This window comes from Hypanus sabinus, chromosome 27 (genome assembly GCF_030144855.1).
Source record: "Hypanus sabinus isolate sHypSab1 chromosome 27, sHypSab1.hap1, whole genome shotgun sequence".
Classification (NCBI taxonomy): Eukaryota; Metazoa; Chordata; class Chondrichthyes; order Myliobatiformes; family Dasyatidae; genus Hypanus; species Hypanus sabinus.
This window is the reverse complement of record NC_082732.1, coordinates 2,714,235-3,761,351: the sequence shown is the minus strand read 5'-3', so window position 1 is coordinate 3,761,351 and position 1,047,117 is coordinate 2,714,235. Positions and strand designations below refer to the sequence as shown.

At 42.2% G+C, this 1,047,117-nt stretch overlaps 4 protein-coding genes across 17 annotated transcripts; 1 reads left to right on the top strand and 3 right to left on the bottom strand.

Moving 5' to 3' along the window:
* Positions 1-31,984: 31,984 nt before the first annotated feature.
* On the bottom strand, positions 31,985-123,087 carry si:ch73-206d17.1 (tyrosine-protein kinase STYK1). Of its 2 annotated transcripts, none has more exons than XM_059951635.1 (10): positions 122,817-123,087; positions 97,786-97,851; positions 95,751-95,891; positions 92,386-92,619; positions 76,232-76,413; positions 70,080-70,163; positions 57,150-57,367; positions 55,880-55,920; positions 55,311-55,407; positions 31,985-34,086 (listed from the first exon to the last, which is right to left on the bottom strand). In XM_059951635.1, the coding sequence occupies exons 2-10, from the start codon at positions 97,823-97,825 to the stop codon at positions 33,915-33,917; spliced, it is 1,209 nt and encodes a 402-aa protein (XP_059807618.1). In that variant the 5' UTR covers positions 97,826-97,851; positions 122,817-123,087; the 3' UTR covers positions 31,985-33,914. The 2 variants fall into 2 exon arrangements, with proteins under 2 accessions (XP_059807618.1, XP_059807617.1); XM_059951634.1 differs by having other exon boundaries at positions 122,914-123,087.
* Positions 123,088-132,358: 9,271 nt separating this feature from the next.
* usp48 (ubiquitin specific peptidase 48) lies at positions 132,359-375,351 on the bottom strand. 11 transcript variants are annotated; one of them, XM_059951676.1, is made up of 27 exons: positions 373,362-374,316; positions 340,771-340,891; positions 339,718-339,874; positions 312,093-312,220; positions 297,818-297,942; positions 274,215-274,323; positions 271,234-271,367; positions 258,429-258,511; positions 241,176-241,355; positions 238,525-238,659; positions 224,865-225,014; positions 224,246-224,446; positions 210,616-210,730; positions 201,299-201,441; positions 197,357-197,431; positions 193,951-194,075; positions 190,419-190,541; positions 184,012-184,073; positions 170,087-170,197; positions 157,199-157,332; positions 153,602-153,708; positions 149,150-149,254; positions 147,978-148,139; positions 146,029-146,154; positions 139,757-139,805; positions 139,428-139,454; positions 132,359-133,352 (listed from the first exon to the last, which is right to left on the bottom strand). In XM_059951676.1, the coding sequence occupies exons 1-27, from the start codon at positions 373,493-373,495 to the stop codon at positions 133,330-133,332; spliced, it is 3,144 nt and encodes a 1,047-aa protein (XP_059807659.1). In that variant the 5' UTR covers positions 373,496-374,316; the 3' UTR covers positions 132,359-133,329. The 11 variants fall into 11 exon arrangements, 4 of the variants coding, with proteins under 4 accessions (XP_059807659.1, XP_059807660.1, XP_059807661.1 ...); XR_009508155.1 differs by lacking the exons at positions 132,359-133,352; positions 139,428-139,454; positions 139,757-139,805; ... (1 more) ...; positions 147,978-148,139; positions 149,150-149,254 and having other exon boundaries at positions 157,199-157,327; positions 373,362-375,351; XM_059951677.1 differs by lacking the exons at positions 132,359-133,352; positions 139,428-139,454; positions 139,757-139,805; ... (2 more) ...; positions 149,150-149,254; positions 153,602-153,708 and adding an exon at positions 164,897-165,035 and having other exon boundaries at positions 157,206-157,327; positions 373,362-375,351.
* Positions 375,352-407,975: 32,624 nt separating this feature from the next.
* Positions 407,976-438,405, top strand: ldlrad2 (low density lipoprotein receptor class A domain containing 2). Its single transcript, XM_059951681.1, has 5 exons — positions 407,976-408,031; positions 408,483-408,855; positions 414,418-414,936; positions 436,483-436,641; positions 438,042-438,405. Exons 2-5 carry the CDS (start codon positions 408,501-408,503, stop codon positions 438,281-438,283), a joined length of 1,275 nt encoding a protein of 424 aa, XP_059807664.1. The 5' UTR covers positions 407,976-408,031; positions 408,483-408,500; the 3' UTR covers positions 438,284-438,405.
* Positions 438,406-466,182: 27,777 nt separating this feature from the next.
* On the bottom strand, positions 466,183-987,836 carry hspg2 (heparan sulfate proteoglycan 2). Of its 3 annotated transcripts, none has more exons than XM_059951673.1 (93): positions 987,627-987,836; positions 872,213-872,342; positions 871,140-871,208; positions 808,612-808,721; positions 802,954-803,012; positions 780,331-780,491; positions 771,747-771,875; positions 767,588-767,851; positions 761,622-761,741; positions 759,944-760,075; positions 756,512-756,656; positions 754,932-755,083; positions 751,479-751,622; positions 751,131-751,294; positions 747,618-747,797; positions 745,934-746,130; positions 744,781-744,928; positions 743,833-743,960; positions 743,017-743,103; positions 742,871-742,929; positions 742,566-742,639; positions 740,542-740,682; positions 739,159-739,341; positions 737,354-737,530; positions 732,802-732,920; positions 732,237-732,348; positions 731,851-731,961; positions 730,817-730,944; positions 727,199-727,285; positions 704,286-704,335; positions 702,925-703,001; positions 691,981-692,121; positions 690,533-690,727; positions 670,591-670,683; positions 666,599-666,682; positions 666,140-666,370; positions 663,348-663,461; positions 659,445-659,572; positions 658,790-658,876; positions 653,763-653,821; positions 651,250-651,414; positions 648,019-648,129; positions 643,820-643,920; positions 643,553-643,733; positions 638,299-638,349; positions 628,803-628,916; positions 625,372-625,524; positions 620,253-620,398; positions 610,018-610,153; positions 600,662-600,813; positions 600,115-600,235; positions 598,678-598,829; positions 597,423-597,549; positions 594,074-594,225; positions 593,855-593,978; positions 592,268-592,419; positions 592,049-592,172; positions 590,224-590,375; positions 590,005-590,128; positions 585,727-585,878; positions 585,508-585,631; positions 583,646-583,794; positions 582,038-582,167; positions 580,981-581,132; positions 579,277-579,406; positions 574,675-574,815; positions 568,902-569,036; positions 567,000-567,181; positions 564,162-564,357; positions 560,490-560,669; positions 558,818-559,078; positions 553,673-553,835; positions 547,354-547,451; positions 539,279-539,545; positions 534,846-534,958; positions 532,686-532,833; positions 531,765-531,875; positions 527,557-527,641; positions 521,843-521,987; positions 519,045-519,147; positions 517,938-518,047; positions 516,545-516,653; positions 514,622-514,720; positions 511,633-511,854; positions 510,156-510,400; positions 509,289-509,460; positions 507,388-507,510; positions 494,015-494,090; positions 492,794-492,872; positions 488,534-488,604; positions 475,492-475,575; positions 474,063-474,166; positions 466,183-472,259 (listed from the first exon to the last, which is right to left on the bottom strand). In XM_059951673.1, the coding sequence occupies exons 1-93, from the start codon at positions 987,693-987,695 to the stop codon at positions 472,087-472,089; spliced, it is 12,408 nt and encodes a 4,135-aa protein (XP_059807656.1). In that variant the 5' UTR covers positions 987,696-987,836; the 3' UTR covers positions 466,183-472,086. The 3 variants fall into 3 exon arrangements, with proteins under 3 accessions (XP_059807656.1, XP_059807657.1, XP_059807658.1); XM_059951674.1 differs by having other exon boundaries at positions 871,140-871,205; XM_059951675.1 differs by lacking the exon at positions 638,299-638,349.
* Between the last annotated feature and the right edge of the window lie 59,281 nt (positions 987,837-1,047,117).

The window sequence follows — 1,047,117 nt, the reverse complement described above, 5'->3', positions numbered from 1 at the left end:
TGTAACTATGCTTTTTTGGGCTTCCAAAAGATTGGTAAACTCTGGGAGAAAAAAAAATGAATGGTATTGGAAAGCATATACTGAAATTATAATACACAACTAACTTAAATCATTTTGGCTTATTGCACCTAGAAATCCTACCACTATAATTGGAGTATTTCAGCCAATGATGATTACCACATTATTACCCAACAACTCAGCTGGGGAAAGGAATGACCACAACTGTTTTTAAGCATGCCCATAAATATCCTAGTGGAGATGAATCTAGATAGATAGATAGATATTTTATTCATGCCCAAGGGTAAATTCAACATTTTTCCAGTGTCCCATACACTTATTGTAGCAAAACTAATTACTTAAGTATTTAACTCAATATAAATATGATATTTGGAATATTGTGTGCAGTTCTGGTCACCGAATTATAGGAAAGATAGCAATAAATTAGAGAGAGTGCAGAGACGATTTACTAGGATGTTACCTGGGTTTCAGCAATTAAGTTACAGAGAAAGGTTGAACAAGTTAGGTCTCTATTCATTGGAGCGTAGAAGGTTGAGGGGGGATTTGATCGAGGTATTTAAAATTTTGAGAGGGATAGATAGAGTTGACATGAACAGGCTGTTTCCATTGAGAGTAGGGGAGATTCAAACTAGAGGACATGATTTGAGAGTTAGGGGGCAGAAGTTTAAGGGAAACACGAGGGGGTATTTCTTTACTCAAAGAGTGATAGCTGTGTGGAATGAGCTTCCTGTAGAAGTAGTAGAGGCCAGTTCAGTTGTGTCATTTAAGGTAAAATTGGATAGGTATATGGACAGGAAAGGAGCGGAGGGTTATGGGCTGAGTGCGGGTAGGTGGGACTAGGTGAGATTAAGGGTTCGGCACGGACTAGGTGCTGTGATTGTTATATGTTATATGGTTATATGCATCTAAAATCACCCTCCCAAAAAGCTTTAATAAATAGCTTTTAAAAAGTTCTTAAATAGTTACTAAAGTGCATTGAGTGGTAACTTAAGCTCAGACCTAACCCCGGCACTTTAACATGTCTTGCCCCTGGTGGTTGAATTGTAGAGCCGAATGGCGTTGGGGAGTAATGATCTCTTCATCCTGTCTGAGGAGCATTGCATTGACAGCAACCTGCCGCTGAAGCTGCTTCTCTGTCTCTGGATGGTGCTGTGCAGAGGATGTTCAGGGTTTTCCATGATTGACCGTAGCCTACTCAGCGCCAACTCAAGAGGTCAGAAAACTTCTATATCTATGATTTAATGTTTTAGACATTCACAACCACCAACTCAAATACTAGCATTTTGCAGGGAATAGTTTAATTATGGTACTCATCTGCATGAGGTACTGATACAAGTAATCTTTAGCCAGGGCAAAGTCATACAGGAGCTCCGTTGCAGCATAAGCAGATGATAGTTAAGACAAGGTCTAATACCCAGCCTGTCCAACCTTCCTTCATAAGGCAACCCACTTTCTCCACATATTAGTTGAGTAATGCTCTGTGCTTGCAATGCATTTAAATCCTTCCCAAAATTTGTAAATTAATGTTATATACAGTATTCCATGTACTTAGCAAGGCACTTGACAAGGTCCCATATTGGAGGCTAGTCAAGAAGGTTCAGTCACTTGGCATTCAAATTGAGGTAGTAAATTAGATTGGACATTGGCTTTGTGGGAGAAACCAGAGGTTGGTAGCCGCTAATTGCCTCTCTAACTGGACGCCTGTGACTAGTGGTGTGTCACAGGGATCAGTGCTGGATCCATTATTGTTTTTATATGTATACATACACACACACATACAGAGAAGTCAGCCATTCAGCCCATCAACTCTACTCCGCCATTTCATCATGAGCTGATCCAATCTCCCCTTTAGTCCCATTCCCCCGCCTTCTCACCATAACCTTTGATGCCCTGACTACTCAGATACCCATCAATCTGTGCCTTAAATACACCCATGACTTAACCTGTACTGCCACCTGTGGCAGCAAATTCCATAGATTCACCACCCTCAGGCAAAAAAAATTTTTTTGCATCTCTGAATGGGCACCCTGCAATCCTCAAGTCATTTCCTCTCGTACTAGACTCCCCCACCATGGGAAACAACTTTGGTGCATCCACTCTGTCCGTGCCTTTCAACATTCGAAATGATTCCATGAGGTCCCCTCTCATTCTTCTAAACTCCAAGAGGGGTCAAACGTTCCTCATATGTTAACCCTCTCATTCCTGGAATCATTTTAGTGAATCTTCTCTGAACCCTCTCCAATACCAGCACATCCTTTCTTAAATAAGGAGCCCAAAACTGCACACAGTATTCCAAGTGAGGTCTTACCTGGGCCTTATAGAGCCTCAACATCACATCCCTGCTCCTATACTCTATTCCTATAGAAATGAATGCCAACATTGCATTCGCCTTCTTCACCAACGACTCAACCTAGAGGTTAACCTTAAGGGTATCCTGCACGAGGGCTCCCAAGTCCTGTTGCATCTCAGAACTTCAAATTCTCTCTCCATTTAAATAATAGTTTATTTCTTCCACCAAAGTGCATGACCGTACACTTTCCGACATTGTAATCCATTTGCCACTTTATTGCCCATTCCCCCAATCTATCCAAGTCTCTCTGCAGACTCTTTCTTTTCTCAGCACTACCGGCCCCTCCACCTATCTGTGTATCATCAGCAAAGGGTAGCGTTCTCAGGATTGCTGCCAGTGCTACGTGATAGTGATGGTCAGAATTGGAGGAGATGGCAGTTGAATGCGTGGCTGAGGAGTTGGTGCAGGGGGCAGGGTTTTAGATTTTTGGATCATTGGGATCTCTTCTGGGGAAGGTGGGATCTGTACAGATTGGATGGGTTGCACCTGAACTCAAGGGGGAGCAATATCCTTGCTGCTAGGTTTGCTAGCATGGTTCGGGAGGGTTTAAACTAATTTTCAAGGGGGATGGGACCCAGAGTGATAGAGCAGTGAAAGAAGTGCATGGAGTAAAGCCAGATTTAACATATAGAGGGGCTTTGATGAAAAAGAAGCAGAATAAAGGGTGTTAAGGTAGAAGGGCTAAAGTGTATGTACTTCAATGCAAGAAGCATCAGGAACAAAGGTGATGAACTGAGAGCTTGGATACATACATGGAATTATGACGTAGTGGCCATTACAGAGACTTGGCTGGCACCAGGGCAGGAATGGATTCTGAATATTCCTGGATTTCAGTGCTTTAAAAGGGATAGAGAGGTGGGGAAAGGGGAAGGAGGGGTGGCATTACTGGTCAGGGATACTATTACAGCTGCAAAAAGGGTGGATAATGTAGCAGGATCCTCTTTTGAGTCAGTATGGATAGAATTCAGGAACAAGAAAGGAGCAGTTACTCTACTGGGGGTATCCTATAGGCCCCCTGGTAGCAGCAGAGATACCGAGGAGCAGATTGGGAGGCAGATTTTAGAAAAGTGCAAAAATAACAGAGTTGTTACCATGGGTGACTTTAACTGCCCTAATATTGATTGGCACCTGATTAGTTCCAAGGGTTTAGATGGGGCAGAGTTTGTTAAGTGTGTCCAGGATGGATTCCTGTCACAGTGTGTTGACAGGCCAACTGGGGAGAATGCCATACTAGATCTAGTATTAGGTAACGAACTGGGTCAGGTCACAGATCTCTCAGTGGGTGAGCATCTGGAGGACAGTGATCACCGATCCCTGGCCTTTAGCATTATCATGGAAAAGGATAGAATCAGAGAGGATAGGAACATTTTTAATTGGGGAAGGGCAAATTATGAGGCTATAAGGCAGGAACTTGCGGGTGTGAATTGGGATGATGTTTTTGCAGGGAAATGTACTGTGGACTTTTGCAGGATGTTGGGGATAAATTTGGCCCAGTGAAGAAGATAAAGAATGGTAGAATGAAGGAACCATGGGTGACAAGTGAAGTGGAAAATCTAGTCAGGTGGAAGAAGGCAGCATACATGAGGTTTAGAAAGCAAGGATCAGATGAGTCTATTGAGGAATATAAGGTAGCAAGAAAGGAACTTAAGAAGGGGCTGAGAAGAGCAAGAAGGGGGCATGAGGCCTTGGCGAGTAGGGTAAAGGAAAATCCCAAGGCTTTCTTCAATTATGTGAAGAACAAAAGGATGACAGGAGTGAAGGTAGGACCGATTAGAGATAAAAGTGGGAAGATGTGCCTGGAGGCTGTGCAAGTGAGCCAGTTCCTCAATGAATATTTCTCTTCAGTATTCACCAAAGAGAAGGAACTTGATGACGGTGAGGACAATATGAGTGAGGTTGATGTTCTGGAGCATGTTCATATTAAGGGAGAGGAGGTTTTGGAGTTGTTAAAATACATTAGGACAGATAGGTCCCCGGGGCCTGATGGAATATTCCCCAGGCTGCTCCACGAGGCGAGGGAAGAGATTGCTGAGCTTCTGGCTAGGATCGTTATGTCCTCGTTGTCCACAGGAATGGTACCGGAGGATTGGAGGGAGGCAAATGTTGTCCCCTTGTTCAAAAAAGATAGTAGGGATAGTTCGGGTAATTATAGACCAGTGAGCCTTATGTCTGTGGTGGGAAAGCTGTTGGAAAAGATTCTTAGAGGTAGGATCTATGGACATTTAGAGAATCATGGTCTGATCAGGGACAGTCAGCATGGCTTTGTGATGGGCAGATCATGCCTAACAAGCCTGATAGAGTTCTTTGAGGAGGTGACCAGGCATATAGATGAGGGTAGTGCAGTGAATGTGATCTACATGGATTTTAGTAAGGCATTTGACAAGGTTCCACATGGTAGGCTTATTCAGAAAGCCAGAAGGCATGGGATCCAGGGAAGTTTGGCCAGGTGGATTCAGAATTGGCTTGCCTGCAGAAAGCAGGGTTGTGGTGGAGGGAGTACATTCAGATTGGAGGGTTGTGACTAGTGGTGGCCCACAAGGATCTGTTCTGGGACCTCTACTTTTCGTGATTTTTATTAACAACTTGGATGTTGGGGTAGAAGGGTTGGCAAGTTTGCAGACAACACAAAGGTTGGTGGTGGTGTAGATAGTGTAGAGGATTGTCGAAGATTGCAGAGAGACATTGATAGGATGCAGAAGTGGGCTGAGCAGTGGCAGATGGAGTTCAACCTGGAGAAGTGTGAGGTGGTACACTTTGGAAGGACAAACTCCAAGGCAGAGTATAAAGTAAATGGCAGGATACTTGGTAGTGTGGAGGAGCAGAGTGATCTGGGGGTACATGTCCACAGATCCCTGAAAGTTGCCTCACAAGTAGAAAGGGTAGTTAAAAAAGCTTATGGGGTGTTAGCTTTCATAAGTCGAGGGATAGAGTTTAAGAGACGCGATGTAATGATGTAGCTCTATAAAACTCTAGTTAGGCCACACTTGGAGTACTGTGTTCAGTTCTGGTTGCCTCACTATAGGAAGGATGTGGAAACATTGGAAAAGATACAGAGGAGATTTGCTGGAATACTGCCTGGTTTAGAGAGTATGGATTATGATCAGAGATTAAGGGAGCTGGAGCTTTACTCTTTTTGGAGAGGAGACATGAGAGATATTAAGAGGAATAGACAGAGTGGACAGCCAGCGCCTCTTCCCCAGGGCACCACTGTTCAGTACAAGAGGACATGGCTTTAAGGTAAGGGGAGGAAAGTTCAAGGGGGATATTAGAGGAAGGTTTTTTACTCAGAGAGTGGTTGGTGCGTGGAATGCACTGCTTGAGTCAGTGGTAGAGGCAGACACACTAGTGAAGTTTAAGAGACTACTAGACAGGTATATGGAAGAATTTTAAGGTGGGGGGTTATATGTGAGGCAGGGTTTGAGGGTCAGCACAACATTGTAGGCTGAAGGGCCTGTAATGTGCTGTACTATTCTATGTTCAAACTTAGCCACAAAGCCATCTAATTCATAATCCAAATCGTTGATATACAACTGTCGTAAACTATGTATACCTGTCTGGACACACCCCTCTGCTGACTGCTCCTGTGGCTTCTCCCACAGACCCCTGTATAAAGGCGATTGGAGGCACTGCTCCTCCCTCAGTCTCCAGGATGTCGTGGTCTCTTTTGCTGCTAATAAAAGCCTATCGTTCACCTCCCATCTCCGAGAGTTATTGATGGTGCATTAACAACATAAAAAGAAGCAGCACCAACACGGACCCCTATGGAACACCACTGGTAACCAGCAGCCTACCAGAATGGCATCCCTTTATTCCCACTCTGTTTCCTGCCAATCAACCAATGCTCTATCCACATATGTAACTTTTCCGTAATTCCATGGACTCTTGTTTAGCAGCCTCATGTGCATCACCTTGTCAAAGGCCTTCGGAAAATCCAAATACACATCCACTGCATCTCCCTTGTAATTTCCTCAAAGAATTGCACTAGGTTTGTCAGGCAGGATCTTTCAGGAATCCATGCTGAGTTCTGTCTATCCTGTCATATGCCTCCAGGTACTCCGTAACCTCATCTTTGACAATCGACTCCAACAACTTCCCAACCACCGATGTCAAGCCAACAGGTCTATAATTATCTGTTTGCTTCCTTGCCCCCTTCTTAAATAGCGGAGTGACATTTGCAATCTTCCAGGCCAGAATCTATTGACTTTTGAAAGATCATTACTAATGCCTCTGCAATCTCCACTGCTACTTCCTTCAGAACACGAGGGTGGATTCCATCTGGTCCAGGAGATTTATCTACCCTTAGACTATTCAGTTTCCTGAGTACTTTCTCTGTCATAATTGTGATTGCGCATATTTCTCTTCCCTGACACCCTTGAATGTCTGGTATATTGCTGATGTCTTCCTCAGTGAAGACTGATGCAAATTACTGACGAAGAGGCTCAGCCCGAAGAGTCTCCTTATAGATGCTGTCTGGCCTGCTGTGCTCCACCAGCATTTTGTGCGTGTTGTTTGAATTTCCAGCATCTGCAGATCTCCTCATGGATGCAAAATACTTGTTCAGTTCCTCCGCCATCTCCTTATCTCCCATTACAATTTCTCCAGCATCATTTTCTATCGGTCCTCTATCTGCTCTCACCTGTCTTTTATTCTTTATATACTTGAAAACCTTTTAGTATCCTCTTTGGTATTATTTGCTAGCTTCCTTTCATAGTTCATCTTTTCCCTCTTAATGACCTTCTTAGTTTACTTTCATAAGCTTTTAAAAACATCCCAATCCTCTGTCTTCCCACTAATTTTTGCTTCCTTGTATGCCCTCTGCTTTGCTTTTACTTTGGCTTTGACTTCTCATCAGCCACTTTTGCATCCTTTTTCCATTTGAAAATTTCTTCTTTGGAATATATCTCTCTTGCACCTTCCGCACTTCTTGCATAAACTCCAGCCACTGCTGCTCTGCCATCCTTCCCGTTAGTATCCCTTTCCAGTCAACCTTGGCCAGTTACTCTCTCAATCCACTGCAATTTCCTTTACTCCACTGAAATACCGACACATCGGATTTCGGGTTCGCTTTCTCAAATTTCACAGTGAACTCAATCATGTTGTGATCACTGCCTCCTTAGGGTTCCTTCACTTCCATCTCTCTAATCACCTCTGGTTCGTTACACAATACCCAATACAGTAAAGCCTATACCCTAGTGGGCTCAACAACAAGCTGTTCTAAAAAGCCATCTCGTAGACATTCTACGAATTCTCTCTCTTGAGATCCAGTGCCGACCTGATTTTCCCAATCCACTCGCATGTTAGAATCCCCTACAATTATCATAACACTGCCCTTCTGGCAAGCCTTTTCGATTTCCTGTTGTAATTTGAAGTCCACATCACTGCAGCTGTTTGGAGGCCATCAGGGTCCTTTTACCCCTGCGATTTCTTAGCTCAACCCATAAAGATTCTGTACCTTCCGATGTCAACTCTTTCTAATGATTTAATATCATTTCTTACCATTAAGCCACACCACCCCCTCTACCTGCCTATCCTTCTGATACACCGTGTATCCTTGGGCATTCAGCTCCCAGAGACATGCATCCTTTAGCCATGTCTCAGTGATGGCCACAATATCATACCTGCCAATCTGTAACTGTATAACAAGATCATCCACCTTATTCCTTATGCTGCATGCATTTAAGTATAATACCTTAAGTCTAGTATTTGGTACTTATTGCATTGATTGCACTGCAACTCATCCTAATGACTGCAAATTTGCTCCATCACCTGCCTGTCCTTCCTGTCATCCTTACTGCTCACTACCTTAGATCTATTTCTGCTTTCCCTCTCCTCTGCTCCATCATTCCAGTTCCCATCCCCCTTCCAAATTAGTTTAAACCCTCCCTAACAGCTCTATTAAACCTTCCTACCAGGATATTGGTCCCCCTAGGATTCAAGTGTAACCTGTCCTTTTTATACAAGTCACACCTGCCCCAAAAAAGGTCCCAATGATCCAGATACTTAAATCCTTGCCCCCTGCTCCAATCCCTCAGCCATGCTTTTATCCTCCACCTCATTCCATTCCTACCTTTGCGGTTCTTCTTTTCATCTGCCTTCCTAACTCCCTATATTCTCCTTTCAGGACCTCTTCCCTTTTCCTACCTATATCATTGGTACCTATATGTACCACAACCTCTGGCTCCTCACCGTCTCACTTCAGGATATCTTGGACATGATCATAAACATCCCAGACCCTGGCACTAGGGAGGTAAACTACCATCGGGGTCTCCTGATTGCATCCACAGAATCGCCTAACTATCGAGTCCCCTATCACTACTGCCTTCCTCTTCCTTTCCCTACCCTTCTGAGCTACAAGGCCGGACTCTGTGCCAGAGGCACGGCCACTGTTGCTTCCCCCGGGTAGGCTGTCTCCCCCCACCCCCCAACAGTACTCAAACAGGAGTACTTATTGTCAAGGGGTACGATCACTGGGGTACTCTCTAGTACTTGACTCTTCCCCTTCCCCCTCCTAACCGTGACCCACCTGTCTGCCTCCCATGGCCCTGGTGTGACCACCTGCCAGTCACTCCTCTCTATCAACTCCTCACCCTCCCTGACCAGACAAAGGTCATCGAGCTGCAGCTCCAGATCCCTAACACGGTCCCCTAGGAGCTGTAGCTCGGTGCACCTGGCGCAGATGTGGACATCCAGGAGGCTAGGAAACTCAAGGACCTCCCACATCTGACACCAAGAACAACAAGCTGCCCTCACACTCATACTTCCCCTTTCCTCAAATAACAGGAAAAACTGAAACCTAAACCTATCTTGCCTCACCCATTTCCACCTAAGGCCATTGAGCCCAAGCCCTTAAGCCTACATTCTGCTCCCAGCTCACTGCCTGACGTCACACGCCTGCGCAGTCCCACCTCTCTTAACTCCGATGAGAATAAGAAAAAGTCAAAATGGCTCCTGCCACACTCCCGTTCTGATCTTCCGACTTCCTTCTACAAATGAAACCCAATTTAGAATTTCTGCCCTTTTTAAATCTTCCCTGCTTCACTGCCCGACATCACAGAGCCATCAAACACTCTTCATAGATAAGTCATTCAATCCTGGAATCACTTTTGTGAACCTCCTTTGAACCCTGTGTCATAAGTCAGGTATTGAATCAAGACCCAACTGCAGGACATAGACATGAAACAGGACAGTACACAAACATAGAACCAGGACTTATCCACCAACAAGCCAGGACTCATCTACAACTCCATGCGAAGGTGGGGCAGGACCATCCATCGGGTAACAGCAGAACAGCCTGACCTACCTGATGGAGGCAAAGACAAGACAGATTCCCCCCACAGGGCAACAGCAGAATGGTCTGACTTACCCCACAGAGGCAAGGACAGGAAGACACAAACACCAAGGAACGAGACAGTTCCACCTCTGCATCAGGGTAGCTCCAAGTAGCCATTACAGCCAGCAGCCTTGGCTGGCTACAGAAACAACCAGATCCCCACCTAGCTCGGAGTGGCTGACAGCCACCCAGCTGGCCCAGGAAACAGCTGAATGCATACCACAATGACCACTCCAACTACTACCAGCAAGGCTCCCAGAAGCCATGGTTCTCCAACACAGCCCCAAGGATGGCAAGAGTCCATTCTCACCTTCCACCAGCCATCTGTGACACAACACCCCTATCTACACGCAATACCAGGGCCACTTATATTCCCAGTTTCAATATGAGCCTCAACTGTTTCTAGTTAAGGTGTTTCTGGGGATACGAATTGACAATAAACTGGACTGGTCAAAGAACCCTGAGGCTGTCTACAAGAAGAGTCAGAGCCATCTATTTCCTGAGGAGCCTGAGGTCCTTTAACATCTGCCAGAAGATGCATAGGATATTATATGAGGCTGTGGTGGCCAGTGCTATCATGTTTGCTGTTGTGTGCTGGGGCAGCAGGCTGAGGGTGTTGCGGGGGTGGAACTGGACTCTCTGACGGTGGTGTCTGAAAAGAGGATGCTGTCCAAGTTGCATGCCATCTTGGACAATGTCTCCCATCCACTCCATAATGTACTGGTTAGGCACAGGAGTACATTCAGCCAGAGAATCATTCTACCGAGATGTAACACTGAGCGTCATAGGAAGTCATTCCTGCCTGTGGCCATCAAACTTTACAACTCCTCCCTCAGAGTGTCAGACACCCTGAGCCAATAGGCTGGTCCTGGACTTATTTCCACTTGGCATGATTAACTTATTATTATTTAATTATTTATGGTTTTATATTGCTATATTTCTTCACTATTCTTGGTTGGTGTGGCTGTAATGAAACCCAATTACACTTTAGGATCAATAAAGTATGTCTGTCTGTCCGTACAACTGCAGCAAGGGGCCACCAGAAAACCCGGAGTCTGCGGACCGGACCACAGACTTCGGACTGAACCATCACAACCTGTCCAGTTTCAGCAAATCCTGCTTCTCCAGTGCTTTATAAAGTCTCAACATCACGGTCTTGTTTTTAAATTCAAGTCCTCCTGAAATGAATGCTAACATTGCATTTGCCTTCCTCACCACAGACTCAACCTACAAATTAACTTTTAGGGAATCCTGCACAAGGACTCCCAAGTCACTTTGTGCCTCTCCATTTAGAAAATAGTCAACCCTTTAATTTTGTTCTACCAAAGTGCATGACCGTATGCCTCCCAACACTGTCCATCTGCCATTTTCTTGCCTATTCTCTGAACCTAAGTCCTTCTGTGGTCTCCCTACTTCCTCAAATCCAACTGCTCCTTCATGTATTTTCATATCATCTGCAAGTTTTGCAGCAAAGCCATCAATTCCATCATCCAAATTATTGACATGTATTATAAAAAGAATTGGTTCCAATACACGTGAATACCACTTGTGGACCTGAGGAGGGTAAAGGCACCGGTGACCCCTGTTTCCATCCAAGGGGTCAGTGTGGACATGGGCGAGGATTACAAATACCTGGGGATATGAATTGACAATAAACTGGACTGGTCAAAGAACATTGAGGCTGTCTACAAGAAGGGTCAGAGCCGTCTCTATTTCCTGAGCAGACTGAGGTCCTTTAACATCTGCTGGACGATGCTGGGGATGTTCTATGAGTCTGTGGTGGCCAGTGCTATCATGTTTTCTACTGTGCGCTGGGGCAGCAGGCTGAGGGTAGCAGACACCAACAGAATCAACAAACTCATTTGTAAGGCCAGTGATGTTGTTGGGTGGAACTGGACTCTCTGACGGTGGTGTCTGAAAAGAGGATGCTGTCCAAGTTGCATGGCATTTTGGACAATGACTCCTATCCACTCCATAATGTACTGGTTAGGCACAGGAGTACATTCAGCCAGAGACTCATTTCACCAAGATGTAACACTGAGCGACATTGGAGGTCATCCCTGCCTGTGGCCATCAAACTTTACAACTCCTCCCTTGGAGTGTCAGACACCCTGAGCCAATAAGCTGGTCCTGGACTTATTTCCACTTGGCATGATTAACTAATTATTTATGGTTTTATATTGCTATATTTCTTCACTATTCTTGGTTGGTGTGGCTGTAATGAAACCCAATTTCCCTCGGGATCAGTAAAGTATGCCTGTCTGTCTGTCACTAGTCACCAGCAGGTAACCAGAAAAAGCTCCCTTTATTCCTACTCTTTGCCTGCTCCCAATATGCCACTGCTTCATCCATGATAAAATCTTACCTGTAATACCATGGACATGTAGTTTGTTTTGCAGCATCAAGTATGGCACCTTGTCAAAGACCTTCTGAAAATCCAAGTACACAATATCAACTGGTTCTCCTTTGTATATCCTGCTTGTTATTTCTTCAAAGAATTCCAACAGATTTGTAAAGCAATATTTTCCCTTGAGGAAACCATGCTGTCTCCATATGCCTCTAAGTACCCGGAGACTTCATCCTTAATAATTCACTCTAACATTTTCCAGACTAGCTGGCCTATAGTTTCCTTTCTTCTGCCTCCCTTCTTGAAGAGTGGAGTCACATTTGCAATTTTCCAGTCTTCCGGAACCATTCCAGAGTCCAGTGATAATTGAAAAATCCTTACTACTGCCTCCAGAATCTCTTCAGCCACCTCCTTCAGAACCCTGGGGTGTACACTATCTGGTTCAGGTAACTTATCTACCTTCAGACCTTTCAGTTCCCAATAACCTTCACTCTAGTAATGGTAGCTTCACACACTTTATGACCTCTGACACCTGGAATTTCCACTCTTCACTGTTAGTACCTTCCACAATGAAGACTGACACAAAATACTAATTCAGTTTGTTTGCCATTTCCTTGACACCACATTACTACCTCTCCAGCATAATTTTCCACTCTTGCCTCTGTTTTACATTTACATATCTGAAGAAACTTTTGGTATCATCTTTAATATTACTAGCTAGCTTACTTTCCTATTCCATCATTACCTTCTGAATGACACTTCTTAGTTTCCTGTTTGTTTTTAAAAGCTTCCCAATCCTCTGTGTATTTGACTTCATGGCTGTGTCATCTTGCCTTTAGAATACTTTTTCCTCTTTGGGATGTATATAACCTGTGCCTTCCAAATTGCTTCCAGAAATTCCAGCCATTGCTGCTCTGCCATCATCCCTCCCAGTTTTTTTTTCAATCAATTTTAGCCAACTCTTCTCTCATACCTCTGTAATTCCTTTACTCCACTGTAATACTAATATGTCTGACTTCAACTTCTCCTCACATTTCAGGGTAAATTAGATCATATTATGATCACTCACCCTTAAGTTCCTTACCTTACCTTAAGTTCCGTAATCAATTCTGGTTCATTGCACAACACCTGATGCAGAATAGGTAATCCCCCAGTGGGCTCAACCACAAGCTGCTCTAAAAAGCCATCTTGTAGGCACTCTAGAAATCCCCCCTCTGGAATCCAGCTCACCCTGATTTTCACAATCTACCTGCATATTGAAATCCCCTATGACTATCGTAGAATTGCCCTTTTGACATGCATTGTCTATCTCCCATTATAATTTGTGAAACTCATCTTTACTACTGTTTGATGGGGTCAGTATACAACTCCCATCAGAATCTTTTTACCCTTGCAGTTCCTTAGCTCTATCCACAATGATTCAGCACCTCCTAACCCTATGCCACCTCTTTCTAATGAATTGATTTCATTTTTTTTTTACCAACATCACCCCCTTTGCCTTCCTGCCTGTCATTTCAATATAATTACTATCCTTGGACATTAAGCTCCCAGCTATAATCTTCTTTCAGACTTAATTCAGTGATGCCTACAATATTAGGCATGTAACTGCTGCAGGTTGATAGGATGCAAAACTGGGCTGAGAAGTGACAGATGGAGCTCAACCCAGATAACTGTGAGTTGGCTCATTTTGGTAGGTCAAATATAGGATGCAGAATATAGCATTAATGGCAAGACTCTTGGCAGTGTGGAGGATCAGAGGGATCTTGGGGTCCAAGTCCATAAGACACTCAAAGCTGCTATGCAGGTTGACTCTGTGGTTAATAAGGCATATGGTGCATTGGCCTTCATCAATCGTGGGATCGAGTTTAAGAGATGTTGCAGCTATAAAGGACTCTGGTCAGACCCCACTTGGAGTACTGTGCTCAGTTCTAGTTGCCTCACTACAGGAAAGATGTGGAAACCATAGAAAGGGTGCAGAGGAGATTTACAAGGACATTCCCTGGATTGGGGAGCATGCCTTAAGAGAGAATAGGTTGAGTGAACTGGGCCTTTTCTCCTTGGAATGACAGAGGATGAGAGGTGACCTGACAGAGGTGTATAAGTTGATTAGAAGCATTGATTATGTGGATAGTCAGAGGCTTTTTCCTAGAGTTGAAATGGCTAGCATGAGTGGGCATAGTTTTAGGGTGCTTGGAAGTAGGTATAGAGGAGATATCAGGGGTAAGTTTTTTATGCAGAGAGTGGTGAGTGTGGAATGTGCTGCTGGCAGCGGTGGTGGAGGTGGAAAAGACAGGGTCTTTTAAGAGACTCCTGGATAGATACATGGAGCTTAGAAAAATAGAAGGCTGTGGGTAAGCCTAGGTAGTTCTAGGGTAAGGGCATGGTCAACACAACTTTGTAGGCCAAAGGGCCTGTATTGTGCTGTAGGTTTTCTATGTTTCTATGAGAAGCAAGATTGAGTTCAGAAGTGTTGACCTGGGTACAGACCATGCTGCTGCTTGCTACTTGGAGACACAGAAGTTGGTGCCTTCAAATTGGTGTGAAGTTGGTGTGTAGTGAAACCGTGAGTGACTGTTTTGGACAATTCTTATGACTTTGTTGGATGTTGCTGCAGACCTGCTTCCCTTGTTTGGTGGTGAGACAAGCCACAAGGCAGCAATATCACCTCAGTAGTCACAAGGACTAGGCCTCAGTCCTCAGGCTTACATTGTAGTTGGCATCTGGGCTTGGTTGCAGGTGGCCTCTCCCGTTCTGCCGTCCAATGTTGGATTGGTGGAATTACAGGCTGGTCTGCTGGGAACCATCATTTTGCAGAACTTTTTGCTCAGGGTATTGGAGTGAAAATGTATTTTCTCACATCACTTTTTTTCCTTGTTATTTTGAATGCATGTGTATGTTTTTGCACCTTGGCCCCAGAGGAACACTGTCTCATTCAGCTGTATCCAAGTATGGTTTGAATGACAATTAAACTTCATTTGATTTGACAAGATAATTGCTTCATTTCTAGAATTAATCTAATGAATTTTTGCTGCACTGCCTAGAAGGCAAGCATGATTTTCCTTTAATAAAGATAATATGCTAATTTCCAGGTGTGATCTTACCAAAGGTGTCTATTAATGTAGCAAGACTTATTTACTTTAGTAGTTATTCCCATTTGTAGTAAAGGCCAACAGCTGTTTCTAGACTCTCTGTTTCTTGAACTAGCATCCCTAGATCTCATTGTTTAATGGCCTGACACAATTTAAATATGTAAAGCATAAGACATAGGAGCAGAATTAGGCCACTCAGTCCATCAAATCTTCTCTGCCATTCCATCATGGCTGATTCTGAATCCCACTTAACCCCATACAACTACCTTCTTGCCATATCCTTTGCTGCCCTGACCGATCAAGAAACTATCAACGTCTGCTTCAAATATATTTACAGACTTGGCCTCCACTGCAGAGCATTTCACAGATTTACTACTCTCTGGCTACAAAAAAATTCTTCCTTACCTCTGTTTTAAGGGATGCCCCTCAATTTTGAAATTGTGCCCTTTAGTTCTGAATTCCCCAACCATCTTCTCCACATCCGCCCTACCTAGTCCTTACAACATTCAGTAGTGTTTAATGAGATCCCCCTATGTTCTTCTAAATTCCAGTGTACAGGCACAAAGCTGCTAAATGCTCCTCATATGTTAACTGTTCATTCTCGGAATCAACATTGTGAACCTCCTCGGACTCTCTCCAATGACAATACAGCCTTTCTGAGATATAGGGCCAAAACTATTGACAATCCTCCAAGTGAGGCCTCACTAGTATTGGCTTAGCATTATCTCCTTGCTTTTATATTCTATTCCCCTTGAAATAGATACCAAAATTGCATTTGCCACTTTTACCACAAACTGAGCCTGTAAATTAACTTTCTGAGAGCCTTGCACGAGGTCTCCTAAGTCCCTTTGCACCTCTGGTGTTTCAACATTCTCCTCGTGTAGGTAATAGTCCACATCATTGTTCCTTTTACCAAAATGCATTATCATACATTTCCCAACACTGTATTCCATCTGTCACTTCTTTGCCCATTCTTCCAATTTGTCCAAGTCCTGCTGCCATCGCATTGCTTCCTCAGCACTATTTACCCCACCGCTTATCTTTGTATCATCCGCAAACTTTGCCACAAAGCCATCAATTCCATTATCTAAACCATTGACAAATAATGTGAAAAGTAGCCGTCCCAATACTGGCCCATGAGGAACACCACAAGTCACTGGCAGCCAGCCAAAAAAGGCTCCTTTTATTCCCATTCACTGCCTCCTGCCTGTCTGCCATTCCACTATCCGTGCCACTATCTTTCCTGTAATGCCACAGGACTTTATCTTGTTAGGCAATCTTTTCAAACATCTTCTGAAAATCCAAATAAATGACATCCACTGCCTCTCCTTTGTCCACCCTGCTTGTTACTTCCTCAAAGAACTCCCAACAGATTTGTCAAGTAAGATTTCCCTTTACAGAGGCCATGCTGACTTTGACTTATTTTATCATTAATCTCCAAGTATCCTGAAACCTCATCCTTAATAGTAGACTCCAACAATTTCCTGACCACTGAGGTGAGGCTAGCTGGCCTATAATTTCCTTTCTTTTGCCCTTCTCCCTTCTTAAAGAGTGGAGTGACCTTTGCAATCTTCTAGGGCCATGCCTAAATCAAGTGATTCTTGATTGTGACCAATGCATCTGTTATCTCTTCAGCAACCTCTCTCAGGTCTCTGGGAATTTAGTCCAACTGGTCCAGGTAATTTATCCACCTTAAGAGCTTTGAGTTTGCATAGCACCTTTCCCTTTGTAATAGCAATGGCACTCATATGCTCACTGACCACTGGCTCACTGCTAGTGTTTTCCACAGTAAAGGTTGATGCAAGTTACCCACTAAGTTCATCTACCATTTCTTTGTCCTCCATTACTCTCTCACCAGCATCATTTTCCAGTGGTCCAATATCAACTCTCACCTTTTTACTCTTTATATAACTGGAAAAAACTTCTGGTATCTTGCTTTATATTATTGGCTAGTCTGTCTTCATATTTCATGCTTTCTCTTATAGCTTTTTTAGTTGCCTTTTGTTGGATTTTAAAAGCTTCCCAACCTTCCTACTCCCACCCACTTTGCTACCTTATATGCCCTTTCCTTGGCTTTTATGCAGGTCCTTAACTTCCTTGTCAGCCACGGTTGCCTACCCCTGCTATTTGAGAACTTCTTCCTCTGCGGGACATATCTATCCTGCACCTTGTGAACTATTCCCAGATATTTCAGCCAACTCCGTTCTGCCGGCATCCCCGCCAGTATCCTCCTCAATCTACCTGGGTAAGTTCCACTCTCATGCTTCTATAATTCACTTTATTCCATTGTGATAGATACATGTGACTTACTTCTCTCTCTCAAATTGCAGTTTGAATTCAGTCGTATTATGATCACTGCCTCCTAAGGGTTCCTTAACATTAAGCTCTAATAAGATCTGGGTTATTACACAACACCCAATCACAACACCCAATGTGCCTTTTCCAGAGTAGGCACAAGCACAGCTGCTCTAAAAAGCCATCTTGCAGGCATTCAACAAATTCCCTGCGATCCAACACCAACCTGATTTTCCCAATCCCCTTGAATATTGATGTCCTCCCATTACAATTGTGTCATTACCCTTATTACATTCCCTTTTCAGCTCTTTTTGCAATCTCAACCCCACACCTTGGCTACTAATTGGAGACCTGTATTTGATTCTCATAATGGATTTTTAATGCCTGTAGTTTCTTAACTTCACCCAGAAAGGTTCAGCATTCTCTACCCTATGTCATATCTTTCTAAAGATGTAATTCCATCTCTTGCCAACAGAACCACACCACCACCTGTGCCTTGTCTGGACTTTGGATACTAAGTATATCCTTTGATGTTTAACTCCCAACTATGACCTTTCAGCCACGACTTAGTGATGCCCACAATGTCATGCCAACCAATCTCTAATTGTGCCACGAGTTCGTCCACCTTGTTCGGAATGCTTCATACATTTAAATACACCTTCAGTCCTATATTCTTCGCCCTTTTGAATTTTGCTTCTGTGGTACAATTTAACTCTTTTCTCTGTATACATTTGTACCCACTCATTGGCTTGTCCTTAGAGTCACGTTTCATCTATTATCTACTTGTCAGCCTGCTAGCTCATCCTCAGCTCTATCATACTGGTTCCCTTTCCCCGCCATGTTAGTTTAAGCTACCCCCAACAACTTGCCCACAAGGATATTGGTCCTCCTTGGATTCAAGTGCAATCTGTCCCTTTTGTACAGACCCACCTGCCCCAGAAGAGGTCTTAATTATCCAGAAATCTGAATCCCTGCTCCCTGCTCTAATTCTTGAGCCACACACTTATCTGTACCTCGCTCTATTCCTATCCTTATTGTCACATGGCACTGGCAGCAATCCTGAGATTACTACCCTTGAGGTCCTGCTTCTTGGCTTCCTTCCTAACTCCCCATATTTTTTCAGTACCTCCTCTTTCAACTTATATTGTTGGTACCAATATGTACCACGACCTCTGGCTGCTCACCCTTCCTTTTCAGGATATTGTGGACATGTTCAGAAACATCATGGACCCTTACACTTTGGAGGCAAACTACCATCCTCGTTTCTTTTTCACAGCCACAGAATTGCCTGTCTGTTCCCTAACTATAGAGTCCCCTATTACTGCTTCCCCTAGGTAGTTCCCCCCCCCCAAACAGTACTCAAAATGTTGAGGTGGAGAGGCACAGAGGTGCTCTCCACTATCTGATGTTTTCCCTTCCCTCTCCTGACAGTCGCCCATTTATCTGTTTCCTGTAGCCTTGGAGTGACTACCTCCCTGTAGCTCCTGTCTATCTCCTCTCCTGATGTTTTAGTTGCTAGGTCCAGGTGGGAAATCCATTAGTTTTTGTGTGATGGAGGAGTTGGGGGATGGGGGTTAGGGTTTGCAAGTTTTGTTTATTTTTCTTTTTCATGTGGGGGCGAGTTGATGTCTTTTCTTTCAATGACTTTCATGATTTTTCTGTATTTCATGGCTATCTGGAAAAGATAGAGTTCCAGTCTGCATACATACTTCAATAATAAAAGGAACCTTTGAAATACAATAAGAAAGAAAGTAAATAAAGAAATAAATAAATAAGCAAGCAATAAATATCAAGAATATGAGATGAAAATTTCTTGAAAGTAAGTTCAGTTCAGTGATCTCCCTCCTATATACTAATTTATCACCACCTTCGATTTGACCATCATCAGCAAACTTAAATATGGCATTGAAGCTGTGCTTAGCCTCGCAGTCATAAGTATAAAGTGAGTAGAGCAGGGGTCTAAGCATACAGCTTTGACACACAGCCTGCTCAGGTTGGAGTAATAACACCTCATATTCCAACCTGATGGCATGAACATTGATTTCTCCTACTTCTGGTAATTTCTCCCTCTCCCTCTTCTTTCCATTCCATATTCTGTTTGCCCCCTCATCCCTTCTCACCTGCTCATTACCTCTCTCTGGTACCCTTCCTCCTTCCCTTTATTACATGATCCAATGTCCTTTTCTATTAGATACCTTTACATCTCCCTGCTTTTTCCTTTTACAGCTCCCTTTGCAAACTCAAACCCACATCTTGTTTATTTTTAACCTTTGCAATTTCATAACTCTGCCCACAAAGATTCAACATTCTTTCACCCTATATCACCTCTTTCTAAAGATGTAATTTCTTCTTTCTTTTTTTTTCTTTTTCAATCTTTTTATTGAATTTCATATATTAAAAAAAACATATTGTGAAATTGAATAGGTTATGGGTACATTAGACTTAGTTAAATTAGTAATAGAATAACAATATCTTATTAAAATATCAGCAAAAAAATAGTACATTAATCAATGTAACCTATATTAATTATACATGAAAAAAACAAGAATAATCATCAAAAGAAGAAAAAAAAATTTTTTTTAAATGAAAAAAATATATATTGAAAAAAAAACCTAAACTAAACTAACATGGGCAATAACAACAGTTTATATATATATATGATAGTGTCAAAAACTCCAGAACTCCATACCAGAACAAGAATAAAAAGAGAAAAGGTCTGGAAGAGATCAAATTAATTCATATGAAAGTGTCAAATGAACGGTCAAGTGTCAAGTTTCTTCAAATTTAATTGATGAATCGAAAATAGTACTTCTAATTTTTTCTAAGCTCAGACAAGAAATAGTTTGAGAGAACCACTGAAACGTGGTAGGAGGGTTTACTTCTTTCCAATTTTGTAATATAGACCATCTGGCCATTAATGTTGCAAAGGCGATCATTCGTCTAATTGAAGGGGAAAACCGGTTACCATCCTCATTTGGTATACCAAAAATTGCAGTAATAAAATGAGGTTGTAAATCAATATTCCAAATTGAGGAAATAATAGCAAATATGTCCTTCCAATAGTCATGTAAAGTGGGACATGACCAAAACATGTGGGTCAATGAGGCCACATCTAAATGACATCTGTCACATTGAGGGTTAATATGAGAATAGAATCGAGCAAGTTTATCTTTAGACATATGGGCTCTATGTACAACCTTAAATTGTATTAAAGCATGTTTAGCACATATAAAAGAAGAATTAACCATTTGTAAATTTTTTCCCATTTTTCTGTTGATATATTGTATTGAAGTTCTTTTTCCCATTCTTGTTTAATTCTACCTGATATTTCTGGTTGTATTTTCATAATCATATTATAAATAAGAGCCACTAATCCCTTCTGACAAAGATTCAAGGTAAAAATCATATCTGAAAAGTCTATCAAAGTTGAATTGGGGAAGGATGGTAGAACTTTATGTAAAAAATTTCTGATCTGTAAGTATCTAAAAAAATTAGATTTAGGTAACTTAAATTTGTTGGAAAGTTGGTCGAAAGACATCAAACTACCTTCAAAAAAAAATCTCGAAAACATATTATACCTTTCCTTTTCCATATGCTAAAAGCTTGATCTGTCAAAGAAGGTTTAAAAAGAAGTTAAGTAAGATAGGGCTATCTAGAACAAAGTTTTTCAGAGTAAAAAACTTACGAAATTGAAACCAAATTCGTAATGTGTGTTTGAGAATAGGATTGGATAACTGTTTATTGAATTTAACTAAATCAGTAGGAAGAGAAGAACCAAGAACAGAGAATAGAGAATATCCTTGTGCATCATTGCATTCTAAATTTACCCACTGTGGGCACAATGGTGAATCCAAATCTAATTTCCAATATATTAAATTTCAAATATTATTCGCCCAGTAGTAAAATCTAAAGTTAGGTAAAGCTAAACCACCATCTTTTTTAGATTTTTGTAACTGCCTTTTACTTAACCTGGGGTTTTTATTTTGCCACACAAATGAGGAAATTTTAGAATCAATGTTATCAAAAAAAGATTTAGAAATAAAAATTGGTAAGACTTGAAATAAATATAAAAATTTTGGTAAAATCATCATTTTAATAGCATTAATCTGGCCAACTAATGATAAAGATAAAGGAGACCATCTTGTAGTAAGTTGTTGAATCTGATGAAGCATAGGTAAAAAATTCAATCTGAATAAATCTTTATATTTCTTAGTAATTTTTATACCTAAATAAATAAAGTTATCAGTAACAACTTTAAATGGTATCCTGTCATTCAATAAAGTTTGCGCATTTAAAGGAAATAATTCGCTCTTATCCAAGTTTAGTTTATAACCAGAAAAACTACCAAATTGAGCCAATAAGGATAAAATAGCGGGAATAGACCTGTCAGGATCGGAAATATATAACAACAAGTCATCAGCATACAGTGATAACTTATATAACTTCTCATTACGGGTAATACCAAAAATATTAGGGGATTCACGGATAGCAATGGCTAAAGGTTCTAATGCAACATTAAATAATAAAGGACTTAATGGACAATCTTGTCTCGTACCACGAGATAATTGAAAAAAAGGGGATCTGTAATTATTTGTAAGAACAGAAGCAACAGGGTTATAATAAATTAATTTAATCCATGATATAAAATTAGGACTAAAATTAAAATTTCTCAAGGCATTAAATAAGTATGTCCATTCAACTCTATCAAAAGCTTTTTCAGCATCTAATGAAATAACACATTCTGGGGTTGTGGGTGAAGAAGTGTAAATTATATTAATCAATTTTCTAACATTAAAAAAGGAATACCGGTTCCTGATAAAACCAGTTTGGTCTTCTGAAATAATTTGTGATAGTAACTTTTCTAATCTAATAGCTAAAATTTTTGTAAGAGTCTTAGAGTCTACATTTAATAGCGATATAGGGCGATAAGATGCACATAGAGTAGGATCCTTATCTTTTTTAAGAATTAGAGAGATAGTAGCTTAATAAAAAGACTGGGGTAGTCTCTTCTTAGTAAATGCATCATTAAAAATTTCACATAACCAAGGGGAAAGCAAAGAAGAAAAAGTTTTAAAGAATTCTATAATATAACCATCAAGACCAGGAGCTTTCCCTGAATTCATTGATGAGATAGCCTCTCCTATTTCAGCCATAGAAATAGGAGCATCGAACAAGCTCCGATCTTCATCTGTCAGTTTAGGAATATTCAAATTGGTAAAAAAATTATCCATCATGGATAGATCGCCATCAAATTCTGATTGATATAAAGATTTATAAAAATCTTGGAAAGTATTATTAATTTCTTTATGATCAGTAGTCATATTACCATCTTGTTTACAAATTTTAATAATTTGTCGCTTAGTCAAAATAGCTTTTAATTGGTTAGCTAACAATTTACCAGTTCGATCACTATGAATATAAAATTGAGCCCTAGTCTTAATTAATTGATTCTCAATTGAAGAGGATAATAGTAAACTGTGTTCCATTTGAAGCTCAACTCTCTTCTTATAGAGTTCTTTGGTAGGAGTCACGGAATAAATCTTATCAATTTCTTTAATTTTATCCACTAATAAAGCAATATCTAAATATTTTTGTTTTCTTTTACCGACAGAGTATGAGATAATTTGTCCACGGATAAAAGCCTTAAAAGAGTCCCAAAGTATTCCTCTGTCAATCTCTTCGGTATAGTTCGTTGAAAAAAACAAGTCAATTTGCTGTTTTATGAATTCTGGATCTTGAAACAAAGTAGCATTAAGTCTCCAAGATCTAGTATTATTGAAAGAGTCCGAAATCTTGATAGATAACTTCAAAGGTGCATGATCCGAAATGGCAATAGAGTCATATTTACAATCAGTAACATCTGTTAATAAACGATGATCAATAATCAATTCTAGAATAACTGTGATAAACATGTGAGAAAAACGAAAATTCTTTATCTTTAGGGTTCAAAAACCGCCATATTTCAGTAATTCCCGAATCAACCATAAAGGAATTAATAAGTAAGGCTGATCTATTCGGAAGAATTCGAATAGGTTTAGATCTATCCATCGAAGGATTCAGACAACAATTGAAATCTCCACCCATTATCAGCATATATTCATTTAGATTAGGGAGGGAAGTAAATAACCGTTTAAAAAATTCAGGGCAGTCAAAGTTTGGAGCATAAATATTAACTAGAGCCACTTTTCGATTGAAAAGTGAGCCAGTTATCAACAAAAATCTGCCCTGTGGATCAGAAATAATTTCATGATGTGTAAACGAAATTGAGGGGTCTATAAAAATAGACACACCCCTAATTTTGGCGGTACAATTCGAGTGAAATTGTTGACCCTTCCAGAACCTAAAAAAGCGTTGATCATCTTCCCTCCTAATATGGGTCTCCTGTACAAAAATAATATTAGCATTTAGTCTATGGAATACTTTAAATTTTTTTACATTTAATCGGATGATTTAAACCATTAGTATTCCAAGAGATAAAATTAATAGACTTATCCATCATGCCAATACTAATTGTATATATCATAAAATGTTAAAAAATACATAACCCATAATTCAGGAAGAAGGAAAAATAATTCAGGAGCAACCGGAGAACATGACACTTCAACAATATTAATAATCTAAAGTTGGCCCATAAACTAAAAGCAAAAAAATAAAAAGCAAAAGTGTGAAAAAAGATCCCTACCCCCTCCCCCAACCCCACGAAAAAAAGCCAAGCGGCAGGCATACAAACTGATACTAATATTACCCCCATTTCAAGATGGCAACTTCATTAAAAGAAAGAAAAAAGACTATATAACACCCAGATATAAATACAGGATTGTAAAAAGAAAGAATATATCAATCAAAATGAAAAAATAATATAACAAAGCAAAAAAACATTAGTAAAAAAGGATAAATATTAAAGTTTAAAATAGTGTAATATACCTTTAAGAGAAGATTTCATATTCAGATACAAGAAAATGACGTTTCAAAAACAGAGACTTATGGGAAGAAGAAACGATATTTTGAAAAAACCATATTACAGAATATAAGTGTAAATTCACCAATCTATTAAAAAAAGGATAAAAAAGGTCATCAAAAAAGGATCAAAAAAAGGATTCAAAAATCACTACAATATATATATAAAAAAAAGGTCCAAAACGTTCGTCCCATTTTCAAGTACAAGCAAATAAATGCTTACGGAAAGCAAAGTCTTATGGGAAGAAGAAACGACATCTTAAAAAATAAATCATTATTACAGAGTATTAACATGTATATCCAGTTCAGAAGAAAAGAATTAAGAAAGAAAAAAAACATTGTAGTAAGATTAGAAGAGCTTCTATAAACCATGATAATAAAAAAAGACCAGGTCTACAGACCAAAGTAAAAAGCTATACCACAGTTTCATAAGTTAAAGCCCAAAACGAAATGGCATCTTCTCTCCAAAAATTCTTCAACATAACACATAGTTCAACTTGTACTAAAAGACCGATATTCTTCGACGAATTTCTTCGCTTCTTCCGGAGTATTAAAGAAACGCTGACTGTTGTCACTCAACGTAATTCTGAGATTTGCTGGGTATCTTAAAGCTTGTTTAAGTCCAATCGAATGAATCTCTGCCATCACTGGTTTAAAAGTGATTCTTGCCTTCATTACGTCAAATGAATAATCCTCAACAATTCGAAACTTGATGTTTCTGTGAGAAATCATACCTTTCTGACGAGCTAATCGGATTAAAAGCTCTTTCTCCCGAGGATAATGGAGGCGAACAATCACAGCTCGTGGTTTATCTCTCGAGATCAAAAATCTCGAAACTCTGTGAGCACGATCGATAGTAGGTTTAGCCCGCAAAGCGTCCTCACCGAAAATTTCCCACAATAAGTTAGAGAAATATTCAGTTAAGTCACCAGACTCAACATTTTCGGGAAATCTGATAATACGTAAGTTTTGTCTGCGAGATCGGTTTTCAAGATCGGTGATTTTAAACTTACTCTGCTCCACTATTTTAACGGTCGACCGTAACTTCTCCAAAGTTTCAATAGTACGTATTTTTTCACAAATTAACTTGTCAAGAGCCGCAAACTTTTCTTCGTGCCGTTCAATATCTGCTGCCTGCGATTGAAGTTTGGTATCAAACGATCTAACGACTTCAAGCTCAGACATTTTCGCAGTAAGCTTATTTTCCAGACTTGCAAATTTAGTATCCAGAAGACTGGAGATTGCCTCAAGAGATGGAGGGTCTTTAGACAATTTCTTAGATACAGACATTTTAAGTTTGAGAAGATTAAATCAATTATTATTTTAAAAAAGAAGTAAATCGTGAATATCAACCCATGTAATTAAGTACGAAAAGATTTGATTAAAGGGTGATTATAGTTTAAAAATTGAAGAGCGCCTGAAGGCAGATGTCTACGTCGCCATCTTGAAACTCCACCTCCAATTTCTTCTTACTAACAGAGCCACACCACCGCCTATGCCTTCTTGCTTATCCTTTCCATAAAAATTATGTCCTTTGAGGACATAGTTAAGCTCCTAACTATGGCCTTCTTTAAGCCACAAATCAGCGATGCCCACAAGGTCATACCAACTTAATCTCTAATTGCAATATGAATTTGCCCACCTTATTCCGAATATGGCATCTACCGTCCTGCATTCTTCACCTTTTTAAATTTTGCCTTTATGGTACAATTCAACTCTTTGCTCTGTCTGCATTTGTACCTAATCATTGGTTTGTCCTTCTTATGTTCATGTTGCACCCATCATCTGCTTGTAAACCTGTTGGCTCATCTTCGGCTCTATCATTCTGGTTCCCATCACCCCACCATATTATTTACTCTCAGTCCTGGTGTTTTAAGACATTAATATACTCTAAATAAGTGAGGCCACCAATGTAGATCCTGAAGTCACTCAACTTGCAAACTTGAAAATGATCTGTTTGTACCTCCTCTTCATACTGTATATTTATGACTCATCATCCATAGCAGTTTAGGCTGGAGAATTCCAAAACTTTACACTCCTCATATTGTCCTTTTCTCTGTCAATCTCTGTTAACCAATTCTCTGTCCATGTGATATATTACCCTGAACACCATGACATAGTTTTGCCACCTTTATACTTCCAATAACAAAGGATGTTGTAAGTAATTCTTACAAGTAGGGTTCGTTTGTCTCAAATGAACAATTCCAGTGGTTACTGGAGGTACTTGTTAAGATGCTCAATCAAGATAAACTCCAGTTAAGATGATAGTCAGTGGCAAGCAAGCAGTGCCCCCCTTGCAATTGTTAGGTGACTTAAGAGCGCTATTTGTGAGCTACATGTTCAGATTCTCATACTGATGTTGTATGGAGATATATAATGCCCTATTTAAATATGTGATGTGTATGTTCAGTGTAGAACTCCTTCTCATTTCAGTCTCCCTCTCCTAACCTTTCCATCCCTTCATCTCCACCCCCCCCCCCCCACTCTTCCTCTCCCTCAATTATTGAAGACATCAGGGAACCAGAAATGCTGCTTGCCTCCAGGTCATTGTATTTTCCTGGCCATGATCTGATCTTTATAGGTTGATCAGAAAACAAATAGAACATCCAGGATTCATCTTGGATACCCAAGTTTACTTTGTAGTCCTTTTCAATATGCAACTGACAGCAATCCTACAAAAAGTCCTTGTGCAGCAAACATTTATGTTGTAACATTAAATTCTGTTTAGGTTAATTCCCCAACTAATTACTGTACATCCTCAAATACCTCATAAATTTCTGAAACACAATTTTTCATTCATAAAGCCAATATTAATTCTGCCAGATTTGTATTTTAATTGTCCCATTAATAATGAATCCTAGTGTTTCCCCCTATGTTGTGCTGACTGATCTTTAGTTCCAGTATCCTTCCTTTGATAGCATTACATTTACAAAATTTCCAATTTACTGGGATTTTTCCAGGCTCTTGCAAATTTTGAAAGATTCAACTTAGGCAACACTGTTCCACAGCTAGTAGAGCCACAATCTCACAATGTTGGAGATCCAGGTTCAATCCCTTTATTACTTAATTGACTTTGAAATTATTGAACAGCACAGTTACAGATAAAGCACATACTGACTATTCTCACCAATGATCTTCATTCTCTTAGCAGTAGTTAGAAATGCTAAAGCTGAAGCCAGTATGAAGAATATACAACTCCATGAGGACTTGCAGGGAATATGGGATAGATATTGGATGAGCAAGAAGAAAGGACTAAGTTGCTATATGGTTAGGTGGAGGCAGTGAGGGACAGAACAGTGATCAAAAGGACATCAGGTACACAAAAGCTGTGGGGATATGAGGACATGAAGAAGAGCTCGACAACTATTATAGGTTTTTGGCAATAAACCAATGTGAGGCATTTTATGGTTAAGAAAATATAAGTTTATTTATTGAACTCTGAAGAACTGAACATAAAGCACAGTAAAAGTATATAATTACATAATCATGTTAGATCGGCCTCCTAAAGAGAACCCCAATTCAGTGGTCAGTGGTTGTGAATTCTATACTTTTCCACCAATTACATTACCCCACTCAGGCCTCCCAAGAATTCACGAAAACTGGCATTGTGAGCCTGTCCAGAGCTCGGATGAGCTGCCCAGCTCAGGTCCTATATTCCATAGATGAGGAACAGAAGGTGCCTTTGGCTCATCCAGAGGTGAGTTGACATGCTCATGGTCATGTCTTGATGGCAGGTACCATGCCAGTAGCAGAATCCTCCCAAACTTGAGTGAGTCGGTTTAAGGCAATCTACCAAAATACGTTCATGTTTACCCCTCTTATCTATGAGAAAAGTCCTTTCTCTCCATCCCAAAACATGGAACGAGCCGTCATAAAGAAATGTCAGTGTGTGTCTTGATGGATGAAAACAAATGAGGTGGAATGTAGGTCAACAGGGACCCAAGAATGCTGTACACAATGATTGGAGGTAGGAATAGGTGCAAATGAATTGAATTTACTGAGGAGGCTGGAACGCTGTTGAGAGGCTGACCTGGCAGTTATGATGTCAGGAATAAAATCAGATGGAACTCATAACAACTGACCATATACCAGCTCAGCTGCAAATTACTGCAGGTCCTCTTTTGGAGCGGTTCTGAGCCCAGCAAGACCCACAGGAGATGATCATTTCAACACTCATTGGTCAAAGAATCTGTGAGAGCAGCCTTTAAGGAGCAGTTAAACCACGCGTTTAGGCCATTGGACTGTGGGTGATATGCCGTGGTGTGATGGAGCCGTAATGCCAAGGTTCTGGGTCATTGCAGTCCAGAGGTCTGATATGAATTAGGGATTGTAATCAGATGGGGTGCCAAACTAAGCAACCCAGGTGCTGATGTACACCCGAGCCATGTCTGCATCTGTTGTCGATGCTAGAGGGGTGACCTCTGGATGCCTGGTGGTACTGTCCATCATGGCAAGGAGGTGCGTGAAACCACAGGAGAGTTGAAGAGAACCAACAAGGTCCACGTTGACGTTGTCAAACCATTACTCAGGGGCCTCAAAAAGTGCTAATGGGGTCTGGATATGACAGTCATTTTTTGCCTGTTAGCCCTCGCCACAGGCTGCACACCAATCACACACATTCTTTCTAAGGCTGTGCCACACAAGCTTTAGTGAGACTAATTTCTGTGAGGCTTCCTGGCCTGGTCATGAGAGGCCATGTATAGAGTTAAAAACAGTCCGCCTCCAGTGGGTTGGCACTATGGGGCAAGGGCAACCGGTTGAGACATCGCACGGGAGAAAAGTCACAACTTTCCCAAACTTAATGTCAGCTAACTGTGGGCCCATGACAGCTGTTCAGTAAGCCTGGACATCTGGGTCGGTGTGGTGAACTACATATACCTGTCTGGACATGCCCTCCCCATTGACTGCTCCTGTGGCTCCTCCCACTGACCATAGCTCCTCCCACGGACCTCGGTATAAAGACGATTGGAGACACCTACCCAGCCTCGGTCTACAGGATGCAATGTGGTGATCAATTGCTGCTTGTTCTTTCTTCCAGCCAATAAAAGACTATATCTCGCCTCATGTCTCTGAGAGTTATTGATGGTGCATCAGCCTGGTTGGCTCAATGAGCCCCGATGCCCTATCGGGGAGCATGTGCCAGCGCGCAGCTCGACTGGCTATACACCCTCCATGCAGATCTTTGCCACCCAGGGGTCACCCGATTTTACCATTTCGTGAAAGCCCGGAACCTGCCTTACTCCCTCAAGGAGATCAGGATGATGACCAGGGACTGCCAAGTCTGTGCTGAGTGCAAACCACACTTCTACCGTCCTGAAAAGGCATCATAAAAGCCCTGCACCAACCCTTCACTCTGTTCGGATATCCCTACTACATCTACAGTGATAGAGGGTCCTCCTTTATGAGTGACGAGCTGTGCCAGTACCTGCTGGCTAGGGGCATTGCTACTAGTAGGACCACGAGCTATAATCCCCGGGGAAATGGACAGGTGGAGAGGGAGAATGCCACAGTGTGGAAGGCCACACTTTTGCCCTTAAGTCAAAAGGGTTGCCGGTCTCTTTTTGGCAGGAGGTCCTCCCCGAGGCACTATCTGCTCCCTGTTATTTACATCCACCAATGCCACCCCTCACAAGCGCCTATTTTCTTTTCCCAGGCAGTCTGCCACTGGGACCACCCTACCGGCTTGGCTGACATCCCCAGGGCCAGTGCTGCTCCAGAAACATGTGAGGAGCAATAAATACTCCCCACTGGTCGAGAGGGTTCACCTTCTACATGCGAACCCACAGTATGCCTATGTGGTCTTACCTGATGGGCGGGAGGACACGGTCTCCGTCCACGACCTGGCACCCGCAGGAGCAGCAGACCACTACCCCGAACACTCCACGGTAACTGTGAACCCTGTACCCGAGGTGACACCGTGCACACCGAGCCCTCATCACACTCCTATACCGGGCGTCTCGCATGCGCATATACCAGGTGCCTCGCACACGCATGAGGGATCACTGATGCCTAGTGAGCTGACACCTCCAGTCAGGCCGGAACCAGCACAACCTCCGGTGCAATCACCACCAGCGCCTGTGCAATCACAGCTGGTGCTACGTAGATCACAGCGACAGATTTGACCACCTGATAGACTTAACCTGTAAATATACTTGTAAGAAACTTCGCCCCATGAGGACTCTCTTTTAAAACAAAGGGGGGGTGGTGAATGTGGTGAACTACATATACCTGTCTGGACATGCCCCCCACCCCCCGCTGACTGCTCCTGTGGCTCCTCCCACGGACCCTAGTATTAAGGCGATTGGAGTCACCGCCCCGGCCTCGGTCTCCAGGATGCAGTGTAGTGGTCAATTGCTACTTGTACTTTCTTCCAGCCAATAAAAGCCTATATCTCGCCTCACGTCTCCAAGAGTTATTGAAGGTGCATCAGTCAGTAGCCTGGTTGGCTACCATGCTGGCATAGTCAACCCTATGAGTTCAGCTTCAACAGCTTGTCATGAGAGGCAATTAGCCTGGCATTCTTTTTCCCCTTAATATGTTTTATATCAGTTGTGAACTCTAATATGTAGGCCAGGTGTCATTACTGCCATGCAGACCAAGAGTCTGATATTTTGGCCAAAGTGTGCAGGAAGGGTTTGTGGTAAATGAATGCAGTGAAATGGCGACCTTCTCAAAACGAAACCGACACAGAAGACAGACAGATGGAGACCGAGAAGCTCAGGGTCAAACATGCTGAACTTCTTTTTGGGGAATGGAGCTGACAGCTGAAGGAGGCAACCAGTTGCCAAATACCTCCAACCAACTGTTCATGCACAGCACCCACCGCATAGTCTGAAGCATCAGGTGTAATAGCTATGGGTACATTGGGGAGTGGGTGCAGCAGTAGGGTCACATTAGAATGAGCTCATTTGGTATCATCAAATGCCCTGGTCATGTCTGCTGCCTAGTCAAGCACTTGATCAGGGGTATTGCTTTTAGGCCCACAGTGCAGCAGGAGCATAAGTCAGCAGCTCGTGGAATGAAGCGGTGATAGAAATTCACCATACCTAAAAACTCTTGTAATTTTTTAGCAGTGCAGGGCAATAGGAAATTCAAAATAGTGGCATCTTTGGAAGGGAGGGGTTTTACACCTTCTGTGGAGATACGATGGCTGAGAAAGTCAATGGTTGACAACCCAAACTGGCATATAGCAGGATTAATAATCAACCTGTGTTGGCTTAAGTGCTTGAAAATTGTTCAGATTTGGATGCACTGGCGACAAGTATGTCACCCAGGTCAACAAAAAGAGAACTTAAGTTTTTAGTACAGAGTCCATCAGTCATTGAAACTCTGTGCTGCATTTTTCAGTCCAAATGGCATGTACAGAAACTCAAAGAGGCCAAATAGGATTATCACAACTGTTTTGGGAATGTCCTCCAAGCACACAGGCACCTGATGGTAGCCCCCAACAGGATCAACTTTGGAAAAAATTAACTTTACAGCTAAACATGCTACATCCTGTTTACCCTGTATATCTCAGACTTTAGATACAACATTGAGTCATGTCATCTGCAGAAAATCTCTGATGACTCAGTAATAGTTGGGTGTATAAAGGGAGGATGAATACAGGACCCTGGTGGAGGACATTGTCAAATGGTGCAAGCTGAATCATCTGCAGCTCAATATCAGTAAGACAAAGGAGATGGTGATGCACTGCTCCGTGTTACTATCGATGGTGAGGACGTGGATGTGGTGCAGACCGACAATTACTGGGATTGCACTTAACTGACAGACTTGAGCAGAGCACCAACAAAGAGGCTGTGTATAAGAAGGGTCAGAGTCGCCTTTACTTTCTGAGGAGACAGAGGTCCCTTGGAGTATGCAGGCCTCTCCTTCACATATTCTATCAGTCTGTTGTCACCAGTACAATTTTCTATGTGGTGGTGTGCTGGGGCAATGTCAGCAATATGGGTGATGCCTATAGGCTCAATAAGCTGATTAGAAAGGCTGGTTCTGTCATAGGAGTCAAACTGGACACACTGGAGCCTGTGGTGGAACAACAGATCCTCCAGAAAATCCTGGCAATTCTGGACAGTATTTCTCACCCTCTGCATCCCACCTTGACTGACCAGAGGACCACTTTTAGTAATAGGCTAAGAGAACTGCACTGCTCCAAAGAGTGCTATATGAGGTCATTCTTACCCTCAGCCATTAGGCTCTATAATGAGTCAACCTATAGCCGGGGAAGTAATGAACTCCTCCTGTTAGAGTGTTTGAGGTAACTTGTCCTTTTATTCTTTCTTACTTCTCTTCCAATATTTGTAAATTTGTTCATCTGTGTACTTGTAATGTTACTGTGACATTGTAATTTCCTTTGGGATCAATAAAGTATGTATCTATTTATGGTGGATAAAAAAAACATTTTCCTCTTAGCGGTCAATCACAGCAACGTTTGTCATGTGAACTTCTGGCATTATGCTCTCTTACATACAGGTATTTTGACAGAGATATAGGATGCTGGAATTAACAATGTCTAATAAGAGGAATATTCTAGAGGGGGATGTGTGATTGTCACAAGCAGGGAGTAGCAAGAAGTTCAGAATACAGGCCTTAAATATCACTGAAAGTGTTAGAGTTAATATCTAAAAGGCAAGGCATGGTAAAGTCTACCTTCTAAGTATTAACTCTACACTTTCAGTGATATTTAAACAATACACTGCACTAATTAGTCTTTTCCAGCATACTAAACTGTCCGCTATAGATTTCTAATAGGGATTATCAGTTTCTTTTTTGCTTCAACCACTCTACTTGTAAAGCAGGTTTTTACTGAATGTTTGAGAAATTCTGGAGTCATCTCAACCTCGCACTGTAACGCTAGGTGAATTTTCTTCCAAGAGGTGGGATTGTGATGGGCAGCTTTGATTGAAACACTTGGAAGATTACAAGTTCCTATATTACATAGAAATACATCTAAATAAACTTGCAGAAAAGAAATTTAAATCTGGTTAATTTATGTCTGCTTTCTATTGCAATCATAATGGAACATTCTAATTAACGTGGAATGGCAGAAGCAGCATTTCAAGATCAGCTCTGGATTTCTTTGCTCATGCCACCTTCCAAATTCCAGCACCCAACTCTCCTGCTCTTGCTGACCTTGGAAGTTTTGCTTTCCTTTTATAAAAATGCCTGATCTGATCTGTTTATGGGCAATGCAACAAAACAATCTGGTTTTGTAAGTTGCTCTGTATTACATTCAAGCAATCACTGAATTTCACCGACAACAATGTAACCTTCTGTTGCTTGGTATCTTCATCTTTAGAAAGTTCCTCCAAGTCTGCAGTCACAACCCAGTGTTGGATTAATCCATTGCATAATCTAAACCATTCACATCTTTTGGTAATGGCCTCCAGAGTGCAATTCCCAATTCTACATAGCAGTCAGTATACTGCCACTGAGATTAACACTCATGGGTCTGTAATGAGCACATAGCTCCAACCACTTCCAGTTCTGAAGCGGTCCTAGTCCAGCTGCATTTGCGCACCCTTCTCATTAGAAAACCCCAGCAGTATGCTTGTATTCTTCCAGGTCCAGGCTGTCGGCTACCTGTAGCAATTCAACTCCATCAGCTGTATTCATCAAGGAATTCAGTTTATTGATCAATTCTGACCAGTTTGGACGATCATACGCTTTCCACTGCCAGCAATGTTTCATCAAGTCATATCTAGAAGGGAAATAGAAAAAAAGTTACAGCTTGTAATTTTTCAGGTTCGTATTTATACACTTAAAATTGCTATTAATACTAGAAGGAGCAGCAAACAGGAGCAGAAAATCTGGGGGCAAAACATTATTGAAGCCACTATTGCAGATTCCTGCTTTAAACAGGTTATGATAATAACATCATAATAATCTTCCCCTCTCCTTGTAGCATCAAATTTGTTCTGAGTAAGAATATCACTACGACTGAGCACAGGTGCAGTAGCTTCTCTATCAATCGCTTAGCGATTGATGTCAACATTTTGTTATGTTTTTTAGAGTTATTCATTTGTACTATTTCCTCTCATCCCAACTGAATGGAGCAACATTGTCTGCATATTGTTCCTGCTTTGCTTTCGTTTAACTGAAGAACGGAAAATGGAGACCATTCCTGCTATCAAATTTGTTCTGGCTCTTTCAAACACTATGACCACTTTACACGATGATGACCTTAATTTTTGTTTAAATTGTGTTCTTTCTGGTAAAGATTTTCCATAATTTATGCCTTGCTTGTGAATGGTCTGTATCTAATGTTCTGCTGCAAGTAAGTTTTTTTCACTGCACTTGTACATACAGTGCCTATAAAACATATTTACCCCCTTTGGAAGTTTTTATGTTTTATTGTCTTACAACACTGAATCACCGTGGATTTAATTGGGCCTTGTTTTTGACACTGATCAACAGAAAAAGACTCTATTGTGTCAAAGTAAAAACAGAACTCTACAAAGTGATCTAGATTAATTACAAATATAAAACACAAAATCATTGATTGCGTTAAGTATTCAGCCCCTTCAAGACAGTATTTATTATATGTAGCTTTAGCAGCAATTATAACCTGGAGTCGGTGTGGATAGGCATCTATCAGCTTTGCACATCTGGACACTGATTTTTCCCCGTTCTTCTTTACAAAATTGCTCAAGCTCTAACAGATTGCATGGGGATTGTAAGTGAACAGCCCTTTTAAAGTCCACCCACAACTTCTCAATTGGATCGAGGTCTGGGCTCTGACTTGGCCAATCCAGAACATTAACTTTGTTGTTTTTAAGCCTTTCCTGTGTAGCTTTAGCTTTATGCTTGGGGTCATTGTCTTATCAGAAAACAAACTTTCTCCCAAGTTGCAGTTCTCTTCCAAACTGCATCAGGTTTTCCCTCCAGGATTTCCCTGTATGTTGCACCCTACTTTTACCCTACATTTTACACCCTACTTTCACAAGCCTTACAGGGCCTGCTGCAGTGAAGCATCCCCACAGCTTGAGGCAGCCACCACTGTGCTTATGGTAGGAATATGTGTTTTTAATCATTCACAGTGTCTGGCTTACTCTAAACATAACATTTAGTCTGATAGCCACGAAGCTGAATTTTGGTTTCATTAGACCCATAGAACCTTCTTCCAGCTGACTTCAGAGTCTCCCACATGCTTTCTGGCAAACCCTAGTCAAGATTTCACAAGAGTTTTTTTCCCCAACATTGGCTTTCTCTTTGCCACCTTCCCATAATGCTGTGACTGCCAGGCAGCAATTGTTGTATGCTCAGTCTCTTCCATCTCAGCCACTGAACTTTGAAACTCCTCCAGAGTTGTCTTAGGTCTCTTGGTGGCTTCCCTCCCTCACTCCCTTCTTACACAGCCACTCAGTTTTTGAGGACAGCTTGCTCTTGGCAGATTTACAGCTATGCCATACTCTTTCCATTTCTTGATAATTATCTTCACTGTCCTCCAAGAGATATTCAGTGACTTGGAAATTCTCTTGTATCCATCTCCTGACTTGTGCTTTTCAATAACTTTTTTGCAGAGTTATATGGAGTGTTCTTTTGTCTTCATGGTGCACTTTTTGACAGATAACTGACTCACCAGCAGTTAAACCTTCCAGATACAGGTGTATTTTTACTACAATAAATTGAAGCACCTTGACTGCACACGGTGATCTCTATTTAACTATTTGTATGACTTTTAAAACCAATTGGCTGCACCAGTCATGGGACACTGGAAAAATGTTGAATTTCCCCTTGGGGATGAATAAAGTATCTATCTATCTATCTATCTATCTATTTTAAAGGACTGGGGTGAATAATTATGCAATTATTTTCTGTTTTATATTTGTAAGCAATTTAGGTCATTTTGTGGAGATCTGCTTTCACCTTGACACAAAATAGTCTTTTTCTGTTGAGCAGCATTACAAAAGGCAAATTAAATCCACTGTGATTCAGTGTTGTAAAACAATTAAACATGAAAACTTATGGCGGGGTGAATACTTTCTATAGGTGCTATATGCTTGCAGGTATGACTTCATTTCCCTGTCTTGCAACTTCCCCACTTTACACCAAACTTTTTCCCATGGTCATCTCTTTGAATATTCCTCTATTCTAAGTACTAACCCTCCCAACCCCAAGATCATTTCTGAAACAACATAACAATCATCTCTCTAAGCCCCTCCACACCCACCTGAAACCTTCATAGTGATTCTCCTACCAATGGACTGCTTTCCAATCCTAGCATATGATCCTTCCCATTCCTACAATGATCATTTCCTTAAACACACACTGCAACAAGAATCCACTTTCCAAATCCTACTAAAATATTCTCCCTTCATCTCTTGAGTTCACCCCTTTATGATTGATTCCAATAATTCCTCTCAATGTCTTTCCTCTGCAATGCTCTTTCCTGCCAGTAGACATTCTACAACTCATGGATAGCTCAGCATACGGTCAATAAATTGGCCAGATTCCAGTGCTCCCAAGCTATATGAATTCAAATAGTTCAAGTTAATTTCTTCTTACACATCTCCACTCCAGTGTGATCCTCTCCACTTTTGACCAGCCACTCCAGAGAATCATCTTCTGCATTCTCTCCAAGGTCTTCATAAAGTCTTGCTAGGCAGCCCTAACAACAGCAAGGGACAAACTGTTCCAAGCCATTAGAGGGACAAAGCGTGCACAGGCCCAGCGAATCCACAGCCACTTCCAGGACAGCGGCAACACGCGGCGCATGTGGAAGGGCATCCGGAACATCACCAGTTACAGGAATACATCACCTGACTGTGCAGGTGATGCCTCCCTCCCAGATGCGCTGAATAACTTCTACGCGTGTTTTGAGGCAGAAAATGACATGGCGGATTGGAAGTCCACCCCTCCTACAAATGACCAGGTGCTGTGTCTCACTCACTGTGGCAAATGTGAGGAGAACCCTGTGCAGGGTCACCCCACAGAAGGCTGTTGGACCAGACAACATCCCTGGTAGAGTGCTCAGAGGATGTGCAGACCAGCTAGCAGATGTTCTCACTGACATCTTCAACATCTCCTTGAGCAGTGCCACTGTTCCAATGTGCTTCAAGGCCGCCACCATCATCCCCGTGTTGAAGAAGTCTTCAGTGTCCTGCAGTTTGTGTACTGTCCCAACTGCTCAACAGATGATGCCATTGCCATCACCCTCCACCTGGCCCTAACCCACCTGGACAAAAAAGACACATACGTTCGGATGCTGTTCATAGACTTCAGTTCAGCATTCAACACAATCATCCCTCAGAAAATGATTGGAAAGCTGAGCTGACTGGGCCTGAACACCTCCCTCTGCAACTGGATCCTAGACTTCCTGACTGGGAGACCTCAGTCAGTCCGGATCAGGAGAAGCATCTCCAACACCATCACACTGAGCAGGGGGGCTCCCCAGGGCTGTGTGCTCAGTCCACTGCTGTTCACTCTGCTGACTCACAACTGTGCCGCAACACACAGTTCGAACCACATCATCAAGTTCGCCGATGACACGACCGTGGTGGGTCTCATGCCAGTTCATTGGCTATATTTAAGAGGGAGTTAGATATAGCTCTTGTGGCTAAAGGGATCAGGGGATATTGGGAGAAAGTAGGTACAGGGTTCTGAGTTGGATGATCAGCCATGATCATACTGAATGGCGGTGCAGGCTCGAAGGGCTGAATGGCCTACTGCTGAAACTATTGAATATATTTCTATGTTTCATCAGCAAGAATAATGAGTCAGCTTACAGACAGGAGATGCAGCAGCTAATGGACTGGTGCAGAGCCAACAACCTGCCTCTGAATGTGAACAAAAGAGATGGTTGTTGACTTCAGGAGGGCACAGAGCGACCACTCCCCCCTGAACATCAACGGCTCCTTGATAGAGATCGTTAAGAGCACCAAATTTCTTGGTGTTCACCTGGCGGAGAATCTCACCTGGTCCCTCAACACCAGCTCCATAGCAAAGAAAGCCCAGCAGCGTCTCTACTTTCTGCGAAGGCTGAGGAAAGTCCATCTCCCACCTCTCCCCCCCCCCCCCCCACATCCTCATCACATTCTACATTGACAGTGTCCTGAGCAGCTGCATCACCGCCTGGTTCGGAAATTGCACCATCTCGGATCACAAGATCCTGCAGCGGATAGTGAGGTCAGCTGAGAAGATCATCCCGCCATCACGGACATTTACACTACACGTTGCATCCGCAAGCAGCATTATGAAGGACCCCATGCACCCCTCATACAATCTCTTCTCCCTCCTGCCACCTGGGAAAAGGCACCAAAGCATTTGGGCTCTCATGACCAGACTATGTAACAGTTTCTTCCCCCAAGCTATCAGACTCCTCAATACCCAGAGCCTGGACTGACACCTTGCCCTATTGTCCTGTTTATTGTAATGCCTGAACTGTTTTGTGCGCTTTACACAGTCCTGGGTAGGTCTGTAGTCTAGTGTAGTTGTTTTGTTTTTTTTTTCTCCGTGTTGTTTTTTACGTAGTTCAGTCTAGTTTTTGTACTGTGTCATGTAACACCATGGTCCTGAAAAACATTGTTTCATCTTTACTATGTACTGTACCAGCAGTTATGGTGGAAATGACAATAAAAGTGATGACTTGACTTGAGTTCATAACCTTCCTTAAATGTGGTGCCCAGAAACATACAGTGCCTTTTAAAAGTATTCAGCCACCAACCCTTTGTTCACCTAAATGAGTATTAAACCAAGGATTTTGTTCAATTTGATGAGAATTTTTATTTGTGGATCACGTTCTCCTTTTTTCACATTAGAGCCCAAAGAACAGGGAAAATTAGACAGAATGAAGAACTAATAATTCAAACTTTACTCAACGTTATAGAGCCCATTCATCCTTGCAAAATTGCTCAAGCTATGCCAGGTTAGTTGGGGAGCAGCAGTGAACAGCAATCTTGAAGCCTTACCAGAGATGTTCGATTGGTTTAAGGTCAGGACTCTAAGTGGGACATCAATTTTCTTCATTTGAAGATATTCCATGGTTGTTCTGGCAGCGTGCTTTGGGTTATTGTCCTGCTGAAAGACTAACTCCCACCCCAGTTTAAGCTTTCTGGCAGAGGCTAGTAAGTTCTTGTCCAGGATCTCTCTGTATTTAGCAGCATTCACCTTCCCATCAATCCTGACCAGATTTCCTGTCCCTGCTACTGAAAAGCATCCCAATAGCATGATGCTACCCCCACCATGCTTCACAGTAAAGCTTCACTTTAGACTCATCTGACCACAAGACCTTTATCCACAACTTTACAGTATCTTCTAAGTGACGCTTTGCAAAGTATTAACAGGCAAGGACATGATTTTTTTAAGCCAGGACTTCTTCCTTGACAGTCTTCCATGAATAACATTTTTATGCAATGCTTAGAGATTACGGAGCCATGATACATCTCCATTTGCAGCCACTGACTTCTGCAGCTCATTTAATAGAGTTGGTGTCAGAGTAACCTCTCTTACATGCCATTCTTCTCTGGCACCCTGACCAAGGCAGTGTGGCTGTGTTTCATATTTTTCCAGTATTTCATGATGAACTGCACTGAACTCTGAGGTATGTTCAGTGGTTTTGAAATTGTCTTGTACCCTTCTCCAGATTTGTGCTTTCCAGGACTAGTTTTAAATGCTCTTTTGTCTTCATTTTGATTTGGTCTGTTGAAAATCTACCATACTGTTGGAGCTTATAGAGAGAAGGGGCAATTATTCTTATGAATTCATTGAAAACAGGCGATCCTCCAATTTACTACATCAACAAATTGGGTGAGTTGGTAAGATAATGTGCAGTAATGCAGCTGAGAAAGGTTGGCGCAGTATTTATAAAGGGGATGAATACATTTTCAGCTTCACAATTTTGGCTTTTAATTTTTAGTAAATGCTTGACGGGTTTTGGAATTTTTCTTTTGATTTGACATGTTTTGTAAAATATCTCAGTAGGAGTAGGATCTCAGAAATCCTACTTTTATATATTTAAAATTTTTTAAATAAGACAGTATCATGTGAACATTGCTGTGGAGGCTAAGTATGTTTCCAAGGCACGGCACACAATGCATTATCTGTGCTCAGTAGTGTTTTGTACAGCTTGGTTTTACTTGCTGGCTTTTGTACTTGTTCCTCTATCAACAGATGAATTTGTGACATTGACCGGTACATGGGATTGAAATATAGCAATAATGGAAACAAATTTAAGGGACGGGCAGAATTGGCAACTCAATATACCAGGGTATCAATGCTTCTGATGTGACAGAGGTGGAGATCAGAGATGAGGGGGAGCTGCTACATTGATTAGACCACAAGATATAGGAGCAAAACTAGGCCATTTGACCTATCAAGTCTGCTCTGCCATTTTCTCATGGCTGATCCATTTTTCCCTTCAGCCCCAATCTCCTGCCTTCTCCCTGTATCTATTCATGCCTTGACCAATGATGAGTTTGTCAACCTCTGTCTTAAATACTCAGAGGTTATATTTAACCTCTAAGAGCCCTTCGAAGCCAGTGATCACAATATGACTGTGTTCAACTTGAAATTTGATAGTGAGAAAGTAAAGTAAGACATAACAATATTTCAGTGGAGTAAAGGAAATTATAATGGTATGAGAGAGGAGCTGGCCAAAGTAAATTGGAAGGAGCAGCTGGCATAGATGACATGGAGCTATGGAGGCCAGGTCACCGGGTGTATTTAAAGCAGAGATCGATAGATCTTTGATTGCAACAGCATCAAAGGTTACAGAGAAAAGGTCAAGGAATGGGGTTGAGGAGGGGAAAAAAGAATCAGCCATGATTAAATGGTGGAGCAGAATCGATGGGCCAAATGGCCTAATTCTGCTGCTATGTCTTCAAGTCTTGGCCTCCACAGCCACCTGTGGCAACAAATTCCACAGATTCACTACTCTCTGGCTAAAGAAATTCTTCCTCATCTCTGTTCTAAAAGGACAAACCTCTATTCTGAGACTGTGTCCTCTGGTCCGAAACTTTCCCACCACAGGAAACACTGTCTCCACATCCACTCTATCAAGACCTTTCACTGTTCAATAGGTTTCAATTAGTTCACCCATTATTCTTCTGAATTCTAGTGAATACAGGCCCACAGTCATCACATGCTCTTCATTAGACAAGCTGTACAATCCTGGAATCATTTTCGTGATTTCCTTTGAACCCTCTCCAGTGTCAGCACATCCTTTCTAAGATAAAGGACCCGAAATGGCTCACAATGCTCCAAGTGAGGCCTCACCAATGTTTTCTCTTCATTTACAAAATAGAATATCCTTTTATTTCTTCTAGCAAAGTGCATGACCATATACTTTCACTTCTTTGTCTACTCTCCTAATGTTTAAGTCCCTCTGTGGCCTCTCTACTTCCTCAAAACTACCTGCCTCCCCATCTGCCTTTGTATTGTCCACAAACTTTGCAACAACGTAATCAATTCCATCATCCAAATCATTGACACATAACAGGAAAAGCAGTCCCAATACAGACCCCTGATGAACACACCAGTCACCAACAGTGAACTAGATAAGGCTCCCTCTATTCTCACTCTTTGGCTCCTGCCAATCAGCCAATGCTCTATCTATGCTAGTATCTTTCCTGTAACGCCATGGACTCTTGTTAAGCAGCCTCTGTGTGGCACCTTGTCAAAGGCCTTCTGAAAACACAATTACATAACATCAACTTGTTTTCCTTTATCTATCCTGCTTGTTATTTCTTCAAAATATTCCAACAGATTTGTCAAGTAAGATTTTCCCTTGAGAAAACCATGCTGACTAAAGTCTATTTTATCATGTGCCTCCAAGTACCCCGAAACCAAATCCTTAACTATCAACTCCAACATCTTCCCAACCACTGAGGTCAGATTAACTGGCATGTAATTTCCTTTCATCTCCCTCTCCCCCTTCTGGAAGAGTGGAGTTACATTGGCAATTTTCCAGACTCCGGAATCAAGCCAGAATTCCTCGATTCTTGAAAGATCATTACTAATGCCTCCACAATCTCTTTAAGCCACCTCTTTCAGAGCCATAGGGTGTACACCATCTAGTCCAGCTGACTTATCTGCTTTCAGACCTTTCTATTTCCCAAGAACCTTCTCTCTCATATTGGCAACTTCAAACACTTCTGCCCCCTGACACTCTAGAACTTCTACCATACTGCTAATGTTTTCCAGTGAAGACTGATGCAAAACACTTATTCAGTTAATGTGCCATTTGCTTGTCTGCATTACTATTTCCCTCCTGTGACATTTACTGGGAGCATTGCAGATGAAGGGCCAAGAGCATTGCTGAGGATCCCTATCACCCATCCCACAATCTCTTTGACCCACTATTGTCAAGGAGGTGGTAGAGGAACATCAATCCTGGGACTGTCAGACTGTGTAACAGCTTCTTCTCCAGGCTGAGAGACTGAAGAATACAAGGACTCCTCACTAGTACACCAAGCTGTTCACTGCACACTATGTGCATTATATCCACTCCCTTTTGTAGGCTTTCCCATTGTATTGAGATATTAATTATATCTCATTAATTTACCTGTGGTAATACTTTGCTTTTGTGCTGTGTGGTATATGCTCTGTAGGTGGTCTAGAGGAATGTTGTTTCATTTGTAAACATGTACAGCCAGACGACAATAAACTTAAACCTGAAACATATCAACTCCTGCCCGAGGAGTGACTTGGATCTGCTACAATTTTCATACCCTCACAACAGTTCGATAGCAGATGCCAGTTCATTGGCTTTTCACTTGGCTCTGAAGATCTGGATAGTGAAGATGCATACATCAGGATGTTTTTCATTGACTACAGCTCAGCGTTAATTGAAACTAATTCCCAAGCCTGAAGACTCCTTGATAACTCCTAGTGCAACTGAATCCTTGATCTCTTCACTTGCAGACCCGTTAGTATGAACTGGTAGCATCTCCTCCACAACCACCATCAGCACAGGTGCACCAGAAGTTTGTGTGCTTATCCCCCTGCTCTACTCACATTATACCATTCCTATGATTGTGAGGCAAAGTACAACTCCAATGCCATGTTTAAGTTTGCTGACTCCACCACTTTTGTTGGCCAAATCAAAGATGATGATAAATCGACATATAAGAGGGAGATTGAAAATCTGGTTGAATGGTGCCACAACAACAAACCCTCACTCAAAGTCAGCACACCAAACAGCTAATTATTGACTACAGTAGGAAGAAAATGTAAGTCCATGAGCCAGTCCTCATTAGGGGATTGAAGGTGGAGAGGGTCAGCATTTTAAATTCCTTGTCATTATCAATCAGAAGATCGGTGCTGAGACCAGACCATAAATGCCATTATAGAAAAGGCATGACATCACTTCAACTTTCTTCAAGATTTGCACAGATTCGGCATGTCATCTAAAACTTTGACAAACTTTTATAGATGCATAGTGGAGAGTATATTGACTGGTTGCATCACTATACAGAAACGCTAATGCCAAAACAATGGGAAAGCTTACAAAAGGGAGTGGATACAGCCCAGTCCATCACAAGCAAAGCCCTCTCCAGCACTGAGCACATCTATAAAGAGCACTGCCACAGGAAAGCAGCATCCATCAAACATTCCAACTATCAGGACATGCTGTCGTCTTGCTGCTGCCTTTGGGAAGGAAGCTGTAGGTCCCACACTACCACATTCAGGAACAGTGATTACCCTACAACCATCGGCTCCTGAACCAGCACGAACAAGTTCACTCAACTCTCAACTGATTCCACTTACTTCCACGTACTCCTCAACTTAGGTTCTCAGTATTATTTGTTCAGTTATTTTTTTTGTATTTGCAGATAGGTTTCTTTTGCATATTTTGTGGTTTGTCAGTCTTTGTGTGTGGTTTTTCATTGACTCTGTTTATTTCCCTGTTCTATTGTAAATGCCTGCAAAAATGAATCTCAAAGTAGTATATGGTGATATAAGTATATTGATAATAAAGTTAATTTGTACTTTTAAAATGAAGCTAATCTTTCTTTCGAATGGGTTTTAGGGAAAACTAGTGGAAGAGGAGATTGCTCTGAGCACTAGAATAGACTCAGTGAGCTAAAATAGCCCTCTTCCATGACACAAGGCAATATGATCTGTTTTGAGTGTCAGCATCAACAAATTATATTTCCCACTTTTTATTAGACAAGATTATCTTCATTTGCATTTTTGTACAGTTCTGTTGGCAACAAGTTACTCACAGTCATTGACAAGTTTTATCCCAAATACTCAGTTACTCCCACTCTGCAGCATCCACTGTAGGTGTGATGCTGGGGCAGGGAACTATCTGTGTCACCTTCGTGCCTTTGTTGTAGCCAATATCAAATGTATGAAGATCTGGTTTGAAGATTTTCAGGAAAAGGGTGGCCACAGAAATTAACAATGCCAGAATCCCAACTTAATGAGAACATTGACATGGCAGATCACTGTAGAACCTAACACGGCTGGTCTCATGAACACAAAATTCCTCAAAACATATAATCCTAAAACAGCCGGAGTTTGGAAAAATGTCAAGACACATTATTAGATACAAGAGCGACACAAGACACAAAGACTTTTAAATTGTACCCACAATACAGAATGTGATTGATAGGACCAGTCAGATGTTATCAACTCGAGTCATTAGTAATTTAATGCAAGATGTGTTCACCAGTAATGCATTGCATTGATCAGCAGTCATAATCAATTTGTTATGTAATGCTAGAAGGATAGTAGCCAGCAGCGATCTGGCAGAGCTGATTGAAGTCCTGCTCAAGAGTCTCGGCCTGAACTGTTGGCTATACCATTTTCCATTGATGCTACCTGGCCTGCTGAGTTCTTCCAGCATTTTGTGTGTGTTCCTTGGATTTCCAGCATCTGTCGATCTTTAAACAACACACACAAAATGCTGGTGGAACACAGCAGGCTGGGCAGCATCTATAAGGAGAAGCACTGTCGACATTTCAGGCCGAGACCCTTCAACAGGACTAACCGAAAGGAAAGATAGTAAGAGATCTGAAAGTAGTGGGGGGGGAAGGGGAAATGCGACATGATAGGAGAAGACTGGAGGGGGTGGGATGAAGCCAAGAGCTGGAAAGGTGATTGGTGCAAGTGATACAGAGCTAGAGAAGGGAAAGGATCATGGGACGGGAGGCCGCGGGAGAAAGAAAGAGGAGGGGCAGCACCAGAGAGAGATGGAGAACAGGCAAACAACTAAATATGTGAGAGATGGGGTAAGAAGGGGAGGAGGGGCATTAACGGAAGTTAGAGAAGTCAATGTTCATGCCATCAGGTTGGAGGCTACCCAGCCAGTATATATGGTGTTGTTCCTCCAACTAGAGTTTGGATTTATTTTGACAGTAGAGGATGCCATGGATAGACATACCAGAGTGGGAATGGGACGTGGAATTAAAATGTGTGGCCACTGGGAGATCCTCCTTTCTCTGGCGGACCAAGCGTAGGTGTTCAGTGAAACAGTCTCACAGTCTGCGTTGGGTCTCACCAATATATAAAAGGCCACATCGGGAGCACCGGACACAGTATACCACACCAGCCGACTCACAGGTGAAGTGTTGCCTCACTTGGAAGGACTGTCTGGGGCCCTGAATGGTGGTGAGGGAGGAAGTGTAAGGGCAGGTGTAGCACTTGTTCCGCTTAACAAGGGTAAGTGCCAGGAGGGAGATCGGTGGGAAGGGATGGGGGGGGGGGGGACGAGTGGACAAGGGAGTCGCGTAGGGAGCAATCCCTGCGGAAAGCAGAAAAGGGGGGGAGGGAAAGATGTGCTTGGTAGTGGGATCCCATTGGAGGTGGCAGAAGTTACGAAGAATTATACGTTGGACCTGGAGGCTGGTGGGATGGTAGGTGAGGACAAGGGGAACCCTATCCCAAGTGGGGTGGCGGGCAGATGGGGTGAGGGCAGATGTGCGGGAAATGGGAGAGATGCATTTGAGAGCAGTTGATGGTGGAAGAAGGGAAGCCCCTTTGTGTAAAAAAGGAAGACATCTCCTTTGTCCTGGAATGAAAAGCCTCATCCTGAGAGCAGATACGGCAGAGACGGAGCAATTGTGAGAAAGGGATAGCATTTTTGCAAGAGACAGGGTGGGAAGAGGAATAGTCCAGGTAGCTCAGAAACAAAGGGGCTTCCCTTCTTCCACCATCAACTGCTCTCAAATGCATCTCTCCCATTTCCCGCACATCTGCCCTCACCCCATCTGCCCGCCACCCCACTTGGGATAGGGTTCCCCTTGTCCTCACCTACCATCCCACCAGCCTCCAGGTCCAACGTATAATTCTTCGTAACTTCTGCCACCTCCAATGGGATCCCACTACCAAGCACATCTTTCCCTCCCCCCCTTTTCTGCTTTCCGCAGGGATTGCTCCCTACGCGACTCCCTTGTCCACTCGTCCCCCCCCCCCCCATCCCTTCCCACCGATCTCCCTCCTGGCACTTACCCTTGTTAAGCGGAACAAGTGCTACACCTGCCCTTACACTTCCTCCCTCACCACCATTCAGGGCCCCAGACAGTCCTTCCAGGTGAAGCGACACTTCACCTGTGAGTCAGCTGGTGTGGTATACTGCATCCAGTGCTCCCGGTGTGGCTTTTTATATATTGGTGAGACCTGACAGAGACTGGGAGACCATTTCGCTGAACACCTACGCTCGGTCCGCCAGAGAAAGCAGGATCTCCCAGTGGCCACACATTTTAATTCCACATCCCATTCCCATTCTGATATGTCTATCCATGGCCTCCTCTGCTGTCAAAATGAATCCAAACTCAGGTTGGAGGAACAACATCTTATATACCGGCTGGGTAGCCTCCAACCTGATGGCATGAACATTGACTTCTCTAACTTCTGTTAATGCCCCTCCTCCCCTTATTACCCCATCCCTGACATATTTAGTTGTTTGCCTGTTCTCCATCTCCCTCTGGTGCCCCCCCCCCCCACTTTCTTTCTCCTGAGGCCTCCCGTCTCATGATCCTTTCCCTTCTCCAGCTCTGTAACACTTTCACCAATCACCTTTCCAGCTCTTGGCTTCATCCCACCCCCTCCGGTCTTCTCCTATCATTTCACATTTCCCCCTCCCCCCACTACTTTCAAATCTCTTACTATCTTTCCTTTCAGTTAGTCCTGACAAAGGGTCTCGGCCTGAAACATTGACAGTGCTTCTCCTTATAGATGCTGCCTGGCCTGCTGTGCTCCACCAGTATTTTGTGGACGCTGTTTGAATTTCCAACATCTGCAGATTTCCTCATGTTTGATCTGTAGATTTTTTCTTGTTTGTGAATTTAGCCCTTGTCTGCTGGAATGCTTCTGTATAACAAATTTTCTCTGCATTACAAATACGTTGAAACTTACTTAACCTTTCCCTATAACTCAGTTCCTCAAGTCCTGGCAATATCCTTGTAAATTTTCTTGGTACTCTTTTCATCTTATTGACATCTTTCCTGTGGGCACATGATATTCCAAATTAGCTCTCAAATTAAGTCTTATACAATTTCAACACACTAACCCAGTTGCTGTGCTCAATAATTTTATTTATGAAGACCAATATGAAAAGTTTTCTATTCCTGGGCTCCAATAATAATCTGATTTAAATATTTATATTTTGCTGTTGCCGAGGAGCACTACAATTACTAAGTTTCTGAGTATATTAATATCCTTTGCCGTAGTATGCCGTCTTACAGCATAATGATTATCCTTTGTTAGCCACAAAGCACATTAGGCTACGAGATTGGCTTGAACAATCTCGTGAGCTCAACAATGTGACAGCTGTATATCCACTGACCTCATTAGCCATGAGCAGCTCCAGTGACTCTAATTAAGCATTTTCACTTATGGGTTCGATAACTATGCCAAACTACTCCTGAACAAAGTCATCAGCCCCTACCATTCAGAATAGCCTATCTTTGGAAAAGAAAGCACAATGGACAAAACATACTGAAATCTACAAATATATTTTCGATTTTTAGTTGGAACTAAAGTGCACAAACTTGTTCATTGCCAATTTTGTCATTGTTTATTCCCTGTCATCCTAGTCAGCATAATCACTCCACAACACAAAGTTGGCAAGATTCCACCTGTCAAAAGATAACATACAAGGTCTTCTCAAATGATTTCAGCTTCAAATAACTTGAATGATCTGTCCTTTATGGGGGAAACATATAACAAATGGAGGCAGAAGCAGTATTTTTCTTCAGCATTTTTATAATTTTTTTCCCCATCAGCAAATAACAGGAGCTAAAGCACAAACATTTTCACTGAATGCAATCCAATTTTTGCAATCTTACAGATTGTGAGGTAATAGATTCCTAAAACATAAAGCATGTTGAAATATTTGGTAGCACAACTTTAAAAGAAAGGCACAAACTTAAAATTATTTATTAACTGCCTGAGACTTTATATGGTCTTATCGCTAAAGTTCAACATAATCTCTTGACTTTTGAACTCAATGCTTTGACTAATAAAACTGAGAATTCCATAATTCTTTTTAACCACCTTATTGAGGGGCTATAAACTTGGACCCCAAGATCTCTCTGCTTAGCAACACTGTTAAGGATTTTGCCTTTAACAGTGTTATGATCTGCTTGCATTTGCCCTACCAAGATGCAACACCTCACATTTATCTGGGTTAAATTCCACCTGCCATTTCTCTGCCCATATCTGGAACTGATCTATACTGTGCCGTATTCTTTGCCAATCTTCTACATTATCCGCAACTCCACCAATCTTGCTATCATCCTCAAACTTACTAACCCACCAGTCTACATTTTCATCCAGGTCGTTACATGCACCATAAACAGCAGAGGTCTCAGCACGGATCCCTGCAGAACACCACTCATTACAGACCTTCAGCTCAAATAAGTCCCTTTGACCACTACCCTGTCTTCTATGCACAAGCCAGTTCTGTACCTAAACAACCAATTCATCGCAGACCCCATGCATCTTAATCTTCAGGATTAGCCAGCCATGAAGGACTTTGTCAAAAACCATGCAGACAAGATCCACTACCCTACCTTCATCAATCTCCCTTTAGCCAAAGGGTAGTAAATCTATGGAATTCATTGCCACAGATGGTTGTGGAGGCCAAGTCATTGGGTATATTTAAAGTGAAGGTTGATAGGTTCTTGATTAGTCAAGCCATCAAAGATTAGGGAAAGAAGGCAGGAGAATTGAGAGGAACTGTTCTGCCTCAAGGCACTGTTTGGTTTGAACGTAATTCCTGTTTGTGAGCTGTATTTCCTGTGTGGGTTAATTTGGATTTCAACTTGGAGCAAACATGTTAGAAAGACCTCCATCTCATCCATTCTTTATTTGCCCTTGAAAAAGCAACATCTGTGAGTCTTGAGCTTTTTTCTTTAATATTGGTAACATTCAGTAAATGTGCTTTGAAAGAAGCATTATATTTATTGTTCATTGCTATTAAGCTATTGTTCCGGCGCAAATTACTCTAGTCCATGGCACAGCTAGAGAATGTTGCATGTGTTATTACCTTGATCATGAGAATAATCAGTAATATTTGTATATTCTGGCCCGCAACAATTCTGTATTAAATCCAGTATGTGTTTTACTTAACTTTCTGCTGTTTAACTAAAAGTTTGCACATTAAATACCCTGCTTCCATCTGGGGTGATCTTTGAGAAAATGTTTAACTCCCTGCCTGGCTTTGTACACAATGCACTGTGAGGGCAGTGGAGTGAAAAGATAATTCGGCTTCAACAGCATTAGCCTTGGACCAAAGATTAGTCTGAACATTGTATGCTACAATGTCAGCTTCAGACCCTAGCAACGTTAGTTGCCAAGTTCTGAAAGTCAGGTCAAAATGTGAGAGCCTTTGTAACATCAGACATTACCACGAGCAAGAATATAATCAAGGACAACATTTTCAAAGCGAGAATGGCTAAAGACTCTGCAGCAAGACAGTTTCAAGACAAGTCTATGAAACTATCCATTATTTTGCCAAAGACTTGATGAAATGATCATTTGACTTTTTGTTTCAGAATTAAGAATGACATCATGGATGTCAGACAGGGAGTGCTCTGCCTCTAGAGGTGCCATTCATTTTGAAACTGTTTTTACATCATTTCCATCACGTTAATTTGGATTGTGACTTGAGCAAACATGGTAGAAAGACATCCTTCTCCATCCACTCTTTATTTCACCTTGAAACAGCAAAATCAGTGAGCCTTAAGCTTTCATAATCTTGGTAAACATTTAGTAGATGTAATTTGAAGGAAGTGTTATGTTTATTATTCATCACTATTAAGCTCACTCCAGCTTGCGGCACGGCTACAGAATGTTATATGTGTCTATTACCTTGACCGTGAGGATAATTGATAGTATATTCAGCCCTAAGACAATTCTGTATTAAATCTCATACATGTTTTACTTAACTTTCTGCACTTTCACAAAGTTTTCTCATTAAATACCCTGAAGTAAGCTTCCAGCTCAGGTGATTTTTGAGGAAGTGTTTAACTCCCTGCCTAGCTTCGTACACAATGTACTGTGAGGGCAGTGGAGCCATGCTGGAATGGCAGAGTTGACCCAATGGGCCGAATGGCCTAATTCCACTCCCATATCTTATTATCTAAATTAGTGTCAAACATTTGTGAAATCTCTTTCTGCTTTATTCAATGCAGAGTTTTATCTGTAGCTGGACGCAAGTCAAATTAAGCTTTCCATATAAAAAGCAACATATTGCAAATGCTGGGAATCTGACACAAAATGTCCTTTGAAAATGATTCTATTCTGATAAAAGGTCATTGACCTGAATCTTGAACTCCATCCCCTTCCACAAATGGTGCTGGACTTGCTGAGTAAATCCAGCATTAGCCACTGTTATACCTGAATTTTATCGGCCGGCTCCCTAAACATCTCTCTTAGGTGTATTCTATAGATGTGAGGTGGAGTGTGTACTGACTGGCTACGTCACAGCCAGGTATGGAAACACTGATGGCTTTGAACAGAAAAGGTAATGGATTCGGCCAGTCCATCGTGGGTAAAACCCTCCCCAACTACTGAGCAAACCTTTATGAAAAGCTGTCAGAGGAAAGAAGCATCTATCATCAGAGATCCCCACCACCCAGGCCATGCTCTCTTCTAGCTGCTGCCATCAGGTAGAAGGCTTCAGGACTCGCACCACCAGGTTTAAGAACAGTTACTACCCCACAACCATCAGGCTCTTGAGCAAAGGGGATAACTAACTACACTCACTTGCCCGTTCACTGAGATGTCCCCACAACCAATGATCTCACTTTAAGGACTCTATCTGGTTATCTCATGTTTTCATTATTTATTGCTATTTATATATTTGCACTTGCTCAGTTTGGTGTCTTCTGCACTCTGGTTGATCTGTATTGATCCAGTTATTGGTACTATTCTATTGACTTGCTAAGTATGCCTGCGGGAAAATGAATCTCAGAGTTGTATATGGTGATGTACATGTACTTTGATAATAAAAGTTACTTTGAACTTTGAAGCTCTGAAATTGTTGCAAGGTTACTGTGAATTTATTATTTAGAGATGTAGCATGGACTAGGCCCTTCTGACTAACCCAGCAACTCCTGATAACACTGATTTAACCCTAATCTAATCACAGGACAATTTATAATGAACAATAAAGATGTTATGTCTTTAGACTGTGGGAGGAATCTGGAGCACCCAGAGAAAACTCACACATTCTACAGGAGGATGTATAAAGATTCCTTAGAGAGGACTTTGCTTTTTCTAAGTCAAATGCAAGTCTGTATTGCATAAAGCTGTTTGCGTGCAGTGATATTAACATAGCCTATTGTTGCACTTCATCTTGAAAATGTTTTCATTTTTAAATAGGTTATGCCTTCCTCACTAAATCTGGGCATAAAATCCTGATATTTCTTTAGACACGTTCAGATTGCAATATCAGCAGCAGTTAGTATGTTAAGTTCTGCATACACTCTAGGGTAAGAACAGTGATACCCACACATTCTCCCTGCAAATACAGACAAGTATGAAGACAAAAATCTAGAGTTCGCAGAGTGGTGGTGGGCATTTCATGCATTAGTCAATGAAATCAAAAGCTAAAAAATATTGGAATGTTGGAATACAAAATTAAAAATACTGTAAACACTCAACAGGTCAGACGGCATCTGCAGAGAGGGAAAATTGATCAAAGTTTTAAGTCAATGTTTCTCCTGCAGATGTTGTCTGGTTTGCTGCGTATTTCCATCATTTAGTGCTTTAAACAAGCATGCAATATTCTTACTGTTTGTGGAGTTTAACGATCCAGGCATGAAGCTGGTACTTTTCATCTCAAGCTGACATGTATACCTCAAAAGAGCAGTAAAAGGCAAGTTGAATACTACCTTACAGAATGAGGAAGTTAGTGAAAGATGAATGGGCTAATGTGTGGATTGTAAGATCCTCCAGTTTCTGCATTGAAACCCAATGCAGTACCTGGAGAAGGAAATTCCTCTTTCTGCATTTCACTTACATGATCCCAATACCTTGTTCCACCATCAGACCCACAGAGAACTAAGCCTGATAAACACAGTGTAACAGTGTATGAAAGGCCAGGGGGCTGGCTTTGGGCCTGGCCTCCCGTAGCCTGTGTGGAGATTGCACATTCCCCGTGACAGCATGTGTTTCCAACCCATTCCAAATGATGTGCCAGCTGTTCCCTTTACAGCAGGCTGAAGGGCCTCTTTCCAAGATATATGGCTGTATCACAAGTAGCAATTTAGAAAAGTCACAGTACGTGACAGTCATGAATCCTACGGCCAGGGTAAACGGATTGCTAGGGAGATGGAGACCAAAGGAAGCTGTTGGGGAAAGTGGATGGAATTACCACTGCAGGGATTGTCAAGGTGGAAAGACAAGGAAAAAAGAAAAGCTAAACTGTTGAAGCATATTATTTCAATTAAATTTCATATTTATTGCATTTTTTCTTAAAGAGTTTGCAACTGAATTATTTGCAATAGCTGAAACCCAACACCAAAGAAAAACAAATGAAGACATTGTCAGTTTCAGCTTTTTTATGGCTGCCAATGGAGAATTCCTCTGAATTCCCAACTATATTAGCACCTAGAAGTCAAGAAGCATGCTTTATAAATGTAGGCCTTGCTTTGAAAGCAAGGACCTGTTTAGTCTTGGATGAGATGTTCTCTTCTGTCAAGTGGTGTGCTGACATCCACAGTATCTTTTTGGGGGGGCAAGAGAGAGAGAGAGTGGGAGGGAGAGAGAGAGGGGGGAAGGAGGATGAGGGGGAGAGGAAGAGAGAGTGGGGGAGGGAGAGAAAAAAAATCATGTGACATATGGCCATTCAAAGAAGGTGCCAGTGGACACTGGCTATTGATGGCTAATTTGCATTAGTGAGGTCAATGCCAAATAGAACTGGCTAAGTGGACAGAGAAATAGTTCCCAGTCCATCCACAGAGCAGCACAGCAGCCATCGCCCTTCAGACAGCAGAAAATGACAACAGACAAGGTAAACAGAGTCACAAGGAAATAGAAGAGTCTTTTTCCTGCAGTCACTGGGATAATGGTACATGGAGTCAGGTGGACTGTTCAGTACAGACATATTAAACTGTAGAAAGTATCCCTCTACAACTGCCTGAGAAGGGGGGAATAGCTGTGGGGTATGACAACATAATTTTCAAGTCCTACCTCCCCTGAAATTGGCTAGTCCACTACCATAAACCCCTCACTGGTCCACCATCCAGGCCTTCCTGAAGCCACTAGCACCTGAATGGATTAACCTGGGAGATATCTGAGGAGGAAAAACCATTTTAAAAACTTAAAAAGTGATGAATTAAAAGAAAAATAGAAACTATTTTAATTTTAAAACAGCAAAAACTTAATAATATTCTTCTGCAGGACTTTGCTAACTGTGGCTTGGGGATGCTGAGTCAGAACAGAAGGATTGAGTAGAAAGCCAAAAGCACAAAATCTCTGAAAATGACTTCTTATTTGATTGAAAAGAAAGACTCACACAGAGAAGAAAAATACTTTCCATGTGATGACAGGTGTAGGATGACAGAATGGTACCTAGCACTTGTACTTTATTACTGGGTTAATAGTCTGCATATACCCACCCATGTGGGACAACAAGGATCCCAGCTGTGTGAGGGTTTGCAATCTCCTTAGGATGTGCAGTTCTTCCTGCAATTCCCATCAGAGAACAAATCTAAATTATGCATGTCTTATTACACCACATGTATCATTTTAGACTGTAGCTAACATTTCATGCTTAACCTTCAAGTGTAATTTTTGCAATGTACCACACTGTCACTATCAGGAGTTTTAATTAAATGGAGAGCAAATTAATTTCCGAGAGCCTGCTCAGTCAAGCTGTGAGATGAATTGAATAGTTCTTTCTGGCAGAGGTGTGATAAACTGAACAATCTTTCTTTGTTTTGCAAAGTCATTAGACTGTAGGGCTTAGGGAAACCAAAGTTCCTGCTCCAAATTCCATTAAGAGAGTCTGCAATGTGTTGGAAACCACCGCAACTGCTCACTCATGCACACCTGTCCCATTCACATTCACCCTTCACATCCTCTGCCTCCAAAACCTATTCAACCAGTTTGCCGGGAGACTGGGAGGCATTGTTTTATCTACTGGCCAAAACATGGCTGCCTCTGCTCTGCAGTCAGCAGGAAACTGGATAGAATTATTCAGTGGGCAGTCTATCACAGACCATGAGATGACCACCTAACTGCACAGCACCAAAGAGCAAAAGGACATGTTTCCAAATAAAGAAGCATTTTGTTTGTACAAAAGTATATCTGAAATTCTCTCTTGTCCAAAGTGAAATACTGGATTTCAAATGAAATAACTGAGTGAGATTAACAGTTATTTTAAATCTAAAGGCATTTGTGAGAAACTAATGTGTGAGAAAGGGCTCAAACACCCAAATAATCTATTCACCACACAGATGACCTGAACACACATTATAAAAATGCTTCAAAGCTCACGAATCATTTGGCAAATGATAATGTACTTACAGAGCATTACTGCTGGTAGATGGCTTGGGCATTCTGTAATTTCTCTGCAGTTTTGTAAAAACTTCTAGAGGCTGAAACTCAGGATATGGAGGAGAACCTGCAAGGGAAAATGATTAGATCATCAAGTACTTAAAACTCGGTGGATGGTCAATAGTGTGTGAACTATCTAACTCTCACAGCACTTTGAATCAACAATATATCACTTGAAACAAGCAGTGACAAAAGTGTATCATCAACACAACCTTACTGAAAAGGAGAAAGTTAATAGGATTAAAATTAATGTAAAATTAACTACTTGTTCATTTGCCCATTGCTTTTCCCCAGCCTCAGACCAGCATTCTGACTCTGCAGGTATTTCATCTCAGAGAAGTAATGGAGGCTGGAACACCATTTGCAATTGATACGTTTCCAAATACTTTCAAAGGGATTTAGAGGAAGTCCTTTAAACTGTATTCTGTCGTAACAAATGGTTAAGATCCATTGGTTAAAAACCACAAAAAAATACAAGCATTAAAGGAGAATAAGGAATTTATAATATATGAAGTTAATTAGGTTGTAGTGTAACATACCCAGAGTAATTATTTCATAGACAAGAATCCCAAATGACCACCTGCAAATAGAAAAATAACTTAAGTATGATTGTTCACCATTCACATAGAAGCATGTTCACTTCTTTCAATTAACTAGTTAATACATGAAAGAATTAGAAACTTAAACTAGCCAATATAACATTCTGTGACATACTACTGGTACATCTTGAGCTGCGTTCCCTCCCTCATTGCACCTGCACATGAATCATTCTACCAATGGCAACATCCTAAAGGAACAATTCTGTAAGGATACACAATGACCAACTTGTATTCAGAATCTTTATTGTGCTGTTACGAATGTGCCGCAACTCTGAGGGGCCGAAGGGTACAAAGTCGCCCCCTCCTTTTTGAGAATCGCAAGATCGCTATTAATTCAGGTCTGGGACCCAGGAAATGAGAGAGAGAATCCACAAGGGTTTGGAATGTGTCCTGGCCTCAGTGAAACAGAGCCACTGATAACGGCTATTGTCTCTTGGAGACGGAATTGTGTATTGAGTACTGTACTATTCATTGAAGCCCCTCAGGGGACGACCAGAGTGGGCTGGTTGAGGGATTGCATCGTCCCAACCTGGTTGACATCTGAGACCCCATGAGTAAGGATAAAAGAGGGTCTGGGGAACAACCCCTTTAGACGCACCAGGAGAAACGCTAGAAATCCCGTGACAGCATTTAATAGCAATAGCCGGTGGGGGCTCGTGTGTGTCCTTCCCTTGCCTGGGATTGGCAGGCTCGCCACGGAAGAACAGCTTAGCTAAAGGAGAGGCAACGAGTGAACAGCCACACCAACAAGACTCCGACGGATTGAAATCATAAAAGGAATCGGCAAGTTTCTCTCCCAAATCTCTCTCTCTCTCCAACCATTGCAAACCCAGCGGTCCCCAAAGGCTGCAGCCTGCATGAACTGAGTGAACTTTATATTTCCATTGGACAATACATTATCCCCTAGACAACGATAAAGCGTATTTCTTATTGATTATTATTATACCCGCACTTTTAGATTTAGTATTGACGACGTATATTATCTATATATTTGCATTGATATTATTTTTGTGTATTTTTACTAATAAATACTGTTAAAAATAGTATCATCAGACTTCAACGGACCTCCCTATCTTTGCTGGTAAGTGACCCAGTTACGGGGTTCGTAACAGTGCCCATTTCCCACTGTGCACCCATAACCCATCACAGGATATTCTGGACCCAATGAACCCTCTCTTCCATTCCAGCCGAGAAGCATTCTTCTACTCACGTGTCACTCTTTTCTGTGATTGGCAGCTTCATGATTCGCTCCGGTGCAAGCCATTTAATGGGAACCCGGGCTGCTTTGTGGGATGACAGAGTTCTAGTTTTGTAAACATCAAAGGCCAGGCTCAGGCCAGTTAGCTTAACAGTGAGATCGCTGTGAATCAAAATGTTCCTGGCAGCAACATCCCCGTGGATTAGGTGGTGCTTTGTTGTCAGATATTCCTGTTCCAAAGGGATACACAGTCTAAATACAATTTTAGATGCAATTTTGAGCTCTTATTCAACTGGGTTTAAGTTAAAATGGAATTGTGATTCTGCTCAGGGACCTGATTAATATTTAATCTGTGGATTCCGCCTCTGCCAATGGCCAGCTCATAGCCCAAATATTTCAATGAGATAATGGCAATCACATCATGAAAGATAATTAAAAAAAGCTTTGTCTCAGAAACTTTTATGCTAGCTAATTCTGCAACTAGCTTAAGCGCCACCAGTGATTTAAAAATTGTCTGTCATCAATCCTTGCATACCACTGAGTCACAATAGCTTAAACAGAACTCCTGCCCAAACAATAAATGTACAGATATTTTCAGAAGACAACAAATTTACATTTTCTTTATATTAATGCAGCCTTTCAATGAGATAGCTTCTGACTCTTAAAACTTCAGTGAGTAGGAACCCAGTTTGTCAAACCTTTCCATGAAGGGTGATCCATCTAGATCAGGATCATCCAGTGAACTTTCTCCAAATAAATTAGAACTTCCCTGAAAAATGGTTGGTGTGGGGGACAGAAACCTAATTGTAACATTCTATAGCTTGTACCTGATACAGCAGCAGAACACTTCCCTGCTTTTATATTTCAACTACCTTGAAAAAAAAGAGGACAACATTCCATTGACTTCCAACTTTCAATGCATTCCTGTGATAGTTTTCTGTGACCATTGTCTGCTAATGTTTGGAATCATAAAATTCATGAAAATCAAGAACTGTGTTGATAAAAATCACCCAAGTAATGGATTTGGCATACAATGATACAGAAGGCAATGAAAAACTCCACAACACAGTTCAGGAAGTCAGAAAGCACTGCATTTTGATGACAAAACAGATAATATAGTTCCATTCAGATGAAGGATTAGAGGGTGACATCACGCAACAAGATAAATAAATATTAAAAATGGGTAGAGATAATTATAGTAATCTCAAATGATAACACTTTTATAATTTAAAATACTGCAACACATTAACAGCAAATACTCTGGATCACTGACATTGACATATAATGCAAAGTGTAAGAGATAAAAGTTAGCATGAGACTTCAACTTCAGTACAGACTGAAACAGCTTAAAGATCTTTCACCAGAACATCATGCAAGCTCTGGTTTACTCTGCTTCGGTTAATCTGGTGCTTGAGTACAACCTCAGTTTTCACCTTTCCATTCATAGTGAGAAAAGGAATAATTATTTTGCTTAGAAATACAGTGTGCACAGGCCCTTCTGACCAAACAAGCCGTGCCACCCAGCAACCCACCTATTTAACACTGACATTTCCAAGGACATTCAAAAGTTTTCAAAATCTGTTGCATATTTTGGAGGGGTGGCCAAAGGAGCCCAGTTGCACCCAGCAGGGAACCACAAATATCGGTGAGGTAACTGGTCAAAGAACCTGCTGACCATTTCATCAATAAAAGCACCCCCTTCTGCACAGTGAACACCCATCTGATGAAACCTGCAATTTGACTGTACAACACTAGTGTGGTGCTAAAGAGTGCACAGTGCACTCAGATCTCTGGAGTGGGAATTGAAACGTCCAAACCTCTGAGTGAGAGGAAAAAATATTACCACTTACTGAGTGATGGCTGACAGCTAAATGATGCTTCTGGTGAACACTTCCAGGCTGTATTCCTCTGAACTCAACATGGCAATGACATGACTGTGGTGGGGCTCATCACCAAAATGATGAGACGGCCTACAGAGAGAAGGCGTAAGAGCTCAAGGCTTGGTGCTATACCAGTAACCTCTTCCTTAATGTCAACAAGACAAAGAAAATGGTTATTGACTTCGAGAGAGCTCACGCCCCCCTTTACATTTGTGGAACAGCAATGGAATTGCAAGTAGTTTCAAACTCCTAGGAGTGCACCTCACACACAATCTCTCGTGGCCCCTGAACACATCCTACTCAGTTAAGAAAGCTCACCATGCCTCGACTCTATTTTCTGTGGAGGCCGAAGAGAGCTGCAATTTGCACATCCGTACTCATGATGCACAGTAGAGAATATCCTTGGTACAGGAAGTGCACTGTTGTACACAGGAAAACTCTACAATGGGCAGTCAAAACTGTCCAGAGCATCACTGGCACCAGCCTGTCACTAAAGGCTAAAGAAAAGCGCCATTGAAGGGCCAGTAACATCATGAAGGATCCCACACACCCTACTCATATCCCACTCCCATCAGGGAGGAGGCTATGTAGCATCCACGCCAGGACCACCAGACTCAAAAACAGTTACCTTCCTCAAGCAACAAGGCTGATCAACACTTACACCCACCAACTCCATCATTACTTTATTATTTCCCATCAGTCACCTTATGTACAACCTAGTGTCAGTTTATGGACAATCAATGTTGTTACAGATTCAGGCAACAATAGATCTAAGAGTTAAGGCAAGGGTTTATATAACAAATAACATGTTTATTAAACACTGAAAACAAATCCCCCAAGAAGTAAACAAAACACTAATGTAACCGGAAATCAGCTGCTGTGCGGCTGATTACACAGTTCTTAAAGCAAGGAAGCTTAAACGGTTCTTAAAACAATGTTGCAAAAACAGTTCTTTAAAGTAGTATTGCCAAAAGTTCAAAATGCTCACAGTCCATTTAAGGGAGAGACTTTTTAAGATGATTTAAATTCTCTTTCACGTCATGTTGCTTCGGTTCCCAAATCAAACTTTTTCCCACAAAGAATTTACGAAATGAAACGGCTTAAAGGCACTGACCTTTCCTTTACAAAACTATTCTCAATCCTTTCTGCTATTTCGCAGAGATTAGCACCAGAACAGTCAACGAATTCCTTCCGAACAAGGATCAAACAAGGTCGAACCCGTTTCACAGTCGAAATCGATTCTCCTTGATCTTCTGTCTCCCGAACTCCGATCTTCACTCTCCACTGATTCTTAACTAGCAGTATTGTAAAGAAACTGCTGGCAACCACCTTTCAAACGTTAGGCATTAGATAAAACTTCATCTTTCAACTAAACTGTGTCATAACATTGAATCATGCAGTGGCATGAAGTCAACATGGCAAATCCAGCCACGAACTGCCCCTCCTCACAGGGAGGGGTCCTCCTATTATACTCTGTTAAAAAAAACCTGTCACATGATCTCTACTGGCGGGAAAATGACATCACTCCACCATCACAAGACCATTACCTCAAGTCCAGTATATCTTCAACCCCAGTCACGTGACAAGGGTACCACTGTCACGTGTCACGAGTACGTAACACCTCCCTCCAAAAAAAAAACATTTTTGGTCTGACAAGAACAAAAATTTCAAAAATTATTTACAAGAAAAACAAATATATAAATTTTATAACATACACAATATACAATACCATCATATAACAACTTATAACTCACAATACAGTAGGAGTGTTACAATTTAAAAAAAACACTCCCTAAAAAAATTACATTGTACATTTAACATCGAGATAGACAATCAGCAACCACATTATCTTTACCTTTAATATGAGTTATCACAATATTGTACTCTTGTAACATCAAACTCCAATTTAATAATCTTCTGTTTTTGTTTTTCATCTTACTCAGGAAAACTATCGGATTATGATCAGTGTAAACAATAAGTGGTTTTGGAGTTGTACCAACATATACCTCAGAATATTCCAAAGCTAAAACAAGGGATAACAATTCCTTCTCTATTGTCGAATAGTTTCTTTGATGCTTATTAAATTTCTTAGAAAAGTAAGCTACTGGATGATCAACCTCATCACCCTCATTCCATTGCATTAATACTGCTCCTGCAGCCTCATCACTAGCATCTACAGCAAATGAAAAAGGTTTTTCAAAGTCAGGTGCCTTAAGCACAGGTTGTTGACATTGTTTTCAATTTTTCAAATTTTTCTTGACAAGGCACCGTCCATACAAACTTCTCATTCTTCCGCAGAAGGTTAGTTAATGGAAGGGCAACATTAGCAAAATTCTTACAAAATTTTTGATAATATCCTACCATTCCCAAAAATCTTCTGAGAGTTTTCTTCCCCGTTGGAGTGGGAATCTCTATAAAATTGCCTGAACTTTTGCCTGAACAGGAGCTACCTTACTTTGACCCACAACATAACCAAGGTAAGTCACAGTGGCATGTCCAAATTCACTCTTAGCTCAATTAATAGTTAAATTAGCTTTTGAAAGCCTTTCAAACAATTTCACCACCGCAATAATGTGTGCTTCCCAAGTATCATTTCCTGTCACTAAATCATTAATATAAGCATCAGTATCTTTCAATCCCTGAATCACAGAGTTAATCATCCTCTGGAAAGTACCTGGGGCATTCTTCATCCCAATTGGAAGAACATTATATTCATATAACCCAGATGGAGTTACAAATGCAGAAATCTCTCTACCTCTGTCCGTTAATGGAACACACCAATACCCTTTCAATAAATCAATCTTTGTAAGGAACTTTGCTTTTCCAACTTTATCTACACAATCATCTTCTCTAGGAATTGGATATGCATCTGTTTTCGTTACAGCATTAACCTTCCTATAGTCCATACAAAACCTAATACTACCATCTGATTTTGGCACCATAACACAGGATGAACTCCAATTCGAGTTAGAATGTCTAATAATATTATTCTCTACCATATACTCAATTTCTTTCTCAGCAAGTTCACATTTTTCTATGTTCATCCTATATGGGTGTTGTTTAATAGGTTTGGCATCTCCAACATCTACATCATGTGAAGCATCATGTGAAGTCCTTCTCGGAACATCTGGAAACAAATCCTTGTATTTAAAAATTAACTCCTTCATCTGTTGTTTCTGCTCTAGCTGTAAATGTGCTAATTTCTCATCAATATTTTCCAAAATGGTTGAATTTGGTAACCTAACAGAAATAATGTTTGATTTAGGATGAAATTCAGATGAATCATCTGTCATGTTCCTAGTTAAATCAAACTCATTCTTACTAACCACAATAGTCACAGTATCAGATTGTTTCCCAAAATATGGTTTTATCATATTTATATGGCAAAGTTGTGTTGACCTTCTACGATCTGGAGTTTTTATCATGTAATCCACATCATTGACTTTAGACACAATTTCATAAGGACCATGAAATCTAGCTTGTAAAGAATTCGTTTGCACTGGGAAAAGAACCAACACCTTATCTCCAGGCTTAAACATCCTCATCCTAGCTTCTTTATCATACCAAGTTTTCATTTTCTCCTAAGCCAATTTTAAATTTCCCTTGGCTAAGCTACAAGCTTTATGTAACCTGTCCTTAAATTTCAAAACATAGTCCAACAAGTTAGTGTTTATTTCCTTACTAGTCCACTGTTCTTTCAATAAAGTTAAAGGTCCTCTAACTCTATGTCCAAACACAAGTTCAAATGGACTGAAACCTAAAGATTCCTGTACCGATTCCCTTACTGCAAATAAAAGTAAGTTTATACCCTCATCCCAGTCACTTTCATTTTCCACACAATATGTCCTAATCATATTCTTGAGGGTAGAATGAAACCTCTCCAAGGCACCTTGCGATTCCGGATGGTATGCAGACGAAGTGATTTGCTTAGCTCCCAATTTATAAACTATCTGTTGAAACAATCCAGACATAAAATTACTGCCTTGATCAGTTTGTATCTCCTTAGGTAATCCAAAATAAGTAAAGAATTTTATAAGGGCCTTTGTCACAGTTTTAGCTTTTATATTCCTAAGTGGTACTGCCTCTGGAAACCTAGACGAAGTACACATGATAGTTAACAAGTACTGATAACCAGTTTTTGTCTTCGGTAATGGACCAACACAATCTACAATAACTTTAGAAAACGGTTCACCAAATTCTGGAGTCAGTTGTAATGGAGCCACTGGTGTAACCTGATTTGGTTTACCCACAATTTGACAAGTATGGCATGTTTTACAAAACATCGTCACATCTTTTCTTAGACCAGGCCAGTAAAAATGTTTTAAAATCTTGTCCACAGTTTTCCTTACCCCTTGATGTCCACCTAAAGGCACACTATGAGCTAAAGTCAAAATCTCATTTCGATAAACTTTAGGGACAACTACCTGGTAAACAACATCCCAATCCTCACTTGCAGGAATTGTAGGTCATCTCCACTTCCTCATCAACACTCCTTTTTCCAAGTAATATCCTACAGGAACCTTCTCAATTTCACTATCTAGTAAAGCTTGTTCTCTTAATTTTATAATCTCAGGGTCTCTATTCTGCTCTGCTATCATCTCCTTCCAAGACAGAGATAAATCTTCATAGTCAGACTTACTCCAAGAATCTTGTTCAAACAACGAAGGTAAGAAAGTCTCTGACACATTCTCAAAACTCGAATCCTGAGTTGAACAGTCATGAGTAACAACCTCATTCTGCATATCAATCTTTTTAGCCATAGCTCTAGTCACAACACAGGAAGAATCTGTGTTAGAATTCATCTCTGGTTCCTCTGACTCCATTGTCAAATGCACTTCAGGAAAAACTTGTCCACCTGCCAAGTCATTACCTAACAATAAAGAAATATCCTTCACAGGTAAGCAATGCTATAATCCTACTTTAACAAATCCTGTAACTAACCCTGACTTTAAATTTACTTTATGTAAATGTACAGGCATAAAATCACTCCCAACACCTCTTATATAATTTACCTCACCAGTATCAGACTCTTCATTAAACTTCAACACACTGTCTAACATCAGTGATTGAGAAGCACCAGTATCCCTAAGGATTTTTATTGGTACCAGAGTAGATCCTTCTTTCAATGATACAAACCCTTCAGTTATAAAATGATCATATCCCTTTCTAACTTGGTCAGACTCTAACAAACCCTCATTTGTGTTTATCAAACCCTGTAATTTTACAGGTGCTTCAGTATGTTGCACACAAGCATCTGGAACTGCTTCCTTCTCTTTCTTTTTCAATCTGAAACAGTTAGCTATTACATGGCCAGGCTTCTTACAATAGTTACAAATAAGACCAAACTGTCTTTCCTTCACAGGTTTTCCTTCCTCCTTACCTTTCTCATTAACTTCTGATTTATTTTCTGATTTACCTTGAGTCTCTGTGTTATTTTTCCTCTTAAAAATTCTGCCCTGAGGAAATTTATTCTTATGGATTAAAACATACTCATCAGCTAATCTAGCACAGTCCTGCAATTTATCAGTATCCCTCTCATTTAAGTAGGTCCTTACTTCAACAGGAATGCTTCTTTTAAATTCCTCCATTAAGATCAGCTCTTTCAATGTATCATAGTCCCCATTTACATTTTTAGAAGAAACCCATCTCTCAAAACACACAGCTTTATCATAGGCAAATTCCACATAAGTCTTTTCCACAGACTTCTTCAAACTTCTGAATCTTTCCCTATAAGCTTCTGGGACTAATTCATATGACTTTAAAATATGCATTTTCACAATATCATAATCAAGTGCTTGTGCAGCAGTTAAAGCTGTGTAAACTTGTTGTGCTTTGCCTTTAATTACACTCTGTAACAACACTGACCATTTATCTTTCAGCCACTCTGACATCCAAGCAATAGTTTCAAAATGTTGGAAATATCTTTCCACTTCTGTTTCACTAAATGGTGGGACCAATTTAATTTCTTGACTAGCAACAAACGGTTTCTTAGAACCAGAAGACTGATTCCCAGACCTTAATTCCGTCATTGCATATTCAAATTCCCTTTTTTTCTGATCAGCTTCTAACCTACAACACTCCAATTCAACTTTACTTTGTTCTAACTTCATCTGTTCGATTTGCAACTGCACCTCCAGATTACTTATTGGAAACGACTCTAAAATCGATTCACCAAAACACCCGAATCCACGTAGTGTGACGCGATTTTTCTCTGTAATAGAGCCTTTGATGTAGTCTGCAAAATACCTTTAAGTTGCAATCTACTAGCTATCTCAGATACCTCAGTTTTTTTCACCTTCGCTAACAACTCCGCGCCTGGCGAAGCCAGAAACTCATCAATATTCATTGTTGCCGAATACCACTCACAAGCCAATCAAACAAACGAATCAATCAAACGAATCAATCAAACAAACGAATCCAAAACACCGATCCAAAAGTTAGCAAGCATTTAAACACAAACGATCCAATCCGGACGCAGCCCCCATATTTATGTTACGGATTCAGGCAACAATAAATATAAGAGTTAAGGCAAGGGTTTATATAACAAATAACATGTTTATTAAACACTGAAAACAAACCCCCCAAGAAGTAAACAAAACACTAATGTAACCGGAAATCAGCTGCTGTGCGGCTGATTACACAGTTCTTAAAGCAAGGAAGCTTAAACAGTTCTTAAAGCGATGTTGCAAAAACAGTTCTTTAAAGTAGTATTGCCAAAAGTTCAAAATGCTCACAGTCCATTTAAGGGAGAGACTTTTTAAGACGATTTAAATTCTCTTTCACGTCGTGCTGCTTCGGTTCCCAAATCGAACTTTTTCCCACAAAGAATTTACAAAATGAAATGGCTTAAAGGCACTGACCTTTCCTTTACAGAACTATTCTCAATCCTTTCTGCTCTTTCGTAGAGATTAACACGAGAACAGTCAACGAATTCCTTCCGAACAAGAATCAAACAAGGTCAAACCTTTTTCATCGTCGAAATCAATTCTCCTCGATCTTCTATCTCCCGAACTCTGATCTTCACTCTCCACTGATTCTTAACTAGCAGTATTGTAAAGAAATTGCTGGCAATGACCTTTTAAACGTTAGGCATTAGATAAAACTTCATCTTTCAACTAAACTGCGTCATAACATTAAATCACGCAGTGGCATGAAGTCAACATGGCAAATCCAGCCACGAACTGCCCCTCCTCACAGGGTGGGGTCCTTCTTTTATACCCTGTAAAAAAAACCTGTCACATGACCTCTACTGGTGGGAAAATGACGTCACTCCACCATCACAAGACCATTACCTCAAGTCCAGTATAGCTTCAACCCCAGTCACGTGACAAGGGTACCACTGTCACGTGTCACGAGTACGTAACAATGTATATAAGCTATCCCTCTGGTCTTGCACACCTTTTAGGGTCATGCCATTCATGTGGCCTCTCTCAATGGTTTCTGTCAATGAGCATCACTTCACACATTTCTTTATTTTGGCCACCTAAGCTCAAAGAGAATATGAATCTTTACGGAAGATAGAGAAAAGTTTTCCCCAGAATTATTCAATAATAATCCAAGCAAAAATAAAAGCTTTGGATAAAGGCTGTGATTTATTTTTTTTTAAATGGAGTGTAACTACAGTCTGGATCAGCCTGTAGGAGTGGTGATTGCAAATGGTAATTGCAGGACTAAGGTCAAAGGGCAGAGGAATGAGACTGATGAGATTGCTCTGCCAGGAACTATGTGGGTCAAAGGACTGCTGTACAGTCACTGCAATTCTATGACAACTTATCATCAATTTCCCACTAACACTAAAGACAACTCTATCCACATTATGTGCAAATTGATATGTATTAAAACCTTCTTGAATCTTTAGCTAATTACATTTGAAAGCATCAAAACTAAAATTTAAACAAGGCTTCCTTCTGAACACAGTCACTTTGAGTCTCATTCTCAGTCATAGATTTATACAACATAGAAACAGGCTCTTCAGCCCAAAGCATCCATGCTGTTTACCCAAGCAAGTCCGACCTCCCTGTGTTTGCATCATACCTCATTGTACGCACTCAACCAGCTCATTCCATTAACTCACCACCACTCCCTGTGCCCCTTGAGTCCCTTTTAAATCTTTCTCTTCTCAACTTAAATCTAAGCCCAGTAATTTCACCACCATTCACCTTATTTCTTTCCCAACGATTTTATATACACCTAAGGTCACCTCCCAGCCACCCTCACCTCGGGGAAAAATGTCCCAGCTGTTGGATTCTATTGTCTTTTCTTATACATTTTTATAGGATATTAGATGAATTAATGTAAGACTAAAGTCATAGTCTAATCATAATTTGTACTTTTTTATAAACAAACTCATGTATTTTTCACAGTATGTGGCAGTTCATCCCCACTCACTGGCAGAAAGTGGTACAGCCATTACATAATGGTATATCATCTTTCTTATTTTTCATTGGCACATTACCACACAGTGCAATTGTGCAACCATTGATTGCTTTATTATTATACAAGAAATTTCTCATAGCTCGATTATAAACATGATGGGTTTTTCAGAGGCACCATTTTTTCTTTCCCTTCTTCATTTTTGCATGTCACTGAATCTCTGCTTTGCTCCTCAGCTCTTCACTTAGTTTCAAATGTCTGTATCTTTGTTTAAACTTTAAAATGAACAATTGTTAAGAATTAAAATTCCTTGCCATTCTTGATCTCCCCCCCCCCCCCGAAAAACCTTAAGGATCAGAAAATTGCAGAAAACCAACACAAGCTTGCTTAAAACTCAAGCCCACCACGTCCTGGTGTATGCTTGTAAACTGGAAGAGATAGGTATTGCTGAGAATTCATGAATCAACCCTTAGACCAAGAAGCCAGCTAGCACAGGAAGCCATGACCCATTCAATCATCTCCTGAGCAAGAGGGTTTTTTAAAGCAAGGCAAGAGGGCAGGATGTCTTTGACTGAACAGGGAGGTGCCAGCCACTTTGTGTATACGCATTGTAAAATTGTATCCAACCAAAGAGCTTGGCCTCTGAGATTCGTTAATCCAGCACTTCAAAATAACGGGTATTTCTGTGCCCATGAGGAAGTCCCAGATGTGCTGCAACAACTTGTGGCATCTTTGGCAACTACACTCTGATACTGCAAACAAAGAAATACTGAGCTCTGTAATTCCCCGTCACTCTTAGGGAACCATCTCAAAAGTTTGGCGCTGCACAAGGAGTTAATTATATTGGTGCATGGCTGCAGGGTTATTTCTTCTCAAATTATACTTTATTTTTATTAAAAAATGGCTTGAATTGTTTTCAAATTCTTCCAAGTTTTAGAAATATTCCAGCTTTTGATAATTGGAACCATAGCTTAGCTGGTGGTCAATGGCCTTTAGAGAAGACCCGGTACTTCCCCTCTCCGCACAGTGGTGGCCCCAGCCTTGATGGAAGCTGGCTTCTCTTGGCAAATTCTTTTAAGTGAATAAGTCAGCAGCAAGTGTGTGTGGTGCACTACCGATAACTTCTGGGATTCATTAATTCAGGAAGTTTATGATTAAAGCTTTTCCATCTAAAAATCAGATGAGTTGGGCCAAGCCTACAATCAGCTCTTATCAACTATTGCCCTATCACATTCAAAAGATTAAAACACAATTTCAACAATGTTTGGCTGTTAGCATTGAATTGCCAGGTTAAGGTGCTAATGGGACCCTAATCTCCAGTGCTGTGAGGGGGCAAACACCTTCAACCTGCAGGTGAACATCATGGAGCAGGTACAGCACAAACATTTGCTAGCAAACACAGAGTACATACTTGGAAAATGCACTTGCCTCATTCTTATGTTGGTTCTTTAATTTGTTTTTTATTTAGTAATAAAGCACAGTAACAGGCCATTCCAGTCCAACAAGCCAATGGCACCCAATTACACCCATGTGACCTTTTAAAGTACTGGGCAATACGACTTTGGAATGTGGGAGCAAACCAGAGCAGCCAGAGAAAACCCATGCGGTCAAGGGGAGAACATATGAACTCTTACAGGCAGCAGCAGGAATTGAACCTGGCTCATTGGCACTGTAATAGTGTTAAACTAACTCCTATGATACCATGGGCACTGGGAGCAAAATGCCTAACAATGAGAAACATTTAGTGCTGTGTCCAAACTTAATTCTTGAAATCATTGTTAACCTCAAAATCAGTGTTAAAAAGAGCCAAATAAACATGAAAACTTCCGGGGGGTGGCCAATGTTTTTTATAGGCATTATAAGTATTGGTCTAATAAGCAAAGTATATAGCATCCTTAAGATGAACTAACCTTGTCACAGCTTAGCCTACATTCTAACTCAAGCCATAGAACCAAAACTACAACGTGATCTATCTCTTCCCAATTAACAAGTAGGATTCCTTTCAATACGCCCAGCTGTCCAGGTATCTTTCATACTGAAATTGTTCCAACTTTACAAAACTCTGGTTAGACCACGTCCACAGTACTGCATACTGTTCTGGTCACCCCACTAGAGGAAAGATGTTGAGGATTTGGGGAGGGGGCAGAAGAGGTTTACCAGGATGCTGCCTGGTTTAGAGGGCATGTGTTGTCACGAGAGGCTGGAAAAATTTGGGCTGTTTACTCTGGAGCGTCGGAGGCAGAGGGGAGATCTAATAGAGGTTAACAAGGTTATGAGAGGCATAGATAGAGTGAACAGAGAGTATCTGTTTCCCAGGGTTGTAATATCTAATACCAGAGGGGGTGGGTTCAAGGGGGATGTGAGGGGTACATTTTGTTTATTCAGAGAGTTGTGGATGCCAGGAATGTACTGCCTGGTCTAGTGGTAGAGACAAATACATTCGAGGCTTTTAAGAGATGTTTGGATAGGCACATTGATGTAAGGAGGATGGAGGGATATGGGGATGGTGTGAGTAAGTGGGATTAGTATTAGCGTGTTTTTGAGTTACGTTTTTGCTGGTTTGGCACAATATTGTGGGTGAAATGGCCTGTTCCTGTGCCGTTCTCACCTATGTTCCATTAAGCATATTTTTAGCTTATTTCAGTAGCAACAATCCACAGAAGAAATTATTCAGTCAAGTTAAACCTACCAGTCCACATGCTACTTGCTTTGCAATGCTATACGCACTTCGCTTGGTGAGGTTAAATTCCCTTTCTCCACCTTGAGCTTCACTCTGCAATTGTGGGGTGAAAGGAAACAGTATTTTAACATAATGGCTATTATACTCCAGACAAATACTGCTCAAATCACCAATTGCTAAAACTTTGCTGTGGCTTTCCACACAAACCAAGAATTCTTAGTTTGTGTTGGATCACCTTACAGACCCTTGTAGGATCCTAGCATTCTCACTCAGCACAAAACAGACCTACTTAGTGCCCTCTAAACAGCCCATCACTGAAGGGTAGACTGTGACCAATTCAAACTCCTGTGGCCAATTCTCCCCATTCTGATGAAAAGTACCCCAGGATGCAAATGGAAAGCATTCTGATAAATAACATTGAGAAGACATATTTACCCCTGTCTTTCCTGCTGGTATAACCTAAAGATCTGTAAACAATCCATCAGTGGTACCTATGGGAAATCTCAGTGTCCTTTGGGAAAACAATGCACTAACCCCAACCTCAATCAAAGCGAATTTCATCAGTGGTGGATCAGTGATCCTTGGGTATCTACTTCACTTGGCCTCTATGTCCAGTCCAGCTCGCAACTCTCTTAACAATTCCTGCAAGTCATAGCTGGAGACATCATGGCCAGGGAATACTACCTGCAGCTTCCAAGATGGATTCATCGCTCAGATTATTCAGGCATTTCAGGATCCAATGAGCCATGTTGGACATTAGCTGGGATGCAGCTAGTGAATCATCATCATAGAAACAGGATTGAAGCAGGTTCTTCAGTGCATCCAGTGCTTGACGAAACTTTTAAACTACCTAGTCCAATCAACCTGCACCCGGACCACAGCTCTCCAAACCCATCCCATCCACGTACCTATCCAAACCCCTCTTGAACATTGAAATCGAAATCACATCCACCACTTGTGTTGGCAGCTCATTCTACATTCTCACATTAAAGAAGTTTTCCTCATGTTCCTCTTAAAACATTCTACCTTTCACCCTTAACCCATGTTGTTGTAGTCCCATCTAATCTCAGTGAAAAAAGCCTGCTTGCATTTCTGTCAAATCACCTCTCAATCTTTAATAGTCCAGGGAATAAAGTTCTAATCTATTCAGTCTTTCCTTACAACTCAGGTCCTCCAGTCCCAGCAGCATATTATAAACTTTCTCTGTACTCTTTCAATGTTATTTACATCTTTCCTGTAATAGGTGCACCAAATTAGGCCTTCTACAACTTCAACATCCCAACTCCTGTACTCAATGCATGAAGGCCAAAATGCCATAAGCTATCTTAACAACCCTGTCTACCTTCAATTAATTATAGACCTGTGTTCCCAGATCACTTTGTTCTACCAATGTCCTACCACTCACTGTGTAAGACCTCCCATGGGTGGTCGTCCCAAAGTGCAACACCTCACATTTGTCCACACTAAGTTCGATCTGCCATTTTTCCAGCTGGACCAGATCTCGCTGCAAGCTTTGATAGTCTTTGAGGGTGCAGCTGTCTGCTACACCCTCAATATTGGAGTATTCACAAATTTGTTGATCCAGTTAACCACATTATCATCCAGATTGTTGATATAGATTACATACAATAATGATCCCTGCGGCACTCCGCTAGTCACAGGCCTCCGGTCAGAGAGACAACCATCTACTACCACTCTCTGGCTCCTCCCACAAAGGCAATGTCTATTCCAATTTCCTACCTCATCTTGAATGCCAAGCAACTGAAAGTTCTTGACCAGCCTCCCATGAGCAAGGTACTTGACAAGGTCCTGTAAGTCTATGTAGACAATATTCACTGCCTTGCCTTCATCAGCTTTCCTGGTAATATCCACAAAAAACTAAGATTGGTTAGATATGAACTACTACGCATAAAGCCATACTGTCTATCCCTAATCAGCCCCTGTCTATCCAACTACTCATAACCAGTTTCTTAGAATACCTTCCAAAAATTTCCCCACGACTGATGTCAGGCTCACTGGTCTATAATTTCCTAGTTTATTTTTAGAACCTTTCTTAAACAGTGGGACAACATTAACTATACTCAAATCCTTGGGTACTTCACCTGTCGCTAATGATGATTTAAATATCTCTGCTACAGCCCCTGTGATTTCTGCCTTGCCTCCCACAGGGTCAAAAGAACACTTTGTCAGGACCTGGGAATTTGTCCACACTGACTTGCCTCAAGACAGCAAACACTGCCTCCTCTAATCTGTCAGGGTCCATGAACCTTGCTGCTACTTTGCTTCACTTCTATAGACTCTGTGTCTTGCCTGAGTAAATACAGATGCAAAGCATCCATTCAAGGTCTCTCCCATCTCCTTTGGCTCCATGTATCGATTACCATTTTGATCTTCCAGAGAACCAGTTTTGTCCCTAGCTATCCTTCTCCTCTTAACATACCTGTAGAATCCCTTAGGATTCTCCTTCACCTTGTCTGCTAAAGCAACCTCATGCCTTCTTTTAGCCTCCTGATTTCTTCCTTGTGTTCTCTTATATTTCTTATTCTCAAGTACCTCATTTGTTCCTACCAACCTATACCTGCTATGTATTGTCTCTTTTTTTAGTAAAAACAGGGCCTCAATATCTCTCTAAATCCAAGGTTCCCTAAACCTGTTATCTTTACCTTTTATTCTGACAGGCACATACAAACTTTGTATTCTCAAAATTTCACTGTTGAATGCCTTCTACTTTCCAAGTACATCTTTGCCAGAAACAGCCTGTCCTAATCCACACTTAGCATCTGATAACATCAAAATTAACCTTTCTTCAATGTAGAATCTCAACCTGTGGACCAAAACTATCCTTTTCCATAATTACGTTCAAACTAATAGGATTGTGATCACAAGATACAAAGTGTTTCCCTCATTAACCTCTGCCACCTGCCCTGCCATACTCCCTAAGAGGAGATAAACATTGTGACTTCTATGTTCTGAAACTTTAGTGAACACGTTTGACGAACTCTATCCCATTTAGTCTTTTTGCAGTTTGACAATAAGTGGAAAGTTAAAATCACAACCATAACAACCTTATGCTTCTTGCAACAGTCTGCTATCTCTCTAAAAATTTGTTCCTCTAACTCCCACGGACGGTTGGATGGTCTGTAGTATAATCCTATTAACAATGTCATGCCTTTTTTTTATTCCTCAATTCCACCCATAAAGTCTCACTGGTCCAGTCTATCCTAACTAAGCACTGCTGAGACATTTTCCTGACTAGTAACACCACCACTCCCTCTTTAAACCCTCCCACTCCATCTCATCTTAAACTCCGGAACTCCGGTGTACTAGGCTGCCAGTCCTGCCCCTTCTGCAACCAAGTTTCATTTATGGCTACTATATCATAATTCCATGTGTTGAACCATGCCTCAAGCTCATCTGTCTTGTATTGAAATATACACAACTCAGAATATTAGTCCTACCATGCTCAATCTTTTGCTTCTAACTTTGGCTGATTCTTAACAACATGTCTACAACAGCTCTACTATCTGTTCTGTCACTCTGGTTTTCATCGCCCTGAAACTCTAGTTTAAATCCTCCCATGCAGCACTAGCAAACCTTCCCGGAGTCACCCTCCAGTTTAGGCGCAAACCGTCTCTTCTGTACAGCTCCCACCTTCCCTGGAAGACAGCCAAGTGATCCAAAATTTGGAAGCCCTTTCTCCTACATCAACTCCTTAGCCATGATTTAACTGTATGATCCATCTCTTTCTGGCCTCACTAGTACGTGGGTCAGGTAGCAATCCTGAGATCACAACTCTGGATGTCCTGTCCTTTAACTTAGCACCAACTCCCTCTGCTCACTCTGTTGAACCTTGTGTCATTGACACCGATGTGGACCATGACCTTTGGCTGCTCACCATCCCACATGAGAATGGTAAGGATTCATTCCAAGATTCCTGGACTCTGGCACCCAGGAGACAACTTCCCATCTGGGAATCTCGGTCTTCTCCATAGTACCTCCTTTCCATTCCCATAACAAATAAATCCCCAATCACCACAGCTCACCTCTTTTCTTCCCTTCCCTTCTGAGCTACTCAGCCAGACTCAGTGCCAGAACCCAACCATTGTGACTTTCTTCTGCTAGGTCAATTCCCCCCAACAGTATTCAGAGTGGTATAACTGTTGTTGAGAGGTGGAGGTGGCCACAGGGACCTCTTCCTCTTCTGTTTAAACCCTTCCCCTTCCTGACTGTCACCCAGTTTCCTGTGTCTTGCACCTTGTCCTTTCCATCACCCCCTCAGCTTCCCAAATGATCTGGAGTTCATCCTGTTCCAGCTCCAACTGCTTAACCCTGCATGTTGAGAGCCACAGCTGGATGCACTTCTTGCAGGTCATCGGGGACACTGGAGGTCTCCCTGCCTTCCCACATCCCTCAAGAGGAGCTCTCCATTATTCTGCCTGGCATCCCTGCAGCTCTAACTGTACAACTATAAAGAAGAAAACAATAAACAAACTGAAAAAAGCTGTCTGCTGCTTCTCGCCTTCTCTCACTCAAGCCCCTCCTCGCTGAAGGATAAAGAGCTAAAACCTCAAAACCCCAACTCTAACACTGGCCTCTCCAGGAAAGGTTGCTCTGTTTGTCCCTCATCTCTTCATTCATTACATGTCGTGTTCCGCTGGCCCCTGCCTAATTTTGAGTTGCACTCGGTAATAAACTCTGTTCTCTGACTGGACACCATTCAGACACTGAAACTCCTTGAAGCACTGAAGCTCTCTTGTTCCCTCTCTCTGATTCGCCAATTCACTGTTCAGAGTGTTATCATCTTTTTGCAATTATCACAATTTAATTTATTCATTAATTATGAAAATTAATGTAAAAAGATTTGGATCTCTTCTTTGCAATTCGCTGTCCATATTGTACACATCTGCTTGCATGGACAATTGGAACTATATGCCCATAAAATATAGTAGCAGAATTAGGCCATTCAGCCCATCGTCTGCTCTGTCCCTCCATCATTGCTGCTTTATTATCCCTCTTATCTCCATTCTTCTGCCTTCCACTGGAAACCTTTGATGCCCTGACTAATCAAGAACCTATCAACCTTCACTTTAAATATACTCAATGATTTGGTCTCCACAGCCATCTGTGGCAATGAATTCCACAGATTCACCATCCTCTGGATAAAGAAATTCCAACTCATTTCTGTTCTGAAGTAACATGCTTCTATTTTCAAGCTGGACCTTCTGGTCCTAGACTCCCCCACTATAGAAAAAATCCTCTCCATATTGCCTTTCAATATTTGATAGTTTTCATTGAGATCACCTTCCCCTCCCCATTCTTCTATACCCTAACGAGTACAGACCCAGAGCCATCAAACACTCCTCGTATGTTAGGCCTGTCAAACCTCCTCTGGACCCTCTCCAATGTCAGCAAAGCTTTTCTTAAATAAGGGCCAAAAACTGCGTGCAGTCTTACCGATGCCTGAAAAAGCCTCAGCATTACTACATCCATCCCCAGATTCACCCACTAGCAGACTGCCAAAGTATGAAACACAACCATTTGTACCTTCGTCTTCATCAATAACATCAAGTTTACTATTGGTTGGTTAAAAGCACACAGTCATGGCAGTCAACACCAAGAAAAGCCATATTGTATTGTAGATTTTGTTATTAAAAGAGCAGCACTGGATCAGTGCTGATCAACTGTGTAGCTGGGACACAGTGTCTTTTTTTTAAATGCCCAATGGTAGGAAGCTGTTGGTTTGGGAGCTGCTGTTGAAGAAACAGCAGCAAATCATAGTGGCAGGTTCTGTGGACTTCAGCCACTGAGGAAGGGCATGGTTAAGGTGGTGAATGGGGTACAGAAGGAACTCCATTGCTGAAGCTGTACCAATCCGGAGATGGAAAAGTATTCCACCATAAACTTGATGTGAGCAATGCTAAAGCTGGGGAAATTGGGAAGTTGCTCCTGAGAAACCCCACTGCTGATTTGCTCCATTGGTCATGTGGTTATGAATGTTCTGGCAGTGATATTTCATGCTGGTGAATCTTAGTGATTTTCCTCTTGGGAATTATACAATAGTTAGAGTACAACCTAATAATACATGGTAAACACATTCAATAAGTGAACCTTTAAAATTTGTTTCCTCCCAAAATCAAAGGCAAAATAAGTTAATTACAGACCTCACGAAGTTTCCACAAGGTGTGCAATAGATTCCCCCCACTCATGAACTCCAGGAACAAGTACAGGGGCATTCTCTCAGTTTGACATCCCAGCAGCTTCACAATGGACTCATGATTACAGATCTTTGTGTGGAACTTCAGCAGCTCCAAGAAGTCACTCAATTCGCTTGCACCTGCATTGTCTGAGGCAATAAAAGGCACGGAGTGTGTAAATTAGAAAACAGCTCTAAACAACCTTTCTCAAAGGCCTTAAAGACTTAGAACTTTAGTAGAAAAGTTTAGTCAGAATTCCAATACCTTATAAGCATTAGTTTGGGTGCTACATCATGTCCTTACTTTATCTACCCTTGTCAGGTGTAAAATTTACCGGGTTAAGAGCCCTTTCCAAATCTCAATTTAAGGACTGGTGCCTCTGGAGTACTAAAAAATACATTTAAGCATACCCTGCCTTTCAGATTTCTCTAGTTTCCAGATAACCCTAACTGGAAGGGTCTTGTCTGACCGGGTGGACTTTCAGGTGGGATCTGGAGGAGATTTCCAGCTTAAGTGGAGGTTCACTATTCTCCCACCTGCTACTCACTTTTATCAGGCTTCATGACCGATCCAAGCTTCACAGGACTCCAGCCCAGTTAAGACAGCCTGTTCATGCAATGGGGAAAGGGTCAAATTCACCATCATCTAAAATGATTAATTATTTTACACTGATCCACTGTCGGTTCACCAGGCAGTCTAGAAAACAAATTCTGTGGATTATGTGTGGATAAAGCTCCCCCTACTGACAAAACACAGCTGAATGATTGAGGACAGGCTGATAGAAAGATTCAATCTCAGACTGCTGAGATTGAATGATCAGGTCTATTTTGGTCAGCATGACAAGATGGTCCAAATGACCTCCCTCTGTGCCTTAAACCTCTAAGATCCTATGAAGTACAATTTGGATACAATTTTCCCAAGTGAAAAAAACTGCCTTGGCTGCGTGAATAGAAAAACCATTGTTGTCTCCATGAATATCCTGGATAGGCACACGGAGCTTAGAAAAATAGAAGGCTATGAGTAGCCCTAGGTAATTTCTAAAGTGAATACATGTTCGGCACAGCATTGTGGGACAATAGGCCTGAATTGTGCTGTAGGTTTTCTATGTTTCTATCTTTAAAACAGAACTAAACATTTTACATATACAAGTAAATGAAAGTGCTGATGGCCCTTGCAATATTCCATGTTGTGAAGATTGCACTGTAATTAATTGGACTTTATCTGATCAAAAGCAGTGAATACAAAGCTGGTTGAAATCACTTCATGTCGACCTGATGAAGGGTTTCGGCCCGAAACGTCGTCACTACCTCCTCCCATAGATGCTGTCTGGCCTGCTGAGTTCTGCCAGCATTTTGTGTTTTTATTTATTTCCAGCATCTGCAGATTCACTCATGTTGCCACATGTAGATACTGAACAGGTTTACCATTAACGAATGTGCAGGAAATAAATTCGCAAGAGGGAACAATTTCATTTGTGCCACACCCAGAAATAGAATGACACAGCTTAGGAATGTAATCAGAAGCAAGGACACTCTACCAAGACCGCAATTGATAATGAGCCTATTGAGATGAGAAGAGAGAGGCAAAATGGATTTTCATTCTTTCAACCTAAACGGTTGAGCACAAAACTGCCAGTGGAGGTATGAAAGATATCACGGATCCAGGGTGAAGGACTGAAAGACTGTGGAGGGGTTTGTGTGAGATTACAGAAAAAGAGGAGTGGAGGGACGTTAGAAACAAACTAGGTATTGCTGGATTGGAAACATACAAAAACTAATGCACACAGGGCAGTAGAACTTGAAGCTGAAGTCACTATAACAAAGAACGTCACCACCAGAAGTTTTTTCAGCCAAGTCATCGTTACATTGCTGCTTGTTACCACTTTTAAAATGAATCAACTGACTTCAGTGATAACCAGAAATTAGAATCAGCTGTAATATCCTTCATTGCCACTAAAGGTCCTTCATGCACTTCTAAAAGTTCCGCTATGCAACGCAATTCTCTTGCTTTCCCCTTACGTCGAGAGCTTTGACCAATGACCATTCAGGATATCGGAAGGACGGTATTTCACTCAGGTCCATTGCCCAAATAGAGAAGCCAGCAGTGGGTGACTGCAGTGAAAAAGAGCTTTGCCCAGCGACCAGTCAGGACATCGGAAGGAGGGGATTTCACTCAGGTCCTCTCCCGAGTAGAAAAGCCAGGAGCAGATTGCTACAACAAAAAACAAGCTTTGACCAGTAACCAACCAGTGTTTGAGATTGATTAGCAACAGCAAATTAAAGGAAGGCAGGGGCCAGCGCAGCGACCATCGTCTGAGTGGTGATCTTGAGGCTTTAGCTCTTCAAGGCTTCAGCAGAAAGAGGTTTCAGTCAGAGAAAGCAAAAAAAAGTAAACTCTAGGTTAAGTTTTTTTTCCCTTCCCTTCTTTATATCTGCTCAGCTAGGACAGTAGAGATGCCAGACAGGGTGGTGGAAGGCTCCTCTTGCAGGGCATGGGAAGGCACTGCCCATGATGACTACAACTGCCAGAAGTGCATCCAGCTACAGCTTCTAATAATCCACATTAAGTTGGAGATTGAACTGGATGAACTCCAGATCATTCAGGAGGCTGAGGGTGTGACAGGACATATAGAGAGGTAGTTACACCCAAAGCGCAGGACACAGGACACTGGGTGACCATCAAGGATTAAAAGGATTAAGGAGCCAAGAGTACCCCTGTGGCCATCCCTCTCAACAGTAGATATGTCACTTTGGGGGGGGGGGGGGGTGGGCTTCACCTCACAGAACCATAGTGGTCGGGTCTCTGGCACTGAATCTGGTTTCTGCAACTCAGAAGGGAAGGGGGAGAAGAGGCATGCTTGGTAAGAGGGGATTTGTTCGCTAAGGGATCAGACAGGAGGTTCTGTGAGACAGAACAAGATACCACAGATGGAATGTTACCTCCCAAGTGCCAGGGTCCAGGATATCTCGGATCGAGTCCTCAGCATGCTTAAGTGGGAGAGTGAACAGCCAGAAGTCATGGTCCATGTAGGTTCCAATGACATGGGTAGGACAAGTGAGTTCAGGGAGCTAAGTGCTAAGCTAAAGGGCAGGACCTTCAGGGTTGTGATCTCAGGATTGCTACCAGTGACACGTGTGAGAGAGGCCAGAACGAAGAAGATTATACAGTTTAATACATGGTTAAGGAGTTGGTGTAGGAGGGAGGCCATAAGATTTCTGGATCATTGGGCTCTCTTCTAGGGAAGATGGGACCTGTACTGATAGGACAGTTTGCACCTGAGCTAGAGGTAGACTAACATTCTGGGGGGAAGGTGGAGTTTAAATTAGAGTTGTGGGGGATGGGAGCCAGAGTGCCATAACACTTAGTGGAGAGGTTGTGGAGGCAGCTGTTGGTTGGACCTCAGACAAAATTAGGAATCAAAAGGTTGAGCATAGCGTGACTAGTGTCCTGAGCTGTGTATATTTCAATGTAAGAAGTATCGTAGGAAAGGCGGATGATAGTGCTGAAGGTGAGACAGCTGGTTTACATACAGCAGCAATGTGTAGTGACAAGTGGCTGTTGATAGGTCAACGTTGCAGTCAACAGGATGAGCTGCAACATAAAAGGCCAACAACATCGGAAAGGGTGAATTCAGAACTCAAAGGTGTTATATTTGAATGTGTTCAGAGTATGGAATAAGGTAGATGATCTTGTAGCACAGTTACAGATTGACAAGTATGATGTTGCAGCTAACTCTGAATCATGGCTGAAAGAAGGTTATAGCCAGGAGCTTAACATCCAAGGAATTGCATTATATCGGAAGGTCAGGCAGGTACTGTAGGCAGAGGGAATGGCATGGCTCTGTTGGTAAAAAAAAAGAGATCAAATCAATAGAAAGAGGTGACATAGGGTTGGAAGGTGTTGAATCATTGTGGATAGAGCTGAAGAACTACAAGGGTAAAAAGACCCTGATGGGAGTTGTATACAGACCCCCAAACAAGAGTAAGGATGTGGCCTACAAATTACAATGTGAGATAGAAAGTGAATGCCAAAAGGGCAATGTTACAATAGTCATGGGGGTTTCAATATGCTGGTAGATTGTGAAATCAGGTTGGTGCTGGATTCCAGGAGGGGGATTTCTAGAGTGCCTAAGAGATAGCTTTTTAGAGCAGCTTGTGGTTGAGCCCACCAGGGGATCAGCTATTCTGTATTGGGTGTTGTGCTATGAACTGGAATTGATTAGAGAACGTAAAGTGATCATAATATGATGGAATTCACCCTGAAAGTTGAGAAGAGAAATAGAAGTCAGAATCAATATTACAGAGTAAAGGGATTACAGAGGCATGAGAGAGGAGTTAGCCAAAATTGATTAGAAAATAACACTGGAATGGAAGACAGCAGAGCAGCAACGGCTGGATGTTCTGGAGGCAATTCAAAAGGTATGGGGTATTTATATCAAAGAGGAAGAAGTATTCTAAAGGCAAGATGACACAACCATGGCTAACAAGAGAAGTCAAAGCCAACATAAAAGCCAAAGAGAGGGCATATGATACAGCAAAAATTAGTGGGAAGTTAGAGGATTGGGGAGCTTTTAAAAACTAGCAGAAGGCAACTAAATAGTCATTAAGAAGGAAAAGGTGGAATATGAAAGTAAGCTAGCTAGCAATATTGAAGAGGATACCAAAATTTTCTTCAGATACATAAAGAATAAATGAGAGGTGAGAGTGGATATCAGATTGCTGGAAAACAATGCTGGAGACGCAGTAACAGGGGACAAGGAAATGTCAGATGAACTAATTATTTTATATCTGTCTTCACCATGAAAGATACTAGCAGTATGGTACAAGTTCCAGGGTCAGGGCTCATGACATGTGTAAAGTTACCATTACTAGGGAGAAGGTTTCTTGGGAAATTGAGAGGTCCGAAGGTGGATAAGTCACCTGGACCAGATGGTATACATCCCAAGGTTTGCAGACAATATGAAGATAAGCAAACGTGCAGGAAGCTTTGAGGAAGTAGATTGGCTACAGAAGGTCTCAGATTGGGAGAAGGGGCAAAGAAATAGAAGATGGAATACAGTGTTGGAAGTGTACGGTCATGTACTTTGGTAGAACAAAATTAAAGGTTTAACTATTTTCTAAATGGAAAGAAAATACAAAAAACTAAGGCACAAAGGGACTTAGGAGTCTTTGTGCAAGATTCCCTAAAGCAAGGGTTCCCAACCTGGGGTGCAAGATGGAATTTCAGGGGTTGAAACAAAGAGTGGCTTGTGTCCTTGAGTGACGAGTCACGAGTCATCACTCAGCCAGCTGCCAGTGTGCCTTGAGAAGTGGTAGTAATGTTTGTCCCAAGCACACTCCAGTCTCCCACCGCCCGAGTCGAGAGAGACGTAAACTCACTCCAGTCTCCCACTGCCCGAGTCGAGAGAGATGTAAACTCACTCCAGTCTCCCGCTGCCCGAGTCGAGAGAGACATAAACTCACTCCAGTCTCCCTCTGCCCGAGTCAGCGTTGAGGAGTCTCATCAGTGTTACCTGGGAGTTACACCTCAGAGTTGAGGAGTCTCATCAATGTTAGCTAGAAGGTTACATCTCAGAGTTAAAAATCATCTCATAATGCCGAAATCTTTATACATCCCGAATCAACCATTGAGTAATGACTTCTCGTTAAAACCAAACCTGCAGACAGTAGGTAAATTATTCAATTATAAAATTTTAAAAAGCCACATTTTGATAAAAAGCAGTTGAAGCCATTCATTCGTATTTGTCTCAAAGCGTTAAAGAAGTTTTTGAATTTCAAAGGTTTTTTTTCTCTTAAAAGGTTTTTTTCTTGAATCATTGATAATTTTGAATTGTGTTAGTTGAGGAGATATCATGGTTAGCACCGAGGACTTTGAATCGTGTAATGGTAGTTCATATCTCCGGTAATCATCGAAAATAGGTGTGTAAATTCAGTAGAGAGTAGCCTAATAAGTCGCATCACGTCCTCGTAGCATTTCCACCTGACGATTTATCTTGGCGTAACCACAGATAATATCGTAATATAATATTCAAAAGCATATTTCTCATGATACTTTGCTATAGGCATGTCTGGTTGAGTAAAGTGGTCATCCCTGACTTAGTCAGATAGTTTTTCTCATATTAGCTCATATTTTTCTCTTTACCCTTAACCCTTCATTAACCTTTCATCATGTCAAAAAGAAGGAAATGGAATGATGTCTATGTGTGCTTTGGTTTCAGTTGCACAACAGGAAATGATAGCTTGCAAAAACCACAGTGCATTCTTTGTAGCGTTGTGTTTTCCAACTCAAATCTGAAGCAATCCAAGCTTCAAGAGCACTTCAAGAACAAGCATGGCGGAGCTGATGTTGAAGGATATGATGTTGGGTCATTGAAAATCAAAAGCGCTCGTTTTGATTCAAAGGAACTCATCCAAAATTAGGTTTCGTTTCTGTTGAAAAACCATTACTTCTTGCTTCAAGTGGCATATAAAGTGGCCAAATCCAAGAAGCCCCATCCAATTGCGGAAGATCTCATCAAGCCATGTGCACTGGAGATGGCAACAATTATCCTGGGCAAAGAAGCAAGAAAAAAAATTTGAACAGGTGCCCCTATCAAATAATGTCATTCACAACTGAATCAGTTATTTGAGTGAAGATATTTTGGACCAAGTCATCTCAGATGTCAGAGCTACTCCTCTTAAAATCTCTATTCAGTTGGATGAGTCAGTTGTAGTCAACTGATGTCTCCAGTTGTAGTTAGCTCATCACATTAGTGAGGTATGGCAATGATGGAGCTGTAAAGGAAGATGTCCTGTTTTGTAAAGATCTGAAAACAAACACAACTGCAAAGGATGTGATACAGCTGGTAAAAGACTTCTTTGCCAAACATAATTTAGATATCAAAGTCATTGGTTCTATGTGCACTGACGGGGCACCTGCAATGCTTGGAAATAAATCTGGTTTTTCTGCATTGATGAAAAAGGAGATTCCAGATTTGCAAGTTACCCATTGTTTTTTTCATTGGCATGCTTCGGCATCAAAATCATTACCTCCAAATTTGAAGGAAGTCCTTGATACTTGTGTGAAGATCATCAACTGGATCGGGGGCGTGATTTGAACCATTGCATCTTCAAATCATTTTGTGAGGATCTGGGAAGTGAGCATTCGGTTTTGCTTTTCCACACAGAAGTCAGTTGGTTGTCACGAGGACAAGCTTTAACCCGCTTCTTTGAACTGCAGGAAGAAATCAAAGTTTTTCCGGAGGAGTGTGAATGTGATCTGGTTGGGGCAATGGAATCAAAGGAATTCGCTCAAATGCTGGCTTACGTAGCTGACATTTTCACTCATATGAATGACCTGAGTGTTTCTCTTCAAGGAAAAGGGATAAGCATATTGAAGGCTTGTGAAAAGCTGAATGCCTTCAAAGAAAAGTTACGTCTTTGGCATCGAAGGATGGAAAGAGGCAGTCTCTCAAATTTTCCTTCACTAGAAGAGATGGTTGATGATGCTAGATCCATAACTCCTACTGTGCGTGAAGAAACTGTGGCTCATTTGGAAATGCTGTCAGAATCGTTTGATGGATATTTTGTGCTGGAGACCTGAAGATTTCAGAAGAATGGATCATGAATCCATATTCCTACAATTTGGAGAAAATGTCAGATGATGAAGAGCTGAAGGAAGATCTTATGATTTGCGGACAAATCGAGCTCTTGAAATGCAATTTGAAAGCAAGACTGGAGGAGTTTTGCTGTGCAGCACTGGATACGTTCCCAAGACTTGGTGGAAAAGCACTCCGTGTCCTCATTCCATTTGCAACAACATACTTGTGTGAATCTGGATTCAGTTCTCTTTTGTCAATCAAGACAAAATCTAGGAATCGCCTGAATCCACAGGCAGACCTGTGGGTCACAGTCAGCAACAAAGTTCCACGTTTTGACCAAAACATAAATGAGAAGCAGCAGCAAAGAAGTCATTGAATTTTATGTTCACAATTGGGATTGATTTTACTGTTTACAATTTTTTCTGAATAAATTAGAATCTAATTGCTCAACTTATGTTTGCATTTTATGCACTGAGTTAAAAGCTTATTTTTCTAAGTTCAATTTGTTCACCCATAGTATTGTATGTGGTTCAACTTATGGTTCAAAAATTAGAAATTAGACTTCTTCATCTTCAAAAGTGATATTACTTTTGTAGGGGGTGCAAACACTAATCAAACATTTCCTAGGAGGGTGGGGCATAGAAAAGGTTGGGAACCACTGCCCTAAAGGTTAATATGCTGGTTGAGTACGTGGTGAGGAAGGCAAATGTATTGTTAGCATTCATTTCAAGAGGATGAGAATATAAGAGCAAGGATGTAATGCTGAGACTTCATGAAGCACTGGTAAGGCCTCATTTTAAGTACTGAGAGCAGTTTTGGGCCCCTATCTTAGAAAGGATGTGCTGAAACTGGAGAGGGTTCAAAGGAAGTTCATGAAAATGATGCAGGATTGAATAGTTTGTCACATGAAGAGCATTTGATGGCTCTGGGCCTGTATTCACTGGACTGCAGAAGAATGCAGGGTGAACGTATTGAAACCTTTTGAATGGTGAAAGGCCTTGATAGAGTGGATGTGGGGAGGATGTTTCCCATGATGCAAGAGTCTAAGATCAGAGGACACAGCCTCAGAACAGAGCCCTTTTAGAATAGAGATGAGGAGGAATTTCTTCAGCCAGAGAGTGGTGAATCTGTGGAATACTTTACCACAGGTAGTTGTGGACGCCATATTTATATTTAAGGCAGAGGTTGATAGATTCTGGATTGGTCAGGGCATGAAGGGATACGGGGAGAAGGTAGGAGATTGGGGCTGAGAAGGAAAGTGGATGAGCCACAATGAAATAGCAGAGCAGACTCGATGGGCCAAATGGCCAATTATGCACCTATGTCTTAGGGTCTTATAATCAACAGCACCACAAGGTCAGACTTAACATCACTGCTCAATAAAAAATAGACCTAATTTGAAGGACAAAAAATATAAAAAACTTTCCACATCAGAATTACACGTACAAAAAAAAAACACCAAAAAAAATGATTAGAAAATCTGCTTAATTTGCTTTGAAGCACACAGTGAAATACGTCATTTGTGTCAATAACCAATGCAGTTTAGGATATCTTGGGAGAGGTCTGCAATGTCAGAATGGTTCCGATGCCAACATAACATGTCCACCACATACTAACCCCAACATGAGCGTCTCTGGACTACGGGAGGAAGCTGCAGTGCCTGGAGGAAACCCACATGGTCACAGTGAGGACGTACAAACACTGGTGGGAACTGAAGCCAAATTTCTGGTGCTGTAAAGTGTTAAGCTAAGCATCAAAGTCCTGAATCCCATCCTTCCCACATGAATGAAATTGGGTTGATGTAATGGAATCCTAGACATCAGAAATTGGCAGAAGGTATTACCACAAAAATTGTTACCATCTTCTCCAACCAAAATCTTCCACTGTTTTTCTAAAACAATACATTCCTCTACTGTAGATTCTTCGATGAAGATGCTCCAACTTCTGATTTGTCAACTATAGCCATATACCTTACACACAATCTTGACCAAAACCTTTTTTGGAAACTGCACCCCTTACCCATGAATGACAGATAATTCTTCAAAGTCTGGACAAAACCAGTGTACTGAGAGATGCAGATATGGCAGAGGAATTGAATACGTATTTCACAGTGGAAGACATCTAGACTAGTGGTCACCAACCCTTTTAAGCCCAAGATCCCCTACCTCAGCCTTAGTAAAAGGCAAGATCGACCCCACATTAATTAGTTACACGCATGCACACCAGGGCAGAAAGGACCGGAAATAAAACCCCGCAACCTGGAAGTAGAAATAATGTATAAACACCGGGGGTACCCACCTTTTTTTTTGCACCGCGGACGGGTTTAAATATTCTTGCGGACCGGCCAACGGGGTGGGGGGGGGGTGTTAAACATGACCAGAATACAGCGATACTCGAAGCAGGTTCCTTATGTCCAGTCTACTCTAGTTTTCGTGGTTCTCGGCTTCTGTCCCGCTTGCTCACGTTTTTTCCGCTGAGAAAACCCAGTGGGTTCGTCTTTAAGTGCTGGGTGCTTGGACTCAGGGTACTGAAGCAGTTTTGAGACATTGCCTCATTAGACAGCCTCCGGGCCCGAACTCAGCCTCCTGCCCGCCCACCCGCCTGCCGCCAGACGCCTTGGTCAGGTGCGGCTGGTTGTGGGTGGGGTGAGAAGACAAGTTCAGGGCCGGAGGTCCCCATACCGGGGACGCAGCGGTCGCAGTCCGGAGAGTGCGGCCGACCGAGCGGGGAGTGCGACAGAGCGCCCGCCCATCCCCCTTGTAGGATCTATCAGCCGACAAATGTTTGTTTCAGTAGATCGCAGCGAGGTAGCTGCTCTGATACTTACAAAACGCTGAGTCCGAATTAGGTTGTCTGCGAATATTTTAGCACCAGGTTCCCCACGAACATTCGGTGTGCTAAACAAGTTCAGAGGCAGCGCTCCAGGCCAGTAGCAATGGCACATCCTGCCAGCCGCCCGAGGCCAATCGGTGATTCCTGGCGCGAGGGTATCACTGCGTTTAGTCGCCTGATGACTTTGCGTGGGTTCAAGTTCAACAGTGGGCTGACAGGGAATGAGGAAAAGTGCAGCTAACTCATATCATTTCCTCGCGGCCCGGTGGCTGGGGACACTGTGTAGTGCGGGAGAGCTATATGCATGCGCACTAGACAGAAAGAATGGAACTAAACCCGCAACCTGGAAACAATCTCTCAACAGTATTTGTGTATTTATTTTTCATTTTTTGTCAGGATCAACTGGGAAAGTCTCAAAGATTGACTAGTCAATCGCGATCGATGGGTTGGTGACCACTAGAGTATACCGGACATTCAAGTGTGTCAGGGAAATGAAGTTTGTGCAGTGAAAATTACAACTGAGAAGATGCTCTGGAAGCTTAATGGTCTGAGGGTGGATAAATCTCCTGGACCTGATGAAATGCACCCTTGGGTTCTGAAGGAAGTAGCTGGAGAGATTTTGGAGGCATTAGCGATAATCTTTCAAGAATCAATAGTTTCTGGCATTGTACCGCATGACTAGAAAATTGCAAATGTTACTCCGCTATTTAAGAAGGATGAGAGGCAGCAGAAAGGAAACTATAGACCTGTTAGCCTGACATCAGTGGTTGGGAAGTTGTTGGAATAGATAGTTAGGGATGAGACTACGGAGTATCTGGAGGCGCATGACAAGATAGGCCAAAGCCAGCATGGATTCCTGAAAGGAAAACCCTGCCTGACTCTCCTACTGCAATTTTTTGAGAAAATAACAAGCAGGGTAGACAAAGGAGGTGCTTAAAACGTGGTGTACTTGGATTTTCTGGAGGCTTTTGACAAGGTGCCACATATGAGGCTACTTAGCAAGATAAGAGCCTATGGAATTACAGGGAAGTTACTAGCACAGGTGGAGTATTGGCTGGTCAGCAGAAAACAGAGAGTAGGAATAAAGGGGTCCTATACTGGTTGGCTGCCAGTTACCACTGGAGCTCCACAGGGGTCAGTGTTGGGACCGCTGCTTTTTACGATGTATGTCAATGATTTGGACTATGGTATTAATGGATTTGTGGCTAAATCTGCCAATGGTACAAAAGGATATGTGGAGGAGCGGGTAGTGTTGAGGAAACAGAGAGCCTGCAGAGAGAGTTAGATGTTTTAGGGGAATGAGCAAAGTGGCAAATGAAATACAATGTTGGAAAATGTATGGTCATGCACTTTGGAGGAAGAAATAAGTGGGCAGATAGTCTGTTAGCCAGTAGGTTTGGTCGGTACCATCTGAGGGGAATAATGCTCAGTGATTTTTGGCAAGGTATACATCCCTAGAGTTAGAAAATATGTGATAGCATTGCACCATAATGTGCTATCATTCATTTTATAACATTACCCTAAAATAATCATTTCTGAAAGGTGGCCAATATAAAGTACACCATATATATTCAACCTAGTGGTATTTTGTTAACAGTGATCCCTCAACATTGAAATTTGTCACAATGATAGCTGAGCTCAAACACTTTTCATCACCTCCTCACTGTCTTGACAGAATCTTCCCCGTAACTCTGCTCTGTGCTCCACCCTCCTCCATTCATGGACTATGAAGCTAATGAGACTATCTTTGTTACTGACTTTGGTCAGGAAGCTCCTCCGCTGCCTCACCATCTGTGTGCCTGTGATACCTTGCAACTCATGACCAGTCTCTTCACCCCGTAGAGATCTTTCACTATTCTTGATAGAGTTCTCCCTGTATGTGTCGAACACAATATCTGTTCTGCTACTCTGACTGCCTTCCCTCAGAGCCATACCCAGAACTGTTGTGGCAACATCTCTGAAGGTAACTTGATCACCTTTCACTCCATGGACCAAGTTCATTCCATCAACCACTGTAGCAGAGTTTCCTGGGAGTTGCTCTTCTACTGCTACATTTTCCTGCAAGGTTGTGGCTAAAGTAGCTTTATTTGTCTTTCTCAGCAATCCTTCTGGTGTGGACAGGGCCCAGGGCAATGGTCCAAGGGGATGAGAAAGGATATCCTCCATATGTAGACTGCAGCCTTGTGCCATCGCTATGATGCGTCCAAACAAAGACCTGTCTGCTTTCAAGATGATCGCCCTCCCACTTGATTTCACTTCTCTCTTCTTACACATATCACTGAATGTTTTCAGCTTGTTGGTTTTCATTGGGTCAAGGAATTTCTTTGCTGGTGGGTCTTCCTCTAGTCTCTCATCCTTGAAGGTTGCACAGCATTGCTCATCAATCTCATATGCCTTCATCAGGTCAGAGACAATGTCCTTGGGGGCTGCCTTTGCCGTAGAGATGCCAATGAGGTCCTGTTTCTCTGCAAGTGGGTTTACCCATTCATGCATGAGGCTAACCACAGCTGAAACTGCTTCCTCATCTTTCTGGATTCTTGGCCACTGTAGCTCTGCATGACAAAGTTTTGATTTGTTGCCTTGCACCATCTCCCTTTAACTGTCTCAGGAGTGCACTGCGGTGCTCAGCTGTTATGTAGTTACGCTTGTTAGCTCCAGCACTCAAGCTGAACCGTGATGTGCCTCCAGGAGTCTGTCTATCTTTGTTCACTGTGGCTCCAATCGCCTGGTCCACCGGGATCTGCCCAAAAGGGTTGTTACTTGACACCTGCTCTGAGAATTGGCCTGTCTTGAAGGCCTCATACTCAGAAGGATTCTTCTCTGTGAGGTTCATCATCTGAGCAAAGTAAGGGGACAGGTGCCTGACATAATTCATGTTATCATAGGCAAAGCACCATGGGATCATGGTTCTCATAGCATGGAGGTTACCATGCAAGCTACCACCGCTGCAATGCTATCACTTATTTTCTAGCATTAGAGGTGTATACCTTGCCAAAAGTCACAATAAGAATTATTCCCCCCAGATGGTACCAGTGGCCAAAATTTGGGGTCCTGGCTCACCGACCAAGACTATTAATTAGATGGGGAGAGAATTCAAAACGCAGAGATGCAAGGGGACTTGAGAGTCCTTGTGCAAGATACCCTAAAGATTAACCTCCAGGTTGAGCCAGTTGTGCAGAAGGTGAATGCAATGTTGGCATTCATTTCTACAGGTATAGAATATAAGAGCAGGGATGTGATGTTGAGGCTCTATAAGGCACTCGTGAGACCACACTTGGAGTAATGTGTGCAGTTTTGGGCTCCTTATTTTAGAAAGGATATACTGACTTTGGAGAGGGTTCAGAGAAGATTCACAAGAATGATTCCAAGAATGAAAGGGTTACCATATGTGGACCATCTGGCAGCTCTTGGGCTGTATTCCCTGGAGTTCAGGATGTAGTTCTAACGATTTCTCCAAAATACCCAAAGAATCAAGATTTGGAAAGGTAGGAAGTACAGTGTTTAAGAAATTCCTAATCTGTAAATATCTAAAAAAATGAGATTTGGGCAAATTATATTTATTAGAGAATTGTTCAAAATACATAAAACAATTATCCAAAAATAGATCAGAAAATCCTCGTATTCCCTTAGTCTTCCAAGCTGAATAAGCTTGGTCCATAATAGGATGAAAAAAGAAATTGAATACAATAGGAATAGTTAAAACAAATTGATTCAACCCAAAAAAATTCTGAATTTCAGAAAGGTGTAATATCAAATGTTTACAATATAATTATGAAAATACATTCAGAGGCCTTTTATAAGATTAAAAATGATTGGGAAAGAGAACTTAACTTTATTATCCCTATTGAGAATTGGGATAAAATTCTTCAATTAGTTAATTTACCTTCTATATGTGCTAAACATTCATTGATACAGTTCAAAGTTGTGCACGGGGCTCATATGTCCAAGGATAAATTGGCTGTTTTTTATTCCCATATAAATCCTATATGTGACAGATGTCATTCTGAGATAGCTTCTTTAACTCATATGTTTTGTTTTGAAAAAATATTGGAAAGACATCTTCGACATCCTATTACTGTAATCTTTGGTTTACCAATGATGGAGTCAATCCATTTATCTTCTTCTGCTTGTCGGATGATTGCATTTCTTACATTAATGGTTAGAAGATCTACTTTGTTGAATTGGAAAGAAATTAATCCCCCTACCATATTTCATTGGTTTTCTCAAACTATGTTATGTCTAAATTTGGAGAAAATTAGAAGTGTCATATATATGACACTTCTAATAAATTTGAGAAGATTTGGAGGCCATTTATTCAATATTTTCACATGATTTAATTTGATCCTGTTCCAATCCTATTTGTTTTTCCAGTTTTGATTATATATATATGTTGAGAGGATCGGAGTTGGGGACACTGATGATTTTGTAATTTTTTTATAGATACTATAAACAGCCCATTTATATATTTTTTTCTTCTTTCTTTTTTTTTCTTAATAGTTAGTGGTTAGTTTGTTAGTTTAGTTTTTCTTAGGGTATTAATATATTTTTTTCTTTTTCTCTTTTCTGTTTTTTTTCCAACATGAATTACTTAGTTTTTTTTTGTTTCGTTTATATGATATCATTCGTGATTTGGGAAGACTTAACTATAATGTACTTATTGCTTGTATATCCTTTTATGTTCATTTTAATTTTGTAAGTTTGTAATCCCATTATCTATGTACTAATCTTATGTTGATATTAATAAAAAGATGGAAAAAGAAATGAGTTCAGGATGAGGGGGGATCTCATGGAAACATTCCGAACATTAAAAGGCCTGAACAGTTTAGATATGGCAGAGTTATTTCCCATGGTAAGGGATTCTAGGACAAGAGGGTCCTAGAATCTTTCAAATTCAGGATTGAAAGACGTCCATTTAGAACTGAGATGCGGAGAAATTACTTTAGTCAGAGGGTGGTATATCTGTGGAATTTGTTGCCATGAGCGATTGTGAAGGCCAAGTCATTGGGTGTATTTAAGGCAGAGATAGATAGGTTCTTGATTAGCCAGGGTATCAAAGGGTATGGGGTGAAGGCAGGGGAGTGGGGATGACTGGAAGAATTAGATCAGCACATGATTGAACGGCAGAGTAGACTTGATGGGCCAAATGGCCTGCTTCTGCTTCTATATCTTAAGGTCTTATGAAGCCAACTCCAGCCCTCTTGAATTCTTGAATCAAATTTCCAGTCACAAGGGATTGAAGAGGAATTGATCAAACCAGCAATTGTGATAAATTGCATAACTGCAGAATTACATTTTCTAAACAAGCTCAAGGAAAGGCCTCTGAATAACATCTAGTGGACATTCCTCTTGGGTCAACACTTGAAACATATGTAATTTAGTTGTGTGAGCCCGTTCTTTTCCCTCGAACTGTTGGTTAATCTCTTGAAATGGACCGTGTGAGGATCAGATTGTGAATGTATGGAACCAAACCCAAATCTTCAGTAGAGGTAGTGAGTTACCAACTGAGTGCCAGATGTTGAGTTATGGCTAAAATAATGATGGCTCTTTATTTCAGCTAACAGTTGAACACAGTTAAGATGTTTGAAGACAGCATTTTTAAATTGTAGAAAGTTGACTTCTCTAGCCATTTCCACACTTGAATACAACTAAGATTAAATCACCACAAAAGGGGAAGGAACACAAAATGTTAAGGAAGATTTTTTTTACTTACCATGAAGAGACTTTAACACAGCTCTCACTTCCCCAGTTCCATCTGGACAGAGGATATTGGCTGTATAAATTGGTCCATAACTCCCACTCTGCATATATTCCAAATTGCCAAGTATTTGGTCTGGTGACATTTCCCACCGCTTTAGAGAGGGATCCTTGGCTGCCAGAATCCGTTCGATTGCATTGGATATTAATCCATTTTCATTCTCCAATTGATATCCAGATTCAGATTTGTCTAGAGAAAAAATATCAAGTTCGAAATCCGTATTTATAGGCTATGATCATAAAAGTGAAACAACACAGATATTACAATGAAGATTATACAGTAATGCTTCATGGGAATGGATGAAGACTTTAGATTACTTCAAGTTCCAACAATGCAGACGTGAAATAACCAATGGAAGTTATTTCTCAGTATGTACAATAAGTAATACTCCCAATGATGATCACAACCTGCTTTGGAAGAGAACATCAAAAGCATCTGAAATGTAAATTTCCAATACCACGTTGCAGCAGCTGAGTCCATGAAACCCTTTTTATTTCTCTGAGAGACGGTGTTACCATACAAGTGCTCACCTCTGATTTACATGCTGCCCACTGGTAACATCAAATGTGATATAAGCTTCACATATACTGGCTGGAGCTCTGAACTTTCACTATACCAAAAGAATGTCACAACTCTTGTGTAACATTGTGCCATGGAATAAGGGGCTAGATGGAGCCTCAGCTTAAAGTCTCATCTGAAAGATCACACCTTCAAGGTACGGAGTGCCCTGACTCATGTGCAAAAGCATATGCCTCTCATCTGTTATCACCTGACTCGGGGAATGGTGTTACCACAGCTCACATTCCCAATTCAGAAATAGCAAATATCCAAGCAAGCTCAATGTGTTCAAAACCAGGACCACAACCTCCAACAGGCATACAGACAGAAGATTTGGACATAATATTGATTCTATCCACACGGTAAGAGGTTTGGATTTTAGTGGCATTAACTACTAATTGGTTAGTTAGGAAGAGAGGAGAGGGGTTGGGTGGACTCCTGTGTTCTATATCACACTTCATGGGGGAGAGCCAATGTTACTCTGGCTTCAGTAATCACAAAGTTTCAATGTCCACTGGCCGTAGATGAGGAGCCAGATAGCTGAATAGCAGTAAGTGTGCTATCTTTAGTCAAGGAAGGCAGCAGGGATAAATCTGCAACCTCTGGTGTACTGCAGGGATTGGTGCTGGCATCCTTGCTGTTTGTTACATATATCAATGAATGCAGAAGTATGTCTGGATCTGACAATAATTTGTGGTGTCATTGATAGTGACGGCTGTAGTCATTGGGTGCTGATTGATAATGACCAGCTAGCAAACTGGACAAGGCGATGGCAGATGAATGTTTGAGGTAATATATTTTTTAATGGTGCTGCTGGTGGTGGTAGCATATCAAATATAGGACATGCACCATGAACAGCAAGATGCCAGGGAATACAGAGAAACAAAAAGAGACCATGTTGTACGTCCAGAGATATCTGAAGGTGGCAGCTCAGGTAAACAAGGCGGTGAATAAAGCATATGGAGAGCTTGCCTCCATATGATACTGAATATAAGAACATGGAGGTGTTGATACAACTTCATGAAATATTGATTAGAATATGGCTAATCAATGTTCTACTGATTAGAACATTGTGCAAGGCTAGTTGCCACACCATAGAAATGACACCGGCGAGGCAGCAGAGGAGATTCAGCAGGACACTGCCTGGGATAGAATTATTTTGTTATGATGAAAGACCGGGTTTGTTTTCCTTTAAGCAGAGGAGGCTGACAGAGGTCCTGGTAGGGGTGTACAAAATTATGAAAGGATGAAAGGAAAGGAATAAAGATTTTGTTTTAAACTTTTCATGTTGTAGTTGTGTCTAAGGTTAGGGGGCTTAGGTTTAAGGTGTAAGCAATTTAGAGAGGAGTCAAGGAAGAATTTATTCATATATTTAATGGCTGAAGTCTGGAACACACTGCACAGGAGGGTGCCTGAGGCAGATACTGAGACACATTTAAGCAGTATCTCAGAATCAGGTTTATTATCACCGGCATGTGACGTGAAATTTGTTAACTTAGCAGCAGCAGTTCAATGCAATACAAAATCTAGCAGAGAGAAGAAACTAATAATAAATAAATCAATTATGTATATTGAATAGATTTAAAAAGAGCAAAAACAAAATACCGTATATTAAAAAAAAGTGAGGTAAGTTCTAAAGATTCAATGTCCATTTAGCAATCTGATGGCAGAGGGGAAGAAGCTGTTCCTGAATTGCTGAGTGTGTGCCTTCAGGCTTCTGTACCTCCTTCCTGATGGTAACAGTGAGAAAAGGGCATGCCCTGGGTGCTGGAGGTCCTTAATAATGGCACTGCCTTTCTGAAACACCGCTCCCTGAAGATGTCCTGGGTAGTTTGTAGGCTAGTGCCCAAGATGGAGCTGACTAAATTTACAACCTTCTGCAGCTTCTTTCAGTCCTGTGTAGTAGCCCTTCCATACCAGACAGTGATGCAGCCTGTCAGAATGCTCTACACGGTACAACTATAGAAGTTTTTGAATGTTTTTGTTGACATGCCAAATCTCTTCAAACTCCTAATAAAGTATAGCTGCTGTCTTGCCTTCTTTATGACTACATTGATATGTTGGGATCAGGTTCGATCCTCGGAGATCTTGACACCCAGGAACTTAAAGCTGCTCACTCTCTCCACTTCTGATCCCTCTATGAGGATTGGTATGTGTTCCTTCATCTTACCCTTCCCAAAGTCTGCAATCAACTCTTTCGTCTTACTGACATTGAGTGCCAGGTTGTTGCTGTGACACCACTCCACTAGTTGGCATATCCATTGAGAGATTGAAGATCCTTTGTAAGACTCCAAAATCATACAATTTTCCATTCACTGAGTCAGTCAAAGGGTGATACAGATTCTCCCTGTGACCATGTGGGTTTCCATAGGTTGGTCTGGTTCCATCCCAGATCTAAAGACATGCAGGTTGGTAGGTTTACTCAATGTTATAAATTGTTTCTGGTGTGCAGATGAGTGGCAGGATCTAGAGCAGTTTTTGGGAATGTAGGGAAGATCAGAGATCGGTGTAAGTGGATAGTCAATAGCGTGAACTCTGTGAACCATCTGTATAAACTGAGGCCATGGCTCTCGCTGCTGGACCAATGTGCCACCCCATAAATTCTTTGCACACCTGCAATCATTCCTCCTCTCCTTTGCCCTCACTGAACTGCATAGCATTGAGGTCAGATTGATCAGTCAACAGGACCTCGGGGGTGGGGGGGGGATGTCTACATTGGTTAAATATTTATGATTAATCTATAAAGTAATAGATACACACACCTTGCAGGAGGACAACTGGGGCACGGTCCTTCTCCTTTTTCATTTTACAAGTCTTCCATATGATTATAGAGATCAGAACCACAGATGAAATCCCAAGGACCACTGGGATGATGATAACCCCATTGTTTATACCATTCACATCTGAGACAGGAATAAAAGAAACGTCAGCTGCAAAAGTCTGAAATTAGAATAAAAAGCATAAGTGCTGGAAATTCAAAATAGAAACAACCAGAAAACAACTTGTAGACCTGAATGATGTCCGTGACCGATGCATTCATTTTGCCACTGCAGGCAGTGAGACTTGCCGAGTTACAGAGCCAGGGAACAACTGTGCAAAATTTGATTTACTCTTCCATGAATATTATTAATTAGTCTGCTGATCTGAACTCTCAATGTGAAAGCTGCTTTGAAAAAAGTTACTGCTGAGAGGTGAGAATTGTAAATATTTGTTAATTCAGAATCAAAAAAGGTGGTTCCCAACCAGAACATCTTATGACTCAGTTCTTCACAACTAATGAGGCATTACAGATGTGTCATTATATTAAGGCAAGTAAGAGACAAATTTCCAAAGCAAAGTTCCCATGGAAACAGTATGACAACTGAATAATTATTTATAATGGTGTTTGAGAAGAGTTAATCATTGGACAGCGTAGGAGGAAGAAACTGGAAAATTTTAAATAGTGCCACATAATCTTTTACATTAATTTTGAAACACAAGGTCCTTATTGGATATAACAAAGTAGATGTTGAGATGTTTTCACTAGTGGGAGAAACTTTCTCTCACATCCCACAACCCTCTGGGTCATGGAAAGGTATCTTTCAAAGATTAGGGGTCATTCATTTAAAACTTCTCACACAGCATAGTAAATCTCCCCATTCTAAAAGATTCTGGTGATTGGGTCACTAAAGGCATTTGTAATGCCCTGGTTAAGATTTATACTGCTGTGCTGTGAAGTATTTTATTTTTGTTTTCTGTATGAGCAGTGTCCTGCTGGTAAGAGTGTGTTGGCTTTGGCTAAAGAAAAGGAGCCATATTGTCCAACTCAGGAATGTTATGTCAGTCAGGGTTGTGAGATGTGAGAGAAAGTTCTGGAGAGCGAGGTGGGAAGAGTTTTCTGAAGGGCACTAGTAGTTTTGGGTCTTTTCAGCTGGAGCAGCAGAGCAGGGCACAAGAGGAGATGCCACCAAACGCTGTTCAAAGGAGTGACCCCATTGTAAAAAGTGCTTTGGGCAGATGAATGGTTCAGAGGAGGGAGTGGCAATACTCCTGAGTTAGCCAGTTCATTTGAGATGGACTTCGAGGGAGGTTCGAACTGTGACTGGTGTTTTCATGCAGAACGTGGGTTCAGCGCAAAGCATCCCAACTACTTCAGAAATTAGCTCTAACATTTGTGTGCACATTTAGACTGGCTTAGCTGGAATGGGTCCTTCTACTTTTTTCCCCTCTTTCTCTGCTAACTGTTTGATAAAGTTGAAAATTTTGTAAATATACTTACTTTATAATTTTATGCTGATGTATTATATGCCCTTTTTGGGCTACTGATAACTGTGTATGGACAGTATTTGCACAGCATTCGCTCAAATCAAAGTTCCTTTAATTGGAACATCACGACGTTCCTGTTTGGTTGAACGCCAAACCTGGACGTATATTGCTTATGAAAGGTGGCCTTCTCACCTCCGAGTCATGTGGCTGTTAGCAGAGTTAGCTGTCAAGCTAAGTTAGCATACGAGCCTCGGTGAGAGGGTTGCATATTCAAAGAGGAAGTAAATAGCTTTTTGTAAGATCAGTTAAGAGAGGAGCTGGGACAAGAGAGGAGATGAGGCCTGGGACAGAGCAGCTGCGATCACATTGAATGGCGGCCAGACTTGAGGGGCCGAGTAGCCCCCACCTGCTGTGTTCTTCTATCTTACTGCAACAACAGGCACCTTTCACCAGCAGACACTTCCAACAGCCTAGCAGCCCACTGTTTCCTCACCTGCATCCGAATGTGTGCAATTACAGAAAAGGAAATGTAAAATTAAGTAGGATACTTACTACATCGATTTGAGATACTGAAGTTGCAGTGGAGGGTCATTAGAATGAATCACACAGTGACAAAACCTAAAAAAGATGCAAATATCATTAAGTGTGGTACTGGAGGTGTTCCTCACTGAAATTAAACAAAGAGAGAAGTAATGTTAAGTTCGATGGTGGCATCCAAAATGGCATTTATACATCCCGATGTCAAAGGCTGCCACTGCTGATCCTCTCCACAGCATCACACACACATGTACCAAACATCAATCATACCAGATCTTAAATCAGTCTCTTTTGTTTCAAATTCAATTCATTAACATGTTCATGCTACTGACATTCCTTCACATGTCAATCCTTTGTTCTCTATGAAAAGAGTTGAGTGAGCAACCATCCAGTCTACTTTGTCAGCTACCATGGATGCATCTACCTTTTGTTTTAATATCATTCACTTCTTCCTCTTGAGATCACTGATATAATTCTTACTATGTCAGCAATACTATCCAAATATTTAGAAGCTCCTAGCTGTCTGCCTTATTTTCACGACCTCTTCTGCTGCTATTTTAATTGCCCCACAATTTAAAAATATGACAGTATGCATTTACAGAGAATAAGTAAATTTATAATAAACCTCTGAGAAGAAAGCAAAAGAATATCAAACTGACAGATGCAGGAAGGAAGCATTGGGGTTAAGTGAAAGATTGATCCCATAGGTTATAAAAAGTAAAAAAGATGGAAGAATTCAGTAGAGAAGAGTAATTTAAAGGTTTGCCATCAATGGTAAGACACAAGAGCAGGATCAGAGATTGCTCTGACATTTGACAGGATCATGGCTGACCTACCTCAATAGCCCATGTAATACCTGGCTTGCTTTGATAAGCAGAAATCTATTGATTTCAGATTTGAATACGACAAATGATGAATTCTCTGCAGGCAGAGAATTCCTGTTTCCATATGCTGTGTGAAGACATTTCGCCTCATTTCAGTCCTAAATGGCCAAGGAGACTCAATGGGCAGATTAGTGCAGAAAGACAGTGACCATCAAGGAGACAAAAGTGTTCATGAAGATGACAGGATGGTGGGTTGTGTCCAGCCACTTCACAGGAGAGTAGATGCTCAGACTTTGCATCTAATGAAGGAGCAGATTGCCAAAGCAAGCTTGCAGATGTGCAGGTGAAGGATACAGGTGGCCATCACACCTGCCGTAGTTTGCTTTCTATTCTCTTTTCCAAGAACAGGTGTGGCAGGGACAGAGTTTAATCACAATATAGACCAAGCACTACAAACACATTGGTTATGGTTTTTTTGTAATCAACAGCCAACCCTCTGGTTCACGGAAGAGAACCCAGCAAGACGTGCATACACTGTAGCAATCTAATATCTGATTTGAAAAACAAATCTCATGGGTGGGGTTTAAAACAATATTGGGTGATAAAAACAACCCACTCCTCTTTGATCAACTGAAGTAATACACTGACTCAATCATACTGTTAAATTACATTCAGAAGTATTTAAACAATAGTGCATACAATTAAATACCTATTAATAATCAACTACTTCTGAAATATCAAATAACTTTTGGTTATTTACTTTGGCACTGTAATATTAAAATTGTTTAAGTTTTCAACTTCTTCCTTTTAATTAAAAATACAGCAGAGATGTCCAATAAGTTTACACTGATATGAAAGTTTCAAAGTCCCAGGAAAGAGAGGCAGATGGCCATTAAAGTAAAGGTGCTGGTTGTAAGCTGAGGAATAGTTTCAATAAGATTCAGTCATGACTTGAGGACTCTGAACACTATTGTAGATAATTTTTATTTAGGGCCTGAACTATTATTAGATAAGTGACGCTGCAAAAATTTGTACAGAATTAGTAATTCAAAACAAATAAATCTCACTTATGTAATGATTTAAATTCATGCACACCTACTGATAGGTGAACAAGGGCAGGTTTGCCAGTAGGATGCATGGGTTCAGATTTCTGGAACACTGGGATCTCTACTGGGGAAGGTACGACCTGTTGAAAAAGGATGGGTTACACCTGAACCAAAGGGGGTCAGAGATCCTTGTGAGCAGGTTTGCTAGAGCCAATTGGGAGGGTTTAAACTAATTTGGCAGGGGGATAGGAACCGAAATGATAGTGCTGAGGACAATGTAGTTGGTTTACAAATAAAGGTAATGTGCAGCCTAGCAAGGAAAGGCTGATGATAGGGCAAATTGCAGCCAAAAGGATGAGCTGCAATGCAGAAGGTGGACAGAGTTGAAAAGAGTGAATATGGAACTGAGGGGGTTACATCTGAATGTGAGTAGTATACTGAATGAGGTAGATTAATTTGTAGCACAGTTACACATTGGCATCTATGATTTGTAGGCATCACTGGATCCTGGCTGAAAAATATTATAGCTGGGAGCTCAATATCCAAGGATACACATCATGTCCTAAGGCCAGGCAGATGTCCTAAGAGTCAGAAGACATTGAATCATTGTGAGTAGAGCTAAAGAACTGCAAAGGTAAAAGGACCCTGATGGGAGAACCCCAAGCAGTAGTACAGATGTGGTCTACAAATTACAATGGGGAGATAGAAAATGCACCCCAAGAGGGTCATGTTACAATAATCATGGACAATTTCAATATGCAAACAGATTGGAAAAATCAGGTTGGTGCTGGATCCCAAGGAAGGAGTTTCTAGAATGCCTACAAAATGTTTTTTTAGAGCAGATCATGGTTCCACACACAAGAGAAACAACTACTCTGGATTGGATGTTGTGCAAAGAACCTGAATTGATTAGAGAACTTAAGGTGAAAGAACCCTTAGGGGAGAGTGATCATAATATAATTGAATTCACCCTGAACTTCAAGAAGTAGAAGCTAAAATCAGATGTATCAATGTATCAGTGGAAGAAAGAGAATTTCAGAGGCACGAGAGAGGAGTTGATCAGAATTGATTGGAAAAGAACTGCAGAGCAGCAGTGGCTGGAATTTCTGGAAGCAATTTGTAAGGCACAAGATATACACATCCCAAAGAGGAAGTCGTCTGGAGGCAGAATGACAACAAGAGAGTCAAAGAAAAGGCATAACAATAGAGCAAAAATTAGTGGGCAGCTTAAAAATCCAACAGGAGACTAAAAACATCATTAAGGAAAAAAATGCAATGTGAAAGTAAGTTAACCAATAATATTAAAGAGTGAATCAAAAGTTTCTTCAGTTACATAAAGCGTAAAGAGAGGTAAGAATGGATATTGGACAGCTGGAAATGATAGTGGAGAAGTAGTAATGGGGGTCAAGGAAATGATGGACAAACTGAATAAGTATTTTGCATTAGTCAACATGGTGGAAGACACTAAAAATATGGTGGAAGGACCAGAGTGTCAGGGGTCAGAAGTGAGTGAAGTTGTGATTACCAGGGAGAACATGAAAGGTCTGAAGCGAGGCATGTTGCTTGGATCAGATGGTTCTGAAAGGGGTGGCCAAAGAGATTGTGGAGGCATTAGTCATGATCTTTCAAGAATCAATTGATTCAGGAATGGTTCCAGAGGACTGAAAAATTGCACGTGTCACGCCACTCTTCAACAAGGGAGAGAGGCAGAAGAAAGGATATAGGTCAGTTAGTCTGACCTCAGTGGTAGGGAAGATATTGGAGCTGATTGTTAAGGATGTGATTTCAGGGTACTTTGAGTCACGTGATAAAATAGGCTATATGTTCAGTATGGTTTCCTCAAAGAAAATCTTGCCTGACAAATCTGTTGGAATTTCTTGAAGAAATAACAAGCAGGATAGACAAAGTGGATGTGGTATACTTGGATTTTCAAAAGGCCTTTGACAAGGTGCCACATGTGAAGTTGTTTAACAAGTTAAGAGCCCATGATACCACAGGAAAGATACTAGCATGAATAAAGCACCGGCTGACTGGCAGGAGGAAAAGAATGGGAATAAAGGGAGCCTTTTCTAGTTGGCTGTCAGGGACTAGTGGTGTTCCACAGGGGTTTGTGTTGGGACTGATTCTTTTTACATTATATGTTGTGGTAAACCATATATATCTGTTTGGACACGCCCCTTTGCTGACTGCTCCTGTGGCTCCTCCCACAGACCCTTGGATAAAGGTGATTGTGTCACTGCTCCTCCCTCAGTCCAGGGCAGTCATCCAGCATGGACGTGGTCCATTTTACTGCTAATAAAATCCTTTCAGTAGTTACTCTACTTCCAGTCTTTTGGAGTTATTGATAGTGCATCATATGTTCGTGACTTGGACGATGGAATTGATGGCTTTGTTGAAAACTCTGCAGATGATACAAAGATAGGTGAAAGGGATGGTAGTTTTGAGGAAGTAGAGAGGCTACAGAAGACAGATTATACGGAAAAGGGGAATGGGCAAAGTATTGCCAGATAGAATACAATGTCGGGAAGTGTATGGTCATGCACTTTGACAGAAAAAATAAAAGGGTAGACTATTTTCTAAATGGAGAGAACAATCAAAAATTTGAGGCACAAAGGGACTTGGATGTGCAGGATCCCCTGAAGGTTAACTTGCAGATTGAGTCTGTGGTGAGGAAGGCACCACAATGTTTGCATTCATTTCAAGAGCACTAGAACATAAACACTAAGTTGTAATGTTGAGGCTTCATAAAGCACTGGTGAGGCCTCATGAGGTAATATGAGCAGTTTTGAGACTCTTATCTTGGAAAGGATTTGCTAACACTGGAGAGGGTTCAAAGGAGGTTCATGAAAATGATTCTAGGATTTAACAGCTTGTCATATGAAGAGTGTTCGATGGCTCTGAGCCTGTATTCACTGGAATTGAGAAGAATGAAGGGTGGTCTAATTGAAACCTATCAGATGGTGAAAGGCTTTGATAGAGCGGATATGGAGAGGATGTTTCCTATGGTGGAAGAGTGTAGGACCAGAGGACACAGCCTTAGAATAGAGGGTCTTCCATTTGGAACAGAAATGAGGAGGAATTTATTTAGCCAGCGAGTGGTAAATCTGTGGAATTCATTGCTTCACGCAGCTGTGGAGGCCAAGTTTTTATGTATATTTAAGGTAGATTTTGATAGATTCTTGATTTGTCAGGGCATGAAGGGATATGGGGAAAAGGCAGGAGACTGGGGTTGAGAGGAAAAATGGATTAGCCATGATGAAATGACAGGGCAGACTTGATGGGCCAAATGGCCTAATTTGCTCCTATATCTTATATGGTCTTATGGGACAAGTAATCTTCTGGGCACAAGCTCAGAGCAAACCAAGATCCAGAGCATTAGAGTTAACACTAGATATGTTAGAACAAAACGAATGCACTGAAAGAAGATGTCAGACAACACCACACCCCATTCACTGCAATACTGTACTCATCTCAATGACTGCTGTGAAAGAAAAGGTTGAGTGAACAAGGGACAATTGGATAGAGCTGTATAAGACATTGGTAAGACCGTATTTGGAGTATTGTGGGCAGTTTTGGTCACCTAATTACAGGAAGGATATTAATAGGGTTGAAAGAGTGCAAAGAAGGTTTACAAGGATGTTGCCAGGACTTGAGAAACCGAGTTACAGAGAAAGGTTGAATAGATTAGGGCTTTATTCCCTGGAGTGTAGGAGAATGAGGGGTGATTTGATAGAGGTGTATAAAATTATGATGGGTATAGATAGAGTGAATGCAAGCAAGCTTTTTCCACTGAGGCCAGGGGAGAAAAAAACCAGAGGTCATGGGTTAAGGGTGAAGGGGAAAAGTTTAAACGGAACATTGGGGGGGGGGGGTCTTCTTCACGCAGAGAGTGGTGGGAGTGTGGAATGAGCTGCCCAATGGGTTGGTGAATGCGGCCTCACTTTTGACATTTAAGAAAAACTTGGACAGGTATATGGTTGAGAGAGGTTTGGAGGGATATGGCCCAGGTGCAGGTCAGTGGGACTAGGCAGAAAAATGGTTCCGCACAGCCAAGAAGAGCCTAAAGGCCTGTATCTGTGCTGTAATGTTCTATGGTTAAGACTGAGAGGCATAGATAGGGGGTTCCAACAAATGTCTTTTTCCCCAGAGCAGCAATGGTCAATGGGTATTTGTTTATTAATATCACATGTATCTAGATACAATAGATAATGGAGGCCTACATACATATCTAGATACAGTGAAACTCTTGTTTTATATACTGTTTATACAGATCAGATTATTACAAATTGCATTAGGTAAAATAATAATGCAGAATAAAGTGTAACAGCTAGCGAGAAAGTTCAGTGCAGGTAAATAAGAATATGTGATATGTTTTGTAACCTCCAGAAATTAATCAAAAGAAAGGCACACAAACTTGGGATTGTTTGTCTATTTGGTTTTTCTTCAAGTTCAGTGCTCACGTATGACATGGCATAATGACGTATGCCTTTCATGTACTTTTGCATATAAACCCATAATGAATTATGTAAACATAGAATGCTTAAACTATATTTACAACTATATATTCCAAAGACAACTGAAATATTTATACACCACACTGCTTACTTATATACCCCATCTCAATATAGATTGCATCTCAACTCAAATATGTAACAGATTGCTCTATGTATGTTAGAGGAGATGAAAGCTAGGAGCTCCATGGAGCTAGTCATCTCTAGGTTGCAGGAAACAGGTGAATGGGTGACAGTCAGAAGAGGGAAAGGAAATAGACAGGCAGTACAGAATACCCCGTGGCCATTCCCCTTAATAATGTGTATAACATTTTGGGATATTGTTTGGTGGGGGGGCGGGGGGGGGGCAACCTACCAGGAGAGATACACAGCCTCTGACACTCTGGAAGAGAAGGGGACAAATGGAGGAATGCAGTGGTGACAGGAGATTCCATAGTTAGAAGAGTAGATGGGAGAGTCTGTGGTTGGATAGAGAGCCCCCGATAGTATGTTGCCTCCCAGCTGCCAGGGTCAGGGATGTCTCAGATCCTGTCCACAACATTCTAAACAGGGAGAGTGAGCAGCCAGAAGGCTTAATACATTTCGGTACCAATGACATAGGAAGGAAAAGAAATGAGTTCCCATAGAGAGAATGGTAGAAAGCAGAAAAACACAACCATCAGGGTAGCAAACTGTGGATTTCTGCCCATGTTATGCACCACTGAGGGCAATAGGATGATTTGGCAGATGAATGTGTGGCTGAGGAACTGGTCCAGGGGCCAGGGTTTCAGATTTATGTATCATTGGACCTCTTCTGGGAAAGGCATAACCTATACAAAAGGGATGGGCTACACCTGTCCTTGAGGGCGACCAAAATCCTTGCGGACAGGAGCTATGTTTAGCAGGAGCTTATAGTGATTGACAAATGCTAAAAAGGACCACAGCTGTGACATGCACCTTGGCATTGGGACATTCACCACTGCTTGGAATTAGCACACTTGTGTAAAACTTGTGCATCAATGGTGTGACCACAGTAAGTGATGCTTGGTTTAAATAATTCACATTTGTTGTGTTGTACTCTGAGCTCACAATATTCTAATCTTTTTAACACTGTCTTGAGATTTTGGAGGTGTTCCATGTCATCCTCACTAATAACAATGATGTTATCCAGGTAACACTGAGTGCCTGGGCAGCCTTGCAGCACCTGGTCCATAGATTTCTGCCAGAACACAGGTGTAGATGCTACTCCAAAAATATTCCTATTCTAGTGGTAAAGCCCTTTGTGAGTGTTTATAGCAAGATACACTTTAGATTGATCTTCCATCTCCATCTGTAGGTAGATCTCAGTTAAGTCCACTTTGCTGAAGTGTTCCGCTCCAGAAAGGTTTGTAAAGATATCTTTTAACCTGGGCAGAGTGTAGTGATCTACTTTCAGTACAGGGTTGATAGTGACCTTAGAATCACCACAGATCCTGATAGACTACTTGGCTGCTGGGATTATGTCCTGGAAGGGAGCAGGAACATCCCATGTGCTGGTTGTAGATGGTGCTGGTGAAGCTCAGTGACAATTTGCTGGTAGCAGACAAAACTACTAACTACTTTATAAGTCACACTTTTTATGGAAAATTATCACTGCAGTGAATTGCCTGGAACTTCCCTTTTGGAGTTGAGATTTTGAACCCCCTGTACAACCTGGTATTTCTGCATTTTGTGAACTATCGAAGGTGCAGAACAGCTTGCACGGGCAGCAGGGCCTGGGCCCGAGAGGGAAGAACAGACCAAAGTACAGCCATTGATGGAGCGATGGAGTCAGTTTGAAGCAGCAGAACTGAGTTGAGGTAGTGGAGCCTGGGCCTGAAAGGAAGGAACAAGCTGGTGCTCGACTGATGAAAGCACTGAGCCAAAACTGAATTGAAATGGTGGGTCCCAGGCCCAAGAGGCAGGCACTAGGTCCGAGAGTGAGAAACAACACAATGTTTGGCAGATTAAAGCACTGGGACAGAAACAAGAGTGTTCAGTTCACTTCTTAGCAAGGTTTACTCATTTCTACACTGAATTGAGACTGTTGCCTGGATCAGCTGTGACAGGCTTCATGCCTTTCATGCCCTTCAGTTCTGAATGTTGTTCACTAGCTTTTATTACTTGCATAACTTTCTCTCTACATGTCTTCTGTTTGAAAGTCTTTTTAATGAATTCTATTAGGTTTCTTTGTTCTCTAGCTGCCTGTAAAAAGATTAATCTCCTCAGTCATTGCAGCAAAGGCAGCATGTCCTTTGTACCCTCTCTAAAGCTTCCACATACGCTGAGACAGATTGTCTTTTTTATTAAATTCCGGGATTTGAGTATTCCTGACAAGTCCAGTGCATATTGCCCACCTTAATTTAAGAAATGACCAGTGATGTGCCACAGGGATCTGTTTTGGGACCCCTACTCTTTGTGATTTTTATACATGACCTGGATGAGGAAGTGGAGAGTTAGGTTAGTTAGTTTGCTGATAACAAAGGTTGGATGTGTTGTGGATAGTGTGGAGGGCTGTCAGAGGTTACAGCAGGACATTGATAAGATGCAAAACCAGGCCGAGAAGTGGCAAATGGTGTTCGACCCTGATAAATGTGAAGTGGTTCACTTAGGTAGGTCAAATATGACGGCAGAATATAGTATTAATGGTAGCACTCTTGGCAGTGTGGAGCGTCAGAGGAATCTTGGGTTCCGAGTCCACAGGACACTCAAAGCTGCTGCACAGGTTGACTCTGTGGTTAAGAAGGCATACGGTGCATTGGCCTTCATCAATCGTGGGATTGAGTTTAGGAGCTGAGAGGTAATGTTGCAGCTATATAGGACCCTGGTCAGACACCACTTGGAGTACTGTGCTCAGTTCTGGTCGCCTCACTACAGGAAGGATGTGGAAACCATAGAAAGGATGCAGGGGAGATTTACAAGGATGATCTCTGGATTGGGAGAATAGGTTGAGTGAACACGGCCTTTTCTCCTTGGAGTGACGTAGGATAGAGGTGTAAAAGATGATGAGAGGCATTGATTGTGTGGATACTGACTATCCACACAATCAATGCCTCTCATCATCTTTTACAGGGAAAAGCCCTGGCCTTTTCCCAGAGCTGAAATGGCTAGCACGAGAAGGCACAGCTTTAAAGTGCTTGGAAGTAGGTACAGGGGAGATGTCAGGGGTAAGACTTTTTATGCAGAGAGTGGTGAGTGCGTGGAATGGGCTGCTGGTGACGGTGGTGAAGGAGGAAAGGATAAGGTCTTTTAAGAGACTCCAGGATGGCTACAAGGTGCTTAGAAAAATGAGGGCTGTGTGTAACCCTAGGTAACTTCCAAGGTAAGGACATGTTTGGTTTGGCCTGTGCCTGACCTTTCACGCTCTTAGCAATGGATCCGCCGCCTCGCCTTACCTCACAAATGTCACCGCATTGTCTCCAAGTCCAAAGTTAGACATAGACAGGCCCTTTGGCCCCCAATGTTGTGCCGACCCTCAAACCCTGCCTTCCATATAACATCCCACCTTAAATTCCTCCTTATACCTGTCTTAAACTTCACTAGTGTATCTGCCTCCACCGCTGACTCAGGCAGTGCATTCCACACACCAACCACTCTCTGAGTAAAAAACCTTCCTCTAATATCCCCCTTGAACTTACCTCCCATTACCTTAAAGCCATGTTCTCTTGTACTGAGCAGTGGTGCCCTGGGGAAGAGGAGCTAGCTGTCCACTCTGTGTATTCCTCTTAATATCTTGTATACCTCTATCATGTCTCCTCTCATCCTCCTTCTCTCCAAAGAGTAAAGCCCTAGCTCCCTTAATCTCTGACCATAATCCATACTCTCTAAACCAGGCAGCGTCCTGGTAAATCTCCTCTGTACCCTTTCCAATGCTTCCACATCCTTCCTATAGTGAGGCAACCAGAACTGGACACAGTACTCCAAGTGTGGCCTAACCAGAGTTTATAGAGCTACATCATTACATCGCGTCTCTTAAACTCTATCCCTCGATTTATGAAAGCTAACACCCCATAAGCTTTCTTAACTACCTTATCTACCCATGAGGCAACTTTCAGGGATCTGTGGACATGTACCTCCAGATCCCTCTGCTCCTCCACTCTACCAAGTATCCTGCCATTTACTTTGTACTCTGCCTTGGAGTTTGTCCTTCCAAAGTGTACCACTGGGTTCTCTGGGTTGAACTCCATCTGCCACTCCTCAGCCCACTTCTGCATCCTATCAATGTCTCTGTGCAATCTTTGACAATCCTCTACACTATCTACAATACCACCAAAGTTTGTCTTCTGCAAACTTGCCAACCCACCCTTCTACCACCACATCCAGGTCGTTAATAAAAATCATGAAAAGTAGAGAGCCCAGAACAGATAGTTGTGGGACACCACTAGTCACAACCCTTCAATCCAAATGTACTCCCTCCACCACGACCCTCTGCCTTCTGCAGGCAAGCCAACTCTGAATCCACCTGGCCAAACTTCCTTGGATCCCATGCCTTCTGACTTTCTGAATAAGCCTACCCTGTGAAACCTTGTCAAATGCCTTACTAAAATCCATGTAGATCACATCCACTGCATTACCCTCATCTACATGCCTGGTCACCTCCTCAAAGAACTCTATCAGGCTTGTTAGGCACGATCTGCCCTTCACAAAGCCATGCTGACTGTCCCTGATCAGACCAGGATTCTCTAAATGTCCATAGATCCTATCTCTAAGAATCTTTTCCAACAGCTTTCCCACCAGATGTAAGGCTCACTGGTCTATAATTACCTGGACTATCCCTACTACCTTTTTTGAACAAGAGGAAAACATTTGCTTCCCTCCAATCCTCCGGTACCATTCCCATGGACAACGAGGACATAAAGATACTAACCAGAGGCTCAGCAATCTCTTCCCTCACCTCGTGGAGCAGCCTGGGGAATATTCCATCAGGCCCTGGGACTTATCCATCCTAATACATTTTAACAACTCCTCTCCCTTAATATCAACATGCTCCAGAACATCAACCTCACTAATATTGTCCTCACCGTCATCAAGTTCCCTCTCATTATTGAATACCGAAGAGAAGTATTCATTGAGGACCTCGCTTACTTCTACAGCCTCCAGGAACTTCTTCCCACTTTTATCTCTAATCGGTCCTACCTTCACTCCTGTCATCCTTTTGTTCTTCACATAATTGAAGAATGCCCTGGGGTTTTCCTTTACCCTACTCACCAAGGCCTTCTCATGCCCCCTTCTTAAGTTCCTTTCTTGCTACCCTATATTCCTCAACAGACCCATCTGATCCTTGCCTCCTAAACCTCATGTATGCTGCCTTCTTCCACCTGACTAGGTTTTCCACCTCACTTGTCACCCATGGTTCCTTCACCCTACCATTCTTTATCTTCCTCACCGGGACAAATTTATCCCTAACATCCTGCAAGAGATCCTTAAACATCGTCCACATGTCCATAGTACATTTCCCTGCAAAAACATCATCCCAATTCACACCCGCAAGTTCCTGCCTTATAGCCTCATAATTTGCCCTTCCCCAATTAAAAATTTTCCTGTCCCCTCTGATTCTATCCTTTTCCATGATAATGCTAAAGGCCAGGGAGCGGTGATCACTGTCCCCCAGATGCTCCACCCACTGACAGATCTGTGACCTGACCCAGTTTGTTACCTAATACTAAATCTAGTATGGCATTCCCCCTAGTCGGCCTGTCAACACACTGTGACAGGAATCCATCCTGGACACACTTAACAAACTCTGCCCCATCTAAACCCTTGGAACTAATCAGGTGCCAATCAATATTAGGGAAGTTAAAGTCACCCATGATAACAACCCTGTTATTTTTGCACCTTTCCAAAATCTGCCTCTCAATCGGTATCTCTGTTGCTACCAGGGGGCCTATAGAATACCCCTAATAGAGTAACTGCTCCCTTCCTGTTCCTGACTTCTACACATGCTGACTCAAAAGAGGATCCTGCTTTCTGTAGCTGTAATAGTATCCCTGTCCAGTAATGCCACCCCTCCTCCCCTTTCCCCCACCTCTCTATCCCTTTTAAAGCACTGAAATCCAGGAATATTGAGAACCCATTCCTGCCCTGGTGCCAGCCAAATCTCTATAATGGCCACTACATCATAATTCCGTGTATGTATCCAAGCTCTCAGTTCATCACCTTTGTTCCTGATGCTTCTTGCATTGAAGTACACACACTTTAGCCCTTCTACCTCACTACCTTTATACCCTTTATTCTGCTGCTCTTTCCTCAAAGCCTCTCTATATGTTAGATCTGGCTTTACTCCATGCACTTCCTTCACTGCTCTATCACTCCGGGTCCCACCCCCCTTGCAAATTAGTTTAAACCCTCCCGAACCATGCTAGCAAACTTACCTGCAAGGATATTTCTCCCCCTCAAGTTCAGGCGCAACCCATCCAATCTGTACAGGTCCCACCTTCCCCAGGAGAGATCCCAATGATCCAAAAATCTAAAACCCTGTCCCCTGCACCAACTCCTCAGCCACGCATTCAACTGCCATCTCCTCCAATTCTTACCATCACTATCACGTAGCACTGGCAGCAATCCTGAGAACGCCATCCTTGAGGTCTACAGACTATTTACAGACTATTACTTGCAATGATTGTTTGCCAGAAAAAAATGTGGTAAGCAAAGTATTTAGTTGCAAACAAAAGAAACCTTGCAGATGCTGGAAATCCAAACAACACCTACAAACGCTGCAGAACACAACGGGCCAGGCAGCCTGTGTTGTAAAGAGTACAGTCAACATTTCAGGCCACGACCCTTCAGTAGGACTGGGGGAAAAAGATTAGGAGTAGATTTAAAAGGTGGGGGGGGGGGGGGAGAGGGAGAAAAACAAGGGGAAGGTGAAATACAACATAACGGAGGCCATTCTGAATGAAGACAGAACTTTGCCTCCGCAAAGGCTGTGCAATAGTTACTCTTCCCAGTTGCACCTGTCACAGGTAAACTGGTGGTGATCAGACCAAGTAGATCCATGAATCTGAAAAAGTGACAGATACAAGAAAGCTGAAATGAAAGCAGAACACACAAGAAGCAAACGAGCCCTCAGGCAGCATCTGTGCAAAGAGAAACCAATAAACCTTCTGGGTCTTTCCAACATTCTGTAAGAAAGTTTTATCAGTTGTGAAACAGTTACAATCTACTGCAGATCCAATCTGCCCACTAGGATTCAACCAACTCACTCACTGTCTGATAGACATTGAAGTCTGCAAACAGGATACATTCTGTGCCTGGTTTGCTACTGTTCAACATGGAGAAGCACTGATTCATCAGCTGACAGAGGAATGCAGGTAGTAACCAGTTAGCTTCTTTGCTTGAAGGTCACACTCGTGATAAAGACACATAGCATTCAGAAAAACACAAGATTCCAGCAAGATAACGCCATCAATCTATTCCCTGAACTTCTGAAATATAGCTTCCTACAGAAGTGCCCACCCTGTATCTGATTTTGCCTAAGCCAACTGGAAGCCTGTTAACTCATACGTCAGAGCAATTGGTTTGTGCTCAAGCTACTAATTGTCACAGATTTCAGGAATTGCCTCTGCTCTCGACTCTACTAAAATTGCACCACCTTTATAACCCTTCCTGAAATGTTGCAAAGAAAAAATAAAAACAGCACAGGTGGGGCAGAAGTTCTTCAAACCACACAGCAGAGATGACAAGGTAGAGTCTGAAGCATGAAACGTAACCATGCTCCCCACAATCAACTTTCATCACCGTAAGGTCTTCCAGTACCGTTCAATGGTCCACAGTTTAATGTCAGTACCACATAAGTAAATAAACTCAGTGGCTTAGTTCTTGACTGTAAAATACCTCTGAGGGTAGGTTAATGGCCAAAAACAAAATCAAAAAGGAAATGGTGGACAAGTAAGAGAATGCAGGGTGCTGGGAAATGAGAGGGCGAAGTGCTAAAATGGGATTGTTCCTGACAGCAGCTGGTTCAAAATAAATTTATACTGAAATACGTATACTTCACCATATTCAATGCTGAGATTTTTTTTTGAGGGCAATGACAGTAAATACAAGAAGCACAATAGAATCAATAAAAGACCACACCCAACAGAATGGACAACAAACTGTGCAAATATAAGAAGAAACAAAATAATCATACTAATAATGAATAAGCAATAAATACCAACAATATGAGGTAAAGAGTTCTTGAAAGTGAGTCCATGGTTTGTGGGAACAGTCCAGTAATGGGATGAGTGAAGTTATCCCCACTAGTTTAAGAGCCTGTTGGTTGAGGGGATAATAACTGTCCCCACTGGCGGCGCCAGAGAGTTTTTCTTGCTGGTGTTACAGTGGGGCTGAATCATTCAGTGATGGTGCTGAAGGGTGTACTGTATGGTAATATGTATTTGTGAGGCAGATGCATGGCATTCAGAAGTCAGTCTCAAGCATTATGTGCCTACTATAAATGCCTCTGTTGATTCACAAGCAACAGCAATTGATAGATCTAATATAGAAGTGAACTGTGACAGTGTCAACAGCATCGGAGACAACCCGGGCTACACAGAACATAAACAAACAAACCAACGGAGCATCCGACCCACAGCGCACAACATGAATCACGCACCAATCCCCCAATCAGCGTCAAATGCGTGCTTTTCAACTGAAAAACACAACAGTAACCCACAATGTCCACCGCTATTCACAGTACATAGACAGACAATGCCAAAAGATACACCGTTATTAAAGTCAAATAAGACAAACAACAGATGTAAGGCTTTACCAGGAGTTGGACAAATCGTACTCTGACCATGCAATACCTCAATTAATTCGGTTACTGAATTTAAACAAAAATCAACAGAATCACCACTTCGAAGTCTAAGCAAAACCAGTAGGTTTAATAGCAGTAAATGCAATATTCTAGGATTTGCAGGAAACATAAGGACTATGGGATATCCACTATAAAATAATAATTATAATCAGCATTAGTCTAGGCCCAAATTTTTAAAAAATCAACCACACTCATCGTTGATGTTTTCAGAGAAGCACAATCCATCTGTTGTTGTGATTGGTGGTGAAAGCATCAATGATTTTCTGGATGTCAAGTGCCTTGGTCCTCCAGCTGTTTATGGCCAACAAGACCAAGTTGCTGTTCCGAGCATCGCCGCTGCAATTCCTAAGGTAGTTTTTGAGGTGTCTGAGGCAAGAGAAACTCCGTTTGCATGAGGCAGATTTCACAGGCAGGGTCAGTGATATGCAGATTAGTTTGTATAAATCTATAAATGCATTGCAGTAGGGTCTCATTAGAGCTACAAATTCCACTGTGTCATTCACTGTCTGTCCTTGCTTTTGTTTTGTTTCTAGCAGACGCTGAACCTGATGCAGCTCTGCAGTCAGGTTTACTTCAGTCAGTCCACAGTATTGGGCCATTGGCCAGAGACAATTCTTGTCTAGGAAGAGCTTGTGTTTGGGGCTCAATGCAGAGACTCCAGTCAGAACACCGCCAGTCTCAATTGAGAACCATCTTTTCACTTCAGTCTGTCTATAACTGGATAGAAACAGTGCTTGCGAAGGTCATCAGAGGATGTGACAGGTGTGTGTTTGGTTTGGGTCACAACAACAAAATCATGTAGACGGCTGGGCCTGTCTCCTTTCATGTGGTCTGCTCTGTTTGTCGGCCTCCACACACACGTCCCTAGCTCTTGCCTGAATTTCACTCCATAATTCCTCTCCTCCATTTTGCTGCAAGCGCATCGATAACAGACCGAGCCAAGTCCTCAGCGGATGAAAGCTCCAAACTGGGAGATTGTAGCTTGTCTGACATGAACTTAGTGACTCAGAATAAATCATCAGACAGAATGAGAATTAAAGCAAACTGCTCGACAATCAGTCCATTTACAGCTCTGGCCTCTGTTTTCCTCCGTGCATTTGGTTAATCCATAATATCCTGTAGTGTAGCTAGAATGGCAGGGAGTGATTTCCTTATAGCCCACAAAGCTGTATACTGCCATGCCCAGCATGTATCTGACAACTTCTTCAGCTCCACGGGCTGTGCAGTTGATTCCAGTTCTCTCTTGTTTCTTCATGAAAAAATCATGGGCAACAGAGTTTGAAAAGGTGTTGTAAAGCCGCTGTACAGTTTCAAAAAACTCACCTGCTTGTACATTGCTCACAACATCCACTAAAACAAGGTTAAGTCTGTGAGCATGGCAGTGTATATATAATGTCCGCGGGACCGTTTTCCTGAACCTCTCTTGTACCCCGTTATTACACTCCGGACATCACTACCGCCCCATCATAACACTGACCTATACATGCGTTCTTATCAATAACACACTGGGCAAGTGTCTGTTCAATGCTTTTAAGAAGCAACTCTGCGTCCAACCCTTCTGTTAGAGTGAAGTGCAAGAATTCTTCAAGCACTGTTTCGTTATTCAAATACCTCACCACCACTGATATTTGCTCCTTTTTACTCAAGTCTTTACTTTCATCGACCATGATGGCAAAATGTCCAGCCTCCTTGATTTCTGCACTTATTTGATGTCTGACCATATCTGCCATAATCCCCATAATTTCATTTTGGATTTTGTGATGGGTGTTTTTTTGCATTTCCAGGATTGTCCTCCTTTTTTTTAGCTACAGTCTTATCAAACTGCCCAATTACACTGAGCAACTCAACAAAGTTTTCCCTGTTGCCAGATCCATCATCCTCCCAGGGTCTTCGCTGGGCAATGCCTTGGCACGCAGTGTAGACTCAACCACTGCTCTCATATACTCACCATTTTCTTGGACAATCTTTGCATGTCCTTTATCGAGCGTATTTCCCAATCTTGAACTGTCTTGTTTTCTCAATCTGAGTTCGGCCCATGCCTCCATAGCAAACTTATGAGCTGCACTTACATGGTGGGTTTTGAAAGCTGTTGTAGCTTTCTGCCAGTTGTGGTAACTGGTAACGGTGAAGGTGGACTCAGAATGGAACCCATGTCCTCCACACAGGAAATACCTGCATGCGAAGCAGAACGTAGTATCTTTTGTGATTGAATATTCCAGCCAGGAGTACAGGTCAAACCAGCCACGAATAAAACTCCTTTGCTGATTGCAAAACTGTTGCGAAGGGTACTTTTTCAATGCTGGCCGATGGGGTCCTTCCTCAGGCTGCTGGCTAACATCGCTACCAGTATTCCCACTAGCACTAAGAGCAGCTTCATCCATGTTCTCTTCCGAATCCCACTCCGTTTCTTGTTCCTCTACTTTACCCTCACACCCCAATGAACTGCTGTCGTCCTCATCCCCACTTACTTCTTTCTGCATGTCACTTTCAATTCAGACAGGCTCAGGCTGAGACACCACTGATTCCTTTGGATGAGCTCGTTTTCTCACTAAAAATTGATCCATTTTTCACATGGGCCAAAATAATGCATGTGTCAGGCCCACACTAGCTTGTAAAAGCACAATGTGTGTGTGTGGCATCCGTCAGTCTCGCGAGACCATGGATCTGCCCTGAATCCTGCACAAATTTATGTACACTATCAATTTCTCGCGTGAGTGAGAGCGAGTGACATCACCACCTTGTGATCTTAGATCAGCTTAACTGATCTGAGTGAGGACAGCAATAGCGAGACATTGACAATGAACGAATAAGCAGAAGTGTAGAATGGATCTGACCTTAGGCCAGCACAGAGTTTATAATTTCATTTTTGCATGGGTGCTATGGTAATTGGGGGTGCTGTTTCACTAGATCAACTGGAGAAACAAGCTGTATTCAAAACTATACAGAGAAAGCAGCTGCAATTTGTACGTCAAATTTCAGCTAATTTCTTGGTGGGGCTATCGTAATTTCTGCTGGTGCTATAGCACCTGCAAGCATTGCCTCAGCACTGCCACTGACTGTTCCTGAACCTAGTGATGAGGGTTCTGAGGCTCCTGGACCTTTTTCCTGATGGCAGCAGCGTGAAAAGTGTATGGCCCGGGTGGTGGGGATCCTTGATGATGGATGATGCTTTCCTGTGACAGCCCTCCATGTAGATGTGCTCAAAGGTGAGGAGGGCTTTACCCATGATGGAATGAGCCATATCCACAACTTCTCTGTTCAGGGGCACTTGTCTTTCCATACCAGGCTATGATTAAACCAGTCAGTATACTCTCCATCACATAAATGTGTCAAAGTTTTAGATGTCACGTTGAATCTTTACAAACTTCTATGGAAGTAGAAGCACTGCTGTACTTTCTTCATAATGGCACTTACAGTGACCCTGGACAGTTCCTCTGAAATGATAACACAGGGGAATTTTTAAAGTTTCTGACTCTCTCCACTTCAGTGCCCAATTAGGACTGGCTCATGGACCTCTAGTTTCCTCCTCCTGAAGTCAATAATCATGGTATTCCTGGCATTGAGTGAAAGATTTTCAATCAATCTCCTTCCCATGTGCTGATTCAGCACCACCTTTGATTCAGCCAATGACAGTGCTGTTGTACGCAAACTTAAATATGGTATTAGAGCTGTACTTAGCCTTAGAGAGATAAATATAAAGCGAGTACAGCAGTGGACTAAGCACACATCCTCGTGGTGCACCTGTGCTGATGATGATTATGGAGGAGATGTTGTTTCCAATCCAAACCCACTAGGGTTTGCAAGTGACGAAAACGAGGATCCAGTTGCACAAGGAACTATTGAGCACTTGGTCTTGATTAATATGAATTCTGAGCTCTGGTCAATAAAGAGCATCCTGATGTATGCATCTTTGCTGTCCAGATTTTGCAGAGTTCAGTGAAGGGCCAATGAAATGCCATCTCCCGTTGACCTGTGATGATAGGCAAATTGGAGCAGATACAAGACGCTTCTCAGGCAGGAGTTAGTATACTTCATCACCAATCTCTCAAAGCATTTCATCATGGTGGATGTAAGGCAGGGTTCCCAACACTTTTTTTACATGATGGATCCTTGCCATTGATCAAGGAGTCTGTGGACCCCAGGTTGTGAAGCTCTGATGCAAGTGATACTGGATGATTGTCAATGAGGCAGGTTACCATGTCCTTCTTAGCCACAAGTATAACTGAAGCCTGCTTGAAGCAGGTGGGTGCCACATTGTGCCAAAGTGAGAGGTTAAAGATATCAGTGATAATTTCAGTCAGCCTCCACTTCAAAAACACCCAATGACCTGGCTAAAGAAATTTCTCTTCAGTTCTATTCTAAACAGATGTCCCTCTATATTGAGGCTGTAACCTCTGTTCCTAGACTCTTCCACCAAAGGAAACATCTTAACATCCACTCAATGTAGGCCTTTCAACATTCAATAGGTTTCAATAAGATTCACCCCTCATTCTTATGTTCCAGAACCATCAATTGCTCTACATACAGTAAGCTTTTCATTCCCAAAATCAATCTCATGAATCTACTCTGAACCTTCTCCAATGTCAGCACCTCCTTTCTTAAATAAGAGGTCCAAAACTGCATTCAATACTCCAAGTGAGGCCTCACCAATGCCTAATAAAACCTCAGCATTACATCCTTGCTTTTATACTCTAGTCCTTTTGAAATGAATGTTAACGTTGCATTTGCCTTCCTCACAACTGACTCAACCTGCAAGTTAACCTTTAGAGAATCCTGCACAAGGACTCCCAAGTCCCTTTGCACCTTGGATTCTTAAATTTTCTCTCTGTTTAAAAAATATTCTGTGCTTTTATTCCTTCTACCAAAGTGCATGATCAAACACTTCCTGAAACTATATCTAATTTGCACATCTTTGGCCATTCTCCTAATCTGTTCAAGTCCTTTTGCAGTCACCCTGGTCCCTCAACACTACATGCACCTCCACCTATCTTTGTACCATCTGCAAACTTAGCTACAAAGCCATCAATTCCCTCATCCAAATCATTGGCACACAACATAAAATGAAGCAGTTCCAGCCCCAACCACTGCAGAACACCACTAGTCACAGGAAGCCAATCAGAAAAGACTCCTTTTATTCCCAGTATTTGTCTCTGGACAATCAACCAATGCTCTATCCATGCTAATATCTTTTCTGAAATAACATAGGCTCTTAGCTTGTAAGCAGCCTCATGTGAGGCACCTTGTCAAAGGTCTTCTGAAAATCCAAGTACATAACATACGCTGATTCTCCTTTGTCTAAGCTGCTTGCTATTTTTTCAAAGAATTTCAACAGATTTGTCAGGTAAGATTTTCTCTTATGGAAACCATGCTGACTTTGGCCTATTTCACCATGTGCCTCCAAGTACTCGAAACCACATCCTTAACAATCAACTACAACATCTTCCCAACCAATGAAGTCGGGCTACCTGGCCTATACTTTAATTTCATCTGCCGTCCTCCCTTCTTGAAGAGTGGAGTGAAATTTGCATATATCCAGTCCCTCAGAACCATTCCAGAATCAAGTGATTCTTGAAAGATCATTACTAATTCTTCCACAATCTCTTCAGCTACCTCTTACAGAACCACGGGGTGTAGTGCAGCTGATCCAGGTGACTTATCCACCTTCAGATATTTCAGCCTCTAAATCACCTTCTGCCTAGTAATAACAACCACACTCACTTCTGCCCCTTAACACTCTCGAAAATCTGGCAAACTGTTCATGTCTTCCAAAGTGAAATAGTTCATCCACCAATTCCTTTTCCCCATTACTACCTCTCCAGTGTCACTTTCTAGTGGTCCATTATCTACTCTCGTCTCTCTTTTGTTCTTTATATATCTGCAAAGAAACTTTTAGCATCCTCTTTGACATTGTTGGCAAATGTACCTTATATTTCATTTCTCCCCCCCCCCCCCATGCTGCTTAGTTGCTTTCTGTTGGCTTTTAAAAGTTTCCCAGTTCTGTAACTTCCCACTAATTTTTTGCTCTATTATATCTCCTCTCTTTTGTTTTCATGGTGGCTTTGACTTCCTTTGTCAGCTACAATTGTGTTATCCTGAATTTAGAATACTACTTTTTTGGGATGTACCTACCCTGAACCTTCCAAATTCCTGTCAGAAACTCCAGCCATTGCTGCTCTGCTCATCCATGCTGGCGTCCCCTTCGACCAGCTCCTCTCTCATGGCTCTGTACTTCTCCTTATTCCACTGGAGAACTGATTCTTTAGCTTTTTCCTCTCAAATTGCAGGGTGAATTCTATCATATTATGATCACTGTCTCCTAAGGGTTCTTTTAACTTAAGCTCCCTAATCAAATCCAGTTCATTCCACAATACCCAATCCAGAATAGCTGATCCCCTAGTGGGCTCAAACACAAGCTACTCCTAAAAAGCTATCTCATATGCATTCTACAAATTCTCTCCCTTGGGATCCAGCATCAACCTGATTTCCCCAATCTACCTGCATACTGAGATCTCCATGACCTCGGCAACATTGCCCTTTTGACAGGTCTCTTCTATCTATCTCCTAATGTAATGTGTAGTCCCTATCCTGGCTACTCTTTGGAAGCCTGTATATAACTTCCATCAGGGTCTTTTTACCCTTGCACTTTCTTAATTCTACCCACAACGATCCTACATCATCCGATCCAATGTCACCTCTTTCTAATGACTTGATTTCATTTTTTTTTACCAACAGAGCCAACCACTCCTCACCTAACTGGCTGTCCTTTTGATAAAATGTGTCTTCCTGGAAATTAAGCTCCCAACTATAATCTTCTTTCAACCACGACTCAGTGATGCCCACAATGTCATTGCTGCCAATCTCTAACTGCACTACAAGATCATCTACTTTATCCCATATACTGTGAGCATTCAAATTTAAAACCATCTATCCTGCATCCAACATCCTTTTTGGCCCCGTTCTACAGTACAACTCATCCCTGCCTGCAACTTTGCCTTATCTGCCTGAAGGATACTTACACATTGGCCTCAGAGACTGAAATCACAAGGTCACTAGGGGCAGTGGGAATTTGCGAAGCTGCCTTCATGTTTTGACAGTCAAAGTGAACATGGAGCTCATTGGAAGTGAAGTCTCGTTGTCAGCGGCAGGGCTTGGTTTCACTTTGTTGGAAGTGATGTATGTATACAATGGCCAAACTGCCTCCTTCAGAGATGTTATTAGAAAAAGATTCAGATGTGAGGGTAAAATTGCCATAGATAATTCAGTTTTAGATCTTCCACTCTAGATCTGAGATTGGTATGTTTTATTAACAATGATACTAGTCAAATCACTTTTTGTTGTCATTTTGACCATAACTGCTGGCACAATACACAGTAAAAATGAGACAACATTTTTCAGGACCATGGTGCTGCATGAAACAATACAAAAACTACACTGAACTACATAAAACAACACAAAAAAAACTACACTAGACTACAGACCTACACAGGACTGCATAAATTGTACAAAACAGTGTAGGCATTACAATAAATAATAAACAAGACAATAGGTAGGATAGAGGGCAGTAAGTTGGTGTCAGTCCATGTTCTGGGTATTGAGGAGTCTGATAACTTGGGGGAAGAAACTGTTACATAATCTGGTTGTGAGAGCCCGAATGCTTTGGTGCCTTTTCCCAGTCAGCAGGAGGGAGAAGAGTTTGTATGAGGGGTGCGAGGGGTCCTTCATAATGCTGTTTGCTTTGCGGATGCAGCATGTAGTGTAAATGTCCGTGATGGCAAGAAGAGAGACCCCGATGATCTTCTCAGCTGACCTCACTATCCGCTGCAGGGTCTTGTGATCCGAGATGGTGCAATTTCCGAACCAGGCAGTGATGCAGCTGCTCAGGATGCTCTCAGTACAACCCCTGTAGAATGTGATGAGGATGGGGGTTGAGAGATAGACTTTCCTCAGCCTTGGCAGAAAGTAGAGACGCTGCTGGGCTTTCTTTGCTATGGAGCTGGTGTTGAGGGACCAGGTGAGATTCTCTGCCAGGTGAACACCGAGAAATTTGGTGCTCTTAATGATCTCCACCGAGGAGCCGTCAATGTTCAGTGGCTCCATGCCCTCCTGAAGTCAACCATCTCTTTTGTTTTGTTCACATTCAGAGACTGGCTCTGCACCAGTTCGTTAGCCGCTGCACCTCCTCTCTATGCTGACTCGTCGTTCTTGCTGATGAGACCCACCACGGTCGTGTCATCGGCGAACTTGATGATGTGATTCGTCCTGTGTGTTGCAGCACAGTTGTGGGTCAGCAGAGTGAACAGCAGTGGACTGAGCACACAGCCCTGGGGGGCCCCGTGCTCAGTGTGAGGGTAAACCGATTAAAATGGCATGTTAATATGCCACTCCAAGAAGGGTTCAAATGTAATCAGAGATCCTCGTAGAATGTAACCCGTGACTGAAGTTTGAATGGGATGAAGTTTCACACCATTTGTGGAGACTTGATCAACCATTCCAAAGCACTATAGACAGACAGGAGACACAAACACAGGAGACTGCAAATGCTGCAATCTGGAGGAATACACCATCTGTTGGGGGTGGGAAAGAGGGCAGGAGGTGGGAGAAATTACTGGTGCTTACCCCAATGCAGGGTTTAAGCCCAACACCCCCCCCCTCCACAAATGCTGCTCCTTTTGATTTAATCAGGATTTGAAACTGACTTACTGACAGGAAGACGCTCATTTAAAAAAAATCTTTTCTAGTGGGAGAATTCTGAACTTTAAAATGAGAGCTAAATCACTCAGGACTAAAAGCAACTTTCATTTTCCAACCATATACAAATTTCCTCGGGGTTTGGAATCAAGTGCAGATTTGAACACTAACATTCGTTAGCCAACAGGTTAAAGAACAAGGAGGCTAGACTGCAGATCAATCATCATGGAACTCAACTCCTTTTCTCATAATCAGCGCATCCCTGGTCCTATACACGTAGTCCGTCCATAATATCCAACATAGAAAACTGTTGTTTATCGACTCCCACGCTGCATAAGTGTTCTGCAAGAAGTGCCTTCAGGAATACAGATGACAGTACAGAAACATTATTTAACCTGTTTAACCCTTTCTACTTCAATTAACTCCAACCATCGCTCCCAGCCCTTTGCCCGTTAGCCGATCAGATGTAAAGGGGGGAAGAAACAAGGTATAGGTATCAGAATCATTAAGTTTTAACGAAGTGTCAGCTTCTTGGAAATTAAAGCGCGTCGCTCACACATGGACCGTAGCTTATGAAGCAACGGAGCGCAAACGCTCTCTTGGAACAAGGAGCAGAAACTATACGAGCCAGGAGGACAAAATAGCCCAGAAACAACAAGCGGCATGTGACTAGAAAATTAAATCGCTGTGCCTCGCTAATAAGATCCGTACCATGCCACACATTTTAAAACAGAAATCTGAAATAAGGATATCGCAGTAAGCACTCAACAGATCAGGCAGCTTTGGCGGAGGGGGAACAGTGTCGACATTTCAGACTAATTTAATTGGTGTGCAGCGTGCTTCGGCCGAGCTGGAGATTCACGAGGGTATTGGCCACAAATTTAATGTTACTTATCTTTTCAAAGATGCTGTCTGGCCCGCAGAGTATTCTTTCCCCAATATTTGCTTTCTACTGTGTGTTATGAAGTGAATACTTCATGGTAACAATTCCGTAGTAACGAAATTTTGTAATCAAATGGAGGCTTCTAGCCTCCAGGCGCGGGCAGGTAGACCATGAGGGATAGGGACCCCTTCCCTCCACATAAGGAGGTCCCAATCACTCTAGGGACAGCATCTGCCCCACTCAACCTTTCTCTCGTCCTTAGATTCACCTCCCAGGTATAAAGCTTTATCAGGTTACCTGTTCGCCTGCCTTTTTCTAAGGAAAAGATGAAGAAACACAACGCCACTTTTAGCCAAATCTCTGCATCGTTAAACAGTAGTTCGCGACACCATACCAGTTGGGAAAGGGAGGGGACTCGTCAGTCCCACCCACAGCACCAGCGCTTTCTGTCAGTCTCCATCCAATGAAGCTGTACAGTCTACAAATCCAGGCACTTTTTTCTCCGTTTTTGAAAGAGGATTTAATTTGCAGTTTGTATGTCACCAGTTCCTATCGGACTTCCACCGACCGTAGCGGCCCGAAAACAAGGAGGTACACCGCGTTTGCACACCCTCCGCTCCTTAACTCCCGGTGTAGGATGTGACGCAGCCTGGGTGGGGCTGAGTCACCTGAGTCACTCAGGCTCCAGGTATTCCATCCATCAACACATCGGAGCTGTGCACCGACCTTTTCATCCACGTCGGGATCAGCTTCGAACAGTTTCTTTGAGGGGGAGGGAAGTTCCGCATGGAACTACTTCTATTGACTAAAGGAGGCAGAAAATACCTCCGGGAGCATCACTGGGACCGACGAGCGGGAACGCCCTGCAGGCTCCCAAGTTAGCCTGCCTGGCAGCCGGAGAAACTGGGAAGTATTGTTTGATGATTGTCGGATCCTGCTGTTTGCGGGAAAACTATGATACAACGGACTCTCACTAGCTGCAGAGCACTTAGGTCTCTCTTCAGCAAAGCTCAAAACTCAGCGGAGTCGCAGGATAATTTATATAGGTATCTAGTGTGCTAGAAAGGTTCGGTTCCCAGGTCCACTCTTGACACTCTCAGAACAGATTGTCTCCCACTGTTCTGACTGCAGAGCACCGTCAGATCAACTTTACGGAATGATTCCACTAGTGACCGGCACGTCCCACACCTGATAAAGCTAGTATCAAAAATGAGTGACGGTGCTTTAAGGTTAGTGTTAAGTAAACAGTTGAAAATAAAACAAAAAAAACTATTAATTCTGGAAATCTAAAATAAGAACAGAAAATGCTGGAAACACTCAGAAGGTCGTTCTGCAATTTGGAAAGAGAACATCATTATTTCAGGTGGAAGACCCTGGTCAGAAATGGGAAGGAAAGCAGCAGCTCGCTAAACTGAGGGAAAAGTGAACATGACGGGGTGAAACCAGGTTGGTAAGCTGTAAACGACGTTATCTGGTCAGTGAGTAATCAGAATCAGTTGGAGAGTGAGGACATGGGAGAATGTAGGTTGGGAAATGTATAGTAAGGCTCTCCTCCACCCCAGGGGAACACACAAACAGAGCCTGTGTTCGGAGCTGCATTTGAAAAGCTCCTTTTTCATGTCAGTGTTGGATGTGTTGAAATATCCAAGAAGAGAATTAATTATCTTTTGCACTCTGAGATTGTTCTTGTTTAACAAGTTTAAAGCTGTAGCATCATTTAGTAATTTACAATAAGGAACTGAGTCGGCATGGTAGCTTAGAGGTTAGCACAACGCTTTACAGTACAGACAACCCCGGTTCAATTCCCGCTGCTGCCTGAAGGGAGTTTGTACATTCTCCCTGTGGGTTTCCTCTGGGTGTTGTGCTGTATGTCAATAAGTAAAAAAAAATGAAGTTCCTGCTCACCATCAAGCACCCATTTAACGCAAAAATAATTCGGGCATCATCTGTGAAGGCAAAAAAATGGCCAACGTTCTGGGTCAAGTGCATGCAACACAGAACCTCCTTAATTATTAGAACATAGAACAGTACAACACAGCATCTGTGCTGACTGCTGTACCAATTTAAACTAATCCCATCTACCTGCACATTGTTGAAATACTTCCATTCCCTGCTTGTCTAAAAGCCGCTTTTTATCATTAATATATGATAACCATTATCATATCTGCCTCCAATATCGTTTTGACAGTGTTTCAGCCACCTATCATTTTTTGTAAAAAAAAACTTACATAATAAATCGGCTTTAAATTCCCCCATCTGTTCACCTTAAATCTATGCCTTCTAGTATTTGACATTTCCATGACACTATTTTAATTATAAATACATCTCTCATAATGTCATAAATCTTTCAACCTCTGTCACACCCAGGAAAACAGGAAGCATCCAGATGGATCTCATCTTCACCCCCTCCAAAACTTTTACACCTTCCAGTAATGCAGTGACCAGAAAACCTTACATAATTCCAAATGTGGCTTATCCAAACTTTTATGCATGATTTGACAACTTTTATACTCAATGCCCTGACTCAACTTCCAGTGTGTGACAGCTTTCTGGTAGCCAAAAAATTAAGAAATCTGAAAAAAAAAATCACTAAAAATACCTTTTCTGAGGTAAATTGTGTTAAATTATCACCACAAACAGTGAAGGGGGTGAGTGATGGCGAGGTGAGTTCAGGGGATGAGCCGAGATGGTGTGTTACAGAATCATTGTAGATGGAGTTCCGATGCCCAGGCATGAGGTTCAATCATGCGGCACGGGGTCTGGGCCGGGAGTGAGTTGCCGGGCAGTGGGTTCAGGCCCAGAGCCTTTCACTGCAGTGGTACCCAGGTCTGAGTGCAAGGAATGATACACTGATCAATTTAAATGGCAGCCCAAATCTGAGGCAAGAGCCAATTTCATTCGCTCTGCTTGATATTCATTTCTCCATCCAGGGCGCCGGAGTCTTTCACAGTTCCATTGTTTGGTCAATTCAAAGAAACTGAAAAGACAAGTGTTTTGGAGTCCAGGACAGGAGCCGATTTTGCTCATTCTCTATAATGATCACTCCTCTCTCCATGGTGCTGATGCTATGAAGACTGCCCTGGCATCTGTGCTCTGTGCCTGCTAATATTAATGAACCCACTCCAGGATTCAGATCTGAGGACTCAATATTGGTTTGATTGTTTTATTTGCATGATTTGTTTTTTTTTCTCTTGCACATTGGGTGTTGGTCTTTTATTTTTATTCTTATCTTTAATTGGGTTCTTTCGGGTTTCTTGCTTTGCGGCTTAATGTGAGCAAACAAATCTCACGGTTGTATAATTTATACATTCTTTGATAACAAATGTTAACCATATAACAATCACAGCATGGAAACAGGCCATCTCGGCCCTCCTAGTCCGTGCCGAACTCTTAATCTCACCTAGTCCCACCTACCCGCACTCAGCCCATAACCCTCCACTCCTTTCCTGTCCATATACCTATCTAATTTTACCTTAAATGACACAACTGAACTGGCCTCTGCTACTTCTACAGGAAGCTCATTCCACTCTCTGAGTAAAGAAATACCCCTTCGTGTTTCCCTTAAACTTCTGCCTCCTAACTCTCAAATCATGTCCTCTCGTTTGAATCTCCCGTACTCTCAATGGAAACAGCCTATTCATGTCAACTCTATCTATCCCTCTCAAAATTTTAAATACCTCGATCAAATCCCCCCTCAACCTTCTACGCTCCAATGAATAGAGACCTAACTTGTTCAGGCTTTCTCTGTAACTTAAGTGCTGAAACCCAGGTAACATCCTAGTAAATCGTCTCTGCACTCTCTCTAATTTATTGATATCTTTCCTATAATTCAGTAACCAGAACTGTACACAATATTCCAAAATTTGGCCTTACCAATGCCTTGTACAATTTTAACATTACATCCCAACTTCTGTACTCAATGCTCTGATTTATAAAGGCCAGCCTTCCAAAAGCCTTCTTCACCACCCTATCTACATGAGACTCCACCTTCAGGGAACTATGCACTGTTATTCCTAGATCTCTCTGTTCCACTGCGTTCCTCAATGCCCTACCATTTACCCTGTATGTTCTATTTGGATTATTCCTGCCAAAATGTAGAACCTCACTCTTCTCAGCATTAAACTCCATCTGCCAACATTCAGCCCATTCTTCTAACCGGCATAAATCTCCCTGCAAGCTTTGAAAACCCACTTCATTATCCACAACACCTCCTACCTTAGTATCATCGGCATACTTACTAATCCAATTTACCACCCCATCATCCAGATCATTTATGTTTATTACAAACAACATTGGGCCCAAAACAGATCCCTGAGGCACCCCGCTAGTCACCGGCCTCCATCCCGATAAACAATTATCCACCACTACTCTCTGGCATCTCCCATCTAGCCACTGTTGAATCCATTTTATTATTCCAGCATTAATACCTAACGACTGAACCTTCTTAACTAACCTTCCATGTGGAACTTTGTCAAAGGCCTTGCTGAAGTCCATATAGACTACGTCCACTCCCTTATCCTTGTCAACGTTCCTCGTAGCTTCTTCAAAAATACTTTGAATCTTTGATGAAAGACAGCTTCTTTACCACCCTATCCATTTGTGTTACCATTTCCATGGAGCTATGAACTTGCACTCCAAAATAAGGGCCATTGATCACAGAATAGACCTAAGGTGAAATGGGCCAAGCTAGAAACTTTCAGTTCAATAACTCTGAGGTCAGTCAATAAAGACTTGCCTCCTTAGGTAGAGTATGAGTAACTTCTCCAGTGCTCCCAGGAGCACCAAACTGAGACCAAATGCCAGAGATTTGTTGTGATCACCTGGACCAAACGAAGGCCAGAGATGAAAGTGACCTCTATAGCAAGAGCAACTGAGGTCTACATCTATGGCTAGAGTTGTCCTGGAAAATGTTATATATCTCAGTAATGGCAGCCTTTGAATACTGGAGCCTGCATAGACATTATTCTTAGGAAGTCTGAGTAGAATTTTGTATCTCTAATAATGTTCCATAGGTGCACATTTGTGGCTCTTACTGCAATACACCACTTCCTGTGGCACATGATGCTTAGCTCTTGTCTTCCAATTAAAAACTCCTCCCAGGACTAGAGGTAAATGAGCAAACTATGAGTTCTGGAGTTTCATTGAGAGATCTTCTGTTTTTAGCAGCTTAATCTTTTAAAGGGCATCCCTGTTAAGAGTATTCTGTCCCTTCTTTCACTATTGACCAGCTCCAGTCTATGTCAGGAGCAGATCTAATACTGATAAACGCCAAATGAACCAATGTGGATTATGACGGAAGCTGCCTGGCCTAATCCTGCCTAATGGTTGATTTTATCCATAAATAATCACTTTTGCTCGCTACTCTGATATCTATTCCACATCACATGGGTTTGATAAAAATGCTGTAGCTCAATGTGATTTTATTTCTTTGCAATTGTTTCATCCAGGATCTTCCTTTTTAATGCAAGTTCTCCCTCAGTTGAGGCTGAAGTGGTGGACTGTAAACAAAATAGGTGGATCAGAATAAAAGATTCGGAAGACAAGTCAGGAAATAAACAATAAGTCAGAAGTGATGAGACTAGAATCAGTTAATGAACATGGGAAACACTGTAGAACAGCGACAGAGAAGGATCTTTGCTCTTGATGTCCAGGAAGGAGATGTGAAAAGTCATTTCATTTTCTTATAGCATAATGGACTGACTATGTGACATCAAGATTATTAAAAATTCAAATGTTCCCAAGGATTTTAGTTGAAAAAAGAGGTGAAAATCCAGAGATGCTAGCTGATGCTTTTTATAGTGGCATCTGAAGCCCAATGAGGGAGTCCTAAGAAATTCTTGATGAGTCCAAATGCCAAGGCTTAGAAAGGACCCAATTAGTTGGGTTTCCTTTACTGGTTTCAATCCTCTCAAATAATAGGAGATGGAGTCACTGTAATAAAATTGACACATCATCACTTTTTATTGTCATTTCGACCATACCTGCTGGTACAGTATACAGTAAAAATGAGATGTTTTTCAGGACCATGGTGCTACATGAAACAATATAGAAATTACACTGAACTACATAAAACACAAAAACTAAACTAGACTACAGACCTATCCAGGACTGCATAAAGTGCACAAAACAGTGCAGGCATTACAATAAATAATAAACAAGACAATAGGCACAGTAGAGGGCAGTAAGTTGGTGTCAGTCCAGACTCTGGGTACTGAGGAGTCTGATAGCTAGGGGCAAGAAACTGTTACATAGTCTAGTTGTTAAAGCCTGAATGCTTCGGTGCCTTTTCCCAGATGGCAGGAGGGAGAAGAGTTTGTAATGGCAGGAAGAGAGACCCCGATGATCTTCTCAGCTGACCTCACTATCCGCTGCAGGGTCTTGCGATCCGAGACGGTGCAATTTCCGAACCAGGCAGTGATGCAGCTGCTTAGGATGTTCTCAATACAACCTCTGTAGACTGTGGTGAAGATGGGGGGCGGGGGGGGGGGGGGGGGGGTGGGGAGAAGGCCTTTCCTCAGCTTGATTTAATGGTCCTATTTCCAAAATTAACAAAAAAACTGGGATACTTTAATGCGTATAAGTAGGATCTGGGAAGATTTAACTGTTTTAAAAAAATAAGAAACAATCCAAAACAGGTATGTAAAGTTCCTTTGAATGGGACATGTTAAAAAGTGTAAAAGAGTATCTGTATAACTGGATGGCAGAATGGGGTTCTGTTTGAATATTATTGAAGCAACTTGTGGTATGTGAACATTTGCTGCAAAACCCCAAATACGATCTGGTTATGACACACAGCATGTGCAAAGTGCCCTCTTGCTAATTGGAATTATGGGAATGTCAACCCAGTGTCTTGCTTCTACTGACCTCTTTGGTAATAATGTGGTAGCAAGTATGTGTACTGGGATCAAAATACTCATTTGTAACTTGAACGTATAAAATAAATGGATCATCCTTTCTTGACTTTCATTTCTAAGTAGACTTTGTTGTTGAAATAACTTTCGATATCAGCATTCTAGAAAGGTACATTAAGAAAATGGGATCCAGCTTTACATAAAGGATCTTGAGCTGTCTTATTATTTTAGACCACCTTGACAATACAAACACCTATGTCAAGACACTATTCATCGACTATAACTCAGCATTTAATACCATCATTCCCACAATCCTGATAGAGACACTGCAAAACCTGGGCCTCTGTACCTCCCTCTTCAACTGGATCGACTTCCTAACCGGAAGATCACAGTCTGTGTAGATTGGTGATAACATAACCTCCCTCCTGCCATCTGGGAAAAGGCACCGAAGCATTCAGGCTTTAACAACTAGACTATGTAACAGTTTCTTGCTCCTAGCTATCAGACTCCTCAGTACCCAGAGTCTGGACTGACACCAACTTACTGCCCTCTACTGTGCCTATTGTCTTGTTTATTATTTATTGTAATGCCTGCACTGTTTTGTGCACTTTATGCAGTCCTGGATAGGTCTGTAGTCTAGTTTAGTTTTTGTGTTTTATGTAGTTCAGTGTAATTTCTATGTTGTTTCATGTAGCACCATGGTCCTGAAAAACATCTCATTTTTACTGTATACTGTACCAGCAGGTATGGTCGAAATGACAATAAAAAGTGATGATGTGTCAATTTTATTACAGTGACTCCATCTCCTATTATTTGAGAGGATTGAAACCAGTAAAGGAAACCCAACTAATTGGGTCCTTTCTAAGCCTTGGCATTTGGACTCATCAAGAATTTCTTAGGACTCCCTCATTGTAGAGTTTTGTTCTCAGGAACTACATCTCACCTGAGGATTCCCATCTTGTATGAAAGGCTTCATATACACACTAGTTTCAACAACCTCGGTCTGTTTCTTGTCCTACCCCCATCTCCCCAACTTTTGGAACACACTCCTTCAACCTCCCTACTTCTGCCAACTGCCTTCTTTAGTGTGTCCTCTCCTCCAGTTCCTACTTGCCTTCATTTATTTCTTGCTTCCTTATCCTCTTGACTTCCCTAAGCTGTCCTCAGTCACTCCGCACTTTAATAATCCAGCTGCCGGTGTAGATCAGAAATGATCATACTGAGGACAGGCTGGAGGGGCTAAGTCAGCTAATCTTGCTCTTTTTGTATTTCTTAAGTAATAACAGATTTTCCATTTCTGAAAGATGCAATGATTTCAATATAAGTAACAAGCACAAGTGATTTGGTAGTTTGGCTGCCAAGATTCTAATTAAGTTTGACCAACACAACCATTTCTTTCCTTTCATAACTTACAATATTTAAGATAGATGTTATTACTACCTTTAAAGAAAAGTCACAATAATTTGTAATAAGAGGCATCTTGATTTTCAGTTGTTTACAGATCTTGGTAAACATCTGGGAGTTGAAAGTTGTTTTGAAAGGTGCAGATCTGAGACACATATACTTACTAGAAGTATATCATGCTGAGTCCCAACTGAACCTACTAACAAAACACATAGAGGTTATCACATTAAATGTTAAATATTAGCCAGGTTTTTGCCAGCACATCCTTCATATGTGCAAAAGAGTAGGATTCAGTGAGTATAGCAAGAGAATAGGCAGTCTATTGTGCGATAAAGGAGTCTAAGGCAGTTCCACGGCACTGAGGAGAATTCCCCAGGGTTTTAAACTGTTGTTCATGATATTGTGCTCAGGTGGCTAAAGCAATAAAAAAAATATTTTCCGCAACATTATTCACTGTCAGTCTGGTGCTTCCACATCGTAGGGGAGAGCTATTGCGATATATCAAAGATATTTCAGAATATTATTAACTAATAAATGGGGTGAGGGAACTTAGGACAGGCAAGACAATCTGGATCTGGAGTCACTGCAAATGACAATAGCTAAACAATTACCAGCATCTATGTTCACAAAAAAGGAGAAGCTATTATGAGAAATTGTGGAAATCGATGGTGCGTCCCTAAAGATGCCAAATGCTTCACTGAAAGATTAAGTGCTGATTCTCAAGCTTCTGTTGAACTTAATTAAACATGCTGGAAGCAGAAGACAAAGAGGTATCAGGAGAGGGATTTAAATCAGAGCATGAGTCACACATGTTGACTATGTTTAGTGAAATAATCATCCAGACTATTTCTGATCTTTGCAGTTTAAGGAAGGAATTGTAATGAGCGTACATGCAGCAGTTTAAAGTAGCTGCAATACAAATTGATGATCACCTGGAACAGTGGCCAATGGAGAAAGACATGATCTTCCATCTCTTGCATGTGCATGGGAAGTTTGAATGGGAAAAGTGTGGTGGGAAGGTTGATCAATGTGTAATGGAAGAAGCTATCTAATCAGACTGCCAACGATGGGGACTGGTTCCAATGAAAGGGCTTCAATCTGAAACATCCACTACTTCCCTCTGTGCAGTTGCTGCTCAATCTGCTCTGCATTTTCCTGTTTTTATTTGTCATTTCCAACTACTTTTTTTTGCCTATTTATTACTCTTTTCCTAATCTTTTTTAATGTATGAACTTTTATCTGAAATGGGCCTTCATGACTCCAGAACAATTTACCATCAGGCTGATCTCTGACCATAATTAACAAATCAGCCTACCAGTACAAACTTAACATTTGTATCTGTAATACAAAATTGTTTGCATAAATGTCCACTGAGAGACAAAGACAAGCCAAAGGCACTGAATTTTGAACAGTAATTTGGATAAAAAGAGTGTTGCTCAGAGTTTTTCCCATGTTTATATTAAACATTGCCTTTATATATTATTTACTCAATACATCCACTATTAAAATATATAGGCGGGTCTGGTCAGTGCCTCAACACCTTAAGGCTTAACCTTGAAAAATAAATCACATTTTCTGTAACCATCTGTTCTTTTATTTTATTACAGTAAAGTTAAGCAATATAACAATTCTAGTGGATTTGTCATTCTTACCACAGCATTTCTACAATAAACGCAGTTTGCACAACCCTTTTAACAGGATTTGGAAAAAAAAACCCACTGTAGCACACATTCAATTCCTTTTCAAGCAAATGTTGTATCAAAAGAAAACAAAACAGTAAAATGTATTAAATCAGGAAGCGTTGCATTTATTTACAGCACTTCAGTGGTCCTAGTACAATATTACTTGAACACATTAGGAGACATTACTTATGTAATAATGCAGGCAACTACTTCACTGCGTACACAGCTTAAGTTGCAAATGTGAGGATCTCTTTCATACTTGTAGAATATTAAACCTATTCATCTTACTTTTTGCATATTACATATTCTGAAATGCAGCTCTGATGTGTTAATCTGATATTTGTTACAGAAATTAACTCAATATTACACAATTTTAAGGTCAATTTGGTGTGTCATTCTAAGCAAAATCAATTGTGTGGTAGGATCACACAAAAAAAATTATTACTGGTCAAGTGGCCAATAACAGAAAACCAACAGTTATAAGTGCCCATGGAGGGAACTTTACTTCAAGCTGCTTGGATACATTAGCCATCAAGAAACCACTTATGTTTCAAACACATTTTTAGACACAGTGAACTGGGAGGAACATCTTTCCCCTGATATTAGTCAATTATCTGGCCACCATCATATGCCAAGGCAGCATATTAAGTGATTTACTTTCCTCTATTGCCCCTTGAGTCACATTCAAGACACTGCACTTTTGCATATAAAGGCAGGAGTTGCAAGCAAATTTAAAGACTGGTCATTTCTTTTTAAAAGTATAAACCAAGTCAGTGTGCATATGCCCAGTGCAATGTCCAAGTGATTTTACCCACATATTTTTCCCACTTCCAACTTCTATTCAGTTATCTTCAGCAAGCAGGTGACATCATTTCAGTGGCCCAACAGCCCAGTACCTGCAACAACAACCAAGCGACTGTTTAACAATTCTTCATGACCAGTCAAATAATGTCATTAACAGTCAAGTTATTATGTTTAAAACATATCTCCTTCATTCTACCAACAAAAAAAGTGAAAAAGAGGTGTGTTTAATAATCTACGCAAGCAACATCCAAACTTGCTATAGCATTACTGAAAGCAGGCAAAATATCACTGCTTGGGCTAACAAATCAAATTTTTAAAAAAATCATTTACTGGGGGTACTGACTCTTGTCAAATCATTTACTACTATTTAGGGTATTGTGTACCACAAAAAAATGACAGATTGCAGAAATTTTGATTGTCCAGGAGGCTCTCATGGCGTAAGGCACACTTTGGCTTCGCTCCATTCCTTTTACTTCCTTTACTCATAATCACCCTTAATTACCTTATTTTTACCAACTCTAAAGGGTTTATACCACAGATATATTTTTTGAGCTTTGATTTTAATTTGCTGGAAATGTATACCAGAGCACGAGAAGCTAAAGACGGGAAAGACCCCAACGGCAACAGGAAATATCATCCAAACAAGTCCCTCTAACTTTTGAAACAATGTCGAAGCTTCTAGATGAAATTCTCAGCCAAAGACTCTCCACGTTTGAAGGAGTTTTAAAGATGGTTGAAGACAGTATCAAATCATTTAGATGTGAATTTGAACTACAACAAGCAAGAATTTCAGAACTTGATGAAGCCACTCACCAGAGAGGTTGAAGGATTGAAACTTTGGAACAAAATATATCTTCAACCTCTCAATTGTTGGAACGTTATAAATCCAAAATTATTGACCTTGAAAATCGATCCCAGAGACAGAACCTGCGGATAATCAGGCTTCCTGAAGACATCAAGAGGGGTGATCCTGTTGAATACTTTTCTCAATTTCTAATGGATGTGTTTGGTTCAAAAGGTTTGGATGCCCCCCCATTGATTGATCGTGCCCATCGCACTCTTCGTCCTAAACCTTCCAGTGATGCTAAGCCAAGGCCAATTGTTCTTCATCTCAATTATGCTCATATCAAGGATCATTTGATTCAAACTGCCTGGCAGAAGGGTATGATCGATTTTCAAAGTTTCAAATTTCGTATCGTCGAAGATTTTAGTCCTGAAGTCCTGAGGGAATGGATGTCTTTTAAATCCATGATGTCTGAATTCCATCGAAAAGGTTTTAAACAAGCTCTGTTGTTTCTAGCACATTTGAGAGTTGTCCTTTCTGATAATTCTCGCCAATTGTTTAATTCTCCAAGTGAAGCTCAAAGATTTCTCGAGGATCAGTGTTTGTCTGTTATGGGTTAATTAACGTACCGTATTTTTCACCATATGTTTTTATTTGTTTATAAGCTAATAATTAGTTTATAGATCTGGGCCTTTATAATTTGAGGGTCTTTGCTTTCGGTCTATGGTGTAAGTATTTCTCATATGTCTGGATAAAAGCTCTCTTTTTCTTTTAGTGATACTGTTCTTTTTACTTATCTTTTGATTCTGAAAGTAACTAAGTAAAGGATTTGGTGTTTGATCCTTCTTTCTTTGAAATTTTTACGGGAAGTATTCAGTTGTTTTTGTTTTTTTTTTCCAAGATGTTGTTCTGCCTTCTTCTTCCCATAAAACCTTATTTTTTCGATATGTCATTTTCAATTGTTTGTGTTTGAAAATAACTAACAATATGATTTGGTGCTTGTCTTTTTTTGAAATATTAGTACAATGACACTCTGTTTTATGTTCTAAATTTTTAGTTTAAAAAAAAACTTTTTTACTAACCGTTGTAGTTTTTCCCCCACTCCTTAATGGTAATCTTTTTTACTTTTTTGAATATGGGTGTTTTTATTTTAGACGTATATCTTTTGGGCTGCCTTCAGGAAAGATGGGATTAGATTTAGTATTAGATTGCTTTCAGGCTGATCTCTGGCTTATTTTCAGGCTTTTGTGTGTGGGAGTAGAGGGTATTTCTACTTTTAGTTTAGATTTTTCCAACTGGGCTGACTGGAAACTACAAAAATGTCTGAAGTGTTGTAACTTCCGGTTCCTCTTTAAACCTTTTTTCCTCTTCCGGGTTCATGAGTTTGTATTCTGGTTAACCTTCCACGTACTATATGGCTGATGCCATATAGTATGTAACATGGATAAGATTATTAATTTTGTTCTTGGAATACAAATGGTTTAAACCATCCATTTAAATGGAATTTTTTTTTTTAAAGTATTCCATGGAATGAATGCTAATATCATCTTTGCACAAGAAACTCAAGTGAGGGAAGAGGATAATCAGCATTTCTTCAGGTTTTGGAAGGGTCAACAGTACCATTCAAATCCTCAGGCTAAAGTGAAAGGAGTTTCTATTTTTATAGATTCTTCAACCTCATTTGTTCATTATGAAACAATTTCAGATCCAAATGGTAAATTCTTGCTAATTACTGGCTTACTTTTTAACAAGAAAGTTGTTATGGTTAATGTTGATGTTACTGGCTAATCAATTGAAAACTGCTTCGGTTAAACACCAGATTATCAAGATTTGTAAACAAGATGATACTCTGATGGTTGATCATGATGAGATAAACAAATCTTTTCAAGAATTTTATATTTCCTTATATCAATCAGAATCTCCTGATGACTCCACTATAATGTATGAATTTTTAAAGAAAATTAATATTCCAAAATTATCACCCAATGAATGTTTAACATTAGATGCACCTAGTACGGAAGAAGAAATAAAGCAGGCTATTTTTTTTGATTAATTCAGGTAGAGCACCTGGTCCGGATGTTTACACAGTAGAACTTTTAAAATCCTTTTCTACTATACTTTCTCCTTGGTTATGTAAAATCTTTAAGGATGTATTAACCATAGGTAAGTTACCGCAATCTTTTTACGAAGCCTCTATTTCCCTAATTCTTAAAAAAGATCCTATAATGAATATGCTCATCCTTGCTGAATGTGGATTCCAAGATTTTTTCAAAAATGTTGGCAACTAGATTGGAGAATATATTGCTTCAAATGATCTCTGTTGACCAGACTGGATTTATTAAAAATCATTATCTGTCTTTTAATATTAGGAGATTAATTAATATAGTTTATACTCCCTCATCTAGAACTCCAGAATGTGCCATTTCACTGGATGCAGAGAAAGCGTTTGACAGAGTTGAATGGCCATATTATCTCAGTACACTTGAGAAATTTAATTTTAGTCCAAAATTTATATCTTGGATTAAATTGATATACCATACCCCTACGGCTTCGGTATTTATCAATAATTAAAGATCTCCCTTTTTTCAGTTGTTTCGTGGCTGTCCTCTTAGCCCTTTATTATTCGATATTGCTTTGGAACCTTTAGTTATTGCTACTCGTGACTCACCCAATATATTTGGCATTACCCATGGGAATGGGACATACAAGCTATCATTATACGCAGATCACCTGTTACTACATATTTCAAATCCTGAGAAATCCATTCCTGAAGTTATATCTCTGCTTGCTCAGTTTTGTTGCTTTTCTGGCTGCAAATTGAATCTTAGGAAGAGTGAACTCTTCCCATTAAATATGCAGGTTCCAATTTATAAACATTTACCATTCAGATTGGTTTCAAATTATTTTACTTATTTAGGTGTTAAAATTACTAAGAAGCTTAAGGATGTATTTAAGGTAAATTTTTTTACCTTTAATTGATCAGGTTAAATAATTGCTTACTAAATGGTCCTCATCGTCTTATCACTGATTGGTCGAATCAATGCTATTGATTATTTTACCTAAATTTTTACACTTATTTCAAGCACTACCAATTTTTATTTCTGAATCTTTTTTTGATATCGTTGACTCTAAAATTTCTTCATACTTATTTCAGAATAAAAATCCTAGGTTAAGTAAAAAATATTTACAGAAGTCTAAAAAGGATGGTGGTTTGGCATTGTCGAATTTAAGATTTTATTACTGGGTAATTAATATCTGATATTTAATATTTTGAACACAGGATTTAGAGGTCCACAATGGGTAAACATTGAATGTAAATCCGTACAAGGGTTTTCATTAGTTTCTATTTTAGAGACCTCACTTCCCTTTATTCTTTCTAAATTGAATAAACAAATGGTTAATCCAATAATTAAATACACACTACGAACATGGTTTCAATTTCGTAAAGAATTTTGGCTTGAACAAATTTATTCTATCAAGCCCTATTATATATAATTTCTTTTTTCAACCCTGTGTTATGGATCAAGCCTTCTTGGTATGGAAAATGAAGGGTATAACATGTTTTCGTGACTTATTCTTGGATAATTGTTGCACGTTTTTTGAATAGTTGTCTAATAAATATAATCTGCCCAGGTCCCATTTTTTTTAAAGATACTTACACATTAGAAACTTCTTGAATAATATGTTACATACTTTTCCGAGTTCATATCCAACTGATATCATGGAAAAAATTTTAGGTTTAAACCCTTATCAGAAGGGTTTAATAGCAACTATTTATGATTAATAGCAACTATTATGAAAATACAGCCAGGTATATCAGACAAAATGAAGAATGAATGGGACAGGGAACTACCTATAGAGAAATGGGAGAAAATTCTCCAATTAGTTAACTCCTCCTCTATATGTGCTAAACATATGTTGATACAATTTAAGGTTGAGCATAGGGCCCACATGTCTAAAGACAAGCTGGCTTGTTTTTACTCTCATATAAATCCTGTCAGTGATAAGATGTCATTCTGAGGTAGCTTCTTTGATTCATATGTTCTGGTCTTGCTCTCTTTTGGAGAAATATTGGAAAGACATTTTTGATATTATTTCAACAGTTTTGAGTATTGATTTATATCCTCATCCTATTACTGCAATTCTTGGCTTACCAATGGTGGAGCATAGTTATTTATCCCCTCCAGCTCGTCGGATGATTGCATTTGTTACATTAAAGGCTAGAAAATCCATTTTAATGAATAGGAAAGAGATTAATCCTCCTACTACATTCCAGTGGTTTCCTAAACTATATAGAACCATAGCACCATAGAACATTACAGCACGGAAACAGGCCCTTCAGCCCCTTCTTGGCTGTGCTGAACCACTTTTCTGCCTAGTCCTACTGACCTGCATCTGGACCATATCCCTCCATACACCTCTCATCCGTGTGTCTGTCCAAGTTTTTCTTAAATGTTAAAAGTGAGCCCACATTTACCACTTCATCTGGCAGCTCATTCCATACTCCCACCACTCTCTGTGTGAAGAAGCCCCCCAAATGTTCCCTTTAGACTTTTCCACCTTCACCCTTAACCCATGTCCTCTGGTTTTTTTCTCCCCTAGCCTTGGTGAAAAAAGCCTGCTTGCATTCACTCGAACTATACCTATCATAATTTTATACACCTCTATCAAATCTACCCTCATTCTTCTACGCTCCAGGGAATAAAGTCCTAACCTATTCAACCTTTCTCTGTAACTCAGTTTCTCAAGTCCTGGCAACATCCTTGTAAACCTTCTCTGCACTCTTTCAACCTTATTAATATCCTTCCTGTAATTCAGTGACCAAAACTGCACACAATACTCCAAATTCGGCCTCACCAATGCCTTATACAACTTCAGCATAACATTCCAACTCTTATCTTGTTTAAATTTAGAAAAAATCAAAAAGTGTCACTTATGACCCTTCGGTTAAGTTTGAAGAAGCTTGGAGACGCTTTATTCAACATGTCCATAGAATGTAACTTGACCTTTTCCAAATCCTTTTTATTAACCTTAAATATATGGATAGAGGAGCAGAGTTATTGACATTATTGATTGTAACTGATGTAATATTCAGCTTAGTTTAGTTTTTTCTTTGTTTTTTAATTTGGGTTTTTTTTTCTGACATGTTTTTATTTTTTTTCTATCATGTTTAATTACATTAAGAGTTTGGGAGGCTTAGTACATTTGTGTTACCTATAGCTTTTACTCATATATACTGTTTACCAACAATGTAACCCCCAATCTCTCTGTACTACTATTGTTATTATGCTTATGTATTTGAAAATTAATAAGACTTAAAAAGAAAAAATGATTGAAGAAATATTTACAGTGTTAAACCACAAACTTAATTTTATAAACTCACCTTTAAAACCTTCTTCAGGCATACACACTGAAAAAAGAGTGAAAAAAAATTATATTCTTTATTAAATTTTAATATCAAAATGATAACTTTTAACATATTTATTGCTTATTTATTGTTATTTTTTCTCTCTTTCTTTTTATATTTATACAATTTGTTGATATTACTTGATTGGTTGTCACCCATCCTGTTGGGTATGTACATTGATAATAGATTTACTTTGATCTTTATTGATTATAATCTTACACTGAAAAAGCCATTGCTCACATTACATGGAAAATTAAGTTGAATTGATAAGCTATATTGATAAATCTAACAGTAAAATTTCCTACCTTGCATTATATCATCCATTGCTGTATAATCAGCAATTGGTTCATCAGCCTAAAGTGCAGAAGACAATGAAAGCAAATTCACAATACTGGCCAAAAGCTTATACTCAACTCAGCAATATTTTATGATCAGTCAAGTGCCTTTAGATTAAATTCCTACCCATGGCAGATGTTATACCTTCAAGTGAATTTTCATTATATTATTAAGAACAAATTAAACAATTAAAAATTTAAAGAAAATTTCTGCTTTGTATTGCTAAGAACACAAAACAATAGGCCATTTGGATTTACCTGGTCTGTGACTAAACTAATGGTGAATTAACATGTTTATTAAGTGGCTGATTGGCAGGAGACAAAGAATGGGAATAAAGGGAGTCTTTTCTGGTTTGCTCCCAGTGACTAGTGGTGCTCCTCAGGGGTCTGTATTGGGACCGATTCTTTTATTGGCTGTTTGCAAAGTTTGCAGATGATTTGAAGATAGGTGGAGGGGTGGGTAGTTTTGAGAAAGTAGAGAGGCTCCAGAAGAATTTAGATAGATTAGGAGAATGGGCAAAGAAGAGGCAGAATGGAATACGGCGTTGGGAAGTATATGGCCATGCACTGTGGTAGAACAAATGAAAGGGTTGTCTATTTTCTAAATGGAGAGAAAATATTTTAAAAATTGATGCGCAAAGGGACTTGGGAATCTTTGTGCAGGATTCACTAAAGGTTAATTTGCAGGTTGATTCTGTGGTGAGAAAAGCAAATGCAATGTTAGCATTCATTTTAAGCAGACTGGAATATAAAAGCAAGGATATAATGTTGAGATTTTATAAAGCACTGGTGAGGCATAATTTGGAGTATTGTGAACAGTTTAGGGCTCTTTATCTTAGAAAGGATGTGCTGAAACTGGACAGGGTTCAAAGCAGGTTCATGAAAATGATTCCAGGATTGAATAGTTTGTCATATGAAGAGCATTTGATGACTCTGGGCCTGTATTCACTAGAATTCAGAAGAATGAGGGGTAAACTAATTGAAAGACCTTGATAGAGTGGATGTGGAGAGGATGTTTCTTATGGTTGAGAGTCTAAGACCAGAGGACACAGTCTCAGAAAAGAGTGGCATCCTTTTAGAATTGAGATGAGGAGGAATTTCTTTAGCCAGAGAGTAGTGAATCTGTGAAATTCTTTGCCACAGGCAGCTGTGGAGGCTATATTTAACGTAGAGGCTGATAGATTCTTGATTGGTCAGGGCATGAAAGGATATGGGGAGAAGGCAGGTGAATGGGGCTGAGAAAAATTGGATCTGCCTTGATGAAATGGCGAAGCAGACTCGATGGATCAAATGACCTAATTCTGCTCTTATATCTAATGGTCTTTTGTTGTAGAAATCAAAAGCATATAGAAGAAGGAATATATTAAGATACTGGAAGAATCAGCACAACAGGCCTCTGACTTAGTGGTCTCCAATCTGCCAGCATCAACATCTATTTCTCCAACTTCAGGTAACCCCTCCCCCTACCCCTATATACTTTTATCCTTCTGGACTTTACCTTGTCTCCCTCCTTTCCCCTGCCATCATGGCTTCCCATAACCTTCACCATCCTCCCTCTAGTTCCACACCTCCTTTCTTTTATTCCATGGTCTACTCTTCTCTCCTATCAGATTCCTTCTTCTCCAACCCTTTGTCTCTTCCACCTATCAACTCCTACTTTCTGGCAAAATCTCCCCCCCCCACCCCCATGATACACATAACTTCCGACCTTCCCCTGATAATTTGGAATCACCTATCACTCAACAAGCTTATATTCCTCCCCCTCCCCCTCCCCTTCATTCTGGATTCTGCCCTCATTCTTTCCAGTCCTGATGAAGGACATTGGTCTAAAACATCAACATTCATTTCTCCACTGTTGGTGCTTCACCTGCTGCGTCCCTCCAGTGCATTTTTAATGTTGCTCACATTTTATATGCCATGACTATAAGAGGTTCAAACTTCAAGATCTTAGAAACATAGAAAATAGATGCAGGAGTAGGCCATTCGGCCCTTCAAGCCTGCACCGCCATTCAGTATGATCATGTCTGATCATCCAACTCAGAACCCTTTACCTGCTTTCTCTCCATACCCCCGATCCCTTTAGCCACAAGGGCCATATCTAACTTCCTCTTAAAAATAGCCAATGAACCGGCCTCAACTGTTTTCTGTGGCAGAGAATTCCACAGATTTACCACTCTCTGTGTGAATAAGTTTTTCCTCATCTCGGTCCTAAAAGGCTTCCCCTTTATCCTTAAACTGTGACCCCTCGTTCTGGACTTCCCCAACATCGGAAACAATCTTCCTGCATCTAGCCTGTCCAATCTCTTTAGAATTTTATATGTTTCAATAAGATACCTCCTCAATCTTCTAAATTACAGTGAGTATAAGCCTAGTCGATCCAGTCTTTCTTCACATGAAAGTCCTGCCATCCCAGGAATCAATCTGGTGAACCTTCTCTGTACTCCCTCTATGGCAAGAATGTCTTTCCTCAGATTAAGGGGCCAAAACTGCACACAATATTCTAGGTGCGGTCTCACCAAGGCCTTGTACAGCTGCAGTAGAACCTCCCTGCTCCTGCACTCAAATCCTTTTGCTATAAATGCTAACATATCAAATCCTTTTGCTATGAATGCCAACATCTTAGGCGATTTCAACCTAAGGCCATTTCCATGGGTTACAGGCAGTCCAATTACATTGGCTTTGTGTTTATTATAATCATATAACAATTACAGCATAGAAACAGACCATCTCCGCCATCTAGTCTCGGCCCTTCTAGTCCATGCTGAACGCGTACTCTCACCTACTCCCTCCTACCTGCACTCAGCCCATAACCCCCCATTCCTTTCCTGTCCATATACCTATCCAATTTTTTTTTAAATGACAAAATCGAACCTGCCTCTACCACTTCTACTGGAAGCTTGTTTCACACAGCTACCACTCTCTGAGTAAAGAAATTCCCCCTCGTGTTAATCCAAAACTTTTGCCCCTTAACTCTCAACTTGTTTGAATCTTCCCTACTCTCAATGGAAAAAAACCTATCCACATCAACTCTATCTATCCCCCTCATAACTTTAAATACCTCTATCAAGTCCCCCCTCAACTTTCTATGCTCCAAAGAATAAAGACCTAACTTGTTCAATCTTTCTCTGTAACGTAGGTGCTGAAATCCAGGTAGCATTCTAGTAAATTTTCTCAGTATTCTATTTTGTTGACATCTTTCCTGTAATTCGGTGACCAAAACTGTACACAATACTCCAAATTTGGCCTCACCAATGCCTTGTACAATTTTAACATTACATCCCAACTCCTATACTCAAAGCTCTGATTTATAAAGGCCAGCATACCAAAAGCTTTCTTCACCACCCTATCCACATGAGATTCCACCCCAGGGAACTATGCACCATTATTCCTAGATCACTCTGTTCTACTGCATTCTTCAATGCCCTACCATTTACCAAGTATGTCCTATTTGGATTAGTCCTACCAAAATGTAGCACCTCACACTTATAAGCATTAAACTCTCATTTGCCATCTTTCAGCCCACTCTTCTAACTGGCCTAAATCTCTCTGCAAGTTTTGAAAACCTACTTCATTATCCACAACGCCACCTATCTTAGCATCATCTGCATACTTACTAATCCAATTTACCACCCCATCATCCAGATCATTAATGTATATGACAAACAACATTGGACCCAGTACAGATCCCTGAGGCACACCACTAGTCACCGGCCTCCAACCTGACAAGCAGTTATCCACCACTACTCTCTGGTATCTCCCATCCAGCCACTGTTGAACCCATTTTACTACTTCAATATTAATACCTAATGATTGAAGCTTCCTAACTAACCCTTCATGTGGAACCTTGTCAAAGGCCTTACTGAAGTCCATATACACAACATCCACTGCTTTACCCTCGCCAACTTTCCTAATAACCTCTTCAAAAAATTCAATAAGATTTGTCAAACATGACCTTCCATGTACAAATCCATGTTGACTGTTCCTAATCAGACCCTGTCTATCCAGATAATTATATATATATCATCTCTGAAAATACTTTCCATTAATTTACCCACCACTGACGTTATAGACCACAGGCCTATAATTACTCTTAGAACCCTTTTTAACAACATGAGCAATATGCCAATCCTCTGGCCCCATCCCCATTTCTAATGACATTTGAAATATTTCCGTCAGATCTCCTGCTATTTCTACACTAATTTCCCTCAAGATCCTAGAGAATATCCTGTCAGAACCCAGAGCTTTTATATTCCTTAAAAGCGCCAGTACTTCCTCTTCAATCATCATCATTTCCATAACTTCCCTACTTGTTTCCCATACCTTACACAATTCAATATTCTCTCCTTAGTTAATACCGAAGAAAATAAATTGTTCAAAATCTCCCCCATCTCTTTTGGCTCCACACATAGCTGTCCACTCTGATTCACTAAGGGACCAAATTTTATCTCTCGCTATCCTTTTGCTATTAATATAACAGTAGAAACCTATCGATTTAGTTTTACCTTACTTGCCAAAGCAATCTCGTATCTTCTTTTAGCTTTTCTAATTTCTTTAAGATTCTTTCTATATTCCTTGAGCACCTCATTTACTCCATGCTGCCTATATTTATTGTAGATCTCTCTCTTTTTTCAAACCAAGTTTCCAATATCTCTTGAAAACCATAGCTCTCTCAAACTGTTAACCTTTCCTTTCAACCTAACAGGAACATAAAGATTCAGTACCCTCAAAATTTCACTTTTAAATGACCTTCATTTCTCTATTACATCCTTCCCAGAAAACAAACTGTCCCAATCCACTCCTTCTAAATCCTTTCACATCTCCTCAAAGTTAGCCTTTCTCCAATCAAAAATCTCAACCCTGGGTCCAGTCCTATCCTTCTCCATAATCATATTGAAACTAATGGCATTGTGATCACTGGACCCGAACTGCTCCCCAACACATACCTCCATCACCTGACCTATCTTATTCCCTAACAGGAGATCCAATACTGCCCCTTCTCTAGTTGGCCTTACCTCTATGTATTGCTGCAAAAAATTATCTTGCACACATTTTACAAACTCCAAACCATCCAGCCTTTTTACAGTATGGGCTTCCCAGTCTATGTGTGGAAGATTAAAATCTCCCACAATCACAACCTTGTGCTTACTACCAATATCTGCTATCTTCTTACAAATTTGCTCCTCCAATTCTTGCTCCCCATTAGGTGATCTATAATACACCCCTATAAGTGTTACTACACCTTTCCCATTCCTCAATTCCACCCAAATAGTCTCCCAGATGAGCCCTCTAATCTATCCTGCCAGAGCACAGTTGGAATATCTTCTCTGACGAGCAATGCAACACCTCCCCTTCTTGTCCCTCCGATTCTATCACACCTGAAGCAATGAAATCCAGGAATATTTATTTGCCAATCACACCCCTCCTGCAACCATGTTTCACTAATAGCTACAACATCATATTTCCAGTTATCAATCCATGCTCTAAGCTCATCCACCTTTCTTACAATGCTCCTAGCATTAAAATAAATGCATTTAAGAAATTCTCCACCTCTTACTCTCTGTTTATCACTAACGGTGCAAACAACTTTACTATCTTCTTTTTCTTCCTTCTCCCATACATCTGTTCCTACACTTTGGTTCCCCTTCCCCCTTGCATCCACTAGTTTAAATCCATTAAAGCCTCTCTAGCAAGCCTACCTGCAAGAATATTTGTCCCCCTCCAGTTCAGGTGTAAAACGTCCCGCTGGAACAGGTCCCACCTTCCCTGGAAAACTACCCAATTATCTATAAATCTGTAGCCCTCCCTCCTGCACTATGTCTTCAGCCACGTGTTGATCTGCGCTATCTTACTATTTCTAAACCCGCCTGCACATGGCACTGGTAGGAATTAAGGAATACATGCAATGAAATGCACTAATAAGGGAGCTGAAGACTGAAGATACTTTTTATTTACTGAGCGCAAGTAGGCCCTTTCAGCCCTTTGAACCGCACCACCCAGCAGCCCTAGCCTAATCATGGCTCAATTTACCTACAAATTAACCTACTGATGTTATTCATTATAAACAAAAGCTGAGATTAGATGTACAGAACACTGCTAGCAAATAACAGAATACTAAGTTAATACACTGTTGAATAAGTTAAAGTAATTGACTATTTTAAAGTCAACATATAAACAATATATCATGGCTTTAATAAACAAAAGCATCATAATATCAGCGATAACAAAAGTATGTCAAATAATACCTTTAGTAGAATAACTGACTCTGGGATAACTCCCAGGTTGCCCAGTGTGGCAGTATCATCAGTTAGCATCCGTCCTTTCAATGACAAATTCTGATCAAATGGTGCGACAGAAAATGCATGCATGATCTATAGAAGAAGTTATAGAGGCTGCTGTAAATCAGAAATTGCTTACATGGACATCCTACATACATGGCTAGCATTATCTAAAGTTAACAAATATTTATCTTTAACAATAGCAGGAAATTCAAAAAGTGCAGTATTAATATAATTCATGGTTTATTTGATAACTGCTTCACGGATTGGCATATTGGGATATTATTGCACGTCAGTATACATTGCATCTGCTGAAATAACACTTCGCCCTCCCAACAATTTTTATGCCATGGACCATTCAATCAAGGGGTCTGCGATATTCACGTTGGGATCCCCTGTTCTAGAGCATCAATTTAAATTGTATACCTGCTTTATCAGTCGAGTTTTCGTTTCTTTTATATTGTTCTATTTTAATTCCACTAATGGAAACAAATATGTTAAAAAAACTGAACTACTTTTAATGGATCTATGATCATTGTCAACCCTAATGCAACCAAAAGAAACCTCATCCCACATAACCAAACTGAGGTTTCTTTTAGTTCTTAACAGAACTTCTTGTCACTGATTCAGGTCATGTACTCAGAGGTGCCATTAATTAAAACCCAATACAGTAGGGGAGAAAGTTATAACAACAGTAAAAGAATCTGAAAAGATATGCCCATGACATAGAAGGGTACAGGCCAAATGCTGAAAAATAAGTTTAGCAGATCCTATTGATATCTTGTTGTCTGGCACTTCATTATAATTGAAATTTACAGATCATAAATGATACAAACATGTCCAATATGCTTTGACAAATCTGAACTCTATTAGTCTGCTTTTTACACCAGACATCCAACTTGCTTTATATATATACTATATTACCTAAATTACACACACATTACTATACTTGTCACCATGGAACAGAAAATGAGTCTGTAAATCTGGCAGGAGCAAAGGATGTTGGGAATGCTGAGGATGTAGGAGTGTGGCACAGGTGGAAGAGAAGGAATGCTAGGTGCAGAGATGTGGTGCAGGTGTAGTCACAACCATCCATAAGTCACCAGTCAAGGTCATGAGATTTATCAAATGTTACAGAATGTCTCTCTGGTGCTTCCTGTTCCCTCCCCTCTTGCTTTCCCTTTGCCCAACCATGATGTTCCTCTCCCTGGCCCCTTCCCACTCTCAGACCACAATAGAGACCCATATCAGAATTAGGTTTATCACCACTCACAAATGTCATGAGATTTTTCTTCTTTTTGCGGCAATAGCACTGTGTGAAGATCTTAGGTACCTTAACTATACAACAATCAGTTCTCCTGGTATGTTACTCTACTGATTAAATCAGCTAAATTAAGAGAAATGTATGAATAAACTCCTCTCGGACTTCCAGCCAGGCACAGGTTTCAATTATAACCGACTTTTTGATGATAAACTCTGCCATCTTCATCAGGGATGATGCCTGGGCATGTCTAGTCCGGTGGTATTTTTACCCCCGTAGTCCATCCCTCCTGATTGGTTAGTCCTCAGCCAATCAGGATTCTGCTCCCCCACCTTGTTTACAATCAAATTTCAGTTCATACTTAGAATGAGACCTCTGTCTCTGTTAAAATGTTTTTCCTCTTGTTTTTCTTCAATGGCTTCCTTTAGCAGGTAGTCCCAAAACCCACAGGCGAGGCACAGTAGTTATGTGCTGTTGAAATCAATCCTATAGCCATTGCGAATACAATGTTCGGCTCCCGCCAATTTCTCAGGATAACTGAAAAGGATACACCTCCTGTGCTCCTTAATGTGGGTTTCCACTGTACATCAAGAGAATGTACTTCACCTAAAACCAGCAACTTTAATACTCCAAGAACACATGGAGGTATTTTTACCTGTATTTTCAACTCCTTAAGAGTCTGATTGGCTGACACAATGAGCTCCTTTTCCCCACGAACTCTATGCCGAGTACTGCGTCGAATTCCCTGTTTATAGTATGTGCTACTGCCACCACCAATACAAGGATGCATCAATTTCCGCCGCTTTGCTCCATTACTCTGAAACAGAAGTTTGGAATTCTATCTCAGATGCATCTACACAACAGGAAATTAAAAGATCATCTATTCTATTCTATATGTATCCAATCAGTGCAGCATTTCAAGTTCAGTCACTATTTAACTCCATTAATTTTTCAGTGGCCAGCTGTTATCTACCTTGTCTAGATCATCTGATATTAATTCTAGGCAAGCTTTTGTTCTCCTTTATCTATCATTTCCTGTTTAGTTGCAATGCTATTACTATCTGTTCACAGATTTGAATGATAATTTGTCTCTAAAGCTGCCTATTGTTAATGCAATTGTTTGCCAGTATGAATATAATCTCAAGGTAGTCTAAGCCATAGTCCAAGATGATTACACAATGCAGTCAAAACATTCTCTGTTGTGTACTTAATATTTCAGTACTACAGGTGTCCCCCACTTTACGCCACTTCGCTTTTACAAAAGACCTACATCAGTAACCTGTTTTCCCATTACGAAGAGGATTTTCGCTTTTACGAAAATTTTTCCCATATGAATTAATGATTTTGTCCCGAGTTATACCTCACCTCATCCCACTGACTGCAATTTTGCCCTATTCATCTCAATGTCCTTCCTCACAATCTCACTGCACACTACATTGACTTGTATACCACCTGCCTCACCACCCTCAGCCCTATCACTCCGGTACCCACCCCCCTGGCAACTTAGTATACATGCTTTAAAGTGTAAAGTTTGATCTTTAAAGTGCTGATTTTAAAAACATAAGACTCATATGTAAATCTCAGATGAGGCCAGCAATGTCGGCAGGTTCTGGGTGCACTATAAGCTACATTTAAAAAAAAATCAGGATTCTTGAAAATGAAATGTTGGATATCTAAAGGACATGTTGAAAATCCTTAGCTTATCAGGCTGCATCTGTACAAAGAGAAACAGATTCAGCATTTCAGGTTAACGATCCTTGGCCTCAATGAGATTTTTGGCAGTCACTTGTTTGTGACACATTGCTTCAAAAGTCAAATGCATATCACCTGGCTGAAATCAGGATCCTTCTCTCCTTCTGTTTTGCCTTCCTCTCTGTCTTCCTCAGCCTCAGAACCACTCAGGTTTAGCTCTGGTGCACCTTCTTTCATTACCTGAGGAATAATGCAATGATGATGTTACACTTTTCGGCAAAACATACAGTTATTGTTTCAGAATAGAAGCAAACTAGAAATATGCAAGACTAAGCCACACAATGACACTCTGCTCACTCAGACAACAGTCCTTCTGACACTCTCTCTGACAACCAAAAAGAAACATTTACTTTCTGATAGACAATCCCTCCCTATACTCTTTGACCTCTGACTGTCAATGTCGCAGTATATCGCAGAATACTTGTAGGAAGTTATGCAGAGTATCAATTTTGCTGGAAGCTACCATCACAATTAGCAGCAGAACAGCAGGCGTCTGTTTCCTGAACATCACAAACTGAAGCCATTCAAAGTTCCTGGGACCTTCTGACATTATAGGCATAGCCTTCTACTGTAGCAATGAACACATCTCTGGCACAAGTAGATTACTGTTCTGCAAGAACAGATGCCTCACAGGAAGTCAATTCACTCATTAGGAGGGAGTGTTTTATCTGTGAGATTAGTGCAGGAAAGTAACACTCAACTAAAAGATCACTCACAATCATCTTGAATGGCAAAACAAGCATGGGGACCAAATTCCTGCACATATCAGGGAGGATATCCCAACAGTCCATTGTCACATTCTAATTCCATGAGGGTGTATTGTATTTGTAGGGATTGAAAGCCCTTCTTAAGCCCATCTTAAGAAAAATATTCTAGACTGCTCTGTTTTGGACAATTTTAGACCCATTTTCAACCTGCCCTTTCTAGATTTTATTTTAGAATTTAATAGAAATAAAAATTCCATCCTTGACAAGTATCAGTCAGGTTTTAGATCAAATCACAGTACAAAAACTGCATTGCTTAAAATAGTTAATGACTTGCAGCATAATGCTGACACAGGTAACAAAACAGTTCTTGTTCTCTTAGATTTGAGCGCAGCATTTGATACTGTAGAACTTGGGACACTGAGGAGCAGATAAGCAGGCAGATTTTAGAATGGTGTAGGAAATACAGTTATGAGTGATTTCAACTTCCCTCATATTGACTAGCACCTCCTGACTGCAAGGGGGATAGATGGGGCTGAGTTTGATAGGTGTGTTCAAGAAGGATTCCTGACACAGTATGTGGACCAGCTGACAAGAGGAGAGGCCATACTGGATCTAGTTCTGGGTACTGAACCTGGTCAGATAACAGATCTCTTGGTGGGGGAAGCATTTTGGTGAGAATGACCACAACTCCCTTACCTTCAGCATAGCTATTGAAAAGGATAAAAACAGACAAAATGAGAAAGTGCTTAATTGGGGAAGGGCTAACTATGAAGGGATGAGGCAAGAACTAGTGAGAGTAAATTGGAAACAGATGTTCAAGGGTGAAAGCCCAGAAGTAATGTGGAGGCAGTTTAGGGACCACTTGTGCTGGGTTCAGTACAGGTTTGTCCCACTGACAAGGAAAAAATGGTAGGAAAAAACATAGCTGACAAAACACGTGAGGCAACTCGTCAAGAGGAAGAAGAGGAAGAAGGAAGCATGTGTCAGATATATGAAGCAGGAAGGGCTCATGAGAAATATAGGGTAGCCAGAAAGGAGCTTAAGAAAGGACTTAGGAGAGCTCAAAGGGGGCATGAGAAGGCCTTGGCATGTAAGATTAAGGAGAACCCCAAGGCGTTCTATGCGTATGTGAAGAACAGAAGGATGCCAAGAATGAAGGTGGGGCCACTAAAAGATAAAGAATGCAACATGTGCCTGGAGGCGGAGGAGGTTGGGGAGGTCCTAAATGAATACTTTGCTTCAGTATTCACAAGTGAAAAGGACCTTGATCAGGGTGAAGTTAAAACAGAACAGGCCTGTGTGCTGGACAACATGGAGATTAAGGAAGAAGAAGCATTGGATCTTCTTAAAAACATCAAGATTGTTAAATCCCCGGGGCCAGACGTGATATACCCCAGGTTGCTGTAGGAAGTGAGAGAAGGGATCGCTGGAGCAGTAGCTATGATCTTTGAATTCTCTTAGGCTGCAGGGGAGGTGCCAGAGGATAAGAGAATGGCTAATGTAGTTCCCTTTTTTAGGAAAGGTAATAGGGAGAATCCTGGGAACTAGAGACTGGTGAGTCTTACGTCAGTGGTCTGCAAACTATTGGAAAGGATTCTTAAGGATAGCATCTACGAACATTTGGAGATGTACAGTCTACTCAAGGATAGTCAACATGGCTTTGTGAAGGGAAGGTCGTGCCTCATGAACCTAATTGAGTTTTTTTGAAATGGTAACAAAAGAAATTGATGAGGGTAGGGTGGTAGATGGATTTTAGCAAGGCATTTGACAAGGTCCCCCACGAGAGACTCATCAAGAAAGTCATGAGGCATGCGATCAGAGGAACCTTGGCTGTTTGGATAAAAAATTGGCTTACAGGAAGAAAGCAGAGGGTAGTAGTGGAAGGAAAGTATTCTGTCTGGAGGTCAGTGACTATTGGAGTGCCGCAAAGATCTGTCCTGGGACCCCTCCTCTTTGTGATTTTTATAAATGACCTAGATGAAGAGGCGGAAGGATGGGTGAGCAAGTTTGCAGATGACACAAAGATTGGAGGAGTTGTGGATGGAGCTGTAGGTTGTTGAAGGTTACAAGAGGATACAGACAGGATGCAGAGTTGGGCAGAAAACTGGAAAAATGGAGTTCAATCTGGATAAGTGTGAAGTGATGCATTTTGGAAGGACAAACCAGAAGGCTAAGTACAGGGTTAATGGTCAGTTAATTAAGAGTGTGGATGAACAGAGGGACCTTGGAGTTCAAATCCATACATCCCTCAAGGTCGCTGCACATGTGGATAGGATAGTTAAGAAGGCCCACGGGATGCTAAGCTTCATTAATAGGAAGATTGAGTTCAAGAGTAGAGAGGTCATGTTGCAACTCTACTAATTTCTGGTGTGACCACACTTAGAATATTGTGTTCAGTTCTGGTCACCTCATTATAGGAAGGATATGGAAGCTATGAAGAGGATGCAGAGGAGATTTAACAGGATGTTGCCTGGATTGGAAAACAAGTCTTATAAGGCAAGGTTAGAAGAGGTGGGACTTTTCTCTTTGGAGCGTAGAAGGATGAGAGGGGACTTGATAGAGGTGTACAAGATTATGAGAGGCATAGATAGGGTGGATAGCCAGTACCTGTTTCCCAGGGCACAAATAGCAAACACCAGAGGGCATATGTACAAAATTAAGTGAGGGAAGTTTAGGGGAGACATCAGGGGTAAGTTTTTTTAAACAGAGGGTTGTGAGTGTCTGGAATGATTTGCCAGGGATGGTGGTGGAGGCTAAACCATTAGGAGTATTTAAGAGCTTCTTGGACAGGCACAAGGATGAAAGAAAAATAGAGGGTTGCGGGGTAGTGTGGATTTAGTACTTCTTTAAGTATTACATGGGGTCGGCACAATATTGAAGGCCGAAGGGCCTAAACTGTGCTGTAGTATTCTAGTGTCTAGTAACACAGTATTATGATAAACTGTCTTAATCAATGGGTAGGTCTTTCAGGTATTGCCTTAAGCTAATTTCAATCTTACATAACAGGAAGAACATTCTTAGCTGCTGTGATTGTGTGTCCAAAATCCATGATATTGTGTTTGGTGTGCCGCAAGCACCAATTCTTAGCCCGTTGTTGTTCTCACTCTACCTGCTCCTATTAGGCCAGATTATTTCAAGGTGAATTACTACAGCTAAGCAAACAACACACAACAGTATTTATCTATTACACCAGATGACAAATTATTTAAAGAATTTCCCAAATTGTAATTTAGAACCGTGGACATTCATCAACAGGTTCTTATTTAATACAGCCCTAATACATTTCTGAATATGGTTCATAAACTAGTAAAAGAAATGTGTGTAACTTTACAGCTTCAGCATTTAATGTGCATTTTCATGCACTCCACATTCATTCACACAAACTTAAGTATAGTTGTTGCTTTGATGTGCACAGCCGTGGTGCTTCAAACAGGATCTGGTGCAAGATTAGCAAATACTGTATCTGACTTCCATAAAGCAAATAGACAAACACTAATGCAGGGTTCCATTCCTGTGAACTTATTGTAACCTGAACAGTTTGCAAGCCAGAAATGCACCTGTGACCACTTTTTCAGGCAGCAGACGAGGCCTACACAGCCCTACATAAGCTGGCGAATCCATCCCAGCTTCTTCCAAATGTCATTTATAGGTACGTAAGCTGGACAGGACTTGTAAGTGCACTACAAATTACAAAGATAGCATCACAGATCACAGTGTTCACTGCAGAAGTCCTGCAGTGAGACTACAATTTGTTTTTATTGATTACCATTAATTAAATCACAGGACCCTTTTTAAGATAAAATTCACAAAAATTTATTACCTTTATACTCTCTACCACTTTACGGATATATATGGTGGCTTGAGTATACTCTCTTAAATCTCGCTGTTGTTGGCAAAGCAGTCCTTCTCGACATTCTCCACATAGACCTACATGTAAAAATGCAAACGGAGAAGCTAATGACCTTTAAACTTAAAACACTTGTCTGTGCATTTAGTAAATATGAATATCAAGCACTGAAATGATCTGTGCCAGCCAGTGCAATTGGCTGTTCATACAATTAGCTTAGTTACAACTTTCACTTACAGCTTTCGCAATATTGCCATTGAGAAATTCAATTCCAAAATGCTGTTTTATTCAGCATTTTATGTTTGAAAATAAACTTGGGCACTAAATAGCCTCCTCTTGTCCCCGATAATAATTTAGGTTCAAATTACATAATTTAAAGGTTATGTCCACTTGCAGCTGCACTTTTATCTATTTAAAGCTTTTGTGAGATCGCTGTGTAATAAAATGGACCAGTTGACAGCTCTAGTCAGGAGTCAGAGCAGTGTTATCTGTTTTACTGAAACGTGGCTGCACGAGGACATACCCGACCAAAACATTTCCATAGACGGCTTCCAGACCGTTCGGGCCGATCAGAATTGCACTGAGAGCGGTAAGCGTAAAGGATAGGGGCTTGCTGTTCTGGTAAACAACAGATGGTGTAATCCTGGTCATATTATGATCAAGGAACGTGTTTGTAGCCCGGATATTGAACTTTTTGCTGTTGGACTCCGGCCATATTATTTGTCAAGGGAAATCTCACATGCAATCGTGGTTGTTGTATACATCCCTCCCTCTGCCAACCTGATGTCGGCATGTAACATCATTCTCACCGTCATAGCCAGACTACAAACCCAGCACCCCAGTGCTCTCATTACCATCTCGGGTGACTCCAATCATGTTACCATGGCTAGAAAACTGCCCAACTTCACGCAGTATGTGAGCTGTACAACCAGAGGGGAGAGGACCCTGGACTTGATGTATGCTAACATTAAGGATGCAAACAGCTCCTCTCCCCTCCCCCCACTGGGAAGGTCAGATCACAACCTGGTGCATCTCAAACCCTACTACGTGCCTCTGGTGAAGAGTAAACCTGCAACCTCGAGGACAGTGAGGAAATGGTTGGGGGAGGCTTATGATGCACTCCAGGGTTGTTTTGAGGTGACACTGGCAGGCCCTCTGTGAGCCACATGGAGAGGACATTGATGGGCTCACAGAGTGCATCACTGGTTACATCAACTTCTGTGTGGACTACAATGTTCCGGCAAGAACTGTCCTTTGTTATTCAAATAACAAGCCATGGGTAACAAAGGACATTAAGGACATCCTGAACATTAAAAAGGGGGTGTTTAGAGATGGAAATAGGGAGGAGCTGAGGACAATACAGAGGGACCTGAAAGCCAAGATCAGGGAGGCTAAAGACAGGTACAGGAGGAAGCTTGAGTGGAAACTCCAGCAGAACAACATGAGAGAGGTCTGGAGTGGGATGAGGACCATCACTGGGTTCCAGCAAACTAGGAATAGAGGAGCTGAAGGCAGTGTGGACAGGGCCAATGAACTTAACCTGTTCAACAGATTTGATACTATGACATCTCCCCACCCCGCACATGATTCATCTGTTGTTGGCCCCCCAACTAACACATACTCCACTCTCCTTTCCTATCCCTCCTCACAGCTCCCCACCCTGCTCTCATAAATACACCCCTCCCCCACCTGAAACCACCACAGTGGACTTCACATTTGAACAGGTGAGAAGACAGCTGAAACGTCTCCACCCAAGCAAGGCTGCAGGCCCAGATGGTGTCAGCACCAGGGTGCTCAAAGCCTGTGCCCCGCCAGTTATGTGGAGTACTTCACCATGTCTTCAACCTGAGCCTGAGTCTCCAGAGGGTTCCTGTGCTGTGGAAGACGTCCTGCCTCTTCCCTGTACCGAAGATGCCGTGCCCCAGGGGCTCCAATGACTACAGACCAGTGGCATTTACCTCCTACATCATGAAGACCCTGGAGAGACTTGTTCTAGAGCAGCTCCGGCCTATGGTTAGGCCACACTTAGACCTCCTCCAGTTCGCCTACCAGCCCTGACTAGGAGTTGAGGATGCCATTGTCTACCTGCTGAACCGTGTCTACGCCCACCTGGACAAGCCGGCAAGCACTGTGAGGGTCATGTTTTTTGACTTCTCCAGTGCATTCAACACCATCTGCCCTGCTCTGCTGGGTGAGAAGCTGACAATGATGCAGGTGGATGCTTCCCTGGTGTCATGGATTATTGATTACCTGACTGGCAGACCACAGTACGTGCGCTTGCAACACTGTGTGTCAGACAGAGTGGTCAGCAGCACTGGGGCTCCACAGGGGATTGACCTGTCTCCTTTTCTCTTCACCATCTACACCTCGGACTTCAACTACTGCACAGAGTCTTGCCATCTTCAGAAGTTTTCTGATGACTCTGCCATAGTTGGATGCACCAGCAAGGGAGATGAGGCGGAGTACAGGGCTACGGTGGGAAACTTTGTCACATGGTGTGAGCAGAATCATCTGCAGCTTAATATGACAAAGACTAAGGAGCTGGTGGTGGACCTGAGGAGGGTTAAGGCACCAGTGACCCCTGTTTCCATCCAAGGGGTCAGTGCGGACATGGTGGAGAATTACAAATACCTGGGGATATGGATTGACAATAAACTGGTCAAAGAACACTGAGGCTATCTACAAGAAGGGTCAGAGCCGTCTCTACTTCCTGAGGAGACTGAGGTCTTTTAACATCTGCCAGATGATGCTGAGGATGTTCTACGAGTCTGTGGTGGTCAGTGCTATCATGTTTGCTGTTGTGTGCTGGGGCAGCAGGCTGAGGGTATCGGACACCAACAGAATCAACAAACTCATTTGTAAGGCCAGTGATGTTGTTGGGGTGAAACTGGACTCTCTGACGGTGGTGTCTGAAAAGAAGATATTGTCCAAGTTGCATGCCATCTTGGACAATGTCTCTCATCCACTCCATAATGTGCTGGTTAGGCACAGGAGTATGTTCAGCCAGAGACTCATTCCACTGAGATGCAACATGAGCGTCACAGGAAGTCATTCCTGCCTGTGGCCATCGAACTTTACAACTTCTCCCTCGGAGTGTCAGACACCCTGAGCCAATAGGCTGATCCTGGACTTATTTCCACTTGGAAAAATTTACATATTATTATTTAATTATTTATGGTTTTATATTGCTATATTTCTACACTATTCCTGGTTGGTGCGACTGTAATGAAACCCAATTTCCCTCAGGATCAATAAAGTATGCCTGTCTATCTGTCTGTTTTGTACCCACACATTGTTAAAATGGAGTCAATTCTGCAACCACATCAAAAATTAGACTGCATTCTTCCATTTCAGAGCCTGTTATATGCTGTACCTGACATTGAGCATATACAAAATGTTATTTGTAGCAAAGATTGTAAGTGACAGCAGTGTGGTTAAGGTTAAGCATAAAATTTGCTTTGGGGCTAGAGGAATAGAATACCTCCGATATTAGATTATACATTTCTGTAATTAAAGTTAATTATTCAATGTAAAAAAAATCATGCCAACCCTCATGGGAAATTGCCTTACCAGGACTAGTACAATATTCCAATTGTACAGTTCCAGTTTCTCCAGTTTTTCTCAGTCGAATGACTTTAATTGTGTTATCAACAACAAATAATTTGTGGATGATGTCCCATTCACTTGGCCATATCAGAGCTACACTGTGCAAAGGAAGATACAGGTTATTGAAATTTGAAAGAATGTTCAACTTAAACAATGAAACATTAAATATTCAAAATCTCAGAAGTTGTGGAATAATATTGCAAAGAACACTGCCACATAAAAATGTAATTATTTTATTACTGACTTTCAGTGAAGCGAGCCAAATATTAAATGTACCAGCTATTCACATGAAAACTGTCAATCAATAATATTTTCCTGATTTATCGAGATAAGTGTAGACTCGATTTACTTAGTCAATAGTTACTGAAAAGTACAGAACAGAGGCCATTCGGCCAATCTAGTCTGTGACAAAACCATTTAAACTGTCTACTTCCATCAATCTGCACCTTGACCATACCTCTACCATACATATCCCTATCCAAACTACTCTTAACTGTTGAAATTGAGCTTTCACAGACTACTTGCGCTGGCAGCTCACTCCATACTCTCATGACCCTCTGAGTGAGGACATTTCTTCTCATGTTCCCCTTAAACTTTTTACCTTTCACCCTAAACCTCTTGCCGTGGCCCCACCCAACATCAATTCAAAAAGCCTGCTTGCATTTACCCTATCTACAGTTGCCTATAAAAAGTTTTCACCAACCTTATAAATGTTCATGTTTTATTGCTTTAACAGCACTGAATCACAGTGGATTTAATTTGGCTTTTTTGATATCGACCAGCAGAAAAAGACTCATGTTAAAGTGAAGATAGATCTCTACGAAGTGATCTCTAAATTAACCACAAATATAAAACAAAAAAATAACTGATTGCATAAGTCTTCACCCTCTTTAATATGACACACCAAATCATCACTGGTGTAGCCGATTGGTTTTAGAGGTTACATTACTAGTTAAATGGAGATCTGTTTTTGGAGACATATGTGCAGTCAAGGTGTTTCAATTGACTGTAGTAAAAATACACCTATATCTGTAAGGTCCAACTTCTGGTGAGTCAGAATCCTGGCAAAAACTATACAATGAAGACAAAAATACACTCTAAGCAATTCTGCAAAAAGGTTATTGAAAAGCACATGTCAGAAGATGGATACAAGAAAATTTCCAAGTCACTGAATATCCCTTGGAGTACAGTCAAGTCAATCATCAAGAAATGGAAAGAATATGGCACAGCTGTAAATCTGCCTACAGCAGGCTGTCCTCAAAAACTGAGTGAGTGTGCAAGAAGGGCACTAATGAGGGAAGCTACCAAGAGACCCATGACAACTCTAGAGAAGTTACTAGCTTCAGTGGCTGAGATGGGAGAGACTGAGCATACAACTGTTGCCCAGATGCTTCACCAGTCACAGCTTTATTGTAGAGTGACAGAGAAAGTCACTATTGAAAAAAAAACTCACTTGAAATCTTGGCTTGAGTTTGCATGTGGGTGACAGTAGTAGCTGGAAGGAGGTTTTATGGTCTATGAAACCAAAATTGAGCTTTATTGCTATCAGACTAAATGCTATGTTTGGTGGGGGGGGGGGGGGGGGTGAATACTTAAGTAATCAATTTTGTTAATTTGAAATTAATGTAGATCACTTTGTAGAGATCTGTTTTCACTTTGATACAAAAATGTCTTTTTCTATTTATCAGTGTCAAAAAAAGCCAAATTAAAACCGCTGTGATTCAATGTTTAGAGACAGAAACATAGAAAACATACAGCACAATACAGGCCCTCCAGCCCACAAACCTGTGCCAAAATATGTCCCACCTTACAGCTACCTAGGCTTTACCCGTAGCCCTTTAGTTTTCTAAGCTCCATTCAGCCATCCAGAAGTCTCTTAAAAGACCCTATTGTTTCCGCCTCCACCACTGCCGCCGGCAGCCCATTCCACGCACTCACCATTCTCCTCATAAAAAACTTACCCCTGACATCTCTGTACTTACTTCCAAGCACCTTAAAACTATTCCCTCTCGTGCTAGCCATTTCAGTCCTTGGGAAAAGCCTCTGACTAATGATCAATGCCTCTCATTATCTTGTACACCTCTATCAGGTCACCTCTCATCCTCCATCGTTCCAAGGAGAAAAGTCCTAATTCACTCAACCAATTCTCATAAGGCATGCTCCCCAATCCAGGCAACATCCTTGTAAATCTCCTCTGCACCCTTTCTATGGTTTCCACATCCTCCCCGTAGTGAGACAACCAGAACTGAGCACAGTACTCCAAGTGGGGTCTGACCAGGGTTCTATATAGCTGCAACGTTACCTCTCAGCTCCTAAACTCAATCCCACGATTGATGAAGGCCAATGCACTATATGCCTTCTTAACCATAGAGTCAACCTGCGCAGCAGCTTTGGGTGTCCTATGGACTCGGACCCCAAGATCCCTCTGATCCTCCAGACCACCAAGAGTCTTACTATTAATGCTATATTCTGCCATCATATTTGACCTACCAAAATGAACCACCTCACACTTATCAGGGTTGAACTCCATCTGCCACTTCTCAGACCAGTTTTGCATCCTATCAATATCCCATGGTAACGTCTGACAGCCCTCCATATTATCCACAACACCCCCAACCTTTGTCTCATCAGCAAATTTACTAACCCATCCCTCCACTTCCTCATCCAGGTCATTTATAAAAATCACAAAGAGTAAGGGTCCCAGAACAGATCCTTGAGGCACACCACTAGTCACCAGCCTCCATGCAGAATATGACCTGTCTACAACCACTCTCTGTCTTCTGTGGGCAAGCCAGTTCTGGATCCACAAAGCAATGTCCCCTTGGATCCCATGCCTCCTTACTTTTTTCATGCTCCTGAACCTTCTCCCGGAGGGAAGTGGGACAAAAAGTGTGTTGGCTGGGTGGGACATCCTTGATTATCCTGGCAGCACTGCTCTGACAGTGTGCGGTGTAAAGTGAGTCCAAGGATGGAAGATTGGTTTGTGTGATGTGCTGGGCTATGTTCTTCCGGTCTTGGACAGGACAACTTCCATACCAGGTTGTGATGCACCCGAGAAGAATGCTTTCTACGGTGCACCTATAAAAATCAGTGAGGGCTTTAGGGGACAGGCCAAATTTCTTAAGCTTTCTAGGGAAGTAAAGGCGCTGGTGGGCCTTCTTGGCAGTGGACTCTGCTTGGTTAGACCAAGTCAGGTCACTTGTGATATTCATCCCAAGGAACTTAAAGCTTTTGACCTGTTCCACCTGCGCACCACCGATGTAGATGAGGTCATATGGTCCACTACTCCTTCTGAAGTCAACAACCAATTCCTTCGTCAATTCCATCTGTCATTTTTCAGCCCATTTTTCCAGCTGGTCCAGATCCCGGTGCAATCTTTGATAGTCTTCCTCTGTCCACTATGCCTCCAACTTGGGGTCATCCGCAAATTTGATTATCCAATAAATCACATTATCATCCAGATTGTTGATTTAGATGAAAAACAACAATGGACTCAGCACCAACCCTGTGGAAGCCTAATAGTCACAGACCTCCAGTCTGCGAGGCAACCATCTACTATCACTCTCTGGCTTCTCTCATACAGCTAATGTCTAATCCAATTTACTAACTCTATCATTTACTATTGCAATCAATATATTTTGAGGTTTCAGACAGACTCCACAAATTATTGAATGGTCCTGTCTCCTCCCAAAAATACATGCGTCTAATGAAGTAAAAGAAACAAGAAATGTTTGTCTTCATCAGACATCACAAGCAAAGTAGCACAGCTGCCATCAGATGTTCTATCCATTTACCCATACTCGTTCAAAGTTAATAACATGAGAACTGCAATCTCAGAAAAGATTTAAGTTCTTTGCAAGGGAACAAACTTTGATTCAATGGGAAAACAAAACAACTACTAACCTAAACAATGTCTGAATGTACTGAACTTTACAAAGGGCAAATGAGCAGCACCAATCAATGTCCCGGTGCATGTAATGGCAACAAATTAATGTATTTATTTATTTATACTTAGAGATACAGCATGGACCAATGAACTGTGCTGCCCAGCAGCCCACCCATTTAACACATTGTCCTGTGATAAGGCTAGTGTTACAATGGCACTGGTACAACTTTGGACGGTGGGAGGAAACCAGAGCACTCGGAGGAAGCCCATGCAGTCACAGGAAGAACGTACAGTTGGCACTGGAATTGAAGTTTGAACACCCAAGTTCTAATAAAACATCGTGTTAACCGCTACACTACTGTGGCGCCTCTTTATCATTGTAAAACAGCCTGAGATCCTTCCAAAGTGGATCATCACACAATTTCAGGGCAAATTGCCAATAGCTTGGCTGTGAGATAAGATTTAAGAACGAGATAAGGGAGAGATGCAATGGTTGTACAGAGAAAATTCCAAAACTTTTGGATGTACAGTAGACTGCTAAAGGTATTCCCAAGAACAGCATTCCCAACAATAGTGAAGTGATTAATTCAGTATTGTGCAAGAAGCCATAACTGGAGGACTACTGGCATCTCGAGGGAATGGAGGTTAGAGGCTGCCAACACAAAACAATGACCAACTTGGAGTGAAGGTATGAACTACAGAACTGAGTTTCCGCTTGAATGGTAGCTACTGCAAGTCACTGAGTTCAGGAATGCTGGGACAACTTAAAAGTCATGGAGGAGTAGAAGTGGATTGTAATTATCGAGGTAACAGATGCAGGTATTTAAAAAGATATTTAATAGGATGTAAGCTACACTGGCAAGACCAGACTTATTGTCCATCTCTTATTGTGCTTAAAAAGATAGTGGAGAGTCGTCTTAGATAGCTGCAGTCTTTTTGGCCAGGTAATCTTAAAGTTTTTTGGAGTCAGGCACTCTAGGATTCATACCCTATGGTAATGAATACAAAAACAAAAGTCAGAGAAACACAAATGTGACTGTCTAATGGTATACAACAACTGAGCAGACTGGAAAAAAATATTGTGAGTGACTGGTTACTCTGAGGTGCTAAATAAATTGGGGTCAGAATAATGTATGATGTCAAGGGGAAAAAAGGTACATACCATATATTTGCAAAGACTAATAACCTCTTCAGGATAAAAATAATGCCATCCACGTGGTATGTTATTACACCAAAGAGAATGCATAATTACAGGCTTCTTTCACTCAGGGAGTAAAACTTCAACAGCTTACATACACTTATATATCCAACTTACTGATATGGAAGAAACCCATTGGAACAGAATGTGAATTTATAATTTGAGGCATGGGATATAGTTTAGAGAAAAAATGGTGATTATTTTATCCTGACCTGTAGTATGGAAATTTTGATTCTACCACTTCAGATTGGAATGTTTAACTTTAATTGTCATTTTCTTTGCAGTTTAACAATTAATTATCCACTTGTATTTTAAGTGGCCTTTATATGCTAACAGTTTGATAGCCTCTAGTTGCTATATAAAGTACAATTCTAGAAGTTTCTTTGTACTTCATTGAGTGACCAAGTGCTTTTTCATTATTTAAATTTTACTGCAATATTGAATGTATTTTCTAATTAGTTGTCTCCCATCTACAGATTTGAATGGAATTTCTCTTATCTCTGGGTATAAAAGTAGCTGTTTCAAAGTACATATATTATCAAAGAATGTATACAGTACATAACCTTGAGATTCATCTTCCTGCAGGCATCCTGAAACACCACAGAACCCATTTAGGGACAATATCAAAACACAATGCATGAAAATAAAGAACAAATCACGCAAACATTAGAAGTGAGCAAATAACACACAGAATATTAAACATCACATCACAGAGACCCCAAAACAGTCCATGAGTGACAACCACTGTCAGTTCAGTTTAGCGCTGTGCCAATGACTGCAAATCTCAGATGCAGAGCCAAATAGCGAAACGAATAACCATAAGCACATAGAACATGAATCGCACAGTCCTCCAAAAAGGAGTCTACAACAGCGGAACATGTTGGGTGTTGAGGACATTAAACATCAAACCACAAAAGCCCTCGAGAAAGAGTCCCACCGTCACGAGCCATCTTTAGTTTCTCTCTCCAAATAGTAAGATCCTCTGTCCCTGTTTGCTTCAACTTCCTCATCAACTTTTGAAAAGACAATCATGAAACAACAAGTTTTATTTCTCATTCCTGACTAAAGAGCCTTGGATTTAAACACCAGAATCCAACAACCACAATAAAAGTTCAGACCGTTTGCCAGAGAAAGGTAAACATTTTCACCTTTAGATCCTAACAATCACTTTGTACACGCGATATTCTTTAAACAGATACCAAGTTATGTTCTTGTAAAGTATATATTCAAGGGATATATACAGTGAATTCCACAGATCACTGTTCTCTGTCTAAAGAAATTTATCCTCATCTTTCTAAAAGGACGTTCCTCTATACTGAGGCTGTGTCCTCTGGTCTTAGACTCCTCCACCACTCTATCTAGGTCTCTCAGCATTCGAAAGGCCATCCCTTATTCTTCTGAATTCCAGTCAATAGCAGCCCTGAGCCATCAAACTCTCCTCATATAACAAGCCTTTCAAACCCGGAATCATTTTCACGGACCTCCTCTGAACTCTCTCTGATGTCAGCACATCCTTTCTTGGATTAAAGGCCCAAAACTGTTCACAATACTCCAAGTGATGCCTCACATGTGCTTTATAAAGCCTCAACATTACATCCCTGCTTTTGTATTCTGGTCCTCTCAAAATGAATGTTAACATCACATTTGCTATATTCACTACTGATTCAACCTACAAATTAAGCTTTAGGGAATCCTGCACAAGGACCCAAGATTTTTGGATGTTCCCTCCATTTAGAAAACAGTCTACCCTTTTATTTCTCCTATCGAAGTGCATATCCATACACTTCCCAACACTGTATTTTATCTGCCGCTTCTTTGCCTATCTGCCTAATCTGTCTAAGGTAGCCTCTCAACTTCCTCAAAACTACCTGCCTCTCCTCCTATCTTAATATTATCAGCAAACTTGGCTATAAAGCCATCATCCAAGTCATTGACATATAATGTAAAAAGAAGCAACCCCAACACATGTGGAACACTAAGTCTCCCTTTATTCCCACTCTTTTCCCCCTGCCAATCAGCCAATGCTCTATCCATGTTAGTATCTTTCCTGTAATACCATGGGCTCCTAACTTGTTAAGTAGTCTCATGAGTGGGGCATGTTGTCAAAGGCCTTCTGAAAATCCAAGTACACAACATCAACCAATTCCCCCTTGTCTATCCTGCTTGTTATTCAAAGAATTCCAACAGATTAGTCAGGCAAGATTTTTCCTTAAGGAAACCTTGCTGATTACAGTCTATTTTATCAAGAGCCTCCAAGTACCCCAAAACCACATCCTTAACAATCTACACCAACATTTTCCGAACCACTGAGCTCAGACTAACTGGCCTATAAATTCCTTTCTTTTGCTTCTCACCCTTCTTGAAGACCGGAGTAACATTTACAATTTTTTATTCCTCCAGAACCATGCCAGAATCAATTGATCTTGAAGGATCATTACTAATTCCTAAGTGGAGGGATGGAACTTCGGAGATGATGAAGCCTAATGGCAACTCCTTTGCTGGCATCTTCGGAAACAGCTCTATTTCTAACTTTAATATCTCTATTTTTCCCTTTCAGTGTTCTTTTGAAGACCCTGACCTGGAATTACACACGGACTTGGTTTTTTGTGCTCTCAGGGTCTCACTACTGGCCGCTATTCAACATATCAAGGGCGTGGCTCAGAAGACTAGCACGCCTTCGGGGTCTTGGGATTTTGTGGCTCTGGAGGTGGGCGGACCTGCAGGAAATCAGAGATGGAAGATCGTAAGCAGAGAACTGGCTGCTGGCTGTGTGCCCAGAGACTAGAGTTCTTTGGGCACAGAGCTTGGTAAGAGCGCCACAAGACTTTTAACATCGTAAATGAGCGAGTTGTTTGTTATGTCTCCCCACTCGCTGTGAAATGGGGCACCTCTTTTTCCTTTATTAGGGAGGGAGAGAGAGAAGGGGGGAGGGAGGGGGGAGAGAGAGGGGGGGAGAGAGAGGGGGGGAGAGAGAGGGGGGAGAGAGAGGGGGGGAGAGAGAGGGGGGGAGAGAGAGGGGGGGAGAGGGGAGAGAGAGAGAGGGGGAGGGAGAGAGGGGAGAGGGGGAGAGGGAGAGAGGGGAGAGGGGGAGAGGGGGAGGGAGAGAGAGGGGAGGGAGAGAGAGGTGAGGGAGAGAGGGGAGAGGGAGAGAGGGGCGAGAGCAAGAGAGGAGCGAGAGGGGAGGGAGAGAGAGGGAGAGGGGAAGGGAGAGAGAGGGAGAGGGGGAGGGAGGGAGGGAGGGAGGGAGGGACACACACACTGGTATGTCGAATTACTGGGTAAACAAGTAGACTTTGGGGTACTGCAAGTCTGTGTCTTTATAGATGCTTTGCTGCACGCTTCAGAGCTTGGTGGGGGTTGCTAATGCTTTTTTTGCTGGTGGAGGAGAGGTATCATTGCTTTGCTGCTGCTTATGCATGGAAGGGGATAGTGAGGGGCTTTGGGTTTCTAACATTTAACTGTCATTCATTCTTTGGGGCACTCCTCTGGTTTCATGGATAGATGCAAAGAAAAAGAATTTCAGGATGCATATTACATGGATTTCTCTGACATTAAATGAAGCTTTGAATTTCTCCACAATTTTTTCAGCCATCTCTTTCAGAACACTGTGGTCCATACTATAAGGTCCAGGTCGCTTATCAAGCTTCATACCTTTCAGTTTCCCAAGAATCGTCTCTGTAGTAATGGTGACTTTACATACTTCTGACGCCTGAGACTCTTGAACATCCAGCCTACTGCTAGTGTCTTTCACACTATACAAAATACTTATTTAATCTGTCCCCCAAGACTACCTCCCCAACATCATTTTCCGGGCGTCTGATACCTACTCTCACCTTTTTTTTTACACTTCATGTATCTGAGGGAACTTATTGTACTCTCTTTAATATTATTGCCTAGCTTCCCTTCATATTCCATCTTCTTTCAAGAAAGAGCGAGATAGGTATCTTATGGATAGGGGAATCAAGGAATATGGGGACAAGGCAGGAACCGGGTATTGATAGTAGATGATCAGCCATGATCTCAGAATGGCGGTGCAGACTCAAAGGGCCGAATGGTCTACTTCTGCACCTATTGCCTATTGTTTATTCTCCTTCTTTATGACTTTAGTTGCCATTTGTTGGTTTTTATCAGCTTGCCAATCTTCCAAATTTCCACTTTTGCTCTATATTATGCCCTCTCTTTGGCTTTTATTTTTGCTGACTTCTCTTGTCAGCCACAGATGCATCATCTTGCCTTTACAATACTTCTTCCTCTTCAGGATGTATATATCCTGTACCTTCTGAATTGCTCCTAGAAATTCCAGCCATTACTACTCTGCCCTCATCCCTGCTAGTGTTCTTTTCTAATCAAGTTCAGCCAGCTTTTCTATCATGCCTCTGTAATCCCATTATACCAAAGTAATGCTGATACATCTGACTTTAGCTTCTACCTCTCCAAATGTAGGGTGAACTCCATCATATTATGATTACATGGCCCTAAGGGTTCCTTTGCCTTTAGCTCTCTAATCAATTCTGGTTCATTGCACAACACCCAACCCAGAATCGCTGATCCCCTGGTGGGTTCAACCATGAGCTTCTCTAAAAAAAGCCATCTTGTAGGCATTGTAGAAATTACCCCTCTTGGGATCCAGCACCAACCTGATTTTCCTAATGTACCTGCATATCGAAATCCCCCATGACGATTGTAATTTTGGCCTTTTAGCAAGCATTTTCTATCAACCTTTGTCATTTGTGGACCACATCTTTACTCATGTTTAGGGATCTGTATGTAACTCCCTTCAGAGTCTTTTTATCTTTGCATTCTACTCACGACGATTCAACACCTTCTGTCCCTATCTCACCTTCTTCTAATGATTTGATTTCATTTTTTATCAACAAGCCACATAATGCCCTCTGCCTATCCGTCTGTCCTTGGACATTAAGTTCCCAGCTATAATCTTCTTTCAGCCATGACTCAGTGATGTCCACATCATATATGCCAATGCATAAATGTGCTTCAAATTCATCTACCTTATTCCGTATACTGTGCGAATTCAAACATAACACCTCCAGCCCTGTATTCACTCTTTTCTATTTTGTCTGCCTTTTACATTGCAACTCATCCTGTTGACTGCAATTTACCTCTATTATCAGCCTCTCCTTGCTAGTGGTCTCAGTACACACAGCCTCTGTTTGTAAACCAACTACCTCATCCTCAGCACTATCACTCTGGTTTCTATCCCCTTGCCAAATGAGTTTAAACCCTCCCAAACAGCTCTAGCAAACCTGCCAGGAAGGATATTGGTCTCCCTCAGGTTCAGGTGTAACCCGTCACTTCTGTACATCCCAATGATCCATAAAACTGAACCCTTGGGCCCTGTACCAGTTCCTCAGTCACATAGTCATCTGCCAAATTATCCTATTCTTTTCCTCACTGGCATGTAGCATATGCAACAATCCATAGAATATTAGCCTAGATGTCCTGTTTTCAGCTTTCTACCTAGCTCCCCAAAGTCTCTCTTCAGGACCTTTACATCCTTCCTACCCATATCGTTGCTGCTGATATGTACCAAAACTTCTGGCTGCTCCCCCTCCCCCTCTAGAATGCCAGAAACCCAATCTGAGACATCCATCCGGGAGGCATCTTCATTGACTAGGGTCTCTTGGTGATGAAGTCATCAAGGATCCAGTTGCAGAGGGCGCACAGAGACCCAAGCTTTGAAGCTTGTTGACTTGAACTGAGTATATGACGGTGTTGAACGCTGAACAGTAATTAATTTAAACTACAGCCTGATGTCCAGGTGACCAAAGGCTAAGTGGAGAGCCAGCGAAATTGCATCAGCTGTATATCTATTGTGGCGATAAGCAAATTGCAGCAGTCCAGGTGCTTGCTTGTGCAAGAGTTGACTCTGGCTGTGACCAACATCTCAAAGCAGTACAATTGAGTGCAGCTGGTTGAAAGCTGTTGAGGCAACTCACCCTGCTCTTCTTGGGCACGAGTATGATTGTTGCTCTTTTGAAGCAGGTGGGAATCTCTGCCTGCGGCAGCGAGAGATTAAAGAACTCCTTGAATACTCCAGCTAATTGGTTGGCACAGTTTTTCACTGCACTATCAGGGCCTGGCAACTTGTGAGGGCTTACACTCTTGAAAGATGTTCTGACGTCACCTTCTGAGATGGAGATCATAGGGTCACCAGATGCTGCAGGGATTTGCATAGGTATAGTTTTATTTCCCCTTTCAAAGCGTGCATGAAAGGTATTGAGCTCATCTGGGAGTGAAGTAATAGAGACATTCATGATATTAGGTTTCACCTTGGCGGAAGTAATGGCCTGCTAATATTGCCAGAGCTGATATGCATCTGATTCAAACTCTAACTTCAATCAGAGTTATTTATTCACCCTTAAAATAGCCCTGGCATTGTATCATTCTGGATCACCAACCTTGAATGCTATAGATCTAGCCCACAGCATTCTATGCTTCTCTTGGTTCATCCACGACTTTTGGTTTGGGTATTACGGTATGTTCTCAAAGGCATACACCCATCCACACAGGTCTCGAAGTCAGTGACAACTGTAGCATATTCATTCAGAGTCAAAGATGAGTCCTTGGATATTGCCAATCCACACACTCAATGCAGTCCTCTAAGTGCTCCTTTGCCTCTCTTGACCGTACATCCTTGGTCCTCACCGCTGGTGCTATGGTCTATATTCTCAGCCTATACAATGGATGCAGAAGTACAGCCAGGCGATTTCAAAATGTGGGCATGGGATGGCACGGTAAACCTTCTTAATGGTGGTATAACAGTGGTCAAGTGTGTTGGCTACTCTGGTCCCACAGGTGAAACACTGGTGGCAGTTGTTCAGACACTTTTTCAAGATGGCCTGGTTGAAACCCCCACAACGATAGGTAAGCATCAGGGTGCGTAGAAATCTGATTTCTGTTAGGCTTCATTGTGAAAACTGATTCCAGAAATTAGTCCTGAATATCTTGCCTTTAACTTTGAACAGTTTTTGATTTTTGCATGAGATAATAAATTAATAGCTATTATTATTTTCATGACGCAGTTTTGTTTTAAAGTAGAGTTTTACTTTCTACTGTAAGGTACATTATTGTTGTGCCGGCAGTTTTGAAAATCACTGCCAGTTATGTTTGATGTATCTTTGATTTAATGTTAAAGTATAAGTATTGGAGAGTGAAGATTTACCAAAGTACGGAAACACGAAGGATTGAGTAAAGTTGATGTTGTCAGCCGTTTAATACAGGATCGACCTTATTGGATCTTCATTCAAGAAATAGTAACCTGCATTCGAGATAGCCCCTGCCTTGTGAGAGCAGAAAGGGTTGGGTGCAGTGTTATTCGCAAAGGAAAAGGTCAGTTCCTTCAAGATGTTTTTATTTCCTTCATCGTGAGTCTTTCGGGCAAGACATATTTTGGCTGGGATCAGCAGTAACTTCACGTTGTCGAGGAATTTGTTACTTCAGGAAAGTCTCTCCTAATTGACTGTATAAATCATTTGGATTTTTGCATTTATCACTTTAAGAACTATGTTCGGATCTATCGCTTTAAGAACTGTTCGAGTTGCCATATAGCAATTAACTTCTGGTTAAGCTAGTCGTATGTTTACTTTTCATTTCTATTGAGCAGAGCTTAATAAATGTTTATTTGTTTTTTAAAAAAACCTGTCTCAATTCTATATCCATTGTTACTGTATCATAACAATTAAAACATGTAAGAAAACAATTAAAACACTTAAACCACAAATAATGAAGATCATGGAGTAAGACTCACTGTTTTGAATCCTCTTTGGTCATTGACTCTGCTGTAAACATGAGGCCTCCATGCGGACAGAGAAGAGCATTGTTGCCTACAGACGATACAGGACTGCATTTCGTTGGCTTCCTTCAGCAAACAGAATCAAATGAAAGTAGTCAGAGGAGGGACTTCCAGCAATGCAATACATGTACACTGAAAGGCAACTTTGCATACAAATATTAAAATGGAAAATTGCTTCAATGTCTCTGCTCGGATTACAGCCTTACAAGATCAGTTTCTCCTCTGTATCTTATGTCTGTTAATTGAAGGTATCACTCTGACTTAGAGTATACCGATGGACCTTTGTAATAATATCCCTTCCATCTATACAGTATCTCCATTGATGCTCGGCTGTCCTATTCAAGGTACTGTGTGAACCCAGCTGAGGTAACTTAATTATACCCAATACTGAGAATGCTGAAACTATTTATGTTCAGCTCTCACCAACAGTGACAAGTTGCCAGCACAATTTCCATCACCATTCCTTCAAATTTTCAAAAGGTTTAAATTACGGTACCCAGTAACAACATTTAAATCTTGATTAGCTTCCTAACCTGCACACAAGGGTTAACTTTTCATAACAGTAAATTATTTATCATGCCCGATTTAACACAATCAACACAAACAATGCATATCATAATTGCTTTTAGAATCAGAGACAGAATCAGGTTTATTATGTGAACTTTATTAACAGCAGTACCAGTTCAATTTAATACATAATATAGAAGGAAAAAAGGTAAAAATAAAAAAATAAATTGCAGTATATGTATATTGAATAGATTAAAAATTTTACAAAAAAACCAGAAATACTATATATTAAAAAAGTCAGGTAGTGTCCAATGGTTCCATTTAGGAATCAGATGGCAGAGGGGAAGAAGCTGTTCCTGAATCAGAGTGTGTGCCTTCAGGCTTCTATACCTCCTACCTGATGGTAACAATAAGCATGCCCTGGGTGCTGGGAGTCTTTAATAATGGACGCTGCCTTTCTGAGACACCACTCCTTGAAGATGTCCTGAGTACTTTGTAGGTTTGTACTGAAAATGGAGCCGACTAAATTTATGATCCTTTGCAGCTTCTTTCAATCCTGTGCTGTACCCAACCCCCACCCCACAATTCCAGAGGAGAATGTCCACAATCAGCTTTGTTTCATCAGATTTAAGCAGCGATAGTTTATTTAATCGCATAAACACATTGTACTAACTGTACTGACTTTGGAAGCAGTTGTGGTTTTCAGCTGTATCAGGCTGAAACAAGAATATTTAATTGCATCCATTGAGAGTTCTGCCGCCACACGAGTCACCATCTGAGGCGTCCTGGAAGTATATTACATGTACTCATTTGTCATGTGTCCTTCCTGTAACTCATTCCAAATCGCCATTTCTACAGGAGGCTAATAAATGACAAGAGAATTTCAGCACTGTGTATGTTAAATGTTCGTATTTATGCTTAATGCTAAAGAGACTAATATTCTTGTTCAATCTAATCTTTGAATCATATCAATTAATTTCAGACGATCTTTTAGCCATTATAAATAACGGTGCACACTGTGCCAACCCATCTGCATTAAGTTTGGATTGGGTAAGCAGAGTACCTTTCCTGAAATGACATCAGTAGCCAAACTTTTTAAGGAAATTTAATAGTTACACAATTATCATTATTGATAAAAGCTTTTTTAAAAAACAGATTATTTTCAACATTCTAGAATTACCTACCAAATACTGAAAGACCTAAATAGAGTGAATGCGAAGAGGTTGTTTCCAATAGCAGGAGAGTATGGAACCACAGGGCACAGATCCAATAATTTAACTACAACATGCTGCTGCCTAAGTGGGGAGACATTATCTACCATCAACATTCAGCTGACCAGTTCTCCTCAAACTTGGAAGAAGTGTATAGTAAGCAAAAAGATCACAGATGAGGAATAACAACATCTCTCTAACTTTTTCCATGCTTGTTCCTAGCAGATTAATCTAATCCAATCATTAGATTGGATGAAGAGCAGCACAGTAGTTAGTGTAATGTTATTACAGCACCAGCGACCTAGGTTCAATTCTGTCACTGTCTATAAAGAGTTTGCACATTCTCCCCTGTCCGCTTGGGTTTTCTCCAAGTATTCCAGCTTCCTTCCACTTTCCAAATATGTACAGTTTAATAGGTTAATTGGTCATGTGGATGCAATTGGGTGGGACAGGTTCATTAGGACAGAAGGACTTGTTACCTCACTGCATTTCTAAATTTAAAAAAAATCCCAATTCCCCTCTATTTCCTTGTACCCCTGCAATTTATTCTCTCTCAAAACTCATCCATTTCACTTTCCTTTCCCACTTCGGTTAATTTACAGTGACCAATTAAAACACATCTAAACACAATTAACACATCTCTGGGATAAGGAAAAAACTAGAGTTTGCACTAGAAACCATGTGTCATTGGGAGAACATATAATCTCAAAATAGGCAATGGATCAAATGCAAATGATGTGAGGCAGCTGTCCTAACTGTTGTGCCATTCTGCTGCCCTACACCAATGAGTGACTCATTATCATGTCTACTGGTTGTCTTGGCTTATCCTATAAAGGTCTATAAAGGAAGAGAAAATGTGGAAAAGTAAGCAGAATCTAGAAAGTTAATGTTTTAGGTTTGAGAAGTGAACAGCAAACATGAGGGATAAACCAACTTCAAAGTGTGTTTGCAATTCTACTTGGTGTAGATTTCCCGGTCTACAACAATGCTGGATAAAGTTTAGCATTCACATTAAGAACCTCATGGTAACATGGCACTGCTACTGCATTAAATTGGATAGGTTATAAACAGATCTGATAGCACAAATTGTGCATCAGAAAAGTGTTGTGAGCCACCAGTAGAACTCCATTGCAAATGTAATTTGATATACCCCTCATTCAACCTCTCCTACCAGTTGAAGAGTGCAGAGGAACAGACTCTGGACAGTAACAGGAGAACCAAAAAGTGAAATACTAACCTGGTGAAAATGCAACAACTTCTACTGAGCAAAAGCATGTAAATAAGAAGCAACTAATCAGATCTAAGCTCTGCTGTTCTGCCGCAGTCAGCAGTCAATGGTCTTCAAGAACAGCAGATCCAAGAAGGTTCCTATTCTTAGTTGTGGGAAGATCCAGTATGTGTGCCCAATGACATAGTTGAAACATTTGCAACATGTTCAGTCAAAAGTAGTTCACCCATGTCACTCCATTATTTAAAATGCACAGCATCACAGAAGCTAGTCCCCATTGATTTAGTTGGCGCCTTGTGATATCAAGAAAGAGATGAAACCATCGGTTACAGCAAAGGCGATGGAACAAGACAATATTCCAAATCCAAACAATAGATATAAAATAGACAAGCAGTAGTTGTGGAAAAAGAAACATTCTTCAGAATTGATGAACAGCCTTCAAGCTGAAACTTTTCTTTTTCCATAATGCTGCCTGATCTGTTGATCATTTCTAGCATTTCTGTTTTTATTTTAAATATATAAAATTGGCTATTCCTCTAAGTTGCCCTAGTACTGTTATGGTGCCTACATCTATCTGACAATATGAACAATTATCAGCTATGTCTTGCCTGGATAAAAGCATAACACCATAAAACATATAAGCCTTTCAGCCCATGGAGTAAATTGGGTTAAATTATCACCTCAAACACTGAAGGGCAAGTGAAGATGAGCTGAGTTGGGGGATTGAGCTGAGATGGTGTGTTTCAGAACTGATGCAGATGGTCAGGAGAAGTATGGCCAGGAGTAGAGGAGTTTCAATGTCCATACAGCTGGTCTGGGTTGGAGCGAGGTTGGATTGCTTTGGGTGCTGAGAAAAGTCGGAGTAGGGGAGATTCAATGCCTAAACAACTGGCTCGGTGTGAGAATGGATTATTCTGGGCACTGAGTTGATTTAAAGAGCTTTAATGCAGCTTTGGGCTGAGCAGTGAAATCTGGGCATGGAGTGAGTCACTGAGCAGCATGGTCTAGGTACTGAGCCCTTCGCTGTAGCCCGGTCTTAGTGCACTGTTTACACAATTTAAATGCCATCCCAGATCGAAGGCAAGAGTTGATTTTGCTTGCTGTCCATCATGTTCACTCTGCACTCCAAGGCGCCAGACACTTTTGCTCTTACATTGTTTGGTGATTTAAGTGCCAGCCTGAGTAGACTGAAAAGACAGGATGTCGATGTCTGAAGCAAGAACCAATTTCATTTGTTGTTGTTTGCTTCAATTGTTAGCTTGGTTTGTTTTTTTTTCCCTCTTACATATTGGGTGTTTCTTTTTGTTTGTAATTTGTTATTGAAGTTCATCATCAAACAAATATTTCCATAAGATGTATTTCAGATATATAGTCATATATGCCACAAATCTCCACATAATAATTATCTGAGGTATACACTTTTAGAAAAGAGAGGAAAGAAAGAACAAGTGAAAGGAGAAAACTATGTACAAGTAGGGAGTGATTTTTTTTAACAACATATTCATTGATTTGTGAGGATAAAATCAGGCCTATGAAGTGTTATGTAGTTAAACCATTTTTCCCAGTATGAATCAAATTGTTCCAACTTATGATTAACGGATGCTGTTATCTTCTCCATTTTGTAAATATCCATTGTAATTTCCATCCATGCATTTAAGGTTGGGCTCTCCTGTGATAACCATTTCCTAGTAAGAGTCTTTTTACCAGCCACCAGCAGTATATTCATTAAAAATGTATCTCTTTTCAACGATTCTTGACGTATATACCCAAAATATATGGTCTTACTTTCTCAGGGAATTTCACATTTAAAAATGTCTTATAGAGCATTGTGTATCCCACTCCAATAGTCTTTGATAATGGGGCATTCCCAGAAAATTTGATAATGGTTTGCATTTTGATTTCCACAATTTCTCCAGCAAACAGGGAGGTTGCTACCAGAATGGGATTTCTGAGAGGGTGTAATAAAATATCTTATCAAGTTTTTCCATCTGAACTCCCTCCATTTCTGTGAACTGGTACACTTCCATTGATACCTCCATATTATTCCATATTATTGTCTATTCTTCCTCAGATATAATTATCCCTCCTTCCTTCTCCCATTCTGTGTTAATGTATGAAGTCAAATGTGTTTTAAGATTTAAATCCTTATACACGCTTGAAGTGATTCTACTACCGTTATCTGAATTATATGCTTTTCTAAATAGCTCTATCAAACATGTACTTGCCTTGGTTACATCAGGTGTTTCTTTTTAAATTTTGTTTAATTAATTGGGCTCTTTCAGGTTTCTTGCTTTCTAGCTAGTTGTAAGCAAACAGATCTCAAGGTTGTATAATTTACATATTCCTTGGTAATAAATTTACTTTGAATCTTCTCCACCATTCCATCATGGCTGATTTATTATCCCTCTAAACCGCATTCTCCTGCTTTCTCTCCATACCCTTTGACACCATAAGTCAGTCAGATCAAGACAATTAGTGTACCAATGATCAGTTATAGACAATTTTGTTAACAATGTTGTAGAGCAGCACTGACTTACCAATAACCTGGGTACCAGCATAAGCATTGTTGGGATGACTTGATTCTAGATGTTAGTACAAGATTATTTCAAACATGGATAATGGTGCTGAATTCCTGATGCAAGTTGAGAATTAATGCCCTTGATATCTCTATTTAACTAGGGAACCTGGCAAACTGGTGTCAATAAGACTGAGGAGTAAAATTGGAGTCACAGCTCAAACATAAGGAATTGCTAGGGCTCAATCACCTCAGTCCACTGCAGGAATTCCTTTGGATAGATCCCAAGTTGCTTCATTCAAAAGGTCAAAACTAGGGATGTTTGCTGATGATTACACAATATTCAATTTATCCCAAATCCCCAGCAAGTAAAAAACAAGAGAAAATCTGCAGATGCTGAAAATCCAAGCAACACACACAAAGTGCTGGAGGAACTCAGCAGGCCAGACAGTGTCTATGGAAAAGAGTACAGTTGACATTTCAGGCTGAGAACATTCAGCACGACTGGAGAGAAGAAGATGAAAAGTAGATTTTAAAAGTGGGGGGAGGGGAGGAAGAAACACAAGGTGATAGGTGAAAGGAGGGGGAAGGGTGAAGTAAAGAACCACTCAACTTTCTGCTTTCCGCAGGGATTGCACTGTACGTGACTCTCCTGTTCATTTGCCCCTCCCCACTGATCTCCATCCCAACCTTGCAAGCAGAACAAGTACTAAACCTCCTCCCTCCCTTCAGTTCTTCTAGGTGAGGCGACACTTCACCTGTGAGTCTGTTGGGGTCATATATTGTGTCCGGTGCTTCTGGTGTGGCCTCCTGTATATCAATGTGACCAGACGTAGGTTGGAAGACCGCTTTGCCAAGCACCTATGCTCCATCTGCCAGAAGCTGGATCGTCCAGTGGCCACATGTCAATTCCACTTCCCATTCCCCTATATTAATCAATGGCCTTCTCTACTGTCGTAAATTAGGAATGAAATTAATAGTTTGGCTATGCAAGAAATCAGGAAAAATTTAATGTTCTGAAACAGAGACATTATGACAGTGGATATAAGTCTATTAAAATACTGGCGTGGAAGCTGGCAGAAAATACAACTCATAGAATTAGGAATCCAAGATCAAAAATGATTTAAAAAAACAAGCTAAGTGAAATTCAAGAAGCTTTTGAAGTGTTTTACAAAACTTTCAAAGTTATTTCAAAGTTCCAGGGAGAAGAATAACCCAAACAGACACCTTCCCGAATTCTCTAGAGTTACCCACTTTAAGCGAAGAACAAAATAGAACAATGACTGCTGACATAACTGAAGTTGAACTAAAAGCTGCATTTAGTAGGCTTAAATTAAGCAAGTCATCAGGATCAGATGGGTATACCGCAGAGTGGTACAAAGAATTTAAAAATGAGTTAATTCCTGTCTTACTCCCCACACTGAACTGGGTTCTAAAAAAAGGCACAAATGCCACCCAGCTGGATAGAAGTGATAATCTCAGCTATACCGAAAGAAGGCAAGGATAAAATGGAATGCGAGTCATTTAGACCAATCTCCAGTCTTAATGTAGGTTATACATTATGGCCAAATGATTAGAAGAGTTTCTACCCATACTGAAACATAACGATCAGACAGGTTTTGTACAATACTACCAAACACAAGACAATATACTAAGGACACTTCACATTATGGATCATATACAAAAAAATAAAATCGAAGCAATAGTGATTAGCGTAGATGCTGAAAAGGTGTTTGATTTCGTTAATTGGAATTTTCTTTCCAGAGTTGTACATAGTTTTGGTTTCCACGACACAATTATTAAAACTATACAGGCACCATAGGACAACCCTACTGCTAGGATTAAAATCAATGGATATTTATCAAATAGGTTTACCCTAGAAAGGGGCACGAGACAGGGTTGTGCATGGTCCCCGCTACTCTTTGCATTATATCTGGAACCGTTAGCTCAATACATCAGACAAAATGAAGATATCAGAGGAATTACTATTAAAGGGACAGAGCATAAATTGGCCTGATACGCAGATGAGATTTTGATCTATCAAGAGTAATCAACATACTCTTTACCTAAATTGATGCAATCCTTTGAACAATATGGTCAATTATCAGGATACAAGATCAACATAGATAAAACCCAATTACTTTCATATAACTATAGCCCACCAAGAGAAATTGAAAGTAGATATCCCTGGGCATGGCAAACAAGAGTCTTTCAAATATTTGGGCATGATTATGCCGAAAGATTTGGCAAAATTATCAGAATGCAATTATCAGCCTATATATAAAAAATTAAGGAAGATCTTCCAAGATGGAACCTAATTCCTTTTCTCAGTCTCAGTTCAAGGATTGAATCAATTAAAATGAATATACTGCCCAGACTATTATATCTCTTTCAGACCCTACCAATAGAGATTAATCAAAATCAATTCAACAAATGGAACAAAATGTTATCAAGATGTATTTGACAATGTAAAAGGGGGGATGGGGCCTACCTTCTCTTAGAGATTATTATTTTGCAGCACAGTTGAGAGCTGTGATAAGTTGGTGCAACCTACCATATGATGCTCAATGGAAAAACATTGAGGAGGGGATACTTCCCATCCCCATACAGGCAATTTTGGCTGCTAACAACCTACAAAGGTACATAAATACTATTGATAACCCATGGGTGAAATGGACTCTTAAAATATGGAAAACTATTATAAAAGAATATAAACTACAATAGTGGTCACCAACCTTTTTAAGCCCAAGATCCCCTACCTCAGTTTCAGTGAAAGGCGAGATCGACTAGTTACACGCATGTGCACCGGGGGCAGAAAAGACTGGAAGTAAAACCCCACAACCCAGAAGTACCAGGGATACCCACCCTTTTTTGCACCGCGGACCTGCTTAATATTGACAATATTCTTGCAGACCGGCTGATCCGGGGGGGGGGAGGGGTTGGTGTTAAACGCAACCAGAATACACCGATACAGGTTCCTTATGTCCAGTCTATTCCGCAATTTTTTTGCGGCTCTCGGCACTTAGTTTCTATCCCACTTGCTCACGTTATTTTCCACTGATTTCTCAACGCATTTGTCTTTAAGTGCGAGGTGCTTGGACTCAGGGTACCGAAGCTGTTTTGAGGGCTTCATTGCCTTGGACAGCCTCCCAGTCCGAACTGCAGCCTCTGCCCGCCCATCGCCAGACACCTTGGCCAGGTGCAGCTGGTCGTGGGTGGGGTGACAGGACGAGGTAAGGGCCGGAGGTCCCCATTCCAGGGCCGCAGTGGTCGCAGTCCAGACAGAGTGACTGACTGAGCGAGGAGTGTGACAGGCCCGCGCCCGACCCCTTGTAGGATCTATCGGCCAACAAAAGTTTGTTTTAATAGATTGCAGCGCGGTAGCTGCTCTGATACTTACGAAACCTTGAGCCCGAATTAGGTCTTCTGCGAATACTTTAGCACCAGCTTCCCCACGAACATTCAGTGTGGCGAACAGGTTTAGAGGCGATGCTCATCTGGCCGTGCTCTGGGCCCACAGCAACGGCACTTCCCGCCGGCCGTACTCCGGGCCAGTATCATCGGCAGTTCTCGCCAGCCTCGTCAAGCGAACACTGGCATGAGGGTATCACTGTGCTTAGATGACTGATGACCCCGCGTGGGTTCAAGTTCAACAGTCAGCATGACAGGGAATGAAGAAAAGTGCAGCTGACTCATATTGTTTCCTCGTGGCTCGGTGGTTGGGGACCAGTGAATTACACTGTGTAGTGCAGGGGAGCTACATGCCATGCGCACTGGACAGAAAGAACAGAAATAAAACCGCACAACCTGGAAACAATCTCTCAACAGTATTTGTGTATTTATTTTTCATTCCTTTTGATATCTACTGGGAAAGTCGCAAAGATCGACGGGTTGGCAACCACTAAACTAGAGGGAGATACTGCAATTCTTAAATGGTGTGCATATGACTCAGATTTTACACCGAATAAACTGGGTGCTAGATGTAAGGACTGGACAGGTAAAGGAATAACAGTTCTGTGCAATATAATGAAAGAAGGAATACTGTTCAGTTTTGAAATGCTTAAAGAGAAACACTTATTAGAAAAAAATACTTTTATCAGTATTTACAATTGCGACAATATGTTAATAGGACGGTTAAAAATGAAACCAAGGCAAGGACATGCCTGATAGAGCTATTTAGAAAAACATATAATTCAGATAACAGTAGTAGAATCACTTCAAGCGTGTATAAGGGTTTGTCAAATCTTAAAACACATTCGACTTCATACATTAAAACAAAATGGGAGAAGGAAGGAGGGAGAATTATATCTGAGGAAGAATAGACAATAATATGGAGGTATCAATGGAAGTGTACCAGTTCACAGAAATGGAAAAACTTGATAGGATATTTTATTACACCCTCGCAGAAATCCCATTCTGGTAACAACCTCCCTGTTTGCTGGAGAAATTGTGGAAATCAAAATGCAAACCATTATCATATTTTCTTGGAATGCCCCATTATCAAAGACTATTGGAGTGGGATACACAATGCCCTACAAGACATCTTTAAATGTGAAATACCCTTAGAAAGTAAGACCATATATTTTGGATATATACCTCAAGAATGGTTGAAAAGAGATAAATAATTATTGAATATACTGCTGATGGCTGGCAAAAAGACTCTTACTAGGAAATGGTTATCACAGGAGAGCCCAACCTTAAATGCACGGATGGAAATTACAATGGATATTTACAAAATGGAGAAGTTAACAGCATCTGTTAATCATAAATTAGAACAATTTGATTCATAATGGGAAAAATGGTTTAACTACAGAACACCTCATAGGCCTCATTTTATCCTCACAAATCAATGAATATGTTGTAAAAAAAAATCACTCCCTACTTGTCCACAGTTTTCTTCTTTTGCTTGTTCTTTCTTTCCTCTCTTTTCTAAAAGTGTATACCTCAGATAAATATTATGTGGAGATTTGTGGCATATATGACTTGTGTTGCCTTTAAGGCATTTGTTTAGTTTATTATGTTTTTGCTTTAGTAATTCGTTTGTTATCGTTTTCTAGTTAAAGTTAAGGTTGTTTAAAGTAAATTCGTTGTCTGTGATATATCGCGGCATGCGATGACGTCACACCTGGTTACGCCGTGTCTTGTGGGAAAATACCAGTTTGGAGAAACGGGAAGGAGGGGGCTTATGTGTGTGCAGGATCAGCACGAGAAAAGTTTTCTTTCTACGCACTAGAAACATCAGTGAAGCAACGCCGTAAGTTCATGAGATAATCAATATGTTGAATTCAAAATGTTAAAGCTGATTCTGTTAAAAGTAATGATGATTGATAAAGTTTTTTGTTATTTAAAGAGTTACGGATAGTTCGTGCTGAAGTATATTTAAAGCCAGTCGATGCCGTAGGTAGATTCTGACTGTATGTTGCACTTTAATGTAATATAGTTGTTGTAGTTTTACTTTTGCAAGTATTTATGATGTAAATATGACGGCAAGAAGGAAACAAATAATGTATATATTTCGTATTGTTTTATCAACAGCTTTCACCATATGTTAATATGGAAGAGTGAACAGTAAACGGTTAATCTTACTGGGACCGCCTCATTGACTGGTTTATGCTTGGTGTTTAGTTCAGAGTTCTTTTACACCTGTGCGAGAACACTACATGACTATATATTTGAAATACATCTTATGGAAATGTTTGTTTGATGATGAACTTCAATAACAAATAAATTACAAAAAAAAGGTACCAATTTGAGCAAACATTCAGTTCACCATCTCACATATTCCATCACTGTGTTCCAAGGCTGTTGTGGGCACTACTTATAAGCAGCTACTTGCCAAGATTGCTAGGAGAACACCTATATCTACTCTGGAAATTACAGAATTTACATGACTTTGCCCTTGCAGAAAAATTAATGCGCTTAATACTCCCTTGGTTAATGCGGTGCAAGGACTCAGCTACTCCTAATGATCAAACTGAATATCCATGAACAATTTGGGATATAAATCAGCAACACATCAGGTTACATTGAGATCAAAGTATATTAGCTCTCCTTTAAAGCTCTGGGAAGACACTCCAATACCACAAGATTGGTTTGATTACAGCCTTACGTATGCCTATTTCTGCTAGGAGCTTGACTATCAACTGACTTTCTAGTTCTCTGCCAACCCACACCCTTTCATCCTATACCCACCCATATCATTCTGTTTGTGAATGTCCTACATTAGAAGTTCAGACCACTCTCCTTAAACAAGAAAATTATATTTATTTGGCAAAGAATGAAGCATCAATGACTAGCCCTGTTTGTCTCATCTCAACTTCCACCCCCAAACCAACTCCATTACACAGCAATCATTTTGGATGATTTCATGGACGATCAGCTTTATTGACTCTGAACTGTGAAGTTTCTTGGTCGCGCTAAGTGATGAACACTATACACTTATTTCCCTTGGAGGAAAGAAAGTTAGAACATGATATTAACCTAATATTACACATAGTTAAAAGTTTGAAACATTCTAAATTGAAGTGTGCTAATAAAGTTTACATTTCATAAAATGTTACTTCAAGTTAATTTCAAGCCAATAAACATCCACTTAAATCAGTTATGAGTAAGCTAAATAGTAATTTAGAATGAGCATGGAAGCACAGGTCAAATTAAAGTAAAATGCTGACTACTCCATTCAACATTCAGTATGTCATGAGATAGATCCCTCATTGTTTATGAAGTACTGCTTTACAAAATATGCAATGTTGAAATAGGCTTAGAAGTAAGCTGAAAAATACTGTCCTTGAGTACTGGAGAGGCATAATATGATTAGGAATAGTCAGCATGGCTTTGTCAAAAGGAGGTCGTGCCTTACGAGCCTGAGTGAATTTTTTGAGGATGTGACTAAACACATTGATGAAAGTAGAGCCATAGATATTATGTATATGGATTTCAGCAAGTCATTGATAACGTACTACATGCAAGGCTTACTGATAAAGTAAGGAGACATTGATTACCCAAGGGGACATTGCTTTGTGGATTCAGAACTGGCTTGTGCACAGAAGGCAAAGAATGGTTGTAGACGGGTCATATTCTGCCTGGAGGTCAGTGACCAGTGGTGTGCCTCAGGGCTCTGTTCTGCGACCCCTACTCTTTGTGATTTTTATAAATGACCTGGATGAAGAAGTGGAGGGATGGGTTAGTAAATTTGCTGATGACACAAAGGTTGGGGGTGTTGTGGATAGCGTGGAGGGCTGTCAGAGGTTACAGCTGGACATTAATAGGATGCAAAAGATAGGCTGAGAAGTGGGAGATGGAGTTCAACCCAGATAAGTGTGAGGTGGTTCATTTTGGTAGGTCAAATATGATAAGAGAATATAGCATTAATAGTAAGACTCTTGGCAGTGTGGAGGATCAGAGAGATCTTGAGGTCTGAGTCCATAGGACACTCAAAGCTGCTGCTCAGGTTGACCCCGTGGTTAAGAAGGCAAACAGTGTATTGGCCTTCATCAATCGTGGAATTGAACTTAGGAGCCGAGAGGTAATGTTGCAGCTATACAGGACCCTGGTCAGACCCCACTTGGAGTACTGTGCTCAATTCCGGTTGCCTTACTACAGCAAGGATGTAGAAACCATAGAAATGGTGCTGAAGAGATTACAAGGATTTTGCCTGGATTGGGGAGCATGCCTTATGAGAATAGGTTGAGTGAACTTGACCTAATCTCCTTGGAGCAACTAAAGATGAAAGGTGATAGATGTGTACAAGATGATGAGAGGCACTGATCGCGTGAACGGTCAGAGGCTTTTTCCCAGGGCTGAAATGGCTAGCACGAGAAGGCATGGTTTTAAGGTTCTTGGAAACAGGCACAGAGGAGATGTCAGGGATAAGTTTTTTTATGCAGAGAATGGTGAGTGTGTGGAATGTGGTGGCGGTGGAGGCAGAAACAATGGTCCCTTTTAAGAGACTCCTGGATAGGTACATGATGCTTAGAAAAATAGAGAGCTATTGGTAAGCCTAGGTATTTCTAAGGTAAGGACATGTTCAGCAGGGCTGTAGGTTTTCTACATTTCTAAAGTTGAAAAGCTAAGAGCAAATTTGTAGATTTGAAAATATTTCAAAATAAAAATTACAATGATTTAATTATGAAGAGTTGGACAATACTAAGTGCTGATGATAACTAAAGGAAGTATCTAGGTGCACATCAGAACCAAGGTGTAATATTCCAGGAAAGATGAAGTGGTACTAGTGTTAACCCATTGGTTTTTTGCTGTTTGTGGAATTGATTAATGGGAAAACTATTTTCCAAATAAAATACAAATGATATCACTCTAATTATTAAAATGAAACATTATTTTTCAACAGTGTTTAGAAACTCATTTGATTCTTTTCATTTATGATTTTAAAAAAAACCGAATTGATATATAACAGAATCACCTGATAAACTTCTTCCATTCTTCAACAAAAAACTGGGAAACAACATAAAGAACATCAGTCTCCTGGAAAACAAATTAAGAAACTGTAAATAAAAATATCACAATATATTATGTTACATTATTAAATCAAGTTAGTCAAAGCAGTTCATATTCATCTTTGGAAAAGTATGAGAAATGAGGCTGTATGCTAATAAAAACATTAGCCAAGGTAGTTATAGATAGTATAACATATTCTTGAGTAGTATTTTGCTAATGATCAATATTATTGCTTATATTCTTTTTGTTGCTGAAAGTCTGCTGTTATCCTGGTTGAATCCAGTGGCATTTAACAAAAATATGCCGGAATAGCTCAGCAGATTAGTTAGCATTTATTAAGAGAGAGTAAGTGCTTCGATACAATAAACTTCCAACAGCATTGATCTACAGTTGGCCTTCCTTATCTGAGGGTTCCACGTGCACGGATTCAACCAACCGCAGATCAGGAAAACCTGGAAGATGAGCATTGTTCACCTCGTGTCTCGTTCGTTTGCTACTTGTGAGCGAGAGGAAGGAGTTTAAGGCTAGTAAAAGATGACTGGCTAGCTATGTAAAGCTCTACAGCCTCAAGAACTTAAAGCTCACGGGAGAATTGGGATCGGCTGATGCCGAGGCGGCGTCAGCATTCCCAGAAGAGCTACGATGGTTGCGTCTGTACTGAACATGTGCGGTGGAATTGAACAGTTTGGGTAACTGCTGCCATTTTTAACGGGATCCCACCACTAAACACAACTATACTTCCCTCTTACTCACTGCTTTCTGCAGGGATCACCCTCTATGAGATTCCTTTCTCTATTCCTCTCTGCCCACTGATCTTCCTTCTAGCACATCCCTGCAAGTGGAAGAACTGCTAAATCTGTTCTTTCACCTCCTCTCTCACCTCTATTCAAGGCTTCAAACAGTCCTTCCAGGTGAGGCAACACTTCACCTGCGAGTCTGTCATCCAGTGCTATGGTGAGACCCAAAGTAGATTGGGAGCTAGTTTTATCAAGCTCCTTTGTTCTGTCCACAAAAAAAAGGAATTCCAAGGGGCCAACAACTTTAATTCCACCGCCCATTCCCATTCTGATATGGTGGTTCATTCCCTCCTCTAACTGCTACAAAGAGGCTACTCTTAGGTTGGGGGTACAATACTTCATACTCCTCCAACATGACAACATGAACATCAATTTCTTTAACTTTTCCCTCCCCTCTTTTAGAATTCCCCTTCTGGCTCCCCTCTTACCCCCTTCTCTTCTCCTCCCCAGCCTATTATCTTCATCTGGTGCCCCTCCTCCTACCCCTTCTCCTACGGTCCATTCTGTACTCCTATCAGATTCTTTATTCAGCCATTTTCCTTTTCCATCTCTCAGCTTCTCACTTCATCTCCCACCCCTCACCCACTTACTTTCTCCTCAGGTGGTTTCACCTATCATCTTCTACCCATTTTCCTTTTCGCACTTCTTCCCCCATCCTTTCATGTCCTGATTAAGGGTCTTGGCCCAAAACTTTGGCTCTTTATTCTTCGCCATAGATGCAGCCTGAGCTTGCAATCATTACAAGAAGTTGTTTATTGGTGAGGCAGCATGAGCTTTAAAGAGCTTAAGGCTTTCTGGAACTTTTCAGCAGATTGTAATCATTGCAAAATGTTGTGCATTGGTGAGGCAGCATCAGGGTTAAAAAGAGCTCAGGGTCTTTCAGAACTTTTCAAAGGTCTACAATCATTGCAAGAAGGCATTTGCTGGTGAAGCATTATGAGGTTTAAAAAGAGCTTGGGGCTTTCAGAATATTTTGGTGGGCTACAATCATAACAATCTCTCAGGCACTCAGCAAGGGCCAAGAAAAAGAAGCGAGGTGTAAACAGTCTGGCCATTGTTGGAAGGGCAGTTGTTAGAGACACCAGGCTTTGGCTCAACAGGCTTAGTTGAGAACAAGTGCAGTCTATAAATTAAGCTTGAGAAACTGGAGGTATAACAATTGTAGGCAGGATGGTAGTTAAGGCAGAAGAATGCTCTTCCTTTGATCTGTGGGATTTCAGAGTATCTCACAGTCTCCCTGATGACTCCATCTGCAGGAAGTGCACTCAACTTGAGCTCCTGACTGACAAGGTCAATGAATTGGAGCTAGATGTACTCAGGATCATTTGGGAGGCTGAAAGCCTCAGAAATGAGACTTCTACTGAGGTGGTCACACGCAGAGTGTAGGCTCCAGATGGGCCACCAAGAGAAGGAAGGACAGTATGCAGTCAGTTTGGGACTATTTCCCTTAGCCTGTAGCTATCTCCCTCAGCAACAAGTATACCTGTTTGGATACTGCTAGGGGGCACAGCAACAGCAGCCAGCGGCTGGCTCTGAGGCTCAGCAGGGAAGGGTCAGGTCAGGCAGAGTAATAGTGAGAGGAGACTCAGTAGTTAGGGGATGGAAGAAGATTCTGGGGCTGCAAAAGAGAGGCCAGGATGCTGTGTTGCCTCCCAGATGTCTCAGAAAGACAGAGGGTACACATTGGTTCCAATGACACGGGTAGAAAGGATGAAGAGGTCCTGCACAGTGAGTATAGGGAGGTAGGGAGGAGGTCAAAGAGCAGGACATTCAAAGTATTAATCCCTGGATTACTCCCAGAGCCACATGCCAGTCAGGTTAGGAGTAGGATGATAATACAGATGAATAATTGGCTGAGGAAGTGGTGCAGAGGGGGTGCAAAGTTTCAGGTTTCTGGATCATAGGGATCTCTTCTGGGGAAGGTACCACCTGTACCAAAAGGATGGGTTACACCTGAACCTGAAATTGTATAGAGAAGACAGGCAGGTAGTCAGAGGATGTGGTGTGGCTCTGTGGGTTAAAAATGAAATCAAATCTTGAGAAAGAGGTGACATAGGAACAGAAGATGTAGAATCCTTGTGGGTAAATGATGGAACTGCAAAGATAAAAAGACACTGATGTAAGTTATATAAGACCTCTGAACAGTAGCTAGGATGTGGGATAAAATCACAATGGGAGATAGAAAAGGAATGTAAAAAGGGTAATGTTACAATAGTCAATATGCAGATCCATTGGGAAAATTAGGTTGATGATGTATCCCAAGAGGGGTAATTTGTAGGAAGCCTATGAGGTTTTTTTTTTAAAAGCAGCTTAAATTTAAGCCCACTTGGGGAAAAGCAATTTTGGATTAGTTATTGTATAATGAACAGGATTTGATTTGGGAGCTTGAGATAAAGGAACTGTAAGGAGCAAGTGATCAAAATATGGTAGAATTCACCCTACAGTTCGAGAGGGAGAAGGTAAAGTTGGATGAATCAGTGTTACATTAAAGTAAAGGAAATTACAGAGGCACAAAAGAGGAGATGGGCAAAGTGACTGGAAGCGGAATTACTGTGGAACTGCAATGGCTGGAGTTTCTGGGAGCTATTTGGGAGGCACAGGACAGATACGTCCTAAAGATGAAGAAGCATTCTAAAAGGGAAGATGAGGTAACCATGGCTGACAATGCAAGTCAAAGTCAGCATAAAAGTGACAGAGGGCATACAATATAGCAAAAATCAGTGGTAAGTTAGATAACAGGGAAGTTTTTAAAAACCAAAAGAAGGCAACTAAAAAAACCATAAGTGGAGAAAAGATTAATATGAAGATAATTTAGCCAATACTGTAAAAGAGGAAACCAACATGTTTTTCAGATATATTAATAAAAAAGAGCAAGAGTGAATATCAGACCACTGGAAAATAACAATAGAGAGGTAGTAAGTGGGCACAAAGAAATGGCGCATACAGTTAACAAGTATTTTGCATCAGTCTTCAACTGTGGAAAACACAGCAGTATGCCAAAAATTTGAGAGTATCAAGGGAAAAAAGTGAATGTACTTAGTATTAGCAAGGTGAGGGTGCTTAGGAATCTGAAAGGTCTGAGGGCAGATATGTCACCTGCACGAGATGGACTACACCCCAGGGTTTTGAAAAAGGTGGCTGAAGAGATTGTTGAGGCATTAGTCATGATCTTTTAAAAATCACTAGATTCTGGAATGGTTCTGGAAAACTGGAAAAATGCAAATGTTACTCCACTCTCTAAGGGAGGGGGGTAGAAGAAAGGAAATTATAGGACGGTTAGCCTGACCTCAGTGGTTGGGAAGATGTTGGAGTCCATTATTTAGAATGAGGTTTTGAGGCACTTGGAAGCATACAACAGAACAGACTGAAGTCAAGGGGAACTCTTACACAACAAATCTATTGGAATTCTTTGAGGAAATAACAGGCAGGATAGACAAAGGAGAGTCAGTGAGTGTTGTTTATTTGAACTTTCAGAAGGCCTTTGACAAGGTGCCACATATGAAGCTGCTTAACAAGATAAGATCAGGCAAGATACCAGCTTGCATAGAAGATGGCTGACTGACAAGAGGCAAAGAGTGGAAATAAAGAGGGCCTATTCTGGCTGGCTGGCAGTGACTAGTGGTGTTCTGCAGGGGTCAATATTGGGACCACTTCTTTTCACTTTTTATGTCAATGGTTTGGATGACGGTTTTGTGGCCAAGTTTGCAGACAATTTGCAGAAGATAGAAAAATTGGTGGAAGGGCAGGTAGTGCTGTGAAAGCAGAGAGTCTTAGAAGACCTTAGATTGGGTGAATGGGCAAAGATGTGGCAGGTGGAAATATACTGTAGGGAAGTGTATGGTCATGCATTTTGGTAGAAGGAATAAAAACATAGACTATTTTTTAAATGGGTAGAAAATTCAAACATCAGAGGTGGATTCCCTAAAGCTTAACTTGCAGGTTGAGTTAGCAGTATGGAAGGCAAATGCAATGTTAGCATTCATTCTGAGAGGACTGGTACATTAGAGCAAGGATGTGATGCTGAGGTTTTGTAAGGCATTAGTCAAACCACACTTGGAATATTGAGCAACTTTGGGGCCCTTATGCAAAAAGGACGTGCTGGCAATATAGAGGTTCCAGAGAAGGTCCACAACAATGATTATGGAAATGAAAGGGTTAATATAAGAGGAGCACTTAATGGTTCTAGGCCTGTCTTCGCTGGAGTTCAGAAGAATGGGGGCGGGGGGTCTCACTGAAGCCAATTATGAAGGCCATGCATCTAAGCTGAGAAGATTCAAGTTCAAAGTAGATGGGTGAGGTCATTATTTTATTTTTTTTTAACAGAGAGCGGCGGGTGGCTGGAACACGCAGCTAGGGGTGTTAATAAAGGCAAATGTGATGGAGGCGTTTAACAAGATTTTAGGAACACAATGTGCAGAAGATAGGAATATATGCAGTTGTGTCGGCAGAGGGACGGGTTTAATAGGCTTCCAATTGCTAGTGTTATGAGTTTGGTCCAACTTTGTGGCTGAAGGACAAGTTCATGTGCAATACTGTTCTATATTTATCTGGCACATGGACACTCTACTTTCCATATGACTGGGTGGTCCTGACACTTGCTACATCTCATAAATGAAGTCAGAAAATTTTTAGATTCTTGTAATGATTTGCCAGAGTAGGGGATCTGTTTATGGGTAGAGGTTTTAAACAAAAATTCAACTCATTTTTGTGTCAGAAACACTAATCAAATGACTTCTACTTTATTTTGCTTTAAATGCTTGAAAATACTTTTTGGTGCCATTTATACACTGACAGTCTCTTCCTATCTTGCATGTAAACTGCATGTGAACATCCCGGAGATTATGCTAAACCAAAATTACGGTTTTTACTTATTTTATTTAGTTTGAGATACACCGCAGAACAGGCCCTTCTGGCCCAACGAGCTGTACTGCTCAGCAACCCTAACCAAATCACACAACAAATTACAATTGCTTCTCCCCGCCCCCATTCTTCTAAACTCCAGTGAATACAGACCTAGAACCACCAAATGATCTTTGGACTGTGGGAGGAAACTGGAGCACTCAGCGGAAACTCACACATGCGCTCACAGGAAGAAGGTACAAACTTCTTACAGAAGATGCTGGAATTGAATTCTGAACTTTGACTGTAATAGTGCGCTCACTACCACGCTATCATAGCGTCCTAAGTGTATAATGACTTTTAAGAATAAGAAATTCTCTGACAACCTGCATCATCAAATGATAAATAAACTAGTCATTCCTGGCATTGCTCTTTGTGGGATGTTGCAAATGCATAACTGCAACAGTGAATAGATAACACTTTAAACTTGAACTCAACGACAAAACTGTAAATGAATAGAATGATAAAGTTCCACATATAAACTCAGGTATTTCACAAGTGCTGTATGTTTTACACTGTTCTGATAAGAATCCAAGTTAATATCTTCTAAATGGAAAAAACAAGTTTCCCATTCATAACATTTTTAACGACATACATAATCACAATTTAAATCAGTACCATATTTCAGATACCAGTTGAGCAAAGACAGTAAAGATATCTGATCAAATCCTCTCACCTCAGGCCATTTGATAATGAGTGGTCTATTTTTATCTTGAAAAAGACACAGAAGTGCTGATTTCTGTTCATTGGCCATCATTTTGCTTAGGGTCTCATTCTCCTCACCTTCTTTTTCTAACACCTTTTCCACAAAATAAAAAGTTTGCTGTTAGACATAGGAAATCATAATCAATTAACAGAAATAATGGAAGGATTTGGTCAGTTAACTTGAGTAAAGAAGCTGCAGCACTGCATGGCAGTTTATTGTAGCTTGCAGTCTCATATTGTACCTTACTTTTATAATTTCTTGCATTATTTGCAATGCTTTACATGATAGATCTGAAGAGTTACTTAGTTTCAATGAAATAATTAAAAAGTTGTTTGTTATTCAGCATGTTTACTCCACTTGCATTCAGGACTGCTCAAATTACAGGCACTAAGGAGAGCTGACTCAGAGTGATACCCGAAGTGGGACCATGATAGGAGGAAATTTGTTGCTAAGATGGAAGGAATTGGCATTGAAAGAGGAGTGGCTATATGTATTGCCATTATGTCTGACTCTGGGTATCCTAGAGATTGAAGAAATTCTTAAGGCCATGGAAAATCAACAATAGGTAAGATTTATGTAGTTATTCACACAGAGAAAAAAGTGACAGCTAACATAAGAACATCAGAAGGATTAAAAGTTGCAAGCGAGTTTGAAACACTTAAAGGAAAAAGATGTCGAGCTATGGGACCACTTTGCAACAACAGAAAGCTTGATGAACGAATTGGAGTCCTTGCGTCATACAGCACAGAAACAGGTCCTTACCCCTTATGTCATGTCAAACATCAAACACTCATCTGATTTACCAGCACTTGGTCTGTGTAGCCTTCAATGCTTTGATGATAAAAATATTTGTTCTGTGAATATATTAAGTATTGAAAAAGAACCTGCCGTAACCAGCTTCTCACACAGTGTGTTACAAATTGCCACCTTACTCTGGGTGAAAACATTTTCCGTCAGATCTCCTCTAACATTTTAACCCTTCATCTGAAATATATGGCCTCTGAGTGTTCAGATTGGATAAAAGAAAGAAACTTCTGAGAGTAGCTACTATTAATCAGAAGTATGCAGTTAAGCTACAATATCATAGAATCAGAACTGTACAGCATAGAACTGGGTTTTTTGCCCAATCCTTTTGCCTACTAACACTATTCCTATTTACCCACATTATTTCTATCCTTCTATACCTTGCCTATTTATGTGTTTAAATGCATTGTAAATAAAGCAATTAACTGATTCTACTCCCTCCTCTCACAGTATATTTTAAATATCAACCACTCTTGTAAAATCATTTTCCCTTCAAATCCTCTTTCCTCTCAGAAAAATGGCTACACATTAGTATTCTATTTCCCCCTGCTGGGGCTCCACTTTGGGTATCACTCTGTAGGTAGACCTCCTGAGTCCTGAATGTAAGTGGAGTAAATTTACTGAATAAGAAACACCTACGCAAGAGTAGCAGAACTGGGACTTTTCTCTTTAGAGCGTAGAAAAATGAGAGGGGACTTGATAGAGGTCTACAAGATTATGAGAAGCACAGATAGGGTGGATAGCCAGTACCTGTTTCCCAGGGCACCAATAGCAAACACCAGAGGGCATATGTACAAAGTTAAGGGAGGGATGTTTAGGGGAGACATCAGGGGTGAATCTTTTACACAGAGGGTTGTGAGTGCTTGGAATGACTTGCCGGGGGTGGTGGTGGAGGCTAAAACATTAGGGGTATTTAAGAGCCTCTTAGACAGGCACATGGATGAAAGAAAAATAGAGGGTTATGGGGTAGTGTGGGTTTAGTACTTTTTTTTTTAAGGATTATATGGGTCAGCACAAATGGAGGGCTGAAGGGCCTGTACTATGCTGTAACGTTCTATGGTTCTATGGTACGCCCTCTTGTTTTTGATACCCCCTACTAAGAGAAAAATTGCTGTATTACTTATGCTTCTCATAATCTTATATACTTCTGTCAGGTTACCATCAATTTTTCTTCAATCCAGGGAAAATAAGCTCAGCCTGTCCACTTTCTCCCCATAATGAAAGTCATTCAACTCGGAAAACATCTTGTGCTTAATCCAGTGCAGTAACTTATGGGAAGAACAGGTGGGAAATGAACAGAAAGAAAATAACCAAGCAAATCAGGAGTACAATAATTCAGAAGTTGGTTGTCCTGATGTAATAAAAAGTACCTATGCTGACCATTACCATTCAAAAAGGGGAGATGACACAGAAATGCTGCGTCAAAATTACAGAGACAAAGAGCCATAATCCATCCATGACAGGAGTTATCAAGGAAAGGAATACTTTAAACATGTGGTGGAAAAGTACTGTGGAATGACAGGAGTGTGATGAATGTATAAATGGAAAGCAAAGAGTAATGCATCCCACAAACAACATGAAAACAACATCAGGTATAAGGGAGGACCAGACATGTAAGGACTTGTGCAATTAAGAAAAGCTTCAAGAGATGTGCAAAGTCTTAAATGGGGAGAGATATGTGAAGTAATTCACAATTAGAGTCATCAGTTGCACTGAAAGGTTTTGATGAAACTGCGTAAAACCTACTAGCTGCTGCTTTGTTTGGATGGAGCGCTTCTGGCTGAACTTCAGGAGTGCCCAGTCCCCCAGCCCATCAGCCCATGGTAACTCAGGATCAGAGAAAACAACATATTAGGGAAAACTTTGTATGTAGGAAAGGCCATCTATTGAAGACCAGAATAAAATCTACCCAGGAATTAGTCTTGTAAAATATACACCCAAATTGAATAGACCCAGAAGCAGATACTGGATATACAGCCTACATAAGGATCAACTGGAAAGCTGGAAGTGGCCTCTGAGATAAGTGAATGGATAGGATATCCATAATCCACCCTGACACAAGGGGATTGAAAAATGTGGAATGCACAGTCCCTTAATATAATTGACATGAAAATGTGACACTTGTGGCCACTTACTTCAAGAAAGGAAGAATACAGGAGCAAAGGAATCAATCCAGGGTTACAGGTACACAAGGAGAAATATACACTTGGGCTAACAAGATTTTTAAAAACTCATTTCAATTGGGAGAGAAATGAAGAGTTAAGTTAAACTTCTACTGTGATCACCACACTGGCATCTTCATAGGAGGTTTTGGTGAGGGATATGCCCTCCGATACTATCAACATAGTGAAGCTGGTGAGTGGAGGGTGGTGAATCTGTTCTGATTATGTGCGTGACACCATCAACAAGTAAATATGGTGGGTAGAGAGGACAGAGGCCAGCATATGACAGATTTTGATTGATAATGTCTATTTCTTCTGGAAATTGACATTATCGTGCTTTAATCAAGGACATTTTTTTCAATTGAATAACTGATAAAATCCTGTAACTAGATTCCAATCTAACAAAACTGATGAATTTTGATGTTCTCTTCTAAGGAAATATCAATCTCACAGTGCAAGAAACAACAAATAATTTTACAATTTCATTTACTACAATCAAAATTAAATTTAAAAAAAAAACTATATATAGCTATTACCTGACACTGGACACAAGGTGAGTGATAATGTATGAATTCTGGTGATTTGGGGAAATAAGCCTTTAGTCTATGCCATGTTTCATCAGAGACAAGTCTTCTTTCACTTTCAGATGTGCATAAGTCACCTGTTGAAAAGATTTGTAAATTATTCAATATTTTTGTTTGTTCTGTTAAATTTCAGACATAAATGTTTCTCTGTTCCTAAAAATCTTTCCAAGTCTATAAGTTTCCTGACAGTACAACTATTGCTGGCAGAATTTCAGATGGTGACAAGAGGGCGCACAGGAGTGAGATACATCAACTAGTTGAGTGATGTTGTAGCAAAAATCTACTACTCAACAGTAGTAAGACCAAAGAACTGATTGTGGACTTCAGAAAGGGCAAGTCAAGGGGATACACACCAGTCTTCATAGAGGGATCGGAAGTGGAAAAAATGGGTATTTTCAAGTTCTTGGGTGTCAATATCTCTGAGGATCTCTCCTAAGAGATATGGTATGTCACAAACGACACTCACAAATTTCTAGATGTTCCATGGAGAGCATTCTAACTGGATGCATCACCATCTGAGGGGCTATCGCACAGGCTCAAAATAAATTGTGAACTTAGTCAGCTCCATCATGGGCACTATCCTCTCCAACATCCAAGACATCTTCAAGCAATGTCTCCAAATGGCAGCATACATCAGTATGGACACTCACAATGCTGGACATGCCATCTTCTCACTGCTATCATCAGGAAGGAGGTACAGAAGCCTTGAAGGCACACATTCAATCATTCAGGAACAGGTTACTCCCCTCTGCCATTTGATTACAATGTAGAATATTGTTGCACAAGTTCATCAATGCGATGCTCTAGGCCCATGCACCTTTAGCAATGAGAAACAAGGGAGTCAGCTGCCAATTCATTTTGTCAGCTCCTCATACATGAAGCATCCTGTGCCTGCATTCAAAACATGGGTGACATTTAAGTTTGGACTTGTAAATGGCATGTAACCTTTCTATCACACAGTGCCAAACAATGATTATATTGAACAGGGACTCCCAATTGACAAAGAGTGGCACTACCATTGACAAATAACAGTAAATCATTAACTTATATGACTGGGAAAAAAAATCACAGATTTTAAATATGTGACCTACTGTTAATATTTAAAAACAATTGTATCATACCAGTCTTCAGACATATCTCTCTCTGTGGACTAAATCTAATGTACTAAGTAAAAATTGAAACCAAACTACAAAATCCTATTTTGGTTTATAGGTGAAGGAAGAAACGTAGTCTAATTTCTTCTTACTATCCTACAATAAAGAATTTGACTTAGCAGGCTAATCTTAGACTAAATGGCTTCCTCATTTGCCACTCAATTCTCTCAAAGGTTATATTTCCAGTCATACCCATATCCTGTATAAAGCAACAGTCATACTTAATCATACTGTTTCTTATTATCAACCTTTTATCAAATCCTTGTTCAATTTCATTTCATCATCAGCTTCAATCACTTTTTCCATTGACAGCTTCCATTAGCAAAGTAAAATAATGACTAGATCTTTTGTTAAAGACTTTTAAATCGATGACTTCGAAAAAAAGAACCTCTTGTGAGAGGAACTACTTTACCTTTTTTTGACTTTGTCAAAACCTCATAATTTTCAAAACTTACCTTTTACACCTCCCTGCTTCGAGAAGAACAATACTAACTTTTCCCAAATTTTTCTGACTGGAGTCCATTACCCACAGTAGTATTCTGATAAACCTCCCACATATTTTCTTATGGCTTTATTTACTGTACAATCAGATGTAGATTGAAGCCCAGTCATTTTTGAAGTTGTAGCAGGCTGCTTTCATATCCTGTACATCTGTTAACTAATAATCCTAATTGTTTTCTAATCACCTTATCATCCTTCTCAACACCTTTAGGTGTTTGTATAAATAGCCATTCTAGCTTTTCTGCTGATTTTCAATTTCCAAAATCGTATCAATAACATGCTCTCTTTCCACATTAATCTTCCCCAAGATGAATTATTTAACATTTCTTCACACTCAATTTCACCTGAAAAGTCTTCGGTTCATTCCATTTGTGAATGCCATTCTGGCATATTCATTGACATTCATCATCATTATGGTTTTCTTATTATCCCTATACCACCTTCAACTTCATAGTTTTGCTCACTACACTGAAGTCCAGGTCATAAACAAAATTAGATAAAAACAATGGATACAAAACTGATCCATTGAGAATTTCACTGTGAAAAAAACTTTCAGTTAGAGAAACATCCATCCACCACTGCCTTTCGCTCACTATCACTGACACCATTTTGTAGTCATACACCCACTTCCCTGAAATTGCATGGCTTCAATATTTGAAGGTAGTCAGACAGTAGTATTTACCTTGCATTAGCCATTTGAAAACCTTCTATTCACCATCACAGCTCCACTTAGATACAACCTCATCAAACAAGTTAAAGCAGTCAAGCATCAACTGTAATAATTGTAATAAACAAAATTATAAAATCAATATTATTGAATAACTCTTGCCAATCTAAATGAGTTAATTTTCTTCTGATAATAATTTTCATTACTTCCCCATTAATTTGAGAGACACACGAACATACTTGGGAGTACAAAGGGCAACTAGACAACAAAGTTTGATAATAGTGCTGATAAAATGCATCAGTTCACATTTGCCTCCCTCATCCATCTTTAAGTCCATCTCACCAAAATATTGATAGCTCTGCAGCCTGAGTCTGCCTTCCACACTATCTATAACTCCGCCAATCTTTGTGTCAGCTACAAATTTATTTATTGTGCCTCCCACATCCACGTCTTTTGTGTATAGTATGAACAACAAGGATCCCAACGAAAATCCTGTGAGATTTGCCACAAGTAACCAATTGCACAGACAACCCTTAACCCTCTCTTTGTCTCCTATTGCCAAGCAAATTCTGGATTTAGTTTGCTAACCTGCCCTGGAATTCATGGGCCCTAAACTTTAGGACCAGTCTCCCATATAGGATCTCACTAAAGGTTTACATATGGTCCATGTAAACCACATCACTGCCCTGACCTCATTGATATACTTTATTACTTCCGCAAATAATTCAAATTGATTAGACAGGCTCTGGCATTGACAAAGCCACTTTGGCTGTTTTAACTATCCTCTGCCTTTCCAAATAATCAACCTATAAACTTCACTAGTTAAGAAAATATATTTCATTAAGGTCAAGTAACTATTGTGTTTCATCAGACCCTTATCAACAATAACACCCAGCAAGTTACCACATAGAATACTTCAACAGAAGTATGAAGGAACAAGGCTGCTTCATAGAACAAGAATAGCTCAGGATTAAAGAGAGTAAAGTCAGAAATTTACAAGAAAAGAATTTCACTGTATTAAATACTTCTTAATTACCATGTGGACAGACAAGGTCTTCATTGAAATTCAAGTCCTCGCTTTCTTCTTTCTCTCCTGGTACTTCATCATCTCCTTCAACAAATTACAACATGAAGTGAGCTCTTCAAAAGGTACACAACAAAAATGTCAAATAAACTCAAATCAGTTTATGAGTATAGATTAAATTGTTACATAAACAGTACAACTTCTGGTAAACAATCTAAATTGAGATGATAGTGATCTAACATAAGCCATTTCTCAAAACAAACTTTTCAAATCACCAATTTTTGTTATAATTTTTTTTTAAATTTAGAGATGCAATGTGGTAATAGGCCCTTCTGGCCCAATGAGCCCGGTGTTGACCAATCACACCCATGTGCCATAGGAGGAAACTGGAACACCCAGAAAAAACCCATACAGTCACAGGGAGAACATACAAACTCCTCACAGAGAACCGGTGCTGTAACAGCGCCGCGCAACCACTTCGCTACCAGCCATCTCAAGGAAGCTTTGAAGGGTTGGTCTCATTTTTTGGAATACAATCCTACATGAAATTCAGTTTGAAAGAGATAATCAATTGTTGAAGATGTAAATCTTTGTTAATGAGATTGTAGTTTACGATATCCTTAAAGAAATTACTAACATTTTAGTCTATGAAGGTTCTCAGCCATCCAGGTCATTATATATCAAGCAGCAGTAACTCTAGACACCTGGACTTGCTATGCTATCTAGAATATATTTCGCCACTCATCCAAGAGGCTTCTTCAGTTCTGATCCATGGCGAGTACTTTTCCAGCTTATAAACTCTGAGTTGTTTAAAGGTATAGCAATCATATGAGGGTCATTAAGGTCACAGAGGTAATGAGAGGGTCATTAGTCGTATCTTTGCATGAATGGAGGTGTAAACTGTTGTGGAGACATCAGGGTAGAGATCAAACAGGAGGAAATCTGCAGATGCTGGAAATTCAAGCAACACACACAAAATGCTGGTGGAACACAGATGCTGCCTGTGTTCCACCAGCATTTTGTGTGTGTCGGGGTAGAGATGTTAGGACTACACTGTAAGTAGCTAATAGGTGGTGTCATACCTATTATGTTCAGGGATGGATTTTCCAGTTTGACAAAGATGGCTTCTTTAACCCCTCTTCCAAACTACCCGAATCCTCTTACTTGTTAGCCCTCTTACGTTGGGCCATCAAGACTCAGCTGTAAATCCACACCTAAAGGATAAGGGACACTCCTTTGATGATAACAATGTGCACATTTTGGACAGTGAGGACAGGCAATTTGAACACAGCAAGTCCCATTGCCTTGATTTACTAGTGCTTACTACTTACAGTATTATATCTTTTAAAGTTTCTCATTCTCTGAACAAAGTTTAATAAACATACACATGGCAATTTGTCATTTAAAGCATTTATTATGGCTTTGTTCAAATGGTGACACTTATATCAGAAACTATGAGCTCCAGCCACACATCGGCAGATAGTGCCGCTCTCTTGAAATTGGTAGAACCAATTTTCAGGAATATAAAATACACTCAACTCCAGAGTAAGATGTTATGCATTGGCAAGATATCTAATTTCTTGTTACCTGACTCTTCTGAAAGAAACATAACTTCTTAGCACTTCGGTAATAATCCTCCTCATAGTCTCCTTCATATAGCCAATGAATTACCTTATATTACTTACACAACTGAAAAACAATTTACCTTTTTGCAGAGCACCCACATTCTCTGCAGGCATCACCCTTACCTTCCTGCTGCCTGTTACTTCAATTCACCATCTCTTTTTCACTCTGATGTCTGTGCCCTCCTGATCTGTTGTTTATGAGGCCTCTGCAGGCTTGAGAACCAGCACTTTATCTTTTATCTGGGAATGCTGTAGCTATAGTATAAAATTCTCCTACTTCAAGGTAACTGCTTTCACCTGCATTTGTGATACTAGCTCATCAGTTTTTCCCTTTAACGCAATTTGACAGGTCCTGTAGACAAATATATATATCATATTACCTCTAACTACCCATTAAAACCCAACCCCACAGCCACCTGGGCCTCACAAATAATCCCGTTGACCTATCTATGCCTGACTATCTTCTCTACAACTTAAAACTAATCTTCCTACCCCACCTTCTCCAGTATCTTTGACCAGAAACATTAACTCTGTTTCTCCTTCCAAAGATGGTGCCTAACCTGGGAATGTATCCATCATTGTTTTGCTTCAGATTTCCAACATCTAGTCCTTATGATATATATCTATCCCAGCACTGGAAGGCTACTCACTAAGCTCACATATGCAAATACTACTACAGTTCAGCTGCAATAACTGTATTTAAATGAAAATGATCATATACAGGCCTTAATATTTGTTTCAGAATTTATCCCTAATCGGTTAGCTAAATTGTGGTGTGTTAGTTTGGTGGGGGGAGAAGTTCTTCTCATTAAAATAAACACTAGCCTACAAAAGCACCAAAACCCTATCTCTAATCTAACGAAGTACTGGCAAGCAGAAAGAAATTGTTATTCCTCCTGTGTTTTTCTTTACTGCGTTCAGGTGAACCAACACATTATCTGCTCATGTCTGCTGTACAACATAATTTGTGCAAGAGAGTACTAGTTGCAGCCTGGGAATTAAGCTGATTATATTAATAGATTCTAAAGTTTCTGAGCTTGGCAACTGTGGGTATAAGGTATCTATGAAGAAAGAGTTATTTATTTTGTTTGTAAAAGAAAAGCTGCTACAAGCTAGATTGTACGGAAAATTTTTAATCTTACTTTTCCAGTGGTTTACCTTGTAGACATAGGACCAGAAAGGGAAATTACCTTTTAATATTTTTCTATTTCCTTATGGACCAGGATAAGTGTTCTGCTACCCACACAGAAACCATGGGCCAAGAGAAAATCTGCAGGTGTTGGAGATCCAAGCAACACACACAAAATATTGGAGGAACTCAGCAGGTGAAACAGCATCTAAGGAAAAGAGTAAACAGTCGATGTTTCAGGCCGACAGCCTTCATCAGAACTGTATTTAGTGTGTGTTGCTAAGAAACCATGGGACTCCAATGACAGGCTATCCTCTTCTTCATCTGACTACTGCGCATTTCTGAACCTTTACGTTCTTAAGCTCTTCCAGGCATCTGGCAGAGTGTTCTGCAGCCAGTCACATGCTCTTTTTTACTGGTCAACAAATGGTGCCATTTGGATCTAGGCCAGACAAGGAAGAGCAATTCTGCATTTGCCTTAGCTTCCTGCATTCATGGCTGATTTTTGACATCAAATTGGCTTAGGCATGCTTAGTTCTTCATATGTACTACCTCCTGGAATACCAAAAGGCAAATGTTGTATTTTGTATCTTATCATCCTGTAGCTTGGAAGTGAAACTATATGACTGAAACTATATAAACATGTTGCAAATTTGGGTTGCACCATAGCACATCTCAGCTGCATGGCTTGATCTTTACCCTTCCCATCCCATCACCTATTGTGCCTTTCAGCGATCTCTTTAATGGCTGACAAACCAAAGCAGCTAAGAGGCTGTAATTAACCTAATTATAATCAAGGTATCATTCAAAGAAATAAGTTGTGAACAAAGTTTTCACTCTATAAAAGTGCATTGAGGGAATCAGGTAATTTCGAGAATGAGAGACATTAAACTAACAGCTCTACATGGAGCTTAAAGATTACACAATATGCATGCCTTCCAGAGCCTTAACTTTTAAGTGAACCATTAGCATTAAACATCTCCAGAAACCAATCAAGACTGACAAATTCCCATAGCATCTGAAAATATTATAGTGAATCATCAAGAGTTTGTATCCAATGCATCGCAAAAGGCAAACATGCAACAGTGATGTTATTTACAAATTTCCTACAGGAAGTTGGCTGCGTAATTTTTGTAGCATCTATTTCCTCATTTTTCCTCAAAACAAACTTAATTAGAATAACCCTGCTTGGAAAAATACCTTTGACATGCAAATTGTTTGGACCTTCACCATTGCTTTTCCCATTAGTGCGACTGGAATCATTTTCTTTTCCATCCAGTTGATCGAGTGCTAGTTGGCGCCAGCTCCGAAGTGAAGTTTTCCCCACCCAGTATCCTTCATGGCTAAGAAAGTCACAGAAATTGAAATCTAATATATTCCTTAGCTTAAAAAAAACACTTTACCATCAATTCCTAGGTTTGTAATCCTGACAGTTAATATGACAGTGGATTCAGTGGGGAAAAAACTCAAACCATTCTAGAAAATAAGAAAAGCTTTCAAATCAGAGAACAAAAATGGCAAGTTTTAAATTTATGTAGAACATTAGATACCATTAGTTATTCTGCCGAATCTGCTTAATTTTCATTCCATTGAAAGCACTAGAATGAGATTATGTGGGTTTGTTAGTGGGCAGGGAACCTGCTGTGCAAGACTGCAATCAATGTGGTAAGATTATATTTTAACTATCTGTATATGTTGTGTTTTAGCATCACTGAACTATTTGAACAAAACCGCTAAAGATAATTAAATAATTTTCTGCTCTACATGCTAGTCTTAAAAATGCATTAATCATCTCTCTAGTTGGCTGTTTTGCTCAGCTTGTATCATGGTCACAGAAAAATCAAGAGCAACATTTATGCCATGCATAACTAATTCCTGCCTTGTTTTTAGGAAAAGCACATACATCAACACATTAAAAATTCTGTATACAACAAGCATCACACCATTATTCCTTATCAAATATTTTATGTCAGCGTGAAAGAATACCATTTGAACATCTATAGTGAAAAATCTCAAGAAGATATAAACATTGCTATTACAAATGGGTCACTTATTAAACCATCAAAGAAACTTAAAAATGAGAGTAAATCTTCAGATGCTCGAAATCCAAGCAACACACACAAAATGCCGGAGTAACTCAGCAAGCCATGCAGCATCTATGGAGAAGAGTTTAGTTGGTGTTTTGGGCCAGGTCCTGGCTGAGACCCAGGACACAGCCCAAAACTTCGACAGTACTCTTTTTCACTAAGTTCCTCCAGCATTTTGTGTGTGTTGCTTGTATCAAAGAACCTTAAATAATTTTGGAACTGCATGTTCTAACATCCTTAAAATACTTCCTATAATAACAGAATGCATTTTATGCCAACTGCAGATGTATTAGTATCTCTTAAAATATTACTTCCAAGGTGTCAAAAAGTCTTGCTGGCTTTTTTTTTAACCTCAAATCATTACAATATGCTGAAAACTACTGTAAGACATTCTGAATAAGTACTGTTTGCAGAGCCTTCCAAAAGACATTTCAAAGCAGTCGCCTGTGGCTTCTGATGCTAAAAGTGTTAAAGGAGTTTTGAAGTACGTCCTTCCTAGCTAGTCATGGATTGAAGTCACACACGATTCAAAGTGTCATTTAGGCCAATGTTTGCAATGATACATAACACTGGAAACTAGGATGTAATCAATAACAGTTATTGCCCTTCCATTTCATTCAAAAAGCTTTGTTTGCGAAAAAGTTAATTTGTGAACTATCTGTTAATTGCATTCCATTTTCATGAAAATTCCAGGTTACAAAATCATTTAAAAAATGAATGAAGCAGTTGTCAATATGACCATTGGAATGCAATGGTCAATGTATAAAAGCAATTAAGTCTTGCTCCAGATTACTAATAAAACCACATCAAGAACTGTGAGTATAGTTTTTTAAGGTCCTTTGTTTTTCACTATTCAGGCTCCTATGGTATCACCACAGATATACAACAATCCATGAATGAGTCTGAAATGATTTTAGTTCAGCATTAGAGACAATGAATGTCTCAACTGAAAGACATTAATGAAATGTCTTGTTTAACAAATAGATTCTAATATTTGCAGCAGGTCTGTTTGTTTGAAAGCACACAACAATGGCTATTTTAGCTTTGTCAGATGTTATGGTGCAAAATTCTTTATGTGATTGGTAGAAAAGGAAAATAGGTCAAAGAACATATTTTGATAAAGCATACTTCAGGTATAGAAAAGATTTACAACTGCTTAATTAGTACTGCCAGCCAAAACTCTAAATAAATGTTCTTGGCAGATAACTATGCTGGAAGAAACTTCACCTACTGTCCTCCCACAAGTACAAAACTACTAGTGAGCTCATGGTTAAAGCTGAAATGGTGATCAATTTCAGGATCTTCAAGCATTGCCTCCCTGGAAGATAAAACTGATATGAGAGTAAGAGAAGACTGCTGCTATATTAACTGCCCTGTGACTTACTTTTGGCCTAACTAACAATCAAATTATCCCTCACTGGGTAATCTGTGATTTCTGACAAAAATTAAAATCTTATACCTTTCCACTGGTTTACTCATCTCTGCAAAAGATTCCATAAGTACAAATTCATGGTCACTTTCTCTGATCAACCAAAAAATTTGAAGTAAATCATTTACTCTTCTTTTCCTTGGGCAGTCCCTTGATATTGAGAATGACTTGCTTTCACTCCAGTTCTTTGGTTTCCAAGGTGACCATTGAGTCCCATGCAAGATTCACAAGTACGATTACAAATGGTGCACATGCTGCTGGACAGAGCAGGCAGATGGTTACAGAGGATATTGTATGCTCCTTTCACTCTTTGTACTTGGTCTCTGTAAGCTGCTGGTGAGTGATCCAAGATGCTCTGTGCCATCTCCACTCAGGAAGGGATTACAACTTTTCAACACATTGCTGCTAACGTCCTCAAAATGTATTTCCTATCCCTCAGAAATATTTTGTCACGGTAAACTTGAAGGAGGGCAATTATTACAGGAGTCTGGTGTTAAGAAGCCGTCGACATGTCTCATCCTTTGGAGCTATGCTAATATAATTCAAGCCTTGATGCTAGGCCATAAGATATTGACATTGACTCACTTATCCTGACACTAAATTTGGAGGATTTTACTAAAACAGCTCTTGTACTACTTCTTTAGTTTTTTAAGCTACTTTCGATAGATTGCCTACATCATTCACTCTATTCAGGACAGAGCAATTTCCTGACAATAGATGTTTGGCTAACTTGTATATACTCTGATTTCAGCTGAAGATGTTTAGGAGCATTATTTTCTTTATCACTCTCCTTTTCATCTGTTGATTTTAGTGAGTCCATATCAATGGTATAAAATTATTTTCCTTAAGTTATCCAGCACATTACATCCTCTTACTCCACTGCACATGGACTTAATAAATAATTATTCCATATATTTACCATTTCCTTCTTTTGATTTAACCCATGTTTCCTTTGACAGTTTTCCTAATTTTAGCTTTCTTAAAAGTGCTTTTGATATTGTTGCAAATTCTTCTCCTACGAGCTTTCTGAATCTACTTTGACATTTTTAATATTCTCAGAATACAGAATCTCTACTAAATTTTGCAAGTTTCTGTGCATGTTATTTGTATTTCATATTTTTCTTTGCTTTAATTCTGGCAATTATCTTAAAAACAGAGGTGGATCACCTACCCTCTTAACAGTACAAACTAGTTCAATAAACACAAATTACTGCACACTTCCCAGTCATCTTCTGTTGCTAACCCATTAAGAGATTTGTGCAAACACATCATTATTAGGCTTAACTTGATATAGAATATCACTGCTTCATACTTCACTATTTAAAAAAAAATTTTACTCAGCATACCAAAACTTTAAATTTCCAAGTACATTTATATTTCTTCCCCTCACAGAGGTCAGCTTTCAGAACACTTCCATCAAAGTACAAGACATCACCACTACAAAAACTCATCAGTATAGCAGACAGGCTTACACCTACACATTGTAGAAAAGGTTGCCACGCTTTTTTGAAAACTATTTGTTTTTGAGTGTACCGTACATGTTAAAAAGTCCAAAGAACTATATTCCATGATTAATTTACGCCAACCTGAAAGTCCAGGGGCCTTATCGGATATCCAACAAAGTAAAATGTTCTTCTTCGCACAAAAAGTCAGGATGTTAAAAAGTTTTTTCTGATGTGCATTAATAATACGTCTGCTGGGTAGGCCTAAGAGAAAAGACACTGAGGCCAGTTCAAGCTCCAACTTCAGAATCTTCAGTTTTTTCTATCTAGGAGACTTGTTTGAAGAAGGAACGATGATGTCTTTTAGTCAAATAGTACAGAAATTCAATATACCCAGCAAGGATCTTTTTCATTTCTTTCAGATAAGAGATTATATACAGAAAAAACATCATTGTTAACTGATTTCTATAGTTCTGACATAGAAAAGAGTGTGTTTTGTTCTAAGGGTGAAGTCTCCATCAGTACTTTTCACAGCATCCTGAGGGAATGTTCTTGTGGAAAGGCTGAGCAGCTGGGAAGGGTCTGGGAGGGAGAGCTGGGAGTAGTAATTACAGCTGAAACATGGGAAGACATCTGTGATAATGCAAAGAAAATTTCAGTTTGTAATAGAACTAAAGCATTGCATCTAAAAATTTTGCATAGAGCCCATCTGACTGCTGATCATCTTTCAAAATTTAAGACGGGGGTTTCTCCAATGTGTTCTGAATGTAAAGGAAATACTGGAACTCTCACCCATTGTTTTTGGACTTGTCCCAAACTTCAGGCATACTGGATATTTTGGGTGAAATGGAAAAGATACTTCACTATTTAATATTCAAAGTTCAAAGTAAATTTATTATCAAATACGTATGTCATTATACCTTGGGATTTGTTTTCTTGCAGGCATTTAGAGGAAGTGTATAGATGATGAGAGGCATTGATCGTGTGGATAGTCAGAGGCTTTTTCCCAGGGCTGAAATCGCTAGCCTGAGAGGGCACAGTTTTAAGGTGCTTGGAAGTAGGTACAGAGGAGATATCAGGGCTAGGTTTTTTTACGCAAAGAGTGATGAGTGCATGGAATGGGCTGCCAGCAACGGTGGTGGAGGCAGATATGATAGGGTCTTTTAAGGTATATGGAGCTCAGAAAAATAGAGAACTATGGGTAACCCTAGGTAATTTCTCAGGTAAGGATATGTTCGGCACAGCTTTGTGGGCCAAAGGACCTGTATTGTGCTGCAGGTTTTCTACATTTCTATGAAAATAAAAATACAATAATATTTATGAAAAACTATAGATACTGATGAACAACCTTTGTGCAAAGTAAGTCAAATCATACAAATAATTTAAGAAGTAAGTAAATAATACTGAATTATAGTCCTTGAAAGTGATTCTTTAAGTTGTGGAGTCATTTCAGCATTGAGGTGAATGAAGTTATCCATGCTGATTCAGGAGCCTGATGGTTGTAGGTTAATAAATGTTCTTGAATCTGGGTATATGGCACCTAAGGCTCCTGTATCTCCAGCCTGATGGTAGTAGCAAGAAGAAAGTATGAAATGGATGATGCGATTTGATGTATGCTCCTTGCTTGTGGCAGTGATTCTTGCGAACATGCTCAACGATGAGAAGGGTTTTGGGCAGTGGTGTTTCCATACCAGGCCATGATGCACACAATCAGGATACTCTCCACTATGCATCTACATGTGTTTGTCAAAACTTTAGCTGACGTGCTGTGTCTACACAAACTTCTATGAAATAAACTGGTCCCAGTATGATCCAAGGAATTTAAAGTTATTGACTCTCTCCACCTCCAATTCCCAATAATTGGCCCATGGACCTCCGGTTTCTTCATCCTGTAGTAAATAATCAGCTCTTTGGCTTTGCTAATGTTCAATGAGAGAAAAGGAAGCTGAGGGGTGAACTGACAGAAGTGTATAAAATTGTAAGAGGCACAGAAAGGGTAGATAGTCAGAATCATTTTCCCATAGAGTATTAAAAACATGAAAGTATACATTTCAGATGAGAAGGTGATATAAAGGGGATCTCAAAGGAAAGTTATATTTTGTTTTAAACACCAAACATATTTGATATCATAAACTTGATATCATGCCAGAGGGTGTGGTGGAACCAGATACAATCACTACATTTAGAGAATAGGTAAGGCAGAGAAGAATTCAATCCTATTGTGGACAAGGTATGTGCAAATGGGCAAAATGGTTGCCATGGTATAAGACTATAAAACATAGGAGCAGAGTTAGGCCATTCAGCCCATTAAGTCTGCACCACCATTCCATCATGGCTGATCCTGGATCCCACTCAACCCCATAAATCTGCCTTCTCACCGTATTCTTTGATTCCTTGACAGATCAGGAAACAATCAATTTCCGCCTTAAATATACACATGAACTTGGCCTCCACCGCAGTCTGGGGCAGAGAATTCCACAGATTTATTACTCTCTGGCTAAAAAACATTCCTCCTTACCTCTGTTTTGTTTTGAGGGTTGTTTTGAGGCTATGCCCTCTAGTTCTGGATACACTCACCATAGAAAATGTATGCTGAAGGACCTGAATTCTGTACAACATGACTATGACTCTGTTATTAACTTCATTCACATTATGATTACAATTAGACAAACAGCTAAATCTAGCTCATTAGTCACAAGCCTGGGTGCCTAAATTTCATTCTAGATTTTCCACTTCTGCAGGATCTGGCATCATAATCTTTTGACTACACATCTCTGCAACAGAATCATTTACTTCATTGTTACATGTGGAATCTTGCTCACTTTCAAGGAGACTACAACTCATGTTCTCAGTTTTGTCTTTCTCCCTCTCTTCCTTTATTTCTTTATTTGCAGTTTGTCTTCTTTTGCACATTGGTTGTTTGTCAGCCTTTGGGTACAGCTTTCCACTGACTCTACTGTATTTCTTTGTTCTTCTGAGAATGCTGACAAGAAAATGAACCTCAATTATTATAGCACGGTTACATATACTGTATGTACATTTACAATAAATTCACTTTGAACTTTGCTGTGTACACTGTAAAACCTGTTTCTCCATACAGTGCAGCTGTACATCAAAAAATATGCATCGGCACCCAAGTGCGTCCAGGCCATTTTTTGAATACATTATTCTACACAAACAAATATTTATTTGCCCTTTGCTTTTGTCAGAGAACTTTAAATTAAAATTGTGCTTTGAATTCCCAAAGGTACCTTGCAGGTCTGATATTTATGCACAATACTGAACTAGTCAGAAGGATGACAATAACAATATAAACTGCTCTACCTGTACCCATGTTGATAGATTTGATTTTCAAAAGAAGTTCATTGAAACTTTAATTTTAGTTCCTATTTGTCAGCATGCAGCATAAAACTAAAGTTAAAGATAAAAAGTTAATATTTAAAGGTTTCATGATTGTAAAGCATTGATAGAATCAACTTTTGGGCTTTAATTTTCTTCTTAAAACATTTTAAATACAAAAATTATAAACAATAAATGATAAATTTATTGTTTATAACTTTAATACTTAAAGTCCATTGAATATTTTATCAAGGGCAGTATGTGATTAATGATAGGTAGAATTGGGCACCTTTCCAACGAAAATGACAAGTCTTCCACTTGCACGATACCATTAATGTAACAGAAATTGGCCAAGGTTCTTTACAGAATGATCGTTCAAAACAAAGTGATGGTGCCATGCAATTCAAGGCAAGCGGCAAATTAGATCCAAAACTGACTTGGTGATAGAATGGCATCCAAGTAACAGTAGAAAATTTTGATTTGAAGACTGACCAGCTTCATAAAACAGTGATTCGTACTGGGACATTTGCTGCTTGAGCTTTAATCTTTTGGACCAATTTCCACAGAGGAGCTTACACCCTACTCCAGTGCACTACATCAAATACACTGCTTTCATCAATACATATTGTTACCTATTGAAAAATACTATGACTCAGAGTCATGAGCAATTGAGCTCACTAGCTAAGGATGAAATGCCATTGGAGAGTGTTCAGAGGAGGTTTAAAAGAATGATCCTAGGAATGAAAGGGTTAACAAATGAGGAATGTTTGATGGTTCTGGACCTGTAATCACTGCAGTTTAAATGATGATGGGGTATCACATTGAAATCTATTAAATATTGAAAGTCTTGGATAGAGTGGATGTGGAAAGGATATTTCCAATAGTGGTCTATTAGACCTGACAAAGGGTCTCAACCCGAAACACTAACTGCTCCTTTCAACGAATGCTGCCCGACCTGCTGAGCTCATCCAGCTTGTTTGTACATCTTGATTTGACCACAGCATCAGCAGTGTACTTTGTGTTTAGTGTCCAATAGTGGGAGAGTCTAGTACCGAGGGCACAAGCTCATATTAGAAGGGTTTCCCTTTAGAATAGATATGAGGAGAGATTTCTTTAGCAGAGAGTGGTGAATCTGTGGAAATCATTGTCACAGTCGGCTGTGGAGGGCAAGTCATTGGGTATATTTATAGCAGAGGTTGATTGGCTCTTTATTGGTAAGGGTGTCAAAGGTTGTAGGGAGAGGGCAGGTGCATGGGTTTGAGAGGGAATGTATATCAGCCATGTTTGAATGGCAAAGCAAACTTGATGGGCAAAAGGCTTAATTGTGCTCCTATGTCATATGGTCTAAAACCTCAGTAAATTAGCTTATAATATGCAATTCAGTCCATTTCCTTAACTATAAGGCCAAATGATACAAAATCATAGATGCAATGGAAATGCAATCAAACACAATGGCCCAAAAGTACAAGATATTCAAGTTAACTTTAACTACAGTAGTTGCTGATAATGGGGTGCAAATTATCTGAAGAACTCTTTGTTTAACTCAAATCAGAAAAAGCAGCATGTGGCAACAACTAAAAAATATCCCTTAAGCAGTTAAGACTTTGATCAAACCTTTATCTATTTCTCTATTCAAGATTTCCATTTTAAGTTGCTCTCTTGTCCAAATTGGTAGAATCAGGAAAGTATACATTTTCACCATATTATTCCTCCCAAGCTATTTTGCAATAGAAAATTCAGAGTGAGTTGAAAGCATGGAAGAAAATCGTCAACAGCTCCTCGTAAGAACAAAATATCCTCCCCATCTAAAAGGACTAGCTTAGAAGGCACATGTCAACATCATCACCTTCAAGTTTTCTTGCAAGTCATGCAATACCAAGGCGAGCTGGAAAAATATTTGCACTCCTTGATCATTGGATCAAATTCCTGGAACTCCCTACCTAACAGCACTGTGGGAGTGCCTTCATCACAAGGAATGCAGCAGTTCAAGATGGGAGATTCACCACCACCTTCTCAAGGGCAATTAGGCATAGGCATTAAATGTTAGCCTTACAAAAGGATGTTGCTGTTGCTGCATGAAGAAGAAAAATCCGTAATGAAAACCTGCAGTATAGTGTCACAAAGCATATAAAAGTAATCCAATTCTACCAAAAACATGATAAGCAATGGCTTTCAGCAGTTAGGAAATAATTGGGATAGTTTCAAAATTAAAAAAAATACCTTTGTAATGTGATTCGAGTTAGGTTGGAGATAATCTTGTAATCTTCATTTAATTGATTCTTTAATCTAAGTATCCTACATTTCTCCATGACACAATCTCTACATAAAGCAGAAGCTAAGGATAAGAAAAATGCTTGATTAGTTTACCTTATTTACAAATTTTATATTCCATGCTTTTACTTCTTACAAGATGCAAATTATGTTTGTAGGCAGATAACGAAGTCTAATATTTTCTCTTAAAAGCAATTATTTTGATAATTAACAAATGCAGAATTTCACTGGTAAAGAATTAATTGGACGGGCTCTGCTACTTAAATGCATCTACTCTCCAATTTTTACTCTTATTTTAACAAAACAGCATCAGTCTCCTCCCCTTCAGGTACACAGTTCTAATATGATACAGTAACGGAGTGAAGAATGCTCCAATGCTGTGGGCAATAATCTGATACCATGCATACCCAATAATTTCATTAGAGTTTAAAATAGATCCTATAAACAAATAGTGCTAACATTTACTGTAGATAAACAGAATGCACAAGAAATCCTGTTTATGAAATTACAAAACTGTGTTTTACTAAAATTTCATAAATTCTCACACAAAATTGGATTTGAAGCGATTACAGAAGAGGCAAAGATGATCGAGGAGAGTAAGCTCCTTACAATACTAGGTACAAAACCAAAAAGGATCTGATACAAGGGTTCCCCTATTCAGTAGTTTCAGCAAGCTTTGCCTTTATTTTTACTGCAGAAAAAGAAGTTGGATAATCAGGAATTGAAAAAGAAGGAAATAAAAGGAACAAGGGATAAGCTTGCAACTGGCAGAGTAGGAACATCTGCAGACAGATATATGCAGTAGGGGAGAAAGGCAGGTGTAGTTGCAAGGATAGTTTTCAAAATCTGAGATGAAATGGACAGCCTCATACAATTGAAGTTCAAGATTAGAATAACAGAAAGACAATGCATGAAGGTGTTTCATTTTCTTTTAAAAATCTGGTTTGATGATGTTTAAATCAACATTTATCAGAATCTGATTTAATATCACTGCCATACATCATAAAATTTGTTAACTTTACAACAGTAGTACAATGAAATACATGATAAATAAATACAGGAAAAAGTTAAGTATATATAATGTTTATTAAATAATTAATCTAAAATAAGTAGTGCAAAATAACAGAAATAAAAAGAAACTAGTGAGATAATGTTAATGGGTAAATTGTCCATTTAGAAATTGGATGCCAGAGAGGAAGAAGCAGTTCCTGAATCGCTGGGTGTGTGTACCTCCCTCCCAATGGTAACAGCGTGAAGAGGGCATTTCCTGCATGTGGGGATCCTTAATGATGGACACCCATCTTCTTAAGGCACTGCTCCTTGAAGATGTCTTAGATACTATGGAGGCTGGTACCCATGATAGAACTGACTAATTTTACAAGCTTCTGCAACTTATTTCGATCTTGTGCAGTTTTAGGAAATCTAGAACAGGACTTAAAATTTTACTTATTGGTTCCTATTCACAACATTAACTGGATCTTTCTCCACAGAAGCTACAGCATTTCCAAATTTTGTTTTATTTTAGATTTACAGCATAATGCAGTATCCTTCCTTCAAATTTTACCCTGCTTTCAAATTAGAGATATGGTTGCTTTCTGACTAAAGCATCAACATTCCACTAATGCCGAGATTAGGCCAATTAATCCAATTTCTTTTCAATTATTTACAGATTATACAAACTTGAAATGCATGCCTATCTAATTTAAAATAGGATCTTGAGCACTTCAATTTATTTTTGTTCTATTATATATGCAAAGTCTTCTTGTAGTAACATGGCTTACAATGCTGTGAAAATTGTCACCCCAGGGTGTACCTGACCCAAGCTACTCACATTACATAATGAAGTCAAGTCTTAGGCAAATTCAGGATGAACAACAGTACATGCTATCTTAGATCAGGTCCTGGAAAAATTGAAGATCTTGTACTTAGGATTCTTTTGGAAAGACTGATCACAGTATGATTTAATTGGTTTTACAGATGAAGGGTGCAAGATTTGATCAAAACCAGCATATTATGCCGACACAAGGGATACTGCAAAGGGATAAGGGAAGAGCTGGCTAACATACAGTTGGCCCTCCTTATCCACGGGGGATTGGTTCTGAGACCCCCCCCCCACCCCCCCCCCCCCCGTGGATACTGAAGTCCCCTATTTAACCCGAATCTTTAGGTCTTTAGGACCCAGTGGAACCCCGGACGTTATTTAACACGTTCAGTGCGGTGGACATTAGGACCGGGCATAGCTCTGAATCCGTTGTGTCTCTGTTCACGAAAATAATCACAATTGCGATTGAAAATAAGGTGGAAGTAATAAAGCCATCGGTCATTAGAAAAGCGTTAGGCTACGTCGGTCAACGATCGGAACAATTTTAATGGAGCATCTGAAAGGATCTGCCCCATGAAAGCTACAATTATTACTAAGCAACGCAGAGGTTTAATTATTGAAATACGCATGTTTCTTAAGTGTTTTATATTCATAGAAAAGTAAAATATGTACTACACGCTAAGAAAAATGTTTGACTGACGCTAAATAATACCAGATGTACCTGTTCCAACTTTAAATCTGAATTAAAGATGGACTCAGGAATGGAACTCATTCATAACCCGGGAAATGCCCGTACTTTTAAGTCATTTCTAGATTACTTATAATACCTAATACAATGTAAATGCTATGTAAATAGTTGTTATACTGTATTGTTTAGGGAATAATGACAAGAAAAAATAGTCTGCACATGCTCAAACAACGAGTGCTGGAGAGAACTTCTGGGTTTTCCTGATCTGCGGTTGGTTGAATCCACGCATGTGGAATCTGCGGATAAGGAGGACCGATTGTACACTGGGAACACAGGCTATAAGGTGGATTAATTGAGGAACAGTGGATGACTTTCCAGGTGATTTTTCGCACTGATTAACAAAAGTATGTTCCAGTTAAAAGCAAAGACAGTAAAGGTGGGGAGGCCCTACTTTGGATAACTCAGGAAATAAAGAAAGGCATCAAACTAAGAGCTTATGCATACAGTTGCCAATAGTAGGAAATTTTAAAAGAACAACAAAGAACCAGCAAGCAAGAACAGAGGGATGGTAGAATATGATTGTATAGTTGCAAACAATATAGCAGAAGTTTTTAAAAAATATATAAAGCAGAAAAGGGTGGCTAAAGTGAATATGGGTACCTTAGAAGATGAGAAAGGAGATCTAATAGTGAGCAGTGTGGAAATAGCCTGGGCTTCGAACAACTATTTTGTGTCAGTCTTCACAGTGGAGGACATGCTAAAGACAAATGTTATGAATGTGATGAGAAGTGAGGATCACAATATAATCACCATCACTAAAGAGAGAGGTAGTTGATCCCCTGGTCCAAATGGATTGCATCCCAGCATTCTGAAAGAAATGGTGCAAGTTAATGCACCTTAATGCCTGTAGCTGGGCGAATGCTTGAAGCTATCATTAAAGAATACCAAAGCTGGCTGGATAGAAATGCAGACTTAGCATGAACTCAGGAAGCAATTTACAGGAGGTCTTTGAAGATGAAATGAGTGCAGTGATACAGGGGTTCAGGTGGATACTGTATAATTGCATTTCCAAAAGATGTCTGATAAGCTGCAAAAAAATTATCCCTAAAGTAGGGATGCATGGAGTTGAGATAATGTAATGGTATTGATATGAGGATTGGTTAACCAAGAGGCAGAGAGTTGGGATTTGGTCAGCAACCAGTGGTGAGTGGAGTGCCACAGGGCCCTCAACTGTTGACAATATATATCTTAATAATTTGAAAGAGAGGACAAAGTCTAGCATATCTAGTTTTGCTGATTATGCTAAAGTGAATGGAAGAGCAAATTGTGCAGAGGAAGTTGAGCATTACGAAGTTGATAAAAGTGAGGTAATTCATTTTGGAAGGAAAAATAGAAGATGAGATTATTATTTAAATGGTGAAAGACTGCAACATGCTGTTGTGCAGAAGTACTTGGGAATGCTTGTGCATGGATCCCATGCGGTTGGTTTGCAGGTTTGTTAGTTCCATCATGTGCCCTAGGCTCTTCACCATAGATGACATCTTCAATAGGTCCTCTTCTCATTGCTAACATCAGGGAGAAGGTACAGGAACCTGAAAACACACACTAAACATTTCAGCAACACTTCTTCCCCTCCATCATTAGATCTCATGATCTCATGAACACTTCCTTCTCTTTTTGCATTAGATCTTTTGACATAGAATCTTTTTTCTAACTTATGTAATTTTATTTTAAGAATTGCACTGTACTGCTCCTGAAAATAACAAATTTCACAACATGTCAGTGATGATAAACCTGATTCTGATTCTAATTGTGAGGTGTAAAGGGTTATTATGAAGGCATGAAAGTAGCGATTGAATACTAGAGCAAGGGTGCTATGCTACAACTGTACAGCTAACTGATAAGGGGGTTAAGCCTATGAGGTGAGATTGAAGCCTGTGACTACTCACTGGAATCCTGAAGAATAAAAGGGGTTCTTAATGAAACATATAAACTTATGAAAGGGATAGATTATATAGATGAAGGAAAGTTGTATCCATTGGTAGGTGAGACTAGAATTAGGGCAGTGGGCGAATCAGCCCTCTTGTGCTTTTTGATCTCATCACTTGAGATTCAGTGTCACCCAACCCTGCCACTTTGACCTGGCCCACACCTTCATTAACCAGATCCAACTCTTGCCCTTCTTGGATCTTGCCCCTCCTGACACAGGTTATCGGGTTTGTGGGGGTGTGGCCAGGGTTAATCGGGATGTGCCTAGGGTAAATGGAGGATTAGGTTGAGTTTAAAGATTTGGGGATAGGTTTAATACGGAAGTGAAGAACAACTATCTGCTTTTCCCAGAGTCATGAATCTGTGGAATTCTCTGCCTGGAGAAAGGTTAAAGGCTTAAAAATATTTAAGACGCAAATAGAAAACAAATATAGGACCTACTCAGACATCTGAACATAAACCAGGAAACAACAGTGGCTGAATGAGCTCTATTCTCAGGAATGTTATGGAAAGCTAAGTTTTCTGGTTTGTACCTAGCTTCTGAAAGTGATGAATGGGAAAGTGTTGAGTGTGAATTTTTTTTGTAAAACAGGTAAGAAACAAGCATAGACATAGCGAGAGAAAAGCTATTAATGGATGTCAATTAGTATGGGATTAGGTCCTCAAATGTGACTATCGGACTGCTTTGATTGCCACAGACTATAATAACTGGGTTGAACCAAGGGTAATTTTTTTACATATAAAAATGAGAGAGGGGTATTTATTCTTACGAATCTATTGAAAACAGGTGATCCTCCAATTTTCAACATCAAATTCAGGGAAGTGGTACATAAGGGAAAATTGTAAGGCATGAAAAACTAAAACTTCAAAAATCAAAATGTCAGTGGTTCAAAGGTAGTAATCCTCCTTTGCTCAGTACTTAGTTGAACCACCTCTCGCAGCTATTACAGCCAGCAGTCATTTTGGATAAGTCTCTATTAACTTTGCACAACGTGATAGAACAAGATTTTCCCATTCCTCCTTGCAAAATTGCTGAATCTGTACCAGGTTAGTTGGGGCACAGCAGTGGACAACAATCTTGAGGTGTTGCCAGAGATGTTCAATCAGATTAAAGTAAGGACTCTGATTGGGACACTCAAGGACATAAACTTTCTTCACTTGAACCCACTCCTCTGGCAGGGTGCTTTGGCTCATTGAAAGACTAACTTCCGTCCCAGTTTAAATATGCTGACAGAGGTTAGTAGGCTTTTATCCAGGACCCCTCTGTATTTAGCAGCATTTATCTTTCCATCAATCCTGATCAGATTTCCAATGCCTACTGCTACAACGCATTCCCATAGTACAATGCTGCCTCCATCGTGCTTTACACTTGGGATGATGTTATGTGTCTGATGCGCAGTATTGGATTTACACCGTACATACCACTTCGTGTTAAAGCCAAAAAGCTGGCCTTCACTCTCATCCGGCCACAAGACATTCTTCCCCACCTTCACGGTATCTTCTGAGTAATGCCTGGAAAGACTCTGCAAAGCATTTTAGCCAGGGTTTCTTCAATAAATACCCTTTTTGTGCAAGGCCTTAGAGATTGCAGAGTCATGAACTTCTCTAGTTGTAGCACTGACTTTTGCAGCTCACTCAGAATGACTGCTGGCATCACAGTAGTCTCCCTTAAAAGTATCATTCTTCTCCAGTGAATAAATTCAGAGAGGTAGGCTGACATATGTAGTGTGGCTGTTGTTTCATGTATTTTTTCACTTTTTCACAATGTACTGCACTGAGCTCCATGTTCAGTGCCTTTGAGATACTCTTGCACTTTCCTCAGGTTTGATCTTCTCTATTATCATTTCCCTGACTTGTCTTGAATGCTTTTTTGTCTTCATTATGGTACTGTGGTGATCCACTTTCTGCGCAGGTGAACCAGCTCACAAATAGCCAGCGAGTGGGGGGAGGCTTTGGTAATGCACCTCTGACGTCATTTCTGCCCGGAGAGGGCGGGCGCTAGGGATTAAATGCCAGCGCCACGAAGTTTGAATAAACTAGTCTCAAAATGACTTACCGACTGCTTGTCGTTATTTCAGCACTGTGTGTAGCACATCGCTACAGTATGGTTTGTTGAAAATCTACCATACTGTTGGACCTTACAGAGAGAGGGGGTATTTATTATTATGAATTCACACACACACTTGCAGTATATGTCTTAGGCATATGTAAACAAAATTCTGTAAAACAAAGATGTTTTCAAAAATAATGAAATAATAAGCTTCTAAGTATCCAAAAATCTACTCAAAGAACAGTAAACAGCAAAACACAAAATATTTGATGTGACCACTCTTTCAACTTCAAAACTGCATTAATTCTCTTTGGTACATTGTCATGCAGCTTTATAAGAAAATTGGCTGGTACGTTGTTCCAAGTGTTTTAGAGAACTTGCCACAGTTCTTATGCAGACTTGGGTTTTCTCTCTAGGTATTCCCAAACCGCCCCGATGAGGTGGAGGCCATGCCATTGTTGCAGAACTTCTTGTTCTTCATTTCATCGAAGACAGCTCTTTAAGACTTTGGCCCTGTCATTGGGGTCATTATCCTGCTGCTGAATGAAGTTGGGACCATTCAGATGCCTCCCCGATGGTATTGCGTGATGGATGAGAACCTGCTTGTACTTCTCAGTATTGAGGATTCCATTAGCTCTGACAAGATCATCAACTCCATATGCAGAAATGAAGCAACAAACCTGCAGCAGGGAACTTCTACCATGCCTCACTGTTGGCTACAGACACTCATCCACGTAGTGCTCTCCAGTTCTTCTGTGGACAAACTGCCTCCTATTTCAGACAAGAATTGCAAATTTTGACTCAGCAGAGAGCTTGCTGCTATTGTTCAGCAACCCAGTCCTTATATTCTTGTGTGTGGGCCAATCTCTTGGCTTTGTTTCCACTTTGGAAGAATGGCTTTTTGGCAAAGTTCTCCATGAACACTTCTGACAAGATTTCTACAGACTATAGAGGGATGTACTTGGGTTCCAGTGGTTTCTACAAGTTCAAAGCTGATAACAATGCTGCATTTCTTCCAATTTAGAACAGACTTCGGCTTGATGCATCTCTCATCTGCTGTACTCAGTTTCTGTGGCCAAGCACTTTTTTGGTCCTCAGCCTTAGACCATAAGACTCTTGATACTATGTCTAATCAAAATCTATCATTCACTGCCTTAAATACACCCAACAACCTGGCCTCCACAGCTACCTTTGGTAACAAATTTCACAAATTTGCCACCCTCTGGCTGGAAAAATCTTTCAGTGTCTCTGTTTTAAATGGACACTCCTCTATCTTGAAGCCATGCCCTCTTGTCCGAGACTCCCCCACCATGGGAAACATCCTTTCCACATCTACTCAGTCTAGGCTTTTCAACATTCAAAAAGTTTCAATGAGATTCCTCTCATTTTCCCAAATTCCAGCAAGTACAGACCTAGAGCTATCAATTGTTCCTCGTATGATAACCCTTTCATTCCCAGAATCATCCTTGTGAACCTCCTCTGAACCCTCTCCAATGCCAGCATATTTTTTCTTAGATGAGGAGCCCAAAACTGTTCACAATACTCAAGGTGGGGCCTCTCCAGTGCCTTATAAAGCCTCAGTATCATATCCTTATTCTTGTATTCTACACATCTTGAAATGAATGCTAACATTGCATTTGCTTTCCTCACCACCAACTCTACCTGCAAGTTAACCTTTTGGGTGTTCTGTACAAGGTCTTCAAAATCTCTTTAAATCTCAGACTTTTGGATTTTCTTCCAATTTAGAAAATAGTCTGTGCATTTATTTCACCTACCGAAGTCTATCACCATGTATTTTCCAACATTATATTTCATTGGCCAGTTTCTTGCCCATTCTCCAAATCTGTCTAAGTCCTTCTGTAGCCTACCTGTTTCCTCAACACTACCTACCCCAATCATCATAACATCTGCAAACTTGGCAACAAAGCCATCTATCTATTCCATCATCTAAATCAGCAGAAAAAAAAGAGGTCCCAACACAAACCCCTGCGGACCACCACTTATTACTGGCAGCCAACTAGAATATAATCTTTTTAGTCCCACTCGCTTCCTCCTACCAATCAGCCAATGCTCTAACCATGCCAGTAACTTTCCTATAATACCATGGGCTCTTAACTTGGTAAGCAGCCTCATATGTGGCACCTTGTCAAAGGCCTTCTGAAAGTCCAAACATACAACATCCACTGCATCCCCTTCATCTATCCCACTTGTAATCTCCTCAAAGAATTCCAATGGCTTCATTAGGCAAAATTTTCCCTGAAGGAAACCATGCTGACTTTGTCCTATCCTGTTCTGTGTCACCAAGTACTCCAAAACTTCATCCTTAACAACTGATTCCAACATTTTCCCAACTACTGAGGTCAGCCAACTAGTTTATAATTTCCTTTCTGCTGCCTTTCTTAAAGAGTGGAGTGACATGTGCAATTTTCCATCTGGCACCATGGCAGATTCCAATAATTTTTGAAAGATCGTTACTAATGCTTTCACAATCTCTACCACTATCTCCTTCAGAACACTAGGGTGCAGTTCATCTGGTCCGGGTGACTTATGTACCTTTAGATCTTTCAGCTTTTTGAGCACTTTCTCGCTTGTAATAGTAACAAATCTCACTTCTCTTCCCTCACACCTTTCAACATCTGGCACACAGCTAGTGTCTCCATAGTGAAGGCTGAAGCAGAATACTCACTTAGTTCATCTGCCATCTCCTTGTCCCCATTATTATTTATCTGGCCTTATTTTCTAATGGTCCTATATCCACTCTCATCTCTCTTTTATTTTTTACATACTTGAAAAAACTTTTACTATCCACTTTGATTTTGTTTGCTAGCTTGCTTTCATATTTCATCTTTCCTCTCCTAGTGATTTTTTAGTTGCTATCTGTAGGTTTTTGAAAGCTTCCCAATCCTGTCTTCCCACTAATTTTTGCTTTGTTGTATGCCCTTTCTTTTGCTTTTACATTGACTTTGACTGCTCTTGTTAGTCATGGTTGCACTAATAAACCATCTGATTACATCTTTGTTTTTGGAATCCATCCATCCTGATTCCTGCATTTCCCCCAGAAATTCACGCCATTGCTGCTGTGCCATCATACTTGCCAGAGTTTACTTCCAATTTACTTTGGCGAACTCCTCTCTCATACCACTGTTATTTCCTTTACTCCACTGAAATATTGCTAAATCAGGATTTACTTTCTCTCTATTAAATATCAAGTTGAACACAATCATACTGTGATCACTGCTTCCTAAGGGTTCTTTTACCTTAAGTTCCCTAATAGCCTCTGGTTCATTACTATGTAATTCAGTAAAGTGGATCCCCTCATATGTTCAAGGACGAACTGCTCTAAAAAGCCATCTTGTAGGCATTCATCAAACTCACTCCCTTGAAATCCATTACCAACCTGACTTTCTCAATCTATCTGCAAGTTAAAATCTTCCATGACTATTATAACACTGCCCTTTTGACACACCATTTCTATTTTCCATTGTAAGCTACTGTTGGGAGGCCTGGAGATAGCTGCCATCAGGGTCCTTCTACCCTTGCAGTTTCTTAACTCAACCCACAAGGATTCAACATCTTCTGATCCAATGTCAAATTTTTCTACTGATTTGATGCCATTTTTCCCAGACGCCACCCTCTCTGCCTACCTTCCTATTCCTCTGATACAATGCCTAACCTTGGACATTGAAACTTGTCCATTTCTTAGTGCTTCTTCAGAAGAGCTTGGACAGCATATCTTTAAACACTTAGCTGCTTTGAAATGACCTTGTTGATGCAGGATGACCACCTTGTTTCTTGTTACTAAGCCATGGTGTAAGAATTGATGATTTGGTGGTTAAACGGTCACATCTGCCACATCTTCACCTTTTAGATTGTTTGTCCTTTACCTAGTTTGATTCCTTCAGTTAAATCATTTTAGCTAATTCAACTCATTATGTCATTGATCAAGATGGCACCAGTGTACAACATTCACTTGGACGACATCTTTCAGATAGCTCATGAAAATATCTTCTTTACTTCTTATACGTGTTTCTGGGACTGTTGGAGCTTGCAGTATACAGCTGGGAGATCGGTTAAGTAAGTCAGTGCTTTGCCATCTTTGAGCAGATTCCAGGAAGTGAGCACGTACTCCATAAGGTCATAACTAGGACAGCCTCATTGCAAAGAAACTTCGCAGCAGGGTGTGAGCTGATGTTTAACTCCAGTGTGCTGGCTAAAGCATCCACTAATCGCCGATAAAAGCATCAAGGAAGACTGAAACATTGAGGCAAATACGGAAGGTGAGGGAGAGATCAGCACTGCCTGCCTTCCTTTTGATTGCTGCCGAGAAGGGGCTTGTGAGCAGCCTATCTCCGTGCAGCTCCCTGTGGCAGGTGGGTAGGCCTCTCTGTCTCATGTGGTGTCCCACTCTTTCAATGGATGTCAGTGATAACATAGGATGGTATCATGGTTCCGCGTTTATGGATTGGACTACTGCGTTTACGTACTGTGGACTTTTCCAGGCTTATAGTTTTTATATTCTGTGCTTTTTTAATCACCTGTTCCTTTTCAGTTTTGTTGTGTGAGGGGAAGGTGTTTGAGTGTTGATGTTCTGTTGGTTTTTTGTGTGGGGGAGGGCTTGTTTTTTGGAGGTTGATGTTCATTGTTCAGTTTTGTGCAAAGAGCGGGGGTTTTGGGGGTTGATTAACTTGTTGCAGTTCTTTTTTGTGCAGAGATGGGGGGATGTTTTTCTCTGAACAACTTTCATGTTCTCTGAAAAGAGTTGTATATGGATACGTGCTTTGATAAAAAATGTACTTCTGAATTTTTTTTTGAACCTTTGATCATTAGATCAAAGATCTTAGATCTGGATGATGGGGTGGTAAATTGGATTAGTAAGTATGCTGAATCTGGATGATGGGGTGGTAAATTAGATTAGTAAGTATGCCGATGATACTAAGGTAGGAGGTGTTGTGGATAATGAGGTGGGTTTTCAAAGCTTGCAGGGAGATTTATGCCAGTTAGAAGAATGGGCTGAACGTTGGCAGATGGAGTTTAATGCTGAGAAGTGTGAGGTTCTATATTTTGGCAGGAATAATCCAAATAGAACATACAGGGTAAATGGTAGGGCACTGAGGAATGCAGGGGAACAGAGTGATCTAGGAATAACAGTGCATAGTTCCCTGAAGGTGGAGTATCATGTAGATAGGGTGGTGAAGAAGGCTTTTGGAACGCTGGCCTTTATAAATCAAAGCATTCAGTACAGAAGTTGGGATGTAATGTTAAAATTGTACAAGGCATTGGTAAGGCCAAATTTTGGAATATTGTGTACAGTTCTGGTCACTGAATTATAGGAAAGATATCAATAAATTAGAGAGAGTGCAGAGACGATTTACTAGGATGTTACCTGGGTTTCAGCACTTAAGTTACAGAGAAAGGTTGAACAAGTTAGGTCTCTATTCATTGGAGCGTAGAAGGTTGAGGGGGGATTTGATCGAGGTATTTAAAATTTTGAGAGGGATAGATAGAGTTGACGTGAACAGGCTGTTTCCATTGAGAGTAGAGGAGATTCAAACAAGAGGACATGATTTGAGAGTTAGGGGGCAGAAGTTTAAGGGAAACATGAGGGGGTATTTCTTTACTCAGAGAGTGATAGCTGTGTGGAATGAGCTTCCTGTAGAAGTAGTAGAAGCCAGTTCAGTTGTGTCATTTAAGGTAAAATTGGATAGGTATATGGACAGGAAAGGAGTGGAGGGTTATGGGCTGAGTGCGGGACTAGGTGAGATTAAGAGTTCGGCACGGACTAGGAGGGCCGAGATGGCCTGTTTCCGTGCTGTGATTGTTATATGGTTATATTAGCACTTATTTGTTATGCTTGTTTTATCAAGAACTGGGCTATATAGCTACAAAGTAATCAAGTTTTTATTTTTTGAAGAGGTCTGTTTCTTAATGTTTGCTTTAACAAAATACAAAACTTTCTCTCTGCAACCATTAATATTTTTGAAAATGAATGTTTGGAAATCTAAAATGTGCTCCTTTCTACTGACACAATAATCCAGAAGACAAAATAAATATCTAAAACAAAATTTATATAAAAAATCCAAGGTATCTAAGACTTTTTGACAGTAGTGCAAATGAGTGTGTGTGTTCAAAATAATTCCAAATAGCACCAATGCCAAACGTAGAAACAATTATGATACAGCTAAAATGAATCCAAGATAAAGTAATCTTGGAAGAGTACTAGCACACAATACTTCCATTAGTCCCCACTAAGTGTAGTCTGTCAAAACTGTTTACCAAATTATCAAGCTGGAATTCATGAGCACTTTTTCATTTGACAGGACATTAATTCAAATAATGAGCAATAACATTATGACCAGAATTCTGTGTTTCAAACAAGTTTCTCAATAATATTGACTTAACTGCTTTGCTTGAAATTTTGCCCCTCTATAAATGAACATTGTGTTTTGCATGCCAATCACATACCCATCTATAATTCCTAGCCATTTTTGACTGTTACAAGGAGGTATCTTTCACTGTAGAGAACATTGTACATATAAACCATAGAGGTTGTAAGAAATTTATAAAGCAGAATACTCCATGTACTGGGAATCCTGAAATGAAATGAAAGGTGCTGGAAATAATACATAAGGCAGTATCTGTGAAGAAAAAAATTCAGTGCCACAAGTTTTAAATCAGAATTAGGAATAGCTGAACTGAGTTTTAAAATACAAGGAAACTGAGGTGAGAAAAAGAATGCAAATGAAAATATGGTATACTACAGAAGGGAGAGATTATTAAATAACAGGAGTAGCAGTAACAAAATGAGTGAAAGGAAGAAAATAGGGAAAGCTAAGCACTTAGTTATGCAAAATTACACTGAAAATTGCAAATGCTGGTAAGGCTGAATATCATAAAATGTGGGATCCAAATATACCTAGATGAAAGTTGAGGAGTTCTTCCTCAAGCTCCCATGATGCACCAGTGGTCCTGGAAGCTGAAGCATAGGTTAAAACAGGATTATTAATGGTTCAAATGAAAATGAACTACTTACCATCTAACCTGGGGCCACCTCCATATCTGGCATAGAAGATGTCAGCTGCTTTCTGAGAAATCCTTTTAACATCACAAATTTTATCAGGAGTTAGTCTATTATGTGCACATAACTGCTGAGAATTATCAATTGGCTTTGTTGCTGCAGAGTCATCCAGCCATTTTCGTAGCCAGTCTACTGGTAGAAATTCATAGTGTTCTCCTACAACAAATAATAGGTAACTTTTAGATCCTGGTTTTAAACTAGCAACACTACCTTGTAAAAAGACATGAACTTAGACATTTTCAATGTCCAAAACAGTTAGCAAACTTCTTTCATGACTGGAATCTCCAATCAACCTTCAACCATCAGCGAGGTTCCAACATTTAGCCACATTTCCAAATTAACCTGTGCCTGACAGAATGACCTCTATTTCAGTAATACAGTTACATCTGCAAAGACTCCCCTTCCCACATATGCACTGCTACAACTCACAGTTATCATTATCTGTATAATCTGGCCTCCATTACTGACTCATGATTGCATACAAATATTCCAAGAGGCTGAAACTCCTCCTTCAAATGAAATCTTTTATATAGATGTGCATATTAAAAAACTCCATCTTTTAAAATATAGATACCTTCTTTTGCTGCTAACATGTTAAAGAGTTCTTGCACTTCCTCGTGCTTGGCTTTGCCTTTGTCCACACTCTGCTTCCTCATCTCAGCCATTTCCATGCACCATTCTTCAAATTTTTTGTTGTCACGTTCAACCATTTTCTGTAGATGTGCTGAAAAAAGGGAAGGAAAATCCTCTAGCAAGTGAGTTAACTATGTGTTTACTGTTTATAACCAATGGAAATACAATTCTACCATATAACAATAAGAACAGTTTAACATCTAACAATATAACAAAAGGAACAACAGGATCTTGCTTTGAATGGACATGGCATGAATAGTAACCACAGCTTGAACTTACATGGACACTTTAATATAATACGTGTTTAGTCAAATATGACACAGCCAACTAAAGAAAATATTTGAATAATGATCAAAAACTTCACCAAAACCTTAAAAAGAGGCAAAGAGGAGGATAAGTTTAATATTTAAAAGTTTGAAGTTTAACTTCCAGAGCTCAAGGCTTTGCCAGCATGGTTAGTGTGGTTTAGCAATGATATTTGGGAATAACTAAGAGGTTGGTACTGGAAACACCTGCATCACAGAGCATTGTGTTGGGGTGGAGCTGATTGGAGATATTAGGGTAAATATATCTGAAAATACTGATATGAAATAGAAGATATGCAAAAAGATAGACCTGGTCCTTGGGTTGAGAATCTAATTTGAAGAAAGGCCAATTTTTAATGATATCAGAAAGGATTTGACAAGCGTGTATTGGGGCAGGCTGATTTCTGGCAAAGGTGTACTTGGCAAGTGGGAAACCACCAAAAAGTGCAATTTTGAGAGTACAAAATTTGAATGTGCCTGTCAGAATACAAGGTAAAGATAACAGGTGCAGGGAACCTTGGTTTTCAAGAGATATTGAGGCCTTGGTTAAGAAAAAAAAATAGATCATAGGCAGGTAAGAACAAATGAGGTCATTATGGAGTATAAAAAATGCAAAAGAACATTTAGGAAAGCAATCAGGAGAGCTAAAAGAAGGCATTATGTAGCCCTAGCAGACAAGGCAAAGGAGATCCTAAGGGATTCTACAGATACAGTTGCAAGAAAAAAATTTATGAACTCTTTGCAATTATCTGGTTTTCTACATTAATTATTCATAAAATGTGGTCAATAATAGACAAACACAATCTGCCTAAACAACACACAAACAATTGTACTTCTCATCAATACTGAGTACACCATTGAAACAATCACAGTCCAGATCCAAAACGCTATGTGAATCTCTGAAGTAATGTGTTCTACAAAACCTATTTGGAGTCAGATGTTCCAATCAATGAGATGAGATTGGAGGTGTGGGTCATAGAGATCCCCTGCCCTATAAAAAGACACACAAAGTCAGGTTACTGACAGAGTCTGCTATTCTCAAGAAAGATCTGTTATGTACACCATGCTTCGATCAATATGTGCATGATACCTCGATCAAAACAACTTCCAAAGGACCTTAGAAGAAGAAATGTAGAAATGCATGAAGCTGGAAAAGGCTACAAAAGCATTTCTAATGACCTGAATGTTCATTAGTCCGTGATAAGAGAAACTGTCTACAAATGGAGGAAATTCAGTACTATTGCTACTCTTCTGCAAAGATCACACCAAGAACACAACATGCAATGTTGAAGGAAGTGATAAAGAATCCAAGGGAACAGCAAAAGACCTACAGAAAACTCTAGAACTTTCTAAAGTCTTGGTTCATGTGTCCACTATAGAAAAGCACTGAAGAAGAATGGTGTTCAAGGAAGGACATCGCAGAGCTGAGAAAACCACAGCTCTCCAAAAAAAAACATTGCTGCAGGTCTCAAGTTCGCAAAAGACGACCTGGATGTTCCACAACGCTTCTGGGACAATGTTCTATGGACAGATGAGACAAAGTTGAACTTTCTGGCAGAAATGTACACTGTCATGTTTGGAGGAAAAAGGGCACTGCACATCAACATTAAAACCTCATGACAACTGTGAAGCATGGTGAAAGGAGCATCATGGTTTGGGCAAACATGAGGAAATCTGCAGATGCTGGAAATTCAAACAACAACACACACAAAATGCTGGTAGAACACAGCAGGCCAGGCAGCATCTATAGCGAGAAGCGATGTCGACGTTTCGGGCCGAGACCCTTCGTCAGGACTAACTGAAAGGAAAGATAGTAAGAGATTTGAAAGTAGATGGGGGAGGGGGAAATGCAAAATGATAGGAGTAGACCGGAGAGGGTGGGATGAAGCTAAGAGCTGGAAAGGTGATTGGCGGAAGTGGTACAGAGCTGGAGAAGGGAAAGGATCATGGGGCGAGAGGTCTCAGGAGAAAGAAAGAAGGTGGGGGGAAGCACCAGAGGGAGATGGAGAACAGGTGTTAATGCCCCTCCTCCCCTTCTTAACCCATCCCTGACATATTTAGTTGTTTGCCTGTTCTCCATTTCCCTCTGGTGCTTCCCCCCCCCCCACTTCTTTCTTTCTCCTGAGGCCTCTCGTCCCATGATCCTTTCCCTTCTCCAGCTCTGTATCACTTTCGCCAATCACCTTTCCAGCTCTTAGCTTCATCCCACCCCCTCCTGTCTACTCCTATCATTTCGCATTTCCCCCTCCCCCCTTTCAAATCTCTTACTATATCTTTCCTTTCAGTTAGTCCTGACGCAGGGTCTCGGCCCGAAACGTCGACGTCGCTTCTCGCTATAGATGCTGCCTAGCCTGCTGTGTTCTACCAGTATCATGGTTTGGGGTTGCTTTGCTGTCTGACAGACTAGATAGCTTGTACTCCTTGAGGGAATAATGCATTCAAAATTATAAGAAGCCATTTCACAGGAAATGTCAGGGTAGCAGTCCATCACCTTAAGCTTAGAAGTTGGATGATGCAACAAGATAATAATCTGACACATAAGAGTAACTCAACAGCAGAATGATTTAAAAAGAAGAAAATTTGTGTTTTGCAATGGCCAAGTCAGAATCCAATTGAGATGCTTTGCCATGACCTGACGAGGGCTGTTCATACAAGGTATAAGAGAAATATTGAAGAACTGGAACAGTTTTGTATGGAGGAATGGTTTAAAGTACCTCCTCACCATTGTGTAAATCTGACCAGTAGGTACAAGAAACGTATGATGGAGGTTAGTGCTGCTAAAGGAGGTTCTACCAGTTATTGAATATAAGGGTTCAAATACATTTTCTAGCCTGGATTGTGAGTGATTAAACAATCTGTTCAATAAAGATATGACAAGTATAATTGTTTTATTATTAGTTTAGGCAGATTGTGCTTGTCTATTATTGTGACTTAGACGAAGATCTGACTGCATTTTATAAGTAACTAATGCAGAAAAACAGTAATTGCAAAGGGTTCACAAACTTCTTCTTGCAACTGCATAATAAGAGCAAAAGGACTGCAAGAGCAAAATTGGATTTCTGGAAGATCAGAATGGTAACCCACATGTGGAGTCAAAAGGGATGGAGTAGATCTTAAATGAATTTTTGCATCTGTATTTACTCAAGAGACACACAGAGTTTATAGAAGTGAAGCAAAGTGGCATCAACTTCATGGACACTGTACAGATTACAGAATAAGAGGTGTTTGATGTCTTGAGGCAAATTAAGGTGTTTAAATCCCGAGGGTCTAACAAGGTATTCCCTTGGATCCTGCGGGAGGTAAGTGCAGAAATTGTCGAGGCCCTAGCAGAGATATTCAAATCAACCTTAGTGACAGGTGAAATACCAGAGGATTGGAGGATAACCAATATTGTTCCACTGTTAAGACAGGCTATAAAAATAAACAGGAAATTATAGGCCAATAAGTCTGACATCAGCAGTGCGAAAGTTATTGGAAGGTATTCCAAGGGACTGAATATTTGAGTATTTGGATCAACATGGACTGATTAAAGACATTCAGCATGGCTTCATGTGTGGTAGGTCATGTCTAACCAAGCTTACATAGTTTTTCAAGGACGTTACCAGGTAAGTGGATGGAGGCAAGGCAGTGGAGCTTGCCTACATGGATGTTAGCAAGGCGCTAGACAAAATCCCTTATGGGAGGTTGGTCAAGAAGGTTCATTCGTACAGCATTCAAGATGAGGTAGCAAATTAGATTAGACATTGGTTTTGTGGGAGGAACGAGAGAATGGCTTGTGACTAGTGGAGTGCCACAGGGATCGGTGCTGGGTCCATTGTTGTTAGTCATCTAGATGATAATGTAGTTAAATGGATCAGCAAATTTGCAGGTGACACCATGAATAGGGATGTAGTGGACAGTGAAGAAGGCCATCATGGCTTGTAGTAGGAACCGGACCAACTAGAAAAATGGGCAGATAAATGACAGATGGTATTTAATGTAGACAAGTGCAAGGTGTTGTACTTCGGTAGGCCAATCAGGGGAGGTTCTTATACAGTGAAAAACAGGGCACCGAGGAGTATGGTAGAACAAAGGTATCTGGGAATACAGGTCCATAATTTGAAAGTGACATCATAGGTAGATGGGGTCATAAAGAAAGCTTTTGGCCATTGGCCTTCATAAATCAAAGTACTGAGTACAGGAAGTGGGACGTTATGTTGAAGTTGCACACGATATCGGTGAAGCCTAATTTGGAACATTGTATGCAGTCTTGGTTATCTACTTACAGGAAAGATATAAGTAAGATTGAAAGCAAACAGAAAAAATTTACAAGATTTGCCAGGTCTGGAGGACTTGAGTATATAAGGAAAGATTAAATAGGCTAAGACTTTATTCCTTAGAACGTAAGAGATTGAAAGGTAATTTGATAAAGGTATACAAAATTATGAGCGGTACAGATTGCGTAAATGCAAGCAGGCTTTTTCCACTGAGATTGGGTGGGGCTACAAGCAGAGGTCATGGGTTAAGGTTGAAAGCTGAAAAATTTAAGGGTAACATAAGGGAAAACTTCTTCACTCAGAGGGTAATGAAAGTGTGGAACAAGTGAGTTTGATTTCAATAAGAGTAGTTTGGATAGATCCATGGATAGAAAGGATCTGAAGGGCTATGTTCTCGATGCAGGCCCCTGCCCCCTCCTTCTTTAGTCCTGACGAAGGGTCTTGGCCCAAAACGTTGACTGCTCCTTTCAACGGATGCTGCCCGACCTGCTGAGTTCATCCAGCTTGTTTGTACGTGTTTATTTGACCACAGCATCTGCAATGTACTTTGTGTTCCCACCATAGATGTTGCCTGACCAGCTGAGCTCCTCCAAGATACCGTGGTTGCTACAAACTGATGATATGTTTTTAGGTATTCCAGCTGAGAGGAATTATGCAGATGAGAAGTGGGTAGGTTATCACAAATTATGGTGTGTGTATTGGGAGAAAAGCATCTGCAGATAATTCTTATACCACAGACGGATTCGTAATGGAATGATGCAAGTACTATTCTGCCAGGCTGGTCAACGACTTAAAAGAATGATGTGATTAACTATATCAAAGGCTGCAGAAGATAACAAAGCAGCTTTTCTGGAAGATGATATTTCACCAATTAAAGATTAAAGCTGGCCAGCTTGTGAATAGAGAAAGAAGACATTACCAGCAAATAAACTTTAAGAAATTTCTACCAAAAATGGCACTCTATCTGGCCAATCTAGGGCAGTAGATTACAAGACTTAAATGAATGGATAATGTAATTCATCATACAGTGCACTTCTATTGCATAAACATACTCAACATTAAGAAAACCAAGATTTCCCTCATGTTCAGCACTGTACTGCCAGTTTGTCTAGACAATGATCCAAATGTAGCAACTCAGGTTGTGACGAAGCACACAAAGCCTGGGAAAATCACCAGATTCAGCTGGGCTGGCTGGCTTAAGAGGCTTTGTCTGCCATGGAAGTCAGTTTTGCTTTGATTCCTAATTACTTTATAGTATTAGCAGTGCTGGATATATTAAATCTGATTCTGATTCAGAAGTGCAACACTTCACATTTGTCTGCATTAAATTCTAACTGCCATTTTTCAGCCCATTTTTCCAGCTGGTCCAAATCCCTTGCTGTCCACTACACCCCGAATCGTAGGAGTCATCCGCAAATTTGCTGATCCAGTTAATCATATTATCATCCAGATCATTGATACAGATGACAAACAACATGGACCCAGCAGCGATGCTTGCAGCACTCCACTAGTTACAGGCCTCCAGTCACACAGGTAATCATCTACTACCACTCTCTGACTTCTGCCACAAATCTAATGTCTAATCCAATTTACTACCTCACTTTAAATGCCAAGCAACTGAACCTTCTTGACAAACCTTCCAAGCAGGACCTTGTGAAATTCCTTGCTGAAATCCATGTACACAATACCCACTGCTTTGACTGCATCCACTTTCCTGGTAAAATCCTCGAAAACTAAAATATTGCTTAGACACAACCCACTACACACAAAGACATGCTGACTATCCCTACTCAATCCCTGTCTATCAAAATAGCCAAATATCCAGTCTCTTAGAATGCCTTCCAATAACTTTACCACTACTGATGACAGGTTCCAGATTTATTCTTAGAGTCTTTCTTAAGCAGCTGAACCACAATAGCTATCCTCCAGTACCTCACCTCTAAGGATGGAGTTAAATATCTCTTCTAGAGCCCCTGCAATTTCTGCCCTCACCTCCCTCAGGGTCTGGGGGAAAACTCTGTCAGGCTCTGGGGATTTGTCCACCCTGATTTGCCTCACACAGCAAAGACCTCCTCCTCTGTAAAATGTATAGGTCCATTACCTCACTGCTGCTTTGCCTTGCTTCTATAAACTCTGCATCTATCTCCTGAGTACATACAGACACAAAAACTTGATTTAAGATCTCCCCATCTCTCTTAGCTCCATGCATAGATTATCAACCCGATCTTCCAGGGGACTAATCTGTCCCTTGCAATCCTTTTGCTCTTAAAATATCTGTAGAAGCCCTTAGGATTCTCCTTCATCTTTTCTGCTAGAGCAATGTCACGCTTTCTTTTAACCTTTCTGATTTCTTCAAGTGTTCTCCTGCATTTCTTATACTCAAGTATCTCATTTGTTCCAACTTGTCTCCTTTTTTTTCTTAATTAAGGCCTGAAAATCTCTGAAAAACTAAGGCTCCCTAAACCAGTTATCCATGCCTTTTACTTGGAGCATCCGAGATGCTGAGAATATTGTGGGTAGCACATTTAGTGAGTTGGTCACACTGCAATTTAAGGATCTAAGGAAAGATAGGGAATGGGTGACCAATAGGAAGAGTAGCAGCAGGAAGGTAGTACAGGAGTCTCCTGTGGTCATCTCCCTCCAAAATAGATATACCACTTTGGAGTCTATTGGGGGAGATGGTTCATCAGGTGAAGGCAGCAGTAGCCAGGGTCATGGCACTGTGGGTGGCCCTGCTGCACGAGGGCAAGAAAAAGAGTGGCGGAGCTGTTGTGGTCGGATTCCATGGTAAGGAGAATAGAAAGGAGCTTCCATGGCGTATGGTGTGTTGTCTCCCGGGTGCAAGGGTCAGAGATGTCTCGGAGAGGCTGCAGGGCATTCTGAAAGGGGAGAGTGAGCAGCCAGCTGTTGTGGTGCATGTAGGTACTAACGATATAGGAAGAAAGCGGGATGAGGTCCTAGAAGCTGAATCTAGGGAGCTAGGAGATAAATTAAAGAGTAGGACCTCAAAGGTAATCATCTCAGGATTATTACCGATTCCACGTGTTAGCCAGAGTTGGAATAGCAGGATAGCTAGAATGAATATGTGGCTTGAGCAGTGGTACAGGAGGGAGGGTTTCAGATTCTTGGGGCATTGGAATTGCTTCTGGGGGAGGTGGGACGGTCTTTATCTGGGCAGGGCCAAGATCAATGTCCTAGGGAGATTGTTTGCTAGTGCTGTTGGGGAGGTTTTAAACTAATATGGCAGGGGGATGGGAACCCACACAGAAAAGAAGAGGGAAATGATGCAGAGACCAAAGCTAGAGTTAGTAAAGAAACAAGAAAGAGTAGAGTGCATAAAAGTAAAAAGCAAAAATCACATAGGTCGCTAGATTCTAAAAGGACAATGAGTATAAGGGCACTTTATCTAAATGCCTGTAGTACTAGAAACAAGGTTAGCGAACTTGTGGCACAGATCAGTACCAAGCATATGATTTAGTGGCCATTACAGAAACTTGGTTGCAAGGTGGAGATGACGGGGAATTAAATATCCAAGGGTATCAGGTAATACGTAAAGATAGGCAGGAAGGCAGAGAAGGTGGGGTGAAGCTCTTGATTAGGGATGACATCAGGATGATTGTGAGAGATGATATATAAGATCAACGGAGCAGAATGTTGAGTCCATCTGGGTAGAGATTAAGAATAGTAAAGTGAAAAAATCACTGGTGGGTGTTGTCTATAGGCAACCTAATAAAAATATTGCAGTGGCAGAGGCAATTAACCAAGAAATAACTGAGATTGGTAAAAATGGAATGGCAGCTGTCATGGGGGATTTTAACTTTCACATAGATTGGGTGAATCATAGATTGGGTGAAGTCTGGCTTTCTTGAGCAGCATGTTAGTGAACCTACAAGGGTAAACGTTATCTTAGGCTACGTCCACACTACACTGGATAAATCCATAACCTAAGATTTTTCTCTTTGTTTTTACCCTCCATCCACACTAAAGATTTCCAAGATGGTGGCGCGACGCAGCTTACAGCGGCCAATCCAGAGCTCATTATCTGTTATTTGTGATGTGGGGTGCCATGCGCAATCATAATCGTTTGTTGATACAACCATTGTTGGCAGAATTTCAGATCATGACAAGAGAGTGTACAGGAGAGAGCATGCTGTTGTGCTTTTTCCCAGGGCTGAAATGGCTGCAACAAGAGGGCATAGGTTTAAGGTGCTTGGGAGTAGGTACAAAGGAGATGTCAGGGGTAAGTTTTTTTACACAGAGAGTAGTGAGTGCATAGAATGGACTGCGGGCAACGGTGGTGGAGGCAGATACGATAGGGTCTTTTAAGAGACTTTTGGATAGGTACATGGAGCTCAGAAAAATAGAGGGCTATGGGTAACCCTAGTAATTTCTAAGGTAGGGACATGTTCAACACAACTTTGTGGGCTGAAGGGCCTGTATTGTGCTGTAGTTTTTCTATGTTCCTATGTTTTGAAATAGGAGCAGGAGTAGGCCATCCTGCCCATTGAGCCTGACCCACTATCCAATAAGATTATGGCTGATCTGTCCGTAAACTTAGCTCCATCTACCTGCCTTTTCCCCATAACCCTTAATTCCCTTACTATGTAAAAACCTATCTAATTGTATCTTAAATATATTTAGTGAAGAAGCTTCAACTACTTCCCTGGGCAGAGAAATCCACAGATTCATCACTCTCTGGGAAAAACACTTTCTCCCCATCTCCATCCTAAATCTTCTCCCCTGAATCTTGAGGCAATGTCTCCTAGTTCTAGTCTCAGCTACCAATGGAAACAACTTTTCTACTTCTATCTTATCTAACCCTTTCAAAATTTCGTATGTTTCTATAAGATCCCATCTCATTCTTCTGAAATCCAGAGAGTATAGTCCCAGACAACTCAATCTCTCTTCATAGGTTAACCCTTTCATCCCTGGAATCAACCTGGTGAACCTCCTCTGCACTGACTCCAAAACCAGTATGTCCTTCCTCAAGTATGGAGACCAGAACTGCACACAGTGCTCCAGGTGCAGCCTCACCAGTACCCTGAATAGTTGCAGCATGACCTCCCTGGTCTTGAATTCAATCCTTCTAGCAATGAAGGCCAATATTCCGTTTGCCTTCTTAATAACCTGTTGTACCTGCAAGCCAACGTTTTGAGATTCATGAACAAGCATTCCCAAGTCTCTCGGCTCTGTTGGTAAGAGATGGAACGACATTTTTAGAAAAAGGTGACATTGGGTCAGAGAATGTCAAATCTTTGTGGGTGGAGTTAAGAAACTGCAAGGGTAAAAAAAAATATTGGAATTATATATACTCGCCAAGATGTGGGCTGGAGATTATGAAGAGAACTGGAAAGGACATGTAACAAGGGTAATGTCACAACTGTAATTCAATATGCAACGGAATTGGGAAAATCAAGTTGATGTCGGATCGCAAGAGAGGGGACTTGTTGAATGTCTAGAAGATGACTTTTTAGAGCAGTTTGGGCTTGAGCCTACTCAGGGATAGGCCATCTTAGATTGGGCGCTGTATAATAACCCAGATTTTATTAGTCAGCTGAACGGAAAGGAACTCCAAAGAGGCAGTGATCATAATATGATTGAATTCATACTGAGAAGCATAAGCATAAGTCACCTGTATCTGTATCACAATGGAATAAAGGGAATTACAGAGGCATGGGAGAGGAGCCTGGCCAGGTGGATTAGAGGGGGATACTGATGGGGATGAAGTCAGAACAGAGGTGGCTGAAGTTTCTGGAAATAGTTCACAAGGCGCAGGATAGATATGTTCCAAGGAAGAAGTAGTTCTCAAATGACAGGGCTAGACAACTGTCACTGACAAGGGAAGTTAAGGACTACATAAAAGCCAAGGAAAGGACATACAAGATAGCAAAAGTGCGTGGGATGGTGGATTATTGGGAAGCTTTAAATATCCAACAAGAGGCTATAAGAAGGGAAAGATGAAATATGAAGGCAAACTAGCCGATAATATAAAGGAGGATGCTATAAGTTTTTTCAGTTATATACAGAAGAAAAGGGAGGTGAGAGTTGATATTGGACCACTGGGAAGTGATGCTTGTGAGGTAGTAATGGGAGAGAAATAAATGGGAGATTAACTTAATAAATACTTTGCTACAGTCTTTACCGTGGAAGATACTAGCTCTCTGCCAAAGGTCCATGAGTGTCAGGGTGCAGGAGTGAGTGCCATTGCTATTACAAAGGAAAAAGTGCATGGCAAGCTGAAAGGTGGTAAGGCAGATAAGTCACCTGGACCGGATGGACTACATCTCAAGAGTCCAGAAAGAGGTTGCTGAAGAGAGAACAGATGCATTTGGCATGATCTTTCAAGAATCACTTGATTCTAGCATGGTCCTTGAGAAATGGAAATTTGCGAATATCATTCCATTCTTTAAGAAGGGAAGAAGACAGAAAGAAAAGAATTTGGCCAGTTAGCCTAACCTGAGTGGTTGGGAAAGGCTCATGAAGACTAATGATAACTCCAAATTAGCATGGTTTCTGTCAAGAGAAATCTTGCATGACAAATCTGTTAGGCGAGTTCTTTGAGGAAGTAACAAGCAGCATGGACAAAGGAGAGGCAGTGGATGTCATTTAGATTTTCAGAAGCCATTTGATAACATGTCTTATATGAGGCTGCTTAACAAGATAAAATCCTATGGTGTTACAATAAATATACTGGCATGGATATAGGAATGGCTGACAGGCAGGAGGAAGTGAGTGGGAATAAAGGGTTGGCTGCCCACCTGGAATATCTAGCAGTTGTGCAGTCCTTGTTACCTACCACAGGAATTCTCTGGGGTCATTTTGGTAGCAGTATATATTCCACCTCAGGCCAATGTCATTCAGACTTTAGATGATCTGAGGAATGGGATCATTATGCATGAAACAACATATCTTAACGCTTTGGGATTTGGGAGATCTTAACCAGGCCAGTCTAAAAAAATTACGAAGTAATTACCATCAACAGATCACTTGCCAGAGGAAACAACACACTGGACCATTGCTACACCACCATCAAGAATGACTACCATGCTATTCCACACCCTCACTTTGGGTGTACTTCTACTCCCTGAATATAGGCAGAGACTGAAGACTGCAGCACCAGTAGTGAGGACGAAGAAGGTATGGACAGGAAGCACAGGAGCACCAATAGGACTGCTTTGAATCGTGGACTGGCTCTATTCAGGGATTCAACTTCAATCCTGGATGGGTATGCCACTGTTGTGACCAGATTCATTAAAACCTGTGTGGATGAGTGTGTGCCTACAAAGACTGGCTGTACATTCCCAAACCAAAAGCCGTGGATAAATGAGGAGATACGTGGTCTGCTGAAGGCTAGATCTGTGGCATTCAAGTCTGGCAACCCAGGCCTGTACCAGAAAACCAGGTATGATTTATGAAGGGCTATTTCAAGGGCAAAGAGACAATTTCAAATGAGGTTGGAGGCAATATCAGATGCACGACAACTCTGGTAGGGACTGCAAGACATTACTTCCTACAAAGCGAAACCTAACAGTATGAATGGTAGTGATGCTTCATTACCAGATGAACTCAACACCTTCTATGCCCGTTTTGAAAGGGAGAACACAACTACAGCTGTGAAGGTCCCTGCGGCACCTGATGACCCTGTGATCTCTGTCTCAGAGGTCAACATTACGCTGTCTTTAAAGAGAGGGAACTCTTGCAAGATGAAAGGTCAAAATAGAGTACCTGGTAAGGCTCCGAAAACCTGTGCTTACCAACTAGTGGGAGTACTCAAGGACATTTTCAACCTCTCATTGCTACGGGCAGAAATTCTCACTTACTTCAAAAAGGTAATAATTATACCAGTGCCTAAGAAGAATACAGTGAGCTGTCTTAATGACTGTTGCCCAGTAGCACTCACATCTACAGTGATAAAATGCTTTGAGAGGTTGGTCATGACTAGACTAAACTCCTGCCTCAGCAAGGACCTGAAACCATTCCAATTTGCCTATTGCCACAATAGGTCAATGGCAAATGTAATCTCAATGGCTCTCCACAAGGCTTTAGACCACCTGGACAACACAATCACCTATGTCTGGATGCTGTTCATCAACTATAGTTCAGCATTTAACATCATAATTTCCACAATCCTGATTGAGAAGTTGCAGATCCTGAACCTATGCAATTGGATCCTCGACTTCCTATCGAGAAAACCACAATCTGTGTGCATCCTGTGTGCCCACTATTCTACTCTCTATATACACATCTGTGTGTCTAGGCATAGCTCAAATACCATCTATAAATTTGCTGATGATATGACAATTATTGGTAGAATCTCAGGTGGTGATGAGAGGGCATAAAGGTGTGAGATATACCAGCTAGTGGAGTGGTGCCACAGCAACAATCTGGCACCAACGTCAGTATGACGGGAAGAGCAAGACAAAGGAACAGTCACTTACAAATCCCCTATTACAACAGCTCACCTCTTCTCCCCTTCCCTTCTGAGCCACAGTGCCGAACTCAGAGCCACAGACCTAACTGCTGTGACTTCCCTCTGCTAGGTTATTCCACCTCCCCCCCCCCCCCCAACAACGGTTGCCTGTTGTTCAGGGTGCTGCCCACAGGGGTACTCTGTACTAGCTGTTTAACCTCTTTCATCCTGACTGTCAGCCAGTTCCCTGAGTCCTGCACCTTGGGTGTAACTACCTCTCTACATTTGCTGTCTATCACTTCTTCAGACTCCCAAATGATCTAGAGTTCATCCAATTCTAGCTCCAGCTCCTTAATGCAGAATGTTAAAAGCTGCAGCTGGATGCACGTTTTGCAGGTGAAGTCATCAGGGACCCTGGAGGTCTCCTTGCCTTCCCACATCCCACAAGAGGAGCATTCCACCATGCTGCTTGCTATGCCTTCTGCTCTAACACTGCAATTATAAAGAAGGAAACAATACATGAACTAAAATAAATCTACAGCCTTAATGCAATCTTAGATCAACAATGTTACCTATGTTAAAATATATCAAACGTAAGAGAAAAAAATAGATAGGGACATAGATACTTACGTGGGAGTTGAACACTTATTTCCTTTTCATTGCATACTTCCACTTTCCGTCTGTACACCAACATGTAAGCATTTCTTGAACAGTGGACACCTTTAACACATTTAGGTTTGCGTGCCTGTGATTTCGAAGGCTCTGCTACAATAAGAGCAACATTAAACCTCAATGTTTGTACCAAAGGAAGAAATGAACTGTGCAAGAAAATGCACCTTTAATTGAGAGCTACAGGATTCTTGTGGATAATATAGTTAACTATCACTCTTAAATTTTATTGCAAAGGAAGCAGATATACTTGTATTACTTTGTGAGATGAAATATTCTAAAAGGGCATTTTAAACTGCAAATGTTGAACACAATCCTTCCAAATAAGTTGATTTGAAGACAGCATGACGTATAATTGATTTGAAATATGGTTCCAAATGCAGTACTTTTGAATATGAGACTTGTAATTATATCACAAATTCTAACAAATCATCTATGTGCTGCCTTAAGGTTATATCAGTTGAAACGATGTTATGTTCCCCATGTTTACTGATGATACTTAATTGTACTGCACAACCATGCTACTACTACATACTATTTAGTGTTTGATCAGTATCAAGTCCAGGATGGATCAAATTTTATTTCAACATGGCAACCATACAATTAAAGCTAGAGTTCTTGACTCCAACTAAACTCAATCCTAAATCTCCAATCTGATTCCCTACTCTGAATATTATCAGGTGGTTCACAACCATATTGGTCCATGCTCAGTTTCAGGCTCCATATCCTCCTCACTTTCTCAGATTTGTGCAAATGATTCCTGACATCATCCAACGTTGAGTTGAAGAGGTAGAGAGCAGGAACGCCATCACTGCAAACTAGAGAAAAAATGGAAAAGAACAGCCATTCCATGACACTCCACACAGCTCCCACTGAGGAATTATTAACCACTGCTAATAGAAAAAGCATTTAAACTAGTCGAGGAAAGCAAAAAGGCGCAAAATCTCAGGCCCAGTGACTCAAATTCAATCTTAATCTCCGGTGTGATCCGCATGGAGTTTGCAAATACCCCTGTGACTGTGTGGATTTCCCCGAGGTTCGCTAGCTTCCTCACACAATCCAAAACTTTGTGGCCAAGTTTGCAGATGATGCTAAGGTAGGGAGAGGGTCAGGCAGTGTTCAGGAAGCCTGGAGTCTGCAGAAGACTTAGGCAGAATAAGAGAATGGACAAACATGGAATACAGAACAAGGAAATGTATGGTCCTGCACTTTGCAGAAGGAATAAAGTCATAGACTATTTTCTAAACGGAGAGAATTCAAAAAATCAGATGTGCAGGATTCCCTACAGGTTAACTTGTAGGTTGACTAGGTGGTGAGGATGGCAAAGGCAATGTTAGGATTTACTTCAAGAGAACTAGAATATAAAAAAAGGATGTAATGCTGAGGTTTTATAAGACATTGGTTAGAACGCATTACAGAGATAAAGAGGTGGTTCACAAGAATAATTCTGGGAATGAAAAGGTTAACGGGTGAGAAGCATTCCATGGCTCTTGCCTGTACTTGCTGGAGTTTAGAAAAATAAGGGGAAATCTCATTGAAATCTATCGAATATGGAAAGGGCCTAGATTGAGTGGATGTGGGGAGGATGTTTCCAAAGTGAGTGAGTTTAAGACCTGAAGACAGCCTCAGAACAGAGAGAGACCTATTTAGAACAGAGATGAAGAGGAATTTCTTTAGCCAAAGGGTAGTGAATTGAGTATACTTAAAGCAGAGGTTGATAGTTTCTTGATTAGTCAAGGCATCAAAGGTTACAGAGAGAAGGCGGTAGAATGGGGTTCATAGGGATAACAAATCAGCCATTATGGAATAGCACAGCAGACTCAATGAGCTGAATGGCTTAATTCTACTCCCATGTTTTATGGTATGGTTTAAACCATACAGGTATGCAAGTTAACTGTCCACTGAAAATTGGCCTCATGTCGAGGAGAATCTTGAGTGAGTTGATGGGAACATGGGGAGAATAAATTGGGATTAATGTAAATGGGTGTTTGATGGCTAGTGAGGACTAGGTGGGCTGCAAGACCTGTTTTTGTTTTGTATGAATCCACAAAGATGTCTGCAACCAAGTCATCTTTCCAATCCCTTTGAATGGAAGGTACACAATTTGCAAGTTAAAAGGGGGAAAAAAAAATCAAAGTTTTTTCTTAAAATTAATGTTGCAACAAAGCAGCTATCAGTAGCATGTGGTTGAAACATCAGTTACTGAACTTTGATTTAAACAGCCTACACTTGATGAGTAACTTTCAGAAAGGCTTGTCCATCAATGGTATCTATAAGCTACTACACTAGTTAAATACCAATGACCAAATAAATAACTATTTAACTTGTGCAAGAGTTTGAGGTTAAGATGCAGTGGAATATTTTGATCATGGCACAAGTTAGTTGTCAGAATCTTCTGCATACTGAGCTTCCTATCTCAGCCGTGGGCATCTGCACAATATCAGAGTGGTATTGAAAGAGACAAATAAACAAATTGCATAACTTACCACCGAGCTAAACAGTGTGTAACCCTGACAACTAAGGACAAAACATGCAGCAGAGTACAATCATTCTACACAAAATTATTGTAAAACTTCTGAACTCATCCCAACAGCAAGTCTTTGGTTACTCACCAAGATCTTCCTCTATTCCCAGCTGCAGCTTCTTTCCTTCCATTTTCTCAATCTCCTCATCATTAAATTTATACCAGTCGCCAGTCCTGTCATCTCGTACGTGTGCAATGTAATGGCCAGAATATGCACTCACCCCTCTGTGGATCAGCACTGCACTTAGTTCATAAACACAGCCAATATCTAGCAGGTAAGAGAAACAGAAAAAGGCAATTTTTTCAGTGCACAATATGTCAGTGGCAACAATTCTAACACCAGTCACAAAACTTTTAACAATTCTCCAATGGAAATAATCCACCTTTAATTTTTGAAAAAAAAAGAATATTCATGTCTAAATATAAACATATTATAACCTTATATCCAGCCCTTGGTAACAAATGTTACAAGATATTCTTAAAAACATGAAAAAAATGTTGTATTTTTCCCATCAGTTAGAAAGAAAATCATGATGCTGATGTTAAATAATTGTATCTGTGCTTCAGTAATCTGCTTCATTTACAGAAAGAACTACAGAAACTTAAGACATAGGTGGCATTCCCTTGTGACCATATTGGCAAAGAAGGAGCAACTGAAACTAATCCCACTTTCTTGCTCTTATTACATAGCTTTGTGTTTATACCACAGGAAGGACTGATTCAGGTATCTTGTGTAAATATGTGAAAAACTTCAACCTCACTCTTTTGGGCAGCAAGTTCCTAACACCTGACAGACTGAATAAAAATATTTTTCATATGCCTTTATTCCTTCTCTTCCACCATTCTGGGGAAAACAAAACTTTACTATTTACCCTACCAAGGTATCTCAGTTTCATACAACTTGATTAAATTTCCCCAAAGCCTTTTCTGTACCTCAAAAAAAATCCAACCTAGCTACTATTTTCTCATATCTAAATCTCCATTCCTGGGAAAATCATCCTAAATCTTCTCTAAACCATCTCCAACATCCTTCAGATGTGCCATGGTTCAACTACAACCACATCATTTTAGCTACGAAACTAAGATTACTAATCCCTGACTCTCACTGACAAATCCTTTCCAGCCTGCCCATTTTATACTTATGACTGAGGGGTACAGTTAAATGCCATATTTAAGTTTGTTCACGACACTACTACTTTTGACCAAATCAAGGGCGATGACGAATCAGTACATAAGAGGGAGATAGAAAATCTGGCAGAATGGTGCCACCACATGACTCACTCAATAGCAGCAAGACCAAAGAGATGATTATTGACTTCAGGAGGAAGAAACTGAAGGTCCATGAGCTAGTCCTCATTGGGATATCAGAAGTGGAGAGGGTCGACAACTTTAAATTCTTCGGTGTTATCTTCGATCTGTCCTAGGTCGAGCATGTGAATGCCATTATGAAGAAAGCACGGCAGTGCCTCTACTTTCTTAGAAGTTTGCAGCAATTTGGCATGTCATCTAAAACTTGAACAAACTCCTTGAGATGTGTGGTGTACAATACATTTGCTGGTTGCATGATGGCCTGGTATGGAATGCCCTTGAATGGAAAATCCTACAAAAAGTAGGGGATAAGGCCCAGGCCATCACAGGTAAGCCTCCTGACCAACCAGCTCATCTACATGGAACGCTGGTGCAGTAAAGAAGCATCCATTATCAAGGACTCCCACCATCCAGACCATGTTCTCTTCTCTCTGCTGCCATCAGGAAGAAGGCACAGACACCTCAGGTCTCACACCATCAGATTCCGGAACCGTTATTACCCCTCAGCCATCAGGCTCTTGAACCAAGGATAATTTCACTCACCTCATCACTGTTCCCACTGAAATGGACTCACTTTCAAGGACTCTTCATCTCATTCTTAACAGTTAGTCCTTATTTATTATTTTTTTTCCTCTTCCTTTTGGCATTTGTAGTTGTTTTTGTTTGCACATCGGTTGTTGTCCGCCCCATTGGATGTCTTTCATTAATTCTATTGTGTTCCTTGTATTTATTGTGATTGCCCACAAGAAAAGCTATCTCAACATTGTATATGGTGATCTGTATGTACTTTGATAATAAATTTACTTTGAATTTTGAACTTTGCACTCACTGTATCACAGTGCCTTTCAATCCGTGGGTAATGGTCTAGGGTTTCACTGTGAACCTTAAGATCATGCTAACTGCGCCTCGATGCATAGAATCCACACTGTGAATCTGGCCACTGAAAGGAGGCTTTTGAAAGCAGCTCAGGTAATCACCTTCTATTTGAGACAACTGGGAGATCCATCCGTAGTGCCATCAGCGCCACAGCTGACCTTGTTTGCTGTCCATCTTTATGATCATGATATCTCTGGGTTCCTCTTCCCAAATGTAGAAGATGAGATTAGGTATTTTTAACTTAAAACATTTTACTGACTAGTTTTAGATCTTCTGCAGGAATACCACCTGTTCTTGAAGTTTTGTCATTTTAATGTGGGATATGGCCTTCTCAACTCCTTGTTGGTCAGACATGACCACAAGACTGCAACAAATACATAACTGAAATTGAATCTAGGGCACTCACAACATGGACAGAAACTTTTCAAAGTTACCTGTGCAGTGGGCAATGACTAACTTTATGTCTTTGATAAGATCATCCTAACTTTTCTATTCTGTCAGATGCGGCCTTGGACATTGGAGTGTTGATGTACACTACAGCACAGAGGAAACCATGCAGACCATCCCTGTTAGCAAGTTGTTGTAATTCCTGCACTCTCGCTGTCCACAATCTGTCCATTACGATATTGATTTTTTTACTTTCAGAAGATTGATCTTTTTTTCTTTCTACTGAATGAAGTGAAACTTCCAATCCATGAATGTCATCTTATTTTTATTTATTTTATTTTATTTTATTTGTAAGCATCTACAGTTGGGTTGCTCAGTTTTGTACCTAATCTAATACTTCTTCTGACCACAGTCCCAAATTAATTTCAGACCTCTTGGCTACAATGGCCCAGAACCTTAGCATTAGATTACCCCACATCCCAGCTATCACCCACAGCCCAATGGACTATGTGAGCAGTTTTACTGCTCCTTAAAGGCTGCTCTGAGGGATTCCCTGACAGATGAGTAATCTACTCATAATCATCTACTGTGGGTCCTGCTGGAGCTAATAAGAGGATCTGCAGTCACCCGCAACTCATTTAGTACACAGGCAGCCATTACGAGTGCCAGGTGATTTTATTCCTGCTCTGAATAAAACCTGTTGGTTTGGTCTGCCTCTCAACAGTATCCCACCCTGCTCAGTAAACTAATTCCTTTGCACGTATTCCTACCTCCCATCACAGCAAAGAGCACTCTTGGTTTCCCGTTGACCTACATTCCACATTTGTTTTAGTCTGCTATTTCACACACCAACATCCAATTAGGCCTCCTTACGATGATCCGTTCCACATTTTGGAAAGGAGCAAGAAGACTTTTATCATAGACAGGAGGGGTAAACCTGAATGCATTTCGGTATGTCGGCTTAAAGTGGCCTACCAAGATTTGGAGGTTTCCGCTTTCATGCCCATTGTCACAACATAGCCATAAGCATTGTCAACACTCCTCTGGACGAGCCAGAGGTACCTGCTGTTCCTCTACTAATGGAACATAGAACCCAGGCCATGTGGCTTGTCCGAGGTCTAGACAGGCTCACAATGCTGGTTTTAGTGAATTCTGGGAAGGGGTAATGTAATCTGTGAAAACATACACAATTCACAGCCACCAACATAAAGTGGGATCTCATAAAGAGGCTGGTCTGATGAGACTGCTTATTATACAAAGTTCTGTTACTGAGCATCTTGTGTTCAGTGTTGGAGTACAATAAATGAACTGTTACGGCTTTTCTTAAATAAACATACAATGCCTCACACCATTTTATTTGCAAAAGCCTACAGTACAAGACCAACTGCACAGAGTACAGGATAGATATGTTCCGGTCAGAAGGGAAAACAAGGATGGCAAAGTAAGAGAACAATGGTTAATGAGAGAGGTGATGAATTTTGTCAAAAAGAGAAAGGAAAACTATGTAAAGCTCAGAAAATTAGAATAAAATAGAACCATTGAGAATTATAAAGAAGTCATAAGAGAACTCAAGAAGGAAATTAGTAAAGCCAGGAGGAGCCATGAAAGGCAAACAGGAATAACATCCTGGAACAACACCAGGTGTTGTGCGTCACCGTGGCCGATGTGAGAAGAACCCTGTGCAGGGTCAACTCACGGAAGGCTGCTGGACCAGACAATATTGCCGGTAGAGTGCTTAGAGGATGTGCAGACCAACTAGCAGATGTTCCCACTGACATCTTCAACATCTCCCTGAGCAACGCCACCATTCCAACGTGCTTCAAGGCCGCCACCATCGTCCCCGTGCCGAAGAAGTCTTCAGTGTCCTGCCTCAATGAATACTGTCCCATTGTACTCACATCCATCATCAAGAAGTGTTTTGAGAGGCTCATCATGAGGCACATCAAGACCCTCCTGCTCCCTTCACTGGACCCCCTGCAGTTTGCGTACCGTCCCAACGGCTCAACAGACGACACCATTGCCATCACCCTCCACCTGGCCCTAACCCACCTGGACAAAAAAGGACACGAACATTCGAATGCTGTTCATAGACTTCAGTTCAGCATTCAACACAATCATCCCTCAGAAACTGACTGGAAAGCTGAGCCTACTGGGCCTGAACACCTCCAGTTGCAACTGGACACTAGACTTCCTGACTGGGAGACCTCAGTCAATCCGGATTGGGAGCAGCATCTCCAACACCATCACACTGAGCATGGGGGCCCCCCCAGGGCTGTGTGCTCAGTCCACTGCTGTTCACTCTGCTGACCCATGACTGTGCTGCAACACACAGCTCGAACCACATCATCAAGTTCGCCGATGACCCAACCATGGTGGGTCTCATCAGCAAGAACGATGAGTCAGCATAGAGAGGAGGTGCAGCAGCTAACAGACTGGTGCAAAGCGAACAACCTGTCTCTGAATGTGAACAAAAGTGATGGTTGTTGACTTCAAGAGGGCACAGAGCGACCACTCCCCGCTGAACATTGACAGCTCCTCGGTAGATATTGTTAAGAGCACCAAATTTCTTGGTGTTCACCAGGCGGAGAACCTCACTTGGTCCCTCAACACCAGCTCCATAGCAAAGGAAGCCCAGCAGCGTCTCTACTTTCTGTGAAGGCTGAGGAATGTCCATCTCCCTCCGCCCATCCACATCACATTCTACAGAGGTTGTACTGACAGCATCCTGAGCAGTGACATCACTGCTCGGAAAACGGTTCGGAAATTACACCATCTCGGATCACAAGACCCTGCAGCAGATAATGAGGTCAGCTGAGAAGATCATCGGGGTCTCTCTTCCCGCCATTACGGACATTTACACTACACGCTGCATCTGCAAGGCAAACAGCATTATGAAGGACCCCACGCACCCCTCATACAAACTCTTCTCCCTCCTGCCATCTGGGAAAAGGCACTGGAGCATTCGGGCTCTCACAACCAGACTATGTAACAGTTTCTTCCCCCCAAGCTATAAGACTCCTCAATATCCAGAGACTGGACTGACGCCAACTTACTGCCCTCCATTGTGCCTATTGTCTTGTCTATTATTTATTGTAATGCCTGCACTGTTTTGTGCACTTTATGCAGTCCTGAGTAGGTCTGTAGTCTAGTGTAGTTGTTTTTTTTTTCTGTGTTGTTTTTCACATAGTTCAGTGTAGTTTTTGTACTGTTTCACGTAGCACCATGGTCCTGAAGAACGTTGTCTCGGTTTTACTGTGTACTGTACCAGCAAGTTATGGTCGAAATGACAATAAGAAGTGACTTGACTTGAATAAAGTAAATCCCAAAGCATTCTATACATACATCAAGAGCAAGAGAATAACTGGGAAGAGGTTAAGGAAAGGGGGCAACATTTGCTTCGATGTTGAGGAGTGGGTGAGGTCCTCAATGAGTATTTTACATCAGTATTTACTAAGGAGAAGGACATGGAAGATTAGAGCTGAGCGTATTAACATGCAAGGACATTTCAAGATAAAGAAGGAGGTAGCATTGGGCCTCTAAGAGCATTAAGGTGGATAAGTCCACTGGGTCTAATTCAATATACCCTAGTTTACTGTAAAGCAAGAGAAGAGATTGCGAGGGGCTTAACCAATATCTTCATGTGCTCACATGAGGAAATCTGCCAATGCTGGAAAATCAAGCAACACACACAGAATGCTGGTGGAACACAGCAGGCCAGGCAGCATCTATAGGAAGAAGCACGGCTGACGTTTCGAGCCGAAACCCTTCATCAGGACTAGTCTCCATGTGCTCTCTAGTCACAGGTGAGGTCCTTGAGGACTGCTGAATAGCTAATATTGTTCCAATATTCATGAGGATCATCAAGGATAATCCTGGAATGTGTCAGCTGGTGAGTCTCACATGAGTGGTAGGAAAGTTACTGGAGAGAATTCTTTGGGATAGGATTCATGAGCATTTGCAAAACCATGGCCAAATTAGGGAGAGCCAGCATAGGTTTGGGCAGGGCAAGTCATGCCTTACAAACTTGATTTTGTTTTGTTTGACAAGGGTGATTGAAGAGAGATCTATGGATATTGTCTACATGGATTGTAGAAAGGTGGGAAGTTCATCCAGCAGATTAAGATGCATGGAATCCACTGTGAATTCAGAATTTGGATTCAGAACTGGCTTGCCAGTGGTCAAAGGGACTTATTCTAGCTGGAGGCCTGTGATTAGTGGTGTTCTGCAAGGATCTGTATTGGGACCTTTGCTGTTTGTGATGTATATAAATATAAATGTTGCCTGGATTAGTAGAGGGCATGTGATATAAAAAGAGGCTGGACAAACTTGGGTTGTTTTTGCTGAAGTGGCAGAATCTGAGAGAAGACCTGAAAAAGGATTATAAGATTATTCAAGGCATAGATGGAGCAGAAAGACAATGTATTTTTCCAAGGGTTGAAATGTCTAATACCAGAGGGCATGCCTTTAAGGTGAGGGGGTAAGTTCAAAGGAAATATGAGGGGCAAATTGATTATAAATATACAGAATGGTGGGTGCCTGAAATGTACTGCCTGGTGTGGTGGTAGTGGCAAAAACATTAGAGACTTTTAAGAGACATTTAGATAAGCACATCAAATGTGATGAAAATTGAAAGACATAGACATTGTGTGAGAGGTGGAAGAGATTAGTTTAGTTGCCCATTTAATTATTAATTTAATTGGTTTAGCATTTAATATTTTAGTTGATGTTTATTTTCATACAAAGAAAAGATTTTACAAAAGCTACCATGTTTCAACATAAACTGGAACACTGATTCACAGACAGCACAATTTTTAAAGCTGTTATCTAGTGAGAAAGCCTTGGCCACACCACTGTGATTTCTATCCTAAACGTGGAGAAAGTCACAAAAGGAAAGGCCCTGAAAGGCACTTGACTGATATATTATAGGTGTCTTGGTGGGATAGCCATTGAAGCGACTGACATCTCTGCAGGATGATAGTTTAGTGACGTTCCACACAAGTTAAAGCACCAACAAATTAATTTATTACAATTATTGGTAAGTTTTCCGCAGTTAGAATACTTACATTACAGTATGTACACAAAAGCACAAGGAATAGGAAAACCAGCACATTAATAAATAAACTATTTAAAACTATCTGACTGGCTTAGTCAACTCTCTGTTTTACTCCATCACTGGAAAATTGCACAAAATATGGGAAATATTTCATTTTCTCACTTGATGTTCATTCAAACAAATGCCATAGTCCCTCTCTTTTGGAGAAAATCCATTTGGCAAAAAAAGGTACTTCTGTGCCTCTGGAAACTACAGCTCAAAGTATCACGATCTTTAATTATCGGCTTTCTGTATGCATTTTTAATGTTTTCTATCCAAAATAAGGCACTACCTGTTAAATGGATGCCTCTGGCACCTTAATACAGATGATAATGCAGAACTAGCAAAGACAAATCTACTCACTGCTTGGGCAGGAGCAAAGATACACCAAGAATCAAGATATTTTGACAAATAATCCAGGTTGATGCTTGTAATCCTTCAACTTTACTACATCTAATATCACATAATGGAGCATTCTGTTCCTTTCTCCTTCAGGCAATTGACTGTTTCTTTTTAATATTTCTATTCTGTTCACCAGGAACTTTATGAAAAATAAGACTGGTGAAGGTGTTATTAGATTCTAAGAGTTACAATTCCTAAATTTTTGATTCATCATGCAGAAGCATTTTTACTTCTTTCCTACCAAATCTTCTTCCCACTTTCAAATTACAACATTCCTCAAGCTTAAATTTCTGAAAAGACCAGATCCGCTTGATTTTTCCTGTCATTTCTAGTATAAACCATGCAAATCTTGAAACAAGAATTATGTACACTTTTCTATGCAATAACTTCTCTGCTTTGACACCATGCTGTTAATAACTTGGTTCTAGTTACAGGATTTGATCTCCTAGCCACTTAATTTTATATCAGAATCTGAATTAGATTTAACATCACTTGCATATGCCATGAAATTTGTTGTCTCTATGACAGCAGTACAATGCAATACATAATAATAGAAAAAACATGAATTATAGTATATATATATATATAAAATCTATATATAATAGTTAAATTCAATAATTAGGACAAAAACAGAAATAAAGAATTACTGAGATGGTGTTCATGGCTTCAATGCCCATTCAGAAGTCAGATGGCAAACGGGAAGAAGCTGTTCCTAAAATGTTGACAATAGACAGTAGGTACAGGAGTAGGCCATTCGGCCCTTCTAGCCAGCACCGCCATTCACTGTGATCATGGCTGATCATACACAATCAGCACCCCGTTCCTGCCCTCTCCCCATATCCCTTGACCCCACTATCTATAAGAGCTCTATCTAACTCTCTCTTGAATGCATCCAGAGACTTGGCCTCCACTGCCTTCTGGGGCAGAGCATTCCACATATCCACCACTCTCTGGGTGAAAAGGTTTTTCCACATCTCTGTTCTAAATGGCCTACCCCTTATTCTTAAACTGTGGCCTCTAGTTCTGGACTCACTCATCAGTGGGAACATGCTTCCTGCCTCCAGCGTGTCTAATCCCTTAATAATCTTATATGTTTCAATCAGATCCTCTCTCATCCTTCTAAATTCCAGTGTATACAAGCCCAGTTGCTCCAATCTTTCAACATATGACAGTCTTGCCATCCCGGGAGTTAACCTTGTGAACCTACACTGCAATCCCTCAATAGCAAGAATGTCCTTCCTCAAATTTGGAGACCAAAACTGCACACAATACTCCTGTTGGGGTCTCACCAGGGCCCTGTACAGCTGCAGAAGGACCTCTTTACTCCGATACTCAGTTCCTCTTGTTATAAAGGCCAGCATGCCATTAGCTTTCTTCACTGCCTGCTGTACCTGCATGCTTGCTTTCATTGACTGATGTACACCTAGATCTCATTGTACTTACCCTTTTTCTAACTTGACTCCATTTAGATAGTAATCTGCCTTCCTGTTCTTGCCACCAAAGTGGATAACCTCACAGTTATCCACATTAAACTGCATCTGCCATACATTTGCCCTCTCACCCAACCTGTCCAAGTCACCCTGCATTCTCATAACATCCTCCTGACATTTCACACTGCCACCCAGCTTTGTGTCATCAGCAAATTTGCTAATGTTACTTTTAATCCTTTCATCTAAATCATTAATGTATATTGTAAACAGCTGCAGTCCCAGCACCAAACCTTGCGGTACCCAACTAGTCACAGTCTGCCATTCCAAAAGGGACCCGTTAATCACTACTCTTTGTTTCCTGTCAGCCAGCCAATTTTCAATCCATGTAAATACTCTGCCCCCAATACCATGTGCCCTAATTTTGCCCACTAAGCTCCTACGTGGGACTTTATCAAAAGCTTTCTGGAAGTCCAGGTACACTACATCCACTGGCTCTCCCTTGTCCATTTTCATAGTTATATCCTTAAAAAACTCCAGAAGATTAGTCAAGCATGATTTTCCCTTCATAAATCCATGCTGACTCGGACTGATCCTTCTATTGCTATCCAAATGTGTCATAATTTCCTCTTTTATAATTGACTCCAGCATCTTTCCCACCACTGACGTCAGGCTAACTGGCCTATAATTCCCTGTTTTCTCTCTCCCTCCTTTCTTGAGAAGTGGGACAACATTAGCCACCCTCCAATCAGCAGGAACTGTTCCTGGATCTATAGAACATTGGAAAATGATTACCAATGTGTCCACGATTTCTAGAGCCACCTCTTTAAGTACCCTGGGATGCAGACCATCAGGTCCCGGGGACTTATCAGCCTTCAGACTCAACAGTCTATCCAACACTGTTTCTTGCCTAATATAAATTTCCTTCAGTTCATCCTTTACCCTAGTTCCTTTGGCCACTATTACATCTGGGAGATTGTTTGTGTCTTCCCTAGTGAAGACAGATCCAAAGTACCTGTTCAACTCATCTGCCATTTCCTTGTTCCCCATGATAAATTCACCCGTTTCTGTCTTCAATGGCCCAATTTTGGTCTTAACTATTTTTTTGCTATTCACATATCTAAAGAAGCTTTTACTATCCTCCTTTATATTCTTGGCTAGTTTACCTTCGTACCTCATTTTTTCTTGGCATATTGCCTTTTTTGTTATCTTCTGTTGCTCTTTAAAAGCTTCCCAGTCCTCCGGTTTCCCGCTGATCTTTGCTATGTTATACTTCTTTTCTTTTATTTTTATACTGCCCTTTACTTCCCTCATCAGCCACGGCCGCCCCTTACTCCCCTTAGGATCTTTTTTTCTCTTTGGAATGAACTGATCCTGCACCTTCTGCATTATTCCCAGAAATACCTGCCATTTTTGTTCCACTGTCTTCCCTGCTAGGGTATTGTTCAATTGAACTTTGGCCAGCTCCTCCCTCATAGTTCCATAGTTCTCTTTGTTCAACTGTAATACTGACACAACCGATTTTCCTTTCTCCTTCTCAAATTGTAGGTTAAAACATATCATATTATGGTCACTACCTCCTAATGGTTCCTTTACCTCGAGGTCCCTGATCAAATCCGGTTCATTGCACAACACTAAATCTAGAATTGCCTTCTCCCTGGTAGGCTCCAGTACAAGTTGTTCTAAGAATCCATCTTGGAGGCACTCCACAAACTCCCTTTCTTGGGTCCAGTACCATTCTGATTCTCCCAGTCTACCTGCATGTTGAAATTCCCCATGACAACTGTATCATTACCTTTGTGACATGCCAATTTTAACTCTTCATTCAACTTACACCCTACATCCAGACTGCTGTTTGGGGGCCTGTAGTTAACTCCCATTAGGGTCTTTCTACCCTTAGAATTTCTCAGTTCTATCCATACTGACTCTACATCCCCAGATTCTATGCCCCCCCCCCTCGCAAGGGACTGAATATCATTCCTCACCAACAGAGCCACTCCACCCCCTCTGCCAGTCAGTCTGTCCTTTTGATAAGATGTATATCCTTAAATATTCATTTCCCAGGCCCTCTGCTTGAAGCCATGTCTCAGTTATTCCCACAACATCATACTTGCCAATTTCCAACTGAGCCTCAAGCTCATCTACATTATTCCTTATACTTTGTGCATTCATATATAATACTTTTAATTTGGTACTCCCCTCTCCTTTCATATCAATTCCTATTTCACTTGGCCATACTGTATGATCGCTTCTTGAGCTTTCTACTCCATTGATTCTGTTGTCCTTTTTAAGTTTTCTTATTTTCACTTTCCCTTTAACTCCATCCTTATATTTCCAGTTCATCCCCTCCCTCCCCCCCCCCCCCACTATTTAGTTTAAACACATCCATGTTGCAGTGGCAAACCTGTCTGCCAGAATGCTGGTCCCTCGCCTATTAAGGTGCAACCCGTCCCTTTTGTGCAATTCATCCCTATCCCAAAACAGATCCCAGTGGTCCAAGAATGTAAATCCTTGCTTCCTGCACCAGTTCCTCAGCCACACATTCAGATCCATTATCTCCCTGTTCCTGCCCTCTCCAGCACAAGGAACTGGAAGCAAACCAGAGATAACTGCCCTGGAAGTCCTGCTTTTCAGCCTTCTTCCGAGTTCTCTGAAGTCCCGCTGCAGAATGTCCTTCCTCTTCTTCCCAATGTCCTTTGTGCCAACCTGCACTACCACTTCCAGCTGTTCACCTTCACCCTTGAGGATTCCCTGCAATCGGTCCGTGATGTCCTGGATCTTAGCACCAGGGAGGCAACACACCATCCTTAAATCTCGCCTGTTGCCGCAGAAATCCCTTTCCGTACCTCTTACTATGGAGTCCCCTACTACCATGGCTCTTCCTGATGTCTGAGTCCTCGGCTCTGCTTCTGCACCAATTGAGTGTGTGTTTTCAAGCTCCTGTACCCCCTCCCTGATGGTAGCAATGAGAAGATGGCTTGCCCTAGGTGATAGGGGTCCTTAATGATGGATGCCGCCTTTTTGAGGCATCACTCCTTAAAAATGTCCTGGATACTAAGGAGGTCTGTGCTAATGATGGAGATGACTAAGTATACATCTCTCTGGAGCTTATTTCAGTCCGGTCCAGTAGCAGTCTGACCACCTCACCCCCATACCAGACTGTGATTCAGCCAGTTAGAATGCGCTCCACAGTACATCTGTAGAGATTTTTAAGTGCTTTTGCTGACATATCAAATCTCCTCACACTAGTAATGAAATATAGCAGCTGTTGTCTCTTTTTTATAGCTGCATCAATATATTGGATCTTCAGAGATACTGACACCCAGAAACCTGAAATTGCTCACTCTTTCTACTTCTGATCCCTCTAGGAGGACTGGTGTGTGTGTTCTGTCATCTTATCCTTTTGTGAAGACCACAATCAGTTCTCTGGTTTCACTATTAGTGAGTGCAGGGTTCTTGCTGCAATACCACTCAACTAACTGATATAGCTCACTCCTGTACACACCTCCGTCACCATCTGAAAATCTGCCAATAATAGTTGTATCGTCACCAAATTTATCAATGGCATTTGAGCTGTGCCTATGCCACACAGTCATGGGTGTAGAGAGAGTAAAGCAGTGGGCTAATCACACATCCTTAAGGTGCACCAGTGTTGACTGTTAGCAAGGTGGAGATGTTGTTTCAAGTCCGCACAGATTGTGATCTACCAGTTAGGAAGTCGAGGATACAGTTGCAGAGGAAGGTACAGAATCTCAGGTTCTGGAGCTTTTTGATCAGAATTATAGGAATGATTGTGTTAAACACTGAACTGTAGTCAATAAATATAGGCACTTGTATAGTCCAGTTGATCCAATGCCATGTGAAAAGTCAATGAGATCGTATCCGACATCAGCCTGTTGTGGTGATAGGCAAATTGCAGTGGGTCCAGGTCCTTGCTGAGACAGGGATTAATTCTAGCCACAAGCAACCTCTCAAAGCACTTTATTACTGTAGATGTGAGTGCTACTGGAAGATATACATTCAGGCAGCTCACCCTACTCTTCTTGGGCACTGGTATAACTGCTGCCCTTTTGAAGCAGGTGTGAACCCCTGACAGTAGTAATGAGAGACTGAAAATGTCTTTGAACACACCCGCCAATTGGTTGGCACTGATTTTCAGAGTCGTATCAGGTACTCCATCGGGCCCCTTGCCTTGTGAGCATTCAGCCACTTGAAAGACAGCCTAACGTTCCTTCCGAGGCAGAGTTCACAGGGTCACCAGGTGCTATAGTTTTATTCTCTCTTTCACAGCAAGCATAAAAGGCATTGAGCTCATCTGGGAGTGAAGCATCACTGCTATTCATGATGCTAGGTATTGCTTTGTAGTAAGTCATGACCTGCAAACCCTGTCAAGAGTTGACATGATCTGATTCTGCCTTCAACTTTATTTGGAATTGTTCCTTTGCTCTTGAGATAGTCCTCAGCAAGACGTACCTGGTTTTCGTGTACATACCTGGGTCACCAGACTTGTATGCCACAGATCTAGCCCTCAGCAGACTATGAACCTCCTGCTTCATCCACAGCTTTTGATTTGGATATGTACTGTATGTTCTCGTAGGCACACACTAATCCACACAAGTTTTAATGAAGACAGTGGCAGCTGTGGCACATTCATTCAGAGTTGAAGATGAATCCCTGAATACAGTATGGTTCACTGATTCAAAGCAGTCCTGTAAGTGCTCCTGTGCCTCCCTTGTCTATGCTTTCTTGGTCCTTATTACTGGTGCTGCAGTCTTCAGTCTCTACCTATACTCAGAAAGTAGAAGAACAGCTAGGTGATCAGACTTTCCAAAGTGTGGCCATGAGATAGCACAGTAAGCACTCTTGCTGGTGGTGTAACAGTGATCCATGTGTTGGCTCCTCTTCTACTACGTTATTTGTTGATAATAATCAGAGACTTTTTCAAGCTGACTTTTTTATATTCCCCCAAAATGATAGGGAAGGCAACAGGATGTGCTGTTTCATGCCTGTTTATTACATTACTCAGTTCATCTAGAGCTTGTTTGACACTGACCTGAGGTGGACTGAACCTGCCATAACGTAAGAGCAATGTATATCCAATGGTAATCATTGTTGCCTATTAAATCAAGACCTGTGCATCCTGCCTAACCTGCTAAATGCTAATTTTCTAATTTATTTCCCAGCTTTTACTTTTTACTTGCCGCAAGCCAGCTCAGCTCATTTCCCACTTGAATAGTGAAGATGGCACAGTCACAGTTGCTGCCACCAGGACTCTGGATTACACTATTGCAGTCTACCCATCTGATTCCCTTATTGGATTTACTGTAACTGAGAAGGGCAGTCTGAGCAGTGCAAACTTTCTCTCCAGATGAAAACATATGTCTACTATTCTGTTCCTGCCCCTGCAATTTGCATTTTAAATAAATCAGCTGAAGGGAATGTACAAGGTCAATCTGTTTGCATGCCATTTGACCAGGTACAATTTATAAATCTAGACTAAAAAACTTGAACTGTGATCATATTATTTTAAAACCATCAGGCCATAAGACTTAGGAGCAGAATTAGGCCGTTCAGCCCATCGAGTCTGCTCCAACATTCCTTTCGTGGCTGATCCTGGATGCCACTCAACCCCATACACTTGCCTTCTCACCATATCCTTTGATGCCCTGATGAATCAGGAAATTACAACTTCCGCCTTAAATGTACCCACAGACTTGGCCTCCACTTCAGTCTGTGGCAGAGAATTCCACAGATTCACTACTCTCTGGCTAAAAAAGTTCCTCTTTACTTCTGTTCTGAAAGGACAGCCCTCAATTTTGAAGCTGTGCCCTCTAGTTCTGGATAACCCCACCACAGGAAACATGTCTCCACACCCACCCTATCTAGCCCTTTCAACATTCGGTTAAGTTTTGCATTGTTCGCAAGTGGAGAACATGTTGGTCAGTAATAAGATTGAAAGAATTCAAAAAAATTGGAAGGATGTTGCCGGGACTTAAGGATCTGAGTTACAGGGAAAGATTACATATATTAAGACTTTATTTGCTGAAGTGAGAGAATGGGGCGAGATTTGATAGAGGTATACAACATTATGAGGGTATAGAGTGGCTTTTTTCACTCATATTGGGTGAGACTAGAACTATAGGTCATATATTAAGGGTGGAAGGCAAGATACTTAAAGGAACGTGAGGAAAATTTCTTCACTCAGATGGTGATGCGAGTGTAGAACAAGCTTTCAGTGCAAGTGGTGGATGCAGGTTCAATTTCTATAATTTGCATAAGTACATGGAATGGGAGGGGCTATTGATCCTGTGTGGATTGATGGAAATAAGTGGAAGAACAGTTCAGCAAAGACTAGATGGGCTGAAGGGTCTACTTATGTGCTGTGGTGCTATATGACTCTGTAACAAACATGACCTGTACTTGGACAGAAAGCAATCTCTTTTGCTGACAGCTGTAGCAGAGATGATTTGAGGCACAAATAAAGCAAAGGGGCTTTTGATATTCTGCTAAAACCATATTCTTTACAAGCCCTATGCTCAGTGATCTGCAACAAAAGGAACTGAAATGAACTATTTTGATATTCATTTTGTTGGGGTTTGGACATTGTTGGCATTTATTGACATCACTAACTGTCCACATGAGCTGGTGGCAAAAATCTTGAAGAGCACACTGATAATGTTCATAATTATTGTTAGATAAACATCTTTTTTATGCAATGCTCTAGCAATTGCTCCTTCTGGTACATCTCTTCCAGTTACCATCTTCACAGCATCTTTGATTTTATGAAGATAATACAGTCACCCACAGATATAGCTCAAAGGAGGTTCATGAGAATCATTCTGGGATTACAAGGACTGATTGATGGTTCTGGGCCTGTATTCCCTCATTCTTCTGAATTCCAGGGGGGTAATCGCACTGAAACTTATCAGATGTTGAAAGGCCTCGATAGAGGGGATGTGGAGAGTATGTTACCTATCACAGCCTCAGAATACACAGAAATCCATTCAGAACAGAGATGAGGACGAATTTCTTTAGCCAGAGTGGTGGTGAACCTGTGGAATTCATTACCTTAGGCAGCTGTGGAGGTCAAGCCATTAGGTATATTTAAGGCATAGGGACTGACAAATTCTTGATTAGTCAGGGCATGAAGGGTTACGGGGAGAAGAGACGAGATTGTGGCTGAGAGGATCAGTCATGATGAAATGGTGATGCAGTCTGATGCAGCCTAATTCTGCTCCTATATCTTACAGTCTTATTGTCTAAATGTTCAGAGTGATTGTTGAAACCACATTTAGTAGAATTTCCATAAACATTTCAGGACGAACACAGCTGACCTCCATGCCTGTAAATATTTTTTCAAACCAAAAGCAATCATTTCAGTAATTATTTGCAGTTTCTACACCAAAATGTAAATAAGATGACAAATACTTCCAAAGGACCAACTCAACCACCAGATTATTTAATACTTTTCTTTATCTAGATCAAATTTCAGTTTTTCTCATGAAGATATTTTCAGAGTTCGTTCAAAGTAAATTTATTATCAAAGTACATATAATCACCATATGTAAAACTGAGATTCATTTTCTTGCCTTCAATGTCACTTAAAATGGCCTGTGAATAAACTTATTTTTATATTCAACGGATGGTATAAAATAGGCAAGAACTAAATCAGTACTGAGCAAATATTTTCATCATGAGCTAATGGGCAGGCTTAAGGGTTTTCAGAAGATGTGTTTTCCACTTTGCAAATAGGTTTGAATTAGATCCCGGAAACTAAGAACAATGAATTCCAGAAACAATGGAAGTCCAACATCATTACTGAACTGATAAATATTAAATTACCCCTTACCTTTCCTTTCAAGATATGTAGTTAAGTCTAAAACTTCAGGAAAACTGATGTAGGAGTTTAGTTTTTTCTTATGACCAGTTTGCCTGCAAGGTTAAAATTTCATAACTTATTGACAAATTCTGACTCAAGCAAACTAGTTTTCTTTTCAAAATAAAATTATGTAAATTCAGAAAAACAAACGTAATAAAGATAAGAGTGAGCTTCTGGTATCATTCCTCTATTCGATTAGATTTAAGTTAATGACCGATGTAAATATGCAACGGTGCCCTGTTTCGTGTTAGCCTGCTAAGTGAATCTTTAAAACTCTTGGTCTTTTAGTCCCAATCCTAACAGAGCCTTATCTCCTGTACTTCAAAAAGGACATCATCACTACTGCATTAACATCAAAAAATGCTGTAACCATGTATGTCAGGTTAATGTTTCTGCCATAAAGGGTGAGACAAGATGGCCAAGCAAAGCAAGTAAGAACAGTTAAAATTAAATTAAGCAAGTTTAAATGTGTAATATGTAGCTGAGGTAAGATTGTGAGCAAGGCCCAGCTGACCAGACTATCTAATATAAAGAACAAATGAAACAGTAAGTAAAAATGATGACCAGTTCTTCTATAGACAAACAGAAAGAATGATGTTACTGAACTTAGTAAAACCAAACCTGGTTTCTCCAATGTACAAAGTTCAAAGTAATTTTATTATCAAAGTACATATATAGGTCACCATACATAACCCTGAGATTCATTTTCTTGTGGACAAACTCAATGAATCTATAGAATAATAACCATAACAGAATCAATCAACCAATAGAATGTTCAATTAGCATGCAGAAAACAACAAACTGCAAATACAAAAATAATAAATAATAGTAATAAATAAAAAGCAATAAGTATTGAGAATCCGAGATGAAGATTCCTTGAAAACGAGTCCATTGGTTGCGGGAACATTTCAATGATGGGGCAAGTGAAGTTATGTGAAGTTATTACCACTGGTATAGAGACTGATGGTTGAGGGGTCATAACTGTTCCAGAACCTGGTGGCATAAATCCCAAGGCTCCTGTACCTTCTTCCAGACGGCAGCAGCAAGGAGGAGAGTGTGTCCTGGGTGCTGTGTTGGATGTTGCTTTCCTAAGACAGTGTTTATTTATTTATTTACATGCAATGCAGAGTAGGCCCTTCCAGCCACCGCACCAAGCAATTCCACAATTTAATCCTTGCCTAATCATGGGACAATTTACAATTACTAATTAACCTACCAACTACTACGCCTTTGGAATGTGGGAGGAAACCCAAGCGGTTCGGGGAGAATGTACAAACTCCTTACAGGCAGCAGCAGGAATTGAACCCGGGTCACTAGTATTGTAAAGCATTGTGCTAACCACTACACTACCATCATGTAGACATGGTCAATTGTTGGGAAGGCTTTACCCTTGATGGACTGGGCCGTATCCACTACTTTTTGTAGGATTTTCCATTCAAGGCATTGGTGTTTCCATCCCAGAATGTGATGCAGCCAGTCAATATATTCTCCACTACACATCTATAGAAGTTTGTCAAAGTTTTAGATGTCATGCCAAATCTCTGCAAGCTCCTAATTAGAGGCGCTGGGGTCCTCCGAAATAATAACACCTAGGAATTTAAAGTTGCAAACCCTCTCCCCACTTCTGATCTTCCAGTGAGGACTGCCTCATGGACCTCTGGATTTCTCCTCTTGAAGCCAATAATCAGCTCCTTGGTTTTGCTGACAATTATGTTAATATGGCACCACATCAGCCAGATTTTCAGTCTCCCTCATATATGCTGATTCATCACCAACTTTGATTTGGCCTACAACAGCAGTGTCATCAGCAAACTTGAATGTGGCATTGGAGCTGCCACACCGTCATAAGAAAAACGTGAGTATAACATGGGACTAAGCACACAGTTCTGTGGTGCACATGGAGATTGTGGTGATCTTCAATAAACTTTCACCCTCTCACCTTAAATCTACATGCTCTAATATTTACATTTCTACCCTGAGAAAAAGAGTGATATCTAACCTCTATATGCCAGTCATTTTATATACTTTTAACAAGCCACCTCTGAGCCTCCAAATCTCCAAGAAAAACAATCCAATTTGCCCAACGTATTCTTTTAGCCAATATGTTCCAAATCCTGGTAAAACATTTCTGCACCCTCTCCAAATTCTCCGTATCTTACCTGTACTATAGCAACCAGAACTGGACACAATACTCCAAATGTGGCCTTAGTAAAGATTTATACAACTACACCACGACTTCATAATATTCATTATTATTACCCTGACAAAGAAAGAATCAGAATCTGAATCAAGTTTAGTATCACAGGCACATGTCGTAAAAATTTGTTTTGTATAGTTCATTGCACTACATAATAAAAATATATTCTTATAAGAAATATTTATATTAAATTAGTGCAAAAAGAGAGCAAGCAAAGAAATGAATGGTGATGTAGTGTACATCAGTTTGTTGTTCATCTGATGGCAGAGTGCAAGAAGCCCTTGCTAAAATGTTGAGTGTGTCTTCAGATTCCTGTACCACCTCCTTAACGGCAGCAGTGAGAAGAGGGCATGCCCTTGGTGATAGGGGTCCTTGATGATGGATGCCACTTTTTAGAGGCATCGCTTTTTGAAGATGACCTCAATGCCAGAGAGGCTCAGTCCTATGATATTTGCAATTTTCTGCAGTTCTTTCCCATCCTGTTAATTGGCCCCTCCATAACATACAGTGATGCAAACAGTCAAAATGGCTCTCCACAGTTCATCTGCAGAACTTTGGTGACAAAGTTCAAAATAAATTTGTTATCAAACGGCACGTCACTATAAATGACCATGAGATTAATTTTGTTGTGGCCATACAAAGTGAATTCAAGAAATGTAGTAGAATCAATGAAATACCGCATCCAACAGAATAGACAGAATCAGAATCAGGTTTATTAACACCAGCAGCAGATTAATGTAGTACATGATAATATAGAAAGACAAATAAATAAGTAAATCAATTATATTAAGTATATATATACACACACACACACACACACACATTAATTAGATTAAAATAGTGCAAAAGCAAATAATATACTCAATAAAAAAGAACAGAAGTTCATGGGTTCAATGTCCACTTAGAAATCATGTGGCAAAGGGGAAGAAGCTGTTCCTGAATTGCTGAGTGTGGGGCTTTAGGTTTCTGTGCCTCCTTCCTGATGGCAACAGTGAGAAGGAATGCCCTGGGTGATGGGGTTCTTTAAAAATGGGTGTCGCCTTTTTGAGGCACTGCTTCTTGAAGATGTCTTGGATACTACAGACGCTAGGACCTGAGATGGAGCTGACTAATTTTACAATTTTCTGCAGCTTCTTTCAGACATGAGCAGTAGTGCCCCCCCCGCCTCCCCATATCAGGCAGTGATGCAACCTGTCAGAATGCTCTCCACGGTACAACTATAGACATTTTTGATGTTTTAGGTGACAAATCAAATTGCTTCAAACTCCGAATGAAATACAGCTGCTGTCTTGCCTTCTTTATAGCTGCATCGATATGTTAGGACAAGGTTAGATGCTCAGATATCTTGACACCCAGGAACATGAAACTGCTCATTCTCTCCACTTCTGATCCCTCTACGATGATTGGTTCATGTTCCCTTCTCTTACCCTTCCTGAAGTCCACAATCAGCTCTTTCGTCTTACAGACACTGAGGGCAAGGTTGTTGCTGCAACTCCACTCAACTAGCTGGTATATCTCTATTCTATATGCCCTCTCATCTCCATCTGAGATTCTACCAACAATGGTTGTATTATCAGCAAATTTATAGATGGTATTTGAGATACACCTAGCCACACGGTCATGGGTATAGAGAGAGTAGAGCAGTGGGCTAAGCACATACCCCTGTGGTGTGTTACTGTTGATCATCAGCAAGGTGAAGATATTATCACCAATCCATGTAAATTCTGGTCTTCCAGTTGGGAAATTGAGGATCCAATTGGAAGCTCAGGTTCTGTAGCTTGATCAGGACAGTGGAAATGACCTATAAGCAATGAACAGCATCCTGACACAAGTGTTTGTATTGTCCAGGCGATCTAAGGCCGTGTGAAGACCCACTGAGATTGCATTTGCCATTGACCTATTGTGGCAATAGAAAATTGCAATGGTCCAGGTCCTTGCTGAGGCAAGAGTTCATTCTAGCCATGACCAACCTCTCAAATTTCATCACCATAGATGCCACTAGGAGATAGTCATTAAGGCAGATCATATTACTATTCTTAAGCACTGGTATAATTGCTGCTTTTTTGAAGCCGGTAGGAACTTCCAACCACAGCAGTGAGAGGCTGAAAATCTCCTTGAATACTCCCGCCAGTCAGTAAGGCTCTGAAAATTTGTGCCAACCAGGCACAACATCAGGCCCTGCTGCTTTGCGAGGGTTCACCCTCCCAAGCCATCAGAGGGGCAAAGCATGCACACGCCCAGCTAATCCACAGCCACTTCCAGGAGAGCGGAGACACATGTGGAAGGGCATCCAGGACATCTCCAATTACAGGACAACATCACCTGACTGTGCAGGTGATGCCTCCCTCAGATGTGTTATTGTGCTGAATAACTTCTACGCCTGTTTTGAGGCAGAAAATGATGTGGCGGCGAGAAAGTCCACCCCTCCTACAAATGACCAGGTGTTGTGCCTCACCGTGGCCGACGTGAGAAGAACCCTGTGCAGGGTCAACCCACAGAAGGCTGCTGGACCAGACAACATCCCGTAGAGTGCTCAGAGGATGTGCAGACCAGCTAGCAGATGTTCTCACTGACATCTTCAACATCTCCCTGAGCAGCGCCACTGTTCTTCAACATCTCCCTGAGCAGCGCCACTGTTCCAACGTGCTTCAAGGCCGCCACCATCGTCCCCATGCTGAAGAAGTCATCAGTGTCCTGCCTAAATGACTACTGTCCCATTGCACTTACATCCATCGCCATGAAGTGTTTTGAGAGGCTCGTCATGAGGCATATCAAGACCCTGGTGCCCCCCTCACTGGACCCCCTGCAGTTTGTGTACCGTCCCAACTGCTCAACAGATGATGCCATTGCCATCACCCTCCACCTGGCCCTAACCCATCTGGCCAAAAAAGACACACATGTTTGGATGCTGTTTATAGACTTCAGTTCAGCATTCAACACAATCATTCCTCAGAAACTGAATGAAAAGCTGAGCCTACTGGGCCTGAACACCTCCCTCTGCAACTGGATACTAGACTTCCTGACTGGGAGACCTCAGTCAGTCCGGATCGGGAGTGAGCACAGGGGCTTCCCCATGGCCGCGTGCTCAGTCCACTGCTGTTCACTCTGCTGACCCACGACTGTGCTGCAACACACAGTTCGAACCACATCATCAAGTGACACGACCGTGGTGAGTCTCATCAGCAAGAACAACGTGTCAGCTTACAGAGAGGAGGTGCAGCAGCTAACGGACTGGTGAAGAGCCAACAACCTGGCTCTTAACGTGAATAAAACAAAAGAGATGGTTGTTGACTTCAGGAGGGCACGGAGTGACCACTCCCCACTGAACATCGACGGCTCCTCGGTAGAGTTCATAAAGAGCACCAAATTTCTTGGTGTTCACCTGGTGGAGAATTTCATCTGGTCCCTCAACACCAGCTCCATAGCAAAGAAAGCCCAGCAACATCTCTACTTTCTGCAAAGACTGAGGAAAGTCCATCTCCCACCCCCTCATCCTCATCACATTCTACAGGGGTTGTATTGAGAGCATCCTGAGCAGCTGCATCACTGCCTGGTTCGGAAATTGCACCATCTCAGATCGCTTGACCCTGCAGCGGATAGTGAGATCAGCTGAGAAGATCATCGGGGTCTCTCTTCCAGCCATCACGGACATTTACACTACATGCTGCATCTGCAAAGGAAACAGCATTATGAAGGACCCCGTGCACCCCTCATACAATCTCTTCTCCCTCCTGCCATCTGGGAAAAGGCTCCGAAGCATTCGGACTCTCACGACCAGACTATGTAACAGTTTCTTCCCCCAAGCTATCAGACTCCTCAATACCCAGAGCCTGGACTGACACCTTGCCCTATTGTCCTGTTTATTATTTATTGTAATGCCTGCACTGTTTTTGTGCACTTTATGCAGTCCTGTATAGGTCTGTAGTCTATTGTAGCTTTCTCTGTGTTTTTTTTTTACGTAGTTCAGTCTAGTTTTTGTACTGTGTCATGTAACACCATGGTCTTGAAAAACGTCTCATTTTTACTATGTACTGTACCAGCTGTTACGATCGAAATGACAATAAAAGTGACTTAACTTGGCTTGACTAAAGACAGCCTAACATCAGCCTCTGAAACAGAGATCACAGGGTCACCAGTGCAGCAGGGATCTTCACAGCTGGTGTTATATTTTCCCTTTCAAAGCAGGCATAGAAGGCATTGGGCTTGTCTGGTAGTGAAGCACCATTCATGCTATTGGGTTTCACTTTGCAGGAAGTGAAGTTTTGCAAACCCTGCCAGAGTTGACGTACATCTGATGTCACCTCCAACCTCGCTCGGAATTGTACAGACCTAGGTCACCAGACTTAAATGCCACAAATCTTAGCAGACAACAAACCTTCTGGTTCATCCACAGCTTTTAGTTTGGGAATGTACAGCAAGTTTTCGTAGGCACACACTTATCCACACAGATTTTAATGAAGTCAGTAACAACTGCTCATCCAGACTTGAAGATGAATCCCTGAATACAGTCCAGTTGATTCCTGTGCTTCCCTTATCCATACCTTCTTGGTCCTCAGCACTGGTGCTGCAGTCATCAGTCTCTGCCTAAACTTAGGGAGTAGAAGTACAGCCAGGTGATCAGACTTTCCGAAGTGAAGGCATGGAATAGGACGGTAGGCATTCTTGATGGTGATGTAACAATGATCCAGTGTGTTGTTTCCCCTGGTAGCACAAGTGATTTGTTGATGGTAATTATTTAGTGACTTTTTCAGGCTGGCCTGGTTAAAATCCCCCAAAATAATGGTGAAGGCATCAGGGTGTGCTGTTTCGTGCATGTTGATCACATTGCTCAGATCATCTGAAGCCTATCTGACATTGAGCTGAGATGGAATGTACACCATTATCAAAATTATTGCAGAAATCTCTTGCAGCTGGTAAAATGGGTGGCACTTAATTGCGAGATATTCCAGGTTTGGTGAGCAGAATTGGGACAACAATGATACATTTGTGCACCAAGAGGAGTTGAGCATGAGGCATACATCTCTACCTCTGCTTTTGAGAGACCTGACAGTCCTGTCCTGACATTGATTAGTTAACCCGTCAATCTGAATCACTGAATCCGGTACAAACAACCAATGAACAAAAGACCACAAACTGCAAATACAAAAGAAAAAAACAATTATATTTATTATTGTTTTTTTCTTTTGTACTTGCAGCCTGTGGTCTTTTGCACACTGGTTGAATGCCTAAGTTGGTGCAGCCTTTCATTGTTACTAAGAAGAAAGAAGACGAAGAAAGCCCTTAACTCTGAGTGGAGTCATCAGGATGCCGTTGTGACGGCGCTTTTTAAGCAGGCTTTCTTATTTTTCCAAGGCTGAGTTGCAAGCTTGATGTTCAACCCAGCACGGATGGAAAGCGGGCAAGGGAGATGGCTAGATTCAAACTTGGGAGCCTTCACTCTTAAGTCCAGTGTTGATGCCACTATGCCGCCAGCCATTGTTTCTATTACTATGCATTTATTGTGAATGCCCACAATTGTATAAATCTCAGGGTTGTATTAGGTGATATACAGTACACATACTTTGATAATAAATTTACTTAGAACTAAGTAGAGCAGGATGCTATACACACAGCCTTGCGGAGGAAATGTTGCCAATCCGAACTGACTGGTGTCTTCAAGTGAGATAATTGAGGATCCAACTGTTCATGGTCTTGAAGCTCATTGGTTAGTTTTAAGGGGATGATAGCACTGAATGCCAATCTGCAGTTGATAAAGAGCATCCTGATATATTCTTTTTTGCTGTCCAGGATTTGATATAGTTCATTACCAATTTCTCAAAGCACTTCATTACAGTGCATAAAATGCTAATGGACGATAATCACTGAGGCAGGTTACCATATATAATTGACATCTGTATAATTGATGCCTGCTTGAAGCAGGTGGGCACCTCAGACTGCTGAAACTAGAGGTTAAACATATTGGTGAAACCTCCAGTCAGTTATTCAGAACGAGTCTTTAGTACCCAATCTGGCCAGGTGCTTTCCATGGGTTCACAATCCTGAAGGATGCTCTCATGTTGGCCTCAGGGACTGAAATCATAGCATCATCAGTCTCTGTGGGAGTTCGTGAAATTTCCTCCATGTTTTGACAGTCAAAATGAGCATAGAAGGCTCATCTGGGAGCAAACCCTTGTTGTCACCTATATTACTTGGTTTCACTTTGTAAGCAGTAATAGCGTTCAAGCCCTGTTGAGCTTCCTTCAGCGATACGTTTGGTCTGGAATTGCCATTTCACATGAGATGGCTTCCTGAAAAAATCATAGCTGGACCTCTTGGTCACCAGACCTGAATACCACTCTGAAATAGCCCTCGGTAGACTGTGGATCTCATAGTTCATCCATGGCTTCTAGTTGGGGAAGACTAAATGATTTTGTGGGGGAACACTCCTCTATGACTGTTTTTATAAAGTCTGTGACAACAGGGTGTATTATTTCAGATCCTCTGAATGAGTTCTTGAACATGGCCCAGTTCACTGATTCAATGTAATCCCATAGCTGCTCCTCTGCCTCCCATGACCACCTCTTTGTTGTCCTTATCTCTGGTGTCTTCCCTTCAGTCTCTGTCTGTATGCAGGTAGGAGAAGGACAGCCAAGTGATCAGATGTCTCAAAATGCAGTCTAGGCATTCCTAATTGTAGCATAGCAGTGGTCAAGTATGTTGTGCTGCAGATTATAAGCTGATGATAACTAGGCAGAGATTTCTTCAAACAAGTCTGATTGAAGTCGCGAACTATGATCTAAAATGCATCACGGTGAACTTTTTCTAGTTTGGTGATAGTAACATTTAATATCTCATGTGCCTGATTAATGTCAGCTTTTCACGGTAGGTAAACTGCAGTCAGGATCATGGAGGAGAACTCACTTGGTAAGTAGAAGAGTTGTCACTTAATTGTTATAAGTTCTAGATCGAGGAACAAGAGGTTGACAAGACAAAGACCTTTGTGTCCAAGCACTACAGAGTGTTCGTCATTAAACAAAGGACCTACCCCCCCACCCCATTTTTTGCCTTCTCCCAATCAGGGGATTGGTCCACCCTGTGTACCAAGAAAACCTCAGGTCTTATCAGTGAATTAGGTATGTTCAGAGTGAGCCATGATTCCATGAAACACAGAATGCAACAAATCCTTATTCCCTCAGCAATCATGCGCTTAGGTCCTCAATCTTGTTCTCCAATGACTATACATTTGTTAACAAAATACGGGGTAGAGGAACTTCCATTTCTTTGCATTTCAGTCAGGCTTCAAGTCCTCCCCTCCTCCCTCTCTTCCAGCCACAGTGATGGACTTACATCCACTTAAAGGAGCTATACCTGCATGATTGATAGTTAAGTCCACCAAGCTTGGAAAATCACTAGTTCATTCAGACAGTTCAAAGTAACATTGCTTAAAGGAAACTACAGGCTGCAGATTGCAGTGAGAGTAATTGAGAAGAGGTATATTTATAAGTTTTGTAAGCAGCCTGCAACACATCACCATTGTTCACTGGCACTATCTTGGCAATCTGAGGAGATATACCAAGTCTCCTCAAACTCCTAATGAAATACAGTCAGTGTTGTGCTTTCTTTGTAACTATATCAATAGGTTGGACCTAGGATAAATCTTCAGAGATGTTGACACCTAGGAACTTGAAGCTGCTCATCCATTCCACAGCTGATCCCTCAATGAGGACATGGTGTGTGTTCCCTCATCTTGTCCTTCCTGAAATCAACAATCAATTCCTTGGTCTTACTGACATTACGTGCAAGGTTGTTGTTGCAACACCACTTGACCAACTAATCTATCTCACTCCTGTACGCCTCCTCATCTCCATCTGAACTATATACAACTATGGTGAAGGGGTGTTTTTCTGAGTGGAGCTCTGTGACCAGTGTTGTTCCATGAGGATCAGTGCTGGGATATCTACAACTTGGATGAAAACTTAGGTGGTCCGATTAGCAAGGTGACAGAAAAATCAATGGAGTTGTGGATTTCCCATGTCTGATTCACCACCTCCCCTTCCACTTGTGCTGCAAATTTCAGAGAGCAATGCACTTGCACCCCAAGATTCCCATGTTACTCCTGAAGGTTATGTAATGATTACCAAAATGAAGCAGCTCACACTTGCCTGGATTAAACTCCATCTGTCATTTCTCCACCCATGTTTACAGCTGGTCTGTATCCTGCTGATTCCTTTGACAATCTTTCCCTCAATCCACAACTCCATTGATTTTCAGCTAAATTATAGAGGTCCCAGCACTGGTCCTTGCAGAACTCCATTGGTCATAACTCTACTCAGAAAAATACCCTTCACCACTGTTGTTCATCACCAATCTTACTTTGGATCAAACTTTCCATCTCACAGTGGATAGCCTACCACGAGGGACCTTGTCAAATGCTTTACAATAATCCACGTAGACAAAATACACTGTCCAAAACACATCAAGTATCGTCAACTTCTCTAAAATTTCATAACAAACTTTTTAAGTCAGCATTTTCCAAATTCAAGTAAATCTTGTCTCAAAGAATCTCCTACTGTAATTTCCCTACCACTGATATAAAGTTCACCAGCCTGAGAGTGGGAAGGGTGCAGGGAGAAGTGAATCACTGTTGGGAAAAGGGGAAGACAAAGGAGAGGGAGCAGGAAGCACCGGAGGGACATTCTGTAATGATCAATAAAACAATTGTTTGGAATCAAGTGACCTTTCCTGGTGTTTCAGGTCACTGGTGAGTCTACACCTGTGTTACTTCCCACCCCTGGCACTTCTTTTCTGCACATCTCTCACCTCTCCCATGGCATACCACCTCACCCTTGCCAACATCCTTAGCTCCCACGAGATTTACAAACTCGCTCTTCGCTCCACACTGACAAATAGAGTACTGTACAAAAGCTTGAGACACCCTAGCATATAAGGCTTTTGCACGGCACTCTGGATAAAGAGGGTCAGAAAATGAAGGTGGAATTTAACTCTCACAAGCTCGATATGGGATACTAAACCAGTGTAGGACGTACATGGGGAACTGCAGGGCACTGGGGATTGTTGATAAACAGACACCTGTGGGTATAAGTACATAATTCACTGAAAGTGGCAACACAGGTAGGAAGGAACGTGGCTCCTAGTCCACTTATCCTCTCCACTGATTTTCCACATGGCATTTATCACTGCAAGCGTGACAAGTTCTACACCTGCCAATACACATTCTCCATGGATGTCAGGGTCATCTACTGGATCCAGTGCTCCAGTTCAGGTCCTCCATAGATACTGCCTGACTTGGTGAGATCCTCCAGTATTTTGTGTATACATGGTAAGCTTGCCTTTGCAAGCCAATGCACTGAGTACATGAGTTGGGATGTCGTGATGCAGTTGTGCAAATATGATGAATACGCTGAACATGGAGTACTGTGTGCAGTTCTGGTTACCACACGAGTATGATTAAAATAGAGGGAGAGCAAAAACAATATTCACAAGGATGCTGTCTAAATTGGAGCTCCTGAGTTATAAGGAGAGATTAAATAGGCTGGGTCTGTTTTCCCTGGAGCAAAGGAGGCCGAGAGGAAACATGATAAAAATGTATTAAATTGTGAGAGGCATAGATAAGTAGGGAGCCAGAGTCTGCTCCCATGGTAGTAACGTCTAAAACTAGAGCCAATAGGTTTAAGGTGAGAAGAAGGAGATTTAAATGGGATCTGAGGGGTAAATTTTTTACACTAAATAAGCCGCATACCTGAAATAAGCTGCAGTTAAGGTGGTGGAGACAGGAACAGCAAAAACATTTTAAGAGACATCTGTATGGGTACTTGAATGAGCAAGGCATAGAGAGATATGGGATTAATCCAGGCAAATGGGATTGGAATAGATTTGCATGCTGGTCGACATAGGCTCAGTGGGCTGAAAAGGCTTGTTACTATGCTGCATAACTCTATGACTCTACTGTTCCTACTGGGAATCTGATAGGGCACTACCATCAACTGCAATGCTCACACAGTTATGTTAAAAACCGTAACAGATGCCCAGTTCCTATATGGTTTCTTCAAGGCCATTCCACATTCCCATTAAGAGGCACAAGAGAGCTTTCCAGTCATTTTGCTGGAATAAAGCCCATGTGTGGAGGGAGGACCAATGCTTGAGCAAGGTGCAAGGCAAGCTGTCCATCAAGAGGTTCAGAATGTTCAACAAACCTAGTACATTGATAGAGAAGCTTATTCCATGAGTACACATTATCACTTCCTCAAAACTCTACACCAAAACTAACATTATATCTGATTTGAAAACTCTATTTGATTCAAAAGCTAAATGGAAGTGTGAAGATATGTTCATACTCACAAACATTAATCTGTGCGCATGAATGCTTAAACTTCAATTAATAAAATCCACAAATTATAATTACATAATTTTTTTTTAAAAATCACTGAAAAATTTACTCAGTGAAAAATTCAATACAGATTTCACAAGCAGTTGTTAGACAAAATATCCTGGCACTAAAAACAACATCATTGAATATTCCACCACAGCAAAAAGCAATTGTAGATTGGTGATGCTTTCAGATTTTTAACTATGACTGACCTGTCAAAGACAAACCTCAAAAGCTGCAAATTGAGGGTTCTTGGGAGGCTGAGAAGTTTAATTTTTCTGGTGGCATTCTGCTTATCTTGACATTCATCACAAAAATACCTATTGTCCCCCTCCAACTTTTCTTCCTGAAATAAAATCCAAGATTAGCAAAAAGAAAGCAAAATCATTCAAAGCAAATTTTACACGCATTAATTAGTTTCTTAATTAGTCAGTGATGTTTATAAAATTAATGAACATCTATATTTCAGTGTTCTAAATCAAAATGAATTTCTATTTAAATAAAAACACAACACACACTTGGCAATATTACATAATGTAGCAGCGTGACATGCAGGACAAGGCTAAAACTTGATGCACCAAACATCACATGGATTCTCACATGTTTTGATTAAACATTCCACAAAAAGTTAATAGCAAAGAGGAAGGACGACTGGACTGAAGAAGTGAACTGTAAACTATACACAATGAAGGGAAGTATACTGATGATAGAAGGAATGGTGCAGCATGACACAAGGATAGCAAAACTGGAATGTACTTAAAATTAAAAAGGTGGATTTGAATGGAAAATCAAAAATGTGAATTTAAATCTTAGGTCTTGGGGGATTAATAAGGTAAGTGTAGCAGAATTTGGACATTGAACTTTTATAGGAGAGAGACCAAGACTGAAGTTTGTTATAGCATTGGTGGTTGGAATTTTCCTGTGACTATCTTATTTTAAAAACACATCTAATCATTTCTTTACCCTGTCCCGTAGCTTTTACGTGATTCATTCACAGGGAGTTTTATCAAAGCCTCTGAAAATCTAAATTTGCAAGAACACCCTTTTCCATTTTTCAGAAGCCAAGGTGGTGCATCAGCTTGCACATTGTTTCTACTCTGCATACATAGATATTTAAATACAAGAGGAAAACAGAGAGCACATTTATGATCAAGGAATACAGCAGACAGTGTAGCTATAATTAATTGTATCTGCAAAGGAAACAGCATTATGAAGGACCCCATGCACCCCTCATACAATCTTTTCTCCCTCCTGCCATCTGGGAAAAGGCTCCGAAGCATTCAGGCTCTTACAACCAGACTATGTAACAGTTTCTTCCCCCAAGCTATCAGACTCCTAATATCCGAAGCCTGAACTGACACTTTGCCCTACTGTCCTGTTTATTATTTATTGTAATGCTGGTACTGTTTTTGTGCACTTTATGCAGTCCAGTGTAGGTCTGCAGTCTAGTATAGCTTTCTCTGTTTTTTTATTACGTAGTTCAGTCTAGTTTTTGTACTGTGTCATGTAAACCATGGTCCTGAAAAACTTTGTCTCATTTTTACAATGCACTGTACCAGCAGTTAGGGTCAAAATGACAATAAAAGTTGACTTGACTTGACTTGAATTGTGCATATTTTGTATGCATTAAAATAATGTACGCTTAGAAATACTGAACAGTTGGATGAAACTATCAACCTTTGCTGCAGTAAAATTTTAAATCAACTGGTCAGGTTAATTATAAAACTGCACAGCCAGAGCAGCTGCATGGGTTTTAATCTATTTCCTATAAACAATCCTTAACAATATTTCTTCCTGTTTTTCTTTTCTCAGAATACACTTGATCATAAATCATGGCCTGTTTAGGAATCCAACAGACGTCAACAACTATTCCAGAAATTCTGCTTGGTCACAAATTAACTGATGAATTTACCTCAAAGATTGATAATAAAATTTAAGATTTGTTCAACAGAGATAACCAAACTCTGAACAGCAGTAGGTTTAAGAACCTATTGCTGTAAGAACACAAAAGGAAACTGAGGTTTAAAAACATAAAAAAAACTAATTACTAAAGGTAACTGATCACAAACAAGATAAAATCTGCAGATGCTGGAAATCCAAGCAACTAAAGGTACTTAGTGGGTCAAACAGCAGCTGTGGATGGAAAGGAACTGCAAATGTTTTGGGTCAAGACTCTGCAACAGGACTGAGAGTGGAAAGGGAAAGTAGGCTCATATACCACATTTCAAACTTCAGGCAATGCTCATCTCTTGCATTCCTCCCCTCGTTCTTTCCAATCAATCCCAGTCCCCCTATTTTTGTTCCCTTTTTCTTATAAACAATCTTTAACAATATTATCAATCCTATGGCAATAGTCATCAGTGATACAGATTGTTTAGTTCTGTTTCTCTTTTCTCCTCAGAAAACTACCTAGCATTCAGTATCAGATTTGTTTCCTGCTCTTGCAGCTTAAACTGCATCTGAAGGTCCATGGAAAGGAATCAATTCCCCATGAGCAAGAAGTTCTTCGACTTGTCTTTAACTAGCCGTGCCACCACACAGATCCCAATTAATCTTCTTAGAACTTGGAAAAATATGTTATATTCATGCACACTGCTCATCTGTGTCTAATCATATCTTTTAATTGTTAATATATATGCTCTATAATTGATACAGAAATAATAAATTCACAATAATGCATTTCAAGGTGAGTATTTACACAGGCAGGATTTTTACCCCACAGTGGACTTGAATGAAAATTAATAGAACTATATACACAATTTTTCAATCTCATGCCAGTGGGAATGCCAGGTTTAATATAATAAGGAACATGAGACTTCTGTAAACTTCACAACTTTTGGGGCAAAGAGACCAATACAGGTGTCTCCCCCCCCCCCCTTACAAAGGTAGAGCATTCCTATGAAACCTTTCTTAAGCCAAAATGGCATAAAATGAAGAATCATTAACTTATATGGGGAAAATTTTCATAAAAGTGAAAATCCTCTTTGTAATGCGAAAACAGGTTACTAATGTAGGCCTTTTGTAAAAGCGAAGCGGTGTAAAGCGAACATTTGTAAAGCAGGGGACACCTGTATTATTGAAATTTAAGACAAAGACTCCTGCTTAATACAGATGAATATATGTAGTAGGCAAGATACAAATGCTTAGCAAGAGCTAATCTACCTTTAATTCGCCCAGATAGATGCATAATTACCTTCAGAAACTCATCAATGCAATCTGTCAGCTGCTTATGTCCTTGGATATTTAACTCCAGTTCATAAAAACGGGATAACAGCTTAGACTCACGGCCACACTGATTACACCTGAAAGTAAGGAGAGACTTTTGATTAAGTGGAGGTTAAAGTAATGACCACTTTTAAAATGGCAATTCTGTAAAACGCAAGAGATTATGCAGATGCTGAAGGAACTCAGCTGGTCAGGCAGTATCTATGGAAAGGAATGAAGAATTGATGTTTCAGGCTGAGACCCTTCATTGCTCCACACATCAGAATTCAACCACTAAATTATTGGGATAAAAAGTCCTGAAATCAAGTGACTTTCATTTCTTCTTATTAATATGAAAAAAAGTTTCATACTGCCATTGAAATAGGTTTTCAACATATGATCAGAACACTTGGCCTGTTTAGGAATCCAACATATGTCAACTATTATTCAACAAATTCTGCTTGGTCACAAACTAACTGATGAATTTACTTCAAAGCCTGATAATCAAAAAATTTGCACAAGCAAGGTGATCAAATACCTACCCCTGTTCAAGTGTTAAATAGTGCTGTAAGAACAGGAAAGAAACTGAGGTTTAAGAACAGAAAAACAAACTGTTGAAAGTATTTAGTGGGTTGAACAGCACTTGTGGATGATAAAGAACTGCAAATGTTTTGGATCGAGATTCTGCATCAGGTCTGAGAGTAGACAGGGAATGTAGGCTCATATCCCACAGTCTACTTTTCGAACTTCAGGCAATGCTCATTTCTTGCATTTCTGTCCATAGAAAGATTTAAAACCTACAGCACAATACAGGCCCATCGGCCCACAAAGTTGTGCCCAACATGTCCCTACCTTAGAAATTACTAAGTTTAGCCGTAGCCCTCTATTTTTCTAAGCTCCATGTACTTATCTAAAAGTCTCCCTATCATATCCGCCTCCACCACCATTGCCGGCAGTCCATTCCACGCACTCACCACACTCTGAGTAAAGAAACTTACCTCTGACATTTCCTTGGTACCTTCTCTCCAGCACCTTAAACGTGTGTCCTCTTGTGGCAACCATTTCAGCCTTGGGAAAAAGCCTCTGACTATCTACATGATCAATGCCTCTTACCATCTTATACACCCCTATCAGGTCACCTCTCATCCTCCGTCGCTCCAAGGAGAAAAGGCCGAGTTCACTCAACCTGTTCTCATAAGGCATGCTCCCCAATCCAGGCAACATCCTTGAAAATCGCCTTTGCACCCTTTCTATGGTTTCCACATCCTTCCTGTAGTGAGGCGACCCAAACTGAGCACAGTACTCCAAGTGGGGTCTAACCAGGGTCCTATATAGCTGCAACATTACCTCTCGGCTCCTAAATTCAAATTCCATTATCGATGAAGGCCAATACACCATGTGCCTTCTTAACCACAGAGTCAACCTGCGCAGCTGCCTTGAGCATCCTATGGACTCGAACCCCAAGATCCCTCTGATCCTCCACACTGTCAAGTGTCTTACCATTAATACTATATTCTGCCATCATATGTGATCTACCAAAATGAACCACTTCACACTTATCTGGGTTGAACTCTATCTGCCACTTCTCATGCTAGTTTTGCATCCTATCAATGTCCCACTGTAACCCCTGATAGCCCTGCACACTATCCACAATACCTCCAACCTTTGTGTCATCAGCAAACTTACTAACCCATTCCTCCACTTACTCATCCAGGTCATGTATAAAAATCATGAAGGGTAAAGGTCCCAGAACAGATCCCTGAGGCACTCCACTGGTGACTGACCTCCATACAGAATAAGACCCCTCTACAACCACTCTTTGCCTTCTGTGGGCAAACCAGTTCTGGATCCACAAAGCAATATCCCCTTGGATCCCATGCCTCCTGACTTTCTCATTAAGCCTTGCATGGGATACTTTATCAAACGCCTTGCTGAAATCCATATATACTACATCTACTGCTCTTCGCCATCAATGTGTTTAGTCACATCCTTAAAAAATTCAATCAGCCTTGTAAGGCACGACCTGCCATTGACAAGGCCATGCTGACTATTCCTAATCATATTATGCCTCTCCAAATGTTCATAAATCCTACCTCTCAGGATCTTCTCACTGGTCTATAATTTCCAGGGCCACCTCTACTCCCACCCTTGAATAAAGGAACAGCATTTGCAACCCTCCAATCCTCCGGAACCTTTCTCGTCCACACTGATGATGCAAAGAATCTCGCCTCCCACAGTAGCCTGGGTTACATCTCATTCGGTCCCGGCGACTTATCCAAATTGATGTTTTCCAAAAGCTCCAGCACATCCCTTTTCTTAAGATCTACATGCTCAAGCTTTTCATTACTATCACCAAGATCCTTTTCCATAGTGAATACTGAAGCATTAGTACCTCTGCTATTTCCTCCGGTTCCATACACACTTTCCCACTATCACACTTAATAGGTCCTATTCTTTCATGTCTAATCCTCCTGCTCCTCACAAACTTGTAGAATGCCTTGGGGTTTTCTTTAAACCTGCCCACCAAGGCCTTCTCATGTCCCCTTCTGGCTCTCCGAATTTCCTTCTTCAGCTCCTTCCTGTTAGCCTTATACTCTTCTCGATCTCTAGCATAACCTAGGTCTCTGAACCTTTGTATTTCTCCCCTCATTCCTTCCCATCTATCCCAGTCCAACTATTTTTGTTCCCTTTCCCAGATCCACACCTCTCCACATTTCAGTCTGGTTCCATCCACCCACAATCAACACACTTCACCCACTCACTGAATCCACTTCCCTCTCTGGCTCCAAATGTACATCTCTCACTAAAATCATTCCCACTGTTGCCTTCCTGCCAAATCACATCGACCCTCCATATCCCTCACATCCATGTAGTTTTCTGACCTTTTTTAAAATATTGCAATTGAACCTGCATCCACCACTTCCACACTTGAAACATCTTGAGTGAAGAAGCTCTCCATCAGGATTCCTTAAATATTTAGTCTCACCCAACGTCAGTGGAAAAAAAAAACCCTGCTTGTATTTACCTTATCTACACCACTTTCAATAAACTATGGACCCATATTCCCAGATCGCTCCATTTTACTCCACTCCTTAATGCTCTACCGTTCATTGTGTAAGTCCTACCCCGGTATGTCCTCACAAAGTGTAACACCTCACTCCCGTCTGCATTAAGTTCCACCTGCCACTTTTCAGCCCATTTTTCCACCTGTCAAAAATCCTACTGCAAGCTTTGCTAGCCTTCCTCACTGAATAATATGCCCCCAAGCTTAGTGTCATCAGCAAATTTGTTGATCCAGTTTGCCATCATACAAATCATTAACATAGCTGAAAAACAACACATCAATGATTTGGTTAACAATACGGTTAAGGTGTTTAGAAATTTGTGAATGACACCAAACTTGGTGGTGTATTGAAGAAGTTTATCTAAGATTACAACACTGTGAGGTAATGTTACAGTTATATAAGACCTTGGTTAGATCCCACTTGGAGTACTGCGTTCAGTTCTGGTCACCTCACTGCAGGAAGGTTATTGGTACTATAGAAAGAGTTCAGAGAGTACAAGGATTTTGCCTGGACTGGAGAACATGCCTTATGAGAAGTTAAGTGAATTTGGCCTTTACTCCTTGGAGCCACAGAGGATGAGAGGGGACCTGAAAAAAATTTATAAGATGATGAGACGCATTGATCATGTGGATAGCCAGAGGCTTTTTCCTGGGGCTGTAATGGCTAACACGAGGAAGCATAGTTTTAAAGTGCTTGGAAGTAGGTACAAGGGAGATGTCAGAGGTAAGTTTTTCACACAGACAGTGGTGGGTGCATGGAATGCACTACCAGCGAAGGTGTTAAGAGGCAGATACAACAGGGTCTTCGGTTCTGGGAGAACAGAAAGCTGACGACACACACCAAGATTGCAGTCTACAGGGCCTGCGTCCTCAGCAAACTGTTTTATGGCAGCAAGACCTGGAGCCTCTACTTCAGACAACAGCAGCGTCTCAACATCTTCCACCTTCGCAGCCTGAGACTCAACCCGGACATCAAGTGGTGACTGAGTCACCAACAATGAGATCCTGGCCCATGCCCAGGTACCCAGCCTCTTCACCCTACTCCAACAACGCCGCCTCCAGTGGCTGGGCCACATACACCACATGTCAGATGGGAAGATCCCGAAAGATCTGCTGTACAGGGAACTGGCCTATGGCAAGAGAGCACAAGGGTGGCCCCATCTTCATATCTGCAAGACAGACATGAAGTCACTGAACATGAACGTCGAGAGGTAGGAGGACATTGCAAGTGATTGCTTTCACTGGAACTACGCAGAGGTCTAAAAGGAGAAGAGAAGCTGAGCCTTGCTGCTGAAGGAAAGCGCACTCGCCGAAAAAACAGCACCAAGACAACACCAGAGGACAGCGCCTTCAAGTGCAGTTGCTGCAGCTGAGACTGTCACTCCCGTGTGGGCCTCTACAGCCACAACAGATGCTGCTCTACCAACACAGACTGAAGCAAGACTTCCCAGGCACAGATCCATGGTCTCGCTAGACTAACGGATGCCATCATCATTTTAAGAGACTCTTAGATAGGTAAATGAAGCTTAGTAAAAAAGGGGGTTCTGTAGTAGAAAAATTATAGGCAGTTTCTAGAGTAGGTTGCATGGTCAGCACAACATCGTGGGCGAAAATGGCCTGTAACGTGCTGTAGATTTCTAAGTTCCTATGAGTACACATTGGCAGATGACATTTAATGTGAATTAAGTGTGTGATTATTCACTTTGGGAGTAAGAACAGGAAGGCAGATTTTTATCTGAATGGTGTAGAGTTAGGTAAGGGAGAAATACAAAGAGATCTAGGAGTCCTTGTTCATCAGTAACTGAAGGTGAATGAGCAAGTGCAGCAGGCAGTGAAGAAGGCTAATGGAATGTTGGCCTTTATTACAAAGGGAATTGAGTACAAGAACAAGGAAATCCTCTTGTATTTGTAGAGAGCCCTGGTGAGTCCACACCTGGAGTATTGTGTACAGTTTTGGTCTCCAGGGTTAAGGAAGGACATCCTGGCAGTAGAGGAAGTGCAGTGTAGATTCACGAGGTTAATTCCTGGGATGTCTAGACTGTCTTACACAGAGAGGTTAGAGAGACAGGGCTTGTACACGCTGGAATTAAGGAGACTGAGAGGGGATCTGATTGAAACATATAAGATTATTAAGGGATTGGACAAGATAGAGACAGGAAATATGTTCCAAATGCTGGGAGAGTCCAGTACTAGAGGGCATGGTTTGAGAATAAGGGGTAGGTCATTTAGGACAGAGTTAAGGAAAAACTTCTTCTCCCAGAGAGTTGTGGGGGTCTGGAATGCACTGCCTCAGAAGGTAGTGGAGGCCAATTCTCTGGATGCTTTCAAGAAGGCGCTAGATAGGTATCTTATGGATAGGGGAATCAAGGGATATGGGAACAAGGCAGGAACCGGGTATTGATAGTACCCATGATCTCAAAATGGTGGTGCAGGCTCAAAGGGCCGAATGGTCTACTTCTGCACCTATTGTCTATAATATATTTTGACAGTAAATTGCTACTTAAACAATATCAACATAATTCAACATAACTCCACCTGAAATTTGTGAGTATCTCTATTTAAATGGGCATCTATCTCTTGCCTCCAATATTTATTCTACTTAACCCATGACCTCTGGCTGTAGTCCCACCCAACCACAGTGGAAAAAGCCTGCTTGCATTTTCCCTCTTTATACCCCTCATAATTTTGAATACCTCTATCAAATCTCAATATTCTACATTTTAAGGAATACAGTCTTAACCTATTCAATCTTTCCTTATAGCTCAGAGCCTTCAGACCCAGCAACATTTACTCTGTATTCCTTCAACCTTGTTTACATCTTTCCTGTAGGTAGTTAACTAAAACTGCACAAATAAAGCCTTACCAATGGCTTATACAACTTCAACATAATATTCCATCTCCTGTACTCAATGCATTAATTTATGAAGGCCAGTGTACCAGAGGCTATCGTTACAACCCTATCTCCCTGTGATGCTACTTTCAACAAATCTGAAATGGCAGCTCCTCTATTTTATGTAGTACTGTGCACAAGTCTTAAGCACAGGAGTTTTTTATATAAATTTTATTTTAGATGTTTATTTTTGTTTTCTGTATTAGAGCGTCTGCAAAATAGAGTAAACTAGATTTTCAAATATGAATTTTCCAAAAAATTAGATGTTTCAGAAAAATGCTTGTACTTCATTAAAGGAAGTAATATCTTAAGTAACAGATGACTTTTCAACTAAAAAGCTTCATTACTTTGTAGGTATATAACCCAGTGCATGATTAAACAAAGATAACATAGAGATGGTATATATAATATGATTAAACAAAGATAACTTAGAGATGGTATATATAATTATCTGGATAGACAGGGTCTGATTAAGAACAGTCAACGTGGATTTGTGCATGGAAGGTCATGTTTGACAAATCTTATTGAATTTTTTGAAGAGGTTATTAGGAAAGTTGGCGAGGGTAAAGCAGTGGATGTTGTGTATATGGACTTCAGTAAGGCCTTTGACAAGGTTCCACTGGATGGGAGATGCCAGAGAGTAGTTGTTTGTCAGGTTGGAAGCCAGTGAGTAGTGGTGTGCCTCAGGGATCTGTACTGGGTCCAATGTTGTTTGTCACATATATTAATGGTCTGGATGATGGGGTGGTAAATTAGATTAGTAAGTATGCAGATGATACTAAGATAGGTGGTGTTGTGGATAATGAAGTAGATTTTCAAAGCTTGCAGAGAGATTCAGGCCAGTTAGAAGAGTGGACTGAAAGATGGCAGACGGAGTTTAATGCTAATAAGTGTGAGGTGTTACATTTTGGTAGGAATAATCAATAGGACATACATGATTAATGGAGGACATTGAAGAATGCAGTAGAACAGAGTGATCTAGGAATAATGGTGCATAGTTCCCTGAAGGTGGAATCTCATGTGGATAGGGTGGTGAAGAAAGCTTTTGGTATGCTGGCCTTTATAAATCAGAGCGTTGAGTACAGGAGTTGGGATGTAATGTTAAAATTGTACAAGGCATTGATGAGGCCATATTTGGAGTATTGTGTACAGTTCTGGTCACCGAATTATAGGAAAGATGTCAACAAAATAGAGAGAGTACAGAGGAGATTTGCTAGAATGTTCCCTGGGTTTCAGCACCTAAGTTACAGAGAAAGGTTGAACAAGTTAGGTCTTTATTCTTTGGAGCGTAGAAGGTTGAGGGGGGATTTGATAGAGGTATTTAAAATTATGAGGGGGATAGATCGAGTTGACGTAGATAGTGTAGCGATGTGCTACACACAGTGCTGAAATAACGACACGCAGTCAGTAAGTCGTTTCGAGACTAGTTTATTCAAACTTTGCGGCGCTGGCATTTAATCCCTAGTGCCTGCCCTCTCCGGGCGGAAATGACGTCACAGGTGCATTACCAAAGTCTCCCCCCACGCACTGGCTATTTGTGAGCCGGTTTGTCTGCGCAGAAAGTGGGTCGCCACAATAGGCTTTTTTCATTGAGAGTAGGGGAGATTCAAACAAAAGGACATGAATTGAGAGTTAGGGGGCAAAAGTTTAGAGGTAACACGAGGGGGAATTTCTTTACTCAGAGAATGGTAGCTGTGTGAAACGAGCTTCCAGTAGAAGTGGTAGAAGCAGGTTCGGTATTGTCATTTAAAGTAAAATTGGATACGTATATGGACAGGAAAGGAATGCAATGTTATGGGCTGAGAGCAGGTCGGTGGGACTAGCTGACAGTAAGCATTCAGCATGGACTAGAAGGGCCGAGATGGCCTGTTTCCGTGCTGTTATTGTTATATGGTTAATGTGCAGGTACTAATGATCAATAATGAGTTGAATGAACTATACTGATTTACTGACACAAACACGTGTAGAAGGAACCAAACTAGGCAAAGGACAACCAAACTACACAGCAGTTGTGATGGTTTCACCTCCAAATCATCAATTCTTACAGCATGGCAAGAGGGAGCAGAATTACATCAAAATACAAGGTGATTATCCTGCATCAGCAACTTCACCCCCAAACAGAAACACTGCGGCAGACAGGTGTGCTGTCCAAGCTCTTCTGAAGAAGCATGAAGAAACGGGCAAGGTTGAGGACCAGAAAAGCAGTGGTTGGCCATGTAAGCTGAGTGCAGCAGATGAGAGATAAATCAAACTGACATCCCCTCTACATCAGAAGCAGTCCAGCACTGTTATCAGCTCTGAACTCACAGAAGGCAAATTACATCTCTCAACAATCCAGAGACTTCTTGTCAGAAGTGGTCTTCATGGAAAAGATGCTGTCAAAAAGATATTCCTCCAAAGTGGAAACAAGGCCAAGAGACTCACCTACGAACAAAAACACAAGGACTGGAATACTGAACAATGGCAGCAAGAGCTCTGGACTGACAAGTCAAACTTTGAAGTTTTTGTTTCAAACAGGAGGCAGCTTGGCGTGCAAGCATGGCGTGATGCACCACCTCCCCAAACAGGGACCTCCCCTTCATGCCTGGGCCCGCAGACTACCGCCCAACAATTCAAGAAGATGTAGGAGATGGGGATTGTGCGGCGTTCCACCAGCCTTTAGGCCTCCCCACTCCATATGGTGCCCAAGTTCATGGAAGGGTGGAGACTGTGCAGCGATTATAGGAGACTGAACAACGCCACCATGTCCAATTGCTATCCGATACCACACATCCAGGACTTTACGGCCAACCTGCACGGGGTGTGCATCTTTTCGAAGATTGGCCTGGTCCAAGGGTATCATCAGATCCCAGTCCACGTGGACGATGTACCCAAGATGGCCCTCATTACCCCCTTTGGCCTGTTCAAGTTCCTCAGGATGCCGTTCGGGCTCAAAAACACAGCACAGACGTTCCAGCGCCTGATGGACACAGTAGGGCGAGATCTGGACTTTCTGTTCATCTACCTGGATGACATACTTATCGCCAGCCACTCCCGCCAGGAACATCTAGCACATTTACACCTGCTCTGCCGCTGCCTAAGCGACTACGGCCTAGCTATCAACCCCGCCAAGTGCCAGTTCAGCCTACCCGTCATCAACTTCTTGGGACATCAGATCAACTGCTGTGCCCCTGCCGGCAAAAGTTGAAGCCATCCTCCAAATCACCAGACCCAGCATTGTTAAAAGCCTGCAGGAATTTGTTGGGATGGTTAACTTTTACCACCATTTCCTGCCCTCAGCAGCCCGGATCATGCTTTGTGTCTGGCAAGGTCAAAGAGGTCACCTCGACAGAGAAGACAATGGCAGCTTTCGAACAAGCCAAAAACATGCTAGCAAATGCCACGCTCCTGATCCACCCCCGGGTCGACATCCCCACTGCCCTCCCTGTGGATGCCTCCAATGCGGCAGTTGGCGGTGAGCTTGAGCAGCTCATCAAAGACCAGTGGAAGCCGCTCGCTTTTTTCAGCCAGCACCTATGACCCCCAGAACTTATTACTTTCGACAGGGAGCTGCTGGCCCTGCACCTTGCCATCCAGCACTTCAGGTATTTCCTAGAAGGGAGGGTGTTCACGGTCTTCACAGACCACAAGCCCCTCACTTTCACATTTGCCAAAGTGTCGGACCCGTGGTCGAGCCGCCAACAACGCAACCTGTCATACATCTCGGACTTTACCACCACGATCAAGCACATCTCCGGGAAGAACAACATGGTAGCCGTCGCGCTGTCACGCACCTCCGTCCAATCAGGGCACTCTCTGTCTCCGGGAGTGGATTATGCAGTGTTAGCTAAGGCGCAACGACTGGACAGCGAGATGCCAGCGTACCAAACCGCAGTCTCAAGACTCCGCCTCAAAAACATATCCATTGGGCCTGAAGGTAATGAGCTCCTTTGCTATGTGTCCACCGGGCAACCTCAGCCCATTGTCCTGACCACTTGGAGGTGCCACATTTTCGACGCTTTGCACAGTTTAGCCCACCCTTCCATCCGGGTGACCATCCAGCTGATCGCAGACAGGTTTGTGTGCCACGGCCTACGCAAGCAGGTCGGGCACTGGGCCAGGACATGCACGCACTGTCAAACCTCCAAAAAGCAGAGGCACGTGAGGATCCCACTGCAACCCTTCCAGCAAAACACACAGGAGGTTTGAACATGTCCACTTGGACATCGTTGGCCCACTGCTGGATTCGAGAGGAGCGAGATACCTGTTCACCATGGTTTGGATTCCCAGCCCACGTCACTTCAGACAGGGGTGTGCAGTTCACATCGGCTTTGTAGTCTGCACTGGCACAACTCCTCGGAACCCAGCTCCACCGAACGACTGCTTACCACCCGCAGTCCAACAGCCTGGTGGAACGTTTACACAGGCACTTGAAGTCAGCCCTGAGGGCATGCCTCCGAGGGCCAGACTGGGTTGACGAACTCCCCTGGGTGCTGCTTGGCATCCACATGGCACCCAAGGAGGACCTGGCCGCATTATCAGTAAAACTTGTTTATGGTGCCCCGCTCACAGTTCCCGGTGAGTTTGTGCCAGCACCCCGTGGCCAGGAGGACACACCTACAGCGGTCCTTACTAAACTCCGGGAGCCACTTGGAACACTTGCCCCAGTCCCAACACCCCATCACGGAACAACTCCCTCTTTCATGCCCAAGGACCTACAACAGAGCAAGTACGTTTTCGTTCACTGGGATGCACACAGACAACCCCTGCAGCGACCATATGAAGGACCCTACAAGGTGTTGCGCCATAATGGGATGACCTGTGTTCTCAACATCGGCGGTCATGAAGAGACTTTTACCATTGGCCGTCTCAAACCGGCACATCTAGACCTTAAACTCTTGGTTACTGTGCCATCCCCACAATGATGAGGCTGGCCACCTAAAAGAACTGACAGTGTGCAGGCTGTGGACTCTGCACCTCCTAGCGCCCATTAAGTGAACTGGCTCCAGCCGTCGCGGGTGAGTCTGCAGCCAGCAGCAACTGAGAGGGTTCTGAGTGCGGGGAAGACCTCGGCCCAGAAGTCGACGTCACTTCCACTCCACAAAGAGCGGGGGATGCAGGGAGCGGGCACTTAAGCACGCAGCGCATTGAAACAGTAAACAGTTCAACCAGACCTTGCTCAACTCAGTGTATTGCTTCCACTTGTTGCGTATCAGCGTGACCACACCAGCTTCAATTTGGTCAAACCAAATACTAATTTGATTTAGTTTTTTACTGTTTACTGCTCTTTATGGTAATATTTTTGATATTTAGAAATGTTTCATTATTTTTGAAAGCATCTTTGCTTTACAGATTTTTTTTTACACACGTGCATTGACCTTTTGTACAATACTGTAAGCATATACTTTGTAGCACAATCCCTCAAAATTCATCTTGAAAGCACTTTGTGTCCAATATATCAGCAAAGGCAACCTTTTCAGAGTTCCTGGCAGAAATCATCTTTGCAGGCCTTATAGCAAATTCTCACAATCTATTACCTGTTAATTGTAGAATCTAAAGAAATCTACATAAACCAAAACAGCTACATCAAACTTGGTTGTTCATTCTCCTGGATCTTGAAAAAAAACTGTACACTTTATTTAGTATTCTATTGTGCCAGTATTGAATCAACAATATGGATAATATTTACAAATTAAAATTAATGGCAAAACTAATGAGATAGTATTGAATACTGCTGTAATTGGAAGAGAAATGGATAACAGCGAAGTCCAGTTCACCCCACTTAGAATTTTTCTTGTTTTATTGTTTTACGAGATTGAATCATATCGGATTTAATTTGGCTTTTTTAACATTGCTCACAGAAAAAGACTTTCGTATCAAAATGAAAACAGATCTCTACAAAGTGATCTAAATTAGTTACAACTATTAAACATAAAATCATTGACTGTGATAAGTTAGTACTTAGATATAGCTGTAGCAGCAATTACAGCCTTGAGTCTGTGTGGATAGGTCCCCATCAGTTTTGCACCATGGACACTGAGAATTTTTCCCATTCTTCTTTTGAAAACTGCTCAGAGTCTGTCAGATTGCATGGGGATTATGAGTGAACAGCCCTTTTCAAATCTAGCCACAAATTCTCAATTGAATTCAGGTCAGGACTCTGACTTGGCCACAGCAGGACATTAACTTTGTTGGTTTTAAGCCCTTCTTGTGTAACTTTGGCTTTATGCTTGGGATCATTGTCTTGTTGGAAAGCAAATCTTCTCCCACAACACAATTCTCTTGCAGGCAGCATCAAGTTTCCTTCCAGGATATCCCTGTATCTGCTGCATCCATTTTACCCACTACTTTCACAAGGCTTCCAGGGTCTGCTGGAGTGAAACATCCCCACAGCATGATGCAGACACCTCAATACTTCACAGCAAGGTTTGTGTGTTTTTGATGAGGTGTAGTGTTTGGCTTACACTAAATATAGTATATAGTCTGATAACCAAAAAGCACAAGTTTGGTTTCACCAAACTATAGAACCTTCTTCCAAATGACTTCAGAGTCTCCCACATGCCTTCTGGCAAACTCTAGCCAAAATTTCATGTGAGTGAGTGGCCTTCTCTTTGCCACTCTACCATAAAGCTTTGATGGGTGAAGCACCCTGACAACAGTCATTGTATGTGCAGTCTCTCCCATCTCAGCCACTGAAGCTTGTAACTCCTCCAGAGTTGACATTTCTTGGTGGCCTCCCTCACCAGTTCCCTTCTTGCACAGTCACTCAGTTTTTGAGGACAGCCTGTTCTAAGCAGAATCACAGCTGTGCCAAATCCTTTTCCTCTCTTGTTGATTGTCAATTGTAATCCAAGGTATATTCAGTGACCTGGAAGTTTTCTTGTATCCATCTCCTGACTTGTGATTTTCAATAACATTTTTGCAGGATGCTTGGAATATTCTTTTGTCTTCATCATGTACTTTTTGCCAGGATACTGACTCACCAGCAGCTGGATCTTCCAGATACAGGTGCATTTTTACTACAATCATTTGAAGCACCATGACTGCAAATAGGTCTCCAAAAACAGATCACCATTTAACTATTACATGACTTCTAAAACCAAATGGCTGCACCAGTGATGATTTTGGATGTCTTAAATACTTATGCAATCAATTATTTTGTATTTTATATTTGCAATTGATTTGGACCACTTTTTAGGTATCTGTTTTCATTTTGACATGAAAGAGTCTTTGTTGACCAGTGCCAAAAAAAGCCATATTAAATCCAGTATGATTCAATATTGTAAAACTGTAAAACATGCAAACTTCCAATGGGGTGAATATTTCTTATAGGCACAATAACTGTTACTGAAACTGCTGGTTTAAGTCCTGATGTTCCTGTACCTTTCTCTTGATGGCAGTGGTGTGAAAGAGCATGTCCTGGGTGCTGAAGGTCCCAGATGACAAATGCTGCTTTCCGGCAATAGCATTCCATGTAGATGTGCTCAGTGGTGGGGAGGGCTTTACCTGTGACTGACTGGGCTGTCTCCACTACTTCTTGCAGGAATTTCAGTTCAAGGGCATTGGTGTTTCCATACCAGAGTGTGATGCAGCCAGTCAATATACTCTCTGCTACATATCTATAGATGTTTTACTCCTCTTGTTGGATATGGAAAGACAGGGAAACCTCCAGTGTCCCTGATGTCTATACCTACAAGAGATGCATCCAGCAGCAGCTTCTAACACTCTGCATTAAGGAGATGGAGCTGGAACTGGATGAACTCTGCATCACCTGGGAGGATGAGGAGATGACAGATTGAACAAATGGAGAGGTACTATACTTACACCCAAGGTGCAGGACACAAGGGACTGGGTGACAGTCAGAAAGGGGCAAGAGATTCAACAGCCAGTGCAGAGCACCCCTGTGGCCATCCCCCTCAACAGCAGGTGTACCACTTTTTACACTGTTGGGTGGGGTAGGGGAGATGACCTTGCAGAGGGAAGTCACAGAGGTCAGGTCTCTGCCACTGAGTCTGGCTCTGTCACTTAGAAGGGAAAGGGGAAGAGGAGAGTTGTGATGATAGTGGATTCGTTGGTTAAGGGAATAGAGAGGAAGTTCCGTGTATGAGAACGAGATTCCCAGATGCCATGTTGCCTCCCGGTGCCATAGTCAGGGATATCTCAAATCAAGATCTCAGCATTCTAAACTGGGAGGGTCAGTAATCAGAGGTCATGGTCCATGTAGAAACCAATAACGTATGTAGGAAGAGTGACAAAGTTCTGAAAAATGAGATCAGGGATGCTAAGTTAAAGGGCAGGATTTCCAGGGTTGTGATCTCAGGATTTCTACCCATGCCACATACTAGTGAATCCAGAAAGAGGAAGATCATGCAGTTTAACACATGGCTAAGGAGTTGGTGTAGGTGGGACCTGTATAGAACAGGGGTACTACTATCCGTGCAGGAAGGTTTGCTAGAGCTGCAAGGCAATGAGAACCAGAGTGCCAGAATAGAATATACTGGTAAGACCTCAGACAAAGTCGAGAATCAAAAGGTTCAGCGTCCTGAGCTGCATATATTTCAATGCAAGAAGTGTTGATGGAAAGGCAGATGAGCTCAACACATGGAATTATGACAGTGCAGCTATTAGTTGCAGGAAGAGCAGGACAGGCATTTTAATATTCCAATGCTCCATTGCATTAGACATGATATAACGAGAAAGATTAAAGGGGGAGGGATGGCTTTATTAGTCAGGGAAAATGTCACGGCAATACACAGTCAGGACAGACGGGAAAACTCATCTCATGCGGCTTTGTAGATGGAACTGAAGAATAAGAAAGGTATCATCACTTTAGTGGCACTATATTATAGACTACCCAACAATCCAAGGATTTTAAAGCAACAAATTCGTCAAGAGACCAACGTGGCAAGAAATATGGGGTTGTTATAGTAGGTAATTTTAAACTTTCCACATATTACCCAGAAATCCCATACTGTAAAAGGTCTAGGTGAGCTAGAGTTAATGAAATGTGTTCAGGAAAGTTTCCTGAATCAAGAGTCCCAGCAAGAAAGTGCGTAATACATGATCTGCTTTTAGAGAATGAGACAGGACATGTACATGGGAACACTTTGCACCTAGAGATCATTATGCCATTTGTTTCAAAGTAAATACAGAAAAAGATAGGTCTGGTCTGTACGTTGAGATTCTAAATTGGAGAAAGCCCAATTTTGACAGTATTAGACTGGATCTGGCAACTATGAATTGGGACAGGCTATTTTTAGGCAAAGGTAAACTTCTTAAGTGGGAGGATTTCAAAAGTGAAATTTTGAGAGTACAAAGCTTGCTTGTGCCTGTCAGAAGAAAAGGTAAAGATAACAGGTTTAGGGATTTCAAAAGATATTAAGCACCTAGTTAAGAAAAGAAAAGTGAATTGCAGGTACAGGCAGATAGGAGGTACTTACAGAGAATAAAAAATACAAGAGAACATTTAAGAAAGAAATCAGGAGAACTAAAAGAAGGTATGAGGTTACTTTAGCAAACAAGGTGAAGGAGAACCCCAAAAGATTCAGAAGGATATGTTAAGAACAAAAGGACCGCAAGGGAGAAAACTGGTCCTTTGGAAGATCAGAATAGTAATCTATGCATGGAGCCAAAACAGATGAGGGAGATATAAAATGCATTTTTTACATCAGTATTTACTCAGGAGATGGATACAGAGTCAATAGAAGTAAAGCAAAGCAGCAGTGAGGCCATGGACCATATACAGGTTACAAAGGATGAGGTGTTTTCTGCCTTGAGGCAAATTAGGATGGACATATCCCTACAGCCTGACAAGGTGTTCCCTCAGACCCTGTGGGAAGCAATTTCTGCAGGGGCCTTAGCAGAGATATTTAAATCATCCTTTGCGACATGTGAGGTACTGAAGGACTGAAGGATAACTAATGCTGTTCCACTGTTTAAGAAATGCAATAAAAATATACCAGGAAATTATAGGCTGGTGAGCCTGACATCAGTAGTGGAAAAGTTATTGGAAGGTATTCTGAGGGACTGGATACATGAGTATTTTGATAGTCATCTATATCAACAACCTGAATGATAATGTGGTTAACTTAATCAGCAAATTTGTGAATGACAGCAAGATTGGGGGTATAATGGAACGTGGAAGACTATCAGAGCTTGCAGCGGGATCTGGACCAGCTGTTAAAAAGGGCTGAAAGTTAACAGCTGGAATTTAATACAGACAATTGCAAGGTGTTCCACTTTAGTAGGACCCACCACGATAGGTCATATACAGTGAACAGTAGGACATTGAAGTGTACAATAGAACAAAAGGATCTGGGAATACAGGTCCATAATTTATTGAAAGTGGCAGCACAGGTTGATAGGGTCATAAAGAAAGCTTCTGGCACATTGGCCTTCATAGATCAAAGTATTGAGTACAAAAGATGGGTTGTTATGTTAAAGCTGTATAAGCATATAGGTTAGGACTTTTTTTCTTGGAACACAGAAGATTGAGGTAAGATTTGATAGAGGTGTACAAAAATATCAGTGGTATAGATAGAGTAAATGCAGGCAGACCTTACCCACTGAGGTTGGGTGGGACTGGAACTAGAGGTCATGAGATAAGGGTGAAATGTTTAATGAGAACATGAGGGGAAACTTCTTCACTCAGATTGTCATGACAGTGGAATGAACTGCCATTGCAAACTGTGCATGCAAGCTTGATTTCAATGTCTAAGAGAAGTTAGAAGTCCTCCCTGATGGTAACAATGAGAAGAGGGTATCTTGAGGCATCACTCACTGAAGATGTCTGAATGCTGGGGAGGGTAGTGTCCATGATGGAGTTAACAAAGTTTACAACTTTCTGCAGCTTATTTCATTCCAGTGCAGTGATACAGAATGTTAGAGTGCTCTCTATGGCAGATCTGTAAAAATTTGCAAGCATCTTTGGTGACATACCAGATCTACTCAAATTCTTATGAAATGCAGTTGTGGTTGTGCCTTCTTTCTAATAGCATTATTAATTTGCCCTATCTGATGTTCACAATCAATTCTTTCGTCTTACTGACGTTCAGTTCAAGGTTGTTGCTGTATGACCACTCAAACAACCGATCTATCTTGCTCCTGTATTCCTTTTTGTCAGCATCTGAAATTCTGCCAACAATAGTTGTGTTGTTCGAAAATTTATAGATGGCATGTGAGCTGTGCCGAGCCACAAAGGCACGAGTGTAGAGAGAGTAGAGCAGTGCTTGTGGTGCATTAGTGTTGATTATCAGTGAGGTGGAGATGATATTTGCAATCTACGCAGATAGTGGTCTTTCGGTGAGGAACTTGAGGATCCAGTTGCAGTGAGCGGTTCAGAGACCCTGGTTTTGGAGCTTTAGGAATGTTGGTGTTATACTTCAAGCTACAGTCAATAAACAGCAGCCTGATTGAAGGTTTTACTATTGACCAAGTGATCCAAAGCCACAAATACAGCCAATGAGATTGCTTCTGCCGTAGACCTATTGTGCTGATAGGAAAATTGCAGTGGGTCCAGGTCCTTGCTTAAGTAGGTGTTGATTCTAGCCATAACCAATCTCTCAAAGTACTTTATCATGTAGATGTGAATGCTACTGGCTGATTGCACTGTTCTTCTTGGGGACTGGCATGGTTGTTGCCCTTTTGAAGCAAGTGGGAATTCCAACTGTAGCAATGAGATTAAAAATGTCTTTGAAAACACCCACAAAGTTGGTTGGCAACAGATTTTCAGAGCACACTTGAGTGTTCGGTGGAGGGCAGCTATGCTTTTTTCCTGGTGGGGGTGGGGGTTGTCTTGTTGCTGCTTGTGCGTTAGAGGGAGGAACTGTGGGGGGGTCTTTGGGGTTCTAACGTTTGACTGTCATTCATTCTTTAGGGTACTCGTGGATGCTTGTGAAGAAAAAGAATTTCATGATGTATATTGTATTCTCTGACATTAAATGTACATATTGAGAGACTCTTGGTAGTAATTACTGGTTTACTTTATAACCAAAAAGTAGTTTTGGCTAATGTTTATGCACCTAATACAGACTATTCTGAATTTTTTAGGCAGCTATTTATACCTTTTCCCAATTTAAATGAATATAGGTTAATAATGGGTGGAGATTTTAATTGTTTGAATCCTATGTTGGACAGGTCTCTACCTAATCAGGTACCTCCAAATAAATCTGCAACATTTATTAATTCCTTCTTAGTTGACACAGGAATTTAAGAAATTTGGAGGTTTCTACATCCCAATGATAAAGAATTCTCCTTTTTCTCCCCATGTTTATCACACTCTAGAATTGATTACTTTTTTATTGACTCTCATTTAGTTTTGTCCAACACCACCTGTGAGTATGATGCAACTGCCATTTCTGACCATGCACCTCTGAAATTATCAATTAAATTTAGTGATGTAACTTTTAGTACTAGACAATGGCGGTTCAACTCTATTTTGCTTCAGGATTTAAATTTTGTTAATTTTATTAAAGAACAGATTGTATTTTTCTTTTCATCTAATTCAACGGAAGAAATTTCCAGTGGGATATTATCGGATACCTTTAAAGTATATATCCATGGACAAATTATTTCATATTCTGCTGGATTGAAAAATGAATTAATAGTGAGATACAAGTATTGGCTGATAATATTAAAGATATTGATAAAAAATATTATATTGCTCCCAATTTGGAGCTTTATAAAGAGTAAGTTGAACTTCAGATGCAACATAGTTTGTTATTAACATCTCCGATTGAAAACCAATTACTTAAATCTAGGAGTCAATTCTGTGTACATGGTGATAAATCGAATAAATTGTTGGCTAATCAATTGAAAGCAGCTTTGGCGAAACATCAGATTAATAAAGTTTGTAGATGGGATGGTGTCTTAACGGTTAATCATGATGAAATTAACAAATCTTTTCAAGAATTTTACACTAATTTATATCAATCAGAATTTCCTGATGATATTACTATAATGAATGAATTTTTAAGGGAACTAAATTTTCCGGAATTACTAGGTGATGGACGTTTAGTATTAGATGCACCCATTACTGAAGAGGAAATAAAGAAGGCAATTTTTTCGATAAACTCAGGTAAAGCACCCAGTCCAGATGGTTATATAGCTGAATTTTTTTAAAACCTTTTCAGATTTACTCTCTCCCTGATTATGTAAAGTTTTTAAAGATGCTTTTAGGCAATCCTTTTATGAAGCATCAATTTCCTTAATTCCTGAAAAAAAGATAAAGATCCCACTGAATGTACCTCATATAGGCCTATATCTTTGTTGAATGTGGATTCTAAAATCTTTTCCAAAATACTAGCAATTATATTAGAGAAGGTATTGCCTCAGAATATTTCTGAAGATCAGACAGGATTTATTAAAAATCGTTATTCACATTTTAACATTAGGAGGTTAATGAACAAAGTATACACTACTTCATCTAATACTTCAGAACGTGTTATTTCGCTTGACGCCGAGAAGGCTGATAGACTTGAATGGGAATATTTATTTAATATACCATAAAATTAAATTTCAGTTCAAAATTTATATCCTGGATTAAACTGTTATATCATACACCCTTGGCTGCCATATTTACCAATAACCAGAGATCCCCTTTTTGTTTAGGCTTTTTTGAGGTACTAGACAGGGCTGTCCTTTAAATCCTTTATTATTTGATATTGCCCTGGAGCCCTTGGCAATTGCTATTCATGATTCACCTAATATATTTGGCATTATTTGTGGGAACGAGACGCATAAAATATCATTATATGCAGATGACCTGTTATTATATATTTCTAACCGAGAGAAATCCATTCCTGCAGTAATAACTCTACTTGCCCAGTTTAGTAGTTTTTCTGGGTATAAATTGAATCTTGATAAGAGTGTGCTTTCCCTATTAAATATGCAAATCTCTATTTATAGACAATCAACATTTAGAGTGGCTACTGATTATTCTACTTATTTGGGGGTTAAAATTACTAAGTATAGGGATATATTTATAGTAATTTTTTACCTTTAATTGATCATGTTAAACAACTGTTTACTAAATGGTCCCCACTGTTCTCATCTTTGATCGGTAGAATTAATGCTATTAGGATGTTTATTTTACCTAGATTTCTATATCTACTTCAGGCAGTATCACTTTTTATTCCTAAATTTTTTTTTGATACCATCAATTCTAAATTTTTTTTCATATATATGGCAATATAGATATCCCAAGTTGATTAAGAAATATTTACAGAAATCAAAAAAGGAAGGCGGTTTGGCTTTGCTGAATCCTAAATTTTATAATTGGACAAGTAATATTCGATATTTAATGTTTTGGACACAAGAGTTGAATGAAACTAAATCTCCACGATGGATGAACCTCGAATGGGAGTCTGTACAGAGGTTTTCACTGGCTTCTATTTTTAGGATCGGTACTTCCCTTTGTATTTACTAAACTGAATAAACAAATGATAAATCCAATAGTTAAACATACAATACAAATATGGTTTCAATTTTGTAAATTTTTTGGATTGAATAAATTTATCCTGTCAAGCTCTATTATATTTAACTTTTTTTTCCCCAACCATCTAGAATTGATCAAGCCTTTTTGTTATGGAAAACAAAAGGAATAATGTTTTCGTGATTTATTTATGGGTGATTGTTTTATGTCTTTTGAACAGTTGTCTAATAAATATCATTTGCCTAGATCACACTTTTTCAGATATTTACAGATTAGAAACTTTCTGAATACTACTTTACCTACCTTTCCGTTATCATATCCAATCAAAGTTACAGAAAAAAATTTGGGTTTAAACCCTTTCAGAAGAGTTTAATAGCAATTATTTATGATTTGATTACGAAAATAAGTCTAGGTACTTCTGAGAAAATTAAGAATTAGTGGGAAAGAGAACTTCAGATATCTATCTACAGAGAAATGGGAGAAAATTCTTAAACTAGTTAATACTTCATCAATGTGTGACAGACATGCTGATACAATTTAAGGTGGTTCATAGGGCTCATATGTCCAAGGATAAGTTAGCACATTTTTACCATCATATAAACCTGTTTGTGATAGATGTTATTCTGAGGTAGCTTCTTTGACACATATGTTCTGGTCGTGCCCTCGGTTAAGAAAATATTGGAAAGATATTTTTGATATTATTTTAGCAGTTCTGTGTGTTGACTTACAACCTCATCCTATAACTGCAATCTTTGGACTACCAGTGATATAGACTCTAGTCATTTATCCTTAACAGCTGGTTGTTTAATTGCTTTTGTGACATTAATAGCCAGAAGATCCATTTTATTTAAATGGAAAGATTCCAACCCAACTACCACATTTCAATGGTTTTCCCAAACGACTGCATGTTTAAATTTGGAAAAGATTAGGAGCAGTACTATTTAACCTCGGTTAAATTTGAAGAAACTTGGAAGCCATTCATTCAATATTTTCATATGATGCAAGTTGACCCTTACTGAATACTTTTCTCAGTAATTTTTTTTATATATAAAGGAGCAGAGTTAATGACAAAATATAATTTTAACCGTTGAATTATGGCAGCTTTGTTTTTTTTAGGTTAGTTTGTTTTAGTTTGGATTTTTTTTTCTTTTTCTCTTTTTTTATAATTATAATTATCTTTTTCAAGGTTAATTACCATCTAAGATTGGGATGTTAGACTCCATTTGTTACTTGGAATATGTGTTTCTACATGTTAACCATTATTAATGATCTCTATGTATTAGTATTAATATTGCTTATTGGAAAATTAATAAAAAGATTGAAAAAGAAATGTACCTATTGAAACCTACTGGTCTGTTTTCGTACACACACACTCATCCCCAGAGGTCTAATGAAGTCAGTGACAACTCTGGTACATTCATTCAGACTCAACAATGAATCCCTGGATACTGTCCAATCCACCAAATCAAAGCTGTCTTTTAAATGCTCCTCTGCCTCCTTTGTCCATACCTTCTTCATCCTCTACCGGTGCTGTAGTCTTCAGTCTCTGCCTATACTCAGGGACTAGAAGTACAGCCAGGTGAGCACACATTCCAAAGTGGGGGCGTGGGATGGCACATTAAGTGTCCTTCATGATAACAGTGGTCTAGTGTGTAGGCTTCTCTGGTTCCACAAGTGACATATATACTGGTCATAATTATTTAGGGACTTTTTCAAGCAGGTCTGGATAAAATCCCCCAAAATGATGAGGAAGGTATCAAGGTGCACTATTTCATGCCTGTTGAATATGTCACTGAATTTGTCTAGACTCTACAGTGTTTGACAAGGGTCTGAGGTGGGACGTACACCACCACCAAGATGATAGCTGAAAACCTCTGCGGCAAATAATCTGGGTGACACTTGATTGTGAGATGTTCCAGGTCAGGTGAATAGGACTGGGACAGAACTGCCACGTTTGTGCACCATGAGGAATTAATCATAAAGTATACTCCACATCCTCTACCTTTGAAAGGCTCAGCAATCCTATCTTGGCAGTGAATCATGAAGCCAGTGAGCCGTATCGCTATGTCCAGAATAGCCAAGACATCGCGAAACAAAAAATATTAATAGTCCCTGATGTCCCTCTGGTACAGCAATTTTGCTCTGAGGTCTTTGACTTTATTTTCCAGAGACTGTAAATTTGCCAGCAGAATAGATGGTAGTGAAAGTCGGAACCCTCTTTTCCATAAGCAGACCTCTCCTCTACCGTCTTGAAGGGGTACTGCACTTGTAAATGTTGACTGCTGTCTGAGATTCGCCAATGCTTGAGTAACAAAAATTTTTCTGAAAGCCTTAAAATGATGTTGCTTACTGTACTGTCCATGGCCATAGCTGTGAATTGCTGTTGTAGCCATCTAAAATGGGAATATTTGAAGATTTCCATTGGAGCTGCGTGCACAATTTGCCTTCTTAAATGGTTCCACCGGAAAGATATTGATATTGACCAGTTAACATTAATAATATAAAATAATAACACTATAAATGGGTGCCTCAGGTCATTGAAAGAAAATCCTGAGGATATGTACAGGGAAAACTTAAAACTGATCAGTTATTTTCAGCAGTAATTTCTAAAATATTGGGCGTCAATAAGACATTTTCATTGTGTATTTGTAGTTTGTCTGATGTTAATATTCTGCAGGACCTGGGTGTGATACAATAAGAACTGAAAAAAATAGTATACAAAAAAAAATAATTCTTGGATTGAAATATGGATAACAGCCAAGCTCACTGGTCAAAAAGTATGAACTTCCAGCAAACTGTGGAAATGACACCAATTTCCCTCAGAGTTTCTACCTGCTATTTCTTTTCTCTTATGCACAGTGGCAATTCAGTCCTGATATCAGTGGTGTTTGTGTGGAGTCTGCATGTTCTCTCAGGGGCCACAGAGGTTTCTCTTTGATGCTCTGGTTTCCTCCCACATCTTAAAAGATGCATGAGCCTGTAGGTGAATTGCCATTGTAGTTAAGTGCAGAATCAGATGAGAACATGGTTCCTATGATTGATAGACCACAGGGAAAATGAAGTAGGAGAATGGAACTGTTCTGTGAGTAGGCATATACTCAATGAGCCAAATGGCTCCTAATGTTACAGGGAGATATAGAAAATACAGATATATTTATATTAGGATGAAACATTCAAAGAACATTTTCAGCACTACGCAATTTAAGCAATACATTTTCATTCACTTACACTGTGACATATGCATACTGTCCACAGAATTGTTGCTGGATAATATTCTGTACATCTGGATTGTTCTGTTTTGATAAAGTGTCTTCTAATAGGGACATAAAAAGCTTGGAAAATTCTTGGGCATCCTGTAAACATAATTACAATAGATTAAAATATTTTATTATTGAATTATAGAAAAAGGTCTTCCCAGCATTGTGAGCCAAGACCGGAATAGATTCTGGAGTTCTAAAAATGGCCAACAAACACAATATAATAAATATTCCCAACTGCAATCACATAATTAATAGCTACATCTTTTAACACATAAATATCACAATTTAATAGACAAAAGAAAATGCTAAAAATGAGTCAGGTGCATCTGAAGCAGTAAATAGGTAAACATAGAAATAAACAGAAATTGATTAAATAAAGTTGTGATTAATTGAAGACAATTCAGAATTTATATCTGCAGTGAAGGTCCCCTTGAAAATCAGAATGGGCCTTCGGCCTCCAGACAACATAATAGTTAAGGTAATGAACTTGTATCTGAGTGATCTGAAGATAAAATATTCTAAGTTAATATCCACTGTCCATGCAAAATTTGCATTGAAGCATTAAATAAATTAGGAATAAATCACAAACATCAATAAAGTTGATGATGAAACTATTGGATTGGTTTATGTATGTCCTGCAGGGAAGGAACAATACCACCTTTGCTCATGATGTCCAATGTAAGATTGTAGATGCACTTCAATGCAGCAGATTCTGAAATGCTTTTGGAAATAGCTTAACAACCCAATGTTATCAGGGGCAATTAAGAACATGAAAATCCAACTACCTTCCTTAAATTTGGTCTAGCATTTGTCTATGTCAAATAACTTCAGGTGCTTTTGTAAAATTATAACAGTTCTTAATATAACTTCAAAGTTCTTAAAATTATGCAGAAGGATAGGTCTGGTCCTTGGGTTGAGATTTGAAATTGGAGAAAGGCCAATTTTGATGATTCAGAAAAGATCTGGCGAGTGTGGATTAGAACAGGTTGTTTTCTGGCAAAGATGTACTTGGTAAGTGGAAGTCCTTCAAAGGTGAAATTTTAAGAGTATAGAGTTTGTATGTTTCTGTCAAACAGATTCAGGGAACTTTGGTTTTCAGGAGATATTGAGGCCCTGGTTAAGAGTAAGATGGTACAGAGCAGGTACAGTAAGCAGGAAGATATCCACCAGCATACATTTCCTCGGTCGACACCTTCCAGATATGTCACAAAAATGTGTTTTTTTACTCTTCTTGAGTCTGTTTTTCAGATGTGCTTCTGGGACTGTTAGACTCCGCACTTTAGAGTTTGGTGATCGTTTGAGTGATCTAGCGCTTTGCTGTCTCCAAGAAATCCGAGAAGATCTCAGGAAGCGAGCATGTACTCAAATAGCCTTTATGCAAAGAAACTTTGAGACAGAGCGTAAGCCGATGTTCGACTCCATTTTGCCGATTAAAGCGTCCATTAATCGTCAATTAAAGCATCAAGAAAGATTGAGACATTAAGGCGAATGTGGATGGCGAGCAAGAATTCAGCACTAACTGCCTTCCTTTTGATCACTGCCATTGAGGGAGTCTGTGAGCAGCCTATCGCTGTGTTGTTTGCCATGGTAGATGGGTAGACCTCTCTGTCTCATGCGGTGTCTCTCTATTTCGGTGAATGCCGGTGATATTGGAGGATGGTATCGTGGTTCTGCACTTATGGATTGGACTACTGTGCTTATGGACTGTGGACGTCTTCAGACTTATGGTTTTTTCATTCTGTGTTTTTTTTGATGTCCTGTTAGTTTTTTTGCGAGGGGGCGAAATTGTTTTTGTGGGGTTGATGTTCCTGCTCCACTTTGTGCAGGGGAGAGGTTTGATGTTTCTCTCTGAATGACTTTCACATTCTTTTTTGTTTCATGGCTATCTGGAAAAGACAGATTTCAGAGTCGTATGGACATGTGATAATAAATGAACCTTTGGGGGTACTTGAGCAGTATAAGAAATGCAAGAGAACATTTAAGGAAATCAGGAGTAGTAAAAGACATGAGATTGCTCGAGCTGACAAAGTGAAGGAGAATCACAAATATATTAAGAGCGAAAGGTTTACAAGGGAACAAAGTAAAACAGTTTATTAAAACAGTTGTAGACAAGTGTGTCCCCACAAAATCATTCATCTCCCCCAACCAGACACCCTGGATGAACCATGAGATCCGCAATCTGCTGAGGGCCAGTTCAGAGACATTCAAATCTTATGGCCAAGAGAGTTAGAAGTCTAGGTATGATCTCCAGAAAGCCATCTAATGAGCGAAGTCGTAATTTCAGACTAAATTAGAATCAACAAAGGATGATCGACAGTTGTGGCAGGGTTTGAGTACTATCACCTCTTATAAATCTAAAACAAGCAACATAAGCGAAAACAGGACTTCACTTCCTAATGAACACAATGCCTTCTATGCTTGCTTTGACCATCAAAACCTAGAGGAACCATCACAAACTCCCACAGCCGCTGATGATTCTATGATTTCAGGATGAGGCCAACATGCAAGCAGCCTTCAGCAGGGTGAACCCACGAAAAGCATCCAGCTCAGATAGGCTACATGGCCAAGTACTAAAGACCTGTGCTGATCAACCGGCTGGAGTGTTCACTGAGATCTTAAACCTCCTACTTCGACAGTCAAGGAGTAAGTAGGTAAAGTAAGTAAGCAAAATTTAATTATACCAGTGTCTTAATGACTGAGCAACAGGTCCACAGCAAATGTCACCTTATTGGCTCGTCACTCAACCTTGGAATATCTGGATAACTAAGATGCATACTTCAGGATGCTCTTTATCGACTACAGCTCAGCATTCAATACCATTATCCCCTCAAAACTAATCAATAAGCTTCAAGACCTTGGCATCAATACGTCCTTGTGCAATTGGATCTTCAATTTTCTTACTTGCTGACCCAAGCCAGTTCAGATTGGCAACAACATCTCCTCCGCCATCTCCATCAGCACAGGTGCACCACAAGCCATGTGCTTAGCCCCTCTGTTCTAATCACTTTACAATTATGACAGTGTGGCTAAACATAACTCCAATGACATATTCAAATTTGCTGATGACACCACTGTTGTAGGCTGAATCAAAGGTGGGAACAAATCAGAATACAAGAGGGAGATTGAAAAACTGGCCGAGCGGTGCCACAACAGCATCTTACTCAATGTCAGCAAGACCAAGGAGCTGTTTTTTGACATCAGAAGGAGGAAACCAGAAGTCCATGAGCCAGTACAGATCACAGGATCAGAAGTGGAAAGGGTCACCTTTAAATTTCTCTATGTTATTATTTCAGAAGACCTGTCCTGGGCCCAGCACGTATGCAATTATGAAGAAAGCATGTAGCGACTCAGCATCCTTAGAGGAGTTTGTGAAGATTCAGCATGACATCTAAAACTTTGACAAACTTCTGTGGATGTGTAGCGGAGAGTTTATTGATAGACTGCATCACAGCCTAGTATGGAAACACCAATGTCCTTGAGTGGGAATTCTTACAAAAAGTAGTGAATACTGTTCAGTGCATCACGGGTAAAGCCCTCCTCACCATTGAGCACCTTTACATGAAGTGATGTTACAAAAAAAGAGTATCCATCATCAGGAACCCCCACCACCCAGGACATTTGGATCCTTGATTTCCTCACTTGCAAACTCCAGTCAGTTCAGATTGGCAACAACATCTCCTCCACCAGCTCCATCAGCATAGGTGCACCACAGGCTCTCTTCTCGTGCTGCCATCAGGAAGAAGGCACAGGAGCCTAAGGATTCACCCACCAGGTTCAGGAACAGTTATCACCCATCAACAATCAGGCTCTTGAACCGAAGGGGATAACTTCACTCAACTTCGCTTGCCCAATCATTGAAATGTTTCCACAACCCATGGATTCACTTTCAAGGACTCTTAATTTTTGTACATGCACAGTTTATTGTCTTTTGCATACTGGTTGAATTCCCAAGTTGGTGCGCTCTTTTATTGATTCTATTATGCTTATTATTCATTGTTAATTTATTGAGTATGCCTGCAAAAAATGAATCTCAGGGTTGTATATGGTGACATACATGTACTTTGAAAATAAATTTACTATGAACTTTGAAATTGGACCTCTTTTTCCAATTGATCTATTTCTATCATATATTCCTTCTTAATTTTAGAAGTATAACTTATTATCTGACCTCTCAAGTATGCCTTCATTGCTTCCCACAATATGAATTTATCATCAACTGAATGTGAATTTGTATCTAAAAAGAACTTAATCTGCTTTTTCATAAAATCACAAAAATCTTGATGTTTTAGTAACATTGAATTAAATCTCCATCTATAAATTGATTCCTCTTTATCTGTCATTATCATTGTCATTATCAAAGGAGAATGATCTGACAATATTCTCACTTTATATTCCACATTTTTCACTCTATCTTGAATACTCATTGATAATAGGAAAAAATCTATCCTTGAATATGTTTTATGTCTATTTGAATAAAATGAGTAATCTCTTTCTTTTGGATTAATTCTTCTCCATATATCAATCAAGTTTAAATCTTTCATCAATGATAGAGTTAATTTTACTACTTTTGATTTTGTGACCACCTTTGTTGATCTATCTAAAACTGGATCTAGACAAAAGTTAGAATCTCCACCGATTAATATTTTGTCATGTGCGTTAGCCAAATTCAAAAAGACCTCTTGTATAAATTTTCCATCATTTTCATTTGGTGCATAAATATTCATTCGCCTTTGAATTAAATGAAGCTGCAATAACATTTCCAACCCAGTCTCTTTTTAATTTCTGATGTTCTTTATCTGTTAAATGTGTTTCTTGTAAAAAAGCTATATCTGTTTTCATTTTTTTTTTAATGTATGTTATAATTCTTTTTCTTTTTACCAGTCCATTAAGCCCATTAACATTAAAACTTTAAAAAATTCAGTAAATTAGTCATTATTTTTAATTATGTTACTCCAAGCTATAATAATACCTAATCTTTCAACTTTCTTGGTATCTTGGGAAATCTTTTTAAAATTCTCCACGTTGCTATGTGTGTCCCCACCAATCATCCAGGCAAAAAGATAGAAGAAAAATAGAATATAAAGAAAAAAACAAAATACCCCCCTACTAATGTTGTGGAAAAAAAAACACAACATTACCCCCCTCTGTTGTATGGGTCATGGCAATCGCCATGAATACACACATGAATCCCGCAGAAACCGGTCCAAAGCTCCCCAGTCCCCCGCAACATAAAAAAGTATATACATACGAAGAAAAAAATACTATTCTCAATTAGTGTTTCTAAAATTTTACTTATCTTCCCTATATTATCCTTAAATGTCCATCACTTCTGTTCGCTGTCTCTATCTTCATTTTTAATCCGTTACGTTTGGAAGTCTCTATGTATAATTAGCCACTAGATGGAAGTTCTTGTGCGAACACCTCCGCTTCTCGATAACCGGGAAAAAATCTTCTTTTTCCCTCTTTCAAAAAAATTATCAATGTTGCTGGATGACGCATTATAAATTTATAACCTTTTTCCCATAAGGCTTTTATCGCTGGGTTAAATTCCTTCTTTCTCTTCAAAAGGTTATAACTTATATCAGGATAAAAAAAATTGGACCTCTTGAAGATCAAAATAGTCATCTACTCATTGTGTTAAAAAGGAAGGGGGAAGATCGTAAATGGATTTTTTACATTTATATCAGGAGGCGGACATAAAGACTACTATAGACATAAAGTCTATAGTAGTGAGGGAAAACAGCAGTGAAGTCATGTACCATACACAGATTAAAGGAGGAGATCCATGCTGCCTTATAACAAATTAGGGTGGGTAATTCCCCTCGGACTGACAGTGTCCCCTCGGACCTTGTGGAAGGCTAGTGCAGAAATTGCAGGAACCTAGCAGAGGTATTTTAAATGTCCTTAGCAACAGGTGCTGTACAGCTATTCGATGATACCTGATGCTGTTCAGTTGTTTAAGAATAGGCCAGTGAGCCTGACATCAGTAGTGGGTGTTATTGGGAGGTATTCTAAGGGACCAGATGTACAAGTATTTGGATACACAGGGACGGACTAGAGACAGTCAACATGACTTTGGGTGGTAGGTCACTACTAACCAGTCTTATAGAGTTTGTTGAGGAAGTTCCTAGGAAAGTTTATGAAAGCAAAGAAGGAGAAGCTGTCTACATGGATTTCAGCAGGGCATTTGATAAGGTCATGCAGAGCAGGTTGGTCAAGGAATTTAGTTGCTTAGCATTCAGGATGAAGTAGTGGATTAGGTTAAACATTGTCTTCGCAGGAGAAACCAGAAAGTGGGAGTGGATTGTTGCACTTCTGACCGGAGGGCTATGATTAGTGGAGTGCCGCAGGAATCGGTGCCGGACCGTCAATGAGTTATCACTACTTATTAAATTATCTCAATGGTGTGCATCTGAAGTAGCCTCTAATAACCTGGTCTAACATGTGGCTTAACTACAAAGCCTGGCAGAACTGTTTCTACTGACAGGAGAAGTGGCAAGTGTGGGTACAGGCGCCTTAACACTAATTGCTCTCAGCAGATGGGGCTCGTCAACTGAGGTTAGCAGCTCACCTAAAAGAGAAGGAATACTCTGATCTTAATCCTCCACTATGGTTATACCCAATCATGGAGAAGGCTTCAGACGTAATCCCCCAAGGAGAAATCTATAGATACATTCCCTCAGGCAGTCCTATGTCGAATTCAATACTGGCTAGCAACTCCTGTGACACCGCTGGTGCCAAACTGTATCGGTCTCTGCCATTCCTTTGGATTCAGTGGCATGGAGAGGAGAAGCCTGCTGCATGGGAAACGGCTTACTCTTGATATCATACTGCCCTGGCTTGCATTTACAGCTAGGACGCAATATCCAGTCAACCCCAACCAATGGCAAGTTCCCATATCAACAATCTGGATGATAAAGTTGTAAACTAGTTCAGAAAATTTGAAAATGATACCAAAATAGGGGGCACAGTGGACAGCAATGAAAGCTATCAAATGTTGCAGCAGCCTGGTCTGAACCAAATGGAAAAAATTGGCTGGGAAAATGACAGATGGAGTTTAATGCAGACAAGTGAGGTGTGGCACTTTGGAAGGACAAACCAGGGTAGGACTGAAATGGTAAGTGATAGGGCACTGAGGAGTGTGGTAGAACAGGAGAATCTGGGAATACAGATCCATAATTCCTTGAACGTGGAATCACAGGTAGGTAGGGTCATAAATTGAGCCATCATAAATGTAAGTACTGAGTACAGGAGTTGTACAAAGTGTGGGTTGGGATTAATTCAGAGTATTGTTTGCAATTCTGGTCACCTACCTACCAGAAATATAGCAACAAGATTTAAAGAGCGTAGAGAAAATTTACAAAGATGTCAGGATCTGAGGACCTGAGTGAAAGCAGTTATTATGACCCTATCACAGCCTGGAGTTCAGAGTTTCATCCTAAATCTTCTAAGGAGTTTCTATGTTCTCTCTGTAGAATGTTGTGCTTCCTCCGGGTGCTCTGGTTTCCTCCCATGGTCCAAGGACATACCGTATTGTAGGTTAATTGGTCATTTTAAATTGTTCTATGATTAGGCTGGGGTTAAACCAGTGGCCTGCTGGTGACACATCTATTAGGGCTGGATGCCTCGAAATAAATAAATAAATCTCCAAAGTGTAGAAGAATGAGATTTGATGCGGGTATAAAAATATATATCATCAAAATTTATATGAATATCATATAAAAATATGATAGGAGTATAGATAGGGTAATTATTAACAGGCTTTTTACACTGAAGTTGGGTAAAACTAGAACTAGAGATCTTGGGTTAAGGATAAAAAAAAATGAAATGGAAAGGGGAACTTGAGGGGGAGCTTCTTCATTCAGATGGTGGTGAATGTGTGGAACGAGCTGCTTATACAAGTGGTGTGTGTGGGTTCAAATCACCATTTAAGAGAAATTTGGATAGGTACATGGATGGGAGAAGTTTAGAGGGCTATGGTCCAGGTACAGGTTGATGGAACAAGACAGATTAATAATTCAGTAAGGACTAGATGAGCCAGAGGGCCTGTTTCTGTGTTGTAGTGAACTATGATTGCTAGTTAAATCTGGAAAATACAGCAACAGTAATCTAGAAAACAGTATTTAATTGTCCACAAAATACTGGTGTGCTACTTTGTTAGGCAATTACATTCAGATGTTTTAATCAATTCACACTAATTCAGGATCAACTGACTACTCTGACTAAACTGGCAGATTTGACCTTCAAACATTTTCACTCCAGCGCCAAGTATATGATCCCCATCATGATCTGCCACAGAAATCTAACTCTGCTTGGAAGTTCAACATCATAAATTCAAAACTCAAAGTGTCACTTCTACACCTGCCACTGCCATCTTCATGTTTTTCCCTTATCCACAGGACCCTCTTACCATGTCAATCATTTTTGCTCCCTGCTCTCTTTCCAGTTTAGTTAAAAATGCATAAATAATCTTTGCACGTCTCAACTCTAATATGCCAAGGAATACAAAAACGCAGCAATGGTAACTATCCTCATTGTGTACATTACCATTCAAATATATCAAATAATCAGTTCTGCTTGCTACTTCACTGACAACTCCAATTGGAATTTCTGATACATGATTATTTAAATTTTTTCTGAAATCTATTTCTGAAACCAACTGTAGTATTCATCCTGATTCTTTTTCAATATAACAGGACTGCATTGTTTGAAGAAAGGCATCACCTCCATCAATAAACAAATTCCAAAGTTTTGTATAAATAACTTTCAAAGTTCACAAAAACTCTGAAACAAATTCATTACACATGAGAGCACCATGCATGTAGTAAAAAAAACTGCTCATCAATGTGCAAGTCAAGAATATCAAAGAGAGTCGCTGCCATTTTGGCCTCCACACATGACCACTGTGCTGAGGGCCAGGTCTGTGGCACTCAAGATCGGTGATCCAGAACTATACAGTAAGTCCAGTTATGACCTACAGAAGGCTACTTTAGAGCAAAAAGTGAAATTTCCAATTGAAGTTAGAGATGGAATCAGATGCACTTCACCTCTGTCAGGGCTTGCAGGCCACTACTTCCTACAAGACGGTACGTAACATCATTAATAACTGGGATAGTTCACTCCTTTTATGCAGGCGTTGAAAGGGTGAATAAAACTACACCTATGTGACTCACTGAAGCATCTGATGACCCTGTGACCTCTGCCATGGAGGGAAAAGTCAGAACATTTTTCAAGAGGGTGAACCTTCACAAGGCGAATGGTCTTCAGTAAGCCCTTTGACAAGGTTCCATACGGAAGGTTAGTTAGGAAGGTTCAATCGTTAGGTATTAATATTGAAGTGGTGAAATGGATTCAACAGTGGTTGGATGAGAGATGCCAGAGAGTACTGGTGGATAACTGTTTGTCAGGATGGAGGCCAGTGACTAGTGGTGTGCCACAAGGATCTGTACTGGGTCCAATGTTGTTTGTCATATACATTAATGATCTGGATGATGGGGTGATAAATTGGATTAGTAAGTATGCAGATGATACTAAGATAGGTGGTGATGTGGATAATGAAGTAGGTTTTCAAAGCTTGCAGAGAGATTTAGGCCAGTTAGAAGAGTGGGCTGAACGATGGCAGATGGAGTTTAATGCTGTTAAGTGTGAGGTGCTACATTTTGGTAGGAATAATCCAAATAGGATGGTAAATGGTAGGGCATTGAAGAATGCAGAAGAACTGAGTGATCTAGGAATAGTGGTGCATAGTTCCCTGAAGGTGGATTCTCACGTGGATAGGGTGGTGAAGAAAGCTTTTGGTATGCTGGCCTTTGTTGGGATGTAATGTTAAAATTGTACAAGGCATTGGTGAGGTCAAATTTGGAGTATTTTGTACAGTTCTGGTCACCGAATTATAGGAAAGATGTCAACAAAATAGAGAGAGTACAGAGGAGATTTAGAACCATAGAACATTACAGCACAGAAACAGGCCTTTTGGCCCTTCTTGGCTATGCCAAATCATTTTTCTGCCGAGTCCCACTGACCTGCATCTGGGCCATATCCCACTAAACCCCTCTCGTCCATATACCTGTCCAAGTTTTTCTTAAATGTCAAAAGTGAGCCCGCATTCACCACTTCATCTGGCAGCTCATTCCACACTCCTACCACTCTGCATGAAGACCCCCAATGTTCTCTTTAAACTTTTCCCCCTTCACCCTTAAGCCATGACCTCTAGATTTTTTTCCCCCTATCCTCAGTGGAAAAAGCCTGCTTGCATTCACTCCATCTATACCCATCATAATTTTATACACCTCTATCAAATCACCCCTCATTCTCCTACGCTCCAGGGAATAATGTCCTAACCTATTCAACCTTTCTCTGTGACTCAGCTTCTCAAGTCCCAGAAACATCCTTGTGAACCTTCTCTGCACTCTTTCAACCTTATTAATATCCTTCCTGGAATTCGGTGACCAAAACTGCACACAATACTCCAAATTTAGTCTCACCAATGTCTTATACAACCTCACCATTACATTCCAACTCTTATACTCAATACTTTGATTTATAAAGGCCAATGTACCAAAAGCTCTCTTTACGACCCTATCTACTTGTGACGCCACTTTTAGGGAATTACGCATCTATACTCCCAGATCCCTCTGTTCTACTGCACTCCTCAGTTTCCTACCATTTACTTTGTATGTTCTACCTTGGTTTGCCCCTCCGAAGTGCTATACCTTACACTTGTCCACATTAAACTCCATCTGCCATTTTTCAGCCCATTCCTCCAACTGGTCCAAATCCCTCTGCAAGCTTTGAAAACCTTCCCCACTGTCCGCTACACCTCCAATCTTTGTATCATCAGCAAATTTGCTGATTCAATTTGCCACATTATCATCCAGATAATGATATAGATGACAAATACAAATACAATGGATCCAGCACTGATCCCTGTGGCACACCACTAGTCACAGGTCTTCACTCAGAGTAGCAATCCTCCACGACCACTCTCTGGCTTCTTCCATTGAGCCAATGTCTAATCCAATTTACTACCTCTCCATGTATACCTAGCGACTGAATCTTCCTAACTAACCTCCCATGCCGGACCTTGTCAAATGCCTTACTGAAGCCCATGTCCTTCCCTTCATCCACTTTCCTGGGAACTTCCTCGAAAAACTCTTTAATAGATTGGTTAAACATGACCTACCACGCACAAAGCCATGCTGACTTTTTCCCTGTCTATCCAAATACTTGTAGATCCTATCTCTTATTATTCCTTCCAATAATTTACCTACTACTGATGTCAAACTTATCGGCCTATAATTTCCCGGCTTACTTTTTGAGCCTTTTTTAAACAACGGAACTACATGAGCTATCCTCCAATTCTCCAGCACGTGACCCGTGGATATCAACATTTTAAATATTTCTGCCAGGGCCCCTGCAATTTCAACACTAGTCTCCCTCAAGGTCTGAGGGAATACCCTGTCAGGTCCTGGGGATTTATCTACTCTGATTTGCCTCAAGACAGCAAGCACCTCCTCCTCTTTAATCTGTATAAGTCCCATGACCTCCCTACTTGCTTGCTTTGTTTCCATAGACTCCATTCCAGTTTCCTTAGTAAATACAGATGTAAGAAACCCATTTAATATCTCTCCCATTTCTTTTGGGTCCATACATAGCTGACAACTCTGATCCTTTTGCTCTTATCATACCTGTAGAAGCTCTTTGGATTATCCTTCACCCTGACTGCCAAAGCAACCTCATGTCTTCTTTTAGCCCTCCTGATTTCTTTCTTAAGTATTTTCTTACTCTTTTTATACTCCTCAAGCATCTTATTTCTTCCCTGTTGCCTATACATGTTATACATGCCTCTCTTCTTCTTTATCAGAGTTCTAATAACCCTTGAGAACCAAGGTTCCTTATTCTTATTCATTTTGTCTTTAACCCTGACAGGAACATACAAACTCTGCACTCTCAAAGTTTCTCCTTTGAAGGCCTCCCACTTACCAATCACATCCTTGCCAAAGAACAACCTGTCCTAATCTACGCTTTTTAGATCCTTTCTCATTTCTTCAAATTTGGCCTTTTTCCAGTTTAGAACTTCAACCTGAGGAGCAGATCTACCTTTATCCATGATCAAGTTGAATCTAATGGCGTTATGATCACTGGAACCAAAGTGTTCTCCTATACACATTTCTGTCACCTGCCCTAACTCATTTCCTGCTGGGAGATATTGCATCCTCCCTTGTTGGTACATCTATATATTGATTTAGAAAACTTTCCTAAACACATTTTACAAACTCTAACCCATCTAGACCTTTAACAGTATGGGAGTCCCAATCAATGTGTGGAAAATTAAAATCCCCTACAATCACAACTTTCTGTCTCCTGCAGTTGTCTGTCATCTCCCTGCAGATTTGCTCCTCCAATTCTCGCTGACTATTGGATGGTCTATAATACAACCCTATTAATGTGGTCATACCTTTCCTGTTTCTCAGCTCCACCCATATAGCCTCAGTAGACAAGCCCTCTAATCTGTCCTGCCGAAGCACTGCTGTAATATTTTCCCTGCCTATCAAAGCCACACCCCCACCCTTCATTCCTCTGCCTCTATCGCGTCTGAAACATCGGAAACCTGGAACATTGAGCTGCCAGTCCTGCCCCTCCTGTAGCCAAGTTTCAGTAATGGCTATGATGTCAGAATTCCATGTGTCAATCCAGGCCCTCAGCTCGTCTGCCTTTCCCACAATACTCCTCGCATTGAAATATACTCACCTCAGAAGATTATTACCACGACACACAACCTATTTGTGACTTTGCATGAACTACTAACATCATTTATTTTTACCCCCATTCCACTAACTACTCTGGCACTCTGGTTCCCATCCCCCTGCAAATCTAATTTAAACCCTCCGCCAAAACACTAGCAAACCTCCCTGCAAGTATATTGGTCCCCTTATAGTTCAGGTATAACCCGTCTCTCTTGTACAGGCCCCACCTGCCCCAGAAGAGGTCCCAATGATCTAGAAATCTGAAACCCTGCCCCCTACACCAAATTCTCAGCCACGTGTTGATCTGCCAGAGCATCCTACTCTTACCCTCACTGGCACGTGGCACAGGCAGCAATCCAGAGATTACTACCCTCGAGGTCCTGTTTTCAACTTCCTACCAAGCTCTCTGTACTCACTCTTCAGGACCTCCTGACCCTTTCTACCTATGTCATTGGTACTGATGTGTACCACAACATCTGGCTGATCACCCTCCCACCTCAGAATGATGTGCACACGATCAGAGACATCTCTGACTCTGGCACCCGGGAGGCAACAAACCATCCGGGAGTCTCTGTCACGACCACAGAATCTCCTGTCTGTACCCCTGACTATGGAGTCCCCTATCACTACCGCTCTCCTCTTCTTCCTCCCTCCCTTCTGCACTGCAGAACCAGACTCAGTGCCAGAGATCCGGCTGCCACAGCTTGTCCCAAGCAAGCCATTCCCCCCCCCCCCACCCCCCCACCAACAGTATCCAAATCAGTATACCTGTTTTGGAGGGGAATGGCCACAGGGGAACCCTGCACTACCTGTCCTTTCCCCTTCCCTCGCTTGACGGTAACCCAATTACCTGTGCCCTGTTCCTTAGGTGTAACTACCTCCCGGAAGCTACTAGAATGGTAACTGGGTTTCAGCACCTAAGTTACAGAGAAAGGTTGAACAAGTTAGATCTTTATTCTTTGGAGCATAGAAGGTTGAGGGGGGACTTGATAGAGGTATTCACACGAGGGGAAACTTCTTTATTCAGAGAGTGGTAGCTGTGCGGAACAAACTTCCAGTAGAAGTGGTAGAGGCATGTTTGATTTTGTCATTTAAAAAAAAAACTGGGTAGGTATATGGACAAGAAAGGAATGGAGGGTGATGGGCTGAGTGCAGGTCGGTGGGACTAGGTGAGAGTAAGCATTCAGCATGGACTAGAAGGGCCGAGATGGCCTGTTTCCGTGCTGTAATGGTTATGTGGTCCTAATGGAGTATTTGGTTGGGGACTGAAAACCTGTGCCGACCAATTGGTGAGATTGTTCAAGGATATCCTCAGTCTCTCACTGCTACAGTCAGATGCCTACCTGCTTCAAAAGGGCAACAATTATTTCAATGCCCAAATGGAGAAGCATGAGCAGCCTCAATGACGATTGCCATTTGAGTTCCTCCAGTATTTTGTATGCATACATCTACGAATAATAATTTAACACATCAGTTACTAGATTCCCGTCTACATACCTGCTGCTGTCCTGTGTCCAGGCCCAATGCTTTTACAAATCCAGAAGGATCAATATATCTTCTATTGCTGCTCTGAAGCAAAGCAAATAAGTACTGAAGGTGCTCACAGATGGACTGTGGTTCAAAATCTGAGATAAAAAAAAACAAACAACAGTAAGTAATTTTTTAGAAAATAATTACTTGCTTTTACTTATAATACAGTTGCCTATAAAAGGCAGTCAGCCCTCTTGAAAGTTTTCACCTGTTATTGTTGTAACACCCTGGGAAAGGTTCCAATGCTAATGTTCTTTCTGTAGAAGAACTGCTAAAGTAATGGTTTTTCTATAGCAGCACATTTTTGGTTTATTGCTGGAGATAACGGGGGTTTTAGAATCTGTGCCGTCCAATGAAGGGAGTGTTTTTTTTTTCTTGTTGTGTGCCTGAGACTGAGGTGATCTGGGTCTTTGGTTCAGCAGAAGATGGAGAGAGAAGATGCCAGACAGGAGAGGTCGCAGACACCAGAAAGGAGTGGGGCCAGGAGTCAACGAAGCCCAGGGAAATCGATGAAGGACCAACAGAAGGGAAACCATGAGCTCCAACTTGTGCACAATAGACTGTATCATTAAAATGGGCCTTGTTCTTTTTGTTTTACTTTACTAACCCTTTAGTCAAATTAAGAATTATAAAGCTAAATCATTTAATTGCATATGGTGTACTATCTGTTATTTCATGGTACCAGGGGAACAGATCACACAGCATCCACACCTCAGATTTCACATGATTGGCGGGGCCAGAGATTGTCTTCCCTAGACTAATGCTGTTGGCCAAACTTGAGGGTTACTTTGTTTTGTAATACTGAATCACAGTGGATTTAACGTGGCTTTTTTGACTCTGATCAACAGAAAATGACTCTTTTGTGTCAAAGTGAAAGCAGGTCTCTACAAAATGATCTAAATCAATTACAAATATAAAATATAAAATAACCAATTACGTAATATTCATCCCCCCTTTAATATGACACACCAAATCATCACTGCTGCAGCCAATTGTTTTTAGAAGTCACATAACTAGTTAACAGATTTATTTAGGAGACCTGCGTGCAGTCAAGGTATGTCAATTAACTATAGTAAAAATACACCTGTATCTGGAAGGTCAAACCACTGGTGAGTCACTATCCTGGGAAAACCTACACCATGAAGACAAAGGAACATTGCAAGCAGCTCCACAAAATGGTTATTGAAAAGCACAAGTCAGGAGTTGGATACAAGAAAACTTCCAAGCCATTGAATATCCCTTTGAATATAGTTAAGTCAATCATCAAGAAGTAGAAAGAATGAGGCACACTGTAAATCTGCCTCAAGCAGGCCATCCTCAAAAACTGAGTGACTGTGCAAGAAAGAACTGGTGAGGGAGGCCACCAAGAGACCTATGACAACTCCAGAGGACTTACAAGCTTCAGTGGCTAAAATGGGAGAGACTGAACATACAATAACTGTTCAATGGGTATATCACCAGTCGCAACGAAAAAGCACTGGTTGCAAAGACTCACATGAAACCGCGGCTCGAGTTTGCCAGAAGGCATGTAGAAGACTCTGAAGTCTACTGGACAAAGGTTCTATGGTCTGATGAAAACAAAATTGAGTTTTTTGGCCATTGGACTAAACGCTATGTATGGCTTAAGCCTAACAATGGACATCATCACAAGGGTTCACGGGGATGATTTCAGGAATGAAAGAGTTATCATATGAGGAACATTTGATGGCTCTGGGTCCGTACTCACTGAAATTTACAAGGATGGGGGGGGGGGGGGTAGTCACCGAAACCTTTCAAATTTTGAAGAGACCTGGACAGTGTAAATGTGGAAAGGATGTTTCTCATGGTGGGGGAGACTAGGACGAGAGGGTACAGACTCAGGATAGCGGGGCGTCCATTTAAAACAGAGATGCAGAGAAAATTTTTTTAGCTGGAGAGTGGTTAATTTGTGGAATTTGTTACCACAGACAGCTGTGGAGGCCAGATAGTTGGGTGTATTTAAGGCAGAGATTGATAGGTTCTTGATTGGACATGGCAGCAAAGGTTACAGGGAGAAGGCCAAGGAATGGGTTGAGAGGATAAAAGGATCAGCCATGATTGAGTGGCGGAGTAGACGCAAAAAAGCCAAATGACCTAGTTCTGCTCCTCTGTCTTATGCTCTTATCATCAAAAACACATCAGCCCTACCATGAAGCATGGTGGTGGCTGCATCATGCTGTGGGACTGCTTCGCTGCAGCACACCCTGGAAGGCTTATGAAGGTAGAGTGTAAAATGAATGCAACAAAATACAAGGAACTCCTGGAGGAAAAGCTGATGCAGTCTGCAAGAGAACCACAACTTGGAAGAAGATTTGTTTTCGAGCAAGATTGGAGGAGTTGTGGATGGAGCTGCAGGTTGTCAAAGGTTATAAGAGGATACAGACAGGCTGCAGAGTTGGGCAGAAAAATGGCAGATGGAGTTCAATCTGGACAAGTGTGAGGTGATGCATTTTGGAAGGACAAACCAGAAGACTGAGTACAGGATTAGTGGTCAGTTACTTAAGAGTGTGGATGAACAAATCCATACATCCCTCAAGGTCGCTGCACAGGTTGGTAGGGTAGTTAAGAAGGCCTATGGGATGCTAGGCTTCATTAACAGGGGGATTGAGTTCAAGAGTAGAGAGGTCATGTTGCAACTCTACAAATCTCTGGTGAGACCGCACTTGGAGTATTGTGTTCAGTTCTGGTCACCTCATTATAGGAAGGATGTGGAAGCAATGGAGAGGGTGCAGAGGAGATTTACCAGGATGTTGCCTGGTTTCGTGAACAAGTCATATGAAGCAAGGTTAGCAGAGCTGGGACTTTTCTCTTTGGAACGTAGAAGAATGAGAGGGGACTTGATAGAGGTCTACAAGATTATGAGAGGCATAGATAGGGTGGATAGTCTGTACCTGTCTCCCAGGGCACCAACAGCAAACACCAGAGGGCATATGTACAAAATTAAGGTAAGGAAATTTGGGGGAGATATCAGGGGTAATTTATTTATTTATTTATTTATTTATTGTTGGTGTTTTTTGTTGTGTTTTTTTTTTACACACAGAGGGTTGTGAGTGACTTGCCAGAGATGGTGGTGGGGGCTAAAACATTAGGGGTATTTAAGAGCCTCTTGGACAGGCACATGGATGAAAGAAAAATGGAGAGTTATGAGGTAGTGTGGGTTTAGTACTTTTTTTTAAGGATTATATGGGTCGGCATACCATGAAGGCCTGAAGGGCCTGTACTGTGCTGTAATGCTCTATTTTTTCTAAGACAATTACCCAAAGAATAAAAGCCAAAACTAAACAGGAAGGTCTTAAAAACAACAAAGTTAATGTCCTGGAGTGGCCAAGGAAGAGTCAATCCAATTGCAAATTTGTGCCTGGACTTCAAAAGGGCTTGAGTCAGAGCTTGAGCATTTTTGTAAAGAAGGATCAGGAAAAATTGCAGTGTCCAGATGCGCAAAGCTGATTCAAGGCTGTAATTGCTGCCAAAGGTACATCTTCTCAATATGGACTTGAAGACGGTGAATACTCATGCAATCAATTATTTTGTGTTTTATATTTGTAATTAATTTAGATCACTTCATAGAGATCTACTTTCACTTTGACACAAATGTCTTCTTCTGTTGATCAGTGACAAAAAAAGCCAAATTAAATCCACTGTGATTCAATGTTATAAAACAATAAAACATGAAAACTTCCAAGGGGGTGAATACTTTTTCTGGGCACTGCATATCTTCTAATCCTGCAGACAGAGAAATCCACTTTCTATGACTTCTGCTGTAAATGCTAATCATTCCTTTACATTGCTTTGCCAAATGTGAACGGTCTCACAGATAGATACACTCTACCTCCAAATTTATTTTTGAGGTCTGGGCATCACAGGCAAGATCAGTACTTCCTATGTATCTCCAACTTTCTTTAATGCGCTACTGATGAGCAACCTTCTTGAACCGCTGCTGTCCTGGTAAAGCACAGAAACAGACTTTTTGGCATACCTTGCCAATGTCAACCAACATGCACAGATATGTACGAATTATATTTGGTCATCTCTGTCTTGGTAATTCAAATGCCTGCTGTGGAAGCACCAGCCTTCACCTCTACTGGATCAGTGTAATCCAAATTCTCACCACCCTCTAAATGAAAAGAAATCTTCCTCAGCTTCTCTCTGAACTGCTGCCCCTTATCCTAGACCGGGGGTCGGCAACCCGCGGCTCCGGAGCCACATGTGGCTCTTTTACGTCTGTGCTGCGGCTCCCTGTTACTTTGGGAAATAATTGGTTGTGGCGACCCTTTTCCTGGCACATCCGAACCGACTCACAATTAGATAGCCTACGGGGGTTTGCGAGCACAGAGCTTTGGAGCCTCTGCGCCATGGGGGGCAGGTTGAGGGAGGCTTAAAAGTGAGGCTGAAGATTTCGAATAAAGTTTTATCCTTCGACTGCAGTTACCGACTCCATGTCGTAATTTTAGCGCTGCGTGTAGCACACCGCTACATGGTCAGTATTTAATTAAAATGTATTTTATGTTAGTTTGTTAGTTTTTGAAATGTAAATCTAAATTTGAAGATTATGGTGATCTTGTACAATCTAAATAAGATGTGTGGCGACCCATTTCCTGACACATCCGAACCGGCTCACAATTAGCCAGCGTTCAGGCTAAGGGAGATAGCCTACGGGGGTTTGTGAGTACGTGTCTTTTGCAGCATCCGCGCCCATGGGGGGCGGGTTGAGGGAGGCTTAAAAGCAAGGCTGTTTAGTTCGAATAAAGCTATCTTTGACTGCAGTTTACTGACTGCGTGTAGCAACCGCTACGTGTTTTTATCGCTGGCTGTCCAGAGGGGAGGTGCTGAAACGCTTTGTCGCGTGTCTGGAAGAAGTGAAAACTTTCCTGGGCAGCAAAGGGCTCAACTTTCCTGAGCTGGAACAGCCAGAGTGGCTGGAAAAGCTACACTTCATGGTAGACATGACAGCGCACCTGAACACAGCTCTTCAACGGGGTAAGGACGTACAGCCCTGCACATGTTGGAGGATGTTTTGGCATTCGAGCGCAAGTTGACGTTGCTTGCCAGAGATTTACAGAAAGGCACATTGTCTCACTTGCCCAATTTGAGAGAGTTCAAACAATGTCACGACATGATAAATTCGGAGTATTTACATTCTGCAATCATCGCAATGCAAACATCGTTTGGGAAACGCTTCTGTGATTTCAGAGAGGAAAAAAACACATTATCCTTCCCGGTCACTCCCCTAAGCATCGATCCATCCCTACTGAATACGACTGCATTGTCAGGTGTGAGTCAACCTGAACAAGTATGATAAATATTTTAATTGCCTATTATTTTACGTATATTCATATGTTTTCATTGTTCAGTGAAATAGTCCTTTTATTTTTCAGGCTGACAGCTGGCTGATGTTATTTTTGATTTGCTGCTGACGGCAAATTTAAGTTTGGCGTTTTTCATAAATACAAGAAGGACTCAAATAGACGTTGAGTATTTTACTTAAAAGTAACCTTTAACCGAACGTCTTTTTTTCGGAGTTCAAAATGTTTCTGTTGCATGCAGAAATGTAATTTCGTTTTCTCTGCAGGAGTTCATCAATTTCATAAATGCAACACATTATAGTTTGTTTATACATAGCATAAAGGCAAAACAAAACGTTGTATGCAGTGTTATTTCATTTTAAATGTCAAACGGGTTTTGCGGCTCCCAGTGTTTTCTTTTCTGTGGGAAACGGGTCCAAGTGGCTCTTTCAGTGGTAAAGGTTGCTGACCCCTGTCCTAGACCAAAGCCTCTTGTTTCAGATATGTCTTCTACGGTGAAAAACTGTCTACTATCTACACTATTTAAGTCTTCTATAATTTACACACATATGACATATCTCTTTTTGGCTTCCTCTGCTCCATGGAAAGTAAATCCAGTCTCTCCTCATAGTTGAAATACTCCATTACACACAATATCCTGATAAATCAGCTCTGTACATTTCCCCATGCAATAGTGTGGTGACCAGAACTGTACAAAATAGTCCAAGTACAGTCTAACCAATATTTCATGAAGCTGCTCTTGTAGTCTATGCATATCAATGAAGGCAGGTATCACCTTATCTACCTGTGCTGCCACCTTCAGGGATGTGTGGCCTTACACACCAAGTCTCAACCGAGACCTAATATTACTGTGTTTGCCCAACTTTTAATAGTCCCCCAAAACGCATCACCTCACATTAACACAATTAAATCCCACCTGCCATTGCTGTCCATCTTACCAACTAATCAACATCATTCTGTAACCATGACTACGATCAACTATACACACTATCCTCATTATATGCGTCTTCAGACTATGCCGATTCAGTTATGCGAGGAACCTATTTCTACCAATGTCTCTTTATATGTGTCCAAAACTCAGTTATGCGAGGTGCACTGCTTTCCTGCCAATACAAGTCAAGTGTGCACGCCACAAAGTCTCACTGCTGGGATGAGAAGCGCCACTTTCCCGCCAATACAAGTCAGCTCTCAAACACATCTCTCCTATTTCCAGCACATCTGCCCTCACCCCACTTGGGATAGGGTTCCCCTTGTCCTCACCTGCCACCCCACCAGCCTCCAGGTCCAACGTATAATTCTCCGTAACTTGCGCCACCTCCAACTGGATCCCACTACCAAGTACATCTTTCCCTTCCCCCCTCCTTTCTGCTTTCCACAGGGACCGCTCCCTACGTGACCTCCTTTTCCACTCGTTCCCCCCCATCTCTTCCCACCGATTTCCCTCCTGGCACTTACCCTTGTAAGCAGAACAAGTGCTACACCTGCCCTTACACTTCCTCCCTCCCCACCATTCAGAGCCCCAGACAGTCCTTCCAGGTGAGGCGACACTTCACCTGTGAGTCTGCTGGTGTGGTTTACTGTGTCCGGTGCCCCCAGATTGGCCTTTTATATATTGGTGAGACCCAACACAGACTGGGAGACCGTTTCGCTGAACACCTATGCTCGGTCCGCCAGAGAAAGCAGGATCTCCCAGTGGCCACACATTTTAATTCCACGTCCCAGTCCCATTCTGATATGTCTATCCATGGCCTCCTCTACTGTCAAGATGAAGCCTCACTCAGGTTGGAGGAACACCACCTTATATACCAGCTGGGTAGCCTCCAACCTGAAAGCATGAAATTTGACTTCTCTAAATTCCGTTCATGCCCCTCCACCCCTTCTTACCACATTCCTGACATAGTTGTTTGTTTTTTTTACTCTCTCTGCCCATCACTCTTTGCCTGTTCTCCACCTCCCTCCGGTGCTTCCCCCTCCCCCCCACTTTCTTTCTCCCGCAGCCTCCCGTCCCATGATCCTTTCCCTTCTCCAGCTATGTATCACTTTCGCCAATCACCTTTCCAGCTCTTAGCTTCATCCCACCCCCTCCGGTCTTCTCCTACCATTTCGCATTTCCCCCTTACCCCACTACTTTCAAATCTCTTAGTATCTTTCCTTTCAGTTAGTCCTGATGAAGGGTCTCGGCCCAAAACGTCAACAGTGCTTCTCCTCATAGATGCTGCCTGGCCTGCTGTGTTCCAGCAGCATTTTGCGTGTGTTGTTAGAACGGAGTCAACATTTCAGTCATTCTCTGCTGTCAACCCTTCTTCCCTGCAAGCAAATTTATGCTGAAAAACAAAACGCTGCCAAGCAAACAACCCTCACCACTTTCTTCAAACCAGTGTCATCTCCTGCTGCCGGCAGTTCTAAGAGTTCTGTGAGTCTTCCTTCACCCCTTGCTGTGTTTGATATGATCCATGCACTTTATCCATGTAAAGCTGCCTGGCACCACAACAACCACTCATCTCCCGGAGCGAACATACCTGCCACTGTTGGTGAGTACTTTACACCCTAGTATGTTAACTTCCTATGATTTATTACATTGAATATTACCTTAAATTGATGAAATATAATACAAATGTGCCTTGTGGTACTGTTTTTGTGTTGCATTGGTATGAAAATGTGAATAAATTACAGATAAAACATATTTAGGAAGCCCTCTGGAACGCATCACTATTTTCTCCATTTAAATAATTTCTCACATTATGCGATTTCACATTATGGGTCGACTGCGAGGAACATATCCCCTGCATATAACGAGGGTAGGGTGTAGAACTGATTTTTTTTTATGTCATCTGAATACTTCCAAATCACATTTCCTACTTTCATGTTCATATTGTTCATGTATATGGCAAACACTTAAGTATCCCAGCACTGATTCCATTAGCATACCATTGGACAAAGACTTCCAAACCCAAAAACCTCCACTGCTATCTACCTCCTACTATCAAGCTAGTTTTGGATTTAATTTGCCAACTTGCCCTGGATCCCAGAGCTCTAACAGTTCAGATCAATTCTTTCTTGTGAGACTTACAAAAATCTTAGTCAAATCTCACTGTCCTCATCAATGTATTTTATCACCTATGAAAAAATGCAATCAAATTGGTCAGACAAGATCTAACTCTAATAAAATCCCACTGACTATTTGATTTATCCCAGCTTTTCCAGATGCACTTTAATTCTGCCCCAGAACATTCTCCTATAATTTCCCTTCCATTAACATTTCACAAGCAGGCCTGTAATTACCTGGCTTATCTCTGCTGCCCTTTTTGATTATGTACTAACACTTGGCACTAGACACTAGAATACAGTACAGGCCCTTCAGCCCTCCATGTTGTGCCGACCCATATATTCCTTAAAAAGTACTAAACCCACACTACTCCATAACCCTCTATTTTTCTTTCATCCATGTGCTTGGCCAAGAGGCTCTTAAATACCCCAAATGTTTTAGCCTCCACCACCATCCCTGGCAAGTCATTCCAGTCACTCACAACCCTCTGTGTAAAAAACTTACCCCTGATGTCTCCCCTTAACTTCCCTCCCTTAACTTGGTACATATGCCCTCTGGTGTTTGCTATTCATGCCTTGGGAAACAGGTACTGGCTATCCACCCTATCTATGCCCCTCATAATCTTCTAGACCTCTATCAAGTCCTCTCTCATTCTTCTATGGTCCAAAGAGAAAAGTTCTCAGCTCTGCTAACTTTGCCTCATAAGACTTGTTTTCCAATCCAGGCAACATTCTGGTAAATCTCCTCTGCACCCTCTCCAGAGCTTCCACATCCTTCCTATAATGAGGTGACCAGAATTGAACACAATACTCCAAGTGCAGTCTCACCAGAGATTTGTAGAGTTGCAATATGACCTCTCTACTCTTGAACTCAATCCCCATATTGATGAAGCCAAGCATTCCATAGGCTTTCTTAACTATCCTAGCAGCCTTGAACCCCAAGATTCCTCTGTTCATCCACACTCTTAAGTAATGACCATTAACCCTGTACTCAGCCTTCTGGTTTGTCCTTCCAAAATGCATCACCTCACACTTACCCGGATTGAACTCCATCTGCCACTTTTCTGTGTAATAAAATAACATTTGCTATCCTCCAGTTACCTGGTACACATTTCTGTCATGGCCCCAGCAATCTTCCCATTGACTTCCAGTAACAACCTGGGTTAAAGTTGAGAAGGGTTTTGGGACTTATCAAACCATAAGCCTATTAAAATATACAAGATGTCCTCCTTTTTTTTAAATGATAATATGTTCAGAATTTCACCATTCCCCTTGGCAATGATACATTTTTCTCTGTAGTGAAATCCGATAAAAAGCCTTCATTAAGACCTCGTCTATGTCCTCTGGGTTCACAAAGAGATTGACATTCAGATCTCCTCTTCCCTTGCATATCCTCCAGCTCTTAATATATTTATAAAATTGGATTTTCTTAAGTGTTGTCCACCAGTAATACTTTGCATCCCACTCCTTAACTGTTTTTTTCCTCAAGTACTTCCTTACATATTCTACATTCTTGATAGATCCCGTTTTCAGTTTGCTATATGGGTTAAACGTTTTTTTTTCTTTATTTAGCACTCTATATTTTGGCTCCCGTAATTCTTTGGACTTGCTTTATCTTTCACCCTTATTGGAACATACTGGCACTTACTTTTCATTTCACTTCTGAATGACACCAACTCGTATGATGGAGTCCTATCTGCAAGTAACTATTCCCTATAACTATTAACCAAGAGGAGATATAAGCAACTGCAAGTACGAGAATCTGGGCAGCATGGTAGTGCAGTACCAGCGACCCGGGTTCAATTCCTGCTGCTGCCTACAAGGAAATTGTGTGTTCTCCCTGTGACTGCATGGGCTTTCTCCAGATGCTCTGGTTTCCTCCCACTGTCCAAAGATGTATTGGTAGGTTCATTTGTCACTGTAAGTTGTCCTGAGATTAGGTTAGGGTTAAATCAGGGGTTGCTGGGCGGAGCAGCTGAAAGGGCTGGAAGGGGCTATTCCGCATTGTATCTCATAAAAGAATTTCCCCCTCAAGTTCCCCTAAAATTTTCATCCTTCACCCATGATCTCTAGTTCTACTCTCTCCCAACCTCGGCGGAAAAAGGTTACCCGTATTTACCCCATCTACTTTCGTCATAGCTTTGTACATCTTTATCAAATCTCCACTCATTCTCTTGCACTCCAGGGAATAAAGTCTTAACTTATTCAACCTTTCCTTATAACTTTGGTCCTCAAATCCCAGCAACATCCTTCTAAATTTTCTCCACACTCTTTCAATCTTATTGATATCTATCCTGTAGGTAGGTGACCAGAACTGCACACAATACTCCAAATTAAACCTCAACTTCTGCACTCAACACTTTGATGAAAAACCAATATGCCAAAAGACTTCTTTTCGACTTTATCAACCTGTGATGCCACTTCCAAGAAATTATGGAGTTGTACTCTTAGATCCCTCTGTTCTACTGTACTACTCAGTGCACTACCACTCACCGTATAAGCCCCACCCTGGTTTGCCCTTCCAATGTGTAATACCTCACACTTGTCTGCATTAAATTCCATCTATCATTTCATAGCCAATTTTTCCAACCGGTCCAGATCCCACTGCAAACACCATCCACTACATCAGTTTACCACATTATCATCCAGAACGCTGATGTAGATGATAAATAATAACAGACACAGCACCAATCCCTGTGGTGCAGAACAGGTCACAGGCTTCCAGAAGGACAACCATCTGCTACCACTCTCTGGCTTCTCCCGCAAAACCAAGTCTAATCCAATTTACTACCCAATCCTAAATGCCAAGCAACTTAACCTTCTCAAAGTTTAAAGTACATTTATTTTCAATGTATGTAAAAATTATACAACCTTCAGATTTGTCTCCTTACAGTCAGCCATAAAACATGAAGCCTTTTAAAAAAGACCAACAAAAACCCAGTGTACCGGGGGGGGGACACACATATTTTGTAAACAATAAAGGCAAACAATGGCATTCAGAACTAAAATGAGTCCATACATACAAAGCCCGGAGCAGCCAGAGCAGGCCACAGCTTCAGTCTCAGTGTTGCAGAGCATGGAGTAAACATCATGGAACAGCAACCTCCAGTCCCATAACCCAGACTCATCAATCCATGCAGCATGGTGTTTAAATTGTCTAAACACCGGGTTGTTCCCCGCACTAGGGCCCAGCAGCTGTCACTTCAAATCACTCTGGATCTGGACACCACAGCCACGTTCTGGCCTGTACCCGACCTTTCCAAGTCAGCCCGGCACCTTGATCAATAACACCTTGCTCTCGGTATAGATCGATGGGCTCCAAAACTCCTCCGCTTCTCTTGTTCCAACTCCATCTCTGACTCCAACCACTTCTCCTCTAACACACCTTGACCCTCCTCTGACCACTTTTCTTTGAACCTGCCACAACCTCACTCGCACAAACACTGTTGAGTCAGTCTCACCTTCAATTGCCTCTTCATTGTTTGTGGTGATCGTTTACCACAATTTTCCAAAGACAATGTGTTATTCAAAGTATTTCTTGCTTTGTGAACCATCAGCAGGCTGTCGACTGATTTCAGAAGTGCCATCTTAAACTTCCCATGAAGGACTTACTTCAAAGGGAAAAGAATATAAAAGCAAGGAGGTAATGCTGAGCCTTTGTATGACACTAGTCAGGCTACACTTGGGTGTATTTTCAACAGTTTTAGGCCCCATATCTCAGAAAGAATATGTTATCATTGGAGAGAGTCCAGAGGAGGTTTACAAGGATGTAAATGAACGGGTTAACATATGAGGTGTGTTTGGCAGCTTTGGGCCTGTAGTCACTGGAATTTATAAGCATGCGGAGTGTTTCAAACAATGGTCAAATAAGTGGCAGATGGAATACAGTGAGAAATGTGTGATGATGCATTTTGGTAAAAGGAGCTGTGTGGACTGTTACTTAAATGGGGAGAAGGTTCAGAGATGCAGAGGGACTCAAGGGTCCTCGTGCAAGACTCCGAGAAGGTTAATTTATAGGGTGAGTCTGTGGTGAAAAAGGCAAGTGCTTGTTGTCCATTTTTCCAATTTCTCCAAGTCCTGCTGCATTACTTCCTCAGCACTACCTAGCCCTCCATCTATCTTTGTATTATCCACAAACATTTGCCACAAAGCTATCAATTCCATTATCTCAATTATTGACAAATAATGTGAGAAGGAGCAGTCCCAAGACTGAACCAAGGAACATCACAAGTCACTGGCAGCCAACCAGAAGAGGCCCACTTTATTCCCACTCGCTGCTTCCTGCCTGTCAGCCAGTCTTCTATCCATGCCAGTATCTTTCCTGTAACACCATAGGATTTTATCGTGTGTGGCACCTTTTCTAATGTCTTCTGAAACTCCAAGTAAACGACAAAGGAAATGCCTCTCCTTTGTCCACCATGCCTGTTACTTCCTCGAAGTACTCTAACAGATTGGTCAGTCAAGACTTATTTTATCATTAGTCTCCAAACACCACGAAATCTCATCCTTAATAATAGACTCCAATACTTCCCAACCACTGAGGCTGGGCTAACTGGTCGATAATTTTCTATCTTTTGCTCTCCTCCCTTGTTAAAGAGTTTGCCTTCTCCTGATCTGAGATCTTAATTTCCTGACCATTATTACCCCCTCTTGTAATTACCCTGAAACTTTGACTTGTGGACACGATCAACAAAATGCTCTCCACTGACAATCCAAATGCTTGCTCAGCTACATTCCCTAGAATTATGTTCAGTAGACCCCTCCTTGTATTGTAGAACCATCTATGTATGTGATCAGAAAGCTTACATAGCTGCACTTTAAAAATTCTATCTTGTAATTTTCCTTCCATACCAAAATAATCATAGTTAATATTGTGGAAATATATCCTTCTAGTACAATTTTCTTATATCTCTCTGCAGCTTAAATGGATACCACTACGCATTGATTGCTAGGAGATCTCTAGCAATTGCGTAGCAAAGTAATCATCCTCTAACCATGAGCTCTGATCAATCTGCCTTGGTCTAATTTTGACTCCTTGCACTAATTTGAATGCATTTTAGTTCAGCATTTCAAGTCTGTGCCTTGTCATCACATGTCTGTTCTGACTACTGTACCAATGCAGCTTTCTTTTTATTGTATATTTGACTGCATTGTCCCCACACTGTTTGGTGCCCCATGATGCTTCCATAGGTGATTCAAGAATTTCGACCCAATGAGCATGAAGGACAATGTTGAACAGCCTGAAATATTTCAATCATGTCTTGATTTATTAAGTGTGTTGAATATATGATGTTAGCTTTAAATAAAATATCTATATTGCTCCTGCGAATAGCAGTTAAGCAGGAAGACTGCAGTTCACTCCATCTATACAAATGAGGGATATTTCTTTTGATCGCTGCAGATTTAACTGTAGAGTACAACTCTTAGGGTGGTGGCATGGTGTAAGTTCAGCTTTTGGAGGACAGAATTGTGCTTCTTCAGGAATTAAAAATATCTGTATTTACCATAAGGCTGTGCATTTGTTACTCAGAAAGTTCAACACTATCCTCAAATGAAACAAAAAAAGAGCAATTCATCTACAGTCATCTACAAAAATTACAAGTAAATAAATGAATATGGTAACTTTTAGTCCTCCAAAAAGTGGCGCAAAATGGAATATCAGTAGAAAGAAGGATTATATGCTGCAATATGACAGATATCTTGTATCATTAGATTTGACAAAAACTCCAAAACTATGAGGCCATGTAGCATTAAAAAAAAACAAATTCAAAAGAAATATGGACCAATTAGTTGGATGGATCTAAATGTCAACTGAACAAGCTTACTATGTTCGTCAAAGTGAAATAATAGAAGGAAATGAGGATAGAATTAGATAATATATGGTTCACAGACTATTAATGCTACGAGCTCTAGATTGATCAAAGACCCACTTCGATAGTTCAAAGCATATTACTGAAAGGTAGCAAATTTCAAAGACATGTGTAAAAAGCTTTTAGTAAGATTTTCCTCTCTGGTATAGGGCACATTATTTATCATACCTGCTGAACCATGCAGACTCTCTTCAAGGAGACAACAAATTATTCTAAACGATTCAGAAAAAGATGAATTGGTACTTGGCATTGAAAATTACCCTGTCTTTTCACATCCACATTTTAGTTAAATTTCACAGCAAAGGTCAACTTCAAATATCAGCAGGCAATGAGTTTTCAAATCCAATGAACGAGAGGGTACTGGTGAAGAAAATTACAGACCTATATCATGACATCAATATACATTCTTAAAGGTGACACAACTGATGGTTTCTATCTTTAGCATAGATCATAGAACTGTACACCACAGGACCAGGCACTTGAGCCCACAATTTTATGCTGAACCAATTAACTTAGTAATCAAATAGCTACGTAGCTAATCTCTTCTGCCAATACAATTCCCATATCCTTTCATTTTTCTCACATTCACATGCCTATCTAAATGTATCTTAAAAGTCTCCAATGCAGTGATTCCCAACGGGGGCAGTTACGTGTCCTAAGGGGATGATAGGGGAAACGGGAGTTATCAGGGAGTATTCAAGATACTTTTGGGTGGGGCACGGGGTAGTGGCAGTAAGTGGCATCATAACTTGAGGCAAGGGACCTGACTAACTGTTAGTAGAACAGACACTGCCAAAAATGAAGGATGAGGCGCAAGAGCACAGCTCTGCATGCAGTGAGCACTTGTCGTCACAATGCATCTGAAACTCAGCAATCTCATCCAATCTTACCAACCAAACAGATATTATTGGGGATGCATACACTAGCAACCAGGATGCCCAACAGTTCCCCTTTTCTCCTAACACGAAACAAGTTCATGCAATTTAACAGTTGGTAATTGAAGCATACCCTCTCAACTTTGTCTACAGATCTACAGAAAACAGGTCGTGCAACGATACAGCGTTGGCCGGAATCAGACAGCAAAACAGAGCCAATCAGTGAACCCGCCAACCGCAAAGATCCTTTGAGCTGTTCAAAGCGACCTGGGATTCACATGTACAGTCAAAAACCATTGCTGAGGATTATGAGATCTTACATGATTAGTCATTCATGTTAACTGGAATAGTATAAAGGTAGCTTGCCAAACACCAGCTCTATCCCCACTAACATTCAGATTCCAATCTAAATTTCTGTCAATGTAATTTTCACTGTTGCAATCGTTTTCATCCTTCAGCTTTGCCTCGTCGTTCTTTTGCGTGGCACTACCATTATTCCATCTGTGTCAACTCACTGCTGCTGTCAACATCCGATAGGGATTCCAGGTTTGTATTAATTTTTTATTTTAACTTAGCCCTATCAATAATGAATAAATACATATGGCACAATCTCTATGAGTCAGAAAGCAGGCGAAGCCTTGAATTCTAATCCTGCTAAGAAACAAAAACTATAGAATGTGTGTCAATACAATGTTACATACCTGGAGTATGGTTTTATTCCATTCCAGTCAGATCAACAATGCCCTATGTGTTTTATTTGTTATACTGTACTGTCAAATGAAGTCACGAAACTATCAGGATTACAGGACCTCTTCCGTAAAAGTCATCTTGAAAAGGCTACTTATGGTATCAATCAGTTCCAGAGATGAAAGCATTTGAAAAGCATTGCACATTCGAGTCATTTGCCAAAAAAGATAGTGATCTCATTGCTTCTCATAACATTTCCAACATGATTGCAAAGTGTGGGAAGTCTCATACAATTGATGAAATATCAATGATGCCTGCTGTATCAGAAGTGCTCACCACTGTTCTCAAAATGGAAACCAGTATTTTAAAATTAATTCCTCTGACTAATAACTCTGTAGCTCGTCATATTGACAAAATGAGTGAAGACATTGAGTATCAACTCTGAACAGAGCTAAAAGAAAATCAGAATTTGGGTTACAAATGGATGAGTCAACTGTGTGAGAGAAGGCATTACTAATGGCATATGTACAATTTATCAAAAATGGAAATTTATATAAAAAATTAAATACAAATATCAACAAAGAATCAAAATGCATATTGAGGATAAAGGCATTCCAATTAGGAATATAATTGCTTATGCTGGTTTAGTGGCAAAAAGAAATTGCAAGTCTCTGTGCAATCCACTGTGTAATTCATTGTCAACATCGCACAGCCAAAAACTTCAGCCAGCAACTTTCTTTTTTAAGCATGACACTTGTAATATCTGCTATCAACAATATCTGCTCATCCATTAAATATCAAAATATTTTACCAGTTTTGGCCTGGGGAGACAGATAAGTGGGTAACAGTCAGGAGAGGGAAGGACAAGAAGCAGGTGCTAGAGAGTATCCCAGTGGCTGTCCCCCTTAACAATAAGTATTCCTGCTTCCGTATTGTTGGGGGCAGGGGGACGGCCTACCTGGTGGAAGCAACAGTGGTCACACCTCTGGCACAGAGTCTGGCCCTGTGGCTCAGAAGGGAAAGGAAGACGAGGGCAGCAGCGATTGGGGACTCTATAGTTAGGGGTCAGATAGGCAATTCTGTGGACGCAGGAAAGGAACATGGATGGTAGTCTACCTCCCAGGTGCCAGGGTCCGGGATGTTCCTGATCATGTCCAAGAGATCTTGAAGTGGGAAAGAGAACAGCCAGAGGTCATGGTACTTACTGGTACCAACGCCATAGGTAGGAAAAGGGAGGAGGTCCTGAAAACGGACTACAGGGAGTTAGGAAAGAAGTTGAGAAGCAGGACCTCAAAAGGTAGTAATCTCGGGATTACTGCCTGTGCCATGTGACAGTGAGTACAGGAATAGAATGAGGTGAAGGATAAATGCATGGCTGAGGGATTGGAGCAGGGGACAAGGATTCAGATTTCTGGATCATTGAGACAGGTGTGACCTATACAAAAAGGACAAGTTGCAGTTAAATCCGAGGGGGACCAATATCCTGGCGGGAAGTTCTCCTCAGGCTATTGGGCAGAGTCTAAACTAGAATTGCCGGGTTGGGGGGGTGGGGGGGGGGGGGGGGAACCGAACTGAAGTGACGGAGGAAAGGGAGATTGGCTCACAAATAGAGAAAGCTTGGAGACAGTGCAAAAGGGAGGATAGGAAGGTGATAGAGAAGTGATATGCTCAGACCGATGGTTTGAGATGTCTATTTTAATGCGAGGAGTATTATGAATAAAGTTGATGAGCTTGGAGTGTGGATTAGCACTTGGAGCTATGATGTTGTTGGCATTACAGAGACTTGGATGGTGCAGGGGTAGGAATGGCTGCTTCAAGTGCCAGGCTTTAGGTGTTTCAGAAAGGATAGGGAGCAAGGCAAAAGAGGTGGGAGTGGGGCACTGTTGATCAGAGATAGTGTCACGGCTGCAGAAAAGGAGGAAGTCATGGAGCAGTTGAATACGGAGTCTCTGTGGGTGGAAGTTAGGAATAGGAAGGGGTTAATAACTCTACTGGGTGACTTTTAGAGACCACCCAATAGTAACAGGGACATCAAGGGGCAGATAGGGAGACAGATTCTGGAAAGGTATAATAATAACAGGGTCGTTGTGGTGGGAGATTTTAATTTCCCAAATATTGACTGGCATCTCCCTAGAGTGAGGTGTTTAGATGTAGAGTTTGATAGGTGAGTTCAGGAAGGTTTCTTGATGCAATACGTAGATAAGCCTACAAGAGGAGAGACTGTACTTGATCTGGTATTGGGAAATGAACCTGGTCAGGTGTAAAGACTCTCAGCATTTTGGAGACAGTGATCACAATTCTATCTCCTTATCATTGAAGAGGGATCGGAACAGGCAAGTTAAGGAAACGTTTGCCCTTACTCCAATTAAACATGAAGCTGTCCGGAAGGATAAATTGGTAAAAGATGTTCTCAGGGAGACGTACGGAAGAAATGTGGCAAATGTTCAGGGGATATTTGCGTGGGGTTCTGAGTGGGTACATTCCAATGAGACATGAAAGGATAGTAGGGTACAAAATCCGTGGTGTACAAAGGCTGTTGTAAATCTAGTCAAGAAGAAAAGAGTTACGAAAGATTCAAAAAACCAGATGACAGGAATCTAGAAGGTTATAAGGCTAGCAGGAAGGAGTATAAGAATGAAATTAGAAGAGCCAGAAGGGGCCATGAGAAAGCCTTGGCGGACAGGATTAAGGAAAACCCTAAGGCATTCTACAAGTATTTGAAGAGCAAGAGAATAAGATGTGAAAGAATAGGACCAATCAAGTGTGACAGTGGAAAATGGTGCATGAAACCAGAGGAAATAGCGGAGGTACTTAATGAATACTTCGTTTCAGTACTCACTACAGATAAGGATCTTGGCAATTGGAGGGATGACCTGCAGCGAACTGAAAAGCTTGAGCAGGTAGATATTAAGGAAGAGGATGTGCTGGAGCTTTTGGAGAGCATCAAGTTGGATAAGTCACCGGGACTGGACGGGATGTACCCCAGGCTACTATGGGAAGTGAGGGAGGAGATTGCTGAGCCTCTGGCAATGATCTTTGCATCTTCAATGGGGACAGTAGAGGTTCCGGAGAACTGGAGGGTTATGGATGCTGTTTCCTTATTCAAGAAAGGAAGTAGGGATAGTCCACGAAATTATAGGCCAGTGAGTCTTACTTCAGTGGTTGGTAAGTTGATGGAGAAGATCCTGAGAGGCAGGATTTATGAACATTTGGAGAGGCATAATATGATTAGGAATAGTCAGCATAGCTTTGTCAAAGGCAGTTCAGCCTTACGAGCCTGATTGAATTTTTTAAGGATACGACTGAACACATTGATGAAGGAAGAGTGGTAGATGTTGTGTATATGGATTTCAGCAAGGCACTTGATAAGGTACCCCATGCAAGGCTTATTGAGAAAGTAAGGAGGCATGGGATCCAAGGGAACATTGCTTTGTGGATCCAGAACTGGCTTGCCCACAGAAGGCAAAGAGTGGTTGCAGACAGGTCATATTCTGCATGGAGTCCAGTGATCTGTCATGTGCCTCAGGGATCTGTTCTGGGACTCCAACTTATTGTACTTTTTATAAATGACCTGGATGAGGAAGTGGAGAGATGCGTTAGAAAATTTGCTGATGACACAAAGGTTGGGGATGTTGTAGATAGTCTGGAGGGCTGTCAGAAGTTACAACGGGACATTAATAGAAAGCAAAACTGTGCTGAGTAGTGGCAGATGGAGTTCAACACAGAAAAATGTGAGGTGGTTTATTTTGGTAGGTCAAATATGATGGCAGAATTTAGCATTAATGGTAAAACTCTTGGCAATGTGGAGGATCAGAGGGATATTGCGGTCCAAGTCCATAGGAGACTCAAAGCTGCTCTGCAGATTGTGGTTAAGAAGGCCTATGGTGCATTGGCCTTCATCAATCGTGGGATTAAGCTTAAGAGCAGAGAGGTAATATTGCAGCTATATATAACCCTGGTCACAGCCACTTGGAGTACTGTGCTCAATTCTGGTTTCCTCACTACAGGAAGGATGTGGAAACCATAGAAAGGGTGCAGAGGAGATTTACAAGTATGTTGCCTGGATTGGGGAGCATGCCTTATGAGAATAGGTTCAGTGAACTCGGCCTTTTCTCCTTGGAGCGACGAAGGATGAGGGGTGACCTGATGGAGGTGTACAAGATAATGAGACGCATTGGTCATGTGGATAGTCAGAGGCTTTTTCCCAGGGCTGAAATGGCTAGCATGAGAGGGCATCGTTTTAAGGTACTTGGAAGTAGGTACATAGAAGATGTCAGAAGTTTTTTTTAAAAAACGCAGAGAGTGGTGACTGCATGGAATGGGCTACTGGCGGTGGTGGCGGAGGTGTAAACGATAGGGTCTTTTAAGAGACTCCTGGATAGGTACGTGCAGCTTAGAAAAATAGAGGGCTATGGGTAAAGCCTAGGTAGTTCTAAGGTAGGGACATTTTCAGCACAGCTTTGTGGGCCAAAGGGCCTGTATTGTGCTGTAGGGGTTTTTTTCTATGTTTATGCCAAGATAACAATGAATAATTTGAACAACTGCTTCTTCTCACTGAACTGTGTTGGCTGTCAAAAGGCTGCCACTTAAAACTTTTCTTCGATCTTTTTGACAATGTGGTTGTCAAAACCACAACAAAGTCAACAAGCGCTCAAAGTCAACAAGCGCTTGGGAAACGAGATTGAGCTTCTACATGAAGATGTGGCACACATAGCCGATCTGTATGACAAAATGAACATTCCAAGTATGAAACTGCAGGGTGAGAATTTCAATTTAATCCAGACAAAAAGTGCAGTGTCCACTTTTATTGGAAAATTGGAAAACAGTGGGAAAAGAATGTTCTCAGTTTCCCTGCATGGAAAGTATGGTACTCTCTTTCACAGATGGTGATTTGCAAGAGTACCTGCAGTCACTGAAAGAGAATTTTCAGAATCGATTCAAGGATTTGAAAGATCTGGAAATTCTGGACTGGGTAATTAACCCATTACTTTGCAAGGCGGAAGAACAGAAAGAGGTATGTGGTTTGTGGTGTGTGGTATGTGGCTACACTGCCATTTCAAGTTTCCTGTTCTTTAGAGAGGAACCAAACTGCTCTTCATTACATTCCCATCCTCCTACCTTGTTGAAAGAGGCTTCAGTGCAATGAACCAGATACTCTCAAAAAACAGAAATGGCTTGGACATCATTACATGTTGGGAGTTCAGGAGTTTGCTATCACAACTTGAACCAGATATTTCAACTCTTGCTAATAACATTCATGCTCAAGGATCACATTGATATCGAAACTGCTGTACAGTGCACAGGTACTGTGTATGCTACAAAGACAAATAAAAATTTAAAGCAGTATCAGTTTTCTCATGTTAGCATATTGTAGACATTTTTATACAAAGGGGGTGCCGGAACGTATATCCTGCCTAAGAGAGGCTTTGGCAAGTATGAAGGCGTTTTGGAGGCATTGGGCTAAAAAAGGTTGGGAATCACTGCTCTAAGGCACCTGCCTCTAACAGCTCTTCAGGCAACGCATTCCAGTCACCCACCTGTGTAAAAATATTGCCTCTCATGCTTCCTTTGAAATTATCCCCTCTTATTTTGCATGCATGTCCCCTGGTATTAGACATTCCAACCCATGGCAAAAGATAGTCTGTCTAACCTACATTCATACCAATCAATCTCATAAACCTCCATCAGATCAACACTCAGCCTCTGCCGCTCGAAAGACAACAACACAAGTATGTGAAACCTCTCATTGAATATGTCCTATCCTGGAAAACTCTTCTGCACCCTCTCAATCTCCAAAGCCTCAATACCCTTCGTATAATGCTCCAGATGCGGCCCAGAGTTTTATAAAGCTACAACACAACTTCCTGACTTTTGAACTCGATGCCTCCACTAATAAAGACAAGCATGACCACCCTAACAACCTATGTAGCTACTTTCAGGGAGCTATGAACTTGGGTCACAAGATCACAAGCTCATCAACAATCTCTTTACATTTGACCTACACAGGTGCCACACTACACAACTGACCAGGTTAAACTCCACTTGCCATTTCTCTGCCTATATCTACAACTGAGCTAGATTCCACTATATTCTTTGGCAGTCATCAGTGCTATCCACAATACCACCACTCTTCATATCATCTGCAAGCTTACTAACCTACTCATGTCCTATTCATTTTCATCCATGTCGTTTATATACATCACAAAGAAGTCTCAGCACAGATCCCTGCGGAACACCACTAATGACAGACCTCCAGCTAAAATAGCTTTCTTCAACTATGACCTTTGTCTTCTAAGAACAAGCCCATTTGAATCTAAATAGCCAATTCAATAAGAGTCCCATGCATCTTCATCTTCTGAATTACCCTCACATGAAGGACTTTGTCAAACACCTTATTAAAATCCATGCAGACAACATCCACAGCTTTAACTTCATCAATTACCCTCATCACCTCATCAAAAAGCTCATTCAAGTTAGTATAACACGACTTGCCCTGCACAAAGCCATGCTGGCTCCCCCTGATAAGGCAATGATCTTCCGAATGCTCATAAATCCTTTCCCCAAGAATTCTCTCCAGTAAATTCTCTACCACTGACGTGAGACTCACAAGTCTATAGTTTCCAGGATTATCCCTTGTTCCTTTTGTAGCGATGTACAACACACAGAGCTAGAAACAACGACACGCAGTCAGTAAGTCGTTCCGAGACTAGTTTATTCAAACTTCGCAGTGCTGGCTTTTAATCCCTAGTTCCCGCCCTCTCCGGGCAGAAATGATGTCAGAGGTGCATTACCAAAGTCTCTCCCCACACGCTGGCTATTTGTGAGCCAGTTCGCCTGCACAAAAAGTGGGTCACCACACTTTCTTAAATAATGGAACATTAGCTACTCACCAGTCCTCCAGGACCTTGCCTGTGGCTAGAGATGACACAAAGATATTAGTAAAGGCACCAGGAATCTCTTCTCTTGCCTCTCTCAATAACCTAGGATATATCCCATCAGGCCTTAGGATATACCACCTTAATGCTCCTTAGAAGACCAAATACCACATCCTCCCTTACCTCAAAGTACCCTAGCATATCAATATGCACAGCACTGACCTCTCTATCCTCCGTGTCCTTCTCCTTGGTAAAAATTAAGGTAAAGTACTCATTAAGGACCTCACCCATATTCTGCACCCAAGCATATATTCCCCTCTCTATCACTGAGTGGACCTCTTCTATCCCTAGTTGTTGCTCTTGATATATGTATAGAATGGCTTCGGATTCTCTTTAATTCTACCCACCATGGACTTTTCATGGCCTCTCCTGGCTTTTCTCATTCTCCTCATGTTATTTTCTGACTTCTTTAGAATCCTTAAGGTCTCTGTTTGATCTTAACTTTACATACTTTTCCTTTCTTCTTGACTAAATTCATCACCTCTCTGGACATCCAAGGTTCTCTTACCTTGCCATCCTTGTCCTTCCTTCTTACTGGAACATTCCTGCCCTGTACTCTGTGCAGTTGGTCTTTAAACACCCCCCACTTGTCAGATGTGGACTTAACCAAAAACAGTTGCTATCAGCTGTTGTTATCTCCTTAGTTCCTGCCCAATACTCTCGTAATTTGCTCTGCTCCAACATAGTAGTCTCCTGCAAGGTCCATGTTTATCCTTATTTACAGGCATCTTAAAACATAAGGAGTTATGGTCACTTTTCCCTATCTACAAATTCATTTAAGAAAATGTCCTGGATGTATCTAACAAATTCAGCCCCATCTAAACATCCTGCACTAAGAAGGTCCTAGTTTATATTAAAGAAGTTGAAATCCCCTAAGACAATAACCCCATTGTTTTACCTTTCCTTACTCTGACAGGATATCTGTTCTTCAATGTCCCTGTAGCTATTCATTATACTACAGATTGCACCCCTCCTATTTTTGAGCTCTACCTGTACAGGCTCAGTGGACAAACCACTGAGGAGGTCAGGATGAGATTTTAGGGAGCTAGAGAGAAGATGGAAAACAGGATCTCCAGAACAGTAATCTCTGGATTGCTGCCCATACCATACACCAGCAAGGTTAAGAATCTGACTATTTTCCAGATGAATTGCCAAGGGCAGGAGTTCAGATTTCTGGATCATTGGGATCTCTTCTTGGGAAGGTATAGCCTGTGCAAAAGCAACGAGTTACACCCAAACCCAAGGGGGACCCATATCTTTTCAGGCAGGTTTGCTAGAGCCATTTGGGAGGGTTTAAACTAATTTGGCAGGGTAGTGGGAATAGGAATGATAGTGCTGAAGATGAGGTAGTTAGTTTACAAACAGGCAGTGTGTATGGAGACTGCTAGCAAGGAGAGGCTGATGACAAAGATAAATTGCAGTCAACAGGATAAATTGCAATGTTAAAGGCGGACAAAATCAAAAGCATGAACACAAGACCGAAGATGCTATAGCCATATACAGAATAAGGTAGATGAACTTGGAGCACATTTACAGATTGCCACGTATGAAGTTGTGGTCATCAATGATTTGTGGCAGAACAAAGATCACAGCTGGGAGCCTAACGTTCAAAGATACACAGTGCATCATGAGGACAGGCAGAGGGGTGGAATGGCTCTGTTGGTAGAAAATTAAACCAAATCACTAGAAAGAGGTGACAAAGGGTTGGAAGGTGTTGGATCAATGTGAGTAGAGCTAAGGAACAACACACAGAAAATGCTGGTGGAACGCAGCAGGCCAGGCGGCATCTATAGGAGGCAGTATAGTTGACGTTTCAGGCCTCCCATAGATGCTCCCTGGCCTGCTGCATTCCACCAGCATTTTCTGTGTGGTGCTTGAATTTCCAGCATCTGCAGATTTCTTTATGTTTGCAAGGGTAAAAAGACTCTGATGGGAGTTACAGACAGACACCCCCTCCCCAAAACAGTAGTAAAGATGTGATTTACATATTACAACAGGAGACAGAAAATGCCTACCAAAAGTTACAATAGAGTCACAGGGGATTTCAATATGCATGTAGATTGTGAAAATCAAGGTGATGTTGGATCCCAAGAGGGAGAGTTTCTAGAATGCCCTTGAGATGGCTTTTTAGTGCAGCTCATGGTTAAGCCCACTAAGGGATCAGCTTTCCTGGATTGGGTGTTGTGCAATGAACCAGATTTGATTAGAGGTAAAGGAACACTCAGGGACCAAGTGATCATAATATGATAGAATTCACCCTGTAATTTGAGAAGGAGAAGCTAAATTCAGTTTTTACAGTGGAGTAAAAGGGCACAAGCGAGAAGCTGGCCAAAAGAACACCATGACGGCAGAGCAGAAATGGCTGGAATTCTAAAAGCAATTCAGAAGGCACAGGATATATAAGAGGAAGAAGTGTTCTAAAGTCAGGATGACAAAACTGTGGCTGACAAGTCAAAACCAACTTAAGTCAAAGAGAGGGCAAATAATACAGCAATAATTAGTAAGAAGTTAGAGGATTGGGAAGCTTTTAAAAATCAACAGAAGGCAACTAAAAAAAATAATAAATAATGAAATAATGGAATACAAGTGTAAGCTAGTCAGTAATATTAAAGAAGATACAAGAATTTCTTCAGATACATTAAGTGTAAAAGAGAGGCGAGAGTACATATCAGACTGCTGGAAAATAATGATGGAGAGTTAGTAATAGGGGACAAGGAAATGGTGGATCAATTGAGTAAGTATTTTGCATCAGTTTTCACTTCTGAAGACCCTAGCAGTATGATGGAAGTTCCAGGTGTCGGGGGCATGAAGTGTGTGAAGTTACCATAACTAGAGAGAAGGTTCTTGGGAAACTAAAAGATCTGAAAGTAGGTAAATCAACTGGACTAGAGGGTTCTGAAAGAGGAGGCTTAAGAGATTGTGGCGGCATTAGTAATGATCTTTCAATAACAAATTGATTCTGGCAAGCTTCCAGAGGAATGGAAAATTGCAAATGTCACTCCATTCTTCAAGAAAGGAGTCAAAAGAAAGGAAATTATAGGCCAGTTAGTCTGATATCAGTGGTTGGGAAGATGTTGGAGTCTATTTATATGGATGTGGTTTCAGGATACTTGGAAGCACATGATAAAATAAGCTGTAGACACTACGGTTTTCTTAAGGGAAAATCCTGCCCGACAAATCTGTTGGAATTCTTTGAAGAAATAACAAAGCATGACAGACAATGGAGACTCAGTGGATGTTGTGTACTTATATTTTCAGAAGAATTTTGACAAGGTACCACACATGAAACTGCTTAACAAGAGCCCATGGTAATACAGGAAAGATACTACCATGGATAAAGCACTGGTTGATTGGTAGGAAGCAAAGATGGAATAAAAGGAGCTTTTTCTGGTTGGCTACCGGCAACTAGCAGCATTCCACAGGACTGTTTCTTTTGTGGCCAAGGTTGCGGACAATATGAAGTCAGCTAGTTTTGAGGAAGTACAGAGGCTACAGGAGGACTTAGGTAGATGAGGAGAAAAGACAAAGAAGTGGCAGATGGAATATAGTGTTGGTAAGTGTATGGTAATGAATGCACTTTGGCAGAAGAAATGAAAGCAGACTATTTTCTAAATAGTGAGAAAATTCAAAAATCTGAAGTGCAAAAGGATGTGGGAGTCCTTGTGCAAGGTCCCCTAAAGGGCAATTTGCAGGTTGAGTTGGTGGTGAGGAATGTGATGGTAGTGTTCATTTCAAGAGTACTGGAATATAAAAGCAAAGATAAGGAAAGGCACTAGTGATGCCTTACTTGGAGTATTATAAACAGCTTTGAGCCTCTTATCTAAGAAAGGATGTGCTAACATTGGAGAGGGCTCAAAGGAGGTTCATGAAAAAGATTCTGGGATTGAAAGGCTTGCCAAATGAGAAGCATTTAATGGCTCTGGGACTGTACCCACTGGAATTCAGAAGAATGAGGGGTAACCTCATTGAAACCTATCAAATGTTAAAAAGACTCAATAGAGTGGATGTGGAAATGATGTTACCTATGGCAGTGGATTCAAAGACTACAGGACACAGCTTCAGAATAGAGGGGTGTCCTTTGAGAATGGAGATGAGGAGCAATTTCTAAAGCCAGAGAGGGGCAAATTCATTGCTACAGGCACCTGTGGAGACCAAGTGATTGGCTATATTTAAGGCAAAGGTGGATAGGTTCTTGATTAGTCAGGGTATGAAGAGATATGGGGAGAAGGCAGGAGATTGGGGCTGAAAGGAAAATTGGATCAGCCAAGGTGATATGGCAGGGCAGACTCAATGAGTCAAATGGCCTAATTCTGCTGTTATGATTTTTACCTATAATATTCCTAGTATTAAAATACACACACTTCAAACTACCATCCTATCATGTCTATTATTTTGCTCCAACCTGTTTTTACTGGCCGAGTGCAAAGAGGAAAAATACATTTCCCTAGCCAAGACTGTAGAAAAGTGGCTTCAAATGTAGACTACCAGTTCTGTTCCTAAAGTCGATTTGACACTCAGTTGTAATCTCTCCACGTAACCTTAATGAGATCAAATACAAATCAACCGAATAACTACTTTAGCACAAAACACTGAGGTAACATTTTCCACATGCTTATTTTAAACCACCAATGAAAAGCAATGAGATTCTTGCATATCAACTTCTAGATTAATGTGTCTAAGTTTCAAGATCAAGATTGTTTATTGTCAATTGTCAGTACACAAGTGTAAAGAATAAAATGATTGTTACTACATTATTGATCTTCATGTGGATCATGCACACTGGACGAAAATATGAATGAAAATAGAGGTTACTACACTGAAGTTTAATTGAAGTTTGCTTAGATTTATTTAATACTCACCCGCATCTTCCTCAATCCCTTGTCCCAACACTGTCTCCTTTTGAGGACTATGGCAGAGATACAATGCTTGTCGTAATTCCAGGTTATGAAACCAAACCTGAAGCAGGGTGTTGACATAACAAGTAGCTCCAAGATTAGTTAGGCCTACAAAAGCATTCTTAAGAAAAAGAAAAACAATTTGAATTATGAGGGCTCTTTTATAATCAAAGAGAATATTCAAGGTTGCTAACATTGCCAAAGTAAAGAGTTTACTAGACATAAATGGAACACTTCACTTTACAGTTCATTTTATCCTGTCCAAGTAATAGCGTTAAGGACAGAACTCATGAAAAGTATACCTAAAGAATGAAACTGCAATATTAATATCTCACTTAACGCTATTTATGGTATTGTCCAATACACGAGCCAAAAAGCCCAATGCCATTTGTTCGATAAACAAAATAGAAAATAAAATGTAATCCCAATAAGAGTTATTGGTGATGAGGAAGTAGGTGAAAGGACAAGTGTAGAACTTGTCATACTTGCAGGGATTAAGAGCCAGGAGAGAGACGTGGGGAGAGACAAGTGGACAAGGGAGTCATATAGAGAGTGATTCTGATGAGGGAAAGCAGAGAGAGAGGGGAAACAAATATGTGCTTAATGGTAGGATCCTGTTAGAGATGGTGGAAGCTAGAGAGAATGAAATGCTGGATACAGAAGCTCACAGGTGGTAGATAAGGTCAAGGGGAACCCAATCCCTGTTGTGACTGCAGGAAAATGAGGTAGGGGCAGATGTGCAGGAAATGGAAGAGATGTGGGTGAGGGCAGCATCGATAATCATGGAAGAAAACCCCAAACTTTGGAAAAAAGAGGACATCTCAAATGTTCTAGAATGGAAAGCTCAGCCTGAGAACAGATGCAGTGGACAAGGAGGAAGTTGAGAAACTTGAGAAATAAAATCTGCATTATTCAGAGCAAAATTGGTGGCGAGATTGGAGGTGATGCCCAGTGCAGAAACTCTAGAACTTGTAATTTAGCAATAATCTTTCTTCAAAATGCACTATATTTACTCACCTTGCATCTCCTTTCAGAATTAGGGTCATCAATGTTGTGGAAGCTATTTTCATCAATTTCCCCCAGCCATACATGTTCACCAAGACCCACTAAGCAGTTGGGATTCCCTCTACAGTTGCGTCTACATTGGGAAAGCAAATACTAAAATGAAAATCTTGAATAAATTTTGAAGGCAATTATTAAAACACAGTTTTAGTGAGAAAACAAGATGATCCAATCACGGTATCTAATGTAATTTCAGAATCAAATTGTAATTAAATTGTTCTAATATTTAAAATATCGAGCTAACCACAGCAAGTGGACTTTATTTGATTCTAATCTCTACAGGGGATAAAAAGCTTTGAAATTTTCATTCATGAGAATCAGGAAGGTCACCATGTATGAAGGAATGATGAAATAAGAATGGAGAAACAAGTGGAGCTTCCTTTTCCAATCCCCACTCAATTGCCTATTCTACCTATCCCTAAATCAGTCCATATCCAACAATACACAAAACCCCTACTACCACACCACCACATGCACCATCTTTAGTCTATAGATCAGTCTCTGATCCAACCTGCATTTAGCCTCAAGATAATCATATCCAATATACAGCCAGTTTCTGGACCACTCCAACTGTTGGAAAAAGAAAATGAATCTCAAGGTTATATACGGCGATGTATTTGTACTTTGATAATACATTTACTTTTAACTTTTTGAACTTTGAACTACTCAACCCACCACCTAGGCCCTCCCCACCATTATTTACTGGTCCCATTACTTCTGTCCACATCTGAGTGCAGTGCCACTTCCTACCAGCACCATCCTGCAGGTCCCTTTAACTTCTCACCTCCTTCCTCCAAATCTGGCTCAAACTTTTATCTTTACTTCACATGGACTACTATCCATTAATGCAGTTATGTTTCTGATTATAGGCTTTCAGACAACGAAAAAAAGATCAATTTACATATATCTGCTGTTTCCCATTTGCCAGTCAACTTTCTAACTATACCAATGAACGCTTGAAGTCAGAACTAAAACATGGACAAGGAAATCTTCTGATTACAACCCTCCCTAACCAATGTATCAGTGCACTACCTTAATGAATATTTGGTAAAAACACTGAAATTAGCAAGACAATGGGTATGAGAAGTTCAAAGAAGTTCACTAAGAGAACACAATAATACCAATAATGAACAAGACTCTCCTAGCTTTGAAAGGCATAGAAATGCAGCTGATAAGTGCACAAGAATAATCTACAATATTTGACCTCATTCTCACCAATCAGATTTGTGATACATTTCAGACACATTTAACCATGAAAATAGATCTAATCAACAATTTGCAGTCCTTTTAGTTTCAGTTAAGAATGATGGGAAACAATTAAGCAGCCATAAGGTTGGAGGTGGTCCAAGACATCCTCATCTTCAATTATGGTAGGACATAAGGCTGATTTATACTTGTGCGTACAAGCTACGTCATAGTGAGCATGCGTTGGTATGCGCTAAAACGCTAGTTGGCGGTAGGGCTTCTATGCCACTGTGTTGGGTTTCTTCGCGAGAGAAATGAACGAGGAAATGCATTTCAAACATTTTCACATGTCAGCAGGTAGATTTGACAATCTGGTTCATCTATTTTGCATTGGTGTACATACATGGCGGAGAAGAAGCAACCAGAAATGCGTAGGAGGAAATTCGATACTACCAAGCAGACTAATCACAGTTGTTGTGGTCTGCGTTGCCGCAACGCACGAGTTACTTTTTTGGGGAGGTGCACATCACCCTACAGCGTAGAATGCATGGTACCTACAGCATAGATGCAATGCACAAGTATAAATCAGCCTTCAGTATACAATTGCTAAAGATAATGTTGAAGCATTTGCAACCACATTCAGCTGATAATATCAAATGGATCATCCATTTTTGCTTCTTCGCGAGATCTTCATCATTACAAACGCCAGCTTTCAAGTCATTCTCATTTGCTCCATGGGATATCAAGAAACAATTGACAGTTCTTAATACAACAAAGAATATATAACCAGATAAATCTGGCTGAAGTATTGAAGACTTCCATTCCAAACCAGCTATACCTCAAGCCAAGCTGTTCAAGTACAGTGGTAACACTGGTAATGTACTGGCAATATAAAAGAAACCACATTATAAATACTTAGTCCACTCCCAATAATCAGTTAATTGATAAGGGCGCATCACGGATGATGCTAGCATGTTATAGTTATCAATAAGCTTGTTCAACCAAACCCACTTATGGCCTAAGTAAGTCAGCCATCAAGCACTCACCTACGCTAATCCTATTTTAACCTTCCACAGTCAACTTGCCCCAATATTATCAACCACTGACAAACTACCAGCAATTTATAGTGGAAATTAACCTGCCAACCCATGTCTTTGAGATGAGGGAGTAATTCATACCAACCAGACTAAAGGCCATAAGACACTGGAAGAATTGCAAACTTCACACAGACTGCAGCAGAGTTCAGGATAGAGCCCAGGTTGCTGGAGCTGAAAGGCAGCAGCTCAACCAGTTGCATCACAGTGCCATCCATTTATAAAAATGTATTTCAATTACAGTTGCAAGAGAAAGCTTGTGAATCCTTCCCAGTTACCTGGAAGACAAAGGAGCAGATTCAGGCCAGAAGGCCCACCTACTCTGCTCTGCCATTTTATCTGATCCATTTTTCATCTTAGTCCTAATTTGCTGCCTTCTCCCCTTATCCTTTCATGTCCTGATTAGTCGAGAATCTATCAACCTCTGCCTTATATACAGTCTGCCCTCCTTATCTGCGGGGGATTGGTTCCGGGACCCCTTGCAGATACCAAAATTTGTGGATGCTCAAGTCAACCTCATTCAACCTGTCTCAATGCGCTGGACCTTTGGACCCAGCAGAATCCTTATTTAACCTGTCTCAGTGCAGTGGATATTAGGACCCGGCGGCAGAGATCGGAATCTGCAGTGTTTATGTTCACAAAAATAATCACAAACACGATTGAAGGTAAAGTGGAAATAATAAAGCGATCGGAAAGAGGTGAAACGCCATCAGTAATTGGAAAATTGTTAGGCTATGTCAGTCACCAATCGGAAAATTTTAAAGGATAAAGTGAGAAAGGCTCTGCCCCGATGAAAGTTACAATTATTACTAACCAACTCAGTGGTTTAATTATTGGGTTTTGGGTTTTTGATCCTCCACATCAACCCGGCACAGTGGTCTGTCCTAAGTCCTGAGAACTTCCGTTCCCGAGCCCGGCGGTGAAACATACTTTCTTAAGTGTTTTATATGCAGAGAAAGGTAAAATATATACTAAGACAAATATTTGACTAGCTGATGCTAAATAATACGGGATGTACCTGTTCCAACTTACTTAGTAAGAGAACTTACGATTTTTTTCGATCCCGATCCACAATAACTCACGCACATCCTCCCATATATTTTAAATCATCTCTAGATTACTTATAATACCTAATACAATGTAAATGCTATGTAAACTAGTTGTTATATTGCATTGTTTAGGGAATAATGACAAGAAAAAAAGGTCTGCATGCTCGAACAACAAGTGCTGGAAGACCACTTCCAGGTTTCTGCGATTGGTTGAATTCGCACATACAGAATTTGCGGATAAGGAGGGCCGACTGTATATCCAATGACTTGGACTCCAGAGCCATCCATGGCAACGAATTCCACAGATTAACCACCCTCTGACTAAAAAAAAATCCTCATCATGTCCATTCTAAAAGGATGCCCCTGCGTTCTGAGGTTGTGTCCTCTGGAAGGGAGTGGGGGACCAAGTCGAAGTGGGGCGTGAGCGGAGATAGCGTGAGCAGGGAGAGACTGGTTTATTGATACTAAGTGGGAAATTCTTTTGTTACAGCATAGACATGTAACCCCCTGGGTCGCCTCAAGCTCGCTCAGCTCGTTCTCGTCTAGGGGGAGCAGCCTTTGGCCCCGCCAAACTGGGTAATCAGCTGGTGTGGATGCTGTGTGGTGTCCCCGCCTCGCCCAAAACCAGACAATACACCATAAGCGATAAACTGAGTACAATTTATGAAGGTTACTATAACTAAGTGATTAATAACGATACAGTATATATGAAGAGAAAAAATAAAGAAAAGGCGCCAAACTTATCAAAGTCCAAACCACTTCATGCACAACCATTGGAGCTCAATTACTGAAGTCTTCTGGCCACCATTCGATCCCCTCCGAACTCCTCGACTCGCAGCTCAGGACCCTCCGAAGTGGTCAACCAAGCACTTCTAGCTTCATCCCCCCCCCCCCCCTCCTCGGAGTACCTCCGGGCCTCGGACCCCCACTTGGGGTCCGTTCCTCGCCCAGCTTACAGCATTGCGTCCTCTCTCTCGATCCCCTTGCGCCGATCTACCCAAAAGCCCACCAACAAAAGCTTACAGACTCAGAAGAAAGAACATTAATCCCCATTTGGTTTACAAAGGAATACCATTCTTGTTATCAGTAAATTTTAACCCAAACAAGCTTCCAGCACTCTCTTGCAACAAAGGAGCATTCCTGCTAGTTAACTAAACAAAGCCCTTTTGATTACATACACAGTAACAAAGAAAAAAGAAACCCCCTTTACACTCTCCCCCAACCAAATAAAAGTCATGTCCTCATGACTATTAAATAACTCGCCACCTTTCCTGCCAACACACCGTAACCCAAGCACAAACAGTGACATCTCCTCCCCACACAGTAAACCTCACGCCCTGTTCTTCAGGCGCTACTTAGGCCAACTATCTGGGAGTTCCCTAACCCTTCTGAGACCTCTGTACCCCCTCACCTAAACCCTTCAGGCTCGGACACAACTGGGGATATCTTGGGCCCACTACCAAATCCTCTTTCAACCTCTCACTCGTGCCCCACACTGCACACAGCTAACCCTCCCCACTACACCTGGCTCAATGGGAGAAGGGTCAAAGGTCTCTTCCTCAATCGAGGGCAAGTCAGCAAAAGGCAGCATGTACCACACATCCAGCACATCATCCATTGAATCTGTATTCTTCCTCATTTCTGCGATCGGTAGCTGCTGTTTGATCTTCTCCAAACGGAAACACGTGGCCTGCACTGCTCCTGCAGTCTCTTCAGCCTCCTGTTCAGTATTCACTGCACTTCTCTCCAGCTTTTTCTTCCTCTTGACTTTTTCCAGGTCAACTTTCAGGTTTTGCACTTCATTTGAACTGTCGATGGTCATCTTCAGGTTCCCTTCAAGCTTCCGCTTCTCTCTTCTGAGATTTGTCTGTAATTTCTTCACCTCCGCAAACTCCCCTCTCCAGGTTCTCAGTTTGCTATTGCCCCCAGACAACTTTCTTCATTCTCTCCAACTTGTAAGTCTTCCGAATGGTTTCAGATCACTTTCTCCAGTCTCTCCGTCTTCATTTCAAACTTGATTCCGTAGAGACAGTCACTCACGAGCTGCGACCTTCGCCAGCCCTGGCACGTGTCCAGAAAACACTTTAACTCGGTAGTTCTCAGCTGCTCCTGCAACGACCTCACTTCATATTCTCCTGAGGCAAATCCAAATACCAAGAGATCATCCACATACACCAAAACTCCAAACGCCTCCACATCCCCTATGGTCTTCCACCTGTCCCGCAGGAAGGTTGCAAGGGCTCCAGATATGCCCTGTGGCATCTTTTCAGACCCGAAGACTCCTAGGGAATTTATAACGGCCGTCTTCTCCTTGTCAGCCCCACTCATCGGGATCTGGCAACATCCGCTCCTCAGATCCAGCACTTTAAACCACATCGCACCACTCAGACAGGCCATTGCCTCTTCGGCCCTAAGGGCCATATTCTGGTCACTGACAGTGCGCCTCTTCAACGCAATATAATCCACACACACGCTGCCTACGTCTTCCACGGCTTCAGGGGCCAGTCGCCGCAACCTCTCTCTCCGAGGTGTCTTCAGCGGTCAACTCCCCTCCCTCGTGGTATTTCGCAGCGTCCACAAAGAGGGTCTCACCCTCAGATACTTCCCCCAGGCCGTACCACCACTGGCTCTTGTTTGAATTCGGTATTGGCCCAATGCTGCTACACACGTCTGCACAAGCAGCTCAAAACTCTGGGTGCATCGACAATGCCTCCAAACAGCGCTCACCCGCCTCCTCCGGGCAGGCCCCCAAGCACACCAGCAGGATATTGGTTCTCTCTGGAACAGAAACGCTGCCTGTCTCAACAGTGTCCGGACACATCAGCATTAACGATTCATGAACCTCAGTCTCCTCCACTTTTGCCTCTAAGAACTCCATTTTCACTGACCAACAACCGTCGTCTGGATAATCACCGGCACTGGTACCCCGAATCTCCAGTGTCCTCAATGTCGTCAAGGGTAAGTGCTTCCAATAACGGTTATGAGACAAACTGCACAGCAACTTAACTGGCGCCCCGGTGCCGAGGATGGCTTTAACTTGACTTCCATCCATCCGTAACAACACCTGTGCGCGTGGCCCCTCTAAGCCTTCAGGAATAGAATCTGTTCCTTTCGGGAGTTCCTTGGTACATTGCTGGGAACGTGCTCCCCCAGAGACCCCAAGCCATTCCCCCACTGGGCCTCCTCTAAGTTTCCCAACACCTCTCGAATCAACGGAACAACTGATCCCCTTGACAGATCCCCTTGGCACCACAAGCAATTTATCTGCCTCCCTAGGCAAAAGGGATACCCTAAAAACTTTCCACCAATCTCCTGCCACGGATATGATAAGCCCCCCAGCTGCGGCATTTGACTTCCATTCGAACCACACTCATTTTCCCACACTTTCCCAGAACTGGCAGCTGTCACTTCGAGGTAATTGAGCCCGACAGTTCTAACAAAGTCACCAGCCCGCCTACTCAAACTTTCAACCCGTCCCTGTCGCTTTTCCTCAGCCAAGCACTGCCACTCACCCAACAACTGAGGGGTCCACTCCGCCCACGCCTCCACCCCTTTAGGGCTGGACATTATTCCAACAACCGCTGCTGAAACATCCCAACCTGTCACTCCTCACTCTTCAAACAGTACGGACAACCCATGGTTCCACCACCATTTCGTCAGCACTAGTCGGAACTCGAACAACGACTTCCAGGCTACCAACAGCAGCCACCCCACCCAACACACACGTAGCGATAACCAGCAATCACACACCCACAAGGGCACACCAGCTCTTCGCCGCAAACATAATTTAAAGAGGGTGATCACACAGCTTCCACAAAAATCCCAGACGAGCCCCCACAATGTAACCCCCTGGGTCGCCTCAAGCTCGCTCAGCTCGTTCTCGTCTAGGGGGAGCAGCCTTCAGCCCCACCAAACTGGGTAATCAGCTGGTGAGGATGCTGTGTGATGTCCCCGTCTCGCCCAAAACCAGACCATACACCATAAGCGATGAAATGAGTACAATTTATAAAGGTTACTATAACTAAGTGATTAATAACGATACAGTATATATGAAGAGAAAAAATAAAGAAAAGGCGCCAAACTTATCAAAGTCCAAACCACTTCATGCACAACCGTTGGAGCTCAATTACTGAAGTCTTCTGGCCACCATTCGATCCTCTCCAAACTCCTCGACTCGCAGCTCAGGACCCTCCGAAGTGGTCAACCAAGCACTTCTAGCTTCATTCCCCCCCCCCTCCTCGGAGTACCTCCGGGCCTCGGACCCCCGCTTGGGGTCCGTTCCTCGCCCAGCTTACAGCATTGCATCCTCTCTCTCGACCCCCTCGCGCCGATCTACCCAAAAGCCCACCAACAAAAGCTTACAGACTCAGAAGAAAGAACATTAATCCCCATTTGGTTTACAAAGGAATACCATTCTTGTTATCAGTAAATTTTAACCCAAACAAGCTTCCAGCACTCTCTCGCAACAAAAGAGCATTCCTGCTAGTTAACCAAACAAAGCCCTTTTGATTACATACACAGTAACAAAGAAAAAAGAAGAAACCCCCTTTACAGACTTTTAAAAAACATAGTATGCAGACTTACCTAATAATAAAGTACAACAACAATGTACGAAGTAATAAAACAGGGACTAGTATACTATGATGTGTGTTTGGTAGGAAAGATTTTCTGTAATGATCATTGTGACAGTGGACCTGAATGAGTCTGTTTGAAAGGGTGCTTCGCTTCTTATTCAGTAGGTCATGGAGAGGCTGTGTCAGATTGACCATAATGGATATAGGCTTTGTCAGTGATCTCCTCTCCACCACTAACTCAAAAGAGTCCGGGTTGTAGCCAAGAACAAATCCAGTATTTCTGATGAGTTTATTTAGCCTTTTTGCATCATCAGCACTGATGTTGCTCCCCCAACATAAAACCGCAAAGAAGACTGCACTCGCTACAACAGACTGGTAAAGGATCTCCAACATCTGCCTTCCTTAGAAAATAGAGTCTGCTCATCCTCCTCTTGTAAACAGCCTTGGCGTTGGTTTTCCGGTCAAATCTCTTGTTGAGGTGAACACCCAAGTATTTGTACTCCTCCACCACCGCAACAACTCCTCCCAGGAAGTATACTGGACTCATCACAGTCCTCTTTCTCCTACAGTCAATCACCATTTCCCTGGTCCTGGCCATATTCACGAGCAGGTGATTCCTTTAGGAAATCCTGCATAAGCAATCCCAAGTCCTTTAGCGCCACATTTTTTATTTTCTCTCCATTTAGAAAATAGTCATCCCTTTCATTTCTTCTGTCAAAGTGCATAACCATATATTTCCTGCCTCTGTATTCCATCTGCCATTTCTTTGCCTAGGTCCTTCTGTAGCTTCTCTACTTTCTCAAAACTACCATCACCTCCACCTACCTTCGTATCATCCACAAACTTGGCCACAAAGCCATCAATTCCATTATCCATGTCATTGATGCAGGAAAGGCTTTCTTCTGATGACTCTTCCATGAAGGTGATATTTGTGCAGATGTCGCTGCACAGTAGAACAGTGCACCACCACTCCAGAGTCTGCTAAATCTTCCTGAAGGTCTTTTGCAGTCAAAGGGGGGTTTTGATCTGCCGTTCTAGCAATCCTACGAGCAGTTCTCTCGGAAAGTTTTCTTGGTCTTCCAGACCTCAATTTGACCTCCACCATTCCGGTTAACTGCCATTTCTTAATTACATTACGAACTAAGGAAACGGCTACCTGAAAACACTTTGCTATCTTCTTATAGCCTTCTCCTGCTTTGTGGGCATCATTTATTTTAACTTTCAGAGTGCTAGGTAGCTATTTACAGGATCCCATAGCTGCTGATTGTTGGGACAAGGTTTGAGGAGTCAGGGTATTTATAAAGCTTCGAAATTTGCATCACCTGGCCTTTCCTAACCATGACTGTGAACAAGCCATAGCCCTAAAAAGCTAATTAAGGTCTGAGACCTTGGTGACAGTTATCTGAGAGCTCGGATCTCTTGGGGTGCCCAAACGTCTGCATGATGCTCCTTTCCTTTTTTTCACTCTAAAATTGTACAAAACAAGAATAATACACCAATATTGCTCAAAATGTTGAAAAGAATGTTTCATCTTTATGACTTTTGGAGATCGGTTCATCTTCTACTCACTTACTATTTACAGTAACAGAAATTTTGATCGGGGTGCCCAAATTTCTGCATGTCACTGTAATGTAAAAAGAAGTGGTCTCAATGCAAACCCCTGTGAAACACCACTAGTCACTGGCAGCCAACCAGAAAAGGCTCCTTTATGTCCCAATCTTTGCCTCCTGCCAGTCAGCCACTGTTTTATCCACACTAGAATCTTCCCTGCAATACCATGGGTTCATAAATTGTAAAGCAGTCTCATGTGTGGCACCTTGTCAAAGGCCTTCTAAAAATCCAAATACACATTAACCAATTCTCCTTTGTCTATCCTGCTTATTGTTTCTTCAAAGAATCCCAACAGATTTATCAGGCAAGATTTTCTCGAGGAAACCATGCTGACTATGGCCTTTTTCATCATGTGTCCAAGTAATCTGAAACCACATCTTTAACAATCAACTCCAACATCTTCCCAACCACTGAGGTCAGACTAACTGGCTTGCAATTTCCTTTCTACTGACTCTCTCCCTTCTTGAAGACTGAAGTGACATTTGCAATGTTCTAGTCCTCCAGAACCATGCAGAATCCATTGATTATTCAAAGATCATTACTAAAGCCTCCACAATCTCTTCAGCCACCTCCTCCAGAACCCTGGGGTATACACCATCTGGTACAGATGACTCAAAGAACCTGTTTTCAAAGAACCTTCTCCCTAGTAATGATAACTTCACACACTTCATTACCCCAGACACCTGGAACTTCCACGTTACTGCTAGTATCTTCCATAGAGAAGACTGATGCAAAATGTTTAATTAGTTTGTCTGTTATTTCCTTGTCCTTATTACTCACTCTCCAGCATCATTTTCCAGCAGTGCTCTTTAACATTTTATGTACCTGAAGAAAATTTTGGTATATTATTGCTAGCTTACTTTCGTATTCCATCTTTACCGTCTTAATGTCTATTTATTTGCCTTCTGTTAGTATTCAAAAGCTTCCCAATCCTCTAAATTCTCACTAATTTTTGCTGTATTATTTGCCTTCTCTTTGGCTTTTATCTTGGCTTTGACTTCTTTTGTTAGCGATTGTTATGTCATCTTGCCCTTAGAATACTTCTTCCTCTTTGGGATGTATATATCCCAAGCCTTCTGAATTGCTCCCAGAAATTCCAGCCATTGCTGCTCTGACGTCATCCCTGCCAGTGTTCTTTTCCAATCAATTCTGGCCCAACTCCTCTTTCATGCCTTTGTAATTCCCTTTAATCTACTGTAATACTGATACATCTGACTTTACCTTCTTCTCCTCAAAATTCAGAGTGAATTCAATCATATTATGATCACTTGCCCCTCAGGATTATTTTACCTTAAGCTCCCTAATCAATTCCAGATCATTTCACAACACTCGATTCAGAACAGCTGACCCCTAGTGGGATCAAACACAAGCTGCTCTAAAAAGCCATCTCATAGGGGCACTCTAGAAATTTCACCTCTTGGCATCTAGCACTAACCAGATTTTCCCCATCTACCTGCATATTGAAATCCACGACTAATGTAACATTGCCCTTTTGGCATTCATTTTCTATCTCTGGTTGTAATTTATAGACCTTGTATTTATTGTTTGGGGGTCTCCCATCAGGGTCCCTTTACTCTTGCAGTTCCTTAGCTCTATCCACAATGATTCAATGCCCTCTGACCCTATCCCTGGTAGCGTGGCGGGAGGATGGGGTGAGAGCATGAAATGGAAGAGGAAGAGAAGCCCTTTTTTGAAAAAGGGGGACATTGCCTTCGTTCTGGAATAAAAAGCCACATTCTGAGAGCAGATGCAGTGGAGACAGAGGAATTGAGAGAAGGGGATGGCATTTTTACAATTAACAGGGTGGGAAAAGGTATAATGCAGGTAGCTGTGAGAGTCCTTCCATTTATAATAAACATCAGGAGATAAGCTGTCTCCAAAGACAGAGACAGAGAGAGATCGAGAAAGGGGAGGGAGGTGTCAGAAATAGACCAGGCAAATATGAGGGCAAGGTGGAAGTTGGAGGCAAAATTAATGAAGTCAACGAGCTCTGCATGGGTGCAGGAAGCAGGGAATTGTTCAAAGCTGCCCTCAGCCACATATCTTCCATTCCTTTCCTCCACATTAATGCTACCCTCAACCACATCTCTTCCATTTCACACACATCTGCTCTCACCCCATCCTCCCACCACTCTACTAGGGACAGGGTTCCTCATCCTGACTTACCACCCTGCCACCCTCCACATCCAGCGCATAATTCTCTGTAACTTCCACCATCTCCAATGGGATTCCACCACCAAGCACATCTTTCCCACCCCCTACCCCACTTTCTGCTTTCTGCAGGGATCACTCCCTATGGCAGGGGTCAGCAACCTTTACCACTGAAAGAGCCACTTGGACCCGTTTCCCACAGAAAAGAAAACACTGGGAACCGCAAAACCCGCTTGACATTTAAAATGAAATAACACTGCATACAACGTTTTGTTTTGCCTTTATGCTATGTATAAACAAACTATAATGTGTTGCATTTATGAAATTGATGAACTCCTGCAGAGAAAATGAAATTACATTTCTGCATGCAACAAAAACATTTTGAACTCCGAAAAAAAGACGTTGGGTTGAAGGTTACTTTTAAGTAAAATACTCAACGTCTATTTGAGTCCTTCTTGTATTTATGAAAAACGCCAAACTTAAATTTGCCGCCAGCAGCAAACCAAAAATAACGTCAGCCAGCTGTCAACCTGAAAAATAAAAGGACTATTTCACTGAACAATGAAAACATATGAATATACGTAAAATAATAGGCAATTAAAATATTTATCATACTTGTTCAGGTTGACTCACACCTGACAATGCAGTCGTATTTAGTAGGGATGGATCGATGCTTAGGGGAGTGACCGGGAAGGATAATGTGTTTTTTTCCTCTCTGAACTCACAGAAGCGTTTCCCAAACGATGTTTGCATTGCGATGATTGCAGAATGTAAATACTCCGAATTTATCATGTCGTGACCTTGTTTGAACTCTCTCAAATTGGGGAAGTGAGACAATGTGCCTTTCTGTAAATCTCTGGCAAGCAACGTCAACTTGCGCTCGAATGCCAAAACATCCTCCAACATGTGCAGGGCTGTACGTCCTTACCCCGTTGAAGAGCTGTGTTCAGGTGCGCTGTCATGTCTACCATGAAGTGTAGCTTTTCCAGCCACTCTGGCTGTTCCAGCTCAGGAAAGTTGAGCCCTTTGCTGCCCAGGAAAGTTTTCACTTCTTCCAGACACGCGACAAAGCGTTTCAGCACCTCCCCTTTGGACAGCCACTGGACTTTGTTGTGCAGCAGGAGATCAGAATATGCGCTTTCCAGCTCGTCCAGTAACAAACGGAATTGACGGTGATTTAAACTTTTTGCCATTATTTTATTGACAATCTGAATGACAACATCCATTACTTCTGTGCATTCCGGAGGAAATGTTTGAGCGCACAGTGCCTCTTGGTGCAAGATGCAGTGAAAAGTCAGCAGCTTTCTGTCCAGCGACTTCTGCAGTAAAGCCACAAATCCCTTGTGCGTTCCCGTCATATTCGGTGCCCCATCAGTAGCTACTGACACCAGATGGGTGGTCTTTATTCCTTTGGCTCTTAAACAATTCAAGACAGCCTCACAGATGTCCTCCCCCGTGTTTGGTCTTTTAGAGGTATCAACTCAATCAGTTCTTCCTGTGGCCCGGCAGAGTTTACATACCGGCAGAACAACGCTATTTGTTCAATATCACCTTTGTCTTTAGACTCGTCACAGGCAATCGAGTAGGCCACAGCTGAATTGATGTCTTTAATTTGCTGTCTTGTGATGTCTTCTGCCATTTTTATGGTTCTGTCTTTGACAGTCTTTGCAGAGAGGGGCATATCCCTGATTTTCTGCACAATTTCACTCTTGTTTTTAAAGTCCGTGAATAGATGTTCTGAAATCTTAATGAAAGATTCTTTTATATATTCACCATCTGTAAACTGCTTCCCGTGCCTGACTATTTCCTGAGCGGCAATATAACTGGCGTATGTCGTTGATTTTCCAGACTTCATCCATTTCTGGAAATGATTTTTGCTCAGATCAACCTTCCGCATCAGTTCCGAAACGGCTTTTTTTCTCTCATCTCCATCCGGATATTTTAGAGCAAAGGCTGCGTGTTTATTCTGGAAATGCCTTGCGACATTTGACTTTTTGTTGTTTGCTAGTTTCTCATTGCATATTAAGCATACCGGTAAACCAGTCTCGTCAACAGTGAAAGCAAATGAATCTGTCCACGTATCATTAAACGTTCTGTTTTCTTCAGTCACTTTTCTTTTTTTAGAATTCTCCATAGTTGGCTTACCTTGGATCGAAAAATTAAAGAAATCGCGCACTGGCGGGTGTCAGGTATTGGCAGTGGTGACGTATATTAATAGCGATAAAAACACGTTGTAGCAGTGTGCTCACGCAGTCAGTAAACTGCAGTCGAATAACTTTATTCGAACTAAACAGCCTTGCTTTTAAGCCTCCCTCAACCCAGCCCCCATGGACGCAGATGCTGCAAAAGACGCGTACTCACAAACCCCCGTAGGCTATCTCCCTTAGCCGGAATGCTGGCTAATTGTGAGCCGTTTCGGATGTGCCAGGAAATGTGTCGCCACACTTAGATTGTACAAGATCACCATAATCTTCAAATTTAGAATTACATTTCAAAAGCTAACAAACTAACATAAAATACATTTTAATTAAATACTGACCAATTATTTCCCAAAGCCACAGGGAGCCGCAGCACAGAGGTGAAAGAGCCACAAATGGCTCGGGAGCCGCAGGTTGCCGACCCCCGCCCTATGGGATTCCCTTGTCTATTTGCCCCTCCCCACTGATCTCCCTCCTGGCACTTATCCTTGCAAGCGGAACATGTCCTACAACTCATCCCTCGCTACCATTCATTGCCCCACACAGTTCTTCCAAGTGAGGATACATTTCATTTGTGAGTCTGCTGGGGGCATACACTGTGTCCACTGCTCCCAGTGTGGCCTTCTGTATATTGGTGGGACCCGACGTAAGTTGGATGATCGCTTCACCAAGCACCTATGTTCTGTCCACCAGAAGAAGCAGAATCTCCCAGTGGCCATCCATTTTACTTCCACTTCCCATTCCCATTCCAGAATGTCAATCCATGGGCTCCTCTACTGTCACGATGAGGATACACTCAGGTTGAAGGAGCAATACCTTATATTCCATCTGGGTAGCCTCCAACCTGATGGCATGAACATCGATTTCTTGAACATCCGGTAATGCCCAACCCCCTCCCCCTTTCACCATTCCCTTTTCCCTCTCTCAGCTCATCTCCTTGCCTGCTGATCACCTCCCTCTGATGCTCTTCCCCACTTTTTTTCCTTCCATGGCCTTCTGTCCTCTTCTATTAGATTTCCCCATCTCCAACCCTGTATATAACCATCTAACGATTACAGCACGGAAGCAGGTCATCTCGGCCCTTCTAGTCCGTGCCAAACGCTTACTCTCACCTAGTCCCACCGACCTGCTCTCAGCCCATAATCTTACCTTAAATGACAATACCGAACCTGCCTCTATCACTTCAACTGGAAGCTCCTTCCACTCAGCTACCACTCTGAGTAAAGAAATTCCCCCTCATGTCAGTGTGGACATGGTGGAAGATTACAAATACCTGGGGATACAAACTGATAATAAACTGGACTGGTCAAAGAATAGTAAGGCTGTCTACAAGAAGGGTCAGAGCCGTCTCTACTTCCTGAGGAGAATGAGGTCCTCTAACATCTGCTGGACGATGCTGAGGATGTTCTACGAGAAAGTGGTGGCCAGTGCTATCATGTTTGCTGTTGTGTGCTGGGGCAGCAGGCTGAGGGTAGCAGACACCAACAGAATCAACAAACTCATTCGTAAGGCCAGTGATGTTGTGGGGCTGGAACTGGACTCTCTGATGGTGGTGTCTGAAAAGAGGATGCTGTCCAAGTTGCATGCCATCTTGGACAATGTCTCCCATCCACTCCATAATGTACTGGTTAGGCACAGGAGGTCATTCAGCCAGAGACTCATTCCACCGAGATGCAACACTAAGCGTCATGGGAAGTCATTCCCACCTGTGGCCATCAAACTTTACAACTCCTCCCTCGGAGTGTCAGACACCATGAGCCAATAGGTTGGTCCTGGACTCATTTCCACTTGGCATAATTTGCTTATTATTATTTAATTATTTATAGTTTGATATTGCTATACTTCTACACTATTCTTGGTTGGTGCGACTGTAACGAAACCCAATTTCCCTCCGGATCAATAAAGTATGTCTGTCTGTCTGTAAATTTTTGCCCCCTAACTCTCAACTCACATCCTCTTGTTTGAATCTCCCCACTCTCAATGGAAAAAGCCTATCCACATCAACTCTATCTATCCTCCTAATTTTAAATAACTCAATCAAGTCCCCCCTCAACCTTCTACACTCCAACCAAAGAATAAAGACCTAATTTGTTCAACCTTTCCCTGTAACTTAGGTGCTGAAACCCAGGTAACATTCTAGTAAATCTTCTCTGTACTCTCTCTATTTTGTTGACAGCTTTCCTATAATTTGGTGACCAGAACTGTACACAATACTCCAAATTTGGCCTTACCAATGCCTTGTACAATTTTCACATTACATCCCAACTCCTATACCCAATGCTCTGATTGGCCAGCATACCAAAAGCTTTCTTCACTACCCTATCCATGAGATTCCACCTTCAGGGAACTATGCACCATTATTCCCAGATCACTCTGTTCTACTGCATTCTTCAAGGCCCTAACATTTACCACGTATGTTCTATTTTGATTATTCCTACCAAAATGTAGCACCTCATACTTATCAGCATTAAACTCCATCTGCCACTGTTCAGCCCCCTCTTCTAACTGGCCTAGATCTCTCTGCAAGCTTTGAAAATCTACTTCATTATCCAAAATGCCACCTATCTTAGTATCATCTGCATATTTACTAATCCAATTTACCACCCCATCATACAGATCATTAATGTATATGACAAATAACATTGGACCCTGTACAGATCCCTGAGGTACACCACTAGTCATCGGCCTCCAACCTGACAAACAATTATCTATCACTACTCTCTGGCATCTCCCATCCAGCCACTGTTGAATTAATTTTATTACTTCAATATTAACACCTAAAGATTGAACCCTTCCTAACTAATCTTCCATGCAGAACCTTGTCATAAGGCCTTACTGAAGTCCACATAGACAACATCCACGGTTTTACCCTCGTCAACTTTCCTAGTAGCCTCTTCAAAAAATTCAGTAAGATTTGTCAAGCATGACCTTCCACACACAAATCCATGTTGACTGTTCCTAATCAGACCCTGTCTATCCAGATAATTATACATACCATCTCTAAGAATACTTTCCATTAATTTACCCACCACTGACATCAAACTTACAGGCCAATAATTGCTAGGTTTACTCTTAGAACCCTTTTCAAACAATGGAACAACATGAGCAATATGCAAATCCTCTGGCACCATCCCCATTTCTAATGACATTTGAAATATTTCTGTCAGAGCCCCTGCTATTTCTACACTAACTTCCCTCAAGGTCCTAGGGAATATCCTGTCAGGTCCCAGAGATCTATCCACTTTTATATTCCTTAAAAGCGCCAGTACTTCCTTCTCGTTAATCGTCATAGCTTCCCTACTTGTTTCCCTTACCTTCTCCTTAGTTAAATATCCTTCTCCTTAGTTAATACCGAAGAAAAGAAATTGTTCAAAATCTCCCCCATCTCTTTTGGCTCCACACATAGCTGTCCACTCTGATTCTCTAAGGGACCAATTTTATCCCTCACTATCTTTTTGTTATTAATATATCTGTAGAAACCCTTTGGATTTATTTTCACCTTACTTGCCAAAGCAACCTCATATCTTCTTTTAGCTTTTCTATTTTTTTTCTTCTTACATTCTTTATATTCCTTGAGCACCTCATTTACTCCATGCTGCCTATATTTATTGTAGATATCTCTCTTTTTCTGAACCAAGTTTCCAATATCCCTTGAAAACCATGGCTCTCTCAAACTTTTAACCTTTCCTTTCAACCTAACAGGAACATAAAGATTCTGAACCCTCAAAATTTCACCTTTAAATGACAGCCATTTCTCGATTACATCCTTCCCATAAAACAAATTGTCCCAATCCACTCCTTCTAAATTCTTTCGCATCTCCTCAAAGTTAGCGTTTCTCCAATCAAAAATCTCAACCCTGGGTCCCATCCTATCCTTCTCCATAATTATACTGAAACTAATGGCCTTGTGATCACTGGATCCGAACACGTACCTCCATCACCTGACCTATTTCACTCCCTAACAGGAGATCCAACACTGCCCCTTCTCTAGTTGATACCTCTAAAGGAGTTGGTATCTCCTTTACCAATCAACTTCCCAGCTCTTTACTTCACCACCCCCTCTCCCGGTTTCACCTATCACCTTACTTCTCCCTCCGCTATGCCCTACCATTTAAACCTACTCATCTTTTGTTTCTCCAGTCCTGCTGAAAGGTGTTGATCCAACATGTCAACTGTACTCTTTTCCATAGATGCTGCCTGGCCAGCTGAGTTTCACCAGCATTTTGACTGTTTTGTTTGGATTTCCAACATATGCAGAATTTATGTTTGTGATTTTTTTCAGTCTGTTATCTACCATTCTATCTGGCTAACCTTCGCTATTTATATATATATAAAATTGATATGGGAGTTGTAAATATCAATAGAAGGGAAATTACAACTCTGGAACAATAGGGTTAGTTAGAATCAGGCATGTTGACCAAGGTAGCATTTATGCAAACATATATGTTTGTTTACTAAAACTTTTTACTATGTTCAGAGGATCGCTGTGCCTAGGTATAATAGCTTTTTAAAGTCTTGGAATATTTCTGTAATAAATGAAGAATCAATAAGGCTAAAGAGTAAACTCTTTGAACCACAGGCTCAGTAGCTTGATGGAAATTACTGGGAAGTTAATAAAAGGCATCATTAAGATTACCATTTTGATCCCTTCACAGGGTTTACTGGGTTAGTTGATACGTAAAGTTTAAAATTCCTTTAATAAGATAATAATCTTGTACATTTTATCTTATCAAAACACCCTGGTTCCAACTGCAGATGTACCTATTCCTTACCCCCCTGGATTCCTTACATTGGCCCATAGACTGGAACCTGCCCATTGACACACAACCAGCTTAAAATCAAGAATAAAAAAAAGAGAACCAGATGCTGAAGCGCATTTACCTTATAATGTACGACAGAGCCATGGGACTGGAATTAATGAAAGTATGGTATTGAATAAGAAATTTAGAGATGCATTTTCAAAAATGAAGGATCATCTATAATGACAATAATTTTGGTTGAATTAAGTAACTGGTGTCCTGTAGTTTAATGCTATAGCATTGTTCCTTCTCTACCATATACATTAATGGTCCAAATGAGAAGGACTAGGCATATATATAAAAACATTTGCCAGCTAATAGTAATCTAAATGATTACCATTGAATGTGAATGAAGAAAAATTACTATTTGTTCTACATGCAAATAAAGGGCCAGGAATATGATATTTTATAGCAACAAATTGTGCTTTTATTGAAAGTATGACAAATATGTGAAAAATTTTGTGTATGAACTTGAAAATATGATTGACATCAATCCTAGTTAACTACAATAATTCCTAGTTACACAAAATTTTAAAAAATATGCTGGTCAAAAGATTCTTTTGTTCCTTACTTTGGTTCCTTACAGACTTGATGACCTACAGTGCATGCCAGATTTTTAAAGCTAATGAATATGGCGATGATGGATGCAGAGTACCATTTTCCAAGTTTCTAAAGATTTCAGTGTGCATAGAATGAAAAGCAAAAATAATCCCAAAACTTAAGAATGGAAGGAAAGATAAACTAGTCAACGATAACTTAGTTAAGCTCACAGCAGTAGTAGGAAAAATACTGGCTTATTAAGTAATAAGGCAGTTAATTTGGCAGAATGAGTCAAAATTTAAAGAGAAATTACATTGGACAGATTTGTTAGAACTTTTTAAGGTTGTAACCAGAACAAACATGGGGGAACCAGTTGGTGTTGTGCATTGGAAGATTCGAAAAACTTCCATTACCATATAAAGGATTATTAGACAAATTAAAGTGTTTGGGGTATGAAGTGAGTAGTAGTTAATGGCTCATATGGAACACTGAGGAAGTGATTGATAGGAACTAAAAGGAGGTGGTCACTCCTAGGTTGCAAGACGCAGGTAATTGGGTGACTGTGAGGAAAAGGAAAGTATAGAATACCCCTGTGGCCATTCCATGAAATAACAAGTAGACCACTTTGGATACTGTTGAAGGAGCTGCAGTCAGCCGGTCTCTGGCACTGAGTCTGGTGCTGTGGTTTAGAAAAGCAGAGAGGTGAAGAGGACTGCAGTAGTCATAGGAGATTCCATGGTTAGAGGAATAGAGAGGAGACTCTGTAGACATGATAGCGACACCTGGATGGTATGTTGCTTCTCAAGTACCAGCATCAGGATGGCTCAGATCAGATTCACAGCATTCTAAAGGGGGAGGGGGAGCAACCAGAAGTCTTGGTACACTTTGAAACTAAAGACATAGATAGGAAGGGTGAGGAGGTCCTGAAGAGAGATTTTTAGGGATCTAGGCTGAAAGCTGAAAAGCAGGACCTCAAGGGCAGTAATCGATGGAATGCTGCCTGTGCCACGCACCAGTGAGAATAAGAATAGAATGATTTGATAGGTTAATGTGATGTAGAGGGCAGAGGTTCAGATTTCTGGATCATTGGGATCTCTTCCTGGGGAAGGTACAATCTGTACAATAGGGCTGAGTTGCACCCTAACTCGAAGGGGACTAATATACTTGTGGGTAGGTTTACTAGGGCCTTTTGGAAGGGTTTTAACTAATTTGGCAGGAGGATGGGAACTGGAGTGAAGGGTTGAGGATGGGGTAGCTGATTTAGAAACAGGCAGTGTGTAGGGATACTGCTGGCAAGGAGAGACTGATGAAAGGGCAAAATTGCAGTGAATGGGATGAGATGCAACCTAAAAGGGGGCAGAATCAAAAAGGGTGATGAATACAGGACTGAAGGTTTGAATGCACATAGTAGATGAAATAAGGCAGATGAACTTTTAGCACAGTTACATATTGGCAAATATGACATGGACATCACTGAATCATGGCTAAAAGATTACAGCTGAGAGCTAAACTTACAAGGATACATGTTGTATCGAAAGGACTGGCAGGTAGGCAGAGGAGGTGGGGTGGTTCTGCTGCTAAAAAATGAAATCAAATCACTAAAAAGGGGTGACATATGATCTGAAGATGTTGAATCATTATGCGTAGAGCTAAGAAACTACAAGGGTAAAAAGCCCTGTTTGGCCTCTTAACAGTAGCAAAGATGCGGTCTACAAATTACAACGCGAGATAGAAAATGCATGTCAGAAGGACAATGTTATGATAGTCATGGAGATTTTGCTATGCAAGTAGATTGGGAAAATCAGGTTGGAGGGGGAATTTCTAGAACATCTACAAGATAGATTCTTAGAGCAGTTCATGGTAGAGCCCACATAGTTATTCTGGATTGGGTGTTATGTAATAAACTGGAATTGATTGCAGAGCTTAAGGCCAGGTGATCATAATAGAATTCACCTTGCAATTTGAGAAGGAGAAGCTAAAGACTGATGTATCAGTATTACAGTGGAGTAAAGGGAATTATGGAAGCATAAGAAAGGAGAAGGCCAAAATTAATTGGTAGGGAACACTAGCAGGGATGATAGCAGAGCAGCAATGGCTGAAGTTTCTGAGTACCATTCAGCAGGTGCAGGATAGATACATTCCAAAGAAGTATTCTAAAGGCAGAATGAAGCAACTATGGCTGACAAGCTTAAGTCAAAACCAACATAAAACCCAAATAGAGGACACATAATAGAGCAAAAATTAGTGGGAAGTTAGATTGTGAAGCTTTTAAAAACCAACAGAAGGTAACTAAAAGGAGTCATAAAGAATGAAAAGATGGAATACAAATGTAAGCTAGCCAATAATATTAAAGAGGATAAGAAAAATTTCTTCAGATGCATAAAGTGTAAAAGAGAGGTAGAAGTAGCCATTAGACTGCTGGAAAATGATACTAGAGACGTAGTAATGGGTGACAAGGACATGAAGGACAAACTGAGTAATTATATTGCATCAGTCTTCAATTTTGAAGACACTAGTGGTATGGTGGAATTTCCAGGTATCAGGGGGCACCATAACTACAGAGAAGGTTCTTGGGAAACCTAATCACCTGGACCAGAAGGTATACACCCCAGGGTTCTGAAAGAGGTGGCTAAAGAGATTGTGGAAGCATTAGTAATTATCTTTCAAGAATCAATGGATTCTGGCATGGTTCCGGAAGACTGGAAAATTCCAAATGTCACTTCACTCTTTAAGGGAGAGAGGCAAGAAATTGCAGACCACTTAGTCTGACCTCAGAAGTTGGGAAGATGTTGGAGTCAATTGTTAAGGATGTCATTTCCGGATACTTGGAAGCACATGATAAAATAGGCAGAAGTCAGCCTGGTTTACTTAAAGAAAATGTCTGCCTCACAAATCTATTGAAATTTTTTGAAGAAATAACAAGTACGATACAGAAGGGCCTATGATAAGTTGCCACACTTGAGGCTGCTTAATAAGATAAGAGCTCATAGTATTACAAGAAAAATGCTAGCTTGTATAGAGCATTGGCTTATTTGCAGGAGGCCAAAAGTGGGTATAAAGGGAGCCTTTTCTGGTTGGCTATATGGTGCTCCACAGGAATCTGTGTTGGGACTGCTTCTTCTTACATTATATGTCAATGATTAGTATGAAGGAATTGATGGCATTGTGGCCAAGTTTGAGGATGATATAAAGATAGGATGAGGGGCAGGTAGTATTGAGGAAGCAGAAAAGCTACAGAAGGACTTGGACAGATTAGGAGAATGGGCAAAGAAGCAGCAGATGGAATACATTGTCATGAAGTGTATAGTCATGCACTTCAGTAGAAGGAATAACAGCATATATTTTCGAAAAGGTGAGAAAATACAAATATCTGCGTGCCAAAGAGACTTGGGAATCCTCGTACAGGATTTCCTGGAGGTTAACTTGCAGGCAAATTTGATTTTAGTACTCATTTTGAGATGACTAGAGTATAAAAACAAGGATGGAATGTTGAGGTTTATAAGACACTGGTGAGGCTTAACTTGGAGTATTGTAAGCAGTTTGAGACACTTACCTTAGAAAGGATATGCAGATATAAGAGAGAGTTCAAAGGAGTTAACGGAAGTTCACAAAGATGATTCCAGGATTGAAAGGCTTATCATATGACAAATGAGAAAATCTGCAGATGCTGGAAATCATTGAATTGAATTGACTTTATTTCTTACATCCTTCACATACACAAAGAGCAAAAATCTTTACGTTACATCTCCATCTAAATGTGAAATCATAGTAATTTATAATAATTTATAATAAATAGAACAGTCATTGTAATATAGAGCACACTCAAATCAGCTTGAGTTCATCCGTCTGATGGCCTGATGGAAGAAGCTGTCCTGGCTTTTATGCTACGGTACCACTTCCCAGATGGTAGCAACTGAAATAGATTGTGGTTGGAATGGCTTGGGTCCCCAAAGACCCTACAGGCTCTTTTTACACACCTGTCCTTGTAAATGTTCCGAATCATAGGAAGTTCACTACAGATGCACCTGGTTGTCTGCACCACTCTTCTGCACAGTCCTGCAATTAAGGGTATCAGAGTCCTGGGATCTAAGTATTTGAAGGCTCTGGGCCTGTACTCATTAGAATTAAGAACGAAAGGCATCAACAGAGTGGATGAGGAGAGGTTTCCTTTGGGGGGGGTGGAAGAGGAAACACAGGCCTCAGAAAAGGGGGGCATCCATTTAGAATGGAGCTGAAAAGGAATTTCATTAGCCAGAGAGTGTTGAATCTATGGAATTCAATGCCACATTCAGCTGTGGAGGCCAAGTCAATGGGTATTTCTAAGGCAGAGGTTTCTTGATTAGTTCAGGGCAGAAGCATTATGGGGAGATGTGTGCTTAGCCCACTGCTCTACTCTCTCTACACCCATGACTGTGTGGATAGGCACAGCACAGATTGGCTGATGATACAGCCACTATTGGCAGGATCTCAGATTGTCATGAGAGTGCATACAGGAGCAAGATATATCAGCTAGTTGAGTGGTGTCTCAGCAACAACCTTGCACTCAATGTCAGTAAGACCAAAGAGCTGATTGTGGGCTTTACAAAAGAGTAAGATAAGGGAATGCACACCAATCCTCATAGAGGGATCAGAAGTGGAGAGAGTGAGCAATTTCAAGTTTCTGGGTATCAATATTTCTGAGGATCTTAGCTGGATGCAACTTATTGATGCAGCTATAAAGAAGGCAAGACAGTGGTTATATTTCGTTAGGAGTTTGAAGAGATTTGGCATGTCACCTGAAACTCTACAGATGTACCATGGAGAGCATTCTGACTGGATGCATCACTGTCTAGTATGGGTGGCTCCTGCACAGGATCAAAGTAAGATGCAGAGAGTTGTAAAATTAGTGAACTCCATCATGGGTACCAGCCCCCATTCTATCCAAGACATCTTCAAGGAATGGTGCCTCAAAAAGGCAGTGTCTCGGGGGACGTCACGTGATGACGTAGGATCGAGACGCTGGAACCCATCTCTCCCATAAAAAATCAATAAATTATTGTCTAAATGAAGAAAAGTTAGCCAATACTTTCTAAAAGTTACTTATAAACAACTCCGGATTGTTTCAAGTTATGCCTCACAAACAGAAGATGAAGAAAACTACTACCATGAAAGCAATGCAAGTTGGAAACAGAATCAAGGCCCACTTCTGCCAAAGAACAGCGGGCTCAGGTACACGATACCACCAGTGATACAGAACAGGAAACTGCTGCAACATCGACCATTTCTGAAGGAAAAGATCAACGAGTACTGTGCAAGCGTGAAGGAAGGAGCATGCGCAAACAGGAGCAACCAGAACTACAAATCCCAGTTACGACTGAAACCGAAAGTGAAAGTGAATCTGATAGAGAGTCAGATTCTCTGGAAAAATCAGATGAAGATAGAGGCAAAAGTCTTTCTGGAAATATGGAAAAGACTTTGATGCAAATAATGTGTAAATTAGAAAAATTAAACGCATTAAAAGTAATCAAAAGAAAAATGACAAATATGGAGATGATGTTTGATAAAATTACAAAAAGACAGGATAAAATGGAAAAGAGAATTATAGATTTGGAAACTACAACAGAAGACATAGTTGAAAGCTTGAATAAAATGGAAGATGATACTACTGCCTGGACATCAGAAAGAAAACAATTTATGGAAAAAATTGATAAGCTTGAAAATTTTAGTAGACGAAACAATATTAAAATTGTTGGACTTAAAGAAGATGTAGGAGAAGATCCAATAATTTTTTTTCAAAAATGGATCCCTGAAAAATTGGAAATGGATCTCTAATTGAGATCGAAAGGGCTCATAAGAGCCTTAAGGCCAAGATCTCAAGCTGATCAAAATCCACGATCAATTTTGATAAGATGCTTAAGATACCAAGATAAAGAAAAGCTCATGACGGTGGCTGCCCAACGTGCCAAAAAGAGAAACGGGCCATTGATGATAGCAGGGAAGGCAGTTCTTTTTTATCCTGATATGTTATAACCTTTTGAAGAGAAAGAAGGAATTTAACCCAGCGAAAAATGTCTTATGGGAAAAAGATTATAAATTCATAATGCGTCACCCAGCAACGCTGATAATTTTTTTGGAGGAGGGAAAAAGAAGATTTTTTAACGATTATTGAGAAGCGGAGGAGTTCACACAAAAACTTCCACCCATTCACTAATTATACATAGAGACTTCCAAGCGTGATGGATTAAAGATGAAGATAGCGACAGTGAATGGAAGTGATGGACATTTAAGGATGATACAGGGGAGAAAAGCAAAATTTCAGAAATAATAATTGAGAATAGTATTTTTTTTCTTCTTTTATATATATACTTTTCTATGTTGCTGGGGAGCTTTGGATCGGTTACTGCGGGATACACGTGTGTAATCATGGCGATTGCCATGACCCGTACAACAGAGGGGGGTAATGTTGCGTTCCTTTTTTTTCCACAACATTAGTAGGGGGGTATTTTGTTTTTTTCTTTATACTCTATTTTTCTTCTATCTTTCTGCCTGGATGATTGGAGGGGACACACATAGCAACATGGAGAATTTTAAAAAGATTTCCCAAGATACCACGGAAATTGCAAGATTAGGTATTATTATAGCTTGAAGTAACATAATTAAAAATAATGACTAATTTACTGAATTTTTTAAGTCTTAATGTTAATGGGCTTAATGGACCGGTAAAAAGAAAAAGAATTCTAACATACATTAAAAAAATGAATATAGCTTTTATACAAGAAACACATTTAACAGACAAAGAACATCAGAAATTAAAAAGAGACTGGGTTGGAAATGTTATTGCAGCTTCATTTAATTCAAAGGCGAGAGGAGTTGCAATTTTGGTTAATAAAAATTTACCAATTAAAATACAAAATGTATTAATTGATTCAGCGGGGAGATATGTAATTATACATTGTCAAATTTTTTCAGAACTATGGACTCTTATGAATATTTATGCACCAAATGAAAATGATGTAAAATTTATACAAGAGGTCTTTTTGAATTTGGCTAATGCACATGACAAAATATTAATAGGTGGAGATTTTAACTTTTGCCTAGATCCAGTTTTAGATAGATCAACAAAGGTGGTCACAAAATCAAAAGTAGTAAAATTAACTCTATCATCGATGAAAGATTTAAACGATTGATATATGGAGAAGAATGAATCCAAAAGAAAGAGATTACTCATTTTATTCAAAAAGGCAGTGTCTGTCATTAAGGACACCTACCACCTAAGATATGCCCTCTTCTCATTGTTACCATCAGAAAGGAGGTACAGAAGCCTGAAGACACACAGTGTAAATCAGGAACAGCTTCTTCCCTCTGCCATCTGATCTCTGAATAGACATTGAAATACTTCATTACTTCTTAATTTCTGTTTTTTAGTTCTAATTTATATATTTTGTGTGTGTGTGTGTGTGTAGAAAAACACACTTACTGTAATTCACATCTTCTATATCATGTAATGCATTGAACTACTGCCGCAAAGTTATCAGATTTCACGATGTATGCCAGCGAAGTTAAATCTGATTCTGGTTCCAAGTCCTCTGTTCATTTTGGTACTGTAGATTCAATGCAAGTGTCATAAAAGGAGCTTGATATGCTCCTGAAGTAAACTGAACTCAGGGAAGTTGAGACATTTTGCCCCAAAGCTATTTTTTTTAAATCTTACTTTTTTGTCTCTGCCAAAAATTTTATAAGTACTAATTGATAGGGAATCTTGAAGGCCCTGATACTTGGTGGCAACTTGAGAATACTTTGTTGTATGCATGTAACACTTCAACTGTTACAATTTTAATGTGTCAACCAGGGAACCAGCACACCTAGAAAATATCTTTTCATGTGCTCTCACTTTATGAATGAAGTCAGAGAGTTCAAATGAATACAATTAGAATAAAATAGGGTTATTCTAATTGCAGTATCATGAATGCTGGCGATCTAAAATCAGAAAAGGCAACAGAAACTATCATTTTTATCCCACAAGATTTTTTTAACAAAGACCATTATGAAAATTCATTGCAATTTTGTTTTTTTTTCTGGAAGGGACCCTCATAATATGAAACAAGTGGGCCTGAACACTCATTTTTCCATCTCCAAAAGTATTCCATTAATTTGTTATCTAATGTTGTCTAGCATATTGGAGTTGCACCATATTCTGCCATTCTACTTATCTGAGTACAAATGGGTAGTACGCTAATGTGCTGATAGACTAAATCAATAGGCTGCTTTAATCCAACTCTGAAATCTGAAATCTATCTATGTGGTTGCTCAGGCTTACTGGTAGTCAAGTTATTAATTTTTCCTCCAATAAAACTACACACTCTAATGTTATGAAAATTTCTATAATGACTGAAGTGGCATCCTTAATCAAGCATCACAAAAGTTAAGTCCTGCTTTTTTTTCATTTTCACCTCTTGGGAGCTTATACATGACTACTAATGCTAGAACACAAAATTTACCTTGTTGGCATGGAAATGCTCTGGATCGGTAACTAACTTACAAAAATATGTAAGGAGGAAGCTCAAACATGATAAAAAGCACTGTTGGCCAGAAAGAACTACAGTCTACAAGAGAATTCAAATGAATCAAGAACAAAGGCAGTTGGTCTGTCTGCTTCCGCGGTACTTGATTCATTCAAATTAACTGATTTGTAGACTGTGGTTCTTTCTTTCTGGCCAACAGCACCAAAACTTGTTTAGGAACAAATGTCATTTTACTCCCAATAACCTTACACCATGCTACTCAGTTGTATGTGGCTTGGATTCACTCACCATTGGTGCCCTGACAGACATACTCCCCTACTACGCTTCCTTAATCATACAGAATATTACAAATTCCAAATCATTCTAACTGAAGGCATGGAGTCCAATAAAAATCACCTGCCACCTTATGAACATACTGTTCCTGTTTTCATTTCCTTACCTTTCTATACTTTAATGCATATATGGTATTCCATGCTGCAATAAGTTCTACATTCTTATCACTTTCAGACTGTGGGACTTTGCCTGTATTCATGACACTTCGCTACTGACTACTTTCTATGTGATAGTGTATTACCATGTCTAACATATTGAACTCCGTTACAATTAGGAAAAAAACTCAAGTAGGCCATTGTTTATCCTTTCTTTACTGAAAGGAAACTATGCCAACCTGTTCACTCATTCTTGGCCATTCTACTTTTAGTTCTGATTATACCGTAGTAAACTTCAGATTTTCATGCAACATTTCCCTTGACAGAAAGCATGATGACTGACTTATTTTATCATTTTTCGCCAACTGCCTTGAAACCTCATCCTTAGTAATGGACTCCAACACTTTCCCAACCACTGAGGTTCGGCTAATTGGCTTATAATTTATTCTTTTGTCTTCCTTCCTTCTTAATGAGTGGAGGGACATTCAGAATTTTCCAGTCCTCCAGAAACAAGCCAGAATCAGGTGATTCTTGGAATGATCGTAACCATCGCATCTGTTATCTCATTGGCAATCCCTTTCAGCACTCTGGGAAGTCATCCATCTGGTCCAGGTGATTTATCCACCTTAAGACCTTTCAGTTTGCTCATTTTTTCCTTTGTTCATTCCTGCTCCCTGACACTCACGGATCTCTGGCACACTGTTAATGTCTTCCACAGTGAAGATTGATGCAAAGTACCCATTAAGTTCATCTGCCATTTCTTTTTCTCCCATTACTACCTCACCAGCATCATTTTTCAGTGGTCCAATATCAACTCACCTCCGTTTTAATCTTCATATAACAGGAAAAAAACTTTTAGTATCCTGCTTTATATTACAGGTTAGTTTGACCTCGTATTTAATCTTTTCCCTTCTCTTGGCTTTTTAGTTGCCTTTTGTTGGATTTTAAAAGCTTTCCAATCATCCAACTTCCCACTCACTTCAGCTACCTTATATGCCCTTTCCTTGGCCTTTATACCGTCCTTAACTTCCCTAGTCAGTCACAGTTGCCTATCCCTGCCTTTGAGAACAACTTCTTCCGTGGGACATATCTATCCTGCGCCTTGTGAACTATTTCCAGAAATTTCAGCCACTTCTGTCCTGCCATCATCCTTACCAGTACCTCTCCAGTCCACCTGGGCAAGCTCCTCTCTCATGCCTCTGTAATTTCCTTTATTCTATTGTGATACTGATACACATGACTTGCGCTTCTTCCCATCAAATTGCAGTATGAATTCAATATTATATTCACAGTCTCCTAAGGGTTCTTTCACCTTCAGCTCCTTAATTACCACACAGCACCCAATCTAAGCTGGCCTTTCCCAAGTGGGCTCAAGCACAAGCTGCTCTGAAAAGCCATTCAGCAGCCAAAAACATTAACTTTGTTTCTTCCTCATTAGAAGCTGCTCAACTTTGAATATTTTCAGCATTTATTGCTTTATTGCAGTTACCAATGTTGGCAATTAAAAATGGTTGTTTACAAAATTTGCTGCAGTACTACAATGCAAAGTTCAAAGTAAATTTTTTATCAAAGTACATACTACATGAGATTCAAATTCTTGCAGGCATTCACAGTAGAACAAAGAAACACAATAGAATAGAAACATAGAAAACTTACAGCACAATACAGGCCCTTCAGCCCACAAAGTTGTGCCGAACATGTCCTTACCTTAGAAATTACTAGGGTTACCCATAGCCTTCTATTTTTCTAAGCTCCATGTACCTATTGAAAAGACTGTTAAAAGACCCTATCGTATCCACCTCCACCACCATTGCCGGCAGCCCATTCCACGCACACACCACTCTCGGGAGTAAAAGACTTACCCCTGACATCTCCCCAGCACCTTAAACCTGTGTCCTCCATTTCAGCCCTGGGAAAAAGCCTCTGACTATCCACATGATCAATGCCTCTCATCGTCTTATAGACCTCTATCAGGTCACCTCTCATCCTCCGTCACTCCAAGAGAAAAGGCCGAGTTCACTCAACCTGTTTTCATAAGGCATGCTCCCCAATCCAGGCAACATCCTTGTAAATCTCCTCTGCATCCTCTCGATGGCTTTCATATCCTTCCTGTGGTGAGGCGACCAGAACTGAGCACAGTACCTCAAGTGGGGTCTGACCAGGGTCCTATATAGCTGCAACATTACCTCTCAGCTCCTAAATTCAGTTCCACAATTGATGAAGGCCAATATACCATTTGCCTTCTTATTCATAGAGTCAACCTGCGCAGCTGCTTTGGGCATCCTATGGACTCAGAACCCAAGATCCCTCTGATCCTCCACACTGCCAAGAGTATTACCATTAATACTATATTTTGCCATTATATTTGACCTACCAAAATGAACCACTTTTTGAACAAATGAAAAAAAACTACACAGAATCAAAGACTGACAAATAATGTACAAAAGATGACAAAACTGAGCAAATTCAAACAAGGCAATAAATAAATAAATAAATAAATAAATAAATAGAATAGAATAACTACTTAACACTGAGAACATGAGTTGTAGAGTCCTTGAAAGCGAGTCCATAGCTTGTGTTCAGTGATCAGTTTAGATTTGAGGTGAGTTCACACTAGTTCAGAAGCCTGATGGTTGAAGGGTAATAACTATTTCTAAACCTGGTGGTAATCAAACCCAAATCTCCTGTACCTATTTCCTGATGGTAGCAGTGAGAAGAGAAGCCTGATGTGGGGGTCTTTGCTTTCTTGTGACAACATTCAACAAATTTCATAACATATGCCAGTGATATTAAACTTGATTCTGATTTGTAGCTGTGCTCAGTGGTGAATTGGGCTGTACCTGTACAGTACTTCAAAAATACTTCACTGTTTTTATATCGAGAAAGGAACAAAAATCCCAATTTTTTACTAAAATAATTCAACTTAAAGATCACTAGTCCTCTGTAACATAACGCTGACACATTCTGAACATTTAGTTTCAAAATTGGTCAACTAGATTGTTCGCCAAAATGAAGCTCCGTGCATGTAGATTAATTTTACTGATCTTCCCTTCAACTTACTGGCAGAAAAAATGGACAGCAATTGTTTATAGTGTATAAGTCATCAAATCATCTTTTAATCATATCTAGTTTGCATTTCAAAACCTCATAAATGCAGGTGTTATCATTTCAGATGACCTGTCCTGACCCCAGCATGTAAGAACAATTATAAAGGATGAACGGCAGCGCCTCTCCTTTCTTAAAAGTTTGCAAAGATTTGGCATGACTTGCAAAACTTTGACAAACTTCAATATATGTGGTGGGGAGTATATTGTGGGACTGCATTACAGCCCTTGAATGTAAAATCCTCCAGTACACCATGGGTAAAGCCCTTCCCATCATTCAGCACAACTACATGAAGCATTGTCACAGGAAAACAGCATCCATCATCAGGAACCCCTACCACCCAGGTCTGCTGCCATCAGGAAGGTGGTGCAGGGGTCCCAAGACTTATACCACCAGGTTCAGGAACAGTTATTATCCCTCAACCATCAGGCTCTTGAACCAAAGGGGACAACTTCATTAAAATTCACTTGCCTCATCACTGAACTGTTCCCAAAACCTATGGACTCACTTTCAAGGATATTCTTGAAGCCCTCATGTTCTTGATATTTAATGTTTATTTATTATAAATGTTTCATTTTTTCTTTTTTTTCCTGTATTTGCAGTTTGTTTTCACCCAGTTGGTGCAGCCTTTCATTGATTTTGTTATGGTTATTAGATTTATTGAGTATGTCTGCAAGCAAATGAATCTCAGGGTTGAAGATGGTGATATATAAGTACTCTGCTAATGAATTTACTTTGAACTTTGACAATGACCACAGACATCTCTTTCAGAACAAATAATGAGCTAGTTTGCTTGCACTTATCAAGCCAAGCAGCTTTCATGCTTTGAACGCAAGCTATAACAAAACTCCAAAGTGCGTAGGATTATGTCAATTCAACAGACCAAAAATTCCTGGATAGCTTAAAGGGAAAATGACTCTATAAATAGACTAATGCCACCTGCTATAAAGCATACCTAAAGGATGACCTGCCACGCTCACTTACAATGGCACTAAAGCAGACTGTATATTTTGTATTTCTGATGACACATAGTATATTAGGGCTGAGAAAAAAAATATGCCGCCAGCTGCAAGGTAGGATCGCCCATGCAACATCACAAGGAATAGGCTCAAATGTTCAGATCATAAAATGCCACACACCCTACTGAGGCGGTCACCGTAGCATAGGTTAAACTGCACCCCCCCCCCCACCCCTCCCAGCGGATCCAGGGTCACCAAGGCGTCGTCATCTTTGCGACTCACGCCGCTCGGGGCCTGGAGGTGGCCCGGAGTCACTAGGCGCAGCTCGTTGCCCCACGCTGTGCCCCTGTACCTGCGGGCGTCCCTCCGGCACGATCCCAGGCGGATGCGGTACGCCAGCTCGACGTGTTCCTGCTGCACCTCCTCCGGCCTGACGCTCTCCGCCCACTGCCAGGCCGCCTTCTCCAGCTGCTGCTTGGGGGCCATGGGCGCGCTGAGTTCTTACCGATGGCGGGGCGGATAGGGAGGGACGGAGGGAGTGTTTCGGGACTCCCGCAGTAGGAGGGTCGCCTATCCCCACGCCCGAGGCCTTGGCTTCAGCTCCGGGCCTGCTTTGCGCCGCCAAGCAACCGAGAACGTGACGTACAGCTCAGAGGAGCACAGGGCGAGGGTGACGTCGATGACCGCAGCAAGCCGTGGCGTGGTACGCAGGCAGCCGGCAGCCCGCCGCCCGCCAGAGCTCGCCTTGCGAGCGCCTCAGGCGATCCCCTTGGCCACTGGCCACTGGCCGCTCTCCGCTGCAAATCGAATGAATGTGACTGGAGTTCAAACGTCGCTGCGCACCGCAGGAAGCGAGGAAACCCCGCCAGATCCCAAACATTCAGCAGGTCAGGCGGCTTCGGTGAAGAGGGAAACAGGGACCAGCATTTCCGGCCGAAAACCCAGTCAACAGTTCAGTGGGAGTTTAAAGGAAAGAATCTGCAGCTGCTGAAAATCTTAAATAAACGGGTCAAGCAGCTTCTGTGGAGAGAGAATGTTTCATGTGGCTGACACCAGAGAGGCTGCAGGTCCCAGAAGCTAGAGGAACGGAACTCTAGGTCAGGCAGCACTTATGGAGGGGAAACGAACAGACACAAAATCCACTTACAATTCCCCTTTGATTACAAGAGTCTTTAGTAATCCTGGAATCAACATAGACTACATCATACCCTATATCAACGACAGGCTTGTGTGGTCTGACTATACACTTGCTGATGGCAAGAATTCAAGTAGTGAGGGGTGCACCCCTCAGGACATGCATGAGAAAATAGACAAGCTATGTGAGTGGTCAACATAATGATAGATGTAGAAGTACAATGTAAGTAGTTGAAGAAAGAAATGATAAATATTTCTCTTAAATATGAGGCAGAGGGGAGTCCTCAAAATGTATTTTAGAACATAGAAATTTACAGTACAATATAGGCCTTTTGGCTCACAATGTTATGCCAACCACGTAACCTACTCTAGAGACGGCTTAGAATTTCCCTAGCGCATAGCTCTCTATTTTTCTAAGATCCATGTGTCTGTCTAAAAGGCTGTTAAAAGACCCTATTGTATCCACTTCTGCCACCGGTGGTGCATTCCACACACCCACCAATCTCTGTGTGAAAAACTTGCCCCTGACGTCCCCTCCAAGCACCTTAAAACTATGGCCCCTTTTGTTAGCCATTTCAGCCCTAGGAAAAGGCCTTTGGCTATCCACACAATCAGTGCCCCTCATCATCTTATACACCTCTTTCAGGTCACCTCTCGTCCTCCATCACTCTAAGGAGAAAAGGCCACGTGTGCACAATCTATCAAAGCATGCTTCCCAATCCCTGTAAATCTCATCTGCATCCTTTCTATGATTTCCACATCCTTCCTGTATGAGGTGACCAGAACTGAACACAGTGCTCCAAGTGAGGTCTGACCAAGGTCTTATTTATCTGTAACATTACCTCACAGCTCTTGAACTTAATCCCAGATTTGATGAATGCCAACACACCATTTGCCTTCTCAACAACGCTGTCAACCTGAGTAGCAGCTTTGAGTGTCCTATGAACGTGACACAAAGATCTCTGATTCTCCACACTGCCAAGGGTCTTACCATTAATATTAAATTCTTCCAATTTGGTCTACCAAAATGAATCACTTCACACTTGCCTGGATTGAACTCCATCTGCCGCTTCTCAGCCCAGTTCTGCATCCTATCGATGTTCCATTGTAACCTCTGCCAACCCTCCAGACTATCCACAACACCGCCAACCTTTGTATCATCAGCAAACTTACTAACCCACCCTTCTACTTCTTCATCCAGGTCATTTATAAAAATCACAGAGGAGGGGTCCCACATCAGATCCCTGCGGAACACCAAGTTGGATCCTTGGATGCAAGTTAAAGGTGACAGGAAAATTAGGAAGGCAAATAATATATTGGTTAGTTGCCACTGACTTTTAAAACAAATGTAAAGATGTTTTGCCACAATTATATAGAGGCTTGATAAGATAACAGCTGGAGACTTGGAGTATCATGTACGATATTGTGCCCTTGCCTAAAAGAATGACATATTTGCTATTAGAGGGTGCACCTCAGTTCACCTCCTGATGAAGGGTTTTGGCCCAAAACGTCGTCACTACCTCCTCCCATAGATGCTGTCTGGCCTGCTGAGTTCTGCCAGCATTTTGTGTTTTTATCCATTCTGACATAGATGTCCATTGCCTCCTCTACTACCAGGATGTGTCCAAACTCAGGTGGAGGAACAACAGCTGATCCTCTGGATAACCACCAACTTAATGTAATGAACTTAGAATTCTCTGACTTCTGGACTCCCCTTTGCCCCTTCTCTCATTTTCAATTTCTGGCTAGCCTCTCACCCCTTTTCCTCACCTGCCCAGATCGATCTATCTCTCTATATATAATTTTTATTTATATATATATATATAATTTATATATATATAAATTTCTCTCTCTTTCTCCCCCTCCCTCTCTCTCTCCCCCTCTCTTCCCCTCTCCCCTCTCTCTCTCTTCCTCTCCCCCTCTTTCTCCCTCCCTCCCATGTTACACCAGAACTACCTCGACCTAAACTGAACTCTGCACCATCGCAAGACTATTCCTTTACACCTAGACTTTGAAAGAGCTTGGTTTTGATTCCTATTTCCACACTTCTGTATATATCATTGCTAACCTGTTTCACATATTTGCATTTTATAGTACAGTATTACTTAGTTTACTAATAAACACTATTAGTTACAGTAATACCAGACTCCAGCGTGTATTCCATTTCTGCTGGTTCGGTAACCCAGTCACGGGGTACGTGACAGGCCCAAAACATCAACTGTTTATTCTCCTCCTTAGATGCTATCTGATTTGCTGAGTTCCTCCAGCATTTTGTGCATGTTGCTTAAGATTTCCAACATCGGCAGAATCTCATGTGTTTATTAATAGGTCTAGTCTGAGTTTGGAGGATTGAAACCTGACCTTAAATGCAAATCAGGGAAGAGCCTACACTGCATCCATGCCAAGACTATTAGACTCAAAAATAGCTGCGTTTTTTTGGACATGCAGCACAGTAGCAGGCCCTTGCAGCTCAGTAAAACCGCAGTGCCCAATTAAACCTATGTGACCAATTAACTTAAAAAACCATACAACTTTAGGATGAGGGAGGAAACTGTAGCACCCAGAGGAAACCCACACAGTCACAGCTGTGGATTTGAACCCGGCTTGTTAGCACTGTAATAGTGCTACGCTAACCGTTAGGCTACCGTGCTGACCATAAAGAAAGGCTCTAAGAATAAACAACAAAATTATACAGCAGTGAGCTTGATGACAATTATGGGTAAATTATTGGAAGGTACTCGAGAGGACAGATATATAAATATTTGGATAGTCAACATGGCTTTGTGTGTGGTAGGACATGTCTAACCAATATTATAAAGTTTTTTGAGGAAGGCAGATGAAGAGAAGGCAGTGGATGTTGTCTACATGGACATGGACTTTGGCAATGCTTTTGACAAAGACCTGCATGGGAGGCTGGCCCAGAATGTTACGTCTTTTTGCATTCAAAATGAAGTTGTTTTTTGTAGTCAACGTTGGTAGTAGATGGTTGTTTCTCCGACTGAAGGCCTGTGACTAGTGTTGTACTCCAGGGATCCATGCTGGGTCCATTGTTTTTCATCTAAATTAGTGATTTAGAGGCTAATGTGAAAAAACTGGATCAACTTACTTTGCAGATGACACCAAAACTGGGGTCATAGTGGATAATGAGGAAGGCTATCAAGGCCTGCAGTGGGATCTGGACCAGCTGGGAATATGGGCGAAAAATGGCAGATGGAACTTAAAGCAGATAAGAGCAAGGTGTTGCACTTAGAGAGAACAAGTCAGGGTAAGACCGTGAATGGTAGGGCCATGAGGTGTGCAGTAGAATAAAGTGACCTAGGAATACAGATCCGTAATTATTTGAAATTATCATCATAGGTAGCGAGAGCTTTTGGCACATTGGCCTTCATAAATAAGGATACAGATCACAGGAGTTAGGATGTCATGGTGAAATTGCATAAGGAATTGGTGAGGCCAAACTTAGAGTTTTGTGTGAAGCTCTGATTACCTACTAATAAGAAAGATACCAATAAGCTTGAAAGGGTGCAGAGAAAATTCACACAGACGTTGCTGGGATTTGACCTAAGTTACCGGGATAAGATGAATGGGTTAGGACTTTATTCTCTGGAGCCCAGTGGAATGAGGGTAGCTCTTACAGAGGTATGCAAAATATGAGGGGGAAAGATAGGTGAATGCATGCAGGCTTTTTCCCCTCAGGTTGGGTGAGACTAGATCCAGAGGTCAGAGGTTCAGGGTGAAAGATTAAATATTTAAGAGGAATCTGAGGGAAAATTACTTCATTCAAAAGGTAGTGTGTGTGTGCTGAATGAGCTCCCAGTAGAAGTGGTAGATTTGGGTTCAATTATAGCATTTAAGAGAATTTGGATAGGTACATGGGTGCAAGAAATATAGAGAGCTATCAACTAGCTGCAGGTAGATGGGACGAGGCAGAAAGTCAGTCGAGCTGGACGGCCTGTTTCTGTGCTATAGTGTTCTAAAACTCCATGATATTTCCCCTGGTTGAGAAATTCTGAACTCAGGGTGAGGAATAAACAATTTGGGACTGAAATGATTTTTTTTCACTTGTAGCATGATCGCAGTAGGCTGTGGAGTCTCAGTCATTTATTTCAGTCATAACTAAGATTGATATTTTAAATACTGCAGGAATCAAAGAATATGGAGACAGGGAAGGAAAATAGTGTCAAATTAGAGGATCAGCCATTAATTTGTTGAATAGCAGAGCACATCTGAGGACCCAAGTGACCTGATCCTGCGTTTGTTTCCTGTGAATCTATACAAAGCAGGAAGGCTGTTCATCACGCTTCTCTGTTACCCTTCAGGATTTTGGAGTTGGCCACACAGGAACCTCTTCAACAATCTACGCTGACTATGCTTTTCTAAATGAGGTTTAATGCTATCGTGATAGTATTGGGTTTACTGTCCACCTTCCTTTCCTTTTAGATGCCATCATCTGTATGCCCTTTCTGCCTCTACCTTTCACCTCCCAACCACTGTTGCTATTTCCACTCTACCCTCTTCACTGGTACCCAACAATTGCTTGTTGGATCTAGCTCCACCCCTTGCCCTCACCTCGTTATACTTGCTCTATTCCTTCTATCTTTTTGTCCTGTTGAAGGATCTCGAATCAAGATATCCACTGTTTCCGCTCAATGGATGATAGCTTTTACAACTTTATTGACTAGGAGAGCCATTTTGCTTAAATGGAAGGATTCTAATCCACCTACTGTTATTTATTGGCTTACCTCCATTATGTCCTGTTTAAGTTTAGAGAAAATAAGAAGTTGGACATTTGAGACATCCTCTAAATTTGAGGAAACTTGGTGACCTTTTATTCAATATTTTCATATGCTCTGACTTATGGCCCTTCCAGTTACCTTTTTGAAGTTTTGGATTTGATCTGAAAGTTTTTCCTTTCTTTTGCTTTCACTCTCAGTTTGAGCTACCCAGTTCTTTTTTTCTTTTTTTGTGTTTTGAGGTTTTTTTCCTGTATATTTCAATTATAAAAGCTTCTTTATCTCTTTATTCTTTTTATGGATAAGAGGAAAATCAATTATCTTTTTCTTTATGATATACTACTAGATTAATAATATGTTTGATCTTGATAATGTTTATTTTTCCTTTTATTTGAACTGTTATTGATATAGATATTTGTGATAATTCTTCTCTTTTATATATATATATATATATATACTTTTCAATTTAACTAATAAAAAAATTGATAAAGAAAGAAAGATATCCACTACAGGCAGTCCCAGGGTTATGAACAAGTTCCATTCCTGTGTCCATCTTTAAGTCAGCTTTGTACATAAGTTAGAACAGGTACGTCCGGTATTATTTAGCGTCAGTTAGTCAAACGTCTATCTGAGTATACAGTATATATTTTACCTTTCTATGCATATAAAACACTTAAGAAATGTATGTATTCCAATAATTAAACCACTGCGTTGCTTAGTAATAATTGTAGCTTTCATCGTGGCAGGGCCTTTCACATGCTCCATTATTCTCACTTTATCCTTTAAAATTGTTCCGATCGTTGACCAGCTGAAGGCGAACACTTTTCCAATGATTGATGGTGTTTCGTCTCTTTCCGATTGCTTTATTATTTCCACTTTATTTTCTCTCATGATTGTTTTCCGTTGCAGCAGGTCCTGACCTGAGCTGCCCCTCGTCCTAAAGTCTACCCACACTGAGCCAGGTTAAATGGGATAAGTGGGGGTGGTGCTGACTGGAAAAGGGTGAATCTTGCTAAGAAAAATTTAAGCCAAATACAAAATTACACACACAATACAGTGTTAAAGGCAACGACTTAAAAAGGCAGACGGCGTTCTCCTTCCTCCGTTCGTAAGTACGCGTTGTCCATAAGTCAGACTTTCATAACTTGGGGACTGCCCGTATCCATTTCCCTGATACTGCTTAATTTGCTGAGTTTCTCCATTATCCTGTTTGTTGTCTGGATGTATATTAAACCATACCAACACCTTCAACTCATTAATTCAGGCAAAACCTGCATTATGGCTGTTCAGATTATGAACATTTACCCTTTTGAACATTTACAAATCACTCCCCAAAAACATGAGATACAGGATAAAATATGTTCTCATAGAATTTGTGTGAAAAAAATGTAAATAAATCAACACAAAGTGTATTTATTTCAAACTCACTATTCAGGATGATGCAGACTTGACATTATGGAAACACAACCATTTGTAACATGGGATCACTTATATAATTGATCCTTGAGTCACTCCACTTTTCCTATTTGAAAAGGTTTATTTATTCTGACTATCTTCCACGTGATACCCATTTTTCAATCTGCGTTAATTTGCTTCATCCTCATGAGCTCTCATCTTCAGTACCACCTTACTGAATGTCTTCTGGAAATCTAAATACACAACTGCTTTCCATATATTTCTACAGAAGTCTGGCAAATTTGTCTTAACTTTTCTTACCACCTAGGCCCAGAATACTAAGCCATGTGAATAAAGACATTTTATCCAAAACATCTATATTAAATTTTGGTTGGTTAGTAATTCTGAAGTATTTGCAATTCTGGTTACTGCATTAAAGCACAGATTTGGAGGCTAGAGGTTCAGCAGGATGTTGCTTGTATTAGAGAATATTAGCTTCAAGAGAGACTGGAAAAATTTGGATTGTTTTTGTTTGTAAGTTAAATTTCATAATTTTATATATCTAATATGGCATATAAAATTATGAGAAGCATGTATAGTACATATAGTCATGCTATTTTCATGTACTATGTTTGCCTTGATTACCAAGTGACTCTTGGATAAACTGCCAGATGAAATCACCCTTCTCTGCAAATTAATACATATTTGATTTGGTTTTTCCAAGTTTTTATGAAATGTCATCAACCTGTATCATTAACTCTATTTCTCACTGAGTAGTGATCTGAATATTTTAGACCATAAGACATAGAAGCAGAATTAGGCCATCTGGCCCATCGAGTCTGCTCCACCATTCAATCATGGCTGATCCTTTTATTCTAACTCCTCCTCAACCCCAGTTCCCAAGCCTTCTCCCATAACCTTTGATCCCATATCCAATCAAAAACCTATCAATCTCTGCCTTAAAGACACCCAACGACCTGGCCTCCGCTGCTGCATGTGGCAACAAGTTCCACAAATTCACCACCCTTTGACTGAAGAAATTTCTTCACATCTCTGTTTTGAAAGGGTGCTCCCCCCCACCATCCTGAGGCTGTGCCCTCTTGTCCTAGAGTATTTCCACATCTATTCTGTCTAGACCAGGGGTCAGCAACCTTTACCACTGAAAGAGCCACTTGGACCCGTTTCCCACAGAAAAGAAAACACTGGGAGCCGCAAAACCCGTTTGACATTTAAAATGAAATAACACTGCATACAACGTTTTGTTTTGCCTTTATGCTATGTATAAACAAACTATAATGTGTTGCATTTATGAAATTGATGAACTCCTGCAGAGAAAACGAAATTACATTTCTGCATGCAACAAAAACATGTTGACCTCCGAAAAAAAGACGTTGGGTTGAAGGTTACTTTTAAGTAAAATACTCAACGTCTATTTGAGTCCTTCTTGTATTTATGAAAAACGCCAAACTTAAATTTGCCGCCAGCAGCAAACCAAAAATAACGTCAGCCAGCTGTCAACCTGAAAAATAAAAGGACTATTTCACTGAACAATGAAAGCATATGAATATACGTAAAATAATAGGCAATTAAAATATTTATCATCCTTGTTCAGGTTGACTCACACCTGACAATGCAGTCGTATTCAGTAGGGATGGATCGATGCTTAGGGGAGTGACCAGGAAGGATAATGTGTTTTTTTCCTCTCTGAACTCACAGAAGCGTTTCCCAAACGATGTTTGCATTGCGATGATTGCCCAATGTAAATACTCCGAATTTATCGTGACCTTTTTTGAACTCTCTCAAATTGGGGAAGTGAGACAATGTGCCTTTCTGTAAATCTCTGGCAAGCAACGTCAACTTGCGCTCGAATGCCAAAACATCCTCCAACATGTGCAGGGCTGTACGTCCTTACCCCGTTGAAGAGCTGTGTTCAGCGTGTTCAGGTGCGCTGTTATGTCTACCATGAAGTGTAGCTTTTCCAGCCACTCTGGCTGTTCCAGCTCAGGAAAGGTGAGCCCTTTGCTGCCCAGGAAAGTTTTCACTTCTTCCAGACACGCGACAAAGCGTTTCAGCACCTCCCCTCTGGACAGCCAGCGATAAAAACACGTTGTAGCGGTTGCTACACGCAGTCAGTAAACTGCAGTCAAAGATAGCTTTATTCGAACTAAACAGCCTTGCTTTTAAGCCTCCCTCAACCCGCCCCCCATGGGCGCGGATGCTGCAAAAGACACGTACTCACAAACCCCCGTAGGCTATCTCCCTTAGCCTGAACGCTGGCTAATTGTGAGCCGGTTCGGATGTGTCAGGAAATGGGTCGCCACAAAGTCTTATTTAGATTGTACAAGATCACCATAATCTTCAAATTTAGATTTACATTTCAAAAACTAACAAACTAACATAAAATACATTTTAATTAAATACTGACCATGTAGCGGTGTGCTACACGCAGCGCTAAAATTACGACACGGAGTCGGTAACTGCAGTCGAAGGAAAAAACTTTATTCGAAATCTTCAGCCTCACTTTTAAGCCTCCCTCAACCTGCCCCCCATGGCGCAGAGGCTCCAAAGCTCTGTGCTCGCAAACCCCCGTAGGCTATCTAATTGTGAGTCGGTTCGGATGTGCCAGGAAAAGGGTCGCCACAACCAATTATTTCCCAAAGCAACAGGGAGCCGCAGCACAGACGTAAAAGAGCCACATGCGGCTCCGGAGCCGCGGGTTGCCGACCCCCGGTCTAGACCTTGCAGCATTCGAAAGTTTTCAATGAGATCCCCCCTCATCCTTCTGAATTCCAGCAAGTACAGATCCAGGGCCATTAAACGTTCCTCGTTTGATAACAGTTTCCTTCCTGGAATCATCCTTGTGAACTTCCTCTGGACCCTCACCAATGCCTGCACATCTTTTCTAAGATGATGGGGCCAAAACTGTTCACAATACTCAAGGTGAGGCCTCACCTTGTGCCTTATAAAGCCTCAGCATCACATCCTTGCTCTTGTATTCTAGACTTCTTGAAATGAATGCTAACATGGCATTTGCCTTCCTCACCACTGACTCAACCTGTAAGTTAACCTTCAGGGTGTTCTGCGCATTAACTCCCAAGTCCCTCTGCATCTCAGATTCCTGTATTTTCTCCCCGTTTAGCCTATATATATTAAAGATAGAATAAGTATTGGTATAAATTCTAAGGAAGGAATCCACCCTAGATTAGATTGAAGGTTTAGTTGTATGGGGAACGCTTTGGAAGTTTTTTGTTTGGTAATGCCTACGATCATCCTCAGTTGGGGAGGTAGATCTAGGTTTCGGGAGTTAATTGTTTTTTCTTGTTTGTGTAAAGGGGTGGGGGAGTGTTTTGGGGGATTACCATGGCAGCTTATTCTTTTGTGTGTTACAGATTGGCCAGACTTTCTTTTCATTGTGCATTATTGTGTGCAGCTTGTGCCCCCACACTGTTTTGGATTGTGGGCCCTGTGTGCCTTTTGATATGGTTAACATGAGTGCTGCTGATGGAGGCCACATTGTGAGGTTTATTTCTTGGAATGTAAAGGGGCTCAATGGTCCTGTTAAAAGAGCTAAAGTTTTCTGTCATCTAAAACAATTAAAAGCAGATATACCGGGGGTCGGCAACCTGCGGCTCCCGAGCCATTTGTGGCTCTTTCACCTCTGTGCTGCGGCTCCCTGTGGCTTTGGGAAATAATTGGTCAGTATTTAATTAAAATGTATTTTATGTTAGTTTGTTAGCTTTTGAAATGTAATTCTAAATTTGAAGATTATGGTGATCTTGTACAATCTAAGTGTGGCGACACATTTCCTGGCACATCCGAAACGGCTCACAATTAGCCAGCATTCCGGCTAAGGGAGATAGCCTACGGGGGTTTGTGAGTACGCGTCTTTTGCAGCATCTGCGTCCATGGGGGCTGGGTTGAGGGAGGCTTAAAAGCAAGGCTGTTTAGTTCGAATAAAGTTATTCGACTGCAGTTTACTGACTGCGTGAGCACACCGCTACAACGTGTTTTTATCGCTATTAATATACGTCACCACTGCCAATACCTGACACCCGCCAGTGCGCGATTTCTTTAATTTTTCGATCCAAGGTAAGCCAACTATGGAGAATTCTAAAAAAAGAAAAGTGACTGAAGAAAACAGAACGTTTAATGATACGTGGACAGATTCATTTGCTTTCACTGTTGACGAGACTGGTTTACCGGTATGCTTAATATGCAATGAGAAACTAGCAAACAACAAAAAGTCAAATGTCGCAAGGCATTTCCAGAATAAACACGCAGCCTTTGCTCTAAAATATCCGGATGGAGATGAGAGAAAAAAAGCCGTTTCGGAACTGATGTGGAAGGTTGATCTGAGCAAAAATCATTTCCAGAAATGGATGAAGTCTGGAAAATCAACGACATACGCCAGTTATATTGCCGCTCAGGAAATAGTCAGGCACGGGAAGCAGTTTACAGATGGTGAATATATAAAAGAATCTTTCATTAAGATTTCAGAACATCTATTCACGGACTTTAAAAACAAGAGTGAAATTGTGCAGAAAATCAGGGATATGCCCCTCTCTGCAAAGACTGTCAAAGACAGAACCATAAAAATGGCAGAAGACATCACAAGACAGCAAATTAAAGACATCAATTCAGCTGTGGCCTACTCGATTGCCTGTGACGAGTCTAAAGACAAAGGTGATATTGAACAAATAGCGTTGTTCTGCCGGTATGTAAACTCTGCCGGGCCACAGGAAGAACTGATTGAGTTGATACCTCTAAAAGACCAAACACGGGGGAGGACATCTGTGAGGCTGTCTTGAATTGTTTAAGAGCCAAAGGAATAAAGACCACCCATCTGGTGTCAGTAGCTACTGATGGGGCACCGAATATGACGGGAACGCACAAGGGATTTGTGGCTTTACTGCAGAAGTCGCTGGACAGAAAGCTGCTGACTTTTCACTGCATCTTGCACCAAGAGGCACTGTGCGCTCAAACATTTCCTCCGGAATGCACAGAAGTAATGGATGTTGTCATTCAGATTGTCAATAAAATAATGGCAAAAAGTTTAAATCACCGTCAATTCCGTTTGTTACTGGACGAGCTGGAAAGCGCATATTCTGATCTCCTGCTGCACAACGAAGTCCAGTGGCTGTCCAAAGGGGAGGTGCTGAAACGCTTTGTCGCGTGTCTGGAAGAAGTGAAAACTTTCCTGGGCAGCAAAGGGCTCAACTTTCCTGAGCTGGAACAGCCAGAGTGGCTGGAAAAGCTACACTTCATGGTAGACATGACAGCGCACCTGAACACAGCTCTTCAACGGGGTAAGGACGTACAGCCCTGCACATGTTGGAGGATGTTTTGGCATTCGAGCGCAAGTTGACGTTGCTTGCCAGAGATTTACAGAAAGGCACATTGTCTCACTTCCCCAATTTGAGAGAGTTCAAACAAGGTCACGACATGATAAATTCGGAGTATTTACATTCTGCAATCATCGCAATGCAAACATCGTTTGGGAAACGCTTCTGTGAGTTCAGAGAGGAAAAAAACACATTATCCTTCCCGGTCACTCCCCTAAGCATCGATCCATCCCTACTAAATACGACTGCATTGTCAGGTGTGAGTCAACCTGAACAAGTATGATAAATATTTTAATTGCCTATTATTTTACGTATATTCATATGTTTTCATTGTTCAGTGAAATAGTCCTTTTATTTTTCAGGTTGACAGCTGGCTGACGTTATTTTTGGTTTGCTGCTGGCGGCAAATTTAAGTTTGGCGTTTTTCATAAATACAAGAAGGACTCAAATAGACGTTGAGTATTTTACTTAAAAGTAACCTTCAACCCAACGTCTTTTTTTCGGAGTTCAAAATGTTTTTGTTGCATGCAGAAATGTAATTTCATTTTCTCTGCAGGAGTTCATCAATTTCATAAATGCAACACATTATAGTTTGTTTATACATAGCATAAAGGCAAAACAAAACGTTGTATGCAGTGTTATTTCATTTTAAATGTCAAGCGGGTTTTGCGGCTCCCAGTGTTTTCTTTTCTGTGGGAAACGGGTCCAAGTGGCTCTTTCAGTGGTAAAGGTTGCTGACCCCTGAGATATACTATTTGTGGTGAACTACATATACCTGTCTGGACACGCCCCTCTGATGACTGCTCCTGTGGCTCCTCCCACAGGCCCCTGAATAAAGGTGGTTGGAGGCACTGTTCCTCCCTCAGTCTCCAGGATGTTGTGTGGTGGTCTCTTGCTACTAATCGTGGTTTCTTGTAGCTAATAAAAGCCTATCGTTCACCTCCCGTCTCCGAGAGTTATTGATGGTGCATCACTATTTTTACAAGACACACATTTAAGAGTGGAAGACCATAATAGACTCCATAAAGCATGGATTAGTCAGGTTTTTCATTCCAGATTTAATAGTAGGTCCGGTGGGGTGGCAATATTAATCACCAAAAGAATGCAGTTTACACCATCTGATGTAATCAGTGACCCTAATGGTCACTTTATTATAATTTCTGGATCTTTCATTCAGATACCTGTCATTTTGGTAAATATTTATGCCCCTAATTGGGATGACGTCCACTTTGCAAATAAAGTTTTGTCATTAATAACTAACCTGAATACACACCAGCTAATCTTTTCAGGAGATCTGAACTGTGCTATTGACCCATTGCTTGATAGGTCTAGCTCTAGAGGAACATCTGGTATGGCAAAGGCCTTTTCGATGTTTATGAAACAAAATGGTTATATAAATCCTTGGAGATATTTGAATCCATCAGTTAGGCAATTCTCTTTCTTTTCTCATGTTCACCACTCCTATTCCAGACTAGACTATTTCTTTATAGATAGCTCCTTGATACCAATGATTAGACAAATTGAGTACACTGCTATAGTTATATCTGATCACTCGCCCGTGAAACTGGACCTATATTTTCCTTTAAACATTAGAGGACGGCCTCTGTGGAGACTTAATCCCCTTTTGCTTCCCAATGAGAAATTTTGTAGTTATATATCAGCTAACATTGACACATTCTTTGAGATTAACAAAACTAAGTTGGTATCGTACTCTTTACTTTGGGAAACTTTAAAAGCTTACTTGAGGGGTCTTATACTTCACATGCCAATAAAGAGTGTAGGAAGGAAATGCAAGTGTTATCACAAGCTATTTAGGACGTGGATAGGCAATATTTTGAGGCACCCACTGCGGAATTATATAAAAGTCAGGCTGATTTGCAAGCGAAGTTTAATCTTCTATCTACAAACCTATCAGAACAGTTAATTCTTAAGACATGTGGCCTCTATTATGAATATGGTGACAAGGCAAGCGTGCTTATGGCTCACCAGTTGAATCGTTAAGCTGCATCACAACTTATTCCCCAGATAAGAGATGCACACCAAAACTTGACAAGCAATCCAAAAGAGATTAATAACATCGTTGCAACTTTTTATTCCTCTCTGTATACCTCAGAGTTTCCCTCAGATATAACAAAAATGGAATGTTTTTTAAATAATTTGGAAAAGCCAACTCTTGAACCAGAGGAGGTGGAGAATTTAGATCAGGCTCTTGGGCAGGAAGAGATTAATAATGCCATTATGGCTATGCAGAGTGGTAAGTCCCCAGGTCCTGATGGTTATCCGATAGAATTTTATAAGAAATGTATGAATAAGCTCATACCGGTTCTTCTACAAGTGTTTCAGGAATCTTTGGAGAAAAGTTCCTTACCCCCCTACTCTTTCACAGGCATCTATTTCACTTCTTCTTAAAAAGGACAAGGACCTGACTCAATGTGGATCATATCACCCCATCTCACTTTTGAATGTGGATGTAAAAATTTTGGCTAAAGTGCTTGTGTGCCGTTTAGAACGCCCCCTTCCCAAGATAATCTCAGATGATCAAACAGGTTTTATTAAAAATCGCCATTCTTTTTTAAATATCTGTCAACTGGCTGATGTGGTTTATTCACCCAGTGATTCTCCGAGTCCAGAGGTTGTTACCTCCTTGGATGCGGAGAAGGCGTTTGATAGAGTGGAGTGGGTATACTTGTTTAATGTTTTGGAGAAATTTGGATTTGGCAGAATATTTGTTGTCTGGGTTAAGCTATTATATCACTCGCCTTTAGCGTGTGTACAGACAAATTATTTTTGATCTATTTCCCATTAACACGTGGGACTCGCCAAGGCTGCCCATTGTCCCCTTTTCTTTTTGCAATTGCAATTGAGCCTCTTTCTATTGTACTTAATTCAACTGCATTATTTCAAGGCGTTAGGAGAGGGCACATGGAACACCATGTATCCCCATATGCTGACGACCTCTTACTTCATGTTAGCGACCCTGTAGGTAGCAGTCCTGCTATTGTGTCAATTTGAAGCCTTCTCTGGCTATAAACTGAACCTTCAAAAAAGCAAATGCTTTCCCATTAATAATTTGGCCCTACAGATCTGACAGGAATCTTTGCCTTTTCCTTTATCTCAAGATGGTTTTGTATATCTGGGAATACACGTTACTCGCTCTTTTACATCTCTGTTTGAAGCTAACTACAGGCCTCAGGTTAGCCAAATGGAGGCTGATTTTGAGAGATGGCGCAGTTTACCCCTTACTAGAGCTGGGAGAATTCTATCAGTGAAAATGACTATACTTCCCAGATTTCTTTACTTGTTCCAGTGCTTGCCAGTTTTTTTACCCAAGTTATTTTTCAAATCAGTCGACCAAGCTATAACCTCCTTTATTTGGGAAAATAAGGTCCCAAGGGTTAATAAGCACATTCTCCAAAGAGGTTGTGACGTAGGTGGAATGGGCCTTCCTAGCTTTATTCATTATTACTGGGCATTGAACATTCAAAAGGTATTATTTTGGCTCCACTGGCCAGATATAAACTGGTGCCTGCTTGAGACATGGTATTGCCACTCCTCGTCTCTCCAAGCTTTAATGTATTCTTTCTTGCCAGTGAAATCCTCTCAATTCACATCAAACCCGGTCGTGCTCTCCACCCTCAAAATTTTTAATCAATTTCGCTGCCACTATAAGTTCACATCAGCTTCAGTTTTGGGTCCCATTCAGAAAAACCATCTATTTCTTCCCTCCACACTCGATTTAGTTTTTAGACAATGGGGTTTGAACCGTCTTCTGTGCTTTAAGGATTTGTACACTAGTAATATATTTGATCGTTTTGATAACCTGCACAGTAAATATGGCCTTCCGCATAATCATTTTTTAAAATATCTGCGGATTTGCCACTTTGTCAAGGAAAAATTTCCCTCTTTGCCTGATCTACCACCTGCTATGTTGTGGGTAAAACTCACCCTTAGCTTTAATGATAAAGGGCTGATCTCTGTTCTACACTCTCAGCTGATGTCTTTGCAAGTTCAAGATTTAAACAAAACTAAGACTAGGTGGGAGGATGACCTTGGTATGGATCTGGCTGAGGAATATTGGGCAAAAACATTGAATAGGATTAATTCCTCGTCATCATGTGCTAGACTGGGGCTCTGTGGTGAACTTCATATACCTGTCTGGACACGCCCCCCCCCCGCTGACTGCTCCTGTGGCTCCTCCCACAGACCCTGGTATAAAGGCGATTGGAGGCACTGCCCCTTCCTCAGTCTCCAGGATGTTGTGTGGTGGTCGCTTGCTGCTTGTGCTTTCTTCCAGCCAATAAAAGCCTACCTTAACTCGCGTCTCCGAGAGTTATTGATGGTGCATCAGGCTCATACAATTTAAAGTTTTACACAGGGTACACTTAAGTAAAGCCAGGCTTGTTGACTTATATCCCGGGACAGACACTGGCTGTGACAGGTATTCCTTCTGTCCAGCTGGTTTAGTGCATGTGTTTTGGTCTTGCCCTTGGCTTGATGGCTATTGGGCACTGGTTTTTAAAATTATCAGTGAGGTTTTGGGGGTGACGCTGAGACCTTGCCCACTTATAGCTATATTTGGTGTGGCGGATGATGCTTTGGGTTTAAATGCAAACCAGTCGGATATCGTTGCATTTACATCGCTTTTGGTCCATAAGAGAATCTTGCTGGTCTGGAAATATGCCATTCCCCCATCTGCTGCTGCTTGGTTAGAGGACGTAATATTTTTTCTGAAATTAGAAAAGATTAAATTCACTTTGAGGGGGTCTGTGAAAAAGTTCTATTTGAAATGGGGACCTTTCTTGTCATATTTTGGGAGTCTTAAGGAATTACCCACTAGTTGAGGGCATCTGATTGTACTTGGGAAGTTGCCTCTCTTTTAACATGCATATGGTTTACCTCACAGGGTGGTTGATGAATTGTAATATGAGTATATTCTGGATCATCTGACATGTTGTGGATGTGTTTGGGCCTTCATCTTGAAGTAGTGTGGGGGTTTGAATGTGAAATGTCCGTACTTGTATTTGTGAATTGTTGTATTGTAAATATATTAGCTGCCATGGTATGTTTGGGGAGGGAGGGTGAGGGGAGGTTTGTTTAGGGGTAAGATATAAAAGCAAAATGGAGGAAAATGTAACCTTTGTGTATTGTATTGTGTCATTCCTTCAATAAAAATATAATTTTAAAAATTAAATGAATATATATATAAATAAATAGTTTGATCATGCATTTCTACTACCAATGTGCATGACCATGCATTTTCCAACATTGTATTTCATTTACTACTTTCTTGCCCATTCTCCTAATCTGTCTAAGTCCTTCTGCATCCTACTTGTTTCCTCAACACTACCTGCCCCTCCACCAATCTTCGTATCATCTGAAAACTTGGCCACAAAGCCATCTATTCCATCATCTAAATCATTTATATACAGCATAAAAAGAAGTGGTGCCAACACAGACCCCTACGGAACACCACTAGTCACTGGCAGCCAACCAGAAAAGGATCATTTTGTTCCCACTATCTCCTACCAATCAGTCGATGCTCTAACCATGTTAGTAAATTTCCTCTAACAGCATGGGCTCGTAACTTGCTAAGCAGCCTCATGTGTGGCACCTTATCAAAGCACTTCTGAAAGTCCAAATATAGAACGTGCACTGCATCGCCTTTATCTATCCTACTTGTATTCTCAAAGAATTCCAACAGGTTCGTCATGCAGGAAATCATGCTGACTTTGTACAATTTTGTCCTGCGTCACCAAGAACTCCAGCACCTCCTCCTAAACAATTGACTCAAACATCTTCCCAACCATTGGGGTCAGGCTAACTGGTCTATAATTTCTTTTCTGCTGCCTTCCTCCTTTATTGAAGAGTGGGAGTAACATTTGCAATTTTCCTGTCCTCTGGCACCATTGCCAGAGTCCAATGATTTTTTTTTAAAGTGTAGCAATGTGCTACACACAGAGCTAGAAATAAAGACACGTAAGTTGCACTTGAGGCTAGTTTATTCAAACTTCGCGGCACTGGCTTTTACGCAGTTCCGTTCCCGCCCTCACCGGGCGGAAATAACATCAAAGGTGCATTACAAAAGTCTCTTCCTGTGCGTGGGCTTTCTCCGCTTGCTGGTGAAGAAGAAGGCCCAGCGTTATTTTGGGGCTGGCCTCTCTGCCGACGCGCAGGACATTTTGTAAGCCAGTTCGCCTGCATAGAAAGTGGGTCGCCACAAAAGATACTTTCTAATGCCAGCACAATCTCTAACACTACCTCTTTCAGATCCCTAGGGTGCAGTTCATCTGGTCCGGGTGACTTGTGTACCTTTAGGTTTTACAGCTTTTTGAGCACCTTCTCTCCTGTAACAGTAACTGCACCCATTTCTCTTCCTTCACATACTACAACATCAGGCATACTGCTAGTGTCTTCCAAAGTGAAGACTGATGCAAAATACTCAGTTAGTTCAACAGTCATCTCCTTGTCCCCCTTTATTATTTCTCGTGGCTCATTTTCTAGTGGTACTATATCCACTCTCATTTCTCATTTATTTTTAACATACTTGAAAAAACTTTTACTGTGCACTTTGATATTATTCACTAGCTTGCTTTCATATTTCATCTTTTCCCTTCTAATGATTTTTTTAGTTGCTCTAGAAACATAGAAAACTTACAGCACAATACAGACAAAACGTACTTATTTTAGAAATTACTAGGGTTACCCATAGCCCTTTATTTGCCTAAGCTCCATGTACATAGTACCTATCTATGAGTCTCTTAAGAGACCTTATCATATCCACCAGCCCATTCCATGCACTCACCACCCTCTGCGTAAAAAAACTTGCTCCTGATGTCTCCTCTGTAACTACTTCCAAGCACCTTAAAACTGTGCCCTCTCACGTTAGCCATTTCAGCCCTGGGAAAAAGCCTCTGACTGTCCACAGGATCAGTGGCTCTCATCATCTTTTACACGTGTATCAGGTCGCCTCTCATCCTCCGTTGCTCCAAAGAGAAAAGGCCAAGTTCACTCAACCTATTCTCGTAGGGCATGCTTGCGAATCCAGGCAACATCCTTGTAAATCTCCTCTGCACCCTTTCTATAGTTTCCACATCCTTCCTGGAGTGAGGTGACCAGAACTGAGCACAGTACTCCAAGTGGGGTCTGACCAGGGTCCTATATAGTTGTAACATTACCTCTTGGCTCTTAAACTCAATCCCACATTTGATGAAGGCCAATGCACCAAATGTCAAAGGCTCTGAGTGTCCTATGGACTTGGACCCCAAGATCACTAATACTATATTCTGCCATCATATTTGACCTATCAAAATGAACTACCTCACACTTATCTTCATCTGCCACTTCTCAGCCCAGTTTTGCATCCTATTGATGTCCCGCTGTAACCTTTGACAGCCCTGCACTCTATCCACAACACCCTCAACCTTTGTGTCATCAGCAAATTTACTAACCCATCCTTCCACTTCCTCATCCAGGTCATGTAAAAAATCATGAAGAGAAGGGGGTCAATAGACAATAGGTGCAAAAGTAGACCATTCGGCCCCTCGAGTCTGCACCGCCATTGTGAGATCATGGCTGATCATTCACTATCAATACCCAGTCCCTGCCTTGTCCCCATATCCCTTGATTCCCCTATCCATCAGACATCTATCTAGCTCCTTCTTGAAAGCATCCAGAGAATTGGCCTCCACCATCTTCTGAGGCAGTGCATTCCACACCTCCACAACTCTCTGGGAGAAGAAGTTTTTCCTCAACTCTGTTTTAAATAACACCTCTTATTCTCAATCCATGCCCTCTGGTACTGGACTCTCCCAACATCTGGAACGTATTTCCTGCCTCAATCCTATCAAATCCTTTAATTATCTTAAACATTTCAATCAGATCCCCTCTCAATCTCCTCAATTCCAGTGTGTACAAGCCCAATCTCTCCAATCTCTCTGTGTAAGATAGCCCTGCCATCCCAGGAATCAATCTAGTGAATCTAGGTCCCTGAATAGATCCCTGGGACACACCACTGGTCACTGACCTCCATGCAGAATATGACCCATCTACAACCATTCTTTGCCTTCTGTGGGCAAGCCAGTTCTGGATCCACAAAGCAATGTCCCCTGAGATCCCATGTCTCCTTACTTTCTCAATAAGCCTTGCATGGGGTACCTTATCAAATGCCTTGCTGAAATCTATATACACTGCATCTACTGTTCTACCTTCATCAATGTGTTTAGTCACATCCTCAAAAATTTCAATCAAATTCATAAGGCATGACCTGTCTTTGACAAAGCCACACCGACTATTCCTAATCATATTATTCCTCTCCAAATGTTCATAAATCCTGCCTCCCAGGATCAGCTCCATCAGCTTCTCAACCTCTGAAGTAAGACTCACTGGTCTATAATTTCCTAGGCCATTTCTACTCTCTTTCTTGAATAAGGGAACAACATCTGCAACCCTCCAATTCTCCAGAACCTCTCCTATTCCCATTGATGATGCAAGGATCAATGACAGAGCATTAGCAATCTCCTCCCTCACCTCCCACAGTAGTCTGGGATATATCTTGTCCAGTCCAAGTGACCTAACCAACTTGAAGCTTTCCAAAAGCTCCAGCACATCCTCTTTCTTAATATCTATATGCCCAAGCTTTTCAGTCTGCTGTAAGTCATCCCTACAATCACCAAGGTCCTCTTCTGTAATGAATACTGAAGCAAAGTCTTCATTAAGTACTTCCGCTATCTCCTCTGGTTCCATACGTACTTTTCCACTGTCACACTTGATTGGTCCTATTATCTCATGTCTTATCCTCTTGCTCCTCACATACTTGTAGAATGCCTTGCTCTCTATGGGTTTTTGAAAATTTCCCAATCCTCTGTCTTCCCACTAATTTTTGCTTTGTAGTATGCTCTTTCTTTTGCTTTTACAATAGTTTTGACTTCCCTTGACAGCCATATTAGGACTATTTTAACTACTACTTCTCATTACTATTTTAAATTGGTAATTTGTTTATTGTCACATGTACAAAAGTGTACTGCAATACTTTGTTATTCAAGGCATCCATACAGATACTTCATCCCAACAGTGCATTAGGGTACCAAGGAAAAGCAATAATCTAATGCAGAGTAGTGTTACATTTAAAGAGAAGGTGTAGTGCTGGGAGACAATAAGGTGCAAGGACCACAATGAGGTAGATAGTGAGGTCAAGATTCCATCTTTTCATACAAGTGGACAATTCAATGGTCTTATAGCAGAAGCTGTCCTTGAGTCTGGTGGTCGTGCTTTCAGGTTTGTATATCTTCTGCGTGATGGAAGAGCATAGCTGTTGCCATATCAAGTCGTGATGCATCGGGGCTTTCTGAAATGATGGCCAAAGGGGATGTGAAATTTCTTTTCTTGAGGAAGTAAAGTCACAGGTGAGCTTCTTGGCCATGAAATCCATGTGGTCTGATCTGGACAGGCAACTGCTGATACTCACTTCTACAAACCTGGATTTCCCAACCCTCTGGACCTCAGCACTTTTGATGTAAATTGGAGCACATGCACAGTCTCCTGGTCAGCTCTTTGGTTTAGCTGATGATAAAGAAAAGATTGTGGTTGTGGCACCATGCCAAACTCTTGACATATTGTGACTTGGGATTCAGCCCACTCCAGTTGTGTCATCTCCAAACTCCAAAATGCAGAATCTAGTCATGCAGCTGTAAGTACATAGGAAGTAAAGTAGGGGGCTGAGGATGCAGGCTGTAGGTCAATTGTGTTGTGTGTTATCATGGTGGAGATGTTGCTGCCTATCCTTACTGATTGTGGTTTGTTGGTCAGGAAATTAAATTTCTAGCGGGAAAAGGAGGTATTAAGTCCCAGGTCAAAATGTTCAGTAATTTCTGTTTTTTAGTCCCCCCCTCCTCCATCCCATCCAATATTTCACACTTCTGAAAGTTTCTACATTGCTTCTGTTATAAGGTAGAGTGAAGTATTCTTCTTTGGCTTCATGAACATTACATTTGCCAGTTATAAAACATTTTGGAATTTTTCTTTGATTTATTTTGATTTTACCTCTGCCCTTTCTGTGATTTATTTTTTAAGCAGAGTATTTGATTCTCATCATTTGACATAAATGTTTCCCTTTCTAACTGTGTTGTGACAAATTAAGACCATAAGACATAGGATCAGAAATAGGCCATTATACCTGTTGAGAATGTCCTGTCATTCCATCATGGCTGATTTAGTATCCCTCGCTATGAATTCCACAGATTCACCACCCTCTGGCTAAAGAAATTTCTCCTCATCTTTGTTCTAAAGGGACATCATTGTATCGTGACGCTGTGCCCTCTGGTCCTAGACTCCCCTGTTGTGTATTTACTATTTCAGTAATACTTGAGTAATATTATAAATATATAGTTTGATTAAGCACTCTTTGTTTATTTACATAATGCATTCCAGTTATATGTAGGAAGTACCTGAATGGTATATGTCACTATGCCACCACATCATAGGTGAGTGTCTTGCTGATGCAAAACTAAGTATACACACATACTTGGATTCACATATTTTTCTTTTGGTCAGTTTCTGAAGGTACAAAACATACAGTGGCAATGATTAAGTTTTAAAACAAACCTTTACCTACTTGTTGAAGTGCAGCACGTATCTCTTCAGAAGGGGAGAGAGATGTTCAAGTTTTAAAAAAGGCAAAAAACTGACAAAATTCATGGATTCATAAACAATGAGTACCAGATGATGATAATATTAAATAAACAAATAAGCAGAAATGGCTGGCTACATCAGAAAGATAGATGCATTTGATTGCACAACAGATAACTGGATGAACAAATTGAGCAGTATTTTAAAGCAAATGAAATAGCTAATGAGAAACAAACGCCAGTCTTGCTGAGTGCAATTGGTGGAAAAGCTTATAGTTTGCCTAGAAGTTTGACTGCTCCAGCCAAACCAGCCAAAGTGAACTTTGCTGGTATTGTGAATGTAATGCAGCAACATTTACAACCAAGACAACTGTTGATTGTCGGCTTCATAAGCAGAATCAAAGAGAAGGGAAGTCCATTTCAGCTTATGTGGCCAAATTGAAGAATTTTTCTGAGCATTGACAAAAATGGCTCCTAAGTGAGGAACAACTCACATTTAAAAGGACAGTTGAAGTTGCTGTACCAATAGAAACAGCAGCCAGAGACACAACTGAGTTGCAATCAGGAATGAAAGTGAGTGTGAACAAAATTGTAAAGTCTGAACAGAAACCTGCCTGGCTGAACAAATTGGGTTACCATTGTAGCACAAACACCAGACCAATGCAGGTTTAAAATCAAAACCTGCAGAAAATACAATATAGTAGGGCACATACAAAGAGCATGCCGGGCAGCCAAAAATAAATGGACTGCACAGATAAGAGAAAAAGATAAAGAAAGTCAAGATGCAGTTTCAAAAAGAGCACTAATCTGCATGCTTTTGATGAAAAATCTAATAATGATGACACAAGGACTGTGCACCCTTGAGATTTACAATGTGAAAACAAACAAGAGTCAAGTAATATGGCGTACACCAGAAGTGAACGCCAAATTAATTAAAATGGAATTGGACACTGTCTTGGCTGTGTTTGAATGCATTTCAAAGATAGTGAACTGAAGCCTGCAGATATCCAACTAAAAACTTATACGAGAGAAAAGAATGCCTGTGGGAATGACATCTGTAATAGTGAAATACAACAATCAACAAGCCACATTGGGCTTCTATGTTGCAAAAACATGAGGGACAGCATTATGGGGCCATGGTTGGCTGAGAAAATTACAACTTGATTCAGGCTCAATCTACCATTTGCATGCCACGTCCCCTGCAATAGAGACAACTGAGGGCTAATTACAAAACGTACCGGATGATGTTACAACGGTGTTCAAGGATGGCATTGGAAAACTCATAGAAGGGTAAAATAATGTAAATTGGAAAGGTCACAACCAAGTTTTACAAATTCTGTCTGGTTCCTTATACTATCCATGATAAAGTATCTTAAGCAATATCACATGGAGGCTGAAGGAGTTTTTTCCAAGGTTGAGCTGAGCCCATAGGCAACACCAGTGGTCCAAGCAGCCAAGAACGATAAGTCTGTCAGGATCTGTTGTGATTTTTAAGGTCACTGTCACCCCAGTACTGAAAGTATATCAGTACCCTCTACCCAGGATGGAAGATATCTTTGCAAACCTTTTTGGAGCAAAACACTTCAGCAAAGTGGACTTATCTGAGGTGTATCTTCAGATGGAGATGGAAGAAGAGTCCAAGGTGCTTTTCACCATAAACACAAATGGCCTTAAGGCACTTTAATTAATTATTTATTTCCATCCATCTCACAGCATGAGGGAGTAAAAATCTTTGTGTTATGACTCCATCACAATGTACAGACACGTGAATTTAGAAGTCTAATGACTTGTAGAAAGAAGTTATTCCCTACATGTAGGTATTGGCTTTAATGCTGCAGTACTGTTTGCCAGATGGAGGCAGCTGAAACAGTTTATGGTTGGGGTGACTGGTGTCCCTGATGATCTTCCAGGCCTTCTTTACGCACCTGTTGCTGCAAATGTCCTCAATGGAGGGAAGTTCACATCCACAGATGCACTGGGCTGTCCTTTTACACCTTCTGCATTGCCCAGTGATCAAGGTTGGTGCAGTTCCCATACTAGATGGTGATACAGCCAGTCAGGATGCTCTCAATGGGTGCCACTGTAGAATGTCTTGAGGATTTGGGGGCTCATGCCAAATCTCCTCAGTTGCCTGAGGTGGAAGAGGTGCTGTTATACATCTGTTTGCCACACCGTCGGTGTGTACAGTCCAAGTGAGATTTTCAGTGATGTGTATACCGACCAACCAGAAATTACTCACCCTCTCAACTGCAGTCTCATTGATGTTGATAAATAATAATAAATAAATAAATAAATAAATAGATATTCTCAAAGAATGTATAAATTATACAACCTTGAGTCTGGCTTGCTCACAGGTAGCCACAAAGCAAGAAACCTCAAAAAAAAATTTAAGAAAAAAAAAGAATAAAAATAAAAATAAAAGACCAAGAAAAAAAAGAATCATTCAAACAATTGAAACAAATAACAACATTCTGAACCAAAACTGAGTCCTCGGATCTGAACCTTGGGGCTCCCAGAGCAGGCCCAAAGCCTCGCTTATCAGTACATCATATTAGCATGCACGGAGCACAGCAGCCCGGGCAGTCTTCAAAGCCTTAGTGCCACGGAGAGAAGAGTAACCATCATGGAGAACGAGTAAAATTGGCTCTTATCCAAGATCCTGACACCTTGTCTTTTCAGTCTATTTGGGCCAGCATTTAAATTGAGCAAACAATAGGCGTGAAAGGATCCAGCACCCTAGAGAGAGGAGTGATCATCGTGGAGAGAGAGCAAAATCGGCTCTTGCCTCCAACCTGGGCCGGCATTTACATTGTCTAAACGGTAAATTGTACCCTGCACTAGGTTACAGCTGCAGTGAAAGGCTATGGGCCCAGTAACTAGTCACTCCCCAAGCGACTCATTCTGGGCTCAGATTTCACCGCCCAGTCCAAAGCAGCTTTCAAGCTCTTCAAATCAGCTTGGTGCCCATAGCAATCCAACCTCACACTCAGGCCAATTGTATGGGCACTGAATCTCCTCTGACCAAACCCATCCCTGCTTTGGGCACCTAGAGCGTTCCAACCTCGCAGCCAGGCCAGTCATATGTGATTTTGCAACACACCATTTTGGCTCACCTCCCAAACTCACCTCGCCATCACTGTTTACAATGATAATTTAACACAAATTACCTCAGAAAAGGTATTCTTAGTGATGTTTTTATTTGAATTTCTTATCTTTTTAACGACTATCCTTTTATCCTTATAGCTATCACACATGTTTGACAGTGCCATTGTAACCAGAAATTCCAAAATCAGTGATGAGGATGACAAGGAACATCTCCAAAATCTCAAGACAATTTTAAAATAGTTAGAAGATTATGGGCTGAGAGCATGATGCAATAAGTGTGAATTGTTTAAACCAAGCATCACTTACTCTGGTTACACCATTGATACACAAGAATTAGACAAATGTGGTGAGAAAACTCAAGAGTGGTGGATGCCCCAAGGCCAAAGGATGTGTCACAATTGTGTTTTTTTTAAGGATTCGTCAATTCATGTAACATGTTCCAGCCAAACCCCTTGAACTCATTGCTACAGATTGGGAAGAAATAACAACAGACAAAGCAGTGTGAGGTGGCTTGCCAAAAGGCAAAGGAACAGGGGACATGAGACACTGAACTCACACATTACAACCTACATTGTCCAGTGAAGCTTGCCTGTGATGCTTCACCTTCTGGAATTGTACCCCCTCCTTAGGTCAATGCCCAGCACTTTTGTTTTGCTAACAAGTGTGTCCAAGTTGGATACATTTTGGCAATCTACATCCAACCATAGATGGGCTGTTGGTTACCAACAAAACACCTCTATTTTCCATTTCATCAAATTTGTAGCATCCATGCTATGAGCAGTGAGCCAATCAAGTACTTGATTGTTTCTAAAAATTGCTTGTTTCTGACAGTTTATACAAGAACCTCATTGCTCACATAGAATCAGGCTTCATTTACCTAAGCTTCTTTTTATTTGATTTTACCATAGTAACAGCTGGTTCTTCTGCTTGTCTTTGAAACTCTAGTTGCAACTGATGACTTCTCAAAATCATTCTTGATTCAAATTCTATGATCAATCAGTCCTGGAGATTCACTCCTTCAGTTAAACAATTAAAAATCTCCTTGTCTAGATTTCCTGAAAATTCTCAGCGTACTCAACTGTTAACCATACTTGCATATGGCAACCTCCAAATATCTGTTAAGACTTACACACTGACGATGGTTTTATTCTGTGATGGGTATTTTAACCCTTTGTCTACCACGTTTATCTTACTGTATTCTCAATATCCATGAGCCTGAGATTTGTGAGTCACACTATTTTTGTTTACCTTTTAGACATTTGGTCCACCTTTTGATTATTGTGCTCAAACGATGCAAAAGGTTCCCAACGCAATATATTGCAATGATCGGATAATGAACTGCTCTTCATTTTAGGTACTAAGAGTCAATTTCTACTCTACCCTTTGAAAATATAGTTTGAAAATATGTCATGTATGTTTACACGTTTTCTATACAGTCACTGGAGGAGGTTGAAAAAAATTATGGCAGTAACATCAGAACATGAGATTTTAACTAAAAGAAGATTGCACATGCCACGACTCTGCAAAAAGAAATGGCTAAAATGGTGATCCAATAAGGGTCTTAAAATTTAAAGGGATGTTTCAACTTGTTCGATGGTGTAAAATCCAGATGACTCAAATACTTGATAGTTACTAATGAATCCCATTGGAAATTGAGGTGATAAACCTTTAATCACTGAGTGTCCATGAAGTGCAATTAAAAGGATTTGCTGAGACAAACAGCACTGATGAGTTTAAAAAGATTTTAGATAAATAAGCAAGTGGGAGAGGAATGGCACAATATAGTGGCACCTTAGGGTAAAGTTGAACAACCTTAATCAGTATGGTAATACTGTAACAATTTGCACACTTGTGAAACCTACTGAAACATTGTCTAATTGCTGATTTTACAGTTTATGTTCTGACACAGGTTATGAGTACTGTTGTGCATCCTTAGGATGGTGCCGTTGTGTTTTGGGATTAGTTTGCAAGAGGACTTGCAAGTGCTTATGGTGATCCACCACAGCATTCCCTGGTGAGTGATGATGTCTTAGCACAAAGCTGCTCACTGCTATTAGATAGACATCTTTCATATACTATTATAATTTTAAGTCTATAATTCTGCCTGTGTCCTTGTGGTTGCCTCTCAACTGTAGAGGATCAGAAATGCGACTACTAAAAGCAAGACAATGCTGTCCACAATCGGGCATTCCCGGCCCAAAACTAGTCTGGGTGATTCTCAAGGATCTGCAATGCCTGTTCTCCCAAGCACTGTCCCTCCAGAGCAGATGAAGGGAAATGCTGCTTTAACTTACCAATGATTTGCTCTGTTAGTTTTCAGAACATAGCATGACCTTTCAGACTAATCTTTGGATTTCATTGTGACTTAAATATTGCAATTTCAGTGGAGTTGGCAAAAGGCCAACATCATAACTGGTAACATGTTACTGAGTATTGAAGGCATCTGAGGTATGCCTTCTCTGATGACACACCAACTGACTGATGGAAGAAAAAGTATCTGTGGTTTCATTTTGGGGAGTAGTTGATACTTAAGAATCCCTGTGTTGTGAGGAAATTTACAGCTACAAAGGGCCTGGTCTCTGGAATGAGAGAATAAAATGTAGGGAGCACTCTTTGGTTTAAACAGTGATTTTCCAATGACGTTCACAACACGTCATTGAGTGAAGAGAAAAAGAGGAACTTGAGCACCATTTGTGGCATAGATCGCAAGTTACAGTAGTGATCATCTGATTTCAGACTGTGAATACAAGATCCAACCAAGTGAATATATTAAATCATATTATTCAATCAGTGATACCAGCACCTTAACTGTTAGCTAAACACAATTGTAAAGCCCTATTTTCTAGACCATAAGACACCGGAGCAGAATTAGGTTATTTGGCCCATCAAGTCTTCTCCACCATTCAATTATGGCTGAACCCCTTTTCCCCTCCTCAGTCTCACTGCCCAGCCTTCTCCCCATAACCTTTGATGCCATGTCTTATCAAGAACCTATCAAGCTCTGCCAGAAATACACCCAACTACATTGACTCGACAGCTGCCTGTTGTAACAAATTCCACAAATTCACCACCCTCTGGCTAAAGAAATTTTCCCATATCTCGTTTAAAATAGATGCTCCTCTATCCGGAGACTGTGCCCTCATGTCTTAGACTCCACTACCATCCTTTCCATATCTACTTGGTCTAACCCTTTCATCATTCAAAAGATTTCAATGAGATTCTCCCTCATCCATCTAAATTACAGTGAAAACTGACCCAGAGCTATCAAACATTTCTCCAATGATAAACTTTTCATTTCCAGAATCATCCTTGTGAACCTCCTCTGAAACCACACCAGTGCAAGCACCACCTTTCTGAGATGAGGAGCCCCAAACTGTTTACAATACTCAAGGTGAGGCTCCTCCCATGCCTTTCAAAGCCTCAGCATCACATCCCTGTTCTTGTATTCTAGACCTCTTGAAATGAATGCTAACATGGCTTTGCCTTCCTCACCACCGACTCTACCTGCAAGTTAACCTTTAGGTTGCTCTGCCCAAGGACTCCCAATTCCCTTTGCATGTCCAATCTTTTGGATTTTCTCCCTGTTTTGAAAATAGTCTGCATATTTATTTCTTCTACCAAGTGCATGACCATGCATTTCCCAACATTATATTTCATTTGCCACTTTCTTGCCCATTCTCCTAATCTTCCTGTCCTTCTACAGCCTACCTGTTTCCTCAACACTACCTGCCCCTCATCCAATCTTCGTATCCTCTGAAAACTTGGCAACAAAGCCATTTATTCCGTCATCAAAATCACTGATATACAGAATAAAAAGAAGCAGTCCCAACACCGAATCTTGTGGAACACCACTAGTCACTGGCAGCCAACCAGAAAAGGATAATTTTATTTTTACTTGCTGCCTTCTACCAATCAGCCAATACTGTAACCATGCCAGTAACTTTCCTGTAATGCCATGGTAAGCAGCCTCATGTGTGATACCTTGTCAAAGGCCTTCTAAAAGTCCAAATATACAATTTCCACTGCATCCCATTTATCTATCCTATGTGTAATCTCCTCTAAGAATTCCAACAGGTTTGGCAAACAAGATTTTCCCTTCAGGAAACCATGCTGACTCTGTCCTATCTTGTCCTGTGTCACCAAGTCTTCCATAACCTCATCCTTAACAATTGACTCCAACATCTTCCCAACCACTGAGGTCAGGCTAACTGGTCTATAATTTCCTTTCTGCAGCTTTCCTCTTTTTTTAAAAAAATGGGGTGACAATTGCAATTTTTCAGTCCTCTGGCACAATGCCAGAGTCCAATGATTTTTGAAAGATCATTGCTAATACTTCCACAATCTCTACTGCTACATCTTTCAGAATCCTAGTGTGTAGATCATCTGTCCAGGTGACCTATATACCCTTAGGTATTTCAGTTTTTTGAGAACCTTCTGCCTTGTAATAGTAACTGCACTCACTTCTCTTCCCTCACACCCATCAACATCTGGCATGCTGCTAGTGTCTTGCACAGTTAAATACTCCTTTAGTTAATCTGCCGTCTCCTTGGCCCCTATTATTATTTCTCCTTCCTCATTTTCGAGCAGTCCTATATCTACTTTCATCTCTCTTATATTTTACGTACTTGAAAAAGCTTTTGCTATCCACTTTATTGTTGTTGGTTAGCATGCTTTTATATTTCATCTTTTCCCTCCTAATGATTCTTTTAGTTGCTCTGTGTAGAGCTTTAAAAGCTTCCCAACCCTCTGTCTTCCCACTAATTTTTGTTTTGTTGTATGCCTTCTTTTTTGGTTTTACATTAGCTTTGACTTCCCTTGTCAGCCACAGTTGTACTATTTTGCTCTTTGAGCATTTCTTCATTTTTGGAAGACATCTACCCTGCACCTTCCTCATTTTTCCAAGAAACTCATGCCATCGCTGCTCTGCCAGCTTCTTCTTGTGTTATGAATGTATCACAGCTCTGAGGGGCTGAAGGGGCGGGAGAAGCCCCCTCCTTCCGGAGAATTGCAAGATCACTATTAATTCGGGTCTCGGACCCAGGAAGTGAGAGACAATGCAACGGTTTTGGCCATTGTTCTTAGAGGCACCTGTGGGACGTGCATGTCCCTGCTACGTGACAGCTACCATGGATATGGACACCCTCGGGCAATGTGGGGGTGGGATTGCATCACCCTACTTTGATGGACATTTACAACTCTGCAAGTCAAGATAAAAGGGGACTGCAGGAGGCAGTACCCCAGCGACACACCAGAAGGACACCCTCGCTCAGTGCTCCCGTAATAGCTGGAAGCCACTCAACGCCACATGCACTCCTAACTCCTTTGCCTGGGGAGCGGGTGGCTGATAATACTGAGAAGGACTTCGAACTAACAACAGAGAAACATCGTTCCCCTGATTTTATGGAGTGGCTTCATAAAGACCCGGGCAAGTTTTTTTCGTTTTTCACCGATCCCTCTAAAACACGTGAAACCCAGCGATTCCCCGAAAGGCTAAAGTCTGCAGACTTCTGAGTGACTTTTATATTTCCACCGGACAATATATTATCCCCCAGACAACAGTCGAGATTACTTCTTAATGATGATTATTACTATACCTGCGCTTTAGATTGACTATTGACGACATGCATTATCTGAATGTTTGTATTAACCTTACTTTTGTGCCCCTGTATAAATAAAAATGTTTGAAAATAGTGACATCAGACTTCAACGGACCTCTCTATCTTTGCTGGTAAGTTATCCAGTTACGGGATACGTAACACTTGCAATTTACTTTGGCCAACGCCTCTCTCATACCACTTTGATTTCCTTTACATCACTGAAACACTGCTACATCAGTCTTTACTTTATCTCTATCAAATTACAAGTTGAACTCAATCATATTGTGATTACTGGTTCCTAAGGGTTCTTTTACCTTAAGCTCCTTAATCACTTCTGGTTCATTGCATAACACCCAATCCAGGGTAGCTGATCCCCAGGTAGGCTCAATGACAACCTGCTCTAAAAAGCCATCTCAGAAGCATTCAAAAACTCACTCTCTTGAGATCTATTACCAGCCTGCTTTTCCCAATCGACCAGCATGTTGAAATCTCCCATGATTATCATAACATTGCCTTGTTGACACACCTTTTCTATTTCCCATTGTAATCTGTGGTCCACATCCCAGCTACTGTTGGGAGGCCTGTATACAATCCTATATAAATTCTTCCTGCCTTTGTCCATCTTATTTTGTTTATATCTTGTTTTACTGTGGCAGCAGTTCACTGGAACAACATAAAAAGGGACTGGAGGAACTTAATGGATCAGACAGCATTTAAAGAGGGAAATGATGAGTAGACATTTTGAGTTGAATAAGGGGTATTGGTAAGATGGCAGCATGCTTGGACACAGCAGCCTCTATAGTTCCAAGCAAAGTGCAATTGTTGATCCAACAAATGGTGGAAATGATTGGCTTGGACATTTTTCTTGTGATCACATGGCCCTGTTGGATGTTGGTAATGTAGAATACTGTGAATCCAGTTCATTGGTGCATTGGAAAGACCGATGGCGGGAGAGCTACGATGCCTCGGTTGTTGTGCAAACAAAGCCTTCATGCCTTGGAGTCACCTGTTGTGGTCACAGGCGAAGAAAATGCTGGAGCTGGCTGTGTGCTGCTGGATTCTACACTGGGTTGGGAGTTGGCTGCTCCTGTTGGTGCTGCCATCCAGTGTTTATTCCCTGAATGACAAGTTAGATTGTATTCATCTGTGGCTGAATTTAAGCAAAATGAGGAACTGCTATGGATTGTTCTTGCAGAAACGTGGCTACAGGACGACATACTGCATCAATTTACAGGCCATGATATTGTTTTTTAACTGTCGTTTTTTGCTGCTATCATAATTATATGTGCTATTTGTGCTGTGTGAGCCCGTTGGTATAGTGTATTGCACTTTGGTCCTTGAGGAACAGTATTTCGCTAGGCTGTATTCCTCTATACAGTTGAATGATAATTGAACTTGAAATATCGAATGTCCATTTACCTCCTTTGATGCTGCCTGAATTCTAACACCTTTTTTGTTGCTTTGAACTGCACTATTTTACAATATAAAGCAGTATTATGGATTAGATGGATGCTATAAGGGCAGGTATACTACTGAAGTGGAAGCAATGAATGCTATGAGAGTACAGCCAATTTTTCTCTAGCTGTTAGCATTTCCCTGGTATGGCATTTCAGATAACTTAGTTGTCTATGGGAGATTTCTGGTGTGCTCAGCCATTGAAAGTTCTGATCATGGCGACACAGTCAGAGCCAGCAGGGAAGCATGGTGAAGAGTGATGCCTTTCTGGATATTTTCTGCTTTTGTTGCAGTATAAGTTCAGACAGTGAGAGTTGCCTTCAGCACAATCAAGTAGGCAGCTAATCTGTTTAAATTTGAGGGTTGTCTGAACACAAGTAGAATGTTCCTTTCCTTCTTTGCAACAGTGAAATGAGATCTTTAAAGTCCACTTGAGAGAGTAGTCCAGCCCTTGGTTTAATGTCTAATCCATAGCACTACATTTCCAATAATGCGGCAGTCAACAGAAGTAAAATATTAATGCAGATTTTATATTCTACCTCAGGAGTTGGACCTCAACTCACAATCCTCTAATTCAAAGATTAACACACATGAAAGGGAGACTTCCATTTACTATGGTTAAAATATCAGTTTAAAGCAAAGAAAACTGCAGTTGCTGGTAATCTGAACTGGAAGCAGAAAATGCTGAATTTGCTCGATAAGAAACAGACAATGTTTCGGCTGAAATATTGTAGAGATAAAAGCTTTGTTTTCCTCTCTTCGAGTGCTACCTGACCTAAATAAAAATGAGGGTGTTCATTGTGTATATTTTATAAATGTTAGCTGTAACTCAACCCCTTTGACTATTAAATGAATAATGCCTTTAACCTGAGAATTTAATATATACCAGCACAGGCATACCATCATCTTTATCATTCAGCTCTGTTGCTAGCCATGATTTTAGTTACAGTCAATCCAATAGAAGTTTTACTTGGTGTTCTTCTATGCTTTGTTCCTGAGGCATTCACTGTCCATCACCCATTCTTCGAAGAATCAACTATTCTCAAGAGTGGACTGTAAACATTGGCTTTCTGCATCCCCCGAATGGCTGGAAAGTTAAGCAGAAGCCTTTATTATCTTCACTTTACTGTGGAATTTTATTGTCCATTGGGGAGATCTATCTTTGAGAAAAATTTTGTCCAAATGCAGGCTTTTATTTCTTATTACTTTCTTAGTGAGAATTAAGTAGTGAGAATTAGATGAGATTTGACTATAATATTTAAAGTAGTCCACAGTTATTAAGAAACACAATTCATTACTTCAGATGAGGTGAGGCGTGTAGAATAGGGCAATTAATTTCATCTTGATATCAGGAACCCTCAACTCCTGAAGTAATATAGATGTAGCAGCTGTTCCTCAGTACAATATTCCAATAATACCTGTCATTGTTTAAATCCTACATTATCTCTACACAACATTTAAAGTATATCTGCACAATGTGTTAGAAGTGCATACATTTGTTGCATTAGATATGAAAGTAATAAATAAAGATGTTCTTATATTTTTGGGTTTTCAAACCCTCTAACAATTAAGACATTTAAATTTATTTTTTCAGCACAAGCTTCCAGTACTGTCAACTTACAAAAGGTTCATCCCTAACGTGAGTTAAAATATTACAGAATGATAATATTTGTCAAAGACCATTAAAGATTCCTTCAGCAAAGATTTTTGAATGTAATATAGTTCTGTAATTAGCAAAGCTTAAGTTGTCACCTGGATAGCTGGCACTTGGTTGTTGCATTTCACCAGATCTCAGTGAAAAGGTAGATTGAAATGTTCAGGCTAAGAAAGTACATTCTGCAGGAAAAGGTGACAAACTTATATCAGTTCAACAAACTATGAAGGGATATAGACACCATCAGCACAAAGTCTCATGCAGTCTAATACAGTATATTGGACTCTCCATAGTGGAATGGTTAGTTCTGTATTTTACAGCAGAGTGCACTGTCAAGCAGTTAACATTGAGAGAAAGATGTGTCATTGTTTGAGCTGCACTGTGGTTGTCTCTTTGCTCAATTAAACTCATATTGTTTCCATGGTTTCCCTCAAAGCACACATAACTGAATGAAATGGACAAAGAAAGACAGTTGGCTCTTTGTGCACCAAGTATCCTCGTCTTTTGGGATCTCCCACCACGTCTTCCCTCCAACAAAAATCTCAATCTGCTTGGAATAATGATAGGACCAACTTTTTCAAAAACTTCTCAAAGAACTGATGAGTTTATTGATTGGTTGGGGAAACAGATCAATCACATAAGAAGGTGGAGCTTAAACAACCTCCAAGTGAAACATTCCCTACATCTTTCAGTGTTCAGGAAAATCAAAAACCATCAGTGCAGGAATATGGAAAAGGACCTGAGAAGATTTCTGCAGCCCAGTCTCTTTCTTATGCTGTACTTGTCACATGCGAAGTCCATCCAAACAGGTAATTAACTGACAGACAGACATATTTTATTGATCCCAAGGGAAATTGACCAGTCCTTTTGAACTAATTTGGTTCATTAAATTGCACAGAAATCCCCTATTAAATTAATTTAATAAAAATCTGTTTTCTTGACTTTCAGAATTTACTCTGGCCAATTTGTGTTCTGGACATGGCTGTGCCCATTCTTAATTCCCATTTTAGTCGACTTACTTTATTTTCTATTTGCTTTTTTGACCATTCATTCATTTTGTTCTTGAACAGAAATGTACCATTCTCTTTATTTCATAAAGGACTGCTGTTCAGTTTTTTAACAATTTCTCCTCGTTGATTGACAAGCACGTTATGCAATTGTTCTGATGTAAAAAAAAGTTATTAGAATTAGAAACTACTTCACATTTTCGCCAGGCTTCTGTAGAGGCTTCAAATATTTCTGGTCCTTCTCCCTCATAACTGGATATTGGTGGAAAATGAATACTTTCCTGTTCTTTCATTTGTGTGGATCTTCAGGCAATGTTCTTCAGGCATGAGAACATTGACTTCTTCATGGGCCCTATCCCAGCGCTGACGATTCACTACTGTCCTTGGTTTAGATTAGCTATAGATTAGAAAAGAAACAAAAACATGCATTTTCACAGTACTGCATCACTGTCAATCCCAAGGAATTCTACAGCCTATTAAATAACTTTTGAAACGTAACCATTTTGCATATCTCTCAAACTATACTGTGATAAATTAATTTATTTTGTTGATGTTTATCAATAATAAAAAGGTCATTGGGACTCTAGGAATAACTACTTGGATTGTCCTCAAAATAGTACCATAAGGTCTTAATTTTTCCCATGGAGAGCTGATAGAGCCTTGATTTAATGTTTTCACTAAAGTAGAACAGTACAGTACTTCCTCATTACTGCAATTATGTCCTAATCTAGATTTTTGAGTTCAAGTTTCTGGAATGAAACTTGTACCCATAACCTTCTAAATTAGGGCTCTGATATTGTTGGAGAGGCAGATGAGCACAGGGCATGGATCAACACATGGAATTATGACATTGTAGCCATTAGTGAGACTTGGTTACAGGAAGGGCAGGACTAGCAGCTCAATATTCCAGGCTTCCATTGTTTTAGACATGATGGGGGTGGGGGGATTAAAGGGGGAGTGGTGGCACTACTATCCAGGGTAAGTGTCCTGGCAGTGCTCAATGAGGATGCACTGGAGAACTCATCTCGTGAGGCTTTATGGATGGAACAGAGGAATAAGAAAGGTATGACCTTGTTAATGGGGCTATACTATAGACCATGCAACAGTCCACGGGATTTAGTGGAATAAATTTATAGAGAGATCTCAGACTGTTACAAGACTGTTACTGTTACATAAGGTTGATTTTAACTTTTCACATATTGACTGGGTCTCCCATTCTGTAAAAGGGCTAGAGTCATAGAAAAGTATAGCACAGAAACAGGTCCTTTGGCCCATCTAGTCCTTGCTGAGCCATTTAAACTGCCTACAACCATTGACCTGAACCAGTACCTTAGCCCTACGTACCTCCACCATCCATGTACCTACCCAAACTTCTCTTAAACATTGAAATCGGGCTTGCATGCACCACTTATGCTGGCAGCTCGTTCCACACTCTCACACCTTCTGAGTGAAGAAGTTTCCTCTCATGTTCCACTTGAACCTTTCACCTTTCCTCCTTAACCCATGACTTCTGTTTGCAGTCCACCCAACCTCAGTGGAAAATGCCTGCTTGCATTTATCCTGTCTGTACTAGATGGTACAGAGTTTGTCAAATGTGTTTGGGAATTTTTTAACAGTACATAGACATCCCAATGGGAGAGTGTGCAACACTTGATCTAATATTAGGGAATGAGATAGGGCAGGTGACAGAAGTTTGTGTGGGGAATGTTTTGCATCCTTTAATTATAATGCCATTAGCTTCAAGATTAATTATGGAGAAGGATAGGTCTGGTCCTCAGGTTGAGATGCTAAATTGGAGAAAGGCCAATTTCAATGGTATCAGAATCTGGCAAGTGTGGTTTTCTGGCAAACTTGCTAAATGGGAGGCCTTAAAAAGTGAAATTTTGAAAGTACAAATCTTAGATGTGCCTTTCAGAATAAATAGTAAAGATAACAGGTTTAGGGAACCTAGGTTTTCAAGAGATTTTGAGGCCCTGGTTAAGATTAAAAAAAAAGTACTGTATTGTGGGTATAGGAAGGTAGGAACTGATGAGGTGCTTATGGAGTATAAGAAATGCAAGAGAACACTTAAGAAAGAAATCAGGAGGCTAAAAGAAGGCAATAGGCTTGCCTTCTCAGACAAAGTGAAGGTGAATCCTAAGAGATCTTGTAGATAGGTTAAGATCAAAAGGATTGCACAAGACAAAATTGGTCGCCTGGAATACAAGAATGGTAACCTATGCATGGACCCAAAGAGATGGGGAAGATATTAAATGCATTTTTTGCATCTGTGCTTACTCAGGAGATGGACATAGAGTGTATAAATGTGAGGTAAAGCAGCAGTGAAGTCATGGACCCTATACAGATTACAGAAGAGGAAGTGTTTGCTGTGTTGAGACTTATTAGGGTGGATGAATCTCCAGGGCCTGACAAGGTGTTCCTTTGGACCCAGTGGGAGGCAATTGCAGAAGCTGTAGGGGCTCTAGCAGCAATATTTAATTCATCTTTAGCAACAGGTGAGGTACCAGAGGACTGGAGCACAGCTAATGTTGTTCCGCTGTTTAAGGTAGACACTAAAGAAAAAACCAGGAAATTATAGGCCAATGAGCCTGACATTAATATTGAGGTAGTTATTGGAAGGTATTCTAAGGGACCTGATATATGAGTATTTGGATAGATATGGACTGATTAGGGATAATCAGCATGGTAATTTGTGACTAGCTAATCTTACAGAGTTTTTCAAGGAAGTTTCCAGAAAATTTGATGAAGGCAAGGCAGTGGATGTTGCAAGGACTTTTTGCAAGGCATTGACAAGGTCCCACATGGCATGTTGGTTAAGAGGGTTCAGTCACTTTGCACTCAAGAGGAGGTAGTGAATTATATTAAAAATTGCTTTGTGGGAGAAGCCAGAGAGTGATAGGAGAGGGTTGCCTCCCTGACTGAAGGCATCTGACTAGTGGAGTGCCGCAGGGGTTGGTGCCTGGTCTATTACTATTTGTCATCTATATCAATGATCTGAATGATAATGTGGTTAACTGGATCAGTAAATTTGCGGATAATACCAAGATTGGGGAATAGTGCACAGTGAGGAAAACTGTTGAAGTTTGCATTGGGATCTGGACCAGCTGGAAAAATGGGCTGAAAAATGGCAGATGGAATTTAATGCAGACAAGTGTGCAGTCTAGGAATACAGGCCCATAATTCATTGAAAGTAGCGGCACAGGTAGTTAGGGTCTTAAAGAAAGCTTTTGGCACATTGGCCTTCATAAATCAAAATGTTATGTACAGAACTTTGGATGTTATGTTGCAGTTGTATAAAATGTTGGTGAGGCCTAATTTGGAGTATTGTGAGTTTTGGTCACCTACCTACAGGAAAGATGTAAACAAGATTGAATGGGTACAGAGAAAATTTACAAAGATGTTGCTGGGACTGGAGGACATGAGTTATAAGGAAAGATCGAATAGGTTAAGACTATATTCCTTGGATTGTCGAAGACTGAATGGAGATTTGATAGAGGTATACAAAATTATGAGGGATAAAGGTAGGGTAAATGCAAGCAGGCTTTTTCCACTGAAGTTGGGTGGAACTACAACTAGAGGTCATGGGTTAAGGGGAAAGGTGAAAAGTTTAGCAGGAACATGAGGAGAAACATCTTCACTCAGGGGATGGTGAAAGTATGGAACAAATTGCCAGCAGAAATTGTGCATGCAAACTCAATCTCAACTTTTAAGAGAAGTTTGGATAGGTACATGGATTGCATGAGTATAGAGGGATATGCTTGGGGTGCAGGTCGATGGGACAAGGCAGCATAAGTGATTTGGCATGGACTGGATGGGCCGAAGGTTCTGTTTCTTTGCTGTACTCTATGACTTTATATCTGAATCATCCATATCACTGGAAAAGACTGAAGCCATTGTCTTTTGTTTCCATAGCCAACAGTGTTCTATAGCCATAAACACCATCCCTGTTTTGGAAATTGTTTGAGAATCTGTAACGTTGGCATGATATTTCACCTGAGCACAGACCTCAGAACACATCACCACACCATCAGTAAGACCATCTGTGCAATGTGGCCTGACTCCACCCCTTCTTCTTTTCATTTACTGAACTTTTTTGGTGCGTTCTTATAGATGATCATTCCAAGGCATCTTGGCCAGTTTTCTAGTCCTCCACCCTCCATAAAGTAAAGCTTATCCAGAACTTCATTGCTTATATCCTAACTCTTAACAGGTTCTGGTGATCAACTGAGCTCCAGCAACAATAGCTGACCAGCTCTGTAAATAATTTGGTAAATTCATAACTCCTGTTTTGCCATGTTCAAGCACGTGTTCCAAAATAATGGATCTGTTTTGTTAGTTTACCTCTAACTGTAGAATGGCTGTTGTAAAATGGAGAAAGCATTTATTTAGCTCTGTTTGTCAGCTTTAAAGTTTTTTTTAAAAAACCCTACACTTACTGTAATGAAATTTTCTTATTTCCCAAGGATGTGGCATAACTTGGGAAACAAGGGCATGCATGATGAAAGAGATTGTCTTGAATATAATGTTTTTCAATGCATTGATCTAAGTGAATAGACTCAGAAACTATTAACAATGGATCTAAGGGGTGACAAATTAAATCAGTTTTAAACATTTTTCTGAATATCCCAATTGAACTTCCCTCAGGCCCTGGAAACCTCACTAATAAATACTGAGGACACAATAAATCTCAAAGTCCTCCTTGTCATTCATGGGCTATATGGTCTGAGGAAAAGGATAATGCTTGATTTAAGCTCTGGCAGGTTTCTCATTAGGATTCCCACACAGCCCTAATAAAGGGACCAATTTATGTCTTTACAATTGTACTCCCCATAGGGTACCAGGACAACAGGTTGTTTCTGTTGTCAAAGCAAACCATTTCTACTTCCAGCAATTGCAATAAATTCCTGTAAATTGAGGGATTTTATGGCAATTCCACTGGATATTTACATCCACTTCTTACAAACAGGTCACTTCCTTTATTTTCATTTTTACATCTGCTCTCACATTAATGTTAATCCATCAAGTCTGATCATCTTATGATGGTCAGTCAGTAATGTAACATTTGCAAAGGCAAAATATCACTGTAGGGATATAAATACTCAGTTTCATGTCTTAGAATGGACTGCATTTCTATTTTATGATAACTTAAAAATAGACCAGAGAAAATGCTTGTATTTCAATAAAATGCAGCATTTTATTTAAGAAGAAATAACACCCTGCCTAAATCAATAGAAGACAGCCACATAAATAATATCTTTTTCACTTTTTGTTTATGATGATAGGTGAATGAAACAGATTGAATGTACATGAATAATGTTAATTATTTTATACCAATAATTCATTTGTATTTTCTGTTGCTCCAAGTTAATCTGGTGGATTTCTGTGGACAGACCATCAGGGCTGATGGAATCATTGTCAACTCACACCAAGAATCTCAGAAGTACTATTTTGTCACAGTCGGGACTGATTGTAGATTTACGATGCAAGCCATTTCACCAAAGGACAAAGTTCATTTCCAGTTTAGATACTTCTTGGTATATAGCCTGCTGAGAGAGTCTTCTATCCTTCAGCCCCTGACCTTGCCTCCTCTACTGCAGCGCAATGTGACAGGACCTCTGTCCCTTCTAAACACCAGTAGGTCTGGGACAGGAGCTGCTTTGCCACTCAGAGGAGAGGAGATCACTGACACATGCAATGCTGGATCATTCGTGCAATTCTATGATGGTAAGGATAGAACTTCTTCACCAATTGGCTCTCTTTTATGTGGAAAGAACATCCCTGAGCCAATTTTATCAACTGGCGACTACCTAACTCTGAGACTGGTCACCAGAGGTCAACAGCCCAGGGTGGACTTTGTTGGACATTTCACATCTTACAGGCCTGGTGAGAACTTTTCAGTTAACTTTTTTTTTCACCAGTATATATTTTTTTCTTTTTGGGTACTGTCAGTATTCAATGAGATTTACAGGGACTTGTTATTTCCTGCTTATCACTGCTGCCTGCCGCACCTCTAACAGTGTCTGCTGCGGAGTCATCAGCCAGGGACCACCGCTCACTGACGTTTCAAAATTCAAGAAGTTATCTTGGTGTTTGTTTGTGATATATAGCATTGCTGATAAGTCCAGATTTACTGCCCGATCCATTTGGATGTAATGATAGAAGGAGGAATGACTTGGTTCCTGAGGTTACTGATTGTGGTCAAATACATGTCTTCTCTGATGATGGCCAACATAATTGCATGAATACTCCTCCAGCTTGCACTGTAAAATCAGCACTTCACTCCCTTTAATACTGCCATGAACAGAGAGTTCTGCATAAGATAGGTTGTGAGGTCATGATCTTGCCTAGTTTTCCTGTGTTGGGAGGGTGACAGGTGAAAGATTTATAAATTATAATGTACACAGACAAGGCGAATAGTCAGAGTTTTTTCCCCCGCTTAGGAGAATTTGAAACTAGAGAGCATAGATTTAAGGCAAGAGCAGAAAGATTTAAAAGGAACCTGAGCTTTATCATGCAGAGAGTGGTGAGTGGTGAGAACAAGCTGCCTGAGTAAGTGGTAGAGGCTAGTACAATTGGAACATTTAGATAGGCACATGGATAAGAAATGTTTAGCCCCTGAGGAAAAGTGAGATGCATCAAAAGTATAGTGCAGAAGATGACAATATTAGAACAGATTTGCTGGAGACAGAAGATTGGAGAATGGTTCAGATTTCTTCAGGTTGTGGTAGTCTATGGCTTGTGGTGGATATTGGTTGGAAACCTATGTCCTGAAATGAGATGGAGCAATTGAGGAAGGGGGATATTCGGCCTGCAGAATCTGTACCAGCTCTATGGCATAGCAGTCCAGCTAGTCTACTACTCCACTCGCCCTCTCCCCACACTGCCTTCTCCCAATAGCCTGGTATTGCTCCATGTTGAATACAGTAATTCAATAATTCAAAGTATGTTTATTATCAAAGTATGTATACATTATACGGCCTTGAGACTCATCTCCCTAGAGGCAGCCACAAAACAAGAAATCTGAAACAACCCATTAAACAAAATCCAACAAGCACCCAGTGTGCACAGAGAGAAAGAAATCATACAAACAAAAACAGCTTTCAGAACAAAAGTGAGTCCATAGACACGAAGCCTGGAGCAGATCAATTGGCCTCAGCCTCCGTGCAATGAAGAGCAGGGCAGTGAGCAGAACCAGCCCAACCCTCACCTCCAGTCCTGACACCCTGCTTTTTCAATCCATCCGGCTGGGCCTTTAAATCATCCAAACGTTGAATAAGGCTGAAATATTAACTTTTGGAGTGCCCTCCAGACTCTAACTATATGTAAAACAAAATTTCAAAGGAAGTTATTGTATTCTCTGTAACATTCTCTAAAGTCTCCTTGGTACATTATTTAGTGTTTTGAGCACAATTACACAGAAACAGAGAACGATACAGCAAAAAAACAAGCTCTTCTACCCACTGAGTTTGTTTAAAATAATTAAACTAATCCCATCTCCATTCAAGTAGAAGGAAGGGTAGGATTTAATTATCCCCATAAGTGTTTACTACATGGATGTGCATCAGATGGTTCAAACTGGATAATTCAAGTGTGTTCAAAGTTTTCTATGTTGCAATATTAACTCCATACAAAGTAATTTATTTATTCAAAATAAAGCAAACAAATAGTAGAAATACTCAGTTAACTACATCTGTAGGAAGAAAAACAGTTCAGATCAAAGACTCTTCATTGGAAGGTCTTTGACCTGAAATGTTAGTTCTGTTTCTCTTTCCACAGATTTGGTCTGACCTGCTAAATAATTCTGGAATTTTCTGTTTTTATCTGTTTTCTGTTTTGATTTTAACTTCTTTATTCACTTGCCTATAAGACTTGCCTTATCAGTACTGACTTTGTGTCCTGGCATTTCTAATGCATGATAGTAGCTGCTTGTTAAGTATCGTGTTTGATGATGAATGATTGTGCAAACCAATTTAACAGAATAATTGAAGATTTTTTTTGTTATACAAAATGAGAGATAAGAGCCAGAATGAGAATCAGGTTTATTATCACTGGCATGTGTCGTGAAATTTGTTAACTTAGCAGCAGCAGTTCAATGCAATACATAATATAGAAGAAAAAATAATAAATGAATAAGTAAATTATACTACATGTATATTGAATTGATTAAAATTGTGTAAAAACAGAAATAACATATATTAATAAAGGAGGTAGTGTTCACAGATTCAATGTCAATTTAGTAATTGGATTGGATGTCAGAGGGGAAGAAGCTGTTCCTGAATCGCTGAGTGTGTGCCTTCAGGCTTCTGTACCTCCTTCCTGATGGTAACAGTGAGAAAAGGGCATGCCCTAAGTGCTGGGGATCCTTAATAGTGGATACTGCCTCTCTGAAACATCGCTTCTTGAAGATGGAGCCAACTAAATTTACAACCTTCTGCAGCTTCTTTCAGTCCTGTGCAGTAGTTCCACCCCACCCCCCCATACCAGACTGCAATGCATCCTATCAGAATGCTCTTCATGGACCATCTATAGAAGTTTTGAGTGTTTCTGTTGACATACCAAATCTCTTTAAACTCCTAATGAAGTTTAGCCACTGTCTTGCCTCCTTCATAGCTGCATCGAAATGTTGGGACCAGGTTAGATCCTTAGTGATCTTGACACCCAGAAACTTGAAACTGCTCACTATCTCCACTTCTGATCCCTCTATGAGGATTGGTATGTGTTCCTTCGTCTTACCCTTCCTGAAGTCCGCAATCAGCTCTTTCATCTTACTGACATTGAGTGCAAGGTTGTTGCTGTGGCACCAATCCACTAGTTGCATATCTCATTCCTGTATACCCTCTCATCACCATCTGCGATTCTACCAACAGTGGTCGTATCATCAGCAAATTTGTAGTTGTTATTTGAGCTATGCCTAGCCACACAGTCATGGGTGATGTATCAAGTAGAGCTACAACTTCTAGGTTCAACTCACATTCAATACTGGCCTCTGTATGGAGTTTGCACATTCTCATTATGTTCACATTGTTTTCCTGCTCACGTTCGGTCCCATGGACAGGCAAGATAGTAGGGTGACTGATCACCGTAATTTGTACCCTGTGTAAGTTAATGATAAAATTGATGGAAATTAGTTAGAGAATGGGATTACACTGTAAATCAGCCAAATGTCCTTTTTCTATGTTGTAATTATGTTCAGAAATTTCCCTATTTAACCCCATTGTTGGAAATCTTCAGTTATTGGAATGATTCGATATTATTAAACTGGGTCTGAAGTTTGGTTCTCTGTGCATTTCACAACCAGTTTATTATTTGGTCAAACTTGCATTTGAATATTTGAAATCAAAACTGTATTTGTAAAGAGATTAATCTAATTTGTGTATACAAGTTTGAATAACATGGACATAAGCTCTGGCCAATATATAGACCCATAAATTGAGTTTTGAACTATCTCTCCTAACTACAATCACCACCTCATAAAAAACTATTAATCACTTTATGTCATGCATTTTGTAAAACCACACATATTCGCAGAAATCAGTCCAATGAAGTTTCGTCTTAGTCCATCCAAGGCACATTTTTCTTAAGAATTCTATTTTCTAGTAAAAATAATATTGGATTATGAGGAAATTGTGTTCCTGTAATTTGTTCCAGTAAAAGTCTTAAATTTGTCCAAAATGGTTGAATTTTAGAGCAAGACCATGTCGAATGTAAAAAAGTACCAGTTTCCTGGTTACATCGGAAACACTGATCCGATAAATTTGGATTAAATTTTTTTATTTTTTGTGGTGTAATATATAATTTCCTCATAATCCAATATTATTTTTACTAGGTGATATTGAAGGGATAAAACCGAAACTCAAACTAAATAAGTATCAGAAAGAATTTATAAAAATTGCACTGGCAGTAGCCAAAAAAGCTATTGCAGTTACTTGGAAATCGGATACACATTTAAGTATAGATTCTTGGAAGAAAGAAATCTATGGTTGTATTCCATTAGAAAAAATTACTTATAATTTAAGAGATAAATATGAAACATTTTTGAAAATTTGGAGCCCTTATTTACAAAAGACAGGATTAAATATATAGATGCTTTTAAGATGAAACAATTGGTTATTAGGGGAAAGAAATAAATATACATATTAAAATTATTACGAACTCCATGGAGCATGTGGAGATCTTCCAACCACCAGGCATTCTTTCTTTCTTTCTTTCTTTCTTTTTTTTTTCTATGGGGCAGTTAGGGGGGAGGGGTTAAGGGGAGGGGGTATGGGTTATATACATTGTTTTTTCATACTTTGTAATCATTTAAAAATGCAATAAAAAATTATTAAAAAAAAAGAATTCTATTTTCATTCAATACTTCTATAATATTCAATAATATATCTTCTTCATTCCAATTCTAAAGGGTTAACTGCTGATTTCCAGTTTGACCTTACTCCCTGGCCAGGCAAAGCATACTTTCTACTATTCACTATTTTAATAATTTCAATGAAATTCTTCAAGTCTCTAAAAAACATAAGGTTTGGTGACTTAACTTTGTCTCACAGAACCACATATCTTTTCAGAAATCGGACAGGTGAATCTTTGTTGTAGTCCATCGAAGGCATATAAATGCTTGCTGAGTAGCTATAAATTTTATAAGAGTTGATTTGTTTAATAATTTGTCCAGTAACATATTTATAGAAAATACTTCATTTTGATTGTTATATTTTTTGTCTGTAAAGGCTTATTAATTTTTAATTGCATTTGCTTTCATTACAATTAAAAAAAAAATTTCTACCTGATCTGCTTTATGCATAATGGGTTGAGCAGATGGCAGCCATGCTGAAAAAGCTAGTGGCAGCATATTTGTGTCTGGGGCAGAAAATTGTGAGTTTAAGCCCGACTCCACAGACTTAAGAACTTTGTCTGGATTGATGGCTCCAATGCTGAAAGTATTGCCTTTTGATTGAGGTGTTAAGGTGAGGTCCTTTCTAGTCTATTAAGGTCAAGATAAAAACATGAGTTCTCTTAAGTTTCCTGGTCACACATCCCAAAAACAAACCCAGGTGAACAGAGCAGCTTGCAGAATTTAAGTTGCAAAAAAGAAGAGCCAGATCACATTGCTGTATGCAGGTGAATTGTTGCTACTTTTTCACAAGGATTACATTTGAATAGTATTTCAAGGCTTTAAACAACTTGGGATGACTCTGAAGTCAGGAAAATAATTAGAGTACCAAGTTCTTACTTCCTTCTATGGCATTCTGTTAATGATATCTGGAAAGAGCCATGGATAGAGATTAACAAGTAGAGCCATAGAACCATAGAACACTACAGAACAGTACAGGCCCTTCAGCCCTCCACATTGTGCTGACCCACATAATCCTTAAAAAAAGTACTAAACCCACACTACCCCATAACCCTCCATTTTTCTTTCATCCATCTGCCTGTCCAAGAGGCTCTTAAATACCCCTAATGTTTTAGCCTCCACCACCATCCCTGGCAAGTCATTCCAAGCACTCACAACCCTTTGTGTAAAAAAACTTACCCCTGATGTCTCCCCTAAACTTCCTTCCCTTAATTTTGTACATATACCCTCTGGTGTTTGCTATTGGTGCCCTGGGAAACAGGTACTGACTATCCACCCTATCTATGCCTCTCATAATCTTGTAGACCTCTATCAAGTCCCCTCTCATTCTTCTACGCTCCAAAGAGAAAAGTCCCAGCTCTGCTAACCTTGCTTCATATGACGTGTTCTCCAAACCAGGCAACATCCTGGTAAATCTCCTCTGCACCCTCTCCATAGCTTTCACATCCTTCCTATAATAAGGTGACCAGAATTGAACACAATACTCTAAGTGCGGTCTCACCAGAAATTTGTAAGGTTGCAACATGATTCTCTACTCTTGAACTCAATCCCCCGTTAATGAAGCCTAGTATCCCATAGGCCTTCTTAACTACCCTGTCAACCTGCACAGCAACCTTGAGGGATGTTTGGATTTGAACCCCAAGGTCCCTTTGTTCATCCACACTCTTAAGTAACTGACCATTAATTCTGTACTCAGCGTTCTGGTTTGTCCTTCCAAAATGCATCACCTCACACTTGTCCGGATTGAACTCCATCTGCCATTTTTCTGCCCAACTCTGCAGCCTGTCTGTATCCTCTTGTATCCTTTGACCACCTACAGCCCCATCCACAACTCCTCCAATCTTCATGTCATCCGCAGACTTACTCACCCATCCTTCCGCCTCTACATCCAGGTCATTTATGAAAATCACAAATAGGGGTCCCAGGACAGATCCCTGCGGCACTCCACTAGTCACTGACCTCCAGGCAGAATACTTTCCTTCCACAACTACACTCTGTTTTCTTCCTTTAAGCCAATTTTTTATCCAAACAGCCAAGATTCCACTGATCCCATGCCTCATGAGTTTTTGGATGAGTCTCTCCTGAGGGACCTTGTCAAATGTTTTGCTAAAGTCCATGTAGACCACATCCAGTGCCCTACCCTCATCATTTTCTTTTGTTACCTCTTCAAAAAACTCAATCTGGCTCATGAGACACAATCTTCCCTTCACAAACCCATGTTGACTATCCATGAGTAGATTGTACTTCTCCAAATGCTCGTAGATCCTATCCTTAAGAATCCTTTCCAGTAGTTTGCAAACTACCGACGTAAGACTCACTGGTCTATAGTTCCCAGGTTTCTCCCTATTACCTTTTTTAAACAAAGGAACTAGATTTGCCATTCTCCAGTCCTCTGGCACTTCCCCTGCAGCCAAAGAGGATTCAAAGATCATCGCTAATACTCCTGCGATCTCTTCTCTCAATTCCCACAACAGCCTGGGGTGTATCATATCCGGCCCTGGAGATTTATCAATCTTAATGTTTTGAAGAAGATCCTGCACTTCTTCTTCCTTAATCTCCACATTGTCCAGCACACAGGCCCGCTCTACTTCAACCAAAGTAGTCTTACATAAAGTCATAAAAATCCCATTTGGTTCTCATTTTCTAGCAAAAGGTTAATTTCTCTCCAGTAACTGAATTTTTTCAGTAACTATGTATTCACCTTGTAATATTATCACATGAAATGAGAAATACCTATATTATCTATAAGCCTCAGATCAAGAGTACGATAGAACACTCATTAGCTGAGTAATTTTTTATTCTTTAACTGCTACAACAACATCACTCAGGAATTTGGGACCTTTCAAAATAGACCAATTTATTTGATATGGACTTCTGCTTTGAAAACAATATCCATTTCCTTCACCACTGCCAGATTCATCTGGATTTCTGCTTTGGAGATCTTATGTCCGGTAAGATATTGGAGTATTTGGATGCAATGGCCTCATGGGGGCTAACCAAAGGGTTTTTTATCAAATTGTTAAATGTCTTTTTTGTGATAACAAAACAATGCTAGAACTTTGAGTACTGCAGGTCTACCCCATCAGTGAGCTGCTCGTTGATGGAGGTGCTGGACTTGGAGCAAACCATGTTGTTGCCTGCTGCAGGAAGGCATCAAAAGCATTGGGGTTGTTGCGTAAAGGTGGGTGCAGTGTAACCATGGGGGATTGTCTTGGATGTTTCTCTTGCCATCATGAGAACCTGTCAGATATTGACAATGTAAGCTGCTGCAGGACTGTTTCTCTTGTTTAGTTGCCTCAGTTTCAGCAAAGACTAGGCCTCAAGCCACGAGCTTGCCTGCTGCTGCAGTTCAGGAGAAGACATGTCGGAGGTGGTGTAGCGTGGCATCGATGCTCTGTTAGCAAACTGGCCACTCCTGTTGGTGCTGCCCTCTGGTGTTCGATAGATGATCTGCATTTGCACAGTGCTGAGAACTGTGCCATCAATTTTTGGGACAAGTCACTCAGGGACTTGGGCTACGTGTATGTTTTGCTGTGTGACTATGAGTTTTTTTGGTATTTTGAATGTGCTGTGTATGTTTTGCACATTGGCTCCAGGGGAATGCTGTTTTTTTTCCCACTGTATTCATGCATTACTTAGAAACATAGAATGCCTACAGCACAATACAGGCTCTTCGGCCCACAAAGTTGTGCCAAACATGTCCCTACCTTAGAAATTGCTAGGCTTACCTATAGCCCTCTATTTTACTAAATATAGCTGCAATATTAAATCTTGGCTCCTAAATTCAATTCCAGGATTGATGAATGCCAATACCCCATACTCCTTCTTAACCACAGAGTCAACCTGTGCAGCTTCTCTGAGCGAAAATGTGAATGAAAATTAAACTTGAATTTAAATTTGATTTGATTTGACTATCCCAAGATCCATTGGAACAAAAACAGAAAAGACTAAAAATATTCAGTAGTTCAGGTGATGTCCTTAGAGTATGAAACAGTGGGCGTTTACCTCAGAATATCAAGTACTGCTGCACTCATCCCCTCTGATAATATTGTGCACTGTGCCAAGATCATCTGAAAGTCACCTTCCAGGTGAGGCAATGATTCACTTGCAGCTCCTGCAACCTTATTTACTGCATTCCACTTCTGCAGATTAGATGACCACTTTTTCTGTCCTTTCCCATAACTGCCCTCCAAACCCCATCACCCATTTTCAACCACTTCCACTCTTGTTTCCATCCAATTCCCATCCACACAACTTACCTTCTGGATCCCATTTGACACCTGCCCTTCTTCACTTCCTTAATTGTTCCATTATCAACTTCCTTACTTATCAGATTCCAGCAAAGTTAGCCATTATGTTCCAATTTATCTCCCTCCATCAGATATCTCTACCTCCACCCTCCCCTCTCCTTACCTGGCTCCATTTACTCTTATGTTTTCTTGTCTGGATCTACTTATCACTCGTCTGTCTCTGTCTCGTTCCTTCTGACCATCTTCCTCCTCAGTCAGTTTATCAAACCTCCACCTTTCCTCTTTGTTAGGGCATATTCTGGATTTAGGATATACAGTATAGTAAATATTAAGTTCAACAGCAACCATGCAGATTGAACTCAAAATGCAGCTCAAAACAATGGGTTTCCTGGAGCTGCAAGTTGGGGTCAATTGCAAACAAAGAAAACCTCCATTTAGACCTTAGATGCTTGCATAGAGTCAGTGGGGATTAACATTCATTTTTGGGTGTCTGGAGTGTTAGTGTGAAGAAGGAGGTGTTTGAAATCTAATTCAAAGGATGCATTGTAGATACATTGTAAATATAGAATTGACCTTTGACCTTTAGCATATTAAAAATGTCATGTAGTATTGCATCAAACACGCCTCTTCTTTTAAGAGTGTCTCGAATATGATGCCTGGATACTCGTTTTGCTAGAATAAAAGCTTCTAGCTTCCGTGCCTCTCTGGTGACTTTGTTCACAGTTACAACATTTGGGGGCTCATCCAGGATATGTGGCCAGTGATCTCAGCAGTCTGAGTGGGTGAGTACTTTCAAAATTAACACTCATCCATGTTTCTGTTCAGCTCTGTCACCATGGGATCACAAAGTACCATGAGCATAGTGGAGAGCTGAACTGGTGGATATAAAAGTCATGTGGTATGTGTGCATGCACGTGTATTTATGTCAAAGGCTAGACATTTTTATGTTAATTTGGTGAGACAGGGCCACCTGTTGTGAAGGGTGGTTACTATATCTTGGGTATATATGCACTGAGTAAGGCAGGTACTATCACAGACTCAGGAAAAGGAAAAATAATATGGACAAGACAGGAACGGCAAGTGTATGTGGTCCACAGAGAGACAGCAGCCCCCAGCAGGAAGGGGAGACAGTGCAATGTGTGGGATGTTAACAATATATTCCTTTCCTACACTACATATGAAATCTCTCTTTGCTCTCCAAGATCTTTGAATAAATGTTTCTCCATTATGTCCATCTTTCACGTGGGCATCCATCCCTGTCAACATTACTAAGCAGCTCTAACCTCTGCATCTTCCTCCATGGTGAAACATCCTTCTTTATATTCTTTAGTTAGAGTTTAATAACTCTAATTAGATTAGGTGTAGGTAATGGAGGCAGCAGTTAGGGCAGCTGAGTGCTCCGTTTGCAGTATGTGGGAAGTCAGGGCAAGCACAGCTGTCCCTGATGACTACACCTGCAAAAGGTGCATCCAGCTGCAGCTCCTGACAAACAGAGTCAGGGAACTGGAGCTGGAGCTGGATGAACTTTGGATCATTCGGGAGGGAGAGGCAGAAATAAACAGGAGTTACAGGGAGATGGTCACCCCTAAGAGTCAGGAGGCAGGTAGCTGGGTGACTGTCAGGAGAGGGAAAGGGATTAGACAGAATGAGCAGAGCACCCCTGTGACCGTTCCCACCAATAATAAGTATATCATTTTGGATACTGTTGATGGGGACGAGCTACCAGGGACAAGTTGCAGTGGTTGCGTCTCTAGCACCGAGACAGGACCCTCAGTTCAGAGGTGAAGGAGGGAAATGAGGAGAGCAGTAGTGATAGGGGATTTGATAGTTAGGGGGACAGATAGGAGGTTCAGTGGAAGAGATTGAGAATTCCGGATGGACTGTTGCCTCCCTGGTGCCAGGGTCTGCGATATCTCGGATCGAGTTCTCAGTATTCTCAAGAGGGAGGGTGAGCAGCCAGATGTCGTGGTCCATGTAGGGACCAAAGACGTGAGCAGAAAGAATGAGGAGGTCCTGACAGGTGAGTTAAGGGAGTTAGGCGCCAAGTTAAAGGTCAGGACCTCCAGGACAGCAATCTCAGGATTGCTACCAGTGCCAAGTGCAGGCAGGTTAAGAAATAGTAAGATAGCGCAGATCAACATGTGGCTGAAGATATGGTGCAGGAGGCAGGGCTTCAGATTTATAGATTATTAGGCAGTTTTCCAGGGAAGGTGGGACCTGTTCTGGCGGGATGGTTCACATCTGAACTAGAGGGGGACAAATATTCTTGCAGGTAGGTTTGCTAGAGAGTCTCCAGTGCATTTAAACTAGATACAAGGGGGGAGGGGAACCAGAGCGTAGGAACCGATGTATGGGAGAAGGAAGAAAAAGAAGATAGTAAAGCTGTTTGCACTGTTAGTGATAAACAGAGAGTAAGAGGTGGAGAATTTCTTGAATGCATTTATTTTAATGCTAGGAGCATTGTAAGAAAGGTGAATGAGCTTAGATCAAGGATTGATAGCTGGAAATATGACGTTGTAGCTATTAGTGAAACATGGTTGCAGGACGGGTTGATTGGCAACTAAATATTCCTGGATTTTGTTGCTTCAGGTGTGATAGAATTGGAGGGACAAAAGGGGGAGGTGTAGCATTGCTTGTCAGAGAAAATATTACAGCGGTGCTCTGGCAGGATAGATTAGAGGGCTCGTCTAGAGAGGCTATTTGGGTGGAATTGAGGAATGGGAAAGGTGCAGTAACACTTATAGGGGTGTATTATAGACCACCTAATGGGGAACAAGAATTGGAGGAACAAATTTGTAAGGAGATAGCAGATATTTGTAGTAAGCACAGGGTTGTGATTGTGGGAGATTTTAATTTTCCACACATAGACTGGGAAGCCCATACTATAAAGGGGCTAGATGGTTTGAAATTTGTAAAATGTCAAATTTTTTTGCAGTTTTTTGCAGCAATACATAGAGGTACCAACTAGAGAAGGGGCAGTGTTTGATCTCCTGTTAGGGAATGAGATCGGTCAGGTGACAGGGGTATGTGTTGGGGAGCACTTCGGGTCCAGTAATCACAATGCCATTAGTTTCAATATAATTATGGCGAAGGATAGATCTGGACCCAGGGTTGAGATTTTTGATTGGAGAAAGGCTAACTTTGAGGAGATGCAAAAGGATTTAGAAGGAGTGGATTGGGACAATTTGTTTTATGGGAAGGATGTAATAGAGAAATGGCTGTCATTTAAAGGTGAAAGTTTGAGGGTACAGAATTTTTATGTTCCTGTTAGGTTGAAAGGAAAGGTTAAAAGTTTGAGAGATCCATGGTTTTCAAGGGATATTGGAAACTTGGTTAGGAAAAAGAGAGATATCTACAATATATATAGTCAGCATGGAGTAAATGAGGTGCTCAAGGAATATAAAGAATGTAAAAAGAATCTTAAGAAAGAAATTAGAAAAGCTAAAAGAAGATACGAGGTTGCTTTGGCAAGTAAGGTGAAAACAAATCCAAAAGGTTTCTACAGTTATATTAATAGCAAAAGGATAGTGAGGGATAAAATTGGTCCCTCAGAGAATCAGAGTGGACAGCTATGTGTGGAGCCAAAAGAGATGGGGGAGATTTTGAACAATTTCTTTTCTTCAGTATTCACTAAGGAAAAGCATATTGAATTGTGTAAGGTAAGGGAAACAAATAGGGAAGTTATGGAAACTATGATGATTAAAGAAGAGGAAGTCCTGGCTCTTTTAAAGAATATAAAAGTGGATAAGTCTCTGGGTTCTGACAGGATATTCCCTAGGACCTTGAGGGAAGTTAGTGTAGAAATAGCAGGGGCTCTGACAGAAATATTTCAAATGCCATAAGAAACGGGGTTGGTGCCGGAGGATTGGCATGATGCTCATGTTGTTCTATTGTTTAAAAAGTGTTCTAAGAGTAAACCTAGCATTTATAGGCCTATAAGTTTGATGTCAGTGCTGGGTAAATTAATGGAAAATATTCTTAGAGATGGGATATATAATTATCTGGATAGACAGGGTCTGATTAGGAACAGTCAACATGGATTTGTGCATGGAAGGTCATATTCGACAAATCTTATTGAATTTTTTGAAGAGGTTACTAGGAAAGTTGAAGAGTGTAAAACAGTGGATGTTGTCTATATGGACTTCATTAAAGGCCTTTGACAAGGTTCCACACGGAAGGTTAGTTAGGAAGGTTCAATCATTAGGTATTAATATTGAAGTCGTAAAATGGATTCAACAGTGGCTGGATGGGAGATGGCAGAGAGTAGTGGTGGAACCAGTGACTAGTGGTGTGCCTCAGGGATCTGTACTGGGTCCAATGCTGTTTGTCATATACATTAGTGATGGGGGGGTAAATTGGCATTGTGGATAATGAAGTAGGTTTTCAAAGCTTGCAGAGAGATTTAGGCCAGTTAGAAGAGTGGGCTGAAAGGTGGCAGATGGAGTTTAATGCTGATAAATGTGAGGTGCTACATTTTGGTAGGACTAATCCAAATAGGACATCCATGGTAAATGGTAGGGCATTGAAGAATGTAGTCGAACAGAGTAATCAGAGTAATGGTGCATAGTTCCCGAAAGGTGGAATCTCATGTGGATAGGGTAGTGAAGAAAGCTTTTGGTATGCTGGCCTTTATAAATCAGAGCATTAAGTATAGGAGTTGGGATGTAATTTTAAAATTGTACAAGGCTAAATTTGGAGTATTGTGTACAGTTCCGGTCACCGAATTATAGGAAAGATGTCAACAAAATAGAGAGAGTACAGAGGAGATTTGCTAGAATGTTCCTGGGTTTCCGCACCTAAGTTACAGAGAAAGGTTGAACAAGTTAGGTCTTTATTCTTTGGAGCGTAGAACATTGAGGGGGGACTTGATAGAGGTATTTATAATTATGAGGGGGATAGATAGAGTTGACGTGGTTAGGCTTTTTCCATTGAGAGTAGGGGAGATTCAAACAAGAGGACATGAGTTGAGATTTAGGGTGCAAAAGTTTAGGGATAACATGAGGGGGAACTTCTTTACTTAGAGAGTGGCAGCTGTTTGGAATGAGCTTCCAGTAGAAGTGGTAGAGGCAGGTTTGGTATTGTCATTTAAAGTAAAATTGGATAGGTATATGGACAGGAAAGGAATGGAGGGTTATGGGCTGAGTGCAGGTTGGTGGAATTAGGTGGGAGTAAGCGTTTGGCATGGACTAGAAGGGCCGAGATGGCTGTTTCTGTGCTGTAATTGTTAAATGGTTGGTATATCCTCTTCCTTGCACCATCCTCTTCCAGCTACCACTCTTTTGTCCTGCTCAGTCAGAAGATGTACCTTGATCTATCACCTTCAGAGTCTAAAGCATTTTGCAGTCAGATGATTACTTTCCAAGTAGTCACTTGTAATGCAGCAACTACTGTAAAAACATAGGGAAATGGGAACTAGGCATTTGGACCCTCTGATCAGCTCTGGTATTCAACAGGATCATGGCCCATCTTCTATTTTAAACACAGACAAAATGCTGGAGGAAATCAGCAGGCCAGGCAGATCTGTAAAAAAAAGTCTAGTCGATGCTTCGGACCAAAACATCGACTGTACTTTTTTCCATAGATGCTACCTGACCTGCGGAGTTCCTCCAGCATATTGTCTGTGTTGCTCAGATTTTCAGCATCTGCAAATTTTTCTGTTGTTTGTGATTCTATTTCAAACTCTGTTTTCCTATCCATCACCATAACCCTGATTGCCTTAATATCCAGAAATCTATTGATTTCTATTGTAAATGCAATCAATAACTGAGCTTTAATGATCTACTGTAATGACAAAGATGCATCAACCTTCAAGTGAAGGAATTTGTCCTCATCCATGTGGTGAACTACATATACCTGTCTGGACACGCCCCCCCACTGACTGCTCCTGTGGCTCCTCCCACAGACCCTGGTATAAAGGCGATTGAGGCCTGAGCCCTGCCCTCAGTCTCCAGGATGTAGCATGGTGGTCAATTGCTGCTTGTCCTTTCTTCCAGTCAATAAAAGCCGATATCTCGCCTCACGTCCCAGAGAGTTATTGATGGTGCATCAAGGGCTTACTCTAAGTCTTAGACTTCTGCACAAGCACAAATGCCCACTCATATCTACCTTGTCAAGCCCTCAAAGCATGTTACATATTTAAGTCTAGACTCTAGAAAAAGAGCTCTAGTCTTTTCAGTCTCTATGACCATCATGGGAAAAAGTCATATGAATGTTTGCTGCTCTTTTTTAGATAATGATACCAACAGCACACTCATTTCTTCAAGTGTTGTCTCACAGTAGCCCTGTGTATACAATCAGAATCAGCTTTATTATTACTAACGTATGTCATGAAATTCATTGTTGGCTGCAGAGGGTTGTAGACTCAGTCAGTTTCATCACAGACATACCATCCCTGCCATCAGTGATGTCTTTTAGTGCTGATGCCTCAAAAAGGTGGCATCCGTCATTAAAGGCACTCACCATTAGGGACATACCTCTTTGTGTTACTACTATTGGAGAGGAGGTAAAAGAGCCTGAAGACCAACACTCGACATTTTAATAACTTCAAGAAGAAGGCAAGACAGCAGCTATATTTCATTAAGAAATTGAAGAAACTTGGTTTGTCAACTAAAACACCCAAAAACCTCTATAAATGTACCATGGAGAGCATTCTGACAGGCTGCATTTCTGTTTGATATGGGGGAGGAGTGGGGGCTACTGCACAGGACCAATAAAAGCTACAGAAAGTTGTAAAATTAGTCAGCTCCATCTTTGGTATTAGCCTTCATAGTATCCAAGCCATCATCAGGGAGCGCTACCTCAGAAAGGCAATGGCCATTATTGAGGATCCCCATCACCCAGGGCATGCCTTCTTCTCATTGTTACTGTCAGGAAGGAGGTACGGAAACCTGACGGCACACACTCAGCAATTCAGGAACAGCTTCTTCTCCTCTGTCATACAATTCATAAATGGTCATTGAACCCATGAACACTATCTTATTTTTTCCCTTCTTTTAATATATTTTATTTCTGTTTTTGTACTATTTGTAATTTATTCAATATACATATGTATACAGTTGGCCCTCCTTATTCACAGGTTCCGCATGCACGGATTCAACCAACCGCGGATCAGGAAAACCTGTAAGTTCTCTCTCCAGCACTTTTGAGCATGTACAGATTTTTTTCTTGTCATTATTCCCTAACCAATACAGTATAACAACTGCAGTACTTACATAGCATTTACATTGTATTAGGTATTATAAGTAATCTAGAGATGATTTAAAGTATACGGCAGGATGTGCATAGGTTACCGCGGATCGGAATCAGAAAAAAAGACCTGGAGGTTCTCTCTCCAACACTCGTTGTTTGAGCATGTACAGACTTTTTTTCTTGTCATTATTCCCTGAACAATACAGTGTTACATACCCCGTAACTTTGTGTTTAACCAGCAGAGAAAGAAGAATCCGTTTGAGACTGGTGGTACCAAACTAAAGGTGTTTATTAATAAATATAAGCAAAACCATATCAATAATGCAAATATACATATAAAACAAGTTATCAGTACTAAACCTAAAAGTGTAGGAATAATAATAATCAATAATAAACAAGCTCTATTGATGTCTAGGGGTAAATTAATTGTCATAGAAAAGTATAAAGTTCAGTTCAGTTCATGTGTGCTGATGTAGTTATGGTTGTTGTATTGTAATTGTTGGAGAGAGAGAGAGAGCGAGCGAGCGAAATGTAACAGCTACAGTCAGGCAAATCTTCCTTTGCTTTCTTAATCCATCGCATCAGTGTAGTCATTCAGTTATGACCTCTCCGTCCTTCTGCTAGACCGTTCTTCTGTGGTGGACTCGTCACTCGGGCACGAGTGGACACACACACAAGTCCCCACCGGCCCTGCTTTAACACTGTGAGCTTTACTGACCGATCTCATGGTTCAGTCTCTGAAGCCCCCACCTTTCTTGTGGGTTCCAACACTCGATCAGTGTCCACTGGCGTGTCTGGAGGGTGTCTCTCCAGACCTGTCTTTTTATCCCTACTCACAGTGACTCAGCTATCCATCACTCCTGAATGGCTGTGTCCATCAAATAAGGCCACTCCTTCAGTCCACTGAGGAATGTTTATGAGCAAACTATTGTCCTTGCAGCGAAACAATAAATAATTCAAAAAGGAGTCACAACATGGTTAATCAGCAATTTCCCCCTCTCTCTTATCTGTCGCCGATGTTCTTGCTTATTTTTCCATCTCTCTTTCTCATGGTCAGCATAGCATCAGTAATAGTTTGTGTTTCTCGGGGGGGGGGTGGTTAACTCTGTACCCCATTGTCCATCAGGTCTGTTCATCACTCATAACACCCCCATCCTTCTGGGAATTTTCACCAGGGGGAAAATTAACTAATAAAGCACATGACTGAATTACAGAGTTTAACAAAATACAGTAGTTGTCTTAACTACAAGTATAATACAGATACACGTTCAAATTAACATCTAGATAAACAATCAGCGATTACTTTGTTACTTCCCTTTACATGTTGTATTTTAATATCAAATTCTTGTAACAACAGACTCCAACTTAATAACCGCCTATTTTTATTTTACTTTTCATGTTAACAAAAAAAATACTAAAGGGTTGTGATCTTAGTTTAGGTGTACATTACAAAGTGTGAACCAATACATGTGTGATCATAATGTAGTACATTACAGAAGTTTTGTGCAAATACTTTTTACTATTTTACTTTTAAACTTAATATTCAAACAGTCAATCTTCCACGGTGTTTTTATCTTTCACATGCTTTGTCAAATTCCCTCAAAACCAGATCCTGTTATTCAAAGTGGCATTTGGTCAACCTTTGTCCCTTTTCCACTTAACTCTCACGTGGTTAGCTTGCTCACCAGTGTGGAATAGGCCTTCACAGACTCCTTTCACAGGAGTTATCTTATCACCAATGTTTTCCAAACTAAGCCCATTTGCTGAACTTCCACACAATTCGTTAATTTTAAGCAAGTCATTAATTTTATCTTCAGGATCTTTCATTCTATTTGTTTTCAGTTTAACAGCGGCAGATGATCCCTCTTGGTCAAAACAACATTTCAAGTTCTGCCTCTCCAAATCACATACTTGAATAACATCAGTAAATTGTTTATCTTTGAATTTCCAAACAAACTGTAATTGATTCAAACTGTAATTGATTTCCCTTCTCCTTCAATAATATTCACATCACCAGCTTTCATCTCATCATTAACTTTTAACACCCCTTCTAACACAAACAACTGAGAATTCTCACTTTCCACTGGTACCAAGGTTAACCCTTTCTTCACCGAACCAAGTTCATCTGACCCAAAAGAACTGCATTCCTTTTCAACTAAATCAGATACCTCAGACTTTTCCTGAGTTTCAATACTAGGTTCAGTACCCTGTGACTCCACAGGTACTTCAACAACCTGAACACACGCAAACGGGACGTCTACCTCTTCCAGGCTTTCAATACCAGTCCCCTTTTCAAATTCTAAGTTCCCCTGATCCTCCCAGTTACTGGATGGGCAACTCCCATCCAGAGTAAACTCAACCCTGTGGGTTAAAACAACCTCGTCTGCTAACTTAGCAGACTTCCTCAAGGTAGCGGCATCCTTTTCATCTAGGACTGCTCTCACATCATTATCGGGAACACATTTAAATTCTTCAACTGCAAACAGTTCTGTCAAGCCAGAGAGATCATCCGGGTCCAACCCCGGACCTTATAACTGCCATATCTGTTTCTCATCTTTACTCTGTGCCTTCATAAAGTTCCTCCTTGCTAAGGGTGGATCTACCTCCTCTCCTTTACTCTCTTTCACACCACTATCCTCCGTTTTACCACCCTCTTGGTACAGGGTCGGTAAAAACATCTCCACCAAATCAACACTGGACTCATTTAAACTGGCTCCTTTCTCAGCCGCCTTTCTCGACATGCTGTAAGTTATTGCGCATGCGGGATAAATCTTGGACTCTATGGTCCTCAGCACTCACTGGCTTGCTTGTCAGTTTCACCGCTGAACACACATCACCACCTGCCAGATCATTACCAAGTAGGACGTCCACACCGTCCCTCGGTAGTTTCTACCGCACCCCTATTTGGACTGGTCCAGATACCAGGTCACATTTCAGAAATATCCTGTGCAAAGGTACAGCCTCTGTCCCTTTTCCGATACATCTTAACACAACCTCCCCAGTCTCAGTCTCAGGACCTTCCCTAAAATCAATGACTGACCAGCCCCAGTATCTCTCCAGATCCGCACTGGAACTGGGGTTTCTCCTTCCTTCACAGACACCGTCCCTTCTGAGATAAACTTCTCACACCCCTCTTGTGCTCTATCTACCTTGCCTTCCCCATCGATCTGCTGACTGACTCAATGCAACCTGTCGGGATTGCCGTTTTCCCTTTTCCTGTCTCCTTCTTCGGAGTAAAGCACTTAGATGCTATATGACCAGCTTTCCCACAATTATAACAGGTAAAGCTTCCTGCCAGCCTGCTTTTCCTCCTCCTCACCTTTTCCACTAGCTCCCAGCTTATTCTCGGCCATAGCCGGTGGACTTTCTCTACTGTCCCTACTGCCTCTCTGGTAGCTCTTATTTGAGGAAAACTTTGACTTGTGGGTTAAGGTATACTCGTCTGCTAACTTGGCAGTCTGGGTCTCTGTCTCCTTCTCATCCAAGTATGTCTTCATACTCTCAGGGATACAATTTTTAAATTGCTCCATCAGTATTAACTGTAACAAGTTATCATAATCTTCATCAACCCCTTTTGAGGCACACCAACGCTCACAATATATTTGCATCTCACGGGCAAACTCCAAATATGTGTGGTTCCACAGCTTTCTCAAGTTCCGGAACTTCTGCGGGTATGCCTCTGGTACCAACTCATAACACCTCAGTACAGCCCTTTTTATTTCCTCATAATTCCTAGACTCATCCATGGACAATGCCGAATATGCTTGCTGAGCCTTCCCCCTAAGTACACTCTGTAACAGAACAGCCCATTTTCTCTCAGGCCAGTTCTGATTTACAGCCACTTTCTCAAAATGGAGGAAGAACCATCTCCTCGAATGGAGGTACCAACTGGATCTCCCGACTAATCTTGAACCCCTCATTTGGGTCTGCCACCCGGTCTCTTCCCTGCTGTCCCTTTAACTTCTCTATTTCCAATGCATGCTGCCTCTCTTTCTGCCTTTCAGCTTCCTCTTTCCTCCTTTCAGCTTTCCTTTCTTCCTCCTCTGTTTCCAGCTGCCTCATCTGAAGTTCATGCTGCCTCTTCTCCTTTTCCTCAGCCAACCTTAATTTTTCCACCTCTAACTGAACCTTCCCCTCGGCTGGTTTCCTCTCGGGGAACAGGTCCAATACATCTGGTGTGAACACACCCTTGGATACATAATGCATAACTATTTCTCTCTATATATCCACCTTTCTCATCGACGATTTCATCTCTGGGAGATCTAATCATTTCTTATCTGTCGCCGATGTTCTTGCTTATTTTTCCGTCTCTCTTTCTCATGGTCAGCATAGCAACAGTAATAGTTTGTGTTTCTCGGGGGAGGATGGTTAACTCTGTATCCCCATTGTCCATCAGGTCTGTTCATCACTCATAACAACAGTATAACAACTATTTACATAGCATTTACTTTGTATTAAGAATTAATATTAGTCTTAGTATTGACTAAGACTAATATACTAAGACTAATATTAGTCTTAGTATAGTCTTAGTTTGTCTTAGTATTAATATACTAAGACAAACGTTTGACTAACTAAATAATACCGGATGTACCTATTCCAACTTAGTTATTAGTATATATTTTACCTTTCTATGCGTATAAGAAACTTAAGAAATGTATGTATTTCAATAATTAAACCACTGTGTTGCCTAGTAATAATTGTAGCTTTCATCGGGGCAGGGGCTTTAACATGCTCCATTATTTTCACTTTATCCTTTAAAATTGTTCTGATCATTGACCGACTGTAGCCTATGCTTTTCCAATGACTGGTGGCATTTCATCTCTTTCCAATCACTTTACTATTTCCACTTTATTTTCAATCATTTTCTGTCAACGGAACAGAAACACTGCAGATTCAACAGCAGCCACGGGCAGTAGGTCCCGAGCTCTGCGAGGTCCTAAAGTCCACCTCACTGAGACAGGTCAAATTAGGGACTTGAGCATCCGCATTTTTTGGTATCTGCAGGGTGTCCCAGACCAATGCCCCGCGGATAAGGAGAGCCGACTGTATTTACTGTGATTGATTTCCTTGGATATTTTTTTCTTTCTATATTATCATGTATTGTATTGTACTGCTGCTGCTAAGTTAACAAAATTTTGCGACACACGTTGGTGATAATAAACCTGATTCTGAGATTCTGAGCTTCTTCTTCTCCACCATCAGATTTATGAACAGTTCATGAATCCATGAATGGTTCCTTGTTATTCGTCTTTTGCACTATTTATTGAATTTTGTAACTTATAGTAAGTTTTATGTCTTGCATTGTACTGCAGCGCCATTCTGTCCTGCAATAAGATTTGTTTGCACAATGATGTGATAACTAGACAATCTTTCTTTTGCTTTATTGGTGTTCACAGACTAATAAATCTTAGCAAATACACAGGGATATCATCTCCCCTCTTTAAAATTCTGCCATGGGTTCCTTTACATTCCATGAGAAAGTAAACATTGGTTTATTGTCTATGGAAGGAACAATGATTTGTGTGGTACTTTTCTATGCAAGTATAACACATCTGTAACTAGCTGCATCTTGTACTTTTGAAAGACTTCTGATTGCAAAAGTTAACTGGCCTTTATTTTATCACCCATTATTATCTTCTTTTGTAGATGATACCTCCATCTTGCCAGCTGTCAATGAAACCAGTACTAAGACCATGGAGCACAACTCTCCGTCACCTTCTACCAATTTCAGTACTTTTTGCCAGACACAAAGAAGACACCATCATCTTCCTTCAAACAATATTCCTTATCTTGACTCTGCTGCAGGTGATTTTAACTTGATCATTTTCCCTTTAAAGAAGTTTGTTGTCTCTTTTTGGTCTTAAGTTGCAAGGATTCCAATCCTGTGAGCTGGGCTCTCAAATTCTACTCAACATTAACTGCTGAGCTGATGTTACAGGTTTGAGAGGAAATATCACCTGAAGTCTTGTGAAAGGTGTTACTATTATGCTAACTGGCTTAGGATGTCCTTGTCCCCCGCCTTGCCACTGTTAGATTGAAATTCTACTCTTTGGAAGTTAAATAAATGGGCAGATGGAATATAATGTGGAAAACTGATCAGAGATCAACTTTGTGAGAAAATAGCAATGGGGAGTATTTTTAAATGGTGACATTTTGAAAGGCATCAGTGTTCAGATGACTTGAATGTATTAAAGAACATGTTATACTTCGTTACAAGAGCAATGGAGTGGTAATACCTAACTCCATCACTACGAGGCCCTGACAAGATTGCATCTGGAGTATTGTATACAGATCTGGTCTATGAAACTACAAAAGGATCTACATAGATAGAGTGAATGCAACAAAGATTCTCCAAAGAGATTTGGCAGAAGGATGTTGTACCTCTTGTATGAGGTGATATTAAACTCTCCTGAGTTTAGAGGATTGAAATGTTGGGATATTATGTTGCATTTGTGTTAGTTGTTGGTACATCCGTGCTTGGGGTACTATATAGATTTGGTCATCCTGTTATAGAGTAGATGTGGTTAAAGTTTTATGAGGATGTTGCCAGGACTAGAGGGAGAGTTTGGCCAGACTAGGTCTTTATTCCTTGCAATGTAGAAGAATGAGGAGCAAACTTATAGAAATATTTGGAATTATGAGAGAAATAGATAAGGTCGATAAGCTGGTTGTGATATAGTGGCATCAGCACTGGTCTTAGGGTCAAGTGGTCCTGGGTTTGAATACAGCTGGCTCCTTGCATCCTTGCCGAGCTTAGCAACGTGGCCTCATTAAATGACAAAATGTTAAGGTTGCCACCCAATGCACCACAAGGGGTGGAGACGAATAATAGCAAAATAAGGTGGATCATAACAGTCTTTTCCCCAGGGTATGAGTCCAAAACTAGGGAGAATCAGAGGCAAAACATTTAAAACAGACCAGAGGCAACTTCATCACCAAGAGGGTGGTAACTATATAGAATGAGCTGCCAGAGGAAGTGAATAGTGAAAGCAGCTGAATATGGACATGCAGGGCTCAGGACAAATGTGAACTGAACACAGGGAAGTAGGACTATGTGGGTGAGCAGCATGGCCAACACGGACTTGTTGGGCCAAAGGGATTGTATCTGACCTGTACTGCTCTATGACTCTATATGTTGACTCAAGAGTGAATTTCTCCCAGGTGAGTTGTTTCTTTGACTTGAATATTTCTCTCTTTTTTTCCAGACAACAAATCACATGTTTCGCTCCTCACTCTCTACATCATCCTTGGAGTCATTGCAGGGGTCGCGCTACTGTTGTGGTGTTGCTGGTCACCAGGCCGGTTAGTTTGGAGGCTCAGTTTCTGCAGATTTCTGCCATGCTGTATCTGCGCTGCCTGCCAACTCTGCACGCACAGCTGCTGTCGGATGGACAAGAGCCGACTGACCAAGGTCACTCCACAGAGTACAGTCCCCATACCTGTGTGATATCTATTGACAAAGTTCCTCCCCTTTCCCCCTAAATGTATGTCATTAATAGCCTGACCAGAGTTTGGTACTGCTGCAGCCTGATATTGCTAAGTTCCCAGGGGTACAGATTGGTTGTAACAATTTAGCCTAATTTATCACTTAGAGTACAATCTGCTATATTTGTTTTATTAGCTGATGGGATTCCATTTGTCAGGAGAGAACTGTTTAGATATTCTGATTACTGTCTTGTGATCTAAGCTGTAAGAGATTGCAAACACGAAGTTAGATGCACATTTTGGACTCATGTTTCTTGCTTTGAATTGAATTTATTTCATACATCCTTAACATACATGAGGAGTAAAAATCTTTATGTTACGTCTCCATCTAAATGAGCAATGTGCAATTTATAGCAATTAGTAATAATTAGTATGTACACAGTATAGCAGAGAAATACAATTGTATCAGTATGCATTAATCAGTATGATGCCCTGGCGGAAGAAGCTGTCCCGGAGCCTGTTGGTCCTGGCTTTAATGCTGCGGTACCATCTCCCAGATGGTAGCAGCTGGAACAGTTTGTGGTTGGGGTGACTTGGGTCCCCAATGATCCTTTGAGCCTTTGTCACGCACCTATCTCTGTAAATGTCCTAGATGTTGAGAAGTTCACATCCATGGATGTGCTGGGCTGTCCGCACCACTCTCTGCAGAGTCCTGCGATTGAGGGAAGTACAGTTCCCATACCAGGCAGTGATACAGTCAGCCAGGATGCTCTCAATTGTGCCCCTGTAGAAAGTTCTTAGAACTTGAGGACCCATGCCAAACTTATTCAACTGTCTAAGGTTTTTTCACCACACAGCTGGTATACACAGACCATATGAGATCCTCGGTGATGTGGATGTCAAGAAACTTGAAGCTGTTCACCCTCTCAGCCCCAGATCCATTGATGTCAATAGGCGGTAGTCTGTATCCATTCCTCCTGTAGTCCACAACCAGCTCCTTTGTTTTTGTGATGTTGAGGGAGAGATTGTTTTCTTGACTCAATTTTCTTTGTATCAGAGTGATGACTTCTCCGTAGGCTGCATCGTTATCATTTGAGATAATAATAATGAAGTTTTTATTATTATTATTTCAGATAATAATAATTATTTGAGAATATTGTTATTATTTGAGATAATAGACCAATTAATGTTGTTTCATCAGCAAATTTAATTAGCAGATTGGAGCTGTGGGTGGCGACACAGTCATGGCTGTACAGAGAAAATAGTGTAAGTTGTGTAGAATTACGTTTAGATAGGGTCATAAAGAAAGCTTTTGTAAATAAAAGTACTGAGTACTTGAAGCTGGGATGTTATATTGAAGTGTGTATGACATTGGTGAGGCCTTATTAGGAGGATTGTATGCATTTCTGGTCACATTCCTATGATAAGTTATCAATAAGATTGGAAGAGTGCAGAGAAATTTTACAAGGATATTTCCAGCAATTGAGGACCTGTGTAGCAAGGAAAAGTTGAATAGGTTATGACTGTTCTCCAGAGTGTAGGAGATTGAGGTGCAATTTGATAGAGCTAGACAGAATTAAGAGGGATAGTGCAAGCAGGCATGTTCCACTGAGATTGGATGAGACTAGAAATAGAGGTCATCAATTAAAGGTGAAAGGTTGATTTCAACATTGAAGAGAAATTTGGAAATGTACATGGATGGGATGGGCATGGAGGGCTATGGTCCAGGGGCAAGCTAATGGGACTAGGCAGCATAATAATTTGGCATGGTCTATTTGGGCCATAGGGCCTGTGTCTGTGCTGTGGTGCTCTATGCCTCTTATCTTGTAGCTGTATCTCCTTGTTCCTGACTCTTTCACTAGTGAAAACATCCCAACATCAAGTCCCTTTCAGAACTCAAATGCACCAGTAAGGTCATCTCTTATTCTTAAAAACTCCAAGAAGCATTGGCCCAAGCTCTTTAGCCTTTCTTGGTAAGATAATGCTCTCATCCCATGAATTAACCTGATGATTCAAACAACACACACAAAATGCTGGTGGAACACAGCGGGCCAGGCAGCATCTAACCTGGTGAATCTTTTTTGAACTGCCTTACCTTTTCTTAGATAAGGGGACAAAGGCTTTCACGCAGATGAGGGCTTTCCAACACTGTACAACTGTAACAAAACCTCCCCATTTTTAAATTCCAATTTCTTTACAATGAAATATTGTTTTCCTTCTTAACAACTTTCCATTCCGACATGTCAGTCCATTGCTTTCTCTTTTGTGAAATGACACCACTCCTGGTTTAAGATGGTGCTACTGAAGTTGGGTGACAGCTTACTGGTAGTTCAATAGGCAAGAAATACAACTAAAATCAGCATTAATAACACCTTTTCTGAGGTAAACTGGTAGGCTATCAATGAATAGGTGATTCATTCTGGTGCATTGCAAATGTGGGACAGAACATGGTTTGAAAGGAGCTGGGATGGGGGAGTTTCAATATCTGTCCACCTAAACTGAGAGCAAGGTTGGATCGATCTAAGTGTTCAGCTGATTTGGAAAGGTCGAGAACGGCTTTGGGTGGGTGGTGAGGTCTAGGCCCAGAATGTATTGCTACAGGGGGGCCTGGGTCCTAATGCAAGGCATAACCAGCTGTTTGAACAACTTAAACGCTGGCCTAGAAAGGCTGGAAAGGGAGGCTGTTGGATCTGGTCGTGAGGGTCGGGCCGATTCTGTTTGTTCTCCCGTGATATTCACTCCTCTCTTCATGGCGTTGAGGCCATGAGGCCTCAGCTCCTTCGTGCTTCGTGCCTGCGAGCTTTGTGGGTGATTTGCCTGCTATATAATGAACTGAGACTGAGCCTTGGGCTTACTCTGTCTGCTGTAGGATACAGGTTTATGGACTCACATTGGTTTGGAATGCTGTAGCTTACTGTGGTTTGCATGATTCATCTTTTTTTTCTCTTTCTTTGTGAATTAGGTGTTAGTCTTTTTTAAAATTTTAGTTGGGTTCTTTGGGGTTGCCTGTAAGCTGAAGAATCTCATGGTTGTATAATTTACTTTGTATAAATGTACTTTGAACTTTGAACTTCTCAGCGTGAAGGAGGAAAACTCACATTCCATCTAGGTAGTCTCCAACCTGAAGGCATGAACATCTATTTTCTTTCCAGTAGAAAATATTTTCCCACCCCTTCCTTCTTCACCTATTGCTCACTCTGGCCTCTTACCTTGTCTCAACACCTGCTTACCACCATCCCTGGCGTTTCACCTTCTTCCTCTTCACCCATGTTCCACTCTGCTCTCCTATCAGGTTCCTTCCTCACCAGCCCTTTAACTCCAGCCCTTTAACCCCCTGGCTTCACCTATCACCTTCTGGCTAATCCTTTTTATTCTGGCATCTTCCCCTTTCCTTTCCAGCCCCGATAAGGGGTTTTGGCTCAAAATGTTGACTGTTTATTTATTTCCATAGCTGCTGCCTGACCTGCTGTGCTCCTCCAGCATTTTGTGTGCTGCTCTGGATTTTCAGCATCTACAGAATCAGTTGTGTTTATTACCTGTCGGACCTGCCTGCTGGTTTAATCTTATTCATAGATTAGAACATCTAAATCCCTCTGCATTTCATTCACTTGCAGTCTCTCTCCATTTAGATAATATCCTGGCTTTTGATTTCTCTTATCTAAGTGCATGACCTCATGCTTCCCCGCATTAAACTCCATTTGCCAGTCTTTTGCCCTCTCTATCTATATCCCAGAATGCCGAATTACAGTATCTTTATTACAACTCTCTCTGTCACTATATTCATATCATCAGCAGTTAGGAGAAGTTGTCCTCCTGCTTACCCAGGTCACCCAGAGCACATTGAGCCCAGCCAGCTGTTCCTCAAGAAGTTGGCTTTAGTTCCAGTTTTCTGCATTTTCCCATAATTCATTATGCAATTATATAGATCATTTGTGATAGAGCACCTGAAGTGTTTATGTATATTTTTCACCTTTTTTCCCCTGAAAATGAAGACATGCTTATCACAGAGCATAAGGAGAGTGCATTTAAGATATACCAGGTGACATCAGGCAGTAGGTGGGATGCTAAAGTTCACCGCCTGGCAGTCAAGCCTGCATACCTGATATTCATTGAGGGTTCATTGAGTAGAGTAGGCCTTCATCTTCTGGAGGGAGTAGCGATGATCTCATTGAAACTAAAGAACTCACAGGGTTTGATCAAGTGAACATAGAGAAGAAAATGTTCTTCACTCTGAGACTGGCCTTTCCGAAAATGATGCTAGTTGTGTGCATGGAAATTGTCCCTTGGCAATATTCAAATTACAGGAATATTCTCATAAAATCCTGGTCAAAATACATTGATTAAAACATCAAAACAAGAGTGACATAAAATTGTTAAATTTATTTCTTCACAAACATTGCCTGACATGTGTATTTCCAACAATTCCTGTGTTTTTTGCTCCAAACCCTTGCTGCATAGCAATTTGTTTATTTGTCAAAACAGTTAATTTCGGTAATGGATTGCCACAACCACGGACTCTGCTGCGGGGTCTACACACCCTTGCAAGCCGGCTGCACCATAGGTTCAGCAATTGTGCTCTAGAGTATGGATATTCCAGCTATCTTTTCCTGATCATTGACCTTCCTTACTGAATGACATGGGTATGTAACAGGATAGAGTGGCAGAGCAGCGCATTCTCACTGAGGTGACTGCTTCCCAATGCAGAGTGAAGTCATGAACACAGTTGTAGGGCGAGGCCCGGGCTGTTTTCAAGGAGAGAAGTGCAACATAATGCTTATTTTCCCCATGGAGCACAGCCTCTGTTTCAGGCCAGGCATGTAACAATTCTCAAAGGAGTGATGATAGGCCACAGAAACAGAAATATAAAGGGAGAAATAGCTAATTACTTTAAGGACTGCTTGCGATTTGGATGGATTTCGTGCAGGGTTTGCTAGGTAGGGAGACGAGAGACGAGTCAGCAGGTGCTGAAATCTGGAGCAAGAGAAACTGCAGGAGGAACTCGGTAGGTCAGGCAGCTTTTGTGGAGGGAAGTGGAGCATTCACATTTTGGGTTAAGACCCTTCATCTTGCCTGAAAGGGTAGATGAGATCAAGCCAGTAGAAAGAGGGGAAGGGAGGGGATGGGGGCAAGAACTGACAAGCGTTAGATGAATGTTCTATGCCATTTGATGATAACAGGAGTTTTATTTAGAAAGGGAACACAGGAGATGTAGTGAATTCAGGAATACAGGCTGCAAACTCTTCTTCTGAGCTTCTGAATTCTTGTTATCTAGAAAATAAACCTGATGTCTTAACAACGTTCAAGGTTCAATTCATTATTTGAGTTATTCCATGGTGATATAATGTGGTTTTCTCCGATTTAGCAAAAGCAGAGCATACCTTTACAAATTTGCCTATTTGTCTTCACCATAGTGCAGGAGTTCCTGCAGTTCAGAAACTAACTACGTGACTCTGTGGTTTGAAAGCCAGTCAGCATTCAAACATATATTCTGTACAAGTGACAAGTGGGCACTCCCAGACGATCAGGGAAAGAAGATGAAGAATGCAGACACACACTCAAAAACAAAGCTCCGTGAATAAAGACCTGGATCATGACACTGAAATCTTGGTGCTGACTTCAATGGATGTGGTGAGCGTTCAGATTCCAGTCACCCTCATTAAACCTTTAGAGACCACTTTGCAGCTTTATGAAGGTGTATTTTTTTCTAACTCCTTGAGTACAGCAAGGAAAGAGGTTGAATTACTGATGCAATAATCTAAAGAATGTGTGATCGGTCCTGTTAATTTTTGAATTACTAAACAGGACATAATTATCTTATTTAAAATTAAACCTGAAGTTGCCAAATTGTTGCAAAATAATAATTATTCCACAAATATCCTCTTCTCATTTTTACCCGGTGTAAGGTAATCCAGGAACATGAACTTCAGTCATTCCTCTGCAGCATATACTTAAAAGCACCCAGAAATGGCTTAGAAAACTACATCATTATGAATTCAAGGAATGCATAAAGGTGGATAAATCCCCATGGCCTGATGAGTTGCAAACCAGGGGACTATGAGAGGGAGGGAAGACAATGCAGGGGCCACCAACAGACATCCTTGCATCTTCGTTGGCTAAGAGTGACATACTAGATGATCCTTTGTTCAAGAAGGGTGGCTGGCATAAGCCATGCATTACAGGACAATAAATCTAACAGTGGTGATGGAGGAACTATTGGAAAATACTAAAAAATAGAACTGATTAGGAATGGTCTACAAGAGTTTGTTGATGGGTAATTCTGCCTTACAAATTAGACTGAATTTTCTGAGGAGAAAATTAGGTGCATTGTTGAAGGGAATGCAGTAGATGCTGTCTAAATAGACAATAGACAATAGGTGCAGAAGTAGACCATTCGGCCCTTCGAGCCTGCACCGCCATTCTGAGATCATGGCTGATCATCTACTATCAATACCCGGTTCCTGCCTTGTCCCCATATCCATTGATTCCCCTAACCATAAGATACCTATCTAGCTCCTTCTTGAAAGCATCCAGAGAATTGTCCTCCACTGCCTTCCGAGACAGTGCATTCCAGACCCCCACAACTCTCTGGGAGAAGAAGTTTTTCCTTAACTCTGTCCTAAATGACCTACCGCTTATTCTCAAACCTTGCCCTCTGGTACTGGACTCTCCCAGCATTTGGAACATATTACCTGCCTCTATCTTGTCCAATCCCTTAATAATCTTATATGTTGCAATCAGATCCCCTCTCAATCTCCTTAATTCCAGCGTGTACAAGCCCAGTCTCTCTAACCTCTCTGCATAAGCCAGTCCTGACATCCCAGGAATTAACCTTGTGAATCTACGCTGCACTTCCTCTACAGCCAGGATGTCCTTCCTTAACCCTGGAGACCAAAACTGTACACAATACTCCAGGTGTGGTCTCACCAGGGCCCTGTACAAATGCAAAAGGATTTCCTTGCTCTTGTACTCAATTCCCTTTGTAATAAAGGCCAACATTCCATTAGCCTTCTTCACTGCCTGCTGCACTTGTTCATTCACCTTCAGTGACTGATGAACAAGGACTCCTAGATCTCTTTGTATTTCTCCCTTACCTAACTCTACACCGTTCAGATACTAATCTGCCTTCCTGTTCTTACTCCCAAAGTGGATAACCTCACACTTATTCACATTAAAGGTCATCTGCCTATGCTTTAGTATGGCCATTGACATGATATACATAATAGTTTGTGCTGGATTCTGGATGGACAGACAAATTGGATCTAAAATTGGCCTGGTAATGGGAGACAGAGTATGGTTGCTTTCTGATCGGAAGTCAGCAAAGAGATGTGAACCACAAGGACTGATGCTTCCAGGATGTTTTATGTGTCCTGGACAAGCACAGCACAAGTGTCAGTGGGAGAATTCACATTCTGCATGTTGGAGCTCAGCATTGTAGCAGCTCCTCCATGAGGCTGACTAACTCAAGGAATTCAGTATCCACAGCTCAGCAGAGAGTAGACAGGGTGGGAATGGGTGATGTTCAGATGGAAAAAAATTTAATGCAGGAGACCCCAGAGAGCATCGTATATATTTTTGGAACAGAAGAGGGAGTGAAGTCAGTGACAAGACATTATGAATGGCTCATCCCTACACCCATGCCAGAGATATCACCAAACAACTTTGGAAAATCCTGAGGGAGAAGATGAACGGTCAAAGGTTATACTCCATATTCAGACTAATAAAGTTAGTAGAAAATGAGATGATGTTCTGCAGGCAGTGGTAAAGAAGGGAAAGAGTTTGAGAAACAGGACTTCAAAAATGGCACTTGTGGGAATATTCAGAGCTATATGAGTTATATAACCATCGGTCCAAGCTACCAATCCAAGCAAGCCAGTGTTTGGCCCATAAGCCTCTGAACCTTCCCTATACATGTACCTCTCCAATTGTCTGAACGATGATCTTGTATCTGACTCAACATTCTCTTCTGGCAGCTCACTTCATATACTGACCAGCCTCTGTGTAAAATGGTTGCCCTTCAAATTCCTATTAAATCTCTCTCCTCTCACCTTAAAACTACACTATCTGGTTCTTCAATTCCCAAGCTTGGGGAATTTGAATGCATTTACCCTCTCTATGCTCATCATGATTTATACCTCTCTACAGGGTGAACTCTTAGTCTCTTACACTCCAGATAGAACAGTGGGAAAGGTAGTCAGGGCAGTGGGGTGCTCCTCTTTCAGGATATGGGCATTCAGAGAGACCTCCAGTATCCCTCATGACTACACCAATAAGAAGTGCATCCGGCCGCAGCTCCTTACAGATCGTGTTAGGGAACTGGAGCTGGATGAACTCTGGATCATTTGGAAGGCTCAGGGGATGAAAGAATGGAGTAACAGGGAGGCAGTTAAACCCAAGTTCAGGATACAGGTAGCTAGGTTATGGTCAGGAGAAGGAAAGGGAATAGGCAGTCGGTAATCCCTTTGCCTGTTCTCTTCAATAACAAGTACTGTAAACACGAGGAAATCTGCAGATGCTGGAAATTCAAGCAACACACACAAATGCTGGTGGAACATAGGACATACAATCGTACAGCACATTACAGGCCCTTCAGCCCACAATGTTGTGCTGACCTTCAAACCCTGCCTCCCATATAACCCCCAACTTTAAATTCCTCCTACCTTAAATTCCTACCTGTCTAGTAGTCTCTTAAGCTTCCATCTGTATCTGCCTCCATCACTGACACAGGCAGTGCATTCCACGCACCAACCACTCTCTGCGTAAAAAACCTCCCTCTAATATCCCCCTTGAACTTCCCTCCCCTTACCTTAAAGCCAAGTCCTCTTGTACTGAGCAGTGGTGCCCTGAGGAAGAGGTGCTAGCTATCCACTCTATCTATTCCTTTTAATATCTTGTACACCTCTATCATGTCTCCTCTCATCCTCCTTCTCTCCAAAGCCTTAGCTCCCTTAATCTTTGATCATAATCCATACTCTCTAAACCAGGCAGCTTCCTGGTAAATCTCTTCTGTACCCTTTCCAATGCTTCCACATACTTCCTATAGTGAGGTGACCAGAACTGGACACAGTACTCCAAGTGTGGCCTAACCAGAGTTTTATAGAGCTGCATCATTACATCGTGACTCTTAAACTCTATCCCTTGACTTGTGAAAGCTAACACTCCATAAGCTTTCTTAACTATCCCATCTACCTGTGAGGCAACTTTCAGGGATCTGTGGACATGTACCCACAGATCCCTCTGCTCCTCCACACTACCAAGTATCCTGCCATTTACTTTGTACTCTGCCTTGGAGTTTGTCCTTCCAAAGTGTACCACTCACACTTCTCCGGGTTGAACTCCATCTGCCACTTCTCAGCTCACTCCTGCATCCATCCTATCAATCTCTCTCTGCAATCTTCAGCAATCCTCTACACTATTTACAACACTACCAACTTTTGTGTCATCTTCAAACTTGCCAACCCACCCTTCTACCCCCATATCCAGGTCGTTAATAAAAATCACAAAAAGTAGAGGTCCCAGAACAGATCCTTGTTGGACACCACTAGTCACAACCCTCCAATCTGAATGCACTCCCTCCACCATGACCCCCTGCCTTCTGCAGGCAAGCCAATTCTGAATCCACCTGGCCAAACTTCCCTGGATCCCATGCCTTCTGGCTTTCTGAATAAACCCACCATGTGGAACCTTGTCAAATGCCTTACTAAAATCCATTTAGATCACATCAACTGCACTACCCTCATCTATATGCCTGGTCACCTCCTCAAAGAACTCTATCAGGCTTGTTAGACATGATCTGTCCTTCACAAAGCCATGCTGACTGTCCTTGATCAGACCATGATTCTCTAAATGCCCATAGATCCTATCTCTAAGAATCTTTTCCAACAGCTTTCCCACCACAGAGGTAAGGCTCACTGGTCTATAATTACCCGCACTATCCCTACTACCTTTTTTGAACAAGGGGACAACATTCGCCTCCCTCCAGTCTTCCGGTACCATTCCCATGGACAACGAGGACATAAAGATCCTAGCCAAAGGCTCAGCAATCTCTCCCCTCGTCTCGTGGAGCAGCCTGGGCCCCAGGGACTATCCAACCTACATTAGTATTATCCAAAATACATTAGTATTTTAACAACTCCAACCCCTCCTCTCCCTTAATATCAACATGCTCCAGAACATCAACCTCATCGTTCCCTCTCAGTGGTGAATACCGAAGAGAAGTATTCATTGAGACCTCGCTCACTTCCACAGCCTCCAAGCACACAGCAGGCTGGGTAGCATCTATAGGAAAAAGCACAGTCGACGTTTCAGGCCGAGACCCTTTGTCATGACGAACAAATACTGTATACCGGTTTTGATACTATTGGGGAGGGGGTGGGAGAAATTACCTACCAGGGGAAGTCACAATACTCAGCTCTCTGGCACTGAGTCTGGCTCTGTGGCTCACAAGGGAAGTGAGCAGAGGAAATCCCATGGTAATACAGGATAAAATTACAGGAAAGATATCATGGTATTACAGGCTTCACATGGATAAAGCAGAGGCTGATTGGCAAGAAGCAATTGGAATTAAGGGAGCCTTTTCTGCTCGGCTGCCGGTGACTAATGGCGTTCCACAGGGGTCTCTGTTGGGACTGCTCCTTTTTACGTTATATGTTAATAACTTAGATAATGGCCTTTTTTTGCAAAGTTTGCTGAAAAATATGAAGATGTGTGAAGGGACAAATAGTTTTGAGGAAGTGGAGAGGGTACAGAAAGACTTGGACAAATTAAGAGAATGGACAAAGAACTGGCAGATGGAATACAGTGTCCAGAGATGTATGGTCATGTTCTTTGGTAGAAGAAATATTTTCTGAATGAAGAGAAAATTTTAAAAAATCTGAGGTGCAAAGGAACTTGGGAATCCTTGTGCTGGATTTCCTAAAGGTTCCTTTGCAGTTTCAGCCATTGATGAAGGTGGTAAATGCAATATTAGCATTTATTTCAAGAGGACTAGAACAGTGTTTCCCATCTTTTTTAGCCCAACGTCCCCCTAAAGCACCTTCATACTTGCCAATGCCCCGTCAGGCACAATATACTTTCCAGTACCCCTATAGAGTAAAAACTTGTCTACCATATGCTAACATGAGAAAAATCAGGATCAGGATCTGCTTTAAAATTTCATTTGTCTTTATATCTAAATTACACAGTACCTAGGAGCTGTACAGCCACTTGGATATCAACGTGATCCTTGAGCTTGATAGTTTTTAGAAAGAATTGAAATTCTGATTCAAGTTGTGACAGCAAAAGCCTTAAGTCCCCATGTGTAACAATGTCCAAGCAGTTTCTGTTTTTTCTGAGTATGTGGTTCATTGCGACAAAGCGTCTTTCAATAGGATAGGAGGACAGAATGCTATGAAGAGCAGTTTGGCTCTTCTCCAAAGACAAGGAAACTTCATATGACAGTATATAAACCATATACCAATTACAGCACTGAAACAGCCATCGCAGCCCTTCTAGTCCATGCCGAACGCTTACTCTCAGCTAGTCCCACTGACCCGCACTCAGCCCATAACCCTCCATTCCTTTCCTGTCCATATACCTATCCAATTTTACCTCAAATGACAATACCAAATCTGCCTCTACCACTTCTACTGGAAGCTCATTACACACAGCTACCACTCTCTGAGTAAAGAAATTCCCCCTCGTGTTACCCTTAAACTTTAGCCCCCTAATTCTCAACTCATGTCCTCTTGTTTGAATCTCCCCCACTCTCAACGGAAAAAGCCTATCCATGTCAACTCTATCTATCCCCCTCATAATTTTAAATACCACTATCAAGCCCCCCCTCAACCTTCTACGCTCCAAAGAATAAAGACCTAATTTATTCAATCTTTCCCTGTAACTTAAGTGCTGAAACTCAGGTAAAATTCTCGTAAATCTTCTCTGTACTCTCACTATTTTGTTGACATCTTTTCTATAATTCGGTGATCAGAATTGTACACAATACTCCAAATTTGGCCTCACCAATGCCTTGTACAATTTTAACATTACATCTCAACTCTTATACTCAATGCTCTGATTTATAAAGGCCAGCATACCAAAAGCTTTCTTCACCACCCTATCCACATGAGATTCCACCTTTAGGGAACTATGCACCATTATTCCTAGATCACTCTGTTCTACTGCATTCTTCAATGCCCTACCATTTACCATGTATGTCCTATTTGGATTATTCCTACCAAAATGAAGCACCTCACACTTATTAGCATTAAACTCCAACTGCCATCGTTCAGCCCACTCTTCTAACTGGCCTAAATCTCTCTGCAAACTTTGAAATCCATAACGCCACCTACCTTAGTATCATCTGCATACTTACTAATCCAATTTACCACCTCATCATCCAGATCATTAATGTACATGACAAACAAAATTGGACCCAGTACTAGTCACTGGCCTCCAACCTGACAAACAGTTATCCACCACTACTCTCTGGCATCTCCCATCCAGCCACTGTTGAATCCATTTTACTGCTTCAATATTAATACCTAATGATCCAACCTTCCTAACTAACCTTCTGTGTGGAACCTTGTCAAAGGCCTTACAGAAGTCCATATAGACAACATCCACTGCTTTAGCCTCATCAACTTTCCTCATAACCTCTTCAAAAAATTCAATAAGATTGTCAATCATGACCTTCCACGCACAAATCCATGTTGACTGTTCCTAATCAGACCCTGTCTATCCAGATAATTATATAAACCATCTCTAAGAATACTTTCCATTGATTTACCCACCACTGACGTCAAACTGGCAGGCCTATAATTGTTAGGTTTACTCTTAGAACCCTTTTTAAACAATGGAACCACATGAGCAATATGTCAATCTTCCGGCACCATCTCTGTTTCTAATGACATTTGAAATATTTCTGTCAGAGCCCCTGCTATTTCTACACTAACCACCCTCAAGGTCCTAAGGAATATCCAGTCAGGATCTGGAGATTTATCCACTTTTATATTCCTTAAAAGTGCCAGTACTTCCTCCTCTTCAATTGTCATAGTTTCCATAACTTACCTACTTGTTTCTCTTACCTTACACAATTCAATATCCTTCTCCTTAGTGAATACCGAAGAAAAGAAATTGTTCAAAGTCTCCCCCACTTCTTTCGGCTCCACACATAGCTGTCCACTCTGATTCTGTAAGGGTCTAATTTTATCCCTCACTATCTTTTTGCTATTAATATAACTGTAGAAGCCCTTTGGATTTAGTTTCACCTTACTTGCCAAAGCAACCTCATATCTTCTTTTAGCTTTTCTAATTTCTTTCTTAAGATTCCTCTTACATTCTTTATATTCCTCGAGCACCTCATTTACTCCATGCTGACTATATATATTGTAGATATCTCTCTTTTTCCTAACCAAGTTTCCAATATCCCTTGAAAACCATGGATCTCTCAAACTTTTAACCTTTCCTTTCAACCTAACAGGAACATAAAAATTCTGTACCCTCAAACTTTCACCTTTAAATGACAGCCATTTCTCTATTACATCCTTCCCATAAAACAAATTGTCCCAATCCACTCCTTCTAAATCCTTTTGCATCTCCTCAAAGTTAGCCTTTCTCCAATCAAAAATCTCAACCCTGGGTCCAGTCCTATCCTTCTCCATAATTATATTAAAACTAATTGCATTGTGATCACTGGACCTGAAGTGCTCCCCAACACATACCTGACCTATTTCATCCCCTAACAGAAGATCCAACATTGCCCCTTCTCTAGCTGGTACCTCTATGGATTGCTGCAAAAAACTATCCTTCACACAGTTTACAAACTCAAAACCATCCATCCCTTATACAGTATGGGCTTCCCAGTATATGTGTGGAAAATTAAAATCTTCCACAATCACAACCCTGTGCTTACTACAAATATCTGCTATCCCTTTGCAAATTTGCTCCTCCAATTCTCCCTCCCCATCAGGTGGTCTATAATACACCCCTACAGGTGTTACTACACCTTTCACATTCCTCAATTCCACCCAAATAGCCTCCCTAGATGAGCCCTCTAATTTATTCTGCCAGAGCCCCGCTGTAATATTTTCTCTGACAAGCAACGCGACACCTCCCCCTCTTGTCCCTCTGATTCTATCACACCTGAAGCAACAAAATCCAGGAATATTTAGTTGCCAATCACACCCCTTCTGCAACAACGTTTCACTAATAGCTACAACATCATATTTCCAGGTATCAAAGCACATCTACCTTTCTTACAATGCTCTTAGCGTTAAAATAGATGCATTTAAGAAATTCTCCACCTCTTCCTCTCTCTTTATCTCTAACAGTACAAAGAACTTTATTGTCTTCTTTGTCTTCCTTCTCCCATACATCTGTTCCTACACTCTGGTTCCCCTCCCCACTCATATCTAGTTTAAATCCACATACCACATAAGCCAACATTTTTGAAAAGCATTTTTGCTTCTTCATCATTCTGAATTTCAATAATTTCTTCTTGCAAACGCTCTCTCTGTTCTTCCACCTATCAAAGAAATGGGTTATTTACCCTGTCTGTAATTTCCAGATAATTCAAATCCTTGAATTGATTCTGAAAATCCTTCTTCAGTGACTGCAGGTGTAAGTAGTACTCTTGCAAATCATCATCTATGAAAGAGAGTACCATACTTTCTATGCATGGAAACTGTGAGAACATGCTTCTCTCAACATTTTTCTTATATATTTCCAATTTTCTGATAAAAGTGGAGACTGCTCTTTTTGCCTGGATTAAATTAAAATTCTCCCCCTGCAGTTTCATAGTTAGAAGCAAGCATTCACACTCCTCAGCATCAACCTGGCATAACTGGCAAAATGTTCTGCTATTTAATGGATGAGATTTAATTTTGTTGATTGCGGATATTACAAGAGCCGTGCTTGAAAAAGCCACTGGCTGAGGTTTTTGGCTAAGAGATGTTGATAATGATGTCAAACAGACTTGGAATTTCTTTTCTCATAAATGCCACTAAACAAGCATAGTGACCTTTCATATTGGTGCTCCACCTATTGTGAATATATTCCTAATTGGAATACTTTTATCTTCAATATACATTATAAGAACGACGTAGATTGATTCGCCAGTGATATCTGTTTTTAACCTTTTACAAGAAAGAATTTCTTCATAAAATTTCCATTTTTGATAAACCATACATGCTGTCATAACCAGGGATTTGGCAGCGCAGCAGATACAGCAATTGCACTCATGAATATGCATATGTCAGTTAATTATTATTTCATTGTGACAGTATTTAGAAACAAAGAAACATAGAAAACCACAATATAGGCCCTTCGGCTCACAAGGTTGTGCCGACCATGTCCCTACCTTAGAAATTACTAGGGCCCTCTACAGCCTTACTACAGCCCTCTATTTTTCTAAGCTCCATGTACTTATCCAAAAGTCTCTTAAAAGACCCTATCATATCCACCTCCACCACCTTTGACAGCAGCCCATTCCGCGCACTCACCACTCTCTGAGTAAAAAATTTACTCCTGACATCTCCTCTGCACCTACTCCCCAGCACCTTAAACCTGTGTCCTCTTGTGGCAACCATTTCAGCCCTGGGAAAAACCTCTGACTATCCACACGATCAACGCCTCTCAACATTCTTTCCATCGCGGTGATTATCAAGACTTGAAGTCAGCACAGTCACATTTCGTCGACTGTTTGCATTCAGCCTTGTCTGAGAAATTGATTGTCGAGTCAATTGACTCTGAAGACTAGTGGTATTTTTTTGATTCAGAACAAGAAGGCAGTGGGAAAGCACCTAAGGATTTCCAGCAGGAAGACTTTTTGAGTTCTCGGGGGAAGAGAGAGGCCAGACTGCGCAGGCGCATGACGTCAGCCAGTTGAGCGCGAAAAGTTTAAAAAGAAGGCAGCCATATCCAGCAAGCAGTGTTGGGAAGGGACAGCGGAGTGAGAGGCAGCAGAGTGAAAGGGCTTTGGCGGTAATGTGACGAGGCGAGGCAGTTGTATGTAAAGGAAGTAGTATGCGTGTGAGGCCAGTTTTCTGGTTGGTATCAGATGTGGGAGGTCCTGGAGTCTCCCGGTGTCCCGGACGGCCACATCTGCACCCAGCGCATGAGATGCAACTCCTAAGGGACCATGTTAGGCAACTGGAGATGCAGCTCGATGACCTTCGTCTGGTCAGGAGGTGATAGAGAGGAGTTACAGACAGGTGGTCACTCTGGGGCCACAGGGGACAGAGAAATGGATCACAGTCAGGAGAGGGAAGGGGAAGAGTCAGGTACTAGAGAGAAACCCTGTGGCTGTACCCCTTGACAGTAAGTATTCCTGTTTGAGTACTGTTGGGGGGAGGGGGACAGCCTACCTGGGGGAAGCAGCAGTGGCACCAAGCCTCTGGCACAGAGTCTGGCCCTGTTGGTCAGAAGGGTAGAGAAAGGAAGAGGAAGGCAGTAGTGATAGTCGGGGGTCAGGCAGGTGATTCTGTGGACGGATGTGGACTCGGATGGTAGTTTGCCTCCCAGGTGCCAGGGTCCAGGATGTTTCTGATCGCATCCAAGATACCCTGCGGTGGGAAGGAGAACACCCAGAGGTCGTGGTACATATTGGTACCAATGACATAGGTAGGAAAAGGGAAGAGGTCCTGAAAGAAGACTACAGGGAGTTAGGAAGGAAGTTGAAAAGCAGGACCTCAAAGGTAGTAATCTCGGGATTACTGCCTGTCCCATGCAACAGTGAGAATAGGAATAGAACGAGGTGGAGGATAAATGCATGGCTGAGGGATTGGAGCAGGGGGCAGGGATTCAGATTTCTGGATCACTGGGACCTCTTTTGGAGCGGGTGTGACCTGGAGTTCAACCCGGAGAAGTGCGAGGTGATACACTTTGGAAGGACAAACCAAGGCAGAGTACATAGTAAATGGCAGGATACTTGGTAGTGTGGAGAGCAGAGGGATCTGGGGATACATGTCCACAGATCCTTGAAAGTTGCCTCACAGGTAGATAGGGTAGTTAAGAAAGCTTATGGGGTGTTAGCTTTCATAAGTTGAGGGATAGAGTTTAAGAGATGTGATGTAATGATGCAGCTCCATAAAACTCTAGTTCGGCCACACTTGGAGTACTGTGTCCAGTTCTGATCGCCTCACTATAGGAAGGATGTGGAAGAATTGGAAAGGGTACAGAGGAGATTTACCAGGAATCTGCCTGGTTTAGAGAGTATGGTTTATGAGCAGAGATTAAGGGAGCTAGGGCTTTACTCTTTGGAGAGAAGGAGGATGAGAGGAGACATGATAGAGATGTACAAGATATTAAGAGGAATAGACAGAGTGGACAGCCAGCACCTCTTCCCCAGGGCACCACTGCTCAGTACAAGAGGACATGGCTTTAAGGTAAGGGGAGGGAAGTTCAAGGGGGATATTAGAGGAAGGTTTTTCCCTCAGAGTGGTTGGTGCGTGGAATACACTGCCTGAGTCAGTGGTGGAGGCAGATACACTAGTGAAATTTAAGAGACTACTAGTCAGGTATATGGAGGAATTTAAGGTGGGGGGTTATATGGGAGGCAGGGTTTGAGGGTCGGCACAACGTTGTGGGCCGAAGGGGCTGTAATGTGCTGTACTATTCTATGTTATATGTTCAATGCACAAAAAGGACGGGTTGCACTTGAATCCCAGGGGGACCAATATCCTGGCAGGCAGGTTTGATAGAGCTGTTGGGGAGGGTTTAAACTAGTTTGGCAGGGGAGGTGGGAATCAGAATGTGAGTGCAGGGATGAATGTAGAAGGACAAGGGCATGATGCTAAGAGTTCTGAGTTGATAAGGGAAGACAGACAGGGGATGAAACATAATTATAGCAAGTTAAAGTGGTTGAAATGTGTCTATTTCAATGCTAGGAGTATTAGGAACAAGGAGGATGAACTTAGAGCATGGATTAGTACGTGGAACTACGATGTTGTGGCCGCTACTGAAACTTGGTTGGAGGAAGGGCAAGATTGGATAATGCAGGTCCCGGGGTTCAGGTGTTTAAAAGGAATAGGATGGGAAGTAGAAAAGGGGTGGGGAGAGTGGCATTGCTGGTCAGGGATAGTATCACGGCTATAGAAAGGGAGGACGCTGCAGAAGGAGTGTCCACGGAGTCAGTCTGGGTGGAAGTCAGAAATAGGAAGAGATCAATCACTGTGCTGGGAGTAGTCTATTGCCCCCCAAATAGCCCTTGGGACACCGAGGAGCAGATAAGTAGGCAGATTTTAGAATGGTGCACAAAATACAGGGTAGTAGTTATGAATTATTTCAACTTCCCTCATATTGACTGGCACCTCCTGAGTGCAAGGGGGATAGATGGGGCTGAATTTGTCAGGTGTGTTCAAGAAGGATTCCTGACACAGTATGTGGACCGGCCGACGAGAGGAGAGGCTATACTGGATCTAGTTCTGGGTAATGAACCTGGTCAGGTGACAGACCTCTTGATGGGGGAGCATTTTGGTGAGAGTGACCACAACTCCCTTAGCTTCAGCATAGCTATGGAAAGGGATAAAATCAGATGAAATGGTAAAGTACTTAACTGGGGAAAGGCTAACTTTGAAGGGATGAAGCAGGAACTAGCGAGAGTAATTTGGAAACAGATGTTCAAAGGGGAAAGTACAGAAGTAATGTGGGAGAAGTTTAGGGACCACTTGAGCTGGGTTCAGGATAGGTTTGTCCCATTGAGGCAAGGAAAAAATGGTAGGAAAAGGGAACCGAGGCTGATGAAACGTGAGGCAACTCGTCAAGAGGAGAAAGGAAGCATATGTTAGATATAAGAAGCAGGAAGTAGGAGGCACTTATGAGAAATATAGGGTAGCCAGGAATGGAGCTAAAGAAAGGACTTAGGAGAGCTCAAAGGGGGCATGAGAAGGCCTTAGCATGTAGGATTAAGGAGAACCCCAAGGCATTCTATGCATATGTGAAGAACAGGAGGATAATGAGAATGAAGGTGGGACCGCTGAAGGATAAAGAGGGCAACATGTGCCTGGAGGCAGAGGAAGTTGGGGAGGTCCTAAATGAATACTTTGCTTCAGTATTCACAAGTGAAAAGGATCTTGATCAGGGTGAGATCGAAATAGGGCAGACCTGTGTGCTGGACAATGAGGAGATTACGGAAGAAGAAGTGCTGGATCTTCTTAAAAATATCAAGATTGATAAATCCCCAGGGCCGGATATGATACACCCGAGGTTGTTGTGGGAATTGAGAGAAGAGATCGCTGGAGCATTAGCTATGATCTTTGAATCCTTTTTGGCTACAGGGGAAGTGCCAGAGGACTGGAGAATGGCAAATGTAGTTCCCTTGTTTAAAAAAGGTAATAGGGAGAAACCTGGGAACTATAGACCGGTGAGTCTTACATTGGTAGTCTGCAAACTACTGGAAAGGATTCTTAAGGATAGGATCTACAAGTATTTGGAGAAGTACAGTATACTCATGGATAGTCAACCTGGCTTTGTGAAGGAAAGGTACAGTCTACTCATGGATAGTCAACCTGGCTTTGTGAAGGGAAGATCATGCCTCATGAGCCTGATTGAGTTTTTTGAAGAGGTAACAAAAGAAATTGATGAGAGTAGGGCAGTGGATGTGGTCTACATGGACTTTAGCAAGGCATTTGACAAGGTTCCTCATGAGAGACTCATCCAGAAAGTCATGAGTCATGGGATGTGGAACCTTGGCTGTTTGGTTAAAAAAGTTGGCTCACAGGAAGAAAGCAGAGGGTAGTCATGGAAGGAAAGTATTCTGCCTGGAGGTCGGTGACTAGTGGAGTGCTGCAGGGATCTGTCCTGGGACCCCTGCTATTTCTGATTTTTATAAATGACCTGGATGTAGAGGCGGGAGGAAGGGTGAGTAAGTTTGCGGATGACATGAAGGTTGGAGGAGTTGTGGATGGAGTTGTAGGTTGTCGAAAGTTACAAGAGGATATAGACAGGCTGCAGAGTTGGGCAGAAAAATGGCAGATGGACTTCAATCTGGACAAGTGTGAGGTGATGCATTTTGGAAGGACAAACCAGAAGACTGAGTACAGGATTAATGGTCAGTTACTTAAGAGTGTGGATAAATAAAGGGACCTTGGGGGTTCAAATCCATACATCCCTCAAGGTTGCTTCACAGGTTGATAGGGTAGTTAAGAAGGCCTATGGGATGCTAGGCTTCATTAACGAGGGATTGAGTTCAAGAGTAGAGAGGTCATGTTGCAACTCTACAAATCTCTGGTGAGACCGCACTTAGAGTATTGTGTTCAATTCTGGTCATGTGGAAGGATGTGAAAGCTATGGAGAGGGTGCAGAGGAGATTTACCAGGATGTTGCCTGGTTTGGTGAACAAGTCATATGAAGCAAGATTAGCAGAGCTGGGAATTTTCTCTTTGGAGCGTAGAAGAATGAGAGGGGACTTGATAGAGGTCTACAAGATTATGAGAGGCATAGATAGGGTGGATAGTCAGTACCTGTGTCCCAGGGCACCAACAGCAAACACCAGAGGGCATATGTACAAAATTAAGGGAGGGAAGTTTCGGGGAGACATCAGGGGTAGGTTTTTTACACAGAGGGTTGTGAATGTCTGGAATGACTTGTCAGGGATGGTGGTGGAGGCTGAAACATTAGGGGTATTTAAGAGCCTCTTGGACAGGCAGATGGATGAAAGAAAAATAGAGGGTTATGGGGTAGTGTGGGTTTAGCACTTTTTTTAAGGATTATATGGGTTGGCACAACATGGAGGGCTGAAGGGCCTGTACTGTGCTGTAGTGTTCTATGGGTCTATTTGTTTTTTATGAAGTCATTCCTTTCAGCTGCAATGTAGGCTTTGTTTTCCATTTGAGTTTATTAGTTAACGTTCCTGTTTGGTTTAGTATTTATTGTTTTCTTTTCTCTTTTAACCCTGCTGACATTAAGGTCTGAGCTATCCACCCGCTTCTGTGTCTCTCGCTCTGCACTTGGCCCATATCTGAACTTGGTGACACATATGCCTTGTTGTCCCACACGGTTGCCTCATCCAGTTGTATCCTAAATTCTGTTTTATTTTGTAGCTCTGTGCATAGTTGATACTGTCTTCACTCACTTTGTCAATACAATGAGCTACAGAGTTATTACTCAGAGAAACACACAGGGCATTGCTGACCTGAGAGGAACAGAATAAAACCTATGTAACATTGTACTAGCACTCTTTCTGTAGTTTCTGTTTCTTAGCGGGATTAGAATTCATGGCTTCACCCGCCTTCAGACTCATAGAGATTGCACCGTATATATTTATCATTAACAGGGCTAAATTAAAAGAGAAAAAACACAAACTTGGAATGCCTATTGGATGTTGATGATGACAGTGAGTTGATATGGATGGAACGATGGTAGCGGCATGCAAAGGAACAGCAAGGTGAAGATGAAGATGATCATAACAGCGACAATTACATTCACAAGGATTCACCAATCGGCATGTTAGTTGGGATAGAGCTGGCGCTCGGCGAGCTGCCTTCATACTATTCCAGTTAATTCAATTGACCAATCACATCAGGCTTCATAATTATAGTGCCATAGTTAGCATGCTGTTTCTGCCCCCCCCCCCAAGAATCTTGAACGACTTCTATTTCCCCTAATGCCCCCTAAGGACATGTAACCACCCCCATTGAGAATCTCTACACTAGAATATATGAGCAACAATGTAATGTTGAGACTTTATAAAGCCCTAGTGAGGCCTCATTTGGAGCATTGTTGACAGTTTTGGGTCCCTTGATCTTAGAAAATATGTGCTGATATTAGAGAGGGTTCAAAGGATGTCACAAAAATAATTCCAGAAATGAATGGCTTGTTTGATGGCTCTAGGCCTGTATTCACTAGAATTCAGAAGAACGAGGGGTGACCTCATTGAAACCTATTGAATGCTGATTGAAAGAGTGGATGTTTCATATGTTTGGAGAATCTAGGACCACGACCTGAGAACAGAGGGGTGCCTTTTAGAATGGAGGTGAGGAGGAATTTCTTTAGCCAGGGAGTGGTGAATCTGTAAAATTTGTTAACATTAATGGCTGTGGAGGTCAAGTCTTTATGTATATTTAAGGCAGAGGTTGATAGATTCTTGATTGGTCAGGACATGAAGGGATATGGGGCTGAGAGGAAAAATGATTGGCCAGGGTGTTAGGAAGGAAGCTGGAAAACAAGACTTCAAGGGTAGTAATCTCTGGATTACAGCCTGTGCCACAAACCATTGAGGGTGGAATGGGACAACTTGGCAGATGAATGTGTGGCTGAGGAGTTGGGGTAGGAGGCAGAGTTTTGGATTTGTCTATTTTTGTGATTTCTTCTACGGAACGTATCACCTGTACAAAAGGATGGGTTACAACTGAAGTCGAGAGGGACCATTGTCCTTGTGCACAGGTTTCATAGAGTGAGGGACAGAGGGGAATGAGAACCAGTGTTAGGTCAGATGATGGAATAGCTGGCGTAAGGAAAGATGCAACGTGCAGTGAAACTGTGAGGAAGCATATCCGTGGAAAGGACATATTACAGCCAGTTGGATGGGTTTAAATGTGTTTACTGTAATGAAAGAGGGTTTAGAAAAAGAGTGAAGAACTTAGAGCATGGATCAATAGATGTATTACAACGTTGAGGCCATTACAGAGACTTGGCTGTTGCAAAGGCAGAATTCACTTCCGGATGTTCTGGGTTTAAATGTTTCAAAAAGGATAGGGAGGGAAGTAAAAGAGGTAGGTGTGTGGCATTGCTAATCAGGGATGGTCTCACAGGGAACATGTCATAGAGGGATTGTCTACTGAGTCTGTGTGGGTGGAAGTTAGAAACAAGAAGGGAGCAACCACTCTATTGGGAGTATCTATAGGCCCCCAAAGGCGACCAGCATACTGAAGAGCAGGTAAGTTGACAGATTTTGGAAAGGTGCAAAAATAAGGGGGTTGTTGGCATTTAATTCTCCTTACTTGACACCCCCTTGGTGCAAAAGGTTTAGAAAGGACAGAATTTGTTAGGGGTGTCCAGAAGGATTTCAATAAAGTTCAAAGGTCAAAGTAAAATTTATTATCAGAGTACATTCATGTCAACACATAACTCCAACATTCCTCTTCTGTAGGCATACTTACAGAACTTTATAGAACAATAACTGTAAACAGGATCAATGGACAACAAACTGCACATGAATATGCAAAGTTTGTAAATAAACAGCAATAAATAATGAGCATGAAATAAGATAAAGAGTCCTTAAATGAGTGTAGTTATCCCCTTTTGTTTAAGAGCCTGATGGTTGAGGGATAGTAACTGTTCTTGAACCTGGTAGTGGGAGTCCTAAGGTGATAGCAGCAATGAGAACAGAGCATGGCCTTGGTGGTGAGGATCTTTGAAGATGGATGCTGTTTTTCTACAGCAACATTTGATGTTGATGTGTTCAATAGTTGGAAGGGCTTTACCTGTGATGTACTTGGCCGAATCCATTACCTTTTGTAGGATTTTCTGCTCAAAGGCCTTGGTGTTCCAATACCAGGCCATAATGCAGTCAGTCAGCATACTTACCTCCATACATCTACATAAGTTGGCCAAGGTTTTTGATGACATACCAAATCTCACAGTATCTTGAGGAAGTAGAAGTGCTGTTGTGCTTTGTTTGCAATTATATTTATATGATGGGTCCAGGACAGGTCCTCTGAGATAGTGACAACCAGGAATGTAAAGTTACTGACCCTCTCCACTTCTGATCCTCTATTGATTTCTGGCTCATGGACCTTTGGTTTCCCTCTCCTGAAGTCTATCAGTTCTTTGGTTTTTTTAACATTGAGTAAGAGATTGTTGTTACATCACTCAGCCAAATCTTCAATTTCCCTATATGCTCATTCACCACCACCTTTGATACAGCCCACAACAGTGGTGTCATCAGCAACTTGTATATGGTGTTGGAGCTGCACTTAGCCACACATCACAGGTGTAAAGCAAATAGAGCAGAGGGCTAAGCACACATCCCTGTGGTGCTCATGTGCTGATGGAGCTTGTGTAGGAGACAATTTTGCCAATTCTAACTGACTGGGTCTACAAATGAGGAAGTCCAGGATCCAATTGCACCAAGGGTATTGAGGCTCAGGTCTTGGAGTTAATTGATTAGTTTTGAGGGGATGATGGTGTGAAAAGCCGAGCATAATGAATAAAGAGCATCCTGCATATTTGCTGTCTAGGCACAGTATACGGGCAGGCCTATTAGAAGAGTGGCTTTACTAGATCTAGTACTAGTGAATAATGAACTAGGAAATTATAGACCGATGAATCTAACGTCAGTGGTGGGCAAACTAATACAGAGGTTTCCTAGGCCCAGGAGTTACCAGCATTAGGAGAAGCATTGTGAGAGGCAGATCATGCCTGATCATTCTGATTGAGTCTTTTGAGAAGATGACAAAACACATTGATTAGGGTAGGGTGGTGCATGTAGTGCAAATGGATTTTTGTAAGGTTCTTTTTTTCTGTGATCTTACTCAAAGTTCTTCATGGTGGGCTCATTCAGAAAGTCGTAAGGTAAGGGATCCAGGGAAGCAGCTTGCTCACAGAAGGCAGAGTGGTAGTGGCATGTTTCTGTTTGGAGGTTAGTGACTGGCGGAGTTCTGCAGAGATGTTTTGGTACCTGTACTCTTTGTGATAATTATAAATGACTTGGATGAGGAAGTGGGAAGATTGTTTAGTAAATCCTGCAGATGCTGGTGTTGTGGATAATGTGGAAAGTTGTAGTAAGTTACACCAGAATTCAGAGGTGAATCTGAGAAGTGGCAGATGGAGCTCAACTCAGAAATGTGTGAAGTGACACACTTTGGAAGATAGCACGAGGTTCATGGCAGAATTCTTTGCAGTGTCGAGGAACAGGGGGATTTTGGCATTGGTCCATAGGTCCCTCAAGTTGCCACACAAAGTTAAGATCATACTGTAAGACATAGGAGCAGAATTAGGCCATATGGCCCATCCAGTCAATGCCTTTCCTTCATGGCTGAGTAATTGTCCCTCTCAACCCCATTCTCACTCAGTCCCCCCGCAACCTTTGACGCTCTGACTAACCAAGAACCTAACACTCTCTGCTTTAAATATACCCAATGACTTGGCTTCCACAGCTATCTGTGGCAATGAATTCCACAGATTCATTACTGACTGGCTAAAGAAATTCCTCCTCCTCTTGGTTCCAAATGGATGTCCCTTTATTCTGGGGCTGTGCTCTCTAGCCCCAGACTCCCCCATTATAGGAAACATCCTCTCCACATTCACTGTCTAGATATTTTAATTTTGAATAGGTTTCAATAAAATCTCCCTTCATTCTTCTGAACTCCAGTGAGTAGAAGCCCGGAGCTATCAAATATTCTTCATACATTTCTGCTCAATGCACTGGTGTTCCCATATTTCTCCAATGCCAGCAAATATTTTCTTAGCTAAAGGACCCAAAACTGGCACAATACTCCAAGTGCAGTCTGATCAATGCATTATAAAGCCTTAGCATTACATCCTTGCTTTTATATTCCAGTCTTTTTAAAGTGAATGCTAACTTTGGAGTTGCTTTTCTCACCAACTCAACATGCAATTTCCCCTTTAGAGAAACTTGCACAAGGTCTCCCAATCCCTTTGTACTTCTGATTTTTGGATCTTCTACCCATTTAGAAAATACTCTCTGCTTGTATTCCTTTTACTAAAGTGCACGACTATACTTATCCTGCACTGTATTCCATCTGACACTTCTTGCCCATTCTCCTAATCTGTCAAAGTCCCTCTGCAGACTTGCTGCTTCTTCAGAGCTACTTGCTCCTCCACCTCTCGTCATATCATCTTCAAAATTGACAACAAAGCCATTAATTCTGTCATCCAAATCATTGACATATGATGTGAAAAGAAGTGGTCCTAACACCAACCCCTGCAGACCACCACTAGTCACCGGCAGCCAACCAGCAAAGACTTTTTCTGCCAGTCAGCCAGTCTTCTATCCACACTAGTATCTTCCCTGTAATACTATGGGCTCTTACTTTCATAAGCAGCCTCCTGTGCAACATTTTGTGAAAGTCCTTCTGAAAATCCAAGTAAACAATGTCCAGTGCCATTAAGATGGCATATTGTGTGTTGGCCTTCATTGTTCAGAAAATTGAATTCAAGAGCCTGGAGGTAATGTTGCAGCTCTATAAAGCCTTGGTTAGACCACACAGAGTACCTGTTCAGTTCTAATCTGATTATAGGAAGGACATGGAAACATTAGGGAGAGTGCAGAGGAGATTTATGAGGATGCTGCCTTGATTAAAGAACATGTCTTATAAGGAAAGCTTGAGCAAGGGCTTTTTTCTTTGGAGTGAAGGAGGATGACAGTAGACTAGAGGGAGATCTATAAGATTATGAGAGGCATAGATAGAGTGGACAGCTAGCATTGTTTTCTCAGGATGGCAATGGGTGATATCAGAGGACACCCACTTATGGTAGGAGAAGGATTTTTGAATGTTAGGACAGTGGGAATTTTGTTGCAGATCTAATCTAAGCCTTTACCCCTACTCTGCTTATATTTTTCCACGTAGTTGATGAAACAACTGACATACCTTCATGCCATTTATTCGAATGTTACAATTTACCATACCAAGCAAATGCGAGATGCTGTGGGTTTAATAGACTAAATTCTCTCAAAAATGAAACAGCAAACATACATGCCACACAGTACATAGGTTAAGGAAGGGGAAAAGTTTCACATTCTGGCCACTGAATATGAACCCATTTGCTGACAGTCTGATCAGTTCCTAAGTTGTAAGCCTCCACAATTTATGGGGGCTTCAGATGAAAATAACTTCGTAACTTTTGCACATCCTTTCGACAGGATTAGAAGATTTGCTAATTTACTTAATATTTCTGAATCCATTTCTACCAACAGCTTTGTTATCCTCCCTTAAGTCACAGTTTTCTGCAGGTGTCTCCCCACCATTACACCTCCATATTATTTGTTCTGACAAATATTTACACACATTCCAATCATGAGCTAAAGATCGTAGTATTGTGCGCTGTTCTGTATCACTTTTCAATGCCAGTTATTTGAATGGCCACACCTAATGTACTAAATTAACCACAATGTCCTAATGTGATTCCTGAGCTCTTGGACCATTTGGGAGCCCATGTCCATGTAGCTTTATTCAGCTGCTGCTGTATCTGTCTGCACCCAGTGCACACCATATGGAACCCCTTAGACAGCTTACTGTTTCCTCCTGCTCACATTGAGGTTTAGCCCATATTTTCTAACACCTGTTGATAATCAGTTAGTATTATTACCTTACTTCACTACTGTGGTCACCGTGTCATTGGCCCACTGTTATCTGAGTTGTTCTGAGGTCCTTTACTGTTTCACAGCACCCACCTTATACATTGTGGCCACTGATTTCCATACGTGTGTTCTCATTCTTACTACATATGAGGGATGGAATAAATCACAAACTGATCAGCGCCTTCATATGCCCTTTCCCCTTTGAATGCTACTTTAAAACCTTCACTGTATTTTGCTTCACCATCTATGTTCTATCCTGTTTCTGAGCCATCAACCTGCAAGAGGCCAGCAGGCCTGGTAAAACCATGCAGAGAAACCACCATCTACCAGAGACAAGAATCGTGCCCAGAAATGACTTTGCTCAGAAACAATATCAAAGGTTTGTAGATGGGCATAGTCATGAAAATGTTGGCAGTTATTGAGCATTTCCACTGAGATAGTGATGGCGAGTCATTCTCGAACTTTGGCTGTAGTGATGCTGATGGTTTGTTTGTGTCAGTCGAAGGTGACGATCTGTGACTTGGAGAGTCTCAGAACAAAGGAACCAGCTGAGTTTCTTTCTGCAGACAATGATTACCTACACAAATAATTTTTTTGATCCAATCTGGATGTTATCCCAGGTTCTTCTGCAAACTGAAATAAACTGACCATAGCATTCCATGTATGTAAAAGAACATCAGCTCCAGTGAATTAAAAAGCTTTTATTGTTTAAATAAAATGCATTGAACACAGACAGCAATGGTAGGTTCAAATGGAAATCCCAAGGAACCTGCTTAAGCACCAAACAATTGGCATTTTTGATATATAGTTGCCAGGACTATTTTAAAAACATCTTAAAACAGTTCTGAGCTCTTTATCAGTTACTTTTCTCACCAGGCCGTGCTACCCAGACTGTTACAACCCCTCTGTGACAGCTTTGTACAGATGTGCTACACTTTATGCCTGTTCTGCTTTCCCTGATGTTATAGACAAATATATTGCTGTGTGTAGCTTATATAAGAATAGCTTATGCCTACTCTCTGCTTCTGCCACAGTTTCTGCAATCCTATTTATCATTGCACTCCAAAGTGAATCTTTTCTAATCACGAGGAGCACTCTTTCCAGGGCATTTTTCTTTATAAATGCCCAAGGATGCAATGATTTCTGAACAATTTTAAACTGACAAGTAACTGTTTCTTGGTAAAATGGGACACCTCAGATAAAAACCTGAAAGATGACTGTTAGCACCTTGTGCACATCCCGTGCTCTGTTGTCACAGTGACTGAGGTAGGAGTTTTGTACTTGATGGTCCAAAATTAAGAAGTGGTGATTTGGGAAGTAACTGGATAAATCTGAAGCTGCCTCATTATTTTGGAATGAGCCATGAAAATCGCAGTTTGGTAGGTCCAACTTTAGAATCATGTTGCAAAAAAAATCATGGGCTACTGTTGCTAAACTCAGAGTGACAGTTCTAACAATGTTCTTCTTGTTTTCCATACTGCTTCAGCTAGTCAGCTGCTTGCTCTATTATTAGCTAGAACTGAGCCAGAGATTAACCTAATCCAAAGCAGAGAAACTTAATCTCTTTAAAAATCTATTCCTTCCCTATTCACATATTTTACCAGGCTAGCTTACATCTCCCCTGACTTTAGTTGCTTGGTGGTGATATCTGTAAGGAGTTTGTGTTTCTGCCTTTGACAGGGTGGGGCTTTCCTTGGGACTCTGCTTTCCTCCCACATTCCAAAGATATGCAGGTCATTGAGTTACGTTGTGACTCTAAATTGCCCCTAGTGTGTAGGTGGATTGTAGAGTTGAAGGCACAGTGGAGAGGACACAAGTAGATTGAGTAATAAATCGAGTTGTTGGCACATTGACCATAAATTAGAACACTGAATTTAGGAGTTGGGATGTTATGTTGAAGTTGTACAAGATGCTGGTGAGGCCAAATTTGGAGTTCTGTGTGAAGCTCTTGTCACCTCTCTATGGGAAGGGTCTCAATAAGCTTGAAAGAATGCAAAGAAAATTTACAAACTTGCAAGGATGTTGCTGGGACTTGAGGGCCTGAGTTATAGGGGGCGGTTTAATAGGTTAGGACTTTATTCCTTGGAGAGTAGAGGAATGAGTGGAAAACTTAAAGGTATACAACATTATATGTGGTGTAGAAAGGGTTAATATATGCAGGTGTTTCCCCCAAGATTGAATGAGACGAGAATTAGACAGCAAAAAATTTGAGTGGAAGCTGAGGGAGGAATTTAATTGCTGTTTCAATTGCCACATTTAAGAGAAGCTTGGATAGGTGGGTAAATGGATGAGGAAGTATGGACTGCTACAGTCTGGGTGCAAGTTTATGGTTCTAGGCAGAAAAACAGGCTGGCATAGTCTGGATGAGCCTGTTTCTGTGACTATCACTTTTTAACAGGTTACAGGAACAATCAGTGATCCTGGTGCAGGAGCTGGGTGTAACTGATGGAACTGGACTACGTAAAACAACAGTGTGGCGTGAACTGCCACAAGATCTGAGTCTGATGGCTTCTCCTTGCTTGTAAACTGTTGAGGTGATGATAGTAAATGGTGCACCATAGTGATGGGCTGTAGAGACAGAGGTGGACACAACCATGGAAAATCAAACTGTTACCAGATTTGGCTTGGGGAAAACAATGGAGCAAGATGAGTTAGATGTATAATAACTTTAGAGATATAAACTGTTTTTCTGGCTAAACTACAGCAGAGTGGAAGACAGACTATTTCAAATCTGCCAAATTTTAATAAGTATTCTTTTATTTTGAATAGTTCATATATTTTTCCATCTTGAGGCTAACAACGTTGAGTCCATAAATTTCTCATGCTGGAGTTTTGTTTTATGGGATGTCTTAAGCTATTAAACAGCGAATACCTTGTCTATTGGAAGTAAAAACTTCAATGGCCATTCAATGTACTTTATAGCACTGTCTCTCAACACCAAAGGGATGGTCATAGAGTCACAGTGATTCAACACAGAAATAAAGTTAACTGCATCTGCACTCACCACATTATCTACACTAATACATTTCCTCAACCTTTTTTATTTACCACAGGTTGGGAGAGAACAGACTTAAATCCAGGTCTCTTGGTCTATGTATTGTTTAACAACTCTGCAGCAGTCCCTGCCTTTGATAGAGGAAGTTTTAAATATGTTTTGTATCTGGACCACCAACTGGGTTTTCACTGTCTCTATTAAATTATTGTTAACTAAAATTCACACTGACTCCAAATGAAAGAAGCCTGAAAATATGGAGATTACTTTGTTCAACTTTGAAAAGATCACCGATTAATACTTCAGTTTTATCCTTACTTCCCATTGCCTAGGTCACTAAAACACCTCCAAAATGGACTATAATTTGATGTAACAATCTACATTGCAAGGCCTTTATTATATAAAAATACTGTATATCCTTCAAAGTTCTTTAGTGGGTTAATACAACAAACAGAATGTGGATATGGCTAGTTGGGCTGTTAGAATTATCATTAGTTCTGCCAGTGAATGTTCTGGAGGATGACGAGTGCTCCCATTTCCATATTTAAACAAAGACAAGGAATCAATCTGCTTAAGAGTCACAGGCTTCTATCTGCTTGATTCACATTTTCTCTTCATTGTTTGGTTATAGGGACTGAGTCGCAAGCACTACACACAACATACAAGCTGACTGGCTGCAGCCAGTCCGCCAACAAATTTATGGGAAATCACAGTGAGAAAGTATAAAATTATTGCATCCGTTTAACTGGGACTAAGTGTTGAAAGTAAATGATGCCTTTCAATATACCTAGAGCACCTGATTGTATCACTGCTTATCCATGTGGCTGCTTCACTGTATATTTTAACCACAGTGGAACTAAGAAATCAAATTAACAAAATGTGGCTAAACAAAATGCTTAAAATCATTAAAAGTTGCATTTTACATATCTGTGTAATAATGTCTGGGGAGACACAAATTACTTCCCCAGTGAGAGAATATAGGAAAGCGTTTTAAACTATTAATTGTTTGTTGAAAGATTGTATTATGTTACTGCTTTTAGTCTGGAACCAGCCAGTATCACCTGCCAACAAAAATAGGCTTCCAATGATTTGTGAAGAGTGATTTTGACCCAGGTACATGTTACCCCTCCTTTTCCAACCCTGCCCCACCTGTCAGCTCATCAGATTGACTTAAAATAAAACATAACATCTGTCTGAGAAGGTTTACTGGATCATAAGTGAAATTGCATTCCAGGAAGCATTTCAAAGTGACCATGGAATTGAGTCTTGTTTCTAGCCTGCAGCGTTAGTGCTCAAGTGAAAGTGATGTAATATAGGAGTGGAATTCTTCATATATATCTTTCTAAATCAGAATGAAAATTAATTACTTAAACTTTCTACTGTGAAGCCATAGGCATCTCACTAACAAGCAACGATGTGAAGAAAAATGAAGCCTTTATAAATTATTCTATTTTAACAAGAGTAAGATTATTAATTCTTTATGGCTTTCCACACACACACAAAATCAAAATGTTGCTGCAAATCTGCTGAATTGTATAGTAACATACTATTAAATTGGTAGCTGAAATACTGATTCTCTAATTGAGGAATCAGGTCTCATTAATACTGCAATTAATGGAAGAGAATGCCTTTGATTAAAAGAAACAGAAAATGATGAAATATTACAATAACATTCAAAGGGTGCTGTACATATAATTAAATGAACAGATAAATATTAAGTACTAACATATGTTGCGTGAGTCTGCCTTAGGGAGGGAGGAAGATGGGGGGGGGGGAGAGAGAGAGCAATAGAAAGTGGAGGGAGGAAAAGAGAGAATGAGAGAGGATGGAGGGAGGAAAAGAGAGAGTGGAGGGAGGAAAAACAGCAAGAGAGTGAGAGATATCAGTAGTTCTAATAAAGCATTGCCTTTAAAAATATGTTGTTAATGTCTCCAGCAAACAATTTTCACAAAAGGTTCACAAGATGGCTAGTTAATTAATCAATGAATTCAGAATTGGAACACTTTTAAAAATAAAATTTCAATCTTTTATTTAGCCTGAACTTATCCTTGCACTTTAATTGGGGATGGTATATTGACAGCTTAAGTTCATTGTTTCCTTGCTATATATATGGCAATGACTTACCAACAGTTCAAAAATAGCTTTCCTGTCTGGAAGACTGGATCTGAATGCTGAAGTTAATGGTGCCCCTTTGCATTAAGTGTACCTCGCTTAAAAAACAGAAACACTTTTCCCCTTAAAGCCTATTCTGATCAGGATTTCCACTTATACCAATAAAACAACTCTCAAAGAGAACAAGATTCCGAAGATTCTATTTTGCTGGATTATTTTTCCCCTTTTGCTTTCTAAAGGAAGCGATTAACATAAAAACAACCAGTACTTTGTCAAGTGTCTGAGTTGTGACTTGAAGGGACATTGGGAGATACTACAGTATAACTTAGTGTCAAAGCTTTCATCACATTGTCTTGCAGGTTAATGCAGCTCATTCCATACATAGAAACTATTGAAAAGCTAGTTAAATCTTTTAAAGACAATGTCCTTTAATGGTTTGTTGATTTAAACTCTGGTATTTGCCAAATTCCTTTATTTAAAACTATAACTGCCTTGAACTGAATGCCTTTGTAAAAGGCTTTATAAATAGAGCAGTCAGGACCCTTGAATGAAGAAGCCTCTGACAAGGTCCATTCCAAACTGTGCCAAAGCCACAACTGAACCTTTTTACAATAGAAAGGAACAAAAACAGTTAACTCTATTTCTCATATTGGCCTGCTGGACTCTCAACTTCTTGATCTCTAATGGGAAACCAACTTACAGAAGAATCTTTAGTGATATTTTCTCCTTTCCTTTAAGATGTTGTCACTGACAGTTCTCTGTCCAGCTCCCACCGGATTCCTAATCCTTCACTGACATTGTTTCTTTGCAATCCAAATCATCTTCTTCTGACTATTAAACTGTACTTAATACCTGTCATTCCAACATATACACCAGATGATCCAGAGCCAAGTTTGAGCACAATCTTGGACTTTGGCATTGCTGAACAATTGGTAAGTCAGTGATACACAAGGAAGAGTTGATAACTGTGTTACTTCTGTCAGTTAGAATGGCTGCAATTGGTACCAATTAAAATTATTAACATTTCACGTACAATGATAAAGCTCCTTTGAGGACCAGCCATTCAATACCTTTGCACAAAACTTTCAGGTATCCAAATTGTGAACCTTTTCCTTAAATGAAAAGGGGCTAAATAAGTAGAGACAAACCGGGCCAGTGTGCCTTAAAACCCAGAGACCTCAGTAGCAGAGAGATTCCTAGTTGTTCTTGTTGACCTATGTTCCAAATTTCAGTGCTAGAGCAACCTAAATCCATAGGATCATCAGCCTTGAAGGATAATGCGTGTGTTCTTGTATGGCTGTTGTAGTACAAAATAAATCAATCTAAGTCGTCGAAACCTTCATTCATCAGAATACAATTAGATGACGTTGCGATGATTTTTTGGTTAAAATGGACTGCATTAAAGAACAGAAAACAATCCAATTTAATAGCAGCAAAGCATCTCTCCCCAGAAGTCTCTACTTTGCCTTCAGTGAATTGTGATTGTCTACGACTGACACTCTTCAGCATTTACACCTCCCTCAGCGTGAACCTGCAGATCAACTGGCTGAACCCGATGTTGTCCAGGTCGTTTATTTACAAGGACCACTTTCCTGATGCAGCCAGTAATTCCAGACGTGAACTTTCCCCCTGTGAAGTATTTGGCATCTGGAGCTCCACCTGCAGACAAAAAGCGAGTCTTTAACCTGGGAGAAACACTAGCTTTAAGTTCTGCTGAGCTGAACTGTGTGAGGAGCCAGCACAGAGTTTAAATCAGAGAGACTATGTGGGATTCTCCTCTGAAACTGAAAATAAATTACATTAGTGAATAAAAACAATGTGCATTTTGTTAATGCAGTGTTAATGCAGGGAATGTTAGGAATTATAATTTGGCCCTAAGATATCGATGGACAGATAATGAAAGCTTCAGCCTGTGAGGGCATGAAGTAGGGAGGTTTAGGCGACTGTGGGCTTTGATAACTGAAGCACAGCTACCAATGATGAAACATTTCAAGGACTCTGTGCCCTATCAGCTGTTTTCCACAAACTTATACTGAGACACACATTGGCCGTTGCCGTAAGTTCATCAGCTTAGTGAAAGATCTTTTCTGCGTTGGTCAAAACCCATTGGGCTTCCAGTGCATGGAGCTGTCCCCAACTGCATGACATGGATGGATATATTCCGAAGTGTAGGAGTACTTGCTGAGGGATGCATGGACCCATTACAAAGGGGATATGGGAAATTGCCACAGTGCTGTGTCTTGCTACAGAAAACAAAAGATCTGGTTCCTGTCCTTAACTTTTCAAATGTATCACTGAAAGAATGCTGAGATCAAACGCTGTTCACATTGTGAGGTGCTCGGTAGGATGACCGGAAGTATTGCAATGTCTGCATTGTTTAATCATGTATTTTAAGAACGGTCTATCAGACAGATTTAAAATGTCCATCTAAAGTGTAGCAGAAGGTTTTCCCGGATCAACCTTGCTAGTAAAATGAATTAACTGGCCAATTATCTCACAGCTGTCAGTGGGATCTTGCTGTGAATAGGCTTTTCTTTGAACCCCAGGATAATAACACTCTGAAAGTGATTAAGTGATGGTACAAAGCTTTAGATCAGGGCATGAGACAGCTCTTGGAACCAGGAAGTGTGCTTTCCCACTCCATTAGGAAGGTGAAATGGGAGCACTCTCAGAGAATTTACAGCCACTTCTGTGATACCACAGACACGAGGCAACATATGACAGATTACAGACTACAAGTCTCCCCTGCACATCTGTGGCCAGGATGCTTCAGTCTCTGAGAGGCTGAAAGAAGATTGAAGCAAGCAAGGCCTGCCACCATCTAACTGCGTTTTACAGGAACTCATTGACAGTATCCTGAGACGTTGAGCATCGAAACAGAAGTCCGGACAAAGGACTGTGAGAACAGCTGAGAGGATCATAAGGGTATCCATGCCATCCATCAAGGGCATTTATCAGGAGTATTGCATACACAGTGTCCTTATATTATTAAGGTTCCACATATCCATCCAGCATCCTCTTTCACTTTCTACAATCAGGCAGGAGATAAAGAGTTTCTCCAGACCATTAGACTTCCGAAGTTGCTGCTACATCATATTCGAAGTGTCACTGGTTAATCTGTTCTGTACTTACAATATTTAATATTAATGCACTTTAGTTTGTTATTTATGTGGGATTCCTCTGTAGATTTTATCCGTGCCTTCATAAGTTATCATGCATGTTACTGTGCTTTACACCCTGGTTTCTATATACATTACATGGTTATATATGTTATATACATGTATGTAGTTAAATGACAATAAACTTGACTGATTAACCCAGGGTCTGAGAAAGGCCAGATTTATCTCTTTCTGATCACAACACGGGAAAAGTTTTCTATGATATCTGATCTAGTCACAGGGCTTTATGGTACAATTGATGAATTGAATTGATGAAATCCATTCAATAGAACGTCAGGCTTACCCAGATAGATGCTCCCATTGGTGTTCACCATGACCTTGTCACCTTTAGACTCCCCTCGCACAATCTCACCACCATCCACTTGGACATATCCTGACTTGCCCTCGCTGTGGAAAACACAAACAATTACAGACAAAAACATTTTCTCCACTGAAACATTAACAAAGTTCTTCTCTCCACAGATGCTGCCTGATTTGCTGGGCATTTCAGCTTTTTCTACTTTCTTTTTTTTTAAGATTTCATATACCCATTTTTTAAATTTCCAGTTACCTTGATTCCAACCACTTTCTCAACCAGCAGGAGAGAGAAATTTTACAAGTACAATTGAAAGAGTGTAGAGAAATTTTACAAGGATGTTGCCAGGACTTGAGGAACAAGAGTTATTGGGAAAGGTTAAATATGTTAGGGTCTTTATTTCCTAGAATGTAGAAGGTTGAGAGGAAATTTGATAGAGTTATACAAAATTATGAGCGGTATAGATAGGGTAAATGTAAGCAAGTTTTTTTCCACCAAGTTTAGGAGAGACTACAACTAGAGGTCATGGGTTAAGGGTGAAAGGTTTAAGGGGATCATAAGGGGAAACAACTTCACAGAGAGAGAGAGAGAGAGAGTGTGGAACAAGCTGCCAACAAGAACGGTGGATGTGGGATCTATTTCAACATTTCAGGGAAATTTGGATAGTTAGATGGATGGGAGGCGTAAAGAAGGCTATGGCTGAGCTGCGGGTCGATGGGACTAGGTAGATTAATTGCCTGAAGGGGCTGTTACTGTTATGACGTCCAATATCAAGCTGTAGGGATCATGATGATCTCCAGCATCATTCTCATTAAGGCTGGGAATGATTGCTGTCATACTCAAAAACTGGCTTACTGAGATTTCAATCAGAATCATTCAGAATGAAGATTGATATGAAAGATCCTTTCGAAATGCGAACTAGCTTTTTGAGGACATCCTACTTCCCCCGATTTTGTGATTTATAGTTTTGTTACATTTAAGGACTGGGACTAATTTTGATGCTCAGCATATCCCAACACAAAATTTGAATGCCCACAGCTTTAGAATGGAAGGTGGTCTGTGCTCAACATTGTAAGCTGAGCTCCTTCTGCTGTTAAAACATGAAGCATGTTGCTGCGTCATTCAAATGAGGAAAAGCTGCATCCTAATCAATTCCCCTAAATCTAATTAATTGTTAAATTTGCAGATTATAAATCTTCAGTGTTGCAGAACAACTGTGTCGTTATTTCAGAGTAGCTTTAATGGATTTGAATCATCTCTGATTTTCAAATACGTGAAAAGTTTTGTATAATTACATCATCTGCTTCATTTCATATCCTACGTGCTCCAAAATACTCTTGCATTCCTGAAACTGCAGCAAGCATTATTGTTGATTGGACGTATTAAACTTATTAAAAAGTGGTTTCTATTTTCTTACCGCACAGCAATTAATGTATGCCATTCCCCGTCATTGATTGGATCTTCTGAGAGAATATTAGCTTCACCACTTCCCAACTGGTAACTGTATGCACATAGTAAAACACAGAGAGAAGGTGATTACTGATCTGCACCGCAGCTCCGCTGATGACATTACTCCATCTTCCCAGATAAAAACGTTTACACAGTGAGTGTTGATGCTATACACGGTGAATGTTGATGTCTTTACACAGTGAGATCTGGGGCCTTTGCAAAGTGAGTGTGGGTGCCTGTACACGGTGAATGTGGGTGTCTACACGGTGAATGTGGGTGTCTACACGGTGAGTGTGGGGGTGGGTGTCTACACAGTGAGTGTGGGTGCCTGTACACGGTGAATGTGGGTGTCTACACGGTGAGTGTGGATGTCTACACGGTGAGTGTGGGTGTGGATGTCTACACGGTGAGTGTGGGTGTCTACACCGTGTGTGTGGGTGTCTTTACACGGTGAGTGTGGGTGTGGATGTCTACCCGGTGAGTGTGGGTGTCTTTACACAGTGAGTGTGGGTGTGGATGTCTACACGGTGAGGATGGGTGTGGATGTCTACACGGTGAGTGTGGGTGCGGATGTCTACACAGTGAGAGTGGGTGTCTACACCGTGATGTGGGTGTCTTTACACGGTGAGTGTGAGTGTGGAAGTCTACACGGTGAGGATAGGTGTCTACACAGTGAGTGTGGGTGTCTTTACACGGTGAGTGTGGGTGTGGGTGCCTACACCGTGTGTGTGGGTGTCTTTACATGGTGAGTGTGGGTGTGGATGTCTACACTGTGAGTGTGGGTGTCTACACGGTGAGTGTGGATGTCTACACGGTGGTTGTGGATGTGGGTGTCTACACCGTGTGAGTGGGTGTCTACACGGTGAGTGTGGGTGTGGATGTGGATGTCTACACGGTGAGTGTGGATGTCTACACGGTGGTTGTGGATGTGGGTGTCTACACCGTGTGAGTGGGTGTCTACACGGTGATTGTGGATGTGGGTGTCTACACGGTGACTGTGGGTGTGGGTGTCTACACAGTGAGTGTGGGTGCCTGTACACGGTGAATGTGGGTGACTACACGGTGAGTGTGGGTGTCTACACGGTGAGTGTGGGTGCCTGTACACGGTGAATGTGGGTGACTACACCGTGTGAGTGGGTGTCTACACGGTGATTGTGGATGTGGGTGTCTACACGGTGAGTGTGGGTGTGGGTGTCTACACAGTGAGTGTGGGTGCCTGTACACGGTGAATGTGGGTGTCTACACGGTGAGTGTGGGTGTGGATGTCTACACGGTGAGTGTGGGTGTCTACACCGTGTGTGTGGGTGTCTACACCGTGTGTGTGGGTGTCTTTACACGGTGAGTGTGGGTGTGGATGTCTACCCGGTGAGTGTGGGTGTCTTTACACGGCGAGTGTGGGGATGGGTGTCTACACGGTGAGTGTGGGTGTCTTTACACGGTGAGTGTGGGTGTCTTTACACGGTGAGTGTGGGTGTGGATGTCTACACGGTGAGTGTGGGTGTGGATGTCTACACGGTGAGTGTGGGTGTCTACACCGTGTGTGTGGGTGTCTTTACACGGTGAGTGTGAGTGTGGAAGTCTACACGGTGAGGATGGGTGTCTACACGGTGAGTGTGGGTGTCTACACGGTGAGTGTGGGTGTCTTTACACGGTGAGTGTGGGTGTGGATGTCTACACGGTGAGTGTCGGTGTCTTTACACGGTGAGTGTGGGTGTGGATGTCTACACGGTGAGTGTGGGTGTGGGTGTCTACACGGTGAGTGTGGATGTCTACACGGTGGTTGTGGATGTGGGTGTCTACACCGTGTGTGTGGGTGTCTTTACACGGTGAGTGTGGGTGTGGATGTCTACACTGTGAATGTGGATGTCTACACGGTGGTTGTGGGAGTCTACACCGTGTGAGTGGGTGTCTACACGGTGAGTGTGGGTGTCTACACGGTGAGTGTGGATGTCTACACGGTGGTTGTGGATGTGGGTGTCTACACCGTGTGAGTGGGTGTCTACACGGTGAGTGTGGGTGTCTACACCGTGTGTGTGGGTGTCTTTACACGGTGAGTGTGGGTGTCTACACCGTGTGTGTGGGTGTCTTTACACGGTGAGTGTGGGTGTCTACACGGTGAGTGTGGGTGTGGATGTGGATGTCTACACGGTGAGTGTGGGTGTCTACACGGTGAGTGTGGGTGTGGATGTGGATGTCTACACGGTGAGTGTGGGTGTCTACACGGTGAGTGTGGGTGTCTACACGGTGGTTGTGGATGTGGATGTCTACACGGTGAGTGTGGGTGTGGATGTGGATGTCTACACGGTGAGTGTGGATGTCTACACGGTGGTTGTGGATGTGGATGTCTACACGGTGAGTGTGGGTGTGGATGTGGATGTCTACACGGTGAGTGTGGATGTCTACACGGTGAGTGTGGGTGTCTACACCGTGTGTGTGGGTGTCTTTACACGGTGAGTGTGAGTGTGGGTGTCTACACGGTGAGGATGGGTGTCTACACAGTGAGTGTGGGTGTCTTTACACAGTGAGTGTGGGTGTGGGTGTCTACACAGTGAGTGTGGGTGTGGGTGTCTACACGGTGAGTGTGTGTGCCTACACGGTGACTGTGGGTGTCTACACGGTGAGTGTGGTGTCTTTACACGGTGAGTGCGGGTGTCTACACCGTGTGTGTGGGTGTCTTTACACAGTGAGTGTGGTTGTCTTTACACAGTGAGTGTGGGTGTGGGTGTCTACATGGTGAGGATGGGTGTCTACACGGTGAGTGTGGGTGTCTTTACACGGTGAGTGTGGGTGTGGATGTCTACACGGTGAGTGTGGGTGTGGATGTCTACACGGTGAGGATGGGTGTCTACACAGTGAGTGTGGGTGTCTTTACACAGTGAGTGTGTGTGTCTTTACACTGTGAGTGTGGGTGTGGATGTCTACACCGTGTGTGTGGGTGTCTCTACACGGTGAGTGTCGGTGTCTTTACACGGTGAGTGTGGGTGTGGTTGTCTACACAGTGAGTGTGGGTGTCTTTACACAGTGAGTGTGGGTGTGGGTGTCTACACGGTGAGTGTGGGTGTCTACACCGTGTGAGTGGGTGTCTACACGGTGAGTGTGGGTGTCTACACCGTGTGTGTGGGTGTCTTTACACGGTGAGTGTGGGTGTCTACACCGTGTGTGTGGGTGTCTTTACACGGAGAGTGTGGGTGTCTTTACACGGTGAGTGTGGGTGTCTTTACACAGAGAGTGTGGGTGTGGGTGTCTACACGGTGAGTGTGTGTGTGGATGTCTACACAGTGAGTGTGGGTGCCTACACGGTGACTGTGGGTGTCTTTACACGGTGAGTGTGGGTGTCTTTACACAGTGAGTGTGGGTGTGGGTGTCTACACGGTGAGGATGGGTGTCTACACGGTGAGTGTGGGTGTCTTTACATGGTGAGTGTGGGTGTGGATGTCTACACAGTGAGTGTGGGTGTGGATGTCTACACGGTGAGGATGGGTGTCTACACAGTGAGTGTGGGTGTCTTTACACAGTGAGTGTGGGTGTCTTTACATGGTGAGTGTGGGTGTGGATGTCTACACCGTGTGTGTGGGTGTCTTTACACGGTGAGTGTGAGTGTGGGTGTCTACACCGTGTGAGTGGGTGTCTACACCGTGTGTGTGGGTGTCTTTACACGGTGAGTGTGGGTGTCTACACGGTGAGTGTGGGTGTCTACACGGTGAGTGTGGGTGTCTTTACACAGTGAGTGTGGGTGTCTTTACATGGTGAGTGTGGGTGTGGATGTCTACACCGTGTGTGTGGGTGTCTTTACACGGTGAGTGTGAGTGTGGGTGTCTACACCGTGTGAGTGGGTGTCTACACCGTGTGTGTGGGTGTCTTTACACGGTGAGTGTGGGTGTCTACACGGTGAGTGTGGGTGTCTACACGGTGTGTGTGGGTGTCTTTACACAGTGAGTGTGGGTGTGTGTGTCTACACCGTGTGTGTGGGTGTCTTTACACGGTGAGTGTGTGTGTGGGTGTCTTTACACGGTGAGTGTGGGTGTCTACATGGTGAGTGTGGGTGTGGATGTGGATGTCTACACGGTGAGTGTGGGTGTGGATGTGGATGTCTACACGGTGAGTGTGGGTGTCTACACGGTGAGTGTGGATGTCTACACCGTGTGTGTGGGTGTCTTTACACGGTGAGTGTGGGTGTCTACACGGTGAGTGTGGGTGTCTTTACACGGTGAGTGTGGGTGTGGATGTCTACACAGTGAGTGTGGGTGTGGATGTGGATGTCTACACGGTGAGTGTGGGTGTCTACACGGTGAGTGTGGATGTCTACACAGTGAGTGTGGGTGTCTACACCGTGTGTGTGGGTGTCTTTACACGGTGAGTGTGGGTGTGGATGTCTACACCGTGTGTGTGGGTGTCTTTACACGGTGAGTGTGGGTGTGGGTGTCTACACGGTGAGTGTGGGTGTCTACACCGTGTGTGTGGGTGTCTTTACACGGTGAGTGTGGGTGTCTACACCGTGTGTGTGGGTGTGGATGTCTACACGGTGAGGATGGGTGTCTACACAGTGAGTGTGGGTGTCTTTACACAGTGAGTGTGTGTGTCTTTACACTGTGAGTGTGGGTGTGGATGTCTACACCGTGTGTGTGGGTGTCTTTACACGGTGAGTGTGGGTGTGGGTGTCTACACCGTGTGTGTGGGTGTCTCTACACGGTGAGTGTCGGTGTCTTTACACGGTGAGTGTGGGTGTGGTTGTCTACACAGTGAGTGTGGGTGTCATTACACAGTGAGTGTGGGTGTGGGTGTCTACACGGTGAGTGTGGGTGTCTACACCGTGTGAGTGGGTGTCTACACGGTGAGTGTGGGTGTCTACACCGTGTGTGTGGGTGTCTTTACACGGTGAGTGTGGGTGTCTACACCGTGTGTGTGGGTGTCTTTACACGGAGCGTGTGGGTGTCTTTACACGGTGAGTGTGGGTGTGGGTGACTACACGGTGAGTGTGGATGTCTACACGGTGAGTGTGTGTGCCTACACGGTGACTGTGGGTGTCTTTACACGGTGAGTGTGGGTGTCTTTACACAGTGAGTGTGGGTGTGGGTGTCTACACGGTGAGTGTGGGTGTCTTTACACGGTGAGTGTGGGTGTGGGTGTCTACACCGTGTGTGTGGTTGTCTTTACACGGTGAGTGTGGGTGTCTTTACACGGTGAGCGTGGATGTCTACACGGTGGTTGTGGATGTGGGTGTCTACACCGTGTGAGTGGGTGTCTACACGGTGAGTGTGGGTGTCTACACCGTGTGTGTGGGTGTCTACACGGTGAGTGTGGGTGTCTACACGGTGAGTGTGTGTGTGGATGTCTACACAGTGAGTGTGGTTGCCTACACGGTGACTGTGGGTGTCTTTACACGGTGAGTGTGGGTGTGGGTGTCTACACGGTGAGGATGGGTGTCTTTACACGGTGAGTGTGGGTGTGGATGTCTACACGGTGAGTGTGGGTGTGGATGTCTACACGGTGAGGATGGGTGTCTACACAGTGAGTGTGGGTGTCTTTACACAGTGAGTGTGGGTGTCTTTACACAGTGAGTGTGGGTGTGGATGTCTACACCGTGTGTGTGGGTGTCTTTACACGGTGAGTGTCGGTGTCTTTACACGGTGAGTGTGGGTGTGGTTGTCTACACAGTGAGTGTGGGTGTCATTACACAGTGAGTGTGGGTGTGGGTGTCTACACGGTGAGTGTGGGTGTCTACACCGTGTGAGTGGGTGTCTACACGGTGAGTGTGGGTGTCTACACCGTGTGTGTGGGTGTCTTTGCACGGTGAGTGTGGGTGTCTACACCGTGTGTGTGGGTGTCTTTACACGGAGCGTGTGGGTGTCTTTACACGGTGAGTGTGGGTGTCTTTACACAGAGAGTGTGGGTGTGGGTGACTACACGGTGAGTGTGGATGTCTACACGGTGAGTGTGTGTGTGGATGTCTACACAGTGAGTGTGGGTGCCTACACGGTGACTGTGGGTGTCTTTACACGGTGAGTGTGGGTGTCTTTACACAGTGAGTGTGGGTGTGGGTGTCTACACGGTGAGTGTGGGTGTCTTTACACGGTGAGTGTGGGTGTGGGTGTCTACACCGTGTGTGTGGTTGTCTTTACACGGTGAGTGTGGGTGTCTTTACACGGTGAGCGTGGATGTCTACACGGTGGTTGTGGATGTGGGTGTCTACACCGTGTGAGTGTGGGTGTCTACACGGTGAGTTTGGGTGTCTACACCGTGTGTGTGGGTGTCTACACGGTGAGTGTGGGTGTCTACACGGTGAGTGTGTGTGTGGATGTCTACACAGTGAGTGTGGATGTCTACACGGTGAGTGTGGGTGTCTACACGGTGAGTGTGGGTGTCTACACCGTGTGTGTGGGTGTCTACACGGTGAGTGTGGGTGTCTACACGGTGAGTGTGTGTGTGGATGTCTACACAGTGAGTGTGGTTGCCTACACGGTGACTGTGGGTGTCTTTACACGGTGAGTGTGGGTGTGGGTGTCTACACGGTGAGGATGGGTGTCTACACGGTGAGTGTGGGTGTCTTTACACGGTGAGTGTGGGTGTGGATGTCTACACGGTGAGTGTGGGTGTGGATGTCTACACGGTGAGGATGGGTGTCTACACAGTGAGTGTGGGTGTCTTTACACAGTGAGTGTGGGTGTCTTTACACAGTGAGTGTGGGTGTGGATGTCTACACCGTGTGTGTGGGTGTCTTTACACGGTGAGTGTGGGTGTGGGTGTCTACACCGTGTGTGTGGCTGTCTTTACACGGTGAGTGTGCGTGTCTTTACACGGTGAGTGTGGGTGTCTACACAGTGAGTGTGGGTGCCTACACGGTGACTGTGGGTGTCTTTACACGGTGAGTGTGGGTGTCTTTACACAGTGAGTGTGGGTATGGGTGTCTACACGGTGAGTGTGGGTGTCTTTACACGGCGAGTGTGGGTGTCTTTACACGGCGAGTGTGGGGATGGGTGTCTACACGGTGAGTGTGGGTGTCTTTACACGGTGAGTGTGGGTGTCTTTACACGGTGAGTGTGGGTGTCTTTACACAGTGAGGATGTGTGTGGGTGTCTTTACACGGTGAGTGTGAGTGTGGGTGTCTACACGGTGAGGATGGGTGTCTACACAGTGAGTGTGGGTGTCTTTACATGGTGAGTGTGGGTGTGGATGTCTACACAGTGAGTGTGGGTGTCTTTACACGGTGAGTGTGGGTGTGGGTGTCTACACCGTGTGTGTGGATGTCTACACGGTGAGTGTGGGTGTCTTTTCACGGTGAGTGTGGGTGTCTACACCGTGTGTGTGGGTGTCTTTACACAGTGAGTGTGGGTGTGGATGTCTACACAGTGAGTGTGGGTGTCTACACGGTGAGTGTGGGTGTGGATGTCTACACGGTGAGGATGGATGTCTACACAGTGAGGGTGGGTGTCTTTACACGGTGAGTGTGGGTGTGGGTGTCTACACGGTGAGGATGGATGTCTTTACACGGTGAGTGTGGATGTCTACACGGTGACTGTGGGTGTGGATGTCTACACGGTGAGTGTGGGTGTGGATGTCTACACGGTGAGGATGGGTGTCTACACAGTGAGTGTGGGTGTCTTTACACAGTGAGTGTGGGTGTCTTTACACAGTGAGTGTGGGTGTGGATGTCTACACCGTGTGTGTGGGTGTCTTTACACGGTGAGTGTGGGTGTGGGTGTCTACACCGTGTGAGTGGGTGTCTTTACACGGTGAGTGTGGGTGTCTACACAGTGAGTGTGGGTGCCTACACGGTGACTGTGGGTGTCTTTACACGGTGAGTGTGGGTGTCTTTACACAGTGAGTGTGGGTATGGGTGTCTACACGGTGAGTGTGGATGTCTACACGGTGAGTGTGGGTGTCTTTACACGGTGAGTGTGGGTGTCTTTACACGGCGAGTGTGGGTGTGGATGTCTACACGGTGAGGATGTGTGTGGGTGTCTTTACACGGTGAGTGTGAGTGTGGGTGTCTACACGGTGAGGATGGGTGTCTACACAGTGAGTGTGGGTGTCTTTACACGGTGAGTGTGGGTGTGGATGTCTACACCGTGTGTGTGGGTGTCTTTACACGGTGAGTGTGGGTGTGGGTGTCTACACCGTGTGTGTGGGTGTCTTTACACGGTGAGTGTGGGTGTCTTTACAGTGAGTGTGGATGCCTACACGGTGACTGTGGGTGTCTTTACACGGTGAGTGTGGGTGTCTTTACACAGTGAGTGTGGGTATGGGTGTCTACATGGTGAGTGTGGATGTCTACACGGTGAGTGTGGGTGTCTTTACACGGCGAGTGTGGGTATCTTTACACGGCGAGTGTGGGGATGGGTGTCTACACGGTGAGTGTGGGTGTCTTTACACGGTGAGTGTGGGTGTCTTTACACGGTGAGTGTGGGTGTGGATGTCTACACGGTGAGGATGTGTGTGGGTGTCTTTACACGGTGAGTGTGAGTGTGGGTGTCTACACGGTGAGGATGGGTGTCTACACAGTGAATGTGGGTGTCTTTACACGGTGAGTGTGGGTGTGGATGTCTACACGGTAAGGATGGATGTCTACACAGTGAGGGTGGGTGTCTTTACACGGTGAGTGTGGGTGTGGGTGTCTACACGGTGAGGATGGATGTCTACATGGTGACTGTGGGTGTCTACACCGTGAGTGCGGGTGTCTTTACACGGTGAGTGTGGGTGTCTACACGGTGAGTGTGGATGTCTACACGGTGAGTGTGGGTGTCTACACCGTGTGTGTGGGTGTCTTTACACGGTGAGTGTGGGTGTCTTTACACGGTGAGTGTGGGTGTCTACACAGTGAGTGTGGATGTCTTTACATGGTCAGTGTGGGTGTCTACACGGTGAGTGTGGATGTCTACACAGTGATTGTGGATGTGGGTGTCTACACCGTGTGTGTGGGTGTCTTTACACGGTGAGTGTGGGTGTGGATGTCTACACGGTGAGTGTGGGTGTGGATGTCTACACGGTGAGGATGGGTGCCTACACAGTGAGTGTGGTTGTCTTTACACAGTGAGTGTGGGTGTCTACACGGTGAGTGTGGGTGTGGATGTCTACACGGTGAGGATGGGTGTCTACACAGTGAGTGTGGGTGTCTTTACACAGTGAGTGTGGGTGTCTTTATACGGTGAGTGTGGGTGTCTTTACACGGTGAGTGTGGGTGTGGGTGTCTGCACGGTGAGTGTGGATGTCTACACGGTGAGTGTGGGTGTCTTTACACGGTGAGTGTGGATGTCTACACGGTGGTTGTGGATGTGGGTGTCTACACCGTGTGAGTGGGTGTCTACACGGTGAGTGTGGGTATCTACACCGTGTGTGTGGATGTGGGTGTCTTTACACGGTGAGTGTGGCTGTCTTTACACGGTGATTGTGGATGTGGGTGTCTACACAGTGACTGTGGGTGTCTTTACATGGTGAGTGTGGGTGTGGATGTCTACACGGTGAGTGTGGGTGTCTTTACATGGTGAGTGTGGGTGTCTACACGGTGAGTGTGGGTGTGGATGTCTACACGGTGAGTGTGGATGTGGATGTCTTTACACAGTGAGTGTGGATGTCTACGCGGTGGGGATGGGTGTCTACACAGTGAGTGTGGATGTCTTTACACGGTGAGTGTGGATGTGGATGTCTTTACACGGTGAGTGTGGATGTGGATGTCTTTACACGGTGAGTGTGGATGTCTTTACACAGTGAGTGTGGGTGTCTTTACACAGTGAGTGTGGGTGTGGATGTCTACACGGTGAGTGTGGATGTCTACACGGTGGGGATGGGTGTCTACACAGTGAGTGTGGGTGTCTACACGGTGAGTGTGGGTGTCTTTACACGGAGAGTGTGGGTGTCTACACGGTGAGGATGGGTGTCTACACGGTGGGGATGGGTGTCTTTACACGGTGAGTGTGGGTGTGGGTGTCTACACGGTGAGTGTGGGTGTCTTTACACAGTGAGGATGGGTGTCTACACAGTGACTGTGGGTGTCTTTACACGGTGAGTGTGGGTGTGGGTGTCTACACGGTGAGTGTGGGTGTGGGTGCCTACACGGTGACTGTGGGTGTCTACACGGTGAGTGTGGGTGTGGGTGTCTACACAGTGAGTGTGGGTGTGGGTGTCTACACGGTGAGTGTGGGTGCCTACACGGTGACTGTGGGTGTCTACACGGTGAGTGTGGGCGTGGATGTCTACACGGTGAGTGTGGGTGCCTACATGGTGACTGTGGGTGTCTACACGGTGAGTGTGGGTGTCTTTTCATGGTGAGTGTGGGTGTGGGTGTCTACACGGTGAGTGTGGGTGTCTTTTCATGGTGAGTGTGGGTGTGGATGTCTACACCGTGAGTGTGAGTGCCTACACGGTGAAGGTGGGTGTTTTTACACTGTGAGTGTCAGAGAATAGCAATACCTACATTGGGCTGCTGTTTATTGACTACAGCTGAGCATTCAAGACAATCATACCCTCAGTTCTAATCAATAAACCTTAAAACCTTGGCTTCTGAATCTCCCTCTGTAACTGGATCTTTGACTTCTTCAACGGAGACCACAGTTTGTTTGGATCGGGAATAGTGACTGCTCCAATCTCTCTACACCCACAATTGCGTGTCTAGGCACAGCGCAAATGAGATCAATAAATTTGCCAACGACATAACTACTGCTAGCAGAATTTCAGATGATGACGAGGAGGCGTTCAGAAGTGAGATATATCAGCTGATTGGGTGATGTTGTAGTGACAACACTCTCAACATCAGTAAGACCAAGAAATTGAGTGTGGACTTCAGGAAGGGGAAGTCGAGGGAACACACTCCAGTCCTAATGGAGGGATCCAAAGTGGAAAGGGTAAGCAGTTTCAAATTCCTGGGTATCAACATTTCTGAGGATCTATCCTGGGCCCAACATCTTGATAACATTACAAAGAAGGCACGGCAGCAGCTATATTTCATTAGGAGCTTGAAGAGAATTGACAAGGTACCAAAGATAAACAACAATTTCCACAGATGTACAGTGGAGAGCATTCTAACTGGTTGCATCACAGTCTGGTACGAAGGGGTCACTACACAGGATCGGAAAAGGATGCAGAAAGTTGTAAACTCAGCCAGCTCCATCATAGGCACTACTCTCCCCAGCATTGCGGACACTTTCATAAGGTGATGCCTCAAAAAGGCAGTGTCCATCATTAAGGACCCCATCACCCAGGACTTGCCCTCTTCTCATTATCACCATCAAGGAGGAGGTACACAAGCCTGAAGCCACACACTCAACATTTCAGAAACAACATCTCCCCCTCCACCATCCAATTTCTGAATGGACAATGAACCCATGAACCTCAATATATTTTCCTTCTCTTTTTGCATGGTATATTAAACTTGATTCTGAGGTCTGATGAAGCAGTGAAAGTGAGATTATATAACATATGGCAGATTGTCAATACACGTGAAGACTAGATTGATTATCACTGTCTGTTGCACACTATAATGATTGTGCTGAAGAAGGGTTACATATTCTGCATTATAGAACACAGTTACAAAATGAAATGTCATGCACACACAAGCCATTTACTACTGAGACAATACTACCTGAGCCGAGGTGTCCTCTTTTGGTGGGACATTAAATCAAAAGACACAGTTGATCCTAAAATATTCTATTCATCCTTTCAGGGAATGTGCAAAGGCATCATTTATGCCTAAATCAACATCACCAGAACAGATCAGATGCCCCAACCCAGAGTGTATGATGTTTAATATGGTGGAACTACATTTTTCCCACTTCATAGCCCTTCCCTGCATTGCATCAAACACTTCATTCATGGTGAATTGTCATACAATTGCAGCAGATTCCACATAGATACATTCTTTTTAAATTGACCTTGAGATGCCCGATGATCTACGCCACCATGAGTGTGTTGATTTCCCCCATGGGAATGAGACCTGTAATTGTCTGACATCTACTGGCTTCACATGGCCAATCAGGTAAAACAGCTGGGATGGTTCATTGTCCACAGACGCGTGACCACTTGGCAAGCTATGATTGACACTGTATCTAAGATGAGTGGACCAAGGTTCTAGTTCTTTCCATTAGTCCCTGCCATTGGTTTGACTGATGTACAGGCTAAGCTTTGGTCTATTAGAGCTATATTGAGACTAAGGCTCAGTTAAGTAAACAACCAAATGACATTTCCTTCCAGAACTTGCTGTGTTCAGGACTAGTGTGGTAGGACTCTGAAACCCCAATGGGGAACTGGGGAGTAAGACCTGGGTAGCAGTGACTGAGATTATGTCCATGGTGCTTGGATGAAGATTCCTACTGTGCTTGTCTGATCAACAGGAATGAAAACTGATCTTTGCAGACTCTTAGGCATTTCTATTGGGTGAGATTGGGCGGGGTCCGGCTACCCTCCTGTTGGTCAGGGTCCCACTAGACCAGTTCCAGCCAAAAATAACAACCCAGATGATTTGCAATCTATACACAGACCCAGCCCTGAAACAATCAGGCAGTTTGAACTCCAGGAAAAAGGTGAAAAAACAAAGGCCAAGGGTCTCTGCCCGAAACGTTGACAGTACTTCTCCCTCTTGATGCTGCCTGGCCTGCTGTGTTCCACCAGCATTTTGTGTGTGTTGTGAGAAAACAAATGACATGTTTACACAATGACTTCAGGATATCTCAGAGCAAATAAAGTGCAGTTAAAATATGATGTAATGTAATTGTCCACAAGGAATGATAATAACCATAACAACTGTTTAGTCCACATTCTGGGACAAATTTAGTCGTTCTTTGGTTTGTACCATGGGATTTCTTGCATCGGTCAAAGAGAGACGACAGGGGTCTGCTTTAATGTGTCATTCATAAACAGCAGCACCAATGAAGCACCTTCCCTCAGCAAGTCCTCAAGTGCTAGCCTGTCCTCAGGTGTATGGAGTGGGATGTGATCACATTCTGGGCTGATACCTTTGTTTAGCCAACCTGTAGGCTGTGATCATGCACAAACATGGATTTGCCACACCTGGCCAGGCTTACCTGAAGAGCACGTGCCCATTCTGGAGTCCCAGAGTGACGTAGTCTTTTCCTTTTCCACTTTCCCCGTGTTTCTACAGACAAAAGGAAACATGTTATTGACAGCAGTTCCTTCATTCTCATTGAGCTAATGACACTATTGGCAGCAAAGAAAGGATGAAGCACAAGTGTTTCTATCCCTACAGCTTTCTTATACATCACTGGAAGCTCCTTCCTTCCACTAATTATTGCCAACCTGGACAAGAACTTATCACCAAGGAATACTCTGAGCACAGGCTTGTTGTTTAATTCTCCAAACCCAACCTGTTTAGTGATTGGAAATGTTGAACTAATCTCTAAATAGTGGTGATAATCGGGTGCAACAGACTGCTGCATTTGGGATGAGGCAAATGGCAGTGTGAAAGAACCATTTCTGCTGAGCCATCTGTAGTTTTGAAGAAGGTCATGTAGAGTAAAACTCTCTCTTGAATGGTGCCAGGCTGGCAGATAGTCACAGAAAACTCCAGCACAGAAGCAGGTCCTTTGGCCCAACCAGTGAGTGTCGAGCCATTATCTTCTCAACTATTGGATGCTGGTCCTATCAATTCTCAAGCACTGTGGATGACCAGAGTGTGGCCAGCTCAAGGTGGCTGCCATGATTTTAAGCGATGACTTTGATCATTCAGTGTTAAGGTGAGGTTACTTTACCTGTAGTGTTATCTAATTTGTGGAAATCCAGTGAATATTATGTGTGTGCGTCTAATAGCAAACCTAATTAATATTTCATATTCATAAACATGCATATAAAGTGCAATATGAAAACTCTAAGCACTGTGTCACTTCTCTCATGACAAAATGAGTAATGGTTTTCTTTAACCCCAAATAAATTTAGATAATGATTTCCCTGACATAACATTTGCTGATGTACTAAAGAAAATTGAAAACTAATTTGGTTTTGAAAATGAGGCATAGTTATTTCCTTAATGAGCATGTTGTATCCCTTGATCTATGCTACCAATGACCCTGAGACACCAGACTCCAACAGTGGACATCCTGTCTGCAGTGACTCGGTGTTTGCTTCACAGGCACGGGACTGTTCATTAATTACTGGAAGTCACACTGGACAATTTCTGGGTCTTCTATTCAATACTAAAGCCATACAAAAACTACCAACCACAATATAAACTTCCCCTGTTCTCAGTTTGTAAATGCTCCTGTTAGGAAGAACTGAAGTGGCTCCATCTTTTCAATTGCTTTAACAGGACAGATGATCATACCCTTCTGTAAAGTGGATAGGCTGTAGGTTGACCCAGGATCGGATGAGGAGCAGTAACAGAGTGTGACCACATAAGACCGGGTATTACTCCACTCCGGTACGACACAACTCTCCCACTGCAGCTCTTTCAGCAGGGATCGAAGTGACATAGTGTGCCACCTGCTGGCAGGACAGCCCATTACAACCCTGAAAACAACTGACACGGGCTGGCTGTGTTTCAGATGCATCTCGGGAGCAGACAAAAGGTACACTGAGATAATTTACAAAGCTGGACATCTCGACATCAGTGCCTTCAAGTGCGTGTGTGACTGTAGTGTGGGTCAGTGATTGGCATGGAAGTGCTCTGGGTATATGGATGAAGGCTGTTGTTGTGAGCCCAGACTGCTACTGAAGGAGGATGGTTAAACCAAAGCTCTGAAGGGGCTCAGTGCATAATTCATGTACTTCCCGAAGGAAGCCATTTGGATTATTGAGTCAATGCCGGCTCTCAGAGCAATCCCATCAGTCCCATTCCTGTATTTCTCTCTCTGTAATCTGTTTTCTCTCGCATGATTTCCCTCGCACTCACCTAAGGGACAAGTTAGAGCAGCCCCTTGCCTCTCAGCAGCTTTGAAATGTAGGAGGAAGCCACAGCACCCAGACTAAACTCAGACTTGTTACAGAGAATGTGCAAACTCCACAGACACAGCAGCCACGGGCACGGTCGAATCTGAGCTGCTGGAACTCTGTCACTGTGTATCGTTGTCTGAACGTTGTGGAAGGACAGAGCTATGGGAGCTTCCAGCTTGGGACTTCTCCCCACTTCAACAGGATTCCATGATCACTGAACCAAACCCAACCTGAGCAATCACAAAGGGTTACCACAAGAGGCTCATATCAGGCTCGCAGGGCAAATCTAAAAGCCTGTTTGAAAGGGAGAGCACCGTAGCCCTCAATGAGATCAGTCAGCTCCTGTACAGACCCACACCTATGCTGCACTACCTTGCCATTGGAGGTCAAGGTCAAAATCACACTCAGCTTCCTACCTCCAGGACCTTTCTAGACCAATACTTCTGATCTCTGCAGCACCAGGAAGGTTGCTGAAACACCTCCCTCAGGGAGAGGGGAACTCATGTAATGTCCATCGGCCTACAGGGGCAGTCGGGATGAGGTGACTATGTTGTGGGTATCCCCACAGTGCAGGTGTTGAGAGACTCCTGTAGTCCCTGGTACCTTCTATTCGCAGCACATGACTAATTGCATGTCCAAGTTCCTCTGACATCTGAGGAGAACTCTCCCACCATCCTGCTGTCAATAGAGCACCCTTTCTTCATGTAGCATCTCTCTCCAGGAGCTGGAAGAGTGCTGCAGTCCTATAGAGCCCATCTGTGGGAGAACTTGCAATGGATCCAAATTAATTAAATTACCAAAACATAGGCAAATGTTACACAAGGTAAATCAAGAATGGGAAATACGTAATCGGGCGCCACTGTAGCTTAGTGATTAGCGTGATGCTGTTACAGCTCAGGTACTCTGAAGTTCAGGGTTCAATTCTGGCACTGAACGTAAGGAGTTTGTATGTTCTCCCCGTGACTGTGTGAGTTTCCTCAGGGAGCTCGGTTTCCTCCACAGTCCAAAGACGTATCAGTGAATAGGTTAACTGATCATTGCATATTGCCGCGTGATTAGGTTTGTGTTAAACAGGTGGATTACTGGGCTGTGTGTGGCTCAATAAATAAAAAATAAAATTAATTGAAAATATTAAAATTATTGAAACACAAGAAGGCAGCAGATGCTTGAATCAAAAACCAATAATAAAACTGCTGGACAATTTGAGTTAAGTTCCTCGCCATACATATCAATGAGGATCTCACATGCTCTGTACATACTGGCTGTGTGATGAAAAAAGCACAACAGTGCCTCTTTTACCTCAGATGGCTGAAGATGTTTGGCATGAGTTCCCAAATCCTAAGAACTTTCTATAGGGGCACATTTGAGAGCATCCTGACTGGCTGCATCACTGCCTGGTATGGGAACTGTAGCTCCCTCAGTCGCAGGACTCTGCAGAGAGTGGTGCAGGCAGCACAACGTACCTGTGGATGCGAACTTCCCACTATTCAAGACATTTTACAGAGACAGGCGCATAAGAAGGGCCTGAAGGATCATAGGGGACCTGAGTCACCCTAACCACAAAAGGTTCCAGCTGCTACCATCCGGGAAATGGTACCACAGCATAAAAGCCAGGACCAACAGGCTCCAGGACAGCTTCTTCCACCAGGCAATCAAACTGATTAATTCACCCTGATACAATTGTATTTCTATGCTATACTGACTGTCATGTTGTACATATTATTTATTACAAATTACTATAAATTGCACATTGCACATTTAGACAGAGACATAACGTAAAGATTTTTACTCCTCATGTATGTGAAGGATGTACGAAATAAGATCAATTCAATTCACTTGTGGGCTGAGTGTCGAGGAGAGAAAGCCAGTACAGAGAGGCAAGAAGAAGAGATGAGACAGGGACTGGTAGAAGATAGGTGCAACCGTCAGGTGGTGGGGGGGGTGGCGATGGAAAAGGAGAGGGGGAGGAGGAAGAGGCTGGTGGGCGCCAGGTGGAAACAGGAAAGGTAACCACATATTTCTGTGGATGGAGCTTGGTGGGTGAGTGGAAGGGAAGGTAGGAGCAGAGGCTGGAAGAGGATGAAGTCGAAGCAGATAAAGGAATGATGTTAGATGGGTCCAGATGGGGAAAGGGATAGTAAGGGTGGACTAGGGGAGAAGTCCAGTGGATAGGTGTGTGGGCAATGGAGAGTTGGTGGGGAAAGGTGTCAAGTCTAAGTAGTTGTAGTGGTAGCAGGCTGGGAGGGAATTGAAAAGGTGAACAAAGCGAGAGAAACCCTAAGTGGGCTAAAATTGGGAAAAGGAGGAGTGGGCCACATGAATTTGGAAAACAGTGTAGTAGGTATTGCCTAAGCTCAGCTGATTAAATTGGTGTGTGAGAATACAATCAAAGTACTTACCACACCCTGCCAGAGCAAGAGGCCATTGAGTGTTGTTGTGCGAACTTCCATTTCAATGGTTTCAGGGGCAGATGGGGAACTGTGGACATTCATTAAATGGAAAGACATTAGATTTCTCAGGAAGCCTCTGCATTTTCCCTTGGTAAGCCCTGGGCAGGAGAAAACCCCTTACGCTTAATGATTCATAATACTGATGTTCAGCTCGAAGGCTGTCCTGGTCCCTCTTGAAGTTTGCCATCATAGTCCCATCCTTCTCCACAGGAGGCCATGTGGCTTTATTCATGCTGAAACTCTGGTTCACCCAGTCCAGTTTAGAGCAGTGGAGAATTTGTTCATCTCGGTCCAAATGTCTATCAGTTACCCACATGGCCCCTGTAGGAAGGTGAAGGATCAAACCCATCTATAGAATGGAACTTTCTAAAAATGGCTTTGCCAGGTTGTCCAGCATATCCGATGATGACAGGAAATCTGTGGGAAAGCTTTTAAAGTGCAAAATGCTTGCACTGGGCAGTTCTACTCTTAAACTTGGGTCCAGAGGAGGATCACACAAATGATCCCAGGAATGAAAAGATTAATGTATGAGGAGTATTTGATGGCTCTGGACCTGTACTCACTGGAATTTAGCTGAACTGGGAAGAATTTTGTTGAAACCTACTGAATATTAAAAAGCCTAGAATGGATGCGGATAGAATGTTCAAGAGTTGAGAATCACAGCCTCAGAACAGAAGCAGGACCTTTTAGAACACAGGGTGGTGGATCTGTGGAATTCACTACCACAGACAGCTGTGAGGGCCAAGTCATTTGGTATATTTAAAGAGGAGGTCGATAGCTTCTTGATTAGTAAAGGTGTCAATGGGTATGGGGAGGAGGCAGGACAATGGAACTGAGAGGGAAAATAAATCAGCCATGTTCAAATGGTGGCGTGGACTCGATGGGCCAATCAGCCTAATTCTGCTCCCATGTTTTCTGCTCTTATATTGACACCCTTTATGTCCAAATTCAGTTGAAGCCCAACCCTCCACACCCTCAATATCTGAGAAATAGATAACTGTTCACACAGAGACCACAATGGCTCAATTTGCTATCTGGTTTCCAGATTCTCGTCACGGGAGACCAGCCTTATGTCATGCAGCCTGTTCAAATAACACACCCCCCACCCCATCCCACCCCCACACAGCCACGCACACAACACTGTGTTCCACCATCTCTGTGTGACCTTACCTGCGTGAGAACATTTGTTTTGGTAGAACGATGTATCCCCCACTGTGGAAGAGAGCTCCATACTGCACAGGTGAATCTGCACAGAAAAAATATTTAAAGATCACATTACTGTCAATCCCGATTGTAAAATCAACAGTGACTTCACGCTTAGTAATTCTGCAGTCAGTCACACACATACTCTTTGCCATCACATCCTCTGTATCCCACCTGCTTAATAATAGACTGCTGAGAGAACCACCATACAGAGGGGCTATCCCGACCTAAAATATCTCCATTTGGTTTGAATTTTGGAATGTAAACCAACACACTGCACTTGAACCTGATCAAGTGAAACACCCACCACAGCCACTGTAATCATTCAGGCATTCAGTAGGGCAAACCTCTGGGAGAGTGTAACCAAATTGTTGCTTTATCTTCCAAAAAACAAAAATTCCCTCACATATCATGATAATTTTGAGCAGAATTCATTGAGTAATAAATAACCAATAATTATGGCCATTTCTTAAGGAAAAAAAAAACTTTGCCTTTGACAAAGTTCCACATGGAAGGTTAGTTAAGAAGGTTCAGTCGTTAGGTATTAATGCTGGAGTAATAAAATGGATTCAACAGTGGCAAGATGGGAGATGCCAGAGAGTAGTGGTGGATAATTGTTTATCGGGATGGAGGCCGGTGACTAGCGGGGTGCCTCAGGGATCTGTTTTGGGCCCAATGTTGTTTGTAATATACATAAATGATCTGGATGATGGGGTGGTAAATTGGATTAGTAAGTATGCCGATGATACTAAGGTAGGAGGTGTTGTGGATAATGAGGTGGATTTTCAAAGCTTGCAGGGAGATTTATGCCGGTTAGAAGAATGGGCTGAACGTTGGCAGATGGAGTTTAATGCTGAGAAGTGTGAGGTTCTACATTTTGGCAGGAATAATCCAAATAGAACATACAGAGTAAATGGTAGGGCATTGAGGAATGCAGAGGAACAGAGAGATCTAGGAATAACTGTGCATAGTTCCCTGAAAGTGGAGTCTCATGTAGATAGGGTGGTGAAGAGGGCTTTTGGAACGCTGGCCTTTATAAATCAAAGCATTGAGTACAGAAGTTGGGATGTAATGCTAAAGTTGTACAAGGCATTGGTAAGGCCAAATTTGGAATATTGTGTGCAGTTCTGGTCACCGAATTATAGGAAAGATGTCAATAAATTAGAGAAAGTGCAGAGACGATTTACTAGGATGTTACCTGGGTTTCAGCAATTAAGTTACAGAGAAAGGTTGAACAAGTTAGGTCTCTATTCATTGGAGCGTAGAAGGTTGAGGGGGGATTTGATCGAGGTATTTAAAATTTTGAGAGGGATAGATAGAGTTGACGTGAACAGGCTGTTTCCATTGAGAGTAGGGGAGATTCAAACTAGAGGACATGATTTGAGAGTTAGGGGGCAGAAGTTTAAGGGAAACACGAGGGGGTATTTCTTTACTCAAAGAGTGATAGCTGTGTGGAATGAGCTTCCTGTAGAAGTAGTAGAGGCTAGTTCAGTTGTGTCATTTAAGGTAAAATTGGATAGGTATATGGACAGGAAAGGAGTGGAGGGTTATGGGCTGAGTGCGGGTAGGTGGGACTAGGTGAGATTAAGGGTTCGGCACAGACTAGGAGGGCCAAGATGGCCTGTTTCCGTGCTGTGATTGTTATATGGTTATATGGAGAAAAAAAACATAAATAGTTGGAATTACACAACATGTCAGGCAACATTTGTGAAGTATCAAATTTAACAAATTCACATTATTCTTGTTTTGATATTTGTGATTAATCAATGTACTTTGACCAGGATTTTATGAGATTTGAAACTGAACATTTTGAATATTCCTTGTAATTTGAATATTGCCAAGGGACAATTTCCATTCACTGGAATAGCTAAAAAGGACTATGATTTTCAGAAAGGCTTGTCTCTGAGTGGATCTTATACTGTATTGAGCTGAACTTTCAACATTCTGTGTGCTACAGTTGCCGAGATGTTGGACTGTGCATAATCAGGTACTTGGCAAGGGTCAATAAAAGGAATCTAGGTTTAAGCAGAGCAGCCATTGTGGGAGTGGGCCAGTGTTAGAGTGGGGAGTTCAGGCTTTGGCTCAGAGAAGCTTCGGTGAGGCAAGGGATCTGGGATCAGCCATGATGAAATGGCAGAGCAGATTTGGTGGGCTGAATAGCCTAATTCTGCTCCAAAGTCTTATGGAGGCGAGGTGAAGGCTACAGGTAGATTTCTTTCTTTCTTCACAGGTAGAACAGCGGAGATGCCGGGTAGAAGAGTGGAATGCTTCTCTTGCGGGATGTGGGAAGGCAGGGTTCCAGTACTCCTGACAACAAGTGAATGCAGCTGCAGCTTCTTTCAGAGTGCATCAAGGAATTGGATGCCAGATCATCTGAAGGGCTAAGGGCTGATTGACAGAATATACAGGGAGATAGTTACACCCAATGTACATGGCACAGGTAACTGTTGAGATGGGGAAAGGGGATAGGCAGCCAATGCAGAATGTTGTTGTTGTTGTTGCTGTTCGTCCTTCGGAGTTGAAGATGACCACGACTTCGATCAGGTGGAGGGTTTGTGACTGTGGGTCCGGAGGTGACTAGTGAGGCCAATCCGGGCCCTGAAAGCTCACGCACATGTGGGACACATGAGGGTAGGTTCTGCAGTGGAAGTGGAGGTAGCTCAAATCTTGTGGAGGTAGCGTGTTTCCTCTGAGCCTCTGCGGTGCGTCTGATTTCTGCTGCATACACTCCTTTAGTGATCCTGCTCCACCAGGTTGGGCAGTCCAGAGCAAGCGATTCCCAGCTACTGAGGTCTTTGAGGGGCACTTTGAGGCAGTCTTTGAAATGTTTCTTCTGCCCTCCAACTGAGCGCTTCCCCTGGCTCAGCTCTCCATACAGTGGCTGTTTTGGTAGTTGACTGTCAGACATCCTGATGACATGGCCAGCCCATCTGGCTTGGGCTTTCTGTAGGAGGGTGTAGATGCTGTGGGTGCTAGCCTGCCAGACCTCCGTGTCTGGGACTTTGTCCTGCCATCGTACGTGGAGAAGTCTGCGGAGGCAGCTCAAGTGGAAGTGGTTGAGCTGTTTAGCGTGTCTGCTGTAGACAGTCCAGGTCTCGCTGGCATAGAGGAGGGTGGTGAGAACCACTGCTCGGTAGACCTTCAGCTTGGTGGTAAGGCTGAGTCCTCTCTGCTCCCGTACATTCTCACGGAGTCTTCCAAAGGCAGCAATGGCTTTGGCAATTCTGTTGCTGATCTCTGCATCTATGTTCACCGCTCATGATAGAGTACTGCTCAGATAAGTAAAGCTGTCGACTGTCAGTAGCTTCTGCCCCTTTACTGTGATGTGTGGTTCCTGGTAGGGTTTTCCAGGTGCGGGCTGGTACATAACTTCGGTCTTTTTGGTGCTGATTGTAAGTCCAAAGTTGTCACAGGCTCGTGAGAAGCAGTTCATTTCTCGCTGCATCTTCTGCTCTGTGCTGGCGTTGTGGGTGCAATCATCAGTGAATAAGAGGTCTCTGACTACAGTCTCCTTTACCTTTGTAACAGCCTGTAGACTCCGGAGGTTGAATAGCCCACCGCCAGTCCATCCTGACAATCGCGGAAGGCATCATTCAGCATAGCAGAGAAGACCATGCTAAAGAGTGTGGAGATGAGAACGCATCCTTGCTTCACACCGTTCGTCACTTCTGACTCATCACCATCATCCAAAACTTTCACCATCATGCCATCGTGGAACTGCTGAACAATCGTGATGAACCTGCTAGGGCAGCCAAACTTCTCCATTATCTTCCATAAGCCATCTCTGCTGACCGTATCAAATGCCTTGGTCAGATCGACGAAGGTCATGAAGAGGTCGCTGTGCTGCTCTTGACATTTTTCCTGGAGCTGGCGTGCAGCAAATATCATGTTGACAGTTCCACGCTCCGCATGGAAGCCACACTGGCTTTCTGGGAGGAGACCTTGCTCAAGGTGTTGGAGGAGGCGATTAAGCAAGACGCGAGCCGAGATCTTCTCAGCTATGGACAGGAGGGAGATGCCTCGGTGATTGTCACAAGACTGGCGGTTGCCTTTCCTCTTGTAGATGTGGACTATGCTGGCATCTTTCAACTGTTGCGGGACCTTTCCTTCGTTCCACATAGACTGGAAGAGCTCAGTCAGCTTCTGCATCATGAATGGGCCTCCTGCTTTGTAGACTTCAGCAGGGATGGCATCTGATCCTGGTGCTTTGCTACAAGAAAGTTGCCCGATGACTTTTCTGACTTCTTCTTCTGTGGGAAGGTTGTCAAGGTCCAGGTTGATCTCCACCTGAGGTAGGCGAGCAATGGCCTCATCATTGATTTCAGCAGGGCGGTTGAGGACCTGGTTGAAGTGTTCAGCCCATCTCTCCAAAATCTGCTTTTTCTCTGTCAGCAGCCGAGTCCCATCTGCACTGAGGAGGGGGGAGGAGCCAGAGGACTGAGGTCCATACATAGCCTTCAAAGCGCTGTAGAAACGCTTGGTGTCGTGACTGTCTGCGTAGCCCTGGATCTCATCGGCCTTATTGCTGAACCAGACATCCTGCTTCTCACGGAGTTTCTTCTGCACTTTCCGTCTCGCACTGGCGAAAGTATCTATCTTTGCTTGTGATGTGGGATCGCTCTGGTGCGCTCTGAACAGTTGGTATTTCTCTGACAACAGTGCCTGTATCTCCTCGTCGTTCTCATCGAACCAGTCTTGATGTCTACGGATTGCTGTTCCGAGGTGTTCGAGAGCGGTAGAGTAGACCATCTCTGAAAGCCGTCCACTGCTCTTCAGTGCTGGACTGGTCATCCTGGGGTGGGTCAAGCAGCCTGCTATCTAGGTCTTCACGAAATTCTTCTGCAACTACGCTGCTCTTCAGCTTGGAGACACTGAGCCTCTTTGTAGTCTTCTGACCTTGGGGTCTTCTCACAGGCAGGATGCGAAGTTTAAACTTGGTCACTATGAGTCGATGATCTGTCCAGCAGTCGGCACCACACAGGGCCTTTGTCACTCTCACGTCTTGCCAGTCCCTCTTTCTGGTGATGACAAAGTCAATCAGATGCCAGTGCCTGGAGCGTGGATGCATCCAAGATGTCTTGTTACGGGCAGGGAGGCGGAATAGGGTGTTGGTGATGACAAGGTCATACGTAGTGCATGTCTTGAGGAGCAGCAGGCCATTGCTGTTACACTTGCCAATACCATGTCTTCCAAGAATCCCTTCCCAAGTCTGGTAATCTGTCCCCACTCTGGCGTTAAAGTCCCTGAGGACAATAAGCTTCTCTGACTGTGGGACTGCTGCTATGAGGGCATCAATTTCTTCATAGAACTTATCTTTGATGTCATCTGGGTTGGTCATCATTGGGGCAAATGCGCTGATCAGCATTGCACTCCTCTTATTGTCAAGTGGGAGCCGAAGCGTCATCAGGCGATCGTTGATGCCCTCTGGAAGCTTGGCAAATTTACGAGCGAGGTGGGATTGGATGGCAAATCCAATGACAGCCTCTCGTTGTTCAGTGCTGCTGCGACCGCTCCAGAAGAAGGTGTACCCACCACCACGTTCTGTAATCTGGCCCTTGTCTGCTAGGCGTGTTTCGCTGAGTGCTGCATTGTCCACGTTATAGTGGACTAGTTCTTTGGTGACCAGTGCTGTTCTTCTTTCTGGTCTGACGGCCTTGGTGATGTCAAGCAGAGTTCGCACGTTCCACATGCCAAGGTTGAGCACCTTCACTTTCATCTTCTCTGTAGTTCGACCACTGAGTGGGATCCCTGCCAGCCGCGGTGTGCTGGCCAGGGTAAGATGAAGCAGTCTATGTTTGAGGCACCTTTTCTAGCCCCTCCCTCCATGGAGGCGAGCAGAGTGATTCCTAAAGAGGACTGCTCAGACACCCAGGGGGCTGCCGGGCTCCACTGCTGCTTCATTCCAGCGGAGAACGACCCAATGCCCTGGGCCGCTTGTGTGCAGGTTTGTGACTACAGCTTCCAGTGTATCCACACCTGCTGCTTCACCACTCGCCCATCGCCACAGGACTTGAAGATTTTTAGCGGAATGGGTTTGGAGTCGTGACTTGCGCTTGACTTGGATTAAAGTGAGGGAGAGTTGCGCAAATTGTCAGCCTCACTCTCTCGTTCCGACCTATCTGTATCCAGTTGCAAGACGGAGTTGAGACGGCTGGAGATAAGTCGGGATGCAGTGGATGGCCAACAGTGTCCTACGTGTCTCACTCTGCCCTGATTGCGCTCCACAACGCTTTGCTGGGTCCGCCTTTCTACTCATTGGACCGCCAAGTGGTGGTCTCCTCCGCGTAGTCCGCTGAATCCAGTCTTCACATGCGTAAGTAGACAAGCCCTAACTCACCGAGGGTTTGAGGCCCATCGGCTACCCTCACCAGGTTTTGCCGGCCAGTTGAAGCCGTTGCTTGGGGTGTGGCCGCTGTTGCATGCAAACAGCTACGAGGAACCACTGGTGAGAGCTGAGTGTCAGGTGAGGACCAATGCGGACGAACTACTCAGTAGTGTTCCCTGTCAGAGGTACTACCTCTCCCTGACACCCCATACGCCCAATGCAGAGTACTCCCATGGTCGTTCCCCTCCACAACAGTTATATCACAATGGAATGCCTAGCAGTGGAAAGTCACAGCTGTCTGGTCTCTGGCACTGAATCTGGCTTTGTGGCTCAGAAGGGAAGAGGGAAGAACTGGCAAGCTGTAGTAATAGAAAATGTATCAGTTAGGAGAGCACACAGGAGGTGTAGTGGAAAAAAACGAGATTCCGGGTGCTACGTTGCCTCCCAAGTGCCAGGGTCAGACACATCTCAGATCGAGCCTAAAACATTCCTAAGTGGGACGGTGAGCAGCCAGAGTTCATGGTCCACACTGGTACCAATAATATGGGTAGGAAGGGCAACGAGGTCCTGCAAAGTGAATTCAGTGAGTTGGGTGCTGAGTCCAGGATTGCTAACTGCACCGAGTGCTAGTGAAGCCAGAAGTAGATAGATCATACAGTTTAACACATAGAAATCTACAGCACAGTACAGGCCCTTCAGCCCTCCATGTTGTGCCGACCCATATAATCCTTAAAAAAGTTCTAAACCCACACTACCACATAACCCTCCATTTTTCTTTCATCCATCTGCCTGGCCAAGAGGCTCTTAAGTACCCCTAATATTTTAGCCTCCACTACCATCCCTAGCAAGTCATTCCAGACATTCACAACCCTCTGTGTAAAAAACTTACCCCTGATGTCTCCCCTAAACTTCCCTCCCTTAATTTTGTACATATGCCCTCTGGTGTTTGCTATTGGTGCCCTGGGAGACAGGTACAGACTATCCACCCTATCTATGCCTCTCATTATCTTGTAGACCTCTATCAAGTCCCCTCTCATTCTTCTACACTCCAAAGAGAAAAATCCCAGCTCTGTTAATCTTGCTTCATATGACTTGTTCTCCAAACCAGGCAACATTCTGGTAAATCCCTTCTGCACCCTCTCCATAGCTTCCACATCCTTCCTATACTGAGGTGACCAGAATTGAACACAATACTCTAAGTGCGGTCTCACCAGAGATTTGTAGAGTTGCAACATGACCTCTCTACTCTTGTACTCAATCCCCCATTAATGAAGCCTAGCATCCCATAGGCCTTCTTAACCATCCTATCAACCAGTGACCTTGAGGGATGTATGGATTTGAACCCCAGGGTCCCTTTGTTCATCCACACTCTTAAGTAACTGACCATTAACCCTGTACTCAGTCTTCTGGTTTGCCCTTCCAAAATGCATCACCTCACACTTGTCTAGATTGAACTCCAAGCTAAGGCTAAGGAGATGGTGCAGGAGGAAGGGCTTCAGATTTTTGGGCTCTTTTCCAGGGTAGGTGGGACCTGTACAGAAGGGATGGTTTGCACCTGAACTGGAGAGGGACTAATATCTTGTTGAAAGGTTTGCTGGTGCTGCGGGGGGGGAGGGGGGGTAACATGAGTGCCAGATTGTTGAGAAAGCTGTTGTTCAGCCTACATACAAAGTCAGGAATCAAAAGGTTGAAAATGTGGAACTAATGTTCTGAGTTGTATATATTTCAATGCAAAGAGTTTTGTAGAAAAAGAGGATGAGTTTACAGCATGGATCAGCACATGGAATTATCACTCTGTAGCCATTAGTAGGACTTGGTTGCAACAGGGGCAGGATTGGCAGCTTTCTGTTGCTTTAGGATTGACAGAGCGGGAGGGATAAAAGGGGCAGGGGTGGCATTACTGGTCAAGGAAAAATGTCACAGCAATGCTCAGGACAGACTGGAGAGCTTGTTTACTGAAGCTACGTGAGTGGAACTGAGGAATAAGAAATGTACAACCACATTAATGAGATTACATAATAGACCAGTCCATGGAATTTGAGTAAATTTTTAGAGTGATCACACACTGGTGCAAGAAACACAAGGCTGTGATAATAAGGTGGTTTTAACTGTTTACACATTGACTGGGACTTCCTTACTGTATAACTGCTGGATGGGATAGTATTTGTTAAGTATCTTCAAGATAGTTTCCTTCATCAGTACATAGAGGCCCCAATTTGAGGCATTGATCGTGTGGATAGTCAGAGGCTTTTTCCCAGGGCTGAAATGACTGCCACAAGAGGACACAGGTTTAAGGTGCTGGGGAGTAGGTAAAGAGGAGATGACAGGGGTAAGCTTTTTACTCAGAGAGTGGTGAGTGCGTGGAATGGGCTGCTGGCAAAGGTGGTGGAGGCAGATACGATAGGGTCTTCTAGGAACTTAGAAAAATAGAGTGCTATGAGTAACCCTAGTAATTTCTACGGTAGGGACATGTTTGGCACAGCTTTGTGGGTCGAAGGGCCTGTATTGTTTTCTAACTAGAAAGAGTATGATACTAGATCTGGGGAATGCGACAGGGTGGGTGACAGTAGTTTGTGCAGGGGAACGCTTCACTTCTAGTGATCACAATGTCTTTAGTTTCAAGATAATTATGGAGAAGGATAGGTCTGGTCCTTGGATTGAGATTCTAAATTGGAGAAAGGCCAATTTTGAAGGTATCAGAAAGGATCTGGCAAACCTGTGTTGGGATAGGTTGTTTTCTGACCAAGGTGTACTTAGTAAGTGAAAATTTGAGAGAAGAGTTTGAACGTTCTTGTCAGAATAAAAGGTAAGGATAACAGGTTTAGGAAACCTTGTTTTTTGAGGGATACTGGGGTCCTGGTTAGGAAAAAGAAGGTACGTAGCGGGTATAGGCAGGAAGTAGCAAATCAGGAGGTCTAGAAGAAGGCATGAGGTTGCTCTTGCAGACAAGGTGAAGTAGAATCCCAAGGGCTTCTACAGATATATTAAGAGCAATAAGATTGCAAGGGACAAAATTGGTGTCTGGAAGATCACAGTGGTCATCTATGCATGGAGTCGAAAGAGATGGGGGAGATCTTAAATTAATTTTTTTTTGCACCTGTATTACTTGGGAGATGACACAATGTCTACAGCAGGGATATAAAGTAACATAGAGGTCATAGACCACATACAGATTACAGAGGAGAAGGTGCTTGCTTTTGAGACAAATTACAGTGACAAGGTGACCAGGGCCTGTTCTCTCAGACTCTGTGGAGGCAGAAATTGCAGGTTCCCTAGCAGAGATATTTAAAACGTCCTTAGCCATGGGTGAGTTGCCAGAGGACAGGAGCTGTTGTTGTTCCATTGTTTACGAAAGGTTAAGAGTAAGACAGGATATTATAGGTCGGTGAGCCTGACATAAGTAATGGGCAGGTTATTAGAAAGTATTCTAAGGGATAGGATATATAAGTATTCGGATAAGACAGGAACGGAATAGACATGGCTTTGCATACGGTAGATCGAATCTAACCAATCGTTTAGAGTTTTTTAAGAAAGTTGGTAGGTAAGTTGATGAAAGAAAGGCAGAGGATGTTGTCCACATGGACTTTTCCACAAGCCTTGTCCACAGGGCTTTTGACAAGGTCCTGGATGGAAGGTTGGTTAAAAATGTTCTGTTGCTTGGCATTCAAGATGAAGTAGTAAAATGCTTTGTGGGTGAAGCAGAGAGTGGTAGTAGATGGTTGCCTCACTGATTGGAAGCCTATGGCTAGTGGTGCATTGTAGGGATCAGTGCTGGATCTGTTGTTGTTTGTCATCTATATCAAGGATCAGCAAATTTGAGGATAACATTAAATTTGGAGGTGTAGTGGACAGTGAGCAAGACTATCAAAGTTTACAGTGAGATCTGGACCAGCTGTAAAAATGGGCTGGAAAATGGCAGATGGAGTTTGATGCAAATGCACTTTGGGAGGACAAACTGCGGTAGGCTATACTGGGTAAGTAGTAAGGCACTTGAGGAGTGTGGTGGAACAGGTCCATAATTCATTGGAAGTAAAGCAAGCATTTGGCAAATTGGCCTCTATAAATCAAAATATTGTGTACAGGAGTTGGAATGTTATGTTGAAGTTGCATAAGACACTGGTGAGGCCTAATCTGGAGTATTGTGATCAGTTTTGGTCATCAGCCTATAGGACAAATTTCATAAGATTGAAACAGAGCAGAGAAATTTTACAGGGATATTTCCAGGGCTTGAGAACTTCAGTTATAGGGAAAGGGTGAATTGCTTGGCACTTTATTACCTAGAGCACAGAAGAAACACAGGGAGATTTGACAAAGGTATACAAAATTATGAAGGGTATAGACAGGGGAAATGTAAGCCGGCTTTTTTCACTGAACTTGGGTGGGACTGCATCTAGAGGTCATGAGTTAAGGGAGAAAGGGTGAAATGTTCAAAGGGAAAATGAGGGGCAACTTCTTCATTCAGAGGGTAATGAGAGTGTGGAATGAGCTGCCATTGGAAGAGGTGGATGTGGGTTCAATTTCATTATTTGAAAGAAATTTGGACTGGTGCATGGATGGTTTTGAGTTGGGCGTTGGTTGATGAGACTAGCAAGATTAATAGTTTGGCATGGTCTAGATGGGTCAAAGGGCCTGTTTCTCTGTTGTAGCATTCTATGACTTACGACTCTATGAAAGTGTTGTGGAGGATATAGTTAAGGCAACACAGCAGAGGTCAACCTTCTTCCTCAATAGTTGACAAAGAAAATAAAGGAACCACGACAAAAGACTAGGTTTAATTCTAATAGATGCTTTGAAGACACTACTTAAAACTGTTAGTAATGCCCATTTGGAGATGAAGCTAAATGATACACTCAAAGCCAACTGCAAATATTGCCTACTACTTTTACTTTGTTACTTGTTCTATACTCATTCCATTTTTCTCAAATATTGAGCCGCAAAAATATGGAGCATTTCTCCCAGCCATAACTTCTAAATCATAATGGAATCGTTTTTCAAATGATCACTGAAAGAGATCCAGTTGCTCATGTAATTGAGATGGACTCCTGGGTGAAGGTGGCACTGTGTTTAACAAGTCAGCTGATCAACCAGCATTTGTGGTCTGTTGACAGCAGTTTAGTCAGAGATGGCACTGAGGGAAAGATGAAAATCCACACATAAATTACATAAGAAATGCTCAACATTACTGAAGGGATTTTTTTTTTAATGGGGAAAATCCAGGAAAAATAAGCAAAGAATTGAACTGGAAGCCCAAGCAGATAAGAGACTTCCTGGACTTGATTGCTGTGAGGCAGTTGGGGGAAGAACTCTCATGACTTCAACAAACATGCTGTTTCGCATTTCCGGTCATTAGTTACACAGATATTGGAGATGGGGAGAAAAGGTTTTCCAGCCAGTTGAAAGTGGGAGATGATGAGGTGAATCCTCTTATTGTGAGCAACCAATCTTGGCAACCCCAGATAAGACTAACCTACGCAAACACTAAGGGTCCCCTATACTATGCATCAAAAAAGATAAATGTAATCAAATTTTGTTCCTGCTGTTGGGCAACATCTGGGCTAGAGGTATTTGCTAGAAATCCACTGTGTTTCAGGAAATTCCTCTCAGGCTTCAGTGCGTCATTTAACAAAAATAAATATTTGTAACTAGGATTATGGAATCATGCTAAATTAAACACCATCTTGTTAGATTAAAGTTCAACGCATTGGTAAAGTTCATTATCCACACTGAGGTGGTGGGTAACAGCAGGCATTCCTGTGTAAGTGCAAGTAAATCTATTAATAAACCATTGTATCTGGTCACAAACCATAATATAACATAGACTATAGACAAGAGAATCATTAATAAATGCCCAAGCTGAGCTCAGAACAAAGTGAGTGCTTTGGAGGGCCAGGGTTGGGCATGCACATTTCACAAACAAGCAGTATTGTGCAAATAGTGACTCTGACACTAACAATCCTTCAGTCCAATGTTTTAATTTGATTCAAAGCCAAAGTACCTGGTAAACACAAACTTTTAGATGCTTCCTGCCACCACTATCTTACATGTGAGTGAGAGAGTGTGTGTGAAAGAGTGTAAGAGAGAAAGAGAGAGTGACAGAGAGAGACTGAGAATGAATGAATGAAGATGGCAGAGCTTGTCATCAAAACTTTGGTTAACATCGATACCTGCACCCGGCTGGAAGCCCAGTTAAGAGTTTATTCTTCACGAACACTGGGAAAGCACTAGATCCTTTCTTATATTTATATACTTTGGTGTTTAGAAGAATGAGGAGTGTTATTGAAATATTTAAATCTTAAGGGGTTTCTACAGTGTAGATTTTGACTCTTCCGCCAGAGGAAGAGTCCCAAATGAAGGGACATACTGTAATTAAAAGATGAAATACTTTGTAATGGACGGTACCAAGCATAGCTGCGAAAGGGGGAGGGTTGAGTATTGGGCTAGCAACACCATCCCATAAAAACCCAAAGCTACAGAAATGCCAACAGAAGCTTCAGAGACTTCATATCTGGGGCAGGAAGGAGACACCAAGAAGATGGGCTACACCTGGGAACAACCTATAGACTGGCCCATTACACAGGACTCTGGTGAGCTGCTGTCAGGTGCTAATGCCCCAGTAGGGATGACAGGGGGCGTAATTATAAGTGAAGTCATTTTGAAGGATGTGGCAGCTGAATCATTGGGGGATTTAAAATGAAAATTGGCAAATTTTTGAAATATTAGGGAAATAAATGCAGTGTGGAAAAGAGGGGTAAATTAGCCATGATTATACTGAATAGTGAGGCAAGCTCGGGGGGATGACTGGCCTTCACCTGCTATTTCTTTGTGTCCTGTTACGTATCAACCTCCATAATGAAGCAGATACTATACATCAATCACATAACTCAGCAAGATCCGCATTGCATTAACAAAAACCTTTTACTGCTAATACCAATGTATTCTCCTGGACCTAGGATACATTATAAAATAACCTCGCAGATGCTGAGAAAGTTGGACTGCGATTGTAACCAATCTGTACCTTGCTCGCAGTATAATCCAGTGTATCCCATGGGACATAGACAACGGTTCTTCTCACATGTCCCTCCGTTCATACATGGGTTCCCCTCTAGGCAGCTATCTTGAAAAATTTCACAGTGTACACCTACAAACAGAAGAGACAAAATAATACTTCAGTTCACATATTAATGATTTAGATGAAGGGATTAAAAGTAACATTAGCAAATTTGCAGATGACACAAAGTTGGGTGGCAGTGTGAAATATGAGGACGATGTTAGGAGAATGCAGGGTGACTTGGACAGGTTGGGTGAGTGGGCAGATGCATGGCAGATGCAGTTTAATGTGCATAAATGTGAGCTTATCCACTTTGGTGGCAAGAATAGGAAGGTAGATTACTATCTGAATGGTGTCAAGTTGGGAAAAGGGGAAGTACAATGAGATCTAGGTGTCCTTGTTCATCGGTCACTGAAAGTAAGCATGCAGATACAGCAGGCAGTGAAGAAAGCTAATGGCATGTTGGCCTTCATAACAAGAGGAGTTGAGTATAGGAGCAAAGAGGTCCTTCTGCAGTTGTACAGGGCCCTGGTGAGACCATACCTGGAGTATTGTGTTCAGTTTTGGTCTCCAAATTTCAGGAAGGACATTCTTGCTATTGAGGGAGTGCAGTGTAGGTTCACAAAGTTAATTCCCAGGATGGCGGGACTGTCATATGTTGAAAGATTGGAGCGACTGGGCTTGTATACACTGGAATTTAGAAGGATGAGAGGGGATCTGATTGAAACATATAAGATTATTAAGGGATTGGACACACTAGAGGCAGGAAACATGTTCCTGATGTAGGGGGAGTCCAAAACCAGAGGCCACAGTTTAAGAAAAAGGGAACTCCATTTAGAACGGAGTTCTGGAAAAACTTTTTCACCCAGAGAGTTGTGGATCTATGGAATGTTCTTTCTCAGAAGGCGGTAGAGGCCAATTCTCTGGATGCTTTCAAGAAAGAGTTAGATAGAGCTCTTAAAGATAGCGGAGTCAAGGGATATGGGGAGAAGGCAGGAATGGGGTACTGACTGTGGATGATCAGCCATGATCACAGTGAATGGCAGTGCTGCCTTGAAGGGTCGAATGGCCTACTCCTGCACCTACTGTCTATTAACCAGGGTTAAAGAAGTGCAGTTCTCCAACAGAAAGTGACTACTTTCTTCAAATTGAGAAGTAAAAACAGCAGACGCAACAGCAATTTCTTCACTCTGCTGGTGGTTGCAGGGTAGGAAGAGAGCAGCGGATGTGTGCAGAGATCCCAGGAAGACTAAGCCTGCCAGCTCGATCCAGGTGTTCCAGGTCACAGTGGGATCTGCAGTTTGTCCAATATGATGAGAAGAGGGATGTATGTTCTGTGGGGAAGGAGGAAGGTATAGTTAAGATGAATGGAGGAAAAGTAGGAGAATGGTGATGATGAGTGTGAACTTCACAGCTTGATTAGCCAATCAGAGACTGTGATGTACAGGAAAGTGGAGAGCTCTGTCAATCTGAAGGAAATGGAGAAGCTGGAGTGACTACAAGCGATGGGTGTTGGCCAATTGCAGGCTGGAAATGTCGGGGGAGTCCCCTGGCAGCCATTTGGGCAGTAATTCTGCTCAATACAAGTGGTATTGAAAGGAACACATCTACAACCTCCTTCCCTTTGACGCCTCCTGTCCCCTGCCAGGTTTCTCATCCACTGGGGAAACCTGGTTTTGGCATTAACACTTAAACCGTCCCAGGAATATGATGACTGCTGCTAATTGTATCTGTATGACCAATATCATCTAGTGCCAGTGATTTTCAGACACTCCAGTCTTCATTTATAGATTTGTGAAGAGGTGTGCATATTATTATTCACCACTACTGTCCAAGTGAAGAGAAGTGTGAGCTCACCGCCAACTCACCCTGATATTCACTTGTGCAGATGCACTGATACTCGTACTCTCCAGTCATCAGACACCTTCCACCGTTCAGGCAAGGCTCACGGTCACATGGTGAGTTGTCATAACACTGATCCACATTTCGGCTCTCAGTAAATGTGTAGGAGATGTCCACTTTCTTCCCATTGATCGACACCTGGTTAATAGCAGATAGGCTTTACACATTGTATGCAAGCACACAGTGACAACAGTCCGCATACAACAATCCAGGTAGCAGCTGCTAGTTTATAACCATATAACAATTACAGCACAGAAACAGGCCATCTCGGCCCTTCTAGTCCGTGCTGAACTCTTACTCTCACTTACTCTTACTTAGTTCTAAGACTTAAACCAGAAACCGTGACAAAGTATTTTGCTTTTAGTCCAATCATAACTTTAATCACTTTATTTTTCAACAAATATGCAAGGAAAAATGCAGGAATAATGTTTGACCTGGAGTTGGAGGAACTTAGCGTCTGTAAAAGGAAACAGACAGTTGATGTTTCAGGGTGAGACTCTTTGCCTGGGCTTTGAGACTTTGAAGATGAGTAACATTCTTGCCAAAGGGCCTGTATTGTGCTGTAGGTTTTCTACGTCATTTACCTGGGAATGGGTTGAGGATAAATGCTCTACCAATGTGTTATTTACACTGTGGGAGAGGGGGAAGAGGAGGGCTCGATCAAAATAGGTGTCTCTCACTGATCTGCACACAATGTGTAGTGAGCTGAAAGTAACTTCTCTAATCTCTGGCCCATGGAGTGATGCTTCAGGCCAGGGGCAAAGGGAGAACATGTGTACAAGTAGGTTTTAACAAATGACATAGCAGATGTTGCCACGTTCTTAGAGACTCACCTTGGCAATACATCCATCAATTCCTTCTGTTACATTGATCGCTTTAGGAAGAATCTCTGACCTTGACACACCACCAAGATACATGGGGCTTCGAAGATTAAGGCCTTGGCTTTTTCCTGGAGAGACATTTCGGACCTCTTCTTCTTTGTCGACAGTCAATGAGCCATTCCTGTCATGTCGGTATGCTCTTAGCCGGTGCCATTTGTGGAGAGACACTGGGTTGATGCTCTTCAGAATAGCTAATCCTGTAAAAACCCAAACAGGGGCAGGATTTCAGTAAATGAACCCAAATTAAAGAGAGGAATCTGGCTGAGATTCATTACCAGAAACCATTTCCTAATTGGGACATTGGGGTGGGATGCACAAAGACTCTGCTATTCCTAAATATGGGAGCTCTCAACCTGTCACTGCCCCCTGTTCACAGCTAAGAGACTACAGCAGGTAGAGGCTGAACACAAGGATGTCCACCTCTGGTGCTCTAAGGATACGTGACTTCCTTTCCCTTCCTGCTCTTTGAGGCAAGGGAGAGCGTGTTCTCCAATGGAACCCTCCTTGCACCAATTAACAGGTTTGTAGCATTAGCAATCAGACCCACCCTGGGCAGGCCAGCAGAGAGGGGCTATAGCACAACAGCAAAGTGGCAGTGATGCTGTTTGTCCATTAGATAGGCAAGTAGAGCAAGTTGCTGTACATCTACTGAAGGGGGTTTGTGTGATGTTGGTGGGACCCAGAGTAACACCAACATTGGAAGATTTCTGGAAATGGGAGGGGCATATACCTTTTGAGCACTCAGAAGGGAACAAAGTTCCAATACTTTGTAAGTAATTGATTTCTGATCCTCTTTCAGACACACTGGGCTGTTCTAGGAGAGCTGATAGTAAACCAGTTGAATAGGTCCTAGTGGCCCATGCACAATCCTCACCAAACCAGAGATGATTCCCCAAACTCTCTATTGTTTACGAATATCATGGTCTTCTCATTCCCCTTCTCTTCCTTATATCAACTGCCAACAACACAGTGGAAACAAGCAAATCCTGGATCAATAACCAGCATCTCTCCAAGGAATTGTCCATCTCATTGTCTTCTCCCAAAACCACAAACTTCAGCCTCAAAAGGTGTCTGGTTTCCTTTGTACCATCAGGGTGACAATTTCCAAGCGTATTGCCCTCTCACTCAGAGGAGAATCTGGCACCCCTTCCACTCCATCAATAATATAAAGCGGCTTCTAGAATAAGAACTCAGCACTCCTTGTATTGAACATCTTGCTGATGAATTGCTGTACCTTGTTACTACCCCTTGCTGTAGAAGTTCCACAAATTTCCACTGCCCCCACAACCAGGTTCTATTCATTGCCACATCACTTCTTTAAGAAAATAGGACTTGCAATGAAATCAACCGGAAGAATTCAATGGCAATGCTCAATAATAAAGAAACAATTTAATGCTGAAATGCTTGAACCAGATTAAGCTCCACCAACCTGATCCCAAGTCATAGCGGAATTCCACGTGCTCATTGAGCATGGCAATAGAGATGAAGTCATTCATTTTCATCCTCTTCCCGCTGCTGTAGAACATAAGGCCTGTAGGCGAGCGAGGTTTGAACTCCAGCTCAATTGTCAACTCATTGTGAACATTTGTCAGTGGTGGATATGTCACAAAGGAATCACCCCCTCTGAAGGAAGGAGCTGTAATCAAGACACCTATGAAGAGACAGGAGGTGAGTTTACTTCGTGAATCTGCATCCTACAAAGTATTAGATAAGGAAAGTAGATATTTAGTGGGTCTATGGATCCATTTGGGTTACCTGTTGTCCTAACATTGGTGAAGATACAACAGCTCACATGAGCCTCTGTTCTCCTTACTACTCAGGACCCTCACAAAGTTTATGTTATTTCTAAGGTGCTGCATCCAGAGAGGGAATAAAATCGCAAAAAAACATTGGATATTCTGTTCACTGAAGCCTTTAATTAGTTGGTTCTTCTTGAGTAGGCCGTTAAAACCTCTAGCATCCTAAAGCAGATGATAGAATCCTCAAATCTTCACATGTGCTTCTTCCAGTTTAGTACAATAGTACAATTGGCTAACATATGCTTTGATGTTGCATTCTCTGTATTAGTCAAAGAGTTGTAGTCACACAGAGCAGCACAGAAACAGACCCTTCATCAATGACTACATCATGTCATCATGTCTACTACAAACCTACAGACTTCCACAGCTACCTAGACTATTCCTCCTCCCACCCTGTCTCCTGCAAAAATGCTGTACCTTTCTCTCAATTCCTCCGCCTCTGCCACATCTGCTCTCAGGATGAGGCCTTTCATTCTAGTACAAAGGAGATGTCTTCCTTTTTTAAAGAAAGGGGCTTCCCTTCGTCCATTATCAACTCTGCCCTCTATTGCGTCTCCCATATTTTATGCACCTCCGCCCTCACCCCATCTCCCCGCCAGCCCACCAGGGATAGAGTCCCCCGGTCCTCACCTATCACTCTACCAGCCTACAGATCCAACGTATAATCCTCTGTAACTTCCACCACCTCCTACGTGATCCCACCACCAGCCACATCTTCCTCTCCCCCCCCACTCTCGGCTTTCCGCAGGGATCGCTCCGTACGCGACTCCCTTGTCCATTCATCCCCCCATCCCTCCCCACTGACCTCCCTCCGGGCACTTATCCCTGCAACCAGAAGAAGTGCTACACCTGACCCCACACTTCTTCCCTCACCACCATCCTAGGCCCCAGACAGTCCTTTCAGGTGAGGCACCACTTCACCTGCGAGTCAACTGGGGTGATATACTGTATCCGGTGCTCCCGATGTGGTCATTTATACATTGGGGAGACCCGCCGCAGACTGGGAGACTGTTTTGCCAAACACCGGCGCTCAGTGCTCCAGCAGTGGCGGGATCTCCCTGTGGCCACACACTTCAATTCCACAGACCACTCCCACTCCGATATGTCTGTCCATGGCCTCCTCTACCATCAAGGTGAGGCCACACGCAGGTTGATGGAGCAATACCTTATCTCCCACCTAGGTAGCCTCCTACCTGCCGGCATGAACATTCAACTCACAGACCTCAGTTGATACTCCTGCCCCCCCCTTATCTATAATTTTAGTCTGGTTCTCTTTCTCTCTCTTTTTCCCCCCTCACTATAACCTCCCCCCAGCCCTACCTTTCTTTCTCTTTTATTTCCCATAATTCTCCACCTTCCCCCAGCCCATTTCCCTCCAGCCTATCACTTCCCGGTTCTCCTCTTCATCCCTCCCCCCATTTCTTACCCCCCCCCCCCACCGACCATCCCATGTTACTTCACTCCTGATGAAGGGTTTCGGCCCGAAACGTCATCACTACCTCCTCCCATAGATGCTGTCTGGCTTGCTGAGTTCTGCCAGCATTTTGTGTTTTTAATTATTTCCAGCATCTGCAGATTCACTCGTGTTGCCTTCATCAATGAGACCTTGCCAACCATCATGCAACCATGCACTGGGGAAACTAAATTACTTGGGTGATGACCCTGGTCTTACAGCTTCCAGCCACTTCAATTTTCCATCTCACTCCCACTGTACCCATTGTGTCTTTGGCCTCCTACACTGAAGTTCAAGGAACAGAATCTTTAATCATGTTAAAGGTCTCAAGACTTGACATTGGATTCAACGATCTCAAACGACCAACCTTCCCAATTTTAGCCAGCTCTCTTGAAGGGTCAGCAACCTGTGATATCAGCTTTGTTCAGCACATATGCTGAATATCACCAGCATGCCCTGCTTTTACTTTCAATTCACCTGTCAAATGGAGAATCACTGCTCTGCAGCTTTGCTTCAGCTTCATGATTCTTCCTGACATCTTTTTACATGTTTACTTAGTAAAAATCCTCTCATTTCAGTCTTGACTCTACTTTCTTCTCAGAGCAGAACACTCTAGATCACTGTAATCTTCATGAAAAGATCTTTCCTGATTCCCCACTCAACTTTATTCTAAATAAGGTTCACTGCTTCCTGATTCCTTTACCAGAGAAAGTGATTTCTCTATGGCTATGTGGCTGACTGTCTTCATTATTTTAAACAGCTTGACACTGAGGAAATTACAGTTGATTTGAAAAGTAAAAATCTGTGGATTCAGGAAAACTGAAAATAAAATAGAATGCTTTGGAAACCGTTAGCAAGTTGGTATCTTCTGGAAGCGAGATACTAAAGAGAAGTTTTGGTCTGACGATCTTCAATCAGAGCAGTTGTGAAATGTGAACTTCAGGATCCAACCTGCACAAAGGTGTTAGCTTTGCTCGGGGCTTTGTTTTCTGAGCTGACAATAGGTGAAGTTTTCCATTGCCAATGCTCTACTTCAAACCAGCCAACTAGATGTGACAAATTAAAGTGAAGTAAGTGTAATTGGAATAATTTTATTTTCTTCCTGTCTAACATCTCAATACATTAACAATAAGACAGAGACGACTATAACTAAAAGAGAGACTCACCATCCATACACTTTGACCCACTTTTACCAAGGTGGCAGCGGCAGGTGTAACCGAGGCCATCCGGTCTGTTCACACAAGTTGCATCTGGACCACAAGCCTCTGTAGACCCAAACCAGAAACAAGTATCATCAACTGCATCCATCACTTCCATTCCCCCTCCTTTCCGGCACTTAATAAATCATTGCAACTCCTTAAGGTAAGTTTGAGCTACAGAGGTGTTTAATGTGATGATTGGTTCTGCAAATGGATACCACCAATCCAACTAAGAACAATCAAAACATGTCCCGGTTCTTCAAAACAGTGGAACTCTTTCCCTGATATCCTGCAAACCAATTCCCCACTGCAGACTCCAGTGGAAACTAATTAGCTGTATGACTACGCATATGAATTACTTTCAGTTCTCAGTCAAAACCTTGTCTGACCGTTATCAATAGAACTTGTGCAGCATTACCGCTTCCTTCATGGATGGAACTCAGTCTCCAGGATCAGTTATTCTTACATGCCTGACCCGTTGATCACACCAAAAGGGGAACATTCACTTTTTAAGGTCTAATTTGATATCCCCAAATCTTATCTATTTGATTTTACTGACTGTCTTCATGGAAAATTGACTTAACCCAGAGAATTTCTGAAATAAGGAAGATAATTAAAGATAACTTCTATTCTAAACATGTATCTACCCAACATTTCTCAATTCTTATGGTGTTTTAAGGCAAATCAAATCAAGTTGTTTAATTATCATTCAGACCATACAGTCAAACGAGACAGCATTCCTCTGGGGTCAAGGTTCATAACATACATTCAAAATAGAAAGAGAGAGAGAGGAAACAATCAAACACATCATTATGCAAGAAGACACACATATAGTCCCAGAGCGACATATAAATTGATGGTACGGCTCCCAACAATCCAGCCTGTCATTTCAGGAGGGCAGCATCCAACCAAGCACAGGCTCCACACTACATTGCCTCCAGCATTGTCCCTCCTGGACTGCAGCAGCAGGCAAGAACGCTTCAGACCCAGTCCTCACTACAACCGAGGCCACACTGCTGCCTCACCACGTGACTCTCCACCAAACAAGGGAAACAGGCCTGCAGCATCTCACATTATCAATGTTTTTGCGGTCACAAGAAAAACGTCCAAGACAGTCATGGTTGCACTGCACACTGCTTTCTCACCACCAGCTCCGATGTCTTCGAGTAGCAGGTGGCAGGATGTGCTGCACCCAGGTCAGCTCTTCTGAACATAATGTGGCCCGTCCAGTGGCTTCCCCTTTCTCAGACCCGAGTGCCAGCTTCCCTCCTCTGACTTGCCTGCCAACTGACGGCTCTGAACAGATCACTGATGTGGTAGACCTGTTGTACCCCTTGTTCTTGGGGTTCAGCATAGTCTTACAATCATAAAAAAACATATTTAAAAAAGAGAAGTGCAACTTTGCTTGGTTGAGGCTGCTGTGTTCAAATGTGCTGCCATCTTACTGGAAGCTCACAATTATTTCTGAAGTGTTGTTACTGTTCTGACAACAGTTGAGTTGTGCATAATGAAAATCTATAAACCCCAAGGAAGCAAATGAATTGTTAATCAGGACCATTTCCCTACTTATCTAATCAGGTCATGATTTACTGTAAAACAGTATTTTTGAAGGTGCACTCTACCCTTGGACTCTTCACTGCTGTGTTGTGCTGCTTTGATTTCAAAAACAACAAACAAATGCTTAATTTAGAGATGAGCCTCTGTGCCAAATTGGCACCACATCTTGGTGGTGACTCCTATAACTGTGTGTCATCTTTCTCCAGTCCTTGTTTTGGAACAGATGAAATGAAAAGGGTCAGCAAAACAATTCCCCTTCTGTTATCCCAGACACAACAATACTGAGGATTAATTTACCTCTCTTGTCGGCAATGTTTCAGAAGTCACATTTACCTGGGTGACAGTGTAGAGCCTGTGAATGTTCACAATTGCTCCCAGTAAACCCTTCCCTGCAGTGACACACATAGCTGCTGGTCTCAGAGTCGACACATTGACCTCCATTCTGAAAGAAAAGTATTTATGTCCTCAATTTTGGCATAATTACCAAATATATTAACATTATTTATTCATACTCCTTATTTCAATAAAGCTTCATGTAACAAGGAAGACTAAATAAATGACAGAACTAGTATAAATATGTTTCTAAAACCCATTTCAGAGATATGCTCATGGTGTTAACACTGGGAATTAAATGTTCTACGGAGCATGAACTTCAGAAGGAATGAAAAGGGTCAGCAAAACAATTCAAAGGGAAGAGGCATCGTTGAGGTGGGGTATTCTTGAAAACAAAGATAAATAACAAGATTGATGTAGCTGAGGAAGCACCAAGAGGACAGATCATTAAATCAGTCCATTGGTTTATTACAGTCACATGGACCAAAGAACAGTGGGAAATCCTGGGTTTATGCTATCCATACAGATAATATCAGTGCATTGAGGCAGTCAATAAGATGAAAGGTGATTGTGCAATATTGGTGGAAATGGGAGATAACAAAAAAACACAAGGAATATTTTACAGTTTCCCTCCACATACGGCAGCTGTACTCCTTGGAGAAATGATTTGTTGAAAAATAATTACCAAGATAATGTAACAATTATGGGAATCTTTAATTCTCAAAGAATAGATAAAACAAATTAGCAAAAGTAGTTGAGAATTTGTTAATAGAACACATTAGAAATAGCTTAGGATAGTTGCTTAAAGCAATACAAAATGTAAATAACTTGGAAAAGGTGATTTCAATTTGATTTTCTACAATAAGGCATAGTTAATCAATGGTCTTGCAGTAAATGTTTGTAATGGGATGGAAGACAGAATTCAAAATTGAGTGCAAGATTGATATCCGCAGAACCAATGTCCTGAACTTAAATAAACCCATTCTGCTGGGTGAACTGGCTCAAAAGTTGTGATGGTAGATAAACAAAGGGAAATACATAAAAAAAATTTTAGAATTCTCGTTAAGTATACAAAGCACTGAGAAATTAGAAACTCAATGACAAGGTGATCCATCAATGATGAGCTAAATAGGCTCTAGCCTAGGAGAGCAGGAAGGTTCAATTCTGGGAGAGTTTTACAAACCAGCAAAGGAGAAGCAAAAGGAAACAGATAGCAATATTGCTCTGTTCCTGCATCTGTGTAGTGCCCAGTGGTAGACCCAGTTTCACTGGGATTTCCCAGCACTGGTCCACTGAAGTGAAAAGGAATCAAAACAAAAATTCCAAAGCAACGTACGAGTAATTTTCAAACTGACAAGTGAACAGTAATCTAAAAAACAAATGAAGCCTGTACCTTGCAAGGATTATCTTTGCAGACGGGACAGTTGGATATTCCCTTGGTTTTCAGGTCTGGAGCTGAGAAGATCACCTCATCACCTTGAATGATGAGCTGGCGGATGCAACCTGTTCAGAGCATAGAGTTCAATCAGTGTGGGCTAAATATTTGGCAAGCACCACAAGAAGATTTGTTTATTTCCATCACAATGAACGACCGCCCAAAAGATGCACAATGCCAGGATTTATTGTCTATTCTCAAGTGTCTCTGAATTGAGGAAGCAGTTGCAGGCTGGTTCAGGGCCGACATGTCTTCAAGGCTAGGTGCAGATCTCCTTCTCCGAGTAAAGTTCTCTTAAAACAGCACAACTTTTACATATTTACTCAACTATTTGAGTCGAGATTCCCTAGTCCAGCTGAGATTTGACCTTGTGTCCCTGAAGTAATGGCCCAGGATGCTGGCTGCTAGTCCTGTAACTTATCCACCACACTACTTTGCCTAAAGAATCTGTGTTATCCATCTGAAAGTTGCCAGTGGAATAAGCTGGTCTTTACTGTTAGTTCTCAGCCTCACCCTGTGCATCTAATTCCCTGGACATGCATGAATATGGGTGGGTAAGGACCATCTCCTGAGAATTGTGAGAGGGTGCTCCATCACTGGCACAGCCCTCCTCACCACTGAGGACACAGTACCCCAGGAAGGTAGCACCCATCATTAATGGCCCTCACCATCCAGAAGATGCCTCCCTCTCATGACTTCTAGTAGAGATGAAGTGCAAGAACTTGAAGACCTACACTCTGCATCTTAGGAACAGCTTCTCCCTTCTGCCATGAACCCCTGAACATGACCTCACTATCCCTCTTTGGCATTAGTTATTTATTTACTTTTGTAACTTAAAGTAATTATATCTCACACTGTACCGCTGCTACAAAACACCAAATCACTTGATGCGTTTGTGAAATTGAACCTGATTTTGATTCACAAATAAACCTTGATCTTTAGGCATGAACCTTGCAGTTTCAACCTCACTCACTGGATGAGAATCACCTCAGGTTTAGAAACATGGGGCTTCTCAGTAGATTTTAATCAGATTTTCTTCAGACAATTTCTGAACATCCTTCTTACCCATGAATCCACTGTTACTTCCAGTTACTTTTGAAATGTTATCGAAGTTGGGATATCCACCAATGTACAGGCCTTCATTCAAATCCAGGCCTCGGAAATTCCCCTACAATCAAAGTTCAATGTATCATTTCAGTGAAACTAAAGTGAAACAAGACAGATGGGCCAATTTTATATCCAGTTTGTGCAAAATACTATCCAATCTGCTATCCCATCATATTTAACATTATGCAAGTGTGGATCAGGAAAGGTTTAAGTGAAAAATTTATAGCGACCGTATGTTTCAAAACATGGAATCACAAGTAGAATATGGAAAGAGGAGACAGGTCAGGAAACAACTTCACAGGGTGTTGTGAGAAGATGAAATACATTCCCAACTCCATGGGCAAGGAACAAACTCTGTCTACACAAACATCATGTGTGGTCCCAATACCCAAGAAAGTCTTCAGTGAAAACCGTCCAGTGGTCCTGACCTCAAGCATCATGAAGACCCTAGAGAGGCTGGTCTTGGCTCACCTCTGACCCCTGGTCAGATCAGCCCTTGATCCCCTGCAGTTTGCCTACCAAGAGCACATTGGAGTTGACGATGCTGTCATCTACCGGCTGAACAGAGTCAATTTGAATAAGCAGAGCTGCATTGCAAGGATCACATTTTTTGATTTTTCAAGTGCCTTCAATACCATACAGCCCTCATTACTGGGGGAAAAGCTCTGTTCAATGCAGGTTGTCACTTCCTTTGTACCCTGGATAATGACTATCTGACTGGCAGATCATTGTATGGCTTCAGAGTTGTGTGTCAGACATGGCTATAAGCAGCACTGGGGCCTCACAGGCACTGTATTGGCTCCCTTCCTGTTTACTCTGCATCCTTCAGACTTTAGATACAACACTGAGTCATGTCATCTGCAGAATTTTTTGATGACTCAGCAATAGTTGGATGTATTAAGGGAGGACAGAAAGATGAATACAGGACCCTGGTGGAGGACTTTGTCAAATGGTGCAACCTGAATTGTCTGCAGCTCAGTATCAGTAAGACAAAGGAGGTGGTGATGGACCTTAGGAAGACTAAGCCTGCACTGCTCCATGCTACTGTTGATGGTGAGAACATGAACGTGGTGAGGACCTACAAGTACCTGGGGGTGCACCTGGACGACAGACTTGAATGGAGCACCAACACAGAGGCTGTGAACAAGAATGGCCAGAGTTGCTTCTACTTCCTGAGAAGGCTGAGGTCTTTTGGAGTATCTCCTTCACACGTTCTATCAGTCTGTTGTCGCCAGTACAATCTTCTATTGGGTGGTGTACTGGGGCAATGGCATCAACATGGGTGATACCAAGAGGCTCAATAAACTGATTAGAAAGGTTGGCTCTGTTATAGGAGTCAAACTGGACACACTGGTGGTCGTGGTAGAACAAAGGACCCTCCGGAAAATCATGGCAATTCGGGACAAGGTTTCTCACCCTCTGCATGCCACCTTGGCCGAACAGAGGAGCACTTTCATTAAAGACTGAGACAACTATGATGCTCCAAAGAGCACTATATGAGATCATTCTTACCCTCAGCCATTAGGCTCTATAATGAGTCAACCTATAGCCAGGGAGTGATCACCTATTCCTGCTGGACTGTTATTAACTCCTGTTTACCAGAGCTCTGTTTAAGTTCTGTTTACCACTGTGATTGTGGACACCCTGTGCAATACTGCCATCACTTCCTATTCGGACTGAGTGAATGTGCACCCATTACAGTAATTCTTGCACTACCATCCATGGCCTCCTCCACTGTTGTGATAAAGTTTGGAGGAACAGCACCTTATATTCTGCTTGGGTAACCTCCAACCTGTCGGCATGTACGTCGATTTCTCAAACTCCCAGTAATGTCTCTACTCCCACCCCCCATTTCCCTCTCTAACCTTATCTCCTTGCCCACCCATTGCCTCCCTTTGGTGCTCCTCGCTCCGTCTTTTTGGCTTTTTTTCCACAGCCTTCTGTCTGTTTCAACAATCAACTTCCTAGCTCTTTGCTCCAAGTTTCACCCATTGGTGTTTCTCTCTACCCTCCCCCACCTTTCAGATCTACTCCTCAGCTTTTCTCTTCTCCAGTCCTGTTGAAGGGTCTCGGCCCAAAAACGTCGACTGTACTTTTTTTCCATAGATGCTGCCTAGCCTGCTGAGTTTGTCCAGCATTTTGTGTGTGTTGCTCAGAAACCTATCTTTTCCTCTGTCTCTCCTCACTGATGGCTCTTGGACAAAGCCACTCTAACATCATACCACTCCAACAATAGCTGCTCTGTTTAAACAAAGCCTCTTTTTATTGGCCTTTGCCAAGTGCATAATTACCTGAGGGCTTCAAGAGTATCGAGTGACCCAACTGGCTGGACTGTTTATTTTAAAAACACAACTCATGCCAAACATCTGCCAATTACAACAGTGCCAAATGATCCGAAAATTAACAGTTAATCTGTTCAATGTAATATTGGTTGGGGAAGGAATGTTGTCCTGGGCAATTGAACTTCAAGCTGTTCATTGAATCGTGCCCGAGTAGGGAACAAAGCCTAAGGATAAAGTCTCATCTGAAGGAAAGAGCATCCAGTAATGCAGATTTCATCCATACTCTGTGCTTTCACAGTTGTCCCAGAACAGACAAGCACCAGACTCAACATTGCTCCAGCCTGCCTGCTTACGCTCCAGGTGAACGAATCACTCAACACCCAGAATACAAATTCAGGTGGACTTAAATACCTGAGGGCCACAGACCAAAACTCATCTTCTGAAAGACTTCACACGATTTTCCATTTCTCTTACCTGAGAGCTGCCATTGGTAGGAGGATTGCTGTCCACGAACAGGGAGCCCTGAGTTAAGTTCCGATACAACACCACAGTGTGATATTCTCCCAGACTGATGGGATTTGGATGGCGGATGGTAGCCATGCCAGATCCCACATCAAACCTAAGGAGGGACCATATGCATTAGAAAAATGAACCCATAATTATTAGTGACTGAATGCCAGAAAGAGTTTACAGAATGATTCACCAAAAGACTCAATGCAGCGAAATCTGAAATGAACATGCACAGTTGCTATAACCAGAGATACACAAGTACACTGTGAGTTCATTGCAGAATGGAAGAACTTTACCAACCCTTACTGGAAGCATCACACCCAAGAACACAAGAAGTAGGACGTATAAGACATTGGGGTCACAAGGTCCCACAGGCCCGTCCTGCCATAGTACATGGTCAGAGCCGAACTGTGCTGGCCTCATCTTCTCGCCTGTGCCTTCAGTTCTCTGATTTTTCAAATATTTATCTACCTCCACTTTAAATATATCCATTGATCTGGTCTGCACCACATCCTGGGCCAAAAAAATTCCAGAGACTGACTACCCTGTGAAGGAAAAATAATTCTATACGCCACAATTTTAAATCACTGGCTCCTTGTTTTCTGGTTATTTCCCTTTGTTGGTGACTCCGAATAGTGAGAACTTCACTCAATATCTAGTCTGTCAAGCCCCCTTATATGATGATAGGAACATCCTCCTTGTCTTAGGAATTAGCATGGTGAATGTCCTTCTGATTGTTTTCAATGCTAGAATATCCTTTTTTTTTGTAAGGAGACTAAAATTGAGCACGGTACTCCCGGTGTGGCCTCACCAACCTCACTGGGAACCTTGCATTACTTTCTGATACAACACCTCAATGCAGTATTTTCTCTGAAAACCTCCCCATTCTTAAACTCTTACTCATTTCCAATAAAGGCCACAATTTCCTTTGCCTTCTTCTCAACTACTCATTGGACCTGTCCGTTAAGCTTTTGTGATTTGTGCACTGGAACACATTGAAGTTCACTCACTTGCGATCTCCCTCCACATAAACAATGAAGTGATCTTTGATTCCTGAAACGCATGACTTATACCTCCCCACATAAAACCCCATTTGCCCAGTCTTTGTCCACTCACTCAATTTATATCATCACAGAAACGCAATGTCCTCATTACAACGTACCCTCATTACATAGTATGTACTATGCATTGTTCTCTCCTCCAGGTTACTAAAGCAATGGTAGATACTTAAGGAGCAAGAACCTATCCCTGGGATCATCCACTTCTTAATTCCATTCAACCTGAAATCATCCATTTATTCCACCTCTTAAACTGGGATAAATTCCTGCTGAGCATTAAGGGCCATCTGATCCACCTCTCAGCTATTTTCCATAGACAACTCCACTTTTGTACAATTACAATTGGCGTTAGTTAAACTGTTACCAATACCTTGGTCCTGAGGTGTTCACCCTCAACCTGCACACGAAACTTTATCACTCTTATAGCACCTATCAATAGCTGAAACAGTGAACTCTATCTGCTGCAGATCTATTCAAAGTTCACTGGCCTCTTTGATTGTTCCACAGCCCCTCGCTTTCCTACTCCCCCTGCCTCTGAACTTACAGCACTCCACTGTCATGAAAAACAACTCCTGATAGCATCATCAAAACTGACAATAGAGCTTGCACACTTGTGGTCTAATGAAATGAGTTTTCTCTTGCAGAGGCCAATCATCAGCTTTCAGACATCACCCTCATAACTCCAGCTGGGACACAGCTCTAACATTCCAGATTATGGCCAGGACCCAAACGATCCTTTCAGGTGAAGCAGAGATCTTCCAATCTCTACTGCATTGCATTCAATGCTCACAATGAAGTCTTCTCTTCAGCAAATTGAGTGGCCACTTTAAAAACCACATGCACTCAGTCCACAGGAGTGAAATTGAGCCTCTAGTTGTTTGCCCTGCTCCTACTCTGATATCCTGCATTGTTACAGCCATGCCCACAGAAGTCTGAGGATCAACACCTGTCTTCTGCCTTTCGGACTCGAGATCCAATTCTCTAATTTTAGGTAACTTCCTCATTCTTTGGTAACTCACTTTGTACCAAAACTGGCTGCTTCTATCTGTCATTTGTCTGTGATATGGCTCCATCTGTGATATTTTGTTATTCCACATTAGTCTGCCCTACTGGGAATGTCCCACAATCCTGTGATTAGTAACACAAACATAGGCAAAGCATAAACTGCTTCTTACCCAGTTGGTCTTATCCTATCATAGATAACTATATAACAATTACAGCACAGCAACAGGCCATCTCGGCCCTTCTAGTCCATGCTGAACACTTACTCTCACCTAGGCCCACTGACCTGCACTCAGCCCATAACATCCCTTTCCTGTCCATATGCCTATCCAATTTTACTTTAAATGACAATACCGAACCTGCCTCTACCACTTCTACTGGAAGCTCGTTCCACACAGCTACCACTCTCTGAGTAAAGAAATTCCCCCTCGTGTTACCCTTAAACTTTTGCCCCCTAACTCTCAACTCATGTCCTCTTGTTTGAATCTCCCCTACTCTCAATGGAAAAAGCCTATCCACGTCAACTCTATCTATCCCCCTCATAATTTTAAGGACCCCCTCAACATTCTATGCTCCAAAGAATAAAGACCTAACTTGTTCAACCTTTCTCTGTTACTTAGGTGCTGAAACCCAGGTAACATTCTAGTAAATCTTCTCTGTACTCTCTCTATTTTGTTGACATCTTTCCTATAATTCGGTGACTAGAACTGTATACAGTACTCCAAATTTAGTCTTACCAATGCCTTGCACAATTTTAACATTACATCCCAACTCCTATATTCAAAGCTCTGATTTATAAAGGCCAGCATACCAAAAGCTTTCCTCAGTACCCTATCCACATGAGATTCCACCTTCAGGGAACTATGCATCATTATTCCTAGATCACTCTGTTATACTGCATTCTTCAATGCCCTACCATTTACCATGTATCTCCTATTTTGATTATTCTTACCAAAATGTAGTACCTCACATTTATCAGCATTAAACTCCATCTGCCATCTTTCAGCCCACTCTTCTAACTGGCCTAAATCTCTCTGCAAGCTTTGAATACCTACTTCATTATCCACAACGCTACCTATCTTAGTATCATCTGCTACTTACTAATCCAATTTAGCACCCCATCATTCAGATCATTAATGTATCTGACAAACAGCATTGGACCCAGTACAGATCCCTGAGGCACACCACTAGTCACTGGCTTCCAACCTGACAAACAGTTATCCACCACTACTCTCTGGCATCTCCCATCCAGCCACTGTTGAATGCATTTTACTACTTCAATATTAAATACCTAATGATTGAACCTTCCTAACTATTCTTCCATGTGGAACCTTGTCAAAGGCCTTTAATAAAGTCCATATAGACAACATCCACTGCTTTACCCTTGTCAACTTTCCTAGTTACCTTTTCAAAAAATTCAATAAGATTGTCAAACATGACCTTCCACGCACAAATCCATGTCGACTGTTCCTAATCAGACCCTGTCTATCCAGATAATTGTATATACCATCACCAAGAGTACTTTCCATTAATTTACCCACCACTGACGTCAAACTTATAGGCTGATAATTGCTAGGTTTACCCTTAGAACCCTTTTTAAACAATGGGTCATCATGAGCAATACGCCAATCCTCTGGCACCATCCCCGTTTCTAATGACATTTGATATATTTCTGTCAGAGCCCCTGCTATTTCTACACTAAATTCCCTCAAGGTCCTAGGGAATATCCTGTCAGGATCTGGAGATTTATCCACTTTTACATTCCTTAAAAGCGCCAGCTCCTCTTTAATCATCAGTTTCCATAACTTCCCTACTTGTTTCACTTATCTTACACAATTCAATATCCTTCTCCTTAGTGAATACCAAAGGAAAGAAATTGTTCAAAATCACCCCCATCTCTTTTGGCTCCACACATAGCTGTCTACTCTGATTCTCTAAGGGACCAATTTTATCCCTCACTATCCTTTTGCTATTAATATAACTGTAGAAACCCTTTGGATTTATTTTCACCTTACTTGCCAAAGCAACCTCGTATCTTCTTTTAGCTTTTCTAATATCTTTCTTAAGATTCTTTTTACATTCTTTAAATTCCTCGAGCACTTCATTTACTCCATGCTGTCTATATTTATTGTAGATATCTCTCTTCTTCCAAACTAAGTTTTCAATATCCCTTGAAAACCATGGATCTCTCAAACTTTTCTTTCCTTTCAACCTAACAGGAACATAAAGATTCTGTACCTCAAAATTTCATCTTTAGATGACCTCCATTTCTCTATTACATCCTTCCCATAAAACAAATTGTCCCAATCCACTCCTTCTAAATCCTTTCGCATCTCTTCAAAGTTAGCCTTTCTCCAATCAAAAATCTCAACCCTGTGTCCAGTCCTAACCTTATCCATAATTATATTGAAACTAATGGCATTGTGATCACTGGACCCCAAGTGCTCCCCAACACATACCTCTGTCACCTGACCTATCTCATTCCCCAACAGGAGATCTAACACTGCCCTTTCTCTAGTTGGTACCTATATGTATTGCTGCAAAAAACTATCTTGCACACATTTTACAAATTCCAAACCACCCATCCCTTTTACAGTATGGGCTTCCCAGCTTATGCGTGGAAAATTAAAATCTCCCAGAATCACAACCCTTTGTCCTACCCATTCATCCACCACTTTCTCTCCAGCTGAAAACTGTTTTCCCTTTTCTCCAATACAGATGAAGAGGCCTGACCTGAACCATTAATTCTATTTCTCTTTTCATAAGATGCTGCCCGACTCTGAGTGCTTCAAACATTTTATATTTTTACTTCAGGAATCTATTATTGCAGCTTTTTAAAAATTTAGTTCGAAACATTCATTCCCTCTACCACCAGCACACATCAGCTACACTGTATAATTTGCACTGATTCTTTGATCAGGCTGTTCCGACTGCACCTCTCAAACCTGCAGCCTCTGCAAACGAGGGCAGCAAATGCAATGGGGGGAACACCTTTTAGAGATTCCCCTCCTATTCACTCCTATGAGCTTGAAATGTCAGAACCTAACATTTCAAATTGTTTATTGTCAGTGGGTTGAAAATACTTGCATTTCCTCCCCACAGCAGTTCAGGAGTATCATCACCACCAGGATGCAGTGATTCAAGGCAGCAGATCCCCACACCTTCTCAAGATCCATTACAAATCACTTAGCTAGTGACATAGAAATTCTCAAAGCTCATTTAAATAGTAGTGGAGCTAACTTCAAACTCTCTGAAGGAATGGGGAGAAAACTACCAACTTTGGGGTCTTCAAATGAAATCAGAAAAAACACCAGCTGAATACTTAGAAGGGTCCTAATGAAGGGTCTCAGCCCAAAGCGTCCACGTCTTTACCTGACCTGCTGAGTTTTGTGTGTAATCTTGAATCTGTAGCTCAGCTTCCCCTCACACTGATGAACTGGTATCTTCACTACATTCATGAACAATAAGATTTCTGAACAACTGGCTGCCTTCAGCATTGATGGATAAAATTCAGCATTGACAGAAGCAAACTTACAAATCTGTTCATCACTTTACCCAAGGTTTTGAACATTCAAAATGTTCTACGGACATCACAATGTAAGAAAGTTCCTTCCTCACCTGAATTCAGGTCTGCCTCCCACTAAAGCAAAAGAGATGAAATCTGCTCCAGTTGTCTTCTTTTGTCCATTGTATATGATCATACCTGCAACGCAAAGAATGAGAGGAATCAATGGAAAAGTAACTTCCATTTTTATTATGAATCCAAGAACATTCAAAAAGCATACGAGTTGCATGTTTACAGCCTCCCTCAAGCCAATGACAATTTTCTGTTAAATTGAGATCACAGAATCCAAATGAGCAGAGCTGATCAAACCTGAGCTAGTCCTGGAAAGAACTGTTCAATTAGCCCGTTTGGGAAGTTTAGTTTTTAATGTTATCACTTGGATATGATAAGGAATGTCAGAATAGGAGATCAATTGGCTCTTTAAGCCCGTCCCACCAATCCATGAACCACTTTATTGCTTATCTGCTGCAATTCAGTTGTGTACTTGACAAGTTAGTCTGCTTTAATGGTAGCATCTCACCCCAGGCATGGGTCCGCAATTTAAAGTAGATGCTGCACTGGTGAATATTTTTAGTAATTTTAAACAATAACCACATGCAATTCTAACATAAAGCTCGTATTAACAAAAGCAATGAGCAGGACTTGCAGAGATGCAGCACAAACTCACCAGAGTATAATAGGAGAGCTTGGAAATAGAGGTGGGAAAAGAAGACAAAGAAATACAAAGGGACAGTGAGAAAAAGTGAATAGACGAGTTACAGATTTACAGCTTGCCACACCTCCATCAAAGGTCATAATTATATACAGTGCCTTGTTAAAGTATTTAGCTCCCAACTCTTTGTCCACATAAATGAGTATTACAACCAGGAATTTTGCTCAATTTAGCCATATAACAATTACAACACGGAAACAGGCCTTCTCAGCCCTTCTAGTCCGTGGCGAACGCTTACTCTCACCTGGTTCAACTTACCTGCTCTCAGCCCATAACCCTCCATTCTTTTCTTGTCCATATACCTATCCAATTTTACTTTAAATGATAATACCGATCCTGCCTCTACCACTTCTACTGGAAGCTCGTTCCACGCAGCTACCACTCTCTGAGTAAAGAAATCCTCCCCTTGTGTTACCCTTAAACTTTTGCCCCCTAACTCTCAACTCATGCCCTCTTGTTTGAATCTCCCCTACTCTCACTGGAAAAAGCCTATTCACGTCAACTCTATCTATCCTCCTCATAATTTTAAGTACCTCTATCAAGTCCCCTCTCAACCTTCTATGTTCCAAATTTATTCTTTGGAGCGTAGAAGGTTGAGGGGGACCTGATAAAGGGATTTAAAATTACGAGGGGGATAGATAGAGTTGACGTGGATAGGCTTTTTACATTGAGAGTAGGGGAGATTCAAACAAGAGGGCATGAGTTGAGAGTTTGGGGGCAAAAGTTTAAGGGTAACACAAGGGGGGATTTCTTTACTCAGAGAGTGGTAGCTGTGTGGAACGAGCTTCCAATAGAAGTGGTACAGGCAGGATTGGTATTATCATTTAAAGTAAAATTGGATAGGTATATGGACAGGAAAGGAATGGAGGGTTATGGGCTGAGTGCGGGTCAGTGGGACTGGGTGAGAGTAAGCGTTCGGCATGGACTAGAAGGGCCGAGATGGCCTGTTGCTGTGCTGTAATTGTTATATGGTTATATAAAGACCTAACTTGTTCATCCTTTCTCTGTAACCTAGGTGCTGAAACCCAGGTAATATTTTATTAAATTTCCTCTGTACTCTCTCTATTTTGTTGACATCTTTTCTATAATTCGGTGACCAGAACTGTACACAATACTCCAAATTTGGCCTCATCAATGCCTCGTACAATTTTAACATTAAATCCCAACTCCTATACTCAATGCTCTGATTTATAAAGGCCAGCATACCAAAAGCTTTCTTCACCACCCTATCCACATGAGATTCCACCTTCAGGGAACTACGCACCATTATTCCCAGATCACTCTGTTCTACTGCATTCCTCAATGCCCTACCATTTACCATGTCTGTCCTATTTTGATTAGTCCTACCAAAATGTAGCACCTCACACTTATCAGCATTAAACTTCATCTGCCATCTTTCAGCCCACTCTTCTAACTGGCCTAAATTGAGTATTTTTATTTGTGAGTCACATACTCCTTTTTTCATAGTGGATCCCAAAAAGGAACAATTGTAAAACATGAAAAACTAAAAAATAAAAAAAAAATGAAATCTCCCCTTGAATAGCAGTAGTCATTTGGATATGTCTCTATCAGCTTTGCACAAACACGATGGAGCAAGATTTGCCCATTCCTCCTTGCAAAGTTACTCAACCTGTGCCAGGTTGGGAGGGACAGTGGACAGCAATCTTGAGTTCTGGCAGAGAAGTTCATTCTGGTTAAGGTCAGGACTTGACTGGATCACTCAAGAATTCAATTTTCTTCATCTGAAATTGCTCCGTGGTTGGTTTGGGTTGTCGTCTGCTGAAAGACCAACTTCCTCCCCAGTTTAAATTTCCTGGCAGAGACTAGCAGGTTTTCATCCAGGATTTCTCTGTATTTAGAAGCATTCATCTTCTCATTAATCCTGATCAGATTTCATGTCCCTGCTACTGAAAGGGATCCCCATAGTTTGACACTACCACACCATATTTTACAGTAGAGATGGTGTTACCTGGCTGATGTGCAGTACGGTATTAGATTCATGCTACATATATACCACCTAATGTTGAGGCCAAAATTTTCAACTTTAGTCTCATCCAACCAAAAATCTTCTTTCACATCTTTACAGTATCTTCTAAGTGACACTCTGCAAAGTCTTGATGAGCAAGGATATGTTTTTTTAAACCAGGGCTTTTTACTTGACGCTCTTCCATAACTACCCTTTTTGTGCAAGGGCTTAGAGATTGTTGAGCTATGAACTTCATCTCCAGTTGCAGTCTCTGACTTCTGCAGCTCAGAGTGATCGCTGGCGTCACAGTAGCCTCTCTTACAGGTGACAATCTTCTCCAGTGACTAAGTTTAGAGGTCAGCCTGACCTAGGCAGTGTGGCTGTGGTTTCATATTTTTTCCACTTTTACTTGATGGACTGCACTGAGCTCTGAGGTATGTTCAGTGCCTTTGAGATGGTCTTCCCAAGACCTGTGCTTCTCCATCAGCATTTCCCTGACTTGTCTTGAATGTTCTTTTGTCTTCATTTTGGCTTGGTCTGTTGAACATCTACTGCACCGTTGGATCTTACAGAGAGGGGGGTGTTTATTCTTTTAAATTCACTGAAAACAGGTGATCCTCCACTTTTTTTTACATCAACAATTTGGGTGAGTTGATAAGGTACTATGCATCTTACATACTAAATTTAACAAAATTTCAGGCAATTTCTATCAATCAACAAAATTCTGATGATGTGCAGCAACATAGTTTTTGACGGTTGTAATACAAAGAGTGTCTGAGGGGTAAATAGGGTGAGGTATCTGGCAAGGTGAGCAGTCCATTACAAAGACCATTACAAAACAGAGTCACAAGACTTAGAATTGTCACTGATACCTACAAGCATTTTCCTAATGCACAAAGTGCTGGAGGAACTTATTAGCAGGCCAGGCAGCATCTATGGAAAAAAGTACAGTCAACGTTTCGAGCCGAAACCCTTCTGCAGGACTGCATGCTGCCTGGCCTGCTGAGTTCCTCCAGCATTTTGAGTGTGTTGCTTGAATTTCCAGCATCTGTAGATTGTCTCTTATTCTCTTCCATGTTATTTGATACTGAAAGAATAGTCACTGGTTATATCAGCGGGAGAGCTCGATGGCCTGGTGGACGAGAAAATCAAAGGAGTTCTCCTCAATACCCAGGTCCATACCTATCCCTCAACCACTGCCAATAAAGAACGATGATCTGCTCACCAATTTCACTGAAAATGTAGCAACAGAGCATCAACTGACCATGATACTACACCAGCAACTGATGAGGAGTACTATCCACTCCACAGTCTCCAGCACTTACTTTTCAAAAGGTCTGGTGCTGGTAGATTCTAGTGAGTTTACTCCTCACCAAACTACAAGCATATTCTGTAGGCTGGAAATGAGCCATTGCATAGGAACCATTCACATGGTTGACTGCGCTATCAGGTGACAGTCGGGTTGCAGTCTTCCACTCCCTCACTGACCAGATCACACAAGAACATGTCAGCTAGCTGAGATGAAAATGACTTCACTCAGAAATATTTTTGGAGAAAACGGGGGGGGGGGGGAAGATTCTTACCATCAGCTGCATCCGGTCGGAATGTTATTTTGATTTCAAACTCATGGTAGGCATCTTTTATGGTAGGCACAGCAATGTAGGAGTGTCGCGTGAAGTATGGGATCTTGCGTTCTGTAATAACAAGAAGAAGGTACTGAAGTTTGGTGAAAGAAGAACACCCTTAATATCCAACGTTTAAACCTCTGTATCACCTCCTGGTCTGATCATTTCCATTCAATTTTTAACCTACAGGCTGTCATTTCAGGGTAGTACTCGATGTAATTAGACTGCCTGAGTCTTTAGAAGGTTCACCACACTATCCTCCCCAGCAGATGAGAAGATAGGAGAGAGTGTTCTAGGTGACACTCACCTCTCAACTCATACTGATACAACAGAATCTGATTTTTAATGCTATTGGTGCCTGTTGGACCTCGCAATATGCAGGCTGCGGTGGATTCTTTCAACACAGCATTGAAAGCACTCCAGAGGTACTTCACTGTTGGAGCTCACTTGTGAGCAGATGGAAGATGAGAGTTGCCAAAATACCATGTCATGCAGGCCTGTTAAACTGAGACACAGGGAAACTCAGCCTCACACACAGTAAACCCCATTGGTTTTTTTTATTCCACATCAGGTTGTGGACATCCCCAACAAGACCAGCTACCGTCCTTCAGAGCCCTGGTTCAGCCATTTCAGGGGACAGTTGAGGTGGACCAGCAGTCACACAATGGTGAAGACAGCATATTTCCTTCCCAGCAGAACATTCAGACAGAATGGTAACCATTCCTACTCACTAGATTTTTATTCCAGATTTAATTATTCGATTTAAATCTCCAGCTGCCAAGGTGCGATTTCAACTTAAGCCCCCAAATCAATTGTCCAATCATCTGGTTGACAGCCCAGGCAAACAAACAGATACGTGCAGCGGGTGTTCTGTTGTACCTCGGACTTTTAGCATTGCGTAGGCTGTCTCAGTTCCTTGTTCATTAGTGGCCGTGCAGACATACGTTCCAGTATGTTCAGGGCCAGCAGATGGTATGGTCAACACGTTGTTCTCAACGTAAGCCCCAGGGGGGAGGTCTCCCTCCAACTGAAAGTAATCACAAACGTATTAGAACAGGGTGAAGGCCTCCAAACAGGACAAACCTACCAAATCATCTCATTTCATGCTTGATCAGATGCACATTTTAAGGTAGTGTAGCTTATCCTGAGTAGCAATATATCCAAGAAGCACGGCTTCATCACAACCTTACCTGCAAGCTTATGTGGAAGAAACCAGATCTAGAAACCAGACTTGGCCTTAAACCATATTCTGTTCTGGAAAGATTATGTATATTCAGACGACATTATCAACAATGATCTTCAGTAGAAAATACCAAAATAATTTAGCCACAATCCTACTTGAAAACATCCTGGTAATGTAGTGATGCCCTGCTGAGATGGCTACATTCACTTGTACATTATCATCCATAAACTTAAGACCATAAGATATAGGAGCAGAAGTAAGCCATTTGATGCCTGGCTAATCAAGAACCTATCTATCTCAGCCTGAAATGCACTCAATGGTTTGGTCTCCACAGCCGCTCATAGCAACAAATTACACAGATTTACCACCCTCTGACTAAAGTAATTTCTCCACATCTCTGTTCTAAATGGACATCCTTCAATCCTGAAATCGTGCCCTCTGCCAGATGTTCCTCATACGGTAAACCTTTCATTCCTGGAATTGGAGTCATCGGGGCGCCATCATGACAAACTTTTTGCACAGACCTTTTTGGTGATTGCTCATTATATAGCATGTCTTGGGCATCTGAAACCTGGCAGAGCCTATCCCTGTACAGGATTTTGGAGCCAGCCGGAGCTTTTGCTCTGAAGTCGGGCGCTGATGCCACTAGCCAGCCTCCCATGTCAGTATATCCTTTCTAAAATAAGGAGCCCAAAACTACATACAATACTTCGAGTGTGGTCTCACGAGTGCCTTATTGACTCTCAACATCACATCCCTGCTCTTATATTCTATACCTCTAGAAATGAATGCCAAATTGCATTTGCCTTCTTCACCACTGAAACCTTGAAGTTAACCTGCACAAGGACTCCCAAGTCCCTTTGCATTTCTGCATTTTGAATTCTCTCCTCCATCTAAATAATAGCCTGCCCATTTATTTCTTCCACCAAAGTGCATGACCATATACTTTCCAACATTGTATTTCATTTGCCACTTTTTTGCTCATTCCTCTACACTATCTAAGTCTCTCTGCAGGCTCACTGTATCAGTTGTCAGAGCACTGGAAGAAAGTGCTTGGCCTATCATTAATATCATTAAATCATCATGGCAAAGACTTTAGCCTCTGGTAAAGATTCAGGTTAATTTATTTATCACATGTACTATAAAAATATAGAGTGAAATATGTCATTTGTGTTAATAACCACTACAAATTAAGAATGCACTGTGGGTAGTCAGCAAGTGCTGACACACAGTTGACCACGGCATGGCACGGTAGTGTATTTAACACAATGCCTTACAATACAGGTGACCTGGAGCAAGGGGTGAGGGGGCGAGGGGAGAGGGGGCAAGGGGAGGGGGCAACGAGGGAGAGGGGCCTGTAGACTGGCTGGCAAGACAGTAGTTATAACAATGGATAGAGTCAACAGGGATCTAAGAAAAGGAAAATAGAGTTTAATAAGGATGTTAGTTTCTTGAAGCTGTAACTAGCAGAATAGAAAGGGAGAACCAGTTGGTATGATGTGCTTATGCCAGCTGGTTTTGGTTAAGTGCTACACAAGGGGTTACTGAACAAAATCAGACTGCATGGTATTTCTGGGACTGGACTGAAGAATGAAGACCCAGAGACAGAATGAATGGGCCATCTTCTGGGGGGGGGGGGGGTGGCGGGTGAGGGGAGGCTGTGAACAGTGGTGGGGTGGGGGTGCAGGAGCGATGCTGGAAACCCAGGTGTTTAGGGTCTATCTCAAAAATTTGTATGAGGGAATCGAACTTCACCTGACTTAGTGTTTGCCTTAATTGCAACAGGACTTGAGTGGAAGAGTAGAAATCTCTGTCCAGAATAATATTGACAGGGAACGATATGAAACAATAAGTACCTTACTCCAGGTTATCTCTGGTAATGGGAAGCCCGAGGCTAGACAAGGGAAGACAGCAGTGGATCCGATGGCAACTTCTTTCAGTTCTGGGTGAGGGGCAATCATGGGAACGGCTATAAAAGCAGGGAAGTTGTTAATAACTTTATAACCTGTAAACCAAATTTTATACACATTCCTTGAAACATTGTAAACATGTACTTTAAAAATACATACTAAGTCGAATAATAATTTAGAAGAACTAATGATAGAAATGAAATCTTAGGCTGTTGCAGTAATCAGGAACAAATGGAAGCTTTAGACTGACTTAGTTTAAGATTTATTCATATTTGTTCTTGGGATGCAGCCAACATTAGTAAATTCACATTTTATGCCCATATCCTGATCCCCGAAGGTTATTAACAATCAAACAGATGACAGAGAACTGGAAACAAGTCACATCTGGAAATAATAGTATTTCTGAATCACATCTGGGAATTTTCTTGGAACCATGCCTTTTCTCAGAATTCCAGGATCCAGTGGACTGGACAAAAAACCTAGAGAGCTCAAATCCCACCGAGTCAAGATTTGAAAGTGAATTCAGGATATCTGCCAAGTTAGTGCAAAAACAGCAGAGATCTGGGTGTATTTGAGTTTATAAAAGATGAAGGTGGGATGGCATCAATGAATGTACAGACTAGATGTTAAAAACCCTACTCTTCAAATTTATGAAGCAGTTTGAAAAAAAAAACTGAAGTTCAGCTTTAGAATTAGGTTTAATATCGCTGGTATATGTTAGACCATAAGACATAGGAACAGAATTAGGCCATTCTCCGCCATTTCATCATGGCTGATACCAGATCTCACACAACCCCATACACCTGCCTTCTTGCATATCCTTTGATGCCCTGACCAATCAGGAAACAATCAACTTCTGACTTAAATGTACCCAAAGGCTTGGCCTTAATTGCAGTCTCTGGCAGAACATTCCACAGATTCATCACTCTCTGGCTAAAAAATTCCTCCTTACCTATGTTCTAAACAGTCATCCCTCAGTTTTGAGGCTGTGCTCTTTAGTTCTGGATTCCCTCCACCATAGGAAATGTCCTCTCCACATCCACCCCATCTAGTCTTTTTAACATTTGGTAGGTTTCAATGAGATCCCCTGCATTCTTCTAAATTCCAGTGGGTATAGGCCCAAAGCAGTGAAATGCTCCTCATATGTTAACCCCATTCATCCCAGAATAATCCTTGTGATCCTCCTCTGAACTTTTACCAATGACAACACGTCCTTTCTGAGATATAGGCTCAAAACTGTTGACAATACTCCAAGAGCAGCCTGACTAGTGTCTTATAAAGCCTCAGCATTATCTCCCTGCTTTTATATTCTAGTCCCCTTGAAATAAATGCCAACATTGCATTTGCCTTCTTTACCACAGACTCAAACTGTAAATTAACCTTCAGGGAGACTTGCACGAGGATTCTCAAGTCCCAATGCACCTCTGATGTTTGAAACTTCTCCCCATTTAGATAACAGCAGTATTGTTCTTTTTATCAAACTGCATTATCATTCATTTCCCAACATTGTATTCTATCTGCCACTTTTTTGCCCCTCTTCCAATCTGAATAAGTCCTGCTGCATTCGCATTGCTTCCTCAGCACTACCTATCCCTCCACTCATCTTAGTATCATCCACCAACTTTGCCACAAATCCATCGATTCCATTATCTAAATCACTGACAAATATGTGAAAAGTAGCCGTCCCTGAGGAACACCACTATTCACTGGCAGCCAACCAGAAAAGGCCCTTTTTATTCCCACTCACTGTCTTCTGCCTGTCAGACATTCCTCTATTTATGCCAGTATATTTCCCATAATACCATAGGACTTTATCTTATTAAGCAGCCTCATGAGAAGCACCTTATCAAATGTCTCCTGAAAATCAAAGTAAATGACATCCACTGGCTCTCCTTTGTCCATTCTGCTTGTTACTTCCTCTAAGAACTCTAACAGATCTGTCAGACAAGATCTCCCTTTTCAGAAACCATGCTGACCTTAACTTATTTTATTAGTCTCCAAGTACCCCAAAACCTCATCCTTCATAACAGATTCCAACACTTTTCCAACCACTCCACTGTGGTTAGGCTAACTGGCCTTTCATTTCCTTTCTTTTGCCTTCCTCCCATTTTTTAAATAAATTTTTTTATTGAATTTTCAAATAGGTTACTCCCTTCTTAAAGAGTGAAGTGACATTTGCAATCTTCCAGTCTTCTGGAACCATGCCAGAATCAAGTGATTCTTGAAAGATCATGACTAATGCATCCATTATTTCTTCAACCACCTCTCTCAGGACTCTGGGATGTACAACGGTTTGTAGTCCATCTGGTCCAGGTGACTTATCCACCTTAAGGCCTTTGAGTGTGCCTCACACTTTTTCCTTTGTAATAGCAATGGCACACACTTATGCTCCCTGACATTCACGGACCTCTGGTACATTGCTAGTGTTTTGCACAGTGAAGACTGATGCAAAGTACTCATTAAGTTCATCTGCCATTTCTTTGTCCCTCATTACTACCTCACCAGCCTCATTTTCCAGTGGTCCGATATCAACTCTCACCTCCCTTTTACTCTTTATATAACTGAAAAACCTTTTAGTATGCTGCTTTATATTATTGACTAGTTTGCCCTCATATTTCATCTTTTCCCTTCTTATATCTTTTTAGTTGCCTTTTGCTGTGCATTTTAAAAGCTTCCCAATCATCCAACTTCCCACTCACTTGTGCTACCTTATTTGCCCTTTCTTTGGCTTTTATACTGTCCTCAACTTCCCTTGTCAGCCACGGTTGCCTACACCTGCCATTTGAGAACTTCTTCCTCTGTGGGATACATCTATCCTTGTGAACTGTTCCCAGAAGCTTCAGCCATCTCTGCTCTGCCATCATCCCTGCCAGTATCCTCCAGCAATCCACCTGGGCAAGCTCCTCTCTCATGCCTCTGTATTCATTTGTGAAACTGATACATCTGACTTATCTTTCTCCCTCTCAAATTCAATCATATTATGATCACTGCCCTCTAAGGGTTTCTTTACATTAAGCTCTCTGATAAGATCTGGGTTATTACACAACACCCAAACTAAGATAGTCTTTCTCCAAGTAGGCTCAAGCACAAGCTGCTCTAAAAAGCCACCTTGTAGGCATTCAACTAATTCCCTCTCTTGCGATCTGACACCAATCTGGTTTTCCTAATCCCTTTGCATATTGAAGTCCCCCATTACAATTGTGATATTACCCTTATTGCACACCTTTCCCAGCTCCCTTTGCAATCTTAACACCACATCTTGACTACTATTTGGTGGCCTATATATCATTCTTGTAATTTTTTTTTACCCTGGCAGTTTCTTAACTCCACTCACTAAGAATCAACATAGATGTGGTGAAATTTATTTTGCAGCAGTAGTACATTGTTGTATATAATAATAAAAAAACTAAGGTACTCTAGTACTAAGAATGGGTAAGAAATGTGCAGAAGCATTCAAGTAAAACCATAGAAGTTTGGGTGAAGTCCTTGTTAGCTCAACAAGTAATTGATGCACTGAGGAAAAGACGATGAATCCATGAGAGAAAAGGATTTACATGGACATAATCATTCATTTAGATCAAAAAGAGTGAAAGCAAACCTGCAAAAAGCATAAACATTGTCCCAATTCAGTTATTGGATTGGAGTCCATTGCAAGGGAGTAATATGTTTCCTCAGAGATAAGGTTCATCAAAATAATTCCTGAGGAAGGGGTACATACATGAGAAAATCTGCAGATACTGGAAATCCAAACAAAAGATACAAATCACTGGAGGAATTCAGCAGGCAAGACAGCATCTATAGAAAAGAGACAACAGACAATATCTCAGCTTGAAACATCAGCTCTTTACTCTTTTCCTGGCCTGCTGTAATCCTCCAGCATTTTGTGTGTATGTTTGCTGAGATAAGGGTGTCGTCCATAGAAGAAAGATTGAGTAAGATAGAGCTACACACTCTGGAGTTTCAAGGACCAAGTGACAGTCTTGTTGAAACATAGGTCAGGAGATTACTTCCTCTGGTTGGAATGCTGAGACCCAGGTACACAGACCTAGAACATAGATGCTTACTGATGAGATGAAGGGGAATTCAAAAGGTGACAAGTCTTTGTAATTCTCTGCTGCAGAGACCAATGAACTGATTATATTCAAATAGTATTCAGTAACCTCATGGGCATCAAATAAGTGAAATGTTAATTGGAAAGGAAGATAGCTTGGAAAGTCAAAGATTAACCACAATCTTGTTGAATGATGAACAGCTTCATAAGGCCATATGGGCCTTGTTCGCTCCTATTTATTACTTTGTTACGAAGCCAAATGGCCTGCTTCAGTAATGTTCATTTCATTTAATGCAACACACTCTAGAACAAGACAGGCTTCACTTACTCTGTACATACAGAACCACCTCGGACTGGACAGATCCCGCATCATTGGTGGCTGTACACCTGTAACGTCCAGCATCAGACTCCTTCACATACTCAATCTTCAGCATTCCATTCCGAATAAGAACTTCAGCCGACATTGCTCCCTCCACCTTACTCCACTGGACGAAAGGCTGGGGATCTCCAATTGCTTGGCATTCAAATTCCACCGAGCCACCAACCATTACCATCTGCATGGATGTTCTTACGTTTATCATGACAATGGGTAGAGCTGAAAATCATTAGATGAAAGGTTATTTTTATTCCATTAGCCTGTAGGGCCTGTATATAACTCTCATCAGCGTCCTTTTACTCTTTGCAGTTCCTTACCTCTACCCACAACGAATCAACATCTTCGAATCCTATGTCACCTCTTTCTAATGATTTGATTTCATTTTTTACTAACAAAGCCACACCACTCCCTCTGCCTACCTCCCCATCCCTGGACATTCAGCTCCCAACTATGATCTTCTTTCAGCCATGAATTCTTTTCTTTCTTTCTTTCTTTCTTTTTAAATCTTTTTATTAATTTTTAAACAAACATAAATGAAACATGAATACAAAGTGTTTGAGAGCACATAATTGATAGTTTAAGTAGACATTCAAATATATAATAATCAATATATATAGTCTCCCAAACTCATAGTATTTATGAACAAAAGAAACAAAAAGAAAAAAAACCCAAAAAAAGAGAAGGGAAAAAACCACCAACCAACATGGGCCATTGCATAATGTTAAATACATACAGTAGTGCCAATAACTCCGAAACTCCATCCAAATAATTAAGGATAATAAAAGTAAGGTTTAGGAAAAGACAATTTAACTCATATGAAAATGTTGAATAAATGGTCTCCAAGTTTCTTCAAATTTAACTGAAGGATCAAAAACAACGCTTCCAATTTTTTCTAAGCTCAAACAAGAGGTAGTTTGAGAAAATCACTGAAATATAGTTGGAGGATTAATTTCTTTCCAATTCAATAAAATAGATCTTCTAGCCATTAATGTAACAAATGCAATCAGTCGTCGAGATGAAGAGGATAAACGACTATTATCCACCATTGGTAAACCAAAAATTGCAGTAAAAGGATGCGGTTGGAAATTGATATTCAGAACTCTTGAAATAATACTGAAAATATCTTTCCAGTAATTTTGTAAACAAAGGCAAGACCAAAACATATGGGTCAATGAGGCAACATCAGAATGACATCTGTCACAGGCTCGAGAATAAAATCGAGCAAGTTTATCCTTAGACATATGAGCTCTATGTACAACCTTAAATTGTATTAGGGCATGTTTAGCACAAATAGAGGACGAATTGACTAATAGTAAAATTTTCTCCCACTGCTCAGTGGATATAAGACAATGAAGTTCTTCTTCCCATTCCTTCTTAATTTTTTCTGATACATCTGGCTGTATTTTCAAGATAATATTATAAATGACAGCTACTAAACCCTTTTGACAAGGATTTAGAGCTAAAATTCTTTCCGTAATGTCCAATGGACATAGTTTCGGAAAAGACTGTAACTCATTATACAAAAAATTTCTAAATTGCAAGTATCTAAGAAAAATGGGTTTTAGGTAAATTATATTTATTAGATAGCTGTTCAAAGGACATAACGCTATCATCCAAAAACAAATCACGAAAACATGTTATACCTTTTGTTTTCCATAAAAGAAAAGCTTGATCCATAAAAGAGGGCCGAAAGAAATAGTTAGATATTATAGGGCATGATAAAATAAACTTATTCAAACCAAAAAATTTACGGAATTGAAACCAAATTCGCAATGTGTATTTGACTATAAGATTAGTTATTTGTTTATTCAATTTAGATAAAGAAAAAGGAAGTGAAAATCCCAAAATTGAAAACAATGAAAAGTCTTGTACAGATTTACATTCCAAATTTACCCATTGTGGGCAAGCAGCTGTAGTCAATTCTTGCGTCCAAAATATTAAATATCGTATATTAACTGCCCAATAGTAAAATCTCAAGTTTGGCAAAGCCTAACCACCCTCCTTCTTAGGCTTCTGTAAATATTTTTTGCCTAGTCTAGGATTTTTATTCTGCCACAGATAAGAAGATATTTTGGAGTCAATAATATCAAAAAAAAGATTTAGGAATAAAAATTGGTAATGCTTGAAATAAATATAAGAATTTAGCCATGAATTAGTGATGCCCATGACGTCATACCTGACAATCTTTATGTGTGCTACAAGATCATCTAGTTTATTCTGTTTGCTGCATGCATTCAAATATAACACCTTCAGTCCTGTATTCATCACCGGTCTGATAGTACGGAGGCACTAGCCTCACCACCAAGGATATTTTCAAAAGGTGGTGCCTCAAGAAGGCGACATCCATCACAAAGGACCCTCCCCATACAGCCTCTTCTCATTACTACCATCAGGGAAGTGCCTAACGATGCACATTCAATATTTTACCAACAGCTTCTTCCCTCTGCCATCAGATTTCTGAATTCTTCATAAAAATCTTTAACTCCATCTCATTTTCTGTTTGTACTAGTTATTTTTTATATATGTTCTCATTGTAACCCGAAGTATTTTTTATGCATTGCAGTGCACTGTTGCCGCAAAACAGCAAATTTCATGACATATTTCAGTAATAATAAATCAGAAGGCAGGGTGGAGTGAGGGTGCCCAAGAAAACAGAGTAGGAGGAAAACATGTATGACACAGGCTGAAGGAGGAGTTAGCACAGGTCCTTTGGCCAGGAATTGAATCTGTAAGAAATGTTTGCATGTTCTCGAAGTTTGCTGTTTCCTCTCACATCTCACTGATGTGCTGGTTTGCTGTTAACTGGCCACCATAAATCACTGTGAGTGGCAGGGTGAATGGCTAAATCTGGTGAGAGTTGATGGGAATATGGGGAGAACAGGTTACAGGAAGAATCAGTTGTGGTGCAGGATGAGGGATGATAGCTGGATAGATAAGATGGCTTCCTTCTACATTGTAAGGAATTAAATTTTGCCACGCAGGTGCCAGGGTCAGGAGCATCTTGGATCGGGTCCACAACATTCTAAAGGGAGAAGGGTGAGTAGCTGAAGTACATATTGGTACCAAAGACGTAGGTCAGAAAAGGATGAATTCATTGTTCCCTCAACAATTGCAAGCTGTCCAGGCTCTGAGGCAGTAAAGCAGTCCCAAACCATGATACTCCTTCCACCATGCTTAATAAGTTGGAATGAGGTTTTCGTGTTGGTGTACAGTGCCCTTTTCCCTCCAAACATAGCAATGTGAATTTCTGGTAAAAAGATCAACTTTTGTCTCATCTGTCCATAGAACATTGTTGCAGAAGCATTGTGGAACATAGAAACATAGAAAATAGGTGCAGGAGTAGGCCATTCGGCCCTTCGAGCCTGCACTGCCATTCACCTGGAACATCTAGGTTGTCTTTTGCAAACTTGAGATGTGCAGCAATTTTTTTTTTGGAGAGCAGTGAGTTCCTCTGTGGTGTCCTGCCATGAACACCATTCTTGTTCATAGTGTTTCTTATAGTGGACACAAGAACAGAGGCTTTAGAAAGTTCTAGAGATTTCTGCAGGTCTCTTGCAGGTTACATGTGGGTTATTTTTCACCTCCTTCAGCACTGCACGTTGTGCTCTTGGGTGAGATCTTTGCATGACGTCCACTCCTAAGGAGAGTAGCAACAGTACTGAATTTTCTCCATTTGTAGATAATTTGTCTTACTGTGGACTGATGAACACTCAGGTCTTTAGAAATGCTTTCGTAGCCTTTTCCAGATTCATGCATCTCTACAATTCTTCTTCTTCTCAGGTCCTCTGAAAGTTGTTTTGATCAAGGCATGGTGCGCATAAACAGATCTTTCTTGAGAAGAGCTAGCTCTGTCAGTAACCTGACTTTATATGTCTTTTTTTATATATATATATAGGGAAGGGCACCTCTCCAATCCACACGTCCAATCTCATCCCATTGATTGGAACACCTGACTCCAAATAGCTTTTGTACAATGCCTTACCCCAGAGGTTCACATACTTTTCTCTACCTAGACTGTGATTACACAAATGGTGTATTCAGTATTGATGAGAAGTAGCACAATTGATGTGTTATTGGTTTAGGCAGATTGTGTTTGTCTTTTATTATGCCTTTGATGAAGATCAGACCACACTTTATAAGTAACTAATGCAGAAAACCAGGTAACTGCAAATGGTTCTCTAACTTTTTCTTGCAACTGTACACTCCAAAGAAGAGGATGCATCCTAAAGGGATGATAATGTATCCAAAAAGGACTATAATGCATCCATGGCTGACAAGTCAAAAGCAACATAAGAGCAAACGAGAAAGCATATAATACAACAATTAGTGGGAAGTTAGAGGATTGGGAAGCTTTTCAAAACAGAAGGAAACTAAAAAAGCCCGAATGAGAGAGAGAAAAAAAATGAAGGTAAGCTAGCCACTAATATAAAAGATTCTTCAGATATATAAACAGTAAAAGAAAAGTGAGACTGCTGGAAAATAATACTGGACAGGTAGCAATGGGGGACAAAGAGATGACAGATGAACTTGCTAAGTATTTTATGTCAGCCTTCACTGTAAAAGACACTAGTAATATGTCAGAAATTCAAGAGTTGTCAGTGAACAAAAGTGAGTGTAGTTGCTTTTACTAAGGAAAAGGTACTTGGGAAGCTGAAAGGCCTGAGGGTAGAAAAGTCACCTGGCCAGGTGGACTGCACCCCAGGCTTCTGAATGAGGTGGCGAGGAAACTGTGGAGACAGGACCGGTCTTTCAAAATTCACTAGATTCTTTAATGGTTCTGGATGACTGGAAAACTCCAAATGCCTCTTAAGGAAGGGAGGAACACAGAAGAGAGGAATTGTAGACCATTTAGTCTTACTTCAGTAGTTGATTAAGATGTTGGAGTTCATATTAACAATTAAGTTTTGGAGGGTATTTGGAGGCACATGATAAAATAAGTGAAAGGTTTTCTCAAGGGGAAATACAGTCCGACAAATTTGTTGGAAATTTTCAAGGAAATAACAGGCAGGATAGACAAAAGAGAGTCAGTGGATGTTGTTTACTTGGATTTTCAGAGGCCTTTGACATTGTGTTGCACATGAGGCTGCTTAACAAAATGAGCACAAGGTTTTACAGGAAAGACACCAACATGGGTAGAAGATTGGCTGACCGCCAGGATGCAAAAAATGGGAATAAAGAGGGCTTTTTCAGGTTGGCTGCCAGTAACTTGTGCTACTTTGCAGGGGTTGGCATTGCGTCTGCTTCTTTTTATGTTACAGGCCAATGATTTGGATGATGGAATTGAGGGTTTTGTAGCCATGTTTGCAAAAGATACAAAGATAGGTACAAGGGCAGGTAGTGTTGAGGAAACAGAGTTTTCAGAAGGACTTAGACAAATTCAGAGAATGAGCAAAGAAGTGACAGATGGAATATAGTACAGGGAAATGTATGGTCTTGCATTTTGGGAGAAGGAATAAAGACAAAGATCATTTTCTAAACAGGTAGGAAATTCAAAAATTAGAGTTTTAAAGGGACTTGGGAGGCCTCATGCAGGATTCCCTAGAGGCTAACTGGCAGGCTGAGTTGGCGGTGAGGACAACAAATGCAATCTTATCATTCACTTTGAGAGGACTGGAACATAAAAGCAAGGATACAATGCTGGAGCTTTATAAGGCATTGGCTAGACCGCACACGGAGTATTGAGAGTCATTTTGGGCCCATTATATTAAAAAAAAGATGTGCTAGCATTGGACAGAGTCCAGTGGAGGCTCACAAGAATTATTCTGTGTTACCGTATGAGTGCTTGATGGCTCTGGTCTTGTACTCACTGGAGTTTAATAGAATGAAGAATGACCTCAATGAAACCTATTGAATATTGAAGGCCCTATCTAGATAGAGTGGATCTGGAGGGGATGTTTCTCGTAGGAGAGTCTTGGACCACTGGGCACAGCCTCAGAATAGAGGGTTGCCCATTTATAACAGAGATGAGGATAACTTCGTTAACCAGAGGGTAGTATATCTGCCGAATTCATTGCCATAGAAGGCAGTGGAGGCCAAGTTATTGGATATATGTACGGGAAGAAGGCAAGGGAAAAGGGGTGAGGGGAATAATAAATTGGCCATGATGGAATGGCACAACAGAGTCGATGGGCCGAAATGTCTAATTCTGTTCCTATGTTTTATGATTTGAGAGAGATATACAGGTAATATCAGGCCAAGTTTGAAATCAAAGACAGTAATTTTACTCTGAAGCAATGCATGTGAGAGTGAGTAGAGAGTGAATGGGAAGTGTAAGTTGCAACAACATTTTGGATGACCTGCGGCTTACGCAATGTGATACATGGGAGATTGTCCATTCAGATTGGCAGGACTGAAAGTAATGAGGCCAGGGAGGTGGGCTCAAGCAGCAGATGAGCTAAGGGAAAAGTGGTCAGTTGAAAGTGGTGGTAATGCTACAGGAGCCCATTGCTGGAAGATCATCTTGGTGTTGAACACTACTGTAAGTCTGTGTGAGCTTTGATCTTGTACAAGACAATGCATGGAGGAGAGGTCCTGATTGATGACTAAAGATTAGATCAGAAAGCACAAGGTATCAATGGAGCAGCAAAACATCCCCAGAACATGCACCATTATCAGTGCAGAATGAATGAAATCTACTGACAGGTTACGCCTCCCCATTCCTCATTCCGCTCATACAACAGATGGAATATTGCCTATATACGTACCACTTCAAGACATTGACGATTATAGCAAAAACCCATAAGGTAAGCTTAGATGCCTAATGCACCAATTCTCTACCAAGCACAATTAGTTGACCATCTTACTGCTCTGTCACCACCTTCAGCAGGTTCCCTCTTCTCTAGTATTCTCTACGCCTAGTTTTCTGCATTCTCCAGCCCCATCATACAGCATCCTCTCAAACTCCCATATCCATTTTTCAGAAATCCTGATGATTTGATATCTGACTCATTGGGCAATGTATCACATAGTCTCTTTAAAGTCACTGGTCACAGGATTTTGTGTACTTTTAAACCTTTTTTTTCACACTCCCTGTAAACTCATCAGGTTCACTTAATGATGTGTTATCCCATTCTGTAACATCATTAAAAAAAATTATAATGGCATATTTGGGCATTAAAAAAGGTAATATCCACAGTCTGTGAAATCAGCCAGTCCGGCACTACCAAAGTCCCAAGAGTGCTGGATTAATGGATTTTAACACACATTTGTTGATCACTATGTTATTGCTTATCTTGGGGTGAATGTAACACATTTTACTTTGATATAGGAAGAATCTCTTTCTAGCAGAGGATGAGGAGAGGTGACATGATAGAGGTGGAAAAAGTTATAAGAAATCTACATAGAGTGGACAGCCAGCGCCTTTTCCCCAGGGCACCAATGGCTAATACCTGACAACATCCTTGCAAGAAGTGTGGAGGAAAGTTGAGGGGAGATATCAGAGGTAGGGTTTTCCCACAGAGTGTGGTAGCTGCTTGGAACACACAGGGTTGGTGGTGCATGTTCTGTGTTCTAAATTGATCAATGCCAAGCGTGGCCTGACATCAAGCTGTTATCAGTAGAATCTCATGTGCATTCATCAACGGGAGCTTCTCTTCTACTTTTCCTCATATTAAGTAGTGCTTTTCTGGCAGAGGCAATGTGGAACTGTTCAGTAAGCAATTTATCACATCTGTATGCATGACGAAGCTTTCAGGCACATAGACTATCTTTTCTTTCAGTTAGTCCTGACAAAGGGTTTGGGCCTGAAATGTTGATTGTATAGATGCTGCCTGGCCTGCTGCGTTACACCAGCATTTTATGTGTGAAGCATATTATAGTCTATTTGCTAGAAAGAATCAAGATAAATACAATGGATAAAAGACCAAAAAAATACAAATGCTGCAAGGCTTGAAGAAAAATGAGAAACTGCTGCAAACACTCAATAGGTCGGGCAGCATCTGTGGAAATGAACATCTCATAGCTCAAATGACAGCTCATCAAAACCAAATATAGCAGCTCTTTTAGTGAACAAATTTTCTCAGACATACCTTGGATGACCAGTTTGGCACTGTCCTGTGCCCGTCCAAACTGGTTAGATGCTCTGCAGATGTAAACTCCTTCATTTCCTTCTTGTATGTTTTGAATTCTGAAAGAAGATCAACATGGAATTTGATGCCAGAAAAACACCATTTCCAAATGAAATGTATTCGTGCACAGCATATGGCAATGGCAACCGTTTATCACTCTATTTTGCTCATGTGTTGATTGGTACCCAAAAGGAAAATTGACATGATTGAAGAATGGTGTGGCCCTCCATACTATTATTTCCTTGTTAACTCACACTCGACGTTAGTTCCAGTAATTCAAATGGAAAGAAGGAAAAAGTATATTCATATTGTGCCTTTCTTTGCTTCAGTGTGTCCCAATGATTACACATGCAAAAAGGTACTTCTAAAGTTATAGTGCATCTGTTTATTTCCTCATAGCAAGACTGAAGTTAGCAATGACAAATGACCAGAGAGCCTATTGTTTTCTTGTGTCTGAGGGACGAACATCGGTTTTCATTGAGGATCACGTTTGGAGCAATGTCATTTCTCAAAATTGTCTTGGGTACTACTAAGAATTCACTTTTATTGTTATATATGTTAAAGGAAAGGAAATCATAGTAAATCTTCATTGGTCACTGATTTGACATTATCCAGTTCTGGACACTGCAACTTAGAACATAAGGAACGGAAGCCTGACTATTCCAGATAGCCCCTTGAGCCTGATCCACCATTCAATGTCATTCATGATTCATTCTTCAACTCAGCACCCTCTCCGCTTCTCTCCCCACCTCCTTGAGAGCCTTTCAGTTTCGATTTATTATTAGATAAACAGATACTTTATTGATCCCGAAGGTAATTACAGTGTCACAATAGCAATACTTATTAGTTATAGAAAAATAAACATGTAAACAGGCCCTTTAGCATAACCTTCCATGCTGATGCCAAGATGCTCACCTGAGCCAGTCACACTGGCCTGTGATCCCTCAAAATCAGGAGTTCCAAATCTGGGATCCACAAACCCTTGTGTAATGGTATTGGCCATTGGAATAAAAAAGTGTTAGAACCCCTGCTCTAAACATTAGTGATCTATGCACCTGTCCAAACAGATTTTAAATGCTGTAAATGCTCCCAGCTCTACTACTTCCTTTGGCAGCTTGTTCCAAATTTTAACCACCCCATCTGAAAAGCTTGCTCTTCAGATCCCCATTAAACAATCCTCGCCTATGTTAAACCTCTGCCATCTAGTTTTAGACTCTTCTAGCCTGAGCCTCTTGACTATGCTACCTGTGCCCCTCATAATTTTATAAACTGCTATCAGGTCACTCCTCAGCCTCCTGCACTCCACAATTTCAGGTTGTCCAGTCTCTCATTACAACTCAAGCCCTTCAGTCCAGACAACATCCCTGCAAATCTTTTTGGCACTCTTTCTGGCTTAATTACATCATTCCTACAGAACGGTAACCAAACCACACATACCACTCCAATTTTTGTCAGGCTCCATCGAGAGTATATTCAGTAACTCTGCCCTCACAACCCTTTGTTGTTGTGTTAAGAGTCTCAGATAAGAAAAGCCTGCTCATCTCCTTCTTAAATGCACAAATGTTGGCTCTGGAAGTTTGTCCCAAGTTCCAGATATCCCTAAATATCTTCTCAGCAGACTCTGCCAATCCCTCTTAGAATTCTTAGGCTTCAACCACAAAACCTTTCATTGTTCTGAAATCCAATGATGACAACTCAGACCTAGAGAGAATGTCAAAGGCTTGTAGGAGTAAATATAACCATATAACAATTACAACACGGAAACAGGCCATCTCCGCCCTTCTAGTCTGTGCCGAACGCTTATTCTTACCTTGTCCCACTGACCCGCACTCAGTCCATAACCCTCCATTCCTTTCCTGTCCATATACCTATTCAATTTTACTTTAAATGACAATACCAAACCTGCCTCTACCACTTCTACTGGAAGCTCGTTCCACACAGCTACCACTCTCTGAGTAAAGAAATTTCCCCTTGTGTTACCCTTAAACTTTTGCCCCTAACTCTCAACTCATGTCCTCTTGTTTGAATCTCCACTACTCTCAATGGAAAAAGCCTATCCACATCAACTCTATTCATCCCCCTCATAATTTTAAATACCTCTATCAAGTCCCCCCTCAACCTTCTACACTCTAAAGAATAAAGACCTAACTTGTTCAATCTTTCCCTGTAACTTAGGTGCTGAAACCCAGGTAACATTCTAGTAAATCTTCTCTGTACTCTCTCTATTTTGTTGACATCTTTCCTATAATTCGGTGACCAGAACTGTACACAATACTCCAAATTTGCCCTCACCAATGCCTTGTACAATTTTAGCATTACATCCCAACTCCTACACTCAATGCTCTGATTTATAAAGGCCAACATACCAAAAGCTTTCTTCACCACTCTATCCACATGAGATTCCACCTTCAGGGAACTATGCACCATTATTCCTAGATCACTCTGCTCTACTGCATTCTTCAATGCCCTACTATTTACCATGTATATCCTATTTGGATTATTCCTACCAAAATGTAGCACCTCACACTTATCAGCATTAAACTCCATCTGCCATCATTCAGCCCTCTCTTCTAACTGGCCTAAATCTCTCTGCAGACTTTGAAAACCTACTTCATTATCCACAATGCCACCTACCTTAGTATCATTTGCACACTTACTAATCCAATTTACCACCCCATCATCCAGATCATTAATGTATATGACAAACAACATTGGACCCAGTACAGATCCCTGAGGCACACCACTAGTCTCCGGCCTCCAACCTGACAAACAGTTATCCACCATTCCTCTCTGGCATCTCCCATCCAGCCACTGTTGAATCCAGGAGGTTAAAGGTTGGGATCAGGGAATTAAGTGGAGAAGAAGGATAAGATTGAATGTTCTTTAAGGAAAAAGGATTAATTTGAAATTACAGACAGGTATTAAGCAATGAGATGTTATGAATGCATAAGGAGACAGAGATGGCTCCCAGTGGCAGGAAGATAATTGTGATTTTAATAGATTAAGCTATAATAATCTGAAATGTCTTGCTTGAAAAGGAGTGGAAGCAGATTCAACAAGAACTTTCAAGAGGTAATTGGACACATTCCCTTTAGAGTCAGAGTCTAAAACAAACTACAGCACAGAAATAGGCCCTTTGGCCCATCTAGTCAGTGCTAAACAATTTAAACTGCCTACACGCACCAACCTGCACTAGGACCATAGCTCTCCATAGCCCTACTATCCATGTACCAATCTAAACATTTCTGAAACATTGAAATCAAACTCGCACTGTCCTGGCAGCTCATTCCAAACTCTCACGACTCTTTGAGTGAAGAAATTTCCCCTCATGTGTCCCTTAAACATTTCACCTTTCACCCTTAAAACATGACATCTGGTTGTAGTCCCACCCAACCTCTATAGAAAAAGCCTGCTTGCATTTACTCTCTCTATACTCCTCATAATTTGTTATACCTCGTTCAAATCTCCTCTCAATCTTCTACATTCCAAGGACAAAGTCCTAACCTTATTCAATCTTTCCGTATAACTCAGGTCTTCCAGTTCCAGCAACATCCTTGTGAATTTTCTCACCTTTATATACATCTTTCCTGTAGGTAGGTGACCAAAACTACACACAACACTCCAAATTAGGCCTCACCAATGTCTTATACAACTTCAACATAACATCCCAGTTCCAGAGCATCAGCAAGAATGCCTTCATTTATTCCTCTCTCCTGAATGTTGAGTTGCTCGGCCACCTCAAAACATTGCAATCTCTGTAGAGAGGAAGCAAGTGGGAAAGTGTTCCAGGAATTTAGATAGGAAGGGTCCCAGTGAAGGGAAATAGCAAAGTATTTCCCAGTCAAGGTCAGCTGTGACTTTAAAGCAGATTGACTGTTACAGATGCCTGCATCTGCTGCCTCTGAACTTCAAGGAGACAGGGACAGTAGGTCAGGAACTGTTGCCAGAAGAGATCTGGCAATCTGCTGCAGTGCATTCTGCAGATGGTTCACATTGTTGTGATAGTAAACGAGGGAATAAACATTTAAGAAGAAGGATTGGATATCAGTGCTCTACTATTGCCCTTGATGGAGATGAATTGTGGTTGTTATTCAAATTTGAGCCCTCCAAGTGGTCAAGTCACTTAGTGAAGGGGTTTCCAGCCTCACCACCTCTTGAAGTCATATATTTATCAAATTTCTGAGAATTTAGTGATGCATAATACATAATATACAAATTGAACAGATATGTCTTTTAGATACCATATGGTGAACACTGATGTTTTACAAGCTGAGAAACTTTGTAACACAAGCTGCTCAGATAATTGAGCAAAGAATAAAGCCTTTAGGCACATGATCTGCAGCTTAGTATGTGGAGGAGCTTGTCTAATAATAATTATGTGCAGCAGCTTGGAATGCTTTCCCATATTACCTGCTTATGAAACATGGGGTGTTTTCACTGGGATCATTTGTTAGTTTGCCTGAACAAATTACACTGAACAAAAGACACAGACTAATATTCATTGTTTACATAAAACAGTGGAATATGGTCAAATACTTCAGTGCACCTTATTGTAACTATGGCAAAAATCACACTTTAATTCAAGCAGTTACCTGTTTAGAAACAACAAAATTCTTACTTTTTTTTACAGTACAGCTACAGCTCAATAAAAAACTGTCTATTCACATTGTATTAAATAGCTGATTGATCTTGAAGGTGTGACAAAGGCCATTTAACTTACTTACACGAACACATCTTTCCTTAACACATTCAGTCTCTTCACACACTCACATGCACACGTCACCCTCTTCACACACACACTTGCACATTCCCTTTCACACACCCATCACCCTTCACACATTCACATGCCCCCTTACACACCCAATGAACCACAGAACATTACAACACAGAAACAGGCCCTTTGGCCCTTCTTGGCTGTGCCGAACCATTTTCCTGCCTAGTCCCACTGACCTGCACCTGGCCCATATCCCTCCAAACCCCTCTCATCCATGTACCTGTCCAAGTTTTTCTTAAATGTTAAAAGTGAGCCTGCATTTACAACTTCATCTGGCAGCTCATTCCACACTCCCACCACTCTCTGCGTGAAGAAGCCTCCCCTAATGTTCCCTTTAAACTTTTCCCCCTTCACCCTTAACCCATGTCCTCTGGTTTTTTTCTCCCCTAGCCTCAGTGGAAAAAGCCTGCTTGCATTCACTCTATCTATACCCATCATAATTTTATATACCTCTATCAAATCTCCCCTCATTCTTCTACGCTGCAGGGAATGGTAGGGCACTGAGGAGTGCAGTAGAATAGAGGCATCTGGGAATACAGATACAAAATTCCCTAAAAGTGGCATCACAGGTAGATAGGGTCATAAAGAGACCTTTTGGTACATTGGCCTTCATAAATCAAAGTATTGAGTATAAGAGTTGGAATGTAATGGTGAGGTTGTATAAGGCATTGCTGAGGCCAAATTTGGAGTATTGTGTGCAGTTTTGGTCACCTAATTACAGGAAGGATATTAATAAGGTTGAAAGAGTGCAGACAAGTTTTACAAGGATGTTGCCGGGACTTGAGAAACTGAGTTACAGAGAAAGGTTGAATAGGGACTTTATTCCCTGCAGTATAGAAGAATGAGGGGAAATTTCATAGAGGTATATAAAATTATGATGGGTATAGATAGAGTGAATGCAAACAGGCTTTTTCCACTGAGGCTAGGGGAGAAAATATAACAGAGGTCATGGGTTAAGGGTGAAGGGGAAAAGTTTAACGGAAACATTAGGGGAGGCTTCTTCACACAGAGAGTGGTGGGAGTGTGGAATGAGCTGCCAGAAGAAGTGGTAATTGTGGGCTCACTTTTGACACTTAAGAAAAACTTGGACAGGTACATGGATGAGAGGTGTATGGAGGGATATGGTCCAGGTGCAGGTCAGTGGAACTAGGCAGAAAAATGGCTTGGCACAGCCAAGAAGGGCCAAAAGGCCTGTTGTTTCTGTGCTGTAATGTTCTATGGTTCTAAGCCTGCAAACAATCCTTAACACTTCTACAGAAACATTGTGGTCTCTAATTGGTTCAATGATTCTAAAGTTTTTGATCCACAATTTTATTCCAAGTATTAGTCATATATCTAAATATTTCTTCGTTGGACCTACAGTTGAACTTTGAGTTACTGTTCAACTGTTTTACTAATTCACTGGACTTTAAGCTGTTGTTTGATGTATGAAGATCTCTTTAAAAGATAACCTGTTCTACAGTGCCAAACTGAGTATCTGATTGTTGAAAATAATAATCATCTTACCTCAAAACTCCTTTGGTGATTTTGTGATTTAGTGGCAGGTGACCTCCTTCCTTCAACCACTCGATCTTGGGTGGTGGGTGACCAATAACGGAGCAGGTGAATTCCACAGTACCACCGATGTTTTTCACCTCAATCTGTGGAGATACTCGTGCAGCCGGGGGAGCTGGTGTCATAAACAGCACAAGAAAAGAGAAAGTCAGTCTCTGGCCACTGTGACGTTGTGGTGTCTGAATGTATATAACATAGAGTGGCTGCTGAGACCCCCTCTCCCTAGTAGATCACCAGCAGGTGAGGACAGTTTCCTTACTGGCAGCACATCCACACGTCAGATCGGTAATCTCTTACTACAATCTATTAGATAGCACAGTGGGGCAGCTAGTAGAGCCAGTGGCTCAGTGCCAGCTCTGAACTCCGGTAATACAGAGTCAACAATTATGCCTGTGACTACGTTGATTTACCTGGAAGACTCTAATTTTCTTCTCCTCAAAAACATGCAGGTTGTTAGTTAATTTAAACACTATAATTTGCCTGTGAAGGCGCGTGGCAGAATCTGAAGGGGTGTGTGGTGATAATAAAGAAGGATTAGTGTGAGGTTGGTATACATGGTAGTGAACGCACATAATGGGCTGAAGCACCTGTTGGAGCTGTTTACTTCTGGGACCGTGGGAACACCTAGTGTCTTGGCTAGTCTGACCTCATCCTATGCCTGTTCCATATATGTCAGCTAGCAACAATCAACACACAAAAAATGCTGGAGAAACTCAGCAGGTCGGGCATCATCTATGGGGGAAGTGAATAGTCAATCTTATTAGGATGAGACCCTTCACTGGGAAGCACAAAATCCAGGTATCCAACATCTGTAGTCTCATAGAACAGTACAGCACAGGCATGGGCTTTTTGGCTCCAACCTAATTAAATTACACAATGTCCGCATCCTTCCATTTTCCTCAAATTCTTGTGCCTATCTAAACATCTCTTAAAAGTCTCTGATGTTTTTGCCTCTACCACCACACCAGGCAGCGACCACTCTGTGTCAAGAAACTTACCCCTCTCATCTCCTTTGAAATTACTACCCACCCCACCTTAAATGCATACCCTCTGGTTTTAGACATCTCAACCCTTGGAATAAACACTTCCTGTCTATTTATTCCTCTCATTATCTTATAAACCTCTATCAGATCTCCCCTCAGCCCCTGTCATTCCAGAGAGAAAAACCCAAGTTTGCCCAACCTCTCATTATACCACGTGCCCTGTAATCCAGGCAGCATTCTGGTAAACCTCTTCTGCACCTCCTCCAAAGCCTCAACATCCTTCCTATAATGGGGTGAACACAAACGTATGCAATTCTCCACACGTGGTCCAAATCGAGTTTTAAAAACTGCTACGTAACTTCCTGACATTTGAACTCAATGCCTCGACGAATAAAGACAAGCATGCCATTTGCTTTCTTAACCACCTTATTAACCTGTGTAGCCAATTTCAGGAGGCTATCAACTTGGACCCCAAAATCCCGCTGCTCATCCACACTCTTAAGGGTCTTGCCCTAAACAATGTACTGTCGCTGCCTACCAAGGTGCAACACTTCACATTTGTTTGGATTAAACTCCACCTGCCATTTCTCAGCCCATATCTGCAACTGATCTATATCACACTGTATTCTTTGCCAGTCTTCTATGCTATCCACAACTCCAATCTTAGTATCATTTGCAAACTTACTAACCCATCCAACTGCATTTACATCCACATCATTTATACACGTCACAAACAGCAGAGGTCCGAGCACAGATCCCTGTGAAACACCACTAATCAGACAAGAGTAAATCCATTCGAACACCATCCTCTGTCTTCAATGGACAAGCCAGTTCTGAATTCAAATGGCTAATTCACCATGTATCTCAAAGACCTTAATCTTCAAGATCAGCATCTCCTAAGGGACCTTGTCAAACACCTTACTAAAATCCATGTAAACAACATGCACATCTCTACCTTCACCAATCACCTGCATCAAAAAACTCAGTCAAGTTAGTAAGACATGATTTGTCCTGCACAAAGCTAAGCTGACTCTCCCTAGCTTTCCAAATGCTCATAAATCCTATCCCTAAGAAATCTCTCCAGTAACTTCCCTACCACTGACATGAGACTCACTGGTCTAAAGTTTCCAGGATCATCTCCGGTTCTCTTTTTGAACACTGGAACAACATTAGCTACTCGCCAGTCCTCTGAGACCTTGCCTGTAGCTAGAAAGGACACAAAGATATTTGTCAAGGCCCCAGCAATCTCTTCACTAGCCACTCTCAATAACCTAAGGTATATCCCATCAGGTGCTGGGGACTAATACCCTTTAAGTCACCCAACACCACCACCTCCTTTCCCTCAAAATTCCCGAGCATATCAATAAGCTCAGCACTGACCACCCTATCCTTCACGTCCTTCTCCTTAGTAAATATTGATGTAAAGTACTCATTAAAGATCTCACCCACATCCTCTACACCCAAGCAAATATTCCCCCTCTATCCTTGAGTGATCTTAGCTTCTCCTTATGCCCTTGAGGTACAGTACCCTCTTGGGATCCTCTTTAACTCTACTTGCCAAGTACTTTTTATGGCCTCTGCTGGCTTTCCTTATTCCCTTCCTGAGTTCTTTGCTGGCTTCTTTACAATCCTTGGGGACTCTGTTTGATCTTAGCTTTATATAATTTTCTTCTTTCTTCTTGACTAAATTCATCACCACTTTTGACGTCAAAGGTTCTCATACCCTGTGCTTCCTTATTGGAACATACCTGCTCTGTGCAGTTGGTCTTAGATGTGGACTCAACCAAAAACGGCTGTTCTCAACTAATTCTATCTAGTTCCTGCCAAATGCTCTCGTAATCTGCCCTGCTCCATTTAATACTTACTCTGATCTATAGCTATTTTAAATCTTCAGTTGTGGTTACTGTTCCCTATCTGTTCACCCATCCAAGCTCATTCCACAACATCACATCCAGTAGAAGCTCCTCTTCCTGTTGGACTATTATCCGAGGGTGGAACTCAGGATGATAGTCCCTAATGGTGATTCCTTTGCTTGCATCTTCGGAACAGCTCTATTTCTATCTTTAATATCTTTTTTTTTCCCTTTTCAGGTTTCTTTTGGAGAGCCTGACCTGGAGCTACATGATGACTTTGGTTCTTTACGGGAATGGGACCCACTCACAGGGCCTCACAACTGGCCACCTTTCAATATGCCGCGGATGCAGCCTGGAAGACTGGCATGCCAGATTTTCGTGGCTCTGGAGGCAGGCGGATTTGAGGTCGGTGCCACCGCAGAAAACTGGTGCGTCATAGGATATGGCAGATTGTAAGCAGTGAACTGGCTGCTGGCTGTGTGCCCAAAGACAAGAGATCTTTGGGCTCAGGGCTCAGAAAAGGTGACACAACAGACTTTTAACATGATAAATCGGTGAGCTGTTTTGTTGCGTCTCCCCTCTCACTGTGAAACAGGGACACCTCTTTGTCCCTTATCGGAGAGACAGAGAGAGAGAGCCTGTGGTACGTCGAATTACCAGGTGAAGGAGGAGTCTTTGGGGTATTGCAAGTCTGTGTTGATGCTTTGCTGCACGTTTGAGTGCCCGGTGGAGGGCGCTGATGTTCTTTGTGGTGGGGAGGGGGATCGTTGCTTTACTGCAGCTTCTGCAGTAAAGGGAGCTGGGGAGGCTTTGGGGTTCTAACATTTAACTGTCATTCATTCTTTGGGGCACTCCTCAGTTTTCATGGATGTTTGTGAAGAAAAATAATTTCAGAGTGCATATTTTATACATTTCTCTGAGATTAAAGCCCTCCTAAAAGCACCTAACAAATTCTTCTCCATCAAAATCTCTTGCTCTCAGAAGGTCCCAGTTTATATTAGGGATTTTAAAGTCCCCACGACAACAACCCTATTGTTTTTAAACCTTTCCTTAACTGAGGAGTTTCCTCAATGTCCCGGTGCCGGTGGCTATTGGGGGAGGTGGTGGCGTCTATAATTCAATCCCATCAGTGCTTGCATCTGTTCCATGTTTGAGTTCTACCCATACAGTCTCAGTGACTGAGTCCTCCGTAATGTCTCCTCTCAATGCAGCTGTGATATTGTCTTTGATTAGTAGTGCAAATCTATTACTTTTACTTCTCTCTCTGTCATTTCTAAAACATCAAAACCCCGAGACATTCAGCACCCACTCCTGTCCCTCTCTCAACTACGTCTCTGTAATGGCCACAACATGATAGCTCCATGCTCTGAGTCCATCATACCCATAATACCCCTAGCATTAAATTACCCACATTTCAGACTATCCATCGTATCATACTTATTACTTTGTTCCTACCTTTTATTTATTACTGGCCCTGACACCTATCTTCCTCTTCATTCCTCCATTTTTGACTTGGTGCTCTGGTTCCCATCCCCTTCACCCTCTGACTCCTTATCAACGATGTCTGTACATTAATGGGAATGTAACCCACTTGTGCGGCTGCCAGGCCTTTCAAATGCTTCCACTGGCTGTGCCTATGACTGGGTCCCAGTGCAGGGCAGGTGAGTGGCCCCATACATAAACCCTGAGCATAACAAGAACACTCCATGTCTCACAGCATCACTTAGTGTCTAAACAAGCCCACTAGTTTTCCCAGCCTTTTCCTGTTGCATGAGCACTCAAACCTGGATGCCAATGTAGTCATCTTCAGCATTCTGCAAATGCTGGGCATTTAAATATGTGGACACTCTCCTTTTCTGTTCCTTTCTGTGCTTTCAACTACATCTCATTAGCAATCAAACTGCTAATAAGAACAATCTCTTGTTGGCTAAGTTGCACGTGGAAGTTCTCATGTCTAGTTGATATGTTTATCCATTAGCTATCTTTGATTACTTTGACACAAGTCCATAAACCAAATGAAGATTATGTTTGAGGATGTTGAACCCAAGAATCCAAACAGAGATGGACTGCATCATGCTGCACGTAGGACATTCAGCCAGTTCCACTGGTGATAGCTCTTTGATAAGACGCACTTCCCCTCTTCATTTCCCACAGTATGTTTCCCATTCTGTCATTTAACTACATTCCATTTGAAAGTGATGGCAATGGAAAAGAAAACAAGATTGTGTAGCGAAGTGAAAGGATTAAGAGGCTGTACTCACATTTCACAGTTACTGTTGCAAATGCATCACTTTCACCAACTCTGTTCTTCACCAGACACCGGTACTTGCCCGAGTCAGACACCACAGCGAGGTTAATCTGCAGGATTCCATTGCGTTTGATTGCCCGGTCAGGTAAGGTTCCATTTACTTTAGACCATTCATATGTGATTGGTGGGGTTCCTTGGGAAAGGCAGTGCAGTCGGATAATCTCACCCACACGGATGGTGACAGTCTCGACATCAAAGGTGGCATACGGTGTAGCTAAGGAACAGGATAAGTTAATCAGGATACATTTAACACCTATTGTTATTTTGACCCTATGTATCTCAAAGCAACGGTCACTTTAGGATTGGGATGATCAATTTCACAAAATACAATCAAGCTGTCTTTACAACACACACAAAATGCTGCAGGAATGCAGCCAGGTAGGTTTTGGGCCAAAACCCTTCCCCCTGTTTATTTCCTTCCACAGATGCTGCCTGACCTGCTAAGTACCTCTAGCAATTTTGTGTGTGTGTGTTACTCAAGATTTTCAGCATCTGCAGTATCTCGTGTCTCCAAGTTGCTTCTACTACAGTTGAAACCAGTAAAGAGACTGAGCCAAATTGTTGACGGTTCCTTTCTCACAGAGGGGCCACCCAACCTGTTCACTTCCTTTAGCACATTGTTTGTTGCTTAAAACCAACAAAGATTACTGACAATCTCCTGTTGTGACAAGGTCCTGTTACCTCATTTCCCACAGTTACTGAGAATGCCTTTCCAGAGCAAATAGCCTCATGCCGTAACTAAGATAGACAAATAGGATTAAATAGGTGGGTCGCTGGGCGGTATGGCTCAATGGACCAGAAGGGCTTGTTCTGCACTGTATCTACAAATAAAAATGAACTTTGACTTTGCGTTACCAAGGCCACCTGGGGAGGTCTTCAAAATTTTCTGCAAAACATCTGTGTTCATTTTAAGATTGTAGTGTAAGGAAATTGTACAAACTCCACAAAGTCTGCACCAGAGAACAGGATTGAACCTGGGTCACTGGAGTGGTGAGGTAGCAGCGCTATGAGAGATCCTCTCTAGGTTGTGAAAGGACTCAGAAATGCAGCAGAAAACAGAGTTCCAAGGTTGCAGAAAATGCCTGCAGTCCCAGCAAATCCAACCCACTGATGACCCAAACATTTGATCATATGTACGGATTAAACAAAGATTATTAGTCTGTAGTTGGAGAGGACCTTTAAGAATTATTTTCTGAACTAGAATTGCAGCAACACATCAACGGCACTACATTATCAGTAAAGCGGCTTTTCTCCATTCCCTGCTCACCCAGTTTCTTCCAGAACTTTTCACCTTCATGCAATCCTAGCTATTTACACAGTGCAGTTGACAGATTTGATATTTACACACCTACCAAAAAACCTGGAACTTCTCATTTTCAAAGAGTGCTTAAAACATTCTGGCAAGGCTACAAATGCTGGGAAAAGTGTTGGAAATACTCATGTAGCCAGGCAACAACTATTGAGAGAAAAAGAAAGTTAACAGTCCAGTCTGATGACCTTCATCAGCTCAGATGAAAGATTATCAACCCAAAGCATTAACCTTTGTTTTTATTTCCACAGATGGTGCCTACTCTACTGCGTGTTTGCAGTACTTGCTGGTTGTGTTTCAGTGGGGGTGGACTTACTTTCGACATCCAGCATTATGAAGAGCTCATTGAATCCAGCAGAATTGGAGGCATTGCAGATATACTGGCCGGAGTCCTGCAGGCCCACATGAGGAATGACCAATGATCCATCAACAATCTTGTGTTGCCATGGCAATGGGGCCCGCAGTTTAGACCACTGAATAATTGGAGTGGGATAACCTAGAGACCAGAGGGAAAATCAAGGGTTAATTCAAAAAAAGTGTCACAAAGGAATCTTTTTCCCTTTTGTTTTGACCAGGCTGGCATTTAATACTAGATACCTATACCCTTACCAATTCTGAGAGCTGTTCCTTTTTACAGAGGTTTTATATTAAAGACTAGTGTGAATCTCACTGGAAACATCAGGTAGCTAGAAAGTACAATTCCCAAAGTTGCCTCAGTTACAAAGTTTACTCAATCTAGAAGAATTGAGGGACATTAATCTGAGAGGGGAATGTCGCATGTCAGATTAAAGAATAGGTCAGAAAAGGACCATGAAGAGGCTACAAACTCATTTCTCTGATAAAGAGGAAGACACAGTAAAGGAAAAATTTTATACCTATATAGGAATGTAATCACTAAATGGTGGTGAATGGTCACTAAACTAAAGGAAGGGATACAGGGATTCTTGTGAGTGAGGGTCTCTTATTGCCATCCTGCATGACATTAGCACCCCTGCAGTGGTGTAAACAAGTTTTGTACCCTGCTGAACCCTTCCGGTGGCTTTTGAGAGTAACTATTGACCCATTCTGTACTCTACCAACTAATATCCCAGGTAGCACAAATACCATCATGTCAATTCTGGAATGTGTTCTGCTGACCATTACCTCAAACTAATTACATCGCAACTAATTGTCGGCTGTCCGCCGATTTTGATGATGACAACTATGTTTGTGCAGCTCATCTGATGTGTGTTTGGAGGTGGCTGTAGAGGCCAATTCTTAAACGGCATAGATGTATGGGGACAAGGGAATTGTCCTGATTCTGTAGGCAAGGCTGTTGCCGCTGCTTTTCCCTTCTGTCGAGCGGTGTCCAGCTCTGCGTGACGCCCATCTTCTAAGTTGCTGTAAGCAAGTTTAACAGGTGTGCCAACCAGTTCTGTCGGGTGCCCTATGTTTCAGAGATCAGGGAGTAAGCCCGCTATAAGCAATGCTGGCTTTCACATAGTCTTTTTACCTCTTATGAGGTCCATCATGGCTTCTGCTTCCTTGTGATAATTGGCCATACAGCAGCTGCTTAGGGAGTCTGGAGTCCTCAATGTGTTAAACATACCTGCTCCAATGAAGCTGTGCTTTCAGGATCACGGCTTCAATACTGGTAGCCTTAGCCCTGTTAAGGACTTCCAGCTTTGTGACAGTCATTCCAGTGGATACCTATAATGGATCTCAGGCTGCGCATGTGAATTGCTCCAGGAATTTGAGTTGCCTTTTGTACATGGTCCACATTACACAACCATTCGGGAGGCTAGTGAACACAGCCTTGTACAGGTTGATCTTAGTGAACATCTGGAAATTGTGCTGGCTTAGCTCAGCTGATTGCAGGCAGCCCAGGCTCTGACTAGCCTTGCAATTCCTGTTCATTTCTTTATCCACAAAATCATCACTGGAGCTGACACTGCTGAGGTGTTTGAATTCCTTTACTACCCTCAGTGTGTGCCTTCCATGGTGATGGAAGGTGACACAACAGTGGATCCTGAAGCAGGCCTCTGTTTTGTGTAGACTGATGGTGCGGACAAAGTGACACGTGTGGGCCATTGGAGTGTAGACATCCTCATAGAGGATGACTCTTTTAGCTGTCCTGGATTTGGATGCAGATCAAGCGATGATCCATCGAGTCTGTGCTCTAAGGACACCCTGTGTTCAAGACCCCTGACTGCATGGTTGAGTGTGCAGGTGAAAAGGAGGGTGAACAGCATGAGGGAAGCACAGAGCCTTGCCTCGTGCCATATAGTGGGATCAATAGTGATGAAATCAGCATAGTCAGCCCTTCGACAAAAAAAGAAAGCTGATCAGGATTGGTTTGACAAAAGTGAAGAAAACATCACCAGGATTCTGGAAGAGAAGCAGAAGGCATTTCTTGTATGGCAGAAGGACTTTTTTTCCATCTTGAAACATAATCACTTCAATCATCTTCAGAAGCAAGCACAGGCTGCACTACGCAGAATGTGAGCTGAATGGTGGGAGAGAAAGGCAAAGGAAATCCAATAATACACTGATCAAAAAAAACTTTAAAGATTAAAACAATCTATGGACCACACAAGTTGCACCACGCCCCTTCTGTAAGCAGACAGCACAGTCCATTCTCAGAGAGAAGAAGAGCGTTCATGGACAGGTATAAAGAGCACTTCCACAACTCGTTCAACAGGTTCTCTATCACAGACCAAGCTGCACTCGATCCAATCCCCCAGAAACTCACTGCCTACAACTTTAATCTCCCTCCTACTGTGGCTGAGGTCGAGTAAACCAATGCTTGCTTAAATTCTGGAAAAGCCTCTGGAAGGGATGAAACCTCTGCCAAGATCTTTAAGTCAATGAGTCCACTATGGACCCTAAATGACATTCTGACAAACATCGGGGAAACAGAAATACAACAGACGCAATGACCTCAGAGACACTTGGATCGTACCTCTTCAAGAATGAAAGCAGCAAAGCTGACTGTGATAACTATCACAGTATCTTGCTGCTGTCGATCTCTGGGAAGGTCCTAACCCACATCATTCTCAACTGTCAAATCACCATCATATCAGAGAAGAAACTGCCTGTGACACAATGTGAGTTCCATTCTGGAAAAAGCACCATTGATACGATATTCGCTGTCCATCAGGTTCAAGAAAAATGTATTGAGCAGAACCTGGATCAGTGACTTCAATAGGATGTCCATGCAAATTCATCACTCTTGCTCGTCTCTTCAACGATGATATGACTGGCCTTGTTCTCTCAAATGGGGAAGCCTCAGAGCCATTCAATAATTAATTACTGTTTCCTTAATTATCGTTTTAACGAAGTAGACATTTTCAAAAGTACTAGAAGTTCCCAAGATTATGAATTTTTCAAAGAATCCAAGCAAAGTGTTCAAAATATCAGAGACAAGCTCAAATTAGGAAAATGGAAATACAAAGGCAAGAGAAATGGAGGTTTCCCTATCCAAAGGAGACAGGGGAATTGGAACAATAGTTTCATGCAGCAAAGGCAATTGTTGCATTTCTGACATGACTGCAAAAGATGTGTTTAAGATGAGTGAGCTAAGCTGACCCTTGAATTAGCAGCTAACATCTTGGAACCAATACCCTTTGCTTATACTAATAATTTCCTAAGTTAATGTTGTGGGTAAGAAGCAGAGAAACCCAGTCTGGATACACAGTGAAATTAAACATTGCCCTTACAACAGGAACGTTTTACATTTTCCTTTAAGCTTTGCATTATTGTAGCAGTTTATTTTGGCAAATAATTTTAAGCTTTTCTATTGAGATATGTAAGACTTGCCCTTAGTGAAGTTCAAGGTAACGGAATGAAATATTCATCTCATGACGGGCAAGCCTGCTGACATTCCAGACTCATTCTTGGACACATTCACAATCACCTACGAGACCTAAGTAGGCTAGATAAGGAAGAGGCATTCAATAATATCCTAAGCTTTATGATCAACACCAGACATTGTCAATGTCATACACACCAGTAGCTGAACAACGCAGGGTGACAGTCTGGCCTGCAGTGGTGGTTATTGAAGGTTCCTCTGCAGTAACCTGAGGAGCTTGCGGTGTGGAGGCTGAACGTTCGACTATCACCTCCACCTGTGCTTCTGCTTTTCCAAACATATTCGTTGACCTGCAGGAGTAGATTCCAGAATCCTGCAGCCGGGCAGAAGTAATCTGAAATGGGAATTTCAATAACTGGGATTAAATGGGCACAAAGGTTATAGTTCCACTAGTCACAAATCATTGAAAAATTAAGTAACACACATTGAGTGTCTATTGTTGATCACTCATGGCAGTGAACCTAGAGTAATTAAGGCAAAGTAGCGGTAAAGTTTATTGGATCAGTGAGAGGTGGTTGAAGTCAGTTCCCTTTTTATAAGGTTCACATTGCCCTTATTTTTACATAATAGCGATTCTGGCTGTTGGAGGGAACAAGCTTTCTCTGTGGCGTAGGATGAGAAGCTGGGCTGACATACTGCATTCCTGGGCTAATCTGCTGCACCAGTGCTGGGATGGTGTAACTCCAGTAATTTCCACTCTCAACATCGACTTTCATATTTAGTGGAAGAAATCGATATATAAATATGATTACAATTTAACAGAAAGAAAAAAGCACGTATAAGGTCAAAATTGTCTAAATGTATATAACCTAAAGATATTTTAAACTGGGATTTAAAGTGACATTTATTTCTTTGTGTTCTTTGCAACGGATAATGGCTTTTCTTGCTGAAGTTATGCACATACCATTGGAAATATCAGAGACCTCAGATGGTGGAATCTGAAGGAAAAAAGCATGTCATAGGAATGAGTCAGCAACAAACATTTCTGGTTGAGACCCTGCATCAGGACTGAGACTGTAGAGGGAACACTCTCAGTAGCAGTGTCACTACCCTAAACCTCAACCAAACCTTTCCCTTCAAAGATGCTGCCACAGCCAATGAACTCCAGAGGTATGTTTCCATGCACCTGTTTCTGCCTGAGCATCCTCTTTGTTTATGCTGTGTAATTGTGCAACAAGTGTGATGCAAAGTGTGAAGTTTAAGAGACTACTAGACAGGTATATGGAGGAATTTAAGGTGGGGAGGTTACATAGAGGCAGGGTTTGAGGGTTGGCACAACATTGTGGGCTGAAGGGCCTGTACTGTGCTGTACTATTCTATGTTCAAACATAGCCTGGACCTGTTGTAGATCGTTAGGCAGTAAAAGGAAGATCCTTCAGAGGATTTTAAGGTAACACTGCCCAGAGTTCATAGATTTCCCACATCACAGAAATGGTTAAAAATCAGAGAAACTAATCTGTTAAAACAGGGAATTGTTGTGGTGCTTATTTCATCAGCCTGGTGTGATTCTGTGCAGTTGGACTTGTTGATTTATAAGAAAACACTGTGCCAGTAATTGAGGCTCTACACAACCAGGAGTAATCTGCAGAGTATATGATGTTTGTGCCAAAGGTAAATGGACATTTGTTTTGCATCAGCAATCTTGCTCATTCCATCGTCCTCCCAACTTTACATAAAATAGCTCTTTGAATTTGTACATAATTGCATGCTCTATGTGCACAGTAACTTTAATTAACCCAGCGAGAGTACACCAACCTAAATCATTATACAAGCATCTTGCCCATACTGATCATAGTTTTGCTCTGTGAGGACAAGATACAGCAGTAAATGGCCTGCATCCGTTTGTAGTGTAGGGGGAACCAAATGCAATATTTCTACATTTATTGACAAAATGAAACTGGGTGGACAAATAAGTTTGTAATGGGGATGCAAAGAGTTTTCAGGGTGATTAGGACAAGCTGAGACAGTGGACAACTTCATGACTGATGCAGAACTAATGTGAAGTTGTTCACTTTGATTGGAAGAAAACAAAATGTCTGAGTTACTTAAATCATATACAAAGTGCTCTGGGCATCTTTGTTCACCAGTCACAGACAGCAAACACATGCGGATACAGCAGACAGTTAAGAAGGCAGGATGTATGTTGGATTTCCTTGCAAGGGATTTTGAGCACAGGAGCAAGGAAGTTCTACACAGTTATACAGAACCTTGGCGAGACCACACTGGGAACATTGTAAAATGACCAGGAATCCTCACTAAAGAAAGGGCGTGCAACAACGGTTCACCAGACTCACTGCTGGAATTCAGATTAGAACTCAGTACTCAAAGATAAAAATGTGCTTTATTTGTCACAAGTACATCAAAACATACAGCGAGATGCGTCGTTTGCATCAAGTCAAATTAGCGAGAATTGTGCCGGGCATCCTGCAAGTCTCGCCATGCCAACAGAGCATGCTCACAACTTACTAACTCTAGCCATACCTCCTTTGGGAAGGTGGGAGGATATCAGAGCACGGGGAAACCCACGTGGTCATGGCAAGAAGGTACAGAGTCCTTGCAGACAGCAGCAGGAATCTTACAGCTGTCCCGATAAAGCTATGCGTAGGAGATCTCGGTGAGACATACAAAACTCTATTTGACATTGGTTTATTCTTGTCACATGTTCCAAGAAACAGTGAAAAGCTTGTCTTGCATACTGTTCATACAGATCAGATCATCACACAGTCACCGAATGAGAATAAGGTAAAACAATACCAACACGAATAAAGTGAAGTGGTTGTAGGGAAAATGTTTCCCCCAAGCTCAAATTTGTCAGAGACAATGTTGGAAGAAGTGGGAATGAGAATTATGAATCATAACCAAAATGAGAAAATAGCAGCAACACTCAGCAGGTCAGGCAGCATCTGTGGAGAGAGAACAGAGATAATGTAGCAGGTTGAAGATCATTGTCAGAATTAAGGGTCAATATTTACTCACTGTCAGGATGGGATCGCCTTCCTTTAGCACCCGTCTCCCCAAGTTGTTCCTTGTCCTGCCATTAACCCGATGCCAGCTTATTGTAGGACGAGGCTCTCCCATACCTACACACTCCAGTGTAATGGAATTGCCCACACCGAGCCGGACTGGACCTTGGGGAGAGATGGACACAGTGGGAGGCCCTAGGAGAGAGTAAAATTCCACTGATGAAGCAGACACCAATGAGCACAGATCATTTTGTATAGTGGAGGACTGGCCATGTTCCACTCAGACTTCAGATGACAGTCAATTCATCCTACTGGCAGCTTAGGTGGGCAAAACTTCAAGGCAAAATTACCCCAGAACCCATTGCAAAATAAATGTCCCATTGCTCTAAACAGAAGCTTCAGCATCGACAAGGCAGCCGATGGCCAAACAAGCAAGGGAAAGGACAGATTTTCATATCCTGATCTTGAGCAACACACAGAAAACAGGCACCACGTGGTGTAGTGGTTAGCATGACGCTACTACAGCTCGGGGCGTTCCGGTCGGAATTGAGAATTCTGTACATCCTACCTGTGGAATGCGAGTTTCCCCCGGCTCGTCCAGATACCACCCTCCCTCCACACAGTCCAAATTCGTACCGGGTGGGCTCGCTGGTCATTGTAAATTGTCTGTGATTAGGCAGTGGTTAATTGGGTTTGTCAGGGTTGTCACAGTGGCATCGTTCGAAGGGCCGGAAGGATTGACTCCATGTGCATTGCTAAATAAATACATAATGCTGGGGGAACTCAGTAGGTCAGGCAGCGTATCTGGGGGTGGGGGGTGCAACTGAACAGTCAACGTTTTGACCCAAGTCCCTTCTTTCAGGATTGGAAAGGAAGGGGGCAGAAGCCAGAACAAGGTCGGAGGAATGGGGGGTGGAGTATACAAGCTGGCAGGTGAGGGGGTAGGTGGGTGGAGGAGGGGTGATGTTGTGAGCTGGCAGGTGAGGGGTAGGTGGGTGGAAGAGGGGGGATGTTGTGAGCTGTGAGGGGTGGGTGGGTGGAGGAGGGGGGAATGTCGTGAGCTGGCAGGTGAGGGGTAGGTGGGTGGAAGAGAGGGGATGTTATGAACTGGCAGGTGAGGGGTAGGTGGGTGGAGGGGGGGGATGTTATGATCTGGCAGGTGAGGGGGTAGGTGGGTGGAAGAGGGGGGGATGTTATAAACTGGCAGGTGAAGGGTAGGTGTGTGGGTGGGAGAGGGGGAGCTGGCAGTTAACAGGCAGTAGAGGTAGAGGTATGTTACACATATTTTAAATTTGCAGGATGCCCCAAATACCACAGGACTAATACACTACCCTCTGCAGCTGGGTACGGAAAAGGCCCCTGATAATATGTACAATGTGGTTGCAAACACTAGAATGAGATAAATAACTAATATAGTTAAACTTTACTTGGGTTTCAAGCTGAGTACAGGTATCGATTATGACTGACGTTTCAATGACAAACTCTGCCACCTTCTTTATATATCGTCATATACGCTGGAAAGCACATGATCCACTTCTTCAACTAATGTAGATATTTTAGCGGAAATGAGTGGGGATAAATGTGGTTGGACCCAGGTGGGAGTACAAACCTTTACCCTCTCAAGGAGCCTGGGGCCCTTTACTTTGAACTAAGACAGTAGACATCTCCGGGCTTTGCATCTTACTGAAAAAGAGGTGCCAAAGAGCAGCAGCCGTTGGCACAGCAATGCAGTGACATCCACCAATCCTGACACGAGCTGGAGAAAACCACAAATCAGCCCAAGCTCACACTAAAACTAGAAAGCAGGCACATCAAAAACAGGCATCGTTGTTGTGCCAAGAAAACTGTTGACAAATTGCAGAGATAAATGGATAAATGAAGCTTACAGCTTTACAATAGTCTTACAGCTTTGTACCTTGCACGATCAGAGTCGTTATTCTGAATGCCGACCCAAACCGATTGCGAGCCACACACTTGTACTGGCCTTGGTCTTGTTGGCTAATCCTACTGATGGTTATGACAGAGCCATCACCACTGATCTTCATATTGTCTGAAACACCAGGCAAACAGGAGAGATGTTAATTTCATATAGTATTACATTGCTTTAAACTTTCCTTGTGCTCTGCGCATTAGTACTCTAAATGTTTCCAAGTAGTAAAGCAAAATAGCGAGGTGATGGCTAACAATTTATCAAAGTCCCCCTTCAGCTGCCAGAAATCTGAGATCAATGTAGTTGGTTTGTTTGAAACCAGAGTAATATTAAAAGCTCGTCCTTCAGCTCCAACACTATACCTTCGATTAGTTTTCATTCTTTGGACCTCACAGTATCAAAACTCATAATAAACCATTTCTCAAATTTCAGTAGGCAAGGAAAATATACGTAGACATCAAACATCTCAATATCACTGATCAAAATTCATACCATAACTGCATTTCAAACCTGAAGGAACAGTTATAAAGTTTGCTGGAGTGGAAATCAAAGCTGTGGATAACTTTCTCTCCATGAAATAGGTTATTCTGAATGGAACACAATCCTGACATTAGAGCATAGAGTATAGCATTGGAAAGGCCATTCGGCCCATGACATGCCACACTTGATGTCAATTTATATTAAATGTCCTTCTCCTGTGTATCATCATGTCCCTTCATATTCAGTGTCTATCTGAAAGGCTCAAACTCGACCAACCTGCCTGCTTACACTATTACCCCGAGTAACCCTTTCAGGCTCCTACCACTCTCTGTGTAAAAAGCTTGCCCCTCACCTCATCTTTAAACTTCCTCCATCTAGCCATAAAAGTACATCCCCTGGCTTTGATATTTCTACCGTGTGGAACAGATTTAGATTGTGCCCCATCTATACCTCCCATAATTTAAAAAAACCTCTGTCCAGTTTCCCATCAGCCTCTGATGCTCCAGGGAGAAAAACCCAAGTTTGTCCTCCTTGTAGCTCATATCATCCAATCCAAGCAGCAGTGATCTGCACTCTTCCTATAATGTGGTGAGCACAACTGCACACGGTACTCCAAACACAGTTTAGCTATAATTTTTTATGACTCTCCTTACTCTTATACTCAGCAGCCTTCCCAATGCTAAACACCTTCACCACCTTATCTACTCACGTAGCTACTTCCAGTGAACTATGCACCTAGATCCCAAAATCTCTCTGTATCTCAATGCCACTAATTGGTCTATCATTAACTGTATACGTTCTCTTTTTCTTTGACCTCTTAACTTCACACTTGCCTGGGTTAAACTCCATCTAACTCTTCTCTGCCTATCTGTAACAGTATTCTCTGATAGCTCCTTACACTGTCCACGACACCAGTCTTGATGTCATCCATAAAACCTATTAATCTACAGTTTCAAACAATTATTTTATATATAAGTGTGGCCTATGGTTAGGCCACACTTAGACCCCCTCCAGTTCGCCTACCAGCCCCGACTAGGAGTTGAGGATGCCATCATCTACCTGCTGAACCATGTCTACGCCCACCTGGACAAGCCGGCGAGCACTGTAAGGGTCATGTTTTTTGACTTCTCCAGTGCGTTCAACACCATCCGCCCTGCTCTGCTGGGTGAGAAGCTGACAGTGATGCAGGTGGATGCTTCCCTGGTGTCATGGATTATTGATTACCTGACTGGCAGACCACAGTCGTGAGCTTGCAACACTGTGTGTCAGACAGAGTGGTCAGCAGCACTGGGGCTCCACAGGGGACTGTCCTGTCTCCCTTTCTCTTCACCAGCTACACCTCGGACTTCAACTACAGCACAGAGTCTTGCCATCTTCAGAAGTTTTCTGATGACTCTGCCATAGTTTGATGCATCAGCAAGGGAGATGAGGCTGAGTACAGGGCTACGGTGGGAAACTTTGTCACATGGTGCGAGCAGAAACATCTGCAGCTTAATGTGAAAAAGACTAAGGAGCTGGTGGTGGACCTGAGGAGGGCTAAGGCACCGGTGACCCCTGTTTCCATCCAAGGGGTCAGTGTGGACATGGTGGAGGATTGCAAATACCTGGGGATACGAATTGACAATAAACTGGACTGGTCAAAGAACACTGAGGCTGTCTACAAGAAGGGTCAGAGCTGTCTCTATTTCCTGAGGAATCTGAGGTCCTTTAACATCTGCTGGATGATGCTGTTCTACGAGGCTGTGGTGGCCAGTGCTATCATGTTTGCTGTTGTGTGCTGGGGCAGCAGGCCGAGGGTAGCAGACACCAACAGAATCAACAAACTCATTCGTAAGGCCAGTGATGTTGTGGGGGTGGACTCTCTGACGGTGGTGTCTGAAAAGAAAATGCAGTCCAAGTTGCATGCCATCTTGGACAATGTCTACCATCCACTCCATAATGTACTGGTTAGGCACAGGAGTTCATTCAGCCAGAGACTCATTCCACCGAGATGTAACACTGAGCGTCATTCCTGCCTGTGGCCATCAAACTTTACAACTCCTCCCTCAGAGTGTCAGACACCCTGAGCCAATAGGCTGGTCCTGGACTAATTTCCACTTGGCATAATTTACTTATTATTATTTAATTATTTATGGTTTTATATTGCTATATTTCTACACAGTTCTTGGTTGATGCGACTGTAACGAAACCCAATTTCCCCCGGGATCAATAAAGTATGTCTGTCTGTATAATCACAAAAATAAACCCAGAGGTCCCAGCACCTTTCTTTACTGAGAAAGGCCTAGAGGGAAGAAGTCATCACCCTGACACAGTGGTGTCAAGAAAACAATCTCCCCCTCGATGTCACAAAAACAAAGGAGCTGGTTATGGATTACAGGAGCAATGGAGACGGACTAACCCCTATTGACATCAATGGATCTTGGGCTGAGAGGGTAAACAGCTTCAAGTTCCTTAGCATCCACATCACTGAGGGCCTCATGTGGTCTGTACACACCAGCTGTGTGGTGAAAAAGGCGTAACGGTGCCTCTTTCACCTCAGACGGTTGAGGAAGTTTGGTATCGGCCCCAAATCCTAAGAACTCTCTACAGGGGCACAATTGAGAGCATCCTGACCGGCTGCATCACTGCCTGGTATGGGAACTGTAGCTCCCTTAATCTCTGCAGAGAGTGGTGCGGACAGCCCAGCGCATCTGTAGTTGTGAACTTCCCAACAGTCAGGACATTTACAAGGACAGGTGTGTAAAAAGAACCTGCAGAATCACTGGTGACCCAAACCATCCCAACCACAATCTATTCCAGCTGCTATCCTCCAGGAAGTGGTACCGTAGCATAAAAGCCAGGACCAACAGGCTCCAGGACAGCTTCTTCCACCAGGCCGTCAGGCTGATGAACTCACGATGATTTGAGTGTACTCTATATTACACTGACTGCTTTATTTATTATAAATTACTTCGATTGCACATTTCGATGGAGACGTAACGTAAAGATTTTTACTCCTCATGTATGTGAAGGATGTAAGAAATAAAGACAATTCAATTCAATAATACCATTAGTCAGGAACACCCAGCCAGAATAATAATCTTCCACCCTCTACTCTCTTTCTTTTATGGGTTATCTAGTTCTGACTTCAAACTTGCTTTTCACCCTAGATCCCATGCACCTTCATCTCAGAGTCAACTTACTATGAAAAACCTTAGTGGATGCTTTACTAAAATGCATGTAGATAATATCTGCTGCCTTAACCTCATCAAGATCCTCAACCATTTACCAGTGGGCCATGCTTTTCCAAATGTGCACATACCTTATCACTCAGCATCCTTTCCAATAGTTTCCCTACCACTGACTCAACACTCACTGGCCTACAGTTACCTGGCTTACCTCCATTCCCTTTCTTGGACAACACTGGCTACTCTTAAGTCCCCTGGGACCCAACCTGTTGTTATTCAGAACACAAAGATCTATATCACAGTTCTGTCGAAAAATACTTTCCAAAGACGGAAAGTACTGGTTTGCTGGTTAGCCCATCAGGATTCAGTCACGCGGGAGTCATTCTTCAGAATGACAAGATTCCCTTACAGCCAACACAAATCCCCTGCATGGTTGCACCCACCCGTCTGCAGGTGATGGTGAATCTCTGGAATTCTGTGGAACTGCACAACTGGAGGGATTTAAGGATAAGGTAAGATTTCCTTTCTATCTTCTGTAGATGTGTTTTGAAAGGATGAGTTGGTTATAAGGTACTGCAGAATAAAGGAGACGAGACCTGGGCTAGATCTGCCACAGTCAGATTGACTATGGGGCAGCTAGCGGGACCAGTTGGCCTTGCTCCTGCACCAATTTTCTCACCTCCTTCTGTGTTCTTGTCTGCTTTCTAGAATGTAATGTGTGGTTAAAGGAATAGCAGAGGATATGAGGGAAATGACACTGCTTATAGACAAGCATTACTTCCAATGAGGTTTGGTCATTGATTCCACTTAAATTTTATTAATTTCTGTTGCCACCGACTAATGCACAGAAGGCCCCCAGTGCTTTAGGATTTGGCACCTTGTGGAATTTTCACACTCAGCAAAAAGGAGAAAATGCATAAAATCCTCCCTGAACTCCCCACCTGTGTCTCCATAATCATAAATAAAATGGGTAATTTTAAACTAGGTTTCATTTACTCACTGGACCTTAGTGCATAATGAAACAAACTGAGACTGAATATGGTGTAATTGATGCAATAGGAATGGAATATTATAATTTATTTGTGTGTGTTAATTATGGAATTACACACTCATTGGCTACTTTATTATGTATACCTGCTCATTATTGCATGTTAATCACCTGCTTGTTAATGATTGCAGACATGGTCAAGAGGTTCAGTTGTTCAGACCAAACATCAGAATGGGGAAGAAATGGGATCTAAGTGACTTTGACCATGAAATGACTGTTGGTATCAGACAGGGTGGTTAAAGTATCTCAGAAACTACTGATCTCCTGGGATTTTCATGCACAACAGTCTCTAGAGTTTATAGAGAATGGTGTGAGGAACAAAATACATCCAGTGAGTGGCAATTCTGCGGGAGAACACACTTTGTTAATGAGAGCGGTCAGAGGAGAATGGCCAGATTGGTTCAATCCGACAGGAAGGTGACAGTAACTCAAATAACCACATGTTACAACAGTGGTGTGCAAAAGAGCATCTCTGAACAAACAACTTGGAAACAGATTATCTACAGCAGCAGAAGACCACAAACATATGCTCACTGACCACTTTACTAGATCCAGGAAGTACTCAATAAAGTGCCCACCGAGTTTATGTCAAATGAAGAGCAAAATACTGCAGAAGCTATCAATTTGAAATAAAACCAAACTTGTTGAAAGTATTCTGCAGTTTAGGCAGTACCTGTGAACTGAGAGCACAGTTAACATTTCAAGTTAACCTTCAAAGTATTTCCAGTATTTCACACTTTTACTGTTGAAAACTGTAATCAAATGGCCTTTGGTAAAGGGTCCCCACATAAATATATTCCAAGCAATGCCCACCTCCTTTTCTAATAGCAGATTGAACATCAATGGTTCATGGTGGTCATTTCAGTCTCTGAGCAATGTTAGTACAGGAACAAGGTGGTGATCTTCATGTGATGCCTGTAGTTTCAGGGCCAGCAACGGCAATGCCCCAACAGTTACTGCTATCAACACCTCTAACCCTGCCCCTCAAAGATGAAACATATTGCAATTAATTCCAGCACTGATCTGCTTCTAACAGAACTCTGCTGGGAAAGAAGACATTCACCTGGTTGGCGTTGATGAGGAGTTTTCCACTCTATCGTGAATGGCCGAGCTCCCTCCGAAACTTGACACTTAAGGGTCACATCATTGCCTTCAATTTCTGTAACATCCCGTGGCCCAGGCATTATAACAGGTAACTGGTCCCCTACAGCGCAATACATAAAAATATAAAGTTAGTTATGAGGGGTATAAATAGGGTGAATGCATGCAGGCTTTTCCTCCCGAAGTTGGATGAGACCAGAACTAGAAGCCATAGGTTTAGAGTAAAAGGTGAAATGCTTAAAAGGAATCTGAAGGGGAGCTTCTTTACTCAGAGAATGGTGCAAGCGTGGAATGAGTTACCAGCAGAAATGGTAGATACGGGATGAATTGTAACATCTAAGAGGTAAAGAACATAGGTACATGGATGGGAAGGGGAAAGAGGGTTTGGTCCTGGTGCAGGTAGAGAGGACTATGCAGAAGCAAAGTCAGCATGGATAAATGAGCTAAAGGGTGTGTTTCTGTGTTGATGTAGCCTGAGACTCTATATGCTAACTGCTGGAGTTTAATAAAAATTTACAAACTCTCTGTACTGGAAAGATGATGAATTTCCATCTCCACGTCATGACAAATGCACCTGGGCTACTGAGTAATGAATTGGAAAATCTGTGGCCAAGCGACAGCCGGCAAAATCAACAAGTAGCAATGAGAAATGCAACCAAATCATTTTTTCCTGTCTGATGAAGTTCGGGTCCATTACTTTCAGACAGAAGTCTCTTTAACTCTAAAGCTGAGTCATATAATAAACCACGACTACCCCTTCCCCCATCCCTGTTCTTACCCAAATGCCCTGCCAAGTTTTCTCTTCATATATTTATCATATTCCCTTCTGAATTTTACGACTGAACCTGCTTCCCCTAGCTTCTGAAGCACCAGGTTAAAGATCATGATAATTCCCTCCAGGTAAAAATGTCTGCACATGTTGCTTATTCGTTTTGTCACAGTTGCTTCCCTGGCAAGCACAAGAATGGTGCTATACAGAGCAGAAGCATTGCATTTTACCACATTCATATCAGCTACTGCAGCATGACACTGGTCCTACTGACATGCATTATTAGATCCATAGTCTCCAATGCCTTGGTAATTCAAATGTCGTCAATATGTGAGTTAATACCTTAGTATTCTTTTCTTTACATCACGGAAGAAGGTATGTCATGTCTCCAATTTGCATCCCCTTATGCATTCCCCCCTTGACTTTTTTCTCTCACGTGCTTACCATCCCCATCCATTGCCCAACAACCTATCACAGAGCAATTTACAATGGTTAGTTAACCTAGTAACTAGCAAGACTTTGAGATATGAGATGAAACTCATGGTTGAACCCAGCCGTGACCCAGCAATTCTATCAGCTGCATCACTGTGCCTCCCTTACTTACTATTTCAATATCATAAGACCAAAAGTCATAGGAGCCCATCGAGTCTGCTCCACCATCCTTCAAAATGGCTAGATTATTATCCCTCTCAATCCCATACTCCATAACCTTTGACGCCCTGTCTAAACAATCTCCAATTTAAATATATTCAATGACTTAGCCTCCACAGCTGAAGTGGGAATGAACTCCACAGATTTATCATCCTCTGGCTCAAGAAATGCCTCCTCATCTTTGTTCTAAATGGATGTCCCTCTGTAATGAGGCTGTGCTCTTTGGTCCTAGAAACACCCTTTCCACATCTATTCTAGGTATTTTAATATTCACTAAGTTTCAATCAGATCCACTCCCTTTCTTCTGAACTCCAGTGGGTACAGGTCAGAGACATCAAATGCTCCTCATACATGGGAAACCCTAGGTAATTTCTCAGGTAAGGACATGCTCGACACAGCAAAGGGCCTGTATTGTGCTGTAGGTTTTCTATGTTCTACATTAAACCTTTGATTCCCAGAATCATTCTCATTCTCCAACTATCTTTGTACCATCTGCAAACTTGGCCACAGAGCCATCAATTCCATCATTCAAATCACTAACATATAATGTAAAAAGAGGTGGTCTTAATAATGACCCCAGCAGAACACCATGAGTCACCAGCAGCCAATCAGAAAATGCCCCCTTTATCCCACTTTTTGCCTTCTGCCATAATCTTCTATCCATGAACCTCCTCCACTGCCAGCACATCTTTTCTCAGATAAAGGGCCCAAAACTGCTCACAATACTTCAAGTGCAGTCCGACCAATGCATCAGCACAGTTTCAGCACATCCATTCTGAGATACGGAGCCCAAACCTGCTCACAATGCTCTAAGTGAGGCCTCACCTGTGCTTTATAAGGTTTCAACATTACATTCTTGCTTCTGTATTCTAGTCCACTTGAAATGAATGCTAACATTGCAAATGCCTTCCTTACCCCTCACTCAACCTGCAAGTTAACCTTTAGGGAAAATCTTGCCCGATATACCTGTTGGAATGTTCTGAAGAAATAACAAGCAAGATAGATAGAGAATTGGTTGATGTTGTGTACTTGGATTTTCAGAAAGCCTTTGACAAGGTGCCACACATGAGGCTGTTTGGCAAGCTATGAGCCCAGTAAATATTCTAGCATGGACATAGCAGTAGCTGATTGGTAGGAGACAAAGATGGGAATAAAGAGAGCCTTTTCTGGTTGGCTGCCTGTGATTAGTGGCATTCCACAGGGGTCTGTGTTGGGAATGATTCATTTTACTTTATATGTCAATGATTTGGTTGACAGAATTCACACAAAATGCTGGTGGAACACAACAGGCCAGGCAGCATCTGTAGGGAGCAGAGCTGTCGACATTTCGGGCCAAGACCCTTCGTCAGGACTAACCGAAAGGAAAGATAGTAAGAGATTTGAAAGTAGTGGGGAGAGGGGGAAATGCGAAATGATCATGATCCTTTCCCTTCTCTGTATCACTTTCACCAATCACCTTTCCAGCTCTTAGCTTCATCCCACCCCCTCCGGTCTTCTTCAGAAGGACCTTGAGAAATTAGGAGAATAGACAAAGAAATAACATATGGAATATAGTGTTGGGAAGTGTATGGTCATGTACTTTGGTTGAATAGATAAATAGTTGACTGTTTTCTGATTGGAGAGAATATATAAAAAACTGAAACAGAAAGGAACTTTGGAGTCCTTGTGCAGGATTCCCTAAAGGTTAATTTGCAATTTGAGACTGTGGTGAGGGAGGCAAATGCAATGTTAGCATTCATTTCAAGAGAACTAGAATATAAAAGCAAGAATGTAATGTTGAAACCTTATAAAGCACAGGTGAGGCCTCACTTAGAGCATTGTGAGCAGGTTTGGGCTCCGTATCTCAGAATGGATGTGCTGAAACTGGAGAGGGTTCAAAGGAGGTTCACAAAAATTATTTCAAGATTGAATGGCTTATTATATGAAGAGCATTTCATAGTTCTTGGCCTGTATTCACTAGAATTTATAGGAACGATGGGTGACCTCATTGAAACCTATTGAATAGTGAAAGGCCTTGTGTACATGGAGAGGATGTTTCCTACGGTGAGAGTGTCGAAAACAAGAGGACACAGCCTCCAAATAGAGGGGCATCCTTTTAGAATGGAGATGAGGAGGAATGCTTTTAGCTAGAGAGTGGTGAATCTGTGTAACTTGTTGTCACAGGGAACTGTGGAGGCCAAGTCTTTATGTATATTTAAGGGAGAGGTTGATAGATTCTTGATTGGTCAGGGCATGAAGAGATATGGGTAGAAGGCAGGAGATTAGGGCTGAGAGGGAAAGGAATCAGCCATGATGACGTGGTGGCCTATTTCTGTTCCCATGGAAATAGACAACTGAAGTTCTGGGTTGTGGCCCTTCAACTGGATGCCACCAGGTAGATGGTGGTGTGTTTTCCAGCCATCACTGGCATTGCTTATCTTTTTATATCTGTTAGTTACTTAAAACTTGGGTGTACAAGGTAAAATTTCAAAATTTTGCAAATGACATGGCAGATGAGAAAGTACAGCAAATAGCAAGGAGGATGGCAATAGACTGGTGGAGTGATGTACAATGAGTAAAAGAATAGACTTGGCTAATGGACCAGTTTTAAAAGGTGTGCGAGAAAAGTAAAGGAATCCAGATGCATATGGGTATAAACCCTTGTAAGTGAGACGGCCTATAGTAACCGGTGGTAAAGCATTTGCAGTCCTGGCCAACATAAACTTCTTGAAATGAATGACCTCCGTAGTACACCTCTATGATTCTACAGATCTGTGAGTAACTGGTTTCCAATTCATTTTGAATCTTTAATTAAACCCCTTTCAGTCCCTAAGTAAACCTCTAACCTTTACAATCATTTAAAGCTGTGCATCCCATGATAAAAGTAATTGTAGTTTGCTGGACTTTGATGAGAATATTTTAAAACACATTCTGTGCTCTTCAAAGTAACTACAATTCAACACTACTGATTTAGTTTTGATGTGCTTTTGGGGGGGTTTGTGAAGTCTATTCGCAACAACAAATCACAGTCTGTGATGAAACTCTGCTTAACAACAGTAAACTCTGCTTCCCATTTAGCCCGAAACAGGGCCAAACAATAAAAATGGTGAAATCAGGAGGTGACAAATCAAGCAAAAGTGAAAGAGCAATGATTAGGTTACGTACTGGATGAGGTGGAGATGAGCAAGACTGGAAACGTCAGTTGTTCCATTCCAAAGATGTTTTCAGCACGGCAGACATAATCCCCAACATCTTCAGGAGTCACCTGCAGAATCCGCAGTACCGACCCCTCCACCTGTTCACCAGAAGGAAAAGCACAAGGGTTTGCCACACTGAGCTTCCTTTGCAACAAACACACTCCCACTGAATGGTGCCAACAGTTTCTGAGTACTGGGTTGTTATGCAGATAAGTTTGAGGTGGTTCATTTTGGTAGGTCAAATATGATGGCAGAACATAGCATTAATGTGAAGACTCTTAGCAGTCTGGAGGATCAGAAGAATCTTGTGGTCTGAGTCCATGGGACACTCAAAACTGCTGTGCAGGTTGACTCTGTGGTTAAGAAGGCAAACAGTGCATTGGCCTTCATCAATCATGGGATTGAGTTTAAGAGCCAAGAGGTAATGTTGCAGCTATATTGGACCCTGGTCAGACCCCACTTGGAGTACTGTGCTCAGTTCTGGTCATCTCACTACAGGAAGGATGTGGAAGTCATAGAAAGGGTGCAGAGATTTACAAGGATGTTGCCTGGATTGGGGAGCATGCCTTATGAGAATATGTTGAGTGAACTCGGCCTTTTCTCCTTGGAGCAGCAGAGGATGAGAGGTGACCTGATAGAGGTGTATAAGATGATGAAAGGCATTGATCGTGTGGATTGTCAGAGGCTATTTCTCAGGGCTGAAATGGCTAGCACAAGAGAGCACAGCTTTAAGATGTTTGGAAGTAGGTACAGAAGAGATGTCAGGGTAATTTTTTTATGCAGAGAGTGGTGAGTGCATGGAATGGGCTGCCGGCGATGGTGGTGGAGGCGGATACAATCGGGTCTTTTACCAGACTCCTGGGTTGGTACATGGAGCTTAGAGAAATAGAGGGCTATGGGTAACCCTAGTAATTTCTAAGGACATGTTTGGCACAGCTTTGTGTGCTGAAGGGCCTGTATTGTGCGGTAGGTTTTCTATGTTTCAATATTAAATAAAGAAATAATTGTTCAGAGCTCTTCACCATCAGTTCAGAGGGGTATGTTCATCTCTACACTGCATTGTACCTCAATCTTCTAACATTTGGCATTTATTTCAGAGTGAAACAAGGCAAGTTCCTGTGCTGTCTGGTTGGAGAGCAGCAACAGCACAAGTATTGCTCACTGTTCAATGAGTGGAATCACACTAACGCAGCTTTCCCACTTAATTGTCACAGTCACAAGCGGTACAAGAATCCATGGAATACTAAACTACAAAATTCATCCGGAGAACTTAACAAAAGAACAACAGGTTTCAAAAGCTTTTGTTATTGATAAAGTATGATTGCACTGATTCACATTTCACTATTAAGTTATTTGTTGATATTTTGCCTTATTTCACTTGTTTTAATTTTCAATTTGCAGAACTCCAACCAATTAAAATAAAATCTCATCTTCCTTGACAATGAAATGCTGTTATTTGCACATTCTTTCAGAATAAATGGAATTCAGAGCTCATTGCCACCATTTGAAGTTGAGGCCAGATGTTGGGGTGTGTGAATACATGGTTGGTTACCAGGGGCACCACATGGGATTGACCAGAGGAGGGGACTCTGAGCAAATTGTGGGTTGGATGTTCTGTTTATGTCTCTGATAATAATCCAAAGGTATAGTGCAGGTTGTCACAATTTCATACCTGATGTCTATCGGTGAGAGGACCTGTCAACTTGTACCATGTGATCATGGGCTCTGGCTGCCCTGTGACCTGGCAATGTAACTCCAGCATGCCTCCTTCTCTTACCGAGGTGGGTGTGGGCTGCTCTCTCACTATTGGTGGACCTTCATAGTCTGTAGAGAAGAGATTCAGAAGAGTTATCAAAATTTGGAAAAATCAAGACACTCTCATTGGCTGAACTGAACTGAATGAGGTCAACATAACCAACAGCAATTGGTGCCAAAGTGAGGGCTGGCCCGTAGCATCGATGTTTCAAATTGTATTTGTTAAATTTATCACCTCTGGACCATCTCATACTTCAATGCTCTGTTGACATCTGCCAACACTGAACTAGGTAGAACTTAAATTCAGCAAAAGGTTTGCATATCAGGACCATGGATTAAAGAGGAACCTTCCATTTTCAGGTCAACTCTCTGAGTGACCGGCAGAAACACAGCGCCAAGAAATTGCTCTCCTTCTTGTAACCATGGTGAACTGAAACTAACCATTTTCTGGCTAAGTGCAAAGTTCTTAGAAAATTCCCTTTTTTTAAATAAAAATCACAAATGTTTAATTACAACTCCTCAAAATTGGTTTTAAGCAAACATCTTGCATCTGTTGGTCTCTACTACCCAGCTGACATGTCAGGTCTAAAAAACGTTGCTCTCCTTTGATCAAAAGTGTTTTCATTTAATTCTGCTTAAATTTCAGGAATGCAAATGTGATCCAGTGTCTATAAGCAAATACTGAGACCTAAAAATTTGATGGCATTATACTTATGATGCCAAGTAATACATTTATGTACAAGTAATACATCATACATTTATGATGGCTGTTACATCCAATACAGCAGCAGAGTGTGGAAAATTAATGTAACCTTAACTGCACTGCCCAATATGTCAGTAAAGGCAGGGAAATGAACACAAGGGCCAGAAGCTGAAACAGCTATTCATTCCCTATGTTACATTGGTCAGCATTAAGAGTGGTGAGATCAAAGGACCTTGCCAAGCACACGTGACTAGAGTGACAGATTACGTACAGGATGGTGTGGAGCTGACCGAGACGGAGAATTTGACCTCCTGCATTCCAAGGGCGTTTTCGGCACGGCAGATGTAATCCCCAGTGTCAGCGGGACTCACGTGAAGGATGCGCAGCACGGGACCCTGCACCTGAAGCAGCAAGAGAAAAATCACTCACACTGGGTCCAGTGCCCATGCATGCGCTGGGCACCTCAATACACAAGGCTGATTTGTTTATTGTTTACATTGGTTCCAAATGGAGATTGCAGCAACACACTGTTGCACTGTGCTTTAAAAGACCAAGTCCTCTTCCTCTGTATTCAGCACTCAAATATTAATAATTAGGTACCACTCCAGAAGCAAACAAATGCATCCAGAGATAATCCAAAGGTCAATAGGTGGCTAAAGTTTAAAAGGAAGCAAAATAATTACTTGGCTTGTCTTATTTGGCAGTAGTAACTTGAATCAGAAAATTCAAAAGGACCTTATAGGAGCAGAGGAGGTCATTTAGCCTCTCAGACCATCCCTGCTATCCATCCTGATTATCTACCCTGTGCCAGTTCCTCAAGTGCTCATCTTCCAAGTATTTATCCAGTTCTCTGGCATCTGGCCTCCACCCCACTCTGGAGTAGAGAATTCCAGGAAAATTAGAGAATGAGAAGAATTTCCTATGCACCTTCATTTTAAAAGTTTGTCCCTTACCGTGTAACTATTTTCCCTGTTCAAGACCTTTCCACTTGTGGAACAAACTCAACATCTACTCTATCAACGCCCCTTGGCATCTTCGGTGTTGCAAGATGATCATGAAAAAGATTCTTTTAAACTCCTAAGAAGGGTTTCCCTCTGTGTTGTTAAGGCTGTCAGCCAAGGGCTCAGCGCTGTTGTGTGCTCACAGCAAAGAACAGACCCCAAGTTGAAGGTTACTATTATTGCCCGCATAAAAGCTCCACCACAGGTTGCTACAAGCACCCTTGTAGGAAATAATGTGGTTCTGCCTTGACCCTGTCACTTGATCTCCATGACAGGTTCTCTCATCCCCTCCCCCAACACACACTCACTGCCATTGTAGTTGTTGCCTCCAGTTACAACCTGGTGGTTGCCTTCTTCCTGCATTAATTCCATGAAGTACATAGAACAAGCACAGTGCAGCAACATGCTCTTTGGCCCATCTCGTTGTGCTTACTAATTAAATAGTTTAACTAATCCCTTCTGCCTACATAGTGCTGATATCCCTCCATTTCCTGTGCATTCATGTGCCAGGAGACACAAATGCCTGTATCTTATTTGCCTCTGTCACCACCCCTGGCAGCACATTCAAGACACCCACCACTCTGTGCAAAAAAAACTTGCCCTGCATATCTCTTTTGACCTTACCCCCTCTCACTGTCTAAGTGCAAGTCTGTAACACATATCAGCATCCCTCCCTTCTCCAACACTTCAATACATTATCTGCCACAGAATAACAACCATCTCATCACTTGAAGATCGAACACAATCCCACTTGGATCTTTCTTCAACAAGTTCCTTCATTCTACCATGAAATAATGAACTATAAATCCCACACATTTGGATTTGGATTAAGTAACATCTGAAGAGGAAGCTCACTGTCACTCACAACCTTGATTTACCTGGTGATTGGTTGTTAGACCACCCGTCCTGTACCATGTGACCCTGGGTTCCGGTTGTCCAGTGGCCTGGCAGTGTAACTCCAGCATTTCTCCAACTGTTATTTTGTCAGGAGAGGAGTAAACCCTCACTTTGGGAGCTGTTCCATGTGCTGTGGTGTGGGTGGAGAGCAGAAGAGGAATTTAATGGAAAAATATACCAAAAAAAAAGACAGCAGTGAAGCTGGATCCAATTGAAGTGCAGATACACTTCTTGGCTTCATCATGGACAATTTTTATCCCTCCTGGCTCGAACATCTACTACCTAAATACAACAGCATCCATCTGTGTACTTTTCACCTTCAGTCGCTGCTCTGAGCTTTGCACCTGCAAACAAGCCATGTGAGGGAAGAGTTAACATGCTCACATGAAAGACCTCAAATCCTAAAAAAGCAAGGGTTGAACCTACTGTGAGTTGAAAGGTCATACTTTACTCTTGCAGATTCAGTTAGGAATTGTAGAGGATGTGCATCGAAACAGGGATCTCAGACTTGCTGTAGGTGCAGTCTGCGAATCTGTTAGTGTTCTCATCCAGGAAGAAACCGAACTTGCTGAGAATCCCCCAGCACTTATTTATGTTGGCATTAACGTTTCTGATAACTTACATTATTACAGGCAATTTTTTCTAAAATATTCAATTAACTTTTTTATTTTTGGACTTTTTATTTCAATTCCACAGTTCTGAATATTTCTAAGGTTTGGGGATGGATATGATACCCTCCTCAAAGAGCAAAACTGTAGGAAACAAGAAAGCATGAAATTCTAACTCATTTCCTCACTTATCAACTGTCACGTCCAAAATATTCCACATTTCTTTTCAATGTAGGAAGTAGTTTAGTCCATGGAATCTATGCAGCCTCAACAGCAGTCCTCTTCTCCCACTAATTCTACTCACACAGCATTCAAATTACGAAGTAAATTTACTAACAATGTCATAAACACAAGAGTTTTTGCAGCTGCTAGAAATCCAGAACACACACACACAATGCTGGAGGAACTCAGCAGGTTGGCTGTATCTATGAAAGTGAATAAACAGTTGACATTTTGGGCCAAGACCCCTCAACAGGACTGGAAGGAAGGGGGAAATATGCCAGAATGAAAAGGTGGGGGAAGGGAAGGGGAACAACTTAGAAGGTGATAGGTGAGTGGAAAAAGTCAAGGGCTAGAGAAGGAGGAAATGATAGGAGAGGAGAGGAGAGTGGACACTGGGAAAAAGGGAAGAAAGAGGGGCACCAGGGGGAGGTGATAGGCGAGTGAGAAGTGGTAAGAGACCAGACTGGGGAATAGAAAAAGAAGAAAGGGGGAAAGGAAAAGAAAAAAAATGACCAGAAGAAGAAATCAATGCTCATGTCACCAGGTAGGAGGCTCAAACCTCCTCCTCTCCTATCATATTGCAGCCATTCAGAAAAAAAGGGAATATAATAGTTTTATGGAAAAAGTGTATATGAACAAATATTGACAAACAGCCAATATGCAAATAAAAATAATACTGAGAATAAGGGCTGTAAAGAGTCTTTGTAAGTGAATCCATACAGTGTAGTGGTGAATGAAGCACTCCACATGGACTCAGGACCCTGGTAGTTCTAGTGAACATAGGTCAAATAATGGGCACAGATTTGAAATATTTTTCTCCTTAAATATTGCTTTAATTGATCTATGAGGTGGGCTCCTTCCTTCTATAGCACTCTATTAAATTGTCTCTTCAAAGACCTCCGAAACTTGGTTCACAACATTTAAAGCTGAGCACAGATGCAGTCAGAACTTGGTTATAAGGTCAATAACAGTTGGTGCAAATCAAAAATTTTGGAGAATAACAGGTAACATACTTGTCAAAGTGATGGAGACGGAGAATCTGACCTCCTGCATTCCAAGGACATTTTCAGCGCGGCAGATGTAATCCCCAACGTCCGCGGGAGTCACGTGAAGGATGCGCAGCACGGGACCTTGCACCTGCAGCAGTAAGAGGAAAATCAGAGCCTCTGTCATTCACACTAGGTTAGACTGGGTCAAGTTCTCAGGAATACAGAGCAGAGTTTGTTCCCTACCTGGTGATTGCTGGTTAGAGAGCTGCCTGTCCGGTACCATGTGATCCTGGGCTGTGGGTGTCCTGTGACCTGACAATGCAACTCCACCATTTCTCCCTCGGTTACAGAGGTGGGAGAGGGGTAAACCATCACAGTCGGGGGCCGACTTTCTGCTGTGGGAGGGTGGAGATGAGAATGAGTCAAGCAGATTCAAAAGTGTATGATATAGCTTTTGTTAGTTACACAGGAAGAGTCTGCAAATCAACCCCTCAAACTTGCTTGCAAATCAATATCATGGCTGATTCAATCTAGGCCACAATACTGTTGGCCATGGAGGAGTTAAAATATGGAAGAAACTGACAAACACAAATGGGTCAAGGACAGTAGAAGCAGACAAACCTATTGTCTTAGTTCTTGTTATGAGGTCAAAGAAATATAGGCTGCCATTTTGTGAAGCTGCTCTGCATCCTCCATTTTGTGAACTGAAGTTGCTTGGCTTGATCAATGTTTAAAGCAAACTAAATGATGCTCTAGGTAATTTGCTGGACTAGAGATCATTTCCAAATAAGAAGTTATTTGTGAGATGTTCTTTGGTTAGCTATAACATGCAGGTTTGTGATTGGTGGAGTCTGTGTCTGCCCTGAGTTATTCGAGCTGATTATTGATTTAAAACAAAGATCCATAAAGAGCCATAAATTACCAGTTGTGACTTGTAGAAGGCGACAATAAATGGATGCTGGCTTGGACCAGAGCCAAAAAGGTGTTGTAAATCAGTCAGATGACCCATAGCCAATAAAGTGAAATGCAACATTTGAACTAGTAAGGAATTAATTTAAAGCAGAGGCTTCAAGTAGAGATAAATTTGAAGATTCATCATCAAAAGAAAAAACTCCCATGCCAGGGGCTAGGAGAAGAAGGATCAATCATCTGGCCAACAGGAGATCCCTAGTTTGGTGTTTTAAATTGGAAAAATATTCTGAGTGAGTATTGATATGAAGAAGAGAGTAGATCTCATGGTTGGATCAACAAGGTTACATTGTTGCTTGTACAGAGACAATAAAAAGTGTTTGCTTCAATTCAGATTTGCCTTGTGAGTTTCCTAACTTAGTTCCATTGGTGAATGGTCAACATATTTTGGTGTCCCTGGATGGGCTAAAAAAAAAAACAACAGAGGTGTGGAACCCTAGTTTTGAGTTGAACCACCACTAGGTCAGGATATTAAAATGGGACAAAGAAAGTACCAGAAGAACCCGGGGGTTTGGGGGTTTGGAGGATTGGAAAATGGCCCGATTATGAGGAACGGATTGAGATTGGAGGGTCAGGTGCCCTGGGGGGAATGCATTGTGGAAAACAGTTAGTGAAAAGAAATCAAATAAATTACAAGAGATTTAAAAAAAGCTGTTATAGTGGGATATACGTGGGAAAATCTAAATGAAGTGAAGAGAGGGAAACATATTGGCAGAGGAATTGTGTTTATGTAGGGAAGAGTTAGAGAGAGAGAGAGAGAAAAGAGCTGAAAAGAGGGGGAAAGAAAATGAAATGTTGAGGGAGCAGGGTCAGGTGAATTTGATACATGACTCAGTTTCAGGCTCAGTGTGAATGTGTAATGAGAGAAAATGAGAAAAGAAGAGGAATGGAAAGTGTTAAGTACAAAAATAGAGGAATGGAAAAGTCAGTGTCAGGATTTACGGACTGTTATGAATGTTGTGCAAAAATTGGCCGCTGAGAAGAAAGGCAGTACCGATCACACAAGTATTTAAAACAGGTCAAAAAGCTGCAAAGTTAATTCTCAGCTCATAGAGGGATGATAAGTGCATTTTAAATCTGGCTGTTGAAGAACAAACACTGTCTTAGCTAGCAGTAAATGTGGTAACATAAGGAAAATGTCACCATCCAATGCAGTGATTTACAGATCAATAACAGGGCTTATTTAGATGTGTACCTACCGCTCTTCCTCCTACCTTTCACTTTACTGCACAGCTGGACAGAATTATTAACCATAATGCAGCTACTATTAGACAATGGGACGAGTGATCCAAGTTATTAAAGATCATGCGGATTTAGCTAATGATGTTTTCGAGTAAGGCTTGGAACTGGGGTCTGAATGTTAATGTACATCCTTGATTCATATTATTTCACATGCAGTTATTGTTCTGCTCTTTGTTCTAACAGTAATTCGATGTATTTTCCCAAGTGTTTATTGATGCAACTTAACCAACTTAAGTGTTTGTGTGCTAAATACCATTTTGAATCTCTTTTTGGTGACTTTGCCTGATTTCATGCCATAATGTTGCCTGTAAGTATTATTAATTGTTGTTATATCAGAATCAGGTTTATTATCATCGGTATTTGTCATGAAATTTGTTAACTTAGCAGTAGCAGTTCAATGCAATATGTAATACAGAAGGAAAAAATAATAAATAAATAAATTGCAATACATGTATATAGAATAGATTTAAAAACATGCAAAAACAGGAATATTCTATATTAAAATAGTGAGGTAGTGTTCAAGGGTTCAATGTCCATTTACGAGTCGGATGGCAGAGGGGAAGAAGCTGTTCCTGAATCGCTGAGTGTGTGCCTTCAGGCTTCTGTACCTCCTAAATGCTTGATACCATAATTAGGAAGATTTTTTTTTCACATTTCTTTTATATGTTTTTGCATTGATAATATTTGTTTAAATATGCCAGCTATTTGATATAGTTTGATATGCTTACAGTCTATGGTATTTTGTTAGTATCGTTATCAGTATTATTTGATGCAGTCATGAATGCTGGTGTTCCTTTTGTACTGTATTCACTCAGACATATAAACAGCAGTATGAGCCCCAGAATTTTCTGTGGATCCAAAGGTTGATGAGTGGTCAACAATATTATTTTTCCAATTGTCTATCCATAGACGTTGTGGAAGGACACACCAAGACATTAATTTCATGATGATTACAACTTGGAAAACTGTGATTTAGGATTAACCAGGGAAGCTAACATAGGCATTCCAAGATTATTCCCCCCACTCTCTTTTGAAACGCCGCATGCAATTACATATATTTCAATTGGAACCCACACAAATAATAGTGAAATTGGCAACAATTTATTAGATATAGCCTTATTAGGGGTTGTGCACAGGCCACATTCAAAATGATTTTATGTTGCTCCTGCCAAGAACTACATTCATCACTTATTTTGTTATTGTACAGACTATTGGGGAAAATGTCAGACCTAATCAGACACCCCCTATGGCAGTACCAGCTACACAGTATCTGTCAAATGTAGGAGTGCGTGGTGAGCATAAGCAATCCCCTGTGTGGATACTTCCCATAATATCACAGATTCAGACTCCATCTAACCCTTTCCTCCTACTCAGTCCATAATATACCATTACTTAAAACAACATGCCTGGCACCATCTGCCCCCTTTTTACTCTCACTCCTTAACTCTCACTATCCTTCACCCACATGTTCCCGCATTGGCATTCCTCCCCCTCCACTCGATTCCAATTGCTCATTGTATCCCTTCTCAACTGGACCCACCCATCAGCAACAAGCCCCTTCCCCACTCTTTTACACTGGCTGGCAAACATCAACACTCTTATTTCTGATGCAGGCTCATGATTGGAAATATTAACTATTCCACTCTCTTCACATATGCTGCCCAATGTGCTAAGAAAGCGTAAGTGTCCAGAGACAGATTATTTGATAAGCAAAATTCCTGTTGTGCACAATTTCACCTGGATATGATCACCAGTACGGATAAAACCACCTTAATATGTGATATACTAATGACAAAGAGGTAGCAATAGATCCAATTCCTGGGTATTGGTCTGATTGGGTAATTTGCCATTAGCTCTGTGATCTGTAAGCTTCCTTTAAAAGCCCAAATAGAATCACATCAGAGATTTCTTGGAATCCCAAGTTAGCAACATCCTTTGGACAGTTCTCACCTTTTCAATTCCCTCCTCCAAGATTAGGCATGCTGATGTATTATTTGCTGCAGCCAATTTCCTGATAATGATTTCACTTGTAAATGATGAGCAGTATGATCTAACCCAGCAAAATTGCTCGACCAGAACATTTGTAAATGAAACAAAAAAGAACACTAATGGAGCCAATGTCTTGGCTGCAGATTTGAAATGCTTTCACTCCTTACGTAATCCCTGAGATGGGCTCCTTCCTTTATAATAGTCTTTAATATTTAAATTGTTTCTGGGAAGACAGGGAACCTTGTTTGTGCAAACCTTGGTTATAATGTTCAGGGGTACAGTTTGTGCAACCGAAGGTTTTGGAGAATGATGGTAACGTACATGTTGAAGTGATGGAGACAGAAAATTTGATTTCCTGCATTCCAAGAACATTTTCAGCACGGCAGATGTAATCCCCAGTGTCAGCAGGAGTCATGTGAAGGATGCGCAGCATGGGACCTTGCACCTGAAGCAATAAGAGGAAAATCAGAGCCTCTGTCATTCACACTGGGTTAGACTGGGTCGAGTTCTCAGGAATACAGAGCAGAGTTTGTTCCCTACCTGGTGATTGCTGGTTAGAGAGCTGCCCGTCCGGTACCATGTGATCCTGGGCTGTGGGTGTCCTGTGACCTGGCAATGCAACTCCACCATTTCTCCCTCGGTTACAGAGGTGGGAGAGGGGTAAACCATCACGGTCGGGGGCTGACTTTGTGCTGTGGGAAGGTGGAGATGAGATTGAGACAGGTGGATCAAAGTGGACAACGTGGATTCTTTTTGTTACATTAGAGTACAAGGAACAGGATGAGGAGAAGGTGAAATGGCAGTTCAAGCCTGCTCTCCATTTCAGTAAGACCGTGCTCAACCTTGGCCTCAGTTCCATTTGCTTGTGTCCTCTTCATAACCATCAATTCTTCTGTAAGTTCACATATCAATGAATGCCCACCAACACATTCCATGAATCTGCCTCCACTGCCCCCGGAAATGGAGAATTCCAATTCACTTACATTGCATGAGGAAATTCCATCTCACTTCAGTCTGGACTAGTGTGACTCCTTATTCTGAAACTATTCTCCCTGTTCTAGAATCTTTGACTAGAGGAAACACCCTTGTACAAATCCACACTGCTAATGTGCAGAATTTACATTCTGTATCCTTTTCATGGTTCTCATCAACCTTCATGCATGAGATGGGACATCACTGACAATGCCAGTGTTTACTGTCCATCTTTAATTGTCCTTAAATCAGAGAGACAATCAAAAGTTAACCACATCAATCACATTGGAATTGCATTTTTTTTCTGTTATTGATATTTACAATAATCTGTTGCTTTACTATCACTGTTGTCAATTCTAGTTTTTTATGCTCCAGTTTTGCTGAACTAATTGAATTTATGCCCCACAAGTGCCATGGTAGAAGCCAAACATGTCTCTGGATCAAAGCTCTGGACTTAGAGATACCAGGCACAAGCCATGATACATTAACAATCATGTCTCATGGCCACAATTCAAGTGCTGGGGTTTCAACCTCTTGCTAAATGTTGCAGCATGAGCTTGGTTTTTTTAAGTGCCACTGATGCATTGCTAAATGTGTGGAGATGATGCAAAGTGCATTGCCATTTTTATCTCCCTCTGCCATTAAGGTCTGACACTCATCTCAGTAATCACTACAGAAATAACACTGCATTTAAGAGACAGACTCACAGAGAAATAGTACCTTCAGAAGAAGACCGACCCGACCATGCACATAGCCTAATCCTATTTCCACACATTCTCCTAGCAGCTCACAGATCCCACGTTGTTTTCATTATTCAGGGATACAGACCTTCTGGCCTAATGAATCTGAGCTGCCCAGTTATACCACGTGACAATTAACTGACCAACCCGTACATCTTTGGAACATGGGAGGAAACCAGAGAACCCAGTGGAAGGTCAAGCAGTCATGGGGAGAATGATCAATCTCATTACAGACAGCAGTGGAACTGACTAATGTTGACACGTTAACTGCTACGCTACTGCGCTGTCCCTTCTGCACCATTGCTACACATGATTGTGCCCAAACTCTTAATGGGGTCACTTCCAATTCATTTTTGCCAGTTTTATGAACTCCACAGAGGCTTGAATATATCTGCATGGTGTCTACATTTTAAGCTTTCAAGCATAGTTTTCATAAACATCCACTATGAAAACAATCTCTCTATCCTGTTTATGCAAAGCAATACTGAGATAGCTGCACAAACTTCATGTTCAGCAGCAACGACCTTTATTTGCAGCTAATTGTCTCGTCTAAACTCTGCAGACTAGTAAAACATACAGTCACAATGTGGTTATAAGGGTGAAGGAAACATTTCCTACAAGCCAAAGATTTTGGAGAATGACAGATAACATACGCGTTGAAGTGATGGAGACAGAAAATTTGATTTCCTGCATTCCAAGAACATTTTCGGCACGGCAGATGTAATCCCCGGTGTCAGCAGGAGTCACGTGAAGGATGCGCAGCACGGGACCCTGCACCTGAAGCGGCAAGAGAAAAATCACAGCTTCCATCACTTACATGCACCATGACTCAATCCAGTGCTCAGAAATACAGAGCAGAGGTCGTTCCCTACCTGGTGATTGCTGGTTAGAGAGCTGCCCGTCCTGTACCATGTGATCCTGGGCTGTGGTTGTCCTGTGACCTGGCAATGTAACTCCACCATCTTCCCCTCAGTTACAGAGGTGGGAGAGGGGTAAACCATCACAGTCGGGGGCTGACTTTGTGCTGTGGGAAGGTGGAGATGAGATTGAGACAGGTGGATCAAAGTGGACAACGTGGATTCTTTTTGTTACATTAGAGTACAAGGAACAGGATGAGGAGAAGGTGAAATGGCAGTTCAAGCCTGCTCTCCATTTCAGTAAGACCGTGCTCAACCTTGGCCTCAGTTCCATTTGCTTGTGTCCTCTTCATAACCATCAATTCTCCTGTAAGTTCACATATCAATGAATGCCCACCAATACATTCCATGAATCTGCCTCCACTGCCCCCGGAAATGGAGAATTCCAATTCACTTACATTGCATGAGGAAATTCCATCTCACTTCAGTCTGGACTAGTGTGACTCCTTATTCTGAAACTATTCTCCCTGTTCTAGAATCTTTGACTAGAGGAAACACCCTTGTACAAATCCACTCTGCTAATGTGCAGAATTTACATTCTGTATCCTTTTCATGGTTCTCATCAACCTTCATGCATGAGATGGGACATCACTGACAATGCCAGTGTTTACTGTCCATCTTTAATTGTCCTTAAATCAGAGAGACAATCAAAAGTTAACCACATCAATCACATTGGAATTGCATTTTTATTTCTACTATTGATACCTACAACAATCTGCTGCTTCTCAGTCACCGTTGTCAATTCTTGTTTTTTAAGCTCCAGTTTTGCTGAATTAATTGAATTTATACCCACAGGAGCCGTGGAGAAATCCCTGGGCTTTGGGATATCAGACTTATGAACAATACATACTTCATAGCCATTGTGAAGGTTTGACCTCTTGATAAATGCTTCAGCACGAGCTTGATTACTTTAAATGGAACTGAGGCATATCTAAATGCATGAATCAAAGTGCATTGTCGTTCATGTTTCCCTTTGCTATTAAGGTCTGAAAGTTTTCAGAATAATGAGTGCAGCAGTAACACTGTATCGAAAAAATAGTCATGGAAACAAGACCTTCAGCCCAAGTCCACCCTGTCCATACACATACACGAATACTGGAGCAATATAATTTTTTGTTTTCCCAGCAGAAGCCGAACAGACCCCAGTTTGGCACATTTCTGCACTTGTACTTCTCCTAGATCTCTGATTTATTTTTGCCAGTTTCACGACTTGAGCTTTCAAAAGAACTATATTTCATCATGTTTAGTCCGTCAATACAAGGGCATCACTCTGACTGGCTCTGGGATCTGTAAACATCCTTTAAAAGCTCATATAGAATCACGTCAAAGGCTTCCTAGAATCCCAAGTCAGCAACATCCTGGGATGGGCTGCTTCCTTCCATAATACTCTGATAATTAAACTGTCACTTGAAAGACCTCCAAAATGTGTTTCAGTTAAAATGGGGCCCACCTCTGACCCCAAATGCAGTCTCAACTTAGTTTTAACGCTGAGGGGAACAGTTTGTACAAACCAAAGAATTTGGAGAATGATGGGTAACATACACGTTGAAGTGATGGAGACGGAGAATCTGACCTCCTGCATTCCAAGGACGTTTTCAGCGCGGCAGATGTAAACCCCAATGTCCGCGGGAGTCATGTGAAGGATGCGCAGCACAGGACCCTGCACCTGAAGCAATAAGAGGAAAATCAGAGCCTCTGTCATTCACACTGGGTTAGACTGGGTCGAGTTCTCAGGAATACAGAGCAGAGTTTGTTCCTTACCTGGTGATTGCTGGTTAGAGAGCTGCCCGTCCTGTACCATGTGATCCTTGGCTGTGGGCGTCCTGTTACCTGGCAATGCAACTCCACCATTTCTCCCTCAGTTACAGAGGTGGGAGAGGGGTAAACCATCACAGTCGGGGGCTGACTTTGTGCTATGGGAGGGTGGAGATGAGATTGGAGGTGATTGAAACTAGGCAACAGACATACTTCTAGTTCTTGAAAAGCAATAAGTTTCTGGTAATATCCAGAACAACTGTACTATCTTTTCAAATAGTTAAACTGTCTCTCCGGGATAATGTTTTGTCCAGAGATATTTATTAAGGAATATGTATTTCTAGTTGGCTCTCTTCATACTACTCTTGACACTGAGCCAGGCCAAGGAACATAAACCTGGCTATGGAGTTGAATACATAACCTATGTTTATATTTCAATGCCATATAAGGGAGTGATTCCCTGACACATGTGCTTTCAGTTCCACTCCAATCCACTGGGACAATTCCAGATCTATAATCATTGTCAGACTACAATTAGTCATTCCAGCATCGATGGGAAAGAACAAAATGTGATACAGGGTTGACCTTACAAACTAACAAAGATGCTCCGCCCGACAATAATATTCTGACTGATCAAAAACCCTTAATCCTCTTTACTACCCTTTCTCAAGGATTCCTGTGTTCACACATCTGTTGATCTCAGTCATTTAATGTGCACTGGCTGGTGTGATGCAGAATTTCAAAGATTAGCAAGTGCGAGTGAAGAAACTCAGTTCAAGATTATATCCCAATATGTTATCCACTGGTGCTAGAGACCCATGGGGTGAATTCAAGTCAAACTCTTAAACTGGACAGGTGTTGGAGAACAGAGGTGTGGTGAGGTAGTGCCAACAGGAGGTATGGTGGGGTAGGTGAAGGGTAGTGTGGGGGGACAATGGCTGCCAGATTGAGGGCAGAGACTGGGTCAGTGGGTGAGGAACCAGGAAGGGCACATGGCAAAGAGTTAAAGGATGGGCTGGCATAGCAAATGAGCAGGGTGGGTGGGTGGGGGGAGGGGGGGAATGAGCGATTCAGTAACAGCTTCTTCCCCTCTGCCATCTGATTCCTGAATGGACTTTGAAGCTTTGGACACCACCTTACTTTTTTAATATACAGTAGTTCTGTTTTTGTGCATTTTTACTTGTTTACTTTGCAAATAGATTTATGTGTTTATTATTATGCTTTTTTTTCTCTCTGCTAGATTATGTACTGCAGTAAACTGCTGCTGCTGTTAACAAATTTCACGTCACATGCTGGTGATAAAAAACCTGATTCTGATTCTGAATTTGGTCTTTAATGATACAATAATTAAATACTAGCAGGGGCTCCAGCACTATCCCCTCTGACTGTCTGGAGGAAGAGCAAATCTGGTGGGATTGCAGCTGTATTAAAGCTGAACGTTTCATTGGCATTGAGAGGATAAAATGCCCTCTTCTCATTGTTGCCATCAGGAATGACATACAGAAGCCTGAAGGCACATGCTCAATGGTTCAGGAACAGCTTCTTCCGCTCTGCTATCCAATTTCTGAATGGGCATTGAACCCATGAACACTACCTCAATACTTTCTTTATTTCTGGTTTTGCACTACTTATGTAATTTAACTATATTAAATGTATTCACACATATAATGACTGTAATTCAGTTTTGTTATATTATCATGTATTGCATTGTACTGCTACTGTAAAGTTAACACATTTCACAACGTATGCCAGTGATATTACGCCTTACTGAGGCAGCAGGATGAACAAAAGCCATTGGGAAAAGCAACCGCCACAATTTGTTTGGAGAGGTCCTCAAGGACCAGGCAGGCCATCATTTCTTAGCAAGAGAGCCGAATCATATGAAGGCACAGACCTTCATTTGCTAGGTTGGGTGCTGTGTGCATTGTGTAATGTTATTTAAATTATTGGGCAGAGACCCATTAGAGACAAGGCCAATCCCTTCATAGATGGAAAATCTTTACTGTCTCTGAAGTGAAGTTTTATTATTGACCTGTATGGTCTGTCTATTATTGCCACCCAGATCCCGATCCAACTAGATAACTTGATGCTGCCTCCACGATCTTTAATAGCTAATTTTGGAGTCATACCGAATGAGAACTATGTCCCAAAGTTGGCAGCATTCTTTGGTAAAAGTTCACTTATCCAAAGAAATGCTCATTATCTTCATAGATATAATTGCTTTTGGGACAGAACAGTAATCTGAAGGGACATACAGCACAACATGCGCTTCCTTGTAAACCTAACTGGTTTGTGAATCATCCCTCTTTCACAATTAATCCCATTCTGGGAATAGGATTAATATTAGTCCTGTTCCTACTCTCATTAGTTAGTTGCATTTAGTTGCTGTAGTTCCAGATCACTCCAATTAGGTACGTCCATCTACTACTTGAAATATCCTCCACGATATCCCGAGACAATAAGTTTTAAATTTCTATTTCCCTTTGTACAGAAAAATTGTTTCTGAACTTCCCCCAAAGCAGTTTTAGGATTGTTCTTATTCACAATTCTTGCACTAGAGAAAAAAATGAACTATTTGAAAAACATTTCACACACATTCACTGTCCTGAAGAAGGGTCTCAGCCCAAAAAGTCGACCGTTCATTTATTTCCATAGATGCTGCCTAACCTGCTGAGTTCCTTTAGGATTTTGTGTGTGTTGCTTTAGATTTCGATCATCTGCAAACATTCTTCTATTTATTTCACACACCTTACTCAGATCAGCTCTCAAACTTCTACATTGAAGGGGAAGCTAACTAACTTAATATGAACTGTCCTCATAAGTTAATGCTTATAAGTTCCTGTGCCATTCTCCTTGATAAACACAGAAAATGTAGGAAATACTCAGCAGGTCAGGCAGCACCCATGCAGAAGTGATTCAGGTAATTGACTTTACATCAGAGTCATTCCTCTGATCTTGTGCTAAACACACATCCAATGCAGACTGATAAAGTGATAGGTAGAACTGACTGCAGTGCTCCAGTTGTGACCTGGTGAAAGATCCTCACAACTGAAGCACATCTTCTTCATTCCGTAATCCAGGTCCTGTATTTCCTGGATCACTGCTTGTAGGTTTTAATGTTTTTCCTTGGATTCCCAATTCTCTGCCATTATATTTCCCAATTTCTTCACCAGATACTGACAGACATTTTTTTGACCAAGGATGGTGTTATATTTCCTTGCCATTAAATTGACAAACACTTTATCAATTTCTTTCTGTTGCTTCTTGCATCTATCTGCACAAAAACTGGCCATCATCCCCAACATCTAAAGCTGTGATATCTCAAAGAGATGCTGAAGAATAATTGGTTACATACAGGGTGAGGCGGTGACAGAGACAGTGAATTTGACCTCCCGTGATCCAAGGATATTTTCAGCACGGCAGATGTAATCCCCGATGTCAGAAGGCATCATGTGAAGGATGCGCAGCACAGAACCCTGAACCTAGAGTGTTGAGAAGAAAATCAGAAACAAATATATTGATAGCTATAACAGACTCTAAAGAGTTTAGGGTCAATGACTGTTTATCTTCTGATTGAGGGATCACAAATGTGATAAGAGCACATTTCAGTGGTGTGGGTGTGCATCTTCAGTGTTACCCAGTGACCTCAGCAGCTGTGTGGAGTGGAGTGGCTGGTTCAATCTTGATTCAATCTGCATGTAGTTTTTGTGTTCTCAGAGCCACATTGGTTTCTGCTGGGAATGAATGGGTTAGCACATGAAGTGTTTGATGGCTCTGGGCTTGTACTCACTGAAGGAAGAATCACATTGAAATCTACTGAAGAGCCTAGATAGAGTGGGCGTGGAGAGTATGTTTTCTATAGTGGGTGAGTTTAGAACAAGAGGGCACAGCCTCATAATAAAGGGATGTTCACTTAGAACAGAGATGAGGAGGCAGCGAGTGATGAATCTGTGAAATTCATTGCTATAGATGGTTATAGATGCCAAGTCATAGAGTATATTTAAAGCTGAGGTTGATAGGTTCTAGGGTGTCAATAGTTATAGGAAGAAGGCAGGAGAATGGTGTTCAGCCATGATGGAATAGCAGAGCAAACTCAATGGGCCAAATGGACTGATTCTGCTCCTATGTCTAATGGCCTTATGGGTGCCCTGGTTTCCTCCTACATCACAAAGATGTGCTGCTTGGTTCAATGGCTCATCAGTGTAGTTAAGTGGCAGAATCACAGCTCATGGGTGGGTGAGAATAATTTGATAGGCCTGAAAGAAGGTGAATGGGAATGATGGATTGCTTTGTTAGGAACTAGCCTGGAATTGATGGGTTAAATGGCCTCCTGTGTCATAATAGCCAGGTAAGTAAGAGAGAGAATAAATGGAGAGTTGTGCTGGGTAAGGATTTGTTTTTGGTACAGATTAGTAACAGACAGTGAACAAAAGTTGGAGTACAAAACTGCATAGACACAGGACAACTACACTCTCAAAGTGATGCTGCTGGTGCAACCCAGAATTGTTTCTTTCTCTGAATCAGCTTCAGTGACAGGACGGGACAGGACATATGCTTGATTGTACACTTACTTTTAATGGCATAAGGTTCTCTCTGCCACCATTGCTCACCTGGTGATTGGCTGTCAGAGAGCCACCTGCCCTGTGCCATGTGATCCTGGGCTGTGGATAACCTGTGACCTGGCAGTGCAACTCCAGCATTTCTCCCTCGGTTACAGTGCTTGGAGACGGGTAAACCCTCACCGTTGGCGAAGTTCCTCTCACTGTGGAAGACCAGAGGTTTCAATTGAAATGGGTCACAAGGCTGATATCGATTGAATACTGGGCTCATTCAAGCGTAGGGCAGAATCACATAGTTGAGTCACCTGGCTCTTGGCTTCAAACATTGGCCTCGTTACTGGTCTGTGCCAAGGCAAGGCCTGCACTCATTTATAGAGAAATTACTCTTTGACACGATCAACATGCACAAAATGCCAGAGGAACTCCACAGGACAGGCAGCATCTATGAAGGGAAATGAACAGCTGACATTTTGGACTGAGACCCTTCATTAGGACTATTTATTTTCCTCCACAGAGGTGCCTCACTTATTGAGCTCCTCCAGCATTTGTGTGCGTTGCTCTGGATTTTCAGCATTTGCTGATTCTTGTTTCTTAGATATAAGATTTTGTTAAATTGCAACCATTCAGAAGTTTTTCTTTTTCCACGATATTCCATGCTTCCACTTGGAGAAAAGCTATGTTCAGTAGGTTTGTGTTATTGTCTAATTTTCCTCATAATAAACTCAGATTTTATTAACTTGTTACTTCCTACCTCGGGGATGACATTAAATGTATCCAGCTTGCTTATTAATTGACTAAATGACCTAACAGTATTTCCCATTTATTTCTCATAAACTTCACACTATTACAAGTTTAAAAAAAAAATTAAACATGCCCTAATATTTCAAACGTCCTCTTATGCCTACATTTAATCTCATCTACTCCCTCCAAGAACTGGATATATTTCCCCTGCTTCAGTTGCAATGTCTTGATAGACCTTAGTAATTCTGATTTCACTCCCTGAAGCACTGTGCCATCATTAATATGAAGCTAAAAATTCATAATTTCAGAAGAACAACCCAGCCTCCTCCTGCAGCATGTCTCAAGGTTGAGAAGCTGTTACACAGATGCAATAATATGCAACACACTGGCTTCTCTCCCTTCATTAACCGTCCAAGGTGAGAAGGCGAGAAGGCATTCACGTACCTGATTCAAGGAAAGTAGGAGGTGGTTTGGAAGAGGTCTGAGGTGGTGACTGGTATCCAGAACACACTGCCTGAGGGGGGTGCTGCAGGCAAACACTCTCACACCATTTAAGAAGTAAATATTGTATATAAATAAGCACTTGAATCACTGAAGCAGAGAAGGTTGTGGATCAAGTGCTGCTGCTAAATGTGATTAAGACAGATTGGTTATTTAAAAGTCAGCATGGACATTTAGGGATGATGGGGCTGTTCTGTGCTGAGTAATTCTCTTAACACTACAAGGAGGATTTTCTGGGATACATACCAGGTGTGACTGAAACAGACACTGCCACATCCTGCATCCCAAGGCTGTTCTCAGCGTGACAGATGTAATCCCCGGTGTCAGCTTGGCTTGCCTGTTGGATGCGCAGCAAGGGGCCGTGAACCTGCAGGTTCAGTCAGAGAATCAGAACATATTCATACTCCTTCTCCAAAACAACACCACCTCAATGATCAGCTGGCACCAAGAGTAGAGGTATATATTAGATATTGAATAAAGATATGAAGGGAAGAATCTCACAGGTCTCTTTTTTCCATTGCAGCCCGGTGACACATTCTATAGCACTTTGCACAGTCTCACAGCATCCCAGAGTGTTGCACAATCAAGTGTAGCTAGTGTTGAAGTGCAGTAAACATGAAACTGACACGAGCACTGGGAAGTATCACATTAATCACTTGTGTGGCTGATGGTCCACAGATAAACTTTCGTTAGGGTACTAGGAATGCTCTCCTGTACTCATTCACAAGAGAAAGCTAGGGATCCTCCCCCCTCCCTTACTGCCCATTCAGAAATAATGATCATACTTCTCTACCTGGTGATTGGCAGTCAGATAACCATGTGACCTACGCCATGTGATCTCAGGCTGAGGGTCTCCGGTCACTTGACAGAGTAACTCCAGCTTCTCTCCCTCAGTTACTGTAGCAGGGGAAGGATGAATACGAACCAAGGGCACAGATCCTTCAGCTGAGGGGAGAGGCGAAACAAACGATCAGAAGGTGGAACAAAGGAAAATATATTTCCAGATCTTCAAATAGGATGGAACCAGGATAAAATAAATCACTCATCTTTGCACATAGGTGTTGAGTCAGAAATATTTCTGAATAAAACACGCTGAATAAATTCAAAGACCAACAATGTAATAGGGAGTGGACTAGGCTGACCACATTCATCATGGCACCAATTTGCTTTGATTGGTAGAGGCTTTGCTATGTAGAGAGGCACATTGATCATTGTTAATCAAATCTTTAGATAATTTCTAACAACATTTGAGAACATTGAATTTCGCTGGTCACTGTTTTACATCACAAATACAATAACATGGAATAACATACAAGCTGTTGGAGAATCTCAGCAGGTCAGACAGCATCTCTGTGTGGTAAGCAACTGCTGAGCTTTAGGCTTGAAACCAGGACAAAGCAGATCGTTTGTTGCTCCAGATTCCAGTATCTGCAGTTTCTTGTATCCTAGATCTGGATATACATGCTCCACATTCATGGCTTTAGTATGACTGTGCACTGACTGAACATTAGAAGTGCAAATGCAGCTAGTTTGCATCGGGTGGAAACAGCTGCGTCACTGGCTCTTCACTCAACCCTGGAACATCTGGTCAGCAAAGATATCGACAGAGCTCTACCAACTAAATACGAGTACAAGGGATAAGCGGAGTGGCCATTGTCAGCAGTGGGTCAGTGGTGAGAATAGAAGCAACAGGCCTTAGCTCAAAGGAGTCTTCAGCTCTGTGTAAAGTGTCTGTTAAGGTTTCTATTTTATCTTCTTTTTCCTCTCTTACTGTATCATTTAAATGGCTGTGGTGTGTTCTTCATGCCGGATGTTGGAGAACTGGGAGACCCAGAGTCTCCTGGGGAACTATATCTGTATGAAGTGCATCCGGCTGCAGCTCCTTGAAGACTGTGTTAGGGATCTGGAGCTGCAAAATGGTTGACCTTCCACTTATGGGAGAGTGAGGAGATAATCGATCAGAGTTACAGGGAAGTAGTTGCAGGAGGCGAGTAGCTGGGTGACCGTCAGGAAGAAATGGAAATAGACAGTTAGAGCAGAACTTCCTGTGGCCATAGCCCTCAAAAACAAGTATATCCGCTTTGGATACTTCTGTGGGGGATGACCTCCCGGGGAATGCTTTGGCGACTGGTTTACAGGTACTGAGCATGGGTCTGTGGTGCCGAAGGGAAAGAGAGAGAAGACGGGAGTGGTAGTGATAGGGGATTTGATAGAGAGGAGAACAGACAGGAGATTCTGTGGAGGTGAACGGGATACCCAGATGGTATGTTGCCTCCCATGTGCTAGAGTCAGGGAAGTCTCAGATTGTGTCCACAACATCTTGGAGAGGGAAGAGCAACAGCCAGATGTCTTGGTACATATTGGTACCAATGACAGAGGAAGGAAAAGCAATGAGGTCCTGAAAAGAGAATTTAGAGAGCTAGGTAGAAAGCTCAGAGGCAGGACCTCCCGGCTAGTAATTTCTGGATTGCTGCCTGTGCCATGTGTCAGTAAGGGGAGAAACAGGATGAAATGGCAGAAAAACGCGAGGCTGAGAAGCTGGTGCAGGGGACAGGGCTTCAGGCTCTTGGATCATTGGGATCTCTGCTGGGGGAGGTATAACCCATTCAAAACTGACAGGTTGCACCTGAACCTGAGGGGGACCAATATTCTCGCGGGCAGGTTTGTTAGAGCTGTTGAGGAGGGCTTGAGCTAGTTTGGCAACGGGGTGTAAACTGGAGTGAAGGGGCTCAGGAAAAGAGAGATGGTAAAAAAGTAAAGATAGCGTGCAGTCAGATTGTCAGGAAGGGAAGGCAGGTGATGGGACTTAGTTGCAGCCAACAGGCTGAGTATCAAATCATTAGGGATGCATTAGGGAAGGACAACAAGTACGGTACTGAAGGTGTTGAATCTAAATGCACATTGTATAAGAAACAAGGTGGATGATCTATTACAGATTGCCACGTATGATGTTGTGGCCATCACTGAATTGTGGCTGAAGGATGGTTGTGGTGGGAGCTGTATGTCAAAGGTTACATGTTATATCGGAGGGACAGGAAGGTAGACAGAGGGGGTGGTGTGGCTTTACTGGTAAAGAATCCGAACAGAGGCTGGGAGGTGGACCACAGGTTGCAACAGGCAATAGAAAAGGGGGGGGGGGGTCAAAAGGACAATGTTATAGTAGTCATGGGACATTTTAACACGCAGGTCGATTGGGAAAATTAGGTTGGTAATGGATCTTAAGGGAGCGAATTTGTTGAATGCCAAAGAGATGGCTTTTTACAGCAGTTTATTGTTGAGTCTACCTGGGGATCAGCTATACTAGATTGCGTGTTATGCAATGAACCTGAAGTGATTAGGGAGCTTAACGTAAAGGAACCCTCAGTGATCACTATATGACTGTGTTCAACTTGAAATTTGATAGGGAGAAAGTAAAGTCTGATGTAGCAGTATTTCAGTGGAATAAGGGAAATTAGAGTGGTATGAGAGAGGAGTTGGCCAAAGTAAATTGGAAGGAGCTGCTGGCAGGGATGTCAGAGCAGCATGCATTTCTGGGAAAAACGAGGAAGGTGAAGGACGTGTATTTCAAAAATGAAAAAATACTCAAATGGTAAAATAGTACAACCGTGGCTGACAAGGGAAGTCAAAGCTATTGTACAAGCAGAAGGGGCATACAACAAAGCAAAAATTAGCAGGAAGAGAGAGAATTGAGAAGTTTTTAAAAACCTACAGAGAGCATCTAAAATATCATTAGAAGCGAAAAGATGAAAAATGATAGCAAGATAGCAAATAATATCAAAGTAGATAGTTAAAAAAAGAGAAATGAGAATGGATATAGGACCGCTAGAAATTAAGTCAGGAGAGATAATAACAGACAGACAGACATACTTTCTTGATCCTGAGGGAAACTAGGTTTTGTTACAGTCGCACCAACCAAGAATAGTGTAGAAATATAGCAATATAAAACCATAAATAATTAAATAATAACAAGCAAATTATTCCAAGTGGAAATAAGTCCAGGACCAGCCTATTGGCTCAGGGAGTCTGACACTCCGAGGGAGGGGTTGTAAAGTTCGATGGCTACAGGCAGGAATGACTTCCTGTGATGCTCAGTGTTGTATCTCGGTGGAATGAGTCTCTGGCTGAACATACTCCTGTACCTAACCAGCACATTATGGAGTGGATGGGAGACATTGTCCAAGATGGCATGCAACTTGTACAGCATCCTCTTTTCAGACACCACCATCACAGAGTCCAGTTCCACCCCCACAACATCACTGGCCTTACGAATGAGTTTGTTGATTCTGTTGGTGTCTGCTACCCTCAAGCCTGCTGCCCCAGCACATAACAGCAAACATGATAGCACTGGCCACCACAGACTCGTAGAACATCCTCAGCATCGTCCGGCAGATGTTAAAGGACCTCATTCTCCTCAGGAAGTAGAGACGGCTCTGACCCTTCTTGTAGACAGCCTCAGTGTTCTTTGACCAGTCCAGTTTATTGTCAATTCATATCCTTAGGTATTTGTAATCCTCCACCATGCCCACACTGACCCCTTGGATGGAAACAGGGGTCATGGAGATGGCTAATGAACTAAATGAGTAGTTTGCATCAGTCTTCACTGTGGAAGACACTAGCAATATGCCCGATGTTGTAGTGTGTGAAGGAAGAGAAGTGGGAGCAGTTACTGTTACAGGGGAGAGGGTGCTCAAAAAGCTGTAAGACCTAAAGGTACGTTAGTCACCCAGGCCAGATGAACTGAACCATAGGGTTCTGAAAGAGGTAGAGTTAGAGATTGTGCTGGCGTTAGAAATGATCTTTCAAAAATCAATGGACTCTGGCATGGTGCAAAGAGGACTGGAAAATTGCAAATATTACTCCACTCCTTAAGAAAGGAGTTGAGAATGAACTTTCAAGAAAGTTAATTGTTAAGGATGAGGTGATGGAGTACTTGGTGACATAGGACAAGATAGTACACAGTCAGCATGGTTTCCTTCAGGGAAAATCCTGCCTGACAAACCTGTTGGAATTCTTTGTGAAAATTACAAGTAGGATGGATAAAGGGGATGCAGTAGATCTTATATATTTGGATTTTCAGAAGGCCTTTGACAAGGTGCCACACATGAGGCTGCTTACCAATTTAAGAGCCCATGGTATTACTGGAAAGTTACTAACATGGTTAGAGCATTGACTGGTTGGTAGGAGGCAGAGAGGGGGAATAAAAGGATCCTTTACTGGTTGGCTGCCGGTGACTAGTGGTGTTCCACAGGGTCAGTGTTGGGACCACTTCTTTTTATGCTGTATATAAATGACTTAGGTGAAGGAACAGATGACTTTGTTGCCAAGTTTACAAACAATATGAAGATTGGTGAAGGGAAAGGTAGTGTTGAGGGAAGAGCTAGGATGCAGAAGGACTCAGACAGATTAGGAGAATGGGCAAGAAAATGTCAAATGAAATACAATGTTGGAAATATACAGTCACACACCTTGGTAGTAGAAATAAATGTACGGACTATTTTCTAAGTGAGGAGAAAATACAGGAATTGGAGATGCAGAGGGACTTCGTAGTCCTTGTGCAAAGCACCCTGAAGGTTAACATGCAAGTTGAGTCGGAGGTGAGGAAGGCAAATGCCATGTTAGCATTCATTTCAAGAGGTCTAGAATACAAGAGCAAGGATGTGATGCTGAGGTTTTATAAGGCACTGGTGAGACCTCACCTTGAGTATTGTGAACATTTTTCGACCTCTCATCTTAGAAAAGATGTGCTGGCATTGGAGAGGGTCCAGAAGAGGTTCACAAGGATGATTCCAGGGATGAAAGGGTTATCTTAAGAGCAACATTTGATGGCTCAGAGTCTGTACTCACTGGAATTCAGAAGGATGAGGGGGGATCTCATTGAAACCTTTTGAATGTTGAAAGGCCTAGACAGAATAGATGTGGAAAGGATGCTTCCCATGGTGGGGGAGCCTAGGCCAAGAGGGCACAGCCTCAGGATAGGGGGCACCCTTTTTAAACAAAGGTGTGGAGAAATTTCTTTAGCAAAAGTATAGTAAATTTGTAGAATTTGCTGCCACATGCAGCTGTGGAAGCCAGGTTGTTGGGTGTATTTAAGGCAGAGATTGATAGGTTCTTGATTGGACATGATGTCACAGGATACGGGGATAAGGCTGGGAACTGGAGTTCAGGAAGAGATAGAAAAAAAGGATCAGCCATGTTTGAATGGCAGGGCAAACTCGATGGGCCAGATGGCCTAATTCTGCTCCGATGTCCTATGGTCTTATGTTGCATACATCAGGATGCTCTTTATCGCCTACAGCTCAACATTCAATACCATCATCCCCTCAAAACTAACCAATAAGCTTCAAGACCTTGGCCTCAATACTTCCTTGAGCAATTGGATCCTTGACTTCCTCAATTGGTGACCCAGTCAGTTCAGATTGGCAATGTCTCCTCCACGATCTCCATCGGCACAGGTGCACAACAGGGCTGTATGCTTAGCCCCCTGCTCTACTTACTTAATACCCATGATTGTATGGCTAAGCACAGCTCCGATGCCATATTCAAGTTTGCTGACAACACCACTGTCACAGGCTGAATCAAAGGTGGTGATGAATCAGCATTTAGGAGGGAGACTGAAAATCTGGCTGAGTGGTGCCACATCAACTACCTCTTATTCAATTGTCAGCAAGACCAAGGAGCTAATTATTGACTTCAGGAAGAAGAAACCAGAGTCCTCTTTGGAAGATCAGAGGTGGAGAGGGTCAGCAACTTTAAATTCCTTGGTGTTATCATTTCAGAGGACCTGTCCTGGGCCCAGCAAGTAAGTGCAGTGATGAAGATAGCACGGCAGTGCCTCTACTTTCTTAGCTGTTTGTGAAGTCTTGGCATGACATCTAACACTCTGACAAACCTCCAGAGTTGTACACTGGAGAGTTCATTGACTGGCTGCAACACAGCTTGCTGTGCAAATGCCCTTGAATGGAAAATGCTACAAATAGTAGTGGATATGGCCCAGTGGATGGGTAAGGTCCTCCCCATCATTGAGCAGATCTACACAGAGTATTGTCACAGAAAGCAACATTCATCATCACCCAGCCATAAACGTCATGATCTCTTCTTGCTGCTGCCATCAGGAAGAAGTTACAGTAGCCTCAGGACTCCACCAGGTTCAGGAACAGTTATTACTCCTCAACCGTCAGACTCTTGAAACAAAGGGAATAACTTTGCTCAACATCACTGAAATGTTCCACAATCTATCGTCTCACTTTCAAGGACTCTTCATCTCTTGCTCTTAATATCTAATGCTTATCTATGATTAGAACCAAAGAACATTTACAGCACAGAAACAGGCCCTTTGGCCCTTTGTGGCTGTGCTGAACCATTTCTCTGTCTAGTCCCACTGATCTACACATGGACCATGTCCCTCCAAAAACCTCTCATCCATGTACCTGTCCAAGTTTTTTCTTAAATGTTAAAAGTGAGCCCACATTTACCACTTCATCTGGCAGCTCATTCCACACTCCCACCACTCTCTGTGTGAAGAACTTAGGTGAAACCCAGGTAACACTGTAGTAAATCTCTTCTGTACGCTCTCCATTTTGTTGACATCTTTCCTATAATTCAGTGACCAGAACTGTACACAATACTCCAAATTCTCGCTCCCCATTAGGTAGTCTATAATACACCCCTAAAAGTGTTACAACTTTCCCATTCCTCAATTCCACCCAAATAGTCTCCCTAGATGAGCCCTCTAATCTATCCTACCAGAGCACAGCTGTAATATTTTCTCTGACAAGCAATGAAACACCTCCCACTCTTGTCCCTCCGATTCTATCAAACCCGAAGCAACAAAATCCAGGAATATTTAGTTGCCAATAGTGCCCCTCCTGCAACCATGTTTCACTAAAAGCTACAACATCATTTGTGGAAAATTAAAATCTCCTACTATCACAACTTTATATTTCCTGCAGTTGTCTGCTATCTCTCTGCAGATTTCCTCCTCCAATTCTCGCTGACTATTGGGTGGTCTATAATACAACCCCATTAACGTGGTCATACCTTTCTTGTTTCTCAGCTCCACCTATTGATGAGCCTTCTAATCTGTCCTGCCCGAGCACTGCTGTAACATTGTCCTTGACTAGCAATGCCATTCCCCCCCACCACCACCCTTCATCTCCTCCCATTGAAATAGACGCACCTCAGAAGATTATTACCACCACACACAAAACTTCTACTTGTAACTTTGCATGAACTTGTAACATCATTTATTTTCATCCCTGCTCCACTATCTGCTCTGTCACTCTGGTTCCCATCCCCCTGCAAATCTAGTTTAAACCCTCCCCAATAGCACTAACAAACCCCCCACAAGGATATTGGTCCCCCTGTAGTTCAGGTGTAACCCGTCTCTCTTGTACAGGTCCCACCTGCCCCAGAAGAGGTCCCAATGATCCTGAAATCTGAAACCCTGCCCCCTACACCAGTTCCTCGACCACGTGTTCATCCTCCACCAGAGCATCCTATTCTTACCCTCACTGGCACTGGTAGCAATCCTGAGATTACCACCTCGAGGTCCTGCTTCTTAACTTCCTACCAAGCTCTCTATACTCACACTTTGGGACCTCCTCACTCTTCCTTCCTACGTCATTGGTACCGATGTGTACCATGACATCTGGCTGATCACCCTCCCAGTTCAGAATGCTGTGCACACGATCAGAGACATCCCTGACCCTGGCACCCGGGAGGCAACAAACCATCCAGAGTCTCTGTCACGGCCACAGAACCTCCTGTCTGTACCTCTAACTATCGAGTCCCCTATCACTACCGCTCTCCTCTTCTTCCCCCCTCCCTTCTGCACTGCAGAATCACACTCAGTGCCTGAGATCCGGCTGCTTCAACTTGTCCCAGGTAAGTCATCCTCCCACCCAACAGTATCTAAATCAGTATACTTGTTGTTGAAGGGAATGGCCACAGGGGAACCCTGCTCTGCCTGCCCTTTCCCCTTCCCTCACCTAACAGTAACCCAATTACCTGTGCGCTGCTCCTTTGGCGTAACTACCTCCCTGAAACTACTATCTATAAACTCCTCATTTTCCTGAATGATCTGGAGGCCATCCAGCTCCTGTTTCAGTTCCCTAACGCGGTTTGTTAGGAGCTGCAGCTGGATACACTTCCTGCAGGTGTCATTGTCAGATACACCAGAGGTCTCCCTGTCTTCCCACATCCTGCAAGAGGAGAATTCCAACATCCTGCCTGGCATTCTCCCTACTCTAAACAAACAAAACAAAACTTACCGGAACCTACTGCCACCTCTGTCTGTTCAAATTATTTGTTTCTTTCTGTATTTGCAGAGTTTGTTGTCTTTTGCACACTGGCTGAACACCTAATCAAGTGTGATCTTTCATTGATTCCACTACCGTTATTATTCTATTATGGATTTATTGACTATGCCCACAAGAAAATGAATCTCAGTGTTGTATATGGTGACACACGTGTACTTAGATAACAAACTTAATTTAAACTTATCGCATCAGAGAACTATTTATAACAGTAGAGTAGAAGCTGTCCTTGAGCCTGGTGGGACCAGGCTTTTGTATTTTCTGCCTGATTGGAGAGAGGAGAAAAGAGAATGTACAATGTGGATTGGGTCTTTGATTATGCTGGCTGCTTTGCTGAAGCGGTGAGAAATATGGACAGAATCCATGCAGGGGAGACTGGTTTCATGATGTACTGAGCTGTATCCACAACTCTCTCCATTTTGTTGTGGTTACGTGCAGAATAGTTGCCATTATGCAGATAGGATGCTTTCTATGGTGCATCAACAAAAATTGGTAAGGATCAATGGGGGACACCAAATTACTTTGACATCCTGGGAAAGTAGCTGCATTGGTGAGTTTTCCTGGCTGTGACATCAAAGTTATTGGACCATGACAGGCTATTAGTGATGTTCACTCCGAGGAACTTGAGACTTTCAATCACAACACCATTAAGAATACCTTTTCTCCAATAGAAATTATCTGAAATGTGTTTCTTGCTTGAAGTGCAGTCATTGAATTTGCATTCTGGAGTAATTGACATGATTACGGATTATTACCGTCGCAACAATAAGCTGGACTTGTGTCCCTCACGCACCAGTACAAATAAGCTGGATAACTTTGGAGAGCAGAGACTTACAAGCAAAGACTGTGACTTCGATGCGACCTTCCGAGGAGCCCACCACATTGGTTCCCACACACAGGTAGACACCGGCTTGGGCAGCCGTGATCGAGGGGATAATGAGAGTCCCAATGTTAGTATGTTCAATCTTGGCCTGGAAAAATTAAAAGAACTTTGCAGTGGATGATCGTATATTGGTGCACTTCTGAATAAATACATGATGGAGTTGTTGTTGAGAATCCTGCATTTGTGTGTATTACTTGTCATCACCTTTCATTATAAAATTCTACATTCTAAATTGTCTCTACAAGGTAGAGACAACTTCTCATTAATCTCCAATGGAGAGAGGAGCAAATACATCTTAGAGTTGTAGAAAATTACAGCACAGAAACAAGACATTCAGACCAGCTAGTCTATCCCAAACCATTTAAACAGCCTAGTTCCATTGACCTGTACCTGGACCATAATCCTCCATACCTGTACCACCCATGCACCTATCCAAAATTCTTTTAAACATTGAAATCCAGCTCACATACACCAGTTGTGCTGGCAGCTTGTTCCTCTGTCTCATGACTCTGAGTGAAGTAGTTTCCCTTCATGTTCCCATTAAACATTTCACTTTTCTCCCTTAACCCATGACCTGTAGTTCCAGTCTCACCCAACCTCAATGGAAAAAGCCTGCTTGCATGTATTTTATATACCTCATAATTTTAAATAACTCTATTAAATCTCCCCTCAATTTTCTATGTGTTAGAGAATGAAGATCTAACCTATTCAGTCCTTCCTTATAACTCAGGTCCTCCAGTCCCAGCAACATCCCTCTAAACTTAGTAAACACAAAGTATACTGCAGATGCTGTGGTCAAATCAACACGTACAAACAAGCTGGATGATCAGCAGGTCCGGCAACATCCATTGAAAAGAGCAGTCAACGTTTCGGGCCGAGACCCTACTGTTCTGTGTAAAACTTACCTTAGTTGTTTCACCCAGGGTGCAACACCTAACACTTGTCTGCACTAAATTCCATCTGCCATTTCTCAGCCCATTTTTTCAGCTGGTCCAAATCCTGAAGCATGCTTTGATCGTCTTCCTCACTGACTGCCACACAGCCAATCTTGGTGTCATCATCAAATCTGCTGATCCAGTTAACCACATTATCATCCAGATCACTGATATGGATGACAAGCAATAATGGACCCAGCTAGAGCCCTTTGGCATTCCACTGGTCACAGCCTCCAGCCAGAGAGGTAACCACTCATCTCACAAAGACAATGCCCCAGTATGCTCAATCCTTTGACTCCTGACTTTGTCTGAGGTCTTAACAACATCTGTCTCCACAATCTACTCTACATCCTGTTCTGGCAACTCTGGTTCCCATTCCCCTGAAACTCTAGTTTAAACCTTCCCACCATGAGTTCTAGCAGATCTTTCTGCTAGGACATTAATCCTCCTCCAGTTTAGGTGCACATCATCTCTTCTGCACAGATCTTGCCTTCCCTGGAAGAGAGCCCAATGATCCACAAATCAGACATCCTCCCTCTTACACCAGCTCCTTATCCACTTGTTGAAGTGTTTGACCTTCCTATTTCTGGTCTCACTGGCATGAAGCACATGTAGCAATTCTGAACCCTGGGGGACCTGTCCTTTAACTTAGCACTTAACTCCCTGAACTCTCTTAGCAGAACCTCATCCCTCTTCTTACCTATGTCATTGGTACCTATATGGACTATGACATCTGGCTGCTCACTCTCTCACTTAAGAATGCTAATAATTCAATCTGAGATGTCCCAGACCCTGACACCCTGAAGGCAACATACCATCTGGAAATCTTATTCTAGTCCATAGAACTTCCTTTATGCTCCCCTAGCTAATGAATCCCTAAGCACACAGCTTGCCTCTTTTCCCCCCACTACCCTTCTGAGCCAGTCAGACTCAGTGCTAGAGACCTGACTGCTGTGACTTGTCTCTGTTAGGTCATCACCCTGACAATATCCAAAGTGGTATACTTGGGTGTAACTACCCCTCTATATATCCTATCTATCATCCCTTCAGTCTCTCGAATGATCCGGAGATCATCTAGTTTAACGCTGTGCCAGAAGCTGCAGCTGACTGCACCTCCTGCAGATGAAGGTGTCAGGGAGTTTGGAGGTCTCCCTGCCTTCCCACATCCCACAAAAACCATATTCCACTGTTCTGCCTGACATCCGTGCTGGTCTAACTGTGCAATTATAAAGAAGAAAACAATAAATAAACTGAAAACAAAATCTACCTACCTCTGCTGTGCAACTGTAATAACTTGATGAGACATCCTTTGTCACAACTCTCACATAGTACATCTGATACCCGCACATGTTACCACCTCAGCTTGCTGCCCTTTCCAGTATGACAACACTCCTAGAGCCAGAGTCCTAGAGCGATCAGTCGAGAAACAGAACCTTTGGTCTGGCTATTCCATGTCATCCTCATCTTCTGCCCCTGGACCTCTCTCTTATCCATGTACCCATTCCAATTGTGTGTTGGTGCGTGTCCTAGTGGACAAGGCATTGGATTAGTAACCTGAAGGTCACTGGGTCAAGCCTCAGCTGAGGCAGCGTGTTTGTGTCCTTGAGCAAGGCACTGAACAACACATTACTCTGCGACGTCACCGGTGCCAAGCTGCTTGGGTCCTAGTGCCCTTCCCTTGGACAACATCAATGGCGTGGAGAGGGGAAGGCCTGCAGCTTGGGCAACTGCCAGTCTCCCATACAACCCTGCCCAGGCCTGCGCCCTGGAAAAACCTTCCAAGGCGCAAATCCATGGTCTCATGAGACTAATGGATGCCTATAAAAAAATTCCAATTGCTCTGAAATGTTACAACAGAACTCATACCTACCACTTGTGCTAGCAAAAGATAGTCCCACACTCACAGCATTCTCTGAAATCTCTTGCACTACAGACTATATATCAATGCAGGCATTTGTTGTACTTCTATTTTCTAACTCATTATGACCTCAAATAGCATCAGATGAACTACTTTATTGGAGACTGTCTCGAATTTGACATAATCTGCTCTGGTGCCACAATCAGTTTCACCATTGTTCAATCAATTCCCACATTAGAAAAGCTTCATTTCATTCACAAGTGTTCAGAATTCAGTGAATTAAAAGCAAAGCAAATAATTTTGAAGCTACAAGCATCCACTGGCAACTCAAATATTGTTGAGTTATTTGATATTATAGTCGTCCTCGGCTGCAACTTCACCAGCCACCAGGGGGCATATTTGCTCAGGGTTGAAAGCCCATGCCACATTTTGGAGATCATCTATTCAGGATCAAATCTGCCTCAGACCTGATATTAGCAGCCAAGAGGATAAAATATTCTAACATTATTTTCATAATTTATTTTCATTGCAGCTTTGTTCCATGATTTTAAACAGGAACAAAGGTGATTTGCAGAGAAAAAAATTTATATGGCATAATGCACAATTAATGCATGGACCGCTCCGCCATTGAGACAGGAGGCTCAAAGAATCACAAACAGATCAGTGGGGCTCTAGGAAGTTTAAAATTAAATGAGAGCAATGGTGGGCTGTGTATATGTGAAGCTGCTGCCTCATAATGCCAGAGACCCAGGTTCAATCTTAGCTTTAGGTGCTGTCTGCCTGGAGTTTGCACGTTCTCCCAGTGTGGGTGTACTCTGGGTGTTCTGTTTTCTATCTACATCCCCAAATATATGTGCTTGCAGGTGAATTGGTCAGTGTTAAAAGCCCCAGTTGTATGCTGATGGAATCTGGGGGGAGTTGATGTCAACGTGGGGAGAATTAACAGAAGGTAGGATTGGTGTGGAAGGGACTCATGGGCTGAAGAGCATCTTCTGTGCTGTACTTTCTGTGACTACATGAATTGCATAGGAACTAACCATTCAAGTCAATAGGACCAAGCTGATTTTATGTTCCATTTGACCTTCCTCTCATTCTTCCTCATCTAACCCAATTAGCACAAGCTGTCATTCCCTTCTCTTCCTTTCCTTCCAGCTGGGACCAGTGCAAAGCCTCGTAGGACCTAGAACTGCCAAAGGTGCAACTGAAATTCCTAGCCAAGGGCTAGTCATGTATCACTGTTGTGGTGGACTGGTTTTCATTTAGTTACCACCTAACTATGGGCCTTAGTTTGGGCCTGTACTGTGCTGTACTGTTCTATGTTCGAGAGGGGGTTATATGGGAGGCAGGGTTTGAGGGTTGGCACAACATTGTTGGCCAAAAGGCCTGTACTGTGCTGTACTATTCTATGTTCTAACCAATCAGGAAGAAGAACCTATCTACTATAAAACTCAAAGCTTTGTGTTGAGTGAACACTATTTTCGAATGAACTCTGAAGCTTTTAAGAGTCATCAAATTCCAGTGGAAATGTTCTGAGATTAAAGAGTTAATGGTAGAATGAACACTTACCTGTTTAACAATGAAGCTGCGATTTAATCATAAAACCACAATCGACTGTAAATTCTACTGAAGATCATTTTACACAAATACACACACATGCATGCTATTTATTATTTGAGCACTCGGGTGTAAAACTCAGTACTCTATCGACAACTTTACAGTGTAATCATGATTCACAGACATGGTCTCTAAACATAAATGGGTGGGCATCGTTATCACACAGATTTCAGTGAATCTATTGTCCCTAAGCATGAGATAGGTAACAAAGTATTAAACCGAATCAACAGAGGTAACAAATCATTAAACCAAATGACAAAAGCAACAAAGTATTAAACCATGTAAGAAAGGCACAAAGTATTAAACATCATGTCTGTTAATCCAGGCCTCATCACACTTCTGAATCTCAATTTTATGCACACAATCTGTGAGAAGCTCTACAAATGTTAGGGTAATTACAATGAGGAAGAACTGCACTGCTTGAAAAGTGAAGCTTTCAGGCCATTTCACTCGTTACCTCAGATGGATCAACTAATATCAGGCTGTCAAGTCTTGGTTCTACACTTGGAAAATAATCCCTCCTTCAAATGTAGATGTGGAGTTTGCAATTCAGCATGGCTTCTCTGTTCATTAACTTTACCCCTACCACTAATTCACTAATCTAAATTCCTTCAGCAAAACTTTACCAACGATCTCACCCAAGAGATTTCAAAGAACTAATAGTATGGAGACCTTAACCAGAGGTGGGAAAAGATTAGTGATTACAACCCAAGAACACAGGGCAGATTTATTCAGAGTTGCAAACTGCAAGATAAGTTGATGTATGGACTTACTGATAAGCATTCCAATTATCCAACAAGAGATAAACGCAAACAAGAAGTTGTTGGAGCAACTCAACAGGTCGGGTAGTATCTACTGATGTAAATGAACAGCTGACTTTTGGGAGATGGCCAGTTTAAAAGGTGAGGGAAAAGACTAAGGGAAGAGCTGGCAAGTGATAGGTAGATCCAGGTGAGGGGTGCAGATGGTGTAGGGAGAGTAAGAATATTTTTTTTAAATATGAAATAATTCTAGCTGTGCAAAAATTCTAGAGTACTGTGGTAAATCTGGTATGCAGATCAAAGAAAATTGACACTAGTTGATCAATTATTATTTGTTAACTTGTGTGAGTTATATGTACTGTGCTGTGCACCTTGGTCTCAAGGCGGTATATATGTGTACTGGTCTCGAGGTGGTATATATGTGTACTGGTCTCGAGGCGGTATATATGTGTACTGGTCTCGAGGCGGTATATATGTGTACTGGTCTCGAGGCGGTATGTATGTGTACTGGTCTCAAGGCGGTATATATGTGTACAGTTGGATGATAACAGTGTGGCTGTGGACTGGTTGGGTCAAAGGGCCAACAATACCACAGGGGAGTTAAAATCAATCTGTAAGCAGTACATTTTACAATGCACAATGGAAGTAATGAATACATTAAAGGAACAATTAAGGATTGTGTCAAGAGATTAAATGCTCCCTAGGTGTAATAATGTTAATAGATGATTCTAGACAGTCCGTGAGAAGTCACCGAATAAACTAGAATCCCTTTACAAGACCTTAGAGGCACATATGTTCTAGTTAGTGCTGTTTACCCAGTCAGAGGTTATAATCTCAATGAGAACAACTATATATGAAGAGTAGCTGCTTTGATAAAGGTTTTGGTAACAAAACCTTAAAAAAATAACTTGATTATTTTTTCCCTCTTCTGAGCCTCAGTAGCAAATTTTGACCCATAATACTTGAGTAAGGCTGTCACCATAAAGGTGCTACAGGAAAGCAGATCGTTATTCCAGTTATCAGGCATTTGGCTGGCTTCCACGTTTTGTCCCCCCAACACAATTCCACATAAATTGGAAACATGGGTGGTGTGCCTCTGAGAGTCTGAAAGCTTCCACCCAGCAGATGCCCAGTTAAGAATGAGAATTATTTTAAATTTGTAAAAAAATAGAAGGGAATGAAAGTGTGAGCTGGCAGGGATACATATCAGAAAATAGGATAATGCTTAATCTATTTACACGGTCAAACAATTAGTTCTATCCCATCAGACTACCAAGACATGCTTCTACTTCCTGCATACAAACTGAAGCTGAAATGGGAGAATCCAGTACAGCAAGTCCTACTGTGCTGTCTGAGGAGGCAGAAGAGCATCTATGCGACTGCTTTAACTCGGCAGACTGGTGCATGTTTAAGGAGTCAACTGCTATTGCAGATTTTAACTTTTGAATAGACCTCTTGTACAATAGAATGGACCCTTGGCCTCATATCTACCTTGTTTTGGTTATCTGAATGCACTTCCTCTGTAACTTTCACTTTATGGTGCATCATTATCGTTTCACCTTGTTCTACTTCAATGTACTGTGTAATGAATTGATCTATATGAACAGGATACAAGACAAGCTTTCACTGTATCTTGGTAGAATCATAAACCAAATACAATCCCTGGGCTCACTGTGCATGGGCTAGTACGTGGGCCTGGTAACCTGCATCTGCCATCACCCCAGATCCTTGCTGCCTTCCATGCCTCTCTGGACATGGCAACACACATCTGCACTGCTCTGGAAAAGCTCGCATCAGGCTGGAGTGGAATGCTCTGAAAGCAGTGGGTTAGTAATTGCTGAGCAAATTCTGGTGCCCAGACCCGGGCAGCTACCTGCAGCTCTTGGATGTGCCTCTCCAAGTTCTTGGCACTGTAACCACTTTCCATTGGAAGGAAACCAAATAAGGAGACAGCCTGGACAGAGAGGAGAGGAGAGGAGAGGAAAACACAAGAGCAAACAGCAAACTCAGGTCAGATGCAACAGGTCACCAAGGATGACAGATTATGGTCTATTCATGCCATGTTGCTGAGGGACCTTAACACTGGCAGCTTGAACATCTGATCCACAGTACCCATGCCAGGACCCCCCGCACCCTTGTACAGATTGGTAAAAGCCACATTCCATTCTTGTTTTCCAAATAATCCATTATCTTTGCATCACGGCAGGAATCACAGTTTAGACCCAAAATTACCTCCTTAAACCTTGACTTGATCAGCAGAGCAGAAGACAGAGAACAGCAGTTGCTGAGTGAGTGTACAAGATGGTCAGGCATGCAAGGTCACACCATATGTGCAAAGCCTATCGTTACCTTGGAAGAATTCATTCAACAGCCTGCATGTTACGAGCCCGGTTCTTAGACAGACAATATGTCATGTAGTTTAATACTGAAAAGAAAAGACTCCAGACCTAGTCAATGGCTGCAGTGAACTGACTGAGCTGGAACACTCAGCTGTGGACAGGACACAGGAAAATATGGCATTCGATTGAGACTGGGCTGAACTCCTTCATCTGCTTGCTAGCTGGACAGGGTCCTGTGGTTATTTGCTGATGGTGGAAGTAGTTCAGATTACGGTCATCTACCATCTGGATAGGTTCCTGTAGGATTGCAGTATCCATGGTAACAGGACAGGGCAATAGAGAGGGAGGTAAAACTGGGAAAGTGAATGATATGGGATGGGAGATACAACTCTACCAAAGGAGGTTTAAGGCACTCCTTCCCTCTGTGAGCTTGCAGGACACCCTTGGGCAAGGTGTAGCACCTGCTTTGTCCCTCTAATCAGTATCTCGTGAAGCCACGGGAGCAGGAGGTGGGTGGTTGTACGATAAGGAAAGTAAATGCAATGTTAGCATTCATTTCGAGAGGACTAGAATATTAGAGCAAGGATGTAATGCTGTGGCTTTATAAGGATCTATGAGCAGTTCTGGGCCCTTTATCTAAGAAAGCTTAACATATAAGGAGTATTTGATGGTTCTGGGCCTGTACTCGCTGGTGTTTAGAATAGGAAGACAGATCTCATTGAAACCCATCAAAAATTGAAAGGACTATCTAGAGTGGATGTTTCCTATAGTGGGGGAAATCTAGGCCACTCAGAGGGCACAACCTTGAAACTGAGTGACATCCATTTAAAACAGAAATAAGGAAATACTTCTTTAGCCAGAGGGTCATGAATCTGTGGAATTCATTACCTCAGATGGCTGTGCAGGCCAAGTTATTGGGTAAATTTAAGAGCATCAAAGGTAGGATTAAGGGACAAGGCAGGAGAACGGGGTTGGGAAGGATGGAATGCAGAGCAGCCTCAATGGGCTGACTGGCCTAATTCTGCTCCTGTGTCTTACGGTCTTCTAGTGAGCTGGCTAGGTCCTGTGTGCCTTCATGTAGCTATCAAGATGTGGAGGTGCCTAACAAGGATTCATTCTGCGATACAAAACAAAGGGAGCTGAGCAAAACAAAACTTGCTTTAAGAACATATGAAATGGGAACTGGAGTAGACAAAGCTTGCTCCACGGTTCAGGGACCACCATAGCTGATCTAACCTTGGTCCTCAGCATCACTCACCTGCTCTCTCCTCAACTCCCCTGCCAGTTAAAGTCTGTTAGTTTGCATCTGCAATATAAACAATAAATTCACCCCACACTTCTCTGCACCAAGGAGCTCCAAAGATTCACACTCTCTGAGAGAAGGAATTCCTCCTCAGTCTCAAGTGGAGGACCCCTCATCTGAAACCAAGCCCCTCAATTTCCAGACTGATCCAGCAGGCTAAATATTCATTTAGTATCCACCCTGGTAACTCCCCTGAGAATCGTATGCATGATTCTTCAGGACTACATTATCTTTAATCGGCAGAAAGTCATTGACAATGCCCCTCCACTTCCAGAGCTGGCCTCGCTGGATAGAATGCCTGATCTGAGAATCTGCTCATTCATTCATACCCATTTATAACGTCTTTTAAGAAGTATATTGAAACCATCAAGGACTACTTTTTTATTAGCTGTAACAAGTGAAACATTAATGAACACTTTGCTGTGTGGCAAACTGAATATAATTCTTTAGGAATCTCTTCCTAAATTAAGGACTAGCACACTGCATTTAAATACAAAAGAAACATTATGTTACTGTAAAATACAAGATACTCATGTCATCTTCAAACTTTATTCAGTTGTCAAAGGAGGAATACTTACAGCAAGGACTTCTCCCCTCTAAGTTGCAAAGAGTGCATTGTAAACATAATTATTTCCATCATATTGCTTATTATGAAACTGCTCAGCTTGAAGATTGACCATGGATCACCTTCTTGTGTGCAGGACCAAAACACAGTGCCCTTTGTACTGCTCTGGATAAACACACAGCTAAATTCTCAGGGTGCAAGAAATGAAAGAATTCTATCCAGAGATAGTCACACATGGTAGGTCAATCAAAAGTATAAACTAAATAGCAAGTAGTTGATTAACTAGTGCCACATTTGGAAGTTTCAATGGCATGTTTCAAAACTGAAAATATCAAAGATCTATTCACTATAATATAGCTATCCACCAAAGCTAAAGTAAATAAAAATTAAATTGTATTGCAAAAACAATATTAAAAGGCTATCTTTTCACAAACGTGTTTCTGAATTTATGGAAACGTAAACACTGATATATCACACTCCACAATCTTTGGTACAAGAAATCATTTTTCACTTCATTGACTATGATATTGTTTACGCACCAACTGACAATTACTAGAGGAATGTATAAGCTGTCTTGGTTGAACTTTGTCAATGATTAACAATTGGAGGTGGCGGATCAGAAGGTTCAATGGAATAAGTGGGGAGGCATTAAACTTGTGCATTAGAGGAAAATCTTCCTTCCTTCATGATAAACGGTAAATTAACCGTGCTCTTAATAAAAGATAAGTAAAATTGCTTTAAACTAAACAAAGATACTGAATCATTTGTTTTCACATGATTAAACAAGATTTTTGAGTTAATGTCATTGGTACCTGGGGTGGCAGTTCTCCTCCATGTTTCTTCCATGTGAGTGTTGGCGAAGGATGTCCTCCTGCTCGACAGTACAACCTTACTGTATCACCCTCTGGGACCTCGACCCGTTGGGGACTGACTTGCACCTGAGGCATGTTACCAACACCTACAAATAGGACACAGCTCTCTTAAACCAGAGCAAAAAGCACAGATATGGGTGAGCAAACTATTCCTCAAGAGGTTAGCCACCTTAGAATGGCAGGAGATGTGACACCTTATTTAGTTTATCTGACTTTTCAACACCCTTACAGCATAGAATAAACAGAACGTGCAGAACAGAAGCAGGTATGTCCATACTGGCATTTATATGCCTCCCTCTAACCTTCCTCATCCTACACTCTGTCCCTTCTCTCGCTCTTGATTTTTTAGGCTACCTTAAATATCTCTCAACTTCTCATATTAACCCTCCCTGTGGTACAAAATACTGTAAATCCCAAGTCTTTGGGTAAAAATATTTTTCCCCAAATCCTTATCTTTTTTTAGCTTCACATACTGGAGGACTGCTGCTTTTCTCTCCCTCAAACAAAAACACTGTCTCCCCATGACAAACATCTCAAGCCTTTAATAAGGCCACAAATATCCTTCACTCTTTCAAAATAGGTAAAACCTCTTGATTCATTGCTACAGGGCTTCATTGCGCCCTCCCCAGTGTACTTTTTACAATGTGCTGACCAGAAATGTATGCACAATAGTTAAGATCTAACCAAGGTCTGACACAAGCTAAGCAAAACCCTTCTACTTTTCAATTCCCCCATCAACATAAATCTCACTGTTTTTATACCTCAGTGAACTGATGCTCTTATTAAGCAGCTGTCACCACTTTTCATGATTTGTATCTTTGCTGCCTAAACTTTCTGCTCCTCTATCTCATGAGATTATTTGATTCTTAGTTCCAAGAAATTTGTAGCGTCATATTTCTCACTGAAATAACAGCACTGCAATGTGAGCTGCCTTAATGACTATAGCCCAGTGGCACTCACATCTACAGTGATGAAATGCTTTAAGAGGTTGGTCATGACTAGACTGAACTCCTGTCTCAGCAAGGACCTGGACCTATTGCAATTTGCCTATCGCCACAACAGGTCAATGGCAGATGCAATCTCAATGGCTCTTCACACAGCCAGGATGTTGTTTATCAACTACAGTTCAGCATTTAACATCATCATTCCCACAATCCTGATTGAGAAGTTGCAGAACCTGGCCATCTGTACCTCTCTCTGCAATTGGTCCTCGATTTCCTATCTGGAAGACCACAATCTGTGCAGACGGGTGATAATATCTCCTCCTTGCTGACTATAAACACTGGTGCACAAGTGTGTGTGCTTAGCCCATTGCTCTATTCTCTGTATACATATGACTGTGTGGCTAGGCATCGCTCAAATAACATCTATAAGTTTGCTGATGATACAACCACTGTTGGTAGAATCTCAGGCGGTGACGAGAGGGAGTACAGGAGCACGATATGCCAACTAGTGGAGTGGTGTCGTGGCAACAACCTAGCAGTCAATGTCAGTAAGACAAAAGAGCTGATTGTGGACTTCAGGAAGGGTAAGATGAATGAATTCATAGCAATCCTCATAGAGGGATCAGAAGTGGGGAGAGTGAGCAGCTTCAATTTCCTAGGTGTCAAGACCTCTGAGGGTCTAACCTGGTCCCAACACATCAATGCAGTTATAAAGAAGGAAAGACAGTGGCTATACTTCCATTAGAAGTCTGAAGAGATTTGGTATGTCAACAAATACACTCAAAATCATCTATAAATGTACCGTGGAGAGCATTCTGACAAGCTGCATCACTGTCTGGTATGGAGGGGGGGGCTACTGCACAGAACCAAAAGAAGCTGCAGAGGGTTGTAAATCTAGTCAGCTCCATCTTGGGTACTGGCCTACAAAGTACTCAGGACATCTTCAAGGAGTGGTGTCTTAGAAAGGCAGCGTCCATTATTAAGGACCTCCAGGACCCAAGGCATGTCCTTTTCTCATTGTTACCATCAGGAAGGAGGTACAGAAGCCTGAAGGCACACATTCAGTGATTCAGGAACAGCTTCTTCCCCTCTGCCATCCAATTCATAAATGGACATTAAACCATTGGTCACCACCTCTTACGTAATATGTATTATTTCTGGGGTTTTTTGCATGATTTTTAATCTATTCAATATACTGTATGTATACAGTAATTTATTTATTATTTTATTTTGTTTTTTTCTATATTATGTATTGCATTGTACTGCTGCTGCAAAGTTAACAAATTTCATGTCATATGCCAATGATAATAAACCTGATTCTGATTCTGCAATGCATTTTATAGATAGCAGAGACACTACAACACTGTGGTGGAGGGAATGAATATTTAGGCTGGGAGACAAGGTTGAAGAAAGGTGGAAGTTATTTGCAAAGTAAACAGTTGCCACTAGATTTGTAAATTTTAACCAATGTTGAATAGCAGACTGACTCTGGCATATTCTGGACCCGAGTGGGGGATCAAGTTCCTTTATTAGATGTTTTATTAAAAGGCAAATGTCATACTCAGCTCACAACATCAGCTTGACAGCACATTACAGAGAATTAATGCCTGGCTTAGACTGACTAAGAAAATATTACAAATGCTGAGTGAAATACTACTGAGTATTTCAGTGACAGCGAGAGGCATTCTCAATGGTGCATAACATTTTAACTGACTGGCAGCTTGTGATTTTTAAGAATAGGTTGTTGCAATCTCCTAACCATTGAATACTGCCAAAGCTGGGCCTGTGCCAGCTGTCAAGAAGGAGGAACGCAGACCATTTTGGTTACTTAATTTAATCACATTATGCCAATCAGTCCACAAGATCAACACTATATAGTCCTTTAACAATGGACTTCACAGACCTCATCAATTGAAGGGAGACATTTAATTCCCATTCCTGTAGAGTGGTTCTGCCTGATTACACAAGAATGTTTCTGCAAATGTGATGAGACCTTCCAAACAGTGGAGAAATGGTGCTCAGGCCCATGTTATCCACAGATCCAGTGAATGCTGCTCATCACCCCATAATATGGTACTGATAATTATCATAAATATTGTGTTCATTCAATAATTATTGTCTTTATTCAATGCTTTACATGTTAATTTTATGCTAGAATTTTAATTTACTGATTTGAAGTGCACTGAGTTCTCCCTGTAAATGACTTTTCCATATCTGACCAAGGTTTGGTTAGTTGAAACAAATTTCTACATGTTGCCTGCTGCAGTCCAATTTGCACCATAGATTCAGACAGCATGGAAGTAGGCCAATCATCCCAACACATCTAATCAATGGGCACCCATCCATATTAATCTCACTGGCCTACCATCCCTAGGTAATTTAAGTGCTCAACCTCCTAAATGCTGTCAGTATCACCATTCTCTCAGGCAATACACTCCAGATACTCAATAGCCTCTAAAAGATCCTGCTCAGATCTCGTGTCAATCATTAAACCTAAGCACTCTGGTTTTATCTATTTCTAAAATGGGTCAAGGTTATTTGCGGTCTGCCCTTTCTCCACTTCTTGTAATTTGAAACACCTCAGTGATGTTGCCTCCTAACCTCCCTCACTTCAAGGAAAACACTCAGCCTCCCTGATCTCTCCTTTTCATCAACCCTAACCAGAACTATAGACCAAATCCTGTTTGCTTTGCACATCTACACAAGCAATTTGACAGCTGCACCCCACAATTCCTATCTCCATGCTTGACTTCCATTCTGGACTTGAACCTCATTTCTGTAACCTCCATCAGCTCTTAGAATATGTGTCCCCTTCTGTTTGGGCCTTTACTACAAATTTCATTTCATTCACCCCCTTTCAGTTGCATTTGACTGATGCTCTAGACTTTGACCATGATGGACTTCAAAACCATTACTTTTATTGCAGCTGTGGTGGAGAGAATAAACATTCAGGAGTGTGGGTAGGGAGCCAATGAAACAGGCTGAATAGTCTCGGAGAGCAACAAGCATTTGAATTTTTTTGGAAGTGCATTCATCCAGGTTAAGTGGAGAATATTCTATTAGCTCCCTAACTTGTGCTTAGGTTACAACATGGGGAATAATCTTCGGGAACTCAAGGGACTGAGCCACACATTGAGGGAGGATGGGGGTTTTGACATCCAGTCTTTGATTTGCTCCTGTTGCCATGGTATTCACATGACTGGTCAGTTAAATTCCTGGCTAGTTGATGTTAGAGATATGATGATATCAATAAAATTGAGAACCAAGGGCACTTTCACTTGTTGGAGACAGGCATTGCTTGGCACAAGTAGATAAGGATAAGTCAATAATAGAAGGTAATAGTATCATGTGACAATATTTCTTATTGTTCCCCAGCACAAGAATGAACCCTGTTTAGAATTTTTGACATGCAGGGAAGGACTGCTTTGCTATTTGGGGTTCTGGAAACACAGACCTCACTGAGGGGTCAGCAGTGGAAAGGGCAAGAAACTTTGTGTCAAAATCCTGGAGGATCCCTCCTGTGTCCAATACACTGATGCAATCACAAAGGCAGCATGGCAGCAGCTCTACTTCATCAGAAGATTCAGGAGATTTGGTATGTAACCAAAGACTCTAGCCAGTTTTAACACGTATGGTGGGGAGTATTCTGACTGGCTGCATCAATGCCTGGTATGGAGGCTCCAATGCAGAGAACTGAAAGAGGCTGCAGGGGGTGGCACACTTAACCAGCTCCATGTAGGGAAAAGCAAACCACACCATCTGCAAAAAAAGTGCCTCAATAAGTTGGCATCTGTCACTAAGGACCTTCAACATCCATAACGTACACTTTTGGCATTACTACCACTGAGGAGGAGGTACATGGGCCTGAAGACCCTCACACAGCTTCTTCCCCTTCTGCTGTCAGATTTTTGTACAGTCTATGAACCCATGAACACTACTCCATTATTCCTCTTTTGCACTGTTCTGCTGCCAAATAAAAAACAAATCAACCAATTTTATGATATAATGTCAGTGATAATAAACCTTATCTGACTTTGGTACAGGAAAGGTTATTGATAGAGCAGGTGAAGTTGGATCTAGGATACTGCCCTGAGGAAATTTAACTTGATTCTTACTTTGCACATAGAGAATTGCTGTGGCGATGTGGTGTCCAGCACTGTTTGATGCTTTGCAAGAATACTCTGCTTCATCAGAATGCTCTGTAGCGACGATACGGAGGAGTCCACCCTGAATTACTGCATTTGGTGAAATAATATTACCTTGACCTCCTGGAAGATAAAAGCACCCAATTATCATAATATCCATATTCCAGAGTTCCTTCTAACATAGAAGGGAGCCATGCTGGCTCTTAGACAAATCCGATTACCCCACGTTTTCCCTGTAACCAACTCTCCTATACACCTTCCCAATTCTCCTAGTGGCCAATGCACCCAACAATCATGAACGTTGTTGGGAGTGAGCAGAGGTAAAAAACATTTCACAGGAGGAACATGCAGACTACACCAGAGGTCAGAATTGAACCTGGGTCCCTAGAGCTGGAGAGCAGCGGTTCCACTAGCAGTTTTGCTGATATCATGTTCTGAACTAAATTATTTTATTGGTCAATCCAGGAGATTATTTGGACTTCTACACAGAAGCAGATTAAGATGACTGCATATTTCTGCCATTATTACCTATCACAGAATAATTACACCTTCATTCCCTCATGCAGTGGAGGTATAATTCTGCAATTCTGAATGTGGAAATAGCGCTTAAAAACAAAGATTATTTCCCATTTTTGAGACAGAAAGTAACCCATTCCCTTGCCTTCACTGTGACTGAACACCAGCTTGCACAAATCAGCAGCTCTTGCAAAACTAATGCCAGCATATAATTCAGGATTTTAAAGAGCATACTTCAAAAGCTTGAATGCTAGATAATTTGTAATTATCTTCTGCCTTGACAGAACTAGTGTTAAAGAGAATCCTATATTTGACTTTACCAGCATTTAGAGCCAAAGGTGAATGTTCTGTAACAACATTCCTCTTCCAAAATTTGGTTTTCAAATAAGTCAAATACTCCGCCAGTTGGGAGTGATCCAAGTGTCTAACTAAGAACAGTGTTTGGATTTGCCTGAATTCCTTAGACATAGTTGTACAGGTTCCTGTATGTGTTAATTTAGGAATCCCTGCACTCTTCACTCTAAATTCCGAAACATGTAAGGACTTGTGCATTACCCCAGTCAAAGCATGTGGGACATTTGAATGTGAGCTGTGCGGTTGATTTGCTAACATTTAGCATGCATTGTAAATTGTACTCAGTCTGCGATCATGAAATTGTCTGAAACCATTTAGTTTTAATGCGATGAGTGAACTTACTGTTTGATTTTTTTCTTTGAATAAGGGACTGTTTTAGTGAATGTTCTCTGGTATGGAGGGACAACTGTATTTTAAAATACTTTTATGAATGGTCCAATCTTAGCTAAACAAAGATAAGCAATCTACGTGACAGTGTGCTGCATATTCTTACCATGAACTGGGCAGCCTAGGTTGAGAGTAAGATTAGGAGATTCTCCTGTACACTAGCTTCCTGCTCAAATATACCATTGCAGAAAAAGTTTGTGAACCTTTTGCAATTACCTGATTTTTTGTATTAATTGCTCAGATGAAGATCAGACTACATTTTCTAAGTCACAATAATAAACACAATCTGCCTAAAGTAATCACACATAAACAATTACACTTTTTGTATCTTTAGTGAACACATTGTTTAACCATTCACAGTCCTGGCTGGAAAAAGTATTGAACTCTTGTATTTAATATAACCATATAACAATTACAGCACGGAAACAGGCCATCTCGGCCCTTCTAGTCCGTGCCGAACGTTTACTCTCACCTAGTCCCACCGACCTGCACTCAGCCCATAACCCTCCAATAAAGACCTAACTTGTTCAACCTTTCTCTGTAACTTAGGTGTTGAAACCCAGGTAACATTCTAGTAAGTCTCCTCTGTACTCTCTCTCTTTTGTTGACATCTTTCCTATAATTTGGTGACCTATAACTGGTAGAAACTCCTTTAGCAGCAATAATCTCCACCGAACTTTTCCTGTAGCTGCAGATCAGACTTGCACAATGGCAAGTGACCATTCCTCCATACAAGACTGTTTCAGTTCATCAACATTTATGGGATACTTTGCATGAACAGCCTTCTTCACGTCATGCTACAGCAACTCAATTGGGTTAAGGTCTGGACTCTGACTTGGCCATTCCAAAACATGAACTTTCTTCTTTTTAAACCATTCTGTTGTTGACTTACTGTTTCAGATCATTGTCTTGTTACATCATCTAAGTTTCAGCTGATGGACCGCTACACTGACATTCTCCTGCAAAAAGCCTCAAAACAATTTTGAATTTGTTCTCTCAATGATTGCAAGCTGTCCACCCTCCAAACCATGATGCTCCTCCCACAATGCCACACAGTTGGGATGTGCAGTACCTTTTTCCTCCAAACAAAGCGGTGTGCATTTCTGTCAAAAAGTTACAACAGAACCTTGCACCAGAAGCATTGTGGAACATCCCGGTGGCCTTTTTGCAAACATGAAATGAAGAGCAGTGGTTTCTTCTATGAAGTCCTTCCATAAACACCATTCAGTGTTTCTCTGATAGCAGACACGAACAGATATTTTAGCACGTTTGAGAGATTTCTGCAGGTCTTTGACCTTTGGGTTCTTTTTCACTTCCTTCGGCACTGCACGTTGTGCTCTTGGTGTGTTCTTTGCAGGACACCCACTCCCAGGAAGCATAGCAACAGTACTGAATTTCTTGCATTTGTTGACAATTTCTCCTACTGTGGACTGATAAACACTCAGATGTTTAGAAATGCTTTTGTAGCCTTTTCCAGCTTCATGCATCTCTACAATTATTCTTCTCAGGTCCTCTGAAAGTTTTTCTGATCGAGGCATGGTGCACATAAACAGATCTTTCTTGAGAACAGCAGACTCTGTCAGTAACCTGACTCTGTGTGTCGTTTTACAGGGCAGGGCACCTCTACAACCAACACCTCCAATCTCATCTCATTGATAGGAACATCTGACTCCAAATAGATTTTGTAGAAGGCAATACTTCAGAGGTTCACATAATTTTTTGAATCCTGACAGACAGTTTAAATGGTGTACTCATTCTTGACAAGAAGTAGTACAATTGTTCGTGTGTTATTAGTTTAGGCAGATTGTGTTTATTATTGTGACTTAGATGAAGATCTGACCACATTTTATGAGTAATTAATGCAGAAGACCAGGTTCACAAAACTTTTCCGGCAATGTATATGGCTTCTTTTTCAGATAGCTGGGTCACCAGAAAAACAAAGGAGCCTAAAAATTCCTGGTGCAGTGGCAGAAGTTCAGAGTCCAATCTAATTTGATACATAGAAAAAACAACTACTACAAAACTACTCTGACTGTTATGATATGTGACCATAAAAAAGGCCATAAAAGACCATAAAGATGAGAAATGTTTTTGTCGCTAACTTCACTGTTTGGAAATATCAAAATAATGATGGAATAACATACCGAACCATTCCAAGGTGGGAGGAGGATTCCCAGTTGCACTGCATCGGAACTCAGCAGTCTGTCCCTGTTTAACTCTAAGGATGGTAGGTTCGATGGTGGCTACAGGTGCTGTTGCTAAGGCAAGACAAAACACAATTTTATTCTACATAAGTATTTTAATAGCAATACTTTTTCCAAGGACATTTGACTGGTTTGTTCTTCTTTGTCACTTGGATGTCTACAAGAGACGATGGCTGAGAAATCAGGAAGATCTATTAATTGAGCAAGTAACATGATTCTATATTTCTATGATTCTAACATACTTTTAACAATAAAAATAAAGAGTTTGATGGGAGACTGGTCAAAAACATGGCACAAACACAGGAGATTCTGTAGATGCTGGAAATGTTGAGCAAAACACACCAGGTGCTAGAGGAAACCAGCAGTTGCTAGATTCCTTCCTTCAGCAGAATCAATCAGCACAGTACAACTGCAAACATTGGACTCTCTCACACTGGGACCACAACATACCAACATTTGTGCCAGTTAGACAGAGGTGAAGGCTAGTAAGGTCCTCGACCTGAACCTCTTATCTTCATTTTTACATAAAGAAACTTAGGAGGAATATCAATAGATTAACATTTTAAAACTGGCCAATTATTGCTCTGCTAATAATTTTGTACTAACAGATATAGTATGTTCATAACTTCACAAATGCTGAGACCCCTGTGACACCATCCTTTCTCACTTGGTTCAGACCCTTGTCTGAGGCCTTTCTGTCCATTCTATTTTCCAGGACCTCACTAGCAAACATTTACCATGGATGTACAATCCCTCTTCAACCCACATCAGAAGGTTCTGAGGACACTGCATCTTCCATAAGCACAGGCATGGTCAGTTCCTCTTCACCAGCATCCCCCTTACACGGAACATTTTCTTAACCTCCAGGTGAGAAGTGTAGTTTTGGGAGCTCATGTGAGCTCAAGCTTTCTTTCATGGGATATATTTTTTAAAAAAACTTGAATTCACAAGACACCAAACAATGCAGTTGCTGGAATCTGGTGCAGAAAAAAAAAATGCTGGAAGAACTCAGCGTGTCAGACAGCATCTGTGGAGGCAAAGGGATAATTTATGTTTCAAGTCCTTCCAGGGTCTTCTTTCTGTCTGGTACTATGTTGGTTCTACAACCTGCCCTCAGAGCTTAATTTCATTAATGGTCTTGCCAATTTCCACCATTTTGTCACAAGGTCTGTTTCTGACTTTCCCCTTTCTGGACATGTCCATCACCAGGATAGGCTGGTGACACACTTCCGTGTAGGTTTACAGACCTACGTTGGTGCCTCAACTCTCAATCACTATCACATTTGCTCTAGTGATAACAGTTTCCACAGAGTGGTCTCTGATACATCTTCCTTCCACATGTTCCACCTATACCATGGCTTCTCTTCACCCATAGTTGATAGGTCACCTGACTATTTTTATTCCATTTTTTGCACTTCTGCTCTTACACCTCTCTCCTCCTGGATAGTGTAAAGACAGTTCACCAGTCTTCACCTTCCATGGCACCAGCCTCCAAATACAATTCATCCTTAGTAACTTCTCTTACTCTCCAATAGTTAGATCTTCTCTTCCCCTTCCAGCATTCCCACCATTCATTCTGTTTTATGGCATCTTCCCATGCAACCACAGAAAATGTAACACCAATTGTTCTCCCTCCAACCTTCCCAACATCCAGAGATCCAAACAGAACTTCCCACCATCCAGGGATCCAAACTGAACTTCCTGCCATGCAGGGATCTAACCAGAATGTCCAAGTGAAGCAACAATTGACTTGCTCTTCTTCCAGTTTTGTTTCTCTAAAATATGTGTAGCAATTAGCAGTGAATCTGGCTAAATTACACCTCTCGTTATTAGTTTAAAATTCTCCATCTCTGAGGATGGAGTCATGGTGATACCAAGTTAAGTGCATTTTCATGGTTGTTCAACTAAGTTATAATCATTTGAATTGGGTTGAATAATTTGCTCAGTTTACTGAATTTGATTCACTCAGCAATTTAACACACAGTTGCAGATAGAATTTCAAACTAGACTATTTTTTGCAGGCCAAAGTAACAAAAAAAAGAGTTTAAAGCAACTCAACCCTTCAAAACTGGCCCACAAATCCACATGATCATGACTGATCTGCACTGGCCTCATTTCCTTTGTGCTTTGTTATGTCTCTGATCTGTCAAAAACTGACCTATCACCTTGTTAAATCCCCCAAATGATCCAGTATCTGCAACCCTCTCAGACAGAGAAACCCAGCGATTCACCATCTTCTGTATGACACTGTCTCTAAGCACCTCAATGATTGATCTCTGATCTATGTTACCTGTATACATTCACACACCCATGTTTGATCATAGCCAGTCAGGCAGAAGATACAAAAGCCTGAGAGCAGCTCTCACCAGGCTCAAAGACAGCTTCCACTGTGCTGTTATAAGGCTACTGAAAGGTCCCCAGTACAATAATCCAGACTCTTGAAGTTCCAATCTATGCCATCATGACTTTGCACCTATTGCCTTACTACACTGTACTTTCTCTTCAACTGTAACACTCTATTCTGCATTCTGCCATTGCTTTTCCCTTGTTCTACTTCCACAATGCACTAATGTGATGAAATGATCTGTATGGATGGCACGCAAAACAAGTTTCTCACTGCACCTCAGTACATGTGACAAGAATAAATTAATTTGACAATATTTTTATAACTCCGGTTCCTAGCTGCACACGCAGATTGTATCAGTTACTTAGTCAATGTAATGGCCACAGACTTCCAAGAGTTGCTCTTCTCTCAATTCCAACAATTATCTTTTGAATTGGGATTTCCATTTCAGTCAATCCAGCTTGTTCCAGAATACCTGGACATGCTGAATACATCCAGACCCTTGACTTATTAGAAGATGGGGCCCGTGAACACTGGCGACTGCCTGTGGTCTGCAGGAAATTGTACAAGTTTTCCTCGTAAATATATTCCTTTTGAAATACTTTCACTGCAATCTGCAGCAGCATCTAAATTTCCTCTTAACAGCAGACTACTAAGTTACCTCAATGATTTTCAGATCATTCTGATGCATTTCAAATTATAGTTGGTGACTTTAACCAGACCTGTTTGAAGAAAACCCTGCCCAATATTCACCAGCATGTAGCCTGTTGCAGCAGAGATTCCAGCAAGCTACACCACTGGTACACTACGATAGGAATGCCTATCGTTCCTTTCCCGAGATCGCATTTTGGCAAGTCGGATCATTTGGCTGTACTCCTACTCTCTGCATACAGAGCCTAAAGAGCAAGACTCCAGAGGTCAAGGTAGCAAGAAATGGTCACAGGATGCTGAGGAACGGTTACAGGATTGCCTTGAGAGAACGGACTGGGCTATGTTCAAGAACTCATCTGGGCTAAATCTTGCAAAATAGGGGACAGCAGAGCTTCACTTCCAGAAGAGCTCAATGCCTTCTATGCTCGCTTTGATCACCATATCAGGGAGGAACTATCGCACAGCCACATATCTCCTGACGATCCTTTGGTCTCAGTATCTTACGTTGACGTGTGGGCTGCCTTCAAGAGAGTGAATCCAAGGTAAGCATCTGGTCTGGACGAAGTACCTGGCTGAGTACTGAAGACCTGTACAACCAACTGGCTGGTGTATTCAGGGATAACTTCAACCTCTCATTCCGGCAGTGTGTGATACCCATCCGCTTCAAGCAGGCTTTAAACGTACTGGTGCCTAAGAAGAACATGGTAACTAGTCCACAGTGATGAAGTGTTTTGAGAGGCTGGTGTTGAAGCATATCAGCTCCTGTCTGAATGGTGACTTGGATTCACTCTTGGATCTGTCTACCCGAGCAACAGGTCTGCAGCAGATGCTATCTTGTTCTTCTCACAACTCTGGAACATCTGAACAGCAAAGATGCACACACCAGGATGCTCTTTATAATTACAACTCAGCATTTAACACCATCACCCCTTCAAAACTAATCATACCACCTTGTGCAATTGGATCCTGAGTTTCCTCACTTGCAGACTCCAGTCAGTTCGTATTGGCAAAACATTTCTTCCACAATCTCCATCACCACAGGGATGTGTGCTTAGCCCTCTGCTCTAACTGCTTTACACCTGTGACTGTGCAGCTGAGTGCAGCTCCAACACCATATACAAGTTGCTGATATTACCACTGTTGTGGGCTGTATCAAAGGGGGTGATTAAATCAACATATAGGGAGATAGAAAATTTGGCTGAGTGGTGTCTCAACAACAACATCTCACTCAATATCAATAAGACCAAGGAACTGATTGTAGACCTCAGGAGAGGGAAACCAAAGATTCATGAGCCTGTAATCACTCGAGGATCGGGGTGGAGATGGTCAGTAACTTAAATTCCAGGGTGTCACTATCTCAGAGGACCTGTCCCAGACAAAATAAATAAATATATAAATATTTTTGCGAAGAAAGCACGACAGCACCTCTACTTCAGCATGTCATCAAAAACCTTAGCAAACTTCTGTAGACATGTGGTGTAAAGTGGTGTAAATGACTGGCTGCATTATGGCCTAGTATGGGAACACCAATGCCTTTGAGCAGAAAAGCCTACAAAAGATAGTGGATTCAGCCCAGTAGATCATGGGTAAAACCTTCCCAACCATTGGGCACATCTACGTGAAATGTTGCTGTAGAAAAGCAGCATCTATCTTCAAAGATCCTCACCACCCAGGCCATGTTCTTTTCTCACTGCTGCCATCAGGTAGAAGGTACAAGTGTCTCAGGGCTCACACCACCAGGTTCAAGAACAGTTATTACCCCTCAACCATCAGGTTCTTGAACAAAAGGGGATAACTACATTCAAGTAAGGATTCTGTTATACTGTTATTTCATGCTTGTTATTTATTGCTATTAATTTATTTATTGTATACCTGCATTTGCAGTTTGTTTACAGTTTCTGCTCTGTAGATTTGCCACAGGAAAAGAATCTCAGGGTATGTGGTGACATGTATGTACTCCGATAATGAAGCTTACATTGAACTTAAAACTTCTCTGCAGCTCACCCTCCTTAATATTCTTGACTTTTTTTTAATCATGAATGAGCAAGTGCAACAGGCAGTGAAGAGGGCAAATGGAATGTTGGCCTTTATTACAAGGGGAATTGAGTACAAGAGCAAGGATGTCCTTTTGCATTTGTACAGGGCCCTGGTGAGACCACACCTGGAATATTGTGTACAGTTTTGGTCTCCAGGTTTAAGGAAGAACATTCTGGCAATTGAGGAAGTGCAGCGTAGATTCACTAGGTTGATTCCTGGGATGGCAGGGCTGTCTTACGCAGAGAGATTGGAGAGATTGGGCTTGTACACACTGGAATTGAGGAGATTGAGAGGGATTAAGATAATTAAAGGATTTGATAGGATTGAGGCAGGAAATATGTTCCAGACATTGGGAGAGTCCAGTACCAGAGGGCATGGATTGAGAATAAGAGGTCAGTTATTTAAAACAGAGTTGAGGAAGAACTTCTCCCAGAGAGTTGTGGAGGTGTGGAATGCACTGCCTCGGAAGACGGTGGAGGCCAATTCTCTGGATGCTTTCAAGAAGGAGCTAGATAGATATCTGATGGATAGGGGAATCAAGGGATATGGGGACAAGGCAGGGACTGGGTATTGATAGTGAATGATCAGCCATGATCTCAGAACGGCGGTGAAGACTCGAGGGGCCGAATGGTCTACTTCTGCACCTATTGTCTATTGTCATGTGTGTGGTGTGTGGAGGATAGGAAATCCTTAATTAAATTTTAAAATAGTACAAAATAAGCAAACTGAGGTAGCTAGAAAGAAATTCTGTTATCCAGACAGTCCATTTTTATGTCTAACAACAAAATAAAAGCACTTTTGCTTTGCTCCACAATAAACTGAAGTAATAATTGATCACAGACTGGTTTTGGATGAAGATGTGACTTAAGAATGTTAGCAGTGCAATTGCGAGGAACTAACCCTACAACACAAAGGACGATCGCGATGGGCTGGCCCGACAACACAAAGGACGATCGCGATGGGCTGGCCTGACAACACAAAGGACGATCGCGATGGGCTGGCCTGACAACACAAAGGACGATCGCGATGGGCTGGCCTGACAACATGTAGGACAATTGTGATGGGCTAACCCTACAACAGGTAGGACAATCGCGATGGGCTGGCCTGACAACATGTAGGACAATTGTGATGGGCTGGCCTGACAACACGTAGGACAATCGCGATGGGCTGGCCTGACAACAGATAGGACAATTGTGATGGGCTGGCCTGACAACAGGTAGGACAATTGTGATGGGCTGGCCTGACAACACGTAGGACAATCGTGATGGGCTGGCCCTACAACAGGTAGGACAATCGTGATGGGCTGGCCTGACAACAAGTAGGACAGTCGTGATGGGCTGGCCTGACAACACAAAGGACAGTCGCGATGGGCTGGCCTCACAACACAAAGGACAGTCACGATGGGCTGGCCTGACAACACAAAGGACGATCGCGATGGGCTGGCCTGACAACACAAAGGACGATCGCGATGGGCTGGCCTGACAACATGTAGGACAATTGTGATGGGCTAACCCTACAACAGGTAGGACAATTGTGATGGGCTGGCCTGACAACACGTAGGACAATCGTGATGGGCTGGCCTGACAACAGGTAGGACAATTGTGATGGGCTGGCCTGACAACACGTAGGACAATCGTGATGGGCTGGCCCTACAACAGGTAGGACAATCGTGATGGGCTGGCCTGACAACAAGTAGGACAGTCGTGATGGGCTGGCCTGACAACACAAAGGACAATCGCGATGGGCTGGCCTGACAACACAAAGGACAATCGCGATGGGCTGGCCTGACAACACAAAGGACAATCGCGATGGGCTGGCCTGACAACACAAAGGACGATCGCGATGGGCTGGCCTGACAACAGGTAGGACAATCGTGATGGGCTGGCCCGACAACACATAGGACAGTCGCGATGGGCTGGCCTGACAACACAAAGGACGATCGCGATGGGCTGGCCTGACAACACAAAGGACAATCGCGATGGGCTGGCCTGACAACACGTAGGACAATCGTGATGGGCTGGCCTGACAACACAAAGGACAATCGTGATGGGCTGGCCTGACAACAGGTAGGACAATCGTGATGGGCTGGCCTGACAACACAAAGGACAATCGCGATGGGCTGGCCTGACAACAGGTAGGACAATCGCGATGGGCTGGCCTGACAACATGTAGGACAATCGCGATGGGCTGGCCTGACAACACGTAGGACAGTCGTGATGGGCTAGCCCGACAACAAGTAGGACAAGTGTAATGGGTTTGCCCTATAACACTGATGCAAGCTGGCAGCCTAAAAAAGCTATCAAGTTAATTTTGCACTCTGTGCCAGCTTGACAATGGATGAGCTCACATAATTACAATGTAAAGAGAAGAGAGCACAGAATTACGGCGAAAGCACCTGGGATTACAGCCAGCTTTTGGTTGGATCACAGCAACAGTGTGAAGAGTCAATTCTTGTTATTTATGCTGATGGATGCAGTGAATGGTGGGGTCAGCGACACATTCACTCTTTGTTCAACATCATTCAAACTCGTTTCATTTTTCATAGGCAAATTGTTACTAGAAGCCACAGATTCTGTTTCTCCAACTATTTAAATGTTATCTGATGTTAAATGTTATCTGATCTGCTGAAAATTTCAGAAACATATTGCCAAAGTTTAATAGGCAGTAAGAGCAATGAGTCGATGTATTGAGGTCTGTGCAAATTAATGGACAAGAGCCGTTTACTGACACCATGGTTTCATGTTTAAAATTAATTGTGACATCAATCTAACAATCAATCTATCTATCATGATTTTCACACTTTAGCTGCTGTATCAAGTAAAACATTTAAGTTTAAATCTTCAAAGCTATTTGCCTGTATTTTCTCGAAATGGGAATGGACCATTTTCTCTCAAGTTTATTGCACATTTACTCAGTTTGATCACTGTCCTAACTCCATTTAATTTAGTAAAGATTGGACAACCTCAGTTTGGAAATCTTCAGTTCAGCAGCTCTGGCTGATTGCCACCAATGCCCATACCTTCCACCATCAGCCCTGAGTGGTTCCTTCTGTTAAGAGTTCTCAACCAGCACCCTCCCCGTCAACACTGTTTGTGGATGGTCCACATGAGGAAATCATTTCCCTTCATCTAGCCATTCACATAACCACAAACATCCCACTTGGGTTATTCTTAGAAAAAACAGCTAAACTGTAAGGAACAGGCATCTAATCAAACCAGGCTGACTTTATTTAAACTTTTAATTCCCGTAACATTGGTGTCAGTATACATCCTGCTGCCTTAGGACAATATACAAATTCAGGAGGTGCCTATGGCAAAATGGGTTTAATATACGATAACTGCAAAGTGTTTAAAGACCCATTCAACTGGTGTCTTGCTGCTCCCTGACATAAAGGCCAATCTGCTTTTGTATTGTTCATGATGTTTAATTTGCAATTTGTCTTTCACTCCCACCTCACCTATTACCACACTCATTAAAATCAGGTTCAGTAGCATTTATACAAAATTGCCTTCTCCATGACCGTACCAACTTCACTCACACAACAAAAACAATCACAGAAAGTAAAAGATGCATTAATGATTGCCATAAGTTAAGAGTAAAATCAGATGTATACAAGAAAGGCATGCTGACCCTCTATTGTCTGGTCTGAAATGAAAGCAAAGGGATGATTTGTGGCCATGCACTGAGAAATCATGCCAGAAGTAAATCACATTAAGGCTGTCTGCATTCTGCTTGCATGCACTGCTACAATAGCACAATGTGTGAGAACTAACTGGAGCCAAATCAAGCATCCCAGTTATATCTGTGATCAAAACGAAGATTGGTGTACGCTCTCCATTTGGAAATACTCAAGAGCTGGGTGGAAGGAGCTGCCAGGTGCTGAGTAGCCCTTTCTAAATGCTTTTACCACAGGCCTGATGGAATCGAAGAGAAGATAATCTTTCCCAAAGCTCACATGGAGGTGAGATTTTGTGATTCAGCAGGATTGCCCCACAGGAATGGGTAAGGCATCTGCTTGGGAGCAATATGACATGGTTGAAGGAGGGATCTGCACCTTTGTTGATGAACGTAGGGCAAGTAAGACGAGAAAGTCCTGTGTGGCCTTTTGTTTAGAGATGCACTGGAGGTGGGGTAGCAAGTTGGATACAAACTTGCTGGGCTCATCTTTTAAATGTTCCGCTGTCTTTCATTTTATATACTTATATTGACATAAAGGTGAACATTCAGCCCATCAGATCTATACTGGCTCATGGAGAGCAACTGCATTCATGCCCCCTCTGCTCATTCTTCTAGACCCTGCAATTCAAAGAACGCACACCAATTTCTCGAAGGGATACTGGAGAGAGATCTGTAAATAAGAAGGATTGAAGAAAAAAATATCATAATCACATCATGCTGACTTACGTTGACTGTATCCTACTGTTTCAAATGCCTGAAACTGGATCTGTGATGTAGCTGTGGAGTTAACAGGTCAGATTAAGTATCGAGTCACTTTGCAATGCATGTGAGAACATATCCCGTTCCTCCACAGATGATGGAAGACTTCAAATCAAACAACATGAAACCCACCACAATAAACTTGTTTCAGACTCTGAAATGTATGATGTAATTTCACTGAAATTTTTTTTAAGTGTTTTACTTGCAGCATTAACCTGGCAACCAGACATTATAAAACTATTTCAAAACAGAATGCTGTAAGTACTTCTAACTGGTTAATTTGCCCCGGGTATTGGCACTCTGGCCACACTGAAATATTTTGGAATTTGCTTCTCCTGCTCTTGTCTCACTAGACTCATGCTTCTTTTGAAGAGACATGGATTGGACATCTCAGAATGTAATTGCATGTTGGGTCAAAGTTTGCCCCAAAATAACATCAAATTTAGGTCCAAATCACAAAAAGGTCTAAACACATCAGCTTTGTATTCAGATCAAAATTACACACCATGCTTGAGTAAAGAAACCAACAGGTTAGAGATTTTGATCCACAACCACAGTCAGGGTGTACTGTATAGAACAAACCCATGGTGACATCGGTAAATAATGTCAACAACCATCAGCTAATTGTCAGTGCATTATCCCAGCTAACGTGACCCCATCACTTGGGGAAAACCCATGAAACGATTGATAATCCTACCTGGAGGTTTTGAGGCTGTAACTGGTACGATAAATGAGAGGCAGGGTATGTGATGTATTTGGGTTTCCAGAAGGCCTTTGATGACGTTTCGTACAAGATGGCAGTGTGAAAAATGAACGCTGATGGAATTAAGAGCCATATAGAGGCACAGATTGAAAAATGGTTAATAGGTAAGAAAGGGATGGGAATAAATGAACCTTCCTCGGGAAGGCAGAGATTAGGGATGGGCCCCATCTATTCTTAATATATATATTTGTATGATTTGAATAACGGAACTGATGTATCTAAGTTTGCTATTACACAGAACAAGGTGAGATTGTGAGAAGAATGCAAAGAGGCACTTTGAGTGAATGGCCAAATACTGGCAAGTACAGCAAAGACGACAATAAACAAAATCCTGTGCTTGTGATGCTGTTGTAGCTAAACTTTTCACTGCACCAGTGGATACACGCATTTGTGTGCATGATAATAAACTCAACTTTGACATTGAAATGCGAAGTTATTCACTTTGATAGTAAAAAGAAAAAGGTGCAACAGAAAGGCTGATGTGCAAAGGAATCTGGCAGTCCTTGTACACCAGCCACTGTAAGCAAACGTGAAGGTGCACAAGTAGTTAAAATGATGTATTATACATTAGACCACTGTAAGACGCTCTGAATACAGGAGCAAAGATGTCACTCCCCCACAGCTGGACAGCCATGTGTAGCTTTGGGCTCCTTACCTACATAAGGAAATACCTGGCACTGAGGGAGTGCAACAGAGCACTTGAGATTTAGTCTTCACTGGAATTTTGTCAGGTGAGAGCAGATCAACTGAAATGTCTGGAATTCCGCCAGTGTTCGACAAGCTGAATGCGGGGAAGATGTTTGTCCTGGCTGGGGGTTTTAAAACCAGAGGTTACAGTCTAAAGATGTGGGATAACAGATTTCAGTCTGTTGAGGAGATACCTCCTGAGACCAGGATAGTGAAAGTGTGGAATTTTCCATCATAGAGAGCAGTGGAGGTCAAGTTGCTGGAAGAAAGAGATGGAGAGATTTCTAGACACATAAGACAAGAACAAGGAGGGAAGAAAGGGAGTGTAGTAATAAGACAGAGTGTCACCTAGATTGTTTTGAATGGTGGATCTATTTGAGAGACTGAATTGTTTATTCTGCTCCTATTTTTCTATGTATCTAGTTTTATAGTAATAGATAAACTGTGTTATGTACCCGTGACACGTGACAGTGGTGTACTTGTCACGTGACAGTGGTGTTGAAGCTATACTGGACTTAAGGTAATGGTCTTGTGATGGTGGAGTGATGTCATTTTCCCGCCAGTAGAGGTCTTGTGACAGGTTTTTTTTTTAACAGGGTATAAAAGGACCCCTCCCTGTGAGGAGGGGCAGTTTGTGGCTGAATTTGCCATTCCGACTCCATGCCACTGCGTGGTCCAATATTATGATGCAGTTTGGTTGAAAGGTGGAGTTTTATTTAATGCCTAAAGTTTAAAAGGTCATTGCTGGCCGTTTCTTTATAATACTGCCAGTTAAAAATCAGTGGAGAGTGAAGATCGGAGTTCGGGAGCTAAAAGATCGAGGAAATTTGATATTGATGGTGAAACAATATGATGGTCGACCTTGTTTGATCCTCATTCCGAAGGAATTCATTGGCTGTCCCCATGTTAATCCCTGCGAAATATAGGTCAGTGCCTTTAAGCCGTTTCATTTTCATCTCCGTAAATACTCCGGGAAAAGTATAGTTCGACTGGGAACCGCAACAACACGACGTGAAAGAGAATTTAAATCGCCTAAAAAGTCTCTCCTTTAATGGACTGTAAGCATTTTGAACTTTTGCAGTACTACTTTGAAGAACTGTTTGCAACATTGCCTTAAGAACTGTTTAAGCTTTATTGCTTTAATAACTGTTTAAGCTGCCGCACAGCAGCTGATTTCCGGTTACGTGAGTGGTTTGTTTACTTTTGGGGGTTTGTTTTTCAGTGTTTAATAAATGTTTTATTTGTTATAAAAACCCCTGCCTCACTTGTATATTTATTGTTGCTGAATCCGTAACAACTGTAAAATGTACTTAACTAGAAAAAGATTAAACACAGTTAAACACAGAGCATTAAAACAACTATGAAGCATTAATTTTATAACAAATAAAGTATATTTCATACATATTTTTGCAGTAACTGATGAGTCTAAGGGAAGTACCTCTTACAGTGTTGCATTAAATAACTTTATTTTTCAAGTTAACCACCACATAGCAGAAAAGGGGTAAAATATAATTATATTTCTGCATGAAAAACCCACCTCTCCAATAGTAAGCACTGAAATTCACTTGCCATCACAGAATGGTAACAACAGGCTTCGAATGTAGTGTAGTAGAAGGTAATTACACAGAAAAATTAAAAGCGGAAAATGTTGTAAGTGTTTAGCAGCCTAGGCAGGATTTGTAAAAACATCTTTCTTTGTAACTCCCGCCATCATCAATGGGACCTTACGACCAAAAATATCTTTATCTGCCCCCCACTTATCTCCCCTTTCCACAGAGATTGCTCCCTCTGTGCTTCCTTTCCCCACTTGTCCCTCCCCACTAATTAACCTCTGATGTGCTAAACCTGCCCATTCACCTCTTCCCTCACCTACCAATCTGTTGGGGTCATCTATTGTATCCAGTGCTCCTGATGTGGTCTCTTCTACACGGGTCAGACATGATGTAGATTGGAGGGCTATTTTGTCTGGTCCATCCGCGAGAAGCAGAATTTCCCAGTGGCTATCCCTTTAACTCCTATCCCCATTCTGACATCACTGAGACCCATGGCAATATACTACCAAGTCAGAATGGTGTGGATCGTTCAGAAGGTAGGGCTCCCATGTACCTGGTGTACTGTCCTTGGTGGTACAGGTTGTGGGCTTGGGAGATGCTATCGAGTATCCTGTAACTACATGACAGGGCTGTTTGCAGCCACAGAGCACCGGCGGTACAGGGAATGTAGTTTAACAGGGCAGGTGGATTTTATAGATTAACTGGTTCGAGACAAAGCTCTTTGCCAAATTAATCAGGTGCTTACTGCTTTACCAGCTGCAGTGGAATGAATAACATGGGTGGTTTGTGAAGCTAGACAGGCTTGTTGTATCGGCGCTGACATACTGAGGAGACTATCAGATGGGCTCACTTCCCTGCTTGAGTTACCTGATTCAAACCCTTCCACTGTTGTGACAAAAGAACTGGCATATGTCATCATTTGTAGACCTGGTTTCTGGAAAGATTGACTTCAATCAATGAAAGCCTTTTCTAAAATCCTTTCTCCAAATCTCTGAAGCAGGCAGGAAAAGCTGAATGAAAACGGCAAGTTTATTAAAATCAGCAGATAAGGGAGCATTGGAATGAATTGATTGGATGGATTCCAATTGAATGGATTGGGTCAGAACTGATTTTGTGAATGTAAATTCTTATATGTAATTTCTTTCTCTTACCTCATTTTAGAGGAAGGGGCTTAACTTCAATTCAGCTACCCAACTTCAATACCATTCAGCAACAGTAATAAAATGTAATTAAAAAGTAAATTTCACAGAGCATAATTAACAGCTCTATCAGAAACTAGTGATATTCAAAATAAGCTACCACAGCTCTGGGAAAAACAAGTTGTTTTTAATTGGAATTCCCACCTCTTATCTCGTTGAATGTGGCTCTTCGCCCATTACCAAAAGTTTGTAACCATCTTGGTGTTGTGAAAAGTGGTGATCTTTGATTACCTTTAACCAAGTTGCAACTAGATATTCAAAAACGTGCTAGTTTGCAGCAGTTGCAAGGACCTCACTAAATACTCAAAGTAACAATATTAAACACTTTCTTGCTGTTGATTGAAAGAATATAAATAAAATATCCTGTTCAGAGCTTTGAAATAGTTTTATCTTTCATATACACCCGTAACATTTAGACCCAATGAAGGCATTGGGTCTAAATATAATATATAAGAATACTTATTATCTGTTAAAACAAATATTTACTGTATATTAGAATATTTAGAACAGTTGTCCAAAAATGACTTTAGCAACTAATGGAGACTGCGGGGGGCGGGGGGCCAAACGCAGAAGAAAGATTGCGAACCACTCAGCTAGTGCACATACTGGGACTAAAAACTGCTGAAATTTCCAGCTTTGTCCAACAAAATCTGAATTGTAAGAATGACATCAGAGTCAATTACTAACATTGTTCCCAAATTAACCTCTATTATATTCCTAAAATCAATGTAATCATTATTTATGTGACTTTAACTTGATGTACCAAGGCCAGAATTGCATGAAAAGGATGAATGACATTCTAGATCAGAAAGCTTACATCCTAAGGCAGCAACTGAAAAATTCAAACAGGTGAAGCAAAGGTTCAGCTGTAACATTCAGAAAGCAAAGGATGAAGAGACAGACAGAGGGATATTGTACTTCAAAGTGTAGTGCTGTTGCAGTTCGAAGTGCAAGGGAGAGACATTGGTGAATGCCATTGAAGAGGAGGATAATGATAATTGACAGTGTAGATCACGAACCTGACACGTGTAGGACAGCTGTCCCTTCGTCCATCGCAAACATGTTGGAGCCCGTGCAGACATATATGCCAGCATCCTCTGGACGAACATTACGTATGGTCAAGATTCCATTGAAGTCCACTGCAGCGCTTGGCAGTTTGCCTCCAAGCTGCCGGGTCCACACCAGTGTGTATGCTGGGGACTAGAGCCACATCAATCATCACAGTTTGCTTCAGAAATTAGCAGCTGATAAGTGGTACAACTGACCGCTGAATACATGCTGCATACCTGACTCTTTGCCGTGCAGATGAAACTGACAGTGACGCCAGTTCTCACAGTCTGTGTCTTTGGTTCTTCCACTGTCACAGTTATGGGTTTGAAAGAAGGGGCTGCGGAGAGAATTGGTCAAAGCACATCACATACTTTTATCTACATGCAATCTCTATCTTGATTTTTTTAAAATGAAGGGTATCATAGCGAAAAACCCAGTTCTGGACACACAAATAATCTAGGTGTAGCTGTTCTGAGACAATGCAAATCAAGTTAAACCTTTATTATGAAAATAGTGTAAATCAAAAAGAAACAGGTAATAAATGTGAAAGGGAAAATGTTAACTCAGTGCTGGTGCTTTTTGCTGGACAGCCACTCATTTTGCAGGCACTAAATTGTGTCACATTTAAATTGTACAGTTTTTAGCATGTACTTTATATGTAACATTCATCAAGAACATTTAACATAAAACATAGAATATTACAGCTCAGTACTGGCCTTTTGTCCCAAGATGCTGTGCAAATGTTTAACTTACTCCAAGATCAATCTCACCCTACATTTTTCTTTCATCTAGTGTCTTTTAAATGTCCCAAATGTCTCTGTCTCTAATACCATCCATGGCAGCATGTTCCACACACTCGCCATCTCTGTGTGAAAAAACTACTTCCGGCATCTCTCTTCTACTTTCCTCCAATCACCTTGCGTAACTATGTACTTTTGCATTAGCCATGTCTGCCCTGGGAAAAAGTTGCTGGCTGCACACTCTATCTATGCCTCTTACCATCTTACACACCTCGTCAAGTCACCGCTCATTCTCCTTCACTCCAAAGAGAAAAGCCCAAGCTCTTTCACCCTTTCCCCATAAAACATATTCATTAATCCTGGTAAATCTAACCTACACCCTCTCTAGCCGAAGACTGGAAGTTGGTAAATGTTATTCCTTATTTCAAGAAAGGTAATAGGGATAATGCTGGCAATTATAGACCATAAGACCAGAAATAGCACATTGCTTCTCCTCTGCCATTCTATCATGTCTAATTTATTATCCTTCTCAATCCCATTCTCCTGCCTTCTGCTCATAACCTTTGACACCCTTACTAATCAAGAACTTATCAACTTCCACTTTAAATATACCCAATGACTTGGTCTCCACAGCAATCTGTGACAATGAATTCCACAGATCCACCACATTCTGGTTAGAGAAATTCCTCATCTCTGTTCAAAAGGGACATCCTTCTATTCTGAGGCTGTGCCCTCAGGTTCTAGACTCACCCACTATAGAAAAACATCCACTCCACATTCATCCTATCTAGGTCTCTACATATTCAAATAGGTTTCAATGAGATCTCACCTCATCTTTCTGAACACCAACAAAAAGAAGCCCAGAGGCACAAAACCTTCCTCATGCATTAACCCTTTAATTTCTGGAATAATTTTTGTGAACCCCCTCTGCACCCACTGCAATGCCAGCACATCTTTCTTCAGATAAGGGGCCTAAAACTGCTCACAATACTCCACGTGCAGTCAGCCCAATGCCTTATAAAGCCTCAGCATCACATTCTTGCTTTTATATTCCAGTCTTCTCGATATGAGTGCTATCATTGCATTTGCTTCCTCACCATCAAATCAATGGGAAAGCTGACCTTTAGAGAATCCTGCACAAGTCCTCCAAGTCCATTTGAACCTCTGATTTCTGAATTTTCTATCACGTACAAAATATTCTTCTCCTTTATTCCTTCTAGCAAAATGTCTGATCACACACATTCCCTGCACTACATTCCAGCGAATCTGATGTCAGTGGTGAGCTGGAGAAGATTCTTAGAGACGCGATTGATGAGCTTTTGAAGAAGCAATGGCTGATTGGGGATGGTCAGCATGGCTTAGTGAGAGGCAGGTTGTGCTTCATGAGGCTGATCAATTTCTTTGAGGAAGAGTTCCTCACACAGGTCACACTACACCCTGTAACCGTTAAGTTCTAAGACTTAAATTGAGAAGGGGGTTTAAACATTCACATCAAATCAGAATTAACTGAAATGAATGAATTGTATCTGGTTAAGATGGTTAGACCAGTCATTAGCTTTCACTCAAATTGTTCTGAGCAGAGCATCTTAATGCACTGCCAGCTCCTTAGAAAAATAATTAAGCCTTAGCTCTGATCACAACTGCAGAACGTATAGGAGTATCTGAACAAACAAAATCCCTCCTTAGGGGCTCATTAAGCTAATGTTAATAGCTGTCCACATACAGCACAAAGTTTGTTTGGAGTATATTGACTACAATTTGGAAAGAAATATCACTCTCCAGAGTATCTGTAACATACACTGTAACTTCAAAGCAATAATAAAATTGTTACTGTAGATTCATGGCTACACAGTGAAAAGTACACATTGCAATAAATTTACAATAAATGTCATTTTTGTCAATGAATTCCGATTTGTTAACATCTGAGAAAAGAATTATCAGGAAGACGTGCAGTAACTAAAGGACTATAGTTATGCATATAATTTGTAAAGTATAGAAGATTTGGCTCTTTTGTCTACAGGGTAGAAACTGGGTCACAGAAGGACATGTCCACATAAACCCATGGAGCAGTCAATCATTTTCAAACATATTGTCTCTCTTCTTGGATCATACTCTTCTTTTTCAGCAAATAAAACAACAGATAACATAATTGTTAAGCAAACTTTAAGGATCTGGTCTCAATTTAGAAAATTTTTTGGTTTAGCGAATTTTTCATTATCATCTCCCATTCTCCTTATTTTTTTTAATCCCTTCCATGACTGATAATGTCTTTAAAGATTGGGATGAATTAGGTATTGAATGTTTTTGGGACCTGTTTATCTCAGGATCTCTTGCTTCTTTTGACCAATTGTCAAATAAATTTGCACTCCCAAAATCACATTTTTACAGATACCTTCAAATTAGAGATTTTCTACATTTCCAATTAGCTACTTTTCCTATAGGTCCTGATAAAAATTTACTGGATGATCTTTTATATTTAAAACCTTTTGTTAATGGTTCTATTACTGGTATCTATAACTTGTTGATTGATTCTAGACAAGACTTTTTAGATAAAATAAAAAAGCTTGGGAGGATGACCTAAATTGTCAGATTTCTGATGATAGATGGAATAAAATTCTTAAACAGGTTAATAAATCATCTTTCTGTGCTCGTTATTCTCTTCTACAATTTAAAGTGGTTCATAAAGCTTACATTTCTAAACAGAAACTCTCCAGTTTTTACCCGAATGTTTCTCCACTTTGTAATAAGTGCAACTCTGCTGATGCCTCTTTAATTCATATGTTTTGGTTTTGCCCTACAATTGAAAAGTTTTGGTGGAAAGTATTTCATACCTTCTCTCAACTTTTTAGGGTCCAATTTGACCCAAAACCCCTTACTGCCTTGTTTGGTATTATTGCAAGTGAAGATATAACTTTAAATACTCCTAACCTACAGGTTTTAGTTTTTACCTCTCTTTTAGCAAGAAGAGCAATCTTGCTTAAATGGAAGGAGTCCACACATCTTCAATGGCTATGTGATATTATGTCGTATTTAAATTTAGAAAAGATCCGCTGCTCAGTCTTAAATTCGAAACAATCTTTTGATATTTGGGGACCTTTCCTAAATTATTTTTCCAATTTATAAAGTTTAACAGTGCACAGACTTTTATGTATGTTTTATCTTCTCTGCTTAAGTGAATATGGTTTTTTTTCTAATTATCCATTGTCATCCATCAGCTTTTTTCTTTGGTAGTTGGTAGGCGGTTGACTTTTTTTATATATATAAAAAATTTCTTTTATGATGTATCACCTATCTTTAAATTTTTGATTACAGAGTGGTATACCTTTATATGTTATGCTATAACATTTTGATCAATTTTATTACAATATATGAATGTACACAAGTTATGTTGAGATGTATCTATGTGTTGCACTCTGTAAATCTTTTTTTTTTCTGAATAAAAATATTGTAAAAAGAAAGAATCATTTTCAAACTCAATTGATTCTAACTTTAAAATGACATAGGAACAGATTATATAATGCCAAAACAACAATAAAGCATCAAATACCTGCAAGGAACAGATGTGGAAAAAGACACGAGCTTGCACTCTCCCAGAATAATGACCGAGATTGTTGAGGTTTGTTCCAATATTGCAGAGAATTATTCAATGTGGAGGGTAAAGCTCAATTAATTTTACAGCACTTTCTCAAACTCACCGGAAACAATGACTTCAACCTGACTTGAATTGGTGCGCTCTAAATTTTGGCATGTACATATATAAATCCCAGCATCAGATGGAGTGATATTACGGATCCAAAGCTCTTCTCCTGAAAGTGAAGGATACAGTGGAAACTGATGAGGCATCTTGATACAGCATCAAATATACAAGCTTTTCCAAAACTCTATCAAGCTTTTGGTAGCCAGCTGCCTGCACCAGCAAAGGAAAATGTCGGTATTTCCAGTCAGTCAACTTCAATACCCAACTAGATCAATATTGTTACAAAAAAATCTTACCCTTCTACATTTAAAAACGAACATTGCATTAGACAAGCAGACCTTTTTTAAGTTAATGGTTGCTTGTGAGCACATTGACAAAATTCTGTCACAAGAGTGCACGCCTTAAGAGTGTAGTCTACAGTCTTCTTATTTAGAGATTCAATTTTCCTCTGATGAGCACTATACCGAATACTGGAGTCCAAAGTAAAACACTCCTGGACCTTTCAGCAAATCAAGAGCAGTAGTTGTGCTCAGAAGCCAGTTCACCCTCTCATAGCCAAGGAAGGGCAGGAATAGTTCAACTAAAGGCCAAAGAGGGGAAAGAAATACTAGTGGGTAAGAAGGCTTGGCTCCTCTCATATCTCTGATTTAGGAATCCCCTCAATTATGGAAAATAACCATCATAAAAAATATCGCCATCCATATCAATTTCAAGAATTATCCTGTGTTAAAACACTTACAGCATTATCAAGAAGGAACATTCTGAAGCCCAGATAAGCCAGAACAATAAGAAAGGGAAGACTTTAATCAACAACTAAATTAGAAGACCAGAGATTAACCAACAGTTCCAATACAACCAGTATAGACCAAGTTTCAGCTAACTAGAGTAATTTATAATGTGCTCATAGATGCAATATTGCAGTTTCAACTGATGTTTTTTTATTTCCCTCTTGGATAGAAATATCAGCATCTTTCACTTTGCTGAATACTCTAGCATAAAGTACAGCAAACAACAGATATATGATAGTTGAACTACCCTCAGACTGTGATAATGTAGGACTAGTGTAAGATTTGGGTAAATGGATGGTCAGCATGGACATGATGGGCCAAAGAGCCTGTTTTGGTGCTGAATAACTCTATAAAATGGATTCCCTTCCTCCATTCCATTGGCAAGCTTCATATCAGATCACTGTCTGATGGGAATGGCAAATGAGCTTATACCAGAGCAAGGCAGAATTGCCTCCGCTCAGGCTGTAGGTCTTCTCACTGCAAAAACCGGTACCACCAAGGATCCATCACAAACAACCAATGCCTTTCTGAGAGTAGACTGCACGTACTGACTATGGACAGTCAATATACGGAATCTTACGCCTTGGTTATATTATATTAATCAAGAGAACTGTCCAGTCTGGGATTCTTTAGAAGCTAATTCTGTTAATAAATTTTCTATCATTTTTCTTCTCAGATCCTCAATTCCTTTATCTTTAAGTAATTTAGCTGATAATTTTGTAGTTGAACCCACTTTGAGGATTTGGGTACAATTTAGAAAATATTTTGGTTTATTGAGTTTTTCACTTTCAAGTCCCATTTTTCTAACTATTTTTTAAATCTATATCTGTAGTTTTTAAAGAGTGGAATAGATTGGGTATTAAATGTTTTCAGGATTTGTTTGTTGGAGTTAGTCTCTCTTCATTTGAACAACTGTCAGCCAAGTATAGCCTACCCACTTTTTTCGATATTTACAAATTAGAGACTTTTTGAGTTCTCAAGCACTTACATTTCCTAAAAGTCCAGATAAGAATTTACTTGATGTAATTTTTAATTTGAAACCCTTCCATAATGGATCTATATCTAATATTTATGGTATGCTGTTGGGAATGAAAAACATTCCTTTAGACAAAATTAAAAATCTCTGGAACCAAGATTTACAGATTGCAATTTCTGAGGATACTTGGAATGTAATTTTTAAACTGGTTAATATCTCATCGTTATGTGCCTGTCATTCCCTTCTACAATTTAAAGTGGTTCATACTACCCATATGTCTAAAGATAAGCTGTCTCGTTTTTATTCTGATATATCTCCCTATTGTGATAGATGTAACAATGGAGAAGCTTCACTAATTCATGTGTTTTGGACTTGTCCGAGTCTTGAAAAATATTTGACGGAAGTATTCCAAACTTTTTCTGTGCTTTTTAAAGTAAATTTTAAACCTAATCCTTTGACTGCCTTATTTGGTATTGTTGGAGGAAATAATATTATTTTGGAGACACATGATTTGCATATTTTTGCCTTTATTTCTCTTATAGCCAGGAGGGCATTGTTGCTTAAGTGGAAGGATGCCACTCCGCCTACTCATACTCATTGGTTACATGATGTTACGTCTTGTTTAAATTTAGAGAAGATTCGCTGTTCACTTTCTGAACCTAGACAAGATTTTTTAACATTGTGGGGACCTTTTTTGAATTATTTTCAAAATCTTTGATTTGGTATTAAGCACAGATGTTGGCTAATAATCTGTTTTACTATATGTTAAGGATTTTTTCCTTTTTTTAAAAAAACTAAACAGCTGTTTTTCAGTTAGTGGGTTTAGATTTTTTTATATAATGGAATTATCTTTTTTCAGTATTACTTTTAAATTTAATTTATATGGATATGGGGTAATGAGACTATATTTGTGATTCCAATATATTGTAATCAATATATATCCTACTGTATTCTTTTATGTAAGAAGTCAATACAAATATTGAAAAGTACACTGACTAAAGCCTTTGGCAAAAGGTACCAAAGCATTCAGGCTCTCATGACCAGACCGTGTCACAGTTTCTTCCCCAAAGCCATTAGACTCCTCAATTCCCAGAATCTAGTCTGACACCAACTTACCAACTTTTATACACACACACACACTGAACACCACTCCACTCCCTTTGCAATTATTGCTCATTTCTTTCTCAATTCCTGCTAAAACATTGTCTACATTTACAAAATTTATTATATTGTTATTTGCCCTTTACTGTGCCTGTTGCTTTGTTTATTAATTATTGTACTGTCTTGCACTGTTTTGTGTAGTCCTGTGTAGGTCTGAAGTCTAATATAGTTTTGTGTTGCTTCATGTAGCACCATGGTCCTGGAGGAATGTTATTTCGTTTTTACTGTGTACTATTCCAGCAGTTATGTTTGAAAAGACAATAAAAACAACTTGACTTGACTTGGATACAGCTCAATGCATTACCTTGGCCACTTTGCTGAACGCGGCTGGACAGGGCCTGACCATCAGCTCTGCTCCAGTAGTAGTAGAAAGGAGCTTGACCAATGACCTGGCACTTCAGAGTCACTGTGCCACCTTGCTGCACTTCCACTTTCTGAGGGATAATACTAACCACAAAAGGATTGTGATCTAAAGGAAAAAGCAATGAGGTTTATTATCACTGACATGACATGAAGTGTGTTGGTTTTATGGCAACAGTACAGTGAAAGACAAGAAAATGATTATGTCACATTATAAAAAAATAAATAAATAATGCAAAAGAGGAATAGTGAGGTAGTGTTCATGGATCATCCCAAAATCTGTAAATCAAATTCATCCATTGAGTTTATTATTAAATACAGGATATTTATTGTTGCAAGTTGAGCAAAGACTAAATTATATCTGGGCATTGGAAATCTGCAATATTTACTCCCAATACATTTCCATCAGCTATATTTAACCTATTCCTGAGCAGCAGCCACAGGAAATTCCAACCTACTCTTGAAATACTTTTAGTTTCTCTCTTACCATTTAGGTAATTACTATTGTTCAAATGATCTAAACATTTCAATATTTCTATTGTACAATTTTTCAAATGTCAGACTCCCCTGATTAAAAGAACGGTGCTGGGGGATTGGAGAATTACTGACATTGCTCAGTTGTTTGGAAAGGAAAGGATAAGCTCAGTAATTATGGGTTAAGTTAGGTCCCACGTGGCCATCTGGTTCAGAAAGAAAAAGCCCTCGGGATCCATGGGAGGGGAGCTAGCTCAATTCAAAACTGGCAGGAAGGAAAAGGTAATGGTTGATGGGTGTGACCGTGGCTGGAAGTTTGTGAAATGTGGAGTTCCAAAGGACTGGGTATACTGTCCCTTGCTTATTGTGATATATAGGAAATATCTGGACTTAAAAAGGGAAGCCGAAAGAAAAATTTGTAAATGGTAATAAAATGACTGGCTGACAGAAAGGAAAAACTGTAAATTGCAGGAAAATATAGGTGGTCTTGTCAGTTAGGTAGCAAAGTGCAATTTTTAATTTAATCCAGGGAAATGCGAGATAATGCATTTGGGTGGTGTAAAAAAGGCAAGAGAAGGGGAATGGAACAGTAAGTGGGAGGGCATTGGATGATGTGGAGAAATCATCCAAGGTCCTTAAACATTAGAGGACAGGACAGGTGGTGTAAAAAAAAGGCATGTGGGATGCATTATTAGCCATAAAATTTAACAAGGAGCTTAGACTCAACTACAAACAACAGTAGTTAGACCAGAGCTTGTCTATTACAGACAATTCTCCTCACGGTATTATCAGAAAATCTGATTGAATTGGCAAGGGGACAGAGGAGACGTTGCCAGCATTGGAAATTGGTACTTAAAGAGCATTCAAACCGGGATTGCTTCTTCCAAAAGAGGGGGCTGAGGAAAGATTCAGATGAGGTGCATTGAATTTGAAAAGACCTAGTGAAAATAAGTATTTCCCTAAAAAATATTGGAAATAATTGGAGCGTAGAAAAACTAATTTCGCTAAAGCCTGATAGGAGTCTGGAGCTCACTGTCCGAGAGGGAGGTCGGGGCAGAAATTCTCCTCACATTTAGAAATACTGATCTGTATTTGAAGAATCATGACTAATTTAGGCCACTCTAGTACCAGAATGGGGGAATTTCAACATGTGCAAATACAATGGACTGCTTCTGTGCCTACGTTTTCTGTGATCCTGTGCTCAGGATACTGCAGATACTAGAGATCTGCTTCAATTCATTCTATATGAGTGACTCTGAATATCCAGTCGCCTCTCACAGCCTCAATTCCACTCTAGCCCAGGCCTCCTCTACAGTTCTAAGCCTAGCATGGACTGGAGGAGCAGGACATAATCACTGTTCCTGCTCAGAACAGCCCTCCAGGCTCAACATTGAACTTAACAACCACCATTTCCCACATCCTTATTCCAGATTTCTGGCCATTGAGCCAAGTTCTTTGGGAATTTCAGATAATCATCTTTCATCTCCTCAGTACCCATACTCCTTTGCTCCTTTTAAACCTCCAGATCTTCTAACTGGTGCAACATGAGCACTGTTTCACTTACCACGGCACAGCCAAGTATTTCCAGCATTTTGCTTTTGCTACTAGCATAAACTTCCACTCCTATCCGATAACTGATGATTCAGTGATGGAAAACTAGATAGAGTCTTCCCAGTTGAGGAGCTGATCAGCACAGTTAATGTCCTGCTCTGGACCAAGGCATTCTGCTACATTGTGCACTTCTATACAACTCAGTAATGATAAAAGGATTGGTGAATTTGAAGATGTATGATTCAAAATCTCAATTGAATTAGTACATTCCATGCTCTGATTTTTGTAAAAAACATGGTTTTTGAATTTGCTTTTGAATACAAAGAATTACCCTACAAATTCTTCACATGTTAATTGCATGCAACAATGATGTATACACAGATAAATAGAAAGCTTCAAATCTTCCCCTCCCAGACCTATTCATATACATACCAATCGGAAGGCACCTCTGTCCTGGAATTCTAGGATTTCCAGTATACCCAGGAGCACAGCTGAAACAAAACCCACAATGTTACTGGATGGAAAATCAGAAATCAGTAGCAGATTGCTTATACCCCTCAAGGCTCAATTAAAACTGTCATTGACGTGTCCTAGCATGATTTTTAGTGCATTTAAATTAAGACTCATATCTGTCTAATATATAAACGTAAATGACAAAGTGTGAGCTCAAAGGATTTACATGCTTAACTCCAGCACTGGTGTAGCACTAGAGAAAGCTCTACTCAAGTCAAATGTGCTCATTTACACACCACAGTATTAAGTAGTGTTGCAAACCCAAAGTATTCACTCAGGTTCACGATACATCCTGATCTCGTATCAGAACCCTTGATGGAGGACCACGGGCAAGGTTCAGAAGAAGGAGTGGGGAACAGGAGAGTAGCTATAGGTCTAAAAATCCACTGGGAGTGTGTTATCTCAGTAGGTATTCTTCTCATTAGGGAGAGGGGGGTTTAAACAAAGTTGGCAGGGGATGAGAATCAGAGTGATAGGGCTGAAGATGGGGCAGTTGGTATACATTGATGAGTCTGTGGGGATGGACAGGCAATAATAGGGTAGAATTGAAAAGGGTGAAGAATACAGGACTGAAGGTGTTATATTTTACTGCACGCAGTATTCGAAATAAGGTAGATGATTTGTAGCATAGTTAGAAATTGACAGGTATGATGTTGTTGGCATCACTGAGGTGTGACTGAAAGAAGATCATAACTGGGAGATTACTGATGAAGGATACAACTTGTATCAAAAGGACAGGCAGATAGGCAGAGAGGATGGGGTGGTTCTGTTGATAAAAAAACTGAAATTAATTCCTTAGAAGATGTGGAATACTTGTGGATACAGTTAAGAAATTGCAAGGGTAATGAGACCCTGCTGGAAGTTATACTGTATATGATAGTCATGGGGTATTTCAGTATGTAAGTATATTAGGAAAATCAGGTTGGTGCTGGATCCCAAGAGAAGGAGTTTGCAGAATGCCTACGAGATGGCTTCTTGGAGTAGCTTGTGGTTGAGCCCACTAGGGGATAAGCATTTCTGGATTGGGCGTTGTGTAATGAATAAGATTTGATTAAGGAGTTTAAAGTAAAGGAACTCTTGGGACACAGGGATCATAATATGATAGAATTCACCCTGCAGTTTGAGAGGGAGAAGTTAAAGTCAGATACAACAGCATTACAGTGGAATAAAGAGAATTACAGAGGTATAAGACAGGAGCTAGCCAAAGCTGACTGGAAGTGGACACTAGCAGGGATGGTGATAGAACAGCAATGGCTGGAATTTCTGGGGGCAATTCAGAAGACACATGCTAGATACATCCCAAAGATGAAAAAGTATTCTAGAGGGAGGATGAGGCAACTGTGGCTGACAAAGGAAGTCAAAGACAGCATAAAAGCAAAATAGAGGGCATATATTAGAGCAAAAATTAGATTGGAGGATTGGGAAGCTTTAAAAAAAACACAACAGAAGGCAACAAAAAGAGAGACAAGATGAAGTATAAAGGTAAGCTAGCCAATGATATAAAAGAATGTGTCAAATGTTTTTAAGATGTAAAAGGAGTAAAAGAGAGGTGAGGGTGCATATTGGAGAAAGCAATGTTACTAAGTATTTTGCATCAGTCTTCACTATGGAAGACGTTAGCAGTATGCCAGAAGTTCGAGAGTGTCTAGGGGGCAGAAATGAGTGCAGTTGCTATCACTAATGAGCAGGGCTGAAGGGAGCTATGTTACCTGGATCAGATGGATTACACACCAGGGTTCTGAAGGAGGTGCTGAAGAGATTGTGAAAACATTAGTAATGATCCTCCACAAATCACTGGATTCTGGAATGTTTCTTGGAGGACTGGACAATTGCAAATGCCACTTCACTCTTTAAGAAGTAAGGGAGACAGAAGAAAGGAAATTGTAGGCCAGTTAGCCTGACTTTGCTGGTTGGAAAGATGTTGGAGTATATTATTAATGATGAGGTTTGAACTTAGAGTCACATGATAACAGGCCACAGCCAGCATTGTTTCCTTGAGGGGAAATCTTGCCTGACAAATCTGTTGGAATTCTTTGAGGAAATTACAGGCTGGATAGACAAAGGAGCATATGTAGATGTCGTTTACTTAAACTCTCAGAAGGTGCCACATATGAGGCTGCTTAACAAGATAAGAGCCCATGGTATTACACGAAAGTAACTAGCTTGGATAGAACATTGGCTGACTAGCAGGAGGCAAAGGGTGGGAATAAAGCGGGCCTATTCTGGTTGGCTAACAGTGATAATTGTTTTTCGACTTGGGTTGATATTGGGGCCATTTCTTTTTGTGTTATACTGTATGTTAATCATTTGGATGATGGGATTCATGGCTTTGTGCCTACAACTGCAGACAATAGAAAGATAGGTGGAGGGGCAGGTAGTGTTAATGTACAGAAGGTTTTGAACAGATTAGAGAATGGGCAAAGAAGAGGCAGTTGGAAGACAGTGTAGGGAAGAGTATGGTCATGCACTTTAGTAGAAGGAACAAAGGTGTATACTACTTTCTAAATGAGCAGATCATTCAAGAATCAGAGATACCTTGTGTAAGACTCCCTAAAGGTTAACTTGCAGTTTGAGTTGGAAGGAGAGGAAATGCAATGTTAGCATTTATTTTGAGAAGACTGAAATATAGAACATAGAACAGTACAGCATACTACAGGCCCTTTGGCCCACGATGTTGTGCTGACCCTCAAACCCTGCTATCTGCAACATCACCAACTTTTGTGTCGTCTTGAAACTTGCCAACCCACCCTGCTATTCCCACATCCAGGTCATTAATAAAAATCATGAAAAGTAGAGGTCCCAGAACAGATCTTGTGGGCCTTCTGCAGGCAAGCCAATTCTGAATCCACCTGGCCAAACTTCCCTGGATCCCATGACTTTGACTTTCTGAATAAGCCTACTGTGTGGAACCTTGTCAAATGCCTTACTAAAATCCATGTAGATCACATCCACTGCACTACCCTCATCTATATGCCTGGTCACCTCCTCAAAGGACTCTATCAGGCTTGTTAGACACAATCTGCTCTTCACAAAGCCATGCTGACTGTCCTTGATCAGATTATGATTCTCTAAATGCCCACAGATCCTATCTCTAAGACTCCTTTCCAACAGCTTTCCCACCACAGATGTAAGGCTCACTGGTCTATAATTACCTGGACTATCCCTACTACCTTTTTTGAACAAGGGGATAACATTTGCCTCCCTCCAATGCTCCGGTACCATTTCCGTGGACAACGAGGACATAAAGATCCTAACCAGAGGCTCAGCAATCTCTTCCCTCACCTCGTGGAGCAGACTGGGGATTATTCCATCAGGTCCCGGGGACTTATCCATCCTAATGTATTTTAACAACTCCAACACCTCCTCTCCCTTAATATCAACATGCTCCAGAACATCAACCTCACTCATATTGTCCTCACCGTCATTAAGTTCCCCCTCAGTGGTGAATACCGAACAGAAGTATTCATTGAGGGCCTCGCTCACTTCCACAGCCTCCAGGAACACCTTCCCACTTTTACCTCTAATCGGTCCTACCTTCACTCCTGTCATCCTTTTGTTCCTCACATAATTGAAGAATGCCTTGGGGTTTTTCTTTACCTTACTCACCAAGGCCTTCTCATGCCTCCTTCTTGCTCTTCTCAGCCCCTTCTAAAGCTCTTTTCTTGCTACCCTATATTCCTCAATAGACCCATCTGATCCTTGCTTCCTAAACCTCATGTATGCTGCTTTCTTCCACCTGACTAGATTTTCCACCTCACTTGTCACCCATGGTTCCTTCACCCTACCATTCTTTATCTTTATCTTCCTCACTGGGACAAATTTATTCCCAGGGAGCGGTGATCACTGTCCCCAAGATGCTCACCCACTGAGAGATCTGTGACCTGACCCGGTTTGTTACCTAATACTAGATCTAGTATGGCATTCCCCCCAGTTGGCCTGTCAACATACTGTGACAGGAATCCATCCTGGACACACTTAACAAACTCTGCCCCACCTAAACCTTTGGAACTAATCAGGTGCCAATCAATATTAGGGAAGTTAAAGTCAACCCTGTTATTTTTGCACCTTTCCAAAATCTGCCTCCCAATCTGCTCCTCGGTATCTCTGCTGCTACCAGAAGAGATAGATATATAGAAGCAAGGGTGTAATGCTGAGAATTTATAAGGTATTGGTCAGATCCCACTTAAATTACTGTAAGCAGTTTTGGTCCCCCTATATAAGTAAGGATGTGCCAGAAATGAGAGGGTCCAGATGAGGCTCATGAGAATGGTCCCAGGAATGAAAGGGTTAATGTATGAGGCGTGTTTGATGGCTCTGGGCCTGTACTCACTTAAGTTTAGAAGAATGAGGAGGATCTCATTGAAACCTATCAAATGTTGAAAGGCCTAGACAAAGCGGATGTGCAAAGGATGAGTCGAGGACCAGAGGGCACAGCCTCAGAATAGAAGGACAATCAGTTGGAACAGAGATGAGAAGGGATTTCCTTAGCTAGAGGGTGGTGAATCTGTGGAATTCATTGCCACAGAAGGCAGTGAAAGCCAAATCATAGAGTATATTTAAAGCAGAGGTTGATGGGTTAGTCAGGGTGTCAAAGGTTACGATGAGAAGTCAGGAGAATGGGTCAAGAAAGATAATAACTCAGCCCTAGTGGAATGGTGGAGCAGAGTCGATAGGTCGAGTGGCCTAATTCTGCTCCTGTGTCCTTTTGTTTTATGTTCTTTAGCTTGTTGACATGACTATTTGGACCTCTTTAATCAAAGACAGCTCCAGCCTCTAATTCCTCCATCTGGACTTCAGAAGGTGAGAGAAGTAGCAGAGCCTTGTCCACTGACTGATCCGCTAGACCCCAGGCAGGGAGCAATTGAGAAAGTGATCCTGTTATCCAGGACTGAGCCCAGGGGAAGAGTAGGCTCCAGGGGAGTGGATGGACAATCAGACCAACTTACCTTTCACAGTGCTGCCCGGTGTAGCCCGGTAGACAAGCTGAACACGTGTAACCACCCACACCATTGCTCACACAGATGGATGAGAACCTAGGAAAGAAAGACTTCTGAGACACACACCACAGAAACATCACTTCCACACAGTCAGATGCATTTAAACCTATAATGACCCACAAGCTGGGATCCGCTTTGTGCTGCTTTAACAATGACCCTGCTAGGATCAATGACTGACAGTGGCAAAGGTTGTGAAGAGGGACATGGAGGATGTGGAGAGCATGGTCTGCCAGAATTTAGCAATGACTCTCTCACATCACTTGACTGCTAAACTACAGGGAGATAGTTATGTCATTCAGTCTCCTGCTAAAGCATCAGTGGTGAAAATAGAAACAGAAAGGACTCAGTAGGTCAGGCAACATCCACAGAAAAACATAGAATCTTCCACAAGCTCAGTGGTTTCCGCAAGGGTGGGTGACATGGCCAAAGTCAGGACCTTGAGACCTCTGACAGACACCAAAATACAACCAATTGGTTAAGCAGAAGCTTATGCTTCAAAATTATACAAATTGACAGCACAGGACTGTATAACATTCTTAGTTGCATGTAAAGCACACTGAATGAGTTATTAAATGTTAAGTGTTTGTTTAACTAGGTAACTTACTGGTTTTCTGGGATTGTCAGAGGACAAGCACAGGGTTGGCAATCCTCTGGAGTACTGGTTGTGGCATCACCATAATACCCAAGGGCGCAATGAGCACAGAACTCCCCAGCAGTGTTATGTAAACAGTTCTATTTGAAAGAGTTAAAAAGAAAATTGCTTTAATTAAGTCAATTTCATACTAGATTGTTGCTTGGCTGTCTCAGTGTATTAGATATCAACATATGTAGAGAACAAAGTACTCAGCTCATATCGATTTTCTGTTGCAGTAAATCCATCTATTCAAGCTTCTTGTACCACTGGATGCAAACAACTCATCCTCTGCCAATAGTCAATGAACACATCCCATCAGCGAGTTGCTCGATAGTCATGGAGCATACCGATGTTGTGTTGTCATCTGGACTTATGGTGTACCGTTGGATGGTGCATGATCCAAAAAAAATTTGAGTGATTGTCTTGGCTGTTTTTATTGTTATTGCAAAACCCTCTTGAACGCTGGTACGTGCTACATGCAGTGTGTTGTGTACTGCTGGTACTGTGCTTCACACCTTGGCGCCAAAAGAACGCTGTTTCATTATTCATTTATAATTGAATGATCATTGAACTTGAATACAGTTAAATTTCTCTTTGATGATTGAATGATGCTCCCTACAGTTGGAAAAGATTATGAAGTGTAAATATTGCTGACTTTAACAACGTGTCCGAGCGAAGTGTCACTTCTTCCCCATGTCTCACTCCATTCACATCCTCAGTAAACTCTCACCAAACTTGCCTTTGGACTAGTGCCGAGGTCCAGTACCTGCACATGGCATGACAGCCACTCTCACAGAGAATCGGAACAGGTCTTTCACACCACCAACTCCGCACCAACCATTGAGCACACAACCATCTTGCACCCGTCACATTTTGTTCTTCACACATTATGGAACTGGAATCGATGTATTATTGTCGCACATACTGAAAAAGTCTTACATACTGTTCATTATACAACGTGGTGAGGTCGAACAAAGTAAAACTATAACAGTGCAGAGGAAAGTGTAACAACTACAGAGAGAGTGCAGTGCAGGTAAACAATAAGGTGTAAGGTCGTAATGAGGCAGACTGAGAGATCAAGCAGCCATTTTAACATACTAGGGAACCGCTTGTCTGGTTAGTAAGAGCAGGGTAAAAGCACTCAGGCTTTTGAAGCTTCTGAAGGAAGAAGAGACAATTCTCGTCGATACTTCATTGCCTATACACTTGGACCACTTTACAATGATCAATTAAATGACTAATTCTCATATCTTTGGAATATAGGAAGAATGTGGAGCCTTTTCAAGGATAGCAACATCAGATCCCAGGACAGAATGTGGTTCATTAGAGCTGGAGCTTTGCAATATCAACACTCATTGTCAAAGCAGGGACTAGAGCCATTATCAACAATAAAAGAAGCACTGCTTTGCTCCAATAAAGTACACAATGCTTCGTGAAGAGGCAGGCGTGATCTGGATAGGTCTCTCTGGGTCCTTAACCAGAGTTGTCATATCCAGTGGTTACCCCTCTTAAAAGCTTACATCTCCTGTGTTATCTGCACTCTCTACCCAGCCTTCCTTCAGTGTGATCTTCTTTGGTGAACCAGCACCATCACTCCCAATCTGCCTTCCCAGATAGACATATGGAAAGGTTTTATCACAAGAGATTCAGCTGTTTGCAAATGCCCACTGTAAAAAGTAGTCTCTCGAAATGAAGATGGTCAGAGCTTGAGTTCTTTTTTGAGAAGAACATCGCTGTTCATTGAACATTCAGAGTATCCCTCAAGGAACTCCAAAACATATTTCATATTCATATTTATTTCAATGTAAAATTAACTTGAATACAAGTTTCCCAAAACTTTGCAACATGGTATCTAATACAGTACTGTGAAAACAACGGGCAAAACCTAGCTGGATTTAATTTTTACAACAGTTTGTTTGACTGGTACTGTTTTAGGCCTGCAATGGAAAGGTTGTGCTCTAAATCACAACCATGATACAGTGGTACTGTGGAACGCACAAACAAACATCAAACTCCCAGCCCACAGCCTTCTCTATTCTGCAGCATTCCTACTGCTTAATGCTCCTGGTCCCTGTGAATGACATTGACTGAAGTATGACCTGGCTACCAACACCTGTTGTAAGGTTGAGTTAGACTCGATTCACACCAAAAAATGTTCACAACTGGCTGGGCTAATGCTTCTTTTTGTCATTACCCTGAAAATTCTCTCTTTGAAGATGCATGAGCTATTCCTCTTTGAAGGCTTTTGCTGCACCTGCTTTCTCTGCCTTGTCAGGTAGTTCTCAAGACCCTAAAAACATTTCAGGGCAACTAAAAAGCTCCTGTCTAGTTCTTTTTCATTATATCTATTACCTTTTGAAACACATCAATTAAAATACACCCCCTTCATTGATTTGATAAGCAATCTTCAGAAATTTAAACATTATTGAAATACCTTTTAACAGCTTGGTGAAATTGTAATTAACTTAGAGCCAGAGAGGCTCCCAAGGTCTGCAATGAAATACTACCACCTCCAATAGGATTCCAGAACTGAACTGGTTGGTAACAATACAGAGTGGTCACTGAATCCAAAGCATCCTCATACAATTAGGGACCCATTGCTTTAACTAGCCAGGCAACAGGCTGTTTTTACAGGCCTCCTTTGCCTGATGGCTACACAGTGAAGTGTAGGCCTGAAGCAAATGGGTTTCAATTCTTTGTGCAACTATAAGATTTCGAGTACTCTGTAAATAGGCTCCTTGCACCCAGAAGCTTTTAAAATCTCTAGCATTCAGAAGATGGTAATTGTGGGACATCTTCAATCTGTTTCACAGCTAATACTTATCGCTACAAGAGATCCATTGGAAACATGGGACAAGCATACTTGGACAAAGAGAAAATTTGCCATTGAGCACTTTGTATTAAATTACTGACACACTGAAGTGGACAGGAATTCCTGGCTTTGTGGCAAAGTTTGCAGATGATACAAAGATAGGTGGAGGGGTAGGTAGTGCTGAGGAAGCAATGCGATTGCAACAGGACTTAGACAAATTAGAAATATGGGCAAAAAAGTGGTAGATGGAATACAATGCTGGGAAACGTATGATAATGCATTTTGGTAAATGGAACAATAGTGCGGACTATTACCTAAATGGAGAGAAGATTCAAACATCAGAGGTGCAGAAGGACTTAGGAGTCCTCGTGTTAGACGCTCAGAAGGTTAATTTACAGGTCGAGTCTGTGGTAAAGATGGCAAATGCAATGTTGATATTTATTTCAAGGGGTATAGAATATAAAAGCAAGGAGATAATGCTGAGGCTTCATAAAACACTAGTCAGGTCGCACTTGGTCTGTCTAGTTTTGGGTGCCATATGTTAGAAAGGATTGTCATTGAGCACTTTGAGTCCAGAGGAGGTTCATGAGGATGATTCTGGGGATGAAAGGGCAAAATACGAAGAGAGTTTGGCAGCTCTGGACCTGTACTCACTGGAATTTAGAAGAATGTGGGGGGATCTCATTGAAATCTACCAAATATTGAAAAGACTGGATAGGGTGGATGTGGAGAGGATATTTCCTGTGGTGGGGATATCCAGAACTAGAGGGAACAGCCTCAAAATTGAGGGTAACCTTTTAGAACAGAGGTAAGAAGGAATTTTTTATTTCACCTGAGTGGTGAATCTGTGGAATGCTCTGCCACAGACTGTGGTGGAGGCCAAGTCCATGGGTATATTTAAGTTTCCTGATTGGTTAAGGCATCAAAGGATATGGTGAGAAGGCAGGTGTATGGGGTTGTGTGGGATCCAGGATCAGCATTGATGGAATGGCAGTGCAGACTCAATGGGTTGAATGGCCTAATTCTGCTCTTTATGTCTTATGGACTGTGAGTCTACGTACCACGCAAGCACCAGTCTCCGGATGGCAAGTGTCCGAGTGTCCATTACAGTCGCACCGCTCACAGTGTCCCAGGTACAGACCTCCTCCAGTCCTCGTGTAACCAGGTGCACAGTCCTAGGAAAGAAAAATAAGAGATTCACATGCACGGCTTCTCTCAAGCATCCTCCTCGTTGCACTCTGTTCTGTCAAAGCAAGGAAAAGTAATCTGAAAAATCCTTGCTAACTCACTGGGCATCGAGAATCCACCTGGAGATCAGGTCTGGGCTGCAGTTTCAATGGTCTCATAGTTCAGAGTAAATTTATTATCAAGGCACATATATTTCACCAAATACAACCGGGAGATTTGTTTTCTTGCTGATATATCTTTCAGTAAATCCAAGAACCATAAATGAATCAATGAAAAATGGCAAAACAACAGGACGGGTAAACAAGCAGTGTGCAACTGACAACATACTTTGTAAATCAAAAGAAAAATAAATAAACAAGCAATAAATATCAAGAGCATGAGGTAAGGAGTCCTTGAAAGTGAGTCCACAGCTTATGGGAACAATTCAGTGATGGGGTGAGTGAAATTATCCCCCCGGCTCAAAAAGTCTGATGGTTGAGGGGTAGTAACTTTTTCCGAACCTGGTGGAGTGAGTCCTGAGGCTCCTGTACCTCCTTCCTGAGGGCGGGAATAAGAAAGGAGCATCAATTGGGTGGCGGATCCCTGAGGATGGATGCTAATTTCCTGCAACACTTCGCAAAGATGTGCTCAATGGTGGGGAGGGGATTTACCCCCTTACAGACTGGGCCATATCCACTGCTTATTGTATGATTTTTCATTCAAGGGCATTGGTGTTTCCCTACCAGGCTGTGATGTAACAGGTCAATAGACTCTAAACCATACATCTACAAAAGTTTACATGAGTGAATCTGCAGATGCTGTTAATAAATAAAAACACAAAATGCTGGCAGAACAGGATCACCCTCCTGATGAAGGGTTTTGGCCCGAAACGTCGTCACTACCTCCTACCATAGATGCTGTCTGGCCTGCTGCCAGCATTTTGTGCTTTTATCTACAAAAGTTTGTTCAAGTTTTAGATATCACGCTGACCCTTCACAAACTCTGAAGGAAATAGAGGCAATGTTGAGCTTTCTTCAAAATTGCCTTACATGCTGCACCCAGGACAGGTCTTCTGAAATTATAACACTGAGGAATTTAAAGTTGCTGACCCTGTCCTGATGGAGTCTGACCCATGGACCTCATGAAGTCAATAATCATCGCCTTGGTCTTGCTGACATTGAGTGAGAGCATGTACCATACAGGCAAATTTTTATTCTCCTTCCTACATGCTGATTCATCACCACCTTTGATTCAGCCTGCTATCAATCAGTGAACTTAAACACGGCATTGGAGCTGTGCTTAGCCTCACAGCTAGAAATATTAAGAGAGTAGAGCAGGGGCTAAGCACACAGCCCAAATGTCTTAAGGAATCTAATGTATAGACATTAATCAGCTGTCACTCTTTCTATAACCTCTTTAAAATAACTGCAGGTGCTGGAGGTCTTAAATAAAACTAGAGAATGAGAGAATTTCTCAGATCAGGTCATTTCTGTCTTTGAAGGAATCTGTACTTAAGTACACCTGAACTGTAACATTAACTCTGCTTCTTTCTTCACAATTAGTCTAACCTGATTGAATGTTTTGAAAAGGTAAAGTGAGGAAACAAAGAAGCAAGTTAGTGGGGAATGCTGATACCTCCAGGAAAGTCATCTCTGCAGGTGCACAGTAACACAGTACCACAAGACCTAATTCTCCAGTTTTGGAGAGCCTTCTCTCCCCTCTGGTCCTTTTCTCTCTCCTCACCTACCTGCTTCTTCCAATGACACACTACCTTCACCCTTTCCACATATTCCATTCTGCTATCACCTACAAACTCCTCCCACTGAGTTCCCTCCCTCACGGTTTGCACCTGCTCTCCACGTTTACCTTATTTGATTCCATGCTCCGCCTTCCTTTCCCATCAGATTCCATCATCGGCAGCCAGCATGATAGGTCGCCCACCATCACGTCCCAGCTTCTGTCACGATTCCCGATCATCCCTTCCCCATATGCCTTCTTCAAAAGGATCCATCCACTGCTTGCCATCTCTTGCTCCACCTCTTCAGTTGAGTCCCAAGATGACAGCTGTCCATTTTCCCCCTATCCCAAGCTACTGAGTTGCTCCAATTGTTAGCTCCACACCTAGACCCATCTGCTGTCACCAGACTGTAAATTTATAGTGTCATCCCAGAAACAAAACAAAGAGGGTTATAGATTGTCAGCTCTACCTTGTGTACAAGCCTCCCCACCTCTGAGGACATCTTCAAAAGGTGGAGCCTTAAGGAGGTATTCTTCATGAAGGACTCTCACTACTGAGGACAGGCCCTCTTCATATTTCCACCATCAGGGAGGAGGTACAGAAGCCTAAAGACCCACACTCAACAATTTCTTCCCCTCTGCTGTCAAATTGCTGAATGACCTATGAACTCATGAACACCATCTGATTGGTCCTCTTTTGCACTGTGCATTTATATTTATTGCAACTTCCTGCAGTTTATTATGCTTGCACTGTACTGCCACAACAACACATTTCATGACTTATATCAGCGACAACAAACCCGATTCTGATAACCCTGCAGTTGCTGCTCTCAACCCATTAATAAAACATTGATCACTGCAGGTATACCAGAATCCAAAGTACCATCACTGAGGAGCTGAGTGTCAGTTACGGTTACAAGATCGTAGCCTGGGGTGGCACTACAGTTACCTGACAAGACAGGCCGTGGTAGCCTGGTGGACAGTGACATTCCTCCACCTCTCGGGCTGGCGCTAGGCCGGTGTAGAAGGGCACCGCGATCTCCATGCTCACGTCAGACAGGCTGGCTGAGATCATCTCTGTCGAATAGGTGGCTCGGATGAGAACTTCATCCAGATCGGCCAGGACCATCAGCAGGTGTTCCCGGGTGGCAGGCTGCCCATCCGGACGTTTCCAGAATTGCTGAGAGGATGGAAGAGAATCACGACAGGCACAGGGTTCCTGACCAACCCACCCCCAACACTCCCCTGAGCCCCTACCACATCCGACCGAGGAGCCCACGTCACAGGTAGAACATGCAAACTCCACACAGGCCAGAACGAACCATGGTGCCAGAGTTGTGAGACAGTCAGGCCACTGCCCAGATTGCTTTCACATTTCCCACTTCTGACGTTGAAGCAATAAGCTTACCTCCTTGAACATGACTTCAAAGGTCCTGGTCTCTCCCGGCTGCAGCTGGTGAGTGTGGTAGGTGACTAATGTGATGTCATTACCCTGAAAGAGCAAAGGGAAAACATGTCCACACCCACAATCCACAGATTTCAATGGATGATCATGGAGAAGGTACAATTCTCCATGAATTGAACAGTGGTTTCTTTTACACAACAGCCAACAATCTCCCTTTAGCAGGGAATGCTCTGCCATGTCAATCCTCTTCCACAGGCTCAAATTTACCGAGGGTCTTTTTGAAGGATTGCACCTACTGTAAGCACACAGAAGGAACAACGATGGCAAATGTAACAATTGCTCGGCTTCATTTAGTGCCTGGAATGTCAGGATTGATTAAAACTGCTGCCACTTGGTAGGGAGAGAGGCTAACATTACAAATTAGCCCAACTGTGGGATGCCTCACACGCTTGACCAACTGCCTTGTGTGTGCTTGGACAAAGCAGGAAGGTAAAGGCTGGACACTAAGAGGCTGCAGAACCATCTACAGGTTCAGAATTTTGCTGGCACTGGGGGCAAACTGCATCACAGCTTATATACAGCTATGATGTAAATGAAATCAGCTCCTCATCGTTTTGCCCAGTGCAGGGAGAGTCTATAGCTACTATAGATCCATAGAATACTTCCCGTATGGAACACACACAAACTACTGGAGAAACTCGGCAGGCCAGGCAGCATCTATGGAAAAGGGGATAGTCGACGTTTCCCCTCTGTATGCCACTGGTGGAATAAGTCTCGCCTTCCCACAGAGCAATGCACTGGTGTAAGGGGAGGATTATCCTTCCTCCGACATGTCTGCATCCTTTCCAGCACTAGGAGAGCTGGAATTACTTCTCACGATGCGTGGCGAATCAGAGAAATTCTCCATGCTGCTGGGTTGTGAAGGTTGAATCATTTGCAGATATGTTACGAGAAGCTGGATACATTTTTTCAACGATCAGGGAATGAAGGGCTATGTGTGACTGCACAAGAGGAACTTTGTGGCCCTGTAGCAGATCAATCATGGATATCCTGAATCGTAGAGCAGGCCTGAGAGACCAAACAGCCTACTCCCGCTAATATCTTCTAGTGCTGTGTTTTTGAACTGGGATTAGGGAGGGATCATCCCTAGTGCCATCTAATCACACTTGGACCCCTGCATACCCATCTCATCCATATACCGATCCAAACTTCTCTTAAATTCGGCAAATGACTTCACCTGCACTATCTCCCGCTGGCACTCATTTCACACTCACGCTGCCCTCTGAATGAAGTAATCCCCCTCAGTTTCCCCTTAAATATTTCACCTTTAACCTATGACTTTTAATTCTAGTCTTACCCAACGATAAGGGTAAAGCCTGCTCACCCTGTACTTACCATAACTATGCCTCTCATTATTGTTTATACTTCTATAAGATTTCCCGTCATTCTATGCTCTAGAAAATAATATCCTAACTTGTTCAACCTTTCCCTATAACTCAGATCCTCACTCCTGGCAATATCCTTTCAAGCTTTTTAATATTTTTCCTGTAGGTTGGTGACCAGGACTGTGCACACAATACTCCAAGTTTGCCCTCACCAATATCTTGTACAACTTCAATGTAACATCCGAACTCTTATTCTCAATGCTCTAATTTACGCAGGCCAATGTACTAAAAACTCTCTTTATGACCCTATCTACCTGTGATCCTACTTTCAAGAAATACTAGATCTGTATTCCCAGATCTCTAGACTGTGGGCAGGTCCTGGTGGATTGGAAGACAGCAAATGTCACGCCACTTTTTAAAAAAGGATGTAGACAAAAGACGGGCACTATAGGCCAGTTAACCTAACATCTGTAGTCGAGAAAATGCTTGAAGCAGTCATTAAGGAAGAAATAGCAAAACATTTAGAAAGGAGTGGCTCCATTAGACAGATGCAGCATGGATTCAGAAAGGGCAGGTCCTGTTTGGCAAACTTACTGGAGTTCTTTGAGGACATAATGAGTGCAGTGGATAGAGGGGAACAGGTGGATGTCGTATACTTGGATTTCCAGAAGGCTTTCAATAAGGTGCTGCACAAGAGACTTATAAATAAGATACGGATGCATAGAGTTGGAGGAAGTGTATTGGCATGGATAGTGGATTAGTTATTAGAAAGAGGCAGATTAGAAAGGAGGCAGAGAGTTGATATAAATTTGTGTTTTTCCGGTTGGCAGTCAGTGGATAGAGGTCGGTGCTGGGCCCACAGCTGTTTACCATTTACATTGATGATTTGGAAGAGGGGACTGAGTGTAGCATAGCAAAAATTTGCTGATGACACTAAACTGAGTGGAAAAGTAAATTGGACAGAAGATATGGAGAGTCTGCAGAGGGATATAGATAGGTTAAACGAGTGGGCCAAGGTCTGGCAGATGGAATACACTTTGGAAAGAATAATAGAAGAACAGATTATTATTTAAAGGCGGCAAATGAAATGTTGGCCTTCATTGCTAAAGGGATTGAATTCAAGAGCAGGGAGGTCATGCTGCAACTACACAGGGTACTGGTGAGGCCACATCTGGAGTACTGTGTGCAGTCTGGTCTCCATACTTCAGGAAAGATATAGTGGCTTTGGAGGCAGTACACCAGGCTGATTTCAGAGTTGAAGGGGTTAACCCATGAGGAGAGATTGAGTCGCTTGGGGCTCTCCTCTCTGGAATTCAGAAAAATTAGAGGGTATCTTATAGAAACATACACAATTTTTAAAGGAATAGATAAGAAAGAAGTAGAAAAGCTGTTTCCATTGGTAGGTGAGACTAGAGCAAGGGGACATTGCTTTAAAATTCAGGGGAGAAGATTTAGGACAGAGATGAGGAGAAACTGTTTTTCCCAGACAGCGGTGAATCTGTGGAATTCCAGGGAAGCAGTTGAGGCTTCTTCACTAAATATATTTAAGATACAGTTAGATAGGTTTTTACATAGTAAGGGAATTAAGTGTAATGGGGAAAAGGCAGGTAGATGGAGCTGAGTTTATGGACAGATCAGCCATGATCTTATTGAATGGCCGGGCAGGCTCGATGGGCCGGATGGCCTACTCCTGCTCCTATTTCTTATGTTCATTCTACCATGCACCTCAGAGCCCTACTGTGTTAGTCTGCTCCTGGTTTGTCCTGCCAAAGTGCGAAACCTCACACGTTGCATTAAAGTTCATCTGCCATTTTTCACTCCATTTTTCCAGCTGGTCAAGATCACACAGCAAGCTTTCAAAGCCTTCCTTCCACTACCCATCCAATTTTGACGTCATCAGGCAGATGCACCACAATAAATTGTAAAATACCATTTCTTGTCTCCCTGTTCCATATTATTTCCTTATTTCTACTCTGTTTTGTTGTGCTTCCTTACGCAGTCCCGTAATTCTTCTATCCATTTTTTAAGAGCAATGGGAAGCTTTAATATGATGTGGAGCCTAACACCCTGGTTGTCCTGCATGTTGACCATGCATGCTCTTATCTTATTGTTCCAATGTGGACTGAAGCAGCAAATTAAATAATTATACACAAAATAACAAATAAATGCAACAGCTATAAAAAAAAGGGACTAGAAGCTAAATAATTTTCCAGTTACTCCTGAAGCAGCATTAAACAAGGCCTTATTTTGTCAGACTGATACCCAGCTGTTTGCCAAATCAAACCTGCAGAAACTGTCAGAGAAAACAATTTAAGTAAGAAACCCTTAATCAATTAAAGGTTTATTCCATCTCAGCTGAGTGGCCTGTTGTCTGATGTCTGTGCCTCTCTCCGGTGTTGGTAGCTGATACGTACCAAATGTTGAATAATCACCTTTCCCCAACCCCCAGATAAGGTCGGAACCCATTTCCCTGCTAATGTCAGAACTCCACCTTGCCATTCATGAAGAAATTAATACACAGTAGAAATCTAAAATTAATTGTTATGATCATTTCTTTCATGTCAACAAACTTGAATGAAACATGGCAGCTGGAATACTGTAGTGACGTACAATGATCTGGACATCTGCATCCAGGACTGTGGTACCCCGGAACCCCGAGTCGTAGGAGAGGGTATATCGAAGCAGTCCACCATAGGATGTCACCTGATGAAAGAAAATAAGAATTACACTCTTATTACACCACAGTGTTTGGCATTGCAAGAAAACACATTCTCCCTAGTACATCTCTCAGTCAACAGTCAGGTGCTACAATCTCACAAAAAGACAGCGAGCAATTTTATAACTTGCTGAAACTCATACCAGGTAAACTCTGAGCTGTTGACTAGAAAGTTATTACTTGCAGATTCTATTTATAACTTTCAGAAATTTGAAATTAACTAGTATTACAGAGCACTGCTCACAACCGGATTAGCACTGGTAAGCAACTGTGGAATGGAGCACCGAAAGAGAGTGAACTGGAATAGTGTTCGAATACCCGAAGAGATTAACAACTTGCTGCCTGCCACTGGCTGAAGCCGCTCCTTGATCCAGTGTTTGGAGATGGTTTTAGAAGGAGGGCAGATAAACACGAGCTGTGGGATGTTTAAACAAACTCCCTAACATTACAACTCAATGACCAAAGAATATTTATAGAGAGAAAGCTATTAATAGCAGTAATTGTAAATTGCAATCAAAGTATACCACTAATACAGTGAATAGCAGTACATATTGAGAATCACAATGAGCAATGCTCAGTAGAGAGAGTAGTTTCATCTCCATGAAGCCTCTGTTCAATACTGAATATTACTGTACATGAGTCATCTGCAGGTTACAGCCATCTTCCCTTTGGAAGTCTGAGACCATGTGTAAGGCTGCCCCATTAACAGAATCATCTGTTTTTTCTCACGATGAGACAGAAGCTCCAGATCAAAGTCCTTCACTGGATTTGGTTGAGAACTTCATCTAAATAAGTAAACATTAAGTTAAACCACTGCATCTGCTCAACTCTGTTACGAAATATCTCCATCTGCCACTGATCAGTGTTACGTGCAATGTTTCAATGTGCTTTTATCTCTATGATACCAGCTCCAAATAGCCAAAAGCTTTTCCCAGCAACACATACAAAATGCCAGAGGAACTCAGCAGGTGAGACAGCATCTATGGAAGAGAGTAAACAGTCGACATTTCGGTCCAAGGTTATTCATCACGATGAAGGGTTTCGGCCCAAGACGTCAACTGTTTACTCTTTTCCATAGAGGATGCCTGGCCTGCCAAGTTCCTCCAGCATTTTTTGTGTGTTGTGTTGGATTTCCAGCATCTGCACATTTTCTCATTGGTGAAGAAGCCAATCAGCCCAGGCAGTCTGCAGCAGTGGTTACTGTCCGATGAGGTCTGCTCCTGCTCTATCTACATCCACCGCCCAACCAACAGTAGCACCCTGCTCACTTCAGCTTTCCACCATTTCACACGATTCTTTTAGAAAAATCACATACATACCTACACTGAAAACACTGCTATTTTTGCTACTTGCTTAACCTTCTATATAAATAATAGCAACACACGTCCTGTATTTCAGCAAGTTACCATCAGTGGGGACAATAAACAGCAACCAAACTGGTTTACCCTCAGTGAGTGGTCTAATGTTAAAAAACACAGGAGGAAGGAATAGATTGGAAAAGACATCTTGAGTTATTTTAGCATAAAAGTTCTGGTAGGACACTGACGAGACCGGATCAGCTACACTGAACACTCAATGGATTGACTTAAATTGTATCATCCTTAAAATGTGTAATTGGAAGAATAGGCTAATATTCTCTCCATAATTTCAATGAGAATGAACAGTGCTCTTAATTAACTTCCCAAATCGTATGTGTGAATGCGCAGTCCAGGGAGGGGTAACACGTCCGGTGAAAGGGCTTGTCAACATCCATTCTGGAGCTGCTCACTCACCTTTGGACCCATCACTCAGCTCTCACCTGTGGCTCCAAGTACCTGCTTGCATGCAAGTGGCCACACCCCAGTACACCACTTTGATAGGAGGGCAAAACAAGGTGAGCGTGGCCAGCGGCCTCATACCCTGGTGAGATAAGGGCATGCCTGTCCTAGCATGTGAAGTCAGCTTCGGCAGACTGGGCAGATGAGAACAACAGTGAGATCCAGCAACTCAAAAGGCTGTTCTGTAATGCTTCATGGAGAGTGATGGGTATGGCAAGGCACAGAAGTAGTCGTGGTCATCCACTGCAACCAAGGAAGACCCCAGCTGGACTTCCAAGGTCAAAAGAGTGGAACTACCTCCGTACAAGAGCTTCCCACTTTACAGACTTTCCTGTCATTGTTGGATAAGATGGACAACTAACAAACCGTAGCTCCAGATTAACATTCTGGTGCTGATGTTCACCAACAACTATCTTTTCAGTGAGCTGCAAACATGAAAGTCTGAAAGCTAAAGTTGCATGAGCAAAACTTGATAGATGCTCTGATGATTTGACTATTGATGTGCATTAGGTGTGAAAGCTCGAGGGCTGTGAAACATTCTTTACCCCCAACCACAGAGGCTAATCCAATCAGTGCATCTCTCCTTAAAGAATATCATTCTAAATGAATTTCTCTTTAAAATGTTACTATTATGATGAACTAGAAGCAGTTGTATCACTCATATCAATTTAAACTCTTAACTGTGCAAAAAAAGAGGCTGAAGATTACTGGTTACCTTGTTGCCCAGATACTGGTGAGGTAATCGCCAATAGAAAATGTTTTCAGGCAGGAGGCTGAAGCCCTTGTAAAGCAGAGCATACTGGGATAGGGAAAGAGGCGGAGACAAGATGACGAGAGAAAGTTTACACAAAGCAGCAGTCAAAGCTATGGTCAGCAAAAGGCTCTGGAATTCTGTCCTTAGGTTATTTTTAAAACATAGTCTTCTGTACCCTCACCACACCTCCCCATCCCCCCCCCCCCACACACACACACACACGCACGTGCAAAAAACCTCCCCCTCATTTCCTGCTGATAAATTGAACACAGGTGTTTTTAATAGGAAATTATTAAAGTCAAGTTTCAAAATTTAAACCGTCATTGGGTATCAGAAGTAATGCATTTTGATATATGTGGTTAAGCAAAAAAATGCAAACAAGCAAGAGAATTACTTAATGGTGAACTCATAACTTTGAGAATGACTATCAGCCTGATATACCGGCATTTTTTCTCTTCATGGCCTCATGAACATTTCCCACTCTTCCTCTTCTATTAGCAAGATGATTTTCCATTTCATCGTCTTTGCGTGATCAGCTGAGAAGCCAATTTGCAACCCTGACTGAGTGTTTACCTAGAGTTACAATCTGCCAGAGTTTCCATATGTCTGAGATGGAATGCACATCCAGCTAGGAGGAGATCAAAGAGTTGGGAAGACCTGACTCCAGTGAACAACCTGTTTCTACAAATAATGCCTCCAAGGATCTAGGTGCAATCAAATGAGATGCAGACAATATTTTAAAGGGGAAGACGAAAGTTTAAAGAGAAAATCTCTCTTTCAAATGAAGATCAGCCATGGGTTTAAACAAAGCTATATTCACAGTGCATCTTCCATTTCCACTCACTATGAACTCTGCAATGCAGGCCACAGCTTGTTCTGTTGCCAAATTAACCACAGGAGGACTCATCCCTACCAGTCTGTGTGATGATTAGAAACCCAAAGAACCATAATTTCATCAGGTCATATAGCCTGAGACAGGCCCTTAGGCCCAACCCAACTAAAATGAGCGGGTCCCTTTTTCACCCAAATCTCTCTAAACTTTTTCTAATAGACTGGTGCACCATGGTTAATTCCAATACAAGTTCATATTTTTTTGGGCATCAGGATTAGGAACTTTAAGAGATCCTTAACCGGTTATTCTAATAATCTGGTAGAAAAGGTGGCAGGTGTTGCAGGTCTTTGAAGTCTGGCAGGATCCCTCCCTGTGGAGGGTGGTTCAAATGGAAGGAGAGTAAGTTTATGAAAATACTTTGTGTAGGCTCCAGGGTTAGTGAAGCTCTAAACAAGGGGCTAAGTTGCTGAATTGTGTATTTTCAACCAGTGCAAGGGAAATCCAATTAAGTTTCTTTTTCGTGACTTTTTCACTTACTTGCTGAAAATCTTTGCGACCTGCATCCAATTGGTTACACTCTAATAAAATCTAAATATCCTCTTCATCAGACCAATGCCAGATGGGCTTAGCTTACACCTAGCGTTGCTATGACAACCAGCACAATTAGTGATCAACAGCATCGACCCATCAATACCACACATTTTGAAGATATCTGCCAGGTTAGTGTGGATGCACCCAACAACCAACATTACCTCCATAGAAAATCAGGAAGCAGGGACAGGCTGACCTTTTATGTTCAGATCTGTTGAGAGCTGAGGAGGAGAGCTCTCCAGGTCTTCTCCCCAGCTCAACACCCAATAGGAACTGTCCACAACAATTTGCACATGACATGGGCACACTTCAGAGTTAACAGCAAGACCGCATCAAATATTAGTGCAGCAATCAGCAGGGGATAGTTTCATGCTAAAACCACATGCAAAATGGATCACATTACACGAACACATTGCTTTAACACCTTGGGCCAATGGAACTGGCATGGTTTTGTGGGCATTTGAGCAGCAGCTGCAACTAAACAGGTACCTCACCCAGAAATCTGGAGTCTGCAGTTCAAAAGGCTGACTGATTCACAGGGAAATGCTGGAAATCTGAATACCTGGAATATTTGTGGGGACATACTAACATCAACATTAGCTCAATGAAAATCAGTCAAGTTAAAACAGTCATGTTCTTTCTCTCTCTGCAGATGCTATCCACCCTGCTGTCTATTTCCAGCATATTCCCTCATGAGAAACTTTCTGAAGACAGTCACATCATTGTCATGCAGAAGGTCACAGAGGTTCTGGAACATTCCATGCAGCTAACCACAGCTACCTTCTCTGGCCTTGGGCCCCAAAAAGAGGAAGAAATGAGATTTGATGATTCTTGATCTTGCAAAGAGGGAATCTTAGAGGCACTTTTTATCTGTATGGAAAAATCAACAGCAGTTGAAAGCGAACACACACTTTTGCATTTTTTATTATTTCTGGCTTTTATTTTGTGATATTTCTACTCTGTTCTTGGTCAGTGCAACTGTAACGAAACCCAGTTTCCCTCGGGATCAATAAAGTATGTCTGTCTGTCTGTCATCCAAGCTTAATTTTCCTCGATTCATGGTTCAGGAGTGACAATGTTCCATCGAGTGTTACTCCTTACTCAAATGGGCAAGGCATGTGCGGGCCAGAACTGTGAAGGGGGTCTCTGTATGTTGAGGGAGGGCTCACATGGCATGGGGAAACTCAACAGTGGAGCCCCATCCACCTCAGCTATACACTGTAGACTGACCACTGCAAAAGGTGATTAGCTAAACTCAGAGTCTTCTGTCTATCCATGTCCAAGTAACCTTTCAAAGTGGGATATGGTTCCAAGATCTCCTCTGGCATCTGTGTGAAAATATTACTCCTCAGACTTTAAACTTTTCCCCTCTTACCTTGAACCTGTGCTCTCTGAATCTGCTGCCCTGTGAAAAAGATTCTGGCTAGCCATCTTAACTATACCCCTTGTAATTTTATTAACCCCGCTAAGGTCACCCCCTTCATCTTGCTACATTGCAGAGAGAATTACCTCAAGCTATTGAATCTGATGATCCCTCCATTCCAGGCAATATTATAGTCAATCTCATCTGCACTCTCTTGACAGCTATCATATTCCTCCTGAAGCTGGGTAACCAGAACCATTTATAAGTCCTTTAGTGCAGTCTAACTAAGCTTTGGTACAAAGCTAACGTGACATACCATAGGACGATGGAATGTGAGGCCACTCAGTCCATTGTCCTATACTATCCCGTCCTCACAGATTTTCCCTTTTAGTATTTATCCAAGAACCTGTTTGATAGCTAACATGGAGTCTGTTTCAGACAGAGTGTTCATGAGCAAAGTGACCTGCTGCCTATGAAATTCCAGCCAGATCTGCTTCTTACCGCTTGGTATTACATTCCAGTCTATTACGGTTTGGTAGAAACAGCTTCTTCACTGTCACACTATCAAAACCCTTCACGATGTTAAACAGCCTTCACATGATCTCAGACCCCGTCCATTTCAGCCCAAGGCTTGGACAATGAACATATCTACTGGCAGACCAATGAATCACACGTCCCTTTTCAAGGGTGTGCACTCTTCGGTTAAAGGAAGCTGTCTGCCCCATCATCTTCATCCACCTATAGTAACTTGGTAAGTAGCTTAGGCAACAAACAATGTGCTAGAGAAACTCAGTAGGTCAAGCAGCATCTGTGGGAAGAGGAGCAGTGGAACTGGAAGGAATTTCCATTGCTTTGATGCAAAACATTTCCTCCCCCTACCCCCACAGTTGCTGCTTGGCCCACTGGGATGGAGACTAAGAGCAAAGCAGCGAGGATACATGCTCTTCAGCCCAATGAGGCAATGAAGACCGTACTGCCCACACGGCTAGTTCCAATTTCCTGTGTTTGGCCCCGCCCCTCCATGTACCTATCTGAAGAGCTTCTTAAATAACACTACTGTACCTGCCTCAACCACTTTCTTTGGCAGCTGGTTCCAGAGAGTTACCACTCTATTTGTGAAAAAGTTGCCCCTCACGTCTCTCTTAAATCTTCACCCCCCCCCCCCCATCCCACTCACTCAAAACCCATGTCCTCTAGTCTTGGACTCCCCCAGCCTGGGGAAAAGAATGCTATCATCCATCTTACTGGTGCCTTGCACACTTATAAACAATCCCTCCAACAGACTGCTGCTCCATACTCCAGCATCTGCACTCCCATATGTGCCCTGCCCTGTTAAAGAACTCCCTTCATCCTGCAATTGGGCATAAACAGCTGGAGAAGATTCTCAGTCTATGGACGTGAACCGTTCAGTAATTGGCCAACATTTTGCCTGAAGGGAATTACTGTTATACTTAATTCACATTAATTTGAACATGAGTCAAAACTATTTGAACTGTCTGAAATGTGCATGGCTACCATCAGAAAACAATAACTCTCCTGCACCTTTCTTTTAATACAAGACAAGAGTCAAAAGGCATAGAAACAGGTCCTTCAGACAATCATATTCATGATGACCATCAGGTATCTAACAATACTAATCCCATTTGCCAACTCTTGGCTCATAGCCTCTTCTGCTATCGATTTTCACATGTTCATCAAGTATCCACTTTCACCACCCACTTTGGCAGCTGATCCCAGGGTCCAAGGATCCTGTGAGTGTAATCTGCTCACCCTCAATTCCCTCAGAGGGCTCTTGTACCTTACCCTGTAAACTATGTCCTTTGCTCAAAGGTGCCGCTGCTGAAGGGAAAGGTTTCTGGCTATCCACACCAACTTTACCCCAAATAATTCTGAAATCCTCAGTCTTTTCTGCTCCAAGGAAAAGAAATGCAGCTTAAAACCTGAAACACTCCTCTTGGTGGTTAATGTTGAACAAAGGGTGGGGGAGCAATTGAATAATATTCCTACCCATGGGATCCAAAACTAGGTTTTGTCAGAGTATTCTTGCACAGAAAGGGCTCTTCAACCCAGCTGGCTCATGCTGATCAAGGTGCATATGTATGCTACTCCTATTTTCCCACATTTGGCCCATATCTCTCTAAACTTTTTCTATCCATGTACCTGCCTCAACCACATCTTCTGGCAGCTTATTCCATATACAGAGCACCCTGCAGGTGAAAAAGTTGCCCATCAGGTCTCTATTATATCGTTCCCTCTCAATTTAAATCTATGCCTTCTAGTTCTTGTTTCCCCAACCCAAAAGACTGTGTACATTAACCCTTTCTATGCCCCTCATGATTTCATACACCTCTATAAAATAAACCCTCATTTTCCTACACTCCAGTCACAAGTCCCAACTTGCTCAACCTCCTTCCAGTGCTACAATGGATTTCTCTGAAACTGCCACAGTGCTGCACAGGATTGGATGTGAAACAAGGACCTTCCCTAGCCTAAAAACCTCAGTCAGGATACACAACTGCTGCTCCCTCCCCGTCAACATCATCAGAGGTGCTGCCAGGGCTGTGCGCTGAGCTCCCTGCTGTACGGTCTGCTCACACGCGACTGCATGGCCAAACACCAGAATAATCACTTTGTTGATGGCACGACACCAGCAGGGATCATCACCAACAATGACAAGACAGCCTACAGAGAGAAGGTGGAAGAGTTTGAGGCCCAGTGCCAGGTAAATACATCTTTCTCAGTGTCAACAAAGCAAAGCAGGTGGTTGCTGACTTCAGAAGAACTCGCACCACTCTTTACATTGGCGGGTACAGCAGTAGAAATTGTGAATAGTTTCAAACTCTTGGGAGTGCTTATCTCTCACAACCTCATAATGTCCCAGAACACATTCAACCCAATTAAGAAAGCTCAACAATGCCTCTACTTTCAGAGGAGGCTGAGAGAGCTGGTCTTTCAACATCAATATTCATGCCCTTCTACAGATTTGCAGTGGAAAGCACTCTAACATGCCATGCCACTGCACAGTACGGATTATGGCAGACTGGAAGGCTCAACACGGGTGGTCAAAACTGCCTGACACATCACCGGCACCAGCCTACTCACCATTAAGGATATTTGCATATACAGAAAGGTGTTGGAAAAGGGCCAGTAACATCATGCAGGATCCCACCCACCCTGCTCACGGACTGTTTGTCCCATTTCCATCAGGGAAGTCTGTACGCCATTCACCTCAGGAGCACCACAGTTAAAAGCAGCTATTTTCCCCAAGCAGTAAGGTTGATCAACACCTCTACCCACCACCGCCACTACTTCATTATCTTCTCTGAGTCACCTTAAGTACAGATACTCCGGTGCCCAGCATCACTTTATGGATCAATAAAACATGTGTCTGTCAATCATACAATCAACCTGTGTACATTAGCTATCTCTGTGTTTACAGTGCCCATAAAAAGTATTCACCCCCTTGGAAGTTTTCATGTTTTATTATTTTACAACATTCAATCACAGTGAATTCAATTTGGCTTTTTTTTGACACTGATTGAAGAAAACAACTATTGTGTCAAAATGAAAACAGATCTCTACAAAGTGATCTGAATTAATGACAAATATAAAATGCAAAGTAATTGATTGCATAAGTGTTCACTCACTTTAATAAATCATCACTGGTGCAGCCAATTAGTTTTAGATGTCACATGATTAGTTAAATGGAGATCACCTGTGTGCAGTCAAGGTGTTTCAATTGATTGTAGTAAAAATACACCTGGAAGGTCCAGCTGTTGGTGAGTCAGTATCCGAGCAAAAACTACACCATGAAGACAAAAGAACCATTCCAAGCAATTCCATGAAAACACAAGTCAAGAGATGGATACAAGAAAACTTCCAAGTCACTGAATATCCTTCAGAATACAGTTAAATCAATCATCAAAAAAATTGAAAGAATATGGCACAGCTATAAGAGCTGGCTGTCCTCAAAAACTGAGTGACCATGGAAGAAGGGGTAATAGTGAGGGAAGCCACTAAGAAATGACAACTCTGGAAGAGTTACAAGGTTCAGTGGTTGAGATGGGAGAGACTGTGCACACAACAACTGTTGCCCAGGTGCTTCACCAGTCACAGCTTTATGGGGAAGTGGCAAAGAGAAAGCCACTCACATGAAATCTCAACTAGAGATTGCCAAAAGGCATGTGATGACGTATGGTGTTTGGCTTATGCCAAACATAGCATTTAGTCTTTTGGCCAAAAAGCTCAAATTTGGTTTCATCAGAACATAGAAACTTCTAGCTGACTTCAGAGTCTCTCACAGGGAAATCCTGGTGGAAAACCTGATGCAGTCTGCAAGAGAACTGCAACTTGGGATAATTTGTTTTTCAGCCAGAAATGACCACAAACATAAAGCCAAAGCTACGCAGGAATGGCTTAAAAACAACTAAGTTAATGTTCTGGAGTGGCCAAATCAGAGTCCAGACCTCAATTCAATTGAGAGTTTGTGGCTGGGTTTGAAAAGAACTGTTTACTCACAATGCTCATGCAATCTAACAGAGCTTGAGCAGTTTTGTAAAGAGGAGGGAAAAATTGCAGTGTCCAGATGTCCAGATGCACAAAGCTGATAGAGACCTATCCACGCAGACTCGAGGCTGTAATTGCTGCCAAAGATGCATCTACTAAATACTGACTTGAAGAGGGTGAGTAATTGTGCAATCAGTTATTTTATGTTTAATAATTGTAATAAATTTAGACCAATTTGCAGAAATTTGTTTTCACTATGACACAAAAGAGTCTTTTCTGCTAATCAGTGTCAAAAAAGCCAAAGTAAATCCACTGAGATTCAAGTTTGTAAGACTATAAAACATAAAAACTCCCAAGCGGAGTGAATACTTTTTATAGGCACTGTACATGTACTGAGCTTTTTTTTTAATTACTATGATCTCTATCTTATTGTGTATTTTTTTTGTGCTGCATCATATCCGGAGTAACAATTATTTTGTTTCCCTTTACACTTGTGTACATGAAATGACGTCAATAATCTTGAATTTCCACCTCAGATGCAAAATCAGGTTTGTTATCACCAGCAAGTGTTGTGAAATTTCTTAACTTAGCAGCAGCCGTAGAATGCAATACATGAAAAATTTAAGGAAATCAATTACCGTAAGCATAAATATGTATATTAAACAGATTGAAAATAGTGCAAAAACAGAAATAATATGATTTTAAAAAAAGTTTTCACCTGATGGCCCTTCCTGGGATTAGGGTCTGGAATGATGAGCCAATTTCTCTGAGGCACCATATGGTGTGTTTGCCACCGGGCCAATCGTAATGCCAGACATACTGACATTGAATACTTTAACCACTTGCCACCTGACCCTCATGAACAGCATTGTCTTTGTAAAACATCTCACTGCATAGCATGCAACTTAATGCATAATTTTGATACTCCATCAACCAAATGAAAAAGATTTTCCTTAAAGAAAAGCTTGTTTGCCATAATGGAAAATTTCCATACCTTTTTGTGGAGGGCAGGATAACCAAGCAGAGATGGAGGAACAGAAGAATGTGAAAAAGCAGTTCTTGAATCGGATGTGGAGGACACAGAGAGAGATGATTTTTTGTGAGAGACAGAGGGAGCAGGAGGTCCAGCTATCGACAGTCGAAATAAGGAGTGTGAAGACCGGGACAGATTCCTGTCACTGGAAGGGACAGGACTGTGTGGTTTGCTTGATTTCTCAGTGTTAAAGCTACTTATCATTGCCCATATTTCATCGTCTATACGCTTCTGTTCTTCCATATCAGGTACAGACTATAAAGGAATGAGTGGACAAGTCATCCATAACAGCTTCTTGATAACAAAGCAATTTTCCTACAGTTTACCATGACAATCTTAACAACCATCGCATGAAATCACCACACAAGCCATAGTGGAAAAAGTACGAGATTCCACAGCTGCTGGAAATCTTAAGCAACAGGAAGGAAGACTACAGCATCCACGGAGGGGAATAACGTCAATGTTTCAGGCTAAGAGCCTTCATCAGGTCTTGGCCTGAAACGCTAACTGTTTACTTTCCTCCCTAGACGCTGCCTGGCCTGCCGAGTTCCTCCAGCATTTTGTGTTATTCAAAGTGAACAAGTATGCGGTTTGTACACAAATGTTCACATGCTATTACTCCTTTGAGGTTTGTGAACGTACAGTAAAACTCCAACAATCTAGCACCTACAGACTTCCTTTGGATGTTAGGTTCAGTTGTTCTATGACTCTATAATACATCTTGTAGCGAACCTGGTGCATGGGAACAAGCCCCTGGTGAATTTAAAGGCTGCATGGAAATTGGGGTCCTGGGCTTTTTTTTTAAGAAAGCATGAGAAGCAGAATCCGGTGAGCATGAGGCTGAACAATGGAGTTTCAAATAGCTGGATCCTGGAGTTTTACTGTACTTGTTCACAACTGTGCATCTAGAATCACACCCTCTCTCACTCTTCCCAAAGGACAAGCAACCAAACTGTTTATTTCAGGCATTAAAGCAAAGCATTCAGAACAATAATGATGTCCAAACAAGACCACGCTAAGACAATTTTCCCATGTAGAACAGGGAGTTCAGTAACATGCAACAGAATGGGAATGCTTGTCCACAACCCATGATTAGCGTGTAGGATAAATGGTTCACTACATCCTGGAAAAATTAATACCAGATCCTCAAGCAGGCCAGCTGATGTAACACACTCTATTTATAGCTCGTGCTGAATGTTAGCGCACACCGCCTTACAAAGTGAACTGAAGACTTTGCCACACTTTTGTAGGTTGTTAAAAAAGACAATGAAAATTCAGTTACAGACAATTAGTCTGATGTTACTTGGTTTCCCTTGCACTGCTTGCTCTCCGTGCTGCAAAAAGGCAGGCTTCATGCACTTTGGCTGCTACCTTCGAAGACTTTTTAGCCCTAGATCGTGAGGAAGAGGAGCCCAGGAGTCCCCAGATGGCTGCATCCTTTCTCAGCTGCTCCTCCGTTAGAGATGAGTCCTTCTATTAAGTGTAATTCTCCATATTACTCAGTAACTATAAATCATGTTCAGCAAGATACTCCAGAGGCAAAATTCAACATAGTCACAAACGAATGAATTAAAGAATCACAACGTTAGCAAACTGAATTTCAGAATACACAGCCCGACGATTGGTTTGTGATTAGCCAGGATGAGGGGCTCTAATCATAGATCAATAACACATCAAGTTTAAAATGACCCATCACATGTACATGATTAAAGCATGCTGGATATTAATACACAACAGACATGGGCATTACCAGAAATTTGAGAAATCCATGCCATCAGGTTGGAGGCTACCCAGACGATATATAAGGTGTTGTTCCCTCCAACCTGAGTGTAACCTCATCACGACAGTGTAGGAGGCCATCAATGGCCATATGTGAATGGGAAGCGGAATTAAAATGGGTGGGTACAGGGAGATCCTGCTTTTCCTAGTGTGTAGGTGCTTGGCGAACTGGTCTCCCAATCTATGTTGGGTTTCATCAATATATAGGAGGCCACACCGGGAGCACCAGGTACAGTATATGACGCCAACAGACTCACGGGTGAAATGTCGCCTCACCTGGAAGGACTGGAGATGCTAAAGGGTACTGTAATTCCCTCACTCAGCTGGTTTAACTCATTTTTCTCCTTTCATCACTGTTCCCAATAGCTTTTGTGCTTAAGTCACTAGAAATGATGCTACTGTTCTTTGAAGAATTAGGACCCTTAGCAACATGAAAATGTTTTACAAGTGCCAGATATTGCAGTTTAATTACGTAATTAAGAGGTACCAGCATCCTGCTCTCAAGCATCAAAATCCCAAGGAGTACTGAAGAAATTAGGTTTTGGAGCTGTTTACAAAGCAATCTCCTCAGAACAATAGGTAATTTCTCTGGGGTATCCGGCAATACTTTTGTGATTTTGGAAGCTTGCTACAACCATATCCACATGTTGATCTATTCTGAATCCAAACTTCCGACTGGTCAAGAAGGTTTATTGAGATCCCAAGTTACTCCAGCTGTGAGGTGATTAGAGGACAATAACAAGCTGGGAGTGAAGGGGAAGGAAGGCAAGCACTAACATTTTAAGTTTACACTAAATAAGGAATACAATTAGGACAAGAAAACAGTTAAAGCATAAAAATAAAAAGCAGAGAATAAAATGAAAATATAAAAGAGGAAAAAGAGGTTGAAGGGTGGCACTATAGGAATCAAGTGAGCTTGGGAGATAAGAGTTAAACACTCTTAAATTGTCAAATGGTCCTCATAAAAAGCTTTAAATTGTACAGTAGTGTCTTGAACTAACTCTTGGCTTGCTAACTATCTCTGTGCGTTTACTCTTTAGTACTAGAGTTTGCCTAGCACTTGGCCACAGGAGAGGGTCATGCACCCAAGACTATTCTATTGAGAGTTCAGTAATTTTCCAAAAACTAGATATTTGTACCACTGCAATCAACCATGCACAGGCAAACTCAAGCAAATAAAGCCATCATATCAGAGAGAAGACATCACAATACCTTCTGCCCACGTCGAATGCGGGCATAAAATTCCTCCCGCTGAAAGAAAGGGAGTGAGACACGGATTGTACATCTTGAGCAGAGGGTTCACAATAACAGACAGGTACAGCGAGAACAACTGGCCCACCTTTATCTACCACCTTTTGTATTCTCTTACAGCAACTTTACAATAATCAAATAATGTAAAGGTAAACAACTAGAGATGGCTGGTAACACTCAGTAGATCAGGCAGTACCTCAGGAGAGAGAAAAGGCACTGACACTTTAGGTTTACTTCTCCTCAAATACTGCTTGACCGACTAAGCTTTTCCTGTAACTTGTGTTTTTATTATAGACCAGTCAAACTGATTCAGTCTGCTATTTAAAGATACACCACAGTAGAGGGGATTATGGTTGGGGGCCTTGGTTGGATGGTACCTTTGCATCCATAGATTTTTTTTTCCTGGAATGGGGCTTGAACTCACAACTTCCTGTTTCCAATGTCTATGTTGGTACATTAGCATGCCTTTCAACTTGAACCAATGAAAATTTAGTATCTCACTGGTCTGGCTGTGGGCAGAGAATGTAAGATTAATCTGCTGAGGGGCAGACTATACTTTTATTTATTTTGTTGTGAGAATTCTATTGTGGACAATTATAATATTAACAAATTACCCGAGGCGTTATGTCAAAGTACTGATACAGTTCCCAAAATTGATATTCCAGCCTCATTCAAAGCAGTAGATTATTTCTGTTGCATTGTGAAGACAGGCACCAGCTTGCTTTGAAAGAACGCTGCTTTGCTTCCTGTCTATCCATGCAAGACTTTTCCAATGTTCAATCTAGTGCTATTCACAGAATTTACCCCAGAAAGAATCTAACCATTAAACTTTGGAATTTGGTAACTTGACCCGAATAAGGATCAAAGTTTTCAGTGAGCTCAACAAACTCAAGCTTTAGGTTTCAAGGTATCAGCTTCCAGAAGAAGGGCAGAATTAAATGTATACACAAATTAACACTGAGACTTGAGATTAACCCTCAACTGAACTCAGTGATTCACAGACAGTAATCTACGTTATACACCGAATTCTGTTTTACTTAGCTGCAAGAACCATTGCAGTGAGATAGTGCTGTTCTCCTTTGAAGTGCACTCCTATCATGTAATAAAGACCATGTGCTCAGTCAGCTATACCAACTGAAATACTTTTTACAAACATGCATGAAATTTTGAAAATGCATACTACACCAATAGCCTTGATGGAGATTCAGTCAGGCTGGGTGGAAGCAGTGCTTTGTGGTGGAAAAGCACAACAGTAACTTTCTCTAACTTCACAAAAGTGGGAAGGAGTTGATGGACGAAAGGGAAGTGTGGGAAGACGTTCCAGACCATAAGACACAGGAGCAGAATTTAGGACTTTGGGCCCATTGACTCTGCTCTGCCATTCAGTCATGGCTGATTTACCTTCTCTCCCAGCCCCATTCCCCTGCCTTCTCCTTGGAACCTTTGATGTCCTTACTAATCAAGGACCTAGCAACTTCAACTTTAGATGTATCAAATAATTTAGCTCCACAGTCGTCTGTGGCAATGAATTCCGCACGATCACCAACTTCTGGGAAAAGAATTTTCTCCACATTGCAATCATGATCTTCAAGCACATACTAACCCTATTAAGTGGGATTTCCACAATACAATCCATATAAAGCCTCATTATTATATCCTTGCCATTGTATTCTAGCCCTTCGAAATGAAGATTTTGCCTTTAGAAAACTTCATTGATTTTGGCCTATTTTATCACATTCCTCCAAAAGCTCAAACTAAATAATAAACTCCAACTTCGTTCCAACCACTGAAGTCAGGCTAAATGGCCTATAATTTACTTTCTTCTGCCTCCTGCACTTCATAAAGCGTGGAGTGAGATTTGCAATTTTCCAGTAATTCTAGAAAGATCATGACTAATGCCTCCACAATCTTGTCAACTACCTCCTTCACAACACTGGGATGTAGTCCATCTAGATCAGGTGACTTATCTACCATCAGATTCGTCAGTTTGCCAGGCACCTTCTCCTTGGAGCAACGAAACTCGCCTCTGCCCCAACACTTCCACATTTCTGATATTCTGCTAGTGTCTTCTACAGTGAAGACTGATGCAAAATACTTATTCAGTCTGTCTGACATTTCTTTGCCCCCAGTTACTACCTCTCCAGTGGTCTGTTATCCACTCCCATCTCTCTTTTACTCTTTCTGTGTCTGAAAACAAATTTTTTTTGTATCCACTTTTATATGATTTGATAGCTTACCTTCATATTTCATCTTTCCTCTTTATGGCTTTTTAGTTGCGTTCTGTTGGTTTTTAAAAGCTTCCTAATCCTCTACCTTCCCACTATTATTTTCTAAATTGTATGCCCTCTTCTTAGTTTTCAAAGTTCAAAGATCAAGATACATTTATTATCAAGGTATGTATACATTAGACAACCTTGAGATTCATCACCTTGCAGGCAGTTGCAGAACAAAGAACCCATTGAATAAAAGACCATCAAACTCCCAAAGTGCAGAGAAATAAAAAACAGAGCGTGTAAGCAAAAGTAAGCATTCAGAACTAAAGCTCATGAAAGCAAGTCTGTACATAGGCACAAAACCAAAGTTCAACACAGAGCTAGCCCATCCCTCGTCTTGGGCCCCAACACCCTGACCTTTTCAATCTGGCGCTTAACTCATCTTGCAAACATCAGGATCTATTGCCTTGATGTGCTCTGGAGCCTGGACTCCGCCACATCAATTTGACCTGTAGCCAACCTTTAAAAATTTAAATTTTTACCTACAGAGCCGCCCCACCTTCTGCCTCCCTGCCTGGCCTTTCAACACAATTCCTTGGAGATTGAGTTCTGAACTATGATCTCCTTTCAGCCACACTTCAGAGATGCTCACAACATTATTCCTACCAGTCTCTAACTGTGCTACAAGATCACCCACATTATTCCATCTACCGTGCACATTCAAATATGACAACTTCAGTCCCGTGTTTGTCACTCTTCTTGATTTTGATCTTCTGCTGCGCTTTAACAAATCCCATGATAACAATTTTACCTTATCATCTGCCTGGCCTTTTTCACAGTCTCACTACACAATGCATCTAATTGTATCCCAACTGCCCCGTCCTCAGCCCTATCACTCTGGTTCCCATCCTGTCAAATTCATTTAGATCCTCTCCAACGCAAACTTACCTACATGGATATTGGTCCCCCTTGGGTTCAAACGTACCCAGAACTTTTTGTACAGATCCCTAGAAGGGATCCCAATGATCCAGAAATCTGAAACCCTGCCCCTACACCAATTCCTCAGCCATGCATTCATCTGCCAAATCATCCTGTGCTTACCCTCACTGGCACATGGCACAAGCAGCAATCCAGAGATTACTATCCTGGAGGTCCTGCCTTTCAGCTTTCAACCTAGTTCCTGATATTCTTTCTTCAGGATCAACTCCCTTTAGAATGCCAGGGACATACCTGTCCCTGGCACCTGGGAGGCAACATACAATTCCGTGTCTCTTTCATATCCACAGTATCTGCTTCCTGCTCCTCTAATTATGGAAATCCCTGTCATTATTGCACTCCTCGTCTTCTCCCCTTCCCTCCTCAGCCACAGAGCCAGAGACCCGGTCTCCCAGTAGGTTGTCCTCCCCAACAGTGGTTTACTTATTATCGGGGGAATGGCATAGCAGTACTCTATACTCATTGACTATTCCTTTCCCCTCTCTCGAAAGTCACCCAGGTACATGCCTCTTGCAACACGGGGGTGACTACTGCACAAAGTGCAGCTCCACTTCCTTAACACGGTCTCTAAGGAGCAATTTGATGCCCTTCATGCAGGTGTAGTTATCAGGGAGACTGAAGACCACATCTTCATAAGCTATTCCTCACCAGAGGATCAGAGGTCAAGAAGGTCAACAACTTTAAATATCTCGGTGTTATCATTCAGAGTATCTGTCCTGGGCCCAGCATGTAAAGGCAGTGATGAGGAAAGCACGGCAGCACCTCTACTTCTTTAAAATTTTGTGAAGATTCGGCAAGATATCCGAAACTTTGGAAAATCTCCATAGATATATAACGGTGACTGGCTACCACCAACGTTATTGAATGGAAAATCCTACATAAAGTAGTGGATATGATCCAGTCCATCACAGATAAAGCCCTCGCCATCACTTAGCACGTCCACATGAAGCATTGCTGCAAGAATCATCAGTGACTCCCATTGCCAAGGTCAAGCTCTCTTCAATCTGCTACCATCAGGAAGGGGATACAGAAGCCGCAGGACCCACCCCGCCAGGTTCAGGAACAGTTATTACCCCTCAAACTACGCAAATACAAAAATAAATAATAAGCAATAAATAATCAAGAACATGAGATGAAGAGTCCTTGAAAGTGAGTCCATAGATTGTGGGAATATTTCAGCAATGCAGCAAGAGAAGTAGAGTTAAGTTATCCCCTTTGGTTCAAGAGTCTGATGGTTAGAAACATAGAAAACTTACAGAACAATACAGGCCCTTCGGCCCACAAAGTTGTGCCAAACATGTCCCTACCCTAGAAATTACTAGGCCTACCCGTAGCCCTCTATTTTACTAAGCTCTATGTACCTATCTAAAAGCCTCTTAAAAGACCCTATCGTATCTGACTCCACCACCATTGCTGGCAGCCCATTCCACGCACTCAACACTTTCTGTGTAAAAAAAAACTTACCCCTGACATCTCCTCTGTACCTATTCCCAAGCACCTTAAACCTGTGTCCTTTTGTGGCAACCATTTCAGTCCTGGGAAAAAGTCTCTGAATATCCAACACGATCAATACCTCTCATCATCTTGTACATCTCTCATCCTCCTTTGCTCCAAGGAGAAAAGGCCGAGTTCACTCAACCTATTCTCATAAGCCATGCTCCCCAATCCAGGCAACATCCTTGTAAATCTCCTCTGCACCCTTTCTATGGCTTCCACATCCTTCCTGTAGTGAGGTGACTAGAACTGAGCACAGTACTCCAAGTGGGGTCTGACCAGGGTCCTATACAGCTGCAACCTCTCAGTTCCTAAAGTCAATCCCACGATTGATGAGGGCCAATGCGCCATACGCTTCCTTAACCACAGAGTCAACCTGCGCAGCTCCTTTGAGCATCCTATGGACTCGGACCCCAAGATCCCTCTGATCCTCCACACTGCCAAGAGTCTTCACACTTCACCATTTCCTGGGTTGAACTCCATCTGCCACTTCTCAGCCCAGTTTTGCATCTTATCAATGTCCCACTGTAAGCTCTGACAGCCCTCCACACTATCCACAACACCTCCAACCTTTGTGTCATCAGCAAACTTACTAACCCATCCCTCCATTTCCTCATCCTGCTCATTTATAAAACTCACAAAAAGTAAGGGTCCCAGAATAGATCCCTGAGGCACTCCACTGGTGTCCGACCTCCATGCAGAATATGACCCATCAACAACCACTCTTTGCTTTCTGTGGGCAAGCCAGTTCTGGATCCCCTTGGATACCATGCCTCCTTACTTTCTCAATAAGCCTTGCATGGGGTACCTTATCAAATTCATTGCTGAAATCAATATACACTACATCTACTGCTCTTCCTTCATCAATGTGTTAATCAATGAGTTCTTTTTAAACCTTGTGCTGTGTCACCAATGGATGACCTGTCGCGTTGATTGCTGCCTGCACAAAAAAAAGCCCTGATAAATACCAGGCCAGGTATTTTCTTGTTTCACTCTGATCACACCACCTGTCAGTCACTGACAAAATATTCATGGACCAGAAACCTGGCAAATCAGTACTGCAGTGGGATACTCCTCATTTGCCATAACATTCATGGGTTATTCACCATCTCCTTTATAAGATGTGAACAGCACCTCAGAGATGGCCTGTTTTAATCTTTAAACTTTTTTGTCCAATGGACAAGAAGGTGTAATTCTGTGACCGTACCTTGTCCCCTTGAAATGCTTCTGGAAGCTGCCAGTAGTAGGACTCCTGGGTGTACTGCCCAAAACGTCCAAAGGAGAGCTGTGGCTGGCCCTCCCGCACAGTCACCGTGAATCCAGAGTCAATGTGTGTCGTGCGCTGCCGGCTCACCAAGGAGAAGTTCTGGAAGTTATTTGGTGGAATAAATGGGCTGGTAACCTGCAGAAGTTAACAGAAAGGCATCAGTAACTGTGACACGTGAAAATCAGAAACCAGATCCAGTAAGACATTCACTCTGCACAATAACCACGAAGTTGAAATGGCTCAGTGATGAGTGAGGCTTTAAAGAGTGGAACACACAACTCTTACCCTTTCATTTCTTTTCCTTTCTAGTCTTTCAATTTATCTCAGCTTTGACAGGTAAAAAATCAGTTGGCAATAATGCATTGAACCAGATGACTTGGGGCTAAGTGAGTGGGCAATGATAGTTCAAAATATCCACAGTGAACAGTTTGATTCTCCACTGGGAATATTTAATGCATGGGATCAGTGAGGTTAGATCTGCACAGAGAAGTAACTACACATATTGAGACCGTTGGCACCTGCAGTAAATCCTTCTGGGAGCTGGAAGCTACCTTTGTGCCTGAAACATTCTTTCTGAATGTGGCAATAATGTTCTTGGGCCTGCCAATACTGAGGTCTCTGCTATCCATCCTTAACCTCAATGTTTTGAAAGAGGGGTGCCACTTGGGAATGTGACTGAAGACAATTCCAGCTCTTTGTGACATCAAGTCAAGCGCTGGACTCCAAATTCTTACAATTCCAAGCACTCAACTCCCGTTATGTACTGTATATCAAACTTAAATTAGAAAATTAAATTAAAGTAACACCAGGTCTAAACACCTATTGGCTTGTTTATTATTTATTGTAATGCCTGCACTGTTCTTGTGCACTTTATGCAGTCCTGGGTAGGTCTGTAGTCTAGTGTAGTTTTTTTTTCTGTGTTGTTCTTTACGTAACTCAGTCTAGTTTTTGTTCTGTGTCAAGGTCCTGAAAAAACATCTCACTTTTACTATGTACTAGCAGTTATGGTTGAAATGACAATAAAAAGTGACTTGACTTGATATCTTCAGCCTTCCAGAATCTTTCCTTCTTCACTTGTCCAGAACCACTTATACATGAAATATACATGGTCTTTTAATGGACCAGTTTCTACTCCACAGGTGAAGGCACTGCTGGAGGTAAGTGTGGAGAGGGGAAGTGATGCTGGAGGACTGAAGTCTCAAACTATAGTAAGTATAAACTAGGTCAACATTACACTTGTCTAGGACCCAAACCTAACACCAGTTACATATTGACAGGAATCGAAAGGATATCATTGCCCCAGGACTATTGAGCAGAGAGACTAAAACATTTCACCTGTGGCTGAGGATACTCAGTTACCTGCCTTTGTGGATTAAATGTAAACATACCAGTTTCCTGTAGTACGACGAGCTGCTGCATTTCTGGGTCACGCCCATACAGAAACATGGCAGGCATCCTTCTCTGTTGTCTGCACTCAGGAAGAAATGACCATGTTTGCAACTGTCACAAGTCTGGCCTTCCACGTTAGGCTGCAATGAGAAACAAATGATATGTCAACAAGCTGAACATGAGTCAGACAGACAGACATACTTTATTGATCCCGGGGGAAATTGGGTTTCGTTACAGCCGCACCAACCAAGAATAGTGTAGAAATATAGCAATATAAAACCATAAATAATTAAATAATAACAAGTAAATTATTCCAAGTGGAAATAAGACCAGGACCAGCCTATTGCCTCAGGGTGTTTGACACTCCGAAGGAGGAGTTGTAAAGTTTGATGGCCACAGGCAGGAATTACTTCCTATGACGCTCAGTGTTGCATCTCAGTGGAATGAGTCTCTGGCTGAACGTACTCCTGTACCTAACCAGTACATTATGGAGTGGATGGGAGACATTGTCCAAGATGGCATGCAAATTGGAAAGCATCCTCTTTTCAGATACCACCATCAGAGAGTCCAGTTCCACCCCCACAACATCACTGGCCTTGTGAATGAGTTTGTTGATTCTGTTAGTGTCTGCTACCCTCAGCCTGCTGCCCCAGCACACAACAGCAAACATGATAGCACTGGCCACCACAGACTTGTAGAACATCCTCAGCATCGTCCGGCAGATGTTAAAGGACCTCAGTCTCCTCAGGAAATAGAGACGGCTCTGACCCTTCTTGTAGACAGCCTCAGTGTTCTTTGACCAATCCAGTTTATTGGCCATTCGTATCCCCAGGTGTTTGTAATCCTCCACCATGTCCACACTGACCCCTTGGATGGAAATGGGTCACCGGTGCCTTAGCCCTCCTCAGGTCCACCACCAGCTCTTTAGTCTTTTTTACATTAAGCTGCAGATGATGCTGCTCACACCATGTGACAAAGTTTCTGACAGTAGCCCTGTACTCTGCCTCATCTCCCTTGCTGAGCTCGTCAGAGTTAATGTTACTGGGTCATACATACCAAACATGAGTGGTATGAATGAGTATGCATTTTGAGGTTCCTATCTCTTGGAGATAGCACCCAAACCAGACTGTCAGCACAATATCTACTCAAGAAAGAATAATCTGTGCTGATTTTATTCATTTACAATCAAAAGAATATGGCAGCATACACTGGATGAATTCCACTGCAGAAAACTATTGGGATCTAATATGCAGCTTTTCCATGCTACAGTAGTGTTCCAATTTGTTCTGTATTTCACTTAAATACATAACTTGTTACTCAGAGTTCCTACAACACACACAAAATGCTGGTGGAACACAGAAGGATAGGCAGCATCTATAAGGAGAAGCACTGTTGACATTTTGGGCTGAGACCCTTTGTCAGGACTAACTGAAAGGAAAGATACAAAGAGACTTGAAAGTAGTGGGGGGAGGGGGAAATGTAAAATGATAGGAGAAGACCGGAGGGGGTGGGATGAAGCCAAGAGCTGGAAAGGTGTTTGGCGAAAGTGATACAGAGCTGGAGAAGGGAAAGGATCATGGGACAGGAGGCCTCGGGAGAAAGAAAGTGGGGTGGGCGAAGCACCAGAGAGAGATGGGGAACAGGCTAAATGATGGGCAGAGAGAGAGAAAAAAAAACAACTAAATATGTCAGGGATGGGGTAAGAAGGGGAGGAGGGGCATTAACGGAAATTAGAGAAGTCAATGTTCATGCTATCAGGTTGGAGGCTACCCAGCCGGTATATAAGATGTTGTTCCTCCAACCTGAGTTTGGATTCATTTTGACAATAGAGGAGGCCATGGATAGACATATCAGAATGGGAATGGGAGGTGGAATTACAATGTGTGGCCACTGGGAGATCCTGCTTTCTCTGGCAGACCGAGCGTAGGTGTTCGGTGAAACGGTCTCCCAGTCTGCGTCGGGTCTCACCAATATATAAAAGGCCACACCAGGAGCACCTGATGCAGTATACCACACCAGCCGACTCACAGGTGAAGTGTCGCCTCACCTGGAAGGACTGTCTGGGGCCCTGAATGGTGGTGAGGGAGGAAGTGTAAGGGCAGGTGTAGCACTTGTTCCGTTTACAAGGATAAGTGTCAGGAGGGAGATCGGTGGGAAGGGATGAGGAGGACGAGTGGACAAGGGAGTCGCATAGGGAGTGATCCCTGCAGAAAGCAGTGGGGTAGTGGGGGAGGTGGCGAAAGTTATGGAATTATACCTTGGACCTGGAGGCTGGTGGGGTGGTAGGTGAGGACAAGGGGAACCCTATCCCGAGTGGGGTAGTGGGCAGATGGGGTGAGGGCAGATGTATGGGAAATGAGAGAGATTGATGGTGGAAGAAGGGAAGCCCCTTTGTTTAAAAAAGGTAGACATCTCCTTCGTCCTGGAATGAAAAGCCTCATCCTGACAGCAGATGCAGCAGAGACGGAGGAATTGTGAGAAGGGGATAGCATTTTTGCAAGAGACAGGGTGGGAAGAGGAATAGTCCAGGTAGCTGTGAGAATCTGTAGGCTTATAGTAGATATCAGTAGATAAGCTGTCTCCAGAGATGGAGACAGAAAGATCAAGAAAGGGGGGGAGGTGTCGGAAATGGACCAGGTAAATTTGAGGGCAGGGTGAAAGTTGGAGGCAAAGTTAATGAAGTCAACGAGCTCAGCATGCGTGCAGGAGGCAGCGCCAATGCAGTCGTTGATGTATTGAAGGAAAAGAGGGGGACGGATACCTGTACAGAGTTGGAACATGGACTGTTCCACAAAGCCAACAAAAAGGCAGGCATAATTGGGACCCATACGGGTGCCCATGACTACACCCTTGATTTGGAGGAAGTGGGAGGAGCCAAAGGAGAAATTATTGAGAGTAAGAACTAATTCCGCTAGATGGAAGAGAGTGGTGGTAGAGGGGAATTGGTTAGGTCTGGAATCCAAAAAGAAGCAGAGCTTTGAGACCATCCCGGTGGGGGATGGAGGTATATAGGGACTGGACGTCCATGGTGAAAATAAGGTGATGGGGGCCAGGGAACTTAAAATCATTGAAAAAATTCAAAGCGTGAGAAGTGTCACAAACATAGGTGGGAAGAGATTGAACAAGGGGGGATAAGACAGTGTCAAGGTATGCAGAAATGCCTTCTGAGGGGCAGGAGCAAGCTGAAACAATAGGTCTACCTGGACAGGCAGGTTTGTGGATCTTGGGAAGGAGGTAGAAACGGGAAGTGTGGGGTGTGAGAACTATGAGGTAGGTGGCAGTGGATGGGAGATCCTCTGTTTACTCAGAGTTCCTATATGTCTTGTAAATTTTTAACTGCTTCCATTAAACTTTGGCTGATTGGGGCTGCCTTTTAATGTACTGGACCCAATGTGTCCCAATTAACCAGAATCCACAGTACTATTTATATCTATTTATAGAAATTGCATGTGGTTGTCTGGCTAATATTATTTTTCATGTACATCAGACTCTTAGGTGACATTGATAAGATGTGGTTCTGCCACCTTCCTGAGCTGTTGCAGTCCTTCACGTACGAGTGTCCTCATACCACCACATGTCCTTACGACAAAGGAGCCTATCGAGCTTACAAAGTAATCCAGTTTTCTCACTAGTTTCCACTGGAATGTACTCTGCCCACATTCCCATCAAGAACCTCTCCCAAATTCTTTCAAGATTCTACTATTAATCTACACACTAGTGGCAATTTACAGTGTTTTGTTAACCTACCAACCTGAACATCATTAGGATATGGAAGGAAACTCGGAGGTCACTGGCTGAATGCAATCAGGAAAACTCACACCTCCACCTTCTGAGGAGGATGAGGAGGCTAAACTATGCACATCAATACTCACGACATTCTACAGGTGTGTACTAGAGAGCATCCTAACAAGCTGCATCATTGCAGGATATGGAAAGGCTACCTACCATTAAGGACACAAATTCAGAAGGGTTTTGGAAAAGACCATAAAGCTATTTGACCATTGAGCCTGCAGCACCATTTCAGTATGACTTATCCATTTCCCTCTCAACCCCATTCTCTTAGAGACCTTTCACCTATCAACTTCCCCTTTAAATACACCCAATGACCTGGCCTCCACACCCACTGGCTAAAGAAATTCCTCATCTGTTCTAAAAGGAAGTCCTTCTATTCCTAAGCTATCCCCTCTGGTCCTAGACTCTTCCACCATAGGAAACATCCTCTCCATGTCCATTCTACGGAGGCCTTTCAACAGTCGAATACTTCAATAATAAGATCCCCCTCATTCTTCTAAATATGAGCAAGTATAGGCCCAGAGCCATCAATTGTTCCTCAGACCGCGATGAATTTTTCATTCTCAGAATCATTCTCGTGAACTCTCCTGATCCATCTCCAATGTCAACACACATTGACATTGCCTTTTAAAGCCTCAGAATTACATCCTTCACTTGTATTTTAGACCTCTTGAAATAAATGTTAACATTTTATTTGCCTTCCTCACAAACCTTCAAATTAAACTTTATGGAATTCTGCACAAGGACTCCCAAGTCCCTTTGCACCTCGGATTTTTGAATTTACTCCACATTTAGAAAATAAACTATACTTTTATTCCTCTGACCAAAGTGCACAACCATACACTTCCTGACACTATATTCCATTTGACACTTCTTTGCCCATTCTTCCAAACTGTCCAAGTCTTCCTGCAGCCTCCGTTTCCTCAAAACTCCCTGCACACCCACCTATCTTCATATCGTTCCAAACTTGACCACAAAGCCATCAATTCTGTCATCCAAATCATTGACATATAAAAGAAGCGGTCCCAACACTGACCCCTGCAGAACACCAACAGCCACTGGCAGCCAATCAGGAAAGACTCCCTTCATTCCTATTCTTCGTCCCTTGTCAATCAGACAATGCTCTGTCTATGCTAGTATCTTTTCAGTCATACTATGAGCTCTTGTTAAGCAGCCTCACGTGTGGCACCTTGTCAAAGGATTTCTGAAAATCCAAGTGCACAACATCCGATTCTCCTTTGTCTATTCTGTTTGTTATTTCCTCAGAGTTCCAACAGATTTGTCAGGCAGGATTTTCCCTCAAGTAAACCATGCTTTGTCCCACTTTATCCTGTGCCAATTACCTTGAAACTACATCCTTAACAATCAACTCCAACATCTTTCCAACCACTGAGGTCAGACTAACTGGCCTATAATTTCCTTTCTTCTGCCTCCACTTGAAGAGTGGATGACATTTGGAATTTTCAAGTACTCCAGAACAATGCCAGAATTGAATGATCACCACTAATGCCTCCCCAATCTCTTCAGCTATGTCTTTCAGAACCCTGGGGTGTAGTCTATCTGGTCCATTTGACTTATTTACTTATAGATGTTTCAGTTTCCCAAGCACCTTCTTCCTAGTAACAGCAACAGCACTTGCTTCCACTTCTTAACACTCTCAAACTTCCAACATACTGCTAATGTCTTCCACAGTGAAAACTGATGTAAAATACATATTCAGTTTGTCCATTTCCTTGTCCCCCTATTACTACTTCACCAGTGTCATTTTCTAGTGGTTCAATATCTATTCTTGGCTCTCTTTTACTCTTCTTACATCTGAAAACTCTTCTGGTATCCTCTTTGATATTACTGGCTAGTTTGCCTTCATATTTCATCTTTTTCCCACTTCTGGCTTTTTTAAACTGCCTTCTGTTGGATGGTTTTTAAAACTTTCCTGATACTCTAACTTCCCACTAATTTTTGCTCTTGTATATGCCTTTTCTTTTGATTTTGACTTCCCTTGTTAGCCATATACTGCCTTTAGAATACTTCCTTGTCTTTGGGATATATCTATGCTGCACCTTCCAAATTTCTCCCAGAAACTCCAACCGTTGCTGCTCTGCCATCATCCCTGCTAGTATCCCTTTCCAATCAACTTTGCCCAGCTCTTCTCTCATGCCTCAGTAATTCCCTTTACTCCACTGTAACACTAATACATATGTATCTTCACAAATTTCAGGGTGAATTTTATCATCTTATGATTGCTGTCTCCTAAGGGTTCCTTTACCTTCAGAGTCCTAATCAAATTTGGTTCATTACACAACACCCAATGCAGAATAACTGATCCCTCATGGGCTCAACCTCAAGCTGCTTCAAAAAGCCATCTGGAAGGCATTCTACAAATACTTTGCCTTGGGATTTCAACTAGAGTTGTAGGGAGATGGGAACCTAAGTGGCAGAACAGTTGGTGGGGTAGCTGTGGAGAAAGATGTTGAATACGCAACTCTGGGTCACGTATATTTCAATGCAAAAAGTATCGTAGGAAAGGCAGATGAGCTTAAGGCATGGATCAACACATGGAATTATGATATTTTAGCCATTAGTGAGACTTAGTTGCAAGAGGGGCAGGACTGGTAGCTCAATATTCCGGGGTTCTGTTGTTTTAGATGTGGTAGAGTGAGAGAGATTAAAGGAGGAGGGGTGGCATTACTAGTCTTGGCAGTGCTCAGTCAGGACAGAAGAACTCATCTTGTGAAGCTTCATAGGTGGAATTAAGCAATAAGAAGAGTATCACCATGTTAATGGGGCTATATTATGAACCATCCAACAGTCCATGGGATTCAGAGGAACAAGTTTTAAAGAGATCAGTGTCTTGCAAAAAACATAAGGTTGTGGTAGTAGGTGATTTTAATATTCCACATATTGACTGGGACTCCCATACTATAAAAAGACTAGATGGACAGAGTTGCTCAAGTGTGTTCAGGAAAGTTTTCTTAATCAGTACAGAGAAGTCCCAATGAAAGTCTGTGCTATTTGGGGATGTGACAGGGCAGGTTACAGAAGTTTGTGTCTGGAAACACTTAGTATGTCATGATCACAATGTCATTTGTTTCAAAGTAAAAATGCAAAAATGATAGGTCTGGTCTTCAGTTTAAGACCAGTTTTGATGGTATCAGGAAGGATCTGGCAAGTGTGAATTGGGACAGTCTGTTTTCTGGCAAAGGTGTCCTTGCTAAGTCGGAGGCACTCAAAAGTGAAACTTTGATGGTCAAAGCATATATGTACCTGTCAGAATAAAGGGCAACAATTACAGATTTAGGGACAGATTTACAGATTTTGAGCAATATTGAGGCCCTGGTTAAGAAAATAAAAAGGAGGTGCATAGCAGGCACAGGCAGGCAGGAACAAATGAGGTACCTGAAGAGTATAGAAAATGCAAGAGAACGCTTAATAAGGAAATCAGGAGGGATAAAAGAAAGCATGAGGTTGCTCTAGCAGACAAGGTGAAAGAGAATCCTAAGGGTTAATCCTACAGATATGTTAAGACCTTTATTCTGACAGGATTGTGAGGGACAAAATTAGTCCTCTGTAGAAGAGAATGGTAATCCATGTGTGGAGCCAAAAAAAGACGGGGGAAGATCTGAAGTAGATTTTTTTGCATCGGGATATGGACACAGTCTATACAAATGAGGCAATGCAGTAGTGAGGTCATGGGCTTTATACAGATTACAGAGGAGGAGATCTTTGCTGCCTTGTGGCATATGAAGGCAGACAAATCCCCAAGGCCTGACAAGGTGTGAGGCAAGTGCATAAATTGCAGGGGCCCTAGCAAAGGTATCTAGATCATCCTTAGATGATCTGGAGGATCATACGAGATACTGGAGGAATGCATGATAGCTAATGCTGTTCTACTGTTTGAGAAAGGTTTAAAGAATAAACCAGGAAATTATCGGCCAGTGAGCCTGAGCATCAGTAGTGGGAAAGATATTGGAAGGTCTTCTAAGAGACTGAATAAATGAGTATTTGGATAGACAGAGATTGATTAGGGATAGTCAGCATGGGTTCATGCATGGCAGGTCGTGGCTAACCAATCATAGAGTTTTTTGTGGAAGGTAACAGGAAGGTTGACAAAGGCAAGGCAGGGGATGTTGTCTATATGGACTTTACAAGGTCCCGCAAAGGAGATTGGTCAAGAAGATTCAGTCACTTGGCATGCAAGACAAGGTGGCACACTGGATTAGACAACGGCTTTGCAGAATAAGCCAGGGAGTGGTAGTAGATAGTTACCTCTCTGACTGGAGGCCTGAGACTAGTGGAGTTCCACAGGGATTGGTACTGGGTCCATTGTTGTTTGTCATCTATATTAACAACCTGGATGATAATGTGGTTAACTAGATTTGCAAATTTGCGAATGACACCAAGAGGAAGACTATGAAAACTTGCGGTGGGATGTGGACCAGCTGGAAAAATGGGCTAAAAATTGCAGATGGAATTTAATGGAGGTGTGAGGTGTTGCACTTTGGGAGGACCAACCAATAAAGGTCTTACACAGTGAGCAATAAGACACTGAAGAGTGTGGTAGAATAAAGGGATCTAGTAATACAGGTCCATAATTTATTGAAAGTGGCATCACAGGTTGTTAGGGTTCTTAAGAAAGCATATTAGCCTTCATAGATCAAAGGATTGAATAGAGGAGTTGGGACATTATGTTTAATTTGTTTAAGATCTTGGCGGGTCTAATTTGGAGTACTGTGTGCAGTTTTGGTCACCTACCTACAGGAAAGATAAAAATAAGAAAATTTATAAGGATGTTGTCAGGACTGGAGGACCTGAGTTATAAGGAAAGACTGAATAGGTTAGGACTTTATTCCTTGGAACGTAGAAGTCTAAGAGTAGATTTGACAGAGGTATATAAAATTATGAGGGGTATAGATAGGGTAAATGCAAGCAGGCTTTTTCCACTGAGGTTAGGTAGAACTATGACCAGAGGTCATGGGTTAAGGGTGAAAGGCATAAAGTTTAAGGGGAACATGAGGGGAAACTTCTTCACTCTAAAGGTCCTTGAGAGTGTGGAACGAGCAGCCAGCAAAAGTGGTGCATGTGAGCTCAATGCCCACATTTTGAGAGAAGTTTGGATAAGTAGATAGATGGGAGGGCTATGGAAGGCTGTGGTCCAGGTGCAGGTCAATCGGGCAATGGTTTGGCACAGACAGGATGGGTTGAAGGGCCTGTTTCTGTGCTGTGGATTTCTGTGACTCTAGTCTGATTTTCCCAATCTCCTTACGTATTGAATCCCCCATGACTATTGTAACATTGCTCTTCTGACATGCCTTTTCTACCTCCCATTGTAATTTGTACCCCACATCCTGGCTACTGTTTGGAGGTCTGTACATAGCTCCTATCAGGGTCCTTATATCTATATGGTTTCTTAACCCTACCAACAAGGATTTTACATCTTCCGATCATATGTCACCTCTTTCTAAGGAATTGATTTCACTTTCTACCAACAGAGCCGCACCACCCCATCTGCCTATCAGCCTGTCCTTTCAATACAATGTGCATCCTTGGATGTGAAGCTCCCAACTATAATCTTCTTCCAGCCCTGACTCAGTGATTCCCACAATGTCATACCTGCCAATCTTTAAATGTTATACAAGGTCATCTACTTTATTTCATATACTTTATGTATTCACGAGGGCCAGTAACATCATGAAGGATCCCACTCTCATCAGGGAGAGGCTACACAGTAGGACTACCAGACTCAAAAAGAGTTACTTTCCCCAAGCAGTAAAGCTAATCAACACTAACCCACCCTCGACAGCCCCAACCACCATTACTTTATAATTTCCTGTCAGTTATCTTGTCTCACGTTACTTTATGGTCATACAATCAATCTAAGTTTATAAGCCACCTTGTGTATTTATATTTATTGTGGACTTAATATTATTATTGCGTTCTTATCCTATCGTTTTGTACAGCACTGGATCTGGAGTAACAATTATTTTGTTCTCCGTTTTGTACTGGGAATGACATGAAACAAACTTGATAACTTGAACATACAAATCGCATTCAGACAGCACCAGAAGACAGGTTTCAACCTGGTGTCAAAGGCACTGGCAAGCAGCAGTACTCAGGAGGTGCTGATTGACCAGACTGCTTTCTCCTGAATTATTCTTGCAGACAAAGATACCTTGCAAGTATTGAAAAAGCCTTAGGGAGTCGGAAGATTATGTGACCTAGCTCAGCTCTGATTAGCTCGCAGTCACAGTACATGTATGGCTGACTCAGTAAAGTGGTAACACCTACAATGGGACACAGTTCATGCTGAAGTCTTGGCAAGAGACCAGTGAGAACTCCACTAACCTCAACACTAAAACCACATGCAGAACCACTGGCCTATAACTGACACATACTCTCTGCCTGGAATCTAAAACCCAAAGGTAGGAACACCAAGTTATCCAAATCCCCTCAGTTACCTTTCCTTCTTTTCTCTCCCTAACCTGCTTCCATCTACTCAACATTCTCATAACCCCTCCTACTACTGTTCCCATCTGCCAGACATCCCTCCCTTATCTAGTTCCACTCAATACCTTCCTTTCTTATCAATGCCACCACCCGCAGACCTCTGTAGTCTCCACCTACAACCACCTCCTATCACAATCCTCACCCTGCTCCATCTGCCCATCATCCCCTGCTCAACTGGATCCACCTACCACCCCCCAGCCTGTATCACAATCTTCACCCCACTCCATCTGCCCATCATCCCCACTCACCTGGATCTACCTATAACCTGGCAGCCTGTCTCAACCCTCCCTATCACTTGCTTACAGTGACTACCTCCCTCGTATACTTTCAGTCCAGATGCAGGTCTCAATCCAACCCACTGACTTTTGCTTCCACAGGTACTGCTGACCCGATGAGTTCCTCAAGCAGCTTTTTGCTTGCACCAGACCAAACAGCAGCTCCCAAGCTGGATCTGATGGTGAAATGGCACGAACTGTTACCCCAATCTGTGATGACAGATTACAGCAATTCCTTTCCTTATACCCCAGGAAAATATTGTTTCAAAATATATTCCTTTTACTAGTCCTAATATTTGAAAGTACATTATATTGTGGAATGTATTGATATCAAATCAAAACATCTGAATGAGTTAAGGAGACACATTTTACCTTGCATGGGCAGTTTCCATCAGCATCACATTGAGTTTCAGTGCTGCCTCTCCAGTCACAAGTACAACGGTCTGCAACTGAGCAAATAATCAAATCAAACACTGTACGTTCATTTATAAGCTAATGAAGATTGCATGAATTAACATAGTCCTAATTATCAAAAAGTGGCATCAGTGTGCGTCTCTCTAGATTAGAGAACAGCAAAAAAATTGTTCTTATTTTAAAATGAAAGTACAGATCAGAGAAGATAACCGTGACAGTTCAGGGGGAAAAAAGAATTAGGAAATCACTAAATGGGAGCAGTAAGAAAAATTACCAAAAAATGTTGATGTTGGGAATGTGATAAATATTGGGTGTAACGATTTGCCAAGGTGTGGGACTCCAATAAAGTGAAAATTGGAAGATGCAGTGCTCACTTCTGCATTAGAGGTCACCTAGTCAAATCCTTCACCAGAAATTAATTGCGTAGCAAGCACCGATATGTTGGGAGAGCACAGAAGAAATTCCAGACCTTCAGAGATACTGCCTTTCAGATAGAAGAGGAAAGCTCGTTAGCCGAAACCAGTTTGAAATAAAGGACCTCACAGGAGGGAAGTTACCTCGCACGCCCAGCCCATTATCTCTTTTAACCTACTTCAATTATGGCTCATGCACAACACGCTGGAGGAACTCAGCAGGTCGGCATTATCTCACTCCCTTTTTGTGGGAATTTGCTGTGAACAAACTTGCTGCCACAAAGGTTGAGGAATATGTTGCAAGTTGTAAGTTTACAATTCCTCATGAGCTTTCCAATGCGATAAATATCTTCTCACCCTTTCCTCAAAAAGATTTTGCACATCCTGCCAATCTGAGAATTCTCCTTAATGTTTTTCCCTTTGCTCTTTTCTGTGGGGTTTTTCAAAACCATTCTGCTACTTGACCTGATCTCCACAATTCATGAGTTTATTCAAAGCACAAATCAATAGATCTTTTGATACCAAGGGATTCCAGGCACATAGGGGCAGTGCAGAAAAAACAAACTAATTTAGAAGATCAGTCATAATGCAGAATGCTGAAGCAGGCTCGTAGGCCAGATGGCCTAATCCTACTGCTATTTCTTAAGTTCTGGGTTAGTGGATGTTTTGTACTTTGATCTGCTGGCAAGCTACTAACCACTTCAGACCTCTTGAGTTCCTTAGATCAGTGGTAGTTCCCTCCCCAATGTCCTCTGTGACCATCAATCACTCAGCTGAATTTATACAGACATCCTAGGACTCTCCCATCTCCTTCCTTTGAGCTTCATTGGCAGAACTCCACACCCTTGTGTAATGTCAGCTACAAAATACAAGCCATGGGAAGAATTGCCAAGCTTTGACACTTACTGATGCAACGTTGCCCAATTACGGGATTCCCAGTGTATCCTGGAGCACATCTGTAACAGGCATTGTAAACAGGTTAGAAACAGTTCTTCAGACAGAATGCAAAGCTATCTAGACATCAACTTTTCTGGGCCCACAGACAAGTGTTAATGAAGGTGAGATTTTATTTTGGTTCATTACCTATAGAAGTAGCAGAAAATGATAAACAGATCAAGGCATGATTTATTCTATTTAAAGATCTGTATCAATGAAAAGGCCTCAGCAACCGAGAGAGAACAATCTCTGACAAAGGAATCCTGGGCAGTGACACAAAGGTAAAGGTGTGACATTATTATCGAAAGCTCACCTGACCAAAATGAACTATGAAAGGTTTTCCAATGCTATTGGTTCTAGCAAGGTGTGCATAAATTGTGTCCTAACTATTCATAGTACACTGAATACGCTGTGTGAAACAAAGTGTTCTATCCAGCTCCAGAAGGCCTAAATAGAGTTGGCATGGAGACGATGTTTTCTATAGTGGGGGAGTCTAGGACCAGAGGACACAGCCTCAGAATAGAGGGATGTCTATTTATGACAGGGATGAGGAGGAATATCTTTAACCAGAAGTTGGTGATCTCATTGCTATCGGAGGCCAGGTAATTGAATATACCTAAAGCAGAGGCTGTTAAGTTCTACGTTAGTCAGGGCACCAAGCTTACGGGGAGAAGACAGGAGAATAGGGTTGAGAAGGATAATAAATCAGCATGATGGAAATGGTGGAGCAGACACTATGGGGTCAAATGGTCTACTCTGCTCCTCTGTCTTATTGTCAGAATAACCATTGCATTTTTGTAGGTCTGGTGGCAAAGCTTTAGTTACAACTGGAGTCTACAGGAGCTGGGAATGTCTTCTCCAGGATATTAGAATGAAATTTCATGAAGGGATCAGGTAAAACTTGAAAGGTAAAAAGCAAAAAGAAGCACTGTAACCATGCGACATGTATTCATCCTGGCAGGAGGATGAAGTGGGAGACAGAAACAGAATCATTAGGAAGGTTCAGAAGAAAACCCGATACAACAGATGGGATTAAATGGAACATTCTTTCAAGGAGCTGGCACCAACACCATGGACCATGCTGGTCCTTTGAGGCTCAGTGAACCACAATGTAGATTAGCTTTAGCGGGGACCTCAATGCCATTATTGTAGGTTTGGGTTGATCCTCCTATGTTCAGCTGTTCTCTTGAAGTTTATGGACTTTAGACACAAAATCTCTTATCTGTTTATGGTCATTATTTAATAATTACCAACAGCATAACTAGCAATTAGCCCTAAAGTACCATTAACTTACAATTTAGTTGGAATGATTTTGGAAAATAACAAGCAAGGAACAAACAGCAATACTTTCTCAAAACTCAATCAGCTCCAGTTTCACCATAATAACATACATGAGGGCTTTTAAAGATTACCAGTTATTGACTTCACACAACGGCAAAGGAGAAAGCAGTCATTTTATTCACTCACCAACATAACATGGAGAGAACACAAGGTAGGAAATATGAAAAACAGAAGAGTTGAGCACAACAATACCAACACCCGCCAGCACCAGCTACAAGCATCAGCAGGCAAAGGGCAGGGGAATCAATGCAGCAAATCAGAGAGAGAAGTGCAATAATTTGGATTGATCAGGGAGCGAGACTGGCAGACAAATTAACTGTTCTGATGATGAGTACTCGTCACATAATAAAACTTGTGGGAAATCATTAACATTTGACAAAGAACCACCTAGACATAGAGTAATCTGCAAAGCAAACCATTGCTCAGCAAATCAGTGCAATGTCAGTGAAGATTCCTGACAGGGGCATCACAGTGGGCAATGAGACCAGGCGCCTGCCACAGTAAACCTTCCCCTGCAGATACCTCCTTGAGACTATCTTTACCCCTCAAGCATGAACAGCTGATCACTATTACATAATTATGCAAAGTAGAACCAAAGCACAAATTTCAACCAGGGTGTTTTACCATGAGACAATTTAGTCTTTTTCTCTCATTTCTATCCAACTCCACAATACTGAGCAACTGCTCACCAGTGTATCACAAATGTCTAACCTCTGCTAGAAATCCAAATCCAGATTCAAATACAGAGAGATCCAAATCCAGGACATGCAAATTACACCTCAGCTATTGAAGAAGTCCCTGTCCTCTACCTTATCTGAGGATGCCAGCCTACAGAACCACATGCTGCCACTCTCTATCAATCCCGCTCATTCTGAGTTTTTCGTACTTGGTGGGATTTCCTTTGCACTATTTAACACCTGTAGGGCTCCCCAACTTTGACCTGTTAAATTTAACTTGTTATGAGTATCTTTAGTTAAACATATCTGTACTTAATGTTTTGTTGTCATCTCATTTATGGGCTGGTAATAATGGATTAAAATATTCTAATAAAAATTAGCTTTAATTCAATATGAAAAAGTTGTGTAGGGTCATAGTGGGTTAAGTGGTCATCAATTGTGGGTCTCATAATAATCCACTCAACTATTAAGTTTGGCTCAGTGGTGCCACAATGAATCACTACAGGGAGGCGCTACGGTAGTGTTGTGGTTAGCGCAACATTATCCCAGCTTGGGGTGTTCGAGTTTGGAGTTCAATCCTGGCATCCTCTGTAAGGAGTCCCTGTACCTCTTCCCTGTGGGATGCATGGGTTTTCCCCAGGTCCTCCAGTTCCCTCTTTCCAAAAATGTGCTGGGAGATTAATCGGTCACTGTAAATTGTCCCATGATTAGTTTAGGGTTAAATCGTGGATTTCGGAGGTTGCTGGAGGGTGAGGCTCAAAGGGCCAGAAGGGCCGATTCCGTGCTGGATCTGGAAATGAAGGAATGAACGATTGGCTAACTGACTCACTGACTGACTATGGTTTCAATGCTTTGCCAAGTAACCAAGGCTAGAAATTAAATGTCATACTGAGGGAGTGACGTATAAACATTTTTTTTTTACACAGCACAGCAACTCTTCCAGAGTCCGGAGCAAGATTTAATCTTCTCTCTATTACCTGTGCCTAGGTCCTGATGAGCAGTGTGTCAGTCGTTTGAGCAACAGCACCAACCCACATAACAGCAGCCTTACTTCAGAATTCATTCATTCCTGTCATGCACTTTACTTGGTCTTAAAATGTCAGATTTGCTATTCAATTGCATTTTTAATTCCCAGGTAACTATTCAGATATCCTAAATTGTGCGACCTGTCTCATAGCTGTAATAAATGTATAAAGTCATGATCAGGAGCAACTTATGCTGGCCACATTATCGAATAATAACTCTGTGAATAAAACAGAGCACAGGGCTAGATGAAAACACCTTTGAATCACACTGCATTCAATCCCAGTTCACTAGGACCAGAGAAGCATTTCTAGTATCAGGAAGATCCTAATGATGCAACGATGCCTGAAAACTGTGTCATTAGCCCTAAATGCAGGAACAATATTAATGTGTATTTCAGTGCCAGAGCTCCCAGCTAACCTGAATGCCATGAGTAATTTCCAAATAAAGCACATTTAGAGAAAACCAGTTCAACATGTGCACAGCTACAGATCCAGGACTGTGACGACCAAAACAACAGAGACAAAAGATAAACATGCTACATAAGTCGATATAAAGAAATATATGCAAGTCTCAGTCTTTAATGACTATTCTATTCAAATATGAGCACTCAGACACATTAATTCATACACACAGAACATACTCACAAAAATACACACATGTATGTACATGCTCATACCCATAATATTTCATTCACTTATAAAGCCACCTGCACCCAGAGGTAATAAGGATAGCTTGAAGTCCAACTAGCCCAGGAAAGCAACTCTTCCGAGGAGTGTGGAAAGATTGGTAGAAACAAAACTACCAGCGCAGCAGCCACCCTAAATATCATAGGCTCTTACCTTGAAATCAGTGGCTTACCCTCTGCACCTGTATAGCCAACCAGAACAATTCTTGCACCAGACAACAGGACTGAAGCCACAAACACTTTATTACATTAACTGTGGTAAACATCCTTGCTTTTTAATGAAGTACTGTATTAGAAGCTACAGTTATGAAGATAATAATACTTCAGTACTCTATTTTTTGCATTTCATACAAAATAATGATATTGTATTTTATATAACAAGGCAGATTAACAAATTATTGATGACGACTAGACTTTCCTGCTGATGTTCACTTTCCATCACTTGGTGATCAATCGCATCAATAAGAGCTTTAAACTTACCATTTATAAGGCACAACCAGACACTCTCTCCGAATCACCTTTTCCCTGTGCTTAGACAATCAGTAGCCAAAAAGGCTTCTTTGATTTTGAGGCAATGTCTCCGATGTGTACTGCAGAGTTTAAGCCTGGATCTGGAACCTCCCACACAAATCCAGGATTTCACAGTCCAATAGAATAAAGGAAAGTAAAAAGGTGCAAGCAGCAGCTGACTGTGCTACTTTTCAACTGCTCTAAGTGCCTCGATCATATAACCCGTCCAGAGCTCACAGATATGACAGAAGCACTAGGGTGAGGTAATGGCAGAGTAGGAGAGAGGTGTCAGTTCTGGACTACTTCAGGCACAAGCTGAACAACTTTTTTCACAGCCACCTGCACTAAGTAGAACTGCAAAATAACAGTAATCATTTAACATTTTGTACAGAGAAAAATTGCTTTTCAACACAATCTATTGCTGTTATTCTCTTTAACATAAATGCACACAGACACAGAATGTTAGGATTATTGATAGTGCCCTATTTAAATGGCTTCAGAAGAAAAAAAAGTTATTTATCTTCCTCAAGAGTAGTAATCATTCTTGTAAGGTTAATACTACAATCTATACTGAAGGGCTAAGTGTAGATGAAGACTACACCACTCTCAAATTGATAACCATTGGACTGTCTGACTGGTCCACTGGGATTATTTAATATCCTATAATCTCACAAATAAAAGACTGATAGTCTGATGAATAACTCTTTCACACGGCCAGCATTGCCTGCACAGCTTAGCAGAGTAATTACCTACCAGCCCAGTATCTGGGGCTGCACAGCGACGCAACTGGTCAAGAGCTCCTGCACTGTTGGTTTGCACATTCTCTGTCGGTTCCCTGCCACATGCAAAGATGATGGGAGTAGTAGAATAATGGGCCATTGGTGAGTAGAACCATAGAACATTACAGCACAGAAACAGGCCCTTCGGCCCTTCTTGGCTGTGCCAAACCATTTTTCTGCCTAGTCCCACTGGCCTGCACCTGGATCATATCCCTCCATATACCTCTCATTCTGTCCATGTTTTTCTTAAATGTTAAAAGTGAGCCCGCATTTACCACTTCATCTGGCAGCTCATTCCACACTGCCAACACTCTCTGTGTGAAGAAGCCCCCCCCCCCCATGTTCCCTTTAAACTTCTCCCCCTTCACCCTTAACCCATGTCCTCCGGTTTTTTCTCCCCTAGCCTCAGTGGAAAAAGCCAGTTTGCATTCACTCTATCTATACCCATCATAATTTTATATACCTTCGTAGTTGAGTAGTAGAATGTGTGGGGGAAATGGAGGAGTTCATGGGAAAGTAGAGACAACAAAAATAAGGGATTGATGTAACTGGGTGCATTTTTGGCTAAAGAACTTGCTTCAAGTTTTTTTTTAATTTCATACATTATTTCAAAGCAATACAATCAAATTGGACTCTGTTCAGAAAAATATATTTTGCAATGGTATGTCTCAATCACGTGGGCTGTATAGAAGGTTTGGGAGGGTCAGATGACCTTTGACTCATGGTTACCAATCAGATTTCACTTGACTCATGGCTTGGTAACTTTGTCTTTATTAACAGGGTTCATTGGACAGCACTGATGAGCCACTGTGCAAATGATCATGGTACCATAAGACTCTGAAAATGGCAGAACACAAACGAGACTTGGTTTTCCTCATCCTGTAAATCCTGGGCTCTCATATAGCTAGAAGGTACAAAACATTTGGCAGAAACATTCAGGCTGGAACAAGTACACCCGAACTCTGTCCAGTGAAATCATGAAGGTAGGTGGCTGAGGTCCTGGAGTCTGCACAGTCATTTATAACCCAGTGGACACTATGTCACTAAGACTGGTTAACAAGAGCAAAGAGTAGTATATGGCCAGGAACCTCGTGATATCCTACAAGCCTCTATGGATGCAGCAGCCCTGAGAGGAAATTTGGACACATGCAGAGAGAGCTGGTCATTTCACTGAGCCCCATTCTTAGCTTGTAGCCCACCTACAATGGAACACAGCTTTAAGGCATTGCTCCAGCAGAAAAGGACCAATTTTGTAAGCTATATGGCCACTCACCGAAGCAGAGTCTAAACAACTTTGATAGTAGTCCAGCTGGCAATATATAGTAACTGCCAAGTTAAAACCATGTAAATGTCCCAACAATCACAAATTTTAAAAAAATGCTAAATAAATCAGGTTGTGGAAATGGCAATTGATTTCATTAGGAATTTTATTGACAAGGAAATTTTATGGAAAAGCACATGTCAATGTAAACACAATGTAGAAACATTACTTAAATAGCAGTCCCAAATTCAATGTGCTCTAAATTTACAATTACTCCTTTAAGTTTTGAAACAATTAACTGGAGTACACAATACCTGAAAATAAACAAAATCATAAAGCACCAAAAACAGAGAACTCAGCAAATCAAGCTGCATCTATAGAGGAGAATAAACTGTTTTGGGCTGAGGTCATTCATCCAGATGTAAAAGGGGGACAAAGAAGAGAAGGGGAGAAGAAATGGCAGGTGATAGGTGAGGGGGAATGTAAGTGGGTGGGGGAGGGGCTGTGAAGAGATAGGTAGAAGAGGTAAGGAGGCGAAGAAGAAGGAATCCAAGAGGTCAGTGTATCATGGAATAAAGGGAAGGAAAAGGGGAACCAGAGGAAAGTAATACCCATTTGAGATGGAATGAGAGGCTATCTGGAAATGAGAAATAGAAAAAGAGAGGAGGGAGGGAGAGAGAGGGGAGAAATTAACAGAAGTTAAAGAAATTGATGTTCATGCCATCCGATTGGAGGGTACCCAGTTGGAATATGAGGTGTTGCTCCAAGAGTTTGGTACCATCATGGCAGTAGAGGAGGCCGTGGGCAGACATGTTGGAATGGGAATGGGTAATTAAATTGAAAATGGGTAGCCACTGGGAGACCCTGCCTTTAGTGATGGACAGAACAATTGGTATAACCCCTCCACCCAAAAAATCTGGTCTCACCTATCACCTGCCAGTTTATACTCATTCCCTTCCCCCATCTTCATATTCTGGCTTCTTCCCCTTCCTTTATATCTTTGATTAAGGGTCTTGGCCCAAAACATTGCCTGTATCATCGCTCCATGGATGCTGCCTGCTTTGCTGAGTTCCTCCAACATTCTGTGTGTTGCTCAAGTTTTCAGCATCTGCAGAATCTCTTGTGCTTACGAGAAAACAGAATAAAAGTTAAGCTGGTTTCTGTCTGTCAAAGTGATTGCTGTTTGAGGCTTGTCCGACTGTGTGAGTTTGGAACTGGCCAGATCATTAATGTACTCAGACAACCCCTGCCCATTACAACCTATGCCATTATTTACTTTTATTGTTAAGAACATGAAGGGGCCCAAAAGCAGACAGGAATTCATCTTTTACTTCTGTAATTCATCTTTTAAAATTTCAAATTTGATCTCTGTTTGCAACTTATTTTGACTACATCCTTTATCTATTGGCTCTGCCTGGTACATACTGAAATATCACATCACCTTGACAGCTTTGGTTCAATTAGCCAACATTTCATCTTGTTCACCTGCTTCACCAGTGTGTGCCTACACTGAACCCACCTATTGGGACACCTGAGAGAGGATTCTATCCACTTTCCAAAGTACAGACCATCAACTTTCCTTTGCTGGGCTTAACGGATGTTTGCCATCATTCGTGAATACCCTACTCAACACTTTCCTTAACTGTCTGCTCACAAGGGGGAAAGAAGATTGTGATTAAAACTTGGCATAGCTATTTACATAACTAAGATTGTGGACAGATGCTCTTTTCCATGTGTGCACATGGAGTTCCTCACTCTGAATAATTCTTTTGAGCAAACATGAAGCAGGAATGAAAGAAAAATCAAAAATGGTGCTAAAAAAAGTACATGATCAGGGAATTGAAGAGACACAGAAGAAAACTGCAAGACTGAGCAACATCCAGTCAACAAGGAACACAGCTACAATAGCACATCGAAGCCACAGAACTGATGTTTGGATTTAAGCACCAGGCCAAACTGAAAAGCTCAGTGTGTTGGAGTCCTAGGCGAGCGGCAGGCCATTCAGCTCGCTGTTCAACACAGCATACTCAGCTCTGCACTGAACTAAGGGTCTGTGGACGGACTTCAGTTCAGAACACTATTTGTTTGCGTGAGTTGTTTTTGTTTTCTCTTTGCACATTGGGTGTTAGGCAGTCTTTTTTTAAAATGCATTCTTTTGGGTGGCTTTGTTCCGTGGCTGTCTGTAAGCTAACGAATCTCAAAGATACGATGTATACATTAATAATAAATGTATCTTGATCTTTGAACTAAAGAGAGGGTGTATAATTTATAAAAAATAGTGAGAAGGTAGAGGATTGGGAAGCTTTTAAAAACTAAGAGAAGACAACTATAAAGACATAAAGATGACGACTCTCAAGTTTATATAATGCATACACGCATTGATAATAAATGTACTTCGAACTTTGAAAAAGATGGCTTGGATATGTCTCATCTGCTAAATGTAGAATGTATCAATTGGCTTTCAGTTAATTAGTTGATAGGAGGACTAAGTCATGAAATAACATCCTTCATATCCTGTTCATTCAACATGTAGCTCCAGTTTCACTGGAGCCACCTGATCAAGATTTCATCACATTCTTGATCCAGTCATGACCCCCAGGGCTGAACGCCATAATATAGGCTGAAGTCCTACCTGAATCTGAGAGAGTATTTGATTGCATTGTGATACACAGCAGTCCAAGAAAAAGTCATCCCTGAGGCTCATTAGGAAACCCTTTTCAGTGGCTACGGTTGGACATGATACATAGGAAGATGCTGGCGTTTGTTGGAACCATTGCAGGCAATTATGTTTGGTCACCTAAGCAATGAGTATCTCTTCATTATCGAGCCTTGTCACCGATAGTATGGTGCTTGCTTGCATTCCTAACTCTTCCAATACTGATGCTGCCCTTCCAAACCTGTGGTAGTTGAGAACTTTATTTGATGCTGGCCAGTAAAAAACGTGTTACAGTGTGAAATAATGACTGCAGAAGAAGGGAAAGTGACTATAATCCAACCTTCAATTCCACTATCATTAAGTACCCAAGAAATAACATGAGGTCACCAGAAACAAGAGTTGTATTGGATTAATGACATCAATGCTGATTGATAAGGCAGCGACTGATTTGTCTGAACAAGTGGCTCTTGAAACCCTTCTCACATTCGACAAGATTCAAATCAGTATTGTGTTGGACTATCCATCATTCACCTTAACAGAGAAACTCAGGAAGTTCACTCAGTATTACTCAGGATATACAGCCAGAGGTATCACCCACTCTCATTGGTACATGGTGGCCAGTGTATTCAATCAGGCCCTTTGACGGTCACAGCAATGACAAATCCTCTCCGAGAGTGAAGTACAAGAGGGGTGGTAAGGGAAGGATGAAGTTCCTGCATTTCCAAAGACAAGTAAGACTCCCATAGTGAGAATCAAAGTAGGCACTAAGCATTATGAACTGCAGATGAATGGAAGGTGAAGGTCTGAGCACACCCCTTTAAACTGTCCCTGAAGTCCAAGGCTAACAGCTTGGAATGGAATGAATTGAGGATTATGAAAAACCATTTAATTAAAAGAGATAGAAGATTTTGTTTGCTGACAATTGGCAAATAGCCTTTAATTTCCTGAATGCACACATCACTCAGGGATCATGGACTGACCTCTTCTTCCAAGTTACAGTAGGTACAAACCTTCTCACAGCCTTGTTCCAAAATCAAACAACGGAGCAAAATGCAAGAGGTTAGGTGCAATAACAAGGCAGTATTTGACCATCATACCTGTAGTAATCAAAGGGAATGGGGGTGGGAATGGAAAACCTCCAAAGGCTGGAATTAAGCCAAGCAGAAAGGGAATTTGATATTGGAATTCAGTTATCTCAGATGCAGGACAGCGCTGACTGTGTCCAATGTTCAATAGTCTTCAATGACCTTTCCTCTAATATGAAATGTGAACTGGGGTGCACACTCACCATATATCATCCAATTCGCAAATCTTCATATAAAGAAATCATCACCAAGGGAGTACATTCAGTCAATGGACTAATCAGCCGAAGCATTGTTTCAACAAACTTTCTCAATGGCAGTTGGAACAGGTGTTAACAAGTGGTCTGTTCAAAAATGGACTGATAAACTAAAGGTTATAAGCCAACAATGTGATACTCACTGTCAATGAAGTTCACTTTCTTAACAGCCAGACCAGTTGACAAAGGTTAGGAAAGTTGCACTTATCAGCTGTCCTTTCTCAATATGAATATATGAATGAGAAAATCAGCAAATCTTTGAAGATTTGTGATAAGTAATTAAAACTTCATGAGACTTCTTTATATCACTGGAGCTAAGTAATAGTTACATTTGTTTGCTAGTTTCAGCAAGAAGTTCTTGAACAAGTGAACATAGTTTCAAGATAAGAAGACAGGTTTTACAGGTACAGGCAAAATAAGGACCCAAAGTTACCAGAGGATAAAAAGCAACAAATGCTAGGATAAAAATGGAACTTGCTGATTATCAGATGTTGTTGGACTCAGTACCAAGCCTGGAAGGTTGTGTCCAGTTAGGAGGTGACACATTGTTCTTTGAGATTACACTAAGTTTTATTGGAACAAGAAGCCTGAAGCTGACCTGTCCTGCTGAGAAACCCAGAAGTATATTTTACTTTGTTAACAAAGATGTCATTGGTGTTTCTCAGATGTCTCCCGTTTTCCATGGATTTTCACCAAGGCTAATAGTCCTCTTAGCTGTGTTTCTACCATTTCTGCATCTCTGTTATCATCTCCTCAACTCAAAGCCAGAGGATGTATAGGGTTGCTCACTACCAAACTCCATATCCAGTGGATCATGCTTTGTTTCTTCCACCGTTAATGAGATTTTACTACAGGTAAAATCCTCCACTCCACTTTCCCGTCAGCCCAAAGGGATCTACCAACCACTTCCTTTCTTGCAGCACATTTCTACACTTCCAGAAGACCATAACATGTAGGAGCCAAAGTAGGCTATTTGGTCCATCGAGTCCGCTCTGCCATTCAATCATGGCTGATCTAGTTCTTCCAGTCATCCCCACTCCCCTGCCTTCTCCCCATACCCTTTGATGCTCTGGCTAATCAATAACCTATCTATCTCTGTCTTAAATGCACCCAATGTTGGCCCCCACAGCCGGTCATGGCAACAAATTTCACAGATTTACCACCCTCTGACTAAAGTAATTTCTCCAGATCTCAGGTCTAAATGGACATCTTTCAATCCTGAAGTCATGCCCTTTTGTCCGACTGTGGGAAATAACTTTGCCATATCTAATCTGTTCAGGCCTTTTAACATTCGGAATGTTTCTATGAGATCCCCCTCATTCTCCTGAACTCCGGGGAATACAGCCCAAGAGCTGCCAGACGTTCCTCATACTGTAACCAGAGATGCAACATCTGCCTTTTAACCTTGTCCCTTCCCATTACCAAGGATGCAAACAATCCTACTGGGTGAAGCAGTGATTCACCTGTACTTCCAAATCAGTGTAACACTTTCAGTGTTGACAATGTGGTTTACAGATCAATAGAGAAATCAAATGGACATAGGGTAGCTCTCTTGCAACACATCTTTGTAAGAATGAATGTGGGCTTTCAACTGCTTGTAGCTTTATTTCTAAATCTAAATCCCACTCTGTCTTTGGACTCCTGCCCAGTCCTAACGAAACCTGAGGTAAACTCAAGGAATGCCTTCCCTCTAAGCCAGGGGTTCCCAATAATTTTTATGCCATAGACTCCTATCATTAAATCAGGGTGTCCATGGAACCCAGGTTGGGAATTCTTGCTCTAGGCACATCTCATCCCTTATGGGATGAAATTCATCAACTTCAGATAACCAACCTTTCCTGTTTATTTCCAGAATGGCCAGTTTTGACTCTCCTGATCAATGGATATCTCCAGCATTCTCTTCTCTTTCAGCAACAGTTGTTCTGCATTTGACAAGTCCAGAAAGTCATTTTTGTTTTGCTTTCTTTAAATATCTTAATTCATTTGTCTCAATTTCAGCCATGAATAACCAGATGGCATCTATCAAAGACACCGGCTTTATTTATCCATCTCTCCCCCACCTGCAATTAAAACAAATTTATTTTCACACTTTTCCAGTTCTGATGAAATTCCTTTTCTCTCTTCATAGATGTTATTTGACTTGCTGAGTATCACCAATACTCCATTTTTTTTAAAAATTGAGTTTTCAAATATCTGCAACATTTTGCTCTTGAGGTCAAAATTAAGGCTTGATGCATTCAGACTAATGTGGTAATAATGTTCCTTGCACTCTGTACTTGCACACGTTGTATCCATGAGCACAGGGATGCGCCTAATTGACCACCATAATTTCAGACTGTTAACTCTACTATTAGTCAAAGGAACAAATCTACAAATGATGAAAAAGAATTTCACATTTAGTTTATAACCCTCCAACAGGAAAACTAAAACACTCAAGTAAAATGGGATGTAATGTTCATTCCCTTGGATGCACTGATCATTTCTTTGAATTGAAAACAGACATTTGTTGAAGACAATAAATTATTACTCCAGACAAGTTTCTGTAGATATTCCAACAGGACAAATAGAAAGGAACCAAGTGCATTGCTTGTATTGAGGTAGATACCTGCACTGACTGACTGAGAAAAGCTACATTTTAGTTACATAAACTATTTCACAAAGCATCTTCAAAACTTTTGATGTTTCACACAGACAAGCAAAAATGGACTCAGCTTATTCCCAGTAACTGTACCATACAGTGAGGCAAATGATGTTCTTAATCACACAAGTTGGAAGATTCATTTCAAGCATTTTTCACAAAGGCGGGTACTCAAAAAGTCAGCACAGAGGCACCTCAGTCCGGGATAATTTTTATCGGTATGACAAGGCGACCAAGAGTAATATAGAGCGGCACATTCTTAACCTTTCTGTTTGTATAGCGTCCATATCCACCTTTCAACAGCTGCAGGATGTCCAGTGCAGATGCTTTTTTAGTCTTTTTCTTTCTGGTTCTTGTGGTTTTGTTTCTTGTGGGGTTATCATTGATACATATTTTTTCCTGTGGCCCAACTACTGGTTGGCTTTCAGACCTCTTCAGTGGGATCTCAGTGGCGTCTTTCAGCTGGGTTCTCCCTTCTACAGCGATTTTCTTGGCAGCCACTGCTGTTGGGAGGGGTCTCTTGCTTGCTAGTTTAGGCTGTTTTATGACAGGGGACAATGTGGATACATCTGATCTAAGGAATGCCTTTCTCTTCCTGTGCATTGATGCACCTGTTGAAGGGCCCTTGATCTTATACTTTTCAGGTGCATCAATATTACCTGTTGATGCACTAGTACGACGATGTTGTGAAGCTGTTGTGTTGCCACGTTTTGTTTCATCTTTGGGGTGTGCTTTTATTTTTTTGCCTGGTTTTACTTTAACCTGGGACTGTCCAGGTAAACGTCTGCTAGGTTTTGTTTTACCTTTCGACTCTGTATGTGTCTTAGAGCTGGGCTTTGTTACCCCTTTACCCTTAGCTGGGCCCTCTGTGTGATTTACAGTTTCTAAATCTCTGGCTTTCGCTTTCTCTTTTGATGCCCGTGGATAAGTTTTCACTGTTTTTTTCAGCACAGCTGTAGGGGCTAGTTGAGTACTCAACATGCTTGGTGCAATAGTGGATCCAGTCACATTTGCATGCAATGTTGATGAGACGAGGTCAAGTGTGAATGCAGGGTTCTCTGTTCGGGGAACTTTCTTACCGACAGTTCTACCTTTACCAGGCAGAGGTTTATTTTTAGCCCCAAGTTTCCTGCTCTCTTGGGTTTTGCTCGTGGACTGCACAGGAGAAGCTGTTGTTATGACCTCTGCTTGTACACTTGGCATGAGATCAACACGATTAGTTTGTTTCTTGTGAAAGCGAAACTGTTTGCCTTTTCTGCGTTCAGTTGTACTAACAGAGGGAGCTTTAACAGAAGGCTTCGTGGAAACAAAGCTTAACGTTTTGTTGTAGCTCCCATGAGATGCTGGCTTTAATTTCAAACTTGTTTTGGAAAGTGCTTTCTGGTGCTGTGGAGAGCTGGTGGCAATCTTAGAGGAATCAGGCTGATCACTGTTGGTGCGAAATGCCTTCCTTTTCTTCAGCTCAGAGACTTCCTCTGCCAAAGCTGCAAATCCATCAATCAGAATTTCCAGTCGTACTTGCAATGCAGTCAACTTGTCGTCCACTTCTGTGTACTTCCACGTGAGGTCGGATATCAGCTTGTCTTTGGAAGGTGCTGCCAACATCTGGGTGAGATTTCTCAGCTGATGGCTCAGATCATCTTGTCTTTTTTGTAAGTGTTTGAAGCTGTCTTTCAGATCCAAGCCAGTGTTTTCTAACATTGCCAATCTTCTATTGAAGCTAATAACAGAAGCTTTCATTAAATGCCTAAAGTTAGAGGCTCGTTGTGACAAAGGAGTCTTTTGAGTTGCTTTTTTTCGCTTGGTGTCACTGACATTGGAAGAGTTGCCCACATTCTCAGTTGTGTTTCTTACTGTTGAAGATACACCAGCTGGTTCTGTTGTATTGCCAGTTACTCCGGACCCACCTCTGGTAATCTTCTGGCAGTCATCTGGAATCACCTTCTTGGACTCCAGTATCACTGGCTGAATCCAGACTTTGCAGAACTCTGTCAGATTTCTTTTTAAAGGATCAAAGGTCTTGGTCAGCAAACAAAGATATCTTTTCTTGCTTTAAAGAAATATCTAACATGGAATTTGACAACTTGGCCTCTGTCTGGCAGCCAACTGTTTAGACAAAAAGGGTTTCATTTTAAGCAGATCTCTGTGTTGCTTTGATAGAGCACAAAGACTGGGTGGTGAAAACTCTAAGGCTTACAACAAGACATATTTCAGCCAGGTAGTTTTCTGGATACATACTTGTGCGTCAAGGCTTTATGCAACATCTAGCAGCGTCTGCAAGCTCTGACAGAGTAACCAACATGGAAGCCCCATGTTAGTGCACAGGTTTGTTAGCAACAGAAGCAAAGGCAGGAAGAGGTTGATTAAGCAGTGATTAAAGCGAAGATCCTAAACCAGTCTGTACATAAAGGCCAATGGTCTTAATACCATTAGACCTTCATACCAATGTAATCACCACCAAAGTTAAAGCAAACGCCTAACCCAAATTAAGCAGTAATTTGCTACTGTCTTCAGTTGAAAAGCAAATGTGGATCACGGTCACAGAAGGAAGCACGTATAAGAATGTAGACAGAGATAATTGAAAACATAATTCACTGATGAAACAAATAGAATCTCAACAATATATGGCGCCTGGAATCATACTTCCATTACAACCGCAAAACTGTGCTCGACAATACTTTTTGCTCACCTCAGTTACAAGGTTTTGACTTTTTAACTAAAAAGCTATATTTACAATGAAATTATTCTCAACAGGACACTAGCTTTTGCACAGGATTGCCCTCACAACGCTGTATATTTATAACCAATGGCTTCAAACCAGAATCCATTTTCTTAGAAATACTAAGTGCTGCTCAAAGCAGTAAACTTCAGCCATGGAGTGACAGCAGTCTATGCTGAGGGCAAACAAATCAGTCTCTTCAGCTGTAACCATGGCTCTCTCGAGACAGCACAAATGGAAAGGCAATTTCAATTGTGTAATGAAAAACTGGTCAAAGTTAAAACAAATGTCTTCAGCACCTCAGGTGATACAACAGTATATTACAAAGAGTAGCTTTAAATGTCTTTGTAAATTTCTCTGAAGGCTTTCACAGTAATTTCTGTCAGTGTCACTGCTTATCAGAAGAAAAAAACTGAGCAGTTTAAAGAGTAATTCATTGTTCTTCAAATGGTATTAAATATTGTAGTGATAGAAAAGTCTAATGTTGGATTAGGGTGTAGAATTCTTATTTTCCTTGTAATTTAACTTCCCCATTTTGCTATTTTTTGGTGGGCTACAATCATCGTGAGAAGTCATACATTGGTGAGGCAGCGCAAGGTTACTAAGAGCTTGAGGCCTTTTGGAAATTTTCGCCAGGCTGCAATCATAATGATCTCTTACGCACTCAGGCAGGGGCTAATAAAAAGAAGCGAGGTGTAAATCCAGTAGACAGTGTTAGAGTGGCCATGCTTGGGTAAGAACAGACACTGGCTTGAGAAGTTAGAGGCATAAAGGGTGTAGGAAGGATGGTAACTAGGGAAGTGGAATGCTACTCCTATGAGATGTAGGGTACCCGACAGTCTCCCAGATGACTACATCTGCAGAACTGCAGTTCCTGACTAACAAGGTCAAAGGACTGGAGCTGGAGCTGGATGTATTCAGGATCATCCGGGAGGCTGAAAACCTTTTACTGAGGTGGTCACATCTAGAGGGCAGACTTCAGATAGCTGAATGGTCACTAGGAGTTGTAAGGCCAGTGAGCAGTCAATGCAGGGTTCCCCTGACGCCATTCCCCTCAGCAACAAGTATACCCCTGGGGGAGGGAGGATGACCTATCAAGGCATTGAATGCAGTAACTGGGACAATGGCACTGTAGCTGGTTCTGAGGCTCTGCAGGGAAGGGGAAAACCAAGCAGAGCGATTGTGATAGGAAATTTGATAGTTTGGAGTGGGGGGGGGGGGGGGGAGAGAAGATTCTGCACCACAAAAGAGACACCAGGATAATGCGTTGCATCTCAGGTGTTAGGGTCCAGGATGTCTCAGAGCAGTTGCAGAAGATTTTCAAGAGGGAGAGGGAGCAGCCAGAAGTCATGGTGCACATTGGCACTAATGACATAGATAGAAGTGGGGAAGAGGTCCTGAATAGTGGCATTAGGGAAGAGGCTAAGGGCAGGACCTCCAAGGCAGTAATCACTGGATTTCTTCCAGTACAACATGCTCATTAGGGCAGGATTAGGTTAAAAATACAGATGAATGAGTGGCTGCAGAAATGGGTGCAGGGGCATGGTTTCAGATTTCTGGATCTGAAACCCTCAATTTGGTTTCTGGATCTAGACCTCTTCTGGAGAAGGTACGACCTGTACAAAACAAAATGTGTTACACCTGAGCCCGAGGGGGACCAATATCCTTGCAATTAGGTTTGGTAAAGCTGTTGGGGAGGATTTAAACCAATTTGGCAGGAGGATAAGCATCGGAGTGATAGTGCTGAGGATGGGGCAGTTGGGAGACAAGTTGATGCAGTGTGTAGTGAGACTGTGAAGAAGGACGCGCAGATGATACTGTGGTCAGTGAGATGAACTGGAGTGTAATATCAGGGCTGAATCATAAAAAGGTGATGAATACAGGACTAACTGTGTTATATTTGAATGCACGCAGTAGACAGAAATCAGATTTAGCACATGTAGCAGATGTAGCACATTTCGATGTTATAGCGCAGGTATATTGTTGTGAGTTTTACTGAGTCATGGCTGAAAGAAGGTCAGAGTTGGAAGCTTAATATACATGGATGCACATTGTATTGAAAAGACAGGCAGGTAGACAGAGAGGGCAAGGTGACTTTGTGGGTTTAAAATGAAATCAAATCCTTAAAAAAAAGTGACATAGGATCAGAAGATGTAGAACCATCTCATAGAATCATAGAGTCATTGTGGATAGAGTTAAGAAACAACAAGCATAAAGAGCCTTTGATTATATACAAGCTTCTGAAGAGTAGTCCAGAAGTGAGATACAAAGTACAATGGGAGACAGAACAGATATGCAAATAAGGGAAACATTACAATAGCCATGGGAGATATCAATATGCAGGTACATTGGGAAAATGAGGCTTGTGCTGGATCCTGAGAGAGAAAATCTGTTGTATGCCTAAGAGATGGCTTTTTAGAGTAGCATGTGGTGGACCCACCAGGGGAAAGGCAATTCTGGACTGGGTGTTGTGTAACGAACATTAGGGAGCATAAGGTAAAGGTACTCTGAGGATTGTAATATCTTTGTAGATGCAGCATGGATTCAGCGAAGGCAGGTCCTGTTTGACAACCTTACAGGTTCTTTGAGGATATAATGAGGGGAACAGATGGGTGTTATTTACTTGGATTTCCAGAAGGTGTTCGATAAGGTGCTACATAAAAGACTTATCCATAAGATAAGTGCATAGAGTTGGGGGTGATGTATTTGCATCGATAGAGGGTTTTCCACAGCAGGTGTCACACCATTTGAACCTGGCTATTTCAGGGGTTACATCTTATCATTGGAGCATGTTCTCCAGTGAGAGTATGAGAGAACCACAACTTGTTTTTTCTTTGTCCTTCTATCTTTGTTTGTTCTTTGTTCTTGCAACACTTAATAAAATAGTTGTAACCAGAAAGTTTTATGCATCATTATTGACTTTGGAGGGAACCTTGAGATCAATATCACGAGATCCAACACCAACCTTGACAAAAAACCCATGAATATGTTGACACTGGCTGCACTAAAGCCCAGCAGCATCTCCAGCTGGGCAACACTGCACCAGTGAATGAGATACAACTGCAGTGCCCTACTGGGCAGAGGCACCCAGTCGCAAAGCTGAGCTATTTACTTTAACACAAGTACTCCCTTAAAACTTTTGGAAAAAAAGATAAGCTACATTGAATGTCTAGCCTCCGCCCTTGTACTTCACAGTGTGGCACCCTGTCCTCTGCTAATATTTACACATCCTTTACCTCTTGGCAGGGTGCGGGGTGTCCCAGGCTTTTAGCACTGAGGGCACATCGCAGATGTGACCGACAGCCTGAGGGGACAAGTGGGTCAGATTCAAGCTCTGTAAACCTGTCAAGTTCAGTGAGATTGTATCAAAAGGGATCCACACTGTTTTGTTCTTCCTTACTGATTTGTGTATGACGGGAAACAGAGTGGGCTGAGATTGCATTCTCTGTAGTTTAGGAGAACGAGAGGATATCTCAGGCTCAGCAGTGAGTACGTTTACTTCGCTGTAGAGTCTGGTACCAACCAGTAGTTACACTCTCAGAGTACGGGTTGGGTTACTCAGAGCAGAGCTGAGGAGAAATTTCTTCACACAGGGTGTGAAGGCTTTGTTATTTAGTTCATGCAAAACATGTTGTTAGAAATTTAGATATTGATGGATTCACAGGATTAGAAACAGAGGTAAAGTTAAATTGGTGGCATCCGTCGGTCTCAAGAGACCATGGATCTGCACCTGGAGTTTCCAGGGTGCAGGCCTGGGCAGGGTTGTATGTGAGACCGGCAGTTGCCCAAGCTGCAGGCCTTCCCCTCTCCACGCCATTGATGTTGTCCAAGAAAAGGGCACTAGGACCCAAGCAGCTTGGCACCGGTGACGTCGCAGAGCAATGTGTTGTTCAGTGCCTTGCTCAAGGACACAAACACGCTGCCTCAGCTGAGGCTCGAACCAGTGACCTTCAGGTTACGATAAACTGAAAAAATTGATAAGTAGTGACAACTACTGAAAAATTATGCTTAGAAAACTGTACAACTGCTTCCTTGCAACTGTAGGTCAGGGCAGAATTCTAGGATGGATACAGTGTGAACACAGCTTTCAAAAGGAAAGGCAGAGTGGTGAGTAACGGGAACACACTCCCTGGGAGAGGATGGAGGCAAAGTCAACTGACTGTATGTAAGATATGTCTAGATGAGTGTGTGAATTATCTTAGCTTGTATATCCTTCGGGATGAGTGCTGGAAAGGTGCGATCAATGTGGATGAGTGCCTACTGGTGGGTTGAATGGCCTGTTTCTATGCTGCATGACTCAATGACTCTATAAAATATTCTTATATTGCTAATTAATCCAACCTGAACATGTGTGTCCAATTCTGAGGACACTGCCTTATGAAAGGTGCTAAGGAGATTTACTGGAATGAATGAGAGATTCTAGTTAGGTGCCATGGTACTTTAAGCAAGGACTTTGAAAGGAATTTAAAATAGGAAATTACGAACATAGATAAGGGAATACCAGTGAGTGTCCATTGGTCAGAGGCTCAAGAACAAGAGGCTAAATGTAAAGAACCTTCTACTCAGCTTGCTGCTGAGATACTTCAATAATTACTTTGGAAACATAACTGGATAATAACGATTGAATATTGATGCAGTAATTAGGGAATAGGCATTGCAAGGGGAAAAGAAATAATTAGTATTTCTGAAAAGATGTGCTCTACCATCCTGTGATTTTCAACCCTTGAGATGCCAAGCTTTGACTAGAATGACCTCTGAACGAATCTAACCAAGGCATGTGCTCCCTGTATAATCCAGCATCAAACTCCAAACCATACACCAGAATGGAAGCAATCAGATTCCTCCTTCTTCCTTAAGCTGCCATTGTAGTCTACTGACCCAAGTTGGCACAACAATGGTTTGCATGGAACTAGCCTGGTTCCAAGGCAAGGAAACAGCAGTTTGCATATTGTTCCTCAAGTGTTTATAGGTGAGATCAGGTAACATCAAAAGAGTGGAAGGGAAAACCAGTCACTATTACACAGCACAAACCAGTCTGAGGAATGGAGGAGACTGCTCAGAGTTGGCAAGAGTAGAGAGGAAAATTGGGATTCCCTGCCAAGGAACCTTTCATCAGGGGCTAAACATTTATTTCAAACTCTCTGGGTGTGCAGCTATCATTTGGAATATAGCTAACTGCTGTGACTAAATTCTCAAACAGAAGTTTCAGGGAAAATCACTGGAGCAGCTGAATGAGATAATGCAATGTCCTTAAAGCTTTCATAAAAAATCCACCTTCTTCACCACACCAAGGCAGCTTGTGACCATTCACATCATGTCACAAATCAACTAAGACAGCAAACACCCCTGGCAACCCATCAAGCATGAGCTGCCATACCCGCGACAAGGACTTAAAGTAGCCTTTCCAGCCACTTGACCATGTACGGAACTGGAGGGAAAAGCATATCACCCTCAACCCCACGAGATCACCTTAGAAGGTGTGGCATTTCTAATATTCCTGCAGATCCAAATTCAGCTCTACAACTGAATAACTGCTTTTTGCAAACCTACTTTGCAGTCGGTGAGTAACATGAGTTTCCCCTTTGAAACTGTGAGACCATGTAATGGATATTTAACTTGATTTCCACAATTTAAAGTACAAGTTGTGAAAGCTCCATGAAAGACAGAAGTGCGCAGCAAACACACCACCACTAGAAGACTTCAGTCTAGCCACCCGACAAAGCCCAGCCCACCGAGAAGCACCTGAAGAACACCCCGCTGTAAGTACACATGAGCTCCCACAAGCAATTCCACGTACACCATGCAGAGCTCTGGCTTTTCCAGAAGAAGGCTCAATATGTCTGGTTATTATAAACAGCTTTTCGCAGAAACTGAAAGCTCCATTTGGACTGGGACTTATGAGAAATCTGCTGTAATTGGATATCCAAGATTTCCCCTCTATTTTCAAGAGACCATTCAAATTCAACAATGATCCAGAATTCTCAAAACATTCCCATTTGTGATGATTAATAAGAACAAATGAGAGAAATACTCTGAATTTTTTTCAAAGCAGAAAAACATAGCCAAACTGTTCTTCAAGCTCTGGCTTAAGGTGTGAGGCCATCTGAGTGCCCCTTCTAGTATTGATTATATTTTGAATCAGAGCTTCTCCCAGGAATCTTCACAATTTAGCACGCTCAGTTCTGTTGTTTAAGGTTCAATAACAAATTATTTCCAATGAAAGTCACCTCAAACATAGCCAGTGGTAATTATATTTCAGATCAACAGCACTACTGATGTCATGAGCAATTCTACCCATCAACAGTCAAAGAACTATAAAGGTGTTTTAGTAACCATTGATTTATTCTCTCTGCAGGAAATTCCTTTCACCTTACCAGTTGATGAGATCTACATTATGTTTTTAACTCAATCTCTTGCATGCTCAACACACTGCAGAGCTAGGAGAAGCTATACATGAAGCTGGACATGCTTCTAACTGAGAAGTACTGGTGTCATATTCCTAAATGGACCTAGTGTTGAAGGGTTTTCAACAATGTGAGGGGAGTTAGTAGTGGAACTGGTGGTTCATTGCACAGACCCTTGATTATCGCTCAGCTTTCGAACTTCTTAACCAATAAGTGGGTTAAGGTAAACTCAATTTTGATGGGTTTTTGTGTTATTAGGAAAAAGGGATGCTAACACTGTTCCTGGTGATAGGGTTAGACTTAAATAGAGTAAAAGTGTGCTGAAACAATATCATTCCAAACACTGGCAAAACTCATTTTTAACTTTCTACCAAAAAAAAAGCCTGTAACTGAAAAGCTTAAGCATATTTTAAAGTTTTTATACTGAATCTCCAGTCAATGAGGAACCATGAGCTTCACTAACCCGTAACATTTCTGTCAGGGAATAACAAAGCCAATCAGTTTGGAGACTCATTTTGTGTACAGTGTTATATTGAACTCTTTCACTGGAGTCAAGACTAAACTCTATGCTTAATGGGTACTTTTTGTTCAGTTTTGGGCATTTTATGCCAAAGTTTTGAGGTATACTATACACAACATGACTAACAGACGATGCCTAACTCAGGCTGAGCTTGTCCATATTGGAACCAGAGAAGGGGTCTTTATATCTGACTTTATGGAATTGACACATTTTGGAATTAGCTCTGTGTTAGACGGAATATTTGGGCCCCTAGGAATGGGAGTTATTGTAATACACCATAAAAACTATCACATAAAAGCAAGATGTGTCATGGTTTACTGGATTATACCTTTCACAGTTCCTGCCTCCGAAGCCACTTGGGCAATTATTACATGTTGACTTTCCATCTGAATCCAAGAAACAAGTCGATGAAAACCTGAACAAAAATTAAAAGAGAGTTACTGAAGTATTAGCTAACCCCTCTAGCTTTTGAAACAATGGGATATTTACACTGTGTGTTGTACGAGAAGCAACACAAGAATGAAGAGCATTTGAAAAATTTACACATGGTTTTAGTGAAGTTCCTCCCCATTCAGCAGCCTGCAACTAACTGAAAAGCTCTCTGCCTTGTGTTAGGATGCTGGCTCAATAAACTTTCCCCAGAATGTGTAACTGCTGTAGGTTGCTTCACTGTTCTACAATCAACTGAGTACATAGAACAGTACCTTTGGCCCACAATGTTGTGCCAAACTAAATAAATTAGTGATCAAATGGCCAACCAAACTAATCTCTCCTGTCTATACAATGCCCATATCCCTCCATTTTCCTCACATTCATGTACCTATCTAAATATGGGATGTTATGTTTAAGATGTACAAGATGTTGGTGAGGCCTAATTTGGATATTGTGTGCAGTTTTGGTCACCTACCTACAGGAAAGATGTAAATAAGGTTGAAGGAGATGAGAGAAAATTTATAAGGACTGGAGGACCTGAGTTATAAGGAGAGATTGAATAGGTTGGGACTCTATTCCTTGGAACGTAGAAGATTGAGAGGAGATTTGACAGAGGTATTCAAAATTATGGGTGGTATGGATAGGGTAAATGTAAGCAGGCTTTTTCCTCTGAGATTGGGTGAGACTACAACTAGAAGTCATAGGTTAAGGGTAAAATGTGAAAGTTTAAAGGGAACATGAAGGGAAACATCTTCATTTAGAGGGTTGTGAGTATGTGGAACAAGCTGCCAGTACACGAGGTGCTCGATTTCAATATTGAAGAAAAGATTGGATGGGTTCAGAGACAGTAGGGGTATGGATGACTATGGTCCCAATGGAGGTCAATGGGACTAGCAGTTTAAATGGTTCAGCATGGACTAGATGAGCTGAAGGAAGGGCCTGTTTCTGTGCTGTATTTTTCTGTGACTCTATCTCTTAAAGTCTCAATTGTTTTTCCCTCCACCACCGCCCCAGGCAATGCATTCCAGAGTGCAGTTAGACTGTCATTTTCAGCCCATGGTGGGGCAACATTGAAAACAACATCCAATTAAAATTTGTGAGGTAACTGGGCAAAACCCTGAGAAATTACTCCACACACAAGCACGGTCTCACAAATCCTTGCTCACCTCTCCAATCAGCTTAATCCCTACACCCAGGCGCCGTCATATGTTGGGGTTATAGATTACCATTGGCAGTAGCAGGTGCTGTGTTCTTTGCAATCTGCACATTTGTCTTTTCCACTTGTTACATTCTCTGTTTGGTTACAGCAAGAAGCAGTACCCACCAATTATCATATAAAGGTTTGCTGACCACATTGACCATGATATCCAGTTTACTAATCACACCAAAATGATCCATCCACCTGCTGCTTTTAATTTTCCAGTAAAGCCAGCCCACAGAATTTCTCAAGCACTATCATATCCTTGCTATAGCAAAGTTTCTGCTTTGTCCTTAATTACTGTGATGGTTCCAAGACACTCAACTATATCCCTAATTATGCCTGTATTTAAATTAATTCAATAGGTGTTTTCCTCAAATCCTAGAGCAACACACAAAATGGTGGAGGAAGGAACTCAACAAATTGGACAGCATCTGGGGGAGGGAGGAGGACAGTCAATGTTTCCATCCAGATCCTTCATCTGTTCTGAATGACAGAGTGAATACAACCAGACCAGGTAAGGGTCTTGGGTGGGACAATAGACAATAGCCAATAGGTGCAGAAATAGACCATTCGGCCCCTCGAGCCTGCATTGCCATTTTGAGATCATGGCTGATCAATTACCATCAATACCAGGTTCCTGCCTTGTCCCCATATCCCTTGATTCCCCTATCCATAAGATACCTATCTAGCTCCTTCTTGAAAGCATCCAGAGAATTGGCCTCCACTACCTTCCGAGGCAGTGCATTCCAGACCCCCACAACTCCCTGGGAGAAGAAGTTTTTCCTTAACTCTGTCCTAGTGATAGGTGGATCTGGGGGAGAGTGTGAATAGGCTGGGAGGGAGAGTGGGGATAGGCAGAGGCTGGGAGGGAAGTGGGGATAGGCTGGCAGGGGAGAGTGGAAATAGGCTGGGAGGGAGAGTGAGGATAGGCAGAGGCTAGGAGGGGAGAGTGGGGATAGGCTGGGAGGGAGAGTGGGGATAGGCAGAGGCTGGGAGGGAGAGTGGAAATAGACTGGGAGGTGATAGGCGAAGACAGCAAAGGGACGCAGATGACAGAATCTGATAGGAAATCAAAGTGGAAAATAGAATGAAATCAGGGAGATGGTGTGAGTAAATGGGAACACTGGAGGTACGGGAAATCCTACTGGGAGGAGTGTGAGTAATGGGCAGATGGGAGCGGGTGGAGAACGGGGAAGAAACAGAGTAATGGTGGCCTGGTTGAGAGTAAAATAAACTGGATGGATCAAAAGGAGAGAGAAAAGGGACAGGAGTACCAGCTTGCCTGAAATTGGAGAACTTAGTGCTGAGTTCATTGAATTATAGACCACCCAGGCAGAATATGAGGTGCTGTTCCTTTAGTTTATGTTTAGCCTCAACTCCTTATGGACCAGCTTCAAATAGCTCTCAATTACTCTATCAAAGATTTACCTGCCTCCTCCAACAATCTAGCTTCCACATGTTCCAGATTGGAGAATTCCAACTATACTACATCCTCTGCAAAATGAAATTCCTATACACTGCTGTTTTAAATGACCAACCTCTTTTTTGTAACTATAAAATAGGGTTATTTCATCACTATAAAAATCAAATCCTCTTTTGAAAATAAAACAAGTCAGAGTTCAGAACCTGTATCTGGTGGTGAACAACAAAGGTTAATCATATGGGAACAGTAAGGACTGAGCAGCAAAAGTCAGCCATTACTTAGGCAGAGGACAAGGGAAGTTCACAACTGATACTCGATTCCAGTCTTCAACAAGAGACAGTATTATTATTTCCTTCACTTGGTTGAGTAGTGATTATGGAGATCAATTAAAGTGATATTTGCATTTCTCTCCCCCTCCTCTCTCTTTCCATTCCCCATTCTCATTCTCCTCTCTCCCCTTTTCTTCTGCTTACCTGCCTATCACCTCCCTCTGGTGCCCTCCCTTCCCTTTCACTCATGGAGCACTCTCTTCTCCTATCAGATTACTTTTTCAAAAGACATTTACCTTTCCCACTTATCACCTTCCAGCTTCTCACTTCATCCCCCATCTCCTTACCCACCTACATTCTCCTTCACCTGCTTCCACCAATCACCTTCTATCTTGTACTCCTTCCCCTCCCCACTTTCTTAATCTGGCTTCTTTACCCTTCCTTTCCAGTCCTGCTGAAAGGTCTAGGCCCAAAATGAAGATCAACTCTTTATACATGCTGCCAGATCTGCAGAGTTCCTTCAGCATTTTATGTGTTACTCCAGATTTCTAGCATCTGCATAAGCTCTTTTACATCAGTATAAATTGTAGAAAAGTTAGCTTTCTTTAAAAAAACACTTACTGATCTGAGGTGGTTGTTCCTGGGCAGGGACAAGGTTGACAGTCGTCTGGCTTTCCAATTGTGGCATCACCATAGAAACCCGGCAAACACTGCTCACATCTTTGGCCCTGGGTGTTGTGTTTGCATACCTGCAGTTAAATAACATGAAAAACAAAATTCAGTCACTGATGAAAGCAGATAGTTAAGAACTATTCCGATGGAAGACTATTTTGTTGAAGCATCTAAAATGTTAGTTCGGTTTCTCTATCTGCAGATGCTGCCGCATCGATCAAATGTTTTCAGTATTTTCTGCTTTATTTTAGGTTGCCATCATCTGCAATGTTTTGATTTTAATTACTATAATCTGACAGAACAATTATTTAAAAGAAAGAAACAATTTAGGAACGTACAACAGGAAATAACTATAGTACACCCCTTTAAACAGAAATCAGTATCTTAATATCCACTTTTTCAAATCAAAACTGAACACTGTACAAAAGGATAGAGGGCTTGTTATAGAGTAGCAATTATTCGAGGCAATTTAAAACAAATTTTACTATTGATCAGTGTCTAATCAATCCATGCCTGGAAGTTGTCTATGTGAAAGGACTGCTCCATTTGGGGGTCAACTTATTAACTCCCCAAGAGCACAAAGGGAAGTTCACTGTCCAGATGCAGTGATTCAGACATTGAAATCTCAAATGATGTCACATAAACAACACATCATTATCCTGAACACAAGAGATTCTGCAGCTGATGAAGAAACCCCGAAACACTGACTTGTTTATTCCCTTCCATAGAATTTTCCTGACTTGCTGAGTTCCTCCAGCATTTTGTGCATGGAGATCTTTATCCAGGAGAATGTTTTGACAAAAGTAAACAGATCTCCCAGGATAATCATCTCAGGATGGATGAACAAGTGAAGCCGAAGTCACACGTCAAGCACAAAAAGAAATCAGTTGTAGAAATCAAGGCAGCAAAGAAACAACACTTCTCCAAGTTAGAACACGCTGCACACGTAACACAAAAAAGCGTAATGGTCCATAAACTTATACCAGGCATTTTCCCGTTTTGACATCACAGTTGGAATGACCATTGCAATCACAGCGCTCGCATGTCCCCAGGTAAAGGCCATTTGTTTTCCGTATGTAGCCAAAGTCACATTCCTGCGCATAAGAAAGATTGTTCAAACATTCTGCAATTTTCTTTGGAAGTAAACAAAGCAACTCTTTTTTTTAGAAAAGCAAGTATTTAACATTAATGCCATTACTTTTTCCTGTTTGATGAAGAATTCAAGCAATAAACTCCATCAACAACTTTCCCCCCCCCCAACAATTTCAGCGACTCCTGCTCTCATGAGTGTGGCTGCTGAATTATGAAAAACAGAAAACAAGGATGTCTCGAAGTCATGAAGAACTTCAAGTAAATGCAAAAATCGTACCTGGCACGATGATCCTCTGTAGCCTTCTGGGCAGACGCATTCCTCAACCTCTACAGCCTGTTCTTGCCCAGTAGAATGTGGGACTGCAACATCCATAAGGATCTTGGAAATCCTGTAAGCAAACAACTGCAACTAATCCCCAAAAGCAGCTGGATTTTTGCAGGAGGAGCAATGTTTTCCCCAAAAGAGGAAACAGCACAGAAACCAAACAGAGCATAAAAAATTGGAGAATGAATTTCAGGACATGCAACCTTTAATATCATTTTTCAAGCTGCTTCACATCAGCCACCATACTTACAACTGATATTGATCATTTCTTTGAAATGCTTTAAAAATTGGACCTTCATTAGAACTTTATGATGGATTCTAAGGAGGCATTCAGCAGGTGTCAGCATGCACTAATAACTGATGTCAAGCCAGAAGTTGCGACAATAAACTGGGAAAGCTGCTGCCTCTCAGCTTCTGCAGTCCAGGTTAAACCCTCACCTCAGCTGCTACACATGCAGTAAGCTGGGCACCAAGCTGCAACACCTATTCAGGGATCAGGGATGTGTCCATACACTACCTAGTCTCAGTTGCTCCTTCAGAATAACTTGCTCGGATCATGAAAAGCTTAATATCAGCCAAAGCCATTAGGAGGTTTTCTCTGGTGGCAGGTTGTCCATCTGCACGGCGCCATTCCGTCTAAAAAGACAATCAAACTGAATTGTAAGTGACTGAAAAATTAGACAAGTGGCTAGCCTGCTCTTTCTTCACAAATCAAATGTTCAAGATAATGGAAAATGCAGCAAAATTCTATCAATGAGAAATGTTGTTTGAAGTCCTTAACTTATCAACCTAAACATTTACTGTTTCCTTTGCTCTAGTTAATGCCTGACCTGCTGAATACTTACAGTTTCAGTGCTGATAATTCAGATTTCCAGCTTTCACTTTATCATGTTCTTGCTTGGGATCTGCTTCACTCTCCAGCCGTTGTACTTTCTTGTTATAGGTAATACAGTTCTAATGTGAGGCATTTCATTCAGTGACGGAGTACCCATTGATGATGTGCAGTGACACCAAATTAACCTGAAGGAATGGACAGGTTTCTCTGCTCTGCCCAACCTCCCAGCTATTGCAAGTGTTGTCTCTGTTGTCTAAGAACACGGATCCAATCCTGATCTCCAGTGCTCTTTGTGCAGAGACTGCACATTCTCTCAGTGTCTGTGCAAGTCTCCCTTGTTCCCCTGCTTTCTTTGCTGGCAGCTTAATTTGCTGCCGGGGTAATTTAAAGGAATCAAAAGGGAAGATCCTGGGCATGCCGTTGGCTCATGAGCACTACAGCACAGAAACAAGCCCTTTGGCCCATCTAGTTAGGACCAAGCTGTTATTCTGCCTGTTCCTATCCACCATCACTTCCCCATATCCCTCCTATTCCTATACTTATCCAAATTTGCTTTAATTATTGCAATCGAACACGCATCCACTTTCCGTAGCAGCTTATTCGACATTCACACCACCCTGAGTGAAATTCCCCCTCAGATTTCCCCTCAACATTTCACCTTTCACATATGGTCTAACTGAGTCTCACCCAATCTCAATGGAAAAAGCCTGTTCACAATTACTCTATCAATATCCTTCATAATTTTCTATACCTCTATCAAATCTCCCCTCATTCCCTTACATTCCAGGGAATAAAGTCCTAACCTAACAGTCCTGACGAAGGGTCTCAGCCCGTAACGTCGACAGCGCTTCTCCCTATAGAAGCTGCGTTCCACCAGCATTTTGTGTGTGTTTTTCCTAACATATTCAATCTTTTCCTACAATTCAGGTCCTCAGGTCTTGGTAACGAGGGAGAGTGTGAAAGCTGCATCACTCCGAGGGCATAGGATGAGGGGAATGTGATTGCTGTGGAGTCAGCATGAGGGCACTGCACTCAGGGCATCCCTTTGTATGTTACATTGTGTTATTTGTAATAAAATGCACAAAAATCAGTCTTTCAACAAACCATGTTGGCAGCTACACACTGGGTCCAGTCATCGCTTACCCCGAGCTTGAGGTAAAATGCTGATCAGTGTGGTATCATCCCAGAACTAAGTGGAAAAGCAAATGCAGGGGATGCAGGTCGGGTGTTGGCCACAAGCTTGAGGAAACGGAGCAGGAGCAGGCCGTACTCTCTCCAAGCTCACAAACTCATTCCCAACTCACCTTCTCTTTAAAACGTCTTTTGTTTGTCAGGAATGCCTGCTGCAAAATCTAAAGCTACACCAAAACATTGTAGCAGTATATGAAGGCAGCTAACCCCCAACTTCTCACAAACATTATGTTTCTATGTAGATGCATTTATGATAAATGCAGATAGATACATTTCACCAAGAATCCTTGGACCAAGGGGGCCTCTCTACAAAGCACTCCCCTGCAACCCCCAAAAGAGTATGTCACCACCCAGAACTATTTTATCTTTATGTATTACAATAAAAAGAATGAATAGAACCATATTGAGATGCACACATATAGCACTGGCTCATCATCAATCCCCACATTGATTTGTGTGTTAATTCCATTGTAAATCTGTTTCTTCAAGCATATGTCGGAGGAACCCCAGGCTGCTCCACAAGGCAAGGGAAGAGATTGCTGATCCTCTGGCTAGGATCTTTATGTCCTCATTGTCCACGGGAATGATACTGGAGGATTGGAGGGAGGTGAATGTTATCCCCTTCTTCAAAAAAGGTAGTGGGGATAGTCCAGCTAATTATAGACCATTGAGCCTTGCGTCTGTGGTGGGAAAGCTGTTGGAAAAGATTCTTAGAGATAGGATCTATGGGCATTTAGAGAATCATGATCTGATCAGGGACAGTCAGCATGGCTTTGTGAAGGGCAGATCGTGCCTAACAAGCCTGATAGAGTTCTTTGAGGAGGTGACCAGGCATATAGATGAGGGTAGTGCAATGGATGTGATCTACATGGATTTTAGTAAAGCATTTGACAAGGTTCCACATGGTAGGCTTATTCAGAAAGTCAGAAGGCATGGGATCCAGGGAAGTTTGGCCAGGTGGATTCAGAATTGGCTTGCCTGCAGAAGGCAGAGGGTCGTGGTGGAGGGAGTACATTCAGATTGGAGGGTTGTGACTAGTGGTGTCCCACAAGGATCTGTTCTGGGACCTCTACTTTTCGTGATTTTTATTAACGACCTGGATGTGGGGGTAGAAGGGTGGGTTGGCAAGTTTGCAGATGACACAAAGGTTGGTGGTGTTGTAGATAGTGTAGAGGATTGTCGAAGATTGCAGAGACATTGATAGGATGCAGAAGTGGGCTGAGAAGTGGCAGATGGAGTTCAACCTGGAGAAGTGTGAGGTGGTACACTTTGGAAGGACAAACTCCAAGGCAGAGTACAAAGTAAATGGCAGGATACTTGGTAGTGTGGATGAGCAGAGGGATCTGGGGGTACATGTCCACAGATCCCTGAAAGTTGCCTCACAGGTAAATAGGGTAGTTAAGAAAGCTTATGGGGTGTTAGCTTTCATAAGTTGAGAGATAGAGTTTAAGAGTCGCGGGCTATTGATCCAGCTGTATAAAACTCTGGTTAGGCCACACTTGGAGTACTGTGTCCATTTCTGGTCGCCTCACTACAGGAAGGATGTGGAAGCATTGGAAAGGGTACAGGGGAGATTTATCAGGATGCTGCCTGGTTTAGAGAGTATGGGTTATGATCAGAGATTAAGTGAGCTAGGGCTTTACTTTCTGGAGAGAAGGAGGATGAGAGGAGACATGACAGAGGTATACAAGATATTAAGAGGAATAGATAGAGTGGACAGCCAGCACCTCTTCCCCAGGACACCACTGCCCAACACAAGAGGACATGGCTTTAAGATAAGGGGTGGGAAGTTCAAGGGGGATATTAGAGGAAGGTTTTTTACTCAGAGAGTGGTTGGTGTGTGGAATGCACTGCCTGAGTCAGTGGTGGACGCAGATACACTAGTGAAGTTTAAGAGATTACTAGACAGGTATATGGAGGAATTTAAGGTGGGGGGTTATATGGGAGGCAGGGTTTGAGTGTCGGCACAACGTTGTGGGCCAAAGGGCCTGTAATGTGCTGTACTAATCTATGTTCTATGTAAACATCACCCCCTCCCCCCACAGTCACCAGCAGCGTATGCAGACTCCAGAGATCTGGATCGATCCCAACTTCTTAGACTATTGACACAACACTCAACCTGGTAGTGCTGATCTACCAACACTGATTCACAGAAAGCTAGCCAGTTGGAATCAGCCATTGGCTCTTTGGATCTGCTGTTCCCTTTTGATGATGACTGATTATCACATCTGTACACGGCTCTGATCTTCTGCCCATACTACTAACCCCTCTGCATTACGAAATATACCACCTCTTCCTGGATATATTTAATGACTGCCTTCTGTGGAAGAGTGTTCCACAGTTTCACCTAAGGTGAAAAATTCTCTGATCTTGATTCTAAGATGCTGTGACCCCTGATTCTGGGCACTACTGCCATCAGGAACAACCTCTCTGCATTTGATTAAAATCAGCTTCCTCCATTTGATTTATTCAATTAAAATCTTTGATATCAACTTTCCTTTTCTGACGTTCCTGTGATATTGATCTTATCATGTCAGGCTTGCCAGCCAAGGAGTCACTCAGGACTCCTGAACAGAAAGAAGTAAACCTTTGTTGCACTCCAACCATGGTAAAGACAACCCTCCTCAGATCCGAAATGACAAACAGAACTTCAGATGGAACTATAGCCCATGTGTGTTCTATTACCTGTTAACTAATCTAACGCCTCACATTTCAAGCTGGCAGAATAAAAAGCCCCGGCACATTCAAAAACATTTAGACTGGATGCTAACTCGGCAAGGCGTAAAATGATGGGATCTTAATGCAAGCAAATAAGGTCAGTGTAGATAATCAAAAAGGTCAACATTAATATGCTGGGTCGATGGGCCCACCCTGAAAGTTGCCTCATAAGTAGATAGGGTGGTTAAGAAAGCTTATGGAGTGTTAGCTCTTATAAGTCGAGGGACAGAGTTTAGGAGTCGCAGGGATAACATCATCATCAATTTTAACTAACAACAGAGCTCCTCTCCATTCCAGTGTACATCGGGATAAAGTGACAACCTACTTCTTTAAAAGGGACTGTAATGGTGGTGTGTACACCCTGTTCCGGTCTCCTGGTGTAGTGCTCCAGGAATATGTTGTTGCCTTGTAGAATTACATCCGGGAGTCCAGTGACAAGTGAGGCACCAGGATAGATTCTGTGTAGGATGGTGTATTGTAATTTCCCTCCATAGGAAGTAACCTACAGAAATTGACAAAAGAGAGAAAGTAATCAATAATATTTAAAAACAGAAGGCAGGAACTACTGAATGTAACTTGCTCATTTTTGTTCGTTTTTTTTTCATTACAAGGAGGTGGCATTTAGGAGATGATGGCAGTGCTCCTTTTCTTTTCTTTGTTTCATGGCTAACTGGAGAATTGAAGAATTTCAGAGTTACACACTATGATAATAAAATGAACCTCTGAGCCTTTGCTGGAAATCTCCAAATCCGAGCAGATGCTGAGCAGAAGGAGCCAAGGTAGCACCTCTGGGTACAAGGCATCTCAACGGAACAAGAACTAAACAAACATTATTCCTTCTACAAATGAGACATTAAATTAAGTGCAGAAACACTTGCACTGTTAGCTGGCATGGAAACAATTAAATGATATCCTGCACAGGCACTGTTTGTCATTCTTTCTCATAAGGTCTTTATTCAAATGTTGAAATCACTCTGCTTTTGCCCTGGACAGAACCCAAAATGGGTGTACCAGTTCTCAATTCATCAGTTTTCTGATGTACAAATTTTCACTTAATCCTTCAGAAAAGCAGTGAAATGATAGCAAGCAACAAAGCAAACAGGACATGATAAATGCAAACAAGAGACCTCATTTACAGGAAACAAAGACCACCCAGAAACACAGTACAAGGCAATCAATTAACAGAGTCTGTTAATTGGTTTATTATTGACACATGTACCGAGATCTGGGACACAGACACCGAAAGAAGCTGCAGAAGGTTGTAAAGCTAGTCAGCTCCATTTTGGCCTACAAAATCCCCAGGACATCTTTAGGGAGCAGTGACTCAGAAAGGCAGAGTCCATTATTAAGGACCTCCAGCACCCAGGGCATGCCCTTTTCTCACAGTTACCATCAGGTATGAGGTACAGAAGCCTGAAGGGCACACACTCAACAATTCAGGAACAGCTTCTTCCCCTCTGCCGTCCAATTGCTAAATGGACAATGAATCTTTGGACACTACCTCACTTTTTTTTAAATATACAATATTTCTGTTTTTGTATTCTTTTAAAAATCTATTTAATATACATAATTGATTTATTTGTTTATTTATTATTACTATTATTTTTTATTTTATTTATTATTATTTTTCCTTGCCTTCTATATTATGTATTGTATTGAACTGCTGTTGCTAAGTGAACAAATTTCACGTTACATGCTGGTGATAATAAACCTGATTCTGACTCTGCGAAGATCTTTAGTTTACATGCCGTATAGACAGATCATTCTTTACATACATGAGGAAAAGCTATAACAGAATACAGAATATAATCTAACAGTTACAGAAGAAGTGCCGGGCCATTGTCAAACAAGATGCGAGGGCCATGAGGAGGGAGGTTGAGGAGTTAACTGCATGTGCAATTGGTCCATTCAGGAGTCAGGAGACAGTGGGTACAGTAGTTGCCATACCAAGCTGTGGTGCATTCAACAGAGAAGGCCATTCAGTCCACCTGTTGTATGTTAGCTCTCACAGCAAAGAGGGGCTGGCACTAGTCTGGACCACATAGCCAGAAGCCACTAACATTTTTGTTGTGTCTCTATTGTGCTGTTACTCGACTTGCAATGGCAACCCAAATTAGGAACTTTATTTACCTTATCACCCTTAAAATGCTCAGGCAGAACTAAATAGTAGATGTCTCGCGGGATCGTGGCAAAAGCTGAAAAAGTCAGCTCATTTGAAGCACTGAACCGAATTCCTTCAGACGTCCTACGAGAGTCTGCCAAATTGCTCAAGGCATAAAGATTCTGCTCCTGGGCATGAAAACCTCCCCGCACCTTGTGAGGAACAAACAACACAATTCAGTAAAAGCACAAGAAGAAAAGTTCAACTGCTCTATGTATTTACAACTATGTGAAGTATTGAGTTCTATTACTGGGACACGTCTATATAACAAAATCCTGCTTTGTGAGAGCTGTATGCAGTGAGTGCAGCTGCCAGAAATCTGAAACAAAATGCTGATAACACTCCGCAACCAGGCCATCAACGGAAAAGAAAAAGTTTAGTTTTCAGGCTTGAGACCCTTTGTCAGAACCAAATATCTCACTGTGAGCTGTCAAATTCACTTGCAGTGTTCTGAAACAAGGCATATTTGATAATGTTGACTAGACTCAGAAACATGAAGGATTAGCCCAAAAAAATCCAGATTTTCCTGTGCAAACACAAGGAAATCAGCAGATGCTGGAAATTCAAACAACACACACAAAATGCTGGTAGAACACAGAAGGCCAGGTAGCATCTACAGGGAGAAGTGCTGTCGACATTTCGGGCCGAGACTCTTCGTCAGGACTAACCGAAAGGAAAGATAGTAAGAGATTTGAAAGTAGTGGGGGGAGGGGGAAATGCAAAATGATAGGAGAAGACCAGAGGGGGAGGGATGAAGCTAAGAGCTAGAAAGGTGATTGGCAAAAGTGATACAGAGCTGGAGAAGGGAAAGGATCATGGGATGGGAGGCCGCGGGAGAAAGAAAGGGAGAGGGGGAAGCACCAGAGGGAGATGGAGAACAGGTAAACAACTAAATATGTCAGGGATGTGGTTTTCCTGTATTGTGTATATTATTGCAAATGGCAATGTAGCTGTTAAAGAATTTAGATGAAAATTTATTGCAAAACCTCAGTTTTCTGGATAATGACAATAAATCCTTAAAAAAGAACATGGCAAAAGCTAACGCTCAGTTTAATCCCCTGCACGAAATACACAGCATCCACCACAGTGATATCACAAGCACTTTAGTACAAATTACTTACTGAATGTAACTTAAATTGAAAAAGATGATGAAACACTTCGACTGGAGAGCAAATAATAATGGAACAGTTTTCCCCTGCTAACATCCTCCATACCTAAACTATGCCTCATTGAAAAAATGCAATCATCAACATACTGTAGTTGTAAAGCAGATCAGATTCTGTTAGAATAAATCCAAAAATTTCCTGGAGAAACGGGAATTACTTCGCTAACAGTTTTACTTATGGACTAACCTGGTCTCTGTGCCAAGATGAACTAGCGCAGTCTTTGCTGTTCCCCATGCAAAAGCATTTCAGGCAGCCGTCCACATTGGACTCATCTAAATTGAAGGATCCCTTTTTGCATTCGTTACAGAATCTTCCAACAACATTGGGCTGTAAGAGAGCCAACACAGCAAGAGCTTGATAATGGTGTGCGAGACCTGGGCCTCTGTGTATTTAAGAGTCAAAAGGACGAGACATAACAGAAAGGTGCAGTTGAATGCAATCCATTTGTCATAACTAAAAGCTAATGGCAAGACTTGATCCATCAAGTCAATCTCTGCATTTCACACACTCAGAATATAACATAATAATATCAATGAGACAAAACTAATTGAAGGAACTGTTCTAAAGGGTACAAAAATAGTCACAAGGATGTCACGGGGACTGGAGGGCTTGAGTTATAAGGAGGATGAATCAGCTGGAACATAGGCAATCGAGGGTCAACCTTAGAGAGGTACATAACATCGTGAGGTGTGTAGGTAAGGTGGATAGTCACAGTTTTTTTCTCCCAGGCTAGTATTTTCCCAAGCAGCAGGAGGTGGGATTGGAGCAAGATGGATAATTGGAGGCTAGCGAACCACAGCCACTGAAACATATATACAGCAGCAAGCATGCGTGCAGAATCAGGAAACAATTTGGCCAAGGATGCAGAGGATTTTCAAATCTTTACTGGCATGTAAACAATTTCAAAATTCAGAAAGCATCAATATAAATTACGGAGTGGGCTTTGTTTGAACACAGAGCCAGAATTCAAACAAGGATATGTAAATCAATAAACACGTTGAATCCATAGGTCAAATACTCTAGTCACAGAGTCCTACGGTACAAAATAGGCCCTTCAGCCTATCACGTCAATGCAAACTATGAAGTACCCCATCTACACTAACCCATTTATCAGCACATGGTGTATAGTTTTCCTTGCTTTGGTATTTAAATTGCTTATCCAGATGTTGAGAAACTATCTCCACTACTCTCTCTGAGAGGGCCTTTTAAACTCTAACCAAAATCATTCTCAGATCCCCCACTATCCCTTTGTCCTCACCTTAAAACTCAGACCTTTGGTTTTAGGTATCTCCAGTGTAGGGAAAACTTTCTCACTATCTATCCCATCAATGACAGACATAATTTTATTCAACTCTATCAGATCCCTGCCCTCAGCCTCCTCCACGCTAAGAAAATCAAATCTAGCCTTTCCAGTCTCCTCTCATAATGGAAATGTTCTATCCCATTGAAGTAGTCACAGATTCAAAGGCTATAACTGATTCAAACACATCACTCAAAACTACTTCCGAAAGGAACCTGCCACTGCTGCTGAAGCTCTATCTTGCCACTGCCTTCTCCCGTGGATGTCCGGTACAGTACCACCGACAACACAGACCACATTCTCCATTGTTCAGTAGCCGTGAGGTAATGCTAAAGTAATACAAGACCTTAGTTGGACCCCACTTGGAGTACTGCATTCAGTTCTGGTCACCTCACTACAGGAAGGATGTGGATACTGTAGAGAGTGCAGAGGAGATTTACAAGGATGTCATCTGGATTGGAGAGCATACCTTATGAGAATAGGTTGAGTGAACTTGAAGCAACTGAGGATGAGAAGTGACCTAATAGAGGTGTATAAGCTGATGAGAGGCAATGATCGTGTGGACAGCCAGAGGCTTTTTCCCAGGGCTGAAATGGCTAACACTAAGGGGCATAGTTTTAAGGCGCTTGAAAGTAGGTACAAGCGAGACGTCAATGGTATGCTTTTCACAGAGCGTGGTGGGTGCGTGGAATGCATTGCCAACGATGGTGGTAGAGGATACAATAAGGTCTTTTAAGAAATTTAGATAGGTACATGGAGCTTAGAAAAACAGAGGGCTATGCAGTACGGAAATTCTAGGCAATTCCTAGAGTAGGTTACATGGTCAGCACAACATTGTGAGCCAAAGGGCCTGTAATGTGCTGTAGCTGTCTATGTTCATTCCCCCCAATGTCCAAGCATTATAACATACCTTGCACACACAATATCCTGTCGATAGATTTGTGACGTCAGTTCCTTTGCTGTCACACTTTGCAATTTCACCTGCTTTATTACAGAACAAGGAACTTTACTTAGGATTATAACATAGATGTCAGGGCAACAAGAAATGTAATTAGTAATGTTTTCAACGTGTTACCACCCATTTTCTAAATATTAGTAAAGAAATTGACGGCTTTCCACTTACACTGGAATCCCAAAGTTAATCTGAACTCTGATAACATTGAGCTTCTCTTACTCGCTTTGTGTGTGAGGTGTGTATAGCTTCCTGGAACTTACCAGTTAATGTGCATTTTCCACCTGGAGTCATTGGGTTTCCAGTGTAACCAACAGCACAACTACAAAAAAAAACAAACACAGGTTAAAGCAAAACCACTTGCTTGTCGCCAGCCCAGAGAAACAGACTGTGGTCACAAAGCACCCACGTTTCACATCGTCGCCCAGTGTAGCCAGCCTGACAGGCGTCACAGGTGGGACGACCATCTGTATCCAGGAAGCAGCTGTCTGAAAACCTGCAGGCAAACACAGACATCAGTTAGGGCACTGGGAACATGAAACCTTCTGCAGATCTCAGCTGGATGTCACTTCCGAGGGAGCCTTTACTAACATAGCCTGCATCCTGAACCTTTAATACAGTGGCTCAGAAAACACAAGTGGAATGTGTTGCAGGGGGAGGAGGAAAGGCATGCAGGGTCCGGGGAGCATAGAAGCTAGCAGAGAAGGTGGGAGAGGTGTGTGGACGGGGGTGTGCAAGGGAATCAGGGGGAGGAAGACACAGGAAAAGGTTGGGGGGGGGGGGGGGGAGTGCCAGACACTGATGGCAAGGGGAGAGGTGTGGAGTAAGGAAAGAATGGGAAAGAGGCAGAAAAGGGCAGAATGGGTAAGTGGGACGTCGAGAGAGCTCGGGGTAAGTGATGAGTGGAGGAGCATGGAAATATCTACTTTTTTGTAAATTAACTTCCAGGGAAAGATGCAGATATTTAAGTTTTTGAAGCTCAGTCAGTGTTGAACTAAGTTATCTGTCATTGATGAACATATTGGGGAACAACAAATATAGAAAAGGCTAAAATGAGGAAACATAAGGTGACTGAACAAAAAGTATGTGATTAATGTGGAAACTATTTAATCCTCTCCCAATTCAGTGCCAACCCATTAACCTGACAGTCTAAAGGACTGCATCCAATACACCAAGTTGTTCCAGCTCTGCTGTTCTGCCAGGCTGCCTGCTGTGTAACACATACCTGCTGTTGGATTCAATGAACGGGCAGGGGCAGGGCATGCAGTCATTGGGAGTTCCACGGGTGGGATTGCCAAAAAACCCTGGTTTGCACTTGTCACACTGTGGGCCCTCTGTGTTATGCTGGCAGTTCTGTGAGATACAGAAGTGGGAAGACATTCAGCCTTGGCATACAGAAACAGAAAAATCCTCCGTTCTTGTTATTATTGCTGATCACACCCACATGAATTAGGAGTCATATATCCAGCTGCAGACGTGCATCAAGCAACATTGCTCGATCAAAGTGGTTAATGCCACGTTTCCTTGCTGTACTCCATCTGCTAAGTAGCTGTCTGGTCATTCAGTTTGTCTACAGCCTCCTGGTATCTGCTCTGCAGCTTGCATTCCCATTTAATTTTATGCCATCAGCAAACTTGGAAATATTACATGTGCTCCCCTCAAGCCAAGGCATTGATGTAGATTGTGAACGTCTGGCACCCAAGTATTAATCCAGGCACGTGCCACATTAGTCAAGCCCTACCATCTTACGCTTTCTGTTAACCAACCCTTAATCGTCACCCAATTTCAGCTACTCTAACTTTGTTAACCAACCTTTTGTGTGGGACCCTAGCCTTTTGAAGGATCCAAGTACAGCATATTCACTGGTTCCCCTTAATCCACCACACTAAACTCATTTTATTCTCTCCACAAACCAATCAATTCTTCCTAGATCCTATCACTCACTCAGAGGTCAATTCACGGCAGCTAACCCAGGCATCTTTAGGAAGTCGAAAACCACAGCAGCTCTGGGAAACCCACATAGCCACGGAGGGAAATGTTCAAACTCCACACAGACATTCCCGCAGGTCAATACTGAAAGCTGGGTCTCTAGAGTTGTGAAGCATGGCACTACCAGTTGTGCCATTTCTTTAACACCCCTAAAATTTCCTGACACAACATTTGAAGCTCTTACCAGACAGTACCCAGTAACCTTGTCACAGGTGCTAGCATGACCATTGCAGCTACAGCCATCACATACACCAAGGTATGAGCCTGTGGCAACACGATTAAATCCAGAGGCACAGCTCTCACAGGAAAGACCCATGTAACTCTGAGGGCATCTGAAAGCAAAGATAGCATTATTTGTGTTCAGTTAGTCACAACAGTACACAAGGGGTTTCCCTGCAAACACATTTGTCACTCAATAATTAATCACTACGCCAGATTCTCCAACAATATCTTGACAGATATTATTATCTTGACAGATATTATCTTGACGTTTATTATTAATGGTGCAAATAAAACTTTAAAGTAAGGTGAAGATAGGATCACAAATTATTTTCAGAAATGTTCATGATAAAACACTGCAACAAACAAAATCTAATTCTCCTTTTTTGCCTAAAATTCTCCAGGGTTAATACCAGACAAGCCCGATTTGATTAACAACACAGATCAGTTAATTCAACTCTCCAAATACAAATTTGTAAGGTAACTCTTTGGACCAATCTATCTCTGGTGCTTTATGCCTAATGGTTTCATTCTCAGGAACATTCAAAGCAATACAGGTTGTTGTGGGCGTAAATAGGGCAGAAGCAACTGGAAATTCTCAGAAACAGAATCAGAATTGTTTATTATCACAGACACGTGATGAAATTTGTTGATTTGCAACTGCCATACAGAGCAAGACATAAAAATTATTATAAGTGACACTAATAAAATAAATACATACAGTAAGAGGGGAATAATGAGGTACTGTTCATGGATATTCAGAAAGCTGATAAGAGGACGGGGTAGAAGCTTTTCTTTGTGAGAAAATTATAGAAGTTCAAGGTTTCTGGCATAAAGGAATTTCTCTTCACTACGGCAGATATCCAACCCATTGCCTTGAGACCTTGGCATTCAGCCCTTATAGAACAACCCTCCAATCCTGAGCACCATTCTAATGAATTACGTATGGCCCTTCAGGCTTCTGTACCTCCTCCCTGTTGATAGTACTGAGACTGCATGTATCAAATGGTGAAGGTCCTTAATGATTGAAGCTTAATCATGTAAGCTGGGACAAGGGAATTCTGACTGCAGTGTAATTTGTAAAGCAACAATGAACTATGAGGAAATCTTTTTGTTACCTGCATTCCTCAACAAGTAGTGGTTTTCCCAGGGTTGTGAACGCCACACTGGTTGTATCCATGACAATGTCACTCAAGCCGACACTGGCCATCCTGTTGTCGTACTTTGTTCGAATAAGAATGCTGTCCAGATTAGCCAAAGCCATCATGAGATCTTCCCTGGTGACCGCAGTGCCCGACTCATGCTGCCAGTGATCCTAAACCAAACCATGAGATATTCATAGGCTTTAATTTAAAACATGAAATCGTTTTGAAGCAGAATAGTAATTGTTGGATTCTACTTTCTGCTCCCTCACCCCATTCAATAAAATCATAGTTGAGCAACACACACAAAATGCTGGTGGAACGCAGCAGGCCAGGCAGCATCTACAGACAGAAGTACAGTCGACATTTCGGGCTAAAACGTCGACTGTACTTCTTCCTATAGATGCTGCCTGGCCTTCTGCGTTCCACCAGCATTTTGTGTGTGTTGCTTGAACTTCCAGCATCTGCAGATTTCCTTGTGTTTGCATTTTTAAAATCATCGTTGATACCGCTCCCTCCACAATTACTTTCCCATTGAATCTCTGTGCATCTTGCATCCAAAAAATCGTCAATTTCAGCCTTGACTGAACCTACCGTTCCCTCTAGGGAAGAAAATTATCTAAATTCCGGCTTAAACAAATTTCTCTTCATTGCAAAATTGTCTGACCCATTGCCTTGACACTATTCCTCCTGCTTCTGCCCTTATACAACAATCATCAAATTCGAGGGGTCATGCTAACGAACCAGTGCTCTAGGCATCTGTATTCTTCATTAAATATTGAAACCAAAAGCACACATACTACTTCTAGCTAAGCACAGCTGGAGCAAGACTTCCCTGCTCCTGACCCACCAATAGGGTTCAATCTGTAAACACCGTTCACTTCAATGTGAATTAGAGATGGACAAATGCCCAGATCCCAAGCACTAATCCTAACACAAATACTAAAAATCAGCTGGTAGGTTTCAGTGGTTACTGTGAACGGGTTATAGTAAATTATCCCTTTCTGTTGACGAATGGCCAAAAAAGTTCAGCAAAGTTGATGGCAGTTGAGAGAGAGAATATACAGCAAGGGCAGAGGGAAATTGGAGAATGATAGCCAGTACTGCCTGATGGGTAGAATGGACTGTTCCTCTGCTTATTAAGTCAGAGCCATACAGCATTAACACAAATCTGGCTGCCCGTGCAGATCATCAATGAACCATCTATGCTAATTCACAACTTGGCCTTTTCCATGGCTCACTAATGCAATGTTTCTATCCTCTTCAATGTTGTGATCATTCTGCCCCCACCACTCACCCAAGGACAAGATTTGATTAACAGCGATGGGTTCTCTTGGCCATTTCCTTTCCCGATGTCAGACTGGGACACTGGACACCTTAACTAGCTGAATGTCAGAACCTCCTGACAGCAGCAGAAAAGCTGACCACCATTTCTCTGGGTAATTCAAGAAGTTGCTTGGCCGGAACATCCCGGTGGCATTGAAAAGGACATCTTCTTTTGAGTGTTCCTGTGCCCTGAGAATCTGTCCTGAGTGGCTGTAACATTGCCTTCATCATGTCTGAATTTCCTTCTGAGTAACACAAATGCACTGTGAAAGCTTCCAAACTGATATCTACAACCAAGCAGGCAGAAGACTGGGACTGGAAATTCTCCACTTACCTCAGTGAAGAGAATTTCTTTCTGATTGATGATATTGGGCTGAGTAGGTTTCCTGTCTTTGTAGATTAATTTTCTTCCATTCCCTGTTATAACAACATCGGGTTTTCCTACAGGCTCCACCTGTCCTCTCGGCACACTGTAGCGAACCTTGTAGCGCAGGTAACCACCATAAGAATCGATCTGTGGAAAACAACCGTGAAAACTGCTAGCATTTTGGGGTTTTAGGATCCTTCACTATGCTCAACACAGTTGCCTTTCAAAGAGTGATTGAAAAGACTTTGAAAAGTCAAATTTTGGTAGGATACAGAATAAATCGGAGGGACCTCAGGAGTGATGATCCACAAAGAGATCTTAGGGTGCAAGTCCATAGCACAATATGCTGACATAGGTGGATAGGGTACTGAAGAAAACATTCAGCACACTGGCCTTGTGGGCCAAGACATTGAGCTGGGATGTCTTGCTGCAGTTGCACAAAATATCGGTTCGACTACACTTACATCACTGTGTACAGTTTGCTCACACCACAGGAAGGAGATGATAGAAAAAAGGAGTGCTGAAGAGATTCATGAGGATGTTGCAAGAAGAGATTGGGTCGGCTGGGTTTATTCGCACTGGTATAATGGTTTATAAAAGTTAAGAGTATAGACAGAATCTTTCTCAGGGCATAGAAGTCTGAAACTACAGGGCACAGCTTTAAGGTCGTGGGGGTGGGGGGGGGGGGGGGCGGTTAAATTTCAAGGAGATCTGACAGGCAAGTTTTTCCAAGGGTGGCGAATATTTGAAATGATCTGCCATAGAGATGGTGGAGGCGGACACAAGTGCAATATTTAAAAGATAGGTACTTGGTTAGGAAGTGAGCAGAGGGACATAAGCCTAATGCGGGCAAATGGGATTAGTGTAGGTGAGTATGTTGGCTGGCGTGAATGAGGTGCACTGAAGGGCCAGCTACTATTGTTTCCATGGTGAAAAAGTTACATATTTTCCACATTTATTCCCACTTCTCCTTTAAGATTCTGCAGCTCGCACTGTCAAACAATTCCTACTCTCAGTTCTCATTATGTATAATGCCAAATAATAAACATGTTTCGTCATTTAAACTTGTAGATTGCTAACAAATATCACACTGCAGAAATTAATGACGGTCCCCACTGAGCGAGCTAGGCCTGTTAGTGGGAGAATGGAGACACATCCATTATATTTGGATCAGAATCAGAATCAAGTTTATTATCATTCACATATGCTGTGAATTTGTAGTTTTGTGGCAGCAGTACAGTGTAAGACATAAAAATGACTACAAGTTACAATAAAAAGTGAAATAAATAAATAGTGCAAGAGGAATAACAAGGGAGTGTTCATGGACTATTCAGAAATTTGATGGCAGAAGGGGAAAAAAGCTGCTCCTGAAATGTTGATGGTGCACCTTCAGGCCCCTGTACCTCCTCCATGGTGGTAGTAATTTCCAAATTCAAGCAACTACTGGGCTGCCAAATAACATGTACGAAGCACCAGAGGAGTTTTACTGTTTACTTTTAACCTGTGTCATAAATACATATTACTTGTTAATATACTTGTGGTAATACTACTTTGTGTGAGTTATGCATACTGTGTTGTGCACCCTGGTCCGGAAGAATGTAGTTTTATTTGGGTGGTATACACGCTGGTTGAATGACAATAAACTGAACTTGAAATTGAAAATCACAGGTTCAGAACCCAGGTCCTGTGGTTAGATTTGATCACAATCTCAGTCAACCAATGAGCAACCGGAACGGTCAGATCAGGATAATGAAAGCACATCATTGTTTTAGAGTGCTGACTGCCGCTGTCCGATGAATGAACAAAGCAGTGGAGAAGCCTGATCACTGCTCAGAGATGGATCTGCCTAAGTTAATAATAACTAGTAGGTCTGCCAAATGCCTATTAGACAAATCTGCAAAGGACAACAAGTCTGTACCTCCTTCTCAAGGAGTTAAGTTGGTTTGTGATTAAAATCTGTCAGTTACTTGGAGATAAATTAGACACACAATTTCATGAGAAAGGCATTCCGTGCAACCTTTTGATTGAAGTACTAACATCAGAGTGAACTTGCCTTCATTATGGATCATGTTGTTGACAAAACTACACTGAGAACCTTCAGTACAAAAACTTCCAAAGAAGAAACTTTAGAATATACGGACCAGAACTCAGCCTGCATGAGATCCATGAGCTGGGAATACAAATCCAAACCTTCAACTGTTAACTTTAAAGATGCTTTTATTTTTGTTTGTGCTCAAGAGTAGTTGTTAAAAGAATCCTTGGATCAGCCATGTGAACCTTCATCAGCAGGTTCTTTAACACAGCGTCACAACTGAAGTATCACAGCATAACACATCACCATCAACCAAGTGGAACTCCAGGTTTGAGATGTCCTCCTCGTTATTGCCCAACAAAGCAGAAAGTTTATTTAAATTAAACTTCCCTTTAAGGCTCCAGTCAAGTGAAACAAAACTTACTTTGGCATCAAGTTAAACTGGTGGAGATTAAGAACAACACAAATACAGAAGGTTTCCAAGATCCAGCTGCCATATTTTTTTTCAATGTGCTTCACTTCTGATTGTTTTCTTTCCCAGAGTTAACATCAGACTCCTTTCAAATAGGAGGTGTATGTATAAACAGGAGCAGAGGCCACTCCTCTCTCGACCTGCTCTGCCATTTAACTTGACTATGGCTGACTTGACTGTATTCTCAACTCCAGTTTCCTTGCACCCACTCATTTATCAAGGATCTACCTTAGCAAGTCACAGATTCTTTGCACTGCCTGTTAAGGAAGGGAATTCCAAAGCCTATGATGCTTGAGAGAAAATTTTTGCCTCATCTCAGTCTTAACTGGATGGCTTCATACTTCTAAACAGTGATCCCTGGTCTATATTCCCCAAAAGAGCCAACAGCCCCTTCATTGCTCTCCTCTCAAGAGCCTGTCCAAAATACTTTAGGCAAGTCCCCTATCAATTTTCCAATCTCCAGCAGATACAAGACTAAACTTACCTCAGAAGACAGCTTGTCCATTCTAGGTATCAGTATCTTACAAGCCCTGTTCTTTGCCTGCTTCCAGATGAGTAATTATACTTTCTATTTTCTCTCTTCCACAGGAGCCCAACAACTGATTCTCTCTCCACACTCACTAGCTTCTTGTGAGAGCTGCTAAGATAGCTCCATTATGCCTCAAAATGCTTAAAGAGATAGCATTCTATCCATCTACCACCAATATCACAAATAAAACTGCATAGATAAAAATGCATCAAGCCAATTTGCAGCATCTTCCAAAAAGCCCATGATATACAATTAAATGATATACAAATAAGTGTAATAAGAACAAGAAATCTGCATTTCATCAATTGCCACATATAATGACAAACTTCCAAACATTTCTTCAAGAGTTTTAAGCTTAATCTCTAGTAGTTAAACGTGTGAGGTGAACTCATTAGCAAAATGAGAGGAAATCATGAATACTTCAAAATTCTATCAAGCCAAATGCACCTTATTTTCCAAAAACTGTTTTGGCAGAATCCAGAAGGTCTCTTGGTTGAGGAAGCGTCTTGAGAGATCGACTAGCTGAAACTCTCCATACTCGGGGTCCACCACCATTTGAGAGCTGGAGAGCGGAAGTGTTGCTGGCTGGGTTGGCATCGTCACATTCACTCCTAGAAAGAGAACACAATTATACTCCAGTGGCATCCTGAAAGCCCATTTCGTCAAAGGCAATCCCAGTCCAGAATGAAGATATCAGCTGAATGGTTTTACTGTCAGAGAGAAGGAACTGGACTTGATGGCTGGCTTGGAGCCAAAGGGAATGTGTTCATACTCATCTCTCCACAATTCACTTACCCATAAAATTATCTTCTTCTGTGAAACGAAGATGTATCTGGTCTCTGTAGCGACTTGTAGGAACACAGTTTCTCGTAAGACCAAAGCAGAAACAGGGAATACATTGAATGCCTTCCACATTGAAGTGACCTTCTGAACAGAATCCTGAAAAAGAAAATAGTGCCTTTAATCAACTGCAACAGCTGGGGCGCTGCAAGCTTTCAGTGGTGAGGGGTTAATTTAGTGAAAGCCTACACTTATTTAAGTGTAATTCTCAGAGTTACAGCTAATCCCTGGTCCACCAGGAGTTAAGGGCGCGCGCACACACGTGCACACACGTACACACGTACACACACACACACACGCGCGCGCGCCCCCCCCCCCAATCCCGAAGCAAACATAAGAGGTTATCGTTCAAACTTGTCCATCTTGACTGTATGAACACTGCTTGATTTGCACTAATTTAACACACATGTACACACTAATTCAGTTCTTATTATCTATTGCAATGGACTGCTGCCACAAAAACAACAAATTTCATGACATACACTGGTGATATTAAACCTGATTCTATTTCCTCATGAATTATCAGGTAGTCCCTCTTTTTCCTGTCTCACCAACCACCATGACTTTTTGAAGGGCTGGTTTGGGATAAGCCATAATATATTATTCATTGCAAAAACTCCAACACTTTACGGTAGCATAGTGGTTAGCACAATGCTTTACATTACCAGCAGGGAGTTGACTATGTTCTCCCAGTGATGGCATAGATTTTATCCAACAGTCCAAAGATGTTCTAGTTGGTAAATCTTCACTCTTTCAAACTTATTGACACCTTTCCTTAGGTAGGTGAGCACAGCTGCACATAATACTCCAAATTCTGCCTCACCAATGTCTTACATAACATCCCAACTCCTGTACTCCAGACTTAGACTTACGAAGGCCAATGTGCCAACAGCTTTCTGTACAAACCTGCCTACCTGTGATGCCACTTTCAAGGAATTTTGGATTTGTATTTACTGATCCTTCTGTTCTACTGCACTCTTCAGTGCCCTATCGTTTCTCCTTGTCAGTCCTAGCCTGGTTTGTTCTCCCAAAAGTGCAACACTTCACGCTTGTCTGCATTAAAATCCAAAAGACATTTTTTAGCCCATTTTTGCAGCTGGTTCAGATACCACTACAAGCTTTGATAGGCTTCCTCATTGTCAACGACACCCCCAATCTTGGTGTCATCTGCAAATTTGCTGATCCAGTTTACCACGTTAGCATCCATAAGACCAGAAGGTATAGCAGCAGAATTAGGCCACTTGGCTCATCAAGTCTGCTCTCCACCATTTCATCACAGCCAATCCAATTCTCCTCTCAGCCCCAGTCTCCTGCCTTGTCCCCATATCCCTTCATGCCCCAATTGCCTGTGGGAAAGAATTCCATAGATTCTCCACTCTCTGGCTAAAGAAATTTCTCCCCATCCTTGTTCTAAAAGGATGCCCTTCTATTCTGAGACTGTCCTCTGGTCTTAGACTCTCCCATCATAGGAAACATACTCCCCACATCCACTCTATCAACTTTCCATCATTCGATAAGTTTCAATGAGGTCACCCCTCATTCTTCTGAATTCTAGTGAATACAGGTCCAGAGCCACAAAACGCTCTTTAAATAAGCCATTCAATTCTGAAATCATTTTCATGAACCTCCTTTGAATCCTCTCCAGTTTCAGCACATCCTTTCTAAGATAAGGGGCCCAAAACTGCTCCCAATACTCCCATGTGAGGCCTCACAAGTACTTTATAAAGTCTCAACATTACATCCTTGCTTCTATATTTTCGTTCTCTTGAAAAGAAAGCTAACATCACATTTTCCTTCCTCCCCACAGACTCAACCTGCAAAGTAACCTTTAGGGAATACTGCACAAGGACTCCCTGGTGTATTTTCACTTCAGCCTTTTGAATGTTCTCTCCGGTTAGAAAATAGTCAACCCTTTCAATTCTTCTAGCAAAGTGCATAACCATACACTTCCCAACACTGTATTTCATCTGCTATTTCTTTACCCACCCTCCTAATTTATCTATGTTCTTCTGCAGCCTCTCTACTTCCTCAAAACTACCTTCCCTTCCACCTATCTTTGCAAACTGTCCAAAAAAGCCATGAAGTCCATCATCCGAATCATTGACATATTACATAAAAAGAATCATTCCAACACAAAACCCTGTGGAATATCACTAGTCACCAGCAGCCAACCAGAAATAAAGGCTCCCTTTATTCCGACTCTCTGCCTCATGCCAATCAACCACTGCTTCATCCATGCAAGAATCTTCCCTGTAACACCAGGGGCTCGCAGCTTGTTATGCAGCTTGATGTGTGGCAGTTTGTCAAAAGCCTTCTGAGAATCCAAATACACATCAATTGATTCTCATTTGACAATCCTGCTTGTTGTTTCTTCAAAGAATTCCAACAAGATTTTCCTTTGAGGAAAACATGCTGACTACGGCCTATTTTATCATGCGCCTCCATGTGACCTCATCCCAACATCTTCACAACCACTGAGGTCACACTAACTGGCCTACAGTTTCCTTTCTTCCGCCACTCTCCCTTTTTGAAGAGTGGAGGAAAATTTGCAGTTTTCCAGTCTTCTGGAACTATTTCAGAATCTAATGATTCTAGAAAGATCATTACTAATGTCTCTACAATCTCTCAGGCACCACTTTCAGAACTCTGGGGTGTATACCATCTGGTCCAGGTAACTTATCTACCTTCAGAACTTTCAGTCTTTCAAGAAGCTTTGCTCTAATAAAAGCAACTTCACTCACTGACACCATACTGCACGTGTCTTCCATAATAGCCACTGCTTTACATACCATCCTTACACATCTGGAGAAGGATGCTTATGTGAGAATGCATAAGCATTCTCTTGGACTACATTTCAGCAATCAACACCATAATTCCATCCAGGCTCCACAAGAAGCTCAGAGACCTCGGCCTTCACCTGGCCTTGTGCAGCTGGATCCTGGACTTCCTGTCTGATCGCCAGCAGGTGGTAAGAGTCCAACCCTCTGACTCTCAACACAGGAGCCCCTCAGGGCTGCACACTGAATCCCCTCCTTTACTCCCTGTATACCCATGACTGTATCACCACCCACAGCTCTAATCTGCTAATTAAATTTGCCGATGACACAACATTGATTAGCCTAATCTCAAATAATAATGAGGTGGGCTACAGGGAAGAAGTCATTTCTCTGATACAGTGGTGTCAAGAAAACAACCTCTCCCTGAATGTCACAAAGACAAAACAGCTGGCTGTGGATTTCAGGAGGAACGGAGATGGGCTAACCCCTATTAACTTCAATGGATGTGGGGGTGGGAGTTACGACAGGAGTTCAGAGTTTGTCCAGTGACTGATGCACAACTTTAACAAGTAACACATTGCAATGGCGTTGAACATAAGCAGCTTGACGTGATAGTGTGAAGGAGTTTTACCTGAGTTGGAATTCAGAACAAGTACTGCATCAGGGATTGCAAAAATCATCCCTCTGGCATTGATAGCCTCGCAGGTGTACGCCCCTTGGTCAGATTCTTTGACATCCCTAATGATCAGCGTGCCCTGTCCATTTTGACTTGTCATTGTAACTCTGCAAGAGGAAACCCCAGTGAGAAAGAGTTGCGGAGATAATGGAGCGAGGCAGCAATAATCACATACATGGTTACCTGGAGGTTCAATGCAAGTTCAAAGAGCTTAGCACAACAATTCAAAAGAGGATGGGAGTACATACTAACACAGGTGTCGTGGAACATTTAAGCACGTACATAATAAAGTGTAATCTGCACAGAGATTTGTTGCTTCTCATTTAACCAAATTCTATGTGAATACTACAAATAGTTTCATGCAGTGGATTTGAGAGTGAGGGGAGAAGAGTGGGGGCATGGAGAGAAAAGGGAGTACCACAATAAGAGTTTGGGGTGAAAGGAACACAGGAGTTGAAGGGATTTCAGGCCAAGAGCGAGGGGAGTGGGCAATGGGGTAGGGGTACCAAAGAAGGAGATGCAGACTTGGGTAATGGTGGGTGGAAGAATGAAGGGGGGAGACAGAATGGTCAACAGGGAGGGAGTGGAAATGATGAGGAGAGAACAAAAGTGAGCATGAGAAAAGACCCAGAGGGCAACTTAGAGAGAGGCAAGCTCATGCAGGCAGGCACATTCAGAGAAATGAAAGAGAAAACTTTGAACGAGGCTGGTAAATACTTCATGAGTGAGAAGGCTGTCAGCTTCCAGCTACGAACCAAGCTTTGGCTAGCATATGTAATAGTTTTTACCTTTAATTTTGCCAAGCTGCAGTAATGCATTGTATACCCAACTCATATTGTGGGTGTGTAACATGCAGGACCCAAGACACTGAATGTACTGTGTCTATATGCAGCATCAAGCTAACAATCAAAGTTTGAAAAATATATCAGCAGTGACTCGGAAAGCTACACATACTGATAGAAAGAGGACTAGAAGCATGTAGCCCACAGATTTTGATAGTCTTAGCTCTGCTTCCAGGACACAGCTCAGACCCAAGGCGTGGAACACCAACACTGTCTAACAATTACCCGGGCAGACTGGTCTCCTGCTGAAGTCTGATTGCCCAGACAATGAAAGAGAAATGAGTCAGAATATTTCTCTGAACACTTTCCAGTCATCTGATTCATACTTTCACCCACCCAAGAGATTATGAATTTAAGAGTCTATTTATCGTAAAGTTTTTGTGTGGGACGAGACCAAACTGCCCTTTTCTCTCTCCTATAGAGAATGAGAGCCTTGGAGAACACAGCACAGAAAGAGGCCCTTCAGCTCAGATAGTTCACTCAGGCCTGGTTCTCCACCTGCAACTGAACCATAGCCCTCGACACCACTCTCTTCACACTAGCTTAAATGTTAGAACTGAACAAATCTGCATGTCCGACCATCTTCCCCTACTCCGAGCGCTGAACTTACTTCAGCTGTCACTTAACCAGCATTCTCACTGATACAGGATTTACATTTCTAACAGCGCAGACTTGTGACTGTAGACTATTTACCTGCTACTGACAGGGATGTGACCCCAGTTTAGCCTCCAGGTGATGATGGGGGTGGGGACTCCAGCAGCCACGCAGGTGAGGGTGACGGTGGCACCACGCTTCACCATCACTGTTTCTTCTGGTGGTGTGATCACCTGGGGAGGGGCTACATGGAATAACATCAGTGAATGTCTTTTAATTTCAAGAATAGACTTTGTTCATAATAATTAAATAGATGGATAAATAAATAAACAGGAATAAACTGCAAGAAATGTGTACGTTCATTGCCATTACATCCAGTAGTGTAAATCGGTGAATAAATGGGATCTAGTAGCGTAAATCGGTGAATTTCTTTGATTTTAATTTAACTTTATTAATGACAAAGAATGTACAAGGTGAAGGAACATTGCCAAAATCTTTACGCTAATTGTGACCACATTTACAGAGAAAGAGAAAACCACATACAAATACCATTGCCCATTATGTGACTCCAAGGTGACACCCCCTTCATTGTTTGAGGGGTTTGCCCACCCAAACCCTGCCCCTCTGTACAGTTCAGGAGCCTAGACAGTAGTCCTTCCCCACAAAGCTTCAGTTCCCGTTGGCAGCAATCCCTTACGGACATCTTGCTGTGCTGGAAGACCAATTTCAGGCGACAAAAGGGAGTCTTTCACCAAGTTGAAAACCTTCCAGCAGCACTTGATGTCTGTTTTGGAGTGGATCCGCAGGAACAGTCCTTGGTTATGCAGCTTTGGGGATGAACCTGGATACAGATCCTTGCATCAGGTTCCACACCCTCTTAGCAAGTCCCATCCCAAGGGAAGCAGACTTTGGGGGTGACATGTAAATCAGTGAATACCTAGCAGAAGCCTGTGAGAATGTAATACTCTGAATTACAACTGGCATCACGAGAACTCAGGGATCTACACAACGGTGGTAAATCAGCAGAAGGAAAGGGAAAATATTGCTAACAACAGCATGACTGCTGTGTTGCAGAAAGCTGGCAGGGAACATCACTGGCTCCCACAGTAACTGCCTTACATATCACAGTGTTTCTTCTCAGTTCTTCTGGCATTTGCAAGTGCTTCTTTGCCAGCTTGTATTTCCTATGAAATGAAGGCCAAACATTGAGGCAGAGTGTACAAAGATGGATAATCTCAGCAGTTAAATGGCAATCTCTTTATGAACTCCCTCTTTCAATTAGAGCTCAACACTGTTCCATGTATTGGATATGATGCTGAGAAGAGAAAATTCCACACCAGGAACCTGGATCCTGCCTCCCCACCTATTCCCTGACGTCCTGCTTGCATTCCCAGTGATGAAGCCTATTTACTTTCCTTTGACTTGCTTCTTAAAGCAACTCCCTGGCTCCCCCAACTAAACACAAACTCTCAACATTATAATCTAGGCTGCACTGCTTGTACCACAGTGCTGAAATAAGATCTTGATAACTGGATCTTTTGATTATCAGAAACATCATGGGAACATAGCTTTCTCCACCCAATCAGTCACTAATTGCTTATATTTTCCTGGAGCCCAGCCTGTGACTCTGGGCAGTGTCACTTCAAAGCCCTGGGAACGGTGGCTGATTCATACCATGAAGGGTCAATGGAACAAGCCATGTGCTGGAATGTATGACCTCAGTGACATTCTGCATTGGTGGAGACATCTCTGACACACCTTGGAATGCTATTCCCAATCTTTCTTTTTCACACACCTCCATCATCTTGTTTTGATCCAGGTGCCTAACTTCGCCTTGCTTTCCGATTAGGCTTTTCTCCAGCTTCTCTTTGGACACAGGGTAATTAGTCTATTTGGTGCACCCTTGATTGGACTGTGCCAATAATTGTTCCCTATTTGTTTGTGCGGGCAGTATTTCTGACTGCCCTTTTCATTCTTGAGACTGGGGTTGTGAGCTCTTGCACTGCTGTGTCCATTCACATCACCCTCCTTGCATCCCCACAAAGGTGTTTCCAGTCTCCCTCCTCAGAGACCTGCTCACTGCATCTCTTTCCTCTGCACTGGGCAGTCCCTTATCTTGCTCCTTCTTATGACCTTGTCTCTTCTTATGATCTGGATGCATGAGAACATCCCACAGCAAGGCAACCCATTTCCAGCTTGGGATCCACTTAGTCCTCCTAGTCAGACTGACCAAGTCCTCACCTCTCTCCTCACTGCCACATTCCGGGGGACATGACACATCTCTGGACTCTGTGCCTGGGTTTCTGATTTCAGTGTGTGGCTTACTCTTCATGTGCTGTTTCTGGTGGCATCATGAGCTGTACCCTCCTCTCACCAAGCCAATAGTCTGAGCCTTTGTCTGGGGATTTAATACCCCTCAGTAGAGCAGGTGGGCATCCCCTCCAATAGCACACACTTCAGCCACAGGAAGAAATGTTTCCAGAATTACGCACCCACTGCCTTATACCTGCTGACTATCACCCAGGGTTCAATACTTTAGTTGTATTTTAATGCACACTGCTTTAAGACCCATGTTTTTAAATCCAGATGTGCCCAGAACATCTGGACAATTTGTAAGACCTGGTTGCACATGCAGCTCAAGAGATCTTTAGCGAGGTGCCCATGGTTACAACAAACCTCTGGCTCCAGTCAGTTCTCATCTTGGAACTCTTCTCTCTCCATACAAAGAACTTTTAAGGTGCTACCCGCGAATTATAGGAATATTCCCTAGGACAACTTCATCCCCTTGTTATCACCGAGTACAGGGATATTCCTTGGGACGACCTCGATTTCATCCCCTCATAATCACTGAGTACAAGGATATTCCCTGGGACAACCTCAATTTCATCCCCTTGTTATCACTTGGAGTACAGGGTATTCCCAGGATCTACCTCCATTTCATCCCATTGTTATCACTTAGTGATTAGCAGCAAAACACTGGGTGTTTGGAAGGCTGGTGGTGTCTAGTCTAATGGTGAGGACACGGAGAGGGTCAGCTCAATGAGACTCATACTCACTCTTTAGACCATAATTGCTGATTGATTCCTCTGTTCCTTGCATTCTCGCTGAACAGCTAGATGTTGTGAACCCACAGAAAGTTCATTCATATTCATTACTTGGAGAGGATGAAGGAAGGAGCCAAAGTCGGGAGGAGGAAGGGTGCAGAGGTTGGGGGACGAAGGGAGCAAGCGTGGGGGAAGTGGGGGGAGGAGGGAGACATTTGGTCCTGAAGGCAAGTACACAGTTGTGTATGAAGTGAGTCCCCATGTGTACCTCAGTTCATAGATGTGACCTCCTGAAAAAGATCTCCAGTTCCACCTCACTCACTCTTCCCATTCCCTGCAAATTTCCTCAGTGAAAACTACCAACAGAATTGACAACATGAGCAACCCTCACAACGGCAAATCCCCCATCTCACTGCTAGAGGTTAAACGAGACCCCAACGCACGATAGCTCCATTCCGTAAGCACAACGCCATTGCACGTTACTTACTGCATCCAAATTCATCTGAGCGATCAAGGCAATCTGCCTCCTCATCACACTGGTAGCTGGCAGGAATACACACCCGGTCGGACACACAGACGAACTGCTCGGGGGCGCACATGTCCCCAGGCCCTTTGGTAGCTGCAAATTGAGAAAGACACATTTACAAGAATTTATTTACCAGAAAGGTCTGATTAAACTCTCAGCATTCAGACTGGTCAGCGGACACAGGGAGGAAAGCCCTGGGCAACTTTTGAGTGGAGAGATCCATCACATGGCTCTCCATCACCTTAACATTCAAGTAATGACATTAAAAGAATGAATCCTGCAGATTCTGGAGAACTTCAGCAACGCACAAAAACTGCTGGAGGAGCTCAGCAGCTCAGGGAGCATCTCGGGAAGTGTTGGGCTGAAATGTTAACTGTTTATTTCCCCGTAGATGCTGCCAGCCTTGTTGAATTCTTCCAGCAGTTTGTGTGTGCTGTTCATTAAGAAGAATGTTGACCCTGCCTGAAAGTGCTTCAGATATCTGAGCTGAAACCTTAACTCAGAGTCTACAGAGCTGATGGGGGCATTCAGCATTCATTTCAAAATGTCCCTATCTGCAGTGCGTTGCTGCTTGCTTAATTGCTAGGTGCACAAATAGCAGCTGCTATCCATCTCATTCCCATTGCATTTTCTTGACCTGTATTCTTTGAAATCATATGAAAACACAAATAATTACAGTTCAATTTTAGTTGCTTGTCGAGGCAACACCCCACATCTCCCTATTCTCCTCTCCTATTGGACAGAAGATACAAAAGCACATACTATCAGGCTTCTATCTCCGTTATCAGACTCTTATATGGTAAGATGGAGTCTTTGCCTCACAATCTACCTCATTATGATCTCACACCCTACACTGCACTTTCTCTGTAGCTTTTACACTTTATTCTGCATTCTTATTGGTTTACCTCAATGTACTGTGTGCTCATTTCATCTGTATGAACAGTATGCAAAATAAGCTTTTCTTTCTTGGTATATGGGACAACAATGAACAACTACTAATAATGCGGGTCAAATAAATCTCCATTACAATGGATCAAACAAGGTTTTGGAGAAGGTCTGATCCTTCTGCTGGGTGCAAATCATTGTATCCCATCCAGCACAGGCAGCCCCACATCCCAGCCCTCCAATCTGACACTGGGCCACGAGACCACTCCTTTACTGTTCACATCAATATCTGGATCCTGAATTAAGAGCAACTGAATAAACAAGGATGTCCAGGTTTGAAGAAGTTAACAACATACATCTCTGGGAGCAGGGGTAGACACTACTGATATTCCACTCACTCAGAATCATTAAAAGAAAACCTGCAATGCAGGAATAGGCCCTATCCCAGTTGAAAAAAAATCTTTCCCAGCATTTCCACTTTTAGTCTGCCAATCTGCAGATCACAGCTCCCAAAGAATACGTTGAGAATGATTAGACATGACCAGGGTTTCAATCCTCCCACAGCTCCAGGAAGTGACTTTGACTTCTCCCACTCTCTGGGTGTAAACATTTTGCTTTAACTGCCACTCTACTGCTTCCATCATTTGCTTCAACTTGAAATTGATCCCTCACCCTCTGGATCTTGATCCCTCTGTTAAACAGAACAGGACCTTCCTATTTCATACACCTCACCTTCTCTGTTCCAAATACTTACGACAGTATTCCTCATCAGAGTTGTCCCCACAATCATTGTCACCGTCACAACGCCACAACTTGACAGCACAACGACCGTTCCTGCACTTGAATTCATTAGGCTCACATGGTGATGGTGTTCCTGGGATTGAAAATGAGAATATGCCATCAACTCTAATCCAGAGTCGTTCTCATCAAGAAACTGCCTGGCACAATGCGATACAATGAACTGGAGGACACCCTGATTGTGTCCAGAGAAAGACCGTGCCCTTCCCCTGCTGGTGTAGTTCTTGGGGCCAATTGTTTCTGGGGCTTAGGGTGCAACAACTGGTTTTGGACTCCTCACCTGTAAGGTCCTTTTTAATCTACTTGCACTCTAACTGGTGAAGCATGCTGGGAGCCAACAGCTACAACAGTCAGAATAATTGAGTCACTGAGAGTTATATCAGGTTGTTCACCTTATCCAGTCTCTGTGTGGACCCATTTACACCGATCCTACACCAATCCCACTGTATTCATCCTATATTTCCATCAACACCCCAGGAGTTAGGGAACTGGAGATGCAGCTCGATGACCTCCTCCTGCTGAGGGAGAGCGAGGAAGTGATAGAAAGAAGTTATAGGCAGGTGGTCACACTGGGGCCACGGGAGACAGACAAGTGGGTCACAGTCAGCAGGGGGGAAGGGGAAGAGTCAGGTACTAGAGAATACCCCTGTGACTGTACCCCTTGACAATAAATACTTCTGTTTGAGTACTTCTGGGGGGGCAGCCTACCTGGGGGAAGTGACAGTGGCCAAGCCTCTGGCACAGTAGGGTAGAGGAAGGAAAAGAAAGAGTGTTGTGATAGGGGACTCTATAGTTAGGGGGCCAGACAGGCGATTCTGTGGACGCAGGAAAGAAACTCAGATGGTAGTTTGCCTCCCAGGTGCCAGGGTCCAGAATGTTTCAGATCACGTCCAAGATATCCTGCAGTAAGTGAAAATGCAGAGGTTATGGTACATATTGGTACCAATGACATAGGTTGGAAAAAGGAAGAGGTCCTGAAAAAAGACTACAGGGCGTTAGGAAGGAAGTTGAGAAGCAGGACTGCAAATGTAGTTAACTCGGGATTACTGCCTGTACCACACAACAGTGAGAATAGGAATAGGATGAGGTGGAGGATAAATGCATGGCTGAGGGATTGGAGCAGGGGGCAGGGATTCAGATTTCTGGATCATTGGGACCTCTTCTGGGGCAGGTGTGACCTGTACAGAAAGGTTGGGTTGCACTTGAATCCCAGGGGGACCAGTATCCTGGAGGGGAGGTTTGCTAAGGCTACTGGGGAGAGTTTAAACTAGAATTGTTGTGGGGTGGGAACTGAACTGAAGAGACTGGGGAAGAGGAGGTTCAATAACAAATAGAGAAAGCTCATAGACAGTGCTAGGAGGAGGATAGGCAGGTGATAGAGAAGGGACGGGCTCAGATCGAAGGTTTGAGATGTGTCTATTTTAACACAAGGAGCGTTGTGAACAAAGCGGATGAGTTTAGAGTGTGGATCAGTACTTGGAGCTATGATGTTGTGGCCATTACAGAGACTTGGATGGCTCAGGGACAGGAATGGTGCCGGGTTTTAGATGTTTCAGAAAGGACAGGGAGGGAAGCAAAAGAGGTGGGGGCATGGCACTGTTGATCAGAGATAGTGTCACGGTTGCAGAAAAGTGGACGCCATGGAGGGATTATCTATGGAGTCTCTGTGTGTAGAGGTTAGGAACAGGAAGGGGTCAATAACTTTACTGGGTGATTCTTATAGGCCGCCCAATAGTAACAGGGATATCAAGGAGCAGATAGGGAAACAAATCCTGGAAAGGTGTAATAATAATAGGGTTGTCATGATGGGAAATTTTCATTTCCCAAACATCGACTGGCATCTCCCTAGAGCAAGGGATTAGGTATGTTCAGGAAGGTTTAATATGTTGATAAGCCTACAAGAGGACAGGCTGTACTTGATTTGGTACTGGGAAATGAACCTGGTCAGGTGTCAGATCTCTCAGTGGGAGAGCATTTTGGAGATAGTGATCATAATTCTATCTCCTTTACAATAGCATTGGAGAGAGATAGGAACAGACAAGTTAGAAAAAGCGTTTAATTGGAGTAAAGGGAATTATGAAGCTATCAGGCAAGAAACCGGAAACTTAAATTGGAAACAGATGTTCTCAGGGAAAAGTACGGAAGAAATGTGTCAAATATTCAGAGGATATTTGTGTGGAGTTCTGCACAGGTACGTTCCAATGAGACGGAAGTTATGGAAGGGCATAGGGACCGTGGTGTAAAAGGCTGTAATAAATCTGGTCAAGAAGAAAAGAAAAAGCTTACAAAAGGTTCAGAGAGCTAGATAATGTTGGAGATCTGGAAGATTATAAAGCTAATAGGAAGGAGCTTAAGAAATTAGGAGAGCCGGAAGGGGTCATGAGAAGGCTTTGGCGGGCAGAATTAAGGAAAACCCCAAGGCATTTTACAAGTATGTGACAGGCAAGAGGATAAGACTTGAAAGAATATGACCTATCAAGTGTGATTATGGGAAAGTGTGTATAGAACCGGAGGAAATAGCAGAGGTTCTTAATGAATACTTTGCTTCAGTATTCATTATGGAAAAGGATCTTGGTGATAGTAGTGATGACTTGCAGCAGACTGAAAAGCTTGAGCATGTAGATATTAAGAAAGAGGATGTGCTGGAGCTTTTGGAAAGCATCAAGTTGGATAAGTTGCTGGGACTAGATGAGATGTACCCCAGGCTACAGTGGGAGGCAAGGGAAGAGATTGCTGAGCCTCTGGCGATGATCTTTGCATCATCAATGGGGACGGGAGAGGTTCTGGAGGATTGGAGGGTTATGGATGTTGTTCCTTTATTCAAGAAAGTGAGTAGAGATAGTCCAGGAATCTATAGACCAGTGAGTCTTACCTCAGTGGTTGGTAAGTTGATGGAGAAGATCCTGAGAGGCAGGATTTATGAACATTTGAAGAGGTATAATATGATTAGGAATAGTCAGCATGGCTTTGTCAAGGGCAAGTCGTGCCTTATGAGCCTGACTGAATTTCTTGAGGATGTGACTAAAGACATTGATGAAGCAAAAGCAGTAGGTGTAGTGTATATGGATTTCAGCAAGGCATTTGATAAGGTACCCCAAGAAAGGCTTATTGAGAAAGTAAGCAGGTGTGGGATCCAAGAGGACAATGCTTTGTGGATCCAGAACTGGCTTGCCCCCAGAAGGTAAAGAATGGTTGCAGACGGGTCATATTCTACATGGAGGTCGGTCACCAGTGGAGTGCCTCAGGGATCAGTTCTGGGACCCTTACCCTTTGTTATTTTTATAAATGACCTGGATGAGGAAGTGGAGGGATGGGTTAGTAAGTTTGCTGATGACATAAAGATTGGAGGTGTTGTGGATAGTGTGGAGGGCTGTCAGAGGTTACAAAACTGGGCTGAGAAGTGGTAGCTGGAGTTCAACCCAGATAAGTGTGAAATGGTTCATTTTGGTAGGTCAACTATGATGGCAGAATATAGTATTAATAGTAAGAATCTTGGCAGTGTGGAGGATCTGAGGGATCTTGGGGTCCGAGTCTATTGGGCTCTCAATGCAGCTGTGCATGTTGACTCTGTGGTTAAGAAGGAGTATGGTGTATTGGCCTTCATCAATCGTGGAATTAAATTTAGGAGACGAGAGGTAATGTTGCAGCTATATAGGACCCTGATCAGTCCCCACTTGAAGTATTGTGCTCAGTTCTGGTCACCTCACTACAGGAAGGATGTGGAAGCCATAGAAAGGGTGCAGAGGAGATTTACAAGGATGTTCCCTGGATTGGGGAGCATGCCTTATAAAAACAGGTTGAGTGAACTCGGTCTTTTCTCCTTGGAGTGACGGAGGATGAGAGGTGAGCTGATAGAGGTGTATAAGACGATGAGAGGATCGTGTGGATAGGAAGAGGCTTTTTCCCAGGGCTGAAATGGTTGCCACAAGAGGACACAGGTTTAAGATGCTGGATAGTAGGTACAGAGGAGATGTCAGGGGTAAGTTTTTTACTCAGAGAGTGGTGAGTGTGTGGAATGGGCTGCCGGCAATGGTGGTGGAGGCGGATACGATAGGGTCTTTTAAAGAGCTTTTAGGGAGGCGCATGGAGCTTAGAAAGATAGAGGGTTATGGGTAAGCCTAGTAATTTCTAAGGTAGGGACGTGTTTGGCACAACTTTGTGGGCCGAAAGGCCTGTATTGTGCTGTAGGTTTTCTATGCTTCTATGACTCTATCATACTTGGGGCTATTTACAGTGGCCAGTTAATCGATGAAACTGTCCATCACTGGGATTTTGGAGGTAAATGACGAAACTTGCAGAGGGAGAATATGCAAACTCCAGATGAACATCAGGGAAGCTCAGGTTTGAAGCCAGGTCCGAGGCAGTGGCTCTACCAGTTGTGCCACCCACTGACGTCTCATTCCCACGTTTCCTCCCTGTACATAACAGGATTGTGAGTTGCTGGGACACTGCCTGTGACTACAGTAATAACTGTAGGGATGACTGTGCACCACCAAATATGATATGCAACATACATTTGATCAAGAGTAAACGTGAGAGCAGTTTGGACACCAATTTATCGCAGGATATATGGGTTTGTGGAGAGGTTTACAAACAGTGATGCACATATGCAGCCGACTTGATACGAGGCTTTGAACTGAGACTTCAACTACCCCTCTGCATCCAGAGATGCCATCTGACCCGCCAAGTTGCTTGGGTGGTTTGTTCTATTGCTCCACTATGAAGTTCTAGGGAAATGGGGATTTTTGAAAACCCTCTGAATCTAACTGGGCCAAATGTAGAAAATTGTGATACATGAGAAATACCATGTGACTTCCAGCTGAGTTCAGGATTGGTGGGCTTTCGATTCCTGGACTAGAGGGAAACAACTAATTAGTTCTCTTTTTGCCCCATCCCCTCCAGTGAGACCCACGAGAAGTTTGTGCATCCGATGGCTAATGTCAAAAGATGCAATTTAGCTGTGAATGTTTGCTCTGTCGGCCAATGCAGCAACACTCAGTGCACAGGCTTTGGAGCAACTCCAATGAGAAATCAGCAGCTTCAAGCCCCTAGTGTCTCAGTCATAGTGAGTGGCATCCACCACATCTGAAACAAACACAGATCAACACAACTCATCACTTATGCAGTCAAGAGATAAAAGGAATCTGTCTCGCTGCTGCTTTGCGACAACGACTGGACTTGACCAGTCACATACACCCTAAAGAAGAAAGTAGTCATTCTTGAAGAACCAGTGGGAAATTAAATTCTTTTGCTGGATCTCAACAAATGAGATAGAGTAAATCACTCAAATGCTATCTTGCTTTTCAAGTACCAGGTTTTTAACCCTTTAGTTAACCCAATAGGTTATCCCTATTTTCAGATTTCAGGTCACAAATCAGATCAAGTCATAAAGCAAGAACAGATGTTTAGAAAGTAAATTCAAGAGTCTTGTGCCTACAGAGCTGAAGGCATAACAGCCTGTTAAAACTGCTGTCTTCAAAGCAGCAATTACTTTAAAGACAGCAATCTACACTGAAGTGGTCAGAAAGACAGCTCCACTGTACCCACAGTCATTATAAATGAGTCAACTTTGCTTCATTTCATGGGTGGAGAGCATCCAGTAAAAATTCTTTGTGGCAGTTCTCCCTGCAGACTTCTCGGCAGGGGTGGGGGTGGGGGGGGGGGGTGTCAAAGACTACAAATTAGGAGCATGGCTAATTCCTGCTCTTTGGCCTTGGATTTTTCTCCTTCACTGCTCATTTGCCAGTGTGTTGCAATATTTATTATTCCCACCATCTACAATTAACCCGCGTGTAACATCTTGGTCTAAAAAGCAGCTACAAAACTAGTTGGAGAAGGTAACATGTCCTCGGGCTGTTGCAATCCTATAAAGATGCAGAGTGGATGAAAAAGTGCTGAAGTGTTTCTGCTTCAGGTACTCACCACAATCTAGTTCATCACTGCCATCGCTGCAGTCTCGTTCGCCATCACACAGATAGTCCCTGGGGATACATTGACCATTCTGGCACACAGCCTTGTCTTTTGGACAGGGTCTCATAAAACCACCAGTGGCTGGAATAAGTGGTGCAATAACTGTGGGAATCTGTACTGGCCTGTCAGGTCTGGTGATGACACGTGTCGTCATAGAGACTCCTGGTTCGATTGGCCAGACAATCGGAGGAGTTGGAATGGCATCAGTTGTTTCCGCTGTGGGATTTGAAAAAGAATGATTTAGACACTGGCAACAAAACTGCACTACACCTCGTCATAAAAGCTCGAACTTTCAGTACAAGACCCAGAAGTCACTTAGGAATTACACTCTGCTGAATTATTCTTGATACCTTCACCTTGAACATGATCAATATTAAAATAGAAGAGCATTAATTCAACTCATGCAGTAATAACACATAACAGCAAACTGGCAGCAGCTTGCTTGGTTTTGCATTGATTGTACTCAGGCTGCAAGAGAGGAAGATCCCTACTCTGTTGCCTCTCCCTTTTCTGCTGTTTACTGAGGATTGCAGAGGAACCCAGCACCAAAATGAGCAGAAATGGGGGAAATTGTGATTAATCACTCCCAATCATCGTGAGAAGATATGCTTTAAAAAGAAATTCCAAACATGAAAATCATCATAGCCTCTGTAAATGGTTCCTTACAGTAACACTTTTACTGAAGACAGAAGACTTCCTTTTTTCACTAACTGCATACAAAAATCCACTAGTTATTTACATTTACGCACTGTGGCTTATCAGGAAACACAAGGAGACAAGGCCAAAGGCAGTTAAAACAAAGTGGTACCATCTTGTGGCTCACTATCTTCTCTTTCAGTTGAAGTGCTTGGTGCAATCCACTTGAAACAGTAAGTCGAAACAAAGATTCGACTTATCAAGGAAACATTACTCCAAAGAAGAACAGTGAGCATTGAAACTCTTCTGTTCTCGTGAAAATTTCTTTAAGTTTTCTCCCTCAGAAGATACGTAGAATTGGCAACATGTATTGCCCGCTCCCAGCTGCCCTCCAGAGGTGGAAGTGGGCTGCCGACATCAGATGCTACAACATGAGAGGTGAAGTTAGAGAGGGAGTCTGGATCTGCTCACCATCAGTCGGGCTGGCACTGCTCTGCAATGAACCTCGAGGAAAATCTATACCCTGTGGATGGAGGGAAATTCTATTTTTCTGAAAGGATGAGTAAGTTAACAGATTATTTACAGTTCTGGTCGCCAAGGTATAGGAAAGACTTAATTGACTTGTGAAGGTGGACAGTAGGTTCAGCAGGATGCTTTGCGGGATGGAGCATTTAACGAAGTGAAGACACTGAATAAGCTGGGGCTCTTTCGCTTGGAGAGAAGGAAGCTGGCAGGAAGGGGGAGCTGACAGAGATGTACAAAATTATGAAGTACATAGATGAGGTGGATCTAAGGAATGTTTTCCATCAGAGTAGGGGGTCTGTTGGACTCAGGAACACTGTGCCTGAATGCGATGCTGGGGGTAGATAGTCTCACAATAGTTTAGTATCTAAGCCAGCACTTCAATCAACAAGGAAGGAGCGCTGGGAAATTGGATTAACATTGGTAGATTTGGGAATCGAATTCTTTGGCAGCTGGACAAAACATAGTGGAACTAGTTTGCGTACCACACTACATGAGGATGTGGTATAACTTGTCTCCTCTGTCCATTTCTGCTATAAGTTATCTGTTTGCATTAACTAGCTCAGTTTCTCTCTCTGTTAGTTCTGCCACACCTGTTTGACATGTTCCACAGTCCTACAACAATCAATGCATACCACAAACAGATTTATGGGCCACCCCGCCATTAGACCTGGTTTAATTCAATCATGGAAATCTCCTTCGTTCACTCCATTGCTCTCTCTAACCTTACCTGCAACTTAAAACAGCCACTTCCTGTATCACACTTCACAATTCTGATGAAAAGCCTTTCTCTGAAATACTCTGAATTTCTTTCAAACTTATTGCCTGATCAACTGAGTTGCCACCAGTTTTCTGCTTGATTTGCTGCTAAAGTGAACGAGACTGAAAAAAAAAGTTCAGCGTTCTCCTAATTCCTACCCTCAACAGGAAAGCAGTTATAAGTTGTATGCCATTTCTTTATTAAAATGTTTGTATGTTTTATAAATTATGTTTACATATTACATGTTATATATGTACTCATTTTATTTTTATGTATTTTTCTGTTTTATATATTTTATGAATTTTATCATAAATAAATATGCACTTAAATATGAACAAAAGTAACAAATAATAAGAAAATACAGTTTATCATTTAAAGGCTTTGAATACCTTGTCATATAATGTAGAACTTCCAGAGGGAGGGTGTGCCACAACAAACAGATCTGGTTACCATTCTCTGGGATACAATCCCTCAGTAGTAGTAGTAATAACAATGTACAGTGGATTGGGACACATTGGAACCAGTACAGGTTGGCCCAATTAGCCAAAGTTTCACAGTGATAATTAAAAGGCATTAAGAAACCCAACAAACTACCATTTAATTGAGTAACAATTACTGTATTTCAGTTAAATAGTGAATAAACTGGAACACTACCAATAACTCTGTAGCACTATAAATCCATGTATTCATTCCTAAAGCTTGAAACCACAGTAAGTAAAACAGTTCTGAATTGTCTTGTTGCTTATTTCTTGCCAACTGTCAGTAACAAAAATCAAACACGAGGAAATCTGCAGATGCTGGAAATTCAAGCAACACACACAAAATGCTGGTAGAACACAGAAGGCCAGGCAGCATTTATAGGGAAAAGTACAGTCGACATTTCGGGCCAAGACTCTTCGTCAGGATTAACTGAAAGGAAAAATAGTAAGAGATTTGAAAGTAGGAGGGGGAGGGGGAAATGCGAAATGATAGGAGACCGGAGGGGGTGGGGTGAAGCTAAGAGCTGGAAAGGTGATTGGCAAAAGGGATACAGAGCTGGAGAAGGGAAAGGATCAAGAAAGGGGGAGGGGAGATGGAGAACAGGCAAAGAGTGATGAGCAGAGAGAGAGAAAAAAAGGGGGAGAAAAAAACAAAATATATCAGGGATGGGGTAAGAAGGAGAAGAGGGGCATTAATGGAAGTTAGAGAACTCAATGCTGCATCCAGTGCTCCCGGTGTGGCCTTTTATATATTGGTGAGACCTGACGCAGTCTGGGAGACTGTTTCACTGAACACCTACGCTCTGTCCGCCAGAGAAAGCAGGATCTCGCCGTGGCCACACATTTTAATTCCACGTCCCATTCCCATTCTGATATGTCTATCCATGGCCTCCTCTACTGTCAAGATGAAGCCACATTCAGGTTGGAGGAACAACACCTTATATACCGGCTGGGTAGCCTCCAACCTGATGGCATGAACATTGACTTCTCTAACTTCTGTTAATGCCCCTCCTCCCCTTCTTACCACATCCCTGATATATCCCCCCCCCCTTCTTATTTTTCTCTCTCTCTCTGCCCATCACTCTGCCTGTTCTCCATCTCCCTCTGGTGTTCCCCTCCCGCTTTCTTTTTCCCTAGGCCTCCCGTCCCATGATCCTTTCTCTTCTCCAGCTCTGTATCCCTTTTGCCAATCACCTTTCCGGCTATCAGCTTCATCCCACCTCCTCTGGTCTTCTCCTATTATTTCGTGTCTTCCCCTCCCTCTCCTACTTTCAAATCTCTTACTTTCTTTCCTTTCAGTTAGTCCTGACAAAGGGCTTCGGCCCGAAACGTCGACAGTGCTTCTTCCTATAGATGCTGCCTGGCCTGTTGTGTTCCACCAGCATTTTGTGTGTGTTGCAGTAACAAAAATCTCTGCTTTTGAACACAAACACATGTAACTAATGCTATTTAAAAACTGTTTGCTCTAAGCATGGTGTAGTGTTTAACGGCCATGTGACTGATACTAATTAGAAACTATTTAGTAATAATATCCTGTCCCAAATGTGTCCCAAATAACCATGGGAATTCCTGCTACTTTCTCAATTTAGTTTTTGTTCTTTAAGAGTTCGCCCTCAAATAAACTGCTGCCCCAATTAACCACTGGCCCAGTTAACCAGAATCCACAGTATTAAATTCCAGATTCCTTCACCTTAAAAACTCATTGAACACTTACTACAGTTGTCTTCATCAGACATATCACTGCAGTCCGCTCTCAGGTCACAGCGATAATCAAGAGGGACGCACTCACCAGACCCACAGAGAAATTCATTGGACTGGCATGGGCGAGGAGATGACATCATACCTATATCCAGATGGGGGAGGGGGGGGAAATGAAACTGATTAGACAAGAACAACAACAAAGTTATTTCACCTTAATCTTGCTACATCTGAGTGTGGTTAGATAATCAAAAAGCTACTTTTCTGCTGTTTGAATGCCATGTTTTCACTCATGATTTAGGTGAATACAAATTTCTCAAAGACGCTGAAATCCGGCCAAAATATAAAGCAAGATCACTGGCTTGATGAAAGAAGCCATGAAGTAAAGCTGGAAGAACTCAGCAGATCAAGCAGCATCTGTGGAGGCAAAGGATGTAAATGGATGTTTCAGGTCGAGACTGAGGGAAGATTGCCTGTGTACAGCTGGATGTGGAGAGAGGTGGGCAGAGGCCAGTGTGTGATTGCTGGAGCCAGATGAGATGATGGTGAAAAGAGAACCAGGTGGATAAGGGGCTGGGAGAAGTGAACAGAGAGAGAAGAAAACTAGGTGGATGGTTGAGTGTGTGTGGCGAGAGAGTATGGAGGGTGTGAGTTACCTAAAATTTAGAAACTCTTAGGTTGTAAGCTGCTCAAGTTGAACATAAGATGATGAAATTCACATTTGGCCTCTCTGTAGCAATGGAGAACGCTGAGCAGACAGACCAGTGTGGAAATGGGAAAGGCAGTTAAAATGACTTTCAACTGAAAGCTTGAGGTGGCTCCTGGATGCAGGTGCTCAGCAACACAGTGCCTAATCTATACTTTGTTTCTCCAGAATATAGGAGGCCACATAACAACCACCAAAGGCACTAGATGAGATGACAAGAGATGCAAGTGAACCTTTGCCTCACTGGGAAGGGACGTTTAGTTTTCTGAATGGCGGTGAGGGAAGTGATGATGGAATAGGTGCTGTGCCTCCAACAGTTCCTGGTGGGCAAGCAAGAATGAGTGGTCACTGTGGAAAGTGGCTAGGGGTAAGAGTGGAAGTTGCTACTGTTAGTGAGATCACCATGGAACTAGGGGAAATGACAAAGGATGATACATTGGATATGGAGATTGCCAAGGACCAAGGGAACTCCATTGCTGGGATGGGAGGCAAAAGCAGATCTGCAAGAAACTGAGGGAATGTGTGTGAGGCCTCAATAGTAGAGGAGAAGCCATGTTTCAGGAAAGAGGAAATTTCAGAAGCGCAAGAGCAAGGAGACATCATCTTGAGACTAGATGCAGTCATAATGTGAAAGGTTGGCTTCTCAGCCAATTGAAAACCGCTTCCACCATGTCGGTCATTGATTGGCCTGTTGGAAGGATAAAGCAGCTGTTTCCCATTGGTTGCCTTCATGCCAAAGCAGTGGCTTCCAGCTCCAGGCACCTCAGGGGTATAAGAATAGCTTGTGAGTAACTCACTCTTTCTCCTTTATCTCCAGGGCTCATCTTCACAATGAATCACAACCAGTGCTGAAGAACCATTAGGAAGGCACTGCAGATATAGGAGAGCTCCCACTTAGAAAAGTACAGTCGGCCGTCGTTATCTGTGAGGGGTCCCGGAACCAATCCCCCGCTGCTAAGGAGGTCCGACTGTACCTGTTGTTGAATGTTTAGTTTTGTAGTAGCATAACTTGAATTTGTTGAGTCTGAAGTGTTCAGTGTCATAGTTTTAGGGTGGTTTTGATGACTTACTAGACTTGAATGTTTGGTTGAGTCTTTCACTGTATCTTTGTAAATAAACGGTTAATGTGCTTATTCATAATCAGCGTCTTCTGTCCCACTCACTGGGTACTTGAAATTGTTTCAACATTAAAGCAGTGGAGAGGGAGAAAGTGAGTAATAGGGATGGCATCCTTACAGCACGCAGAGTGGGAGAAGACACAGTTGAGGTAGCTGTGGGAGATGTCCCTGGTCTTCAACATTACTAAAGATTGGAAGAATAACCCCTCATTTTCTTCATTTGGCTGGTAGATTTTGATCTGTACCATCTGCATCGGAATGAGGATAAAAATTGGCAACACTGGAAATATAACAACTGGACTTGCACCAATTTATCCCATTTTAAACAAGCCCTGATGATTATCCAGAACCCATCTGTGTCCCTTTTGTCTCCTGTTTCATCTCCACCAATTGCCCTCATCTGATTTTATGAAGAACATGGACACTGGGCACACTGTCATAACAACACGAGCCTTTAGCAGAGCAAAACAACCCAAATGCCTTACAGGGTGAAATCAGGATGTAACATCTCATTAGGAGTTATCACAAAGGAATTGTTGAAGTATAGAACATAGAAGAGTACATCACAGGGACTGGCCACTCAGCCCACAACGGTGTTCTGAACCAGCTAAAACGTAAACCATCCCTCCTACCTACTCAATGTCTACCTTCCTCACATTCATGTGCCTATCTACATCTCTCTTAAAAACCTCTAATGTATTTGCCTCCACCACCATACAATGCAGGGCATTCCAGGCATCCACGACTCTGAGGAAAAGAATCTGTGCATTACACCCCCTTTGAACCTTCCTCCTCTCATCCTCAATGCATGCCCTCTGGTATTAGACATTTTATCCTGGACTCTCTGTCCACTCTATCTATGCCTCTATCAGATCCCCCCTCACCCTCTTCCACTCCAACGAAAACAACCCAAGTTTGACCAGCCTCTCACCATAGCACATTCCCTCTAAACCAGGCAGCATCCTGGTAAACGTCTTATAACCATATAACAAAAACAGGCTATCTCGGCCCTTCTAGTCTGTGCCAAACTTCTGCACCCTCTCCAAAACCTCAACATCCTTCCTATAGTGGAAGAACCAGAACTGTATGTAATACTCCAGATTTTGCCCAACCAATTTTAAAAAGTTGCAACATAACCTCTTGACTTTTGAACTCAATGCCTCGATTAATAAAAGTAAGCATTCCGTGAGCCTTCTGAAGCACCTCTTTGAGCTGTGTAGCCACTTTCAAGGAACTATGAACTTGGATCCTACGATCTCTCTACTCAGCAACACTGTTAAGGGTCTTGCCCTCAACAGTGCATTGTTTCCTTGCTATTGCCCCATTAAAGTGCAACACTCACATTTTTCTGGGTTAAAATCCATCTGCCATTTCTCTGCCCATATCTGCAACTGATCTATATCACACTGTATTCTTTGCTGGTCTTCTACATGATTCACAACTTCAGCATCTTGGCATCATCCACAAACTTACTAATCTACCCATCTACATTTTTATCCAGGTCATTTACATACATCACAGACAGCAGAGATCCCTGTGAAACAGCACTAAGTATAGACCTCCAGCTTGAATAAGTCCCTTCAACCAGTCCTCTCTGTCTCCTATGTGCAATCCAGTTCTAAATCCAAGCAGCCAATTCCCCACAGGCCCCATGCATTTTAATCTTCTGCATTAGCTTCCGATGTGGGACTTTGTCATGCACTATGTGGACAACATCCACTGCCCCTACCCTCATCAGTCTCGTTTGTCACCTTGTCAAAAACCAAGTTGGTAAGACATGACCTGCTCCATGTAAAAATTCTTAAAGATGCAAGTTTTAAGGAGACCCAGATTAAACAAAAAGACAAGGGAAAGAAATCCAGAGATTAGATTCCTGGTATATTTGGGCCAAAACTGGAAGAACACTGCAGCCTTGGAGTTACATAGGTTGGAAGAGATTAAGTTTTAAAAGCCACAATACCAAAATCTGTGACAGTTAAAATACTATATAACTACAGTATACACCCAAGCAACCCTTCTGTGCAGATTGAAAACAATTTAGCCAAAATAGGAAATAAATAATTTGCTCATTTCCTAATGTTATGCGTTGCAGCTGGTCATCAGGAAAGTATTCAATCCCAGAACAGCAATTAGCAGTCACAAGAAATGTTATACAAAAGATACAACTGTGATGAATACAGTCACACCATTTATTTCCAAGGGCTCATACATGCTGTTCTTATTCCTGCAAGCTGGCAGAAGTGGCAATGACTGACATAAAGGTCAACACTCAAGTTGAGTTCAACGGGTTGACTGCTGTTCCCACCAGCAATAGAAAATCAAAATAAATGAAGTAGAAGAAAGACAGGCATCGAGCCTATCACGTACACAAATAACACAGGGACTTTATAGAGAAGTGCCGATGTTTCCCAGTCTTCATCCATTATTTATTTGCAAAATCATTTGAGATTTGATTTCAGCTTTACAAATGATCCATCATGAAATTATCTATTCTGGGCCCAGCATACAGGTGCAATTGTGAAGAAGGCAGTCCTAGAAATGTTACTGTCATAGAAGATACCAAACTTGACATGCCATCGAACACGCTGATAAACTTCTGCAGATGCACGGTGGAAAACTGTGTGGCTATTGTGTCAAGCCAGGTATAGGATTGATATGAAATGCCCATGACTAAAATGGGCATGAATGTGAAAAGCTACAGAGAGTGGTGGCCTCAGCCACTTCCATCATGGACAGAGCTCTCCACACCATTGAGGGCATCTGTAAGAGCCAATGGGACTGCAAGACAACATTAAGGAACACCAACATCTGAGCCACACCCTCTTTTCACTGCTGCCATCAGACAGGAGGTGCAGCCGCCCGAATAATACACTTCACAAGGTTCAACAACAGCTTCCTCTTCACGGTCACCTTGAACCAACCTGAAAAACCATGATTCTACCTCAGACTGTATTTCGTTCAACTTGTGCTAATATCACTACACTTAAATTTGCTTACAATGGTGTGTAAATCTAGAATTCATGGTAATTTAAGTTTATGTAATTTATTTTTGTTGTACCATGCTGCTGTTGCAAATAACTAATATTTTACAGTATTTATTACCCTGAGCATGTATGCCCATGATAATAAACTACGCAAGTTGAAGGTAAGCATGACTACTGCCTCTGTGGTGATCGCAGTAGGGATCAGTCGCCGATAATGGGTCAGTGTAGCGAGAGATTAACTCGGGGATTAGTAGTTGAGATTTTTTTAAATAATTACTTGGGGTTATTTGAATATTCAAGGTTTTTATTTAATCTTTTCCTAACATTTTTAAAACTAATTTTCCAAACTTTTTATAGAGTTGGAATATTTGAAAGATAGTATTTAAACAAATTGGCACTATCATGTTTGACAAAATATGCACTGGCTTTGGAGGCAGTGCAGAGGATATTCTCCAAGATGATTCTGAAGATGAGGAGGAACTGAGTCATCTGGGACTGCTCTCACTGGAATTCAGAAGAATGAGAGTGGATTTTATAGAGGCAGGAAAGTTGTTTCCACTGGTAGGCGAGAGCAGAACTCAGTGAATAGCCTCAAGATTCAGGAGAGTCAGTTTAAGACGGAGTTGAGGGGAATTGCATTTCCCAGAAACTTCAATCCACTAAAATTTGCCATCTCACTGGCTCTTCACTCAACCCTTGAACATCTAGACAGCAAAGATACATATAACAGGGTGCTTTTCGTCAACTCCAGCTCAGCATTCAGTACCATCATACTCTCAAAATTTATCAATAAGCTCCAAGAACTTAGCCTTGATACCTCCTTGTACATCCTGAATTTCCTGACTTGCAGACCCCAGTCAGTTGAGATTGGCAACAAAATCTCCTCCACAACCTCCATCAGCACTACGCTATGTGCTTAGCACCTTGCTCTACTAGCTTTAAGCTTATGACTGTGTGGCTAAGCACAGCTCCAATGCCATCCTCAAGTTTGCAGGTGACCAATCAGCAGAAAGGAGAGAGTTTGAAAGCGCTGCCATAACAACAGCCTCTGACTCAATGTCAGCAAGACTAAGGAGCTCATTATTGACTTCAGAAGGAAATCAGAGGTCTACGAGCTGGTCCTCATTGGAAGGTCAGCAACTTTAAATTCCAATGTTACTATTTCTGAGAACCTGTCCTGGGCCCAGCACACAAGTGAAATTACAAAGAAAGCTTAGCAATGCCCTACTTCCTTTGGAGTTTGCGAAGATTCAGCATGACATCTAAAACTCTGACAAACTTTCTATGGATGTGTAGTGGAGAGTATATTGACTGACTGCATCACAGCCTGATGTGGAAATACCAACGACCTTAAACAGAAAATCCTACAAAAAGTAGTGGATACAACCCAGTACATCACTGACAGCGCACTCGCAACACTGCGCACAGCTACATGAAACACTCACAGGAAAGCAACATTGATCATCAGGGACCCCCACCACCGAGGCCATGCTCTCTTCTAGCAGTTCCCATCAGAAAGATGGTACAGGAGCCTCAGGACTCTCACCATCTAGTTCAGGAACAGTTATTACCCCTCAATTATCAGACTCTTGAACCAAAAGGTATAACTTCACTCATTTCACTTGCCCCATCACTCAAATGTTTACACAACCTGTGGACTCATTTTCAGGACTCTTCATCTCATGTTCTTGATATGTATTGCTTATTTACTTATTGTTATTATTTCTATTTTTTTGTTTTTGTAGTTTGTTGTCTTTTGCACACTGGTTGAATGCCCAAGTTAGTGTGGTCTTTCATTGATTCTGTTATAATTATTATTGTATGGACTAATTGATTGTGCCCGCAAGAAAATGAATCTCAGGGTTATCTATGGTGACATGAAAGACACAGTTAGATAGATTTATGGATAGTAGGGGAGCTAAGGGTTATTGGGAAAAGGCAGGTGGTGGACCTAGAACAGCCATGGTCTCAGATCCACCACCAGGATCTGAATCTTGGTGGTGAATCCGAGTCCACAGGTGTTCTAGCAAACCAGGCTTGACAGGCCAGATGGCCGACTTCTGCTATTTCTTCTGTCCTTATAAATGTGATGGCTAATGAGTTGAACATGGCTCAGCCAACTCTCAGCACTTGAGGCCGAATTCCACAAAATCTCTCAGCAATCCACACCACGAAATGTTCTTGTTGAACATCCTTCTGCTAATAATCTGGTTGAACTAGTCCAACACAGATTTCCTCTGTGGCATGTGAAATAGAAAATTTAGATTCTGTGTGAAAGTCACTTGTGACCATTCATTAAAGTGTTTTAAAAGGATTCTTTGATAGAAAAGGCTTAGAGGTCTTCAGGCTTGACAAGAGCTAATGGAACTGACATCAATAGACATCATGTAGCATGAACAGCAAGACACATTTCTGCATTATTTTATTTGATTGTTCCCTGCTGACTCAAATGAGGGCAGATCCTTCTGTTGCTCTTTTATACCCGCCACATTTCAGTTAAATTTCACCACTTTTGTCACTGGTACAGAAACTTGCATTAAGAAATTTTAAATTGTCGAAATTAATTTGACATCACAAATCATTGAAGCTTATAGTGAAATATTTGGTTGACATCCAGTTCAATGGTTATCTTTGCAGGTGGAGGAATCATATGGCTTTACAATGTCATGATGCAAGTCACTCTACGGGCTGACTCAGGCTCACACTGAAAGAGGGCTGCGGTTCAGATAGTAAACTAAAGCTCTACTGGCCTATTTGTGTGGACACAAAGGATTCCCTGGCGCTATTCAGAGGAGCAGATGTCATGGGTAATAAAAACAATAGAACACTTATCTGGAGTATATCCCCTTGCTGCCTGTGAGAAAGATGACAGCCATGTGCTTGACTGCAATTGAACTTCAGTTACTGAAAAACACATTGACATCTCAGAGTATAAATTGATGCTCAATATAGTTATGTTTGATTCTCACTATTGGGTTGTTTAGGCACAGAACTACATTGTAAGAGTGTTTTGAATGAATGCTTCACTAGTCCATGCTGGAAGACCCAGTGATTCATCTATTACTGAAATGGAATAAGGCGTTGTATTCGTACAGCCACAACTGCTTTAATACACAACACTGGCACTGCATGAGAGAGGCATATTGATTTCACATAAAAAATATAAACCAGGGAATGTCAGCATCTCTGGAGAGAGAATCAGAGTAATTGTTGCAGGTTGATATCCTTTCACATTGGAGATACAACTGGATTTAAAATGAAGATATAGGCATGGCAGGTGGAACTGACAAATAGAAGGTCATTGCCAATGAAAGTGTCTCCTGTGCTATAATTCTAACAGTGGTTATATTTACTCTGCTGATTCCATACTCATAGGCTTCCTACTTTTATAAATGTGAAAAAGCATCAGTAGTTTTAAAGCTCAGAAATAGCCTCCTCTGCACTATACGTGAAACAGCAGCTATGGCCACGAACACACTTCCCCGGTTGTAAAAGACTCTCAGCAACAGAAAGAGTGAAAAAACTCAGATCTCTGGACACAAGTGTGCTATTTTCAGTGCAAAGTTTTCAACACTACTCCTACTCTCTGGTTATAGTGCCAGAACCCTTCTCCTCTGCAGTTGATCGAGATCCTGGATCCCTTCCTTGGTAGAGCTGGAGAAGCCTGATTGTTTGCTGTTGCTCTAGAACCCATCCAGGTGAGATCAGCACCAGTTGCTTTATTTGAACTTCATCCTAGTGTTCAGTTTCTTGTCAGATTGTGTCAGTCATTCTATAAAACACTGTAGATACCTGCGCCAAGGTGCCGGAAAGAGAAGCCGTCAAGTGAAGTTTCATAAGGGCCGATGGATCCACTTTTAACAGCCAGGAGCAGCCTATCTTTTATCTCCGCATCGTCGCTGTTGCCGTCAGATCCCACGTCCAACTCCACGATCACACTTTTGCCCATTTCTCTGTAAGATTAAACAGAAACAAGTCTGGGATGATATGCCACGTACAATACTGCAGAAGGAAGCCATTCATCCCACCGGGTCCATGCCGGCAATCACTCTCCCTTTCCCCTATTTCTCTGCAATCGATACTTTCTCGCTTACATTAAAGGGGTCATTTATAGCACCCAACTGACCCTGCACAACTTTGGGAAATGGGAGGGTGCTGGAGCATGTGAAAAAGCCACACAGTCACGGTAAAAATGTTCGAACTCGACAGAAGTCAAGATTGGACATAGGTCCCATGGAGCTGTGCAGCACCACCACTCACTGCTGCACCACTGCCTTCTCAATCTTGCAGCATGCAGCAATACTGCATTAAGCAACAAAATGATAATGAACTACTGCACCAATACTTTAAGGAGGACTGCAGGATTGCTGTTAACCGTTGCTATTTTACAGGACGATTTTGGATTAAGAATCTCTCAACCATCGTGATGCACCTGCCTACCACTGTTATCCATAATTGTTCACTTATGCAGCCTGATTGACAGCAGACTGCTTTTAATTCCCAACATGTTGCCAGTAGGAAGACATTTAACTAATTCAGCAAAATACAACTTTAGTCAGTTTATAAAGACTTAGGCATTGGTATGGCCTTTCATCTATTTCATGAGTTTACAGTGGCTTTTCACTGTAACACTAACCATGTGAATTAACTATTATAGCACTCACAAATGAAAATCCACTGGTATCTGATTTTATACTTCTGGCCAAATTACCATTTTTGTACCAATTAGCAAGACACAAACGTCTTTTCGTGAGATAGTGCACTGTGCTTTTATCACGTTCAGTATTAAGTAGCTGCTAAAATTGTTCCCAACTGGCCTAGTTCAGCATTTATTATATCGTCTGGACTAGCCTATCAGAGAGAAACCAAAAAAACCTGCAGAAACTGAAAATCTGAAATAGACATTAAATACTAGAAATACTCAGCAGGTCAGACAGTAAACGTGGAGAGAGAAAAAGAGTTAATATTTTCAATTGCTGACCTTCCTGTTCCATTATCCTATTGAGTTCTGCCAATATTCTAAAATAGTCAACAGTCTTTCAAATTCCAATCCTCCTCAAGATTAAACCTTTGAAATCCTGAAACCATTATACATGTGTTAATCTGCAACTACACAGGTCAATATTCATTTTTTCCAAAATGAATACACAGAACTGTACACTGTGTTCCAGATGTGAGCTCTCCAGAGCTTGGCTTAGCTGTATCAAAATCTATTCCACTTTCTATTCTATTGTGCATACAAAAAATAATTTCATGACTTGTTCAGTGTTTTGTGTTCCTGCACAAAAATCCTTAAACATTCAAGGTTTTGAAAAGAGTAACAGAAATAATATGTACTATAGTACTCATATCCATTATCAAGATGGAACATGGATGGGGCACATTCAGAGCCATGTACTGTATTTGGGTTTTAATTCAGTTGAACACTGGGGTCACATAGAAGGATAATGTACTGGAAAATCAGATTCTGACTCATAGGATAATGGCTTTGATTCAAACCTGATCTAACCAGCTTCAAAAATCTTAATAATGCAATAAAGGAGGTGGTAAAACATGCAAGAAACTTCCTCAGAAAAATGAGGTAAATGGGGAGTATTCTCCCTTGAGAAGGAAATTAAAAGATTTCATGGAGCTCCAAAACATTCATATTCCAAATTTCATTCAAGTTTGGTCATTTGATCCATCAAGACTTTGGTAGCTCTCAGAGTACTCCCACAAATCCATTTCCCTTTGAAGACTTCAGAAAGAATAAGCAAGGAATAAAAGAATAAAATTATTACTCCACCAGGAGGGTCAGGACACAGTCAGAGGTGATGAGGGGAACATCTGTTATGCCATGATCTGGATTCCGCTGTTTGAAATAGTGCTGCAGGCAAATTAAATCATAATTTTCAAAGGGAAAATCAGATAAATGCTTAAAGAAGCAGCCAAGGAGTGGAATTCATTAGATTGTATTTTCAAAGAGCCAGTACCAAGTCAGTGGGGAAGTGAGCTAAATCCTCTCTAATTCCAAGATTTCCGAAAAACAAGAGAGGGAAAAATCAGCCCCACATGGTGGCAAGATTGTTACCAGATATCAACTGCAACATGGAGGGAATCAAAGAATTTGCTAACCTCATAAACAGAACAAATATTAAACACAAGTCCTTCGTAAAGTGGAAGCACATAATGAAATGTCAAGGCAGCCTGGACAACTTATTTTTTTCCCTCAGAAAGGAAAAAGTAACGTAAAGATTTTTACTCCTCATGTATGTGAAGGATATAACAAATAAAGTCAATTTAATAGTGCCACACCAAAGGACATTGGTTATACAACACAACAGAGGGTGATCTAATAATAAATAACCCCAAAGCAGGATGCAATTTTTTCCACAGTTCAGCAAGGACACAGGATATCAAAACAAAGAGTTAAGAAAAAAGATCAAGTTTGCTGTTGCACAGTCAGGAAGCAGAAGGAGCCTGTTGCAATGTTGAGATAAGAGTTGCTGTGATTCAACTGAAAAGACGGGAGGACCAGGCTGGGACCACCCGGTAGTGAGGTTAACAATAATAGAAAACAAAGCAGGATAAGTAAACTTGGTCAGCAGAACTGGCGATAAGGCTGTGCAGAAGGTTGGAACTTTTTAGGACTATTTTCAGGTGGAAAGGATCTAATAGGCGGCAAGGATCTAATAGGCTTTTTAAGCGTACAGTGCAACTAGAGTTAGGGGCAATGACCAGCAGAGGTCTCTGGGCAGTGAGTATTCAGGACTGGTTTCCTCAGTTTGGTTGGTGTCCATCCATTGAAAACTGCCAAACCGTTTGGTCCTTGGAGATGGCTCCATTATAACATCAGCCTTTATCTTTTCGGCCAAATGTTGAGAAAACATCATTCAGATGGAATCAAGGGATTTGAGGTTTGGGTAGTGATTCACTGGTCCTATTTCTGAAGGGACTCACAACATTTAAAAAAATCTGAGAGCAGGGGCTGAAATCTAAGCAACACAAAAAATGCTGGCAGTCCTGATGAAGGATCTCGGCCCAAAATATTGAGTATACTCTTTTCCATAGATGCTGTATGGCCTGCTGAGTTCCTGCAGCAACTTATGTGTGTCATAAGGTAGCCATAAGAACTGGGGTCCAAAACAACATTTCCTTAGCCCTTTCCTTCCAGAGAGTGACGACAAATTAATAGAGTACAAAGAAATCTAGATGTTCTTCTGCATGAAACAACAAAAAAAATAAAAGGAGCATTGGGGCCATCTGGACCATCTGCCATTCAGTAAGATTATGGATGACCTGGCCGTGGACCCAGTCCTACCTACCTGCATTTTCCCCACAACCCTTCTTCATTGCCATACTATGCAAAAATCTGTATGACTGCATTTCAAATATATTTAATGAGGCAGCCTCTGCTGCTTCATGGGCAGAGAATTCGACAGATTCACTGTTGTCTGTGAAATGCAAGTCCTTCTCATCTCTGTCCCAAATCTACTCCCCGAAACCTTGAGACCTAGTTCTTGTTTTACTTATCAGTGGAAACAACTTCCCTGCCTCTATCTGATCTACCCCCTTTTGTAATTTTACATGTTTCTACAAGATCCTCTCTCATCTTTCTGAATTCCAGTAAGTATATTCTGAGGAGACTCAATCGCTCCTCTTAGGCTAACCCCCTCATCTCTGGAATCAAGCTGGTGAACCATATCTGCAACAACCCTAAAGCTAGTACAGTCGGCCCTCTTTATCCGCGAGGGATTGGTTCCGAGACCCCCCACAGATACCAAAAAACGTGGATGCTCAAGTCCCTTACTTAACCTGTCTCAGTGCAGTGGTCTTTAGGACACAGTGGAACCCCAGACTTTATTTAATATGTTTAGTGCGGTGAACATTAGGACCCAGCGATGCAGCTCTGAAATTGCAGTGCTTCTGTACATGAAAATAATCATGATCACAATTGAAAATAAGGTGGAAGTAATAAAGCGATCGGAAAGAGGTGAAACGCGATTGGTCATTGGAAAAGTGTTAGGCTACAATTGGTCAACAATCGGAACAATTTTAATGGAGCATGTGAAAGGGAACTGCCCCGATGAAAGGTACAATTATTACTAAGCAACGCAGTGGTTTAATTATTGAAATACCATAAGACAAAGGAGCCAAAGTCAGCCATTCGGCCCATCGAGTCTACTCCACCATTTCATCATGAGCTAATCCAATCTCCTCTTTAGTCCCATTCCCCCGCCTTCTTACCATAACCTTTGATGCCCTGACTACTCAGATACCTATCAATCTCTGCCTTAAATACACCCAATGACCCGGCCTCCACTGCCGCCCGTGGCAACAAATTCCATAGATTCATCACCCACTGTCTAAAAAAATTTTTTTGCATCTCTATTCTGAATGGGCGCCCTACAATCCTCAAGTCATGTCCTCTCGTACTAGACTCCCTCACCATGGGAAACAACTTTGCCACACCCACCCTGTCCATGTCTTTCAACATTCAAAATGTTTCTATGAGGTCCTCCCTCATTCTTCTAAACTCCAAGGAGTACAGTCCAAGGGCAGTCAAACATTCCTCAAATGTTGACCCTCTCATTCCCGGAATCATTCTAGTGAATCTTCTCTGAACCCTCTCTATTATCAGCACATTCTTTCATAAATAAGGAGCCCAAAACTGCACACAGTATTCCAAGTGAGGTCTTACCAGTGCCTTATAAAGCCTCAACATCACATCCCTGTTCCGATACTCTATTCCTCTAGAAATGAATGCCAACATTGCATTCGCCTTCTTCACCACCGACTCAACCTGGAGGTTAACCTTAAGGGTATCCTGCACGAGGACTCCCAAGTCCCGTTGCATCTCAGAATTTTGAATTCTCTCCCCATTTAAATAATAGTCTGCCCGTTTATTTCTTCTACCAAAGTGCATGAACGTACACTTTTCGACTGTAATTCATTTGCCACTTCTTTGCCCATTCCCTCAATCTATCCAAGTCTCTCTGCAGACTCTCTGTTTCCTCAGCACTACCGGCCCCTCCACCTATCTTTGTATCATCAGTAAACATAGCCACAAAGCCATCTATTCCATAATCCAAATCGTTGATATACAACATAAAGAGAAGTCGCCCCAACACGGACCCTTGTGGAACACCACTGGTAACTCGCAGCCAACTAGAATGGGATCCCTTTATTCCCACTCTCTGTTTCCTGCCAATCAACCAACACTCTATCCACATATGTAACTTTCCCATAATGCCATGGGCTCTTATCTTGTTTAGCAGCCTCATGTGCAGCACCTTGTCAAAGGCCTTCTGAAAATCCAAATACACAACATCCACTGCATCTCCCTTGTCTAGCCTACTTGTAATTTCCTCAAAAAATTGCACTAGGTTTGTCAGGCAGGATTTTCCTTTAAGGAAACCATGCTGAGTTCTGCCTATCCTGTCATATGCCTCCAGGTACTCCATAACCTCATCCTTGACAATCGACTCCAACAACTTCCCAACCACCAATGTCAAGCTAACAGGTCTATAATTTCCTTTTTGCTTCCTTGCCCCCTTCTTAAATAGCGGTGTGACATTTGCAATCTTCCAGGCCAGAATCTATCGACTTTTAAAGATCATTGCTAATGCCTCCGCAAGCTCCACTGCTACTTCCTTCAGAACACGAGGGTGGATTCCATCTGGTCCGGGAGATTTATCTACCCTTAGACTATTCAGCTTCCTGAGTACTTTCTCTGTCGTAATTGTGACTGCGCACACTTCTCTTCCCTGACACCCCTGAATGTCCAGTAAATTGCTGATGTCTTCCACAGTAAAGACTGATGCAAAATACTCGTTCAGTTCCTCCACCATCTCCTTATCTTCCATTACAATTTCTCCAGCATCATTTTCTATCAGTTCTATATCTACTCTCACCTGTCTTTTACTCTTTATATATTTGAAAAACCTTTTAGTATCCTCTTTGATATTATTTGCTAGCTTCCTTTCATAGTTCATCTTTTCCCTCTTAATGATCTTCTTAGTTTCCTTTTGTAAGCTTTTAAAAACATCTCAGTCCTCTGTCTTCCCACTAATTTTTGCTTCCTTGCATGCCTTCTGCTTTGCTTTTACTTTGGCTTTGACTTCTCGTCAGCCACGGCTGCACCTTTTTCCATTAGAAAATTTCTTCTTCTTTGTAATATATCTGTCTTGCACCTTCCTCACATATCGCTTAAACTCCAGCCACTGCTGCTCTGCCATCCTTCCCGCTAGTGTCCCTTTCCAGTCAACCTTGTCCAGTTCCTCTCTCATGCCACTGTAATTTCCTTTACTCCACTGAAATACTGACACATTGGATTTCGGCTTCTCTTTCTCAAATTTCACAGTGAACTCAATCATGTGGTGATCACTGCCTCCTAAGGGTTCCTTCACTTCCATCTCTCTAATCACCTCTGGTTCATTACACAATACCCAATACAGTACAGCCGATCCCCGAGTGGGCTCAACAACAAGCTGTTCTAAAAAGCCATCTCATAGACATTCTACAAATTCTCTCTCTTGAGCTCCAGTGCCGACCTGATTTTCCCAATCCACTCGCATGTTAAAATCCCCCACAATTATCATAACACTGCCCTTCTGGCAAGCCTTTTCTATTTCCTGCTGTAATTTGTAGTCCGCATCACTGCAGCTGTTTGGAGGCCTGTAGATAACTACCATCAGGGTCCTTTTACCCCTGTGATTTCTTAGCTCAACCCATAAAGATTCTGTACCTTTCCATCCTATGTCAACTCTTTCTAATGATTTAATATCATTTTTTACCATTAAAGCCACGCCACCCCTTCCTTCCAATACCTTCACTACCTTAGATCTATTTCTGTTTTCTCTTTCCTCCGCTCCATCGTTCCGATTCCCATCCCCCTGCCAAATTAGCTTAAACCCTCCCTAACAGCTCTATTAAACCTTCCCGCCAGATATTGGTCCCCCAGGATTCAAGTGTAACCCGTCCTTTTTGTACAGGTCACACCTGCCCCATAAGAGGTCTCAATGATCTAGAAACTTGAATTCCTGCCCCCTGCTCTAATCCCTCAGACACGCATTTATCCTCCACCTCATTCGATTCCTACTCTCACTGTCGTGTGGCACTGGCAGTAATCCCGAGATTACTACCTTTGTGGTCCTTCTTCTCAACTGCCTTCCTAACTCCCTATATTCTCCTTTCAGGACATCTTCTCTTTTCCTACCTACGTCATTGGTACCTGTATGTACCACGATCTCTGGCTCCTCACCCTCCCACTTCAGGATATCTTGGACGCAATCAGAATCATCCAGGACCCTGGCACCTGGGAGGCAAACTACCATCCAGGTCACGTCCACAGAATCGCCCATCTGACCCCCCAACTATCGAGTCCCCTATTACTACTGCCTTCCTCTCCTTTCCCTACCCTTCTGAGCTACAGGGCCGGACTCTGTGCCGGAGGCACGACCACTGTTGCTTCCCCCAGGTAGGCTGTCCCCCACAACAGTACTCAAACAGGAGTACTTATTGTCAAGGGGTACAGCCACCGGGGTACTCTCTAGTACCTGACTCTTCCCTTTCCCCTCCTAACTGTGACCCACCTGTCTGCCTCCCGTGGCCCTGGTGTGACCACCTGCCTGTAACTCCTATCAACTCCTCACTCTCCCCATCCCTAACACGGTCCCTGAGGAGCTGCAGCTCAGGGCACCTGGCACAGATATGGACGTCCAGGAGGCTAGGAGACTCCAGGACTTCCAACATCCAACACCGAGAACAACAAGCTGCCCTCACAATCATACTTCTGTATGTTTTATATGCATATATAAATATATATATTATATATAAAATATATATATTTTATATGTATATCCATGAAAAATACCTATGTTTCTTAAGTGTTTTATATGCATAGAAAGGTAAAATATGTACTATATACTAAGAAAAACGTTTGACTAACTGACGCTAAATAATACCCAATGTTCTGACTTCAAATCCGACTTAAAGACCGACTTAGAAATGGAACTCATTCATAACCCAGGGACTGCCCGTACTTTTAAGTCATTTCTAGATTACTTATAATACCTAATACAATGTAAATACTATTTAAATAGTTGTTATACTGTATTGTTTAGGGAATAATGACGAGAAAAAATAGTCTGCACATGCTCAAATGATGAGTGCAGGAGAGAGAACTTCTGGGTTTTCCCAATCTGCGGTTGGTTGAAACCGCGGATAAGGAGGGCTGACTGTATATCTTTTCCTCAAGTAAGAAGACCAGAACTGCATGCAGTATTCCAAATGTGCCCTCAGGTAGCCTGCATGGTTGCAGCATAATCTCCCTGCACTCAAATTCAAGTTAATAATAATAATAATCTAATCTTCCATTTCTCCTTCCAAAGTGGATGACCTTGCACTTACCAATAATATACTTCTTTTGCCAAACACTTGCCCACTCACTGAACTTATCTATATCTCCTTACAGGTTTTCAGCATCCTCTGCACAATTTGCTTTTCCACGCAGTTTAGCGTTATTAGCAAAGCTAGATACACGGCCATCGTCCAAATTGTTAATGTGTCTTGTGAACAGTTGTGGGTCCAGCATCTACCCATGTGGCACTCCATTTAATACCCCTTCATCAGTCAGGGCACCAAAGGATACGGAGAAAAGGCAGGTGTTTGGGGTTGAATGGGATCCGGGATCAGCCATGATGGAATGGCGGAGCGGACTTTATGGGCTTAATGTCCTAATTCTGCTCCTATGTCTTATGTTCTAAAGACCGATTTATCCCAACTCTTTGCCTTCTATTGGTTAACCAAACACTCCATCCATGCTAATGCAAGCCAACTCCATACATGGTCACTGGTACACCACAAGGATTAATGCTTATCCCTCTGCACCAATCCGTCTACACCCTTGACTGTATGGCTAGGCACAATGCAAACACCAACTATAAATTCACCAGTGACACGATTGGTGTCAGAATCTCAGATGGTGACGAGGAGGCATACAAGAGTGAGATGGATCGGCTGGTTCAGTCCATGAGACTATAAGACATAGGAGCAGAATTAGACCATTTGGCCCATCGAGTCTGCCCTGTCATTTAATTGTGGCTGATCCTTTTCTCCCCTCCTCAGCCCCACTCCCCGTAACCTTTGATGCCGTGTCCAATCAAGAACCTATCAAGCTCTGCCTTAAATACACCCAATGACCTGGACACAGCTGCCTAGGTTAATAAATTCCACAAATTCACCACCCTCTGGCTAAAGAAATTTCTCCACATCTGTTTTAAACGGAAGCCCCTCTAGCTTGAGTCTCTGCCCTCTTGTCCTAGACTCTCCCACCATGGAAAAACATCCTTTCCACAACTACTCTGTCCAGGCCTTTCAACATTCTAAAGGTTTCAATAATATCCCCCATCATCCTGAATTCCAGTGATTACAGACCCAGAGCCATTAAATGTTCCTCGTATGATCACTCTTTCATTCCCAGAATCATTCTTATGAATCTCCACAGAACCATCTCCAATATCAGCATACCTTTTCTTAGATAAGGTGCCCAAAACTGTTCACAATACTCAAGGTGAGGCCTCACCAGTGCCTTATAAAGCCTCAGTATCATATCCCTGCTCTTGCATTCTAAACCTCTTGAAATGAATGCTAACATTGCATTTGCCTTCCTCATCACGGACTCTACCTGCAAGTTAACCTTTAGGGTTATTCCAAGCCCTTTGCATCTCAGATTTTTGGATTTTCTCCCCATTTAGAAAATATGCACATTTATTTCTACTACCAAAGTGCATGACCATGCATTTTCCAACATTGTATTTCATTTGTCACTTTCTTGCCCATTCAGCTAATCTGTCTAAGTCTTTCTGCAGCCTGCTTGTTTCCTCAACACTACCTCTTCCTCCACCAATTTTCATATCATCTTCAATCTTGGCAACAAAGTCATCGATTCCATCATCTAAATCATTGATATACAGCAAAAAAAAGTCAGACATCAGTGGAACATCACTAGTCGCTGGCAGCCAACCAGAAAAGGATCTTTGTATTCCCAATCACTGCCTCCTACCAATCAGCCAATACTCTAAGCATGACAGTAACTTTCCGGTTATGCCAAAGGCTCTTAACTTGGTAAGCAGCCTCACGTTTGGCAACTTGTCAAAGGTCTTCTGAAAGTCCAAACATACAACATCTACAGCATCCCCGAGGTAAATATCCTACTTGTAATCTCCTCAAAGAATTCCAACAAATTTGTCAGGCAACATTTTTCCTTCAGGAAACCATGTTGACTTTGTCCTATCTTGTCCTGTGTCACCAAGTACTCCATAACCTCATCCTCAACATCTTCCCAACCACTGAGGTCAGGCTAACTGGTCTATAATTTCCTTTCTGCTGCCTTCCTCCTTTCTTAAAGAGTGGAGTGATATTTTCAGTTTTCCAGTCCTCTGGCACCATGCCAAAGTCCAAATGATTTTTCAAAGATCCTTACTAATGCCTCCACAATCTCTACCACCACCTCTTTCAGAACCCTAGGGGGCAGTTCACCTGGTCTGGGTGACTATGTACTCATAGGTCTTTCAGCTTTTTGAGCACCTTCTCCCGTGTAACAGTAACGGCACTCCCTTCTCTTCCCTCACACCCATCAACATCTGGCAGACGGCTAGGGTCTTCCAAAGTGAAGTCTGATGCAATAACTCATTTAATCCATCTACCATCTTCTTGACCCCTGTTATTATTTCTCCAGCCTCATTTTCTAGTGGTCCTATATCCACACTCATCCCTCTTTTATTTTTTGTTACATACTTGAAAAAACCTTTACTATCCACTTTGATACTGTTTGCTAGCTTGCTTTCATATTTCATCTTTTCCCTCCTAATGATTCTTTTAGTTGCTCTCTGTAGAGTTTTAAAAGCTTCCTAATCCTCTACCTTCCCACAAATGTTTGCTTTGTTGTACGCCCTCTCTTTTGCTTTTACATTCGCTTTGGCTCCCTTTGTATAATTTTGCAATTTGAACATTTCTTCATTTTTGTAATACATCAATCCTGCACCTTCATTTTTCCTAGAAACTCACACTACTGCTGCTCTGCTGTCATCCTTGCCAGCATCTCCTTCCAATTTACTTTGGCGAACTCCTCTCTCATATCACTGTAATTTCCTTTACTCCACTGAAATACTGCTACCTCAGACTTTACTTTCTCCCTATCAAATCTCAAGTTGAACTCAATCATATTGTGATCACTGGAAGTCAATTTACAACAGAGGGCTCAGAGTTCAAAGTAAATTTATTATCAAAGTACATATATTGTATGTCACCATATACTGCCTTGAGATTTTAGTAGTCATTCGTTAGATGAAAGAAATTCAACAGAATCAAGAAAACTACACTCACAACAAGTGATAAACAACAAAGTGCAAAAATGAAAAAAGTAAATAATTAGTATTTTAAATAGATTTGTCAAGTCCCTAAAGTGAGACATGCGATTGTGGAATCAGCTCAGTGTTGAGGTGATGGGAGTTAGCTTGATGGGTAGTAACTGTCCATGAATCCAGTGCTACGGAACCTAAGGCTCCTGTACTTCGTGACGGAAGCAGGGAGAACAGAGCATGGCCTATATGGTGGGGGTTTTTGAGGAAGAATGCTGCTTTCTTGTGGAAACGGCCCTTCTAGATGTACTCAATGGTGGAAGGGTTTCCCTGTGATAGACTGGGCTGTGGGCTTTTCCATTTTTGGGCATTAGTGCTTCCACACCAGGCCATGATAGAACCAGTCAGGACACTGTGCATCTATAGAGTTTTGTCAATGATGTACCTGTGCAAACTTCTAAATAAGTAGAGGCACTGCAGTGCCATCTTTGCAATGGCACTTATGTGATGGTCCCAGGACTGATCCTCTGAAATGGTAACGCCAAGGAATTGAAAGTTACTTATCCTTCGCCACCTCTGTTCCCCTCATGAGGTCTAGTTCATGGACCGCCGGTTTCCTTCCCTTGTAGTCAATAATCAGCCTTTTGAATTGGCTTTGGTTTTTCAATCTCCCTCCTTCTGCCAATTTGTCATCACCTTTGATCTGGCCAACGAAAGTGGTGTTTTCAGAAAATTTAACTATGATACTGGAGCTGAAATTAACCTCACAATTATAAGTACAAAGTGAGTAGAGCAGCCTCGTGATGCTCCTGTACTGATGGTGATTGTGGAGGAGATGTTACCAGTCCAAGCAGGAATGATAGCAGAGCAGCAATGGCAAGAGAAAATTGAGTATACATTTGCACAAGCTATTGAGGCCTAGGTCTTGGAGCTTATTAATCAGTTTTGAGGAGTGATAACCTTGAAAGCAGAGCTGTGGTCAATGAAGACCATCCTAATTCAATGAAGAGCATTCAGATATTCCTGGGCTGAGTGAAGAACCAACCAAATGGCAACTGCCGTTGACCATTTGTGATGGCCAGCAAATTGGAGTGGATCCAAGTCACTCCTTGAGCAGGTGTTGACGTATTTCGTGGTCAACCTGTCAAAGCGCTTCATCACAGGGGATGTAAGTGCTGCTGGATGATTATCACTGAGGCAGGTAACCAAGTTCTTCTGCCGGATACTAGGATGACTGAAGCAGTTGGGTACCTCAGACTTCCGAAGCTAGAGATTAAAGATATCAGTAAACACTCTAGCCTGATGATCATCACAGGTCTTCAGTACACGGCCACGCACACTATCTAGGCCAGAGGCTTTCCATAGGTTCACACTCTTTACGTTGTCACCATGAACCATTCATTTGCACTAATCATATATTTTGCTCTTCTCATAGTCTCGTCGACTCCCACCACAACATTACCACATACCTACACACCAGAGGCTACTTTGGCCAGTTAACCTACCAAGCCAACCACCTTTGGGACTTGAAAGGAAACCAGAGCACTCAGGGGAGACTGACGCTGTCAACGGAAGAACATGCAAACAGCACCAGAGTCAGGTCTGAACCTGTTCAAGGTAGCAACTCCATCAGCTGCACTACTGCTCCACCCTCTATTCTGTAGTTTGTAGGAGAATGAGCAGTGAAAAGTTTGACTCGGTGCTAGATTACCAGCTGAGGAGTGTCAGTGGCAGCCACTTAGAACTGAGAAAAACAGGGAATTTTTTTCTTTCAGAGGGGGGCAATTCACTGGAATGCTCTACCCCATTGAGGCTCTACCCCATCATGAAGGAGCAGGGAATTGGGGGCTTTGTGGAGCAAGCACATTCAAGGGGCAGAGGTCAGGGTGAGATCAACCATGAGCTTATTGAATGATGGGGCAGACTTGAGGACACGAGCACCCTACTACTGATCCTTTGCTCTAGAAAAAATTTTAAGAGGAATATCTCTCTGTGACTTCTGTTAGTGTCATCTAACTTAGTACAAACTGAGATCAAATCAGGGGCCTCCATCCTGTCAATCAGCTGGGTTAACCATCAGGGGACCTGCTGTATGAAGGGAGTGGGGTGCCGTGATCAGGAATTCAGTGTTGAAACACACTCTGCAGCATGTTAAAAATTAATGCCATATCTCAAATTTAGCAAGAAGCCAAAAAGAGACTCTGAATTTGCCAAGCTGACTAAATAATACATGAATCGTCACCAGACAAGAGTGTGAGTGGGCCATCATTGGAAGCAAAGCGTGAACTCCTCCTAAAGCGGTTTGTACGGCGTAGCTTCAGCATGATGAGTGTTGAATTTGGAATGCTGTGGGTCAGTGAGATACTTTCCAGCTTTCCTCTTCTACATGATTAGAGAAAAATATTTAAGATCGGCTGGGTTCCAGCTGCAGAAAGCTAGCATTCTCCACATCTCATTTCCAAGATCCTCAAGAGAATTTCAAACCTTGTTCACAGTTTTTATAATTCACATACATTGCCAATCTTCACCTTTCCCATTACCCCTTCAGTGGACATCTGTGGCACCTGTAGTCAGTGCTGCTGTCTCACAGCTCCTGTAAACAGGCTCAGTCCTGATCCATTGTTGTTGGTGTACAAACAGGCCCTTCAGCCCATCACATCTCTGCTGACCACCAGGCCTATCTATATTAACGTCGTGTGCCTGTATTAATTCCATATCCTTTTATGCCCAGCTTATTCAAGTATCTACCAGCTGCCTCTTGAAATGTTGTTGCTATTCCATCTCCACCACCTCCTCTGAAAGCTCATTCTACGCACCAACTACTCAATCTGAAAAATTACCGCTCAAGCCACATATAAACCTCCTAACTCTTAGTTTAAACTTAGTTTTATACAGAACAATCATAGGAAACAGACTCTGGATATCTACCCTATCTCTGCCTCTCAGAATATTAGACAGCTCAATTGATCCCCCCTTATGCCTCCTATCATCCAATCTGCTCTGATAATTCAAGACTTCCAATCCAGCCAACATTGTTGGGAATATTTTCTTCACCCTCTCTAGCTTTGTCACATCAGTGTGTTCACCAGAAATGAAAAGCTCGATGTTCAGTTTCACTAACACCTTCAACAGCTGTATCATGACATTCAACAACTCAGCCAATGAAGCCAAGCACCACATGCCTTCCTCACCAGCCTGTCTACCTGTACTCCATTTTCAGGGAACTATGTACTCACAGTTCGACAATACTCTACAGGGCTGTGGGAATTGTCTGTGTGAAATTTGCACCTTTCTCTATGTCTGTCCTGGTCAGGTTTAACTTCACAAAATCTATCACTTTGAGTGGTAAATTTGATTTGTCATTATTGACAAACCTTCTCAGTGTCCGCTCTACCTTCAATGTTGGTGTTATCTGCAAACCTGCTAATCATGACACCTATACTCTGTTCCAAATCTTTAACATATATGATAAACTCCATATATGGACATGCCATTGCCCAGAGGCCTCCAATGTGAAAAACAACCCTCCAGTGCCATCCTCTGCCTCCTATCACAAAGGCAATTTAATTTCCAATTAGCTAGCTACCCTTGGTGCTGTACAATCTAACCTTCTGGACCAGACATCCATGTAGGGCATTATCAAAGACCTTGCAGGAGTCTATGTAGATAATATCTACTGCCCTGCTCCCATCAATCCTTTAAAACACCCATTCATGAGATGCGATTTGCCACACACAAAGCCAGGATGACTGGCCCTAATCAGTACTTTTCAAATGTAAATAAATCCTGTCTAAAAATCTTTCACAATAACATTCCTGCCACTGATGCTCATCAGCCTGTGGTTGCCTGGCTGAGTTTGCATGTTCTCCGTGTGACTGTCTGGGTTTCCCACAACGCAGTCGCTTACTCCCACATCACCGTAAATTTCTCCCAGAATCAATCAAAAATGAAGAATTGATGAGTAAGTGCAAGTAAGAGAAGGTTGCAGGATACTGGGAAATAGGAGAGGGAAAAGACAATAGACAATAGACAATAGGTGCAGAAGTAGACCATTTGGCCCCTCGAATCTGATGTGTTGCTTGGATGTCCGGCATCTGTAGATTCATGTTGGAGACAGCTCTTCAGCTGTGGATATGGGACCTGCCTCCCTCTGTGTTGCTGTAGGTGTAAGATTTCACCTCAGTATGAAGGTAATGTGACCAGGATCATGATCAATAGTTCTGTACATCTTCCTTCCTCTATACATAGTAGTCACTTACATCTCATTGTCCGTACAACAATATAACCTACTTCACTTAGAACTGACCACTTTTAAATTCAGATCCTGAAGCTTAGTTTCTACAGTCACTGAGAGCCTAAGGAAAACGTGGCGAGATTGGTGAATTGATCTGATCTTGGAAAGGGCTGGCAGTGATATAGATGGCCAAATGGCCTCTTTCAATGTGGAATGATTCTTAGACTGAATCAGCCTCTACCATCACCTCCACTGAAATGCCAAACCACAGGGCCAGTGAAGTGTTATGCATTGAAATAGTTCTGCATGGAAGGAAAGGTGCTGGTCAGGTAGATATGGATCTGAACGTGCAGGGTGCTGGTAGCCAGTCAGGTAGATACGGATATGAACGTGTAGGGTGCTGGTAGCCAGTCAGGTAGATACGGATATGAACGTGCAGGGTGATGGTAGCCAGTCAGGTAGATATGGATATGAACGTGCAGGGTGCTGGTAGCCAGTCAGGTAGATATGGATATGAACGTGCAGGGTGCTGGTAGCCAGTCAGGTAGATATGGATCTGAACGTGCAGGGTGCTGGTAGCCAGTCAGGTAGATATGGATATGAACGTGCAGGGTGCTGGTAGCCAGTCAGGTAGATACGGATATGAACGTGCAGGGTGCTGGTAGCCAGTCAGGTAGATACGGATCTGAACGTGCAGGGTGCTGGTGGCCAGTCAGGTAGATACGGATATGAACGTGCAGGGTGCTGGTAGCCAGTCAGGTAGATACGGATATGAACGTGCAGGGTGCTGGTAGCCAGTCAGGTAGATACGGATCTGAACGTGCAGGGTGCTGGTGGCCAGTCAGGTAGATACGGATATGAACGTGCAGGGTGCTGGTAGCCAGTCAGGTAGATACGGATATGAACGTGCAGGGTGCTGGTGGCCAGTCAGGTAGATACGGATATGAACGTGCAGGGTGCTGGTAGCCAGTCAGGTAGATACGGATGTGAACGTGCAGGGTGCTGGTAGCCAGTCAGGTAGATACGGATGTGAACGTGCAGGGTGCTGGTAGCCAGTCAGGTAGATACGGATATGAACGTGTAGGGTGCTGGTAGCCAGTCAGGTAGATACGGATATGAACGTGCAGGGTGCTGGTAGCCAGTCAGGTAGATATGGATATGAACGTGTAGGGTGCTAGTGGCCAGTCAGGTAGATTTGGATATGAACGTGCAGGGTGCTGGTAGCCAGTCAGGTAGATATGGATATGAACGTGCAGGGTGCTGGTAGCCAGTCAGGTAGATATGGATATGAACGTGCAGGGTGCTGGTAGCCAGTCAGGTAGATATGGATATGAACGTGCAGGGTGCTGGTAGCCAGTCAGGTAGATATGGATATGAACGTGTAGGGTGCTGGTAGCCAGTCAGGTAGATACGGATATGAACGTGTAGGGTGCTAGTGGCCAGTCAGGTAGATTTGGATATGAACGTGCAGGGTGCTGGTAGCCAGTCAGGTAGGTACTGATAGGAACGTGCACAGGGCACTCCTGAGAGCAGTTGTGTGTTAGTGTACTCTTTCAGTTAAGAAGTTAAATACCCGGGATAGAAGCCAAGCCCAGCCAGACAAAAACATGACTTATGGCTTTATCTTTTCGTTACGGGTTTTCAATGCACCTAAATCTAGGTAACTCCTGGGTCATTGTCTAAATCATAATAAATTCTTCCTGTTTGGCAGGTTCACTCACTCACCAGGAGGATTTGTCGACTGAGAGATGTGAAAAGTGCAAACAGAACATTGTATGTTAAAACACCTGCAAGGCCAATTCACATTGTAGCCTCTGATGAAATAAACTTCACCTCAGCACATTGTCAAAAACTCCCCAGGGCAAGGGAGCTCACAGAAATCTATTAGCTAATGTCATTCTTCAGAAATTTAACAACCCAAACAAGAAAATGTGTTTTAAAATATAAACCTTCAGGGTAATTTGTGCTGTGCAAATTGTGAATGTCAGTAGAAATAATTGTGCAAGAAGTAGTAAAGGCATCTCGGAGAGAAGCCGTTCTTTTTTGAACTGATCGGGGAAAAGAGGCTAGACCAGGCATGTGCAAACTACGGCCCGCGGGCCATATGCGGCCCGTTAAGCTTTTTAATCCGGCCCGCAGAACTTGATGAAATTATATTAATAAACCTTGTTAACGTTTTTTCCCCACAATTCTGGCATTTTCCCAATAGATGACGCACTCTATATACATTTGTGGCGACCCATTTCCTGGCACATCCGAACCGGCTCACAATTAGCCAGCATTCCGGCTAAGGGAGATAGCCTGCGGGGATTTGCGAGCACAGAGCTTTGGAGCCTCTGCGCCACAGGGGGCAGGTTGAGGGAGGCTTAAAAGTGAGGCTGGGGATTTCGAATAAAGTTTTTTTCTTCGACTGCAGTTACCGACTCCGTGTCGTAATTTTAGCGCTGCATGTAGCACACCGCTACACATTGACCTTTGTTGAGGTGCAGCGTATTACTCCACATTTGCGCTTTACTCTTTGTTCAGCTCGACCTATTTGTGTGAACAGGCGTTCAGCGTCATGAACATCAACAAAGCCAGCCACAGATCCAAGTTAACTGACCAACACCTCAGATCCATCCTGAGAATCGCCACAACAAAACTAAATCCAGACTTTGATGCACTGGCTAAAAAGGGAGACCAACAACACTGTTCCCACTGAAAGTAAAAATAAGTTTCTTTGTTGTGTTATGTAAAAATGCATTTGAAAATATTTTTTTCAATAAGCCTTACATGTTACATGTCATTTCTGTTAAGTGATGGACATGAGTAGTGCGCAGGTGCACGTACGTTCTCAAAATAAAAAAATGCGCTCCAGATCAAATAACGCGCTCCGCATACTGGCGCGCTGTCACGGTTCTGTCCTTGTGCTGGTCATTGTTGAGTTTTGGCACAGGGGACATTTGAATAAGAAGGAGCAGGACAAGTAGACCTGCATCTCCTACCGTTTTTGAAATAAAGACAGGCAGGAGGAGAGTGATGATGATAATATCTTGAAGGATAACAGAATTTTCAGTGCTTTAAAATAATAACTGTTACTATTAAAAAAAGCTGTATTTTATTCATTTAATTTTCAGTGTTTTAAAAGTAATTTCAATAAATAGCTAAATACCATGGGACTTCAAAGACAGATATTTTGTTGTAATGCATTTGTTCATTTTCAATTGAAATTAAAGCACATGTTTTCTACATATCCCATGATATTTTATTTTCTCTTATGAGGTGTATTACCAAAACACTCCGTCCATCTGCTCCTGGTCCGGCCCCCCTGTCAAATTTTAGAACCCTTTGTGGCCCACAAGTCAAAAAGTTTGCCCACCCCGGGCTAGACGGTGCAGGCACGTGACTAAGCACGCCAAAGGTTTAAAAAGGAGAGGAATTTTTCAACAGTCTTCCAAATCGAAGCAAGAGGAGGAGAGGGAAGAAGTAAAGGCATCTTGGAAAGAAGCCTTTTTTTTTAAACTGATCGGGGAAAAGAGGCTAGACTGCGCAGGTGCGTGACATAGCGCGCCAAAGGTTTAAAAAAAAAGACCACCATATACAGCGGTCATCACCATAGTGGCCATTATCGGAGTGGACTGAAGCAGAGTGGGACAGCTTTGGCTCAACAAGCTTCGGCAAGAATAAGCAGAGGCGAGGTTTGAACTGGGCAAGCGGAAGGAAGTCAGCGGGAGAATTTAAAAAGTGAGCAGAGGCTGAGGATGGGCTTCACTCCAAGTGAGGTAAGGCTGGGTAAGTTCCTTTAATTAATTTAATTACCTTAGGAGTAGGTAATGGAGGCAGCATTTAGGGCAGTTGAGTGCTCCGTTTGCAGTATGTGTGAAGTTAGGGCGAGCACAATTGTCCCTGATAACTACACCTGTAAAAGGTGCATCCAGCTGCAGCTCCTGACAAACCGAGTTAGGGAACTGGAGCTGGAGCTGGATGAACTTCAGATCATTCAGGAGGTAGAGGCAGAAATAGACAGGAGTTACAGGGAGATAGTCAATCCTCAGAGTCAGGAGACAGGTGACTTTCAGGAGAGGGAAGGGGATTAGATAGAATGAGCAGAGCAGCCCTGTGGCCGTTCCCATCAATAATAAGTATACCATTTTGGGACGACCTACCAGGGACAAGTTGCAGTGGTTGTGTCTCTGGCACCAAGACTGGACCCTCAGCTCAGAAGGGAAGGAGGGAAAAGAGGAGAGCAGTAGTGATAGGGGATTCGATACTTAGGGGGACAGATAGGAGGTTCTGTGGAAGAGATCAAGAATCCCGGATGGTCTGTTGCTTCCCTGATGCCAGGGTCCACGATATCTCGGATTCAGTTCTCAGTATTCTCAAGAGGGAGGGTGAACAGCTGGATGTCGTGGTCCATGTAGGAACCAATGACGTGGGTAGGAAGAGTGAGGAGGTCCTGAAAGGTGAGTTTAGGAAGTTAGGCACCAAGTTAAAGGACAGGACCTCCAGGGTAGTAATCTCAGGATTGCTACCAGTGCAACACACACGAAATGCTGGTGGAACACAGTAGGCCAGGCAGCATCTATAAGGAGAAGCGCTTCATCAGTCTTGATGAAGGGTCTCAGCCCAAAACGTCAACAGCGCTTCTCCCTGTAGATGTGTTGCTTGAATTTCCAGCATCTGCAGATTTCCTCGAGATTGCTACCAGTACCTCGTGCAGGTGGGTTTAGAAATAGTAAGATAGCGCAGATCAACATGTGGCTGAAGACATGTTGTAGGAGGGAGGACTTCAGATTTATAGATAATTCGGCAGTTTTCCAGGGAAGGTGGGACCTGTTCTGGCGGGATGGTTCACATCTGAACTAGAGGGGGACAAATATTCTTGCAGGTAGGTTTGCTAGAGAGGCTCCAGTGGATTTAAACTAGATCCAAGCGGGGAGGGGAACCAGAGTGTCGGAACAGATGTATGGAAGAAAGAAGAAAAAGAAGATAGTAAAGTTGTTTGCACTGTTAGAGATAAACAGAGAGTAAGAGGTAGAGAATTTCTTAAATGCAATTATTTTAAAGCTAGGAGCATTGTAAGAAAGGTGGATGAGCTTAGAGCATTGACTGATACCTGGAAATATGATGTTGTAGCTATTAGTGAAACATGGTTGCAGGAGGGGTGTGATTGGCAACAAAATATTCCTGGATTTCATTGCTTCAGGTGTGATAGAATCGGAGGGACAAGAGGGGAAGGTGTTGCGTTGCTTGTCAGAGAAAATATTACAACGGTACTCTGGCAGGATAGATTAGAGGGCTCGTTTAGAGAGGCTATTTGGGTGGAATTGAGGAATGGGAAAGGTGCAGTAACACTTATAGGGTGTATTATAGACCACCTAATGGGGAGCAAGAATTGGAGGAGCAAATTTGTAAGGAGATAGCAAATATTTGTAGTAAGCACAAGGTTGTGATTGTGGGACACTTTAATTTTCAACACATAGACTGGGAAGCCCATACTGTAAAAGGGCTGGATGGTTTGGAGTTTGTAAAATGTGTGCAGGATAGTTTTTTGCAGCAATACATAGAGGTACCAACTAGAGAAGAGGCACTGTTGGATCTTCTGTTAGGGAATGAAATAGGTCAGGTGACGGAGGTATGTGTTCGGGAGCACTTCAGGTCCAATAATCACAATGCCATTAGTTTCAATATAATTATGGAGAAGGATAGGGCTGGACGCAGGGTTGAGATTTTTGATTGGAGAAAGGCTAACTTTGAGGAGATGCAAAAGGATTTAGAAAGAATAGATTGGGACAGTTTGTCTTATGGGAAGGATGTAATAGAGAAATGGAGGTCATTTAAGGGTGAAATTTTGAGGGTACAGAATCTTTATTTTCCTGTTAGGTTGAAAGGAAAGGTTAAAACCTTAGAAACACGGATGGTGCCGGAGGATTGGCGTATTGCTCCTGTGGTTCCATTGTTTAAAAAGGGTTCTAAGAGTAAACCTAGCAATTATAGACCTGTAAGTTTGACGTCAGTGGTGGGTAAATTAATGGAAAGTACTCTTGGTGATGGTATATATAATTATCTGGATAGACAGGGTCTGATTAGGAACAGACAACATGGATTTGTGCGTGGAAGGTCATGTTTGACAAATCTTATTGAATTTTTTGAAGAGGTTACTAGAAAACTAGGTTACTAGGAAGAGGTTACTTGACGAGGGTAAAGCAGTGGATGTTGTCTATATGGACTTCAGTAAAGGCCTTTGACAAGGTTCCGCATGGAAGGTTATTTAGGAAGGTTCAATCATTAGGTATTAATATTGAAGTAGTAAAATGGATTCAACGGTGGCTGGATGGGGGATGCCAGAGAGGAATGGTGGATAACTGTTTGTCAGGTTGGAGGCTGGTTGAGTGGTGTGCCTCAGGGTTCTGTACTTGGTCCAGTGTTGTTGTCATATACATTAATGATCTGGATGATGGGGTGGTAAATTGGATTAGTAAGTATGCAGATGATACTGAGATAGGTGGCATTGTGGATAATGAAGTAGGTTTTCAAAGCTTGCAGAGAGATTTAGAACAGTTAGAAGAGTGGGCTGAAAGACAGCAGATGGAGTTTAATGCTGATAAGTGTGAGATGCTACATTGATTGGGGGAGATTGATGCAAGTGCGAGGGAGTCGTGTGACAGGAAAATAACTAGGCATTGGGACCAATGTGATTACTATCAGAGCTCGCATGAAATTGATGGACTAAATGGCCTCCTTCTACAATACATTAATATAATTTGAAAATAAATTGTGACAGGTGCTGAGATTAATGTCTACTGCTTTATTTTCATGCTTGGCGCTCATACAGTGAGACTGTGTCAAAATGACACTTACCTGATCCATACCACAGTGACTGACTGGTCTCCTGAGATCTTGAGGAATTCAGATTCAAGCTGCAGAGAGATGACATTATTAGTGGTAAAGACAATATTACCAAGTCTGATGCTGCCTTTACTTAAAACATCGAATTCAGAGAGTTATCCAATCACATGTGTGATAGCATGCTCTTACAACTGGCATATTGACTACTGGCAAGCTGCTCAGGAATTGCACTCAGTGCAAAGTCCAGATCAACACTCTGCACTGATTGTCACAAACTGGGTCCTAGTTATCCTGGGCAATGAACGGGCTGCCACGAGGCTACATCAGCCGATCTACCAGCCAATGTAATCAAGAAAAGCACAACATATTTTAGAAAACAAATGCCACTGAAATTCCCAGCCTTTGCATCAAGTGCCTATCCTCCAACATACCAGGTAAGTTAGCAGCAAACTGGCTGGTAGTGAATGCTGTGCTGTTATTTATGAAGGTCGGCAAAGATAAACCTAGGCCTATTGACCAGTAAGTCTAATACCTGTGGCAGGGAAGTTACAGGAGTCATTTGAGTGATAAGATGTACATGCATTTAGAAACACGGATTGATTAGGGGTAGCCAGCATGGATTTGTAAATGAGCGATCACGTCTTATGAACTTTTTTGAATTTGAGTTTGTTGATAATATGACAAAACAAAACGTGATGAGGCAGGTTTGCAGCCATGGTTTATATGGCATTTAGTACAGTCTTTTCCACATAGTGGGTCACTCTGGACGGTGAAAGAACATGGGATCCAGAAGAGCTGGCTGACTGGATACACAACCAGCTCAATAGTAGAAAGACCGTATGACCTGAAGATGTTGGAGCAGAATTAGCCCATTTGGTCTCTCCATCATGGCTGAGGTATTATCCATCTCAATCCCATTCTCCTGCCCTTTCCCCATAACCGGCTGATCAAGAACCTATTAAATTCTGCTTTAAATATACTCATTGACTTGGCCTCCAAGATGTCTGTGGCACTTGATTTCACAGATTCACCATTCTCTGGCTGAATAAATACCTCCTCATCTCTGTTCTAAGTGGACGTGCTTCTATTCTGAGGCTGTGCCCTCTGGTCCTAGACTTCCACACTATAGGAAACATCTTCTCCACTTCCACTCTATCCAAGGCTTACAATATTCAATAGGTTTCAATGAGATCCCCCCTCAGTCTTCTAAACTCCAGTGAGTACAAACACAGAGCCATCAAATATCCCTCATATTACTCATATATCCCTTTGATTACTGGAATTATCCGCGTGAACCTCCTCTGCACCCTTTTCGATGGCAGCACATCTTTTCTTAGATAAGAGGCCCAAAACTGCTCACATTACTCCAACTGCAGTCTGACCAATGCCTTATAAAACCTCAGCATCAAATCCTTGCTTTTATCTTCTAGTCCTCCGGAAACAAATGCTAACATTGCATTTGCCTTCCTTACAAACAACTCAACCTGCAAGTTAACCTTTAGGGAATTGTTCACAAAGACTCGCAAGTCCCATTACACCTCTGATTTTTGAATTTTCTCCCCATTTAGAAAATAGTCTATGCCTTTATTCCTTCCACCAAAGTGCATTACCATACACTTCCCAACCAGGTTCCACCAGGCACGTTTTTCCCCCAATCTATTCAAGTCCTTCTGCAGACTCCCTTCAACAGTACCTGCCCCTCCAACTATCTTTGCAAACTTGGCCAGAAAGCCATCAATTTCATCATCCAAATTGTTGACATTTAATGTGAAAAGAAGTGGCCACAACAGTGATTCCTGTGGGTCACAAAGAGTCTCCGGCTAAAGACCAGAATAGGGCCCATTTATTCCCACTCTTTGCTTCCTGCCAACCAGCCACTCATCTATCCCTGTTAGTGTCTTTCCTGGGCTCTTATCATTTAAAACAGCCTCATGTGCAGGACCTTGTCAAAGGTCTTCTGAAAATCCAAGTCAATAATGTTAAACTGACTCTCCTTTGTCTATCCTGCCCATAATTTCCTCAAAGAAATCCAACAGACTTGTCAGGAAAGATTTCCTCTTAAGGAAACCATACTGACTTTCAGAAACAAGAACAAATCTGCAGATGCTGGAAATCCAAGCAACACACACAAAATGCTGGGGGAATTCAGCAGACCAGACAGCATCTATTGAAAAGAGTAAACAGTTGATGTTTCAGGCTGAGATCCTTCATCAGGACTGGAGAAAAAAAGATGAGAAGTCAGAGTAAGAAGGTGGAGGAGGAGAGGGAGAAATACAAGGTAGTAGGTGATAGGTGAAACCAGGGGAGTGGGAAGAATGCAGTGGAGAGCTGGAAGGTCGATTGGTGAAAGAGACAAAGGGCTGGAAAGAGGGAATCTGATAGGAGAGGACAGAAGGTCATGGAAGAAAGGAAAGGGGGAAGAGAACCAGAGGAAGATGAAGATCAGGTAAGAAGATAAGTTGACCGAGGAAAACAGGAATGGTGGGTGGGGGGGAGGGATTGTGAAGGTGGGGCTGCAGAACTACTGGAAGTTTGAGAGATCAATATTCATGCCATCAGGTTGGAGGCTACCCAGATGGAATACAAGTTGTTGCTCCTCCAGCCTGAGTGTGGCCTCATCACAGCACTAGAGGAGGCCACAGGCTAATGTCAGAATGGGAAGTGGTCACTGAGAGTTCCTGCTTTTTCTGGCAGAAGGAGCAGTCTCCCAGTCTATGCCAGGTCTCACTGATATACAGGAGACATACTGCCTTTCGCCTACTTTATCACGCACCTCCAAGTACCCTGAAACCTCATCCTCAATAATGGACTCCAACATCTTCCCAACCACTGAAGTCAAGCTAACTAGCCTATAATTTTCTTTCTTCTGCTTCTCTCCTTTCTTAAGGAGTGGAGTGTCATTTTCAATTTTCCAATCCTCCAGATACATTCCAGAATCTACTGATTTTTTTAAACATTATTACTAATGCCTTCACAAACTCTTCAGCTACCTCTTTCAGAAGCCTGGGGTGTAGCCCATCTGATCTAGTGACTTATCTACCATCTTTTATATTATTGGCTAGCTTACCTTCATATTTCATCTTTTCTTTCCTGATGGTTCTTTTTTGGTTGCCTTCTATTGGTTTTTAAAAGCTTCCCAAATCCTCTAACTTCCCACTAAGTTTTGCTTATTATATGCCTTCACTTTCCCTTTTATGCTGACATCCCTTGTCAGCCACAGTTGCCTTAGCCTCCCTTTAGAATGCTTCTTCATCTTTGGGATGTACTGTATCTATGCTGCACCTTGCAAATTTAGTTCAGAAACTCCAGCCATTGCTGTTCTGCCATCATCCCTGCTGGTGGCCCCTTCCAATCAACTTCGGCCAGCTAGTTGTACAGGACAGTGGTGACACTGTAATTAAGAGTATTGTGTATATTGGTCATTCTGCAATAGGAACAATGCTATTAAACTAGAAAGAATGTAGAAAAGATTTACAAGCCAGAGCTTGAGTAATTGAGTTGGTGGGGGATTTTTCACTGACTAGAACTTTACTCTCCGGAGTAAAGGAATAAAAGCAATGTTATATACATGTATAATAACATCAAGAGGAGCATGGATCGGGAAAATGCAGTCATCTTTTCCCCAGGATTAGAAATCAAGAATGAGAGAGAATAGGTTTCAGGTGGGGGGGGGGGGTGGGGGGAGAAGGACAACTAATTGGAGCTAGAGAGGCTACTATTTTATTACACAAACAATGTTATCTATGTGGAATGAGCTGCCAGAGAAAATGGTTCAGGCAGGTACAATAAAAACTTTTAAAAGACAGTTGGACAGCTACATGGATAGGAAAGGTTTAGAGGGCTGTCGAACAAATACTAGCAACTGGGACTATCTTGGATGGGACATCTTGGTCAGCATGGGACAGTTGGGCTGAAAGGTTAATGAACAACTTAAACATCTCATTCTCTGTAACATGGAGAATGATGCTATTAATCACAGCAGGTTACTAAACAGGACACACACAGCATGTTATCCTAAAGTATTAGCAAGAACTTTACACTGACCAGAAAAAGACAATGACCTGGTGATTAAAGAACTAACGGAATTTACAGCACAGGCTGGCCATTTCAACCAACTATTCCTCTGCACAATTAGTGTTTATTTGTCCAATGTTACCTTCCACTTCCTTTCCAATCACATTTCTCCTCAAATGCATTGTTCCTAATCACTTCAGATCCTCCCACGTTGTAAGAAAGTTCCACATTCTCATTACCGATAAACAAACAAGTTTCACCTTATTCCTGACAGAACATTTGCTTCATAGCACTGTTACGTTTTTGATGCTGTAACAACCTATTAGCCTACTCCAAGATCAATCTAACCCTTCCTTCCTACATAGCTCATAACCTTCCACTTTTCTTTGATCCATGTGTCCACCAAAAAGTCTCCTAAATGTATGAGCCTCTGTCACCACCCCTGGCAGTGCATTCCAGGTCCTACCACTTTGTGTAAAAATCCTACCTCCGACATCTCCCTTAAACTTTCCTCCAATCAACATAAAAGGATAACCCTTAGTATTAACCATTGTCACCCTGGGAAAAAGGCACTTGCTTGTCCACTCTAAGTCTCTTATCAAGCTGTGTCTCAGTCGCTTTCCAGCAGAGAGAAAAGCCCTAGTTTTATGATTCCATCATATTTTCGTGGAGCAGAGTTCTGGAAATACTGCTGCTGGGGCCACCTCCAGACCTCTCTTAATAATTCCAATGCCCTAATATCACTTGGAGTAATGTGAGCAGGCTTGGGCCTGTTATCCAAGAACAGATATGCTGAAACTGGAGAGAGTTCAAAGGAATTTCACAAAAATGATTCCAGGATTGAATGACTTGTCATATGAAGAGTGTCTGATGGCATTCGGCCTGTATTCACTAGAATTCAGAAGAATTAGCGGTGACCTCATTGAAATCTATTGAATGGTGAAAGGCCTTGATAGAGTGAATGTGAATAATTCCTATGTTGGGAGAGTCTTAGACCAGAGGATACAACCTCAGAATAGAGGGGCATCCTTTTAGGACTCAGATGAGGATGAATTTCTTTAGCCAGGGAGTGATGAACCTGTGGAATTCTTTGCCACACACAACTGTGGAGGTCCAGTCTTTATGCATATTTAAGGCAAAGGCTGATAGATTCTTGATTGGTCAGGGCATGAAGGGATACGGGGATTGGACTGAGGAAAATTGGATCAACCGTGATGAAATGGCAGAGCAGACTCGATCGGCCAAATGGCTTAATTCTGATCTTATGTTTCTTCCAATAGGCCATTCAGCCTATCAAGCTTATACTGCCTCTCAGTGCTATCCCACTTCTTTTCCTTGCAACCTATTCCCTTCCTACTTGGTTTTCCTGTCACTCTGACTTACGGCAAACAACTGACCACTTGTGCATCTTCGGGATGCAAGAGGAAATCAAAGCACACAGAGGAAACTACTGTACATGCAAACACAGCAAGAAGAAGCAGTCTCCACGCAGACAGGATCCCTGGTCGGGAATGAAGACGGATTGCTGGAGCTGTGAAACTCAGCAGTCCTCAGCCTGTCCTTTTCTGGGGAAGGCCCCAGTACGTCTGTTTTTTCCTGAATATTCATAGAATTAGCACAGCTTGGATTGATAATCCATGATCCTGCTCTACTCACCGTGTCTATGATTCCTTCAGATATTTCTCTGAAATACGCAGACTCAAAATTTTCCAGTTCAGGAGTGTACTTGATTGAATTTGTGAAGTTCACCAACACCCTGTAGTAAACTGGAAAGAGAAAAACAAGAACCTTTATTGATCAATAAATCAAAGACGTTGGCCATACCATGACCAAACTGCTTATGAGCCAGACCAGCCTCAGATATACCAATTATCAAAGTCCTGGTACAGACACAACATTTACAGGGCTTAAGGAGGTTGTGCAACTCCACACTGACATACCAGAGGACAGGGTGTAACTGAGGTTGCCAGTGCCGACCAGCAACTAAGCCAGATCTTTCTCAATCATTATGGAGGGAGAAACAGCAGGAAAGTGAAAAGCAAGATCCAAAAATGTGCAATGAAAGAATTGCCCAAGTAAGTCATTTTCAATGGTGTCATGGGTCACTTCGGTGTTGGGGAAGTGGGTGGAAGAACGGCTCTGCTCCTCCTCCAAAGGAGCCAGACTGCAAAGCCCAGGCTGAAAAAGGAACTTGTTTCAGCCCTATAAGAGGAAAATTATTTAATTATGGGTTCAAACTCATATATCAACATCCTAGCCCATTCTTACCATCTTCCCCACCCTTCAAGTCAGATCTATTTTAAGCCTCTTTCAGTACTTTTTGTGATTACCTTAAAATTGTATCTCTTCTTCACTAGAAATCATTTAGCACGGAAAGTATCGTCAACCCAGTAACTCCCCTCTGAAACATCACATGAACTTCACCCCATTGGGCTTCTGTAAGCTTTCTGTTCAATTATGGAACGTTCTTTGTCGACCAATTGCTCAGTTGTGAAGAAGATCATGAAATATGTTTCTAATGTAAATGTACGTTTCTAAGAGTGGTGGGTGCCTGGAACATGGTGCCAGAGGTTGTAGTGGAGGCAAATACAATAGAGGCTCATGAGTGAGCACATGAATGCACTAAGTGGAGGGATATGGACCTTGTGTAGGCAGAAAGCTTTAGTTTAATTAATCATTTAATTACTGATTTAAAATTAGTTTGTTAGGTCAAATGGCCTGTTCCTATGCTGAGCTGTTCAAAGTTAAAAGATCCTCTGTGTTATAGGCTGGGCCCCATGAGGACTCAGTAGATTAACAATGTCCTTAGATTACAAAATGCTTCAAGATGCCTCTCGACTGGAATTGGTTTATTATATCACATGTACCAAGATACACTGGAAATTGTTCATACAAATCAAACTGTTAGAGAGTACACTGAGGTAGAACAGAGTAAAACAAGAACGCAGAATAAAGCGAAAATGCAGAGCAGGTGCAAAATCATAATGAGATGCATTGCGAAAGCAAGAATCTATGACTCTCGATACAGCAGGGTGAAGCTGTCCCTGAGCCTGGCGGTACACACCTTCAGGCTTTTGCATCTCCTGCCCAAAGGACAAGGGGAGAAGAGAGAATGTCTGGGGTGGGTGGGGTCTTTGATTATGCTAGCTGCTTTACCGCTGCAGCAGGAAGTATGGACAGTGTCTGCAGAGGGGAATTGATTTCCGTGATGTCCTGAACCGCATCAAAACTCCCTGGAATTGCTTGTGGTCAGAGTGCAGAGCAGTTGCCATATGAAGCCATCAGGGAGTCCATTTTAATTGTATCAGCGACAGTAAAAAGAGCTTATGCCAGTCACATAGTCTGGTACCACCCACTGGAGCCCAGTACTGTGGAGAGGCTGCCTAACCAACAGCTGCCGGTTTGTGCTGACACTTACCAGCAGCTGTGGTTCACAGGCTTGCTGAGCCTCTAAAGATAACAATTGTACCTTTCTAGGAATGTAGACTTATTCTGCTATTTTACATTTTACTCTCATACTTTTCAAGACACAGAAGTAAACAATAAGGCTCAATGCGCACGCATTCATTACTACTACATTCCCTGCTTACTTGTTCCTCTTCCTACAGTGTTGAATCCCCACCATTCGCCACTACATTCAGGATCATTTACCGAATTCGGTCATGCTACACACCCTAACAGTTTTGGTGAATGAGAAGAAAGCAAAATACCCATGAGTTCACACAAATAACTTTCAGACTCCACACAGACAGCACTGTGGACAGCACTAACCTGGGTGCCTGGGATTGTAAAGCAGAAACTCTCACAGTCACGTCACTCTGTTACCCCGAGACCAATGGATTAGCTGGATTTACGTGCTGGTTTTCCTGCCTCCAACCATGACAGAGAAGAACTCTTCTGTCAGCAGAAATGTATTCTCTTACTCCTGGCAGCATTAAGACATTCCCTCTTCTCCCCTCTCCCATCGGGTAGGTGATACAAAAGCCTGAAAGCACGTAATACCAGGCTCAAGAACAACTTCTACCCCACTGTCATCAGACACCTAAGTGGACCGCTTGTACGATAATAGGGACTCCTGGCCCCACAACTGACTTCGTTATAATACTGCACTTTATTATTTACCTGCACTGGACTTTTTCAGTAGCTTTTACACTTCATTCTGTTATTACTGGAACTTATTCTAGCTCAAGCTAGAATACCGGAAGAAGAAATTGACATTCATGCCATCAGGTTGGGAGCTACCCAGGTGGAATATAAGGTACCATTCCTCCACCCTGAAGGTGGCCTCATCTTGGCACAGGAGGGCCAACATGGCAAAATGAGAATGTGAATCAGAATTAAAATATTTAGCCACTACCTAAATCATAGAAAAATAATGTGAAAAGTAGTGGTCCCAATTCTGACCCCTGAGGAACACCACTAGTCACATTAACGTATGGTGAAAACTGCTGATAAAACAATACAAAATATATACAATATTTGTTTCTTTCTTGGCATCACATTTACATCATAAATACTTGTAAAAGTAAAACTACAACAAACTTCATTACATTAAAGTCTCATTAAAGTACAACATACGGTCAGAATCTACCAACACAATAAACAACTTTAAATACAGTTCAACACAAACTAACCAGCAACTCTTTCAATAGTACAAGAAAATAAACTTTATCAACCGTCATTTCTTTTAACAGAATCAGCGTTAACATTTTTACTTCAACATATCGACTGTCTTATGAGCTTACAGCATTGCTTCTATGATGTTTCTTAGTGCATAGAATGGAACTTTTCTCGCTCTGAACCTGCACACTCAAGCCCCCGCCTTCCCGTTTCTCCAAACCGGTATTTACCCACAAGACGCGGCGAAACTGGGTGTGATGTCATTGCATGCCGCGATACATCACAGATAATGAATTTACCTTCAACAACTGCAACGTAGTTATCAACCTTAACTTTAACTAGAAAGTAATTACAAACTAATTACTAAAGTGAAAATGTAATAAAGGTAGATAAGTGCCTTAAGGACAACACAATGGACTTCAACACTTCCCCAACCACTGAGGCGAGGTGAACTGGCCTTTCATTTCCTTTTTATTTCATTTCCTCCTTTTCTTAAAGAGCGGAGTCACATCTGCAATTTTCCAGTTCTCTGGAACCATGCCAGAATCAAGTGATTCTTGAACGATCATAACCAAAGCATTTGTTATCTCTTCAGCAACCTCCTTCTGGACTCTGGGATGTAGTCCATCTGGTCCAGGTAACTTATCCACTTTAAGACCTTTCAGTTTGCCTGGCACTTTTTCCTTTGTAATAGCAATGGCACTCACAGGCCTCTGGCACACTTGTGGACATCACTAAGTCGTGATTGAAAGGTAGCGATAGTAGCTTAACATCAAAAAACACTCTGTCTTCCACAGTGAAGACAGATGCAAAGTATCCATTAAGTTCATCTGCCATTTCTTTGTCCCCCATTACTACCTCACCAGCAACATCTTCCAGTGGTCCAATATCAATTCTCACCTCCCTTTTACTTTTTATATAACTGAAAAATCTTTTGGTATCTTGTTTCATATTATTAGCTAGTCTGCCATCATATTTCAACTTTTCTCTTCTTATAGCCTTTTAGTTGCCTTGTATTGTATTTTAAAAGCTTCCCATTCATCCAATTTCTCACTCACTTTTGCTACCTTATTTGCCCTTTCCTTGGTTTTTATGCAGTCTTTAACTTCCCTTGTCAGCCACGGTTGCCTAGCCCTGCCATTTGAGAACAACATCCTCTATGGGAAATATCTATCCTGCACCTTGTAAACTATTCCCAAAGACTGCAAGCATCTCTACTCTGCCGTCATGGTATTAGGGGCAGAGTACTGACATGGATTGAAAATTGGCTGGCTGACAGGAAACAAAGAGTAGTGATTAATGGGTCCCATTCAGAATGGTAGGCTGTGACCAGTGGGGTACCGCAAGGGTTCGGTGCTGGGACCACAGCTGTTTACAATATACATTAATGATTTAGATCGGGGGTCGGCAACCCGCGGCTCCGGAGCCACATGTGGCTCTTTTACGTCTGTGCTGCGGCTCCCTGTTGCTTTGGGAAATAATTGGTTGTGGCGACCCTTTTCCTGGCACATCCGAACCGACTCACAATTAGATAGCCTATGGGGGTTTGCGAGCACAGAGCTTTGGAGCCTCTGCGCCATGGGGGGGCAGGTTGAGGGAGGCTTAAAAGTGAGGCTGAAGATTTCGAATAAAGTTTTTTCCTTCGACTGCAGTTACCGACTCCGTGTCGTAATTTTAGCGCTGCGTGTAGCACACCGCTACATGGTCAGTATTTAATTAAAATGTATTTTATGTTAGTTTGTTAGTTTTTGAAATGTAAATCTAAATTTGAAGATTATGGTGATCTTGTACAATCTAAATAAGACGTTGTGGCGACCCATTTCCTGACACATCCGAACCGGCTCACAATTAGCCAGCGTTCAGGCTAAGGGAGATAGCCTACGGGGGTTTGTGAGTACGTGTCTTTTGCAGCATCCGCGCCCATGGGGGGCGGGTTGAGGGAGGCTTAAAAGCAAGGCTGTTTAGTTCGAATAAAGCTATCTTTGACTGCAGTTTACTGACTGCGTGTAGCACACCACTACAACGTGTTTTTATCGCTGGCTGTCCAGAGGGGAGGTGCTGAAACGCTTTGTCGCGTGTCTGGAAGAAGTGAAAACTTTCCTGAGCAGCAAAGGGCTCAACTTTCCTGAGCTGGAACAGCCAGAGTGGCTGGAAAAGCTACACTTCATGGTAGACATGACAGCACACGCTGAACACAGCTCTTCAACGGGGTAAGGACGAACAGCCCTGCACATGTTGGAGGATGTTTTGGCATTCGAGCGCAAGTTGACGTTGCTTGCCAGAGATTTACAGAAAGGCACATTGTCTCACTTCCCCAATTTGAGAGAGTTCAAACAAGGTCACGACATGATAAATTCGGAGTATTTACATTCTGCAATCATCACAATGCAAACATCGTTTGGGAAACGCTTCTGTGAGTTCAGAGAGGAAAAAAACACATTATCCTTCCCGGTCACTCCCCTAAGCATCGATCCATCCCTACTGAATACGACTGCATTGTCAGGTGTGAGTCAACCTGAACAAGTATGATAAATATTTTAATTGCCTATTATTTTACTACTACTACTACTACTACTACTATTATTATTATTATTATTATTATTTTAATATTACATATTATTCATATGTTTTCATTGTTCAGTGAAATAGTCCTTTTATTTTTCAGGTTGACAGCTGGCTGACGTTATTTTTGGTTTGCTGCTGGCGGCAAACTTAAGTTTGGCGTTTTTCATAAATACAAGTAGGACTCAAATAGACGTTGAGTATTTTACTTAAAAGTAACCTTCAACCCAACGTCTTTTTTTCAGAGTTCAAAATGTTTTTGTTGCATGCAGAAATGTAATTTCGTTTTCTCTGCAGGAGTTCATCAATTTCATAAATGCAACACATTATAGTTTGTTTATACATAGCATAAAGGCAAAACAAAACGTTGTATGCAGTGTTATTTCATTTTAAATGTCAAACAGGTTTTGCGGCTCCCAGTGTTTTCTTTTCTGTGGGAAACGGGTCCAAGTGGCTCTTTCAGTGGTAAAGGTTGCTGACCCCTGATTTAGATGAAGGGATTAAAAGTAACATTAGCAAATTTGCTGATGACACAAAGCTGGGTGGCAGTGTGAAATGTCAGGAGGATGTTATGAGAATGCAGGGTGACTTGGACAGGTTGGGTAAGTGGGCAAATGTATGGCAGATGCAGTTTAATGTGGATAAATGTGAGGTTATCCACTTTGGTGGCAAGAACAGGAAGGCAGGTTACTATCTAAATAGAGTCAAGTTAGGAAAAGGGGAAGTACAATGAGATCCAGGTGTATGTGTACATCAGTGAATGAAAGCAAGCATGCAGGTACAGCAGGCAGTGAAGAAAGCTAATGGCATGCTGGCTTTTATAACAAGAGGAATTGAGTATCGGAGTAAAGAGGTCCTTCTGCAGCTGTACAGGGCCCTGGTGAGACCCCACCTGGAGTATTGTGTGCAGTTCTTGTCTCCAAATTTGAGGAAGGACATTCTTGCTATTGAGGGAGTGCAGCGTAGGTTCACAAGGTTAATTCCCGGAATGGTGGGACTGTCATATGTTGAAAGATTGGAGCGACTGGGCTTGTATACACTGGAATTTAGAAGGATGAGAGGGGATCTGATTGAGACATATAAGATTATTAAGGGATTGGACACGTTGGAGGCAGGAAGCATGTTCCTGCTGATGGGTGAGTCCAGAACTAGAGGCTACAGTTTCTTAGTTTATTCTTAGTTTAAGAATAAGGGGTAGGCCATTTAGAACAGAGATGCGGAAAAACCTTTTCACCCAGAGAGTGGTGGATATGTGGAATGCTCTGCCCCAGAAGGCAGTGGAGGCCAAGTCTCTGGATGCATTCAAGAGAGTTAGATAGAGCTCTTATAGATAGTGGGGTCAAGGGATATGGGGAGAGGGCAGGAACGGGGTACTGATTGTGTATGATCAGCCATGATCACAGTGAAAGGTGGTGCTGGCTAGAAGGGCCAAATGGCCTACTCCTGTACCTATTGTCTATTGTCATCCCTGCCAGTTTCCCCCTCCAATCCACCCGGGCAAGCTCTTCTCTCATGCCTCTGTAATTCCCTTTATTCCTTTGCAATACTGATACTTGTAACTTATGGCAGTAGTACAATGCAATACATATTAATATAAAAATTATAAATTACAGTAAGCAACATATATAAAAATTCAATTGAGTATGCAAAAAGAGAAAAAAAATACGAAAATAAAGAAAAACTATGTATACGTTAAACTCCCTAATAAGATCTGGGTTATTACACAACACCCAATCTAAGATAGGTTTTCCCTCAGTAGGCTCAAGCACAAACTGCTCCAAAAAGCCACCTTGTAGGCATTCAACAAATTCCCTCTCTTGTGTGACACCACCTTAATTTTCCCAATCCCCTTGCATATTGAAGTCCCCCATTACAATTGTGTCATTATCCACAGTACATGCCTTTTCCAGCTCAGTTTGCAATCTCAACCCCTCATCTTGGCTCCTATTTGAAGGCCTGTATATGATTCTCATAGTGTTTTTTTTTACCCTTTTTTAACTTCACCCACAATGATTTGACATTCTCGGAACCTATTTCACTTCTTTCTAAAGATGTAATTCCATCTCGTACTAACAGAGCCACACCACCACCTATGCTTTCCTGCCTGTCTTTCCAATACAAAGTATATCCTTTGATATTAAGCTCCCAACTATGGCCTTCTTTCAGTCACGACTCAATGATGCCCACAAGGTCATACCGACCAATCTCTAATTGCGCCACAAGTTTGTGCAGCTTATACTGAATGCTACACGCATTTAAATACAGCACCTTCAATCCTGCATTCTTTGCCCTTCTGAGCATTGCCTCTGTGGTACAATTTAACTCTTGCATTTGTACCCAATCATTGTCCTTCCTTAATTTTATGTTCCAGTTGTAAACCTGCTGGCTCATTGTCAGCCCTATTGTACTGGTTCCCATCCCCCTGCTATATTAGTTTAAACCATTCCACACAGCTCTGGTAAATCTGCCTGCAAGAATATTGGTTCCCCTCTGATTCTTGTCCTTGTAATGAGGCAAAAGCTGTCCTTCAGCCCAGGAATGCATGTTTTCAAGCATTTCTATCTTCTGCCCAATAGAAGAGAGGAGGGGGGAAGAGCTGGAGATCGAGAGGTTACTGATTAGACAAGTTGCTTTTTCCAAGCAGTAAGAAGTGTAGACAGAGTCCATTGAGAGGAGGCTGGTTCTCAGGATGGACTTGAGCTGCTCTCCACAGTGTTTTGCAGTGTTCGGCAGAACAGTTGCTGCACCATACAGCAACTGTACATTCAGATAGCAGGTGTTCAGTGGTGGAAGTAAATGTCTGAAGGGCTGCTTCCGTGTGCATAACTCTTGAACTCGGTGACAGATATTTTCACAAGTTTTATCAATGACCTCTCTTCCTATAAGGTCAAACGTGGAGTCTCTGATGTTCAATTTCATTTAAAGCTCTTCATAAGATGAATATCTCATGCAGTAAGATCTGAACAACAATCAGACATGGTTGTTACTTATTACATATCAAAATCCCATGCCAAAAAATCCCAAGCATTGATTGTCTCTGACAAGGGAAAAACTAACTACAATCATTGACATTATTGTCAATTGCATCAGGGCCGTGGACAGACGCAGATTTAGCTGGACCAGTAACATACAGGGATTTTAAGAATCAGTGGCAGGGTATTCTTCATTGAGTGACTCGCCATCTGACACTGTACCCCCACACCCAGGATCTTATTCCCAGGTTGTGAGCTTTGCCCTTGCCTGATGTGGGTCAATGGATTAAAAACCTAATGCAAAGATCACTTATCAATAACTGTGCTGAATCACATGCTGATTACAAACCTGACTTCCCCTCAGAGCCGGGAATAGGGCAGCATGGTGGCATAATGGTTATCACAATGCTTTACAGTACAGGTGACCCAGGTTCAATTCCCAACGCTCCCTGCACGGAGTCTCTGTGACCGGACAGGTTTCCTCCCACAGTCTAAAGACATACTGGGTGGTAGGTTAATTGGTCTGTGTAAATTGTCCTGTGATTAGGCTAGGATTAAATTGGGGGTTGCTGGATGGCCTGGCTCGAAGGGCTAGAAGAAACTAATAATGCAAAGGCAACGCTGGAGAAAACCTGTCCTTAGGTTCTCTTAAATTAGAGAATTATGTCAACTAAAAAAGTTTTTCTAGAAAGTGGTAAAGCTCTTTAACAGAGATGAGCACCAACAGCAGAAGCAGAGGGTAAAAGAACAATGGAAAAATTTAATGATTTCATGCAGATCATTCACGGAGAACATGTTCCTGAAATATAAAGTTTACACTTACCATATTCGGTGTTTGGAACATGGTCTCCTCTATATCAGACAGACTAAGCACACAATGGGTTTGGGTAATCACTTTGTGGAGCATGGTGCTCAGTCCACAGAAGTGACTCTGAGCATGCAGGTATATGCCACATAACTCACCATCACCCTCCCTTCTCTGACCTCTCTTACAAGATAAGCAGTGACTCTTTGTGCATAGCTCCAATGGGAATCATCAAATATTCACGTTTAGGACTACTACAGCTGAAATCCTCAGACACAACCACAGTAACTCCAGTACAGAACAGTATTTTAAGATGTTTTATTGATCATCAAAATTGGTTGACCCTGGACAGCAGACTCATGACCTGAGAGTATCTCCCCTTTAAGAAAATGGAAGTGCGGAAGGCCTATTGGGCTACAGGTACGAGTGAACCTTGGAGATCTTAGACACCCATTGCTGGTGAATGTACAGTCTCTGGAAAATAAAACTGAAGATCTCAGAGCACGATTGCAGTACCAGATGGACATCAGGGACTGCTGTGTACTTTGCTTCATGGAAACATGTCTCACCACTACCATTTCAGACACGGCACTGTAGCTCCGGAGTTGTACCATTCACTACAAAGACAGAAGAGCTGGGTCCTTCATAGGGAGAGGAGGTGGAGTATGCCTTATGATCAACTCATCACGGTGCACAGACATGGCAGTCCTGCATCAATCCCACTCAACTGACTTGGAACATATATAACTATATAACAATCACAGCACGGAAACAGGCCATCTCGGCCCTCCTAGTCCGTGCCGAACTCTTAATCTCACCTAGTCCCACCTACCCGCACTCAGCCCATAACCCTCCACTCCTTTCCTGTCCATATACCTATCCAATTTTACCTTAAATGACACAACTGAACTACTCTACTACTTCTACAGGAAGCTCATTCCACACAGCTATCACTCTCTGAGTAAAGAAATAACCCCTCGTGTTTCCCTTAAACTTCTGCCCCCTAACTCTCAAATCATGTCCTCTCATTTGAATCTCCCCTACTCCCAATGGAAACAGCCTATTTACGTCAACTCTATCTATCCCTCTCAAAATTTTAAATACCTCGATCAAATCCCCCCTCAGCCTTCTACACTCCAATGAATAGAGACCTAACTCGTTCAACCTTTCTCTGTAACTTAAGTGCTGAAACCCAGGTAACATCCTAGTAAATCGTCTCTGCACTCTCTCTAATTTATTGATATCTTTCCTATAATTCGGTGACCAGAACTGCACACAATATTCCAAATTTGGCCTTACCAATGCCTTGAACATCTAGAGGTCAAATGTCATCCATTTTATCTGCCAAAAGATTTTTCCACCATCATCCTGGTGGTGTATGTTTCGCCCCTGGCCAACGTTATACAGGCATTGGAAAAACTGTGCAGTGTTAACAGTGCACTTGGATGCCTTCCCAACCACGGTGGGGGATTTCAACGAGCCCAGCTTTGAAACAACTACCTGAACAACTACCACCAACGCTTACACAAGAACGCTTACTGTGCCTTTCCATGCCAACACTTTAAGAAGTCCAGTCACTTAGCTGTACTCCTATTCCTGGAGTATAGACAGTGGGGAGGACCAATAAGGTCTGATCAAGGGAATTGGAGGAGCACCTCCAGGCTGCTTTGTGTTGGTGGACAGGACAATATTCAGGGATTCATCTTCAACTCTAAATGAATATGCCACAGCTGTCACTGACTTCACCATAACCTGTGTGGATGAGTGCACACCATCGAGAACATACCAGACACCCCCAAACCAAAATCAGTGGGTGAATCAGGAGATCCACTGTCTGCTGAGGGCGAGATCTGTGGCATTCAAGACCAGTGAATCAGAATTATACAAGAAGTTCATTTACAATCTACAGAAAGTTATTTTATGAGTGAGAAAACAATTGTGATTGAAGTTAGAGGCAGAATCAGGTATACGTCAGTTCTGGCATGGTTTGCAGGCATTACTTCCTAAAGGCAAACCATCATGAATGGCTGTGATGCTTCACTCCCAGATGAGCTCAATGCCTTTTAAACATGCTTTTCAAAGGGGGAAAAAACTGCACCCATGTGAATCTCTGAAGTATCTGATGATCTGTGATCTGTGTCTTGCAGGTCGATGTACGAGGGGGATTCCTCACAAAGTGCCAGGCCCTGATGGTGTAACCCAGTAAAGCAATGAAATCCTGTGCCAACCAACTGGGCATCTTCAATCTCTCACTGCTTCAAAAGGGTAACAGCATAGGGCAAGTTGCCTCAATGACCATCACCTGATGCACTCACATCTACTTTGATGAAGTACTTTGAGAGGTTGGTCTTGGACAAAATCAACTAAGGATGCACAATGGACCCTTGGACACTATGTCACTATATACAGTTCTCCTTTCTTTTCTTGTATTTTGCTCTTTTTGCACAACATACTGAATTTGATTTTTATATATATATATATATATCTTACTGTAATTTATAATTTTTATATTAATATGCATTGCATTGTACTACTGCCACAAAACAACAGACTTCACAACATCTGCCAGTGATATTCAACCTGATTCCGTGGCCTCTGCACTGTTACAATAAGTTCAAAGCAAGCTTGAAGAACGACTCCTCATCTTCCATTTGGGCATGTTACAGCCACGGGACTCAATATCAATTCTCCAATTTTAGGAAGTTCTCTCCTTCCGCCTGCATCAGAACTGCCCAGTTCAGGCTGTTACCATTTTGCCTCAGTTTCTTTTGAAATTTCATGATGCTGGGCTCAGTGTTTTTCATAACAGCACTTTATATTGGCAAAGAGTTTTATTACATCATCCAATTCACCCAAGCAGAGAAGTTCCCTTTGTTCTACTCAACTTTCACTCACCTCCTCTCCTACCTAAACTGTTTGTCTTTCTCCTTCCCAGCTCTGAAGAAATGTCCAGAGCTGAAATGGTAACTTTTTCTCTCCCTCCTGAACTGTTACATATTTGCAACATTTTCTATTCCTTTTTATTTCAGATTTCAATTCACTCCGACTCCGATTTCTAAAACATCAGCAATGGTGGTATTTATTAGCTAGTTCAATGTTTCCGTGGAGGTGGCGGTGAGGGTCCCCGCTGAACATCCAGTTGACTGGCGAGCTCCAGACCTTTACTCGTGAATCTTTTGCCCACTGCTAATGGCTAATTTAGATTTTAAGTCTAACATGTCCTTCATCCACAGCCCTCTGAGTGAACATACCTCCATGTCATTAACAAGAGAAAATCTGTAGATGCTGGAAATCCAAGCAACACACACAAAATGCTGGAGGAACTCAGTAGGCCAGGCAGCATCTGTGGAAAAAAGGACGGTCAACGTTTCGGGCCAAGACCCTTTGACAGGACGCATATTTTTAATAACTCCATGTCATAGCAGGTTTATTAATAACAATTTTGATTGACCAGAGCTCTCTGGGTATGAGCAGTCTTGGAAATGAGCTCAATGTCAGTCTGGACAATTCAGCAATCCATTTTCTTCCTTCAGGAGGCTCACCACTGAAATCTAGCTGAAGTTACAATGGTAGCACAAACCAACTATTACAATCCAGTGTTTATTTTTATGTATTCAAGAAATTCTGAAGATGCTGGAAATCCAGAACAACATACACCAAAAATGCTGGAGGAACTCAGCAGGTCAGGCACCATCTATGGAAAGGAATAGAGAGTGAATGTTTCAGGCCAAGATCCTTCATTAGGGCACCACTGCTGCTTCACACCTTGGGACCCAGAAAACCCTGGTCTCCAGTACACTGAGTACCTGTTGGAAGTAGAAAGACTTGCTGACCTCCATCATTCCCTGGGCAGATGGCATGTCATTATTCTTGGAACTATGGGTAAAAGGTGATTAAAACCAGGTTTCAACAGATGTATGCTCCATCATCATCCAAGATTAATTGTGGATATTGTTTAAGGCAATGCCCATCTTCTAACCCATATCTACAACATTAGTTCCACTTCACATTCCAAAGTTACGCAGAAGAATGGAAATGCCTTCCATGTATTGCCATGAATAGAAGGCTACTTCTTTGAGCTTACTCTTTATTTATATTTCATTGGGAATGATAAGATCAACAATAATCAAAACACATTTTACACTAAGCAATCATTGACTGGCTAAGCTCCAAAAACAGAAGCAGTAATTTGAACTGCTGAGCTTTGCAGTGCCAATCAAAAGCTCCACCGATATGAAATAGTTACTGTTAATATACTTCCCTCACTCCTACAACACTCAGCAGTGAGGAGGCCAAGTCAGGAATACCATTTTCTCCAGAGAACTCAGTAATTCACTGTGCAGAGATCTACATTCTTTCAGTGCTGCTGCATCAATAGCCTGGAATGTGCAAATGCTAGATGTCAAAGACTACAATTGTTGCTTCAATGGACAACTACTGAGGAACAAGAAATACAGTGTTCAGTGTAACCCCTGTACAAAAAAAATCAAATAAAATTTTAATAGATGTAGCAATTGTACAAAAAAAATAACCTTTGCCCAGAATGCAGGGGAAGGGAATGGACAATTATGTCACCGAAATGGACAGAGAAATAGTCATATCTCTGATCACAAAGCAGCGACTTTTGTCAAAAGACCACCACCAATTGTTGTTGCAGGGATTATGGTGCAGACCTCATTCTCTTGGCATTTAAAGTGACAGTCCACAGAAAAAATGAACCCTAGGGTACATAACAATCTAAAGACTGACAAACAACTGATGGGCAACAGAAGACAAACTGTGCAAATAAGAAAGACGACTAAGAACATGAGTTGTAAAGAGTCATTGACAGTGAGTCTGTAGGTTGTAGGATCGGTTGAGATTGGTGGTGATTAAAATTATCCATGTCAGTTCAGGAGCCTGATGATTGTAGTGTAGTAACTGTTCCTGAACCTGGTGATGTGAGAACTGATGCTTCTGTACTCTCTGCCCACTGGTAGTGAGAAGAGGGCAAGGACTGGATGATGGGGGCCATTGATAATGGTTGTTCCTTTCTTGTAGCAGTGCTCCATGTAAATGTACTCACTGGTGGTAGAGCTTTGCTTGTGATGGACTGGGCTGTATCCACCACCTTCTGTAGCCTTTTCTATTCCTGGGCATTGGAGTTCCCATATCAGGCTGTGATGCAACCAGTCAGGATAGTGCAACTATAGAAGTTTGTCAGAGTTTTTGGTGACATGCCAAATTTGCACAAAAGGAATTTAAAGCTACATCTCCATTACCCTGATGAGGACTGGACCATGGACCTGTAGTTGATAATCAGTTCTTGGTTTTTGCTGACACTGAGAAATTGTTGTTGTGTCACCACTCTATCTGATGTGAATTCTAGGCTTATTTCAATTTCAGGGAAGCCCCAGCTCCCTGTAAAATCAATAACAGCAGTTAAGTCAGGTCAAGGTAAATCTATTGCCATATGCACAAGCACATGTCTTGTATGCAGAGGTACAATGAAAAACTTACTTGCAGAAAGATCACAGTCAGAGCACAGAAACAGGCCTTACAACACAGTCTCAGCTGACTATATTCCCGTCTAAGCTAGATCCATTTGCCCACATTTTTTCTATCTATGTGCTTTTCCAAATAACTTTTAAATGTTAATGTACCAACCTCAACCACCTTCTTCAACAGTTCATTCCAGATTCCTATGAAATCCCTCCCCCCTCACCCTAAATCTACACCCTCTTGCTGTTGATTCCTAACCCTGGGAAAAATGCAGTTTGTCAATTCACTCTGTGACTTTATACATTTCTATTATATTATCCCTCATTCATCTATGCCCCAATGAATGAAGTCCCAACTTCTCTCCACAACTCTGTCTTGAGTTCTGGCAACATTCTCGTAAATATCTGCTGCACTCTTTCCAGCATAATGACACCTTTCCCATAGCAGAGTGATGGAAACTGATAACAATATTCCAGATGTGGCCTCACCAACCACTTGTACAACTGTCAGCATGCGAAACAGCTTCTTCACAGAACCACATACCCGCTGTTCTAGTTCCCCTGTTCTATGCCATCAGCATTAGAGACAGAATGTTACCAAGAAAAACATAAGTTATATAAAAAAAAGCAGAATTAGAACAAAAAACAAGTTCCACTGTAAAGATGTTACTGTGGTCACGATGTTGTTCTGCTGAGCCAAAGGGTTTCGGCCTGAAACGACAACTGTACTTCTTTCCGTAGATGCTGCCTGGCCTGCTGAGTTCCTCCAGCATTTTGTGCGTGTTGCTCGGATTTCCTGCCTCTGCAGATTTTCTCTTGTTTGTGGAGGATTAGGCTTATGCAGTTCCTGACCCAGTTGATGGGGTCTTTCAGACTTCTGTACGTTGTGCCCAATGGTGCTTGCGGGAAGACAGTGTGGCCCAGACGATGGGGATATTTGAGTTTAAATTGTCTGATTACATACATTAATGACAAGTTGATACTCATGTTCTGACCTGCATGAATTGCTACAGCCCAACAAGTCTTTGAAGGGATTCAGAATCATTCTCTACATTCAGTATTTTACAACCAGTCATTTCAAAATTTGTGTAAATCACTGCAATGAGGCACGGAGAAAATGAATACATCAGGGCATGTCCACGCAGCAAGAATAATGTGCTTGAGCTATTCAAGGTTACTCCTGTTGCACCAGTAACATGGATGTTCTTTCTGACATACCCAGAATTCCAGGTGTCAGCTACTGACTGCTGGAGATCATGCACACAGAAATAACTGTAATCAACTCTATTACATACGGCAACACCCTTCTTTACTATCCTGCTCCCTGCACACTCATGACTAGACTCTGCTCTAACTCCAACCACAGGTTTGCAGATGGTACCACCATAGTGGGCCACATCTCAAATACCTCGCAGTACCGAAAGGAGACAGAGAGCTCAGTGACATGAGGTCAAGACAACAACAGTTCCTTCAACAGCAACAAAACAAAGAAGTGGTCATTGACTTCAGCAATGGAGGGGTTGGGGCCTACATCAATAGTGTTGAGGTTGAGAGCTTCATGTTTCTTAGGACTGAACTAAGCCTACCCTAGTTCAATGACGTTGATCAGTGAGCAAGAAAGCTCATTAATGCCTCCAGTTCCTCAGGAATCTAAAGAAATTAACATGTTCCCCTTGACTCTTACCAATTTTTACAGATGCACCAGACATGTTCAGCCTGGATGTACATATAAACCACCTGGTAAGGCAACTGCTTGACACATGACCACAAGAAACTGTAGAGAGTGGTGGACATAGCTTAGCACATCACAGAAACCAGTCTCCTCGACAGACTCTGCCCACCCTTCTCACTGCCTCAGTAAAGTAGCTAACATAATCAAAGACCCCACCCACCCCAGACATTCTTACCTCTCCCATCGGGCAGAAGGGAAAAAGCCTGAAAGCATGCACCACTAGACTCAAGGATAACTTCTATCCCACTGTTATCAGAGTCATTCACGGACCTCTTGCGCAATAAGATGGACGCTTTGCCTCATAATGATATGATAATGATCTTGAACTTTATCATTTACCTGCACAGCACTTTGTTGGTAGATGTCACACTTCAGTCTGCATTGTTCAATGCACTGTGTAATGATTTCATATGCAAAAAATCCTTCATGCATCACTCAAACTGGCAGTCACAAGCGATGTATAACTGTGTCTACTTGTTTGTACATGTTCGGCACAGCATTATGGGCTGAAGGGCCTGTGTTGTGCCGCAGGTTTTCTATGTTTCTACTTGTTTCAAGACAGGCCAACTCACTTCCAAAATCAAACTCTTGACTTGTGAGGGGAATGCATCATAGAACACAGGGCAGTGTAGCACAGGATAGGCCCTTTGACCCCTGACCATGATGCTAATCCAAACTAATGACATCTGCCTGCACCTGGTCTGTATCCCTGAATCCTCTGCTGGTTCAAGTGTCTGCCTCAATTCCTCTTATCACAATCATATTTGCTCCAGCACTTCCCCCGCAGCCTGTTACAGCGCCTACCACTCACTGTGTAAAACAAAACTTCTCTCATAAATCTCCTTTAAATCTCTTCTTTCTCAATCTACATCCTCATGTATTTCACACTCCTACACTGGGGAAAAATACTACCTGCCCTCTCATAATTTTATGAGCCTCTATCATGTCTCCCCTCAGCATCTGATGCTCCAAAGAAAACAGCCTGTTTCCTCAATCTCACAATCCACAAGAACAGTGTGAGTCATATGCCCTATAGTCTTAAACAAGACAAAAGTATTTATAAATTATGTATATGGCCTTGCAGTGACTCAGCACTAATAAACAAAATTTACACTATTAAAGTAAGCAAATTGTAGCCAGTTTACTCAAGACTATGAGAAGATGTCTAGTAACCCGATTTCAACACTAAACTGAGAAATAGATAATGATCAGGAACTCTCCAATCTTTGTTTGAATGAGAAGACAATCCACTAGCACCTCACTTGAGTAAACCTTTATTGTTCTAAGTTCAAGAGTCCTTGAAAGTGAGTCCATAAGGTGTGGGAACAGTTCAATGATAAGGCAATTGAATTTGAGTGAAGTTATCCCCTTTGGTTTAGCAGCCTGATAGTCGAGGGTTAGTACTGTACCTGGTGGTGTGAACTCTGAGGCTACTGTACCTTCTTCTTGATGGCATCAGTAAGAGAGCGTGGCCTGGGTGGTAGGGATGGCCTCATGATGGATGTGATTCCTCATCTCATGTTCTGGATACTTATTGTTTATTATTATGACTACTTTTTGTATTTGCGTAGTTTGTTTTTTTTTGCATACAGGTAGTATGCCCAGTTGGTGCAGTCTTTCATTGATAGATTTAATGAGTATGCTGGCAACAACGGAAATCTCAGGATTGTATATGGTGACAAAGTAATTCCATTATCAATAAAGCTTTACGCAAATGAGGTCCTAGCAGATTGTCCTAGTAAGTGTCACAAATAGGAGGGAGGGAGATCCTGGAAATATTCTCAGCATTTTTTATTATCCTCTATACGGTCTTGCGGCCTGATGCTTCTCAACTTCTGTATCAGGCAGTGATACAGCCAGACAGGACCCTCTCCTGTGCTCCTGTTGAGAGCTGTTAGGATGAGGGTGGGGAACATTGCATGCCTCAATCTCCTCAGATAATGTAGATGCTGCTGTGACTCCTTGGCTAAATGAGGTGGTGTTCTTGGTCCAGATTAGACCGTCCGTTACGTGCTCGCCAAGGAACTTTGTGCTCGTCACCCTCTCCACGGCAGTGCCATTGATGCGCAATGGAGATAGTCGACCGGCACCTTCTTGAAGTCCACAATCGTTTTTTTTGTCTTGTCCACGTTGAGACTCAGGATGTTGTTCTCACACCATTTGACAAGCTGTACACCAGCCAATCGTTGCAGATGAGGCTGATCACTGTGTCAGCAACAGCAGCGGGCTGACCACACAACCCTGGGGGCACCAGTGCTCAGCAAGATGGAGCTTGGCATGTGGCTGCCAACCTGCACTAGTTGGTTTCTTTCCACCAAGATCCAATGAAGGAGAGGGGTGCTGAGTCCCAACGAGGAGAGTTTACCCACCAGCCTCTGAGGGATGAACATGTTTAAATGCCGAACTAAAGTCAATGAAAAACATTCTGGTGTACGAGGCAATTTTTTTCCAGATGGGAAACAACAGAGTGGAGGGCTGAGGCTATGACATCATCAGTGGACTGGTTTCCAATGTAGCTCGAAGGTGAGATTTTATATAATAATTTACCACCCACAAAACGCACTTCATGATAGTCAGTGCCATTAGGTGGCATTTGTTTAGGCCAGTTACCATCGCTCTCTTGGGCACCGGAATGATGGTGGCCATCTTGAAGCCTGAAGGGACAGTGGACTGTTGCAAATAGATGTTAAAAATGTCCCTGCAGAGCTCTGTTAGCTGGGCCGCACAATCCCTCAGCACCTGACCAGGTTTGGCTCTAGAGCTTTGCATAGGTTTGCCTTGGCCAGCGTCCTCACCTTGTCTATAGCCAGATGGAGTACCTGTTTCTCAGGAGGAGGAGGAAGAGGGGGCTTTCCTCGATGTCACACAATTCATTCGTCAAATCTTGTACTGAATGTTGAGTGCCTCAGCATAAAAGGAAGGGAAGCGTCAGTGTCGTTGACAGAGTGGACTTGTAATCCGTTATGGTTTATATACCACGCCACATGCACCCTATGTCCCTGGTGTTACAAAGACTTCTGTGAATTTTTCTGTGAGTACTCTTGCTTTGCCTTCCTTACCGCATGGGAGAGCGTAGAGTCGTCTTGTTTCCCGATCTGAAGCCAGTGTCCCAATCCCTAAGCAGTGTATGAAGCTCTGCAGTCAACCACAGCTTCTGGCTTGTGCTGGCAGTGTAGTGTTTAATCATGGTCACACCCTCAATGCACTTTCCTATGTGGCCAGTCACCAATCCCGCATTAACCTGATGATTGTCATTGCTGCGTCCCTGAATATGCTCCAGTCCGTGCTTTCGAAATAGCCCTGCAGTGCTGAGATGGCTCCTTCTGGCCAGGTCCTGATCTCCCTGTGAACTGGTTTGACTCATTTAACCAGTGGTTTGTCCAGGGATTAACAAAACAGATAGGTGGTCCGAGTATCCGAAGTGAAGGGAACAACGGCCTTTTAGGCTCCACAAACATTGGTATAAACCTGGTCTAATATATTCTCTCCACTGGTCACAAAGTTGACTTGCTGGTGGAACTTTGGCAGGAGTGTTTTTAAGTTGGCATGATTAAAGTCACCAGCAACAATGAAGAAACAATCGGTGTAAGTAGTTTTAAAGTTGTAGATGGGTGTGAGTGGGTTTGAAGGTGTAGCTGGGTGTAAGTAATTTTAAAGTTGTAGATGGGTGTGAGTGGTTTTGAAGGTGTAGATGGTGTTACAGAGCCCCTACAACACTTCCCCAGCACTAGCATGGGGGGTGGGGGGTATTTAAACAGCAATAATCACAATAACACTGAACTCCCTCGGTAAGTAGAAAGGCCTGGACTTCATTATAAACATTATCTGCGGTGAGCAGTGGGCAGTTACTACCGAGGGAATTGCACACCAATTCTTAGTGACGTAGACACACAGACCCCTTCCTCTGGTCTTACCAGAGGTCACAGCATTTCTGTCCACCCTAAAGAAGGTCAGTCCTCCTAGCTGCATGGCTGAGTCTGGAGTGATGTCTTGGAGCCATGTTTCTGTCAGAACAAGTGTGAAGCAGTCCCTCATCTCCTGATGGTTTAGATGGAGACGCAGGTAATACAGCTTATTTTCCAACTATCAGATGCTAGCAAGTAGAATCGTCAGGATCATGGGCCTAGCAGGGATCAGCTTTAAGTCTCGCTCAAGTACTGCTGAGCACCTGCGTCTTCCCACACCGTTTACAACATCCACTTCCTCAAGCAGCATGGCAAGGGCCTGCTCTAGGCACAGCGCCTTCATTATCCCGCTCGATAGTGAGGCAGGTTTGCAGACTGTAGTATTATTTATGATAAGCAGTGTTTTTTAGTCATAGAAAAGATGAACAGGACAAGAAACTTCACCACTAATTGGAACCAAAGAGGCCGCTGCAACCCCGTGATTTGTTCAAAAGGAGGGTCACAAGAATGAGCTCAGGCATGAAAGGGGGAAAGTATGAGGAATGTTTGGGCATGTACTCATCCGGAAGAATGAGGCAGGGGAACCTCATTAAAACTTACTGAATATTGAAAGGTCTAGATAGCGTACACATGGAGAGCATATTTCCAATTGTGGGAGAGTCTAGGACCAGCGGGCACAGACACAGAATCAAAGGACGTCCATTTAGGGTGGTTGAGTGCATAGAATCCATTGCCACAGACAGCTGTCCATGGGTATATTTCGAGTGACAGCTGATAGGTTTTTAATCAATGCATCATGGGTTATGGGAAAAAGCAGCAGAGTGAGGCTGAGAGGAAAAATAAATCAGCCATGACCGAATGGCGGAACAGAGCGATGGGTAAACAGCCTAATTCTGCTCCAAAGTCTTCTGGTCTGTTTCCACGGTTTATTATTTTAAGTCCCATTTTCAAATTTTCAAAGCAAGACAATCTATTCCAGCCATCAGTCACTTGTGGATTTACAGGAAATGTAAGCATTAAAATAACTAAGTTTTCAAACACAGACTGTGAATGATATCCGCAATGTGCTGCTGGTGAAATCAGATAACGAGATATCGAGATAGATATTAAAATAAGCAGGGCATAGAAGGACATTACTCTAATGTGGGCAAATGGATTACAGGCAGTCCCCAGCTTACAAACAAGTTCAGTTCCTGAGTCCGTCTTTAAGTCGGATTTGTACGTAAGTTGGAACAAGTACATCCGGTATTATTTAGTGTCAGTTAAACATTTGTCTTAGTATATGGTATATATTTTACCTTTCTATGCATATAAAACACTTAAGAAATGTATGTATTCCAATAATTAAACCACTGTGTTGCTTAGTAATAATTGTAGCTTTCATCAGGGCAGGGCCTTTCACATGCTCCAATATTCTCACTTTATCCTTTAAAATTGTTCCGATCATTGACCGACTGTAGCCTAACGCTTTTCCAATGAGCTTTTCACCTCTTTCCAAACGCTTTACTATTTCCACTTTATTTTCAATCGTGATCGTCAATGGAACAGAAACACTGCAGGCGGCGGGTCCCAAGCTCCGCCTGGTCCTAAGGACCACTGCACTGAATTCCCCAGATCCTAAAGTCCACCATACTGAGACAAGTTAAATGGGACAAGTGGGGGCTGTGCTGGGTTTGGATATTTGATCCTCCACAATATTCCGCATGCAAATTTAAATTGGAGGTGCCAGTGTTTTTTTTACAAGGTCGAGTTGCGAGCTCGACATAAACCCGGCATGGATGGACAGCACACTCAGGAACAGTCTGTCACTGGATCGAACTCGGGCCCAGCGCTCTGTTCTCGAGCCCAGCGCTGATCTCACTGCACCACCAGCTGACCGGAACAGTGGGGGGGTGGGGGGGGGGGGGGGGAGGTTAGGGTAGATCTTGCTAAGAAAGATTTAAGCCAAATACAAAGTTACACACTCAACACAGTGTCAACTGCAATGACTTAAAATGGCAGAAGGCGTTGCGATCCAACTTAAAATGGCGGACAGTGTCGTGATCCGACTTAAAATGGCAGACGGCATTCTCCTTCTTTGGTTCGTAAGTACGAGTTGTTTGTAAGTCAGATGTTTGTAACTCAGGGACTACCTGTAGTGTAAATGGGCAAGCAGGACATGCAGGGATATGCTGAGCCAAATGGCCTTTGTGCTGTACGACCCTGTGACCTCAGAGGGTGACAGGGGAGTTGACTAACTTTTAACAAGTTTGGTCAGTCCAGCCTCGACTACCAGTCGGTCCAGTCTCCAGTACCATCAATCTACACATCACCCAGCAACCGCCGTCTCCCAAGCCACTTCTGTGTGTGGCTCTATTATCATAACCCCTGCAGCTGGTTCTCCTCGTGTCTGCCAGCCTGTCTTAGCCATGCTTCTCACTGCTTTACACTGGCCGTCTCCCCTCTACACTCTCAGTCCTGATGCAAACCTAAAGCGTAGATCATCCCTCTGCCTCCGGTGACGCTGTTTAACCCGCTGAATTCTCCAGGCCGTCTGGTTCTGTTCCTGGTACTGGAGTCTCAGACATCTGGTGTAAACAGCCAACAGCCTTTTCACCTTGGTAGCTTCTTAGCTCTGATTCCAAAGACAGCGGCATCTCATTGAACACCAATATTCACCCATCGATTGCTACTTACAAACCACTGAGACTTCTATTTCACTAGCAAAGTATTTGCCTTGTTACTGTCCACACAGTCAGCTTGTCCCTACCCTCTCAAAGTCTCTTTGCATCTTCACCACAACTCAAAGATTCAACATAGTACATTTATCATCAAAGTGTGTACACAGAATTCAACTCTTAGATTTGTCCTCTCACAGGCAGCCAGGAAACAAAGAAACAGCATGGAACCCATTCAACAAAGCATCAAAAACCTAAGGATTAAAAAAAAGAACAAATTGCTTAAATGGCAAAATTGGACAACACAGAACATCAAACCAGGAGTCCAGCTGTACTCATTTTAGTTCAGCTCAGTGTCTCATCACTAGCCCACTGCAGGACACAGGGAAAAGTTTCATACAGAATCATATATGAAAGAAGAAATAGAAGCAGAAGAAGAAATTTCCTTACATATACCAGTGTTATATTAAACCTGATTCTGATTCTGAATTAGAAGGAAAGGTTAAGTAGGTTAGGACTATTCTCTGGAGTATAGGAGAATGAGAGGACAACTTACAGATGTGTACCAGATTATGAGGGAGACAGCTTGTCCCCCTGGCATGAGATACAGAGGTCATATGTTTAGGGTGAAAGGTGAAACACTTCAGAGAGTGATGCGAGTGTGGAATGAGTTGCCTGTGGAAATGGGGGACATGGGTTTAATTGCAACATTTCAGAGAAGTTTGGATTTGTATATGACAGAGAGGAATGGAGGGCTATGGTCTAGGTGTGGATAGATAGCACAAGACAGGGAAACAAGTCAGCAAGGATCAGGTGGGCCACATGACCTATTTCTGTGCTGTAGAGCTTTATGACTCCAAGTGAATTGATAACACACTCAGTACTGAAGTATTACAGTTTTTCCCTAAGTTGTGCTCAGTGAGCCTCTATTTTCTCATGCTGTCCTTTCTGGAGTCAAGTTTGCCACCATCCAATATGCAGAAACGGTTCCATGAGCTTAAGGATTCAGGAAGATGATATAACTACTGTCTCTTTCACAACTCCGGGAGAGACTTGGATGGTGTTGTAGCTGCAGACAGGGGTGTTGAAGAGTAATTAATCGCAGTCTGAAGGGCATGGAATTAAGTGGAGATGAACAGGAAAAGAGGAGTGGGATAATAATATAAATGTGACATACAGAACAGATCATGGTGGAAATCAGAAAGAAAGGAGAACTTTGGAAATGTTCAAGAACATTTGGTCCCTACATTTATGCTGGCTCTTTGAGTGATCTCATCAATCCTCTGCGCTAATTCTCTGTAATCTATTCCCTCCCTCATACTCGCCAACTCTCCTATCATCCAAACACAGTGAGAACTGACAAGAGCCAATTCACCAACTAACAGCACATCTTTCAGATGTGGAGGGAACCAGAATTAATTTGGAAGTGGAAAACAAAATAGGATTATCATTTGATTAACGTAAATAGTTTATTGACGGTTGGGGCTGGCTGGATGGTTTAAGAGTCTGTTATCACGCTGAGTAATGTGGCTTTATGAGAAGATGGTGACCACACTCTACAAGTATGGGCTATAATGAGTAACGTACCTTCTTAGGATATGAACAACACATTGTGGACTCAATTCTTCTTTCCAAAGTTAGCTAAAGATTGTGACTTTTGACTTGATATGGAAGATAATGTTGACTTGAATCAGGGGAAAGAATTGCATCTGGTTTTTAATAAAATTTATTTCATTTTCATTTTTCTTTTAAGTCAAGTCAAGCAAGTCATAAAAAATAAAAGTTTTAAATGCAAAACAAGTAAGGAGGGAAAAAAGGTTTTTTTTTGCAGGCTAGTCATGTGGAAATTACATTGGTTTAAAGTTTGGAAATGATATTGGAAAGTACTCAGTAACTCAAATTAACCAGCATAATGCCTGGAAATAAATTAAGCAACTAAATTGGGAAATGCAATTCCTTTAGGACTTATTTCTCTGAAATGTTATTCCCTGCAGCAGCAGGATGACAGTAAAATTGTGAGTGTGTGTGTGTGTGCGCGCGCGCGCGTATATATACTTGCGTGTGTGTGCGCGCGCGTATATATACTTGCGTGTGTGTGCATTCGTGCATCTCTGTCTCTGTATCGCTTTATCCTGTTTCTCATGTCACCAGCCTATGTCTTGTGCTTTCATCCTTGATTTCTAATGCCTCCTGGGGGTTCCTTCCCTCAATCTGTTATGCCCTTTGGCTAACAATTGTTCCCAATACCAGCCTCTTGCCAATTTCAGCTTCCTGAATATCTACAATTTTTAATTGTTCCAGCTTTGGCCTGCATTTTTAGCTGCAAAATCCTGAGCTCAGGAACTCAAACCAAAATGTTTGCAAACTTCCCTGCTCAATATTTTCTCTTATGAAGGAATTCTTCAGTCACATTTGCCTAAACTGTTCTTTGGCTTTATGTGGGATTTTACTTACTGATATAAAGATGTCACTGGGATTTGAGGGAGTGTTTTTTTACAATGATAGTGATGGGACTTTATGAAGAGGGATTCAGCCAGTTGTGACTGTTTTCATTGAAGCATAAAAGGATGAGAGGTGATCATATGGGGGTGAACATAATCATGAGGGACATAGATAGGGTAAATGCACACAGTATTTCATCCAAAACCAGGGAATCAAGATCTGGAGGGCATAAATTTATGCTGAGAAGAGAGATTTAGTCAAAACCTGAGGGTGATCAGTATATGGAATGAGCTCCCAGAGGAAGCGGTTGAGGCAGGTACAGTACCAATATTTAAAAGATGCTAAGATAGGTACATAGATAAGAGAAGTTTAAAGGGACATTGGCAAAATGGGATTAACCTAAATGGGAATGAATATTAGACAGCACAATATTCTGTTTCTGCACTGTATGATTCTATGACTCTAAGACACTGTGAAACAACGCAAGATGTTCTACTGTTCCAAAGGTGCTATAGGTTCTGATAACAGGTCTTCATCCTGAGTTACTCTTCTCTGTAGGGGCTGCCTGACCTGCTGAGCACTTCCAGCATTCTGTTTTTAGCTCCATCTTCCACCCACAGCAATTTTCTCACGTGCAAGTTACTGCTGCTGTTTCTCAGCTCTCCTGTGTTGCCAGATCTTTGTGTTCTACCAAGAAGCAGACCAGAGCATCTCAGGACAGTCTATGCTGGAGTATGAGGCTTTCCTTAACTCATCTCATAAGCCCCTAGGTCTTATTCTGTAACCAATGTGGGGATAACAGAAAATCCAAAGTTTTAGGAAGCACACATTCAGTGACCACTTTATTATCAGCCAATTATGTAGCAGCAACTCAATACATAAACTAATGCAGACGTGGTCAAGAGGTTCAGCTGCTGGTCAGATCAAACAAGAGAATGGGGAAGAAATGTGATCTAAGTGACTTTGACCATGGAATGATAGGTGGTGCCAGATGGGGTGGTTTGTTCATCTCAGAAACTACTGATCTCCTGGGACTTTCACGCACAACCATATAACCATATAACAATTACAGCACGGAAACAGGCCACCTCAGCCCTTCTAGTCCATGCCGAATGCTTACTCTCACATAGTCCCACTGACCTGCACTCAGCCCATAACCCTCTATTCCTTTCCTGTCCATATACCTATCCAATTTTACTTTAAATGACAATACCGAACCTGCCTCTACCACTTCTACTGAAAGCTCATTCCACAGCTACCATTCTCTAAGGGAATCCCTCCCTCATGTTACCCGTAAACTTTTGCCCCCTAACTCTCAACTCATGTCCTTTTGTTTGAATCTGCCCTACTCTCAATAGAAAAAGCCTATTCACGTCAACTCTGTCTATCCCCCTCATAATTTTAACGACCTCAACCTTCTAAGTTCCAAGGAATAAAGACCTAACTTGTTCAACCTTTCCCTGTAACTTAGGTGCTGAAACCCAGGTAACATTCCAGTAAATCTCCTCTGTACTCTCTCTATTTTGTTGACATCTTTCCTATAATTTAGTGACCAGAACTGTACACAATACTCCAAATTCGGCCTTATCAATGCCTTGTACAATTTTAACATTACATCCCAACACCTATACTCAATGCTCTGATTTATAAAGACCAGCATACTAAAAGCTTTCTTCACCACCCTATCCACATGAGATTCCACCTTCAGGGAACTATGCACCATTATTCCTAGACCACTCTGTTCTACTGCATTCTTCAATGCCCTAACATTTACGATGTATGTCCTATTTGGATTATTCCTACCAAAATGTAGCACCTCACACTACCAGCATTAAACTCCATCTGCTATTTTTCAGCCCACTCTTCTAACTAACCTAAATCTCTCTGCAAACTTTGAAAACCTACTTCATTATCCACAACACCACCTACCTTAGTATCATCTGTATACTTACTAATTCAATTTACCACCAAATCATCCAGATCATTAATGTATATGACAAACAACATTGGACCCAGTACAGATCCCTGAGGCACACAACTAGTCACCGGCCTCCAACCTGACAAACAGTTATCCACCACTACTCTCTGGCATCTCCCCATCCAGCCACTGTTGAATCCATTTTACTACTTCAATATTAATACCTTTACGATTGAACCTTCCTAACTAATCCTCCATGTGGAACCTTGTCAAAGGCCTTACTGAAGTCCATATAGACAACATCCACTGCTTTACCCTCGTCAACTTTCCTCGTAACCTCTTCAAAAAATTCAATAAGATTTGTCAAACATGACCTTCCACGCACAAATCCATGTTGACTGTTCCTAATCAGACCCTGTCAATCCAGATAATTATATATACCATCTCTAAGATTACTTTCCATTAATTTACCCACCACTGACATCAAGCTGACAGGCCTATAATTGCTAGATTTACTCTTAGAACCCTTTTTAAACAATGGAACCTCATGAGCACCAATCCTCCAGCACCATCCCCGTTTCTAACGACATTTGAAATATTTCTGTCAGAGCCCCTGCTATTTCTACACTAACTTCCCTCAACATCCTAGGGAACATCCTGTCAGGACCTGGAGATTTATCCACTTTTATATTCCTTAAAAGCACCAGTACCTCCTCCTCTTTAATCGTCATAGTTTCCATAATTTCCTTACTTATTTCCCTTACCTTACACAATTCAATATCCTTCTCCTTAGTGAATATGGAAGAAAAGAAATTGTTCAAAATCTCCCCCATCTCTTTTGGCTCCACACATAGCTGTCCACTCTGATTCTCTAAGGGACCAATTATATCCCTCATTATCCTTTTGTTATTAATATAACTGTAGAAACCCTTTGGATTTATTTTCACCTTACTTGCCAAAGCAACCTCGTATCTTCTTTTAGCTTTTCTAATTTCTTTCTTAAGATTCTTCTTCCAGTCTTTATATTCCTCGAGCACCTCATTTACTCCATGCTGCCTATACTTATTGTAGATATCTCTCTTTTTCCTAACCAAGTTTCCAATATCCCTTGAAAACCATGGCTCTCTCAAACTTTTAACCGTTCCTTTAAACCTAACAGGAACATAAAGATTCTGTACCCTCAAAATTTCACCTTTAAATGACCTCCATTTCTCTATTACGTCCCTCCCATAAAACAATTTGTTTCAATCCACTCCTTCTAAATCCTTTCGCATCTCCTCAAAGTTAGCCTTTCTCCAATCAAAAATCTCAACCCTGGGTCCAGATCTATCCTTCTCCATAATTATATTGAAACTAAGGGCATTGTGATCACTGGACCCGAAGTGCTCCCAAACACATACCTCTGTCTCCTGACTTATTTCATTCCCTAACAGAAGATCCAACACTCCCCCTTCTCTAGTTGGTACCTCTATGTATTGCTGCAAAAAACTATCCTGCACACACTTTACAAACATCAAACCATCCATCCCTTTTACAGTATGGGCTTCCCAGTCTATGTGTGGAAAATTAAAATCTCCCACAATCACAACCTTGTGCTTACTACAAATATCTGCTACCTCCTTGCAAATTTGCTCCTCCAATTCTCACTCCCCATTAGGTGGTCTATAATACACCTCTATAAGTGTTATTACACCTTTCCCATTCTTCAATGCCACCCAAATAGTCTCCCTAGACAAGCCCTCTAATCTATCCTGCCAGAGCACCACTGTAATATTTTCTCTGACAAGCAACGCAACACCTCCACCTCTTGTCCCTCCGATTCTATGACACCTGAAGCAATGAAATCCAGGAATATTTAGTTGCCAATCACACCCCTCCTGCAACCATGTTTCACTAATAGCTACAACATCATATTTCCAGGTATCAATCCATGCTCTAAGCTCATCCACCTTTCTTACAATGCTCCTAGCATTAGAATAAATGCATTTAAGAAATTCTCCACCTCTTCCTCTCTGTTTATCTCTAACAGTACGAAGAACTTTACTGTCTTCTTTTTCTTCCTTCTCCCATACATCTGTTCCTACACTCTGGTTCCCCTCCCCCCTCGTATCTAGTTTAAATCCACTGGAGATTCTCTAGCAAACCTACCTGCAAGAATATTTGTCCCCCTCTAGTTCAGATGTAAACCATCCCGCCGGAACAGGTCCCACCTTCCCTGGAAAACTGCCGAATTATCTATAAATCTGAAGCCCTCCCTCCTGCACCATGTCTTCAGCCACATGTTGATCTGCACTATCAGAGAAGAGCATCTCTGAATGTATAACATGTCAAACCTTGTGTGGGTGAGCTACAGCAGCAGACACCACACACTTTATTACCTATATCTAATTAAGTGGCCACTGAGCAAATAAAGGGAGTCTTGTTATTTTATACAGAGTACGGTTATAGTAGGTGCTGGCGTTCGGTATAAATGCTGCATTTAAGAAGTATTTTGACAAATAGGCAAGCTTTAAAAACATACAGACCTAAAGTGGGCAGAGGTCAGATTAGAGGTGGTGGGCTGAAGGTCATACCATATGGATGTGTTCTAGACAACTGTACCACCTGTAACTGGACAACTGTGAAGGTCTGTTTGAAGAACAGTTAAGGGTGCTGCTTCCACTACTATTAGGAAGAAAGTTCCAAATCTTTTCACGAAAAAAAATCACCACTTTTGTGCAGTTTGTTTAAGCAGTGACCCTGATAATAGTTTCTCCCAGAGAAGGAAACGTCTCCACCACTCCCATCCTTCATGACAATTCAGGATTCCATCTGTTTTAATTCAACTTCTTTTGCATTCTTCCTGTCTCCAGAGGAAACACAACACACCCTTAGTTGGGGAAACCTTTCCTGATCTTCTTCCAACACATTAGCATTCTTTCTCAAACAAGGAGACCAACACCGCAAGCAATCCTGCAGCAGTGATCTCAATATCTGGAAAAATTAAACTTTCACTCCCTTTTATTTCTACTCCAATGGAGTGAGTCTTGAACTCATTTTGAATTGAAAGATAAACGGACCCATAAATTGCACATGGCAGTCATTAAAATCAAAGAGCCAGCACCAAAGGGAATAGTGCTTCTTTTGTCAGACTTCCCTGTGTTAAGAAAAATTGTTTTGAAAACTGTCAAACCACTTTTATCCATTTAAGCTTCAAGTACTAACAAAAAGCACTTCTCCTGAGCTTTAAAGATAAATGAGTAAGGAAGGAATCAATCAGGATGATTGCTGCCAGGTCTGTCTGCTGGTGAGTTAACCTCACAGGTTGGACCCATCGCCTCAGTCACTCATGCAGGCTAACATTCCTGAAAGGCAACTTACAAAGGAGACTGATGTCCTGCTTTCTGAATTTGCATCAACTGTGCATTGGAATCTTGCTGCAGTTAGGAGTCATTGCTCTGTGAAAGGACTATATTGAAATGTAAGATACAAAACAATCATCTTGTGTGGAGTCGTGGGGGAGGCTGCGATCAGGGTGGGATTAGGCAAGACTTTCTCAGGGGGAGAGTAGGGAAAGTGAATGCGACTTCAGTCAGTTTGTTCTTCAACAAGATGTAGCAGCTGACATCAGGCCCTGTTGCACACAAAAGAAACAGGATCCAACAGGCCTATCCTTTGATATTTGCTTGTGGCAGATTAACACAGCCTGATGTCTATCAAGGTTTAATTGCTCTTTTTTGGTCAGCTTGAACACAGAAAGGTGCTGCCGAAGGTTTTCAATCGCAATAAACTGTTTTTCTTCTCTCCATCTGACACGAGACAATGGCAGACTGGAGCCATTTACCACCCTGCATTGTTGATCACGTGGCTCCAATCCAGTGTGCATCACATCCAGTGTTCCGTTTGTTCAGCAAAAGCTCTCACAAGCATGGCATTGTTATGAGGAACTCACACTCCTTTCACCATGATCCTTGCTCCATTTACCTGCTCCCAAGGAGCTCTTGTCAACATTAACCTCTTTGAAGAGTCAATGGCCAAAGCCCCACAGGACCACAAGACATAGGAGCAAAATTAGACCTTTTGGTCCATCAAGTCTGCTCTGCTGTCCATCGTGCTGATTATTATCCATCTCAACCCCATTCACCTGCATTTACCAGTCAACTTTTCTGGTCAAGAGGCCGCCAGTAAACAATGATTCCTCAGGTGACATCTCCCCAGATAGCCAATCTCTTCAATTATTTCACTTTTTCTACATCTTCTGCTTGTTCTTTTTGTCAAGATTGTGTTTTGGAAATGGGTGGAGGCTACGACATGCAGTTTCAAATTTGATTAAAGGTTCTAGCGCTCTGCTGTCCTCAGAGAGGACCGAGAGCACGAGCTGCCTCCTGGGGAGGGCCAGGAAAGGGGCGTGGGGCCATGTTTGCCTCCATTTCGAAACGTCGAGGAAGACTGAAGCATTGAGGCGAATGCAGAGGTCAGTGGATGGCAGTCAGTAGCCAGGTTGGCGGCATTCAGTTCTGACATGGTGGTCGCTCTTCATGGAAGGACTGAGTGCAAGAGGCCACTCTCCTCAATGCCATTGGATGCTTTTGAAATTCTGAGATTTATATGATTATTGGACTGTAGCTTATATCGGTCTCCAGTTTTCTTTGTTATTGTTGACCGGCGGGAGGGTGATGTTACTTTTTGTGAGAAGGAGGGGTTGGGCATTTGAAGTCTGATGTTCTTGTTGGCGTTTTTCTCTGTGGGCCATCTGTTAGTTTTTGTGTGTGAGACAGAAGTCTGGGGGTTTGATGCCATTGTCACTGTTCTCTTTTGCAAGTGAGGGGGTTGGGGATTTGGGGTTTTTGACGTCCCAGCTGTCATTCTCCGAATGGGCAATCTGTTAGTTTTTATGTGAGGGAGGGGGTGGGAGTGTTGGGATTTGTGAGTTTTGTTTCATTTTCTTTTTCATGCGAGCAGAGTGTTGGGGCAGTCGGGGGGGTTGGAATTCATGTCTTTTCTTTCAACAACCCCTATGGTTTTCCTGTATTTCATGGCTATCTGGAGAAGACAAATATCACAGTTATATAGTACATGCATACTTTGACAAAAATAAAAATGAACCTTTTCTCCCCATAACCTTTGAGGCCCCAACTAAGTATCAACAATGATAACAGAGCAGAAACTGACCCAAGTTCAAAGTAAACCTTCCACATTAAGAGCATTTTTCTGCTCTGCCTACATGTTTGCATCTCACTTTGATATTTTGAATAACAGCTCAGTGGAGATTTCTAATGATTAATGACTTACAGAACTGCTTACTCAAGGTTGCTGTTACTTGAGGCTACATCCACACTACACCGGATAAATCCGTAACTGAAGCTTTTTCGCTTCGTTTTTACCCTCTGTCCACACTAAAACGGCGTTTTCTTCCCCCGAAACCGGAGCTTTTCAGAAACGCTGTCCAGGGTGTGTAATTTTGAAAACTCCGCTTAGGCAGATCAGTGTGGACGGGGTAACCGGAGAAATCTGAAAATGCTGTCAGATGACAGCACGCCATTTCATTGTTTTCTTGAACGCAGCTTAACAATTTCAGAACAGACGACAACGAGACTGAAGCCAGAAGAGTTAAAAATGTACTCACCAAATACTTTGACCCATAACTTACTGAATAAATAAGTATATTCACTTTGCCCTGTTTTCTGTCCTTGCTCGTATGAAGGTGGTTTACCTATTTATGCAAGTACTTCTCTAACAAAAGATGTGTAACAGCCTAATGTAACACTGTATGGATAACACTGATAACAAGATAACACTGACACAGACATGTTTTATACATTTAACAAGGTGCTTTATTAATGCAACAGGGTCAGTTTTAAGTCTGATGAAGGGTCTCAGCCCAAAACGTTGACTGCTCATTTCCATGGATGCTGCCCGACCTGCTGAGTTCCTCCAGCTGGTTTGTACATGTTGATTTGTCCCCAGTATCTGCAGTGTACTTTGTGTTCAGTTTTTCAGTGTTTGTTGTCAGCCGGGTTATACTGTCCGTGAACTCCCTGTCGGTTGCCTCCATACGCTCCAGTATTTGCTTTTTTCAATTTTAAGTGCTCCTGCGCGAGAGCCAACAGCTGCCCATCGTTTAAGTTTTTCTAGACTGTATCGCATAGTCTTTCACTGTTTGGTTTCACTGCGACACCAAACACGTCGCTTGATTTCCGTAGATGTGTCCTGTGCGTGTGCAGGAGGAGGAGATTCACCGAAATATCCATTTCAATGTGGACAGAGATATTTTTATAAACGCTTGGTGTGGACGCCTATCGTTTTTATACGAAACCAGCGTTGTCAAAATTATCCGGTCTAGTGTGGACGTAGCAGTCTTTAATAGCATCTTCACTCCCCCCCCCATCTGTAACTTGCTCAATCCCTCCCTCCATTCAAGAACTAGTCCCATGAATCTTCACTACATTCCGTCTATGGATAGTTTAACCTCTCGCAGCGAGAATAAACACAGTAAAACATAATATTGCAGCTGTGGTCTCACCACAGCTTGATTAATTTCAATAAGGAATTATTACATGGGTCATCAAATCCTTCAACAATGAAGACCGGCCGGCATATTGTTTGTCGTTTTAATTGCCTGCTGCACCTGTCATCATTTTATAGACTGTAACCAACTGCTGCTACTACCGCAGTCAATGATTGACCAGAAGAAACGGGAGCCAAATTAGGCCATTGGCCCACTGAGCTTCTTCCCCCATTTGATCCTGGCTGATTTATTATCCCTCTCAAGCTCATTCGCCAGCCTTCACCCTGTAACCTTTGATACACTTACTAATCAAGAATCTATTCACCTCTAAATAAATCCAATTACTTGACCTTCACAGCACTCTATGGTAACAAATTCCACAGATTCAAAGAAATTACTCCTCATCTCTGCAACACACACAAATCACTAGGGGAACTCTGCAGGCTAGGCTGCTTCAATGGAAAAGAGTACAGTCAACATTTTGGGCTGACACCTTTCAGCAGAACAGGAGAAAAAAAGATGAGGAGATCTCTGTTTTGAAGGATTCTCCCATTCTGGGGTCAGAAACATAGAAAACCTATAGCACAATACAGGCCCTTCAGCCCACAAAGCTGTGCTGAACATGTCCTTACCTTCGAACTACGTAGGCTTACCCATAGCCCTCTATTTTTCTAAGCTCCATGTATCCATCCAGAAGTCTCTTAAAAGACCCTATCGTTACTGCCTCCACCACTGCCACCAGCAGCCCTTTCCACGCACTCACCACTCTCTGAGTAAAAAGCTTACCCCTGACATCTCCTCTGTACCTACTTCCAAGCACCTTAAAATTGTGCTCTCTCGTGCTAGCCATTTCAGCCCTGAGAAAAAGCCTCTGACTATCCACACGATCAATGTCCCTCATTATCTTGTACTGCTCTATCAGGTCACCTCTCATCCTCCGTGGCTCCAAGGAGAAAAGGCCAAGTTCACTCAACCTATTCTCATAAGGCATGCTCCCCAATCCATGCAACATCCTTATAAATCTCCTCTGCACACTTTCTATGGTTTCCACATCCTTCCTGTAGTGAGGCAACCAGAATTGAGCACAGTACTCCAAGTGGGGTCTGACCAGGGTCCTATATAGCTGCAACATTACCTCTCGGCTCTTAAACTCAATCCCACGATTGATGAAGGCCAATGTTCCATATGCCTTCTTAACCACAGAGTCAACCTGCGCAGCAGCTTTGGGTGTCAAATGGACTCAGACCCCAAGATCCCTCTGATCCTCCACACTGCCATTAATGCTATACTCTGCCATCATACTTGACCTACCAAAATGAGTCACTTCACACTTATCTGGGTTGAACTCCATCTGCCACTTCTCTGCCCAGTTTTGCATCCTATCAATGCCCCGCTGTAACCTCTGACAGCCCTCCGCACTATCCACAACACTCCCAACCTTTGTATCATCATCAAATTTACTAACCCATTCCTCCACTTGCTATCCAGGTCATTTATAAAAATCAGAAAGAGTAGGGGTCCCAGAACAGATCCCTGAGGCGCACCACTGGTCACCAGCCTCCATGCAGAATATTAACTGTCTACAACCACTCTTTGCCTTCTGTGGGCAAGCCAGTTCTGGATTCACAAAGCAATGTCCCTTTGGATCCCATGCCTCCTTACTTTCTCAATAAACCTTGCATGGGGTACCTTATCAAATGTCTTGCTGAAATCCATATATGCTACATCTACTACTCTTCCTTCATCAATGTGTTTAGTCACATCCTGAAAAAATTCAATCAGGCTCCTAATGCATGACCTGCCTTTTCAAGGCCATGCTGACTATTCCTGATCATATTATGCCTCTCCAAATGTTCATAAATCCTGCCTCTCAGGATCTTCTCCAACAACATACCAACCATTGAAGTGAGACTCACTGGTCTATAATTTCCTGGGCTAATTCTACTCCCTTTCTTGAATAAAGGAACAACATCCGCAACCCTCCAATCCTCCAGAATCTCCCCCATCCCCATTGATAATGGTCCCAGGCTCTTCTCAGATGTGGTACATTGAAATACAGCAGTTGCTGAGTTGGAAGCCACATACTGGAACAAGTGATAACCCATCTTTTGCCCTGAAGTTTCAAGAGTGACACAAACCTAATAGTAACTTGGAGGAGGATCCCCTGCCAGAGCTTATTTCTCAATTTTCCATTCACTTTTCGGATCGTGGTTAAGATCTTATCATCCAGTCTGAGTCAGAATGCTTGGAGCTGGTGCTGCTGGCCTTTTCTCCAACCACTGCAACCTGATACCAATGGTTGCATTACTGAGCTTTTCAGAGGGCAATTAAAGGACTTTGGTTGGAATACCACATTCCTGAGTCCTGAGTCACCAGCTCAGGCACAGATTTTCCAACAAGACATTAAATGAAGGCATTAAATGACATTAAATGACAGTCTAAAGTAGCATAAATAATCCCCAGTGTCACTTATAACAGAAAGCTGTGTGAAGTCCTTGGTGCATTAACCAGTCAATTCCTCAACCCTTGTCAGCAGTTATAATTACCTCAATGGTATCTCTGTGCAAATCAACTTCCTTACATCACCAAAATCACTATAATCCCAGATCACTTTTATTTAATTATTAATAAATTATTTGAACACATTTGGAGGCACTGAGGCTACAAACGATGTTGTGCAAAGTGCCTTCTGGGCACATTGCCAACTCAAGGTGTGGGCTACCTTTAACTGGTATGACTTTTCATCAAATTTTATTGAAAATGAGAAGTTATAAAACAGAAAGCAACTCCCTTTATATGGTTAAGTGTGTTCCATTTTATTTGAAATCTTTCCCAAGGACAGCTCAATTCAGCTACAGACAGCTGGCTTATGGAGATGTCTGTTTTAAGTTACTGGGAACATAACTCATGGCTTATTGGCAACTCCAGAGTTTCTGGCCAGCCCACTTATAGAAGAAGCCAGCATCAGATAACAAATTGCCAACCACAGAATTTGTCATTTTGCTTGCAAAGACATTTTAACCTGCTTCAACTCGGTATCCACTCCACCATTTGGGGAAGGAACCAGGATGAATGACTGGTTCCAACAGTAAGTGATTGAGGAAAGGGATGTTGTCCCAATGAAACAGGCAGCAAACTATGAGAGACTTTGCAGGATTCCAATGACATTCACACAGAAGAACAAAGCTGTGGTTTAATTGTGAATGTCTAACCAGCTGTAACACAAAATTAATTCCATGAGATTTGCTATGTCACCAAAAACTCTAGCAACTTTCTACTGCAGTACATGAGAGCATTTTGACTGGTTGCAGCAGTGCTGGGTATGGAGGCATCGGACTGAAAGAGGCTGCAGACGGTTGTGAACTCAGTCAGCACCACTGAGGACATCTTCACAACGTCGTCCTCAAGGGCCCTCACCATATAACAATTATAGCCCAGAATTCGGCCCATGCTGAACGCTTACACTCACTAGTCCCACTGGCCCGCACTCAGCCCATAACCCTCCATTCCTTTCCTGTCCATATACCTATCCAATTTTACTTTAAATGACAATACCAAACCTGCCTTTACCACTTCTACTGGAAGCTCATTCCACACAGCTACCACTCTCTGAATAAAGAAATTCCCCCTCGTGTTACCCTTAAACTTTTGCCCCCTAACTCTCAACTCATGTCCTCTTGTTTGAATCTCCCCTACTCTCAATGGAAAAAGCCTATCCACATCAACTCTATCTATCCCCCCCATAATTTTAAATATCAAGTCCCCCCTCAACCTTCTATACTTCAAAGAATAAACACCTAACTTGTTCAATCTCACCATCTGGGACAACCCTCTTTTCATTACTATCATAAGAGAGGAGGCAAAGGAGCCTGAAGACACACACTCAACACTTGGCATGACTTTCCTTCCCTTTGCTATCAGGTTTCTGAACTGTCCATGGACCCATGGACACTATTCCCCTTTTGCATTACTATTTCATTTTTTATTGTAACCGCATTTTATTGCCACAGAAACAACAAACTTCATGAGATATATATACCAAAATAGTCAACCTGATTCTGATTAAATAAGTCACATGAGAATGCAGTGGGATGAGGTGTACACACATAAATTAGTTGTTTGTTAGCCTTCAGTAAAACCTACACACTATTTTGAAGTTCCTGGTATCTTCGAGAGGTGACAACCCACCTGTGCTTACCCTGAAGATACACAATTGCCCTGCAATGGCATTGTGCACGAGAATGAACTTGATCAGGAGTTCCCACGTGCTGCTCAGGACTCTGCATCACCACAGGGCTGGTTCAGCACCAGAATGGCCTGCACACAGCTCAGTAAACTGTCAAATGACTGCCTGCCAAAGCTTTACTGCAACGTTTCTGGTTGCCTGCAACACTCACAGATAATTTCACCAAGTTATGGCTGGGGTGTAAAAGAGAGTTAGCATGTTAAACAGAGTCAGCGAGCAGCCCAATGAACAAAATCTCCAACATGGAGCTCCACTGCTCACCCCCTCTGGCCAAAGCAGTGATGAGAGCAGAGTTACCATGTGCACCAACTGTTTCAGGTTGCACAGCACGTGTTCCAAGCCAGCAACAATGCCGACTCAATTAGTGCTCCTGTCCTAGTAATCCCAGAGAGGGTGGACAGATGCTGTCACAGACCCCGAAAGAGTCACTGTGGTCTATCCTCCAACTGATACCCAGTGGGCAGTGGATAAAGCTTCCTCATGTCCTGGAACTGAAAGTATCAAGGAACCCAGAACATGTTGGAAGTTGAAGGAAATAAAAAGACATGTAAAATGTTTTCAAAATCATGCAGGATTTCAAAATGTGGATGATGTGAATGATTCTTCCTGTCAGGGAATTCATCTTTGGGTCAACAGAATACAGACACAAAGGAAACTGCAGGGAAGTGATGAGAATGTGGAACGTTCTGCCACAGAAGACAAATAAAATCTATAGCAAAGGGGAGCAGGATGTACACATGAAGGTTACAGCAACAGAAAGTCTCAGATGACATTAAGTCAAAGGAGGCCTATGAGGGCCATAGCAACTGGCAAAGGCCTACTAGAATGAAACAGCCCATTTCTCCACTCTATATATTGTTCATTTGAAGTACTCACAGCACTTTTAGTTTGTGAAAGAAGTGTCAGTGAAGTTAATATGCGAAACTTGCAGCATGCCACACTGCACACTGGCCCATGCATCAGATGTAACAGAGCAGGATGTTCAGGTGATAACCGATGGCAGGTCCAGGAAAACTCACCGTATTCAGGGGGCTCTGGACTGCTGTTCAGTTCTGCGACAACTGGAATCACTGCAGCATGAAGTGGGCCATCCAGAAGGGAGACATGGACAAACAGGGGTGACAAGCGTAAAGGAAACAGGCAAAGGGGAGGAGGAAAAGAAGGACAAAATGATTGAGGAAAGACAGATGATGAAAACAAGACAGGTGACAGAAACAGATTCAAAGGATGGGATGGGGAAAAGAAAAAGAAAAAGTAAAGTTGAGATAAAATGTAAAATTTAGCACAAATTAAAATTCAATCTCATTTGGAAAAAGGATTCATTTTAGCTCACACTGTTTACATGGAATTAATTAAGGAGCATAGAAACAGAAACCTCACTGCTGACACTGTTTGAGATGGTGGGCAGAAATGTTGATTCCTGAGCATCCTTCAAATCACTGAGCAAAAGCTGTTGTCCACAACAGAATCTAGCAAATTAATCTCCAAGCTGGGGAACAGCAGAAGCACAGAAAGGACTGCTCCCGTACATTCAGAGTTCAAACGGTATCCACGGGGAAAGGAGGCTCAATACAACAGAATACAGAAAATACAGGATTGAAACTAAAAAGGAAATTAGAAAATCAAACAGAGCAAATAAAAAAGTCTGACAAATCAATGGATGTCGATAATATTTTATCAACATGGAAAAATCCAGGGGATAAATGCAGATAAATTGGGTGTGGGGTGAACGCTTTACGATGGAATTCTTTGGGGATGGCACGGTGGCTTAGTGGTTCACATCATGTTACAACTCCCGTGACCTGGGTTCAATTCCTGCTGCTGTCTGAGGATTCTGTACATTCTCCCCTTGACTACACGGTTTCCTCCGGATGCTCCGGTTTTCTCCCAATTCCAAGGTAGGTTAATTGGTCAATTAGGTTTAATTTGGCAGTATGGATTTCATGGGCCAGAAGGCCCTGTTGTTGTGTTCCATCCGGAAATAAATAAATAAACAGAATGATCTTCCTATCCTTCATTTAGAAAGGCACAGATCAACTTGGGACACTCAACGGGGACCTGTCAAGCACAACGACAGAATTTGTTGTGGCAGGAACAAGCAGAGATGACAGGGACAATGTGCAATTTGTCATCATACAGGATAGAGGCAGACCCTTTGGCCCATCATATCCCTTGACACAAATCCCATTTGGCCGCATTACTGTCACTTTCACAGATTCTTCAACTCGTTCTCAGTATTACTTATTTACTTTTTTATTATTTCCACAATTTGTCCTCTTTTACACAATGGTTGTCACTGTTTATTTGTAGTTTCTAGATCTTATTGTATTTCTTTATTTTCCTGTAAATGCCTGCAAGAAAAAAGAAACTCAAGGTGGTATGCCGTGGACTATATGTACAACGATAACAAATCTAGTTTGATACCCTTCTATGCCTTGTCTATTTAACCGTCGACATTCCATTTTTCTGTGAATCTCCTTGTAGTCCTATGTCTCATATGTCACAACTCTGTCACGAGCTGTCTTCCTGCACTTACAGCAAACCCAGCAGCTGCCCACATTCTTTCAATCCCACAGCACACTGTGTTTGGGTCAGGTCATCTCTATACACTACTGCAGACTGGAAGACTAAGCCTATTATCCCAAACTCTGACACCATCAGGCAATCCAGCCACGGTGACTGACAACCCATCCATATCACCCGGCAACCAGAGTTAAGAAATGGCATTGAGATTGCAGTGACAGTGTTTGGCCCACTGATGAGAACAAGGAGGTGGATCCATAATCAAGGAGGGATCATGGTCAATGGAAACGGGCAGGGAAGTGTGCAGATAAGATTCATGGGAATGATCTGGAAGGAAGGATTTAACATATGAGGAGCATTTGATGGCTCTGGGCCTGTACTCACTGGAGTTTAGAAGAAAGAGGGGGGAATCTCACTGAAACCCATTGAATATTGAAAGGCCTCGATAGAGTGGATGTGAAGAGGATATTTCCAACAGTGGAGGAGTCTAGGACCAGAAGGTCGTCCCTTTAGAAAAGGGATCAGCAGGAATGTCTTTAGCCAGAGGGTAGAGGTACTGTGATCAAGGTACTAAGAATGATTATTAAGAGTGTCAAAGGTTACAGGGAAAAGACAGGAGAATGGGGTTGCAAGGGACATAAATCCGCCATGATTAAATGGTGTTACAGACTCAATGGGTCGATTGGCCTAATTCTGCTCCTATATCTTACGGTTTTATGTGGACATAAATAATATTGAATCAGCCACAATCCTATTGGGTGATGTAATATGTTTCTGAATGGCCTGTTGCGGGTCCAGTTTCTCACAGTCCAAAGCAGCAGGAGCTTCTTCGACAGTCAGGCATGAGATCCCTTTTGTAGTTTCAAACCAGGTAACTTCCTGCTCAAAATGTAAAACACTAAATTTTTATCTTGGATCCATCGAGTTAAATTTACAGATACTCAAGCTTGGTAATTATTGGATCAAAACATGGAAAACAAAATGTAATCCCCACTTTACAAACAACATTGTGTTAGGCATGATCATGAAAGCTGCTAATTTGAATGAAAACCACTTACATAAACACCTCATACTGCAATTATACTCTAACGAGAGTGATGCTGCAATACTTGGGAAGGATGGTTTATCATTAAATCCTAAACTGTGATTTCATTGCAGAACAGGTTTCAATCAGCCATAGCATCACCCAGCACAGAAGCAGGCTGACCATTAGCCCCATTGACAATAATCCCGTTTTTATTCTCTCCCCGTGCCCTCTCCCAGATCTACCAGCCATCTGCACAGCAGCGGTAAGTTACAGTGGTGGAATAACCCAGCAACCTCTTGGGGGCGGGGGTGGGGGGGGTGGGGAATGAGCACCAAAGAGAAACCCATGTGTCTCAGGGAGAACGTTCAAAATTTCCAAAAGGAGCTTCGGGTGTCGTATCGAACTCTGATCATGTAGGCAGTGAAGTAGCTCTAGCAGCCGTACCAACCATGTTGTCGTGACGTGGTCAGCACAAATACAAAATCATCTTTAAGTTATTAAAACGTTGATGCCTTTGGCCCTGCTCAATCTCTAACAATCAAATTCCAGTGCCAGATTTACTAAATCATGCACTATAGCCTTCCTTCAGCTTTACAGGAAAATGAACACAGAAAATAATTATTGACCCTGTAACCAACACACCAGTCAACCATCTGCAAGTAAAAAAAATCACCGAAGATTCATTTTACAAATAAGTACCCTGTGGTAGATAACTGGGAAGTTTTAAGGTTGGATGATTCCCATGACAGCTGGTTTTGTTTTGAGTGGATAAAATCAAATCAGTATTGTCAAATAGGACTCACCACACAGTCAAGCAGCTCAACTTTGAAATGTTATCACATCCGGCTGTCTTACAGAATAGTCTCATAATTTTTTTTGCATCTAAATTGCTTAAAGAAAAAGTCTAGTAAGAATTAGTCATGACCAATTAAGTGCTTTCAAACCAGGAAGTGACACCTATTACATTCACTTCATGTAGTCAGGATGGGCAGAATGGTGTCTGCTGGCACAGTGCTTTCATAATTATAACTTTTCACAAAGAAAGTTACGATGCTCTTCATGCTGTCCAGTTGAAAGGCATTATACAAATTCAAGCCTTGTAGTATCAGTCCCAACACTGACAATAATCAGGATTGATCAGAAAATCAATTATCAGTGTTAATTGATTTTCAGATTTAACTGTTCATATGGCATCTATTAATAACAAAACAAATAAAAACAACTTCTGGAGTCCTGAAAACTCCAATTGTTATCAGTTCTGAGTGAAATAAAAATGAAACTGCTGGAAGCCTCATTCGGTCAGGGAGCACCCATGAAAACAGAAAGAGTTAATGTCTCAGGTGAGAATTCTTTGTCAGAACTCTACAGATCTGTGGTTCTGTTTTTGGTTTCCTATTCATAGCCACTTCATCCCTCGCCCTGTAACCGTCTGAAAGCAAACCCACAGATGAGCCTCAAACCACCAACATAGTGGTAACCCATTTCTGTCCCTGTAAATGATCAGACTTTACATCAACTGTTAACACTGACACAACTTAGTTAAATGTAGACTTCATCACTCCTATCTTGTCTTAATGATTTGATCCTTGAAACTCAAGATTATCTATAAATGCCATGGCTAACCACATCTCCCTCCCCTCCCCCAATCCCTCCCCCTCACACAATCTCCCACACATCCCTCTCTCATTCATTTACTGTGAAATTCTATTCTGTACGTCTGTGGTGGGGCAACTTCAAGTATTTCAGCACAAAACTGTACAAAATTGATCAAGCAGAAAGGATTTCCTTTTTTTCACCTGGAATCAACTGAAACTCCAAAGGGTGAAATGGCAATGTGCCGGCCAGGTGATTAATTGTTTCCCAGAAAGGTTCACCTTTGGTCTCCTTCCTGAAAAGGTTTCATACTACATGGTTACACTCCACAGGGACCCCAGATTTACTTGTGCGTTCAAAACACTTCAGTGGCAATTACAAGACAGCTGTTAAATTGAGATTAATGACAGCACAAATAAACCCCATTTCAATGGAGTTCATTTATATCTCACTGCTATTGAGACCCATACAAAGACTTGATTGAAACCAACTAACTCTGCTCAATACTGCTCTGGAAGTTGGAGCATTCTGTAAATGTATAGGACATTTCACAGAATCTGTGTGCAACACAAACCTAGGAGACGGTACAATAATCCCTCTTAAAAATAATTAGCTCCTGTGCACTTTGTAGGTGATTGCTTCAACATAACATCTAATAGGCTGATTGGTGGTGTAGTGGCGTCCGCACAGGACTTAGAAGCCAGTGGTCTTGGATTCGAATCCGGCCAGCTCCTTGCAACTACCAAATCGGCCTTGTAAAACAACAGATGAATGCCAAAGAAATGACAAAGTTGTGCCACAAGGCATGGAGAGGAACAGCAACAGATCTAAATCTATGAAACAGGGCATGATTTCTTTAATAAAATCACATTAATATTCCCCTCTGTCATTATTTCCTGGCACTGTTACTCTCTGGGCTACATCTCAAACCAGCCTCTGTAAAAACTGGCTACCATGAGTTGTCCTGCCTTCTACAGAGATCATGAGTTCACACCCAATACTTTATGCAGCATATACCTGTGATCTTTACAAACCAGAGCACAAACCCGGTGCCTTCTGTGCCTAATGCAGGTGAAATTAAATGGAAAATGAAGAGGATACCATGTGTTTATACAAAAACAGTACGACTTTAAAAGGATTAACAGAATCCTTTGGTAGATTTTGGGTTATGCATTACAGAGGAGTGACCAGAACCAAAGGGGATTTATTTGTGACATCAGAATACTACACATCAGCCAGCCTGCCAGCTCCCTGCTGGGCGACCAGCCCACAAACTCCCCACAGAGCGGTCAGTTCATAAACTGAGTCAGGTTATAAACTCTGGTCTCTGTGTGGGTCAGTAAAAGTGCACAGTGAGCATCAGGTGAGTAACAGACTTTGTGAAGTAATTAAGCTAAAGTATCTCAGATCACAGACGTGCAGTGGTCTCCCACATCCAGCCCCGACAGGCTACCTTAACCCGGATATTGAAGCCTCTGCTTTGAAAACTTCAAATTGCTGTAATCCCAAAACAGAGCAATTCCTAATCAAGGAAAAATGCAGGTCTGTAAATAAGCTAAATTAATTCAGATTCAAAGTAAGACTGTTTGTGTTTTTTAGTCTGGAAAAACCTTGCAGAAAGCGATTTAACAGGGTTAATTTAGGTTGGTCAGTGAGCTGCAGTCCGTCATTGGGTAATGTTCATTTGCTGGCCAAGACTCTCCTCAGAGTTTTCATCACAGCTCCAAGAACCTCTACTGCATGTACTGCAGTTCCAGGGTCAAACAACAGTTTGAAGGGTAAAGTATTGAATTGCCAATAAAACAAGACCGAATTGGTCTGTAGGCACTTAACATGATTGTTATTGATCTTTCCTCCATGGTTTGCTGAGTTCATTTGCTTTATAAACTCAACATCAAACCCTCACACGACCACCCCTTCATGCCCTTCTCCCTCTGAATCCCCAAGAAGTTAGGACACTACAAACTGCGACTCCTCGTTGCCCTGCTGTTGCCATTCTTGGTCTCTGAACTGGTATGATTAATCTCAAAGTCTGACTACTCCCAAAGGGCCAATTTCACAAGTTTCATGACCAGTCTCAGGCAGTCCTGTTGTTGTCACACAGCTCTCGTGCATTTTTACCATTTCAATTTGATTTACTCATAATTGACAACTGCAACCTACCGCTTTCATGGACATTATCATAAGGAATGAATCTGAATTTGAACGGATCTCTTCCTCAAAGCTGGGAAATGTAGCCCAGCTCTTGCTATATTTAGGGACAGGAATTACAATCATATGGAGAAGCACAGACTTATTAGGGGTAGTCAAAATGGTTTTGTGAGAGGCAGTTCAAAGCTGCCGCGGTAGCATAGCAGTTGGCACAACAGTAGTACAGCTTGCGGCGGAGTTCGGAGATCAATCCTGGTGTCCTCTGTAAGGAGACTCTCTCGTACACCTACACCCTCCCTGCGGAATGCGTGGGTTTTCTCTGCATGCTCTGGTTTCCTCCCATAGTCCAAAGATGTACTGGGTAGGTTAACTGGTCATTTTAAATTATCCCGTGATTAGGCTAGCTTTAGCTCAGGGCTGTCAGGGGTTGCTGGGCAGCATGTCCACACCGTAAGTCGAAATCAATAAATAAATAAATAAAATTAAGATCATGCCTCAATGAGTTTTTCAAGGCAGTAACAAAATTAATTGACGAAGGTAGAGAAGTAGATGTTGTGCATATGGGTTTTAGGAAGGTGTTTGATAAAGGTCCCCATGGTAGAGTAGTCAATGCAGGGTGTATAGATTTTAGTAAGGTGACTAATGAGGTTCCCCATAATAGCATGCTGGATGTGGTGCATATAGATTTTAGTAAGGTTTTTGACGAGATCCTTCATGATAGAGCAGTCAATGTGGGGTGTATGGATTTTAGTAACATGTTTGACAAGGTTCCACATGGTAGAGCAGTTGACGCCGTGCATATGGATGATAAACACGGTTCTCCATGGTACCATGCTGGATGTGGTGTGTATAGGTTTCAGCAAGGCGTTTGATGAGGATCCCCAGAGTAGAGCAGTCAATGCCGGGTCTATGGATTTGTGTATGGCATTTGACAAGTTCTCCATGCTAGATCACCCAAAAAGTCATGAGGCATGGGTACAGTGGAAACTTGGAGGTAAGGCCGAATTTGGAGTATTGTGTGCAGTTCTAGTCACCGAATTATAGGAAAGATGTCAACAAAATAGAGAGAGTACAGAGAAGATTTACTAGAATGTTACCTGAGTTTCAGCATATAAGTTACAGGGAGAGGTTGAACAAGTTAGGTCTTTATTCTTTGGAGCATAGAAGGTTGAGGGGGGACTTAATAGAGGTATTTAAAATTATGAGGGGGATAGATAGAGTTGACGTGGATAGGCTTTTTCCATTGAGAGTAGGGGAGATTCAATCAAGAGGACATGAGTTTGAGTGCTAGGGGGCAGAAGTTTAAGGGTAACATGAGGGGGAATTTCTTTACTCAGAGAGTGGTAGCTGTGTGGAATGAGCTTCCAGTAGGAGTGGTAGAGGCAGTTTCAGTATTGTCATTTAAAGTAAAATTGGATAGGTATATGTACAGGAAAGGAGTGGAGGGTTATGGGCTGAGTGCAGGTCAGTGGGACTAGGAGAGAGTAAGCGTTCAGCACGGACTAGAAGGGCCGAGATGGCGTGTTTCCGTGCTTTAATTGTTATATGGATTTAGAAGTGGCTTGCCCACAGAGGGCAGGGGGTGGTAGTAGATGGAATGTTCTCTGCCTGGGGGTTGGTGGCCAGAGGGGTTCCATGGGGACTTGTTTTTGGAATCCTGATCTTTGTGATTTTTATAAATGACTTGAATAAGGAAGTGGAAGTGGATATTGTTTGTTAGCTTGCTTTCACACTTCATCTTTTCCCTCCCAATGATACTTTTAGTTGCCCCCCTGTGGGGTTTTAAAAGCTTCCCAATCCTCTAACTTCCCACTAATTTTTGCTTTGTTGCATGACCTCTCTTTTGCTTTTACATTAACTTTGGCTTCCGTTGTCAGCCAAGGTTGTACTATTTTGCCTTTTGAGTATTTCTTCATTTTTGGAATACATCTATCTTGCACCTTCCTCATTTTTCCCAGAAACTTATGTCATTGCTGTTCTGCTGTCATCCCTGCCAACAACTCCTTCCAATTTACTTTGGCCAACTTCTCTCATAGCACTGTAATTTCCTTTACTCCACTGAAATATTGCTACATCAGACTTTACTTTCTCACTGCCTCCTAAGAGTTCTTTTTACCTTAAGCTCCCTAATCACTTCTGGTTCATCATATAACGCTTAATCCAGTGTAATCTTGCTTCTCAACTTTTTGCCTAGTTCTCTAAATACTCTCTTCAGGATCTCTTTGCTTATGTCATTGATACCAAAATGTACCAAGACATCTGGCTGCTGTCCCTCCCTCTCCTGGGAGCACCTGGGAGGCTACATACTATCTGGGTGTCCTTTTTTTGTCCACAGAATCCCCTGTCTGTTCCAGTGACTGTTGAGTCCTCTCCCACTACTGCTCCCCTCTTCTCCCTTTTTCCCTTCTGCACCATGGACCCACGCTCAATGACAGTGACCTGGTCTCTAGCATTCCACTGGGAGGTCATTCCCCCACAATAGTATCCAAAATGGTATACTTATTATTGAGGGTAATGGCCACAGAGGTGCTCTGCACTAACTGCCTGTTCACATTTCCATTTCTCCTGAGAGTCACCCAGCTATTTACCTCCTGCAACTTTGAGATGACTACTTCCCTGTAACTCTGACCAATTATCTCCTCACTCTCCCGTACAAGCCGAAGATCATCCAGCTGCTGCTGCTCCAGATCCCTAACACGGTCTTTAAGGATCTGCAGCTGGATGCACTTCACGCAGATGTACTTCCCTGGGAGATTCTGGTATAAAGAACGCAACAGCTATTTACTACACTAGGTACCACAAGAGAAAAGTGGAGGTGGAATCAGGACAAATAAAGCACCAGATTATATTAATAGACTCCAGCAACTGGCTTCTTCTCCTTGTGTCACCAGGATTTGGGTAAAAGTAGCCTTCTGTTCTGCTCTGAACACTTAGTCAGCTGCAATACAGTTAAAGTATTCCTGAAGCTAACTCACGTCTCTGTACAATTACATTCATGACTTTAAAATGAAGCTACTTATGTAAGCAATATCATTTTATACATGGGAGGAGGCAGAGACACCTGCTAATGACCACAGAGAGGACAATAACCATTGCCGCAAAATTATGAAATATGAAAGCCCCTGGGGTACATAAATAGACTAAGCTCTTCTGCGATATGAATTCAAGAGATGCATTTCCTCAAGTCCATCTCAACCATCTATAACACCTAACTCTTCAGCACTGAGCTCTCGTGCTTTGGATACTAATATCCTCCAGTGCTATGGAACATCCCAACCATTGCCTTCTTTGTCTTTAAACCTTAAATCGTTTTCTATTTGGAAGCTCTCAGGTAAGTTTCCCACATTGCTCACACACGCCATCAATAAGCGTCATCATCAGATGCAGACCTCAACGTGCCGTCACTGGTGCGAACCCAGCTGCTCACTCTCCCCTCTGGGACAATGTACGGCCTGTGCTGAGGAGCTGGAATAAAGCAAGTCCTTTAAGATGTTCAACGGAAGGCATACTGAAGGATGGGTATCAGAGAGATGGGTATAATTCACTGGTGATGCAGTACATTAAAATCACCAAGGTCTTGAAAGCGTACATCTGATGAGAACTATATGCTGACTTGCAAACCCTTATCAAGACCCTGAGAATAGACAGCACACAAGTTTGATGTACAGGCAGTCCCTGGGTTTCGTTCTGGTTCCGTTCCTGAGTCCGTCTTTAAATCAGATTTGTACGTAAGTCAGAACAAGTACATCCAGTATTATTTAGCGTCAGTTAGTCAAATGTTTGTCTTAGTATATAGTATATATTTTACCTTTCTATGCATATAAAACACTTAAGAAATTATGTATTCCAATAATTAAACCACTGCATTGCTTAGTAATAATTGTAGCTTTCATCGGGATAGAGCCTTTCACGTGCTCCATTATTTTCACTTTATCCGTTATCCTTTAAAATTGTTCCGATCGTTGACCGACTTAGCCTAACGCCTTTCTAATGACCGATGGCGTTTCACCTCTTTCCAAACGCTTTATTATTTCCACTTTATTTTCAATCACGATTGCTTCCCGTCAATGGAACAGAAACACAGTGGGCAGCAGGTCCCGACCTCCACCAGCTCCCAAGGTGCACTGGGTCCTAAGGATCACCGCACTGAGACAGGCTAAATGGGACAAGTGGCGACTGTGCTGGGTTTCGGTATTTGATCATCCACAATATTCCATGTGGGAATTTAAACTGGAGGTGGCAGTGTTTTTTTTATGAGGTCAAGTTGCGAGCTCGACATCAACCCGGCACGGATGGTACGGGAGTAACTGGATCAACATCAACCCGGCACGGGAGCAGACTGTCACTGGATCGAACTCAGAAACCTCCGTTCTCCAGCCCAGTGCTGATCTCACTGTGCCACCAGCTGACCGGAACGGGGTGGGGGAGGGGGGCAGGGTCAGGTTGAATCTTACTAAGAAAAATTTAAGCCAAGTACAAAGTTAAACACTCAACACAGTGTCAATGGCAACAACTTAAAATGGCGGACAGTGTCGCAATCCGACTTAAAATGGCGGACGGCGTTCTCCTTCCTCGGTTTGTAAGTACGAGTTGTCTGTAAGTCGGACATTCGTAACTCGGGAATTAACTGTATTCAAGATTTAATTTGAAAGAGAACATGAACGTGGAGGAAACTAACAAGGAGCACAAGGCGGGAACAGTAGTGATATCAAAGCATCCATCAATATTTTCCATGTTCAGCACAACATAAACATTCATTTGGATGTACGTTTCCAGAAAACAATCATTTCCCAACAAGATTATAGTCTGGGAAAATGTTTCAACTATAAAATTGAATTGTGAAACAACATGAATAAAAATTAAATGGTGATTGCAACATATTAACAATTAACCCACATAATTACCAGCTACACAGCTGGCAGAGTTTACTTCAAAGGCATTAGGTGTGAGCCAACTCAACCTGCGCCAGGTTTAAAGGGCAACTGATAATATCCGGTTTCACTCAGGACAGACCACTCACATCAAAGCATGAGGGTGTTGCCTGCATAATGATTATTTTGATAAGTAGCCAAAACATCCCAAAGTATACCCATTGTGTTGTTCCCTATAATTACCCTGCATGACAGTGCACAAGAGCACCATCAACCTTGCCAGCGTCAGGGCTCAAGTTACTGGGGCTGGAGAGTGTGCAGATTGGTTTGCAGAGGCCAGATGATAAGCTCTCCCAAACTATCTGTTAGACTGTGCCTCGAGATTGAGGATGACTTACGCCCATTCCAGTTGTGTAGATTCTGAGGTGACTGATGTGCAACAGGTGGGACAGGAAGCGGACAGGGTGATCCGATTGGGGAATTGCATTGTCTCATGATAAGACATAACCCAGCCAATGTGTGCGAAGAGCACATTGGGGGTTAGAGGATATTGAAACTTTGGGCATGTTCCTTTGTAAATAATCTTTTAAACTGATGGGCATAGAGCTGTGCAGCATGTTATCTCATTTGTTGTATAATATCGAATCTGTTGGAATTCTTGAGGAATTAACAGACCGGAAGGGCAAAAGAAAGTCAGTAGATATTGTGTTTTTGTATTTTCAGAAGGCCGTTGACAAGGTGACACACGTGAGGCTGCTAAAAAAAAGATGGTTACGAAGGAAAGATATAGTGCGGACAGAATCACTGGCAGAGGCAAAAAGTGGGAATAAGGGAGCCTTTTCTGGTCTGCTGCTGATGACTAGCAGTGCCCTGCAGGGATTGGTGCTTTCACATTGAAAGGGAAAGTAAATCAGCCATAACTGAATGGTATATCTGAATTGTTGAGCCAATTAGGAAGATACATAACAGGAAAGATGGGTAGATCCACAGTTATTCATTATACTGATGAAGTGTAAGTATAAACGGAGGCAGTGCGAAATATGTGAGAAACACCACTAAGTAGGAAGGAGGAAGACAAATGGGAGACCAGAAGCATATTCAAGTTAAGAACTAAAACTTAGGTTTTTTAAAAATCAAATAGATTAGCTTTACTTGTCACTTGTACAGAGAAACGTCAAAACACACGATGAAATGCATTGTTTTCATCAACAACAAACCAAGTCAGAGGATGTGTAGGGGGCAGCCTGCACATGTTGCTATGCTTCTAGCACCAACATAGAATGCCCACAACTTACTAACCATATGCCTTTGGGTTGTGGGAGGAAACCCACAAGGGCACAGGAAGAACATACAAACTCCTTACAGATAGTGGTGGGAATTGAGCACCAGTCACTGGTGCTATTAAGTATTATTGCCTAGCCCTGTTAAAAATATTGAATTTATTCTTCATCCACACTACAAAAGCATGAAATGAGCATTTCTTTAAGGAAAGTACTTTATACATCAGAAACTTAAATCTTCAATAATATTTCTTTTAGAGTAACTTTGGTGTTCACTTCAGTTTCATTTGAAAGGTACCACCAAGCCAACCACAGACACATAAATATTCATTCAACAAAGATTACAATCAATGCACTATCACAAATTCCGATATTCATTGTCAAGCACTGTGCAACTCCGAGCACCAAGACGAGATCCTCATCAGGTGCAGACTTCTTAAACATGGACCAAGCTAAACAAATGTACAACGTCTTCAGGGAGTGAAGACAGGAAGGAGATGTAAAAGATTAAACCCAAGATCCAAGGTCACGAGAACCAGTATATGTTGTTTACAGAAACATAGAAAACCTACAGCACAATACAGGCCCTTTGGCCACAATGTCGTGCTGAACATCTTAGAAATTACCTAGGGTTACCTATAGCCTTCTAATTTTCTAAGTTCCATTATACTTATCCAGGAGACTCTTAAAAGACCCGATCATTTCCGCCTCCACCACCGTCGCCGGCAACCCATTCCATGCACTCACCACTCTGCGTAAAATATCTCTGACATCTCCTCTGTATCTACTTCCAATCACCTTAAAACTGTGCTCTCTTGTCTTAGCCATTTCAGCCCTGGGAAAAAGCCTCTGACTACCCACACAATCAATGACTCTCATCATCTTGTACACCTCTATCAGATCACCTCTCATCCTCTGTCGCTCCAAGGAGAAAAGGCCAAATTTACTCAACCTATTCTCATAAGGCACTCTCTCCAATCCAGACAACATACTTGTAAATCTCCTCTGCACCCTTTCTATGGTTTCCACATCCTTCCTGTAGTGAGGTGACCAGAATTAAGCACAGTACTCCAAGTGGGGTCTGACCAGGGTCCTATATAGCTGTAATGTTACCTCTCGGCTCTTGAACTCAATCCCATGGTTGATTGCACTGTATGCCTTCTTAACCAGAGTCAACCTGAGCAGCTGCTTTGAGTGTCCTATGGACTCGGACCCCAAGATCTCTCTGATCCTCCACACTGCCAAGACTCTTACCATTAATACTATATTCTGCCATCATATTTGACCTCCCAAAATGAACCACTTCACACAGATCTGGGTTGAACTCCATCTGCCACTTCTCAGCCTAGCTTTGCATCCTACTGATGTTCTGGTGTAATCTCTGACAGCCCTCCACACTATCCACAACACCCCCAACCTTTATGTCATCAGCAAATTTACTACCCCATCCCTCCACTTCCTCATCCAGGTCATTTATAAAAACCACAAAGCGAAGGGGCTCCAGAACAGATCTCTGAGGCAGACCACAGGTCACCGACCTCCATGCAGAATACGAGCCATCTACAACCATTTTTTGCCTTCTGCGAGCAAGCCAATTCTGGATCCATAAAGCAAGGTCCCCATGGATCCCAAGCTGCCTTACTTTCTCAATAAGCCTTGCATGGGGTACTTTAGCAAATACCTTGCTAAAATCCATATACACCTCATCTATTGCTCTACCTTCATCATCCATATAACAATTACAGCACAGAAATACGCCATCTCAGCCCTTCTAGCCCATGCCCAACGCTTACTCTCACCTAGTCCCACCTACCTGCACTCAACCCATAACCCTCGATTCCTTTTCTGTCCATATACCTACCCAAATTGACGTTAAATGACAATACTGAAACTGCCTCTACCACTTCTACTGGAAGCTCGTTCCACACAGCTACCACTCTCTGAGTAAAGAAATTCCCCCTCATGTTAAACTTTTGCCCCCAACTCCCAACTCATGTCCTCTTGCTTCTATTTCCCCTACTCTCAATGGAAAAAGCCTATCTACGTCAACTCTAGCTATCCCCCTCAACCTTCTATGCTCCAAAGAATAAAGACCTAACTTGTTCAACCTTTCTCTGTAACTTGGGTACTGAAACCCAGGTAACATTCTAGTAAATCTCCTCTGTACTCTCTCTATTTTGTTGACATCTTTCCTATAATTCAGTGACCAGAACTGTACACAATACTCCAAATTTGGCCTCACCAATGCCTTGTACAATTTGAACATTACATCCCAACTCCTATACTCAATGCTCTGATTTATAAAGACCAGCATACTAAAAGCTTTCTTCACCACCCTATCCACATGTGATTCCACCTTCAGGAAACTATGCACCATTATTCCTAGATCACTCTATTCTACTGCATTCTTCAATGCCCTACCATTTACCATGTATGTCCTATTTTGATTATTCCTACCAAAATGTATCACCTCACACACTATCAGCATTAAACTCCATCTGCCATCATTCAGCCCACTCTTCTAACTAGCCTAAATCTCTCTGCAAACTTTGAAAACCTACTTCATTATCCACAACACCACCTCCCTGAGTATCATCTGCATACTTACTAATCCAATTTACCACCCCATCATCCAGATCATTAATGTATATGACAAACAACATTGGACCCAGTACAGAACACTGAGGCACACCACTAGTCACCAGCCTCAAACCTGACAAACAGTTATCCACCACTACTCTCTGGCATCTCCCATCCAGCCACTGCTGAATCCATTTTACTACTTCAATATTAATACCTAATGATTGAACTTCCTAACTAATCTTCCATTTGGAACCTTGTCAAAGGCCTTACTGAAGTCCATATAGACAACATCCACTGCTTTACCCTCATCAACTTTCCTCGTAACCTCTTCAAAAAATTCATTGAGATTTGTCAAACATGACCTTCCATGCACAAATCCATGTTGACTGTTCCTAATCAGACCCCGTATATCCAGATAATTATATATACCATCTCTAAGATTACTTTCCTTTAATTTACCCACCACTGACGTCAAACTTATAGGCTGATAATTGCTTGGTTTACCCTTAGAACCCTTTTTAAACAATGGAACCACATGAGCAATACGCCAATCCTTCGACACCATCCCCATCTCTAATGACATTTGAAATATTTCTGTCAGAGCCCCTGCTATTTCTACACTAACTTCCCTCAAGGTCCTAGGGAATATCCTGTCAGGACCCGGAGATTTATACACTTTTATATTCTTTAAAAGTGCCAGTACTTCCTCTTCTTTAATCATCATAGTTTTCATAACTTCCCTACTTGTTTCCCTTACCTTACACAATTCAATATCCTTCTCCTTAGTGAATACCGAAGAAAATAAATTGTTCAAAATCTCACCCATCTCTTTTGGCTCTGCACTTAGCTGTCCATTCTGATTCTCTAAGGGACCAATTTTATCCCTCACTATCCTTTTGCTGTTAATATAACTGTAATCAACGTGTTTATTCATATCCTCAAAAGATTCAATAAGGCTGTCAAGGCACAACTTGCCTTTGGTAAAGCCATGCTGACTATTCCTAATCATATCATGAGTTGAAAGTTAAGGGGCAGAAGTTTAGGGGTAACACGAGGGGGAACTTCTTCATTCAGAGAGTGGTAGCTGTGTGGAACGAGCTTCCAGTAGAAGTGGTAGAGACAGGTTTGATTTTGTCATTTTAAAAAAATCCGATAGGTATATGGACAGGAAAGGAATGGAGGGTTATGGCCTGAGTGCAGGTAGGTGGGACTAGGTGAGAGTAAGCGTTTGACACGGGCTAGGAGGGCCGAGAAGGCCTGTTTCTGTGCTGTAATTGTTATATGGTTATATATCAGCTTCTCCAAATGTTCATAAATCCTGCCTCTCAAGATCTTTTCCATCAACTTACCAACCACTGAAGTAAGACTCACTGGGCTATCTCTACTCCCTTTCTTATATCTGTCCAACCCTCCAATCCTCTGGAACCTCTCCCATCCCCAGTGATCATTGCCAGAGGCTCAGCAATCCCCTCCCTCGCCTCCCACAGTAGTCTAGGGTGCATCTCGCCCAGTCCCGGAGACTTATCCAACTTGATGCTTTCCAAAAGCTCCAGCACAACCTCTTCCTTAATATCTACATGCTCAAGCTTTTCAGTCTGCTGTAAGTCAGCACTACAATCACTAAAATCCTTTTCTGTAGTGAATACTGAGCAAAATAATCATTAAGTCCCTCTGCTATCTTCTCTGCTTCCATACACACTTTTCAACTGTCACAATTGATTGGTCCTATTCTCTCACGTCTTATCCTCTTGCTCTTCAAATACTCATAGAATGTCTTGGGGTTTTCCTTAATCTTACCCGCCAAGGCCTTCTCATGGCCCCTTCCAGCTCTCCTAATTTCTTTCTTAAGCTCCTTCCTGCTAGCCTTATAATCTTCTGGATCTCTATCATTACCTAGTTTTTTTAAACCTTTTGTAAGCTTTCTTTTCTTCTTGACTAGATTCTCCACAGCTTTTGTACAGCACAGTTCCTTTACCCTACCATCCTTTCCCTGTCTCATTGGAACACACCTAGGCAGAACACCACTCCACATGCTTAAACATTTGCCACATTTCTGCCGTACATTTCCCTGAGAACATATCTTCGCAATTTATGCTTCCACGTTCCTGCCTGATAGCTTCATATTTCCCTTTACTCCAATTAAACTTTTCCCTAACTAATCTGTTCCTATCCCTCTCCAATGCTATGGTAAAAGAGTTAGAATTGTGATCACTAACTCCAAAACGCTCTCCCACTGAGAGATCTGACATCTGACCAGGTTCATTTCCCAATACCAGATCAAGTACAGCCTTATCTACATCTACATATGTAGGCTTATCTACATATTGTGTCAGGGAACCTTCCTGAACGCACCTAACAAATCCCACCCCATCCAAACCCGTCTCTCTCGGGACATGCCAGTCGATATTGGGGAAATTAAAAACTCCCACCACGACCACCCTGTTATTATTACACCTTTCCAGAATCTGTCTCCCTAACTGCTCCTCGATGTCACTGGTACTATTGGGTGGTCTATTTTTTAAAAAAACACCCAGTGGAGTTATTGATCCCTTCCTGTTTCTAACTTCCACTCACAGAGACTCCGTAGACAATCCCTCCATGACTGCCTCTTTTTCTGCAGCCATGACACCATCTCTGATCAGTAGTGCCACCTCTTTTGCCTTCCCCCCCCCCCATCCTTTAAGAAGCTTCAAGTCTGGCACTCTAAGTAACCATTCTTGCCCCTGAGTCATCCAAGTCTCTGTAATGGCCACAACATCATAGCTTCAGGTACTGATCCGAGCTCTAAGCTCATCCACTTTGTTCATGATGCTTCTGGCATTAAAACAGACACATCTCAACCTATCAATCTGACTGCATCCCTTTTCTATCACCTGCTTATCCTTCCTCTCACACTGTCTACAAGCTTTCTTGATTTGTGAGCCAACCGCCCCTTCCTCCATCTCTTCAAGTTCGGTTCCCATCCCCCGGCAATTCTAGTTTAAACTCTCCCCAATAGCTTTAGCAAACTTCCCTGCCAGAATAATGGGCCCCCTTGGATTCAAGTGCAACCCGTCCTTTTTTATACAGGTCGTGCCTGCCCCAAAAGAGGTCCCAATGAGCCAGAAATCTGAATCCCTGCCACCTGCTCGAATCCCTCAACCATGCATTTACCCTCCGCCTCACTCTATTCCTATACTTACTGTTGTGTGGCACAGGCAGTAATTGTGAGGCTACTACCTTTGTGGTCCTGATTCCCAGCTTCTTTCCTAACTCCCTGTCATCAGTTTTCAGAACCTCCTCCCTTTTCATACCTATGTCATTGGTACCAATATGTACCATGACCTCTGGCTGTTCACCTTCCCATTTCAGGATATCATGGACACGATCATAAACAACCCAGACTCTGGCACCTGGGAGGCAAACTACCCTCCATGCTTCTTTCCTGCATCCACAGATTCGCCTGTCTGACCCCCTAACTATAGAGTCTCCTATCCCTACTGTCTTCCTCTTTCTTACCCTGTCCCTGGGCCAGACTCTGTGCCAGAGGCACAGGCACTGTTGCTTCCCCCAGGTAGGGTGTCCTCCCAACAGTACTCAAACAGCAGTTCTTATTGTCAAAGGGGACAGCCATCATATGTGTCAGTACCATTTACTGTGGTGTTAACTGTTCAGGATAACAAAATGGTTTCTCTGTATTGTTATAATGAAATGGCTTCTCTGTAATGTTACTTAATGCTGTAATGGGTTTCTGTCGCCAGAATGCTTGTGTTATAACTGCAGATAAGGGGGGAACTAACCAATGGAGAATTGTTATGCTATCGTGTATGTGTGAGCTGAGTGGGAGTTCGCGGATTTTTTTCGGGTGAGCGAGGAGGACGGACATGTGAGGAATAGACAGTGGTTCCAGGGCAGTGGATACTGAACGTCGACGGTTCAGACGGTGGCCGAAGGCTCAGAAGGTCATTACGGATGGAACCGGAAGCCTGAGCTCCAATGTATTAAAATATTATGTGCACAAACTGATAAACTTACTGATTTGGCACCTTTAGGTTATCTGTTCCTACTAATCCATCACTAAGAAATAACTATAAAGTTGTAATTATTTACTTGCCTTTGGTGTATTATCTGATGCTTGTGTTGCGAGCGTGGACTGGGGGAGCATTATACCGTATTTACACCGAAGTATTACACTGTTGGCAGGGCAACGGTGGTTCACCCTAGGCGAATGGGGTTAAATTGGGGGCACGGATGCTACATATGTCTTATGATAATAACTTAATCTCACTGTTGTCAATCTAAGTTTCTGTGCTTTTTCCTCTCCCCTTCATAGTTCCTTTCAATAATACTGTGCTCAGCTTGAGACTATTTTGAAGATGTGAAATTATGAAGAATAAAACAAGGCAAGAGAGTTTTGCAAAGAAATGTGTTGAAACAAAATTCTTGTGGAAGTTTTCACCAACTTCCAACTTGGAGTATAATAAGGTAATTTAATTACAGATCTTCATTTGCATAAAGGTACTGACTTATGGTGTATTTCACTCCTGGGTGGCCCTGTTGTAATTGCCACAAGAAGGGACCAATATAACTTCAATAAAAATTTAACAAAATCAAGTGAGACAAGTTACACAGGGCAGATCTTCTTTGTCATCCTATCTCCAGAAAGGCCAAAAGTTACTTTACTTGCTGAATTTATTTGTTGTCTTTAAAATATCTCAGGCAACTACCAAAGTAAGGATGTGTGCTGGTGCCTTTACAGAGGCGTATTCAGATAAAAATTGTTGGTGAACCAATGCAAATATTAGTCTGGGTGTATATTAGTTTGATATAAAAAGGGAAATTGGGCTTATTGGTGGTGCCTCGAGAATCAGAATGGAAATGAATGGCAAACGAACAAAAAATGACACATATTTATTTTGCAGGGAATGGCTGAAGCCTGGAGTACACTGTTAGAGGTAACAGTGGAGGGAAATGCAACTGCTGTGGTTCAATAGGGAGCAAAATAAATACTGGAGAGGAAAATATTTGCATGGCGGAGTGGGTGGGGTGAGTGGATGCTCTACCAGGCAGGCGTGGTGGAGAGATCTGCTGGGTGGGTGCGTAGATTATACCTTTACTTCTTTGGCCTTGAGGTACCCGGAGGACAGTAAACCACAAGTAGAGTAAGATAGTCTGGTTATCACAGTCAGTCATCATTTGATTAAATTGTTCTCTCTCCTTGAGAGGATTGTAAAAAATATTGTATTTCAGAGTTCCCATTTGAACAACTGCTAACATTATGAAATAATCAATAATACTAGCTACAGAAGTCTGAAAGTAAAGCCTGTGTCTTTAAACAAGACAGCCATGTTTGTGGGTTAAGTTTGCAAGTCACTATGCAATCCGCCATTTTCAGACTAGCACTGATCAGCTGTTCAAATACATCAGCTGAGTTAGAAATAATACTGTCACATTTTGCCAAGTCGAAACTTTTAGACAACAGTCACAAGCAGTGCAATGTTTATCATGGAGACACTGAGATGCATCATTCCAGCTGTGCAGCCTTAACAACCATTTCAAAACAGCTTTTGCTGCTTCTGTCAGGGTGAGAGATGCACTTAGAGTCATCGAAGATGCACAGCACAGAAACAGGTTCTTTGGCCCATTTAGTCTGTGCTGAAACCTTTGAAACTGCCTACTCCCTTCAAGCTGCACTGGGACCATAGGCCTCTTACCCCTACCATCCATGTACCTATCCAAACTTCTCTTAAGAGTTGACATCGAGTTCACATGCACCACCTGTACTGGCAGCTCATTCCACACTCTCACAAGCCTCTAGGTGATGCAGTTTCCCCTCATATTCCCCTTAAGCTTTTCACCTTTCACTCTTAACCCATGATCTGCAGTTGTAATCTCACCTAACTTAAAGTGGAAAAAGCTGCTTGCATTTCTCCTATCTATACCTCTCAATTTCGGATAGATGGAGCTCGTCAGCAATCCATCTAAGAGAGGGAAAACTCTGATTTCAAACCTCTGCTGCCTTGCAGCCATACCCACTCAGGGGAAAGGCTTCGGGAGTAAACCCTGAGGACAAATCTGCAGCTGGAGTCACTAAGTCAGTCCGACGTTGTCTTCAACCTTGTCCTGGCAACTCCTGCGATGACACTAGTACCAAGCTGTACCTGCCCTTGTCCTTCCCTTGGACAATATCGGTGGCGTGGAGAGGGAAGACTTGCTGCATGGGCAACAGCCAGTCTTCCATACAACCTTATCCAGGTAACTCCTGCGATAACACTAGTACCAAGCTGTACCTGCCCTTGTCCTTCCCTTGGACAATATCGGTGGCGTGGAGAGGGAAGACTTGCTGCATGGGCAACAGCCAGTCTTCCATACAACCTTGTCCAGGTAACTCCTGCAATGACACTAGTACCAAGCTGTACCTGCCCTTGTCCTTCCCTTGGACAACATCGGTGGCGTGGAGAGGGAAGACTTGCTGCATGGGCAACAGCCAGTCTTCCATACAACCCTGCCCAGGTCTGCTTCCTGAAGAAGACTTTCCATGGTCTCGCAAGACTAACGGATGCCACACACACCCTTCAATTGTGCGTAAGTCTATTAAATCTCCCCTTAATCTTCTACATTCCAAGGAATAAGTGCCTAACCTGTTCGACTTCTCCGTATAACTCAGGTCCTCCAGACTCAGCAACATTCTTATTTACCTCTTTCCTGTGGTAGATGACCAAAACAGCAGAAAATACTCCAAATTAGCCTAACAAAGACTCATACAACTTCAACATAACGTTCCATCTGCTGTACTCAATACATTGATTTGTGAAGGCCAATGTGCCAAAAGCTTTCCTTTCGACCCTATCAACCTGTGACACCACTTACAATGAATTTTGGACCTGTATTCGGATCCCTTTGTTCTACAGCACTCCTCAGTGCCCTACTGTTCACTGTGTTGGACCTACCCTTGTTGGTCTTATCTGAAGGCTATCTGGGCCCCTTGCACAATATACTGGTGTGTAAATCTGCCAAACCCCTATTGTGAGCTACTCAGTGGGTTATTTTTATTACACTGTCATTTTCTAATGGTGCTTAAAGCTCCATTTTATGTCACTGGCACTTCCTGGCAATGTACAATTGGTGACACTCCAAGTAAGATGCAATTAAGAAAAATGTCCAGAAGAATGGTATCCCAAACTGTGGATTGAGAAGGAATTTAGAGAATAGAATTAAGTTCAATCAAGGTTTAGCCAGCAAGGTAGAAGTGAGATAAGACAGCAGTCAGGTTGAATGTCCAGATGTTGTGAGCAGAGATGGACAGTTCTTGCTGTTAGCAGAAAGAAAGCAAGTAATAAGAAAGGCTGTTCTCATATGATCCCACTCTTGTTAACTCAGTTCCAGCACAAGAGAAGGCCTTGGCTCACTGAGTCCATTCAGACTCCAAGGAATCTTTGCAATAAAATAACTAAATTCATTACAAGCTTCCCCACAGCTAGGTGACCAAACAGTATGCTAATCTGTTTTAGTGACATGGATTGGGGAACGAAAGAGCTAATCCACATCAAATCATGCCATGTTGAGACTGACAAGCTTGGGCAATACAACATGGTGCCACGGTGGAGACTTGCATCCAAGTCCTGCAGTGCAACACTGAGCATTTCTAAAGTTAGAACTGAATTGGAAATATAAAGCAATGAGAGGTGGGAAAAGATTGCAGGGTGCCCAACTGAATCAAAAATCTTGAACATCAACTGCTCTCAAGAATCTTCAGCGTCACTCAGCTGCATCCAATTCACAAGCTGGTCTGGAAATGTAATTCAATCCTTGTCTTCTTACAAGATTTTATCTATGCATTAAATTGTTGAACACCAAATCTGAAGACTTTCTCACAGACATTAAGTAACAAATGTATGTCATACATGTTCATTATATACACACAGAAATGGGTATACCCAAAGAATTTAATACATGGCAGCAATCTCAGCATCATCAAATGACATAATTCCCAAAACTCAAATGCAATTTATAACTGTCATCTGAAACCCTGGTATGAGTGAAATAAAAAGATGTTCTGCATTTCTACTCTACAAACTAAGATGGATGATGATGGGTGCAGATTTTGATCTTGGGATAGAGCTGGGACTGGGGATCTTGCCAAAACAGATTCTAATCACGCTACTTCACAAAGCAGACATCACTGACCCCTTGCCGAGATGGAACTGTGCATCACAAACCAGCACGAGAAGACTCGTTAGAAAGTCACTCTTAGTTCACTATAAACAGGACTAGATTTTTCTCCCATCACAAATACCACGTGCAGAACATAACTTAGGGCTTCAAGACACAATTCAATAGATTTTTTTTACCTGTTTTTTGTACTGTGCTGTAATTAAACTCATCTGGTGTGCTGCCCTCTTCAAAATCAGCACTGCCTTCTGTGGAAAATGAGAGGAAAACAATAAGATTAATTCCAGCCTTTGAAGGCCTCCATCCTAAATCCTGGATGGACAATGGCTCTCAGAAAAAATATCTGGGTTTTTGCACCGATAATCATGTAATTGTCATGATTCAAATGTATTTCTGATTTTCACAAAAGCCACCCACACAGTTGCACTGTACACTGCATTTAATGTAACTCATTTTACAGACTGCAAAAAAAATGATTTTCATGAGTGGCTATGACTAGATTCAAGGTACCGGTTTATTATTGTCACAAGTGGAGGGGGAGGGGTGGGGTCTTTGATTAAGCTGGCTGCTTTACTGAGGCAGTGAGAGTCTGGTTGCCATGATGTTCCAAGCCTTGTCCACAACTCTCTGTAGTTTCTTGTGCCTATGCAGAAGGGCAGCCTTTAACGCACTTGCCTCAACATCGCTGCCCTGATCCCAAGTGTGCCGGTCACACCCAGCATAGGCAGCTACACTTTCTTCAAGTAATCAGCTGTGTTAGGGATAGCTAACATTCATCCTGAACTAAAATTACTCCAAATGATGCCTCCACCACAAACTTATTCCAACACACTCCTCACTGCAAGTCTCTACAGCCACACTGCCTCAGACAGGGTAAATGCAAGCAGACTACAACCAGAGGTCATGGGTTAAGGGCGGAAGGTGAACATGAGGGGAAACTTCTTCGCTCAGAGGGCGGTGAGAGTTGGAACGAGTTGCCAGCCCAAGTGATGGATGTGATTTTGATTTCAAAGTTCAAGAGCAGTTTGGATCAGTACCTGGATGGTAAAGGTATGGAGGGCAGGTTGATGGGAGTAGACAGTTAAATGGCTCAGCATGGGGTAGATTAGTCGAAGGGCCTGTTACTGTGACTATAAACTGTGGAAGAGCTAATGGCTTCAATACGGGCAAATGGAACGGGAAAGACTCCAAGCATAGTCTAGTATACTGATGCTAAAGGTTGTTTCAATCCATCTTTGCACTCGCCACCTACCAGCGGACATGGTAAGGTCCTCATCATCTGATAACATTGGGTCCCACCTCTTGTCATTATGGTGATTCTGGTGTGACTCCAAATCCAATGGGATAGGGACTTCATCCAAAACCTTCGATGCATTTACAACCTGCAGGAAAACGGAGAAAAATGCCATTTATATTCAGACATCACCATAATTAATCCTCTATTGCCCACACAGAAATAAATTGAGTAACAGACGTAACAGGGGGTCTCTCCAACAGGATGTCGTGTTCAAAGGCTCTAAGTGTTCACCAAAATATGTCAGGCATTTTACTTTCTGGTTACGTACACGACGCTGGAAGAACTCAGCAGGTCAGGCAGCATCTGTGAGAAAAGAGTAGCCAACGTTTCGGGCTGAGACCCTTCATCAGGAATGGGGGGGAAAGAGAGGGCCGAAGCCCAGTAATAGAGATAGGGGAGGGGGAAGGGCTAGAGGCGCCAGGTGGAGAACCAATCAGAGGAAGGATAAAGGGGAGAGGGGATAAGCATGAAAGAATTGTAGAGGTAAAGGAGCAGAAAGTTGAAAGGGGAGAGAGGCAGAGAGGGACCTCGGATAGGGGAAGGGGGAGGGGGAGGGAATTACCAGAAATTGGAGAATTCAATGTTCATACCACCAGGTTGTTTGTTGACTCACTGAATACACCTCACAAATCACAGCTAATTTTACAACTGAATAACCTGGTTTGAATGGCTGGACTATAGTATCCCAGTCATATTTAGGACAGAACAAATCAGAGCAGACACAAAACTACCAGGCGACTTTAAGTTCTCTGTGGACAGCAATCAATAAACAGAGTCATGGAGGGTTAAGAAAGAAAGAGAAACTTTTCCGTCGCACAGTTGAGGAGAGTTGCAAAGTTCTCTCTGAAAAGCTGGGAAATGATTCCATGTAATATTTTAAACATGACGTGGGTGGATCATTGAGATGAGGAGCCAGCATCTAGATCAGTGTCATTTTTTAATTTATGCTTGTTTATATGTTTGCATAAATACCTGTTTGTAAATCTTCAAAGGATTTCATTTCAAAGTCATTTGTAGTATAGCTAGTTCTGTTTTTTTTTGCTTTTATGGGTAAGCCTACGTCATGCCAGCATAAATCAAACTGTTTCATGGACTGCTCTTATAAAGAGAATTTTCTTATTTGTTCATTTTGAGCTAGTTTGAAGTATAAAGACAATTACAAGGCAAGGTTCTTTGAATTTCTCCAACTGTTTCTTTGTTCTTTCTTGATGCTCTCTCTCTTTCTCTCCCCCCTCCTCTTTACGGTAGAATGTGTTGCTTACTGTTATTTCTTATAAAGATCTAATAAAATGGATGCAATCTCAGGATTAATAACTCATTCTCGACTTCCAAAGAGGTGGTTCTTGACAACATCATCTCCAGATCCAACAGTTCAATGGGCCGAAGGGATCTGGGATTCTATGATTCTCACAGATGGTTAGAATTCGTCACTGACTTTATCTGTGACAATCTGGTTCCCTGCACCAGTCCCTGTTTCCCACCCCAGCTCCCCCCCCCCACCACATACATGTCTGTAAATATTAATCACAGGAGTGCATTCTGTGAGAAATACCTATCAAATCATCAACCAGAGCACACACTAACATCACCATGGTAACAGAGCTTCAAAGCAAAAGCAGTGATTTCCTCAATGACTCAATCACAGGAGGCCATGAATTCCATACCTCAATTAAGGCTATCTGCTACATTTCAAGCCACATTCTTCTGGAAATCTGCCCGGGGTGGGCCCATCCTAATACATTAGTTTTAATAGTGTTTAAAAAATGTACTCTTCTTAAAAATCCATCAAGGTGAACTGTTGAAGCTCAGTTAATGAGGTCAGGCTTTAAACTGTCTTGGCTTTCTTTTTGTATTTATTCATAAGATGTGAGGTTGTTGGCAATGTCAGCATTTATTGTCTATCCCTAAATGCCCCCCAAACTGAGGAGACATTTAAAAATTCATGGTGGGTCAGGAGTCACATAGACAGAGTAATATTCTCATATAATTGATTATACACCCAGATTAGAAGCAGGGTTGCTCAGATTGTGCAGAATCAAATCCACCATCTTTCAACATGAAGCCTCTGGAATTATTCCTCCGATGTTTTCCATTCCAAATAAAGTTTAAAGTTTCAGCATGCCTTTGAAGTATACTGTAAGAGCACTAGGTGCAGCAAGCTGTCAGATCCATCTGCTGAATGCTATTACCCTCAGAACCACAACAGAGCTAAGCATTGGAGTTCATTTTTAATCAGACTCCTTTCTGGAGATCACAATGGAAGGAATCATTTAATTCTGACAGTTGCAACTTGATGACGTTTCGATTGCAACTCTGAATTCATGAGAGAGCAGGGATTTAGAAGGCAAAGTAATGTGAATGCTGAAAGTCATTCAGGAACAAAATACACTTGAAACATTCAGCAGGATAGGTAGTATAAATTGATGTGTAAATTAGCCACATTAAATAAAAACAGAAAATGCTGAAAATATTCAGCAGATTGCGCATCATTATAGCTGAGATGAGGTGATTCTGGTCGTCTTCAGTAAACAGTAAGCACATTTTTGAAACTCACAGTATCTGCTGGTTAACTTAACAATCATCAGCTCTATAATCATGCTCAAAGACTATGCCCCAATCTTCTTCTTGGGAAGTTTCCGGGATGAGGACAACTTGCTTCCACTTTAGTTCTGAGGCCAATGTGGGGACTGCATACCCTTCCATCGATGAGACAAAAGGCAAAAAGTCGACATTATTGCTAGATTTAGTGTATATGTTCACAACTCAACAGTAGTGATGAGCCAATTCAGGAGGAAGGTCATTGAACCGGAACATCAACTCAGTTTGCCCCCTACAAATGATGCCTGACCTGCTGAATATCTTTGGCATTTTCCGTATTTATTTCATTACAACTGGCATTGTATGGATACCAATCTCATGAGGATCAGAGAACAAAAAAGTCTCATGTTTTGAAGGAGATCTTCAAAGAACCTGTGAGGATCAGTGACCAGCAGCAACAAACAACTTTAGCAATTACAAAGCCACTGATAGTTTCTATCTCTGTGAAATTCAGATAACCAGACAGTCAAACACAGGACAACTGGGCATAGTGTCGAAGAGTGCAGCAATACTTGGGAAACTGGACAGAAGGCCAGTTGAAACACAAACAGGATACACCAGCAGCTTTGAAGTACAGGTATCCCCTGTTTTTCGAACGTTCGCTTTACGTCAACTCGCTGTTACGAAAGACCTACATTACTTACCTGCTTTCACTAACAGAAGGTGTTTTCACTGTTACAAAAAAAGGCAGTGTGTGAAAAAAGGCAGCACGCACCGAGCAGCCAAGCTCCTCCCCCAGAACTGCATTCTAGCCAGTATTGCTTAATCACGTGCCTTATGTCGATTTATTTTGTGCATCCGTTAGCAAGATGAGTTCTAAGGTATCAGAAAAGCCTAAAGGAGCGCGTAAGGGTGTTACACTTAGCGTAAAACTAGACATAATAAAGTGTTTCGATCGTGATGAACAAAGTAAAGATATAGTGAGTTTGGCTAAGGGTTTGTGGAAGTTGACGAAGATGATATTTTGGCATCCCATGACCAAGAACTGACAGATGAAGAGCTGATGAAGAGGAAAGGATAACAATCGAAACCGAACGCAGTAGTGAATGGCCCGAAAGTGAAGACATCCAGGAAATGAACGTGAAGCAATTGCGTGAGATTTTCATTGCGACTGACAATGCTGCAATGATTGCAGAAAAGTATGACTTTAATTTCGAAAGCGTACGTAGGTTGAGGGCAGGTTTGCAGGATGGTTTGAGTGCTTACAAAGGACTGTAAGATAGAAAAAATGCACGAGGCTAAGCAGTCAAGCACACTGTCGTTTTTCAAGCCTTCCACATCAGCCACAGCTGAAACTCGACCTTCGACATTGAGGCAGGCAGACATGAAGAAGGTGACCTGCCTGCCCTGATGGAAACAGACGACGATGAGATGACACCCCAGTGTCCCACCACCCCAACCTCCGACGACTCAGCCTAACACACCATCATCAGAGTCCTCACTGTCTTCCCGATTCCGGTAAGTGAAACTACACTGAGCGTACATTATTTCTACTTTATATAGGCTGTGTATTTTTATGTGTTATTCGGTAGCTTCATACTGGTTACTGGAAAAAGTGCTTCTGCCGGGAGCGCTTGCGCCATGTGTTTCTGCCACAAGTGCTGCTGAGAGCGTCTGCATGAAATTTTCACTGCGGTGGACAGTGCTGCAATAATTGTAGAAAAGCATTCCTACATTATATAGGCTGTGTATTTATCAGATCATTCCTGCTTTTACTATATGTTACTGTTATTTTAAGTTTTACGTGTTACTTGGCATGATTTGGTAGGTTATTTTTTGGGTCTGCGAACGCTCAGAATTTTTTCCCATATAAATAAATGGTAATTGCTTCTTCACTTTACGCCATTCCAGCTTACGAACCGTTTCATAGAAATGCTCTACCTTCGAATAGCGGGGGAAACCTGTATGCAACTCAGCATGAGTCTTCCACATCATTTATGTAGTATTTTGAAAGTACAGAATTATACAGAGGCAGGCACTGGAAGTTGGTACAATCATTCCCACAGTTCTAATCAAAGAGCTCCAACAAAACCTGGGCCTCTTTACCTTCCTCTGTAACTGGTTTATCAACTTCCTCACCAAATCAGATCAGAAGTAATGCCTCTACCACTTTACTGATAATCAACAGCGGCGCACCTGAAGGATGCATACGTAGTCCACTGCTCTATCCTCTCTGCACTCATATCTGTGTGACTTGTGATCTATATCTGGTAATGTGTGTTTGGGCTGATTCAGTGATCTGGTGCTTTGCTGTCTCCAAGAGGTTTCTGTGAGGCTTCGCGTAGCCTCAAGGCCAAGAAGCCTGGAGACCATGATCAGCTACACTTCCCACCAATCTATGCGCTGAGGACGATTGAAATCAGAGGCGAGTGTGGAAGGCGAAGGGCGTTCTGCTCCTTCTACTAGCCTCTCACTTGCTGCTGCCGGGAGAGGTGTCTGTGAATGACAGTCTCTCGCTCTCTCTTGCTTGCTGCTTCAGAAAGAATGTCCCTGTGTTCGAATGGCCTCTCACTCCTGCCATGTTGTCAGAAGATGTGCCAGAGTCCTGCGTCTTGGGAAAGGTTTTTGGATTGGCCTGCATGGTTCACATTCTGACAAGTTTCTGGTCACTGCCTTTTTGCTGTCATTTTGGGCAATTGTGATTGGGATGGCCTGCGGATGATGAACTGAGCCAAACTGAATGTGGACTCTTTCGATTTTACGTTTGTCATTCGTCTCTTTTGTTGCCCTTTGCGTGATTTGGTTGTTTTGTGTGCACGGTGGTGGGGGGGGGGGTGGATTTAATGTTTTTCTTTGAACGGGTTCCATAGTTTCCTTTGTTTCATGACTGTCTGTGGGGAAGATGAATATACGTACTTTGATAATAAATATAGTTTGAATCTTAGGTGTACAGCAGCAAGATAGAACAGCTGGTTGAGTGGTGTTGCAGAAACAACCTTGCACTCAACGTCAGTAAAACCAAAGAATTGATTGTGGACTTCAGAAGGAATAAGATGAGGGAACACACTTCAATCCTCAAAGAGGGATCAGAAGTGGAAAGGGTGAGCAATTTCAGGTTCCTGGGTGCCAACGTCTCTGAGGATCTATCCTGGACCCAACATTCTGATGCAGTTACAAATAATATTTCATTTAGAGCTTAAGGAGATTTGGTACGTCACCAAACTCTCGCAAATTTCTACAGATGTACTGTGGAGAACATTCTGACTGGCTACATCACCAACTGGTATAGGGGGCCAATGCACAGGATGAAAGCTGCAGAGAGTTGTAAACATCAGTCAGATCCATCATGGGCACTGGCCTCCGTAGCACCAGCACACCTTCAAGGAGTGATGCCACAGAAAGGCTGCATCCGCCATTAAGAGCCCCAATCAGCCAGGGCATGTCTGCTCCTCACTGTTACCATCAGGTAGGAGGTACAGGAGCCTGAAGGCACACACTCAGTTGAAGAATGGCTTCTTCCCCACCATATATTCCATTCACAGTGCTAGGGCAGAACAAGGAAGACTGCTTTAAGCCACAGCCACTGAAAGTAGCAGAAACATATAAACTCGCACGAGTAATTGAAATGGCACAACCAGTAAATATATTGTTGCATTAAGGGATTTATCCAGATATTTCAAATTTGGTGAATTCTTGTGAGCATGTGACAGATTAAACAATGAGCAGATTTAGCCCAAATTATTAACTACCTAGAATTTTCTGTTTGATCTGGGTTGCAAAAGTTGGAATCTTGAAATGAATGGTATTGCAAAAGGCTGAGGGATCTTACCCAGCACCAGGTGTAAGAATGACTGCAATCTAGTTCAAATGGCAGGAGTTAAATGTAAACAATCAATATCACACTGGAGAAAGTGCAGTGATACACCACCTCTGGTATGTTCCTTCAGGGTAGTAAGCTACAAAGATAAAAAACACAGTGAAGGGCACGTTAATCTAAAAACAGCTAACCCGTAACCTTCACAGAGAGGGAACTAACCCAACGGAAAATGCAGAATATTGGAAGCAATTCAGTTAGAGCACAACTTAGCTGGTATTGCAGCTGGATCACCTGTGGAAATGACAAGGAGCAACAAGATACAAACAAACTGCCAGTCAGCAGGTGAACACACGTATAGCAGCAGCATGTCAAGACAGTATAATGAGTACATGTGATCACTGGAATATAGTATGTTGTGAAGTTTATTATTTTGCAGCAGCATATTGCAATACACAATAAAAATTATAAATTGCTTCTATAGAAATTAATTAATTAGCGCAAAAAGAACAGAAAAATGCAGAAATGGTGTTCATTGTCTATTCAGGTGGAGGGGAAGAAGCTCCTCAAACACCTTCAGGCTCCTGTACCTCCTCCTTGATGGTAGCAATAAGAGAGCATGTCCTGGGTGATTTGTGCGTGTGTGTGTGTGTGGGGGGTGGGGGGGGTGGCAATAGACAGTAGGTGCAGGAGTAGGCCATTCGACCCTTTGAGCCTGCACCGCCATTCAGTATGATCATGGCTGATCATCCACAATCAGTACCCCGTTCCTGCCTTCTCCCCATATCCCTCGACTCCGCTATCTTTAAGACCTCTATAGAAACATAGAAAATAGGTGCAGGAGTAGGCCATTTGGCCCTTCGAGCCTGCACCGCCATTCAGTATGATCATGGCTGATCATCCAACTCAGAACCCTGTACCTGCTTTCTCTCCATACCCCCTGATCCCTTTAGCCACAAGGGCCATATCTAACTTCCTCTTAAATATAGGCAATGAACCGGCCTCAACTGTTTCCTGTGGCAGAGAATTCCACAGATTCACCACTCTCTGCGTGAAGAACTTTTTCCTTATCTCGGTCCTAAAAGGCTTCCCCTTTATCCCTAAACTGTGACACCTCATTCTGGACTTCCCCAACATCGGAAACAACCTTCCTGCATCTAGCCTGTCCAATCCCTTTAGAATTTTATACGTTTCAATAAGATCTCCCCTCAATCTTCTAAATTCCAGTGGGTATAAGCCTAGTCGATCCAGTCTTTCTTCATATGAAAGTCCTGCCATCCCAGGAATCAATCTAGTGAACCTTCTCTGTACTCCCTCTATGGCAAGAATGTCTTTCCTCAGATTAGGGGACCAAAACCGCACACAATACTCTAGGTGCAGTCTCACCAAGGCCTATCTAACTCTTTCTTGAAAGCATCCAGAGAATTGGCCTCCACTGCCTTCTGAGGCACAGCATTCTATAGATCCACAACTCTCTGGGTAAAAAAGTTTTTCCTCAACTCCATTCTAAATGGCCAACCTCTTATTCTTAAACTGTGACCTCTGGTTCTGGACTCCAACATCGGGAACATGTTCCCTGCCTCTAGCATGTCCAATCCCTTAATAATCTTATATGTTTCAATCATATCCCCTCTCATCCTTCTAGGATAGGATCCTTTAGGGTGGGGTCCCTAGTGATGGATGCTGCCGTCCAGGATGCTGGGAGGCTCGTGCCCGCGATGGAACTGGCTGAGTTTACAACTTTCTGCACCTTTTTCCGATCCTGTACAGTGGCCCCTCCATACTGGAAGGTGAGGCAACCAGTCAGAAAGCTCTCCATGGTACATCTGTAGAAATTTGCAAGTGACAGTGGCAACATACCAATTCTTCAACTTCTAATGAAATACAGCTGTTGTGATACTGCCTGCTTTCTTTGTAATTGCATCAATATGTTAAGCCTAGAATAATCATCAGAGACGTTGACACACAGGAACTTGAAGCTGCTCAGCACTTCCATTGCTGACCGCCTGATGACAACTGATGTTTGTTACCTTGACTTCTCCTTCCTTAGGTCCACAATCAATTCTTTGGGCTTACTGATGTTGAGTGCAAGGTTGTTTTGCTGTGACACCACTCAACCAGCTGATCTAAGGGTGACCCCTGGCACCTTTCCTACTTCTAAACTCAATGTGCTGTAACAAGATACTTTATGAGCATCTACAGAGTCAGCGTTTCAGGCCAAGACTCTTCATCAGTGTTGAATAAAAGCTGACTGTTTTTTCCCCTCCATGGATGCTGCCCAACTTGCTGAGTTCCTCCAGCATTTTGTGCGTGTGGCTTAAAACTGAATGGGCTTTTTTGTAGAGTTCATAGAGCCCTGTGCTGGAAATATATTCTCTCAGACTATAAACTTCAGTACATCCTAATACTTGTCACGGCCAAATTCTGAGTGATCAGCTGCCAACATGCTACAATGAATAGAAAAAACAAAGGCTTAAATCCTGCAGATGCTCCTTTAATTGTCCTGATAAAGCAACATGTGTTCATTCATGTAAAGACTATTTAAGTGCCCTGTGTTTGCAACCTGGAATGTACTGCCTGATGATAGGGTGGAGGAAGGTTTCTGCATGCAGAGATGGAAAGATGTATGGTAGAGAAAAAGCTACAAGGGTATGGAATGGAGAAAGGAGCCCTAGGCAGAACGAGTCATTTGTTCTAGCAGAGAGCCAGCATGACATGATGGGATGAGTGGTCTCTTCCTGTGCTGCGACCAGTCGATGAGTGTTGACAAAAACCGGGAATACCAGTGACAGTTCTCCAACGCGGGGAGAATTGATGACACAGATACTAGGCCTGGAGCCCACTCAGTTGTTTAAGACAGAGGCTGAATGCAGAGGAGGGGAAAGTGGCCAAGGGTGTAAGTTCAGTACTGGAGCCGAGCTTCAGGGTAAAAGAAGCAAGGCTGGGGCTAGGATAGAGGGACAAGCTTTTGTTTTTTTAAACAAAGTGGTCTGTCGCAATTTGTTCCTACCATAATGAAGGAGATACAGGAGCCTGCAAACTCAAAGTTTTAAGAGCAGCTTCTTCCCCCCCACCATCAGGTCTCTGAATGTTGATGAACACTACCTTGTACACTTTTTCATTTATTTTTGTAACATAGAAGTAGTTTTATGTCATGTACTGTACTCCAGCCACAAAACAGCAGATTTCACAACATATAATAAATTTGATTCTGACTTTATGTCATTCCAGTACTGTTAGGTTTTTGGTGTCAGAGGAGGTTGGCCCTGTCTGGCCCTGAGCACTCTGCTGGATGGCCCTGCCTGGACCTGGGCACTCTGTTATTTCTGCCATTCCCAGGAGATTGGAGCTATTCATTTAGGCTTGAGAGTGCATTGGGTGTTTGGCCGAGGGAGTGAATGTTTATTAGGGAGGAGAGTAGGGCAGATCTGGTCTGTCTTTATTGACTTTTCTTGGCAGTCAATTTTATACACTGCTAGCCAACTCTAAACCCTGTTCTCCTCCAAAAGTACCCCAATTCCTGCCAATTAGCTACACTACAAAATGAGTAAATTGTCTGAAAATAAGAACAGAATGCATGACTTTTAAAAGGTGTCTATATTCCTTTGATATGCAACTATTCCTTTGGCCTTTAACCCCTTCACTTGAGGCCTGGATTTGGTGGAGCATGCAGTAGAGATGGTCTGATCCATGTTAAACTGTGTGCAAGGCTGCTAGGCAGAAGAAAAAACAACCACAGCTGGATAACTTCAGTCTCAGAGCGCAAACAAATCACCCTGGCATTGTCAACCCAAATGAATCCCACATTTCATCTCCACTGGCTGCTCTTTAATAATAAAGTCTCTATCTGTCTTTGTTGGCAAATGTGCCTGCACAAAACATGGCAGAAATCCAACACGTGTGCTTTGGAGTGAGAGCTAGTATATCTCCACTGAGAAATCGCCGTGAGGTTAAAAGTTTGAATGTTCATAAAGCTGTAGAATGCCTTTCCCTGAAATTCCAGGAAAATTCAATGATCGATTATATTGGGTATCCCACATTCTCCACATACTCTGCTCCACCAGTCTGCTGGGCATTTCACCAAATAATATTCTCAGGGCAAGGTTTTCATCATTGTTAATAAATAAGTAAATCTCCCGACTGTGGTGGTAACCCTCACCATAAAGCACGTCTGCTGGAGTATTGCTCAAGTATTCACTGCTCAGAGTAACTGCCATGAAGGCTGCATACCCAAAATCAGTCAGAAAATACAATCAGATCCAAACTCAAACCAAGAAAGAGGAGATACATCCGCCTGATTTGGAGAAACTCACACCTAGATGTCAATCAAGCATCCTGTCTCCTATTCCCTCATGGGTCATTGGTAAAGATTACGGTTAAGATTTGGTTTAGCTTTCTGAAGAGGATCACACACACAAGGCAGGTTCTCAGGTGTCCAAGGGTGAGGCATGCCTCAGCCTAAACCAGGATTCAGTGATTACAGCTGAGGACCATGGAGGAGACTGGCTGCTGCAGTCCTCAGGCTTCTCACAACTGTCCAAGAACATGTTACATCAGAACAGGCAAGGACTTGTCCCACGGGAGAGGCCAAAACAAAGCAGTTCCCCGAGCTATTCTGATGACAGTCAGGAAAAAATGCTCAAAACTCACAGCTCAGAGGTATGTCCCTTACACCAATAGGACCATGCAGTAGGTGAGTCACCTTACATTAACATGGTCTTCAATCCCTTCCAACCTACAAACTTCCTGTAGTGGTACCAGTGCCTCCAGGCCAACCATAATCCTGTAGCAACCAGCCCCACAGACTTTAGTCAGAGTTGTGATCTGTCACATCGGGACGTTTAGCCTAGCACTTAGTAAACACTTACCTAAACAGATATTTGACTTTGGTATTCTCTAGGGCAGGGGTCGGCAACCTTTACCACTGAAAGAGCCAATATAGACCCATTTCCCACAGAAAAGAAAACACTGGGAGCTACAAAACCCGTTTGACATTTAAAATGAAATAACACTGCATACAACGGTTTTTTTTTGCCTTTATGCTATGTATAAACAAACTATAATGTGTTGCATTTATGAAATTGATGAACTCCTGCAGAGAAAACGAAATTACATTTCTGCATGCAACAAAAACATTTTGAACTCCGAAAAAAAGACGTTGGGTTGAAGGTTACTCCATAGTTAGCCTACCTTGGATCGAAGGATTAAAAGAAAGCGCGTGTCAGGCGTTGGCAGTGGTGATGTATATTAATAGCGATAAAAAACACGTTGTAGCGGTGTGCTACACGCAGCGCTAAAATAAAGACTGCAGTCAAAGGTAACTTTATTCGAACTAAACAGCCTTGCTTTAAAGCCTCCCTCAACCCGTCCCCGTGGGCGCGGATGCTCCAAAAGACACGTACTCACAAACCCCCGTAGGCTATCTCCCTTAGCCGGAACGGTGGCTAATTGTGAGCCGGTTCAGATGTGCCAGGAAATGGGGTCTCCACAAAGTTTTTAGATTGTACAAGATCACCATAATCTTCAAATTTCGAATTACATTTCAAAAGCTAACAAACCATGGTGAGCCGCATCACAGAGATGAAAGAGCCGCATGTGGCTCCAGAGCCGCAGGTTGCCGACCTCTGCTCTAGGGGGAGTTAAAAAAATCTCCACTTCAAGATATAAGCATCACATCCACTTTGAACGGACTAATATTGGACTGCAGGCTACTCCACACAGATCCATTCAGTGTCATTGTCAAATGGGTCTAAAGCTATCCAGAAATGACTAGGGTTAGTCATTTTCACAACTTCAGCTTCAGTTTCTCTGGGAATGTGTTACATGAAGAGAAGCTGCAGGTTTAGTCCCCACCTTCCACACAGTCCCTGTTCAGATCCAACCCTCCACAGGTCACTATGAAAGACACACACTCCCTGTTCAGATCCACCCCTCCACAGGTCACTATGAAAGACACACACTCCCTGTTCAGATCCAACCCTCCACAGGTCACTATGAAAGACACACACTCCCTGTTCAGATCCAACCCTCCACAGATCACAATGAGAGACACACACTCCCTGTTCAGATCCAACCCTCCACAGATCACAATGAGAGACACACTCCCTGTTCAGATCCAACCCTCCACAGATCACTATGACAGACACACACTCCCTGTTCAGATCCAACCCTCCACAGATCACAATGAGAGACACACTCCCTGTTCAGATCCAACCCTCCACAGATCACTATGACAGACACACACTCCCTGTTCAGATCCACCCCTCCATAGGTCACAATGAGAGATGCACACTCTCTGTTCTAAATCACCTTGATCAGAAGGATTGATGATGATGTTATTCATCTCAGGCTCTGCAGTACTGGCTTGCAAAGCATTAACAGCACACCGAATGCCAAATGGACTAACCGGATCAGTGAGTGCTACTTATTGTATCAGCAGACTCCTCACACCCAAAAGCCATCATTTAGAAAGATCAAATGGAAGAGAAAAAGAACAGGGAAATGGAATTCAAAATCGCATAATGCTTACTGTGCCTTTCTACATTTCATAAAAGCTAGTGACTTCTTGGCTGTAAATATTCCACCTCACAAGTAACGTTAACACCTTAGAGCCAACACTTGAATTCACTGTGATCATTGAGGTATTTTCAGCACGATTAAATTTAGGGTTACAACTCAGAACATCAATCATGTTGACTGCTCCATATTAAACTTCTGAAGCAAATTCTCATCCACCAAACTTGTCCTCCAGCCTGCAATTTAATGCTCAATTTATTTATAACCTTGGTTATTATTCTATTTTCAATCCAACTTGTTTGAGTGGTGTTGAAATGACATCACTTACACAGATGAGAACATTAATTCATCAGTCAACACCACTGAAATTAGTTTTAAACAAAACATATCCATGGATGTGTAGATAATTAGAGGGCAATTGGCATCTATGAGAGGCTGTCAATGCTCATCCTTATTCTCCAGATGCTCTGATATCAAAGCAATGGTTAGATAGGCCATTTCAAGAGCCTGGTGTCATTGTTATAGACCCTTTATACTTGCTGGGATGAGAAGACTGGTCAATAATAAATGGCTAAAGAAGCTGGATCTGTTTCTTTGGAGGTTAAACGAATGAGGGATGATCTTACTGCAATACATAAGATCTGAAGCATGGTGACAGGGCAGAGGTGAGGTACTTCCACTAGTGGGATGGTCTCAAACAAGCCAACTTGGCTACAATATTTTTTAAAATGCCATCTTTTTAAATAGAGGTGAGTAGGAATTACATTTCATAGAGAATAGAGAATCTCTGCCACGGTGGGTTGTGAGGGCTAGATCACTGGGTGCACCTGAAGAGGAGGTAGAAACATTTCCAAAAGATTGAGGAAATGAAGGTGACGGGAATCAGTCACAGAAGAGAAGAAAATAAAGTTAAAAATAAACTAAAGTAAGACTTATTATCAGAGTACATACATGTCACTATGTACAATCCTTAAATACTTTTTCCTGTGGGCATACTTAGCTAATCTATAGAACACTAACTGTACACAGGATCAATGAACAACAAACCGTGGAAATGCAAATATAAATAAATAGCAATAAATAATGAGAACATGAAATAACAAAGAGTTTTTAAAGTTAGACCATCAGTTGTGGGAACACCAGAAGCAGAATGAGTGTAGTGTCCCATTTTGTTCAAGAGTTTAACAGTTGAACCTGAAAGCTTGGCCTTTCCATACCAGGCCATAATGCAGCCAGTCAGCACTTTCCACCACACATTCATAGAAATTAGGCAAGGTTTTTGATGACATCTCGAATCCTCACAGACTCCTGAGGAAGTAGAAGGCAGTCGTGTTTTCTTTGCAATTATATTTATATGATAGGTCCAGTTCATGTCCTCTGACATAGTAATGCCCAGGAATTTAGTGTTTTTGATCCTCTCCACCTCTGATCCTCCAATGATTACTGGCTCACAGACCTCTGGTTTCCCTCTCCTGAAGTCGGCAATCAGTTCCATGGTCTTATTTACAATGAGTGATAGATTGTTGTTATTATTACACCACTCAGCCAAATTTTTCATCTCCCTCCTGTATGCTGATTTGATATAGTTTTGATATATCCTGTTTTGATATAGCTCACAACAGTGGTAACATCAGCAAACTTAAATATGGTGCCCAAAGCAGATCAGCCACAGTCATACTGAATGGGAGAGGGGTTGAGGGGCCAAGTGGCCTTTTCCTGCTCCTATTGTGTTCATATGGTGGCCAGACCAATAGGGTTGTATAGCAACCTCGAAACTTTCATAGTCAAAGTCACATTTTACTCCAATGAGGACAAATCCATTATTTGTCCATTGATATAATTCTACACTGTTGATTATGAGATTCTATCATGCATAAAATAGCATCTATTATAGGCAATATACACAAAATCATCTCTTTTTTGCAAATGAAGTAATCTGGGACAGTTTTAAGGAACAATAAAAGGAATGCATCTTATCTTCCCAATGCAACAAAAGGACTTGAATGACAAGTAAAGGTTTTACAGGAGCCATGGGGTATGTGACCAGCCCGACAAATGGACAACACATTCTCTTATCATCCTCTAACCTGAGGCATACAGGAAAAAGAAAGGAAGCCAAAGGAAATGTGCAGTTCCGCAGGCTTGGTGCAGCAGGGAGTTAAAGAGTTTGAGGACGCAAGACACTAGTATGTGACCTAAGCACACACAGATTCCCGTCTCCACCAGAGTACGTAGAGTGACAATACCAACGCTGTATATACCTGATCTGATGAGGTGTCTTTTGGGAGTCTGGACCAGCACACACAGTGAGAAGCTACAAATTACTGGAACCACCCTCCTCACACATGAATTAAATAAAACAAGCAGCATTGCAAAGGATATACGTTGCCAATGCAAGAATGCAGACTCAAGGCAACCTAGTCTTTCTTATCTGTAGATCAACAGACAAAGGAGGATGAATGCTGAAAAGAATTGGTTTGCCTGTTAGAACAAGCTTCTCTACTCAAGAATAGTATCCATCAATTACAGCACAGGCTCACTTGAAACACAAGTATTTTTATTCATCTCATCTCAGAATTAACAAAAAAGGTTTGGAGGCAAGTACAAAGCAGCCAGCAAAACATGCATTACTACCCCTTTCACAGAGCCCATCATGCTGTAGTATATTATTACCTCCATAGAATCCTTTTGTTAACATTATTAGTTGACAGTGCTTTCACCAGACCAAATCAAACAAGTGCAAGCTGCTCACCATGACTTGTTCTATTGGTAAATCCCAGTCCTAGTTAGTCGCAATATTTCAACTTGTCACAAGTATTGCATTGGCATTGTCACTCAATCACAAAAACAACATTCAATTGTTGAACATTTTCAGTAAAACACATCATCTCATGGTGCTTCAAAGCAACTTTACCAAAGGTTGTTGACACCAAATCAAACAGGATGCCAGCAGACACTTGATTCAAAAGCTTTATTGTAAGGAGCAATTGTATAGGGCCAGCATTTATTGCCCATCCTTTCTGATGAAGATGTTGTCTGGGCAAGTAGCTCTGTGATTTAGACTACGGCGAAGGTTGGTGATGCATTTCCAAGTGAGAGTACTGTGTGATTGGGAAGGGAACTGCAGATGCTGGTGTCTCCATGCACCTGGTGCCCATGTTCTTCTTGCTGGCAAATGTCCAGGGTTTGTGAGGTGCTGTTACAGCAGTAGTCCCCAACCACCAGGCCGCAAACATGCTGCCTGGCCTGCTGTGTTCCACCAGCATTTTGTGTGTGAAGCATGTGCTACCAGGCTGCGAGGAAACGACATTTGTCGAAGTGAAATGATATGAGTCAGCTGCACCTTTCCTCATTCCCCATCACGCTCACTGTTGAACTTGAATGCATGCAAAGTGATACCTCGCGCCAGGGATCACTGGCTAGTGTCAGGTAACCAGCCGCCTTACGCGGCCGGCGAGAAGTGCCGATGCTACTGGCCTGGAGCGCAGACAGATCAGCATCGCCTCTAAACCTGTTTAGCACACTGAATATTCGTGGGGAACCCAGTGCTAAAATATTCGCAGACGACCTAATTTGGGCTCAGGGTTTCGTAAGTAGCAGAGCAGCTCCCTCACTGCAATCTACTGAAAGTCATCCCTCGAGCCAAGCTTTTGCCGGCCGATAGATCCTACAAGGGGGGACGGGGATGTGCCCTGTCGCACTCCTCGCTCGCTCGGTCGCTCTTTTCGAACTGCGACTGCTGCAGCCCCGGTATGGGGACCTCCGGCCCTGACCTTTTCCTCTCACTGGTGTGTTGTAATAATTTTATATGTTCATACAAGGAAAATATGCGCTGTGTGTTTAATATCCAAACGTTACTTAAAATGTTATGATGCTATTGACTTACAAGTGAGCTATAATTGACTTATTACTACGTCCATGTGAGGAAAATATGCCCTGTGTGTATAATATTAAATTCGTTAGATAAACCCTTTTAGAAACAAAATTGAGTGACTTATAGTTGACTTATCACCTATATTCCGGTCGATATTAATAACCACACCACTCCCCCCCCCACCCCAACCTGCCAAGAATATTGTCAATATTAAACCGGTACAAAAATGGTTGGTGACCCCTGTGCTAGAGTAACCTGTTAGTAACTGCAGTGAATTTTGTCAATTGTCTACACTTCAGCAACTGTAGAAAGAATAAACATTTAGCATGGTGGATTGGATAGCAATTAAACAGGCTGTTTTGCTCTGTATGGTGTAGTTTTGTACGTGCTGATGGAGCTATAAAGGAAGGTGAACAGCGTAGTAAATACTTCTTACTTTATAGATGGTGAAAAGTCTTCAAAGTGTCAAGAGGCGAACGAGTCTTTGACCTGCCTTTATCGCCACAGTATTGTGGGTGAGCCGGTGGATTTACTGCTCAACTGCAAAGACCAGGAGACCAACGGTGGTTCGACTCTCCTCGTCTGAGATAGTCAAGATCTGCACATTACTTGCCTATTATCAACTTGCAGAGAAATTAAAGACAGAGGCTAAAATATTTATGGAGAAAAATCCAAGGTATAGGATCACGATTGCTGAATGTGTGGCAATAAACTCAGTGACACAAAAATTAATGGGATTTACCCCAACCATGTGTATCACACACACTATAGCACAGGGTTGTCTGACGCAATGTACCTGGGTCCCACCAGAGTACAGAGTCACTGTGACCTGATGACCCTGGGCCACACTACGACACAGGATCACCCCGACTCAACAATCTGATATCACATTGGCAAGCTCACCCTGGGTATTATTTAGCACAGGATAAACTCCGGCCTATCAAAGTACAAGGCAAATTCAAGACACTTATTGGAACAAGTGCTACACCTGCCTCTACACATCCTTCCTCACTATCTTTCACCAATCATTTCCCAGCTCTTTACTTCATCCCTCCCCCTCCCAGTTTTACCTATCATTTTGTGTTTCTCTCCTCCTTCCCACACCTTTTAAATCTACTCCTCATCTTTTTCTTCCTCCAGTCCTGCCAAAGGGCGTACTGTCATGAGGAGGCCACACTCAGACAATAGACAATAGGTGCAGAAGTAGACCATTCGGCCCTTCGAGCCTGCACCGCCATTCTGTGATCATGGCTGATCATCCACTATCAATATCCGGTTCCTGCCTTGTCCCCATATCCCTTGATTCCCCTATCCATAAGATACCTATCTAGCTCCTTCTTGAAAGTACCCAGAGAATTGGCCTCCACTGCCTTCAGAGGCAGTGCATTCCAGACCCCCACAACTCTCTAGGAGAAGAAGTTTTTCCTTAACTGTCCTAAATGACCTACCCCTTATTCTCAAACCATGCCCTCTGGTACTGGACTCTCCCAGCATCTGGAACATATTTCCTGACTCTATCTTGTCCAATCCCTTAATAATCTTATATGTTGCAATCAGATCCGCTCTCAATCTCCTTAATTCCAGCATGTACAAGCCCAGTCTCTCTAACCTCTCTGAGTAAGACAGTCCGGACATCCCAGGAATTAACCTTGTGAATCTACGCTGCACTTCCTCTACAGCCAGGATGTCCTTCCTTAACACTGGAGACCAAAACTGTACACAATACTCCAGGTATGGTCTCACCAGGGCCCTGTACAAATGCAAGAGGATTTTCTTGCTCTTGTACTCAATTCCCTTTGTAATAAGGGCCAACATTCCATTAGCCTTCTTCACTGCCTGCTGCACTTGCTCATTCACCTTCAGTGACTGATGAACAAGGACTCCGAGATCTCTTTGTATTTCTCCCTTACCTAACTCTACACTGTTCGGGCTGGAGGAGTAACAGTTTATATTCTGGCTGGGTAGCCTCCAAGCTGATGGCATGAACATCGATTTCTCAAACTTCTGGTAATTCCACCCGTCCCCACTTCACCATTCCCCAAATTCCCCTCTCTCACTTTATCTCCATCACCTCCCTCTGGTGCTCCTCCACCTTTTATTTCTTCCATGGCCTTCTGTCCTCTCCCACCAGATTCCCCCTTTTCCAGTCCTGTATCTCTTTCACTTATCAACTTGCCAGCTCTTTACTTCCCCCCATCCCCGGTTTCACCCTTCACCCAGTGTTTCTCCCCCCCACCCCCGGTTTCACCTCTCACCCAGTGTTCCCCCCTCACCTCCACCCCCGGTTTCACCTCTCACCCAGTGTTCCTCTCCCCCCCACCACCCCCGGTTTCACCTCTTACCCGGTGCTTCTTCTTCCTCCCCTCCCCCCACTTTCTAATTCAGACATTCTTTTGCTCTCCAGTCCAAATGAAGAGCCTCTGCCTGAAACACCAGCTGTTCTCTCTTGCATAGATGCTGCCTGGCCTGCTAAGTTCCTCCAGCATTTTGTGTGTGTTGCTTCGAGGATGGACAGAAGCACCCAAATCACTGCTGTGCAGTGTGCGTTGCATTTTGAGTAAGGAATCTGGGGAAACACTGGCTCATTACAAATACCTACAGCGGGATTGTCAACCCACAGAACTTGGGGGTGAATTGAATGCTTCTTTGAATGAAGATGAAGGTTTGCAGTGTCAAGTTATATCAGGAACTCAAATCCTGGTGTAAGTGTTGAACCTCCATCTCTGGCTGGGAACCAAAACATCTGACAAGAAAAAGCAATCCTTGGATACTAAATAAAATCTCATCTTTGCTATAAGAGGCTGGGCAGCTGGTGGCAAAACCTTATTCCATATTCAGCTATAAATCTGCTGATTGCACCCTACATTTTCCATTAACCGAACTTCAACCAAGCTGTGATCCCTTAACCCATGAATGAACTAATAATTGAGCAATTGATTTGATCTTCAAAAAAATTGTGAAGCAAGTCAAAAGTGAGATTTACTTAGTGATTCGACTTTAGAACTGGAATTTTGGGAAGTTCTAAGCATGTAACAATAACTTTCTCTTCAAAGCAAATGGACCATTTCACTTCTATCTGTCAACACATTAAACAATTGCAGCATTTGCACTTCCAACTAAATTTTCTAGACACTGTGTGCAACTTTCCTACCTACTCTCAGGCAGCCCACCTCCTCGCACAGGCACAGTCCCATTATCTAAATGGATTATACCGTGGGAAAATTATTAGATCTTTGTGCAAACATTCAGCTGCTCCAGAATATGTGACAAAGCAGCCAACTCAAACTAATAATCAACTATGTTTTTGTAAGTGGACCCCAAGCAGAGGAACACACTATCGTAGAGGAACAATTGTCAGCAGTCACTGATTCTTCTCTACAAAAGCAGACAAACTTGAAAACAATTCTCCAGGTTCAGCCAGCCTAAATTGGACAGAGCCAATCAACTGCCCTTGACCTCAGCCTTGTTCCAATTCATCAATTTTTTTTAAAGTTCCTGGCAATGAAAGCAGCCTTGCCTATCACCAGGGAGTGGGTGGAGGGAGAGGGGCAGATAAAAAAAATCAACACACAATTGCAGAACTGTAGTTCTTAATGACGAGCAGGTCAACAAGAAAATTCGCAAGTACTCAGTTCTCAGGCAGCCTTTGAAGGTAAGTCAAAGTATAACTTGAATATTCTTCACTGAGAACAATTCCTGACTTTGATAGTTCAGTGAAGTGCACACAGCAATCCAGCCCATGAAGACCTGCGCAGCCACAGAATGATTACACTTCAAATAAAAAATTTAACTAATCATAGAGATCTCTGGGAGAGATTGCAGGGTGAAAGGCTCTTTATAATAGCAAGCTCTTCTTTTAGTTGAAGAGCCTGAACATATATCCAGACTTGCCTTGAGGAGCCATTACATGAAGAGCCAACACGTACTTAGGGAAGGTGAGGATCGTGCAAGGCAAAACCTATGAAGAAAGTAACTGCTGACAGAATAGAGAGAGTTAACCAGTATGTTTCTTGTTTCAGTTCCCTCTTCATAGACAGGATGTTTCTATAATGTTGACTCAACAATAATAACTAAAGGATGGTTCGATGCAAGTTAAAACAAACCACACTCACCCAGACAGAGAAGCAGTGTTGATTTCGGAAATGTACATGATCACGAGAGTTTGAGAAGCGGGGACTACATTGCTTGGTGCAGAAAACAAAGCTACCAATGGCAAAGATACCAAGTCTGAGTCCAATTAAATTTTTTCTCAATTTTTTTAAAGAGGTTATAATTGGGGGCGGAGTGATCTGATGCAAATTATGGAGAGGGATGAATAAACAATTCATTCAACGAGTAGAGGTGTCTGTAATGCAATGCCTCTGAATGGAAAATCCTACATAAGGTAGTAGATCCGGCCCAGTACATCATGGGTAAAGCTCTCCTGACCATTGACCTCATCTACATGAAACACTGGCATAGGAAAGCAGCATCCATTATTGGACATCCCCACCACCCAGGTCATGGTCTCTTCTTGCTGCTGCCATCATGACTCGCACCACCAGGTTCAAATATAGTTACTACCCATCAACCATCAGGCTATTGAATAAAAGCACTCACTTGCCCCATCACTGAAATGTTTCTGCAACTAATGATCTCACTTTAAGGACTCTATCTCGTTCTCATTATTTATTGCTATTTATATTTGCATTTGCACAGTTCTTCTCTTCTGCACTCTAGTTGATCTTTTATTGATCCTGTTATAGTTACTATTCTATAGATTTACTGAGCATGCCCTCAAGAAAATGCAACTCAGTTATATATGGTGACATATGTGCTTTGATAATTCACTTTGAACTTTGAAGAGGGGGTGGAGATAGTAACCCTCCTTCCAATTTAAACATAAATGAAGGGATAACTAAAGGTACATAACCTACAGGCTGAGAACTAGTCTGCCTAGTGAAACTAAAGCAGCTGTCAAGTTTTGGCAAGCACGAATGTAATGGGCTGAATGAGCTCCTTCTGTAAATAGCAACAATTCTGTGAACGTTGTTACAAAATTACTACTCAATCATTATCCCTCAACTGTCAGGCTCTTGAACCAAAGGAGATAACTTCACCCGCACCATCGCTTAACTGTTCCCACAACCTATAGACTCACTTTCAAGGACTCTTCATCGCATGTTCTTGAAATTTATTATTTATTATGATTATTACTTCTTTCTGTAAGATAACTTTGTTGCTCAAACCTAAATGTTACTTGATACCCATCTGCCAAAGCCTTTATCATGCTCATACCATAAGAGTAGCTTAGAATCTGACAAAAAAGAAAGGAGGCGCAGGGTCTTACACCAAACAGCTCCACTGACTTGGTTCAGTGAGCTCTCGATGTCTGGTGCTGTGCGTAGTGAGATTTCCCCAACTGCCCCAGCACCTTTCAAAAGGTATACTGGTTAGTAGGTTAACTGGTCACTTCAAAATGTCTCTAGTGCAGCAAGTACAAATATAGAACCATAGAACATTACAGCACAGAAACAGGCCTTTTGGCCCTTCTTGGCTGTGCCAAACCATTTTTCTGTCTAGTCCCACAGACCTGGACCTGGACCATATCCCTCCATATACCTCTCATCCATGTACCTGTCCAAGTTTTTCTTAAATGTTAAAAGTGAGCCTGCATTTAACACTCAATCTGGCAGCTCATTCCACACTCCCACCACTCTCTGTGTGAAGAAGCACCCCCTAATGTTCCTTTTAAACTTTTCCTCCTTCACCCTTAATCCATCTCCCCTAGGTTTTTTTCTCCCCTACCCTCAGTGGAAAAAGCCTGCTTGCATTCACTCTATCTATACCCATCATAATTTTATATACCTCTATCAAATCTCCCCTCATTCTTCTACACTCCAGGGATATATAAATATATCTGTGGGAAACTGATGGGAATGTGGGAAGAATCAAATGGGATTACTGTAGGATTGATGAATTTGGATGCTTAATAGCCAACAATGACATAATGGGCCAAAGGACCTGTTTCTATGCTCCGTAAAATTGCAAATGTCACTCCACTCTTTAACAAGGAAGGGAAGCAGAAGAAAAGACTGATTTCAGTGGTTGGGAAGATGTTGGGAGTCCATTATTAGGAAACGTTTTGAAGGCACATGACAGAGGAAATCTTGTCTGACATATCAGTTGGGATACGAGGAACTAACAGGCAGGATAGATAAAGGAAAGCCAGAGGATGTTGCTTACTTAGATTTTCAGAAGGCCTTTGGCAAGGTGTCGCACATGAGGCTGCTTAACGAGAGCTCACGGTATTATAGGAAAGATAAGAACACGGATAAAAGATTGACTGAGTGGCAGGAAGGTATAAAATGGGGATAAAGAGGACCTATTCTAGCCAGCTGCTGATGACTAGTGGTGTTCTGCAGGGGATCAGTATTGGGATCACTTCTTTTCACATTATATAGCAACGATTTGGAGGACAAAATTAATGGCTTTGTAGCCAGGTTTGCACACAATATGATGATAGGTGGAGAGAAATGCAGTGTTGAGGAAGCAGAGGGTCCACAGAAGAACAAGGACAGATTGGGAGAATGGGCAAAGAAGTGACAGATAGAGTATGGTGTAGTGTAGGGAAGTGGATGGTCATGCACATTGGTAGAGAGAATTCAGGCATACTCTATTTTCTAAGTGGGAAGAAAATTCAAAATTCAGAGGTGCAAAGGGTCTTGGGAGTCCTTGTGCAGGTTGCCCTAAATGTTAATTTGTAGATCGAGTTGGTGGCAAGGAAGGCAAATGCAGTGTTAGCATTCATTTCAAGAGGACTAGAATTTAAGAGCAACGAAATATTGCTGAGGTTTTATAAGGCATTGATCTAACCTCACGGAGTGTTATGAGAAGTTTTGGGCTCATTATCTAAGAAAAGTTGCAGCCGATTCATGAGAATTATTCCGAGAATGAAAGGGTTAACATATGTGGAGCGTTTGATTGCTCCAAACTTGTAACTGCTGGAGTTCAGAGGAACAAGGGGGATCTCACTGAAGCCTATCAAATATTGAAAGTCCTAGAAAGAGTGGATGTGGGGAGGTTGTTTCCTATAGTGGATGAATCTAGGACCAGAGGGCACCGCCTCAGAATAGAGGGATGTCCATTTAGAACAAAGATGAGTAGCCAGAGGGTGGTGAATTTGTGGAGTTCACTGCTACAGACAGCTGTGTAGGCCAAGTCATTGAGTATATTTAAAGTGGTGGTTGATAGGTTCTTGATTAAAGGAGAAGGCAGGAGAATGGGGTTGAGAGGGATAATAAATCAGCCTGGGCTCCATGCCACAAGGAATGCATTACCTCCAGGGACCTGGGTCACAAGCAATACCACTGAGATCCCAGCACAAATGACCATTATGCTGTGATGCACCATCAATAACTCTCGGAGACGTGAGGCGAGAGTTAGGCTTTCTATTAGCTGGAAGAAAGCACTGTCAGCAGCAAGAGACCATCACACAACATCCTGGAGACTGAGGGAGGAGCAGTGCCTCCAATCGCCTTTATACAGGGGCCTGTGGGAGGAGCCACAGGAGCAGTCAGTGGGGGGGGGGGCATGTCCAGACAGGTATATGTAGTTCATCACATGCTGAAACGACTAAATGTAGAGTCTGCATCAGCCATTGTCTAGAGAGTGGATCTATTTTTTTAGTTTAAGAAGCTTTACACTGACATCAACTTTAGCTGAAATCAAGATTAAAATACTAAGTTTAAAAAACCACTGGTGCAAAACCAGGAGCTTTTAACATTCTACCTCAAGGAACAGGAACCAGAGAAGTTGAAGGTATATTTAACATGACCTACTTGGGGTGAGTGCACGACGTGAGTTACTTTAACGGAGCATGAAGCCAATTTCACACCTGAAGAGTTTCCCAACTGGCTGATTAATTACAATTAATGAATGTTTGAACATACCAAAATACACTCTGAACATAGAACATGGGAAAAGGCCTCTTATACTGTGCCAAACTAATTAAGCTTATGACACCTAAGTATATTAATCCTTTTTGCCTGCATGTGGTGCATTCCTTCCATTCTTTGCAATTGATGTCCCTTGGAGTTTCTTAAACATCTTCATCCTATCTGTCTCCACCACCACACCTTATAGCACATTCCAGACACCCTCCCGTGTAAAAAAAATATGCCCGTGGCGACCCACTTTCTGCGCAGGCGAACCGGCTCACAAATAGCCAGCGCGCGGGGGAAGACTTTGGTAATGCACCTCTGATGTCATTTCCGCGTGGAGAGGGTGGGCGCTAGGGATTAAATGCCAGTGCCGCGAAGTTTGAATAAACTAGTCTCAAAACGACTTACCGACTGACTGCGTGTCATTATTTCAGCGCTGTGTGTAGCACATCGCTACATGCCTGTCATTTTAAATACATGCCCTCTAGCATTAGGCATTCAGCCCTAGGAAAAAGATGCTGGCTATCTACTCAGTCTTTGCCTCTCTTATTATAAACATGCATCAGGTCTCCCTTCAGCCTTGGCTGCTCCAGAGAAAACAATCCAATTTTGTCCAAAGTGCCCTTATATCACATGACATCTAATCCAGTCAGACACTTGTAAACTTTTTCTGCACCACCTCCAAAGCTTTGGCATCCTTTTTATAATGGGTTGGCCAGTACTAAAAGCAATAATCCACTCACCCTAACCACACTTATATAAATCTGTAATATCACTTTCTGACTCTTTGAACACAGCTCCTCAATTAATATAATAAAGTCAAACATGCCATTTGCCTTCTTTACCACCCTATTGATTTGTGTGACCACTTTCTCCAAGCACCTTCTGTATATCAACACTACTAAGGGTTCTGCCATTAACTGTATAATTTTCCTTTTACATTTGATTTTGCAATCTACCTTGGAGCAAATTTTTGATCATTTGCTTAGATGTTTGGCAGAGAGTTTGTTCATTATTACTCGCATTTGAAAAAACACAGCTGACAGTTTATTACAATTGATGCTCTGCTAACATAAATGTTTAGGCTGTTTGGTAAACAGAGGGCAATTCAGTTAATAATGAATGTTACCTTCAAGAAGCAAAATTTTGTTAGCATTCTCTTTCAGAGAATGTTAGGGCAGGGTCACTCTCCCAATCAGAGGAGTATCTAAAGGACAGATCACCTACTCCATTGAAAGTTTAATAGTCCAGTCCTTGGGTTTGTATGAAAATATTAATCACGTCATTAACATTATTTACAAAACTCAGTCAGAGGGTGACTGGTCTCAATCTGAGCATACAGAAGATATGTGCAAGGACACATTCACATCAACTAGCTCAGAAGGATTAGCTGAAAATCTTGTTAAATTTATTTTGGAGACGGGTAGAGAAATGGGCCACTTTCCACAGCTGGAGATTTTAGCTGTTTTTCCTCAATGTTGCTGAGAATGTGTTCTGTTTTATTCTTGTGATTTTTGGAGTACGATCAGTCCTTCTCCATGACCATCTCACTTTGCCCGCCTGTTTGCAATGGGGCTGAGCAGAGAGCGAGGCAAATTACTGGAAGCACAATCTTGAAAGATGTATTTTACAACAGAGCATTGGTACATCTCTTTAAACAAATAAATGTTTATCCAGTGACTACCTCTAACCTAAGAATGCTTCTCCAGAGTTCCAGTGACAAATTTCTTGAAGTAAGACCTTCAAATCACAGGGTAAAGTGCAATGTGCTCCCAGCACATTATGCAGAAATAATAAAATTACGAAGTTGTTCCTGAGAATTAACTGCAGATATTGGATTCAGTTAATTGATTGGTTCTTTGCCAGTACCAGCAGAATAGTCACCAGTAATGGGCTGCTCTTGATATCTGTTATTAGCCAATCCCTGTTGGTAAAGGTTAAACTGCATTCAACAGAGCAAGATGAAAGAGCACCTACCAGGGTGTGAAAAGAAATTCCTACCAAACATGCCAATTATCATGGGCAATCTCCAATACACTTCAATGAAAACTACTGCTATCACCCAACGTTTATGGTGATGCCGCTCACTGAAGACCAGCAACTTTATCCACATTCAAAACTTCCCACAGTACAAGGATATGGAACAGTGAGCGTGACTGCAAGCAAGTGTAGATGCGGGGCTCTCGAGAGGCTCCGAGAAGACTTTGCTTGGGATGGAGCATCTCAGTTACAAGAATGTGGATGCAATGAGTTTGCTCTCCTTAGACACAAGGAGGCTGAGGAGGGAATGAAATTATGAGCAGTTTAGATAGGGCAACTAGTGAGAAACCTTTCACAAATGCTCTAAAACTGGAGGGTACTGGTTTAAGTTAAGGAATAGGAGGTTTAGAGGGCATCCTCAACTCAGAGGACAGCTCGAATCTGGAAGGCACGACTTGAAGAAATGATGGAGGCAGAGATGTTCCCGATGTTTAAGAAATAACTAGATAAGACATTGTGGACAAGTGGTGGTAAAAAGGATTGGTGTAAGTGAGACAGTGGGTTGAAGGGCCTGGATGCCTGCAGTGAGATTAGGGCCACAGCCTCACGCTTCAGTAAGAAAAGCAAATGATGCTCCTTTCTAATTTTACATCTATCACAAGTCATTCATATAGAAGCCCAATTAATTCCCTCTCGATGCAATAACAGATCACCAACACACCGATAGTCTTTGTTATTTCACCAGGAGCTTGTTAACTAAAACCATAGTCTGAGTTCTGAGCCACATTATTCTCCAGGATGATGAAATACAACAGGCATCCCAAAGCTCTTTTTAAACAAAAAGCTTATTTACAGAAGTTATCAAAAAGTTTCCAAATTACTATCCTCAGCAGGAACATGAGTGCATGACCAAGGAATTCAGCCTCAATACTTTGAACTTGACGATACAAGCAAGCAATTCAGCGTTTTAAAGCTCTACAAAATATCCAAGGCAGTCGATGACAGAACAGTACAAATGTTCACAATAACTCCATAAAACAGGACACTCTTCAGTTTTATTTCTGAACCCGAGTTCAAGCAGAATGTTAACTGAGGAGGCTCGAGGAAATACTTGTCATCTCTCCATCAGCAGAAATGCAAATGTAGAAAAATCAAAAAACTGCAGGAGCTGGAAACCTGGAATACAGTTCTGATTAAGGGTACTAGTTCAATTTCTCTTTGGACATACACTTACTGACCTGCTGAGTTTTACGTTCATAGCTTTATTGCCAGTACAATTACCTTAATAGAAATTCCTCTGGGGACTGAACTGAACCTTGTTTAATTCTGCTTTGTATCATTGATAAAAGACACTAGAGTGTGACCAACAAACAGCAGGAAGCAACAATGGAGTGGCAACAGGAGAGGGACACCAGGTCTGCAAACACAAAAAGCAAAGGTCACTGATAAAAATAAACTGGAAACCACTTGCTACTGACGACAGAATTATTTGCTCCAACCTTTTCATCCTGGAAGGGTTAACTAGCAGTCCACACCTCAAACGTAGAATCGTGTTTCCTAGATATCTTAAATCATCACTAGAGATGGGCCAAACATTTTATATATCAGGGTTTCTCCACACTATCTTTTACCACCCAGTTCAATGAGAATTAACTTTAAGCGTTTTTGTCGTAACTTTTAAAGCAAAGAACAGGACAGCTAATCTGAACATCAGAAAGAAAACTCATCAATGCCATCGGGAAGAAAAATAAAACCAAGCATAAGGCAGAACTAAGCAGGCCTCGTTCATAAAAGGTCTTGCACCTTAAGAAATCTCAACCAATCCCACCAGACAGAGGTTACAGTGAGAATGGAGACAATGCAGAAGAGGTTTGCCAGTAGTTGCTGCATCAAGAGTGTATTAGTTATAAGGGGAGGTTGAACAAACTTGGGTTGTTCCCCTTGGAGCATCCGAGCTGAGGGACAGTTTAAATGTAACATTTTGAGAAGCATGTAGATAGGAGACAGACAGCCAGAGTCTTTTTTTCTAGAGTAGAAATGTCAGATACTCTTGGCCCTAGCTTTAAGGTGAGAGAGTGATGCACCATCAATAACTCACTCTGAGACGTAAGGCGAGATATCGGCTTTTATTGACTGAAGAAGGAACCAGCAGTGAGTGACCATCATATTACATCCTGGAGAATGAGGCAGAGGATCAGACCTTGATCGCCTTTATACAGGGGCCTGTGGGAGGAGCCACAGGAGCAGTCAGAAGGGGGCGTATCCAGCCATAGTTCACCACATTCACCCCCCCTTTGTTTGAAAGAGTCCCCATGTGGCAAAGTTTCTTACAGGTCAACTCTATCAGGTGGTCGAATCTGTCGCTGCGATCTACGTAGCACCGGCTGTGATTGCACCGATGCCGGCAACATTGGTGATTGCACAGGAGATGGAGGTTGTGCTGGTTCCAGCTCATGGATGTGCGAGGCACCTGGTATATAAGTCTCATGAGGAGTCCATGTAGGGCCTGGTGAGCGCGGTGTCACCTCAGGTACAGGGTTCATAGTTACCGGAGAGTGTTCAGGGTAGTGGTCTGCTGCACCTGCGGGCGCCAGGTCGCGGATGGAGACCGTGTCCTCCCGCCCATCAGGTAAGACCACGTAAGCATACTGGGGGGTTCGCATGCAGAAGGTGAACCCTCTCGACCAGCGGGGAGTATTTATTGCTCCTCACATGTTTCCGGAGCAGCACTGGCCCCGGGGACATCAGCCAAACTGGTAGAGTGACAGACTTCCTGGGAAAAGAGAATAGGAGTTCGTGGGGGGGGGGGGGTGGGGCCACCATCCGACCACCTGGGCCCTCCAAGGGCTTGTGCTTGTCTCAATGATCCCCTCCCTGAGCAGCCACTGCACCTCCGACTGAATGAAGGCCCTGTCCCCCGCACTGTACCTCCTGCTTTTAGTCGCCACCGGTTTACAGTCGGGGTCAGGTTGGCGAACAGCGGCGGGGGAGGGACCTTGAGAGTGGAGAGACTGCAAGTGGTATCGGTAGCGCAGCTGTCGTGTTGGATGGGATGTGTGTGTCGCTGTGTGTGTGTGGTCAATAGTGATGAAGTCCCACAGAACTGAGGATTCCGGACAGTGAGTGGTGGGAGGGGCCCGTCATACACCATAGTCACACTTTCGAGATGGCTCTGGAAGTCCAGCCCCAATAGCACAGGTGCGCACAGATTAGGCATGACCAGTAGCGCAAAGTTCCGATATTCTGTGCCTTGCACCACCAATGTCGCTACACAACCCCCCCGGATGTCTGTGGAATGCGACCCAGAAACCAAATGGATCTTCTGACTTACTGGCCGTGTTGCGCGTCCGCAGCGTTGCACTGTGTCCGGGTGAATGAAACTCTTAGTGCTGCCCGTGTCAAACAGGCATCTAGTCCTGTGCCCCTCCACCCGGATGTCCATCATGGACCTTGCAAGCTGGTGTGGGCCGCTTTGGTCGAGAGTCACAGTGGCCAGAATTGAATCGCCGTCTTGGTGCCCGGTAAGCTTCGGAGAGTCGGGGGCGGGGCATGCTGACGTCGACAAAGATGGCCGCCCACATCCGGGGTACCCGGTAAGCATCGGAGGGTCGGGGGCGGGGCATGCTGACGCCGATAAAGATGGCCGCTCACATCCGGGCATGCAAGATGGCGGCCCCCACGTTTCACCTGCAGCGCTGCACTCCGCTCGTTTAGACTTACAGACCTTGGCGAAATGGCCCCGCTTTCCGCAGCTGGAGCAGGTCGTTTCTCGCGCTGGACAGCGTTTACGAGGGTGCTTTTTGTGGCCACAGAAATAACAAAGCACGGGCTTCTGACGGGCTGCTGCTGTGGTCGGGTTCGGGGAGCTCGTGGAATCGCGACTGGCAGCGGCGATTTCGCTCGCGGGAGACGGCGGTGGCGGGATCTGAGGCGTCCACAGAACCGGCGGGGAATCGCACGACTGGACAGCGTTGGCGTAGTGCAGCGCAGCTTCCAGAGCGTTGGCCGTCTCGATCGCCGAGCGTAAGGTAAGGTCGGAGTGTTCCAGCAGTCGCTGGCGCATGTACACTGACTTCAGTCCCGTCACAAAGGCGTCTTGTACTAGCAGCTCCGCATGTTGTTCTGCCGTGAGCGTCTTGCAGTCACAAGCTCGGACGAGTGTCTGTAGTGCTCGGAGAAACTCGGCGCTCGATTCTCCAGGCCGCTGTCGCCGGGTTGCTAAACGATGTCTTGCGTAGACGGTGTTCACCGGTCGCAGGTACTGTCTTTTGAGGGCGTCCAGTGCCCCTTCGTAGGTCGGCAGGTTCCGGATAATGGAATAAACTTTTGGGGTGACCCTCGAGAGGAGAATTCTGTACACAACGGCAGGGTCAGTTGCACGAAGCTCCGCCAAGTATGACTGGAAGCATGCAAGCCAGTGTTCAAAAGCGAGAGCTGCTTCAGGGTCTTGAGGGTCCAAATCCAACCTTTCCGGACGCAAAACGGTTTCCATGTTTTAAAACTTTCAGTCAATAAAATTGATGCACCATCAATAACTCACTCTGAGACGTAAGGCGAGATATCGGCTTTTATTGACTGAAGAAGGAACCAGCAGTGAGTGACCATCATACTACATCTGGAGAATGAGGCAGAGGATCAGACCTTGATCGCCTTTATACAGGGGCCTGTGGGAGGAGCCACAGGAGCAGTCAGAAGGGGGCGTGTCCAGACAGGCACATAGTTCACCACAGAGAGGAAATATTTAAAAAAGATGTGCAGGGCAAGATTTTTTATCCCTTACACTTAGAGTAGTGGAGACTCCCAGAATTCGTGTGTGGTGGGGGGGGCAGTGTAAGCAGATACAATAACAACATTTAAGAGGCAACACGAGGAAATCTGCAGATGCTGAAAATTCAAACAACACACACAAAATGCTGGAGGAACACAGCAGGCCAGGCAACATCTATAGGGAGAAGCACTGCCGACGGTTCAGGCCGAGACCCTTCGTCAGGACTAACTGAAAGGAAAGATAGTAAGAGAAAGTAGGAGGGGGAGGGGGAAATGTGAAATGATAGGAGAAGACCGGAGGGGGTGGGATGCAGCTAAGAGCTGGAAAGGTGATTGGCGGAAGTGATACAGAGCTGGAGAAGGGAAAGGATCATGGGATGGGAGGCCTAGGGAGAAAGAAAGGGGGAGGGGAGCACCAGAGGGAGATGGAGAACAGGCAGAGTGATGGGCACAGAGAGAGAAAAAAAACAAACAACTAAATATATCAGGGATGGGGTAAAAAGGGGAGGAGGGGCATTAACAGAAGTTAAAGAAATCAGTGTTCATGCCATCAGGTTGGAGGCTACCCAGCCAGTATATAAGGTGTTGTTCCTCCAACCTGAGTGTGGCTTCATCTTGACAGTAGAGGAGGCCATGGATAGACATATCAGAATGGGAATGGGAGGTGGAATTAAAATGTGTGGCCACTGGGAGATCCTGCTTTCTCTGGCAGACCGAGTGTAGGTGTTCAGTGAAACAGTCTCCCAGTCTGCGTCGGGTCTCACCAATATATAAAAGGCCACACCAGGAGCACTAGATGCAGTATACCACATCAGCCGACTCACAGGTGAAGTGTCGCCTCACCTGGAAGGATTATTTGGGGCCTGTGGCGACCCATTTCCTGGCGCATCTGAACCGACTCACAATTAGATAGCCTACGGGGGTTTGCGAGCACAGAGCTTTGGAGCCTCTGCGCCATGGGGGGCCGGTTGACAGAGGCTTAAAAGTGAGGCTGAAGATTTCGAATAAAGTTTTTTCCTTCGACTGCAGTTACCGACTCCGTGTCGTAATTTTAGCGCTGCGTGTAGCACACCGCTACAGGCCCTGAATGGTGGTGAGGGAGGAAGTGTAAGGGCAGGTGTAGCACTTGTTCCACTTACAAGGATAAGTGCCAGGAGGGAGATCGGTGGGAAGGGATGGGGGGGACGGGGGACGAGTGGACAAGGGAGTCGCATAGGGAGCGATCCCTGCGGAAAGCAGAAAGAGGGGGGAGGGAAAGATGTGCTTGGATTTAAGAGGCATGTAGACAGGTACATGAACATGAAATGGAGGGATATAGACCCTAGGCAGGCAGATGGAATTGATTTAAATCAACATCACAGTCCGCCATGGCTGAAGCACAAGTAAAGCTGAATCTCACAAAACAGTAAATTGATTAAGGAAGCAGCTTATCTCTTTTCTCCCACCACCGACCCCCACCCCAGTGTTTAATAAAACAGACACCATGGCAGAACTGTCAGAGTGATAGCCCTTAGTTGCAGATAACAGATTAAAACTAAGCTTCTTGCAATGACTAGTATAAGACAAAACAAATAGCAGAAAGCAATATAACCCGCAGATGCTAGAAATCTGGAAACACAGCAAAGATGATACTGGAAATACGCAGGTCAGAAACATTTGTGAACAGAGAAACAGTGGCAATCGTTTGGGTTTCCAGACTTGGAAAAAAATAACTATATAAGACTCATGGCCATTAATTCAAAAGTAAGGATTAGAAGAAGAAATAAAGGTGCCTTACTGGCGCCTTTAAACCAGTTGCTTTGTTGGGGCTCATCAGCCATTGTTGGCTGTTTACCTAGGAGAAGGAAAACTGATCTGAAACCTCCGCTGTTTTGCAGCCATACCCATATTGAGTCTGCAGTTCTATACTGAGTTTAACGCTGACTGGTGCTAAACTGCATCATTCTCTGGCATTCCTCTGGAGTCATCAGCTGCGTGGGGAGGGGGAGCTACGTGGGTAACAGCTTGCTCTCCATATCATAATGCCCTGGCTTGCTTATCAACTGAACGTAGCTACAACACATGGTCAACCCCAGCCAACGGAAGGCCTTAAGGGTCATGAGGCAGAAATATTAATTATGTATCACAACCTGGTTCCTAACCACATCTGGAATTTTCCAGATAATAACTACATTTTCTTTGAAAAAAATTACCTCTCATTTCCCCTGTAAAAGCTCCATCCTCTCACCTGAAATCTACGCTCACTGATTTAGATAGCTTGAATCACCATGCCACCCAGCGTTACTCTCATTCGAGAAAGACACGTGAAGAACTTGGGATTCCCAGGTAAAGCCATTCTGTGAAGTACAGCAGCTACTGGGAGGATGGGTGTCCAGCTTCCTGACTCAGTCATGTGGGCAATTTTTGCCTTTCTGTGAGGAAGGTGAGCACAACTCTCATTAATGAAGAACACACAGCTTTCATGGATTGTAGGTGAGTGTTGGAATCGAGCCGGGAGGTGATGGGAATGTGTGGAAAATAGATTACTGGGAATTTTAGTCGGGAATAGGAACAACATAAGCTTGATGGACTGAATGGCATCCTTCCATGAGGAAATATGGAAGCAAATGCCCTGCTGCACTCTCGGGACTAAATACTCATTTCCTTGTGAAGCAGTAATATAACGACGTCCAGGTCGGCACCTTACATTGAGTGCATCCTCTGCAACAATGCTCACGTTACTGGGCTGCAGGACACATGCATTCGATCCACAAGGGTGACTAAGGCTTCTACTTTAATTGAACATCGGGATCCACCTTCCAATAAAACCCAAAGCAAACCCTGGTTACAGCACCTCATCTTTCACCTTGGCGTGAGACAGCCGTCTGCACTCAAAATGGAACTCCATCATTCCAGAAAGCCAGATTTTTCCCGTTTGTGTCCGAACAGTCAGTCCAGTGCTAAGGGCATCAAACCATTAACTGTTTGTTCCCTCCCCAGAGACACTGCCTGAGCTGCTGAATATGACCATAAGACATAGGAGCAGAATTAGACCATTTGGCCCATCGAGAGTGCTCTGCCCTTCAATCATGGCAGCTCCATTCCCCCACCCTTCCTCAGCCCGCTCACCAGCCTTCACCCCATGACCTTTGCTACAGTGTCCAATCAAGAATCCATCAAACTCTTCCTTAAATACACCCAGCGACCTGGTCTCCGCAGCTGCCTGCGGTAACAAATTCCATAAATTCACCACCTTCCGGCTAAGGAAATTTCTCTGCATCTCTGTTTTAAATGGATGCCTCTCTATCCTGAAGCTGTGCCCTCTTGTCCTAGACTCCCCCCACCATGGGAAACATCCTTTACACATCTACTCTGTCTGGGCTTTTCAAAATTTGAAAGGTTTCAATGAGATCCCTCCTCATCCTTCTGAATTCCAGTGAGTACAGACCCAGATCTATCAAACTTTTCTCATGTGGTAACCCTTTCATTCCTGGAATCAACCCTCTGAATCTCCTCTGAACCCTCTCCAATACCAGCACATCTCTTCTTAGATGAGGAGCCCAAAACTGTTCACAATACTCAAGGTGAGACCTCACCAGTGCCTTATAAAGCCTCAGTATCACATCCCTGCTCTTGCATCCTAGACCTCTTGAAATGAATGTTAACATTGCATTTGCCTTCCTCACCATGACTCTGCCTGCAAGTTAACCTTTAGGGTGTTTTGCAAAAGGAATCCCAAGTCCATTTGCATCTCAGATTTCTGCATTTTCTCCCTATTTAGAAAATAGTCTGCACAGTTATTTCTTCTACCAAAATGCATGACCATGCATTTTCCAACACTGTATTTCAAATGCCACTTTTTTTTATCCATTCTTCTAATCTAACTCTTTCTGCGGCCTACATGTTTCCTCAACACTACCCTCCCCTCCACCAATCTTCATATCATCTGCAAACCTGGCAACAAAGTCATCTAAATCTATTATCTAAATCATTGATACATGGCATAAAAAGTGATCCCAACACTGACTCCTGCAAAACACCACTAGTCACTGGCAGCCAATCAGACAAGGATCCTTTTATTCCCATTTGCTGCCTCCTACCAATCAACCAATGCTCTAACCTTGTTAGTAACTTTCCAGTAATACCATGGGCTCTTAATTTGGTAAGCAGCCTCACATGTGGCATCTCATCAAAGGCCTTTGAAAATCCAAATATACAACATCCACTGCATCCCCTTCATCTATCCCAAGTGTAATCTCCTCAAAGATTTCCAACAGGTTCATCAGTCAAAATTTTCCCTGAAGGAAACCATGCTGACTTTGTCCTATCTTGTCCTGTGACTCCAAGAACTCCATCACCTCATCCTTCAACTGATTCCAACATCTTCCCAACCACTGAGGTCAGGCTAACTGGTTTATAATTTCCGTTCTGCTGCCTTACTCCTTTCTTAAAGAGTGGGGTGACATTTGCAGCATTTTCTTTTATCTCAGTTTTCCAGCAGCTGCAGTGTTTTGCACTTTGATGGTGCACCATCCCTCTGCTCAGTTCCTTTAACTGAACATTTGAATAGATAATATAAACAATAGACAATAGGTGCAGGAGTAGGCCATTTGGCCCTGAGCCAGCACCGCCACTCAATGCGATCATGGCTGATCATCCACAATCAGTACCCCGTTCCTGCCCTCTCCCCATATCCCTTGACTCCGTTAACTTTAAGAGCTCTAATCTAACTCTTTCTTGAAAGCATCCAGAGAATTGGTCTCCAGTGCCTTCTGAGGCAGAGCATTCCAAAGATCCACAGCTCTCTGGGTGAAAAAGTTCTTCCTGAACTTCGTTCTAAATGGCCTCTGGTTCTGGACTCCCCCAATATCAGGAACATGTTTCCTGCCTCTAGAGTGTCCAGTCCCTTAATAATCTTATATGTTTCAATCAGATCCCATCTCATCCTTCTGAATTCTAGTGTATACAAGCCCAGTCACTCCAATCTTTCAACAAATGACAGTTCCGCTATCCCGGGAATTAACCTCGTGAACCTATGCTGCACTCCCTCAATAGCAAGAATGTCTTTCCTCAAATTTGGAGACCTAAGCTGAACACGATAGTCCAGGTGTGGTCTCACCAGGGCCCTGGACAACTGCAGAAGGACCTCTTTGCTCCTATTAGAAGAGAGAGAATGGGACACTCCTGTACCCGTCTCTTACAAGAAATGCCGGGACAGCTGTGGGATGTCTCCACACAGAGTCATGCAGCCAGCAGATCAGCCGAGCCAGGCTCAATCCTGAACTCCAAAACCGTCTATAAGCAGTTTGTATATTCTCCATGGTTCCAAAGGTCGATAGTGTATGTTGGAAGGTTATCTGCCATTTTTAATTACTGCTGGTGTGTGAATGAATGTTAATGGGAATTAAAAGGAATATGGGGAAATACACAGGAATCAGTGTAAAGGAGTGTTTGATGGTCTTGGTGGGCTGAAGACTGCTTCTGAACTGTGAGACTGAATGTTAATGAGAATCGTGATCAGATGAAGTGTTGGTCATGAAAACATTCAGAAAGGATGGAAAAACATTGTGGGATTCGTCACACTGATGATCAGCTCGAATTGCTGAAAGCAGAGAGAGCGGTGAAATTTGTAGTCATTCACATTGTGTTGCAGTGACTACCAGCCAGGGCTGCAGCAAATACTGATGACCACTTCTGACTGGCAGAAGCTTTGCTGCAGCCCCACACACTCTACAACATAACTTTTACCCAGCACCACCTATCACCCATCAGCTTGTACTCCGTCCTGCAACATGCGACCAACGCTTTATGGAACAATCAAAAATAATTCATTAATGGTCTTAAAGTCAGCCCAATACATATTGTCATGTGAGAAATGAGCACATCGGTTAGCTGTTAAAGCAATACCAGTATTTATCCACTATCGCTTTGATTGAAACCCCGTCGCCATGCTTCTGGTCACTATCAACGTGGTCAGGAAGCCTCAGCACTGGACAATACTTGGTGCACAAGTGACATGTTCACCGCTCTCTGTAACGCGCCCACTCCTATCTGCACAGTCACTGTCAGAGGGCAGGAAAGGTCAGGGAAATGGTCGAGTCTAGCAACAGAAAGCCCTGACAAACAGCCAGCTTGTGAGCTGGACAAGAGCAAGAGGATGAGGCAGTGAACCCGGGAAGCAAGGGTGAGGACTCCTCCATCGTCAGCTCCAAGGTGTGCAAGAGAAAGCATTCACCATCCTGACAGCTCCCAAAAACAGGGTATGCATGTGCTCCACAACCCCAGTGCCGCATAATACGTGACACATGTGTTCCACAAACCCAGTCCTGTGTAATTCAGGACACATTCCACAAATACTTTATAACTGCACAATACTTTGTGTTCTACAAAACCCATCCCACATAACTACAGGACTTACATGTTCCACAAAACCAAGCTCTTCTGCAATGCAGGACGCACATGCTCCACAAACCCACTGCTGTGTCATGCAGGGCACACACATGCCACAAAACCAGTCCTGTGTAACGCAGGACACACACATTCCACAAAGGCAGTCCTGTGTAACACAGGACATATGCTCTATGAACCCAGTCCCATGTAGCACAGAGTTCTTGCAATGCTGACACTGGGTTCCCCTATTTCAGTTCTGAACTCCTGTAAGTACTGTGTAGGATTTCCACACAGATTCTGTACAGGCACGAGGACTGAAGAAAGAAATTAATCTTTTGACAATGGCACGGAAATCTAAGACCCAAAGAATACAATTTGACCCTTTTTTGGGTCTTAGTCAGCATGAGTCAGAGAAGTAATTTATAATTTACAACTTGGCACATTGTCTTGTTTTACTGCCAAGTTAACTGCTGCCTTATTCACCTAATGTCCTTCTAGGGTGGTTAATTCATAACCACTCCATCACGACAAGCTCTGTCCATGAATAAAACTAAATATGGGCCACAACTCGAAGATCAGCTCACCAATTTAAAAAAAGCACAAAAACAAAATGGTGCACGCCTGGCTTTTACTAGCTGGAGTTTAACCCACAGAGGATCTACAACTGGGGAGTCCCTATGCCTGTCTTCCTTACCTTAGACATGCCATTCAATCCCCATCACAAGGGCAGGACACTTTCTCAGTTGGTTACCCTCATTCCCCCGAATTCGAAATTCTGGGCGCAGGTCACAGAACCAGGTCCTTGTAAGTCCAACGTGCCCATGGTACACTAATCCCACCTACCTACCTCTGGGCAATTCAAGAGCTTGTCTAGATGTTGTGAGAGGATCTGCCTCCACCACCTTCTCACAACAGATTTCGACCTCTCTCGGAGTGAAAACAGTTTCAGCTCCTATCCCCAGTAAACCTCTTACCCCTCACTGTAAACTCATGCCCTTTTGTCTCAGACACCGCCACCAAAGCAAGAGGTTCATTTGTACCTATCCCTCGTTCCCCAGGTCCTACTCCAGGGATGTCTGTTCTCTTCCAGACTGAGGGACTGGTCTATCACTAGAGATGCCACCATTCACTGTTTACCACCTGAAGTGAATACAGGATACCCCTTGGGATCAGCTAGAAGAACAAGAATCTTCTCCTGCTCCCCCCACCCCCCCATGCCCTGAACAATATTCATCTTCAATTAACGTCTCTGCAGGATCTGGAGCACAGTACAATCTGTGTGATCTTTGTGTATGGAAAAAAAGATGGCCCTGCGTCACAAGTGAATTGACTGGGAACTGTTTGGAGATATGTTAAAGACACCACACAACTTTTTTCCCATTCTTGACTGGGTAACCTGCTCCAGATTTCCTCAGTGCCATTCGAAACCTGATTGCCCCATATCTCATACTTCAGTCGTCCCTGCTACATGAGGCAGAGCCTTCTGTATAATCTGACCCACCTGACAATATCATTGCTCAACCTGCAAATCCAGCACAGAGAGCTGGAAATACACACCCTAATTTTCTGTGAGATGATGCAAGAGCATCTTTAATCCAAAGTGAAAGGCCTGGTGCATGATAATCAACCAGAGGTAATCACATTACACAATTCATTACCCAAGTGTGGAAGATAATCTCAGTGTAGAAGTCTGGAAGGCACCCAAAAACCTCCTTAAAAATGCAATATTCTACACAAACACTAATTTTTTCTCACAGCTCAGGCTAGAATTTCCTTCGTTTTAACAGAAATTCACAGCTGGCTTAGTTAGTTAGAGCTTTCCAAATTAATTCCACATCTGGCATCCAGCAGCTGGACACCACATTCCAAAATGCGTGTCAGAAACTGTCCAAAGAATGCTGATATTAGCTGTGTTAACGCAACCCTGGCAGAAACCCCACACCATCATCCGTATTCGCTAAACTTCAGGGGGAGGAAGAAAAATACAAAGGCAGATGACACCAAACATCTTTGCTTGAAAGATAGAGAAAGGCAATAGTATTCAACAATCTGTACAGAGAAGTGCCTGTTTTCCTACACAAAACTGCAACATGACATAAAATTGCCACAAAGATTATTCAGGCTACATTAGTAAAAATATTACATGGTATACAATGATGGTCTACGTGATCAGAAAGATAGATTAGTAGCCATAAGGACTAAAAATTAGATCTCAGAATGTTAACGGATGTTAAAGAAAATGCATATTGGTACAGAATGAAATCACTTAACTTGAGCTGGAAGTAGATGCTGATGAATTGTAATCAGTCAAAGAAAAGGTAGGAGGAAAATCAGTGTCAGGAAAACACTCCAGAACCTAGTTTGACTTCAGACATGATACAGTATTACAATGTATTCATACGTGTCTTGCAGCAGTGTTATCTCATTACATCAGGATTGAAGATTAAAATAAGAGTAGAGGCAGCGAGCAACCAACTTGTAATTTGAGAGGCTGGTTCACTGGGATCCACTGTGTCAGCTGAAATTTGTGTCTAATACTATGTGTTACAGATTGTAAATTCTAATCAGTGGTGATGATGAAGTCCAAATGTGTTGACATCCTGGATGTTATCACAGTGAAGTAAAACTCACGTTAAGAAAAAGGCATTAGGATCTGTCCTTGGGGAACAAAACGATCCATTCCTATCAGGCAGACATCTCTGAAACAGGAATGCAGGTGCATACGTACACATTATGGTCTTCAGCTGGTGAATGAGCCAACTGCATGTTCCTCATAGTTATTTCTAATACCTCCTAACAATGTGGGAAACCCATAGGGTGACAGAGAGAATGGGGAACTCCACACAGACAGCCTGAGAGATCAGGAATGAACCCAGGTCACTGGAGCTGTAGGGTAGCAACTCTACCAGCTGTGCAACTGTGTTCCAGCAGCTCTCTGCACCTCCCTGTGCTCCTCTGTGCTTGGTGAGTTTGAAATATGGAATATTCATACATGGACATACATCGTGTGTGTGCACATGCACTATGCAACAGGTTTATTTGCTAGGCTCTTTGGATGAAGGTAGGGTGCAAATCTTGTAAATTAGGCGGCATGTACTGTTCATCAAACAGCTTCTAACTTCATCATCACTGCATCATCCAAAAGCCGTGTCAACCCTGGGTTCCCTCACAGTTGAGGCCCAGGAGCTCTGCTTCATCTTCATAGTAGTTCAGATCCACAATTCCTTGAAAGTGGCGTCACTTAGCTAAAGAGAGCCTTTGGCACATTGACCTTCATAAATCACAGTATCGATACAGGAATTGGAATGTTATGTTTAAGTTATACAAGATGATGGTCACTTATCTACAGGAAAAATATTCATAATATTATTAATAATAATAATAAACTGGACAATGGTGATGGACCGGAGTTAAAGGGAAAGGTTGAATAGGTTAGGACGTATTCCCTGTAATCTCCCCGAATGAAACATAGAAAACCTACAGCACAATACAGGCCATTTGGCCCACAAAATTGTGCCGAACATGTCCCTACCTTAGAAATTACTAGACTTACCCATAGTCCTCTATTTTCCTAAGCTCCATGTACCTATCCAAAAGTCTCTTAAAAGACCCTATCGTATCCGCCTCCACCACCATTGCCGGCAGCCCATTCCAAGCACTCACCACTCTCTGAGTAAAAAACTTACCCCTGACATCTCCTCTGTACCTACACCCCAGCACCTTAAACCTGTGTCCTCTTCTGGCGACCATTTCAGCCCTGGGAAAATGCCTCCGACTACCCACACGATCAATGCCTCTCATCATCTCATACAGCTCTATCAGGACACCTCTCACCCTCCATCGCTCCAAGGAGAAAAGGCCGAGTTTACTCAACCTATTCTCATAAGGCATGTTCCCCAATCCAGGCAACATCCTTGTAAATCTCCTCTGCAACCTTTCTATGGCTTCCACATCCTTCCTGTAGTGAAGCGACCAGAACGGAGCACAGTACTCCAAGTGGGGTCTGACCAGGGTCCGGTATAAAACTGTAGGTGGCATGGCAAACAGCAGGAGCAGCCTTTCGGATCTGGTGCTGCTTTAATTTAGTTTTAAGGCACAATTAGGGTTAGGACAATGGATAACAGAGCAACTATCTCCCATCGCCAGATACTGCTCCAATACAGAGATCACCCAAAATCAAACCTTCATGAAAACCTGCTTGTCAGATTGCGTGACCTCAGCTTGCTGAGGGAATCGGGCCTGCTGTCCTCGGAGTCACCTGACACCGGTGGCCGGAGTTGGGGATGCCATAAGCAGTGTGCAAGGAAGCGGAAGCAGAAGCGAGGCAAGGGGCAGGAGTTCGTGCCAGCCAGGAAAAACAGTAAGCCCTAGCTGGCTGGGTCCTGTCCATTGTGCTCTCCAATGAACATTAAATTGGACCACATCTGTAGCAATGAAATACTCGGCGGGAGTACAGAAACAGACTGATTATTAGTTATGTAACAGATTCATCGGACTACCAACCTGCTGTGCTTATTGTTTATTATTTATTGTAATGCCTGCACTGTTCAGTGGACTTCATGTAGTCCTGGGTAGGTCTGTAGTCTAGTGCAGTTTTTGTGCTGGTTTACATAGTTCAGTATAGTTTTTGTCTTGTTCATGTAGCACCATGGTCCTGAAAAATGTTGTCTCGTTTTTACTGTGTACTGTACAAGCAGTTATGGTCGAAATGACAATAAAAAGTGACGACTTGACTTGAGCTGCAATATTACCTCTCAGCTCCTAAATTCAGTCCCACAATTGATGAAGGCCAATACACTATATGCCTTCTTAATCACCAAGTCAACCTGCACAGCTGCTTTCAGCATCCTATAGACTCAGACCCCAAGATCCCTCTGATTCTCCACACTGCCAAGAGTCTTACCATTAATACTATATTCTGCCATCATATTTGACCTATCAAAATGAATCACTTCACACTTATCTGGATTGAACTCATCTGCCACTTCTCAGCCCTGTTTTGCATCCTATTAATGTCCCGCTGTAACCTCTGACAGACCTCCACACTATCCACAACACACCCAACCTTCATGTCATCAGCAAATTTAATAACAATTCCCTTCACTTCCTCATCCAGGTCATTTATAAAATCATGAAGAGTAAGGGTCCTAGAACAGATCCCTGAGGCACTCCACTGGTGACCGACCTCCAGGCAGAATATGACCCATCCACAACCACTCTTTGCCTTCTGTGGGCAAGCCAGTTCTGGATCCACAAAGCAATGTCCCCTTGCAACCCATGCCTCCTTACTTTCACAAGAAGCCTTGCATGGGGTGCCTTATCAAATGCCTTGCTGGAATCCATACACACTACATCTACTGCTCTTCCTTCATCAATGTGTTTAGTCACATCCTCAAAAAATTCAATCAGGCTTGTACAGCACAATCTGCCCTTTACAAAGCCATGCTGACTATTCCTAATCATATTATACCTCTCCAAATGTTCATAAATCCTGCCTCTCAAGATCTTCTTCATCAACTTACCAACCACTGAGATAAGACTCACTGGTCTATAATTTCCTGGGCCATCTCTACTCCCTTTATTGAATAAAGGAACAACATCCGCAACCCTCCAATATACCGGAATCTCTCCTGTCCCCACTGATGATGCAAAGATCATCGCCAGAGGCTCAGCAATCTCCTCCCTTGCCTCCCACAGTAGCCTGAGGTACATCTCATCTGGTCCGAGCAATTTATCCAACTTGATACTTTCCAAAAGCTCCAGCACATCTTCTTCCTTAATATCTACATGCTCAAGTTTTTCAGTCTGCTGCAAGTCATCACTACAATCACTAAGATCCTTTTACATAGTGAATATTGTACTGAAATAAAGTATTCATGAAGTACCTCTGCTATTTCCTCCAGTTTCATACACACTTTCCCACTGTCATACTTGATAGGTGCTATTCTTTCACATCTTATCCTCTTTCTCTTCACATACTTGTAGAATGCCTTGGGGTTTTCCTTAATCCTGCCCACCAAGGCCTTCTCATGACCCCTTCTGGCTCTCCTACTTTCCTTCTCAAGCTTCTTCCTGTTAGCCTTATAATCTTCCAGATCTCTAACATTACCTAGCTCTCTGAACCTTTTATAAGCTTTTCTTTTCTTCTTGACTAGATTTATTACAACCTTTACACACCACGGTTCCTGTACCCTAACTTCCCTGTCTCATTGGAATGTACCTATGCAGAACTGCACACAAATATCCCCTGAACATTTGCCATGATGACATAGGATCGAGACGTGGAAATCCAGCTCACCCGTAAAAAACCAGTAAAATAATGTTTAAGTGAAGAAAAGTTAGTAAATACTTTTTAAAAATTACTTATAAACTTCTCAGGATTGTCTTAAGGTATGTCTCCTAAACAGAAGCAGAAGAAAACTACTACTTTGAAGACAACACAAGTTGGAAAAGAATCAAGGCCGGCCATCATGAAACAGCCTCGGGCTCAAGTGCATTTTACCTCCAGTGATACAGAACAGGAAACTGCGGCAACATCAACCGTTTCCAAAAAAAAGAGCAACAGGAATTGCGCATGTGTGAAGGAAGGGGCATGCACAAACACGAGCAACCCAAACTACTAATCCCAGCTATGATCGGAACTGAAACTGAAAGTGCATATGAGGTGGAATCAGATTCTCTGGATAAATCAGACGAAGATGAAGAGACAAACAAAGAAGAGCAACAGGAAGAGGTTGGAGGTGATATTGGAAACATAAAAAATCTTTGGTGCAAATAATACATGAATTAAAAGCATTAAAAGTAATTTAAAAAGATATTAAAAATATGAAGATTATGTTTGATAAAATGATGAAAAGACAGGACAAAATGGACAAGAAAATTAAAAACTTGGAAGAAACATTGGGAGACACCATTGATAGAGTGAATAAAATGGAAGATAATATTTCTGCCTGGACATCAGAAAGAAAACGGTAGTTGGAAAAAGTGGATGTACTTGAAAATTTTAGCAGACAAAATAATATTAAGATTGTTGGAGTTAAAGAAGGTATAGAGGGAGAGGATCCAATAAATTTTTTTCAAAAATGAATTCCAGAAATTTTGGAAATGGAAGAAGGAACCCAGTTAATTGAAATTGAAAGGGCTCACAGACCCTTAAGATCAAGACCTCCAGTTGATCAAAAACCACGATCAATCCTGATAAAATGCTTAAGATATCAAGATAAAGAAAAGATCCTGAAGGCGGCTGCCCAACGTGCCAGAAAGAGAAACGGGCCATTGATGTTAGAAGGGAAAACAGTTCTTTTCTATCCTGATATAAGTTATGACCTTTTGAAGAGAAAGAAGGAATTTAACCCAGTGAAAAAAGTTTTATGGGGAAAGGGTTATAAATTTATATTGCGCCACCCGGCAACCCTGATAATTTTTTTGGATGACGGAAAAAGAAGATCTTTTACTGATTATCAGGATGCGGAAGAATTTGCACAAGAACTCCCAAATATTTGCTAACAACAGCCAAAGATTTAAAAGTGAAATGGATTAAAGATGAAGACAGGGACAGTGAATGGAGTTGATGGATGTTTAAGGACAGAAGAATATTTAAATATATTCTTAATTATATGATACAGGGGGAGAAAGGAAAAAATTTGAGTAATATTAATCGAGAGTAGTGATATTATTTTTGCTTCTCTTATATATACTTTTTTATGTTACGGGGGAGCTGGGGGAACTTCGGATCGATTGCTAGGGGGTTCACGTGTGTAATCATGGCAATTTCCATGACCCGTACAACGGAGGGGGGTAATGTTGTGTTTTTTTTATTCACAACATTAATGGGGGGTATTTTGTTATTTTTTTCTTTATAATCTATTTTTCTTTAATCTTTCTTTCTTTGCCCGGGCAATTGGGGGGAGACACATAGCAACACGGAGAATTTTAAAAAGATTCCCCAAGGTACTGCATAAGTTGAAAAGTTAGGTATTACTATAGACTGGAGTAACCCTGTTAAAAATAATGACTAATTTACTGGATTTTTAAAGGTTTAATGTTAATGGGTTTAATGGACTGGCGAAAAGAAAAAGAATTTTAACATACATTAAGAAAATAAAAACAGAAATAGCTTTTAGCTGCATTCCATTTGAAAAACTTACTTATAATTTAAAAGATAAATATGAAATATTTCTAAAAATTTGGCACCCTTATTGACAAAAGATAGGATTAAATATATAGGTGCTCTGAAGATAAAATTATTGGTTATTTGGGGAAATAAATAAATATATATACTAAAGTTATTACGAACTCCATGGAGCATGTGGGGATCTTCCGATATCCAGGCACTCTTTCTTTTTTTCTTTTTTTTTCTTTTTCTCTCTTTCTACAGGGACATGTTAGGGGGGAGGGGTTAAGGGGAGGGGGGAAGGGTTGATCATTTTTTTCCCTTCTGTAACCTTTTGAGAATGCAATTTTAAAAATTTATTAAAAACATCTGCCACATTTCTTCCATACTTTTCCCTGAGAACATCTCTTTCTAGTTTAAGCTTCCAATTTCCTGCCTGATAGCCTCTTTTCCTTACTCCAATTAAATGCTTTTCTAACTTGTCTATTCCTATCTCTCTCCAATGCTATTGTAAAGGAGATAGAATTATGATCACTATCTCCAAAATGCTCTCCCACTGAGAGAACCGACACCTGACCAGGTTCACTTCCCAATACCAGATCAAGTACAGCCGCGCCTCTTGTACGCTTATCTACATATTGTATCGAGAAACCTTCCTGAACACACCTAACAAACTCTACCCCATCTAAACTCCTTGTTCCAGGGAGATGCCAATCGATATTTGGGAAATTAAAATCTCCCATCATGACAACTCTGTTATTATTACACCTTTCCAGGATCTGTTTCCCCATCTGCTCCTCGATATCCCTGTTACTATTGGGTGGCCTATAAAAAACACCCAGTAAAGTTATTGACCCCTTCCTGTTCCTAACCTCTACACACAGAGACTCCATAGATAATCCCTCCATGGCGTCCACTTTTCTGCAGCCGTGACACTATCTCTGATCAACAGTGCCACTCCCCCATCTCTTTTGCCTCCCTCCCTGTCCTTTCTGAAACATCTAAGACCCAGCACTTGAAGTAACCATTCCTGTCCCTGAGCCATCCAGTTCTCTGTAATGGCCACCACATCATATCTCCAAGTACTGATCCACGCTCTAAGCTCATCCGCTTTGTTCACAATACTCCTTGCGTTAAAATAGACACATCTCAAACCATCGGTCTGAGCGTGTCCCTTCTCTATCACCTGCCTATCCTCCCTCTCGCACTGTCTACAAACTTTCTCTATTTGTGAGCCAACCTCCTCTTCCCCAGTCTCTTCAGTTCAGTTCTCACCCCCCAACAATTCTAGTTTAAACTCTCCCCAGTAGCCTTAGCAAACTTCCCTGTCAGGATATTGGTCCCCCTGGGATTCAAGTGCAACCCGTCCTTTTTGTACAGGTCACACCTGCCCCAAAAGAGGTCCCAATGATCCAGAAATCTGAATCCCTGCCCCTGCTCCAATCCCTCAGCCACGCATTTATCCTCCACTTCATTCTATTCCTATACTCACTGTCACGTGGCACAGGCAGTAATCCCGAGATTTCTACCTTTGTGGTCCTGCTTCTCAACCTTCCTTCCTAACTCCCAGTAGTCTCTTTTCAGGACCTCTTCCCTTTTCCTACCTATGTCATTGGTACCAATATGTACCACGACCTCTGGCTGTTCTCCCTCCCAATGCAGGATATCTTGGACACAATCTGAAACATCCCAGATCCTGGCACCTGGGAGGCAACCTACCATCCGAGTTTCTTTCCTGCTTCAACAGAATCGCCTGTCTGACCCCCTAACACTACTGCCTTCCTCTTCCTTTCCCTGTCCCTTCTGAGCCACAGGGCCAGAGTCTGTGCCAGAGGCACGGCCACTGTTGCTTCCCCCAGGTAGGCTGTCTTCCCCCCAACAATACTCAAACAGGGGTACAGCCACTGGGGTACTCTCTAGTACTTGACTCTTCCCCTTCCCTCTCCTGTGGCCCTGGTGTGACCACCTGCCTATAACTCCTCTTTATCAACTCCTCAGTCTCCCTGACCAGGACAAGGTCACTGAGCTGCATCTCCAGTTCCCTAACTCGGTCCCTTAGGAGCTACAGCTCGACACACCGGGTGCAGTTATGGCCATCCGGGAGGCTGGGAGACTCCAGGACCTCCCACATCTGACACCAAGCACAGAAAACTGGCCTCACACATGTAGTACTTGCTTTCCGCAATTAACACAGGTAAACTTCGTCCTTGTCCTGTTACTGCCTAAGCCTGTTGAGTCAAAGTCCTATCACTCTGCTGCCTCTCACTCCACTGCCCGTTGGACATGAGGGAAGATGTGAAAGGGATATACAAAATTATAAGGGGTATAAATAAGGTAAATGCTAGCTGGCATATTCCACCGAGGTTCTATGAGATGAGAACTAAAGGCCATAGGTTATGGGTGAAAGTTGAAATATTTAAGGGTAATCTGAGGGGGAAACTTCTTCACTCTGAGGGTGGCATGAGCACGGAAGTGGTGGCTGTGGGTTTGATTTCAATATTTAACAGAAATTTGGGTATGTACATAGATGGGAGCGTTATGAAGAACTATGGTCCAAGTGTGGATTGATTGGATTAGGCAGAATAATAATTCATAACGGGCTAAAGGGCTTGTGTGTGTTGTAGTACCCCACAACTCCATGTCCACAGATATCCCCAAAGTTGAATGAGTAATTAAGACGTATGGTGTGTTCACCTTATTAGGGGGATTGAGTTCAAGAACCAAACTAGGATTATTGTGTTTTTTTCTGGTCGCCTCACAGAAAGGATGTTGAAGCTTTAACAATTCAGATTGATTTATTTATCACATATACATCAAAACATAGTGAAATTTGTCATTTATGTTAACAACCAAACACCCAACGATGTGCTGGGGGGCAGCTGGCAAATGTCCCTACAGAAAATGCCCCCAGTGCTCAGCAGAACACAGAATACCACAAAACACAACACACAAAGCAAAGCTTCTCACACACCCACAAGGTCCAAGTGCAAATTTATTATCAAAGTACGTGTACCATATGCAACCTTGATATTCATCCTTTTGCAGGCAGCCATAAAATTTACAAGAAGCCACGCACAACAAGCATCCAATGTGGAAAAGAGGACAAATGGTGCAAATGGTTTAAAAAAAAGGAAACAATAGATTGAACATGAACTGCAGAGTCCCTGAAAGTGAAAGTGAGCCAACAGACTGTGGGGTCAGTTCAGCACGGAGGCAAGTGCAGCTGTCCTGCTCCCGAAACTGGCAGTGTGGGACCAGTGCAATTCCCGCCCAATGGGGAGGGGTGGGGGGAGCTGGTCAAATGCAGGCAGACAGCACTGAAAACCAATCTATTTTCTGCTCTTGGTCCTTGGTGCTTTTATGTGCCTTGATACTTTAATTAGCAGAGTAATGCAGAGCTGGGCTGAGAAGGGGCAGATGAAGTTCAAACCAGATAAGTGTGAACTGGTTCATTTTGGTAGGTCAAATATAATGGTAGGATATAGTATTAATGGTAAGACTCTTGGCAGTGTAGAGGATCAGAGGGATCTTGGGGTCCAAGTCCACAGGACACTCAAAGCTGCTGCGCAAGTTGACTCTGTAGTTAAGAAGGCATACAGCGCATTTTTCCTTCATCGATCATGGGATACAGTTCAAGAGCTGAGAGGTAATGTTGCAGCTATATAGGACCCTGGTCAGACCCCACTTGGAGTACTGTGCTCAGTCTTGGTCGCCTCACTACAGGAAGGATGTGAAAACCATGGAAAGGGTGCAGAGGAGATTTACAAGGATGTTGCCCGGATTGGGGAGCATGCCTCATGAGAATAGGTTGAGTGAACTCGGCCTTTTCTCCTGGGAGCAGAGGAGGGTAAGAAGTAACCTGATAGAGGTGTACAAGATGATGAGAGGCATTGATCATGTGGATAGTCAGAGGCTTTTTCCCCGGGTTGAAATAGCTAGCACGACAGGGTACAGTTTTAAGTTGCCTGGAAGCAGGTACAGAGGAGATGTCAGGGGTAAGTTTTTTTTTACGCAGGGAGTAGTGAGTGCGTGGAATAGGCTGTTGGCAACGGTGGTGGAGGCGGATACGATAGGGTCTTTTAAGAGGCTCCCGGAGAGCACTTGGAGCTTAGAAAAACAGAAGGCTATGGGTAACCCTAGGTAATTTCTAAATTAAGTAAGGGCCTGTAATTGTGCTGTAGAGTTTCCATGTTTCTATGAAACTGAGCAATGGTAATTTTCTGTTCTCTGGCCTCAAAGCTGCATCTGCTGCCAGCAACGGCCGCACTAGCCATACCTGCATTCTCACAAGTTTACTGACTCCCTCAGGAGATTACACAAGCACTGTTTCTTTTAGATGGTTCAACAGTACATTTCTTAAAGGGAAATTACAGACTGCAGATTACAACGATGGTAATTCATAAGAAAAATATCTAGTAGAGTACCTAGTACATTTGTAAGCTGCCTACAAAACGTTGCATACGTCACCAGCACCATTCAAGCTCCAGAGTTATGGATTCACAGGCATTCAGCCTTCAGTTTATCCATCAGACCTTTACTTTGGGACTTCTAGACTTCTGAAAGACCTTTGGTATCGAGCCAGGATTTGCCAGTGATGAGGAATGAGGCTCCGGATATGGACCTGGAATCCAGGCCTCAGGCCCCAGACTGACTGATAAAGGAACCGCGGACTCTAGATCTTGAACTCTAGTCTCACCATTCATACACCTCAAGGGATCACTGGCCCTTGTTCCTCCAGCCCATATGGAAATCTGATTCTCTAACACGCCAATAATTCCAGCCCTCCCCCTTGCTGGTCAGTCGGCCCGATCTCTGACCACGTCCAAGTCACTAACCTTCAAACGCTGAGCAGTTGAAACGAGGCTCTAGCTTGTCCTTTAATTCTCCCCACATCCCTGTCTCTAAACTCTAACCTGATCCCTAACCATCTGTGCCCAAAACAATCCCTATGAACCGAAACCCAATAAAACAGCTAGGTCTGAGTCTGAAAAGGGTGCAGAGGAGATTTACTGGAATGCTGCCTGGATGGGAGAGTGTGTCTTATGGAGGAAAAGTTGTAGGTAGGGTTTTTCTCTTTGGAAAGGGGGGGGGGGATGAAAGATGACTTGGTAATTAATAAGATGACAGAGTGAATAGCTAGCTCCTTTTTCCCAGGGTGGAATTGACTAATACAAGAGCATAGTTTGTCAGGTGATTGGAGGAATGCACGGGGTGGGATATCACAGGTAAGTTGTTTCCCCCAACACAGAGAGTGGCAGCATGTGGAATGCTTTGCCAGGGGCAAAGAAGGAGGCATATATGTTAGGGACATTTAAGGCACTTAGATATGCATATGGATGAAAGAAAAATGGAGAACTCTGTGGAAGCTGTTAGATTGATCTTAGGTTATGTTAAATGGTCAAGACAAAACCCTGGGCTGAAGTGCCTGCATTGTCCCATGTCCTATTGTAAATCAGAAAGCTATTAGCACTGATGTTAATAGCTTCAGCAAAAAAGCCCTCCTGGTACCCTACACAAAGGAAGGAAGCTCTACTGAGGATGTCCTGCCAAGCATTAACTTCCACATTCTTTGGGACTGAGACTGATGATTCATAGGCAGCCTGAAAGACTGTTTAAAATCATGCTCCAACAGGAAAATTCCATCACAAGTACAAATTTAACTTGGAATGGGAAAAGAAAACCGTGTGGCGTGTAATACAGGCAGCTACTTCATTGCTAAAGGGGAATGGTTAAACGAAGCAGAGAGAGGGCTGAGAAAAGGAATCAGTCAGTATTTTCACAAGGTTTTATGATATACATCCAAATTCCTGTATTCTTCAACAGTCTCTTTTCCTTCGAACTCTTGTGCACAGCTGACAACTTATCCTTATGCCATAAACCTCTCCATTTCATTCACTTCCTTCAGCATCTTCAAAACTCTTCGCGTCTTGGACCATTCATTTTCAGTGAACACACTGCTGCGAGGGGTTCTTGCATCAAAATCACTGCATAATTTCAAATGGTTGCAAATTATGGCATTTACGTCTCGGTGGAGTTAAGTGGCAAAAGAATCACAGAGACATGTTGCAGGAGTGCAGGGAATGAAGGGAGTGGGACTGTTCCCTGGGAGCCCAGAGTAAAATGGCCTTCTGTGCTATAATAACCAACCCATTTTAGAAAGAGTGTTAAAATATAGTGTAGTAGATTCATTTTCAGATGAGTGCAAGACTAGCACACACATTGTGGAAGTCCACCCTCTCAACTGCTACTTGAAAGAACAGCCAGAGACCACAGCAGTCCATCAGTGTGGGTATCCCCAGCCAGTTCTGAAAGTCAGAGAGTCAAAGTACAACAGCTGCCCCCTTTCCTGCATTTTCTAAGGAATAACTTTCTCTGTGACTGATAGTGCAGAGGGAATGGCAGAAAACTTTTCCAGAACTCCACTGGACTGAAAAAGGCTGCTGTTGTATAGAGAATGTTGTTTTCCATAGGATAACATCTGTGTAGAACAGCTGGAGGCAACTGTGAATTATGCTGAAACAAAGTGTTGGACTTAAGTACAATGAGAACTGTGGAGGCAGTTGTGTGCGTCTGGGGAGCCCAACATTTGGGAATTCAACAGGAACAGCTTGTATTCCATTCTGAACTTTTAGTTCTCCCACTGACCATTTTGCCATGCTGTGTGGGAGACATCTGCTCATTTAAACTAGATCACGTAAAGGGGCCCTGTTTAATGCTGAACTCCAAGGAATGAGGTTGCAAGCTAGCTCTCTTGCCATGAGGTGGCACGCCAGTCAACCAGAGAGCCTGGGTTATGACTGAATAGGAGGCGGGCTCAGTCTCCAGGAGCCCTCCTTACATTTTGCCAACCTTGACCATGCTCCTACTGGAGGGAGAGTTATACAATCCAAGGTGGAAACCAAGGACACCAATCAAACACATTTCAGGGGATTTTTCTGTGAAAATTTCCATACATAATTTTTAAAAAACTTATATTTCACAAGGATATCATCAAATTGTCATTGTACTGCAGTCCCATTCTCGGAGTCAGATGTCCATGATTTACAACCTTGTGGAACATGTCCAGTCTGCACAGATGTGAGGGTCACCAAATTATTGAGAAGAATTGGCCTGCTCACATTTGTCTGGCTTTGACTCAAACTCAGATCCCAGGAGATTAACATTTGTAAGGACAGTCGAAAATTGGGAACAGCACAGCTCACAATACATTCCCATCACCAGCTTCAGGCTAGTCCATATGCAATTCCCTCATCTATCATTGCCAGCAACCTTCACCCTCACCGTAGTACTGCCTCTCACCCCTCTATCTTTCAGTCTGATTGAAGGGTCTCCACACAAAACATTGACAGTCTGTTTCCCTCTGTGGCTGCTAAGATCCCCCAGCAGTTTGTTTCTTCAAACTACAGGTCTGCTGAAGATACCCTCCCAGCCTGACAGCAGCATTTCGTTGGGTGAAAAGAGCATGAAGCTACCCACAGTTACCCACTGAAGCTCCGAAACTCCACCAGGGCATCCTTAAAAATAAATTTCATTTCTAATACTTTGTTAAGAAAGGTGGCAGCTGAAGGGAACTGGGCATGTTTTCTTCCGACTGAAGCACAAATCCACACCAGTGCTGCAGCAAAAAGATGCAAACTACCACCAGATGAAGCAAATTCAATCAAGTATGTCAGGAGTTAAGGAACTGGTTGATAGGCTTAAACTAGAGTGTACAGTGTATTGCTCCAAACTTACAAATAAACTTGGAAACTTGGGTAACTCAGTGTCTTAGGACCTTCTTGACCAGTGAATTACCATCCTCTGATGCACAGACTTGCAAAGTCAAAACAGACTCCATCGACATTTTTTAAACAAACATACGTCTACATTGATGAACACATGGAGAAATAATCACTTCAGAAATAATGATCAGTTTCCAAATCACTTAGTCTGTCAAGTGGCTCCCTGCTATATGCTATTCTAATGGAAAACTGTCTTTGTTTATGCACCACATAACATGTGGCTTCAAAACTGATTGCTGATTGGAAGGATTAATATAATTTATTAGCTAATATCTTCTTTCAGGTATTCAAATACTTCAATATGTTAGTAAATACATGTTAGTGCTTTTTGAACATGATACGTATATTTATTTGGGAGGCTGCATTTGATATAATGGAGAAGGTCTGTGTTTTGTTACTGTGGGAAGTCCCTACACTACGCCCATGTGGGTGATGAGGATTTGGGTGTATAGCAGAATAGAAGCACAGCTGTAGGCTGTGGGGAGACTCTTTTCATTGCCCTGCATGTTCCAATTTCCTCGCCCATTCTGAAGACAAATAGTTTGGCAGGTTAAATGGCCATTGTAAATGACCCTAATGTAGAGTTGGTTGGCCATAGGGCTGTATCAAAAGAATTCCACCACCCTCTTTTCTTGTGTGCTTCCTCGTAACACATACTCACTCACATGCCCTTTATAGGCCCTCACTCTCTGGAACATGTCCTCTTCTTACTACTATCATCAAGCAGGGCTTAAGGGAACCTGACAATCCACACTCAGTGTTTTAGGAACAGCTTCATGCCCTCTGCCATTAGATTTCTGAACAGTCCATAAATACTAGCTTGCTTTTGTCTCTTTATATTCCGTCTGAGTAGCCTTCAACCTAATGGCATAAATATCGATTTCTCCTTCCGGCTAACAAAATTCCCTCCCCCTCCCCTCTTTTCACCTGCCTTTCATCTCTCCCAGGTCCCCTCCTATTTCCCTTTCTTATATGGTCTAATCTCCTCTCCTACAGTTTCTTTCCTCTCCAGCCCTTTACCTTTCCTACCAACCTGGCTTTACCTATCTCCTCCGCCTATCCCAACGCTGACATCTTCTCCCTTCCTTTCCCGTCCTGAGCAAAGTTCTCAGCCTGAAATGTTGACTATTTATTCATTTCCACTGATGCGCCTGACCTGCTGAGTTCCTCCGGCATTTTATGTGCGCTTCTTTGCTATTTCTCTTTTGCACTGTTTATTTTTGTAAGTTTTATTTATGTCTTGTACTGTACTGCTACAGCAAAACAAATTTCACAACATGTCACCGATAATAAATCTGATTCTAATTCAATATTCATCCTGCAAGCATCTTCACAAATACAACAGACAGACATACTTTATTGATCCCAAGGGAAATTGGGTTTGGTTACAGCTGCACCAACCAAGAATAGTGAAGAAAAAAAAATAGTGAAGAATAGTGAAGAAATAGTGAAACAAAAGTCAGGTTATCTGATCATTATCGCATTGTTGTTAGTTTCCAGAACCTGGGTTGGGCTAAACTGCGATATTTTATTTATAGATGCTTCTCAGTTACAGGCCCTCCTTAGCCCAATGAGCCCGTGCTGCCCACATGACCCATTAACCTGTATGTATCTGAAATGTTCAGCACAGTCACAGGGAGACTATACAAAATCCTTGTCCAAACAAGAGTTGTGTGCTTGACAAGGCTAACATGCAGTAAATGGGAACTCATTCAACTGCAAAGCAGCTGACTGTGTCTATACCTGTCATGATGCCAGGCAAGTCTGCTTTCTGATCTGGGTCCAGCACAGTTCTCTGTATGCACACATTCAGTCTGTATCCTGAGTGATACCTGTGTGTGGGCATGTTACAATCTGCATCAAAGGGATTCCCTGTGTGAGCACATCACACAGTCCCTTAACTACAATGGACAACTGAAGTGAAAGGAATTAATCCAGACAGCTGGGGGTGGGGAACAGCTGTGACTGATGTGGGAGGAAGGAAGGAAGGGAACCAGAGTGCATTCACAAAAAGAGTCCCGTCCTTCGATACCACCAGGACCAGCCACAGCTCACTTTTATTCAGTAATTATCTGCATGCTGATATTCACGATCGTGCTCTGACACCAAGTATTTTTTGCCCCCACCAGGATCAACGTTCATGCCTTCACTGGGCTAAGGCTTGGATGTGTGGTCCCCAGAGGGCAAGGTGCCTCTGAGTTAGACATTTCCATTTTGCCAAAAGGAAACCCACTGCAGGCTCACTGCGTATCATGGATTTCCCACATTCAATACTTCTGGTTGAAAAGTCAATGAACCTGCATGATTATCATTATGTTTGTTTTTTCAAAGCCAAACAGATGCATGCCTTAAAAGTGAGGTTAATGTTCTTTACAGTCTTTCAAATGCTTTAGTCTGAGCTGGCATTCCTAACAGAACAAAAATCCTGTTCCACGAGCGAAGAGGCAGCTGCCCACCACTGCTGGGAAGAAAAGCTGCCTCTTGTCGATCAGGCTTACTGATGATAGCTGGCTGGGGCTATTGGCGTTAGCCAGATCTGAACAGCACTGCGTGGAATAAGTGGGAATGTTATCCAGTCAACATGGCAGTTGGCAAAGCACAGACACAACACAAGTTATACCAAAACATTAGGTCATGCTTCCTTAGTTATTGCAAGCGGCTCCCACAAACATGTTTTGGCTGTAAACAGTGAAGCTCTGGGCACTCTGTCTGATGGAGGCCAGAGGCCTCGCAGCAGTTCGTTCAGCTTCAGCAGCTCTCCCTCAGGAAATCAGAATCAGCTTATTATCACCGACATATTTTGTGAATTTTGCTGTGCTGTGCAGTGCAAGGCAAAATATTACTGTAAGTTACGATAAAAAAAAAGTGCAAAAGAGGACTAGGGTTCGTGGACCATTCAGAAATCTGATGGCAGAGGGGAAGAAGCTGGTGCTGAAATGTTGACTCTGGGTCCTGATGCTAGCAATGAGAAGAGGGCATCTGCAGGTAGTGGTAAAGTTTCTAAGGATGGATGCTTCTTTTTCAGACACTGCCTTGTGAAGATGTCCTCAACAGGAAGGAGAGTTGCCCTGACGAGCTGCCCCAGTCTACAACCCTCTGCAGCCGTGACTGTCCCGTGATTAGGCTAGGGTTAAATCAGGGGTTACTGGGTGGCATGGCTCAAAAGCCAGAAGGGCTGATTCAGTGTGTATCTCAATAAATTAAATAAATTTCTATCAACATCAGCAAATAAAAGCTATCTGATAATCAAACTGCTGCACAAATTATTCTGTGTGGAAATTTCTCTTAGCAGTTGGTGAACCTCCAGAGTTCCCTGTCCCTGAGGCTATGGAGGCTGGATATGTAATGCAGAGGAAGATAAATCTTGCAAACCATGGAATTGATTGTTTAAGGGGAACTGTCACAGAAGGAGGACTGCGCCAAGCAAAGACTAGCTATGATTATATTGAATAGCAGAATAGCCTAAAGGACAGTGGCTTACTTCTGCAGTTCCTATGCTCTCGAGTCCCTGGAAGCCTGAAGTTCACATTTCCTTCAACAGAATGGAGGGCATACAACAAAATCAAAACTCACATCTATGAGTGATCTACATCTCCTGAGGTTTTGAAAGGCCCAGTAGAAATAAACTTATTACAATCTGCAATGGCCGAAGTGAAGGAGCATTTTTTTCTACCAGTCCAGCAGGAGCTCGAGGTAAACAATGTATTGTGTCTAGTCCTAGCTCAGATTTCTGTAACGCTGTCCATCTTGGCCCAAGAAACAAAGGTGGCCCTAATTCACATCTTGGGAGAATGAACTTTGCAATAACTTTTCACTAAAGTATTTTAAAAATATTTCAAAGTATAACTAGAAACAGAAAATAAATTGATCTTTAATGAATTTTCATCCAATAATGAGCTTGACTGAATGAAGTTTGAATACATGGTACAATTCGAGACTCAAAAGCCCAGTCGTTACAGATGTGGGCTATCAGGGGGATGTTAAAACAGTTGGAATGCCAAACCAACAGGCCGTCATTAAAGACAGACTATAAAACACTGTACAATAGGTCAGCTGTGCGATAAAATTAATCTCATGTTAAATGTTGCAGTTCCATACAGTGGTCTGGAGACTGGGAATCCAGCATGTTTTGCTTTTCACTGAACATTAGACAATTCCATTTCAGGAGCAACAAGGAGTCAATTGTTAAGGATGTGGTTTCAGGGTACTTGGAGGCACATGACAAACAGGCTGAAGTCAGCATGGGTTCTGTAAAGGAAACTCCTGCTTGACAAGTCTGTTGGAATGCTTTGAAGAAATAATAAGCAGGATAGATAAAGGAGAATCAGTTGATGTTGTGTACTTGAATTTTCAGAAGGCCTCTGACAAAGTGCCGCACATGATGTTGCAAAAAAAAGTTAACAGCACTTGGTATTACATGGACTGAGTATTGGCTGATTGACAGGAGGCAAAGAGTAGGAATAAAGGGATCCTTTTTGGATTAGTTGCCGGTGAGTACTGGTGTCCCACAAAGGTTTGTATTAGGATGTTGTACGTCAATGATTTGGGTGATGAAATTGATGGCTTTGTGGCCAAGTTTGCAGATGATACGAAGAGAGGCGGACGGGTAGGTAGTGTTGAAAAAGCAGAGAGGCTGCAGAAGGACAGGTTAGAAGAATGGGCAAAGAAGTGATTGATGGACTACAATGGAAAAAGTGCATGGTCATGTACTTTGATAGAAGAAATAAAAACACGAACTATTTTCTAAATGTGAAGAAAATTCAAAAACTTCAAAGTGCAATGGGATTTGGGAGTCCTCGTTAAGGATTCCCTAAAGGTTAACTTGCAGGTTGAATCAGTGGTGAGCAAGGCATGTATGATGTTAGCATTCATTTTAAGAGGACCAGCATAAAAAAGTATGTAAAAGGCACTTGTGAGGCCTCACCTGGAGTATTATGAGCAGTTTTGGGCCCCTTATTTAAGAAAGGATGCACTGACATTGAAGAGGGTTCAGAGAAAATTCACGAGAAAGATTCCAGGAATGAAAGGGTTATCACATCAGCAGCGATTGAAGGCTCTGGGTCTGTACTTGCTAGAGTTTAGAAGAATGACGGGGAGTTTCATTGAAACCTATTGAATTTTGAAAGGCCTTGATAGACTGGATGTGAAGAGCATGTTTCCTTTGTTGGGGGAGTCCAGGACCAGAGGGCACAGCCTCAGAATAGAGGGCCATCCACTTAGAACAGAGACGAGGAGGAATTTCTTTAGCCAGCCAGTGGTGAATCTATGGAATTCGTTGCCACAGGTGGCTGTGGAGGCCAGGTCACTAGATGCAGTTAAGGCAGAGATTGATAGGTTCTTGATTAATTAGGGCATGAAAGGTTATGAGGAAAAGGCAAGAGAATGGGATCAGTCATGCTGAAATGGTGGAGCAGACTCGATAGGCAAAGTAACCCAATTCCGCTCCTATGTCCTACGCTTTTATACGACCAGACACATTCTCCCTCTCTGTTGCACTGTTTCACTTGCATTCCAGGTCCACAAGGACTCCAGAGTTCAACAGCAAATGGCAGCAACGATTGAATGAGAAGCACATGGTCCGTTTGTGATTACCACTCCAGGCTACTTGGTATATAACTCCCCTTTGTGGCATTCGGCATGTACTGTACATTCTTCACACTTGTGTTCAAATTCATCATGGTAGTTCAAGAGCTGACCATTCAGATTACAGACATTTATTCCTTCAAACCAAAATCAGTCCTCACATTATAGAACAAAGAAATCTACAGCACATTACAGGCCCTTCAGCCCACAATGTCATGCTGACCATGTAACCTACTCTAGAAGCTGCCTAGAACATCCCTACCGCACAGCCCTCCATTTTTTAAACTCCATGTACCTATCTAAGAGGCTCTTAAAGGATCCTATTGTATCCATCATCACTGGTAGTGCATTCCGCACACCCACCACCCCTGACATCACCTCTGTATCTACTTCCAAGCACGTTAAAGCTATGCCCCATGTGCTAGCCATTTTAGCACTGGGAAAGAGCCTCTGACTATCCACACGATCAATGACACTCATCATCTCATACACCTATACACCTCCATCAGGTCACCTCTCATCTTCCGGCACTCCAAGGAGAAAAGGCCAATTTCACTCAACCTATTCTTTTAAGGTACGCTCTCCAATCTAGACAACATCCTTCTAAATCTCCTCTGCACTCTCTCTATAGTATCCACATTCTTCCTGTAGTGAGGTGACCAGAACTGAACACAGTACCCTAAGTGGGGTCTAACTAAGGTCTTGCATAGCTGTAATATTACCTCACAGCTCTTGAACTCAATCCCATGGTTGATGAAGGCCAACACACAATACGTTTTCTTAACAACACTGTCAACCTAGATACATAGATCCAAGATGGCGGCACAATGCAGCTTGCAGCGGCCACTCCGGAACTGATTATCTGTTATTTGTGAAGTGGGGTGCCGTGCACAATAATAATCGATTGAAAACGGACGTGAGAGCATGGAGGAGCATCAGGAAATTCCAGGAAGACCTTCTTCATTGCTGCTGTGAGGTCTGGAACTCTGCTGGGAAGAAAAGACCCCCAGTCCTCGGGGTCGCGTTGCCGATAGCCGTTGGCGGGGCTGTCTTAATACACTCGGCAGAGGATGGTGCTCGGAAAAGCTGTGCCGGAGGGGATGGTCAGAGGCTCGGAGGTTCGACGCACTCAGAGTCCACTGCGGTCAGGTCGCTTTCGGTGTGTGCTACGTCTATGAGGCTGGGTTTGACTGAGCTTTCATTGTCTGCTGCGTCTGCGAGGCTGAGTCGGGCGGCAGCGTGGAAGTCCATAGTGGGGGTATTCCCTTCTGCCGCCGGCATGGGATGGCGAGTCTGTCGGGAGCCTGGGGACTTGTGGAAACTGTGGTGATTTCTTTTGAACTTATAGTCCTTTAACATCTTTGAACTATTTTTACTGTGCCCATGGTCTGTTTTTTTTAATCAGTTATGCTATTGTTTGCACTGTTGTAACTATATGTTGTAATTATGTGGTTTTGTGCAGATCTTGTAGCTTTAGTTTTTGGTCTTGTTTTTGTCTGGTGGATTTGGAGCTCCTTTCCGGGGAACGCGCTAGACAGTAGCCCGATATTAATACGCAGCAGCCTCTCTGGACTCTGGATTGGGGATTGCCAAACGTTATGTGGATTTTCTGGTGTAGTCTGTTTTGTCATGTGTTTTTGTGATATCAATCTGGGGGAACGTTGTCTCATTTTTTAACAGCATTGAATTTGTGGTTTCTAAATGTCAATAAACTGAATCTGAACCTGAACCTGTGCAACAGGTCCTATAGACATGGACACCAAGATCTCTCTGATCCCCACACTGCCAAGAATCTTACCATTACTATATTCTGTCTTCAAATTTGACCTACCAAAGTGAACCACTTCACATTTATCTGGATTGAACTCCGTCTTCCAGTTCTCGGCCCAGTTCTGCATTCTACAACACCCCCAACTTTCGTGTCATTCTAATTTCAAAGCAGATGAGACAAGGCAGCAAGTTGCAAGCTCAGATATGAAAAGTGTAACAGCATTAGGACTTGCCAAAAGATACCCTGCTGAAAGAAGTAAGCACTTGGGAGCGGAAGGAACTGCTGACAGGTTGTACTCATAGCCAACTTACTTAGTCTAGGAAACTATGCAAAACGTGGCAGCTCTGCCATTGCTTCAAAGTAAAAGGAAATTGCATCAGGTCTCTGCGAAGGGAAATTCTTTATTTGCTCTCCATAGTTCGAGTCCCAAAGATAAAAAAAAATCTCCAAACAAAAAGTCTCTTTAGGAAGTCAGCTCCATGCTGGGCTGGTGGCTCCCATCCAACTAACACAAAATAAATTTGGTCTTGTATTTTCACACCAAATGGATACAATGCTGAGGCAATGCCTCCTAGCCATGAAAGGGAGGAAGAAGAAAAGTTAGCACAAGGTCCAGACTAATACATGAAGAATTAACTCACATCAGGTCACAGAGGTGTACAGATGAATAGGTGTGAACAGAGTTTGAGCAATGTACAGCATCACAAATGTTTATGTCAGAGAAGCAATCCACTGAGCCCATTGGCCCATCCCACAGGTAGATTCCCCAAAATCTGCTGCTATTGAAGTTTACATCAGAGGTTAATGATGATCCTACGGCAAACAGACAAAAGAACCGCTGTACAACGGAGAACGTTTTAATTGTCATTATGAACTTGTTTCATGTGATATACTCTATGTTCATTATACCGAACTAAGCATAGAATAAATTAAAGGCAAATGCAATGTTAGCATTCATTTCAAGAGGTCTAAAATACAAGAGTAGGGTGTAATGCTGAGGCCTTATAAGGCACTGGAAGGCCTCACCCTGAGTATTGTGTACAGTAGTGGTCACCAACCTTTTTAAGCCCAAGATCCCCTACCTCGGCCTTAGTGCAAGGCAAGATCGACTCCAGATTGATTAGTTACACGCATGCGCACTGGGGAAAAAAGACCGGAAATAAAACCCCGCAACCCAGAAGTAGAAATAATGTATAAACACCAGGGGTACCCACCTTTTTTGCACCGCGGACCGGTTTAATATTGACAATATTCTTGCGGACCAGCCGACTGGGGGGGGGAGGGGGTGTTAAACACGACCGGAATACAGCATTACTCGAAGCAATTTAGTTTTCGTGGCTCTCAGCACTTAGCTGTTGCCCCGTGCTGCTCATGTTTTTCCCGCTGAAAAAACTCAGTAGGTTTGTCTTTAAGTGCGGGGTGCTTGGACTCAGGATACCGAAGCAGTTTTGAGGGCTTCATTGCCTCATTAGACAGCCTCCCGGCCCGAACTCCAACCTCTGCACGCCCGCCGCCAGACGTCTTAGCCAGGTGCGGCTGGTCATGGGCAGGGTGAGAGGGCAAGGTCAGGGCCGAAGGTCCCCGTTCACAGTCCGGAGAGCGAGCGAGGAGAGTGACAGGCTCACACCCACCCCCCTTGTAGGGTCTATCAACCGAGAAAAGTTTGTTTCATTAGATTGCAGCGAGGTAGCTGCTCTGATATTTACGAAACCTTGAGCCCGAATTAGGTCGACTGCGAATATTTTAGCACCAGGTTCCCAAAGAACATTCGGTGTGCTAAACAGGTTCAGAGGCAACGCCCATCTGTCCGCGCTCCGGGCCGGTAGCATCGGCACTTCCCGCCGGCCGTGCTCCGGGACAGTAGCATCGGCACTTCCCGCCGGCCGTGCTTCAGGACAGTAGCATCAGCACTTCCTGCCGGCTGTGCTCTGGGACAGTAGCATCAGCACTTCCTGCCGGCTGTGCTCTGGGACAGTAGCATCAGCACTTCCCACCGGCCGTGCTCCGGGACAGTAGCATCAGCACTTCCTGCCGGCTGTGCTCTGGGACAGTAGCATCGGCACTTCCTGCCGGCTGTGCTCTGGGACAGTAGCATCAGCACTTCCTGCCGGCTGTGCTCTGGGACAGTAGCATCAGCACTTCCTGCCGGCCGTGCTCCGGGACAGTAGCATCAGCACTTCCTGCCGGCTGTGCTCTGGGACAGTAGCATCGGCACTTCCCGCCGGCCGTGCTCCGGGACAGTAGCATCGGCACTTCCCGCCGGCCGTGCTTCAGGACAGTAGCATCGGCACTTCCTGCCGGCTGTGCTCTGGGACAGTAGCATCGGCACTTCCTGCCGGCTGTGCTCCGGGACAGTAGCATCGGCACTTCCTGCCGGCTGTGCTCCGGGACAGTAGCATCAGCACTTCCCACCGGCCGTGCTCCGGGACAGTAGCATCAGCACTTCCTGCCGGCTGTGCTCTGGGACAGTAGCATCAGCACTTCCTGCCGGCCGCGCTCCGGGCCAGTAGCATCGGCTCTTCCCACCGGCCGTGCTCTGGGACAGTAGCATCGGCACTTCCCGCCGGCCGTGCTCTGGGACAGTAGCATCGGCACTTCCCGCCGGCCGTGCTCTGGGACAGTAGCATTGGCTCTTCCCACCAGCCGTGCTCTGGGACAGTAGCATCGGCACTTCCCGCCGGCCGTGCTCCGGGACAGTAGCATCAGCACTTCCCGCCGGCCGTGCTCCGGGACAGTAGCATCGGCTCTTCCTGCCGGTCGCGCTCTGGGACAGTAGCATCGGCTCTTCCTGCCGGTCGCGCTCTGGGACAGTAGCATCAGCAGTTCTCGCCAGTCATGTGAGGCAAACACTGGCGCGCGAGCGTTTAGGTGGCTGATGACCTCACGTGTGTTCAAGTTCAACAGTGAGCGAGACAGGGAATGAGGAAAGGTGCAGCTGACTCCTATCGTTTCCTCACGGCCCGGTGGTTGGGGACCACTGAAGTTCACTGTGTAGTGCGGGGGAGCTACGCACATGCGCACTGGGCAGAAAGAACGGAACTAAAACCCCGCAACCTGGAAACAATCTCTCAACAGTATTTGTGTATTTATTTTTCTTCTTTTTTTTTCGGAATCTACTGGGAAAGTCTCAAAGATCGACCAGTCGATCACAATCGACAGGTTGGCGACCACTAGTGTACAGTTTTGGGTTCATCTTAGAAGAGATGTGCTGGCATTGGAGAGGGTTCAGAGGAGGTTCACAAGGATGATTCCAGGATTGAATGGGTTATCATACAAGGATGGCTCTGGGTCTGTACTCATGAAATTTTGGAGGATAAGAGGGGATCTCATTGAAACCTTTCGAATATCCAAAAGACTAGAGAGAGTAGATGCGGAAAGGAGGTTTCCCATGGTAGAAAGTCTAGGACAATAGGGCACAGCCTTAAGATAGAAGGGCATCTATTCAAAACAGAGATGCAGAGAAATTTCTTTAGCCAGAGGGTGGTGAATTTGTGGAATTTGATGCCACATGCAGCTGTGGAGGCCAGGTCATTGGGCGTATTTAAGGCAGAGATTGATAGGTTCTTGAGTGGACACAGCATCAGAGGTTACAGGGAGGAGGTTGGGAAATGGGATTGAGGAGGAGAAAAAAAGGATCAGCCATGATTGAATGGCAGAGCAGGCTTGATGAGGCCAAATGGCCTTATTCTGCTCGTGTCTTATGGTCTATAGTTTAAATGCCTAATCTTTGTTCACGGGATTTTGTAAATGTACCAAATATATTTGGCAATGATACTTAATTCCCCAAAGAGCTGAACAGCTTTCGTGCAGGCTTTAAAAGTAGCTTCACAGGTTGATAGGAGATCATGCTTGCCTTTATTAGTGGAAGATTTGAGTTCAAAACTCAGGAAGTTATGTTGCAATTTTATAAAACTCTAGTTAGGCTGAAGCTGGAATAATGCAAACAGTTCTGGTCATACCATTATAGGAAGAATATTGAGGCTTTGGAGAGGCTGCAAAAGAGGAAGAATATTGAGGCTTTGGAGAGGCTGCAAAAGAGGAAGAATATTGAGGCTTTGGAGAGGCTGCAAAAGAGGCTTACCAGATGTCTCCTGGATTAGAGGACACGTGCAAACAAGAGGTTGGACAAACTTGGATTGTTTTCTCTGGAGTGGCGGAGGCTGAGGAGGTGGGATCTGACAGAGGTTTATTAGATTATGAGAGGAGTTATTAGAGTAGACAGGCAATACCTTTATCCAAGGGTTGATATGTCTAATACCAGAGGCATGCATTTAAAGTGAAAAGGAGATGTGTGGGTACCTGGAATGCGCCTGGGTGGGTGGGAGAGGCATTTAGATAGCTACATGATTATGAGGAAAATGGAACGATATGGACAGTGTGTAAGCAGGAGAGTTCTGAGCTCTATGTACTACTCAGCATCCTGGTGTCACAGTCTCATGGATTAATCACTTTACAGTAACACTTTGGGGCACCTTGAGCTAGACCCAACCTATTTATCAACTACTTACAAACTAACTTCTGTCTCAATGACCTTTGAGCACAGTCTCAATGCACACAACACTAGGGAAATCAAATGAAGCAGCCTCTCTCAGTAATCATCGCGTCTGCAGCTGAGTGGCCAGGTCTAACACATTCCTGGGTCAATACCATGATCATCAACAAAAGGCAAGAATGTTGATTTGCCTGACCTATCAAAGCAGAATACATGAGCTCTGGGTTCGGACAATTTGTTAACACAGCATGTCCTATCCTGATTCCTACTCTACTAGATACGATCTTTGAAATTTTCTTTCCTCTTGAACTGATGGAAACAGAGCATTTTTAAGGCACAAATAGAGAGATGTCTGTTAAGAAAGTAGGTGAAAGGTTATTGTGGGTAATGAGGAACAAGAGGTCAGATTATCCACTCAGTAAATGGCGGCGAAGCACTGTTTAATTCATTTTTATATGGAATTCAACATGCCACAAGCAAATGACATGTTGTAAGCTTTGTGTTCAATTACTAAAGGTGCAGCTTTTGAGCTAACTATATCAAAAGGGAAATCTGGAAAACATTTAGGTCAATAAGAGTTGGAAAACTGTGGGAGAGTGGAATAGCAGGCTGAACAAAAACACGGGCCTTTACTCTTTTTGAACAAATTCCTATTTGGAAAGGACAATCGAGCAAATGGTTTCAGTAAGTCACCAGGTGGTGGGTGAGGATGCCATGGAGAATAAAAAATTCCCCTCCCTCAACTCCAACCTTAAAAAGATAGGTTGAGGGTCAGACCCTGCCCTGGGAAAGCCCTGCAGTGAGGCCCTGTGATTAGAATAATGCCCATTCAACAACCACAACTATCTATCCAAATGTGAGGTCCAACTCCAGCGAATGGAGAGGTTCGCCTCTGATACAAATCTGCTGGAGAAACGCTGCAGGTCGAGCAGCGTCTGTGCAAGGAACGAAACTGGATCAGGAACAGGAAGGTGCAAAAGAGGAATAACTAGGATCCATTCAGAAATCTGATGGCAGAGAGGACAATGTTGTTCCTTAATCATTGAGTGTAGGTCTTCAGGGTCCTATACCTTCTCCCTGCTGGTAGTAATGAGAAGAGAACATGTTGCAGATGGTGACAGTCCTTAGTGATTGATGCCAATGTTTCGGGCTGCGACCTGGTATCAGGACTCCATCAGGAAAAGAGAAACTCTGCCTAAAGAATGGAAGGGTCTCTTAAAAAAAACTGCAAAATCTCAACCAGCACCAGAATGGGGAGAAGGGCAATAACTGTTTAAAAATCCTGAACTGAAATGGCAGTAAACTCAAGAGAGCATGAATCATCATCGAAAACAATGAGGGGGCTATCATCAGAAAACGAGAAATTCGAAACTTTAACAACTTTACAAGTTAAAGGAGTGACCAACATTTATTGCAATCTGCTAGTTCTCATCTTCAACCCATCCTTCGTATTTACTGTTGTCTGAAGCCTCCACCACAAACATCCTGTAGTCTCCACAATTCATCGCTAGCCCATTATTTCATCAGAAACAGATGCCATCACTAACTGTGATGGTGATCGTTTAAATAATCCCTACACCACAGCTCATCTCTCTAACATGCTCATCACTCGGGAATTCCCCAGGCCAGTCAGGGTTCAGGGTTCAAATCTTGCTCTCATGCCTTGAGAACAAAGTTCAGGATGATTCACCAATGCAGAGCCTGAGTTGCTGCCTTTTGGATAAAACAATGCTTGATGCAGTGAGGCTGCCCCGGCTGCCATGCTTCCTGTCTGTGAGCTTCGCAGTGTACTGTCCTGCTGATATGATGAAGTGACACCGAGGCTTTGGGTCTACTCTGGGTTGCTCCAGGGACTCGGATCGAAGTACTCAGTTTGGTTCAGAACCCATCATTTCTGGTGTTTTCCTCTTTCTTTGTGCATTGGTGCTGGTCTTTATTTTTTTTTAAATTGGGTTCTTTCAGGTTTCGTGCTTTGTGACTGCCTATAAGCAGACAAATCTCAAGGTTATATAATGTACACGTTCTTTGATAATAAATGTACTCTGAATCTTGAATCTTGAAAATAGAATGATCATGTCACCATTTCAATAAGTTCTATCTGAAGTCTAGACCAATATTCATCTCTCAACCACCACTAAAACAATCAAGCCATTACAAGTACAAAACCAGAATGTCCTTGCTCTGGGGACCGAGGTTCAGCCTGATCTCTACTGCTGTCTGTGTCAGGTCTGCACATTCTCTTTATGAGCACCTTGGCTTCCTCTAAGTGCTCCATTTCCCTCCCGCACCCCAAAGACATGAGGGTTTGTAGGGTAATTGCCCACTAAGCTGGGGTGAGTGGTTGAATCTAGGGGGAAAACTGATAGCAATGTGGAGGCAAAAATGTGATTATGCAGGATTGATGCAGATGAGGAGAGTACGGATTGTGGGTTGAGCACTCCGCCCCGCAGAACTCAGAGAGCATGCTCCTATCCATAGGAACTTGTTGCAAGCAAGATTTGCTGACACACTTTCCACATTGTAACTTCAGCTACAGTGCCCTGGATCAGTACAAGGAACTTTGCAAATACAAATCACGCAAGGGATAGAATTAACAGATAAGTGGAAATGAAACATTTAGAATTATCACAGTGAATTATGAAACACTGTTAACCCTCATTTGTGAATTTGTTTCAAGCTCTATATAAGGAGGGTGTGTACAGGAGAACAAATGAGCCAAGTAATCTTGTGCCCACATGCTTGTGTGTACCCATAAACCTCCAAACTTCCAGTAAAATCTGATGTCAATCATCGCTAATGTAAAAAGGAAAACTTTTTTTCCTGAGACAAGAGAATGCAGATGCAGGCAGCAAAGTTGAGTTTTATTGAGTTTTAATGCACAAGTACATTCATGCACAGCTAAGCACCACAGGCACATAGCATTAGAGGCACATTTACAAAAAAAATAAGTTAGACAAGAAAGAACACAATAAGTAAAAACAATACACTCAAGAGTGTCTGCAGGATCAGGCAACATCAATGAAGAGATATTGTATTCACTTCCTGAACCTCATCTTTTTGCCAAGCTTGGCTTTCTAAACACAGCAGCTGCCACTTGTAAAGATCAAACAGTGTTGTTAAATTTCCAACTTATATCATTTGTTTAGCTTCTGGTCATAAATAGAAGCCAGTCTTCAGTTCTTAAAATGTTAATGGAAAGAAATAATCAGTTTGAAGTTTGAAATCACAGTTCATCAGCTAACCTGATGAACTAACAGCAACAGAGACAGTGATTCAAACTTGCATCAAGGAAATGGCAATAAGTGTTTGTGAACAAGATCTTAAAGATGGACTAATAAGGATATCGTATAATATGGTTATGATGCATCATTATCGTATGTGTATGGAAAGTTTTAATGGTGACAATACTTCAAGGTTTGGGAAATGTGCCTTGCTGCCTACATTGGGAAGTGCTGAATCAGTTCTTTGGGCATTGGATCAAAGAGAGCTTTTGTAGCACTGGTACTAGAATGGTTGGAGGAATGATTGTCTGTTCCCAAGAGATTCTTGGTCGGTGTCTTCTACGCAAAGCTGATATCCGTGGGAAGAAGTTGGGTTAGAAATCTTTACTTAGCAAATGAGATATGTGATGGCATTCACTTCTTGAACCAGCAGGCCTCTTCTTTTCTAAACATAACTGCTGCCTCTTGTAAAGATCTAACGGTGTTTTTAAACTTCCAACTAACATCCTTTTATTTAGCTTCTGGTCGTAAATGGGAATCAGTCTTCAGTTGTTAAAATGTAAGTGGCAAGCAGTAATCAGTTTAAAGTTTGAAAACACAGCTTTGCAAATAAGCTCTATATATAGCAGACATATTGTCTGTAGAAAGCAGGATATTGAGTTACTGCATCTGGCTGATAACTGCTAAAGAGGTGCAGTATAGAACAATAGGTTATTTAATTAGGCTTGCTTCAAAACAGACAACGCTGGCTAGATTGTTTAGTTCGAGGAAGCTTACAGACCAGATGGAGACAATCACTTAGTATATCAATAACTGATCTATTAATAAATTGGGAGTTTTATGTACTCAGGAAGTTGGTTCACAGCATTAATTGTGGGTAGCTGGGAACTGTGTTGTCAGAAAGTGTTTAGACCATTTGTGTAAAAAGCATATCTGAAAAAATATCATGAGTGGGAAGGTACCCAAGTGGTGATACCCATTGTAAAAATGTAAAGAGTAGTTAAGACTTAGCAGGAATGGGGCATCAAGAAGCCTGAAAGCAACACAGGGCGAACTGGAGTCCTCTGTCTTCAATTTCTACAACAGACAATTCATTTGTTTACATTGTTTCCCGACACTTTTAGCCCAACAGCCCCCTAAAGTACCTTCATACTTGCCAACCCTTAGGCACAATATACTTTCTGGTGCCCCCATAGTGTAAACACATGTCTACCATATGCTAACATGAGAAAAATGATTCTGCTTTAAAATTTTATTTGTCTTTAAACCTAGCCTACACAGTACCTGTGCACTGAACAGCAGCTTCAATATGACCCTTGATGGTTTTTAGCAGAGTTGAAAGATCTGGTTCAAGTTGTGACAGCAAAAGTCTTACGTCCCCACGCGTAACAATATCCGAGTGGTTTTTGTTTTTTGTGAGTCTGTGGCTCACTGCACTGAAACCTCTTTCAACAAGGTAGGAGGATGGAAATGCCATGAAGACCAGTTTGGCTCTTCTACAAAGACCAGGAAGCTGGAAATGACAGTGTAGCCACATACCACAAAAGCCAACATTTTTGAAAAGCATTTTTGCTGCTTCGTGATTCTGAATTTTGATATTTTCTTCTCTCTTCCTGTTCTTCCACCTTTCAAAGAAATGCATTAATTACCCAGTCCAGAATTTCCAAAACATTCAAATCCTTGAATTGATTCTGAAAATCCTTCTTCAGTGACTGCAGGTGTAAGCAAATCACTGTCTGTGTAAACAAATCACTGTCCTTACTTTCCATGCAGGGAAATTGAGAACATTCTTCTCCCAATGATTTGCTTATGTACATTGCCAATTTTCTGATAAAAGTGGAGACTGCACTTTTTGCCTGGACTAAATTGAAATTCTCACCTTGCAGTTTCATATCTATAATGTTCATTTTGTCATACAGATCGGCAAGCTATGCCACATCTCCATGTAGATGTTCAATCTTGTTTCCCAAGCTCTTGTCGACTTTGAGCAACAATTCAACCAGTGTCAAAAAGATCAAAGAAACATTGTAAGTGGCAGCCTTTTGACAGCCACAGTTCAGAGAGAAGAAGTTAGCATTCAAACTCTTCATCATTATCTTAGCATAATTGGCAGATATTCTGTTATTTAATGGATGAACTTTAATTTTGTTGATAGCAGATACTACAACAGTCATGCTTGGAAAAGTCACTGGCTGAGGTTTTTGGCTGTGATTTGTTGACGATGAATGTACAATAGATTGCAAAGACACTTGGAATTTATTTTTTCATAAACCAGCAATGCTCAATCTGTTGCTCAAGGAACCATGTTCCTAATTGGAATACTTTTATCCCCAATATACATTTTGAGCTTGTCGTATATTGATTCTTGGTTGATAGTTGTTTTTAACTTCTTACAAAAGAGAATCTCTTCATAAACTTTTCCACTTTTGATAAACTGTACATATACTATTAGCAATGCCTAATTGTCTTACACAGTTGCTTCATCTAGTTGCATTCCAAATTTTGTTTTTTGTAGCTCTGTGCATAGTTGATACTCAATGTCTTCACTTATTTCATCAGTACAATAAGCTATAGAATTATTACTCAAAGGAATTGATTTTAAAATACTGGTATTCATTTTGAGAACAATGGTGACCACCTCTGATACAGCAGGCATTATTAAGCTTTCACCAATTGTCTGACACTTTCCACACTTTGCAATCATTTTGGAAGTAGTGAGACCACTATCAAGGTCATTTTTAGCTTTTTGGGAAAATGACTTGATTGTACAACACTTTTCCTATGTTTCTTTCTCCTTCTGGAACTGAGTAATACCATAAGTAGCCTTTTCAAGGTGTCACTTACAAAAGTGTTCCTGCAACTTTGTTGGTTTCATGGCTTCATTAGATATTACAATATTACAAATAAGATACATGGGGCATCACTGATCTGGTGGGAAAGAAATAAAACCATACTCCAGGTGTGTAACATTGTACTGAAACATTTTCTGTAGTTTTTGTTTCTCAGCAGGACTAGAATTCAAGGCGTCACGGCCTTCAGACTCAGAGATGACGCCGTACATAGTTATCCATCATTAACAAGGCTAAATTAAAATTTACAAAACACAAACTGGGAATGCCTATTGGATGCTGACGATGGCAGTGAGTTGACACAGTCAGTCAGGTCTCATGTTTCACGTTAGGGTGCCACTTACGGCCACTGACCCCACCCCTCCAAGAATCTTGAACATGCCCCAAACTGAATTCTACTTCCCCTAACACTCCCTTAGGACATGTTACTGCCCCTGTTGGGAATCACTGGTCTGTATTGTTGGTATGTCTTTTTATCTTATAGGAACTGTACCTTTGTTTTGGAAATCCTTTGTGTTAGAAATGCTTTGTAATTTTAAAATGTCTAATAAAACAGAAATCCTGTTTTTAATGTTTTTTTATAATGTTGTTCAGATTTAAATGAGTATCACTGAAAATAAATGAACTGTGTTTTAATAAACAGGATATTCCGCAGATTCTGGAAATCTAGAGCAACACAAAAAATGCTGGAGGAACTCAATCCTGATGAAGGGTCTCAGACAGAAACATCAAATGTTTATTCATTTCCATAGATGCTGGCTGACCTGCTGAGTTCCTCCAGCATTTTGTGTGTGTTCTCTGTACTTTGAACTATTTTTAAGTGTTCTTTTATATTTAGAAAAGACGAGAGCTACGGCACCCCACCAAGTAATATAAAATAGCCGACATCCTGGTTCTGGTAGTTGTGCAGGCAAATGCTAGTCAATATTATGAAAATTTTAATAATATATCATAATAATGGTATATATGCTGAATGCTCCTCACATGATGAATATTTTATTCTTCAAATGATGAAGTGGTAGAACAGAGAAGGATGCAGATTAGACAGACCAAGCACCCCCCACACCCTGGCTGTACGACCTGCTGGACTTGGACCAGCACAACTTGTACAACATCCCAACAATGTAGCAATAATTCATACCTGGAGACAACAAACTTGCCCCGTTTCAGACAGAAACCGAGCACCCCTGTGGGGACCATATGCTTGTGTGACAGAAGCTGATGACCCACTTCTTAATCCCGATGCATGGGGATTCTCTCCAGGCACATGAGGTTGTACCATAGTGGTACGAATAAAAGCCGGACAACAGATACTAAAGAAAATGCACTAGAATTACTAAAAAGATTGACTAAATGAAAGGATACAAAGACAGGTTCCTGTACAAGAAGCCACTGCAGCTTCCCCAGTACAAACTTCCCATCCAGTTTTTGCACCTTTGACTATTCAGAGTTTGCGGGCAGTATGCACCACACTACCGGCTAAAGCTGAAGGAATTCTGAAGTGGCGACTACAGACATCCTTGAGAGCACTATTCTCAAATATGCACTGTGATAGATCTGCAATGAAAATCCAGAAAGATGGATCCATTCAATTATAGCCCCTGCTCCTGATTATAAAAGATTTTTTTTAAATCAGAAACTGAAACTGAACCACATGAGTTGCAAGTGCATCCTTTAGGGAATCATACAATTCAATTTGCTGTAGAATTATGCATAAAACAAGCAAATACACAGAACCAGTCTCAATACGTACTGACTCTAACTATGTTAATGATGCAATAGAAAGAGTTCTTCCCATCAGATCAACTACTGGATGGAGAACACACAAAGGTAAACTGCTTCCACATTTGTCCAAGAGAAAGAATATTTATCAATTATTATTGACTGGACTATGGTTTAGTTGATGGAATAGATGGCTTTGTTGCCAAGTTTGCAGATGATACAAAGATTGGTGGAGGGGCAGGTAGTGTTGAGGAAAAAGGTAGGATGCAGAAGGACTCAGACAGATTAGGAGAATGGGCAAAAAAAAGGTAAATGAAATATAATGTTGGAAAATACACAGCCATACACTTTGGTAGTAAAAATAAATGTTCAAATTATTTTCTAAACAGGGAGAAAATCCAAAAATCCAAGATGCAAAGGGACTTGGGTGTCCTTGTACAGGTTAAGTTGGTGGTGAGGAAGGCAAATGCAATGTTAGCATTCATTTCATGAAGTCTACAATACAAGAGTAAGGATGTGATGCTGAGACTTTATAAGGCACTGGAGGGGCCTCCTTGAGTATTGTGAACAGTTTTGGGCCCCTCATCTTAGGAAAGATTAGCTGGCATAGGAAAGGGTTCAGAGAAGGTTCACAAGGATGATTCCAGGAATGAACAGGTTATCATACAAGTAACATTTGATGGCTCTGGGTCTGTACTCACTGGAATTCAGACAGTTGGGGAGGGGGAATCTCATTGAAACTTTTCAAATGTTGAAAGGCCTGGACAGTGTAGATGTGGAAAAGATGTTTACCATGGTGGGAGAGTCTAGGGCAATAGGGCACAGCCTCAGGATAGAGGAACATCCATTCAAAACAGAGATGCAGAGAAATTTCTTTAGCCAGAGGGTGGTGAATTTGTTGCTCCATGCAGCAGCGGAGGCCAGGTCGTTGCATGTATTTAAGACAGAGATTGATAGGTCCTTGATTGTACACGGCATCAAAGGTGATGGGGATAAGACCGGGAAATGAGGTTGAGGAGGAGAGAAAAAAGGATGAGCCATGATTGAATGAGAAGACTCTATGGGCCAAATAGCCTAATTCTGCTCCTATGTGTTATGGTCTTATGGTCTAAATTGATGATACAAGCCCATTTGTGGCATCCCAAGACAACCCACCTTATCGTTGACCTAATAAGTATACATTTGTGATCATTGACCATTGTATGGGTTAGTCTCCAGGACTTCTTGTAGTGGGGCCACAACCATATGACTCAAAAACTCCATATTCCACACTGCTGGCACCCCCTCCTGCATACTTGCTGACTGAGGCTCTTCCTTCAGTGGTAAAGGTTTTCAAGCCATGTGGGAACAAACAGGCACACAAGTGGACTGCAGCACTCCATTCCATCCTCAGGCCTGGTGGAGAGTGGAATCGAGAGAATAAGGAGACCTGTTCGACCTTTGAGGCACAGGAGGCTACATTTGTGCCTGAAGTACAATTGTCCATAAACAAAGTGCCAATTGGGAAAAAATGGAGCACACAAGAATGCTTTACATTATTCCTTCATGTACAATGTCCACCTAATTACATCTGATCATTAACCATCGTTCACTCAATACAACTTTCCTGACAGGTCTGAGAGAGTTCACAGGAATTCGAGAGAAAGCAAAAGAACCTGACAAGACAGTTTGGAGACCACAAAAGCTGACTGGGTCCAAGGAAAGAAATTCCATAAGAATAACTCTGCCTCAAATGGAAACTTCCTTTTCTTGTGACCTCGGTTAGCAACAATAGTCTGTGGTAATTGAGACCCAAGAGGGGAAACAAGACTGTAAGTAAAAAAAAAACTTGTCTTCACAGATAACACCAATCCTGCCCAAGCAGCATTTAACCCCCAAAATGGGTGCAGCCCTTAGAATGACTGGTTCACGGGTCCACCATGGAACTCCAACAGGAAGGGAGTGGGAATTGAGATGTGCTGAAAAGGTAAAACAAATGTTTAGATCTGAAAAACAACAAAAACATTCCTGTTCATTTGAGGAAGGTCTCATAGATACAGTGCCTGGGGCTAATACATCCAGAATGTGCTGCTTCCCAAGTAAGGCAGATTTAACCACCAGGAGGAAATGTTGGCTTTGCTGGATTTTACTTTTAATATTTGTGCTTATAATATTGTTCACTGCTGCCTTTCCCAGACATCCCACTCAGTCCATCTTCCCACTGGTTAACAGGGATAGAGTTCCTCTTGTCCTCATCTACCACCTGCATCCAATACATTACTCTCCACAACTTCCGCCATCTACAAAGGGATTCCAACACCAGACACATCTTTACCTCCCTCCCACACTCTGCAGAGATCTCGCTTTCCATTATTTCCTTGCCCATTCGTCCCTCCCCATGGATCTCCCTCCCAGCACTCCCTCCCTGCAAATGGCCAAAGTGTTACACCTGCCCATTCATCTCCTCCCTCACCTCCATTCAGGACCCCAAACAGTCCTTCTAGGTAAGGCAACAGTTCATCTGTGAACCTGCTGGGGTTGTCCATTGTGTCCGGTGCTCCCAATGTGATCTCCTCCACATTGCTACGATCTGCCATAAATTGGGGGCTGCTTGTCAAGTACCTTTGCTCCATCCACCAAAAGCAAAATTTCCCAGAGGCCAACCATTTTAATTCCTATTCCCATTCCTGCTCTGATCTGTTGGACCACGACCTCCTCATTAGCTACAAAGCCACTCTCAAGGTGTAGGAGCAACACCTCGTAGGCTATCTGGGTAGCCTCCAACCTGATGGCATGAACATCAATTTCTCCTTCTGGTAAAACTTATTTCCCTCCCTATTCCCCACTCTGGCCTCCTACCTCTTCTCACCTGCCTACTACCTCCCTCTTTCTTCCCTTTCTCCCATGGACCACTCTCCTCACTCATCAGATTCGTTCCTCTCCAGCCCTTTATCTTTCCAACCAACCTGGCCTCACCTATCGATTTCTAGCTTGTCCCTCTTCCCCTTCCCCAACCATTTTATTCTGGCATCTCTCCCCTTCCTTTCCAGTCCTGATGAAAGGTCTTGACCCAAAATGACAACTGTTTATGCATTTCTATAGATGCTGCCTGGCCTGTTGAGTTCCTCCAGTACCTTGTAATGCCTTGCTTTGGTTTCCTGCTGTTTTAACATTTTAGCATTATTTGTCAACAAGTACATCGAAACATCACAACATAGTGCACTGCGTCACTGTACAACAGTCTGAGGATGTGTTGGTGACAGGCTGCAGGTGTCACCAAGTATCCAGCACCAACATTACACACCCATAACTCTTACAAACCGATGGGACTTTGGAATGTGCTGTACTGCAGCGAGCACCAGGTTTGACCAACTAACCTCCTGCTGTTCAAAGTCAGGGGCTCTGTTCCTTGTTAACTAAATGTTAACACACTTATGTGTTAACATAAGTGTGTCTCACAGTGCAATGAATGCTGCTTTAGAGGAGAAATTAATTGAACTAGTTCTGTACTCTCTTGTTTAAGAGATGATGTCATTGAAACTTACAAACTTCTTATAGCACTCAACAGTTTGGATACTGGGAGTGAAGAATTCAGAATCAGGGTTAACATCACCAGCATATGCTGTAAAATCTATGGAATTTACGGCAGCTGTACAATGCAGTACATAACAAATAGAAAAAAACTGAATAAATATACACCCACGTACATACACATATATATACACACACACGCACGCACATATTACATTAAATAGTTAAATTAAATAAGTAATGCAAACAAAAGCAGTGAGGTAGTGTTAATGGGTTGGGGATGAAGCTGTTCCTAAATCATTGAATGTGTGCCTTCAGGCTTCTGTACCTCCTTCCTGATGGCAGCAATGAGAACAGGGCATGACCTGGGTGATGGACACCACCTTTTTGGGGTACCGTTTCTTGAGGATGTCCTGGATACTACGGAGGCTCATGCCCACGATGGAGCTGACCGAGTTTACAACTCTCTGCAGCTTACTTTGATCCTGTGCAGTACCCACCGCCCCCCACTCCCACCATACCAGACGCTGATGCAGCCAGTAAGAATCAACACGTACAAACAACCTGGAGGAACTCAGCAGGTCGGGCAGCATCCGTGGAAACGAGCAGTCAACGTGCCAGGCCAAGATCCTTCGTCAGGACTGGGTCATTTCCACGGATGCTGCCCGACCTGCTGAGATCCTCCAGCTTGTTTGTATGTGTTGATTTGATCACAGCATCTTCAGTGTACTTCGTGTTTACAGCCAGTAAGAATGCTCTCCATGGTACACGTGTAGAAATTTGCATGTTTTTGGTGACATACCAAATCTCCTCAAACTCCTAGTGAAATATAGCCGCTGTTGTGCTTTCTTTGTAGCTGCATCAATATGCAAAATAAACGTTGTTAGTCTGAAACTGGGTGGGATTTGGATTGAGCTACAGGCCAATTTTAGTCCCTTCGCCCAGGGGGTTTCACGACAACATGGTAGCATCATGGTTATCACAACTGAGTGTCGATCCTTTTAGACATTCCAGGTTATTTCATTAATGCAGCTTAAATTTCACAGTTAATTTAGTGGTATTTGAACTCCTATTTATGTGTTTTTTAAGTTCTGGCCTCTGGATAACTACTCCTTATCCACAGTTCAGCCATTCACTCATTTACCAGACCCCTAAAAGAGCAGAGCACTCTTAGAAAAACCTGGGATGTGTAAAAGAGCATAGAAGTAATGGGGGCCTTACGCTGGATATTGACATATTTTTCACAAACTTTGGATACAAAGTGCATAACGTTGATAGAGGTAAGGCACCATGTTGGGAACTGTGGTGCTGACAGAGGCAAAGCAACTTCCTGATGACACAGAGACTGCCAACTCTTTCCGAGTTGCAATGGTTTGTACATTCATATTCACTTACCCAAGCTGGAGTCAGTGGCTGCACAGACTCACACAATCAGCAGGCAGACTGACTGGGACTAACAGTGAAAGAAAACTACTCACACAATCACTTTTCAGCAATCTGTGTACACTTAGGCCACAATTAAAATGCATTAAAACAGAGAAAAAAATCCAGAACTAAAAAAAGAATGGATTCCAAGTTTCACTTGGCCTTGACTTTGCCCTCTTTTGAGAGCATGGAGACCAACAGTTAACCAAAGCAAAGGCACTGCGCACAGATGGAAAGCAGTCACTTGTACTCACTGCACCCCTGCACATTGTCACTTCACTTGTCTTTCCAAGATGCCACAAAGGCACTGGCACCCTCCGCCCCCCCCCCCCCCAGTTCATCGACAAACTGGGCACTAAGTTACAACAACTAAGCCACAAATTGTGCTGAAGATCTTAGGAGAAAGCAATGGCACAATATTTTACCATGAGGGGAAAACAATCAGTAGAAATGCTCATTTGAATTCACCCTGGAAATAGGGGTTTGTTCAGCTCACAGGAAAACCAGCCCTCAAGCTCAGGTCTTGCTCTGAGTTGTCAGATCTCAACACTCAACTCCGATTTAGAAGAGCAGCCACTGTATGAATATTATTGAATTAGTCCCATTTCAGTACAACTGTTTCACTTTCTGCCTATAGACAACTTTGATCGTAATTGCTCCAAACAATTAGCTGAGAGTAAAGCTATACCACTGAGATACAAGTAAACAAGCAAATAATCCGAGCATTTCTGACTGGATACTCCTTACAAATTATCTGTTTGCTGGCAGTTTAAATTACACTCTAAAATGCACTTTGTATCTACTTCAGTCTGTTCCCATAATCCAAGTAAAAGCTACATTTGAGGCAAGCAAACTGCAGGATACAACAGCAGTATTCCAAGATGGGATTAACACATTTCCAACTAGCTTATCTTTTGGTTATTCATCAGCTGCTTCTGGGTCAATATGTCCAAAGTCTGATAGGAAGCAGCAGAGTTGTCAAAGTCCAGCATACAAACACAAACTTGCACAGTAAACATCTGCTTTTCAGAGCAGCTGATAATAAGCACTTCTTGATCCCCAAAGATTTCCATCGCTGCATTCAATCTCAAAAACACAAACTCACTTGGGGTCAGGAGACTGGAAGATGGGCCGGCAACAGGATATGATGGGAGCTGTTCCCCATAGTCTCAAAGAACAGCAAGACCGGAAGCCAAGTTAAGGACACAGCTTACAACAGTAGACTGCCTCAAGTTTTAAGCTTTTCTACTCAAATAGGCTCAAATTCTTTGACTCAATGCAGTTGATTTAATGGGTGGAGTTAAGATGGCACCAAGAGGCTGCCTCTTTGAGCTCATCTGTGGAAACAGCTTAAATTCCTCTCTTTAGTGTTGTTTGTTTCCTTTTCAAGATGGTTGGGGTTCTATCGAGGTCCTGACTTGCAAGTGTCACTCAAAACTGCGTTTTTTGGGGTTGTTTTTTATAAATGGCAGATGAGTTCCTGTTCTTGCCAGCCGACCATTTTCTGGCATTCTTCTGGTGTGGCTTGGAAGATGGCGCTGCCAGGGTGCAGCCTTGTGAGTGCCCAATTCCAGGCTGGTATTGCTGACTGAATGTCACGGGAAATGAAACCTCAGGGTTTCATTGTGGTCAAGCAGTCGCTCTCTCTCTCTCTCGATGGTACGGAGAGTTTGCTGTTAATTCTCGAGTCAGAGAATCTCAAAATAAAAAGCGACGCATCAGTCTGTAATATCATGACAGTGACTGTCAGTCTCCCTCTTTGCTGTGGAAATAAGTGATATCCCTCTCCCTTGGTAGTGAGAGAAAGCCTGTACTATGTTGAACTGTGAAAACAATAGCCTTTGTTGACTGCAGTACATGGTCTCTCTTTGGGTGTTTTACTATTTTCTGGTGGTTTCCTGTCATTCATTCTTTTGGGGTTCTTCTGTTCTTCATGGATGTTTACAAAGATCAAGTATTTCAGGTTGCATACTGTATACATTCTCTGATAATAAACAGAAACATTTGATTTCCAACTTCTCCCAAAAAATTCTTCTCTACAGCTCACTTCCACATCAATGGAGACAGCAAGCCTAGCTGGAGCACAGAAGATGCCAGAGACGTTCCCACTTCCTCTTCCAACAGCTGCAAACCAATGATTGTTGCCTGAATGAATTAACCACCTCTGGGAAGATGAAATCTGAAAATCTTCTTGATTTTGTGCTGGTGAGACAGCAGAATAACTCCGTGTACGAACTCAACCACTGTTTAACACCATAAAGTCTACCACTTGAATAATCTACCCAGCAACATATTTAAACACTGCAGTACTCTTTGACTGATCCATTGTGACAGAGTCCAAAAGCAGCCTGCAGGTTGTGTGCTTAAGCCACTGAGATGCTGAAACTTTTGATCTGATATTGTCTGGTCTGGTCTAGCCTGCTAAGCCCAGCATACAGAGCTAACCAGACTCAAATAGAAACACTGGCTTTAAACCAAGCACTACCAGGAAACAACCCTCACCTCTTCTCAATGATTCCATTGAGGCTGGGATTCTACCAACATCTGAAGAAACAGACAGACAGTTAAAAGGAAAAACAAATGTTAAGTGAAAATTGAGAAATGACAGGGAAGGGAGAATCAAGGAGAGACAAGGTGGCCTGCTTCACCTTCAAACTGATTGGCAGAATGCAAGTAAGAACAGTACTCTTTCTTCCCAGTTGGCACATTGGCAATGCAACAGAAATCCTAGACATTCACAATTGATATCAATAGTCTGGAGGATTACATTAAGGTGTGAATGCTAATTTACTCCTGTCTGTTAATGAAAGAGAATGGATTCTACATGCCAGTGCGGGGACAAGTAGATTAAAGCCTGGACAAGAGGCAGCATTGCCAACCATACCACACTCCATCTATGCAGCAGCTGAGATTTTAATATTGGGAGATACACACGATGAATCCTTTAGGAAAAGACAAGGGTATTGAATATACAAGTCGGAATGTTCTATTGCAGTTGAACAGGATATTGGCGAGCATGCATTTAGAATGTGATGTATGTTGAGTTTGGATTGAAAGGCGCAGATAAAGTAGTGGTGAAGGGGTTGATCAGCCTTACTGCCTGTAACTATTTTTGAGTCCGACTGTCCTGTCTATGATGTCCTAGCTTCTTCCCTGATGGGAGGGGGAGAAACAGGGTGAGCAGCGTGGGGGTGGGGGGGAATCCTTCATGGTGATACTAGCATTTTGCCAGCACCTTTCTGTATGTGTGTCCTTGATGGTGGATATGCTGGTGTCAGTGATGCATTGGGCAGTTTTGACTACCCGTTGTAGAGCCTTCCTATCCTCTATAGTACAGTTTCCGTACCATGCAGTGATGCAGCTTGTTAGGATGCTCTCTACTACGCATCCTTGCATCCTGTGGGTGATATCTGGAACACAATGCCAGAGGAGATGTGGAGTCTTGTACAATTACTGCATATTACAGACATTCAGACAGACACTTAAATAGCAAGTCATAGGCAGCTACACACAATGCAGACAAATAGGATTCTAGTAGTTGGCTAAAGCGTCAGAGTGGACATAGTGAGATGAAGCCTCCAGTTCTCTGCTCTATAACTCTAAGTCTAAAAATTGGCTGGGCTTTAGGAAAGTTGTCCAGTCTAACTTTGTTCATGTCTGTTCCTCACTTAGAAACAGAGGGACTAGGCAACACCATACAATTTCCAAAGAGCTTATAGGAATCAATTCCAGCTCTCTTTATTCAATCATTCTTTTTCCCTCTTGCAGAAAACTACAAAAAAAAACACAGCAATTGGATGTTTGGTAAAATAAAACACAACATGAAAGCTTTACATTTCTTATAAATAACAAGTGAGCATGAAGAAGTGGGCTTTGATAACTTCTGGCAAAGTGTGAAGCTTTACGTGCACTGCTGCACAGTTCCCTACTACACAAGAACAGTAAATCAGGCACTGAAAAGCAATGAATCAACAAGGGTAGCAACCTCAGGAACACCACTCTCTCAAAGGAGACAGCCAACCTCAGTAAACATGAACTCAGTCAGACCTCGTACAGCAACATTTTGCTAGATTAAAATCCATGATTGCATTCTTAACTGCATAGAGGTCCTGCCACATCATTACATTTCAGTCAGGAGAGGATGACTCAAGTATTTGATGTTCCACAGAGACACAAGAGATCCTGCAGATGCTGTAGATCTTAAGCAACACAGACTAACTGCTGGAGGAACTCAGTAGATCAGGCAACATCTATGGAGGGAAATATACAGTCAACTTTTTTGGTCAAAACACTCCATCAGGACTGTTTCCTCCTTTTCTCGGACAGTCAGGCCAATGGACATTTACGTACTGGCTGCACTTCTATTTAAGATGAGTTGGAATATTCCTTCCAAGAGTCAAAAGGGTCAGGAGTTTGGGGTTGAGAAGGATAATAAATCAAAATGGTAGAGGGGCTGAATGGCCTAATTCTGCTCTGATGTTTTATAGTAGACAAGTTTTCCACTGTCTCTTGGTCCATGTGATATAATAAATCAATACCAAAGCTGCTTGCCCTAAGACTCCTTTAAATACTTTAAAGAAAGGAAGAAGTAAGAAATAGAATGTGTAACTGACATCATTAAGCTGCCTCATGCAGACCATAAGATATAGTAAGAGAATCTCAAGACCATTGTCTGGTGATCACACTCCCTGTTCAATATAAAGTGGAGCCTCGAGATTGGCCCTTACTGCAGAGCCTCTCACTTTCTCGCAGCACAGACCAGTCTCAGTCTCAAAACCTGGTCATTCTCGTGTATCTGAGTTTGTACTTTGAACAGGTACTTGCAGATGCGATGCTCGCCAACTTCCTGGCCCACACTTTCACTTGGAAACATTCAAACTCTGCCATGCACGTTTGTTTACTGCGTAAGGTAAAGGGAGGAAATAGATGTTTACAGACCACCTTTTCTGTAAACTCCCAAGTCTCCTCAATTAGCTCTGCTGCTTTATCATTCTTTGTGGCAAGTTTTTTTGCTATCTATTTGAAATTACATGTTACGATACAGACTCTTCTCCCCTGTTGTAGTCATTCCATATTTATCCTCTTCATTCCACTAACCATTTTACAGAGCTACAAACAATCTGCCCTCATTTCTCATCTTCAGGTCGAATCATTGAAGGATATGGCACGGAAGAAGACCATTTCACCGATCATGTCCACGGTGGTTCTTTAAAAGAGCACTGCCATTCCCTCACCTTTCCCCATCTGCATGCCGCTTCCTCCTTCTCCACTCCCCTGAGAAAAATTACTGTTAAATGTGCTTCAACACAAAATTTGTATGATCATATTGTACAGTGGACATGCATCTTCCTTATTTTTTCTGCAAATTATCTGCTGGTTGTCTTCAATAATCAGGGGCCTCTGTTCACTAAACAGAACTTCACCTTATAAAAAAACACAAGGCATGCTTGATAACATTTCCCTTGAAATGAACAATCACCAACCATCTCCATCCCTGGAATTGTCCCACTTGTCCCTCTGACCAGAATCAAACACTTGAGGGAACCTTTCTTCATTCCATTATTTTGGCCACATTCCTAAATGTCAGACCAGAACCATAAGACATAGGAGAAGAATTAGGCCAGTCAGCAAAACTACTCTGCTCCTCCATTCCATCACGGCTGATTTATTATCTTTTTCAACCCCATTCTCCTGCCTTCTCTCCATAACCATTAACTAATCAAGAACACATGAACCTCAGCTTTAAATATACCCAATGACTTAGCCCACACAGTCACCTGTAGCAATAAATTTCAGATTCACCACTCTTTGCTTAAAGAAACTTTTCCCCACCTCTCTTCTAAATAGAGGTCCCTCTATTCTGAGACTGTGCCCTCGGTCTTAACTCCCCCACTATAGGAATCATCCTCTCCACATCCACTCCATCCAAGTCTTTCAATAATCGATAGGTTTCAATGAGATTCTCCCCATCCCCATTCTTCTAAACTCCAGTGAGCACAACAGCAGAGCCACCAAATGCTCCGTTCATTCCTGGGATCATTCTCGTGAACCTCATCTGGACCGTCTCCAAAGCCAGCACATCCTTCTTTAGAGAAGGAGCCCAAACCAGCTCACAGTACTCTAAGTGCGGTCTGACCGATGACTTACAAATTCTCAGTATTACATCCTTGCTTTTGTATTCTAGTCCTCTTAAAACAAATGCTAATATTGCACTTACTTTCCTTACCACGGACTCAACCTACAAGGTAACCTTCAGGGAATCCAGCAGGAGGTCTCCCAAGTCCCTTTGCTCCTCCAAATTTTGAATTTTCTCTCCGTTTAGAAAATAGTCAATGCCTTTATTCCTTCTGCCAAAGTGCATGACCATGCACGTCCCCACTTTGTATCCATCTGTCAATTCTTTGCCCATTCTGTTCATCTGTCCAAGTCCTTCTCCAGACACCCTGCTTCCTCAACACACCTATCCTTCCACATATCTAGGCATCATCTGAAAACTTGGACCACAAAGCTATCAATTCCTTCACTGACATATAATGCAAAAACATATGGTCCCTGCTGAACACCACTAGTCACTGGAAGCCAACTAGAAAAGGCTTTTATTCCCACACTTTGCCTCCTGACAATCAACCTTCAATCCACGCTAGTATCTTTCCTGCAATAGCATCAGTTCATATTTTGTTAAGCAGTCTCCTTTGCGGCACCTTGTCAAAGGCCTTCTGAAAATCCAAGTACACAACATCCAATTCTCCTTTGTCTATCCTGCTTTCTATTTCTTCAAAGAATTTCAAGATTTGTCAAGATGAAGAAAATTATGCTGACTTTGGCCTATTTTGTCATGTGCTTCCAAGTATCCTGAAATCTCATCCTTAACAATAGTCTCCAACATCTTTTCAACCACTGAAGTCAGACCAGTTGGCCTACAATTTCCTTTCTTCAGCCTCCCGCCCTTCTTAAAGAGTGGAATGGCATTTGCAATTTTCCATTCCACCAGAACCATGCCAGAAACAACTGATTCTTTAAAATTCATTGAAAATGCCTCCATAATTACTTCAGCTCCCTCTTTCAGAACCCTGGGGTGTAGTCCATTTGGCCCAGGTGACTTTACCTTCAGACATTTTAGCTTCTCAAGCACCTTTTCCAAAGCAAAAGCAATGACGCTCACTTCTGTCACCTGACACTCTTACACTTCTAGCCTTCTGCCAGGGTCTTACACAGTGAAAATATTTAAGTTTGTCACAAAATACTTAAGTTAGTCCGCCATTTCTTTGTCCTGTTACTACCTTGTCAGCGTCATTTCCAGCTGGAGAAGTAGCAAAGGCAGACAAAGAAATTTTACAAAGAAAAGCCTACATGTTTTGTAGGCTTTCCTGTCTGCAGCATGCTCCCTCATGCTACGGGGTACATTATGTCTGCTGAAAACTCTACACTGCATGTTCAAACCCGTACACCCACCACACATGCCTAATCTACACTCAGGGTTCAGAAAAGGAAGCTATGGTGCAAACTGCTTGGCAAGGAGTGAAATTCACACAACAAAGCAAACTTTATCTGATGAATTTTGCCTCATTAAAGTGAAAAGATTGAACAGGTTTCTGAGGTGATAATATGATAATGTTCCTTACGATTGATGGCAGACAGTACAAAAAATCTAGTATTTTCAGCAAATAATTTTCTATCAGATGTCTCTTGCATTCATTCTGCATTCCCACTCAATTCCTATCCCTGCCCGAGGCACCAGGTGTGTAACACTGCTGTACATCCCTGAAGCTTGCTAGAAGGCAATGGCACTTGGTCAACTCCAGGGAGAGAGGGGGAGAGAGGGGGAGAGAGGGGGAGAGAGGGGGAGAGAGGGGGAGAGAGGGGGAGAGAGGGGGAGAGAGGGGGAGAGAGGGGGAGAGAGGGGGAGAGAGGGGGAGAGAGGGGGAGAGAGGGGGAGAGAGGGGGAGAGAGGGGGAGAGAGGGGGAGAGAGGGGGAGAGAGGGGGAGAGAGGGGGAGAGAGGGGGAGAGAGGGGGAGAGAGGGGGAGAGAGGGGGAGAGAGGGGGAGAGAGGGGGAGAGAGGGGGAGAGAGGGGGAGAGAGTGTGTAGCTGTCAAAGTTCAAAGTTTTGGGTCAAGATCTTACATTAATGTCCTAATATATGATTTTGACCCCAATGTAAACAAATTCTTTCCAATCCTTCCCCACCTCCACAGATGCTGCTTGATCCTCTGATTATCTCCAGCAATTTTTCCTCCATAATCTGCATTCGCTTGTGTCTCTATCCTTAGTAGAATACTATCACTGGACCTTAAAAAAATTGTACTTCTCAAATAAAAAGCATCCTTTTCCCATCCCAGAAGGATCTATTGAGGTATAACCACTGACAAGACCGCAGAGACATACATGTGCACCACTGCACTGTGAACCTTCTACACGTCAGCAGTCAGGTGCAGGAATCAGAGACGTGGCACTTTCACCCACTCATCAGGATTGATGAACTAATCTCATGCACTATCCACTTCATGTCCAACTCCCGAAATTCCAGAAACTGGCACAGGGTTAAGAAGATTAGAGAGTTAAATGCATGGCTCAAGGATTGGTGTGGGAGAAGTGGGTTTAGGTTCATGGGAAACTGGCACCAGTTTCCCATGAAGGAAGGAAAGGAGGGAACTGTTCCATTGGGAGGGAACTTGTATCCTGGCAAATTACTTAACTAGGGATGTAGATAGGGCTTTAAACTAAATAGAAGGGAGAAGATTCAATAGACTGGAGAAGTATGAATAAAGTAAAAGAGAAAGGTGCGGGCAAAGATAAAATAGTAGAAATTAAAGAGGAAAAGTAAGGGTGCAGTGCAGAGAAGTGCAAAAGAGACACAGATAACTAGATTTTAAGGGCATGACTATAAGGGCACTTTATCTGAATGCCCATTGTATTTGAAAAGAGGCCAGTGAACTTTCACAAATCAGTATAAAGGGGTATGATTTAATGGCCATTATAGAAATGTGGCTGCAGGGTAGAGGATTGGGAATTATATATTTAACATTATATTATATTAATTATATATATTATTATATATATTTAAGGATATCAGGTAATACGGAGGGTTAGGCAGGAAAGTAAGGGAGGTGGGGTGTGCTCTTAATTAAAGATGAGGCCAGGGCGACAGTGACAGATGATATATGGTCTAAGGAGCAGACTGTTGAACCCATCTGGGTTAAGATAGTTATAGTAAAGGGAAACAAATCACTGGTGGGAGTTGTCCAGCTGCCATTGAATCATAACATTACAATGGCATGGACAATAAACTGAGAAATATCTGAGGCACGGAAGAATGGAACAGCAGTTATCATGGGGGACTTTAACTTGCAAGTAGATTGGGTGAAACAAGTTGGTCAGTGTTGAGGAGGACTTCACAGAATGTATACATGATGGCTTTCATGAACAGCATATTACTGAACCTACAAGGGAACGTGCTATCTTAGATCTGGTCCTGTGCAATGATTGAGTTTCTCATACAAATGGAGTTCAACCGAAAACCTAATCAAGGGAGACTACAACAGGACAAGGGAGAAGTTGGACAGGACAGAATAGGAACACAAGGTGGGACGGTTGAGGAACAGTGGAAAAATTTCAAAGAGATTTTTCACCTTGCTCAACAAAAGCACAGAGTAGCAAGGGTAGGGAGAGCCAGCCTTGGATAACCAAGGAATTAAAGGCAGGCATCAAACTAAAAGCTCTTATGTGCAAAGTCGCCAGGAGTAGTGGGAAACTGGAAGAATGGGAAAACTAAAAGCAACAAAGAACCACTAAGCAAGCAGTAAAGAAAGGGAAGATTGATTATGAAAATAAACTAGCATAAAATACAAAAATGGACAGTAAAATTTTTCATAATTATATAAAGCAGAAAAGGATGGCCAATGTGAATGTAGGACGAGAAGGGGGAATTAATATTGGGTAATGAGGAAATGGTCAAGGTTTTGAATGACTATTTTGTGTCAGTCTTCACAGTGGAGGAAACATCTAACGTGTTGAAGAGAGAGGAGGATACGGATGCGATGGGAGGTGAGGACCTCAATACAATAGCTATTACTAAAGAGGTAGTGCTGATCAAACTTGTGGGCCTGAAGATGGACAAGCTCCCTGATCCTGATGGAATACATCCCAGGGGACCAAAAGAAATAGCAGTGGTTACAGCCAAGGCTCTGTTGATAATTTGCCAAAATTCTCTGGACTCTTGGCAGGTCCCAGTGGATCGGAAGAAGGTGAATGTCATGCCACTGTTCAAAAAAGGATGTAGGCAAAAGGCAGGTAACTATAGGCCAGTTAGTTTAACATCTGTAGTTGGGAATATGCTTGAAGCTTGTAGTGCTGCCCAGGAACAAGCCAGTCATTGATATGGAGCATTGTCTGGTGTTTGACAATACAGAGCACTTCTGTGTGTACAGTAGTGCAATCGCTCAAGTCGAGTAAGACGTTCTCCCAAGGGTTGTCTATTGGTGGGTCCTCGGGTGGTTGTCGAGGCCAATCTGGGATCCACGTATTCTGGTGCAGTGCAGGCAAGAGTAAGTGGTTAGTGGTTGAGTCTTTTGGTTGCCTGTGTATATAATTACAACCATGCTCTGAGTCCTTTGGGCTATCAGAATGGATTCTCTTGCCTATTCCTGCCACTTATTGCATGTGTGAATTTAAACATCTGAAGGGTTAATTTGCAACATTGGACCTACAAAACAATGATGTCTTGTCTCCAGCAAAGCTTGAGTAATATTATAAAGCTTTCATTACAATGGTAACAATTTGCCTTGGTTTATTGTTGTCACATGTACCAAGATACAGTGAAAAATTTGTCTTGCATATGTTCGTACATATCAAATCATTACACAGTACATTGAGGTAGAACAAGGTGAAACGATATAATAGCTACAGAGAAAGTGCAGGTAAATAATAAAGATCATAAAGAGGTAGATTGTGAGGTCAAGAGTCCATCTTATTACATGAAGGGACGATTTAATGGTCATTCATAAAACCAAAGTAGCACTCCTTGAGCTTCGTGGTATGTACATCTGGAAGGTTAATGTGAAAAAAATGATCCTACTGTATTCAGTGAAATGTTGTGTACAGCAAAGCTGAGTTATGTAATAAAGCTTCGAATGCAATGGTTAACAAGTTGCCTTGATTTGCTCTGGCGAAAATTGTAGATTGTTTCATTTGCAATGCTTGATTGATTTTTAAAGATTTGCAGTCACATTAGGATTCGTGCAGTGGGAATATTTGCCAATAGCTTATAGTATTGAAGAATCTTGGTACATCAGGTCATCTGCCTTTTAATTGTGCTGTGTTTATTAAAGCAGAAGACTTGCCAGTCACTCTTTGTTGCAGTGTGGAAAGCCTACTTAGTCAGAGCTGCAGAGATACAGGAAGGATCAATGCTGGTGCATTCAGCCTGTTGGGAATGCACCAGTACTGAGCTCCCATTTTTTACACTAACTCTATTTTATTCTCCATAAGTTCCCATTGAATTCGTGCCTACCTACCAGGGCAGTTTATTGGCCAATTAACCTTCTGACCTATATGGCCCTGGGATGAAGCTGGACCACCTGTGAGAAAACCTTGTGACAATAGAAGAACATACAAACTCCACACAGTGTCCAACTCTGTGTGTCTCCAGCACTGAGGCAGTGCTAATTAATGTAAATCACTTTGTAGAGACCCGTCTTCACTTTGACACAAAACAGTAATTTTCTGTTGATCGGTGTCAAAAAAAAGCCAAATTACTTCCACTTTGATTTAATGTTATAAATCAATGAAACATGAAAACTTTCAAGGGGGGAGGGGTTTATAGGCACCATATACTTGCAGTGATTGACTACAATGAAGGCACCATATTAATGCACAATTGTCGCTGTATGTAAAATTTAAAAGCACTCTCATGTTACCCGAGGCTTTCTGAAGGTGAGCATCAGTCTCCTGGCCTCCGGCCTTCAATATTGTTTCTATAGATGGCCTTGGAGTATATAGCGCCCCCTCTGGTCACTAACCGCTACCTATGTGTAACACGAAGCAGAAGGAAAGCGAGGATTTATTCTTTTAAAATCAAAGGCTCATCTCAAATAGACTGTCCAGGTCTCTGTGCTATAGCACCTTGTGAAACTTAAATGACATTGTTTGGATCAAAACCTGACCTCTCTTATCGAATCCATAAGAAATAGTTCATGGCCTGTAAATTCCACGCATTCTCTGAGCATTGATCCTTTCTTGAAGGTGAAAAGAGTTTGTAGGATGGGACAGTGTGGAATCCTGATAATGATGATAATGATAATGATTGCAATCAGAGATAAAGCACGGCCTTGCCTCTACAAAGACATGCTGCTTGTGACTCAGGAATCACTTTGATCTTTCCTGGTTGCTAAAAGGGTGGATAAGCAAAGGAGTGTGATTTATAAGCAAACTCTTAGTGTGGGGCTGTATGACCCTGTTAACTTTCATCGCTGGACTGTGTAAGGGTTTGGGTAACACAGTTGGTGGGGGAGGGGAATAGAATTGGTTAAGTATTGAAACAGACTGTTTAATGCTCTGATTCCCTTGTAAAGTTTCACATTAAATCTCATGGTCTCTTAAAAAGTAACTTGTTGCCTGGGGCTCCATTCAGTGTTTTCAACAGTTAATAGTTTACATACCAAGCTGACTGAAGCCTTGTACTGGGAATGCCCAGACCCAGTATTTGACAAGTCCTCATGAAGGGCCTCAGCCCAAAATGCAACTGTACTCTTTTCCATAGATGCTGCCTGGCCTGCTGAGTTCCTCCAGCATTTTGTGTGAGTTGCTTGGATTTCCAGCGTCTGCAGATTTTCTCATGTTTGTGATTTAAAGAGTGTGAGGGTTTGGTGGAGGTCGGCTTATTTCTACTAATTCCTTCCCCTTGGCTCCATATAAGCTGCACACAGATTGATTGGTGAGTGCTACCCCAGCACTTGGGCAAGTGCTTGAACCAGGCAACTCCTTGGAAGAATGGACTCCAAGTTCATCTCCAATGGCGACTGGTCACCAAATGACTTGCTGAGATTTTTTACTCTTTGTTGTGACTGAAGCTTAAACATTGCTGACCATAATGTGCATCCAAACATGAATCATTTATAACAATGTCTCCAATTTCTTGAGGATAAGTTGGTCTGAGATGTCACCAAACACTTTAGCAAACATCTCCTGATGTTGAAAGTATCTTACTGCTTGCATTATAGTCTGATATCGCAACTGGAATTAGCAGGAATTAGTAGGAAGCTGTAAGGGTCACAACTCTCCCAACCAATGGTAGCATATATGTGAGGTGCTGCCTCATGAAGGTTGCCTCATCTACAATCAAAAAGATCACAACAATCTGGGTCCTGCCATCTTCTTGTAAAGACCATTGGGCAGGAGGTACAGAAGCCTGAAATCTCTCAAAACTAGGTTCAAGAACAGCTGATTCAACCATTCAGTTCTTGAACCAACTGGCAGAGCCCTAATTGCTACCTCAGTCTGCCAACTATTACTTTGCACTACAGTTGACAATTGTTTTTTTTTGAGAATGTTGTATCTGTAATGCTAAGTGGCTATGATGCTGCTACATTTAAGTTTTCCTTGCACCTGTGTAAAGGCTTGCATATGACAATATACTCAACTTGACAGTGGGGAAACCAGCTGTGTCAAATCATTGTTGGCAGTGCAGATGATGACCTGGCCCAGCAGTGAACAGAAGTTGCAATTCGCCAACTCTTTTTTTTCTGGCACTTCCATTTTTTGTTTACTTACAAAGCATCTGTAAGTCTTCTCATTGTTACCATCAGGAAGAAGGTACAGAAGCCTGAAGACACACACTCAATGGTTTGGGAATAGGTTCTTCCCCACCTATTTCTGAATGGACATTGAACGCCACCTCACTACTTTTATTTTTTTTACACTACTTATTTAACTATTATGTATATTTACTATTAGTTTTATCTCTATTATCATGTATTGCATTAGACTGCTGCCGCAAAGTTAACAAATTTCACAATATACCAGTGATATTAAACCTCATTCTGGAAAAAAGGGAGGATATCCATTTTGGTGTTTATAACAGAGGAACACAGTATTTGGTAAATGCTGAGAGATTGGATTACGTTGATGTTACAATGGATCTGGCTGTGCTTGTACAGATTACAGAAGTCAAATGTATGAGCACTGCAGGTGATGCAGGGGAAGGGAATAGTATCTTGGCATTTGGTGAAAAAAATCTAATTGCAGAAAATTACAACCTCAATACTGGGTACAGCTTGGGCCTCATTACCAAAGGAGGGGTATATTTGCCATAGAAAGGGCAGCAAGATTCACGGGACTAGATCCAAGGAAAGCAGCCTCACAGCATACAGAGTCTTCAGAGTTCAGAAGTCAAAGTAAAGCTCTCATCCATCCATACAAAATTTGTAAAGATCTAAACTGATGTGCTGCAGAGAGATCTTCTCTGACCGAGGGGTGTGCACGTGCATGCTTACACACACACACACACACACAACCATTAGAAGGCTGTGGAAGCTCAGTCATTTGACGCAGACCCACAACTTTCTGTATATTAAGGAAATGAAAGAATGTGAGATAGTGCAGGAATACAACACTGAGGCAGAGGACAAGCCATGATTTTGATGACTCCAGGAGGTGGTGGGAAGGGCTAATTCCTGAAGTCGTGTAACACAGATTTTACCGCCTCTGCAATGTTACCCACAAAATCCAAGTTGCCTTTTCAGTGGGACTAATACTTCATAGCATGGGTTAAGAACAGAAGGTACACTAGCTCCCAGTTATCACTCAGTAATCATCACTAACCATTTAGCAGTGCTTAACATGCACTCAATAGCTGTCTGCAGGTTGACTGACATCTCCTCCAATGGCAAACAGACTTCATAGGAGTATGCAATAGTCAGGAAGGACGTAATGAACGGGCACTACACGCAAGCGTTGGAACCTTGGCTGCAGTAAAAGGATTCAGGTATTCTCTCCAGTTCTGTTCCCAATTGGTCAGGGAGCCACAAACACCAGTTCAAATGGCTCACATTGGAAAATGACACTCTGCCTTACACTATTTGCACGAGGGGTATTTGGGCACTGCTGCCTATTCAGAGGCACCACACATCCATCAACACAAGGGAGATAAGACACAGCCAACTTAACCACAGTATCCTGTCATGTTTCAGTAAAAGAAACCACTAATCAATTGAGCTTCATTCTAGAAGTGCATAGCTATTATGTAAAGAGGATGTTCTTTACACCCTGACACTTTGGCATGCTCTCTTCTCAATGACCCTGAAAACAAGCTTTTAGTTATTTACTGAACCCCAACAATGATCAGGGTCACCTCTTGCTTTCACCAGCTTATATAATATTCACAATGAACTCTGATAAATTGATTTTTTCTGAATGTTCTTGGACCAAATTCCTTGGAACATAGTCTCCTTTTCAACAAAACAAAAGCCCTTGAATGGATACCAAATCAGATCTTGTTGAGCTTTATGTACTGCAGACAATAGCTGGGATAAACTCTAATCATCCGCGAGTTGATAGACTGTCCATTAAATCTGCATTCAAATCCATGACCTTACTGAAACTTTCAAACCACTGCCTTCCTGATGTTCATTCTCCATGTGTTATGAACACTGTTAGTAATTCATATGTAGCCATTCCAGCTCCCCCATTATAAAAAAGAGACCAGATAAAATGGACAATTTAGAATTGAAACAAGATATCTTTCAAATGGTTTATAAACCACAGATAAAGCAGATTAAAAATTCAACACAAGGTTAATCTAGTAAGAGCGCCATATAAACACATCCCAAAGTATAAAAGGATGGAACATTGGTAAACGCAGAACAAAACCCCACGATAATTTACATGGGGGTAAGGTGCCTTAGGGAGATCCCAACTGGCCTGATAAGTGACAAAGGGATCAATCTCATGAGGCAGACTCGCCTCATCCTCACTGCCAGACAATTTCTAGACAAAATCACCAGTCAATCTGTGGGTGGCAATGACATCTTCCTCCTCACTTAAGCATATCTACATAGGCTGCCTGTTGCCTCGAGCAGAAATGAGCATATTTGAGGAGAGGATACAATTTGTAACTGGAAAAGGTTCTGCACATCAGTGAATAACAGGAAAAGCAAGTGCTGCTGGCCCCTCACACACAAGTGGTACGGATAGATCAGTACTGGAGCAGTGATTTGAAAGTGGTAATGTGTACAAGACCACTCTTTCTGGTTGCTCAAATGCAGTGGCTAGGTTAAGGAAACAACCAAGTATTTGGAAGCACAAACAATACCCCCCCCCCCACCACCTTGTAGGACTTAGAAAATGGCACATACAAACATGCTGGAGGAACTCAGCAGGTCGGGCAGCATCCGTGGAAATGAGCGAAAATGGCATGAGCTTATTCCACTGCTGTCAATTATGCAAAGACCAAATGAATGGATGCATTCATTTGCAAAGAGATTGCAATTATAACCATATTATAACTATTATAACCATAACCATATAACAATTACAGCATGGAAACAGGCCATCTCAGCCCTTCTAGTCCGTGCCAAACACTTACTCTCACCTAGTCCCATCGACCTGCACTCAGCCCATAACCCTCCATTCCTTTCCTGCCCATATACCTATCCAATTTTACTTTAAATGACAATATCAAACCTCCCCCTATCACTTCTACTGGCTCATTCCACACAGCTACCACTCTCTGAGTAAAGAAGTTCCCCCTTGTGTTACCCCTAAACTTTTGCCCCCTAACTCTCAACTCATGTCCTCTTGTTTGAATCTCCCCTGCTCTCAATGGAAAAAGCCTATCCATGTCAACTCTGACTATCCCCCTCATAATTTTAAATACCTCTATCAAGTCCCCCCTCAACCTTCTACGCTCCAAAGAATAAAGACCTAACTTGTTCAATCTTTCCCTGTAACTTTGGTGCTGAAACCCAGGTAACATTCTAATAAATCTTCTCTGTACTCTCTCTATTTTGTTGACATCTTTCCTATAATTCAGTGACCAGAACTGTACGCAATAATATGCAGCTATCTTGTACAAGAAGGTCATGGTATGTAAAGAAGTGAATGTACCAACTTCCTTCTATCTGCAGGTGAGGTTACAAGTAGGAAAGTACATGCCTGGATTGAGAGGAAAAAAAAGCACTGGTGGGAGTTGTCTATAGGCCACCGAATAATAACATTACAATGGCACAGGCAATGAGCTGAGAAATATCTGAGACATGTAAGAATGGAGCAGCAGTTATCGTGAGAAGTATTGAAGAAGTGATCCTTCCCCAATACTGGTGCCAATTTCTCATGAATTAAAACCCACTTCTCCCACATCAATCCTTAAACCACACACTTAACTCTCTAATCCAGGCATCTACTGCCTTCATTGTCAAAAATCCTTCTTGGATCCCTAATTGAATGTCATCTCCAACAGGAAGCAAGATGAACATCAAGAAAGCCAGAACATATTGTTATGGAGTCGAGCACGAGAGCAGCTTTGAAACAGGGCAGTAGTTCACCAAGAACTAATTCTCACTTGGGACTAATGTCACATTACCAACTTTGAGGGAACAATTTAATGAAAATCACTCAAGAGTAATCCAATCTCATCTCAAACACGAGCACAGTCCCAACCAGGGTCATTATAGTGCCAAAGGCACTGAATCATAATCTGATCACCATTGTTGTGCTTGCATTTTGCCTGCGTTCAAACTTCATTGCAGCTATATATCCAAAGGATCCAAAGTCCTGAGACAAGTTCAATGTAGCTCCCTAAATGGAGTGGTAGGAAGTGTGGTTACAAGGAGTCATATTGGGGACTCAACACCAGGAACAGAAAGACAAACCAATGGCCGGAGCCTTAGCTTTTAAAAATGAAGGTGGCATGGTTGTTGGACAGCAAGGTAGTGCCTGAGGTTCAGCCAACTCCAGCTGCTTCTTCAATGGCCTTTCTTCCCAGCAGAAATGGAAATTTGTCGATGATTGCACAGTCTTCAATTCATTCACAACTCCTCAGCCCATATCTGCATCAACTTGGGAAAGCAGCCAACATAATCAAGGTCCTCTTTCACCCTGGTAATTCTCCCCTCTCTCGCTGGAAAAAAACGTACAAAAGCCTGATAGCATGTACCAGGCTCAAGGACCGCTGTCATCAGGCCCGTCTACATGAATTGGAATACATCTAATTCATCGTGGGCTTTGCACTTATGTCCACCTGGTCTTCACTTTCTCCAGCTGTAAAATTATATTCTGTTATTCCATTATTTTTCTTTAATGTTCGGATGGAATGATCTGAAATAAAATGGTTAGATACTGGACAGATATCCTGGGATGAGTGGCTCATCTCCTGATTCCACAAATCCTTTCAATCTGTAAACTTCCCACTATTCAGGACATTTACAGAGACAAGTGTGTAAAAAGGGGTCGAAGGATCAGTGGGGACCCAAGTCACCCCAACCACAAACTGTCCCAGCTGCCACCATCCAGGAAAGAGTACCGTAGCATTAAAGCCAGGACCAACAAACTGCTTAATTCATGCTGATACAATTATATTGCTATGATATATTGACTATTTATTACAAATGTCTATAAATTGCACATTGCACATTCAGACAGAGACATAACGTAGATTTTTACTCCTCACATATGTGAAGAATGTAAGACAATTCAATTCAAGCAGTACCAGGGTACGAGTGTGACGGAATATGCACTTTCCTTGCCTGTCACCCATTCATAGAAACATGGAAAACCTACAGCACAATACAGGCCCTCCAACATCAAAGCTGTGCCCAACATGTCCTTACCTCAGAACTACCTCAGGTTACCCATAGCCCTCTATTTTTCTAAGCTCCATGTACCTATCCAGGAGCCTCTTAAAAGAGCCTATCTTTTCCACCTCCACCACCGCCACCAGCAGCCCATTCCACACACTCTGCGTAAAATACCACTCTCTGCGTAAAAAACTTACCCCTGACATCTCCTCTGTACCTACTTCCAAGCACCTTAAAACTATGCCCTCTCGTGTTTGCCATTCAGCCCTGGGAAAAAGCCCCTGATTATCCACACGATCAATTACTCTCATTATCTTGTACACCTCTATCAGGTCACCTCTCATCCTCCATCACTCCAAGGAGAAAAGGCCGAGTTCACTCAACCTATTCTCATAAGACATGCTCCCCAATCCAGGCAACATCCTTGTAAATCTCCTCTGCACCCTTTCTATAGTTTCCACATCCTTCATGTAATGAGACGACCAGAATTAAGCACAGTACTCCAAGTGGGGTCTGACCAGGGTCCTATATAGCTGCAACACTACCTCTCAGCTCTTAAACTCAATCCCACCACAACAACTTGCACCAACAACTCAATAAACTTGACACCTTTCAGGAAAAATTAGCCCATTCAAAACTCTTTGAGTTTTGTTTTCCTCTACCACTGACACAGAATAGCTGTCAAATGAAACTTCTACAAAATGCCTGAACTATTCCAGTGGCATTTGCCAAACCCATTTAAAGGAAGAAGGTGTGATGCATGTGAGACTATGACCCAAACCAAACCATATGTTATCCTGACTTGGAAATATATCACCTGCCCTTCATTGTTGCTGGTTCCAAATCCTGCAACTCCCGAACCAGCAGCACTGTGGGAGCAACTTCACCAGAAAGACTGCACCTCCTCAAAGTGGCAGCTCCCCACAAACACCACGGCCAATAAATGTTGGACTTGTGAGCAATACCTACATCCTGAAAAATAAAGTGAAAGACTATGAATTTGTCAGGAAGGAATTGGATTTTGCTTCCTAACAATTTCATATTCTGGGAAATAATTTTTCGATCCCTCATCTACACCACCTTTTGAACAAAAGATAAATGATCCTCTCATTTTCTAATGTCTATTCCAGGAGTTTACTCACATGAGAATGACAGAACACAATAACTATTTATAAAACCATCACCATCCCTCCAATGACCAGACTACTTTTTTTTTTGAAGGTAGCCTCTTCCCAGCCTCTGACAAAAACTCAGCCCACATCAGCAACCACGCCCTGCAAAACAGCCCTAAGCCCTAACCCCTAACCTTTCGGATATTGCTGGCCATGGCTCTGTATCCACTAGCAACCAATATTGTGTTGGTTACAGAGAGAAACAGAGAAATGATTCAGGCCTTTCAGCCTTGGGTTTGCACACAGTAAGATCACGAGCTATCCGCACCTCAACTCCATCAGCCTAATTTAGTTTTGTCGTTCTGCAGACCTTGTCCACACACGCTTATTTCATTATGATTGTGAAGGTAGGAATAGATGTGCAACAAAGATTACTAAACAAGGTCTAATCTAATGGTGATTCTGGCTCATGGGACTAACTAGCCTCATACTTTTCAACAATACAGAGGGAAGTCATTCAGTCCATGAAATCACATCCACTTCTCAGAGCAATCCCATCAGAGCCATTTCCACATTCATATCCCTAGAACCTATTCTCTCAGCCCCACTCCATTATCCAGATGTAGTTGGGGCAGGAGAACTTGTCAAAGCCAACCAGTCTACTGTGTCATGTTTAATATTTAACAAAACTAAGCAACTGCAAAGGAGCAAATCTACAAGGGGTGATTTTGCAGACTTCATGTTGTTACATTTCATAAAATAGAAATAATCAAATTAAGTACCAACCAAACCCCAGGGATAACACAGTCTTTCTTTTGGCCATACTTCAAAAGTATAGTCGATACTTCAGGCTGAGACCCTACATCAGGACCTGCTGAAGGGTCTTGGGCCAAAACATCGAGTATACAATTTTCCATAGATGCAGCCTGGCCTGCTGAGCTCCTCCATCATTTTGTGTGTGTCGCTCAGATTTCCAGCGGCTGCAGATTGTTCCTGTTTGCAATTCTCTACAGAAAGTGCAACACTTCCCGTCACCACCTCAAGAAATTCCGCAATGGCCTGACATCCACTGTTGACACAAAACCATGGGCCAGAACTCTGGAAATGGAATCTTTTATATTTGCTTGTGAGGGAAAATGTTAATTAGACAATGGAATGGTGAGCCCAGACATTACAGCATGTCCACAGCTCTGGACAAAAGCGTTATCAGATCAAATCTTTGGAATTATTTCCCCACCCCACCCACAACCAATCTATGACTCAGAGGCAAGAAAGGTTGCCTGAGTCAGAGTCTGGGGGCCAGGCAGTGAACTGTCATGCTGTCTGTGCTGGAAATAAACCTAGGAACTGAAATACTCCAAAGGTTTTATATTCTCACTAGGTCTACAAGTTTCCAGTGAGCAAAGATTTGGGCTACAGTTACAGTTGGTAATAAAAAAAAATCACTTTTTCCATTACAAGTTTGGATTTTCAGTAGATGTTCTATTTGACTTCTGGAGTGACTGCAGGCAGTAAGTTTAATACAACAGAATAGAAAAAGCCCACTGCAATTTGTTGTAACCTCGATAAACCAGATCATCGAGGACACAGATAGCTGCACATGTCGAGGTGGGAGGGGGAACCTTCCTGATACTCGTATCAACAGGCTCCGTTATTTGACAAACCTAGACTGCTGAAGGGCAGGAAGCCACTGGCTGGGTGAGCCCTGCAAGGAATGGGTCGCTGGTTCAGGCTGGGATACATATCAGGCCAGGTCTGTGTAGGACAAATCCAAAACATACCAAGGCTTCACCAAAGTCGAGCGCTGGCTTCCACACCAGTCCTGAAGTATTTTTACAACTGCTGCAGTATATACCTCCTAATGAACAATGCAGAGTTCTGCTGTCCTGTTAGCATATATCACTACGTTGTGAGCTTGGTAAGTCAAAAACTTATCAGCTTCCTGACCACAAGTATTTAATTGAGCACCACATGGTTAAAATGAATTAGTGACTTTACTATACAAAGCATGGCACCAATGCAACATTGCTTTGTATTGTCTCCTTGAATCCACGTTTGAGAGTTCAGGACTTTGTAACTGAAACTGAATATTCCCTTCTGCTCCCTCACAAAGGTAACCAAGAGGTCTATACTTACAGAAGTTAACTCCCAACGCCACCACTGGGACTTTCTTGATTGAAGTGTAGGAGAGTGAGGTGCATAAAATCATGGGCAGCATAGATAGGGTGAAAACAGTCTTTTTTCCAGGGTAGGGGAATCAATAACAGTAGGTGTAGGTTTAGGGTGAGAGGAGAGATTTAAAGGAACCCCAGGAGCAATTTTTTCACCCAGGCAGTTAGTATATGGAATAAGCTGCCAGTTGAGACAGGTATACAAATAACATTTAAAAGGCAATTGGACAGGTACATGGATAGGAAAGGTCTAGAGATACTGGCAAATGGGATGAGCTTAGAGAGCACCAAGGTCCTGAAAAACGTTGTATTGTTTTTACTGTGTACTGTACCAGCAGTTATGGTCAAAATGACAATAAAAAGCAATTTGACTTGACTTGACAAGGACCAGTTGGGCTAAAGGATCTGTTATAATACTGTACAACTCCATGATGCTAACTGATCATTTATTAAAGTCCACCTAAACAAACCTTCAAAGAATGAGAGAACTGCTTCACCAGGCCATGCCCTAGCAGAGGCCAATGAGAAAGTGTGTCTTTTAGGATGGATAAACTGGGAGAAAATGTAAACAGATGCCAGGAAAGCCAAGGCTCTAATAAACACCACTTACTTTAGCAGGGCCCAATGCCACACAACAAAGAAAGCAACACCAGTGATTTTACAACCTAAATTTTTTCTCAGCAGTCACCGTGGTTCACAGGCAGCTCACGGATGCACAGCTCCAAATGATCTGTCTTGCGCACTACAACACATTACAGTGCTTTGCCAAACTTTTAACCTACTCTACAATCAATCTAGCACTTCTCTCCTACGTAACCCATAAATCCATGTGCCCATGTAAGTCTTTTAAATGCAGCTAACATATCAGCTTCTAATGGTGACCACTGTTCCCATTCTGCTCTTCGAATACAGCCATACCAGTGGCCAGTATCTAACCCACAAAGCTAACACTCCCACAGCACTCAGCTCAACCCTTCGAAAGGGGAGTTGCATTCAAAGCTCAATTGTCAAATGCAGATCACTACACTATAGGCGGCAGGCCAATCAGGGAAATTGATGAGTATGAGAGATGAAACAGATTACACGAAAATCAGTAAAAGCCAGCACAGACGATGTAAGAAAATATGATATATGTAATATCAGAAAATTGGTCTCTTTAACCCAACATATTATCTCTATATAGTTACACTATTTATTTAAAGTCTTGTCCTGTTTCTTAATCCATGGCTTCCCTCCTTCACTGATTATCCCAATATTTTGCCCTTTTCCAAACCTTTGAAAAGATTCCTTGTCCTACAGAAGACATAGGTGCAGAAATAGGCTGTTTGGCTCATCGAACCTGCTCCATCACTTCACCATGGCTGATACGTTTTCCCTCTCAACTAATCAAGAGCCTCTCAACTTGATTTAAATACACCCAATGACCTGGTCTTGAAGTCCACAGATTCACCACTGTCTGGCTGAAGAAATTCCTCCTCATCCCCATTCTAAGTGCTCATCCCCTTACTTTGAGGCTGTGCTTCTGTCCTAGACACCCCAACTACAGGAAACATCCTGTTCACATTCATTCTATCTAGGCTTTTCAATATTTAATAGGTTTTGATGAGACCCCCCCCCCCAATTCTCCTAAATTCTAGTGAGTACAGGCCCAGAGACATCAAACACTCCTCAATTGCTCCTCTTTCATTCCCAGAATCATTCTTGTGAACCTCCTCTGAGCTCCTTCCAACGTCAGCACATCCTCGCTTTTATATTCTACTCCTCTCAAAATGAATGCTAACATTGCCTTTGCTTTCCTCAACCTGCAAGTTAACCTTTAGGGAATACTGCATGAAGATTCCTAAGTCCCTTTGCTCCCCATTTAGAAAATAGCATACACTTTTATTCCTTCTAATAAAGTACATGACTATACACTTACTGATACTGTATTCCATGTGCCACTTCTTAGACCATACTCCTAACCTGTCCTTCTGTAGCCTCTCTGCTTCCTCAATACGACCTGCCCCACCACCTATTTCTGTGTTATCCACAAACTTGGCCAAACCTCTAAACTTCAAAATCTCCTGTCAAATTTTAGAGCATCCAAATAGCATAACACACGAAATGCCATATTCAAGGTTGCTGATGACATCACTGTCTTAGGTGGTGATGTAGGAAGGAGACTGAATATCTGGCTGAGTGGTCTCACACCTCTTACTCAATGTCAGCAAGACTAAGGAGCTGATAATAGACTTCAGGAGAAGGAGACAAAAGGTCCACGAGCCAAACCTCATCAGAAATTCAGATTTGGAAAGGGATAGCAAATTTAAATCATCATTTCAGAGGACCTGTTCTTGGCTCAGCATGTAAATGTAATTACAAAGGAAGCACAGCAGGGCCTCTTCTTCCTTGTGAGGATGCGGAGATTCAGCATGACATCTAAAACTTTGATAAACTTCGACAGATGTGTAGTGAAGAGTGCATTTCCCAATGACCTTGAAGAAAAAATCCTAAAAAAAAGTAGTGTATATGGCTGAGCCTATCACAGGCATCCCCTCCCAACCACTCAGCACATGTGTATGAAACAATGTTGCAGGAAAGCAGAGTCTGTCATCAGGGACCCCATCACGCTCTCTTTTTACTGTTGCCATCAAGAAGGTACGAGAGCCTCAGGACTCTCACCACCAGGTTCAAGAAGTTACTACCCCCCATCCATCAGGTTCTTGAACCAAACTTCACTCAACTTCACGTCCATCATATTCCCACAACCAATGGGCTCACTTTCAAGGACCCTTCATCTCATGCCCTCAATATTTATTGTTTACTTTATTATTATTATTATTCTTTTTGGATTTACTGAGTTTGTCTTCTGCACTTTGGTTGAACACCCCAGTTGGGTGATCCTTCATTGATTCTGTTGATGGTTATTATTTTATGATTAACAGAGTATGCCCACAAAAATTGAATCTCAGAGTTGTGTATGGCAACACATGTGTACCTCGATAATAAATTTACTTCGATCTTTGAATGAAAAGATTCAGCTTTAACTTCTGAAGCAAAACAGTTTACTAAATGAAACCATGAGGATGCCAACACTGCATTTGTTTAGATAATGGTAGAATTTGTTCGGATAATGGTAGAACTATGTTTGATATTGAATAAACTAGATAAACCCACTGGTGAAATGTTTTTCAATAAGTCCTTGCAGCAAGACTTTGCCACATACCTGCCACAGTTGCAGGTACATTTAAGAGTATTTTAAAAACAATATGCAGTTCCTTGAGTGCATGATAACAAATAAATACTTAATGGAAGCCCTAAAATAATCTAAAGATTAATTTGAAGTATCCTGTTTACATTACATGAATGGAACAAGAATGGATTACTTTAACGATTGTCAAGAAAAGCAACTGAAATTAATCATTTTTTCTAAACAGTAATGAAAACCATAAAGACAAAAGAGCAAAAAAAACAAAAAAAAAACCCTGGTGAGTCTTTTTCTGACGACAGCACACATACACATTTAAGAAAAAAGTTGTTGAAATCTTAGGAAATTTGGTTTAAAAATACTCTATGGACCTTGAAAGATTCATCTTTCATTTGAAATAGAAGACTCTACAGGTTATAAACTTGCACAGTCTAAAAGCAGTTGTAACCAATTAGGGATTGATAGCTTGAGGAAACTGAAACACACAGTTCCTGGATAATTCTGCATTAAATTTAATTATTTGGAGCTTTTAATCAAGTTTGTTCATATTATTTTAAGATCTTATCTGTACAAGCATGAAATGCAGAACATGGTCTGTGTGAATGCAAATACCTATCACAACAGGCAGATAAAAATTCAAACGTGTTATCACATGGAACTGAATTAGTACCTGCAAACAAGTTACACTTTCTAGATATACCGCCAATCTATTTAAAATCAATAACACAATATACCATTTCCAAAATATTACTCTATTTCAAAATGTGAAATTCATGGCTATAACAAAAATCTTTATTTAACTTTAAAAAGTTTAAAGAATTAGACAAAATTCATTTTAACTGCACACGCCTAATTTTCCATTCCACATTAATTTCTGACTTAAAGTTAAACTTATCATCTTACTTCTCAATCCTCAGATTATATTAACCTCCCTTTCGCATGTATTCCAACTCAAATCTCTCATTGACACTGGCTCATGCACCTGAGTCTCACTGTGTTGTTTCCAGATTTCACCCAGGACCACAGAGGAAATGAAGTGCTACTTTTAGTCTAAAGCATTCCAAAGCTTACAACCTCACTGTCAGTCTGAATTACAAGAACATGGGTCAAGGCACACTCCACACTTGAGCACATAATCCAAATGTACAGAGTAGTGCTGATTAGATGCCACATGAATAAAAACCTGAGGGTTTGAAGAAAGCCTTTAACTCCAGTCTCTGCACACTCACTAGGTGCTCTCTGGGTGTAAGGCTGCCTTCAGTAAGAGTGCCTTTGAAACCATAAACAGTCTGAAAAACTAATCTGGTTCACGAACATCACTGGAAAGAGGAAATCTACTGGCCACACTCAGCCTCGTCTGGATGTGACTCAGACCAACCCCTGGTCGACTCCTTGATGCCTCTCCAGTCCATGGCAAGTACAGTTGGACAAGTTCCAGAATTGCCACTGACATCCACATCCTGGGAATCAGGGTTTCTCTACCTCTTTATGCCATGGACCCCTACCATTGACCAAGGGGTTCAAGGACCACCGGGTTGGGAACTCCGGCTGGGAATGAATGTAACATAACTGGCTTTGATGTTTCCTCCACATCATCAATCCTTCATTGACTACGAGGAACTCAAATGTCCCGACATCATGAAATTACTTGTATCTTTCCCTTGTGGTTAAAAACATAGTGGTAATAATCGTGCAATCACTCAAGTCGAGTGTGATGGCCCCTGAAGGGGTCGACTATTGGTGAGTCCTCGGGTAGAGGCGGATCCTGGATCCACATATTCTGATGCAGTGTGGGCAAGAATGCAGTGGCGTCTGTGGTTAGTGGATTGGTCTTTTGGTTGTTGTCTCTTCTTCTGCAACTGCTGCTTGTTCTCTGAGGCACCGTGGAGGTCATTCTCATAGTACAGATCCTTCTTGAACAGATTTCCTCCAGGTGTATCTACTGAGTGCAATGTCCTCCCAGTTTTTAGAAATAAAGTTGAATTACTTCAGGCTGATTTTGATGCTATTCTTGAAAAGTTTCCTGTGGCCACCAGGGGCCAGCTGACCCTCTTTCAACTGGGAGTAAAGGACCTGTTCAGGGAGACACGAGTCTGACATACAGATGACATGACCTATCCATTGGAGTTAGTATTGTTTTATTGTGGTGGAGATAAATTGATTTGTCATTTAAGGGTCAGCTGGTTAAAAATATAAAAGGTGCTCCATGATAGAAGCCATACCCCTGTTTTAAACAGGCCATTTAAACCATGGCCTGCAAAATATAAAAGTAAAACTCGAGATTTGAAACATAAGCAAATTTCACTTGGGAAATAAGTATTTTTCCTCTGTATTCTATCCAATTTCATATTAGAAGCCCTGATGCATATTTAAGCAGGAATGGCTTGTCCCATCCCTTCAGAAGGAGTTTGCTTTTCTGCTGGCTCCCACTTCACAAAGCCAAAACTGGAGTTCTGACTCACACTGCGCCAGTTCTGAAAGCGAGTCCAGTAAACCGTCCTCAGCAATAATCCCATACGTGTTCTGTGGGCAAGAGAATCCTAATTCATCAGCAATATACCACCATATATAATAATTTTCCCGAAGTGCTGGAGATTAGAAATACAACTGGGTTGTGATCTCAGGATTGCTACCCGTGTCACATGCTGAGGCCAGAAATAGGGAGATTATACATGTTAACATGTGTCTAAGGAGTTAGTATGTGTGTGGGGGGGTGAGGGGAGGACATCAGATTTTTGGATCATTGTGCTCTCTTCCAGGGAAGGTGGGACCTATACCCAAACTGAAGGAGGACCAAAACCCTGGTGGGAGGTTTTCCTGGTGCTGCATGGGCCGGGGGGTGGGGTGGTGCGGTAAACTAGAGTTGCTGGGGGATGGGAAAGAACAGATAGTGGAGAGGCTGTGGACACACATGTTAAAACCTCGGATAAATTCAGGAATCAAAAGGTGCAACTAGTGTCCTCAGTTGCATGTATTTCAATTCAAGAAATTTTGTAGGAAAGGCAGATGAGCTCAGGGCATGGGTCAACACATGGAATTATGATACTGTAGCCACTAGTGAGTCTTGGTTGCAGGAGGGTCAGGACTGAGAACTCAATATTCTATGATAGAGTGGGAGGGATTAAAGGGGTAGGACAAGCGTTACTATTCAGAGAAAATGTCATAGCAGTGTTCAGTTAGGACAGACTGGAGAATTTATCTACTGAGGAGTAAGAAAGGTATCACCATGTGAATGGGGCGACATTACAGACTATACAGTCTGTGGAATTTAGAGGAACAAATTTGTAGAGATCCCAGACTGTTGCAAGAAAGACTAGTTTGTAATACATAGATAGATACTTTATTGATCCCAAAGGAAATTACTATGTCACATTAGCATTACAAGTGTACAGATATATAAATATTAGAGAAGAAAGAATTCTCAAAAAGTTATCTTAAAAATAAGATGTGCAAAGTTTCTAAGTTCACACTAATAAGATGGTAGTGCAAGAGTTACCATAATATATAACATTGGCTGCACATTCACACCATCCAGATAAGAAGTGATGGTAGTATTGCACAGGGTGTCCGTGATTGTAGGGTGTGGTAAACAGAACTAAACAGAGGTTAATAACAGTCTACAGGAAGGGGTCATCTCTTTCCTGGCAATAGGTTGACTCATTATAGAGCCTAAAGGCCAAGAGTAAGAATTACCTCATAGCATTCTTTGCAGCAGTGCAGTTGCCTTAGTCTATTACTAAAAGTGCTCCTCTGTTCAGCCAAGGTGAAATGTGAAGGAAGTGCCGAGATTTTCTGGAAGGTCCTTTGTTCTACCACAGCTTCCAGTATGTTAGGTGATCTTAACTTCCACATACTGACTGGGACTCCCATACTGTTAAAGGGTTATAGGATAACAATCACCTAATGTGTTCAGGAAAATTTCCTTAATCAGTACATACAAGTCTCAATAAGAGAGAGTGCAAAATTTGATCTATTACAGAATGAGACAGGGTAGGAGACAGCAACTTGTGTTGGGGAACACTTTGCATGTGGTGATCATAATGCTATTAGTTTTAAAGAAATGTGGAAAGATTAGGTGGGGTCCATGGGTTGAGATTCTAAATTAGAGAAAGGCCAATTCTGATGGCATCCCAGAAAAGAATGTGGATTGGGACAGGCTTTTTTCTGGCATTGGTGTACTTCGTATTTGGGAGGCCTTCAAAAGTGAAATTTTGAGAGTACATGGCTTGCATTTGCCCGTCAGACTAAAAGTTAAAGAATACAGGTCAAGGGAACCTTGGATTTCAAAAGATATTGAGGTCCTGGTTAAGAGGAAAAAAAAGAGAATCTTGTGGGATTCTACAGTTATGTTCAGAGCAAAAGGACAAAACTGGTCCCCTGGAAGATCAGAACGGTAATGTCTGCGTGGAGCCAAAAGAAATGGGGGTGATCTAAAATCGATTTTTTGCATCTATATTTACTCAGGAGACAGTCACAGAGTCAACAGAAGTGAGGCAAAGCAACAGTGAGGTCCTGAACCCTATAGACTATAGAGAAGGAGGTGTTTGCTGTCGTAAGGAACTTAGGGTGGATAAATCCACAAGGCCTGACAAGGTGTTCCCTTGGACCCTACGGGAGGCAAGTGCAGAGGCAATAGCAGTGATATTTAAATCATCCTTCACGACAGATGAGGTACCTGAGGATTGGAGGGTAGCTACTGTTGCTCTGCTCTTTAAGAAAGGCTTTAAAAATAAAGCAGGAAATTATCACCTGGTGAGCCTGACACCAGTAGTGATAAAGTTATTCTAAGGGACCAGATTTGAGTACAGGCAGTCCCCAAGTTACATACGAGTTCCGTTCCCGAGTCCGTATTTAAGTTGGATTTGTACTACCTCGGAAGACGGTGGAGGCCAATTCTCTGGATGCTTTCAAGAAGGAGCTAGATAGATATCTGATGGATAGGGGAATCAAGTGATATGGGGACATGGCAGGGACTGGGTATTGATAGTGAATGATCAGCCATGATCTCAGAATGGCGGTGCAGACTCGAGGGGCCGAATGGTCTACTTCTGCACCTATTGTCTATTGTAAGTCGGAACAAGTACATCCGGTATTATTTAGCGTCAGTTAGTCAAACATTTGTTATAGTATATATTTTACCTTTTTATGCATATAAAACTCTGAAGAAATGTATGTATTCCAATAATTAAACCACTGCATTGCTTAGTAACAATTGCAGCTTTCACCGGGGCAGGGCCTTTCACATACTCCATTATTCTCACTTTATCCATGATCCTTTAAAATTGTTCCCATCGTTGACCGACTGTAGCCTAACGCTTTTCTAATGACCGATGGCGTCTCACCTCTTACCAAACGCTTTATTATTTCCACTTTATTTTCAATTGCGATGGTTTCCCATCAATGAAATAGAAACACTGCTGGCCCCGACCTCCGCCAGCTCCCGAGGTCCACTGGGTCTCAAGGACCACCGCACACCGTCAATGGAACAGAAACACTGTGGGCGGCGGGTCCTAAACTCCGCTGGCTCCCGAGGTCCACTGGGTCCTAACGACCACCGCACTGAGACAGGCTGAATGAGACAAGTGGGGGCTGTGCTGGGTTTGGTTATTTGATCATCCACAATATTCCACGTGGGAATTTAAACTGGAGGTGGCAGTGTTTTTTTTACGAGGTCGAGTTGCGAGCTCAACATCAACCCGGCACAGATGGTACGGGAGTCACTGGATCGACATCAACCCGGCACGGGAGCGGTCTGTCACTGGATCGAATTCGGAAACCTCCGTTCTCCAGCCCGGCGCTGACCTCACTGCGCCACCAGCCGACTGGAACAGGGGTGGGGTCAGTCAGGGTGAATTTTACTAAGAAAATTTTAAGCCAAATACAAAGTTAAACACTCAATACAGTGTCAATGGCAACAACTTAAAATGGCAGACTGTGTCGGGATCCAACTTAAAATGGCAGATGGCATTCTCCTTCCTTGGTTCGTAAGTACGAGTTGTCCGTAAGTCGGACATTGGTAACTCGGGGACTACCTGTACTTGGATAGACAGGGATACCATGCTCCATGCATGGTAGGTTATGTCTAACCAATCTTACCCAAGATTTTTGTGGAAGTTACCAGGAACATTGACAAAGGCAAGGTGGGGGACGTTGTCTTCAAGGTCCTGCATGGGATGTTGATCAAGGTTTTGTTAATGTTTAGTCTGTAACTTAATGTAGACAAGTGCGACATTTTGCCCTTTGGTAGGACCAAACAGGGCAGGTCTTAGAGAACAGTAGGACACCGAGGAGTGCAGTAGAACAAAGAAATCTGGGATACAGGTCCATAATTCATTGAAAATAGCAACATAGCTAGAAAGAGTCATAAAGAAAGCTTTTGGCACAATAGCCTTCACAAATCAAAGTAATGAATACAGGAGAAGGAATGTTATATAAGACATGGTGACGTCTAATTTGAGGTATTGTGTGCAGTTACAAGATGCAAATAAGGTTGAAAGAGTACAAAAAAATTACAAGGATGTTGTAAAAGATTGAGTAGGTTCAGACATTATTCCTTGAAACACAGAAGATTAAGCAGCGATTTGATAGATGAATACAAAATTATGAGGGGTATAGATAGGGTAAGGTCAAGCAGGCTATTTCCATGAAGGTAGGGTGAGACTACGACCAGAGGTCATGACTTAAGGGTGAGAGGTGAAACTTCTTCACTCAGAGGGTGGTGAGTGGAATGAGCTGCCAGTGCAAGTGGTGGATGCGAGCTCAACATTGAGATATGTTTGGATAGGTACAATGATGGAACGGCTACGGTCCAGGTACAGGTCAATGGGACCAGGTTAAATGGCTTGGCATGTACTAGATGGGCTAAAGGGCCTGTTTCTGTGCTATACTTTACTACAGCTCTAAATATCACTGTCGAAAACTATTTCAAATATATTCTCATGCAAAACACAACACTTTTCTAAACAGTATATAAATTAACCTCATCTTTGGCTTTCTTTAAAAGCTAGTATGTCCACAGCTTCATAGCATTATATATAGCTTCTATACATTCCTCTATTTAACTATATTCTTACAATAGCTTCGTATACCACAAGTATTGAAGTATGAACAGATGTGCTCGTTGAATCCTGGAAGGTTTAACTCCAGAAACTTGGAAAGCTGCTATCAGCATTGTTTTAGCAATTGTTCTCCTTCCTGTTCAGATACCTGAACACTCCACCTTTTTTTTTAAAAACACACAAACCACCTCAATACAAGTAGTTGCTTAATTTAGCTTGAAGCACCCGTCTCCCAGTCAAATGTTTCTGAGCCAATGCAAATGTGCATACAGTTCTCTAAAAGTGGCATACCAGGTTGAGAAAGCAGTTATAAAAAGCCAAGGGCTTTATAAATAGTGTCTGAGAACATGAGAAATCTTAACAACCTGGGGTATGGTGTCCAATTATGGGCGCCACAGTTAGGAAAGATATAAAGACTTTAAAAGTGCAGAAGAGATCTGCTAAAATGATTTCAGGGGCAAAGAACTTTAGTTATGCAGAATATAACAAGTTGTTGGTGGCCGTGAGTGGATTTGATTGACCTATTTAAGATCATGATGAGTCTGGCATTACAGACAGAGAGAAACTGTTCCCACTGGCAGAGGGCGATACACACAAAATGCTAGAGTAAAATAGCAGGTCAGGCAGCATAATGGAGGGAAACAAACAGCATTTCAGATTGAGATCACATAACTTGTTCAATGCTTTCCATGGATGCTACTTAACCTGTTAAATTCCTCCAACATTTTGTCTGTGTTGCTCAAGATTTCCAACATCTGCAGAATCTTGTCTCTCCATTAGCAGTGCAGTCAAGAACAAGAGGGCATGGGATGAAGGTGAATAATAATTTGGATCTGAAAATTAACACCAGTGGTGACAGTGGAGGCAGATTCAATTGTACTGCTCAATCGATGTGGGTAAGTATCTGAAAGGAATGACTTTGCAGGCCAATGGAGGGTGGTGAAGTGGGATCAGCTGGATTACCAATAACTGGCATAGACATGCTTGTGTGATTCAAACCACTAATGAAAACTGACAGTTCACTGCTGTGCTGGGGAAAACCTTGTGGAGAAGTGATCAAAACACATCCTGAGCTACATGTCCAGGACAGCTGAATAATGCTTATAATACAACAACTATGGCGAAGGATATGTCTGGTACTTGAGCTGAAATTCTACATTGGAGAAAGGACAATTTTTATTGGCATCAGAAATGATCCGGCAAGTGCAGATTGCATCACAACGTTGTCAGGCAAAGGTGTGTGTGGTAAGTGGGAGGCCTTTAAAAGTGAAATTTTGAGAGTACAGAGTTAGTATGTTCCTGTCAGAATAAAAGGTAAATTTTACAGGTTTGGGGAAACTTGGATTTCTAGAGATATTGAGGCACTGGTTAAGAATTAAAAAGATATAAACAGGCAGGTAGGAACAAATTCAAAGATTCAAATTAGGTGCTTATGAAGTATAAGGAATTCAAGAGAACACCCAAGAAAGAAATCAGGAGGTTTCCCTAGTAGACAAGGTGAAGGAGAATCCTAAGGGATACTAGATAGGTTCAGAGCAAAAGGATCACAAGGGGCAAAATTGGCCCTCTGGAACATGAAGCCAAAGCAGATGGGGGAGATCTAAATTGGAGTTTTTGTATCTGTATTTCCCCAGGGGACGGACACGTAATCTACAGTAGAGAAACAAAGCAGCATTGACTTCATGGACCCTATACAAGCTACCAAGGAGGTGTTTGCTGTGTTGAGGCAAATTAGGGTGGATAAATCCCCAGGGCCTGATAAGGCATTCCCTCAGACCTCGAGGGAGGCTGATGGAGGAATTGCAGGGGCTATACCAGAGGTATTTAACATTTCCTTAGGAGTGAATAAGGAGCCAGAGGATCGGAGAATAGACAATGATGTTACCATGCTTAGTCTCTAAAAACAAGCAGAGAAATCATAGGCCAGTGAGCCTGATGTCCGTAGTGGGCAACTTATTGGAAAGTCTTTTAAGGGACCAGATACAGTACATAAGAACTTAGATACACAGGGTCTGTGCTGGCCTATTGATGTTAGTCATCTACATCAACGATCTGGATGATAATGTGGTTAACTGGATCAGCAAAGATGCGAATGGCTCACTGGCCCTGCCCTGACGCCTGCAAAAACAGTCCCATTCCAGTTCACTCGGGAGCAGCTAGCACCAACCTACTGCAGGTACATTCTTTATGCTGGGCAATGTAAACCTGTTTGGAGAATATCCAAATCTTCACTATCACTGCTCTTATTCCTTGCCAATCAGCTCTCTGCATGTGAGAATGCAAATGTCAACCATTATTTATTTAACTGCAAAGCAGAAGGTGCTCAAACAGCTAAGTTGCCAAATCTTTCAAAATTTCCAAAGGAGTCCATCATTCTCTGGAACAGAATCTTGACTTATCCTTGTTCCTAACTGCCAAAATCTTTGACTTTCTAAAGCACAATACAGCTCATGATTCTAAGCAAAGTGTTGTACAGTAAAATTAGATTTTCTAAAAATACAGCATCTATGGAAAGAGATTCAATTACAATAACTCCTAAAACAGCTTGTTCCAGTTCTTGCTCATAGGCCTCTGTTCGAAGAGTAGATGCAGATGGTTTAATAAGCACCCCACTTTTTCTTTCCTTTCGTGGAACAGCTGAAATCTGTCTTCAGTCACTATCTTTTAGATTCCTCAATAGAATGACTGTTGATGTTCACAAAAGCATGTGCTTGTCAATATAATAGGAATTTTCGATTGTTTTCCTCACACAGCCTCACGACGAGTTCCATGAACACATTTTGCCTCTCATCCATTCCCTCCCCAGCAATGCCTCAGCAGACAACAGTCCTGGAGCAGGATTCTACATCTAATCATGTCTATTCCATGAAGCTCAAGACCAGAAATGATCTCACATTTCTAGTGGGGAGCATCAGCCCCTTAGGTCTAAAAGGAATTCTGCATTTCTCAGCAGCTGAAGGGTCTTGGCTCAAAATGTCAGCTGAACTCTGTTCCACAGATGCTGCTTGGCCTGCTAGTTCCTCCAGCATTTTGTGTGTGCTGCTTGGATTTCCGGCATCTGCAGATGTTCTCTCGTCTGCATTTCTCAGGGTGTAGGGCAAGGATAATGTTCTGCCATAATCTGTGGGTTAAATATGTGAGTCATAGTTGTCCAACTTCCAACTTTTTGGTTTGCATTTCACCGTCACAATCAAAATTAAAACAATACAGACAAATGAAAATTAAAGGACTACCAAGTTTAGTCTCAGTGACTCTTCACCTATACGATTCCTTTCCCCACTTTAGCAAAAGGGTTTTAGTCCAGAAAACATTAATACTATTATTTCTCCAGTTCCTGACCCACAGTCATTCCCCATGCAGCAATCCAGACAGTATAAACTTTTCACCATTCTTATCAAATCCCTCAGTGACTCCACACCTCCCCATTTACAAACTCTGACCTTACAATCCTCCAAGGTTTCTCTGCTCCTCTAATCCACCTCCCCCATTTCACCACGGCAGGGGAAAGTGTAGAATTAATTGCAGGTGTGATACTCATGAAGTTCTTAGAGTGGAGCAGAAGAAATGTCAAGTGTGCAACATTATTGCAGGCCAGTTGTGAGAATACTGGTGCAGTTATACTTATTGTGGTTACAGGCAGCATAGAGATAGAGGCAGAGACAGGGTGTAATGTTTCTAAGAAATTGTTCTAAAAGTCAGAAATGAATCCAAGCCTGTGGCTCAGTGGTAAATGAAACAGCCTGACTGCACTCTGTTAAGTACAAATCCGGTTAAGGAAGGGAAAAGATTCACTTTTCCATGTTTCTGACAATGGCCTGATTCATTCCGTACAGGGTGTCAGGTAATCATTAACCACAGGGGTAGTCAAACATGTCATGGAGCAATGGTGTAAGAACCTTCATTGAGTGTATCCAATCTAGTCCCACCTACATGGGCAATTTCTCACACAATGGCAGATGAGAAAGAGAGCAAACCCAGAGACTGGGGGAAGTGGTAAACCAAATACGGAGAGAGAAAGATAGAGGGCATAATGGCCACCCATTGCACCAATTCCATCAGCGTGCTGAAACAAAACTGGTAACAGGGAATGAAATTGTCGAGCGTTGTGATTCAGCTGAGTTAAACCAAAGAAATATACTCTGAAACAGGTTCACAGAGTCTGGAAAGGAGACAGTACTTCCTGCCACAAGTCACCTTGTAAGGTCCACGCTCCCCGCTGCCATCATAGCTGGGTGATGGAAGCAACTGAGCGAAAAGATATTCCGTCTCCAGCCTTGTAAGGAGCAGCAAGTCCCGTATTTCAGTATTTCGCGTCCTATTACAGTAGGAGGCTGTACGACGCTAAAGAATATCTAAACAACACCTCAGTTTAAAGTTTCTTCATTTGTTATTAAACTTTCATGCGAATTATTCTTTTGAGGTGCAATCGAAGACATCAATAACAAAAAAATCTTTCTGCAGAAATGATGGAGACAGACTCATTTAGACGAAACTATGAATAGGTTTAAGACATAGCAATGGTTCCAACCTGGATAAAATTAGCCATTGCTGCTATCTGGTAGCAGTTTTACACAAATACACTCTGGAAACTGATGCAAAATCGGGCATACAGCTGATCCAAGCTCTCCTAAAGTATCCCGCATCGCTCGGCTCCCTGGGACAGGCTGAACTCAGAGTTTCTCCAACTTCTGGAGAAGTTTACAAACTTTGTGAATTGTTACTTGAGTGGAGCCCGCTGTCCCTCGGGCGCCACGTTAACTGCCCTCACATGCTCGGGGAAGAATGGAAAGCGACCCCCTTGTACTCACAGCGAAGGAGAGCAGAAGTACGTGAATGAGGAGCCGCCAGCCAACCGGCCACGCTTCGCTGCCTCGCATTTTTCAGTGCCCGGCGCCCTCCCGCTCTTGCTACCACCGTCAACTTGTTCAGAGTCCCTGGATCGGAGCAGCACCGTCCCTGAGCTGCTCTACGCACCACGGTACAAGCATAAGTCCGGACCGCCCCTCCAGCTTCTGCTCCCAGCAGCGGCAACGCCCGCCCGCCCGTCCGTCCGCCACAACCCCTGCCTCAGTACAAAGCCCACCATGGATTCACTGGAATGGACCCGCCCTCCTACTCTCCGGACTGGACTTTCAGGACGGGATCACAATCTCTGACTTCCCAGTGGTGTTTGTTGAGATGAAGTCTGGCAGTAGCTCAAAGGGAGGGTGGCAATGCCGCCTGGAACGTCCAACCAAGGTGGGAAGCTGTGACATTGCCTAAAAGCTGAAGGAGGTGCATTCTCTGAGGCAGAACATCTCCTGCACCTCCTTCAGCTTTTAGACAATGTCACAGCTTCCCACCATCGCCTTTCAGATCAAGGTTGTCTTTCGCTGTGCTCAAAAGCATCTAAGTGTTTCCACTGCTTTTTGAGAAAGAGAGTTGCACAGATCCAGTTCTCTATGAGAAATAGATGTTGCTTCATCCATGGCAACATTGAAGATCAGGGTGTTCACAGAACTCTTCTGGTTGATATCTGTCCAATACCAGTGTAGCAGTATCGGGGAGACCTGACATCCAGTACTATGTATAAGTTTGTATGTCCGCCTTATGACTGCATGGGTTTCTACCCCTGACTCATTTCTACCCACTTGCAAAGACATGCTACACTAGTTGCTGAGGCTGTTGTAACACTGGAAAAACTCAGCAGGTGAGGCAGCAACTCTGGAGAGGAATAAAGAATAGAGTTTACAACCCAGGACTTCGTCAAGACTGGGAAGGAAGAGAAATTAAGCCAGAATAAGAAGGGAAGGAGTACAAGCAGGAAGGTGATTGGTGAAGACAGGTGAAGTGGGAGTAGGGTATGAAGTTAGAAGCTGGGAGGTGATAGATTGAAAAGGTAAAGGATTGAAGAAGAAGAGAGTGAACCATGGGAGAAAGGGAAAGAGAAAGGGGCACCAGAGGGATTTGTCAGGCAGGTGAGGAGAAGATAAGGGAGCCTGAACAAGGAGTGGAAAAGGAAAAAAAGGGCAGGTTGATGACTGCATTGATGTTGCTTCCTGACCCCTTACAAAGTTGGCTCATCAATTTCACCAACTTTGCCTCCAACTTCCACCGTGCACTGAAAGGGGAGGGACAATCTATTTCTCACACCCCTCTCCCCTTTCTCAATCTCTCTGTCTCCAACTCTGGAGACCTGACCTAGATCGGGGGACTGCTTTGTCTAGCACCTTCACTTTGTTTGCAACAGGAAGGACTGCTGGGGGTCAACCTTATTAATTCCCCTCCCCAATCTAATTCCAACATGTAGGCCCATGGCCTCCTCTACTGCCACGATCAGCCCACTCTCAGGGAGATACACCTCATAATCAATCTGGGTAGCTTCTAAGCTGATGGCATGGACTTCAATTTCTCCATCTTCTGGTAATTTCTCCTTCCTTCTTCTCGCCTTTAAAAATTCCCCATTCTGGCTCCTCTCTTACCCCTTCTCATCTCTACACCAGCCTACCACGACCCTCCGGTGCATTTCCTCCTTCCATTTCTCCAGTGCTCCACTTCCCCTGCTACTAGGTTCCTTCCTCTTCAGTCCTTTACCTGTTCCATCTATCACCTTCCAACTTCTCACTTCAACCCCCTTCCCCAACCACCTACCTTCCCCATCACCTTCCTTCACCTAACACCTTCTTGCTTGTACTCCTTCCCCTCCCCCAACCTTCTTTTCTCTTCCTTTCCAGTCCTGATGAAGAGCTTTGGGCAAAATATCTACCCTCTGTTCATCCACAGAGATGCTGCCTGACCTGCTGAGTTCCTCCGACATTTTGTGTGTTGTGAATTACCCTCACTATGAATGTCTAGTGACAGAGGCGAGTGGCATTGATGAGTATGTGAAACAGAACAGATTGTAGAAGATTAAGTGGGCTACTGGGACAATGGACATGTTCTGCCAAACAGCATAGACTCAATAGGCTGAATGGCCTGCTACACTGCATGGAAATGAGAAACAGATTCCATGCAAAGTATCAACTGTTTACCATAGGCATAGGTGCAGAATTAGACCATTTGGTCCATCATTTCTGCTCCACTATTTGATCTGACTGATTTAGAACATAGTACATAGAATACTATTGAACTGTATAGGCCCTTCAGCCCACAATGTTGTGCCAGCCTTTTCTTCTACTTTCAGATCAATCTCATCCTTCCTTCATACATCCCTATCATTTTTATTTCTTGTTTTATTTTCCCTCTCAACTCCATTCTCCTGCTTTCTCCCCATAACCTTTGCCACATTTTGTAATTATATATCTATCCATCTCCGTTTTAAAGATACCCAATGCTTTAAATATACCCAATAAGTTGGCCTCCTCAGCTATCTGTGGCAAGGAATTCCACAGATTCACCATTAAAGGTTCCTCCTCATTTCTGTTCTAAAGGGACACCCCACCCACCTCATACCAGATTGTGATGTAGCCAGTTAGAATGTTCTCCACAGTACTTCTATAGCAATTTGCAAATTTATTTGGTGACATACCAAATCTCCTCAAACTCCTAATAAAATATATCTGCTGTTATGCCTTCTTTGTAAATGCATTGATATGTTGGGCCCAGGATAGATTCTCAGAGGTGTTGACATCCAGGATGTTGAAATTGCCTACTCTTCCCATTTCTAAGCCTCAATGAGGACTGGTGTGTGTTTCTTGCCTTCTTGTCCACAATCAATTGGTCCTATTGGCATTGAGTGTGAGGTTATTGCTGCAAAACCACTCAACCAGCTGATCCAACTCACTCCTACACACCTTCTCTTCACCATCTGAAAGTCTGCCAACAATGGTTGTTAGCAGACTGAGACAGGCAGAATTTTTGTCTGAAAACTTCAAGAATTAAGAAGGAGAGGTAAAAAAGAATGAAATTCATACCTTGTGGTCAGCATGAACTTCTAAACATGCATATGTACAGCTATACTTCATTTGGAGTTTGAGGAGATTTGGTATGTCACCAAAGACTCTAGCAAATTTCTCTATAGATGTACAGTCAAGAGTGTTCTGATTCATGGCGTCACTGGAGATTTCTATGCACAGGATCACAGGATGTTATAGATGTTGTAGGTTCGGTCAACTCTGGCACGAGGACATCTACAAAAGACAGTATCTCAGGAAGGTGACAGTCATCATTCAGGTTCCTCACCATGCAGCACATGCCCTCTTCTCATTACTGCCATCAAGGAACCTGAAATTCAAAGTTTTAAATTTATTATCAAAGTGCACATATGTCACCGTATACCTACAACCCTGCGATTCCTTTTCAGACTCAGTTTATTGTCATTTAGAAACCACAAATGCAATGCAGTTAAAAAACGAGACAGTGTTCCTCCAGAATGATATCACAAAAGCATATGACAAAACAAACTACACCAGAAAACCCACATAACGTTTGGCAATCCCCAATCCAGAGTCCGGAGAGGCTGCTGTGTATTAATATCGCGCTACCGTCTTAGCACGTTTCCCGGAAAGGAGCTCCAAATCCACCAGACAAAACAAGACCAAAAACCAAAGCAACAAGACCTGCACAAAACCACATAGTTACAACATATAGTTACAACAGTGCAAACAATAGCATAATTGATAAAAAAAACAGACCATGGGCACAGTAAAAATAGTTCAAAGATGTTAAAGGACCATAAGTTCAAAAGAAATCACCACACAGTTTCCACAAGTCCTCAGGGACCTAACAGACTCGTCATCCCACGCTGGCAGCAGAAGGGAGTACCCCCACTATGGACTTCCATGGTGCCGCCCGACTCAGCCTCGCAGATGCAGCCCACACCGAAAGCGACCTGACCGCAGCGGACTCCGAGTCGGTCAAACCTCTGAGCCTCTGACCACCCCCTCCGGCACAGCACCAGAGCACCATCCTCTGCCAAGCGTATTAAGATGGCCCCGCCAACAGCGATCGGCAACGCGACCCCGACGACTGGGGGCCTGTTCTTCTTAGCAGAGACCATAACTTCACAGCAGCAGCAGCAACAAAGAAGGTCTTCCTGGAGATTTCCCGATGTTCCTCCATGCTCCCACGTCCGTTTTCAATCGATTATGATTGTGCACGGCACCCCACTTCACAAATAACAGATAATCAGCTCCGGAGTGGCCGCTGCAAGCTGCGTCGCGCCGCCATCTTGGATCATTCACAGTAATACAAAGAAACAGCATAGAATCAATGAAAAAGCACAAGAAAATGGACTATCAACCAATGTGGAACAAGCAACAAACTGTGCAAGTACAAAATAAATAAGCAGAAATATCGAGAACATACAGTGAAGAGTCCTTGAAAGTGAATCCACAGGCTGTGGGAAAAGTTCAGTGTTGTGTTGAGAGAAGTTATCTCCTTTGGTCCAAGAGCCTAACAGTTGAGGGGTAATAACTGTTCCTGAACCTTGTGGTGTGAGTCCTGAGGTTCTTGTATCATCTTCCTGATAGCAGCAGCAAGAAGAGAGCATAGCCTGGATGGTGAGGGTCCTTGACGATGGGTGCTGCTTTCCTACAACACTGCTCCTTGTAGATGTGCTCAGTGATGGGTAGGGCTTTACCTGTGATGGGATAGGCTGTATCCATTACTTTCTGTAGGCTTTTCCCGTATAAGAGCATTGGTGTTTTCACATGAGGCTGTGATGCAACCAATCAGTATACTGTTCGCTATTTAGCTCCACTGACCACTATATTTATATACTGTATTTTTTATTGTAAGTTACTGTATAGTAACTTTTTAATGTATTGCCACCAAACAATAGATATCACAACCCTTGTCAGTGATAATAAACCTGATTCTGATGTACTTTCATCTGTCAGTGGAACTCTGCACATTATGTATGGCTACAGATTCATCTGTTAACATGAAGAAGAAGAACATAATTCTTCTAGTATTCATTAGGCAGCACACAACATGTTACTGGCATTACTGTTTGATAGTTTTAGTGCAATGGGTGTGAACATTGCTCCCACCCAGGCTGATTTACACCCCACAAGTTGGTGGGGCTCTGCAGAGGTGGAAAGCGAGCAAAGTGGAAGTGGATTGAAGACTTGCCTTTGTGAGCCATCTTGAGCTGCTGAAGATGGTTGAAGGGGGAAGAATTCTGAGTACTCCTGTAAAGAGAACCAATACAACTCCAGACCCCAACCTCGACTGCTGGGGTGGGGATGGGGGGGAAACACAAGTACTTTCCTGATCAGATTGGCATCAAAATGACATCTGGTTTCTGCAGCATCACCGCAATCCATCGTGGATAGTTCAAGAAATACCCCATTCCCTATGGTGGCTTCTCAGAAGATTAGGCTAAATCCATGACTCTTGAAATGAAGTCATGTCTGATGATAATTAATTTGAGTGTTGATTTATCACTCCATTCCTAGGGATACCAAATTAGAGGCTGAGCCCACCCAAAGCTCAGGACACTGCAAGTGATCTTGTTTAGTTAGAGCTGGAAATGGTTAAGGAAACCAAGATTCCCATTCCTGCTCCATGTGAAGGGGAGTTTGGGTGTGAACACCGGCTGGCACATGGATCTCTACCCCAGCAACTTAACCCCAGGAGCAGAGCAGAAGACATTGCAGATCAGCCATCATTGGAATAAGAGTCTCCATTCCTTCCTCTGGGACTTAAATTTTTTTAAGTAATTCAGGAAATATTAGTGGTGGAATCTTTCTCCTCTCCATTCAACTTCTTTGTTATTGCAAAGTTATTCTTTGCACTGCTTCCCTGACACTGCACAAACATAGCTATCAGCACCAGGAAGCCAGAAAAATTATATTCTAAGTTGGTACCATCCATTTTAAGCCCTGACTGGATTTCCTTTACATCTATTTGTTTTTCCTCCCTTTTTGAACTTCAGGTCCCATTGGAATATCTATCTGACATATTGTTTCCTAGCCGAGACATGAGAAACCCACTGAACTTGCTCGTAATTGATGGTTTAAACTTGTGACACTCCAGGGTGAAACCCGGTCTGATTTCCCCATTGAGGTACAGAAAGTGTGCCTCACAGTAGGAGTGTTAGTTTTCAGCTGAAAAGCTCAAAAAAAAACTTTGCCCAATAGTTTCTTTTCAACAATACCTTAAATCATATTACTAAGAGACAATATCACATTGGCAGCTTTTGGAGTCTACAGAACCTCTCCTACTCTGTACCTAAAACACTTACAAAGCTTTTAGTTGCTTGTTCCAGTTTAAACCTTGGTTGAGGATCAAATTATGATCCCACCCAGCAGTCTGGGATGTTTTACAGTATGGAGTTGAGTTTATTGCCACGCACAAGTACAGTGAGGTACAGGTACAATGTTGCAGCTTGTTTGCAGCAGCACCATAGGCATGTAGGTACAGGGAGAGCACAAAATATAATTTGCATTATATAAGTTATACAAGGCAGAGGAGAAAAAAGTATGTAAAAGCAAGAATTTAATTTTTAAAAATCTTTTTCAGAGACAAGCCCATGGTAGTGCAAGAGGTGGTCTGTAGTGGTCCAACGCTGAGATAGGTTTAGGATTGTGCAAGTTACTTCAAGGTCCTGATGGTTGTAGGAGAGTAACACACACAGACTGCTGGAGGAACTCAGCAGGCCAGGCAGCATCTATGGAAAAGAGTACAGTTGATGTTTCAGGCCGAGACCCTTCGGCAGGGCTGGAGAATAAAGATTAAAAGGTTGGGGGGAAGGGGAGAGAGAAACACAAGGTGATCGGTGAAACCGGGAGGGAGACGGTTGAAGTAAAGACCTGGGGAGTTGATTGGAGAAAGAGATACCAGAGAAGGGGGAGCCTGATAGGTGAGGACAGAAGGCCTTGGAAGAAAGAAAAGGGGGGGACGTGTACCAGAGGGAGGTGATGGGCAGGTAAGAAGATAAGGTGAGAGGGAAAAAGGGATGGGGAATGGTAAGGGAGGGAAGACACTACCAGAAGTTTGAGAAATCGGTATTCATGCCATCAGATTGGAGGCTACCCAGACGGTGTTGTTTCTCCAACCTGAGTGTGACCTCTTCATGACAAGAGAAGAGGCCATGTTTGTGGGAGAGAAGCTATTCCTGAACCTGGTGGTGTGGAACATCAAGCTCTGTACTTCCTGCCTGATGGTATCAATAAGAAGAGGTCATGGTAGGATTATCAATAATTAAACTTTTCCTATTCTCTGAAATAACAACTTTGACTGGAATCATAAGAAATGAGAAGTGTTTTTTTTTTACTTTACTAAATAACTAATGTTTGGTATTTGTGCAAGTCTGTGGAAACTGGTTTAAAGGTTATTTACATGTCCTTAATTATTGTAATCAGTCAAAAGTGGAAAGTGGCATTCACAGCCAAATAATGTTGTGTTTTGTGCTTTCTGTTTTGCTCCAAGCTCCATCAAGTACAGAACTAACTCTGCTGTCTAAAGCAATACCATTGTGGAACTTCTGATTGTAGCTGTGTGCAAGATGGAGCATTGCACTAAGTGGTTTGACAGGTAGGACAGTAAGCTGGGCATTTATCGAATGGAGGTAACCTTAAATCGTGAAAGTTTCTCTTATTGGTTCAGCCAGATGTGATTACAACTCAATTACAGTTGGGACAGGCACAAAAGTTCACTCAGTCAACAATCAATCCTCAAATCAATTTAAGTTACCAATTACAGTATTTGGGACTTGCTTGCTTGGCACTATTTAAAGCAATGGTGAGATGTGAGTTCATGACTACAGTCCCTTTGAATCAAATTCCCAGCTTAGTCATGATATTAGTAAATGTCTTTTTGATTTAGTGTGTTATTTTTAAGTTAGAGAGTTAAATCTATCAAGAATTTACATAATTATTAGCAATGTAATATTGCGTGGGGCAGGTCATTCCTGATGAATCCGACTAAGTTTTTCCAGGAGGTGAGCAAGGTGCTTGATGAAGGTCAAGCAGTGGATGTTTTATACATGAATTTTAGTAAGTTATTCATAAAGGTCCTGTATGAAATTAGCATGCAGGTGATACACAGTGACTTAGCTGGATGGATCCAAAATTGGTTCACCCAAAGAAGACAGAGAATAGTTGCAGGTGGATCTTATTCTGTATGAAAGTCTGTAACTAATGATGTTCTACAGGGATCTGCACTGGGACCTCAGTTGCTTGTTACATATATCAATTATTTGGATGAATATCTTGTAGGATGGGTGAGTAAGTTTGCAGATGGGAAGGGAGGAAGGCAAAGAAAAGGAAATTATAGACCAGTTAGCCTAACCCTGGGAGAGTGTTGGGGTCTATTATTAAGGATGAGATTTCAGGGTATTTGGAGACTAATGATAAAATAAGCCAAAATCAGCATGTTTCTGTAAAGGGCAATCTTGCCTGATAAATCTGTTAAGAATTATTCAAGGAAGTAACAAGCAGGGCAGGCAAAGGAGAGGCAGTGGATGCCGTGTACTTGGATATTCAGAAGACATTTGATAAGGTGCCACACATGAGGTTGCCTAAAAAGATCAAATCCCATAGCTTTACAGGAAAGATACTGGCATCGATAGAGGAATGGCAGTTAGACAGAAGGCAGTGAATGGGAATAAAAGGGGCCTTTTCTGGTTGACTGTCAGTGACTAGTAGTGTTCCTTGGGGGTCAGTATTGGGAACCGTTACTTTTCACATTGTTTGTTAATGATTTGGATAATGGAATTGATGGCTTTGTGGCAAAGTTTGTGGATGATACGAAGATAGGTGGAGGGGGTAGGTAGTGCTGAGGAAGCAATGCAATTGCAACAGGACTTAGGCAAATTGGAAGAATGGGCAAAAAAGTGTTAGATGGAATACAGTGTTGGGAAATGTATGATAATGTAGCGGTGTGCTACACGCAGCGCTAAAATTACGACACGGAGTCGGTAACTGCAGTCGAAGGAAAAAAACTTTATTCGAAAACTTCAGCCTCACTTTTAAGCCTCCCTCAACCGGCCCCCCATGGCGCAGAGGCTCCAAAGCTCTGAGCTCGCAAACCCCTGTAGGCTATCTAATTGTGAGTCGGTTCGGATGCACCAGGAAATGGGTCGCCACATAACCCCCCCCCCCCGAACCGGCGATACACCCCCCCCAATGTCCACAGTCTGGGCCAGAACCTACTTGGGAGGTCGGCCTCTGTGCCGAGGCGCCGGAAACTCGGCCGGTTGCGCCAGGTCCACATGGGCCGGTTTGAGGCGGTCCACCGTGAAAACCTCCTCTTTCCCCCCAACGTCCAGCACGAACGTGGACCCGTTGTTCCGGAGCACCATAAACGGCTCCTCGTATGGCCGCTGCAGCGGCGGCCGATGCCCGCCCCTTCGTACAAACACAAACTTACAGTTCTGTAGGTCTTTGGGTACGCAGGTCGGGTGCCGCCCGTGCTGTGAAGTGGGTATGGGGGCCAGGTTACCAAGCTTCTCGCGTAGTCTGCCCAGGACTGCTGCGGGTTCTTCCTCTTGCCCCCTTGGGGCTGGTAGGAACTCCCCGGGGACGACCAGGGGCGCGCCGTATACCAACTCGGCCGACGAGGCATGCAGGTCGTCCTTGGGCGCTGTACGGATGCCGAGTAGGGCCCAGGGAAGCTCGTCCGCCCATTTGGCTCCTTGCAGGCAGGCCATGAGGGCCGACTTCAGGTGATGGTGGAAACGCTCCACTAGCCCGTTCGACTGTGTGGTGCAGCTGAGTCCCCAAAAGGCTGGCCATAGCTGACTACAGGCTGGAGGTGAACTGGGCGCCTCTGTCGGAGGTAATGTGGGCTGGTACACCAAAGCGAGATATCCAGGTGGCGATCAGGGCTCGGGCGCAAGATTCGGAGGTGGTGTCGGTGAGCGGGACCGCCTCTGGCCATCTTGTGAACCGGTCCACGATAGTCAGGAGGTGCCGCGCTCCGCGCGACACTGGCAGGGGGCCCACGATATCCACATGAATGTGGTCGAAACGCCGGTGGGCGGGATGGAACTGCTGCGGTGGGGCTTTGGTGTGCCGCTGCACCTTGGCCGTCTGGCAGTGCATGCACGTTTTGGCCCATTCACTGACCTGTTTGCGGAGTCCGTGCCAAACGAACCTGCTGGAAACCATCCAGACAGTTGTCCGGATGGAGGGATGCGCCAAGTTATGAATGGAGTCGAAAACGCGGCGCCGCCATGCTGTCGGGACGACTGGACGGGGCTGGCCGGTGGCGACGTCACAGAGTAGGGTCCTCTCACCTGGGCCCACGGGGAGGTCCTGGAGCTGCAAACCGGAGACTGCGGTTCTGTAACTCGGAATCTCCTCATCCGCCTGCTGCGCCTCTGCCAGTGCCTCAAAGTCTACCCCATGGGAAAGGGCATGAACGGTAGGGCGAGAAAGCGCATCCGCCACGACATTGTCCTTACCCGAGACGTGCCGGACATCCGTCGTGTATTCAGAGATGTAGGACAGGTGGCATTGCTGGCGGGATGACCAGGGGTCGGACGCTTTCGTAAAAGCAAAGGTAAGCAGTTTGTGGTCCGTGAACACGGTGAAGGGCCGACCTTCTAGGAAGTACCTGAAATGCCGGATTGCCAGGTAGAGCGCCAACAGTTCCCGGTCGAAAGCACTGTACTTAAGCTCGGGTGGTCGCAGGTGTTTGCTGAAAAACGCCAGGGGTTGCCAGCGACCTGCGATGAGTTGCTCCAGCACCCCACCGACTGCCGTGTTTGATGCGTCCACTGTGAGGGCGGTAGGGGCGTCCATTCTGGGATGTACTAGCATTGCTGCGTCCGCCAAAGCTTCCTTCGTTTGAACGAAAGCGGCGGCGGACTCCTCGTCCCAGGTAATGTCCTTGCTCGGACCCGACATCAGGGCGAACAGGGGGCGCATGATCCGGGCAGCTGAAGGGAGGAAGCGGCGGTAGAAATTGACCATACCTACGAATTCCTGAAGGCCTTTGATCGTGGTGGGTCGGGGAAAGAGGCGGACCGCATCTACCTTAGCGGGCAGAGGGGTTGCCCCGCCTTTAGTAATCCTGTGGCCCAGGAAGTCAATGGTATCGAGTCCGAACTGGCATTTGGCGGGGTTGATTGTAAGACCGTACTCACTCAGTTGGGCGCAGAGTTGACGGAGGTGGGACAGATGCTCCTGACGACTGCTGCTGGCTATGAGGATGTCATCCAAATAGATGAACGCGAAGTCCAGGTCCCGTCCCACCGCGTCCATTAACCGCTGGAACGTCTGTGCGGCATTCTTCAGGCCGAACGGCATGCGGAGGAACTCGAAAAGGCCGAAAGGGGTGATGAGAGCCGTTTTGGGGACGTTGTTAGGATGCATCGGGATTTGATGGTATCCCCGGACGAGATCTACCGTGGAGAAGATCCGTGCGCTGTGCAGGTTTGCTGCAAAGTCCTGAATGTGCTGCACAGGGTAGCGGTCCGGTGTGGTAGCCTCGTTCAGCCTGCGGTAGTCGCCGCACGGTCTCCAGCCCCCCGTCGCTTTGGGCACCATGTGCAGGGGGGAGGCCCATGGGCTGTCGGACCGCCGGATGATCCCCAATTCCTCCATGTTCTGGAACTCCTCCTTCGCCAGTCGGAGCTTGTCCGGGGGAAGCCGCCGAGCGCAGGCGTGGAGGGGTGGTCCCTGGGTCGGGATGTGGTGCTGTACGCCGTGCCTGGGCATGGCCGCTGTGAACTGCGGTGCCAGAACCGATGGGAACTCCGCCAGGACCCTGGTGAAGTCGTTGTTGGACAGCGTGATGGAGCCGAGGTGAGGGGCTGGCAACTGGGCTGCACCCAGGGAGAACGTCTAAAAGGTCTCGGCGTGTACCAGTCTCTTCCTGGGCAGGTCGACCAGTAGGCTGTGAGCCCGCAAAAAATCCGCACCCAGAAGTGGTTGGGCTACGGCGGCCAGTGTGAAGTCCCACGTGAACTGGCTGGAGCCGAACTGTAGCTGCACCTGACGGGTGCCATAGGTCCTTACTGTGCTGCCATTAACGGCCCTCGGGGGGGACCCGGTGCCCTGCTGCGGGTGTCGTAACTCGTCGGAGGTAAAACGCTGATCTCAGCCCCAGTATCGACCAAAAACCGGTGTCCCGACCTTCTATCCCACACATACAGGAGGCTATCCCGCTCGCCAGCCGCCGTAGCCATCAGCGGCGGCTGGCCCTGGCGTTTCCCAGGAACTTGCAGGGCGGGCGACAACGCGGGCTTCTGCGCCCCACCGCTGGTGGTAGAAGCACCAGTGTTCATTGGGCCGGGGGTTGGCGGGCTCTGCGGCCGGGCCTGGACTGGTTTGCTGCCGGGAGCTTGGCTGGGAGATCTGTGCAATGGACGCCCCGCTCACCTTTTTGGCGTTCCACAGCAAGTCCGCCCGGGCTGCCACCTTCCGGGGGTCACTGAAATCCGCGTCGGATAGCAGCAGGCGTATGTCCGCAGGCAGCTGCTCCAAGAATGCCTGCTCAAACATGAGGCATGTGTGTCCATCGGCCAGAGACAACATCTCATTCATTAAAGCCGATGGAGGTCTCTCGCCCAAGCCATCCAGGTGCAGTAAACGGGCAGCCCGCTCGCGCCGTGAGAGTCCGAAAGTCCTGAGGAGCAGGGCTTTGAATTCCGTGTACTTGCCATCTGCCGGGGGCGACTGTACGAACTCCGCGACCTGGGCTGCTGTGTCCTGGTCGAGGGAGCTCACCACGTAGTAGTAGCGGGTGTCTTCTGAGGTGATCTGGCGAACGTGGAATTGGGCTTCGGCTTGCTGGAACCATAGGTCCGGGCGCTGTGTCCAGAAACTCGGCAGTTTCAACGAAACCGCATGAACAGAGGCGGCGTCGGTCATTTCTGGTCCAAAAATCGTTTGGACCGTCGGGGTCACCAATTGTAGCGGTGTGCTACACGCAGCGCTAAAATTACGACACGGAGTCGGTAACTGCAGTCGAAGGAAAAAAACTTTATTCGAAAACTTCAGCCTCACTTTTAAGCCTCCCTCAACCGGCCCCCCATGGCGCAGAGGCTCCAAAGCTCTGTGCTCGCAAACCCCTGTAGGCTATCTAATTGTGAGTCGGTTCGGATGCGCCAGGAAATGGGTCGCCACATTTTGGTAAAAGGAACAATAGTGCGGACTATTATCTAAATGGTGAGAAGGTTCAAACAACAGAGGTGCAGACAGATTTAGGAGTCCTCATGTAAGACTCCCAAAAGGTTAATTTATAGGTTGAGTCTATGATAAAGAAGGCAAATGCAATTTTGGCATTTATTTCAATTTTACCATGTAACCATCTAACAATCACAGCACGGAAACACACCATCTCAGCCCTTCTAGTCTGTGCCAAATGCTTACTCTCTCATAGTCCCATTGACATTCACTCAGCCCATATCCCTCCATTCCTTTCCTGTCCATATACCTATCCAATTTTACTTTAAATGACAATACCAAACCTGCCTCTACCACTTCTACTGGAAGCTCATTCCACACAGCTACCAGTCTCTGAATAAGGAAGTTCCCCCTCGTATTACCACTAAAATTTTGCCCCCTAACTCTCAACTCATGTCCTCTTGTTTGAATTTCCTCTACTCTCAAAGGAAAAAGCCTATCCATGTCAACTCTATCTAGATCCTCTCATAATTTTAAATATCAAGTCGACCATCAACCTTCTACGCTCCAAAGATTAAAGACCTAACTTGTTCAACCTTTCTCTGTAACTTATGTGCTGAAACCCAGGTAACATTCTAGTAAATCTTCTCTGTACTCTCTCTATTTTGTTGACATCTTTCCTATAATTCGGTGACCAGAACTGTAAACAGTACTCCAAATGGGCCTTACCAATGCCTCGTACAATTTTAACATTACATCCCAACTCCTATACTCAATGCTCTGAGTTATAAAGGCCAGCATACCAAAAGCTTTCTTCACCACCCTATCCACATGAGATTCCACCTTCAGGGAACTATGCACCATTATTCCTAGATCACTCTGTTCTACTGCACTCTTCAATGCCCTACCATTTACCATGTATGTCCTATTTGGATTATTCCTACCAAAATGTAGCACCTAACATTTAACAGCATTAAACTCCATCTGCCATCTTTCAGCCCAGACTTCTAACTGGCCTGAATCTCTCTGCAAGCATTGAAAACCTATTTCATTATCCACAAAGTCACCTATCTTAGTATCATCTGCATACTTACTAATCCAATTTACCACCCCGTCATCCAAATTATTATTGTATATGACAAACAACATTGGACCCAGTACACCCTGGGGCACACCATTAGTCACTGGCCTCCAATCTGACGAACAGTTATCCACCACTACTCACTGGCATCTCCCATCTAGCCACTGTTGAACCTTCATAACTAACCTTCCATGTGGAACCTTGTCAAAGGCCTTACTGAAGTCCATATAAACAACTGCTTTACCCTCATCAACTTTCCTAGAAACCTCTTCAAAATATTCAATAAGATTTGTCAAACATGACCTTCCACACACAAATCCATGTTGACTTTTCCTAATCAAACCCTGTCTATCCAGATAATTATATATACCATCTCTATGAACAGTAAACACGAAGTACACTGCAGATGCTGTGGTCAAATCAACATGTACAAACAAGCTGGAGGAACTCAGCAGGCCGGGCAGCATCCGTGGAAATCAGGAGTCAACATTTTCGGCTGAGTCCTGACGAAGGGTCTGGGCCCTAAACATTGACTCCTCATTTCCACAGATGTACCTGACCTGCTGAGTTCTTCCAGCTTGTTTGTATGTGTTGACCATCTCTAAGAATACTTTTCATTAATTTACCCACCACTGACATCAAACTTACAGGTCGATAATAGCTAGGTTTATTCTTAGAACCCCTTTTAAACAATGGAACAGCACCAGCAATATGCCAATCCTCTGGCACCATCCCCGATTCTAATGACATTTGAAATATTTCTGTCAGAGCCCCTGCTATTTCTACACTAACTTCCTTCAAGGTCTTCGGAGATTTATCCACTTCTATATTCCTTAAAAGCACCAGTACTTCCTCTTCTTTAATCATCATAGTTTCCATAATTTCCCTACTTGTTTCCCTTACCTTACACAATTCAATATCCTTCTCCTTAGTGAATACCGAAGAAAAGAAATTGTTCAAAATCTCCCCCATCTTTTTCGGCTCCACACATAGCTATCCGCTCTGATTCTCTAAGGGACCAATTTTATCCCTCACTATCCTTTTGCTATTAATATAACTATTGCAACCCTTTGCATTTATTTTCACCTTATTTGCCAAAGCAACCTCGTATCTTCTTTTAGCTTTTCTAATTTCTTTCTTGATTCTTCTTACGTTCTTTATATTCCTCGAGCACCTCATTTACTCCATGCTGCCTATACTTATTGTAGATATCCTTCTTTTTCTGAACCAATTTTCCAATATCCGTTGAAAATCATTGCTCTCTCAACCTTTTAATCTTTCCTTTCAACCTAACAAGAATATGAAGATTCTGTACCCTCAAAATTTCACCTTTAAATGACCTCCATTTCTCTATTACATCCTTCCCATAAAACAAATTGTCCCAATCCACTCAATAGACAATAGACAATAGACAATAGGTGCAGAAGTAGACCATTCGGCCCCTCGAGTCTGCACCGCCATTCTGAGATCATGGCTGATCATGGCTGATCCTTCTATATCTTTTCACATCTCCTCAAAGTTAGCCTTTCTCCAATCAAAAATCTCAACTCTGGGTCCAGTCCTATCCTTCTCCATAATTATATTGAATCTAATGGTATTGTGATCACTGGACCTGAAGTGCTCCCCAACACATACCTTTGTCACATGGTCTATCTAATTCCCTAACAGAAGATCCAACACTGTCCCTTCTCTAGTTGGTACCTCTATGTATCGCTGCAAAAAACTATCCTGCACACATTTTACAAACTCCAAGCCATCCAGCCCTTTTTACAGTATGGGCTTCCCAGTCTATTTGTGGAAAATTAAAATCTCCCACAATCACAACCCTGTGCTTACTACAAATATCTGCTATCTCCTTACAAATTTGCTCCTCCAATTTTCGCTCTCCATTAGGTGGTCTATAATACGCCCCTATAAGTATTACTACATCTTTACCATTCCTCAATTCCACCCAAATGGGCTCCCTAGAATAGCCCTCCAATCTACCCTGCCAGAGCACTGCTGTAATATTTTCTCTGACAAGCAATGCAACACCTCCCCCTTTTGCCCCTCTGATTCTATCACACCTGAAGCAAATAAATCCAGGAATATTTAGTTGCCAATCACACCCCTCCTGCAACCATGTTACACTAATAGCCACAACATCATATTTCCAGATATCAATCCTTGCTCTAAGCTCATCCACCTTTCTTACAATGCTCCTAGCATTAAAATAAATGCAGTTAAGAAATTTTCTACCTCTTACTCTCTGTTTATCACTAACAGTGCAAATAACTTTACTATCTTATTTTTCTTCCTTCTCCCATACATCTGTTCCTACACTCTGGTTCCCCTCCCCCCTTGTATTTAGTTTAAGTCCACTGGAGCCTCCCTAGCAAACCTACCTGCAAGAATATTTGTCCCTCTCCAGTTCAGATGTAAACTGTCCCATCGGAACAGGTCCCACCTTCCCTGGAAAACTGCCCAATTACCTATAAAGCTGAAGCCCTATCTTACTATTTCTAAACCTGCCTGCACGTGGCTCTGGTAGAAATTCTGAGATTGCTCCCCTGGAGGACCTGTCCTTTAACTTGGCGCCTAACTCCCGAAACTCACCCTTCAGGACCTCCTCACTCTTCCTGCACACGTCATTGGTCCCTACATGGACCATGACATCTGGCTGCTCACCCTCCCTCTTGAGAATATTGAGAACTCGATCGGAGATGTCGCGGACCCTGGCACCAGGGAGGCAACAGACCATCTGGGATTCTCGATCTCTCCCGCCGAACCTCCTATCTGTCCCCCTAAGTATTGAATCCCCGATCACTACTGCTCTCCTCTTTTCCCTCCTTCCCTTCTGAGTGGTGGGTCCAGTCTCGGAGCTAGAGACGCAACCACTGCAACATGTCCCTGGTAGCTCGTCCCCATCAACAGTATCCAAAATGATATACTTATTATTGGTGGGAACGGTCACAGGGGTGCTCTGCTCATTCTGTCTAATCCCTTTCCCTCTCCTGACAGTCACCCAGCTACCTGCCTCCTGACTCTTAGGGGTGAATACCCCTCTGTAACTCCTGTTTGTTTCTGCCTTGACCTCCCAAATGATCCGAAGTTCATCTAGCTCCAGCTCCAGTTCCCTAACTCGATTTGTCAGGAGCTGCAGCTGGATGCACCTTTTGCTGGTGTAATCATCAGGGACAATTGTGCTCGCCCTAACTTCCCACATACTGCAAACGGAGCACTCAGCTGCCCTACCTGCTGCCTCCATTACCTACTCCTAACCTAATTAGATTAATTAAAAGAGCTTGCCCGGCCTTACCTCACCTGGAGTGAAGCTCGTCCTCAGCCTCTGCTCGCCGAAGCCTCTTGAGCCAAAGACTTCCTACTCTGCCTCCCTCTACTCCGTCGCCCGCTACTACAGTCGCCCGCTCCATTAATTTGCTCACTTTTTAACTCTTCTGCTGCCTCACGGGCTGACTTTTACGCGCTTGCACAGTCGTGGCCCCTTCAATTTCAAGGGGAGTAAAATATAAAAGCAAGGAGATAATGCTGAGGCTTTATAAGACACTAGTCAGGCTGCTCTTGGAGTATCAACAGTAGTTTTGGGCCCCATATCTCAGAAAGGATGTGTTGTCATTGGAAAGTGTCCAGAGGAGGTTCCTGAGGATGATTTTGGGAATGAAGGGGTTAACATATGAGGAATGTTTGGCAGTTTTGGACCTGTACTCACTGGAATTTAGAAGAATGCATTGGGATCTCATAAAATGTTGAAAGGACTAGATAGTGTGGATGTGGAGAGGATGTTTCTGATGGTGGGGGTATCCAGAACTGGAGGGCATAGCCTCAAAATTGAGGGGCAACCTTTAAGAACAGAGGTAAGCAGGAATTTATTTAGCTACAGATTTATTAGTAGTGAATCTGTGGAATACTCTGCCACAGACTGTGGTGAAGGCCAAGCCCGTGGGCATATTTAAGGCAGAAGTTGATAGTTTCCTGAGTGGACAGGGCATCAGAGGATATGGCGAGAAGGCAGGTGTTTGGGGTTGATTGGGATCCGGGATCAGCCATGATGGAATGGCAGGGCAGCTTCCATGGGCTGAATGGCCCAATTCTGCTGCTATGTCTTATGATAGGTGGTGTTGCAGTCTGCATAGAATATTGTCAAAAGATGCAGCAGGGTTTAGATCACTAGACACTAGTGTTACAAAATCCCGTAACTGGATCACTTACCAGCAAAGGTAGAGAGGTCTGTTGAAGTCTGATGGTACTATTTTTAAAAGTCTTTATTTATGAAGGGGCACAAAAATAAGATTAATACAAATATTCAGATGACATACGTCGTCACTACTCAATCTAAAAGCGCGGGTCAAATAATAACCATCAATAAGAAACAGCTCGATCGTTTGTCTAGGGAATAATATATTGTCCGATGGAAATATAAAAGTCACTCAATTCCTGCAGGCTTCAGCCTTCTGGGGGGGGGGGGGTACCGTTGGGTTTTCACTTGTTGGAGAGAGAGAGAGATTGGTAAGAAAAGAAACTTGCCCAGGTCTTTTATGAAGCAAATCCGTTGAATCAGGGGAGCGGGCTTCCCCGTTGTTAGCTAAAAGTGGTTTTCCGTGATTCCAGCCACGGATTCCAGGCATGGAATATCAAAAAAAAATTCTACATAAAGTTCTACCATCTTTCCCCAATTCAACTTCAATGGATTTCTCAGATTTGATTTTTACCTTAAATCCTTGTCAGAAGGGATTAGTGGCTTTTATTTATAATACGATTATGAAGATACAACCAGAAATATCAGGTCGAATTAAACAAGAATGGGGAAAAGAACTTCAATATAATATATCAACAGAAAAATGGGAAAAAATTTTACAAATGGTTAATTCTTCATCTATATGTGCTAAACATGCTTTAATACAATTTAAAATTGTACATAGAGCTCATATGTCTAAAGATAAGCTTGCTCGATTCTATTCTCATATTAACCCTCAATGTGACAGATGTCATTCAGATCTGGCTTCATTGACCCATATGTTTTGGTCATGTCCCACTTTACATAACTATTGGAAGGACATATTTGCTACCATTTCCTCAATTTGGAATATCGATTTACAACCTCATTTTATTACTGCAATTTTTGGTATACCAAATGAGGATGGTAACCGGTTTTCCCCTTCAATTAGACGAATGATTGCTTTTGTAACATTAATGGCCAGAAGGTCTATATTACAAAATTGGAAAGAAGTAAATCCTCCTACCACATTTCAGTGGTTCTCTCAAACTATTTCTTATCTGAGCTTGGAAAAAATTAGAAGCACTATTTCTGACTCATCAATTAAATTTTAAGAAACTTGGGGACTGTTCATTCGACATTTTCATATGAATTAATTTGACCTCTTCCAGACCTTTTCTCTGCCTATTCTTGTTCAGGTATGGAGTTCCGGAGTTTTTGACACTATCATATACATATAAACTGTTATTATTGCCCATGTTAGTTTAGTTTAGTGTTTTTTTTTCAATATATATTTTTTCTTGTATTTTTAAATTTTTTTTTCTTCTTTTGATGATTATTTTTATTTTTTCATATATAATTATTATAGACTTGATTGATTAATATACTATTTTTTTGTTGTTGATATTTAATAGGATATTGTTATCTTATTATTAATGTAATCTCAAGTCTATTGCACTTATAACCTATTCACTATTATGTTATGTTTTCTTATATATGAAATTCAATAAAAAGATTGAAAAAGAAAGGATTCCAGGCAAGGAATCCAACGCACTTGGCTTCCTTCAAGTGGCTTCCCGCTTCTACGGGATCATTAGCGTTTCTTCTGGTGCGTCTAAAGGGGTTATTCCCCCAGACCCTCTTTTATACTTCCTCACGGGGTCTCAGATGTCAATCAGGTTGGGATGTTGCAATCTCTCTCTCAACCAGCCCACTTTGCCCGAGGGCTTGCACGTAGCATAGTCCCCAATCCACAAACGTGGTCTCCAGGAGACAATGGTCAATGTCGTGTTATTTTGCATCACTGGGGAACGAGGCATTCGGCACGTCTCTCTCTCTCCTATTTCCTGGGTCTATTCGGCACGTCTCTCTCTCCCATTTCCTGGGTCTACTGACCCCCCCTCAACTAGTGCTCTTGTGATTCTCACAAAGGAGGGGGCTGCGGGCATAACACTGGACACTAGAGTACTACATCACGGTACAGGCCCTTAAGCCCTTTATGTTGTGCCAACCCATATATTCCATAAAAAAGAAGTACTAAGTAATAATACTGTCAGATCATTCCCCCTTGATAATGACAATGATAATGATGGATAAGGAGGAATCGATCTATAGATGGAGATTTAATTCAACTCTATTAAAACGTCAAGATTTTTGTGATTTTATGAAAAAACAAATTCAATTTTTTTTGGATACAGATCTACATTCAGTTGAGGATAAAATTGTATTATGGGAAGCGATGAAAGCATATTTAAGGGGTCAGATTATAAGTTTTTACATCTAAAATTAAGAAGGAATGTGCAGCAGAAATAGATCAATTGGAAAAAGATATCATAAAATGAGAAAAAGAATCTCAAAGATATATGACAGAAGAAAAACGAAGATAACTTGTTAATAAAAAACTACAATATAATACACTCCTGACATATCGTACAGAAAAAGTAACTATGAGAACTAAACAGAAATATTACGAATTAGGTGAAAGATCACATAAAATTCTTGCTTGGCAGTTGAAAACAGAACAGGTTTCTAAAACAATAAATGCAATTAGAACAAGTGTAAATAAGGTTACTTATAAGCCTTTAGAAATTAATGAAACTTTAAAAAAATTTTACACTGAACTACATCAATCAGAATCAAAAAATAAGATTGCTGAGATAGATAAATTTTTATCACAAATACCTCTTCCAAAATTAAATTTGGAAGAACAGAAAGGATTAGATATGCCTTTTACATTAAAAGAGGTTGAAGAAGCTTTAGGATCACTTTAGAGTAATAAATCTCCAGGAGAAGATAGTTTTCCTCCTGAGTTTTATAAAGAATTTAAAGATTTATTAATTCCTCCTTTTATGGAATTAATACACCAAGTGGAAAGAATGCATAAACTCCCACAATCTTTTTTAACAGTGATCATAACTGTATTGCCAAAAAAAGATAGAGATCCTTTAAAACCAACATCATATAGGCCTATTTCTTTGTTGAATACAGATTATAAAATACTAGCAAAAATTTTATCTAATAGAATATCTAAATATTTACCAAAATTAATACATATGGATCAAACAGGTTTTATTAAAAATAGACAATCAATGGATAATATAACCCGGTTACTTAGCATAATTCATTTGGCACAAAAAAGAGAGGAAATGTGTGGCAGTTGCTTTGGATGCAGAAAAAACATTTGATAAATTGGAATGGGATTTTTTATTTAAGGTATTGGAAAAATATGAGTTAGGAAAATCTTTTATACAATGGATTAAAATTTTAAATACTAATCCTCAAGCTAAAGTAGTTACAAATGGTCAGATTTCAACTCTATTTTGCTTAACGAGGTCAACTAGACAAGGCTGCCCATTATCACCTGCTTTATTTGTATTGGCAATAGAACTATTAGCTGAATTAATTAGAACAGATTCAGATATTGGGGGTTTTAGAGTTAATCAAGAAGAGTATAAGATTAATTTATTTGCTGATGATGTTTTGATTTATTTAACAAACCCATTGCAATCTTTGCAAAGATTATCTTTTAGATTGGAAGACTATGGGAAAGTATCAGGCTATAAGGTAAATTGGGATAAAAGTGAAATTTTACCCCTTACCAAAGGAAATTATAATCAATGTCGATTAGCAACTCAATTTTGATGGTCTATAAACAGGATAAAATATTTAGGTATTAGAGTTGATAATAATGTAAAAAATTTATATAAACAAAATTATTTGCCATTATTAAAAAAAAGAGGATCTTGATAAATGGATGGTGTTACCAATAACATTAATAGTTAATGCTGTAAAAATGAATATATTTCCTAGATTGCAATATTTATTTCAAACTTTAACAATACAATTACCTCAGTAGTTTTTTCAAGAACTGAATAAATATGTAAGGAAATTTCTTTGGAAAGGAAAGATGTCAAGAATATCATTGGAAAAATTGACATGTAAATTTGATTTAGGAGGGTTACAACTTCCAAATTTTAAGAATCATTATAAAGCAAATCAACTTAGATTTATTGCGTCTTTTTTTGATGAAGAAAAACCAGCATGGATTAGAATAGAATTAGATAAGATAGGAGAAAATATACCAGAAGGTTTTATATATAAATGGGAATCCAAATGGATACGGCAAAAAAAAGAATCTCCTATATTAAGACACTTGATTGATTTATGGAATAAGGTACATATGGATGATGAGATAAAGAAATCTTTATTAGCAAAAAGAACTTTAATTCAAAATAGGATTATTCCATTCACAATGGATAATAGACTTTTACATAATTGGTTCCAAAAGGGGATTAAATATATAGGTGATTGCTTTGAAGGAGGTATATTGATGTCATTTGATCAATTAAAAAATAAATATAAAATATCAAATAACACTCTTTTCTGTTATTTTCAATTAAAAGCCTATTTACGAGAAAAGTTGGGACAAACAATGTTGATGCCAAAACCTAGTGAAATAGAAATATTAATCCAGAAAGGAAAAATTTTAAAAATTACATCTTGTATGTATAATTTGATTCAAAAACAGACAATTAAATTAGGAATTCATAAATCAAGACAAAAATGGGAATCTGATTTGAATGTTAAAATTGATGGAAAAAACTGGTCAAGATTATGTTCTGATAGTATGAGAAATACAATAAATGTTCAACTTAGATTAATACAATATAATTTTTTACATCAATTATATATAACACCACAGAAAATAAATAGATTAAAGTCAAATATGTCTGACTAATGTTTTTGATGTAATCAAGAAATTGGTACTTTTTTACATTCTACTTGGTCTTGTTTTAAAAGTCAGCCATTTTGGATAAATTTAAGACTTTTATTGGAACAAATTATTGGAGTACAACTCCCACATAGTCCATTATTATTTTTATTAGGAGATATTGAAGGGACAATAACGAAACTTAAATTGAATTAAGTATCAGAAAAAATTTATAAAAATTGCATTGACCAATTTTCGCCAAAAAAGTTATCGCAGTTACTTGGAAATCTGATCTATATTTAACTATGGAACATTGGAAAAATGAAATACATAGTTGTATTCCACTTGAAAAACTTATGTAAAATCTAAGAAATGAATATGATATATTTTTGAAAATTTGGTTCCCATACTTACAAAAAATAGGATTAAATACATAGGTCCTTTGAAGATAAAATTATAGTAATTGAGGAAAGTAAAAATAAATATCAAAATTATTTTGAACTCCATGGAGCATGTGGGGATCCTCCGATAGCCAGGCAATCCTTCTCTTCTTTCCTTTTTTTTCTTTCTTTAGATAAGGGTTAAGGGGAGGGGGGAGGGTCAATATTATTTTTCTTACTATTTTATTACCACATTTATTCTTTGTAATTTCTAAAATTTAATAAATAAATAAATAAATAATATTAAAATTTTAAAAAGTACTAAACCCACACTACCCCGCAACCCTCTATTTTTCTTTTATCCACGTGCCTGTCCAAGAGGCTCTTAAATACCCCTAATGTTTTAGCCTCCACCACCATCCCTGGCAAGTCATTCCAGGCACCCACAACCCTCTGTGTAAAAAAACTTACCACTGATGTCTCCCTTAAACTTCCCTCCCTTAACTTTGTACATATGCCCTCTGTTGTTTGCTATTCATGCCCTTGGAAACAGGATCTGGCTATCCACCCTATCTATGCCTCTCATAATCTTGTAGACCTCTATCAAGTCCCCTCTCATCCTTCTGTGCTCCAAAGAGAAAAGTCCTAGTTCTGTTAACCTTGCCTCATAAGACTTATTTTCCAATCTAGGCAACATCATGGTAAATCTCCTCTGCACCCTCTCCATAGCTTCCCTATCCTTCCTCTAATGAGGTGACCAGTACTGAACACAATACTCTAAGTGTGGTCTTACCAGAGATTTGTAGAGTTGCAACATGACTTCTCTACTCTTGAACTGAATTCCCCCATTAAAGAAGCCTAGCATCCCATATGTCTCCTTAACTATCCTATCAACCTGTGCAGAGACCTTAAAGGATGTATGGATTTGAACCCCAAGGTCCCTCTGTTCATCCACACTCTTAAGTAACCGACCATTAACTCCTGTACTCAACCTTCTAGTTTTTCCTTCCAAAATGCATCACCTCACACTTGTCCGGATTGAACTCCATCTGCCACTTTTCTGCCCAACTGTGCATCCTGTCTATGTCCTCTTGTAACCTTCGACAACATATAGTTCCATCCACAACTCCTCCAATCTTCCTGTCATCTGCAAACTTACTCACCCATCCTTCCGCCTCTTCATTCAGGTCATGTTTAAAAATCACAAAGCACAGGGGTCCCAGGACAGATCCTTCCGGCACTCTACCAGTCACCGACCTCCAGGCAGAATACTTTCCTTCCACTTCTACCCTCTGCTTTCTTCCTGTAAGCCAATTTTTATCCAAACAGCCAAGGTTCCATTGATCCCATGCCTCATGACTTTCTGGATGAGTCTCTCATGAGGGACCTTGTCAAATGTTTTGCTAAAGTCCATGTAGACCACATCCACTGTCCTACCCTCATCAATTTCTTTTGTTACCTCTTCAAGAAACTCAATAAGGCTTGTGAGGCACAACCTTCCCTTGACTATCCATGAGTAGACTGTACATCTCCAAATGCTCATAGATCCTATCCTTAAGAATCCTTTCCAATAGTTTTCAGACCACCGACGTAAGACTCACCAGTCTATAGTTCCCAGGATTCTCCCTATTACCTTTTTTAAACAAGGGAACTACATTTGCCATTCTCCAGTCCTCCGGCACCTCCCCTGTAGCCAAAAAGAATTCAAAGATCATAGCTACTGCTCCAGCAATCTCTTCTCTCACTTGTCACAGCAACCTGGGGTATATCATATCCAGCCCTGGGGACTTATTAATCTTGATGTTTTTAAGAAGATCCAGCACTTCTTCTTCCTTAATCTCCACATTGTCTAGCACACCCTCTATTTCGACCTCACCCTGATCACTTGTGAATACTGATGCAAAATATTCATTTAGGACCTCCCCAACCTCCTCCGCCTCCAGGCACATGTTGCCTTCTTTATCCTTTAGTGGCCCCACCTTCATTCTTGTCACCCTTCTGTTCTTCACATACGCATAGAACGCCTTGGGGTTCTCCTTAATCCTACATGCCAAGGCCTTCTGATGACCCCTTCAAATTCTCCTAAGTCCTTTCTTAAGCTCCTTCATGGCAACCCTATATTTCTCATGAGCTCCTTCTGCTTCCGGCTTCTTATATCTAACATATGCTTCCTTCTTCCTCTTGACAAGTTGCTTCACGTGTTTCGTCAGCCATGGTTCCCTTTTCCTAACATTTTTTCCTTATCTCAGTGGGACAAACCTATACTGAACCCAGCACAAATGGTCCCTAAACCTCTACATTTCTTCTGTGCTTTCACCCTTGAAAATCTGTTTACAGTTTACTCTTGCTAGTTCCTGCCTCTTCCCTTCATAGTTAGTCCTTCCTCAGTTAAGCACTTTCCCATTTTGTCTGTTTTTATCCTTTTCCATAGCTGTGCTGAAGCTAAGGGTCAGTTTCACCAAAATGCTCCCCCACCAAGAGGTCTGCCACCGGACCAGGTTCATTATCTATATCTAGATCCAGTATGGCCTCTCGTCTTGTTGGCTGGTCCATCAGTTGCAGTTATGGGCAGAGAAGTGGCAGATGGAGTTTAATTTGGGCAAGAGTGAGGTGTTGCACGTTGAGAGGTTAAATATAAGGGTAAAGTACATAATTAATGGCAGTGTTATTGATAGCATTGATGAACTTAGGGATTTTGAGTTTCAAGTATGTGCTGGACAGGTTGATAGGGTGGTAAAGAAGGTACATGACATCCTTGCCTTTATTAGTGCAGGCACTGAATTCAACAGTTTGGAAGGATGTGGAGGCTTTTGAAACAGAGAAGAATCCATGTTTCCTGGACTAGATGGCCTGTTCTATAAGGAGATGTTAGACAAGCCTGATGACGTGATGTAATAGGTCACCTAAATAACCAAATAACAAGCCATGGGTAACAAAGGACATTAAGGACATCGTGAATGTTATAAAGAGGGCGTTTGGAGATGGAAATAGGGAGGAGCTGAGGACAATACAGAGGGCCCTGAAAGCCAAGATCAGGGAGGCTAAAGACAGGTACAGGAGGAAGCTTGAGTGGAAACTCCAGCAGAATAACATGAAAGAGGTCTGGAGTGAGATGAGGACCATCACTAGGTTCCGGCAAACTAGCAACAGAGGAGCTGAAGGCAGTGTGGACAGGGCCAATGAACTTAACCTGTTCTTCAACAGATTTGACACTGTGGCCCCTGCCCATCCCCCACATGATTCATCTGTTGTTGGCCCCCCAAACAACACATACTCCACTCTCCCCTCCTACCCCTCCTCACAGACACCACTCTGCTCTCATGACTACATCCCTCCCACACCTGAAACCACCATGGTGGGCTTCACAGTTGAACAGGTGAGAAAACAGCTGAAACGTCTCCACCCAAGCAAGGCTGCAGGCCCGGATGGTGTCAGCCCCAGGGTGCTCAATGCCTGTGCCCCCCAGCTACGTGGAGTACTTCACCATGTCTTCAACCTGAGCCTGAGTCTCCAGAGGGTTCCTGAGCTGTGGAAGATGTCCTGCCCCGTCCCTGTACCGAAGACGCCGCGCCCCAGTGGCTCCAATGCCTACAGACCGGTGGCATTCACCTCCCACATCATGAAGACCCTGGAGAGACTTGTTCTAGAGCAGCTCTGGCCTATGGTTAGGCCACACTTAGACCTCCTCCAGTTCGCCTACCAGCCCTGACTAGGAGTTGAGGATGCCATCGTCTACCTGCTGAACCGTGTCTACGCCCACCTGACAAGCCGGCGAGCACTGTGAGGGTCATTTTTTTTGACTTCTCCAGTGCGTTCAACACCATTCGCCCTGCTCTGCTGGGTGAGAAGCTGACAGTGATGCAGGTGGATGCTTCCCTGGTGTCATGGATTATTGATTACCTGACTGGCAGACCACAGTACATGCGCTTGCAACACTGTGTGTCAGACAGAGTGGTCAGCAGCACTGGGGCTCCACAGGGGACTGTCCTGTCTTCCTTTCTCTTCACCAGCTACACCTCGGACTTCAACTACTGCAGAGGGTCTTGCCATCTTCAGAAGTTTTCTGATGACTCTGCCATAGTTTGATGCATCAGCAAGGGAGATGAGGCTGAATACAGGGCTACAGTGGGAAACTGTCACTTGGTGCGAGCAGAATCATCTGCAGGTTAATGTGAGAAAGACTAAGGAGCTGGTGGTGGACCTGAGGAGGGCCAAGGCACCGGTGACCCCTGTTTCCATCCAAGGGGTCAGTGTGGGCATGGTGGAGGATTGCAAATACCTGGGGATACGAATTGACAATAAACTGGACTGGTCAAAGAACACTGAGGCTGTCTACAAGAAGGGTCAGAGCTGTCTCTATTTCCTGAGGAGACTGAGGTCCTTTAACATCTGCCGGACGATGCTGTTCTACGAGGCTGTGGTGGCCAGTGCTATCATGTTTGCTGTTGTGTGCTGGGGCAGCAGGCTGAGGGTAGCAGACACCAACAGAATCAACAAACTCATTCGTAAGGCCAGTGATGTTGTGGGGGTGGAACTGGACTCTCTGACGGAGGTGTCTGAAAAGAAGATGCTTGCCAAGTTGCATGCCATCTTGGACAATGATTCCCATCCATTCCCTAATGTACTGGTTAGGCACAGGAATACATTCAACCAGAGACTCATTCCACCGAGATGTAACACTGAGCGTCATAGGAAGTCAATCCTGCCAGTGGCCATCAAACTTTACAACTCCTCCCTTGGAATGTCAGACACCCTGAGCCAATAGGCTGATCCTGGACTTATTTCCACTTGGCATGATTAACCTATTATTATTTAATTATTTATGGTTTTATATTGCTATATTTCTACTCTATTCTTGGTTGGCACAGCTGTAACGAAACCCAATTTCCGTCAGGATCAATTAAGTATGTCTGTCTGTCTGTCTGTCTAAATGTCTTCTCATGTTAGTCAACTGCCTTGGTATGTGTGTGTTATTCATACATTGCCAATGAAGCCAATCCAATCTAAATAGAAGATGGGTCAAATTGTGTGCCATTGTGTGAGTGGATCAGTGTAGGAGTGGAAACTTGAGGCTTTAGCAAGGAGGCACAGGTAAGTAGCACATAAGGCTGTTGTAGTGGTGGAATAATAAGTTACTAAATTACAGCTAATTAAATAAAGTAAGGATGATGCAGGATCAGGTGATGTGCTGTAACTGCATGACGTGGGAGCTGGTGAACCCCATCGTAATTCCTGGTGACCACATCTGCAGCAAGTGTCGGCTGCTCGAGGAACTCAGGCTCAAAGGTGATGACCTGGAATCTGAGCTTCAAACACTGTGACTGTGATGAGTCAGCTTGCAGAGAGGAGGTGCAGCGGCTAACGGACTGGTGCAGAGCCAACAACCTGTCTCTGAATGTGAACAAAACAAAAGGGATGGTTGTTGACTTCAGGAGGGCAAGGAGTGACCACTCCCCACTGAACATTGATGGCTCTTTGGAAGAGATCGTTAAGAGCACCAAATTTCTTGGTGTTCACCTGGCGGAGAATCTCACCTGGTCACTCAACACCAGCTCCATAGCAAAGAAAGCCCGACAGTGTCTCACCTTTCTGCAAAGGCTGAGGAAAGTCCATCTCCCACCCCCCATCCTCATCACATTCTACAGGGGTTGTATTGAGAGCATCCTGAGCAGCTGCATCACTGCCTGGTTGGGAAATTGCACTGTCTCAGATCGCAAGACACTGGGGAATAGACAGAGTTCTCCGTTGTGAGGATAGAGCTACCCTAACGCTGTGTTACCTGCCTGGTGCCTGGGTTCGGGACATCTTATCTGACTAGCAGAGGAATTTTCAGAGGGAGAGGAAAGATCCAATTGTCATGATCCATGTGGACACACACGGCATAGGTAGAATGAGGAAGGAGGTTCTGCTGAGGGAATTTGAGCAGCTAGGGACTATGGACAGGAAAGGAATGGAGGGTTATGGGCTGAGTGCAGGTTGGTAGGACTAGGTGAGAGTAAGCGTTCGGCATGGACTAGAAGGGCTGAGATGGCCTGTTTCAGTGCTGTAATTGTTATAGGGTTATAAGTTTAATGAGTGTAAAGGCACTTTATCTGAATGCCTGTAGTATTCAAAATAAAGTCAGTGACCTTGTGGCACAAATCAGTGCAAAGGTGATTAGTGGTGATTACAGAAACGTGGTTGCAGGGTGGAGAGGATTGGGAATTACATTTCAAAAGATATTAGGTAATACAGAAGGATAGGCAGGAAGGTGAGGGAGGTGGGATAGCAGTCTCAATTAAGGATGAGATCAGGGCAACAGTGAGAGACAGTTTAAGGTCTAAGGAGCAGAATATTGAGTCCACCTGGGTGGAGATTAGGAATAGTAAAGAGAAAAAAATCACTGGTCGAAGTTGTCTATCGGCCAACAAATAATATCATTAAGTGGCACAGGCAATAAACTAAGAAATATCTAAGGCACTTAAGAATGGAACAGCAGTTATCGTGGGGGACATTAACTTGCTTATAGATTGGGTGAAGCAAGTTGGTCGAGGCAGTCTTGAGGTGGACTTCATTTGTGATGGCTTTCTAGAACAACATGTTGCTGAACCTACAAGAGAATGTGTTATCTTAGATCCGGTCCTGTGCAATAAGACAGGTAAAATTACTAACCTTGTAGTCAGGGATCCTCTTGGAAAGTGTGATCATTCTGAGTTTCTCATTCAAATGAAAGATGCAATAGTTTGATCGAAAGCCAGTGTGTTATGCCTAAACAAGGGAGACTACAATGGGATGAGGGAGGATTTGGCTAGTGTAGACTGGGAATATAGGCTATAAGGTGGGATGGTTGAGGAACAGTGGAAGACTTTCAAAGAGATTTTTCACAGTGCTCAACAAGTATATTCCAGTTAAAAGCAAGGACAGTAAGGGTGGGGAGAGCCAGCCTTGGATAACTAAGGAAATTAAAAAAGGCATCAAACTAAAAGCTTGTGTGTACAAAGTTGGCAAGAGTAGTGGGAAACTGGAAGATAGGGAAAATTTTAAAAAGCAACAAAGTACCACTAAACAAGTAATAAATAAAGGGATGATAGATGATGAAAATAAACTAGCATAAAATATAAAAATGGATAATAAAAGTTTTTATAATTACATAATGTGGAAAAGAATGACTAAAGTGAACGTAGATCCCTTGGAGTATGAGAAGGGGGAATTAACATTGGGTAATGAGGAAATGGCCGAGGCTTTGAATGACTATTTTGTGTGGTCTTCACAGTGGAGGACACATCTAGTATGCCAAAGAGAAATGTTATGGATGTGATGGGAGGTGAAGACCTTGATACGATAGCTATCTCTAAAGAGGTAGTGCTGAGCAAACTTATGGGCTCAAAGGTAGATACATCCCCTGGTCCTGATGGAATGCATCCCAGGGTACTGACAGAAATGGCAGAAGTTATAGTAGAGGCTTTGGTGATAATTTACCAAAATTCTCTGGACTCTGGACAGGTCCCAGAGGACTGGAAAATGATGAATGTCACACCACTGTTTAGAAAAGGATGTAGGCAAAAAGTTTAACATCTGTAATTTGGAATATGCTTGAAGCTATCATTAAAGAAGAATTAGCAAGGCATCTGGAAAAAAATGGATCCATCAGGCAGATGCATCTTGGATTCAGCAAAGGCAGGTTCTGTTTGGCAAACCTAATGGAGTTCTTTACAGATATAATGAGCACAGTGGATAGAGAGGAACAGATGGACGTAATTTACTTGGATTTCAAGAAGGCATTCGATGATGTGCCAGATAAAAGACTTATCCATAAGATAAAGATACATAGAGTTGGGGGTGATGCATTAGCATGGAAGGAGGATTAGTTAACTAATAGAAGGCAGAGAATTAGGATACATGTGTGTTAAGTTGGTTGGAATCAGTGGTGAGCGGTGTGCCGCAGGGGTCGGTGCTGGGCCTGCAACTGTTCACAATATCCATTAATGATCTGGAAGTTTGCTGCTGATACTAAACTGAGAGGAAAAAGAAAATTGTGCAGAAGATTTGCAGAGAGATATAGATAGGTTAAGTGAGTGGGCAAGGGTTTGGCAGATGGAATACAATGTTGGTAAATGCAAGGTCATCCACTTTTGAAGGAAAAGTGGAATATCAGATTATTTAAATTGTAAAAGATTACAGCATGTTGCTCTGCAGTGGGACTTGGGAGTACTTGTGCATGAATCACAAAAGGTTGGTTTGCAGGTGCAGCAGGCTATCAAGAAGGCAAATGGGATGTTGACCTTCATTGCTAGAGGGATTGGATTTTAGAGCAGGTAGGTTATGCTGCAACTGTACAGGGGACTGGTGAGGCCGCATCTGGAGTATTGCATGCAATGCTGATCTCCTTACTTGAGGAAGGATATATTGGCTTTGGAGACGGTGCAGAGGAGGTTCACCAGGTTAATTCCAGAGGTGAGGGGGTTAGCCTATGAGGAGAAATGAGTCACCTGGAACTGTACTCACTGGAAGTCAGAAGAATGAGAGGAAATCTTATAGAAACATGTAAATTTATGAAAGGGATAGAGGCAGGAAAGTTGCTTCCACTGATAGGTGAGACTAGAACTAGGGGACATAGCCTCAAGATTCTGGGGAGCAGATTTAGGACGGCGATGATGAGAAACTGCTTTTCCCAGAGGATGATGAATCTGTGGAATTCTCCGCCCAATGAAACAGTAGAGGCTACCTCAGTAAATATATTTAAGATGAGGTTAAATAGATTTTTGTATAGTAGGGGAATTAAGGGTTGTGGGGAGGTAGGTGGAGGTGAGTCCATGGCTAAATCAGCCATGATCTTATTGAATGGCAGAGCAGGCTCGATGGGCCAGATGGCCTACTCCTGTTCCTATTTCTTATGTTCTTAAGATGTAGATGGGTTAGTAAGTTCATAGATGTTAGTAATATTGTTGGGGTGTTGTGGATGTGTTGTAGAACATTACCAAAGGAATCGATAAGAGAGAGATATGTTGTTGTTTGGGAAACTAAATGTAAAGGGACAGTACACTGTTATTGCAAGGTCCATTCATAATGTTGAAGTACAGAGGGATCTCAGAGTCCAAGTCCACAACTCCCAGAAAGTGGCTGCGTGAGCCAGAAGGTGGTAAAGAAGGCATATGCATTCTGGTCTTTATTAGTTGAGGCTTTGCTTTCAAAAGTTGAGAGTTAAGTTGCAGCTTTTCACAACTCTGTTAGGCCACATCTGGAGTATTGCATTCAATTCTGGACGTTCCGTTGTAGGAAGATTGTGGATGCATTGGAGAGGGTGCAGAAGTGGTTTGCCAAGACGTTGCCTGGATTTGAATGCATACATAATAAAGGGTGTTTGAACAAACGTGGGTTGTTTTCACTTGAGCAGCAGAGATTGAGGGGAGACATGAAAGAAGTCAATAAGTTTATGAAAGGCAGATATAATGAAGAGAGCTGGTAATATTTTCCCAGGGTCAAAATGTCTAATACTAGAGGACATGCATTTGAAGTTAGAGTGGAAACATTCAAAGATATGTGAGGGACATTTCCTTTACAGGGTGAGGTGTGTGTCTGGACCCAGCTGCCAGCGGTGGTAGTGAAGTGAAATATGAGAGAGGAATTTAAGAGGTTCTTAAAGAGCGTGCAAAAAGAGAGCAAGATAAGGCTCATAAGGCAGAATGTGCAGAGAGAAAGATACTCTGTAGGCAGAAAAGATTGGTTTAATTTGGCAGTTAATTACCAGTTTCATTAGTTCAGCACAAAATCATGAAGAATCTGTTCCCTGAATTTTTTACTTTATAGAACTTGAACTTGATGGAGACCATTATCCTTGCGGGCATATTTGGTAGAGCCGTTGGGGAGTGTTTACATTAGTTTGACAGGGGGTGGGAACCAGAGTGGTAGGTAAGAGGATGGCACAATTGGTGTACAGGAAGGTGCAATGGGTGGAGATTGAGAGGAATGGTAAGCAGTTGACTGGGCAAAATTGCAGTCAGTCCGATGGTTTGAAGCGTGTCTATTTTAATGCAAGAAGTATCAGAAATAAGGGTGATGGATTTAGAGCAGGGTCAGTACATGGAACTATAAGGTTGTGGCCATTACAGAGGCTTGTCTTTCACAAGTGCAAGAATGGCTGCTAGATGTTTCAAAAGGGACAGGGAAGGAAGTAAAAGAGGTTGGGTTGTCAAACTATCATAGCTGCAGAAAGGGAGGATGTCTATTGAATCAGGGTCAGAAACAGGTCAGGAGCAATCACTGTGTTGGGAGTATTCTATAGACCTCTCCCCCCACCACCACCTACAGCAACAAAAACACCAAGGAACTAATCAGGAGGAAGATTTTGGAAAGGTGCAAAAATAACAAAGTTGTTGTCATGGATGACTTCAACTTCCCTAACATTGATTAACATCCATTGTGAAAGGGGTTCAGATGGGGCAGAGTATGTTAGATATGTCCAGGATTACTGACACATTATATAGACAGGCTGACTAGAGGAGAGGCTATACTGGATCTGGGGTGAGGCAATCAAACTGGATCTGGGGTCAGGCTGAGCATTTCAAACAGAGGGAACATTTTCCCTGACATTTACTGTAGCCGTGGAGAAAGATAGGAGCAGACGGTGTAGTAAAGTATTTAATTGGGGGAGTTCCTGCTATTAGGCACAAACTTGGGAACATAAATTGAATATACTTGGAGGAATGCACAACAGAAATGGTATGTTTAGGGAGCAATTCTGTGTCTTTATTGATGCTTTGCTGCATGCTTGAGTGCTCGGTGTGGTGGGGTGCCGATCTTTTTTTGCTGGTGGGGGAGGGGGATCATTGCTTTGCTGCTGCGTACGTGTGGATGTGGGGAGCTGGGGGGCTTTGGGCTTCTAACATTTAACATTCATTCTTTCGGGCATTCCTTTGTTTTTGTGGATGGTTGTGAAGAAAAAGAATTTCAGGATGTATATTGTATACATTTCTCTGACATTAAATGTACCTTTGAAACCTTTGAAGAATGGACTTAGGAGAGCTAGAAGGGGGCATGAGAAGGCCTGGGTAGTAGGATTAAAGAAATCCTAAAGGTGTCCCACACTTATGTGAAAGTGGGTGACTAGAGTGAGGGTAAGACTGATCAGGGATAGTCAAAGAAATGTGCCTGGAATTACAGGTGGTAGTGGATACTGTGCTTCAGTATTCAGCAGTGAGAGGGACCTTGATGTTTGTGAGGATAGAGTGAAACAGGCTGGCATGCTAGAACATGCCAATATTAGGAAAGCCAATGTGCTGGAACATATGAAAAACACTAGGATAGACATGTCACTGGTGCCGGACAGGTTATTCACAGATTACTAAGGGAAGTGCGAGAAGAGGTTGCTGCACCTTTGGCGATGATCACTGGCCACAGGAGTAGTACCAGCTAATTGGAGGGTGACAAATGTTATTCCTTTATACAAGAAAGGGTACAAGGATAACTCTGGGAACTATATACCAATGGGTCTTACTTCAGTGGTGGGCAAATAGGAGAAGATTCTTGGAGAGAAGATTTATGAGCATTTGGAGAAGCATAGTCTAGTAATGATATTCAGCATGGCTTTGTGAGGGGCAAGTCATGCCTCACGAGCCTGATTCAATTCTTTGAGGATGTGACAAAGCACATTGATGAAGATAAAGCAGTGGGCCTGGTGTATATGGATTTTAGTAAAGTATTTGATAAAAGTTCCCATGTTAGGCTCATTCAAAAAGTCAGGAGACAGGAATCCAGGGAACCATGGCTGTGTTGACACAGACTCGGTTTTCCCTCAGAAGGCATTGGGTGGTTTTAGGCGAAGGTCTGGAGGTCTGTAACCAGTGATGTTCTGCAGGAACCTGTTCTGGAACCCCTGCTTTTTATGATCATTATAAATGATTTGGATGAGGAACTAGAGGGGTGTGTAGGTAAGTTTGCAGATAACACTAAGGTTGGTCCAGTTGTGGATAGTGTGAAGGGTTCTCATAGGTTGCAATGGGGCATTGACAGGATGCAGAGCTGGGCTGAGAAGCAGCAGATGAAGGTTAACCCAGAAAAGTGTGAGGTAATTCATTTTGGAAGGTCGAATTTGAAGGCACGATACAGGGTTAATGGTAGGGTTCTTAGCAATGCTGAGGAACATAGGGACCTTGGGGTCCCTGTTCATCAAACCCTTAAATTTATGTTGCAAGTTGATAGGGTTGTTAAGAAAGAGTATGGTGTGTTGGCTTTCATTAGTCAGGGAATTGAGTTTGAGAGCCGTGCGCACATGTTGCAGCTCATGATCACACTTGGAATATAGTGTTCAGTTCTAGTTGCCTCATTATAGGAAGGATTTGGAAGCTTTAGAGAGGGTACAGGGGAGATTTACTGGCATGTTGCCTGGATTAGAGAGCATACAGTATCTAATCAGGATAGGTTGAGCAAGTGAGGGACTTTCTCTTTGTAAAGGAAGATGAGGGGGGAGAGGGGAGAAGATGAGAGGAAGATGAATGCCATTCGGGCTGAAGATTGCAGCCAGACCTTTTAGTGCCTCATGGACAGTGATCTCAGGAATTTGCCGTTCCTGTTTGTTTACCTAGATGACATTTTGGTAGCCAACTCTTCTGGGAACAAATACCTCTTACACCTAAGAACCTTTTTCAAATACCTTAATCAGTACGGTCTTATCGTCAACCCGGTGAAGTGCCAGTCTGGACTGTCCGTGGTCGATTTCCTCGGACACTGCATAAATGCAGTGGGGGCTGTTCCCCTCCCGGCTAAAGTTGAGGCCAATAAGTGCTTCCCTTGCCAGTCACTGTTCAGGCCCTGCAGGGGTTTTTGAGCATGGTGAACTTTTATCACCATCTTGTCATTCCCCAAAGCAGCTCAGCTCATGTGCTCCCTCTACAAGGACAAAGCGGCCAAGCACGTCGTGGACTGGACAGAGGACAGATCCAAGGGGTTCTTGGTCACTGAGCAGGCATTGTCTAATGCAATGCTGCTGGTGCCCCCCTCCCAGACACGCCGATCACTCTCACCACGGATGTGTCAGATTGCGTGAACAGCCGGTCATCGGCGTCTGGCAGCCTCTCTCCTTTTTTAGCCGTCAGCTTCTCAGCACGTTTGACTGTGAGCTCCTCGGCCTGTACTTGGCTGTGTGGTGTTTTTACTTTCCCCGAGAGGGCCATCCACACGGCTTTTGTGGAACATTCGCCACGGCTAAGGTCTCTGAACCCTGGTCTGCTCGACAGCAGCACCATCTTCCTTTTATTTCAGAGTTCACCATGGACATCCAGCACGTGGCGGGGAAGCGTGACCTCGTGGCTGACTGCCTTTCCTGGTCCCTCACTGGTGCTGTGGCTGTGCTCAGATGGCAGCCGGCCAGGTTTCAGACCCGAGCGTACGGGAGCTGTGTTCAGCAGCTACAGAGCTAAAATCGGTGGATGTTGCTTTTGGTGACAGCAGCGTTTCACTACTGTGTGACGTGTCGACAGGGTGAACCAGGCCAGTTGTGCCAGTAAGCTGGCTACGGTGCGTTTTCGATGTGGTCCGCAGGCTCTCTCACCCAGGTCAGAGGGCAGCACGGAAACCGGTGACAGAAAAGTTTGTGTGGCACAGGCTTAAGAAGAATGTCGGGCTAGGCTGGTGCTAGTTTGGCTTGCTCCTACTATGGCTCCTTTAACTCCCTTTGTGGTCCTTGTGCGGCATCTTAACCACATGAATGTGGATTTGGTTGCCCCCCCCCGTCCTGCAGGTTTACTCACCGCCTCATCATCGCTGTCATCCATTTCAGTTGCGAAGATGGCTTGAGCATTTGTTGGTTCGGCGTCCCGTTCAATATCTCTTCAGACTGAGGAATGCAGTTTACATCTGAGCTTTGGTGAGCGGTTGCCCGTGATCTGAGGGTTAAACTGCACCAGACCACAGCTTAACACCCTCAGGCCAACGGTCTGTGTGAAAGCCGCTCTGTGATGGTTGTTGGCTGGACAGGCTGCTGTGGGTCAAGTTGGGCCTGACGATGGCCCTTAAGGTGGATCTTCGGTCATTTTCTGCCTCATTTTCAGGCACCCCTGCGGGTGCCAGCACCAAAACTTTCGCCCCAGTTCCCCCAACACAGCATGTCCTGCCGTGGTCACACCTGCTGCCAGGGTTTTGTCCATCATGATGGACATCGGGGTCCCCTGCCACTGCCTTATGACGGTCCGTTCTGCATGTTGGAAGTGAGGGATGTTTTTTTACACTGTGCTTTTGGAGGTATCCCGGATGGTGTTTCTGTGGATCATCTCAAGCCTGCCCATTTGGACCTGGACTCTCCAGTAGAAGTGGCACAGCCCCCATGGAGGGACTGGCCTCCCACCTCCAGAGCTTCTGACATTGACTGTTCTTCCTACCCAGCACCTGCCCGTGAAGGCAGGAGGAGGTTTGGCTGAGTTTTGCGGGCCCCTGCTCATTTGACTTTGTCTACTAGGGTGAATTCTGAGGGGGGCATGTGTAGGACTCCTTCATTAGGCAGAATTCACCCAGACTGTTAAGGTTAAGTTAGTTTGCCGTGTATGTTATGTGTTACGTTGTACGTTATAATGTTTTGGGGGCTGGGGGGGGTGTGTATGTGTGTAATTACATTTGTGTTGAATTTTGTCGACAGTATGTCTCCTTAAGGATGGACGCTACCTTCTTGAGGCATTGCCTTTTGAAGGTGTCCTTAATGGTGAGGAGGGTTGTACCTATGATGGACCTGGCTGAATTTACAACTTCTTGCAATCCTTGGCATTGGAGCCTTGATACCACATCATGCTCCGATCAGTCAGAATGCCTCGTACCGTACTCAGCAGAAACATTCTTTTGGTGTCACAACCAACCTCCTGAAACTCCTAATGACAGAGAGCCATTGTTGTGCCTTCTTTATGATTGCATCCATGTAGAGGGACTAGGATAAATCCTCTGAGATGTTGACGTCAGTCAGCCAGCTAGCCTATCTCACTGCTATATGCCTCCTCATCCTGAGCTCAGATTCTGACTGTGCAGTCTTCAACCTATATAACTAATATAAACTGGGGGGCACAATTACAAAAGGAGTACAAGAATATATACTGTAGATCGAGCTATATGTGCATAGTTCATTCTATGTGGCAGGATGTTGAGGAAATGATTTTAAATTGTATGAGTTCCTGTGCCAGAGGCAGAGTTACATGAGCAAAGATGTCACAGTAACCCTTTCTGAATGGGTTGGGGATAACTGGAGTATTCTGTGCAGATCTGTGTGCCACCAGGTAGGAGAGAAGCAAAGGATTTATAGAAGATGCAAACGCAATATATGGAAGTGGTTTCAGGAATGAGGAACATTAGATATGTGGATAGACAGGGAATGACTGTGCTGGAATGGTTCCTTTCACAATAGAGGGGAACAGTTGGGTTTATTTAAAATTTCAAATAGGATAGATAAAGGGGATGTAGTGGATGTTGTATATTTGGACTTTCAGAAGGCCTTTGACAAGGTGCCACATGAGGCTGCTTACCAAGTTAAGAGCCCATGGTATTACAGGAAAGTTACTGGCAAGATTAGAGCCTTGGCTGATTGGTAGGAGGCAGCAGGTGGGAAATAAAGGATCCTTGTCTGATTGGCTGCCAGTGACTAGTGGTGTTCCACAGGATCGGTGTCGGGACTGCTTTTTATGCTGTATATAAATAATTTAGATGATGGAATAGATGGCTTTGATGCCAAGTTTGCAGATGATACAAAGATTGGTGGAGGGGCTGGTAGTGTTGAGGAAACAGGTAGGATGCAGAAGGACTTAGACAAAATAGGAGAATGGGCAAAAAAGTGGCAAATGAAATACAATGTTGGAAAATGCACTTTGGTGAAATAATTGTGTGGACTATTTTCTAAAAAGGGAGAAAATCCAGGAATCTGAGATGCAGAGGGAGTTGGGAGTCCTTGTGCAGAACACTCTGAAGGTTAACTTGCAGGTAGAGTCGGTGGTGAGGAAGGCAAATGTGATGTTAGCATCCATTTCAAGTGGTCTAGAATACAACAGCAAGGATGTGATGCTGAAGCTTTATAAGGCACTGGTGAGGCCTCACCTGGAGTATTGTGAACAGTTTTGGGCCTCTCATCTTAGAAAATATGTGCTCACATCGGAGAGGGTTCAGAGGAGGGTCACAAGGATGATTCCAGGAATGAACAGGTTATCATAAGAGGAATGTTTGATGGCTCTGGGCCTGTATTCACAGGAGTTTAGAATGAATGAAGGGGGGATCTCATTTAAACCTTTCAAATGTTGAAAGGCCTAAATAGAGTAGATGTGGAAAGGATGTTTACAATGGTGGGAGAGTCTAGGACAATAGGGCACAGCCTCAGGATAGAGGGGCATCCATTCAAAACAGAGATGCAGAGAAATTGCAGATGCAGAGTAGTGAGGTGAATTCATCTGGATAATGCAAAGAAACACCAGAGAGGAAAGGATTTGTAGGGCTGTGGGGAATTGAAGGGCAGTGGGACAAGCTACAGCGTAGAACCAGTATAGATCCAACTGACGGTATAGCTTCCTCCCATGTTGTAATCATCCTTTAATCAGTGATTTTATCATAGAGAGTCCACAAGGCATATTCTCTCTGCCCTCCCACTTCCCAGCAACTGAAATCATATTGACATCAATATTGACATCAAACTGATTCACATCAGTTATGATGAGGAGTCATTGTCCTGAAACATTGGTTATTCCTTTTCCACAGATGCTGGCTGACCTGCTGACTGTTTCCATCATTTTCTATTTTTGTTTTGCAGTCACAGTGCTTGTGTAAGAAGACCTGGAGATGAAAGGGCAATATAACAAGACTTGTATATCATATCACAGCGCCTGGACGACAGGGTCAAGGTTTACAAGACTCGTTTAACCAGTGTTGTGTGTTTCAATGTATTGGCCAAGGAATCCTGGAGTTGTCTTTGGGGGGTGGGGGCTGGGGTTTACAAAGCTTGTGCAACTGTGGTAGAGCTTTGGATCTGCAACCAGGCCAGTGATATTTTGGACAGGGCTCAGAGATAGCCTCCTCACCTCTAAATCGGCAAGGTCTGAGTTCATTGTCAGGCTCTGCAAACTGGAGAGTGGAGCATTGCTGACATTTCAGAGGGAGTAAGACTGCTGGACCTTCCTTCCTTCAGATGAAACTTTATCTTCCCCCTCCAACCCCGTTACTCTTGGGTGAGGCAATATTTGAAGAAGGGGGGCAATTTTTGTCTCTCACAAGCAACACTGCCAAAAAGGTAACTGAGCAGATTGTTTCAAGGCTGGGCTCAAAAGGCTGTGAGTTTTCCACGTCATTTACCACAAACATCATTCCAAAGATTCTTTTGCCATCAGTACTTGAAGTGTCTTGAGGTTGAGGTATATAAACTCGCAGTCTGTCTCATTTCCCATTTTTGATCCAAGCCACAGAGGATTGTGAATTACTCCCACTCAATGTTCACCTCATATTTCAACTGAAGTTTGAAGACAAACTCTCACCTTTCTATGAAATTCTGCAGTCTGTTGCAAAAAAAAACTTTCCGGAGGAGTTTTGTCAAACTGGCTGTGTTCCTATAGATTAAAAGACCAGCATTCAGTGATAACAGTCATTGGCAAACAGAGATACCTCAGTCCAGTTTACACGCGAACTTCAAATGGAAGATATCAGATGAAAATTTCTCATGGAACTGATAGCTATACACAATAGTCATTATATTACATCTTCGCATTTGTTGGGGTTTCATTGCTCTGTCTAGTAAAGTTTCCAAAACAATGCTAGCATTGTGCTTGGGTAACTCCAGTGGTGGGATTTGGCCACACTGTGGGCCTATCCCTGCAGATTGGCTTGTCTAGGTCCTATCAGACTGATCCCACTTTATACGAGAGCCTCCCCACTCCAGTCTGCAATGCTTGTTTCAACACAGGCTCTGGTTAGCTCGTTCAAAACTGGCAGTGTGTTGTAGGGCTAAGTACTGATTAGCTGAAGGCTGCCTGGACCTGTGAACTGGGAGTGACACTGATATCCCTCTATTCTGAGGCTATATTCTTTATTCTTTGGAGTGTAGAAGGTTGAGTGGGGACTTGATTGAGGTATTTAAAATTATGAGGGGGATAGATAGAGTTGACGTGGATAGGCTTTTTCCATTGAGAGTAGGGGAGATTCAAACAAGAGGACATGAGTTGAGAGTTAGAGGGCAGAAGTTTAGGGGTAACACGAGGGGAACTTCTTTACTCAGAGAGTGGTAGCTGTGTGGAATAAGCTTCCAGTAGAAGTGGTAAAGGCAGGTTTGATTTTGTCATTTAAAAAAAAATGGATAGGTATATGGACAGGAAAGGAATGGAGGGTTATGGGCTGAGTGCAGGTCAGTGGGACTAGGTGAGAACAAGCATTTGGCATGGACTAGAAGGGCCGAGATGGCCTGTTTCCGTGCTGTAATTGTTATATGGTTATATCCTTTTGGTCTAGGTTCACCCACGATAGGAAACATCCTCTCTACATCCACTCTATTTAGGCATTTCAATCTTTGATTAGTTTCAAAAGGATTCCCCTTCCCCCCCCCCACTATTCTTCTAAACTCCAGTGAGTACAGGCCCAAAACCATCTCATGCTTTGCAAGCGTTAACCCTTTCATTTCTGGAATAATTTTTGTAAACCTCCTCTGAACCTTCTCCAATGCCAGCTCATCTCTTCTTAGATAAGGACCTAAAACTGATCACAATACTCTAAGTGCTGCCTGACCAATGCCTTATAAAAGCCTCAACATTACATCCTTGTTTTTATATTCTAGTCCTTGAAATAAACGCTAACATTGCATTTGCCTTCCTTACCACTGACTCAACCAAGAAGCTGACCTTTAGGGAATCCTGCACTAGGACTCCAAATTCCCTTTGCACCTCTGATTGCTGAATTTTCTCTCTGTGTAGAGACTAGTTAACACCTTTATTCCTTCTACCAAAGTGGTATATGGTATAAATGTTAAGTATATATGGTTATATACTTACCAACGCTATATTCTATCTGCCACTTATTTGCCCTTTCTCCTAATTTGTCTCAGTCCTTTAACCTTTCCTCATATCATCTGCAAACTTGACCACAAAGCCATCAATCCCACCTGCTCACGGACATGTAAGACATAGTTTCTTTCTGTCCTCCTTTAATCTCTCCCTTTTCCGACTTAAACTTTGAAATTTCAACTTATTTAGTCGGATCTGTAGAGCAACAGTTATAACTATGGCTACTTTAAGAAACACCAAGAAGAACCCGGACCCAGGCAATGGAAAGTCTAAAAAAATCTGACAAGTTCTTGGGGGAACCCCTTTGAATGAAGAGATTAGAGCCTCAAATCAGCAGTATCGGCACTGAAATAACTCAACTAAAAGAGAAATTTGAAGAAAAAGTTGACTCTCTGAGCCTCGATCTTAAAGAAGTTAGTCGAAATGTGGCTGACCTTTCTTCTCGTCTGGAAAAGGTTCAACAATGAATCTTGGATCTGGAAGCTCGGTCGCATCAGAATAATATCAAATTGTTGGATTAAAAGAGAAATCAGAATCTTCTGACACACTGGATTATTTTGCTAAAATGTTTCAGTCTTTATTTCTGGAGGTTTGTTCGCTACCTCCGGATATGAAATGGCTCACAGAACCGCTGCTATAAAACTGTTGGATCAAGGTAAAAACAGGCATATTGTTGTGCATTTTCTCCGTTTTAGAGACAAAGACCGTATTATTAAGCTTGCAAGAAAACAAAGGTTGTTTCAATTTCAAGGTTTGGAGATTCGCTTTTTTGATGATTTTCCATGCGAAATTGTTAAGAAGCATGCTGGATTTGCATCGGCTATATATTAGCATATCAAAAGAAGCTCTTTCCATCGTTACAATATACAGCTAAATTAAGGCTTTTTGTCAAAAATTCTGGGGCTTGTATTTTTGATGACCCTGCCGAAGCATTGCGTTTTATTCACTCTTTGCCTGACGAGTCTGAAGCCTGAAGTTTGAATGATTTACAACGGTTTGATTGTCTCGCGGCGTAAAGAGTGATAAAATTGGAAGATTTGATGGTTATAGAAAGTCTTTACCTTAAAATGTATTTTTATCTCTGAAAAAGACTGGTTTGGATGGTTTTAACCTCAGAAGACATAACGGGAGAACTGTTAAAAGACTGTAGATAATTTTGAATCATCTAGAATTTTTTCTCTGCAGCATTTAAATGAACTAACTGATTTTTTTTTGTTCCGTATGCTTTTGTAAAGATCTTTTAAGTAATTATTTGGATTTCTTTATGTTTTGAAGATAGATTCGATAATTTAAAGATGGCAATTGATTTTCTTTTGTGCAAATATTTCAAGAATTGTTTTGGATGTGTTTTTCTTCCCTTATCCAATATTATGAAAGTTACTTTCAAAATTGAAGGTCATTTTCATTTACAAAAAACACTGTTCCTACCATTTTAATTATATTCAGATGCATGTCGACTGTAATGAGTTTTATGCTCGGTAGAGGGAGACAGAGAGTACTTTTTTCATTTTTTTTATTTAGGTAGGTGGAGTTTATATTTGCTTTCTATGCTTTTCTTGGGGCTTGTGATGATGGATATCAACTTATTTCTGGGCCTTGTAGTTTGGGTGGGTTTTTTTCTTCTTTTTTTATCCCCATTATGGAATCCCGGAGCATATGCAAATTATTATTATTGTTGTTCATCTCCGCCATTTTCGACTACCCTATCCTGACATGCGTATAACTACTCTTTTTAGATACAAAGTCTCATGATCATAGCTAAACAGTTAGATGTTTTAAGTTGGAATGTCCATGGTTGGAATCATCCTATTAAGTGTAAGAAAACATTTAAAATTATTAATCGATTCCAATCTGATATAATCTTTGCTCAAGAGACCGTATATCAGGTTATGTGATAAAAATCAATTTTTTAAATCTTGGAAGGATTGTCAGTTTCATGCAAACTCCCAGAGTAAAATTAGAGATGTTTCTATTTTTATTGATTCCAATACCTCTTTTAACCAGGAGGATATTATAGCCGATATTAATGGTAGATTTTTGATTGTTAAAGGATTAATTTATAATAGGAAAATGGTTTTGGTTAATATTTATGGACAATATGTTGATGATCCCTCTTTTTTTAAAGTTGTGTTTGCTCTACTACCTGATTTAAATGAATATATTGTGGCGAACCATTTCCTGGCGCATCCGAACCGACTCACAATTAGATAGCCTACGGGGGTTTGCGAGCACAGAGCTTTGGAGCCTCTGCGCCATGGGGGGCCGGTTGAGGGAGGCTTAAAAGTGAGGCTGAAGTTTTCGAATAAAGTTTTTTCCTTCGACTGCAGTTACCGACTCCGTGTCGTAATTTTAGCGCTGCGTGTAGCACACCGCTACAATTGGTGACCCCGACGGTCCAAACGATTTTTGGACCAGAAATGACCGATGCCGCCTCTGTTCATGCGGTTTCGTTGAAACTGCCGGGTTTCTGGACACAGCGCCCGGACCTATGGTTCCAGCAAGCCGAAGCCCAATTCCACGTTCACCGGATCACCTCAGAAGACACCCGCTACTACTACGTGGTGAGCTCCCTCGACCAGGACACAGTGGCCCAGGTCGCGGAGTTTGTACAGTCGCCCCCGGCAGACGGCAAGTACACGGAATTCAAAGCCCTGCTCCTCAGGACTTTCGGACTCTCACGGCGCAAGCGGGCTGCCCGTTTACTGCACCTGGATGGCTTGGGCGACAGACCTCCTTCGGCTTTAATGAATGAGATGTTGTCTCTGGCCGACGGACACACATGCCTCATGTTTGAGCAGGCATTCCTGGAGCAGCTGCCCGAGGACATACGCCTGCTGCTGTCCGATGCGGATTTCAGTGACCCCCGGAAGGTGGCAGCCCGGGCGGACTTGCTGTGGAACTCCCAGCCACGCTCCCGGCAGCAAGCCAGTCCAGGCCCGGCCGCAGAGCCCGCCAACCCCCGGCCCAATGAACACTGGTGCTTCTACCACCAGCAGTGGGGCGCAGAAGCCCGCTGTTGTCGCCCACCCTGCAAGTTCCCGGGAAACACCAGGGCCAGCCGCCGCTGATGACAAAGGCGGCTGGCCATCGGGATAGCCTCCTGTATGTGTGGGATAGAAGATTGGGACGCTGGTTTTTGGTCGATACTGGGGCTGAGATCAGCGTTTTACCTCCGACGAGGTAAAACCCGCAGCAGGGCACCGGGTCCCCCCCTGAGGGCCGTGAATGGCAGCACAGTAAGGACCTATGGCACCCGTCAGGTGCAGCTACAGTTCAGCTCCAGCCAGTTCACGTGGGACTTCACACTGGCCGCCGTAGCCCAACCGCTTCTGGGTGCGGATTTTTTGCGGGCTCACAGCCTACTGGTCGACCTGCCCAGGAAGAGACTGGTACACGCCGAGACCTTTTAGACGTTCTCCCTGGGTGCAGCCCAGTTGCCAGCCCCTCACCTCGGCTCCATCACGCTGTCCGACAACGACTTCACCAGGGTCCTGGCGGAGTTCCCATCGGTTCTGGCACCGCAGTTCACAGCGGCCATGCCCAGGCACGGTGTACAGCACCACATCCCGACCCAGGGACCACCCCTCCACGCCTGCGCTCGGCGGCTTCCCCCGGACAAGCTCCGACTGGCGAAGGAGGAGTTCCAGATGGAGGAATTGGGGATCATCCGGCGGTCCGACAGCCCATGGGCCTCCCCCCTGCACATGGTGCCCAAAGCGACGGGGGGCTGGAGACCGTGCGGCGACTACCGCAGGCTGAACGAGGCTACCACACTGGACCGCTACCCTGTGCCGCACATTCAGGACTTTGCAGCAAACCTGCACGGCGCACGGATCTTCTCCAAGGTAGATCTCGTCCGAGGGTACCATCAAATCCCGATGCATCCTGACGACGTCCCCAAAACGGCTCTCATCACCCCTTTCGGCCTTTTCGAGTTCCTCCGCATGCCGTTCGGCCTGAAGAATGCCGCACAGACGTTCCAGCGGTTAATGGACGCGGTGGGACGGGACCTGGACTTCGCGTTCATCTATTTGGATGACATCCTCATAGCCAGCAGCAGTCGTCAGGAGCATCTGTCCCACCTCCGTCAACTCTGCGCCCGACTGAGTGAGTACGGTCTTACAATCAACCCCGCCAAATGCCAGTTCGGACTCGATACCATTGACTTCCTGGGCCACAGGATTACTAAAGACGGGGCAACCCCTCTGCCCGCTAAGGTAGATGTGGTCCGCCTCTTTCCCCGACCCACCATGATCAAAGGCCTTCAGGAATTCGTAGGTATGGTCAATTTCTACCGCCGCTTCCTCCCTTCAGCTGCCCGGATCATGCGCCCCCTGTTCGCCCTGATGTCGGGTCCGAGCAAGGACATTACCTGGGACGAGGAGTCCGCCGCCGCTTTCGTTCAAATGAAGGAAGCTTTGGCGGACGCCGCAATGCTAGTACATCCCAGAATGGATGCCCCTACCGCCCTCACAGTGGACGCATCAAACACGGCAGTCGGTGGGGTGCTGGAGCAACTCATCGCAGGTCGCTGGCAACCCCTGGCGTTTTTCAGCAAACACCTGCGACCACCCGAGCTTAAGTACAGTGCTTTCGACCGGGAACTGTTGGCGCTCTACCTGGCAATCCAGCATTTCAGGTACTTCCTAGAAGGTCGGCCCTTCACCGCGTTCACGGACCACAAACCGCTTACCTTTGCTTTTACGAAAGCGTCCGACCCCTGGTCGTCCCGCCAGCAACGCCACCTGTCCTACATCTCTGAATACACGACGGATGTCCGGCACGTCTCGGGTAAGGACAATGTCGTGGCGGATGCGCTCTCTCGCCCTACCGTTCATGCCCTTTCCCAAGGGGTAGACTTTGAGGCACTGGCAGAGGCGCAGCAGGCGGATGAGGAGATTCCGAGTTACAGAACCGCAGTCTCCGGTTTGCAGCTCCAGGACCTCCCCGTAGGCCCGGGTGAGAGGACCCTACTCTGTGACGTCGCCACCGGCCAGCCCCGTCCCGTCATCCCGACAGCATGGCGGCGCCGCGTTTTCGACTCCATTCATAGCTTGGCGCATCCCTCCATCCGGACAACTGTCCGGATGGTTTCCAGCAGGTTCGTTTGGCACGGACTCCGCAAACAGGTCAGTGAATGGGCCAAAACGTGCATGCACTGCCAGACGGCCAAGGTGCAGCGGCACACCAAAGCCCCACCGCAGCAGTTCCATCCCGCCCACCGGCGTTTCGACCACATTCATGTGGATATCGTGGGCCCCCTGCCAGTGTCGCGCGGAGCGCGGCACTTCCTGACTATCGTGGACCGGTTCACAAGATGGCCAGAGGCGGTCCCGCTCACCGACACCACCTCTGAATCTTGCGCCCGAGCCCTGATCGCCACCTGGATATCTCGCTTTGGTGTACCAGCCCACATTACCTCCGACAGAGGCGCCCAGTTCACCTCCAGCCTGTGGTCAGCTATGGCCAGCCTTTTGGGGACTCAGCTGCACCACACAACTGCCTACCACCCACAGTCGAACGGGCTAGTGGAGCGTTTCCACCGTCACCTGAAGTCGGCCCTCATGGCCCGCCTGCGAGGAGCCAACTGGGCGGACGAGCTTCCCTGGGTCCTACTCGGCATCCGCACAGCGCCCAAGGACGACCTGCACGCCTCGTCGGCCGAGTTGGTATACGGCGCGCCCCTGGTCGTCCCCGGGGAGTTCCTACCAGCCCCAAGGGGGCAAGAGGAAGAACCCGCAGCAGTCCTGGGCAGACTACGCGAGAAGCTCGGTAACCTGGCCCCCATACCCACTTCACAGCACGGGCGGCACCCGACCTGCGTACCCAAAGACCTACAGAACTGTAAGTTTGTGTTTGTACGAAGGGGCGGGCATCGGCCGCCGCTGCAGCGGCCATACGAGGGGCCGTTTATGGTGCTCCGGAACAACGGGTCCACGTTCGTGCTGGACGTTGGGGGGAAAGAGGAGGTTTTCACGGTGGACCGCCTCAAACCGGCCGAGTTTCCGGCGCCTCGGCACAGAGGCCGACCTCCCAAGCAGGTTCTGGCCCAGACTGTGGACATTGGGGGGTGTATCGCCGGTTCTGGGGGGGGGTTATGTGGCGACCCATTTCCTGGCGCATCCGAACCGACTCACAATTAGATAGCCTACAGGGGTTTGCGAGCACAGAGCTTTGGAGCCTCTGCGCCATGGGGGGCCAGTTGAAGGAGGATTAAAAGTGAGGCTGAAGTTTTCGAATAAAGTTTTTTCCTTCGACTGCAGTTACCGACTCCGTGTCGTAATTTTAGCGCTGCGTGTAGCACACCGCTACAATATATTATTAATGGGTGGTGATTATAATACTTGATTAAATCCTTTAATGGATAAGTCATCACCCAAACATCAACTCCCTAATCGTTCTGCATCACTTATTAATTCCTTTTTAATTGATTATGGTTTAATTGAGGTATGGAGGCATATGCATTCTAGTGATCAAGAATACTCTTTTTTCTCACATGTTCATAACGTATATTCGAGAATCAACTATTTTATAGTTAACCCTCGACTTCTATTTAATGTTCAGAAATGTGAGTATGATGCAATAGTTATCTCTGTGCATGCTCCTTTAAACCAAATATTTGAACTGAAAGATGTTGCTTCTACCAGACCATTTTGGCATTTTCCAGAACACTTGTTCAGAATTTGTTCAGTTTATTGAAACTCAGATAAAAGAGTTTTTTCTCTTTAATAATACAGGAAACATCTCAAAGTTAGCAATTTGGGGTACATTAAAAGCCCATTTACGTGGTCAGATTATTTCGTATATAGCTAAACTGAAGAAACAAACAAGAATGGAATTAGATGAAATCTCTAAACAAATTAAAGAATTAGATAACATCAATACAATCTCTCCAAATGTTGTTTCATTTAAAAGAGGAGTAGAATTACAATCACAATATAATTTATTATCAACGTATCCTATTGAAGGATATTTGCTTAAATTGAAAAGTCAATTTTATATTTTTGGGGATAAAAATAATAAGCTCTTCGCTTCCCAACTAAGAGCAGCTAGAGCTAAAAGACAAATTTAAAAGATTCGTAAAAATAATGGAGATATAGCAAGTAACCATGAAGACATTAATAATATATTTCAAGATTTTTATTTTGATCTTTATAGATCTCAATTTCCTGCAGATTCCTCCAAAATGAAGGCTTTTTTACATGAGATTAAATTTCCTCAAATTTCTGTTGAAGATCAACAGATGCTTGATGCTCCAATTACCGAGCATGAAATTCAGAAAGCTATTTTATCAATGCAATCAGGTAAAGCTCCTGGACTTGATGGTTATTCAGTAGGATTTTACAAAAAATTTGAAAGATTACTTTCTCCATATCTTTCGGAAATATTTCATGAATCCTTTGAGAAGGGTAGTTTACCTTCTTCCTTTTATGAAGCATCTATTTCCTTAAGCCTTAAGAAAGATAAAGATCCTACTGAATGTTCATCATATAGATCTATTTCACTATTAAATGTGGATGCAAAAATTCTCTTTAAGATAATGGCTAACTGCGTGGAAAATATTTTAACTAAAATCATTTCTATGGATCAAATGAGCTTTATTAAAGGCCGTTACTCTTTCTCTAATGTTTGGAGATTGATGAACATTATTTATTTACCAATATCTAAGCAACCTCAATGTGTTATCTCTCTCGACACAGAAAAGGCATTTGATAGAGTTAAGTGGCCATATTTGTTTAAAGTATTAGAAAAATTTGTTTTGGTAATAATTTTAATAGGTGGATTCAAATGATTTATAAGTATCCTATTGCCACGGTTATCACTAATAATTTCAGGTCCTCTTTTTCCACTTCCTCGTGGTACTAGACAGGAATGTCCATTAAGCCCTTTATTATTTAATCTTGTATTGGAGCCTTTGGCTATAACACTACGTGAAGCTAAAAATATTCATGGTATCTCTACGAATGGAGCCATATATAAGATTTCTCTTTATGCAGATGGTCTTTTGGTTTTTATTTTGAATCCTGAGGAATCAATTCCTAATCTTTTGGAAACACTAAAAGATTTTGGTAAATTTTCAGGATATAAACTTAACTTGAATAAAAGTGAATTGTTTCCATTAAATGCCCCTGTTTTTATATATGATGATATTCCCTTCAGAATTGTTAATACTTTTAAATGCTTAGATATTATAATTACTAAAAAATATAAAGATCTTTATAAAGCTAATATAGCTCCTTTAATGGACTCCATGAAACAACTATTTTCTAGATGGAATCCACTTACTCTCTCTTTATTAGGTCATATCCATGCTGTGAAGATGATGATTTTACCTAGATTTTTATATATTTTCCAAAATATACCTATCTTTTTAACTAATTTTTTTTGATCAAACTGACTCTCATTTCTTCCTTTATTTGGAACAATAAAAGACCAAGAATTAATAAGTATCATTTACAAAAATCTAAAAAAGATGGTGGATTTGCACTTCCTAATTTAAGACTGTATTATTGGGCTGTTAATATCAGGAAATTATGTTTTTGACTATATTGGCATGACAAGAGCCAAAAACCACTATGGGTTGATTTGGAATTAAAAGCTGTTAAACAATTTAATTTAATTTCAATATTAGGAGCTCCAATACATTTACAACTCTCTAAAATTCCAAATTTAAATCTTTGCCCTGTTATTAAACAGTCCTTATGAATTTGTTATCAGTTTCACAATTTTTTAAATTTTAAACAACTTAAACTGTCTAGTTTTTTATATTGAAACTTTTTATTTAAACCTTCAATGGCCAATCCCATTTTTCTCCTATGGAGAAATAAAGGGATCCATTCTTTTACAGATTTATTTTGTGATGGTCGATAGATGACTTTTGAAGGGTTAATATTCTTATTATAATATAATAATATATTATAATATAAAGAAGAAATATTATCTCACTCATACATATTTTCTGCAATATCTTCAGGTTAGACATTTTTTACAACAATATTTATCTAAGTTTCCATATTTGCAAGAATCTGATTTGTTGGATATACCATTTTGAAGTTGAATCCTTTAGTGAGAGGTTTCGTTAGCAGAGTTTATAATTTACTTTTGTTACAAAAGGATAACCTACCACTAAAGATGAAACTAGATTGGGAGAGAGAACTTAATATGACCTTTGTTAATGAAGATTGGTTGCGAGTTTTGAAAAATGTAAATTCTTCTTCTATATGTGCCAATCACTGTTTAATTCAGTTTAAAATTGTTCACCGTTATTACTTAACAAAGGAGAGACTATCTAAAATATTTCCTAGTATAGACAACTATTGCGATAAGTATAAAACTGAAGTAGATACTTTGTTCTGGTCATGTTCTTCATTAAAACCGTTTTGGAAATCTTTATTTTCTACAATTTCTAAAGCTCTGAAAATTAATTTACAACCTAATAGATTAACTGTTCTACTTGGAATAGTTCTGCATCATATTCAGGGTATTTCATCTTCAGATCAACATGTAATTGTGTTTGTTACATTATTGGCAAGAAGGGCTATTTTATTAAAATGGAAAGACATTTCTTCCCCTACATTAATTGAATGGTTTTCTCAAGTAATGTTATGTCTCAGTTTGGAAAAAATTAGAAGTAGAACTTTTGATTCCCGATTTGATTTTGCCAAATATTATCATTTAATTTGAATTATTTTATATGGTTTCCTTCCAATCTTATTTGTACAATGTCCTGTGTATGTTACTCAGAATGGCCTCTTTGGTTTGTTACAAGTAGGAATGCTTCTTTGTCGGATAAGTGTTTCTCTCACCGTTGTTTCACTTTAGAATGGCTGATATGGTAATTGTATTCGTTAATCAATGGGGAATGTTATTGTGTCTTGTGATGCTGGGAATTTGGGGGAGGGGTTTTTTTTGCGGTTTTTTTTTGGTGGAAGGGAGAGGCCGAGGAAGACGCTGAGGAAGGTGGACGTGTGCTGGACCACCGGGGTGGTCCCAGGTGCGACGGCCGGATGGGTCGATTGGTTCGTTGATTGAGCTCCAACGAGTGCACTAAACAGACTGAACTTTGATAAGTTGGCGCCTTTTGTTTTTTTCCTTGTATATATATATTGTATTGCCTACTACTTTTTTAATTTTAGTAAACTCTTTAAAGTGTATTTCATAATGGTATTTGTTGTGGGTTTGATACTGTTGGCGGGCGCGAGGCATTAACTCGATTCTCACAGCACCTGCGTGTACGGGAGGTGGGTTGGAGAGTGGCTGGATCTCCTTTTTCCCCTAGACCGGGGGTCGGCAACCCGCGGCTCCGGAGCCACATGTGGCTCTTTTACGTCTGTGCTGCGGCTCCCTGTTGCTTTGGGAAATAATTGGTCAGTATTTAATTAAAATGTATTTTATGTTAGTTTGTTAGTTTTTGAAATGTAATTCTAAATTTGAAGTTAATGGTGATCTTGTACAATCTAAATAAGACGTTGTGGCGACCCATTTCCTGACACATCCGAACCGGCTCACAATTAGCCAGCATTCAGGCTAAGGGAGATAGCCTACGGGGGTTTGTGAGTACGTGTCTTTTGCAGCATCCGCGCCCATGGGGGGGTGGGTTGAGGGAGGCTTAAAAGCAAGGCTGTTTAGTTCGAATAAAGCTATCTTTGACTGCAGTTTACTGACTGCGTGTAGCACACCGCTACAACGTGTTTTTATCGCTGGCTGTCCAGAGGGGAGGTGCTGAAACGCTTTGTCGCGTGTCTGGAAGAAGTGAAAACTTTCCTGGGCAGCAAAGGGCTCACCTTTCCTGAGCTGGAACAGCCAGAGTGGCTGGAAAAGCTACATTTCATGGTAGACATGACAGCACACGCTGAACACAGCTCTTCAGGGGTAAGGACGTACAGCCCTGCACATGTTGGAGGATGTTTTGGCATTCGAGCGCAAGTTGACAGTGCTTGCCAGAGATTTACAGAAAGGCACATTGTCTCGCTTCCCCAATTTGAGAGAGTTCAAACAAGGTCACGACATGATAAATTTGGAGTATTTACATTCTGCAATCATCGCAATGCAAACATCGTTTGGGAAACGCTTCTGTGAGTTCAGAGAGGAAAAAAAAACCACATTATCCTTCCCGGTCACTCCCCTAAGCATCGATCCATCCCTACTGAATACGACTGCATTGTCAGGTGTGAGTCAACCTGACCAAGTATGATAAATATTTTAATTGCCTATTATTTTACGTATATTCAAATGTTTTCATTGTTCAGTGAAATACTCCTTTTATTTTTCAGGTTGACAGCTGGCTGACGTTATTTTTGGTTTGCTGCTGGCAGCAAATTTAAGTTTGGCGTTTTTCATAAATACAAGAAGGACTCAAATAGACGTTGAGTATTTTACTTAAAAGTAACCTTCAACCCAACGTCTTTTTTTCGGAGTTCAAAATGTTTTTGTTGCATGCAGAAATGTAATTTCGTTTTCTCTGCAGGAGTTCATCAATTTCATAAATGCAACACATTATAGTTTGTTTATACATAGCATAAAGGCAAAACAAAACGTTGTGTGCAGCGTTATTTCATTTTAACTGTCAAACGGGTTTTGCGGCTCCCAGTGTTTTCTTTTCTGTGGGAAACGGGTCCAAGTGGCTCTTTCAGTGGTAAAGGTTGCTGACCCCTGCCCTAGACATATACCAGTCTGTTGGGTAAGGGTTACATTTATGGGGTGCTCATCCCGGATTGGATTGTCAGGGGCTGTGGAATCGATCAGGCAGCAGAGCGGAGATGGACAGAGATAAGTTTGTTTGTTGGTGCCAGTTTGAAGGTGTACCGGTGCAGTACGCATGCGTAGTGAACGGAGTGGATGTTCGAGTTTCGGGAGACGCGATAGTGCGGGGTTTAAGTTCGGTGAAGGGTATTGGGCAGGTAGAATTGGTAGCTAGACGGTGTGGTAAAGAGGTAGAGTCCAGCTGGGTGTTGGTTCGTACGAGTGCTGAAGTCAGGACGGTGGAACTGCCGGTGACGGTCAGTGTTCCGGGGGAGGAGGGGCTGTGGGGGCGCCACTTCTACAAGGATGAGGCTGAGGAGACATCGGAGGAGGAGTTAGAGCTAGAGGTGGACCCCAGAGAGGTGCCTGGCACTAGTAAAGGGAGGTGGGAGGAGGGAGTCGTGACTAAGCCCCGCTCCCCAGGTAGGGTGGAAGCCTCAGAGCTGGCAGCTGCACTTAATTCCCTGGTGGGGGTGGCTGAGAAGCCACGGCTGAAGCTGGGGGTGTTCTCCGGAGCCAAGCCTACTCCGGATGGGGAGGTGGACTATGAGACCTGGATCGAGCATACGTCTTTGATGTTAGAGGAGTGGCCAGGCTCAGAGGAGGAGAAGAGGCAGCGATTGGTAGGAAGTTTGAGGGGTTTAGCAGCCAAAACCGTCCGGGAGTTGAAAGCTGAGAAGCCTGGGGCCTCAGTGGAGGAATGCCTAGAAGTTTTGGAGGGAGCGTTTGGGTTGTCAGGGGAACCCTGGCTGCTTTTAGCAGAGTTTCAACGCCTGGAACAATGGAGAGGGGAAAAGCTCTCCGAGTACATATTTAGGATGGAGGGGATGCTCTCTGGGCTGCGGCGCCGGGGGGTAGTGAAGGTGACTGAAGTGGCTAGTGAGGATGAGTCAGCTATTCAGTGGCTCTCTGGAGGAGGACAAGGTGGCGTGGACTATCCGGCAGGCTTATAGGAAAGGTCCCCCTCCATCCTTTGGGCAACTGATTAGAGAGGTGCGAGAGGAAAAGAGAGCGTTGGGGCGGAAAAGGGGCACGGGCCTATGGGAGCGATCCTCAGCGATACAGGAAGTGGTGGCTGAGTGGAGGAATGACAATCCCCCGGGGAGTAGGGAACCCCCTTTGGAGGGGAGGGACAGGGGAGGTACCTACTCTCAGGGGCGATCAGTGCAGTGGATTGGGAGCAGGAGCCGTCCTGGGAGAGGAGGGGCGGCCGGCAGTGTGTGCTTTAACTGTGGGAAAGAGGGGCATTTCAGGCGGGACTGTGGAAGGCTGAGGGTGTGCTATAGCTGTGGAGAGGAGGGTCACTTTAGGTGGGATTGTGAGAGACAAGGAGTCCCGCGGAGGACAAGCACCCCTATGACTAAAAAAGGGAGAGGTGTCGGGAAACTTAGGAGAGGCTCAGTGAGGGAACGGACTGGAGCCTCTGGAGGAACACATTCCCAGAGATCAGCCGGAAGACCACCGGGTGCCCACGCCTCTGTTCCGGATGGGCTGGTAGGACCCCGTGCCAGTGTGGGTCTACGGATAGAGGGAATTTACGCAAAAGCCGTTCTTGATACGGGATCGCAGGTGACCTTATTGTACCGGTCTTTCTACAATCAATATCTAAAGCATTTGCCCGTAACCCCATTTGACGCCCAGAAGATTTGGGGTGTGAGCGAGGGTGACTACCGGTACGATGGGTACCTATCGGTGAGATTGGAGTTCTTGGAGGGCGATGTGGGAGTGTCGGAAGCTATTGAGACGTTGGTGTTGGTGTGTCCTGACCCGGTGGAAACCGGTGGTGCTGCCCTCCTGGTGGGGACTAACTCCCCAGTTGTGCGACGGCTCCTGGGAGCTTGTAAGGAGAAAGGGGGGGAAGACTTTCTGGAGACCCTCTTGGTGCATCCAGTGTTTCGAGCGGTGTTCGCAGAAGGGGTTGCCTCCCAAGGGCTGGACCCGGAATGTAAACGAGGGACGGTGTGGTGTACGCAGGCGAGGCCCAAGGTGATCCGACCCGGGGAGGTAGCCCTAGTGATGGGGACCCCCAGATTCCCAGGAGTGCCGACGGGAGAAGCCCTGTTAGTAGACGCCCCAGACGATCTTGAAGGGGAGACACGATTTCCGGCGGGGGTGCTGGTGAGGCCCGAAGTGCAGAGACCAGGGGTGGTACATGCGAGGTGTATAGCTATAAGTGTCAGGAACACCACGGCAAGAGAAATCACCTTTAAGAGGGGAATGCCGCTGGCACATCTGTTCCCGGTGACTGTAATGTCCAGCGCACCAGTGCGGACCCCTACTGGGGAGGGATCGGAGCATTGAAGGGAGCTGACCGCTGAAGCCTTTATCTTCGGGGATTCCCCTGTGTCGCCAGAGTGGAAACGCAGACTAGTGGAGAAGATGCTGAAGATGGAAGCTGTTTTTTCTCAGGGCGAGTTTGATGTTGGCTGCTCCAAAAGCACTTGCCACACCATTCGGGTGACGGAGGACACCCCGTTCCGAGAGAGATCCCGGCGGCTGGCTCCGGCAGATGTTGAGGACGTGCGACAGCACTTGTGCAAGTTGAAGGAGGCCGGAATCATAGCTGAGTCTCGAAGTCCTTATGCGTCCCCAATAGTGGTGGCACGGAAGAAGAATGGGCGAGTGCGCATGTGTGTTGACTACAGGACGTTGAATCGGCGAACTGTCCCTGATCAAGTATACTGTCCCAAGAGTCGAGGATGCGTTGGCCTGCCTGAGCGGTGCGAAGTAGTTCAGTGTGCTGGATTTAAGAAGTGGGTATTACCAGATCCCGATGAGTGCGGCCGATAAAGAGAAGACCGCTTTTATCTGCCCGCTGGGGTTCTTTCAGTTCGAACGAATGCCCCAAGGCATATCCGGAGCCCCAGCCACCTTCCAGAGGCTCATGGAGAGAACTGTGGGGGATATGAATCTGTTGGAGGTGCTGGTGTACCTGGACGATTTGATAGTGTTTGGATCGACTTTGGAGGAACATGAGGAGAGGCTGTTGAAGGTGTTGGGCCGGCTTAATGAAGAAGGGTTGAAGCTTTCCCTGGACAAATGCCAGTTCTGCTAGTCGTCGGTTAACTACATTGGCCATATCATTTCGCGAGAGGGAGTGGCTACTGATCCAACCAAGATAGAGGCCGTGACCACCTGGCCGAGACCCCAGAAAGTGGGTGCTCTGCGCTCATTTTTGGGGTTCTGTGGGTATTACCGGCGATTTGTGAAAGGATACACCAAAGTGTGTCACCCGTTGACTCAGCTGTTGTGTGGATATCCCCCGGTGGGGAAGAAGAGGACGGGGAACCAGAGGCAGGATGCTGGAGGATACTGGAACCCGGCGGAACCTTTTGGCTCGAGATGGGATGATCAATGTGAAGAGGCGTTCCGATCTTTGAAAAGGGCCCTGACCCAGGCCCCGGTGTTGGCTTTTGCCGATCCCCAGAAGCCATATGTGCTGCACACGGATGCCAGCCGAGAGGGTCTCGCGGCTGTTCTGTACCAGGAGCATGGCAAAGCATTGAGGCCGGTAGCCTTTGTCAGCCGAAGCTTGTCGCCATCGGAGAGAAACTATCCCACTCACAAGTTGGAGTTCCTGCCGCTGAAGTGGGCGGTGGTGGACAAGCTGGGCGATTACCTGTACGGAGCCAAGTTTGAGGTGAGAACGGTTAACAATCTTCTCACTTATATTTTGACTTCGGCGAAGCTGGATGCCACTGGACATCGGTGGCTGGCGGTCTTGTCGGTATATGATTTCGGCCTGAGGTACCGCCCTGGAAGCAAGAATGTCGATGCGGATGCATTGTCTCGTCGGGAGCCGGGGGAGGAGGAGAGGGACGAGGAGTGGGAGAATGTCCCTGCCCCTGGAGTGAAGGCGATGTGTCAGTTTGCTATCACTGTGAAGGCCGAGGGAAGAGGGAGGCTGGAACGAGCCGTGGACCATTTGGGGGTTTTTGACGATGCCATACCCCTAGTTTACTGTGACCTGACCGCACTGGGGACTAAACAGTTGCCGGAACTGAGTCCGGGGGAAGTGGCAACTGCTCAGCAAAATGACCCGGGCATTGGCACAGTGTGGAGAGCGGTCGAGAAGGGGGATGCGGCGTTGGCTGAGCAGGCGAAACACCCATGTGTGCCTCTGTTGTTGAAGGAGTGGTCTCGGTTGAAGTTAAAGAACAAAATCTTGTACCGGGTAACGACGCCTCCGGACCAACCCCGCTGTTGGCAACTGGCCAGACTGTACTCCAGGCCTTACATGATGATTCTGGACACTTGGGGGTGGAAAAGACATATGGATTACTCAAAGACCGGTTCTACTGGTCCCGGATGAGGGGGGACGTCAAAGAATACTGTAGGGGATGCCGTCGTTGCATCCAGAGGAAGACCCTGCCAGCGTTGGCGGCTCCACTGTCGCACTTGCAGAGTGCGGGACCTCTGGACCTGGTATGTATGGATTTCCTGTCGATTGAGCCTGACACCAGCAACACCGCAAATGTCTTAGTCATCACCGATCATTACACTCGCTATGCTCAGGCATTTCCCACCAAGGATCAGAAGGCGACGACAGTGGCGAAGGTGTTATGGGAGAAGTATTTTGTGCATTACGGCCTTCCCAGGCGAATCCATAGTGATCAGGGGCGGGACTTTGAGAGCCGCATTATCCAGGAATTACTGACTATGCTTGGGGTTGAGAAATCCCTTACCACCCACAGGGAGATCCTCAGCCAGAGAGATTCAACAGGACCCTGTTGGATATGCTTGGGACGCTGGAGATTGGGCAGAAAAGCAGGTGGAGTCGTCATATTGGACAATTGGTTCACTGTTACAATTGTACTCGCAATGATGCTACAGGGTATTCGCCCTATTATCTGATGTTCAGGCAGGAAGCGAGGTTGCCCATTGACGTGTGTTTTGGAGGTGGAGTGGGTGTATTTCCCGGGAAGTCCCATCTAAAGTACGTGTCCGAATTGAAGAGGGAGTTACAGCGGGCGTACGAGTTGGCCGAGGCGGCGGCTACCAAACAAAATCAGAGGAATAAGATGCGGTATGATCGAAAGGTGAAGTTTGTACAATTATTACCGGGCGACCGGGTCCTTTTACGGAATTTGGGACTCCCTGGTAAGCACAAGTTGGCAGATCGATGGGCGGCCAGCCCCTATGTAATAGAGAGCCAGATGCCGAACCTGCCAGTTTACCAGGTGAAACCTGAGGATG

Coding starts and splice junctions, on each gene's coding strand:
- si:ch73-206d17.1 (XM_059951635.1), bottom strand. CDS start 97,825: ATGACCCTCCACTGCAACTTCAGTATCTCAAATCGATGTA. Junction 57,368..70,079: donor AGCAAGTAGCATGTGGACTG/GTAGGTTTAACT, acceptor CCTTTGGAACAG/GAATATCTGACAACAAAGCA. Junction 34,087..55,310: donor TCTACCAGCAGTAATGCTCT/GTAAGTACATTA, acceptor TTTCCCTTCTAG/ATATGACTTGATGAAACATT.
- ldlrad2 (XM_059951681.1), top strand. CDS start 408,501: ATGGACAAAGAAAGACAGTTGGCTCTTTGTGCACCAAGTATCCTCGTC. Junction 414,937..436,482: donor TTTCACATCTTACAGGCCTG/GTGAGAACTTTT, acceptor CTTCTTTTGTAG/ATGATACCTCCATCTTGCCA. Junction 436,642..438,041: donor TTATCTTGACTCTGCTGCAG/GTGATTTTAACT, acceptor CTTTTTTTCCAG/ACAACAAATCACATGTTTCG.
- hspg2 (XM_059951673.1), bottom strand. CDS start 987,695: ATGCGAGGCAGCGAAGCGTGGCCGGTTGGCTGGCGGCTCCTCATTCAC. Junction 690,728..691,980: donor CGTCGTACTACAGGAAACTG/GTATGTTTACAT, acceptor TAACTTCTGCAG/GTTACCAGCCCATTTATTCC. Junction 531,876..532,685: donor CGCAATGCTAAAAGTCCGAG/GTACAACAGAAC, acceptor TTGTTATTACAG/AACGCAAGATCCCATACTTC.
- usp48 (XM_059951676.1), bottom strand. CDS start 373,495: ATGGCCCCCAAGCAGCAGCTGGAGAAGGCGGCCTGGCAGTGGGCGGAG. Junction 271,368..274,214: donor GCATTGATGAGTTTCTGAAG/GTAATTATGCAT, acceptor ATTTTATTTCAG/GAAGAAAAGTTGGAGGGGGA. Junction 157,333..170,086: donor ACCAAAGAGGATTCAAAACA/GTGAGTCTTACT, acceptor TCCTTTGCACAG/TGTAGCTCTGATATGGCCAA.